The sequence below is a fragment of the Opisthocomus hoazin genome, chromosome 2 (assembly GCF_030867145.1).
Source record: "Opisthocomus hoazin isolate bOpiHoa1 chromosome 2, bOpiHoa1.hap1, whole genome shotgun sequence".
NCBI classification, from domain to species: Eukaryota; Metazoa; Chordata; class Aves; order Opisthocomiformes; family Opisthocomidae; genus Opisthocomus; species Opisthocomus hoazin.
The window spans coordinates 71,350,546-72,363,384 of record NC_134415.1 but is presented as its reverse complement, the minus strand read 5'-3'; the positions used below and the strand labels follow the sequence as shown (position 1 = coordinate 72,363,384).

Here is a 1,012,839-nt window from a genome sequence, read left to right as displayed (position 1 = left end):
ATATTACGTTAATAATATTCATTTAGGTCTTGGCTAGATCCTGATGTGTTGCATGCAGCCAGTGCGTAAGCTTTGTGTTACTGTGGGGATGGGAGCTGTGACATTGCTCCAAATCTGCCTAAACATCTAGTCAGAGCTTGTGACTGGGCTGAGAGGATGCCTAAAAATTTCTGCTGGCAGTTTCTGGATGTGTTCTGGGAGAGGTCTTCTTTAACTTCTTCATCAATGACCTGGATGAAGAGTTAGAATGCACCCTCAGCAAGTTTGCTGATGACACAAAACTGGGACGAGTGGTAGATACACCAGAAGGCTGTGCTGCCATTCAGCGTGACCTGGATAGGCTGGAAAGTTGGGCAGAGAGGAACCTGATGAGGTTCAACATGGGCAAATGCAGGGTCCTGCACCTGGGGAGGAACAACCCCATGCACCTGTACAGGCTTGGGGTGGACCTGCTGGAGAGCAGCTGTGCGAAGAGAGACCTGGGTGTGCTGGTGGTTGACAGGTTGACCATGAGCCAGCAGTATGCCCTGGCTGCCAAGAAAGCTAATGGGATCCTGGGATGCATTAGGAGGAGTGTGGCCAGTAGGTTGAAGGAGGTTCTTCTTCCCCTCTACTCAGCCCTAGTGAGGCCCCATCTGGAGTACTGCATCCAGTTCTGGACTCCCCAGTTCAAGAAAGATGAAGAGCTACTGGAGAGAGTCCAGTGGAGGGCTACACATATGACGAGGGGACTGGAGCATCTCTCCTATGAGGAGAGGCTGAGGGAGCTGGGCTTGTTTAACCTGAAGAAGAGAGGGCTGAGAGGGGACCTAATAAATGCTTATAAATATCTGAAGGGTGGGTGTCGGGAGGATGCGGCCAGACTCTTTTCAGTGGTGCCCAGCGACAGGACAAGGGGCAATGGGCACAAACTGAAGCACAGGAAGTTCCGTCTGAACATGAGGAAGACCTTCTTTCCTCTGAGGGTGGCAGAACACTGGAACAGGCTGCCCAGGGAGGTTGTGGAGTCTCCTTCTCTGGAGATATTCAAGACCCACCTGGACGAGTTCCTGTGCAGCCTGCTGTAGGTGACCCTGCCTCGGCAGGGGAGTTGGACTGGATGACCCACAGAGGTCCCTTCCAACCCCTACCATTCTGTGATTCTGTGGTTCTGTGATTCTGTGATGGCTGGCTAGCTGCGTGGGATGCTGGTTACATAAATCCCAAGTATAAATATTGGAAAATTTTGTGACTCAAGAGTTCAAGCAGGCACCCAGTTGTAGAAGAATGTACAGCCCCAGCTTGATCAGGGGCAGCGTTGTGGTTCCTGGTCTCCGGCTAGGTGTACTGGAAAGCACAGATCTACTGGTACTGCAGAGCTGGGAGAGGCACAGTGAGGATCAAGAGTGGGTCATCTCACTTTCTAGATTAGTGCTAGCCTTCACCAGAGGAGGTATTTGAAGGAAATACGCTTTTGGGACTGCAAACAGATATGGGTATATCACATAATTTACAAATGAAAAGTTCTGATCCAAGTGCATTCCCATGACCTGGCCTTGAGAACTCTTTTCTGCCATATTTTCAGATTAGCAATTTATGCCCACCACTCTAAAGAAGTCAATTGCCTCGTTTGAATGCATCTCACTTAGTTGATGCACTTTTTACATTTCCACTGAAGTGACTTCTGTTGTGCCAAACGCCTCTATAATAAAACATTAAGATATGAAATCTAAATTATTATTTTACAAACCTTTGCAAGAAACTGGAAGCCAGTGTAAGAAGTTTACACCTGTGATCACCCACTGTGTCTGTTGCTCAACACCAAAATAACATAGGGGGTGTTCGTCTGTCACTATTAAAAAGGAAGAAAACAGAACTATTAAAATGTAAGCTAACCATGAGAATTTTAAATACTTTGACACATTTTTATAAAAAAATACTTAAAAGCTATTTTTCAAGTGATTAACATTGATTAATTCACCACTAAAAAGTTTATTTGCATAATTTTTAGGATATATAATTAACACAGTGATTTGTATGAACACTTTAGTCTTGAAGGAGTTTTTAAAGGTACTCTTTCAAATCAAGCTGTTATTTTTGCATTCACAACCAGTAGGGCAAAATTAAATATATATGCCTTGCTCTTTATACTGTCCATAATTATGTTACACAAAGGATAAGAGCATGTATTTTGAGGCTGTTCAGAAGGCGTCACTGGTGATGGAAATACTGTGCCTGAGCCTTCTGACAGACAGAAAATATAGTGTCATTAAGGTGGAGAAATTCCAATGGCAATTGCATTTTTTACGGTTGCTACAGCAGATGACTGCTACTCACATCTGATTATTGCTGCAGGAAAGCCCAGTATTTCACACCTGTTAAATTCAGAACAAAAGATCCAAACTTGGTTGTATGAGAAAGTATGTTTAGAAAGTGTTGAATGCCAAAATGCGAAACGAAAAGTACGTGATATACCAGTATATGCAAGATAAGGGTGGCACACTTAGTTTTCTCCTATCCTTTCTGACTTGGAAAAAAACAAACAAAAAAAAGATTTTGAAATTTTCTGTGTTATCCACCTACCCCTTTTAAGATTACCTAGCATTAGAGCCCCTGCGATCCCAATAAGCCAAGGCAACCTGGTAACAGAAGAAACTCGCCTCCTTTGCTTATTGAATCTTGGTGGCTGCTATGAAGCTCATAAAGTAATTTTGCAAAGAGAGCATATTCTCCAGAATACCCTAACAAATAGGGGAGCAAATCTACTGCATGAATTCAGCATAGTATAGAAACAAATTGTCTGGCCACATCTGCCAAGGAAATACGGAAAGAACGGCAGAAAAAAAAGTATAGTTGATGTGAGTAGGTGGATGTTTTTCTACTGCTGCTAGAAAAATCATTCTGTAGCCAGAATACCAGTTCCTTGGTCAGATTGTATCAATAAACCCCAGCTACTTCGCAGATCAATATCTAATTTACATTCCTGTCCTGGCAAATTTGAAAACCTTCACGGTATTTTGGAGGATCAGAAAGTCTACTATCACTACACTTGATAACTTGTCAGCAGAAGGATTTGCCTTTTTACTGCAAAAACAGGCACACACATATTTGATAGCAAAGATTTCCTTTAAAAGTTATTTCTAAAATGTCAGCTGCTTTTCTCTCTCATTTCCCTCTGGAAATCCTAGCATTCATAAATTTGATCTTTTGTCTTCCAGATTTTCAAACATCTCCTGAATCTTTACAATGTCAGATTGATTCTGTCATTGTGTTTGAGATGAAGTTAGTCTTTTCCTGATATCCTTATTTCACTATTCTATCTCAAAGTCTTTATTAAAAATCCCTTGCACTTATCATTTATTCCTTCAGCTTCAGAAATCAGCTGGCACTAAAGAAATACTGGAACAAAATATTCCTCTGGTATTTCTCTTGCAGCTAACCCTGTTCTCCACTGCCAGTTTGAGTATGCTGCAAGGACACACAGACCAGAAGAGACTGGCAAGCCATTCTGCCTGATTGTACAGACCTGCTCCATCTGGTCCCATTGGGTTTTGCCCTTACTCTTTTGGGAGCAAAAGTACTGGTGGCGCTTGGTACCTTTGAAGACTGCTACCATTTTGAGTCCCGTTGCTCCAGTGAAAATCCTCCACTACTCAGACAAACCTATTTCTTAGCTGTATGGAAATGAGGTGGATTCCCATATACACAGGCTGATGAACAGCAATGGGCTGCTTTGTCTTGCAATGGCCATCAGAAATAGGTTGTACAATTGCCATTGGCGTGGTTGCTTAAACAGAAGATGATCAGCACAACACAAAATAACTCCAAGTATGTCAATAGTTTTACTGAGCTAATGCTTTTTGGTGGCAGAAGAAATGAATTAATTTCTTGCAGTTTATTCAGTCTCTATCAGCAAAACTCCTGCTACAGACATTCACCAGAAACAGGCAACACTAGCCACAGGCCTCTTCTCCTCTTGTGAGCCTCTAGATACTGTTTCTCACCACACAGAGCCTCCACCTGTCACCTGAGGCAGGCTTTTTTGGTTACTTGGATAATATCACTGTATCAGGGAATATGGAGCCAATTACTGACAAACAGCTTCCTTCTGGATGACGATAGCACTGGGCAGCGAGCTGGAAGCTCCACTGCCATGTCCTCATGGTTACAGCACTCTTATATAGAGACAATAGTTTCTTTAGTGACTGCAGAATCTCCAGTAACAGTTGGAGCCATAAGGTTGAATATAAGCAACAGCCAAAATCAGAAGCCACAAAACGCCAGACTTCCAGGTTTGTCTCTTTTTGAAAAAGAAAATTATGGGGCTAGTAATCCCACCTATCCTTTGAGACCTTCAGTATCTTCTCACACTTAACGCTTCCAGCTGATTTGATAGCTTGCATAATTTATGAGACATTTGCATCAGTGTTTCTTCTCTTTCCATTTAAACAATTCAGCACACTCACCTCAGTGCTCTCTATCAAATCTCCTTAAGGAACAAAACTCAGAATGCAAGATATGGACATCTTTATATTTCAGATTTGAGCCTAAGGTGGAAACTAAAAGCTAAATAAAAAAGAAAGTCAAAAATCAAACTAAAATTCAGATAAGAGGGAGATTTATCATTCTGAACCAAGTGTCGGAGCACTGGCGGTGTGTGGTGAGAACTAGCAAAAAATTCCATAGAAAAGTTTTGCTATAACACTACTAGTCAGCTGCACAAAGATATGCTGGTCTTTCACTTCAAAGACTTAAATACAGTCTAGTAAGAAAACTCGTTACACTGCGTATCAACACCAAATGGGCCTATGAACCTACTCCTGCTCCCACTGTAAGGAGCTGAAATGTACCAGTTTTTACCTTTAATGTGAATGAGTAGTGCTATTAATGTACTCATGTCACACTTCATTGCAGTCTAACACTTGTTTGAAAAGAGTGAAAAATGCTTTCATGGGAATTGCCATAAACAGAAATACTCCCTTTAAAAACAGTCCTAACGCTTTGCCCTGCATTTATGTCTTCTCTCAGGACTCCAGATTGTTACATTGAGTTTACCTCTGACTCAAATTATCCTTAAGACTCAGACCATACTGAAGAGGCTTCTGATATTGACAAGATTCCTTTTTAAGTTGTATTAATTATTTTGGTACTTTGCTTATTGCTGAAATCACTGAAGATTTCATCTTGACATGCATTTTTTTGTACCAAGGTAGAATGAGTTCATGAATCGGTTTACTTTTGTTGAATTTCTTCCTAAACAAAAATACATAAGCTGTCTTTCTCACCCTCTCCTTTAAATATGCACAGACCACTTGGCTGAAATTGTCTTGGGTTATCTGAGAACTGCATATAAATAATTTTATTAATTTTCACTGACTAAAGACTAAATCATAGGGTTCTCCTCCTACCTGCTCTCCACATTAGTCTTTGGTGGATAGAAGCTGACTGAAATTATAGATAATATAACATTTTCTTATTTTATTATTGTAGCTATTACTGAAACTAAAAAGGAACTATAAAGATACATAGAATGAAAAGGGAAGTTTGAAAGTAAAGGATTAGTTTTTAGCAGCCTCCTGTCAGGTTATTATTGAGTAGCTCAAACCTAAACACCCTAAAGGGATTTCTTTGTTATCTTTGTATTGCTCCATACGTAAACCCAGAAGGACAGTGCTTAGTGTTTCAGTAAAAAGGCGAGTTTCACCACCCTGCCACACAGCCCCCATATCTGTCGCTGACCTCTCAGAGAATATGAGGGAAGTAGAGATGGAACAGACAGTGGAAGCTCTCATCTCAGCAAAGAACAAAATTAAATAACATATGCCTACAAAATTTACTCAGACAAAAATAACATGTAACTTTAAGATCTATTTTATAGGAGTAATCTCCAGGGCTAGAATCCTGTTTTAGGGTGGAATGTCTAAACTTGACTGTGGACAAGGACAGTGTAAAAATTAAGCTGAGAGATCTGAGCAAGGAGGCATTGCAAGGTACTAGGCTGGTGCTAAAACACTGTCCTTCTTACACATGCTCACTTTTTCTTGAACAGTCCAGTATTCTTGTGTTTGGAGGCTCGTTTTTGTGATCATTTGCTAGGGAAAGAAAACACACTTGTATCCTTATTCAAATAACATGCAAGAAACTGTGTATCCCAACTGTTTCTTCCTAGCAAAGGACCATGTGGCTCTCTAACTGCTGGCTGATCAATTAACTCTAAATGGCACACACCAGTTTTCACTTTATCCTGACAAGATTTAGTTACAGATCAAGAGGAATGGACCTTCCATGACCTCATTAAAGTTTAGAGCTGTAGAGCACATCATCAAGCTGTAGTCCACAATTAGGCTTCTGTGGGTTTAAAGAAAGACTTCAAAGTGGTTAGAAACCATTTATTTCAATGAATGAGGACTGGCATCACACTTTCTAATCATTACAGAAAGTAAAGCAGCAGCACCGTCACACTCACTTCATGGCATATATTGTTGGGAAAGGCCCCACGAAAGAACTAAATAAATAAGATTTCTTAAAAGTTATTGAAGTCAGATTGTAGTAAAGTGCAGTTTTAGAAAACAGTGGGAGATATCAACAGGACATGTGATATCAGGGAGCAATGGGAATTAATTTTGGAGGTAAGCTACTGCGTCCTCCATCTGCACTGCTATCGTGGAAAACCATCTTAAAGTTGTTTACTGCAGGAGCTCCATGTCCAGAGGTTCAGTGAACACTGGCTAGGAAAGATGGGTCAGGCCTTGTTAGGGTTGGTAAAAAGTGAAGGGTCTACAGTGCCTGAAATACAGTAGAAGTGTCTGAATGTCATTTCTAAAGTCAACCCTTTTTGCATCCTGAATTAGACTGCAATTTTTTTTCATTGCATTTCTTATGATATTCTCAGATTTTCTAGTAACAGAAGAAAACAGCTTGAGTAGTAAGAAATCCATTTCTCATGTGTTAGTGACAACCAGATGTTCAATTCTAGGCAGCTAGAAGAAAGAAAAACAATGGTAGAAATGATAAAAACATCTTAGAACTTCAAGCACCCCTTTTTCTCTTGTTCTGCATGAGTGTCACTATTCCATGTAGAGACTTCTATGATGTATTACTTAAGCAGCAAAGAATAGGGAATATCTTATGTCACATTTACTAAAATATATTAGATATGTATTTGAGTCTGGCAACTTTGAAAGAGCAATTGCTTTTTGAGTATGCAAGTACAAGATATAGAATATTTTTGTTATCTTCCCCCCCTAATATTAAATAACCATATCAGAACTGCATTATTTTTCTATTTCTTGCACGGATAATGCGTGATCTATCATTTTTCATTCATAACTATAGTTTCAAGTCTATAAGAACCTTGTCCTTACATGCCAAAGGAAAAGCATCAGTCTAAAGAAAAGGTAAAACATGAAGAAGACAGGATAAATATTTTGCTGCGAATGCGGGGAATATCTCTATTGGGTCTTCTCCATGCTCCAAACTCTGAGAATATTTCAGTACTGAGCATTTCTTCTGTGGTAGATTAAAACTCTCCACATTTTCCATTAGCTGCTCAAGACTAGAACATTGAAGATAAGTTAACTTTAGGTTAAGTGACTATATTTTTTCACTCACACTGATTAACAGATTGTATCACTGACTATTTCTTCGCTTTGCCAGCTCAATTCACAGTGCGCTGGTCCAAAGAGTTTGTTGGTGGAGATGGAGTTTTACCAAAGTGGTCACTACTGGCCATCAGCAGCTGCTCACTGTCCTGCACACAGGCAAGAGAAAATGGGGGAGGGATTTCCAACTCCCTGTCTTAGATATGCAGTACATCTTGTGACTGAGCCCTTCACAAAAAATCAGCCTATATTAGACACATTAAAAGATCCTCAGTGAATGGGAAATCTCAGAAAAAACAAGATAGGCAACTTCATTTCTCCGTTTGGAGCCAAGGATAGGACAAAGTGTAACTTACAGTGGTAATTCTCAAGTAGGAGGGTCAGTACTATGGGACCATGGCAGGTAGCTTGAAGCTGAGTGGTCTTTGTCGGTTCCGTAACAGAAGGAATTGACTTAATTTAGACAAAGATGTGCCCTGACCTCACAATTGCAATAAGGATCAGGATCCAAGAAATGCCACAGGTGCCTGAGAAGGGAGGATTTGCTCTTCTCAGCCATCGTGTTATGCACTGCAAAAGAACAGCATTAATATACATGCTCTGAAAGTCTTTCCAAGGACTAACTATTAGAAATAGTATGGAATCAATGACAGAGTGCCAAATTCTGAAGAGTAAAAGTCTTTATAGAGATGCATGGCAACTCTATTTCTAGTTAGTTACTAGTTTGGGGATTTGTAATAGCTAATTATAAGCACTGGAATACCTTTGGCACTCCAAGAAGACAGCCATCAATGATGCCCGCCCGCCACCAGTGATCCCCACCACGGGTAGTGGGATGGTCCAGATCAATCACATGCCTGTCATACTCTGCCTCTGTCCCCAGCATACCACAGGACTGCTGTAAAGTTTGTAAAAAGCCTGCCTGCTTCTGTTTTCCTTGGTTTCCGAATCACAGGAATTGTCCTCAACCTGGACCTGGAGTTTTCACAGCTCTTATACGTGACTAACCTCAGTCTCTACCTTGAAATCGTGGAAGCAAAGTGAGGGTAAGCTCATGACAAATAGCCAAAATTTACTTTTCTACTCACTTGTTTTTCTTGATTATGTTTTTTCATTGACTACCTAAAGAAAATAATATTCACTGACTGGAATATGCCTTTTTTGTCATTAATTACGTTAGATTAGCAGTCTCATGTTATTTCCTATATATTAATGTACTAACCATTTTCATGAACAGCTAACATTAAGTCATCTCAAGTAAAATACAAGGTAAAATAGATATAAATCTCAAAAAATTATACAGAAATGTCTAAATAAGAAAGCAAGAAAAGAAAATAAAAAGTAAGTTTTAGGTAACCTCCTTAAAATTAAATATCAAAAAAGGAAAAATAATTAAGCAATGACACACAACAGAGAGTTTGATTATCCCATGATAATAATTGCCCCAGGCCTTCCCATCAGTTTTCAATCCAAGATATAAATAGCATCACAATAAATGCTAAGGGGTTAGTTTCACATTCATTTTCCATGTTATCACTGTGCAGATCTTAAGGGATGCATTCCCGACAATGACCATCATGCCCTTCTGAAAAGAAACAGAATTTCAGATGGGGATCTGAACAATAGATTTTTGAGAGAAAAATACTCATATTTTATTTTAAGAAATCTTGAAATAGAAGGAGTTGCTATTATGGCAAATCTCACACCTTCTTTCATATGCAAAGTGTAAAAAATGGATTTCCACCTCTGAATCATATTTATGAGAATACCAGAACATTAATAATAATCATCATATTTCCACTACAGTCTGTATTTTGAACCCAGATTGCAAAAGAATATTGTGTGGCAGCTGGAAAGAATATAGATTAAAAATTTGTTAAACAGTAACTCACTGGGCTGTCTATAATCTTTGGGAAGTCATGAATCAAGAAAAACTAGTGAGTTTTCAAGCAGTTTACAAAAACTCATAGGAGGAGATAAAGGTTTGTAGTAGCTGAAAGGAACAGGAAACATTTGCCACTAGATAAGCAGATTTCAGAGAGAGTTTTATATACAAACTATGTTTTGGTAATTTTCACCAGTGTGTTTTTCCACTCTCAAATTCAATGCTCTCAATTTAAATAACAGGGAAAGGCAGCCATAAGTACATGCTGGGAAGGCATCATGACAAACTGGAACTCCTTAGAGTCACAGTTTACCATGTGTGATCAAACTTGACGTATCTTAATTAATATACAGTCTCAGAAGCTTTCAGAGACAATGTTTGACAGGGTGCAGTGGTCCTGCTATCATTTTTCAACTTGCTTCTCATGCATGGAGATATGAAAGGTAGCCCCACTTACTTGCTTGAAGTTTCTTGTTTCAGCAAATATGCCAGAAGAGATTACTTCTTCCTATTCTAAAATTCTGATTTTGTACCAGAACAGAAGTTGACCCAGAAAAAATGGTCCTATATAGCTCTATAACTTATGAAGACACTTTTCATACTCTCAGCCAACACATAACACTGAATGCTCACGATTAACAAAAAATATGCAAACATTGGTCATAATTTGTATGTCTCTCACAGGCTGCTTTTCATTGGTGGTTCTGCCATTTTCAGGCATGAGAAACAAAACCATGGAGAGGAATACACATTTATCAATATCATCAAGTGCTAAACAACAGAATTTGCAATAAAAACCAGATTTCTTCCGTCTCAAGTCATCACACCTTCTACTTATTTCTTTGATCACCCCTATACTCTTCAATAAACACCTAATAGAAACATTTTATCATCTATGGTTCAGATTATCCAATAAGAACTGGGTGCATTTGATATTTCATTGCAGTGCTAAGCTTTTCACAGGGTCACATCCACTCACAAATTATTTTCATTTCTGTTTTTGCTCAGATGATTACTTTCCTTCATAAGTTTTAAAGAAAAATAATTCAAAAATATTCAGAAAATAAGTTTAAATAATCACAGAAGGAACATAATTTCCTGTTGCAAAGACATCCACTTATCTTCAGTTATTCTTTTCCTATTCTTATAACGTGCCAGATGTTAATTTGGCTCACAACCCCTTGCATACAGCCCTATTGCAACTTTAATCAAGTGATTAAGAGAGCTGTTATTTCATTAGTGCATCCTTTTACTGATCATTGTGACACATTAGTCATAGATAAAATGGGTACCAGAGGCTTGCTTCAAAAATTGCGCTTTGTGGTTTCAGCTGCAACAACCGTTTTGTTGCCTTTCAACCTGCAAAACTATCATTGTTCTAAACAATTTGGTCCAGCAACTCTCTGAGCTCTGTATAAAAGGCCTTTCATTCTAAAGAAGTAACTATTCATCTTTTTTTAATATTGAACAAACGGAAGAATGAAAGAACAAAAAAAAAAGGAAAGAAAGAAAGAAAGAAAGGAGAAAGGATAAAGCAATGCAGATAGTTATTTTATTTTGTTATTTTCAAAGGCCTCTTGAAAAGAGGAAAAGACTTGTTGATTATAATCAGCTAGTTATCTTCTCCGTCACTTGTGGTAAAATTGACCTAACTACTTAAATAAGCACTGTGCTACAGGTTTCAGTTTTCTTTATTTTCTGGCCCATGTATGCAGATCACTCAGGGGAATGGATATGAGGAGATGAGTATTTTTTGTAATGCATTCTAATAAGAAGTGGACTCCGTAGTGCAATCAAAAGGTTACGGGGACTGAAGCAATGCTATTAATAGCCAGAATTAAAGTATTTGTATTACCACAGCCTGTTTTTTGAGATATGTGTGAAAAATATCAGAATTTTCCACAAAGATAACACAAAGACAATTTACACAAAAGTTAATCGTTTAGTGAATGACATATACCTCAGATTTTAAAAAATCAGAAGTCTGTGAAATCCATCCTATCTTCCCAGAAATCTTCAGCTTCATACTACACTGACACAATTCAGCATATAATGACAAAATCATTTATATATTCACACCCAGTCATGATTTTGCCACTTTGGAACATACTGACCAAGATTTTGGGGCTCAGCAGCCCTACAGTTGTCTCCAGTGTCCTTTACAAGGGCCACCCCAGAGCCAACGTCTCTTGCTTCCCTCGGGGTGGAAAATGCAACTCTTCCACCACCTTCATCTATAGAAATCACATTCAGCATGATAACACATCAGGCACAGAAGAATTCCCTAATATTAGCCTTTAAAAGATCTTTTCAGGGAAGATTTTTTAGTGGTTGAAAGAAATTGCTTTTTTCTTCCTGAACGATCAGCTATGCAGCTCAGAGACCAGTGGAAAAAGCAAATGAGCTTTTTGCACAAAATTGGATATGATCTAATCTAAGAAGTATGTCAACTTCCTTCAACAGAGAAGCAAGCCTTTTAATTTTCAGCCAGCAGGAGAGCCTAATTGAGTAGGTCAATCTTTCTCCCCAATTTCAACCAGAATTTGTAAGATAAACGGATTTGTAAATAGTCATGCATTCCACCAAGAAAAAATGGCTTCCAGAATTGCTATTAAAGAAGCATTTAACATCCTATTATTACAGTCTAATTGCTGCACACATTCACAATGCCATAAAATTGTGAAAGGGTATGCTGTTACTTTTTGCTGGCAAGTGTATTGTGATGTAAAATGTGTGGAAGTATACAGTATGCAAGAGCTATAGTGAAACTCACTTACTGTAGCATACATATAAGCTTTGAGAAAAATGCAAAAGGAACATGCAGCTCTGTGCTGCTGACAGGTAATCAAAGTACTGGCTGCTTTTCACAAGTGTTGTAAGAAGGGATTTACTATTAAAGTTTTATTTGTGTTTTGTTTTTTTTTTAAGTAGAATATGTACTGCTTCTTTAAAGATTACACAAACAACCAAACAAAAGCCAAAGAATGAAATGTATAACCAAAAATCACATTCACTCTCCTGTAAATCTTCCTGCCTCCAAAGTAAATGCAGGATAACCCTGCATCTTATTATGTGTTTCACCAGTAGATTCAGATCCAGAGCTGTGATTAGGGCCTGAAAATCTTAGGCTGAATCTGAAAAATGCACTTCAGCTGCAAACATGTAGTAATTATCATGAAATTAAGTTCATTCCACATTTTAGTTAATCACCATGGAAACCTATATTCATTGGCTCCTAATTGGAAATGTTCCAGACCTGGAAAACATTGTAGGCTTAAGACTGCATAATTTCTTATTTAAGCAGTTGTACTATTCTGTATTTGTGACAATACGCCATGACAATTTTGGCAATGAACTTAGAGAAAATATATTTTTCTGAAAGGCATGTCTTTGCAAATATTTTTTGCACTCTGGTGGGAGTTCTGCCCCTATAAGACTGCTTCATCAAGCCACTTCTACTGTTTGTGACATTAATACCTGAATACCCAGACATGAGTATTATAGAAGGCTGCCCTTTCAGTAACTCCAAGTTGAAACTTAATACTTCAATATTCCTAAAACCAAAAAGTTCTTGAAATCTTTATTATACACTTTCACTGAGGTTTCTAACTTTTCAAACTTTATTGTCAAAAGTTACTTATGTTTAATGCAATATTGAGAAAAATACTTGGACTGACTCAAGAAGAGATGACACACTGATTTCTGTGGATGCATTCCTAAATTTATCCTCCAGATTTGAAATTGTTCTAATAATCAAAAGTTATGAATACTTATAGGTTTCATTAATATAATAGGACCCGTGCAGACATTCTGTAAAAACTGTATTATTCAGTCAATTAATTTATTTTCCATCACCCCTTTACCTTTACTTTCCTGAATATTTTGATCAACAACACAAACCACCATTTCAAATGCATATCTTTTGTGTGTGTGTGTATATGTATGATCTCAGTTATGTATTTTTTATTGAAGATGGCCACGAATTCCAGTTGCATGCATCATTTCAGAAAGGAGACTTTTAACTACAAGTTCCTAGATGATTGCTTTCTCTTTTGAACTATGCAATTAGTCTCTCTGGCTTTCATTAGGACTGCAGCAAGTAATTTTTCCTACCTTTAAAAATAAGGGGTTCAAGCAAGAATTGTTATTATGGAAAGAAACCTTCATGGAATTTCTAAGTTAGCTTGCTTGTGAAGTTTCGATCTTTTGCATTCCCAGAAATACATATGTAAGAGCTCACATATTTCTGCTCAATTCCATCTGTCTAATTGTACTCTTTCTGAATGACGTAGAGTTAATTTATTTACTTTGTAGTAGCTTGCTTGGTGCTGTGTTTTGGATTTATGATGAAAACAGTGCTGATAACACAGAGATGTTTTAGCTGTTGCTGAGCAGTGCTTACACACTGCTAAGGCCTTTTCTGCTTCTCACACTTCCCTGCCAGCGAGTAGGCTGGGGGTGTACAAAAGGTTAAGAGGGGACACAGCTGGGACAGCTGAGCCCTCCTGACCAAACAGGTGTTCCATGCTGTATGACATTGTGCTCAGCAATAAAACTGGGGGAAGAAGGAGGAAGGGGTGGTGTTCAGAGTGAGGGTGTTTTGTCTTCCCAGGTAACCCTTACACATGGTGGAGCCCTGCTTTCCTGGAGATGGCTGAATACCTGACTGTTGATGGGAAGCAGTGAATTAATTCCTTGTTTTGCTTTGCTTGCACACATGGCTTTTGCTTTACCTATTAAAATATCTTTGTCTCAAGCCATGAGTTTTCTCACCTTTACCCTTCAGATTCCCACTGGGGAAGGAGGGAGTGAGTGGCTGGGTGGGGCTGAGTTGTCCGCGGGGTTTAACCCATAATAATAGTGAAGGCTGTATCTTTCTGTTTGAAAGAAAACTGTGGTCCAGTGAAGGTGTTAGGAAAGATCATACAAAAAACTGTTCTCCGGGGATTATTCAGTTTGCTTCTGTAACACAGTCCACCATTAGACAGGAAGCACAGGCTGGAAAAAAACCCTATGTAAAGCGACTTCTAGCTTAGAATTATGCTGCTAGACTAAGCTCAAGAGTATAGCCACGTTACAGAGGTACTGGGATCTAAACTAGCTGTTTTTAAATCAGTTCTGGTTCATCTGTGATCACAGTGTTAGATTACAATGAAACCGTTTTCCGCACTGCTATCAAAAACACCCTACAAATGTGTTTCTTTCATCTATTACTATCTTCGAGAAGTAAAAATTAATCTTTGTTAGGCAGTCACCTAAATGGCACAAAATACTTCAAATTATTGGAAAAAAGTTCTGGGATTTTTTACTTTCTGTCACTAGAAAGAGTCAGTATTCCTGTTCCCCTTTCTTCCTGAAACTCACATGAAATACACAAAGAGCAGGGGAATATTCAGATACTTACACTCTTGTCCCATGCCACTCAGTGGGTGAAGGGAGAGGTGATCTTTTTTGATTCTCTGCATGGTATCTAACAGTCACGACAATGACTGAAGAGGTTTGATTAAAAAGACCCAAAGTTTTACTTGGATTTCAGTGAGATTACCAAAGATGGCAACTTCACAACTTCCTAACATTACTACTAGTGCGGTGGGGTTGGAATGGATATTGACTTGGCAAAACTTACAACAACACAATGTCCAACTCTACAAAACTATAAAATGTAGCGGATTGACAAACTTACAGCATTGCCCTTCTGTGCCTAGAAATTCAGAGACAGAAAAAGAAAGGAAAACAAAAGGAAAGATAAGAGAAAATATATCACTACCCTTGGATCCAGTGACGGTCTTTGCTGACAGTCAAGGTCCTCCGGTGGTCGGTGCACCTGCCTACAATTGCATCGCATATTTATACACAGAAGTTACAAAAAGCTCCACCTAATTTATACAATTATTCCACCTATCTAATGCATATTCGTTATGTTGCACGAGTAGGATTGTCTGCACTTGCGTGGGGACTGAGCTGAGCCAGCAAAGTCATCTGTGCCTGCGCGGGGGTCCCAGAGCATCTCTGGTGGTCTTCTGGGGAGGAAGACCCCTACTTGTTTTATGGTCTCAGGTCATCTGAGGACACCAGAGTCGTTGTTATTCTTACCAACTCCTTGTTTCAGCCTCACAGCAGATATACGTCCTTGGTAGAGCAAGTTTGCAACCATGAGATGTTCCTTCTCTTGGAACACTGGCTGCTATTCAACAATTCAGAGACTGTCTTCAACACTTCGGTCCTCCTCAGGGGAGGGGTACTCTTGTGCTTAGTCAGTGGGCGGGGAGGGGGGTCTTGATGGTCTCACAGTCCACCCCTGCCTACATGGCATCTCAGAGGGAGAGAGTCGCGCTTCGCAAGCCGGCACCCTGCCTCCACAGGATTCCACTTATCTGCCTCACGCCCTCACCAAAATAAGGAAGTTCCCAAAGCACAATGCCTGATTTAGGAGTTTGCTTAATTCAAGCGTCTCTGTCTCTCGAGAGTGATGTTTGAGACATTTGTTCACTTCGATCTAGGGCTCTACAACCCTTATATGAATATATACAGTTGTCACACAGCAGTCGTTAAAGAGAACTTTTACATGTAAGTTCCATGGAGCCCGTTACAACATTAGGTGGCACTAGTCTGTACAAACGGATAGCATTAGTTTATGGCATAGTATTGATTCATACAGCCTGATTTTTCTCAGTGGAGTGCTACTTCTTTCTAATCCCTGTTTTCTGCTGAAAAATTAAATGATGTGTCAAAAGAATATATTCCTCAAATTTATGAAACTGAAATGAAATGTGACTGTGTACGAAAGCTATGATCTTCAGGTGGAGTAGAATATGCTTATTTGAGTTTCAAGTATGCTTTCAAGTAATTAAACTAAGAAATACACAACTCTCTCATTTCCACAGGGCTTAAATTTGATCTTGTATGTTGACAGATCAGTGTGGGACAAAGCTATGGGTTTGCTTTTTATCTGTGTCAAATCAGATTTCTGGGTTCAACCTCCCCTGATCATGAGAGGCATGGAGAAGTAATGCAACTATTTCAGCATCTAGTGAAAGCTTTTTTGGATCAGCTATAATGAAGATGTGTAAGCATATGAAAACGTACATTTACTCTTTCTATTCTTCAGCTCTTGGTTTGGATTTAGCCTTTGGCTCTCAGTCCATACAGCACCCATGTCACCTTCTGTATTTCACTCTCATAAGCTGTTGAGCATGTACTCCTACCTTTACTATGGAAACTTCTTGTCACAAGAAGTCTCAGTATTATCGGGTTATTTGCAGTATGTATTTAATTCTCTGATTTTCTTACAATGGAAATTTCCTGACGTTCATTTCCAGTCTTGGGTGGTTTTGCCTACTGATGTTGCTGCTTCCTTAGGTTAGCTATGGCCAAGCCCAGGGTTTCGGGGTCCCTGACAAGAAGCACAGCCTCTCCAGCACAAGAAGCTTCTCTCAAAAGCTGCTCCCACCCCTTCTTCCTCCCTCTAAAGACTGCAGCCTCCTGTTGTCACTCGAGAAAGCAGCTTCTCTCCCTTTTTTCCCAAGCCCTTCCCTTTCCCCTAGCCCTTACTCTTTCCCAGGAGGAATAATCACCAAATAATGCTGCCTCAATTTTCTCCGGTGGTTCTGTGGACATGAGATCATAAAGTAATGGGGCACCCATTTTCCTATTAGGACAGGGGAAGATGGTGTGTTAGACACCAGGCCAGCATTGTTGTGTGAATAGCTGGTGTTCTTTTTCCAAAAAGTAGCCTTGCAATACCTATTGCACCACACCTCTCTACCTTATTTGCTAAATTTGAGTTTTAACCAGGGTTTTGCTGCCTCAGTAGGTAAAAGATGTGAAAAATATTTCTTTCTAATTTGTTCTTTCAGAGAAGCAACATCCTGTTGGCTATTAAAATCTTAGTGTTCTACATAGCTGCAACATTGACTTTAAAACCTTCCAAGCTTTAGGAACCATTGTTACTAAACATCATGGCCCAGCACAGTAATTTATCTGACATTGAGAAACCTTTACATTTTTTTCCAGCACTTCTTCGAGTTTCAAGTCTTGATGCTTCTGAGAGCTAAAGTCTGGATACATAATACTTCTCCTGCTACGTCTCCTGAGAACGTTACGAATAACCAGTCTTCAGATGATGAAATGTATTCATTCACTTTTTTAATGCTTCCTATCTCTGACTAGTGTTCCTCCTTTCATGCAAATGTTTGGTAAACTTTCAGGTTTTCTGTTATTCTAGCACTTAAGCATGTTCAGACAGTATTGATAGCTTTTACTAAGGTATTCTCCCTGTCTTCTTATTGCCCTCAGAAGAGCCACTTTACTCCTGTAAATACTTATGTGATAAATGTATGGATGTTTACTGCTAGCTATGTTACAGAATGAGCATTTTTGAGTTCATGCTTTAAATTCTTCTATAAAATTCGTTCCCATAAATGGAAATCCAGAAAGATGGATGATGTTAAATTAGAGCATACTTATTTTAAATCCGATTGCTCTCTTAATGATTACACTCCCATCAATATCTTCCTTTCTATATGCTTACTGGCTTGCTCTGTTAGGATGGCAAAGGGAAGGTTGGGATGGTAAAGTGGGAGTTGGGGAATAAGAGGTTTTTTCGTCTTCAGCTGTACAGAAAATGAATGCAAGAAATTAAATTTAGATTTCATTAAGTCAAAATGCAAAAGAAAATAAATTCAATTCAGGTAAAATAATAATAAATACTTATTATTAATTGTGTTCATTGTTAACAGCAGGGTAATGCTTTGTTAATTTACATAGAAGACAAGTAAATGAAGGGCTGAAAAAGCAGTTGTGATTGATTGCCATCTTTTTCCCAGAAGTGCAATGCTTGAGAGACTCTCCCAGGATGTAAGAGGTAAAGATTTACTTTAAATGCCAGTCTTTGGTGATTTAAGCAAGAAAGTCCAAACAAGGATATCTCAGTTCAGGGATAATATGGGAAGTTTTGCGTTTTCATGCCTATATAACAGGCTATTTTGCATCAGGTACTTTAATATTCATCTAACTGCAGAAAAAAATGACTAAAACTTGTCTTTCTCATTTTAAAAGCCATCGGAAATATCCAGGTTACATCAATCTTATCTTGAGATTTTCTTCCCCTTGAGACCAGCTGGGCAAGAACTTGCCTTGGAGCCACTGCTATACTGCTGGGAGCAGCTGCTGTCGGTCATCTTCAGAGGGGAATGTTTCCCATTAGAATTTAACTTTTTGAGACCAAATACACCACAAGAAAACCCAAACAGTGAACAGTTAACTGAATGTCAAATAATGTTTATGAAAGGAAATGCCTCCATTCTTTCCAGAGTATATCCCTCTTTGCAAATGCTTTCGGTGGTTATTCTTTCTGAGCACAACTAATTTTGAATTATGTTAGGTACATGGCTTCAAATAATGAAACTTTCCTAAAATCAGCATTTTACTTTCTGAAAATCAGTTCTGGAGATAAAAAGTTGATGTGTGAACAAGATACACATGCATCTAGCTAAGCTAAACCCTTTCCCCTGTCGTGGACAAAGAGATGAAGACAGGGGGATTGAAATCAATGTATTTTTTTAAGAGAGGAGTTAATTCTAAATCTTACAAGGAAGAGATAAGGGAAGACATGTATTAGCAGGATTCTGCAAGCAAAGAGGGCACTACTATTTGAAAACCTTAAAATACCCATTTTATAAGGTTAATTTATATCCAGCATGTTATTAAAGTAATTTAACGGCATTCTCTTTCTGAAAAGACTGTTTAGGAGCTTGGATAGTACAATGACAGGTGTTAATAGAAAACCTAAAAAATGTAGTAGTGCTGCATTAATTCAGATGGAATAGGTTGGCTGGGCTTTACAAAGTTGTTCTTACAACCTCGTTATTTTGTAATACCATGAACAGCTAAGTAAAGTTCAGAATTTGAGTACCATGATAATAAATGCTATCCAAAATCTTTCTAACTTTTATTAAAGATACAGAAATTGAAAGAGAAAAAAGTTAAACTTTATGACATATAAGGAACTAAACAAGGCCAATTTAAAACTGCATTTTTTTCTATTACTCTCTGCTTTTGCTCTAAAGCTTGTAGAAATAGACTTGTTATATCACAGCTTTTAGATAGCAGTAGCTGTCCATTTGGGATAGAGAAAAAAAAGTAGAAGTGGTTTAGACACATGCTGTTGTTGCAGTCTGTGTCTTTCGGAACGAAAGAAGATAAAGACTGTCAAAAAGAAGATAAAAAGCAGAAAAAGAAAGGAAAATGCAGCTTCTGCTTCTGAGCTTCACTTTTGAATTACGGACTAGAGTTGAACAACTTTTTAAGTATTATGAAGGCCGTGCTCTCCTTTTGGCTAACCTGAAGAGGGCACACTCCTCCTTTGGGCACACATGACCCAGTGCAGGACTCAAGGCTTGGGTTGGCGTTACCCTTCCCTAATTGTTTTTTTGCAAGGTGCTTGAGAATGGGTAAGTTTCTTTGCCCACAATAAGAAATGGATACTGCGGTCTGGACAGAGGTCATACTCCTCTCACCTGCCCTTCAGAAATATTATGTGAACTTTCTAAAAGATGAAGATTCCTCAAAATCATTAGCACACTTGGATACAGAAAGAGCTGAGAGGCTGCCTTAGGTAATCCACGACATCCAGTCACCCCACCAGAGACACACATACTTTTCTGCTCACGGATGTGCTGCCTGAAGAGGTTACTCCTGTCAGCCAGAACAGGATGAAGAATCTGTGCACCAGATAGTCTCTGTGTGGGGCTGGGAAATCCTCTATGAGCAGAAGTTTGTTTTAAAACATTTCTTTCTCAGCCTCTGTGAGATGAAGCTGTGGTTGGCAAAACCAGGCTCTCCTTTTTTATAGAGAAGACCAAAAGAAAAAAAATCAGAAAAAGAGAAAGGACATAAAAAGACGTGAGGGAAAGAGTGGTGGTATTTGGGTGCTAGCTCATAATGTGAAGCTGGCATTTGCACTTAGTTGTCTCCATCTGGCATGGTATGTTCAGGGCGTTTCTCACACCTGGCTGTGAAAGCTTTGGGTGTTGTAATGGAACCCCAAAGATCTTGGGTGTGGGAGCCTGGTGGGTGGATCTCAGTTCTTTCAGTAAAGCAACTGGTGATGACGGCAGAAATATCCTATCCGCTTAGCTTTTTTTATCCACCAGTTAAAGTGCAGTAAGTTTTGGTCCCACGCTCTTGTCTGTCAGACACTATCTTAAAACAGTCCTCTGTGGATAATTTTTGATTATACTTTTTTTTATTTTTTGAAGAAAAGAAGAGCTTGGCACAGTCAGTATAACATTGGTTTAACAATCTCTGTGTGAGATGAATTCAGAAAGTGAAAGAATTTGCATAGTAAACCAATTGCAATAATTACATTGACAAACCAAAAACATTAATTGAAGAACCTGTGTTTGAAGATAAAGTCTTTAATTATAATGAGGTTAAATATTTCTGACAAAAATGAATCCCTCCAATAACTTGTGAGTTGGGAAAAGAATGCTAATCCACATCAAGTTCCATGGCTGTAACTTATTATTCTTCACAGACTCAAACATGCAAGCGAGCTATATCAGAAGTTGCATAATACTGATCTTTTTACCCTTGCGACTGTTGCAGATGTCTATCATTCAGGCAGCTACAGCTAGCCAGTCAGTTAGTGTCAATCAAAGCTATTGAGGCATTTTACAAATTAGTCTCTATTGATATATAATGATCTATGAATTAAAGGCAAGCGATGGAGCCATTTGTCACTGTAACAGCTAAGTTTCCAATTAGTCTATTTAGTTACTTTTATTGTATATGTCATGTGTATACCATGCATTTTTTATTGCTCAATATATTTTAATTGAATAACACTAATGTTTGAAGGAGCTGACAGTAAGTCAGAAATCTTCGGGTTTTTGTAACCTACTGTGTGCATGGAGGAAGGAGGAAAATAACCTTTTTTATTATATTTTTAACTTCACTTTGCCTACTTTATTTACTTCACATTTCTTCACACACAAAGAGACTAAAGTTGTAACCAAAGGCTTTCCAACAATATTTTGGGGCCAGATTTGGTGATAACAAGAGGTAATAGTGCACTCTTGGACAGCAAGAATCCAGACCAGAGATATATATCACAGCGATGTTGACTAGCTTAGATCTTGTGGTGATAACTGAGTTGCTGTCACATTTTATCAGTGAAGCTGAGATGAGAAGCTAATCCATATTTTTCAAAGAGTTCCATGGGGTTACTTCTGCACATCTGTAGTGAACTTAGCCGGAACTACATTCCTTTGCAGATGTGTTGGCATACTGCAAAGTGCATGGTCAGTTTGCTCCCCGGGACATTTACAAGAAATGAGGGAGTAGAGGAGAAGGTAGAATGACATTGTTGCAACTGTACTGCAGCCTTTTTCTGTTCCCTGGCTAGGCATCACCCAAAGCATAAAGAATCAATTCAGCAGATGGCTGATAAGCTGCGAGAATGGAAAACTGGTGCAGTGTCAGGAACTGCTTTTCTCTACTTAGAGTAGGAAACCAGTATTTTAATTACTCTGTATTGCTTTAGATTTTAAGTGGTGAAGTATCTTTGTTTATCTCAATTTCTAAAATTCAGCTCTTTCACGTACAATATCCTCTATCAGAACAGTAATCCTACCAAGATTATTCTTGTTACTTGTATTCTACACGCTGATTTTTGCATATCAGGTCTTAGTATTTTAGCCATTGTTTTGTCATTTGTTTCGTCCCTTGTACTCAGAGAATATGATAGTCCCATTAAATGACTCCTAATGATTCTGAATTTTAAAGTGACATATTACCATAAAGAATAAGATGCATTTCAAAAAGCATGAATAAAGAAAAACTAAAAAATAAAGTAAAATAAAATACAAGGAACTTATGCATTTCACATATTGATATCAAGTAGTTACACAAATCTGTTAGAGTATGGAAGAATAATCACAAATAAAAGAAGAGATTTTTACAAACTTTCTCTTCTAGAAGATTTTTACTCCAAAGCTGCTTCCCACATATTCTGTTTTGAATTTTCAAGAACAGTCAAGGGATTTACATGTTAAAGTCCCACTGGAAGTGTCTTTGAAAGTCTTCCTTAGGAGAACAGCCTGGAAGGAATTTTCTGTGAGGAGTAATTAGGAGCTAGTGTGTACCTGCAAGCTGAGCAGGTGCAGAATAACACCATCTGTATAGCAAGTCTAATTCTGCAAAGAATTTAGGCCTATAATGTCACCTCTCATTAGTTATCAGTCTGATTGTCCTCATTCACCCCTGCGCTTTCCCGTGTGTACCATCCATCTACAGGGAGAACACCCAGAGTTAACTGGTTGCACTGTTATTGTGGTTCTTAAAAAATATCCTTGTAATGAGAGTTAGGCTATTCACTGAACTAACTGTGCTTGTTTCATTGTAACTTCCCGTTACCACTTCTTGACATGAGCCTAAATATTATATGAATATGGCGGAGCACAGATGCTCTAGGGTATGCACTGACAGAAAGGTAGAAATACAGGCAGGTAAGAGGGGATGCCAGGGAACGTTGAAGCCACGGGAGACTGCAGAGAAATAAGCAGGACAAAAAGAGACAAAAGAAACAATATGAGTCAAACTCCTTTGAGGAAGATGTTTTAAAAGGTTTTACAGGTATGATACACCTTCACGATAGAAAACTCTGTACTGCTGTTAAAATAATGGCAAAATTCCTGAAAGAGTTTACAAGAGATCTTTATTTTCTAGGTATAAATTAAGAATATATGCCATTAAAGTCATGAGGCTGAGAAGAGAGATGATTGTTCTCTTGTAGGGCAAATATGGGCAAATATGAGAAAGAAGTAAGAGCAATTTACAACGTAAGACAGAACTGGCATAAAACAAATCAGCATACATCGGTGAGGCATCAATTCAGGCTGGAAATCAGAAGCTATCTAACTATCTTGAGAGTAGGGTTCCAAAAATCTCAGCATGTGGCCCAGAAAAATAATCCATTTTATGGTGGAACACGAGAATTTTATGAGGGCAGTTGCATGATACTTTCATATCCTGGGAAATGATTAGAAAGTGAAAAAAAAACGACCAAAAATCCTCCTGTCAACTGTTCAGTTGGCCTACCATTTATTGTTACATAAACTTTAAGCAGCAGTTATCTTCCCACTATATATTTGGACACAGCAAAGAAGAACCTGAATCAAATACAGCTAACATAGTAGAAATAATGACAAAATAATTTTGAGATTTAAAGAGAGTTATTTAGGGAAAAGATCAAATTATGGTAATGTCTTCCATAGAAAATTTCAATAAATCTGCCAGAGTCATGTAAGCTCAGATTCTGTGAGATGAGGCTGTGACCACATTTGCCAGATAGTAAAGGCCCAAGTGAGTCATTTCTGTAAGTGGAGAATATCATGGAAAAATGGGAAACAGTTTTTTTGAAAAATAAGAACTTGGAGTTCACTCCAGACAAATGTTGTGGGGCAATAGTAGGGTTAAACTCCTTACTTTGCAAGCTCCAGATTATCCTAGATGCAGCTCAAGTTTCAGATTTACGTAAAAGTATTGGCGCAATAGCCAAGTAACAAGTAGCACATAGCAAGAAGCATCTCTTCTTTGACAATAAACATTTCAATGTGCCTTTACTATTTATTCCAATGCCTTAGCATTTATGTAGAAGCAAGAGACTATTATCCTGTGACAATGTTCTGTTTGATTCATATTCTCTTTCAATTAAATTAGTGTATACTGCATTGCAGGCACTTATTAAAGTAATTGTTTGAGTAAAGCAGGGATATCATAGATATAATCATTCCAGTCATCTTGATATGAACCAGAGACCTTTGCTTATGACTTACTAGAGTAAAAGTCTGGATTTGGCTTGCCCTCTGTGATAATAACTCACCAGAAATTGGGCTAAAATATTGTGCAAATTATTTGCTAGGCTTACAAACCTAACTAAAACTAAGAAACGAAGATTAAAAGAAATATTTTGCAATTGTGAGGTTCGGTGATCCTGTTTCCAGACTCAAATATCTAGGCAAATTTTCAGTTCATATAGAGCCAATGTAAGTAAATGAGTAAGAAAGAGCACTGCCTTCCTGCCTCAGAACACGATATAATAAATGGTCAGAGAAAGCTTCTATTCTGGAGTCATGAACCTGCATCTTCACAGTGGGCATTTGACTCAAATTCATCAATAGCTTTGAGATTTTCAGTACCGTTGTCTTTGAGATAAATTTACCTGTTGTACATTTTTCTTCAGCAGGAGACTTTCCAAAGCAATAACATGGAAAGTCACCTCTTTTTTTTTTTCTTTTAATTCCTCTTTCCCCAAGGCATATCTGAGCTGTCTGAAGCTTAGCAGAAAAACAATTTAATTACACCAAGATTTTGAGGGAAAACAAGTGATTTTCTCCACATGTAGAAGATTCCTCGAACAGCTATGAACTGGGTAATGTAATATTAAGTGGAGGATTGTCATGACATGTTCTTTGACTACTGATATTTAAAAAAGCAATGATACTATTGTCTTGAACATCATCTTAGACATCTACTACATGAAATGCTAGGAATCAAAACCAACCTTGGATTGAACACTTTTCATTTTCACTGGAGTGGACAATAATTGCATGGATTCCAGAGCTGAACTTGCCTTGCTAATGTCTTCTATGCAGTCTTGATAATAATCTTAACCAGATCCCATTTTCAAACTTTGCAAGACTAGATCTAGAAGCACACCAGCAGACTGTCACTGCTAAATTATACTATCGGGTGATATCATTGTAATGAGAAAAAAAACCCCAAACAAACCAAAAAACAAAACCCCAGTTTCCTCATATGTAGGTATTGCAACCTTAGTCATGCTGAAGATACAGAATTTTCTTTTCATATGAACTGCTGTAACGTAGCCAAATGTATATTCCTGAAGTTTAAGATTTTGCTGAATGGCTCAACTGGCTTTACAATGCAGGAAAAAACCCACAAAATTGCTTCTAAATTGTGGAATTAGCTCCCAACCCAGGAAGAGGTTGGTTGCTATGGCTGCTGCTTGTGAAAGCAGCTGGCTTCTTCAGCATCTGATTATTGTAATATATTAAGTGGCAATCTCCAAGCACCAGAAATCATAAAAAAAAAAGGCAAAAAACCAAAAACCTGCACAGATAGCATTAAGGAAAACATTATCTATTTGAATATTCCATGTCTCTACATTCCGCTTGCTGTAATGTTTCAGTTACTGGACTCCACCAGACATACTTTGTAAGACTCGATGAACATATTGTCTCTTTCAGTATCGTAAATTCTATGCTCCTACTTCTGATAAATTCAGGTTGGTGCTACGACATTTGCTTTCACTTGTAAGGAGAGGTAGGATAATTCATTCATATCTATTTCTCTCCACTGATACTTTCTTTTTTTATCATGCAGCTGGAAAGAAAAAAGGAAAATGAAGGAGTATCTGGATTCAGGACTATGATATTCTTAACATTGAAACAAATTATTAATAGCATCAACTTTTGCATATCATTCTGAAACAAAGTGGTCAATATATTCTTTATGTAATTTTATGGGTCAAAGAATCAGTTACAAATAAAAAACAAAGTGTATCAAAACAAACTTTAATTCATAATTCCCTTCATTAAAGCTGATTGTCCTGTTTTTCTTTCCTGTTCTAGAACTGAAAACCTGCAAGGGTTTTGTTTCTTTGATGCACAAGTTCTTACTTACGCTTGTGCGACGTCAGCTTGCTATACTAAACCAAGAATTTTCATGTTCAACTACAGCGACTTTCAGAGGGAATTAGTTGTTTTCGAGGCTTAAGTTACAATTGTAGAAGTTCCAAAACATTACTTAAATTTATACCCTATTCTGTCTGGAAATTTATTTTTTTAACTTCATACCTTGCCCTGTTGCTTTTGAAGTCAATAGGAATTTTGCATTTGACCTCAGTGTGAAAAGAGCGTCTCTGCAGTTTTTAAGGGATGACTGAAAGTCACAGAATCACAGAATCACAGAATAGCCCAGGCTGGAAGGGACCTTGAAAGATCAACCTTCCATGGGAAAGGGAGAGGGAGCTTAGATGAGAACTATTCCATTATCCTGTTGGCCTGCTTAGATATGACTCATTGTCTATATTTTATATTTTGTTTTATTTTAAAATTGAAATTATCACAACATTTAGAAAAGACCTGTAGTCTTGCAAAGAATGGATGGTTATGGACATAAGAGTAATGTTCTCTCAGAGAAATATCTTTTATGCACCAGTACCACTGAGACTTCTTTCTTACATTTGAAGTTCAATATAGCAGCCAGTAAATGAATGTAGGAGCTCTTCTTTTGTATGACAGGGGGTGGAAACCTGCTTCGCTTAATCATCAGGTAGAATCCTTCAGGTGTAAAGGATTTTACTACTAATTCTGCTTTGAAATGGAAAACTTGGAGGGCAGAAGATTTCACCACTTGAAAGAACAAGGTATACTGATATCAGTCTTCTTATAATTCAGGTGGCTCCCTTGTTGCTAAGGTTGTGCTAAATATAGGAAGGATTTTGAGCTGAGGAAGAAAACCTGCAAAAATCTACCGAAACCCCTGGTCTAGAAAAGATTTTTTGCTTGTGAAACTTCTCATATTTGAAATTAAATAAATACTTAATTAAGGCACAATTCTGCAAGTTTACAGGAATACTTGTTAAGCCAAAATCTCATGATTTTAGAAGAATAGTAGAACAATAGTTGCCAGAATTGCCTGATTTGTACTGTGAGTCAGAAATAAGAAAAGGAATATTATTGCTTTTTTTCCACAGTCACTCTCATGCTACCTTTCTCTCCCAGCTTAAGAGCATTAGCTCAAGAAGCAGAGAGAGAAAGGAAAGCAAGCATTCATCTAAAACAAATTTAATGATTTTTTTGGCCATAAAGACACGTTAATGTTTTTGGCAACTTACATTTTTCCCTCTGCAGCTGGAATTCAGCAGCTCATATCTGCCTGCCAAAGCAGATGAATAATCTAGGCCATTGCTTCACAACTGCTTTTGTGAGTGTTGCTAAAAGAAACACTTTCTAGAAAAATACTGAGAGAATCTTAAAACTAGAGAGTTTGAATAAAAATTACAGGATTCACTTGTCCAAGCTGAATCAGAGGATCCAGCTGGTTGCACAATTTAGGTATGGAGATATTTTTTCTCAGTTCTAATAAATACACATTATTATTATTTCCTCCCTAACTACACATAAAGATCTAGCCAGTAGTTCTAATTCAGGGAACTCTGAATTGATGAAATCAAGTATTTTTCATGATATCCTATTAATTTGAATGCAATCATGATGCTATCTTGAATACAAGAAGAAATAAACTACCAGAAGGTTTACCTGTTCACAGTCCCAAAGATTCTTCTGCTAGTGTCCTGACTTTATAGCTTTCTTTTCAAGTACTCTTACACTGCTAGGATGAGACTTCTCTCACCATTTTAAATTTTGCTTCTTGCTTCTCCAATTGTTTTGTTCTTCCCTCTTTTTCTCTCTCTCCATACACACACACACACAATCCACATGTATGTACCTGGTCAAGAAAACAGTTAGTAATGTCCTTCCATTTTTCACCTGAGCAAAAATTGGTGGGTTTCTTTTGGAATTTAGATACTGTTATTTACTCAGATGACTCCTGTGAAAACAATCCCACTAATATTACTGGTGAAATAAAACCATTAAACTCATAATTTTCAATAATGTTCTATCCAATGCAATATTTTAATAGCACTGACAGAGATCTCCTTCAAATCATGGCAATTTGGCGGAACTGTCATCTGCTACATATAAAGTAAACATTTCTGCATTTGGTTCTTCCCCTCTGGAGATATCTCAGAGTACAGGCCGCTTACAGCAGATTGTTCAGGGCAAGATTTCACAGCCTTCCTGAGAAACCTGCTCCAGTGTTACACTCGCTCTGGTGTTCTTTCTAATACACACTCAGAATTTCCCATATGTAACTTGTGCCCTTTGTCTCTTGTCCTTTCATTGCCGACTTCAAGAATAGCCTGCCTCCTTTTTTTCTACACACCCTCATTAGGTGGTTAAAGACAGCAGTAAGATTTCCCTTAGTCTTCTCAAGACTAAACAAACATAGTTTTCTCATCCTGCTTTCATACACCATGTGCTCCAAGAAGGATGGCTTTTTAACTAGAGACATTTTAGGTCCAGAAGTGGCCTGCTCTCTGCATAGCACACTTCCCAAGCTGATCTTCCTTCCCAGCACCAGAACCGCTGAGGACCGTGATACAGATCAGTCCAACCAGCTTCATATTTGTCTGGGAGGGTCTGCAAAAAACAGAAGTTGGTTAGAGCTTCCTAATAAGAGCTGGTATCTCTAGGAGTAGCCAAGTTTTTTCTTTGCCATCAAGTGTTCTGAGACTTCTGAGGAAACAGCTGCAGAAGATATTGGGCTGACCAATCATGCCAAACTTCACCCATTCATCACTAAGTCAGTTCAGGTGCATCTCTACCACAGATAGTGAATGTCTGATTTCTGCACCATCCAATAGTGATTTTCTGTGGATACGTGGATTCACGTATCCTTGTATCTACCTACTTATCTATTCCACGGTTACAGTTAATCTAGAGGAAAAAAAAATACAACCCAGAACACTGAATTACTTCTTTGTGGCCTTTAATAGTGAAATAAGGAGGACTTTAGGTGTGAATTAAGCATTGCCTCTGTACCAGCTGATGCAAAGAAGACCTTAGTATCTGCTTCGTCATGCTTTTTGTGCTAAAATATTAATTCTGTGTAGACACAGTGTGTGGAATGACACTGTCCTTTTATTCTAAAAGACTTAGTCAATATTCTCTAAAAGCTTTCCTAACTAATAGCTATTTCTGACATTGATTGTGGAAAGAATCAATATGTTTTAATGGAATATCCTCTCTGAAAAAAAAAATTGTTAAATGCACACAGTTCTACATCATGAATAAAGGTATTATAAAAAGAAGAAAAAGGAGAGGAGAGGAGAGGAGAGGAGAGGAGAGGAGAGGAGAGGAGAGGAGAGGAGAGGAGAGGAGAGGAGAGGAGAGGAGAGGAGAGGAGAGGAGAGGAGAGGAGAGGAGAGGAGAGGAGAGGAGAGGAGAGGAGAGGAGAGGAGAGGAGAGGAGGAAGAAAAAACCCCAAACTTAGAAATACCTAGTTGAAAACTTTTTGATCTCTAACTGATACAGGATGATCAGGTAGAAAGTCAGAAACTCTTGAGCATGGTATTAGGCAAAGCTTAACTAGGTATAACAGAGCTTGTTGGTTGATTTCATGGCTGCATTCATCCAGCTCCTTGCTTAAGCAGTATTGCAGTGAACATATAGTGGATAACATTCTCTTAAGAAAAAAAAAAAAACTATAATGAACCACAATGGGCATTGCTTTACATTTTCATATTCCTGCCATGAAGACAGATGTGTTCCTTTTGTACTGCCTGATACATGTATCCCTGAAGCAATAGCCACATGAGGTCACTGTTGTTCACACATGAGTCACAAGCTTGAATCACGGTATTTTCAGATGACTGAAGCCAAAACGTATGACTGCAAAATAGTTTGCATTATACATTAACAAGAGTATGCAAAAACATTCATTAACATGGGATATATTAAACGCAAACATTAGTTGCATAAATTATACAATATAAGTTAATACTTTCTTAGAAAAACTGCTAATAATTATCTCCTAGTGGCTGAAAAAAAAGCAAGGGTATTATCTACTGTGTTTACTGGAACTTCCTCCGTAGTAGTTACTTTCCTCTCTACCTGGTTATAGAACATTTGGTAGGCTGTGCTGGCATAAAAACACCAGAAGAATTTCAAGAAAGGATTAGAAGTTTGCAAGGGTTTAGTTGCTTATCCTTCATGACAGAGATTTCTTTTTTCCTTTTTGCTTGTACATGTGAAGTTTAGTGTCTTCAGAGGTATGGAATTGTAAAAGGCTGAAATATTATGAGCAACGTGAGATGCTCTGGCATTAGAGAAACAAGCAATTAGAGAAGCAGCATTACTGCAAACCTGTGTACTGAAATGTGATGTGAAGCTATTTTGACAGCAAATTTGCCTACTTTTTTTTTGTCAAATCTTGTAATATATCTATTATGCTGATACAGTTTCTCTGAATGATTCATCCATTCACGCAATAATATCAACCTACATTTTCATCACAGCTTTTCTTAAAAGATTACATAGTGTATATGATTAATTCGGTGTTATGTGATTTCTGAGGTGCATTTATATTTTTGCTAAATTCTTCTAATTAAAGAATAAGGTGCCATATTCGCCAATGCTGCATAGTCATGAAATTAAAAGCCTTATCGCGATGAAAATCATCAAGAGTTTAGAATTTAAATAGCAATCAAAAATGTCAGCTGAATTTTTAGACCTGCATAATTAAAATATTACTCCCCAAGCTGAATCAAATTCACATTCATATGCAGAGATTCTTTCAGTAAGGCATGTTTTTATGGTGGTGTATTTATCAATGTGCATTTAGATGCAAAAACATGACTTGTTCTACTAATAAAATAAAACATAGCTTTAAAAGTTGATCAGTTTTTGCAACATCCTTTATCAAAGTACCATGCATATTAACTTGTACATTTGAGCATAAAAAAACCCTTTCTACATAATGTACAAAAAGACTGCTTTAATGGGACATTAACATAGCAAAAAACCCAGTCATTTGCTCAACAGTTCTTTCATTTATTTCTTCATCTTTAAGCAGGTGAGTAATTAAAATTTCCCATATTATATAAATATTTGCTAACTTTGGATTCCCATTTGGGATTTAAGAGACCATGAAGAAAACATAAAAAAGTAACACATTCATCTTTGGTAAAAGAGAAACAAAATAATGAATCTTAAAGGACAGAGCCTGTATAAAAAACGGATGAAAAAGTGGGTCAATACAGGACTTCATCCCAAATTTCTATTGACAGTATATTGCCTTAAAACTGCAAAAACTAAATTGTCCTCATAATTAAATAACCATTAGTTCAAACTCTACAGTAGATCTGACTATACATAATGTGACCTCCATGTTTATAGAAATAAAACCTAGTATAGTTAGAAAATATAATTAACTGTATTAACTAAGCTATAAAATAGCAGTAACTCTTAGTAAGTAGCTCACGACAGTTTCCTGCTTAGCTGAATTTATGACTGTAAAGGAAGGCTAAAAGGACTAGATGCAGGAGTGAATGCAAGAGCTCCTCCTGCCCCAGATGCCAACCAGATTTAGAAAATCTGTCAGAATAGTTGGTGAAAATCAGTAGCAACAGCATGTGCAGCAGATGGTTGGTCAACAGTGGAAATGAGTTTGAGTGTGCAAGGCTGCAACGACTCTTTCGGTAGCTGGTAGCCCTATTATGATCTGAAAGGACAAGAAGAGGTTTACACCAAGATTTGTTACCTGGGTCCTCAAAACAGCAGCTCAGCCAGCACTGCTCTCAAAGAGGAGCCAAACCATTACCCAGAGAAATGGTTGACTGATGGGGTAGCAGTAATGGGGTGTCTTCACTTGCAGAGCACAATATATAACATCACTTGATAGTGCCATCATGCAGGAAGAGAGAAACCATTTGCACCCCCAAACTCAGATTACTACAATGGAACAACAGAATAGGTTTGTTTTGGCTCTTATGTCCAAATAGATCTTGATTTATTGTGTTAGCAATTGTCCTAACGTATCTGACCTTTTAAACAATACCAGCTGACAAATGTTGTACAAGATAAACATGAGAGGTATTTTCAGGAACAAGCCATATGAGGAACAATTTAAATTTAATGTGGCTTAGGTGTTTATCAAGTAGTGAGTTTCTTCTTTCTTTTGCTGTTTTCTAATAAAGTACTTCTGCCTAAGCAAGTAAATAAGCTAACATACCTCCCACCACCTTGCCTTTACTCTCTGTAATAAAAATCCTTACCGAAAGAATTTATCACAAGGTAAGGAACGTATTTTTAGAGTGGAATCCCTTCAAGATATTGGCAACACATCACTGGATTCCCCAGGAAATAAAAAAAAATCTTCTTTAGTAGAAAATACAAGTTTTAGTGCCAGCTACTATTCCACCTAAAAGATCAACAGCCCAGGAGACTACTTTTGATCACTGAGTGTTATTGCCCAATGTGTCACTCCAGCAGACAATGACGGGGCAGGTGGAGGGCACTTTTATTCATTTCTTTCAAGTGAGTTTTGATTTATTCTTCACCTTTTTTTTTTCTCTGAGAACTTCTCTCACTTGCCTTAGTAACCTGCTTCGTTCAGTGTGTCTGCCAAACCAGTGAAGAGGAGATAGGATAAGGTATTATTGTGTAAGTTGTATGCTGGTAATGGCCTGAGCTATTTTACTGTCTGAAGTAGCGCAGCTCTTTCATCTCATTGGTAGTTTTACCACTACTGGTTAAAGGTTTAAAGGAAGGTACGGCTGGTCTATCTCAGGGGCAGCTGACACACAGTCAGAAAATACGTTGGGGAAATTTTAGATCAGTGAGGTTCAAACATCATTCAGAAGAAGCAAGCAAAAAAAGCCTTTCATCACAGCCCTGTGATCTCGAATGTAGCTTTTGTATTGTATCTCTATAGCTTGTAACATATAAGGATGAAATTTACAGCCCCCTTTAGAGAAAATTTTGAATTTCATCATTTTATTTGTTCTAGATTACATTTATAAGAAAAAACTAGCACAGCTGGTGTCAAGCCACCCATAAATCTTTTATAAGAATCCACATAATTTAAACAAATCTATTATAAATTTTGCCTTTCTTTTTTGACAGGTTCTTCCCCCATCCACAGAGACATAGAGATTCCTACTGACACAAGCATATCAGGACTTGAAGTCATTCAGAAATCTAACAGGATATAATAATAATAATAATAATACCACCATAATTATCATTCTAATTAAACTTGTGTATAATATTAATATGAAGTAAAACAGTTTGTTCCAACTATTGCACAGATGTTTGGAACACCTTACTCTCTGTACAAAAAAGTTTCTTGTCCAAACCATGGAAGCCAAGGCTCAGAGCCACAAAAGGCACCATCCCTCCGATCACTGGAAAGTTTGACCCTGTTCCTGTGGTACATGTACCACTCGCATACACCTTCACTTTGAGTGAGTGCGGTTTTTAATCTCTACCTTATAAAGACACCTGGGACATGTAAATATGCATTTAGCTATCATCAAGGCATTTTTTGTAATCCATTTTTTCTTGGGAAATGTGCGTGTGTGTGTACACACTTTTTTGTGTGTGTAAACAGGGTCACAGTACAATTTAGATCGGACGAGACCTCTGCAGGTCATCTTGCCCAACCCCCTGCTCAAAACAGACATACATTCACTAATTGGGCTAGAAATACTGAATTATTTATTTCTATTAGCATCAGGACAGCTACGAGAGACACACATGCTTGATAAAAAAATCTAGTAGCTTGCAATTATGTACATAAAGCAACACAGTTTTTCAGTTACCTTCCTACCATATAAACATTTCTCTTCACGTGTACACATACATACACACACCAAATATAAAGATACAAACACTTCAGTTGGAAAGACGTATGAAAGGATGTGTAAATACAGATATGAGGCAGATATGGCATCTCTAAAAAGGAATGTGCTTACATGTAATGTTCTAAAATAATATTCTTTTCCTCCTGAAACAAAGGCAAAGCCACAGAGCCTACTATGAGAGCTAAAATAAGTCAGAAGATAAGACCACCCGTCTTTTACTTAGACCAACCTTTTTAAACAAAAGTATCGTTCAATGGACTCTGGATACAGGACGTGACATTTTGAGAGCACATCAGTTGCCCTTCAGTGCATTCCGCATGAGCTTAACAAGTCAATGCTAACCTGGGTGACAATTAATTAAGACACTACTAATGAGGCTGTAAAAATTGGGGTCCTTAGAGATTTCTGATTACTGACATCTATTGCTCTTTGGTCATTATTTGGGAAGAAATGTCCCTGAGTGAAAGTCTGAATGTTTCAAACAGGTTTTCCAGAGCACAGCTCTCTATGGTAAATAGAAAACAAATGTAGTTAATCATGCAGATATCAGCAAAACATGGAACATAATGCCTTTGTGTTCATGCAGAAAGAAAATGTGTCTGATGTAGATGTTTAGCTTTATAATAGCTTAATAGAACCAATATTTGGCATATTCAAATACTGAACTACAAACAAATGTGCTGTCACTCTGAAAGCTTTCATATGGTTGCAATTTTCAAATTAGCAAACTGAAAGTTATCTAAAAGGCAACATATTGTTATACTCTGATGGGCCATTATGGCATAACTTATTTACTTATTTAGTTATCTGTTCCAGCTTTAATTCAATTTCTCCAGCTTTTGGACTCAGAAACCCCACAGGGCTTTTACAATTTGGCTTCTGCAAAGCCTACTCCTTTCTCAAGCAGCAGACATTTTCTGCTGGACTATATTACAGGAGCAAGAACACTACAGGGCTTGGTAATACATCCAAGTAAATGTGACCTGTATAGGCATTCTTTTCTTGCACTTACCACCCTTATTACAAGAATAGTGTAATGCAAAGACTCCCTTATCATAGTATATTCTTGCATACAGTAAAGCAACAAGACTGATCTGAAATTATGCAAAGAGAAAATATCTGATCTCCGCACACAGGAAGAAGTTGAGTGGAGGCAGATTGCAGCCAATTGACCTGAAAGGAAAACATCCAAACTCCTGTGTTAGTTCCATTGATGCTCTACTGACTGAAAGGCATTTATGTACATGACAATTTCCCTGTAACCGCTCTCCTAACATTTTATTTTCCTAGTTTTAAAGCACAGAATGTGAATAAGGTTACCTTCTTTATCTCATATACATAACCCTAACTCAGTAATGCTCTTTCCTCAGATTCAGCATATTTCCCTGACCCAAACTTTAACTGCCCACAATGTAGACATCAATGTATGAAATACTCGCTCCAAACAAACTTGCTTTATAATCAGTGGAAAACTAGTCTGTGTAGTCAACACGGAGTCTGCTTGAGGAGGAAGTGCGCCTATAGCTTCTTTTCATCGTAATTACCAGGTCTCTGTTGACTGGAAAGATAGTGCATGATGATTTTTCAGAGATCCATTTTTTGTCAGGTGAGTCCCAGAATTCTCTCAATTTATCTAATAACAACCCATTGCTCAGTGTAGTTACATCTAGAAAAAAATGTTGAAAACATTATCTTGTTCTTTTGAATTTCATCTGAAGGACTGTCTCTTTAAAGCGTCAGAAGATCTTTCACTCTTACATATCAAAGTGACTTTCTGAATTAATTTTGATCTTCATTTACAAAATCAGAGTATGCACAAGTGAGGAGGTAAACTTTTCACCCATGAAACTCAGAGATAACCACAGATAGAATACTAGACTCAAGTCTAATTCAACATTTTTCTTTTCTCTACAAGTATCTGAAACATTCAACTCCATTTTGGAGTTTTATGCAGAATCTGCTGCAGTCTGTTGAAAGATTTGCAGCGATGTCCACACTTACTGAATTAGGTGCCAGATATTTACATTCTTTAAGGATTTTGGGGAGAACAACTTGAATTCTGAGTCAGATTTTCAGTGCTGCTGAATGATCTGAATGTCCTTATTTCTACATGCATACCGTATATGATCTTTGACTTTTCTTTCAATGCTGTCTGAAAACATTTTAAGATTCTTCTCAGACCTGCCTTCATTTTTTTTTTTCAATATATTCCTGATATAGAGATGTCCAGAACTAGTTCTAGTGTTTCAAGTGTAGCCAGGAGAGGAGTAATTATGTCCCTATTAATGCACATTCTTTATGTATGTCACAAAAATATTTCTTTCCCTTCATAGATGCAATATTAAAATTGCATATGTACTTTGCTGCCTACTGACACCCTCGCTCCTTTGAAGAACAATGAACATCTATAGATCATATTGTTGTATACTGTTGCCTAAATTAAACTGTGTATGTCCTCTGTGGTATCTGCAAAATGTAATATATTGTCTCCTATATCATGAATTTGCCATTCATTCACTTCTTCTGAGCTTTTACTTTAGAAAGGAAAAAAGACTGACTTATCACTGATGCAACAGGAGTGATCTTACTAACTTTAGCTGCTGACAATGCAGATAACCTGATTATTCTCTTATAAAATCATTGTATGATGTTATATCTCTTTTCTGTTTTAGAAGTTATTATATCATAACTGTTAAGAAAAAACCCACTGTGATTATGTTCAGGCTATTTTAAAATTATTTAGGTAGGATTTGCAGCTGCTAATGTAAAATTATTATTTAAATCCAGCATAGTCCACAGGATAGAGTTGGAGATTTAGACCTCCCTGCTCCCAAGACTGTATATTTAATAATAATAATAGGATAAAATACAGCAACAGTATTTGGAGCAGGAACAAGAAACGGGAATTATATCCCCTCCCATATAAAGACACTTGTCAATGGTTTGTTACATCTGGTTTTCCCCTTTTTTGCCATCTCTTTGCAGGATGGCCCATTTTTACCATGAACATGAGAAACGTCTTACTGCTATGGTGTAACTGGTGATTAGGACAGTTTCCTTGACAACAGAGTAGTATATAGCTGTTTCTCCAGATTAGTCACACAAGTTCTAGTAGCTACAAGCTACGGTACAAATTACATGATTAACAGAGGGAAAAAAGTTATTTACCCATACTAAGTACGAGAGATATTCAGTCATATTTTCCTCATCAGCTCACACTTTATAAGACAACAATGACCCATTATACCTTTCTAAATGCAATTCATAAAAGCCTAATTGCAGAGGAACAATTTTTGATTCTCTGTTTCCATCTTCATACACATGCCAACTGAAGACTGCAGGGAAGTGGCTATTACCAGGACTTCAGGTAATCTACGCTTTGTAGTATTGCCTGTTGATTTTTATTTACATTAAAGATCTAAGAAACTATTGCTTATAACTATAGTACATGATCTGTACACAGACAACCTCTTTCAGACCCTTTACAGAGGCTCTTTTTGAAGCTATCAGTGCTCTCGGTACTCTTGGAGATAGGGCACAGGAAATCAAAACTCCTGAGTAGCAGCCCAGGTTATTCTGCCTGGTTATCAACATTAACACAAAACAGACCCAGGAAATCTTCAATCACAGCGAAGCAAGGCTTTTCAGTATGCTATGTGACCTACACTTGCAGCTCCCCAAAAGCCCCTGCACAGGCATGACTTAATGACTTCTCTGGGGTGCATCTCTGCTGCCTTCTGCTGCACAGCATGCTGAGCCCTGAGGCCTGCAACTTGCTGGCTGGTATTGCTTGGACTGCATCAAAGATCCCATCTGGAAAGTGCACTCAGATTTCTTCCGCAGGGAAACAGAAGCCTGTGTAGAAGGAGGGGCAAGAGAAGAAAAGCTTAGAGAAGACCTGGTGCATGCCTTTCTCTTGCCCCACCAGGGTAACCTGATGCAGCTATACTTGGGCTTTGCTTTCTGTAAATCAGGGCTCCAAGCATGAGTCATAATGCAGCACTCACAACTTCACCTCATCATTCATTGCTTTCTGCAGATGGAAACCTTTAAGCTTTTTAACTTATATTTCATTTTAAGATTGACCTGAGAATTAAAATCCTGGAGGAAGCCCCAGAGGCATCCTTTGTTATGTTGGTATTCTGTATTGTATCACGATAGGTTTGCTACTGTTTTCCTTTCCTATGTTAAATCTTTCAGTATCTCACCCAACTGTAAGCAATTTATCACCCGAAATGTACTGTTATTCACTATGCCAAAAAATAGAATATAAATATTTCCCAGTTTGGCACATGAAGCATGTGTCACATCTTGTGACCAAACAACAGCAGCACACTACAAATAAACAAGAAGATAAAATTCCTTGACCACGTATCTGTCATCAATTATCATCTCTCCAGCCAGTGTAATACTAAATTGCTTAATAACCATCTGCTTTTTCTTTTTTTTTTTGGAATGAATACTTAGAAGTATTCTCATTTAAGATAAAATGTACTCCTAAGCTATTTTCTCATCAGGTCTTTTCCTCAAGGAAACATCTAGGAATCTTGTGAAAAGAGGTTTTGGTCTATTTGAACGAGCGTTTGTTTCACTAATATATTGCTCAGCATCGCAGTAATGAGGGAAATTTACAGAAGTTACCAAAATAAGTTTTCAAGGCCTGTTTGTTCTGTGACTGACCCAGTCTGTTAGATTAAAAATCCCTGTTCAGGACTGCAGTTTTTGGAAAAAGCAAGGAACCGGGTATACCACAGGGCGATTTTCTGAGATGTTACAAATCTTCCCATTACTTTTATTAGGATGTGAATAGAAGGAACCTTCTTAAAGATAAATATAATGTTTGTAGACATTTATATGTCAGGTCAAATGGAAAAATTATTCTGTTTTATTAGAACATAATTATTACTTCTTACAGCTAAATCTTCTAGTGCTGCATTATTTACAAAGCATTGGGCAAGCATTAAAATAATCATTACCAAGGGGAGGATTCTCCTTTCATTCTGTCTCTGTTCTTTCACATAAAAGAACATATTGCAAATGTAAACACACTCTGAGCTGAATATATACAATATTTTTAACTGGCATCTTGCTGGCAGATGACTAGCTGTGAAATAAAAAAAATGTTTTTGTGACAATTGTTTTACGCACTTTTTCCTGAAACTTTCTTCTGATGTATGTGCTGTTAGAATGCACATGCACAAAGCATTTATGCTCTTCTGACCATCCATATTTAAAATATACCAGCTGGATATAGGACAATGAATGCAGTCAATTTCAAATGTCTATGCATCTCAGCTCTGCAAACTGAAAAAAATCCAAGTACCTTTTTAAAACTTACACACTTCAACTTCTCTGCATTTGTATTTTCTTGCCTGTGTCTATTTACTCCATTTATACAAACACAAAAAGAAAAAAAAAAAGACACTTGTACATGTTATTACTACAGGTGGGATTAGGATTTTCAACATAGACACAGCTTAGGTACCCCCTTTTAGCCCAGACACCCCCTGAAGAGCCTCCGAAGACAGCGTGCTTCTCTGAGACCCAGTTTTTTACTCATTTCTCTGTGCAGCCTTAGAATCCAGACGTGGTACAGGCTAACAGCAAATGCCAGCCTATACCACCAAGCAGTCACTTCTCCCCTCTGCTGGTTGTTCATCTGAGCTAATCGAAAAGCCCGTGAACCAAGCAAAAGCAGGTGCTAACTGTTATCTCCGTGCAGCTGCGGACAGGTTCACTCAGAAAGCAAAGTCATGCCTGTCGCAAGTGCAGAGCCGCTCTCTGTTTCCCAGCACACGCAGGCGTGACTGTTAATCAGAAGTTTCAGCTGGCTGCAATGTTTATAAAAACTGTGTGGGCCTGCGTGAAAGGAATAATCAAGACAGAAAAGGGGTGGGAGGCTGAGTTCCATTTACATCTGTAAAATGTAAAACGAAGGTCTCTCTCCTTTGCGAAAGCCACGGCCCGCAGGGCAGCGGATTATTGCTGTGCGATGGATGTATCTGTAAGCCGATTGCATGGCGTGTGGGGTGGATGTGCAGAGATACAAGGGGGAGAAAGGAAGCCTGCAGTCTTATGGACTGACTACACTTCTGATTAGGTAACAGTTCTTAAAACAGTCCCGCCGTGCTGACCGAGACGGCGGCTGCCATATGTTTGCTGTAAAAAGATCACCTTGAGTAAATCATGCAAAATAAGCACATCAAGGAGAGATAAAGCAGGCAAATAAGGAGAGAAATGAATTCGACTCATACAAGCTGGTATTAAAAAAAAAAAAGTAACACTGATCACCCTCTTTTATTTGTGATGATTTGCATTATCCCAGTCAGCTCTATCCACTCCTAGAATCTTGTTTGATGAAACGAAAGTCACTTTAGTAATATAGTTTGCAGAGGGCACAGAGAACAAGATTGTTTATTCTTATAACTTTATTACTCTGAATATTTGCAGGAGAAGTTCCTTACTATAAGGAGAAAAATGAAGGTTTATAGCTTGGGCATTCACTTCTTATATTTGTATTTTTCACTTACATTTCATTACCCATCTCATTTTTAGAGAATTAAAAAGAAAGCTACAAACAGCATGAAGTCATAGACTCATTCATAATAGGGAACTCTGTCAGTGTCAAAACCTAAATGACTGAGGTATCTTCATTTCTTCATCCTATTTTCAACATTTTTTGATCAAGCTCATATAAAGGGAAAATAGCAGAAGTGGGAAGAACTTCAAATATCTGAGTCTTCTCCTGTTTTACCCTGTAGCCACATGTTGAACACACAGCTGCAGTGATTTTTTCCCCCAGTGCTGTCCAAGCTACGATCAGAATGCTCTGACTAATGTTTTGAGAGTCAAGAATAAACAAAGAACTGGGAAAGAAAGCCCCAGGACTAGCAAAAAGATCACCTTGAGAGTTTCCTGCAGGAATTATCTGCAAATGACCAAAGAGTTCTGAAGAAAATTTGGGAAATGGGATTTTAGCAAGTGAAGAAAGAACTTCAGTGAAATGAAGAAAGCACAGTGACAGAAGCAACACCTACAGGCAGTGAGAGCAAAAAGAAAGTGAGTCAATATGTGTGAAGTGTCAGGGAGTAAAACAGCTGAAGAAAAAGTGATAAAGAAAAAAGGAATAACAGGAACAGGAATAAAATGTGGTTGGAGAATATAGTTCTACTATGGATGATTTATTTATGTGAAATTTTCCTAACAAGTAGTGGAAGATTACCCCAGGCTGGTTAAACCTTCTTAGACAAAATAATCCTGAGAAACAGACTGAAAAGGAGATTAATGTTGGACTTTTACTGAATATAATGGTAGAAATAATACTGAACTCTTATCTGAAAAAATAAATGGTCTTTTCTTTTACATTATTTACCACCTTTATACACTGTCATATACCACACTGTTTTTTGAGGTTCAGTGAAGAGGAGAAAGTTTTTGGGGTGATTCCCAGGGTGTTGTAGGAAAATTCCAGTAAAATACATGTTTGCTGAGAAGTCTTTAAGTGAAAGTTAGTCTACCTTGGTTTGTGGTGCTTCTAGCATGAGTGCATGGCATAGTAGTAGTCAGCAGCTGGCTGAAGGGATGGATGGGGAACACATGGGAAGTATATATGTATTCTTAGCTGAGGGCATGAGGGATTGAAATGTACCTCAAGAACTCCTATACTGAACAAGAAATAACAAACGTAATTTCCTAAACGCAAAAACAGAGATAGGTGAGAGAATGAAACAGGTCTCTCAAGGAGGATGGCTCTCTCCAGAGAGGAACATAAAGAAATACCCTGGACCATCAGTAAAAGGCATAGGGAGAAGGTAGCAATATCAAATCTTAAAGAAAAATTGCAAAATGTAGGAACAGCTACAATAAAGCCCCAGATCTGGTGGCTGCAGGAATTGACAAACCTTTCTCATTCAAATCTAACCACAAGGCAGAACAGAAAAAATTGGAAAAAGCATTAATTGTAAGAAACCTGCAAGAGCTGACATCTGCCACAGCTAAAGAAAAAAATGAAATTACATCACTTTTTTAAATACTCAGTGACTTTAAGAGCAACTGAAAAAATCTGTAATAAATCTTAACAGGATACACAACATAGGAGCTTAAAGAACACAGTTCTTTAATGTTCTAGCAGCTTTAATGTTCATTGTTCAAATGCCCAAATGTATGAAACATTTTATAATACAGTTAAAGGCCCAATCTCTGTCCTGAAGAATTCAATTTAGAATTAAAGCATAGCTTAGAACAAAAGTATTTCATAAAAAGATCTGGAATTGACAGTATCAGGCTACAGTGTTCAGGTGGTTGCTTGTTAAGCTTACATGTGTCTCAGTGGTTTGTGAAATCCATGTTTCATGTTGGAAACAGCATGTCAGAGATTAATTTTAGAGAATGGTTTAAAGAAGAAGCTAATGGGATGAGCGACAGAGAACAAAAGAGACCTTAAATTTCTAAAAATAATGCGAGACTGTTACTTCTAAATAATCAGCTTGCTGGAAAATTCAGGACTCCATTGCTACAATAAAAAAAAAAATCATGATTAAAGGTTAAAGCTTAATCTATCTTCGTAGCTCTCTGGCAGTTTGGTGATAGCAGGAAAGAGGTTTACTTCACAGTGTTTGTGATGAGATGATAGTTTTTTTACAGCTTTGTTATACCTACCTTCCACCAAAAGATCTAATTCCTGTCCTGAGGAATTATTTGACCTACACTTTCATTTTTTTGTCTGAAAGAAAAAGAAAATAAATCTGAAAGCAATAAATACTCTTTGGGGTTTATTATTGTAACTGAAATAATATACATTCAGTGGTTTGAACAGTTAATATTTTTCCAACATGTATCTTCTTTTATCACAATAACATCTTGCTACTATCATCTCCACGTATTAAATCTACCTCATATCTCTGTGTCAGCTATATGGTTGAAGAAAATCACCATTCAAGAAAGATAAATGGAAAGGATCTTCTTCAAGTAATACGTATAGACCACAGCATAGTTTGCTGTTATCTGAATGTCGAGACACAAAATGCGACATCGCTGTTCGACAAACTTTTTAAGCCAGTGAGCAAAACCTGATCCACTAAAGCCCTTTCCCTACTCTCTATGGACTGAATCCATCACACAGCTGGAAGCTGTTCCTGTGCTCTTTGTACCAGCTTTCCAGGCACAGGAGAGGACCATCATCACAAAACAGACCTCTTTGCCTATGCCTTCCCCATCATGTAGTGCCCAGGACACCTGCCTAAGAGCCAGGAGGATCTGCAAATTCAGACGACGATGCTGAGCGCTGCTTTCCCCCAACTCAGAAGGGCCCTGCAGTCACTGCGCAGAAGGGAAGGCATGGCTCCTGCCTCCTTGGCTCTGGCCAGGGACCATGCTCCCGTCTGCATGCTTGCTGTCCCACTCTCCCGCACACTTTCCCAGCTTCCCAGCCTGCAAAAGAAGAGGGCTTTTGGAAAGCTGGATCTCCTCACAGGTCTGATTTACATCCTGATTCCATGTGGAGTTGTAGGGCATCTTTGGGGAGGTGGTAAATCGTGGGAGAGGCCTTGGTGAGAGGGAAGAGTATGAATTTCTTCAACTGGTTTCACTACTAGCAGAAACTTAAAGGGAAAATATATCCTGAAGGATGTTTAATGGATGTGAATTATGGCAGAAGATGATGCCTGATTCTGGAGAAACTCTTACCACGTATCTTTGGCAGCACTTGTTCTTGCCTTTAGGAATCTGCTTTCAGTCTCTTGACATGTGTTGCATTGGGAACATCTAATCTCCACTGCACATTTTGCCAGGCAGCAAGGCACCAGGGTTCTTTTGCAAATATGCATAACAGAGGGGGAGAATGGAGGGGGGAGGGGAACATAGAAGTCATTTAGCACAAAACCAAGACACTAAGAACAAAATTAATCAAAGCTCCACGGGATGTGAAGAAGAAAAAAAATCTTTAATTGCCTATACTCCAAAGCTAGGAATCTTGTTAGTAAACAAGAATTGGAATGGCTCCTTTATGAGCATGAACTTGTCTTCATTGGTATTACTGAGACTTGATAGGGTGATCGCATGACTGGAATGTTGAAATGGCTGGTTTTAATCTATTTAGGAAAGATGAAGTGGGGAGAAAGAGTGGAAAATGACACTTCATGTCAAAAATGGCACTACTTCTTTCAGAGCGCTGACAGTGTAGAAGCGATCAATATTGAAGGTTTATGGGCGAATATTTAACTGGCAAAGTGCAAAGTACCAGCTGGGATTTGCCGCAGGTTACCATATCGCAGCAGGAAGCCAGGCTGTCAGCTAAGTACCTGTCTATAATGCAGGAGGAATAAGTGGCTGTGTTATCAGAGGGACTTCAGCCTGAGTGACATATGCTGAGGAACTTCTGATGCCAATGGTAAAACTTTTCTAGAACTACAAAAAGTTATAGGAGAAAATTTGTAACATTTTACTAGGTAAAAAATCATGGCTGCTTTCACACAAATCCCTAGATTTGCTGTTTGCACAGCGAACAAAGCGCAGCCAGCACTGTTTATGTATTGCTTTAAATGGGTTGAGTTCAGAGAGTTGATAGCGATTAAGAACCATATTAAATGAAAGAATTAAAAAAAAAAATAGAGTACTACAATATAATGAGCATACTTTGAAGCAGGAACTGGAGAAAACAGATAAAGGAAACAAATGTAAAAGAATACACAATCATTTTATAATGGACCTCACCAGATCCAAGTAAATCAAGATGAATCAATTACAAAAGTGAAAAGGCAGTAAGACCTGCCATGGCTGTTAAGGTCAATAGGAAGAGAGACTATCTGGGCTTTTTAAAAGGATATTAAAAGCAAATAAAAGAGAAGAACAATATTGGCTTTGTACTAGCAGATGGGATTCACAGAAAAAAGAATAATAACACAGGCAAGCCACATGTGCTCAATACATAGCTCCATTCTGTGTTTAGCAGTGGAAAACATAGAAATTTTATCATAAGGTAACACTGAAGTACTTTCCATTACAGTGGTCACTCCAGAGAATTAATTACTAACAGCCCACATTTCCAAATAAAAAAGTCCAGATAATTTTCATTGAGGAGTTTTAGAAAAACCTGGCAAAGAAATTCTCTGGACCATTAATGTTGATTTTCAATAAGAGTTGGAGCACCAGAAAAGCCCCAGAGAAAAGGAGGAAAGCTAATGTTGTGCCAATATTTTAAAGAGGTAAATGAGATGACCTGGACAATTATATATCTGTCAGTCTAACATTGATCCAAAGCAAAATGATGAAACAGCTGATATAAGACTCAATGAATAAAGAATTAAAGGAGGATAATATAATTAGTGTTGATCAACATGAGTTTATGGAAAACAGATCTTGTCAAGCTAATTTGATGGCTTTTATTGATGAGATTACAAGTTTGGATGATAATGGTAATTGTGTTGGTTTAAAAAGTTTAGACTTTTGAGCCTCGTTTTGATGACCACTTAATTAAGAAAACCAGAATAACGAAAACTCAACACAGAGCATATTCAGTTAGTCAAAAAGGTAGCGAAATGACACAAAACTGGAAGGAGTGGCTGATACACGGGAAGGTTGCGCTGCCATTCAGCTAGACCCAGACAGGCTGGAGAGCTGGGCAGAAAGGAACCTGATGAAGTTCAACAATGGCAAGTGTGGGGTCCTGCACCTGGGTAGGAACAACCCCATGCACCAGTACAGGCTTGGGGCTGACCTTCTGGAAACCAGCATTGAGGAGAGGGACCTGGGTGTCCTGGTGGATGGTAAGTTGACCATGAGCCAGCAGTGAGCTCTGGATGCCAAGAAGGCCAATGGTATCTTGGGGTGCATTAAGAAGAGTGTGGCCAGTAGGTCGAGGGAGGTTCTCCCCTCCCTCTGCTCAGCCCTAGTGAGGTCCCATCCAGAGTACTGTGTCCAGTTCTGGGCTCCCCAGTTCAAGAAAGATGAGGAGCTACTGGAGAGAGTCCAGCAAAAGGCTACAAAGATGACGAGGGGACTGGAGCATCTCTCCTATGAGGAAAGGCTGAGGGGAGCTGGGCTTGTTTAGCCTGAAGAAGAGAAGGCTGCAAGAGGATCTTATAAGTGCTTATAAATGTCTTAAGGGCGGGTGTCAGGATCATGGGGCCAAACTCTTTTCAGTGGTGCCCAGCGACAGGACAAGGGGCAATGGGCACAAATTGAAGCACAGGAAGTTCCAGCTGAACAAGAGGAAGAACTTCCCTCTGAGGGTGACGGAACACTGGAACAGGCTGCCCAGGGAGGTTATGCAGCCTCCTTCTCTGGAGATATTCAAGACCCACCTGGATGAGTTCCTGTGCAGCCTGCTGTAGGTGACCCTGCCTCGGCAGGGAGGTTAGATTAGATGACCCACAGAGGTCTCTTCCAACCCCGAACATTCTGTGATTCTATGATAGCCAATAACAGTCAAGGTCATTCAGCGGGAACTCCTGGAGGAACCTGTCCCAGGAAACAGAACCAGGGAAGGGGTCTTCAAGGTCATGGGAGATGTACAAGATGGACAGGATCTCTCATCAGGATGACATAAGAAAAACACTACGAGACTTTATCCATTTGATAATGCCACATTCACTACTAATATACTGCATTCACTTCTGCTGCCCACATTTCTGGAGAACATTGAACAGCTACAGAGGATTTCAAGAAATGTTGTGAGAATGATAAAAGGATTGGAAAACCTACCTGGTAGTACAAGACCCAAGGAGACCAAGGTCTGTAGCTTATCAGAAGAAAGATGACGTATTGAAATGGTAACAATCTAGATGAGCTTACAGAGAGAACAAAACTTCTAACTTTTTTAATTTCCTGAGGGAACGCTTCATTGTTGCAGACAGAAGTTGAGCAAGAACCAGTTCTTGAAAATAAGCTTTAGACTAAAATTAAAATGCAAATTTTTAAGATTATAACTTCTACTGAATTCCTAAGGTATATTATATAATGCTTTATGCATTCCTCTTTTCTAGAAAACTTTAAATCGTGTCTGGATCAGCAATTCCCCAAAGTTTAGTTCAAACATAAGTCTGTTCAAGGAAGACTTACGACGTCTTGCAGGAGGCCAGTCTGGGTAAACAAAGGGACTCCATTTCACCTAGAAAGCCATAAAAATATTATGAACAAACAAAAATAGGGTTATTCTTCTCTCTGATCAATTGTGTGAGTTACAAGCCCACCCATGCTCTCGGGACTACAGAAGGGTTTTTCCAAGAGCGAAGTCCAGAAGAGACGGTCAGATCTTCCATGTTTCGTTCGCGTTTACTTCTCACATCTCGCTCTTCAGTGAGTCCATTGCTCTGCTTCTGTGACAGAGCGGGACCCAGTTAGACACCAGCTACCTTCCACTGCAGGGAGTGAGGCTGGGAGAACCCGGGGGAGGCTGGGGGAGGCCCTCGCTGCCAGGAAACCTCTGCGTCCCCTGGCACCGGCGAGAACGGGCACCGCGAGCCCAGGTGTCACATCTTCGCATGAGCACAGTGCCCTCACTTGACGGGTTGGACTTCATGAAGAGTAATAGAAGATCTTCAAGATGCTCGAACGGTGATGAGATCTCTCCACAAAGGCGACGCGAAGGTTCCTTCTATTTTTTATTTGCCCATTGAGTTTCCTCTTTGAAGATGAGCCTTCCCCCCCGCTGCCTTTTCCCACAGGACTTTTTCTTCTCCATTTCTAAGACTGTAATCACACTTCTGTCACAGCTTCATCACAGAAGATGCTATCCCTGTGTTTTTTTCAAATGTCAGGATTTTAGTTTCACTGGTAATCAAAAAATTTGCTGAAAACAGAACCTATTTATTTAGGAATTAAAATACAATAAAATATTTTGTTAAATAGATCATATTAAATAAAAACTTAATAAATGAAAATCAGATCTGACAGTGGCTTATAGAAAAGGCAGCTTTCAAGCATATTAATTATAGAATGCTTAAAAATACAGTGTTAATGGAAATGCATCCATGATTCCATGACAATGAACAAAATAATAGAATATAAAAGAATAATTTGACCTCCACATTGCCCAACTTTAAAAGTGAAAGTAAATTCCAATGCTAGGAAAATTATTCCCCCCTTGTGTTACCTTGCCCCAGGCAAAATGAGAACACATTTATTTTCCAGATGAGACATATAAGAGGTAGAATATTTAAGCGACTTGTTAAAGGTTACACAAGTTTATAGGAGACAGACAACAAAAATCTACTATGTGAATGTCCAAACTACCTAACATTTAAAGTGTTTCAAATCTCTGCACTCAGATCTCTTGAAACGTGGGATCAATAATATTAATTTACCTATACAATGCTTTAAAATCCACAAGTGAGAAAGCATCGACTAAAAATAAAGTGGTGATAGCAGTATTTGACTCTTTTTTTTACCCAGAAAGGCACAGAAAATTACGGTGTTAGTTAAGGAAAACATTGTACAAATTATGTCCACAGAGAGCAGTGGTAAGCCTCCGGGATGACAATTTTGTTCACCGTGCCCCTGTGTGAAGCAACACAACATGGCGAGATGTCCCACCTCTCCTCCGACTCCTCCTTTTTCCCATTCATCCACAGGCAGAGGAGCTGTCGGGGAATTCCCAGAGCCATTACATCCTCTGTCTCTCCAGCCTGGGCAGAACACAAACTCGGCAGCGAGCATGCAGTGACTTGGCTGCTACTGTCGTGTGGCCCTGGAGGAGGTTTTCTTGCCACTTGTGGTGTGCTGCTGTTGGTGGTCCAGGAAGGACAAAGACACCCTTGGCCATGGCTCTGCTGAGCTCTGCCCGTATCTAACGGGGGCCTTGTGCTGCATCCCAGAGCAGGAGGTCAGCTAAGCACCTGGCTACAGCACCCCTCAAGATAGGATCAGCATTCAGCCTCATGTATAATTTAACATTATTTTCTACCAGCATTCATAATGGCAGGTATCTGATGGCTACATTGACTACAAAGTCAGTGTATGACAGAGCACCAGGGACACATCATTCTCTTCTTCAGCCTAACAGCTTGCTGAGCTTCCCTATCCTTTTCCTTTCACATTTTGAAAACGGCTTGTCCTTTGCCTATGTGCAAGAAGTTAGAATGCTGCTACTGCTTCTTCATCCACTCATTAGCAATAATAAAATGCCCGGAAAATTCCCTTACTGGTTGGCATTGCTAGGTAGAAATGATACATCACATTCGAAAAATGATACATTACATTCAAGAAACTGAATATGTTAAATGAATGGATTATCTTTATTACTTTTATTACTTATACCTCATCTAAGGTATGGATATTATTGAATAAGGAAGTTAAATCTTATTCTTCTCTTGACACCAGTTCCAGTGACCCAATATTTCTGCACAGAGGGGAAAAGGTGCTTGTTTATTCTCTCCAGTAGCCAGAGTGTATGACATGACACCTCAGATCTCCAGTGTAAGTTGGTAGGAATAACAGCTTTTCCAAACAGGAGCCAAGCACTTTTTCCTCTTTGCAGCAGCTGGGCTGTATCACTAGGCTTCCTATTTCTGTCCTTCATTTCATTCATCAAATGATGCCCCTCCTAATTTGCCTCACCCTCTGGCTAGTTGTTGTGTGGTGACTTTTACAAGTCTTAAATTAATGCCTGAAACTCAGACTTGATACTAATTTGCGCCTGAAATTCAGACCTGATACTGGTCTTCTCATTCAGTAAAAACAAAAGCTTGCTTAGAAAATGTACACATTTAAACCCACCTTAATGTTTCAAATATCATTATTTTCAGTAGAAACTCCTTCTTAGTTAAATGGCTTTCAGGCATCAGACTATTATACGACAGACGATTTTGTCACTATGCAAAACGTGAAACCTGTAATCAACTTGTTATGGCATTTCACAAAAGTATGTGACAGTAAAATAAGTAAACTGTCATTTGGGCAATCAAGTCTTGAAATCCTGCAGGAGGAAAAAAAAGTACCTGACACTCAATCTTCGTGGTGGGGATGAGGTTCAAAAAATAATGTAATACTGCTACAGTCTTACAGGTTTGAATAGAATTCTTACTGCAGTGTGCTTAAACCTGCAATAATTTAGTATTATGTTTTAATCATCTATTTTCACCCCTAGTTGATTTTTTTCCCCCAGATAATGTATATGCACGTCACACAGCAAGGTCTGCTCTGTTAACAAGGTGTTGGTTAAACTGAAACAGTATTTTCCCTTTATTATTGATGGCAACGTTATCAATTACCAAGCACTCTCAGACTGGTTTGATATCAGAACAGATACAGCAGGCAGGAGCCCGCGGTGATTTACCAGTGCCTGCGACAGCCTGGGCAGACAGGGTGCTGGTGGCGGGGAAGGGCAAGCTCCCACACGGCTGGAATGCTTGGGATGAAGCGCTGCCGAACCCGTGCTGTGCTGGCTTTGGCGGAGTTCACATAACAGTTTTATTAAAGGGATACACAAGCTACTGTTCATAAGCTGCTCGTGGCCCTTCAAGCCGGTTCGTGTGGCCTGCAGCTTGCTCTCGGAAGTCCTTGTTCTCCCCTGTGGCTGCAGGTTTGATGCAGCGGGCTGGCAGCCGCGGTCCTCCCTGGGCTCTTCTCTCCCCCAGGCACTCCCCCAGGCCCGGGGAAGGAACAGGCTAGGGACAGGCTTACAACCGATTGTTAAGCCCTGTCAAATCACAGGGAAGGCACCATGGGGGACACAAGCTTTCTGCCATTATGCCACTGAAAGGCCTGTTGCCCACTCCCCCCAAAAGAGCATACACCATGGGCACACAGGCACTAGCAATAAGCTCTTGTAACTGGGACCGTAAAATGAATCTGCAGCCTCCGGTTTCCAGTCATTGGTGATGGTCACAAATTTTGGAACTGATCTCTTCCCAGAGATTAGTTACAGAAATAAGAATAAAGTACACTTGATTATGAGAAGAGTGAAGGGAAACAGGGAAACTATTTTTTTTTTCTACTTGTGGTCTCTTTGCGATTACAAATCAGCTGGTGAAACCACTGAAATCTGCAAGTTAATATTTTGCATGGAATAACCTTCAGTGAGGAGCACTGCACAGCCCGGCTTCGCAGAAAATTGGTTTTGTTTTGACAAAGCTATGAATGTTTGGAAATAACTCACTGAGCACACACAACAGGCCTTCTGTTAAGTCTAACTGGGAACCTACAAAACAACATCACTGTATGTACACAGCTGATCTCGCCGCACGCTGAAGCTGCGGACCCCAAGAACAGGCTTAGGCTGGCCTGGGAAAGGCCCTACGCGTTTGACCTAACGAGAGCTGAATCTGGTTTTCCCGTGGCTCACTTCGAGTGCTCAGGGAGCAGTCTCATTCAGGGGCAGTGCTTAGTCATCCTTCCCCGCCTGCTCTGCATAATCATACCACAATCTTTATTTTTCCCTCCCAATATATAATTTGTAGCTTCTTTAATAGCGCAGAGCAAGCAAAGGCAAGCCCGCAGCCAGCCTGACTGCAATGAGTCTGTTGGCTACAGGGAGGAGGAATCCGCTTTGACACCTCGACGGTGGGTTATGGCTGGGAACTCTCACAGAGGATCTTAATGTCACTGCTGTCGACAAGATTTAACAGAGATGGAGGAATACCTTTCTCTCCAAACCTCGTCTTTTGGGAAGGTTCATGCTCAGAAAAGGAGAAAGACTGGAGACAGCAGCAGATGGAAACAGCGACAGAGGCAGCACCAGAGCTCAGACAAAGGTCAGGGAACAGGGCAGTTCGCACAGCTGACTTCTTGGACTTCATCTGCCTCTGCTGGGGCCTTTTTCTGCTCCTAAGAGGGCCCTCACCAAGCAGCTCTGGCCAAAAGCAGAGACAGGACAAAACACAGCCCACACGCCAGGTATGGAGCAGCATCTGGTGTTGTGGGACAGCGTAAAAAAGGCTGGTGGAAAATGGGGCACAGGCAACCAGAGAAGCACAAAGGAAGGAGAGGTTGAATGGATATGAGTGACATGGAGAAAGGCAGCTTGCGTGGAAAGGTAAGCCGTAGACCAGGGGGAAGGGGAGAACAGTAGCAGAAAGAAACACATTTGCTTTGAAGCTCAGGAGAAGACATTCTCACCAAAAAGCAAAGCTATGGGAGGAGGTGCTGAGAAAAGGAAAGGATCAGGGAGCTCTGGGAAGCTATAGGAGTCCATGGAGATCACCCTTTTGGACTCTGTCACTAATGCCTGCGTCTTCCTTAGGAAACCTCCCACTGTAATAAACAACCAGTTCAGTTATGAACGCCCAGACAGCACTGGTGTTAGCTTCCTCTCAAGAGTCTAAATAAGCTGCACCTTCTCATGTTAGCTTCCCAGCTCCCAGTCTCAGGTTATCAGGCACACCCACTTTTTGCCAGTTTTACCAGGAGACAGTCGCTGCGAGTAAATAAAAAAGTGCTTTCCATTGCCTTTCGGCCACTCAGACTGCTCAGTCGGGCAGGATTCCCTGTACGACGAGCGATCCGTACACACAGGATAACACTCCTGGAAAGAGGCAGAAGTAATTATACAGCCACTGCAGGCGCTGCGGCTACGTCTTGTCTAGTTCCAGTCTCAATCTCAAGCGGCCATAATGCCAGCTAATATCTACCTGCACACGAGTTTCCTTTCTGCAAAATGCTTGGATGGCGTGCTGAAGAAGTCAGCAAAGACCATTTGAACCCAGAGGTACCTGAGCTGTTCTCTGCCACTTGCTGGACGTCTCTGCCGTCTCTGAGCCTCAGCGTCTCCACAGCTTTTTGTTGTCAGATACGGCTCTCCCCAGCTGTTGCCTCCTTAGGCCCTGAAGTGAATGGGTCTGTGGTGTTCGGTTCTCTGCACGACCAGTGATTTGGCAGGTCAATACTGTTTCTGGTAGCACAGACGCTGACAATCAGAAGGATGTCCTTATGGAGTAGAGGACAACCAGTGTCACCTTTGTGTGTGCTTTGCTCCCCTGTGGAGCCCTTGTTGTGTTACACGGCATTTGAGGAATCATAGCTGTTCGTTTGACAGCCTGCCACCCATTTTGACAAACCCGCTTGGAAAGTGAGAGACAAGCTACATGGGGTTCTAAGAGCCCAGAGAGCTTCCAGTTTCACAGAATATTTGTGCTGAAAAAAAAACCATCCACACGCACTCAGAAAACCTAGTAATGATCCTCCAGCACATAATTGTTGATGTCACTGCTAAAACTGCTGCTGTTAATGGGCATAATGGGCGGCTCAGCAGAAAAGTGACCTGGTCCGAATGCAATGTCAAGACCGTTGCTGATGACACAGCAAGTAAGAGCCTTGGGAAGCAGACTGACACACCAGAACTTGACACACCATTTCCCACCAACTTTATGTATTCTGGATGCTTTTGATAGCAGAGAAAGGCTGGACCATGCCACCAAGTGCAAACATTCCTCATCGCAATGGCGAGCAAATCAGTTCCTTGAAGCCAATTAATATTTTTTCGACGTTTGCTCGGTCTTGTCCTTCTTTTCCTGCCCTCGCCCAGCAGCTCCCGGCCTCTGCTCCGCATCCCTCCCCGTCCTCCGAGTCATCCCCTCCTGATCTGCCCCGCGCCCCTGCCCTCTGGTTTGCGAGGGACGGAGACCGGTGCGGCGGGCAGGGTGGGGGCCGCCGGGTCCCCGGAGGTCTCCGGGAGCTCTCCCCGGTGCCGGCCGCAGCGGCGGCAGCAGCCGCGGAGGCCGAGCCGGCGGGGGCGGCTTCCCCCTGCACCGCCGGCCGCGGCCCGGCAGGCGGCAGCAGCGCGCCCCGCCGCGGGGCCGGGGCCGGGGCCGGGGCCGGGGCCGCGGCGGCTCTTCGGGCCGCGCTCTGCCCCGCCGACGGGCCGCGCTCCGCGACCTTGCCCCCCCCCCCCCCCCCCAACCCCAGCGGCGGAGGGGCTGTGCGTGGGCGGCCGCGGGGGTGAGGCGGGCGCCGGCTGGGCGCGGCGCGGGGGAGCCCCGGGAGGGGCGTCCCGCCGAGACAAAGGCGCCCGGGAGGGTGAAGGCACCCCGCGCCGCGCCCTCGCAGACAAAGCGGCGGCCGCCCGGCCCCGCCGCTGCGCCGCGCCGCGCCCGCCCGCGGGGGAGCCCCCAACGAGGGGTTTCCACTGCTGGGGCTGCCTCGGCCCTGCCGGGAGGAGGAGGAGGAGGGAGGGCGGGGGAGCGGCTGTGCCGTGGGCTGGAGGGAAGCCGCTCTCCGAGCGTGAACTGAGCTCAGCACCGCCGCCTGCCTCGCCTCGCCTCGCCTCCCCGTCCCTCCCTCCCTCCTCCCCCCCGCCTCCCCCCGCCGCAGACGGCGGCGAGCCCGGATGGTTTGCGAGCGGAGTTGAGGGGGCAAACTTTGAAGCCCAGATGCCTCTGGGGCTGCGCGGCAGAGCGCGGCTGCTCCTGCAGGCACCTGCCACCGCCCTCCCCCCGGCGCCGCCGCCCTCCGCGGGGGCGGCCGGCCCCGCTGCCGGCGGCCTCCGAGGCGGCGGGCGCTGCGGCCGCGGCTAGGGCGGGCGGCGGGCGCGCCCCCATGCGGGTCCCGGGCCGGGGCGCGCCGGCGGCGGCAGGCGGGAGGCGGGCGGCGGCCGGGCGGTGCTCTCCCGCCGCCTGAGCGGGCGCGGCGCGGGACGGCGGCGCGGGGTGCCGGGAGCCATGGGCTATTGCAGCGGCCGGTGCACGCTGGTGGCGGTGTGCGGCGCGCAGCTGGTGAGTGGCGGCGGGGGCGGCCCTGGGGGGGGGGGGGGGGGAAGGGAGGGGGCGCGGGGCGGCTCCGCGCTGCCCGGGGGGGGGGGCAGCGGCGGCAGAGGGGGCGCGGCGCGGGGCGGCAGGGCCGGGGTGCGGGCTGCGTTACAGGTAGTTTGTCGGAGGCTTTGCCGGGGGGGCTGCGGAGGAGTTGAGGAGCTGGGTGGGTTTTCCCGAGCGCTGGCTCAGGCCGGTGCCCGCTGCCTGGTGCCCTCGGCCGGGCGGCGTTTGGCCGGCGGGGCGCGGAGATGGGGGGTGGCGCGTCGCGCGGGAGCAGTTTGCGGTGCAGGTGCGAGGTGTGCGAGGGTGGGTGAAGTTGTTGTCCTGAGCTCTTCCTTCCCCAGATGTGTGTCTTCCCTCCCCCCCCCGCCCCGACTTATTGGCCAGTGTATGTTAACATCGTATCATGACGTTGTTACAGAACTAAAGCAATTATGTATTTGTACTCACCTATAGAGCAGACGTGTGGCAGCACTTGTAAGCTCAGCTGCCTGCCGAACTAGGCTGAGTTTAAAAAGTGAGGTACAATAACAAAGAGACCGCCTGAAAACAGATCTGCTTAGGAAGACGGTTAGGCTGTGCAACTGTGTCGTGGCGCTTTAAAAGTGGCTGGGTTTAAAGTTAAGAAACTAAAGAAATGTCTCTTCCTGTAAGATCTACATGGAGTATTTTATTGTTGTCAGATCAGATACATGGTGTATAGGATCCCTGTGGGCTGGGGTGCAGTGACACGCAGCTGAAGACCTACCGGTGGAATGTGCCCCATTTCTCGTTGTCATTAGACCAAGTGCTCGTGTGCCGGCAGAACAGGTGCTGGAAGCACCTTTGTTAAGCAGTTAACCTTATAGCAGGCAGGAAATAATCCGTGTTACTCCATCCCTCTGCCTCTTGCTGAATAGTTTTGCTGAGAAAGTGTTAGTCGGTGTCAATGGCAACCTGCGTTGTGGCCAGCTCCTCTCCTGAGGACAGGTACTGAGGGAACTAACTACAGAAGAAAAAACCTGGTAGATTTCAGGGACCAAAATCAATAAAACAGTAAGTGGAAAAAGGAAGGTGTGGTAGCAGATCAGAAATTCAAAATGCCTGTGGTTTTGCTATCGGTTGTAATCAAGCCTTAATCCTTTTGTAGTCTGGAAAACATTTTATTGGTGTATGCTGTTCTCCACATAAGTTATCCGATGCTTTGTATCTGGATGTAACTTATCAGACGTGATTTATTCATGCACACTGTCTAAAAAAAGAATCTTGAATAGAAGTAGTGAATCTTCAGTGGAATGGTAGGAATGTAACCTTTTCCAGCAATTTGGAAACATAAAATTAATCACTGAAGTTCTTCAGATCCATACTAAATCTGAGGCATACTTTCCTTTTTTCTTTTTTTTTTTTTTTTTTTTCTGCAAAGGAAGCGAGAAATGGTTTAAATTGTACCTCTTACAGATAAAAGGTGGATTGTTTTTAAATGCATTCAACAAACAGGAGGCTATGATGACTATGGAATGTGCTAAGATGTTAAAGTATTATTGTTTTGAAAGTCTGTAAAAGACAACATTTTGCTAACTCATGGTGACAGAAATACATACAAAACTTGTAGTAAAAACATCATCAGAAATGCCCATAGGAATGTGTCAGTTTCAGTGAACTTTTAACATAATTTTTGTAAACTGAAAGCAAACTTGGAAATTTCTCCTGAGCAAGAAAACGATGTGCTAGCAGCAGTGCAAAACTCTGCGTCGCACTTGGCCTGTGCAATGATATTTAGACAGGTTCAAAGCGGGAATAATCATTTACATGAGAAAAAGTAGCTAGGAATGGAAAAAATTATCTCTTTGCACTTCATTAAAATCACTTGCCATGTTCCTTCATGTGCCAAGTACCATCAGATGGGAACAGGTCATGAGTTTTAAGTCAAGGAGACTTAACTCTCCTAAGTAGGCCTATGGGTGACTGATGAGTTGTCACTACTTTATAGGTAAAGGGTAGCCTTTCGAGGAGCAAGTGCTGTCAAGATTCATCCTCAGATTAGCAGCCACATTAATGCAGATGCAAATCAGAAACAAAGGATGAAGAAATTACCTGGTCTGAGAAGATGGGCATGGAAAGCATTTCTACAATGATCACCATACTTGAAAACAAAGTGCACAAAACTTTTAATGTGAAGATTTTTTACTATTGATACCTGGGTTTCAGTTTTAAAATGGTCTTGTTTGAAGTAGAAAATATACTTTTATCTGATGAAAGCTTTTTGTAAAAGAGGGGTTTTTCCTGCTTTTTTTAATGAAAATATTTTTTTCCATCTCTGCAAAGCTGGGCTGTGGTGGTCTAATTGGTCTTTGTGGGCACCGTACAATAAATAATATTGAGGAATACTGCAGTTCAATAGAGAAGCTGTTGCATATAGTATATATATGGATGATGTAGGTGTCTGTGAATGAGCCGAAAGAGGTGAATGTTTCAAATACTGGTGCAGAAGTAGAGCTACATCAACTTCAGAGACCCTGTGCAAGCAGAATTATTTTCGTAAATGCATTTTAAATGCTTACAGCTAAGGCAATACACTGTACCATGAGATTATCAGAAAGCTTAAGGAATCTGCTTTCAAGGGCATACTGATCATTGCTCCCCTGCTTATTAACATACATATACCTTCCTATTTGTGCTCTCATTTGTACTATGGAAAACAACCTTTGACAGCTTATTTTCCTCTGCATTTGTAGCCAATGAGAAGAATTAACAGCAAGTAAGAGCTAATTTTGCTGATGCTAGGAACAAGGCATTGCTTTCTGTATACAAAGCTAATTATCTCAAAGTATCTTTTAATTTTTTTTAAGATATTAATTTTGGTCTTCTCTGTCCTTCCTCTGTCCTTCTGAAGAGAACCCCGGGCATAGAGGCTCTGGTGTTTTTTGTTGTATGTCAACTGTCCTGGTTGCACTGAAAGAATTCTCTGCTATTGCATTTTGTCCTTTAAACCTCTTTTATTTTTGGGTGTCTCCTTATCTATTAATAGCTTACATCAGTAACACTAATATCTTGTTGCTTAGACTTTTTAACAGCAAGAGCAGCAAAGGTGAAACTGCCAAGATTATTGCTGGTTCAGTGCTTTCTGGAAGGCTTCAGGAGCCCCATGGAAGCCAGTTTGAAACTTTTTATGTGTCCTCTATTGCTGCTTGGGAAAGCTCAGAGCAGTGGCAAAACAGTAAAAAGTACTGCATGTTTTCAGCTTAGAAGCTGTCTTCCCAAGTGCAGTGATGAGAAAGGACAACATTTCATAAGGAAACTTGAAGTCTCCAGAAATCATTGCCTTATTGTTTCTATCCATCAGGCAAAGATAGGCACACTCCCAAAGCTAATTAGATGGCAGATAATTCAGCCTTTACACTGCCTTCTCTGTTTCCATCTCAATTTATTTGTATCATTCTTGTTGTACATTTTGTCTGTTCTCTTCTTTTTTTTTAAAGTAAAATGTAATACAGTTCAGATATTCCAGCTAAGTATTAAAAACTATATAAAATTTGTAAACAAGCTGCATATATACCAAGTCTTAGCTAGTGATTCTGGGGTATTCAGTCTGATGCTCTAAAGAAGCATGTATTATGATGGGTAAAAACTCCCGTGTTTCTGAAAATCGTCGTCTTTCACAGGCATTGATTTGTGACATTTGCAGTCTCTTTTTTTCCTCACCAACACCTCGCTATTTGGGGCATAAGCACACCAACACACAGCCTGGCTGTATCTGTGTGACCTCTTCCAGTTACAGTTCTGGCTGAAGCCTCTGTCCGAGGCGTGTTGTTGTGGCCAAGCCAAACGACAAAGGCACCCGCGTTTGGTTGCTTTTGCTAACATAGGCCAAATCTTTATCTTTGGTTTGAGCTAATGAAAAAAATGATCGAAACACTAACAGCTTGTTTGGAAAGGTCCTTGTTCTGTGCTTTTCAACAAATGAATAATGTGAATGAAGAGAAAACTCAAATACTTAATTTAAAAAACTGTATTGGCTGAGGTAATTTCTATATTTATCTGATACCAATGTCCATAAACACGTATTTAATTACCTTGTTGCCTGTGAAGGCACGTATTTGATCTGCGGCAAATGAAGTGGTGGAATCACTCAAGCCCAGGAAAAGAATTACGTGCAAACTGGGAAGTAGTATCTGCTGTATGTTTTCTGTAACTTCTTCTGATGTCATGAGAGATGCCCATACTCTGTATGGACACTCCTCAATCTTTTATCAGGTGTGCCTGTTCTCTTCCAATTCTCACATGCACTATAAAACAGCGATGCGTGTAACTACAGAGAACAGGGCTTGGTTCTTAGAGGAAAAAGTCTGCCTTGGTGATCAGTCCTGTAAAGTTTTGGTTTGCCTTTTTTAAACATGAACAGCAAACGTTCTTATGCTCATTTAAACACTTCAGGAATGGTGATTGTGGCAAGTTCCAGTCTAATCACAAATCTGCCTATAAGGTTTAATACAGTTTAATACCATGAATATCCTCACTTTTGGAAAAACGCATGTTTTAACAGTTTGCAGGTTGACTTGTCTGTGGACCTTCGGGGAGTGAAGATTGCCAGGTTAGAGCTGAGGTGCCTCTGAGAGCAAAACGAAGGCATTCACACCAGATAGTCCCTAGGATTAGCTACTCTGCAGTTTTATGTAATAAAGAACATCTTTTTGTTAATGTAGGCTCTTTTACCATGCATATCATCAGGGTTCTTTCCAATAGCACACCAAACCACAAAACCAGTGTACATAGCAAGTTTATTTTTTTCATTTTTGCTATAGGGAAGCAGTAGTGAAATTTTTGTGTTTGCTTTTAATTGCTGGGTTTTGAGGAGGATTGTTTTTTCTTTTTCTGTGTGTTTTGTGTTTCATTGTCATTGTTGCCAATGGTTTTCAACACCGGCTTTAGGAGTGGAGTGTCTGCGATGGAAAATTCTGATGACATGTACATGTTCCTATGTTTTCTTCTAGCAAAAGGGGAATTAAAGAAGCAGGCTTTCCATGCGGAATGAAAAGTGATGCTGTTACCTCCCTTAGCTTGTAGATCTGTAGGCTTATCAATCTAGAAAGAGTAGAGAGAATTGGATTCTGTGTTTTGTATAGTACTTAAATGTAAGTACTGCCTTTGAAAGTGTGACTACGTAAGCATCTTGTGTCTGTACCTTCTGTAAAATTCTGCTTCTTGTTTTGTTTCAATTTTGATAGGAAAGAAAGTGAAAGTCTTAGTTTCATTGTATCCAAAAACATTGTGATCCTAGGAGCAATGAAAAGGAAACAGTCCTGTGAATAGCAGACTTTCAGCAGATGTATGTTTGAAAGCTATTGTATGATACCAAGGAGTAGATTTTGGGCTGTTGCTGGGAATATATAAAATAAGGACTTGATCATGAATTCAGAGAGCTAACATCTTTTGTTGCTAGGAAAGAAATATGTAGCAACCTTTTTAGGTTTAAGTGAGACCTTGGTAGAAAAGTAAACACTCTTTTTCTATTCTGTTTTTGACATAAAATACCAAGGATTCATAACCAAACTGTTTTTTTTCTGATCACTTCAAGTCAAAAATAGTGATGCACACAAAAAATGGATGTCAGAGGTAACAGTCCATTATGACATTTAATTTTAGTGGCTTGACATTCACTATGAATAGTACAGTATTGTTTTTCATAGATGTATGAATGAATAATAATTGTGAATAACCAGTCGTGCACTGCAAGAAAAGCAGAGTATGTTATTTTAAGTTACAGGGGTAAAAGATTTCAGACCAGCTGAATAGCGAGTTTAATTCACTGCTTTTTGAAACCGAACTTCTTCAGTGTTCAGTGAGCAGACTCAACATAAAGACATGGTGATGATGGGTAGGAGGAAAAGGTTTAAATAGATTGAGAGAAGAGGAGTTGAATAAACTGCCTGAATACAGGGACCTAGAATATCTAGTGAAGGTACTCTGCTTGTATAGCCATGAGGCAAATCTTTGGCAGTAGGAATTAATTTCATATTGACAGAGATTTGGGCCAGCATCTTAAATGATGAGCAGCAGGGTGGGTTTTTTTTTTAATTTCTTTTCCTGTTTCTTTACAAAAAGCATTGAGTAAGCATTTTTAAAAGACACAAAAAACTCTCTGTAGTCAGTGGAGAGAAATCTCTCATTCTGTAGTCACAGAAAGGAGCAGGCTCTGTTGCAGAATGATTAAAGCAGAAACATAATGTTTTGAGTTGTTAGTGACTTTACTGTCCAAGGCTGAGCTGTGGGCGTGTATACAATGCAAGTGTAGCATGTAAAGTTTGTAAACAAGTACTTTGTGACTTGTTCCACTAAATAATCTAAATCCGTTTAAGGTCTTCTCGATGTCCTGGTGCATCTGATGACATGGGTTGCAACAATCTAATTTCAGCTAGCAAGAAGTTTTGAGGAGCTTCCTGGGCTGAGGGACTGGTGAGATTCAGCCAGTGCCTGCTCTGAGGCTGATGTCAGTGCCCAGTGAACTACCTGGATATCCCCATATGCTCCAAAATGCCTTTTTTGGTCCCATGGTTCCACTGAGCTCAAGAGATTATCCCAGGTGTACAACGCTGGAGCTGACAGCTATGCCCAATGACAGTTTATAAGAAAAGGTGTGCCAGGAATCTTGAATTTCTACAAGGTTTACTTACGGTTCCATATTTAAGTGACATTTAGCAGAGAATAACAATAGTGAATATTTTCATATTTGGGTGGGGGTAAGGGTATTGATAATCTGACTAAATCAGTTTAATGTCTCTAGGCTCCTCTGTGGCCAGAAGGTGGACTCCTTCATGGGGCAGGTCAGAGGGCCCAAGGTTGTTTCTTGCCCTGAACTATTCTTTAGAGTAGTGTCTTAAGTAAAGCGGTCCTTCAGCTTAAGTAGGCTTTTTGGGAGGGGCAGGGTAAGAAGAAATCACAGACCCATTGTGTGCTGTTTTGCCACCCACAGTACTTACATTTTCCTCCCCACTGGATTTTCACTAGTCATTTTACTGAGGACTTTTTGATTTTAAGGATGACTGTGATCTACAGATTGAGAAATGCTGTTTTGGAAAGGTATTTGTCTCTTCGTTGAATACAGAAGGAAACGAAGGAGCTTGGTTTCACCAGAGCAGAGCAACGTCCGCTTTTGTGCCTACGTCCCTTAAGATCCCTTAAAAAATGTATACTAAAATCAAACGGATAAAACCAATTTATGCTCACTTTGGGTTTTGGGTGATTTTTCTGTTGCTTCCAACAGGAGTAAGGAAGACAGGGATCGCGGTAAATAATGTGTGATCATAAAGAGTACACTGAAAACACAGTAATTTGAAAGCATCAAATAGTTTATTGTCATTGAGATTAATCTTCATTTATTATTTTATTATGGTGAGTGAAAGAGAGGGGCTGTTGAGTGCTACCTGACTTGTAAAGTAGAATGGACACAATAGTTGAATTGACATTTTCTTGCCCCTGTGGCAAATAAACGTTTCACAGTTTGTTGTTTTATCCCCTCTCCCCAGAAGTAGATGTACCAGCTGGATGGCATCTGAGAATTGTTTCAGCATTTTATCATTCTATAACCCTCTGATACAAATGACATTTACAAGAATAATTACCAATTTCTGTTTTCGCTAAAAAGTAAACACGCATAGCTAATAGTTCTATTCACCACAGATCATACTTATGCATTTTTAATAAAAACTTGATTTTAATTCATACATAACTTATGAGAAATGTTTATCAGTTTAGGGCTCTGCTGATTCCTTCTTAAATGTTTGCATATATCTGGATACCTTGAAAATGTCTTTCATTTGATGCTCAGATTTATGTTTTATACACAAACTTGCTTCTCTTCTGCCTATGTAATGATGTAATGTGTATAAGAAATGTGGATTATTGTGCTGATATTGCTAAAATCAGTAAAAGTACCATTTATACAACATAAATTAATCTCAGAATTTCCTATGCTGTTTGCAGTAATAGCTCTCTAACGTTGAGGTTTGAGGTTTTTTTCGGATTTTTCTTTTGTCTCAGTTGGGATGTTAGGCTGCATCTGTAGTGGCAAGTCACTAGTTACATGCAACTGGCAAGTTACCAGTTATATGAATGGGAATAGGAAAAGTCTGTTGTATCCTATATGCATACCATAACAGATTGAGTTCTGGTTTCCTCACCCTTCTTTTCTTATGAAGGAATTCGCATTAGTAGAATTTTGTACAGAAGGCAGCATATGAGGTTAGTTCTATTATTTCTGAAAGGCATGTCGAAATGATGATGCCTGTCATTTTTATATATCCCATCACCTTTCAGAAGGCAAAAATTCAGGACCATTTGCAGATGGTGGGAGACAGATTCATGCTATCTTATTTAAACATGTGATGAATAGGCTCTGAACCACCTTCTGGAGGTGGTTGCCACTTCCCATTGACTATATAGGGATCTTTGAGTTGCTGCACAGTTGGGAATGAAACTTCAGCCTTTCTGCACGTGCCTTTATTTACTTCATTATATAGTTAAGCCTGCCTATCTTTGATGGTATCTTTGCACTAAAGAAGAGAAGATAGACTGCGAAATTATGATTTTTTTTTTTTTTTTGTAATTTAGGCATAATATAAATGAGTGTTGCATAAAATTTCTTCTGGATGAATGGAAGTCATGCTAGAGGCCTAGAACAAGGATCTTAGGGCTGCCCCTGTTCATCTTAAATAGCAGTTACTGTCTCTCTGAGTGATCCCACAGTAGTGAGTGAAATTGGTCTACAAGAACAAGATAGTATAAAGTGATAGAGGACCTTGAATCTAAGGTACTGACTAATATTTGTGTAAGAAAGCTTAACTGTCTTAGGAAATGATGTAATTCCTTTCCAGGTGACTCACACCATGGGTCAATTTACTAATTAAAAATTCCTTTAAACTTCTTGATAGACAGTCTACTAATTGGCCCTCAACAAGTATATTCTTCTCATTTGAAGATAAAAAGCTTTTGTGAGGAAAGGAAAATAGATGCTACGATGTCTCTTTAGAACAATGCATGGATCTTTGAAAAGCCATTCTTCAATAATTAAACAAAATGTGAAGTTTGCAGATTTTTGCCATGACCAACAATGGCCCAGCATTTTTCATTATCCTCTGGTCGCAGTCTCTGTGGCAGGCAGTTCTGTTACAGAGCACAGAAACAAAAGGAGAAAAAAGCCCGTTGTGTGTCATTGCTGCCTTCACAAAGCCACAAATACATTAAACTCAAGATACCGGTCATTGTGCTCTTGAGCCACCCACCAGTGACAAAGGTGCTGAATATCAACCAGTCATATGTCATTACATCACTGTTCGAATTGGCAGAGTGAATGACAGTGAAACAAATGAAAACATTTGCAGCTAGAAGAATGCAAAAGATTAAGAGGCTTGTCTGAAAAAAAGGAATGGAAAATATGGATGTTATTTTTGCCATTAAAAGTTGATTCTCCCTTTTTTCTTTCTTTTTTAAAAATTTAAATTCTTGGCCACACCCATCTCATACCCTTGAGGCCAGTTATGTTTTCTTTTCTTTAACACTAGTAGCAATCACAGGCAGAGACAGCAGCTGGTAACAAGCCAGATGATGGCACTGGTAGTGTTAACATAAGACGTGGGCTTCAGTGTATCCTGAAAACAGAGTTCATTGTCTTGGATTTTATCAGACTAGCTTTCCTGAGTGCAGAGCTGGCAGTAGATTTGGTGCTTGCGGAGGGAAAACCACAAGAAGCTGGATGCAGCATTCAGCAATATACGTAGTAATGCCTGTTTCTGGTGCTGGCGGCCTCTCAGAATATTTAGAGGAGCTGCTGTCTAGTTCAGTTTTTTTTCTTTCTTTCTTTTTTTAAGCAAATGCCATCACCCAGGGGTAGGGTCATAATGGCAGGTACAGAAGAAAGTTGTTGGCCTCAACTGCTGGAAGAGATGGTGTCTGTTCTGCATCGTGCTAAACTGTGCTTTTTCAGATGCATAATAAAAGTTATTTATGGACACCGATAAAGTGGTATCTGTTGTATAATATCACAGATAGGCATAAGGACAATAACAAAAGGCATCTGGTTTAGTAAGCTCTATTTGCTGCAGAAATGTGCTGTTCTTTGCGAATTGAAATAAAAAGAGTGGGGGAAGAATGTTGGGTTTTTTCCTGGTTCCTGGCATTTGCAATCATTCTTGGTTTGCAGTGTGCTTATAAAGACAATTATGTGGGTCCCATGCCAGTATTATATTTGTCGTGACTAGTGCCTTATTAGAGAACAGCTGCTCCTCTCTCCCCAGCACATATATGTAACTACCACTGACAATACTAGAAGTTATGAGTGTAACCCTCCTCTGTGTTACACAGACAGGGGATGTCGGAGCTCTCATGGTTTCAGTTAATTAACGCAGGTGTAAAACCAAGAATGAAGCAGTGATGAATCTGGGACTGTCCACGTGCTTGTTCAGAGTGCAGTGGCTCTAAGGAGCCTTTGAGCTTCCAGAAATTATTACTTGGCCCTTGTAGCAGGTGAGTAAGAAAGGCACTGTCTGAATCTGTAATGCGGTGAGTCTCTCAGATCACGCTGAGTGCCTTCACTAGAAGGTCAGATATTCAGGTTCCCACCAACCTAAAGCAGCCACAAGGAAGTTTGGTGCGCAGGGGATATTTCCAACTTGTGTTTTATGGTAACTCCTCAGTCTGTCTAATTCCAGCAGGATTAAAAAAGGGGTGACCAGCAGATTTCTCCAAAGCTTCTCAGTGCTAGAGTGGTGTTCTGGCTGCTGTCAATTCTGCTGAGAACTGGACTGGTTTGGAACAAAGAAGAATATAGAAGTGGCTCAGTGCCATCACAGTGCTGCATAAGAGCTAATGTAAACTCAGCCAGAGAAAACCGTTTGCAGTGAACAAGGTTTGTTGGCCATGCCAAACCCAAGAACGTATTTTCGAGAACCACCTCTTGGCATTTTAGCTCTTTTAATGAGTTGCGTGTGTACATCCTTAAGCACTTGCTTCTCTCAGCTCATACCTGCGTAGTGGGCAGCTCAGACTGGCTTGGAGTATGTAAACCCATGCCTCTATGTTCGTGTAGGTTTCTCTTTTGCTGCTGTTTTTTGTTTGCTTTTCAAAATTTGATTAAATTGGATGTTGTGCTGCATTTGGGGTAACTAATTGGATTTCTGGGTGAGCACAAGGCCTGACTTTTTTTGGAAGGTGAAAGCTATTAGTCTTAAAACTGCAGCATCTATGCCAGACAGTTTCTTTACTAATTTAAGACAAGACAGTTATACAAAGCTACAGTGATGAATGGATTGAACAGTTAATATTTGACATTTCATTTTCTGATTATACCATTTAAAAATAGCTGGCTTTTGACACACTGCTAGTATGTTTTCATATGAATTAGAAAACTTAGATTTGTAGTAAGTTCACTGTTACCTTTCAGTTTGAGGTCACTGAAGATCCTAGCTGCTCTGATGTTCAGCGCAAGTATGGACACTTCCAATAAAGATGGCCTGGGGAGGTGGGGGCATTTATTTGCCCTTACAGCTGGACTGGTCAGGTTATTGAGAGAGAAATGCAGAATAGCATCAGAGTCAGTGGTAAACTTTTTTAAAAAATTATTTTCTAAAGTTTTTAATTGTCTGAGATATTTTAAATCTCTGTAAAACTGAAAAGTAGTGATGCCAACAAGTGCCAGAAGAGTGCTTTAGAACAGCCTTCTCTGAGGCAGTTTGGAAGGTATGGCTGTCATAACTGGAATATATGGGAGATGCAAACCTTGCATTTTAACCTCTCCAGATTTCAGGAGAACTTGATTCTAATCGCTGCACCCCAGACCTACCTGCACAATTTAGGACAAGATTTTGTCTGCTCTCGTAGATGCTTCCCTGTGTTGGTAGTGCCCAGCTGTTGTTGGGATCTGATGAGTGCATACTCAGTATCCTCTATGTAAGCTGTGAATGGTGGCATCCAGGGTGCTGAGCCATGGTGGCACCGTTCTTGCCACAGTGCAGTGATGGTCACTGAGTTGGCCACATTCTTTTAGCATTAAAATGATTTCACAGTGAATTACATCAATTTCTCACCCACATAATCCAGCAGGAAGGTGGAGGAGAAGGCTTGTACTCATGCAGAGAACTGAGACTCTGGCACCAGTTTGTCTCTGCTCTGCTTTAGCAGAGCCTTGTAGCTTAGAGGTTTTACCCTATTTACTTTCAAGATATGAAATTTGTTGAGAGGAGTGTGCTGAGGCACGCTGGCTGACAGAAGGGATGGGTAATCTTCTAGGAGAATTTGAGTGTACAGTGTCTGCTTTCATGTTTGAGGAGTCTGTCCTGATGAATGATGTGGTCCCTGCCATTTCTGTCTTCCTAATTGTTCAGATCTTTCCTAGAGCGGTGCGGGCTTTTGCTGCCTCTAAGGTTCAACCTAGACCCAAATATTCAGTGTGCGATGGTGGGTAACTATGCAGTTCTACTAAAAGTATTGTGCTCAACATCATAGCCATCCTAGAATTTGTATAAGGTCAGTATGCTAATGCAGCCACCTGAATCCCTTTAGAACATCAAATTTGATAGAGATAAAATGTGCTTAGTGAATATTTTTTTAAAAGGTCAAAAAGGAAAGATGATTTATTTACTTCAGTTGAAATTCAGCAGGTCTTAGGTTAAGGTGAGGGACAAAGAAAATAAATCTCTAGAATTATGTTATACTTGACAGAATATTGATCAATAAATGCCTCAGCAGGAGATGATGGTGAGCTGAAAAGTAGTTTTACAAATTTACATAAGTATTTCTGATTGGCACTTCCTTTTGTTACATTGCTCTGCCTAGATTTTCATTCCGCACTTTGCCTCCACATTATTATTTCAGGAATCTTAGACCATCCCCATTTTTGGTTAAAAGTAGGTTAGAAAATCACAGAATCACAGAATGGTAGGGGTTGGAAGGGACCTCTGTGGGTCATCTAGTCCAACCCCCCTGCCGAAGCAGGGTCACCTACAGCAGGCTGCACAGGACCTTGTCCAGGCGGGTCTTGAATATCTCCAGAGAAGAAGACTCCACAATCTCCCTGGGCAGCCTGTTCCAGTGCTCCGTCACCCTCAGAGGGAAGAAGTTCTTCCTCATGTTCAGACGGAACTTCCTGTGCCTCAGTTTGTGCCCATTGCCCCTCGTCCTGTCGCTGGGCACCACTGAAAAGAGCTTGGCCCAATCCTCCTGACACCCACCCTTCAGATATTTATAAGCATTTATTAGGTCCCCTCGCAGCCTTCTCTTCTTCAGGTTGAACAAGCCCAGCTCCCTCAGCCTCTGCTCGTAGGAGAGATGTTCCAGTCCCCTCACCATCCTTGTAGCCCTCCACTGGACTCTCTCCAGTAGCTCTTCATCTTTCTTGAACTGGGGAGCCCAGAACTGGACACCTCCCTCGTCCTACTGGCCACACTCTTCTTCATGCACCCCAGGATCCCATTGGCCTTCTTGGCAGCCAGGGCACACTGCTGGCTCATGGTTAACCTGTCGTCCACCAGGACACCCAGGTCCCTCTCCACAGAGCTGCTCTCCAGCAGGTCCACCCCAAGCCTGTACTGATGCATGGTGTTGTTCCTCCCCAGGTGCAGGACCCTGCATTTGCCTTTGGTTCCTCTCTGCCCAACTTTCCAGCCTATCCAGGTCACGCTGAATGGCAGCACAGCCTTCCGGTGTGTCTACCACTCCTCCTAGTTTGATGTCATCAGCAAACTTGCTGAGGGTGCATTCTAACTCTTCATCCAGGTCGTTGATGAAGAAGTTAAACAAGACTGGGCCCAGTACTGACCCCTGAGGGACACCACTAGTTACCAGCCTCCAACTAGACTCAGCGCCGCTGATGACAACCTTCTGAGTTCTGCCATTCAGCCACTTCTCAATCCACTTCACCGACCACTCATCCAGCCCACACTTCCTCAGCTTCCCCAGGAGGATATCATGGGAGACTGTGTCGAAAGCCTTGCTGAAGTTGAGGTAGACAACATCCACTGCTCTCCCTTCGTCTACCCAGCCAGTCATGTCATCGTAGAAAGCTATTAGATTGGTCAGGCATGATTTCCCCTTGGTGAATCCATGCTGACTACTCCTGATAACCTTCTTTTCTTCCACTTGCTTGATGATGGCCTCCAGGATAAGCTGCTCCATCACCTTTCCCAGGATGGAGGTGAGGCTGGCTGGCCTGTAGTTCCCTGGGTCCTCCTTCTTGCCCTTTTTGAAGATTGGAGTGGCATTGGCCTTTCTCCAGTCCTCGGGCACCTGTCCTGTCCCCCAGGACCTCTCAAAGATGATGGAGAGTGGCTCAGCAAAAATCCCCTATCTCAGTTAAAGTTCCTACAACGTAAGAATATAAGTACTTGCTTTGACATTATTAGCATGCTAATTTCATGAAAAAGAATGTTTTACACCACAGTGCCTTTGCTGGATACCTCACATCAAGAGTAGTGGGGTACCATAAGGAAGTTTGCCTTGGAAAGGGAAAGCACACAGGCATTTAATAATCACTTAGGGAAGACATCTGTCTATGAAGTCTTCTAATAAGAGTACTCGTATTTGTAAAATATCATATAATTATTTTCTTCTATAGCCACTTTCTTGTTGTGTCTACTTTAGAGTCTCTCTGTGACTGCAGAAGTAATACAAGCTTTTTCACTAGCCAGCTAGCATAATCTTAAAGTAGGTATTTTAGTGCATGTTATTGGAGATCTGTGTAATTTTCTGTGCCTCTTTCTTTATTTGCTGCCATACTTTCCCATCTACACAAGCACCTGAGAGGACTTCCCACCAGGTACCTCAGCGCCTACGCTGTCTATCAAGATGGCGGAGGCAGGCAGGTGCCCTTACAGGGGAATTTCACTGCTTTTTGTTAGTGTTTAGCAAACTTAACTTAGGTGCTCTACATCATGCTGTGGAAGAACAGCGTCTCTACATACCTAACACAGAATGTCGGGTCCTAAATTAGGTGCCTAGAGTACACAGAATTCCTAAGGTCTCTCTGCCCCATGCACATCTGGTGTATACTTCTTTGTGCTAAGTGTACAGTAGGTCAAAATATGGACAAAACTGTTTTTACTTTTTTCTTTTTCTTCTCTTCCCCTCCCCCCCCCCCCCCCTTTGCTTTCTGTACTTTTGTCTTTGTAATGAGTTGTGCAACAGCACGGGCAAGCTCTCCTCATTAGGCAGCCTGTGGTTTGCCTGGCCCGGCTGTAGTGCCCTAGTCCCTTTTGGTGGCATGCTGACAGAGGATCAGGAGAATAAAAGACTCCTTTGCAGGAGCTCTTATCTTTTATCCTGGCAGATACACTGCATGACAGAGTGTGCTGCTTCTGAAGCAAGCCAGGTCAAAAGCAGAGCTGAGTTGAAAGGTAGATGCTCCACACACACATGCACGTGCACATGCATACACTGTCATAACAAGATATATTAAATTACAGCATTTCTTTATGGATCTGTACAATATATCAAGAAAAAGAAACAAAAGAGGCTGTTTCTTCAGGCTTGCCTATGTAATAAGATGGATATAATTGTAAACAGGAAAGCTATAAAATAGAGTCAATAAAATTCACCCTTATAAGGACTATTTACCCTCATAATGGTGACTGAGTCTCTGCTTTTCAAGACCTGACAGCCACTAATGGAGTATGCAAGAGTAGTTTTCTTTCATACCCTCTTTTTGTCACTGTTCATATCTCTTCACTACTCACGTCCTACTTGTATCTTCCTTGAAATGTCTTGGTAATGACAAAAGGTAGATGGAGCCACTGCTTAGTTGATATTTGATGTATTATCTTGCCGCCTGCTGCTGCTACGAGGAATACTGCTTATATAGCTATAAACTAAGCTATATAAGCAGCAAGAATTGCCTACTAAGTAGTTACTAGTAAACATGGATTCTTTCTGGACGATATCACTCTCTCTCATTCTTTCATATGTCAGTGAGCCTTAATGAATCTTCTTGGATGCAGTTAGTCAGTGATCTGTTTGATGGCAAGGCAATGTCTAGCCAAACAAATCCACCTACATTTCAATAGACTATCATCTCTATTCCTATAGGTAACTGTGGTTAAAAATGTGAGGGAATATCAGTTCTATTGCAGCAAAACAGCAGAAAAAGAGGTAGAGAGGCTCCCAGAAAATACTGCGCACGTTGGGGAAATGCACCTGTAGTGGAAGAAAATTCATTGACAGTAAGTGAATGGAATGACAGTAGGGATTACTGAATTCAAAAATTGCAGTTAGGAGAATAAGAACTGGTCTGTGATGTAGTAGCAGAACCACCACGAAATGTGGGGATGGAGGAGTGGCAAGAAGGGAAAGAAAATACATCACCGGCGGGACTGATTTTGGTTTTTGGGAATTTAATTTCACAGGGATGTCTTTCCCCTAGACCAACCTCTTTTTATACTGCTCTGAACTCTGAAAGGTTGAATTGAATAACAGATTTTCAAGGATTCATGGTTCGGATGAGATACAGGCATTGAAGGAAGCATGCTAGTTTGAAACATTTGTTCAATATATGCATACATGTACAGGAAATGTATGTGTGTTTAACAGGAAAAAAATGAGTATGTCTCAGTGATGTGTAAAGATTTCACATTTGACATTGAATTCATATTTAAAGCAGTGATGTGTCAGGTACTGCAGGTGTGCTGCAGTGCATACATGGTGACACTCAATATGTTATAGAGTTGGGGACTTTCAAAGTAAAACTTGCGTACTTCTACAGCTTGAGTTGGAAAACCGGGCTTCTTGGGAAAAAGATTAGTAGATGTAGCTTAGGCACAGTATTAAACAATATGTTGAATAGAGGGTACGTGTAAGCAATGGATTACATATCCGTTTTCAGCTCAGTGTTACAACAAAGGAGACAGCAGCTTAAGAAAATATGACTGAAGTCATAGCTCTGAATGTGTGTGCTCTGAGTTTTTAAAATAGAATCCTGTTGAACTGAAGAGAGTCATCTTCTCCTACGCTGCATGGGTGGTACTCAAGACTTTAGAAGAATGGATGATAAATGTGATACTAATGGAAGTATATTAGAAAAAGATATTAATTTATCTTGATGCGTGTGTCACAGGTGAATTTGTCTTTAGCAGACCTACAAGCTAAGTCAATGATAGATGTTTCATATTTATGTCATTGAATTAAATGGGAAGGGTCATTCATTCTGCTGCTTCCTACTATTATTATCAATACTAGACTGCTAATTTGGGAGAAAAAGGAGGAAAGAGAAGAAAAACAGGAGAAGAAAAAGTAACATGGGAAATGAGTGGAAGTGGCAAGACCCAGGACCCTGCTGGGAGCACATAGCTGGGTGTAAACTCCAGAAGTGAATAGAGACTGTCTGCTGCTGGATCTGCTGACCATGGATCTTGTTGGTTCTGGCTGTTCTTTAGAGGCTTTAGAACAGCGACCTGGGGAATGGAGAAATCTGTATAGACAATGGGTATAGAGAAACTGTCTTGTGCACACAGGGATGTCTTTGTTATACCAGTAAGCAGTATTGCTGACCATCAGAACTGATGTTTCCTTTGATGGAGAAATAACCTGCATTTCTGTTCTTTACAGTCAACCGTGGCTTGCTCACCTAAGAGAGAAGTCAGCTGAGCCATTTGAGTGGTGTCTGTGAAAAAAGCCATATTTTTAGCTTATGCCTCTAGCAGCAAGCACACACACTTCAAGTTTGTTTTGTAAAAAACTTAAAAATTTGGTTAGCTCCATAATATAAAAGTTGCATCGTAGTCTGTAGTTTATATCAAATAGATTTAAAAAGTCTACTAAAATTCAAACTTCAGCTCAGATTTTATGGTAAAGAAATCAGTGTAAGTTGAGGACAGTGGGTAACATCAGTTAAACAAGCTTTTATTCATAAATTATATAAACATTGATTTTTAATGCAAAACTAAGCCCACACTAATAAGACAAGACCCATGATAAGGGAAAGAATATATTATGGTAGGGCAACTGTAGTATTTTTAAGACTGCCCACAGTGACAGACCTTTTGACTAAGACAAGGTGGTAGTCTGTAGGTTTCTCCTACTTCTGAAACCTGTTGTTTCTTGCTTTGTCACTCACTTAGCTTACAAAAACATAAAATCATTTTTCTTTTCATTTTTTGTCAAGCAGTACATGCTTTTGTAGTTGCTGAATGTATAAAAATTTGAGTTATTTTGATTTTGTGGGGGGTTAATTCTTGCTGATGTGAGCTTTTAACTTTGCTTTTTCCTACCTTGATTTTAGAACTCCTCTAAAAATATCTGTGTTTGTTTTCTGGAGTTTATCAATCACCACAAAAAAATCCTGCTCAAAATTTAAGTAATTACTGTAATCCCCCGAGGCTTTATTGGTATGATATTGACATGCCTAGGCTAAATCATTTTCCCTTAGTTTGCTCTTCTGTACTTACTCTTCTAGCTTACCTTAGCTGCTAGTCAGGCCTGAAGACTAGATGCTTTTGCTGCTTTGACTACTTAGTATGCTAAGAAATAGTCAATATAGTGAAAGCTGTTTAAATTAATTCCATGGACTCACCGCAGTTCCAAACATATGCTAGTTGCTTGGTTTCTCTGCAGTGAACAGGGTGGGCAGAAGTACTCCTGGGGTCATGCTGAGGACAGGGAAGGTGTCTCATTCTCCTTCCCATCTGGTTTAGGTGTCCACCCTCTGCCCATGTTAGATGCCTGTGTGGGGTTAGGATCCATGCTTGCCAGCCTGTGCTGGAGTCGGACAGGGAGATCGTTGTTTTGGTACCAAGAGGAGGGTCGGTCCTTTCTGTCCTTTCTTCTCCTTTCTGTCAAGAGAAGGAGTAGTGGTAGCGGTAGTGCTGCCCATTTTTTCACATAGTAAGTGATTTGGTTTGGGCACACAGGAAAACTGCATCCATTCGTTGACCTCTTGAGCAGACTAGGGCTGAAGCCATCATTTCTTATCTTGAGATGAGCCGTCATTTCTCATGTTGAGATTTCCCATCTTCAGAGAGAATACCCTTGCTAGCAGCCCAGCAGCAATGGGAACATCTACCCATCTCATCTTCAGTCTGGGCCAAGAACAGGACAGGGAAAGGAGAAAGAGCCTGAGCTCCATATATGTGAAATAGAACAGTTCCTTAAAGAAATGTACCTGGGCTCAGCTTCTTGGACTACTCTATGCATTTTCTGTGATAGAGTTGTCAGGTGCATAAACATTATTAAGAGCAGACCTGTACTGGGAATTAGTTTAGTGTGGTATGAGTTAGGTAGAAATGACCTCAGTCACTTGCCCAGAGTCATGACCTCAGTTGATGGGAACTGGATCTGAAGCCTTAACTCTTGATGCTTTCCTTGTCAGGAGTGATCTTACTTAATTTGTTTTTTAGTAAAGTGGTTTGAAGCTTAGTTGCAGCTCTAGGTAACTGGATTTTGACTCATCGCTGTTACCAAAAAGCTAGATTCAGGCCCCAAAACAAGTACGTCTTTGTGGAACAAAAGGTCATGTTAAAAACACTAACTAAACTCCTAAGAAAATTCCTTATAAAAACTGTTTTTATTGCAACACCAAGTTGCTTTGTGAGGGAAAGCAGGACTAAGGTAGAAGGATCAAACATAATTTTTATATATTTTTTTTTTCTTGCACGCTAAAATACAGTTGTTTCTGTCATCATTAGAAGTTATCTAAAAAGTCTTGCAAGGGAAATGTCTTAAGCTTGCTTTCTTCTGCTAAGTTACTGGTCATGGTCTGATTTTATTCAGTGAGACCTTGAAGCCAGTATCAACAATAACATAAAACATAAAACATACTCAGAGTTCTCTGTGCCTACAAGAAATTCTGAGTAAGTCCAAATCTGGGCAGCCTGATAACTGTCATAACATTGCTCTCTTCTGTTCATTCTCTTGGCTCTGCGCCCTCTCCGCAGAGCAGCACTGTGCATGCGTAGCCTGCCACAGGCTGTGTTCGAAAGCCACCTTCAGACATGGGATGCCAGGCGTAGGGGTCAAGGGCAGCATACAGAGCGCTGACACTCTTCACCAGATTGTGGTCTCTTCCCTTTGAGTATCCCTCTGTGGCTGTTTTATTTCTCTGAATAGCTCCTTAAAGCAATTTCCAGAATAGCTGAAGATACTCTAGTGTTTGAATTGAGAATTTTTTATTTTATGTAATTTTTTTTGTCATCTTTCCTACATGCTCTTTTCAATGTGCCTGGACCATGTCTTGTGCGGAATGGAGTTTTTGCTCACTGTTGTCCTGTGTTTTACATCCCTGGTATCCCACAGGCAGAATTGAGCTGCTGTTCTCCGAATCTGTCCTCTTTGGCTACGTTGTCCTTTGAATCTAGAGGGGAAAAAAAGGGTGTTGTGGTTTTTTTGTTGCATATCCATCTGATTACTGTTGCTATGATCTTCCTGCCATCTGCCAGACAAGAAAAGAAACCACCACCATCACCACCACAAAAAACCCAAATAAACAATCAACCCCCCAAAAAACCCCAAACAACCAAACTTACAGTTCAAATGTGTTTCTTTATGACCTGAAGTCTTTGTAAATATAGTTCTGGTACTGTCAGATGGGTGGTGTGCTTTCTGGGCTTATCAACGGTCAGTGATGTTTCTTCGTGTCTTCAGTGTCTTTCAGTTCAAGCAAGTGTGCTTTCAGCAGACCAATGCTGAGATTGTGAAAGCAAGACTCAAGTTTTTGAAAGCTGCCTCTGTTTTCAGTCACCCAAATCTGTTAACATTTAAATATAAAATGGACATCCAAATGCCTTTCTTGAAGCTTTGAAAGCCTTCACTTGTGGGAGCTCTGTTGCAATTGCCAGAGAGTAACAGTCCATGAAACCTGTATATCAGCCAAGTGATTCAAGGAAATTGTTGGTAGCCACCATTACAGTTTTGTTGTCATTGGCAAAAACATTAACGTAGAAGCTTTGCTGTCTTGCCTCAGTTTTTCATCCAGACGGCTAGTAGTAAAAAGTATGATTACTTCATTGGAAATGTGCTGTTTGCTATAATTCCTTGAATCTTCTCTATTGTATTTTCTTTTTTTCTATCTTTTATTTCTCTTATTATATGCATAAAAATTAATCAGATGATGATGTTTGGCATTTATAAAGCTCAGACTGTTCCTTATATTTGGCAATACAAAGCTCAATGAGGGATATTTTCCAGTTTTGATTACTTTTAAACATAATGCCTTCTAGCTTTTACTTCCCTGTTACTCACCTATATTTGCAACTGTAAATATTGTCAAAAAAGAAGAAATATAGTAGATAGCAGTTTCCTGACTACTTTTTCATTTCCCCCTTTTTTCTTCCATACCATCTCCCACTGAAGTTTTAAAGCATATGTATTTAACTGGCTTCCTTTTCTATAGGAAGTGATTAAATGTTAAGTTAAATGTAATCTATAGAAACAGATGGGCAATTATATGCATGGTATCAGATGCTATCTCAGTATCTTTAAAATATATCCTTATAGGAATGTTTACTCATGTATAAGTTATCCCTTCTTTAAGGAACATGGATAAGTAATACTAGTAGCTAGAATTTGTGTGTGAGGAAAATTAATTTGAGAAAGTCTTAAGGTCTAATTTTTGTTATATTTTAAGCAAATTTTCCTTCTGTTTATCTAGCACAGGTACAAGACCAGCTGAACAGACTTTGTGAATAACTGCATTTCATGTCATGACAAAAATTGTAGACAGTGACTATCACTGGGTCTGAAGAATACAAAAATAGTTATGGTGACAGAAGACACTGAGTATCTTCAGTGTCTGGGGACGTCTGTCCTGTTAATTTGTATGGCAGTACTGAAGTTAGACTACAACTGCATTCTCCTAGTCACCATATAAAAATGTCGGATGACATAGATTCTCGTCTGACAAAGCTGTCAGAGTAGTTGTGATAGTATGCAAGTTTGGGTAGATTATCGAAGGTTACAAACTTTCCCGTGTTCCTAGTCACCTGGTGGACTATAAATATAGGCTGGAAGTGGTTATCACTGGTGCCATCTCCTTAGGTGGCCATTGAGAGTCTCTGCCTTAATTCTGAAACCTATTCCAAGAACTGGTTGGAAAGCAAAAGAATTCTATTACTTTGCCATTTAAGTTGCCTCATCTTTTGCAGCCTACAATGTGGAAGATTTATGGCAAACAATAAAGTATTAAAGATCTGCTTTTATATATATGAAAAATTTCTTAAGGAGCATCGTTTGCTGCCAGTAATAATGCCTGCTGAGATGGAATTTCAGATGCTAGCGGTATTGAAAACAGAGTTGAGAAAGGTGGCTTAGCTTTAAAGTGGTGATCCTTTAAGAAAGGGTCCAGTGAACAAGTCATCGTTCCTGTTCATTTTAGAAATCTGTTGAAGGGTCCCAGCTTGTTATCGCTAAGCTCTATGGCTGCATAAAATGGCTTTGTTTTACTACCATCCATGTGATGTTTTTACTGACTTGTAGAGTCTAATCTCTCGGGGCCAGTCCAGAAAAGTATAGATTTCTGTTCACAAGCACTCCGGCTCTTGTTATATATGTACAGTGCATTGCATCTTCAAAGCTCAGCTAACTCGTAGCAGTATTTTGAAGATGACAGTCTCTGCATTTCACACAAACAGGAAAGCTGAGGTTGCTGCATCATCATTGATTACGCAGTAATAAATAATTGTACCAAAGTATGGTGTCAGCTTCGTGTTCAGCTCAACTGATTTCAAAATGCAAAACTTTCTTCTGAGAAGTTTTTTCTTCAACGCTAATACAATTTTATTTTTCAGGCGGCTTCAGAAATAAATATTGTTAGAGTAATCAAATTGAGTCACCCATGTTTTCCAATTCAGAGAAATATTTGGAAATGCTCATCATTAAGCTATGCATGAATTTGGCCTAGTGTATTAACTTTAGAAAAATATTTTATACAGGCACATTTAATCAAGAGCAATGGCGATCAAACCAGTAGCTACACTGGTAGCAATACTCAGTCTGAGTTAGCAGCTTTATTTCAGACTGTATTCAGTCCATCTTTTTCAAGGAATCTCTTTGAGGATAGTGTTCAGGTTTTAACTGAATGTAAAAGTTGCAATTGGTAGAATGAATTTTGTTACCTACATTATTTTGCTTCACCTAATACCACGTATGTTAAGCTTCAAAGACTTTCAGTTTTTCACTTATTCTTTGTCTGTGTCCTAGAAAATGTAGCACATACTGTAAAAGTTATGATTGATCATTACTGTATTCTTTTCAATTACCAGTATACTTCAGATATTACTTAGATATTCTTACGTAATGATTATATACTGTTCTTAAAATATATATTTTTTTCAATGGTTGAAGTGGTATTTGGGAAAAATTTACGTATAAATTACATCTCTGGCTTGAAAAATGGCAGAACACACAGGACAAAAAGAGGAAAAAAGTTATTCCTCAGGTTTACTCTTCTGTCAAAGGTGGCTTTCAAATTTGTCATTGGTAAGTGCTTAACTTTGCAAATAAACTTAGACTTTGGAACTGAAAGCTGGATGTTTATTCTATAAACTGACATTTTTTTGAAGACAGCATCACTGAAGAAATTTGTAAATGTAGAGAGTGCTAAGGGGATTTTTCTGAGGATTGCTTTGGATAGATTCTGATTATTTATATGGTGTGAAATCAGTCATGCCCAAATAAATGTGGTTTTTATTTTCTTGCCTATGCTGTAGAGAATCCTAGTTCTTTATCACTAGAGAGGAAATGGAGTATATCAGGCCCAGGATATCTGCACAGATTTACACCCCTGGACAAGTGTGTAGTTTAGCTCTCCTTCCTTCTTTTGTGGCTCCTTATGCTGTGCGGGTCCTTGCGCTTCACTGCTGTGTGAATGTCAATGAAGATTCGAGTGCTGTTGGCTTGCTGTAAAGGCTAATGCAGGGTTCCACTGTCATGGTTTAATTCCTCTGAAGGTGCAAAGTTGGTTGTTTTTTTTTTTCTTTTTTTTTCCCCCTGACAAGATTCTGACTTGAAAAAATAGGCAGAGGTTTTGATACATGAGGATACAAGAATAACAGACTTCTGAAGCAATAATCCAGAACTCTGATTATTTCTGCTCTTAGTTTTTTTAAATGCAATTTTTTCCACCTACCTTTAGTCTTCATCATTTTTGAAATATGTGCTGAGAGAGCTGTGATCATATGATTAAAGCCAATATCATAATGCATATCTTAATGGTGTATCACAAGGTCGGAAGATTAAATCTGCAGAGGCTGCCTCTTGACATTTTTCTAAAATTTGCATGTGCCTTTTCTCCTAACTTTCTTATCAAAATGTTTGCAATTCTTCTTATTAAGGAAGCACACGCTACACATGCAGACAAAGAAAAGACACTACATTCCTCCTTTTCAAACCCTATTAGTTGCTAGTTGAGTCTGCAGAGTCACTGGTAGCTATGGTAGGCTGTTTGTTCTCGCTTATGTCAGTCATTAGTAGTGTCTAGTGTCTGCAGAATGCTTTGTGGAGGGGTTTCACACCTGTGCACAGACAGCAGAGGAGCACTGAGACATGCAAGATACGCAGTTCCTTTGACTCTGGGTCATGCAGAGGTGTCCATCCAAAGCCAAAAATTCTTCCTGCAAAACCTGGAACCTGACTCTAGAGTTGTAAGTCTTTACCATTATCTGCTCTCAGCAAGCAGTTAAGAAGTCTTTTGTCAAAATGTCTCATCTCCAGGAATAGTTGCTCAAAATATCAAGATCTTGCCATCGATTGCATGCTATGTTCATTCCTCTGGCTATCATATGATCTGCTGTTAGTGACCTTGTAACCTCTCTTATGAACCTAGGGGTTGAGTGAAAACTTTGGATGGGAAAGAAAGCTTCCATCTCCTGGGCAGTCTTTCTTATTAATTATGATTCCAGTTTCCTGAGTCTTCAGCATCTGCAGGGTTTAGAGTGATGCTCAGTCTATTGCCAACACCCTGGAGGACAGCTGAACTTCAACAACAGTATCTCCTGTAATGTCATGAGACCTACAGTATCCAGACCATGGATTCTGCCTCATACTGCACCAAATGTCTCCTTCCTTCATCTTTCTGTGCTGCACAGGGTGTCATTTTTCCCTTCCCATTTCTGTACTAGGTTTGTCCACATCCCATCTGTTGTATCCTTGCAACCCACCTACTCTTTACTCACTCACTTTCCTGATTTGGCCCTCTTAAAATAAAAAAGGCAAAGAGCTCTGCTCCGATATATGGTTCAATATTAGAAGAGATAAACTATGATGTCTCTCTCTCCCAGCATCAGATTACTCTACCTGAACCACATGATTTGACTCTTTTCATGCCTCTCTATACCTGCTCTACTTTTCCTGTTCTCTCCCACCATTCCCCTGGACATCCTTCTTTATTTGTCTTCTCTCATTTTTCATCTTGCAGCCTGTTTCCTTTGCTGTTCCTTGTTCTGCTTCGTGGGAGTCAGGCTGCCTCTTCCTTCATTTGGTATCATTTGGCAAGACTGAAAGCAAGTGAAACCAACATTTTATTGCATTGACACAGAAAAAAAACCCGAGTGGACTGAAGTCAGATGCTCTCATCTGTCAACCTCTTCTGGATGTTGCTCTTCCGCCTCAGACATGTTTGAAGCAGTTCCTGAACTTCAGATTATGTAGGCATGTCAGGTGGGCTGTGCGCTGTAAAGATCCTGGTACTGTTTCAAGTGAGGTCTGATGTCCTCGCTAGGTCACCAGCTAATGGATGGATCAACACTCTTAGAATGGAAAATGCCTAATGTCTAAACCGATGTTATAGCAAATGAAGGTTTGATTGGTGAGACAAATGGTGATTCAGAAGCAAGAGGAGTAATTTCTGATGTGTACTTATAGTCTTTGGCATATGATTTTCTTCAATATATGAGATGTGTTTCTTTAAAATACCAAACAAGCATGTGAACTCAAGCTGTGCAACTTTCAGTTGCATAATTAATGTGTGGATTAAAATGTAATTGCTGGCATGTATTTTCATCTGACTTTAAAAACTATTAGGCAACCTTCCAGTCCCACATTTTGAAATTAAGATTCCTTTGCCACTTTCCAAATAAATCAAATGTAAAATTGGAAAAATCTTGTAACATATTCTGGTAGTTCCTCTGCTGATTATCCTGACAGTGTGATTAATAAAATCACTGTGTGATTTTACATCTCACAGTCTTGGATAACAACTTTTGAAAGAATGCTTCGTTCCTACTCAAATTGAAAATACCTCTGTGTGACTTGTTGTACACTGTATCAGAGAACTTCACGTAGTTTCTTCTATCCATTCTTGACTGCAAAAACCACTAGTTGCACTAAAGAAACAGGAAGAACGCTAGATTTTGTAAAATACTGTCAGTCAGGCCAACAAGCTCTTTTAATGGACTGGAGTGACAGACATGGCAAGTATTTTTTTATTCTCCCTGGCAGTTTCTGAGTCACAAAAGGGAAGTGCTTTAATGCTGCTGAGGCCAAGCAAAGTCACGGTGGGTGTGTCTGTGGTCGTGGTTGCGAGAAATGTTCTGTGGGGTTCCCAAGTGTCTGGCTCTTTGCTGGTCTAGATGGGATTAAGGCTGGGTGATGAAGCAGTTGCCTGGTTGCTTGGGGTGCTGTTTTTGGAAGAACCCTGACGTTGCATGGGATACCAACCTGGCAGTGTAGTAGGTGACTCAACAGTACTTGAGTCTCAATGTTGCAGTGATTGGCCTGGGTTCTGGGCAAAGAAGATCCCAAGTCCAAAGCTTTATCAACAGGCACAACGTCTGTAGTCACAGTCCCTTCTGTGAGTCACGCAGGGGTTTAAGCAGTGATGGAATTACAGAGCAATGGCCACAGGCAATACTGCAGCTGTCACTATCTGAATATCATGAATTCATTAATCACAAAGTTAGTTGTAATGTGATTGTCCCTGATCTGGGGATGTGTGGTTGCCAGGAACATTGTCAGGATTGCACTTTGACTCCCCATGGAAATAGTCTTTATTTACTGTATAATTAAATGGTAAGTTAAATGGCTGAATAAAACAAGGTCTGGCATTAAGTTTGATGCAGGTTTTCTGGCAGCCCCTCAGGGCAGTGCTCTCCTTCTCAGTGTTCCCAGAATAATTAAATGTCATTCATCCTTTGAAGGACTTCCCAGGTAGAATCATAGAATGCTTTGGGTTGGAAGGGACCTTTAGAGCTCATCTAGTCCAACCTCCCTGCAGTGAGCAGGGATATCTGCAACAAAATCAGGTTGCTCAGAGTGCTGTCCAACCTGGCCTTGAATGTTCCCAGGGATGGGGCCTCCACTATGTCTCTAGGAAATCTGTTCCAGTGTTTCACCACCCTCATGGTAAAAAATGTCTTCCTTGTATGTAGTCTAAATCTACCCTCCCTTAGTTTAAAGCCATTACTCCTTGTCCTGTCACAACAAGCCCTGCTGAAAAGATTTTCCTCATCTTTCCTACAGGCCCCCTTCAGGTACTTGAAAGGCTGCTGTAAGGTCTCGCTGCAGCCTGCTGTTCTCCAGGTGAACAGCCCAAAGTGTCTCAACCTTTCCTCATAAGAGAGGTGTTACAGCCCTGTGAGCATCTTTGTGGCCCTCCTCTGGACCTGCTCCAACAGGTCCATGTCTTTCCTGTGCTGAGGACTCCAGAGCTGAACGTAGGACTCCAGGTGGGGTCTCACCACAGCGGAGTAGTGGGGCAGAATCACCTCCCTCGCCCTGCTGGCCACGCTTCTCTTGATGCAGCCCTGGACATGGTTGGCCTTTTGGGCTGTGAATGCTCATTGGTGGCTCATGTCCAGCTTTTCACCCACCAGTACCCCCAAGTCCTTCTTGGCAGGGCTGCTCTCAATCCCTTCATCCCCCAGTCTGTGTTGATACTGGGGGTTGCCCCGACCCATGTGCAGGACCTTGCACTTGGCCTTGTTGAACCTCCTGAGGTTCACACTGGCCCACTTCTCCGGCTTGTCCAGGTCCCTCTGGATGGCATCCCATCCTTCTGGTGTGTCAACTGCACCACTCAGCTTGGTGTCATCTGCAGACTTGCTGGAGGTGCGCTCAGTCCTGCTGTCTAAGTCATAGATGAAAATGTTAAACAGCACTGGTCCGAATATGGACCCCTGAGGGACACCACTTGTTACCAGCATCCATTTGGACATCAAGCCATTGACTTCTGGCTGTGTCCTTCCAGCCAAATCCTTAGCTACCGAACAGTCCACCCATTAAATCCATATTTCTTCAATTTAGAGAGAAGGATGTCATGAGGGACTGTGTTAAAGGCTTTACAAAAGTCCAGATAGATCACATCCCTAACTCTTCCCTTGTCCACTGATCTAGTCATGCCAGCATTGAAGGCCACTAGGTTGGTCACGCAGGACTTGCCCTTGCTGAGGCCATACTGGCTGTCTCGAATCACTTCCCTGTCCACCTTAGCATAGCTTCTAGGAGGATCTGTTCCATGATCTTCTCAGGCACAGAGATGAGGCTAACAGGTCGGTAGTAAGGTGTGGTAGAAAGGAAAGAAAAGAGAACAGCAGAAGCAGGAGGGATGTAGGGGAGATAAAGAGAGAGAGCAGAGTGAGGGACCTTAGCATGGGGAAAGGGGGACAGGATAGGGGAGCAGGTGGAGGTGGTTAACACAGGTCCTTCCCTTGTAGCTGAGAGCAGTTGAGGATCTCAAGTGGTTCAGAAATGCAAACAAGTTAGGATATCAGCTGATGTACTGTAACACATCCTGCATATTTAAAAAGCACTTATCCTTATCCCTTTGGCTTTCCAGTCCCTCTTTTTGGTAGATATAAGTGTTATGAAATTATTTTAGGAGGATGAGGGACCATGTTTTCAGAAGTGGCCACTGCTTTCAGATACCTTAGTTTAAAGTGTGTAACCTGAAATACACCAGCACCTAATTTCACAGGGGTTTGTAGCCACAGCTCCTTTTCACTGTACTTCAAATTTTGGATACAACATTTCTGAAATTTAAACCACAGGTTTACTTTGGATGGGATCAATGAAATTGTTGTTCCCCTGAAAAAATACTGGCCCAAGGTGATTTTCCAGTGCCCATGTGATGGCAGTAGGAAAAACCTAACAAACTACTAGATTCTGGCTGCAATCTGTGCGTTTTATTCAACTATGAAAGAAAGTAAAAGAAATATTATACTGCAGGAAGAGCATATGATGCTAATTTGCAACATCAGAAATTTGTTCCAATGGCGTTTACAAGGTCTGATTGTGGGACTGTAGTTTGTAGAAGTTAAAAAGCATTTTGTAGCTTATGAGGAAAGTTAAGAACTACAGCTTTGCAGTTCTCATCAAGAATCATTGATAATAAAAAGGGTAGAAATTTACTCTTAACTGAAGGCCTATGACTAATTCAGGCTTTTTTGTCTCTCAGCAGGGATAAAAGGGTAGGCAATGGATGGCACAGGATGTATTGAATTAAAAAGTTAAAAATACAGAAGTGAGTGTAGAATGGGCCTTAGGGTAACAATCAGAAAGCATTCAAAGAACAAGTCTGTTGATGAGTTTCTATTTAAAAGGTAGGTACTTTGTAGACAGATAGATTAGATAAGGGATCAAATCCTGGAGCTCATGGATTTAAACTAGCTGAGTTTCTAGCCCAGGGGGTTTGCCATTCCTTTTGAGGATCTGTTTTGCTGCTGTTCTGCAAATGCTGCCTCTCATCAATTACACCGAATATTAATTGCAGCACATGGCAGTCCTGGCAAGGGTTTGGTAAAAATTTTATGGTAACTTGCATTTTCTGCAACTTTGATGTTGTCAGCCTTCATACATCTGTTTGAGATACCCAATTTTTACAATGAGCGTAAGTGCTCAGAGCTAAATTGGGGCTGACTGCTGCCACTGCTGAGGGCGAGAGGGCCACAGAGCAGAACGCTGCTTTTTTTGACCTGAAAACTTGCCGAGCACAATCTCTGCAGGGAGCTGCAGCCGAAGGTCTGCAGGGCCTGAAGCACAGCAGTGCCACAGCTCTGGCGGATCCGTCTTTGTGCCTTGCAGAGCACGATCCGGAGCCAGCAGCTGAAGGCCCTTTTACTGGATCTTTCTTGTCTTAATTTCAGCGTTCCAACTGAGCATCAGCTAAATGTCGTACAATTTATTTATAATGCAGTATGTGTTCATTAGATGTGCAGAATAAAGTAGATATACAGTCAGTCTGTGGAAGAAAAAATAAAAATTGGTGAATTAGTAGCTGGAGAAGCACTGTTACTAGGCTGTCAGCTGTTCTCAGCAGAGACTTTCAGATGCATGGCACAGCAAACTCCAGCCAAGTGACCTAGAAAGGCGTATGCTTTAGCTGGAGGCCAGCCCACTCCTCAGCAATAAAGTATCGCAAGCTAATGGATGGTGGCTGTGTCCTGACCTGTGATGGTCCTGCCCTGCTGCAAACAGATTTCTGCTCTTGCCCTGCTTCTACTAACTGACACAAGCTCTTACAGCTCACATGCACAGAGGAGGAGTTACTTCACTAGGTAAATTTTTATTTGTCTGCCTCTTTCATGTCTTTCCGTAATACTATCGAGGCTGTTCTGTTACTGGTTTACTAGCAGGTAGGCTGAGGCTGCAGTCTGCTGTGCTGACCAGGGTTGTAGCTGTCTGGTTCACTGAAGTGTCTTGACTGTCTGTACCCTTCTGCTGTCATCCATACATACCATATGCTCTTTGACTCACTATCATATTCTGTGTTTGCATTATGCCAAATCCTGAGATCCGACATGGATCTTACACACTACAAGAGTATCACTATTACTATACTCTTCCTTATATAGGAACTGTTATAATCGTCTGTTTAAGTCTTCATTTCCAAAGCAGCACTGTAATTAATACTTTGAAATTAGACCAGTTGGAATGTGAATACCACCAGCTCCTACCTCATACAATCACTAATCCTGAAGCACTGCTAGCGATAAAAACAGGGAGGAAAATATGCAAGCTGTGGATTCTCCTAGCTCACCACTTCTGTTCATGTCTAAGCACAACAGCAATTCTTGAATCCTTCAGAAATTCATACATTGAGGCAAAATCCAGCAGCAGCCTACACTTTTCACAACAGTAAGATACTACTAGTGAAAATGCCTTGAAGAAGTAGGAAGTGGGAGCTGCTTTACCCCCAGATTACTGTGTGGTGCTCTCAGGATCTCAGTGGGACCCACAGCCTTCTGAACGCATGCATTTTTTTCCCAAAAATATGATTATATTCAAAGACACACCGGTGCTCTGGCACACTATTTTCTACTGACCTGTTTTGAGTAGCAGGCATGGTTTATCTTGAGCACTCCAGAGGCCCCTTGGAAGGATTATAATGCAACTAATTAACTAAAAAGAATATCATAATGAGTAAGGAACAAGTTTTTGAATTTTCTTTACACGTACATCTCCTTGCTTCATAATGTGTGCCATCTGAGTATTCATTTAATGTAATTTTTCTGTGTATCTTGTTTTCCAGATTTTTTTCACTTGGCTCCAGAAAGTTAATGATTAAGAAACATAATGAGGCCCATGTGCTCATCAGTACTATTGAAAGCTTTCATAATTCATAGCAGGAGAAGGGTGTTACTGTAAGTGCAGATCGACCACTAGTGGTAGACAGGACATACATATTGCCATGAGGTTTTTGGAGATACAGTATCAATGATATAGTGTGAAATGGAATTCTCTCTGATGGTTTTGAGGGGAATACATGGTAGCATTTGTAGCTAAAAGCAGCAGCTGGCGAAACTCAATTTGCTCTGTAAAGAAAGAATGTAATCAATAGTGTAATGCATGCATATAGAAGTACAGATGCATACACATCTATACACATACATATATACCCATGGACACATAGGGAGCTGGGAAACTCCAGTATCAAAGACAAACCAAAAGGCACAGAATGAGCTTTGACATGAATCCATTGTGTACTTCTTTCAGTGGTTAAGCAGAACCTGCCTCATGATTTCTGATCTGACTGGTTAGTGATAGCTCAGTGCTGGATTGCCTATGTCAGGCTTTCCACCCAAGCTCTTTGATCAGTTTATGAGGATATTTTTGTCCTCCCCACCCACACTTACCCTTCTGGATATCAGCGAGGCTGTAATATTTTTCTTTTGAATTTGACATTTGAGTATTTTCACATTGACAGTTTGTTTTTGTGCTACAAGAATGGATGTTTGTGTCCCTTTTTTGGCTTTTGGGATTTTTAATTAGCTCCCCTGGCTAGCTTTGCCAGCTTGTTCCTAGCAGATTGGTTCCTTATCTGCCAAGAAAGCGGTGATCAAAATTATGCAGAACTTCTCTGTACAAACTGGATTAACGTTATACCAAGCTCAAGCTTTCTGCTTTATAAAAGATTTACTTCCACAGCCTCTTGCTTCCTTCCCTCCCTCCTCCTGCCTTCCTAATCTTTGTTTGTGGGACAGACAGGCTCGCTGGGGAAAAAGAAAAAAAAGAATCCCATCCTTCTTTACCCTTTTAAGTTAATTCTTGGTTGTCTGTGAATGACTGAGGCAAATAGTACTTATATTAAAATCTGTAGCCCTGTGGGTTCTGACAATTTCAGAAGTCTCTTCAATGCACAATCCTGGGAAACCATCATATCATCCTCCTGGGCATCAACATTTCGCAGATATATTTACTGTTTTTCTTAGAATGGAAACTTAAACAAGGATCAGATGACTTCCTTAGAAAGCTGGTGATGTCTTTATTAGTACATTTAGAGCCTTTGGGTTGGCCTGTACAGTTCCATAAAAATAACTGTTGTACTCAGGTGTTTACAATTTCAGAGACATTTTGTGAAATTTCTAAACCGAGAAGCTGATACAGTCTGAACACTACTTGCTGATCTGTTCTTTTTTGGTTTGGTTTAGTTGTGGGTTTTTTTGCTTGTTTGTTTTCTGGAAGCGTTTAGCTGTATGGAGTGTCACCTGATTTATTTGCTTCTGTTAAATTAACTGCAAAGGTTTCTGATTTTAAATCTTTCTTATTCTTTAATACTTTCTTCCTTTGTTTCCTGATTCATGTGCTAATGTTTGATTTTCATGTGTTTTTCAGGTTCCCATCTTCTGTGCTTGTCCTTTCAAATTATTTTAAAACTTTTCTTCCACATTGTCTTTTCTGGATAGTTATTGAAACACACTTTCCAGCAGAAGTTCATCTTTTCTTACCTGAAGCCAGATAGTATGATTTGGGGTTGTGGTTTGGTGGGGTTTTTTTGTATTTTTTTTTTTTCCTGGGGCAGGTCTGACTGTTGCCTCTTGTGCTTGTACCACTGTTTGTGGTAATATTCCTATCACTGAACTAAAACAAAGACTAAAATCGCATCTCTGAGCAGGCTTACAATGGAAACATTTTTGTTGTTCTCTGCCTTCATGTACTACAGGCAAGAACAGATGTGATTTGCTCTTTTTAGTGGTGACATGCAAAAAGACACTGGAACAAAGGATTACGTTCAGGGTAATATCAATTGCCTCGTTGTTTTGTAACAAGATTAAGGGAAAGGGTGGGGGGAGGACAGTCTACCAACTCCAACTAATGTCTATTTCATACCCACTGTTACTGGGAAGGAACATAAAATGGAGAGCGGCGGCTGAGCAGAACAGCAAACTCTGGTGACTGGTGTTGTTAGGAAGCTGTTCAGTTTTTGGAGAGCTTCCCAGTGAACAAGACCAAAAAGAAAAGGATTTTTCTTCTAATGTGAACCTTGTAGTTTAGGAAGGTGCTCTGCAGCTGAGTGTTTCACTGATAGAGTGTTTCACTTTTGTCTTGATGATGCATCCCTTCAGTGCCGTGACAGAGGAGTGCGCGACTCCCGTGACTTGTGACCTGCAGGGGCTTGTGAGCTGCTCAGACACCTTCCTCTGGTCCAGGCCCCTCTGTGTGACCTGGTCACCTGAAAGCGTAGCTGCACAAAGAAGTTGGCTTGTCCCAAGGTGCCATTCGTACCCCACAAAGAAGCAGAGATGTGGCAAGGATGATAGGGGTTATCCCCATCTTATAAACTATTTCCTTCAGCTCCCTGAGGTGTAAGGTCTGAGTCTTCTGTCTTGCCTGGATAACTGTTTTGGTATGACTCTTGAAAGCAGGTGGCTTGGTCGCCCCTTCTCAAGTGTGTATCATAGCTAGTGCCATGCAATCCCATCACATTCCCATAATAGCACCTTCTCAGAAGGCATGGCTTTTCCATCAGACCAAGCAATTACCAGAAATGGACCAGGTTAGGACATTAGTTACCTATCCTTAATTAAAAGAAAATCCCCAAACCTTGAGTCATTTGGAGCATTAAGAACAAATGAGCCAGAAAAGTTGATTACCAAGAAGGGCATACTTCGAGCAAGATGGAAGACTGATTATGTGTGTGTCTGTGTTGGTTTAGGTTTATTTTCTCATTAATGGAGGTGATAAAGAGGTTAAGATGAAGTTTAGGAGCAGATAGATAGGATGAGATAGGAAAAGGGAAAAGTGTGGATTCTGTCACTGACATTTTAAGATCAAGGTCTAGGAGAAAGGTAACTGACAAGTTATGAAATTATAACTTCTCGATATAAAGGGGTTGATATATTAAAATATGTACATTTATACATTTTGACCAATATTAAAGTTTGAGTGTGAAAATGCAGTTTGGGGTTTTCCCAGCGTTAGAGTCTCCTTTTGAGGCGCTGTGTTTCAGAAAGCAACTATATTCTTATGCTAGTTTCCATACTCAACTTGTTTGTACATTCCAAAGTAAATGGCTATCACAGGGAATTTTGTATCATAGAATCATAGAATGGTTTGGGTTGGGAGAGACCTTATAGATCATCTAATTTCAACCCCCCTGCCATGGGCAGGGACACCTTCCACTAGATCAGGTTGCTTAAAGCCCTATCCAATCTAGCCTTCAACACTCTGAGGGAGGGGGCATCCACAACTTCTCTGAGCAACCTGTTGTATTGTCTTACAACCCTCATAGTAAAGAATTTCTTCCTTATATCTAATGTGAATCTACCCTCCTTCAGTTTAAAGCCATCACCCCTTGTACTATCACTCTATGCCCTTGTAAAAAGTCCCTCTCCAGCTTTCTTGTAGGCCCACTTCAGTTATTGGAAGGCTGCTAGAAGGTCTCCCTGCAGCCTTCTCTTCTCTAGGCTGAACAACACCAACTCTCTCAGCCTTTCCTCATAGGAGAGGTGTTGCAGCCCTCTGATCATTTTTGGGGCCCTCCTCTGGACTTGCTCCAACAGGTCCAGGTCTTTCCTCTGCTGAGGGCTCCAGAGCTGGATGCAGGACTGCAGGTGGGTTCTCAGCAGAGTGGAGTAGAGGTGAAGAATCACCTCCCTCAACCTGCTGGCTTAAGTTCTTTATATGCAACCCAGGACATGGTTGGCTTTCTGGGATGCAAGTGCATATTGCTGGGTCATGTTGAGCTTCTTATCAACAAGCACCCCCAAGTCCTTATTGCCAGGGCTGCTCTCAATCCATTCTCTGCCCAGCCTGTACTGATACTGAGGGTTGCCCTGATGCACGTGCAGGACCTTGCACTTGGCCTAGGTGAACTTCATGAGGTTCACACAAGCCCACCTCTCAAGCCTGTCAGGGTCCCTCTGGGTGGCATCCCTTCCCTCTAACGTGTTGACCACACCGCACAGCTTGATGTCATCAGCAAACTTGCTGAGGGTGCACTCAATCCCACTGTCCATGTCGCCAGCAAAGACGTTAAACAATGCCAGTCCTAATACTGGCCCCTGAGGAACACCACTCTTCACTGGTCTCCACTTGGATGTCGAGCCGTTGCCCACAAATTTTTGAGTGTGACCATCCAGCCAATTTGTTATCCAATGAGTGGTCCATCCGTGAAATCCATGTCTCTCCAATTTAAAGACAAGGCTGTCATGTGGGACAGTGTCAAATGCTTTGCTCAAGTCCGGGTAGATGACATGCTCTTCCCTTATCCACCAAAGTATTCAGTAATGAAACTCTTATGTTTTAAGGTTAGTGAGGTGTTTTTTATGTTTTACTTTCAACTTTTAATTGTTGCCATTTATAATTCATCCTTTGTATGACAATGTGTGAGGATAATCCACTAAGAAGGATATTCTTCTTCAATTAATCTTGGATGGATGGATGGTGTTTTCTTGCTTCTCTGTAGAATCACCTAAAGGATATGCATGAAAAGCAAATGAGTTTATCTAAAATACAGCTAAACTTAATTTAACTTGTGTAGTTACTAGCTGCTTCTAACATCTGTGAAAATAATTTCACTCCAGGCTATTTTAATGTCAGCTTGCTTTTTGGAACTTGTTGTGATCATGCGATAATTTTTATATATTATGTAGAATAAGAAAGAAGGACAAGGTCTACAAGGTAGATTGGCTTGATATCTTGAAATTACTTTTCAGTTTTGCTTTGTCACTTTCTCTATTCGTATATTTACAGTTTATATAAATAATCTGTGTCTGTGTTTCCTTTGGCTTGGTGTTCTAGAGAGAAAAAGGAAACATAATTCTTTATGTGAGAGGAATAATTTTCTTTTCAAGAGGAAAGCAACTCTGCTAAGGTGAATAACAGTGAAAAGCCAATTTTCTGAAAAGACCGTAGTCTCTTACAAGCAGCCCACAGGAATTCTAGTTCAATTTAGTATAAAGAGCATAAACACCTGAAGCCAAACTAGAGCAATGGTGTGTTTGTGGGTGTGTGCACACTGGTCAAACAGTATGTTTGAGTCTGCACTGAACTTTGTATCCAGCTCATGGTGATGGAAGCAGGCTGTGTTGGCCACGTACAAGCAGGATTCTTCAGCTGCTGAGTGTGTAAATGTGTCCACAGTGTTCATTTCATGTAAATAATCTAGACATACAATGGTGGAAGAGGGTCCATAGAACTCATTGTTTAATAACATGAATTGATCAAGAGTGCTACCTTATTGACAGTCAAATCACCTTCTGAAGTAACTGTAATAAATCAAAGTATCAAACTTCTCCTATGCGTGACTTCTAGCCTTACTGTGCCGGAAGCGTTGAATTTTGTGCAGTTCTGACTTGAAAAGCAATTCTCTAAAAATGACATAACAAGGTCCCATTTTATACCATCTTTTTTTCCTCTCATAAGCGCACGTCTTATAAGTAAAGCAGTTTTGTTGTTGTTGTTGTGTTGGGTGTTTTTGAACTGGCTACCAGCATACCTGAGACTCAGGCCTGATTCTCACCATGGACTGTTAATAATGTTAAAAGGTCTTCAGGTTAATCACGTGTTCGGTACTTTCATATTTGCATGTGACAGATCAGAATTAGTAAGTGGTTTTGTTGACTCAGGAATGAAAAGCTCCCGTTTGTGCTGTCTGTGTTAGCCCAGGAGGTTTCGTAGGACTGACGGGCAGTTTTCATTTTCATCTCGGTTGATTACATACTGCTCTAGTGTGCCTAAAATGTAGTATGAAGCTGCACCCTAGTTCTGCAGTGGTATTTCTTTAACATTTCCCCATGGAAAGCTGTGGCCTGCCTTGTGGCCAGTTAGCTGCCAGCAACTGCCATGGGCTGGTTGCAGATAATTCTTACCTACAAAAGGTGCCGAGTGGCATGAAGCTATTGGTAGCCTGAGCATGCTGGAGGAGTATAGTAAAGAGACTACAGAAAATGGTAGGAGGATGCAAAAGACAGGGTAAAGACAGATTTCTTTCTAGGATTCATGGAGCTGAACTGTGGTGCAGCGTGCAGTTTGTCACTAGAGAGATCATGATGCTGAATACTCAAACAGAATGGACCTGTTGACTAAGAACTTTCCCACAGACAATCAGAGTTTTTAAAGGTACTTAGGTGCCAACCCAATACTGATTTCACTAAGAGTTAAATGCTTAAATAATACTCCTGACACACACAGACATCTTTGTGGTCTTGTGTGCTACCATTATCTGTATAGGCATCTAAAAACGGTAGGAAATGCTGTGCAAATAAAGATACACTGAAAGAGAATATCATCATTCATTATAAAAATGACCTTTGGAGAATACATGATGTATTAAAAAAATTGCTGTCAAGGTAATATGACCTACTACACCCATGCTAGACACCAATTTAATCAGAAATCCTTGTTAAATTGCATTTTAATACCAATGTCATTTTATTCCTCCTTGTCCTCTGTATTTATCAAGCAGTGATATGCAACTGACAGTACTACTCAATGGCAGATAATTTTGTTGTTAAGCATCAGTGTCCTGGCTAGAATTCTACGTTTTCCATCAGTCTTTGTTGTCAGGTTATTACAGATTATCCATGGTTGTTACAGTGTTGCTGCTACTTAATAGCATGTGGTAGATATGACAGAATATCTGATATGACAGTAGACACATGCATTTGTGTTGTGCATTAAACATCACTACTGTCCAGTTTAGCTCTCTCAGCATCTGACATGCAAATGTTGCCAGTCAACGTCTTAAATTAATGTGAAACCATCCTAAATAGGTGTTCATTTGAATGTCATTACATTAATTGGTCTGCATAGACTTATGGCAAAATTATTAAGGCTACTGTCATGTCGCAGGGGAGAAGAAGGCTGAATGCACTGCTTGTAACCTGAGACTGTAAATGAATTCTTAAGCAATTACAAAAGATGTAGAGTTCTGGGAGTTTAGGTAGAAGCATACTGTGATCCCTCAAAGTACCTGAATTATTGTAAAGCCAAATGACCTGTAATTTGACAGTCAGTTTTTGGGAGGAAAAGGAGGGGAATTTTTTTCAATAAAATGTTTTCTCCTCACTCTGTGTGGTGTTGCTTGCAAGTTAAAGGAAATCCTGGTCCCAAACCACGGTTGTTCTTCCAGCAGCATTTCCCTGATGTTTTCTTAAGGAGTTTTCTGAGTTCCAATAAAACTTGAAGTATTTACTTCAGTGAGTAAACAGACTTTTGTTGTTATTTTAAGAATATGAAGAATGATATGGTTTAATTAGAATACAGAATATAAAGGAGGGAACTGAAATACTACTTTAAATTATTCTTCACTCTGAATATTCTGCCCCTTTTACAGCATGCAGTGTACAAGCATGTAGAAGAAGCATTTTGTCTGATGCAAATTCTTTGCAAATGTTTCTCTGAAGGCATGTGAGTGATGATAATGAAATTTGAATTGATGATCTGCCCTATATGGCTTTCACATATGAAAAATGCATGGTTGGTCCCATAGATGTTGTTCTTTTTTTACTGCATGTTTTATCTGTGAACCACTATGTCAAGCTAATACAAATTCAGTTTCAGGGCATGTTCCATCTATATGATATGGTCTCTTAAATATTCAGGTTGAAACTTCTGCAAAACGAAGGGATTAAACAGGCTATTTTTGCAGCCAAGGTTTTTATTGTTGTGCAACTAGAGTAGAGGAGCTGTTGCTTTGGGCAGGGGAATGTACTTCACAGACAGGGAAGTGGGTTCAAGACACAGATCTCTAAGGATACAACCATTGTCTAAGGATACAACCATTGTCTAAGGATACAACCATTGGGGTTCCCTGTTTACTTAGCTAAAAACATCAAGCTAATTCTTTACCAAACTTGGGCCTGAAGCCTCAATATTTGATGCACACCTGAATTCTGCAATGGTGGATACAGGTGTTCATCTTACCTTTCTTGATCGCTTATGGCAGAGAATTTCAGAATGACCTTTTTATATTGTTTTTTAATTTAAAAGATTTAATTTAAAGTATTAGGCTGAAATATCTAAAATGTTCATCTGACATCTTATTTTGTCATCACTGCATATAAATACAGCCTGTAACTGTGAGCTTCTCAGCCTATATATTCAGTAGCTGGTAGTCCTTAGTGGCTATAAAGGAGCAGTAATCATGTAAAAAATGTAATTAAGGAATTTTTTTAGAAAAATACATGTACTTTTTTTTCGCTTGCCGATAATGGCTCCAGTGTGTAAACATGCAATTATGGAGTTTTCTTAAATGCTTACTATTTACTCAATAGGCCGTGAGGGCTACAGAAGGAGCTCTTTATTGCTTCGCAGATCATTGAACTTATAGACTGCATAATAGCTCCTTTGAAGCCAACATGCACTATTTTAATGTGGGTGCTGTGTGGAGTCCACATGCCCACATCCCATTTTAGAGAGAGAATAGTAAAATGATCTTCTAATAAAAAAAGCAGTTGTTCCACTTTATGGGAGACTTCAAATGTTATTTTGAAGAACAGAAACTCTTATGGAATTAGGGAGGTAAGATTTAGGTTTTTGTTAGGTATTTTGTGACTTTTATTTTTAGGCTGTGTGACCCACATTAACATTTTTGTAGCTAAATAGTGGCTCACTGAAAATAGAGCTCTATAAGAGAAAATGTTGACATGATTTAACACTTGGGACAGGAACAAACCAATTTTAATCTTTAGGAATCTGATGCTGTTAAGCTTTCAAGTGCTGGTACGGGAAAGATGTCAAGTTGGGAATCAGGAATGGTATCGACAATATATCTCTTCTGCCTGTTGTTACTGGTAGTTGTGAACAGCGTTTTCCTCCTGTTCAACTTCCCAATTTCAGTCCTGGAGCTGGTGAATGAGATGGCTGACATGCAGACCACTGAGCCTTTGGGGTCATGCTCATAATAAACCTAAATAAGTCTTTTTCCATCCCAGAGGTGAATAGGGACAAAGCAGGAGCAATTTTGTGCAGTAATGGAGGAGAGTAGTACTGTGGAGATACACAGAAGAAGGAAGGCATCAAGTGGAGGGTCCATGTTTGAAGCACTTGTGAAACTGGAGGCTGAATCTATCTCGCTGTCTGTGGCAGGGAAGAAAAGCATCCCTCAGGTTGTACACAAGGGTGGGAGGAATGAAATGCCATGTTAGTTCCTCAGAAATCACAGTATTGTTGTTTCTGTGTTCTAAGAGATGGCAGCAAATATAAGTTAATTTAAAAAAACTCTTTCTGCAGTAAAAAAGGGAGAAAATGCACACTATTGTGAAGACCTCAGCACTGTTCCTGAGCAATGTGGGAACAGAAGATTAAAGCTTCCATTTTCCTAATTTCATTTAACTTCTCTGATATGTAATTAGCTACATCCAGATGCTGGAGAAATTATGTCTGAAGAGTAAAAGTGATATGAATTCTGAGTCTGACAAGAAAAATGAGCTAAAAAGCAGCACATATTCTGATGACTGAGAAGAAGGTATTATTCTTTTCTTCTGTTATAAGAGCTTGCGTCTACCAAGTCCCTCAAAGCAAAAACAAACTCCATCTCGAAACAAATCTTTTTGTAAGGCAGAAGAGATGGGTCACTTTAATAAATGTATTGTAAATACCTTAATTCAATGTGCAACTTTTATTTAAAGTTGCTTACATATGAGGAATGGATGAGTTTGAAGAACAACTAAATATGAGTGCTAGCGTTCAAGTTAGAGAATTTAATTAAGGGAAGAGTTCTTAAGCTGCAGCAATCTTAAGATATTTGAGATGAGTGTATTGCGAATGAAGAGTTTGCTGTAATGTCAACATGCATGTCAAAGTTAGATACAGCATCATGAATTAGGAATAACAACACTGTCAAATTTTATGTATGTCTTTCATTTTGTTTTTATGATGTAGTGTAATGATGTTTTGTTAGCTGACTAATTTGTTGATGTTCTACTGTATACAAAAGGGCCATTAGATGCACCAACATAAAAACATTTCCTATCAGTCATTCTCAGAAGAGTTTATTAAAAGGCAACATTGTGAATATCTGATTGGTTCCTAAGCCGGTTTGTAGTTTGTCACTAGTGGCACTAATTGGCACTGGCTTGGTAGCGATGAATAACTTTCTCTTCTCAGCCCTTGAATTGGCTTTTCCAGAACCATCAAATCTATGTACAGGTTGCACTGCTTTACCTTTTATTGAAACTGTTGCACTGATAAGACAGGCCCTTGCAGTCTAAAGCTTTTCAGACTTGCACTCTTTTAAAATATGTATCACAATTGTATATGCAAGTAAAATATAAAGAAAAGAGATAAAAGAAGGCAGTTCCTCCTTTACTCAGCTTTTTTTCTCCCCTTAAACTGAAAATTGCTAGGATTGGAAGTGAAAGAGGTAAAAAAAATGTCATTTTAATCATCAGACTTCTAAGTCTATATTTAATAGGAACAGTTGGGTAGATGATTTCATGTCCTTCAAGATGATGTCCACATTCTGAAGAGCCATGTTACAAAGATTTTTGTGGAGAGAGGACTGAGAAAAGCCAAAATTTCCCTTTCCCTTGGAACTACGATGTGAAATGGGGCTATGTATTTAAAGATGACCCATCATAATAAAACTACTCACAGCTGCAATGGAGGAGGAAAAAATGAGTCTCTGGGAGCGTCTGTCCAATTCAAACATCTGTCTTAGGTTGAGATGAATTGTCTACAGGATAGACCTATTTGTTTCAACTCACCACAGACAGCATAGAGTTTTTAGTTTAGGTATAGCCAAATTATTTATAGAGGTTTGAAATCAGATGATACACATTTCACCATAGCTGTGTTACCCATGAAAGCCCTTGTACATCACTTTCAGTGCATTGTTTATCAAATGTATTGCTCAGAAATCTCCATAATCTTGCATACAGCAACTTTTAGAAATGAATACTGTTGCTGTTTGTAAGGCAAACAAAGAAAATCGTTCTGTGTTCAGTATAAAGCCTACCGTGTCAATGTAAGCAACGTTTCAAAATGTGTCTCAGTAGAACACGCATCAGCAGCAAGTATGTGGAAAGCCATTCATCCTAGCAACTAACATTTTGCTAATCTGTTGTTTATTCCCATACTGATTCTTCTGTCAGCTACATGGATAAAATCTTACTCTGTTCCCCATCTCCCTGCTCTGTTAATCCGCTTTTGTTTTTTAAGCAACTCCAATAAAAGAGATAGAGTTGTATTTCCAATATCACTTAAATCAATCAGTGTTGAGAACTGCTGTTTGGGGATTCCCTATTAAGAAATGCAACAAAAAATAACATGTACAGGAAGATCACATCAAAGTCCTCGGGCGGTGCCTAGTTTCAAAATACTCTTGTTTGTAGCATATATATAATCTTCAAAACCATCTCTGAATTCTTCAGCTATGAAGTTTTGTGCTCGTGAAGGGGCTAGAGAGCAAGTCTTATGAGGGGCAGCTGAGGGAGCTGGGGTTGTTTAGTCTGGAGAAAAAGAGGCTCAGGGGAGGCCTCATTGCTCTCTACAACTACCTGAAAGGAGGTTGTAGCGAGCTGGGGGTTGGTCTATTTCCTGAGTAACAAGCAATAGGACAAGAGGAAACAGCTTCTGGTTGCACCAGGGGAAGTTTAGATTGGATATTAGGAAAAACTTCTTCATCAAAAGGGTTATCAAGCATTTGAACAAGCTGCCCAGGGAAGTGGTTGAGTCACAATCCGTTTAGGTGTTTAAAAGACGTGTAGATGTGGTGCTTAGGGCCATGGTTTAGTGGTGGGCTTGGCAGTGTTAGATTTACAGTTGGACTCGATGATCTTAAAGGTCTTTTCCAGCCTAAATAATTCTATGATTCTATGATTTTACTAAGGAGTATTTTTTCACAGAGGGAGAAAACTTCTCTTAGATGTAAAATCTTCCATATCTCAACCTCCAGGTGTAGACAGCATCCTCTGCAGTGCACTTTGTAATAAAATAATTGGTGCCATGGGGCAAGTACAGCCACCAGGAAATACTGGTGGCCTGGAGAGCATCAGGGCATTGCACACCACCTGAAGAGGGCTGGGGCCAGAGCTATCCTGGGGAGGGGTGGCCGTCCAGGGCTGCAGGGGACCACAGGAAAACTCTGAAGGTCTGTAGGTAGAGCTGCACACATAGAGAGTGATGGAGTGAGAATGACTGGTGTGGTGGGGAGAAAGGCTGTCATTAAGCATGACGAACGGTCACTGTCATGTAAGCTGGGTGCATGTATTGAGATTCCTTCCTCCTGTTTGTACTCCTTCCTGCCTCCACCCTGATTTCCTTCATTCCTTCCCTCCTCCTAGAGAGGAGAGGAGGAAGGAGTGGAGGAAGTAGTTGGGGAGGGTCAGTCAGTTCACACAGGGTTGAGATTCAGCATCTCAATGCAGTCAGTACGTTTTTTTCAGCTGAAGTTTGGAGAGCTTTTCTTCCCTGAGCCATGCACAGAGATTCATTGTGGTGATTCTGTTTCCATTTCTGTGTTATGCCCAGACTTGTGGACTTCCTTATACAAAGCTTTTTGTGTTTATTCTCATTTTACTTTAAGCACTACCAAGCACTATTTTATTCTTTCTCTGATTCATCCCTGCCTTTCCAGGCCTACTGATTTTGAAAATGACTGCATGCTGCTGAGCTCCAGCCATACATCAGATATGTTTCTCCCTGATCATGACGTACAAGCCTGTGACTTGCCCAGGGTTGCCAAGAAGCTAATTGTATCAAGTCATCATTTCCTTCTGGTGTACAGTTCTCATCAGCACATCTTGGCATTTTTATGAACTTCCTAAAAACCCGAGACAAAGAAACCTGAACCTGTTCATGGAATAGTGGGATTAAACCCAATCCCCGGTAAATAACAAAAAAATTGTAATCAGCCTCTTCAAATACCTCAAGAGTCATGAGGGAAAGGACATACAGTATGGATTGGTTAAAAAAGAGAAAGAATTTTGCTTCCAGTCACATTTGGAAGGCATTTTGAAACTGCCATGAATGGTATTAATGGGTCTCATGGTCATCTTCAAAACTAACAATGCAGTTTGCTGCACTGGTGAAAAAATAGTGATTAAGACATTGTAAAAAGAGTTAGTCCCTTGTATGGGTATTAGGCTAGGAATGAAAAAGAGAGGGATTTGCAAAATGGATTTTTTTTGATAAACCAGGCTCTCTGAATGAACATCATCCAGATTGGCAGCTATGTGTCTCAGTTTATTTAAAGTTAGATTGGTTGCCAGTGGGTTCTTATGGCACTTTATCACTTTGAGTTTAATTTAGTGGTCCAGATCCTGTGGGACATTTTAGCTCTAGTGACAGAAAGGTCTAGGATACAGTGTCATCCAAGCCAGTTGTGAATTTTCTGCAATGTACCCAACAGCACTGACTAGGCAAGAAGTTGTGGTTTGGGAGTACCAACAATAAATCTGCACAGACATTTTCTGTCAGAATGGTTTTTCCGACAAGATAGTGCTTCATCAGAATGCCAGTATGGGTGAAATCCGGCAGGTGAGCCATGTATAAACACCCACACTTTCTTACCCAGATATGTCTTCCTGGGTTAGCTGGTGCTGAAACACACCCATAGGAGATGAAACTCAGGTTAGTGTCTCTGCTAAGTTTAAAGTAAAACTTGGTCTCCCAGGTTTCAAGAAAGTGTTCAGATCTGAAGACTATTTGTGTTCAGTATTGTTGCCTGAGTTTGTTTTAAGATTTTGTTTTAGTTCCAGTGCTGAATGTGGAAAGAATTTGAAACCTCGATATTTTTGTGGGAGTATGACAGAGTGGTCCCACAGAGGTACATGCAACCTGCCAGTTGAAGAGCCAGTACAGATTTGAGCAGTCCTTCTCTTCTCCTGTGCCACCTGGAACCTGAGGAGAGCACAGGATCTCTGCCAATGCTATTGTTAATGCTCTTGAAGAGGCATACAGTTTGTAACTATGTTTTATATTGTACAAGACTGGAAGAAGTTGTAAACACTACTGAGGGAAAGAAAACGACTGAAAAAGAAAAAAGACGAAAACGTGATGGTATCATCATTCAATTTGACAGGGGAACAGCAGTTTCATTTTGTGCAATGTACCTAGAATGGTTTTCAACTCCTGGTTCAGGAAGGTGACAGTTCAGTTCTACATATGGAATATTGAGGCATGGGACCATTTGACAAGGCTGCTTTATTTATTGGTGTATTTTCACAAGCTTGTCAGTGAACTCCCAAGCTGTGAGTGGGGAGGTGTTGCAGAAGAGTGAACTTTAGACATAAAAACCTGCGCAATGTTGCTGAGCAGCACACAGAACCCTATCTTCAGGTTTCAGCACCTGAGAAATTTGTGAACATTCTGATGCAGCATCAGTGGGGTTTTTAATCAATTTTTAAAGTGATTTATGAAACGGGAGAGACGTTAGATGGTATGGGCTTGATCTTCCACTAGTAATGCGTAGAAGTGGAACTATTACAATTAATGAGTCACATAGATTTACCACTAATGTCCATTCTGATCTTCATTTCCTTACCAAAATTCCTATCATTTAGCTGAAATGAGTTTTGCCCTTACTCTATTTCAGGTAGGACCTGGATGACTCATAGGCTATGTAGTGATTCTATGCATGACTTGATTTCGCCGCCAGCAGAAAATCGAGTGTAAGATATAGATGACCTAAACAGCAGCAGTTGGAAACACTGTTCTGTAAGGTTGAAGTTGGGTTCTTAGTCTCCAGGTTGGCAGAGGTGCAAATTATCATATGCACAAGATGGCGAGGGAAGGAACTAAGTGGCTCCTGTGAGAAATAGATGGTCGATCATGCCAAAGTGTACTTCTTTAAGACCCTTTATTCAGTTTCATCTCTGCTGTTTTCTCTATCTTCGCTCCAAAATATCTACAATAGAATCTATGAAGAAGTCGACAGCTTTTCTTTTTGGGTTTTTTTTTTTTTCATTTTCTTGTATTTCTGTCACATCAATCATGAATCTCAGGAATCTAACTAAAATAAAAACAAGGCATCATATGATTCCAGTGGAAGATGAAAATTTCCATTCTCTTCTTCAATTTTAAAGTTGATGTTCCTTTCACTTCATAGATCTCCGATCCTTTCAAATGTTTCAGAATTTGACAATAAAAACATTACCTACAGAGAAAGGAAAAAACCCGAACTCCCAAGACTTCATCTCCTTACATGACATAAAACTGAACAGAAAGGTTCAATTAACCTGAGACAAGCTTTTCTTTAATAGGCTGCAGTTGATCCACCCTATCCAAAAGACCATGTGCCCTGTGTCTAGAAACACTATCTTCTGCTTTTAGGAAGGTTGTTAGGTATTTTCTGTTGAAAGAAAAGTATTACATTTTACAATCTTTTAATCTAAAGAAGCTGCCAGTAGTCATAGAAAGGTTTGTCCTCTTCCACAGCTCTCCTTCTCTGTAATTAGTGCTGCATTTGAAAACTAAATGATTTGCTTTAGCATTTATGTCAAATTGCAGGACGAATAATGTAAAATGATTTTATCCTGTGATGAAACATTGTCTCAAAAATGGTAGACAACCAACAAATTGCTGATTAGACCACTAGATCAGGGAGTCGGGTGAAATTCTTGAGCCACATAAAATCATGTTTGGCAATTCCTGAGCTTAATGCTGCTGTGGGAATTATGGCACAAACCTCAGCAAGAAGGTGAGATGGGCACTACTGAGGCAGACTCTAGGTCAGGAGGTAAAGCGATCTGTAAGAAGAGGATTTCTCTGGAGCAAATATGGACTTCTGAAGAAAGCATAGGATTATACGTCCAAAGAGCTGACAACTATTATAGAAGACACAGCTGGGATGAAGCCTGTACCTTATTACTGATATTGAGTATCAGGTCTTTTCCAACCTTAGTGATTTTATGATTCTATGATTCTATAAGAAAATGCTGCTCTGTGGTAAGAGAAGTAGCAGCAAACACTTTAAACTGATATATTATTCAGTGCTAAAACGAGCTAATGAGATAACATGTATATTATGCAAGGAGTTTAATAAAAATTTCATAACAATTTGTGTAACTTGGCAAAAGAATTTTTCCCAAATGGAAGGAGAGGTTATCCTCTAATAGTTATTAAAAAACATAAAATGGAAGTAAATGCAGGATATGTCCAGGAACTGGGCAACATATTTGAATTGACTATTGCAGTGAAGAGGTTATGTGACGTATACTTAGAACAGTTGTACCTAAGTAAACAAAGGCATGCCTTTCTAGCTCACATTCCAGAAATTTACATCTATTCTGGATAAACCCTAGCTAGTATTTGTGCATTGCTCTAAGCATGAGAGGGACTAAATGTCATTTTCGGGAAATACTACAACCAGAATGAGACGTTAAATAAAAAACGGGATATGAAGGCATTTGCAGTAGGAAAATAAGACAGTGAAACTTCTCACCTTATGAAGACAAGAAAAGTGGGTTTGACAAATACAGTAAGTTGCTTCTCATTCCCAAAAAGAGTGGTTCTTCTGTTAAGAGATAGTACCCCACTGCATTTGCAGAGTGATTTTATACCACCAAGGACTTGAAAAAGGGTCAAATCCTTGATCCATATAGAGAACACTAAAACAGCAATGTTGTTGATTAAGACTTCATTTCCTTTTCACGTATTTGAAGCAATTGCTTGGAATAGATTTTTTTGAGAACTCAATAAATTACACATAACCCCCCTACACCTTAATACCAAAAAACTATGACACAAACAATAAAATAATAGAAAGCTCATCTCTTTAGTGTCTCTCATCATATTGTCTAAACACAGTACTGAAGTGAGAGATCAACTTAAGAAGTGTTAAACGTGGAATGGTTCAAAGGATATTGCATGCATATGCGAAAGAACACACAGTCTTCACAGTTTGTGATGTATATATTTTAAGACATGCTGTTGAACCAGATGAAAAAGTTCTAACACACCTTTGCTGGATTGCAAACTTTACTGTGTGGACTTTTCACTGAGAATTGTGTTACATTAAATAAAAATGGGTTTCCAGTTGGTGTTTCAGTAGGAGCTGACTAAATGGTCATAAAGTATTAAGCATACAACAAAAGTGTTGAAGGGCTTCTGTGTAGTCAATAACTGTGCCTGCTAACTTCCTGTCAGGAAAAAATGGTGCAGAAATGCTCATTATTTTTTTCCAGTTTTGGCGTAAAGCTTGTTTATAAAGTACGTTAGGTTTTTTGTTCAATTATTCCATCAGTGTTATTAACGCAGGGTCTCAATTATGTTTCTTGGTTCATTACTGCTTCAAAATGGGCAAGTGATGAGAGTAAAACATCTTCATACTTAATGCAGAGAGATGATTTTGCAATAAATATAATTCTTCAATGACAGAGCAACAGGTATCTTTTAAAAGCTAGTGTGATAGATACTGTCTATGGCCTTTCTGTAAATGTCCCTTTTAATTTTTGGCCCTCTTTTTCAGCAGTGATTTAAACAGAACTTTTAACTACCAATCAGAGCTGGTTAAATTGAAACCTCCCAGAGCTGTCTGTGAATTCATGTTTTCTCTGCAGAATACTGTGCTTGAATCCCTACAGGTTCTTTATCTGTCATCCTACTGAAGTGAAGCAAATAGGAACCATATATTCTGGTTTCCAAGACAAATCAGCACAATATCTCTGTAGCTCCATGCAGACATCTGAGATCTTCTCAGTTTTCTAATACTTACAACAGGATATAACTAGTTTTTTTGTCAGCGTTACACTGAAAGTAGATAAATGCAGATTTAGAAACAGAAGCCACTCCACAGCAGTACACCATTAGAAATGTATAATAAAGCTGAATTTTTGCTGTGCCCTGTTTGACTGTTTTCATAGCTGTCAGTGCCTTTTCTTCCCCATATATAAAGGCAATAACTTCACTTAGATTCATACACAGAAATCAATCTCTACCATTAATGTTCTCTACACATCTGCTTCCACCTGTTTGTGGATATACGAATTTGAGAGTTTGACTTTCGTAAAATTTTGCTCGTAATATACATTAGCAATCCATTAGCCTTAATCATTTGTTTAGCCCAAAATGGATTTCCATTAGCACCCTTGTGGAAACTAAAATGGAAACATGATTTACTCCTGAAAGGCAGAAAAGGAGAAATTCAGAGATGAGTGCTTTGCTGATCTGTATATCTTTCTGATCAGCCACCTGGAAAATAGGACTAAAATAAGCATGGTCATTGAAAAAATCAAGATCGCAGACTACTCATGCTGTTTTCCCACAGGACGCTGTAGAGGTTTCGTTCTTGGATTCCAAAATGATTTCTTTAAAATCTTTTAGATATTCATGAAATGAAAGATGTTATTTGGTAGCAAGTCCGCCACTCTAATTTAACTCTAGCAACATAGTTATTCTGTCACAGGCAATCCCCAAGTGAGTTATGATGGTTGCAGGTGAATCTAGGATTTTATTGGAGACAAGGATTTACCAGTCTTTCAAGGGGTTCCAAATTTTTTTCGTTTTCATTACCAGAAATTGCTTCATTTTTTTGTCATGTTATGTAAAATGCTGCATTATCAAGGAGCTGACAGTCAATGGAGGGAAAACATCTACCTGCAGCTATACTGTAGCCTAATGTTTCTGCCTTCTAAGGTCTATTATATCCTGATATCTATCTAACCTTTGTCTAATTTGATCTTCTTATTCCTTATTAAGCATCCTTTGTCAGAACTAGTCAGTGTACTCAGCCTGTGTACTCATTTTTTCAACAAGATATATTGAATGCCTTTGTAGTAGTGTTTAAGTTTGCATCAGGAGTATGCTTTTGAAATGAATCTCCTGTTCATTCCCAACTTCAGGGTTATGGTTCATAATGAGGATTCAAACTGGATCTCATTTGGATCAATCTAAACCAATATTGCAAGGAACAAAGTTCACCTGCTCTTGTTACAAAAGCAAGCTCGGGCCTTGGGACAGGATTAGGGGTAGTTCAAAGTAAAACCTTCTCAAATGTGTGCACATCAGGTCCTGAGCACTAACTGTTTTGCTCAGCAAATCTGCTCCTATTAGTCTTCACTAGATGCTAGTGTAGGTGGAGGCATTTAGTCCTGATTCCAGTCACACTGCATCTAATGAAGTCTTACGCAGAAGGATTTGTTCTTAGAGATTACACCTCTGATAGCTGCGTCTGGATTTGTGAATGTCCCAGTTTGAGGTATATAAAATGTTCTTTCAGTTTATTTGTCAACCTCATAAGTATTTGCAGTTTCTTCTCTGTATTCTTACTACTGTTTTCTTTTTCTCTGCATATTATAACACTCCATCATATTATAGATGCATTATTTGTAAGGAGAAAGATTGCAGGGCTGTATCATGATACAGTCAAGGAGCTACAGGCACTATTACTTTCTTCTCCTTAAAGACATTATAAACTTTTTTTCTGATTTGTCTTTCATCAATATTCTTAACATCTGTACTGTAGGCTAGAACTGAGACTCAAGAGACTTGCACTCTAGGTCAAGCCGTACCATGGGCATCATATGTGACCCTGGCCATGTCATTTACTGCTGTGTATGGCTGTTTCTTCTTCTCTGAGAGAAATAAATAATTTTCGCCCAAATTTCTTAAAGTTTGAAACGTATAAATTAAAGTGCAGGCAAAACCCTGATGTCCTAATTACTAGTGACTTCCAGCCACTATGCTGAATATATTTTTCTCTTAAAATGTAAAAAGATAATGTGTTACAGTAACCTGAGAAAATACATAAAATTTAAAAAATCATGAAATATGTACAATTTACTACATTGTTGTGTTTATCTCACTCCTCTAATTTTTATTTTTTTCCTCTCCTGTGAAGATAGATTAGAAATATTATATAGTCAGAGAGCACTTCTGATAAGGCTTCAAAGAATAATATCAGACGTTAGTATCATACAATAAAATTGTCTGGAAGAGGATTGCTACCTTGCTGAAAGAAGTAGAAGTGGATGCTGCTTAGTCAGTGGTCTTTCCTTTTCTCTGTTGTCTCCAAGGGAGAGAGAGAAGTATGTAGGTAGAAACGGTAGAAACATGGTAGAAACATTGTCATCTAGGTGAATATTTCCTGTGGGTTGTTTTGTGTAAGTTTTTTTGTCGGTTTTTTGTGTTGTTTTTTTTAATGCGTACTTTGTGAAGTTAATAGCATAATTTAACATAAATCTTTGCCTTTATCTCTGTGGTGAAGGTGGAGCTGACTGAAAATGTTACATAACTTAGGCAACATGGAAATAAAGCAGCTGACACTGGCAGAAAAAAAGCAGTCTTTTTTTTCCAGGTGAAATTACTGGTACCGAAATAACATTTCAACAATAAAACATAAAAGTGATACACAGTGGGAGATCATTAAAAAGTATCCTGTCACTTGAATCAGACCATGTATTGTAATGCAGATTATATTGATTTGCTGCGAGTTTCAGATTGAAACTAGAGTTTTCTTCAAGTGAGCACAGCTACTAAATCTCTTTGAATTATGGTGGCAAACAGCAGTGTAGTTGGTACAATGTCTCTCTTACCGAAAACTTGAGATCAGAAGGTTATTAGCAGGAGATTTTCAGACTTATTTCTGAAAGCTCAATAAATTATTAACCAACAGTATTCATACTACTTGCAGTACTGCCGATGGATAGGTTTTTTAAAAAAAGAGCAGTGCTGTGCTGTGCCTTTATTTTCGTTGTAAAGTAGAATATTATTCATGTTGTTCTTTTCAAAGATTAAGAGACATTATCTCAGGTAGAGGCAAGATACCCTTTCCCAAGATCTAAATTCAAATCTTCCACGTTATGGTTCCCTGCAATTACAAAGGCTGTAAGAACATTCCATGTTGTTGCTTTTTGAAAATGTCTTAACTTTATCAGTTTTACCGTTCATAGATACCATATGCCACACCTTGGAGGATGTGAGCAGGAATAGGGAAAGCCATAACAGAAAGGCATGTCAAGACTATAGATGAGGCTGCTGGAATTATCCTCTCATATGATCCGCTGTGACATTTGAATGTATCAAATGTGATAGCAAACTTCTCAGAGTTAATCTGATTGGTCTGTATCATGCTAAATAGCAGTTTCCTCCCATTTTGGTACTGTGATCTCTCATTCATGTCCTGCCAACTGAAACCCACAGTTTGCATGACAAGTCGCAGAAAGTTCTGTACAGTCTGTCCCAGTTTGCATGACAAGTTGCAGAAAGTTCTGTAGGAACATGTATGGTGGCTAATGTCCTGCTCTGGGGAGCTGAGAGACAAATGACTGAGTAAATCTACTTCTGCTGAAGGCCAGTAGCAAGAAGCCTGATTCAGTTATGTTGAGGTCTCTTTAGGTTGCCCTACTAGTATGAAGCTGCCTGATGGTCACAAAACCAACCCCTGTGTGCACAGAGTAGCCTACAGCCAGAGCAGAGAGCGTAGTACCATGAGTCTGTTTACAGTCCCTAAAGTTTGAGATCCAGCAAAGGCTGAACTTAGGGAAGGGGAGGCAATTAAAGAGAGAATGAATCTAGGGCTGTACTGGGCAGCAGTTTTACAGCCTCTGACCAGGAGGAGTCATTTGTTGAGGAGGACCGCAGGAAGCACAGCTTCAGGCAGAGCAACCTGAACCCCCACTGACTTTTGCTGCTGAGGACAGGATCTCAGACTGTGTCAGAGCGCTGGAGTGCAAAGTATTGATGATTCAATGCTCATCTCGTCTCCTCAGCTCTTTCCTCTGTTGCAAAAATTGCATATCTGAGAGCTGGGACTAGGGAGTGGAATAAGATCAAAATTGCTCAGTAGCTGGTGGTGATACCTTTGAGGATCACACCACCAGTACTAAAAACTACTATAGATTTTCATCACTTTTCAAAGAAACTGCATTCAGTTTCTGCTTTGCCTTGATGTATCATATCAGATCTGTCAGATTCTGTTTCACATTAGATCTGGCTTTGAAAATATTATTTCACCACTTCTTTCCCTGAAAGACTTTCCAACTAAAGTGAAGGAGTGTGTTCTGATTTTATTTTTTAGTTTGATTTAGTACTCTGGAGCAGGCTCTGTCTGTGTTTTGTGTATTATTGCTGTTACTGAATTTAGCCCTTGTAGAAGAATAGCCTTGCAGGCTGTGTGTCCCTGTTGCAGAATAGATATGACATGAGCATCTGCTTTCCTTCCCTAGCATTACTCTGTCAGCATGGTCACCTTCCATCTCAAGAAGCCCTTCGTAATCATGAAGATCAGTTCTTTTTCAGAGATCTGTTTCATCTTGGGCATTTTTGCTGTGATGGTACAGTTGTAGAGGTGGGATTTTTCTTCTGGCATTTTCTTAATTGGATTTTAGACTGAGTGTGCTATCTTGTGTCAAATAAACTAATGAATATGGAACGTGGTGCAGGCAGTTCAAATTATCCTACAACCTTAAGTAGCCAATTTCTGTCTGTTCCTGTCAAAATTATACCTTTGATGATTTTGGAAGGATTTCTCGCACTAAAACGTTGCTGAGCTGTACCCCCATATTGTGCCAGAACTTCAGCCAAATGTGTGTTGCTTTGTCCTAATATGGTGATTTTGCATAATTTGTGGATTTCTAAAGGGAAGGAGGGGAGATGTCTGACCAGGTGCAAGTCTGAAAGCCTTTTAACATTTCTAAATTATTAGTATTTCAATACAGGTTACTGAACATTGATTGAAAGGAAGTTCGAAAGGATTACAGGAAGGATAAAATCTAAATTACAGACCGTAAAGTAATAGGTTTGTACTTAACAGATGTAGATTTTTGTGGCTGTAATGACATCCATGAGGTTCCACCTTTATAAAGCTTTTTGTCTGAAAAGCTTTTCCTCTTAGATTATACAGTTTCCTGCAAACACAGAGAAGAGAGAATTAACACTATTTGAAAAAGAGCATTCATGGTTTTGAAGTGTCTTCTCATATGTGATATACTGTGTCCCTGTTTGTTTCACATTATTTTTATTTTCTCTGATGTTCAAAATCTGCTGGAGAAATATTCTAGCTCTTGCCTGTTTTTCAGTAGATCGGTGTCTTTACCAAATGTTAGATTTTCAGCACACTATGGGATCATGCCAAAAGTAATCATTGCCTTTTTCAGTGTTTGGATCGTGGATTTCAATTAATTGCTGTTATGTTATTTATTACTGTCTTTTAAAAGACTTAGTAATACGTTTGTACTATGCCATAGCACTTCTGGAGTACAGCTAAATTAATGGCAAATTCATGGAAGAGAGCTAACTGGCAAGAGAAACCACTGAATTTATCAGTCTGAATTACAGCTTAGGAAGGATTGTTCAATGTGGAGTTCATACATAGCAGTCTTGGATGTGCCAGGAGAACAAATGGCATTAGGGATTTTTTTTCAGTAATTCTTTGATGCTTAAAAAGGTCAGCTTGATCTGCACAGTTACAAGATATAAATTAATTTCTGTTATCAACATGTTTTTTGTTTCAAGCTCTTGTCCCTGATAGGGTGGAACTGCATTGAGAAAGACACTCATATTTTAGCTTCAGGTTTTCCTGGAACATATTCCCATCAGCTAGGGTCACATTTTCCTCCTTTTCAGACATCCAAACTGGGATTCTTTTCACTCAGTAAATGCTAAAAGCTAGTCATCTCACCTGAAGTGACTCACTCACTCCTTTTATCCAATGGAGAGAAACAGCTACATCAAGTGAGGGCAAATATCTCACATCCTTACAATGAAATGAAGCACACTTCAGAAGTGCCTGTTTCTCTCCATTGATTATAGAAACTCTGAGACTAGAGCACATCTAGTCTCAGCTAACCCGTCAATGCCTAACTTAGGCAGAATGATTGTACTCTTGATCCAAGTTCATAATTTGTCGCTGAAGCTTCGCAGAAGAGCTGAACCATGCAACCAAATTGCAGGAATGTTTGTTAAAACATGCTAAAATTCAGCCAGCCAGGAACGAAAAGCACTTCCTTAGCTGGAGGTTAGGCATGATCCCCATTTGAACTCTTCTTTAAAAATGAAATTAACATGATTAAGCTCTGGAAGCAGTCTTCAACAAACAGTGCTGTTGAATCGCAAGAGCTGCACCATATTACTGTAAGAACATGTCACTGAAGTGAGAGAATTGAAAGGCAGGGGTAAAGGAAGACCTGAAAACGTGATGTGAGTTAGCTGTTGCATCAATTGCTTAGATTCAAAGACACGCAGCGAGCCTTTGTAGACTGGAAACCCACCCAATAAAAAGGAAAGGCAAAACCAGTCAGAGCAGTCACAATGGCATATCTCGCTTATTAATGACCCTTTAATAAAAGATTCTGGAAGGAATTTTGTCTGTAGTTCTTTTATTCTTTCCATTTAGAGGGTTAACTGGCAAAGCACATGAAGATAGGGGGCTTTATGAAATGGTTTTGGACCCGACAGAAGTTTTGCTCGTGTGATGACTTCCGGAATATTTTTAATTAATAAAGCAAGGGATAAAATTTATCAGCTAAGGGTAGACATACTAAAACTGCTTTCTGAAGATGGATTCTGTATTGAGGAAGAAATTAGGCAGCTTCATGTACGCTTGTACATATTTTTGAACAGGTAGAGAGATGAGAAATATGAAAGCCACAGTACCTTTCCTAATGTATTCTGACAGTTAAAATTGCTAGACCCTAAGAAATCCAGGCTTGCTTATTTGTTCACTGACTATGCGTAAGATGTTCTTTTACTCAGGATTCATAAGACAATCTGCATATTGATAAATGGGTAGTGCATTTTCACAGTTGCTTTCTATAAATAAACAAGCAAAGTAGCATTAAAATATGGTAATAGCAGCACCAAAGTTTTACAATTACTTATTTTTCTGCATTCCATATCTCTCTTCTTGCAGTAATTGTACACCACATTGCTTAGTTGTATAGACAATGAAATCTGTGTAGTCATCAATGTGTTTGCTATTCCACCTATACTGGAAAGCTGCCCTTTTAGCATTAACCAAGAGAGGTCTTTCCACTCCTTTCATGCTAGATTTAGTTCTTTGCCTTTTTCCATGCAGAATGCCCTTACCTTCAGTTCCAAAACAGTAAGAATCTCACTAGCACCCCCTCCCCAAAAAACAAAAACAAACCCCAAACAACCCCCAAATCAATAACAGCAGAAACATAGAAAGCCGTAGTGTTTTACAAGATTTTCATACTTTAACTTCTGGATTGCTTGTACAGACTGGTGCATGCTACAGAAGATTTTAGTAGGCAGCCACGACAACCAAAAATTTAATCAACAACCAAAGAATTAATCTTATCAACTTCTTTTGTATTTAAAAGAATTTGATACAGAAGATCTCTGTGCAAGCTTAGGGAATTCTACATCTTCCCTTGTTGTTTTGTTATCTACTGTACAAATACTTCACAGTTCATCTTCCCTGTCTTGCCAATGTTATAATGTTGGTGTCCATAGCAAGGTCAACCAGAACTGAGAGTTCAACAGAAAAATTTGGAAACAAAAACCTAAGGATTTCTACATATCAAAGCAATCCCGCATAAGCATGTTGGCAAGCTCTGCATGACATGGGTTGGGATGAAGCTTTGTGCAATGCTGCAGTATTTCTTGTTTTGTGAGTTGAAGCAGTGTCAGTGCTACTCTGCTTCATCATCTCAGTTGCTAAAATAGTTTTGAAGTGCAACCCTAATCATAAAAGCAGGGTTAATGCTTTGTGACAAATATGCAGTTGAATAAGTGTTTATTTACTTTACAGGACACACAAAGAAACTGTGCAAGTGGCTATCATTTATCCCAAAGGGCTCAGATGGGCTCGATGGTTGGTCTTGGTGTTCTTAGAGGTCTTTTCCAACCTTAATGATTCTATGATTCTATGAAAAGGTACAGCAATCATAGGAAAGCAAGCAAAATGAGAATGTTTGATGAAAAAGGCAGAAGGCAGTGTCAGCCGTCCTCCAGTATTTCCTACTCTTCCTTACGGTTCTCTATTGTTTTCTTTTTTAAACCTCTTTTCAGCTTTCCAGTGATATCTTCATACTCATACCTATGTATTCCTACCAATATTTACTTATTCCTATGCTTTACCCTGAAATCTTTGCTGTTAATGTGCCCTGTGCAGTACAGACAGTACAGATTGCTCAGTTTTGGGAGAGGACTTCAGGCATCACAACAGGCAGAATTTTAGCTCTGTCTTTGAACTGCCTCTTTTATGAAATGTATCACCTATAAAAGAGCTAAAGAATGTAACAATTGGTTTATTCAGAGGGGATGTAACTGGTTCATAGGCACTCTTCTGCTCCATTCAGAAAGCAGCTGTCAGACTAAATAAAAATACATGATAAAACAAACTCATCTTTTTAATTGATTTTAATCTAGCTGCATCCAACCATAAAATGCTCGCCATTGATGATATGGCAAATAGCATGAATGCAATTAGTTAGCAATTCAGTGTGCCTTCCAGAAAACAGTCTCCAAACCTTCCTGGAAATAACTTTCTTCTGTCATAGTGAATAACAGTTTTTTTGAGATGTATGAAACCACCAGGTTTTAGAATCTCTTCAGATCTGTATTCTGGCAATTTGTATGCTCTTTCTGAAAGTAATAGAAAAGCTTTGGTGGGTTAGGCAACGGATGCTGGTTTTAAAGAGAAAGAAATAACTGTGACACATCCTAGCATATAGAAACTCTTCTGAAAATGTTACTGAAGGGAACTTTTATACACTGTGTTTTTGTCTTTTGCCAATCCTGGCAAGTGGATGATCCTGGAGAGTGCTCTGCAAAACTGTAGTAACGTTTCACATTATCTTAAAGGTACAGTTACCATGATTTAAAGATAGCCTTCTGTTTGTATTTCTAATTTTGTGGCATTCTGTAATCAAAGGAACAATATATTGCACTTATTCACTGAAAAAATCAAACCACAAGTGGTAATCAGTCCATTAGCGTAATACATGCCATACCTAAGTGATTCTGGAACATTCTCTGGTAAAAGGGAAAGTCTTCACTGAACTTCTCTGCTTCTGATGCTGCCAGTTATCTCAAACAGATTATGCAGGTTATTCATTCAGCACTGAATCCACTACAGGCTGGTTTTAAGCATCCTCAGCCATTTGAAGTCCCTGCCTTCAGCCATTGTGCAACCCTACAGTAGTTTTTTCCTCTGGATCACCTGCAGATAATTTGCTGCACGTGTTGCTACATTCAGGAGGGCAAAAAAACCCCGTTCTAACATATAGCAACAAAACTAAGATCAAAAGACCAAAAGCTACCACTGAGAAGAGCACTGAGGTAAGTCGAGAGTGATTCCGGTTAGCTTCCTTCTGCTTACCCACCAACCCAACACCATCCTATCTACAGTGCAAATAGCCTTGTCGTTGCTGATAACATGAGAAGCAACAGCTTTTAATTTTCAGGCTGGTGCATCTGAATTTAGATTATTGGATGACTATTATTACTCTTGTCCCTTTTTTTTTTCACACAAGTTTCTTTGGCTAATGGGAGTTATATTGAAGCATGAAGGCAAAACTGTCATTCACTGTTCTCAGTAGGAGGTAGGCTCCTCCCAGGCTCTTACTGAAGGCTCGAAGGAAATTGTTTCCTTTGGAGTCTTTCTTCTACTGTGATTGTCAGAGATACTACTGGCTAATGAGAAGGCTCCACAAAATGACCAGAAACGGGTAAAAATCAGACACCCAGTCCTTCTCAGTGTGTGTAAAGATTATGCCCAGTGAAACAGCTGGTTCCCCAATTTCTGTCAGTTTTTAACAGACCAATAAGAGGCTGCAGCTGATTCCCCTGAGAAGAGGTAGGACCATGATACATATTGAGCTGGTACAGGAGGTTGACTTCTGGTTACCCCATTGCTTTTGTGCCAGATGGAATTACCTGCCTTGTTGTTCACTGTGCTCCAGCACGCGGCCTGGCGTATGTTATGCTGCCTTGCTCTTTGGTGTACTTGAAAGTCTGCTCAGTTACGGAGCCTACCTCAGCTGCAAACCGTTTCTTCCCTGCTCTCATCAGGGGGAAATACCTCTTGATTATTCCTTAATCTCAGTTGATTTGTGCTGCGGCATTTGACTGTCTGCTGCAGCAAGGTTTGAAATTTTTACTGGAAAACTCTTGAGACTTTTTTCATTGCTGAGCCTTCAGAGCAGAGTGAATCTATTTCATTTTCCCAGCACCTGCTAGGATTTCTTGAGCCCCTGGTTTGTGATACTGTTAAAATAATTTACTGTTGTTGTGTTGAATAAACTAAAGACAGTTTAGTCCAGGTACTTCTACATAGCTGCCATTAATTTCAATTGTGATTGTATATGTAAGGGAAGGTAAGACTTCATTAGTTCCCTAAATTTATCTTTATGCAGGAGAAGTGAATGACCTTTATTAATGTGGTAGTACTACACATTTTTCCTTTTCAAGAAGTTTCTTTGAAAGTAGAGTTACAGGGGTAATATATTACCGTGACTAAGCATAATGAAATATCACTTTAAGAAAAAATTATTTTTAGTTGTCACCTAATGATCCCTACCTTTAGTTTAAGTACTCTCCATGGGATAACATGAGATTATTTTTGCCTGAAGGCTATTTCTTTTAGATATATGAAAAATATCTGTAATTTATATAAGCTAGCTTCTCTCCTTCTTAATGCTTTTGCCTTTAGGACTTCCAGCACTTTTACATACTTCTTTAATGTATTGATTCATTTGACGTCCTCTGGAAGTCAGATATAATTATACAAATTTGGAAGTGTTTACTGGAATAATTTTTGAACTGTAGAAAGAATACAGTGCTCATGCAAAACAAAAATACTGATTGTGAATCTAATGAGGGTTATGTTGCTAAGTGCTTCTGTCTCCTAAAAGGCAAGAAATTGGTAGCCACAATATGACATCTTAACACCAATGGAGGAGTGTAACCAACAGCTTCATTTCTCTGAGTTTTGAACTGTTGAAAGCAATGAGATGCTTTGCATGTTTTGTGTAATGCAGCATGCTAGGGTGGAAAAATGAAAATATGGAAATGGAAGATATTTTGAGTCTGAAAGCATGAATTTCCACTAGGTCAGCAAAACTGCAATGCAAAGTTGACCATAGTGACTACATATAGAGTGCATTTAAGGGCTCAAAAGAGCCAAATCTTACAGCATTTTTTTTTCTTTGAGATGGAAATAAAATCTCTTCACTAATTCATTTGGGGGTTTTGTATGGGTTTTTTTTGTTGTTTTGGGATTTTGGAGTTTTGGGAGGGTGTGTTCTTTTGGGGGAGGAGAGGTTCCCCTGTAGCAATAGGTAATAGATAAAAAAGTGTACTAATTAAATCATGAAGCAGAGCTCCTCCCCTGTCTTGCGTGGCACTTAGTGCCCATTTACTGGTGTATTTTGTGCTACCTGTGTGGACTAAGAATGTGAGGAAAAAAGACACAATATAAGATATAATTTACATAGGAACTGTTCCTATTCTGCTTGTTTTCTAAGTTTACACAGATGAAAAACTTCACTTTCTGAGGACAAGTGAAAGGACTGGAATGTTGATTTTATGGGAGTAACTGCTCTAGTTGAAGACAAATGTATTTGATTTTTAGTAGATTCTAGCAGTGTGTATTTATTTTAGATTTATTTGACACATTAAAAAGCACCCATCAGGGTTGGAAATGCCTTTGACATTTATTGAAAATGCATCCGTACTCTAAGGAATTCTTGATTCTTTCCATAATTATACAGCCTAGGACTCAGCAAAGCATCTATCTCACTTTAACTACACACTTAAATGCTCTGATGGATAGGACAGCTCGGCTACTACATGGCAGTGAGGAAGAATGAAAAGGAAAGGTCATGTTCGCTTCTCTGAGTCAATCTGCTAGGGCAAAGAAACCAGAAATTGGAGGAGTTTACTATGTGGATGTGGGACCAGCAGAGCCAGATTTTATTTCACTCTCTTTCAGAACAGTGCCAGAGAAATGTGAAGAGGCTCGTGGCAAGAACTTGTCAGCCTGCAACACATCCTATGGCTGTTACAACATCCGGTGAAAATGAGATTTGACATGATGTATGAGAGCTTAGGAGTTGATCGCAATCAGGGAGTTACAAAGCATATCTTTACCCTTGCCTTAAGCATACCTCAAACAAATGCAGTGTTACAATATTCGAAGTTAAGAAAATGTCCATCACTTAAAGATTCTTTTTTTCTGTTTGATTCATTAGGAAGATACTGTGCACTCCAGTTAACTTGATGGATACTTGAGACCAGTTTTATTGCTGCTTCCCCAGGCTCTGTTCAAGTAGTCTTCCTCAGACAAATGGCCCTTTTTTTAAAAAAAGGAGGGCGGAATCCCGGTATGATTCTCTGTAGATGCTGCATATTTTCATTTACCTACAAAATTTTTTCCACTACTTTATGTCTTTATTATGTAAATAAACACTGGGATTTAAGCCTCTCTGAAAGGGAAATGCTGCTAACAAAAGTATAAATGACTGCTCTGGTTACAAGTGTCTTTCTGCACCCATTTGAGGGGATAGAGTGAACTAGAGGATCTTCCTAATTTTCATTTTAAAGGAGAAAAACAGGTAGCACTGCTTTAAGTCACAGCTTAAAACAGTGACTCTGAAGTGTAGAAAAAATGGCAGCCCCATGTTCACTTAATGCTTTAGATCACATGTCTGAATTCTCAGTAGTTTCCAAGTGATCACTAAATAAGAAACCTTATTTAGTGGGGAAAGAAACTGAGTAAGTTTTATTAAAAACTCTTTGGTTAGGAAAGTAACCAACCTGCTGTGTGTGGAAGATAAAAAGATTGGTGTCACCAGGAGAATCCTGTAATCTGAAAAGTGAGGAATCTGTAGGTAACGGAGCCTTCCAGCACATGCTGCCCACACAGGTGTTGGATCCCAGGCTCTGACCACTTTTAGTCTAGAATAGGTGAAGGCTGAAGCAGATGGGTTCTGCTGAATAACTGAGCTAAGCACGTGATGTGGCTCAGCGACCCCAAGAGTACAGATAAATACACATCCGCGTGGGAGGGTGACATCTGGTTTATACCGTCTGTATAGAAAAATAGCCTTACAATTAAAGAAGGAAAAAGAAAAATACACTCTCAGATGATATTTTTAGGTTAGAAGATCCTACAGTGTAGCCAGTCCCTCCTTGACAGAAAGGAATCCCTTTCATTTAGGTACCTTTTTTGAAAGTATGTTCTTAATACAAAGTTGTACAGGCTTTCAAGAATATATTCAGCTTTATCCCCTTAAAGGAGGAGGAAACAGTGCAGGCTGTCCTTGGTTTGTAACCTCTTGCAAGTAAGCTGTGACCAAAAGAAAGAAGTCTCTATCAGAGATCCTTATTGTTTTTCTTCTGTGGGGATTTCCTGACTGCAGGCTGCATTGCAGTTAATCAGTTCCTATTGTATAATTCTACATATCCTACACGCGTGCACAGACACAAAAGGATATTGAAATTCCAGCATGGTACCTAGAAGTTCATTGAAATGACGCTAACTGATACCTCTAAAATGATAGTGTTGGTAGTTCATGTTGGACTGTCAAGTTGCCAGGAATGTTTTCTTAGCACTGAACACAGAGACAAGAACTCAAACAATATACAACTGGTCCAAAATTACTCTCTCACATTCATACCAAGCTTCTTGAAAGCCAGTGCTAACGTATCTAAATACTGCCCTGCTCTCTAACCACATTCAATTCTTGTATCTAAACCCAGTTTCTTTCTAAGAGAAATTTTCTGTAAACTTCCTTGAGGTTGGGTTGATGTTCATATTCTTTTGCTTTTGTGGTTTTTTTTACTCTTTTTCACAAAATTAAACTGTTGTTGATTTGAAGTAAAATTAAATAATTCTATAGTATCAATTCAATTTTGGGTACTTTTGCATTGCTATAGAGAGATTAATTCCCTCACCCCACCAAATCTTATTTCAAAGCAAAGACTGAGTTTTCAATCTAAGAAATCAGAAACAAAGTTCTAGCTTTTTTTCTGGAGTTTTGAACATCAAAAGCTGGCTTTAAATAAAATGGCCTTTTCTTTATAAAGGTGCTATGTAGCACCGTAGCTACATTTGCAAAGTTTGGTGTTCTGGAAAGAAGATTTCCTACCTTCATCTAGAATGACACATTAGACTGAGCATATCAGAAAACTGTGCCTCAGGTGTTGGGGCAATACTTTCATTTAGAAAGATTAAGAGAACAGGTAACAACTCAAGCAGAGAACCTGAGATGGAGAGGGGTAAATATTGGATACCAAGAAACAAATCCAGAAAGTGAATTAGAGAGATTAGAATTCTTGTACTAGAAATTTTATATCTGTGGGCTTTTTCAGTTTAATAAATATAGGCAGATATAGCTTCAATAGTATTGATATTAATAAATGGAGACAATTGTATTGCAGTACGTCAAAAGCCTGAAGTCATTCCCCTCCTCTCCCCAGATAAGATATTGACACATAAGGAGAAAAAAAGTAGTTTTTGAAATACCTTGAAATGTTGCGGAAGCTGCAGGCACTGGACTTCCGTTATTCATTTCATGAAATCAGCTATTGCCTACGCATACATTAATACATGAAATAGAAATAACAGCTTAATTGTTACACTGGATAAGGACTAAATAGCATGGTAGAAGCTGAAGCAAAATGAGAGGTTGACTTAGAAGTCTCATGCTAGTTTGAATGCTTGTTGCCACATGGGGTGGATTAACGCAAAACTATTTCTTAGCAGTGTTCCTGCATGGTTTATTTTACCCTTTTCCTTCATCAGTTTGTTTTTTTCTGCCAGTGGTCTGAAGTACTCTTGTAAAGCTGTGTCACTTTTGTCTTGACATTATCTGCTGTTGCTGTAAGTTCTTATGAGTGGGAAGTATACAAGTTTTCATGGAGTTTCATTGTGTAGTGTTTACATGTAGAATATGTATGCTAATCCACCTCCTGCAAACTTAGCTCTTTAGATCCTTAAAATAGTCCCTACAAAATACTCCAAAGAGGTGCCTATGTGGAAAGAGGAGAGCAGAATTATGCCACCCCATTACATAGATTTGACAGTGGCTATATATCTGCTACCGAATTTTCCACAACAAATGTGTTTGTGAAAGTTGCAAAATGGGAAAGTAGCTGAGCTCAAGAATAGGAAGAAGTTTACAATGAGAAGTATGAAAGTGATACAGACATTTCCTGTATTGTCTAACAACTTAGTCTCAGTTGATTCTGATGTAGATACCATGGGAGAACAGAGAAGAGCAGAGTTTTCATGGAGATCTGACCACATCTATTCCTTCAAATGAGCAACCCAAAACCACTAAAGGTGAGTAGTTCTTGAAACAGAGAAAACCTAAGATTTACTGGTTGAGATGGCTTAAATTAAAGGGTTTGAGAGCAAATCTCTCTTACACCTCCTCCCCGCCCACTGTGTTTGCTGAGTGGATCCTGTCCTGCTGTTGTTCCAGCAGCTTGCATCAGCTTTCTGAGCTGCAACGAATTCTGCATTGTCTCTTCTGAATCTCTGTGAAAGTAACTTTTTTATTATCAGCTCTGAGGTTTGGCTTTGAGCCTGTTTCCTGCTTGTCTTAGGAGTCTCTTAATCTCTGCTTTTGCTGGAGGCTCCTAGCTTGCTATGTTTCTTTGTCATTCTGTCTGCTCCATCCTGCAGTCAAGTACATCCACTCCAAGACAAACATCCACTCCCATCCAGGAGGCTCCACACCCGTTCTTATGTGCTGCAATGGGCAAAAGCACAAACCAGAATGGATGCCTTTCACCAGCCTCTCATTGGCCACTTCACCGGTGGGTTAACGTGGCAACACTACAAGGGAGGTGGCTGCACTGTGAATTTTAGGAGCCTGGTGGTATCCAGAGTCAGAGCAGTTATGAGAAGGAGAACTCTAAGTGGAGTTGTAGCCTGCTGTTATGCTCAACAGTTAGGAAGAGGTGGAGAGACAGAGATAACAACAACAAGTAATTAAGGAGACAGATCTGAAGGTCTGTTTCCTTTTATAATATATGACTTTATTATCAATTGTTTGTGTTAAAGGGTTTTGGCTGTCATTCCCTGCAGATTTATTGAGTGTGGGAGGCCAAACCTCCGGTTCCAAGTAATGGTGAATGATGAATGACTGCTTCCAGGTAAATTCTTCCTCCCTCAGATGACAACAGAAAGGACCAGAATGGTGTGTAGAGACTGTCACTTGGTGATACGATTTTATGAAATAAACAGAATAGTTCACCTATCTCTTAAAATGTAGTGTATAATAAAATAACTGAAAAGTATCAAAATAGAATGTTTCTCAGCTTGATTGCTGATTATCTAGCTCATTCACATTGATAAAAGCTTGGGAGGAAAAAAAAAATCCCTGAAAAGAGTAGAGCAAATCATCACAGAATAAAGTACAGCATGATGAAAAAGAAATTTTGAGTGAACAAATTTACAATTGACCAAAGCATAACTGCCATCTGTCCTTCAAATAAATGAGAATGCAGCTGCTCAATGATGTTACATTAGGCTAATGTACCAAGGACTACAAGACTAAATGATGACATGTGAGTCATTTGGCATATATGAAATAGACATTGAAATAAATCACTGTCCTGGAGCAAATATCTCTTTGAAAACAAATGATCCTGGCTCAGCATTTATTCTTCATCAGTTCCTTCTCCCCACCTCTGTTCTGTAGCTGCAGTACCAATTGTGTAGCCACACACTGTAAAAAGGCACGAGCGTATGTGCCCCACACAGGCTGTGTAGATTGAGCGGAGGCACATGACCGACTAAACGGCAGAGGGACTTAGTGACTTAGTCAAAACCAATACGAAAGTGAAGGGGTCACTTTTAGCCATTTGACAGTTCTGGCTTTGTAAGTAGGTCACAGCATTGGAATATTAATGTATTACAGTGAACTTAATTACATGCAACAGCAAGATTGTAAGGAAAGGATTTTAACTGTAACTTCTGGATCTGCATTGAGTTCTATAAGCAGAGAAAAGCAGATGATTGATTTCCTTTCTTGTTTCTTTTGTAAAGGAGCCAAAATCATTCTCTCCAAAGCTCTTTTTATTGGGATGTATAGACTTCGGATATCATTTTATAATGCTTAGTCTTAATGGTGAAGTGGAGGGTGCCTTGTTGAGTGTGTGCCCATATAGTTGGTTTTGCTGCTACATTGCTTTCTGAAAAGCAAATGGAAGAAATCTGAGAGAAAGAAGATGTCACAGAGAGAACCTGACCTGGACTTCACTCAAATACACAAGCCTTGCAGAGAAGATAAAATCTGTGCTTTGATAGATCTTGCTTTAAAATGCAAAGCTTTCTCCCGCATCGGTGATGCTGATGAAGAGCTTATTTCACAGAGAGTTCTGCTTTTAATTGTAGGGCACTACATCAAATTCCAGAAGATAAATGAACATGGAACATATTTGTACTGGCTCTGTCAATAACTGATGTGACATCAGCATTTTAGCTCTTGGACAAAGGGAGCTTTGAGATCCAGAGGAGATGACAAAAGGGCCTTTTCTTTGTGTTTAATTCAAATGTTAAATTTCTATCAGCCTAAGCACTATGTTATTAATTAAAAAAAAAAAAAAAAAAAAGCTGGTGTTTGCTTCTTTTCCAGAACGTGCACACATGCTGTTTTACCGAGACCTTTACAAGCTGCTGTTGGCTAGCCATACACTCCTGAGGCTGTTTTATTATTGTTCACCCTTTCTGCAGAAAACAAAATACAGCAACTTATGCCATGACATTTTGTGACATTTCCAGATATGAACATCTGGGAAGTTTAGTGTGACAGTGACAGCAAAGCTGGCAATGATTTTCCAGTTCCGCATACAGCCTGGGCATCTGCAGTCATTGCCTTTTCATTTTATTTTCCTCTCTTTCCCTCCCTCCTTCTCCCACCCAAATGCTTAATACAACCCTTCTCTATTTTGGCCTTGAAGATAGAATAATATCCCACATTTAGTTCAAAGCTGTGCGTGGAGCATTGTACATCAAGTGCATCACAAAGCGGCTCAGAGCGAAAGGGAAGTGCATTCCAGCTAGCAAGAGGAAGCGCAGCTGCACAAGTTGGTCTAATTGCCGACACTGGGTGGATTTGATCATCAGATGTCTACTGTGCATAAAATGGAAGTTAAACAGCTAAACATTAATTACTTCTATTATTGCATTTATATATTGAGATGAAAGGGAAAAAAACCCAATAACCCACGCATCTTGGGTACTAAGCCAAAGGGAGAGAAGGGAAAAAAACAACAACAAAAAAGCCAGTTGCTGCATTTAAAATGTAAAATGTCTGGTTTGTGTGGTGAACGGTGTGCTGGAGGAAGGTAATGCTTTTCTAAATGACTCAAACTGCAACAGCAATATGGTTAGTTAATAAAGCAATGTAAAACAAATCAAAGTATGCTGAAACTTTCAAGAAATGTTGCCAGGATCATCTCAAATTAAAATTATATTGCTAAACATTGGTGTGGGTGATTGTAGGGAGTTATAGCTAGCAAAAGAAAGGGCTGTGTGCAACTGTGTATGTTCGTGTTGGATTTAAGCACTGCATCTAGCAGCCTGTCTAAAGGAGGAATTTTTGCTGTTGTGAAATTGTGATTTGCTGTGACCTAATGGAGTGAGGCATAAACACTTAGTCAATATGTTGTTTTGTCAACTTTATTTTCAACTTAAACTATTTATTTGCCTTTTCTGGTCCCGTAGATGTCTGCAGAAATTGTGTTCTGTAAGGAACAGTTCCTCTTTTGCTTTGAGAGCCAATACTGAGTGGCATTAGTGCAAACAAAAATTGCGTAACAGATCTAGTGTGTTGCAGCATTTGCAGCCACAAGGCTGTGTGAAAGCAGCAAAAAAACTGTAGCAAGCAGGCCTTGAAACTACATTGTGGCTTTTAAAGAGTATTTCAAAGGCTAATGCCTCAAATAAATACCTCCCTATCTTAAAAAGTATTCAGATGTATGTTTCAGTATCCACCTTAGGTTTTATGCTTTGAGAACCTCTACTTCAGCACAGGGTGACAGCAAAATGGTTTATATGTAATTATTTTCATTTGTATTTACTGCAGTCAAACACTGTCCTGTGTTTGGCTGTGTTTAGACATAACACTGATCTTACAGGCATTTTTCCTGCAGTGAGCAGCTTTGAAATATTCATAGTGTTGCTTTAAAAAAAAAAATGCTAAGATGAAGAAAAGGGTAAGGTACACGAAGGAAAAAAGTAATGTCTGTTAGGTGAGCATTTTGTTCATAACCTCCAGGAAAATTTATATTCTTTTGTTCAGAATTGCTTTAGCGGGAGACCAGAAACAGCCATATTATGTCCAGTCGACTTTTCTGTCCCAGCACGGACAGTATTCCTAGAAATAATGTCAGCTTTATGAATGGAAAATTATCTTTCTTATTATTCACTGAAACACAAGGTTTTCTCTTCCTTGAAAAATACTGTGTTTCCTCAGCTCTTCTTGTGAAAATCTCACCAATAAACTCATTTATTAGAATATTCTCTGAAGGCTAATGCTAAAGGAGTGTGGTAGCAGTGTGCAAAGGTCGTAACTTGTCAATTGAAAACAGAGAATTGCAGACTGGGCCCGCAGAGCAATCCCTTGCTCAGACCAGAGAAGCTGGTGCTCCTGGAGGACAAGCAGTGCTGGAGGATGGTTCCATGTTCCGTTCTGTTGAGTGACTGCCTGGCTGCAAGGCAGCAGCAATTTCCAAAACATAGGTGATTTTCCAGCTTCCCCTAGAAATATATATAGAGAGCCAGAGACAATGTCAGAGTTTTTTAGATTGACATTAGCCAGTGGTTGTTTCAGCCTGAGACAATTCTGATTGAAATAAAGTAATTTCCTTACCCAGCTGAATATATTAAAACAAAGGAAATTATTATAATCTTAACTGGAAAGTGGTGTGATGAATCAGATTCCACAAAAGGTTTCTCTTTTACCTCTTCCACCTTTCCATCCTCCTCCTCCCCCAGCTTTCTCTTAATTTGAACCTCTCACACATCTTCCTTTTAGTTTTCAGGACCTTTGTCTTATTTTGCTTTGACCCTCTTTATGCTGCTGAAAACCTAAGCAAATTGATAGAGCGAAGCCCAAATACAGTGTCAACAGCCTACAGAGAGGTTTCCTTAGAAGACAGCAGGCAGCAGACTTGTTTTTTCTGCTTCACGGTATGAGGATGTAGCAAATATGACCAGCTGTTCCATGGAGAGTGTTGGCACAGTGAAACCATTTTATGCAATGATGCTCTGGCCTAGCCCCAAACTTCTTCTTTCTCCCAAGCTCCCTCATGCAGTGTACTGGAGAGCTCAGTTGGCCGGGGCACGCAGTGTCCCTCTTCCCCCCACCCCAGCCCCCATGCATCTCCTCTACAGTTTGAGCCACTTGCGGAGAAATATTCTTTCTATTGCTTTCTGTTGCTTTTGGCCCTTGCGCATCGTTTTCAGCAAACATAAGGTTTTTTGTGTCCCCTTCCTTGACTGGTGGCTGGTTCACAATGTTGCATCATCTAAAACACCTACTCTGCATTGTTGATTTGGCTAAATGACCCTCCGTTCACCCTGGCCTTTGCTTCCTCTTCTGGCAAGAACAGTAGATTCAGTTCTGTTCACTGCAACTCTGTTTCTTCCATTCCTAGACATTTCTCCTGAAGTTTTCACCTTTATGAACTGGCAACTACTTTATATCTAGAGACATTACTGCTCTTACAGCGTGTCTTTTCCCATCTGTGTTCATGGCTAGAATCAGTTCATAGAGGCGGGTTTTTTTAGTTAAAATCTGAATTAGTTGTCAAATTGTTTCTTAGGTTTTTGTGTGAATGTTGCTACACAAACTTGGTTGACTTCCATGTGACTACTGTCTTGAAGTCTAACTGAGGGCTAGTTTATGCCTGTATATTGGAGGAAATTTTTAAAATCCTAATAAATTATTCTTGCATTTGTTATGGTCCCTGGATACTACCATAGCAATGTGTGGGTATTATGGGTACCCATGGGTGACAAGCCTGTAATGCCACTGGCAGAGGCACTGTTTGAAATCACTTTAGTTGCCATGTGAGAAGTTGCCTTCCTAGGAACTACCAGTGATGATGATATACCAAAATTGAATCTAAAAGCAGGAAATCGAATTGAATAGGAAATACCTCAAGCATTCTGGTGATGAGATCCCAAAGAATCTATCTCAAACAGACCATGGAAAGTTACAGATTTAACCAAAAGGTAAAGCAATGTTAGAGGATATTTTGGTATCTGGTGGAGCCTGAGACTGAGAAGGTTCTCTTGACTTGTGCCCCTTTTGCTACACCTTCAGTAAGCTGGGCACAGTATTTCACATGACTTCAATTCTTTAGCTACTTTCTTGTGTCTCACTTGTAAGAGAGAGCCCCATAGACTTTTTGATTTACATTGGTTCTCCCCTGCCAAAAAATAGTAAAACCCACACAGAATGGTACTAAAAGTAGGAATTGTATCCCCTTGCTTATAAAAGTACATAGATTGTGAAGTATATGTTAAGCTAGTTTTGTTAAGTAGCTTGAATGTGAGTTTTGTGAACAATTTTGCAAAATATATGTTATGGAAGAACACAGGAATATTACAAAAATCAAGGAAAGTTAAAAAAAATCAATGTCATTTTTCAGATGATAGCACAAGTGACAACTGTAAGTTTTGGTTTGTGTGCTTGTTCTGTCAGTCCATCTATTAGGGGCTTGAGCTGTCTTACTGAGCCGCTGCCTGGGACTACACACACATTGTTACACTCTTTGATTTTCCCTCTGACACAATGCTAGCTCTCACCCTGAAGCTCAGTATTATTTTACGCCATGTGTTAATTTCTTGCATGAATGCCTTATTTACCTTCATTTAGAGTATGCTGCAGGTGGAAACAGAACAGTACTTACTGGCAATATTTTTGGTCACAAAAAACTGAAGGACAGCTCAGGGTCTTGCATACCTCCAGGGTATCACCACTGTGAAAGCAATTTGGAGGTGTGATTTGTCATTAAGGAGGACTGGTTTCTTAAATGCTGGTGCTTCGTAGGACTAACCACGAGTATGAAGTTTTGCAGTCTCTTCAAAGCAAGTAGATCTAACAATTTCTGGGCTCCATCCAAAAGCCAGTCAAGTCAATGGGAGCCTTTCCTGGAATTTCAGCCAGTGTTTGATCAGGCACTCAGGAACATTTCTTTTTGTTTGAAAGAGTCTGGTAAGAACAGCTGAACTCTTGGTGCTAAAATTACAAATTTATGTAATAATTAAGTAGGGTTCTGTTACTAAATTGTTATTATCAGTAGCTGTTCTAACTACTTTTTTTTCTTGCAAGTTGCAGTATTTACTGCACATTGTTCTGTTTTATGAGCATTATAGAAGCTGTATCCACACAATTTATATTAGTTTTCCTATAACTCAGGTGCACTGACCTTAGTAATTGTAGTTATAACATGTATTCAACAAAGGTAGCTAGATAGGCATATGCATATACATTAAGACATTTTCACCTAGTGCAACAAGTTCTGTAGAAGATTCATTCACTACTGTACCATATAGAGGGATCATTGCTTTTCAGAGTTTCTCATTGTTGTCCTTTTTTACTTGGGCAGGTTTTTGTTTTCAAAGAGGTCTTTAAGACACTTGTTCTGCATATGTGACTTTTCCATCATCTTGGAGGTTTTGTATCTGTTTTGCTGTGCAACCATTTGATCCTCTACTAAAGGTCCTCCAAACAATGGAGTTCGTATTTTCAAAGTAGTACGATACACATTTCTTCAGTTAGTTTTAAAGGCTAAGTACATTGCTAAATTCCCTAGGCTGTTTGGGCAATGTACATTTAATTTTTATATTTTTCCTTTTCCTCCTTCACTCCTCTATTCAAAGGCTAATAAAACTGCTTTTCAGTGTTTAAAAATGTATTCAGCAACAGAGGGATTTTAATGCTTTTATCTGTGTGTATTTATGTGTTTGTGGTATTGGATGTTTATTGGAAATAGATGTATGAATCTATGTATACACACACATATATATATAAAGGCTTAAACCATAATTGTGATAGAGTAGAAAAGGAATGTAGCTAGACATAAAGCTTCTGTGTCATGTGACTCTCTTTGCTTCTCCTTCTCAGGATGCAGAAACATGGTTTGTGTTTGCCTTGAGAATGAATGCAGGGGCTGCTTAAATTGCAGCTACAGAAAATTCTTATTACCTTTACATTTCAAGAGCAAAAGTCCAGCAAAAGTAAACCCACAAGGAAATACCTTTAAAATTAGGCATATACAGTAGTAGTACACTAATAAATTTGAGCAGTATAGAACTTGCTGTCTAAGATACCACAGGAGTTGAAAGTTTAGCACAATTTCTATGAACACTCAAGCTTCAGGGCATAAACTAACTTCTAAATTCAGATTTAAGAAGCAACTTTACTTATTGAAAGGTTACTCCATAATTGCCAATTTCATGGTTTTTTACCCTTTCCTCTGAGGCATCTGATGCTGGTCACTGTCAGAAAGAGGATATTGGACTAGATGAATTGGTCTGAATCATTATGACAATTGCTGTATTTGTTATTGCGAGGAAATGATCATTTCTGCTGGCAGCTTACCAATAAGAGCACTTATAACATAGGCATTAGACTGAGAAACAATCTGTGCTAACACACACGTTGTGATGATTTTAGAATGCACAAATTTAAAATGCAAAATTGCAAACTGATCAGCCTGCTTTTACTGGAGATAAATTAATTAATGCTTTGTACCTTTTTTAAAAGAAACATGATTCAGTGTTCTGCTCAAGCTAATGGAAGTTCAGAGTTAGCAAATAATGTACAATACAGGATGGGTGATGTATTTCAGATGAGCAGCTTATGACCTTTTCAGGAAAACAAACCTGAATCTTCTCACAAATTTCAGACCTTTATCACAATGATTTCTGGTCTATAACTTGGGTTTCTAGATGATATGGTAGTACAAATAATAAACTGTAATAACAACACTGGTAAATATGATTTTTTTTTGCTATTGTTTGCTCTTTTCCTAGTTTCAGTAGTAGCAGCAAAACTAATAGTCCTTTTAAATTAGTGAGTGATGCATCAGATAGAAGCAGATATGCTTCATGGGAAACCTTCCTGCGGTGGGTTACACAACGGGCTTTGGCTATTTTTCTGTATTTTCTGCTTCTGTAAAACCTTTCTCCACTAGGTGTCCCAAGTCCGAGGAATGTAAGATTCATGTCTTCTAGTTTTAAACATTGTCCTTTTTTCCCAAATGAAGCATTAGTGTTCATTTTGCTTACAATTAAAGGATTTATTGTATTCCAGCCTAGGTACTTTTACAAAAAGAATATCAGAAGCTAAAAAGGTGAGACTCAGGATACTTTTAGTAATCTTTTTCTTTATTTCTGCTTCATATCTGTGTAAAATTGACCTCCAGGACATCACTGGGACCTCTGTAAGCATATAGCTGCAAGACTCTACAAAGTTGAAACAAATAGCTTTGAAGAATTTTGTTAGGGCTGTGCTTAAGACTTAGTGAAAAGAAAGATTCAGTCCTTGTCTTAGAGCACAAGCTTATCCTTCTGGTACCTTTGCATCGGATAATTCTTAATGTTTCTGGAAATTTGTGAGAAAGAGAGCCAAATTGCTCCAAATTCTGCATAGGAATTTTCACAGAACCTATAAATTGTTGGACCTGCTGCGTACTTCTGTGCTGTGGAGAAAAACACCTTGATTAATGAGGCCTCACTGGAACCTGCAAAAATATTTGGCAAGGACCTTGAGTTGTCATTGCAGATTCAGAGGCAGCAGACAAAATATACATATACTATGTGCCATTTGTGAGGACAGAACAGACTGATGCAAACTCCTGCTGAGACAGAGCCAAGATGATCAGATATGCTTGGTCATAAAAGTTATTCACTGGCAAGCTTGCAGTTTAGAATGTCAAATTATTAGGTCCTTCTGGCATGTTATGATTTTCTTAATTATAACAAGTTTACAGATTTTGTTGATGAGGTCACCACAGGAGCATAGGAAAGAATTTAAATCCCTAATTGCTGAGGGAGAGTTAGCAGCAAAAGCACCTTTACAAACAGCTCTAAATGCTGCAGTTACCATGATATAGTCAATGGAAATATGTGTGTTAATGAGCCGCTTTCTTCTTGGCTCTGGAGTTCTGAGATCCAAGGAGCGGTGTAGTCATCAGAGGAGGATCTTCTGGCTGGATGATGGGAATTAGTTCTGCATGAGAAAGGGCAAAGCCCTTCACACTTTGGAGGATTCCTTTGCTGCATTTTTTGCTTTCAATGTGTGTATGACTGCAGAAAAAGAAAACAGAGTTTTCTGATGGTAGATCCATGTATAGGGCAGGACAACATAGAAAAATTTATTCTTTGAGATGGCAGAAGACCCTAGTGCCCACTCAAGGTATTATGAAATACTCTGTTTCTTAGTGATTTTATCAAGTAGCAGTCAATCCTTCTGACAAGACTCTTTTGAGTTACCATTTTGCCATACTTATGGATTTTCGTCACTTTCCCTTTCTTTGTAAACTACCTTTTCTCATTCTTGGTATTGAGCTACTCAACAACATGGACTGCAATGTCAGAGAACATTGTAGGTTGCCTCATACCTGTCACCAGCTCTTTTGTCTTCCACTTAGGATCCACACTTTTGCCATGTTCTGTTGCTAAAGGAAGAGAATCTTCTCTGTGTTTTGCAAAAGGGGAAGAAGTCCCTTGTGAATAAGAAAGAAGAATTTCTATTCACACCGTGTCATGATTTTTGCCCACAATGGAGGGCTTGAGAGCCCTTCCTACCTTCATTCCCCTCTTAACATCCAGAAAAATCTCCAACACTTTGTTACATTCTCAGATGACAGTCAGAACTTGACCACACCTACAGATCCACTTCTTGCTTTTTTTTTTTTTTTTTTGTCTAGCAGCCCTCCAAACTGTGTCTATGCTAGATAGCAACGTTACCTGAAAGCATCATTCAAGCACAATTTGGATATATATCTAAGAGTTCTGTCCTTATTAACTTCTGCTATAAAGATCTTGGCAAAGTAATCAAAAAGAAAAAGATATTTTTGACTAAGATCATGATGAACTGTATGTGTTAGGTGACATAAGCCCTCATGACATCCCCTCTTTATATAATTTATGTAAGAATTTGCTAGCCATGTAAGGACAGACCTAGACTCCAAGTAGGTTAGCATGCTGTTTCCAACACCTTCCCAGCACATACCTTGGGCATAATACAGTTACAGAACAACCATGTAGTGATACTTCCACAGAATATTCTCAGCCTCCAGGAGTTAGTAGTCAGAGAGGTCGTCTTTGTAGTAATATACCTAAATGGATTCTTGAACTGAAACAGTCTTTCCTGGAACTCCTGGAACTTCTGTCATTCATCCTGGTTTTCTTAACCATGCTTTGAGTTCTTGCTAAAAATGCTATCAAGCTTCCCTATAGACCTCATTTGTCTGCATAATTTCACTGGAGGCCCTAATCTCAATGTTTTGATGTTCCAGTGTTTTTATGTAAAACAAATTAAAACATTCTAGAGTTTCCATCAGGCTTATTTGTTCCTTATCAAAAGAAAGACCTTTTTTTTTATCTGAAGATTATTTAAACAGTTTTCAGAGATTATGAAGCTATGTTATTAAGGTAACTGCACTAGAATCTCCGGGTAATACGTCGTTCCATCAAACTAGATGTAGACAGCTTTTCCTAGCTCTTTGAGAAACATCATACTCACTGGCACATTTATTTAAAGATGCATGGACTATTAATTAATTCCACAATACGTACTTGTTTTGTAAGAGTAGTATTTTGCAGTCTATTTTTAGGGTAACTCCAAATCGCTGTAGTGTTTAGATCAAGTCACTGCATTTAACTTGTTAAGCAAGCATTTAGAAGCTGAAAAAGAAAGAATATCTACTTGCTTGTACAATACCAGAAGTTTTTAGGCATTTGTTGTCCGTGACTTTATAATAGTGCATGGTGTTCTGCAGCTGGCTGTCCTTTCCCTATATTACAAAACATGATGAAGATTGAGTTCTGCAATGGAGAAAGTCCTGAATGTAGCTTCACCTCTACTCTTCCTGACACAGGGATCACATTGCAACCTCTATCAGCTACTGCCACATATTCCCTTACTGACACTTTAAAGCCTGACAGTGATGCATGGTGGTACATCATCCCTGGGATGAGGAGCAGACATGGCAAGAAACAGTATTCAGGTTTTGTGCTAATCACTAAAGTCTATTTTGCTCTCAGCTCTGGGCATTTGTGTGGTGCTTACCGGCTCAGATACTTATGTTATTCTTTTGAATTCTTTGCTTGACTTTGAGAGAAGTGCGATTGTTTTCTCAGCTCTGTGAATCATTTGTAGTTTCACATACAGAGGAGTAAACAGAACATACAGTATGTAAATTAACTGCTTGTTCTACCCCAAAGAAACTGTCTTTAGATGAAATATAATTCTAAATATTCTAAATCTGCTTAGTGCTCTGCTGCACTAGTCGGGAGAGTTAAATGGTATGATCTTCAGTACTCATCAGAACCTCTGGGCAAGAAATGAACATTTTATGGCTTATCAATCAGTGGCTGCCAACGACCTTGCAAAGAAAAAGGAATTTTGATTGGTTAATGTATGCATATCTGGAGAATTCTAGCCCTCTGAACATAATCTGTCATACTGCCGGAACAGGTGAGCCAAATGCTAGCTACCACATTAGGAGAAATCCAAAACTTCACCATCTACATTTTTTTTAGAAAATCTTTACAGCTTTTCTATTTAAATAGGCTGTATGTATGAACATCTGTATGAAGAATGGCTCTAAAGCATCCCTGTGCAAATATGTGGCTGTGCCTGGCTAGATCCTGTTTTCAAAATTACTTTCCCATTGTTAATAGCAAAGTTGAAATGTCTCCTTAAAGCCTATTAATCCATGGAGCTAACTTGCCAAGCCTTTCTCAGCAGCCAGTGCCACACATGTCCAGATGTCAGTGCTTTGGGTCTGGGTTCACTGAGGCTGCCTTCAGCCTCGTAGCAAAGCAGGATTTGGTTTCTTTGCATCCAAACAGAGCTACCTTAACAGCTTTGCCACTATCATTTGTAACAAAGGAAGTGTCAAAATGACAGTGTGTGGAACAGCTGCACCAAGTGTCTGCACAGTGTGGCAGAGAAGGTAGGCTGCTCATGCTTGCAAGCACCAATGTCAGCTGAGGTTAGAGCAGTCAAGTGGATTGTGCCTATAACTCAGGCTATTGTACATTTGCTAAGAGGAGCTACTGGTTATTTCTACATGGCTGATGGGCAAGGCAAGTGCTACGTGTAGGAGATATCTTTCTGCTCGCAGTTCACTTGTATGAGAGAGATGCTCAGCTGGTCAGATTTAAATAGTGTCCAGTATCTTCATGCCACTGAACTGACAAAAAGTGGTAAGGTTGCAAGAGAGTACTTGATCCCATAGACCAAATCCAATACATCCAACATCTGAACTTCTTAAAAAACATTTCTTAATAAAACATCTTTCTAAGGATATGGACATTTAAGCAGTGTTCTTCAACACAAAATGCTTTAGAAGATGAGCCAGGTGATTACAGCAGTCATTGTCAAGGTGTGAGGAACTCTAACTTATATGTCAGTAAGCTGGCCAGAATTTTTAAGACATTAAACCTTAGTATTAAATTTCAGCATAAAATACCACGTAATAAACAGAGTAAAAGCTATTATTCATTTTCAACTGATAGGTGATTTACTCTATGCAAATGGAGTATCACACTGGAAAAACGTTCAGACACTTTAAAAAAATTAATGAGAAGTTATACCTCCATAAATCATCATGTTACTGGTTCATTTCATCTTTTTCCTGTCTTATTCTGATGCATTTCAGAGCTTATAGTCACAACAGGAAAGGTAAACCAGAGAGGACATTAGAGACTGAAAACTCTTCTAAGAGTGGACACACACTAATCAGGAACTCCAGCCTCTGAGAACAGGACAGCTCGTTCCAAGATTTTCCTTAGGAAGGAAGGAACGTGCAGCTCAGTATCACACTCAGCAGCTGTTATTCTGGAGCTGACCATCCAAGACAAGTGGGATAACATACCTGCTTCTACAGGGATGTAAAGACAAGATCATTTGGAACAGGTTCGTGTTTCAAAAAGAAGAGGGGAAAAAGGCTGTGTGGAGGACTGTAGGCTTGTTCAAAAGCTTTTTTTGAGCAATGCAGTTGTGTTAAACGCATGGGTCTGATGTCTTAAGAACTGTAAAGCCAGATGTGTGCACATCTCTGCTTTCACAGTTCTGTTACCTTAGATTGCAGCTGTCACTTTCAGCAACGGAAAATGCATGTTGGCAATTGTAAATCCGCACGTGACATGCTAGTAAGGAAAGACAAAGCTGTAAAAACATAGTGCCATAAATGCACTGAGTTGCCTCCCGTGTCCCATTTTCAGCAACAAAAGGAAATAAGTCTTAAAACTGTACATAAAGCTCTCCTGCCTTATATTGCTATTATTCCTGATTCGTTAAACACTTTCTTGCTATAATCAAACTTGTGGGAAAATGGCCATAGAACAAATGTGGAAAAATAAAAGCACAATCGCTTGTGCATTATTATTGCTATTAATGAGCACTGTGGGACTTGTACCGTAGTATGATATTTCCATAGTATATCTTACATGTTCATAAGCAGTATACTTCATCAGTGAAATATTACAGACAGGATAGCAAGGAGACAAACCATAAAAAACCCCAGTAATTGTACATAGGGAAGTATTTCAGCTGGGCCTCAATTTAGTGCATAATCAATGTTCAACAGTTGCTGGCACAACACCCACATTGTGCAAAGAAATGGGTATGCATACTTGGATGGTCACCTGGAAGACAGATGTGCTGTAATGGGACAAAAGACCAGAACTTTTGGTAGCCTAGCAACACCACTATTCTGGACCAGAACCACCAGGGCATTGCCAGGCCTCTGTGGCACCAAGCTTAGGAGCCCCTCAGCAGTTTGCCCTTGAAGGCCCAGCAGCAGCAGGAGACGAATAGGGAGTCTCCTAGCCCAGGAGCTGGCTGATCTCTGTCATCTTAGCTCAAATTCTCATGAAAAGCAAAAATATTTTAAGCACTTCTGCCCTACCTAGCTTGGAAAGTTGCACTTTGAAAATTGAAGACTGTAAGTTTGCTAAAACTGCAGAAACAACTCAGGTAAATGGTACAGTTGAGTAAACACCCATGCTGTGTGTGCTAGGGCTTTCCGTACGCTTCAGAAGAAGATGTGGCCGAATGGCATTAATCAGGAGCAAGGAGCAGACGCAGCATAGGACTGGTCAGGAGCACAAATCTTTTTTTTTTCAGAAGTTATTTGCGCAATGGTTGCTGTGGTACCATGAGATTAAGGGTCCAGAGAGAGACATTATTCTTTGAGTCAGTAAGTCCATAAATATAAATTGTAACCTCATGGCTCTTCACTATATCTGTGTAGCAGGAGGGACATCTGACTACAACAGGTGAAGAAAGTAAGTGATTAAAAAGCTTTTCTCCTATTTAGATTTTGGATGAATTTTTCTTGGTTAGTTCTGGTGTGTCTTCACTCCGTATTAGCCTAAGTAATTTGTGGTAGAGGGTGAAGGTGTTAATTGACCTTTGTTCAGTGCCAGCAGAGGTTATAACAGAGTCACTGTGTTGCTGCTGTGTGGTAGGTGTGGGAAGTTGTTGCTGGGATTATTTTGCACAGCTGTTAACATAGGTGTTTTGAGTGTCTCCTGATAGATGACTATAGAAGAGCAGTAGTGAGTTTCTTCTCCTGAGCTTAAAGGAAAAGTTACTATGGGGAGGTGTTCAAATGTTTGTAGTCCTTTGGTGATTTGGTTTCATCCTCACAGAAACCAGACTAGTTACCAGTCTGAATGAAAACAGGCTTTAAAGGTTATGCTGTACTTCCAGGTGGGCATGACCAAAAGCTCCAGCAAAGTTCTTATGTGAGAATGAGAAGGATGAGATTCTGCATGTATGTAAGGCTAGCTTTGAAATAGCAATAGTGTCACCACATTATAAAGGATGTTTTAGTGGCCAAAGGTTTAAAAATGTTGCAGGTATTTATTCACCTCTGTTAAAGGTGAGTGGTTTGTATAGGTAAGTGAATTAAATTAGATTCCATTATGAGTTATTCTTCTATGCCCCTTCTGCAGTTTTCTCTTATCATCTCAGGTCTGTTAGAGTGTGTGGGAAGATGGCCGGAGTAAGACTGCTTTTTCTGTCTATCCTGTGGGAGGTTTATTGCTGGGTGTGGTTATTTTATGAGTGTTTTCTGTGGTAGAAGGTTGATGCATGCAAACAAAGAGAAGCTTGTTGAATCTTACGGTAAATAGGCGATTAAAGATTTTAGTATGTTGTTTTCCAGTGCCATCTTCGCCATAATCTTGTAGGGTTGATTTGCCACAGGGAGATTGTGTTAAAATAAATGCTATCCTGGCATGAGAAAACAAAGACGGGAGTGAAGATCTCGAATAATAACTGCTACTGAGGTTTTAGCTGCTCTTGGAAGTTGCTATTTCATTTGTATTGCTGCTTCTTGACAAAGACTGCGGTTGGACTACTACTTTGATCTCTTGATGTGTGGAGACATAGCGACCCACAGCCTCCCTTCTACTGGGAAATCCTGAAATAGGTAATGTAGTGGTCCTCAGAGTTTTGATTGCAAGAACTTTGATCCTCAGTATGGTGGTAGAACACAGATGAATACAGAGCAAGAAGCTTTACTGAAGTATTTATTATGTCCTTATGTTCACTACTAAATCTCTGTGTCATTAGACAACAAAAAACATATTAATAATCTATGCAAATATCCAAGATTAAAGATTTGTTCCTCTTGAAACCCAGCGTTTGTATGTGTGTCTCTATGTATGGGTGTATACATAGCATAAGGGTGGTTTGTTTGCTTGTATAGGCTTAAAACCTGTCTCAATGAAACGAAGGGAAGAAGTTTCCCTGACTAGTAAAATTAAAATTTTTTCATATTGTATGGTCTTTGAAGATAACAACTTTTATGTGAAGGTTCTATGTGACTTTTAACATAGATCTGACATATTTTGAGGGAAAGGCTTGCTTTCAAATAATTTGTTGCATAGTTAAAAACACATTAGTGAATTAAGTAGTCAACTTGTTTTTGCAAGCAGCATGACTGTTATGGTCAGAGTTTACCCATCATGAGAAGTGAGACTAGGCTTTGGATAGGCATAGTCCAGACTTTTTTGGTGACCTGAACAATTTCTGCATATAGCAAAAAACTTAAATATTTCACCTGTTTTAACGTCTGCTACTTTGGGTGTGCTTTAACAATAAGGTATATTTTGTTGATGCTTCTAGTATAAAACCTTGCTTGCTTTCCATCTGAATTTCTAAATCTCCTTCTCATGATTTTTGTTTTCTGCAAGTGGACTAAGGAAGGAAGGGCACAAGACCTTAGTTTCATCAGAAGCAATTTTGTTGTAGGTTATTAGTTGGTTATATCCTCAAGGCTGAGTGAATCATGGATCAGGTTTAAGTGGCAGGAAAAAAGAGAAACACGTACAGTTGGACTTAAGGTTGCACTTGGGAGAAAGAAGAGATCAATACAGAATTCCAGCTAGGGAATTCTAGTCTATGAAAGATGTGACCGTGATGTCAGTTATGTCATGTAAGGTGATAAGATTTTTTGTTTTTTAAGAAATTGCCCAAAGGCTATTTTAATAGAAGCTCTTCTTTTAATAGAGAGTCGCTGGATGAAATTCCTTGGCCAGTGTTCTGCAGTGGGTAGCTCTAGTTAATCACACTTAAACCCTGCGAAGCCAAAGACATTCTTTCTTCCTTGTGTTCAAGCTAATAAAAATATCCTCTCTGAGGATTTAGAAAGTGAGCGCTTGCATGCAGATTTATGATAGTTTTTACATTGAGCAGAAAAATGGGAACACTTCATTTTGTATTATTGAATTTTATTGAGCTAATAGCTGCATTACTGGTGATCTTGAAGATGATCTGAAGAAGACTTCAGGTGGGAAATTTTTATGGCAGCAGAAGAGATCAACAGAAAATTGTTGATCCTGTGTACATAGTCCCAGCATTAATGCTTTCCATCAAGAAAAGTGTGTAATTTATCTTTCCTGAATTAGCTCATTGATTAAAGAAATATGATGAACTTACTAAACTACAAGATAGTGTTAGAAAAAAGAGTTGTCAGCCGCTGAGGAGAAGCTGTGGAACAAAGCAAATATAGGCAAACGTGGTTGGAAAGATGGTCTTGGTTAAGAACTTTGCTCTGTGTTGCTGAGCTTTGAAATAAAAGCAGGTCTGCAAAACAGAAATTTACAGTGTGATCCATGGTAAAATGGAGAGTGCTTTATTTTGAGAGCTTATTTGTATATGCTAGGACACAAAATTAAAATGCTAAAAGCCTTCAATATAAGGTGGCTCATTTGCTAGTCAGTCACTCTAATGTAGCTCAGCTGAAATCAACTAGTGTAAATCAGTCTCCTGTGTTTACTTGTCAGACTGGGAGATGACTGCTTTTTTTGTTTTGCTTTATGCATAATTGAAATGTTGCATTTTTTTTTGAGAATGTGCTGCTTACAGCTATGTAATACTTTGCATGGCTCTGGAGTCAGTGCTCAATTTAAAAGATGTATTACACCTGAGAAGCATTTAAGATTAAAAGGCTGTATTTTGGAAGTAAATGACTATAGTGCCATTTAAATCTGCAACGGTGTTTACAATAGAAAAGAAAAATCTTCAGGTTTTTTGTACTACTGGAGACCAAAGCTTCAGAAGGCTTTATGGCAATGCATGTTCCGAGATAAAATTATTTTTATAGCTAAATTCTCAAAGTGGGAGATTCCTAACTCTCCAGATTAATACTGGAGCTAAAGAACTATAAAAGACAGGAGGAGTAAAGTGTTTGGAAAATTAGGATGATTAACAGAGTTACACTTCTTCGTGTGTGTATAGTCTTTATCAGCCTTAGGATACATGCACTTTACAGTACTTTTCAACCCATAATCATATACATTAGTATTTATAATCTGACAATAATGAAAGATTAGCTGTAACTGAGAACCATTCATCTTAGTGGTGACTCCATTCAATTGCAGGGAAAATCATCTCCCCTTGTGTACTGGACCAAGCCTGATAGCAGTGCGGGTGGCTTCCATTATGCTGTGGGTGTTGTGGCTTTCTGTTTTCCATCTGGTTGCTATGTACTTCAGTTATTTTTATTTTCCGTAATGGTGAAGTGTTTACACACAGAAAGAGGAAAAGAGGTAACATTCTTCTTTTTTTTACCCTTTGCTTCCCCAGTGGGCATAGCTGAAGTTTTGATTGTTGTCAGCGCTTTCGTGCAGGCTGAGCTGATGCACTTTTTGATGGCTGAAAAAGGAAAACTCTTGTGCTTTTTAGGGTTGATTGGAGGTGCCAGAAATACCAAAGAACTGATACTCGGACATATTTAGGAAGCCAAATCCTAGTTGACATAATTAGGAATGCTTAAGCCCTGTCTGAAAATCTCATCTTTGTGACTTAAGACATGTTCTTTCTCCTCTCACAAACACTGTGTGTGTGATGGAACAGGGGGAAAGAAAAAGCATCCTCCATGAGATGGATGGGGAAAGCAGCAGAATAGGAGTCTCTCTGATAACAATGTGGTGAACTGAAAAGGCCATTCTTCAACAGGTGGTCATAGCATTATGGAGATGGCAGCTGGCAGAAGAGAACATGAAAGCAAAGCTGTGTGCTTTAGCCTGTGATGTGAACTACATCAGCTGGAATTCTTTGCGTTGTCTTGCTACAACTCCCTCCTCCAGCTAATTGTTGAGGGAGCAAGACCCAAAAGCAAATTAGCTCAAGTAAATGAGCATCTCAGGATGAAAAATTTAGACCTGTGTAGATTGTTTCAGTCAAATGAAGGAGACTGCAAAACAGAAGATTCACGGTGCCACTGTTTCCCAAATTATCTAAAGATCTATCTTGCCTCTGGAGTTCCTACCTTACCTGCCTTTTCAGAGACTGTTGAGGAGAACAGGCAATCAAGAAGATGAATTGCAACATCAGTGTTTGTATGATTGAGGTTTTGGTGAACTTGAAGTGTTTTCAGCCATAGTGTTTGCATTTGCTTGGGCTCTTTCTACTTACCAAACAGTTAATTCTGTGCTGTTCTTGCTGTTTCTTCTTGGAGAGATCCTTGCCAAAGAATGCTTGAATGAGTTTTCTTACAATCCAACTCTGCCAAACCCTTACTCTCTTTATAATCAGGACAGAAAGGAGGAGCCTAGATTAGGCATTGAAAGATCCGGAGTTCTGACTCTTTCATTATCTTCTTAGACTCAGATTGGCTGAACACTGTGCCAGTATGTCTGGTCACCATGAGGGTAGCCAAGAGGTTGAGGGAGTTCTGAAGTGCCGTAGGAAGGGTATGTAAAGTAATGCCAGTGCACCACAAAATTCTTGTATAGCCAGGCAATGGGCTGGCTATACAGGAATTCTCTGTCATAGTTTGGAGGAGGTTATTGCCAGTAGTAGACACCAACTTCAGCAGATCAAAATTTTTCCACAGTTCTTTCAAACAGTTTTAAATCTCTTCAACAGCCCAGACATCCACTCTAATTTCTCATATTTGCTGCCTGTAAGCCTATTGCTGTCTGAGAAAGAGGGTATTGTCTCTCGTCAACAGCAGGACTGTTTGCCAGCCCTCTGACTCAACAGGAGAATTCTGAGCTTTTGCAAAATTTGCAGCTGAGCAGATGGACAGCACACAGGAGGCCAAAATGGCATAAAGGGATCCCTTAGTTTGTAGAGCACAGTTTAGGTCTGTGTCTAGATTATCAGCTTGTATTGTCTGCAAACAAGGCTGGTACACAGAGAAAGAATACAGGTCTGAGACAAAGAAAATACTCTGTGATGAGTGAGAGCATAAAATGTGGGTCAAGACTTGTACACCTCCTCTCTAGTTCTTCAAATGTATAGAGAATGTGAAAATTGGAAGACTGATACACAAGAAGCTTTGCTGTCCTTTCTTACTTGGCACATGCCTTACAGTTAGCAAACATGCGGAGAGTTTTTGAATTGTTTCCACCAAAAATGTTGAGGCACATTGTTGTGACCTTGCAAAAGACACAGGGTTCCTTGCTACCACAGTTTCACTTAGGATTTTCTGAGCAGGAAGAGCTTAATGCACTAGCAACACAGAATCTGGATCAGACTTCACACAGTGACCCTGAAAATGTGATTAATGCAAGAGGATAGCCTTTCCTGTCCAGAATTAGAAATAGGAAAGAAATTGAAGTCATAGGAAAGGGAAAAGAAAATTAAGAAACACACTAAGGCTTAAGAACTCATCTTGTCCTCTCCTTCCTCAAAGGTTCCTTCCTTTGTTGGAGGCTGAGGCACTGGCACTTGACCCACAGGACTCTAAAGAAGCAACTCGGGACAGATTGTTCCCAAAAGATTTCTTTGATACTGTGGTCAATAATCATAAAAATTTCAGAGCTGCAGCTGGCAAAGGGGGGGGGGGGGGGGGGGAAGCTGAAAAAGGAGAAACACCAATAGTAAAAAAAAGTGTCTAATTCTTTCCCCTTAAGACAAGACTTGTAGATAAATTCAGAGGTCCTTGAAAGAAAGCTCTGAAACGTCTACAATGTGCTATTAAACGATACACAACCGTCCACTGATTTTACTAAAGCATTGCTCTTATGATGTAATGTGTCAAAAAGTAAACTAAAAAAATAAGGTTTTAATTGACACTATATTAGATCTCTCTCTAGCAGTAACTCCCCATTTTATATTCTTCTGGAAGTAAGACATCAGCAGCAGCCTTGGGAGAGTATTAACCCTGCACTCGGTCCTAGAGAGCTAGGGTCCACTGCAAAGTATAGCTGTTAAAAAGAAAATGAAGTGTAGTGTAACAATACAAGAATATCTAAAAGGTGATCTTTTCTCTCAGCCCAACCATGGAATTAATGATTACTGATATACCAGGCAAATATTAACCTCAAGGGGACAGAGACTGGGAAATTCAGAGATCTCTCCCCTGCCCCTTCTGTTTCACAGAGAAACTCCCCAGGAGGAGAAGCTGCTATGCTTTTGGTCAGCATGGAGTGTCCTTGTCACTCGGCAAAAGGAAAGCATGCCTGAAGTGGATGAGATGGCCTATGCAGAAATTAATGACCTGTCTTTATAGCATAGAAGGCAAGCAAAGGAGAATTCTATAAATTAAATTATTGCCTTCAGTGGGGCTGGTGGTTTACCTTATGTCCTTCAAAACCTTAGAGCTACTCGTGTATTTCTGGCAAATACTACTTTATTTAACTAAGAGTAAATACTAAGGCTGGGAAAACACCAAGTTTCAGGAGGCTTTCTGGGACACAACTGCTATTCTGGTCTCGGTCGCAACATGGATCTTAATGCAGTGTTGGCATCTCGCAGTGTTCAGGAGCTCATTTTGGACCAATGCACTAGAGCAGGCAGACCCACTGTGGCAAGCCATAATTGACTTATCTTTTGAATGTAGCAGATATGGAAACAATTCTGACAGATGTTTCTGAAAGAAATGCTAAGTTGAATAGTGAAAGAAGGCTGAATAATTAAATTTTCTTCTGTAGGGCTTCAACAGGGGTCAAAAAAAGAGCTTGGAGGGGTGAGGCAAAGAGTAAGCCTGGTGGGAATATGGAATAAGGAGGGCAGTGTTTTGGCATTTGTTGCAAAACTGGTGTGTATACACATAGCTGGTATTTAGGAGGAAAAAAAAGGCAAAATACACTGTTAAGATTGTGTGCAATGATAAAACCTTCCTTAGTGGCCCCAGTGTCATGGATAGCTTAAGAAGCTGAATTATTCACTGCTACAACTTTGCTCAACACTGACATCCTTTGAAGACTCATTGCAACTATAGTTTTTCTATTCATACTGTTGGAAAGATTTATTTGGGCCACCCAGGGCAATTATTCTGAGCAGGAGTTTCCTTAACCTAAGCTAGAACAGCCTCCTTTGTCTCCCTGTAAGTTTGTCCGTAGTTGTTTACGGTTGAGTTGTGGTGATGTTGCATGAAGTTGTCATGATCATGGCAAGAGGGAATGAAGCTACTTCCTTCCTCAAGGCTAACTTGGATATTCTAGTTAAGAAACTTCCATGCTTTAATGGCAAGCTGATATAGATACTCAAATGTTTGGTTTATGAGCTTTTAAATATTAAGACCTTCTATCCACTGTTTTCTGTCAGCCAAGATTTTTATATATGCAGTCATTTACTACTTCTGGATCCTTCTGAAATGCACAGAATCACTTGAATCTCTAGATTATTGCCTCATACAGCTTGATAAATGTGATATATCTATCTTTCTTTAATTACAAGTTCATGAGTGTCTTGCTGAGTTGTCTTTTATGATAACTGTTTGACCATGGTGGAATAGGATAGAGATGAAGAATGAGACACTCTGTCTCATTGAATTGAATTTGAGATTAGAATTGGACACTGGGCTGCAAGTCTAAGTGTGTGGTGATTAGGCACCAGATTAAGAGGTAGTTATGCAATGACACACCATTATTCCTGTTTTCATGTAGTGCAAACTACAGGTAAGTGATGCTAGCTTAAGGGGAATTACAGTTCTCCTACTTCATCTTGGCAAGCATAAACATGCACTGAGGAACATCTTGTAGAAGCTGGAAGGATGCTTGTAGGCAGCCTCACTTTGAGGAGTAGTAATACTTATATATCACTTTAATAACAATATCTGTCATTTTATATACTTTCCTCATATACTGCTCAAGATCAGTGTGTTACACATTGGCCTGAAAAGCAGTTGTGTATTTAAAACCTGAAGATGTAGTGGTACTGCCTTTGTATTAAGTATTTAAAAGCATGGAAGTCTTTGTTTTGGTTATTGCTTCTGTTGAGGGTTCAGGTGAAGATTCAGATAAAGAAGTCATTATTGTGCAGTGCATCAAACCCCTGAATTTTCACACAGTTTCAGTGCAACTTATGAACAAGGGTAAATGTGTGTAAGTGGGATCTATGAAAGCAAGGTGCCTGCTTACTACCCGTGACCTTTTTCTCATTCTCTGCCTGAATGTTAGGTAAGAATACACCTAAAGGAAAAGCAAGACTTTTGAACCGTGAGAGATCTTAGTTACATATATTCTGGGATCTGAGCAATAGTTTAAGACAAACTTTACCTGGGAAACCGCTGTCGGTGTTTCTAAAGCTAATCAATAGGTATATTTGCAGTAGTGTATTAGTTCATGTGTACAGAGTGCTTTTTAAAGTTAAATTTTTGATTATAACCACTTATGTTCTTTGGTTAACATGCTGCAAACTGGTTTCCTTCTGGATGAAGCAGACCTAGGAGATGGGCACTGTCACAATAACTAATGTACCACAGCTGCAGATGGGCACCTTGTCAATGGAACCACACCATACCTCATTTGAAACAAGAAGTCCATGTAACATCCTTTGCTTCACTGTGCAAGTCTGCTCTTGTTGGACTGCGGTATTTGCTAACGTAGTTGTGGTAAATGATGCTGGTGCTGTCATTGAAATTCAGGACTCCAACCCTTGGAAAACCCCAAACTAGGACAATTCACCTTGACTCTAAGGTGAATTTTACTACCACTTGCTATTATGACAGCATATCTCGAATCAGATCTGGCAGTGAAATTTCTAGATCATACATAGAGGCACACATGTTGGTGCCCACAGGACTCAAAATAGGAGGAGTCTCAACTAGTTTTAGATATCTACAATGTGAAGATATGTCTACAATAGCTGATTTATTGAAAGTTTAGGGAGTGAAAACAAATTAATTTACTGGGATGCAATTTGGTCTATTTTAGATGCCTGCTCTAGGATGAAATTAATTGTTCCCAAGTAGTTCCTGTTTCTCTTCATGACCTCAAAACATGTAAAACTCCCAAATACTAGGGTGAGCAGCTTAAAAGTAGTCAACTACAATGACCTACAAAATAGGTTTCTTAAATTGATGTGTTTCTGAGACTAAAGTCAGTTATGTTCCTTACCGATGCGGAGTAAAAGGTAGCTGCTCTAAACTTTGTTTGGGGATATAAACTTTCCATTTGAGTACTGCAAGGACAGACATTCAAAGTCCACCATGGATGAAATTCAAAATTCGTGCATTGAAGGACTGCTCTCTTATATCACAGGTACTGTAAATACATGCCCAGCTTGGTATTTTGTCAGGTTTAAACAGATGTTTTACTCTGGTCAGCAAAACATCTCTTAAGAGCTTACTTTCCCAACTTATTTGAGCTGAATCTCCATAAATGTTATGTTTCCATTTACAAAATGTATTGTTGTATTTTCTGAGCCTGTTTCATTCTGTGACGTGTGATAACAATACTTCTGCTGGCCTCTTGATGTCATGGCCACATGTATTTCCAGCATACAAAACCTGCTTGAGAAAATCATTTAAACCGATTATCAAATCACTTCACAGAATATTGGGTACAAATGTGTTACTGTAGTGGGAAATGAGTCAACATTTACAAAGATACTGAAATACTGTTTCAACATATTGTATTAAATCCTCAGTAACAATATTACTGCATTACTTGGCACTTGCAGTCTTTGGGTCAGGGCCAATGCCTGATGTTGGTCTGTACAATATATTCCATATCCTAGAAGTCATAGGAAACAAAGTGATTGCATCATTTATAATTCACCTGAAAGTATTTGTGAAAGCTTAGTAAAGTGCTATGGCAATTAAAATAGCCTTTAGGTTTACTAGTTGTAGTTAAGGTTGTGTGAACTATGATTTTCATTCCAAACTTCTAGTTTATAAACAACAAACATCTGTAATGTTTTTGCTCTTCATGCTGGCTCTTTCCAGTCATCTTTCCTGCCTGTAAAGGGTTCTGGTGGTGTTTTACTGTGGACTTTTAGCAACAGTAACGGTTCTGCCACTTTTAGGTGTATGAAAGCTAGGGAAAAAGCCTTTCCCCTTCAGTGACTCTTTGGATCTGTGCTTAAAATGCTCCACTAGCCAACGAGGCAGGAGATGGAAAGCTGAAATAGCCCATACTGTGGAAAAGCAGATTTCAGTGTTCCGGTGAAAACAGGTTTTAGTTTGAGCAAATGAGGAGGAAACTGCAAAAATACACCTGTGCAGGTTTTGTGTATTTTAAATGACCATTTTAATGTGATTTTTGTCACAAAATATGATATTAACCAAAGACTTTTCAATAGAAAAGCTGTCAGTTTTATATCCCAAATAGCACACTCAAATACTGAGCAATAACTGCTTACAGCATTTCTAGAGTTCTTATTTTATCAGGGTCAAATAGATCACTACATTTTCAATATGTAGCTGTTCCACATTAACACTGAATGTAATCAGGCAACTGAACTTTGTAGAAGAGGGAAAACTAATATGCATTACATCATATCTAATTTACATGTGAGTTTGCATCTATGTAGCTTTTTCTGAGCTAGAAAACAAACTTTATTTATTTTTTGTAGGCTTCAAATGCAACTTTTTGTTAGATTTTTCACTGGAAAAAATATTGCAGCATTTCATTGGTCGTTCAGTCTTCCTGAATGGTATCTAAAGCTGATGGCAACAAGGTTGTAGTAATTCACTTCATTTGACTGGTGTGATTTCAGTCCCTGTGGTAATGATCTTAAACTTTTAGCTCTTTGGTGTCAAGGGAATTTTAGTGGAAATGTTAGCCAGTTGTTGAAACAAATATAGTGGTTTTAGCAGATACGCACCAATGATCTGAAAGCTGGTGGGTTTTTTGTGCAGTGCATCGATGAAAGATGTATTATGTACTTAAAAATCTGTTATGAAAAGAGTTAGATATTCAAAAGTAGTCTTGTACAGGCACAGTGAATACACTGTGCATGTGATTCCTGGTCTGTGATCAGTGGCCTGTTTTGGTGGGTTTTTTTGAAACGGAGATATGAGAACTGAATTAGTGAAAGAGGCATTGTTTGTCTCTGTCCTGGGGTTTCTGATAGCACCTGTGGCAGCAACTTTTAAGTGCAATAGCTTCCTATGCATCACACTTCTATATGTGTTCAATTAAAAAATGGATTAAATGGTGAAATACCTTTTTATGTATTAGCTGAATCTTTTGATAACAAACTTTTTCAGGGGTAGGAGGCGGCGCAGGGAACAGGAGCAGAACTGGCCCCTAATATTTGGTAGAAATGAATGGGTATGTTTTAAGGCAACATCCGTCATTGCTGACCTACAATTCAATACCCATTGTCTCTCATTAATTTCAAGAGAAAATTGAGACATTTCCAAATGCCACCAGAAATAAAGAATACGAATTCGTTGATACAGTATTTTGAAGAATAGAGTGCAAAGCTGTTAATGAGCTGTAGTGACTGCCTTCTCTAAGAAAGACAAGTTGCTTCAATCAGAAAGGTCATGCATGTCAGATAGTGTTATTGTTTCCTGTGTTAGCTTGACTCTGCCTCAGTCTGGGGGAATTAAGATTTCAATGAACATTACTAAGAGTTAAGACACATGTCTGGGGATGTGGATGCTTCAGCATTCAGCTCTGCTGAAATTTCACTTTTGATTTATTGGCATAGCTGTTAAATACTGCTTAAATACAACCAGCTTATATGTGTCGCTGAAGCCCCTAGAGTCATGCAAGTGTTAAATTTATAGCACAGAAAATAGCTCAGGAATCGGTGAAGCACAGCTAGTTCCAGCTTGGATTTGAATGCTGAGAGCACCTTCATCATCCCCAAGGTTCAAGTGATGTAGCCATATTTCTTAGATATGCTGGAAAGAAAATGGAAGGGTTGTGGTTTAATTAGGCTGAGACTCAAGTCATTTGGGAATTGTCTGTAGATAACTACTGTCTGCAGGTGGTCAGGCCTTTCCAGAGGTTTTCTACTTAGTGATCTAGGGGGGTTAGAGAAGCACTTATTTGGCCGGAGTGTCCCCAAAACAGTGTAAATAGACTTTTATCTTTTTTTCCTGTTACACCTTACATAGCCACAAAAAATGAGGGCTGTATTATGGCTAGCAACTGCTAGTCACTGCATAAAAAAAAAAAATAATTAATGCAAATACCTTCAGGTCTAACTTTATTTGGTATAAACCACCAGTTTCTCCAAATACATTAAGCTGCCTTGGCACACTCTTGTAGTATGTGATCCAACCCTGCATCAAAAAAGCTTAGTTATCAGTGGAGTGCTGATTGAGGACTTCTCGAGTAAGGCTTCCTTTTCACAAGATAGTGGTTACCTGGATGTTATTCCACCCTCCTGGGTGTCAGCAAATGGTTCAGGCTGGTTACTCTTTTTGCTGTCCAGTCAGTCTGGTTTCTGTCATCTGTCAGGCACTAGGATTGAATTCCCCTGGTTTGGGTGGTTGCTGCTCCTGCCTGTGATTTCTTGGGCAATCTGAAAGGATTTTTCTGGAGCAGGAAATTATTGGTTCTCTCAGTTCTGGTATCAGTCTCTATCACAGTGTTTCCTGACTCCTGAGCATCCTGGCCAGCCACAGTATTGCTGAAAGTAGTGTGAGGTTATTTTTGCTCTTTACTAGTGACTGAGACACTAGTCCTGTCAAGGAGATAGTCAAATTGAAAAAGTGTTTCCTAAATAGTATTTCACAATAGGATCTCCTAAATAACAGAAAGCTGTATGCAGGATAATCCAAGATAATACCTTTATTTTTTGTCATATTTGAGAGTTTTCTTTTCTGTGACCATAATTTTATTATACATGTGTATGCAACAAAAGGATATGTTCATCCATTAGGAGTTAACAAAACTGGTTTTGTCCTCAAACCCAGAAACAGGGGGGAAAAGGTGAAGTGATGAGTGTTCCACCAGTGCTGGCCAGACTATCTTCCTGCAAACTTCTCCAGCCAGTGCAGCCAGGAGTTTGAAGTTTCACAGGAATCCCTGCCCCAGCAGAAACAATGTTGCTGTCCCAGTGCTGTTGCCCTGCAGTGATGCCAGACTCTAAAGAAAGTCCTTTATCGCAGCTGGAGTGGAAATGAAGGATAGTTTTCTTGTATATAGATATAATAGATGCATACAAATCACTGGGAGGAAAAAAGGGACAGAAAAATGAGGTGAAAATATATTTAGTTCATTATTACTACTATGAGCCTTTTTTTCTGGACTGAGGTCAAGATGCTGCTCTGTGGCTACAGGAAAGGCTGATAAAGGGTAGCATGGGAAATGATTGCTTTCAGAAATTGCATGGCAAACTTGCCATGTTAATTCTTCTCATTGCCTGGGAAAGACTGTGTATTTCTTATTCTTACATTGGTGATGTCTTCTGCGCTCTGATTCACTGAAGTGAAAACTGGAGGCTTGCTTTGATTTTTTTTTTTAAAGGTTTTTTCTGCTCCCCTAACTAAGCTTTTTCTTCAAACGTAGTAAAAGTTTAGTATTGATTTTTGAAATCCAGGTTATAGAATCCAGTTTGGTGGTACAGGAAATGAGATGAATGTCCAGATACCTAGCAAAATAAAGTTTAGAACAGGGTCAGTGCAACCACATAGGAGGAATGTATGTATGCACACCAAGCACTTATAGAAATTGTACAAATTGATATGGCCTTCACTTGTGGGAGCTATTGTGCCTAAGTGAACTGTGTATCTAACTATTACTGATCTTGCATTCAGCATCCCTTTTTAAATAGAAAAGCATTGGTCAGCCCTTCTTGCCATAGCTTCTGCCTGTGCAAAGGCTGTGGAGAATACTTTTCAGAGACAGGACTGTACTCAGCAAGGTAAGTGTGGGCTGGCCGGGAGTACAGCATCTTTCCCCTCAAGAACTGTGATATCATACAGGAAGGCCCATACACTTTTCCTGACGTGATCTGTGTCTTCCACTCTTTTTTTAAAGGTATTCTCAAATATGTTTGGATGCACAGCCATGATGATTCTCCTCAGTTTTAAGTCTCTTCTTATCTGTGCAGTTTGTACTTCTAACGGAGATATATATTCTCTACACGAACTACTTTTAATCTCTTTTCATCTTCTCCAAGAAGGGTGGGGAAGTACCTGTGCAGCCACTAATTGTAGGGTTGATTGAAATAGACTTCTCAATAAAAAAGGAAGCTCAGCACTACTTTTTCAAGCCGAAACAGATAAAGAAGCTGACAATATTAGGAATTGGAGGCCAAGTGAGAACAGCAGCAGCGATGACAACAAAGCAGGGCCAGCACAAATTGTCGTAACTGTGTCAAAGACACAATTATATTGCTTTTTGGATGGCCAAGAGGCAATAAAATCTTTTAATGTGCTACTGTGTCAATACAAGGACAACTATAGGAGGTAACAACTCTGATTACATTGAAACACCACCAGTGTTTTAGCATCTGTCAGCTCGTTCCTGGCTGATGTGACAACTCTCTTCACTGAAGGAAAGGTAGGAAATATTAGGTTATACATTAACACTGCCCAAGTGTATTCCTCCCTAATTGATTTTTGATTCTGAAGCAGAGAGCAAGAAAAGCCATACCAACAAGCATGGTTATAGGTTAACTTTTGGAAGGTGAGAATTTAAATTGCACTGTGGCAGAGTGAAAACTTGAAGCTTCCCGGTTTAAATGCTCTAGAACATGAAGAAACAAGAAATCAGTAACCTCTCCGTTGTGTTGCCTTATGCAAGAGTGGCCTGGCTTTAATGCTTAATGAAGGAGAAGGTTGAAGATTAGAAACAGTAGAACCTTCCTTCTTTTTTTTCCTTTTATCTTTTCTTGTGCCATATTTTATAAGGACCTGGTGATTAAACCAGGGCATGCTATTCAATAGCATTTCAGACTTAGTCCCATTCTCATCTTTTGCAAGGGAGGTGTCAAAACATTACTGTAAAATTTCTGTAGCCCCATGTTTTGATGAGATGGAGAGGAGCAAAAGCAGCATTTTACAAGTTGCCTGAGAACATCCCTCGGGGTACCTGTATAGCTAAAAGTCAGATTAGACTTGTCACAGAAATCAAAACCCTGAACCTGATACTTGTGCTAACACCTACTCAATCTTGTACCTGTGTAACAGAAATTATTAGGGATGTGATTTATTTACAATGTATTTTTCCCCTCATGTCCTTGATGTTCAGTGCAGCTATTAATAAGTAAGTGCTTATTCCAGTGGTTATGATGCTTGTTTGAAGTTTACGTAGTTTCTTTTTTAGACTTCCTCTCATGTCTGCACTGTACAAGTTTTACTTTCTTACAGAAAAAAGTGATAATAATGATAATTCTTTAAGCAAAAGCACTACTAATCTATATTCCCACTCATGCGGTGTTAAAATATGTTAAATTACAATTGCATCCCCTTCATTCCCTCAGACTTATCCAGGGCAGCCTTGGTACAAATGTGGTACCAAGGTTGCTGCTGGAGACCTGAGCATGGGGAGCTCTCAGTGCCTCGCTTGCCCTCTAGTGGCATTGTAATGGCTGGGGATGCCCGTGGGGTTACACTGCTGGCATTTCTAATCGTGGGTGTGTGTAGTCAACGAACATGCAGACTCAAGAGGTTCTGTTAGCGGAACATCTTCGTTCTACATTGTGTTTGAAGATGGAATCTATAGGGTAAAGGATACAGTAAAAATGCAAAGACCTTTCTGGTCTTACATGTGTCCAAGAAAACGCTTTGGCTGCAAGGGGGAAAGCTGTTCTTCCAAATACAGAAAGTTACTCTGTTTACAGGAATGCTCAACACACTAGAGGCAGAAAATTGAAGTTGAAAACAATATGATCGTTGTCTCATTGTTTTGTTGCTAGACGACTTCTTTAATTTTATATAACTGACAGATTTTTTATTGACATTTTCACTTCAGTGATTTCAGTAGAATAATGTTAATTACAATTCATTAGCTGTTTTTAATTTAAAGACATAATGAAATGCTAATTTACTTACATCTCAGAAAATTCCCTTAGCTTAGTCACAAAAGAAATAAGTATTTGTTGATTTGCCTTAACATAGTATCCTTTTTCTCTAAATTGTGTTTTGGTGTGTTTGATAGCTAAAACTATCTTCTGCCACCCACACTTAAAACTGTCTGAAGTGAGACGGTTACACCCTGTTTTCTAGAACAGTGTTCAAAATGCTAATTCAGATTGAGATCATGCAGCTGAATATCGTTCATTGCTCTTATGCACGGAAGTCAGCTGCAGTTATGCCTTCTCTTCCTTGCTTTTTGATGCTAGATACCTTTTGCCACTGCTATATATACTGTTAACTATTATTATCCCTCAATTACTTCTTTATGAGCTGTGACATTCACTGTGCAAGTCTGAAGTAATTTTATTTTTAAAAAAGCTCAGTTAGATTTACCAAACTTCCCTTTAATATCAACTGTATCAAGTTTGTCCTGCTTCCTTCTCTGACCAGAACAAATGGCGGTCTGTGCAGGTGTAAGATGTACCCTTGAAGACCTTTTTTCAAATAAGTATTTCTCAAACAAAATGGTCAATTTTGAGATGTTTTCAGATCATAGTCTCTCTGCAAGTTCTTGTACTTCTACAGTTAAACATGCGATCACGAGATTGGGGTTTTTGCAATAAAAATGTAGTGTGTTTTCTTCTGATGTAGTGATTTTAGATATTATAATGGACATGGCAGCTTTTTCAGTCTTAAGCTTATAAGTTGATAGTAAGAAAAATTATTTCATATTGACACTTTAAAATGAACTACACTTACCAAGAATTATCATAAAGTAAAAAGAATTGGAAGGCTTTGTACTAGTTAATTACATAAGAAACATAATCTGCAAAAACAGCCTTAAACACCTGCATGCTGAAGTAAATTCATTGATTTAACAGATGTTTGCTGAAAGCACAAGTGAAGGGTAGAGAGTGTAGACCCTCTTGTTCATGAGTTTCCTTATGTCTACACACTCTACCCTGCTCGAAACATCTTGCTAAAACAGAACAGTGGACTGCCATGCTGGGTGAATTTGAGACTTAGTGTAACTCCTTGATGCTCCAGTGATAGAAAACACTAACTTGGTTAGAAACTCAAAGCTGTACCAACTTTCTTGTGGTCACTGAATTTTTTTTGAAGATGGATTCTGTGAGTGTGTCGGTACTAAAATATCTTCCCACATTCTTTGGAATGAGAACATGTATCTTGTTAAAATGTTTACGTGTTTTCAAGTGCTCCTTTTGCCTGTAACAGCTAGCATGCTCAATGATTTTTTGTGTGTGTGCACGATTCAGGAGATGGGATGCCTGTATGAACATTCCCAATGTGCAGTTTGCATGCAGTTACCCTGTCCCAGTAAGCCAGGAGTTCATTGGGTAGGTTGCTCTGCACCAGCAGGTCTTGGTGTCTGGGAATGAGTTGCACGTTGCATTTACGAATATAGAAATAGCCAATAAGAATCTACCCAAATTTTCTGTTATATTAGTAAACATCTCATTAGTTTGAGGTCGGTATTGATGAAGCCAAAAGTTGATGGTCTTGATCTTTTCTCTGTAGAATCTCAAGGGAAAAATGTGCAGCTGAGGTGTGTTTGATTTCTCTGCCTGCACTGGAGAAGGGAGTGGTGTTTCCATGTCATTTCAGAAGAAATATGCATGTTTTATTCAGGAAATAATGGGGAAATCATAGCAGAACAGGAATAGCTCTTTCGCAGCCAAAGTATTTTTATTTATGCCGTTGGAACACAAGACTTTGTATCAGTTCCAAAGATTTGGTTAGTGTCAGGTAGCTAGCATACGAACTAGGGACTCCTTTTAATATCTGAATAACAAAATGTCAACTTCCTTTTTGAGTCTGCTCAAAATTTGTTGATTATATGTAATCAGGATGAGAGGTGACAGCAGACTATCTAAGTTTACCTGTCAAAGGATTTTTGTAGCTTTTAGTCACCAGCAACAGGTTACCTGACTGTTACCATGAGGCTGTAACACAGCAGGTCCTTCAGATTAGCTGTCTGATCGCTTTGTAAAAGTGAGCTAGATAATTTTTTGTGATTATGGGGATTTAATGTTTATCCTGTGCAAAGTCTAAATTGTTCTTAGTGAATATACATGTAAAGCAGTGCTCAATGCTTTCTTCTTTGTTCTTTGTTTTCATCGGATTACCTCTCTTTCTAAATAGTAAGTGATGTTTACCTGTGACATCCAGTGATCCCAGAAACCCAGCTTCCCCTGTAATTTGGGAAACTAAAATGGAAACGCAATGGACTTGCATTTTTTGTTTTGTGTTCCAAGGCTGTTGTATGCTTGATTCATAAATAAAAATTCATCTACGTGCTATACTGTTAAAGTAATTTTTGAAAAGAACAGAAAGAGAAGTGCAGAAAAATGCTTTATGGTATTGCATATCCTGAAGCTATTTTGCCTGAACAATGTAGTACTCCTAGATATCCATATTTTTCAGATATGTTGTCTCTTGTTGCATAAGGCATAATGCTGAGTAAGACTTAAGATTGAGAAGAGCAAAGAAATGTGTATGTAGGACCTGAAGATCTAACCGGAATGATTTATAATGACCTTTTGCCACTCATCATCTGAGGAGTATAAGTTAGCCTTCTTTTCAGCTTAGTTAAAGGGAGATGCATCTTGGAAAGCTTTATTGCCCCTCCATTTAACTAAACTGAAAGAAATTTGGAGCCAAAGGTAATGGATGAACACTATCTGTTGAAAAGAGGAGGCTGCTACTTAAACTTATGAAGATGTATTAATAAACAGGGGATTGATATTGACCAGTTCTTCAGAACCGATGAGAACTTTTATTCAATTACTTAATTATTTGTCAATCAAGACTAGATCTACAAGCAGTTTTAAGTATATGCACAGGAAGGATATGCAATTGAAAGGTAGTTTCAAGGTGTTGGTTTAAAATGCATAGCTCTGTGTAGCATTGATTACGTTCTCTGACATTCACATTGTGTCTTCTGTGTTTCATCCTTCTTCACAGGTGTAGCTAGAATAGCAATAACAATGCAGCAAGATTCAGTAGGTATTACAGTCCTTACAGAAAACCTTGACTAAACCCCATGGCCAGCCCAAGGTAGCCATCTTACTTGCTGTGGTTGTACCATTGTCAGCATCTGCTTGGCTGAATAAGAGTTAACATCTGTATGAGCTGTTGCTGTGTTGAAGTATTCTTCAACAGCCAGATAATTGAAAAAACACCTCATCTTGTTTTCAAAGCTTCCAATACAGGGACTCTTTGTAATGGGCTGATTTATGGAAAAGCATGTATTTACTAATAACAGAAAGTCTGTAGCAGAACTCCTAACCTGATTTACTAGCTTCAAGCAAATATTTTCCATGAAATGTTACATATAAACCTACTTTACTGGGAGCTTTGAAGTTAGCGTGCAATTCATTCATATCCATGTGTAACTGCTTATGAGTTGACCTGTTTAATCATGAGATCCTAGGGTATGTATGTCTGTTTATACCAAACCAATTCCAATCAGAGAGCAACAGAAGCTCAGATCATAACGCAAAGAGAAAGATGAAGATATGCTAAGACTTAACCCAGAGGCTGCCTGGAATAGATACCCCAGCCATGAAAAAGTGCACAGGATTCCAGAAACTAATGATGCTTTTTCAAAGACCAACCTTGGAAGGAGGGCATGGGTTGAGTGTGGAGAGACTGCTCAGAATCAAGCAATGGTTTATGGGGAAGGTCAGTCTGTGCTTAGCTGTCAAAGCTTATTGCTTCATCCTGCCATGCAGAGTGCCAATAGGGCTTGCACTTGTGGGGATAACAATTGCGCTGTTTATTTTGGAGAAACATAGGAAAGCATCAGATCCCATGAAAGTTAGCCTGACAGGATGTGTATGACTGTTACCCTGATTATAAAAAAATTACAACTAGAAGAAGATAACCCATCGTGATCCAAAGATCAGGAAAAATTGTCCTGGAGACTCTCAGAGGGATCATCACAAAGAGTGAATTTAGCCTATTGAGTTGAATCTCCCTAGAATTGCATACTTGACTGATGCAAATAGGAGAAAGAGAAAGCCTAGAAATATTTGTTTAAGCAGGCAAAAATTAGCCTTCTGATTAATATCTTCCTCTGTCTCCTCTGGGACGTCTCTAAAAGATGACACACTGAAACCAAGAAAGGAGATGACTAGTAAACTGCATTAACATGGACAGTCTCTAATACTGCTACTTGATCATCCAAACTCATAAAAGTTTTTCAGCAGGGCCTCTGGCAGAAAATGGGTAGTACACACCTTTCCTTCAGGAACAGTTATTTCTTCATGATGCCCTGGACCTACCTTTCTTACTCTGCTAGCATTAGCATTGCACATTGTCCTGCAGAGCAGCAGCTTTGAAGGTAAATGGGCAAGAAGCACAGTTAAGTCAAAAAGAAAGGGAGACCCTGTCATTGTAATACACACTGAACAGCCTGGTTTGGAGGGGTGGAGGTCCTGCTTGCTTTGTATCCAGTAGTAGGGGTACAGAAACAAAAATAATTAATGTGAATTAACACATATATTGACAGTTGAAGAATTTCCTGGGAAGAAAACTAATGATCTAGGAAGTTCTGTCTGAACATGAGGAAGAACTTCTTCACTCTGAGGATGACGACGCGCTGGAACAGGCTGCCGAGGGAGGTTGTGGAGTCTCCCCCTCTGGAGATATTCAAGACCCGCCTGGACAAGGTCCTGTGCAGCCTGCTCTGGGTGACCCTGCTTCTGCAGGAGGGTTGGACTAGATGACCCACAGAGGACCCTTCCAACCCCGAACATGAACATTCTGTGATTCTGTGATCTACAATATCAAGCAAACCATGAAATAGAGCATATGGCAAGCCCTGTGGGAATTTCTCTTAACCCTTTAGGTAAAGCCTGGATTGTCCATTATTTCTGTGCCAAGGTATACAGCATGGCACCTGACTGCATTATAAGCTTAAAATAATTTTAAATATTTCTCTGAACAGGTTTAGTTTTATTGCTTTCCTCAGTGTGTGTTCCGAGTATAATGAAGTAAAGACAGACAAGTAGAGAATACTCTGTTTTCATGAGTGGTCTCCAGAAACTATTATTAAAAAGAAAAAAAGCTTAACAGTCTTGCTTTTAATCTTTTTTTCTTTAAAGTGGAAAGTAAACCCCTTAATTTGGGGTTAGATATTTATATCACCTCTGAAACTAAAATCTGCATAGTAATACAAGTTTCTTGTATTTGTTTTACTGCTGAGGATTGAGAGTCTAGTCATTTTTAAGATGTGAAAGCATTTCAGTTTCTGAGATGTAAATAATGTCAGTGTTTTCACACCCACTATTTGAATAGGTTTAACGACCACGCCATCAAAATTTCAGCTACTATGGCATTTAATATTGAGGCTTCACAAAAGATGAGATTTTTATTTTCAATGTTCTCATAAATTAGCTTTTATCTGTCATCTGATTCTGCATCTCCAGGGAAGTCTCTACAGAGTTTGGTTCCCTCAAGAAAGAAAACATGGGCTTTGAGGTTTTTATATGTTAGACTAGTTTCTGTAGCCATCGGAGTTAGTGCAGGATGTCACAGGTCTTTTCACCTCACAGGAGTTAGACTGAAATAAAGCAAAGGAGAGAGCTGAAGATGATGATGGGTCTTATTGCTATCTTTTTTTTTAACATCACAAATGAAGCAAGACTTCAAAGTAGAAAACAACATTTAATTAACACGAGGCTGGAATGTTCATAGCAATAGCTAGCTGTTTGTCCAGGTCATTAGCAGTTAACCAGATGTAACATCTGCAGCATGTAGAAATCAATTTTGAAATCCGTAAAAAAACTTGAAGCAGTTACAAAGTTTGAAGGAATGCAGACCAAAACAGTAACCTCTTCCTAATGGTAGTGTAATTCATTAGCAAAATACTCCTACAGCTGTATTTCCTGTATGCTTATTTAGGAGATATCAGCTTGCTAGTTTGTTTTTATCCTTTTATCCATGGCTGGGTAGAATTTGAAATGTAATTCAATATGTTTAATAAAGCAAAACAATCGTATATAGCTATACTCCTCTGAAAAATCAACAACAAAGACTTCCTAGAAAACTATAGAATTGACGCTAGCATTTGTTTTCCTCACCAAATGTCATGAAGTTCAATAATATACACCCTGAGAAATCAAGTAGGAATGTATATTGGGGAGAACAGCAGAATAAGCAGTTTCTAAGAGGTGTTAAGGACAGACCCATAAAAAAGGCCTAACTGAGATGGGAACGGAAGTGTCCTGTGAACGCAATAGCTGCAACAGCTTTTGAGAGCCAGCTAGCATGTCCAAACTCTAGTAAGCCATTAGCTGACAACACAAACGTGCATTTTTTACAATGCCTCATCTGGATCATTCATGTCCTAGCCAGAATTTTTGTCTCCTTGAAAATAGTTTATAAAGCTATTGTGGCACTTGTTTAAGAACATACTTTCTGCTTGGAGGGAAGCCTTTGAATAGGTCAAGAGCATCGTTCAGGGCTTTTTATGAGGTTGCAGGTAATGGAGGGAGTCCAAAGCGGGAACTTCAGAAAGGATGCAGATAATTTTGCAGGAGTCTTGGCTTGAAAAGAGAAGTCTTTTTCATGACTCGGTCTGCAGCTGTGTGTGTACATTGTGTTTATTTTTGCTGTATGCCTTTGTCATTGACATAATGTTATTTTAGCATACTTTGCAATGGGGGAGCACAACCCTCTTTTTACCATCTCTGAACATCTTTAGAAGTCAGAAAAAACCAATCTGAGTATATTCATAGTGGTGTGACAAAATTCCCTGCTGAAGTAAATGGAAATTTATAAAGATTACAATAGTATCAGGGTTTGACTTAATTATCAATACTTACAGTATGTTCTCGCAGTGCTCTCAGTATACATTAGTAATTTCTTGCTGCCTTAAAAGTCTTTGTTCAATTATATCTCAGAGAGAAGAGATCCCTAGAGCAGCTGATATGCAATGGTCTCTTATAAAAGCTTCTACAAAGAAGCTAACCAGTGTTGCCAAGGATTTCATTTATGCTGTCAGGTCAGATTTTTAAAAGGGATCAAAGCCCAGTGTAATAATTGTGTTAAATATTTGCTATTGAAAGGGAGCTGAACATATCTGAGAATCTTGGCCTGGGTTTGAGTTGCAAACTCTTCTGAATTGTGTAGGTGAGAAAAGTAAAAAGGGAGATGAATGATCTTTGGGAACTAATGAAGGGAACATTCAGGAAGAAGCAAAATGATCTGTACTGCAGAATTACAAAAAATTTACTTAAAAGTAATATTTTCCAAATTAAGCTAATCTTAAGAACACTGAAAGATTCTTCACAAGTGATAGCATTCAGTTTAATAATATTCTTGTTTCTATAAAAGCAAGAGATATGAAATCCCACCCTGATAAAGTGAAAGGGAACCTCTTAAATGTGTTGTAGTAAACTGGGATTTCTTTCTTTAGGTCTTCAGCTTGGTCTTTTTGGAAACAAGAGGGAGGGATGGGTTAGCTTTATTTTTTTTTAATGCTTTTATTTACTAGAATGTAAAAAATAAGGAGAAATCAAACTTGTCTGAAAGACAAAATATAAAATTGCTTTTGATCTGTTCCAGTAACAGCTTTCTTTTCTGGGAAACTGAATGCTGATTTTAAAACCTAGACTTATGTGGATACCTGTGTTCACTCTGATGACTCCAGTGGTTACTCAGGTGCTAAATGAAAAAGAGAACATAAAATATTGCAGGCTGGAAGGTTAAAATATTAATGAATCATGAGTTTCAACATCATGAGAGCTCTAAAAATATCTAGATGTTTTATTCAGACTCTGTTAAAAGGAATTTAGGTGAAAAGTCACTTTCTGTCTTGTCTTTGGTGCTTTCATAGTAACTATGGACATGTATGTAATCATATACCGTCTTCACAAAGCAATACCATACACAAACCAATAAAGATTCTCCCCTTGAAGTTCTTGTACCAAATAGTCTTCCATTTTGGAGACATGACCAACTGTGGAGACCTCCACAGTGTAAAGTCTATTAGGACGCAATGAGTTGGACATCTAGCATTGAAACTTTTGTTATTACTTTGGGTTTTGTTTTTGCAAGAAGCACAGTAGTTTTGAGGCAACAGAGGGATAATGTTAAGGATCTCTGCTGGAAAGAGTTGACAGCCCCTGCAGATTTATACTGAATATGAATTCACAAGCCTGCTGCAGATCAGAAGGTGCATTCAGTTGGATTATAAATAGACTGTAGTTAGCTTTGAAATGCATCCATTTTATTCTGACCTTCCAGCAAAGTCCTACAGATATGCAGCTCCAGTAAGAACTCTACAGTTCGTAATAAAGAGAAAATGACAGGGGTTTTATTTGGAGTCTTCTGACAGCTGTGGGGAAAAAAAGAAATCTATACATTGTTGTGGCTGAGTTTTTTTTCCTACAGACTGTGAGGGAATAGATAAAAAAAAAACTTTCTGTACTCAGGAAACAAGTCCTTGTTTGAGAGACATGTACTCTGTGTGACTGGAAGTGTATATGGTTCTTGAATCCTTTCTTCAGTCTGTCCTTTCTTGTGCTCAGGTGCAGTAATCCTATGTGTGCTCCAGAAGAAGCCAGCTGCTGTTCTTTTCTTGTAGTTTAATGGAGGTGGGAAGGCCAAACCTATGCTTTTGCCAGTAGAGGACAAGGTACAGACCCACCTGAACACACTGTTCAGCACAGTGCTTTTCAGGATGATAGCAGTAAACGCAGTGCTATGTGCTGCCCAGCCTGAATTAATAAGTTTTGTCTTGTAGAGGGTGACTAGGATGACTTGGATCCAAGGGCTAGCAGGGTCCCTGTTTGACTAGAGTGTCTGCGGAGCAGGCTGTTGCGCAGAGTAGCCCTGTCCTAGGTGGAGCAGAAGCAGTGTACCATCCCAAAGGGTATATAGCAGCAAGCATGTTACTCTTTGCATAAGAAGGAATAATTCTTTGTAGACCTCCCCTGGTTACCACCTGAGGCAGAATTACATTTCTTCAGCCTCTTTTTAAGTAGTGACTGAATGGACAGCATGTTCTTCTAATACATATTTCAGACATGAAAAGTTTAGATTTCAGATGTCATTTTTAGCTTTTTAGAATGTGACTGAAACAGGCAATCTGTCCCATCACCAAACATGAAAAAGGGTAATGTGTGTGTGCTGCTACTAAATAGTCGGAGCACAGCCTGGTAGATTCTCAAAGTAATTTGATGTTGTGTCAGGAGACAGATGGCAATAATAAACCAGTGGAGAGCTGAGAGTCTTCAGCTTGCGTCAGGAGCATGTTGGCCTCTTAATTGTCAGCAGTTTTGGACTCTATCTAAACATAAGCTGTTCTTAAATGGGACAGTGCAATTAAGGCAGTGCAATTATTGCCTTTGCATGGAGTGCAGAGGTCTTCAGCATACCCCTTTGCACAATTTATTTTCTACACAGGAGCTATGATGGGTTTCCTCAACAGCCGTATATGAGTGCTTGCACACTCTGGGATTTGTCTTTGCACATATAAGAGATAAAAAGAACACAACATACAGTTTGATATTGTGGATAATTTGCCAATGGAACAGAGATAGGATCAGTTTGTGCAAATCTGGTGACCAGCGTAGGTCCTTCAGCTGCTGTGGAGGACTTCTAGGCAATAGGTGAGCTCGTGTATTCCTAGGTTGACACTTCCTGAAAAACTCTGCTTCCTGTGGGCTTTCTGCAATGCTGATATAGTCATTTTAGGTGTAAAGTAAAAGCAGGCACATCTTTAATGTGTAAAAAGGAGAGGCTAGTGCTGTTCCTCCTAAGAATTTACGTACCATGTAGCTGAGGCCGTACGAGATAGTCACCTCTTGATAAGAGCCTTTATTATTGCTTCTGTGCTGCTACTGGGTTTTCATCATAAAATAACTAGATCAACTACTTCATTTGCTGCACAAACCTTAAATTTTGTAGTTATCTTGTACTTTTTTTATGGAATTCTCAACCATAATGCTGCATTCATGTTAGCTTTTGGGTTTAAAGGTACTTTTGTTATTCCCACAATTAAGAGCTTGTCTTGGCAGCTTTCACTTGCAACCCTACTTGCGAAGACATTCTAGGACTGAGCTTGCCAGTCTTTGGATGGCCTGTATTTTTCATGGCAGGTGACTGCTCTCTGTTTTCTCTTGAGTTGGGCGTGTGCATCTCGTTGCAAAGTGAACCAGGCCCTTCAAAAGCCAGTGCTGCATGTAATGGTGGTGTTACAAGTTATGAGACATGTTAGATCACTTGGCACTGTCCAAACTGGATAGAATATTTAGGCAGAGCCAGGATTTAGCAGGACGGAGAGAATTCTTATGGCTCCTGTTATGTGTCCCTAATCAAGAAGCTACTGTCTTGCACGTGGCTACCACTCCCACAGAAGTGTTTGAGTTGGTTCGGGAGTTTGATCTACATACAATAGATTATTTTGTTTTTCTTCTTAATAGCTTTTCCAGCAAGTGTCTGAAATATGTGATAGCAATTAAATAAAACCAGCATTGTAACTGGAAAAGATTTTTTGAGTATTGAATTGCTTTTGGCACTATTATAAATAACTTGGTGTTCATAGATTCTTTTTTGTTTGCCTCAAACTGCAAAATTTCAGTTCCCTAGGTCATAAAATCTCACATCAATAAGTGAATCCAATTATTAGGCTTGTTAGAAGCAAACTAACATGAAACATTACAAATCTAATACTGAACGAAACCTAGCAATAATCATCTCTGTTCTTTCACCTCTTGCTGCATTCTGAGCATTTTTCTTACTGTTTCTGAAGCTTCCAGGCACCATTTTCTTCCAATAAGTCAGATCTCCTTTTTTCCTGGTGCTTATCAGTCTCTGTTCCGGTCCTTGTCTCTCTGCCTGTCTCGTTCATAACAGATACCAGTGCTGTGAATTTTTCAAGGCAACTGCAGTCGTTCTAGTTGATGAAATGCTTTGGGGCAATATCAACTCTCTCATGCTAAAGCATATTGTGTTCAGTTTTCTTATAGTAAAACACTGAGAACAAAAACATACTACTGTTGCAAAATATTCTGCCAGTCTGCACACAGGTCCTATTACCCTGTGAGCATGCTTTTTGTGATTATTTTCCAAAATTAATAACCATTTTGTTCTACATGCTTATTTTTCCAGTGTGACTGTTCTGATGCCTTTGTGCCACTGCTGAGTGTAGTGCGCATTTACATAAGTCTCCCTTGTTCAGTTTACTTTGCTGGAAGTTAGACAAAAAAAATTTTATATGTAAATTGAGCACACTTGGTCATTGAGATACAATAAGCATAGAACATAATGATACCACACTTCTAGCCACATTTCAAAGTACAAGTACACTTCATCTTTCTGAAGCCCTTTGTTCTAATGCTGGAAATAGATGTTAGCTGCTGAATGAGCTTTCGTAATGTCACATACAGAGTTTTTAATCAAGGACCTAAGATGCTTATTCCGTTGAGCAGACATAATAACAATTCTATGGGAGGAATGAAGCTTTAAGATATTTTCTTCAGCTTTAGAAATAATTGCAGTGGGCATCAAAGAGTTTGTTTTGCAGTTTGCGAGGTACTCTCAGCTGTTACTTAAAGCAAGTGCTGAACCCATATAGCTACATTGCAATAGTTAACATGTCGTGATGACAGTTATTTTCTCTGTCAAAATATGTTTGCTTAGCTTTGGAAAACCTCTCCTCCTCCTAGGAAAAAATCCTCCTGTTTTGGGGGCCTTTCTTTGGTAGCATGCACAGCAAGACATTTGAAAGGGAATGGCTGTCCAGGGTGGGATGGAGAGTTAACAATTCTGGTAGTGAGGCTTCTTACTAGGAGCTTGGTGTTCATACTCATGAACTTGAGACACTTTCCATATCATTGCATACTGGATGTTGCAAAATCCAATTGCTCTGCTTGCAGGATTTCTCTGTGTGTGTGTCTTATGAACAACATTTTACATTTCCCATAACTTCTACTTTCCTGCATGCATTTTGTTTTTGCTTTTACAAATGAAGAGAATCGTTGACTCGACTCAGTCTAACACTGTTTGCCTTTTCTAGTAAACAATCTCTCATCAAATGTGTAGAAAACCTCAGGAAGGAGTCTGTAAAACAAACAAACAAAAACCCAACCCAAAACTGTAAGCAAGGAGTAACTTTTTTAAGATGTTACATAAGAAATAGATTTTAAGTTGAAGGCTGACTTTATAGATGCTATGACTCTACTTAGCATCTGCCATATATTGTTTGTCTTTTATGTGTGTATGTATGCATACTCCTTAGGTACGTACTATGATGAGTTAGCGTTAATTCTCAGAATGTCTCTATTGAAAACTGAAGTTTCAATCTTTGAAGAAATTTTTGTTCTTTACATTTCCCCTCTGCTTCCAAGAAAACTTCTTCACCCAAGCAAGTGAAATATGCAGGAGTCATATGCATTTTTCTCTTAGGTTATACATCCTGTTCTGTTCTGTTTTCCTTTTTTTAAGGATGGCAGACTGAGGTGCAGAGAAAGCTTAAGCTGTCAGTCAACAAAGAAAAATGTGTAGTTACACTACATGGAATTCTGCATGGTAAAGTTGCTTGATTTGACTGAGTTGTTATCCATTGGGTAGTCAAGGTATCATCCACCTTTGATAAAAGGGCTTTAATCTGATTTTTTTTTTTTGTTTTTCCCTTTTACCTCTTTCTACTCAGTGAGTCAAACATTCTCTCTAGAATGTTGTTTATGCTTTTCTTTGGCCTGGGCAATGTATAACAGCTTCAGCAGGAAGCTGAAGCCCTCCTAAAGTACCTGATGACAGCAACTCAGTTTTTCATAAGTTTGTCTACTCATGAGCATACTTTAAATGTGTAAGTTGCTTAAATTGAGACTTCTTTTCAAGAAGGCTATTGTTGCGATTTGTCCACTTCATACAGTTTCTTCTTAATTTTCATCATCTCTCTTCTGCCTTTGCCTCATAACCTGTTGTGATTCCTGTCTTTACTGTGACTAGCTCAGGAAGGTGTGCCTTGCCTGACTTTTTTCACATGGCTTACGAGTTTGTAAAGACTGAGGGAGTGAAAGCACAGAGCAAGCAAGGGAAGTTATCTGGTAGGATTCATGAGTGAGGAAAAAGTCCAATTGGTTCACTAGCTTCTGCTTGTTCTCTGGTATCAAAGGATAAATTATTGCCTGTTGTATTAAGTACAATTAAACTGATTGTGTTTATTCAAAGCCAATTTTGATATTTTTAACCTGTAATGCTTGTGTATTATTATCTGAGACTGTAACAGGAATGCCTGACCGAAGCATTAAGGATGTGTTTGGGATTGTTCTTTATTTTTAAGTAGACACAAAAAGGAAAAAATGAGGAACAGGATCAATATCTGGAAAGTTATAATTATAAAATTATGTAGATAATTATTCTGAGCTGGTTCTTGGAAAGCAAACTTGGTGGTCTAAGGAACTTGCCTTTAAAACTTTGAGCTGGATCATCGTGTTTTGAGTGGGTGGAATGTGGGATATGTTTTACTTCAAAATGACTAAAATATTCTGAAGGCTGTTTGTCCATTTTGGCAAAATGAAGATTTTGGCCTCAGGGGATGGCATGGAAGAAGCTCAGTCTCAGGTGTCTTGAGTACTTACTGCTAAACCTAAGAAACCCTTAGTAGATCTGTGGCAAAAAGCCCCTGGAACGGGTTTTTGTCTGCCCTCTCGGTAGTTGCTATTGAGTCTTCATTTCCAGAAGACATTCTGTGCTCCTGTCTCATTTGTGAAGTGGCCCATACAGCATTAATCTCCTTCTGCGCTCTGCCACAGACTTGACAAATATGCCCACCTGTAGTATAATTTGGGCATAAGCATTAAATCAGGGTACTTACTGGTTTAAAGTCCAGTACTCAGGGCCTGGGTCACTCTCTCAACCTACATGTCATTATTATTAGCCCAGAGATATGGATGCTGCTGCCAGGAAGAGCCCAGCTGGACTTCCTTACATGTCTCAGCCAGAAAAGTCTGGAAGTTAGAAGGAGAATCTGATTTATGTTGGGTACCAAATTTTGTGTGGAGTCACTGAAGAAGAATAATGCAAAACCATTCCTTCTCTCTGCCCCTCACTGTGCTTTCTGTGAAGTTAAGAGCAATAAAACATTTTAAAGCTGTCCTCAGACACCCTCATTTTCCTCTCCCAGCTTTTATTGGTAAGTATCTGCTGGCTGACACTGTAGTTCTGCAGGCTGAGTTCAGTGTACCATAGTAGACTGAACAGAATCTTGCACATATGATATATCACCTTGATACTAGTCAGCCTGTCTCATAAGCTAGAGTGTTTTACTGGTTGATTTCATAGTTCATTAGAAGACTTGCATTTTCCTCCAACAGCTGAGTGGCAAATGAAAATACTACTGGGTTGCAGAGACTATACCATGAAGTAATTCTAGCTTAACTGGCCATGCCTCTAGTAAACGTTAAAATCATTTTCTGTGACAGCGCCATTATTAATAACGTCTCATTCATCTCGTATCCATGTTCCTTGACTTCAGCTGCTTTTTCATATGCATATTATTTAACGCTATTTCAAATTATTCCCTGAAACAGAGAAGAGAATGGATTTAATTCATCTTTTTGTAAAAAGCTCCGATGCTCTGTCTTCAAACAATTACGTCCTCAAAATTTAGACGGAGAATAAAACTGAATTATTCACTTATTTCTAAAATGCATTCTTATGCAAGATTTGATTTGCCTTGATTAGCATAGCAATTTACCACACATTTCAAAAATTGTTGCTAGTATTTTTAGCTCAAAACAGGTTTAGATACCTTAGAATTTCCTACTGTATTCTGTCAACACTGTTCAAACTTCAAATGCTGTTTATTTTTTGCAGGTACAATAACATTTCCTTTTAAATAGGTTTTAATAATAACTAGTAAAGTGATATAGTGTTAAAGCTATGTTTATTCTTTTCATTTTTTTTCTCAGCACTTCCTTGGCTAATGCTTTAAAAATACATTTTCATGTAAGTAGTGTGATTCTTATGAGGTAAATATCCTTTTTTCTTTTTCCTTGGAAGTGTTTAAGGGGAAACTCAAATGGTGTAGGCAAAATGTTTGCTTCTTATGTTAACTAAAGCAGTCAATGTGAAAAAACTGAAAATACAAGTGACAATCTGAAATAGGCCTCTAGCTTAGTTTTTGAGTAAGAGGGAGGTTGGTTTTATTTTTTTTTGTTTTCTTCCTTGCAAAAAGTCTTCTAAAAAGGCTTCCAGATATCATAAAGATAAATGTTGCTGGTATAAAATTATGGACTTAAATAGCAGAGACTTCTTTCCTTGTTTCCTATCAATTCCACTTCTCCTTATAGTACTTACAATATATTAACTGGCAGCATGGTTACAGTGTTTGCCAGGGACCATGACTGTAGTGAGTGCTGTTGCAGTGTAATTCTACAACGTTGTCCTGGATTTAGCTGGGACAGAGCTAACTTTCCTCCCATTAGCTGCTGTGTTTTGGGTTTAGTATGAGAAGAATGTTGATAACACTGTTCTCAGTTGTGGCTAGAAAATCAAAGACTGTTTCCAGTTTCTCGTATTCAGCTGATGAGCAGGTGTGCAGGAGATGGGAGGGAGCATAGCCAGTCAGCCAGCCAAGCTGGCCAGTGGAAATGTTCCATACCATAAATGTCATGCTCAGTTTAGGAATGGGAGTTGCCTGGGGAGAGGGGAAGGAAGCTATTGTCCCTTCTCATTTCTGTGAGTTCGAATCCTCTCTTGGCTGGGAGTTCACACTTCTTTTTTGGGCTGGGATTTGCTTGTCAGGTGGTAAGAAAAATTGTATATAGTTTATTTTACATATTCATTAGCATTGGTATTTCCTTTATCGTATTAAACTGTCTTTATCTCAACCCACGAGATCCATTTGTCCATTTCTCCTGCCTATCCCACTGGGGAGGAAGGAGAGGGGTGAGAGAGCGGCTGTCTGGTGTTTAGTTGCTGGCAGCAGGGTTAAACTAGGACAAACCTGCTTAACATTTGTGGAAACTTCTTCCGCAAATATGAACCATCTCTCTGCGTGTTGTCAAGAACAAGCCTTTGACTGTCCCTGAAGGTTGTCCAGAGAACTTAAGTTATAATATGGCTCTGAGTCCAGTGAGGTTTGGGGTTTTTTTTACACACTCTTGGGGAAGTAATTTGTGTCCTGGGGTTACCATCCCTTCTGAAGTTCTCCCTGTTGCTAAACTGTTTTGTGTGGTGTCAAAGCAAGTAAGCATGATCTGAAAAAAGTGGTGCCAGTGAGTTAGAACATAACAGAAAAAGCAACAGCAATCCCCCTGCTGCTCTCCCTCCTACTCCCCCCCAAAAAAGGATAAAAACAAAACCTGCCAAACATAACCAACCCGCTAACCAAACCAAAACCCACTCAACAGATAGAGATAAGGGCAAGTGAAATGTTTGTTATGAGGTTTAAAAGGAGCAAATGAAAGAAGCGGACAAAATAAAACCTGAAGTCTTATTCCCCCCCCTCCTTTTTTTTTTTTTTAGAGTGTGTGGAAATGTGTCTGCATCGTAAACATGCATACAAACGATCATGATTCTGTCCTCTGGTCTTTTGTAGTTGGTCACTCATTTTCAGAGGCACCAGTCCTTCCAATGTGTATGTGACTGCTGTTATAGGAAGGAGTTACCCCAGTAATCTGTCAGCTAGGTAGATTTGGCACAACTAGGGACTGGGTGGTTTTTTAGGACCATGTACAGTAGTGCTTTGCTTGTCATTGAGTCATATCTGTAGGACCATGGGCAGCAGTAATGATTAAGAGCTAAAACAAGCCACTTGATCTCTTTATTTGCTCTCTTAGCGTTGGTTTGTTTAATAATTGCTACTCTACAAACTTTCATAGGGGCAAAAAGGTGAGATTGACACAACAGTGCTGACTATTTCTGGATAGTAGGTTTTGAAATTGAGCCCATTAGAAGGCTGGAAATAAGAAATGAAACAGCAGATATCATTTATCACAGCAGTTTATCTTCTTTTTAGGGAAACATTTGACAATTTGCCATACAGCAGGTTAATCCCTGAATATTTTATCAGGTTTTCTGGGGAAAATACAGTGACAACCAATGAAACAATTTCTGCAGGGATTAAAAATTGACTGGAGGTAGGAGTTGAAGCACAGCTAAGAGGCTGGATGTACTGAAACTTGTAGATTGCCATAGGAGAGTTATGTTATCAGTAGGGTAACTTCAGCCGTATTTTTTTTTTGCCAGTGTTTGCAGCATTATGAACAGGTTGTGTGAAGCAGAGCTCCACTAAGTGTTTTAAGGCTGGATACTGAAGTGTGCATTTAGTTCCTGTAGTGCTTTTAAGATTAAACAATGTTTTTATAAAGTACAAGACCCAGCCTGGCAGGGATGGCAGCCAGGTTCTTGTGGTAGTAGCAAGACTACCGCGCTCTAGTGGGATCTGAAACAGAAGCCAGAAGGAAGTCAGCATCCAGCCAGGACATCATTGGAGAAAAATGAAATAGTGAACTCCTGTAACTCTTATTGCTTAGCAAAGAAAATAAGACAAATGGAGATCTTGTAGAGATGGGAATCATTCTGTAAGTAACTGATGGACGTGCAGAGCTACAATGCTAATAAAGGTCAAATAGCTGAAAATTATAGGTAATGCACTGTTTCTTAGACATTCTTGGACCATATTTTTTTTCTTCATACAGCTGCATATAATGAACTTGACTTTTTCACAATAGATGCGAAAATGTTTTTAAACTATCCAGGAATAGTACTGCTCCTGACTGACATATTCAAAAGTCTAGGTTGAAGCAGAGGTTTTGGGGTTCATGTTTATCTTTAAATGGTCTGTACTGAAATACATAGATTTTGTGACAGAGTATGAAACATCTTCTCATAGCACCTTTTCATAGACTGCAAGCGTCTTGTATGATTCCCAGTGGCTTCAGTGTACGCTAGATCAGGCTCCTAGTGAATAAACTTGGAAAAAGATCTACAAAAGGAGTCAAACACATCTTTGTACCTTTTTTAAAAACAGTATTTTAAAACCAAGGTCTTTCTATATATTTCTGAATTAATTTTCTTGTTTAAGCGCTCCCGGTTTTTGCTGTGGTGTTTTTTTTTTTAATATAGTAGTAAGCAGGCTTTAGCATACATATATTTTTAGTAAACAAAGAAATTCCCTCCAAGAATTGCTCCTTTGTCCTCCCACTTTAATTTCTCTGATTTTATTACTAAATTGAATTTTTTAAAAGTAGTTTTTTATGGTGCCATCCTGATTCATTAAACTGCATCTCATAGTCCACTGTCAATACAGAAAACTTAGTTGTTTCTGGGGTTATTCTGTCTTTTCATATGCTCTCAAAATAGTCTATCTGCATTTAGGTTTTTTTTTTCTAGATCTCAGCCTGAGCTACCTGCCTAGGAGATAAAGTGCATTTCCTTAGGCTCAAAGTCTGTTTCTGATAGACCGTAGTCAGACCTCATTTCTTATAATTTTTTCAACTTAATTTTTCCTAATGTTTTTCCATATCATGATTTTTCTCATTAACTCCTCTCCTAATGGTACCACACCACCTGAGGTGCTTTGGCACTTCATTTCTACTTGGGCTGTGTATTCTGGTTCAGTGATGCAGGCTGATTCCCATTCATCGCTAGCACAGTATTATGCCTTCCTGAATAAATCCCCTACTTTCCTAATGTACCAAATTACTAAAACCAATTTCGGCCGCCTCTTCACATTTCTTAGACTGATCAGTGACTCTTGAAACCTCTCCTTAGCTTTACAGAGCAGCAGACCTCACTGCCTATAATTTTTTTAATACAGGCAGAATAGACTGAAAGGGAGCAACCCAGGTGCCTAAACAGGGGCATCAGAAGAATACACAACATGGTGTCTAAGACCTCAGCAGAGGCTGGACAGGTAGGGTATGTGATTAATGAGACACCCTTCTGGAGCAGCAGCTGGAGAACACACAGGATACTTTAAAGCACTAGATGCCTATTTTTAGGCTCTCAAATCACTACCCAGAATTACTGCTCTGAAATAAATTTTTGCAGTTAAAAAAAAAAAATACTTATTCCAAAATATGCACGTGATTTTAATGGTCAGAGTTGTGATGTCTTTACTAATTGCAGTGTATAAAGTTGCCAAAATGTGTATCTTGTTAGGGGAGAAACTGCTGCCTGAATGTTCACACACCACCTGAGAGATTAACTGCTAGGCTGGAGTCCCTTTGCAGCAGGTGACTCCAGTGAGCCGATGGGTGCCCCTTTTTGGCTGCCCGCTTCCCCCTTGGGTGCTTCCTTATCACTCAGGCTCAACCCTAGGTTTCCTGAAGCAGAGTCTCCGACACAATATAGGCCAGGTGAATTTAGTGAGTGGTACAGCAGTGTAAAACAGCTTGAGCTGGGTGCCTCTGGAGAGGGAACACAGACAAAGAAGTTCCTGGGCAGTTATACCCTGATAATCTGAGTTCCTGCCCCGCATGAGTTCTCCATGTGGTGTCCGAGAGGCAGGTGATGCGATGGTTTTATTTGGGTCTGGGGACCTTCACTGTCTCTGGGCAGTCTGAAGATTCTTCCCTTATCCTCAAAGAGTTCTGCTGCTGTCAATGGATAACTTAACTTCTTAGCTGCTACCTGCAACAGAGTCCTTGGGGCCCTCTTTCACTGAGCTTGGCAAGGGTTCGATGAAAGTTTGCTGTATCCAGGTGCTAAATTCACAGTGTGTGACCTAAGGCTTCAGTGAATGCTAAGCAACTTAGTTATACAAACATATATATACATGAGTAGTATACCAGAACAAAAAACAGTAACTCTTCTTACATTTTGACTAATTTTTTTCTATAACAATCTGTACATGGTCAGGTCTTCTGAAAATCACAATATTTCAGTTATTTCAATAAATATGGTGAAAGGGAAGAAATTAAGGCACAGGGTATCTGCAAAGAGCCTATTTGTTCTAGCAAACATGAAAGAAATATTTCTAAAAGCAGTAATTGTTTCTGAATATGTTGTGGTTCTGGACTGGAGGAGGGGAAAAAATGGTTACTAAAACAAAATGGTTACACACACATACACTTTAAGCCTTAATATTTTTTTCTGCAGCCTGAGGAGTAGAAATAGCATTGTACCATTCATAAAGAATTTCACTTTCTGATCTGTGTACAGCTGGACTACTTTAATTTCCTGATAGTACCAGAATATAGCCACTTTGAAATTTCAGGTTTAATTTTCTTAAAACTGCGAAAACATTTTTTTGTAGAAACCAAGCTTTTGGATGTGCTTTTTTTCCCCTTACAGAAGATCCTCATCTTGAAGGGGGAGAGGGAATGAGTATCCACTTCTATTAATGTTGGGGAAAAGAGTAAGGCTGAAGTGCAATTTTCTTTCAGTGAAGCAATGAAAATGAGAAGGGATGCTTAAAAAGTGCTAATGAAGGACTCTGTTATGAAGAAGCTGCAGAACTCAGAGCACCCAGGAGATTTCCACTAATTCATATTGTCGTAAAACACATTTGGTCCTATTGGGTAAAAATTATTTCATGAGCTGAGGCATTGTTATTTCAGCTATTGCATAGCCTTGACTCCCACACATAGCTGCACTGGTTTTCCTGGTTTGGGCATGCAGGAATAAGCATCACTGTGGCAAATATCTCCCCTTTACCCAGAATGGTTAGGAAGGCGAAGGGCAGAACCTGGTGTATCTCAGGAACAGAAGGAAAAGAAGTAGGAAAAGATTGCTTGAAGAGTCTGATGCACAGTGTCTTCCTTGCCCAAGGCTTTAAGAGCACTGTCTACTCTTACATGTTGTTTCATCTCATCTGTTTAATCGAGAGATTACACAAAGTGAAGCACAATGCTGCTTTTAATACGTTCTGTTTCAGTGAAGTGACATTTCTTTATTGGAAAAAGCCCAGTAACAATGGTAATTAGCCAATACATCTATACTAAGAATTTTCACATCCTAGTTTGAAATAAAACAGCACTTAAAGAATAGATCATCTCATGATAACTCCAGGTGTATTCAAGGCATAGTCTCAAGGAGAGCAGAGCTCTTATTTGTTGTTTTTACTAGGTTCCAGGCAAAGACATCTGAAGAGATTTGGCTAATTCAACAAATGTGGTGTTACCTCACACTTGTCCCATTTAGGAAATAGATGAAGAGCTCCTTATTGGTGGCACTTTCATTAATGACAAGCATCAGCCCATAAAAGAAAGAAACATCTAAATTATTAACTGCCTGATCAGCAACTCAGTTGGGAATTTTGTTGGGTCATGAATGCTGGCAGGTTGTCAGGGAAACGAGAATAACTTAACCAACTGCTTAGATTTGTTGAAAGATGAAAACTTTTTACATATTTTTGGTAGTTAAGAGCTGAGCTGGATTTCCAAATGATTGCTGAAATGGAAAACACAGTAATGTTTTTGATTCAATAGACAACTTAAGTTTTAATTTAGAGTCTTGATTATATGGGTTTCTGTTTTGATTCGTGAGAAACTTCTTGGGTTTTCATAATTCTCTTCCTCCTTTGCCTTTTCCCTACTCTAACCATTCATTAACACCATTTATGAAGATGTCTTGACACCTTGGCAATTTGCTCACTTTAAATTAGCTTCCTGAATGGCAAGAGCCAAAATTTGAAGCAGTTCAGGTGCCACCATTTCTGCTTAACATTTTAGTTGAGGCTAGCTCCTTTGCCAATCATATGCTCTTCAGGACCAGCAATAGGTGCTTGCAATGGCTGAGGCAGTTTCCCTTCATTCTGGGTAATAAAATGACCACCTGGAAAGACAAGTTCAAAATCATAGGCAGGAGAAAAGCTGTTTCTGACTGGGAGTTAAAGTAAGATTCAGTCTGTGATTTAGAGAGATGGGGGGCTGTTCTGGTTGCCAGGAGGACTTTCCTGCCTGCAGTTAGGCTGTAGTAAGTTGTGAAATAAGAGTCTATGGCTCTGAAACCCTCAAAATTCTCTGTGACAAGCTCATTAGAATTGATTGCTAGTCCATAGGGCTTGCCTGTTCTCCTGAGCATTTGCTCATCTGGAAAGAATCCTGCAGGAAGGAGGGGGGGAACAACTGTTACAACAAGGATCTCTTTATTCCTGAACTTTGCTAAAAGAGTTGCTTTATCTTCATCTGTTTACTTCCTGGTTCTTAACATGTATGCTAGCACTGATCAGCAAAAATAGGCAAGGCTTTTCAGTCACTTAACGATAGGAGTAAGGGTACCTGGCTACTGTAGGTAGCATCAAATTCATTTGACCCCTGCTTAGGCACTTGGAGTACAGACAGTATGGAACTATCAGTGACTACAGTCAGTATTCACCAAATAGTAAAGGATCTATTATTCAGCAATGGATCTCTTGAAGTTTTTGTGCTAAATAGGAGCAATCATGAGCAATCATGCCACTGAACATTTACTGAGAGGCAGATGAAATTTTCAAGTCCTGAAGCAGCCTAGATTTCCTGGGACAATCTGTGAGAATAACAACTGATGGGAAGCCTGGAATCAAAAGACATGCAACCAGATAAATATCAAACATGAGGCTTTAAAGTATTAACTGTCATTAGGATTTCAGATTAAACCATATTATTGTTACATGGCAGTCCTATGGTACCTGAAGCCAGGTTTTCCTGAATTGTCATCATTGTAGTTAAAATAACGATCAAAGTAATTTTTCTCTTCCTAATTCTTTTATGGAGTGTTGTACCAATCCGATTTTCTCAGGGTGGGTAGATGAAAACATGTAGGGAAAGTATGTACATAGTGCTGATCTTTACCACTCAAATATGCAATAGAGAAAATGAGATATTACTGATTTGACTATTCCAAGTCACTGCTGCTCTTTTCTGACCCCTTTACAGGCTCCCATCACTTTATAGTGCTTGAAATGGCATAGCTTGCCATCAGCATAACTCTGCTACGTTCCTAGGTCTGAATGCTGCCTTAACAATGGAGAGCAACTCATCTCACTTAGCTAGTTGTCTAAACACACTTCATATTTAGTGGAGAGAAATGAGCACTTTCAGGAAGCAGTTTGCTCCATCCGACAATGTAAAATACCTGCCTCTGGTGCGAGTCCACTGACTTCAGGGAAATGCACATTTCTTTCTACTGACTACAAGTACAGTCTGGACAGTCATCCTAGATATCTGAAGAGTTTATATCTATATCTGGGCAGATGAAAAGCACAAAACTAACAAAGGGTAGGTAAAATTATAGCTGGTATTTGGATAGGAAGAGAAACCATTTCTCAGTCAGATTTTTTCAGATCCAAAAGTGTTTCCCTGCTGGTTAGGAGGTTTGAATAAAAATTATTCTCCAGGTAGCAATCTAGTGTTTTACATGACAGAATTTCCTTTGGTAGGTATTGTGATATGTACATCACTGGGTCTAGTTCCAGCTGATGTTTTTAGTTTATGCTACAAATAAAGTTATGCTGTGCACATGCACAAGAGAAAATGTCCCTTTCTTGCCCATGCTATGAGAATTTTCTCTTCTAGAAAATAATGTACTTCATCTCTTTTCTTGCTCAGATAACTTTCCTTATGCCTGGGCTAGCAAGGTGAAAAAATTCTCCAGCTTCTCTTGTTTATATCTTTGTTTGGTTCTTTTATGAGCAAACCTTTTTACAAGTGTAACAACAGTAAAATAAACCCTTCACCTTGCCTGTTAGTAGAATGGGGAAGCAAAGCTATACTCCATAGTATTCAGCATCATCAAATCCATTTCTTCTCTATTTCAAAGTAGTGGTTTTTTTAACTGCTAATGAAAGCATTATAAAGATTGGCTTCTGAAGGGAAGAAAGCTTTCATTTTTTCCTTCTCATATTCTCTCTGCCATCCAGTTATGGTTCAGAAACACAATCATTTTGCTCTTCAGGACTAAATTCATTTGATGCACTATCAAAGTGCATTAAAATTATCAAAGTCTCATTCTTGCCCTAGAATGTGGCATTGAAGTGGGAACACTGATCCACTGACATTTCATGGATAGCTTGAAAATATCGAGTGAAGAAACAGGAGATGAAATTACTCATAGTTTCTGCTTGTAGACGATTATCTGTTTTCCCCTCCTACCATGTATTAAAATATTATTTCCCTGTAGGTTGGTTGTTTTCCCTCTTCCCATCTAGTCAAAAGCTTCAATTTGTTATTTGCTATAGTGACCACTTCAGCTATGAAAGCTTCAATGCCCCCAGTTTAAAAGCTGCTTTAATATCAAATATAGTCAGAGAAAGATATGAAAGCCTTGCATACAATAGGGGCTCACAGAAGAATATAAACTTATTTAATAGTGAATTTTAATAAGAACTGTTATGGTAAATGACAATCAGATTATCAAATGAGATTTGAATTTCTTTGAGTTGTACTATCACTGTAACATAGTACGTGCTATTCATACCAGCCTCTAATACTGGGGCACCTCTATGGCAAAGTCTGGACTAAAGAGAAAATGAGTTAGGCTATGTATGTGCGAGGACAATGAGGTCATAAACTTATGCTGTGCTGAAACCTTCATGATTGTCTGTCCCCTCAAGTTTTCTGTGCTGTGCAGAGGTATTCCTCAGCAACTAGTATACTACTACTTGCTACTGTAATACCCTCACAATACCATAGGATACCTCAGCTTGTTTCCAGTAATGTCTGAAAGGTAAAATGCTTTTATTATATTGTTAACTAAAAACTTGCCTGACTGGAGTGTCCTTCATATTTTGTTTCTAATACTCAAGCTCTGCTACTAAAGATAGCAGGTCAATAAAAAGAGCAGGTTAAGTAAACTAAAAAAAGTGTGTAAGTCGGTAACTAATAAGAATTGGTATTTTTCAGGAGCGGATAACCACCTACCAAGGATTGGGAACTTCAGAGATATCTAGGCAACTTAATGCTGTTAATATACTTACTTGTAAAACAGTCAAGTATTAGAGCTTGTGTCAGTTACTAATGTCTCTGAGCATGTGTCTCTGAACCTCATGGTGGTTTCAGTTGGTTGGGATGTGGGTACCAGGCCAATAATTTTTTCTTCCTCTTTTTGATAAAGTTGCTTACTGTCCATTGAAGGTGGTTTCTATCCATTAGCAAAAATGTTACTGTCGTGTCAAGTGATACCAGCTACTCAAGAGTAACTGAGAATAGAAAAAAAAATCTTTAAATAAAGAAAATCTTCAAATAATTAAAAAAAAAATTTATATGCATTATTAGACCTGACTGGATAATGTTCCTGGAAGAATTTTCACATTTCTTTCTGTTTAGATATTTGCTGCAAAACAAAGAAAAGAGACTATGGAGTTCAAATTGATGGTTGGAGGTCTTGCAAGGTCAGCATGAAAAGCCTGAGGTGAGATTAGCACAAAGATGCATTGTGCGAAGGATGAAGATGAATTACTGAGTCTGAAGTTGGGGTGACAGAGATCAAGGCTTTGCACAGATGAACAGGAATAAGAACAGAGCAATGTGTTCTGTTCCAATATTTAATAAACAATTTTGAGTGCTTACAGTCCACCAAGCTTGCTTAGAATGGGCAGTATCACTTTTCCAGTTGTGAAAAAGGGAATGGTGCTATTAGTTCACAGCTCAAAAGCTGAGTCATTGACAGCTGGAAGATTTCAAAGGAAAGCAATGGTGTCTGGCAAATATTTGGATTAGAGGGACCATTGGTGCCTTATTCTGTGTGTGCCTACTGCAGAAAAGGCTCCCAAGAGCTTTCCTTGTGCATATAAAACCTCTGAAAATACTTTTGTTTCTATTTCGTACTGCCCAGGCAAAATAGAGAAATTGGAGTTTTACCAGTTTTATGAGTTAGAATTTCCATATTTATAGATTAAACTCAATAATTAGGTATTTATATCATCTACAGTAATTAATTTTGTCTGCTTAGCATTGTAAAATATTCACACTTGACATGTTTAACATCTTTTTCTTATGACTAATTAGTAAAGCGACAATATTCACTTATTTCAGTTTTGTGCAGGGAAGCGGCATTATGGTAAAATGGCCATTTATCATTAATATGTGTAGTTGAGGAGGCTGTTTCTTCATTTTATAATCCTTTCAAATTATATATTACATTATATTAATAACATGTTACACTGGTATTTTTGTAGCTCTTTTTGTGCAGTTAGTAGGCATCCCAGTTCTCAGTCCATATTCCACTTGATCCTTGGCACTCATTGAACAACTGCTGTTCTTACTGGAACTAATTTGTAGGGTTGAAGTGACCTGCCATAATTTGGTTTACTATGTTCAAGGATAATTAAGTGAATAAAATTTTGCTCTGGTGGTTTTCAATACAGACCCCCGTGGAAGTGACTTTTTCCTTGCTGCTATGGAATCCTGTCTTTATCTATTAGAGTTCCTTAGCTGCAATGCACTTCTAGGTCAATAGAAGGAAATTTTTGGACTGTGTCCTGTAACTTATCTTGTTGGCTCTTTTGCTGCTTTGATTGGTGGCTTTCTTACTTTCTTGTGTAGGAAATACTAAAGTCAAAAGTAGAAAATCTTTTTCCTCACTGGAAGTCAAAAAGCTTTCTCAAAGACTTTAACAAATGCACTAAAGTGACTTGTTTTCTGGCATTTCATGTGCTTCCATTTTTTAAATTTTCTCTTTCAAGTTCTGAGACAGCTCGGCAATGTTCAGAAACTGAGGGTGTATCCTACTGAGCAATTGTATTAGCTTTTACATTCAAATAGCTTGGGTTTTCTTTTTCCTCCTAGGGTGTGACATTTGTATTTACCTTCTGCTGTCTTTAGAAAAGCTTCTGTTGGCCTTCAATTTGGCCCAACTGCATACAGCCAGCCTCTTTAGCATTTGAGAGGGACAGCCTCAGGATGTCCGAGATCACCGCTGTAGGATAGGGTATTCCTCCACATCTGCCTTTTCCTCTATAGATGCCCCTTCAGGAAGCTTCTTATATCCCTAATTAGCTAAATAATGACAAAGCAAAGTCAAAAAGTAACATACTTCTTTTCCCCTGCCGTAGAAAATATTCTTCTAGAGCTTAGGGCCAGATTTCATGGCCACACATTAAACAGCAAGGAACTGACTTGTGAGCATTCTCTGTTCAACAGAAAGCCAAGGTCGGTTCGTGATGGTGGTTGGTAGTGATGAGATACAGACTCATGGGAAATATACTACAGTGCTAATGGTCTATTGCAAGCTTGTCAGAAAGATTAAATAATATTGGCAACAAAATTCATTCTTTGGGTTGTCTGTTTAAACACTTATGAAATGAATCAATTTCCACTTTTTCTTATCATACATGTTTGCCCTTGTCTGAACAACTGCTGCAAACCTCAGGCACAAGAGCTTAATTCTTTACTGATAGAAAACAGGGATGGTAACCTAGTAACCTTTGTCTTGTTCAGAGCCTTAAAAATGAGGCTAAGTGGTTCTTTCATGATGACAGTGATTATGATGTTTCAGCTTATTCTTTTTAAATTACATTTAACTCATTTTTAAAAAATCAGAATTGATATAATGCAGTTTTCAAAAGGACTAAACCAAGATCAGGGTTACTACAGCTAAATCCTTCCCCTTTTTGCCTGCTCCCTGCACCTCCCCAATACGTAAGTAGTATATAAAATTAACGTGTTAGCATTGCCATGAAAATGCAGTGTGTGCCTATGTTTTGTCTGTCCATCTCACCGCAAATGCAATAGATGACGAAATCCAGCCAGTGAGTGCTCTCATTTCTATAGATATTTAGATACAGATGGAGAACATGGAATGATATTGTTGCGACTTCATCAGATATTTCATCCTTTTACTTGTACAAGTAATTCATGGTTTTCCTGGAACTCTTTTGCAGAGCTTGGAACATTAGCCAAATCTCATTCAAGACAACAGGGTGACTTTAATGGATTTCAATAGCTACACAATCTTTCACCAGTATTACCTTTTGGAAGCAGCATCTAGCTTTTATTGCTAACAAAATTTTCAATACAAGAGCATAAACTACAAAATCTGGCTGTTCCTTGTCTACCAAAAAAGTTCTGCCAAAGATGTAGTCCTATAATAAGGCAACGCTTTTATGAAACATAATTAGGAAAAAATGCATCTTAACATGCTCTTCTGAGAAAACATCTGTTTCTAGGGAAAGAGATAGAAGTCTTCCAACAATCACCTATATCTCCTTATTTTGTTGTGTCATATTAGAAGAGCTGTTGAGACCTGAGGGCAGCATAAGAACAGAGAAACTCATTTGAACGCTTGAGTTTGGGCTTTTTCCCACTTTGCCCATTGCTTGTTAGACATCAGATTTTTCTTTTTAAAGATGATATGCTTTTATTCTTATTTACATTACTAAATGGTTGAGCATCATCTAGTGATGAATTAATAGTATAAATAGAAGGATTGATCTGTTAAGTTATAGCAACTCCTTTTTTTTGCTTTGGAGTTGACGCCTCTTATTTACGAGTGAAGACCTACAAGTAGAGATTATGAGTTACTTCCTAACAGATAAATAAAAGAATCACTACATAAATTTAAGAAAAAAGTTTTTTCTTTGAGGCACGTTTTGTCCACTCATGCACAATTTTTCTTATTTAGAAATGCTGAAAGGTTACCTCTCCTCTCCCCCATGCCCTGATATGTTAGTTACGTTAGCAGTGTTACCTTTGCAGTGTGGAAAGCGTTACAAGATTAATAGATTTTCGTTACAGTATAATTCTAGAAGTGATTAGAATATTCTAAGGAAACTTTATAGCACAGTCAAAATAATAATTCTAATTTATAGGTGTGCTTATAAACTTGCTGGGAAAAGTCACTGCTCATAGGTAAATAACTTGCTTTTTTTGGCTTGAATGAATAATGGAAGTTGCTGTGAGAGTAAAATTAAACACTCCCTAACACATTGAAGATAGGGAGCAAAATTAATTCATCTACTGTAGGTCATAAATAGGATAACCATACATAGAAAGCAGTAAGAATTCTAAGTCCGGTAACCTGATTTTACTTGTGAGACAAGTAGTGTCATAAAAGCTAGCAGAGCATAAGTGCACGGATACTAGAAGTCAGCTTAAAGCAGTGTGACGTTTCATTTATGGAGAGTGCAAACCCGTAAGACTCTATTTGCCCTTTTATCCTGTTAGAGCAAGACTCTCAAATCTTGACGAAACAATATTTTGGTAAAATAATCCAATGCTGAACCATGGTAACGTGAATTACTACAAGATGGAGCTAGTGATATAACAGTAATTTTGCAAGACAGAGACTCAAATTTATCTTCAATATATTATAGAAGGCTAGTAAATTTTCCAGTAACTTTAGATTTCACTGATCTTATCCCTACCATGCTTATTTGTTTGAAGATAGCCCTGCTGATAGTGAAGGAAAACAGATGACAGCTATTAGGCAATCTCTATGTACTTAAAAAAACTCCACTCCAAAACCACAAACAAACAAACAAACAAAATCTAAAAATTGTAGGTTCCATTTTTACTAGAAATTATCTTATGATTCTTCAAATTCGAGGCCTAACTGCACTGTAGATGAAATATCATCCTGGACATCAAAAATACTGTTGGAATGCAGCAAGACCAACTATAAAATTTGGATGAGAAGCGAAGCAGCAGCCTTAATTTCCAGGTACTGCAGAGCTCCGAACCCAAAGTGAGCTAATAGCTGGGAAGCATGCACACTTGAATGTGTTTTGGTGGGGGTTGAGGTCTTTTGCTAATATATGTTTAATGATTGCGCAGTACTGGGTAAATATTCGTGAATTTACCAGTTCTTAGGAAACTGGGATAATGGTAGTGATTAATTTGCTTTGTGTAACTGTAAATAAGTTTGTGTCTATGAAAAGGTAATATAAAGTGGTTCTTTATGGGAGGTACCTCTTCTGAGTATAGAGATTGTTTATTTTCTCCTTCTAATGAATTAATATCTAAATGATTCCTTCTTAACAAAAAAAAGGAAGTTGTTTCTGTCAAAGGCACTGAAGATGGTTTTTTACTCATGTTTGAATCATGCTTAGAAGGGATGATTCTGGTTAGATTTATGGAAGCTCTAAGACATACAGATTTTATTTCTGCATGTATATGTAGTAGAACTACAGGTTTTGCTTTTTACTAATACATTGAATATGTTGAACTAAATGACAATACAGCAATGACTTCCGGGTCATTAAGTAAAGAATACTAAATGTATAACAACCATATGCTTTTCTGTCCTCACTTTCCAAGTAGGTGTTTTGAGTGGCCTCACCTTGACTCTCCAACAGGCATAGGTGCTGTCAGTCTTTGGACTCTGTACATTCGTAACATGCAGGTGACAATGAACAACCAAAGATTTTTTTAAAGATCTATTTTAAGTTAATTCTACACTTCACAGAATCACAAAATCACAGAATAGTAGGGGTTGGAAGGGACCACTGTGGGTCATCTAGTCCAACCCTCCTGCTGAAGCAGGGTCACCTACAGCACGTTGCACAGGACCTTGTCCAGGCGGGTCTTGAATATCTCCAGAGAAGGAGACTCCACAACCTCCCTGGGCAGCCTGTTCCAGTGCTCCGTCACCCTCAGAGGGAAGAAGTTCTTCCTCATGTTCAGACGGAACTTCCTGTGCCTCAGTTTGTGCCCATTGCCCCTTGTCCTGTGTCTGGGCACCACTGAAAAGAGCTTGGCCCCATCCTCCTGACACCCACCCTTCAGATATTTATGAGCATTTATTAGGTCCCCTCGCAGCCTTCTCTTCTTCAGGCTGAACAAGCCCAGCTCCCTCAGCCTCTCCTCGTAGGGCAGATGTTCCAGTCCCCTCACCATCCTCGTAGCCCTCCGCTGGACTCTCTCCAGTAGCTCTTCATCTTTCTTGAACTGGGGAGCCCAGAACTGGACACAGTACTCCAGATGGGGCTCCACCAGGGCAGTGTAGAGGGGAAGGAGAACCGCCCTCGTCCTGCTGGCCACACTCTTCTTGATGCACCCCAGGATCCCATTGGCTTTCTTGGAAGCCAGGGCACACTGCTGGCTCATGGTTAACCTGTCGTCCACCAGGACACCCAGGTCCCTCTCCGCAGAGCTGCTCTCCAACAGGTCCACCCCAAGCCTGTACTGGTGCATGGGGTTGTTCTTCCCCAGGTGCAGGACCCTGCATTTGCCTTTGTTGAACCTCATCAGGTTCCTCTCTGCCCAACTTTCCAGCCTGTCCAGGTCATGCTGAATGGCAGCACAGCCTTCTGGTGTGTCTACCACACCTCCCAGTTTGGTGTCATCAGCAAACTTGCTGAGGGTACATTCTAACTCTTCATCCAGGTCGTTGATGAAGAAGTTAAACAAGACTGGGCCCAGTACTGACCCCTGAGGGACACCACTTGTTACCAACCTCCAACTAGACTCAGCGCCGCTGATGACAGCCCTCTGAGTTCTGCCATTCAGCCAGTTCTCTATCCACTTCACCGACCACTCATCCAGCCCACACTTCCTCAGCTTCCCTAGGAGGATATCATGGGAGACTGTGTCGAAAGCCTTGCTGAAGTCCAGGTAGACAACATCCACGGCTCTCCCTTCGTCTACCCAGCCAGTCATGTCATCGTAGAAAGCTATTAGATTGGTCAGGCGTGATTTCCCCTTGGTGAATCCATGCTGACTACTCCTGGTAACCTTCTTTTCTTCCACTTGCTTGTTGATGGCCTCCAGGATAAGCTGCTCCATCACCTTTCCCGGGATGGAGGTGAGGCTGACCGGCCTGTAGTTCCCTGGGTCCTCCTTCTTGCCCTTTTTGAAGATTGGAGTGACATTGGCCTTTCTCCAGTCCTCGGGCACCTCTCCTGTCCTCCAGGACCTCTCAAAGATGATGGAGAGTGGCTCAGCAATGACATCTGCCAGCTCCCTCAGCACTCGTGTGTGCATTCCATCGGGGCCCATGGATTTGCGGACGTCCAGATTGCTTAAGCGATCCCTCACACAGTCCTCACACAGTCCTCCTCAACCAAGGGAAAGTCGTCCTCTTTGTAGGCTTCAGTGGATGTAATAAAGGAGTTTTGTGTGCATGTGTAGAACAGCTGCCGAGGTGGGCTTCTCAGGTATTAACATAGATAATTTTAAGTACAAGTAATCTGATGAAGGTATAGGACCCCTAATTGGGTGCAAAGGTCTGCATACTGTATGAAGTGACTGGGCTGCTGTGATCAAATAGGAACAGGTAATTTCAGAGATTTGAATATCTGAAGTAGGGAATATTTGAGTTTTAGGCCCCTTACTACAAGAAAGACATTGAGGTGCTGGAGCATGTCCAGAGAAGGGCAACGAGGCTGGTGAGGGGTCTAGAGAACACATCTTAGGAGAAGCGGCTGAGGGAGCTGGGTCTTGTTAGTCTGGAGCAGAGGAGGCTGAGAGGGGACTTTGTTGCTCTCTGCAACTACCTGAAAGGAGGATGTAGTGAGGCAGGTGTTACTCCCTTCTCCCAACTAACTAGTGACAGGACGAGAGGCAATGGCCTCAAGTTGTGTCAGGGGAGGTTTAGATTGGATAATGGGAAAAAGTTCTTCCTTGAAAGAGTGGTCAGGCATTGGAATAGGCTGCCCAGGAAGGTGACTGAGTCCTCGTCCCTGGAGGTGTTCAAAAAACAAGTAGGTGTGGCACTTCGGGATGTGATTTAGTAGGCATGGTGGTGTTGGGTGGATGGTTGGCCTTGATGATCTTAGAGGTCTTTTCCAACCTATGATTCTATGATTTTGTTATGGATCAAATTAACATTTCTTGTCACGTAGGTTGCTTGCTGAAAAAGGAAAATATGTTTTAGGATGAGTAAGATCAAGTGTCCATCTAACCTACTTTATGGGCAGAAATCACCTATCCTCAGGCACATGCAGCTCTTGCATTTCTGAACCTTAATTATTTCCCTTTGTCTGGGTATGGTATATTAAAGAAATGCGGCTTTAGTATTTATCGGTTTGCAGATGTAAGTGCCATGTAGAAATTTATGTTAAAATATTGAAAACCTTACATAGCCTCTCTCAGTTGAAGTTCAGTTGTGTAGTCAGCAGATCCGTATGGATTCTCACAAATAGCACTGACAGTAAATCTTCATATAGAATAAGTTCAGTTTGCTGTGCGTTCAGAAAGTGTAGTGGGGTGAAAAGGCAGAGGGACTGTAAAAGTCTAATAAGCCATTTGTGCACATTAGCAATTCATACAGAAAACATTTGTGGTCACTTTCTCAGATAGCTTTTGTTCCCAGGGTCCCTTGGGTTATTGTGTTGCGTGAGGCTGGTTCCACCCCACAGTCAGGGCCGGGCGACAGCACTGCTGACACCCTGACAAAGCACGTTTGTAGTCCCCTTGCCTTTACGTGGGGTAACCTGTCTTCTAAAAGGTATCGTGCCGTTACAGCTAGAACTCATCCTTATGTGTGGCGGGGTGAAAGAAAGATCAGAAAGATCCTGCTGCTTGTGACACTTTAATCTGCTAAAGACAAAATACAGAGTGTACCAGTGATTTTTCCCCTTTTTCTTTCTGCTCAGATTGTGCTATGTCTAAAATAGGCAAATAATAACTGTGTATCATTAATCATTAATAGGCTAGCAGCGAAACACAGGATCAACTTAATCGTTTTGGACATTGATGAGTGCACAATGCCACTTTAAATAATGGCATAAAAGGCATCATTGCTACCCAGTATGGATTTACCATAGTAAATGAGTTTGAGTTACTGTATATATTTTGCTCTCCATACCCTGTTATCAATAATAGTCCTCAGGCCTCACAAAGGGCAACACAAGCAGGAAAAGAATAATTGCCATTCTGCTTGGAGCCAGTTTATTGATGAGGTGGACAGAAGTAATATTTTTAGCCTGCTGGGTGTCCATCTGTAAGCAGTTTCCTGGAGCTGCCACTTCTTCTTTCTCTGGAAACTGTTATGGCTTTGTCTGCCCAAGGAAAATAATGAGATCCATCTATCACACAGAGAACAAACAATAAACTCTATACCTTCCAATTAATTTGTTTTTCACCTCTGTTTACCAATGTGCATGCAGTTAACTATCCATCATATTATATGCATGTAAAGAAGTACATTTTTCAAAAGGTTGACTCTATTAACCCTTTTGCTAGCAAAATATATCTGAGTGCCCTCCAGCTAAACTGGAAACTTGGAAAAAAATCAAGCCTCTTGAAGTGCCAGAACCTAACAACGTAGTGTGCTGTAAAATCATGCCATCCAGTCTTAAGTCTGTATCCTCTGTTACATTAATAACTTACAGTCCATAAAAAAAATTCATGTAAAAAAAGCGTCTATCTGACCCAAAAGCTGCAGTAATGAGTCGTTTCAGGACGTAGTAGAGAATCATAGAATGGTGTGTCTATACTAAATACAGAGATCCCTCAGAAAATGTGTTGAGCTGGTACTTGAAGTTGGAATGGCTTCTCGCCACATTACGACAATTTACTTCTTTGTCCTAGCTGTACTTCCCTCTCTTAGGTGCTTTTCCACTGTTCTTGCACAGGGATTTTTCAAAGATTGTGGGAAACGCCATACCAGATGCCAACCAAGTTATATAGTTCTTCTTGCCATTGATACGGTAATGGTGGTATCTTGGGATTTGTTGGGTTGGCTTTTTTTTCAGAACATTGGTCTGTTGTGGGATTTTGTTTTTGTCTCTACAGTCTTACTATTTGCATAATTAAGAAGCACTTGAATCCAGGTATTATTCATATACTTAAACAGGTTTGTGTGCTATTTCCACGTGTAAAACATGCAAGTTCATTTTTTCAGGACACAGATGGCGTATGGAAAAAACCTTAGAAGCCAACTAGACAGAAACATTAAAGATCTGGCTCTGTACCACTGCACACACAAATACACACACACACAAAAAACCCCCTGAGGAAACTGGCTCTTAGGAATCAACTTGTTCCTGATATTTCATCAGGTTTTAGTGCATAAAAAGCTGAAGAAGATTCACAACAATATAGTTAGCCTTCTTGGAATATGTCTGGGGAAATGCCTAGTGCTAGAAAAGAAATGATGGTTCGGATCTTGGGATTCTGGCCGGCTGACTAAGAGTAATCTTCTATGAATGGCTCAAGCACTGTATCGTTGTCATTAGCCCCTCTGAAATGTAGTAAAATTCCACTGAGGGGCTTGCTTGCTTTTTAGAAAGGAGAGGAATCTCTGTTGTGAAGGGAAAGGTTGAAAGGCTTCACAACTGAAGTGTGACGAAAGGAAAACAAGATGAAAAAGAGATAAAACCAAGAAGAAAATGTCTTCCTGTGTATTTCTCTCTAAATCAAATCATTTTCTAGCTGCCCTAAGTTAAACAATTGGTAGATGGCATTTCACGCAGATGAATCAACATGTTCCCAATTATAGTTGTATATACAATATCCAACATGCAGTCAGCATTTTAACTAGTACATTTTAGCAAGCTGTTCTAAGCTCACCCACAAATATGTCATGGAGAGAAGTCTGTACATTCTGAGTAAGTGTGAATTAGAGAGGCAGATGTGTAACCTGGGAAGACTTCCAGATTCATCTCTCTTAAAAATGGATGTGCTCAGATTGGGTACACTGATCAGGTTTATTCTTTGTGCTACAAGCCATCATCAACCTGATGATAATTCAAAAATAAGCCCAGGATCACGAACATATCATGTGTTTGATTGGTCCTGGCCTCAACAATAGGAATTTGTAAATCTTAAAGGAAGGAATATCTGATCTGGTGCTTTCTTGTTATTTCTGTCTTGATATTGGGCAGCCAAATACTCAGCTAGTATAAATTGGCACAGCTCCATTCAATTTAATGCTTAGCTAATGTTCTACGTAAAAAAAAAAACAAACAACCAACCCAGCACAGTTATTAATCATGAATTTCTTATTAAACGTATGAAATTATGAGAAGGTCTCCAGCACTTCCCTGCATTTTTGGCTTTTTTCCTCCCATCTGGTTGTACGATTGTGGGTTTAACTTCTGTCCTTTATTACTTATGCAGTGTTCATTATTGCTATTCTGCCTTTTTCTCCAGAGCAGCAGCAGCAGCAACCATATATGTAAAGTTGTTACACAGTCCTGGACCCCAGTGTAGTTTGTTTAGTCTGAATTTCAGCACAATTCCTTTAAAACCCATCCATACAAAGTGCTTTCCATTAGGATCACACCTATTTTGGTAGGGCTGGAGTTGTTTGGTAATGTTGACATATCCATACCCCTTGAATACGATACCTCACATTGCAGTGTACCCATGCCACGGGATTTTAACATTCATTGCTGTTTTAGTAATATCTCCCTGGATAAAGGTTGCTTATAATACAGAGTGCGATTACTCCAGATTGGCAAAAGGCTGTTACACTCAAGACTGCTGTGGAAGGGTGCACTTTCAAGACGTAGGTCTGGAGGTTCCAAGTACTCCAGTTCCAAAGTTTCAGTAGCAAAAGGGGGGGATATAATAATATATAATAATATATAATAAATTTCATTTAAATTGTGAGTTCCCATAAAATGAAGACTAGAAAGTAAATGTTGGTGACACTTTTACCTAATTCAGCTGTAGTCCCCTATACGTGCAAATCTTATTGAAAATCTTGTTCAGAAGAAAAGGATTTTTAGACCTGATTTTCAGCTGAAATAACTCTGAAGAACTTTACTGAGGTCTAAAGAATATACACGAATTTATGCTTTCACAAGGTATGGCCTGCGTTTTATAAAGGCTTAAAACATGATATGGTGAAATGAGAAGAATTTGGCATAAGATATTACTATAAGATCTATCTGTTTCATGTGGTCAGACTCCTTAAAGCCAAAGTGTTTATCAATCTAATTCTCTCACTATTTATAGTTTGCTACAGACCATAGGCCATCAGGTAATGACAAGCAGTTTTTCCTGAGTTACTCTGAACTGACTTTTGTTGCCAAGATATTAAAGGTTTTTTGGCACTTCATGTAATTTTATTCATGACGTATTATATCCACTACTCAAAAGGCTGACTAAACTTGAACGCGTCTACTGCTGAGATGCAAATTTGATAACATTAGGTACATGTTGCCACAAAGAAAAGAATATTTAGTGTGTTTATTTTAAATTCATCATAATTTGAAGAAATAGTGTGAAATAGGGCAGAAGAGCTGCATAGCTGCCTGGAGACAGTATGTAAATGCACAGTATTTATGTAAGGGTTGTCTGAGGGGAGAAATGCATTAGTCTGAGTAATGAAGGCTCGTTTCTGCAAGATTATTATGGTAAAGGCTTTGCAGAGATTTTTTTAATATGCATCATGTACTTTCCAAAAGGAGGCTTACTGTGACAGATTGGAATATCTTGGTGACTCCAGGTACTGTAATATTATGTTGTGTTGTTTTTTTTTATTTCCCCAAGAGCTTCAAATATTTCATAATTGAGTAATATTACTCATAAACTTCTGTAAGTAAATGTGTGAAAGGCAGGTTTCCAAGCAGAACACAGACCCTTCAAGCTCTGTAGGAGACAAGATGCCTGGCCTCAGTCCACTAAAGCACTTACGTATGTATGCAACTTTAAACACCTAGTAGTCCCATCATCACATCTTGGGTATCAGATCACTTATGTCAGGAAGGCTCCTTGGGTACGTAAGTATATTAACATACTTAAGTTGTTTGCTAGATTGGGATCGGTTTAATGAAATAAGCCCCCAAAAGTGCTTTCTTTAGAGAGAGAGTCCTGAACTGTGAGAGGGAGACGTGACCACATCTTGGGTCACTTTTTCTCCAGAATGAAATAAAAACTTACTGTGGATGCTACAGCAAGAAGTTCTGTAGGAACAATAACTCGAAAACTGAAAAATGGGTGCACCTGCTGTTTGTTCTTATTTTAGTTTGATCCTTAGTATAATTTTAATTAGTTATCTAAAGGATACCTTAAAAATGTGGTATGAATGATCCTTAAGCAATGTCTATCAACTGCTGCATGATTAATACTTTTCTGAACTAGAAGATCAGATGTGGTCCCCAATGTGTGATGGACTGTGAATTATCGAAAGAGAGCCTCTGAATACTGAAAACATGAAAAAGGGAATAATTTATGAACAACAATCAGATCTGTTTCAGATAATATCATGGTATATCAAGAAAAAAATAGAAGTACAGCCATCTTGAGTTACTGCTTCTTTTCAAGTTTGTTTCTTGGAAATAGAAAACATTAATCAGTTGGAGAAATACTTTCACTGGAGAGAAAAAAAAAAGATTGTTCTATGAAAATGGAATCTGATTCTGATTTCTGTTTTACTGATGCTAATTACAATGTTCCACTTAAAGTGGGGACTGTCAGGAGACACTGGACAGCCATGGCCCACAGCATATTGGCAGGAAACTGAGGAAATCCAGCAAAGAACAAAATAATCTGTTGAAAAGTTGTGTTCAGTGGAGAAAAGCTTTCAGCATTTTGTAAGAAGATGTAGATCTGGAGAAAGTGTGACTGTTAGGAGGTGGGAACCAGGACTTCAGGCATCAGTTAAGGTGGCACAAGTCAGGCATTGCAAGATAGAAGAAAATAATCAAATACATAAGAGGAAGTGCCATGTCTTTGTGTGCTTTTATTGTGTTTTGACTTTGCATGTCAGCTAACAAAAGTATTTCTGGGAAATAAAATTCAAAGTAGACGGTACTTGTAAATATCAAAAATTGCTTTAAGTCTTTTACCCTGGTACTATGTATATGACATAATTCCACTACTGACCTGATTTATTAAGTGTTGTTACAAGCCTGCATAGGTGTGCTTGCCTTCTGCTTTTTTATCTTAAATGTTTTTTCAAACAAAGAATTGATTATAATGTGCAAGTTTTCACAAAGGAACTACGTAGACTTGCTACAGACCCTGAAATTCACACTTTGCTAATACAACTGTCATGCAGACAAGCCCTAGTTAACTCTATAGTAGATGTTAAAATGACACGGTGGTACAGGTTTTGTAGCTGTAATTTCATCACCATTTGAGCAGTAGAGGTTATCTGCAAATCAGTCCAAAGTGATAGAGAACGGTTAGCTCATTCTGAGTAGAGGTCACAGGAGAAATCATGAGCTTTATCAGACAAATGGAAAGGAAGAAGGCGTAAGTGCACAGCCAAAAGAACATGTATTTTTTTAAGGATATTAGAAGCAAAAAGGCAAGGAGAAGTGCTGGCACACAGCTCTGCAGTGTCCTGACTTTTCTTACTTGCTGATTATACTTTGGAGTAGCCAAATCGCTGATCTGGCTTTGTCTTCACAGAGGATAATGAAGAAAGGCGTGCTTGCCATTAGGGGTTTCAGCTAGTAGAAGAAAAGTACAAACAGGCACTGAAGTGTTAAAAGTGAAGACGTTAACCAGTTCAATTTAAGGTTGTAGCATGCAGGTGATGATTCACCAGTGTTTCAGAGGAATTGGTCATAGGGAATGAAGTAGGTAAGAAGCTACAAAAATCTGCCCCTGATGAGTCTTCTGCCTTCCTTAAATGATCAGATGACGACACGTTGCACTTTTTGTTTTAAAGAAAGCTATTAATAGTTAATCTAGGAGTTAGACTATTTAAAAATTAATTCAGTATTTCTGAAAGTGTTAGGGAGGAAAAAAAGCACCAAACATGATTTTAATGGGAGGTCAATTAAGTGCTTTACTAATGGCACTATGATATATAAAACTTATACTATTCAGATTAATTTAAGGCAAGTATATCTAAGGTACGTTAAAAAAAATAGGAAGTGAGTATGGTCAATGCTTACTGCAATAACTTCTGGCAAGAAGAGGAGAAGCAAATCAATTCTGTACTTAGTTACAAACACAAATGCATAATTTCTGTGAGGGACATCAGGTCTAGTTTCTGCAGCTGTTGTCTGCAGATGTTAAACACTGCTTTGTTTACATGCATAATATTTGTGTTCTTGTAAGAATTTGGCAATAAATTCTTTTGTAGGCATTAAGCTTGCCTACTTGGTTAACAGAAGCCAATGCCCCAGTTACTCCCACCAGGACTCAGGCTCCTACTATTTGCCTCTTAAGGTAATTAGAGTTTCTCAAGTTTACATCTGAGACCTCAGACACCTAAATGAATTTATCCTTGCAACATCCCTGTTGCGATCTGGAGATCCAGACCCGAATTTACCCCCAAATCATTGTACATATTGCTCTGCAGGAGCCCCAGGAGACTAATCCTCCCTTCCTGTGTAGAGGAACCATACGGCTTCTCTTGCCTGTCAGGTTTTATGCATGAGAAATAGGGTGAATTTTACCCATAGGGTTTGCCTTTTTACTCTTTAGAGAATAAGATGAAAACTTGTTACAGAGCATATTTTAAAGTCATCCTTGTATCCTTTTTTTTTGAGGTATGTTTTTCCTGTACAAAGCAAGTGGTAATAAAAATTTCACTTTGAAAGAATGCTATAGATGTGAAATGGTGCCAATAATTTCAATGTTGTGTTAGAGTTTTGAAAAATGAAATAAGATACTCAAAGCAATTAACAAAAATCAGATTTCCATTCTAGATGCTGAAAGTGATTAAAAACTGTAAATGAATAATGCTTTATTCCAGCTGTTCTGGGATCAGGTTTGCATACACCATAGCCATACTAAGCATAGCTGTGCTTCTATTTATTTGCACAGCCCATCAAAATACCATTTTGATTAATGGGCTTTACTCTGTTAGAGAATTGCAGAGTTATAAACTGTAGGTCCCTTTATTACAACAGAGAAGACTAAATCTGTGATATATGGTAAAAGTTGTAGTGATTCTGTTTGGATCAAAGGCTTTGGACAAAATTTGTATTAAGGTTCTATTTAGCAATAACATTCCAAGGTGCATTTTGGTTCTTTGTTTCATGGAATAGACAGTTTTTATGTGTATAGTCTGCAGTAGTAATTGCAATAGGAACTAAAGTTTATTGCCTTCCAGTTCTCCAGCATGGTGTGTTTTCACTCATTTAAAAGTTGCCTTTTTTTATGCCAGTTCCAAACCCTACTAAAGGAAAAAAGAAAATCCTCTGGCAATTTTTTCATGGTGAAGACTCTCTGGCTTTGCTGCCAGTACACCGAATAAGCTGTTTTTATTAGGCAAGAGAGGAATGTAGCAGTCTTATAAAAACAAATCATGGACAAGCTCTTGGCATTGCCCGAGATCTCAGACTTTAGTGCTAATTTTACGGGTGCGCTTTTCAGTTAATCATTAGTCACACCCTAGTGATAAAGTCATTCTAATTCTTTGTGGTGTTTTCTTTCCTGTCGATTATGTGATACTTAAACTATCAAAAACTACATTCCTGTTTAAAGTAGTGCTGTCAGTCTGGAGATGGGAATTAAAGGTCTTCCAAAGAATTTTTCCCCATGTACTTTTTCTTCATGTTAATTGTGTAAAAAGCTTTTGTCTGAATGTGCTTCTAGGGCTTTAATCATTCACGTGCTTGCTCAGAAGCAGCAGCCTCTCACTTGATCATGTATTATCCAAGTGGCATTCATTTCCACGTTAACTTTTCCACTTTCTTACAATAGTTCTGTGAATGGCTGTTGTGTTGATTCTCCCTGACCCCCTTCTTTTTCTTCCCCTGATCCTTCCTTTCTTTATGCACCTGGGTTAGCTGAGAGCCTGTCTCCTAATACACTCTTTGCGCTGCTCCAGAAATACAGCTAGGGCTTCCCTTGTCATCTAAGCTAAAGCTGTATGTCATGAACTGCTTCTGCTCACTGATAAATGCAGTGAGTAGAAAATTGCAAGCTGCTTGGGATATCTGCATCCCTTTATGCTTTGTGCTTGTTCTTGATTCTCCATTGCGTTGTTCCCTTTGTCATCTGTTGCATGCATCACTGCTACTGGGAAAGCAGTACTGTTCCAAAGGGAAAAAGTGTTTTTTAGCTGGGTAAAGTCACAGAAAAAGGGGAGTAGCTCATCTAGTCAATCATTCTATCCCTGGAAATAATCACATCTTCATCCATCTTACTTGCAAAATCTTAAAAGCCTCTGAGGATGGAGACTATATGGCATTCGCAGGCAATCTGTTATGCTACTTCAGTGTGTTCGACAGTAGGACATGCACCTGTATATACACATGTATGATTGTACATCCAGGCAACTTAAAACTTCCTTACAGCAATTAAAGGCCACCTTGCTACTTGTCCTGTCCACAGTGGACTCGAAGAACAAGACCACACAGCCAGGCACACGCAGTCTAGGAGGCTCCTGCAGAGCATCAGTGATAAATTTCTCATGCAAGTAGTGGAGGAGCCAACAGGGAGAGGTATGTTGCTGGACCTTGTACACACAAACAGAGGGACTGGTTGAGGATGTGAAGGCTGGGTGCAGCCTTGGCTGCAGTGACCATGAAATGGTGAATTTCAGGATACTGCATGGAGGAAGCAGGGCGATAAGCAGGATCAAAACCTTGGACTTCAGGAGAGATAACTTTGGCCTCTTCAAGGACGTACTTGGAGAAATCCTGTGGGTCAGGACTCTATAGAAGGTAGAGGGGTCCAAGACAGCTGGTCGCTGTTTAAACATCACTTCTTCCATGCTCAGGACCAGTGCGTCCCCCTGAGCAAGAAATCTAGCAAAGGAGGCAGGAGGACTATGTGAGCAAGGAGCTTCTAGTGGAACTCAGACAGAAGAGAAAGGTCTATGGAAGTGGAAAGAGGGACAGGCCACTTGGGAAGAGTACAGGAATGTTGTCAATGCATGCAGGGATGCAACGAGGAATGACAACGCACACCTAGAATTGAATCTGGCAAGGGAGGTCAAAAACAAAAAGGGCTTTTCAACTACATCAGCAGCAAAAGGAAGGCTAGGGACAATGTGGGGCCGCTGCTGAATGAGGCGGGTGTCCTGGTGATGGAGAATACAGAGGAGGCAGAGCTACTGAATGCCTTCTTTGCTTCAGTCTTCAGTGCTAATGCAGGCCCTCAGGAATCCCAGGCCCTGGAGGTAAGAGAGGAAGCCAGCAGAAAGAATGACCTTCCCTTGGTCGAGGAGTATTGTGTGAAAGATCATTTAAGCAATCTGGGCCCCTACAAATCCATGGGCCCCAATGGAATACACCCACGGGTACTGAGGGAGCTGGCAGGTGTCATTGCTGAGCCACTTTCTGTCATCTTTGAAAGATCCTGGAGGACAGGAGAGGTGCCCGAGGACTGGAGGAATGCCAGTGTTGCCCCAGCCTTCAAAAAGGGCAAGGAGGAGGACGCAAGGAACTACAGGTTGGTCACCCTCACCTCCATCCCTGGAAAGATGATGGAGCAGCTCATTCTAGAGGTCATCATTAAGCAAGTGGAGGAAAAGAAGGTTATCAGGAGTAGTCAGCATGGATTCACCAAGGGGAAATCATGCTTGACCAATCTGATAGCTTTCTACGATGGTGTGACTGGCTGGGTAGATGAGGTGAGAGCAGTGGAGGTTGTCTACCTAGACTTCAGCAAGGCTTTTGACACAGTTTACCATAACATCCTCCTAGGGAAGCTGAGGAAGTGTGGGCTGGATGAGTGGTCAGTGAGGTGGACTGAGAACTGGCTGAATGGCAGAACTCAGAGGGTTGTCATCAGCGGCGCTGAGTCTAGTTGGAGGCTGGTGACAAGTGGTGTCCCCCAGGGGTCAGTACTGGGCCCAGTCTTGTTCAACTTCATCAACGACCTGGATGAAGAGTTAGAATGTACTCTCAGCAAGTTTGCTGATGACACAAAACTGGAAGGAGTGGTGGATACACCAGGAGGCTGTGCTGCCATTCAGTGAGACCTGGACAGGCTGGAGAGTTGAATGCAGAGGAACCTGGTGAAATTCAACAAGAGCAAGTGCAGGGTCCTGTACCTGGGGAAGAACAACCCCATGCATCAGTACAGGCTCAGGGCTGACCTGCTGGAGAGCAGCTCTGTGGAGAGAGACCTGGGTGTCCTGGTGGACAAGTTGACCATGAGCCAGCTGTGGGCCCTGGTTGCCAAGAAGGCCAATGAGATCCTGGGGTGCATTAAGAAGTGGGTGGCCAGTAGGTCGAGGGAGCTTCTCCTCCTCTTCTGCTCTGCCCTAGTGAGGCCCCATCTGGAGTACTGCATCCACTTCTGGGCTCCTCAGTTCAAGAAAGATGAGGAGCTACTGGAGAGAGTCCAGCGGAGGGCTACGAGGATGATGAGGGGACTGGAGCATCTCTCCTACGAGGAGAGGCTGAGGGAGCTGGGCTTGTTTAGCCTGAAGAAGAGAAGGCTGAGAGGGGACCTTCTAAATGCCTATAAGTATCTGAAGGGTGGGTGTCAGGAGGATGGGGCCAAGCTCTTTTCAGTGGTGCCCAGTGACAGGACAAGAGGCAACGGGCACAAACTGAAGCATAGGAAGTTCCACCTGAACACGAGGAAGAACTTCTTCCCTCTGAGAGTGACGGAGCACTGGAACAGGCTGCCCAGGGAGGTTGTGGAGTCTGCTTCTCTGGAGATATTCAAGACCCACCTGGATGCGGTCCTGTGCAGCCTGCTGTAGGTGACCCTGCTTTGGCAGGGGGGGTTGGACTGGATGACCCATGGTGGTCCCTTCCAACCCCTACCATTCTGTGTTTCTGTTGTTCTGTTGCTTGCAGCAGCCTTTTACATGTTTTAATCTGTTGTTATAGCTCCAGTTGACATGTTATGAGCTGGGCAGCCTCTCTTCTTTGTATCATTACATCACAAAGATAGAAGCACCAAAGTATAACAGTTTTAGGTTTCAAATTCTGTGCTGGCCTTTTTTTTAATTATTTTGTCTTTCTACAAATAACCCCATATTGGTCCCCGAAAGAGTGCTTATTTTTTCTCATCTTTTTGTCTGCATTTTGTTTCTATTACCAGCATTGCTCTTTGCAGCTTTGGGGACTATTTTTAATTATCTGTTACTTCATGAAGGGTGAAGGCCCACATACGTTGTGGTTTTGTGGACAGACATCAAAATGGAGGTTTGTGTTTTAATTTCTCTGCAATAACACAGTTTTGCTAGGAAACAAGGTGATCAAGAGTTGATTGTATAATCTCAGATACATCTTCACATTCTGAATTATTTTAGTACTCTTTATCTTTTATGCAGTGCTACATTATAGTAATTTGGTATAAAACATTGACAAGCTAATTGCAAAATATGACTTTAGACAAATATGCAGGTTAATCTAATCAAAGGTTTTGTTTTAAACAGATTCTACTTGATTTGGCTATTGTAATTATCCTTACAGAACTTAAAATTTTAGCACAGAAATTATTATGTTTCTTGGCACTTATACATACAGTATGGTGTATATTGCTTCCGTTTCATATTCAGTTGGATGTTTAGTGAGTCTGAGGTGAAGCATAATCTATTTTTTTCCTTTCTCCAAAAGTTAGTCGTAATATGAAATGTAGGCACCTTGTCCTGACAGTGTCTTCAGCTGGTGCGGCAGACAAGGCACCAGGCACTTTCTGGATCAGGGCTTTCTGAGCACATTTGTGGCAGCCTGTTGCCTTGTCAGGCCTCTGCTCCTCCGAGTCTGCACCATTTTGTCTGTGTCCGGGACCAGAGAGGACAGCCCAGTGCAGAGGGAGAGGGGATCAGTGGGGCTGGGGAGCTGTGTCTGTGAGGTGGAGGAACAGAGCACACACACATCACTGCGCTGTTCCTACATCTCAGCACCCACCTCCCTCCAGGTGACCTCCTGTCAATGCACAGAGAATTATTCTTCAGAGGCTTGCCTTTCTTCTGCTAATCAACAGAACTGATGTTGTATTCTCTTCCTTTTGCTTTTATCATCATCCACTTGGCTTATTTTCCTCTAGCATCAAACTCTCTAGCTTTAATTTGTCTCTCACACAGATAAGTCAAAAGCTGCAATTATTTACAGTGTGTGAGAAGGAGGGAGGGAGCACAGTAATTTATAGATCATTTTAAATTTACTATTCATAAAAGGTGGTGTATGGAGAGCTCTGGCTTCCATCCACTCTGCTTAGCCAGAAAACAACAGAGCTGTTTAGTCAGAAGTAGTGCCAACTATTTCTGTTTCCAACAGCAGCCTTGTTCTGCAGGGACCACCTGAAACATGAAAGGTCTGCCTTTCCTTGACCCTGCACAGTTTGTGGCTTTGGTGCTGGAAAGTCAATATCCCTTCTAGCTCTAATGCTGAGACTTTTTCCCTGATACAGAAATGAATTGTGAGTGTTGGATTGTTTCGCCTAGATCGGAGAACTGCTTCAGCGTTGCTTTGAGAGTGGTAGTCTGGGAAGTGGTGGAGGGGAGACGGACTTTGGAATATTCTGTACAGGGTATTAAGGTTGCTGGAGGTCATGCAGCTGGGACTGTGGGGAGGGGAAAAAAAAGATATTATCTCAGCATGTGTTCTTGGACTACATGCCATCAAATTACAGATGACAGTAACTTTCTGAGATAAGCAACGTGCAAAGAACACACGTAGAAGGAAGAATACATGAGTGTTACCAAGGCTTTTCTCAAGATATGAACCAAGCAGCACAGTTGTAGGAATGTCTACCAAAAATATTTGTTAATGGCTGGTGAAAGAAAAGCTACAAGTGTGCAAGGACACTGTAACCTAGAGAAGAAAATTAAGAGTATACAGCTCACAAAGTATCCCATGTGTGAGTAGCATAAGTAGGTAGCTGTTTGCCAGCTGGGCTTCACACAAACCCCAGAAGATGCCTGAGATAATATCACACATGTTCATCAGTCGGGGCATATGCTGTATGCCTATATCTAGATACTTATGTGGCCTTGTGCAAAAATTCTATGATTCATATGACACATCTAGAGAAAACACCAGGAACTGGGTGTTGTGATGCCCCGTGAAGGCCTGCGCCCTCTCAGCAGCTTGCTTAGGCTGGCTCCCAATTTTGGTAGCAGCTGGTGGCAGGGGGTTGTCGGCCAGCCCCACATCACCTGCATGAGCGCACGCTGTGCAAGTCAGATGAGAACCCTGAAACTCGAAATGCACACTAGCAGCATGCATTACTCATGCTGGTGATTGCCGTGACCTTCTTGTTCCTCCTTCCCTCTTCTAGGTCCATGCTGAAGCAAGTTTGAACTACTGTATTTGCTTTGAGGCAGTCTCTTCAATGGTGCAATGCCCAAAACTAGGCTGCCAGTACCTCCCCCGGTTTTGAAGGAGATTGTTTCTTCTTTAAATTCAGTCTTGTTTTAAATGAGTCTTTTCTGTCCCAGCCTTTCATGTAGGTGATGGTGAGGGATGGCCAGGGCCATGATCTGTAGTGATGAGAGCTAACTTTTAAATTACCTCCATTTGCCGTGTTCTAAAGAGCCTTTGAAATTAATATAGGGACAGGTGCCATCTTCCAAATTTAGCTGAGTTCACTGCAGACGATACTACCCAACTGCGGGTTGATGCTGAACTTCTACCACCCTTAAAGCTCTACAGTTTAAAATTAGCTGAGTTGGTTCATCTGTGTCTGCTGATGCAGCAAATGAGGTGCGCTGGGGAGACTTCTCCCTGCAGAGTTCTGAGCTGTGGAAAGGACCTCTAGACAGAAGAAGGTAAACATGCGTGAATCCTTCAGCTTCAGTCCCCATGCACTTATGGTCTCTCACTCAGATGTGTCACCCTATGGGCAGAGAATTCCCCTTGTTGCAATATACATTTATCCCATATGGTTCTGAAACCGGTCCTTTTTGTACTGCCAGGACTGTATGTGGAAGCCCTTGGGAAAAGCGGTGTAAAATGGTGATCACAAACAAGGAATGCTGAGAGTTATGGGTACCACTCTCACTGAATCAGTTCTATGAAACCAAATTTGTGGTACGTTCATTACAAGAATCTCCTTTGCAGTTGTACATTAATAACTCTCCTCCTCTCTTTCAGCAAGAACAAAATTTGTAAATAATGCTCTGCAACATGGAGCAGTGGATTCTGAGAGAGTTTTGGGCATAGATATCTGATGCACAAAGGGAGCTTTGCAGCTGAAACAGTGCACCATGTTTTTGTAAATGAGTCCCTGTAGTGTTATAGTAGGAAATGAATGACCTGCAGTGACAGCGGGGGTTTTGCATGAGGTTTAAGTGCTGCAGCCTGTAACTAGCAGTATTTTTAGAATGCTATTAACCTTAGTGAGAGCACTTGCATGCTTTAGGTGCAGCATGCTCTTAAATATTTTGCTAGAGTAAAGGAGCAGTATGCTCAGCATCTAGTAATTTCAAATATTTGATTAGTGGTAAGGTTATACAAATCCTTTTGTTAGGTTTGAGTATTTTGAGTTCTAGACCATTTCTTTGTAAGGATATGCACAGGAAGTAATTTCAGACCCTATATTTTGGGAATTGTGCATTTGTTTTAATAATGTGAATGCTAATGTGCAAAAGGACTCATTTGGAAATGAGTAAATAAATGATGGGGTAGTCAGAATATTTTATTTTCTTAATTAAAGTGAGAGTTTGTGTGGTGCAAATGTGCAGTTAGCAAACAGCTAACTCTATGGAAATTCTAATCCTGTCAGCTGAAAGAAATGTGCATTAGAGGGTGCATTTGACTGTACTACTGCAGCATCTGATTTTATGAATGGAACTAAATTGCTGTCGTTGGTCATCTTATAAATATAGTCAGAGAATTGGTGTAGTAGTACTATTATTGCTGTTTTATTTCTGCTAGGTGGTAATCTTTGAATATAACTAAATATCAGCCATAGTCCCTGTCGGAGGCAGTGGAAGTTAGTCTTTCAGTGCACACAACGGGCTTAAAAAAATACTCTACTGCTTCGGATTTTAGCTAGTTCATCTAGATCTGGAAGTCACTTCTGCCAACACAGAATTGGTCTCAGAAGAATGTAGTGATGCCCACTGGTAGGAATCTTGGGAGCAAAGCTGGAACACTCCTTTACACTTTAAGAATGGCCCCCTTATGGTTTTATATAATATTTCAAAATCTCAGAAGATGGCATATGGAAATATGAAGATTGTGTTTTATGACTAATGCTACTGTAAACATCAGTTGTATCGAAGTGTCATGGTGGGAATCCTTAATTGTCTGTACCAACAGAAAGCATACTATAAAATTCAAAAAGTCCTGAAACTAAGAGCAAAAAGCTAATTGACAGCGAACACTGGAAGCTTCAGTTTTAATATGTTAGACTGTAAATTCTGAAGAAAAAAATATACATACAGAACTCAAATTTCTTAATGTAGGGAGTAATACAGAGTATGTGTCTTACAAGTGTTGCACATTCATGCTAGTTTCTTATCGGTTTTAAATTCAACTTCCACAAACTAACAGTAAATAATTGCAGCTACTAAATTTTCACCATACAAACTATCCAATTTTTAAAAGAAATTATTAGAAGGAAACTCATTTTTTTTAAAGGACATGTTTTTAATCATACATGCCAATAAAATAAATGCATGTCTTTTAAAGGTTTTGCTAAATCACGACTTTAACTTACCGCTTTGCTTATGTGGGCAGGTAAACCTACTGAATCTACTCCAGAGTGGATGTCACCCATTAAGATGTATTTAATGTAACAATTCAAAACTACTTAGGGGGTAGATTATTGTTCTTGGTCCCACTGCCTCAATCCTACACCTGGTGGTCCTTCTCCCTTGTTTGCTCTAGAACTTATCATGTGCTTTGCTGGGTCAGTTCAGCTCAATAATTTTGTAGAAAATCATATACTTGAGTTTTCCAGATCACTGTTATTACTTTAAATTTGACAACATGAGTCAGACTGGAACACAAAGTGGCACAGAACGATGAGAGATGGAAGTATAAAAATGGTAGAGCAAGACAATTTTCCTTTCAGAAGCTCACAGTGGCTCACAGTAGGATTTGTAATGTCATCTTGAGCAGAACAGGTGCTCAGACAGCATGTTATGGTCTTTAAACTCTAGATCTTTGTAATTTTCTTTTTCATTTTAGAAGCTAGTTAAAGAATACATAAACCAATATATAAATAGCGTTTCAGTACATAACGGGAGGCTTATAAGAAAGACAGGTTTTTAACCAAGGTCAGGACAAGGGACAATGTTTTTAAACTGAAAGAGGGTAGATTGAGATTGGACATAAGGAAGAAATTTTTTTATGATAACAGTGGTGAGACACAGGGAGAGGTTTTCCACAGAAGTTGTAGCTGCCCCATCACTGAAGTGTTCAAGGTCACTTTGGACGGCGCTTTGAGCAACCTGTTCTAGTGGAAGGTGTCCCTACCCATGGTGGGGGAGGTTGCACTAGGTGATTTTAAAGTTGTCTTCCAACCCAAACCATTCTATGATTCTATAAAATTCTGAAATTCTAGAAGCTGATTTTTTGGGGTTTGGGTGTGGTGTTCCTTTTATTTTTAGTTCTAGCATTTTTTTATTCTCTACCCTTTCAGTGCTACTTCTATATAAGTGTATAACTGTAAGTGTTGCTGTGTGCAGTGTAATTCCTTGGTGTTCTGAAGCACCCCTGAATCTGAGGTACCAACCTGTACTTCCTCCATAGGTTTGTTTGAGCTACTGTTGCTGGTTTGTCCCTTGAGCTACTCTCTTCTAACCTGCTGAGCATACATAGCATTTGAAATAGCATCTCTGAATTTTGAGACTCATTTGTGAGGAATATAAGCTCTGCATAATACCCCTTCTCATGGAAGGGTGTCATGAGATGCTGATCTGGCGCTAGCTCACACATTGCTCAACTGACTGAATGACTGTCTGCCACCAGAAGAAAAAAGTCTTTCTTCCCACTTGTGGTTGAGCTGTCCTACTCCGTGGGCTGTGCTGGTCCCAAAGGGAAAGGAGCAGAAATTTGCTCGAGGAAATATGGCAAATTTTGAGGGTTGGTGGATACATAGTGTTCAAGCACTTTAAATAAAAAAAAAAAAAAAAAGAAAAAAGTCTCAGTAAGTCACAAAATTTTTGAGGTATAAGGAGGGGAGCAGGGACAACAAGGCAAGTGGAAACCAGGCACAGTGGCTTTCCATGATGCAGAGCTGTTAGCTCAGCTGCAACAGACACTAGAACTGAAGAGATGGTCCAGTGCTCTTGCCGTCTCCAAAGCAGCACTTCGCTAGGTACCATGCTCACTATTCAGGAGCAGAGAGACTTCAAGATCCAAGTAGTGGAAAAAAAAATAAAAAATCCTGCAAGTTGAATGTTTCCAGCATGTTTACTATTCTGAGGCAATTCGAATGTTTTTTGTCAGTGTTTGTAGGTACCCAGACACTCCAGTCCCCCTGTTTGTGCCTTGCTTACCTTGTCTTCATAATGCTATATGTGTAGATCCTGTACCTCAAGTAGAAAACCATTCCCTTAGATTATCTTCTCTGAATATCGCAGTAGCTACAAGGACTTATTCTGGTAAGTGTGAGTGAAGAACTGGGACTATTTTTGTGCTCACTTTCCATTGCTTGTAACTCTGTTTTATCATTTTTTTTTTTAAATAATGGAGATTATCTATTGTTTAAGCTTATTCATGCAGCCAAGTTTTGTATGGGTTGTGCTATCCCATTGTTTTGGGGCGTTTTACTTGAAAAAGTAACCATTCTGTTGGATCATGCTCACTGTTCCATGTTGGGAGACAATGTAACACAAAATCTTTAGAGATTTTGGGACAAATACTGGCAAGAAACGCGCTTGAAATAACATGCTGTTCAGAAACAAAAACTGAGTTTGCAATTTTATTATATTTGTGTGTATGTATATGTTTGTGTGTGCATGTACATGTGTGTATATACACACAATTTAAAAATGCACACAAGAACACCATAGAGGTACACACAGGGCTGCTAAAGTGTAATGCACCTTAATGACCTGACATGGTCAGCAGCTCTAAATATAACCTTCAAATCTCCATTGCTTACTTTCTGATCTTGCTTTTCAAATAAAACAGAGAAAAGCACGTTTACAATAGGAAGCTACTGTTTTCGCAGGAGCTCTGGATGAGCAGCACCTCTGAAATTTAGAGACTAGAATAACTTATTCTTGTCTAATGATGGATTGAATTAGTTTAGTTGAGGTATTTGAATTGGAATATTTGTCTTAGTCTTCCTTTATCTCTTCAAGATATATACTTCAGCACATTTTTCAATTAAAAAGAAAGACTCTTGGGCTGAGTTTCTAAATTTCAGCGTAAATTTTTATTCTGAAGTTAAAAGCCCCTGAAAATAGCAAGGGGGAAGATTATAACTGACACTACCTTATCTATATAGCTGAGAACAGCATCACTACAATAAAAGAAGATAGTAGTGTCTCCCATTGATTGTTGTTTGATGAATGTAAAGCAATTTACTGGAATGCAATTAGCATTCACAATCGCGTTACTGTGGGGAATTTTTTTATGCTGGCTTTGAATTGAAAATCTATACATTTTCTGGCCATGAGTCACTTCCAAGGATGCTTTCTTTCTTGTTTTTTTTTTTTTTTTTTTTTTTAAGATTTCAGAACTGTAATTTGTGGAATGCTGAAAGGAAGTAAACCTAGAATTTTTATGTTTAAAATATGCTGAAGGACAAATTGTACAGTATATCTACTGCAATAGATTACTTGGATTTAAATTCGTAATGCTGTGCATTGCTGGGGAAATGGTTTTTCAGAGTTTTTATATAGCTTGAAAAACAAATGCCTTCTAGATATTAATTAATACACTTATAGAATTATTTCAGGGTTGCTAAGATATTAAGAAGCTTGAAGTACATAGATAAAATAAGCAAAGCAATACACTGAAACAATAAGATCTATTTACGAGGGTAGAATAACAGTACTGCAAGAAAAATCTATGCTGCCTTTTCATAAGCATCCAAATCACCAACAAGAAAACAAGTGTGCAAGTGCTCGGTTGGACACACCATTCTGTCTGCACTTTAAATAAGTGTAAATTCATTTATGTCCCGGCTGTGTTCATTTCTGCATCACAGAAATTATATAGAGATTTTTAGAGAAAATACATACAGATGTATTGATTCACAATTTGAATTTTCTCTGGACATGTATGTGAATGATTGTCAGTTACTGGACAAATCTCAGCTGATGTGCAGAGGGTATCAATGACAGATGTGTGTATGTTGTAGTGGGCTGTCAACATTCTCCTGATGATGACACATGCATACAATAACAAAAGTAATCTGTGTGGTATTTTTTAATGGCTTCTGTATGTTATGGAGCGAGTGTTGCTTCCTAGCTCAAAGACTACCACAGAGAATTTTTTCCATAGAGAACTAGCTGTGAATATCTGTTGTTTTGAAAATACTGTTATTTTTAACACTCTCAGTTAATGTCATCTTGCTATAATGGTATGTAGTGTACCTTAACCACTTTAGGAGAAGCTTCTCTTTTATGTGTTTGACCTTAGGGGTCTTAAAGTCCTATTCTCTATTGCACCTTGTAGCTTAATCTCAGTGAGCTCTAGAAAGAATTGGTACTGAATTCCTGGATACTATATTAATTTTCCCACATTATCTTCTGAGCTTTCAAAGGATTTTTGGTTTGTGGTTTGTTGTTTTTATTTTTGTAATGGAAACCTTTAAAGAAGGCATAACAGATATGAACAGGAACAAAGGATTTTCTGCATTTGTAAATATAATATAGTGCCATATCCTGTTAGTTCTTTTTTTCCACTGAAAACTTCCTTCAATTTTAACGGTAACAATCACATTCTAATGGTAACCTTTTTACCTCGGGTTGGTATTAATATTTTAGTGGAGTTAGAATTGTCTATGTGCCCCATCACTGCCTTGCTTAGGAAAAAGAATGCTATCCCCATTTGTGCCTATTCACTGCTGCTGTCGGGCTGTGTGCTGGCACATCTACCATCTAAGGAGAGGCTAGAGGCCTTGGGACACATCTTGTGTTGGTAAAAAGCAAGCATAATTTAGGAAGACTCACTAGGGTAGAAATGCAGTCCCCACTTTCTTCAGAATTAACTCTTTGATGCGTTTTCCTTTAACGTCAATTATCAGTTAATTACTTCACATTTTCCACACTTTCTTCTTGAGGAAAAAGGCTAGGTACTTTTGCCACATTGACACAGCCTCAAATTTTCTGTTACTTAACTTCTATGAAGACCTGAATCAACCAAGACAAAACGCAAGATGCAAGGAATGAAGTAAAATTTTGACTGTGTGAATAGAAGCTTTAATATTTTATTAAATATAAAAAAAAAATAATTTTCTATTTCCCTGCCTGAAATAACAGAGACTTTGTACTGCTGAGTTTCAAGGTTGGATATGTTCCAAATATAATTATTGCAAACACTTTTCTTGAGGAGGGAGACTTGTATTCTTTATAGATTAAGCTGTTGGAACTGGATGATCTTTAAAGGTCCCTTCCAACCCTTACTATTCTATGATTCTATACGTCTCCTTTTCTGTATCGCTGTCTTCCTCAGGCCACAGATTGCATTGCTGTGCCCTTAGTTTCCTCACCAAACAGTGGTAAGGCTAAAAACAGATAGTAGCTTTGTGCTGGGGCAAAATATTTTCGTTAAGTGTGTGCTGTCACTTTGTGTTTGTAAGGCTGGTTTGCGTCTTCCAGATATAGTAATCCAAATTCTGTCTTAGGTGCTATTCTTCTGAAACAGAAGTATTTCCTGGGCTTCAGCAGAGTTTGATGTTTCATCCAGAAACTGCTGAGGTTAAACTGTGTGTGTAATACTTGCAGTTGAGTGCTCGGTGGTATCTACCCAGTGTTCAGACTTGGTAAGAAGCTATGTTGCGGCTTTTTCTACTCTGAGCAGTGACACATCATGGCTGAGGGACAGGCTGGCTCAGGAACCATCACCTGGCAGGAAGGCAGGAGTGCGCCAGGCAGCTGTTTAATTTACTCTGCTCCTGTGTGACCAATGACTCCTGGTTCCTGATAAATTTAACTTAACAGGAACCAGTGCACAGCAGGGGATAGGAGCCACTGTTTGTGCTATTGATTATCTGATTAGTGTTGTGTTGTCTTGTCTCTGTGAAGGCAAAAGCTCCTGTTTCTTGAAAGGATGGGACCTGTGGCTTCACGCAGAGTCTTCTCACAGGGGAAAAAGGCTGGCCCCTGCCTGTGCGAGCTCACTGCTATTGTGGGAGCCTCTGCCTGTCTTGAAGACAGTATCAGTGGAGGCCCAGAGCCATCGTTTCACATGGAGGCAAGAATATAAATATCATATGGGAGGGAAAGTGAGAGGCAATTGCTCCTGTATGTACAGGAAAGAAGCAGGAAGCAGGAGCTTGTTCGTGGCAGAATTTGGATGAGTTCAGGAGCTCATAAAATTTTCCACTTCCATGCGAGGCAGGCATCCTAACTTATCAGGTGTAGTGCCACTTTCCCTCCACCCACCTTGTGTTCTTCGAGCATTGTGGACAAGGATCCTTTTGACTTTTTTTATTTTATCCTTTTAAGGATATTCACCAGAGGTAAAGGGTGACAGCTGTTAAGCAGAAACTTTGTGGTGCCCTTGTAAGAAGGTCAGTCTGTGCTTAGCCTATGTAAACTTCTTGCACCTTTTTGATTTCATCTTGATCCCGGTTTTAATATCATTGGAAATTAATCACGGGAAAGAATGGATTTTGGAGATCTTTCCTCTCTCTACCAGTTATTGTATGCTGTCCAAGCCAGGGAAGGTTGTTCTAAAAGTACGGTACTGCAAGGGAGGTACACCAGAGGGATTTCATATGAAAGGTGAAGGACTTTCAGGCTAAGTAGTGAGTGCTCAAGACATGCCAGTGAGTCTGGGTGTTTTGAGAACAGATTGCAGCAAACACAGTTGGCTTTGATTAAATATGCGCCCAAGCAAGCAACTTAAATAATAAGCATCGGTAAAAGTTGGAAGGTCAGGAATTGCTTACCTTGCTGGGACTAAAATACTGAGTTGTGTTGTGTATGTTATTTTCACTAGTGCAAATGGGAGCAAACAGGAGGAGGAGTCATAATAGGTTGGAGCTACTTACAAACTGAAAACGTTGAAACTGCTTTTAATGCAGCATCTGAAACAAAGGAGGTAGCACAGCCCCTCTAAAAACATGTCATTATCACTGTGGAAAGTGGGATTCATTTATAAAAATAAATACTGCTGCACAGATTGGCATTATCCATCAAGAGGACAGAGTAAACATTATCCATTCAACTCATCAAATCAAATATGGAATTTGAGAAAGGTACACTAAGGAAGACATCATGGAAGTTTCAATCACAGCATTTTTCCCAGAACTGAGTCTTGGGAGTAACTTGGAAGAGAAAACTGAGCTCTGTCTGCCAACAGTGATGTATATCTTGAGGCCTCATTTGCATCTTTTTCCTGATAATGAACTTTACAAGCAGCTATCAAGAACAGAACAAGAGCCAAAAGAACCACCTCAGGATTTATTAATTAAAAGCCCTGAATGGGAACAGTAAGTGCAATTTGTTTCAGAAATATATTCTCACCTCATGTGTGTTCCTCTTTCTATCAACTACATTTTGTTTGGTCCTGTTGGGATTACCAAAAATATAGTGTTAATTCATAGATGAAAAATAATTTTAGCAACTTGGTGTTAACACAGTTGAAAGATACAAAGCAGAGTAATAACAGAAGATGGAGAACAAAATGGAGGCAGGAGAGTGGTGTCCTTTGAAACCACTGAGTGCTGAAGTCATTTCAGCAACTGAAACAGCAGGAGTTTTTCTCAAAGGGAAAAATGTCTCAAAATGTAATTTCTTTTGTGAATGAGAAAAATGAACTAAGGGGCACAGTTGATGAAAATAGGCCGTAAATGCAGAAATGAACATATTAAAGTTAGTGTTCCAAACACATAAGAGGAGTACATCTGGGAAGAAGAGTCTGGTGAAGAATCAGGGTGTGTATCTTTTATGGAGATGCTTATGAAACCCTTTTAGAGTGAGGGCAAAAGACATGGCCATAAGGTGCTGTGGAGCAAGGTCCTCCAAAGAACTGCTCTGAAGGTGAATGCCAGTGCCTCTGGATCTGAAAGTCAGGTTTAGTACCTTGCAAAAAAATTGCTGGGTGGAGAGGCAAAACTGAGAATGCATTTAACTTACAAAAAATCATACCTACCTGGCTGTTGAACAAGTAAATCACAGATAGGCAAGGTCTCAAGTGATTGACAAAATGCAAATTTCCTGAGGATTTCTTTGAGAATTCTTATTAGAGCACATATTCTTCATAAAGGATGGACTGAAGTCCTCTTTCACTTAAAAATGACAAGAGTGTGACCATTTGTTGTACACAGTACACGTGAAAGGAAGGTAGGTGGTCAGATATTCAAAACTGCCTTAAGAAACAGGGAAGTTAGAAGTGGTCCTATGGGAAGACAGGTCTTCCTAATCCGCTTTGCGTTGCCCAAATTTGTGTCTCTGTTGCATTGTTTTATATGCTGTCTACAGAGCCTGCTGCAGTCTGAACAAGAGCAAAACCAGCTGCTCACTCAGTACTAGTAACAGTTACAGTCTTCCTCTATTGTGGTTTGTCTTCTGTATCTCCCCCAATACAAAGACGATGCATTTAGGAAGGTAAACCAAGAATATCTGACCATTGGAATGCTAACTGCAGCTAAAAAGTATTATTAATTTCATTTGGAAGGCTGAAGTTTTCTGCCTTTAAGTTTGTCTGCAACTGACAAATGTCACCTTTCCACAATTCTTCACACTTTCTGGCCGTAACAATCTGGTAACCTGTGTTTTTGCTTCAGCAAGGCTGAATGTTACAGCACACAGGTGGGTAGAAGAATTGCTTGACTGCAACTTTGAGAGCAAAGGGACATCGAATACTGCTCTTTATTAATTATTCTCCTCTTGATATGAGAAAAATTATATGTGACAGAGAAACGAATAACAGTTCTTTTAATGTTGTGTAACATCCTTGGGCATACAATAAAGTGCCAAGATGTCTTGGCTAATAGCTATTGCTACCAACCATCAGCAGTAAAAAGCTTCTCCATGGACATTAAAGCTGCCATCAAGCCTATTACACAAGAAGATAGCTGAATAATACCAAAAAGAAAATCAACCTGTTGAAAAAATGTTTCCTTATAAATCACAGATCACAACAGATAATTGTAGATACTTCTCTAGATGATCAAGAGAACAGACGAGACTGGTAAAAACTCCTCAATGACAGAGGGACGGGAAGGACTGTGTTTGGGAAAAGATTATCTACTTTTCTGTGACATCAAGTAATGAAACTTTGATCAAGTTACTGACTAGAAGGTACAAATGGAGTCAAGCCCTTGAAAATAAGTTATGAGTTTAATTAAAGGGTAAATAATCATTGTGAAACTGGTTGTGACATCTTGGCTGTAAAGAAGTGACCAGAAGCTTGGTCACACCTGAAGTGAAACAGTCAGCTTTACACAGCAAGCAGAAGTGGTATGTTTGCAGTGTATTCACTGGATACCTGTTTCTGTCTTACATATTTGTTAAGAACTCTTAAGCAGCTAGAGGAATCAACAAATGAATACTTTCTAGGGAAAAAGAACACTCGTGTGGTACTCAAGTACAAAAAAAAAAAAAAAGCTGGTCCTTTTTCTCTTGTTTCAGAAAAGTAGGTTGTTCAAATGGAAGTCTCAAGCATACTTTGCTTCAGCCTTATTTTATTCCCCCCCCCTTGAAATCATTCTCCAAATACAAAGATGATGAAATTAAAAAAAAAAAAAAAAAAAAAAGGAAGAAAAGCTCCACAAAACCAGGGGAAATTAGTACAAAGAGTGATCCAGAACACAGAAAGGACTTCTGGCAACTAAAATGTGATAATACAAGAGTCTCACATAGCAGAGAAACTGTGAATTGAGAGACAAATCTGCCTCTGGGAAATTAAGCTGTGACAGGTAGCTCACAAGAGAAGTTCACAAAACGGAAACTATGACAGGGCAAGTGGAGGTCTTCTGACCACTGAAAAAAGAACCACCAAACTTCTGATATTTGAATGTTGGGACACCTATCTATCAGCATTTTAGTGCTTTTGAGAACAGCAGATCATGGAATTATTTTGACACGTTTGATATTTTGTAGTTCCTCCTTTGTGTCACCATGCATCTTATTCAAGACTGATTGGGCACTAATAAATGACATGATAGTGATTTGCTATAAATGTTTTTCTAAATCAAAGGTCTAATAATTCTGAGTAATTTATCAGAGTGATTTTGTCAATTTTTTTAAAAAAATAATTTCTCCATACCCATAAAATTTTAGAAAATATACCTGAAATGTAATATGATTGTATTATTAATATATGGGAAGATTAAACTGTTCTGGACAGATAATCCTTTTAAAGGGTGGAATTAGAACTGTCATGCTTAATATGGACTAAAATCAAGATGCATATACATTCATATTGTCATCAGCAGAATTTATAAGGACCAAAAGAGAAGGATGCACATCTCAACTGTTGTCTCATAAAGGATTGTGGAAATTGTGGAAATCTCCTAATGAATGTTAATTTAAGTAGTAATGCTAGAAGGATATTGCACCATGCATGAGGGGGAGGCAGTGGCATAGCAGAATGCTGGGACTGTATTTAGCCTTCACACCTTAGGTGCACCCACATCTGCAGAGGACATGGAAGAAGATTCAAGGTGTGTCTCAGAAAACGAGGATTTTTTTAGGAAATGAGTTACAGTTGATAAGAAGAACTTAGCTGCAAGGGAAATTCATTAAAAGTGATCCAGTTCTGTTTTGACAAAAACCGGGACAGGCTTCTTTGGATTCATGTGTCTGGACATTAAAACAATGAAGACTCGGTAGTTACCACCCCTTCTCTTAAAAGAAATGCGTGTTTGGTAGGCTTTTATAGTGAAATATCTGTAAATGTGGAAAGATGCACTAATATGAGCATGGGCTTTTGAAGGGGACATAGCTTCAGAAATTGTAGGAATGAGAATTGTGAAGAATTAAGGATGACAGAGATGTAGCACTTTTTGCAGTAGTGGTTGATGTATTACTGGTTTGCTCTTGGTTCCCAAGGTAAAAGTTCCTAGTAAAACTAAAATAATGAACTTTCTCATACCAATATAATCAGTCTGTCATATTAGAACTCCAAAACACGTTTAAGCTACAGTTTGTGTGTGTGTTTGGTTTTTTTTTCAGTTATCAAAAGTTCTTCACAACTTCAAAAATTTTAGGGCTTAATTTTAATTATTATAAGTGTTACAACTTTTTTAATCCAATTTGAACTGTATTTCATATCTTAATGACTCAAAAACTGTGTGCCTGAATTGTGCTTGATCTGAGCAGTAAGAAACACAAAAATATATGTATCAGACTCTAGTATTTAGCAAGATTAATCACTATCTAACAAAAAAAGAATTACTTTAAAGTCCCGGAACTTGTGCTTCTGCAGAACTAAAAAAAAATAATTTCTACCTTGATTACAAACAAGAAAATTCTGGTTCCTCTGGGGTTTTACACTTCATTCAATGTGATCTAGTTCTACAAGACTCTAAGATCACACCACCTAAATTGTGTTGGGTGGTTTTTTTTTATTAATATTAAAAAAATCGTGCTGTGCTCCCAGGAGAAAGAGTACGTGGTTTTTATTTTTGTGTACTCTCTTGGAGAAAATGTTTAACATGTGGAAACTTTTCTGGATGCAAAAGGTGGTATGAAGCTGTTTAGTGATTTGAAATGTTAAATCATCTCTCATGGGAAGGGATGAATGAGTATCTGATTTGATCAGGCAGGTAGGAGACAAAAGTTGTACAGATGTGGTTAATTTGTGCTAAATGCACCCATATCTGCAAGCATCTACTACCTAGTTAGTGCCTCTTGTGAATTTTCGCTATATTATGTGAGAGTATCTACATATTATAATGAACATTCCTTCTTTTGTAAGAGTAGTATGGGCTTTAATAAGCGTTCATACTGTCAGCATACAGGAAACGGCTCTTAAGGATTCCAGTTTTATTTTCTTCCTTTTGGAACAAGAGTAGGAAGTGAGCATATTTTTCAGCAAGCTGCTTTGTTAAACATCAAATTCACTAGTTCCCATGGGTGCTATTAGATGTACTATTATAATAGCTGCTGTACTATTTGAAATAGCAGTTGGTAAAGCTACAGCGCGTATGTAATAATATGAATGTTCCTGTTTGAGCTTGTGCTCATTCATACTCATGCATGGATGTTTTTCGAATCTCTGTTTATTCTTTGATCATATTACTTCCATGGATAGTTTAAGCTTGGTTTGGAAAACAGAAAAGAATAATAAGAAAAAAAAAATAACTGAAACAAATAAGCATTTATCTAATGAAGTAAACAACGGTGTTTGCATGAATAAGTCATTACTCTGTCTATTTGTCAAACTGATTGACAGAGGAAATGAAAGTGATATGCTAGAGTTACAGCATTTCCCCTACCTCTAATGTCTTACAGCACTTTGCCTTGCATTAGATTATGGTGGCCTGTAGCCTAGTCTTTGCAAACTCTGCAAAGTTGCTTGAGTTGTTGTCATGACTTAATTAGACAAATTTGGGTACAGAAAGCCATAAATAACTGTGTAGCCCCACCTGCCTGTTTATTTGATTAAAAAAAAAAATCCTGATGAATGGGCAAACAGCTCGTGATAGCCTACATTCACAGCCATTTTTTTAATAGGAACTTGCTTTATGCTAATTGTCTTCGTATAAGTGAGGTCAAGCCAGTTGTCTGTTTTACTGTAAAATATGCTGTATCTTGTTCTGTGAATTTACACGTATGATTTGCTCAGCTTTAATAGCTGGGCCATTGAATCAGGAAGAATGTCTCACTAGTGATACTTTTGCTTGACATTTCTTCTGGGTTTTTAAACTATAGCAAAGATGGCCTGTACTTAAGATCCATAAAAACATTTTTCCTAAGCGGCATGTGTGGATACTTTCTGACATGGACATAGATTAAATATTTCCTTGAAAAAGGGACATAACTGAGAAGAAAGTACAGGTGTAAACTATAGCTCCATTGGCTTGGGCTAATGACAGTTTTCCTTCTGGATTTCTAATGCATATCTATTTTTTGTGGTTATGTACATCCTTTCAATGAGTGAAAAAAGTGTGGCCTTCTAATGCATGGATACTGAACCAGCAGTGTGTGAAGTGGATCGTAAGGCTTGTATCACTAAATATGATTTCTTGTACTTGTTTAGTATAAAATAAAAGGGTATGAATCCACTTACATCTGCAAGATGAGTGTCTAAGCATTCTGAATGTTTAGAACGAGCAAGTTCTTCCTAGATAACTTTATCAAGTGTCGTGTCAGGACAGCTTTACCGAGGTATATGGAATTCTTTTGGATTTTACAAAGGAGTCCTTGGTTGGCTACAGCCTTGGTGTGGAAGTGCCTGGCTTACTGTCACAGAGGGCAAGCCAAGATACCAAAAGCCTCTTGAGACTTCCAAACTGCTATGTGATAGAGAAACAAGCTTGTAGCTTCTTCAGTCATTCAACGTAGTGGTTTCTCATGTGCTGATGGAGACCTAATGAAGACAAAGCTTTCTAGATCGCTTCTGCTTCCATCTCATTTTCTGGTTGTTTCTGGGCCGCCTTGCTTTCTGCCTGTTCTCGGGGCTGGCTCACTGCTGTGGGAAACTTCTTGTTCCTTGGAGCAGCGTCACAGCTGCCCTGACACAACTCGTTACTTGCCTGCTTCCCCTTCTCAACAGCCCCATCTGCTCTCCAGATGTTTCTCCCAGCTGGACATGCTCAGTTACCCTCAGAAAAGAGATGCTTTCTCTTCTATGAGAAATGTCTGCCTAACCAATAGAGATGGGAACAAGGCAAAAAGATGGCTACCACTTAAACAATATGTAGCTTATTGAGTGCTTGTAAATCATGAATTGGAAAAGAAATGAATTCGCATTACACCAAATTTTTGTCAGATGCAGTGCATGTGTTGTTATTTCACATGGGAAGCCAGCCTAGACCTATAGACTTCATGTCTTGTCATCTACTTCATTTATCTACTGTTCTTGTTGGCATCCGATAAGTTGCTTTACAGTGGTGGCATGATCTTCTTGCCTTTTTCTGTGTTGTGCATGTCTTCAGATATGTTGCCCAGTATGTTTGTAGACACCATCACAATCGTTAGTCTGCTGTGTGGTGCAGGGTTTCTGAAAACGGTCTGCTGTGGTCCTGTTTCCTATTTTATGACCATTTAAAGTTGAATATGCCACTTAATCTCTCATATTAGTTTTTCCAGCTGCCATTAAACTTCTTTAACTTTGGATGCTTTACAAAGATGTCATTATCTTGTTGTAATTGTTATCTGAAAAGTTATTCTATAGTTCATTTGTCCTTCAAAGTACGTGAGGTTTTGAAACTCCTGTTTTTCTAGCTGTAATTCATAATGTTTAAAACTGAAGAAGAAAATTAATGTATTTCTTAAAATATAAAAGAAACATGATGCTTCTTGTCTTAACCTGTACAAGCTGCAGAAGAGGTATAGTATCATTTCATGGTCCATCCTCTCATTTGTGCTGATTTGGCATTATTTTACAGCATACTAGGATTGTGCAAGCGGATGCTATATTGTAAGGCATGCAAGCAGTTGGCAAACCCAGTCTCTGTGCTGATAACTCCAGTTCTAGCATATGTATTCTCTGCTGTGCGTCTTAGTCTCTGTCATGTTTTATTGGTACGGCAACTGTCTGATTAGTGTAATTAGTGAGTTGAATTTGAAATCATAAACGTATCGTTTAGGGGACTGCTCACTTTGTAGAAACAGGGTTACCTTTGTGGTGTTTCTGGCAGTTGAGAAGGTTGTAACAGTCCCTGACAGCCTGTCTTGCTCAGTTCTTTCCCTGGAGCAGCAACTACGCTGCTGCTGTCATCCTCTATGAGGGGGCAGGTTTTTTGTGCTGATTGAAGGACTGTTTTTGCAAAGAAAATGCACTAAAAATCTGAAAGCTGTTTGTCTCTCTTCTGCACCTGGTGTTTTAGATCTCCACTGAGTAAATTACAACCTTTTTTTGCTATGATTTTTCCCCCTCTTTTTTTCCCCAAGGCTGAGCCTTTTGAATTTGAATAATAAAAATCATAGAACCAATTTGCCAGTGTCAGAAAAAAATTGCAGCATCTACAAATATCTACATTCACTATAAACCACCTGTAATTGCAGAAATTAAAAGGAGTGTTACTACTAGTAGTTATTCTAGTAAAACAGTCATTTTACAATAGTTAAATTACTATTCTGAATATTTGAGAGTTTTGTTGTCTTTTGAGTTAACTCTGGCAGACATTAGTGCTTTAATGTTAATCTATATGTAAAGAGTAGTATCTATAAGTAATAACTATAGATTTATATCTGGCATCTCTGGGGCTTCAGAGTTTAGGTTGGACGAATATGTTACTGTACTTTTACAAGCTTCGGTGAAATATCCATGCTCCTTACTTCTGTTTTGACAAGGAAAGAAAACAACCTAAGGAATTCCAAACCTATACTTAATATTTGCATTATCCTTGAAGATTACAGTAAAAGGCTAGTTTTCACCTGGCCTACACAATTTTTCTCAGATGTCCTGCATCTTTCCTAAATACCCCACATATATTCACTCATTTCTGTGTAGATTTGCTCCCTGCCTGTGATAATTGCACTTTAGTTTTGGTTTTTTCATAGCACAAACCTACAATCCTAGTGAAAAAACTGAGATGTGGTGAAATCTGTGAATGAGTGGCAGTTCTGAGATCCTTTGTACCTTTCAGCAGCTAGTCTTGCAACTTATTTAAATTACATTTCATAGCTTACTTTGGGGAACTTCAGTGTTTTAGTGCCGAGAAAGCTTTTGCACATGATCCAGAGATGGCAGTGCCCTAATACGATTTCATGGAACCTCCTATTGGATAAAGAAAATACAATCATGTAATTACAGCAACAGAATTCCAGCTGTGATGATGTTTGGAGAAAAGGGAGAAAAAGCCTTTCTTGCCCAAAGCATCCAAGTGGCCTAAAACGGTAGCGTACATAACTGCCAGGAGTATTAAAAACATGATATACTAGAGCCATCAAAGAACGGACATCTGAACAGATGAGGAGAAAGAGTAAATGTCACTGAAATAGAACAGATAATGGCTTTTTGCTGCCACATAAATGCTGAGGCCACAAGGTGAAGCAGAAGATGTTTCAAAACAGGCAGCATTGATCCTGTGATAACAGTCCCATTACCATGATTTTATATCTGTGACACTGCTTGATTGATACAGATGTAATCAGTTCATTTCCCAGTTGCTAGTGCAGTGGAAGGGTATTTCCTTAGCATGTGCACAATGCTGCTTTCCTTACAGAATCAGAGCTCACACTCCTATCTCTGTACCAATGCTAACATAGCAGGTCATAGCCTGATGACAGAATACATCTGTGTTTTGCTTCAAGGCAACCACATGTAATTGTGTGTGCTGCTTTTATTACACATTTTTGTGGATAATCTAGATGCTTCCTGAAATTTCATAATCCTTAAGTTACACTGTTAGTAAATTATGGATTTGCATCTCTCAGTATGAGAAGTCATAAAAACTGAAACTGCGAACAAATATAATGCAGTCATTTTGGCAAAGCCAAAAGCAAAAAGAAATGAAGGACATGTTTTCAAATGTAGGAAGTCAGTTAAAACCAGAGAACTCACACAGACCTATAGGAATGGTACTTACTCCAGATCTCACCCGAAAAATTTTGTGGTTGTGGGATACTTTCTTTTTATGTTTTATCTTAAGAAGGGAAGAAAAAAAAAAAAAAATTCTTTCTAAGAAATTTTAATAAGGAAAATGATAATTAAATGTCTAAGAAACATTTAAAAGGAAAATGTCCATTGTGTGTGTTTGATTTTCTTTATGAAGTCATTAATGAGTATATGGCTGTGATTGTTTAAGGATGTAAGTGGGGAAATGCCTGTAAGGCATATATATTTTATTAGAGCAACTGATACAGTTGGAGGAAGGAGACAGGCAAGAGTTCTGGCACACAAACGCTTTTTCCAGCATATGTTTGTTCTGTCATTCAGGAGTGCAGTTCAGAGACTACCAAATATGCCGTACGTCTTTGTTGAAGTGTTTATGTCTTTAGAATTGATTTTGCTAACTTGTACAAGCATATTTCAAGTTTTGAAGAAGTTCAAAGTATAAAAGGTCTTTTCAGTCTTACAAGAACTTATTTCATAATTTGCCTTATTGCACTTGTGCAATTTCTTTAATGTGTTTCTATAGATATTCTATCTGGTACCTTCTACTTGTATGTTTGAACAGTAATAAAGTTCAATGTGCCCTTGAACAGGACTGGAAGATAGATCTGGTTTTCCATCTCATTTGTATCAATGTGACTCAGGTACAATTCTGACCTCTCCAGATAGCATCTTAGTCCCAGTGAAGTCACTACCCAAGGGACTCCCAAGTAGCTTGATAAGTACAAAATTAGAATAAATAATGAATCCATATGAGCCACTAACTTATAGGTGATGTAAATGTACCTGGTTTGTCCACACTTCTGTCATTGCTCAATGTCTTTTCTTATTTATAATGAGACCCCTATATTTCTTTCTCCTTTTTTCCTGCACAGTGGGGAAGTACTTAACTGCTGCATCTAGGGTGTTGCCAAGATTAATTAGTTAGTGTTTGTTCAGTGCTATAAAGACTATTATTGATATTAACCAAGCATGACATGATTGAAGTTATTTAGTGCTGCTGCTCACTAGAACATTTACAGAGGGAATTTACTGTGAACATATACGTTCACTTAGGGTTAGTTCTAATTCATTCTGGACAAACCAATCGATGGATAGAAGGTTTAGCTGTTTGTGCCAGAGATTTTGTTGACGCTTTCACACAAGAAGGCTGAAGTTAAATCACAGCCTGGATTTTGATGCCCATCTGTTCTGAATGTTTGACATGTTAAGGACTATCTATATCTCAATTTATTACTGGAATTCCTATAATAGAAAAGGCAAGAAAAGATTATCGGAAATAAAATTCTCACTATTCAGGAAATTTTTGAGTCATGATTTCCATTTTGTATATCTCCCTTGCTGCTGGCTTTTTGCACGTCCTTGCAGATAACTAAACTTGAATTCTTTTTTTATACAAATGCCAACCTGACCTCAAAAATAAACATGGCATCTTCAAGATATTCTGCATTATTTTGTCAAGGACTGGGTCATCTCTGTTCATTATATCCATGTGGATATAAAATACCGACAAAACACTGAACTGAAACATCTTTGGATATAGCTGTTTGTTTTGTATACAGGCTACGCTCTCCCCCTCCCTTTTTTTTGCCTCTTCTCCACTGTATTTTCATAGTTTATTAGAAAGAACATTTCAATGGATTCTACCTTCCAAATTAAATTATTTAGTTCCTTGAATAAGACTCCCCCCATCATTAGAGTTCCCCTAGTAATTAGCGAGCATGGCTAGATGCCCCAAACCAAGGGCAACAATGAGGTTTGGTTTTTACTTTCCCCCCACAGGTGGTTCTGACTACCCTCCATTTTTCCAACTATTATCTTTTCCCTGTATCTATGTGCAGTGTCGTAATCCTACTCAAGACAGCATAAGGTCAGAGAAATGTTGCTCCCAGTTAGTTATCACCTCCCACACCCTTGTTAGTGATAGTAAGGGTGGGACAAATCTCCTTGCAGCTGTGCCTATTGCTTATGGTCACCTGCATGGAAGTGCCTTTGAGGTTTGTCCCTACCTGAGGCAGCTGAATTACCTATACCTCTTGAGATTTATCAGTTATAAAATCTTTTTTCTCTCACCTCAGTAACAGAAATTTTACTCAAAAGCTGGTTAAGATTCACTGTATGATTACTACATATTAAAGATAATAAGAATATGAAATTAAAACAAAGCATCTACTTTTGCCTCCTGTCACAATCAAAAAACTTTTATTTTTCTAGTTCAGCTAAAGATTATTATGGATTCCTACAGTAAACATGCTGCCTTGAAAAAAACCTGCTCCCATATTCACTTTTAATTGAATCTGAATTCTTAGTGAGTTGATACAGTTACACCTTTGGAATCCAATGCAGTAACAACCTCGTAAGTAATTTACTGTAAATTATGCAATGAGAAGGAAGAATCTGAAATACTTTAGCTCAGTCTACCACAAGAAATCAATTGAGAAGGCATGTGGCATCTATTTTTCTCAAATTTACATCTTTTAAAAGGGGTTTACAATGTCTGATGTAGTCAAACATGAACTTGAATTCAAATTCTTGATTTTTCTTCTGGTGGAATCCTGAAATTCTTGTTTAAATCCGATTTTAAATAGGTTCTGCAACTTGTTTTCCAAGACTACCCTGTCCTAAAATGCTCTTTGCTTCATTGTTGCCATGGAATTTCAGGGGCTGGCATTGAGTCTTTTTGCAGAAATAACCAGAGCACATTTTATAAAAGGGGCTTTATACAGTTAAGAATAGTGTACAAAGTGTTGAATTGTGTATGCATTTTCAAAACCATTGTTCCTGTTTTGTAGAAAGAACAACTAATATTACAGTTATTTGCAGTATTCTCTTAGGAGAATCGCTGAATTCCCAGACACTGTTCGGAATTCCTGTTACCATTTTCATAGAAATACAGAAATGGCCTGCCTGATGTTTCGAGGTTTACATAAAATGAGTGATCATTTTCACTAATATTAATGAGGATTAGACAGAGCAAATATCTAAATTGTTTGGAGATCAGTCTCTAAACGTAAAACAGGTCCTGCAGGCTTAGAATTAATGAAATGTCTAAATCAGTACCTTGCATCACAGCCCCTGAATGTGAAGAAGTACTGATGACGTTTCATCTAATCAATAGCAGAATTTTTGGAAGGAGGAGGAGCTTTGAGTTAATACCAGGGCATGCTCTGCATGGCTGTACCAAAGACAGTTAAAAACACACAAGAAAAAATCAAAATGTTTATGAGGTATACCATATTAAAGGTATTTCTGTTTCCAATACCTTTCGGGATATTTTCTGCCTCACCTTTAAGACAGATGTTGTGATATAAAGATGGTAAGCAAAATAGATATTCTACAAAGCATGGTTACCTATATAGCAAAGAATGAAAAATAAGTTGCCAAGATTGCTATTTTTTGAGATAATTCTCCTATTATAAGATTTAAATTTTCCTTGACCTTGAGCTGGTATGCTGCTCAAATCCATAACAGAATCAAGGAAAAGTCACCAAATTCATGTTATCCCACTGGTAGAGCATTTTCTACTTCTAGGCTATATTTTACAGAAAAAGAAAGAGAAATAAGCAATAAATTTTCTTATAGCTGAAGTATTTCAGAGAACTTGTAATGCCTAATTTATTTTGCTAGTTTATTACAAAGTCTGAGTACAAAGAGGTGATAGGCAAACCAGTAGAGCAAATCAGTCTCCACTGTTGTAATGGTGAGTCTGTGCATGGATGGGTAGGGTGAAATTCATTGGAATAAAACCTGTATCACCCTGAGCTTGCTGTGCTTTTGCTTTTTTTTCTAGTAGTCTATGAGAAAGATGTGTAATGTTGTTTTGTGATTTTATTAGTGTTAATAAATAATATAAAGAATGAGCTCATTTAAGTAAAGGAGTAAATTTTTAAACAGTGCAAGAAATTTTTCCCACCAGTGATCACGGTACTGTATTTAACCAGGATATATTAAATTATTTTTACGCTGACTGTGTTATATAGGACCAAGTTTAATATATGATACAGGATCCCCCTTCTGTGGATACTCTTCTTGTAATGTTGCCTGTTGCACTGGTTAAGTGCTCAGGTAGACAGGTTCGTTTTTTTGATGATGCTAGCTTTGTAAGTTAGTGTCTGTATGGGTTGTGCTGTATTGGTGTATATGTAAATCCAAATAAGTAATGAAGCGTGCATACATTCTTCTTTATAATCTATATTTAAGATCGCCTTTACTTCATGAAGGCAGGTTGATGGATTGCTATTTATAGTGGGGTTGAAAACTTATGAATATTCATGACATTTAATATGTCATATATCTGATTATCCTGAAAGAAGTACAGTTCCCATAAATAAATATTTGAACAAGCAAATCAACGGCAATAGAAGTATAATGTGCATTAGTGTTATCCAAAGAACAGTGAAGCAGGCACTTCTAGTGACATAAACCTCTGAATAAAACAACTTTCATTTTTTTGCACCTTTCATTTTCTGAATAGGAAAGGAATACATCTTATAGAGGTGAATATGACTTGTCTGATTAAAAGGTGAACATAGAGAAGTAGTTTAGAATCACACAAATAGAAAGAACACAGATATTCCCTGAAAAGTCGTGAACATGTTTTTTAAAAAACTAAATTTGCTATGATCTCTATTAGGTTTCAAGCTGTATCACAGTTTGTATCATAAAGAAGAGTTGCATGAATTTTGCTGACCTTAATATGCCCTAAATGCAAATATTCAAGACTGGGTGGGAGATGATCTCTGGAAGCATAAATTGAAAGCAGATGAATGTTTCCAACTGTAGTGGGAAACGAAATTAAAAGGGACTAAATACATGGTTCTCCCCTTCTAAAGTAGTATAGAAAGCCATTTAGGAACAACTTAAACTGTCAGTTTGTAAAATATTTTTCAAAAGTTTAAAAAAAATATATCTGGAAAAGCTGAGGAAAGCAATTATGTTCTTGTGGGTGTTCGGACTACTGAGGGTTCTGATAGTGCACTGCAAATTCAACTCATAGTTCCTATAAATGCCTTCAGATCAAACAAACTTGAACTAATGGGAATTGCAAGTTATTTTTATAATCCTCTCAGCGATAACCATGCACACCACACTTAAAAGATAAAATTTCTTTCTTAAAAAAAGGTGTTTGGAAAAACCTAATAGTTTGATTTTTTGCTTCCAGTGAATTAAACAGAGTTATGTTCCTTTTTGCTATAATGACTGCAGAAATGAAGCAGCTACACCACATTTAGAGGTTTTGAGGCTGTTTTGGTTTTTTTTGGAGGGGGGGAAACTTTTTTGTCATTTCATGTCCATTGCATCTTGTGAATGAGGTTAGCATCAGGGATGCCCATGGCTTCATTCTCACTCTCCCAAATGGTTTACTGAGGAGGAGTAACTTTATTGTTATTTCGTTTGAGTTTGTACTGTAGTACACCTTAGCAATTCATTGCACCTTTCTCCTGAAGGTGCTACCAATTGCAAAGAGGAAATTGGAGAGGCTGGGTGTTGGTGCCCACCAAAAAGATGGCTTGGCAGCTCCTGGCTGGGCTGTTCTCAGGGAGATGCTGAAAGAGGGGCAATCCCAGATGCGGCAACCCCAGATGTGGCCACTGGTCCCTTCCTTCTACTATCCCTTTTACTCTGGGAAGCAAAATGCTCTCTTCTTGACTTGGGAAGTTAGGGTGCTTGTAGCACATTCGGCTAGGAGTCCTCCTGTGTCTGTCTCATTTAACCCAGCGCTCGGTGAGGATCAAGCAGACACCATTTCTGAGGCGGTCTCTCTGGTATCCCTGGTTTGGGTTGTAACTTTCAAGCCACAGTCTCGTCTGTTGTGCTCATGGGTTGCTGCTCAACCCAGCTGGGTTGCTCCAGACCACAGCATTGCAAATGAAACACTACAGTTTTAACGTGCATGAGTTATGCTATGGGTTAGAGTGCATATCGCTGAATAACACACACCAGGGACAGTGCAGTAAAACTCAGCATGGATTGCCCATAACTAGGATGGGGAGAATGAACAGCATACTAATTACAGGAGCCTGAAATACCAGCCTTAGTATCCCTTTGCAGTGATTGGCAACTACTGGTTCAGAGTGCTCAGCGGACAGCCTGAGCAAAGCTGTGGATACTTACAAAAATCACTTTGATGAGTTAGTTTTTGGAAAGTCCTTACTACTGCTGGTCAGATCTGTTTGTGCTATTGCCTAATATGAATTCTACTTGAATCTTCTTTTACTTTTAGCTTAATGCAATTTACCTAGCATCAACTTAAACACTTTTGCCAAATATAACAATTAGAAAATGAGGAACCAGTACAATGGCAACCTATTTTAAGAAAGCAGTAATTTCTTTCTCCTCAAAGTAGCAAAAGGACTTGTTTGTTAATATGGGAGAGAAATTACTCGAGAGAGAATAATTTTCTGTGCAAGTTTCAGGACGGTTTTATGAGAAAGTATTACACAACAGAAGAAATGATCACTGAATTTCTGATGCCAATAAAAGGATCAGTTTCTCAGTTCGTATCTTCTGCCATATTGCTGTTCTCTCCATCTTATCAACTTCTTTTGTCTCTTCTACACAGTTAGCTCTGGGATTTTGATGGTTTGCAATGCCTTTTACAGATTATCGCTGCCCTATTGTCTCATTTGATACTAAGATGTCAACTGACTCATCCGACTAGCTGAATTTCCAGTGTCTACTCTTTTCTAGATGATCATCAAAGAAATATCTCATTTTTAATAATTTTTTTCTATGCAGCCGTTCATATTCATGCAAGAATTTTGTAGTTTAATATAGTTTATCTTATTTTTTTGAGGGAAGGAAAACACAACACAAAATTTGGAACTAATATGAAAGGCAATGCTTTTTAGCTTTATATACCAGGTTTTATTTTATTTATGTTCGAAGTCTTGCAACTTGATTCCTTCAAGGTGATTCAGCAAACGCTTGTATTGAACCACAGTCACTGCCTTGACAAGTCTCACTTGCCTGAGAACCTTACAGACAAGATTTACTCATCTGATTTTTACCAAGTACTCCAATCTAGTCCTCTAGGCAGGAACTTATTGTCAAGAAGATCAGAGCTTCCAGAGGGCAATTCAGTTCACATTTTTTAGATGTCAGGTTTTCAGATTGGACAAATGCCCCCATAGAGGTCTCTGTTGCTTTCTCTTGGCCGCAGAGGGAGTCCAAAGGACCGTCCAACCAATTACTCATCCACTTAACAGTGGACCCAATTTTTATTTTATTTTTAAAATATTACAAATTTTTTTTTAATATTTATTTTTATTATTAACAGCAGACATCTAATTGTTCTTTTAGCTGCAGTCCTTAAGTGTCACTACTGCTGTCGCATCACTCCAGTTCCTTTTTGACATTTAGTTGTTAATGGGTCGTCTTTCTTATTTGTGAAAAGAGGCGCTCTCTTCTCAACAGAACTTGCCTTTTCCATTTTCTGTTTGCTTCCAACTCTTCTGAAACAAGTTCACGGTATTTGGGGTTTTTTTTTGCATATAATTCCCAGTTATATTAAAGGGTCTGAAGCAGGAATGTAAAAAAAAAAAGTTGGAATATTTTCTTCTCTTGCTTAAGCTTATTTTTTTTTTCCACTTGATTCTGTAGTTCTTTTAAGGTATTATTTTCTTCTTGCTTTTTAAAGCTAAATGCAGCTGTCTATTAGACTATGTTGCCTTCTCTTAGTACTTTAATTGGTGTTATGCCTCCTTGACCTAGAAGAACAAGGGCACTTTTTCTGAAGCAAGCAAATTATATACTTCAGGTGGTGTAGCAACATGGTGCTGATGAGCAACTCCTTTAAAGGAGTTCTGTAGAAAGCACTTTCAAATTACAATATACTGAACTAATAAAATCTACATTTTTAGAATGGTATTCTTATGCTGCTGTTAACAATTCAAATCTACTCCCGTCATTAAAGTCAATGTAGTACAATTTTCTGTGCCTAAATTTAGATCTTAAACATTTCAAATAATTTCCAAAATATTGTAATAAGGGTAATTATTATTAATCTATTATTTTCATTAGTTAAATCCAACTTTAGTTATATTAAGAAAGTGAGAGATAAAATAAAATAAAAAATACACTTAATTAAAAATAGGGACAAAGATAATTCAAGCTACAGAGTACAGCTTCTGGAAATTATCAGGCAACAGCTATCATCTTCTTGTGCCATTGGGGGTGGAAATACATATAAACCTATGCTTCTTATTTAAAGTCTTCAGCTCTGCGTACGGAACGAAAGCAATGTTGGTTAATCTCAAAACTTTGATGTGGCTGAATGTCAGAATTATGCAGCAGTGTTACAGTTCAAACCCTCTCCTAAACTCCGTGGGGACTGAGGTGGTAATTAAAATCCCCTTCTGTCCCCCCAAGGTCTGACCACTAATTCCTCTTTCCTTCCAGAGAGGGATAAGATTCTCCTTCATGCTGCTCATTGCCACAGATCAGCAGAGCTTATGGCTTCTATAACCAGGGACCGCATGTAGGCAAACAGGGGCCTTGGCGACTGGAATAAATTGGCTGCCAGCATGGGACTGTAATTGAAGCACAGAGCTGGACAAAACTCACCTTCCCTCTGCCCAGCAGAGTCATTTACAATGCTCTGTGTCACTAGCACAGGCATGGAAGAAGATGTCAGCCTCACCTATTTTAATTAGGCGCTGAAGGCTAAAAATATTCTCCTTGTATGCAACAGAAAGACAAGATAAGGTACACATGCTAACTCCCACATGCTGCAAAACTAGTAAGCTTACATTTGCTGAATGGCTATTGAATTTAAACCGGGAAAATGTAGCTTCAATGCGATCTTCAGAAGGGAAAGCCAGAAAGAACCATAAGTTTTACTTGCATGCAGAAAACTTCTCCTCCCACACACTGAGCTCTAATAGTGGCAGCATGTCCCGGTCCAAACCTGCAGACATGCACGGGGTCACACAGTTTCCTTGAGCTCCCTCCAACTGCAAACCATTGAGCAAGCTGAATAATACTACAAAGAAAAGAGAGCTATAGTTCTGCCAGCAAAGGCATTCTGTCACCTTCTGAAACTGTGTATCTTCCTGTAGCAATTCAGGGACACTTTAAGCTGGGAAATGGTATATGTATTTTGGCAGGAATTAAACTTTCTAAAGAAGATGTAGAGCATTAGGCAGCTAGCAAAAAAAAAGGTATTTCAGACTTAAATAAAAAGACAAAAATCATTGTGGCATGAAAAGTCCCTTGGCAAAAAGCTGTTAGCACTTTCTAGTCTTGCTGGATTTTCTTTAGTTTAAAACCATCTCAGCTACTCTGTATTGAAAAGCACTGCCATGCTTGAAATTGAGTGCTGCTTTATCTGCATTCTGCTCGGAGACGACCCAAACCAAAAGCAGTGGGCAAAAAACTGGACAGAGCAAAACATTTGAAAAAACAGGTCCCCTTTTCCTCAGATATGTTGATTCCTCAGACACTTGAGTAGAGTTATGAAAAATTAAATGTGTTGATGGTGATCTTTCCCTTTTCCTGACACCAGCTGTCTGGTTACATCTGTGTAACTATTTTGTCAAAAGGGTGCTGAAGTATGTGATCTTTCAGGTCAGCTTTCCAGTAGAGAAGTGATGACATTAGCTTCACAGGGTTCTAGTCTTTAATATAACTTACTTTATTTTCACACAAACATCAGTGGTTGACCAGAGGTGGTCCATTAGGATGTTAGGCAATAATTTGCTCTATTTGTCTCAGACCCACATTATGTTACATGGTCATGGACACTAAAGATAAGAATAAATTCTGTGTTTGGTGTATCTCCCTCCTCCAGGGTAGTGTATAACCCAGCCAAAAACCACCAAATGCTTTCCCTGCAAGGATGAAATCACTAAGCAATCAAGCAAATCAGGCTATTGTTATCTTCATCTGGTGTCACCTTCCAGATCAAATGGCACAGTCCAGTGTCTATGGGTTGCCTTGTTTCATGGGGATGGCTGGTATCTTCAATCCCTGATATATTTTCTATGCTTAATACTGTGAAAAGAAAAACCTTCCGAGAGGAATATGCTATTGAAGTATAGCAGGAAAAGAGTTGCATTAAACGGGATTTATGCTGATGTTTATCCTGTTGCTGGTGGGAGTTTTCCTAAAGATGTTTTCTTTTTTGGAAGGGGTGGTAGTGTCCAGAGGTGGGTGGACTGGCGCACGAAGGACCAGTCAAAGTTTACAGCTGAGTAGGAAATGAAAAGTAAATGTAATCAGATGTCAAAGGTTTCAGATTAGAGGAAAATTCCTCTCTAAGGGTTCAGCACCGTTTTATTTGTGTGAAATGCTGTTTCTGTCTGTTTTCATAAACATCTTTAGTGACCGCAAAAGAATATCTCTCTTGTCCATGTACTTAACTAAACAGATTGTTTTTTTCCTAATTCCTTGCAAGCGCAATCTGTAAGGTACCTGAATCTACCTATGCTGCCAAGTTCTAAAGATGTTTTAAAACCCTCTTTTCCAGTATTGATAGTTTCACCCGCTCTTCAGAAAGGGAACACTGTCTTTTTTTGTTGTTTCTATTTTTTTTAAATTATCTTTAACAAGCTGAATGAAATGAATGTCATGCAGAGCAGGAGATCTCCTGCATAAAAGCTGGCATTTGAAAGCTCTGTATGTTTAGCTGGTTTTGTAAAGCTGGTGGTGGTCACCCATATATATGTATGATAGTAGGATTAAGCCCTTCAAAGTGCCTGTACAAGGTTTGCTGATTGTTTATAAATCTCAGCATCCTCCAGATTTATAACTAGTTACACAGTCAACATTTTTGCTGTATCACCTGTATGTCCTTGTCATGGAGTCCTTCACCTATAATAATCAAATAATTTTCTTTCTGGTAATCTAGATGCTTGTTGTCCTTATACTTGGCCCTTCTTTGACTAAGTGAAATTTTTACAGTGAAAAATAACAACGTGTTTAAAATCTGAAGACAAATCTGTAGTTTTGAGGAAAAAAATAGAGTTTTCTCAAAAAAAAAAAACCAAGTTTTATGCAGGAGTTTTCTTCTCATACAGATTAATAAAAGTACTTAGGACTTAAGATGAGTCCTTCAAGAACCAGACAAACCTTAGTTTAAGTCATCTAAAAAGTGGAAGCAATGTTATCCAAGAGGTTGTAGTCAGTAAAAGGGTAAAGTGATGGTGCATAATGCCACCTCATTTATTCAACACAGAGATGGTAATAGGAAAGGTGGTGGGAGTATTTAATCACAGAATGACAGAATGTTAGGGGTTCAAAGGGACTTCTGTGGGTCACCTAGGCCAACTCCCCTGCTGAAGCAGGGTCACCTACAGCAGGCTGCACAGGACCTTGTCCAGGCGGGTCTTGAATATCTCCAGAGAAGCAGACTCCACAACCTCCCTGGGCAGCCTGTTTCAGTGCTCCGTCACCCTCAGAGGGAAGAAGTTCTTCCTCTTGTTCAGACGGAACTTCCTGTGCTTCACTTTGTGCCCGTTGCCCCTTGTCCTGTCTCTGGGCACCACTGAAAAGAGTTTGGCCCCATCCTCCTGACACCCACCCTTCAGATATTTGTAAGTATGTATTAGATCCCCTCGCAGCCTTCTCTTCCTCAGGCTGAACAAGCCCACCTCCCTCAGCCTCTCCTCGTAGGAGAGATGTTCCAGTCCCCTCACCATCCTCGTAGCCTTTCGCTGGACTCTCTCCAGTAGCTCTTCATCTTTCTTGAACTGGGGAGCCCAGAACTGGACACAGTACTCCAGATGAGGCCTCACTAGGGCAGAGTAGAGGGGGAGGAGAACCTCCCTTGACCTGCTAGCCACACTCCTCCTAATGCACCCCAGAATGCCATTGGCCTTCTTGGCAGCCAGGGCCCACTGCTGGCTCATGGTCAACCTGTCAACCACCAGCACACCCATGTCCCTCTCTGCAGAGCTGCTCTCCAGCAGGTCAGCCCTGAGCCTGTACTGGTGCATGGGGTTGTTCCTCCCCAGGTGCAGGACCCTGCATTTGCCCTTGTTGAACTTCATCAGGTTTCTCTGCACCCAACTCTCCAGCCAATTCAGGTGAAGCTTTCAAGATGAACGGTAGATTTTCCAGTAATTTGATGTAAGTGGATAATAACAAAAAAGAGCCAAAGTGTTCTGGTGGAGAGGAAGAGTGTTTTATTTAGGTTGAAAGTTTGGTAAATAGGCTTGGTTATTACTCGAGACAGTAAAGAAAGCCCTGGAAAGTTTATCAAGGAAAGTTCAACTTCAATACAAAAATCTATCTTGCAGAGGCAGACTGCAACACAACCAGACTTCTAAAATTTTGTTTTATTTTTTAAAAAGGTACTGGAGCCAAAGTCTTACAGAGAAATGTTTAGAGTTGTATGGCCATGAAGAAATCTCATGGCTGGGTTGACTTCATAAGGGGACTAATGTGACAGAAAATCTTATCACCTAGAAATCAAGTCAGCAAATTGGGATTTGTGATGAAATGAGAGAGAATCATTCAAGGATGCCTGGATGAAGAAGAGTACAAGTACAAATGGAAAGGAGTGAATGAAATTGATCACTCATAGCTCAGAACGATTAGTGATAATTAAACCACTGTGGCAAGATCTGGTTTATCACAGCACCAAATCTCAGAGCAGTTATGGTTAGTGATGAAAATAATAGTTATCAAAAGTAATGTTTACCTTTAGGTGCTCATTGTCATAAATCAGTTCATGTCTCTTTTGCTAGTTGATGGAGCCCTGCGTGCCCTGTATCCCATGATGCCAATGCCTGACTTGTGTCTACAGTAGTAACTGGTGCAGCATGAAGAAAGAGGAACAACGTTTTGATTTGTCATGTTCTGTTACTGTTCTAGGAGCATATAGCTGTATTTTGTGTTTTCTGGCAATGAATTTGATGCTAGTTGCTAGTCAGACACGTAAGATGAATCTGTATCAAACAGCCAACACAAAGCAGATTTCTGTGCAGCCATCCCAGATGCTGTCCCCATTGCTCATGCTGTTACTAATAGAAATTCATGCCTATGCAGTGCATGCACTGCTTGAGGATCTCTGAGAGGATGTGTTTCCCTCCTGTGTCCACACAGCATGTGGGGCACTCTGCCCTGGCACGTTACTTTAGCCTTGGTTCCACCTGAGGAGAAAGCATTTTAAGTGCATTTCAAGCACATTTCAAGGTGCAGTTGAGTTCATACCGCATGACTTAAACAGAGAGGCAGTGCAATGTATTTCTATCACTATTTGCAAGTGAAAAGGATGGTTCCAGTGCACTAAGTGGGTTATGTAGATACACTCTGTGTAGCATGCGTTCCTCCTGCACTACCAACTTCTTTGTTTTTTTGCCAGTCCCACCAGACAGACGATTAGGAACCCTTCTGGTTAATTTCTGGCCTTAGAAAATATTATGATTGCATACAGAATGGAAGTTTTTGTATTATTCTGGCAGGGCAATTTCCAGTTTTACACAACTTATCTGTAATAGGCTGCATTCCAGTTTTTCTATGTTTTACTATAAAAGTCTGTTCAGTGAAGCATCAACACAAGATGAAGGACAGATTTGTTCTTGGTGTGCTGAAGCAGATTGTATCTACAGAGATATGTGGATGAGGGGTTGGTTCTTTTTGGTATATACAATATCTAGATCTGTATAGCTATGAATGGCAACTAGAGGATATAAGAATCTTATCTGTGATCCCTTCTGTCTATGGCATGACATAGTTTCCCAAGAAGGCAATACAGTACTACCCCAGATCTAAGCATGTAGCTGCCCCTGTTCATTTTGTGGATGAAATCTTTTAAAGGATGTGTGTTTATGGTGTCTGTTCCACGTAAACCTTTTCTAGGGTATAATTCACATTTTGAAAGTAGCATTGGGCACAAGGAAAATCTCGTAGGCGTATACGTATTTAATCTGGGGAGCAAGTTCATTTGTATCAGGTTTATTTTTCCCCAGGGTCTCTATCCACCATGAGTGATTTGTTTAATGAATGCATTTTAACTATTGCTTCAAATCTCACAGGGTTAGAATTCTTAAGTATTTTAATATCATTAGCTGCCACTAGAAATCTCAGTGTAATTCTGAAAAAGATAGTTGTACCAAGGTGTTTAATGTTCTTTTCAGTTGTATATTTTTCCTGAATGTAAATCTTAAAGGGAGTTCTGATTCTTCTGTGTAGACGTTAGAAGTCTGACAGCTTCCTCCTCAACACACACTAACTTTCCTGAAGACAAAAGATAGTAAATGCTGGCTGCAGTTACTCTGTGTGGATTATGTTTGATTCATGCACCTTTCCTATCAGAGTTTTTGTTTTGTTTGGCTGTGTGGATTGTTTAGAATTTATTCTTGATCTAACCTTTTATGTTTTTTTAGTGGAGCATCTCATTTTTGTATGTAGGCCTTTGGAATATATTTCTTGAACAGTACAACTGTAACACTGCCCATGATATTTCCTGCTGCTGGTTCCTGTGTTTGGCAGCACACAGCATCACAAGATGATTCATTTCATTGAAGGATTCCAGTCACTCACCGATGAAGCCAGTGTTTTTGAGGAATCACAATTCAGTAATATACACACCAAGGAGATGTCTCTGACAGGAAGAGAAACTTACACTGACACCTATGCAGGTTGATACTGTTGATTGTCTACCCAGAGCCATTATTTTCAAATTCTCCTAGGTTTGAAGATATTAGTGGTCGGTCTTCAAATATGTAGAACGAAAGGTTGAAAACAACTGTGGTTGCAAAAAACAGGAATAGTGTCTCTTTAATAAATCTTTAACCATGGGGATAACATTCTTTACCTTTATCTGGGGGGCTGTACCTGTGCAGGAGATGATTATGTGAGTTTCACAGATGCCCTGATGTGAAATGTTTGGGTTTCTGTCCTTTTTTTAATTGATTCAGCAAAGAATTTTTGGACAATCTGTGTTTGTTATCCTTAACCTCTAAATAACAGAGAAGTTTATACGGCAAGCTGTGCTCCTTTGACTCAAGACACTAGATATCCTAGTGGTAGTATTCTTAGTTCTCTGTATCATAGTGTAAGTCCTTCAGAGCTGTAAAGACTAGAAATTTCTCTTCTAACTTAAAACAGATGTTTAAGATGTGGGAGGTATACTTTTCTGAGCTAGCACTGGAAAGCGTTGATCTACAGGTGTGTATGTGGATGCTTCCTTCTCTGCCTGATTCTATCTGTGACAAAGCACTAGAGCTGTGTAAGAGTGCGGAATGATGCTCTAATTCAGGAAGCTTTTTTTACACTGCTATGCAGCTGTGATTTGGACATACCTAATTAGTCTGGTATAAGTACACAGCAATTCTATCTTCAGGTTCTGTCCACAAATTTCCTTTAGAATAAGTCAGTCTCTTTTCTTTTGGTATAGAGGATCACACAGCTCAAAAAAAAGTTAGAAAACCATGACGGGCTGAAGCAATTTGTGGGACGAAGTAGAACAGGGAGAAAAAAATTGGTGTAATATAAAAAATGTTATCTACATACAAGTCTTTCAAAAGCATTGGAAGGATGCCTGTCAATGTAGCACTTTTCCATATTATTCTATTTTTTTAATATATAGATCTTTCTAACTCCATTTATTACATATATAACAAAAGTAGGAGTCAATTTTAATTTGACTGTTGTGAACATGTTTGACCAGAACGGTATGCAACACACAAGGTGGAGTCCTGGCACTGCCTTGTAGACCGTCTTTAGTACTTCCTTTATCAGAGTTAGAGCTGGGTTTAATTTCTGTTTTTTCAGACCCACATTACATTTCTTTTCCAAGTGGGTGTTTATGTTTTGGTGAAAAGGGAGTTAGGGAAGGTAACCACCTCCTGCCATCTGGAGAGCTCTTTTGATTTTGCATAATATAATATGGGGTAGTTTCTTGTAGTAATAAATATTTTTATTGCCATAAGGCAAAAGCAAATTAAGAATGCAGAGAAAATTCTGGTTTTAGTCTTCTGGATTCTAATTTTAAAATATTAGTTGCAAACTGATATGATATTTGAAACTGATCATGATGTTCATGATGAAAATCATCCAGCATCTGGTAAAGCTGATCCACTTGTATGCACTTAATGTTTCATTTATGGATTCATTTGTTTTATTTAATTAGCTGGGCTCTTGTACTCATTCCCCTGAAACACTGCAGTGTAATGTTTGTGGAAGTGCATGTGACCTTGGAGATCTACTTCTAGCCATTCCCTTGTCTTCTGAGAATACAAGATCCATATGATACTCTCCAAAAAGGAAAGTGTTTCTGCTGCCTTGATGCCAAATTAGTTGTCGTTATATTTGAATAAGAGGTGAACAGTTTGAGGCAAAATCTAATTATCATCTATTACTGCTTATATTCTTTGTGCAAATTGAACATTTACATTTTTTATAACAATGCAGAGGATCAAAGTACATCTTTGTTAGTTTTGTTTATTATTGCCATCTATGCTGGTGTCATAAACTGGTACTGACAGACTGACAGAGTAGCTAGAGAGCTAATTACTTGAAATAGGTTTCATGAAAGCTATTAATAAAGTGTTGTCACAACTATCACATGTAAAAACATGAAGAGTGTGCTGCATTGGAGCACTTTGTTTCTGTTGAAAACTTTGTTTCTATTGAAGAATGAACACAACTTGACTGAAACTATTTAAAAATTTGTAATGAATTTTTCATTCAAAATAATTAATTGAGTAACCTACATTTAGTGAAGGAAAATTTTTAACATTTCAGCTAATGTTTTAATTTCAAAATGCACTTATAAAATATTATCAACATTATTCACAGAAGTCTACTCCTAAACTAAATAAAACATTCAATTTCTAAGTAGTCAAGTTTCCTTTGATATGGACTGGTTGCTTGAACAAGCACAACTGTTTCAAATGGATATAAAAAAACAATCCTCTTTTTAAGCCTACTAATGAAACCAACATCGCTAGAATAGAATAGTATTTCAAAAGCTAAGGATGTTTTTGGAAGAAATGTTGACATTTGAGAATACATTCAATCAATAGTAATAAAATTAATTTAAGAATTGGTAGGAACAGAGGGTGGTAGGAGACCATTATGCAGGTCTTTAAGTTCAGTACTGTAAAATAGCGGGTAGACATCAAACAATTACACAGCTCACAACAGTCCATGAAACACCTGCCTGTATAAAACAGGCTGCAAAGCATTTTCTGGTATTTATATCAATTCCAACACTTAAAGGACTGAAGATCAAAATAAAAAGAATTAGTGGACCGCAGAGAGAGAGAGAGGAGATCAAAGGTATTGCTGCTGTCCTAACACTGTCCTCACTCTGTCATTGGAAGCTGGACCTCGGAGACAGCCCCTGACATAACTGAGGCTCAAATTCCATAATTCCATCCTGTCCTCAAATTTGGAGATCGAAGACCCTAATAACATGATCTATATACATTGACTAGATAACTGTGAGAGCTGAAACCATGGGCCCTTTATCTCATGTATCTGGTTGAGTGCCAGTTTCTGGAGTGTTTGATGCAATTAGCCAATCATATAGTCTAAGGATTGAAACAAAAAATTCCCAGATTGTGAGGATCCTTCCTGGTAGATGCTAGTACTCTTAAATATATGGGAGAAGCAGAAGAACACAGTTCAATGCACTTTCAGATTCAAACAAATATTTGTGGAAATATCCATATGTGGGTCACAGGGCTTGAAAAGTTAAACTCCTATTTTCAATTTATCAGAAGCATTTCCCATGGTAACGCTGTGATGACCAAAATTTTCAGAGGTCAGCAGCTGACATGCTGATTTTCCCTTTAAAATCCTTTCATGACTGTGGGAGCTGGAACATGCAGATGACGGTGTACTCCCTGCAGGACACACCTGCTGAAGCTTCCAAGCAGAATTCAGTTTGAGGGATTTTTATTTGTATAGCTTTTTAACTAGGCTGTGTCGAAAGATGATTAGATTCTAGAGTGTGTTGTGTTCACAGATGGTTTTGTCAACAGCTACATTAGTGATGAGTAGACTAGATATCCTGTTTGGGTGCACTTTCGCATTAGGACAACTTATTTCTTGACGGGAGTAAGGCTGGACCTCTGTTTTCTCAAGTAGCTAAGAGATTTTTTAAGCTGAGCATATTTTAAGTTAATGCCAAATAGTCAGCTGTCAAGTAATGACACTTCTGAAATTCCTGAAGCTTGTAACACATAAATAATTTTGCAGGCAAAAACTGAATTTTCTTAGTAATTTTAAATAAATGCTATCTTGCTTAAGCTCCTGAAAGCTGCATTAATATCTTTTACATGTAAAATTTGTGATTGGATTCATTGTCAACATCTTAAATACAACCTTGTAATTTAAATGGATTTTTTAATGTATATTAATTTTAATGAATGACTGGGAGGTTTATCGGAGGGAAGGAAGAAAAGTAGTGTCTCTGAAGCCTCACTGGCTAATCAAATTGCTATAAATAACCCTTAATAGTTTGAGTCTCTACCCCTAAATGATTCGTCTCATCATTATCCAAGATGTTAAAAAACTGACACCTGAAGAGGTTTGCTTTCAGCTATTAGGAATGATCCTGAATGTAAATCCTCCCCCCACAAAAAATGCCTTTCAGTAGAGGCTGCAAGTAGCGTGTAGTATGCCATATCTTCACTCTGTGTACATTTGGCAATGAAAACTCATCTTACTTAAACTGCCATAGACTGTCATTCAAGTTCATGTTTAGGTATCAGTCATGGAAGGAAGACCGAGGGGAAAAAAGCGCGTGCCCTTGCTCAGAGCCCTGATTTGTGCTTGCTCCATACAGTCCATGCAGCGAAAAGAGGGAAACTTTCATACGAGTCTCACCGAGATTTCAAAGGGAATGGAACAAAAGGTGGGACAATTCAAAAGGGAATCAGAAGTATGTGGACTGGGGGACTTCTTTCTACAGCTGGATGTTGCTGAGAATGGCTATCAGTCCCTCTACATCAGCTCCAAACTGTTTTTTTTCTTCTTCTTTAAAATAGATCAGTACTATAGTTTGGCTTTTTAGCAAGAAACTAGATAAATGTTAATGTAATTATAGTTTCCATTTTGAAAGGGTGAGTTTGACACCAAGAAGTTGATTTAGTTGCCTGAAATAATGACAAAAAAGCCAGTGTGAAAGCTGGCTGGGAGCAAGAATCATCTGATCCTAGGCCCTACATGTATTTAAACAACCAACCAACTAACTAATTCCACTTCTAGTTTCTGTATGATTTATCTTGAATTATTCTGATAGACTGCAGTCTGGTCCTGTTTAGATTATGCATTTGTTCCTATTGTATTCATGCCACTCTGTGATTTACATCTACTATTTCCTATAAGTGTGTTCATACCTTCTTGAAAATATAACTAAGCCTATTAAATATATGTGCATGTATGTGTATGTGCATGAGTGTACATTAACATTTCTGAGCAAATGCAAAAAATTGGGAATTTTGGAGGGGTCACAGCAGGTTGAAAGTAAGTAGGTTAAATGCACTGTATTAGTATGATATCAAGGTATATGGAATTTTACTAGTTTAGATCCCGAGTGACAAAGCTCACTCTCTTTTCCTAGTTTTTTTGCTTGTAGTCTCAGATGAGAAATTGGGTATTGAGTGGGCCATGGAACAGGAATCACCTGTGAACACTGGAGATATCAATTTAAAATTAGAGATATTTTGTATCGGTGAATAAACGTGAGCTGTCTGGCAGCAACAGAATTCATAAAGTGCAGTTTAGACACCAGTGTGGTATAAATTGAGGGCTTAGTGGTCCAGACCTAAAGTTAGAAATCACAGTCTTTGTATTCACCCAGTTATATCCATCTGAATGAGAGAGGGAAGATGTGAGCCTGTTTTGCGATTGTCTGTGGCAGCCTGGGGGTTGAAATTTGAAATGCAGAGTCCCCTCTGGTCTGTAAAGATGCTACATTTCCCAAGAAAGGTTTCAAAAGTAAGTTTTCCCTGGTGTGCCAAGTTAAATACTTTCCTTCTCATCTCGCTTTGTTGTGCACTGGGCTAAACACCAAGTTGGCTGCATTTCAGTGCTGCCGAGTGTGTACAGTTTGATAAGCACATTGTAGCAAATCTTCAGGACGAAAGGCACTGTATAAACGTCAACTTATTTACCCATTTTAAAGCAGTTCATCCTCCAGAGCTGTAAATCCAGCACCATTTGCTAACACAAAATTAGCTTTTTAATGCTGTAGGACCCTCCAACACTAACACATATAGTAACATCCACATCCTCGCTGCTGGGGAGGCTGAAGGTTCATTTGTCCAGAAGGTGAAGCTTCAGCAGTTCAAGTGCTTTATTCACACCAGATTTGGAATCACATTAATAGGCTGTACCAGGTCTCAGTTCAGCTGTTCTGTCACCCGGCCTTCTCTTACAAGCAGCGAGGACCAAATATTCTCACATACATGTAGTTATCACTCACAGGAATCAGCAGGAACAGTAAGCATACAAACAAGGGCAGAATAGGACTCCAAGTTTCTTACTGATAAAGTCAGCATATGATAGCACATCATTTCTGTGCATTACTGTAGTTGCTTCATAGAAGATTTATGACTTCTTTTTCAGCAATTAGTTATGGTCGCCTGAAAACTTGGAAAAATGGCAGAAAGCCTCCTTGTTTACTTCCAGGCTGGTGATGTATTACACACGTTGTGTTTTATCTTTGTTGGTGTTCCATTGTGAATTACTTTTTTTTGTCAGACTATTTTCTTCGGCTTCATGTTGCCTAAATTTGTCTTGCTGCTCTCATGTCCTTTTCTTAGAAGAAGCAATCAATAGAAAGTGCTTTTAGCAGTGGCACAGCGCAGTGGTTTACTGCAGTGTAGGTGCTGGTTGGTGTCAACACTGCTGACCTTCTATATATTGGGATTTTGGTTAAGCAGCAGGTATCGTGTGGTGCTCTTTTAATATGTGTCTTTATGGTGCCTGGGCATGTCTGGAGCTGGGCTTTGTTAGTACATGTTTGCTTTAGATACTGAAAGAAGACCTAAGACAGAATCTTACTTACTGCCTTTTAAAACGCTTCTCAAAGAATATTTGTTCACATACAAAGCATTTCTTTTAACAATATATTACTGAGAAAAGGAAATACAAAAATATCAAGCATGAAAATGCATTCTATCTTCACTGGATTTTTACTGTTTGTTAGTGGGGCAGACCCTTGTGGCTTATTTCTCATTTTAGACCTCTAGATATATGTTAAAAAGCTTTGGGTTAAGATCCATTTCCCATTCAAGCCAGCATGCATGAGATTTAAACTCCTAAGACCTAAGCTCCAGAGAGAATTTAGTCAGAATTCAGAACCACCTGCAAATCACTGTCAAGAAATACTTCCTTGCTTGGCAATGGCCCTAGAGTTAATACTGCCGAAGAAGTGTGGTTTGGCAGAGAAGTGTGGGAGCCACAGTGAGCCACACCCATATCCTGTGGGATAACGGTGGTTTCTGTCTCGGATGGAAGACCTCAGCTCTGGGCTTTCTTCAGCTCTCATGGGCTTGGATCTATAGTATACCCAATTACCTCAGCTCTCTACAGCCATGCAGTTGTGGGCAGGGGGGAGCATGGTCCAGCCCTGGCAGGAGTCGGGCACAGAGCAGCTGGGACTGTAGGAAGCAAAGGATGAGGAAGAGAGGAGCGACAGGGAGCCTGACTTCAGCAGTCTGCAAAGGATCTGGTGTGAATGGAATCCTAGACCAGTTCCTGAAGATAGGTGTGCACCTTGCATAGCACGTACTTTAAATGAAAAAGCAAACTGCTGTCTCTTCTGCATCCTATTAGCTGCTTCTCTACAGCACAGTTAGGCAGATTCTTGGCTCTCGTAGAGATACCCGAGAGGACTTCAGAGTTAGGAAAGAGCCTGATCTAAGGTAGCACTTACTATAGGACCTGATTTTAGTCTGGTTTGTTTGATTAACTCTGGTTTAGAATGTGGCTTTCATTACCTGCCTCAGGAAACATTTAGGCATGTGGGCAGCAGAAGGAAGGTGAGGGCAGCCTGTCACAGCACCTGCCCTGCTTACACGGGGACTTTTCCAGGAACGGTTCAGTGTTGAAATTCAAGGCATCAGGCTGAGTTCTGCTGTGGCGGTGAGAATCTTGTCTGTCTTCTACTCAGTTCATCCTCCACTATTACATTTTTTTTTCTTTTTTTACAATTATAGCAGCTAAGTTCTTTTGTCTTCCTTTAGAATTGTACTGTCTGACTGAAATTAGGAGACGTCAGTCTCCAGATGGTTTGAGATTTTCACAGGCCTAAGTTAAGTTGCAAGATAGAGATATTTTAAAAAATACTGTCTTAGAAACACAAAACAGGATATAGCATTACTACACCAGACAAAATTTTGGTTTTGCAAGGAAGATGTAGCTTGTCACAAAGATGTGAGGTTAAGCCTCCCAAATTCTAGAGCCTTCATGTACGATCTTTTTCGTTGCTGAAGTTGCCTAGGATTGATGTCTGCAGAGGAAAACAGTAAAAACAAAGACCCTGAATAGTAACTGGGGGACTTCAGGGAGATTTCATGATGAAAGCTATCGTCTATTTCTAGAACAAAATAAATTATGATAATGCAAATAAAAATGACTTCCTGAAGACATCACCATTGAGAATCTATGTAAAGGCATTTGGGAGATTTTTTTTTTTTAATCACTTAATACTGTCTTTTTGCCTTTTTACTTCCTGCCTAATGAAGGTAGCTTGGCTTCGGAAACTTTAGTAAGTGCATTCTGTACAGATACGTGGGAATATACAGAATTTGAAAATTTGAAAACATAAGAAAAAGCTGCACTAATGAAATGCCTAATATAGATAAACACAGGAAGTGCTGTTTCACATTTTGCTTGCTTATTTATTGTTCACAGAGTCAAGTAAAGGTCATCTTTTGCTAATGGCATTATAACCTTGGCCTCCTTGGTATCAAAATGTTAAATACTGTGAAGAAATATTTCTGTGAGAAGACTATTTTAATTATAATAAATCTTTATGTTTTCATTTTAGCAGCACTCCATTTTCTTTCCATACTGAAGTTCTCAGTAATTTATTCATGAACTTTAACTGCTTTTAAGAAATGTAGATTGGGAATTATTGCTCTCCTCACCATTGGAAGTGCCAGGGCTGGAATGCCTTGAGAAGCTTCAAGGGATTTTATTAATATCCACTTCTCACATTAGAATAAAACAGCTGAAGTTGCTGGTTTTGTTCATCCTGTGTATAAGTGGAGGATCATTGTTTAAAATCACATGGACATTTTTGGTCTAAGATAAACAAGTGGTCAGACCACATAAGGATATGCAATTTATGATGAATAATCTGGTTTGTTTAGGATTAATTTTCAGACTTGTGATTCTGACTTCCCTCTCCCTAAAAATGGAGATAGTAAAAAAAACCAGCCGAGTTCAAAGGCTGAGTAAGAAAAGAAAAAATTTCTCTGTATGTATGAATGTATGGGTAGGAGTATATGGCATATCTACCCATCTATATGAAATGTGAGTTCAGAAACACACAAGTAAAATGTATTTCTTCCCAAAATACCTTCATCACAATGAACTAATACTGTAGACACAAACTTCAAAGAAAGACTTAGAAAGTAGGCACCCAGGAAATGTTAACATTTCTACACACCTTGCTTTGTCACTAAGCAAAGCCTGACAACATGTCAGGCTGACAAGGGTGGAAGGCTCAGGAGCCGTGTCTCCTTTACGTTTGTTTTTTTTTTACTTCCCAGACCATGATTTGCTCTGGGTAACTCCTTCATCCTCTGATGGGAGTAGGCTTGGGGACTAAGGGAAGAAAAGGGTAGGGAGAAAGAGATTGATGCCGACCGACGAAGTGAAGATAGAGGCCATGAGAGCAGGAAGGAAGACAGAAGCGGGAATTCAGTTTATGTGCCAATACTTACAAGGGTAAGCAGTCAGGTCTTCAGAAATTTTAATTTGCCTATGGTAACTCTTCAGCATTTTCGTAGGTGTTGAGAGCACCTCCACCAAGGTCTGCAACAGCTGTGTGCTCCCTACAGCCGCAGCTCTCACCATGCGTAGGAGTGCTAGGGACACAGGAACGGAAACACTGGGCTTCATGGCCCTAAATATTCTCTGCAAGCTTCCAGACAGCGTGCGTCAGGAAACAACTTTAGTAAGCTGTTGATGGAGATACCAGATTTGGGTTATAAACCTTCTTTGAAATAGTGAACTCGGATTAGGGAGACTAAGACTGCATCTGCTCCTGCAGGAGAGGGAATGGCAGTGGGAGCCTGACTGACGATTGGAAGTGAAGCTCCCCAAGAGGGATACTGGAACTCAAAAGGTAGAAGGAGATCAGGAAGGGCTAAGCAAAACATGTGCTATCTCAGACCCTTTGAGTTAGGAAATAATCGTGAAATATCGACAAAACGTGCATCCTTCTTAGAGAGAATGACAGATGATAGCAATCTCTTGGTTTGCTTGGTTCCAGCAGGACATTCTGTCATGGATCTGTACTCTCTAACCACTTTGACCTGTATCTCATACTGACTCTTTGAGTTTGTATTTAGTATTTTATCTTTGGAGATGAAAGGAATGATTTTAATTATTACCAAATACAAGTTCAGCCCTCTAGTGTTTAACACATTCTAGAACTGGCAATCATTTTTAGTATACTTCATTTAATAATTAATACCTTTTGACATAATCTGTTCTGTGCATGAGATTTTGTATAGGAGAATGTAGGTAATCTGCCTTTAACTTTATTTACTCTTATCCTCTCCCTACTTACTACTCTGCACTAAAGTAAAATAATATGTTTCAGTAACCTCCTCTTCAACTCACTTCAAATCTTGTAGAAAGATTTACTTTGGTACCAGATATGGTTTACCACTGAAAGACTAATGCACTTTTAAGAAGGATTAGTTTAGACTTATGATAAACTCTGTTGTAACCTTTTTGAGGGGAATAACTGTTATTGGCATGTTTTGTTAGAGGTCATGAGAAACTCCTGTTCTATTTCTTTTCTAATAACTGAGTGATATGCTCCTTGCAAGAAGCAGAAATATTTTTTCCAGTATAGTGTCTTGTGGCTAAAGTAGAGTTTTATTATTTTATCACTGTAAAGTGTGATGCAGTGGAACTGAAGCATAAGGGTTTGATCTCAGCAGTATAAAATAATAAATGTACTGTAGAAAGACCTTTATCATGATGTGCTTTATTCACTAAATATGCGTATGGCTCCTCTCCATTTATAAATGCTTTTCACAACAGGATTACCTGCTCATCTTTGCTATTGACAAGAAATCCTTAATATTGTAACATGTTCTTGAACAGCATCAGGCCCATACAATGCATAAATTTTAGATCTAGTTTCAAAATTTGGTTTGAACTTCCAGATTGTAATACTTGCCAGATGTGCTCAAATTCAAACGTACATCTTGAATCATTTTTACAGTTTTTACTGTATTATGTGCATGACTAGTTAGCATTTACCGTTGGATGCCTGGCATTTAGCATTAGAAGGCCTGCTGACTAGTTATTAGGCAAACATGTAATATAAAGGTTTAAATTTTACATACTAGGGCCTCCCTAAAAGAAAATCTCTTCAGAAGCTGAGCATGTAAAAATCAGTATCCACCAGGTGAAAGGAGAAAGAGAACACAAGGGAGTCTGCAGTTGGGAAGGAGAAAACTGTGACAAAGGGTAAAAATGGAAATGAAGAAGGGGACTAAGAGGTTTGTAGCAACAAGATGGGGCAAATGAGGAAAGGAGGAGCAGAGAGCTGTCAGGGCAGGGCTAATTCTGGCAAGGGATGGGTTTGAGTGTTTTGCATGATGAATTAGTAAGGGCAGTGACTGAAAGGCATCTGGGATCAGAAGGGGAAAAAATAGAGAAAATAGGGATGAATATAATGCAAAGTATTCAATATGGGTCAGATAAAATTCAGTGAGCTTAAATGAGTTGTTTAGATGTTAAAAATAATACCTCTGTGGCAAAAGCCTTCTCAGTAGGAAATAATACCCTCTGCAGGGTAGTCAGTATGCTTTGTCTATTAAGTTGGCTGCTTCAACTCACTATTCCTTAGTATATTAAGTGGTATAGATAGCCTAGAATTCAATGTCTGAAGAAGCATGCTAAGGTTGGTTGGTTAAAGAAACGAAACTGAGTTGATAAGCTTGTACAGGTCCAGTTTAGTCAAAAAGCAGGACTGAGAAAATGAGCAAAGATTAGAAAGAAATAGAAGTGGGAGGAGAGGAAAGGTCAGGCCTGTGAAGATCAGGTGGAAGAGTCTGTCCCACAGATGGCCTTGGGATGGCCTCCAGGGTTCCTGAACATAGCTGTTCTTCAGCTAACTGTAAATGTTTCTAAAAACCTCCAGCAGATTCTAGACTGGTGTTTCAATTGCTGGTGGTCCAAGTTACCTGCCTGCTAGTGCTGTTACTTACTCTGCTACCTGAAGTAGAAAACTATGTGGTGGATCTAAAAGCTCCCCATATAGCTGATGTTGGAACACTGATGTGAGTAAAATATCGGATAACAGAGTTTGGATTTTCACTCTGTTTTTAAAATCAAACTAGACAACTAATTGGCAGAAACAGCTTAAAAGGACACAGCTAAAGTGATGAAAGCAGAGCTTAATGTTTGGAAATGACGTTGCTCTGGATGCTTCTGCAACTTCGTCTCCTTCCCCTTCTAACATACTTGTAAGGTTTTTTCTTGCTTACGCTTCAAACAAAGAGCAGAACGGGCCTACTCTGGGAATCTATCAATACTGAGTAATGAAAGGGAGTATTTTTTTAATCTGACTTCTGCCTCACTTTTTGCAAAAGTTGGAAAGCACACTCTTCAAGCAGGCAAAGAGCTGCAGAAGAGAAGGGATCATTTCAGGATAATAGTAGTTTCCACTTGCTCTGAGAAAATGTATTGTAGGCCTGCCACTGGCTTCAAGTTCCTATCTTATGCCTGACAGGTGATTAGAGAAGACTTTTCCTAGGTGTGATTGTATGATCCTCATTTTTAAGATTCCTAACCTAAGATCCAGATTTGCAGATGTGAAGCTTGTCCTCTTTCTTTGAAACTGGGCTTCAGTGTATGAATTGCTGCATGTGCTCAGAACCTTGAAAATCAGGACTTAAAGTGTCTCATCCTGTTCCGCTGGAAGTAATGGATGCCTTGACCTTAATCTCTCTGTGGTACACTTGTAGCCAGTAGCATGAAGGCTGTTGGGAAAATAAGTTAGTGAATTTTCAGAAAATCGTGTGAAGCGTGGAAAGAAGCACCAGCACAGTAACTCAGAAAATTAATAACTCTGGGAGGAAATTCACAACTCTGTCTTTAGAGCAGCATGTGAGTAGTATGCTGTAGGTAATACATGGAGCTACATGTTGAACAAAGAGAAAATAAAATATTGAATTATTACCTAATTAAGTGGGTACTGTCCATCAGGAGCCCTGAATAAGGTGGAGATTATGCAGAAGAAACCAGCATGCATTCAAAGACATAATCACACTTGATATGAAAAAAGTGCTATGTGAAGCTTGCACAGTCAAGATCTGGAATTGCCTTATATTTGAGTACGCAACCTTGCAACCATTTTAATGTTCTTTGATTAGAATTTTGTTTCATAAGAATTCACATGTACATAAATCTGTGTATGTTTCTGCACAAATGTTTATTACACAAGTTCTAACTGGCTGATTACATTCTGTTTCTGTAACAAGCTAGATTTTTGCTGTTCAAGCTTTAGTTTTAGTAGACCCTAGAGGCCTAATCCAGGCTTGAATTTTACTATTCAAGCAAGATTGTAACAGTCTTTTCACCACAAGTGTTAATACTGTTATAAATTACTTGGGGTTAATGCTCAATATGTTTTATACTAAGTTTCTTAATGGAAAAAGTCGGTTTTCTTAGCATTTTGAGTGTTAACATCTTGTCCTACAAGTGGTGGTAACATTGTGTATATCAAACAACCCTTCCTGGACATTTTGAAGTCTCTAGTTTATATGTTACTACTATCCCTTGCCCTCCCTCCCCACCCCCCAATTTGTACAGGTTAAAAAAATGAGCTGTGAGATGTCAAGGGAAATCTACAATCAGTTCTATCGCCATGTTTGTCTGTGGATTCTGCCAAAAAAGTGATTCACGCGAAGTACAGGATGATTCTAAAAGCCACACTAAAAGCTCACACAGGATTTGAATATAGATTGGCTGGCAGCAGAACAGCGGTTGCCTTCAGTTTGAAATAGCGTCAAACAAAGGAAAGGGAAAGTTGTTCTTCTGTGTGTGCATCTCGGGGGCGTTCGTCTGTCTTTTGCTTTGCTAAGTGCAGCAGAGATAGGAAGAGCTTGGTTTGTGCAGGTGATGCAGAAGAAAGTGTGGGCACTGCAGTTACAAAAGGCGAATTAAAACCGGAAAAAAGAAATCTTTAAATTGTTGCTGCTGGAGGAGGACTTAGCCAGAGAAGGGAGCATCCTGTTCTTATTTTGAAAACATCTCAATCCCGTCTTTTGCCAACTAGTCGTAACTGCCAGTTATTGAACAGCCTGCCAGAAATGCATGTAGGCTTTCCATCTAAGTCCGTGAACGGTTAGCAGCTGGTGTTTCCATACATTTTTATTCCTATTATAAGACTCCCAACCAGTACATCTTATAAAATAATGTGTGATAGCAGTACAACGTTTTGAGTTTTAGAAACTGACAAAATCCCTTGTAGTGACTGCAATGTCCTCTTGACACACATTTTGAAGAACCTGTAAAGCTGCTCTGTCTAGAATTGTAAAAAATTGAATTTTCTGTTTTGCAGAGTGTTCTGCAAAGTCTAAAATGGCAACCTTCAAAGTCGCAAAGTTTAAATTAGAACTGCAATAAAAATTTTAAAAACATAATTAACATTAAAAAACTACATTTTTCTTTAACATGGAAATATGCTTCTGAAACAAGAAGCTTATTCTGAAATTAAAAATAAATGTTCCATTCCCAAAATGAAATCTGATCAAAAACTGTGTACTACTGTAGTAAGTTTTAGCATTGATAACATGCCTTTCTGTGTAGTTTTTCCAAAATCAAAGATACTTTCCAATGGTAAATTGTTCTGTCAAAAATTTTCTAATCTGTTCAAGTTGCACCAACCTTTTGTCTAAGCCATAAGAATAAATCTATTTCTTTGATATGGAAATTTATTTCTAACTAGGAATAGAAAGTCTCTTTCTGAGCATATAATTCTTTCATTAAAAATTATGCGATTTTAGCAGTTGTGCATGTTCATGTACTTGAACAATTTTCTCAATCCTATCACATTGTATGACAAGATTGTAAGGTAAAAATATATATGAAGTCCTGTTTTAGTGACAGACATTCAATTGTTTTATAAGAGTATGGACTGTAATGAATTAGAAACATACATAAAAGTTGATTTTTTTTTTTTTAAGTTAGAGTTCATTCTGATTTGGAATGAAAGCTGAAGAACAAAGAAGAGAGAGCAGAAGCACCATTCCCATTTCATATTCACAAGACAGGGAGAATCTGAAAGTGGTGGGTTGCACTCAGCCCTGAAGTCTTGAGTTTGTTTGAAAGCATGTATTCCGGGGCTTCTTCATTCGCCAGATCTCCTCCTTTGCTTTTTAGCTAGACTATAGAAGAGAGCTTTGGAGATGGCTCAGCATCTCAGCTCTTGTCTTCTTTTCTGCCTACTACAGTGAAAGGTCTGGAAGCTCAAGATATTCAGATGAATATCTGAAGCTGGCAGGTGGAGTCAGAAAATATAGGTTCTCTTGTAAATTGACAGAAATTTTATTATCTCCATGAAACACAGTTTCAGTGAATCAGTATTCTCCTACAGAAGAACGTACATCACAGAACCTCCAGTGACATCTTTCTTCCGTGGCACAGCTGTTTTGGCAAAGCTCTCTGCTGAAGCCCTGTGTTGCAGTAGGAGAGCTACAACCAGCCAAATGTCTTAGCACTCCAACTTTATCTCCTTGGCTCTGTCAGATGTGCCTGAGTAGAAAGAATGGGACCATTTTCAGAATGCATAATACTGACAGCTAACAATGACTGGAAAAGACCTACAGAGAGGCACAGCAGTGCCAGACAAGTGATTAGCTCAGTGATTGACATGAAAGTCAGGGCTCATTGGGAGGCGTAATTTGAGCTAACCATGCACGTTGCTGAGTTCTAACTCAGCAGTAAAGACCTGATGTTCTCAAGGATTGTTCAATGACTGCAGCAGGAATTGGAAAAGCAAACAGGGCGTTGGGATGTTTAAATAGACAGATAGAAAATAGTGCTATGTTACACATAAGTCAATTATAACCACTCAGCTGGAATACGACATTCAGTTTTGGTCAAAAAAGATTATTCAGAAAACAGAGCAGGCACATGAAGGGAGGCTGAGTATAAAGACTTCCATATAAAAACTCTACATATTATTTTAACTTAGAAAGGATTAAAGAGAAGAAATGGTAGAAATGTGTAAGTAGATACACATGAGGAAGATAAATCACACTCTCATACTTACCTTTTGTTGTTGTATCACATAATGGATGACTGAAAGAAAATAAAGAACAAAAACATACTGTTATAAAATACAAATTTTATAAGCACAGACTATGTGTGAATCTCATTTTCACAGGCAGGATAGAATTGAGGCCAAGAACTTAATACAGTTTTTAAATTAATTAAATATTTGCATGCTACTTTCGACTTTGTATTATATCAAATAAAGATATTGTAAGCAATATGGCTTTCAGGCTTAAGGCTTAAGAAGAAACATCCCCAATAGGCAGATTATTCCATAACAGTTTATTACTTTCCCCATGGCATCTTGTCATGCTCTCTGTTAGAGACAGGCTACTGGAATAAATCAGTGTTACAACTTTTATTAACAAGTACACTGTCCAGTATTTTGAATACAGTGTTTTTGATGTCATTAGGCCTGGCTATGTTTAAGCACTTTTCAGATATTGTGACTTAAGCTTCATAAAACATGCAGACATTCCTACAAACTCTTGCCATGACTCCTACCAAAGAAGACTTTCTGCTCTAGCTCATTCTCTGTGTATCAGTGATACAGGTAACAGAGAATACAGACAAGAAGCAATACAGAAAACAAGAAGGTTTGTCAGCCAAAGGAAATATAACTCAACAGTACAATGACTGGCTTGACTTTATAGTTTTTCCCATTTACAAATCTTCTCCAACTCAAAATTAATTATGAACTCTAACAAAGGCTCTTAAATGTTTCCTAAATGAAAAGGTCATTTTTAAAAAGTTGTTGTTTTAACACTTCTTTTTCTTTAAAATCAGCCTGGGAAAATAAAAATATTATTCACCTGAAACATCAAGGCAACAAAAACATTCAAAAACATCATCAAGTATTTAAGATACTTATGATTAATTAGCTAATCTATTAATGAGAGACTGAGGAGCAGTCAGAAATATTTGAAGTGTGCTTAATTAATAGCTGTTATGATCCTGTGGTTTTTTTGATGTTGTTTGCCATTTCAGGCTGTGAAATCAAAGATTTACAAGCTTGCTACACTTTGCACACTGAATTCTGCAGTTGCTCGTGTGGACTGCTAAACAGGAGCATAAACTGCGGTGGTCTGGGGCCCTTCACATCAATAATCTCTCCTGTTACATATCTGTATTCAGAAAAAGAAGACCTCTACCTGGTTTGTGCTTCAATACTAGATATAGTAAATAAAACATGGAAAGAAGTCCTGACTTCCTGAAATCAGTTGAATGACAGTTTTCTTGGTCACTTCAGTAGGATCAAGATCAGAACAGAGGTACTCTAACCTATTAGATTTGTCTCTAGTGATAGCCAGCTGTAAAAGCATATAGAGACAGAATAAGCCTGTCATAACATTTCTCCAGAATACTAGAAGCACTGAGTTTGAGGTGTTACTTTCATGTTTAGTTTGACGTTTAGCTCTGACAGTTCTTTTTCCTTTAACTTGTCCGGTATCACTCCTGTAAATTTTTATCATCCACATAGTCCTGAAGAACTCGGCGAAGCTACTGAAGGTGAAGGGTTCTGGAGCAGAGGCTCGCGCCGAGGGACCCTTTCTCCGGTGGCAAAACCGCAGCGGCGAGGCGGCAAAAAGCGCCGAGAGAGAGAGGAGACCCCAGCCCCCCCCCCTCAGCGGGAAAGCGGGAAGTGCCAACGAGCGGCAGCTCTGACTCAGCGGGGGCGGAGTCGAGTGTGACAGCGGCCAAACCCCGTCAGGGATAAGAGCAGCTCCCAGGGAGCGCGGGCGAACAGAGCCGGCAAACAGAGGCGGCGCGGCAGTTTGCGCGGCAGTTCGCGCGGCAGTTCGCGCGGGCAGGGCGAGCGGGGAAGGCGACTGGCAGGGTGCAGCCGCCCCTTCTGGCAACTCAAGTAGTGGGCATCGCTCTTCCAGGAGATATTGTAGCCATGGTTACCACCCGTGGTAAAGCTGTTGCTCGAAGGAGTGTGGGGACCCAGACGGAGGCCCCACGCAAGAACGCGGGTGTCCAGGTCTCTGGCTGCAGGGAGTGCCTGAGCCTGGCGCTCGTACCGGAGGACAGCAGAGACAACGGCTGTGTTCGGTGCGAGCCGGTGAATGATCTGCTCAGCCTGGTGGCAGAGCTGAAAGAGGAAGTGGAGAGGTTGAGGAGCACCCGGGAGTGTGAGAGGGAGATCGACTGGTGGAGCCGCACCCTGCCCTCCCTGAGGCCGAGGCAGCAGGAGGCGGCTCCACAGAAAGCAGAGAACCCCCATCCCTCTTGCCACCGAGCAGAAAGAGGGGGCCTAAGAGATGGGGGGGAATGGAAACAGGTCCCTGCTCGGGGGGGCAAGCGAATTTCCCCCCGACCTCCCTCACCTGCCCAGTTGCCCTTAAGCAACAGGTATGGGGCTCTGGAATGTGAGGGACTGGCCACAGAGGATGTGGGTGAAGGTGAGGCTCCATCCAGGGGGTTGCCTAGAACGAGTCAGACAGCCCTACGTATTACAACTGCCTCAACTAAGAAAAAAAGGAGGGTCATTGTCATAGGCGATTCCCTTCTGAGGGGAACAGAGGGCCCGATCTGCCGACCGGACCCATCCCACAGGGAAGTCTGCTGCCTCCCTGGGGCCCGGGTTAGGGATGTTGCGAAGAAACTCCCTGGTCTGGTGCGGCCTTCTGATTACTACCCCCTCTTGGTAATGCAGGTTGGCGGGGACGAGGTAGCAGAAAGAAGTCCCAAGGCCATCAAAAGGGACTTCAGGGCACTGGGGCGACTGGTTGAGGGATCAGGGGCGCAGGTGGTGTTTTCCTCCATCCCATCAGTGGCAGGGGACAGCACTGAAAGGGGCAGGAAAACTCACCTGGTTAACAGGTGGCTCAGGGACTGGTGCCATCGGTCAAATTTTGGCTTTTTTGATCATGGGGAGGTATACACAGCACCGGGCCTGCTGGCAACAAGTGGAGCTCAGCTATCACAAAGGGGGAAAAGAATTCTTGGCCACGAGCTGGCGGGGCTCATTGAGAGGGCTTTAAACTAGGTTCGAAGGGGGAAGGGGATATTGCCCAGCTCACTAGGGATGAGCCTAGGCTTGGAGTGCCAAGGCCAGGGGTGAGATTGACAGCCCAGCTCAAGTGTGTTTACACCAATGCACGTAGTATGGCCAATAAACAGGAGGAGCTGGAAGCCATTATACAGCAGGACGGCTACGACTTGGTCGCCATCACAGAAACGTGGTGGGACAACTCGCATGACTGGCATGCTGTCATAGATGGCTACAGACTCTTTAGGAAAGAAAGACCAACAAGGAGAGGTGGGGGAGTTGCTCTATATGTGAGGGAGCAACTGGAATGCATTGAGCTTGGCCCGGGGGCAAGTGAAGAAGGAGTTGAAAGCTTGTGGGTTAGAATTAAGGGACAGGCTCACACGGGTGACATTACGGTGGGTGTATACTACAGGCCACCTGACCAGGAGGAGGAGGTTGATGAAGCCTTCTACAGGCAGCTGCAAGCAGCCTCACAGTCACAGGCTCTGGTTCTCATGGGGGACTTCAACCACCCTGACATCAGCTGGGAAGACCATACAGCTAGGCAGGCGCAATCCAGGAGGTTCCTACAGAGCATCGATGATAACTTTCTGATGCAAGTGGTGGAGGAACCAACAAGGAAAGGCGCGCTGCTGGACCTCGTGTTAACAAACAAGGAGGGACTGGTGGAGGACGTGAAGGTTGGAGGTAGACTCGGCTGCAGTGACCATGAAATGGTCGAGTTCAGGATCCTGCATGGAGGAAGCAGGGCGATAAGCAGGATCAAAACCCTGGACCTCAGGAGGGCTGACTTTGCCCTCTTCAAGGAGCTACTGGGAGGAATCCCGTGGGCCAGGGCTCTCGAAGGCAGGGGGGTCCATGAGTGCTGGTCGCTTTTTAAACAACACTTCTTCCATGCACAGGAGCAATGCATCCCCCTGAGAAAGAAATTTAGCAAAGGAGGCAGGAGACCTGCATGGTTAAACAAGGAGCTTCTAGCGGAGATCAGGCAGAAGAGAAAGGTGCATGGCATGTGGAAAGAGGGACAGGCCACTTGGGAAGAGTACAGGAACGTAGTGAGAGCATGCAGGGATGCGACGAGGAAGGCCAAGGCTCACCTGGAATTGAAGCTGGCAAGGGATGTCAAAAACAACAAGAAGGGCTTCTTCAACTACATCAGCAGCAAAAGGAAGGCTAGGGACAACGTGGGGCCGCTGCTGAATGAGGCGGGTGTCCTGGTGACGGAGGATGCGGAGAAGGCAGAGCTAATGAATGCCTTCTTTGCTTCAGTCTTCAGTGCTAAGACTGGCCCTCAGGAATCCCAGGCCCCGGAGGTAAGAGAAGAAGCCTACAGAGAGGACGACTTTCCCTTGGTCAAGGAGGACTGTGTGAGGGATCGCTTAAGCGATCTGGATGTCCACAAATCCATGGGCCCCGACGGAATGCACCCACGAGTGCTGAGGGAGCTGGCGGATGTCATTGCTGAGCCACTCTCCATCATCTTTGACAGGTCCTGGAGAACTGGAGAGGTGCCCGAGGACTGGAGAAAGGCCAATGTCACTCCAATCTTCAAAAAGGGCAAGAAGGAGGACCCAGGGAACTACAGGCCGGTCAGCCTCACCTCCATCCCGGGAAAGGTGATGGAGCAGCTTATCCTGGAGGCCATCATGAAGCAAGTGGAAGAAAAGAAGGTTATCAGGAGTAGTCAGCATGGATTCACCAAGGGGAAATCATGCCTGACCAATCTGATAGCTTTCTACGATGACATGACTGGCTGGGTAGACGAAGGGAGAGCTGTGGATGTTATCTACCTTGACTTCAGCAAGGCTTTCGACACAGTCTCCCATGATATCCTCCTGGGGAAGCTGAGGAAGTGTGGGCTGGATGAGTGGTCGGTGAAGTGGATAGAGAACTGGCTGAATGGCAGAACTCAGAGGGTTGTCATCAGCGGCGCTGAGTCTAGTTGGAGGCTGGTGACAAGTGGTGTCCCTCAGGGGTCAGTACTGGGCCCAGTCTTGTTTAACTTCTTCATCAACGACCTGGATGAAGAGTTAGAATGTACCCTCAGCAAGTTTGCTGACGACACCAAACTGGGAGGTGTGGTAGACACACCAGAAGGCTGTGCTGCCATTCAGCGTGACCTGGATAGGCTGGAGAGCTGGGCAGAGAGGAACCGGATGAGGTTCAACAAGGGCAAGTGCAGGGTCCTGCACCTGGGGAGGAACAACCTCATGCACCAGTACAGGCTTGGGGTGGACCTGTTGGAGAGCAGCTCTGCGGAGAGGGACCTGGGTGTCCTGGTGGACGACAGGTTAACTATGAGCCAGCAGTGTGCCCTGGCTGCCAAGAAGGCCAATGGGATCCTGGGGTGCATCAAGAAAAGTGTGGCCAGCAGGACAAGGGAGGTTCTCCTTCCCCTCTACACTACCCTGGTGAGGCCTCATCTGGAGTACTGTGTCCAGTTCTGGGCTCCCCAGTTCAAGAAGGATGAAGAGCTACTGGAGAGAGTCCAGCGGAGGGCTACAAGGATGGTGAGGGGACTGGAGCATCTCCACTACGAGGAGAGGTTGAGGGAACTGGGCTTGTTCAGCCTGAAGAAGAGAAGGCTGCGAGGGGACCTTATAAATGCCTACAAATATCTGAAGGGTGGGTGTCAGGAGGATGGGGCCAAGCTCTTTTCAGTGGTGCCCAGTGACAGGACAAGGGGCAATGGGCACAAACTGAGGCACAGGAAGTTCCGTCTGAACATGAGGAGGAACTTCTTCTCTCTGAGGGTGACGGAGCACTGGAACAGGCTGCCCAGGGAGGTTGTGGAGTCTCCTTCTCTGGAGATATTCAAGACCCGCCTGGACAAGGTCCTGTGCAGCCTGCTGTAGGTGACCCTGCTTCGGCGGGGGGGTTGGACTAGATGACCCACAGAGGTCCCTTCCAACCCCTACTATTCTGTGATTCTGTGATTCTGTAACTATTCCCACAGCTACACACTGCATCAACCTCTACCTTGTCTTGCTACTTCCTAGTTTCATGTGATACGCCCTAGTCTTTTTATTTGAAAAGATGGCGAATGACATAATGCTTTCCACTATAATACAGCATAAAGCAAGTTAAGCATCTCACTCTTGCTATTCTCTGATAGGGACAGACCAATGTGTAGTTCTGAAAGGAAAGATTGTCCCACTGAGTTTTAAGCTGAAAGTGTCTCTGCAGTAGAGAGTTTGCCTTATTATTGATGATATGACAGGGCCCTATAAATTCCTTTTATTGAAAAGAAAAAGGTCTTAAAGCCTTCAAAGTGCTTGTTTTAATTATAATCCAGAGCTTTTCTTTAGAGAGGCATAGTAAAATGGAAAGAAAATACATTTATTGAATTGCATTGAGCATAGGCAGGGGTTGTGCTGCACCTAGGCCTTAAGCATTTGTTACTGGTTTGCTGTGGGTAGCTCCTCTGTCAACACACATGTTCTCGTTGATTGCTTATCCAGAGGTCCTAATTTTCCTTAACATTTACAAAGGCCAAAGAGGCACATAATGCTCTCTCTAACATTTAATGCAGGTGTCCAAAAGAATAAATTTAAGCGTTGAAACACTTTACATTGACACCTTTAATATCGGAGGCATTGTATTCAGTTGATACCTTGTGCTAGCATAGCAGATCACCAGCTGTGGGACCATGGCAGAGGTAGATAGGACAGTGGCAAAGGGAAAGAACGGGTTTGGGACAAAATTAAACAACAGTGCAAGTTCTCCAGTGTGTGAGAAACAGCTGAAGGTACTGTGCCGTAGGATTAGAGCAGACCAATATACTCTGGATACTGATATCCACTCACACAGAATTCACAAGGTGGTGTGGGTTTTAGGACTTGAATATTATCTCTCAAAATTCAAAGGGACTCCTTCCATCTGACTTTAATGAAAATTAAATGAGGCTTCTCTTCAGCCAGGTGGTTAAGAACTGGCCTGGTTTTCAGGCACATGAGTAACTGACTTCAGAGGGACCCAGTCCACGTGTAAGTACTTTGGTGAATTGAGACTATATTGAATGAGAGGCTGTCTGTTAGGACTAACTAGGATGTGAAGACCATAAAATCTAGTGGAAATAGCAACATGAAAGTAGCAGACTTTAGTCTCATTAAATTTTTTGCTAAACATGCTGCATTCGATTTCGTTATTTCCATGCAGGAAAATCTTCCTTAAAACTCTGTCTTCTGGTACCCAAATATATTGTGAAATGGTTGATATTATTTTGACAGAATTAAATATGCTTTTAAAGGTCCAAAAGGAAGGAGATTTCAAAACCAAAACACTTACAAAAGGTACAGAACCCAGTCCTTACTACCCCAAAAGGGTAAATGCCGGATTTTATGTCAGGTTGGTTTCAATTGGTAAGAAGTGTTGGAAAAGATACGTTTTGCAAAAAGTTAGTGCGGGCGGTGGGGGATGTTTAGTGCCTGGTTTTATGCTGTCTGCATTCATTTCTGTTGTAACTAAACAATGGAATACAGTATCTGTAATTATTCAAATAGGCACATTTGCAGTTGTAATTCATTCTTTCGCATGCAAAACTATTATTTAAGAATGAAAGGGAAGAAATAAGTTCTTTATGGCTTTAAGTTAAAAATACCAGTGAATATGATAGAGTAATTTATAATTGTCAAAAAAATTGGAGGTTTTTCTTTTGATTTTGCTGGTCGTAAGTTGATTTAAAAGTATCAGCCAACTGGTAGCGACTAAATTTAAGACAATGAGGGTGATTCTGTTATTCTGTCCTTTTTTATTAAGAATATTTTTAATTGGAAATACTTATGCTAGTTGATCTAAAAGGTTGGGACGAGAAGACTTTCTCTAACCCTGTTCAACTCTTACTGGCCAGAGCTTTTAGACATTTCATCATAGCTGGGAAGCCTTCAGCTAGCAGAAATCAACAGTTTCTATTCCATCTGTTTTTCTGGCTGTCACGGCATGCTGGTGTATTAACTTGAATGTTCTGGTTGTGCTTGTACCTGATCCTGTATTTGAGCAGCTCTGAAGCTGCTCTAAAATGCATGGTATTGTAGTGTTTGTTACAGAAATTCAGATGCTAGAAGCTCAATAGTTTCTAGTTTTACAACAGTGTAATTTTGTGCAATGATAGTAGCATAAAAGTTGAAGAACACAGCAGTGATGCAAGCCCTTCTTATTTATAAGTTTTTAGGAAATAGATGCTGAGTAAAGGAGGGATTCATCCATCATTTATTCAGTTTAAAATAAAAATCTCCGTTGACTTTAACTTTTAGAGGCAGTTATTAACTGTAGGTGATTTTTTTTTTCGTGAGGGTTGTTTTACAAAAAGCCTAGAAATAACATGTTTATTGTTAGGTCCTGTTTAATAACAGTTTTATATTGTTTAGTAACCATCTGGGCATCTGATTAGACACTGTAACAATCACTTAGTATGAGCTTCTTTACTTGCACTAACTGTGAGTTATAAAAGATAATGACTTGGAAGTGAAAATATACAGCTCACATGGGTGGCACAAGCAATTATTTCGGCTAGCCATGCTACTCTTTGTATTCTGGTGCTTCATGCCCAGAAGAGGAATAAACCCTCAAAGTCTCGTACTCTACAAAGAACCTGATTTACGATGTGTGAGAGCTTACTCGGCTTTGTACACTCTGCATGACCAAATCTGCAAGAGCAAAACAAATATAAAAGCTTTTTTTTCTCCTGACTATTCTGTGTTCATAGAGACTAATAGCCAATTAAGAAAAAAGGAAATATTTGATGGCTAAATTCCAGTAATATTATCTGTCCTAGGTCAATTTGATGTTTAATATGTTGTTTCCTCTCCAACAATTTTACTACAAAGGTCAATTTAAGCAAAGAGAGGGACTGAACTATTTCCGTCTTGCAGAGTTGTTTTTTTCTACATAGATGTTATTTTAGTATTACAGCAATGATGTTTATTTACATATGTAGATGGTCTTCAAAGAAGATTAATTTGTGTAGTAAGGGTTTTATTAAGACACATAATGACTTGAAGAATTGTTGTTATTTTAAATAATTTAAGACTATCAAATTGTTCAATTCTTCTTTCAGAACTATGAGTAAAAAAGAGGGGAAAGAAGTTATACCTTTTTGTATGTGGATTATTGAATAGCTTTGTAAATTCAATAGAATGCTTAAACTGTCAGAAACAAGTCTAAGTTGTCAGCAACAACAATGATGTAGACTCATGAACAATCAGTAACTACTGAACATTTTGAATTTTGGCTAAACAGTTTCTCTGAATCCTTGCAAACCCTTGCATGACCAGTAGTCATAATAAGCAAATTTTTGATGGACTAATGGGCTGAAAGGGAAAAATAAATGTCATTAATTAATGATTTTTTGTAACAGTTAAATAATTACTTTAGACTGTTACTGAGATTTTTTTTTTTTTGAAGTGTAACATAGAAGTACAAGCTACTATTCAAGGCAAAAATAGCAAAGGGTGACCATTGGGTTAGAATTAATAGGTGTAGTTCTTAACAACCAAAACCTAGTCATTTTGAAGTCCATAAGTCTGCAGGCATCTTCACTGTATCTGGTATTACTCTTCTATACCATCTTTTATAGCTAATGACTGGCAAAGAGAAGCCATCTTTTTACTGAGTCCCCCTCCCTTTCAACTGGTAAATATATGGTAAATACAAAACTGAGCTGAGCTGTATGTCATGTGCTTTTGCCAGGTGAAACAGTGAATGCACCTATTTAAATACCTCCATAAAACACATCACTGGCATTTAAGGCATTCATTAGGTCGTGATAACAGTTTTATCTGTTTGTTATGGAAAAATCACTGCTTTTTAAAACTTTTTTAGTAGCTCACCAAAAAACTATGTCACATGAAGTCTTCCTTCGATTGAGTGATAATGCAGTGAAGACCACAAAATGTCTTTTTTTTTTGTTTCAAAAAGCAAGTACAACTTGTCATGGTGAAAAAAAAATAGAATCACTAATGCAATAAAGATACTAGCAGACACAAAATGCGTAGACCCTGACCAGTAGTATTCTGGAAGCAGAAATGGCATGTGAGAGGAAGGGTCACTGCATACTTCTTCTGTTTTTAGACTGTTCTTTCAACATCGGCCACAGGCCATTGTCCAAACAGGGATAACAAGATAGGCAGATCTTCGTCTAGCTATGGTGTAATTGTGTCGTTATGTCTTATTTGATATGGGCCTGATGAAAATCTCAGGGAAATTATCAGAAAGTTCACTCGAGAAAAAGAAAATGACACTTTCCTCTCTTAATGCTCTACAGAGGTCATCATAATCTTAGGCAGAAATTTGTTTTACAGGTGAATGCCTCTGAACATGAGACTTTCTTGAAATCCTTCCCTGAAATATCCATCATCTCCGTTAGCTTTTGTGGATTCTGCAAATATTCTCCAGCTCCCATCCCCTCGTTTGACTATAATTACTAAGTAGAAATTATAAAAATTAAAATATATCTTTTGTCCTGCACATAGCTGGAAAAGTCTCTATTACTGTTTAGTTGTGAACCTAGAATTCCCTGGCCACCTTCTTCCATGCAGACAAAGGTGTGACATACCATGTTCTCGTATTCAGCATTCTCAGTCATCACTAAATATGTTCCCTACCTTAAATCAGATTCCTAGTTCTGCCTCTACTCAGGCTTTCTTACACAGTCAAAATGGTTTTTAACTGGTTTAAATACTCTTGGCTCCTTTGGTTTGCATTGCAGAAAATGTTGCGTGTGGAGTTCCCTGGTTTAGTAGTTCAGGTCTGGTTTACAAATGCACCTCTGCTGTTTCCCATTACAGACTGCAGAAGAAAATGTACTCGGATAAATCTCAGTAAATATAATGATTAAGTAATTCATATATATAATCCATGAGTTGGAAATGCTGGCTTCCATCCTGCAAATACAGATGTCTTTTCAGATGCGTGCCTTTTGTTTGTTATGCTTCAATGATCGCATTCCTGTTGCAAAATATTTCTTCATCCTGGGATAGTGAAAAAGACTCTATGCTTCTGTCTAATTTCCTATCCAGTATAAATGAATTATTTTGAGCACCTTCTTTTGATTCTATTACTTGTGCTCATTAATAGTGAGTTATGAGAACACAGCCTGGGAGCAAGACCTTTGGAGCCTCCCTGTCTTGCCCACCTGTGACACGTTCCCCTCTAAATCACTTCCCTTGATGAAAGAGGATTGACAAATATTTTGTTTCTCTTTGGATTTTGAAGGACGGATCCTCATGCGTATTCAGCATTACTTGATGTCTTTGTGAGATACAGAATGGCCATGGTACTCTTTCCCCCCATACTAAGCAAAATCCTCGCCACAGGAGCAACAGAGAAACATTCCATTCTGCGCTAGAGAACTCTTGCAGTCTCGAGGAAAGGAAAGCATGTTAATAGGGCCAGAGCTGTAATGGTCAAATTCTCCACAGTTTTTGTGGGCCTGTAAGCCCTATCTGAAAAAAAACTCCTTTGTTTTACCCAGGTTTATATACAGGTTGAGCACAGCTTTATGCTAAGACCCCAGCCCCCGGCAGACAGTGATATTTTACATGTAGCCTTGCTTTCGTTTCCTCTGGGGAGCTAAACATTTTGCTCTAATTAGGGAACAGAAGCTTAACTCAAAACACCAAAACACTTTTATTTATAGATGTTTTTATACATGTTTTGTCTATATTTGCTCAAAACTTACATTCTCAGTCATGCACGAGAATCCTATTGTACCAGGTGTTCTATAAACATGGCATGAAAATATTGCCCTTTCTCAGAGAGGTTAGAAGAGAGGAGAAGAGACGGCAGGTTGCGACAGACAGATGGGGAAGTGGGTTGAAACGACGAGACAGAGCTGCTCAGCTGAAGAGGCAGCATTACCAGGGTACCAGCGACTTAATCACTGTCAGGCAGCGCAGAGTTTCAAGGAGGGATTTAAAGGAGGTTAAAGAGGAGTCTCTGTGGATGCTTGCAGGGAAGTCCTATTAGACATTAGAGGCAACTGTGAAGACTATGTTTAAAAACACAGCTAGTAGCAATGCAAGTGTCATAATTTGATCAGGGACAGAATCTCTGACAAATGAAAAAATATGTAGGAAAGGAATAATCTATATAGTGCTTCAAATGAAGACAAGTCAATTAAACTTTATGTTTAAAAGGGCTGCATAGTGGTGGTATGATTAACACAGTACCCTAGGAAAGTGATCCTTGCAAAAACAGTAGATATTTGAAGGACGAAATTGGCTTTGTTAAAGCAAGCCTTTAGTGCGTTGCTGGGTAGCTCTATATAGTTGGGAAAGGGTCTCTGCTAAATTGTGTGTGAAATGTAGGAAAAAATCTGCATACAGTATTTTTTTTTACAAGTGCAGTTCAAATAATTGTTCTTCTTTCTATTTTCATTCAAATCAAATATCAGTTATTTTCCTGTGATACTTAAAAACATCAAATTAATGTGTTTAGGTTTTTCCCTTGTATTTGTACTCCATTATGACTACGGCTATAACAGAGGCTTTCTTACCATTCAGGTATTCCTACAAGATCAGCATGAATACCTCCATAGAACTATTTCCCACATAATTTATAGGAGAAGCAGTTTTCTGGCATACAACTTTCTATTGAGGCATGACTCTCTGATTGAGGTAAATAATTTGTATTGAATTTAGTGAATTGTTTTGACTAAAAGGATTTGAAAAAGCAAAAATATCAAAATAAAATACTCTCCAGATGTCTAGAACAAAGTGTTCCCATTTCTCATCCCAAAATACTTTTTTTTTTCAAGTTAGTCTTTATTTTTCAAGTATTTAATAAAAAAATGAGTTTATCAAATGAAATACTTTCTTGACCTGAAGCACCTTTGCTCTATACCTTTTTTTTTAATTCTAAAGATTTTGTGGCCTCTTTTGTTCATCAGGTCTAATAGATATTTTTTATTTTCAAAATTTCTATAAAATAGGGTGTTGATCTGTCAAACATTAAAGCATGTTGGTGGCTCAAACTTACATTGCATGCAGGCTTGTTATGTATATTATCTAGTCTCCTACTGTATCAAATAATTTTGCATAATACACATTACAGCAGAGGAGTATAACAGTTCTCTAATATGCTCCTTTAGCTTCAGCTTTACGCACATACTGGATTTTTGGTTGACCTGTATGTTGTATAAAGCAATGAGAAGCACTTGTATATCAACTGTTTATTTTTATCTTCTTATCTGTCTATCATGAGAACTCTTACGCTACCCCCAACAATGAGAGTGCATCATGGTTTTTAATCTTTAACTCACCACCATATGGGATATATATTAGCGAAAACTGCCAATAGAAAAAATGTAAATTTGTTACAGGACTACTTTTGTAAATATGAAATATGTTTGAGAAAATCTGGCAAGGATCCACAAATCTATTTTTATAGACTTCAGGGATTTTGTAAATGGTATGAAAAAATGAAGCAGTGTAGGCCTGAGCACTATTTCTCGTGTAGCCCACGCACTGCTAAAAGCTATGCAAAAAATGTTTCACTCGTTATACAAGTCCACCTTACAGCTCTGCAACAAGAAAATAGGCACTGCTCTCTTTCTTAATTTTTAAAACATGTAGATTAATTCCAAATTATTCTCTTTTGCCAAATACTGAATTGCTGCAAAAGCTCTTTGGAATAGTGGCGTCACCCTCCCTGATATTTTTTGCTATGAAGGTGGTTCTGCGCCTTCTAAGCAGTGCATATATATAGAGCTGATGCAGTGGGAATAAGGAACACCATGTCTGATTCATTAGTTGCAATTACTTATCATTATTCATTATTTATTTTGATTTATAATGGATAAAAAGAACCTACCCAGGGCCATTTTAGCATGAATGATAAATGGCGTCTCATAAAACGATTAAACTGGCAACTACTGCTTGTCTCGTAAGTGGACAGTAATTAATGTAAGACTGAGAAAATTCCAACCAGTGTTTACCTCAGTCTTCTTTATGCAACTCTAATTACAAAAGCTGGCCAATCTTCCTCAAAGCTAGGAAACTTCTGGAAAATTTTTTAGCAAATGATGAAGAAACAAGTTAAGGTCTCATGTAAAATCAGACACTTTTCTTTTTTCACAGTCAACAAAACTTAGGCTTCAATGTCAACAGTCAGTTCAGTCCAGAGTCTACAGGGAGCTACAAACCTGTCACGGAAAGGTTTGAGTGAAAAGTGCTTTTGTTCTTGCTCAGGGCAGGGTATCTGACAGAAGATCTAGAACCTCTCCTACAAGCTGGAAATAGTCTTTCACAATACTAACACAATACAGCTACACTTTGAATAATTAAAATCCCCCACCAAGAACAGGAAAGGACATCAGCTGTTAAGATGTCAGGACATTTTTAAATACAATAACATCATATACCAATCAATTCAGTGTTTCCTAAAGGAGTTATATTGGAAAGTACTGTTCATATGCTTACATATACTAGTACTTCTCAACAACTTATATCAGCTTTATACTGGAAAGTGAAAGTATGTCCATAGTTCACATACTTTCACTGATTTTATTGCTGTTGAGCATTTAGGTGCTACAATATTTCAATTTCTGTCTGCCTGATAGTGCTATTAACTTTGCTCTCCTTTGTAAAAGGAAATCCTGGTGCTTAGGAAAGCCTTGCAAACATAAACAGAAGCAAACATGATTAGGCTTGCAGTCACCAAGAAAGTAATTCTATATATATCTTTGATTCAAAGATAAAAAGTTTAATTTGCCTATCATTACTCCAGTATTCTTTCTATCTTAGGAGCAAGAAGAATTTCTTGAAAAGGGCTGCCTGCCTGTCCTGTGGCAGGCATATCGTTATGAAATGCTTAAAGGAAATTAGCTGTCTATTGTTGGTTGTGGTGATTTGTGAGCACAGTAGTTCTGTGTATTGTGACTCTCAGTACGTATAAACATGAAGTAGATTTATCCTTGGCAGACAGTCTTCAGTGAAGCCAGGCCTCGGTGTTTTGTGAAATCATAAGAGCTGGAGGTCTTCGTGTCTGTGCCTTGAAGAGAAATGAAATTTAGTGACCAGTCACATGTGGGATACTCCTTTAGTAAGACCTGCACCATGAAGTAGGTGTGGTTGTATGTAACAGGAGCATGCGTATTTTTGGTCAGTAAATCTTGGAAGGGACAACATATCCCCTGGTGCCTCCCCAAGTCTTTCAGTCACCCAACGTGGTCTTTGAATGCAGAAGGTAGGGGCAGCCCTCAGCTGGAGGGAACACCATGTGTCCTTCTCTGTCAGTCACAAAACAAAAAATGGTGTCTTGTTAATCAGAATAATCTGTCAATGTATACACATCACCTATACAACAGGCCATTGAAAGGATTCTACTCAGCTGTGTAGGAAGGTGATGTGTCTTAAGCATGCTAGTGAATACATTATAACAGTATACTAGTTGTTCTATCAGCTGTAGAGCTAATGAGAGTGCCTGGTTTCCTATGGACTTTTGTGCTTTAATCTCTCAGATCTGTCTTCCATGGCAATAACATCTGTTCCTTCCTGGGTCTGTCTGTGACACCCCTGCAGATAAAGCATTTTGTCATTAGTCTGCAACTAGATACATGCAGATTGCCTGCCCCAGCTGCCTTCAGATGGGGTGTGTAGCTGTTACATTCTGCCTATCTTCCTCTCAAGAAATTGTATCTCAGGATGTAGCGGTGTCCACAGTTATCTATTAACTTCCTCTCTTCTTGTCTCCAATTTTATAAAATCTTTTAGGAAGTGAAATTCTCTTTGAGCCTTCTACCCTTTTGCTAAATCTACCTGAACTTGGCCCACTGGCTCAAAAGTTATTTGAGGGATGACAGGAAAAGACAAGAAAATATCAGAAGCCTTCTCTTCTGAGACACTTTAAAATCAAACCTATTTCTGAAAAGCCCAACTTTAAATATTTATCTGAAATATCCTAAACTTCTATGATGAAATGTGGTAATATTTATGTCTATAATTGACAAAAGGAAAGTAATCTATATCCAGTACCTTCACAAATATGCATAGGATCCACTGTATATTAGTCTGTAGTCTTCACCATATTCGTTCTGTAAGTGAATTTGTGAAGCTCACTTTCCCAACAGGAGTAGCACAATATTTGAATAAATTTTTTAAGCAATGTCTTGCCTGGAAATTTTTATTACCATTTATTGACCAACATACGTGATTTTGATTAAGATAAATAATGCCAGGATTTGCACAGAGTTTATGTAAAAATGAGAGCCATTGTGGTGACTTGTGTGCTAGAATCACTTTAGAATAAACACTCAGACCTCTGCTTTTTTATGCCTCTTGCAATGCTTTCACACTTTCTGTATTTCAGGACTCCTCTGAGCAAAGGCTGATATTGTAGCTCACTTCTCAGCCACAGATTTTTGCTGTATAAAGACTACAAACTGGAAAGCTGCTAGATTTCTATTACATATACCTAAAAACACAGATTGTAGAGGAGGTAAAGAAAACACTAATGCAGATGAGAATAATTGGCTTTATTTAATACTAGATACATTTTTTTCCCCTCTGAATTAAAGAGTTAAATTATGCATAGACAACATAACAGATTACTCCCCTCTGTGCTGTGACACTTCATCACTTGACGGATAGATAGGTGGAACTTCAGAAATGAATTATTACCATTTAAGAAAAAAAATCAAGTGTAAGAACTTGATTGCCACCGTAAGACTTGTCCTAATATTAAGTCTGCAGCGTGTGCTGCATATAAATGCCTAGTTTGTGTGGTAAAGGAGAAGATGGACGACTCTGCTACCATGAGCTTACTAATTAACCAGTGTTGAGCATAGCCTTGTCATGAGAGAACAGTCATCTCCAGTACAACTAGGAAGGAAATGCTTTTGCTGCTTAGACCAAAAGATGAATACACAAGCAGGGTGGACGCCACTGGAACAAAAGGAAGACAGCTCGCAGAAGACTGTTAGGTGCCAAAGACAGTTTTTCATTCTGTATCAAGAGTTTGGGCACTATGACATTACTAGACTTGCAGGTTTTTTACTGGTAGCCCTAAACTGAATGGACAATGAAAAAGTGAAGCAGAAAAGAGCTTAAGCAGACAGTGCTGTCAAGGTCCATTAGTTTTATTCTATATAATCAATTTGCTGCCATTCTTCCAACATCTTATTTAATGCTTCCAACACTTGCAATAACTTTTGCTTGTGCCTTCTCTTAAAATGCATATATTTATATGCAACAGTGAAAATAAGTTAGGGAAATGTTAGAAAATGAAAGTTTTATGATTCTTTGTAATAACTCTGCTTTGTTTTGTTTTATTAGAACAGTCTTCGCTGAAAATCAGACAAATGTAATATAGTTTTCCGAGCCAGTCTCATTTTCCTTACTGGTACTAATAACACATTTGTGTCTGAACACCTGTTTTTAATAAATAATTGAAGCTGCTGATCTTACGCTTTTCAGAAATGTCACACGAAGATAACTGATAATCGGAAGTGAACTGTGAAGGACTCTTTAGATTTTAAGAATCCAGCTATTATAATAACTTTTAATAGAAATCATAGCAGTTAAAGGAAATTAGCTGTCTATTGTTGGTGACAGTAATTTGGCAGTGCTACAGTAGTCTGTCTTATGACTCTAAGTACATATAACTGTATTTCCCACCATTTCTATCCCAGCCAGCTGATAAGGCTAAGTAATTGAAAATAAAATAATACAATACATTTCTACTTGTGGGAAATATAAATAATGATTCTGTTTTGAACATTGCAAGGTTTTAGAAAGGATAATATTTTAATCGTGTGAGGACAGAGATTGTAATGATAATTCTGCATAGAAGTGTTGTTTTTCTTGTAAGGAGTATAGATCCCTCAAGCAAAGAAATGTATACACTTTATACTTTTTCTTTTTTTTTTGTTTTTTTTTTCAGTGAAGGACAAAGAAAGTCTTTTAGCCCACAAATACTGTTCAGTTATTAACAGTGTAATGCTCCGGCTACCCAGTGAGAAGCTCACAGCTCCTTTCAGAGCAGTTATACCACGTGAAGCCCTGCTCATGTCAGGGAAGGTCTCCACTGACAACAGGGAAGTACTGCCAGGCAACCCTTTCCAGCCTAGTGGGTTTTATTTGGTACAATTTATGCAGTTTTCAATGAAAGCTTAATAAGAGTCTTCAGTAAATGTGTAATATTGTGAACTTCATAGCGAAAGGATAAATGTCCTTAGGCCCATGATGCTAGTTATTTTTATTTGTGTAGCACTATGGGGACAATTTTTGGCAGTAGGAAAATTACTCACTAACCCTGCCTACAGTATTAAGGAGAGGCACACAGTCTTTCTAATAACTCTCTCCCTTTGCTGTCACAATTAAATATCACAATCTTTATCATTTAAGATGGATTTTAGTGTATCTTGTATTGATATTTACTGCTGAACTATTCCTCTGTTTTACCCTGCCCTGGCTTCGTACAGCTAGTGTAAGAGGTTAGTAAAGCTGTGTGTCCCAGCCAAAGGGTCTATGTATGTGTCCTTCCTGTATCTTGGTTTCCAACCAAGGTGGGAGCAGCACAAATATCAACCACACGTTTCCAAAGACAGAAAACTTGGGTTCGTGAACCATAAAGGAGCCACAATGTAGTCTGTTTAGATCCCCCAGTTTCTATAATTAGGGGACAAGTCTCAGAGCATACAGCTGCATCCTAGTCTGGATAGAGCTGGAGAATTTTGGTTCAGTCGTGTTGTTGTTCATTGCCTTTTAAAATACATGTTCTCCTCAAAGCAAAAGTGATAGAACAGTCATAGCAATTAATGGTATTCCGTAATCAAAAATCTCTAGCAATATTTACAGTAGAAGCATGATCACTCCATTATTATCTTTGTCTAAAGTTTACAAATGTTATGTGATTTCTAGATATCTAAACTATAAAATGGCAAGCACAGAAGTGTTGCAGGTGCAGGTTACTTGTCTTATAAATATTGTTCAACTTCTGAGAAACAGCCAAGAAAAGAAGGGAGAAAAATAATCACATAAGAGCCCTATGGGTTGAATGAAACAAGGCTTCCACTCCTGAAGACATGCTGTTCATGCAGTTCAGGTAACATGCAGAGGCAGCCCAATCCTTTTGAAGTCAGATATCTGGTTCACCACTACAAATATAGAGAGGCAGTAGTCAGTGTTTGGTGCATGTCTCCTCGACTTTTGTTTTGCGTAAAATACTACTGTGGATGTGCACCAAATGGGGTGTGGGTTGTACCAACACTTACTACTTTACTACTGCTACTTCTGACCTCCTTCACTGTCTGGCAGAAAGAAACCCCAAGTACAAGGAACGGCAACCTTGGCTCTTGGCTCTGTTCATTTCAAGAAAGATAGAATTCATCGTCTTCTGTCCTAATCCCTATTCTGAGTGACCACGTGCTCCTCCCTCCATGATATACTTGGGCCACAGTGAGTTAAGAGCACAGAAGTCATCACAGATCATAGAATCATAGAATAGTTTGGGTTAGAAGGAACCTTTAAAGGTCAACCCCTCTGCAGTAAGCAGGGATGTCTTCAACTAGATCAGATTGCTCAGAGTCCTGTCCGACCTGACCTTGCAGATAGCTCGTTGGAGGGGAGTGAGTCTCTCATTATGTCTGGGGAACTTAGAATAGGTATTACTGGGGTTTTCAGGTCAGTCCTGTGAGCGGGAATATATTGTGCTTTGGACTGCTTTAGGCAAAGAAATAGCACTGCAGTAGCAGCCAAGAGCCAGCTCAGGGCCAAGCACTTTCCTAGAATTATGTTTCCTTGTGCTCTTTCTGGTCTTCTGGCTCTTGACTACTCCTTGCCTGGCTACCCACATCCTAGCTGAAAGGGGGAGGATGGAGGACACATTTACCCCAAGTTGGAAAGCACACTATATTGTTGTGGACCTAGATGAATTTGAGGTAATTAAACAGCAATATACCTAGGTGGATCTGGTTTGTTAAATGAGCATAGAATGATAACTTCTCTCCCACACCTGGAAATGCATCTACCTGAATGGGATTACAGCTGCTGCCCACGCTCTCTCCCTTTGTCACTGATAAGGAACTCTTGAGTCCATAGCAGATGGTCTAATACCTTGATGGATTGCTTAATTAATATTTACCTGAATATTTAATCTGCTTTTCTAACTTCTTGAAAGTTTTATACAATGTCCTGTATTAGAAACAAAATAAACATATTGTCTGGTTAAGATTAAGTTAGTATAATCTATTATTAGTAAAAGGACTGGCTTACAGAAAATAATCAGGAATTTATAGTAGCTGCATGACATGATAAAGAGTTTTAGTGTAGGACTCTAAGGGAAAAAGAAAATAGTGTTGATATTAAGCAAAACGGAAAACACAATAGCTAGGGGATATTTTAATGTAGGTAAACATTTTACATAATTTTTAAATTATCTGTTTATATGAAACAGCCTTTGTTTAATGAAACACAAGTAGTAAACCTTGTGAATCGCAAGTAGACTTCCATGTGTGTTCCTTCGTATTAATGCATTCCAGATAAATGTTGCACAAATTTTTGGTTCCTATTTCCTTATACAATGGCAAGGATAGCATACCAGCAAATCAAACATGTGGCTCCATTGCTAATACCAGTGAAGTAAAAAAAACTACAAAGGAACAGGTTTTTAAAGGTATTTAGATACTCTTTGCTTTCAGTGTGGGCCAGACAAAGCCATTTGTAGCTTCAGCTTGCCCGGTTTCTTAGGCGTCGGTAAAGTTGCGAGTGATAATATTGGCAGTTGACTTCCATCATTTTGTTGAAATAGGACAGCAAATATCAGTTTTGACCTAGATATTAATCTTTGTTATTGCAGTCATTCCAAATCATTGTTTCTAGGAATCTGAAAATTGTGTCCCCTCAGTGTGTGTGATGATAACAACTGAAAGGAAAATTTGGGTGAACTGACAATTCTGATGCCATTTGAGTATTGTAGGGGAAGTTTCATGCCTATTGCATGAGATTGGTTGCAAATCCATTTGTTGCATCATTCTATGTGATTATCATGAAAAGAAATACTAAATACATATGCACAACCTTCACTTCACAATGAGGGGGAGAGGGGGATAGTTTGCGGATTGTATTAAGTTCTTTTCCTCTAAGCCTGTATGAGAGCAAAATGTACAGAACAATCCCGTGTAATCCATAGGTCACGTTACTCAGTACACAGCTGTAAGTGAGTAAAAGTACTTAGTAATTATGATGAAAACGACTATAGAAGAACTGTAGAGACTAGTGCAAAACAGAACAGAGGCTCCTGACAGAAATGAACACTGTATTCAGAAATGACAGTATGAGAAAAAGCCGCTGTCTTGGATTCTTATTCTTAGGTTAGTCAGATAGTTACAGTGAATAGTTTTCATATTTGTCAAATTAAAATGCTGTGGAGTTTATTTTTAGAGTATTCATGGTTTATTTAGAATTAAGACCTATAATTTCTAGCAGCTGTCATTCTCAGTAGAAGGATGCCAGTGCTTGTGCCCAAGTGGCAGTCTCATTAACAAAAGCTCTTCTAATTTGCATATCAGCATAAATGTACTATAAATCGTCTTTTGCTGTAGTCTAGATAATATTTTTAAAAGACTATTGCTATCTTGGGTGGGGGAGAAAATTCTTAAAGAATGGTCTATTGGGACTTGTAACCATAGTAACTAGAAAGCCAACTTGCTATAATTTGTTGTAATTTAAAAATCTAATACTGATTTACTTTTTACTTCACAAAATATAATGGAACCTCTAATAAAGAATCCATACGAAAAAGTGTTGTGCTTCTACCTAGTGTTGAAATTTACTAAAACTGTATTTGGGGAAAAAAATTGTGGTTTGTCTGTAATATTTAAATAAGTTTTTCTTTTCAGTGGTAAGTCAAAATATTTTATCACGTTGATACTACCTATGAAGTTAAGTTAGAGTGTATAGGTCTTGGTGCCTCCTAGTGAGTAGGAAACATTTGTGTAGGGCACTCTTAATAACAGTCTAAATGAATACTCTAGTTGTATGAGCTTGCATGTTCTCCTTCCACCACTGTCAATGCCATATCCTTCCATGCTGTTGTTATGTTTCCACTTCGGGCAGGTGTTTTGCACCAGTACCTAAAACCTACATCCATCACAGCTAGAAGGCATAAAAACTAAAAGCTAGCACTCAGAGTAGCCCTACCTCCCCAAGTGCTGTTCGAAGATCTGAATGGGAGGGAGGGATTCCTGCAAATCAACACTCTTATGGAAACAGGGAAAGAAAGGAACAAAAATGTTAAGTCAGCTCTTCCCAGACTAGAAGGAAGAGTTGCTCTCTTTAATTACGTTTTATAACTGGAGAACTTTGAAGTCAAAGATTAGCAACCTTCCTACTTTGGGATTTAAATAAAATAACTAATTAGCCCCTAAGAGAGAAAACGAGTCCCATGAAGTTGAGCTTTTGACTTTGTTTTAGGTTTCCATGACCTCTGAGGATTATGAAAGTTTTGTGGGAAACTGTAACTAGACAGGATTCCTTTACAAGCTGCTTAGAACCTGTGGTGCCTTTGTGCAGATTGACCAAGTGCAGATTTCTAAGGATTGAGGCCCATATACTGAAAGACAGACATCTGTCAAATGCTTTTGCTCTCAGTGCTTGCTGAACAAAACATATATTCTCCATATACCTTTCAATTATAGTAATTCATTAGGATCATAGAATCATTAAGATTGGAAATGACCTCTAAGACCATCAAGTCCAACCGTCGACCCAACACCACCATGCCTGCTAAATCATGTCCCGAAGTGCCATGACTTCATATTTTTTGAACACCTCCAGGGACAGAGACTCCACCACTTCCCTGGGCAGCCTGTTCCAATGCCTGACCACTCTTTCAATGAAGAATTTTTTCCTAATATCCAATTTAAACCTCCCCTGATGCAACATGAGGCCATTGCCTCTTGTTGTATCTCTAGTTACCTGGGAGAAGAGACCAACACCTGCCTCACTACAGCCTCCTTTCAGGTAGTTGTAGAGAGCAATAAGGTCCCCCCTCAGCCTCCTCTTCTCCAGACTAAACAGCCGCAGCTCCCTCAGCCTCTCCTTGTAAAACTTGTTCTCTAGACCCTTCACCAGCCTTGTTGCCCTTCTCTGGACACGCTCCAGCAACTCAGTGTCCTTCTTATAGTGAGGGGCCCAAAACTGAACATAGTTTTGAGCACAGTACTCAAGGTGAGGCCTCACCAGTGCTGAGTACAGGGGCACGATCACCTCCCTGCTCCTGTTGGCACACTGTTCCTGACAGAAGCCAGGATGCCGTTGGCTTTCTTGGCCACCTGGGCACACTGCTGGCTCATGTTCAGTCAGCTGTCGACCAGCACCCCCAGGATCCTTTTCCACCAAGCAGCTTTCCAGCCACTCTTCCCCAAGCCTGTAGTGTTGCATGGGGTTGTTGTGATTCAAGTGCAGGACCCGGCATTTGGCCTTGTTGAAACTCATACAGTTGGCCTCAGCCATTGATCCAGTCGGTCCAGATCCCTCTGCAGAGCCTTCCTACCCTCAAGCAGATTGACACTCCCACACAACTTGGTGTCATCTGCAAACTTACTGAGGGAGCACTCAATGCCCTCATCCAAGATAAATACATATATATATATATATAATGGATAAAGGTATTAAACAAGACCAGACCCAAAATTGAGCCCTGGGGAACACCACTTGTGACCAACCACCAGCTGGATTTAACTCCATTCACTACCACTCTCTGCGCTCAGCCATTCAGCCAGTTCTTTATCCAGCGAAGAGTACACCTGTCTAAGCCATGACCCACCAGCTTCTCTAGGAGAAAGCTGTGGGAGACAGTATCAAAGGCCTTACTAAAGTCCAGGTAGATAACACCCGCAGCCTTTCCTTCATCCACTAGATGGGTCACCTGGTCTTAGAAGGAGATCAGGTTGGTCAAGCAGGACCTGCCTTTCATGAACCCATGCTGGCTGGGCCTGATCCCCTGGTTGTCCTTCACATGCCCGGTGAGTACACTGAAGATGAACCATTCCATAATCTCCCCCAGTACTAAGGTCAGGCTGACAGGCCTGTAGTTCCCTGGATCATCCTCCTTGTAGGTATGTGTCACATTGGTGAGCCTCCAGTCGTTTGGGACCTCCCCTGTTAGCCAGGACTGCTGATAAATGATGGAGAGTGGCTCGGCAAGTTCCTCTGCCAGCTCCCTCAGTACCTCTCGGGTGGATCCCATCCAGCCTCATAGACTTGTGAGTGTCCATGTTCAAGTAAATACATTTTTATGTTTTGCTCATACTTCCAAGGCAAGGATGACTTTTTCTGTTAATTCTTGAGGGAAAGGCAAATTACCGTCTCTTCTGCTGCTACCCCTTTCTCTGACATTCTTTGCAAGATGTCTCTTCTACTGCAGGTGTAAACACCAGCCTGTTTCAGTATCTGAAGTTCACAGGTGGGTTCAGACAGCATATACACATCCCTTAATCGTAATATTTTCAAATTTAATGGAAAAAAGCTTTTGAATAAGCTGAGTTAATAAAAGGGTGAACTTCATATCACTATTTGTCACATCCACATCAGTAATCGATGGCAGTTTCAGAAACCACCATTAACTTAGAATATCACAAAATGAAATGGAGCGTTTTCAATATCAATTAAAATTTCAATATAGGACTATATTAAATAGTTTCTATGTTGAAGTATATTTATTTGAAGAATCACCCAAAAGGCAAGCTGTCCTTTTATGGAATTTACATGCTTTGAAGCATCTTTCTTTCTATGAAGAGTGAATATATGATATAAACTTAGGAAGATCAGTTTCAATAAAATACAGCTAGATTTTATGAAACAGTCATAATGGAAGAAAACAAAATGATGCAATTAGTGCAAATCAATCAGCCCGAAGCTAGAAGAACTAAGAATATCTTCTACCCATATTTCTACTCTTCAAAATTTAGCACTTTCTCCAGCACAGTTTCATTTGGGATCTCCCTACAAATGAACATTGAATTGTAGTTCAATCTCATATATGACATTTTGCCAATAAATATCTTTGAAAATCGGTATGACTGTGAGAGAAAAACACCAGCGGGATTTGTTTTGCAGGTGCATAACTGCCATTCTGTGAAGTTCTAGCTCTTCATTGAGTTCTTCTTTGAATTGCTGTTTTATTATGTTCTTTTGAGGGAAAAGATTTCCTTCTATGGTAATTATAATCTTGAGACAGCTCAAAATATTGAACTGGTTTAAAAATAACAGTCCCTTAATAAAGAGAGACCTGAGTAAAAGGGTAGTATATCATTATGTAATTAAAAGGTACATAAAAAATTCATATTCACAAGAAATAAGGCTTCAAAGTTCAAATTTAATTTTTAAATCCCTGATTTTTGATGTAGGAAAATTAATTTTGCATGAAAGTAGAACCTTACATGGAATTTAACTTAAAAAGGAAAAAAATAATCTCCATTGTCCTTTCTAAAAAAACACCTGGAGTTCCAGATTTGGGGTTTTGTTTTGGTTTATTTTTTTTAAAACATTTTAGTCTATTTTTATGCTATTCTTATTCTCTCTTTGGTTGAATAGTTAAAGTGGAATTGTTCCAATTTAAAGTCAAATTGCCCTTATTTCCTCTATCATGATAAAGCCTCTCTGTCTCACATAACTTTTCTCCAGAACAAAGCTTTTATATTACTGTGTTTCAACAATGAGTCTCATTTCATACAAACACATCATTTGAAACAACAACAACCAGAAGCTTCATAAACTACTGGAAGTATAGATTTTTGTAAACTAGAGAGGAAAAACATGTTTTCTATTAACAGTATTCAAAGATTTTTTTTTTTTCTCTGCTTGGTCCTGACAATATTGCACCTGAAACAAGACGTGCTTCGATAATCTCCTATGCTAGGTTTTATCATAACTAATTTCATGAATGATAATCAAAATAAAGGTCTGTCAACCAGTTGTCACTTTTTCTTAAAGTCTGAGAGCGTACATTTTGTTTGAAAAAGCTACTAGTGTCTCCACAGGGTGCTGTCTTTGCTGCTCTGTGTTTGAACCAACCCAGCATCCTCCCTCCCCCCAGTTTTCAGGTGCCAATACCCAATCAAAATCTATGATATGTTATCAGCAAATAAATATCAGAAGCCAGTTCAGGTGAGATAAATGTGAATAGTAGGAAAGGAAGGTTTTATGGTAGTGCTGTTTTTTGTAGTTGGGGACAAGGTATATGGGAAAGGAGGAGCTACTGGAGAGAGTCCAGCGGAGGGCTACAAAGATGATGAGGGGACTGGAGCATCTCCCCTACGAGGAAAGGCTGAGGGAGCTGGGCTTGTTCAGCCTGAAGAAGAGAAGGCTGAGAGGGGACCTTCTAAATGTTATAAATATCTGAACGGTGGGTGTCAGGAGGATGGGGCCAGCCTCTTTTCAGTGGTGCCCAGCGACAGGACGAGGGGCAATGGGCACAAACTGAAGAACAGGAAGTTCCATCTGAACATGAGGAAGAACTTCTTCCCTCTGGTGTGGCGGAGCACTGGAACAGGCTGCGCAGGGAGGTTGTGGAGTCTCCTTCTCTGGAGATATTCAAGACCCACCTGGACGCGATCCTGTGCAGCCTGCTGTAGGTGACCCTGCTTTGGCAGGGGGGATTGGACTGGATGACCCATGGTGGTCCCTTCCAACCCCTAACATTCTGTGATTCTGTGAAAGTAACGATCAGGTAGGGTGGGGGAATGTAAACTCAACATGAACAGGACCGGTGTCAGGAGTTAGAAATGCAGATCAGGAGGACAGAGGAAGAATGCATCAAGGGCAAGGTGAAAAAACAGACAGCAACAACAGGAGTGACTGGATTGTGTGTATGCTCAGCAAGTCTTCAGATGACTCCACACTGGGGAGAACAGTTGAACTGGTGAAGGGCTGCCATACAGAGGGGCCTCAACAAATTAGAGGAATGGATTGGCAAATTTCAGTCAAGTTCAACAGAAACAAATGGAAAGACTTGCTTCTAAGATGGAATAACCCATGCAGCAGCACAGTTTGGGGACTGACTGGATAGGAGAAGCTCTGCAGAAAAGGAGCTGGGGGCCCTGGTGGATACCAGGTTGAACATGGTTCAGCAGTGTGACTGTGTGGTAATGAAAGCTAGCACTGTACTAGCAGCCCTGTCTAATGATATACTATATTAGTAAGAGTAGAGCCAGCAGGTCAAGGAAAGTAAGTTTTCTTTTCAGGAAAGGACTAATGAAATTACATCTAGACTACTAGTTCCAGTTTTGGGACTCTTGATATGATAAAAACATTGACAAACTTGGAAGAGTCCAGAAGAGTATCAGTATGAGGTCACCATTAGGTGACTGCAGGACAGGACACACAGAAAAGGCTGAAGGAGCTGTGCTTGTTTAGCCTGAAGAGGAGAATAGATGGGGAAGGGGAATACAACTCCACTCATTACTCTTAAATGCAGATTACAGGGAGGAACAGGCTCTTTGTCACTGCGAAGGAAGAACAGTTGCAGGTTTCACCAACAGAAATTATGATGAGTTATGAGAAAAATGGGTCTTGTTGAGAGTGCTTTGACAGTGGAGCGAATGTTTAGAGAAGCTGTGGAATCTCCGCCCTTGGAACTTTTCAAAACTTAGCTGGAGACTGCTCTGTGCAACCCTATCTAACTTTGAAGCTAACCCTGCCTTGAGCAGGAATTTGGACTAGATGACTTTCAGAGGTCCCTTACAAATTACTTTATCCTATGTTTCTGTGATTCTGTCTTTCTACTTTAAAAAAAAAATCTTTTTTTAAAAAAAAGTTTATCAGTTGTGATAGCAAGCTATAACTCCATACATGTAAGAATTCCATATCTTGGTCAAGTCACGGGGGCAGACTTTAGTCTGCCTGCCTTTGGACTTTTGACATGCTACAAAGCAGTAATTGGAAAACCTGCTTCAGAACAGCTGAAACACGGCTGCATTTCTATGATGGTACGTTTTAGCACTCCTTGCCTGAAGAGTTTAGCTGTTTTAAGCAAACTATACTCTGCCCAGGGCTTACTATGTGTATATGTAATAAATGTTTTACTGGCCTGCTATTTGATTGTAGTAGGCAATCTTGTATTCTGAGACTGCACAGTGTCAGCTGCACAGCTGGCGCTGCATTTCAGGGAGGTGTATCATGGACATCTCAAATTTTTGACCTACTGGAAATTTTCTTTAAAAGGTATTAACATACATCTCTACTTCATAACCAACCACACAAAAATATTTCTAGAGATGAACTTTTACTGACAAAGTATAAATGGGCAGATGATTGTCAGGTTGCAGTAGGATACACACATCAGTGGCATTGGCAACTAGTCAAGCTGACATCAGTGAGGCCCTGTGAAGTAATCTGCTGTAAAATTGTGACTATAGTGAAAGCAAACTAGTTCACAACTTTCTTTTTTAAAATACCTGCAAAACTGCTATTCATTTAGAACTGTATGTGTACTTCTGACTCATTCACATCCTTAGTATGTACCACATATAAACTCTTTACCAAACCAAGGCATTATCTGATATGGGGGAAGATCATTAGTAATCAGGAGTATATATTCTTCAGGGAAATGAATATGGTTCTTCTAGGGGAAAAGAAACTGTTGTAGTTTCTAGAGGACAGCTGTATAATAATAACTTAGTGCTGTGTTTTCCTTCTGATGAAATTCTGCTGCTCCAAGCTCCGTTTCTGCCCTGACTTGGTTGATAAGTTTTCCCTAGTCTTCAGCAGTCTGTTGTCCTAAAATAATGCCATTCAGATGGAAGCTATCCAGGTTTTATTATTCCTGATCTAGGACATCCATGGCATGGCCTTCATACCATATACTCTGAGACATTTAATGGTGCAGCATCTTCATACCCTCAGTTAGAATTCTACTTGCATACAAAGAGATTCCCTGAATTGTCATCTTCTCTAATCGCATCTCTTCTGTTACGTAAATGAAGTGTAAAAATGGCTTACAGCTCCTGCAAGATGCATGGCCCTACAAAGAGCTGCTCATAAAATTACTGAATAGAAAGAATGGATTAAGAACATTCACACTGTTACTTCCAGTGGATTAAATCTTCATGCTTTTTATTTCAAGTTAATCAGCACTTTGTACTGCAGGACGAAAAACCAACAACCCTGTTCACTAAGCCTCAATAGTAGGAATCATTATCATGCCAAAGAACTTTCATTGCCATGAATAAATTGCTGAACTTTCAGAGGTGCCAAATTGCACTTCTTGAGTATGTACTATTTCTGGTCTTTTTAAAGTGAACATAGAGGTTTATTAAATGATGTATTCAAAAGTTTAGAGTTGAAAAAGTTTCACAAATAATCTAAGTCATGTTATTCATTCTGTCTAAATTGTAGTATGCACTCTGTATAATACACCTTAATATACTCCCACACATGATATTCATTTTTGCTGAAGGTGGCTGGATGACATAGCGTGGGGTTTTTTCAAATTGCATGTCTTAATAACGGAATAGATTTTATTTTTGACTTAATGAATGCACAAATATCCCATACTACATTGTTTGTTACCCTACAACACTTAAATAAGTAAGGAATATTTTCCATAAAGATTAAAGACACATAAATGTAAACCATAACAGAAACCCTTGTGCGACATTAACTCTGACATGCTACACGAAGTGCCTAGCTAGTATATCTTACACATATTGTAACCTCTTAATTGTAAAGTGTATTTACAAACTGTAGGCAGTCTTTTGAAAAATACGTACCTGCTAGTTCTTCCTAGCAGAAGGAAATATAACATTGACTGTTCCGTTCTTAAAAAAGCAAAATGAACTTCCGTTACTTTTTCTAATAAAGTCTCACAGATGTGCCACATCAGTATCAAAACCTGAAGAATGATGAATAGATGATTCTAAACAAGTAGCATGTGTCTAATACCAGTTGGAGCAAAGTTTGCCAGAACTTTTCAGGGTGTTGCTCATTTTATCAGACTAATTTTAAAAAGAGGACTGAGGGCTTTTAGGAGTTTTGAGCCAGGGTGTGTTCATGGCAACTAAGGTATCCTGGAAATACTAGGGGAGCTGGCATCATTTCTACTTCACCCATGTGCTCTATCCCCCTTTTCACCCCCCTCTTCTAGAACTAAATGTTTCTCTTGTCAAACACTTTGAGACTAAATCCCTGTTTGGGCACCCAAACAAATGATGTTTTTGCTGTCAGTCTGTACCTTAAGCCACAAAATGGAAGGGAGAAAGGAAAATGTACATTTGTTTCTCTTCACCAGACATAAGTAATTATTTAAAATTACTTTGGGTAAAGTTTTGGGGGCACTCAACGATCCCAAAACTCTCGTTCAGCTACTACTAGCTGCCCTCCCCAGGTAAGTCCTTCCCCCTTGCTCCCTAAAGTGAAATGTTGTTTCTAAGAATGTCCGAAGTTACCATCATAGCTTGTGTATAGCCAAAGCTAACAATTGTTTCCGTTTCTAACTATATGATATTGTACTTTGAATATTTCCTTAGCTTGAAAAGTAACTTAGGCGGTAAATAAAAAATAAAAAGTCTATAAATCTGAACTATTTTATGTATAATTTGACGAAAGCCCTATATAGGTCCATAATTTAAATGCTAGAATTGCAAATGTCTGTCAGTCAAACTAAGGGCTACTGCAGTGTCATAACAATGGTGTAATTCCTAGCTAGGTTAGAAGTATTGCAAAATGGTCTGACTAGAAACCCCATACAATTTACACATATGCTGTATGAGGCATTGCATGAGACTACTGGATGTTTGAGATCACATCCAGCAGAGCTGAGAACTTTAGATCTGTCACTTCTCAGTTCGAATTGGGTATTAGTTTGCTTGTGCAACGCAACTAGCTAGTACTAACGTGGGGCCATGGTGATCATCCTTTTCACCCCAGCTTACCCTCAACAAACCTCTGCGCAGAAGTATAAACAGCTGCCAGCAAAGATAAGAAAAGAACACATTCTTCTGGCTTACAGCTCCGTGTGCTTCCCCTAGGCTACAGGGAATTTATTTCTTGGAAACATGTAGCTGAAGGATACTATTTTTGTCCTGCCTAGCCAGACAACAGACAGTGGGATTTGATTGAAGACCTGATACTTCTGAATTGTGAAAGCCTTGGCGTACCTGTTCCTTCTAATCATTAAGAGCCCATGTCGTATGAAGCACAATTAAGCTCTTGAGATTTTTATCTTCATCTGTGTGTGATGTAGGATTCTGCTAAGCATTTTCGATTTGAGTGGGAAATAAGGATCATAAGTCGGAAGACCTCATATCTGTTTCTTCTGTCTTCCTAGGCAGTGGCAATTTTTACTTTTTTTTCTGCTTTTAATTTTATTTTATTCAAATTGTTCCTCTAACGTTCTTCCCCTAGTGCATCTTAAATGTTACAAATAGAACAAATATTACAGGGTGGATTTTTATCTGCTTGATTTTATCTTTTTGAGTTTGTCGTGTCTCTATACAGTTGCTGTTAAAGTCATAACAGATGGGATCCATTAAATTCCCAAATCTGTGGAAGGTCAAAATTGCCTTGGAATTCTGTATCACCCTATTACAAGCCATAGTTTCATCCTCACTGTGTAAAGTCAAAAGTCATTCCAGATAATAAAGAAATGTTATGAAATATATGGTCTTGAACACCATGACTTGTTTTAAAGTCTTCTTATCCATGCCACCCAACAGAATTAAGTACCTTACATTCATCCAGAGCACTTCCCATGCTTTGCTGTTACCGTTGCGTGTGTGGCAAGAACTGATCAACCCATGTGCTGCTTCTCCATTGCTGAAGTCTGCAAAGGACCTGTGCAGAACTCCAGCAAATGGGCCTGTTCTGACAATGTGGGTTATCTTATGGACCATTTTATAGCTTGTGCTTGTTCAATTTGTACCTTAATAAATACACTAATAGATGTATTTATCTAATAGGTGTAATATTTATTTAATTAATAGATGTACTATCCATGTAGTTCAGCTCTTGACTTCAGAAAGGTGAAAGGTGTCATGAAAAATAAATAACTAAAAAGAAGAAGAGGCCAAACACCTTCATTTCAGTGATGCCGTAGGAGGTTTATGCCTGCTGATGCATACCTTTTTCCTACAGCAACCCCAAATAAAGAATGGTATATATTCTTTTAAAAATTAAGAATGCTGTTTTATATTCTATTAAAATAGATGATTTTGGTATGACTTACAGTCCTGAGCTGCAGCCAAATCTCTTTCCTGAATATACTGAATTCCATTCTGCCCGCCGTTTTTCAGGGAGCATTTGAGATGTCGATTAAGCTAACTGTGCCACAAAAATCTTAATAATTTATAACAGCAATTAAATGTTACTTAAAAATACTATGTGTAAGACCTATTCAGGATGGCATTTAAAATGTAGTCAGCTTGCTTGCTTCTATGGTCAAATATAAGTGTACTTTGCAAGGAAAGGATAACAATGCTAGGGAAATTTGTACAGTAGCTATAAAACAAAGAGGTTTGGAAGATAGTAGCAGCTAATAAAGAATAGAACAGTAATATAAGAGAAAAACATGCAGGCATCAGCTTTAGAGATTCTCACCTCAGATATGCCAAGCAAACAACAACAAGATTATTCAAATTTACATGCATCTCTGTCGCTCAGAATATTTTAAAGTATTTAAAGCAATCTTCTCCTGTTTGAAAACAGAACAAAACAATGCGAATATGTTCCTGCACGTTCCAAACACTATTGTTTGAAATAATGTCTTCGAGGATACAGAAAAAATGGATTAGGCATCTCTTAATTAAAGCAAACTTTGAGTGAAATTATGTTTTGGCTCTGGGTTTTGTGATAGCAGGGCTGTGGGCCAGGGTAGAGGTTTGGGGGCTTAGTAGTTCTGACAGCTCTCTGGTAGCTACTGTAAGGTCTGATTCATTCTGCTTTGCTCGTAGTACTTCCATCACTTGATGTTAAAAAAAAATAGTCCTATAATTGGCAGCATCAATTGTCTGTGGGCTGAGAGGGAGGAATTTTAAATACGTCTCTTCAGGCTGAAAGGATACTCAATGTTTATTCAATTTTAACAGGGATACACTTACAGAACCTTTTATTCTGATGTTGTGGAAGGTTCATCTTTTTTTATATGTACTTATTTTTGGGGATTCAGAATGCACTCAAGGTATGAGCTAAAAGCCCACAGCCTTGGTTGCCATCATGTATTCTGCTTTTGTGGGGTGCGGGAAGTTACTGGGAGGCTGGGATGAACACTCTCTAAATTGCTATAGACCTCCTTAATATTTGAATGTATACAGGTATGTCTCTTGATTTCCCAAAAGGTAGTAATTTCATTCAGATATAACCCCTAGACTCATCCAGTCTGGTGTCTTCAAGTCAGGGAGTGCAATGACACAGGGAAAAGCCTTTTGGTCTTTCAGAAAAGCCCCATTGATAATGCATGGTTGAGAGAAACAGCAATTATTGCAAAACATCTTCCTGGCTGCTCCTTGCCCTGCTGTGTGGCTGCAGCAGGAGTAGGAAAGAGGAGCTGGCATCTTTTCCCCTTCTCCCAACTGTCAAAATCCTCCTACATCCTTGTGTTTTCACCAGAACTTTCTACCACGTACTCACCCATCACTCGGCCTCTGCAGCATATGTCCTTCTGTGTATTATGGATTTTTCTTGGCTTGCTAAGTCTTTTCTTGTTTGAAGCAGAAGTACCAGCTTTTCTACTATTCTAGAACAATTTTGACAGCTGTAAAATTGTATTGACTGCAAGAATACAAAATATAATCCAACCTGAATCAGTGACAATCCCTGTGTGCATAAAGACAGAAAAAAATATTCCTGTTTAAATACCAAAATCTTTGGTAAAATAATGTGAAAGGACAGTCTGAGGCAAAAAAGTCAAGCAGTATAAAGTAAAAATCTTTTCAACCTTTACTCCTATAACTGTATATCTGTATTTCAGTTGACACACAGCAATGTATTTCTATGTAGCAGTGTTAACTCAAGAATTGGATGATTTAGTCAGAAAAGCAATAACTGATCTTTCATTTCTTTATTTCATTTTCTTCTTTTTATGCTGTGAATAAAGATAAATAAATGAGGAAAACTGAACAAAAAAGGTTTAAAATCAAGGTTGCGCATTTTATTAGAATTTTTTTTACTTTCTCAAGTTGTATGTATTTCTATATTTCTTCTAAACTCAGACTTACATCTAGAAAAAGCTGAATGAAGTGCATCTAGATATATCAGCTATGAAAAAGATTAGCAGTGATTAGGAAACTGTTCATATATAGAAGAATTTTAAGTCCTTTTTTGACGGGTTTAAAAGCTAGAGATCCTGTTTTCTTCTTTTCCCAGATTTTGCAGTTGGCTTTACATTGAAACTCTGTATTGAGCAAATAAGGAGGTAAACATAACAAAAGAATAAATATTCGAAATGATGAATGTTAGATTACTACATTCCCTTGTACACCCATGTGGACAGGGATGCTTACATTATGCTCATCAGCCCACTGCACCCAATAACCAGTAAGGAGTCCATCTTCTTATAATAGCTTATTGACTGAGCTGCAGCATCCTCATAATGGGAGGGGGCAGAAATGACCCAAAGGCAGATAAGTTGACAGAATGACTCATAAAATCTTCTCTTTGTTTCATAAGTCCTAGAAAATTATCCCTGTCTGAAAATGGTCCATGTTAGTTTAAGTCCATTATTTTCTCAGAATTTGAATCAAGCATAATTTGAATGGGTTGTTTGGTGGTAAATGCCAATCTTCCAGACTCAGTCTTGCCAGTTATTCTTCCATGAGTTGCACAAGTGCGTATGTTTTTAAGATACCCAATTTTGAAACATCAGCTTCAGTAAAACATTGGGTTAGCTAAATGCACCACACACACTTTAAGTTTTGAATTACTGCATGTTTAATGTGGTAGCTGTATAACTACTTTTTTCCACAATTTCCTAGTGAGATTTTGCCTGTAGATCTTGGATCATGGCAGTCAATGCTATGAAACTTAAAATTCATCATATTTCTTCAGAGTACAGAATTATTCCATTGTTTTACCTCAAACTTGAACACTTTAAAAGAGAAGGGTGCTGTTTACAGAAATGACATGAAAAAACATTCTTGATGAGAAGGTTCACATAGTGATAGTAAAGTTTTTCTTGCTGGCAAATTATCTAGAGAAGATTTCACTGTTTATCGGTTTGTGAGGGATTCCAAATTCAACCCGTCTGTTCTGGAGTTGTATTTTGCTGCCAATCATCCTGACACTTGTTATGTGCTACAAAATATCAGCCTGCAGATCACTTATGAGGTCTTCTCCTGTGAGAAGTGCCTCCAGTATTTGCTGTTCGGAGTCTATGATTAGCATGCTAAGTCATATGATAGTTTTCTGTGATTTAAATTTATACAAAAGCAAAAGATTGGACATGGTATCTCTTCCCTGGAAAAACATATATCAGTTCTTCTTCTTTGCTTGGAGAGGAATAAGATTATGCCTATTAACTACTAGATAGATTACTGAAAAAATATAATGGCAATAAACAGATTTGGGAAAGGCTCTTCTGTGAGCTCTGCTTTTATCTGTAGTACTACAGAGAATTACTGTGCAGGTGACAAAGGTTAATTCAGGATGAACAGAACTCTTAAGGTTTCTAATTTTTTGGTCTAGTTTTGCAGCTTTATTCACTAATTGTTTTTAATATTTTGTAGAAGACACAGTCATGGCTAAGGACTTTTTGTGTCAATACCAAGCAAAATGATGGTCCATACCCTTAAATTCTGACCGCGTGTCAGGAAACAGCCCTACCAGAGATGTAAGAAGAGGCAAGGCTGCAGAGTGTGACAGACAGTGTAGGCAGTATATTAACAATCTCACTGTTATCAAATTTTGTGATGGCTTCAGAACAAAGAAAAATTTCATGAAAGGACGTGAAGGAGAAAAATAATGTAGTTCTGCATGTGTTTACGAGGAAATCTTCCAAAATCTGAAAAGCAAAAGAAGAGAAAAGAATTAGATGTTTTTAAATGTAGTAAATAGATTGAAGCTTGGATCGTGAGCTAATCAGCGGCAGAATTCAGTGTTTGTGGCTGATGAGAGAGAAATGGTCTTGATATTTGAGGCTGGTATTTGAATTAACAGTGAAAGAAAGGCGACATGTAGAATGGAGTGAAATGGATGCCCCTGAGCAACTCAGTGGAAACAGAGATCCTTGCAACCATGTTCTGAACACAGATAAAGAGCAAGATCACATGCATCCAGGTCAGAAAAAAGGATGATACTGTGATTGATACTTCAAATGACAGAGACCTTTATAGTTTTTATATGCATGTGCAGGTGTAAAGGCAAAAAATGTGTAAGATGTTACGCAATGAGAATCTGCAAGGATAAATCTGAGTACTTAGGTATTTGCAGGATGCTAGCTAATTTAACATCTTCAATAATGATTTCAAAGAACTAAATGGCATGTTAATGAAATTCATAGACAGTTGGAAGTTGACAGGAGATGCAAACGTATTTAGGAGAGAGAAGGTAACCAAAGACTGGAAGAAGTAGTTATTGAGAAAATAAGTAAATGCAAATGTAGTAAAGCAGGATTGTTTACAAGGTGCTGGGATATTAGAAAAAAAGGCCCAGAACCATTAAAAATTGAATATCTTTAGGTCGAGATATGTGACAAAAGTGTGGAAAAGATTCAAAAGTCTAATTTGAGAGTTTGCTACAGATTGTCAGTGTTAGATTATAAAAACTTTGGTGCAATATTGTTACTATTACAAGAATAAATGACCTTTGGGATATTTGAAGTTTCCTGATTAAAGAACAACTGCTGTAAATTATAGTAGGTTTTACATATTTTTACACAACATAAACAATCTACCAACAAAAGAATACTTGATACTGTACACTGGCAAGTCATTGTATAAGACCTGTTGCTTAAAAACGACCCTGCATGTGACTGTGGCTAAAATGGGTCGGTTTGGTCGATTATATAAAGAATACATTAAATCTATACACGGTTCTTAATTTTAGAAGAGACAATGTGAAGAATTATGTAGACTGTCTAGAAAAACTAAGTGGACTAAACAGTTCCAGAATTTACGAATCATGAATACAAAAGATACTTGAGCTAAGCAAAGATATTTCATAACGAGCAGTTCAGGTTCACAACAGATAAATAAATAGGTCGTTTTTTTAGAAAAGAAACAGAGTGTAAGCAGATAATTTTTTTTAAGTAGTCAATATGAAAGCTGCATATTAGAATTCAGCACACACTAGGAGTGTATTGCCAAATATCAAGCCAAGATACATCATACAAAAAGTAATCAAAAGAGGAAATCTTTAAACATGCAAAACTGAGAACAAAAAAAGGAAGAAAAGGGCTTACTATTCTAGGAACAGACAGAAGTTAAAAACGGCTTATTTGCCCCCAATTCTAAATGAAAATCTTGTCAAAACTTTCGGTTAAGGCAATGGTATGGAATATGGAGAAAATGATAAAAATAATACCATGGAAATGTGATTTACTGCTTTACAGGAGAAGGAAAAACAAAAAGCTTAAAAAGTTCTGTGTGATCTAGATGGGGGAGATTAGATATTCTTCATCCCAGGATTTTGAAAGAGCTGTATTTGAAACCGCAGGTCTATTCAGTCAGCCAATCCCTAGTCAATCTTTACCCGCTGATACCACATACACAGACAACAGTGGTAAAACCTGCATTTAAAATGTAGAGGGAGACATTATGTGGATTGGGGCAGTGGGTTCACCTGGCCTCAGTAACATGCAAAGTTTTAGAACAAATTTCAACTGAAATTATAATGAAATGTATGAAGGCAATTAGAAATGGGACAAAACACATGTTTTTAACTGCAATTTTTCTTTGAGAAATAATTTTCTAGGCAAATGACATGCAGTAAAACCCATCTATTTGGATTTTAGTTAAATATTTGATACAGTGCCAAAGAGTAAATTAAAAATAGGATTACTACAAGAATTTTGATGTGCTGCAAGGAAATGACTGAAGGGGAGAAAACCATGTGTGATATTGAAGCAGATAAGATTCACTGCAGGGGAAGGAACTTATTGCAGGAAATTTTTAGCTTTAGTTTGTAAGGGTTCTCATTTAACATTTTCTGTAATGACTTTAGTCCAAAAGGTAGGAGGATGTCATTAGTGTTCATCAATGGTACATGCTTAGAAGGATTTTGTCAATTCAAAGAAAAACTGCCTTAGGAAAAGGGAAGCATTAAAAAAATTTGAAGACTAAGAACCGGAACATGGAATTAAATTCATTAGTGGAGTGGACAGTCATAGGTTTAAGGACTGTTATGAATTTGTGCAATGAACTGGAAGATACTCAGTAGGTGAAGAGGAAAAAGAGGGGTGTATTAGACGACTGAATCATCAAAATCATTCAGAAGTGAAAAAAGCAAACTCAGTTGAGGGGCTGGCTCTGAAAATGAAAAAATGCTATTGTTGTTGTGTAAGGAAATATTATGGCCGCCTCTGAAAAGCTTTGTAAAATTGAGGTTACTAAGTCTTAAGAAAAAATGAATTCACAGTGTAACTGGTAAATGAAAGCATCGCAAAAGAATGAAGCAGGGGAAAACATAACATAGAAGATACCAAGAAGCTGAAAAAAACTAAATCAGAGAGCAGATATGATTGTTTGCTATAAATCCACCACAAGGATAAATAAGGGAAAGGAGAAAATCCCAAGGGTAGAAAGTAGTTATACCAAGAGAATTAATTGGCTATAAACTGTCAGTTAATTTTTTGAAGCTGGAAATTAGAAGATTTCTGAACATGACAACCTGGTGTTTAAAGCTTTCCATCAGAAACAGAAAAATAAGAAACTAACTGCTGTAAAATAGTACATGTTTACTTCACAAAATAGATTACATGGAGTAACACTATATTAAACTCAGTGAGCCATAAATTCTTTTTCAGTACAATGTTCATTTCATAACCAAAGGGAAACATGATACACATATCTAAAAGATATTTCATTTTTCCTGTCCATGACTGTTTTTAGTGTGGTGCATAGTGATAACATTACTGTAAGAGTGCTGGAATATAATATCAAAAAGGATAAAATCACTTTCTTCCTGTTGGCTCTGAAACAGCTCTTTAAGAAAAGTAATGGTAGCTTCATCTCTTGGGACTTTTAAAAACAGATTCAACATGCTACTGAAGAAAAATGCTGTAGGGAACAAACTGACAGTGAAAGAAAGAGGCTTAATAAGCAGTTTTTCCCCTCCCTGCTTCCTGGAGTGCCAGCCCTTCTGCTGTTCTTTGCTCTGCTGTGGCATCTCCAGGTCTGCGCACAGTGCTACTGCCCTTCTGAATGCAGAGATTAGCAAAACAGCTAGCACAAATGTTCAGCAGCTATTTTCAAATTTCAGTCATTTTCTATTTCACTTTTTTCTTTTAATTACAACAACCACTCACCCGTAAATTGTGCATACCCTTTGATTGTTAATGGGAGATTTAATTTTCTGGTTGAATATTCTGTTGAATATTCATTGTGATTGAATATTTGACTCAAAGAAAACAGCAGTTTCTGGAAACCAATAGTATATATTCAAGAACTCTTGAGAAAAATATAGAACTTCAGAAGGCTTGTCATTTTTCTTTTTTAACAGTGAAACCAAAAAATGGTGAAACTTGTCTGTGAAAAATAAGTACATTCAATTTTCTGTGACAAAATTTACTTGCAAATAAAAGCAAAGGCTCTTCTAAGAATTTTCCGAATGTAATCAGTGTTGCTTTGGGAGTAGAGCAGAAAAATCCCCAGGCTGTCACATCAGAAATATCTGCTTTTACTGTCACAGAGAAGACAGTTTTTAAATGACAAAATACGCCACAACTGTAGACTTCCAGAGTCACTGTCTTTTAGGTAAAGCTGAAGATCCCCCAGCTGCAACCTGCAAGCAGACCATTCAACATTCACAGAGTTTTCTAGACTTAACAGTGTTTCACTGGAAACCAAGCAGTCCATATGTACATTTTAGCTTTCAGATACATTTATACTGTGGGGAGCAATTCTTCACCGGGATGGAAAAGGAAGTAAATTGTAACCTAACGGTATTCCTTACTATCAGCCCCTTTTCCCAAACTCAAACAAAACCTTTATCCCACTGGCTCAAGATTTTGCAGTACATATTTTACACTTAAATAGATTAACCAAGTCAACAATTTATATTAGGATGATTCAATTCTCACTTTGAAGGTCCACTTTTGAAAGAGAAAGTGAATTCATTATGAACTTTTGTTAACACTGGTGGGAGGAAGGAGAAAGTTTCTCTTCCGGGGTCCAGCACTGTAATACTGAAATTGCCCAGTTTAATTCTCTAGATGTCTTTGTGAATGACTAATCTGGCATAAAACAAAGGCAAAACTTAACTCTTTTTGCTTAGAGTTAAGCAAACTCTAAAAAGCTCAAAAACTTCACTTTAACTCTTGCTGTTACTGCACCTGTTCTGAAGGAAGGCAATATTCCTTGCTATCTTGCAGAAAGTGTTACAGTTTTAAGAAAGCAGTTACTCTGGTCTTGTGTTTAAAGTCTGTACTTTTCTTCAGCAATGTGTAATATCACAATGCTGATTTTTATTTTCTTAATAGAGCACTGAGGATTTCAATGAGGTCAACAGGAAATAACAGATTTTCTATTATTTAAGGGCACCACTTTCAGTAAGACCCAGTTGCTAGGCAAAGTATTGTTAGGTGTACTATAAATTTAACAATAATATATTATTACATGTGTAAATGGCCTAGAAATACTCCATTTAATAAGTACATCTTGTTAGTTGACACACAATTATGTTAATGCAATAGAATTAGAGAGTAATTTAAATGTAATTATCATTTTAGGGCTTAAAAGATAAATCGTACAGAACGTGGAACTTGTTCACATAGAGTATGTCTGAAATACCATTTTACCTTTGAAATTCATTTTTTTCAAATGGAATAGAATGAGAGCAATTTGTATATCAAAATATAATCGTGCTTCTCGGTGCTTCAGTTCGGTTCCGAGTCCAGACTTGCACAGTTAAGACAGAAAATGTATCCACAGCTGAGGTTCAGAATAATCATATGTATATCATGGCCTCAGTTTTTCTATTTCACTAATGCATAACCTAATAACAAATAATAAATAATTTATCTGCTTTTGTAACCGTACATTAAATTTCTTATCAAACTTACTTCAGTGTCTATCTGTCTATCTATGTATATTCATGTATTTGATTTTTATAGAGATAACTTAAGATTAATTCACTGCCATCAATATTGTGGTAACACAAGCTCTGGAAAAAATAAAAAATAATAATTGTGCCTTATTTATTGATTTCACTAGAACCTCATCTTTTAATGTTTATATTTAGAAATTGGATTTTGTTATGGATTTAGTTATTATGAGATACATATTTATTTTTTACATTTCATGTCTTATTTTGTGTTTAAAACTCCTGTCTTCCCTTTTAGAATAGCTTAATAGTCTTTTTTTTCCACATGTATTTTTATCACATTCAGTGTAGCTAAATTTAAAGCACTGCAATCCTTAATGTTATTATTTTTTTGATGAATGAGTGCTTAAATTTTCAACCTTAGCACCATATGTTTATTAGTTCTTTTATCACAGAAATAGATAATTAATTATGGTCAGTCTTTAAAAATCACTTTTATTCACTTTGATCTTTTTACTAATAGTTCACTAGTGAACAGTTTTACTAATTGTTGCTGAAAGTGTCTAAAGTTACTTTCATGCTTGTTTTCCTTGAAGAATCCATTTATTTTCCAAAGTATTCTTGTTATTTGGAATACATTCTTTAATATTCTGCTTACATTTTTGCCTTAGTACCAACAGGCTATTACTCCTCCTTTCTGTGTTCATACATTCTTTTTCTTTTTCTTATGTTATCTTGAATCTCTTTATAGACTGCAATCATTATTTTTCTTTTTCTGGTTTATAAATTTAAGTTTTTCACCCTTAGCTCATTTTTCTTATTCTCCTCAATCAGTAAGATTTTTTTTTCTACTCCTCTTCATATTTGCTTATGTTCTTCTATGTTCTCCTTACACTGAAGAGCCAAGAATACAAGATTTACCGTGTAAGAGTGAACAAGGAAAAACAGACACTGTTGTGTTTACAAAGACACACCCTCCATCAGTGAGGACCTAAAAATTTTAGTTTTTTGTTGCAAGTCATTATGTAATTGCTTTCTATTAGAAATAAAATCCCGTGCGTGTCTGGGTTATAGACACATTCTCCTCTCATTTTCTGTCTCTGGTTGTTATGTGCCCCATTTCCTCGATTAGTGACTAATAACCATGAGGCTGTCATACAGCGAGATGAGGGCCGCCACCAAATCCACAGTTACTTTATCCTTCCTGCCATGTTTTTCACTAGAATTGGCTGAACTGCTGAAGTTTGTGCAGGACTCTAGGGTATTTACGCCCTGAACGCTCCCATAGGACCAGGTACTTCATGGGATTCAGGCATCTGGTTTGCAAATCTGAAAAGGACTGGGCTGAGAGAGAGGGATAGATTCGCTCACCTCTGCAAATATTATTATGGCACTCAGTATATATCACAGTAGAAATTCGATTGTCTGGGTAATTTTATTCAAGAAGGTGCAAGCACTGTCAGCCTTTCACTGCCACTTTTTTTGTATTGTGCTTTTGGACTTTGGGAAAAACCTAATCTAGTCTTGTAGATGCCTAGTATTAACTTCCACCACACATCAAAACTTTAGGTGTTTCTCTCAGGTGTCAGTATACTCAAAAAGTGACTAGCATCTCTAGCTGCCAGCATGACTTCCTAAATTCCTTACAGAGTAGGTGGCAACAGGCTTGTGCCTCTGAAGACCTGCAGTGTTAGTATGGATGCTTTAGCCTGCCTAATGTGTTTTCTCTGGTTTAGTCATACACCTGACTTAGCCAGCTGCAGAAGGCAGCATGACTCACTTAAGGTACTTCTCTGCCACTTATGCATGCTGTTTATGAACCCAGTAAGAAGTGCTAGTCACTTCCTGGCTACCCTCCTTGCATTGCCAGCTTTTCTTTGCTGTACAACTTTAGCAGGAGAGAGAGAGTTCTTACGTTCAGAATATCCCCGAACGAGCCTGCTCCATGTTAGCATGCTTTTGGAGAACACCAAAAGCAATATGCAGGTTAGAGCGAATGTTCTGCTTTCTGGATCAACTGCTTAACCACTAAGCTGTTAAACAAGTGATAAGCTCCAAGTCCAACGTTTTAAATGGAATTTAAACAGAAATCATGTCAGTCTGCCTGATTCTGGATCACAATAGAGCCTTTGTTAAGAAATGTCATCTCCCTTGCCTTTTGAGGCAATTTGGAGCATGCACAGATGAGTAAACAGGGTAAGACAACCTGATTACTTTAACCACCTTCTGAATTAGTCTGCTGAGAAGCAGATTTGTTGGAACTTGGTTTGGGGACCACATTTGGTTTTATGCAAAAAATTGTAGCATTTGCTGACAAGGCAGCAAAGTGTCATCCTAAGCATTTTTCCTGGAAATTCCTCAGACATCTCTGAATCCACAGATTTTACTTTCACAGAATCACAGAATGTTAGGGGTTGGAAGGGACCTCTGTGGGTCATCCAGTCCAACCCCCCTGCCAAAGCAGGGTCACCGACAGCAGGCTGCACAAGAACTCGTCTAGGCGGGTCTTGAATATCTCCAGAGAAGGAGACTCCACAAACTCCCTGGGCAGCCTGTTCCAGTGCTCCGCCACCCTCAGGGTGAAGAAGTTCTTCCTCATGTTCAGACGGAACTTCCCATGCTTCAGTTTGTGCCCATTGCCCCTTGTCCTGTCGCTGGGCACCACTGAAAAGAGTCTGGCCCCATCCTCTTGACACCCACCCTTCAGATATTTATAAGCATTTAGAAGGTCCCCTCTCAGCCTTCTCTTCTTCAGGCTGAACAAGCCCAGCTTCCTCAGCCTTTCCTCATAGGACAGATGCTCCAGTCCCCTCATCATCCTCGTAGCCCTCCGCTGGACTCTCTCCAGTAGCTCCTCATCTTTCTTGAACTGGGGAGCCCAGAACTGGACAGAGTACTCCAGATGAGGCCTCACTAGGGCTGAGTAGAGGGAGGGGAGAACCTCCCTCGACCTACTGGCCACACTCCTCTTAATGCACCCCAGGATCTCATTGGCCTTCTTGGCAGCCAGGGCACACTGCTGGGTCATGGTCAACTTTTCATCCACCAGCACACCCAGGTCCCTCTCCGCAGAGCTGCTTGCCAGAGCTTTCTCCCACTATACACCGACAGAGTAAAACAGCAGTGCAAGGGCCCACCCCATAGTTTTTAGAAAGCTGCACTGGCTCCTATAGTCTTCAGAGAACAGACTATAAACACAGTGAAAGAATACCAATTTTATTGTTCTGGAAGCCTTACAATACTAAGCAAGGTCTTCTTTAGTTCAGAAAAAAGAAAAATATTCACAGTTGTGTGAAGCTCTACTATGATAAAAGTTTCAAAAATCTAGAAATTTTGGGCAAAATCCTCAGCCTGATGTTAAGGCTGCTCTGCTCTGTTTTGTTTTAAAAAGCTATTTGCAACACACCTTGTTTGGCAAATGGAGATTTTGTCTTGTATGTGACATTCTTGTATACTTTTTTAAGCAGCAGGGATCTCTGGCTGTCAGAGTGGTCTATAGGCATAAGTGTTTTTCACTAAGGACACTGGCATTATTTCAGCCATCTGTTCTAGAATAAATTCTGTCCAATATGCCTTTTTAAAATTGGTATGCTTTTTGCTGTTTTGGTTTTATGTGTGGCCAAATATTCTGTTTGAAAATTGTCCACCACTAAGTATTGGCCAATCCGCACAAGCTGCCATTCTCTTCAGGAAAGCCTGATCTGATTCAGATTTCGTGCTGAAGTAGACGTAAAAATGAAGTTTAATAGTGAACTTTTACAGAATCAGAATTGTATTTAGAATGTATTTTTATGGAGGAGGTAAGAAGAGGGACACTGCAAGACCAACAATCCAAACACAAATTTAATAATCCCAATGGCTTAGTACAAGCTCATTCAAATGACAGCATCTTTTAGGGGACATCAATTAACATTGTAAATGAAATTTTGAATGCTGTCTGAAGTGCAAATCTTGCCTTAATCTGCGAAGTATACCTTTCTGAAGCATAAAGTTATCTCCATAAAGTGTCCTTGAAAAGTCACTCAGAAAAACTTGCCATCTTAACAACAGAACACAAAGAAAAAAGAAGACAACGAACTTTTCCATGGAAAAGAAGGTTGATGGAAGGAAACTAGTTTGGCACAGGGATAGTCTATACAGAGTGGCAAGGGGAGGAGGAATGAAACTGGAGTGACATAGCTTGGCAAGTGCCTGTCGCTGCAGGACTCTGAACAAGAGGTGTTTGCTTCTAGATGGCAGGTTTAAAAAGCCTGCTGACATTCTTTAATATTTCTTAAAGCCCTATCATTCTCCCTTGCACAATAGTTACAGTCTCATACGCAGAAGAAAGCTTGCACATAAGGTGCTTTCAGTTCTCTGATGGAACTTCTGTAAGTAGCTTATATGTAAACAATATAATGTGATGTATTGGATTTGGTCAATGCTACCTAAAACTCACTTATATTTAGTTCATATATGTGTTTTCTGTAGTTCTTAATTGCTTACATTATTTTTCCTAATACACTATTTTCCCTAAAATAATAGTGTGAGTTTTGCAAAGTGATGGCTAGGCGAAGAGGAAAGACACTGAAGTCTCACTGAGGGCAAGTCTGCAAGACTGCAAGGGAATTTAACAGCTAGCAGTTTTTCTCTGATGTCCATGATGGCCACAGTATAGATGCACCCCTCAGTGCATATGTGACTCAGAACTGCCACAGCATAATCTTGTGTTTTCCTTGGGTCATTGCTGGGAGCCCTGGGAGTGAGGACATACAGAGTGTATATGAAGATTGAGGGTATCATTACTATCTGGACATATTGCTGGACAACCAGAAGGTCACAAAGAACAGGACAAGAAGCAAGGCTGTTGTGGCTGTGGTGGTTTAAGGATGGTGGTTTAGATGACCTGTCCCTCACTGCAGTTGGTCAGATTTAATGACTACGTATCAATCCTTTTGCTCCAGGTCAGAGAGTCATAATGAAACACCTGGGTGTCATTGAGGCAACAGTGTGTCACAATGAAACCTAGCTGTAAGTGTCAATGCAGCAATGGGCTCAAGGATGTATCAATTCATTCTCTGTGCTTGCTAAAGCAGTGGGTTAAGCCTGCTTTAGAAAACTCCAAGACAGAGATATTTTGGTTCCCCTTTTTTCAAACCTATGCAATAAAACAAAGCAGATCTTATGGATTAGGAGACTACTTCTGAAATGCTTGGCTGAGGTCTTACAAAAGATTCATTAATACGGACATACAATTACACAATGACCTTACTCCAACAATGGTTATTAAAAAGCTGACATATGCAAAGCGTATACCAGAGGAAAAAAAAACATAAGCCTTCTCTTTTTTTTCCTGAGTCCTATATCTGTTGATCACAATAAGAATTCAGAACTGAAAACTGGTTTCGTGATGTGTCATTCCAAACTATCAATCCTTTTTTTCACTGTGAGGTATTTTCTTCATCAGTGAAGAGAAAAAACAAAATTAAAAATCTGTTCTCTTCACAAGAAGAGCAAGACAGCAGGCTTTCTTCTGTTCCCTTTTCAGTTAATTTTGTTGCTCCATTTTTGGGAAGAGCAGAGACAATAACATCCACAGTATGAGAATCACAATTATCCTCGTTCTTGCAGTTGTGCAAGTTGTTAGAGCTATCTGTATCCAGAGAAATAAACTACAAAACCTATTCAGAAAATCTTTTTCCAAAAGAGCTATTTCAAGTCCAGAAACTTCAGTCTGTAAAGAAAAGCACCACAAAATTATCTAATTGTTATGCAACAGATTTCTTTTTATCTCAGCTCTTTCATCAGTTTATGAGTTTGCTTTTTTATTTTTTTTTTTGTAACAGTACTATTTTCAGTCTCTTCTTGTCTTTTCTCCTTGAAGAGTAATACTGGTCTGCAGTTTGACCTTTTGCCAAAGACCTTTGTAGTCTCTAAACCCTTTTCTCTCTTTCCTACTTTCTCCAGAGTGATAGCTCTCTGGGAAATGTATTGCTTCCTTCCCAGGCTATCAGGACTAATGCAGCCAGGGATCTTCACTCCTTACTAAGACATATGGAAGGTGCTGCAGGCATTTAAACTGGAATGTGCTTCACCCTATTGACAGTTTCTTGGTTTGACATGCGGGGAGTGATCATCGATTTATCTCATTCAATGTTCTGCCTCTGGCAGCAGCTTATAACACACGATGCCAAAAAGGAGATCATACACATGGCACATGAACAATTGGATTATTCTGAGTGAAGTAGGATGAATTGATTCCTTCAACTTGAATGTGAATATTTTTTTCAATCATTTTCTTAACTCGTGTATCTATGACTGCAGCACGCCTGAGAGTCCCTTGGCTGGAGTTCCTCTGTCTGAAATAGAAAAGATGAAGGGCTGGCCCTATGTGGTGACATAGGTTATTCTGTAGAAAGCCAGATATGAGATACAGGGTGAGGTTCAAACAGAGCCCATCCTCCATGGAAGGCGCAGGGAGTGGAACGTCCTTGTCAGAGTCCTTTGTGATCACAGCATTGGTATGAAAGGTACTTTTGACCAGTTAGGTGCCTAGTATCATGTTGAAATTCATCGCAGGTAGCAGAGATTAAAGAAAGGAAGCATCGAGATCCCTCTTTCTTTGGGATATGTTTAAAGATACAAGCCTTTATTTGTAATAAAATATCTGACCAGAACAAAAATGCTGCTAGCTGTTAGTGTGTATGGATTTGAAAACATTTCATGATTTCATACATCTGCACTTAAAAACATATCCAAAACCAGACTAATAATTCACGAGCATTGCACACAGTAATCACATATGGATTTTTCTGATTGCAAATTGAAGGTTGCTTTATGTTTACATACAAGTCAGACGTTGATTTTGGCTTTTTTTTTTCTGTTATTTAATCTTGTCATTTGGGGCCTTTACAAGATAACATGGCATCAGGTTTTCAAATGTCAGAGCCAGAGGTATTTTTCGTTAGCTGGATTTTTTTTTCAAGGGCAGGGATAGATGCGCTTAGGACTTGACTAATTAAAAGTTATTTGTTTTCATGATCTGGGTGAAGTGTTTTTGCCAGATGCTCAAGATACCTCTGAGATTCAGGCAGAATTTTGTCACATCATCCAGGAAATCCTTATCAAAACACAGCTTGGATCTCTGGTGGCACTGGGTGTATGGTTTGATAAGTGAGTCCTATTTTCTTGTCCTCACACCAGTCCTTTGTAGCAGAGGGCATTTATTAAGGAAACAGATGGGGAAACATCAGTTATCTTTCATGCCTTCTGTTTTCTATAAAGGCCAGCAAGACAAGGGAAGCTCAACCAAAATAATTGAAGGCTTCATAGAATAAGTCAGGTAAGTCAGGGGAGAATAGATTCACTGCAGCTCCAGTAGCAGTGTAGTTCCTGATAAAACAAAGTGGTTTTCATGTAAGTTAATAAAATAGATCAAACTTTGAAAAGCTATAGACCTTATTTTTCAAAGAAATTTTGATCAATGAAATTACTTTATACTGATATAGGCTTTTGTGCTAAGTGTACATGTAACTGGTATAAACCAATTCTGAACAAAGATTATTGAAAAATTGAGGGCCTCGGAGGTAGTGAACTACCACTTTCAGTTTTTATGGACTTCTGCAGAAATGGTCAATAGTTGTAGAAGTCCTAAGAAAGTTATCTTTAATCAGAATCATAATCATTAAGTGCAATATTTTTTGTCCATTAAGTAGCTTCTGCAGTACTAGCCCAGGTCTAATGTGTTTACATTTTTCTTAGTTTTGTGCTGGGTTGTCCCTGGCCGGCTTCCAGATGCTCACCCTGCTGTTCTCATTCCCCTTCCTCAACAGGACAGCGGCAGAAAATAAGATGGAAAAGCTTGTGGGTCAGTATAAAGGCAGGGAGATCACTCCCCAATTACTGTCATGGACAAAACAGACTCCACTTGGTTGTTGCTAATTAAAATGGATTTGGATGGTGAGAAACAAAAAATAAACTTTTCCTCCCCCCGCCTTTTTCCCAGGCTCATCTTCACTCCTTCATTCCCGGCTCCTCTGCCTTCCCACCCTGAGTGGCACAGGGTGATGATGAATGGGGACTTGGGGTCAGCCATGACAGCTCCTCTCCGTTGCTCCTTCCTCATGCTGTTCCCTCGCTCCAGCCGGGCTGCTCCAGGGCCTGCAAGGGAATCTTTGCTCAGACACCCGGAGCTCCTCCTCCTTCCCTCCTTCTAGTCGTACCCTGGGGTTTGCAGGGCTGTTTCTCACACTCTATTTCTTCAGTCATTGCTCCCGGGCAGTGTTTTGCCCTTCCTTAGTTCCCCAAGGTGCCACCATCTTGGCTGCGGGGCTGGGCTGTGCCCTGCAGTGGGGCCGCTGGAGCCGGCTGGAACCGGCCGAGTCCGGCACGGGGCAGCCCCGGCCGCTCCTCGCAGGGGCCGCCCTGCAGCTCCCCAAGGCCTGGGCACCTGCGCCCAGCACAAGTTTACAAGTAAAATGTGAGTTAATTAACAATACTGAAATAAAAATGATATGACTTAGAAACGATCTCTTTCATCTGGGCTTTATTCATGGCTGGGCTTCATATTTCTCATAACTGTGAGGTTTTTACTTTTGTTCACTAACAATAGATTTCTTAATTTCTAATCTTGAATTAAATAAATAAAAAGGTAATCACCAAAACCTGAAGTGATTTCTCACAAAAATTCTCCTGACTCAAATGTCAAGGAAAGTTAATAGGACAGTTTAATATGACCTCTCTATTTTTTGAGACAGTCTACGCTATATGCTTGCAAGGAATTACAACAGTTTAATTGGAGTTAGTAATCAAATGCTGCCCTAGCAGATAGTGCACAGTCACACAAGCTTGTGTTGGGCAGTAGCCGATTAGCCAGGCTCTGGCAGGAGAGCATGGGGTTCCTCAGCTGTATGTGCTGCCACCAGTGCAGGACAGAGCGAGGAGTGCAATGACATGGAGAAATGGCACAAGTTGAGAAACACAATGAGAATGAAAAATGTCGCCTTAACGCATACCATAACACCTTACCTCTTTTTCTTTTTTAACAATTTTGTAACACTATCTCAAATGCCTGTGCAAAGAATTTAGTATTTTCCTACAGCATATGTATATTGGTTCATATTATTTTGACTATGTTGAGATATCTGATGATGTTATCCCTCAGATAATATTACTAGGCCACCTGCTGTGGTAGTCATAGTATCTAGATACAAGTAGAATTATTTTTCATGTTGCCTATATTAATGACCCAAATGGTTAAAAAACAGAGATAACAAGCTCAGATTTGTATGTCCATATTAGACATGCGCATAAGCAACCTTTTTTGCAAATACTAAGTGTTCACCTAGTTCAGCTTACATCCATGTTTGCTGGCTTTACATAACAGGAAAAGAAGGTTGATTCCTTATCTTATTATTTTCTGTGTCCAGATTTCTGTCTTCTTTAGTCATTACCTGTTTGCCGTTGGTATCACTGTTGATTTCCAAGGCAATGAAATTGTTGTATCATAGCTACAATAATACAGTTTATCTATAGGCTTCTGGTACCAACTGGCTGCGTACTGCTTGTGTTTTCTGTTATCTCTAGTCATTTCCCTTTGTGGATTCACAAGAAGAAGAAAGTGCTGTTATCATGGTTTGGAGGTCTCTTAAAAATAATATTTTGTTATTTTTGTTTTTTTCTTCTTCGAAGAAGATAAGACTTGTGTAGCATAATGTAATCATAGAAGGTCAAGGAGTCTAGAACTCACAGCTCCCTCCATCTCAAGAAAACTGTGCAAAGTCCTAGCTAGATGATACAGGGAGGAAACTCCCTTATCCAACCTGTTTGCCACAATTATTGGCCTAAAAATAAATGTCTCATTCATGTTCTGTGGCCCAGAGCAGACAGATTGCTAATTTAGGTATGAAAAGCTTCAAGGTGGAGCTTAGTTGTATAGGAAGACTTACAAGGCTAGTTTGCAACAAAGTCTCTTGTGCCTTGCCCAATACTCATTAGTTCAGTTACCCCTGCTCTTCTCAAAGCAGAACTTGAATTTCTTATGCTTAGTGTAAGCTATACATTGTTACCCAAAGTTACTGCGCTGCACCTCTAGTGCCATCTTCACCTTCTGTTTTATAGCTTAATAAGATGTAGCTTTTTTACTAGCCACCATTCAGTAGCTGGCAGGTGGTTGATGAAGCACTCAGCGGAGTTTTCCATCTGCTGTTCTATTCTTCCTATTCAGGCTTCGTAGGCTATGTATTTTCTCCTCAAACATTACACTTCAAGCTTGCAAAAGACTTTTTCTGTCTTGTGGTCCAGCTTGCATTGTGTTCCACTAATCTGCCATATATGAGTGATATTTTTTCATTTGAAAATGCACTTAGTGATTTGTTCTTACTGCAGTGACAGTTTTGAGTGGGGTTGTATCCTGTAGCAGTAACCAGAGTTGTCACCTCTTGGTGCCATGCCAGCTAGTGTTCATCCCATTAAAAGGCTAATTAAAATAAGGAAGTGTTTGTATTTTGGATGCTTTTGAAACATCAGGAACACTGTCACCTTATTATTAATATAACTCACAGTCTTATATTTTTTCATGGCATGCATTATTAGAGCCAAGTAATAATGCAGGTAACAGATGTTTATTAGAAACAGATAGATAGCTCTCTTCTGGTTTGTGGTAATGAAAGTACCACCTAACTGTTGTCTTCAGAGCAAGCAAAGGCTGTGTACTTCATTGGTTAGGGCTCTCAACAGGACTGAGGACACATCAGCTATTCTCCATGCTGGAGTATTCAGCTGTTGTTTGGGTGAATTTTGGTAGGTCCCTGTCCTTCTTGTTATTCAGGTCCTTATTTTTAATATGAGGATAGTGGTGTTTCATGTCCTTTTACAAGAATCTGTGGTTAAAAGACACAGTAACAGACTTCCAAATTTATTTATTTTTTATTTAGGCTTGCTAATGACCACAGAGGAGCGGAACAATTGAAGAGGAATAGCCAAGTAGGATCAGCACAGCAATACCTATCCCAGGATAGACGAAAGTTACCCATCCCAAAGGATGGAGAAATCCAAACTAGGCCCAAGGTTTCCTGTAGTCTCATTTTATCAACAGATGCTTTACTTGTGCCTCAATTTTGCCCACCCCCTTTGCCTCCCTGTATCTTGACATGTAATTAGGTGGAGCCGTTTGCAGTATTTTTCAAAATTTTTGAACTAGTGTTGTTCAACATCAAGGTTAGGTAACATGTGCAATGAGATGAAAATGGAAACACATGGATAAGGAGTTATAAATAAAGGAAGTTATTCCCTCTTACACTCCCCTAGTTCTTATCTTTCGCCTTAGCCACTAGAGAGAAGCTTTTTACAGGACCTGAAAGGAGATTACTGTCCTGCAGTGTTACTGAAATTTAAAGGGGGGATGTCTCTGAAATGATCGTTTTTAAAAGTAATTTTATAAATAAGTTTGGGCAATGTGATTTTAGATCATATTGTTTTTGTTCCTGACACAGTTTAAATCTTAACACTTTCAAAAGTCTGAAGGCATAATATTCTGCAACTTAAGCATATCTATTCTAGTATGCTGTCAGTGGGCATAATTTTAATATAATTTGTGATTTTGCAGTAATTTCACTGCAATTTAAATTGAACAAAACCTGTAAGCTGCTTCAAATGGAAGAGAAAAAAGCCATATTAGACGAGAACAAAAGATCACCTAAGCACAGAAACTTGCCTCAAGCGGCAGCCAGTACCAGTTGCCTAGTGAACGGTGCAGGACCCTGTACAGCATGGCCACTCCTTTAATTTACCCTCTCAGGTTTCAGCAACTGGTGATTATGAGACTGCTTAAACCAAGGGCTGTTGCCAGACCATCATTTTTAACTGCTTTCAATGAACTAATTTTCTGTAAAATTCTCTATTTTTTTTCTGTCTGAAACACAAAAGCTTGCAGCAATATTTTTCCAGTTTCATTATTCATCCTGTAAAAAAATATTTCCTTTTTTTGTTCTCAGTTTTTCTCACATCATTGCAGCTGGCTGCGTCTATTGGTAGTACTAGGAGAAATAATAAAACTTTTTTGCCAACTTATTTACTTTATATCATCTTTGATTTTAAAAGCTTTTTCATATCCCCTACAGCTTTCTCTTTACTGATTTGAAGAGTCCTAATTGGTTTACTCTGTCCTCAGTAGAAATCCTCAACCGTTCTGATCATCACTGTTATATTTCTTTGTACTTTTGCAGTTTTACTTTGTCTACTACTGCAAGTGTGGTGCTCTCTCCGATAGTGCAGTTCTCTCTTTCATTGCCCACTCTTTCCTAATGACTTCTAAAATTTGGGTTTTGTTTATCATCGAGCTGATGAAAATTTTATGCTTTTCTGAGTAGTAATATTTAATTTAGAACCATTCACTGTGTATGTTAGATATTCTTTCCCAGGGAAGTACCTAATTTTGCATTTATCAGGAATTTATTTTATCTGCCATTTTGATGCCTAGTCTTTCAGTGTTGTGATATCCTTTGCAACAATTTGCTGTCAATTTTAATATTATCTACATTGCAAATTTGGATAGTCAGAAAACTTCCACACATAACCTCTTACAGTATGCTTTCTCAAGCATTCAGTGTTGCCGAAGCTTTAAGAAAGAACAGGTATACTGTGAAGGTTTGGCCACTGATTCTTAACATCCTTGAGCAAAAATAGTGTTGATTATCTCACAACAAGTTATATTCATCAAAATGTTTTGCCAATCTAACCTAATTGTAGTTAGCAATACAGCAAGAGAAGAAACTGGTTGAATAATATTTGACCAAATTTATACTCAACCACATTGACTGTTGATAGGACATTAACTGGTGTGACCTCTGGTTCCTAATCCCATTTTACAAGGGTGGAAGAGAAAGTCTGGTGTATAATAATGCTGAAAACTAATATTTACTTTTAAAGACTTCACCTTACAGATAAAACTGATACACAAAATAAAATATTCAGAAACATTTAAATACGATAAGAACTTAATAATTATAAGCAATTAATTAATTGTACAGTTCCAAGTGACTTTATCTTGAAATCAGGATTTAAATACTGCCTAAATGTGTTACCCTGAGATTAAAAGGTTTTGTCTGAATGCCATGGGTAATTTGTGACAGTCCCAGAAACAGCATACAGCCTGAGCGTCAATGAATGACTTATCAGCTGTATCAATTAATTTAGTAATAATTATAACTTTTTTAGATTAAATGGATGGATCAGATTCAGTTTCTCTCACATGGGTACCTGCACTTAGTCAGACCAGATCTCCCTCTGGAGCCCTTCAGAGACAACATTCTTTCATCAAGAATATCAGAAATTTGGTGGAGGTTCAATACCTAAAATGAAGAGAGAAGGCAGGCTCCTAAATTAGGTAGATTGGACCTTGCCTCTGCTTTCTAAGTAGAAGTTATGACTGGGATGGACCAATCTCTTCTTTCCTAGGAAAGCAGTGTCATTACAAGGGGAAGATTTACTTGTTTGGCCGTAAGGGTTTTATATCTACATGTGTGGTGAAACCTACTTCTGGGCAGGGGATGGAGGAAAAGACTGTATCGCAGTTTAGCCGCATTCACCAGAGCAGGGAAGGTGGTTTCAGCTAGGGGAGGGCAGCTATGCAGGAAGCAGTTGTTCCTGCCTGAGCTTCTTACAAAGAAAGAACATGAACATCACGTCAAAAATATCGTAAACACTGACAACCATTGGCAGCTCTGGGCAGAAATCTTCTGGCACTTTGGTTAGTTGCCCACAATACAGAGCTGTCTTTACCCTGGAGTTTTACTTTTTGGCATGATTTTCTTTGTATAGTGAGATAAATTACGGGAAAAATTGATGACGCCTGTTTTTTCTTCATATTTTCCCAGATGTCCACAAGCTTTATCTATTCCTTCTTCTATCCAGTGCAGAGCTACCTGTCAATAGTAGGGCATTTTGAATGGGCAATGATCCTTTCTTTCCTTGGCTGCAGTAACAGAGCAGCAGGAGTGAAAGAGGTTGACTGTGCTTCAGTTATTTTTTACCCCTCAGAAAGCAAGCAGTTCTCATCAACAGTAGTTCCTCTTCCACCTAACTGTACTATTTGCCGTGGAGGTCTATTGCCTGCATCTTCATTGTAAATGCAGTTCTAATCAGCATGTCATTGGACTAGAGGTAAACCAGAGGATAAACCACTCCCCCAGTCAAAATAGTGCCATGCAACACAAAGCAGGAACCAGCAGGTGCAGCATTCATTGCATAAAGGTATGCTCTTTCTTTAGCAAAGCAGCAGCACACACAATATTATCACATTATCTTTTCTTGAGTTAAAAATAGTCTTTCTAGAGAGGTCACTACACCACTAAGAAATGAACAGACATTTGGTGTTATGTAAACATTATTTTTTCCTGTTGTGTCATTAATAATAGGAATCCACTTTGAAAAAAACATTGTAGTTACCCTCAAATAATTGTATTAAAAGCTACTGTCTAGCAAGGGTTATAAAGTCAGTAGACAAACATCATATAAAACACTGACTAATATGATTATAGGGAAAAAAAGCTCCACTGCTTCATTTTTTACAATCTTGTGTACAATAGCATACGTTATAAAATTAAATTGAACACTGTTAGCCTTCCTCTCCTAGTCTAATCCACACTAAATTGGTCAAAAACAATTATAAACACCTCTTTTTTAACAAGTCATGATTGGATAGATGATTGTTTTTTGTATAATTTGAGGAGGTCATTTACTAACAAGCTAAAGCATTTAAAATGACTAGATTTAAGCAGCTAACCTAAAATTGTCAGCTTTTTTTTTTTTTTACTAGGCACTGCAGAAGAGTCTAGCTCAGGCAATTTAATTTGCCTTTCATAGTTTATCACAAGGCTCATGATTATTTCTTACAACAAAATATTCAGTGCAACAAATTAGTAGATTCTGCTATGTTGGTTGGGCTGCGTTCCAATTGCTGCCTTAGTGATGCTAGCTGCCTTCAACACTGCCAGCACAATAATTATTGCTGAGTTTTCTAGACCTCATCAAACCAGCAAGGTGATCACCCCCTTGGAACAGCTGGGGATATGAGGTATGGAAAAGCAGAAAGAAATTGCTGCAACTCTGTGCTATCATGCCAGAAAGTGCCACTTGAATGATGGCAGCTATTGGCAGGGGTAGGCCACTGCTGGCGGAGAGCTTGCAGCAGTTCTAGATTATAGCTTTTGCTGCTTCCAAGGAGAATTACTGTGGGCACTGAATTAAAGAAAGCAAATTGGGAGGTGGGGAAAACGAAGATTTGAAGGCAAATGCAGAAGGGGAGATGATGATTTGTGACAATGAAGCAATTTTTGGTTTACTATAGGTGATTGGCTCTTTTATGAAGCAAAAAACTTCCACAAATACTATAATGTCAACTATGTAGGTTTGTTAGGCAGCCCTCTCCAGCCTGTGTCACATAATTAAGGTACCAACTGGTGCCAGCAAACTGATGTCAAGCTTGTTGCAATATAGAGAATTATACTACTATTTATCAGTATTTTACCATCTGAAGTACAGAAGCAAAGTAAAAAAAAAATATTTTTTTTAGGTATTTAACATCATTGTCATCATCAAAATACCTGATGAGAGACTGCTACTGTGCTTGGGTGCATATTTTGGATAAAAAAGTAGACAATCCAGGATACTCAACACTAACCTTTACACAAAATAAACACCTAGTGAAAATCAGAGTTTAGCCTCAGATTAGTTGATGTAAATTATCTCCGTGTAAATCACAGAACATTATTGACTGCAGTAAATATTTATGCAAATAAGAAGGCCCTTTATATCCCTCTAGTATCTCTGCTTGCTTTCCTGTTTCTCCCTTTTGTGTGAACATTTTAATTTTCCTCCAACTACATTTTATTTTTTGGACAATCTACTTGCACAGAAGTGGAGTATGTTGACACCATTCTCATCATGAGGATACAATGACACCTATTAGTACTATAGAATACAGCAAGCATTCATCATGTGTGTTTAGTCTTTTGTCAGAGCTTTGCATCTATCCTTTTCCTTGCCCCTCACATTTTTAATTTTTCAATCTTAACAGACTGGGAGTAGCGTTTTGTAACTTACTATCCCTTAAGCTGGAACTTTATTATAGTATTTCATTTTTCACTATTTGTTACCTTGTAGATTGATAAACCTTGGCTGAAAATGGACAATATTTCAGAAACAATGTACTTAGAAGGAGATATTTGTATGCATACATGAACTGGCATATTAAAAAGAGGTCAACATACAGTATTAGTACATCAGTCATTATGGACTCGGTTTTTATTCATTACATTTGTCCTCAGGACTAGGTAAAGGGAATGTCCAGTCTGCGTTTTAATTTTATTATAGCTTTAATATTGGAAGAGGCAAGAGAATGAGACAGTAATCTGTACTTCTTGCTTGTATTGCAGAGGCTGTGCTTTCCAGGAGCAGGTGATGGGTTTTGTATTTCTTTCAAACAGAAGGCTTAGGGTCCCACTTGCATAAACATACTGTTTTATAAAACCAGAAAATACTTCATGTTTTCCTTGAAATACTTGATGGGATCTTTTTGAGGGTAGTGTCTGACTGACTACTCTAGCTATCCACAGGCCTTGGAATGGGGACCCCTACCCAATTGCCCAGCATCTAGGATTTTCCTGTAATGGCTACGACTGTGTAGAGTGTGTCATATGCTGCCTTTTTTTCTTGTAATCATGTTTCAAAGCACACTGGATACAAACAGTGAAATATTGAAAATTGCTGCAAATTGGCTGGCTCTAATCAACAATTCTTGAGTTGAATCAACAATCTGGAAGTAGCCAATGAGAATACTCAATTTTCTTTACAAAAAGCTTCACTTCTAGGGTAGAAGTTTCTGTTTGTGGAACTGGGTTGTAGACAACAATTGGTGTTCCCCAGCTGTGGGTGAATTTAAAGGTGCTAGACCTGGGCCACTGGGCATCTGGAGGATGAGCTCTGAGACCTTGTGCTTCTCCCTGGGACTCTGGTGCAGAGAGCAGATGACAAGTCTGACTCTTAAGGTAGCCATGTTGCAGAGAATATGTGTTGCTGCCTTCAACACTGCTTGGAGTTCCCTAGGGAAGGATGGCTTTATACACTGGTAACAGGCAAAGTTTAGCAGCTACAAACTTTTCTAACTATAACTCATGTCAATTATCTTTCTTCCATAAAGTGGTCTTCATAGTTTAAATGTCGGTTTTCAGGTTATGCTAAGATATGAAAATGTAATAGGTGTTTCACATATTCCGTATAAGAATAATGAATATTTCAGCAGAAGCATCTTAAGAGAGAGGTTTCTGTAAGGTCAGACAAAGTCAACATCCTGCTTATCCGGGTTTAGTTGCGGAATGAGCGACTACGAAGCAAGAAACCCTTTGTGCCTTGTGGTTCTGGCAAGGATTAGCTGTCATTCTCTCTCTTGCTTTGTGGACACTCCTACATATCTGAATACAAGTAAAACCACCATAGTAACTCTGGATTAGATGTTTTCACTTGATATAGTGCTCTGATACCAAATGCTCAGTTCTTATTATCACAAGTCTCAGTCCCGATGAGATAGTGAGTGATCCCTGCCTATACCACTCAAAATTATTTCACTAATGAGGTTTCTTACACATGTGCCTTTCCTGCTGAGGAGTACAGGCAAATTTTTTTTGTCGTTAGAAAAAAACCTGTTGTCAGGTCTTAAGCCACATTCTATTTTTGGCTGAAGAAACATACACAGAAGATGGTTTCACTGCCTCTTGTCAACTCCAAACAGCGTTATCACATCTTTGTTGAGTTTACAAATGTAATATATAGTAATTTGAATCACTGTGTAGAAACTATTTGTATCTTTGTGAATGCAAGTAAGACCTGTTTTGTTGTCAAATATTTCCATACAGACAGAAACAATTTGAAAGTATTAGATAAGGCTAATCTGTCTGAGTGCTCTCTGAATGCTTGATTTTGCCTTCAGACTTTACCGGAGGCAAGTTCAGATTCTGCAGTTATAAAATATTAAAGCATAATTCAAAAGTATTTTTATGTTCAGAGCTGGCTCAAGGCTTCTCAGTAGTGTCAGTAAAATTGAATTTTGCCACCTTAAAGACGAGGTGTGGGAGCCAGGGTTTCAATGCTCTTGCTAGAAGAAGGATGCGAAGCAGAGAGAGAGAGGAGTAGGACTAGGGCAGAGAGGTGGAAGGGAACTCCTGAGAGATCAGTCTTGATCTTCCCATTGTCAATGACAGAACAGAAGATGAGGTTGAGCATGTCAGCAGCATTTAAACCTATTCCCACCAGTGGTCACTAACCCATCTATCATGAGCACTCCTTGGCCCACAGTCACAGCTAGCCTGCCTCTGCAGACCTATAACATAAGCAAAATAGGCATCAAGCCCAAGACCATGCTCATGACCTACCTGGCTTTGTACCAGGTAGTCACATGAAGCTAACAATGCACAGTACTGCCTCCAGTAAATGCTAGGTTCTCAGTATGTTTAAGTAGTTTTGTTAATCCTTGAACCGATCTTAAGCTCACACCAGTAAACTGGCACAAATTCTGTAGCAGGGTCCTGTAGCTGGGGCAGGCACTGTGTTTCTATACTGCTTCCACGCCTGAGCTGGCACGCAAAGAGACGTCAGCTGTGTCTGCCTTGCACTCTCTAGTTTCAGAAGCACCACGGGAAGAGGCAAAACTCACACCTCTGCCACTGTGATACAGGCCTGCACTCTAAATCTGGCCTTCTAAAAGTAAAAATCACATCTAAGCAGGTATATTAAACTGTTCTTATATATTCTATCTTCTGTGACTAATGCTTTGTTAATAAAGGGGGGGGGGTGGTGGTGTTGTGCTTATCTGATTTTGAATGCTCCTAAAAAACACATGGGCACATTTTACTTAATGCTTATTACACTCCTAACTGGGACCTGACAGCTGAGTATATTGTGCTATAACATTATCTTGATTTTAAGGAAAAAAGGTAACTTGACCCATATTATCAGTATGAGTTGTTTCAGTGTGTCAGTTTGAATGTGCATTTTTGTGCACATTTGATCCTTGTCTTCACAGTTTTGATGGAGTGCAAATTTGTCTTATTAAAATAATGCACAAATTGTTATTACAAGTGTTCATGAACAGGAAATAAAATACTCCATAGGGATTAAAATTCTCAGCACCTCTAAGTTATTATTACTGAGGTTGAGCCTGTAGCTGAAATACAAACTTCGTGATATTTAGCCTCGTGGGTAGAACAGTTTACATGAGATTGGTTTTTCACATTTGCTTTCAGGCATGCAAAAGGATGTGGTTCTGATATATTCTCAGTCTTGTTACTGTTGGCTAGCCAGAAACAAGAAACTCTGTAGTCTTAAAACAAACACACGTGCACACACACAAAATTTGCTGTAACAATAAGATTTGTGATCTAAATTCTAGCAGGAACTTAAGACTCCAGCCTATTTAACCTAGTCATTGGGATCAGGTGGGCAGTTGTATATAAAGCTTTCCTCTGAAGACAAATGAATGAAATGAAATACTCTTCTGGTTTCAAGAGTATTGATATTTACTATATCTCACAAATTCTGAATTTTTGTTGTTAAGTTTGTAGCAAAAGTGAATTTGGTCTTATAAGGTAAAAAAACCCCCACCTGTAGACATCTGAGACAATTATCTTACAGCTCTGTGTACCTATGTGAAGTGTTGTCATGAATTTAAGTATTTGCTCCAGGTTTCAAAATTTTACATGTCTTCAGTGCAACACTTATTTGATTAGTTTTTTATCATAATTCAGCAATATAGTTCCTGTAAGGTTATTCAAAAAATTATTTTAGGAAGCAGTATTAAAAATACCAAATAATTCAGTGTAAAATTAGGAGCTTCCCCCGTTTTTTTCCCGTCATTTCCATTTTCATGGATATTGATGTTTCATAACTTCAGTGGAGAAAATATTTTGCCAGAATAGAACTAATTCATCAATCATCTGGCAGTAATTTCCTCTTTTTTTCTTCCTGTTCACACAGGAGGTGATTCTTTCAGGGAAGTACTTGGAAGATAGGGTTTTGATTTTGTTATTGTTTGAGTCACTGGCTCTCCATGTATGTATGATGGAGTCTAAATGTTTACAAATTGTGAATATAATACCCTGAAGTTATGTTCATTGCACAGTAAATCATCTTTATTTAAACCAACTGTCAGCTGCGCCAGCTCAGCTTTGGCTAGAATCTTTCTTATTTTCATGTCATAAGTAATAATAACTGAAGTGTTATTTAGATAACAGTTCTGCCTCTCATTACTACATAACAGAAAACCTACTGTAGAAAGCTTATATTTACCAGGTTTTTGTTATTACTGTGTTCTGTTAGAGAAGGCAGCAGCTGAGACTTAGAATATGCTCTGTACCTGTGGAGAGCCCTGTTGTCCTCAATAGGTCACAGCAGAAATCCACTTGTACATAATACAATGCAGGGATGTGGTCCTATGCAGGATTTTGAAAAACTATGATTGCCTTCTTATCAAGTACAGTGAAGGCCTATTCCTTCTCTCAGCAGCATCATATGGATTAAGGACAGAGGCTTAGTGTTATGTATGTGATTCCTTTAAGAAACTAATGGACAACTGGAAAGTAATTCCTTCTTAATTTTAACTTGAATTACCTGTGCTTGTGATGGTTTTCATTAGAGATGCTGAGAACACCATTGTGTTCACAGCTCTTCACAGAACTTCATTTTAGTTTCACCTTTCTTCTTACAAAAAAAAATTCAAATAATTTTTTCTTTCCCTGCCATCTTGCAGTAAGGACTTGACTCACATGCACATGTACACTCGCAGATGTGTAGGTGTATTTTGTATGGATTTGACTTTCAAAATATTATTCTGTTTTTCTTCTGGGTAACTGTGGAGAATTCATTGAGTAACTGGGCCCTCTATCTCAGGTTACTATCTGAAATTTTGGTGAAAAATTAAATGAACCTCTCTAAGGAATGACACAAATATATGCACTCTGCCTCAAAATAATGGAAGTGCTGGGGGAAGGGTTAGCTGGGGATGTTATATGTGATACAGGTAGGCTTTAGCATTAGAATTCTTTCCTATACCACAGGCCCAAAATACTTGTATTTATTGGGCTCTTTTTAACTTTCTATGCTGTAGTACCTAGAACTGAAAGCCATTAAAAAACTCTGTGTCTAACTTAAAAAACACAAGCAAATTGTTAGAAGCTCTGAGCATCTGATGCAACATAATTGAGCTGAGGGGACTTAATGAGTTACTGATTAGAGCTTAATTTCTGTAGCTCATTCTTAGTGTGCACCAGTCATGATATAAACCACAGTTGCTTAATTCTCCTTCACTGCTATTTAAGCTAATACTCTCTTCTTCCTTTGGAGTGAACTGAGAGCCTGTTACCTTGACTCAGCTGGTGAGCCCACGAGTTGAGTGCGACCCTGTTCCAGGCCCCAGCATACTGGGTGTCTCTGTACTGTGTGTGTTGTCCAAGGGCCCTGGCTGGCGGGGACCATACATACCCGTTTCTGTGTGTCTGCCTGTGTGCACTTTAATTTATAGCAATGCAAAGTTTTGATTCTGCCTCGTTATGAAGTAGTCGTGGTTGAGTTTCTGCTCAAGGAGCTTTCTGAGGAAAGGCACTTTGTCATTTTCCATTTTGGGGTTTGTGTTATAAATCATCTTTTGACTGGTTTCTCCTTTGTGCTTCCTGTCAGAAATTTTAGTCCAATCATATTCTTTAAGAATCATCTCAAAATGGTTTTCTTTATCCTCTGGAAATTTAATTCTTAGATCCCTCAAGGTCAGTAACACTGTTAACCTATTAACAACCAGCCTCTGACAAGAATCCAGAAATAGTTTGAGCTGTTCCAACTTGACAGTACACAGGTTGATTTTATTTTGTATTTATTTTTAAAACAGCTAGCAGAAATCTGGAAAAAAATAATGCATTAGTAAAAATAGTTCACTGTAATTACACTTAACTCTTCTATAATTTTATCAGTGATTACATAAAGTAATCTGTCTATGATATTTTATTTCTTTGGAAACTTAGAACATGATGTGGCAGATGTTTATTTTCTAACATTAGGAACTGACTCTGCTTAACCCTACATTTTGGTTCACTGCATTATTAAAATGGAGTTGAATTTAAAACGTATTTTTCTTTTCTTACCATAGTGTACGTTTTCATCCAAAGGATCCATTTTTCCTTTTTCCTGGTCTTGTTCTAAACTCTTGTTTCTAGAAGAAGAAAGAAAACGGACAATTGTTTATCTATTCCTAGACTTTAAAGATGAATATTTCTTTATCAGTCCTTTCCTTGCTCTCTGTAATGTCCTTGAAAAATTATTAAACATTTGAAGATGGTGGATATGATTTGGAGAAAGAAGTGCAGTTATTTAACCAGAAATTATAAGTTTTTAAAGTAAAGGAAAAAAATGTTTCAAAATCAGGTCTATATTTTCTCTTGCTGTGTAAGGAAATCCCTTATGATTCTGGCATATGTGGAAGAGAAGGACTATATGTAATACTGTTTTTACAGATTTTGCCAGTACTTCGTCCTACTTTTTGCCTTTCCCCTTCTAGAAACACAGACCACATGAAATTTTTGTTTGCGTAACTGCATGTGGTGAGCCCATACCATTCTTCTGTTTGTGGGTTGTTTTTTGTTTTGTCTCCATCTTCATCTCTTCAGGAAGTAGTAATAAAGATCTAGTTCTGTCTTATATTTTCCATTCGATAAATCTGTGATGCACCTTGCTCTGGTAGTCTGATCTTCTAAGGAACAGCAGCTGCATTTCTGCAGCATTTTGTCTCTGCACAGCCTACCAGAATGCTGCCATTTCACATATCCAACAGTCCCCACACACAACTGATTCCTTGGAGTGGCAGGAGAAAGTCTAATAGCAAGTTTGCCGGTGGCAAACATGAGGCAGATACACAGGTACAGAGGTGGTGCAGACTCGTCTCCTTATTCTACACAGCCAATATTTACTCACTGCCTTGTATGCCTTGTTTTCCAGTAGGGCCGCCCACCAGAAGTTTCAACATGGCCACAAAATCTGAGGGAGTGGTTGCTTGGTACTAAAGAAATTGCCAGTCATCAAAAACAGAAGTACATTGTTGTGTGGGAAGTGAAGATTTCAACAAAATAGCCATTTATCCAACACAGCCCCATAAATAAGTTTTGGTCGAACTACTGTGTCTTTCACCAAAAAGAAATAAAATAAAGCATGTTTAATGCAGGATAGGGCAATTTCCTTTTAACCTAAAGCTGCAACAGCAACATTAGGTTTTCTACTTTTTTATATAATTAAATACCATGCTGCAATTTTGCTTCGTAATTGGCATACTTAACTGCTGATTTCGTACTGGTTGAATGATTTACGTCATCCCTTGTATTTTTTGCCTGCTGAATCCCTACTATTAGTATAATGGAAACTTGTACAGTCTAGACTCTTTTTGCTGCTGCTTTGCTGTTGTCATTTACTTTTTGTGCAGCTGATGAAAATAAGAGCTCTGTGCTCAGAGTGAACATTTTCCCTTTGTTACCTGTTTAACAGCTCTTAAGGTGTAGCAGGCCTTTTGCTGAAACCACTAACGGACTTCACACAAACCTACATAACACTGCTTTATGCCACAGATTTGTCTTTAAGTAATTGACTATGTCAGTAGTCAAGGAAATATTTCTTAGTGATAAACTTAGAAGCCCAGAGAGTCTGAGTTTCCATGAAGTTCCTAATATAGCTTGGCCTTCATTCTCTTTATTCATCTCGTTGTCACTAATTGGAATGTTATGTCTTGGGATTCTGGGAACTCTTCTATGATATTGCTTTGCTAAGGAGACTTGTAGGATAGCACAAATCAGTCCATTAAGATTTTAGATGGTGCAGGACCAGAATCTCTTTCTGTCAATAAATTCATACAATAAAATGCTAGGCTGGCTATAAGCTGGATGCATTGTGTGAGAGGAATCTTTGTTATAGAGAGGAATTCAGTGGTTGACATAAAACCCTGAACTTTCAAATTCAAAATGATATGCCTGACAAGTTTCCCCAGGGTTTATGGTGGGTTGACCTTGACTGGATGCCAGGTTCCCACCAAAGCAAACTCTGTCATTCCCCCTCCTCAACTGGACAGGGGATAGAAAACATAATGAAATCCTGTGGGTCAAGATAATGACAGCAAGAGATCACTCACCAATTACCATCATAGGCAAACCCGACTTGATTTGGGGAAATTAGTTTAATTTATTAGCAATGGAAATAGAGTAGTATAATGAGAAATAAAACCAGTATCTTAAAAACACCTTCCTCACAAGCATCCCTTCTTCCCAGGCTCAGCTTTACTCCTGATTTTCTCTACCTCCTTCCCCCACAGGAAGGACAGGGAATGGGGGTCGCAGTCAGCTCACCACACATTGTCTCTGCTGCTCCTTCCCGCTTAGGGGAGGACTCCTCACACTCTTCCCCTGCTCCAGTGTGAGGTCCCTCCCACAGGAGACAGCTGGCCACAAATTTCTCCAAAGTGAGTCCTTCCCATGGGCTACTGGTCTTCACAAACTGCTCCAGTGTGGGTTCCTTCCACGGGGTGCAGTCCTTCAGGAACAGACCGCTCCATTGTGGGTCCCCCATGGGGTCACAAGCCCTGCCAGCAAACCTGGTCCAGCATGGGCTCCTCTCTCCACAGGTCCACAGGTCTTGCCCAGAGCCTGCTCCAGTGTGGGCTTCCCACAGGGTCACAGCCTTCTTTGGGTGTCTGCCTGCTCCAGGGTGCGTTCCTCTGTGGGCTGCAGGTGGATATCTGCTCCACTGTGGACCTCTGTGGGCTGCAGGGGGACAGTCTGCCTCACCGTGGTCGTCCTCATAGGCTGCAGGGGAATCTCTGCTCTGGCACCTGGAGCACCTCCTCCCCCTCCTTCTTCACTGCCCTTGATGTCTGCAAATTTCTTTCACACATTCTCACTCCACTCTCCAGTTACAGTTGCTGCAGGTTGGGGTTTTTTTTCACGTTCTTAAATACGTTATCTCAGAGGTGCTACAGCTGTTGCTGGTGGGCTCGGCCTTGGCCAGCAGCGGGTCCCTCTTGGAGTTGGCTGACACTGGCTCTATCAGACACAGGGGAAGCTTCTCGCAGCTGCTCACAGAAGCCACCCCTGTAGGCCCCCTGCTACCAAAACTTTGCCACGCAAACTCAATACAACCTATCTTAAAGTTAAACATATGGCAGTAAGTACTACATAATTAACAGTCTACATTTGCAATGCTGGTGCAAGTGTAGTCTTTTTAATAGCAAGTTTTCTTGCTTACTTCCAAAAAGAAATTGTCGGTATATCAGTGGACTGTGGCATGAAAATCGAAAAACTCTCCTGTAGCTGTACCGTGCTAGAACAGTGGTGAACAGTAGTTAGTTATTTGTTTAGTACTTGATCTCAAAAGGTGTTATTTTTAAATGAATGGAGTGTGTCAGATACACCTCATTCAATTAATCCACAATGTAATATAAACTGAGTAAATCATCACCTGTCATTTAATAAGACTTTATAAAGAAACAGCCTGCTTTTTCTTTCATGCTTTTGTGTGTGTGGTATTGGCATTGTTGATGTTATAATTATTTTTATTTTTGTTTTATTTTCATTATTCACATTTTCTTGAAACTCATCTATTCACCATTCCAATTAGTGAAATTGTTGGAACGGTGTCAAAGAAACTACTTACCCATTCTGTCTAAATTCCCTTTATCGTTACATTGCCTTCTAATATTCACATCAATATTATTTTTATCAGAACATGCCATTCTGCTTAATGGTTGGGATGCAGTGCCATATTTTGATTTAATGTCTGAACACCAGTGAAGAGACACTTACTGTTTGAATTCTGAAATTATTTCTACTGATACTGTTAGAAATGCAGGTTTTCTACTTTCTGATCTATCTGCTTGGAGTGATATTGCTTGAAAACAGCCATCAATAGCCCAAGACTGTTGCTTAATTCACTTTTTAAAATGAAGTATCTAGAGTCTTGGGTAAACAGCTTATATTTCAGCTGATATTTGAGACACTGGGAGGAGGAAACTAAAGTTGCCTGTAGAACTAGGTCAAAAAGTTGCATGCATTTAGTTACAGGTAAAAGCCTGCTAATGGGATAGCTGGGGATAGAGGCAAGAGAAAAAATCAAAAGGTAGGGAAATAGTGGAAGTAAAGAGACAGAATTAGGCTGAAAAATGGTGGTTGTGAATGGAAGCGAAGCAGCATAGCAGATGTCATAAGCCTGCCACTTACTTTCAGTGTTGATATCCTAGAACATTATAGCATTTGCTGGTGTATATAACATATGATTTATGTTTCTCCTCCTGCAAATATAGCATCCTAGTGAACAGTGTAGAATCTGAGTAGAATTGCCCACATGAATATTTTAGCTAAGTGAATATAACTCAGTAAACTGTCAGTGAGAAATGCAGCTTTCATTAAAAGGAGGTGAAACATTGCAAACTCATTTCATTTTACTGCTGACCAAAGTATTTTTTTAACTCTGGGCAATTATCTTGGGTATGGGAAGGGGAAATGCCCTAATGGATGTTTTCTGGTCTGTTCTAATCTATTTATGCTTTTGCTTTTTAATCGTAGGTTTCCGTGCTCGAGAGGCAGATATTTGATTTCCTTGGTTATCAGTGGGCACCTATCCTGGCAAATTTTATACACATTATTATAGTCATACTTGGCTTATTTGGAACCATCCAGTATAGACCTCGTTACATAACAGGAGTGAGTATTTAATTTTATTTATTTATTCTGATATGCATGTGGAAAAAAAAGGCATTCCAAACTATTTTTGTAAATCAAAGACATATCCTGGTTTAACTTTCTTCTGTAATATTTTACATTAACTTATGCTTTTGAGACACCTAGACACCTGCAAAAATTAAGTGGTAACAACCTACAAAAGTTGAAAGTCAATATGATCACAAAATGTATAACAATATGAACTTTCAAGAAATGAAAGTTTAAAGAATTACAGCATCCTCAGAATTACAGGGATTCACAGCAAGAATAAACGCTAGCTATAACTTAGATACACTGGACCTCCCCAACAGATCCATGATTTATAACAGTTACACATTATTGTTATTAACCGTCGTTGCTGGAGTGCCCATCTGTTATGTATATCCCTCCTAGGAATTCTGGTCCAAGTTGAAAATGAAGTATGACAACACGGTAAGAAATGTAGGGTTGATGAATAAAAGAATAAAAGTAAGGATTTGGACCTTTATATTTTTAATCCATTTCTTTTCCTTATTCAGCTATCCCTCATACATGGACTCAGTATTACTGTGCTCTCTGGTACAATACAGTATTAATGAAATCCTCATTTCATACATTGGGTTTGTTTTTTTCTCCATTTGTAGGTCTATAAAGACAGAATAACAAATCTGAAAGCCATCGTTCAGAACACCTTTTGTTAGAATAGATTTGCATAACAATATTTCTATCAAAATTGACTGCTAATTCAGTTAAAGCTTGTATACTTCTCTGAGATAGACAGCAGTTGAAAAAATTTGCCCATACAAAATTGTATTTTCATGTCAAATGAAAATAAATCCAGTGAATCTGTACCTGCTGCTGCGAAGTCTGTTTCCTCTCATACTGTTCCCTCATGTACCAGTAATCACTCAGGAGACAGGTTTTGCTTGTACCCCTGTGCTACCATCCATAGTGCTGTAGTGTGATGCTAACTAGTACATTAACATTTCTGTCTGTGTTTCTGTCTCTGTGATTTCTTATATGCAGAAAATGTGAGTCCACATGTATAATGTCTTTATACATGCACACAGTTAAATATATTCCAAAAAATATATTATAAATATTGAACAATATACTGCAAGCTTTAAATATTTAGAGTGTTTCCTTCAAGTCACAACTTTGGGAGTTGCGTGAATGTGAACTGGAGTTCTCTTCTTCCATTTCTAATGCTTTGACCAGTACAGAAGGCTTGAAAATGAAAAAAGGAAATTCAATTAAGAGTCAGTTAAATAAAGAGTATAAAAAGTTCCATCCTAAGAGTATTCCAATGCATAAAAACTAGCATGAGCATAAAATGCTTAGCTGAGCTAAACAAAAAATCTAGATTTAAATGGCCTTTTGAATAGGAATACAGTAAATTACCTGCTACAATGATGAGTGCATTGTGAATGGGGAGGAATACCAGCCTTATAAATAGGTACCATTCACAGGAGTTTCTGGATGATACTGTTTGTGTGACACTGGCCTACTAATTTTCACACATATTTTCTCAGAGCTCGCTCTCACAGTGTAGCCCATCTGGCTTTGTGAGTTTGCCTCCCTGTATCCTTTCATTGAATTCAGTAGAACCAATCTAAGACCAAATTGTCTTGCTAAGATTTTATAATAGACACCTGAATCTGCCGTCTACCACAGACTGCTTAGATAAGGAAACAATGACGAAACTTTCATCCTTCATTTAGTTGGATCAACAGAGGAGTGTTATGATTTTTTCATTTCTACTAGTGATCTCTTTCGAGAGCATCTAAAGTCAGGATGGGGGACAGGGTACTGGTCACTGGAGGGAGAGATTAGAGAATTGCATCCTTTTCTTCGGTTCTACTGGGCTCAGAATAGGCACCTTGGGGAAGCTGGGCAAAACTCAGTGGTGTCATCTGACATCAGGAGTAAAGTTACGAGTTCAAAGGCAAGAAGAAAGACAACAGCCTATAAGCCTGCAAGTGTGTAGCTATGAGGTGTTCAAGTGAGTGGATGTAAAAATTCAGACTTCAATAGATTCTGCAAGGGTCAATCTATCTTGAGTGGATGCTATAGGACCCTTAATCCACAGTCACAGTAGTACCTCAAGTATAGCTTGCTTCAACAAGACTACAATAAATTTCTTTTTTCCTGTGCATGCTTCATAAAGGATATCACTAAAATGTTTTCCAGAGGTTGTGAATCATTGGTTAAAGAGAGCAGGGAGGTTTTAAGGTGAGATTTAAAGAAATGATTCAGTGGCTTAGGGAGAAGAGGAAATAAGTTTTAGACAGATGGGACACCACAAGTGGAAGTGTGTCCTAGAACTCTCAAGAGTCACAGTGAGGTTTAGAAGTGGGTGAGGGGAATAGGTGGTTGTGTGGTTTCAGGCCTTGGAAAATAATTCAGATTACGTGGGATGCAGGAGTTGTGGTGGACGAAGAGGACAGGAAATGGAAGTTTGTTATCATGAGAGGGGTTAATCTTAATGTAGGTTCAGCAAGAGCATATTCATTTCTGCTTGTAAACCTAAACCATTAACCAATAAATGAGCCATTGATGCAGGCAGTGAAACATCTGTTCTGAGGGTGGGAGTGTCTGTTCAAAGATGTAATTTCAAAAGATAATAATTAAACCATTTTTTGGTGAAAACAATAATGATAGAAGGACTGCTTAACAGCACTATGCTGAAACAGAATAATGATTTCAGTAGGAATGAAGGTTGGACAGCATAATGACTGAGAGGTAGATGTGGGTTTTAGCAGTGCTATCATAGGTTCCATCAATGCAAATGCCTGAGAGGTAATACCTATGCAAATTATTAAGTGTTCTGGAAAGAAGCAATGCTCTTCACCTGGGCGGGGTTCTGCCTAGAGGCTCAGTTTCTCCCCGTTCCTTCTGCAGAGGGATTCTAGCTGTGCTGATATGCTCAGCACATGTTCCTCACTCTGCTGTGGATTATTAGACACCTGACTAATCTAGTGAGCTTCTACAATGAAGTAACTGCATCTGTAGACAAGGAAAGAGTTATGGATGTAAACTATCTATACTTCTGTAAGGCCTTTGATATGGCCCCCCACAGTATTCTGACCACTAAATTGGAGAGATTTGGTTTTGACAGATGGACTGTTAGATGGATAAGGAAGTGGCTGGATGGCCTCATCCGAAGAGTGGATGGCTCAGTGTCCAAGTAGAAACCAGTGATAAGTCTCTCAAGGGTCTGCACGGAAACCAATAGTATTTAATATCTTTATCAACAACATTGACAGTGGGATTAACTGCACCCTCAGCAAGTTTGCAGATGACACCAAGCTGAGAGGTGCAGTTGATTCGCTGGAATGAAGGGACATCATCCAAAGGGACCTTGGCAGCCTCGAGGAGTGGACCCATGTAGACTGTACGAGGTTCAATAAGGCCAAGTGCAACGTCCTTCTCCTGGGTCGCGGCAACTGCCGGTATCAATACAGACTGAGGGTTGGATTGAGAGTAGCCCTGCTGAGAAGGACTTGAGGGTACTGGCAGATGTGAGCTGGCAATGTGCACTTGCAGTTCAAAAAGCCGATCGTATTCTGGGCTGCATAAAAAGAAGTGCGACCAGCAGGTCAGGGGTGGTGATTCTCCCTCTCTACTCTCCTGAGACCACACTTGGAGTCCTGTGTCCAGCTCTGGGGCCCACAGTATAGGAAAGACACGGACTTCTTGGAGCAGGTCCAGAGGAGGGCCACAAAAACAGTCAGAGGGCTGGAACACCTCTGTTATAAAGAAAGGCTGAGAGAGTTGGGGCTGTTTGGCCTGGAGAAGTGAAGGCTCCAGTGAGACCTTATTACAGCCTTTCAATATATAAAAAGGACTTACAAAAAAGATGGAGAAAAACTAATTACCAGAGACTGTAGTGGCAGGACAAAGGGCAATAGGTTTAAACTGAAAGAAGCTAGGTTTAGACTGAACATAAAGAAGAAAATTTTTACCATGAGAACGGTGAGGCACTGGAACAGGTTGGCCAGAAATGCTGTGGATCCCCCATCCTTGGAAGTAGTCAAGGTCTGGTTGGATGGGTCTTTGATAAACATGATCTAGTGAAAGATATCCCTGCACATGGCAGGGAGGTTGGACTAGATGAACTTTAAAGGTCCCTTCCGACCAAATTATTCTGTAATTCTGTGAAACAAAGAGAGTAAGGAAATGCCACTGAATGAACTGGTGTTTTCTGTTTCCTGCATTATGGAAAACCTTGGCAATCTCATTCTACTGTTCTCTTTACATTTCTAGAAAGCATTCTCCGAATATATAAGAAGGACAAAAAGTTCTTTTTCATTGTACTGAATGTCATTCTCTTCTCGAAACAGAGGAATCCACCTGACAGGTGAAGCCCACTTTATGGTTCTCCAGTGTTACAGAGGTAGCACTGTAAAACTAAGTACTTTGTTTCTTCACTGCCATGGGAAGGACTATCTAGTGGAGCTTGACAGTGACAGAAGCAGATAGAGAAAAACTTCAAAGTGAGTTACAGAATACAAGAATTTGAGGAAAATCATGTCTGGAAGATAAATTCCACTGTAATTTCCACTGCTTATTTGCAGCTTCTAGACCTGTTATAGTTACTTCCAGAATTAGTTCCAACAAAGAGAGAATTTTTCTACAGATCTGTAGGTTTTACTGAACAGTCTTATAGACAAAACAACGGTGATAACAAAGTGAAAAAGCTTTTGCATGGAAGAATAAATTCTCTTGCCTTGAGCAGAAAATGAAGATTCAATACCAATAAGAAAGAAAAGTTTTAATCCAGAAGGAATTACCTTGTTTCAAAGCTGTGATAGTAGGAGATTATACAAATTTTTTTCTCATAATATCCTATTCATTGCACAGTTCAAGTGGACATTGGCTATGTGTGAATCAAAATTGTGCAGTGGACAACAACATTACTAACATTTTCCCAGGGATTAATTTATTCTGTTCTAGTATTTCCTCCTCTTAAACATAATGGTATTACCTTCTAATAGTAGCGAACGTAACAGGGACTCGTACAGACCACAATACACTAACAGAAGGGAACAAGGATCTCTGTTTGACACAAAGTAAATTTGCAACATCTAAGAGCAAAAAGAATCTCATACAGGATAATACCTGGTCACATTAAGTCTGAGAGAAAAGGCTGGATTATTACTGGTACATTACTTAACGCGTAACTGCTGATATATATTAAAAAAGAGAAAGAGGCAATTACCTTATGTCTGAGCTTCTTGCAGCACCATCAGTCTGCCAAACCATTAGGCCCCAGAGAGTATAACTGAGTTAATCTACATCTTTTTAAAGACTAGACATTGTCAATGGATTCAACACCCCTAGTGGGATCTACTTAATGCCTTATATGACAAGTAGCCCTGAGTATTTCAGTTGTATATTGCAATTTAGTATCTTCCATGTTTTTTAAATATCTAAAGTAGTACATAACAGCATGCAGCAGTACATTTGTAAGATGTATACATCAGGGCATTATCAAACAACATTAACTATGTCATAGAAAACTGTAAAGCCAAAAACAGACGGGAATCTTCAGTTCTAGAGCCATGGTCTCTGAGCCACTTTTTTGAATTTTAAAGGCAGGCTTCGTATAGTTAACGATTTGGCCAGAATTCTCGGTGAGAAAACATTTCAGGAGACCATTTTGCTAAATCTTGTAAGAGAACCAGTTTTCAGTTCTCTTTCCTGATGAAACAATTATTTATAGTAAAAGAACAGTATTCTTATGCTTAACATTTTTTAATAACTGAGTTCTGAGATTAATTTACTTTATTCACCTAATCAGATTTATTTTCCAAATACTTCTTTTATTTAAAATAAAGAAGTGTGTGTACTCAAGCACAGTAGAGGAGTGATTACAAAGTTATATTTTACTTCTGCTTTCTTTATAGCTGTTGGAAAAAAAAAATATATATAAACCCATGTAATAAAGAGGAGATGGAGAAAATGAAATGGAATGGTCATTACACATTCTGGTCAGCCTGCAAGGCACAAAGTTCTTGAAGTCTGTGAAGTCAGACTGCTACCTGAGTAGCTTTCTATAAAGGGTTTTCTCAGGAAGTACTTTTGTCTCCCTTCTGATACCAATCATTCAGTGCTTCTCCTTAACTGTAATTATGTGATGATTTACTGTGTTGCAACTAAAGTGTAGACGTTTATTTCCAGAAGGAGGCACATAGTCACACAAATTACTTCTTTGCTCTACAAAAGTTTTCAGAGCAAATGATAATTTGGGGACATAAGCAATAATCTTCTGCATATTCATTTTGAGCTAATGCCCAAGAATACTGTTAGTACAACTAAGTAAATAAAGACCTTGAGCATTTTAGTAGCAGCTTTGTCTGTTGGCTGTCACAGGAGACTGTGAATCAGGATACTGATTCTGTTTCAAAATGTGCCATTGGCAAGATGTTTTGTTTGCTAACATGTCGTTCAAGCACACATAATGATATTCCTCAGTTTGTTCATTGATTCAGTAGCTTGCTATGGAGAATAATGAATGTGAATGTTTATTCTGTAGTTTATATCTATGCTCCTTCAATGTATTCAGTTACTGAATATAATATTGCTAATACTCAACATAGATTTCTGGTAATTTTAATTGTAAATTAAGCAACAAAATAGCTATATAAATAAGTAGATATTATATCTACTTATCTTTCGAAGAAGACCAGCCTCTTAAACTCGCATTTCTGGCACAAATGGGTTTCATAAAACAGAATTTATTTTCTGCAAATTTCACAAATGCCAACAACACAATGATTATTTTTTTTTAGGATATTCTGTCACTGTATTTCCTAAAATCTTTGCTGAATGTGAACCAAAAAACAAGCTGAGCAAGACTGAATTAAATCCACTTAAAATTTGAAATGGTACTTGTAGGAAACATTTTTCATTATCCATGCTGTTCTCAGTGTAAAATTTCTAGGATTTATCAGTTTCAGCCAGGTTGAAAATATCATGATGCAAGTTGATTTGTGTTTAGTACTTATAGGCCAGATCAAAACCAGGAAGTGTGTGACCACAGTGGTTGTATTTCCATCCTAGCAGAAAAATCTGTGTCAGTAAAATCGTAAGTAATGGCTAAAAAGTCAGAGGTAATCCAAATATGTATATACCTACTGGAAAAGTTAAAACAGAACATGAAATAGATGTGTCTCAATGATAAGCAATAAAAGAGAATGTTTACAGAATAGTGATTTCCCCAAATAGTCTAATTCCAGAAATTATGCACTATATAGTGAGTGTATGCCTTAAACAGGGAGAACAGAATAGCTATTTGATTTGGGAAGTGTATGTGTATAAAGAAGTTTTTACACTTGGGAAAGGAATAAGTGGAGGTACTCATCCAGTAGTTTCCAGTCACAGTAGTATCAATATAAGCATACTACCATTACATTTTCAGTTAGAAAGATCAAAAAGATTCAGAAAATACAAATGATACAGAATCAAGGATATTATAGCATCCCACAAAGTGCTCATCATGGAATCCTCTGTCTACACCTGAACAGAACACAATGCTCAGTCAGGCCAAACTTTAACAAAATAGTTCCTCAGTACTTACTGATTTTATTCTTGGGGCTGTTGATTAAAACTTAGTCAGATAGAAAGATTGCCTTCAGTTAAAATTAAATTAAATGACTTTGTTAAAAAATAATTATATCTGAATCATCAAATAATAGTGACTAAAATATTAGTGGTCACTGGGCCTCAGGAAATATCAAGAAACAAACAAACATTTATTATTAATCCTTGTCTTGATGAAAAATAGGGAATAAATTCTTCATCACAGTTTAGGATCCCCAGAGATTCCCAAATTAAAAAGGAGACAAAGCAAAGGAGAAACATCACACTCATATGGCTATTTAGTAGACATGGTCAACTAAAATAAACATCTCTGTGAAAGTTTGTGTCTGATGAAGTAAATTAAAAAATAAAATTGCGAAATTTATAATACAGCATGGGATTGCACAGAATAAAAAGCTTTGAAGAGCAAAGCGTGTGACCAAGAGTATAAGAACAAACAAAAAAGTACAGAATAAAAGTAGAAAACTTAAAAGAGCACTAGTACACCTTCAAAATGAGTATTGCAGAACCATTTTTGGGACACTCTAGTAAAGCTCCAAATCATAACATGATTTAAGACTATTACAGTGCTTGGAGAATCCACCTCGACCCTGAATTAACCCCAAGTTTCATTCATGGTTTCTTTTTCATTATGCCAGGTAAATCAATGCTAAATGAAGCACTGCTATTTTATGGTATAGTAATTACTGCATAGGGGCACTTTCATGAAATGCTTTCCGTGCCATGAATAGCGACGTGATTTCTCCTTAGTGCTTTCCGTGAGAAGTATTCAACATCACTAATATTCTCTTTACTATAGAATTTATACTGAATAGTTTGCTTGAGGGATGCTTGCTGTTTGTCAAAGCTCACCTTCCTAAAAAATCCTTTGTCCTGGTCACCTTTTCAGTGATTATCTTTCGGATTTCATCAGTGTTTTCTGAAATATCTCTCTGTTCAGAAATACCTGGAGCAACAAAATATTATTACAATTTTTTCTCTTAAAAATTCTTATAAATGGTTACTGGTAAAAATTAGGATGTCACAGAAGAGTACAGTCTGGGATTCTTTTTATAGTCTGTCCTTTCACTACTGGACGCCACCTCCATAAGAATGACCTTTGTGAACTTTGCTAACTGCTATTTTGTTGGAGTGTTTTGCTCACTTCTGGCAGATGCTGTGAAAAATCAGTAGGGATGTAAGTAGAAGACTGCCCTTTGGATTTTTAACAACCTTTGCTGAAAGGGATTTCAATTCGTAGGGAGGTATGCTGTTTAATAGAGTGCTTTTGCTGCTGTTGTGTTAAAAGGTTAGATTTCAGGATGTTGTGGATTTAAATGTGCTTTTATTTATATTTAAAAGGACAGGCTCAGCAGTTTACTTTTGAAACTGAATCTAGCCTACTTTATGGTAGGGCTGGGTATATGAAGGGAGTAGAAGCTGGTGAATTGCTAAGCCGGTCAGTGTCACAGCTGTAGGGGTTCAACTAATACAGATTTTGAGTCTAATGCCTTGTGCACATATAGAACTTGAACAAAGAAAAGCTGAAGTATTCTAATGGTCAAAAAGTCATTTTTTTCTTTATGCTTATTGATTAGTTTATTGATGGAGCATTAAATATCACTTTAAACAGTCTGTTTTTTCACCTGATAGTCAGTCCAGAAAGCTAGTCTAGGCTTCAGTTACAATGGGCTTTTGATTTTGACTTCTCCTTTCAGAAATACTTTAATAACTTTCAAGAGATCTCAGCAGATCTCAAATTCTCCAGCCCTTCAGATTCAGCCAAGCCTTGGGAAAATACATCGGAGAATCACTTACAGTGTAGCATTATACAGAGTGCATCTGTCTTGACTGTACGGAAGTAGAGGAAAGAAGGTAGCCTACAGTAAATTTCTATAGCATTTTCTGCCTTTTTTGGCTCTTGGCTTTAAAGTTTTCATACTCTTTAGAATAAAGATCACACAGATTAATTATTTTTTTTCATAGAGATAGTCTGAGTAAAGTTTTACTGCTTTCATCTGTTCTCTTCACTGGAACATATTTGGGTGTGAGGCATTGAGGTACAAAATGATTAATCTAAAGTAAATTATAAAAAGGAAATTTCTTCTGTATTCAGAAAACCTGACCCAACTTCTTCTTAAGAAAATGTAAAGTATTCTTTCAAGATTAAGAGTACCCAGACAGTTAGTCTGCCAGCTGTAGGGAAGCACAATGGGAAAAAAACCAAACCTGTTTATCAGAGTACTAGTCAAGACATAAAAATGAAATGACCCCATGTTCTGGTTTGGCTGCGGCCGACAACAAAAGCGCCACGTGGCCGCCCCTCCCCCCGCCGGGATGCGGAGGAGAATGGAAAGAAACAGGCAGAAAACGGTGGGTCGGGATAAGGGCAGTTTAACAGAACAGCAAACAGAGGGAAACAGGAACAACAACGACACAGATAAGGGGAATACACAAAACAAAACAGACCGCACAACAGAGCCTCTCTCCCGAACTGCCGCTGCTGCGCGCTCCCGAGCCGCGAGTGAGTTCCCGCCGCCCCACTCCCTCCCACCGGAACCCAGCATGACGGCACATGTTATGGAATACCCTGCTCTGTTTGGCCAGGTGGGGTCAGCCCGCCCGGCTGTGCCCCTTCCTGGATTCTGGTGAAAATTAACCCTGTCCTGGCCAAACCCAGGACACCCCAGTTAAGAGATCCTAAGGATCCAATTCATCTGCATTTTGTATAGAACATTACTTTTTCAGAAGACCCCTACACTCAGAAAAAAGAGTTCTAAAGAGAAAAATTGTACCAGTCATCTGGAGTTTTACTGTAGATAATTGAATGAGAAGCTTTCATACTCCAAGAGGTTTTTTAAAGTAAACATTCTGAAAACACAATAACTTTTTCTCTCTGATTTGAACATGAAATTTACTAGGTTCTTAGATCCATTGAGTCTTGAAAATTATTTTTGGATGTTTTTAGAAAATATGGTAAAATATACCCTGGACAAGATGTCAAGACAGAGTTTACTTCAACAACATTCTGCTTGGAGTTTTATTTTCTTTTAGTTTGAGATGGATTTTCATTAATTTTCAGAGTGTTTTTTAAGTTTTCCATTATAAAAAATCCTTTTAAATATACTTAGCTAATACTGTTTTTTTAAAGTAATATATATGTTGTGTATTAAAAGATGAAAGGTTATAATTTGCATCATATAATGAAGTACAGCATTGATTTCCAGGAAATTTTATGCAGAACCTGTTCAGTGCATGAAGCTGTCTGATTTTTTTAATTAAAATCCTTAATTATTATTTTCATAGCAGGCTTGAGTGGTGTAGAATTCATCATTTCCTAATGCTTTCCTAGCATTTCCTAATCCCCTTTCAATGAACCATATTCACATTTAAAAAGTAGCCATTCAAAATGTCTCCCTTCATCTATTCCACAGAAAAGGAAGATGGTTTTCCAAAGATTCTTCACTGAGGAGTACAGTCCTGTGTAGTACTGCTAATAACATATAATGAATATGGTATTTTCTTTTTATTCAAACTAGAGAGCTCACTAACAGAATCCCTGGAAAAGTGCCAAACATGAAGTTCCTCTACATTTCATTGTCTCTTTCTTTAGAATAGATCCTCTGGTTTGTCAATGTAATGACGAGTGGGTTTTAATCTACATATTTTTCTGTGTGTGTATGTGCGTGTTTGGTTTTTTTAAGAACAAGCAACCCTTTCTGTTAAAATAATGTCTAATTGGCACTTTGTAGTTGGAATAGTATGAAAAGCGTGGAGAATTAACAACTTAGCTGATGATGTCTTTAACAGATACCCAGAAGAAGAGATTAGAGAGAAAATCCATGGATTTTGCTACTGCTACCTAAACTGCAGTTGAAAGCATTATAATTCTCTCAAACACCCAATAGCTCTGGCCAGCTAGAGATAATTAAAAATCAAGGAAGGATAAGGTAATGTTTCCACTGCTCTGAGATGACCTCTGTAGTTCTGTGCCAAATACCTCTATTTATCTAGCATAATCAGATTTCCTTGTATTTCCCACAGTTGCTCCTGTACTTATTACTATGGACTTCCACTTTGTTTATTTAGTATTTTTACTAGCTGGCGTATATCAATTACTACTGACATTTGCTTGTCTAAGAGGTTATAGCTCTATCTTTTTATCTTGTACGTGTTTATAGCATGCATTCATGGAGTAGCTGTCCACCTCAGAGCTTTTAATGTTCCTGTCCTTGTGTCACACTGTACTGACCCCTGTGCTTTACCAAACGGGAGCTGAAATACTAAAAGACTGAGACATTTTCTTAGTACCAGAGGAAAGACTGTGACAGATCAACATGTGAATCCACTTTTCTCAAGTTACAAGCCAGTGCTTTATCCACTGCATTCTGCAAACATAGAGATGCCCCAAACTCTCTGTGAAATCTAGGTACAAAGATTGGGATCACAGCTACTTAACAGTGCGGAATAGTTCTTTAAGAGAAAAGAACAATAAAACAGTCTTTGGACAGTATCTCTCACCAAGGGAAAAGCCTGTTCATGCCTCAAGCTGTCTTGGTTATAACTCTTTTGTCAGACTCCGTAGCTGTTAGGATGGTGGCTGGGACCCGTAGTTGCATTCCTTCCGGAAAGAGATTAATATATTTTAGTTAACAGCATATACCACGATGAGATAAGCATTAGAAAAGAAGAGGAAGCATTGCCTCTAGTCCAAACTACCTATCCAGGTATCACATTCCTCTGCTCTGCTGCCTTTCCTTGCAACAGACTGCAGTTTCAGATCTTGTTCTGGAGTACAGTCGCATGACAACAGCTCTGCTGCTGCTATTCTTTCTATTCCAGCTCCTTCTGAACTTCTGTCTATGTCTTCCTCTGTTCTCTTCACCTTGATTCAGTCACTAATCTCTACCTATTTATTTAAAATGGCATTGTACTTCATGTAGCTAAAATGAAGCTGTCTGTTCTAAATTAAATGAAGTCTGAATAATAGTGCTTACCAGTATGTTCAGTGAAACCCAGTTCTTTTTTCGGCCAACTGATTAAGATTATGCAACCTCACTCATTCAAGTGAAGCCGCCTTTAGTCATAGTTATGTTATATCTCTGCACAGGATGACCTGCCAGTACCTGGAGTCCATCCTTGTCTCTTTTTCCAAGAGTTTTTTCTAGGGAGTGAGACTGATTCTCTTTTTTTGTGAGCTTCATTGTCACTTTGAGGTTATGCTTCAGAAAAGGCATGTCGAGAATCACACAGAGCTATAGTATCCTGTTCATTTACAAATCACCATTTCCAATTTTGAGAGAAGACAGAGATGATTTTCTTCAGTCATATTCCAAATGTGACTTTTTATTTTTGCTTTCTGAACAAGAACCTACATAAAAATCAGTCTGTAAATCTCCTTGTCACAGATCTCCATTTCAGAACTTCAGAAATGTTTCTTTCTTCCCGTCTGTACTTACCTTTTTTCAATTTTTAATGTTTTTATTATGATTTTCAACTCCTGAACCTCCATAAGAAAAGGGACACGCTACTTTTTTCAAGCTTTGCCTGTTGCTATGAGTACCATTACCGATGAAGATACATTTTCTGAAAGACACTGAAAGGCAACATAAACAATGAGTAGAGCTGTAAAATGCACTATTAAACATTTCCCAAAATTTCCATTGCTCCCTATTTCTATAATTTAGCTGTCAAGAGCACTATTTATTTGCAGTTTGTTTTTATGGGTTATTGTGTATATTCGGGCATAGATGTTAATGCCACATACGTTCATGTTGGATAAACTTAAGTACAAGTAATAAATATATTTAAAATAATAAAGATCATAGTGAAACAGCATTTTATGTGCTGTGAACTCAGCATGTATGATTTGAATTATAGATGCCTCTAAGGGCAGAATTTTGCATATCAATACAAATTTTACTTCTAGACAAGTCTAGTAAAGTAACATCATAGTTTTACAAGTAAACACTGATTCTCTCTATACCAATTTGAGCTACCAATGGTGCTGCTGCTCAGTTTGGTTCCTAGCTGCAGTTTCTCAGCTATTTTCAGTCATATTGTTTGTTAGATTATTTATATATTTTATGAACATCTACATGTATCTTCATTGATTTCAGTATCAATTTTGGGTGAGTGCAGACATAAACAATTTTGGTTTTCGTGTTGCTTTATTCAGTCCATAAGCCACTTAAAGATTCTGTGGTGCTTGTGCTCTGAGACCAATGAGTCGTTTTGCTTTTCTTTACTTGGTGGGTCAAAAAACTTAACATTTAGCTGTGGTAGGTTTACTGTCCAACCAGAGAAATTCAGCACTTATTAGAAATAGCTACAGAAGTTTCCAGGTTAATTAAATCACCAGCTTTGGGAAGAGCGTAGGTGCTGTTCCTTGAATAAAAATATTTGTTAAAGGATAGCATTCTGTAGCTAATGCATAAACAAGCACAATTGTTGCAGCTATGTTTCCTTTCTTGAATATTTTGAATCGGTTATAAATCTGAAAATAAAGTAGGGAATTTTAAGATGGCATCATTTATTTTAACTGTTTGCTGTTAAGAAGTTTGGCATTTCTAGACTAGATCTAATCTTCTTCAAAACTTTGCTACAGTGTAGAAAACCCAAGAAGTTACTCATAGCCTGTGGTAATTAGCATTCTGCATATTTCACCTTAACTGTGCATCTGCCTGAAGAGCAACTTCCTGTTTGAAGTTTAATGTTGAAACAAGCGTGTCATTGGTTTTACTCACAAGTATGGTTTTACCTTCTCACTACTTCCACTTTCTGCAAAACAAGAAGAAATCTTCTGTCTTCAGTTTTGCTGAAATACCTGTTCACAGATTTGAAATGTTTCTGGTATTATTAATGCTACAAAGGTTGTGGGTTCTACACTGCTTACTGTGCTAGTTAAGCTAATTTTGGATTACATCTTGACGTGCTGTATTCTGTAAAGAATTTAGATCCAATTTCTGTCTTGAGAGACTTACCTTTGTAATAAATTTAATTACTAGCAATATTAGTGGTTTTGCCTGCATGTCTTAGGTTGATTGACAGTGCTTTGCCCTCATCAAGATGTCGTCATTAAATTCACTTAAGTATAGACACAGTATGAATGAGCAGCCTTTTGTGATACGTGTCTGTTTCTAAGATACGTTGCTGTTCCTGTGTCAGAAGTCTCTTTGAGATGACTGCATTGACAGTGACTTTTTACCATTTGATAATTGAGTTCTAGCACAACTGGTTCTAAAAGTGTACAGTTTTATTTATGGCCACAAAAAGTCTGAATATAAACACTGGTCAACAGTCTATATTTCGGCTCAGATGCAGATAAGACCACAAATAAACAAAACTGCATTTATTTTTCAGAGACTTAAAACTGGTATTTAGGTTTATTCAAGGTACTGCACAGTGGTTAGATTTACTGCAGAAACAGAGTAATCAATATTTAGGTTAGTAGTTGCAATCTCTTATCAAAGTGCAAAAATGTATAATGTCAAACAAAATGCAAGACAGAAAAAAAATCCTGTCCACTATGAACTTACAGAAAGTCACAGGGTAAAAAGAGAATCCACATGTTGTTGAATAAAAGCATCAAAAAGGCTGACCTAAGAAAAAACACACACTGTACACAATTGTAAATAAACAATTCCACTCTGGAGAATTTACCCATAAAAATGCAGTAGCCACGTTGCTGATTAAGAAAAATTGTGTATATATGAACATTACATACATATATTTACTTTTTATGTCTTAAGCTTAAAGTGAAAAATAATAATAATTAATCTAAGTTGCAGTTATAATAAGTTAAATAATACGACTGCAATGTCTGAAGCATAGTCACTGACATTGTTTTTGGACTTCAAGATAAAGTCTGTGTGTTAGATGACATAAAAACTAGCAAAATGATCATGAAATGAGGTAAAGAAGTCTTAATCCTTACACACTGTTATTTGGACTCCATTGCATTTTAGAAGTTATGACTGTGTAGTAGGACCATTCCTGTACAAATCGTATCACTGAGAGTCTGTAGGAACTACAGAGGTCTGATAAATCATGGTAGTATTGCGTATGTTCATGCGTGACAACGGCTGGAGATTTTAAATACAATATTGCCTTCCCCGTGAGACTAGTCTTCATTCCACTGGTGGGAGAGAAGAAGGGACACGCAGATTTGTCCTTCTATCATCTGGGAAACAGAGGAGCAAATTAAGCGGTGGCAACGCTGCAGTCAATGAGGATCTTTGTACTGTCTTCAGAGGATCTGGGTTTTTCTCACTGTGTGTCACCAGACTGATCCTGAGCTCCAGCTAGTGCTAACACCCATACTCTGCTGGTGCCAGGTATCTACGTTCTCCTGGCTGTTGCTCAGGGGCTGCGTCAGCCTCCTAGCAATCCAGTCGCTGCTCTGCACGCTCAGACAAGGGTAACCAGAATCTCAGCTTTCAGAAGAAGAACAATCCTTTTATAAGGCACGTAGGCTTTCAGGCAAGATGCACGCTTGTAAACAATGCAAACTTGCTATGGAGTTACTCTAGGGGCACCTGGGCTTTGCTTAAAATTTGTAGTTGCACTAGCATGCTTATGAAAACATTTTATAGACGGGATATTATTTCAATTCTCTGAATTGTTGAATGAACCTGTATACAGAAGTCGACCAACCTGACAAGGGTAGTTTGAAAAACTGATGTCCTGGTTTTGGTTAAGACAGAACCGATTCTCTTTTAACCCTCCTTGCAGCTAAATTCTGCTAAGTAATTGCATTTTCCTGAAGCTGGCTGCATATTTTGCAGACAGTGTCCACTCCAAAGCTGACAGCACCTAATGTTTATAGTTTTACTGAGCTAACAGTAGGAATAAAATGCAGAACAGGCCCATGTTTATAATTAATACTACAGCAGCCAACGTCACTGATAGACCTTTTAGGTCCTGCAAGTGAGGAGTTGTAAAGGGTTGTACTTGCAGGGAGAGGCAGACAGAACAGGTGACCCAACGTTGCCCAGGGTGGTATTCCATGCCATACGGATCATACTCAGTTTAAAGCTGGGGGATCGCGAGGGTCTGTCTCCCTTTGTCCATGGCTGGCTTTTGAAGAGGACCCTGCTCATTGTCCTGCCTGCGATCCCGATCCACATTCTGATCCGTGCATTCCTGAATCCAGTTCCCATCTACTGCTGAGTCCAGTCAGGGACTTCCTGGTGCTGCTGGTAGCTGCTGGTGGGACGTCAGCACCCCGACACCCAGCGCTGGGAAAGTCAGTATTGGTCTTGTATATTTTGTTTTATGTCTCTTATTATTAATATTATTAATAATATTAGCATTATTAGTAAAGCTGTTTTAATATTCAATTTGTAAGTCTCTTTCCCTTTTTCTCTGTTTTTCCTTCCCGAGGTGGGAGGGCGGGTGTTAATAGAGAGTGTCTGCCACTCTGTTTATTGCTGCCCTGCTCTAAATGGTTACAAATGGAAATTTCCTGTCTTCAAAATTATTCATTTTCAAAAGTTACCTGTTTGAAATATATTTATTTAAGTATTTTAAAAATTCACTTTTATCCTACTTAATTTGTTTATACTGAGTGGTTTTGGCTCTCTTCAAAGTGATCAGTTGGTTAAAATACTCAATGTCATGGGTTTTTCCATTATTCCTGCCTCATCTGAATACAAAATGATGGCTATTCCATGCCTGATTTATCATTTGTAAAAATGGACAGGCAAAACATTGCAGTAAAGTAAAGCACAAACCAATCAACTGAAAAATGGTTGTGAAGACAATAATAGTGGAATAAGTGAACAGTTCATAGGTCCTTAAAAAGTATTCAAATGATCTTTCAGAACAAGAAGCTAAATTCATATATTTGCACTGTAGGCAAATTAAAATGCTAAAAAAACCTAGGAGGGCTAACATAGATTTTGCAACAGGTTTTATTTTTAAGTGGTACCTTGTCAAGTAGCAGAGAACAGAATAAAATCATAAAGAGTAAATTTTTAAAAAACTCAGTAGAGATGAGGAAGTACAAGCTCAGAAACTTACAGATGTTATGTACTGTAAAGTATATGAAGATTTTCCTGAATTATTTAATGTTATCAGCAATTACTTCTTTCTCTGTAGGAAGTTTATGCATACTTGTGCCTCATGATTTCAAAATAGGAACCGTTGCGAAAAGAAAAAGAGACTTACAGAAATGTTAGAGTAAAATTTTCTTGTCTTCAAAACAAAAAAAAATAGAATACGGACTTAATCACTGCATTACTCTTGGCCTTGCTTCTCTATAGAAAACCTGCATTTAGTAGGTGCGAACCTTGCTGAACAGTCTCTCCTCACTATTCATATAACTTAGGTCCCTCTGTTACATCTTGTGTTCCTTAACGTATGCTGTGTCTGGTCAATAATTAGATACTCTGCCATCTCTGGGCTCCTGGGCTTAGCTTGTGGTACAAATTGTCTGCTCAGTTCCCCTTCTCAAAAATGGAGTCTGCACAGTTCTGCTGCTTGTAGACTTATGCTCTAGTTAACCTGTCTGTAAAAATTATCCCTCCAGTGTTCAACTTTCTGAGAGCTTTTTGTGTCCTTTCAGTTCTTCTCTGTTCCTTTTAATCCTCTTAACAGCCTTCATATCTCTGTCTGACTTTCTTACTAGATCTACCAGGCAAAAGAAGTCACTAGGAAAAAGGAAAGCACTTTTTCAACACCTTTCCACATTTTCTCTTGTTGTACTTTGGAAATTCAGGTTTTTATTCTTATCTCTACAAACAAAACAGGACAGCCAATGAATTTTTTTTTAATTTTTGTTTTGGCTTGGCTGTCTTCTTGGCATAATTACTGCTTTCTAAGGCTAGTTTATACCCTGTTAATTTGATTCAAGCCCTGTTTAGATAGGGTGGTGTGTATGATGAACTTGACTGATTCCAGTTCCACATCTGAATATAGTCTTATATATTCCAGACAAACCTCTAGAGTCCCTAAGTTTCACATATACGTATTCCTTAGACCATTAAAACTATGGTGATGAGATGAGCTGCAAAATACTGTCTTAATGATGAAAGATCTAGAGTACCCCAGTCACAGACTCCCAGGGAGTTAAGGGTTCATTAAAGAACAGTGTACTAGAGTGATGCTATTTTTTAATGAGTTGTGTAACAGTACATAAGTATTTTCTCGTTATTTGAATGCCAAAATATTTCAGTAAGTTTCTGTGCCTGCAAAACACTAACTCAGACATCCAATACCAACTTTAATATCTAGCAGCTATCCAGGTTTAGCCCAATCAATTTAGCAATTTTCTTTCACTACCAGTAATGTATGTTTTCACAGAAACTGACACTTATTAACATTACTGATTAGCATTTGCTTACATTAGCTTCTCTGTGAAATCCAAGTAGAGATAGGAATGCTTCAGACTCCAGTTGGCTTTACCAAGTCACCCAAGAGTTTACCTCATGATAAAATCATAGTTCACGTTCAGTAGCACTTTTAGTTGGATTGTTGTTAGAAGCCTAATTTTATTAAAACTTTATTAAAACTTAAATTTAACACGGAAATGTATTTGGTTTGACAATGAACTGCTTTCCACGAAGATATTTCAAATCTAGCTGTATGGAGAGGTTGGTAGGTATAAGTAGAATAACTCAATACATTAATGACTGCTCATCTGAGATACGAGGGAAGAAGATTTAAGATTCAATAGGCTCTGAATTGCTCCTACACATCTTGGGCTGGTGCTGTATTGTAAGGCCATTGTGTGTTCTCAATGACTTCTGTTTCATTGTTAGCTTTTTAAGTCATTGGTATTTTTTTTCTCCAATACAGTTTGAAAACAAATCTGGAATTTCAAATCTCATTTCGTGTAATGGGAAAGTTTTTTTAGGGGCAGCTTTGTTGAGTATCCTGTGGAGGATTTTTTGCTGTTTTGGGTTTAGTTTTTTTAGTGAAGTCTTACACTAGGTAACTATAACATTTGATGCTTCCCATCTCATTTAAATCTATCAAAGTAGTCACAGTTAGACCCTGCTATTACTTGAACGGGAAGATAGTTTGCATTTCTTTCCAGTGTAACCTTTATCATGAGGGAGTACAAAAATCAGAAAAATGTAAGCCCTCTCCCTGTAGGGGCTGACTCTCAGTGAATGATCTATCATCTGTCTCTCCATCTATTTTATGTAATCTATTTGAATCTCCATTGTGAGTGATGAGTGCTGAATGTCAATGACAGCTGTGTTAAGCCAGCCAGGAATATTCATCAATATGCTTGTGTGTAGTTTTCTGTTTCATTTCTCTGATATTTGGAACTACTACTATTCACTTATTAGGAAACATTTATGCTTATGAACTTTTATTTGAGAAAAACAAAGGTATTTTTGAAGATTAGTGTTTTAGTAGAATACTAGTTGTTTGTGCAAGTCTCCAAAGGTCCAGTGCCCTTTAGGACTAGTTAGCTTATCAGTCTAGCATAGACAAGGCATGCTATTCTCTTAGCCAACAACACGTAAAGTTATAATTCAATACTGTCATTGTATCTCTATCTCTGCTTTACTTTCTCTGGGCCAAATGAGCAAATGTTTCCTTAAGACTGAGTGAACTCAGAAGGTTCTTCAATGCAACATAGGAGTGAGGCATGGTTCCACTCCTTTCCTTTTTTATCAGAATGACTTAAATTGCTGTACTGTTATGGCTCAAGGCCTAATAAAGTTTTGAAAACAAACAAAATGAAAAGGTACATTTCATGCATAATTCCAATTTAGCAGGTGGGTGCCACTCTAAACAGAATTACAGAATTACAGAATTAGTTCACAGTCAACACTTCCTGTGAACATCTAAATTCTTCTAGGACAGTCATCTGGAGGTTTCCTACAGCTCAGTAGATGTGTGTTAAAGGTTTTTATTTTATTGTGGAGAAAGAGATGAGAGAAGGCTGTGACCACTTTCTGTAGAAAACATCTACAACAGGAAACAGCCAATAGAAGGAAACAGGAACATGGGCATGTGAACTGCAACATATAGACAGCATCATGATGACTTAATAAGGCCAGTATAGTACAGAATTATACAGACATTATAGAATCATAGAATCATAGAAAGTTTTGGGTCGGAAGGGACCCCTAGAGGTCATCTAGTCCAACCCGCCCACAGCGAGCAGGGACACCACTAACTAGATCAGGTTGCTCAGAGCCCTGTCCAACCTGGTCTTGAATGTTTCCAGGGACGGGGCCTCCACTACCTCTCTGGGCAACCAGTTCCAGTGTTTCACCACCCTCATTGTAAAGAATTTCTTCCTTATATCCAGCCTAAACCTACCCTGTTTTAGTTTAAAACCATTACTCCTTGTCCTGTCCCTGCTGTCTCTACTAAAAAGATTGTCCCCATCTTTCTTATAGGGTCCCTTTAAGTACTGAAAGGCTGCAATCAGATCTCCCCACAGCCTTCTCTTCTCCAGGCTGAACAAGCCCAACTCTCTCAGCCTGTCCTCATAGGAGAGGTGCTCCAGCCCTCGGATCATTTTTGTAGCCCTTCTTTGGACCTGCTCCAACAGTTCCATGTCCTTCTTGTGCTGAGGGCTCCAGAGCTGAAAGCAGTACTCCAGGTGAGGTCTCACCAGAGCAGAGTAGAGGGGCAGAATCACCTCTCTCGACCTGCTGGCCACGCTTCTCTTGATGCAGCCCAGGACACGGTTGGCCCTCTGGGCTGCCAGCGCACATTGCCGGCTCATGTCCAGCCTTTCATCTATCAGTTCTCCCAAGTCCCTCTCAGCAGGGCTGCTCTTGATCCTTTCATCCCCCAGCCTGTACTGATACCGGGGATTACCCCGACCCAGGTGTAGGACCTTGCACTTGGCCTTGTTGAACCTCATGAGGTTCACACAGGCCCACCTCTCCAGCTTGTCCAGGTCCCTCTGGATGGCATCCCGTCCTTCTGGTGTCTCAACCGTACCACTCAGCTTGGTGTCATCTGCAGACTAGCTGAGGGTACACTCGATGTCGCTGTCCATGTCATTGATAAATATATTGAACAGCACCAGTCCCAGTACGGACCCCTGAGGGACTCCACTCGTCACTGGTCTCCATCCGGACATTGAGCCGTTGACCACTACCCTTTGGCTGCGACCATCCAACCAATTCCTTATCCACCGAACAGTCCACCCATCAAATCCATGGCTTTTCAATTTAGAGAGAAGGATGTTGTGGGGGAATGTGTCAAAGGCTTTACAAAAATCCAGATAGATGACGTCCATTGGTTTTCCCTTGTCCACTCTTGTTGTTACACCATCATAGAAAGCCACTAGGTTGGTGAGGCAGGACTTGCCCTTGGTGAAGCCATGCTGGCTGTCTCGAATCACCTTCCTGGCCTCCATGTGCCTTAGCATAGCTTCTAGGAGGATCTGTTCCATGATCTTCCCAGGCACAGAGGTGAGGCTGACAGGTCGGCAGTTCCCAGGGTCTTCCTTTCTACCCTTTTTGAAAAGGGGCACAATGTTTCCCTTTTTCCAGTCACTGGGGACTTCCCCTGACTGCCATGACTTTTCAAATATCATGGAGAGTGGCTTGGCAACTACATCAGCCAGTTCCCTCAGGACTCTGGGATGCATCTCATCAGGTCCCATGGACTTCTGTACGTTTAGGTTCCTCAGGAGGTCCCGAACCTGGTCTTCACTTACAGCTGGAGGGATTTTACCCTCCTGGTCTCTTTCATGCCATCCATCGACTCGGGAGGGGTGAGGAGAGAGGTTACCAGTGAATTCTGAGGCAAAAAAGTTGTTGAGTACCTCAGCTTTCTCCTCATCTGCTGTTACCAGTTTGCCGGTCTCGCTCATGAGAGGGGATACGCTTTCTTTGACCATCTTTTTCCAGCTGACATACCTGTAGAAGCCCTTCTTGTTTTTTTTTGCATCCCTTGCCAAGTTCAGCTCCAGCTATGCCTTGGCCTTCCTGACCCCATCCCTACACAACCGGGCAGCTTCCCTATACTCTTCCCAGGAAGCCAGTCCCTGCTTCCACTGCCTGTGCAGTTCCCTCTTCTTCCTTAGTTTGACCAGCATCTCTTGTCTCAGCCATGCCGGTCTCTTCCATTCTCTGCCCGACTTCTTACACTTGGGGATCGAGAGCTCTTGCGCTCTGTGGAATACATCCTTAAAGAGCTGCCAGCTCTGTTCTGTTCCCCTGTCCCTGAGGACCGTTTCCCAGGGAGTCCTTCTGACTATTTCCTTGAAGAGCTGGAAATTTCCCCTCCTAAAATTTAGGGTCCTGACTATGCTCTTCATTATTCCCATTTCCCTCAGTAACATTAGTTCCACCAGCGCGTGGTCACTGCAGCCCAGGCTGCCTCCGATCTTGACATGCCCAACAAGCTCACTCGCACTGGTGACCACCAGGTCTAGTATCGCATCCCCTTGGGTAGAGGTGCTTATTACCTGGCTTAAGAAGTTGTCTTCAATGCATTCTAGGAACCTGCTGGATTGCCTACAGTTTGCCGTGTTGCTTTTACAGCAGATGTCGGAGTAGTTGAAGTCCCCCAGTAGGACGACAGCCTGCGAGCGCAAAGTCTCCTGGAGTTGGAGGAAGAACATTTCATCTGTCAGCTCCTCTTGATCTGGCAGCCTGTAGTAGACACCAACCACTAGGTTCCCTTTGTTGCCTCTCTCTCCCATTCTTACCCATAAGCTTTCAACCTGCTCATGGTTATTCTTCACGGACAGCTCTTCACTCTGCAATGTTTTCTTGATGTAAAGGGCAACGACCCCACCCCTCCTTCCTCACCTGTCCCTTCTGAACAGCCTGTAGCCATCAAGAGCTACATTCCAGTCGTGGGATTCATCCCACCAAGTTTCCGTGATGGCAATCAAGTCGTAGCTTTCCAGCAGCACGATTGCTTCCAACTCCTCCTGTTTGGTTCCCATGCTGCGTGCGTTTGTATAGAGGCGTTTCATCTGAGCTGTCGGCCTCGTTACCTTGATAGCAGAGCACCCCTTTTTTCCCTTGAGGTGTTTCATGGGTATTTTCTTGTTGGCACCTGATACCTCAGGCGCCTCCAGCTCCCTTCCGCAAGACTTCCACATTGCTGCAGTGTCCCTTGCATGCTGCTGGGCAACAGGTTGAGGGCTCTTACTAGCTCCCCCATCCCTCTAACCATTGTGTATCCTCCCCTAGCCTGATAGATTCCCCTTCCCCCTTCACCTCTAGTTTAAAACCCTGTCAATGAGCCCTGCGAGCTCCTGGCAAAGATCCTCTTCCCTCTTTGAGAAAGCTGGCTCCCATTTGATGCCAGCAAGCTTGGTGCTGTGTATGTCATCCCGTGGTCAAAGAACCCAAAGTTGTGGCGGTGACACCAGTCTCGGAGCCATGTGTTAATAGACTGAGTCTGCCTATGTCGCTCAACATCTCTGCCCACCACTGGAAGGAGTGATGAAAAGATAACCTGTGCTCCAGATTCCTTTACTAATTGTCCTAGGGCTTTGAATTCTTTTTTAATTACCCTCGGGCTACTTACTGCAACTTTGTCCACACCCATGTGGAAGAGCAGCAGAGGATAATAGTCTGAGGGTCGGACCAGTTTAGGAAGTTTCCTAGCAATGTGTTTGACCTGTGCTCCCGGGAGGCAACAGACTTCCCTGAGAGGAGGGTCTGCCCAGCATATCAGACCCTCTGTTCCCCTCAGCTGGGAGTCTCTTACAATTATGACTCGTCTCTTCCTCCTTGTGGAGCTGGTAGTAATATGAGAGGGAGATCCTTCTGATCTTTGTGCCTCCTCCAATGTGGATGGGTCAACCCCTGCACCATCCACCGTCTTGTCCTCCACATCCAGAGCCTCATACCTGTTATGCAGAGGCACCTGTGGAGATGTGGTGGGCAAGGGAAGGGTTCGCCTCCTGCCCCGATTGCGGACCCACTTCCACTCACTGTTTTCCTTTGCGTCGCTTCCTTCAGTCCGATGGGGGGAGGTTACTAGTGCCCTTTGGTCCCAGGCCTTTTTTACAGGTTATTCCTGGGTACACTCCTGGGTTGTCAGGGCACGGCTCCACAAGTCGATCTCCTGCTCTGCCTCCCTGATGCTTCGTAGCCTATCTACGTCTTCTCTTAGCTCTGCCACCAGGCAGAGTAGATAGTCCACCTGATCGCACCTTATGCAGTTATTCCCTTTGCTGTTGTCCGTTTCCAGCGCTAGCTGGTGGCACTCGCTGCAGCCAGAGACCTGGACAGCTGCGTGCTTATGGATGGAAGGAATGTCAGGAGGTCTCTAGTCCAACCTCCTGCTCAAAGCATGGTCAACACTGAATTTATATCAGGTTGCTCCAGCTGGGTCTTGAAAAACTCCAAGGATTCAAATTACTCATTTTTTGTCTTTTAGACCAGAAGTAAAAACCCTTTTCAAACTATTCTACGGGATTGAGATTTGCACCAACTCTTGTGAAAACAGGGTTTCTCCCATAGCTGTAAGGATGGGAATGTAGCACGATGGGTAAATATCTGGATAATACAGCCATGCTGAATCCACCTTATTATGCCTCCCTTTGAAGCTAGACTGGGCTGCTTTCCATTATGCTTTTAATTACACGCACCAAGAACAAGAAGACCATATGACAAGGGGGTATTTAGAAAGTCAAGGCATATAATGAATGTGCTATACTGCAGTTAAAACTGATATCCACCCTTGTAAGACTTTCCTGCTCTAAAACTTCTGGGAGGAGTAGCATGGTAGGAGAAAGGAGAATGATATAGTTAACAGTTTAACTATCTGAAGTTTTCCTGAGCTATAGATAAAATATTTATATCTACCAGAGGGAAAAATGCTATTAATCCATTCCTCATGAAAGGCTTCTAGTCAATAGTTGCATGCATGCTGTGGTTGTCATCAGTGAAAATGGAAAGCTTTTAATATACATAACAGATAACAGTTGCAATTAAAATTCTTTCTTTCCTTTCACTAATCCAGGGAATAAACTGTATCTTAAACATTATATAGCTGCATTTTGGCTAGCTGTTTATTTTAAAATTCTACTCCAATTGTAATTTTTCCCTCGCCATCTATGTAATTCTATGTATTCTTCCAGAATAAGTAATCGTCTGAAACTTTGCCGCAGCTTTTACCAAATGAGGAGAGTTTTGCTGTAACTAAATTATATATGAACTTAATTTGATTCTAATAAAAATTTCAGCCCAAAAAATGCAAGGCATAACTGAATATTCATTAGAAATATTTTCTTTAAAAGTTTAAAGACCCTTTTGAAAGCAAAAATAAGTACAGAATATCACTATTTCGTTACTTTGTACAGTCTTCAGCAAGTATCACAAGTATTGTGAAATGGTACTAAGAATGTTAAGGGTAAAAAAGGTTAATATTGATGCTAATGCAAGATCTGATTAGAAGATTTTCATTTCACTCATTCATTAAAGTAGTTTATCTACCTATTCTTTGATTTTCTGTGAGTAGACAGCTGTGTGGAGTCACTAGAGGCCTGCTGAAGTGAACAAAGATATTCAGACAACTAAGGAATCAATTCTACACACACCTACATGCATGTTTTAAGTATTTTCATAACAGTAAAACACTGAACTCAGCAGGACTACTTAGGCATAAAGATAAGTATGAACACGTTCGGAGAATTGTGGCTATAAATTCTGATCCGCAATAAGATTGACTGAAAAGAGGATTACCACTGGAATTTGATGTAGACATGAAACAGGACAGCAAAAACAAGTTCTCTTTTTAAATTAAATCAAATTTAAATGCAAATCTACCATGTGAATGGATTTTTGCCTGCTGAACTTTCTAACCCTCAGAAACAGAATAGTGACTTTGCATTTCAGATGTATGGAGGATGTGCATTTACAACAGGAATTTTTAAGACATCTTACCAAATAAATGTATCTGGTCAACCTTGCAAAAACACTTTGGAAAATATTTATACAATTAATTTACTTTGCTCCCTATGTCTTCTTTTCCTGGCAGTATTCTCATAAATGACTTTCAGAATCATGAAACTTCAAGGCTGAGAGGCAAAAACACCCCATGATTATAATCTTGTACATTTGAATACTTGTTGAAGTTGAATGCAAATCCTACATTCCTCTATAATATTCTTAGTTCACTGTATTGATTATTCAGGTAAGTAACGCAGCCATGCACACAGAAAATTTCATATGATTTATGAAACAGCCTAAACAACAGAAATGCATACTATCTTCACCAAAACTAAAGAGAAGATCAAAGTATTACTGTTAAGCTTGGTATCGAGTAGCCAATGCATCAGAAAGCTGTCTTGCATGATGCTGGAGTCAAACTTCTGAGTAATAATGTATTTACATAAATATCTTTTGATTAATTGTGAAGTAAAAGGTCTAGTTTACAAAATTTTTTTTCTACACATTTACAGTTTTGAAAATGCTTTTATAAGCATTATCACCTGCTTATGCAAGTAATAAATTATATGTTCTTTAGAAAATTGCAGACTAATTTCACACCTTTTAGTTTAAGCTTTCTTGGCAGAATGTTAGTATTTGAATTATCATCCAGTAAAATGCATAGTCTGAAAGGCTGCTGCTGTTAATATCATTATTAATCACTTTTGTTACAGTAATTTCTAAAAGCCAATCAAGAATGGGCCCAATTGTGCTAAACAGTGTACAAATATAGCAATGATAGGATAAGATTGTAACTTAGAGAGAAGAGCTAAAAACTGAGGAGAGAAGAATGTAGAAATGGCAGCGACAAAGGCAAGAGCAAAGGTGAACTGAGGAGATACTTCTTGTGTTTTACAGCAAGGACACACAGCGGTCGTACACCAGGCTCCCATTTTGGAAAGGGCCCTCCATTTAGATCCTAGCACCTAATGACCATGCGCAAAGTCAGGCTGGTCTTTTATTATGTTTTTTTGGGAGCATCAAACTCCTTGGAGGGGTCAAGAATGGGAGCATTGCCCCAAGAACACCCCCAGCATGCTGAAAGGCAGTGCTGGAACACAAGAGAAGCATAGCCATGCAGAAGCTCAGCACAGGGAAGTCCAGTCGTAACTGCAGAAGGGTCTCAAAGGCTAATGCTCGCTGTCTGGCTTTCTTCTGTGATTGTTAAGGCAGGAGAGTCCCTGTGAAGTTTTAGCTCATTTGCCTGGGGAACAGAGAAGGATCACTGCTTCTCTGTGTGTCCGGTGTCTGCTGTTTGAGTGCTGCCAGGATGCAATTACTGTGGAAGTTTGTTGATTATCTTAAAATAAGAGCTTGCAGATAATCGTCTGTTCAGCTTTGTCTCCTTTTGTAACAAGATGACATATTAGATGCCATACAAGTTATTAAATGCCTAGTCTGTATCAGATACAAGATATCACAAAAAGATCATGCAGTTATCACAGACCAGCAGATGTGAGGATTTAAAATCCTCATCTGGATTACAGCCCTGGTGTAAATATGTGGGAAGCTACTGCTTGCAGTGGAACTTCACTGAATGTACCAGCTAAGAATTTGGTGTTAAGGGCCAAAAGTAGCACTGATAGGATACTTTTTTCCCCAATGGTAAGTGGAAAGAAATAACAACAACAAATCAGCAGCATAACTGTAATTGCGTAAAAGTCTGAAAATAGTATCTATTTTGTCAACACCTTCCTCCCTTTCAGAAATCTCAGGATATTGCAGGTGCAGAACCTTGTTGAGATCTTGCTTATTGTTTTTATTACATGGATTTGATTCTCATGGAAACAGGCAACTTGATAGCATTAGAAAATTGTCATGCTTTTCATCCACTGAACAGACATAAGCATACTGTAGTCAACATCTTTATTAGCATCTGCATCGTAACCTGCCGGGTACCTCATCTTAGACCAATGGGCAAAAGAGTTGTTTAGTTGCAATAATAATGTGTGTAGATTTTCCATGACCAAATATTTCAATCTTTGGCCTATCTGCCACATATAATCTGATCAAAATAAATATTTTTACAACACTCACTACTGTAGTTTCTGAGTGCCTTACAAATATTTTACATTATTGCCATTTTAAAACTGAGAAAATTGGGTTAAATTTCTATAAAGAAATATATAGCTATAAAGACAACATCTCGCTTCCAGTATAATCTGCTGCTTTATGAAGTTTTTTTAACCTATTCAATTTTTTTTCTTTTTTCTTCTCCATTTATTGCTTTCAGGGAAGAGATTTCATAACTTCATTGCAAGCACTGGTAGGAGAATTAAGTTTTGATGGGTACTGTCTGTTGGGTACCCACTACCAATAAAACCAAAACCCTAACTTATTTCTTCAATAGTATTGCATTTAACTTTGCATTTTGTTCAGCCGGGTATATAATGCTTAGCTAGTTCTTAAGTTTTATTATCTCCAATGGACTTTGCTTGAAGTTCATCATATGTGTTTACAAGTATTTTCAAACGAGGATTAAATTAATCATGCTAGATGTGAGCATCAGATCTCAAAGAAATGTAGAAAATTTCTGCGCATGCAATAGACATTACCTGACGACGACCCCAGGACTCCATCATTTATTGCTGTCAACAAAGGTTAAGTTGATTGATCCTGTCACAGAAGAGAAATGCTTATGAAATCTTTGGTTTGTCCTCCTGAAATCTGCATAGATTTGGACCTGGATTTAGAATCCAGTGTGAAATTCCGGAGTGTGCTGGGTAAGTGATTTCAGCACCAGCTTAATATTTTTCCAATTCTCACATAGCAAATGTACTGTCAAATTTTGCACTGTGTGGAGCTTGCTAAAGGGGAAACAGAAATGGACATGCAGGAGTAACGTATGGCATGCATACAGAGAGAGTGTAAACATTAGTAAACAGGTTCCACAGCAACTGTAGTATAGGTCATTAAGAAATGAGAACTTTGCAGGGAAGTTATGCTAAATTGTAACATTGTGTCTCTAATTTTTAGCCGTTGAAACCATGAACTGTGAGTCAGGTTTAATTATCAACACATTTGGATGGCAAAGGGAAATATACTGAGGGATGAGAAATTAAACAAAACAAGTGACTGCTTGTGTGGGTGTTAAAAAACCAGCAATGTTTCTGTTATGAAGGTAGAAACAGTCGTCATAGATACAGAGAGAGCTGGTTCCGGAGCCAGTTAAAATGTCTGTGCGAAGTCAGCCAATATGTGACAATATTGCTAAAAGTGAAAGGAAAAGGTTGAATGTGTTGGAAAAAACCCAACATGGTGGAGATCACAGTCTACAGCTATCCAGTCTAATTTTCAAGGGTAAATACAATAGAGTTATTGCATCTCTGATCCACAAGAATTCATGAACTCATGATTTTGCTTAGAGATGTATTCTCTTTGAACAGAACAGACACCATGAACTGAAGTTCTTGGATCCTGAGCTAACACTAGAGCAACAAGTGTTGCAGCTGAAAGAACTGCAAACTTTTTAATGCTCTTCAAAATATTCTTTCAAATCAATAACCTTTCAGACTTCAGAAAAGTTTTGTGAAAATTTCTGCCAGGAAGTATAATAAGATTATGCTGATGTAGTTGTTTGTTTTGTTTTGTTTTTTTAATTTGTGGAATCTGTTGGAAAATATGGCAACATTTTGTCTGATTCTTCTGCTTGCAAATCAGTCAATAAAGCCATCAAAGCTTCTCAGACACTTGCCCACAAAGCAACAGGAGTCTAAAGATAAGACTATAGATTTTTTTGTAAGGAAATTACAAGAATAAAATAAGCAGATATTATTTATGAAAAAAAAAAAGAAAAAAAGTAGTTACTATGCCAGGGGAAGCACTGAAGACTGCTTACCTGATCTTTCTTAGGATAGCAACACAAGGCAGGAAATCTCATACTACTGGGAAATCTCTAAATATGCCAGAAGCAACTGACAGGTGTAAAGCTATTCTTGGAATACATCAAAGCTACAAATAAGATAAAAAAATAGTTCAACATATATGTCTGACAAAAGAATCAAAAAATTAAAGACATGAGTTCAGTTGTAAAGTCAACCTTGGGCAGAAATGGTGTTAGGCTGGTATTTGAATTTTACCTCCTGCTCAGGTGATCTTTGGATTACTTACTGGGTATATTTTCATAGTTTTCATTGCATTTTTGAAAATGAATCTGATCTAAACCAAAAAATATCCTTATGAATAACATTGGAATGGGAACTTCATAGTGGTAGTCGAATTCTTTTTTTTTAATCACGGTAACTGGAAAGGAGGATAACATAGTAGTGAAGTAGCACTAATACTGATGATCTAACAGCAGTCATGTAAATGTAGTTAGACCTTCCAGGTCTCAAACATTTCCAGTAAGAACAAAAATGAACCCTTATTTGAACAGTGGAGCTAAAATCCTTCTTTGTTATTAGTAGAAAGACAGAACTCTGTTTTTCTCCTTTTATTCTTGCAGTGCCGTATGCACACTTAGAATTTACTGACATTTTGAAGTTTGTTCTTCTGGCTAGAAAATGCTGATCACAGCTTAAAATGTCGTCATGGGAGGACGTCTGAGTAAAACAGCATCCCTTTTTCTCTGGAGACATGTAAGTTGGTTATGCAGCTCTCCCACTTGAGGATAATATGTAACGAGCAGGAATAGAAATGCTATTCATTATTTTTCCTATCTGCAACATATTTATTTCTTTGTTTTACATTAGGCTTTTAAGCCCTGATTTGAATGCTTCAGAATTATAGAGGCTACTGTAGAAGACTCTAGTCCACCCATAAATTGCCTTCCTTAGCATTTATCATGCAACAAGAATGACTTTATCCAGATAGAGGGTAGTTAACCTTAAACAAGTGCATTTTAAACACTTAAACAACATCCTTTACATACATCTTTCACAACTGATCTTCAATTCAAGAATCAGAAAGAATGTGATTTGTACCACATAATAAGTTCCTGTTAGGTATCTATTACTGAAATGGTTAGAGCAGGTCTACTCTGCATTGTTTGTGAAAGTTTTACCTTTCCCTGAACAATCTTCTTCTTGATAAACGGCCTTTTAGAAATACAATGGATGTCACAGCTATTTCCAAATCAAGACTGGTTTTCATAGAGCTATTCTTTAATAAATGTTTGTCTGTGGAGGGCCATAACCCTTGTGATATATATTTAAAATACATAGCTATGTGGATAATAGTCTTGGTATCTTCCAGTTGTGAAACTAAATGAACTCAAGCCTTCTTTTCTGCTTTCTGATTTTTAAGGATTAACATAACATGAGAAAATTAGCCATAACGCCAACACTTATAGCATTCTGTTAATTATATTTCTGGGTCCCAGACATGCTATACTTTACATATCCAGTTTAGGGTCCATTTCTCACTTGCTTTCTAACATGTAGAGAGCAAAGGGAGCAAACTAATCATACGTTTTTGAATTCACTGGACAGCCCATTGTCTCTTTCTGTTGACTTCCTGTGCTTTCTTTATTGCTATGCTAAATCCACAAGGTTTGGAATAGGTTGTGTATCAAAAGGCATATGGGAAGGAGCTGGAGACTTGCCACACCAAACAGATATTCTCACCCAATCTGTCATAGCAGTGATTTATAAATGCTGGCTACAGATCATTCTGAGGAAGAGTACTGAACAGTGCAATTCATGCCAGAGTCAAGAATTTACTGGACTAATACGTTTCTTAAGACAAAGATTCAGGACTTTCCTGTAGTTAGGCAGAGGTTCCCTTATCTTTCTTTCATCAATAAAAATGTTGCACTGTAGGCTTTTTAAGACTTGATTTCTGCAGGTTTATATATAGTAGTCTTTCAGTTTCCACTACAAAATAAGGTATTAAGACAGAAATCCCTGCTGAATCCAAACAATTGTACAGACCAGCCTCTGGCTTCTTTCCAGTGAGAGTTAGGGGATCACATCTGCAATCTGCACTTGAGACCTTTTGTAAGACTTGCCATTTATTAGTTTGAATGCTCTGCAAGAATATCCCATGGGATAACTAAAAAAATATCCACTTCATTTCTTCCTAATACACCTTCAGCAGGCAAAAGCATCAGCATGCCTAGAACAACAGCTCTGGGGTAAATAGGGAATGTGATAGCCCAGCTGCACAGCAGCTTCTTATGATGTTTCATCTGCTTTCTGAAGCGTTTTGTTCCAAAACGAGTGCCACGGGAATGTCATCATGACAATAGGTTCTCACTTAAATTGGGAGCCGACAAGGTTGCCACAGAATTAATTCATCCAAAGACACTGCAAATGTTGGAGCTGGGTAGAGAACAAGGGTGCACTGTCCTTCTCTCTCTATCCATTCACCCCAAGGAAAAATGTGGTCTTAGGTTGAGTGAGATAAGCAAGTGTTCAGTAATGGGAAAGGGCAGAGATTTCTAAGGATTCCTCTCTTCCTAGGTCTGCCTTCTGCTGCTCAGCCCAGTTAATGAGCATTTGGATAAGCCCTGAGATGAATCCATGTTGATACTGCTAAGCCAAGACTTTCTGATTCCTTTGAACCAGTTCTGTCTGGTGGGGGAGAGTTGGCTTTCTGGTTTTATAGCTAGGTCTATGTGACAAGTGTATGGGTGTTCTAGGTTTTCATCTTTTCATTTTAATGACAAAGTGCTTTGCAGTTACATCCACTGCTTTTCTATGTAAGTGTGGTCCTGCAGCTAAGAGATTACAAATATAAGCTAATTGTTCTTTTATCTTTTTTGCCATTTCATTAGTGTTCTGGGACAGAATCCAACTGCCATGAAAGTTTTCTTAATCCTCCAACTCTAATTTCTTGCTGACCACTACTGACCTGATAATGATACTCTGACATTTTTCTTCTTTTTTTTTTCCCTTTGGAGTTTTACAGTTATCTTTCTGGCTTTTGTTCCCAAAAGCTCATGTGTGGCACAGATCCTGTCTACATTTTAGAATTATCGTTTTCTTCTGTCAGTGAAATTACCCTTTTAATGCCTTAAAGACGTGACCATATTCTCCAATGACCTCTTGTGGCTTATGTGTTTGAACATTATCTTATTTACTTAACCTTTCACTCACCCCTTTCTGTTTTCAGACTTTTTCTCTAACTCTCTTTGCAGTATTAATATTGCTATCTTTCTTAACCTCCTTCCTTTGGAAATTCTCCTGTGTGTTCTCTGTATTACTACTGCTGTGGGATGTCTGTAATGAAGGCATGAGGGCAAAAGGATTTCTAACAGTTAGGAGAGATGACCAGCAAAAAGCAACAAGATTTGGGTAATCCACTGAAATTTCTTGTAGACAAAAGGACAGTAGAGCTTTTCTATGGCGTTCTGCTTCTTTTGAAGTTTCATCACAGAATGGGGACATATCTGCTGAATATTACTGAAATCCCAGCAGTGCATTTACTCAGTGTCTGAAGTTCTAAAGGAAGACAGGCAAAAAGAAATGGCTGGATCTGTTTAATGATTTACATAATGAGAGTCAGGTTTGGCAGTAAGTGTTTACACATAAAGTTGTCTAGCATTTTCCATTACAGGACCTTGACAATTAACCACTTTTAAGAGTAGCTATAGTTAAGACCTTCAAACTAAAGTTTTGCCTAAATCTATTTTTTATTTTACAGTTAAAGCTACTCAGCCTTTATGATCATCTAGATCAATGGAATTAAAAGAAAAATAAAAGTTTTTTTTTCAATAGCGATTACACTAATGAGTTCTAATAATTCTTTTTGCAATGTCAATGTGACATTTGACTTGGAAAGAAAGAGGGAAGAGGTGCCACAGGGCATCATTTCAGGCTGTCATTTGTCCGCATTGCAAATTAGTCTAGCTTTGTTTGAATGGGCAGTGATTTCAAATTAGAGGATGGCAGCAAACTCTAGGCAAGAGAGCCAACATGCTGCCGTCCATCCCACAACTGAGCTGCGGTGCTGAGGGAGCAGGCTCTGCTCCTGCTGAACAGACGGATGAACCCTGGGGGCTGCACGGGCCCTCACTCTGCCTGTGCCTCTCCTGGCTCAGGTAAATGTCACCTGTGCAGGATCGAGAACCAAAGACACCATCCTTTCTTTGCACCAGCCCTGTGGAGGAGAAGAAAGAAGCCATCACTCACTGCAGGGAAAGGGAGGAGGACAGAGCGCAGAAGCCTCTAGCCCATTTAGTTGTGGTGGGGTGTTGCCTCCTGTCATTTTGTTGCCTTGATAGGCACAGGTCTGTTCTGAGAGACTGAGGGTCTCTGATGGCTCACATGTAGATCAACATCTCTCTGTAATAGTGTTTTGGGGTTTCTTTTTGTTTTAAATCTTTAAACAAGATAGAAGTATTTTTACTAACATGTTAACAGAAGACTTATCTGGGAGCTAAAACATTATCCTCCATCATCAGCTCATGTGGAGGACACTGATCATCACACATTATTACCTGTGGCTGCCTGACTGCATAACACCCACTATCCGCAGTGTAAGCACAGTTGTGAAAATACCTAGACACACACTTTTACATGCACTGGAACAAGAGTCTATTAAAGCTGCAAATGCAGCACCCGAGACTGAGAAAGTTCCAAAATTGAAACTGCCTCCGTGACCTTTATTTAGCCACCTATGTTTTTGAATTATGCTACAGTCTTCAATTGCATGATCAAAGTGAGCATCTCCTTATTAGTGCACAACATGGGTTTCTCTCACTGGTAATGAATAATGTGTTTGCCTTCAGCGCCCCAGACTTATTTGCAGTAGAAATTTCTCGTCTCTAACATGGGACTAATAACTATTGCCCTGCCCAGCTAGGGTCTTAGGAAAGTAATCCATGCTTAAGATGTACTCAGATGCTGCAGTAAGTCAGCTGGTCCTAGAAAATCTGAAAAACAACTGAATATGGATGATATTCAGTAAATAAAGCAAAAGACTGGACCGGGTGGTGAAGGTAAAAAGAAATATTAAACAGCAGCATCCAGAATTGGTTGTTGATCTAAATTAATATGAGTAACTTCTCATTCTCACCTTTCTTAATTTTCCAGTGTTTCACTTAAATTTCCTTTGGATGCTTAGAAGCATTTTTTTTTTTCTTTTCATGAAATACATTATTGTGCTTGGACAGGAAAGTATTTTTGAAACACCCAAGCAATCAGGCCAGCAGCATATTCTAATTTAATTCAAGCATGAAATAGAAGCATGAACTTTAGCTTGCATAGTTACAAGTTTCTTCAGTGATCACAAAGTTATCCTGTTGATCTTAAGGCAACAGCAATTAAAAAATGACAGTATTTTCCTACTGGGTGTTTCAGTACTTACTTCCACATACCATGAGGAGGACACACTTAATCTGGCACTTTGAAATGAAATTGGAGAGTGGGAAAAACCTCTTCAATTTTCATTATACCTTACAGAATTTGGAATAATCCAGACTGGGCTCCTCAAAAACCCAATGCTTTTCCAAGCAAAGTTATCAGTCTGTCATGCTGTTGTCTCCTGTCATAAAACTGTCATCACAGTCTCTCTGATGTGGTGATGCTGGGGGCACTGGTGAAGTTTCTTGGCTCAGAGGTGCTAAGATTTTGCATGGTAAGCTATGTTGCTGCAATGAAAGTCACATGGCTCTTCTGCCACAGTGTGGGAGCTACTATGGTTTTCATTGCTAGTGTCATTTAATACCATCTTGACATCTGGATATGTTCCCACCCTATTTGAAGTATCAGCTGTTTGTTCCCTCAGTGTTGGCCTTTCTTACCTCCTTATAATTTAATTTGTTGAGCTATCATCCTTTCAACAACCTGCTTTTTTTTTTTCTGAAAAGTACTGGGAAAGGGTCTGTGTAACACTGAGTGTTTATCAAAATAATGGGTATGCTTTTCCATCTGAGCTGTGCATAGAGTCATAATGCCAAGAAAGCTCTGTTAAGAATCAAAGAATCTGACGAAAAGCTGGGTTGGAAGGAATGCCTGAAAATCATCTCACCCAACACACACTCAAAGCAAAGCAAAGTTGTGTAACCTTGTGTTTAAAGGCAGGTTTTGCACCCTATAGTCATACCATTGGGTTTCTTGATTGTATTTGCCATATCTCCTAATGTTGTTATATCAGAAATTATGCTGTAATTGGTTGTATTAATGATACATGAGAAATTCGTATGCATCTTGTAGCTTGCAAGTCAGTTCAATTCCCTCATCATATAATTCTCAAGATTTTTTTTAAAGACTTTAAAGGTTAAAAAATCTCCTTATATTCCAGTTTGCTGAGTTAGGACTGCTATAAAAGAGCAGCCTTAGCTTGAAATAACATCTGTGCTGAACAATGGTTGTTTTCAGGTGATTCATCTAAACAGAACTATAGCTATATTTTAATTAAATTTTCTACACAACATATATTAGTGATGGATTTACAAGAACTCTAGAACATTATACTCCAGAAGGGTTTTTTTTCCTAAAGATTTTACAAGTCCCTAGCCTTTGTGTCTTTCATTAATCACCAATTTATTGTAGAAAATAATCTTCTCAAGTTGTAAATGTTTCTTGCCAAAACTATTTTAACTCGCTGCTTTCACCTAGTAATCAGTACTTAGTAAATTTTTTTTTTGTTTCCTCACAAGCAATAAGTAATGTTGCCATCAACAATTTTCCATTAAATTCCTCCTGAGAATGTGAAAAAACAGACTTTTTTTATGCCTAAAGAAAGAATGTGATGTTTTTACCGGGGACTACTCTGTGATTAAAGGTTGACATTCCAAGTAGCTGCCACTTCTCCCTTTACCTTTATGTGTAGATCCAATTTTATTCTATTTTTGTTGTTAGTTCTGATGCAGTTATGGTCTCCATGGAAGTTCGTGACCCTGACTCGTGCAATGAAGGGAAAAACGGTTTTAAGATAATATGTTTCTTGATTAAAATATTGACTAAACTACTGATACAAACTGAAAAAAAAGGCTCGTTAAATTTCTGTGGGAATAGTGTGTCATCTCTATAGGACAAACTAAGGCTATGTAGAACATCTCATCTATGTGTTGGCACATAATAATCTCATTGAATTCTTCTCAGTGTGATGAAATTCCTACATTTGCAAAGCTTTCCTTGTTTCAAAATATGTAAAATGGAGTAGAGGTTGTTTTTGGCTTTTTCATCCTTTGAATTAGTGGCATATAGTGCACCATACTTAAACTATACTCCTGATCTGCCATACTCTCTGAATTTTATCTCATAATGGCTTTGTTTATTGGTGTCTTACCTGTAGGTACTGCTTGCTTTCCCTTTGACTATCAATACCCTATCTTTCATTGTAAAAGAGATGTTAAAATGATTTTGGCAAAACCCATCTTCAGTGAGTGGAAAAAAATGCATGAAGAGGTAGTCTATTAGTATCTTAGCATTTCTTCCTACAAAAGAAGTGGCATTTTCAGGGTTATACAGGCTACCCATGTAAAACCTTTATTTGGCACCTCTGCGTACTGAAACTGTCCAGCTAGCTGATAAGCGGGCACCATGCCACTGAAGCAGATGGGCATAGCTGTAGAGAGCCAAAAGACAATGTATGTGCATCAAGTGTGGATGTTGGTGGCAGGCTTCCCAGTCACTGATGTCTTAACGATTAAATGTCCCGAGTTTTTTACATCTGTAGTTACAGAGATGCCAGCCTTACTCCTGGATGATGTTTGAAAATCTTTTCTGCTTTTTTAAATTATAAAGAACTTTTTGAGAATGCTTGATCTAGAAGATACTTGAGACAAGAAGTTTAACAGTGAGGGAAATAGTAACGATAACCTTTCCCAGTCCAAAACAGGCACATGCTCTCACTTAAAACTGAGATGCAAACTGGAGTTCCAGAGGAAGGAGACCAAAAGCATTGTTTGGTGTATTTGACATATGCAGTGGAGAGAAGCAACAGGTACTTTCAGAGAAAGAAAATCAGATACAATCAGAGAAATGCAATTACCGTAATTTTACCAAAAAAGGATTTGGCCGTTATGTTATGAATGAAAGAGACTCAAAGCCATGCATAAGGAGCATTATGCTATTATTTAATTGTACCACATTTAGGGAAATAGAATTTGGCAAGTCTATGTGTATTAAGAGGGCTGGACCACAAAATTACCTGATTACATCACCAGTTTATTCTCAGAACTGGAGGAACATATTGCACATAATATTTCTAGCTAACGTTTTTTGATGTAAGTTGAAAGTGAAGGAAAAGACGGTTTCCCTAAAATACTCTAAGAGAAGGTTTTTCTTTGTTTCCTGAATAAAATAAACATGCACCCAGAGTCAGGTATAAACCTTCCTGAGGAGGACCATAATTCATCCAATAAACAATCAAAGTGTAATGTGTTCTGTTGATTTGAATAAAGCCAGATATTGATTGATTGATAAATAAGAAAGATATTTTTAGAATAGTACTTCCTTTGAATATATGCAGTCGGGTTTCAGTGTGAAATTAATGTTTTTTTAGACACACATAGTCTTAAGTTTCCCTGAAGAAAGTAGAAAATGAAGTCCATTTTCCATTTTCTGCGCTTTTAGAAGGAGTGATGTTTGAGTATCTGCTTTTATTTTATTGTTGTAGCTTCAGATTTCTTTTTAATCTCATTTAATACATTCAAGATTGAAAGAGACTGAAAAAAAAGCTGCATTATATTAAAACACACACATCTTACCAAATTGGGCAGTCTTACCAATCAGATATAGCAGAAGGGAAAAAGGGAAGGCGAAGTGTGTTCGTCATCTTCCTGTCTCCCCTCCCTGTGTCTTATTAGTGACACTCAATGAGTCAGTCACACTCATGTGGGCATGGTGACTATCTCACAGGTATGCCCCCCACACACAAGGAAGTTGCATCTAACCCTGTGCTCACCGCACACTTTCATGAAGCTAGTTTTTATGCCTCTAGAATTTAGCTCAATTCACTCCAGCTGTCTTAGCCTCCTAAAAAAAATTCATTCTGGTTCCATAGTACAGTTGGCTCTGAACAGCTGTGCTCATTGGGTTCCCTTTAAAGGTGAACACTCTGCAGATCCAATTTATGTATGTTTGTTATCTCCAAAGAATGGGAAATGATCTTTGCTGTTGACTGGGACTTGGAAAACAGCCACCAACCTCCCAAAACAAAGCTGCCAGCTAGTAACTTAAAAGTCTGTTCCCGAACCCTGAGACACAAACTCTCCTAGTATCTTAGTCACCTCCATTTTTTTTCCAGAATTATGCTTTAGAAAACAGTTCAGAGAGAGGTAAGAAAGCACCTGATGGTCCTCATTTATTTTTCCTGTGACAAATATGTCTTTAGCTTCAATTAAATCTCCTTTGGAATATGAACACCAAGGTCAAAACTCAAAGCCCTGTGAACTCAATGGCCAGGCTTCTCATGGCTTTGACTGTTAAGGTGTTAAATTGAAGAATATGGAAGAAAGAAAACAATACCTGGGAAGATGAATAAAAACCTCTCAATTTATCAAAAAGGTCTTATTGTAGATGGCTTAGTTTTAGCAAGAATTTCGATGTATTCACTGAGGGAGATGGATTCCCTTTATAAATAGTTGCAGTTGGCACTCAGATACTGAGGCATCAATAAAAGAATCAAGATAAATGTCAGTAGAGTTCTGTTCCTAGCAACAGTATCTATTGATTTTATTTTTTGCATTCTGTTAAAAATGAACACTGTAAGAGTTCCGAGTGTCCTGATTTGTATTTTTAATAGGGAATTTAAATGGGTACAGCTGTTAAGAACTCCATTAAAATAAACTGTTCAATGACTGAATTATAATCATGATTTTGCTTTCAGGGTGTTTCTGAAAAGGCCAGAGACACCAAGTAAACCGTCAATACATATGTAGCTCCAGCAATATGCTGATGTCTGAAGGAAATTATGGCTTCCCACCTTTCCAGTGAGAAGCCCTTCTCATTAGCTTACAGCAAGAATATATTTCCTATGTTTATTTTATCTGGACAAAACCACCTTGCCTTCCTGGCTGCACATTGTGTAGCTCAAGCAGAAGGGAGAGACAATATTCCCATCCAGGTCTGGTTATTCAGCAGAATAGGTAGGTTCCTCCTAGGACTGCCTGAGAGAAGTGGTCCTCAGCTAGTGAGACTGGTTTACCCTGGGTGAAATGGCAAGATGAGCATGACAAAGAATTCATATGGAAAAGCACTGCTACCCCACAGGGGGGTTGGGCAGTCAGCAAGGCTTATTGGACTGCTCTCAAGAACTGGTACCATCAGCGGAACCTCTTGGTAGGGTAGTGGTCCTCAGAGTGGGAAATGGAAGGGAGGGAGCAACACCACTTCTTGCTAAAGGGCTATTCACATATTCTATATAAAAGTAATTACACAATCCTCTTGAGCATTTTTCCTAATATTTCTTAACAAATGAGGCAGATTTGTACATACAAAAAGCCTTGGATAAAGCAGTAGCAGTTTACAGTAGCCAATGACCTTGTTCATGTTTCTTTTTTGTTGGTAATTCATTGGTAAAATATTCTGTGGTGCTACATATTACAGTGAAATTTTACAGCAACAATTCCAGCAGTTTTCCCCTAAGATTTAACAATAAAAAATATTCATAGAAGATAGCTTGAATTCTTGTGAATGCAGTTCACTGATCACTATGTATGAACTCTGAGGAAATCCAGGGCTTGAAATGATTAGTGTTTTAAGAAAGGTCTAGAAGGCAGGGTTTGGAAAAATTCTATCAAAATATTTCTAGCCCTTGCATTCAAGAACCAAATTACCTCCAAAATCATATCATTTTGATTTCTATCTTTCTTTTTTTGTGTGCCAACTATGAATTTAATATCTGATAAGAACTGCTGAAAAAATAACGCCATTTCAAAGACAAGTTTTCAAGTTTTTACATCTTGTACAGCATTGATCTCTAGTGTTTTGAGGTAGATCCTGGTAGATTCATGATGGAATTACAGCAGAGGGGTAGAAGACGATAAAACCAGCACTATTTTAAGGTTCACTATTGCCTGACCAACTCAAGTTATGTCTTGAAAAATAGAGATATTACTAGAATTCCGATCAAAAGAAAGCATTTAGAGCTCTATTTAAGTGTGAATTATCTGTGTATTATTTTCCTGTTTCTTACATTTAATTAGTCATTTCCATTTTGAGAGACTTTATAATCTCTTCCACAAACAGAATAAAGAATGCTGAAAAAAACAGGAAAGTAGCATAAGAGGAAAAATATCAATCTATCTGTGAATATATGGATGTATATGTATGTGTCTGCAGCTGGGTGGATATACACTGTGTTGCAGTAAATTGAGTGTTCAGATATTTGAAGTTGCTTCCTGCTGGTAAATGTTTCACAACAAAGATATGATCAAAAGAAATACAGGAATTGAATGATGAGTGAAGCCAAACCAATTAAATCTCTACTGCTAAGTCAAAAAGATGAAATAAATACGTCCTATTAAAATTTCTGCCTCACCTTACTTTTTTAGTACGTAAAATGCACTTTTGTTAAAAAGATCATGAGCTTTAACATATGGATGGAGAAGAAACTTAAAACAAAACCCCATGACAAAAAGAATTTGAGATGACAAGAAGAAAATGTCTTTGCTTCCTAGTTTGTGAGAAGGATGGCAGAAATATCGTCTTTTTAAAGAAAATGCTTTTTACAGTGACTCCTTAGTGACAAAATTATTTAATTTGGGGTTCTAGAATATTTGTAACACCCTAGTGTAACATAGTAGATTGACTGAACAATGCTAAAGTATAAGTTATGTGTATCTGTGTGCTTACTTTTACATTTTGGCCATTCACCCTATCACATCATATGAAAATAAATCATTATTTATCAAGAATAGAGTGACTACACTGAGAAAATATTGTGTATCTTTCTTATGAAGGCTTTATGAATGGGTTAATATGTCTTCTGAGTTGGTCATGGATTCTTGGAATGGGCATTTGTCTTTTAATGGTTAAGGTAATTTTTTAATAAGGTACAGTTGGACACCGAATTAGAAGCTGAAAAACAAATGAAAGTGATGCAGTACCCAAAAGCAGCTGCTGTGTTAGCCCTGCTTCCATTCTTTTCCACTAAAACCTAAAGTGCTGTGAATCCAAGAAACAGAAAATGAACAAATGAATGATTGAAGCTTAAGCTTTAATGGACCATCAGTGTGTGCAGGATGCAAGAGACAATAGTTCTCGGAAGATGTCTCTTCAGCAGTCCTTTGGGGATATTTTACACAGGTGATGTTTAAATTTCTTTGTTCTTTTTGTTTATGTGGAAAAAGGGAGTGCATATCTGCATAGTGCAGTGTTACTATCTCATTTTTTATGTCATTGGTACAAGATTTTTAATGAGCTCTGTGACATTGGGAATTTTGCCTAGGAGGAATTTAGCTTTCCAAACAGCAAGAGTGGAGTGATCTATGTCGGACACTGAGAAATGAACCGAGCCCTGGAAGTGCCTTTTCCTCTCGATTGACTGTAATGGGAATCTAGACACTTCTCAGAGGAGGACATGCATTGCAGACATCTACATGTGGGCAGATGGGTACAACTCTGGCAGTAATGTGCTCTGTAGAAATCCAGCTTCTTTTATGCAGAAGGAATTGGAGCTGTCTTCAGAAAAAAAGTAAATCTCTTCTGTGTGTTCTGGGCCAAGCAGAATTCTGGCACACAAGAAAATGGAAGCAAAACAGAAGCCACCAAAACAAAAACGGAGCCCAAGCTATGACTCCCTAGCTATGGGTAGACTGAGGGGTGACTGCATATCGAAGCAATGTACTGGGCTCCAGACTGTCCCTTCATCCATTTGTGACCTGACCAGAATGTCCCTCAGCTTTCTTTCTGCCTTTTGTGCTTATGAATCCCTCCCACACAGATCAAGGGGTAAATAGAGTTAATACACTTCTATATAAAATCAGGGCTTATAAATGAGCCCAAGTAGCTTGTATGTTTATACATAGCCACTGGGTGTAGAGAAGCCTCTGGGAAGAAATTTTAAGAAGCACTTGCTCTATATCTGCAAGCTGTGATTGCTCAGGAGTAAAAAACAAATCCGACAGTGATGTTCGGTTTGGTAGTGACCAGTTCTGATGCACTTGACAGTTCAGCAGCTTTCAGTCAATTTTGTCAGAGGACACTAAGTATTAAAGTGTAATGTAAGGGAAGTAAAATAACAAAGACTTTATACCTGAAAGAGCAAAGGGAAGGAGAAAATATGCATACATTTTTGACTGATGAATGGCTGAAGAGTCAAGGACTCACAATGCTGAAGGGTTAAAATCTTTGCTGATAAACACGAGCAGACAAACTAGACTGGCATTCCAATCCGTGACAGAAAAGTCCAACAACTCAAAAATAGATTGTACAAAATCAATTCACATTCACTTAGAAACAGAAGCTCACAAAGATGGACAGTGCTCTGACACTATAGCCGTGAATGACTAAAAATAAAGAAAAAAAACAGCAAGCAAAGGGCAAAGTCTTAATGACATGAAGAATTGAACCAAGAAAAACTTGTGCAAGCTACATGCTGTGACAACCAAAAAGCAATGAAAAGTATCCAGAGGATTATGTCATTCTACACGAGTTTCCCAGTACATTCAAGAAAGTGAATGAACATTTATTGAAGTCGACCTGGTCGCACAAAGCCCTCTGCTGGCAGGAACATTACTATTTGTTGTCAAAGCTACTGGTTTTGGCCCTGAGCTCTCTCCCATTGAGGCCTCTAGGTAACTGCTGGGCAGGGCAGACTTTCATCTGGGTCATTAAAAGCAGAGCACGGTTGCTCTTTGTGTTAGGTTGCTGAGAGCAGCAGTTCTGCTTAAAACAGCTGGTCCTCACACATTCAATAACTGAATCTCTCCTGGGTGTGAATTTGGCTTCTGATTCCTCTTTGGAGTCAGGCTGTGGTTTGTGATCCTGCTCTGCACTGAAGGCTTCCCACTGAGGTGTGGCTCCTGCTGGCTTCTAGACCTGGAGTCTCCACCATCCTGTGCTGCCCACACCCTTATCAGCTCTCAGAGGAAAGCCTCGGGCAGTAAGAATGGGAAGGAAACGGCAAAATGCCAGAGCAGATTAAATTAGAGAAAGGTGCCTACTAAGTGGCTGCATGAAGTCACCCTGTAGATTGCTGTTCTTTGCCACTGCAAATGGACTTCTCTCAGGGGAGTCTAGATGGGGTCTTTTACTAGTTCCAGGAGGGTGGGAACAAGAGGCAGAACTTTTGCTGTTTGGTGCTGAAGAGGTTGGAACAGGCAACACCACAGGATGTTACGACAACTAAGGCATGGACTTTACTGTTCAGATATAGCTGACTCCACCAAATAGTTGTTCCTATTTCAGAGGAGCTTTTCAAAGGTAAGCAGAGCTGTAGGCACCTCAGAGATTAGCTGAACATTGTTAGTAAGTTTAAATAGTATGGTGGAGTTAAGTATTCAGAATTCCAATTGTTATCAGATTTTATGGGGAAGAGATAAGTTTGAAAATTGTATTTCTAAGTATCTTCATAGACAGAGGAAATTAGGGGAAAATAACTTTAGAAGCAAAGATAATGATAATTGTGGACAGTTGTTATTAACTGTTAACACAGTTGTTACTGTGTTATTGGAAAGGGGTGCTCCTTTCCAGACATGCTGGGCTCAAGGTAATCTTTGAACAGCTCAGGTACTGTTGCCCAGATAGCATAAACAATCACATTTTTAATTACAGTGGGAAATGTAGTAATTATCATTTTAGAAATGCATTAATTTTCTTTTTACTGAATGGAGCATGGAAGGGTCTTGGGATATATTGTTTTCAGATTTGGAAGAATCTGAAACTAAAATTATGTACATTTCTGAAAAGAAAAAAAGTAGCAAATCAGTAATCACAGCAACAATTCGATAGCTGTGAATTGCACGAGGTAATACCTTGTAGGTCTGGAGCCCTTGTACACCTCCATCAAATGTGACTGTAATTGAGTCACATATCCAAAAAGGATTTGGGAGCAAGAGAAATGCCATGTAAAGTTCTGTGAAAAAAATGCTTAAATTTGAAATGCTCATAACTATCAGAGTTCCTCACTATTTATACTTGAAAGGTGTGTGACAAATTTGTCCTTCAGGCAAAGTGACAGAAGTATTAGAAGTGAGTTCTGGTGACCAGGTTTATATCAAAGGCAGTTGTGGGCTACCTGAACCTTTGGTTCTTGTGCCCTTGGGATCGTTTTTCTGTTGGGCTATGGAATTAAGTCTAATAATTTAATTTCTTTGACCTTCAGTTTCCCTGTTAGTAAAATGGAGATAACGTGACTTAGCCAGCTTTGAGAGAAGTGTTGTCATGGCTTAGGCCCAGACAGCCACAAAGCAGCTGCTTGTTTGCTCCTCCCCACCCCCCCATGTGGGATGGGAAGAATTGTAAGAAAAAGGCAAAACTCATGGGCTGGGATAAAGACAGTTTAACAGAACAGCAAAAGAAGAGGAAAATAACAACAATGATGCTGATAAAAAGAATATTCAAAGCATGGAATACACAGCACAGTTTTCTCACTGCCCAATGTCTAGCCCACTCCTGAGCCACAACTAGCCTCCCTCAGCTGGCTCCCCCAGCTATACAGTGAGCATAACATCACACGGTATCGAATATCCTGTTTGTTTGGCTAGTTTGGGTCAGCTGTCCCAGCTTATAGGATAAGACATCCTATATTAATTTGTAGCAAATTTTCAAACCTGTAACCACGCAGTATCAATAAATTATAAAGTAAGTAATTCCTCTCATGATTATTTGTAGAGGGTTATAATTTCATGTATACTTGAAGAATGGTAAACTTATTCTACCATATAAAAGCTGTATTTGTATGATTTTTTTTTTTACAAAAAAAGAGTAACTTTTACTGATTGGCTACAACTTTGCAAAATAGTAAGTATGTAAATCTTCAGTCTTAACCTTCCAGTTATACCTCTTTCCAGTGTTGCTTTCCATAAAAACAAATAAGCCGTGTTGTCATTGCTATGCTTTCTGTCAGTACCTCCTACTTGGTCAAGTGTGTGTTCATCAAGGCTCTTGTCTTGTCGATATGTGACTGCTGTACCATTGTCGTGGCTTATGTCATGTCTTGAACTCCCACGTATGAGAAAAAAATACAGCTATAGCCCTTTGAAGAACTCTTATAAAATGTGTTTCTAATTAGATACATATAATAGAGAGTACCAGAGGGATTTGTTCATTGTCACAGGCCTTCAGAGCTGAATTTCCACAACAATTTGCTGAAGCACATAGACAACAAGAGGCGTTTATGACTGAATGTGACTCAGAGATAAGAGATGTGCTAGATCTGAAGGATCTGAAATAAGAAGCAGTGGGAAGCAGAAGCATTCTTGTATTTCAAGAAAATTATACTTAGTGTTTATCCACAGAATTCAGGCAGCAAACACTTAATATAACATTTCAAAAGGAAGCAGTTTAAAGCATACTTTCAAAAGACATTTTTAAACATTATCTGTAGTCCAATAACAGCAAGTGCTTGTTAAAAGATTATATCTAAAACTCAGATAAATTTGTCATTTTTCTAGTGACTGACTACACAGTAGAAAAGAGAAGTTTCACTTCTTCATGTAAGCATAAGGTTCTCTGCTGGGACCAGTGGCTCCAAAGTGCCTTGGAGTGTTCTGCTGGATGTGCTGTGCACAAGCAGCTTTTTAATCAGCTGTTGCTTACATGCAGTGTGACAAGTTGTGCCATGAACAGCCAATCTAATGAAATTTAGTTTCCTATGGCTCTCTCCCGCATTTCTTTTCCCCTTCATGTTGACTGATAAAAGATGATCTTGTAAGTCTTTCTTTGTATGAAGACTTAATAGAGTATCTCTTCTTCTTTGTAGGCCTATTTTCCTGCAACTTTTGTAAAAAAAAAAAAAATCTTTGAATCTCTAGTCTTTTGTCCAGTTTGCTTACAATTGTTCAGGAGCACAGAAGTTATTTCAAGGGAACAGACATTGCACGTGGATATTAGTGCTTAAACCTCATTTCTTTGGGAAACAAGTCCAAATGCAGTATTTAGAATTTTCACTATAAGAAATCCAATTATCTTCATATGTCAGAAGGAATACTTGTATTAACTCCATCAGACTGCATGTATACTTGTACGTAACATTAAATTATTAAAACAATTAGTGAAACACACCAAGTTAAAATGCTGCAAAGTTAGAAAAAAATGCCAAATTAAGGTTATCAAATCTAAATTAATGTTTCCTTCTCTTGTACTGGTAGTTGTAATGTTTCATGTTACATGCAAAGCCAGGTGTACCATGAACAAGCTAATGGAAAAGAAAATGCTCAATAGACTTCATGTCTCAGAGTTGGGTTTAAAAAAAAAAAAAAAGAGTGTGTTAAGACCATGCATCTGGATGAAGTTTGTATGTTCCAAAGTCTTATGAGCAGCCTATGATCAAAGAGTAGATGTGCGTTAGAGAGGCCATGAAATCTCCATCCATGGAGATATTCAGACTTCAGCTGGACAGATCCCTGCACAGCTTGATCTATGATGGTTGTGCTTTGAGCAGAGGTTGGACCAGGTGACCTCCAGAGGGCCCCTCCTGACCTTTTAGTAGGCATGGTGGTGATGGGTTGATGTTTGGACTTCATGATCTTAGAGGTCTTTTCCAACCTTAATCATTCTATGATTCTAAATAAATCTGTGACCAGATCTGTAGACCAGAAAGAGCTGTCCTATAAAGTATAAGTAACCCATATGCTTTAAATCATCTAAAATTATTTCTGTGTAAAGCAATTCAAACCTTCAATACTGTCTTAGCTTTCATTAGATCAAAACAATATTTATTGTAATTCTTTAAAATCTGTACATAGTCTGCCTAATAGCAAGTCTGGTTGGCTGTTATTTGGTTATCTATAAAAAAAAGAAATCACAACAGGCCTAAGTTTTGCTCATGCTGGATATAGTCTCACTTCAGATCTCCTGAGAAAGGACAGAATTGTATTACTGTCACAATATCTAGAAGATTAAGTAGAACGTGATATGCTGAATGATAGACAACCTGACGCAAAAGAGCACTTCCAACAGAAATGCAAGAAGAATCCTATATAATTTGATACTGAATTTAGAGAATGAGATTGTCATTCTTGATAAACAATGGTTTGTCATATGTTTTTTATAAGGGATGGATAGTGTACAGTCTAAAATATTGTCTGTCTATTCAGAAGGTGATATAATACAGAGGTGTGCAGAAAAAAGTGCTTCCTGATTTGGAAAAGTGGTTTAACAAAATTTAATTAGTACAGTTTGGAGAAAAGACAACAAAACAAGAAGAGTAAACCCGTAAATACTTGAGAGAAATGACTAGGTGATATAAAAGTAGGAAATAGCCCTCAGCTATAACAGGAAGGGAATAGTATCGTGTGTCTGTCGTATTTTACACATATGCAGTACCATGGGTCTGTGGAATGAACTTAGCAAACACGCAAAATTGAATTGTGAACAACTAGAGGATAGCTATAACAGCCATTAGAAAAACAGTTGTAGATAGATCCTAAGGTTTATTAGATGATCAAGTAATTCGTCAAGGGAAGTTCTCAAGCACATATGTCAGATAACAGTAGCAACGGCAGGTCAAACTTTATTATACGAGATCCTCCAGCATTACTGCAGGGAAACGTAGTTTCCAGTCCTAGCACATAAGGTATATGAATACAAAAAAGAAGCAAAGTAGTGGACAGAAGGAGAGAAAACATGTACTCCATTACTCACATCAGATAGATTAAGAAGTTGTTTGACAACCACCAGTGACAGATATTGCTTAACCATGAATACTTCTTCTATACACTGTATAGTAAGTTATGTTTGCATAACCTTCTATACACTGTATACTTCTATACTTCTTCTATACACTGTATAGTAAGTTATGTTTGAATAACAATTTGAATAAACAGCTTTGCACTTCTCACATATAATGACTATTAGATGCCTCTCTTGATATTGCAATATTCTGCATTTGAACAATAATAAGAGATCCAGATTAATTTCCACTTCAAATGTCAGATCTATCAACTGTTTTCTCCAGTACAGGTTTTCTGGTGTGACTGAGTACTCACTAGGTCTCTAGATTGTGTCTGTGAAAGGGAAGAATTTATTCTTGGTTGTCTTTTATATGTAACATTTTCATTCATATGCACCATATTCATAGTTTAGTTTTGTCTTGGATTGAACTAATGGTCTAACAAACTAATTTTAACTCAGTTGATGGTGAAATTATTAACGCACTGCTTCTCTCTTCCTCCCTGCAGTATGCTGTCTGGCTGGTCCTTTGGGTTACATGGAACGTGTTTGTTATCTGCTTCTATTTGGAGGCTGGGGACCTTTCAAAGGTAATTTACCATGGGATACATTTAAGCCATCAGCACTGTGTTAACATGCCCCAGTTGAAAAGCTGTGTTCTCTTTTACTCATCCTCTTAGTGCTATTAGAATGAGCATAGTATGATGGAAATTTGGAGTATTCTGGGTAGGTTGGAAACTTTTAATCTGGACAGAAATGAACATATACCTTCTGATGCCCACAACAATAATGGTATATATGTTTTAAAAGAAAATTACCTCTTTTTGCCCCCTCAGTAATTCTGCAATGCAAATATCAGCTCTATGAGAGACATTAATTAGTGATTTCATGAATACCAAAGATTACCATCTCAGGGGTAGACAAATATTCTTTGTACCATTTAGCTTGCTACTACTTAGCTGAATTCCTTTCAGGGGTCTTATACCACAGTGTAATAATTGTTAAATAAGGTGTCTTTCATTAAATTAAAAAGTAAACTGAGATACCAGCGTAAATTGTCTTATGGCTACAGCACTGTTTTTTAACTTTGTACTTCATGTAGGAATGTTAGGTTTGAATGCTTATGCACAGTCAAAATCCATAGGAAAAATATATTTTCCTAAGAATGACATATTTATAGGGTTTTATTGACACTGAAGTGCTAACACATAAAGTGGCAGTTGGTAATGGGCTTAAACCAACATCTCAGACCAAAACTTCTACTTTGTAAGGCATTCCCGGAAGGCTGGCAATTTGTGGGAGAAAAGATTAGCAGTGGTACAGATTGTTTTGTTAAAGTAATAAGCTTTGAGTCTGAATGTTGCTGTCCATGCTGAGTTATACTCACAGTGGTGTGAACAGACCATCAAGGGGAATCCCGCGTGTGAGGGAGATCACATTCTCTTCTTGACTCAGATATTTAATTGCTGCTCCTGATTAAAGGGAGTTTAGCCCAACTGTAAATCATAGATGTAATTCTCTGATTCTTTGTGAGTTACTGATATGTTATGGTGCAGAAAGTTAAACACAATTATAGGAAGAACCAAGGAGGCAAAGATGCTTCCTTGGTCAGTATTTTCTCTCAAATCACCCACAAAGTACAAAAAATACTTGGGACTGGGATATTTCATCCCCATGTATTCTGTTTCTTCAAAAGATGCAGACTTCAAAAGAGTTCCATTTCCTGAGGGTGTAAAGTAATTTTCTGCAGGTAAAATGTTACACTTTCTGGGTTTTATACCTTCAGACCAGCCCAATCTCATTAAATTCTTGGCAAAAACATAGTAAATAAAGGAACTCACATCTGTTATCTTCTATTTGGTTAAAATGTTTTCTGTATTGCCGAGTGGACTAATGTATATAGCAAACCCAGCACCTGTTGTAAAATTCTGTTCAACTCAATCCACCCTCTTTCCACCTGCTTGTTTCAGCCTCCTGCATTCCTACACTTATAAACATTCAGGTGATTACTGTGTATGGGAAGTGAAAGAGGGTGGGAAGGAAGGGAGAAAGGAGAAGCAGCTGTGTGAGCACTGTGTTTTAGTGGGTATAAAACCAGCTTAAAAATACTAGTAAGTGCTACTTGGAATAAAGATGGGCCGAACCCAGTATCTAAACCTGGAACTGATTTTTTCTGAAGTCTGTGCATTGTGTTATTGAGAGTGATTCCCAACCAACCATGTGATTCAGGCTTATATTTAGACGCAGTTAAAATTTTCATTTGGTCTTGGAGGATTGAAGAAATAAGTACAGGTTGACCCTTTATCTACAAAAGATCTAACTCACACATGGGATGTCACTCTCCTCTCCCTTTCAGCTGCCTATGGTACATCAAAACTTCCCCACATGATCAAATCTTCTGCAATATCTAGGGCCTAGAAATACATGGCTAATGGAAAGATACCCAACCATTCGGGTGGATAAAATTCATCCTTCTGTTCTAGATCCTTTGAAGGCTGCAACTGTTTTACAGATGTAGGTATCTTAGAAAATGGATCATTTTAAGTTTTATGTCTCTCAGACACACTCATATGCCTTGCACTGAATCTTCTTTATTATTTATATTATCATCTGGGAATAACTGCAACTTCAAATCTGTAATGATACTCCTGTGTATTTTTTTGTGTTTGGAATGGCACGTAGAACCTTGAAAAAAGCTCTGGGTCTGAATTTGTTCTAAATAGAGAATAAAAAATAACCTTTAGATAAGTACCAGAGAGATGCCTCTGAGGTTGTAAACTATGAGAGAGGATCCTGCACAGCATGGCTTTAGGAACTGATAGGTTAAAATTACAGCCTAATAATAGTTCAGCTGGGTATAGTTTATTTTTATATGTATAATTTATAGCTTTCTACTAAATAAAATAAGCGAAAGGCTTTTAAGTTTAGAGAACAGCTTTTGTTCTATGTGTATGTGCATCAATTTTTCCATCATCACTTGCTGACACAATGGTGGAGACATATTTCAATTGTTAGTATACATTGTAACAAAAAGCTTGCTAGGTTCATCCTTTTTTGTTTTAGTTGGGGGGGGGGAGGTCATGACATTTTCACAGGTTCTCCTTATTACAATGAAACAGGCCTGCAAACACTTAGAAATTTTTAGAACAATGAGGTCTAGAACAATCTCTGAAGAGGCTGAGGAGGCTTGAGGATTATTAGTGAACAGCCATGCAAATTAGTTTGCATTACACTGTTACAGTCATACATATCTTGTGAAAAATGGCATCACACTATTTTCTGTTCTTGAGGCATGGTTGTCTTTGCTGAAACTTTCACAGCAAGCTGGAACATTTATGACTTTGTAACAAAGATTTGTAAAAAAAACCTGAAATGCAATAATTTGTTCTTAACTTTGATTGTTATGTGGATCTGTGAATGAATACCTCGAAAACCCACTTCTCAGGCATACTTTTCAGTATTACTCTTCAATAATATATAATTAATCTGTGTTTTGTTTTGCTCTCTGGCGAGTGCCATACTCAGTATAAGTAGGACTTTAAGGTTTCAGGACTGGTAATATTTATTTTGGCCTGTGCCTAAGCAAATGTAGCATACAAAAAGCTTAACTTTTTGTATTGAAAGAGGCACATCTGAAGTACACTGGTGAAACAAAAAGGAAAACCTCATAGAAAGCATCTCTGAGAAAATGTAATATTTCAATGATTTGTTTAAATATATCAAGAAAGGACACAAGGAACTAGATTCAGTTATCTCAGAGCAAAAAAATAAAGCCCCACAAAACCCAACAAAAAATTAACAGTCTGTTTAGCATTTTTCACTTTCTTCTTCAGAAAAATCTCCCGTTTACTTCTATGGAATTCAGCTGCAACCTCTGTACAAAGACCCTCGGTAGAAAGAGTGCTGCAAATGCTCATGTAATGAAGAAAATGTACTCTTGCTTCAAGGCATTTAAAAGCTTTCCCTAACGATGTCTAAGGATCCCACAAGTGGAATAGAAGCAGAATAAGAACTATCAAGCTCCCATTTTTAGTTTAAAGATGAGTAGACATTTTTTTCGCTGCAAAAAATGCAAGCTGAAGTTGCACTGATCCCATCACAAGTGTGGGAGTGTAGAGATGCTGCCGCTGTCAGTCACTGGGAGCATTGGCGGAGGCTGGACTTGGGGTGCTGGAGGAGGGGGACTAGCTGGGATGCAGTGTCCAAAGCAGCCCTTGCTGCATGTGGTCCCAGCCTCGTGCCAGTACTTTTGGTTCTCCTTGTACGCGACTCTACTTTTGTGACTAGATACAAGAGCTCTCCTCTCAGTGCCGCCTGTCTGAGCTTCGGTATCTCTTTGCTGTAGTCCCTACAGTACTATGTGAATGTGACCAAGAATCCACTTTTTAAAAACTTGTTAACTGTCAAAATTAACTTAGATTCTATTTTTGTTGCATTCTTGACATATTCCTTGTTTATACCTAATAACATACAAAGGTGATATTTAATATATTAAATTATAAGGTTGAACTTCTATGTCTTTTGACACAAAAATTAGGTGTTTGAAAGTCAAACACTCCAGTATCAAGAAATGTCAGAATTAAGGTTGCTTGTTTAAGCATAATTTAGCGCTCTCTGTACATTCATTTTTATATAGCTTTTAATAATGCAGTTACAACTGTATTTTTTTCTTTTCCACGGTCCTTTCCTTAATCTCTATATAGCATGGCCTATTTTAGAGATGAATCAGGTTTGGGACTTGAGAGAGGCTACCATACTGGATCTTACTCCATGTATTGCAGCAGTCAGAGAAAGCTGAATAAAGGGGCAAGGAAAAAAAAATTGTGGTTGTTTTACCATGTATGGCCATTACATATTTTGTTTTCTCGTCATTGGCCATTATGTAATTAATTTCCATACCTCATACAAGTAAATCCTGTGTTTCAACTCTGCTCTGACGACATGAAGAATAATACTATGAAAGCTTACGTACAGAACTGTGGCACCTAGGGACCCGAAGCACAGTGGTGATTGCATGTACATAGCTCACCAAGTGTAGCTAAAGAGCAGTTCCTTGTGATTTTAGCACTCATTCTACACATATGAGTTGCAAGCTACTGTTCTTTAAAAAAAAAAATTTATTTGCATTGAACTGAGGTTAATTCCTTTCCTATATTTTCCTGAGCTTCAACAGGGGGAACGAGTAAAGATAGGAAAGATTGAAAAAATTTACTTACTTAAAAATGAAATTATTAAATATGATACAAAGAACTGAATGTATTGTATGTATTAAAATGTAAACTAAAGAAAAGTATGTAATCATGTTGTTTTTTGCCAGAAGTTTTAAGGGAAATTAAATGTTACTGAACACATTTTCTCCTACCCACCCTAAATATCTACAAATATAAGATAGCTTAGGTCCACAAAATCACAGACTAGTTCATGTTGGAAGAGACCTCTCAAGAGCACTTAGTCCAGTCTCCTGCTCAGAGCAGCACCAACTTCAAAGTAGAGCAGGTTGCTCAGAGTTTTAGCCAGTCAAGTTTTAAATGTGTCCAAGGATGGAAATTTAATCATCTCTCTAGTTCTTAACCATTCACATTTTGGAAAATTTTCTCCTGATATGCCGTTGAAATTTCCATTGCAGAGATCTGTGACATTGCCTCTTTTCCTTTCACTGTGTACCTCTAAGAACAGTCATGTTCCATCTTTTCTAACACCACCTTTAGGCTTTTAACTGAAGTTGAGTAATTCAGCTTTCTTTTTACCCTTTGTGTAGTTGAATTCCCCTTTCCAACCACACACAGCTTGTTGCACCCCACAAGAAATAAAGCTGATTATCATGTAATAATCAGTTCACTTTTCACAATTTTACATGCTTTACTATAGAAGAAAAATAAAGAATCTTCATATATATATGAAGCTTTATAATATCTTACCTAAAATGCCAAAAGATGAAGGTTATGCTTGTTATCTGGAAGAAGTATTAACACATTCAAAAATCATTAGAATCCTGTAGTTCAAAGACAATTCAATTTATATCAACGTTTGAGTTGCCTGATATTGTATTTAGGGAAATACTAAAAATATAGCATATAAACCTTGCAGTCCAGTAAAATGCTGAAAATGTGAAACTCTTGTTCTTTCCTGCTGAGGTAAGTATGAATCAGGAAGGTTAACCAGGAATTTGGTGAAGGGTCCCCAGTAGCTTATAGGGAGGAGGAGGAAGGCAATTTAATGGCATTGCTGGGGAATAGCCCTGGGAAGAGAGACAGCTCCAGGAGTGCAGAGGAGCTACTGGAGAAATGAAGGTTTAGGGAGAGTTTGCTGCTGTTTTATTATTTGCAAGTATTACCCACTTTGTAGCTGAACTGCAAGTTTGACTGTTTTCCACATCATGAAAGCAGAGTAATAAAAATTAATGTAAGAAGTCATGTAAGTGGGATTACCCAACTGCCAATATACACTGAGATTAACATCAGCATTTTCATACTTATAGTCATGGTTCATAGTAAAGTAAGGCCAGAAGGAACTTCAGGATATGGCTAGTCCATTCTCCAGTCAGGCTCAGCAACCAGCCAGGACTATGGGAGAGAACCTAAAGTAAAATATCTTAGGGATGAAATGAGCAATTTAGAAATCCACCCACAACTGATGTTCACGCATTAGAAACTTTTCAGCACTGACAAATCCACTTTTCCCTTGGTGACCTGACATGTTATTCCAGGATTAACCAGATATGGCTCATGCTGTGTGGCTGTAGTGGCAGTCCATTCCTTCTCTTTTCCATTCGATGACACTCATGCTAAGAGGAAAGGGCAGCAATGACCATAGCACTTCCTGCCAACAGACAAATTGGTATCAGTCCTGCACTGCTGCTGGGGATAAGTGGAAGGGGTGGGGGGAAATATGGAGCCCATGTTTCCTCCTACCGCTCCCATTTGTTCTCCCCATCTTATCCAGCAAAGTTATAAGGACCAGCCAGAAACAGATGCTTGCTAGTATTTTTCCACTTGAATATCTCAGCATTGGCAAGCACATATCCAACTATGCATCGGACTTTCACATGCCACCACTCAGATTGATACCTAGTTGCTTTGAAGTGCAGTTTATATGTGTATGCAAATTAAATGCAATAATGCAAATTTCTTCAGGGTATGATTTGCATAGCTTGTCACTCATGATACTTCAGAAACGTGCTGGGTATGAGTGCTGAACACTCTATCCAGCTAAAATAATCTGATTTTAAAGGGACAGTTTGATACCTGGATGAAGCTGATGAAAGAAGGAAACAAAAGAAAAGGTTCATTCATCTTCAGCGTAACTCAGTTGTAACGAAGCAATGAACCTGGCAGCAAGATCGAACTTACACCAGTTACACATTCATTCTACATTACTATGTGTTCATTAGTATAATCGTTATACTGCTTTGATTCCACATTTACTAATTATTTTTGTAAGGCAGTGGTTGTTAACAGTTAAATGTCAATGTTGCACACACTCTAATAAAACAACCTGCAGGATGTTTAATTTTGAACATATTACCTTCCTTGGATGTTGTTTCAACAGATGTCCTGTTAAGATAACAGAGAAATTAAATTAGTTTTCAACACAAAGCATCTGGTTAACTTTGTAGGTAAATGCCTTTGAGCGGTAAATCTGACCAGGGTTTTCAGATAAACAGCTATCAGAATGTTTTAAGTAAATGACTTTATTTTTTCACTTCTATTACTCAGGGCAGATTTGACATGCTTGATCATATATCTAACAGATGAAAATTGAAAATAGTGCTGGCAACCAGCAGTGTTAGGTTATTCTGAGGGTAGTTTCATGGGCAGCTACTATTAAGCATACTTACGGCTTCAGACAATTTAGTTTTGCAGCACTTTTTAAACCTCAGGATCTTATAGCAGCTAAGAGATAACTGATTATAATATGTAAACTGTTTATTACTGTAGACATAGCATATGGTGGAAAACATTTAGATAAAAGTGGAATTTTCCACCTCTAATGGTGAAGCAAGTTTTGATAGGAAATCAAAGTATAGAAAAATATGAAATATGTTTGTATGGATTTTTTCTTCTTGTACAAAGTTCACATTTTAAAATTTTGGGATATATTTTATTTTGAGCTCATAAATAAACATATACTTTCATATTGATTTATATACATGCACACTTTCACCATAATCTAATAGTTATGCACTGAGTACAGGAATACATGAAATTCAGTAAGTGTAGTGACTGATCAGATGATAACTCCATATGATAGTTTACATATGTGTGTACATATAGTATAAACATCATATATGTGTGTACATAAATATTAAGTACCTTAGTTATACTGTTAGGATCAGTAAGCACGTATTGTAGCATATGCCTTACAAATGCATATATTATATTTACATGGAGGTTTTCATATACATCTAAAGGCAGTGCTGTGGATATTTCTGCAAATCTTTCTAATGCTACAGCCAAGACATTGCAGAAAAATCAAATATGTATTTATGAGATTATTTTTTAATATTTATTAATTATATTGCAGTACCATCTAGTGGCCCCGATTTGATATCAGGGTGCCATTATACTGTGAGTCCTAGACACACATAATATAAATAGACCCTGTCCTAAATCGTGCATAATCTTACTATGTGATCAAACACAATACGAAGTGGAAACCAACAAATAGGAGACTGGAGGGCAAATGTAAATTGATGTTATATCTTTGAAACTCATCATGAAATCTGGATTTTCTCAGCTTTCACATCAAGTTTTCCCCATGTTTCTCATCCCTGTGAGGATGGATAGGCAAGTGACACAAAGCCTTACTTTAGATTGGGCAGCATTTCCTGGTCCCACTCTGTAAGAAATCACTTCTGAATGCTATAGTGCACTATTGCTAGCATTTTGCCAATTGTTTAAGACACTGGGGGAAAAAAATGTTGATTTTGATTAAAATTAAAAATCATAAGATAAATTTATTTCCAGTGAAGCAGATACTCAGAATATCACAGCTATGGAATGAACATTTTCTATGACATCTCCTCTTGGAAGTTGTCTATTCCTCTCATAGACAGGATCTTTCCTATGGATATATAAATCAGGCTCAGGAATCAGCTATGGACAAGGGCTGAAGGGTTATCTACCATAGCTGAAAGATGAGGAGTCTGCCAGAACACCCACTCATCTTTTGTGAAAGTAAGAAAAGATGTGAAAATAATGTTCTTCTTTTTAAAACTGAGTTAATTTTCCCTGTCTCATGTTGTCAGCCTTTTGTTTCATTATTTATTCTTTTTGAGTACACATGCAAAACTTTGATAGTCCTTAACAATTTGTTATTCTAATTGTAGGTGCAATGGCTAGAATATACTTTCTCTGCATTTATTTTTCCTCTAAATATAAATAAATAGTTGACCTTCTAATTATAATCTATCAGACAAGCTCCATCTTGTGAACCAGGGGTCTACCAGAAATTTCAAAGGAACACTAACCCCATATGGTTTCCGAGGAGCTTTCTGTTACTTGAAATTTCTGAACGAAACCATTCTGATCCTCATGTCAATGAAAATTATTCCAATGTTCATGTAGTAGGAAATAAAAATTCTGTACTGCCTTCAAAATCTTTTCATATATGAATAAGCATTTATTGAACCTGGGAAAGCAATATTAATATGAGCTGTGAAGCATTCTACTTTTTTGATCCTGTTTAGTATTGTCCCCATCCCATAGCACAGTGTCAGCGCAGCCAACAAGCAGTGCAATGTCATTTTTACCGTACTCCTTTATCCTGGTAGCAGTGAGCTCGTAGACTACAAGGCCATGCACTGAAAATGGCTACGGTGGCTGATCATCTCTTATAGTGGTTCATCAAACTATAATGCTCCCTATTTGCAATTACCCCTCTGCTGGAAGGTCCCACTCCCATGGCCCTGGCCAGAGCACTGAAGCACTTGGACATTCCTGATCTCTGAGCTAAAATACACAGATGTTTCTTAAGCCACTCCTGGCAGCCACACAAAATACGCTCTTACACACCCACACAACTTTGCACTGAAGCAGGTGAGTAGCTCCTGCAGAAGACACTAATAAAAGCTAAGGAGGCAGTGATATGTTTAAATAGTCACAAATATTTCAAAGTGAGTGACTGACCTAGTCACAGAGCAATGTTATTCTTTCTGCACCCCAAGAGAGTTTGTACTCACAAGATAAATCTCCTTAAAATTTTAAACAGATATTTCTAGAAACACAGAGCAATGTAACTATTTGGGATACAAAAGAAATTAATTTTTCCTCCTGTTGCTTCCTCAAAGCTGTATAATTAATTTTGAATATTAGTAATTTTTTTCTTGTCATTTGCTTCCTTTCTCATTCCAGTGGAAGCAATGTTTCCAAAATTGTTACTGAAAAGCAGCAATCTGTGTTATATGGATAAGTGAATTAACTAATGTCATCTTTGATAACTCTGTAGGATTTGATGATGAATTTTTATTAAATGTCCATAATAAACCAGAAAAATTATTCTCTGGCAAAACCTCATTGTCTTCAGTGCTGTCACGCTGCAGCTGATAGCACAGTCTCAGCTTGTTTTGTTTTGTTGATTCCATATGCTCAGAATGAAGGACTAGCTATGAAAAATATTTGGTGTCCTTTTCTAATAACCCACTAAACTCAGTGATTACCTTTCTGAATTTATCCCCAGAGCATGAGTTCACTCTAGTGTTGATGTTTTCAAAACTTGCTGCTGCTATTTCAATGACATTAATTTTAAGGGGCATCCTATCTACTCAGGAGTAGACAGCTCTACTATGGCATTATATCCCACTTATCAGACTACCACAAACACCTGTTTTGGTAGAAATTGGATTCTGTGTTTTGAGCATAGGATTTGATTGATTGAATAACCTTACGAATTGAACAAAGGTGTGGTTTATTGTGAGTTTCATTCTAAAATCCTGTTCTTCAGCAAGCTACAGTATAACTCAGGCTATTTTTCTTCCACCCTACAATTGCTGGCTAATTCCACAATAATGAGGTGATCAGTAACGTGCTGTGTCTGAGTATCTCACTGGTATCTTTAAACTGCCAATGAATCCTTTTATAGAAAAACGGCTGTTTGCAATGTAGAGGAAGAATAAGATCGATGTGCTCAAAATTGTGTGAAAAAAAAATAGTTCCTCCTCTACAGACAAATGAGACATACCTCACTACTCAGATTTAAAAACAAACAAAAAAAAAAGATGCTGTATTTGTCAGGCTTTTGACCATATCTTAAAAGTGAAGGGCTCTCCTGATCTATGTAATGGCCCGGTCTATGACTGCTAATCAGATGCGCAAAGCAATCTCTGTCTTCCTCTTTCTCTCTTTTCTTGGCAACTTAATATTTATCACTCCTCTCTTTTCCTCCTTCAGGTTATTAAAGCTGAACACTTTTTTTCATCTTGGCTTTGCTCACCACTGGCCCTTTCCTCTAATGCTTGGCACATCCAAATGTATTCTAGCTGGCTTCGGCTAAACTGGCAAGTTTTCTTTTGCTTTGGAAGGACGGGGAAACACTGTATTAGAGTGCAGTTTAATTTAGGTATTTCACTTTAGCTGCCACTTACAGAATACACCGAATGTTGTAATTTTGTCATTCACTGCCCATTGTAACCACATGCACCTGATTCTTAGTTTTCCCATAGATGTTCCTAAAACCCGGGTATTAGACATGTGTCCTGCAGCAGCAATGATAGCAACTGATTTGCATTAGGTGGAGGAGTTAAGCAGTTGGAATGCATTTTTTTGTCTCAAAGTTTGACTTAAGGAAATTTTATAAACTTTTCTTTCATCATTGGAATATTCAATATCATGCTTACGTGTGTTGGATCTTTCATATGTTGCATATGACAATGTAAAAAAAAATGTAAGGAAACATTGTAAATATATTGCAGATATAATTTAGATAATATGCAGTATAAAAACTATTTCAATAAGTTTTCACATAAGAATAATGTAAAAATTAATACTGTGCATTGCACAAAAGTTATCTGTGAACATTAGTGTCTACACAATCAGAGTTAATCCTAGGTGTTGATATGGCCATGTAGGAAATACTGCTACAGGCAATACTGAAATAGATTCCTCCACTGGAAAAGCTTCTCCTTAATTCTAGGGAACTAACCATTTGCTTTTATTGAGAAACAAACATACACATACATGCATATGTATATATATTTTTGATCAGTGTTCTCCATTTCCTTTGACAGCACATATATGCCATTCTGCATCTGATTCTTTTTCTTTAGTATTTTTTTTCTTTACTCTTATAGGCATGAATTCTACAAACAAAGCAAATGCTGTTCTTAGCTCTTGTTTATTTTACTTTTTTTGGTTTCATCAGAAGTTTTCTTGTATAATGGGTGCACTTGTTTACATTGTGCAAAAATATCCCATCTTCTTTTAGTTATTCTGTCTTGAATAGTTCCTATCCTGCTTGCCAAATACTATCAGTGCCTTTGTGAGTGGTTTAAAGTACGTCAGTCACAGAAGTAAATTCAACTCAACACAAGGATATACAATATAGCATAATTTGTGTAGAATCAGAAAGTTTTTGAGCTTCTAACTGTGCATTTTTCATGGTTGACAAACAATGATGGGGTTCAATGCACAAGTTCTTTCCTAAATCTACAACTTCTGGCTGTTGTGTCTGCCTTCCTGATTTCTGTGGTTTTAATTTTTAATAAAGGAAAAAAGTTATGAGCTCAGACAGCTGTTTGGAAGAAAAAGTTACAGGAGGGCTTAGTAACAACAGACTATGATACTATATAATTAGTTTTTTTATCTTCATTAGCATATACAACCTGCTACAGGAATGAGAATATAATGATAATTGCCAGACTCTTGGGTTTTCACACTTGGAAATAGTGTAAAGTACAAATCTGAAGTAATTGGGACTTTTTCAAGAAATGTCTCTCTCTGCATAGTGAAAGCAGGAGCTTCTAACACACTATGGAGATTTAATTTTGATGTTACATTTCTGGCAAAGCATCTCCAGGAGATAATAGCACTTATCTTGAATCAGGTCTCAAAGTGAAAATGAGCGTACCAGTCTTTAACTTATCATTAAAAGATGTTTTTCTGTGTCACAGTATGTAGCATTAATGATAGATTCTGCAGAGGAGAGTTGCCTCTATATGAAAAGACATTGAAGACTCAGAGTTTACATGAGAAATTTGTTTGATTCCTGTAGACATTCTGTTTATTTTCACAAGCGGAAAAATGTGTCTGTTAAAAAGAATACATAAAATATGGTATAATTTTTTACATTTATATAAATTTGTACTGTGTAAGACAGTGCTCCCTTGTTTCCCATTATAATGAAGCGTGCCTTCAAAGCTGAGTGTCAAGTACCATCTCTTCCATGTCTCGCACAGAGGCAATACAAATGTTACAAGCAGAAGTGCCAAACTGCATAGTAGAGTGTTATTTCACATATAACTTAGGTCTTCAATAACCCAAACTCTAAAAATTATTTTCAATTAATATGCATATAATTTGCTGTTTATTTAAGATGCTGGTTTATAGGCCTGAAAACATCGACTCAAGGGAACTAGCAAGCCACTACGATTCCAGAAGCTGATGATGTGTCTTTAGCTCCTTCTCAGCAGAACATGCCACTGTGTGCTACCATCCTCGCATGTCCATGTGATATGCCCCTTCCCATGTGTAATTCTTCAGTCTCTCTCACTCCTTCTTTTTACACTTCCTCTGTTTTGCTAGACACCTGACTGATGCAGGTGCTGATGGGCTGAAACACTCTTCGGAGATCCCTGCTCCTCTGTCCAAACTGACATCATAGCTCAGAGCAGATACCTGACTTCTAGACAGCTAAAGTTAAATGAGCTGAATCCAACACTAAGTGCTTATCACCCATTGAATTCATGGTAGTTAAGCACAACGGGACGCCTTCCTTTAACACCAAGCTCCTACTATATTTAAAAATCTGATGCCATGGAGCCTAAATTGCATTTAAATTGGAATTTGAGTGTTTAGTCTGCTAGTATTTTCTGAAAATAGGGTTTCAGTTCTAGCAAAATATACCTTATGCTTTTTTCTTTTTAAATCCTGCATTTATTGATTTGCCTTCAAGAAAAGGAGAAAGAATGGCAGTGGCAGAGTTTTCATTTATAGACATACTGAAAGCCTACTTCATGTTTTCAGTTGAAGTTGCATAGTTTATTTGATTCTCCTCCTTCATTGATGATCATTTTGTTTCAGAGTAAGCCAGTGTTGCTGCACGTGAAATAAATTGAAAACCTGCCTACCATGTCCATGAAACTATGGGAGTCAGTTCTGAAACCTTCTACAAAAAGTCATACCAACATGCAAATTAATAATAAGCATTTGGGTTTTCATTTCAAAGGATGGAATAGTTGAATTTCAAAAACTGAGATCCTTAAAAAGGCAAATGAAGTAAGTGCATGCTTCAAAGCAAAGAGCAATGTCAAGAATTTGTGGCTCTGTATTGATTGGTACTATAGAAGACACTCATAACAAGAAAAATGGAAAGACTGCATGAAAAATTCAGAGCAAAAGGTCTGATCTGAAGATTTCTGATACTGAGCAAGGGATATATATTCAGCCTACTTAAAAATTTACAAGTATATTTTTATTAATGGCTGTTTCTTCTCTGTAGTATTTTCTTTGTGATGGGCTTCACGGTACATGTTAGGTAAGGTAAAAAGAAGAAGAACGCAAATTGTTGAATATGTAAGTCCTCAAGAAAATAAATAGTTTATTTTGCTTTTTTAGAATTAAATATTGTAGAAATATGGAACTCCTGTGTTTTATACATACAAAGTCACTTGTCACTATGTTAAGTATAAAATCTTTTCGGATGAGGAATCGCTTTGTCATTATAATAAAAGAAAAAAAACAGACAAGCAGATTACATATTCATATGTTGCTGATGTATTTAGAAAGATATACCCATGAGTCCAGAACGTCCTGTCTCTTTTGCTCCTCTACTTAGGTGATGCTAAATTACCTATAGTAGAATTATAGAAACATAAAAGTGAAAGAGATCTTCTTATACTATTTCTTGCACATAAGAATTATTAATAATATTTAGTCTGTCTTTAACACTTGGGTAGCTAAGTGATTATTTATAAGCTAATAAAATGGGTTGCGTATCATAACCAAGTAGCTTGTTTTTGTGTGCAGGATCCAGCCAAAATGATTTTACTGAATATCTTTGACCTTTCCTGAACAAGCAGGACAAACATTCTTTTTATTATATCATCTACATATTGAAAGACATTTATCATGCCGATTCTTCATTTTTTTCTCTTCTTTAGGCAAAGTAGTTACATTTCTTTCATGTTTCCTTATTGCTTATATTTTCTAGGTCTCTTGTGCTTATTGTTCTCCTCTAGATTATTCCCATATATTCTATAGGTTTTTTAGCATGCAGTATCAAAAAAAAAAAAAAAATTCCAGCTGAGACTTCACCACCACCAAGTGAAGCAGAGCTATAGGACCTCTAGTACTTTATCTATAAAGCTGCCATTAAAGCTTTACTGACTCAGATTTTCTGGGATTTGCACAGTGCTACAGTGTTCATTCTCGTTTCTGAGTCACTATTACAATGTCCTGCAGTTCTTTTTGCCATATTTTGTTACCTTGCCAAATGTTACTTACTTTCAGTCGGTCTGATTTCTCCTGCCTACAGGAAGTACTTTGCTCTTTTCTTTATTTAATTCACCTTGTTGTTCTCTGGTCATCTCTTCAATTTGCTGAGATCATTTGGATTACAGTCCTGCCCTCTGCAGTGTTTCTTATCCTTTTTCTGCGTGATATCAATAATGTTCAATTCTATCACTCAAATCATTCACAAAAATATTGAGTTGAATACGGAGTGGATACCCACCTTCAGCTTCAAACCATTTCTCAGCTTAGCAGCAAAACACTGATAAATATTTTGTGTGAACAGGTTTTAAATCAGCTCTGCAACTATTGCATGGTGATTTACATCCATTATGTACTTTCTTAGTCTACGCGTAAGTGATATTACACAGCCTAATGTCAGAAGCCAGAATAAAGTCAAGTATGTCCTATCTATTGCTCTGCCTCCTCAAAACTGCCACAGCCAACTCACATGTCATAGCTGAAGAAGGAAAGTTATTTTAATATGAACTACTCTGGAAAGCTCATATAAGTATCTTTTTCATCTTACAATTTCATAAGAACACCAGGATTGAGGGATTAGCACTTTTGTTACAGAACCTCAGGACAGAATACAGCCTCGCTATTCTAAAACTGTAAAAAAAGAGTCTATCTGTCTTTCTGATTCTTGCTGGTTGCTCTTTGAGCTTTTTAATTAGTTCTGGTTTGTTTGGTTTTTTTAGACAGGAAACTTCAGGTGAAATCGTGTCCCTGTTGAAGTCAATGCACGTTGGGTTTTTTTATTCCATTGACTAAAATGAGGCCAGGAGCTGACATAAACTCTTCAAGAGCTTCTCAAAGTGCCAAGTCTTATCCCTAAAAGCATGATGATGTCTTGAGAATTCTGCACATCAAAAACAATTTCATAATAGAAGAGAAGATTATAGTTTCATTGATATGGAAATCATGTTATGGAGCATGCATCGTGCAAGCATTTGGTGTCTAAACTGACACAATGTAAGGCATGCATAGATAATTTCCATCCTCACCAAAATGTTATTAATTTAGATTTTGTAAAAAAGACCTACTGGTATTCATCGTTACAGAATACAGATAAACATATGAGTAATGATATGAGTTCTGGTTTGTTTTTTTTCTGGCTTTTGCAGTTCAGTGAACTTGGAATATAAAAGATCTGCAAATGTTAGGGGATCTGAATCTGTACATGAAGAAGTATGCTTTTATTAATCTATTAAATATCATCTGCTCACTGAATGAGCCAGTTACTTAACTGCAGATAAGGAACATGACTTTCTGGTTCCAACTGCTTGACCTGACCTTGGGAGATTTGAGTCCATTTTTGAGCTCTGACTGAGATTTGCTGTTAATCAGAGCTTCTGCCTCAACTTCTGCTTTCAGTTCTTGCTGCCGTAAAACAAAGGCGATTGCAGCTGCCTGCATGAAGAGGACAAAACCACAGTGAAGTTGAACTCAGTATTCCTTAAGTGCCTTGCAATACTAGTGGAGACACCTTACTCTGATGGTTCACTATAAGTAGTCCTGTTCGCACTGGAGAGTTACTGGAAGCCTTGCTCATGGAAGTGGGTCCCATTAAGTTTTGTTGTGTATGAATTGTTCCATTCCTCAGTGAAATTACAAGCTATCGCTAGCAAGACAAGTAGTCATCAATACATTTAACTTTTCTTCCGCTAACTTTTATGATTACTGTGGTTATCATACTTCTATGTTCAAATTATTTATAGAATTTTATGGGGAAAAAGATTTCTCATACTAGAAAGTGATCGCTTCACCACCTAATGACTGACAGTCAGTTTGGTCCAAAGATATTTTTCTTTTTACTGAGTTGATGAATATAATTGGACCAGATGTGTCTACTTGGCATATTGAGTTTCCAAGCTAAGGGGCATATGCTTACTTTAAGAAGATGGTGAGAGTAATCTGAAAGATACAGAAAATCAAAAGCCACTTTTACTCCTTCTTTCTGTATCCTTTGGAAAAACGTGCTAGCCTGAAAAATCACTGAAAAACACCTAAAAAATTTCAGGGTTCCTGAAAATTGTGTATCTACGTTTTTAAAAATTACATTTTCTTGGGTTTTGCTCACTAATTCACAGCAGTCAGTGAAAAAATATTGGTAGGAAATGTGGGGCAGAATCCTTTAGTTGAACTTAGCTGGAAAACAGACCTGGAGAACAGATCAACAAGTCAATCTATTCTAGATTAACTAAATGAGGTACCTTCTTTTACTAGTTATCCTTGGGTTTGATGTTTAAGAAGCCATATCAACAATATTTTTCTGGAAACAGTATACTCACACAATTGAAGATAAAAACTGGTCACGATGCAGTCTGCCAGTTTAAATTAATCCTTACATATGTGTTTCATTTTTTGTGGCATGGAGGAGACAGGGAAAAGGAGGATGAAAAACTGAACAGGTTTCTTTTAGAATTTCAGTGACAATTGCTTAAAAGTTATTCATATAACTCTTAAATTATAGTTATTTTGGGGATTATGCAAGCTAAACATTTGTACAATATTCTAGGATCCTAAAACAAATATTCTGGCTTAAATCATGAAGATGAACTACAGTGCATTTAAATGAATACTGATGCACTGAGTTCAGGATCCTGCGTGGAGGAAGCAGGGCCATAAGCAGGATCAAAACTTTGGACCTCAGGAGGGCTAACTTTGGCCTCTTCAAGGAGCTACTGGGAGGAATCCTGTGGGCCAGGGCTCTTGAAGGCAGGGGGATCCAAGAGTGCTGGTCGCTCTTTAAACGACACTTCCTCCATGCTCAGGAGCAATGCATCCCCCTGAGAAAGAAATTTAGCAAAGGAGGCAGGAGACCTGCATGGTTAAACAAGGAACTTCTAGCGGAGATCAGGCAGAAGAGAAAGGTCTATGGAATGTGGAAAGAGGGGCAGGCCACTTGGGAAGAGTACAGGAACGTGGTCAGAGCGTGCAGGGATGCGACGAGGAACGCCAAGGCTCACCTGGAATTGAAGCTGGCAAGGGATGTCAAAAACAACAAGAAGGGCTTCTTCAAGTACATCAGCAGCAAAAGGAAGGCTAGGGACAACGTGGGGCCGCTGCTGAATGAGGCGGGTGTCCTGGTGATGGAGGATGCAGAGAAGGCAGAGCTACTGAATGCCTTCTTTGCTTCAGTCTTCAGTGCTAAGACTGGCCCTCAGGAATCCCAGGCCCCGGAGGTAAGAGAAGAAGCCTACAGAGAGGACGACTTTCCCTTGGTCAAGGAGGACTGTGTGAGGGATCGCTTAAGCGATCTGGATGTCCACAAATCCATGGGCCCCGATGGAATGCACCCACGAGTGCTGAGAGAGCTGGCGGATGTCATTGCTGAGCCACTCTCCATCATCTTTGAGAGGTCCTGGAGGACAGGAGAGGTGCCCGAGGACTGGAGAAAGGCCAATGTCACTCCAATCTTCAAAAAGGGCAAGAAGGAGGACCCAGGGAACTACAGGCCGGTCAGCCTCACCTCCATCCTGGGGAAGGTGATGGAGCAGCTTATCCTGGAGGCCATCATGAAGCAAGTGGAAGAAAAGAAGGTAATCAGGAGTAGTCAGCATGGATTCACTAAGGGGAAATCATGCCTGACCAATCTAATAGCTTTCTACGATGACATGACTGGCTGGGTAGACGAAGGGAGAGCAGTGGATGTTGTCTACCTCGACTTCAGCAAGGCTTTCGACACAGTCTCCCATAATATCCTCCTAGGGAAGCTGAGGAAGTATGGGCTGGATGAGTGGTCGGTGAAGTGGATTGAGAACTGGCTGAATGGCAGAATTCAGAGGGTTGTCATCAGCGGCGCTGAGTCTAGTTGGAGGCTGGTAACTAGTGATGTCCCTCAGGGATCAGTACTGGGCCCAGTCTTGTTTAACTTCTTCATCAATGACCTGGATGAAGATTTAGAATGTACCCTCAGCAAGTTTGCTGATGACACCAAAATGGGAGTTGTGGTAGACACACCGGAAGGCTGTGCTGCCATTCAGCGTGACCTGGATAGGCTGGAAAGTTGGGCAGAGAGGAACCTGATGAGGTTCAACAAAGGCAAATGCAGGGTCCTGCACCTGGGGAGGAACAACCCCATGCACCAGCACAGGCTTGGGGTGGACCTGCTGGAGAGCAGCTCTGCGGAGAGGGACCTGGGTGTTCTGGTGGATGACAGGTTAACCATGAGCCAGCAGTGTGCCCTGGCTGCCAAGAAAGCCAATGGAATCGTGGGGTGCATCAAGAAGAGTGTGGGGAGCAGGTCGAGGGAGGTTCTCCTTCCCCTCTACACTGCCCTAGTGAGGCCTCATCTGGAGTACTGTGTCCAGTTCTGGGCTCCTCAGTTTAAGAAAGATGAAGAACGGAGGGCTACAAGGATGATGAGGGGACTGGAACATCTCCCCTGCGAGGAGAGGCTGAGGGAGCTGGGCTTGTTCAGCCTGAAGAAGAGAAGGCTGCGAGAGGACCTTATAAATGCCTACAAATATCTGAAGGGTGGGTGTCAGGAGGATGGGGCCAAGCTCTTTTCAGTGGTGCCCAGTGACAGGACAAGGGGCAATGGGCACAAACTGAGGCACAGGAAGTTCCGTCTGAACATGAGGAAGAACTTCTTCCCTCTGAGGGTGACGGAGCACTGGAACAGGCTGCCCAGGGAGGTTGTGGAGTCTCCTTCTCTGGAGATATTCAAGACCTGCCTGGATAAGGTCCTGTGCAGCCTGCTGTAGGTGACCCTGCTTCGGCAGGGGGGTTGGACTAGATGACCCACAGAGGTCCCTTCCAACCCCTACCATTCTGTGATTCTGTGATTCTGTGATTCTGTGATTCTGTTTGTCATAATTTAAAGTGTCATATTCTGCTATAGAAAAAGTGATTGTCCCTCACAAAAATTATGGGAAATAACTTTTAGTAAGGAAATTTGAACAGTCATTCCTATAGCATGAGAAGAAGTGCAGCTTACTTTTTTTAGTAAGAAAACTCAGGGAAAAGAAAGTCTGATTTATGTTTAGGCATCACTTTACATTTTGAAGTATCCAAAATAAATTTGTAAACAATAGACATAGGACCGACATCATCCATTGCTGAACCATAGCAGTAACTGAAGGTGGAGGTATGAGCAACCATTTTTAGATCAGAGAAGAAGAGAAGAGGGATATCAACCCCAAAAAAGAAGAATTTAGATATGCAGAATATGATTAAATCCTTCTCGTCATCTACCTTAACAGAGGCCAACACCTCTCTACTTTAACAAAAATACAATCACAAACACTTAAGCTTTAAATGATTCATCAGAACTATCAGCAAATGCAAGTCTATCAGAAAAATGACTATTTTTCAGTCCAGCGTGGCCTCCACCTACATCTACCCTTTCAGGAGACTGGAGGGCTTTCTGTGGGAAAGAACAACACACTGAGAGTAATGTCATTTCCAGTTGTGCAAATGTAATCGAATGGAAAGCTGTGGATTTTGCTATAATGTTCTGTCCGTAAAATGCTGCCAGTTTCCCATTTTCTTCTTTTCTTTATAGAAAAATATCACTTGACAATTAATAAGCATATAGGAAACAGAAGATAGAAAACAAATAGATAATTTTCACACGACAATAACTGGCCAATGAATCCTAAGACTATTTGTGCTAGGGCCTTTGCTCCAGCAGAATATTCAGTGTCAAGCAAAAGTAATGAATAAGGTGAGGTGACAGAAATAGCTGAGTATGCAGAGAGCTTCAGGTTAGTCAAAGTTAAGAGTATGGGTAGAATTGCAGACCAATCTCGCAACTGTTGTATTTTACAAAGTAATACTGATATGACAATGAGGCCCTGATGATAAATGTACAGTGATAGGCTCTAAATTAGCTGTTACCACTTAGTAAAAAGATATATCATGTGACTAGTTTTCTGAAAGCATTAGCTCAATGCTGAAAAAACAGTGTTAAGACCTGCTAGGAAAGGAGCAGAGGAATATCATACTACTGTAAAAAACCTTTGTGAACCCCAGTATTAACTACTGTGTTCAGTTCTGTTCATTGATATCAAAAATAAGGAACAAAATTGCTCAAGAAGGAGCAACAGGGATGCTACAGTGGTTGTAGAAGGGGTGAATGACTCTTGCAGCTTCTCGGAGTAAAGAACATTTTCTTCCAGTATCTGTTTTACGCTTACAGTGTCAGGGTTGTGGTTTTGGCTTAGGCTATGGTTCCCCTGCTTTTTTGTTTTCAGTAAGTATGACATGTTTTGAGTTTTTGCTTGTAAATATTTGCCCTCTCAAAACAGCAATGAAAAAAAATCCACAATAAAATCTGAGGGACAAAGACAACTGGCCAAAATTATTTAGGAATTTTCTTGTGATTACCCGTTTTTGCTTTTGTAGCTGGTAAATCACCCTGCCTACCTTCCTCCCTCTCCTCTTCTGCTCCAGTGGAGCAGAGAGGAAGACAACAGTGATAATCCTCTTGGAATGAAATATTTTACACTTGTTTGGTAGGTGATAAGTGCTGCATTCCAAGGGGATTATCACAATGAAACTTCACTTAAGGAGTGAGAGTTTCTGCATGCACACCATACAATTCAGAGCCTTGTTGGATCAACAGTGATAGCCATATTTTTTCTATGGGAAAAGCTAATAAAGGAACAACAGCCACTTGAAGTTAACCACAAACCATTTTTTGAATAAATTATATTATTCTACTGCAGCTACTGTGCTGTGAATACATTTAATTGTTGCGGGTTTTGTGGATTTTTTTGCTAGTCCACACTAATTTGTGAACTCCTGTTCAGTTATATCTGAGCTGACTTAGTAACAAGTATTGTGTCTTCTCAGGAAAGGAAGGCAATTTTAAGCAACTTAATGTTCTAGGCCAGATGAAACATTCGTAATAATCAGTATTGCAACCACCATAAAATCTTAATAAACATATATCCTGATAAATGCAAAGGGTGTAATATTGCAAGTGAAACATTTCTACTTTGAGTGGATTCTTATAATTTCTTTAAGGATTTCAATATCGTTAAAACTAGTCCTTGAAAAGACATACTGAATTTTCAAGAAAGGCAACTGAAAGAGCATTTTGCATTTCCTCCCTAATCCATAGGCATTTACAAGCACTGTTGAGAGCATTCAGATTTGTTTCTTACCTTAGTAAAAATAATGTAATAAGTACAGCATGCTTAAAATGAGAAACTAATTTGATGATTACAAGCTGTTTTAATTCTCTTCTTCCAGCTATGTCAAATTTATGGTTTTAAAAATGTTGTTGCTTAGAATTTCTTGAGTCTGCATAGAATAAAAAGGGAAATAACTTATTCTCACCTTGAATCCAAACAATATGAGATTTAAAGGACCATGTGGAAAGAGCAAATTAAAATTGTTTTCTGACTTCTTGGTGTATAAACACAGAATGTAACCAAAAGTCCTATGGAAAATGTTAATTTATGAACATTTTGTATTTCACTTAATTTTTTCTGTTCTGTCATTTATTATCCCTAACCATGTCCTATTGCTCAGGCAGAAAGCTGCAATGGAACATCAGGAAAAAAGAACCCACTAACCCATCAAATACTGGATATTTCTACGGCCAGATGATAACATATGGATGATTTTAAATTGTGACTTTATGTTAGAGTTGAGTGCTCAATCTGTGACAGACTTCTAGCTACCTAAGATGGAAATACTGCTTTTCATCCATTTCCCTGATAGAGGTAGGATGCATTGCTTTTTAAAAAGCCATGCTTTGAGCACAATTATATTTACTTTTGAAGCACCATTGCAAGATAATGTCCAGTGAATTGATGCCAACAGGTTGAGGTGTGCTTGCTGCTACTTCAAGATTACTTGTCTTTGTAGTCATTATACAGGTTATTGCCGTACCTGTTCTCAATATTGAAAATGCTGGGCGGATGTGGGATTTGCGAATTATCTTTTATTTCCCTTTTAAAATGTGGTTTATGCAGTTCTTCCTTAAACAACACAGCATTACAGACTAAGGAAATATAGCCACATTGCATGAACCTGTTGATATGTGATATAGTAGAGAAGACGAAGGAATGATAGGCCAGAGTGATAGACAGCATTCAGCCTGGACAAGAAATGATTGCTGGGAATGTTGATATACCTTCCCTTGAATACTGAGATACCTTCCCTTCACCAGTCCCTTTTGCTGCTTTTGTCTCTAATGAGTGTGCAGAGTGCTCAGACTATACATATTGTAGGCTGTTTTAGGAGAAATCTTTTTTTTTTCATAATTTCATTGAAACATTAAAAAAAGAACTAGTGAAGGAAGAATTCAGAAAACATCAAATGTAAGAGTGTTTTCTGTCTTCGGTGCCTTGACATGAATTGCACAGTTTAAATGGTAGGCAAAACATTTAAAATAAAATTTAAGGTAGGAGAGGAAAATCCTAATAAGTCACACTACTGTATTTTTCTGACGAAAATGTCATATTTACTATTTGAAAACAGGCACCAGTGATGACTAATTAGACCTTGAATTTAATGCTAAAATATTATAATTTTTTCTAAGCCATCATATATAAAAAGCCATCAAAAACTACATTTACAGTGCTTGGCTTAGAATAGGTTATTGCATGGCTTTGTTCCGGTTTTCCAATATGAAATGCACTTATAATGGCAGAAGATAAAACGATGCCTCCTCTGCTGATTTAGGCTATAACATTTAAATGCTGCAGTGTCTGGAAAAACTGTCTGCATCTTAGTGGTAATTGTTAGTAATTTGTTGGACTGCTAGAAATCTTCTCGACACATGCAAAAAAGAAGAATAAAATATTTCTACACCGATATTGCAACACTAAAAATATCTAAATATTGTCAGAAAACTGAATTGATGGTTAACACCAAAATTTTTCCTTTTCACAGAATATAAGTTTTTAGCACTTTAGACAAAAATAATGCTTGTGGCAATAAAAATGCACAATATTGAATAGTCCATTGAATATATTTCCATGTAAATGAAATATTAAGTGACTTTTTACTTTCAGATTTGTACTCCTAAAAATGTAATAAAATTTTTTAACATAGGATGATATCTCATAACCAAAGTTACACCTTAATCACCAGCCTCAAAATCTGGGGAATCTTCAGTGGAATTGGTCAAAGTTTTCTTAAGTCCTCTAATAAAGAGGTTTACATGTTTCGTCTCTTTACTTAAGACATTTTAAAAATAGTCCAAATAATGGTTATAGGATTTTGGAGGTGGTTTTTTTTTGTTTTTCACGGCTGACTGTATAAAATTCTCTGAGACTGCATAAGGACTGTATCCATGCAAGAGAATGCTGAAGGGTTGTTCATGGGGTGATGTCCTGGGTTTGGCCAGAACAGGGTTAATTTTCACCGGAATCCAGGAAGGGGCACAGCCGGGGGCTGGGGGCTGACCCCACCTGGCCAAACAGAGCCCGGTATTCCATACCATGTGACGTCACGCTGGGTTCCGGTGGGGGGGGGCGGCGCGGGAGGAACGCACTCGCGGCTTGGGGGGGGTGCAGCGCCGGTCCTGTTTCGGGAGAGCGGCTGTCTGGGTCGTGCGGTTCGTTGTTGTGTTTTCTCCTTATTTGTATCGTTGTTGTTCCTGTTTTCCCTCTGTTTGCTGTTCTGTTAAACTGCCCTTATCCCGACCCACCAGTTTCTGCCTCTTTCTTTCCATTCTCCTCCGCACGCCGGCAGGGGGAGGGGCGGCCGCGTGGCGCTTTTGTTGCTGGCGGCAGCCGAAACCAAAACATTATATTTGGCGCCCAAGCGGGGGGCAGGGATAACGGCAGGGCTGAGCAGCGGGTGTTAAAACTGCTTTCTTAGATTTCGTTAAATTTTGTTGTAGGCATTTTTTTCTGTGTTACTTAAATAGTCGCCGGTAAAAATGTTTCTGTCTTTCATCAGATGGTTGTGGTTTTTGAGTCCATACTTGCTGTACTTGTTCCCTGTGGTGCTATTCATCGTCACGGGGAAAAGGATCAGGATTATGATTCTACTGTACTGTACGATATCGACTTATGACATGATAACGTCAATGTACATGAAATTAGGCTTGTATTTGCATGCAGCACTGCGGTCATTTCCATACCTCGGACTCTATGTCTTAGAATTTGTGAATAATCAAACCCAGTCTGTGGGGAAAACCGAAGGCGATACCTTCCCCCACTCTTTCGCCCCTCCTCTTTCCCTCAGGCTAGTCCTAATGGCTTTTGAGAATTTCGAGTACCAGTGGGATGCTCAGGGCAGCACTCTCCTTTTGTTATGCCTCCTGAACGGGTTCTGGGTTTTGTTTAGGGTTAGGCAAGTCGTTAAGAACATCTTGCAGAGACCTGCCCCCGGGCTGGATAGCTGTGAGTGGCTGGGTGTGTGGGACAGCATGGGCAGATGTCTAGAGCAGTGGGCACCTGCGGTGTGTTTTAAACTCACCCCTGAACAAATACAGAATCCGGACAATCTGGTAAAATATCTGCAAAAAGTGTGCTGCCACCCTGGGAACTCCAGAGAGACACAGATCACCACAATGTGCTGGGGTCTGGCCCACGCCTACCGAGCCATGTTCAACCTGATTCAGTGCCCTAAAGGGGAAAGGGGGGGAAGCGAAGCGGCAGGAGCTGCAACTGGCGCTGCCCCCCTAGCCGGCCCTGCAGCCCCTCCAGCCCAGCAGGCAGTCACAGCCCCCCAGACCGGCACCACCGCTGCCACAGCTGCAGGGTCTGCCTCGGTTTCCCTGGCAGGCACAGCAGCTGCTCCAGCCCCAGCTCCAGCTGCAGGCATCGCAGCTGAGCCCAATGACCAACCTGTGCCGGTAGCAGTCGCCCCTGTAAAACTAAAGAAAGACGCAAAGAGAGCAGATGGCTCCAGGAGGGATGACGATGAGCCAGGGTCATCGCGGGAGATAGAGACAGAGATCATCAAGCTGTCCCTGTCCCTGGGCGAGCTGCGAGACATGCGGAAAGATTTCAGCCGCCACCCAGGCGAGCACATTGTCACCTGGCTGCTGCGGTGCTGGGATAACGGGGCCAGCAGCTTGGAGTTAGAGGGCAAGGAAGCCAAGCAGCTGGGATCCCTGGCCAGGGACGGGGGCATTGACAAGGCCATTGGGAAAAAGGAACAAGTCCTCAGCCTCTGGAGGAGACTTCTCTCAGGGGTGAGGGAGAGGTACCCCTTCAGTGACGATTTTGTATGCTATCCTGGCAAGTGGACCAATATGGAAAAGGGTATTCAGTACTTGAGGGAATTAGCTGTGCGGGAGCTGGTTTATAATGAACCAGACGATGAGCAGGTACCCACAGACCCAGATGAAGTCCAGTGCACAGCATCTATGTGGAGGAAGTTTGTGCGGAGCGCACCATCCTCATATGCCAACTCACTGGCAGTTGTAAACTGGAAGGGTAAGGAGGCACCAACAGTGGATGAGGTGGCTGTCAGACTCCGCCAATATGAGGAAAGTCTGTCTTCCTCCCTTGTCTCAGCTGTGAATAAATTGTCCCGACAATTCCAGCAATTCAAAGAGGATATGTCCTACTCCCCACCTGTGCGGGCCCGCATCTCAGCTATTAGGGGCAAGCGTTTCTCTGCTCAGGAGAGAGAGTACAGAGGCTACACACCACGGGGCACCCTGTGGTTTTACCTGCGTGACCACGGAGAGGACATGAGGAAGTGGGATGGAAAACCCACCTCAAGTCTAGAGGCACGAGTACGTGAGTTGCGAGGTAAAACAATCACAAAAGGGGATTCTGTTAGGAAAAATGCTGCTCCAGTTTCCAGAAGCCAGCTCTCCAGACCAGGCAGACAGTTTGACCTTGATTCCGATCCTCTGGAGGGGACCTCCAAGCCATTTTTACAGCAGGTGAGCAGCAAATTCTCTGACGAGGATTAGAGGGGCCCTGCCTCCAGCCAGGTGGAGGAAAGGGACAACCGTGTTTATTGGACGGTGTGGATTCGGTGGCCTGGCACGTCAGATCCACAAGAGTATAAAGCTCTAGTGGACACTGGTGCACAGTGTACCTTAATGCCATCAGAGTTCAAAGGGTCAGAGTCCATTTGCATTTCGGGAGTGACAGGGGGGTCCCAAGAGCTGAGTGTACTGGAGGCTGAAGTGAGCCTCACTGGGCAGGACTGGCAGAAGCACCCCATTGTAACTGGCCCCGAGGCTCCGTGCATCCTTGGGATAGACTATCTTAGGAGAGGGTATTTCAAGGACCCCAAAGGGTATCGGTGGGCTTTTGGCATAGCTGCTGTGGAGACGGAAGAAATTAAACAGCTGTCCATTTTGCCTGGTCTCTCAGAGGATCCTTCCGTTGTGGGGTTGCTGAGGGTTGAATAACAACAGGTGCCAATCGCGACCACAAAGGTGCACCGGCGACAGTATCGTACCAACCGAGACTCCCTTCTCCCCATTCATCAGCTGATCCGCCAGCTGGAGAGTCAAGGAGTGATCAGCAAAACTCGCTCACCCTTTAATAGTCCCATATGGCCAGTGAGAAAATCTACTGGAGAGTGGAGACTGACAATAGACTACCGTGGCCTGAAAGAAGTCACACCACCGCTGAGTGCTGCCGTGCCAGACATGCTAGAACTTCAATATCAGCTGGAGTCAAAGGCAGCCAAGTGGTACGCTACAATTGACATCGCTAATGCATTCTTCTCCATCCCTTTGGCAGCAGAGTGCAGGCCACAGTTTGCTTTCACCTGGAGGGGCATCCAGTACACCTGGAATCGACTGCCCCAGGGGTGAAACACAGTCCCACCATTTGCCATGGACTAATCCAGACTGCACTGGAAAAGGGTGAAGCTCCAGAACATCTGCAGTACATCGACGACATCATTATATGGGGCGACACAGCGGAGGATGTTTTTGAGAAAGGGGAGAAAATAGTTCAGATCCTTCTGAAAGCCGGTTTCGCCATTAAGCGAAGTAAAGTCAAGGGACCTGCGCAAGAGATCCAGTTTTTGGGAATAAAATGACAGGATGGGCACCGTCAAATCCCAATGGACGTCATCAACAAAATAGCAGCTATGTCTCCACCAACCAGCAAAAAGGAAGCACAGGCCTTCCTGGGTGTTGTGGGTTTTGGAGGATGCACATCCCAAATTACAGCCAGATTGTAAGTCCTCTGTACCACGTGACCCGGAAGAAGAATGATTTTGAATGGGGCCCTGAGCAACGACAGGCATTTGAACAGATTAAACGGGAGATAGTTCATGCCGTAGCCCTTGGTCCAGTCCGGTCAGGGCAAGGTGTTAAAAACGTGCTCTACACCGCAGCCGGGGAGAATGGCCCAACCTGGAGTCTCTGGCAGAAAGCACCAGGGGAGACTCGAGGTCGACCCCTGGGGTTCTGGAGCCGGGGATACAAAGGATCCGAGGCCCGCTATACTCCCACTGAAAAAGAGATTCTGGCAGCATATGAAGGCATTCGAGCTGCTTCAGAAGTGGTCGGCACTGAAGCACAGCTCCTCCTAGCACCACGATTTCCGGTCCTGGGCTGGATGTTCAAAGAGAGGGTCCCCTCTACGCATCATGCCACCGATGCTACGTGGAGTAAGTGGGTCGCTCTGATCACCCAGCGCGCCCGAATGGGAAACCCCAGTCACCCAGGAATTCTGGAGGTAATCATGGACTGGCCAGAAGGCAAAGATTTTGGAGCATCGCCAGAGGAGGAGGTGACACGTGCTGAAGAGGCCCCACTGTATAACCAGCTGCCAGAAGATAAGAAACAATATGCCCTGTTCACGGATGGGTCCTGTCGCATTGTGGGGAAGCAGCGGAGGTGGAAGGCTGCTGTATGGAGCCCTACACGACAAGTCGCAGAAACTGCCGAGGGAGAAGGTGAGTCCAGCCAGTTTGCAGAGGTGAAAGCCATCCAGCTGGCTTTAGCCATTGCCAGTCGAGAGAAGTGGCCAGTGCTCTATCTTTACACCGACTCTTGGATGGTGGCCAATGCCTTGTGGGGGTGGCTGCAGCAATGGAAGAAGAACAACTGGCAGCGCAGAGGCAAACCTATCTGGGCTGCCCCATTGTGGCAAGATATTGCTGCCCGGCTGGAGCAGTTGGTTGTAAAAGTCCGTCACGTGGACGCCCATGTCCCTAAGAGTCGGGCCACTGAAGAACATCAAAACAACCACCAGGTAGATCAGGCTGCTAAGATTGAAGTGGCTCAGGTGGATCTGGACTGGCAACATAAGGGTGAACTGTTTATAGCTCGGTGGGCCCATGACACCTCGGGCCACCAAGGAAGAGACGCGACATACAGATGGGCTCGTGACCGAGGGGTGGACTTGACCATGGACACTATTGCACAGGTTATCCATGAATGTGAGACATGCGCTGCAATCAAGCAAGCCAAGCGGGTAAAGCCTCAGTGGTATGGAGGACGATGGCTAAAATATAAATATGGGGAGGCTTGGCAGATTGACTATATCACACTGCCACAAACCCGCCAAGGCAAGCGCTATGTGCTCACAATGGTGGAGGCCACCACTGGATGGCTGGAAACCTACCCTGTGCCCCATGCCACCGCCCGGAATACCATCCTGGGCCTGGAAAAACAAGTCCTGTGGCGACATGGCACTCCCGAAAGAATCGAGTCGGACAACGGGACTCATTTTCGCAACAGCCTCATAGACACCTGGGCCAAAGAACACGGTATCGAGTGGGTGTATCATATCCCCTACCATGCACCAGCCTCGGGAAAGATCGAACGTTACAATGGGCTGCTAAAAACCACTTTGAGGGCAATGGGGGGTGGGACTTTCAAAAATTGGGATACCCATTTAGCAAAGGCCACCTGGTTGGTTAACACCAGAGGGTCCACTAACCGGGCTGGTCCTGCCCAGTCAAAACCTCACCGCCCCGTAGAAGGGGATAAAGTTCCTGTAGTGCACATGCGGAACATGTTAGGGAAGACGGTTTGGGTTAGTCCTGCCTCGGGCAAAGGCAAGCCCGTCCGGGGGATTGCTTTTGCTCAAGGACCTGGGTGTACCTGATGGGTAATGCGGAAGGATGGGGAAGTCTGATGTGTACCTCATGGGGATTTAATTTTGGGCGAGAATAGTCCCTAAATAAATTGTATAAAGTTAGTTGTTAAATAACCCTGTCACTGTCTGTTATCACTGTTATAATTGTTATATTTTGTACCAGTAGTAGCATAGTAAGAATTCTCCAGATTAAAGAAGGATGGACTTTTTCGATGAAAACCTAGCAGAGCACAGCAATGATGGAACTGGACCTGGTTTTCAACAACTGGCATCCAGCAACTTCATCAAGATCAACATCTCCTGCAGACTGTGGGCACGGGCCGCACCAGATACATCAGCCGTGAGCTCCGGATGCAGCAAGTGACCACCCATCACCACACATCACCTCCCCTGCCACGGAAGACCATAACGACAGATGGAACCTGAAGTCATGCATTAAATGAACTCAACGGACACTTTAGAGTGATGATCCATAGACTAAGGGAATGATATCTGGAGACAGGAGAAGTGGTGGTGATCAACTGGACAATGGGGGACCTGGGCATGACGTAGATGGTATGGAATAAGGGGTGGATAATGTCCTGGGTTTGGCCAGAACAGGGTTAATTTTCACCGGAATCCAGGAAGGGGCACAGCCGGGGGCTGGGGGCTGACCCCACCTGGCCAAACAGAGCCCGGTATTCCATACCATGTGACGTCACGCTGGGTTCCGGTGGGGGGGGACGGCGCGGGAGGAACGCACTCGCGGCTTGGGGGGGGTGCAGCGCCGGTCCTGTTTCGGGAGAGCGGCTGTCTGGGTCGTGCGGTTCGTTGTTGTGTTTTCTCCTTATTTGTATCATTGTTGTTCCTGTTTTCCCTCTGTTTGCTGTTCTGTTAAACTGCCCTTATCCTGACCCACCAGTTTCTGCCTCTTTCTTTCCATTCTCCTCCGCACGCCGGCAGGGGGAGGGGCGGCCGCGTGGCGCTTTTGTTGCTGGCGGCAGCCGAAACCAAAACAGGTGACTTTTGTGCAGTACACACACCAGCACAAGCAGTATGTAGGTGGCTGGCTCAAGATAATAAAAACTGATGTAAAAATTATTCTATGCACAAAAGCATGAATATAAAAAATAATTGTGCTCAACAGATCTGGTATTTTTGGGCATTGCTCTTTTATTGCCAGAATCAGTGCTTGTTTCTTTGGATTGCTTCATTACAATATTGGTACAAATATGAACAGGTAGACATGTTTTCAAGTCTTTCCCTTGTCTAATCATGGGCATTATTTAGTGACTTAAACTTTTAAACACTTTTGAAGGTTATTAGACACCATTCTTGAGACACATTTTCTGACAATTGGGACCTATAAAGGACATAAATTATCTCATCACATCTTTGCCTGGGTAGTGGCAGGATAAAAGAAGACAGTTTGCCTTCAGATCCCATACTGAATTCTGTGTTTCTTTACTCTTTCATCTAGAAACCATTTAGCAAAAATAAAATTGGAGCCATGTATTTATAGTCTTGTGCAATTCGAGGATCACATCTTAAGAGTTGTGTTTTTAGTAGATACATACATATCTGCTGTAGCAAATTATTCTACTGTGATACTCTGTCCAGCATCTTACATGAAAGCAATGTAGGTTTAACCAGAATATGAGGTACCTTGTTTGCTTCTGAGGATGAGAAGTATGTTTATTAAAGGTGGACATTAAATGATATTTTTTTTTGCTTATAAATTTCAAAGTTTGCAGGAGTGAATTTAAATTGAGAATATTCTCAGTAATTATAATATGATGATGCTAAGGGAAGTTTTAATGTCTTTTAATATAAAGAAAAGCGTAACAATACTGTGAGCATTGACCTGCCAGTGAAAATTTTAGCATGTGAAAAGGAAGCAGGGAAATGAAAAAAGGGAGCTGGAAATGTTACAGGAGAGGTTGGATGCTGTACAATAAGCGCTATAAAATATTTTTGAATGAGAAGGATGTAGGTTTTTATTGTTACAGTAAAGATAACATATTTAAGTAACCTATAAAAAACAATGTGACTTGTCTTACCAGGAATATGATATTCATTAATTTCTGGTGTTTTTTGGTGGGAAAATATTTTCATTCAGTACAAATTGACATCATCAGATATGTCGTCTCTCAGAAAAAGTAATTAAAATGGTAACTTCTTCTGAGGGAGAAAATAGACCCATATTTTTTGGGGGGATAGTAAAAGGTCAAAGGTATTTCTTGGAATGATATGGCAATTTTTTCTTTATACTTTCTATGAACTCTTCTGTTGAAAATTACATACTTTTGATCAGAGATGTAAGTAATCCATTTTAAGACTGTGAGAGCTCATTGTGATCCTCTGGTTTGGTCTTTTGAATAACACAGTGCTTTGAATTTAACTGAGTAATTTTTCAAATTCTGATGGAGCTTCTTATTGTACAGAAAGAAGATCAAATCCATTGTTCTAGACAAGTTGTTCTACTGAGTAGGTATCTCTACTGTTAAAAAATTGCTTCTATCTCATCTGAATTTACTGAACTTCTACTTCCAGCCTGTACATCTTGTTATACCTTTCTCTGGTAAATTTAGCATCTTCCACCTTCAAAATTTTTTGTTCATATTTATATTGTTTTCCTTCTTGCACCACTCATACTCTATCATCTTTACCAAACTTAAACGATAAAGATTACTACTATTAAACTACTAGGTTAAATTAAGATTGTGACTCTCAAATCTCTCACTATAACTTAGGCTTCCCAGATCCAGATCCAGAATAACTTTTTGAGCTCTTCCAGGAAAGCTTTTGACTTTTTCAGTATCCATTTGAAAGTGAGACATGCGACCTCTTTCCCGGTGATGGTCTCAACAGTGTAGAAACCAGGGTAAATAAAAAGTCCAGTTCAAACACGCACATCCTACATATATGTTCAGGGTTTCCATCTATTCTCTTCTCCAAGATATTACTCTGGGAATTCATAGAATCCTAGAATCCTAGAATGGTTTGGGTTGGAAGACACCTTGAAAGTCATCACATTTTTGTGGCCTTCCTTTGATCCTCTCCAATAGGTCCAGGTCTTGCCTCTGCTGAGGGCTCCAGAGCTGGATGCAGGACTGCACGTGGGGTCTCACCAGAGTGGAGTAGAGGGGGAGAACCATCTCCCTCAACCTGCTGGCCATGCTTCTTTTGATGCAGCCCAGGATATGGTTGACCTGGCTTGAGCACACATTGCCACGTCATGTTGAGTTTCTCAGCAAACAACACCCCCAAGTCCTTCTTCTTACAGCTGCTCTCATGAGGTTTGTACAGGCCCACCTCTCCCGCTTGCCTAGGTCCCTCTGGACGGCATCCCTTCCCCTCAGTGTGTTGACCGCACCACACAACTGGTGTGTAAACTTGCTGAGGGTACACTCACTCCCACTGTCCATGTTGCCGATCAAGATGTTAGACAGCGCAGATCCCAATAGGTGGTCCCTGAGGAACACCACGCCTCACTGGTCTCAATTTGAACGTCAAGCCATTGACTGTAGCTCTTTGAGTGTGACCATCCAGCCAATTCCTGATCCACCGAGTGGTCCATTTGTCAAATCCATGTCTCTCCAATTCAGAAACAAGGATGTTGTGTGGGATAGGGTCCAGTGCTTTGCTCAATCCAGGTAGATGATGTCAGTTGCTCTTCGCTTTTCCAGCGATGCAGTAACCCTGTCGCAGAAGGCCACCAGTTTTGTCAGGCATAATTTTCCCTTGGTGAAGCCATGTTGACTGTCACCAATCAACTCCTTATGTTCCATGTGCCTTAGCATAGTTTCCAGGAGGATCTTCTCCAGGATCTTGCAGGGCACAGAGGTGAGACTGACTGGACCCATTTTTAAAAATGGGGTTATGTTTCCCCTTCTCCAGTCACTGGGAACTTCACTGGACTGCCACGACTTCTCAAATATGATAGATAGTGGCTTAGCAACTTCATCCACCAGTTCCTTCAGGACCTGTGGATATGTCTGATCAGGTCCCATGGACTTGTGCACCTTCAGGTTCCTTAGATGGTTTTGAACCTGATCTTCTCCTACAGTGGGTGGTTCTTCATTCTCCCAGTCCCTGCCTTTGCCATTTGCAACTTGGGCAATGTGGTTGAAGCACTTGTCAGTGAAGACTGAGGCGAAAAAGTCGAGTACCTCAGACTTCTCCATGTCCTGGGTAATCAGGTCTCTCACTTCCTGCTAGAGAGGGCCCACATTTTCTCTAGTCTTCCTTTTATCACTGACGTACCTATAGAAGCTTTTCTTGTTGCCCTTAATATCCCTGGCCATATTTAATTCTGACAGGACTTTAGCTGTCCTAACCTGATCCCTGGTTCCTTGGACAATTTCTCTGTATTACTCCCAGGCTACCTGTCCTTGCTTCCACTGTCTATAGGCTTCCTTTTTGTGCTTGACTTTGTCCAGGAACAACTTGTTCATCCATGCAGGCCTCCTGGCATTTTTGTCTGACTTTCTCTCTTTGTTGGGATGCATTGCTACTGAGCTTGGAGGAGGTAATCCTTGAATATTAACCAGGTTTCTTGGGCCCCTCTTACTTTCAGGGCTTTATCCCATAGTACTCTACCAAACAGGTCCTTGAAGAGACTAAAGTCTACTCTTCTGAAGTCCAGTATAGTGCGCCCTCCTCACTGCCCTAAGGATCCTGAACTCCACCGTTTCACGGTCACTGCAGCCAAGGCTGCCCGTTCCCCACCAGCCCCTTCTTGGTTGTGAGAACAAGGTTCAGCATAGCACCTCTCCTCATGGGCTCCTCTGTCGCTTGGAGAAGGAAGTTATCATCATCACATTCCAGGAACCCCCTGGATTGCTTATGCCCTGCTGTACTGTCCCTCTAACAGATATCGGGGTGGTTGAAGTTCCCCATGAGGACCAGGGCTTGTGAACGTGAGGCTGCTTCTATCTGCCTAAAGAAGGCCTCATCTGCTCAGTCTTACTGGTCGGGTGGCCTGTAGCAGATCCCCACTATAATGTCACCAGTCCCTGCCCTACCTTTAATCCTGACCTGTAAGCTCTCAGTCGGCTCCTCAACCATCCCCAGGAGGAGCTCCATGCATTCCAGCTCTTCAGAGACATAGAGGACGACACCTCCTCCTCGTGTCCCCTGCCTGTCCTTCCTAAAGAGCCTATATCCTTCCATTCCAACACTCCAGTCATAGGAGCCTTCCCACCATGTCTCTGTGATGCCAATGAGATCACAGCCCTGCAGGTGTGCGCATGTCTCCGACTCCTCTTGTTTATTCCCCATGCTGTGTCTGTTTGCATAGAGGAATTTCATTTGGGCCCCCAATGAAGCTGGCTTATTCTAATTCACTAACTGCTATAGATCTCAAAATTCTGTCTGAGAATGATTTTCCAAAATACTGGCATTCATCAGAATATCTGTGACCTGCGTTCCCATTTCCTCGTCATAAGATATTAAAATGTATTCTTTTGAAAAGTCCACCTTACTCTGTAATTCAAGTGTATGTGTAGCACTATCTGTTCCTTATTATTGTTCGTCACACCACCATTTTTGTATCAACTGCATGTTTATGATAACATGAATGTGCAATTTCTTCTGGATAAATGAATATTGGATAGTAATTGGTCAAGCTCTTTGTCCTAGCCCACTAGAATTCCTCTTCACACAGTTGTTCCCAATTAACAGCTGTTTCCTGAGCTTTGCCAGTGAACTGTTTTTTCAAATGATCAGTATGTACAAGGAATTTTGTATAGTGCTAATTTTTAATCTATATGTTGTGCAGACAATTGCCCTTACAGAAGTAGTATTATGTCAACACACTTTCCTCTGTGAGCTGAACTTGTCACCTCATCAGAAGTTTTGACAAGATCTGTTTTCCATAAAACTGTGCTGATTTGCACTAATTATGCTACCATCCTTTATTTCTTTGGTACTTTTATGTTGCATCAGCTTTTCTGTGACTTTGTCCAGAATGGAAGTTCAGCTAACCAGACTATAATTATTTGGGTCATCGTGTCTACCCTTTACAAAACATGCTGCAATAGATAACTACAGGATTTTTCCTTTATATTATGTTTTATAAACATAGCCTTAGATCTCTTTGCAGAGTGTAAAGTACAGGTTTATGTAGTGTGTCCTTGAAAAGGACTCAAACGTGCAAAACAGACTGTCCCACACAGGACAGAGTCCCTGCAAGACACATAGAGAGGCTGAATATCACTAACTTTTCACATGACGTAAAGTGCATACTGATGATGCTACTGGAAAGGTTGCAGCCTTTTTAAACTCTTCTCTCCTCCATTAAGTTGCCCTGTATCTTAGATAATCTCTTTCAGTAGTATGTTTATAAAGCCTCTGTCACAGTTCAGCATTGTTATCCCCCTTCCTGTCTGTTACAGCAGGACATTGCAGATTATATGCCCCAGAGAGACCATGAAGATGGATGAAGATCACTACATAGAATGTGTTGCTTTCAATGAGGAAAGATCAGACGTAAAAGCATTTAGAAAAGGCACCATACAATATTTATTGATTCTGGATCTTTAGTTCTCAATTTCCTTGGTCCTTATGCAGTTATAATCTCAGATCCTCAACCAGAGTAAAGCAGTGTCAACAGGCAATGCTCTGTTGAATGAGATGATGCAATTGATTTCTACAACAGCTGAGCAGCCATCTTCATTCTGACATGGAATTAAGACAGTATTTTGCTTTTACTCCTGCAGAACAGTTACAAGAATTACATGGCATTACTAAAAACATTTCTGAAGTCATAAGTATTTACTATTGGAATGTTTCGATTTTTTTTCAGATTAGTACATCAAGAGGTGCTCTTGTGTAGTCATACTGAAGGTAGTGAAGGTAGTATTACATAGAACGTGAATAGATGGTCATACACAACGTTTACATCAGACCCACTGCCACATCAACTGCACAAAATGCTGGTTATGCTCTAAACCAGTAGCACAGTATTTCTGTTTGTGACATAATCTGTTTGTTACACATTATTCAGTCTCTGCATAGAGTAAGAGCACTGTTCTCTTGAAGGCTGCCTTCATAAATATGAATTTTTCTTCTGAACAGTTACTCTTTTGATAAAAAAAGAGTATGTGTAGAGCTTAGCCTTAGTAATGACACTTTTTTTTCCTTCCTGATGAACTTTCATTTGCAAGCAATACAGTAATTAGGAATTAAAACTCATTATATATCAGAAACTAATGCATGCTAAAGTACTCTGCTGAAACATCACATGAATAGATTAGAAATAGTTGTGCAAACTGCATCCTGATAAGGCAGTCCAGTTTTCCTTGCAAATGACTTGCCATGAGCACAGTATTAAAAGAACAGGAACACAAATCAGGCATTTTACCTCCCTGGCTATTCCTTGATCTGATGGGAGCTGTTATTTTAATCTAAATTACATATTATTAGGGTGCTTAATAATCCAATTACACTGCATCTAAAAACTCTGGCCTATCTTTCTAGGAAGAATGCCAACAGTAGTAACTAGGAAGTAATGCCAACAATAGTCCAAAGTAGTTTTCAAGAATTGTCCCAAAACACTTCTCATAAGCTTGTGTGCTCGTGTTGTTCATTCAGTGCTCTAAAAATAGTCTTTACGACGGCATGTACCAAATCCACCCTGCGAGCTCAGCAGTTTCCCGCACAAGCAAAATCTTGAGTTTATATCCCCAAATGCTATTTTGCCTTCTTACATTGCAAGAAGTTCCCCAGATATTTCACAACTGCAAGTCTCGTCTGCGTGGATTGTGTCTCCCCCGGAAGCTGGCACACTGAGTTACCAAAGGTTTCTCAATATTATGCGGAGACATTGGTTTGCTGCTGAACAGAGGGAAGAGTGCCAAACACTGAACCACCAGTGCTACTTTCCTTAGCACCTGGGATTTTCTTTGGAAAGTTCCCAACCAATTACTATGCGGGCCAGAATCTGCTTGCCTTATGAGATCTGACAAGATCACAACCTGAAGAGATACAGAAGGTAAGGCATTCCCATCATAGCATCCACAGACAAATTAGCTATTTTCTGTTCAGGTTTGCTTCCAGGAAGACTGAATATTTGATGTATATATATATGTTAAGCAAGCCTGAATTCAGGACTAGATAAGGAACTATATTTGCAGTACATGGATCATATATCTCAGTTATGGATATATGACAGTGCTAGTATCTATATGTGTACACAGCAAAGGGATGTATGAGGAAAATGTTAAGAACTCTGTAATCATTATTTTTTTGGCCATCAATTATAGGGAGAAAAACTCAAACCAAACCATCCTACCAAAGAAAAAAAAGCAACTTTGTTTGCAAGGGGATTTTTGTACCTTTCAGTAAATCTGAAAAGAGACCTGTATATACATGTGTGTGTGTGTGTGTATGAATTCAAAGGCTATCGACCTGAAAGAGTCATGGGAGAGATACAAGTCTGCACTATCAGAAAAAAACACTTTAACTCAAATCTCCCCTCTGAGACAGCTGAAGTAACAGCAGAGCCCACGGGAGTGGTTCCACTCGGACAACAGAGGAGACATGAGACTAGAGACACCCATATGATAGTATAGGAAACCTAATCACAGGGTCATGGAAGTCATTCCCACTTTCATTTCTGACTCAGTGAATACCTTATAATTTTACAAATTGGAACAGTTTCCAAGTATGGACTTACAAGGAGGTACTGCTACTAGATCTACCCGAAATTTCAGCAGGTGAGGCTGAGAGACTTGTGTTTCAAAACTTTGATAGCTCACAAAAGATGGTATTTTTCTGAGTGATGGGAGGGTCTCAATCAGACCAAGGGGATTTAAACTCCTCACATTCACTTCAAATTGTCTGATCACTATACTATCAAATACAGAAGAAGAGGCAAAAAAAGAATCTCTTCAATTTTGCAAGTGATGTATCATAAGTGGACATTTTGTTAGAAAATGCTGCAATCCGTTGTTTAAACATGCCTCTCATTTGGTGTCGTGGAAAGATGGGTTCCGCAGCAAAGATAAAATACAACAAATGAAAGGAATTAACAAGACTGAAGAAATGGAATATGCAACAAGTGAAACATTACTGTCCAGATTACATGTACATAAAGTCAAGGATTTGTACCATCTGCCTCCTCTGTTTTGGAACTCTAGATATTTTTAAATCCTATCTTTTCTGACAGTTGTTGCTTTGTAGTCTGTTAATCCTTCCAAAATATCTCTGGATTTTCATTTTTTTTAAAAGATCTATTTTCTCTTTCACAGAAGTAATTTTGCAACTCTTCTGCCCCTCCATATCAAGATGCCTTTCTCATACAGTTGAATTGCAGTGCTTTGGCTCAGAAATTTTACAGTCCTCTTCATTGATTACAACCCGTGACCCTCATGGACCACCTACAATTCATCAGTAGCAACAAAGATGAGTCTGCCTTGATATCATTTAGCTGCCTCCTTTTTCTGGTACCTTTTGTTGTCCTTCAGGGCTATCATTTCACCAGCAATGAAACTGTGCTTGTAATATACGTATTTCTGTCTGGAATGTAGATGGAAGGAAAATCAGTCTGGTTAATATGCTAAGAAATGTTATTCTTCTGACTCAATTTAGGGTGAGAGCAGATAAGAGTCTGAAGAAAGACGATTTTTGTTTCTCTTGTGTGTTCTCCAATCCATAAATAAACGCAGGGAAGAATGTCAGCTACCCAAAAGAAGAAACCCTCCCATAAAATGCTAAGACAAACTTGCTTGCATACCATTGTGTGACAGCCATCATCTCAATCCTCTCTGCAATTATGGTACCATTATGCTTTACAAAAATGTTACAATTAGCATCTTTAAACATAGCTCTTTCAAAGTAAGCTGTGTAGCTCAAATTTATCAGCACTTTCATTGTATAAAATCCCATCTTAATAATCCATGAAGGTCAAACAATTAGCAGGGCACACACAAGCTCCCAAAAAGCATGCCTGAAGCACAGTGAAAAATTCATGACGATTAAGTGACTTGGCTATAATTCCTTTTCATCTCAACAACCCTTAAAACTCTCCGCATGAGAACAGCAATAACCTTATGACAGTTGCAGAGCAGTGTGTTTACTGGACATTTGCTCACTTGATGATTTTTTTATCCTAAGTGTACTGTACCATGTCAATGTATTTGAAAAAAGTTAAAGGGAGAAACAGACTTCAAAACTGTAATATTATTGCATAACAGTCTGATAATATTTTAAAAAAATAGACAACTATGTAGATCACAGAATCACAGAATCACAGAATTACAGAATCACAGAATGGTCGGGATTGGAAGGGACCTCTGTGGCTCATCTGGTCCAACCCCCCTGCCGAAGCAGGGTCACCTACAGCAGGCTGCACAGGACCTTATCCAGGCGGGTCTTGAATATCTCCAGAGAAGGAGACTCCACAACCTCCCTGGGCAGCCTGTTCCAGTGCTCCTTTACCCTCAGAGGGAAGAAGTTCTTCCTCATGTCCAGCTGGAACTTCCTGTGCTTCTGTTTGTGCCCGTTGCCCCTTGTCCTGTCTCTGGGCACCACTGAAAGGAGTCTGGCCCCATCATCCTGATGCCCACCCTTAAGATATTTATAAGCATTTATAAGGTCCCTTCTCAACCTTCTCTTCTTCAGGCTGAACAAGCCCAGCTCCCTCAGTCTTTCCTCGTAGGAGAGATGCTCCAGTCTCCTCATCATCTTTGTAGCCCTCCACTGGACTCTCTCCGGTAGCTCCTCAACGCACTCCTTTTGCTAAAATGCACGAGACTCGGTCCACACCACAAAATAACCCTGAACACATGTGCACAAACCTGAACAGCACCGTTCTCTCCCCGTGACTGTCCTCGCACCATGCGTGACCGCTTGCCACTGTATCTTCCTGACCAGGAGCTCCCTTTGCCAACTGGCAGGCTGCTTCCTTCGTACGGCCCCATCAGGGCATCAGGGCTGCCACATCATTGCCTTTCCTCAGCATCTGTATTTGTGGAATATGCTGCCGCCCTGCTAATACCAATACACAGGCCCTGTGTGGCATGTTTTGTCCACTTTTCCCAACAGCACATTGCCAGGATTTTTATTTCAAATGCAAATTCATCTCAGACCCCTTTTCGTATGTGTTGCTACTGACAAAAATCAATGCCACCTAAAATCTGCGAGCAACCTGTGGAACTGAAAAATTCAATTGTTTCAGCTGCACGCTGGTCTTCATCCTCCTTCCCACATGTGTGAACTGACTGCCAGCTAGCCACTACCTCTGTATTTGTCACTTCGAACAAACATCTGTTTTCCACCACATCTTCAACTTAGTTAAAAATAGACCAGATTCTAGCTTTCAGTCTGCACCTCATCATGTCATTTGTTTTGTATTCAAATATCAGCTTCTCCATCTCAGAACTTGCATTGTTTCCTGAATTCTATTGTTTCAGATTTATTTGGTCAAGCATGCATCATCTTCTATTAACCTTCAATATTGTTTTAAAATGAGGTAGGTTTTGATAGAAGCATGCCTACAGCTTACGCCAAACAGAAGGAAGGAAGGAAGGGGCCAACGGGACATCACAGCATGCACACTTAGTGATTCCCTGATTCTCTAGTGATTCCCTGCAAAAAGGAAACTCCTTCTGCTGTTGGAGGTTTGTTTTTCTATGAGGATTCTTTACAATGGAGTTAAACAAAGTGCTCACATGATTCAACAAAATTCGGGCAAGGCAGATTGCACTCAATGAGATGCACTCAATTTGCATATGCACAGTATTTTCTGTGGATAGCCTGGATTTTTATGAACAGTAAAGAAAATACATTTCAGTCTGTCTATCCTTTTTTATGCCCCACAATATTATTTCTTGCAAATATGTGTTCAGCTGCCCTTCTGTCTTCCTACAGCTCCGACGTCTGCATGAGGCTGTGAACTTCATACATTAATTTATCCAAGAGGAGAAATTCCATCAGGATTATTTTAACAATTTCTGTTTCTATGTTAACATGTGAAATCAAAGTATTTGATCACAAGTGCTCCCTGTGTTTAAATTTTCACAATGTAAAGCAAACAAAGAAACAAACAAAACCCAGACACTTTTATACATACTCCTTCTCTTCTCCTGCAAAAATCACCATTAATGATCGAAATGCATTCAAATTTAATCCACTGTTGGTTTAGGTTCGTGTCATGGATATAAATTGCCTTCTCAAAGCCTTTAGCATTAGATTTAATACGAAATTTTTGAAACAGAATCACAGAATCACAGAATCACAGAATAGTAGGGGTTGGAAGGGACCTCTGTGGGTCATCTAGTCCAACCCCCCTGCCGAAGCAGGGTCACCTACAGTAGGCTGCACAGGATCTTGTCCAGGCGGGTCTTGAATATCTCCAGAGAAGGAGACTCCACAACCTCCCTGGGCAGCCTGTTCCAGTGCTCCGTCACCCTCAGAGGGAAGAAGTTCTTCCTCATGTTCAGACTGAACTTCCTGTGCCTCAGTTTGTGCCCATTGCCCCTTGTCCTGTCACTGGGCACCACTGAAAAGAGCTTGGCCCCATCCTCCTGACACCCACCCTTCAGATATTTGTAGGCATTTATAAGGTCCCCTCGCAGCCTTCTCTTCTTCAGGCTGAACAAGCCCAGTTCCCTCAACCTCTCCTCGTAGTGGAGATGCTCCAGTCCCCTCACCATCCTTGTAGCCCTCCGCTGGACTCTCTCCAGTAGCTCTTCATCCTTCTTGAACTGGGGAGCCCATAACTGGACACAGTACTCTAGATGAGGCCTCACCAGGGCAGTGTAGAGGGGAAGGAGAACCTCCCTTGTCCTGCTGGCCACACTCTTCTTGATGCACCCCAGGATCCCATTGGCTTTCTTGGCAGCCAGGGCACACTGCTGGCTCATGGTTAACCTGTCGTCCACCAGGACACCCAGGTCCCTCTCCGCAGAGCTGCTCTCCAGCAGGTCCACCCCAAGCCTGTACTGGTGCATGAGGTTGTTCCTCCCCAGGTGCAGGACCCTGCACTTGCCCTTGTTGAACCTCATCAGGTTCCTCTCTGCCCAGCTTTCCAGCCTATCCAGGTCACGCTGAATGGCAGCACAGCCTTCCGGTGTATCTACCACACCTCCCAGTTTGGTGTCATCAGCAAACTTGCTGAGGGTACATTCTAACTCTTCATCCAGGTCGCTGATGAAGAAGTTAAACAAGACTGGGCCCAGTACTGACCCCTGAGGGACACCACTTGTCACCAGCCTCCAACTAGACTCAGCGCCGCTGATGACAACCCTCTGAGTTCTGCCATTCAGCCAGTTCTCTATCCACTTCACCGACCACTCATCCAGCCCACACTTCCTCAGCTTCCCCAGGAGGATATCATGGGAGACTGTGTCGAAAGCCTTGCTGAAGTCAAGGTAGATAACATCCACGGCTCTCCCTTCGTCTACCCAGCCAGTCATGTCATCGTAGAAAGCTATCAGATTGGTCAGGCATGATTTCCCCTTGGTGAATCCATGCTGACTACTCCTGATAACCTTCTTTTCTTCCACTTGCTTGATGATGGCCTCCAGGATAAGCTGCTCCATCACCTTTCCCGGGATGGAGGTGAGGCTGACCGGCCTGTAGTTCCCTGGGTCCTCCTTCTTGCCCTTTTTGAAGATTGGAGTGACATTGGCCTTTCTCCAGTCCTCGGGCACCTCTCCTGTCCTCCAGGACCTCTCAAAGATGATGGAGAGTGGCTCAGCAATGACATCCGCCAGCACCCTCAGCACTCATGGGTGCATTCCATCGGGGCCCATGGATTTGTGGACATCCAGATCGCTTAAGCGATCCCTCACACAGTCCTCCTCGACCAAGGGAAAGTCGTTCTCTTTGTAGGCTTCATCTCTTCCCTCCGGGGCCTGGGATTCCTGAGGGCCAGTCTTAGCACTGAAGACTGAAGCAAAGAAGGCATTCAGTAGCTCTGCCTTCTCCGCATCCTCCGTCACCAGGAAACCCTCCTCATTCAGCAGCGGCCCCACATTGTCCCTAGCCTTCCTTTTGCTGCTGATGTAGTTGAAGAAGCCCTTCTTGTTGTTTTTGACATCACTTGCCAGCTTCAATTCCAGGTGAGCCTTGGCCTTCCTCGTCGCATCCCTGCACGCTCTGACCACGTTCCTGTACTCTTCCCAAGTGGCCTGTCCGTCTTTCCACATTCTATGCACCTTTCTCTTCTGCCTGATCTCCGCTAGAAGCTCCTTGTTTAACCATGCAGGTCTCCTGCCTCCTTTGCTAAATTTCTTTCTCAGGGGGATGCATTGCTCCTGTGCATGGAAGAAGTGTCGTTTAAAAAGCGACCAGCACTCATGAACCCCCCTGCCTTCGAGAGCCCTGGCCCACGGGATTCCTCCCAGTAGCTCCTTGAAGAGGGCAAAGTCAGCCCTCCTGAGGTCCAGGGTTTTGATCCTGCTTATGGCCCTGCTTCCTCCACGCAGGATCCTGAACTCGACCATTTCATGGTCACTGCAGCCGAGTCTACCTCCAACCTTCACGTCCTCCACCAGTCCCTCCTTGTTTGTTAACACGAGGTCCAGCAGCGCGCCTTTCCTTGTTGGTTCCTCCACCACTTGCATCAGAAAGTTATCATCGATGCTCTGTAGGAACCTCCTGGATTGCGCCTGCCTAGCTGTATGGTCTTCCCAGCTGATGTCAGGGTGGTTGAAGTCCCCCATGAGAACCAGGGCCTGTGACTGTGAGGCTGCTTGCAGCTGCCTGTAGAAGGCCTCATCAACCTCCTCCTCCTGGTCAGGTGGCCTATAGTATACACCCACCGTAATGTCACCCGTGTGAGCCTGTCCCTTAATTCTAACACACAAGCTTTCAACTCCTTCTTCACTTGCCCCCAGGACAAGCTCAATGCATTCCAGTTGCTCCCTCACATATAGAGCAACTCCCCCACCTCTCCTTGTTGGTCTGTCTTTCCTAAAGAGTCTGTAGCCATCTATGACAGCATGCCAGTCATGCGAGTTGTCCCACCACGTTTCTGTGATGGCGACCAAGTCGTAGCCGTCCTGCTGTATAATGGCTTCCAGCTCCTCCTGTTTATTGCCCATACTACATGCATTGGTGTAAACACACTTGAGCTGGGCTGTCAATCTCACCCCTGGCCTTGGCACTCCAAGCCTAGGCTCATCCCTAGTGAGCTGGGCAATATCCCCTTCCCCCTTCGAACCTAGTTTAAAGCCCTCTCAATGAGCCCTGCCAGCTCGTGGCCAAGAATTCTTTTCCCCCTTTGTGATAGCTGAGCTCCACTTGTTGCCAGCAGGCCCGGTGCTGTGTACACCTCCCCATGATCAAAAAAGCCAAAATTTGACCGATGGCACCAGTCCCTGAGCCGCCTGTTAACCAGGTGAGTTTTCCTGCCCCTTTCAGTGCTGTCCCCTGCCACTGATGGGATGGAGGAAAACACCACCTGCGCCCCTGATCCCTCAACCAGTCGCCCCAGTGCCCTGAAGTCCCTTTTGATGGCCTTGGGACTTCTTTCTGCTACCTCGTCCCCGCCAACCTGCATTACCAAGAGGGGGTAGTAATCAGAAGGCCGCACCAGACCAGGGAGTTTCTTCGCAACATCCCTAACCCGGGCCCCAGGGAGGCAGCAGACTTCCCTGTGGGATGGGTCCGGTCGGCAGATGGAGCCCTCTGTTGCCCTCAGAAGGGAATCACCTATGACAATGACCCTCCTTTTTTTCTTAGTTGAAACACATTGTGAAGTGTGATTTATGGCCCAAATCTTGATTTTCCGTGGATCTTCATATTTCATTTTTTGTTTACATTTAATTCAGATTAGTTTCAGATTCTTTTTCTGCACAATGTGTCCACATTCTTCCAGCTTACTGATCCATCAGCTGTGCAAAATTTCATGTCATTAGTAGAGTTAATGGGGCAAGCAAATGTCCATTGTCTAGTGATACATGCACCCTGATACAAAAGCAGGTGAAAAAACATTTAGTGGAGTTTAATAAGTGGGGGAGCTTTCTGCTGCTCAGGTCAGTGTTAAGAATTACAGTAGTCAGTGCTTAGGGAGTAGAAAACAGGCAGCTGATATCAGTTATTCAAACATTTAAAATAATTAAGACACTTGATCATTACCTGCTGGCTGTGCTACAGGTACCAGATTTGAACACCTTTGCACTTGGAACTGACTGGTGTTAACATACCTTGTATGGGGAACAGGTTAGTGGCTTGTTGTGTGACATTTTTGTGCTTGGAGAACCATTGTTAAGCTAGACTTCGGCATGCATTACATTGTGGCCTAAATGTTAACGACTAAATGGTTTCAGTCTTGAGCCATGTTATCTACTGTGCTGGCTTCAGAGTATTATTTGTTATAGCATGTTTTCCACTGTGAATTTTTCTGTGGGCAGTGCAGCTGGTAAGTAGGGAAATCTGTGTGGTCCAGTTCCATAGACCTGCATCTTGCGAAAATGAATGCAGTGAACAGGGATCATGTTAGATCACACCACTTCATTATGTCATCCACCTACAGAAATGATTACCTCCCGTTCTGTCACTTATATAGAAGAGTTTACATGCTTAACTACCTACCCACAGTGATCAAGAAGATCAAATTTTATGTAATAACTTCAAAAGCTAAAAATAATCAGTTGGAGAAATTCATTCATCCTAGAGCACAAAAGAAACCAAAATCCAATCATTTCAGCTTAGGTCATCTTTCGTGCTCTGCTTCCAGGGCCCCAGGGACACCTGTTTCAGTTGCATGTAATCAAACAAAAAAATCTGACTCCTAATTGTGATTTGTATTCCTAGACAGTGGTCGTCAAATATATGTGTCCTTGAAGTTTCAATAAGTAAAGTCAGAAGTGTAAGTCATTTTATTTTGCACGCTTATGTATGTTTCTAAATATCTCTGTCCTTTGTTGCTTCATGCAGGGACTTTGTGTGGCTAGCTTAATATTTTTTACATTTTTAATAGAGATGACTATTTGCTTAAGGACACCAAGTTCTTCAGTTCTGGAATTAATGAATAATATTTACATAGTGCATATCATCTCATAGAGGATTTTGAAAGAAGATGAATCAGTAACTTTACTGGCTGTCCTGTACCAACTAAACAGCTTTGACACTATATAATTCTGATTGTTGGTTATCGTCTTTCATTTTTCTAAATAACAAATTCATAAAACAATTTCAAGCTTAGAGCAGCATTCTACATAACTACCTCTAGTATACCCACCCTATTTTTTTATTTTGCACTTCATTAAGAATCAAAACAAAGGAGAGTAGAGGGTTTCTTCTCCGCTGAAGTAGTATTGTGTAGTGAAGGATTTTACTGGATTTTTTGGTCAAGGAATATATTAGGAGATTTAAAAGTCAAAATAAGAAATTAGCTTACCAAGAACTAAAAGTAAAAGTGAATTGTAAGTTCATAGGACTCATGACCTTAGACTGTTTGCCCAGTAGAAGTGAGCCTGAACAACCTTCCATCTCTGTTACCATGTCAAGTGTGTGTGTGTATACGTGTATGCGTCTGGTTAGTGGAAGTCAAATTGCAATTTTTTTATGGGAATATTAAACCTTGCAAGATGCAGTGGTTTGCAACAAGGTCGACCATGATCCTTATTTCTACCACTAGCCTCTATGACTTCATATAAAATTCCAGAATTCTGATAAACTGTCATGGGGAAAAATGATAAAGTGATTTATACTCAATTTCACTGGAAGAGAGAAATGCAGAGGCTGTCAGTCTGGGTCTTCAGAACAAATAAGTTACAGTTCATGAGGCAGCTCAATAAGGCTATCATTTCCCATCAGCTCCTATCACTGACAGCCATAGATTTACTGGATGGGGAAAGGGAAAATGGCTGAATTTTGGTGCCAGGTGAGTCGACACTATTACTCCATCAACCAGACTTGTGTAGACAAGGGGCTACCATGACTATTTGATAGAAGCTTCTTCCCAGAAGTGCCTGTAGAAAGCAGTAAAGCTGTTCTTTCGTTTGTGTAAAAAAACGCTCTCTGTCTCTCTGTTTGGATCCTGTTGAAAATGTCCATTTGTAAACCGCTAAGGTTTCTCTGATTTATTTTGTGTGCATGCATTTGTTTCATTCAGCAGTCTGTTTTGTGCCACAAGGCTTATTTATAGCCATTGCAGAATGAAACAAAAGAATCTTCAGTCTGCTAGGATTTCATATACAATGCATTTGTCACCCTCCGTCTCACAAAATGGCAATACGAGCACAGCCTCAGAGCCACCTGTGCATGCCCAGAGGAAAGAGGCCTTTGATCTGCCACAATTACAAATTAACTGTTAGAGACATGTATGTTCCACTTCCAGGCAGAAAAAGATTCAGGTCAAAGCTGAAAGCTTACTCCATATGTATTCACATTAAAATAGATCAACATAAATGACTTCTATATTACCGCAGCTTTCCATTGTACAAAACTTCCCTGGCAATTGTTGGCATCTGTTCAAAGGGCCACTATGTATGCTACCTGCATTTTTTGGAGGATGTTTTCACAGCAGGATTTTTTAACAGAAATCCAGATTTACCTCACTGGTACACAGGCGCTAAAAGATTTACCTTTTTTTTATCTTAATGATCAGTAATGGATTTGGTCCCTAGATGTCAGCATTAAACATTCTCTTAGACTGGATTATTGTGGTACAAGGGTGGGATTATACCCGCAGGTGTTGTTGCCTGTTTGCTTTTTAAGACAGAGACATGTATTTCCAAAGGAGAATTTAATCTGATAGTTAGAAACAAGGCTCTGATCTTCTCACTTACACTGATATACCTAGTTCTTTGTGCAAGTCTAAGTTGCAAGTCAAGCACTGCTATACCTGAATCAGTCATCAGAACTCTCTGACAGTTTCTCTGTCCCAAAATTGCCCACAGAAAGGAGATGTTCTCCAACACCTTGCTTGTGTGTATACCTTAGATAAAATTTTTTAAAAATATCTATTCAGTTACAGAAAGTCCATCACCCACACACTCAGAAAAAATTGACAAGTTCACAAAAAAATAATTCAAATTACTGTCAAATATGGCTTCCATTAAAAAAAAGCAAAACCAAAACTGAACAAAAACCACAAGCAAAGAAAAATTCTCAACATGAAATATCATTTATATTGTTTCTCATAATCCTCTAGGCCGTCTATTTGAGAGAATCTTACCTATTCTGGTCCATAAATCATTCCTCCCAGATCTGCAATTGTGTTCCTAGGTAATAAATAAATATATAACCAAAAGCATTATATCCCCATAACAACAGTGGACTGTCTTCATTTGTGATTCTGTTCCTGAGTTTCCACAGGAAACTTACTTTGTTAGTTTCATTTTAGAATCTGAGAAGGCCGTGGCAAAAATATCAAGGCATTGCAGCTATGACTAACCTAATGCCAAAAGTGTTAATGACATTAGATTTGATTTGAGATAGATGTTTTTTGTCTTGCAATGAAGATCTAGAATAACCTTAAAACTTTCCACAATTATGGAAAACTACAGCTAACACATGTATTGCTAATGTTAAAATCACAGTCTCTTACCTGAATTATTAAACCAGTGCTGTTTCATTTCGGTTTGTTGTGCCTAGAAAACAAATATGTTTCCAAAATATTCTTTGGGTGTTTTTTGCCCAACATGCTTTAGCCTTTCCCATCATTGCTAATAAGTACCATCTCCTTTTCTGAAATACTGTTCTGTTTCATTTGCTTTAATGATTGAAAGCTGTGTGCCAGCTCTGTCTTTAATCTTTTTCTCTTCAGCTTTGTGAAACTCAGTAAATACACTTTTTAAAATAGAAAAAAAAAATCAAAGTCAGATCAGATTAACGGGTTTGTCATTTCATGGACCATTTTTCATCTAGGAATAATAAATACAAAGAAGTATTTTTCTGATTCATATTTCTCTCTCCTGGAGCTAGAGATGCAGACTGATGAAAACCAAAAGTGTGTCATAAATGGATCAGACTCGGTGTAGACAGAGTAAGGAAAGTGCAGGATGACTGCAGTCACAGAGTCCTCATGTTGTTGCATTTGTCATCTGTCATGTTAAACTCTCAGAGTACATAGCAAAATACACACTAATCCAGTATGAAAAATCCTAACATCTATTGCCACTTGTTTTTCCACTCCTTTTTTTCTTGATTTATCTAAATGCAGGAGATAGCGATGTTATGGCAGAGCCTCAAAATTCGCTGTGTAGGGAGCAGAAACTCATACGAATCCCTGCATCACTTCAGTTTTTGTCTTATTTATGTTCACGTAGCTGACCATAGAAAGGGATAACAAACTAGGATACCAGGGCTCCATGATTCTTATCATTGCAACAGTTTCCTGCTCTCTTCGGTGACTGAAGCATTGAGTAAGAACTGGAAGAACTGGTTGTTATATTTCTTTGCACATCCTGTTGTATGAGAATCTTTTTCTCTGCCTCTGATTTTGCTCTCCCAAGGACAACAACCAAGTATGTGGGGTTTTAACCAAAGTCTGTGGAGAACCAAAGGACTCAAAGTCAGTGCAACAATACCCTGTCCTCTGTACTTGCAGCAGTCCTTCTGTACAAATATTTTCCATTAAAGTTATCTTCAAGAAGAAGAAAGTGTCTTGCGAATTCTTCAGTTACAGTTCTGCAGGTGAATATGTACATGATTGTATGACATTATCCATTTTATTTTCTAGTAAAACTATAAGTGCTGTTAAAGGTAGAAAGCCTGTGAAAAAAAGATAAAAACTTACTAGTAGGTATTAATTGCTGTCACAGTTACTCATGCATTAATTATATAAATTCTTCTGTAAAACTGGGCTTGTCGGAACACAGCTTTTGAGCTGTTTTCAATCCATACATAGTTGTATAGCCAGTGATAGGCGAATCTGGCTATTCATTGAACTGCATTGCTCTACTTTTCTAACACGAATGCTAGTTTTTTACAGGATGAGAAAAGTGTATGTCTCGCTCAGGGATCAAATAATTTACTTTCTCATAGTTGAAGCACTCCTCAGATTTCTTTATTATATTCTCCATTTTCCAGTAATAAAGTGATGTTTCTCCGTACAAGTTCAAGGTGTAACACATCAACTTTTCCATTTCTTGAAGAGAAATCATAACAGACAGTGTATAAAGAACAAAGTATGGACTTAATCCATGGTCCAGCTAAATGAGAAACATAGTAAGCGTGATGTCGCTGTATTTCTTTAAGCTTTAATATTCTGAATTTTCCAGTCCTGTTCAAGAACGAGAATAGAATCAACAAGACTGAAGTGTTAATAGAGATAATTCAGGAAGTTTTGAGATCATGTTTAATTACCACTGGAGCCAGCAGAAGCCTTGAATGTGAACTGTCTAATGATACTATGTTTAATCTGATAACTCAGAAAGAGCCTATAAAAATTGCTTTCTTTTAGTCCGTAGGAAAAAATAAAATTAGGCCACAATTAACAACTGACAGACATTAAAGGCAAAGGCACGTCCTGACATGGCTGATTTTTGTAAGAGTGTCCTCAGCCTCACAGCAGACAAAACTCTAGAGAATGGATAATTTTTGTTCTCTCTTTTCACCATTACCAGATAAACAAACCGTAAGGAAATTACACAAGACTACATTTATTGAATTTATGTTCTATGAAATCTAGATATACGTACATACTGCTCCTCAGACACGGTTCTGGCAATAACTAAAAGAGTGCGAAGCTTCATGAAATACCTGTTTGAGAGGGGTTATTCACTTGAACACTGCTATGCCATACACGCTACAACATCCAATGAATAAGAGTCAGGGTCCAAAGCAGAGTCCAGATTCTTCAGTTACATTTACTGCTTAGGCTAATATATTTCTGGAGAGAAAGTAAAAGTTACTGATCATCACCAGGGGGCAAGGGATGATTCGCTCTGCATGTTTCTTTTAGCTAATTTCAGAGATACAGATGTAACAGCTGCAGATGTAAGAGCAATGCCTTCATCCCCTCCTGTCTCCAAACTCCTTGTATCCCACAACACCTAGCCTCCACTGCCCCAAACTAGTTGTAAGGCCCTGTCAATCACCTCTACATTTAAAGATCTCAGTCCTCAGCCTCTCTCTTTTCTGGAGGCCCAAATCCACCCCAGCCCTTCTTTCCCCGTGCTCATTCATTACTTACTCACCTGTATGGCCCCTGTCCTCAGACCTGTTCAATATACCCAAACTACCCAGACCTTTTCCTCTTCAGCTTCAGTTCCTTGCTGTACAAATCCAATGCCTGTAGGCTCCTCAGGGGACAATTCAGACGCAATCAAGGGAAGAAGCAAGGAGGGTTACTGCTGCAATATTGATGATGGGCTAGAGGCAAGGCCACGTGTCACTACAGCCTTGCTGTCATCTGCTGATATGAAGCATGTGCCACCCTGGGCAGTTCTCACAGGGTCAGGGAGAAAGACAGCTAGCAAGAGTATTGACTTTTCATTTTGCACAGTAGCACTGGGGTTGCATGGGTGACATGGCAGTCATCTGCCATGGGAGAGATTTGAAGTTTTCTTTCTGTGCTGGTAAAGTCAACCCGAAACCTCCAACCATACTAGAAAGTGATTTGGCAGCATTATTCTCTTTAGAGGTAGTAATGTCCTTGATCCTTCAAGGTGGTTATACACCATGGACTTCAAGATTATTTAGACTGTAATTCAAAAAATGAGGGGCAAGAGTCTCAGATGCCCACAGGAAGATCAAAAGATCAGAGGATCTTTGTCTCTCTATCTTCAGAAGCCTCAGTAGAACTTGGCAGGTTTGTATGGAATTTCTTGATTTTTTAAAATGTATGTTTGCCAGTGGCAAACATTTCCTTTGGTGAATCTGCAATCAGCTCTCCTTCTCTGTGAGATGTTGAGTAAAATCTGACAAGAGACCAAATTCATGTCAAATTTCTTTTGTAAATGGAAATCTGTCAGTTCTGTTGGCAACAGGGTCTAATGATTTGATTGTCACATAGTTTGCAACGATACAGTTCCAATAAGCTGAAAAAACCACTAATATGCAACGCTTCTTCATCTACCTTAACATACAGATATATACAGAAATAATATAAAAATATATTATTTCTTTTTCTCTGAAATATGCTTTTAAAAATAAAAAGAAATTTAAAATGACAGTCACCACATCTTCTAGTTCTTCACTGACTTGTTGGTATTTAGCATAACTTATATCCTTCCCACAGGCATCTAGAAATAATTCTTTAACCCTAATCAAACTATTCTTTTGAGAATAATTTTTAGGCTGTCTTAACCAAATTGATTTCAATAGCATAGTGCCTCTGCACATGCTTGGCCATATTAATTTACACTATCAAGTCTATTGAAGATCGTACCTGAAACACTTACGATTGTTCTTGCTTGTAGCTCTGAACTATTTTCAAAAAGCTTTTGTTCTTGAACAATAGAGTCATGAGTTCTTTAGAAGTTTTGTCTATTCTTTCTTAGAAAGCTTGCTATGCATACTGTATATTACCACAACTGTGAAGTACATGGAATTTCAGTGCTTTCATAAATAATATATTATTAATAGTTTGTTTCACTGGAAATAGCATAAGAACATTAAAAATAATTTTCAGCTGAATATTTTGCTTTCTGTTTCAACTTTTGAATTTTGTATTAATGATTTACAATAAAAAAATTCAACTGTATTTCAAAATAAATAAAAATTAAAATATTTTTATGTGTGTCTAAAGCAAGCTTCCCTGAATCTGCCAATGTTCTCATGGAACATTTTTATCATAATAAATGAGCATTTCACAACAGAAAATGTTTCCAAAATCTTGGGAAGTTTTTAATTGCATTTGTGCATTTCTGGCTGCATTAGGATATTTTGTGAAATTCCTTCACCTTACTCTGAGCTTTTGATGATCGTTTCATGTTCTGTTTAGACTTTATTATCCAATACTTCGAAGAAATGAGTGAGGTAGAATAACACTCTTATTTCCACTGAGCTAATTCTGTGGAATTTCTACTATCTTTTCCAGCTGTCTTTGCAGATGATGATCAGGGTCTTTATACCAAACCTACATAGTTTCTTTATGATGTGTATTTTGCTTTTCTATTTGCATTTTCATGCTAGATTTTCTATGCTTTCCTACCTTTACTGCTTTCTTCTTCTTTAGCTTTCATTTTCTATCTTGTATTATCACACTTTTAAATAATTGTACATATCTTTTACAGTAAGTCATTCATTCATTTTATTTAACTTTGTGAATATTATTCTAGACATTTCACTTTTCTTAATTCATGACACTTTCCTCATTAAAGGATAAAACTTGACTGCTAATACTTGACATGGCAATTAATGCAGTGCTTTTCAGGAAGATAAACTGTGCGTGTTTAATATGCTTGGCTTGTAGTAGTTGGAATTTTATTTTTCTGATTACATTGGCAGTGGGAAAAAAAAAATCAGTATTAAATCTTCAGTGTAATGTCAGATTTTACTTCTTTTTTTACGACCTGTATCTTGCCCTATTTGTTATATAAGAAAAAAAAAAACCACAAAGTGCATGTTATTGGACTATGTTAAAGCCTGAGGGTTTGGGGTTTTTCATCTTAGTGTGATTTAAGCTATCAAAGTAGGTGGCCTAGTTGCTTAGCATACTATTCTCTGACTCACATCACAGCTGATTGAGTGAAATGATATGAATTTTCATCCCAGTACTATCAGACTATCTCAAAAGTGATATAAAATGGGCATGTCTGCTCACAGGAACCCCAGGAGTTAATTTTTTCCCACATAGGAACCAAACAGAAGCTCAAATAAAGCTTGTCCTTTTTTCTTTCTTTAATTCATGTTACTTTCTTCCCAGTGGGATGGAATAATTTTGTTCAATTCTTTAAGGGAGAAAATTGTTTTGTTTCCTCGTTGGCAGCGAGGGCCTCCATGAATGTCTAAGCTTGTATGGGGCTGTGAATCATGCTCTGAGAAATCTATTGCCCTGTTTTGGCCTGACTTCAGCGAAAGGCAGCAGATTTCCAATATTTACTTCAGTGCCCTTGAAATCGGAATCTGGATCATCCTGTTTTTTAGAGTTGGGGGACCACAACGCATAGAATCACAGAATCGCAGCATGGGTGAGATTGGAAGGGACCTCTGGAAATTAACCAGTTCATCCCCTTCCCTTGTCAAGCAGGGTCAGCTATAGCAGGATGTCCAGGACCAAGTCCAGCTGAGTTTTGAATATCTCCGTTCTTGCAGATTCTTAACCCTTTCTGGGCAACCTGCACCAATGTTTGACCACCCACCCCACAGTAAAAAAGTATTTCTTGTGTTCGGATGGAATGTTGTGCATTTTAATTCGTGTCCACTACCTCTTGTTCTTTCACTGGGCCCTGCAGAAGAGAGTCTGGCTCTCTCATTTTCGTTCCTTTTCATCAGGTAAATTCCTTTCCTTGCTTGGTTGATGAAGAGTGTCTCCCTCCCCCGTCACTTCCTGGGACTGCTGTTGGGAAAATGGGTCTCCACAAATGCCTAAGCTCATCTGGCACCGTGAATCAGACTTTAGGCAACGGTTAATGCATCATGGGTAACTAAGAAGCACCAGTCTCATAAGATAGGCAGTGCCTTTTGGAAAAAAAAGATGACTGGAAGGAAAAAAGTAACATGTGAATCCTTTTATCTGAAATTTGAGCAGGTTATAAATATTCTAAGTGTGTCATTGCTCTGTAATACATAAATGATAAACATTAATAGAAAGTAGATTTAAAGAAATTGTGATAGCAACTGCTTGTACTTGACTCATTCTAAACCACCTGTAGTAAGTTCCTGTTCTTTAAAATTGGTTTCGAATTGCAAACTCAAAGACATGCACTGAGCTTAAGAGTGGAATTTTTCTTAAAAATTAGGTCACATTAAATGGTGCTATCCACACCTGAGGAGGAAAATCAGAATCTTATTATGTACTGTTCCAGACTTTTAAGAGCTGAAACTGGAAGCTGAATTTTAGTTAACTGAAAATGTCCTTTGAATTTGGAGTAAACCAAAGAGCAACTATCAGCACAAATATATAAATATTTGATAAACTCATCTCTCAGTCCCTATCATATTCTGCATGCAATGCACACATAGACTTCTAGGACTTTAACACAAATGTCAAGGGTGTATTCACTCCAAAGGTTGCAGAGATATATCAATTTATTTCACATCACTGGGTCCAATAGCTCAAATTCTGAATATTCTGATGTATATTTATGATAAAGCATACTATGAGAAAATATCCATCTAAAAATGGTAAAATCAGCTGAGAGAAATGTTATTGCTGACAGAAGCAAAATGCTTTGGAGAAAACATTGGGGTTAACAAAAATAAAGAGGGAATGGGGAAACTAAAGCGAGGTGAAGACATGATGGTTCAAAGACATCAAAAGTTATTTTTATAGGACAGATAGTTAGAGAAAATAAAATATTTATGTGATTTATTTGGTGATTTGCTGTTTCCCAAAGTCTCATTCAGCCTTTTGCATCACGTAAAGATATTTGCAGCAAAAATATATTAATTTAATTGCCTGCACTTTGCATTAAAATCACTGTACTTCTTAAATGGCCTTAAGGTGTTTGAGAATTTAAGCTGTATAAGTTTCAAATTGTTTAAAGGCTGTAAATCTGCCATTTAGGAGCACAATTTAGGAGTTCGTAGTGTTGCATGAAAGACAGATGTAGCCCAGGTGTGAAGCAATACAGGAGACAGCTAAAATACATGTCAGCAAAACCGGAAATGGAAAAGTCTGTTAAAATCATTAAATCCCTCAGTGTAACCTCAGTTTCTCTGTGTAGTAGTTTTATTGGGATTTTACAAGTTCCCGCTGCATATCTATATTCATTGAAATAAGATTCAGTTAAGTTCAAAAGTAGAACTCTAATGTTTAGAGTTTTCCACAAATTATAATATGTATCTTCCTTTATGCTGACATGTATCCTGTTCAGTAATGCATATACAACCTAAAGATGTTGGGGCACAAAGCTCTCTATTCTTTTTACCACTCTGGTGCTGCTTGACTTTGGGAAAGTCATTTAATACCTTAGATGAAAATTTTGAAGCAAGGGTCTCTAAAGTTTGGCTCCTACATATTTCGGAGCTGGTGACATGTTTTTAGAGCTATTGAGTACAGCTGGTTGTTGTGTTATCACTTTTATCTCTATGGAAAATTTTGACATAATCAATCTGTTTGCTAAAATTCACAGAGTGTTTTGCCTTCCCAGTGAAGAACTGGAAATACGATTTTTAGAAACACTGCTTTTGGTTTAAAATTTGGAGCTGTTTCTAAGGAATACATTTATGGATACATTTAATGAATATGTTTGCCTAATGGAAATTATTTTTCCAATTAGAAGGGTTTGGGGGATTTTTTACCATGTGTGTGCTTTGATCAGTCCCACAGCAATGATTGCTCTCTCTTGGCTGGGTTTTTCTCTCATATGGAAGGAAGTATGCAAACAATATCAACATTATGACTGTGCACTTTATACTTGGATGATTTTAAAATTCTTGCATATTTCAGAGTGCTGTCTGCTACAGGGGCTGGCTGAAGTCAAGAAAAGCAGGACATAGCGCAAAAATGCAAAAGCATTCCCTGCCTCTCTGTCTTTCTTAACCCAGATTTAGAACAGTTATAATCCAATGAAAACTAACAATGCAGTAGAAAGTCCAGTTAGCCATACTTCTGCAAATAATATTTTATTCTGTGCCAAAATTAATTGTGTATGTAAATGTGAATACTATAATAATGGTATAGTAGATGGAGCACTGGCATGTCACATCTATGATCATTTAAATCTAACCTGAGGTTTTAATCACAATTAGAAGAGTATTTTATGGTTATTACCTGTTAGACAGTAGGCCCCCGTTATCTTTAATAAAGAAAACATAATTTATCACAATTAGGTTTAATTGGCAATTCTCAGTCTGTGTTCAGCAGAATGTAAGGACTGAGACAGTACGGACAATCACTTTATTCCTTCCATCCCCAAAGGTGATTTTCCTCAGGTCATTTCCATCTTAGTGATAAACAGTATGAGAATCTCATTTTAAAAAGTCAGTATTATGAATGCTGCATCTGTAGCTATCATACATTTCATTCTTCCCTACGTTAGGCATTCTAGGCAATTCAGTTAGCAGACAGAACACTTTAGTCAGAAGATATCTCAAAGTGTATGACATTAGATAGGCAGAAATAAAAACACTTTCGTTACAATACTTACATTCATGAATTAGATTATAGGGTGAGTGCTGTTGAGTACTATGATGGCAAATCTTTGCATGTTTCGAGAGAAGAAATAAAAGCTAACACTGTCTTGAATTTTGCAAGCTAGTCTGTCCACCACTCAGACTGTATCTCTGGAAAAGCTGTAACCCCATTCAAGATTTTTCCCCTGTTCTGGAATGTCAGAAATCCTATTCTACTATTACTGGAAGTGTTTCAAAACTGCAGGTTATGCACAAACAGCTCAATTGACTTCAGTGTATTTGTCCCAGAGGACATCCTTCCTTATCAGCTGCATTTAACTTTCACTGATTATCTACTATAGAGAAAATAATTTTTTTTTAGTGGCAGTCTCTGTGACCCTGCACTGACAAATTGAAAATGTCGCAAGCAAAGAAAAATCTCTGGCAGACATCTGCCTGTCATTGGTGCAGTTGCTTCATGGGGACAAGGGAAAATGTGGGGAAAGAAAAAAAATCTAGCTTTTATTCTTTTTATGTACATGTTTCATTTCTGTGTTTCAAAATCTTGCCATATATTTTTGTTCTAGATCAGCATGAGAGTTAAGCGCGGAAGCATGGCTCTATTTCAGAAATTTAAAAAAAGTTAACTCCTGGCCTAGCATATGATATGGTCAGATTAGACTAATTAAAGAACTATCATATTTCTTGAGAATATGACAGTAGATGTAGACAAATAATTACTTTTGTGTTACTTGAAATGTAGTAATTATTCTCTTCTGGGAAAATTAATGTGAAGTGACTTTATGGTATACAGGACTTGCTTACTGAATTTGGTATTAAAGATACCTATGGATAGTGATTGCACAGTATGAGTAACAATAAAATCTGCCACCCTTTCCTCACAGTGAATGTTTAAGCAAGAGCAGTATTACATCTCAGGATAAGTTTTGTTCTCAAATTATATGATTTTTTATTTTCTTAAATACAGTTAGTGACCACAACAGAACTGAAGTGTTTGTATTTGTGGGGCTTTTTGTTCTTGAAGGAAACCTTGAGAAGTAGTAATTTCTTCTTAGGGTTTAAACCTATCATTCACTTCCAGATGCTGTTCTCCTTAACAATCCACTTCTATTACACCAGCATCACCTCTTTCAGCCTCTGTAAGTACACTCGTTCAGCATCAGAAACATACACTCGATCCTTAAGAAAAGTAAAAACAGGTGCAGAAGTGGGAAATATAACAACATGTTTTGAGAAGAATAAAATATTATGCATCAGAATTTATTGTTTTGTAAACTGGTGGAATGAGAATGCCTCAAAGCACATGAATGCAAAATAGTACAGTATCTGAAAAAATTTATATAGTGAAGAATCAATATTTTACTCTTTCACTTGAGATACAAGATCTGTGTCTTGAAATGTGCTGGTTTTGACCTATGAACAATGGAGAATTTAAACAGTCTCTTCAGTGCAGTAACAACACAATACATTTGTATAGTGTCTTCCCTAAAAGAGTCACGAGGGGCCTATCTGTGATCTTGCAGCATGTCAAGCATACAGGCTCTGACTAATTTCTAGTGTGGTGAAAGGAAAAAAGAATGTTGTTTAGGTCTCCTAGACAACAGTCCGTGCTTCAGAAGTAAACTATGCAATAGGTATATACTTGATTCAAATCTAGGATTCAGTTTGGGAGTGAAAGAACGTGAGTATCTGGCACTGTTTGCCTGGGCTGCTTCAGATGGATAAATAAAACTCAGCCATGTTTCAGTATTATTCTGTTCCGATAATATAAATTTATTTTGTAGATATCTAGACAGAAATATTTCTTCTCTAATTTCCTTACAGAAAAATTAACTCCATTAATTTTAGTGTATTGATCTTTCTGATGGCACAACAGTGATGTTTGCTATGTCTAAATTCTATTTTCCAAATAGGCAAATGAGTCCTATAAACCAACAACTAGTAATGCATTTCTTTGTTGCTCTTTAGATATTATTTTTAACAAAACATTATTTTCCATGGTTTTAGACCTATATTTCTCCTTATGCATAGTTTAAGTTTCTGATAGATGTCTGCTATCCTCAGTTGCCAACCCAGGTACCATAGTAATATGAATTAGAATGAAATTTTTGTAACAGGCTATGGAAAGGGGAATATTCTCCACAGAAAGTAACAAAGCAGTAATTAAATCAGCAGTGCTTTCCTATATAATGATGATGACATCTTTAAAACTACAATTATGAAACTACCTCAGTCTGATTTCGTGCATGCATGTTATCATATACAAACATTATTTTTCAGGGTTGATTTGAAAAATATCATATGGATTAAGTAACTAAATTAACTGATTTTCAGCTGCATCAAATTCCAGGTGAAATTCCAGTTAGCGAAGACAAACTTAGCTAAACATTTTTTCCAGGACTACTCTTTCGGGAAAGAGGGAAGAAATAATCTGAAATACTCTAAATGTTGAAAAATGTAGACAATGTTTCAGTGGCATTTTATCCTGAAGAAATAAACTTTCTATGTGAATTGTTGAATTTTGGCAGTGGAAATTCGTTCAGAGGTTTCATTCTGCCTAGTAAATAATACCAAAGTAACATAAAAGAACAAGTATTTTCTATGAAAATGAAAGTTTGAGATCCCCCAATTTAAGAAAAACACTTTACAATAATTTGCTTCCAGACTAATACTGCTTTTCTCTAGCAGGCAAGATAATTATGTTTGGTTCTTTATTCATTCATTGTTTTTAAAATTTATCATAGCTACAACCACTAAAGTTTAAAAATATTATTTCAAGAATCCATAAAATTTAAATTATGCTTTTATAAAATTAGGTGGGCTTGGGAAGTTATTTTTCAATTTAAATACTATTTGTGAATATATAAGTAGATATGCTGGTTTGTAAATTAAAATGTGACACAGATAGACATTTTAGCAGGCAGTCTGAGTAGAAAATAAACCTCTCTTTCTTGCCAGTCTTTATTCTCTCATTTACTTTCAGAAGGAAAAACTCACCACTTTTACATGTCTGTGACAATTCTGATGCAAAATAATTAGATAATTATAATTAACAGATATCTTTTTTGTCTCATTAGAAGGATTGATATATCTTCTAGAGCAGCTGTTTGGCTATCAGAATTGGCCAGGTAGCTTTTTCCTGTTCAGGAAAGCTTACAGGACCTATTCTACTGCTTAAAATAGGTTGAAAGTTCTTTCAACTGTTTCATATCAATGTTAACTGCAGCATAGTTATCCATAGAAAATAAATTTAAATTATTTGGTTTATGGCACTTTAACTGGAAAGGATGTACACTTTAGGATGAGAAATGAAAAAATTAAGTCAGAATAAGAGAGAAGATTTAAGCCGGGTAAAGCAGGTGATATTAAATTACTAGTAATTGTTTCAGATGAGATCGCTTTAAAACATACGTATAAAAATGGACTCTTTTCTTCCCTCATACTGGCTTTCATAGTAGTGTAATTCTGTAGTATTTGGAGGATTTTTTATAAAATCACATCTTAAGCATTTATGCCATAAATCCCTGATATGCAGAAAAGAATATCCTTGTAACCTCAGTGGAACGCTGTTTTGATAATAGACAGCATTTGCACACGACGGGGTGGAGAAGGATAGGATGCAGCATCAGTGCCTAAATAAGCAGAGCATCTATCGCAGTGAATTAGGGAATTCAGAGGATGACAGACTGTCAAGTCACTGACATTTTTCTTGTTGCCCCCACCCCATGGGAAAGCTGTTGCCTGACCTGGAGTGTACAAATGCTGTGAATTCTTCTACAGTTTCCAAGTGTCGCAGGAGCATGTCAGAGGCTGTCACATGAGAGCAGATCAGTCTATAAGCTGCTAACTGCTCCAAGCTGGAAGAATGCACCGGTGAGGAATGACTGGATATGTGCGTGCATATGTTCTCCACTGAACCCTCCAAAACTGGTCTATATTGTAAAAAAAGGCACTGGATGCTCTTACAGTTGAGTGCTGTGTGGATGGGGAGGGTTTATTTTCACTCTCTGGGAGCTGAAAGCTCAAAGCAATACTGCATATTCAGCCACCAAAATGCTCTTCACGGCTTTTTTTTGAGGTAGAAGGCTTTGCAGTAGCACAGTCTTCATGTCATATTGGCACAATTTAACTTGTGTCAGGTTATGTTTAACAACAGATTGTTAGAAGAACTTCAGAGTATGCATGGTTTAAGCACTGACATTTGGCCACAGATGCCACTGTGAGATCCCAAATTACCGTTGCAAATAGCTAGAGTATTAATGGGGAATTAAATCTCTTCCCAGTAAAAGATAGAGAGAGTATCTTCTTTTATGCTTTCCTGCCCTGTCTGAAGTACTTCCCTTTTATAATGGCTGCATTTCTGCCAACTGCCTCATCTTTGCAGCCAGGAGCTATAAAAGCAAAGTGTCCTTGCCATTTGGGAAAGATGTTGACAGGAGGTAGATGCAATGATCCCCTGCATACTTACGGCATCAATTCTTTCCCAGTAGCATCACATATGAATAAGTGACTAACTGCCAAATGCCATTCTCTGGAATGGAGACATTTAGACAGTATTGGAGAGTCTAGTCTGGATCCCAAAACCAACAAAATTCAAGTTCTCATCTATGCATAAGAATGAGCTTAATTAGTACTAAAACCAAGTTTATTACTAAACAAAGTAAGTGGGCTTAAATAAGGCATTGAAATGAGTGTTCATACTTTACAGAAAAACTTCTAAGATATGTATGGTGCATAGGAATGAAGTTAAAGTATTACATTTAGCAGTAAGTTGGCCATTTAATTGAATGAGAATATAATTTATTTTCCAAGGCTAAGGGGACAGCATGGATCAAACTGAAATGCATTTCAGTTTCATGTTGACTGCAGGAATTCTATTACAATTTTGGGTAAGACTTCTAAATCTTCCTCTACGTAAGTAAAACAGATCATAGTATCAGCCTATCCCATATCCTAATATGTAGAGAGGATAAATACACTAAAGTGATCTAGGTTTTCAAACATTACAATGTAGATCTGGTAAGTACCATCTACAAAGTGAAAGCTGTATTTTCTCAATACTAAATTTGGGTATGCAAGGTGTATGTGACTGTAATGTTTGGTACACCAAGCAGATGGTACAACAGTGCTCTGCAGGTGTCAGTGTACGGAATATACAAAGATGGTCGATCTAAACAGCTGAGAACTCCTGCAATATACAGGCACTGAAGCAGCACAGGATTTCTTCAGGTCATTGTACTTAAAAAATTGTAGTGTGTCTTTATGTTAGCAATAACCTGTTTTATATGGATGAGGGGAATATGAATGATAACATCTAGAAAGTTATATTGTAATGTAGGTACAGTTTCCGTGGAGGTCCTTGAAGCTAGCATGTTATTTACCAGGAATTATTGGACAGCATGTACCTACTAGCTATTAGGCAATTCAAATGTCACTGCAGAGACAGCTATATGAGAAAAACAAAATTACGGTATCCTTAGGCCCCTCAAACTGAAATGATTGTTGTCCACCAGAAGCAAGTTCATTCTCCTTACAGGAATTTGTGCAGCTTCTCTTTCTAGATATAGTGCCACAAGGTGTCAAAGCTAAAACTCCTCCCTCTTCTCGCTTTCTATGTAGCCTGTGTTGCCTCTTAAACAACTGTAACTTATCAGTGAAGAAACTCATCCTTAGAAGACAGGTTTTAGAAATAAAACTGGCAAACATTTCACACAGTGTAAAGGTGTGATATGTTACAAGTAATCTTGGAAGAAATGGAGCAGTGGGCAGAGTGCAGGTGGAGTGTTCAAAGCTGCATGTATAATTCACACTTAGTGAGGTGGGTGCTATAAAAAAAATCCATATGTAAACTCAAAGGCAGATGGAATTTAGCACGTATCTCTGTTGTTTGTCACTTGAATAACACCAGCATGTATAGATACATCTGTGTAAATTAATCTTATTTGCCTTCTAAAAATGCATACTAAATGCATATTAATTCCTGTATGCGGAACTGGAAATGTTTAGTGTAAAATATTGCTAGGGTGTTCTGAGGTTTTAGTTGGAGATAACTTGCACAGTGCCAGAACAAAATGCATCATTTCCAAATATCATGTTTGCCCCTCAATGAGAGATCTGTCACATCAGTGCTTCATTTTGGATAGCCCATTCTGTTGAAGTGTACAATAATCACTTAACCTGTAATAAAATATGTTGAGACAACAAAGTCTATTAATAGTGGAAATCATTATAGCACCCTAATTAAATACATTATGCTTCATTTCCATAGCTAGGCCAAAGGCAGATTTATGACAATTGAGATCTATAGGGTAATTCTAGAAAATTGAGGAACGATTGAGATATCTATGTATGTTCTTGCTATGGTAAACTAAAAATGGTCTTCTGGACTTTGACATGATATTGAAAAATTGCCTATTAAAGGGGAACAGTAGGACTTTGAATTACAATACAGAATTTTCAGTTTTCTGAAAGGGACTTTCCTGCTAGTTTGAATTGTAAACACCTGAAAATCCAGTGTAAATTAATGTTACATTTACTGTATAGCAGTCACTTTAATATGCTTGCCTTGAAGCCTCAAAAGCAAAATCCTATGTATTAGTACTATTACTTCAGAAAAACAGGGAGAAAAATAGCCATTGATGCTTATAGATATGAAGCCTGCAGAGTATAAGCAAAAGAAATTTGTGGAGAAAACCTTGAACAATTCCTACAGCAACATCAACCCAGCTTCCTTGTGAACTGTTGAGCCAGAAATGTGAGAAAATGAAGTAACTGAAGCCTGTCAGAAAAGAAAAACAACTAGGGGAGTGGTGATATGAATCCACAGATGGCAGCATTGAATGCACTATCTTCACTGCACTGATTAAAGACTAGTACTATTCAGGTGAATTGAAACCTTCACTGAAGCCACGGTGGAGATGAGCATGATAAAAGTTGTTTGCCATTTGTAACTCAGTAGAACTCTGAAGTAAGGAACTGATTTCTTCTTTCTTTTCTTCTACAGAGTTATATTAGATGGCTCGCAGAAAGAAATATATATTGTGTATGTTTCTTCCCATAAATACCTTGGCTTACAGTACATGTTAGCAATCAGATAGGCAAGATCCTGTAGATCTAGAAGGCTAAACTTTCCAAAAATAGCACTACCTTATTGCAATAACTTATACTTGAGTTCATTCAGTTTGTATAAAACAGTGCATCACATTTGGCCTCATTTGAAGATGAATCTGAGCCTTGCAGACACCACAGATTTCAACATGCTCTGCTCTCTCCTAATCCAAATTGACATTGATATTTCATTCCAGTTGCAACAGAAAACAGTTAGATATTTTCTTGGTGGAAAAGATTTGAAAATTTGGTCAGTATTTGAAACTTAAGAGTTTTTGGTTTTTTGTGAGAAGACAGCAATTTTTATTAAACCTTCCTCTTTTTAGTGTTTCATAGCTTGAAGACAGATTAACTGGTCAAAGTCAGAGACATCACCCCCGGGATACTCCTGTGGCCCAGATGGCTGCCAGGGAGGAGGAATTTACTCGAAGCGTTTTTTCTGACTCAGAACTGAGTACCTAAGCTGGGTCTCCCACGTTTCCGTCACACCTCCTACATATACAGCCACTTGGTGCTATGAGTGGGTCTTCCCAACAGCTTGTGTAGGAACTGCTCCATTTTGAAAACGCAGTTCAGGGAAGTTATTTCAAAAGTTAAGTTTGACCTGATCTGCCCTCATTTTAATGAAGATAGTCTTCTTGCCTTAAAAAGAATCTTATTTTAATACTGTTATCAAATATATCATTCACGACAGGCCAGACCTGTAAACATGAGGTAGGTGGAAAATGTCCAAACAGCCTGAGTTGTCCAATATTGGAGACTTGTCAGGAGTTTGACACTGGTTTAAGTGAGATTCAGCAAAACACTGTAATAAATCTTTTCAACTGCCTTACATGAAACAAGTGCTGTAGTTTACAGCATACCACAAAGAATGACTTGGCTATACTGTCAGGAACATACCAGAGCAGACTTCTACCCTGTCACTCACTCTTGCATAGTAACAGAAATCCAATAAAGGGAATTCCCTAAAGTGTAAGGGTAAAATAATTGTTGCTTCCAACAGTTCTTAAATGAAGTTGGCATTATTTTAAATCCATGAAATTAATTCAATTCAGAGACCTTTTGTCTCTCGGTTAGTTATAAAACAGAATATAAATTTGTTCCATATTCCTCCAAAAAAAAGAGAAAGTGAATGAAAATATCTACTGATTTCTGTGAAACCGCTTTGAAATATGACTTATAATAGTAGTATTTGACAAAGCATCCTCAGCCTGAAAAAATCAACAGAACCAAAATATTCTGCTATGTTACTGGCTTGCATCTACTGAAAAGCTTTCAAAAATCAGTGGAGAAATCCCTAGTGATTTTACAAGATAACTTCCTTTTAGTTATTGAAAACTCAGCTTTTTCTGTATACTTTATCCTTTCTCAGTATTTTTTTGGCATTGCTGCAGAAGAGACCTGAAACATGTGGGATGTATTTGTTGAACTGTTAGAATATGAAGACCATGTTTTGAGTTTGCAATGTGAAGTTTTAAGAGTCAATAATTGTTCAAGGCTTTGGGTGAAAAGAGTTTTTGTTTCAAATTACATCCACTAACAATACCACATGATTTCAGTAAGCTCTCACTCTTCATACAATAAAATTGTGAGTAACTCAGCATTCTCTGATGTAAATTTATTTTATTAAATGTGATCATTTAGAATTTAAGTGTATTTAAGAAAACTCCCTCTATCATTTTCTAGGTTTTTGAGAAATTTTTCTCTTTTACTGTTTAAAATTGTTTGTATCATTCCAGTTGACTTTATCTGTCCTTACACAAAGCTTTTTAACACAGTATAAAAATGTCAATCCTCCTAAGGCAAATTCATATATCAGGCATAAAGGTAAAGTAAACTGTCTGTTGCATATTCCTAATTTAAATCTGTTGCACCTGGATGTAATTAAATGCAGATTGTTAGCTAAAACAAAATACTGATGAAAGATTATCCCTCCAAAGTCACAAAATTGTACAGGTTTTTGCAAGATCTTCAAGAAGAAAAATGTCCGAAAACAAAGCCTGATCAGGCACTCGGGCCCTCTTCATTCCTTCTGCATGAGCTGATGTTGCTATGTCAATTTAAGAAACTCATTACTGCAATGGGTTATTCACATGGTAGCAACAGATAACATAAACTAGAGTGCTAGCCTTCTCAGTCAGCTGGAATGTCAAGCTTGTATTTCGGTGGTGCTGTGTATTTTCCAACAAATACCGAATGACCTTGAGGTGAAAGTCCAGGGGTTGGTACATGACCCGAACAGTTTAATGTCCCATTTTCTGCAAGACAGCTGTTCAAGTCTCTGCATAGCCATGTTTCCTGTGTTCAGTTACCCGTCCCATAGGTGATGAGGTTAGAAGCTAAATGCTATTTGTAGTGCTGGGCTCGCGTTTCTGGAATAGATCCTTGCTGGGGAAGTGTAAGTGCAACTACTTTGCATTCCTACCATTTAGATTCCCAACAATTTCATATTCTTTTCTTTGATCTTTCCAAGGAGTTGGTTCAGTTGCTGCAAGGGATCACACAGTAAAGTGTTCCCTATCACAGAGAAAACTGCCTCTTGTAATTTTCTTCATGTTTAGATCCTGTAAGGATCCCACATCATGGAATGGGAGTTGTACAAATGTGCGACTTAATAATGATAATTAAAATTCGTTAGGATCTTTACTGCTGTATAAATTTAGGAGGAAAACTCTCTGCTTGCTAAGCAAGGACAAAGAACAGTAAGTCAGTCTTTATACAGGTAGCGGGAAAAAAAGAAAGTTATTTCCACAGAAACATGAATATTCTATGTGATCTGAAGCAGTAACTACTGGACTTGGAGAGAAATGCTGAAGTGGGACAGAATGGAGAGGAGAACATTCTGTATCTTCCATATTTGAGCTTCTCATCACCCATAAGTAATTTGGTGGTGATATTCACTATTACTTCTTTACGTCTATTTACCTGGTAAAGCATACAAGAATGGAAAAAAAATCTCACCAAATGTACATTTTCTCTGGTACTGTGTCTGTGGTTAGGCAATGAATATTACAGCAGAACAAGTAGATTTGTTTTTCCTTGTGTATCCTCCCAGCTTCAGTTAATATTTTAAGGACTTTCTGAACAAGAATTTGCATCTAGTTGGTTTTGTTCAGTAGCCTATAATGAACCTTTTTTCCATAAACTTCTGTAGTAACTTTTTGAGTCCATTCAGAATTCTGGCATTCAAAAAACCTGATAGCAATGAATTCCACAACTGAGATAAGTGGAGCATAGAGAAAGTCCTTCCCTTTTTTTAGTTCTCTATTTCGTTTAGCTTCTCTAGTAGGAGAAATAATGAAAAAAAAAATTTCCTATTCACTCTTTCATCACATCTGTTATTGCATATAAGTTTATTGCCCTGCCTTCTCCAGGCTGCAGAGTCACAGGTTGTCAACTTCGCCCTCCACAGTTATAGGTTCTTCTCTTACGGAAGCCATTCCACTTGTTTGATCAGCCTTATCCCATTTTCTGCATCAAGTTCTTCTTTCAGCTTCATAGATTTGAAGATCAGGCAGGTAGAACTTTGCATATTATCCATAGTAAGGTTATACCATGGCTTTAAAGTGGCTTACTGCCATTTTGGTTTGTTCTCTATTGCCTTCTAACACTTTTTGGCACTTCATTTATTTTCCAAGTACCTCTGAGCATTGATCTGAGATTTTCAAATCTATCCTTCAAGTACTCTTTCTAGACTAGAAGGACTAGAAATATCCAGATTAGAAGCTACCTTCAGGTTTTATCAACACTGAATTTGATCTGTTATTTCATTACTCTGATACTTATCAATACAATATCTTGCAACTCTGTTGCACATGTCTGTTCCAGTTCTGACTGTCCTGAAAATTCTTTTCTTGTAGAAATTCGGAGAAGTTTTGAAGTGTGAGACATTTGTACATACTGCATGTATTCATTCTTCAGTGAATGTAATTCAGTTCAGGTGTTTTTTTTCTATCCAGTTTATCATGTATTGATTTACTTTGTCACTTTATTCTAAAATCTATTCTACTGGATTTCCAGTCTACGACATTTTAGAATCATTCCCAAAAGGACAAAAAAAGAAAAGAAAAATAAATCCTTGTAGGGAGCACAGTCAGAAAGAAAGAATTAGTCTATGTTTTCTGCTGTGATCTTGTCTTCTTTGAGTGCTCATGCGACACACTGATCATCTATAGGTACTGAAGATGTTTTTGCTGATTAAACTCTTCAAATGAGTTTAGTAAAAAAGAGTTCTTTTCTGAGTTTAATGCATTTACAATGCACTTCCTCACACTCTCTTTTTGGCCTGTGTTGTCATGCTTTTGCATTTATCTTCCTAGATATTATATTCTTTCTGTTCTTGTAGTCTGGACACAAATAACAATTTCTGAAGGATATCTTTTACTGCTAATAGCTTCTTTTACTTTTTTTGTTCAGCTTAAAATCTTACTGATGAGGGGTTTTTTTTCTGGCCAGCATACTCTTTTTGGGGCACACAAAGTCACTGGAATTTATATAGACTTGGATGAGAGACAGCAAGCCAAGAAGTCACACCACAGCCCCTGGGTTGATGCAGCACATCACTAGCTAATGTAGACACACCCATTGTCTACTCTGAATCTCCTTGCTGTGTTTTGAAGGCTATCCATGGTAATAATAAGCTTTTTATCTTTTAAGCTTTTCCTCTTCATTTGTTATTAAAAAACATCCTTGCTTTCTCTTTTAAAAATTAAGTATTACTCTGTGGATTTTATTTTTTAATGTGTTTCCTTCAAAGATGCAGATAATGAATATTTTAATATGACTATTTTAAAATGGCTCTTATAGCCATTATGGCTCAAATCAGATACTTCACAGCTATACCATTTAACACAAAATGTTAAACAGAGTAATTTTAATATCTATACGATAATATAGATATAAAATAAGAATATAAATAGTTGAAAAAAATAATTTAACTAGCAATGGAAAATATCAAAGACTGAGGATTCCACACTGAAAATTAGGTATAAAGTCTGCTAAGATGATAGAACACCCTCAAAGAAAAGCATTTTTAATAAAAGCAGTTACACATTCATCTACTACAGGCAAAATCCTGAATCCATCATAAATATAGCTGCTATTACTATATGACAGAACAGTGAAAAGCAGATGGACCTTATTTGCAATAATATAGCTGGGCTGAAGGTATTTTTCTGCCTCTCTTCCTGCATTAATAATGACAGGTGGTGCTGGAGATAATTTTAACCAGATTATGATGAGCTGTAGTTCAGATTCAAAGACTTTTTTTCCAGCTTCTCATGCTTGGTATATGACTGAACATACTTTTAAATGCAATTCTTCAAAAACAGCATTTGAAGATTTGTGTGCATGAGAGCTGATGAGGTGCTTGCCTTTTCTGAAAAGAATTCTTTGAAAAACTTTAAAAGGACATATTTCAAAAAAGGATTCCTCTGACTTTCATGTGAAGATACCTATTTTGATATGAAAATGCTTGTAAATGGAATTTCCAAATAGCAGATTTCCCCCTTCTGAAAAAGGATCACAAACTGGATGAAGAACAAAAACGAATTCTGTGCTTACTTTAGACCTTGCAAGCTAACAAGGTAGTGTATTAATTGCAAATGAATTGCAAGGTGGTGTGTCTTCTTTTTAAGAAGGAAATAAGTACATAAATTTATGTGGTACTTGGTTTACCTCACAGCTCAGTGAATTACCTTCAAAACTAGCTCAGCCCTTGAAGAGAATTTCAGTTTCTTAACTCACATTCTTTGAGTTTCACCTTTCGTGCTATGTGTATTTATGCATATGAATGCATGCAGATGTGTGCAAATGACTGCATATGTTCAAACTTTCTATAGCTGTTTAGCTGTATGTAGTGGGAAAGTAAAGCAAAATAGTGCTTAGACTGTAGTTTATAACTTAAGTGGGGGAAGAAATGGTTTGTGAAAGGGTTAATACCTATAGCCTTATTCAGTTGAATGAAGATTCATATTAATGAAATATTAAATAGAGAACTTGTACTTTCTGTCATTTATTTGTGATAAAAATTTTCATTGTATGAAAAGCAAAGTTTGTTTTCAAACATATGGAACTGAAGATACAAACAAAGCAAAAAAATGCATCGAGTCCAAGCGCAGATTTATTTTGAATGACATCTGAGTTACCAGGCTGAAATAGCTGAAAAAATGGTAGCTACAGGTATTTTATCATCTCAAAAACTTCATTTGCTTACGAAAAACAGTATAAAGAACAGTAGCAACTGAGCATGCACCCACTCATTGGGTCTGAATAATTTCAACTTCTGTGAGTGTTTGTTTATTCTGCTTGTTGAGCCTAAATTTGATGCACTTTGATTCTGCCATCTGAAGTCCCTCTGCAAAAGTTTATGTCATTGCAAATACATTAGAGCAATAATATTTTGCTGTGTGATTAAGTATTTGAATTCATTTTTGTGAGCAAGGAACTATTCCTGTCCTGAGCAAGAGCTGGTGGCAGATTCCTGGGAGCCCAAGGCTGAGGCTAAAGTCTTGAGCTCCTCCTTTCTTCCGTTTGTACATCAAGTAACTCTGCTAATTGTTTGGCCGAGCAGAATCCTCTCCCATACTTACAGCAAGCTTACAGTCTGTTTAAAAATGCAATTTAGGCAAGAACAGGTCACATGAGTAGTGAGTTCTCTTCACCTGGGTTGGGGTTATATGTAGCCATTAGAGAATCCTGAGAGGTGTCATAGTAATATTTGCCCTTCTCAATGTGAGCTCACTGAGACCACTGGCAAATGATTCAGAAAACAAAGATGTTTGTCCCAAACCATTTCCCTGTCATAAAGAGGATCTGCATAAGGCTCAGTTTTCCTTTAAATAAACCCTGATGCATTTGAGAATTGTTCCAACCCAGTATTTTAACTTGTTCTTGGTATGAAATGTTTAGCAGATCCTTGTAACATGCTGTTAAGGCTCACTCACATGCACAGTGCAGTTACTCTGCACAGTAACCCTTTACAGACATGGGCTTTGTTAGTCACTGCCCAAAGTAGCAAGATAATTAGCAATACCAGCAGGTATCTGCTGCTAAAATTGATACATTTGCCAGGCTATATGTTAGCTTAAGATTTCAGCCTTGAATCTGTGATACTATTATCTTGGTTCAACCAAATGTAACAAATCTAACTGATTTAACTAAACCAGTAAATGAAGTTGTGCAGCTACTTTTATTGCATTTTAAATGAGACATTTTTTAAATGAGATATTTTTAGCATAAATTGGAATCTGTTTAAGCTAAACCAAAATAAACTGCTTTTAAACTCAGTTTTACATGCACAATGGAGTTTAACTAATTCACTTTACAAAAAATCCTATGGTGATCAACAACAAATCTCATGTGTGAACAGAAGTTTATTCTTCCTGTATCAAATTAATGAAAGACTGTTAAATAAGGTTTCCTTGACTTAATAGAAAAGTGTAAAAGGACTCATATTTGACACATGGTAATCAGACCACATATGTACTTTGCTGAAATATACTCAGATAGAAAGTATAGGTATGAAATAAAAATCTGGCTTCATTAGAATACAACAGTAAATGTAAACACTAAAAAATGTTGTGTGAAAAAATATAAATAAATGAATCGCAACCTGCTGAAAGCGAGTGCTTGTATCATTAGGGAGAGGTAAGAACAAAATGAACGCAATATCTTGGTTCAGGGGTTGGATTCTTCACTGTAGTGAAGACAGTGGAACTGCGATGATTTATTTATATTTTCTAATGATCTGCCTTCTTCTAACATACTACTGAAATGTGATTTCTTTCATACACAAACCTGAGTACAGGCCAACAAAATTTTAAGAAAAACATTTAAGATAAACAGTTATTAATCTTCAAGCATGTGCTTCAGTTCTATCAAACGCCTGAGCAGAGAGAGACTTAAGCACATACTTATGAACTTCTTCCAGCTGGGACTCTGTGCCTTTATTGGCTCTAACTATGTAAGTACAGGTTCTCTGTGCTGTAGTGGAGTATAACTGAAAAGAGAAATTGCTTTTGACTTCAGATTAGGTGTATCTCGGAAATATTTTTATTATAGGAGCCTGAGGCCTCTCAGTGGATGAGAGGGGTCTGGAGTAATATAGCTCTGCTGCAAAAGAAGAGCATGTTCTGCTTTGTATAGATACCGTGAATCATACCTATAGGGAAGTTGTATTGAAGATCATTTTCATTAGACTTTAATATTTTTTCTAGATCTGACTTCGCAGAACACTTCTCCAGCAAAAAGCAGCCACATTTATGCTAGGCTGCTCGACAGCACTCTCACATGTGCCAATCACAGTGAGGTGGGTCTCCTCACTGTGACACCAGAAAAATAAAACGGAACAAGAGACTCTTCACAAAACATCACAAACACTTCATGTCTGGAGCCATGGAGTGGTTCAGGCACCATTTATTCATAAATCAGATTTATATTGAATCCTTCACTTGAGCAGCCCTGCCGTTGATATTGTCTTGCTGAGCTCTCTAGATCTTCTGAAGATTTAGAGAGCTCACTACTTCCACAAGAAAAGTATGGAGGAGAAATTGGTGGACACCTTCTCACCAAGAGGGGAGTCTCCCCTTTAAGAGAGGAGACTGCCCTTGAGAAGGCATGGGGCTGGAGATTGCACCAGGACAATTAAAGGGAGGACTGTGGCTGTATGTAATGATTTGCCTATAAGACTGCATCAGAGAATAGGGAGAATAGGGAAAAGTCTGAGGCCATAGGTAAGATCACAAAGAAATGTTGGGTGATCAGTCATGAGGAAAAAGAAAAAAAGGTCAAGATCCATCTTCAGTAGTTACTGTGTTTCCATAGCAGAAGGCGGACATGAAATGTCTAACTCTTTTTAGACTATGTGTTTCATTCAGTATAAAATGTTGCCAGAATTCAGTTATTTAAAAATAAATAAGCAGCAGCTTGAATGCAGATAAAGGTACCCAACTCAATTGGGAAGGATTTTTTTTTTTTCCAAATCAGAAAGCAGGCATTATCTTCCTTCAATAGAAAAACACAGCTGTGCAGGTCTGAGATGCTAATGCATTCTGCATTCAGCAGATTGGAGGGAAAACAGGCATTCTTTTTTTGGATACAAATCAAACTTTTGGCAGTGTCTTCCAGCTTCTGAGGTCATTTACATCACTTCATTACAATGCACACACATTGTTCATACCTTGTTATATGCCGATTGACTATAAGTAAGCATTTGTATACTATAGCTCCATAGCTTATTGAAAGGCATTTCGTTTCAGAATTTTAAATATTTAGTGACCAGGTGTTTAACTGCCAAATACAAATTATCATGTCTGTTTCTTATGAGGAAAAAATCCAACCAATCCAGTTACACATTCTCAGTACCCAACCAGTGAAGTGTGTAAAAAATCTAGTGAGGTAAATTCTGTTCTCATTTAAAACAGCTTAAATGTGCAATTATTCCTCTGAAGCAAAACATACACCACCAGATAAATTTGATTTTATTTAAAATTAGAATGTGGACTCTAGCGTATCAGTATCTTAGTGACATTTTATGTTAAAACACAAATACAATGGATTGAATCCCTAGTCATGGGAAGAATAAAGAAAACAAAAGAGAAAACATACTTTAAGCTATTTGTCCATTGTTGTTTTCATCTTTTTCCAATTATTCACATTTAGTATTTGCTCTGATTTGTTTTCAGTGGTTTTGGTGGTTTTTTTTTTGTTTAATTGATGGCTGACTGTTAGACTCTTTATCATGTACCTAAACAAAAATAGCTTGATTTTCAAAGTCATAAAGCATCTTCTGCTCTCCTTGATTCAGTAGCTTTCATTATCTGACCATGGATTGGCTATTAAGGTGAATGTAATGGAATCATAAAAAAGACAGATGAAGCCCTGGGTTACGTTGAGTAAGGTGTTTCTACTAGAAACAGGGAGGTATTGAAGCTATTTTAGAAGGCATGATTGAATCTTCATACAAAATACAGAGTATATTCCTAGTGTTTGCATCGAAGAACCAAGTATTCAAAAGCAACAGTTGTAAACAGAAGCTATTGGAGTGATCTGAGGTTTAGGAGCTTGCAAGAACTGACTAAAAGAGTTCAACTTATTCAGTTGAATAAAAGAAAATATGTAAGAAAAAGGGCAAGAGGAGAATCTTCTTTTCCTTACATCTCTTCCTGCCTCTGTGGATTAATGTATTAGACACTTCCTGAGCTGTAAAATGCTGTTCCATGCTATCAGCCATCCTTGCCTCTTTATGTGTACTGTGAAGAGTATCATAACCTTGTGTCTGAGATAAGTGGCCTGAAGTGAGTACACAGTATTCAAGATTTCTATGCATTATGTATTTGTATAGTGGCATAATTATGTTTTCCATTTTGTCTGCTTTTGTTTAGTTTACTATTTTGTTTATTAGAAAATAATTCAAATTTTCTATTCATCTTTTTATTATTACTGGTGTTTTCAGATCTGTAATCATTCCAAAATCTCTTTCCTGACTGGTAATATCTAATTCAGAATCCATCAAGGAATTTGTAGAATTAGAGGGTTTTTTTCCTTGTGTGCTTTTCTTCACAGCAGCTGGCACTGAATTTCATTCATCTATTATTTATCGAGAGTCAACTCGTCCTGGTCCTGGTATGCAGGCTATATCTGTATTACTAGACCTATAACTATTCAGGCAGGGACTGGATCACTGGCTCAAGTCTATATCCTTGCATTATTTAGCCAGGTCCCTAACATTTTTTTTGTCCTGTGCCAACCAGTTATTGTCTAGACAACTGACAAGCACCATTTGGAAAAGAGGGCTATCAAGAGGCTTTTTAAATGCAGCTATAGGATAGGAAATACATAGTAAGCAATTTTAGTAATGTGTGTACAAGCTACACACTTTAAGCTGTCCTCTGGGCCAGAAAGCAAGCCCTGATCTTTTATTTTTTACTGCTACACACATTGTCGTAGCAAATAGGACTGAAAGAGACACAGAAAATCAAGATTGATTTTACACATCAAACTCCTGACAGCTGCTTGCGTATTCCAGTCTTAAATGTCAAATGTTTTTGCAGTCATTTGAAAGGAGCTTCATGACTGCATAGCTTAGCTTTACAATTAGAAGTGATTTTATGATATTGAAGGCAAATCTTCTTCTACTTAAACCTGATGCTTTTGCCCATTCTCATATAGAAATGATAGAATGGTTGCTGTGCAGCAAATATTACTGTGTCTTCCCTCAGGTTTGCCTTTATGTTGTCAAAAATCTTGAACTGTTTCCTCAGATTTTCATGACTGCAGTTCTTCATCTCTGCTCTGCTGTTGGCATCCCTGCCAGCCTACGACTTTTCTGGGGTCTGGTGCCCGGAACAACTGTTTGAAATGCTTCAGTTAAGTCATTGCCGGTGCTGGGATAAGAAAAAGATTGCCTCGCATGTCTTACAGAAGATAATGCTCTTTTGCGTCTAAATATAGTATTAGCTACTTCTGTGGCTGTGTGAGAAAAAAATTATTTCTATTGGCCTCGTGGTTCTCAGACCTCCAGCAAAGGCAACATCTGTTTCCTTTGCTTCCTTAAAATCACCGAGCCATTTTAAAGAGAAGCATCTTGCTAAATTTTAGATGTCAAAACAGCTGTTAGACATAATTAACATACAAGTCAATGTTTCCTCTAGTCCTGTCTACCTGTCTGTCCTGAGTTAGCTATAGCTGTCAGCATTAGTCATTCCAGTCAGTGCCCTGCTGATTCTCAATTGTTATACGTTTGACCATATGATAGGATTTCCAGTTCACCGGTGTGGTTCCCGTACCTCTGACCTCGCCTTACCCATCTGCGAACTCCTCACTATCCAAGCCTGTGAAGATTAATCTAATCTCACCACCACCATAACCACCACCGTGACATTAGCCTTCTGACCAACAGCCAGTGTTTATACTTAACCTGTAGGCTTTTGTCACTGGCTGCCACTAGTGTCTTTCATTAAAAGCTACAAGGTGGTGCGATATACTCAAGGTGGAGATATTCTTCCTCTTTTTCATGACATGACCTCTCTCCCTCTGTAGCAGTTCCTTGAACTGTATCCCAGCATCAGAGCAGCCAAAGTATTCTTGTCAACATCATTGCATAATTAGATATTCATTTCTACATTTCACTTGCTCCTCACTGTGCGAGTCTTCCGTTCTTATTCTTTCCTAGCAAGTGAGGATAGACCAAAATCTCAGAACATGCAGCCTGTGATGTGAATTAAATCATCAGACCTTCACGTCTCCATTTGTTAATCTTTGTATAGTCATTTGTAAAACAATATACAGAGAACAAATGTAACCCTTACAAAGTCAAGTAAATGCGCAGGGCTGACAGGAAGCCCTCCCTCATATGAGAGAGATTGTACCAGTGGTACTTAGGAAAATGATGCACTTTCTCTAACATGAAACAGTTTTTCTTCAGGGATATTCCATTACAAAAGCCGTTCAGAAGATGTGCAGAGACAAAACACTCCTACTCACTGTATCTCTTATGTTGGCGGTATAGATGATTCCTACCAATCACCTCCAAGATTTCTGGGTGCCAAGACTATAATTTATTTTAAGCAGTCTGGACTGTCTTAATCAGATGCCTGTATTTCATTACAGTGTATAGGTATGCCCTCTTTATTCACGGACTTTGAAAGAGAATAATTGATGAATGGAGTTTCTTAATCAGAGGTAATGATTAAAACTTCAGCTTTTAATACCCTAGATTATGAAGTAATTTCTTTTACTATTTTAACTTAAAGCATTGCAGTCATAAATGTTTTATCAGACAAGTTTAGAGAGTCTTGAAAATAGGAAAGTATTTTGTAAGGTCAGATGACAGCTACAAGTTTCGTTGAAGTGCTGAGGGCTGGTTTATATTCCTTTTGCATCACAATGCCTTATTTTGGGCCCATTTTTCAGCTAAATAAAAAGCACGTTTTAGTCTGGAAGACTTCTAGGCATTTTCTTTCCTTTCATCTGAATCATTGAGGTAAAGTAGAGAGGAGTGTATGCATATAGGAGGAATGAGTTCTTTGTAAAATAAGCAATCCCTTTATGAAATGGTAGCCTAGTAGCCATGACCACTAATGTTCTCCTATATCTTCCAAATTTAAGTGAGCAGATATTTTGTCATTATGAAAATAATTTTTCTACAGTGTTTTAATCTTTCTTTTCTTCATGTGATGTTCCACTGCTTGAAAAAATATATATGTTTAAATCTTCATCACCTGACAAGCAGTAATCTGGTTTGATACACAAGCTCTGGGGAGGACCATTTCTCTAATATAGGAATGCGAGTTGTTTCTTGTTGGTTTATTTATGTATGGATTTTTTTATTATGAGTAATGCATTTAGAACTTTAAGTGTTCTATGTTTATACATACCTGCAGTGTCAAAACAGGAGATTTTATACGTTAAATATTTTTTTTTAAGTTAAAAACAATCTTAAGGGCTAACATCTTATGCTTTGTTTAACAGAAAAACAAGTCTAAAACATTCAAATTATAAGCAATTAAAAAATAGATTTTAAAATGAGATTGATAAAGGATCCATAAGGAAAGCTATAAAGCCATTGAGCACTAAGCTGCTATAACAATATATATTGAGAATTATTATTTTAAGCATCTTTCCGGAGTTTCCTGTAGAAACCAATTGCTTTCATAAATTTTACTTGTCTAATTTTCTTTACTTTTCAAATGCACAATAATACAATCTAAAAAAAATGTTGCTGAATTGATCTTCACGCCTCCTGTTTTCCATAGGTTTAGAAATTTGTCATGTGTGTATTTTCACACACACCACACACAGAGAGATAGAGCAGCTATTTCTCACTCGCCAAAGGCAGTTTATTTGAACTTCCATAAAGTTTTCTGCCTCTTCTATGACAAATCATTCAGAATGGTCTTTGTTAAAAAGCTGCCTCTTCAAGAGAAAGCTTAAAGTAAGTCCTGTACATAGTTTCACTAAAGCTTATGTCTCACCTTTTAAACTCCAGAGTCCCAGCATTCATTAGCCTCACAGGGGAAAAGGAGATGCCCTTCTAAACTAAAACTACTAGGATGCAGTATTGTAAATATCAGACTGTCAAAACCATGGTTTTTTCCCTGCTAAGCCTTTAACTGATCTTCACTAAAATGATAACTATTTCTGAAGCTTGACATATCTTAGATATTGTAAAGGATCCCATGAAACCTTCTCCAAGCAGAGTATGAGCTCAGAAAGTTGTCCTGTGGCAACAGATATTGTTCTTACATGTTGTGCTTATGAGAGTCCTGCTTTCAGATGCTTTAGGTTTTGAATGCCAGCAACCACTCAAGTGCACAGAATAACAGAATATTGATTTGAAAAACAGAAATAGATGTTCGCATTGGCTTTATTCGTACTTCCTTCTCTAGAAAGCTTTTAAATATGTCAGCAGGTATGCCTGGGCCTCATTTTAGCTTCTGGTAATTCATTTGCCTTGTTGTGCTGTTATTTATGTCTACTCGATTGCCAAAATAAAGAGGATACCGAAGTTAGGTTATGTTTTATTTTTATTTCATTAACTCCAGCCTTGGTCTCTTGTTCCCTTTTCATTTATGAGTACTATCAGCAGTTATGAAAGAGCAATAAAAATGATTGAGGGTCTGGAAGGGACTGATTTATGAGGAAAATGAGAAGAGCTAAATATGGAGTGCCTGTCTAAATAATGATTCATGAATGACGTGCTAAATATCTGTAAGTGTTTTAAGAGGGTAAATGAGAGAGGAATCAGGTAGGTTGGTTCAAAGAGAAGTAACCAGGAGTGACTGAATGGAAGTAAGTAAAGGAAAGATTTAGGCCTATTTTTCTTTATAGCCATATTTTTCTTACAGTAAAACAGTGTGCAATAAGAAACAGTCTCCCAGGGGTGCCTAAAACAATGCTGCAACTTGACTGGATCAAATGCACCATCAAGATGCTTTAAGAAACCACTCCTCTTTGAATCAGTAATAACTACAAGAGTTGCTTTTGTATACGTATCTCAAAGTGCTCTGCAGCCAGTACTTAACAACTCATGACACCTTTTGTGTCAGGTGAGGAAAGAGTCTTAGCGAGCAAAATCAGTTTAGACACAGATGTTTACAAATTTTGACTTAAATCACTCACAACTTTCATCTTAAATGCTTTAGTTTGAATCACAAAATTGAGAAGAATGAAATGCTTTGTTAGCAGCCCAGTTACTGTGCTCAGAAAATCTCGGTCCCTGGTTCCATCCTCTCCTTTATTTGTAGATATTTGACACTACGTCTGTTATGTCCTAGAGGGAGGCCCAGTCACTTATATATAGAGCTAATGACTATGAAGTTTTTGAAGTGCATTGTTCCTATTTGCAGCTGATTAAGCTTTCCTGCTTCCTAGAAAATACTGCTGCATGAACTGCAGAAAGGCACTGGGAGTGACTCTGTAGCATGACAACCCTGGCAGTCCTCTGGAAGTTGGACTATATGTGTCAAGTTTCCCTGAGCAGAGGAGGTAGGGTAATTTCCAAAACCTAGCGAGTATTCTGAGACTGGTCATTCTGGTTGTATCATTTGGATATTCTGAGATTACGTAAAAGGAGCCTAGAGAACAAAAATGTTTCATTCATCCCCAGCAGCATTTTATTTTCTGTTCTACACATAATATTGTATTAACTTTGATCTGCAATATTTTTTTTCAGTTTATCAGTTCAGCTTCCAAACCAAAGAAAAGAAAAAATGGCCTAGGAACATTCACAGCACTAAGATTAGTGAGGGAATGCCAACCACCAAACATCTCACAAGAATACCAGTGAGACAAGCAGGAGAAGGGAACTTGGAATCTTGGGAAGTTGGTCTCCTCTTTGTAGAAGATCCAGCATGCTCTTATTTTTGCATTGTGGTATTAGAAAGACAAGTAGTGGCTAGGTTTCCCATATTCTGACATTTTATAATCTTACTTCCCTATTAGAACATCCTAATGGGTTGGTAATGTTCGAAAAATATAGTTCTGTTTCAGCCTCTTCATGAGAGGCCTCTGTTCCCTTTGTACCCTCCCTTCATGTATTTCCATACCTTGATAAGATTCCCCTGAGCCACCTTTTGCCCTAGGCTGACTAGTCATAGCTCTCTCAGCCTCTCCTCATACAAGAAATGCTCCAGTCCCTTGATCTTCTTTGTGGCCCTTCGCTGGACTGTCTCAGTACGTCTGTGTTTGCCTTGTATAGGCAAGCTAAGAACTGGACGCAGCACTCTGAGGGTGGCCTCACCGATGCTGAGCAGAGGGGACGGATCCCCTCCCTCGACCTGCTGGCAGTGCTCTGCCTAATGCAGCCCAGGATATCATTAGCTGCCTTTGTTGTAAGGGTGTACTGCTGGCTCATGTTCAACTTTATGTCCACCATGATCCCCAGCTCCTTTTCTGCAATGATGTCTTCCAAATGGTCATCCTCCAGCTTAGATCTGGTGTCTGGAGTTATCCTTCCCCAGGTGCAGGACTTCATACTTATTTTGTTGAAGCATGAAAAGGTCAGGGTAATGTTGCTCAGTTCTTAAAGGGAACATAGATTTTTCCTATCATTCCATTTTACAGACATCCTCTTCTCAGTTTGTACTTTAAGTTTGGTCCTACAGCATTGACAAGGACATTCTCTTTTCACAGCCTAACAAGTATTCATTCAAATCTTGCCTAGTATCTTGCCAATTTAGACTGGACAAGACCCAGTCAAGATCTGTGAGCTGGTCGGGAATTAACATGTTAGATCTGATTGTTGGTTTCTTCAGGGAAAGCTGATATCTGTAGGCCTTTTGAGTCTTAGCATGTAAGGACTATTAACTTTCTCTATGGCTGCTAATTTCATGTCTTTCAGAAAAGACTGTCCATTAGCTTTCATATTTTTCTTCTTTTACATCATACTTCTTGCAAGAACTAGAGGAATTATTATCACGGTAATAAATTATCTCTAACAGTATCAATGAAACAACTTTGAGGAGAAGAATGATTTTTTTTTTTAATCATCCAATCCTGAATCCTAAAAACTATTTTGGACTGGCATAGGTTTGTGTACCAGTGTTAATTACAGAATCAAGTAATATATTAATATTTTTTTCTAAAATACAGTAGTAGGTGTAGAGATTGCACCATATATCATCCATGTTCATAGATAAGTATGACTAATGCAGCACACATCAAAAAGAAATCTATCCTAAGGTACTATGCATGAGTCACAGAAGCCATAGGATTATATTTAGAATAATAATCAGATAAGAAATTACAGACTCCTAAAATTTAATGAGGTCATTTAGTCAAAAAGTGTATTCCCAGTTTGTGTCAAGCTACAGGCCAGTGTTATATGTGCTTGGTTCTTTTTCTTTCTTTCTTTTAAACTCTTTTAAATAACCATGTGCAATGGAGCTACAAATTACCTTAATATTAGTCCATAACCTTAATGAGGTAGTTCAAGGTGTCTGCAGTTTTGTTTTGTAATCATATTGCCTGCAGATTGTAGGAATCATTGTTGTGAAAATAAACAACTATAATATAGACTGTCTTACGGGTGAGTAATCCTTATGGTATCACTGTAGGAGACAGAGACAACCTAAAAAAAATAAATATGTTTCAAAGATGGCCAAGCCTAGATACTCCAATACAAACAGGTAGGAGATCTACATTTTAAAAAGGTCAGGAGTCAGGAAAGTTGTGTGGCTTCTTCCTTCCGCTTGGAAGAGAAATAATGGGTTAAACACCACAGGAAATGCTGTCATGGATTCCTCTCAAGTGATAGTCTTGTCCAATTTCTGAGCTACTCCTGCAAAAAGGAATACAGGTTCTAGTGACTTAAGTTAAAAAGTAGGTTACACATATAATTCCTGTTCTTTGGTGGCGTTGGGTGCATTTTTTTCTTTTTCCTTCTGGAGTAGTGTAGCTTCTGAAGAAAAGTTGTTCTGAATCGGTTGCTTCTCATGTCACCTATATATATCTGAAACAATACCTCTCTTTTTTATCTTTTTTTCTTTTCCAAAAAGGCACAAGAGAAAAGTGATGCAGTGTCAAGAAATTAATATAATTTTTTACTATAAGCTGTGGTGACATGTTCTTTTGTCTTGGTTTGTATCTATCTCCAAAGTGCAGGAAAAGCAAATACTGCAAAGCACTTTTTTTTTTATTAGTGAAATTTTATATGAAGAGGAGATATCGGTTTATTCACGATGATGCTTGCTGACCCACAAATATTCCACTATAAAAGAAAAGGCTCTATAAATATTGGTGTCATCATTCTTTTATACGTTCCATAAACTCGAGGACTGTCAGGATACAAGGCACCAAGCCGGATTATTCAGGAGATAGTTTCTTGCCATAGAGACAGACATATTTCAGCACAGGATTTGAAAGAATAATGAGCAATCTTTTTTCACTTGCCTGTGTTTGTTTGTTTTTCATTTTTCCGAGATCTCATTCATATGTTAAAAGCTTAACCATAGATACAGGACAACATAAATTAATTTTCCTAATATATCTGTTGCAAATTATATTCCTTACTGCTTCAGTCCTGGAGCTAGCTGCTGGTCCTGAGTTAGCTGACATTGTTGGCTATTGTCTAACACTGCAGAATTGGAGAAAATGCTTTAAAAACAAACAAGCAAGCTAAGCAAAACAAACAAACAACCCACAAGAAAAATGAGGAAGAGTTTCTTTCTAAAAAGGTTTTCTATTTAGATCATTAATTATCTCCTAAAATAAATCTTAAAAAGTCACCTTCGTGATGTGGTGTTTGCTATCCTTGATATTGGACATGAAAAACCAAGAGGTTAATTTGAAGATTTCTGTTTAGGATGCTCTGCGCTTTGCACAGTATACTAGATACACAGAATCTGATTTTATCATGTGGCAGAAAATGAAATGCATTAGCATTAAGCTACTTAGTACATTGTTGATACTTATCTTATTGAAGAAGAGGGCTTCGGACTGACGCCAGCGTGTTTGGTAATTAATTGTGGTCGTCAAAAACCATGATGCTGTCAAAGACTTTCAACTTCTATATAATGCTGGTGTGTTTTTATTCCCCACAGAGATAACAACTGGGTTGCTAGGAAACTTCCTTGGGTTTAACAATAAGTAATGTAGGCATTTCATCTATGGAAATGATGCATGAGCCAAAAGCTGTGTTACTTAAGGAGCTACTTACCCTAAAATGCCTTTATTTTTGGATTAAAATGGGCAGGCAGGTGCACCTGTCTCTTCACAAGAATATTTTAATGTATTCTGATTTGTTAGAGTATAGAAATATACCTTAATCTAACTCCAAAGCACAGACTTCCCTGAAACTTTATGGGATCATTTTGTTACCACAAACACACAAGCGTTCAAACTGTAAGTATCAGTGAAAGAACCAACGGTCCCTGCCTGTCTTGCCCGAGTCTGTCTCTAGCAAAATAATTCTGTAAATTTAACACCAGGTAAGCAGAAAGGGGGAAGGGGAGAGAGTTATTCTTTGGTTTTGTCCTTTAAGAAAGAGAGCCCTAGTTCTGCTTCTCTTTGCTTTAGCCCTGAAGACAAGGCTGTCTTTCTGTCTTCTTTGGTGCTGTCCCTTCACCTATGCAGTCTTTCCCCTACAGCTAAAGAAGAGGGAGCTTCAAAAACGTTCTTGTGCCTTCCCCACTCTGAAATACAATAATCCCCAAGATCATTCAGACAACTCCAGCCTCACATAGATGGTGGAATCTCTTAGATGCTGCTCCCATGTCAGAACTACCCTTACAGGGGTTCAGAAAAGGTGTCTGTTCAAGGATGAGCCTATATGAAAGCAGTGTAGACAACGATATACCTCTCTTCTTACTCTAGTGACATTTGCCACCAGGCCAAAACTTCACTCTCATTCATTCCTGTTACCCACAATTATAGGCAGACAATGTCAATGTGATAATCTGACTTTGTAAATTTAAAAAAAAAAAAAATCTAGGTAAACATTCTGTATCTTAGTTGAATGTTACTGGTTTCATTTTTTTTGGATTGTATTAAATTTTTCTCTGAGCTTCCTCTTCTAGGAGTAACCATGGCAGCATAATTACCTTACCTGCTATTTCCTTCTTTCCGCTGTTATCAATATTTTTTCTAGGGGGTCGTAAGTGTACGTAAAAGTAAAACTCCACTTTAAAATAACATCAGGATGCTTTGCTGACATTTATACCTTCCCAGTTTTATGAACACCGAGAGCAGATTTGCTTTTGACGATGGGAGTGTTATAGCTACCTCTTGCACAGTGCAGGCCACTTTAGCATTGTTGAGATCATAGAAACAGCATGGAAAACTGATATCTGATGCTCTTCAGTAGAACAATTTATTTCTATTTCTTGCTATTAGAATAATAATAATATAAGTTTGAAATAACAAGTCAAAGAGAAAATGAAAACAGACATTATGGGTTTCAGCCTATTTACCAGATTCCTCACAGTCAGCATCTGAAATCATAGACATTCAAGATGTTGAATATGGGTTCCAAGTGTGCTGGTGGATATGGTTTTTTAGGTTTAAGCATCATATCAGTGGCAAAATTATTTCTATGAACTTCAGTCAAAAGTATTCACTTCACTCATCAAATTGATTTTCCTAAAGACTTCGAAAATGCCTCTTTAGAACTCAAACCACAAGCTGCTTCCTGTTTTTTTGGGTATGTGCTGGCATTAAATATGTTTTGGTCCAGAATACCTCCTTATATAAAAATTATTTCTACAGCCATAAAGATTAATCTGATACAGAGTGTAGGGGAGAAATATCCCAGTATTCAGGCTTCCCAGAAGAGGTAAATACAAGATTTAGAGAGATTGTAAACTATGTACAAAAACTTTCAGAAATTAAAACTACAAAAGTAATGAGAACAGCATTTTTATTATTATGAAAGCAATTTCAAAACTGAGATTTGATTAAGAAAATGAATGCAGCTATCCTGACCATAAGAGAAGAATCTGATAAGATGAGAGAAGGAAGACTTGTGAGATACTGGGGGATTAAATCTGGTAAAATCAGAAAGGTCCTCTGAAAGGTAAGCAGTTTCTATCATACCACCTGTCTGTATATAATGTAGGCTATGCTCTTATTCACATTTTACGGTGTAGAAATGTAACTTTTCTAAATGCAAAACCAATAATCAATATGGTGAATGCCATTGTTGTTCACTGATTGTCATAAAAATGAATTTGTGAATTTGTCTAATTCTGCATGACTGAGTTTCAAAGAAGGAGAAAGAATCACGGGATTCTTGTTTTGAAGAGATCTGAACTAAGAAACACTGGTCTTTCATGAGACAAAGAATTTCTGTTAAACTCAAAAAGCTTATCAAATTGATCTATTCGGATTCTTCAAGATCAAATGTGCCACTGACTGAAATTTTGTCTAGTGGTGAGCAAAAAATTGATGGTTCTGATGATTCTGCAAAAGAGATATTTTTATTTCATAGTCTTCATTGAAACATAGGCACAATGTTAATTGATGTTTCTTCTCCAGAGCTTTCGGCAACATTTTAACATCTGCTATATTCAGGAGTAGTTTTCATTCATTTCCGGCATCCAAAACACTGCAGAGATCAATCTGTGCTGTAGGACATGAAAACAACTGAAAGGCAAAATCTTCCACTTTATCAAAAAGTTAAAGTTTCCTTTTATATTAATAAGATTACCATCAATTAAACAAAATTGACATTAAAAATAGTGAATGGAGGGCTTACTTTCACAGAGTTTCTAACAAATTTGGCAAGCAGAAAAAATATATGTAGTGATAATGAACTAAGGCTTAGGTCTTGTGAAAGTTGTGACCATCTAAAACACATATTGAGCAACAGAAGTACAAACTGTGACTTAAAAAAAATAATTATTATTCAGGTTCATCTGACTATAAAGACATTATCAGATAAATCACTGACTTAAAAATTCTTTAGTGACTCTGCATATGTCCAGAACTGCCATCATTTGAGGATCCTGTTTCCCACCTAAAATCTATGACTTGTATGCCTGTATTCTCTAAAGGACCTAATCTCTAACCTAATATAGACTGAATTTTTGTGGCAGTCTGCTGGCCAGATTTCTTGTATAGAACCAGGTCATGTGGATTCTGTTCTTTCCTTCCCATACCAGCATTCAAAAACAAAAACAAGAAGTCTCCAAACTCCTAGAAAGATGCCTCGGTCAACAAGCTATGCAGAAATACTTCAGAGTGAAAATCTCTCCACCATATTGAAGCAGAGACTCTGCAGTGAAGAACTTGAGAGAGGGTGTATAGAGGAGGGAGCATAAGTCTATAGGCTTGTGATTGGAGCATTCATTTTATGAGAAAAATATACTAGTTCTTTTTGTGCATTTTGTGTTTCAAAGTCACTGGCTAAAATATTCAATAACATCTCTTAGAGAACAGATCCAAACCTTGATCTCAGCTCTCCTGATGAGAATCTTATTACTGTACTTCCTAAAGCCCTGTAGATCCGAATTCTTCCCTGCAGTGATACAACTTCAGAAAGATAGCATGAATGTATCTCTAGACTGTATAGCAAATAGCATAACACTTGGTGCTTTTTCTGGAAATGTAAAATCTAGGTTGGACTCCCTCTCTCTTTTACATTCAAGACCTGACAGAGGGGGTTGGGTACCAAACAGAAAGAAATTACTTGACATGGAGTGAATGTAAGATTGATATAACGCGATTTTTCTATAAAGCCTTTTTTATATGGCCTAACATTTCTTGTTAGCTTGGTCACTCTGTGGGATTTTTAGGTTACAGTTCTAGCACTTAGCCCAGTAAGTCCAAATTTCATTGAGGATCAACATGCTTAAAATTGAAATGCTCCAACACCCAACTTGTAGTCCACTAAGTTGTTCATTAGAGCTATCACTACATAACTCAACAACTATGGTAATGTCAGATGCTTAATCAGGCATGACATCTGGTTTAAAAATCCGTACTGTCATCCATACTGTTAAATGTTCTCACTACTAAAATGCCCTGTGCAGTACTCTGTGTCAAGAGTTGGAGGAAGCAGTTTGTAAATGCAGGGACTGCAAAACAAGCTCAGTGCTAATTTGGCACTACCACTCTGTTAGCCAGAAGTGCAGCCCAGTAGGACAGATTTTCAGAGCAAAGCTGTTAGTGCTGAGGACCTGATTTTCTATGGAGGTTTCAGGGTCATATCCTGTGGATTTAGTGCCTGCAGCAATGGGAAGTCATTTGGAGATTCCTAGAGTACATCTGCTTTATTTTGCCCAGAAGGACTCCTGTGCAGGATTTCTGGGACTGCTCTGCAGAGTGAACCGAGGCACAGCAAGTGAGGTGATCTGCAGTCCCATACCAAACTGAACCACTAAATTAGCCTCACCCTTGTGATGTGAAAAACTTGGAAAATTGGGGGATTTCACATCAAGAATTCTTGGACCTTCAGATAGCTACATGAAACCACGTGGTCTTAGAAACGCCCTGGGTTGTCTTGTTACCGCTGCAAGCAAGGCAGCTCTGACATGGGCCCGTGAGAGGAGTGCTCATCTCTGCAGTTGCACACCAGGCAGCACAGTCCAGGCTGGATCAGCACCTACATTAGAGAAACCCTACCATCCCCTTAGCAAGTCCTGTAGTTCAATATTGAGGCACTAGAATTTACACACCTTTTATACGTAGGTGTCTTGCGTGCCATGCTATGTAACTATGCTGTCAGTATTGTGAAAGGACGCACAACACTGTGGAGCACACAATGGAGTCAGAGCAAGTCTTTTCATCTGAAAGTAGGTACCCGTTATCTGGTTATCTGAATCACTCCTCAGGCTCCACTGACTGTATCTCCACTGACTGCAGCAGAGTATTCTAGGCCCATATAATGGAAACGTAGATACTTATCACACAGGAAGACACCTATGTGAGACACAAAGTTAGATGTCTTAATCTTGCACTGCATTTTTTTCTTTAAATCAGAACTTGGCCATGCTGAAGTTCCCAAAGAACTTTATAAGCATCAGCAGAGTATTCTTGTTCAGATCATTCACGTTAGGATTATTCAGATCAATATGAACCTTTATAAATGTTGAGCCTTTATGAAGGAGTGGATTTTGAAAGGGCAAATAACTTCTGCAAGAGAATGTCAGTGTCTCAAAATAGATTCAGAAAGCTGCTTTCCCTTCACAGTGAAACTAGATTACTTAATGCTGTGTGTTCTTTGCAGAATGGTGAGTTTTTCATTTACAACATGAATATCTTTCTAATTTTGGAATAAATATGCTCATGGAATAGATTTAGGATTTTCATTTCTACAGGATTTCAATAAGATATTAATTTTTAGAACTGATCGATTTACAGGGAAATCTTGCAGCCAATGAAAATTTCTCCCTCTGTTTGACTGCTGTTATTCATTCCCCTCTTGCAGAAAAGCAGTAACTGATTTCTCCATGTGCAGATGAACAGATTTTTCTTCTTCACATGCAACAGACACAGACAATGCCTCACAGCTGAGGGGCCGGGATCATCTCACTATAGTTAATCACTTCTGTTAGCTTTACAGCTCCTGTTTTACTCCGTCCGCTTCTTTTTACTTCCTTCTTCTGCATCACTCATCCTGGAAAGCAGAGGACAAGTTCTCTCTGCTATACAGAGGAAAGACTTGCTCTGTAAGAGGCAAATAAAAACTTTGGAGCCGTAGATGGGAAAGGGGGAAAAGGCTGGAAGATGGTAAGCAGCACCAACTGTGTTTTAAGAATGAGCTTAACTGTGGGAGAATCAAACTTCAACATCATATTATTGGGAGGCTAACTGCAGAATGAAGGTATTGCTTAAAATGTAGCTGATATGGAAGTGTAGCATTTGAAAAGAAAAACTGTTTCAGAAACAGAAAAAAAAATGCTTTGTAGGAGATGAAAGTGATAAAGAGTGTAAAATGATGAAAGTTTTTTGGAAAGGAGGTAGATGAGTCAAAATACAGATGGTGGTATCTGAATAGGAGAAAATCAGATCCTCAACATCCTTACATCTTTTCTGAGGAAAAATGCATCAGTAACTCCCTGGCAGTAACATTCATAAAGGGTGGGCTGAGTACTCGTGGGAGACAGGAGAAAGAAGAGAATGTGGCTTTGTGTGTGTGTGTACGTGTACCTGTATTTAAGATTTAAGGCCAGAAGTACCCTTTTTTTCTTCTCCAAGTTTGTCCTTTATAATGGAGGGAGGGAGAAGTTTTTTGTAATTAAAAGTCCTATACCAGGAAATAACAAACTGTGAAGGATAAATTTTACCTGAACTACTACCTTCACACTTGAAGACAGGATGAATGTCTTTCAAAAGCTTTGGTTGCCCTCAAGTCTTGATATAGTACTGTGGTCATACTCAGAAATCACTCATCATTTTTATGGAAAATCTGTATTGCTAGAAGGAGAAGCACTCATTGCAGTCCCATCAAGGTGTTTGCATATTTAACACAAAGAGTGATGTTGTAACTGAAAAGTGGACTCGTTTTTTTCTCTACTGTTTCTTATATGTTATGCAAGCCATAACCAACATCAGATCACTGCTGATATAATTGGTACAGAATTTGGAGAGAAAGGGCCTTCCCTGTTTTCCTGACAATCCAGACTTTGATTTCTAACAAATTAAGAATTACAAATATTTGAGATAACTTTATCTTAAAATTATTTTCAGAATTAAATTAAACTAACTTTAGTATTGAGATTACAGCCGAGCAATTTGGTTTTTCTCGTTAATTCGTAGAAATTTGTTGAAAACTGCAGTTCCATGGTCCAGACATATTCAAAGAGTTAGGTCAAAATTAACAAATGGTTTTCACCGAGAAATGGGAAAATGTCAATTTGTAGTAACATTGTTTAGGTGGTTGGCTTGGCTTTTCTTTTTGAAAAAAAGAGTGTGTTTCTTTAAGCATTTCTAGGGTATCTCTTCAGAATTTTTAATCAACCTTTCAATATGAAACAAATGCTTTTCATTTAAATCATATTAAAAAGTACAACAATAGTTAAGGTTTGATTGTTAACTCCATTTTTGGCGACAAAAATTAAAGAAATTACTTTTGTACAGGCTGAACCATATTTACACACATTGTTGATATTATTGTTTGGCCACTGATTGGAGAAATACTTTTCAATTTATTTTTGCAACTGAAATCCATGTATAAAATAGAGCTCTTTATTTTTATTATTTCTGTGACCAAATAATAGATGAAGAGTTTCACTGAAAAAAATGTTTCTTTTTCAGAGTGCAATTACTTCAAGGTATCATTTTTGCAATTTGCATATATAATAGGAATAACTAATACCTTTCCTTGCTTTCAAACACTTCATCTGTGCTTGACATGGAGAAAATGTCATTCATTACGTGGCGGCTAACACGGTTTCTGTTCATTGACCCCAATTATACAAGCTATCACTACTCAGGCTTAAGAAAGCACTTTGGTGCACACTTGAGTTCCATTAATGGGACTTGTTGAATGGGGAAACGCAGACACAGGCTTGAGTGCTTTGCTGAATAGGGCTCACGTGAGGCACTAGCCCTGCCAGCATTAACATCTCGTGGTACAAGAGTAACCTCATTGATTCCAACTGGGCAGCTCACACAAATAAAAGGTCAAAATTAAGCGCACATCTGAGTATTGGAAGAATCGAGGAGTTTGATGTCTGTCTGTGTAGTTAATCACAGATAACTGCAAGCTAGCCTTGTCCACAATGAAACTGGCCACATATGTACTAGCTCAAATCCTATGACTGTTATGGTAAGTCTAGGAGGACACTGTTAGCCTGTTTCTTGAGCAGCCACTGTGTCTGCTGCTTTGGACAATCGTGCGCCATTAGAATCATAGAATCAAGAAAATTGGAAAAGACCTCTAAGATCATCAAGTCCAACCGTCAACCCGTCACCACTGTGCCTGCTAAATCATGTCCTGAAGTGCCATGTCTACATGTTTTTTGAACACCTCCACGGATGGTGACTCCACCACTTCCCTGGGCAGCCTGTTCCAATGCTCAAAGACTCTTTCAGTAAAGAAATGTTTCCTAAAATCCAGTCTAAACCTCCCGTGATGCAACTTGAGGCCGTATCCTGTTATCCTATCGCTAGTGAACTGGGAGAAGAGACCAACACCTGCCTCACTACAACCTCCCTTCAGGTAGCTGTAAAGAGCGATAAGGTCTCCCCTCAGCCTCCTCTTCTCCAGACTAAACAACCTCAGCTCCCTCAGCTGCCTCTCATAAGAGTTCTGTTCTAACCCCTTCACCAGCATTGTTGCTCTTCTCTGGACACGCTCCAGCAACTCAATGTCCTTCTTGTAGTGAGGGGTCCAAAACTGAACACAGTTCTCCAGGTGCGGCCTCACCAGTGCCGAGTACAGAGGCACAATCACCTCCCTGCTCCTGCTGGCCACACTGTTCCTGATACAAGCCAGGATACCATTGGCCTTCTTGGCCACCTGGGCACACTGCTGGCTCATGTTCAACCAGCTGTCAACCAGCACCCCCAGGTCCTTTTCTGCCAGGCAGCTTTCCAGCCACTCCTCCCCAAGTCTGCAGCATTGCATGTGGTTGCTGTGACTCAAGTGCAGCACCCAGCACTTGGCCGTGTTGAACCTCATACAGCTGGCCTCAGCCCATTGATCCAGTCTGTCCAGATCCCTCTATAGATCCTTTTTACCCTCAAGCAGATCGACACTCCTGCCCAACTTGGTGGGCAAACTTACTGAGCGAGCACTAAATCCCCTCATCCAGATCACTGATTAAGATATTAAACAAGACTGGCTCCAAAACTGAGCCCTGAGGAACATCACTCATGACCGGCCACCAGCTGGATTTAGCTCCATTCACCACCACTCTCTGGGCTCTGCCATTCAGCCAGTTTTTTGCCCAGCGAAGCATACACCCATCCAAACCATGAGCAGCTAGTTTCTCTAGGAGCATGCTGTGGGAAACAGTGTCAAAGGCTATAATAAGGTCTGGACAGATAACATCCACAGCCTTTCCCTCATCCATTAGGCCGACCACCTGGTCATAGAAGGAGTTCAGGTTGGTTGAGCAAGACCTGCTTTTCATGCACCCATGCTGGCTGGCCTGATCCCTTGGTTGTTCTGCACACGGCCCATGAGTGCACTCAAGTTGACCACGTCACAATCTTGCCCGGCACCAAGGTCAGGCTGACAGGCCTGTGGTTCCTGGGATTCTCCTTCTGGCCCTTCTTGTAGATGGGAGTCACACTGGTGAGCCTCCAATCATCTGGGACCTCCCCTGTTAGCCAGGACTGCTGATAAATGATGGAGAGTGGCGCGGCAAGTTCCTCTGCCAGGTCCCTCAGTACTCTCGGGTGGATCCCATCCAGCCCCATAGACTTGCAAGTGTCTAGGTGGTGTAGCAGGTCGTTAACTGCTTCATGCTGGATTATGGGGATAATTGCACAACAGCGATGCACAGCTCGGGTTTGGTTCTGGGATATAGGATGGGGAGAAGCCCTGGCAACAGAGTTGTCTGTGCCTCTACATTAAGCACCTATATCTCAGTCACAGTGCATGAAGAAAATATACTGGCTAAGAACGTCACTGACAACAGTTCGTATAGAGCTGTTGAATGCAGGACATTGGAAACATCTCCTCAGCTCTCACATACGACAGCATTTTCCCAGTAAAGGTTTCATCATGAACCACTCATTGACATTAGGGCCTTGGCCAGATAGGTGTTTTCTCATGCAAAGGAGAAATTGTGATGGTGGCCAAGGGAAAACAAGGAAAACAGACTAATTTTATTGGATATTTTTTTCTGCAATATACAGACATTCCAGAGAAGAAGGAAAGCTAAGAGTGAGAATCAATGGTTAATAAAAAAAATTGTGTCTGTACAGCGCACACAGTTTTCAGATGGGCAAGGAATTTGCAGGGAGGTGGTATCAGTTATTCTGCGCTATAACATTAACCATATTTACAGTTTCTCATTCACTACACTTTAATCATTCTGTCTTCTTATTGCTGAAGTGATTTTGTCTTTTGCATGACAGTCCATTGAATTTAGAACAAACATCCAACTCCTGTTATTCTTGAGAGACTCACTCATAGATAGCATTACGCAAAACAGGGTTTCTCTCCCTATGTCACCATGAAAGCAATGCATTTGCGCTTCAGGTGTAGAACTTGTTGCTAAAAATATAATCTGCCAAAAAGGAAACAAACGTATAAATTGCCTTTGGCCAGCCATCATATTTAATTGTTTTCCTAAACTGTATTACCTCCTAGGCGAATGCTGCAACACCCTTGTATCAGAATGGATAATACAGCATCACAATTTTTCAGGAGGAAGAAAGGGATTTTAATGAAAATGCCACGTTTAATAAGAGAACACAATAATATTCAGTCTTGGTTCTTCCAGCTGAGATATTAATGTCTTGCACTTCTTTGTGGAATTCAATAACTGAGCGGGAAGAAGCTAGAGATAGAGAGTTCAAAAATACTTGGCTGTGTTAAACATATAAGGTCACTGGAAATGTTGGTGGAACGGATCTAACAGCACTTACTCTTTAAAGATTTTTTGCACTATTTTTCAAGTTAGCCAGACAGGCAGTCTTCATCTGTCTAAAGGCTAAAAATGATAACGTGGTTTTACTGCCAGGCAGAAGCTGTAAACACATGGAGACCAAGAAAATTTTGAAATTATTTGGAGTGCTTCATCTTTGCACTACCATCACGTTGTACGCAGGGACAATGATTAAATGCAACTGGTCTTCAAACTCATAGGCTGGAATCAGTGAAGACTTGGTAGTCAGATATTGAAACCACCATGTTTTGCATTCACCAGCTGTTTTCTGCTTTAAGATGCTCTGTTTGACCTAAAAAGCCCTGTATAGAGACTTGCTGACTTGGGACCCATTTAGTGGAGTTATGTGCTTAACGCAACAAATATGAGCAGACCCATTCACTTTTGTGAGACCGTCCTGTGCATAAAATTAAGAATGAGTGCTTTTAGACCCCAGGAGATTAGGTCCATTATCGTCAAATATAATAGTGATCAATAGAGATATTTAATTAGAGCCTCAGGTGTGAATTAGGAGAGCCTCTGCTGATGAGGTATTAGAGAGGAACAGACTCCTTTTCACTACTTGCCCCTCACTCCACAATTGCAGAAGTAAGATTGCTGCATATCAGCAAATCCCCACACATCAGAAGGAAAATGTCCAGCAGCTGAAAGGTATTTAGATAGAAATTCTAGCATGTAGGTCTTCCGAAATTTTCTTATTTTTTCCACTGAAGTCATGCGATTTTTAGTGTCTGCATTTTTATAAATGACAGTTTCACAATACTTGGGAAGATCAATGTTTTGCTTGTTCTCTTTTCTCCCTTTTAATTCTTCTTGTGGGATATATTTTAATATTTAAATGAATAAAAGAGAAAATAATGAAGAAAAAAGAAATGTTGACTGAAAATGAGTAAATCCTTTCATCCTGCCACTTTTTTTCTTTTCAGCAAGAGACAAAATTTACAACACTTCTACTTTTCATATATCACTTTGTTTACAAAAATGTGTCAGTTTAAAAAGAAGTCTGAAAATATTACTGTGGCCAATTTTATACTTTCAAAAAGAAAATGTCAAGCTTTTTCTTTTGAAATATTTTTTTCATATTATATCCTTCAATTCTAAAAGTAAAAATTAAAAAGATTATGTAAAAAGCCTATATATTTTAAATTATTTTATAATCCAAAGTAATATGTTTCTTCCAACCTGGGCAAGAAAAAGTTTTTAAAAAACATCATAATAGCAAGTAAAAAAAAAATATTTCGTAGGAATGCAGGTTTCTAATTTGAGGCTGAACATTAATTTTCATAATTTATTCAAGCTGAAGTGTACAGAATTTAGGTAAATGCCCAATGGGCCATGCTTCACTCATTTTAAAAAGTCAGCTGCTGGAAAAGGATATTTGGGCAGTGATGTCAGCCCTTATCTTTTACAAATGGTGTAGTAATTAAAACATTTTCCCATTTGATGTAGAATTTGTGTTATAGGTCTCTACGTCAGATTTCAGGGTTTCAAATCCTGATCTGCTGCTTCCATGGAAAATTTCTCTAGCAAGTGTGGCACAGAACAGCTGGGAAAAAAGTGGGAAAACCAAAGCTGCGTCAGAATGCAGTGAAGTATACAAGACTTATGAGGCCAAAAAGAGAACATGAAAGCATCTATCTCTTTAGTCAAAATGTTAGCTTACTCCCTTTGAGGGGGGAAGACCCAGTTCAAATCCTGTCCCCAGGCTGTTTTATGTGTTAATCACTAGAGAATTATTGCATGGAAAATAAAAATAAGGTACATAATTGACTGCAAGGTAGATGAGCTACTTTGAAACAAAAAAATGTTGTTTTCAGTAATTTGTTTTCTTTTTAAGGAAGAGAGAATATTTGACTGTTCTTTAGATTGGCATTGCAGGATGGCATGACATCAATGTTGCTGTCGCACTTGGTCTCCACTCATACTGTATTTCAAAAATAATTATCCTTTGGATAAGCACACTTTGGGGTTTATCTAAAAGGTACATAAATAGAAACAGTTCTAACGACTGTCCTGGTTTCAGTGGGATAGAGTTAATTTTCTTCCTGGTAGTTGGTGTAGTGCTGTGTTTTGAATTTGAGATGAAAATAATGCTGTGTTTTGAATTTGAGATGAAAATAATGTTGATAATATACTGATGTTTTTAGTTGTTGCTAAGTAATCAAGGACTTTTCAGCTTCTCATGCTGTCCTGCCAGGTGCATGGGATGCTGGAATGGGACACCGCCAGGACAGCTGACCCAGACTGGTCAAATGGGATATTCCGTATCATATGATGTCATGATGAGTAAATAAGCTGAAGGAGTTGGCCAGGGGGGCAGCAATCACCGCTCAGGGATGGGCTGGGTATCATTCATCAAGGTGGTGAGCAGTTGCATTTCTGCATCAATTGTTTTGTATATTATGTTATTATTATTATTATTATTATTAATGATTTTTTATTATTATTATTACTATTATCTCTTCATTTGCTTTCCTATTAAACTATCTTTATGTGAGTTTTACTTTTTTTTCATTCTCTTCCCCATTGTACTGTGGGGGAGAGAAATGAGTGAGCAGTTGCAGGGTCCTAGTTGCCGGCAGGGGTTAAACCATGAAGATGACCTAATCACAGAATTAGTCAGTTTGGAAGGGACCCCTGGAGGTCACCTAGTTCACTCCTTCTGCTCAAAGTAGGATGAACTATAGCAGATTGCCCAGGACCATGTCTAGATGGGTTTTGAATATCTCCAAAGATGGAGACTGTACAAACTCTCTTGACCAACCTGTGCCAGTGCTCGGTAACCCTCACAGTAAAAAGTGTTTCTTGATGTTCAGAAGGAACCTTCTGTGTCTCAGTCTGTGCTCATTGCCTCAGGTCCTGTCACTGGGCACCACTGAAAAACGCCTGGCTCTGTCCTCTTTGCACCTTCCTTTCAGGTATTTGTGCACACTGATAAGATTCCCCTAAGCCTTCTCTTCTCCAGGCTGAGCAGTCCCAGCTCTCTCCGTCTTTCCTCATATGACAAATGCTCCAATCCCTTCATCATCATAATGGCAGAATGTCCATGTCTGCCTTGTACAGGGGAGCCCAGAACTGGACCCAGGTGTGGCTCCAGATGTGGCTCCACTAGTGCTGAGTAGATCAGAAGGATCACCTCCCTAAATCTGTTGGAACTGCTCTGCCTAATGCAGCCGAGGATACCATTGGCCTTCTTTTCCATGAGAGTGTATTGACAGCAGGACGCCAGGTACTTTTCCGCACAGATGTCTTCCATATGGTCATCCACTAGCCTGTACTGGTGCTTTGGGTTGTTCTTCCCCAGGTGCAGGACTTTGCCTTTCCCTTTCATAGAATCATAGAATAGTTTGGGTTGGAAGGGACCTTAAAGGTCATCTAGTTCCAATCCTCCTGCCATGGACAGTGACACCTTTCAAAAAGGTTGCTCAAAGTCCCAGCCACCCTGGCCTTGAACCCTTCCAGGGAGGGGGAATCCACAGCTTCTCTGGGCAAGCTGTTCCACTGCCTCACCACTCTCATAGTAACAAATTTCTTTCTTATATGTAATATAAATCTACCCTCTTTCAGCTTGAAGACATTGCCCCTTGTCCTATCACTACTTGCCTTTGTAAAGAGTCTGTCTCCAGCTTTCTTATAGGCCCCCTTCAGGTACTGGCTTCTGTAAGGTCTCCTCAGAGCTTTCTCTGCTCCAAACTCAAAAACACCAACTGTCTCAGCCTTTCCTCATCGGAGAAGTGTTCCATACCTCTGATCATTTTTGTGGCTCTCCTCTGGACTCTCTCCAACAGGTCCATGTCTTTCCTCTGCTGAGGGCCCCAGAGCTGGATGTAGGACTCCAGGTAGTGTCTCACCAGAGCAGAGTAGAGGAGCAGAATCACCTCCCTCAACCTGCTGGCCATGTTGCCTTTGATGCAGCCCAGGACACAGTTGGCCTTCTGGGCTGCAAGCTCACATTGTTGGGTCACGTTGAGCTTCTCATCAACCACCACCCCCAAGTCCTTCTCCATCCAGCCTGAATTTGTGCTTGGGATTGCCCCAACCCATGTGCAGGACCTTGCACTTGGCCTTATTCAGCTTCATGAGCTTTGTACAGGCCCACCTCTCAAGCCTCATCCCTTCCCTCTAGTGTGTCGACTGCAACAAACAGCTTGGTGTAATTGGCAAACTTGCTGAGGGTGCACTCACTCCCACTGTCTCTGTTGCCAACAAAGATGTTAGACAGCGCAAATGCCAATACTGACCCCTGAGGAATGCCACTCATCACTGGTCTCCACTTGAATGTCAAGCTGTTGACCACAGCTCTTTGAGTGCAACTTTCCAGTCTATTCCTTATCCACCAAGTGGTCCATTTGTCAAATCCACGTCTCTCCAATTTAGAGACAAGGATGTTGTGTGGGACAGAGTCCAATGCTTTGCTCAAGTCCAAGCAGGTGACATCAGTTGCTCTTCCCTTGGCCACCAACTCAGTAACCCTGTCGTAGAAGGCCACCAGTTTTGTCAGGCACAGCTTCCCATTAGAGAAGCCAAGTTGACTGTCACAAACCACCTTCTTATCTTCCATGTGCCTTAGCACAGTTTCCAGGAGGATCTGCTCCAGGATCTTGCCAGGCAGAGAGGTGAGACATGTTATGGGTTTGCGTGGCAAGGTTTCGATGGGGGGGGGGGGGGGGGGGGCGGGGCGGGGCTATAGGGGTGGCTTCTGTGAGAAGCTGCAAGAAGCTTCCCCCATGTCTGATAAAGGCAGTGCCTGCCGGCTCTAAGACAGACCCATTGCTGGCCAGGGCAAAGCCAATCAGCAACGGTGGTAGCGCCTCTGTGATAACATATTTAAGAAGGGGAAGAAAAAACTGTGGTGAAACTGCAGTGAAGAAAAAGGAGTGAGACAATTTAAAGAAGCACCTCTGCAGACACCAAGGTCAGTGAAGAAGGAGGGGGAAGGAGGTACTTGAGACACCAGAGCAGAGAGTCTTACCTTGCAGCTCGTGCTGAAGACCATGGTGAAGCAGGTTGTCCCCTTGTAGCCCATGGAGGTCCATGGTGGAGCAGATATCCACCTGTAGCCCGTGGAAGGGACCCCACGCCAGAGCAGGTGGATGTGTGAAGGAAGCTGTGAACCCGTGGGGAGCCGGCACAGGAGCAAACTCCTGCTGGGACCTGCAGACCAGTGGAGAGAGGAGCCTACGCCGGAGCAGGTTTGCTGGCAGGGCTTGCGACCCTGTGGGGGACCCACGCTGGGGCAGTTTGTGGAGAACTGTCTCCCATGAGAGGGACCTCACGCTGGAGCAGGGGAAGAATGTGAGGAGTCCTGTCCCGGAGGAGGAAGGAGCGGCAGAGACAACGTGTGATGAACTGGCCGTAACCCCCATTCCCCATCCCTCTGCACCGCTCAGGGGAAGGAGGTAGAGAAATGGGAGTGAAGTGGAGCTCGGGAAGAAAGGAGGGGTGGGAGAAGGTGTTTTAAGATCTGGATTTATTTCTCACTATCCTACTCTGATTTGATTGGTGATAAATTAAAATCCCTTTTCTCCCCAGGTTCAGTCAGTTTTGTCTGTGGTGGTAATTGGTGAGTGATCTCTCCCTGCCCTTATCTCGACCCTTGAGCCTTTCATCGTATTTCTTCTCCCCTGTCCAGCTGAGAAGGCGGAGTGACAGAGCGGTTTTGGCGGGCACCTGGCATATACCCAGGCTAAACCAAAACAGACTGACTGGCCTGTAGTTCCCTGGGTCTTCCTTTCTTCTCTTTTTAAAAAATGGGGTTTGTTTTTCCCCTTTTCCAGTGGGAACTTCACCAGACTGTCATGACTTCTTAAATAAGATGGATACTGGCTTAGCAGCTTCATCTGCTGATTCCTTCAGTACCTGCGGATGCAGATGATCAGGTCCAGTGGACTTGTGCACCTTCAGGTTCCTTAGATGGTCTTGAACCTGATCTTCTCCTACAGTGGGTGGTTCTTCATTCTCCCAGTCCCTGCCTTTGCCATTTGCAACTTCGGCAATGAGGTTGGAGCACTTGCCAGTGAAGACTGAGGCGAAAAAGTCATTGAGTACCTCAGACTTCTCCATGTCCTGGGTAACCAGGTCTCTCACAGAATCACAGAATGGTAGGGGTTGGAAGGGACCTCTGTGGGTCATCTAGTCCAACCCTCCTGACGAAGCAGGGTCACCTGCAGTAGACTGCACAGGACCTTGTCCAGTCGGGTCTTGAATATTTCCAGAGAAGGAGACTCCACACCCTCCCTGGGCAGCCTGTTCCAGTGCTCCATCACCCTCAGAGCGAAGAAGTTCTTCCTCGTGTTCAGACGGAACTTCCTGTGCTTCAATTTGTGCCCATTGCCCCTTGTCCTGTCTCTGGGCACCACTGAAAAGAGCTTGGCCCCATCCTCCTGACACCCACCCTTCAGATATTTGTAAGTATATATTAGGTCCCCTCATAGCCTTCTCTTCTTCAGGCTGAACAAGCCCACCTCCCTCAGCCTCTCCTCGTAGCAGAGATGTTCCTGTCCCCTCACCATCCTTGTAGCCCTCCGCTGGACTCTCTCCAGTAGCTCTTCATCCTTCTTGAACTGGGGAGCCCAGAACTGGACACAGTACTCCAGATGAGGCCTCACCAGGGTGGTGTAAAGGGCAAGGAGAACCTCCCTCGACCTGCTCCCCACACTCTTCTTGATGCACCCCACGATCCCATTGGCTTTCTTGGCAGCCAGGGCACCCTGCTGGCTCATGGTTAACCTGTCATCCACCAGAACACCCAGGTCCCTCTCCACAGAGCTGCTCTCCAGCAGGTCCACCCCAAGCCTGTACTGATGCATGGGGTTGTTCCTCCCCAGGTGCAGGACTCTGCATTTGCCTTTGTTGAACCTCATCCGGTTCCTCTCTGCCCAACTTTCCAGCCTATCCAGGTCACACTGAATGGCAGCACAGCCTTCTGGTGTGTCTACCACACCTCCCAGTTTGGTGTCATCAGCAAACTTGCTGAGGGTACATTCTAACTCTTCATCCAGGTCGTTGATGAAGAAGTTAAACAAGGCTGGGCCCAGTACTGACCCCCTGATTAGAGTCAGTACTAAGAGAGGGTGATTATTTATCTCTACTTGTCTTATAGAAATCTTCATTTAGTTCAGATTTACATGTGAAACTAAAAGGTTGAGTGAAATAGATCTCATCAATAAAGACTTGAGTTTTCAAAATTCTCACTTCCTGCTAGAGAGGGCCCACATTTTCTCTAGTCTTCCTTTTATCACTGACATACCTTTAGAAGCTTTTGTTGTTGCCCTTGACATCCCTGGCCAGATTTAGTTCTGACAGGACTTTAGCTTTCCTAACCTGATCCCTGGCTGCTTGGACAATTTCTATTTTCCAGTGTTGAACTTCATCACATTTTTGTTCATCCCTTTTCTTAACCATAGATACAAAATATAGTTATCCTCCAAGTACAGCAAATAATCTTATGTGGTTGCAACCTTCCAAATGTTTGAAGTAACATGTCCTCAGGTAGCAGTGAACCCTTGTTGCAAAGTAGTAACTGATGTTCATTTTCTTATTTAGATCTCAGTTGTCTCAGAATAGAGCCACTGAAATGTTTTGAGCTTTTCAAGTACAGTGTAGTGGTATGGATATCTCCTGTTGGCTGATTTAGAAATCATATAAGCAGAGAATATCTGCTTCTTGTTTTGATTTAACAGTCTGTTGTGTCAAATGAAATATATAAATTGGCTTGTTTGTAGCAGTGAAAATCAAGGATCAAACAGGAGTGCTTGCAATGATGACAAGCAGGGTAGTCATTGAAGCAGAAAAGCTCCCCTGCCCCTATTGAATTATTTGTACATAAGTAGCACTGTCACCCTCCTTCAGACTTCATATTCTAGTGCAAGTAGTGATTCAGCTGAGGTGGCTTAATCAACCCCATCTTGACATCAGTCTAATTTTATGAGCTTCAATATATGTATTTCAAAAACAGACATAACATTCCTCATCTTGTTATTCTGAACATCTAGGCCAGTGTCCAAGGTGTGTGCAGAAGCATCTTGTTAATGTCAGACATGTGCAGCATGCTTGAAATTTGGGTGAATAAACACCAACTGCAAGAAAGAAAGAGGTCTGGAGTAAGAGGCAGGACACATGTCTATGTGCGCAGGGCTAGAAGTTATCCTGTAATTCTACCACTTTTCTAAATAGCTCTTGTAAAGAAACAGTTCAGATTTATAAAACACAAGTCCTCTAATGTAATTAGGTAGTGCACAATGCATGAAACAAAGTAGAAGGGATATGTCTACCAGCACTCACAGCAAGGAAGAGAGGGTGATTAATAGCAGAAGAAAGCAACATATTGGAACAAAGCAGCAGGAAGCATGAAAAGACTCAGACTACCTGTAATCCTTATTTCCAGGAAAAAAAGCAACCTTGCATAAACAGGAAGGTGGTGGTAACAAGAATTAAATCTGTGTTTGTAGTCGGTTTGGGAGATGAGGGTATAAAAATAAGAATTTGAAGATAAAGTTCATTACTACCCCTTTTAAAGGACAGACTAGGAAGTCAGTGAGACAGTGTGGCTAAACAGAACTTTCTAAATATCAGAAGTCTGGCAACCACTTGAGTGCTGCCATACAGGACAGAATAGATTGGATATGACCTGTCTTTTAGGGAAAATTGATCTGCATCTGACATCGGGTGACCAGTCTAAACATAAATCACTCCAGACTCCTTCTGTAGTGAATAGAGAGAAACAGAACTTCTCTCCAGAAGCAATTCATCTCATCCTAAAAAAAGGTCAAAGATTATTTATCTCTACTTGTCTTGTAGAAATCTTCATTTAGTTCAGATTTACATGTGAAACTAAAAGGTTGAGTGAAATAGATCTCATCAATAAAGACTTGACTTTTCAAAATTTTTTTGATTTGCTTCAGAACTAGAAATGGGTCTTAGCAAATTATTTATCCCTACAGCTGCCACAAGGCTGTACCTAGGAAATTTCTAACATGTTTGTCAAATCTGTTAGAGTTTTTCAGGGTTTATCAAATCTATTTATTAATTTTTCAAGGACCACCGCAACACTAGATAATTTCACCCAATTTTCATTACCTTTAACATGAAAAGATTGTTATAATGGAAAAGAAATTCTGTAAGGATTATTGAACACATATAAACTACTGTGCTGCAAAGAGTATTTCAAGAATTAAAGGCAATGTATTTGCCCCTTCTTATCTGCCTTCTGAAGCACATGCATCTGGCCATTGAGAGAGACAGGACTCAAGCATTTGTGGTCTGACTCGTTACAGACATTTTATCTTCGTAATGCTGCTCCTTAGTCTTCTCTTCTTCGTAAGGCTACAGAGAACCAGTCACTTTGGAAGAATACAAAGTTAGTTTTCAAGAAGTACGAGAGTCAAGATCAGTTGTGAGATTTGTAACACCAGTTTCCAGGTAGGATTATTTCAAAGATAGAAGTTTAACCATGGTGAAGTGACTCCAAAACAAGGGGGACTGAGCTACCCAGCGTAAAATTTAAAAGGTGTCAGTCCCTGCTGGAGAACAAGACAGCCTGGCTAAGCTTCAAGAGCTCACACGGCAGGACAGAAACACTGTGTTTAGGCATGCGAAGTCCAGTACAGAGATCATTAAGACTGATATGATTAGAAGGAAAATATTCACTCAGTATCCAGTGATGGAAAGAGAGTGAGAAATAATACTAGGCATCCCTTCAAGGCTTCTTGTATTCTGATTATCCCAGCAGGCCTGTGTGAGTTGAGCATCAACAGCTGTGCTACTTCTCAGGTACAGTGTCAAAGTTGCCCGGGGGTGGCCAGGCTTTTAGAGAGCAGTACAGTTTGTTCAGAATAAAAGAACAGAGGAAATAGACCACAGAGCAATAAGCAGCTTACAGTCATGCCTTGCTTTCCTAACACTGCCTATTGCACCTGTAGGAACTAATTTAGTTTGGGATATTTTTGTTCTGGTTTGATGTCCCCTATCCTACCAAAGCAATATGTATTATATGAATCTCTATCGGAGTTATGGATAAATTACAGGAGCAGGTAACACCCATGCACTGTAACACACGTATATGCGCAGAAACATATATGTTGTGGTTTAACCCAGCAGCCAGCAGCTAAGCACCAGACAGCCACTCACTCACTCCTCCTCTTCCCCCCTAGTAAAAAGTAAATTTTACAAGAAGTAAAATTCGTAGGATGAGATAAAGACAGTTTAGTAAGAACCAAGTAAATAATAATAAAAATCAAATAAAAAATAATAATAACAACCACAACAGTAAAGGATATGCAAAACAAGTGATACATAATACAATTTTTCTCACCACCCAAAGACTGATTGTGCAGCCAGTCCCCAGGCAGTGATCAGGGAACTCATGGATTTCACGGATTTTGCAGAACTCATGCATTTCTGAGAACTCCCTGAATTGACAGAAGAAGACTCAACTCATGGAAAAGTGTTCCTGCCCCTCAGGCAATCCCCAGTTATAAACTGAGCATGATATCTATGGTACAGAGCATTTCCATTGGCCAGCTTGAGCTCGCTGCTTGGCCATGCTCGCTCCTAGCTCCTGCACACCTGCTCATTAGCCAAACATGGAAAACCAAAAAAAGTACTTGCTTTCTTATCAAGAACTGTAAATATCAGTGTATTATCAACATTATTCTCATACTAAACCCAAAACACATCAGCTACCAGGAAGAAAATGAACTCTGTCCCAGCCAAAACCAGGACAACATATAACACCTGTAGCACATCAATGAAATAGTTTTTGAATATCTCATGTACCCATAGCATATGTCAATAGACTATTCATTGTTACATGAATATCTGTTACAAAATATGACATCCACTCTACTGCTGCATTTTGCAACTATGTTATTAGATCAATGAAAAATTTTATTCCAGCTGATCTGTGGAGGCAGCTGCAATTCAACCCCTGCCACACTGAAAAGCAGAAGTATTATACTGAAGTAATGTGACCAAGTGGTAGAGGTCTAGAAAAAGAAAACATTCTGAGGCCACTGGCCAAAAGCAGTAACTTGGTAAGAAATGCCTGCGAAAGAGAAGGCTTATAGATGTATGCAAACATCAGTGACACCAAGAGCTAGGGAGCCGGACAGAGAAATCCATATATTTAATTTCAATGCAGCATCAGAATATTCTCAAACTTAAAAAAGAAGAATTATAAGGTGCTTGTACAGCTTGCTAATAAACAGCAAAGGCATAGTGCTAGGAAATAACCACTAAGACAGTAAGAAAAACGTGAAGTAGATCCTGAAGTGCAACACATGAGACTACAGTATGCAGCACTTCATTATTTTTGATGAAGCACAGAAGCAAGAAAACGGCAAATCTGTAAAGAAAAGGCAACACTGGCCATGCTGAAACTAGCACAAGTGAGGAAAGAGTAAGAAACTCACATAAAGTGAGTTTCTGCACTGCACCTATACAATTTCTCAAAATGTATAGAAGACATCGTCATGAGTCCGGTGATTGTGTTCACACCTGCCAGTCCATCCAGGAAAAAGTGTTTTCTGTATGTGAACAAAGAAAGTTAACTGGGTAGGTTGGGTGCTCCAAGAGGAAGGAGAATGCCCTATAAACACAAAAGAAGGGATATTGGGAAAGCTGAGCAAAATCTGTCAGGCATGACCAAAAGGGCAGAACATTTTCTCGTGTCAGAGAGCATTGTGCAATGTCCATCAGAGGAATCACAGGCAGTACAAATAAGCTGTTTAGGTAATGTCAAGCTGAGCAAGTAGCCTTTAATAGCAAAGGAACTGAGGATCTGAGACTGAGGAATCCTGTTTGGCTCAGCCAAACTTCAGATAAAACAAGTGAAAGGCATCAGGCTGAGCCTCAAGGGCTTCTGCTTACGTGACAATACCACACGTTAAAGAATTAAAATAGGGAAAACTGGTCTTGATTAGGAACAGTCCCTCCTCAGTGGCAATAACACAGCAGACAAGAAACAGGATATTGTTTTGATCAGCATAGCTGAAGAATTATTTTGATTGTTAAAGGATAAAATGTTGAGAGTGAATATAACTGCACTAAATTAGCTGTATACTTGTATATCTGGTCCCAGCAAGTTAGTTAAGATATTTCAGAGCAGAACACATTGTCAAGAGTGAAGAGAAGCCGGGGGTAGGAAAAAAGGGTGAAGGAGGTGCCTGGAAAACAGCCTACATGTTGTAAACAGCCATAATGGTAGGCAATTGCAGTATCCCTGTAAACAGGTATTGTTGTATGAACTTATACTTTCATCTTACACATTCTTGTACAATGCAAGCAACAGACACCGAGACAGAGCTGAATAGCTTCACAGCTTGGAACTAGAAAACATTCAGGTCTTCTGTCAGCCCCTTGCTTTCCCATAGACAAGCTGTGCCTGTCCAAACTATCATCAGACTGGATGAGGGAGTAGCAAAAGCAGTGCTACTCTGATATGGGGGGATGAGCTGAGAGGATGAGGGTGACCACAGCACATACAGTGCCCTCAAGGACCTGGGCACAGTCCCCCAGCTCCAAGCAGGGCCCACATGGCAGCAGTGACAGTCTTAGACAACGGTAATGTGTCAGGTCCAGGGTCCATCCAGGTGAACTGCAGGACGTGGCCAGGGTCAGGGCTGGAGACGAGGCTATCCAGTTCAGAATCCAGCAAGCCCAAGGCTTAGATGTGGGCTACCTGGCTCCTGGTATGGATTCAGTCTCTTGCAATTTAAGATATTTTGCAATAGGACTATGCTGATTACTCCAGAAATGTTTAATTCAATACTAGCAGTACTCTGTTTTCTGAATGTACAGGGCCACACATTTAAGATTTGAACTAGTGGCAGACGGTCCTGCCACGCTTTACTGAATTTTTTGAACTGATAAGGATATATTATTTAGAAAAATGTAGTCCATAATTTATCATGAGTCATATGGTAGTAAATGACAAATGTTGCAATAGTGCCTCAGAGAGCTTTGCTTTCCCTGGGTTAAAGTAGAAGAAAAGTGTGGTTTATTAATATTTAAGAACTGTTCTGTAACTGGCCAGACCAGGTTCTTATTCATAAAGTGTAACAATATCAGTCACTATGGGGTAAGAGTCCTCGATGTGTTCTATAGTTTGTGATGCTAAAAACATGGGTTTTCAGTTCTGTGAGACCTTAATACATTAGAGTGACCTTACTTAAATCCTTTGAAAACTGTGAAAAAGCACAGATTTTGTACTTTTGCATAGTTTTATGGTTGGTACAGATCAGTGAAGTGAAAATCAGAGAGGTTCCACTTCATAAATTCATTTATTTGTATAGGCAGAAAGTGCAGCCAGAGAGACCTCTTGGGTGTGTGTGGAGCTTGTGTTGAGTCAGTGAAAGATTCTGACTTTCCCAAAAGAGGGAAGGATTGTAGCATGGGATGGTACAGTTGGCATTCCTGGGACAAGTGAATGGGAAACTGAGTATTATGCAAAGAGAAATGCAAGGATTTGCCTCTGTAAATCTCTGTATTTATCACATAAAATGTTATTTCTGTCTTGTTGCATAGCATGCCTGCAAATGGGCCTTTACATTTGGCTATAAAAATATTCCACCTCAAAATATGCATTTTTCTCTTGCTGCACACAGGAGCAGCACGCTTCCTTACCACAGTTTACACAGGAGTTAATAATATCTTAATAAGTTTTCTTTTTCTTGTTTCTAAAGCACACCCTGAATTGTACATGGAGGTGGGATTGAACACCTAGTTGGAAATTAAGAGCACCTAGAAGCAATTTCTTACTTTGAAAGCAAGATTCTCTGTCCAGTAGGAGTTACCATTGATTGTATAAATGACTCTGGATGAAGCATACTTGCAGATGCTAATAATAACAATAGGTTCCACTAATGCACCTTAGCGTTAAATACCAAAAAACACCCCAGTGGTACTTAAACAAAGGAATACAAAATTAACTGAACCACCAAGCTTGTCACTTGTTAAAGAACCCTGTGCTTTCTTATCTATCTGAGCCTCACCTACCATCCTTTCACCACTGGACATGTTCGCTCTCTTTCTCATACCTCCCCTCCCAGATGAAAGAAGATTTATACCTATGTGCTTCGAAGCTGAAAGAACCACGTGCTGCAGCACTAGGGAAAACTCCTATGATGTTGTTAAAATATTTATACAGCTGCATTCTGTGAGATGCAGCATCTCCTTTTAAGTTAACAAGCTTCTGTCAACAGCAAGTTAGGAAAAAAAATAAAAGAAACTTTTAGAGCCAAACCCTCCTCAGACGATTTTTGTGGTAATCTTATGAACCATGTAATTTATGTCATTTAAAACACTGTACAATGCAACTTCCATAATACAGACCAGAATATGCACATAAGTCCATGTCGAATACACGTATACTGTTCTTAAGTCTCTATGGTTGGAAACATTTTCCTTTAGTTCTAACTCTGGGAAGAGAAAATATTTCCAAGAGAATAGGAAAATAATTTGGTCATTGTCAAAGTCTTGTGAAACCAAAGTCACCCATTTGTTTCTCTGTATATACATTCTACCTGGTAAGATTGGGGAAAGGATTTTCCTCACAGTAGCAGTCAGAGCTGGATTGCTTTTAAGTGCCTTAGATAAAGCTGTTATACCAGGAATAAATTAAAGATTAATATACAGCATTTCTTCCAGTGAGTCATATCATTATTTTTGCATGTACAGTAACATCTGAAATTACTGATTTGAAATCGCTATTTTGGAAAACAGAAAAGATTCTATGTGCACGGCCACAAGACCTTGCTACTGAATAATATTGTTGGCATATTTCAGAACACACAGACTGGCCGCTCACATAGGAAACCCAGAAAACATGAGCAGTGAAGGCTAGCAAGCCGCCGGGGGAATCAAACCCCCTTACGGTGTGTGCCTTCTGTGGAAGTAGCTGGGAGGAGGCTGCCTTTCCAGACAGACCCTAGACAAGCCACTATCCTGCTCTGGTCCAACTGTAGGCAGCATTCATGGCCCCTTCCCTCTCTTCCCTCCCTGATGCAGAGTCTGAACATCACAGGCTGTGCTGGACCACTCTTGTAAGCCCCTGGAAACACCTCACTCACCAAGGCAGTTTGCTAACAACCTCTCAAGATTAGCTTTCCATTTTCAACTCTGTTGTGTAGTTCTGGCCATGGGGTCCAGACAGTGTTAGTGCCCAGTGCTGCCTATGATTTTGCTTGCAGAGAAGTTCACCTATTTCAGAGAAGGGATGATACAGAAAGACAAAGACAAGTACTCATGCAAGCTTTCTTGCTTTTGGTTTTGGAAAACACTTCCTATTTTAGATGCTGAAAAGTTGTACAAATTTTGACTTTGGACTTTAGATGATTTCACAAGAACGTAGTTGGGTTAGCCCCTCCCCGATGTTAATATAGCAGCTACATCTATTTTTACTTTTGTAAGGATAGCAAATAGGTGAACGCTCAAGAAAATGATGCTTCTGGCAGTTTACTGCAAGCAATGGTATGACAAAAATGTCAGTTTTATTTAAAAGCCATAAAGGGTCATTTGTGGGGTCAGTGCCCTGGAGCAGACCTGCCAGTTCCATGTCTAATTTGGACACGAGTTGGGATCTGATTAGGACTGAAACTAAATTGTAAGCAAACAAACAAAATTCCCAGCAACTGAAAAATATGGGTTTTGGCTAGCTCAACTGATAAATAACGACAGGGTCAAGTCAGCTTTATGGATTAATCTGATTGCTCGGTGAAGCAGGCTCAATTTAAAAATGCAAACAATACCAAATACAAGGTCATGCATCTAGGAAAAAGCGGTTATAGGTTATTCCTGTGAGATGAGAGAATATGTTGGATTGTATTGATGCTGGAAAGAATTTGGAGGCACGAGAGATTAAGGAAAGTCTCAGTTTGACACTTTACCTCTAAGGATAAACCTGACCTATGGACACAGAATATTGCATTTGTAAATGGCTGTTAATCTCCTAAATGCAGTTTTGCTGTTGACATTTTCAAAAGATATAATGAGGAGTGGGATATAATGAGGAGTGGGAAAAGAGTGATTAATAAAACTTAGCAAGAAATGTAGGAAGAAATAGCAAGAACATAGCAAGAAATCAGTCTATTCTGTTGGTTCACAGAAAATGAAAACAATCTGGATAATGAACAGAGAATTTCTAGCAGATATTTTTTAATCTAGCAGAAAGCAAAGTTGCAGTTGATGGAAAATTCTAGGTAGATAGTTCAAAGTGCTTATTTATAAAACAGAAGTAGTTAAACTTCCCTAAAGAACTGGAGGAGCCCTTATCACTTGAAGTAGTTAAGCCAAGATTGTATATTACTTTGAATTCTCTACAAAATGCCGCTGGACACTATCTTTATACCTGGTGAAACTAACTGAAATTCTCTGTTCTGTTCTACAGAAAAATGAAATATTATATTAGCACTCCCCTCTGACTTTAAAAACTACATTTCTGGTAATCTTGAGCTGTTTCTCCAATGAGCTCAACACTCTGCAACTTCCTGAAATCCTGGTGGCATTTAGCATCTCCTACCTCCACTTATATTCTGTGGGCTACTGAATAAAATAGTAACCAAATTCCAGAAGGGAAGTCTTGACTGTGTGCACAGTTATAGGGAGATTTTTCTAATATATTTTTCTATATATTTTCTATATATATTAAGATATACAGCGGTTTTGAAATCTTACCCAAACCTCTGAATCATTGTTCACTCTGCGTATTGAGGTCTGGTCTGCAGCTATCCGCATTCAGACAGGAAATAATTACATTTACATATGCAAACGAAATCATTACCAGTAACCTATGTCTTGGAAACAAGGTCATTGTATTAAACTGATTACATTTAACAAACCATCCATGGGGGGCGAAGAGAGGGAGAACAGAATTATCCAGGCTTCCATAGCCCTTTAATCAGTGCTATATTTAGAAGCAGGGATCACAAAGTTTGAGTGTGTTTTAAGTGGTTTGTTGTGGAGTCTGATTCTAATTGCTTCTACTGTCTTTGGGATGCAGTTTCATTAAGTGAGGCATCACTTATCGCAAGCAGGAGTGCCACAATTATGTCTTTCAACAGCAGAGTTGGCAAGGAGAATTACCCATAGCCTACAGTGAATAAAACTTTGTCTTTTTTAGACAACTATATTGACAAAAAAACTGAATTTGGGGTAAGAATTGGATCATTAAAGGGTTTTTTTTGCCAGATTTTACCATGACTTTGGAAGCTTCAAGAAGAAGAACAAATGAAAACCAGTTTTAAAATACTTCACAAATTAACAATATTTGTTTATTTATATGTATTTATAAAAGAAATAAACAGGCTTTCTTTGATATTCTTGAGCACAGAGACCCTTGACTTTACATCCTTAACTAAGACTTTGAGCACAGCTGTAGCCTCAGGCATGTGGCATTTTAACTTGTGTTCATTTGATAAAAGTATCAGACTTTAAAAATGTGTTTCTTCAGAAATGTTAGTAAATGATTTAATATTAATGAAATGTTATGGGTTTTGTGTAGTCTTTATAAAGTTAGAACATCCTGTCCTTTATGCATTAGAATTTTATAACTGAAAGCCACCCATACATTAAGCAGTCTGGCTCACAGCAAGGTGTTCAACTTGACATTTTGAAGAGCATGGATATTTCTATCCCCTATTTTTTCAGCTTAATGCAAGATAATTATGCATTTTAAAGCATTTTTACTCTAATTTATTGCTCTCTTTCCAAGCAGTATTGCTCTTGAGTTTTATAGAGCATATATTTCATGACAAGTATAATTAATATTTTTTTAAAGTGACTCCTTTGTTGCATCCAGTGTTATTTCTCAGAATTTAATACAGGTAAACGGGGCGGGGGGCAGCGGGGGAAGGGAATACCCCTCAAGCTCTTTTTTATCTCTTGCTATATATATACAATAGGAACAGTAATATCTGTGCTTGTGTGATAATTAGTATCATACCTACTGTACATTTTTCAAATGCATAATGTACTAGAAGATATTCCCACTATGTTCTTATGAACAATGCAGGCTTGGGCTTCCTGTGTAACTTAGACTGTGAAAAATTCTCATTATCTCTCTTCTGGACTGTATAAGGGTTATGTCTGCCTAATTTTAGGAACCTGGGGTAGTCTAAAATAGCCAGTAGAATTAAACTCCCACTCTATTTGATTTGCGGGTTCACAAAGTAACAAGATATTTGCCTGTGTTCTGTAACTATATCTGCTGATTTATTTTAGTTACACTCACAGTGATTTTATTTGCAAACATTTGCACAAGGAAGACTTCATTCATCCGAATAGTCAAGGAAAGGGAATGAATCATGAATAGTGGAAAGAAAGGATTTATAGAGTATTCACGGCTAGTCAAAGACAGCATGGCCCTTTATTAAAGGCTCTTTTTTGCCTTTATCACAAAAGGCATCAAAAACTGTGGATATTCATGTATAATTCATTAACAGACAAGGCTTTGTTCGTGTTTATAATACATAGGTCATCCAGTCTTGGAATAGAAATAACACTATCTGATTTTCGTGATTAATCAAAGTGCACAGAGCAAATAGGAAATAATCATACTGACCAGTTGTGAATAAATTCTGCAGGAGGTTAAAAAACTGCGCATACAAACTACTACAAATAAACAAACACAAAGATTTAATTAACAGCTTGCTCAGGGATAATTTGCAGAATGACTGGATCCATCAAGAAAGTTGTTCTCTATCATTAGTAAAAGCAATAAAGGTTAACTTTTTAATGTTCTATTGCAGTGCTTGGACAAGCAAAATACGTTCACATACTCATCCCTCCATGCAGATGGGAAAGTTTTGTTTTACATTGATAATTAGAAAGTGTAGTTCCACTATTTAGAACATAATAGACATCTGAAAACGATGTACAAAGTACAGAACCCAAAAAGGAGGGAAAGTAAATGAGCACATACACAGCAAGTTCTTGCATGGGCAGAGTGACTTCTAAGACCTCATTTTCTGTGATTTTGTGTTCTCTACTGTCATTATTGTTGTGGCTGCCCTATGCCCAAGCAACTCATTTTTCCACAATACTCTCCTTTTCCCTTTCAATGGCCTCCATGAATAACCCTCAGGTCTTCCCTATATCATCCCTACCCTCACTTCTTCTCATCTGTAATAATACCTCAGTTTGCCAACAAGAAAACCAAACAAAAGCACTTACAAAATGCATAGCACCCTGACACATCTCCTACCTAGCAGGTTGGGCAAGAAATGCCAGCTGTGCTGAGTTGCAGCCTACGTTTGTGCTGGTTGCCAGGTATGTGTACTGCCCAGTGGACCACAAAGCCAGCCTGCAGAAAAAACTGTAGACACGTTTTAAGCTTTCCCTCGGTGGATATAGTAATAGCTTGTCTCTCCTCTTCCCTGTTTCCTCTCTTCATGGAATTTGTATGGTTATAATACCTAGATGTCTCTGTTAGATTTCATTAAAATCTGCCAGCAGGCTCGAAAATTACATAGCAGAAGGAAAAAAGGAGTTCTACAGAAAGAGAGAAAAATAACAGACAGGCAGTAGGATGCTGGGAGGCTGGGGTTTTTTTCTTACAAATCTAATCTAAAGAAGCTCCTGTAATATATACTTAAGTACAGAGCTTTAAATATTTATTTACTGGCTAATTAATATACAAGATATGGAATTCAGGACACATACTCGGTTTATGTGAAACAAAAGACAGATGTTGTGTAGGATCTGTGGCAGGTCTCAGCAGGCAGGTGGTTAGTATGAAGTATGAAAAGCCTGCAGAAATGTTAGTAGTAGTCGACTAAGAAACTCTCATTTATTCTTCGGAGTGGTGGGAACTCAAAGTGGATGGCACATTTAGCTTTGGTGGTTTTTCACCGCTTGGCAGCCAGAAAGCCCAGGAGAGACATGAGCAGCCCTGGTTACTGAGAGCAAACATGGACACAATAGATCTGTCAGATTCTCCATCGCTGTTCTGAGGCATCCTTTGATGTAGTCAGTGAGGTGCCTGCCTGTCTCTCCTTTATAAATGTCTGGGCATTTCCTGAAGGAAAAAAAAATACCAAAACCAAAAAACCCCAATATATTCTGTTACTGGAAGTGTAAGTAAACTTATATGCTTCTTATTAGAATTCACCTTCTGACTGATCGAAATGCCTACTAGTGTTCACATACAGCATGCAGAGAACAGAGAGAGTTTTTTGCACCTGTGATAATACTTTTCAAGTTTCTTACTGTTAGAAGAATAAACATACAAAACAGAGTAAGCGCCTCTTCTATTGCCCCCAAAATACCCAAGAACTCCACCTCTTAGGAATAGTAAGTTAGCCAGACTTTTTTTATTAATGACTTTAGGTGCTTTTTTATTACTGACACCTCTACTTTGTGTAAGCATATTGCCTAGGAGTATCAGCCATCTACCAAGACTTTCTCTGCCGATTGCTATACAAACTCAGGACAAAAGATAGTCCCATGCAAAAGAGATCGCTATTTAAAAACCCCAAAGGCTCGGGAACGTAAGATAACGTAAATGTTAGAGCTGGGTAGTGTTAACTTTATTTAGGATATTTTAACTCTGCAACTCTGTGCTTTGCTGTTTTTCCCGTATTTCACTTTGGCTTTGGTTAGCTGATTTCTTTTGTCTAGCTTCTCTAGTATTTGTGGGTTTAAGACTGCAGTATTCTTGTATTTGTTTCCAGTTGTTTTACAGATAAGTATTTACAATCACATTCAATGTTAACAACGATTTGAGAAATGGAGATTGTACAAAAATAGTATTTCCTTGTCGTTTGTGACTTGTAATTTTTATCCACTCTGAGCCAAGGACCATGTTTTTCTCAGATGTCAATCCTGAATATCTTCCATGCAAAGATACTGCACACTTACAAAAGAACAGTATATCTAGGAATTAATTTCCTGCATGCAGGATTTAGTATAAACTCTCTTTACCTTCTCACACTGTGTCTTGAAAGTACTGAAGCCCATTATCTTCAAAGCGTGGTTCTGTTGCACCACCTGCCTCCTTCACTCCTGCAGGACTACAGTAAACACAGCAGTCATGAAGGTGGTAGATTGGTTTTATCCACCCCATCTTCGGAATTCCATATTTGTGGCTTTTAAACTAGTTTCTCTGCAATGAACAAGCCGTTAATAATTCTTTGCGTGTTCCAAATTTTACACAGAGAAGGATGAAAGGAAGTACGCAGTATGGGTGTCATACAGTATATTCCAGTGTCAGTTCCCAGTGCAAGCAGTTTATATTAGCTAATAACAAAATGCGTTTATCTTTAGTGGCATTCTAGATAGCTCCACAACATGCTGAGTATTCTAATGAAACCTGTATCACTACCAATTAGACACCTGCAGAAGAAGTGGGCTATGCAAATGCCTTGCCCCCCAAAAGCTATTTTCCCTCTCTCATTAAGCTTTCAAAATAAATTATATCACAGTTAATGGCTAAAGACTTTCCCCTCAAATTTCAGTGTTGCATGGAATTTAGCCAGATATCTCCCACTGGTTTTAAGGAGTTGTGTGACTGCAAGTCTTTGAAAATGAATTTGCATTGCTTCCCACTTGCCTAACCTAACCCTGCACCTATCACCTGCCATTCCTTGCACACACGCAGAAACAAAAATGCACTCCCTCCTTCCCTCCATCCTTCCCTCCTCCCACCCTCAGCACTGTGACAAAGTATTTTGGTGGGCTTGGCAAACTGTAGATTATTGTTATGCTTTTCATCTCTAGAGATCCTTGAGTTCAAATGTGACTAGATGTAAGTCATGCTTGCTGTAAACAAGTATTTGTTGGTTATATACACAAGGTAGAGAATAAATAGTGGGTATCTCGCTTATGAGGGTATATTTCCATCAAGGCTTTCCCATGATATCATAAACCATGAAAGAAAATCAAACGTGATTTATGAAGTTGCCACCACAAGTCCCAAGATAGAACTGTATCTTGGTAATTCACCCTTACCAGTTTGTTTCATGTGAATCTCAGGATCTGTTCTAAGCCCTGTCTGGGATACAGTCCCTGTCTTGCTCTCACGAATGTTGCATTAACCTTTTATCTGCTCCTGACTCCTGTTGTTGCTGCCCCATATTCTAATTTGTCTGGCTCCTGCTCTGGTTGCTTTCATCTCCTTCTCCAGGGTGCTCTCTGCTGAGTGCCTTGGCAGGAGCTGTAAGCATTACCCCATATCTTTTAATTACACATGCAAGCATATTTCTGAAAGCGAGCTGTGCATTTCTAACTTGAAATTGGATTATGAGATGCCTAAACAGTTTGTACTCACAAGTGAGTATAAAAACGTGATCATCTCTGAAAATGCGGACAGCACAGATTTGGCAGTAGGCTTTAGACTCCCCCTTTGCAATTTTAGCCATATCGTTTTAAGCATTTCTTGAAGCAAAATGTCTCAAGAACAGCTAAACAGAAAGTTAAAATATGATTTACAAAGCTAGAAGGACGATAGCGATCAAGTATGTTACTGAACCTTGACATACCATCACTGAAACAAGATCGCCTTCACGTGTGAGCCACTAACATGCCACAGAAAAGCCACCACTGCTCTGCAGAAAGAAAAGGAATGTCTTTCCAAGTTGGTCTGTGCCAGCTACAAAAGCGAGGGTTGTTTCATTTTTGTCTATCTGCAGTTGTCATAAAGATTGAACTTGCCTATGACTTACATGTTTTTATTGCACAATTTCAGTGATCCCAGTTGTAAGAATACCTTTTGTTTGTGTAAATGACAACACAAATTAATGTCGTACTATCTTCATGCGCATTCTTGTATTCTAAAACCAGAAAGTGGAGGACGGGCTGAATCTGGTAATGAGCTTCACTTCTTATATATAATTTTACATTTTAAGTCATAGCCAAAGCTAGAATGAATTTAAGGCATTATAGCACACTTTAGCTGACCCCAAAACAAGTATGTTGTGTGCTAACCCTGGTAGGCAGCTCAGCCCCACCCAGCCGCTCTCTCACTCCCCCTCAGGGGATGGGGGAGACCATCCAAAGGGTAAAAGTGAGAAAACTCGTGGGTTACATACAGAGAGTTTAATAGGTAAAGGAAAAGCTGCACGTGCAAGAAAAGCAAAAGAAACAAAATGTGAAGAAAACTACCTCCATCCCAGGCAAATACAGTACAAACATGGATCTAAACTGCAAGTGGACTGCATACATATATATATATATATATATATATCAGGATTACTTTTACATCAAGTTTTGTAATCTTTTGACAGTATGCATTGTGCGTGTGTTTAATTAGAAAACATATAATCTGTTAAAGCACAGGTGTCTCTAATAGTTATTATTTGCCTAGAAAAGAGGAACAAATATTTTTTGGCTTTGCATTCATGTTCTTATTTCAGTTTTTGCTTTTTTATTCTCATTATGATATCAATAAAAAATTTTCCAGTCCTAGCAGCTTTGAAAAATAGAGGCGGAAGATTGGACAGAAATATTACTCTGATAGAAACCTCAGCAGTGTAGTCTTTCTAGTTATCTCAAAAATCACAAGAAATTTGCACAGTAATGTTAACAACAAATATTGCCTTTAGCACAGTTTACTGTAGCTGGCTATAAAAAAAGCATTTACAGTGAGAGCTTAGCTTTATCACAGAGACCCTTGCTCAAGGGGCAAACTCTGTGAAGAGGGGTGTCAAATGACTGTTTAGTGAGCAAGACTTGCATTTATTCTCTGGATGGGGGTATTTTGGTATTTCTTTTGTTAGCTTGCAGTAACACCTGTCTAGGTGACAGAAAACATTCAAGTTTGCTTTATTTGCTATTGCTCACAAAACCTCAGAGAACAGAAGTGTGCAACTATTCTGAGCCTTAAGAAAATGAAAATTTTGGATACGGCAAGGAACCCCACTGTTAATCTGCTTGCCTGGAATATTTTCCTGACAGCACACAAGGTTTTCCTGAATCACAAACAGGCACTGTTGTCCATCTCAGAATGAAATATTAATTGTTATTGATTAAAAGATGTTCCTGTTGTTAATTCAGTGTTGAGGAAGATGTATTCCTTTCAACCTTATTTGCTGTGTTGCCAGCATATGAAGATGAGAGAAGTTTAGGATATTAGTCCGAGTGGACTGTTTTTTCTCTCACAGCCCTGGCCAAAACCCCAGGGTAGTGAATGGGAAGATTCCCTGGGTGGGCATACAGGAATTCAGATTCACTGTGCAGATACCCTGCTATCATCTGAATATCCTAATGAAGGATCTCAAAAATATTGATTAAAAATATTTTAATTACAACCCTCATATTTCTTAAGAAATGCTTGAAGATGTGACATACCTGTACCTGAAAAGGTTCAGAAATCAACAAAGGGAAACAATTCTTTTTCTGAAAAAGTCCTAATGTTTTTAAACTTAATCTCAGGATTCTGAGAGGCAGGTTCAAGATTTTTATATGTTTGAGGTTGAAAGCCAACCCAGTTATATGGGGACAAAATTGGGTTGGACCCTTTCTCTCACAATCATTCTATGTCTTTCTTAAGCCAATACCTGTTTCTTCCTGCGAATGTTTAGACTGCTTTAGTGGAAAGGGAGAGCAATATGAGAAAGAGATGATCATCCTGCTATGGTAACTTGTCAGCAAACAAATTTTTTGGCTCCCTTGTAAGTCTTGCCAACCTTCTCCCCAAAATACCTAGTCATACACAAGTTAAGAGTTCTGTCAGGGTCCTTTTGTGCTATCTGGGGTACCACGAGCATCGAAACACTAAGACTTCTCTAGTCATTGAAGAGAGATAGGCATCTTCAGAAGGTTATTCACTTCATCTGCCTTGGAAGCCTATCCATTATCCTCTGTAGGACAGCTGGCTAAGAAAGGAGCTTGGATGACAGACTGAAATCTGTTCTTTGGATGACTAAAATCAAGTGGGCTACACCCCAGTCTTTGTTGGTAGCATTACCTAATGATTGCATATTAAGAAGCTTTTGGTGCTGTTGATGTACATCCAATACTACTTCATCAGTTTTAGGGGTTTTTTATGTTACAACTGAAGGATTGTTTTGACAATATGCTATTGATCTGGAAGCATCGGAATCAATAAATATTATAGCTACTCAGTGACTAGATTATTAGAAAAATAAATTAGGAACTATCCTGCTTGCAAATAACCATTATTTCACATGATGGGTAGAAAAAAATATATATATGTCATGGCATATTGTTCATTTGCAAACATAGAGGTATCTTTTCTAATGAGAAAAATTTCATTTATTGATCAGAAGTCATGATAAAGTGGTTTCTTTTGGAGTGCTCTTTGTCTAAGCCTTCTCTTTTAAATTAAGAATCTATTTTACATTACCACAACTCAATATAAAAACTAAGTGCCTGTTTGTGTACCAGCAAGTCACTTCCCTCTCCTTTGTTTCAACATAACTGACTTGGAAGCCCTTGTTATTAAGAAAAAAAAACAGCTGTTTTCATCTTTCTCCAGCTGATCTTTGTGTTCAGGTATAGCAAACATACTGTTTCCTATTATGGCTTATGCTACAGGCGATTCTGACATTTACATTTATACATCATGTGCATTTTGAAATAAAGAAGTGACAGATTAACTCCGTGTTGAAAGCAGGCTTTTGTATTGGTTCTACTCTACGTTTTGTTATTTCCTTTGTTTTGCTTTGTTTCCTCTCTAAGATCTCACAATCTGCCGTGAAGAATTTTTGTGTTAAATAAGGAAAAATGAAGTATAATCCCCACAGAGAGAAAGTAGTTGGTGCAGAGCAAAATTGTCACAAAGCACCAGGCACTGCTAGAGATTCAAGCCCTTGGATCTGCAACAATAAAAATACACCAAGGTAGCCATAGATTCCCTATAGGGGAGTTTGCCCTTTCCAAGCACACCTCACGTGTTGTGTTGATAGAGGAATGACAAGGTCTGGAAGTACAACTGCTCATCCTTAAACAAAGTAGAAAGAGGTTATGATGGAGAAATACACAGAATTCAGCATACAGAAAGAGGTTTCCAAACTGTGACACGCACAGCTCTGGTCTCCCTTGTAAATAGCAATAATCAAAAGCATCTGGCTGCCTGTGTGTACGCATTTGCCTTTCTTGGTACTAGGCAAATGCCAACTCACAGATAATCGCATGCGAACAGCTGACAGAATTAAAAGTAAGTGGACAGAGGCAGAGGGGTGAGGATGGGTTTCTGGAAAGTGGAGAAGGTATAGGGGCTGACACTGTGGTACAAGGGAGAGAGACTTTAGGAGACAGGCTTTAAGGACAAAATAATCCATACGCTGTTACTTTCAAGGGGTTATTTTTAATGCAAAACTGTCTAAACATTCAATATCTACAATGTAAAAGTTCGGAAGCCAAATCAATACAAATCATTGCTGCTCAGGTCTGTCTCAGATTCTCACAGGGTGAGAAGCCGAGTTGAATACTGAACCTGAAGCAGGGCTTATCAACAGCCTTATTATAGTTATAGGGAAACACCAGGGCAGAGATTTAGTTAATAAATGACCACAAGAATTAAGAGAAAAAAGGTTAAAAATATTACGCTAACCAATTCCAAATCTTATGATAATGCAGCCTTAAGAGTAAAATTATGCATTCGTGGTACAGAAAGGTGTTGAGGACAAAACTGAGATACAGACAAACACAGTGTCTGTCCTGTGTCAGCCTGCAAGGCTCAAGCCCTTCATCGTGCACCAGGCACAGGAGTATAGTGCTAGCAGCATGTCCAGCAGCAATGACCAGTCCTTTCAGTAAGTGGAGCAGATGGACCACAAGTGCTGTAATGTGCTGAGAGTATACCCTTTTATTTCCATTCCCCCACAGTGGGTGCACCTGACTCCTGAAATTACAAGCCCCATCAATTAAAAAGCAGGACATCTCAAAAAATGATCTAGAAATGTTGACTTCTCCTGTTCTCCCACCCCTTCTGCATCTGGGAGTAGAAGAACTTTGTCAGAGCCAGCATGCTCTTCACTTTCTTCAGTGAATAAGACAAACCTTTAGCCTTGAAAGAGGCGCTAGACTTTCAGTTCCCCTTTTCAGCTTGCTTATGTCTAGCCAGATGCTTGCATAGCTATCACACCCGTACCTGCCCTCCTAGTAGGGAACCTGGAGAGAAAAGAGGAAGTATTCTGCATCCAGCAGCAAATGTCCCCCAGCACATTTTTAATACATGCTCTCCCACTTTATGGCTTGTTGCATCTGTTATGCTAACCACTTTCTGGTGACATGGGAGAATTTTTTTCTCATTTCCAAAAGATGATGTGTTTCTTTTCTCTCAGAACCCAGTGACCTGATAGGCAGGTTCAGTTACACAATTCGTTTTTTTCCTTCCACTTAGAGAAGTGTCACGTACTAAGTGACTAATGATCCAGTTAGAGACTAGTGTCACATAAACTCTCCCGGAGAGAGTTTATGAGGCACTAGATTCGCTATTGCCTTCATCAGACATTTGCAGACACCCTTTGAAGTAGCAGAGATGAGCTTGAGGCACTAAGAAAACCACATCTTTGCCATGGTCTCAGTGATCATCCAAGGGTGAGCCAGGGGAGGAGCTACATTATTAGAGGGCCTGAGGACAGCATTCATACAGAGCAAGAGTACTACTGCAGTAGTTAAGTTACAGCCAAAAAGTGCTCATAACACCTTGCTCACAAAAACATCACAGTTTAATACATCACAAAAGATTTTCTCTTTCTTTAGGTGATTTTCATTGCATAAATGCAGAATTTTCTATTTTTCTGCCCTTATTAGTTTAAATTTTAATGTATTAGTCTATGGCACTAATATATGCTGTAAAATAAGCAATATGGCTAACTTAATACTGCCAAGCCTTAGCATTTGATAGATGATTTTTGAGTCTTTAACTTCACAAATTTAATGCTACATTAGTTCTAGTTTTTGCATTTAAAGTTAAGACCTTGTTATGCCTTATTTTTCTTGAAAATTACTGAATGTTTGGCTCTCTCACTGCAATCAATGCCATTTTGTAATTTTTTTTTAGGTTTGCTTATTATATAATTCTTTTTTTAATTTAAGTGAGTGTAGCACTCAGAAAATGTTCCATGTTTCTAACCTACAGAATAATGCAGGTAGTATCTACTCTCCAGTCTATGATTTTCCTTCTCCAGTTTTTATGAAGGTACGGATTCTGGAGAATAAGGAAGTAATTCACTCTCTGTACTGATCCAGTCCCTGGCCTTCCATCAAATATTAAAAGCAACTTTCACAAAACATTTCTTCCTTCCTCTTTTCTCTGATAGAGTCCATAAAATAAGTCTGGGGGTAGGGATACAAAACATCCATAAGGTACTAAAGAAAAAAAACATTATTTTCTTTTCTGTGTTGTAACAAATATAAGTAAGGAGTCCAGAAGCGTAATAGGAAAACATAAGGACACTTTGAGAAATGTGGTTTTCTACTGCATAAAAATATATGGTGTCCTGTTCTTAAATAGTATTTTGGGGTGTTCAACCTGTGTGACTGAATGTCATGTTTGTGCACAGATCGAGAAGTGAGAAACAGGTGAACCTGAGGCCTTTTTTATCAAAATCTGTAATTTAGGGTGTAACAATATAAATGGCAGATGCTAATGACTAGATGTATCAAATCACCACCTTCCCATCTCACCCTGACCAATATACTTATCTTTCAAACAAAAAAAAACACCCTTCCTGAAGACAGCATCTGAATTCTGGAAAAAGTTGTCTCCTTTAGAAGTAAGATTTGCGGATACTCTACATCAACACAAAATGAATGTCTTCTCTGTTCCTGTGCTTGTTTTTCCATTTCCCACTACTCCCTGCAGGGGAAGAGAGGTCAGGAAGTGATTCCTGCTATCTGCCTGCAGCCTCTTCTTTGGAACACCACATCCTTATAAACAGACTGTATCTTTCCTGTGCTACTGTGAGATAAGAAAGTACTATCTCCTGCTTAGGAACGGACAAGTGTAAGAAAGAGAACTGGAAGGGGGGTTATTAGTATACTTTTACCAAATCTTGGAAATCTGTGCAGATCTTTGCGTCTCGGGCCAGCGCTCCTATTAACCATGTCTGGACCCAAAATCCAGGTAGCATCACATGTGCTTGCTTAGTTCTTCCTATCTCCTTGTATTCTGGTAAAGGAGAACATACAACAGTGGAATACTCTTTTCTTATGACTGAGTACTACAGAGACCATCGAAGTGAGAGTCTGTATGCCGAGAGCAAAAAACATGTCGAATGTTGTACAAGACGCTAAATAAAGACACATCCAAAATACTATTGGATAAAACTAGTTTTGTAAATGAAATACACTGCCAGAAGAATTAAACCAAGTCACCTTCTGTGTGATGAGACGACCTCCGTGGGAATCCTGTCAAAATTTATTCAAGTTTCCCTGAAAAGCAGATCTTACCAATTGAATATATGGGTTACAGCTCTGCAATACTTCTTTGTAGCAGAGGAACTCAGTCTATAAACAAGCACTATACCCCATGTCATTTGTTATGTTATCTGTATTTTACTGTTATTAGGACATATAGCCAGATCAGTCCTACTTCTTGTATTTACAAAGTAGCCCAATAGACAGTCAATACAACACTTCTCTGTAAGGGATAAGGACAAACTGCAAAGCAGGCTTCTCCTGCCCTCTTTTCTGTCTTTGATCCTTACTCCATTCTTTCATGTTGTTTTCAGCCTAAAAAGCACAACATGACGTTTGAGAAATGCCAGGAAAACATTATTTTCTCTGCGCCACTCTATTTTGTGGACATCAGGTACATCCTTACCCCAAGCCCTGCTTAGTGTTTCGGCTGTGAGACAGGTCATGCTACAGCCCCTCTCGCTGTGCTCTCGGGGATGTCGTGCACCTCTCCTGACCTTCTCTGACTGCTAAATGTGGCTGTGGGTGTTTCGCTAATGAACAGCATTGCAGCATCCGTTTGGATCCCACTGCTGCACCTCCTTAGGGTGAGGGAGGAGCAGCAAGCAAATGCCAGTCCAATACCTCAGTCTGACTCCCAAAGCAATACAGCTGCTGATCCTGTGTTTTGTGCCCTTTTTTTTTCTTTCCAGAATGACTCAGATGCATTCTTTTTCAGAAATATCCCAAAAGTATAGAAATTTTAGATGCATGTAATAAAAATCAAATCAAAGTATATATGATAGGCATAAATAACGGAAAATTCAACTAATTAAAAATTGTAGCTTTTCTACGTGCATGACTGTGTGCAGGTGCCTGTGTCTTTAGAATGTGAATTTCAAATTGGATAAAAAGTTATCTAAGAAGAGTAACAGAAGTATAGGTTTCAGATTTTTATGATCCCACAAGTTTTTGACAGCTGAATCTTTAAAAAACAAATCTCTTGGGCATAAGCTGTGTATCAGGGCTTTTATATTGCACTTGTTCAGTCAAAAAAAAGAAAGAAAAGACATATTCCGTGATTATGATTGCACTTCCTTTTAAATTCCTTGGGACAAATACTCTCTTCTTTCTTCTCTGTATATTTTCTAGTGCATTTTTACACCACTGTAATATAAAATTTGGCATTTCGAGGTGCCCTATGCCAGAAATGCACATTTTATCTTGCACTCCATGAGAGAAGTAAAGGTGAAGATTTAATTTATGTAGACTAGCGTACTCAATCTTTATCTGTTCCAGGTAAGGTATTGTCATTCTGTAACTATAGTAATTGACTTTCAGGCAAGTGAAGGAAAATATTTCTTTACCAGTGCTTTCAAAGGGAATAAGTCTAATAGAGGGCTGGACGGGATGCCCTGTCCTTTCTGGTGAACAGCCAAGTATTGCTCGGCTCCCTGTGGAGCAGCCTGGATGGGGCTGGTGGCATAAAACATGTGCATGTTTACCTGTGCTGGTTAAACCATCCCCACTCAAAACAGACGTGATTGTTTGATACAAGGCCCAGATCAGTTTAGCCACACCTTGTGTGGCTACAGAAAATTTTCAGATTTGGGTTAGGGTGGTCTTGTTTTGAAACTCCTACCTCTCCTACACAGTTTCCTTGTTTAATGTCAGCAACGCCTGTGTTGTCTCCGTGCTGTATTTACACAGAATAGCACTGAGCTCAGGTCACTCAAGAACCAAGTGGATGTCAGCCCTGAAGTCACAGCAGGCAAGGCACCCTCTCCTCTCCACTGGGCAGGGCATGTCCTGGGCCAGCCCTCTGCTGACATCCAGGTGCTTCATCCAGCTTCCCCTGGCTTGGCTTTGCCCCGGGAGCCACTGCAGACCATCCCGTTGTAGGGTGTAGTTGTGCCCTGGCAGTCCAGATGCTCCTCCTGTATTCCCGCAGCTTCTGAGAAAGAAAGAGGTGGTTTGGGGCCCTTCGCAAAGCAGCAAAGTGACTCCTTTTGCAGGGCAGTGTGGTGCAAAGAGGCACGAGGGAGAGAGCACAGAAATAAGACTTCCTCGGCCCAGCCTCTTCATGTCCCTTCTGGCCATGGGTGTACGGGCAAAAGCAAAACAGCAGCTCTGCAAAGCGGTTTTTCCTGCACTCCAGGGAAAAGTAGGAGGTTAACAGTAACAGGGAAGCAATATTTTGCCTTTCTAGTAGGGCCAGAGTCTCAGCGGGATTAGGTGGTACAGAAATACATTTTTCCTTGCTTTCTGCAGGCGCGTGTAGATAGTTTAAACCAGGCAGAGCCGTGACTCCAGTAAAAGAAAATATAAAATGGAAACAAACCATAGCTAACAACAAATAAAAATCATGTCATGGTTGTGCCAGATACAGTCAGAGACACAAAAGAGATGTTTTTTTGTTACATGTTCCTTACTTTCTGATGATACGTCAGCTCCCTGCTCTGCATTTTGCAGTGCTTTCTAGGGTTGAGTGTTGTGCGACTGCGTGGGACCGGATGGCATGCTTCCTTTGTGAGCAGCTATACCAGTGACAGGATTTGAGCGTATCAGGCAGATGTTTTATTCACCAAGGCTAAAAAGTCATTTTCTGTAAGGATGAATATTGAATGATGGGAGCGGTATCTTGTGTTAATATTTTAAATTCTTTTTGGCTGCCAGTAGAAGATCAAATCTGTTTGGCACATGAGATATAAGAACAGCTGCATTTTGATAATAGTGCGGGGAAAGAGATGACCATATTAAATTGTATCTCCCCAAATCTTCCAAAGTAAGAAGCACAATTACATTAGAACACTACAGAAACTCAGTAGGTTTTCTTGGACTTTTATTCAGTCATGTGCTGTCCTACTATTAAAACCCTGTCCAATGGACAGGACATTGAAAGATATACTTCAAAGCCAGACCCTAGGATTTAGGCACTATTATAAAATGATTTATTTGGGAAAACAGTAATGGCAAAACACTATCTGCAGTCTGTCCACATGAACATTCCTACACACATTTCTCTGGGGTTGATTCAAGATCCGTGAAAAATCTGTTTTAGCGCTCAGGCCTTGCATGAAGAGCCCTGACTATTGGAAGGAACAAAGCAGGAGGAACAGAGAAAAAGAAAACTAAAAGAAGGGATCGACTCACTGCTCTTAGACCATGTCTGCATTTCATATAAAAAGGCAGAAACATTTCATTTGTGACGATACTGGCAGTTAGCAGATGCTTTAAGTTTCTGATTTAATTAAAAATTGTGCAGTATTATCTGGACTTATAGATTTCCCAGAAAAAAAAAAGTATATGGTCTTTGCACTTACTGCACACAAGACTGATAATTTAATCAATCCCCATGTCACCTGCATTTGTCTGTCTACAGGGAAAAACACAGTGATACTATCAGCAATTTGAAACAATCATCATTTAAGTATGAGGTGGCTGAAAGTTCATTTCTTTGATGATAGGTGCCTAGTGCTCTGTCTGGTGCATTGACAGCAGCCTTAAATTTGTTGTCGTTGTTGCTTGGACTAAAAGAAGGAGCAGGAGCAGGTGTGAAAAAACAAATCACAGGTCAGAGGATTCCCTCCTCCCCTCTGCCTACATACTTTTTCTTCCCCGGGGATGTGAATCAATGGCCTCAGGCAGAAGAAAGCAGTGTATCTTTCTTTTCTTTCTGTGACACCAAAAGGACCTGCTCTACACAGCACCTTTTAAAGCTGCTGTGGTGAGCTCCTATATATGATTTCCAGCTATGATGAAAAATCAGACCTCCAAGAGCTTTGACCCTGCAGTGGGGAGCTGAGCAGCACCCAAGATGAAACACAGGCTTTCTCACCGGGGTAGGATCTATTGTGTTAGCAGTCACTCAACAGCAAGCTCTTTATATACTACTTTTTCTCAAACACAGTTCCTGAACCTGCTGTGGAATAGCGTTAATAGGAGAGGAGACTATCAGATTTGTGTAGCAAACAAAATGTATTAAATTCTCCTAGCTGAGTAAAGATCTTTTTTTAAAAATTCTTTAGATGGTAAATAAGATAGTGAGCCAAAAATTACATTAAATCTATATAAATTGTGGAGTCCTGTTCAAATAAAAAGATTTATACAGGTAAATCTATTAATGGCATTGATAACTATCTGCATAAATCCCAGCTTTATCAACTGGAAAAAATGTTTCTTCATTTAGAAATCATCAGGACATCAAATAATGTACTACTGTGATCCTTACTTTCAGTTAGGAAGAGAAGGATGGTATTCTGTATGCAATTCTCATATACATTTTCACATAAAGCAGCAAGATATTTTTAAGGGATTTTTTTATAGAATGAAAAATAAGACCTTAGATTATCTTTCAGAAAATCTGGCATATGAAGTCTCATTTTTTTCTGCCCAAATCATCTGAAACACTTGGAAATTTAAAAATCCCTATTGAGAAGAGTTAATTTGGTTTTATCAAACAGGAACAAGTTTATGCAGAAGAGGTATTGAAGAATTCCTAGATACATTTCTTAAAAAACCCTATGAATTCTGCACCCAACAGCTGATATAGCTGTGTGGGTTTTGGTAATTGCTTATGAGTATTCATGGTACTAGAGCTCTGGCCAAATAGTCAGTAGAGAGCATATTACGAAGAAATGCTAACATTTAGTTAAGTTTCTCTAGAAGTTTTCCTTTATATTAGATCAGAATCCTACCCAATTAAGCCTGGAGCAGGGATATGTTTTCCGAAAATGGAGGGGAGGGGAAAGAACATTCGTTGTTTTGTCCAAATATCCTGCAAAAAATTGGTTTGTAATTTGCAGGTTGTGGATCTGAACTCAAAAGTGGAAGGAGCACCTGGGTCAATCTTATCGTGACTCATAATTTAGTGAATGTTTGTACTTCCAGAAAACGATGAATGTACCCTTAGCAATGTAGTTGTACGGGGATGTACACCTCTCCCACAGCCTACGTTTGGTTAAGTGACCCACACAGAGTGCTCTGAGGCTGCAGCTCCGTGGTTAACCAAGCTATCTGAGCCCTGCCCAAATCTGTGCGCTCACTTCAGCTGCGTCTCCAACATCATCTTGGAGGGCCTAGAAGGCCATCTAATAACACTGCATCCAGTAGCAGATCTCCCGCTGATTTCCACGCAAAGTGACTCATGCCCAACTTACTTTTGTCTTGGTGTCACATGCTTGTCTCCTGTGCTGCTTGCATTTTGCTTTTTATTTTTAATGGTCAATTGCTATGGCAAGGTCTAGAGATGTACTCCGCAGCACGATGTGTTTCTCAGCGGTGGACGTCAGGTCTATGCTGGGCAGCAGAGCAGGAAGCTGGAGCAGCCACTGAGATGCTGAGCATGGGCTGATATTCCCGGAGAGAGGTGGAGCTCACTGTCCCAGGCGATGCAATACGCCATGGGGCTCTGCCTGCGTGTACCTGCTTGGGTGGGCATGAACACCTGTGTTGCTGTGTAGCTTTTTTCCTAGAGAAAGACTACCTTTTACCTTCCACTTGCGTAGAGAAGTTCTCTTCAATACTCCTACACATGTTTAGCTGGAGATAGGCAGCATTGTTCCAACGGAATTTGAATCCCATTTCTGCTATATTTGTTAATTGAATATCTTGCGTTACGTTTTCAAATAATATTTATTAGACTTAGTATGACCAGAACAATTTTGTTGCTGCCTATTTTATGTTAACTTCGAGACAGTAATAAACCAAGTGTTGAAAACCATTCTTTGCTGAGGGGGTGGAAACAGTGACAACCAGAAACTGCTGGTAGAGGTGGTCAAAAGAAGCGTGTAAGCACAACGTGCAGGGCAAAATATCCTGGGAAGGCTTATAGGTACACAGAACATCTTCTGGGAAGCCTGAAAAGATTGAGCTGAAAAGGAGCAAGCAGAAGCGGAAAAACAGAAGATGCTCTTTATGTTTGTCTCTTACAACTGACATGAAAGATCTTTAAAAAATATTCTTTGAAGAGGGTTATTTATTTCTCATTATTTTATTGCAAGTACATGCCACTGATGTGTGTTTTGATATCTGTTCCTTCTCTTAAAAGGTTCAACCTGTTCCAAAGTCAGCAAAGAATCTGTTTCTGTATTCCTTATGCTTATACACTGTGTGCAATCATTAGTGAAGTCTATGGCTGATATTTTATGCTCCTCCACAGCCAAAAGTAATGAGAAACTGTTTTATAGCCATACATATCTTCTGACTGTTTACAAAAAGAAAATTTTCAGAGAAGCTGACAGAATCAGAAAAAGTACAGAAACTATTGTTAAGAATTATATTTATTCCACGAGGATTTAGGGCACAAATTCTTTTATAACTTACCTTTTTTTAAAAGCTTTGATAGCAGTAAAATATACTATCAATTATTTTGTGATGTTCCTTTATCTCTCAGGAAATTTTCAAGGCCAACTCTAATATGAAGTATCTAAACAGAAGAAAACTGCCAAAACTGCAAATATCCATATCTGAAGTAGCAAAGGGTTTTCAAGACTACCTGTAAGGTGTCTGTTTTATTTCACACTGGGGAGATTGTTTACTGCCTCTGAAGAAATGGTGTGCCTTCTGCAGTAAGACCAGTGTGTAGACCCGTAACAGGAAGAAAAGAGGGTTCTGCATTCCAGATGTTGGATTTCCAGGGGTTCATTCATGACAGGGCTGATTTGTTGGTTTCAGAATGGATGAAATTCACTCCTTGAGGCAGTCTGTAAACAAAAGTCACTTACTGCTTTTAAATCAGCCTTAAGTTACCAAGTGTATGTTGTTACTGATATTCTAAGTAAAATGCAGGGAGCAATTTTGTTTCATTCATATGTAATTGTCTGTCTTCCCAAAGCTCCAAGGAAGACTTTTGAAAAGGTTAAATATGAGACACAAAGTTCAGAGGAAGAAAAGAAAACATGGTACCTTACGTCCCAAAAAGACCACTTTCAGAATAACAGCTGTGCTGAATTGTACCCACTCCTTAGCAAACATTTACCAGAGCGTCATCTAGTTCACTCAGAATTACTTTGAGGTTGTTTTTTTCTTTTTCAATTGTTTTGCACTCCAAAATTAGAGCAGGATAGATGGAAACCAACCCCAACCAAGTCTTGCTATCAAATGTCACATCAGGGTTTCATCTTATGTTGCAACATAGGGAATAATTTCTGATGTACTTTAATACATACTGCTGCATCTACTCAGAAAATTAGATAGTCTTATGAAATTTTACAGGAAAAATATATTTAATAATCTCATCTCTACTAGGGAATGTACTAGGCTGCATGGCTGCAAAGTGTATTTAATGTTATTTTAAAAGATAAAAACTGTAGGGGGGGGAAGATTTACATTTAAATCATATTTCAAGCAACCTTAAAGGTGCTGTTTACACAGTAAGGATATAAAATGTTAGCTCATTAAATATGCACAATGTTTTGCATTGCAGAAAGGATGTGGATTGTACTTTCCATTTGCAAGAAAATTAAACCTGCTGTCAGAAAGCACACTATAGCAGGATACAGTGGGCTCTGTGGAAACCAATTTAAACAATTTATGCTAGTGCCCAGAAGTTGGGTGAACTGGATTTCAGATAAATCTCAGTGACAAGCTTAGGTTCCTCTTACAAGAGCAGAAACAATCCTCATGTCTTGTAGGCATGGGATAGTTCCTCTTTTTCTGATCACAGATTAAGGGCTGTACTTTTACCCTCCATGAAAAGAGTTTCAACCATAGGTTGAAAGAGTTGGAGTAGGAGATCCTACACAGAAGGCACAAAAAATACAATGCAGTGAGACAGCCTCCATGACTTAGCAGCAACTGGCTACATCTTGCCATGTACACATCTGGGGTCGATCATGTATGTATTTTGCTGACCAGCACACTCACCCATAGAATCCTTCTGTGCAAATGCAGCCAGCCCAACCAGTGAGCCCATGTTATCCTAGTTTCCTTTCTCATTTCGGTTCACAGCCACATATTATTGGCTTTTTGGGCCTTTGAAGGCTGCATAAGGGTCCAGAATACGTATCTGCAAAATTAACTCATTCCAGTCCATCTACTTCATCATATGGTTTTCCTTAATCCCTATGTGATGAAAAAGAGCACGGCAAACCCTTCCTATCCAGTGCCTTGTGGGTTTTTTCTTAGGTGCAATTAGAGAACTACAACACAAATGTAAGTTTTCAAACACCAACTTTCCTCCTCTTTCCAGTGCTCTAACGAACAGCCAGGGACATATCTTCTCTTCTAACTTTTTATACTATTCACTGTGCTTAAAAAAGATATACTAAGAACTTTCCAAACACTGATTAATCATCCAACTGAGAATGCTGAGAATTCATCTGTTGGGAAAAATGTTTATGATACAGATGAGGCCACGGATTAACTGATGGCATTTAATTGAAAAACATCTCACTTAACTGTACGCGTAACATAAACCAAATTAAAACAATTCTGAAGATAACCAAATGTTTAAGGTAGGATAATTTTATTGAACAAATATAATTCCTTAGTAATAATGCATTTATGTCTTTAGGTTAGAGGATTCTAAAGCCCTTTACAGACTTCATGCACTGTCTTCACTGCATTCATAAAAATAGGCAAAAATTTCTAGATAGTACTCTTAAAAAGCAAACGACTCAGAAAAGTCCTTTTATGATTCTTTCTCAAAAAGAGTCTGGGAGGTTTTATACTCCCATCATATCCTCCCAGCCAACATATTTTTAAATTGCTGCCACTACTGAAGAAATTGGGTTCTGTGTGTACAACACTCAACCGTATTATCAACCATCTTATCTCCGGACAACAATTACAGCAAGTCCAATTTCTAGCCATAAAGCCTTTGTTTTCCAAAAGTGGCATCCATCTCCCAAAAGACTCCCATAGAAACTTCTTTTAGCATGAATCTGTCATTCAATTAGGTTACTGATGGGCTGCCGTGACAAATAGCTTGCCTTTTGCCATTTGATGTTCTTTTGATTTTGATGGTTTAAGTATTTTCTGCTTCTAAATACTGTCTTTTGGGAGCTGTACCCACTCTGTTTTATGTTTTGGATAAAATACTTGCAGACGCATCTTTTCCAAGTGAATCCAAAGAGCAGACTATAATGTGTCATATTTTTCCCAAGAGTGAATTTGATTTTGAACAATACTTATTGTATTGTGGAATAGTCTGAGTCTAAGAGTGTATTTAGTTACTGTTTTTCTCTGGCCTGAGAATTAGACAATAATTCTCAGTCCATTACTAATAATGTACAACTGATCAAATAGGCAGTAAAATCTTTCAGTTGGCAAAATAAATGTTCTCATTAATCCAAAATATCCAAATAGTGATGTTTTCTGAGCAGCCATCATTTGGCTCTGCTGCCTGTGGTTTATGATACCATCTTTAATTATTTTAGGATCTACTATTTTTCCTCAAGATCTCTGCCTCATTCACTACACAGTGGAATGGATCTGCAGATAAATCATATCTAAGTAATGAAAGAGACTGTTTTCTGAAGGACCTCATTTGCGGAAGTTGGAATAGAAAGGAAAGAGCCTGGAAGAGAGGGAAAAACTAAGACAGCTACTGGTACCCTGGAGGACTAGTTTCTACTCCTGTCTTTACTGCCTGAGTTTCTGGATGATGCTAGTGTCCACTTTCTAGCATAACTTTTGCCTAGTACCTATATTTTTCTTTTTCTTGTTCCTTTTATTTTGCATTAATTAAGTTTTCACTGAGATCTTTTTCTAAGAGAAAAACAAATAGAATGCAATCATAAAAATTTAAGAAATAGAAGGTCAAATTTATTTTTTTTTTATTATTTGAGTAACTCTATAGCTAAATTCAGTAGCTAGTTCTGACTGATTTAAGCTATGTTGGAAGAATACTAACTAAGCAAACATGGTGGCCTTTAAATTGAGGTATAGAACTGCTTTATTGTACAAAATCAATTCCAAACAATTATAGAATATAAACCCCATTACTCACTGATGCAATTTTCCAGTTTCTTCCTGTTTCATTTTTGCCTAGCGTTCCCTACACCAGTATGGAATAATTCAGGTCAAAGACACTTAATTCATTGTTAAAATTATTTATTTAAATTCCAGTCGGTATGAGCTTCTATAAAACTAATTTCAAAACCTAGTGTATTGCTGCTTTTCATTACCATGTTTAATGAATAAAATATGAATGCAGATTTTAATGACATAAATGTGAGGATATTGCTTTTGAATTTTGCAACACAACTAGAGGCAAGGAAATAAATGGCCCCTTAAAAGAAATGTTTGGTACTGCAGGTGGTTAGACAACTCCTTAGCATTTCTGCGTATGAGTAGTGACTACTCTTATGCTTCATTCATGCAAATACATAATACAATTCAGGATCTACCCCTAAACAAGGCAATGGATCTGCAAATAAATTTGGTTTGAGTAGTGAAGAATATTGTTGTGTGAGGGCTCCAATTCCAGTTTCATTTTATTCTTTTCTCTTAGTTGCTTAATATATTTGTAACTTAAAAAAATGTTGCCTTAGTGTTAATGAAGTATAATTACTTCCACTTTCTAAACGCTTTTTTTTTTTTTAAGTTTCTAGGTAGAAATACTAACACTTAAGAATAGCCTATATTCATTCTCTTCATTTAGGCAGTTAAAGGATAGATTTTCCCAAATAAGTTATGTGATTTAGGAATGCAAGTCCTACTAGTTTTAAATGAAAAGCACTGATCAGCGTAAGGTAGTATAAATGTTTTAGAGCTTTTGATACACTGGAAGTTGTCATAGAATCATAATAAAAATATTCTTTCCAATATCTATTCTAAATCTACCTTCTTTCAGTTTAAAACTATTACCTCTCGTCCTGTCACTACTTGCCCTTGTAACAAGTCCCTCTCCAGCTTTCTTGGAGATACCCTTCAGGTACTCAATGGCTATTCTAAGGTACTCTCTTCTCCAGACTGAAAAACCCCAACTCTCTCAGCCTTTCCTCATAGGAGAGGGGGCTCCAGCCCTCTGATCATTTTTGTGGCACTCCTCTGGACCCGCTCCATCAGGTCCAGGTCTTTCCTCTGATGAGGGCCCCAGAGCTGGATGCATGACTCAAGGTGGGGTCTCACCAGAGCAGAGTAGACCAGCAGAATCACCTCCCTTGACCTCCTGGCCACGCTGCTTTTGATGCAGCCCAGGATACAGTTGGCCTTTTGGGCTGCAAGCGCACATTGTTGGGTCATGTTGAGCTTCTCATCAACCAGCATCCCCAAGTCCTCCTCAGGGCTGCTCTCAATCCATTCTCCGCCCAGCCTGTATTTGTGCTTGGGATTGCTGCAACCCATGTGCAGGACCTCTCACTTGGCCTTGTTGAACTTCATGTGGTTCACACGGACCCACCTCTCCAGCCTGCCCAGGTCCCTCTGGGTGGCATTCCTTCCCTCCAGTGTGTCGACTGCACCACACAGCTTGGTGTTGCCAGCAAACTTACTGAGCGTGCTGTCAATCCCACTGTCCACGTTGCCAACAAAGATGTTAAACAGCGCTGGTCCCAATACTGACCCATGAGGGATGCCAGTCCTCACTGGTCTCCACTTGGGCATCGAGCCATTGACTGCAACTCTTTGAGTGAGACCATCCAGCCTATTCCTTATCCACCAAGTGGTCCATTTGTCAAATCCATGTCTCTCCAATTTAGAGACAAGGATGTCACGTGGGACAGTGTCCAATACTTTGCTCAGGTCCAAGTAGATTATATCAGTTGCTCTTCCCTTATCAACCAGTTCTGTAACCCTGTTGTAGAAGGCCACCAGTATTGTCAGGCATGTTGACTGTCATCAATTACCTTCTTATCTTCCATGTGCCATAGCATAGTTCCCAGGAGGATCTGCTCCACAATCTTGCACGACACAGAGGTGAGACTGACTGGCCTGTAGTTCCCCAGGTCTTCCTTTCTTCCCTTTTTAAAAATGGGGCTTAGTTTTCCTCTTTTCCAGTCAATGGGAACTTCACCAGACTGCCACAATTTCTCAAAGACTATGGATAGCAACTTCATCCACCAGTTCCCTGCAGCCCTGAGGAGAGGACTTGGGGGTACTGGTGGTAGAGAAGCTCAACATGAGCCAGCAATGTGTGCTTGCAGCCCAGAAGGCCAACTGTATCCTGGGCTGCATCAAGAGAAGTGTGGCCAGCAGGTCGAAGGATGTGATTCTGCCCCTTTACTCCACTCTCGTGAGACCCCACCTGGAGTATTGCATCCAGCTCTGGCGTCCCCAACATAGAAAGGACATGGATGTGTTGGAGCAGGTCCAGAGGAGAGCCACAAAGACGATGAGAGGGCTGGAGTACCACTCCTACGAGGACAGGCTAAGACAGTTGAAGTTGTTCAGCCTGGAGAAGAGAAGGCTCCGGGGTGACCATATAGAAGCCTGTCAGTACCTGAAGGGGGCCTACAGGAAGGATGGAGAGGGACTTTTCACAAGGGTGTGTAGTGATAAGACAAGGGGAAATGGCTGAAAACTAAAAGAGGGCAGATTTAGATTAGATCTTAGGAAGAAATTCTTCACCACGAGGGTGGTGAAACACTGGAACAGGTTGCCCAGAGAAGCTGTGGCTGCCCCCTCCCTGGCAGTGTTCAAGGCCAGGCTGGATGAAGCTCTGAGCAGCCTGGTCTGGTGGAAGGTGTCCTTGCTCATGGCAGGGGGGTTGGAACTTGATGAGCTTTAAGGTCCTTCCAACCCTTACCATTCTATGATTCTGTGATTCTACGATTCCCTCAGGACCTGCAGATGCCCCTGGTCAGGTTCCATGGACTTGTGCACCTTCCGGTTCCCTAGATGGTCTCGAACCTGAGCTTCTCCTCCAGTAGGTGGTTCTTCATTCTCCCAGTCCCTGTCTTTGCCATTTGCAACTTGGGCAATGTGGTTGGAGCACTTGCAAAAAAGGCAAAAAAGTCAATGAGTACGTCAGACTTCTCTATGTCCTGGATAACCAGGGGATTACGTAGGTAATTATAGTATATACTACTTAAATGATTTTTTTTTCATCTGCAAGAAATTGCAGTCTTTGTGAATTAAGTAGGTTGCCTTTGTACCGCACAATAGGGAAAAGTAGTAGAAGTGATACGAACTAGCAAATATGACTGCTTGTTCAAATATTAATATGCTCCCCATATAGTCATTATAACTAAAAGGAAAAAATTGCTTTTGAGCATTTCATATTCATCAATAGTTCATGAAAATACATAACAAGTTATGACACATGTAATAAAGATGAAAGGGATGAAAATCCTTGTGAATTTTTAATATGAATAATAAAGGGCATTAATACAGCTTAATTATATCAATAAATAATTAAAATTACTTTTTAAACTATGTTTTATTTTTACTTGAAATAACTTTATATAGTATTCTTGAAGGAATTATATATGTGGCATTACAATGGAGAAGTAAAAATCACTCTATTGATTACCTGAGTAAATATGGCCATTTAAAATGTTCTTAGGACATTTCAGCCAAGATGCTTATTCCTTTTAAAATATCCTTTTAAATCCAAAGTTTAGATAAATATTAAATAACAATGAAAAATCTCAGTGATCTCTCCTGAGGGTAGATGTCTGAATGGGCTGCCACTCTTAAGGCAAATCAATTTTTGTACACATCAGCATACCAAGGAATAATGTGGCTGGCTTTGCAGGGGACACATTAGGTTTCCAGTCAGCTCAGGTATAGATGACTTAAAGGAAAGGTGGGAATTTGATTTTAAACCAGAGGCTTAAATGAAAGTTCAGTACTAAGTCCCTAACTTTACCCCAGTGAATTATTGTAACTTTATTCCCACAGCAAAATAAGCTAATATTTCATAGAGGCATTAACTAATTAGCAATTCAAGGTTGACACACCCTTAGCAAGATCTGTACCATACACCCAGGCTGAAATTTGTCTTTTTCACCTTTGCTGCATTTTCACAGAGAAGTGCACCATTGCACATCTCTCTCTCTCTTTCCTCATCTCTACGTGTGTCCTCTAGCTGGATCCTGATGGCACTCTCCTAGAAGCATAGCATCGTAGAATCATAGAGTATCTGAAGTTGGAAGTGACCCACAGGATCACTGAGTTGAGCTGCCTGCTCCTCGCAGGACTGCCTAAAACTAAACCAGCTGACTGACCATTATCCATAAGTGCCTTGAACTCTGACAGGCTTGATGCCATGACCACTTCCCCAGGGAAACTGTTCCAGTGACCAACCACCCTGTCATTGAAGAACCATTTCCTAACATCCAGACTGAACTACCCTTGACGCAGCTTCATTTCGTTTCCTCGCTGGTCACCAAACAGAGGAGAGCAACCCCCTGCCTCCGCTGCACACCTTGAGGAAGTTGTAGTCTGCAATGAGGTCACCCCTCAGCCTTCTCTTTTCCAAGCTGAACAAACCAAGTGACCTCAGCCGCTCTTTGTAAGTCTTGCTCTTGAGGCCTTTCACCATCTTGGTCACCCTCCTCTGGACACACTCTAATAGTCCGACATCCCTCTTATGTTGAGGAGCCCAAAATTGCACACAGTACTTGGTGTGGGGCCACACCAGTGCAGTGTAGAGTGGGACAATCGCCCTCCTCGACCAGCTACCTATGGTGTGCTTGATGCACTCCAGGACACAGTTGGCCCTTTTGGCTGCCAGGGCACACTGTTGACTCATTCAACTTGCCATCAATCCAAACTCCCAGATCTCTTTCCATGGGGCTTCTCTCCAACCTCTCATCCCATTCGTATGTATAAGCTGTACAACTCACTATCATAACTGGTTTGGGCTTACCAGCTACCTGAGTTTCTCCCCTTCTGGTGCTGAGAGCCAGGGAAACATTTATTACAACCACCTGAATCAGCCACTGCAGCAAACTTTTACAGGGATTTTTTTTTTTTTTTTTTAGTTTGTTTTTTTTTTTAAAGAGATAAATCTATTACTTGCAGTACAGCCACCTGATAACAGCTTCAACATATCTAAGTGCCTCCAAAGGTCCAAAAGGATTTTGTGTCCAAGACTCAAGCAAGGCTGCTTTCTGCCTTCTCCACCTGAAAAGTTCCTCGGAAATCTGGTAGGGGTGTCTCAACAGCTGTAGAGACATTTAGTCCTTCTCTTCAAAGTACTCTCCTGGTCTCAACAGTGATCAGATCAAAGCCTCAGAGTTGCTAGTTGTGCCCTGTCCTGTGCATAAAGGAATCACAAGTGTTCACTGGCTTGAACTGTCCCCATCCTTCTGTATGACAGATTCCTACAGAGAAATACTTAAACTGCAACACAGATAACACTATGCCAATAAGCAAGCCAACATCTATATTAATAGAATATTGAAATCCTTGCATGTTGGTCACAACCTCCCCATAGTTAACTTTTGAAATATTTATTAAATGCATTGTACTTTGTGTAGTTGTCTGTATTCTTATATTAAAACAGAATAAATCCATGTCCAAAGCAGTAGATGCTGACAGGAATTCTGGGATTTTGGTAGGAGCCAGACTGCTTCTTTGCAACAGCTCAGCAACACCTGCATTCCAAAGATAGAGTGTGACTGGTGGACTTCCTGCCTTGAAGGAAACGTCACCTCCGTGGCCTCCCAGAAGAGTAAAATTAAGATTATTTTTTTTCCCTGTCTCCTTACAGCTGAGGGTAATTGAATGGGTCACAAAGATGCGAGAGAGGGAGAATCTCTCACTGGCCAATGATCTTACAAGTCATGAGAAACTTAAAGAAAAACAAAAATGAACATAGTTGCCTGGAGGATAACAGTTTCATAGACATCTATAAACTCCCGTATCTTGAGTAAATACTCAAGGAAGTTATTTAGTTGTGTATGAGAACAAAATAAGCTACAACAGCTGAGGTAAAAGATTTAGGATCAAGGTTTAGCGATTTTGTTTCACAGATTTATAAGTTAAAAAAAATGCTCGTATTCAAATTAAGAAGAAAAATGTACAAAAAAACATATCTTGGAAGCATATCTAGAAGAGGGGGAGAGGAATAATAACTGTCCTTGCTTTTAGAAAATTTAAATCTTTCATCCAGAAATGCTCATATTTGAAAAGGACAAAGGTGACCAAGTGTGTTCACTTTAGTGCAAGTGGATCACACCATTTCAGACTCTCAACCTGCTCCCTTTGCAGCAGATGATGTCCAGCAGTCCCTTCCAACATCAACAATCCACGAAAGGATGTATCACTTCACAGATGGAGACCTCTTGCCAGTCAGAGGGAGACTGAGGTTCCCCATGGGCCAGATTGCCTGCTGAGTTGACCCTGAGGACATGGCTCAGACACCCTTAAAGAACAAGATGTATGTCCATGGTGCAGTTCGTCAGCTCCTGTCTTGTACAGTTTTCGGGTAGAGAGAGCCCAGGGCTGTACATGTATTAAGTGCGCAAGGTTGCAGCCTCTCATCCAGCTCCACTTCAATCTCTTCTGCTCTTCTTTCATCATCTTTTTGAATTAGACCCTCCACATCCGAGAGTCTTCTGTAACATGTGTAAATGATTACTTGGTCTTCTGCAACCATTTGAGTAATTCATGTTCTTCTTTTATCCTTTTACGAAGAACTTTGAAAAGGCTTTGAGGTATTTGGTAGGGATAGGACAATCTTAATGGAGGCAAGCAATAGTAACAGCCAGCACTAAATACTCTGAATCTGCAGTACAGATAAGGCACATGTATTTTGGCATTTCTTCAGAAGTCCCTCCTAGCTGCCCACTGACTGCTGCTTATGGAATTCCTCAGCTATTTGTTGTGACTTTGCATTTTTCCATTAATTTCTACATTTGCCTCTTAAGCCTACATAAACTTGTCCCAGAGGTCAATATCCTGCAGGAAGGAGTTCCACAGATGAATTGCAGTTTGTGTTACAACTGTTTATGTCTGAAACTTTAATTAGCTTTTTTTAGCAAATGTTTCAAGACAAAGTGTCCACTGGTCCATGAAAATCTAAAAGATAAGGGGGTTGTATCTGTTGATGAATTCCTTTTTTCTTACTATTCAGACGATCTTCATGGCTTCAAGACAAATAACAAAACTGCCTTCTTTAACATCATGTGCTTTCAACTTTGTATTGATATAAAGATTGTGGTTAAAATAAAGAAACTTTATTATTTCATTGCCCAGATCTATGAGAAGAACTTGGTAAGTACCATTCAGTATTCAGTGCCCTAAATGCAAAACCATATTTTATAATTAGGTGAAGGCTATAAAAACTTGTGTTGAAAGATTTTGATTTTTCTATTGCCAAAGCTCCAACTTAACATGACATTTATCTAACATTCAAAAGATCTTATAGTTTTCCCACTCTCTTCAGTATTTAATTAAAAAAAATAAATTATCTCTTTTAATGAATTTACTCAAAACGTAACTAGGTAGCAATCATAAAAGGGAATCCCCTTCTAAGGTATGTTTTGGGTTTGCTTATGCACTTGCATGTCTTTTAAACAATTCAGCACGATGACACTAATATTACTGTTTATGGGAGAAGTTCAAAGTGACAACAGTATATGAAGGGACGCTGCCAAAGCAATAAAGGAAAGCACTATAAGTAAAAGTTACACTAAGTCAGGACTCCAATTCAATTTTGGTTCTTTGCTAATATTAGTCAGCATTACCACACCTTAAAGAAGAACGTACTTCTCGGTGCACTAGAGTTGAATCCTGATCTTTGACAAAAAAACCTTGATCTTATAAGCAGCTACATAGAATAGTATTAAAATAGCTCTGTTGACATAGTAACTTCTGTAATCTCACCTTTCTTTTTCTGCTTTAATTTGCTTTTTTGAGCCTGTCTGTAAGAACTGCATACCAGACCATAGACAAAACAAAGTGTTGCTTGGGTGGTTCTCCATCGTTTAGCGCATTGCAATGGGCCAGTTTTGAAGGAGTTTGAATTTCTTTACTTCCTTTTGCCGATTTTGGGGTGAACTTTGGGTGCATAAGACTCTGGGAGAAGAATGTCTTTACAAAATATAATCTCACAGATGAGAGTTAAGAGACTTCAGCGTATTCAGACAGGCCGGTGATTAGCTGTATCTCAGCTGAAATCCACACTGCTAAAAGTATCGAGCAGCTGTGTGTTTTACGTAGATTTGAAACATCTAATAATAAACACCCCTTGCAAAATATAAAAACCTTGCCTTTATTTTCTCAGGATTGCTAAAGCTATGTTAACATTGCATACGTGACCCAGAGTCAGAGCCCCATGCTCTCACCTGCCAACTCAGCTGTCATGGCCAATGTCTACCTGTTTCATCCCCAGCTTGATCGCTCTGTTCAAGCAGCACAATTCAGGCCCAATGCTGCTCAGCAACTGATTGCTATTAAGGAGCAGAGACAGACTGGGTTCAGTCACTCACGAGCATTTTCCAGAGCACAGGGGCAGTGTTGCAAGCAGTGAGCTTTGTGTTTCAAAAGCAAAAGAGGAGTTCAAGGTGAAGTCTTAGCTGTTTAACTTGCAACTGGGTGCTGCTTGGTCAGATGGGAACTTTGGGGGAGGATCAGTGTTACTAACTGTATTCAGTATTCCTATCACTTCGTGGTAGGAGGCTGAAACTTTACTTCATTGTGTTCCTAATACAGTCTACTGGTTCAGTTACCTGTTTAAATAGTATTTGTGGAATAACATCCTATTTGTTTTTGAACTCTGATTTATTTTTTGTGTAACATATTTTTCATATGTGTAGTTTGACATCCTGGGGTTTGAGGGATTTCCCAGCTGTGCTTTAAGGTGGATAGTTTCAAGAAAAGCGAGAATAGTCCAATGAAGAGTACCGCTTAAGCTCAGGACCTCACATATTCAAATTAAGTAAATTGATAAGCTCCAATTCACCCACTTATGCTACCCCTAAGGGTAACACCTGCTTAAGGAAACAAATCTAGGGTTTAATATCCAGCCTAAACAGTCTAACATACGCTTCTGCAGACAGAGGAAAAGTTGCAACCTTCCCACCCTGAGAAAAAATCAAGCATAATCTGTGTGAAGTTGATGGAAGGTGTTTGTTGAATGTGAGGGTCTTGAAGGGACAAACCACTTTGAGTAATACCTCATGCAGTGTGGTGAATAATATCCTAATTGCACTCCCTAAGAGAATTTTTGAGGATTTTGGCTGTGGATTGTGGTGAAAGTGGAGCATTTCATCACTGGCTGACATAAATTGGCATAGCTCTGACCAGAACATATGATTATGATTCAAAGTCTTTGTAATATTGTCTTACATGCCTAGGAAGATATGACTTACTCTTTCATCTCTTTTCTGTTTGTTCATTAAAAGTAGGCAAGAAGAAACTGAAAACCACCTTTTGGACAATTTGTGGCGAAAGTTTTGAACTAAGAGAGAAGACATGAAAGAGTGTTGCTGAGCAGTTCGATTCACCAGCAGAGTGTCTTTTTGTTAGTATATAGAAGATAAAAAGCACATGAGATCTGAAAGTGAGAAAAGCTTTTGGATTCAGAAACCTGGTGATTAAAGACTCAGAGGGAGGGGGGAAAAAAAAATGGAGGGAAATTCTCAGCCAAAAATTTAAAGACCTGGAAAGAGCTGCAACTAGAAATTAGCCTGCGTGTAAATCACAGACTTTAGATAATTCTGACCTTTGGGAGGCAGATTGTTCTTCTCAGTCAAATATTAAATCTCTGTTCAAATCTTTCAAATGCCATCCATGACCAGGGGAAAAAAAAATGAATTTTGAACCTCCTTTGAGTCTGGGAGGTTTTAAATTGTGATTTCAGTCCCAAACTTAACACTGTATTTTATTTTCCAAACACAAATCGGGTTCATGAGCTTGACTTAGACTTGTATTGAAGTTCTTAGACTCAGTCTACTTCTGCTGTGTAGCTCCGTGTCTGTCTCTGTCTGTGTGTTGGGGGTGTGTGTTTTAAATCAATAACTAAAACCTACGAGGTTTTAGGGAGGGAGTGTATTTTACAGTAGGATATCTTAACCTGGAATGCCTGTCTCTGTTTAATGCTGTTACCTGCTACTTTAGTCTTGAATATTTCTTCTCATGAAAATTAAGTTTTTATTTTAAAGATTATTATTTCTTGAATATATTTGTTTCCATTTACCATTGTGTTTTCTCCTTTGTGAGAAAAACTTAACCTAAGAGAAATTAATTCCAATATTCTACTGTTGTACTGAAGATAGCAGCGCAAAGTTTGCAGAGATTTCGGGCCTTTGTCATATGAAAAGAAAAAGATGCTCTCAGGATTAAAGCAATCAAATAAACAGAAATGCTTGCTTCTCTTTCCTCTACCTTCACCTATTTAGTAGTTCTAAGTCGTATAGCCTTAGTCATAAGTAATATCAGGGTCCTTTTTATTATTTATTTTTTCTTTTGAGGAGTCTGTAATCACTTTTCAAATACTGCACTCCCAAATCCTTTTCTGAGACAGGCACACCTCCTCCTCTTGTTCTTGAGAGAGTTGAGCCTGCTTCCTCTCCTCACATGTATTATTTATGTGAGTATGCAGGAAAGCCGAGAAGAATAAATTGGCAGATCCGCCATTGCACACCGTTCAGCAGAAAGATTAGGGTGAACAGTATCACAAAAAGTGCACCATAGCTTTTGGAATATTTTACCTCTTTATGGGCAAGATGTCTGGCTTCTGCCAACACACCTGAAAATTAACTGTGACAACAAATAATTGCAAGATGTACACTACATTAAATGAACCCAAACTATAGCAATACTTCAGAGCACACAAGATTTTCCTTTACTACTTTTAAATAAGAAAAAAGTCTAGTAAAGAAAATGAAAAGGCAGACTGTGTTTCAAGTAGGATATCTTGTGCAGGTTATTCACATCTTACATCTTCCCTAGGCAGAATTTTTTCTCTGTAGAAAGAATACGGGAATAGCTATTTTGGGAGTTTTGCCTACACCACTTAACTAGGTGACAGGAACAGTGGGAACAGTAAACTTCTCTGAATGTAGGCCAGCAGTAAGTTGCTATCTTTCTGCAGAGAAAGAGGAGAGTATTAGTATAATCTCTTCTCTGGGATGTTCCTGGGGTGGAAGAGCACCATAATATCTGCTGGAACAGGGACTCCTGCATGGCTAAAATGCTCCTTAAGAAACACGTTCAATCATAGCAGTCCTGAAAAACCTCCTTGACCTAGTCTAACTCTAGGGAACTGCAATTCAAGCCTACAACCCAATTCGATGTGCAGCAAGGCAGAAAGAAATGTGTATCTGAGTTGAACTACCGGCCTTAAGGTGAAGTACATTGGCATGTGCAATAGTGAAATCCCTGAGTCAAGAGAGTCGCTATTATCTGAAAGAAGCATCCTAACACTTTAAAAGTCATTGAAAATATAAAATTCAAATGAAGCTGTAATTGCATAACAAGTATGAAGCCCTGAATGGTGTTTCTAAAAGGAATTATGCACACACAGGTGCGCTGTGGGAGCCATAGTTCTTCACAAGTGTTTATGATGTCTTTCACCATGTTTTCATTCTTAACTATTACCAATAAGAGAACAACGCAACAGTGACATTTTATGAAGGAGAGAGAAAGCTTTATTTACCACAGATGCAATTTAAGAAAAGAAAGTTAGAAGATATATAAGAAAACTTCTCCTATGAGCATCTCCATTAGACAGTTTATCACCTTTAATGATTGCCTTCTGTATTCATAGTTTCCTTCAGAGCTTTGCATGCCATTTAATTCAAGACCACTTCTTTTAGACTGTTGTTTGCTGATAATCCTTTACTACTATCCATATTCTGAGTGTTGTAGTAATGTCCTATAAATCTCTATCAACATGAAGGCTACATTTTTCTTATATGCTTTACAAACACACATAAAGTGCAAATACCACAAATGCAACATGACTTTATCTCTTTGTTTAAAATAAAACTAGCACTAAGAAATTATTTTTTTTAATTATAGTTGTTGTCACTGTGAACTTCCCATGGTTTTGTTTAGAGATTATTCAAAGGTTTTCAAGTCACAAATGAGATAGGACAAAACCCTGGAATATAATTCTTGCACCAGCAGGTAAATAGAGCAGCACAGTGTATTTTAGCTAAGGCTTTCCTCTATAGTCTGCATTGCCTCCTCAATCTGAGCACATAGTAGGATTGTGGAATGGAAATTTGTAGTTTTACCCTGTACTACTCACTCTAAAAAAGCAATTTTTCTAGGTTACTGAAAGCAGACAACTAAGATGAAGGGAAGATTAAATTATTATATGTTTTTTTGCTGTGTCTACAGCTATTTGTGATAGAGTGAACTAAGCAGTCACGTACACAGTTCTTATTTACTGATTTAATGAGTCTATAAAGTGTAAATTTAAACAGTTGTCATTAATTTAAAATTAAATGTTGGTCTGGGATTTTTTTGCAAACTACTGAGGTAAAGGATGCAAGACTGTACACTGCTTGGGACTTTTGCTGCTTACAATGACTGTTTTCCTCTGCATAGTCAATTATTCAGTTGGCTTTGTCTGTTGCTAGTTTGCTATTACTTTTGCTGTAAGTTCTACCTGGATGTCAGAGAAAGGTTTGTTAACCAGGGCAAGTAGCTCACAGGATTTAGCAGGACATCCCTGATCGTTGTCATGTGCCATATTCTGATCACTACAATTATGATTTTCCTGACCTGAAAAAAACTTTTCTAACTGCATGTATTTTCTAATTTTCACATTGGATGCGAAAAGCATATGGTTCTCCATTCTACCTGTGGAGAGAGAAAAGTCTGCATGAGAGGAGAAAAGACAGAAAAAGGACGAATAAAGAGAAAGTGGAGTATGTTTAATTCTGCTACTGCACACTGAGAGATTCATCTTCCCTAGTGTCCTCAGCTGACCTGATTATCCAGATTACCATTCTAAGTCAATGTAGAAAAAAGTAAGTCTGGAGTATGATTTCTCTGCCCTATGTTATATAGGGCAGAGACCTGTACAAATATAAAGAAAGAAAATGTATTTACTTCCACAAGGACTGTTTTCTTTGATTGTAAATGGATTCCAGACATCTTGCTTAGCTTGGCTTTGCTAGTCCAAAAACAATTACATTTTAGATGTATAAAAATAGATGAGGCAAATCCCACCCTAAGTGTCTAGAAAGAGTTAGATCAAAGTAAACCTGCACCTTCCTTTAGTCCCAGTAACTATGTTGAGTAAATAAAGCCTGTCTATGTAACACTTTGGTGGGATTCAGCTGGTGGCAATGCATAACTCTATGCTTAAGTCAGTCAGCTTTCTCTCCCTTGACTGTCACTGGAATTGTATTTAATAGAGTTAATGGGCTCTAGGATACAATTTCTCTTATCTATGAGTAATCATCTAATACAGGTCATATAAATCACAGCTTAAAAGTGACTGTTTGCCTCTGCTGGCTGTAAAATGGCAGCCTGTAAGTTAACAGTGAAGGTGGAGCCTAGCATCGGGGTGAGAGCACCAGGCTTACAAATACCTGGCTCCCAGGATGCATCAATCCACAGATTTGGTTGACAAAAGCTACACCATATGGTCAAGCATTAAATAGCCTCGAAAAGCTATTTATTCTGATGTCTTCTGTTGTCTTCACCTTCATTCATTTGTTTAAGCTAAGTTATACACTCTCACTATTAATTGGCCTAAAAGCACACTCACAGAGCCTTGTAGCTGCTCAGCTGACAGGAGACTCCTTGTTAAGTCACCACAATTCAATTGTGCTTGATCATACTGCTATAACCTGAAGCTTTGGCTTTCCTCTGTTGTGGGTTTAAATCACAAGTAACTTCCCTGAAGGCATTAGATTTATTTCACAAAATAAAACCAACATACGAAGAGAATCAGGGCCTCAGGCCAGCCAGCTTATACAACAGTAAAAGCGAGAAGGGGAATTTATGAATGACATCAGCAAAGAGGGTCGTAAAACCAAACTTACAGCCTGAAATAGCTATACTAATTAAGAAAATGGATTGAAAAAGTTGGTCATTGTGATGTAGATAACCACACAGTACAAAACCATAAAGAGTCAATTTTTGTTTTACTAGAAATCCAGCTGTTGAGTGATAGTTAAAACCCACATGCGTCTTGAATCAGGAGCAGTTTAACTTAATCAGAGGCATAGGCATATATAACCTGCACAATGGGAAAGCAGCTTAGAGAAATCACTTATGTGAATATGAAGCCTTTAGATTCCTGAAGTGAGTATTTCCTATCACATTGTAGGTATCTGAGGCATGAACACAATTTGATTATTCAGTTAAAATACATTAAAAATCAGAAGCAAAACCAACACACCACACTGTTCTACATTACAAAACAATTAGTCTATTCAGTCAGAGCATTAAAAACAAACCCATTCCAGAACAGCTGGAAGCCTGAAAGTGACATTTATAACAATTGCAAGCAGTAGTTAACATAATGTAGTAAAAGAAAAGATTGACTCTTTTGGTGTTTTTTTCCACATATTTTACTTTTAAATTTATATTTGGTTTATGATTTTCATGTAATATCTTGCCTATTCTTTTGTCTCCTATGAAAAGTTCTAATTAGCAATTCTCGCTGCCTTTGGTGCACCCGTCACTAGAATTCCCTGCTAATGCATTTTAACATGCCCAAAGTCTGGTCCTAACAGAGTGCTTTCATACCAGTATGTGCATTTTGCTGGTATATTTCCTTCAAATTCAGATACATCCCTGTAAGCACAGGTTTCTTTACCAAAATTTATTGTGCCTCATGTGTTGGTATAACGGTGCTCATAGCTAATGAATCACTTCTAAATGTACCTGTAAATAAAGAAGCATTTCTATGTTTCTTTTAAAATCTTGACAAGTCACCTCCATGTGTTTTTGCCATTTAGGGCAGATGTCAGTAAAAAGTAAGGTAAGCCACACCAAAGAGATACACCACGATGACTCATGCCTGAAGAAAAAGAAAAGCATCTGGGAGTAGAATGTAAATGCTCAGTTTGAAAGGCTCTAGCCAGGTCTTGGTCTGTCAGTGAAGATGAATCATTAGACTGACTAATACCAAAGCAGATCAGTTCAGACTCAGATTCTTAAAACCAGAAATGACCCATTGGACTAGATTTATTGTGCTAATACATCAAGACGTGGTGCTGGCTGTGAATGCTCCTGTTAGCAGTGTAATGGATATTTTACTTAAATGACCAGCCAGAAGCTATGAAGTCAGACTAATGAATGAAAATCACTCATTGATGAAAGACCACAACACATCATAGTGGGTGGTCAGTCATCTTTTGTATCTTTAGGCAAAAAAATTAGCGGGTGAAGAGTTAGGACCCGTATTTACATTCAGTGGACTTAAGAAATGGAGAAGAAAGGCTGAAGCTACTCCACTACACAGAAGCAGCTCCAAAGCCAAGTTCGCGGCCATATTCAGTAATTGTGAACCAGTCCTGGAAATGCCTTGCCAGGTCTGGGGAAAATCGAGGTAATGCTATATGCCTTACAATACACCTCAGGGTATATTTACCTGCCATGTGGCTAAACTCCAGAGCTCATCCATCTCATCTGTTGTTACTAGGGCTTTTATGAAACTGATGTCAAATGGTCGTAAGGTGCTAGGATTTGTCCTAGGGAAGTCCTGTGCTACGTATTGCTGAAACACAGATTGCTTCGAGGCTGTCTTGGGGGTGCCCAAGACTTCAAGCACTCAAATCAGCTGGCTTGGCTACCCTGTACATATGTCCATAAGATTTTCCATGGTTTATTTGTATCACCTAAGTTAATGTCCTTCTCTGAGTGTCGCTTAAGAGGTTTCAGCCACACTCTGATGACTGTAAAAGTACGGGGAGACCAGACTTCTAAATTAGATGCTTCAGCCTGATTCCCTAGCATTGCGCAATGAGAATCTTCACCACCATACCCATGTTGTCTGATTCCCAGCACCACGGGGCACTGGAATGAACTTCTACGATAGTTACAAATATAAATTTCAGCTGCTGCACACATACACAAAGTATTCAGGTTTTTTTTAAAGCCTTATGTTTGAGGGGGAGGGTATACTCTTTTCAGTGGTGCACAGCAACAGGACAAGGGGCAATGGGCACAAACTGAAGCACAGGAAGTTCTGTCTGAACATGAGGAAGAACTTCTTCCCTCTGAGGGTGACGGAGCACTGGAACAGGTTGCCCAGGGAGGGTGTGGACTCTCCCTCTCTGGAGATATTCAAGACCCGCCTAGATGCAGTCCTGGGCAGCCTGCTGTAGGTGGCCCTGCTTCAGCAGGGGGGTTGGACTAGATGACCCACGGAGGCCCCTTCCAGCCCCCACCATTCTGTGATTCTGTGATTCTGTGATATGGGGGGTTTTTGTTCATTTTCCGCTGATTCCTTCTAGACCATCAAGGAGGCATACCAGACTTCTGATTTCAAGACAGCAGGAGAGTGATATGGGCAGCCTTAAAGCACCATGTAATAGTGCTGCTATTCCTCCCAGACTCATTTAGGTTTCTGCATGCAATTCGGCTCATCTGAGCAAGAAATGAGTAGAATTTATAGTGCTCCATCCACATTCTATATGCAGGAACCTTCAGAGGAAAAGACAGCCAATGACTGCATGTTGGAGAGATCAATAAGGAGAAGAGGTTTTTAGAAATCTTTATCCTTAAACAGCTTAGTACAAGCCTAATGTACCGTTTAAAGATATTCTGAAATCTTAGTGGATTCTTACTATTCATGTTGCCAAACCAAGAGGTTTAATTGTTGTGACTTCCTTGTTTTACAATTTTTGCTGCTGGATCTTTTCCAATTCCCCTAGTAGTCAGGAGAAATTCAGCCACTAGCAGTGGTTGAACAGTTGTCGTGACGAAAAAAGCGGTCATTATTATAGCTGTTATTGTGTCATAGCTTATATTTTAACACACAGTTTTCTGTCATGTAACACCAACTAACACCATCCAAAGCTCTTCAACATATAGGAAATTACAAGTAAATTTTACAAATTTGTATCAATGCAAAATGAATACTTAATTGATGAGATAATTCCAGTTATTCAACAGTAAGGATAGGCAAGTCCTTATCTTCACATTTGTTTTTGTGGGATGGAAACGTCCAGAGACCTTTTCTAACAGTGTTTAAGCAAAAAAGAGAATTAATCCAATATTTGACTTTCTGACTTTGTTTTTTTTCTTCTTGTAGTATGTGCTAGGAAGAGTGAGACACTGTACAGCTTTTAATAATCATTTGGTGGACAATTTTAGGCATAGAAATAACTCAGATTATCTTTTCTTGCCTTTTTATTTTCAAAGAAATTAATATTAAAATGAAAAGAAAAAAACAATGAGTGAACTTTTCCCCATGGATTTCAGGATGTTATTCTTTAAAATTCTTTTTTTCCTCAGCTTAATAATTATTGTCGGGAACTTGTTTCTCCCCTCCTTTCGTATACCTGACAGAGCAATTTATAGAAACTGCTACCAGTTCAGATTTTATTGTAGATTAAGCCTTGTCTGAGACTGTTCTTCCAGAGCACAGCTTCAACTTGTGACAATTTCTGAATTGGTGTAACCTGGGTTTTATTTCAGACATTTTGGTCTATAAATCTCTCACATCTCACTGAACCTTATCAAAATTAGTGTTGACGTCTGTAGTACTTGGAAAATGAAGGAAAGGTCAATAGCATCAATTCAGCTTCAGCTGTGGTCATGCCAACTTCGAAGACAGATCCTCTTCTAGGATATGATGACTCATCCTCTAGAAGAAACCTGCAGCATGGTTCATTTCTTGGTTATTACAGAAAGATGTACTTAGTCATGAAGGTCTTCTGTTGCCAAAGAAAGGAAAAGAGAGAGTAGTCTAGCTCTCAACTTTGGGAACAAAGCTGGTTAAATTCTCCAACAGCAGGCATCTGTATACCTATCTGGTCACAAAGCAGGTGTTCTTTATTCACAGGTGTGATAGGTCTTACTGAACACAAAAGCATTATGCATTTTATCAATCTAGTCATGTTCAGAGCCAGATAGTGCTGTAGACAACAAAATCAGGGAGGAGCATGCAATTCCTCTCCAAAAAAGTCTACAATCTGATAGACAATAAACATCCAGAGAATGAAAAAGTAAAAAAGAAGGAAAAAAGTCAGTAGAGCTTTCACGTTTGCCATAATGCCTGCTTTTCTGTTGTATCATTCTCTCTATTCATAAAAGCCTCTGGGCAAACCTGCTGGTCCCAGAAGTTATGACCCAGAGCATACAAAGCCCATCTTCTCAGAGAATAACCTGTACAGGGGTCCCTTCCACAGAATGATGAGGCTGAAAGCTGTTGGAAGGAAGGAAACCTCTGAAGGAAGCTTGAATTATAGGAATCAAAGCAGCTGCTCTCAAAAATGTCATTCTTCTCTCTTTCAAAGTCACTGACAGTTACCTGGTGTACATACAGTCAAGTAACCTGGTTCAGTATGTCCCTTTGTTCCATATGTCTGTACAGATTTAAAGAAAAATCTGTTCTTTTTGTCTGAAATTGCAGGATGAACTCAGATATTTAATAGGAAGGGCATGTAATTTAATATAACAATGCAACGTGTAAGACTGCTAAATATTGTGTGAGTTCTAGTCCATAGTGAATTAGTTGTATTTAAAACTATGAAGTGAAACAAAATATTTCCTACCAATAAAATTAAACTTTATTGGGAACAAGTAAGTTCTAATCATTTAATATATATGGATTGTGTTTAAACAAGACAAAAAGGCATTAGAAGCCTGGAAAGTAAGGCAAGGCACGTAGATAATGAAATCAGTGAACAAGCAACATGTTTTGAGGAAACTCCATTGATCATTTGATAGTTGGTATTGTAACACTTCCTGGCTGTCTTTTATTCGCAGTCTCAAAAGGCTGCTCCTAAATGGCCTTTTCACTGTTTGTGGTTTCTGATCTGGCTGGAGAGCTGAGGATGAGGCAGCAGGGACAGGAGTGCTGGCCACAACACTGGCAGTGGGATCCCTGAACTGAATCTGATCACTTGTGGCACAGGGACATGGAAATTTTGTGCCTGCTTATACAGGTGGCAAGGAAAGCAACCTCCTGTTTCCTTGTAACATCCACCTGTAGGCTTTTCAAAATGGGTAAATATGGCCTAAAATCTATATCATCTCCTCTTTTGCTGCAGTGTAATGCTATGAAAGTCTGGCATTACTTTGAGTAGGAGTCACCAGCTGCAGCTGTCTGACAGCGAGTTGTCTAAGGCAAAGCTAATCAGCTTGAGGTAATCATTTGGGTAGGTGGGATGATTCATCCTCTGGAGGTGGCAGCCACTCTTCAGTCCTGCCAAAGGAGACTAAACAGCTAGCTTAGTCTGGAAACTTCGCAATTAGTCAGCCAAAGATAGGTGAGATGAATCTTAACCTCTGCACATAAAATTACTCCTATCTAGTATGAAGCTATCCTTAGTCACAGTGTGCCTGAAGATGACAGATGCAAGCCAGTACCTTTCACTTTTTTTCACTTTCACCTTTTCAGCAGGTGAAAGAGCGGTTCGAAGCAAGAGTAGTTCAAAGCTGCACCATGGGTGATTTAGACTGAACATGAGGAAGTATTTCTTTACTGAGAGGGCAGTCAAACACTGGAACAGGCTTCCTAGGAAGGTGGTCGATGCCCCAAGTCTGTCAGTGTTTAAGAGGCATTAGAACAACACCCTTAACAACATGCTTTAACCACTGGTCAGCCCTGAGGTGATTAGGGAGTTGGACTAGATGATCGTTGTAGGTCCCTTCAAACTGAAATAGTCTCTCCTCTCCTCTCCTTTCCTCTCCTCTTCTCTTCGCAGTCATGAGCTTTCTGTGAGGTTGGTATTTTGCTGATGAAGGCCAGCAAGAAAACCTCGGGATCTTGTTAGCTGATTATTTTTACAGTCTTTAAATGGGGATCATCCTTAAAAGAGTTAAAAATTAGTCTCTTAACAGTCACAACTTTTCTAACAAGCTGCTCCGGTTCTCCCAGTTTGGGGGAAAATCCCTGGGCAGGCTGAGCCAGGGAGCCCAGACAAAGTTCTTTTAAGTCCACACGTTTTATTTATTTTGACCAGTGCTCTTCAAATGGGGATATATAATAGTGATTTCTCTGCACAAATTTGTAGATAATCTCCCTCCAGCAATGAAAATTAAAAAAAAAAAAAAAGGTACATGCTAGGTTGTTTTTTGATCTATCATTAGCCTTTGACACCAGTTCTGCCTTACTGCATTGCTCTGAATTTTTCACTTAGATGAGTCCCACACCCCATTGGGCAACTACTGGCATAATTAAGTAAACCTTTATCATGCTGTCTGTCCTGCTGTATTTTCTGCATCATCTGGCAACATCTGTAGGAAAAATCCAGGCTCTGCCATTAATTACAGTGTGTTGATAAGACTAAATTCTGTACGTATCATTTGTCTTGGAAGTGTAGGTGAATAAAGCAACCAGTGTAAATGTCCTAGGTTAGTGGATAGTTTTAAATTTCACACAGATTTTTCTCAGATGATCCCTGGGAAAATTATTGTGTTTGGATGCACATCTGAAATCAAATCCCCAAAGATTTTTCAGTCTTTTTCATTCCACTCCTTTTCCTCACCTGCTTCCAGGGGCAAAAAGGGAATGAGAACCTGAAGCAAATTATACAATCCATTCTGTAATTTGTTCTAAAAAGCCAAATTTGTTTTTAAGCAGGTGTAGAAAAATGGCATGTTTGAATGAAATGAAAAGTAACTGGGTATAAAAAGGATGTTTTTCATTGTCAAATTGCATTTTTTTTAATTATTACTGACTTCTTGTTGCTCTGATAAATCAGGCAAAGAGTAAGAATTGGTGATGGTGAAAATTACAGATGAAAGGGCACATACGTTATTAGCAATATATTATGATGTTCTTCCTATTGGTAGTTGATATATTTTTCTGACTGTTCTTCATCAAGAATCTGTTCATGTGATTTCTTCTTCACATTCTTAAAAGACTGCCTTGCATGCATGCAGGTGAGAAGAAGAGTGCCTTTTATTTTTTAGGTTATCATATAGATTGCACAATTCACCTGTGTTTCAATATTTGCAGGGTTATCACTCCAAGGTTAAGGTTAATAAGAGTTTGATTTTATAACAAAGAGAAGCATTGTTACTGATTTCCAGAAAGTATTAATTTCTGTTGACATGTTGGGTGTCAGCTAGAAGAAAATAAAGTAAGGTGTTGCGGGTCTCCCTTCATAGACGATTTTGTCTTTTATAGTAGTGAGCATCTACGTGTACTGCAAAGTTTCTGTGAATACTGAAAGTGTCTGTGTGGGAAAGGATAAAAACAAGCAGTGGAGCTGAACTGTCTGTTTAAAGAAACCTATTATGTCTTTCTACATTCATTTGTGGAGCTACATAGCACTACTTAGCTTCCACTGAGATATCCAGAAAAAGCTTTTTTATTACAGCTCAGGGTAATTTAATGCAATTCAAGGAGTTTTCTTTTAGAGTGTTTTGCGACTGGCTTCTGCACTTCGAAGTCGTGGAAAAATATTAGAGTAGGAATAGCCAAATCTGCTTATATGTTAAGAAGCTTTATATGTGATATAGCTTTGTCATTTCCATGAGTTTCCTAAAGTACAATACCACCTATATTAACTACCAGACAGAGCTACAGCTAAAATCTATTTCAAAAATCAGCTTGATGGTCTTTTGTAAGTTACCAAGGTCATTATATCTAGACCTGATGTTAAAAAACTGAGCTAGGAGATAAACAGAGATCCTACCACTCTGGAATTGTATTGGAGCTCTTTGATTCTATTACATGCATCACAGACTCCCTGGTGTAGCTCGGCAGAAATCTGTTCTGAAATGAGCCTCAAGGACCATGAAGAGATTGATCATTTATATAAAATAATGTTCTTTTTCTGGTTTATTCTGTTTGTGCAACCACTGGAAAAACATTTCCTTTCTTGACAAAAGCATTGTTCACTATCCGACAGATCTTAAGAGGCTCAAAGAAATATTTTGTTTTGCACAAGTAGATAGAATTCTTATTAAATGCTTTGCTATTAATTAATGTACTGTGTGCCTCTTGGCTTCTGGTTTGTTTTCTTGCAAAGACATATTAATTTTACCATTTTTTCCGTACTTTGGATGCAACCTGACGTGAGGATTTATAAAAACTCTGGTTCCTTTCAAGTGTATTGAACAGAGTATGACCACTGAAGTTTACCAAAAAAAAAAAAAAGAAAAAAAAGAAAAAAGATAATTCAGATGCATTGACTTCTGATATATGTAAATCCTTTAAGAAAACCCTAACAACAAACTCTGTAAGTGTAAGGAAATTTGTGGAGACCCTTCTGCAGCCTGTATCTCTTCTTCATTCCAGTTGTTGCTTTTGATTTTGTCTGTGATTTCAGAAACATTAATATCACACTGGAAGGAAGATATCATGGTGTTTGGAGAAAAACAAAAAATAACAAAATGGGAAATGTCATTCTTCTCATTCTTCTGACACTAATTCAGCAGAATGTTTAGGCTTGCACCTAACTTTTGCCATTTAATAGCATTACACTACAGGTCAGGCTGAGGCTTGTTGGAGTCCTAAGTACCTTACCTATCTGAGCCTCTGAACAGAACACTTTTTTATAACATAACAGTTTTTAGAACAGAATTCAAGCTTGAGGAATGCCAGGTCCTCATGTGTGGTTTTGATCTTCTCCATTTCTGTGGGAGTCACCACTGGCCATCTGCAATAGAGATTGTGCAGAAAATTGCCAGATAGTTCCTCAAAGAGTATGACATTTTAGTAAAATCACTAGCAAATTAGTATGTTTTTTCTGATGCGGCTAATCTTTTCTCCAGCGATCCAGTTACTTTTGCTCTTTAGGCGAAATGTGTACACATTTGTAATCAAAAATCTAGTGGGGTGAATGTCTGCCTGGGATAGGAGATGTGATATACACTATACTTTCTTTCATGGGTGATGTTCTCATAAAAATACTCTCTAACTCTTTAATAATTTGACTTTAAAAAATAACCCTATCATATTAACAAGCAAAACTGTAATAGACCTCAAGACCAATAAACAAAGTGATGCAGTTATTTTTTACTCTCATAACTCTATTGCTATCATGAGAAAGGACAGCCTGACACTTAAGAGGTCATTTCTCTTAAGCTGTAGGAGGACGAACAAGCTAATTATAAATCTCGCTGAAGGGAAGACTTATGGACTGAGTCCATAATTGTGCCTAGAATTCAGTGTTTTTATTCTGAAAGGATGGTGAACTCAGTGGAATCTTCTGGGATTTCAGGCACTGTACTTAGACCATTAAAATAAATCCTTTACACTGTTACCTAGGATTTTAATTATTTCTTTTCTGTATAGATCAGGTTATTCCTCACATAGAGATTTTATTTTAATTATTTCGTATCAAACATTTAATTATGTAATAAAATATATTCTAATGCGTATATGCATTTCAATATATAAAGGTATACAAAATTTGTTCTAGATTCAGGGGAGGACAAGATGGTATTTTGAACCCAATGGGAAAAAAGGATGCATTCAGCTATTTCCTGGACAAGGGTTTTAGCTGCGCCATAAATGAAGAATAATGGGAGTTGCAAAGGATAATATTTCTCCCCTATCGCATAGTGACTGGGAAAATAAAAGGAAAAAAAAATGGAACCTCAGAGGTTTTGACAATAAGCCTTAGAAGCAACACAGGGGATGGATCTGAAAGACTGTGTGTTTAAAATTATTTTTTATTTTCAAAAAAATAACCTTTTTTCGCTGTTCATTTTAAAGATAATTTTAAAATCAAATGAATGACCTTTTTAGGTACAATCAATAGTCCCCGAATATGTAAATGATGTTTTCAAATCAATATATAGGAATGAGCACTAAGGTAAAAATATTATCATTGACAAAAACATCCCCATATAATGGAGAAAAAGTGGAGATGAAAAGATAGTTTTCTAAAAATAACCTCATAGTAAATTTTTTTCCACTCAGTGTGAATTAGTGATAGGTACTGCGGGAGCAACAAAAAATTAGATTTTATATATGTAGGTACAATAATAATGTTAAAATTAATATCAATATCAATATGAAAGATACTAAAATGAAAACTCTTCTTTTGAAGCCTTATTTATTGATTGATATGGGATGACTACAGCAAAAGCTTTAAAGTATGAAAACTTTCTTGAGGAATAACAAGTAATTGCCAATAAACTGAGTTTAATGTCCTTACTTCATCCAGATCAATGCTTCCTTTTGAAAGGAATTCATGCAATTTGATCCATTTGTCAGGCTGACCAAGACTCAGCTCTCCATTAACACACACACAAAAAAAAAACTCCTACAAAGAATTGGACATGTTGACAAAAGTGGGTGGAAATGTGCTTTACTATTTTAATGAATGTGTAGAAATATCAAATCAAAAAACAGAATCTGAGACAACTTTATATTGACCCCAAATGCCTTAATAAATATAAATGTGAGAAAAAGCTCTGAGATGTTATTTAAATAGACATCTCTGGTCACTTTATAAAGTCTAAAATTCCCATTCAAAAGCACGGCTTTTGTCCAAAGGCAATTTCCCTAGATAATCAAGGAAAAGCTGTATATAGACTGACAAATGTATTGAAAAGAACACTAAATTTGTTCTGTTTTCCCTGACCCAGCAGAAAAGTTCAGAGGTTCTTTTGATTAAAATACTTGTTTGGCCTTGGATTATTAAGTAGGAAAAAAAATGAGTATAAATACAGAAAGTTTTATTTTGATAGTCTTTCTGTTCTTCATCTTCTCATCCAATAAAGCACAGCATTTAAGTCTTACTATCGAACAGCTATAACTACTCTGTCAATCATGACTTTTTAAACCTGTCAAGCAGTCATTCTTTTTCCGTTGCAAAACATCTAACTTCAAGCTTCCTAGCCTTCTTCCCAAACAAAAGTTTCAGAAAAATAGGTGGTAAAATCCCACTTGATAAAAGACTTGTTACAAACTCTTACTCAAAGACAAATCCTGAAAGATGCTCTGATTAACATTTGTGATTAGAAGCCCAGATAAGTGGTATTTCTGCATTGAGGTCAAAGCAACCTCTATAATCTATAATATTATATATCTATAAATAGTTCAGTGGGGAACTGTGTGAAACAGGTAATATTTTGGCCCATTGGTTACGAATTGTCAAGAATTAGAGTGCTATGGTATTTTGTTATCAAATTGTCAACATTTGATTAAAAGTTGTATTCTTTAGTAGTAGCACAGGTAGTGCAATTAAAGTATTGTCTTTCTGTACTGCCTCCTCAGCAGGAAATTCTAACATAAAATCTGTATCATTAATAAGCTACTGAAAGCAAATGAAAGTGACTTTGTCTGGCACTGGATAGTGTTAGAAATTTATATATGAAGCTGCCTAATACATTCTGCTAAGAAATCTCAGTTTTCAGCAGCTTATGACTTTGCCTTAGGTCAACTTTTCATGCTGAAATTTTCCTTACTTGCTCTCACCTTCAGGGTTTTCTTTTTTGAGGGGAGAAATGGGTGTTAAATTTCAACAGAGGTTCAGGTACTTCAAAGAATGAGAGTAGATGGTAGTTTTACCAAAATGAATTCCCAGGTATTTGTCTGACACATTCTGGACTATTCATACTTCTGAGCAGCATTTTGGCAAGAGAAGTGAAGACTGGTGTTGGAGATATACATCTCTCCTCTGCTTGAAATTTGGATTTGGCCAAATTAGGGGATTCTTAAAATTTCCTGGTGCACCTGTTCAGTGTGTGCTGCCAGGATTTGCCCCAGATCCTCTGTGGGTGATCCAGGTACCTTGCTCCTTCTCTGGTGTCACAGTGCACCAACTGCACTAAGCTCACCAGAGCCCTTCCAGGAACAGAGCTCACATCCCATAAGCAGAGAGGTTTAGGACCAGCAGATCCTTCCCATGTGGCCTGGGGGCAACAGTGAGTTGTGAGCCCGAATTCATGTTTGCATGCTAGTCTAGCTTTTCCAGGAATAATAGACTACAGATCTGTACATTCAACCCTCTTCACGGTTTTATAGAAACTGCTGTCGACTACTATGTTGTAGGCGGACAGCAAACATTGCCTATGTATCTTACAAAAAAAACCCCAAGAAATTGCACAAATTCTCTTCTGGAAGATCTGAGGCTGTCATTCCATCATCCCAAGGTAAATTTTCTCTCCTTAGCCAGGGAATTGTGAGAAAAAGTGAACCCTTTCAAGAAGACCCTTTCAAGGAATAAACCTGCTAATTCTTAACTGAGAATGCTCTGCCTTTTGAAGATCAAATGGCTAGGTAAAGATTTGCAAAGAATCTTTATATACATTTGGTTTTGACTGTCAGAAGAAGTGGGAACCATTCAGATGTGTCTCCAGCTGGGGTCAGTTCAAGGTTGGGATGTTGGAGGGAGTGCCCACAGTGCTCCTTCCCAGGCAGAGAGTACGAAACCGCTGAAGCTTCTTTCCAGGGATAATAGGAGATATTCAGTTCTGGAGGTTCTTTGTTTCCCTGCAGCCATTTTCCAGTGCCTCTGATGCTGTCGTTTCTTTTCTCTAGCAAAAAAACACTAGCAACAAAAATTAGGTATAGAGCTATTTTTTTTCCACAGACAGTTATACTAACAACCTTGGCAACACGTAAAGAAATTTATATAGTTTTGTGAAGACTTATAGTCTGTAGTCATATGACTATTGTCTTTTTTTTTTTTTTTTTGACAAAAGAGACCAAAATGTTCTTCATGGCTGGATCCTGGGCTTTGGTCTAGTTGCCCTGAGGAGAAGATGCTAGGAAAGCCAAGTAAGAAACAAGTCCAAGCCCAAGATGATTTGTCTCTCAACTCAGCCTCTCTGAGTGATATTGCTGGCCCCTAAATCACCTTCAAGAGCCCAAAACCTTCTACCCTGGCACTGCACTGCTGTAAGCTTTATCTCAGGACCCTGTGATATATAAAATAAGACAGTACAGTGAATGTACAAACTGCACCAAAATTATGCAACCATTTTGTTCACAGCCAGAGTATGATGGTTGTTGTCCTAGAAAAGCAGGGCAAAGAGGTGTCTCAAAAGTCCTGCTCACCTGCACACTTTACATCCCTCAAGATCTTGCCTTTGGGGGCTTGATGAAGTACAGCAGTCTATGGAAAGACATACTTGGCTTTACTCGAGTTATTTCTGATTTGTGACCAACTTCACACTCAAGATAGAAGGAGGCACTCTATTCCTTATATCAACTGAATACTCAAAAAAGAAAAAAATTCTCAAAATACAGAGTTTTTCTATTTTATCTGTATAGCAAGTTGACTATTATTTCCATTGTCTTCAACACAAAGGCGACATGCAATCAACCTACACTTGTTTTCTGAATACCGCAGTGAGCCCTCAGCTGAGTTTGTGGCCATCTTTGCACAAGTATCACTAGAGGACAGGTAGTGACTACTATTTGGAGTCAGCTGGACACATCCATTTCTGAAGTTTCCCTTCTATTTTATTGCAATAAACACATATTTTGAGTTGCAAAAGGCCCCAGGAGACTGCAGTCCTCAAAGCAGAGACTTGAACTTGCTCTTTGAAACAAGTTCACGCCATCTCCCTGTAATTTTCCAAAATGTTTTTACTCTTCTTTGAAAAGCATACTGCATGAGGGCAGAGGCAATATTAACAATGTTTTTCTAAAGCTTAATGAACTCTTCTAAAAAGCTCAGTAACATATTCCATTTTGAATGTGTTCTGTACTGGCCTAAATTACTGCAAAACTTCCCAAGTTTCGACTAAAACCGTCATTCTCAGGGAAATGAGCAGAATATCAAAAATAACACATGTAAGTTCAAGGGTGCTTTAAAAAGTATATCTGCTTGCAATTTCAGAACTATTGACAGTGAGTCAGAGCAAGCAGACAGGTTTCTGCGTCCCCTATAAAATTGTGCAAATCCTTCTGCTTTGTCCTGCTTGGGCATAATATTTTTTAAAGGATAGTTACCAGAGTTACTCTGAATAATTAGTGGAGCAGGATTTTCATCGTCGCACGGGGTGGAACCTAGGAAAAAAGATTGCAGATCAGCTCAAAATGTGTCACAGCAAGAACGTTTTCCTCTGGAAAAAGGAGTACATTGTATTATAAATGCCAAGTTCAAAGCAGTTTTAGAGCTTTGGTCAGGCACCCTAGGACCAGTGAATACATAGCATGTCATAGAATATGCAATTTAAATGATTTATATACCCATACAGAGAACAAAATCTTACTTTGCACCCACCCTTTTTCCCTCAAAACAATAGGAGAGTAAACAAACCGCTTATCAGAGATATGAGTCATGTTGTTTCAGTCACTACTAGAGAACAGCCAGAGATTACAATGATGAGATTAGTATAAAGCTCTATATTGAATGAAACGGCATTGCTTAGCGACAGCAGAGAGGCTGAATTTGTGACAGCAATTCTAGAGACTTATACTGAGCACAGAGCAAGGTGGAACAAAATGGTCGTAAAAGCATCCACAGCCATGTTTCAGCTCCACAGCGGGTATCAGTGGCAAGTCGCTTCGCTTTGTTTTGGGTTAAACACACAGAGTCTGTCTACATCATGAGTCTTAAAAGCTTCATGAAGCTGGATGAAAGCATCAACCTATAAATAGACGACTTAGCAGAAACACAGAAAAGGAAAGCTCCTGACTTTAGAAAATAAAAACATCTTTTTACTCTTTGTGCTGAAATGCAAGACACGGACAGATATCATAATGTTGTAGAAAATGTTACAGAGAGAAGAAAGAAGCTGTTAAAGCACCAGGACATTCTCACCAAGTCTCTGGGACTAGTACAAAATGCTGGCTTTACAGTGCTTTGAAGATTTTCATTCACAGTGAATGTCTGTATTTGCATATAATGGTTAACTCTTTAAATTCCCTTTGCAACATGTTATTGTTCTCTAATCCTTTACTTTCCTAAGAAATTAAAGTAGTCTTTGGTAAACCGTTTGCATCAGAGTGTTGCCTTTGTGGATATCTAGGCTTTGCAGAATGGCACAGATTTCCCAGACTCATACAGAAATAATTACCTCCAAAATGATAAAAAGACAATATCAAACCATGCGTCTAGAATATATTCCTACCGCATTTCAAATCAATTCTGTCTAGGATAGTATTAAGACCTTTCTGAAAAATCCATATTATTCACTGAGCTGAGCACACAGTGCCTTTGAAATTTATGTGGTTCATTCTTTAACTTCTGCATGGGGCAAAGTCAGCTGGGGTAAAGAATGACTGTATTGTATTCAGACAACAGATAGAAATGAAATATGGAGCAAATGGTACAATGAGTTGCTGAGAAGACAACGTCCAATTCACTATTTCTGGTGTCACTGAAGACATGCTAATAACATCACTTCTGGGTTTTTCTGAGATCAAATGATAAAATGGTACATATTATTTTTGTTCTTGGATAGAAGAAAGGAATGGAACAACACCTCACCATGCAAGACCTTGTACAAACACAGAATAAATTTTAATTCTGAAGATTTTTAAGATAATATTTTAATTATTTCAAGGGGGTTTATCCTATAATGAAAAATGTTAATAATACGTTCAGATAAATTTACTGTCAGATTGTATTCTAAAGGATTGGCCTGAATAATTTTGAATTTGCACTAACAAGCTGAAGCTGTAAAAAATATTTTATAAATTTGTGGTGCAACATGGTTTTAGGCAGTTCTGAACTCATGAATAACTACCACACGTTTTGATGTAGGCTCTGTATTACTTTACCTTATTCATACGCTGATGTACTTCATGTAGATCCACGGTATCTGGCATATGAAAAATATACGCCTTTATGAGATCTAAAAGAAAAATTACAGATTTTTTTGCTTTCCTTGTTAGGTTTTGGTGAACTCAAAAAAAAATTTGTTTATTTAAAAATAATTTTTTTCTAAATGCTTCATCTACGACGTAAAATAAGAGTAAATTCCAGCCACTTCTTTGGAAGTAATCAACAGTGTGCCACAAATTTTCAGGTTATAAATCTTGGGGAACAGGTTTTTTTATGCCATCATTATTCAGCCCTACGAGGCAGATCAATAACCAAAATGAAGCAAAAACCATGTGCATTTTGGCTGCTGAAGAACATATGACATAATTCCATATATTTAAAGCATGCTGCATTAGAGCATTGACTGTTTCCATGTTGGCAGTAAGAGTTCTGTGTTTTGTTCTCTCTGTATAGATTTAAGTTCTTACGTCCAAGATATAAGACAGTACATAGTTGTCCGTGAGAATATGAAAGTATGTACAGTGTGAGTTCTACAAACGAACAAGTAAACTCGCATGGGAGTGCTCTGTGCATGGGTGTATTGCTAATTCATTAAAAACGTAAAAGACAGTAATCACTGGTCATGACCCTATCCCCATGATTTTTAAACTTTTCATAAAGTTTTAGTCTTGTGACTCTCATTAACATTATAAAAGTTCTCTCTTATGATGGGATCTTTTCACACAGAAGCCCAATGTAACGGTTTTAGGAACCTGCAAGGACTTCTGAAGTTGATTTCACTTTATTCAATGCTTGTAGCCTACCTTATATCTTAACATAATGTTTTGCTATGAACCCTCAAAGTTTTTCAGCATGTGACCCACTCCAAACAGGGCATCTGTGAGGGGCCAGGGCTGTTAAAGAGATGGAACTGACCTGACAAGAGGATATGTCACAGGCATGTGCCCCTGCCTTCTCATGCCTCTCAGATCTGCAACAAACCTTACACTCATGGTTCTTAAACACTTCATATTGCCAAAGAAATGGGCAATCCACAGCATCTTTTCTACAGCAATGGCAGCATCAAATGTCTAAATAGGCAGAAACCATTGAACAGCATGTCCAACCCAGTCCAGGGCAATATTACAGGGAATTTTCTTTTGAAGCAGGGATAGGAGCTCCCCAGTCCCACAGCATGCAGCACCTGCAGAAAATGAAGCAAGTGATTGAATATTTTTCCTTGAATATAACTCAGAAATTTAAATTTTGGTCCGATCCCTCACAGCCTGCAGTAATTACAGTGTATCAGAAAGGCCTGTGGGGGGACCCTTGGCATGAAAACATGAGCTTTGACCCATCTTTGTGTTCTTTCATCCAGTAACAATTAAGATCTTTTAGAAAAAGTCTCTTCATTGCAGATTGTAAAACTATAAGAGAAAATAAGGACCTTGTCCTCAGCTCATCTGTGCATGCTGTCTCCCTAGCACTAAGTAACAATTGATAGGCTTTTGAAAATTTTCTGTAGTACTCATAGTCTTCACTTCATTCTCATTCTATTGCTACTATTAAATCTCTGCAAATCTCTTATAAGTAAGGAGAGATGTTTCTTAAGGTATGCAGTAGTGCTACTTCCTTCTTCACGTAAGGATGATATGGGGTTTTATAATTATTTCATTACTACAGGTTTTTTGCTGTTAACCCTATAGTAGACACATAACTAAGCTTGACATAATAGCAAAATTTTATTCCTTACTAAAGTATTGTCATTGAATCAGTGATGTAGTTGAAATAAAATTACAAAGGTACCTCTAGTAAAAAACTTAAGACTCAGTAACTGTTGTGGTTTTTTTCAAGGAATGGTATGATAGAAGAGCAATAAATTTCAGTTCTATGAAGGATAAGCCAAAAAGTATGTTAATGAGCACAATAATTTATCTCTGTTTTTAGTGTGCTTGTGGCAACATACTGTTCAGTCTCATAGGGAGGAGGATAAGGTTGTTTTTACCATAACTTCTTGTGGAAACTGGGTACAGAGGACCCTCAATTTAGAAGCAGTTTTTGAGATCTTGAGTCTCTTATCAAATACACAGGAAAACCTCACTTTATTCTCTGAATGCACTCAACTGTATTGAGAAAAAAAATGAGCAAGAGAAAAACAAAACTTAAAAAATGAGAACTAAGGGAACACTGGATCACATAAACATAATTGCTACATCACACTTCAGCTACAAATGTGCCATGAAGCATTTTATTGCACCTTGCATCTTAGTTCTGCCTGTGAGGTTTGTGCAGAAAGTACCGTTCCAGCAGGTTTTGTCATGCAAGTGCACTTTTGTATCGGTAATTTGCTAACGCTGTCACCTTACAGAACGCAGCAGCATTAATCCTAGGAACAGGACATTAACATTCCCCAAATGATCACAGTAGTCAGAGCACCTGTATCTGGTCTCTGCCTGCTGCTAGTGCTAAACCCTCATCTCACAGAGATGATCTGCCTTTTCACCTCAGGTTTTGTCTGAGAAAGGGAGAATTTCTCATTGGTAGGGTGACTCCAGCACCAGGCTTCCGGCTCCAACAGATCAAAAACTCCAAACTGACCAACACACAGTTATAAATCTTTATAAGTCTTCTTGTGGGCTTTCCAAATGCACTTATGCACCTTATTTTATAATATATATATATATATATATATATGTTCACATTTCCAGGTGCCTAAGCAGTGGCACATATACTAAACAGGAGGGAATGTCACTTTCTCCAGCTGACCTCATGCATATTTCCATAAACTGCAAAGCTTTTGTTCCCATCCACATCCTCGCTACACACAGCACTTGTAAACTCTTTTTAAAATCTGACCCTTAAAGAGCTTCAATCACTTCTCAAAAGGATCTGAGAACTATAGAAAATGGATCTTATAGTCCCTTTCACATAGAGGTGAACAGCATGGCTCCCTTTCTAATCACATTTTTATTCGTTAGGAAGGGTAGCCAGGTGTTTTTCTTTGGTAGGTAGAAAGGCAATTAAAAAGGAAAGAAACATTCAAAGAAACTTAAGCAATCATCTCTTAGTAAATATATTTCTAAATCTTGCAACAGTGAGATCGTATACTTTACCTGTGTTATACAACTGATGACACATCTAGCCAACACATCAAAAATTTGGATTGCACAGTGATGTTATAAGCTGGATTGGGATCAGGAAGGTGATCAGCACACGTGCTAGTAGCATAGAAGTAAGCAAACACTGTGCCTAGGCAGGGAACTGCTTCCTGGATTGGGCATCCAGAGCTAATTTCACATGTACTCATCACTTCCTGTAAATTCTAGAAAAGGTGGTATGAAGCTATGATTCCATGAATCCACCTGTAGATTTGGATTTCTACAACAGAAGAAAAAATCTACAGAGCAGATAAATATACCATAACAAAACCAGATTCCTGGCCCATCTTAGAACACATGCTGTAAAATATTGAGACAAAACCATCCAGCTTTATGAGTTGGGCTGCATCAAGAGAAGCGTGGCCAGCAGGTTGAGGGATGTGATTCTGCCCCTCTACTCCACTCTGGTGAGACCTCACCCGGAGATCTGCATCCAGGTCTGGAGCCCTCATGAGAAGGACATGGACCTGTTGGAGCAGGTCCAGAGGAGGGCCACAAAGATGCTCAGAGGGCTGGAACACCTCTCCTATGAGGAAAGGCGGAGAGAGTTAGGGCTGTTAAGCCTGGAGGAGAGAAGGCTGCGGGGAGACCTTATAGCAGCCTTCCAGTACCTGAAGGGGGCCTACAGGAAAGATGGGGAAAATATTTTCAGTAGGGCTTGTTGTGACAGGACAAGGAGTAATGGTTTTAAACTAAGGGAGGGTAGATTTAGACTAGATATAAGGAAGAAATTCTTTACCATGAGAGTGGAGAAACATTGGAACAGATTGCCCAGAGAGGTAGTGGAGGCCCCATCCCTGGAAGTGTCCAAGGCTAGGTTGGATGGGGCTCTGAGCAGCCTGGTCTAGTTGAAGATGTCCCTGCTCACTGCAGGGGGAATAGGCTAGATGACATCTAAAGGTCCCTTCCAGCCCAAAGCGTTCTATGATTTTATGATTCTATGATTCTATTTCAAGGCTAAACCACTGTAACTTGGAAAAACTATGAAAGTTTGTGGAAGCTACATTTCGTTTAATTTTTTATCTCCTTTACACTAGTCACTAAAATTCATATAACTCCTAAAATGTGGTGAAGATTTTTTATCAGATGAAGACACAGCAGCAGATGTCTGGCAATATCTGTGCATGACAAACTAAGAACAGCGAGGTGTATTTGCACTAAAAAAATTCATGCCGTTGTAAGGAATGATGTAATAATACAAGACAGATTAAAAAACAAAAAAAACCCACCAAAATTGGGATTCCTTTTTAACATTATTTATGGAGTTTTTTCACAGCTTTACATAAAGTTTTCACTGGTGTTATCTAGATCATGTTTAGGCTGCTGTGGTGGTATGCAATTCAGAAAACTGTCCACACAGAAGTTACATTAATAGTTTACACCTTGATAGAGTTGTTAAATATGCCTTGTAAGTATAGCTAGTAGTTGATCTGGAAAGGTAAAATGTTGATTATTGTCCTCATTTTCTCCACAGTGAGGGTTTTCATGCACTCAGTTAGAACTAGGTACAAACACAATTCTTTTGGCATTCAGTGCTGTTGATGGAGCAGGACTGCTCACCAGGAAGGAGGGGTGGGAATTGCTTCTTGTGGTGATGCTACCACCAGAGAAGGAATAAGCTTTGAGTATCTATCCCTTTGCAGTATTCATTCTTGTGGTTTGCTTGGAGGGAGATGAAGTTGGGGGCTAGAAGCCTGGGCACTGACAACTAACACTCATAGCCACAGATTGATATTAAATTGAGATGTCATCTGTTACTGTATAAGCAACATGAAGCACAAAATAGTCTTGATGTAGCAAACTTTCCTTTTTCTGAACTATAAGTGAAGTGATATTGAAGGAACATCTTACTCCACACTGTACAGAAGAGTTTACCACAATTACATATGTTTGCAATGATATATATTTTTCAAGTCATTTGACAGCTTAAAATACAACGTGGTTGTCTGACATGGATTTAAACGGGATAACTCACAAACGTAGAAAAGATAGTTCAGTAAGCTGTGGTTTGGGATTTTTTTTTTAAGGACCCCTTTTCTGTAGAAAAATATTTTGTCAGAAAATGTTGAAATAATTTCAGAGAGCATATATCCTTTTGGAGCAAAGCTAATTCTTCTAGCATTAGCAGAAATACTGCAAAGGACAATTTAGTTACTCTTATGGCTATCTAGCCATGAGTGACAATAATCTAAATGTACAATATTAAATTCTTATGTATTCACAAACTTCCTCATATGTGAGGATTTACAAATAAGTTGAAACTTTCTGTGCAGAATGTTGTTTTCTAAAATAATTTCATTTACAGCACTATAAAAAGTAATAGAAATTACATTAAGCCTTTAAAACACAACCCTATCAGGCTCATGAGAAAAAAAGCTGTTAGTTGCCTAAAATGTATTTTGGAACTATTCCTTGTTCACTTGTATTAATTGTTAATATAACAGATAGATCAAAGAATCATAGAGTCATAGAATGGTTTGGGTTGGAAGCAGCATAAATTGTTCTCGCCTTGGTCTTCTGAAGGGAACTTCTAGACCTCTGTCAACTACAGCAAATTCTAGTCTTCTGTCTTTGTTGAGCAAAATAAGAGACAGAGGCAATTTGGTACAATGGCCCAAAAACAAAACTGGAAAAAAATATCTCTTCAGTCCTAATCTGGTAAAATCAAGTAACTTTCCCATCTCTATTTCTCCACCTTTAATGATTTTACTGCTGCCACTACATACCTCATGCTATTCGTTAATTCTAAAGTGCTTTGAAAATATAAGGAGTCATATGTTGTTATTAAATCACTAAACAAAATAATTAAAATATCTAAACAGAATTACAAAGAATAATTAGCAATTAAACAGGATGCTATTATCTGTGCAGTGTGATGATGAGAGCAAAACTAGGAGAATGCAGAACCCATCTGAATATGGAAGAAATAAGCAATAGTGAAAAATTATGTAGGTTTCAATTCATTATAATGCACCTAAATGACTTCTGAATACATTTTTGTCTTACATTAAATAATCAGCTTTAAGACTTTGAAAATAACTTTCCCTTCTATTTACAAATGAATTTTGTTGTTCAGCTTCAGCTCTACATGATCGAGCAGAAGCTCCTTCCTGAAAGTATCAACGAAATGGAAGCCTCCAGCAATTTCACTGGTGTCAGTTATAGCTAGTTAAAACACATAGATAGTACCAGACCTGTAAGATATCCTTAATCTGTGTGTTCTTAAAACCAAATATTCCCTTTGGCATTCAGATCTCAGTGGAAGTTACTGGGAATTGTATCTGGCGTCTCTGGGCAGCATATGACATTTACTTTAGAAATATGTGCTTTTACAGTTTATAAGTAGGCAGGTAGATTATTACACACCATGTCATTGCAATGGTTGCATTGACAGAAAAAAAGAAAAAAAAATAAGTCATTATGACCTGCAAATCTGAAAGAAAACCCAGCAACTATCTCAGTTCTCTTAAAGTGAAACAACTAAATCTCTTTGGATAAATAACAGGTGTGATATTCTGCATGGGTGTGGTGGTCTTTGAATCATCCTATTGAAGTCAGTAATTTCATAGTAAGACTTAAATGCACTGCTTTATTGGAGGACAGGCTGAAGAACAGAAGGAATATCAAAATAAAACTTTCTATATATATACTCTATTTTTTTCTACTTAATAATCCGAGGTCAAACAAGTATTTTAATCAAAAGAACCTCTGAACTTTTCTGCTGGGTCAGGGAAAACAGAACAAATTTAGTGTTCTTTTCAATACATTTGTCAGTCTATATACAGCTTTTCCTTGATTATCTAGGGAAATTGCCTTTGGACAAAAGCCGTGCTTTTGAATGGGAATTTTAGACTTTATAAAGTGACCAGAGATGTCTATTTAAATAACATCTCAGAGCTTTTTCTCACGTTTATATTTATTAAGGCATTTGGGGTCAATATAAAGTTGTCTCAGATTCTGTTTTTTGATTTGATATTTCTACACATTCATTAAAATAGTAAGGCACATTTCCACTCACTTTTGTCAACAGGTCCGAGTCTTTGTAGGAGGTTTTTTTTTTTGTGTGTGTGTGTGTGTGCGCGCGTTAATGGAGAGCTGAGTCTTGATCAGCCTGACAAATGGATCAAATTGCATGAATTCCTTTCAAAAGGAAGCATTGATCTGGATGAAGTAAGGACATTAAACTCAGTTTATTGGCAATTACTTGTTATTCCTCAAGAAAGTTTTCATACTTTAAAGCTTTTGCTGTAGTCATCCCATATCAATCAATAGATATGGCAGGCTTCTTGAACTGCAGTCTAAGACTTCGAAAGAAGAGTTTTTATTTTAGTGTATTTTAGTATCTTTCATATTGATATTGATACTTGTATTAGCATAATTACAGAACCAGAGATTATTTCTAGGATGTGCAGTTTGAGAGTAAAACCACTTAAATGCTTCAATCAGCAAGGTGGCATCTGGGAGACTGGTTTAGATCCATGCTTTGCCACAAAATTCATCAGTCAAAGTCTCTTAGATCCAGATTTTTCAATAGATTTAAATGCCCATCAACATGGATGTAGGTATTTAAATACCATGGAAATCCTGGGCAATTCTCACTTTCCCACAAAGAAAAGTGTAATAAGAATACTCTGCTACAGAGACAGGAAACTGTGAACGTTAAGTAGAACATCTTTTTTTATTCAGACACAACAACACTACCAAAAATAGGTGAAGTTGCAAAACCACATGCTCTTCTCTGCAATGAATGTGAAAATATAAATATTTCTGTGCTGTCCCATACAATAGACATATCAGGGAGCTGCAATGTCAATAAGGAGATGCATATACTGTCTAGTTTGCATATAGAGTAAGGCTGCAGGAAATTCAAATAAGCTGATTTATACAGACACCAATCAGCTGACTTCTCACTAAAAATTAGGAATGTGGAGGAGGCATTCAATTTACAATACATTGTGCATCAAGTGATTTAATGAGAACTTTTAGGTGAGTAACCATCATAAGAAGTCTCGATTTTGAGAGGTTCACCAGTTACTCTGGAGACTAGTGGAAAACACAGAAAGGTGCATTGCCTCGCTTTTATAGGGTGTTTAATACCATGTAGACATCAGATGGTCCCAGCCAGTGTAGTGAGAACCAGTGAGCACACCAGTGAAGTGGCTGGGCAGAGACAACTTGAAGCCCCAGTTCACTTGAAGTGGAGGGAATCTCAATGCACTATCCAAGGGAGACAAGTAAAAGTAAGTACAGTCAGGGCCAAAAGTGAAAATGCTAGTCTGGCATCCAGGTTCCAGAGCAGGATGCTAGACGCGAAACACTGCGATCAGAGATCTATCTTGGGGAAGACATGCAGTTATGAGTGAGGAAGCACAAGCGAAAGGCAAGAACTAAGAGTAGGAGTAGACTGTTGGAATCCACCAGACAAGCCCATAATGACCTGTAAGATGCAACTAATGAATTTGCTGGATGTACTATCTTTTAGGGGCCAAGCCAGCCCTGTAGGAAACTGACTGTCACTGCTGGTTGACAGATGCTGGTGTTTGTCTGATAATCAGTCAGAGCACTCAAGACATACTTATTTTCTTTACAAATTAAAAGACGGGTACTAGTCAAGGTGGTTCCCTTTTATTATTTGGCTTAAGGACTGCATGAGGTTGACTAACTTTGCTTAACCATCCTTTTTCAGCCACGATTATACCACATGGGTCTCAGTTGCTCCATCATGTGCTCCATCATCCAACCATCTGCCAAAGTTTATTGTATTCTAATGAAGTACTTCACCTGTTTCAGTTTAAGAGAGGCAGAGAAGTTTAAAGAATGTAATTAGTTGGTCTCTGCTAAAATAACAGATATTGGCAAAACAGTTTTTCACTAAACGACAGGTCTGAGAAGTTGGTAACCTCTAATACACTGTGCAAGTAAGGAGGTCTTCAACCACCCCAAATCCAGTGGGAAAAAAAAGATTTATCTGAAGTCTACCTTACTTGCTCTTTATTTTGTTATTAGACTTCATATAATTGACTGAATTCAGTTATCTGAGTTCTAAGATATTTTTGAAGGTTTTCAGGGGCATGCAGATGAGCATTTTTAATTTTCATTTGTAAAGAAACCCAAACAAAACCACAAAAAATCAAAGTCTTAAGGCAAGTAGAAATAAAACTCTTTATTAAGCTTCCCTCTTGACAGGCGACTCCTGAAAACTATTAGGACAAAGCGCATTACAACTTCGAGAAGCACAATGACATCAAGAAACACTAATGCCATATAAATGAATGATCAAATGTACTGACTAAAAGCATAAAGAAGTCATAGTAACCCATGCCAGCTCAGCCCTCTTGCACTGTATCATCCTGTCTAGAATGTGCACATACTGTGAAATACAAAAGGATGGGCAGAAATAAAAGAATTCATTTTGTCCCACTTATTCGTCACCTCCTGGTTTTCTGGATACTGCTCAATAATAAGGGAATATTCTTCTCTATCTCTGTTGTGAGTTACATTATCTCAGATTAATTTCACATGTTTCATAGAATTGTGCCCTAAGAGAGAACTCTTACATGAAGCTCTGAACTGAATACTGATGTGGTATTAACAGCCTTTACAAATAAAGCTTAGGGGTTTAGATGACAGAGTAAGCTAGGTCAAGTCACAGCAAACTAAGCCTTTTAGCATTGTGTATGTTCAAGTCAAATTTATTAGTTTCTAATGAAAAAACTGGCTCAAAACCTTGGAGCATTTTCTAGTGAGCGAAAATAAACGAGTACAGCCTCTCAAAGCCAGAAAGATGTAGTTTAAATCCCATAAAAGAACACTAGAAACAACCTGCCAGAGGGATCAAAAAATGTTTAAAAATAGTAACGTCAATAGCAATGCACTTTATGATCTTCATGTACCAGAGGAGGCAAGTTTAGAATCAGTACCTTTACAAAAATGGAAAAAAATAAACTGGCCTATGTGAAAATATGCAAGGACTTTTCTGCAGCAATATCTGTAATACAGCTTTTATCCCTACAGTTGACGAACAACCAAGAAAGCCTAGCAAATATTTGCAGAAGTTTGCATGGTAAACACAGAAGACTACCTTCATCCATTGGAAAAGTACTTGGGAAGTTGAAGTCTTGCATATTTGTAAACCCCGGAATTAAGTTTGTTATGCCGCTGCAATTCATTCCTTATTGTACATAAGCATTATAATATTCTTCTCATGTAGTGTTCGCATCATATTATTTTCTGCAAATTTATGTCTCAGACCTCTGTTCACACACAGTGAAAAGTGTTAATGCTCACCAGGTTCTTTCTTTTTCAATCTTTGTTCACTAGGTGTCTTGAGATGTCATTATTTTATAGTATTTAAAGTCCACTGCTTCTGGCTCAGTGGGTGGCCATCAAAAAGGGAGAGAGGTGAAAGGGAGATGGCAAGACATTAGGCCTTTTGTTTCCTCCTTACCAAGCATATTGGTTCGAATACATATTCAAGTTGTTTCAGCCACCCTTTCTACCAGGAAAAGGGTAACATCATACTACATGCTAGAGTGAAAGAAGTAGAAAATAAAATATGACCCTAAATTATCATTTTAATTGCAAGGAGGATGTGAGATGGCATTTTATTTAGTGAGAACCACTACAGCTTTATTTCATTTAGGTTAAACACTGATAGCCATATAGTCACAGCAGTGTGTATCTTACTGCACAAGCCCATCCAGGGCTGTTAGCAAGCGGCTGAATTATTTTGTGCACCTTCTTAATTAATATACTTATATAAATTCAGTTAAATTAAAGCTAACCAAGGCACATACAGCTAAGCCGCAAACTCACAGCAAATTTCAGTGTCACGAGACACGTTTTTCCTCTTTGGATGGCTCAGTTGGTGTGAGCCCTCATACAAAGCCCACGCTGAAATAACTCATATGTCAGTTTGTAACATAATTATCATAATGACTAGAAGATAGATGGGATTCCAGTAGAGATTATAAAACTAAATATTCATTAGACCAATTACAGTATGGTTATCTAAGAAAACTCAGGGTCTGGATCAGTTAGAATTAGAATTTACGTATTTTTTAATATACAATTTCCTGATTACAGAGGAATCTACAAGGTATGCTCAATATTTCTGAAAATAAATATTGCTTATGCAGTATGGTAGTAATGGTGTTGAAAGGAGGATTGAATGGTAAGATTCTGCTCTGATTTTATCAGATTTGTTGAAGCAAACTTTGTATACCAGTGTTAGTTTTTCTTGTCCACAGTTCTTGTACATAGAGGTGATCTGTCCTTCTACTCTTTGTTTTCAGTGTACATATTGCGTGTACAACATACGTATCAGTATGATCTGCTACCTTACTATTCTTGGTCAAATTGCAAAGTCATTTTACCAGACCTGTAGTTTTCCAGGCCAATGTATATTCCTATACTCAGACGTTATTAAAGTGAATGAAGCAGGAACAGAAGCCCTATTTTAAAGAAACTTTCCATTAAATTAGACAGTTTTCTTTTTGCTGATCCAATTCTGATGATTTGAGCAACAAATTAACAGGGAGTTTGGTAATAAATATTTTCAATAAGCTTTATACTCTTTCTGCATACTAAACTATCTATCTATCTGCTTAATAGGTTAATTTGAAATAGATTTCTAACTCAGACGTCAGGTAAATAAAGATAGCTTTGACTACGATTTGCTGAGAATAATACGGTAAGATTAAACTTTTCACAGATTCCATACTCTTCATACCTTTCTATCTATTTTTCAAAAATCTTGATGCAATGGATGAAGATCTTTCAGATATGCTCTTGATCAAAGGAAACATTGTTCATTTTTTATTTAAGACAAATGAATATGTACTTGTCTTTTCCTTCTATGGGCAGATTAAGACCAGTGCATAGAGTATTCACTGGTGAATAGCTTCAACGGGGCTTTAAAGGAAAGAAATATTAAATCTATACAAGTCTAGATAAAGCCATCTCTTTTGCACTCAGAAAACCATAAGCAAGTGAAAACAGAATTTTACTGTTTGTCTCAGTATAACCTTTATGTATAAACACATGCAACAAAACAGTAGTGGCTGTTACTTTTACAAGATGCATTTTCAACACACAACATACACACATGTATGTACAAAATATCCTTAAATTAACAGAGTGTGTGTATGTAGTCATGTACTCAGACACGTGCAACCATATACATATCTGTTACAAGAGACGGGTAATTTATTTTGTTCAGTTTCAGGAAATCAGCAAAAAGTGTGCATTTAGGAAGACATGCAATGCGTGGAGCTTAATTCAAGTACATTTACATTAATATGAACTTTTCCCCTCATATCAAAAGACTATGGACAAGAGTCTCTTCCAGCTTCAGGAATATTAAGAAAAACAGTAAATAACCCAAATTATCTTGTACCTATAGAAGATGTAATTAAAATGTAAGAAAGAGACACCCAACAAGAGACTGCAGTCTATTCCCTAATGTAGATTATCGTACCAAGAAGTTGATATCATTGACATGGAACAGGGGTCATCGTCCACTGATTTCACTTATTGCCCTTCCTTAGATATAGAGAGAAAATGAGGGTAAGTATGTGTATACATGCTCATATACATGTATGTAAGCAGTGATACATGCCTGTATGAATGTATCTCTGCATCAGTTCAGTTTTGAGTATTTCTCCTAAGGATGTTTATTCTTAATGGTGTAAAGACAGACCCAGGCAGATTCTCATTTATATTACGCAATGTAAAGATGGCAGCTTAAAGAACTTGATGACAATTTCTAGCAGTGGGCAGAGGCCACCTTATACCCTCTTTCTGCAATCCACAGTTTTGGTGTGAATGGTTAAACGATGTGCAGGACTTTTGATAAATAAATGAAGCTCTAACTCTGTAAAATATATGCAGTAAGTATCCCCTCACTGATAAGATTTTCTATCTTGTCTGATCAAGGAGTTTACAATCTTCCGTCCTGGTTTCATTTCCATGGTTAGTCAAACTGTCTGCCCTGTATAAGAGGAATAATATACCTCTAAGAAAGTAATAACTGGATTTTAATTGGAAATGTAAAGTATGATTGTTCATTTTGATTCATCATTCAGTGGTAGTATCAGAAATTCCGTTTCACAGAATTACATCCAGAGATCCAGTGAAAGTGTTTATCTCTGCCTAGCAAACACTGCCACTAATGACTGATTTATAGAATTGCAACGTTGAACAGAACATGGCCCTTGCATGTAGAACAGGAATCATAAACTTTGATCTGCTCATGATCCAGAGGACATATTGTATGTTAGTCCAATGATTAACATCTGGTTTGAAGCTAGAAATAGGAATCTCACCTGCTGATATTCCAATAGCATATAAACTGTGCAGGGATCAAGAGCCACTGGACCTAATACATCCATAGGCATGTTACATGAGTATTGGCTGACAAAGCTAGTAGCAAAGGATGTTGAGTAGAGATAGGAATTATTCGGGATAATGATCACAGCAGATATGATGGCAGTTAAGAAGTGGAATGATACTGGGTAGGAAAGTAGGACAACCGATATGAAAATCATCTTCTGAAAATGGAAACTAGGAAAATTACTCTCAGGTTCATACAAAGAAAGCAGAATTTATACACATGGTTACCTGTCTCACTAACCACAGATTAAGTTAATCACAGGCAGGCTCACCGTTGCAAAATCTAGATGATATCAAGGGCCAATTTGTTGAATTTAAATTTAAAGATTCAAAATCAGGTGATACTATATTTTGATCTTCTGAATAAAACATGCTCAATGCTACTAAAAGCTGTTTCTGATTCCAAAATTTTTCTTTTATGTTACTGTATTTTAACAAATCATTTTAATGTTACAATGAACATTAAGAGAAGCTAAGCTTTAGGAAATTCCACTTACTTCAGGTTTAAGTGAGGAAAAAAAAATTTCTGGAACTTATTTTATCCCTAATCTGCCCATTTAATAAAAACACCTTATCAAACTTACTGTATTTCATTTTTTAAAGTCTGACTGTGTCACAAGTAAAATTTGTCATTTTCATCTCTCCAAATGCTTTAATACTTGTTTATAGCATTATTTTTCTGCCTAATATTAATATCTTAAATGTCTGTCTTTCAGTATCTGAGACTTTTTATAACTGCGCATTCAAGATGTCCTCTTATTCTTCGTGGCAATTAAACATTTGTGTTCAAGCTAGTGCTGTCGAACAAAATCCCAGGCACATCAGATTTCCGTACTGTCTCCTTTTACTGAGCCTGTAGTTTTCATTTTGCAAACCAGTTCCTCTTTACAGAATTAGGTAAAAGTTAGTTGCCTGCAAAATTTATTGCTTTTAAAAATTTTTTACTTTTCTTGTGGCTGCTTAAATCAACTTTGTCATGCCAAATATGAATTCTACAGAAAATTTAGATATTATTACAAAGACAGTATCTCTCTTCTCTTCTTTCCAGTTCTGGGGTGGGATATCAGATGCTTGTCAGAGAAATTGGTGCTTAATTTCAATAGGAGAGTCTGGCATTTTGAAGTTTAAATCCACAGCAGTACAGCCATGGCAAAGTGGTAGCAGAAGACTGGGAACGGACTACAGCACAGTCACTGTTCCCGGAGGTCACCAGTACCCGTTAATCAAGCATTTAGCTGATTAACCCAGACATCAGTTTTCCAGTATCACAGAACCCCAAGAACTTTGTCTCAGGGTCCTCAAATGTCTCATGCTACATGAGTTCATATCTGGTTAATGACAAGTTTCCAAAAAGCTCAAGAAGTTTAAGAATCCTACATATGTGGCAAAGTAAACCACCTTCTTATTTTCAAGAAGAATTTCAGTACTCTTCCAAAGGAAATTCTACATTACATATCTAACTAAAACCATTTTTTTATGTGTGAGGGAATTTCCAACTTACTGAATAGTTAATACCAGCTATTTCTAGTTGAATTGCCTTCTTTGCACATCTAACTGCAGAAAACATGCAGATGACTAGCAGATTATGTATAGAGAGAATATTATTTATTTTTCATCTGGTTTATATGTATTCCAGGGTATCTATACTTCTGATTTTATTTTTTAAGTATATGGAGCTGAACTGAACACAGATATCTATTTTTGGAGTAGTATGTAGATCTGCTCTAAAGCCAAAGGACTTGCAAGCAAAGGACATTTTAAGATGTGATTGACCTCATACTGAAGAATACTTCTACACCTGGTGAGATGACTTGTGCTCTGAAAGCACCTTTTCAGCTCCGTGGACTATATAGGCAACTTGTTCAGGAGTAGGAAACCAAGGCTAGAGATATGCATTCCAGCCATCACAGGTCATACTCTGTTTAAGAGTTCCACAGAATGGACTGTGCAGTACTATAGGAAACATCCTACCAAAAGTCGGGAACCCAAGAAAGAAGAAAATTTTTATAGAGGGTTATTCTCTTAAAATTACTTGTATCCATAAGGCTCTCTTTTCTTGCATTAAAATTGCTCTTATCTGTTTGAAAACTCCAGGGGAAACTGTTGTATTTAAATTCAGTTATGTTTACGCTTTACCTGTTGGGTACTTCTAATTATTATATTAAGTATATCAAATCTCAGTGGAATGACTGGTGAAAAGTGTTACATATTTATAAATATTATGTATTCCCAGAACGATGCTTTCAGTCATTAGAATCATAGATTCACATTGCTGAATGACTCAGTAGGTCAATTAGTCCATGTCACCAGTCGCAATATGTATGAAAATGTGACAGGATTTTGCCTATCTTGTTCTTCAATGCCAGCAACAATAAATCACACAGACTCCCCAGGCAGTCCTTTCCAGTGATTTCCTTTCACCTGGCTTCAGGAACTTTTTTCCCCCAAGATCCAATTTGTATCCTCTTTGCAATGTAGTCCAGTTCCTGGGCCAATGACGGCTGTCTTTCCATTATAGGGAGGGAAACCAGTTACTCCTTTCTTTACAACAGCAGTTATGCTCTCAGTTCTCTCTCTTCTGAGCTAAGAAGCCCCGGTTCCTTCTATCTCTCTTCATAGGTCTTGTTTCCAGACATCTGCCCATTCTAACTGCTCCCCTCTGGCTCCTCTCCAGTCAGTCCGCAGTTTTTCTTGAAGTCTTTCGAGTACGGCTTTGCCAATACTAAGCTAACACGATATGTGTCAGTGCTGCAGACTGCCCTCCTGTTTATACAACCCAGAAGGATGACTTCTCTGCAGCAACATGACAGTGTTGACTTCTATTCAGTTTGTGAACCGTGCTAACCTTCCTCTCCCTTGTGAAAGAGCAACGCTAAGGCTGTTGTTACCCATACTGTGTTTGCACATTTAGTTATTTCAACCTAAGTGTCGTACATTCCACTTGTCCTTGCTGAATAGCACTTTCCAGGACAAATCTCAGGTTGCTGAAGATGACTTTCAGTGCTACTCCTTTCCTGAAATGTACTTGCAATCTCTCAGTATACACTTTGTAATTCTTCTCTTTTTTCAATCATTCATGCCATTAAAATATAATAGTATTGGATGCACAACAGACCACAGCATAGCATCACTTAATACTTCTTTCAATAATGACAATGAACTACTGAAATTTCTCTCTGGATAGTTTTCCTTTTTGCAGAATGCCTTATAGGTGGGTCAGAACAAATACGGCTTTGACAACATTAAACTTTGTTTCATATGACGTTCTCTTCAGCATGCTAAGGAATCACAGCATATTTATCAAAATCAGCAGGAAAATCATAGAATGAAAAAGATGTGATTGTCAATATGGAAAGATACATTAGTGGGTTCAGTGTACGTCTTGGAAAGTGTTTATATGAATGTCTGGTCTCAGTGTAACAAATTTAATCTTACATACTATGAGAGTCCCATTAATTTAATGGAATTATCGGCAGTACAAAAAAATGAAATAAATTCTGAAGTTATCTGGGATTAAGCTGTAAGTCTCTACAGGTTAAAAGACTGAAAAATATGTAAGTGTGACTTAGTGATGAAGTTTTACAGGATGCTCTGAGCTCAACTCAGGTGGTAAAGTAATGTGTAATTAATACTACAGTGTAGCACTGAGGTGCACCAGGGCTAAACCAAGGACTTTGACATTTTCTAACTTTTGAGGACTAAACTATGTAATCATTATTTTCAGGCTTAAGTCTGACATTCATTTTTTAGATTAGATCCTTTTTTTTAAGGGATGTATGCCTTAAATGTAATAATATTTTTTAGACCACTCTTTCAGATTAAACTAAAACATTTATTTTAGGTTGGCAGCATACAGGGCTTTACTGCTACCTTCTCTGGGCAAATTCAGCTCCCAGTGAGGTCAGAATTGCACTAATGCACATCGTAGAAAACTGCTCTGATGTTAGGAATTAAGGGAATATTTAATAGTTCCAATCCTTTTGTTCAAGAAAGAAAAAATAATCAGTGATGTTGATGTAAAAGCAATGTGTCTTTCTGTAAACAAGAGATCCTTCTTATAAGTATTTTATGAGAGTTTTACTCCAAAGAAAGAGACAGAGCACATGTGGTATGTTGCTAGCATTTCATAGTGAAATGATTATATAGCTACTGCAAAAATGAATTATTTATTGAAGTTTATATATTTTTCCATAGGGCAGATATACATTCCCTTGAAAACATTTTTACCCAGTCTATATTTAATAAGCTAGATATACTATGCTTATTCCTTGACAAAAAAAAAAAATGAGCTCTACTTCATTGAATTCAGTGTTTTGCAATATTCTTAAGCACCAGGAAATCAAAGAAGAGCTCTTTGCATCATTCTTCCTCCTGCGACTGTTCTATTCTGTATACCAGCTTTCCAATTCAAAGTAATAAAAGCATCTATCTTGTAACATTTTGACAGTGGAGTTCCTCTAATTCTGCATTAGCACTAAACACAAACAAAAAATTTAGTATAAGCAGCCCCAAGAGACGCTTCAACCGGATTTCTGCATTTCCCTTGGCTAAATCAGCTCCTGAAAACTTAATTTAAGAAACTGACAGAGACACTACAGTTAGAATGGTAAATCTACTCCCTGTCAGTTTCTTAAATAAAGTTTTCAATCACTGATTCAGTCTACAGAGATAGAGCTCTGCTCTAGTTACTCCTCTCAAGCTACATTCATTAAAGCACATTGCTCCTAGTGCTTCACCTTAATCCTGGCTGGAAACTGGAGGGTCTTTGAATACAGAGCTGGATACTACAGAGATTTTCTAAAGCAAAATTTTAGCTAGCCAGTATGAAATGTTTGCAAATAAAATATACACACCTAAGGACTGTGATGATATGATTCAAATGGAATGGATTCAAGAGACAGAAAACTTTTTGAAATAAATTTCGTGATTTTTTGAGCGTTTTCACTGTTTTATTCTCCATTACATGTGATAGTTCATTGGCAAGATAGAGAAGGGCCCTAACTGTAAGTGCATGATTAAAAATCTATAGAAAGACTTTGGAGCCAATATTCATACCACTTCAATGCAATCTTTTCCTTCCCCATCTCAATGAAGGAGGTACATCTGGGTCATATCAAGGCAGAAAACATGTAGGTTAAGAATCTTTTCTTGGTTCCTGGAGGTATGTTTTCCCTGTAGAGCAGCGTACAAGTCAGATTTGAGTTGCTGTGCTCTTACTACTACTGTGCTCCCCTGTATGTTATAGTTGGATTTTGAGGGATACCCGATAGATATTCATACTGCAGGAAGACAACCCATTCTGTAATTGGGATTTTGTTTGTTTGTTTGGCTATTTGGCTGGTTTTTTGTTTGTTTTTTGAAAAAGTGCAACAACACTTTAAAGTCTCCAAGGAAAGACAAGTTGAATCACAAAATGATTTAGCCTGGCTCTGCCTTCCCTAGGCCCTCCTGTTAGGTAGTTATGGGCAGCAGTAGGATCCCCACAAACCTTCTGCCATTAATGCTGAACTGGCCCTGCTCCCTCAGCCTCTCCTCAGACATACTGTGCTCCAGTCCAAAACTAACTCAACCTTTGCTGGAGCGGCTCCAGTATGTCCATGTCTCTCTTGTACTGGGGAGCCCAGAACTGGGCTCAGCCCTGCAGGTGTGCTCTCACCAGTGCTGATCAGAGACAAAGGATCACCTCCCTTAGCCTGCTGGTGACATTCCTCTTAACTCAGCCCAGAAGGTTGTTGGCCACCAGGGCCCCCAGGTCCTTTCCCACAGATCTGCTCCCCTTTCAGCCAGTGCTCACCCACAGAGAGAGCTCTGTTTTCACTGAAAGGTGAGCAAACTGTCAATGGTCTTGTGGAAGAGCAGAGTAAGAGAGTCCCCACATTCAACTTCTCTTGGGACTAATCAATGTAAATTTGAACTGAAAACCAGTCTTTCCTTTTGCACTACCCTGTGAGATGGAGCAAAGCATCCAAACAGAAGTCTTCAGCAGCAGCGGACCTGACACCTGACATGAAGTGTCACTGAACTATCGTTCCTACATAGCTGATCTGGAAATTAGTTTTTAAGGGTACCTGTCAGATACTAGATACCTACTCTTCAATTAATAGGGTTTTCTATGTTATCTTTTATAAAATACCTCTTACATATTTGTGCTTTAATACATGAAGTAAAAAGCAGGGACAAAGACTCTTTAAAAAAGAAAATATTTGAATTAGCCTGTATCATTGTCTTTATATTCATTTTAATATAACACTTAAAAAGAGAACAAAGCTTTTACAAGACTACACCGGAAAACACAATGCCAAACAGCATTTGCTACATCATTAAATAACATGGTTTATTTGTTAACCACTATATCTTCCACAAAATCCAGATTAAAGTATTGGTATCTAAGAGGAAAGAGAATCAAATCACAGGAAACAAAAACTGATGTAAAGACTTAAAGGAAGAAATGGTTTGATATCTGGAAAATTACTCGTTACCACCTAATAGCACCATCACTTCAAAACTATAATGCTGCACACTGAATATGCATAAGACTTTTTGTACATCTTATGTGTATTATACAGGCTTATATGTATGTCGTATGAACTGGTGCTAAGTCTAAGGTTTTCAGAATAATGGATCTTTTTATAAAGGTGATTTTGCCCTCTTAAATTAGATGTTCTTGTATTATATGTAAGAAGACTTCTATTCTTATGAGTGCAGGTAGTCCTCTGTGTTAGCAGCAGTGCATGGCATGTAGTCAATATGTAGAAGAGTGACAGGCTATTCATCTATGGATTAGTAATTTAAATGGTTTAAATTGTTACAGTTTCTTTCGCAGTACATGAGGTACTTTCCTTCATACTAGCTGAAAAAATCTAGTGTGGCATCATAAGATTATTCCTCAGGGTGTGCTTCTGTTAAAAATCATACATTTACCCAAAGTTATGCACTGAATCTTTTTAAATGGCTTTGGATTGTTCTTAGGAGGCTGCAGTTTACTGAATAGTGGGCAATTGTCACGTCTTAGCGATAGCTCACAAGAGGAAAGGACAGGCAGTTGAGATTTTTGCTAACATCAGCTTGTTTGATATTGTAGTTTGTTTATTAATGTGGGTGACACTATTTCTTTTTAGTTTGTTTCCATGACACTTGTATTGTCAGAATAGAAGTTTGTGAATACCTTATTTTTCATTTCTAAATCAAGTAGATTTGAACCTGTATCGCCTACACTTGATATGTGGGAGCACTAACATTTTTCATTCCAATTTGCAAATGCTGCCTAAACACCCTGATAAGTCAAGTTTGGAAAAGTGTAATATTTTCTTCTAAAAATGTTGAAATACATGGTTTTCAGTGTGGTTCACATTCTTTTCCTTTCATTTTGAAATCTAAAATTAGCTAAAACTGGAATTCCTGAGTAGTGTAATTATTCAAAATTATTTCTAAGGCACAGTGTAGAAAAAAAAAAAAGAATTGTCAGCTCTAGAACAGGAGAAACTGTGCATCTTGTTTCTTAGAAATAATTCAAATCGTTCTCAAATGCAGGAAGCAGCTGATATACAAAACATCTGTAATTCACTCCATGTTCAAGATAAGTTAGATCTTATTATTTCTGTACTTAGACAACAGTAGTGGATAATCAAATTAGTTTTAATAAAACTAATCTGTGGTCCATGCTGAGTGACATAACATCACACCACAAAAAGAGAGAGGAATTTCACCTACTCTTAAATTAATTACTGCATGTAAAGTGAAAAGAATTTGATTTATCAAATCTGAGTATAGCCTTAGGTATTCTAATAAGCATCATCAGCTGTAATGACATGAATGAACTCATTATGAGCTGAAGTTTGTCAGTCATGTAGCATGGTCCTGTGACAAATGCCTCTTTCACTTAAAAAAAATAAACAGAACCTTTCTGACAGGAGCTAAAGGTGGTTTTCAAAGTTTATGGGGTAATGGAGCCCTTGCCACATGAGCACTGAAATCTGTGACAGTTTTTCCTGTGTCATCTGGTGTGGTTAGAATCATAGAACCATGGAATCATTAAGGTTGGAAAAGACCTCTAAGGTCATCAAGTCCAACCAACAGCTGCAGTTGTGCAATCATGTGAAATCGGTAAAAGTCACATTTAGGTGTAAAACACGTCAAACTAATGGTCAGAAACACCCTTGCTATAAATATTCCGCAGTGTTGCAATAGAAACTGCTCCATGCCGGCTTTGTGCACATCATGCAGAGTGTGTAGTGGTGTGGCTTCTGTTGTGACTTGGTTTGCTGTTCCAAATTTGCAAGCTACATGAATGCTATACAGCTTCATATCTGAATCTAATTCTCTGGATGATGACATCTATCAGCCTAGTCAATAGTGGTCTAAGTTATAGCGAAAAAGCCTGAAATAGTCGATGCAGGGATAGTTGTTCTACACCAGTTCTTGATCATGGCACAAGGGCTGTATGAAGATGGCCCACATTTCCACTTCTGCCTCTGTGGTTCCTCCCCATCAGCATGTGGCTGGCTTCCTGCTCAACATCTTATCTAGGTTCTTTAGGCAGCTTTTCAGAGTCCTTCAGGAATACTTAGCACTCTTTTTCAGCTGGATGCTTTCTATTGACTGCAAAGGAATTCAAACCATTTAAATCTGGCTATTTTATTTCATACTGAGAATGAAGTGGATTGTGAGGACTAGCTATGCATTTTAAACTGATGCTTTAGCTCATTGCAACCTCCCCATAGAAGTAAATCCTTCTGAAAATATCCACCTGGGCTAGATTTGAATCAAACTGAGTAAGATGACTCCATGTGTTTTTTAATAATTTCCCAGCTCATCCTGGCTTCTTTTTAATTGTTCTGAAATCTTAATGCATACAAAATCACTACTGGCTGGAAATGCTCAGACTATGGAGCATGACTCACCACATATATTTATCCTCAGCCCGCTGTTTCATGAAGACCTGCTGCATGACAATGATCTCAAGTTTCCTAACACCACTTCTGGGATAACAACGTTGTTTCTGTGGTCTGAGAACTCTGTTCAAATCTACTTACTGTTTCCTGCACACGCTGCAGGTGGTAGATTTTGCTACATTTGACAGCAGAGGCTGATTCAAACAAAGAAAAAAAAATTCTTCACTGTACACATGAGCTCCACCCTATGGTTATGAACGAATTGGGTTGTTTAAAGCAAAAGAAAGATAGAAAAGATAATTATTTAAATTTTTAAAGAGAAAAAAAGTCATTGTATACAGAAAACAAAGGTTTGTCACTGTACACATGCATTTTGTTTTACAGTACCCAGAATTATATAAAAACCAACACCAAGGGACACTGAACAAACCACATCAGCTGGAATTTCTTTCTGCATACGCACTATAAACCTACTGATGTTTAAGTTCCACACCATAAACTTCTGCATCCTTCCCTACTAAATGTTGGACCATGTTAAAATTTTGCCTTGGAGAGAGGTGATCAAGCGAAGTATCTTGAGGTTGTTCGGCCACTCAGAAAACCATTTATTCTAGGAAAGAGAAGCATTTTTAGGATATGCATTTCATCCTGTTGTTTTACTCAAGGCCTAGACATTTCTGTTTGCAGCCTGCAGAATTGTGTTCCCAGTTCACTGTGAGCTCTGCATAGTTCTTTGAATATTATTCAAATCAAAGATGTCCTTGTGCTTAGAAGGGTTTTATTTAGAATTAAGAGTTTATTTATATTTATGCCTGCAAATTCTAAGCACTATTGATCTTTGTATTTGCCTAGGTAAACCAAGACAAAAGACGTACCTCCTTTACTATTTAGAAAAGAAAGGAAAAAAGAATCAGTCCCAAGAGGCTAAAGAACTTAAACTTCTTTAAAAGCATTATGCCTTACTCATAAAAAACTGGTACAGATATACCATGAAAGGAGTGAAATAATGTTTTATCAGTCCAAAATGAATAATGAGGGTTTGGTAACCATTCAGAACATTCACTTCACCTCAGAAAGAGATCCAGAGCCACACTGAGTTTAGTACAATCACAAAATTCTTTGGAAGTTTTGTTTCCTGGAACACAACTTTGCTATGAGAAAAGAGACCATGTGCCATCACCCTGTTTCCAGCTATTGACCCCTGCCCCAAATCAGACAGTTCGATTCCACCCCAAAGCAGAAACTTTGGAAGATATCTATGGGGTCATCATCTTCTGGTACACCAGTAAATATCTAAATTGCACCTTTTTACCTTCAGATTTAATCCAAACTTTCAAATAGCTCTGTCTTTTGGAGTGAAAGGAGCAAGTTTTTGTTGGTTTTAAGAAGATCTGATTATACTGCCATGCCCATCACTAGGGATAGAACAAAATATATCACCTGAGACTGGAAAACTGCCCACCGCACGCACACCCGCATTAACGATGTTTGGAGGCAAGCTGTTTTCCTCTCGGAATGGCAATTTGTCAATACAGAAACTTTTCAAAACAAAGTATCATATTTAGCTTCATTTCCTTCAACAAATTTTCTCAATTCCAGAATGATATCCCTGATTACTCCAGAGTGAGATATAAATACGATTCCACAGAGTTAGCTACTACTCTGGCATGTGAGCACCTCTGGTGCCTATTTCAGTGTAATTTATCATTGCACAAACAAATCCTCCAGAAGGTAGTTTTCCAAGAAATTACAAAAATTCTAGTGCTCACGATCTTCACTAAATATGTAGAAGAGCCAAATTTAAATTTCTATGTGATAGCACAGGGACTGCGCCTTCTCAGTCCCTGTGATAAGTGACATCGGGCTACTGGGATGGTCTTAATTATCTTGTTCTGCACAAAAAAAATCAAAGGGTCCTAGCCCAGAACATTCTTAGTCTAAAAATATTGTGTTTAAATGTGAAAAAAAAATAATGGGATGGTAATAATAATTTTAACCTTGAAATACAAACTGAAAGTTTCCAGTTTCTTCTTATGATACTTTTAATTGTAGAACTATATTTTTGAAAAAATATGTTAATGAAAAATGTTGATGTCGCTGCACTGATGAAGTTAATATTCTGGAGTTTAGCAGGTATCTTTTTTTTTTTTAATGAGTTGAAACAGAGCAGAAAAAACATCATTAGGTTTCTCAATGTACATATTCCAATACAAGAAAAATAGGAAGATCTTAATTAAGATAATATTGCTTGCAGCTCTAATAATTTCATAACATTATTGACAGGAACCATATCACAGAATAGTAAGTGACAATGTTAATCTCTGTATAGTAGTTCCTATGCTTTTTGAGCATTTGACTATTTTATGGTATTTTACTAATATAACACGCTAGTTTCATTTTATATTAGAAAATCAGGACACCTGAGTCATATCTTTCTCTCATGCTGGCATCTTTATAAGTAATTCATTGACATCTTCAGAAGTATATTGGAAATCACTTAAGATACATTTGGAACATTTTTCACACAATAGTGAGAAAAGCTATCAGTGAGACAACTTCTGCTAGTTTTCATGGATGAACTTCAGAAATAAATCTGTTGGCTGGATTTGGCCTGGTTAAAACTTACCTGATTAATGACACATACATAAATCAAATTCCATATCGAATTTGGAATTATAACGTTACAAAATTTTTTTGTAAGAGGAAATTAAAGACCAGGAATCTAGATTACTGAAAAAAAAATATATATATATTCAAGGGAAAGGGAAAGAGCCACATACTAAAAATAGAAAGTGGAGAGGCTAAAAATCAGTTCAGATGCAAGGGGACAAAAAAGATCAGGAACATTAAATATCCATGATCTCTACACAACTGTATAATAATTATTTACTGTGTATCAACTGTGGATTAAAAAGCAAGGGAAAAAAAAAAAAAAGAAAAAAAAAGGAATGCTGCCAAGCTGTAGTTACTGCCCTCAGTGAGGACAGTTTTTTTCTTTAGATTGTAAAAGTCTGCTTGCGTGAGAAAATGGTACTGCCTGATGGGAACTAGTTTGAGTGGAAAAGTGAGATAACAGAAGAAAAAAAAAGCCTGTAGAGGCCCTCTGTGCATCCAAGGCATCCAGAACTACAAATGCTTTCAGACCCTGATCCTTTATCACTGAAACCTTGTGTGATCGTTCGGTCTCCAAGCAGCCTGTTCTTGCTAGTTTGAGTTTGAAAAATGAAACAAGTGGCTACATGGTTGTGTCTGACAAAACTTGTACAGAAGCTTGGCAGGTTCACACAGATTTCAGCAATTCCTAATTAGAAAAATGGAAGAAACTGATTTCCCATGACACAGCAAGCCACAACCATTGAAGTCAGTACAATTTAATTTCCCTTAGTCTGCGAGATCTCCTGGACTTTCAAAGAGAATCACCCTGAATAGCTGCTGCCTTTTTTTTCTCTCGGCACTGTGTTTGGGATCAGCTTCTCTAAGCTGCGCCTAACAAATATTGTTGAAACAGTAATATATTGTAATTACTACATAGAGATAGTATATTAATAATATGTAGTAGTAGTAATAAAATACACACAGAGCTATCTTCATTTTGAGCACTGCTGTCCTCCTGCTGCTTCTTAATGCAAAGAAGGTTGTACGCATTTCTGGCAGCTCTGACAAAGCCTTCTGCTGCCATGTTCTGTCATCAGCTGTCCTCAGTCAGAAAATGTTCTGTACTATGCAGTTAACCCCAGCAAAAGGTGTTATCTACCGTATTAAACACAGGTACAGAAATATCAGAGCTCAACATTTTTTATGAACTAAGATGAAATAAAATTACAGACTTAATTTGAAGATATTTCAGCTTCTAATCTCTGGGATCTGAGTCTCTGAGACCTCCAGACTCTAGCCTTTGTCTAATCCAGGAGTACTTCTCCTGATCGCTACAAATACCAGCACAGTTTAAGAATGTCAGCAAACATGTCCTACTAAATATTTTCCTCTGTTTTCCCCTTCTTGATGAATAGCAAAATCTACTTTAATACACCAGTTTTCATTAACAGGCTTTACAGATACCAGCAGGATTTATAAAAGCAGCACCGTAATCATCAGTAAAGCTCATACAGATGTATTTCTGTGTCCATGAAGCAGCTGTTTGTTGAATTTAGGATAATGAAGCCTTCCTTGACATACAGACTGGGAACAACAGCGTATTGGCATGCCCAATGTGTATCAACAGCTCTTGTTATGTTTCATAGCTTTAAGGTTTATCAGACCATTTCTCTGCATTGCCCTTAATAATGTTTGAGCCACAGATTTTTGTAAAGAAAACAGATGGCACACACACTGGAGAGTATGACAAATCCCCAGCTTCCAGTGTAGACTTGGTCTGTGTCCACTAAAACTGTAATCAAACAGCGAATAAAGTAAATAACAAGTGGAGTTTGTCCAAAAATAGCTCTAAATGTTTTCAGTGTAAGAGATGTTAATGATAGATATGTCATCCCCTCCTTGGTTTACACAGCTCTACAAGGAGATTCCAGTCCCTATCAGTTTTCTCACTAAGAAGTGAAAGTTTTTCGTAAGCTGGGTGACCTTCACTGCTAACCAACAGGAACTGTTCTGCTTATATAGTTGCATACAGGGGTACATGGTTTGAAGGTTATAAGCAAGTTCAAAGTTAGAAAAGCTAACTCTGCAGGAGGTGACTTTGTTCCGAATAGGCTCCTTCTGCATTTATTCTTGTCCTACTTATTTTGTGGATAAGAAATTAAAGGGCTTCACTTAGGTGTTTGTTTGTGAAAATCTGACTTCGTTGTCATTTTTATTCCATCCAAGTTTGATCTGAGCCATGGATGATGTCTAGTCTTACCAGAACCAGACTTCACCTACATTTACTGTTTTGCTTTCTGAAGCTGGCTTTGTTTGCTAACTGATTCAGTACGTAATAGCTTCAGTCCTTGAAAGCCTTCTCAACCACTTTATTCAAAGTTCTTTAAGATATGAAGTCAGGGCTTTCAGTAGGATTTATTTGTTTTTACTAACATGAAGGATTAAGGAATATAAGATTTTTGTGACATATCAGGTCTATTTTATGAGCAGAGGAAAAAACACAGCATTTTACTGATTATTTGGAGATAGGAGTAGAATATAGATCTGATAAAGATCTGTAATTTTTTACTGCTAAGTACTAGAAGACTATTCCTGAACAAAACAAGATTATTTAGTCCTAATCACAGCATTCAACTTAACTGCTAAAAGTTGATTTGAGGGCAAGGAAATTTTCTAAATATAACAAATTATTTCAGACAATCATCTAGGAATAAATTCAGGGATGGAAAAAAGCTGGACTATCTGAACTTTTATTTCCATTTGTAATTGTAAATATTTTAATGTGTGATTGTATTCCCTGCCTAACTTGGAAATTTACTTGTGCTTTTAACCTGTAAAGTTTTGGATTACTGCACGCTTTGTAAGCAAACAAAACCATCTCTAGAGTAATGATGTTCTAACCAGAGAGCCCAGTTTTGATCTTAATGTTTGGCTTCTCCTGGCCCATTTTAACTTCATCTGACAGATACATAGCAAATACTCATTTTCTACTAGCCAGTTTATCCATTGCTTTTTCAAGAAATGCTTTTTTCACCCTTTGTCTGCACTTTGTAAAATATTTTTAGTCCATCACAATTCTTCTGAAGGTATTGCAAATGATCAAATAGAGCCAGACAATGAGTCCTATTCATTCATGCTGCATCTCTGATAACAAACTAGAGGTTAAGAATTTTCCATGGTAACTAGAATGGCTTAAAGGTCTTCTGACAATAACATGATGGATTCCAATTTTAGTCATTCAGGAATAAATCTATTACTTTAAGCAAAGTTACTGCAAAGACACCCATTCTTCAACTACTTACATCAGGTCAGCAGGCCAGTGTGCTACTGAGGGGCTGTAATAGCCCTGACTTCAGAACGAAAAATAGTCTTCTGGCTTGGATATCAGGTAAAAATGTCCATTTCCAAGAAAAAGCTGGCAGACGCTTTCCAGTGTCTGCATTTGGTAGGGGAGGGTCCAGAGAAAGGAGAGGTTTGCTTGGGATGAAGACTTAGAGCTGTAGATAAAGATATATATTTTGGGGAAATTTGTGTAATTTATACAAATGTTCACTGTTGTTTTGATCACTTTCAAATGACTAAATTCATATGAAGCATTATGTTTTCTTATATAGCTGTTTATTTGCTGGATCGGACTGTTGTGAGAATGTGGGGTAATTGTTCATCACAAAAATATTTATTGTCCTTCCTGCCATCTTACAGCTGGGTGTGCTTATACAGGGTGATAACTGATTTTTAAAAATGTACAAAATTTCTGCGCTTTTAGACAAGAGCTGCAACTTAAAAAAAAGACATTCAGCTACACTGCAGTGTCAAGTGTAAACACGGATCGATTGACGTGTCAGTCATGACATTACCCAAAACCTCTCTGGATGGTTACCTTTGCATAAGTTACTGCAAAAAGGGAAAATAAGTGGGACTGAAGAAATTACTATCCTCAAAGGGAGGGAAATGTGGACACAACATCTGTTATAGAATGGCATTCTATTTATTCCTGGTGGTACGGTAAACCTAATTAAATAGTTACATTTTAAAATCTTTATGAGAATCTTAATTATTAATGTCATGAACAGGCTGAAAAGAAATGTAGGTTAGGTGTGGGGAGATTTTGGCTCTGTAAAGGCCTTACTTAAAAGCAATTTTTTTTGCATGACTGAGCACATGTGCACACAGACTAGATAGTCACACTTTACAATGAAGTTACACTTATAAATAATTTATAAAGGTTGGTAAACACTGTAGGCTCTTACAGAATCCACAAAGTCTATATTTTTGTTATAACTATGAATAACACCCTCAAGTAAAGTGCAACCAAGTATAATTTATGAAAGTCGTATCCATAGTATTGTTTATGATGTATATTAATCATTTATTAATCCTTTATGAACTATTTATAAATGCAATCTTAAAGAAAATCATGGCTGACTAGTTACTCCATAGCACTAGCTGCATTGGAGTCAAAGGTTGCAGGCCTTTTTGCCCCTTGTTTTTAACAAGCTAAGCAGAGTTTAGACAAGGTAACACTCACCAGCTGCTTCCTTACAGACTCCTAGGAAGTTAGAAATCTGAAAAAGGTGTTACAAAGAGGCTACACTTGCAAGGAAATGTACAGAATCCTTTTTTTACATCTCCAATACTTCTGAAGAGCTACCACAGGTCTGCTTCACAGGGCCCATGAGACAAAACTCCTTGCAAATGACCCCAACATATTAAAGTCTACCAAGTCCTGGTTCCTGATGATTCTTGTATAGCTTATATATAGACCACCAAAATGTAGTCTGTATTTCTCAGAACCAAGCAGAGGAGGGTTGCTGTGTAAATGTGCATGTCCATCAGTCCTTATGGTTTCTGCAGGAATATGGGCAATGTAACAAATGACTGCTATAGTCTAGGCTACCATAATCTCCAGGAACAGATCCTGGCTTGCAGGGTTATTCTTCTGCTCCAAAGCAATTCTGTCTGCCAAGGTACAGCTACTTGTGCTTGCTGTAGGCAAGCTCCACTAACTTCCATGTGCCAATGCAGTTTTCTCACTGCTCTTTGCTTCTTTACACATCCTGTGATATCTCTTGCTGAGGCATTGGATAGCGGAGTACCATCCCAGAGCATTAATTCTTCACTTGTTCTTTTGCAGGAAACAGATCTCATTCTGACCTTTAATATCTCAATGCATCGTTCTTGGTGGATGGAGAATGGGCCGGGCTGCACCGTGACCTCAGTAACCCCAGCCCCAGACTGGGCACCAGAGGATCATCGTTATATCACTGTCTCGGGGTGTTTTCTTGAATATCAGTACATAGAAGTGGCTCACAGTTCTCTTCAGATCTTCCTTGCAGTAAGTGTTTACAGATAGTTTCAGTTCCACCACCTTTTCTAGATTTCTTCTTGAAGAATGCCATTACAAGTATAGCAGAGTATTGTGGTTTTCATTCACAAACCCTGGCTATAAGTGTTTTAGTTTTGTTACGAAACTCTGTTGTCTTGCAGCTAGTTTGAGAGACCTGTACACAAAAAGCTCCAACACACATGTTTCCTGCCATGAGAACTGCTGACATGGCACACTGGTCTCCTGACCTCGATTTTGAACATTGATCATGCCACAAATCATTTATAGCAGGTTATATTCAAATTACAATATAGGATATAAGTTGTGACATAATAAGTTACAGCTATTGCTGTGAAAGCCAAATTGAATGTAAAAGGAAAGCCAAAATTAAAGACAATATTTTGAAAATAAAAATAGACTCACTAATCAGTTCACAGTACTCAAAACTGATCAATTTGTCTTTAACCATATTAGTCAATCTGCATTTGAGGTGAATGCGAAAGGTTCTTCTCAAAAGAACAGTATGTTGTACTTGTATGAAAATGAAACCCAGAAATCTTAAATCTTTTCAGGAGGATAAGAATGCACTGTTACAGTACAGAAAATTTATAAGGAATGAAAACAGCTTGTTTGAGGGAAATTGATAGGCTTTTCAAGCGTATTTACCTGTACAAATAGTTTTGCCATGTGTTGTCTCTGACCTAGGTGGAAAGATGACATAAAGGCGGCGTTAATTACTTTGAATGGCAATATGCATTTTTATGTTTGCTCTAGTGATACAATATGTTTATGCTCAGGTGGAGATGTATATGACTGCAAATAAAACTGTTACTATACATCTAAATTTGGACAAGTGCCTAGATACAGGACTGCCTCTACATAAATTTTATGGTCAAGAGATTCTAAGGTTTTGTGAGGGACTACATTGGCAAAAGAGAGAGGAAATCTGGTTAGTCAGATACAGAAGTTAATGTAGGGCAGCTGGACATAATATATAGTGTCTCCCTTAGCTACCCAAAAAGTGAGCAGCTTTTCCATGTGTCTATTCCCCAGCTTAGCTGTAAATGGCCAAGTACCAGGTGAGTTTGGGACAATCAGGCTGTCTCTGTGTCAGTAGATCTCTGTGTGGGCTCTGCATATTAAAAGTTGGTGTCTGATTCACCTGAAGCAGATCTACCTCCCTTCAGTGGAGCCTCCCAGGTGCTCTCCATGCTCCTCAGCTTGCTATGTTGTAGCAGACTCAAGTAACCCTGACCAAGCAAGGTAGCAAGGCAGGGACTAGCTAGGTCTGAAAGGCAAAAGCAGCCCTTTCTCCTTATAGTGTACACCTGCAATTTTGACAAGGTAAAGCTGGTGCAAAAGAGACAAAGAGAAAAGTGCAACTAAATCTGCGCAAATAATTAAACAAGATTAAAATCAGTTTACTATTTTATTTGCAAGCAATTATTATCACTCAAGCTTAACTCATAGAATCATAGAATCAAAGAACCATTTAGGTTTGAAAAGACCTTTAAGGTCATCGAGTCCTAACGGTAAAGTAACACTGCCAAGACCACCACTAAACCATGTCCCTAAGCACAGCATCTACATGTCTTTTAAATACCTCCAAGTACTCAATCACTTCCCTGGGCAGCCTGTTCCAATGCTTGATAACCCTTTCAGTGAAGAAAATTTCCTAATATGCAATATATACCTCACCTGATGCAACATGAGGCCATTTCCTTTTGTTCTATGGCTAGTTACTTGGGAGAAAAGACCAACACCTGCCTCACTACAACCTCCTTTCAGGTAGCTGTAGAGAGCAATAAGGTCCCCCCTCAGCCTCCTCTTCTCCAGACTAAACAGCCCCAGCTACTTCAGCCGCTCCTCATAAGACTTGTTCTGTAGACCCCTCACCAGCCTCGTTGCCCTTCTTTGGACAAGGTCCAACAAGTCAACTTCCTTCTTGTAGTGAGGGGCCCAAAACTAAACACAGTACTCGAGGTGGGGCCTCACCAGTGTCGAGTACAGGGGCACGATCACTTCCCGACTCCTGCTGGCCACACTATTCCTGATCTAAGCCAGGATGCCGTTGGCCTTCTTGGCCACCTGGGCACACTGTTGGCTCGTGTTCAGCCAGCTGTCAACCAACATCTCCAGGTCCTTTTCCACTGGGCAGCTTTCCAGCCACTCTCCCCCAAGCCTGTAGCATTGCATGGGGCTGTTGTGACTGAAGCACAGGACCCAGGACTTGGTCTTGTTGAACCTCATACAATTCGACTTAGCCCATCAATCCAGCCTGTCCAGATCCCTCTATAGAGCCTTCCTACCCTCAAGCCCTCCACAGGAGATATCCAGGCTTATTTTTTTGCCTTAATTTTTTGTACGTAATGAATGACGAACAAGAAACTCCAAGAATATATAGTTCAAGCTCAGTTCTGTTCCTGGTGCAACAAGATTACTTCTGTGTCTGTGCCTAAACAGAGCTGTGTTTCTAGATAAGGTTGTTCTTTGTAAGCCAGGGGAATGGTTTAGAATAACAAATCATTGGTAATCTTCTAGCTCTAGCTAACTAAAGCTGGTTTTATATTTCCATTCATGTTACTGTAAATGTGATTATCACAGGTAAAGAGCTACACGGTATAAGTATGTGTCAATTGTCCAAATCTGGAGCTTGGAACTTTACCGTTGACACCATTTTCACATTTCTAGTTGTGAGATTGGTGTTCTTTTTCTAATGGAAATGCTAGCATAAATTCAGTATCATATTAAATGTTGTGCGAACAGAGGAATTACCTGGTACTGCTCAGTGACATATAACACAAAGTTAGAGGCGCAAATATTGCTTGATTTTCAGCAAACTAGCTTTCAACAAACCCAAGCCTTAGATCGCATTTATCTCCAGTTAGCAGAAAGAAATTCATCATTCTTTTCTATTTTCTTTTATGGGCACTTAAGTGGATCTTGCACTTTAACTCTAAAGCTACAAATTGCAACCTACAAACTGGTTACTATTTGTATTTCTCTATGTTCACGGCAATGATCAAGCTAATGTTGATCTTGGCTTTTTCATGGACTGGCGGCACTGCAGCATGTTTTTCAAGGGTGTTTTCTGCTGCCTACAGATAAATAGTTACAAAGACATTCAGCTTCACTGAGGACCACTTCTATCAGTCTTTGAAAACATTATACTGAGTGTATTTTGTACCATTTCCCAGTAAGCTCACAAAGAATCCAGCTGCAGAAGGTTAGGCTTCACATAGATGTGATATTTGCTGTGTATTACTTAGTGGAAAGAATATGACAGCTAAGATAAAAGATATGAAACTCCCATGGTTTATACTTTCTAAAAAGCAAATCTGAAGGTGGGCTGTGGAATACTTCAAGGATTGCAGATGGATACTCTTCTGAGGAGGTGCAGAATACTCATAGTCTCCAAGAGACCTTCCCTCTCCAGAGGAACATGTCCTAGAAACAAACAGCACCAGACTGTGAACCGTACAAATGCTGCTGCTAATATGGTGCAAGTCAACACAGATTTTAGGTTTTTAAGAGTGAAATTCTGGAGAATTTTCATTTCTCCTACTGCTAAAGCAAGTAGTAATTAAAGCAACTGGAAGTTTAAATGATCCCGATGGTCAGGAGAGTACCCATTGTGCAGAGGGGTGGTATTCATTGCAGAATATCGGCCTTAGAGACTAAAGAGACAGAAGTGATGATGCAGATATTTTGCCAGCTTCTGCTGAGGAATGGATTTTGCTCAAGATAAACAAACAACTGGACAAAAATGGTGGTTTAGCTCACCCTGAGTAAGTCTCAGATAATTCAGTTTGGTGGTCTCTATACTTCGACCAGCTGAATGCTTATGGTTTGGAAAATCTTCAAAATGGGGAAAAATTATTTGAGAACTACTATGTGCAAGAAAATGCTGTAATAAAACAAGGATTATCCTGATTTGGATATTTAGCATATATATATGCAAAGCAGGGCTGGAATAACCCACAGTGATAATAGGGGTTGCAAAGCAGCCACAACCGTGTCTTTGTCCCATGACACAGAGCACTTTGTGCATTGGGTCGTGCTGGTGGAAGACTATAGCCTCTGTAGAGTCTATCAGCAAATCAGTCTTTGTATCACAGATGTAAAAAACGACTGTGTAAAGCACATTTGTGTCTGTCTTGTAGCGATTCCCATGTCAGCACATTACTTCTTGCTCAGCCGTTGTCTGTTTTTTTTTCATGCCTATGGAAATCTGCTTTGAAATACTTCCACTGATTTTTCACTCAATTATTCTGGTAATTGGCTCTCCGAAGTGGTACACCGCCAAAATCTCCGTGCCACATATCATACTTGTCAGTTTTTACTGTGTGCTCCATATCAATACCTCCTGTTTGGTTCTTTTGAGACTGAGCCACATTGCTATCACTTTACCTCTACGTCTTAACACCTTCTTCCAGCAAGTTAGAAAGAGAGAGGGGTTCGGGGTGAAGAAGGGAGAATGTGAGGGAGGGGAATATATTTCATTCTTCAGTGCAGCTTTGCAGCCTGCAGTGCTGCAAAATAAACAAAAGTATTTTTAGGGCACCACCTGCAGCACACAGCTGTATGGAACTGAACAGAACTGCTAAGGGTGTGATTTGTTGTGCTTTGTGTGAAACCCTGGGGTCTGGGAAAAAGTATGGGGAAGGTATTTCTATGCAACAACTCCCTCTATTCCCACCCTCCACAATTCTTGGTGAATATTGTAGCTGAATCTGTAAAGGTGAGATCTTAGCTTCATTGCACTTTGACAGCAACAGTTATGTATTTAATGCTGTGTGGGTACTTCAAGAAAAAATGCGTAGTTTTGGCCACAGCTAATTCATTTGTTATGTTGCACAAAGCTAGCCCTTAAGGCAGCCTGTGCTCATACACTGGGCGAAATTCTCCACTTGACTCTTCTCTCCCAGCGAAGTCCCATTTACAGAGCTATGATATCTTGAGCACCTGGACCATCCACTGTGCTCTGCAAGGACCATAGCTCTGCCTGTCCTTGGTGTCTACATAGTACCAAAATGAACTGGTCTGGTGATGGCATGACTTGGATACCCATACGCTTCGTACATTTAAGTGTCCTTGTGTACTTAATGGTTATTGATTCTTGCTGCTTACATCAGAGAAGCTATTTCATTTTCAGGACTCCTGGGTTATCTAGGATAAGTATACTTAAATTACTGATCTCTGGAGAGAATCGTTCCAGGTAAAGAATGAGGTCAGTGGTATTAATGGATATTTGATTTGCTACTGGTTTGTGAAATTTGAGTTGCATTCTGTATAATATTTATAAGTGGAGGCTGAATGAAAGTTCCTACCCACCCCTAAACAATAGGAGGTATAGCTGCCACTTCACCATGGGGAGGGCCATGCCTGGGAGGGACACAGTGCAGGGTGCTAACTTTGGCACGTAATGTCAGTGCTGAAGGTGGTTGTTGGCTCTGTGTATAAATAGTATATGCATCCCAGCTTTTTGGTCACACAGCTGAAAAAGGCTCACAAACTCGCAGTTTCAGAGGCACACTCACCCATCAATGTCTAATTCCAGCTACGGATCCTATATACAATTTTCTTCATTTTCTCTTTGTATTGAACTCTTCTCTTATAACAGAAGGTGGAAATCTTCTCAGTTCAGGCCCTGAGATGTGGTTCAAGTCAGTGGGTTCTGCTTCCAGGTCTACCACAACGTCCTTGGTAAAGTCGTTTCATCTCTCTGTGTCTCTTCCCAAGTGCTGCAGAGAGGAAAGCATGTCGATATTTTTCATGTTCAGTTTGTGAGACATTGTACTGTTTGCATAGATGGGGATCTCTCAGATCTCTCAACAAGCCTCTAAATGTGGATGGCACCCAGTACAGTAATGCCTTTGTGCAATACAAGGAAATTATAATACTGGTAATTTCATTTGATACAGAAACGGAGCTGAGATTCTTTACATCTTCCTTCTGCCTGTGTTTTATTCTTTGATTATGCATGACCTGCCCCCACTTCCACAAGGCTGTTCTTGCAAAAGTCGACAAATTAAAATCCATTTGTAGATCAAAACTCTGAAAATATGCAAATAAAAGATCAGCCTTGGAGATAAGTGTGACAGAGTTACATATCTATTTGCCAACGCAGAAATGAAAGTATTTATTATGCCTGTCTTTTACTCCTCACTAACACAGTCACAAGTCTATTGATTTTAGTGGAACTAAGTGCCCGAGTTATGGGAATAAGACTAATGTGAAGGCATCACCTTAGCCAATTTTGTTTTTAGTTATATAGCCCTTGAAAAGATGAACTGTGTAATATTATTCCAGTAAAGCGAGTGGGGGGAAAGCGTTTCTTATGTACTGTAGCTGCATTATTGATGGTAACTTACATACCAAATAAATAAAACCTTAAGTAAACTGTTACATAAAAGTATTGACCATTTTCATAATACTGACTTTTATGTGCTGTATATTAGTCTTAATTTCTTTTAGTTCCTTCCTGTATTTATACTTGAGTATATACTTCATGCAATCATTAAAATTATTATTTCATGCCTTAAAATTTGGAATACGTAATTAACCATCCATACTAGTTACGGTAAATGTATATTATTTGGGATTCTGCAAAGTCTGCATCATGCATAATACCTTTCAAGCTCTGAAGCTGTCAAATTGATTTAAAACATCATGAAGTGTAACTGTGTTATTAAGATGCAATAACACAGCTATGCAGTTAGGATGCCAGCATCAAAATCTCTGCTCCATTGCAGACTTACAATATGACCTTTGGCAGGGCGCTTAATTCATGCCCGTTATTGTCTGTACTATATAAACATCAGTTCTCAAACATTTCAGAAAGATGTTAACAGGATAATTCCATTAAATATTGCAAGGTAATCAAATATTACAGAAAGGTGGTCTGCATGTGTATTTAAACACTTGGAACAGTAGAATAGCATTAATGTTCCCTGCCTCTCTCAAGGATTAATAATAATTAGAATAGGGTATTCTTATAATCCTTAACATTAGCAGAGCACAGGTGGCATTAAATAGTCTCATGCCCTTGTGGAGAGATGGGAGTATTGAGTAACCATGAAGTCTCACAGGAGTTTCTGTACTGAACTGTCTATTTGTGCTTTAGACCCACATGCTCAAACACCTTCCTAAAAGTATATCACTTAAAAGCCTCCAAGAGTGTCGAGAACAGTATGACTGCAAAGCAAAGCAGCAGTTGCTGTCCGAAAGAACTAACCTTCAAAGTAAAAAACAAGCCAGCCAACCCATACAGACAGAAAAGATGGGAAAGACAGGAAAACAGAGAGGGAATACTAGTTTTCAGGGAGAAAATTAGTTTGCAGTTTCAGTGCATCACCTGTTTGACCATTGTCAGCTTTTCTGTAAGCATGATAGCAAAGCCCTAAAAAGGACTATGAACCAGAACAATGAGTAAACTTTGCATTATCTTGTGGAAAATTCTCCTAAAAGACAGCAAAAGAGGAAAGGGTGTGAAAGTTTGAAACTTAAGTGGCTGACAACAAGCTGGTGGCTCATCAGCAGTGTATTCTCATACTGACAGGAGCGGACACACCAGGAGAAACAAGCCACAGAGAGCCTTGCAGGTGAATGGAGTAGCTGAATTTGTCTGGAAGAAACTAAGGAGAAGAAATGGAGGGATAAAGCAAGCTATGGAAAATCATCTCTGCCTTTCCTCTGAGGCAGGAAAATCATCTCTGCCTCAGTCTAGACTGAGGCATTCGTCAGGGGCAAAGGGAGAACGTGGCACACTTAGAGGCAGGATGCTCTTCTGAAGCTGAGACTCACAGAGTGAGAGGTCAGGAAGGCACCAGCAGAACACCAGAGGTTAAAGGAACAGAGAGCTTGTAAAACTCATCTTCTTTTTTGTTTTAATTTTGTTTGTTTGTTTGATTGAGAAGGCATTGATGAAACCTGAGCAGAGAAAAAGACTAGCAGTTCCTCCAGAGGTACCAGCAAAGGACAGAACTAAAAGAATCGAGCAGTGGGTGTAAAGCATGTGGGTGTATCAGCAGGAAGGACTGCATGGGAGGAGGAGGGGCAAAAAGCCAAGGTAGGGGAGATGAGGGAGTCATAGGAATGCATGGAAAATAATAGCTGCCTAACTAATCATGTCGCTAGGAATGAGGCAAGCAGTAAAAAGGTGTTTCTGTGGGTCCCAAAATGTTCATGAGTGGAATCAAACAAAAGATGTGAGCCCTGGCTTGACTGGCTTGAAATGCTAAAAGTAAACAGGCAGGTCCCTATGTCAGAGCTACAAAGACTCAGGGCAAGGAACAATCTAAGAACTTGTGCTGCACTAAAGGTCTTCACTGAGTTCAGATGGAGAATACTCGGCTTATAGGAAGTGTCACCAATTGATGTGGGCTTTGGGTTCTGCTAATAAACCAGCATATACCTTTCCTGTGCTCAAAATATGTATAAGGTGATACGCCAAAAAGAAAAACCAAAAATGTACTTTGCACATCGGCTGTCTCCTCCTGTGCTTGTGGAGTGGTGAGAATATTTATATGTGAGAAAGGAGACAAGAGCTCCTGTAATCAAGTTTTGACTCTTTGAACCTAATGGGGAAAAAATAACATTATTTAATTAAGGTGGAGTTCCTTTCTAGGGCAACACAATGATTGAAAGAAAATTGATTCTTAATGATATAGATTGGTACTTTAGAAAGACTGCTTTTTCACTACAGGACTGGGCAAAATCAGCACAATGGGAAAAGGGTATGAATCATTGTAAAGTGCTAATTTAATAGCACTGACGTGCCGTGTTAGCAGAGGAGCAACATCAGGTTCAGGCATCTTTGACATTGCCTCAGAGCACAGTATATTGCTCTTTCTCTGTTTGACAATAATGTTAAAGCATATGTCATTAGTATTTTGAAGGATGACTATGAAAAAAACTTCTTTATGCCTACACGAGTTATCTGTTGTTACTTCTATCAAATTGTACCTGCATTTCCTCACTACTCCTTGCATAAAACTGTATCATACACATCAAAGCATAAACAATTTTTTAATGAGCAAGGAGATCTGTCAGTAGAACTGTACCCATTCATTTCCCTAAAAGCTTCCCTTCTTAATGAATTGGGCTCATATAAAGATAAGTTACATGATCATTGTCTGAAAACAAGTTTGCTCCGACTCAGTGGAGAGAAGTCAGCTTTAAATAGAGTTACCTGGCCAATGCACACAGGATTGTCTTTGAGAGGCTTAATTCCCTGACGGAATGAAAGGCAACAGCACCAGCACAGGCTGAGATCTGCCTCTCACAGATCCTCTTGCACTGGGAAAGGCAAATAGTGAATGTGATTTTTTTTTTAGGTGGGGTCAGAATTGTGATAACCGAGAGCTGAACATTAGACTCATTACTCTGAAGCCTGAGGGAAGTTTCCTGAGGATTTGTTTTGACCGTCTCATATGTATTCCTCCTCACAAGGGACTCTGATTCTGGCTGACCCTGTAGGATAGATAGTTATAGGATGCAGCAATGAGATTACAGTTCCCCAGGCTCAGTGCCTCATGGCTGTCCTGGGGCTATGTGATGCTGGTGGTGCTGTGCTGACTGGTGATGCTGGCTTGCTGACTTGCTTCCTCCCACAGCTAGGATTTAAATTATTCCTCAGTTCTAGTACTAGCAAAGTACTGCTACTGTTTTTACGACACTTTCACAGCAGAAGAGCTGCATGTGAACACTTTCCAGCTATACACAGGTCAGAAGCCTTGGACTGAGGTCTTTTTACCTAGTTTTGGTGAACCTCTATAGGTTTTTTACATTTTTGAAGAGATTCTGGGCAAAAAGCCTGGTCCATTGCACTTTCTTTCTCTACAAGTGGATTTGCATGGTAGAGAAAACAAATTACACCTGCTTTAGATGTAAGAATAATGTTAAGAAGAATAGCAATAACAATAAATAGCACAAACTTCTGTAATCATAAGTATTCCATTACAGCATATAATTAAACAAAAAGAAATCCCTCTTCATATTGAAAAATCATAGTCAAGTGCCAGGTTCACCAACCTCATTCCTGAGGTGATTCTGAAGGTACAATAAACACATGAATGCTGTTCCTTAGAAATATAAAAAAAATCACCCACAGTACAGATGTACCTCAGTATCACTATGCTCACTATTCTTGCTGATAATACAGTACTGCCTTGTTCTGCTGTATAAAAATGTGTCAGCTATTATTTCTCCATTTTGCTCCACATCCTGTGAAGAACCTCCAGTTCTGGAAACAAAAGGCTTCAGTTCATGAGTTAAGGTAATTTTTCCTGAACATAAGAGAGTGAGTGATAAAACGCACAGCCAACTTCCTCACTTGCTTATAGAGAATAACATATTTTCCAAAAGAATGCAGAAAAGGCCAGTACTATGGCTGTTTTTCAGGTAAGGCTTTCATATTTGTATCGAAACTTGTATAGGATGCTTTATGTAGTATACTTCAAGTTTCATTTCTGTGTGCTGTTAGCACAGCTTCCTGTGTGAAAGATGAACTGAACACATAAAAGTATAGTGTTATCGATGAAAACATAGAATTACCTGTTTTGCAGCTTTAGCCATGACAATTCTGGTCACAATACCACAGTTCAGAAAATCTGGTCTGTTAAATTCACCAAAGACAAACAATGTCAGCAACTGCAGCTGAACCTGTTTTGAAGGTACTTCTCAATGACAGATTCCTAAATTTCCATAATACAAGTTGAGTGCTTTAGGTAGAGCTAACTACTCCACTAAAAATACTAACTATGCCAAGGGAAAATGGAAATCAAGGAAGCATTTAGATGCCTCTTATCTTTAGAGTGTGTGAAATAAAACCAATAATACTACATTATGAATTCTGTGGCTTTTTTCCACATTTTCTAGCACAGACTACATGCATAACAAGGCTTTTGCCTTCCAGAAAAAAAAGTACCTACCTTTCTGTGGCAACTGTGAACCCTAGGACCCTCGGAACAAGTGTCTGAGGCAGGTCAAGAAAAAGGGGTGAGAAAACTGCTCGTATTATTTCTGACATATTATGACTGAAGTTTCTTATGCAATCTCAACAGTAGAGTTGACTGGGAATTTTCTGAAGAAATATGATTCTTTTGGAAAAGGCATCAGCCCTGAAATATTTTCTCTTAACATAACAGTATCAATGAGCTTCATCTAAAGTGTAGGCAAGTGACAATTAACATAGCATCTGTTTTTCTGCTAGATTTCTCGGCTGGCTGCTTGGGCCAGACTTGCATGGTACTTGGACAGGACACTTCCTAAACACTGCAACATGATTATCCATAATGTGTAATTTTTGCTACAGTACCTGTCCTGCATTTGGCCCAGACCTGCTACCACTGCCTCAGACATCCTCGGGCATGGGTGCAGGGGTAGCACAAACCAGGGAGCATCTGTGACAGCCAGTTTGGATCTGCTCATCTTGTTCTGGGGGATAAAAACAACTTATATGTGTGAATACAAGCTGTGCCACACCATTTGACTTCTAGGCCCGAAGACAGTCTCCAAGTTATTTCAGTTTCTACTACGTCTATATACACTTTTGTACATCCACAATGCCATGGCAATTACATGCTTTGAATCTGTGCTCCCTAGGGCTGTGGGAATACCAACACTAGCCAGCTCTCCAGCTAGTGTTTGAGTCATGCTGTGGTCCCACAGCTTGGAGTCCAGGAAAGGAACATGAACTGTAACCTAGTAAAGTGGGAGGGAAATTCATTATTTGCAGGAAAAAATCCTGATTTTGTAGTGCTTACATAAGATGTCAAAGTGTGCAGTAGAGAAAGATCCTCTGCAGACATGTCCTAAGGATTCTTAGCTCTCTGACTCCTGCAGTGCTGCAATGCTAAGGAGAGTGGAGTTTGAGATAATTTTTTGTCATAAATTTGCTGACGCTTCCACCTGAAGCTCAGATTTTAAATGGCAGGTAATATTCATTAGTGAAAAACGGCATTGTTCCCTGCAGCTGCAGAAAACGACCATCCCTTGAAACCAGAGTTAATGTGGACAGGAAGAGAGGTGCACATTTGTGCACTGCTGATGTGTTTGGGGGGTTTTCAAGATGTGCTCCTTGGCAGCACCACTCAGCTAAACTACAGCACTATTGAGATATCAGTTTTTCAGTACCCAACTGCTTGAAACTGATTGGCATAAAGTGATTCATGTTTTCAAAACCAAAAGAGCAGATTTTTTTCCCAGCAGGCAGTATTCTTTTAACTCTACCCTTGAGCTCTGCCAACTTAACCTCCATTCTTTCTGAACATGGTAAAGGAAATAGCTATTACTTAATGTATAAAAATTGATAATGAAATGTTGGGACTTTTCCTCTGCTTTGTTTTATTTTTGGATGTCTGCCTTTTCTGCTAACAGATTGGTCCTGTGTGCATAGTCACAACCTGAGGAAAAAAAGCATCTGCAAAACTACAGGAGTGTTTGTCTGCTGGTAACGATTGTTGCCATAGATGGGAATTCAACATTGACATGACAGAATTTATTTTTCCTTATATGTAGACAACAATCAAGCAGTGACATCTGAAATCTACCCCAGAGGTTCAAGTCAATAAAATATTAATAGCTGCCGTTTCCAGCAAGGAGGGTGTAACAAGAGCACTGCAGAGGAATCTCTGACATTTTTGCACCTACCTCTCTTCCTAATCAGTTAACCATTTTGCCTCCTAGATACTGTTCTCCTAAAGATCAGTGAAAACAAAGCTGGGACTGAGACTTGGGAAGTGGCTAGTAACAAGGGGCTGGATTCTCCGGTCCTCCTCACTCCCACCAACGCTGAGAGGAGTGCTGACTAACCACACACAGGCAATTCAGAACAAAGACCAGGCACAGAAGTCAAAGAGAAGCCAGGCAGTCTCATCTGAAGCATTCACCATTTTACCAAGAGATTACCAAGGCTTTCCCTAGTAATTGAATTCATTGTATTCAGTCATGATGAGCAGGGAGAGTAGGTGGAAGAGAAGGACTGTCGAGCCTTGCTTCAGACATTCCCGTTCTTCCCATTCCTCTCATTCAGTGAGTATTAATAGTCCCTTATGCATAAGAAGAAATAATGAGGTTTAATGAATCTCCAAAGATCAGCTACTTCATAAAAGCAAATGCCACACGTTTATCAGCTAAAGGCCTCCAAGTCCAACATCAGCAGCAGAGGGATTTTTTATTTTAAAGCAAATTGCACCCAGTTTCGGTAAATTATCACAGAATGATTACTCGACTTTTATCCAGTCAATGTTATGCCTCCCTAGTGAATTGGTTTATTGTCAGTACGTCTGCTTCAAAACATGTCTTCCCTAGAAAGCACTCCTTCATTCAGCTTCTGCTGCTGGAAACAGGCAACAGCTTGAAGCTGGCAGCTGCTCTTGAACAAAGCAGGTAGAGATGCAGAAAGGCTGACGAATCCATAACAATAAGCACATCATGACATAATTGCAGTAAATCTCCAGAGTGGTCTGTACACACAAAATGCCATATGTTTTGGGTAGAGGAAGTGTGCATTTGTAAAACCATATTATAACATAAGCATTTTCTGTAGTAGTCCTGTTAGCATGAAATTGACCTTTTATCTCAAAAAATAGCATAGACAGAACAGAAGATAGTATTTGAATGGTCAGCTAGTTAGACTGGGGGAGTACATCTAATATCCTGAAGGGCAAGAGGAGGTGATAGAAAGGTTTGGGGGGATTTTTCTAGTTTTAACTGTGCATAATCTAATAGCTGGTGCATCCATTTAACCTTTCTTTGGTATGGTCTTCTTTCACCACTGCGTGTAATAGCTGTTCTGTTTTCTAAATGTCTTCATTTGAATTTGAACAAGTTAATAAGATTTACTGCTTCTGCAGTCTGCCTATACAAAACAGATTGTCAATATGGACAATACTTTGTGGTCTGTCAGGGAACAATAGCCTGCTTTCTCCATCCCTGCTTTTAGGGAGTGATTTAGTTTCCTGAAGATTTAGATACAAATGGGAGAAGGGAGGGGAAGGTATTTTTTTCTATGTGAGTCTAGTGTGAACTGGCTCTGCTAAATAGTCACTTGGCATTTGCTATATCAGCTGGTGGTGCTTGCCTTGTTTTCAGATGGCAGCCTCCTGATTCTGCGTTAGAGATGTCTGCAGAAATTTCACTGTGGCTAGATACCAACTGTACAAAATACATAACCCAGGTACATTTCAAAGAATGCAGTGGACTCTTGCAAACATCTTCTGTTATAAACTGCATGAATTGATCTCATCCTCTAAAGCATTAATCTCCTAAATCATTGTTTTGTGCTCTATCTGAACCTGCATTTTAAGTTTCTGTGGCTTTGTGTTTTGCAAAGGTGTTTCTAAAATCATCGTGTGTCATATAAGAAAAGGATTTTTCCCCTGGCTGTTAGCTCTTTCTTGCCATGATTATTACTTCCTGCTGCAATGATCAGAATATAACGTTGTAGCAAATTTTACAGGAGCATAAACCGCATGAACTAAACAAAATGTCATTTTCTAAAGTATCGAGTCCTTTCCAAGTGCCGTCTGCACGTTTATACCTTTATGAGCTGGGAAGATCTGGCTGACGGAAAGAGGTTAGTGTGATTAAAAATGATGATACTGTTTATATGCAAAACATAGGTAAGCAATATGTACTGCATTTTCAGTCTCTTTTTGATCTTGGAAATAGTACTGGCAATGGGAGGTTCACTGTGATTATGAGAGCCTAAAAAACACCAGAAATAATAGTCATTTAATGGCGTGATTTTAAATATCGGGTACAAACAAAATCCCACCACAGTACCTCGTATTGTCTATCCTGAAATGCTCCTTTTGTGTAGCTGTTCAGCTTCCTTAAACTTGCTGATTCATTTTAATTAAAACAATCTAGACAAACATGAACAAGAAAAAGGAATGAGATTTTTTGTTTACTCATTATGGTATTGTTCATAAACTAAAAAAAAAATCAACAGATTTGTTTACAAAATCGTATGAAGGTATTGTCCTTTGCACAACTACTGGGAATCACCTTGGGTGATGGCAGATGTATAATCTCGGTTTGGACACTAACAGGAATTGAGGTACTTCCAGAACAACAGAATCAGTCCCGCCTATTTCCAGATAAGGGTCAGCCACAGGTGACAGTTGCCATTAGCAGGCTGAACTAGCGCCCTGCACTTGAGCGCTGTTTAATCTGGGGAGTTTGAGCTCAGAACACCTCTGAACTTTGGGCTGAACTTTGCAAAGGTGCCTTCTTCAGCACTAGCACACTTATGAGCAACAGGCTCCGTTTGATCCACAGTTCCTCAGAGAGCTCAGCTCGGCGCAGGAAGCTTTGAACAAGTCTCGGAGGGGATTTTGAAGAGGGTATGAAAAGCGATTAGGCCATTAACTGCCTCACAGAGTGATTCCGTGGCATTTTCCAGTTAGATTATGCAACTGCATGGATCATTCAGGAGTTTATAACTCGTCCTCTAACTTCAGGGGTTTAAACAAAACTCCACTGAAAATAAAAAGTAACACTTTTTCAAGAGACTGTTGGAAGCTTTTTCTGTCCCTGACAGACTGTCAGCTGGAAAATTACAAGCAGTGTTTGGACTCTCTAAAAATAAGGCGCGATGTCGAAGGATATAGCTGCCATATCAGATCCTTTAGTATTTAATACACACTAGCTTAATGTTTAGAGTCTTCTGAATACCGGGTCGAAAGCTAAACAGCTGTAAGATTACAGAATCTTAACTCTTGGTGTGTGCACATGAAAACAGAGGTTAATTTATCATCAAGTCTGAAAAGTTAATGTTTTAATTTATTTATTTTTGATATTTTAGGGATTTGTGCAAGAACCTACTATTGTTTTGCACTATCTACAATTACCTTCAAAAATCCATTCTTCAGATAATTTTCAAAATGGGTTTTAAGAGTCTATGTGATTATGTATGAATAATTTTTTATATGATTCCTACAAACTACTATTTTCTGTAAAAAACAGTTAACATATACAAAGACTCAAATGGTGAAATTGATATTCAAACTTTTTTGAAAGAATGTCTGAGAGACTCAAGTTTCACATGAAAAAGACCTATCAGCTGGAAATGGCAAATGTCTGTATTTTTAAACCATTCATTGCTCCTCTCTATGGCTTGCCTACTGAAATTTTAAAACATTACATTAGTTCAGTTAGCATTTTCTTATTCTAAATTAGAAGTTACTACTGGTGTTTGTTGCAGTTGTTATTGCTTGATTGCTGATGCAGTGGTTGCAATTTGATTTTATCACATATAATTATTGTCTCTCGATTTGATCAGTTACAATATCAAATATCTTTCAGTGTGAAAGCAGAAACTAGGTATCATATACTGCAGCTTGTCTTCATAGAACTGTCATTGTATACTATAAATTTATATTTATTTACCCAAGCTGCCTTAGCTTCTCAGATACATGCCATAGCATGTATTGAACATTACTGAGCTTTGCACGACTTACCAGAAAACAGGATGTTCGTTTAGGTTTTTTACCCTCATTTAATACAAATGGCACTTGTCAAAACTGCAACCTGTTAACATAAACTTGGGCATCATTCAGCCAGCCTCCACACACAAAGGCACTTTGGCTCCACTTCACGTCATATGGGGCCTCTGTTTGCTCTCCTTCCTGACCAATGACCACACTGAAGCTACAGAGACAGACAGACTGCCATGGACAAGCATACAGCAATTTGGAACATGCATGGGGATGGATTTTTTTCAATGCCATCACCATAATAATACACCTGTGACTAAAGCAGGTGATTGGAAGTGGAGCGGATGCATACAGACAGATGGATTAAGACACTAGTAATTGTGCTTTCACATGATTATAATATTAACAGACTCCAGGTGATTTCTATTTTTTACAGCGTCACTCATCTCGACAAATCCCAGCAGGCTTGGAAGCAGAGTAGAGATGCATCCTGCTTTTCACATGAATCTGTTTCTAGCGTAAGCACTTAGGAGAGTTCTTCTGTCAAAAAGCAATTAGCTTATGCAGTCTAGGGTGCCATTTAGAATATCCAGGCTCATGTGTTTCATCATAAAATTGACCTTTTTAATTTTTTATGCCCGAGATTCCCCACTAAAAGAGTAAGCATTAAAAAAATACAACCCTAGAGAAAATACTGAAGGCACATGTAGAATTTATTAAAGGATGTCTGGCTCTGAAGTGCTGCAGATAGCAACTCCATCTGAATATAATAAATATAAAGTATGCAGTATTGTGTGCTTAATTTTTAAATAATTGGTGTCATTAGGTAGCATTATTACATCAATTGCATAAAAAGCATAGGAAAGCAATATGTGCTACATATACAGACTCACATTTTTCCTGTAGTAATTGCTTTTACATACAAATAGCGTCTGCTTGTTGATACCTTTGAATAACCGTGAACCAATCATCCTAATGTTTCAGAGTTTATTCTACATTTTAGTAACATTGTCTGTGTTGGGAGTATACTTTTTGACAAAATTCGGCATCATTTTGATGTAATGGAGACTTTCAAAAGACATTGATGTTCAGGACAGGCAAAAAAATACCTCTTCTGTCCAGACAACTTGAGTAAAAATATTGCCAGCAATAGTAACATCTTCCCTGCATCTCTGACAACTATCAAGTTTCCATGGAGACATTAGAAAGTTTCAATGTTCAAGAGTACTCAAGATTTAAAGTACAAATAGATGTTAAGCATTAGGAATTTCTGACAGAAGCTGACATAGTTTTAGACCAGTCCTTTGGTACTTTTGCTCTAAAATGTAGTAGCTAGTTTTGCTTGCATCTCTGCTTCTTAGAAAAAAGGACATGACAGCACCTTTAGCTCTCCTTGGAAGTGGCTTGAGGTTAGCTACAATTCTTGATGCTGACATCTATTGCTACATATGATCATAGAATAGTTTGTACTGGAAGAGACCTTTAAAGGTCATCTTGACCAGCCCCCCTGCAATGAGCAGGCACACCTTCCACTAGGTCAGGTTGCTCAGAGCCCCATTCAGCCTGGCCTTGAATGTTTCCAGGGATGGGGCATCCACCACCTCTGTGGGCAACCTGGTCCAGTGTTTCACCACCTCCATTGTAAAAAATTGTTTTCCTAGTATCTACTCTAAATCTACCCACCTTTAGTTGAAAGCCATCTTGTCCTATCGCAACAGGCCTTGCTAAAATATTTGTCCCCATCTATCTTATAAACCCCGTTAAGTACTCTAAGGCCATGTTAAGATCTTCCTGGAGCCTCCTGTTCTCCATGCTGAACAACCCCAAGTGTCTTAGCCTTTTCTCACAGGAGAGATGTTCCAGCCCCCTGACCATTTTTGTGGCCTTCCTCTGGACCCGCTCCAAGAGGTCCATGTCCTTCTTGTGCTGAGGGCTCCAGAGCTGAACGCAGTACTCCAGCTGAAGTCTCACCAGAGCAGAGTAGAGGGGCAGAATCACCTCCCTCGACTTGCTGGCCATGCTTCTCTTGCTGCAGCCCAGGCCAGTTTGCTTTCCGGGCTGCGAGCACACATTAGTGGCTTATGTCCAGCTTTTCATCCACCAGTACCCCCAAGTCCTTCTTGGCAGGGCTGTTCTCAAGCCCTTCATCCCCCAGTCTGTGTTGATACTGGGGGTTGCCCTGACCCATGTGCAGGACCTTGCACCTGGCCTTGTTGAACCTCATGATGTTCAGACAGGCCCACTCTCAAGCTTGTCCAGGTCCCTCTGGATGGCATCCCATCCTTCTGGTGTGTTGACCGCACCACACAGCTTAGTGTCATCTGCAAATGTGCTGAGGGTGCACTCGATCCCACTGTCTATGTCACTGATGAAGATATTAAACAGCACTAGTCCCAGTACGGACCCCCTGAGCGACACCACTTGTCACCGATCTTTTTCTGGACATTTATGGATGTGACCCTCTGGATGCAACCATCCAACCAATTCCTGATCCACTGAGCAGTCCACACATCAAATCAAATGATCTTGTATTCAATATCCCTGCAAAATGATCCTCTGTTGTAACAGGGTAGAGACACAAAGTAGAGAAGAGCAAATTTAGAAGGAAGCAAGAATACACATATATACAACATACATACACATATATGTCTGTGGGTGTATGTATATAATGATTTCATAAAGTTCAAGTTGGCTGACTGCCTCATAGTCACAGTATTTCTTAGAAATTAATGAAGAAGAACTCACTCCAGTCTATATGGAAAAGATCTTCAAATGATGTGCTGTAGAAGGTAAATATGACATGTAAAGAAATTGTGAAGATTTACAGCTTGTGTCACTCATTTGGCTGTATTCAGCTTTGGACCCAGCCTGTGCTGTCTGGATACCAAGTTGTGGAAATTCAGCAAAGATATTGTTATACAGACTTTATATAGACATCAGAATAACTCTGTGCTCCATCCACTTCAAAACCCTATCTCTGAGACTGCCAACAAGCAATGTTTCAGCAGAAGCCATACTGTAACTCAGTTCCCATAATGAATTAACTGGGCACTGTTGGACTCTGGTGTGAATGATGACAGCTGAGAAGTACTGTTTGCTTGAGGATGGGCCATCTTTTAAGAAAGTACCGAATTGCTTCATTTCCAGGAGGGAAAAAAAAAGAAAAGAAAAAAAAAAAAACAAAAACAGAACAAAAAACCCAAACCAAAACAAAAAAAAACCCAAACCAAACAAAACAAGAAAACCCATCTACTCTGTGTCGTTTAATTTCTTGAATGTTCCCTCCTTCTCACCTCTGAAACTTTGCCATGCAACACACTAGATCACTTTTCTTTCTTTCTCTGCTCACTGTGGATGCCCTAGCTCATTAAATTGTATGGCCTCTTTCTCTTTTTATCTTTTCCCAGGGGCCCAGTTTTGCACTTCTAAAACTGGTTTATACTTACAACTTTATTTCTGTAGCCTTTCTCTTGTCTTCCTTGCTCCTCCTGTCAAATGGGGCTATTTTTCTTGCACCCTCTTCTCTGTTGTTTGCTGAATCACCCTGAAGCTTTCTGGTTTGCCTTAAATTCAAACATTTGAATTTATGCAAATGACTCTGACTATGATCACCCTAACCTTTTTCCTACTTGTGTGACTTATACTTTGTTTTCTAACAACTCCTCCCCAATTAGCAAGTTTTCTATGTTCCAAAATTCTGTTTGAAACTCTTTGTTGCCTTGTTCCCATGGCAAATCCTCCTTCTTCTCAGTTTTTACCCCATGCTGTGTTTACGCTGTATGTTTGTCTTGTGTTATTTAGACACTAAGTCCTTTGGGGCACAGGACATTGCTTTATCTATGTGACACACAGTGTAAAAGTATTGCCCTGTGTAAAGCAATAGTGAGGGCACAGTTGTCTGATAAATCAATTTGAAGAAATGCTTCAAATGATTAATGAATCTGTCACATCAACTAGGACACCTGCTAATAGTTTTTGAGGTACTGATAAATATAACAGTTGTTAATTATACCAGCTGTAGCCTGCTTAGTGTTCAGGCAAAGTTTTGCTATCATTGCAATGGCAAGGAGCCTCTGAAAGTTATTTTGCCATTATTTCCTTCCCTTTGCAATACCTGCTGTAATAAGAAACTTTTAGTTCTCTCTTTTGCTTGTTAAGAAGTTATTTAAGCTTGGGCTTCCACAAGCTACACTGTGAGGAGAAGGAGCACAGACGAAGATGGAGGACTGAAGCAGCCAGCAGAAGAAAGCACTGTACTTAGAAAACTAATTTTCCTCTAAGTATGGTAGATTGCAGCTCCCTGAAGCAGAGTCCGTGCTTTCAGAAAACCAATTTGTGGCAGATTGCAAAGGTTATTCCCCTTTGGTTTTCCAGCATCAGACAGGAGATGGGAATGGAGGACCCTCTCTCAGGGGGCTGGCAGCTTCACAAAAAAAACAGATGGGACCTGACAGGCTATTTCCCAGAGACGGAGTCTCTGAAGCAGGAAGCAGGGATGCCTGAACAGCTATGGGGAAAGCTCCTGCTTTTAAACTGAGTGAATCAAGGACTCTTCTGACAGGAGGCAGCATCCTTTCACAGGCTACCAACTGTCCCGTTTGTCATGTGACAGTCTTATCAGCCAAAGGTTGTATTATGAATTGGGAAATCTTGGCTAGAGCAGTGTTTGACCTGTACAACACAAGCTGTCTCTGTTTGTTTTTGACAAGAACTATTTGTTTTGCTTTATTAATTTTTGCCCCTCCCTTAATCTCCAGCCTCTGTCACGTGAAAGACCCACTCACAGATCACAGGACATCTCCTTACCCTGTGCTGTCATTTGAGTTTCACCCACAAGGGACTTGAAGCCTCCCGCTTTTTCTTATTTCTTACAAATCCTTTAAAACTAAAAAGAAATTATTTTCTGAACCTACTTGAAATTTAAACAGTTAGAGGTCTGCTTGTGACAACCTTTGAAATTCTAATCTCTCATCTCAAAAATCTAATTGAGTGTTTGCAGAAAGGTGTACACTATGTCTGTCAGAAAAGGGCTGTCCCTGAGGAGTTAGCTCTGTGCTTCAGAGGGATGCAAGCAGGTACTCTTCTTCACCAGCTGCAGGAAAGCATGCCAGCTTTTTAGCAATTGATGAGAATAAGCTTTTGTAGAAAAAGAAGAAGGCTGGATGAAAAGGGCTGATATGTAGATGCTGATCCAGCCTGCTGAACAAAGGTGCTAAATCTGTAGTTATTGGAGAAAGATAGATACCTATATATCTCCAGAGGGCAGTTCAGCTCCTGGATGCTCACTCTACTTAAAACAGAGATGTGCTGAAAATGCAGATATAGGTTTGGTCCATGGTTTCTGTGCAAGACAATGTGTGTGGTCTCTTTCTCAGTGCAGGAAAGGACCTACATACGGAGATCAAGGTATTATATACAAGGAATGTGTGAAAATCTCCATCAGAACCAGTGCTCATTTCAAATAATTGACTGGGAGTAGGTGCTTTCCATCCTTGAAAAAGGACATGGCAATAAAACCTCACCAACACAGGTGGCAGGAATCTAAATACGACCTGAACCCAAGTGCTGAAAGCTGTAGAATCATAGAATCACAGAATGGTTTGGGTTGGAAGAGACCTTATAGTTCATCTAGTTCCAACCCTCCTGCCATGAGCAGGGACACCTTCCACTAGATCAAGTTGCCCAGAGCCCCATCCAGCCTGGCCTCAAACTCTTCCAGGGAGGGCACATCCACAGCTTCTTTGGGCAACCTATTCCAGTGTTTCACCACCTTCAGAGCAAAGAATTTATTTCTTATATTGAATGTAAATCTACCCTCTTTCAGTTTAAAGCCATTACCCATTGTCCTGTCACTACACGCCTTTGTAAAAAGTCACTGTTCAGCTTTCTTGTAGGCCCCCTTTGGGTACTGGAAGGCTGTGGTAAGGTCTCCCCAGAGCCTTCTCTTCTCCAGGCTGAACAACCCCAAGTGTCTCAGACTGTCCTCATAGGAGAGGTGTTCCAGCCCCCTGACCATTTTTGTGGCCCTCCTCTGGACCCGCTCCAAGAGGTCCATGTCTTTCCTGTGCTGAGGGCTCCAAAGCTGGATGCAGAACTCCAAGTTGAGCAGATCCTTATAGCAGAGGTGTCATATAGCAGAGGATTGAGTCATGAGTCCACGTAGTGACTCTGCAGCTTTAAGTCACCTCCTGTCTTTCTGCCCCAGTGCTGTGGCCAGGCCTGATGTGGCCTCAGTGGAACTGCTGCTGATACTGCAGGTGCCTCTGAGAGCGGGTCTGTGGGTCCAGCACTTGCAGCTCTGTGGCCCATGCTCTCCTTTACAGATGGGAGATTCTTAGAAAGGAACTTTATCACTGCACCTTTCACAGCTGGGGATCTCTTCCTCACCTTGGTCTTTGACCCAACCAAAAGAAGCCATTGCTATGGCCAGACTTCATTATATGTTGCACAGACATTCAATCTGGCTTTAAACAGCTTTCTGTCCTAACACAGTTGATAGAGTTACTGCTTGTTGCAATATTAGGAACAGGTTTCTAATATCTTTTACCATCATAAATATGTACTTCAATAAATTTCAGATATGTAGAAAATTAAATCTGGAATAATATAAATATTATGCAAAGTTGGATTTTTGATGCACACCAATGCATTTGTAGCTGCACACCCATTCACATTAATGAAGATATGCATATGTTCACTGAGTTTTAATTAATAGAGTCCTTGCAATTCCTCTTTAGACCTTTATTATCCCTTTCTTCTAATGCACTTCATTCATCACTTTTAAAAATTAGACCAATTTAGTAACATAATTTGAATCCATAATTGAATTTGCTAGCTACTCTCAGACTTTACATGTTAATCAAACGGCATAGTTTTAAACACATTTTCAGCACTTGGGAAAAACTATGTCATGACCCATCAGCCTGTTTGAAATGGGAAACTCTTACATCTCATTCTCAGACAGGTTCTGTACTGATTAAACTTTCTCTCCTCACAAATAATAGACTAGACTTTTTCCGTTCCCTGATAAAAATTAACAACATAAGGCTATGCGGAAGGATGAATAAAGTATAATTCTAGTTTAAAATGGGAAATGACTAATAAATGAAAAATACTAAGTAAAGGTGGAAGAGAGGTGTGTAACTGAGCAGCACTAGAACCATATGTCAAATGCCTTCACAGGAAGAGACAGAAAAGGAAAATCCCAACAGTAGCTCTCTGGAAATGCCAGAGCAACTGCTTCACTTTCTTATCAGAGTGCTCTGGACTCACCAGGGACACCTTACCTGGTCTAGCATTTGACAAGTTAGTGTCTCTGTTTATGTGTGCTGTTACCCAGACAATCTTTTTTTCCTCCATTATCTCTCTCTCTAGGCCTAAAAAAGCTATTCAAATTAAGCTACCAGAAAGTAACTAAAGTAAGTTAGGCTGGACAGACAAGCGTCTTCCATCAGAATGAGGCAATATATCAGAAAGTTTCCTTGTTTAAAGCCCTGATATATTTGAGCTGTTGCTTCTATCAGATTTGCATGGATTTGTGTCAGACGTGATTTGAGAAGTCTGGGAAACAAATAAAGTGTATATATATGTAACATGATTCTGAGGATGTGCATATGTCTGGAACAGGAGAAAAGAAAATGTTGGATCTTCATGGAAATATAAATGGAAAATAAGGATTTGAAAATTCATGAAATGCCATTATGAATGTCTTTAGAACCAGTTCTCTTCTGGCCCCAGCTCTATAACTTTACCAGCACAAGCATAGTTCATGCTGTTCTATTTAAAAAAAAAGAAATCTGAAATCTTCTTATTAAAATGACTTCAGCTATAGCAGCAGAAAACTGATTTTGTGAATATATTCTACATCTCTTTTAGAAACCTTTGCTTATCTGACTGTATTGATTCTCAGTGCAGATATATGCTTTCATTTTAAAATTGTCCCTCTGTTTTCTCCTTCCTTTGTTAGCTTGTGGGCAATAATGTTGAGCAAATGATTCAATGCAATCAACATAATACTTTGCTTTTCCTCTCAACAGCAGAAACACTGTAGAGCATAAAATTTTGGCAGCACGAGAAAGTCTTGCAAATGACTAGTGGCTTCACAACTTATTTACTATTAACTCTCTCAAGTCCTTGCTTAACATCTTTTCTGGGCAGCCTGTAAAACCACCCCAGCTGATGACATGTAGGCAGCATGGCTTCACTGGAGACTACAGACAGTGAGCCCTAGATGGCAGGAAAAAGAAACTGGAAAAGGAGAGGTCAAGTGCTGGCAGTGAAAGGAGAGATGTTTCTTTCCACTGCTCTTACTCTTCTTTATTTTTTATCCTTTGCTGTAAGCATCACCCAGATCTTTTCATGCCACTTCCTCTTCCCTTTCCTCATATTGCTAATTTAACAGAACAAAATAACAACACAACAGCTGTCTAACACACGTGCAGTCAAATCTTCTCCCCATTTATGTGAGAGAACTTTCAACTTTTCATCAGCTTCACAGCTGTAAGACTACCTGCCTCTTAGAGCAGCAGCTTCTTTCAGGGCTTTGATACACATTTGCTACTGGGATGTAAAAACAGTAATTGTATTGCTAAACAATTGCTGGTCAAGGCTCCCTCCTCTGTGCATGCTGCTCTGTTCGTCAGCTACCTCACCTAACTCAGCATTGTCTTGAACTCAGGAATTGTGCTGCTGCTTCTTCAGCAGAAAAGGAAATTAGCAGAGCATCATTGCACAGTGATGTTTCACCACATTTCGACATTTCATTAATTTGGAAAAGCCCTAGAATAGTTTCATATCACTGTAGTATTAATTTAAAAGTTTCTGTATATTTTTATCCTGAATAGAATATACCATAATATTAGATATTATGAAGAGTACTGTAATTCTTCGTTGCTCTTTTTTTCCGTTAAGTAATTCAAATGGAGAGGACATTACTTTTAAATTCCCTTATTTTATTTAGTATCTATTATAAAGTCTTTAAGGATAACTAGTGTTCCTGGCACTATTGCTCCTGCGTATCCCATAACAGAGAGAGCCAAACTAGTAAACTGAGTTTTATTTTTCTAGCTTATTTTCAGTCCTCACTTAGGATTTTCCATAGAGATCCTAGAAATATTGTACTACTTTTATCTTTAAATAGCAAGATGCAAAAAGTCCGAGAGCATTGGTTGTTATAAAAAAGACCATTTAATTCTCTGTGGGTATCAAAGTAAGTGAAATAGTACTTAGAGCTTCAATTAACAACATTTGGCTAAAGGCCAAAGAAAAATTAACAAAGATCTAGAATATACTTCTCAGAGTGATTTTTTTCCTGATAGAATTATACTTTTAAAAGTAAGTCCTACCAGACTCTAAGTCCCCAAAACCTGGGCTCATTTCCAAATTTAAGCTTCAAAATTTATTTCGTTTCTACCCTCTATTCTGCTTCCCAGGCACTGTCTGCTTTCGGCAATTAATACAAAAATTACAGGGTTTGATTTGCTTCACTGCATCATGTGAACTCAATTTCTTTTCATTTGTAGCTTTGAAATAGCATAAGCCTTTTTGTGACAGACTTTCACATTGCACCAGTACTGCTTATTGAGCCATGGGCTCACACCATCAGAGTCAGCTAGGCAGACTTCATCCCTTTTGTTTTAGTCTAGATATGTTCAGTTTGTGACATGTCAAGGCAGGAAGTTAGACAAGAGTTATAACAGGGTTGGAGATGGATCTTTCAGCCATCTGACTAACGACACACATAGTTTTACATGGGTTAGGTTGGAAGAGGAGGAAACCCCAAGGCTAAGCAGATTACGCGACCACTCCGGGGACTAGAGCTTCATTTATTTTTGTTGTGCAGAATCATATTCTTGCAAGGACTCTGACATGTTACTTATCTCAGGTTGCTCCCACATTCATTTGCTCACACCCTCACTTACAGACTAGCAAATATGTCCAAACAAACCAAACTATAACTATCAGCTCCAACCAAACTTCCACCGGTCTCCACCACCAGTCACTACTGCTGCAACTGCTCTTGGAAATAAGTGGTGTTTTTGGCTGTGGCTGGAGAAAATATCAACAACAGATTTGATCTGGTATAAGTAGATCCTGTAGAGGCACATTTCGAACTTACTTCCTTTTCTGAATTTCTTCTCAGGAAGAAAAGTGTTCATCAGACACAGAAAGAAAAACTGACGGATCAAATGCAGTTGAGAGTACAGTCATTCTGTGTACACACGTGTGTGCAAAACTCCTAGGTGGTCTAGAGCCAGCCTGCTCCCAGCCACAGCCAAGAACAGGCTGGAGACCCTGGCCACCAATGTAGTTATCAACAGTTCTCAAGGCTCTGCAGCAGATGAACACAGGGACAGATGGTCATCCCACCACCAAAGGAAGCACCCTCCTGGGATGAGCTGATAGGGTTTGACAGCCACTCTGTTCTGGCCCACCAATCCCAATACATGCATCAGGTATGACAAAATAAAAATTACATGCATTGTCCTCAAAATCCATCCCTCCTTCCTCTCTGTTGCACTTTTGAATGGGTGGCAGGAGCAGACTCCTGTTGTATTGCAGCATCCATTGACAATTTTGTAGATGACAACCATTCCTCCTTCATCATCAGCATGTTTCTTATCTGTATTGATCCTCACAAGACCTTTCAACAGTGAACAAAAAGTAACTAATGATGCTTAAGTTAGATTGATGTAGCTGCATACCTTTGTGCTCTCCTTTGAAATAATAAAGTGATCATCAGTCCAGTGTTAAGGGAGCTGTAAGAAGGAAAGCAGAAACTTTAAAGAAGTACATCTACTTCACACAACAGAAGGCCATCCAGAAATATCCAAGCTAGCCCTGAGCAGCCTAGTTCAGAGGCTAGAAGCACTGTGCTCTGCCTAAAAGTACCCGTCTGCAAGACAACGAATTCTTTAGAACAATTGCAGTGCATTTCAAATTGCACAGTTGTTACACCCAAAGTCTTACATGTCTGATATATGCAGCTAAGAATTTATTAAGACCAGTTAAAGGTTTAACAGTCTTATCAAAACACCGAAGTTATTATTAGTCCAGTTACAATGATATTAATAGTCATAGTCTACATTATCCAATTATTAGAGGAAAATCTGATGAACAATGTAGTTAAAATTGACATGCAAAAACTTTCCAGTATCTAACCCTTTTTCTGATATTCTGCTCAGCCTTCTGGTGTTCTTCTGGGTCTTAAGGCCATGATGTTAGTTTTGCTTGTACTGCATCACAGCCTGAAAGAATGTTAGTTGAAGTGCAGCATCCTTTCTCCTACACCATCCTGCTGTTGAAAAGACAAGCTTTATAATTAAATACACTGGAAATATGGAAAGATGATAGAAAGAGGTATGGTTATTCCCAAGATACTTTTTTTTCAGAGGTAATGACTCTTTACAGACTGCTAGGGGAAAAAAATCTCCTTTTATCCTATTTTCTTCTGAAGAAAGAAAAGTAGAAAAGACAAGAATGAAGAAAGACAAGGGGAAAAAAAACCAAGATTATAGCATTTATGTACCACTATATGTGAAGAAAATTAAACAGATATGTTTAATCTTCCATTCATCTCTACCACTAACAAATGTAAGTGGTGGGAAAGACATCTGAAAAAGTAAACTTTATCAAAACACAATAACCCAAATACCATGAAGAGTTATCAAAGATGGAGGTTATGTTCAAATCTAATCTCCCCTTAGTTTCACTTACACTAAATCATCTAGGTTACAAGCTTCCCCTTGGTACCGTACTCTGGCTGTCCTCACTGATACCACCTGAGAGTTAATGGGTGCACACCATTAGTTTATGGTAAAGACTTTTGCGCTCACCTCAGCAAGTGTTGTTTACAAGATTTGCCTCCATACTGAGGGACTGTGGCTCTCTTTCAGCCATACCATTTACAAGTCCTTCTATTTAGAAAATACTCAACCTGGTTTGCTTTTTAAATAAGTAAACACCTGTATACTCAAAAACCATAAACGTCACTACAAATATGGGTGTGAGGTGAAGAGCCAGAAAACTGGTCTCGTCCACTGAAGAGCCAGAACTGAAATTTGAGTTACAAGATACTTACATCGTAATCTCCAAAAAAGACCAAGTGTGTTTTTTGTACAGGGAACACCTAAATGCAATTTCTATAGAAGCCATGTAAATGTCCACTTTTCAGAACTGCAAGATAGACCTCAGCTCCTGTCTGAATGGTCAGTATAACTGGCTTGGTAAAACCTACTGAGAAGGAACTCAGACTGTCTCAGCTCTGTACATATTTCAGAATATCCAGGCTGCTAGAAAAATGAGTCTTAATGTCCAAAGAATTGTGAGTAGGAGCCCTGCTGTGAAAATTTTTTTATCGTAGGTTGGAGCTGACATTTATAACAGCAGTAAAGCAATTGTCAGAGCTTAATAGCATGATGCATTCTCAGTTACTGCTGTGTGCCCATATCAGCCAAGACAGCCTCCACTATCAGCTGGTATCATCTAATCTAGGTTAGCAGTCAAGAGACAATGATGCGTCATCTTGTCACCGTTAAAAATAATTCTGTGAAACCTAGTGTATCACACAGTTTTTCAAGTATACTTAATTGAGTTAAAGCAGCTCAGCCATTGATCAAATCCCTGTGGTACCATAGTGACATAACAGGCAACAACACATGACAGTATGAATTATGAAAGCTCTTAAATGATAGGTAAACAATTTGAATTACAAGAATGAAAGTGCATCAGGGGATGCTGGGAGTCCTATAGCAAACCCTAAACGCAATGCTCCAATAATCTTGCATCTACTTGCATTCTTGATCTTGTTCACAGTGCCTTTTATGTACTGATGAGATATACATGAAATTACAAGTTCCAAATAAGCCATTTTTTTCTGTTCTTTTAAAATCTGAATTCATGCTGATATGATTTCTGCGTAATGCTCATTTTCATTTTACCAGAGGTATTTTAATGCATCTCATTTCTGTATTTCCTATTTAATGAGACATATACCATACAGTGGTAAACTGTGAGCTGGCATTGTTTTTCAGTTTTATTCAGCTTTTCAAAAAATATCCTGGTCTGATTCTCCCCGCTTTGCTTTTTATTGCCACTGTTCACTAATTCTCCGTAGGGCTGACGGAATATTAAGACCTGTCACATTCAGCAATACAGGGGGGTTTCTCCTGCATTGCATCTACTCTGAAAGGCACTTGCAAGACCAGAAAACAACTGCCACCCTTGTTAGTCATTGCTTTTCTGTAAGTTAGAAAGGAAAAGAAAAAGAGTCCTAAAAATTATAATGAAATCTGTACACATCCAAAGGACGTCAGATGCACATCTGGAGGGAGGAAACAGTTCCTAAGCTAATTTTATTATCAGCTTATGCAATTTGTGGTAAGTTACTATTAACTTATTTCAAGTTAAAGCCATTCATTCTTTCACAACTTAGCCCAATCCATGCATGGAGACATATTACCTGATATCTGGTGTAGGTCGTTGACGCCTGTTGTGTGACCTGAGTATTTAAATCATCAGAAAAGCTAGAGAGACTTTTCTTGATGTTCTGATAAACCAGAGCTGTTGGCAGAGAAGGGTGGAGAAACTGTCATTTGTGCTTTGCCCTTACTGGATTAAAAATGCTTTTCTAACCACGGGAAATTGAGCCTCAGGTAATTATACTATTTTAGGAGGACTGTCTTTTGGAGAACAGATAAATAATATGGGGAATTCCCCTACTGCAAATGCCTGCCCTTGTTTCAAGAAAACAAATGATGGCTAATGAGCTCTGTAAATATGCCAGCTTTCAGTGATATTAAAGACAAATACAGTTATATGTACTTCCCAGTTGCTAGTAAAGCACAGTTAGTTGCTCCCATTTCATCCACAATGTAAAAAAAAAAAAGAAAGAAAGAGAAATCTCTGTGTCACATCAGAGGGTTTCTCAGCTTCCAACTCAATGAGCTACTAAATCATGTGGATTTAACAGCCTTCGGTTGGAGGTCTTGTAATTCCCCCTCATCTCTAAAAAAGGATTTTTTTCTTTCATCTACTTCTAGTTTGCTAAGTACAAAACTGACATCTAATTTTCTGATATAAGAAAAGTTTTTGAGGTGCACACACACCCCACAGGTTGTGTTTCTCTCTACTTCTGTAGTTGGGTTCAGGTTGAAGAACTAGTTCTTTTGATCTTTGAACAAGCTATCCTCCTGGAACAGTTGTATTGTTCTGTTTCTAGACTATTGAGAAGAATCACAATGTACATCAATTGCACTCATTCCCAGGTTAGCTGTCCTTTAGCATAAGTCAAAAAAAAAAAAATGGAAGCAGAGTAAGTGACATAAAAGTAAGAGCATTTTTCTACTTCAGCTTTATCTTGAGTGTACATCCTCTTGTGATGACTGAAAAGCACAAGGAATATTTATCTGGTCCAACATCTGGCTTCATGACATCATAGTTTAGAGTTTGTATTTGTTTTCCTCTAAGAAAGTCTTTTCTGATGTGAATAAATTGTCTAGCATAGAAGTCCAACAGCTTTGTGAGATATTCTTTATTGTTCCTCTATCATTTGGAATCTGCATTGAATCCATCATTTGATTTGCATTAACTCATAATGAAAGTTGCCTACAAACTGAAAAATAATTGCAAGTTTGATTGATATCACTGAATTTATCCTAGTTGTTGTGCTTTTAAATACAGTATATTTATCATAGCTAAAAATATTTGTTCTCTCACTTTTTCTAATAGGCTTTCAGTTGTGGTGTCTACTACAACTTTTCATTTACAGCCTGCTAATACAACACTAAGAAAAATCACTGTCAGATTTCACTATTCTTTTTTCAACTTCTTAGAATCGCACAGTCTCAGAGGTAAATGAATGTGATTCATGTTGATAAATTATTATTTTTATCATTCCAAGCAAAATGTTTTAAGGCACTCTGGACCCTTTTTCAATAGAAGTTAGAGAGGAAATAATCTGCAGTAACAGATTGTGAACAACCATTGAACAAGGAAGAAAATCATGTAATCATATCAGCACTTAAACGAGTGATAGCTGGTTTGTAATGGAGGAGAACGGGACAAGACATTCCAAATACCAGGGACAGAAAAACAAAGGTAGCCTTCATAAAATCTTATATTCACAAGAGTACCTAAGTACTCTTTAAATGTAATCCATCATCTTTGACAATACTGTAGGATGATCTCAATACCTACTATATTTTTCTACATACTTTCAGTTTCTTCCCTCTGAACTTAACTTGTCTCTTCATACTCAATTGTTTAACATCTTCATTTTTATCTGTTTATCAGATATAGCTGGAAACAGTAAAAGGGTATAGCTACTGTGTAAATTCTGATAAAAAAATTGGAGGATTATTTGAAAAATATAAGAAAAATATGTACAGTTGGAAATCAGAAGAAAACTTTATTTTGCAAAAGCAGTAGGATTTTAATTTCTTACTTATAGGAATACAAATTAAGGAAGAACAATGTTGCTGTTTGCAGACAGATTATCTATACTAGAATAAGAAATATCAAATACAAATTTGAACTACCACAGTGCTGTAAAACAGCTTTGTATGAGCAGTTTTATCAAATATTGAACAATAATTTTGCCAAATTCAGTGTAAGTATACAAATATTGCTTTATTTTCAAATACATTTGTAATCAGTGGTATTCTTTATTAGTATTTATTGTATTCTTTTGGAAGTAAATGCAAGGTACCATAGTAGTTCCAGTAAAACAAAGATCTGCCCCAGGATACTCACAGTGTATAAAAAGACAGTTATCAGGGGACAGGTCAAGATTAGGTTGGCTGCAACGCATTCAGAATTGCATAGATGTCTGATTTTCAGGTTCCCTTCAAAGCCAAGAGAATCTGTCTTCTTCAGCAAATAAAACATGAGAATGAAACTGCTGCTGAGCTCTTCCACTCATCTCAACATAGCTAAGAGTTTTTGCTAGTGCTACTGGAACAACTACACCATCTGTTGATGGAAGGTCACAAAATCTTTTTAGCGCTGAAGTACCTGAAATCATTTCACAGAAATCATAAACCTAGCATAAAGTTGAAGCATTACTGATCTCTCCTAGGTTTTCTCAACTGACACGGCGATGCAGTCATGGGGATGGAGGAACATTCAGACTGACAGTCAGTCTCATGCTGTGCCTTTAATCTTAGAACAGGATCTGTTTAAATGTAATCCATTTAAAAGCATAAAATTGAAATATTTTCTATTAAGCATCCAAAAGATAGTAAAGTTCAATTGAGTCCAGTACCATTCAAGGCTAAAAGAAGTCTCTTACCGACTTCCTAGTAAAGGACAACTGCCTCTCGCAATTAAACTAGATTTTCAACACACTCAAGAAATGTTGAGGACCAGAACATTGATTTGAGCCTTAACCAATTTACAATTGCTGAAGCATATTGGGATGATCGCAGGCTCATTCATCTACAATTTAATTGGCACCAGTTCTGTAGCACTGGTGGCAAGCAAAAAAAAGGAAGAATCCCATGTACTCAAGCCACATATTACAGAATATTGTTTATCAGTAAATAGATTCAAACACTGATATTCTGTCTGTGCCAGGCTCATATCCCGGACAGTGCATTGCTGTAAAGGTAATGCTGTACATAATTTGCTGTGCTGGGGAATAGTATATATTAGAGATGGAGCATTTCAAGAAGTCTATAAAAACCTCTGAAACAATTGGTTTTCTTTTTTACCTAATACAGTAGATTTGTAGTTGCCAGCAGTGAGTCTAATACACTACAACAATCAGTGACTCAATGAATTATTATGCAATTTATTCCATAGAACCATTTTGAAGTACAAATATGATTTCTGCACTCAACAACAAATTAACAAAAAAAAGAAACATGAAATTCTGTTATTGCTGCTTTTACTATTACTGTTATTTTCATAAGACCAGGTTGGGCAGTTAGATCTACAAAGCAACTAATCATCTAAAGGGGGGCTTTGGCACAGTAGGGCTATTCATGTTTGATTAGTGAGATTCAGACTATGTCAGACAAAATGTAAAAATCCCTTTACAGTGTAGAGAAGGCTCAGAGGTGATTCAGAGCATCAGTTAGATGCCCATTTTCAGACAGCTGCTTTTGCCCAACTGATGTCTCACCCTGTGAGCGCCTGGAGCCTGCATTTGCCCGAGCTTTCACCAGTAGACTTACCTTTTCTTCTAATATTTTGGTTTTGCTGAGAAGTATCAGTCTTCCTGCCATTGAGCAATTAGGTAACTGTCTTTAGTCTGTGCTCCCCCTGGCCTCTGATTTTACAGTTAACTGCAGGTGATGTCTGGCTATGAAACATGCTTCAAATCATCTGTTGACCCCACAGTGTCCATCCTAAGCACTTGAGAGCCATGAAGCTGAGGGGTCAATAAAAGGGCTGAAAACTGACCCTGCAAAGAGAAAATGGTGGTATGTTTGCTTCTGACTTTGCAATTCCAGTCCTTACGATGGAGTCAAGCAGGCTGCAATGATGGCAGCCATGCTAAAATCACAAGATGTGAGCCCAGATCCTGCTGGAGTCTAGGACCGGACCCCTGCACCAGGCACAGCACCTGGTCCTTGATCAGAACCCAGGACTCTTTCTTATCCCACCTGCTTAGAAAATTCCTGTTTCAGGAGTGAACACTAGAAAGGAAAATGGGAATAAATTTTTCAAAGTCTAGTTTTAATAGGGCAGCACATCTTGGGTGTGCATTGCAATCAGGAAGATACAGACGCAGCACAGCACTTCTGTGCTGAACATCAAAGTAGAGAGTTACTGGCATGGCTCAACTAAGCTAACCAACGAATTGTTACCAGGGGAGGTTTCCAAGACACGTTTCCACTCCCCCAGCAAAACATCTGTCTGGAACAATATAGGTATAGCTGACTTTGCCTGGAGGTTGGAAGAGGTAGTAAAAGTGCTTCCCATCCTTTTTTCATATGGTCCTAAGTGTTCTTTAAAAATGGACTGTAAGCCTGAGAGATGGGATCCAGGGAGCAATTCTGTGCATGTACACCCATGCAAAAGAGAACAAGGAAATTAATGTGATTATCAGAGCAAAAATCTTACATCACCCCATGAGAGGGGATAGATCAGGGTTTAGTACAGTGGTTGCCAGCCTTTTTCTTCTGGTCCCACGTTCCTACTATTGCTTCATAAGGAGCTTTCTCCAGGCTCCTACTGTTGGCTTTCTCTTCCACACCATTTTTGGACACAGCGTGTTACCTTCAGGACAGTCAGCACTGGGACATGGATGGTCGATAGGTGAAGACACATGGAGCATAATCAGTCTAAGCCTTTCTCTGCCTGGCTTCTGCCTCCCCTTAACTCACTATTAATGGGGGGTTTGGGGTGGGGGATTGCAGACCAAGGTGGACAAAGGCAGTCAAGGGGATCCATAGGGTTGATGTGAGAACACCTGCAAGACAGATGGTACACCATGGCTGTACTCATTCCTTGAACACAAACTTACTTGAGTTGAAGAGACAGAAGTAGCATTGCAGGGCTAGGGAAGATCATGGTGAGAGATGAAGATGAATCGAGCATAATACAATTTGCAGCACAGCCTCATCCTTCCCAGACTCCCCTTTGACCTGCAGTGCTTCTTTGCATTAAAGAAAAAATAAATAAAAATATCGGCAGTCACAAAAGGGACAGACCTGCTACTACCACCTCTCCATATTTCCATGTTGTCAGACCTCACTAGTTGAGACACCTGGTCTAGCAGAAAATACTGCCTTTCTGCTGAAGACAATGTTGAGTAGAGCAAAAATGTTTACAGCTGCTAAGGGAAAATGAGACAAGTATCTGGGCTGGAATTAACAGAAGGAAGAGGAGTTCTCACCCATCAAGGGGATATGTTGTCACTCACCAGGATCTGAACAGAGCGGCCTGCCCGCCATCACAGGGAGGGGATAGCTCTGCTGGATATTGAGAGAGGGATGAAGCCCTCTACAATTGCAATTGTACTGAATGAATTTAGAGCAAATCCTACCTGAACTACGGCCTGTGGTGTGAAATCTAGGGTCCCAGGATCCTTGCGCATGCCACAGCCACCAGCTCCCGCGCCGACAACCCCCAATGCACCACCAGCTAACAGCAAGTTAGGCATCATCACATCTTTCTGTGCTTTCCCTCCCTGTGTCTAGTAAACTCCCATCTGAGCTAGAAGGCAGATGGAGAATGTCTGCAAGGTTATATTCTGGCCTAAATTAGCCATTAATCTGTTGGGGTTAATTTCTGAAGGGAAAAAATTTGTCTTCCTCACTATTAAACTGAGGGGCTTGCGAGGAAAGAAGTGCTTTCTGTGACACCTTTGAGGGAGGTTCTAGGAAAAATCTAGCAAGAGGACAGGCATGGGACATGTGTCCCATGCTAAACAGAAGAGATGATGGTGCTGCAGTGTAGCTAGAAAAGGAAGTGACATTTTGGCAATTGGATTCAGTGTGCACCATGTGCACTTAAAGACGTCATGGCCTTCTTCCCTGACTTTCACACATACACACAAAAACTGCAACATAGCCCATTTATTTTAAAGCACTGCTGCAGTTTAACACTGATTCCAACTCCAGTGGAGCAATGTTAAGTAAAAGAGTGTTGGTTTTAAATGTACTACACAGGAAATATGTCCAAGGGATTTATGTATGTTACTCCTTTGTACTACTTTAAACACCTCATCCCTAAGGGCTCTTATTCACTAAATTTTTTGTTTGAGTTCTGTGCAGCATAGGCATTCAAAAAACCCCAACACCGCTAGCGTGCTTATCAAGTAGGGTGGCCAGATGTTCAGAAACACCAGCAAAGACTGAGGTTAAATATCTCTCTCAGGGTTTCCTCCAATATTTTGTGACTGTGGGTTATTCTGGAGTATTGAACTGCCTTTTTCTGTCGCCTTGCCACAGCATCACATAGAACACAGGGAAATAGAGGCAGAATGACAAAGGTTAAAACTGAAGGATAAAGAACGGGTAGTTGTTTACATTTCAGAAGCACTCTGTCATTTCTATTAGTATAAAAGACTAGAATCTGAAACAGTAAAGAATTACAGTTTAACATACAATACCATATTATAATGTAAACGGTCGCTTAAGCTCAATGCTTAGCTGAGTTATGAGGTTTAGGTTAATCCGATTCAGCCTAAGTTATAAAAAGACTAAGACAGCTAGTGTGAACAAGCACAAATTATTTCAGATGTCCTGTTACAAAATCAGGAAAAAAGGAAAACAGTAGGTCTTTCCAGAATTGGAAATTTTGTTTTGTTTGGGGGCTTTTTGTAGTTTGGTGGCTAGTTATGTGTTTTCTGTCTTCCCATATCTACCCTGTCTTCACAGACCCTTTCTGTCTTCACTTTATATACCCTTTCCTACGCTATGATTCACTTTTTCACAGTCAGGCTTGGGGTGATCATTCTGGTGTGGCATAGACTTTCTGGCTGAGAGCAGTTTCAGCCATCGTGAGATAGGTGTACATTAGGAAACTTATTTCCTGGTGTTCTACCTTTAAAATATTTCTGAAATTATTTTACTGGCAAAGAGGCTTGTTTTTTTTTTTTAACTCCTGTGCTTTGGGGTTTCTTCCAAGAACATATTTGCAGTCATAATTAAGAAATGTGTTAAACCTTCTGTCAATTAGCCTAATTGATGTAAAAACCTGATTGGGTCCTGAGAGAAATGAATTTCCCTAGCTGAACCTTATCAAAGAGCAGCTTAATGCAAAATGAGGAAGAAACCAAAAGATGCAAGACTGCCAGAAAAAAGACTTTTGATGCTTTGAGATAGGGTGAAAGAAAAATTTCTGCGTGCAGACTGCAGTGGTTTAAAAATAAGTTAAGTGTTTCTAAAATGCTTTCCTTTTGGTGCACAAGCCTATCACAAAGCCTTTAGAAGTAAAAGTAGAAATGAGGAAGAGATGCCTGTGAGATAAATGATTTATCAAGAAATAATATCAGATAGTGGAAAGAATGGGGACGGTAAAAAGGCAGTTGTTAACAGGCCAGAAAAGCTACTTCCTTTTTTGTTTCTCTTTTTTTCTGGAAATGACTATTACAGAATACAGTGAATACAGAGTGCGTAGTGGGTGTGATGACAGAGGCCTTAACCAGATGATGCTATTGGCAGAACTGTGTGTAAACTGGCAGAACCACAGGTAATGGTGAGCAAATGAAGCTCAAACCTGAATGAGAAAGAATTACTGCAAACTTAGGTGTGCACATGTGTGGTGGAAAACTCCTAGCCAAATGATAGGCTCCACTGCCAAAGTACTTCTAAAATATTCCAAGTTTCCCCTAAGAAGAACTTCTTTTCCTTTAGGTCAGACGAATTAAATATTGAACTAATGAGTTCCAGTTTTGCTGATAGAGAAGTTTTATTTGTACCTGAAACTACACAGAAATTCCATCTCAGAGTCAGGATTAAAGCCTGCGTTCTTAGATTCTGCTCAGAGTATGAGGATACAGTGACCTCCTGGCAAACCACTTCATCTCACTGTATCTCCCATTCCCCACTTGAAAAGGAAGGTAATAAGTTACCTGCTACTCTGCTATAACCTTGCTGTAAATTCCTTGGCTTATGTGAAGGGAAAAATAGAAATTCATTGGAACTACTTATTTTTGTTGGCTTGAAGGTATATGTGGGAAAGACAGTTCAGATCCATCAATTCTGATGAAGAGCTGGGCCAGCGGTGCTACATGCAGACCAGCTTTTACTGGTCAGGTTTTACTGTATTTAATCTAGATCTCAGAAATGGTTCAAGAAGTTGCTATATTATTTTGTGTCTTCTGATTTCTGCTAGTGCACTCTTTCACTGCCGTAAAATGTCTGTCACATTCATTTACATTTTTTTCTCATAGTGAGGACAGAAAGGTTAAGCAGATACAGCAGAATCACAGAATCACACAGAATCACAGAATGGTAGGGGTTGGAAGGGACCTCTGTGGGTCATCTAGTCCAACCCTCCTGACGAAGCAGGGTCACCTACAGCAGGCTGCACAGGATCTTGTCCAGGCGGGTCTTGAATATCTCCAGAGAAGGAGACTCCACGGCCTCCCTGGGCAGCCTGTTCCAGTGCTCCGTCACCCTCAGAGGGAAGAAATATCTTCCTCATGTTCAGACGGAACTTCCTGTGCTTCAGTTTCTGCCCATTGCCTCTTGTCCTGTCGCTGGGCACCACTGAAAAGAGCTTGGCCCCATCCTCCTGACACCCACCCTTCAGATATTTGTAAGCACATATTAGGTCACCTCGCAGCCTTCTCTTCTTCAGGCTGAACAAGCCCAGCTCCCTCAACCTCTCCTCGTAGGAGAGATGCTCCAGTCCCCTCACCATCCTTGTAGCCCTCCACTGGACTCTCTCCAGTAGCTCCTCAACTTTCTTGAACTGGTGAGCCCAGAACTGGACACAGTACTCCAGATGAGGCCTGACTAGGGCAGTGTAGAGGGGAAGGAGAACCTCCCTCGTCCTGCTGGCCACACTCTTCTTGATGCACCCCAGGATCCCATTGGCCTTCTTGGCAGCCAGGGCACACTGCTGGCTCATGGTTAACCTGTCGTCCACCAGGACGCCCAGGTCCCTCTCCGCAGAGCTGCTCTCCAGCAGGTCCACCCCAAGCCTGTACTGATGCATGGAGTTGTTCCTCCCCAGGTGCAGGACCCTGCATTTTCCCTTGTGGAACCTCATCAGGTTCCTCTCTGCCCAACTTTCCAGCCTGTCCAGGTCACGCTGAATGGCAGCACAGCCTTCTGGTGTATCTACTACTCCTCCCAGTTTGGTGTCGTCAGCAAACTTGCTGAGGGTACATTCTAACTCTTCATTCAGGTCGTTGATGAAGAAGTTAAACAAGACTGGGCCCAGTACTGACCCCTGGGGGACACCACTAGTTACCAGCCTCCAACTAGACTCAGCGCCGCTGATGACAACCCTCTGAGTTCTGCCATTCAGCCAGTTCTCAATCCACCTCACCGACCACTCATCCAGCCCACACTTCCTCAGCTTCCCTAGGAGGATATTATGGGAGACTGTGTCGAAAGGCTTGCTGAAGTCGAGGTAGACAATATCCATGGCTCTCCCTTCATCTACCCAGCCAGTCATGCCATCGTAGAAAGCTATCAGATTGGTCAGGCATGATTTCCCCTTGGTGAATCCATGCTGACTACTCCTGATAACCTTCTTTTCCTTCACTTGTTTGTTGATAAGCTCCAGGATAAGCTGCTCCATCACAGTTCCCGGGATGGAGGTGAGGCTGACTGGCCTGTAGTTCCCTGGGTCCTCCTTCTTGCCCTTTTTGAAGATTGGAGTGACATTGGCCTTTCTCCAGTCCTTGGGCACCTGTCCTGTCCTCCAGGACCTCTCAAAGATGATGGAGAGTGGCTCAGCAATGACATCCGCCAGCTCCCTCAGCACTCGTGGGTGCCTTCCATCGGGGCCCATGGATGGAAACATTCTTTTTATGCTAGTGTCTACTCTGAGCTTTCCTTGAGCCTGTGTTTTAATATTTACTTAACAAGTTGCTAAGTTAAAGATGGACATAAAACCTAGATGACATTAATGCTCAATGTTGGTGTGCCATGACATCAGAGCCTTTAAAGAGTGGTGACTGGATGCTGTCAGGCTGAGTTTCCCCTAACATCTTCACCACAGTTAGTCTGAAGAGGAAAATGCATTCTCTGTATGTAGAAATTCATAAAAAGGAAGAAGCAAGGAGAATGGACCAACAAATACAGCCCATCTCTTTGCACCAAAATCTCGCCTCCCTCTCTCACACACCTGGACGTACACATGTGCACACACACATGCACACAACCTTTTCAGAGAAATCTTTTAAAACACCAGATGTCTAGCAAGTACTTTCACTATTTTTTTCATCCTTTATTGAAAGGCTGTAGAGGGGAGGAAGGGAAGGCCTGTCTGAAGCCAAGTCTTAGCATCCCCGGAAAAAAGAAGAGAAGGAAACACTACAACTTATAAAGAGCACCATTTATTCTATGCATCGTACAAATAAGTGAACACCTCACAGAGTAAGGCAAATGCAAATGGTGGAGACCTAACTTCTAACCAAGAGAACAGGTACACTCCCACACAGATGCCATGAAGATCTTTAATGTGGTCAGCAGAAAAATATGAAGGAAAGGCAGGGTCTTCTTCTGTCTGTCTGGTCCCAGTGGTGCAGCAACTACTTGCACTAGTTTGCATTAATGATCAGGAGACCATTACTCTCAGCAAGGCTGTCTGTGACAAGTAATTACTGCTGTAAGTGCAGAGATTTGCAGAATAATAGTAATCACACTAACAATATGTGTTTTGAGTATGTTGGCAACCTTTTGGATCATAGATGTTGAAAGGCTTCAAATGAATGTCCTCAAGGAGTACTTCTGTGTTCATAAGAAGAGAGGGCCAGAGAGCAAGCTCAAGTGCTGGACTCTTGATAAATTACATTACTTATTTCTTAGCTTACACCCTGCCTTTGTTTTGAATACTCCCACAAGCATTTCCTCTGACAGTACGTGCGCACATTTAGGGAGATAGCTCCTTTCAGAGACCTCCCCAAACGGCAGGATGGTAAAGACAGCACCATTTTTATGTCCTTCAAGCTTACACAGTCTCCCAGTGTTATCCCCAGATGTCTCAAACCCTCAAGCACTGCCTAATACCCTCCTGCTACATCCAAGAGACATGACTCAATCCTCAGATTTTAATCCAGGAGAAGTTTCCAGGGTTAAAGACAAGACAAAATAAAGGGAACATCTCAACACAGGCATAAATATCAAACAAGAATGTTTTCTGCTGTCTCTTTTCTGCCTTGCCACCTGCACTATGAGAAAACCTTGGATGGGTATGGCATGACAGCCATTTTACAGTACAGCAACTGCATACTAGAAGGCAAAACCTTGCTCTGTTGGGCTGTGACACAGCCCTCATCATTTCAGACATCTTGAACTGAAAATAAACAATGAAAATGGAATTGCCACAGAGCTGTAAGTCCCACCATGTAGGACTCATAGGAGTCTCAGTTAAGTGCTACGCAGCCTGTGCTCTGCAGCCTGTGCTCTAGCTGGAGGTGCACCAAAGCAGTGAGGACAACAGCCACTCTACATGATTTGACCTCGAAGCCAGAGACTGGTCCTTGGCCCTTTGTTATTTAGCAACATAGCCATGCCCAGAGTATCTTTCCCTGCATCGTTAATTACCCAGATCCCGTGAATGTACTCTTATTTCATGAAGATAAAATATTTCCAGTTCTTGAGGCTGTGCGGTGCCTGTGCCTCATTAGTGTGGCCCTATTCCGTGAGACGCTTGATTTATGTCACTGTGCAAATCCCTGTCACTGCTGTCTCTAGAGGTCACTTCTTTTAATATGTTTCAGGAAGGGAACTTGCTGTTGGGGGGGGGCTCCACCTGTGGTGGACTGCCCTGATGTACTCGTAGCCTTCAGTTTATGCACCTGATCATTTCATAAGAGCAAATGTCTGGCACTGTGATTATATGGTGATCGGTGGAGAGGAGCTGTGTTTGCCTCAGGCAACCTCCTGCCAGCAGTACGATTATTTTGAAATTTCATCCCTCTGCACATTTCATACTAATCCACAGCCCTCTGTAGAATAGAGAAGTCAGAAATATTATGCTTCATAAAAATGAAAAATTAAAAAAAAAGGAAGTGAAAGAAAGAGTCAAGGTGACATGTTCCCTCACTTTCTTCTCTTTGCCCTACTCCCAAGTGATCTTTACCTCCTTTAAATCCTCTGCATTTTGTTTCAGAGGTATGTTTTAAGATACTACTTTCTTCCTTTCTGGAGATTCAGAAGCAGTTCCTGACATAAGGGTTGAAGATTTTGAGGTGTGCCTTCTTTCCCTGTATTTCCATATAAAACATTAGGCTGAGGTCTGGAACAAGCTGGTTACTGCTCTCCTGGGATTCTTTGGATTTAATTCAGCACTTACATAAATAGCAATGTAAATTACATATTTAGTGAATTAGGCGCAGTAATAATGGTGTAATATGCAGTGTGCTACTTATTACTGAATGTGCAAATTGAAGTTAATTTACTCAAGAAGAAAATAGTAAAAGAAAGCATAATACAGTTGAAAGTAATTGTACTTCGCTGTACCTGAGTGAGCTAGATACTAATTGGAAATACTTTACTATCACTGCAAGTGTCTCTGCTATTCTTCTGCTGAAGCAAGGTGCTCATTTTTCCCCATTTGTGGAATTAATTTCTTTCACAAATACTACTATACACTAAAATTGTTGCATACCAATATTGAATGCACCATACTAGAGCCAAAAATCACGAAGACAGAAGAAAATGCTGCAATTACCTAGTTTGACCTCTTACATAACACAGGGCATAGTGATTCCCTGAACCAATTCCCAACTGAACTAAAGTTCAAAATACATTTAATCTTGATTTTAAAATGTGCCACAATGGAAATCTCACCACAATTCTTATTAAAATTTACCTTTAACTTGTCTAGATTTCTAGCTTTCTGTCCAGTTGCTTACAATACATTTATCTGAAAACTCCATCACTCTGTCGTTAGCAATATTTTAGTCCTTAATTTTACAATTTGTTCTGAACTTTAATATCCTTTACTTAACTAACTTGTTTAATTTCCTCCACCTAGTCCCCTAGTCATTCTTCCAGCTCTTCTGTGAACCTTCTCCATATTTTCAAAGTCTTTTCTGGGGTGCGAACATAGAAAAATATTTTGAAAACTAGTATGAGTGGTTCCACTGTTAAATACAGACAAAATGTAACATCCCTGTTTAGACTCAGAGTTCCCATTTAAATAATCACAGAGCACACAATCTGTCTAACAGCCACGTTAAACTGGGAATCCATGTTGAGCTAATTATGCACTATGAACCACAGGTCTGGAGTCACTACTCCACAGGAACCCCAGCTGTGAAACAGGCTTTCCTGCCTCTCTGTGTTCAAACACTTTATTTGCTTTTACTTGGCATAACAAGAGGTCCAGATTGCTCTGAAGGAGTGTCAGTCCTCTACTCTTTGCATATTCTAAATTCCGCTGATTTTTAAGATTGTTGTAGGCATATGGAAAATCTGAACCTCCTACTTTTTCCTGCTAGAGTAGGATTAACCTCAAATCACGAGTCTTCGGTCACTTAAAAGTTAGTACCTACCTGAAGCTAGACACCAATGTGGCTTCTTTCCCTGCCATGGAAAAAAACAGAGACTTCTAGAGAGATTTATCCCAACCTAACTTAGGTAATTTAGATGTCTGAAATAGCTGGGAGGATTTGTTCCATCTACAGGGGCCTGTCTGTCACTGGTGACTACACAGGAAAGCTAGGCAGCATTTGTTTTCACATTCATGGGGAAAAAAGGAATATGTTTATAATTGTTGTGAATTATGTTCATGATTCTGGAGGTGAAAATTTCAGAAGCTGCTAGAACAATGCTAAGCAAGTGAAACATGAGGGCAAAACCGAGGTCTGACATTTCTGTCACGTCCATTCCCCTGTGTCACAAAGAATGAAACAACTAGCAAGAATATTTCGTTCTCGAAATAAATATCAGTACAATGGTATTCCATTAGTCTGTCACTAAGCGCAGTGCTTGCCTTGATATTACCTTGCTGCTTTTGGAAAAGTGAAAAATTCATGACAGATAGCATTACTGGAAAGTATTTCAAAGTTAGTATGCATACTAACTTTTAGTTTTAATTTTAGTAGAGACAGCAGTGACAGGACGAGGGGTAATGGTTTTAAACTAAAACAGGGTAGGTTTAGGCTGGATATAAGGAAGAAATTCTTTACAATGAGGGTTGTGAAACACTGGAACGGTTTGCCCAGAGAGGTAGTGGAGGCCCCATCCCTGGAAACATTCAAGACCAGGTTGGACAGGGCTCTGAGCAACCTGATCTAGTTAGTGGTGTCCCTGCTCTCTGCGGGGGGGTTGGACTAGATGACCTGTAGGGGTCCCTTCCAACCCAAAACTTTCTATGATTCTATGATTCTATGATACCACAATCAGTACATTAAAACAACACATTACTTTAAAGTTAGCTGTAAGTGCTGCTGCTGATTCAACATTACAGTGTACTTGTGACTAGATTACATCTTTCCACATCTGATATAGTAGTTGACAAGAGGAAAAAATGAGTTAATGGAAATAGCAGAAGAATTCAATAGATAGATGGCTAATAGAAATTATATGACCATGATTTTTGCTGCTTGATAGCAGGAAAGAGAGTAGCTGACCTACAGAAGACAAAAGACATTATATTAGAATACAGAACCTCCCTATGATAACCTCTGTCAAAAACAATTATCAGTATGAAGAAGACATAGGTAATGAAAGCATGCAAAAGGATTCATGAGAAAAATGCAAATGATGACCCTAAACTGACTGAAGAAAATATCGTTATCAGGAAGGGACCTCAGTAGTGAAAGACTGTGCCTGACTGAGGCAGCAGCAAGGACAATGAAGACAACTGTACTACTTAGTGGACTCAATAAGACCTCAAGATCAAGTAAATCAATATGAGAATGAAGAAAAAAATATGTCATCATCAGGACCTTCATATTTGGTACAGAAATTTAATGATCTGAAATGAAGGCTGAAAGGAATTTGGAAGGATGTGTCCAAAAGAACACAGAAGAGTGGTAGGGTGACTCTGTCAGATTCAAATCAGATGGATGGGGACCAATTATCCAGATTCTGTGTTGAAGTTGCATGAGATGGCTTGACCAAATGATCAGAATGAGGATCAAAAGGATCCCAAAGCAGTCTTTTGTGTTAGATGTGATCCTCCAGGTAAGACACATGTCTTTATGAATCATGCAATTAACATCTCTCTGAATAACCAGTAGGGCTTCACATCTATTTGCTGCCCTGTTGTTTAAAGTCTTCCTTCATGGCTAGATTGCTGCATGCTGAAGATCAGACTGAAATTCAGAGGCAAGCACCTGCTAATCAGGCACATACTAAGTATGAAGTCTAACACCTTGTCATGGAATTACTCCATTGGTGGCAATTTTGTGGACTTTTCATGAGAAACTTCTGAGCACCCAGGCTTTCCAGGCATGTAAATAACAACCTGTCTCTCAAATTTACTGCTTTCATTGCAGAGGAGTAGCAGGCATCTGAAAATGTGAACAAAGGACTGTGCACGCTGTGAAAGAAAGATTTCTCCTCTCATATGCCCAGAATGAGCTCAGACCTAAGCATACACTTACCACCTCCTTCCTGATGCCCTGATTTCCACAGAAAAAAATATCTGGGCACAAGTGCTAAGCAGGAGCCTTGCTTGTCCCAACCAGGCCTCCAGTCGTTCAAGTGAAGCGACCAAGACCACCAGATTACAGTAGCTTAGTCAAATTGGTCGTTTAGGCACAACCTGTAGCACGAGATGTTTCCCATCCATTCCATTCATTGACCTAACAAATTTTGGGTTTGAAGTTTTCTGGCATTTTCAACTTTAATTTCAACCCATTTCTTACATTTTATTGATGCATCTGATCTGCTTCTGTTCTTTGGGAAACAGAGTCCTGCTTATTGGACCTGTGTCAACTCTGGTTTGCAGACACCTAAGCAAAGGATCTATTTTGTTTGGGTAGCACATTCATATGTCAAACCTTGCAAATTGTACCTTTTATCTCTAATAAGGTCTGCTGCAACTCCAGTCCCTGTTTACTGAATGTTTGGATGCCGTTTCATTTGTCTTGGCATAAAATCTTGGGCTTTTTCAGAGTCTGCTTGCTTTTCCTCCATTTTCTATAACTCTAAATTTATTCTGCAACATCTCTGGCCTTCGACTGGACTTGCATACCTAATTTGTTACGCCTTTCACATTTCCATGTTCATGTTACAGACTTGTGTTACTGCAGATTGATGATTTATCTCCCACTGATACTGTTACACATGTTCCAAGAACTATTTATCTTTTTGAGTGTTCAAAAGATAGTGTTTTACTGCACTAAATGTGAAAAAACAAACAAATCTATGAGTTTATGAAAGTGTAGTTCATCTGTAATAAGAATCTTCATGAAGATAAGGTGGTTTATTTTAAATCTTAGATCAAACAATACATTAATTCATATCTTCAGAATTACAATAACCTTCCCAGTGATGTGTACAGCATTTAACAAAGTAACAAATCATAAAATGGATGGAGTTACTAAAAAATAATTGTTTTCCTCCATAGTGAAGGGTTGTAGGACCTGTTCACCTGAGTAGCAAGGATTATCAAGAAATGTTATGATTTAATTGACTTTTTCTTGAGTTTGTCTGTGTGGACAAAATACAACTGTCACTGCACTCATTGGTAACAAATAGGCTAAAATAGATGCCTAAACCTACATTTAAAAGAAAATTTTGTCAAAAGCTCTGAAATCCCACTTTCAAAATTCATTCACACACTTCGCCTAAAGGTTGCCAATGAGCTCCTAATTCCCTTGGTCAATTTAAAAATGGAGCTTTTATGTCAGGCTTACTTTATAAAAAATATTTGTCCACTCTGCCCAGTTTTTTTCTCTTATTCACTTATAATTGTGGAAGAACTTGTTAAGCTTTCCTTCTAAATCACAGACCAGAATTTGGCAAAATGGATCGCTAGTTTCCTGCAAACACATGGCCTATAGAAGTAATTGCTTATCACAGTGACTTGTAACAGCATGACATACATATTTTTGCTTCAGTTATCATCTCTGGCACCTTGTCACTGTGGAAGGCAGAAGTCCAAAGTAGCTGGGAAGGGCTGTCCACTAGCTCAAAGCAAGTTTTTTCCACACAACATCGTCAACTTTTTGTCAGATTATGTCTTCACTACTCTTAACAGATAGATATTTCCATATATACCTGGCAATGTCAAAGCATTTAAGAATAATATTTGTTGGATATGTTATATTTCAGATGATTAAGGCAAGGTTTGAGTTGGGGTTTTTTTAATATTTATTTGTTAAATTCATTAATTATGCAAAAAGACATGATCCATGGCGCTGCAGATATGACATGCACAATGGCACAAAGGAAGATGAGGATGCTGAGAGTAACCGGTTCGTGAAGGTACCTAATTTTATCTATTCTGTAAAGCAGGATGGTTTCAGAAATATATATTCTAGCTCATAGATGTCGTAAGTCCCTAGCTCTTGACCTGATAATCGCATAAACTTTCCAAATAACTAACTTTACTTCCTAACCCAAGAGTTTTTACAAAGCAGAATATCTTCATGCTCTACCAAACTATGTATCTAGACATAGGGCGAAACCGTATTGTCTCTTGTGTGTCAGTAGAAGGTTTAATGTGTCCATGATTAAAGGAGATGTCAGAGACAGCTGTAGTATGGACATATCTCCTGATTCCCAGTATTCTCTTATTCGTATTGGATAATATACTCTACCATTAGGGCACCAGTAAATAATGAAGGGCAGATCAGCATGCCTGTGTGCACCCAAGCGTCTGGTCTCTCTTTTCCGTCAGTGCTGGAAACTCTTCCTTCCCCTCTGACAACACACTTTATGCCTTCAGGTCCTGTTTCATGTTTCTCTAAGCAGTTTTCCAGTGAATTATACTGCAATTAATGGTTGTCATCTTCTTTTGGAACATTCTTCTGACACTTCCTAGTAGGTACAACTTTTTTTGCTGCTGACTAGCAGCATGTATGTCAATATTTGAAAATGGGCTAAATCATAGGCAACATTCCAGATGAAAGCTCTTGAACTGGAAATATGATTAGAACTGACCTGCAACAGAAGATTCTTTGTTCCTTCTTCTCAGAGGTCTAACTGAATCACTATGCATATTTTCCCTGGAACTCTTATACCTCTTTCATCAGCTTTTAAAGATGTCACTAGAACTTTGCCCACTTACGGTGGATATATAAGAAAACAGGGAAAATATGTTTCATTAAATATGACATGCTTTGGCTTTACACTGTGTTTTGTGTTGTTATGCAGCTGCACAGCTCAGCTGTCTTCAGAGACGGCTGTGCGAGCTGGACCTCATTGCACAGTGTCGTACTGCACTCTCACATATCTTACCAATTGCATTATCCTACCTTCCCTTTATTCTGCCAAGGCAATACAACCAGATGAAATAATGTCATACTTCTCAATTTTGGCACCAACCTGGCAATGTAGGAGAACCAAACATCTAAGAATCCTTTCTTCTCTGCCCCTCAGCAGGATATAAAGTTGTCTTTCATTTTTCAGAGACTTCGTGCATCTGTTCAAGTCAAGAACGCCAAATCTCTATCTACCAAAGATCTATTCTCTGCCAGAACTGAGTCTCAGAAGTACAAAAGAGTGACACTATAAACAGTTAGAATACAAAAATTAGATATGAACAGTATTAAAAATAAAGCATTAACACATTGATGTTATTCTTCTCAGAGTACTCTAATATAATTGGTTAATGACAATGTAAAATAGAATACATAGCTGTAGCACTTTTCATGCTTTCCACACAAAATCTCAAGCCAAAAGTCATAATGACAACTGGAACCTTACAGAGCCCTGGTGAAACAGGCATTATTATCTCCATTTTAGAGATTTTGTAAGGGGGAGGGAGGGAGAAATGTTTGATTGCACTGGTTTTTAGGGATCGCTGCAGCTCTGCATCACAGAATTGGGAGCTTCTGGAGACAAGGAGAAAGGCAAAGCATTTTCAGGGACAAAGAAGGAACACAGCTGCTCTACCAGCATGGTAGTTATTGTGAGTGCTGCTGCCAGAGCAGAAGGAAAAGGGCTATGGTGTTTTCTCTCACTTCGTGCAATCCATTGCCAATGTGAAGGCTGGATGGAGATTGTCATTCTCTGCTGGTGCAGAAGCTTCCCCTCACCATTGCTTGCACTCCCCTGCAGGGGCCAAGGCATCCCCGTCTGCCGCTGAATGGATTGCCCTGAATGACCTGTGCCTGGGACAGGTGACAGAGCTGCAGCTTTCACCACATGTGGGTTAAAAAACCAACAAACCTTATATTTTTCATGAAGACTGACATGTCAAAGTACTGCTGTCACTTGTGCTCTTCCTACCAGAGCAGCTTCTGCATCAGCGTGTTAAATAGCCTCTTACTGAGACCTAGGGAGGAGATGTGTGCTGGCTACTGAAAGCCCCACAGACCTTCAGAGCTTCAAGTTGATGATAACTGCTTTAGAGGATAACCAGAGATGTGTCTGGTTCAGATGAAACGTTTAGTTTTAAATGGGCATCTGACGTCTGTCGATGGCAGAGGTCTAATTTAGACTTCCTTGATCACCATGGCTGGCACACTCCCAGGTACTGCATTATATTAACAAGGTTCATAAACTGTCAGATATAACTCATCCACTTAACTCCCTGCAATGAGGCACAGACTCTGAGGACATGGCCTTTCCGAGAATGTTCTCTCTTCATAGTTCGTCATTCCCCCAAATGCCTCATGTGATATGATATTACTGGAATCTTCAGCTAAAAGGGTCAAGTTTTTTGGTCATATATGCTGCAGAATTTATTCATACATCTTCTGCCGCTCCAAGCAGTGATTGGGACCTTTGCCATCAAGCTATTTCCATTCCGGCCAAGGAGATCACTGTTTTTCATGCTGAATAAACAAGGGAGTGATCCCCTGCCCTGCAGCAGAAGGGCTGTAAGGGGAAAGGTGCCTTTAGCCATGGAATTCAAACTGTCCTTCTGCTTGGGGGCTCTAGAGGGTAATCTCTCTTTGTACTAGCCTAGGCTGCATGGTGTGATATACCTTTAAGCTCTCCAGTGGTTCTCCTTTTGCGGGAAAGGTTTCACAAAGCACTTTGGCATTTGCTTTTTTGAAGCCTGCTTAGCTGATTTTGCTGAATGGAAAAGGTAACACTGAAACATATCTTTTATTATAGATTACAAAGGTGGAAAAAGCCTGCAGTAGGCTAATGCTGAGAGGAAAAATAGCATTGAAACATGAGCTCTGTTCAGTTACTTTAAACACTAGATGCCACAGGAAGAGATTTTATTGACCTTGAAACCCCCCTGACACTTGACGCTGTTATATTGTGCATCTAGAGCAAAATGTTTGTGCTAAGCAATGCATTTGCTGGATGTATAGATCCTAGGGAGATGCAATGATGTGGAGCACCCCATGCAGACTGCTTTGTATTTTCACTGAGATATCTGTCTCTCTTTATTCCAGAGCATGAGGCTTGAGGGAGCTGTGGTTAAGATAAGTTTATTCTGCCTCATCTTCCCCACATGTGTTGCCAGGGAGAGAGGCTGTCCTGTCAGATATCCCACCTTCCCATCTTGTGCATGGGCACAGACTGCCAGAGAGCACAGGAAAATCCTCCCCCTGACTTAGTCGCCTTCCTGGCAGCTCTGTTGCTGATGACACCACCGAAGAGATCTGTTTAGTCCTCTGTTGTTAGACCACAATTTCCACTTGGCTTCTGAAAGACTATTACTGTATTTCAATGAATGTTCAGGTTTTATCATTTCAGGCCCTATTCATCTAGACACCCTCTAGAGCTTTTCCTATGGATCCCTTACTTGGTTTTCTTTTTGTAAGTTAATGAACTTGATTGTTCAGGTTGCTGAAGAGCTGCTTCAGCTGAGCTGTGAACTTTGCATACTGTACATCAGTCTGCCTTGTCAACACCACCATCACCAGCCACCGCAGGAGAGCTTTGATCAGAGCATTATTAGGCTGTTACACCATAACCTCCACCATGAAGCCAGTGTAGTGCCAAAGCCATCATGTACCGTGGAATCTTGACCCTATGACTGCCATCAGGGACTTCAAATAAACAGCAATTCATCACAGTGAAAATAAATAGCATCACAGAGAAGGAGTCAGTTGTTACTGGAAAGTCTCTCTCACCTCTGATTAAATGTTCTGACTCTTGCCATTTGTGTGACAGCATTGCACTAACTTAATTTAACAGGTAATGATGGAGAAGAGAAAATTACTTGTGCTTTCTTTCTGAACTTTTACTCTATACAATTTTCATGGCTGGCCACAACCCTAAGAAGTTGGCAGACCCAAAAACACGTTTGTCCCTTTCTCATCCTCAACTCAGTCTCCTCTGAACGCTTCTGTTTCGCAGGTCCGAGGGCCTGGTGTTCACATTTACATCATCGAGGTCCACTTGTCATTTGGGTGCCTCAACATGGAGGGATGAGTTTTCATTGAACAGAAGCACTCATGTCTGTTTGCTTATGAGGAATTCAGATTCTGTTGTACTATCAAAATATTTCCCCCTATACGATCTGCACAGACTTCAAATATGCTTTTTTTTCCCTACTGCCCCTCGAAAGAGTGAATAGCATTAATAATCAAATGTTTTATCTAATGCAGTTCAGTTTTAAAAGCCAAGCATTTATTTGGTGAACTGTGAACAGTCTGTGGCTTTGTCACACCTGCAGCATAAAGAACCAGTTTTTCTTATCCTAATCCTAGGGCTGTCTGTAAAAGGCGAGACACAGTTAGACAAAATGATAAGAAAAGCTACTGCTGCCAAAGGCAGTCAGATACCAAAGCCAGACGATTAATACAAGAGGGGAAAAAGGTCCAAAGTTTTTTTCCATAGAAGTTTTCTTGCTATAACACCTTCAGAGAAAAGCCCACATACAGACACATAAACAATTTTGCTTTAATAATTCATTCATATTATTGATAGAATGGCCAGGGTGATACATCTTTTAAAGCCTTTTACTTTAGTTTTTTTGCTTCAGTTTCTTTCTTTGATTTGCTGTTTTGCTGTTGCCGGGTAGATAGAGGGAGCTGGTCTTGTTTTAAAAGTAAATGGGATGATTTTTCCCAATCTACACAGCTCTAATGGCTAAATGCCTTAGATGTGAACAGCAGTCACTGCACACTCTTAACCCCTATACAACCAGAGCTCTGTTGTAACAGTGACAAGTTGGGTTTCAGAGCTACACCACGAGAGCAAACAGTGCAATAGACTTTTCCATTTTCAGGACTTCCCATAGCCTCAGTTTGGATGGAATTAAAGAAAATGCATAACCAAATATATCCTTTAACCCTAACCAAATGAGAAAAGGTAAAGTGAAGACAATTACACAAAGGCAGAAAAGCGAACGTTAAAAATTCTCTATTTTTTAACAGGGTTCTTTTGCAGCATGAATGCCTTCAGCCTGCACTGAGCAGCACGCACTTGAGTTGCACCCAGTGCTTGCTGAAGGCAGCTGGAGGAAGATTTGCTTCTGGCTTCCCAGCCTTACCATTGCTCTGAACAGTGTTCTGGGGACCAACACCAGTCAGTCTGCTGTGGCCTTCCCTCGAGATATGTCTGCTGCAGCTTCCTGTGGGAATCCAGCAGTGTCGCAGCTGGGGCGTCTCACCCGTTGGAGCAGGAATGTAAAGATCATCACCAAGCCTGAACCTACAACACACTCCACTGTTCAGTTACCACAGAGGTCAGCAATAAGCAATCCCTAGTTCCATCTCGTACAGGATGGTAGCCCCTGTATTTTGGGTTGCTTCTGATATCTGAAGCAGGGAAAAAGACATCCTTCTCTTTAGCTGTGATATGAAATCATGGAAAAGCGTCAAATATCATGTGGTTATCAAAAGAATAAATCATACTGAAATACCTAGGAAGAGGGAAGATTTGTGGAAAGTTTTAGGTGAGATTATCAGAAAAGTCTCGCTAAACTTTCAGGAAATTTGGGTCAAGCTGAGCGTCTGTAATACAGCTTCAAAACAGGTAAGTATCTCTTACTTTCTACTGGTGTTAAAGGTTTGCACAGCTCTTATCTGACAAGCCACAGTGCTGTGATTTTCAGTGCCCCTGTGGTCTCTTCAATTCATCAGCTGAAAAAGCTTGCCAGGGAAGACACTAAGCGAATGTCTGCCCTGAACAAGACAGAACCGCTCTCCAATGCCCAGCAGTTTTTCAAACAAAAGCATTCTAGCAGGTCTTCACGGTGATCTTCAAATGTCTATACAAAAAGGAAATCTCCAGAAAAAATGAATAGTCCACTAAGAAATAAAGAAAGACTTTATGCTAAGTACCTTCTAGACAGCTGATACAAAAAAGATTATGATGCACTAGTTGAAATAAATGCAATTTTTATCATGCTGCTCTTTTCCAATGTGTCTACATTTCTCTGTATTTATGACTCATGTATTTACTGTACCTGCTGAAAAAAAAAATCAAAAACCTCTGGGGCAGATTTCAGCTTAAGAAAAGAAAGAAAAAGAATTTGACAAGTACATAGGCTAAGAAATTATGGTTTTGTTTTAGTATGATTTTAAACTTCATAATTGTCCACTAGATATTACTGTTAACATTGTAATAATTTAACATTGGCCTTTTTAGTAATTATTTTATTGCACATAATATTTTATTTTTAATAATTATTTTATTGCACAGAATAAAGTTACTTGGTCTATTAATGAATTATTCTTTTCAGACAGCATATAGATTGTAAATTCTGTAAAATAACGACCGCAAGGTCACACAGTCTACATTCTCCATCAGGAATCTGGCCTGCTGTCAATAGTTTTCCAATGCTCCTTTTATGATGAAAGATAGTTAAACTTGGAGGAATGACAGAGTTCTCATAATGGTAAATATAAGCAGAAATAAAAGCATACCTCAATAGAATAGTTTCCACGGAACATAGCTCGAGTTTTATATTAAACTCTAGCAATGACATTCACTCACCGATGCGGCACTGCTGCAAGCAGTGAAATCGTGCTTGAAAGGGTGTTTTCAAGGGGCAGCTTTAGAACCCCTGTGACACTGACTTAATTCTACAGATATTGAGAAAAAGGTCTCTCTCTCACCTTTTCTGCTAAATAATGAGTACGATTTTTCTGCGAATCAATACACTGGAAGCTTTCTAGATAGTAATTCTCCAGCTCTTCCGTTGCTCATAATGTCTATATGTACCTCCAACCTCCAAAAATCCATTTTAAAGAAACGTTCTTTCTAAAATGCCAGTATTATAAAGGCTTTATATGTGCAGCCCCCTGTAAGCTTAAGAAATATGATTAAATTGCACATGGGTAGACATATAACATCATAGCTTTGTAATATAAAGCTCCCAGGGCCAAAATTAACCTACATGTAATTCTGTTCTATTATTGCTTGAACTAGCCCATTTTTGCTTAGGTCTTAAAACCACGGTATTTGTAGAATCCTGCAAAAACTTAATAAAGGAAAGTAAACACACAAGCCCCAGCTGTTTCAGAAGGCATTGTAACGTCTTAGGAAGAAATTCTTCACCATGAGGATGGTGAAACACTGGAACAGGTTGCCCAGAGAAGCTGTGGCTCCCCCCTCCCTGGAAGTGTCCAAGGCCAGGTTGGATGGAGCTCTGAGCAACCTGGTCTAGTGAAGGATGTCCCTTCTCATGACAGGGGGCTTGGAACTAGATGATCTTAAAGGTCTCTTGAAACCCTTACCATTCTATTATTCTGTGATCTTTCCATAGGAAAACACAATGGTTTTGTGTTTTTTTTAGTCTAAAGCCCTTTTCTCCTGACAAAGACCAGTTGTAGAATAAAACACACTCTTTCAGTGAAGCCAAGACCACGTAATATTTCCATAACCCTTAACTCATTCATCTTCATCTTGAGCCTTCTCCTCATCGCCTTATCACTCTGATCTTACCCACTTTTAGTTCTTGTTTCTTCCTTGCTGTCATTCATTTGTTTCAGGCGTCTGGCTTAATAAAGATAATTCCTAATAGATATCTGTATAGATACAGCTTTAAAAGAGGGAAAGGTGTGGGCCTTGACCGGGAATTATGGGTTTTCATATAATAGCCTTTTCCAAAATCTGGTGTTATTTCAGTGTATGAAAACATTCATCTCTATAAAAGAAGTGAGAAAAAATAGCGAGACAGAATTTTGATCAATACCTATTCTGATAAAGTTTGATCACAGCACTTGACATTTTGAGCAAGTCTGAAAGCACACTCACAGAAAACTCAGGATCTGCTAAAAGCCTCTAGCAGTGTAACAGGACACTGCTGACTTGGGTAGGGAATATTCTGTCAACTTGTTTGGTTGCCTTATATGGCCACAATAAAGCAATAAAATGCATTAACATAATGCCGTACTTAATCTCATTGCCAAACCTTCAGTAGTGCTGTTATACTGCTCATGTATTTTAGGTTTTTGCTTGTCTTCATTTATAACTTGGCAGAATGAATGACGGTTTTATCAAGGTGTTTATAATTCAGAAAAACCTAACTAGAATTTAAAGTGTTTGAGATCATTGTATACAAAAATGGTTATCAGGTGCCATCAAAGTAACACCCAGGGAGGAAGGGGCAATGTGTCACTTTTAGAAAGAGGAGTCTTGACTTATGCTCCCATATGGATGTATCAGGGAAAGTTGTAAAGAGCAGATTTTTTCAAGCTGCAGAAAATGAGGTTCATAACAACCTGCATTCACGAATCACTATATGAATAAATGAGCAGGAGTGTTGTTAAAGGTTGCTACTCCTCTGGAGGCCTGTACTACAGCATTAAGATGTGAACAGGACAGATGTAGACACCTAATCTGGATGGGTCTGGGATCCAGACCTAATATTCTATTCATTGCACCTATTTCTTTTTATTACTATATGGTTTATAAAAGAAAGCTTGGTTAATTAAAAAAAAAAAAAAAGGTGGGGGGGAGGATGCAAAGAGACAAGAGTTTCCAAGCTACCTTTCCTAGGTTTAAACTGATTTTCTGAGACAGTCAGGTTCCTTCTCTTCTTTATCTCCAAGGAGTTGTTCCCTTCCTTCTCACATAAGAGAAAAATCATTCTGAGATACTGAATCAGGAAGACTCTGTTCTGTGGAATTTTCATACTGCGCTCAGCACTGCTGTGTTTCAGGGCTTCCCAGGAACATGTTAAGTGATGTGACTAACCTCTGTGATTTGGGTTAGCTTTTTTTTTTCTCTCATCTCCTTCTCCAGGGAGGAAGAGTGTGTTCAGTGGAGTGGTTTTTTTGGAATTTATTTCATTTATTTTTGTGCTGTACATAGGTACATTGCAGTGTGTTTTTCTTGGAGAAACAAGGTAAAAGAAACACATCGTGAGCTATAACAAAGGTGGTAAATTTTGAGTGAGCCCTTCATCCATGTGGGAATTCATTAACTAATGTTAATTAGCTGACTGGTCCCCAAGAAAGATCTACTACACTCATGGATGAGCTTCACCCTACCTACAGGAAGGCTGAGTCCAGCAGGGAGGAAGCGTGTCCCTGGTCTCCAGCCCAGAGGCCTCTATAGTCACCGTGGGCTCAGGCCATTGAGCATCCTCACAGTGAAAACTGCCACACTCAGCTCTAAGTGTGTGCCCCCTGCTGCTGATGCAATCAGAAGATAAATCTTGAATGGCTATCACTGGATCAGAACTGGTAAATTGCTTGGTTAAAAAAGAGAAAAAAAAAAAAAAAACAAACTGAGCTGATGTTCAAATTAAAACAAAATTATTATGTCTACCAACCAAAGGGTTGGATAAATGTGGGAGCAGGGGAGGTTTATTGTATGAACTCTATCTCATGGGAAACAAACTTCCATTTGTATTTAGAACAGTTCAATTTCTACCTTTAAGGCACTCTTTTAATCAGCAAGCTCATCTGTTGAAATGCTGCAGGATTTACTTAAATATCAAAGGAGTTCCCTAGACATTTAAGGGATGCAACTGAAGACAGTTAAATGATCAGTTGTAAGCACAGTTTGTGATACAGTTTGTTTGCTGTGCTTTGTGAGAGAAATGTGGTTAATAACATGTGAACTTGTGGTGTTTTAGCAAACAGTAAAGTATTGAACTGTATTACAAGAAAAGCTTTACCATTGCAGTCGCCTACTAGAGATGCAACTATTCAGCTATCTTGGATCTGATGGTTTGTGAAAAGAGAACAGAGAAACTATTCAGCCAAGGTTCACATCCAAGAATGGAATCATTTATGAACAACCTTTCTGGGACTAATTCGTTGCAGAACTAAACGTCATGTAATGTCATTGAAGTCAATGGTGTTATGCAGGGCATAAGTCAGTGGAGCAAATTAGCCCTATGTCTTGAAGCCAAGAAACCAAAGGAAAGAATGATCACAATAAAACAGAGATGAAATGCTGATATTAGCTGACTGCCACTGTTCTTGGTACAGTGCGTTCTTTGTGTCCAGTGGTGAATATTTCATCCCTCCCAGGTGTAAAATCTTCCCAGCAGCACTATACAGCAGATTTATAATAAATGACAAAATTAACGATTTAGTTCTGTTGTAATGCAGCTTCTGGGCTCCCAACAGGAACTTCAGCAGTTAGCAGACAACATCTGCGCTGGCTGCAGTGTGATCTCCAAATTAAGTCCTGATCTCTTCAGAAAAGTCTTGGGGCTGGCCTTTTTGTTTTTTTTCTTTTAGCTGTCTTTCACCCATACAGATGTTACAAGCTAGCATTCATAGGTATGAAGAGCTTTCTACATAGAAGACTGAGAGAAATACCAGGAGTATCTGTGTAAGAGCTGAAGCAAATTTGGCGTGGTCACTGCCTCGGGTATGAAGGCACTAGGGAACAGAATGGATTTGTTTGCATTTCTTGTATATGGGTCATATTAAGGGCTCTAAAAACCCACAATATTGCAGTGCTTGTAGCTATGCCTTGGATTAATGAAAAAAAGCAATCTGTTTGCGCTAACCAGCATTCATAACAATACATGGTTTTCTCTCAGATTTCACCCTTTTTACTCTCTGACCCACTAATTATTTTGTCTGAAATTAAGACCAGCATTCTCCCTCAGCCGGAGATTCTGGGTTTTGCACCACACACACACAGAGAGCTCAGTCCTGGCTGGACCCTCTAGGCATTTTTATTATCTGTAAAAAGGACTATTTCCCAAAGTCTACAGCTGGGTTTGCAGCTCACGAAGGGATCTATGTGAGGTGACCTGTACAGAACAACAAATTTTGACAGCACAGCTCACTTTTCGCTACAAAAAGATCAAACCACCTGAATTCTTTTGACATCCTCCCATGCAAACTTCAGTGATGAGCTAAAGGATGAAAGACGGTTTCTTGGCAATCAGCAGAGCTAACTCTCCAGACCTACATGTAAGGGAAGCCATGTAAAGCATGCAACCGTGGCACATGCTGCTGCTCCAGTATTTGTTCTGTTGCTTCTGGTGTGAGTGTAAATTCTCTGTGACAGCAGAACTTGGTGGAAGTACTAGCAGAGGACTCACATGACACTTGGCCCACGGCATGTGTGGTACTGGCCGTTTATTCCCTTTTTTGTTTTTTCAGGTGATAGTGTAAGATAAGCTATCTGCCATGGTCCTTGAGAACCACTCCAGAATATCATTTTCTTTAAATCCTGTTGCTTCTGTCTACAATTCACTTCTGGGAATGCTCTGAGGAGAGAAATGAAGGGAACAAGACACGAATTTGCCAGCTGCAGCATGAGACGCGGATGTAAGCACATCCAGACCTAGCCAAAGTGCTAGATACATCTTGAGGCTTGGGGGCTATTGCATACTCAGAAACAAGTCCCACTAACCCAAAGCCCTAATTTCAAGTGATAAAATATCACTATAAAGCCAGTTTACAGATGCGCTGAACTCATCCTTGGTTTAGCTGGCAATGTTTTGCTAAAAAACAGTTCTGCTAGGGTCAGGTTTTGTTGGATAACAAATCTGATTTTGATAGAAATATTTACATTTTCAGTGGCTAAACGTGCATCCATTCAACCACCCATTTGGTTTTCTGGTTTTCAATAATAAAAAAGAAGCCAATTCTGTGATGGAAAAAATTTTACCAATTCTTGGAACTTTTACTGAAGGATGTGTTTTTCAAGAAAAATGCAAAATTTCCCTGACTATCTCCAAAAGAATCACATAAAATAAGAAAGTATGCTTATTATTACATTACTCAACTGTTGTAAAGACTTGTCATTACCTCATCAAACAGCGTCTGGTGAATTTTGTTATTTCTGTTTCTGTTGTTGTTTTTCTAAAACCAACTCTTGTTTTTCTATCGTACTCGCTTTACATCTAACACTGTTGTTTTGTTTCAGCTGGCGGGCTTCATCTATGCCTGTTATGTTGTGAAATGTATTACTGAAGAAGAGGACAGCTGTAAGTACTAAAGCTTTATTACACACAAAATGAATTCTTTTTTTTTCAAATCACCTCTCCACTGTGCTGGCTCTTGATGACTTCAGCATAAATGCCTTATTATACTGTAGCCAGAACATGCTTTCTGTCCATCCTTCTTGGTCTAAAATTTGCAAGTGGCTGAAAGACAAAGGAGTCATGACACGCAGCTTAAAAAATACCTACTCATTGCTTCTGAAATATCATTGCAAATTTTTTTCCCTACAGCTTAGCTTAAGACAAAAAATAACAAAAGCAAAAATCCAAATTGGCAAACGCAAGCTTTCTTTTGTTTGCTTTTTTCCTTCTTCCAGATTGTTATTAACTATCTTCACAGTAATTGGTTACCACTGAGGGTATAGCTCTTCTATGTTGACTTCTGTGTTGGCTTGTAAAAGCACTTCTGGCAAAAAAATAGCTTTAGATCATTGCAGGACCTTCATTTATGAGAGGTGAAACTGCGGAGCTCCTCTTTGTTCCTGCAGCTCCCAGGGTACAATTACAAGGAATGAAATGATTTCATAGAGATGTATGTTTCTGTTTCTTCTGCTTATTTATATCAATAGAAGCCTGTTGAGCAGAATTTGCTCTTATTACATGCTATGGAGTCAAGCTATTTCATTTTTTCTCTACTTTAACCTTGATTTTTTAAAAAAGGCCACTGCAGCATTTCAGTACATCTTGGGATTCATACTAAAGCACTTTCGAAACAAGTATCAGAACTGCATGTAACTTTGATAAAATATACATGAATCCTAGAGAGAGCTCTGCAAGAGGAAGCTAAAGGGTTTTTATTTGATTGAGAGCACAGCTAGGGCTGGTGGGGGTTCCTTTGTGTGTTCTCCTGCGTAGAAAATAGCTGCTACCCTATAATCTGTTGGCAATACAGTGCCACTGTGTGCCATCAAGGGGAGATTTAGTGCCGAAATCAAGCCCCACTTTGGAAGTCTTTCCGACTACGGTCGTCTCAGTTGTCTGTGCATTTCTTTGGAGACGAGGAAGGCATGAGAGTAGAAAGAGTTTGGGACAGGCATGTGGAGCAGGGGTATACCAGAAGTAGGTCTTGCCTTTTTAGGGAAGGACCCAGTCATACGTACTTTCTGCTACTTTTCCATTAAGTGCATTTACTATCCACGGAGCTGGAGGAGAGTGATTCCTTACCCCTCAAAACAAAACCCATTTAATACAATTCTGCCCTCTCTTCTAAGGGCTTAAATTTTCTTTTCACCGTTCTGTAATGCTTCAAGCCATGATATAAGTAAAAAGTGAGGGACTTGTGACTTGGCTCGCCAAACAAGCACAGAAGTCAGAGCACGTTTGAGAGATTTCTCCTGAGGCCTGTAAAGCAGCATTCCTGGCAGCAAAGCACCACGGCCAATATGGTATTGTTTTCTGCTCGCTGCGGCAGGAGCTCCCTGTTGTTCAGAAGCCACAGATTGTCATGCTTCTTTGAACCTTTTCATGCCGTCGTCTTGCCTATTTTGAGGCTTTTGTTACTTTGTTAGTACACCTCATCCAGGCCTCCTCTTCTAGCCAAAGAGCCATCTTACCCATCTATGGAGCATCTCCCTGAAGTCCCAGGGACTCCCCACCCTGTGCAATGAAGCCAGCACAAGCTCAGGTGTTTCAGCTTCACCTCTGGTGAGGTCTGGAAGCATGGCCGGAAAAAAAAGGCAAAAAGGTAACTTCTGTGGGTGAGTCATCCCAACACCACAGTAATGCTCAGATTAGATTTGGCCCCTCAAGGTATCATAAAATTAAAGCAGCTTTAATTTCTGCTGTGAGGCTGCCTGTAGCAGAGAGTAAGAATGATTCTAGTTCTCTCTTTGCTCACTGGGATGTGTGCCGAGTGCTTGCTGTGACAGCCAGGGGCTGCAGTCCGTACAGACACCCCCTGCTCAGATTTAATTTTAGATTCTTTTATTTCCATTTAGATATGTTTTCCCATCTTTTCCTTTCCTCTTCTTCACAGAAGAAATAGATATCTATTTTTCAGGACCACCCATGCCTGTAAAAATGTGATGTCTCACTGCCAATCACAAAGAATCATAAGGGTAACCATACTGAATCACACCAAATGGGCATTTAACTCCAAGTGTGATTAAACAGAGACAACAGAAAAAGCCTTTCTGATGAGACAGGCACAACAGAGAAAACCTTTTGCATCTCACGATGGACATGGTGAACAACCATACATTCAATTCCATTTCTTCCACTTTGTTAATGGGCCATGGGAGAAACAGCAGTCCAGAAGAGGTGTAAAAGAGGCAGAAACACTGAGGAGCAGGAGCAGGCAGCAAGGCATGAGACTAGAGAAAAAAATCATTCAGCTTCCAAGAGCCAGGCAGGGACATGTTCCAGATTTAAATCAGATGAATACATCAACCCTGGTCCAGAGCAGAGAAGGTGCCTCATCTTTTGTTGGCACAGAGCCTCAGCTGTAGAAACACAATCAAGTTTCTCTTAAACTGCTTCAGCTGAAACAGCTTTGCTCTCAGAGTAATTGGAACAAGCTGAAAGAATTACTATTTCTCCATTCTTTATGCAGATTTTATTAAGAGAACAAATGAGCGAGGGTAGAATTAAGCAAACGTTTCACTAAGATTAACCTGCTCTAACCTCACTAAAGGATTAGGAATAGAACAACACAGTGATCAAATCAGGGTCATAACTAGGGCTGAATCAGCAAGTCTAGAGATTTTAATTACTCACACACCAAATAAATCCAGCAGCAGGCCCCCTAAATCAAAGAACAAGTCTACACTACCTTTCATGAGAACAATCTGCTTTGGGTTAATTCTGCATCAAGGATTAAAGACGAAGCTGCTTTCCCTCCTGGTACAGTCCCAAGCATGTTCTAACGCTGGGCACACCAGAGCCGAGCTGCAGCACCCATCTCCAAGGGTCAGAGAAGGGCAGCTTCTCTTGACGGTGGTTTGTCACTCCCAAAGGTCCCTTCTGCATCCTTTTCCCCATGGCTCCGTAGGGAGGAGGAACTCGGAGGCCTGCAGCGCCTTGGGTCTCCGTCTGGGAAAGATGAGGCAGGACGAGTGCCCAGCAGGGCTGCTGCCGATTCAAAGTTCTCTCCTCGCTATTGCCACAGGTACGCCTAAGCCATTGTCATTCTTACCTCGCTAGAATTATTAGCTGCAGCAATTAAAAATAAAGCACGAAAATGTTAGCAACGATCACTACTTGGAGCATTCAACGGCTGTAAATTTATTGGAGCTCCTCATTTGTTTTCCAAAATCGTATTAGGCCTGCATTTTTCAAAGGCTGCACATTATTTTTAATAACATTGAAATGTTCGTTTAATGTGAATTTCCTCACTAGCCATTTGGCTGCCTGCTATAAGGAGTTACTGCCTTACTAAAAGAAAATTCAATATCTTTTTGAAAATGTTATTAAATATATAGATATTTTGTGGAAAACCCTGAAATGCAAGCAATAAAGCAGCATCCTCCTGGGGCTTTTTGTCTGTAAGCAATTAAAAGAATAATGTAGGTTACTGAAGTGGGAACTCTGCACTCGCTTTGCAGGTTCTGTCGAGGGAAAGGGGACTGGCTTGTTATTAGAGGGACAGCTTTGGCTGTGAAGGAACTCTAGCCTAGAGAAAATCACCAATTCAATCTGTGTCCCACAGTGAAATGCTAATCCAGAAAGCTCCCTTGCAGACACAGACAAGACAGAGAAACAGCATTTACCTACCATAACACAATGCCAAGGCAAGGAGATAATAAATATGGCCTGTCTGACTGTTCCCTGAGTACCAGGAGTTACAACCTTTGCACTATCGGTGCTAGCAGGGATCCAACACAATCTTCATTTCTCTTGGCATTGTTTCCAGGTAAACTGCAAAGCAAAAGAAATTGCAGCTGGGTTAAATAGATTTTTTTCTGCTTATTCCCTTGAGCCCAGCTTTTGGGGATGTCTGGCACAGAAGTAAAGCTCTAGATAACCCTTTAAAATGATTTGACACCCCCACATAAATGCTTGAATTCAAGATTCTATTTGAATTACTGAAAGCGTTCAGGAAGACAATACCCCAGGTAAGGGATATCTGCTGGTGAGCAATACAGCATAGCAATTACATGCCAATAAACTCAGTGCCAAACAACAATCCACTCTGGGCTCCTAGGCCTAGCATGGGAAGTATGAAGGTGATGACAAGGATTTTCTTTTAAAAGACAATATTAAATTAATTAGTTGTGAGAGATATGAAATTTTGACAAACATATGGGGTAGGTAGAAAAGCCTTTTATTTTTAGCTCTGTTACAGGCTGTCTTCCACCTCTGGGCAGGTAATTTAACCTCTCTATACTTCTGTTTCCCATATTTAAAATGGGAAATAATGACAGGGACAAACTCACAGGCGTGTTGCTTCATAACTTTGAAAGGCATTATTGAAGTGCAGAATATGCTCAGGTGTCACTTGATTTCTGTGCCAAATGATTTTCACAATCTGCTTAGCGAGACATTACAGAGAAATAGTACCTCAGCTTTCATCCCTGCTTTAAAATGTCTAAAACATAGACAAAGAGAAACCGGTAGCAAATGTTTGGCTATTAATTCTGCTACTTTATTCCCCTTTCCATTTTCTGATTAATATGGCTGTAAATTCTGAGACTACCAGGACAGGAGAAAGATAGAAAGGAAGCAGAAGCTAAGGCTGAGGGATACAGCAGAAGACGACCTCAACCATTCTTCTGCATTGAGGCTGGGCTTGAGCACATCTCTGGAGGCTGTTGTCCCAGCTGGCCTGGCAGGTCTCTTCACCCCCCATTGGAAGGTGACTCCGCAGCTGCAGCATGGGCTGCAGCCCTGCCAGCACAGCCATACCTGTTACACTCGTGTTGCACAGCACAGGACAGGAGGTATCTGGTCTATCCAGCCCAAATAACGAACATCTGATGCTTATATCCATATCTATTTGCCATGTAGGCATGTAAGAAGAGAGCAAGTTTGTGCTTCTCCAAAAGCCCTGACTGTAATTTGCAGTTCAGGGACTTCTTTAGCTGGAAGAGGTTTCATTGTATTTCATCACCCACAATGATCTTTTCTTCCTGAAATTTTATTCCCATGTTTGAACTAAGAACATTTTTATCAAACATAGCCTCCTGAGAGGAGTTCCAACACCTCAGCTATCCATTTTGTTAGTTTTGCACCTACCATTTGTGTAATGTGTCCTGCATCTTTCTCTGGAAAACAGTGTTCATTCCATCTTCATCTTTTCCATTTTACCACAGGTTTTATAGACCATCATGAACTGCCTCCCCCAGCCTATGTGAGAACATTGCAGAACTTGTGATCATTTTTTTGTAGGTGGGAGTGGGGTTCTGCATCTTCAAACCCTTTATATCATCGATATAATAGAAGCGGAATCTGTTACAAAGGAATAGCAATATCATGAGGAGAAACACATTTGCATTTTTGGGCCCCTCGTTGATGTCTCAAAAAGTCAAGGATAGTATTCACATCACTTACCTACAGCTGCATGTAATTAGGCCTGCAGTTTAAACTAACAATCAAGATTGCCACCACAGTCAGTGGAGGCAGGGATGTAACTCCAAAGCGCAATTTGCCCCATCTGTAGTAGACATCTCTCTCTCACAACAGGGTGAATCACTGGTCTGACTTGTTCGGTTAATGCTAAGGACAGCCTAGGCAGTCTGCAGAGGAAAAGCAGGAGCAAACAAGCATAGGAAAAAATACAAGCCAATATTTAAAACACAGTTGTTCTCCAACTGTTGAACAGGTCATTCATGAATGAGAATTCAATGAACAGGCTACAAAAGCTGAAGCTACAGCTTGTTTTTGCTCAGCTGCACTCTCCAATTTACAGCCTGTGGCTAAATTAAAAGCTTTTTCCATTTACTTGTTTCATTTAGTGCGGTGAATGCTACGTGAACTAAGTAAACCAAAGGGAGGTAAACGGGATGCTGTCAGGATGCCGATGGAAACGTAGAGGAAGAGAAGCCTTTGAAATCCCATGGTACTGCCTCCTGCTTGTCATCCTAAAGAGAGCTGTCTTGCAGAGCCTCAGTGCCACCAGGAACATTTAGGAAATTCCCTGAGATGCCTGTACAGCATCAACCTTTTGCACATATCAATAGCTGCTCCCTGTGTCGTTATTTCCAGTCACGTCCTGTCTTGAAGGGGACCTTTCACAGAGCAGCAGGCTGGTGTTGAGCATCTCATTCTCACCGGTGCAGAGCACAGGCACTCTGCATCCCACAAGGCTTGCTTGCTGGTTAGAAAGCACAGGCCAAAAATGTCTGAGCTGCGGAGTGCGAGGCTGAAGCACAGGGGAGAAAGTCTATGACGGGAAGATATGGCAGCTGAGACCGGCTGCGTGTGAGATGCAAATGGACCTGAGCAGTCCAAGGTGTCACAGGGCTTGGCAGACGTTACACAGCCTGGTCTGTGATCATTTGGCACTGCACTGCAGAGAGAGAAAAAAACTCAAAGCTCAAAGGAGGTGCAGTTTGTTTAAATAATACCAAGTAATTAGTCTGAAGACAAAATCAGTGATGGCATTTTATAATTACAATTAATTTAAAGGTTAATTTCCTTTGGTGCTAAAATCTTATTTAAAACATTTACCAGGAAAGGAAATTAGGATGTTACTATCTAGATGCATAGAATGCTTCTGGGAATCCATGCCTATTATCACTATAAAATTAGGTTAGACTCAAAGTGGGAATTTCATTCCATTTTAGTGTATAATAGAAGGCGGTCAGGGCCTTGAGTCAGAAGGGTTGCTGAGGGTAGACTGTACGATTTACATTTTCTTTGTTTGTGGGATTAATTGCAAATGTTTCTAACAAAAGGGCTGAGTTTATACATGAACAAGCTTGACATGAAAAGAAAATTGGTTATGGATTGCTGCCTTCATAAGTAATGAAGTTGATGTTTGAGGAATCCCTGGGAGACAGGGCTGTGGTATGATGCAAACACATAAAGAAAATCACACAGGAGAAAATGGTGGTGTTGCTGGCTCCACCTATGATAATTGCTCTTCTTCCTCACTGTCTTCACTGCCACTCCCCTTGCATCCATCACCACCTCCTGTGGGGATTGTCAACCTCTAGTTTAAAAAATGTCTAAATAACATGATGTAGAGCTTAAAGGAAATAACATTTCCATTCCAGCAGCTCATCACAATGGGATACTGCTTAATGAAATCAATGCATTGTAACAGCTGCGGGGATGCACTTACCTTGCATCATTTTTTTAAACCATTCACCACTGATGTTTTACATTTTCACTGAAGACAAGATGCAGCAGTATTGGAAAAGATCCACACATCTGAAAAGGGACTGAACAGTTAACATCTCTTTTACAAAGAAAGACACATTTCATACCAAAAATGTTTTCAAAATATTACTAGTCATGAATGAATTGTTTCAGGAGAGGAACACAAAGAAGTCCAGATCATGCAACAATGTCCCACACAGCTGCGTGAAACCGGTAGCAGAAATCAGGCAGCGACTAGTGACAGTTCTGACAACAAGAGCCGCAGACGATTTGAAGAGATGCTCAGGTTGTTGCTGCAGCTGAATAGGATGCAGTCTTCCTGGCCATGGAAATGTTTTGACATTTAAAAATAAACAAAACTCATACTCAAAATCAGGAAAAATTAGTAAAATCTGAGACTCTTCACAAGCTGAAAATTGCATGGAAAGTGGTTTCAGGTGGACCTTTGTGTTTTGTTATGATGCCGGTGAAAGATTTCATTTTGATGCGAGTCGTTTATTGGTACTTTGCGCTGACAGTGGAGAGCAGGCTTTGGAGGAAGATGCTGTGCCCTGGGGAGCATCTCCTCCTTCCCGCTGGTGCAGGGAGGGCAGGTGGAGGAGCAGACCACAGGCAACCGTGTGGGGCTGCCAGACCCGTTCCCCACTCCGGTTGCTCAGCCCCCGCGGGCGACTGGCTGCCTCCTCGGGGGTTCAACCAAAAATGGCCGTGCATACCAGAGCAGGTCCTGCCCAGCCAAGCTCCGTCTGGATTGTAGGACAGCAATGTCTCAGAGAGGAACGCTGATGAGCTGCTGTGGGTGGACTAGACTCATTAATCATTTCCAGTGGCCCTGCAAAGGACATCTGCCCACAGCCTTAGTGTCTGCCCTGCTGCGAGAGCCAACGTGAGCTCCTCGCAGATTTCTGCATGCCTGGGACATAGCTTTATACTAAATTATTTTTATCAGCATGCCTTCTGTTAAAGTTTTCCTTATTACTTTTCCTTTTAAATATCTCGATAGGTCTTCATTAGCATTGGATTGTTAACTTTCACAGATTTTGGCCTTAATTCTCCACTTTGTTGCACCTACTAATGACTCTTATTCTAATTTATTAGTGTGGTGGTCACACTTGGAGGCCACTGCCCCAGGCGTATTCTTTTTCTTCCTTTTTTCTTTTTTCCTCTCTTTATGGCTTGCCGCTAGCAATGATCTGGCTAAGAACAATTTTTCCTAAGTATTCATTTGATAACCTTTATGATAATTCAGCCCTCCCCATATTTTCTTTCATTCTTAGAATGATTTGTCAGTCAAGAACTATTTCAGGGCTTTATTTTTTGCTCAGTACTCAAGCAAGAAAATTTGAAAGCAAATGGCTATTATCCAGCAGTGTCCAGTTTAGCAAAATAGTATGTTCTGCAGACTATTAATGTTCTTATAGTTGAGTGGAGGTCTTTTACAGACTGCACTGAGCGTTGGACAAGTCCCAGTGCAAACTTGGACAAGCCTTGAAAGCCTTGCAGGGGTCAAGTGGCAACCTACCTGACTGAAACCTGATTTCCAGGTGTATAAGCTTGGCAGGTGGCTTGCTGCGTTTCTCGGGTACAAAAGTCAGCACTGACTGTGTCAGTCCAGTACACCTCATTGCTGCAGCTATACTGCAGCCATTTGCTCCTGGCCTCTGGCTCTTCTTCTTGCCTGCCCTGTCGCTGGTCCCTTTTTCTGTCTTCAGGTCCTGCCTCTGCCCCCTGCCTCCCAGCCCTCACTTCACTACTCCTGGCTGCTTTCTTCCTGGCTCCTTTCTGCTCAGTCACAACTTCAGTTCCCACCTCTCTGACAAGGTTCCTGCTGCTGGCCAGCCCTGCCTTGCTGAGTCATTGGTCCAGAGCATAGTCTTCCTCGCACCCTGCCCTGAGGCTCTGCCACTGATCAGATCCCTTCTCTACCTGGGAGTCTGACGTGCATTTTATCTTCTCTAATTTCTGGACTCGGCGTCATTCATCCTGGTGCTTTCTGCTGGGTACAGCCATGAGCTGGGCTCACCTTGAGTGGAATATCTCCATCCTTTCTTGGTCCTAATTAGGGAGCATCATCGGGTTGAGAACCCTGCTGGTACCTCTGTAAGGGTGGTGACACCGGGTGGTACTTATCAGCTCTCACAAACCTGCGTCCCTCGCCAGCCCTACATCATATCTCAGCAGAGCTGATCAAAGAATTGGCCAGGAGACAGAAGAAGATGATGCAGCCCTTATCTGACAAGAAACATGATAAGAGGAGAAAAATCTGGAGGAAAAGCCCCTGTGAAGCAAAAAAGAAAAAAAAAAAAAAAAAAAAATTCTTTTTTTACTATTAGAAAAATAAACAGCATGGAAATAATGGCAGTGGGGCAAAATCTGAGCTGAGAAACTCTTCCGAAATTTGTGTAGAAGTTTCACTTTGCTGCTCCTGTCGACATTGCAGGGCTCAGAAATGTCATGAGGTTACAGTTTAAAAATCTGAGGTTTTAGTTTCACCATGCAAACGGGTGAGCTAAGACCACTCACTGGCAGTTACTGGCTGTTTGGCAGAAATGCAGTTCATTGCACCGCAAGAACCGGACCAAGTGTCCAAGGCCTTGCGGGGTTTCTGACCCCTCCTGTGCCGGCAGGAAGGGCACAGCCTCACGTGTTGGCAAATGCCCTCCTTCCCCCTGCTTTGCTGGGGCTTGGCTCCATCCCGTTTTGCGAGTCTAAATCGCTGCGCACTCAGCACAAAGACCAATAACGTTTGATTATTATTGTAAACAAACTTCATTGAGATTGTACCCGAGAAAACCTCCTCCTGTGTGCTGTATTATGGAACAGCCACCAGGCCACGCTCACAGCATAAAAAAGCAGCGGCACCAAAGTGTTTGGAAACGTCTTCACCACACAGCAAGGCGGGTAGCAGCATACTGGCAAAGCTGCAGGAGCAAGGGTGTCCCCGTATGTTCTTTTATATTTTTTCCCCGTATGTCATTTCCAAAGTTATTTAAACCAAGCCTAATTTAACTCCCCTCCATTTTTTGCCCATTTTTAGCTACCAGCATTTGTGCACTGCTCTCTCTTGCCTCACATACTCACTTCTGCACCAACAGTGCCTCCAGTGATGTTACTAGCTGTAGTTCATTTGCCTCCTCTCCTTCCTCCCAGCTACATGTGCAGTGGAGGGCCTTGCAGTAGCAGTGAAGCTTGATTACTGCACCTCCAAGGCCTGAGTCCGGGGGGCCAAGTCTTGCATCTCCGGAGCCAGTGTACATAAGTGAAGACCTCACATGTCAGATGTAGCAAATGTACACCACGTGTTCTCTCCCTGCTATACCCCGTGGGAAATACGTTCAGTCATGATGTACACGTGCAAGAAGCATCCATTTGCACATGCGCATACGCTTCCCTAGTCATTAGCACTTTTTAAAAGGTACCATCTTTCTCATAGGTAGCTGTAAATTTTCAATACTATTTTGGTGCTGTAGTTTCATGAACATATTTAAGGACTACCATGATTCCAAGCACTGTACAGACATGAATGACAGCCCTGTTTCTTGGAGCTTGCAATCTAGGTATTAGACGACAGGCAGGTACAGGCAGAAAGTGAGTACAAAGAAACTATAAGCAAATATTGTTCACTGTGGTAGACAGGAATGTAAGGGCATTGGCAACCTACTCATTGCCAACGAAGCAAACAAGAGTTTTAGCGAAAATAGTGAGAGAACTGTTTTTGAAAAAGTTCTGACAAGGAGACAACGTGTTTGGAAATTTTACAAGTATGGAGGTCAAGCTGGCAGCATGGGAACAGAATTTAGCTTTTAGGAATGGCAGGAGAAGAGATTGATGTGGAGTCTCCACAAAAAAAAGTTTTAAATGTAAAAAGATTTAGCTTCTACTTGGTGTGATATGGAAGATGAAATCAGTAGCAGGATGCAGAGGAGTAATCTAGCCAAAGAGATGAGTCCTGCAGCTTTCATCTCCTTAACCGCACATTTGGTGAGTTTAAAAAAAAGGTACAAATGTGGTGTTTGACACTGAGAGCCCTGGGCAAATGTTCTACCTGTGTCAACAGATACAAACGTCTTCTTCTTGAATATGCAAAAATAATCTTTGGAAATTAAATGGTGTACAGCCCAAATCAAAGTTGACATCTAACTTATATCATCAAGTGACAGGCAGACTTGAGGATAAAAGTGCCATCGTTCACTGTGAGAGGTAGCACAGAAGGTTAGGGAGGAGTGGGTAAGAGTTCTGGTTTTAGCCATGCTAAACTGGAATTGATGTTTAATTATCCATGGGTGAATATCACAGAGAAAAGCTGAGATTAGCGTTTGTACAGAAGGAGCAGAGTGAGCACAAGCCAGGTACTCTGTGGCACCTCAGAGAGCCAACGACAGCAGAATTTGCATTTGCCAGTGGGACTACCCAGTTTACAGCAGATGGAGAAAAATAAAAAGTGGAGGTTACTGCTTGTGGGACTCCAACAGCATGTTGGAGGGAGAACCATCAGGAAAGGAGAGGAATGATGAGAGGAGGAAGGTGAGTACAGAGGAGTGAGCAGAGGCCAGCGCAGCAAAGGTTTCGGGAAGAAGAGAGCAGTGGCTGTGCAAAAGGTGGCTGGATGACCATGGGAAGGACTGTGTGAGCTGGCTTACCAGCATCCAAATTTGGACAGGAAGATGTGATCTGACAGCAGCTCCAGCTGCATGCATGCAAGGGACAGAACTCAAGATGGCAGAAAATCTTCTACCGAAATGAAGGAAAGTAGCTCCAGAAAGTGTTTGAAACCACCAGGAGAGGAAGCAAGAGAGAACAGGACAAGAAGGGATAAGGGTAGGGTTGATTTTTTTTTATGAAAGGAATTTACATGTATTTGTATGGGCAGGGAAGTGCAAAACAAGGGATCGAGAGAAAAAGTCTGTCACTGTGACAAGCAGAAGTTTCACAGCACAAAATTCCCATGACTGCAGCAAAAGAGAAAGAGAAACGAACCATAAAAGCAGGAGTGAAAAATGCTGGCAAACTGAAGAAAGGAGGTCTACTTTATCAGTCTGCTGAAACAAGAGATGGGAGAGATGATGTGCAAATGGCAAGCATATGAGGAGGTGATGGGGGTGTTTAGGATGGAACTAATAAAGCTGGAGGAGCCAAACTGCTTCATCAGGGAGATGGACAAAGAGAAGGAGGAGAGGAGGAATCAGTGAGAGAAGTCACTCTCATTACAGAATTGTTACCAAAGACATTTTCACTTTGATAGGAGGAGCCACATGCAGGAAGCAGATGCTGTGGTGAAGGCGGGGTTGAGTGCTGGCAGTACATTCACCACTGTGAGAGGCAGGGCCTCATGCATCAAGGGTAGGGGTGAGATAAGCAGCAAAACAAACTATAGTAGCAAAGGAACAAAGTAAGGAGAGGGTTTGAAAGCAGTCAAGAAGTCATCCATACTGCAGGTCACAGTACATGGCTTTTTCCCAACCTTTCCCTTTACTTTTCTTTGCAGATAAAGTCACCCATCTACCTCCCCATTCCTAAACTCCATATCCTTTCATATCAAGTCTGCATAGATTTTTGCATGCCTACTCTAACTCAAGGAAAGCCATAGTGTCTGTCACATTTCTGTACACGTATGCCCTAAATGACTCTTTGGGTCAGATCCTAAGCTAATATAAATTATCGTTGCTTCAGTGAAATCACTGAACGTAGAAATGTGTATATATATAAGTTGTGGACTTGAATCTTAATGCTTCTGTGTATCTTACAGAGAAAAATTTCTATAAGGACAATAGTGTCTAGTCTTATGGTTCTGTTTAATATCTTTCCTTTTGATTTCTACAGGAAGATGTTATTGCTTTTACTCCACACTGCTTCCTTTATCTTTGTCCATCTGTTAATGTCATCAGTTTTATTGTTTGTTGCTGCTAGTTTCCTAGAGAGTCCCTTCTCCCATATGTACATCCATGCCACTGGGGTCTTTTTTGTGCACCCCAGTTTAATGGTCCCTCTATACACCACAAAATTCCAGAAATAAAAAATGAGAAACCTATTATTACGGTTTAACCCGGAAGCTGGCAACTACGCACTAGACAGCCACTCGCTCATCCCTCTCCTTTTGCCTCGTGGGATGGAGAAGAGAAATGGACAAAGGGGAAAACTCGTGGGTTGAGATAAAGACAGTTTCACATGGTAACAAAGGAAATACTAATAACTGTAATAATAATACTAATGATAATACTGACAATAGTGCATATGCAAAACAAAATATATCTAAAACAATTTCACTGCCCAATGATCGATTCATGGTCAGTCCCTAAGCAGTGATTGCGGAACCCAGAAATCACAGAATTTGTGAAACTTCTGAAAAAGACTGAACTCCCGGACAAGTTCTAACTCCCAGATAAGAGAGGATCTGAACTCACTGAAAATAGAAAGAAAGATTCCTGCCCCCTGGCCAACCCCTATTCATAAACCAAGCATGCAGTCTACAGTATGGAATATTTCCATTGGGCAGCCTGGGCTGGCTGCCTGGCTGTGCTCCCTCCAGCTCCTGCACGCCTGCTCATTAGCCAAACACGGGAAACTGGAAAAAGTCCTTGATTTCTTAGCAACAACTGAAAACACCAGTGTTATCAACACTCTTCTCTTACCAAATCCAAAACACAGCAGCTACTGAGAATAAAATTAACTCCACCTCAGCCGAAACCAGGACACACATTTATGCCTCTCATCCTGTCCTGATGTACAATGGAGATAGCGGAAATTGCGACTGTGAGTAAAGGCTGAAACTTCACCTCCCTGTGGGTTCTTAGTAATAGAAAATATGTCCATATTTTGAGCCATATGTCCTGTTTGTGTTACAGTTGTAACCACAGCCATATGCTTGAGAAGCCCCTTAACACCAGCAAAGGAAGAAAACACTCTGGCTGAATTTCTTGCAACAAATTTAACCAACAAATAGTACTGTTATTACTGTACTCCAGTCCAGCCAGGAAAATAAGCATTTCAGCATCCAGCATTTTGAAGGAATGTGATCCTGTGTTTGTTTGTGTATGCACCTGTGCTTTTGCTGAAGCAAAACGTGACAAAAGAGCCACTTCTGGTAACAATGACACGTAAGACAAAAGTAAAATAGAACGGTCAAAAACGTGTTTGATGGATGAGGTTAAGGATGGGAGCCCCTGTAGCAAGTCCACTAATGAGCCTTGTTTTATTCAACGTGTGTTACTGCTGCCAGGAATGTATCAGTCGTGAGACACTATTAGTGACCTTTGAGGCACAGCCAGGATAAAATGCTTGCAGAAAGGGCAGCACTTTGCATGCTTTAAGGAACTAGCTTAGAGTCCACAGGGAGCTTTTAGCACAGTCTGGACACCTCAGGCTTCACACTGCTGAGAAACTGCCACCATCAAGAAAACTCACTACAAAGAAATTACTGAAATCCTTACATTTTGGAGTCCACTTTCTATTATCTACCTTTACCTACCTTGCAAAGTTTGTTGTTGCGTGTAAGAAGCCATTGTATGCCTACAACAAGGCCACCGTAGTACTCTTTGCCCTACCATCATTGGGTTACGCACATGGGAACTTCCACTGTCAGCTGAATATAGAAATGTCTCTACAAGCTCACCTCATTTGTCACTCGACAGTCTGGCCTGTTAATACTCTGTGTTTACTCTGTGCAACAGTGCAATGCATGCAGAGATACTCGTCATGCACCTTTCTGTCATGCCCACACAAACTCATTTCACTCAAAGAAATCTTTTTCTTGACACTTTGGTTTAGCTTTCTGAAAACAACACTAAAATCACCCTTAAGACTTTTTGGGCCATGTCTTCAAAACAGAGTATCTATGCCTGCAGCCATCTAATAATGATTTACCAGTTGCTTGAAGGGTCTTAGGAAGTACACAAAGAATGCACATCTGGACAAATGCATATAAGCAACACCCATGAAGTGACATGGGTTGACACCAGTGGGACACTCCATCCGACACAGGAATTTCCTGACTTGTCAGAGGTCAAGAGTGAGAAAAAAAAGGAAAACTGGGCAAAAGAACAACAAACCACACATCTAGCAAAGACATGTCCGTTCTTTTTGCTGCAATCTTTGTATTTGTATGAGGGGTTTTATTTGCTCCCAGCCTAGCACTTCTTTCAACAATATTCCTATAGTGAATTCTTCATACTGTGCCTATAAACTTAGCATGCTTCCAAAGACATGATCACATTGTAATAAAGTTATTCTGATTGTTACAGTGAGTAAGTAGAAAGCAACAAATGACATTTATCTTGATTTTAGCAAGATTTTCACCCAGTGAAAGGTTTGTAAGCAGGCCAGGGAAGCACTGTCCAGATGCAGCCATCATAGATTGTGTGCAGCATTCTTTAAAACTCTGTTTGAAATTTAGATATCAACCAGCTAAGATGACATTTCAGATGGGATCCCACTGGGACCTCGGCTAGGGAAATAATTGTCTTCAATATTTTTGTTAACAGCAAGGATGATGGAGGAGAGCACATTTATAAAAATTTCAGGTGGAACCATATTGGGAGGGGTACAAGCACTTGTGAAGACAGGATTAGACGTCAAAATGATATTGAGAAGTGGCTTGAAATCAAGAAGATGAAATTCAATACAGACAAGTGCAAAAGAACTCCTGTGGGGAAGAATCAATCAAGTGTTTTCAGATAAAATACAGACTACTGTGCTAGACTACAGTTAGTGTCAAAACATAAAAATAAAGATCTGGTTATTAAGTGTTTGTATGATGCTGTTGAAAAAAGAAAAAAGAAAAAAGAAAACATTAAAAAAACCCAAACCCACAATGTTATTTCAAGCAATGTACAGACGACCTACATGGCAGTTGTTCCAGTTAGTCCTGATTTGTGCACCACACTGTAAGAAAAATGTAAGCAAACTAAAGAAGTATCCCCAGACCTGGAAATTTAGAGGCTTGGAAAACATGGTCCATGCGAAAAATTTGCAAGAACTAGGTATGCTTAAATCTGGAAAAGATGGATAGCATGAAAACACTTTCTTAAAACGCTTAAAAGTAGTTGCGAAAGAAAAAAAAAATGGCCCATTTGTCTTCATATCCATAGGGAGAAAAGGCCAAAATGTAGAAAAGTAGTTAATTTGCAGGAAATTACATTTAATTTAAATTACATTTAATGTCCTAATCGACATTAGGAAGTTAGGTGCAGGGAAAGGCAACACAGAGGCTATAGAATTTCCTTCATTAGAGATGTCAGGGATTAATTTAGTAAAACATCATTCTGGGATAAGAGTATATGTAATACTGCCACAGAGCACAGAATCGGCTAATTTTTTTCTGCAGGGGCTATTCACGCCAGGGAAGAAGTTAGGTGACAGGTTCAACAGGTCTGTGGTTGCAAAGGATACATACTGTACTGGTCCAGTCTAGTGTTTTGGTGGCTTTTTGCTTGCAAAGTAAATGGTGGACAGAGGGGTACAAGAACTTGATTTTCTAACATGTCTGGAATGTGTGTGACCGCATTGATAAGCGTGGCACACATTGAGGGGTACCTTAATATGAAATAACATCATAAATGTAAGTTTTAACGACTCCAACCACTGTGAAAGTTCTCAAACCAATGGTTATAATACATATAATATATATCATATATTATATATTTTGTGATTTTTACGTGAATATTACTGCATTTTAGATCCACAAGAAGCTATTCTCTATGAAAGAACCTTTTCATGATTTTTGCTTTTAATGTACGCAGAGCCAGTCTGTCAGTAGCAGTGCCCAGACCTGTGAAAAACGCACTTCCACACTTGAACTCTTTGACCATTTTTATTAAAGTCAAGTCAAATTCACATCTGATGTGTAAGACACAATACATTAGGGATGACAGCTGCCCACTAATAACCCCCAAAAGTCAATAGTTAGGTTTCCTGGTGCAAAGGAAGCAAAGGGTGCACTTTTACCCGTGTAAAGAAAGTGTTATAGCAGAGAAACAGGGGTCTTGGGCTCAGATGAAATTGAATTGCCCTGGAAAATGTTTAAAATAAACATGAGAAGACCATCAGGAACTCACAGTGGTGTGAATGAATAAATAACTCCCACCCTACAACCTTCCTGCAAACCTCCAGCACCGTGAAAGAAATGCTGGTTTGCTTAGATCTGTGAGGCCTCATCTCCGAAGCTCAGATAAACTGTTCCAACCCTCTGTTCGTGCGTTTCAACCCAAATGTCAAAGCAGGGAATCAGAGAAACTTCTGTCTCTCAGACAGAGTCGGATCAATGCGCTCGCTCCTCTACATCACTGAACCAGAGTATGACAGCAAGCCAGACACAGTAATCACAGTCAGAAGCAATGCATCCATGCCAATAAACAAATGGTTTTCAGCATTTGTGATATCTGAATAGCATGTTGCTTTGTGCTCCAGTGAGGTAGTCTACTTGAAAAAGAGGGATGTGGGGCTATTTCTGACAGACAGACGGCTGTTATAAATGCCTTATTGTCTTTCCGTCATTGTAAAATTAATTTGATTTTAAAAATAAAAAATGGACTTTGCCTTCCTCTCTTTTTTGACCCTTTTTCTGCAACTCCACAATTATCTGGTCTAATTTTAAAAGATTATTAGGGGGTTTGTCAAAAGTAATCTGTGTGCTGGGTGTTTCTTGAATGATAGTGCCTATCACTTCCGATAAGATGTTGCTAATGAAAGCAATTTTCCCCCCTTTCAGTTGATTTCATAGGTGGATTTGACTCTTACGGCTATCAAGGTCCACAGAAGACATCTCATTTACAGCTACAGCCCATGTATATGTAAGTACTCCACTTCTGAGATATTCTGCAGAGTGGCAGGCTGATATTAAAGGCTCATTAAACTGAAAGGTGACGTGACTTAAGATTTCAGAATAGAGAGAAGTCTTTTTCAAGAGACTGAATTCATGCTACACTTAAGCATCAACATTACTCTTCTGTTGAATTATAATGATTTCTTATGGCAGGATTCAATGTGTCACATTTGTTTAAATAATACCCAGCTCTCACCTGTTTCCCCCATTTTGGTTCAAGCAGGAGCCACTCAAAGGCAATTAGAATTTGGTTTAGTAAAAAAATAGTCAGATCTGACAAAACTTGGTTGCAAAAAAGTGTTTGCTATTAATTTTTTTACAGAAGTTCAGCAACTTGCTAATTTAGTGGATGCATTTAACATTTGTCTTACCAGCACATCTGTTTTCTGAGGAACCTCTGTACCTCATTTCCAGTCTTCACAATTTAAAAAAAAAAAAAAATCAAAACAAATGTAACAACATGTGGCTTTTTAAACAAGTTTGCATAGAAGACAGTATTTTACCTAGCCAGTGAGAGTGACAACTCCATCCACTGCCTAGAAGTGCAGCCTGATATATCTGGAGATTAAATGAGTAATCAAATCTCAGCACATATGCACAACTGGGGTACATTCACACTAGAGTTAACATCCAACCATAGACCAGTCCAGGAATAATCATCTCCAAATATTTCTTGTACTGATGCCAGCTGCAATTCAGAACTGTCCTGACTGCCCAAATAAATCTTGCCTCACTGCCGCAGCCTTTTGAAATGTTTTTTATTTACCATCACTGGCCTACATGGTAAAAGCACAGCACAGAACAGCTCATAAAGGGGCAGCATTTACTTTTTTCCTTTGTTTCTCTTCTGAAATATTCCTTTTGAGGAAAAGAACTAAATGCAGGTAAACAATATCCATCCCACCATACACTTCCATTCCCCCTTGAATGTAATTTCTCTTCTTCTGATTAGTGGAAGCAAGTCTGTTAATGGATTAGTGGCTTTTTGCATGGAATTGGCATTTACTCCTTTACCAGTGGTGCAATCAGTTCTGCGGTAGTGCTTAGGATTGAGCCCTTTGGGAACTTTGCTAGGAGCTTTTTAATAATCTCAAATTACAATAGTGCATATCTCCAATGCCATCTTAACGTCAGCTTCCCTTCTGTCTGTGCTCAAATAAAGATTTTTCACCTGCACTTTTGGCACAGTGCTTTGCATTTAGAAAATGTTATTTCCTGCCTAGTATTATGTGTGGCTCATAGGTACTTAGAACAATTCTAATCCTATTTCTTTCTTGGTATACCATAACTTGTCATCAACATATGGAGCCCTCTAGCTGAGATATCATCCCATTCTTTTTATGCTCTCAGTGTTTCTTCCAGAACAGCAGATTGCATTTACTGAGCATCTTCATACTGACTGGAAAGAAAGCTAGCCCTGTGGAAAAAAAGAAGGCAATATTTCTAAGCTTGTAGCTGAGATGAAGAGATATATGATTAAACCATGTAAACTGTGTTCAGCCTTATTTCAATGCTGCCTTCTCACTGGAGTATAGGTGATTTCACTGTCTTAACTGAGAGACAGAAAACAGTATGTGAGCCGACGTTTTGTCCAATCAACCCAAAAAAATATTGCCACGTCCCAGCCACAGTCAAACAAAGACACTTCATGTTTCCCTCTGATTGTATGGTATTTATTTGACAAGGTTCTCTAGAATTGTTACAGTCTGTCCTTAAGAGGCTTTTACAGCATTTAGTAATACCTTTCTGTTATTTACAGCTGAGGCGCATCGGGAACACATGCATATGTATTCACACTGCAGTTGCTTTGTAAATGTAGAAAGACCATTAGGTAGTGGGGTGACAAATTCGAATGTCAAATTAATCAAGCCGTGGTTTAATGTGCTTGTAGCACTATTTGCAGCAATATTACGTACTAAAAATCAAAACACACTGATGCGATAACAGCAGGCCATACTTGATGTTTTAAAGCTTTATTTGTTGGGAGGAAGGGTTTGGTTCCCTAGGGATCTTGTTCACCAAAGAACATCAGTGTTAGCCTCCATAGTATTCAAGGAGAAAAAAAAAAAATTCAGGACTTAACAAAGCTCTCTGACCAATGTCACCTACACTTTACAATGCTCACTGTCTCTAAGGGATGAGTATGGAATCCATAGGCAGTGGAGTATATAGTAAGCATCATCCTAATTCCTGCAACAGATCATGAAATATTAAGATAGCTTATTGTCACCCCTGCGTCCTCTACTACTCAGGCTCACACTGGGTACAGATCATGTGGAGCTCTGAATTTACGACAGAAATAGGAGATAGTTGCCTTTAAATCATCTGGTTACTAACTATATCCAAAGGCACAGTAACACCTCTTTGTGTTGTCTGTGGTGTAATAGCACCTATAGGTGTGTTAGGTATGCTACATAAGCGGAGCAGAACATAAGACTTCAGCTTTGAAGAGCTTACCAAAACAGTATCAGCTTCTTATGGTTGTACAGATGCTGTCAAAATGCAAATTTCAACATGTATTTCAGTAATAAGCAGAGAACTACCCCCTTCACCCCCCCCATTTATTTACCAGATCGATTCACATACAGAAACAGTACAAATCTTAAAGATGTAGAGTTGTGTGGTAGGTCTTAGTCATCGTCCACAGACTGCTTGCTGACGTGGATTGATTTAATGGATTGCAATGACACAAGTCCATCAACACAAACTTTTATTTCAATCCAAGCAAGACAGATTTACATTCAAGTGACTGAGATCAATTTTAACTGTCTTATACGTGCACAGTTTAATTATTATCCTGAAGGAATGCTGGGTTTAGTAATTGCTAATGGTTAAGACACACAGTTTTGTAACCAGCTTCTTCCTGTGTGCTAAAGTTAGCACTTCATTTTGTTAATGTGGAGGTTATACTGAACCTACACAAACTTATACGTGCAATTACATAGTCGTATTGATTTATTCAGGCTCTTCATGTCTACTTATCTATTGTGTGAGGACTTTGTTATCTAAAGAATTATTACATTTTTTTATGCTATCAATCAAGCTCTACTTATAAGAACATTCCAATTCAGTTTAAATGCACACAGAACATTTGTGTAGAATTTCGTGAGTTATGCAAAACTACCATAAATGAACAGAATACTTACAGAAAGAAAATCTTGATTTATGAAAAAGCAGCATTATCTGTAGATAGTGAATTGAGGTGACTATGTCTGGCTACTGTTCCCTTAAATAGTCTGGAATTATTAGATTCGGGCTCACTTTGTTTCCTTTCTCTATATTTTAAGCTTTGAATTCCAGCAGCATCTCTCCTTATCATCTTTCCCAATTTCACATTTAATTTAAATCAGCTTACTTTCTAAAGAGAAAAATATATTCAATTTAAAATTATGTTTTTAATAAAACACTGTGCTTTTGAGGGAGGATTCTTATCATTACTTTTATTTACCTGTTACAAATGGCTTTTTTTATTATTTAAGTGCCAACAGTGTGCTCTGTGTTGTACAAGCCAAGAAGCCTAGACAGTCCCTTCAAAATGAATACGCTTTTTAAACAGACATGGAGAGAACTGGTGCTCATGTACCTCCTTGCAGTGTTGCCACAGTTGATGTCCTAAAAAGCAGCTTCCTGGCATTCTGAGCGGGAGATGTCAGTGCTCATTTCCAGACCATGGAACAAGAACACAATAAGATGGTGGAAATCAATTGTCAAGAGAAAATTCTGCTCTTGGGAGGTGACCAAGGAAGGTGACTAAACACTCCATGGCACTGATTCTGCTGCACACGAGAAAAACACATTTGTAGTTGTGGAACAAGAGTGCGCTGCATGATCACTGCTCTAAAAACAGTATGAAGGAGGGAGGGGAGATATATTTTTTTTAATGTTTTTCATAGTGTACTTGTTTGCTCAGGAAAAGAAGAAGTGAAGCAAAAAAAAAGCATGCATGTCTGATGCTGATGCCTAATGCACTGGAGAAATTGCTCAAAAGCAGTTCATCCCTGAAGTGAAGCTTGCTTTCCTCATATTCTGTGAAGTCTGAGAATCTTTGCATTTTATATATATATATATATATACTCATACTACATATGCATAGAAACACACCCCCCTGTATGCACCCCCCTTTATATGTATGTGCGTGTATATATATACCCCCACTTAGGTGTATTCTGCTACACAGCACTATTGGTAGGCATTGCTTTCAATTAAGGCACTTAATGGCAGTTGCTGGCTGTTAGAGGCATTTCAAGTCAATAACTCAGGGACAGAGAGGTGTAGGAGGTGTTAATATATTTGCCTTTGTACATGGTCTCATCTTTCTCTCTGTTGTATTTACATGTGCATTATGCTGGTCATGGTCTTCTAGTCTCAGGCTGTAGACATTTGTCTAGATAATTGCACATACTGAAGGTACTACCTACTTTACCATTCACTTGAAGTACAGATGAAACATAAGCAAGACACAAAAACCAGCACCTAGAGTACAACCACTGTGACACTCAGCAAGTTCAGGCAGTACAAATCTGCTCTGTTATTGTCTCCTTAAGATTCATGTTTGTGGGATTCAGACTTTATGGGCAACATTTCATTTAAATAAACTACCAGCTAAGCCTTGTCTAGCAACCAACAGCATCTCATCTGTTTTAGACTGAAAGCTGGAATTAGAAAATGTGGATTTGGGACAGGGCTCTTCAGGTATGCAGGGCTGTGGCACTCAGACATGCACTCTGCTTTGCGAGTGAGCCTCAGGCAACTTTCCCAGGCACCTGCAATTCAGCTCTTCTGTCCTGCATACCACATCAATTCCTGATTTTACAAAGACAGCTTCATTTCTGATGGGTTGTTGTAGTCCAGGTCATCTTTCAGTTCACACATAGGTATACGGTTAACTTTCTTATTATATATCACTCCTGCCTAGAATGGTTTAGAGAACCTGTGCTGACTTCTCTGATGATGTTCCAGAGAAAGCCAGGTGATCACCTGAGCAAACACCGTGCCTTTCAGTCCTCTTCATCGCATGTGTACCTGAACAGGTACTGGCTGGTGGCTCACGCTTGCAAAAGGGCACCAGAGCAGCAGGGCAGTGATTGGACAGGTATATGGTGGATTATAAGTATCTTTCTTTTTCTGTCTTTCTTCTAGGTCAAAGTAAACAAAGGGGCTACTCAACGTGGGCTGGAGGACCTGTCAGAGAAACTGTTTTAGGATGGCTCCCTGGTTCTTCAAAGAGCAAAAAAAAATCCAGTTTTTGTGCTGAAAAAAAAAAGCTGATTGAACAGTGAGACAAAAAAGCAACAGACGCCTTCAGTCCCTCTTCCTAACAGGTACTAAGGAAATGTCCCAGATCCCTACCTTGGACCTCCTGCCTCCCAGCACCAGAGAGCCAGAGCAGAGGCGCTGGGGCCATCTTCTGGCTCTTCCTTACCCCAGCCACTGCCAGTGTGGCCCATCTGGACTAAGATGTGTACCCAGCCCATTCGGTGCTTTCGGAGCCCCCTCCGCACTCCTGGCCTCATCGAGACTCCTTAGTCAACACAACACTGAAAATACCAGGATGACCTTGCAGCAGAAGTCAATAGACAGCGCATTGTTTGCCCTGAAGGCTGTACAGTTCATACTTGCCTTAACCCGACTGCATTGCACATCAGAAGAACTCCGTGCAAGCTTTCTAAAGTAACGTCCTTTAGGCTCAACATGCTGCTGTTAATACTGAACGCTTTTGAAGTCAGTGGTTTTCTTCTGTTTGGTTTTGTTTTGTTTTGTTTTCTTGTCAGGGAATAAGGCTCTGTTGCTCCACAGCTCCAGAGCGACCGAGTAGAAAACTGCCAGCTGTCTGAGAAGTGCTTTACTTTTGAGGCTCCACAGTGGTCAAGAAACAAACAGTTTATAATGTTTAAAAAAAAAAAAAAAGAAAAGAAAAAAAAGAAATGAGACCTTTTGGGGGTCGGGGTGGGGAAAGGGGTAACATAAACTAATAGTTGAACCTACTGGAAATAAGCAGCAGAAACAGTGTTTCTTAATCCCGCTGGTTTTATTTATCACACTGTAGGTGCTTTTATAGCTTATCTCTAAATGTCTTTTACTAACTACAGAGACATCTGCAGATTTCTATCAACAAAGGCCAACTGAATATGTACTAGCTATGTTTACTCTTTTATATCTAATTTCAACTGAAAATTCTCTGTAATTGAGCTTTTATTTTCTAATTGCACCATAAGGGATCCACATAATTTTTTTTGTTTCAGCTGGGGAGGGTGGGGAGGGACTAGTTGAGTTGAAGAAATATTGGAGACTTTTTTGTGATATATTTGGGGGATCTGTTGTGTGTTAGAACGTGTATTTTATCTTCCTGTATTATCGTGGCTGAAAAAAACCTGTGCTGTTACGTAGTTGGCAACAAGATGCCTTTGGGAATTTTGCTAGTAGGTCAATGTGTATATGAAATACTCTGAACTCCTAGGAACATATGTTTTGTTCTACATCTGATCTGTATTTTTAAGCACTTAGGTGGCTTTCATTAGGAAAAACCCAATATTTTTCTCAGGCTTTTCAGAAACTTGGATTGTCATTGTTTCTTTGCTCAGACCTTGCACAGGCAAACCCACACACCTATCACACCTGAGGTGACCACGGAGCTTTGGAGGGCAAGAGGGAAGGTCAGTTGCTTGGAAAGGCTCGAGCTGCCCCAGAGCATCTCCCTTTTCCTTGCTGGCTGAACACTCGTGCCTGTGCGGCTCCCGAGCTCCCACGGCCTGTGCGCTCACGCCACTCATCCATCCCTGTACAAACCAGTGCCCTTTGCTGTGTCTGCATGGATGTACAGTGTCACAAGCAACAACTCTGGACAATGACAGAGGAACAGGCATTCATCAGTGGAAATAAGATACAGGACAAGTTCAGGAACTATACTTACATTTATCCAGTAAGATTTATACATATATATATATGTAAGAGTGTGTGCGTGTGTATGTCTATGTACATAAAATACACAGTAATAACTGTTGACAGGGGCTGCATAACCAAGGAAGCATCTGATGCAGGTGGCCAAGGGCTCCAGCCCCAGATCCTGCTAGAGATTTCCTGTGATAGTCCCCTAGGCCTAATTCTCTAAAGCATTCATTGCTGATTTCAATCTCAAATTTAAATTTTCAGACTTGGATACCTGGAATTCTGTGTTCATTCCGGATAGAGCTGATTTTCACCCCCTGGAAAATCATGCAACTTCCAAGTGCCAAGCTGAAATTTCCCGTAACTTGAAAAATTTTGAATGTTTCTACTTTTATGTAGTATTAAATACAGCAGACATTAAACACAATGCAGAGTTTTAACTAGGGTGAAAATGTCATAACAGGTTATTTCTGCTTTCCCTGTATAACACTCAGTCAAAATCATATTTCTGTAAAAATCATCTTTTAAAGTGAAAAGAAGCCAGCTTAGGCACCTAAGCAGCGATCAAATTTTCAGAAGATAATTTTTCATACCTCTCAGATATTTCCCACGTAACGGCAGTTACTGGTAGTTCGCAATTTTAGGAGTCAGACAATTTAATAAAATGTCTACACATAGCTTTTAGGCCTGATTTTAATCTAGAAAATGTTGGCCTTCATTTCTCTGTGTCTTAGTCTTCCCATCTATAAAATGGGAATAATATGTGCCTCACAGTCTTTTTGTGAGGCCTGGATTGTTAATGTTTGTAAAGTGCTTAGGAAACAGGAAGCACATCTAACTATTAAGGATTATAATATAAATACATATTCATATATTACATATAAAGTAGATATACACACACTCACATACACACTGTATACATATATATACACGTACATACCTATATGAAGTTGGTATCCATAACCCTGCTTAAGTTGCAGTTAGAGCACTACCATTCAAAAGAAATTAGGACTTTGACTACTAAACTAAATGATTAGTGGACAGATCTCTTCTGGAAGCAGTTTAGAGCACAGTAATGTGAGAATATCTGGATGACATTTTTGATTTGTACAGCTGTATCCTCCTCAAAATCCAGTAAAGAATGTTATTTTTCTAGGCTGGGCTTTTGTTATAAACTTAAATATTCAGAAGGCAAGAGATACAATCCAAATGTGTCTTTTTTTTCTTTTCTTTTTGGCATTTGTTAATTCTGAATGTATTTTTAACAAAAGTGATTTTTTTGACTTACTAGTGTAATTTGCATTTAAAAAAAAATAAATGGAAAAAATATAGGTTTCCAAGCTATTTATGGCCCCCTGCTGCTATTCATAACTTACAGGAAACTTGGAATTACTGTTCCCAACTGAGCAACAATGCAGGATAAAGAATCCTATTACATTTACATGATGACAATTCGGGTCTGTGCAGTTCATGGATGTGACAGCACTGAATAGAAATTGCCAGGTCATGACACCATTTTAGCTCTGTCATAGGTAGCAGATATTTTCATTATCACTGACACTAAAAGGTTTCTTTTACAAGGCTGACTGCAATAGACTCTTCACTTCGAAAACAAGACTTTTTTGCCCACTCATCAGGAATTTTAAGCCTATGATAGGTTTACAGTTGCCAACAGTGTTAAGTATTGCAAAAGTAATCCTTGTTAAGAAGGAGCTATGTAACAAGAATATTTCCACTGCATTAATATTCTTTTATACGCTGTTCATTGTCCCTACACTGAAATGATGAAATCCTGTCTTAGGCAACATCTTTATAGAGCTCACATACATTGACAGCTTGCTTGGTTATTTAATAAAGGCAGAGGAGAACGGTATACATTTCAAGATACTCGGTCATGCTCTCCTAAGACTATTCCTTAGAGAGAGAGTTGATTAATTGCTGTCGTTAGGATTTTTTATGTTATAATTATAGTGAAAGTGACACTTTTCAGTCAGGTAAGGAGAAACGGTTTGTGCTTCAGTTGCTTAATTTAAGTGCTGGTTGCAATAGAGAACTGCCGTACAGCATTTGGACAAAGACTGGTGCCGTACGTATGGATCCCTGCATGTCTCTGGATAGAAGTGGCTATTAACTCAGTGTCAGATGATTTTGATCGCTTGCACTCTCATCCTCCTTTTGAGCACACTGATAGCAGGCAAAGTCAAACTCCATATACCATGAATCCTTCCAGCCTGTAACATTTTCATTTCCAGTCCTCTGTTTTATTTTTAAATGCAGTTACTCAGAGGATGAGGATTTTTCTCACAAAGATGGAAAGCCCCATGAATAGCCTATGTGTGTGTATTGCTTGCTTGCTTTCTACTGATGAGTCTCTTCAACACAGCTGTGACAAAACTGATAGAATTTTCAAGTTTGTTTTCTAGCTAATCTGAGCCTGGCTTCTTCCCAGTGCATGTGGATTGGTGACAGCCACTAAAGGTGAGCCAAGTTTTGCTGAAGAACTTATGCATAGGAATACTCCAACACTGTGTCCACTACTCCTTGGAGAAAGATGTAGACAGCTGTTATGCTAATCAGTCCGCTCCAAGCTAAGTGCAATATTAAATGTAATTACCATGCATAAAAGAAACTGCCCTTTAGACTGCAGTTATTCATTCACGTAAAGAAGCGTCACCGAACAGAATGAGTCAGTAAAAGATGTTTCCTTCCTGTAGTCACTGAAATGTTTCATCCACAGGCATGGACTGGAGAAATTGGCTGTGTTTGGTCTCATGTCCTCACAAGTTCCTCTGTTCAGTCCTTCACCAAGAAGCGAAATTACAACCACTTAGAGCTGTGACCTTTGCAGAGCCGAGTGCGATAGAAAGAAAGATATTGTACCCAACGTGGAGTTTTAAGTAGCATCATACATGCATTTGTTTTGCATCTGTCTCCATACGTACAAAGGAAGTGTCTTTTAAAATCGACTCTTGCTTTATCTCTCAGAAACCAGCTGAAACAGATACTGTCTTTTACAAGCATCTTCCAAATCCTGACGAGATCACTAAAAAGTTTTTTCATCAGCTCCAATCAAAACACCATCTTTTCTGCTCTCTGTTGAGTAGAAGACTTAGCTCTTGGAACTTCCAGATGTCTTGGGACTATTGTTTTGGGTAGACAGGAGCACTGTGAAATCTGAGAAATAAAAATAAATTGCTTGTGATCATCTCTGATTCAAAATTAAATCGCTTGTAAAAAAAGCCAGATTTCTGCATTCACCAGTGGAAGAGGATCCTTGCTTCCACCTGTTACCTAAACACTTTCCTAGCTTTGCCTTTGTCCTCCTGGGAAATGGGTTATGTGGAGCTAAATGTGAAGAAGCATGTTCATGTTCAGTTTGTGCTCTTCAACGGTCTTCTGCTCTGCCACATAGAATGCTATTTCATACATGTTTCATTTCTTTCTCCCTGGCACCATCTTCTTGTCCCATTCTCACTCTCCTCCTCCACCTGAACACAACCCCAAATACCCTACCAAAATTACATACTGCTCTTTGTCACATCCATTGTTTCAAACTGTTCATCTAATGATGGTGATGACAGTCATGGAGGACGGTGTCACCGTGGGTAAGTGTAAAACTGGAAGAACAGAAAGCACAAAGGTTGTGTACTTCCTCCAAAGGCCCCAGACCCAGGGAGATGCTTAACAGAACAGTAAAGGTTGGCAGGGCTACAAAAGCTGTGAGGTAGAGCGAGCCCTAACCGGAATCATTTTCAAATGTGCAATTACATTTGCTAAAGCTGTAGTTCAGTACACAGAGAGTCATAAATATTCGGAACTACAAAAGGCACAGGTGAACTAGAAGAAAATTCATAGAAAATGTGTTTGTGAACACGTTGACTGAATCAGATTCACGTCTCAGTCTCTTAAAATTCGTTTCAGTTTTTTCTTTTCCTCTTGCAAACATTTAGATGTTTTGTTTCTATGCACATAGGTGAACTTTTTCTTCCTAGGAGAACATGTAAGTATGTGTAAATTGCATTGATTTACATGGAATTCTCAGCATTCATGTATCTACGTGCATTTGTGTTAAATGTTGGCTCATTTCTCTCTGTCATACATACATACACACATACATACCTGCTATGTGAGTGTATTTCATGGTGGGGATACAAAACCACCCACACAGTGTCTCGACTTTTCTATTCAGTTTTTCCTATCTCTCCTCTCATGAGATTCAATGTGCCAAATGTTTATTTTTCATATGGGCATTCTGTATACAAAAGTTGCAATTTCTGATACTTACTGTATGTACAACCATGGTGCAATCTATGAACACAGTAAATAAGACAGTCCTTTCCGCAAAGGAAATAAATAAAAATAAAGTAAGTAAATGAGAAAATTTCAATTTAAAAAAAAAAAAAAAAGAAAAATACGACCTCACAGTTCTCACTCTGCTGTTAAATTTTGATTAATCAGAAACGTGGGTGGCAAAGAACTTCAGGAAAAGAAGGGAATGGAAAAGGGAACTTGGAGCACAATTGTAAGGTGATACGGTTAGTTTAAGCCTGTACATGTGAGAGTTGGGTAAAAGAATCACCCAATTATATCTCACTAGAGTATCCAATTAATTTATGATAGTTCCATATTGATGTATTATATCATATCCTACATTTTAAAGGCATCTAAAGCAGTAGCTATGGAAGAAGGACAACATCGCAGCGACTGCAAATTCATGCCATCACAACAGGTTGATGGATTGATTCAATTCATCAGTAAGGCATTTCTAAGAGTTCTGCAGGGATTTATTTACCAAACACTTACATTGTTTATTTTTATCTCTGGAGGGTATGCTTACTGTCCTTTTTCTTCATTATTCCTCCTGTTACATTCATCAATTTCTGACCAATATTTCCATGCTGATATGTGGTATGTTACGCATGTAAATTATCCACTCTTACTGACGTAAAGAAATGCACTCCAGGCTTCCAGTAGCCGAGAACTTCTGTTCATTTCCCTCTGGTCCTGAGAAATACTAGCCATCTATAATTAATATAAAGATGTGTTTTCCATTTAATCTTTGCTTTCACTGTCTGCTCAGCATGACAGAGATGTAAAGTCTTGTGCAGCATAACACGTGGGTACCTGCTTAAACTTTAGACAGAAACTTACTATGAAAAACATTTTGAACACTGTTGACACTAAATAAAATAACTGTTCCATTTTTGATTTGGCCTTATACTTTGTAGTTCAAATCCAGGAAAACGATGCAAGAAAATTTTAAGAAGGTCAGCAATTTCACTATGCTTTCCATAGGTTTAGACTAATTTTCTATTTTAATATTGTCATAGTACATGCTTCAAAGTCAATACATTGACATGGCCAAATTAGATCAAATCCCATATGACAAAATAGCAGATGTTGGGCACAACAGAAGTCTGCAAAGGATGAACTGAAACAGAGAGGAAATCATGCTTTGAAAGTGCTGAGTCTCATTTGAACAAGTATTTTCATTCTAAACTATCAGGAACACTGAACCGCTATAGAAAAAAAAAAAAATAACATTTCTTATGTATTCACTGCATATGTATATGCAGTGTGGGTGTGATTTTCTGCATATCTTCAGCACTGGTCAAAATCTGACACCACTTTTAGGTGGCTGGGAATAATTTTTCGGGAGCAGTAAAAGATCACAGTCCCAGTGATGAGAGCCATGGCAGCCTGCATCATGTGACGGCCTTCCTCAGTGGACTTAGAAAACTCCACTCTACCTGTTAAACTGGAGGGCATCAAAGGGATGGAGGCAAAAAAAAAATGAAAGTACAACATTTAAAGACTAACAAAGATGTTAGCAGAGTGAAATCATGGTACAAGCCTGAGTACAATCAAAAAGTTTGTGGTGCAAAGTTAATGGGGCGGATGACTGCAAAAGACAAGGCTAAGAAGTCAGAGGAAACCATGTCAGCATCAATGAGGGGCTGAGCCCTATACCAGATACCCCAGGCTGACCTCAAGAAGTAACAGTTCCTGGACTGCATGAATGATGATGCTGTGCTGCTCCTTGTGTCTGCAAAGATGTTCTGGGATGGAGAAAAGCAGCACATGCTCACAGTGTAGGTGGTGGCAACACACAGGCAATGATTTCAGAGAGCCATGTAGCATACGGTCAGCACCTTTTGCCTCTATCATCCCATTTTTCTCTGTTCACCAGTTTTGTTCTCTCAAGATTGTTTCTAATAATGCAAATAGTTACTAGAATTCTTGTTCTTAGCTTTGATCAAAAGCTATTTCCTTCTTCCTAATGAGTTTGAAGATTACGACCTCTGAAATAAAATGCGCCATAGTCTTAGATGCAAAATATTTAGTTCTATCCCCAGGTCTGGTTTATAACAGACAGATGGAGCTAGATACTGCTCAGTGGTGCGCAGTGACAGGATCAGAGGCAACGGACACAAACTGAAACAAGCACTGAAACAAGCACTGACACAGGTTGCCCAGAGAGGTTGTGGGCCCTCCATGCTTGGAGTTATTCAAACCATGACGGGACATGGTCCTGGGCAACCTGCTGTAGGTGGCCCCGCTTGAGGAGGGGGATTGGACTAAATGATCACTAGAGGCACTTTCCAGCCTCAGCCACTCTCTGATTTTGTGATTCTCCTCTCATTTAAGTTGCATTTGTTTCCCATTGGAAATATTCTTGGCATCTCAAGAGGATGCAAAAATCTTGCTTGTTGTGCTGAGGGAGTCTCAGAATTAACCTTTGTAGTGAAAATATGAGGTTTACATATTAAAAAAAAAAAAATTAGGAAAAACACCAGTTTCTAAAATGTGTTGGTCATTATTTTTCCCTTCTTGACTCTCCTGCAGTTGGCTACCTCTGCCAAATCCCAGCTCCATTAAGGTCAGTAGGAATTTTTCTGCTTGTTTCTGTGAGAATTCACGTTTTCACTCTCTGCAGTTAAGATACTTGAATATTTGCTTTGCTTGAAAAACAAAACCCCAAAGAAATTACCCCATAATAATTTTAAATGCCTCTACCATATTTCTGATTTTTTCCCCTTTCATGCTCAGCATTTTGAAATGCATGATCTGATGATATAAAAATTTTATCTATACTCATTTGTGCTGACCTACATATCTTGCTCATTGCCACATCCGTGCCAGTAAAATCTTTCTATCATTCCCACTCTTCTGTGTATTTCATTTCATGTGAATGAATATCACTCCAGGGAATTAGCACCCTGGGAGACTTTCTGCAAAACATGAGTTTTAAGGAGGAAACAAAAGACATATGTGTAGCTATTTGGCCAATGTGATAGTGGGAATCTGCTACATTACCTTTTTTCCATTTATAAATAAATGTTAAATATTAGTTGTAACCTAGAATTCTCAGTCTAAGTATTTCACATCCTACTAGCTTCTTGCTCAATTTCACTGAGCTTTTCAGTCTTGATAGGATTTCCACTGAGCAAACTAATTCGGGAGCAGGGAAATTTTTGCTCGTAAACAGAAAGATAAAGAACAACGTCAAAAGATGGGGTAATAACATCCAGTGCTTCTGGAAATCCAGTATTGTTGCCAAACGTATCACTCAGTCTGGAGTTTCTCCTGTGCAAAAAACACCTCTCACTCACTAATTCACAGACTGAAATGTAGTTCCTGACAAAACTCTGTTCAAGAGAGACCCCCACCCTGACAGTCACTGATGTGCACAGCCCTGTATTCTACTCTGCGAAAGGAAATATATGAGAAACTAGCACTGCTAGAGCTGCCTCTTCAGTTGAATTTTTGCTTTCTGAGCTGTCTTTCTCACGCCTGAATACTTGAGACTGCTGCTCCATGACAGTCTCGGTTCTCATGAGCATGTTGGGTAATTAAAGTGAACCACTGGTGAATGTCGATTAAAATTAAGCAGGGTCTCTACGTCCTCAGTGACAAAGCATCCAGTGTGTCAGTGGTGCTGTGCCATCTAATCAGGGCCGGCTCTAGGCACACGTGAAGCAGAGAAGCCCTTCAAGCAGGGGGCAGCCAGGAAGGGCAGCAAGCTCTACCACCCTGTTCCCCACTCCCTGCTCCCTAATCCCTGTTTCTGCCAGAGCCCCAAACACCCACCCCCTGCACTGGCTCCAGCACTAGCATTTCCAAGAGGTGACCAACAGTACCATCCAAGAGGCCACATCCTTCTAGCACCAGCAGGAAAAGCAAGTCTGGATCTGCAGGAATACTCTTCCCAGGTCTCTGTTTGAACTCGGATCTTGTCTTTCTTATAGAAAAAGCAGTCAGACTTCTGTCTGGCTCCAGCTTTTTATATTTGAGGTGACAAATCCCTGCCTTGCTTCACTCCTCAGAGACTTTGCACTTGCTAAAGAGTTAGTTCAAACAGAGGAGGGAGTTTTGTTAAGCAGGGACAACTCTCCAAAACTTTTGCATGAAGAAAGATGTAGCTCAGATAGACTTCTGAAAAATAAACTTTTGGCAACAAAGGCTAAGTCACAGTTTGAACTTGAACATATTCAAGCCTCTTTTGTGGATGTGAAGACATCTTGAGTCACTTGCACGATTATTTAGTGTCATTACTTTTATTACTGCTATTGATGTACTTATTTGCTTTACTTATTTATTGTTTTATAATTCACCATTTCAGTGGGGAAGCTTTTACATTTAGAAGTACATTTTACATTTAGAAAAATCATAGGAAGTAGCAGGAAAAATTGACTTTAAAGTGTTGTACAACACCAGAGTATGGCCACGTTAACCATCAGGATCAATGTCAAAAGCCGTCCCCAAGCTCAGACCTGCAGACCTTTTACATTGAAAAAAGCTTTTTGGTCCTGGAAGCCATCCAAATTATGGCCAGAAGCTCTGTTTAACTCAGACAGTTAAATTCTGTTTGACTGGTTTGACTAGTCACTCCCCCAGATCATCTATCAGTCCTATCACCTTTGCTGTAGCTTGTTCTTTCACGGGCTCCAGCCATGTGAAACGGAAGCTCATCATTCAGTTTTTTTCCCCTGAAATATTCCTTTTCTGCATTTCACTTTTCGTCTGTATTGTCCATAACAGAACCTTGAGAGCGAGACCAGATGGATTCCTAAAAGGACCTGCTGGCATGTAAAACTACAGGACTTGCTGGGGCAAATACAGATGGGGAAGGGTCCCTCGGGCTGAGCCTGCTCAAATATTACAGAGATGTTTGCCCTTGCAAAGAACTGGACCTAGCAGCCCAAGCCATCCCTTCAGGCACTTCATTTCTGTGCTGTACGTGAGGAGAGTTCACCTCAAAACAGACCCCTGGTTTCACTGTAAGTCAGCAGATCTTAAACTCTTCTTGGGTATTTACCTGCTTAGGCCTTTTTGAAAGCCCCACTAACATTACTCTCATTTTCAAATTCCTCTGAAATGGAACAGAAGGACTGTGAAAATCCACGCTTTATGATTAGACCCTGTGGACAGGTACACTTCACTCATCAGGCTAAACAAATGCAGTAATTTGATACAGCCCTCGAGTTTCAGGGTTCCACGTGTACTACACTCTGCTAATTTACTTGAGAAATTTCGCAGCTTGTACGGAGACAGAAATGGGAACTTCATTCACATCTGTGCTGATATTTTTAGTTTGCCACTGGTGACTTCTGTTTGAGCTCCCGATATAACCGATTCGTGTCAGTAATAACAAAAATAGCTGAGCTGCAACAGCCCATGCTCTGCGACAGTTTGTACAATACTTTGTTACCCTCTAACTCCACTGCTCCAGAATCCCCTCCTCTCCCATCTGTCCTAAGCAAGTGGGAGAGGCTTTTTGCCAGAAAATGTGTTTTTTTTAAAGTAACTGTCTGGAGGATAGCACAACAACTCTGCCTGAAGAAAAATGTTGTTAGCCCTTCCTGCGTGTCAGAAGGGAAGCTGCTACTAATTATAACTAAGATCCTGTCAGTTATCTGAATTCACTGGTAATTCTCACAAGATCCTGAAGAAAGCGAGCAAACACATTAACAGGAACGTGCCAGCAGCAAGTCACTGTAATTCCCTTCCCAGCTTTCCGAAACCTACCGCGGGCCTGCAGCAGCCACGGGTTTGTGCCGCAGCCACAAAGCACCCGGGGCCGGCGCAGGCGGCCTGATCCAGGCTCGCAGATGTCTCGGAACAGGCACACCCGTAGCAGGCGATCCGTGCAGTAGCTGACAATTTTTTTACATATCTGGCGCTTACTGGAGATTTGGACAACAGAGGGGAAAAATCTGTCACTCGGGCTCCTTTACCTGAGGAGCCAAGTGGAAAAAACCCCTTCCGAGTCCCGCTTTCATAAGCAAAACTGGGTCTATGTTAAATTGCCACACCGGCCTTGCTGCGGGTTTCGGTGTAGCCAGTTACGCTGTGCTCTTTCCAGGATCCAAAAGGACAGAAATCTTTCTGCTGAGGGGCCTATGTGCAGTTAGTGCTTTTGCAGAGCCAAGTCTTCCCCAGAGACCGTTCCTGCAAGCCTGAGCACAACGGATATGCACAAAAACCAGAAAGGACTACTTCACGTGAAACAATAACCAGCTTCATCACTGGGACCCTCTCATAGCTCTCTAGAAGTGTAAATGGGCCTTCATGGGAGCGAGAGCATAAAACACACTCTCTGAAGGCTCCTGCACTTGCTAGAGGAGAGCAAAAGGGTATAAGTGGACACAAGAACCAGATTCAATGCTCAGCAGGAGGGCAGATTAAGTACCCTTGTTCTTCAAAGCTTTTTATTATTATTCCTAAATAACAACATCTGCAGAAGCTGATTTCTTTTTTTTCCAAAATACACATCAATGCCTATTTGGCGAGGGTTTGAAAGATGGGATTTCTCAAGCGGAACACGACCAAGGAACCTCGCTGCCGGGTGCCAGAGCACAGCAGCTCCTTTACCCTCACCGGGGTTTGATATAATTCCCATTCCTGCACAGACAGCAAGAGAATTAAGGGAGAGGGGAAGAGTAGCAAAGATTAACAGCCAGTGAAGAATGCAGTGTATTCTGTAAAAGCTTAATGAGAGAATCCCATGGTAACCGTCAGGCTATGGCTTTTGTGTGCAGCTATCTGTAGAAATGCCACCGGCACATGTGTGGTTTGCTGCTGACACTTTCTGTTAAAGAGAGAACATTTGTGAGAAGGTCTGGTTTACTCACAGGCTTGGCAATGGGACATAAAGCTAGGGGCATGGCACATGTACATGAGCATGGTGTCCTGGAGAAGATGATTTCAAGGTATCAAGGTAGTATTTACAGGAGCCATAGTATGGTATGGGCAGTTAAAACAGAAATTTATGAGCTTAAACTGCTTCTAAAACAAAAGAATTGTTTTTCTTTCTCAAAGAAGACTTGCGAATCTTTGTATAACCAGAATTTCAAAAAATAACTTCAGAAGACTCCAACATTTTTAGCGCATATATATCTTCTTTCTCCAGGTAGCCGGTACCATTTAATATCAGATTTGGTCGTTTAGTAACTGTCTGCACTAAGAGTTCAGAGTCTCTTCTCTTATTTTCTCATCTTGAACAGCCTAAATTCCATCCAGGCTTTAGTCTTAATTGCACTGAAAAGAATTGAAACCAATGGTGTTGCATAGGAACAAATGATCAACCCGTGCAATGACAGTCTCAGAACAAAGGTCTTCTTCCAAGCCCCATTGGCCGTGACAGCTGACAGTCGCACTGTCCTTCCACTGGCTTCTGGGAGCAGTGATCTAGGATCAGGCCAGCCAGAAATAAATGTAACAGGCTTTCAAATTAATAAAGATGTAAAAAACATTCTGTTTTCAGCAACTCAGGCTTGACACATGCTGATAGGAACCAAGAAACACTATTTAGGGGTCATTTACCATGCCTCTCTTGAAAAAGTAGTTACAGAAACATCACGAATTACTGCAATGCAACTGTATTCTGTCATAGTCTGCTACAAACACGAAATCTGCAGACGCCAGCCCTCGTGTTTCTGTTGGAGAACTGCGGTGGCACGTATTACATGGCGATTTTGAGAGTCTCAGTGCAGACACTGGGAGACTGGGGCACTTGGGAGACTGTCACTGAGGAATTTGTTCTCTGACAAAGTGTTCCTTTACACATCCATGACGGGTTTGCAGGTCTGAGTCACGCTGTCAGCCAGGAGTAACGCGAGGTGTCAGAGTCAGCACAACACTCAGGTCTCAGGGCTTCTCTGCATCTCCCTCCCTGCTGCTTGCTCCCTGTCTTTGGCTGATAGCAAGGGGTATTTCTAGCCATCATCTTGGCAGCCTGTGTTACTAGTTCTTGTTGGTTAGTAGAGAAGTGCCCTGGATACAACTAGCATCTTCCAGAGACCTTTCCTAACCTGAAGAGTAAAATGCTTAATATTTATCAGGCCAGCCTGAAATAGCTGAAATGAAGAAAATCTAATGTTAAAGAAGAGTTATTTACTCTAGAAACGATGGAGAAAAGTCAAGGAACTATCTATTGGCTTTGGAAGTGAGTACAACGAAATGAAACAACTGCACACCTTAAAACTGCTTCATGTGCTGGCTGAGTCTTGGGCTGTGTTGTCTGATTTGCTCAGCTGGCAAAGCTGACATGACAGTTTCACACTCATCAGAATTAGGGCCTAATTCCTTAGACAGATCACCTCTCTTGGGTGTTGTCTTTCCAGATAAGACCCTAAGCTGATGTAAAAAATCTGCTGCTGTATCTTCTTATTCGCAAAGCATCCCTTGGGCTGGAAATGCACCCGTTCCTTCATCCCGTCACTTGTAATTTTGGTACTTAATTGAAAATTGTTATACCAGCTCGGAAGTTTCTTGTTAATGAAATTCTGTCTGTCAAATTGTAAATGTCCAAAATGCAAAGGAACTTCAGAAACCCAACGAGAAACAGCCATGGACAACCTGCAGTCATCAAGTCTGCTCAGTCGGATGCTGGATCTCCAGAGGTGCCTTCCCACCTCAGCCATTCTGTGGTTCAGGGAAATGTGTCTTCTTGCTGGGCAGCAGCAGGCATCCTTGGCAGCCAGTAAGCAGAGCTTTTAATATAAGACTAGCATAACACTTCTTACAAACTCAGGGTCTACATACTTCTCTGTTATATAAGTTTAAGCATACAAAATTGTAAAATGTGCTGTGCCAGAATCACTGCTTTTAGAAGACTGAAATCAGAACATAGCTCAGTACCTGCCTTGAATGCACAAATGGTGATAGGAAACAATTCAAGCTTTAAGGCAGTAAGGTGTTTGGAATAGATAGCACTCCAAATCCTGCTTCTGAGGGTTGGAGGACCTTAGCACAGCAGTTTGCTACATCTTGAGCTCCTGTGTAGGTTGAATTGACTGTTGCTGATCCATTTCTTTCTTAAGAAGGGTACCAGAAGGTCATCAACAGCTAAATGAGAGGCAAGTGCTAAAAATGAAATGCGTGCATGGCAGAGGAAGATCCTTAAAGAACAAAGGAGTTCTGGAGCACGTGGTGAATCAGGTGAGTATATTTCATATCAAGAGAGATCCTGGTCAGGTTTTACAAGACAAAACATGAGTTGCCTCACCGCCTACCCAGATGCAGGTGGACACAACTTTCACTGAAGTTGCATTGACAATGAAGTTCACCCCTTCCACAGATAACACAAGTCCAGGCATGGGACTCTGCATTTAGGAAGCCTGCTAAATCAAATGTTTCATGTAGTAAATAAATGCATCTTTGGAGTCTCTGAGTAAAACCTCTGTATGCATGCTATCATAGCGAAGATGAAGCCCAAAGAAACCACAAGGTCTGAACCAGGGTTAGGATGCTAGGAATTAATGTGGTTACAACATGGAGGGGAGGCACCTCGGTAGATGCTGAGTAGTTAAGCAGGGAAGGGAAGCACCTCGGCAGGTGCTGCGTAGTCCCCCTGACTTTCAAGTCCAGATTTTCTCCCACATATGTATCAAGGTCTGTTCTGTGCATTCTTATGTATTGCCCGTGGGTCAGCCATGGAATGCATAGGCTGTGAGCTGTGTCACCTGTTTTGTCCCAGAGGTAGGTGGCTTGCTGGGAATCACCTTCCACGTGTTACAGGGCTGCTATGGTCACCACCTGCTGTGCTCATACTGATATAAGCAGCCCGTAAGCATCTGCAGTTTCACCCAGAGAGGAACCCCTTCTTTGCTTCGCTAACACCCAGCCCAGGGTGTTCAGTTATCTCACTGGCTTTATCAGGCTCTGGCTCATATAATCCTGTTTTGGAAAGGATTTTGTATTCTGGCGTTTTTATCATTAATAGTATTTCTACTTTTTTTCCCTCTGTCCACTCAGCTGTTTTATTTCACCCTGACATGAGGTTTTGGAAAGGAAAAGATACTCTTTTCACAGGGGTTACAGATTTGCACTTTCTGCTTGCTACAGCCTGTGAAGGTTAAACGTTTGAGTCCAGAGGTGTGTTTTAGCAGGTTAATAAACAAATAGGTAGCACTCTTGACCACCTTGAACAATATCAGAATCTGCTTACTGATTTGTGTGCAATTCAGCCAGCCCTGGGACGGTGGGCAGTGCTGGTGGCTGGCTCTGCCTCTGCTCGTCTGTGTGTGCCTGCGCATAAATGAAATGCCAGTGCTTTGAATGTTTTCAGATGTGCCCTGTGATTCATTGTGTGAAATGAGGTCGTTATTGCTGCTTTAGCTGGTGAACATAACCTTTGTTCACCCAGTCCAGAGATCAGCGATGCATTGTCTATTGCAGCTACTTCAAAAATATTTTTATAATAATAATCTAGCATCAGGTTAAGGGTATCCTCTAGACCGGTTATCCACTGCTCCTGGGCTCTCTAAAGTACATCATCCGTTAACATCAGAGCCTCTGCTTCTGCCTCTAGTCATTTCCATAGTGAAAGTATCTATCAATTCATTAATGCAGATTAGCTTATTCAAATGTTTCAAATGTTGCCATGCACTTTGTATTGCCATATGAAAGAAACAGATACAGAACATCAACATATCCTAACCATGTGTAGTCTTTCATGCACATTTGGGACCGGTGAAGTATGTTTGATCCTCAGAATTCCCATAACATCATTGTCAGATTCATAAATCTTTTCAGATGCCTGGAAGGAGTTTTCTTCAGTGTCACTGCTCTTTCCATTCATTTTCCAGGTTAACTTTGTTTTTTTACACTCCAGAAGTCCTGATAGGCCAGGAGAACTCATTCTTGGGCAAGCCATCCTGACCTATTCTTTTAAAAGATTCATCACATTGATGCTCACTATTTTTCCTCAGAATTTCTGCTCCTTTTTTTGCAGACACCAGTACATGTTGCTACAGGAATTTCTCTTCTGGGCTTGTATTTCACTTTGAAGTCATGCCTTTGTAGGTTTATGATCATGTGCAAAGTCTAGATGGTGCAGAAGCTTAAGATTTGTCAAGAATATCCCCTAAGGTTTGTGATCTATTTCAGCTACACTGCACAGTATGTACTGACATCCAGTGACAGTGGTAAATTCTTTTCTATTTGAGTATAATTTTCCTGTGATAGTTCTACACTTTCAATCCTTATGCCCCCAAAATGTCTCCTGCAAAATACTGCTTCGTCCACTATTTACGGCATATCTACATTTTCAGTGTTGTGACCTGAATTTCTAGGGACATATCCTGGAACACATCCAGTGACTTTGTTGCTGCCATTTATTGTTGTCATTTATTGTGGTTTAAAAATGATACAGCACCTGTGTTCTCCAAGTTCTCATCAAATTTTCCCAATAAGATGTACTTTTTGCTTTTTATTTTGGGCTTCATAATAGGGATCTGTATTAATCTCTACTACTTAAACCATCAGGATTATTATGGATTCTGATTCTTCCACAAAGACGTTGGAGATTTGAAAAAGCTTTATTGTTTTGTCACATTGTTTGAACAGGTCCAGAGGTATTTTTTTCCAAGATCTTATCAAAGTAACTCACACAACACCAATTTTTATTTTGCTGTGATTCAGTTTTAGATGGCACTCCATCTTATGAGTAGTGCTATTAGGTTTTTGTTGAGTATCTCTATATGCTAGATTGTCAACAGCAAGGACTCCTACTCCATCTAGTATTTCACTGTACCCTTTCTGGATATGTGCAGATGCTATACGAATATACCAGAAGGCATATTCTGGAAGAGCCATCTTCTGGACAGACAAGTGGGTATGCTTCGACTCCTTTGTCCAGTCTGACACAATGTCTAGAAGCAGACTGTAACTGCTGAAGCAGGCCTGTAAGTGATGTCCTCTAGAATGGTTAGACTGTAGCTGGGCTGTAGAGAGGAAGAAAAGACAAGCCAGACACTTGTCCCAAGGGTCATGTCCTGTGTGATCACGTAGTCTAGCAGAAAAAGGGAGAAGAGTGGGAGCTGCACGGTAACTCAGGCTCAGCAGAGACAGTCCCCTTAGTATTATTGCTTGATTTTGGTAGCTGCAGAAGGCCAATGCTTATCTCATGCTATTGGTAATCTCAGCTGCTGAGATTTCACCCTTTTTGAGTTACGCTCAGCTGTAAGTTGCTGTCTCCTGTCACTAAGGGCAGTCATCATGGCACATGTGCTAGTCACACTGCATTTGGACGTAGCTGAGTCCTTGGAGACTGGGAGGCATCAGGTGTCCTGTAAACACACCAAAAAAACGCTTCCTTGGTCTTTTCTTCTGGAAGACAAATTCATAGGCATCCCATAGACTATGAAAGTGATATCATGCTTCCTGACGCTAAGTCAAATGTTCTTAGGAGTAGCTCTGCTGTCATAGCAATCACACAGGCACCAAGATTTGTCCAAATACTTACATCTAAACCTGCACTTCCCCAGTATACCTCTATGACATTCTCAGCCTTACTGGTATAAAGTATATGAACGTTGTGGCTTAGACTTGACATTCCAAGTTGTTCTGCCTATTCCGGCAGACTAGGTCAGGTAATATAACCACCTGGCATAAGTACATTTCCTCATACTGCATTGCAGTAAAAGTGAAAATGGCTGCACTATTGCTAAATTCTCCATCCCTGCTCTGCCAGGACCTGGACTGTAGTTTTCTCTGTGCTCGTGTTGTGCAGAATGCTTTGCTCTTACATGCTTCATGAATAGCCTTGTCTGACAACACTGCCACAGCTTTCCTCCTCTATTGCCTCTTCCACCTGCCAGAAAAGGATCATAGAATCGTAGAACGGTTTGGGTTAGAAGGGACCTTAATAAATCACCTAGTTCCAACCCCCTGCCTTGGGCAGAGACACCTTCCACTAGACCAGGTTGCTCAAAGCCCCATCCAGCCTGGCCTTGGACACTTCCAGGGAGGAGGCAGCCACAGCTTCTCTGGGCAACATGTTCCAGTGCCTCACCACTCTCACAGTAAAGAATTTCTTTCTTGTATCTAATCTAAACCTGTCCTCTTTCAGCATGAAGTCATTAGCCCTTGTCCTATCACTACATGCCCTTGTAAAAGTCCCTCTCCTGCATTCTTTCAGGGCCCCTTTGGGTACTGGAAGGCTGCTCTATGGTCTTCCCGCAGCCTTCTCTTCTCCAAGCTGAACAACCCCAATTCTCTCAGTCTTTCCTCACAGGAGAGGTGTTTCATTCCTCTGATCATTTTTGTGGTCCTCCTCTGGACCTGCTCCAACAGGTCCCGGTCTTTCCTCTGCTGAGGGCTCCAGAGCTGGATGCAGGACTTCAGGTGGGGTCTCACCAGAGCGGAGTAGAGGGGCAGAATCAACTCCCTCGACCTGCTGGCCATACTGATTTTGATGCACCCATGGATACCAATGGTTTTCTGGGCTGTGAGCACACACTGCTGGGTCATGTTGAGCTTCTTATAAACCAGCACCCCCAAGTCCTTTTCCTCAGGGTTGCTCTCAATCCATTCTCCGCCCAGCCTGGATTTGTGCTTGGGGTTGTCCCAACCCCTGTGCAGGACCTTGCACTTGGCCTTGTTGAACCTCATGAGGTTTGTCTAGGCCCACCTCTCAAGCCTGTCAAGGTCCCTCTGGATGTCATCCCTTCCCTCCAGTGTGTCCACTGCACCACACAGCTTGGTGTAATTGGCAAACTTGCTGAGGGTGCACTCACTCCCACTGTCCCTGTTGCCCATAAAGATGGTAAACAATGCTTGTCCCAGTACAGACCCCTGAGGAACATCGCTCTTCACTGGTCTCCACTTGGACATCAAGCTGTTGACCACAACTCTTTGAGTGCCATGAATTTGGGCTGGCAGATGTCCTGAAATCCTAGACAAATGGTCACTCTCCACACACAGGGTAGTTTTGTCTCCCCTTAGAACAAGACCGACGTAACCTAAGTTCATTAAAACCACTGAGCATGTGCTGCCTGATTGATCTGGGCATGCACTGCAAATCTGAGCAACCAGTGCATGCACAACCATCGCACAACACATGCACAATGTGTCAGATGCTTGCTGCTGATATACTGCATTTGTATGCTTCTTGTCTGGGCACTTTTGATCGGGAAAATGCGAGGGCCCTAGCCAACAGCAAATTTATCTGGTCTTGGAACATCAACTGTTTGGCAAGAAGCCCTTTTTGGGGCATTCTTCTTTGAATGATGTGGTCTGGCAGACACTGCACACTTCCTGTGATTGTGCTCTGCCACACGCTTTCCTTCAACTGCTTTTCATACCTTGATGTTGCAGTCATACTTTTTTTCTTCTTTTATACATATGTTTTCTGGCTATATGGCTCTCCATCATATATTTCTTGAATTATTCTTATGACCTAGGAAGTCATCTTTGGCTCCTTTCCTGTCTTCCTCTGTTCATGCATTCATTGTGTCCTCCCCTGTCTGAAATTGATCTTTTTTTTCTCTTAGAGATGTTTGATCTGACTACTGCAGCTGTTGTCACTTTGTTCCTTCTATATGAATTTTCCCGCTTTAATTCATCTGATGCCTGAGAACCATGTGTTTTGCATATCTCTTTGTTTCTGTCTCTTAAACTATTCCAAGGACTCTCTTTGCATCACCTTCAGACTATTTCCTTTCTATTTCCTATAGAAAACATCACCTTGCTTTTACATGACAAACAATTAATCTCCTTTCTCGTGGTTCAATTCTGCTCTGTCACCAAGCCTTGTCTGAACAAACCGTGACTAGACTTTTCTCTCATCAGCATCTTTGCACTTCCTTCCATTCTAACCCTTTAAGGTTTGAATGGACATCTCCAAACTTGACATCGAGTCATTTCTTTCCTTCTACTAAACCCTGCCTAAAATATTTTTGTCCTAGTTCTAAAGGTCTAGTCATTAATGGCAAATTAGATTTTTCTTCTTTTTTTAAGGAAAAAAATTAAATTGTTTCTTCTGACTTATGTATGTCATTGTAATTCTCTGGGTTTTCCTCTTTCTCTGACTGCACTGCTTTTCACTTGTGCCAATTTTAGTCTCTGCACTCTTTCAAAATATTTCTGCAATGAAGCATTATGCTTTGTACTGGTGGAATTACAGAGAAATCAAAATGACCTACCTATGCGCATATGACATTTCCAAAAGACCACAATTTAGTGAAATGAAGATGTAATTTAGCCAGCATTATGCAAAGTCAGTTCTCTTTGAATGGGACTTTTGGTCTCTGACAAATATCAGTTCATTAATCCAGTGGAAGAGCAGCTCAAACTTCATCTCAAAACCAGTCATCCTCAGTAAACTTATCACAGCTACACTGACACTCTACCACCAGTTCAAGTCGCAGTTCAGGAGCACCCTGTGTTCCAGAGAGCCACATGAAGCAATTTCCAAATTCTCTCAAAAAAACTTCTTAGGAAAAATGAAAGTGTGAGTTGAGCAACTCAAATCTGGAGTATGCCGGTTGTTGTTGGGGTGATATAATGACAGTAAAATAGCTCAGATTTCCCTGTAACTGTGGTAATACAGTCTGTACAGCTGATTACCAGGTTGTCATCTTTAATGAAGTTAAAAACATGCTGACAATTCAGTAATGTTTTCTTTTCAGCTGTACAAATGCTGTGGCAACAGATTACAGCTGGATTGTAAGTATTTAATAAGAGCATTATAAAAAAGAAAAGAATAATTGGGATGAGAGAGGAAAAGAGAGAAAAACATGGAAATAAATTAATTTAATGAAAAATACTTTTCATTCTTCTAATATTTAGAACTACAGTAGCAGAAAAACTAGTCCATGATGTATTCCCCTTACTGTTTTATGTACCAGTTTAAAGCTGACTTTCTACTTTTATTTTTCTTTCACTATGAAAAAAGTAGACAAGTGAACTTCTGAAAACTGTAACTGTTAAACAGAATGATACACCGAACATTTCACTGCATGTATTTTAGATAAATGTTGCCATTATTCTGAGTTCCAGCTTAACCCACTGTACTTTAATTCTGTTATGGTGATGTGTGATCTGGAGATCTTAAAGTCTGCCTTAAGGTCAAAGATTTTCATGGGTACAAGCACAAACTTCAGTTCTGATTTGCAGTGAAAATATAAAAGCAAAATTTTGTTTAAACCGTTTCTGATTTCATGCAGGTATTTTCACCTCAGAAAGTGAATAGAGACATTCAGTGCAGGATATAAAGCAAGAAAAATGCCTATACAAAAAGATTTTTAAAATATCTGCAGAAATTGAGTGACTGTATGTGTTTGCTTGTTTGTGCATGTGTACGCACATTGCAGCAGAAAGAGAATTAATTAATAAAAGTATTGTAGACGATCTGTCTATCAAGAGCACAATTCATCTCTCACCTCAGTGCTGTCCAACAGCCAGCCAAGTATACAAATCTTTTAAAAGGTTGGCAAAATAAAGAAACTTATTCTCAGCATGGAATAGGATACATAGCCACAGTCTTTATTCTAGCTCCTGGTATAATACGTAAAATAGATTTTGTCTACAGGAAGGTTTAGGACACATACATCAGTTTCTCTACCCCTGCTTTTCTGATACCTTCATGATGCCACTGACCAGGAAGTAGGTGCAGACACCTTCTCCCGGAACTTCCTAGACCACTTCTAACACCATTGATCTGAGTTCAGGACAGAAAGTGTTCTTGGAAGCAGCTAAATAGCTCTACAAAGAGTATATGGCACATTTGCCGCATGCAGAAGACGTCTTTCTTTCCAATAGGTAAGAAAAAACAGCCTACAAATAATTGGTATATGCCTCCTTGTCTAAGCTGCTCAAAACAGCTGCCACACTGTGTATGAGCAGTTTCTATAAGGACACAAAAAAAATTTCCTTGCAGCTGTCCATGTGTGCATCACACTAGCAGATTTAATCAGGTTCTACATCAACAGTACCATGGCAAATACAGAAAAATTCTCCATTCATTTCTGGGCAGTTACAGTGCAATAAATAATGAAGTAACTGTTGTACATGGAATCAAAGAATCATTAAGATTGGAAAAGACTTCTAAGATCATGAAGTCCAACTCTCACCACTATGCCTACTAAACTATGTCCTGAAGTGCCACATCTACATGTTTTTTGAACACCTCCAGGGGTGATGACTCCACCACCTCCCTGGGCAGCCTGTTCCAAAGTCTGACCACTCTTTCAGTAAAGAAACTTCTCCTAATATCCAGTCTAAACCTCCCCCGACACAACTTAAGGCCATTGCCTCTCGTCCTATTGCTAGTTACTTGGCAGAAGAGACCAACACCTGCCTCACTACAACCTCCTTTCAGGTAGCTGTAGAGAGCAATAAGGTCCCCCCTCAGCCTCCTCTTCTCCAGGCTAAACAGCCCCAGTTCCCTCAACCACTCCTCGTAAGACTTGTTCTCTAGATCCTTCACCAGCCTCTTTGCTCTTCTCTGGACACGCTCCAGCACCTCAATGTCCTTCTTGTAGTGAGGGGCCCAAAACTGAACACAGTACTCGAGGTGCGGCCTCACCAGTGCCGAGTACAGGGGCAAAAATGTCCTAGATATCTACCAAGATTGTTGAAATGGAATTCAAACCATACACATCCAAAAAAACCCCAAACAACACAGGGTAGACATTGTGACAGAAAATGTTTTCTAGGATGAAGAGAGTGGCCAATTTGGGACATAAGTGCAACGAGCACTTAGTTAATGCTGTTTGTATAAAATTTAACAGAAGTTGCTATGCTGTATTTTTCATTTTATGTTTTAGGAGTGCTAATTGTAAAATATATTTACAGCAGAAAGCTAAATATTCTCCTTCCATCCAGCCAAGCTGGCAGGTAAATTACCATGCAAGGAGAGTTTAAAGTTCTGGTATGCTGCTATTTGCTATGAATCATACACAGTCTTATTATCTGACACCTTGTAAACAACTATTTTAAAAATGACATCAGCAGTGAATACATTTAATTCCCAGAAGGCCCACTACAATTGCTTTGCTTATTGTCAAGGAGTTTGATTCACAAAAGAAAGAGCTGGTGCTTATCTGTAAATCTAATAAGCACAAGAAGGCAAGCCACCATTTCAAGGCTTGTTCATCAGTTTGATATCGGATTTATTCAACCTCTTTGGATATCATGGGAGGAAGAAGAGTGCTTTCTTGGGCTTTTCTGAATCATCTGTCTACACGGCAAGGACAGGTGAAGGCAGGGCATGCTGGCTTAGTACCACCCCACCAGCAGCCTCTGGAGGAGCAGCTCCGTAAGCTCCGCGCTGGCAGCAGCAGCCTGTGGCCAAAGGGGCTGGGAGCTCAGCGCCAGCAGGGAACAGCCACAGCCGCCTTCACGCCCAGTCACCCCTTTTCATGCCCACTTTCATCTCGCAACCAGCTTGAATCACCCAGTCACTTCTTTTCTCCTGGGTAAAGGGAAGTTATTTTGGACATGAGTTCAGAGGCAAGTTCAAGCTTAGGCCACTGGGTTTACAGTGCAATGCCACATTTACTCTAGCACACGCATTTGCAAGTTGCAGAATAGATGGGAGAGGAGTTTGTTCTTTTAGGAGTAATCCAAGAGCCTGCTTACAAATGCTCCATGTTCAGGTACTTTGAAATTAGTATGTTCTAATACTCTGTCCCATAACACATTTTCAAGCAATGGTTCCCCTGCTGTTTTGTACAAGATTATTCGACGGTTTAACACAGCCTTTGGAGAACTCCATGTTTAAAGGACTGCCGCATATATCAGCTGGAAAGGGCTGCCATGCTATGTTGCGGCTCAGGTTAAGTTTCGTCAGAGAACAGCTTCTTGGGCCTCAATGACATTAGACATAATGTGGTGCCTGAAAGATATAGCTGGAGATGTTGTGATACGAGGGTGCATACATGGTGATATTCACAGCACACGCTGTCAAATATATTATGTAAGTTTTCTATGTAGCCAAAATTTTAGTTTGAATATTTATTTCAGTAAAAAGTTGTTGAGGACGCTGTTTCCCAGTAGTGATTTGACTCTTCACAGCAGTAGCATGACAAGATGCACCCTGACTGTCACAGGAAAATCAGTCACTTCCTAAAATGCTTGAATGTTTTAAACATTTAAAAAATTAGTGTATTGAAAAGTGGCATATTCTGCCTAGCATATGCCTTGGTCATTTTACAAAATTATTTGTTTCACAACTGCACTGTCATATACGCAGCCTGAGCTTGTGAGGCCCTCAGAGTAGCACAATTTTGCTGTCTGCTGTCACCCATGGGTCTCTTTCAGCTGTGGTGCTTCCCACATTCCTGTGTCCCTCTGGACGTGCTTTAAATTGCACCCACCCACTTCCCCACTCTCTTACTCTCAATCGCATTTTGTTGTTTTCCTAGCCTGATCCAACCAAAGGATGTTAAAAAAAAAAAAACTAAACAAACACACACATACACACACATTCCCCTTGACTTTCTTTATTTTTATGAGATTTGGGGTCAGGTTGTTATTACTGTTCAATTTTTTAGTTTGTCTTCCTGAGTGTTTGCATTTATTCCCAGTATCTACACATCTCAGCAGTATATATGCTATCAATGCAACCCATTGCTGCATGGAAGATAAAAACCGCCCTGGTATTTCAACTTGCAGAGCAGATGATTTGTTTCCAGCCCCCACCCACAGCTCAGGCTACATAGCAACCTTGTGTTTCAACCCTAGAGACTCCCTGTTCCAGTACTGAGTTTCAGCCAAGAGACCACTACAACCTTTGCTTCTCACTTCAGATTATTCTCTAGGTCGTTAAATGGTATCAGTCCTCAGAATGGCCACAAGCCTTTGGCTTTGAATGGGGTACATCGACATTTACTGTCGTCCTTTGTTTATGGTATTGCCATCAGCTTTCAATCTGCATGACAAGTTTCCCTTTCCAAGTCAATTTGAATTAATTTTGAGATTACAATTTCGTGTGACACCGTAATTAAAGGCGGTAGTGCAATCCAAACATAGAGCACTACAGCTTTTTCTTCACTCGTGAATGCTGTGGTTCTATTTTTAAAAGCAGTTAATGACTGTGGCAAGGTGTATTCCAAACTAAGGCTGCTTGTTGCTTGTAGCTCTTTTATACAAGAAGAAGAGAGAAGCCAGACCCAGCAAGTATAAGCAAAAGAAGGCACCTCCTGATGCCTTTTTGATCTCCGTCATTCATGATAGCAGCAGAGTGTCATCCGTGTCAAATCACAACGCAAGAACAGTCCCTAGCACATACTGTAGATAGCGGTAGCTGGGATAAGGAAGAGTTATCTCAGCCCAGCACTGCATGCGTTTTAGACAGACCAAGATGCCCTGCCTTACTAAAATAGTAGGCAAAATAAAAAAATGCGAAACTTACACCTTCCATTATTTAATTCCAGGTTCTTCTGCACTCAACATTGTGCCTGTGATCTGACACACAGTCAGGCTCCAACACTCCGATTAGACTGCCCTATAGAGCAAAACGTATGCGACAGCCTCATCAGAAGCAGCCACTCCTAGCATTATGTGGCAATCTAGTTTGGGGGAAAAGTAAAATTAAATTTGCCTCAATATTTTTAATACATAAAATAAGCTTGTGTGGATAAAATAGCTTTGGATCATTAACAGAGTGCTGCATATGCAGTCTGCTGAGACAACTGCTGGGTCTGTTAACAGACCCAGGCTAAACAGACTAAACAGCATTTTGTACCTTGTGTACCAGACACAAATAGAAGGGTCTGCTCCCATTGGTCTTCTTGTACCTTCTTTAGGGGTTTTGATACACTTCAACTTGATCCCATCAAGAAATCTTAATCCTGGTCCATAAATGTTCTTTACAAGAGCTAAAAGTACCTTATCAGCTCTCCCCTTGCTTTTCTTTAACAATCACACAGTTACAGAGAGAATGAGCCATGCTGCAGAGGGATTAACTGCTTCGACCTGATGGAAAAAGCTGTAGAGTTACAGGTGAGATTTTAATACCTGTCCCTTCTCAGAATCCTAGTGATATAAAGGTCTGGTCACCTCCTGATCGCATGTGATAGATTCACGTTATTCATCAGATCAGCAAGTCATGGGATTCCCCCACTACCACCTTTTCCTTCCCCCCTCTTCCACATGGTATTTTCCAGTATACACCATTAAACTGGAAAATGTAGTCTGTCAGTAGCCTCAAAGTGTTCTTTGCAGCTCAGAATAGTGCTAAGGAGCTTAATCTGAAATTATGGGTATAAACAAAATTCAGGCAAATCAAGACTGGGTCAAAGTTTTCACAGAGAAAACTACAGTTGCAGGCCATGCTTACAATCTTAATTAAAGAATCATCATGCGTACCATTACTGAGGCTTTTTGTCAGGACTGCCAGCTTCTTGTTACATCTTTTGTCCTTATAACTAAGAAAACTTTGAAGGAGTGGTAGAATCTGTAAAAATATGATCTTAAGCCATATAAAGTACCTGGCACTGAGCATTGAAATAGATAGTCCACTTACTGATCAAAAATGCCATAAACAGACATGGTTCTTGCTAACTGCCTAGTGCCATCTATTGATGAAAGAGTAAAAGTTGAAGGCATTTGTTGCAAAATGTATGCATGCAACGACCTTCAGCTAGACAGCACAGGAGGGGGGAACGGGCTACAGAGCCTTCACAGCACTTCTGCTGAGGTTGGGCTTTGTGCCTGTTCCTCTTCTCAGACTCAGAAGATCTCCTGGGAGCTGCAAGACGCAGGGGCTGTCCTTGTGCTCACTGTCAGCCTTTGTTGGGGCTCGGTATCCACCCGATTCCTGGTGGCATTTCTCCCTTATGCTCAATGACAGTAGGGAATGGAGGGGTCAGTACTCCCCTAGGATTATGTTGGATGGCAGGAGGCTTTTCCTGCTCCACACAGGAAAGAACAGCAGCCATCTAGCTGTGCTTCACTTCCCACCAAGTAGTCTCATAGCCAGCCAGCAAAGAAACATTACAGGTACAAATCAATTCCAGATTAGGAAACCTATTTAAACCTCCACAGATGAGCTAGTTGTTGACTGAATTCAAGGGTTCAGTACTTCTGCTGAAACATTCATGCACAGAGTCAAGTAATACATCCAGGAGTGTCCCCCTGGCCTCCAGCTGGTCTTCCAGAAGGCCATGGGTTTCTGTAGCTGGTCATACCTGCCAAACAATTTCGGACATCTCAGGTGACATTAGAGTCCTGTGCTCAGACAACTGAGTCAAGGCACTAGACAATACCATCTGTGCAGTTTTTTGGTTAGTTTTTTGTCCCAAATGAGACACCTGTGTTTGCTCTGTTGAATGACACCCAAAATGCCTCTGGCAATAGTGGAAGTCTAGACACCAGGCTCCTGTGTAGACATTTGGATTTAGATGTCTTCATCTGGAGTTGAACCTGAGCTCATGCGTACAAAAACCATCCAGCCACTCAAAAAAAGGCCACCTGTTCAACACCGTGTAACTCTTTCCTTGACTCCTCAGCGCGATTGCTGCCCTGGCTCTGGTCAGAGACACCAAATAACTTCAATGGATTGTTAAAACTTCGCATCTAAAAGGTTTTCTTCACCTATTAACATGAGCGAAAAAAAGTTTTGGAAATATAAGCATAAAGGTTGTGGGATTTCTGATGTATGTTGTTAAACAACGTTGGGAGCTATTCAATTCACAGCTATTCAGTTCTGTCTCCATTACATCACAGGACCGGTTTACTGTTGCTGGAGGTAGTCATTGACAGTAGAAGGCTATGAACAGCTAAGCAGTGGTGGCTTTATCTAGGTGAAGAGATCAAAGGACTGGGTTAGATTTTAAATGATAAATTCCAGAGCAAAGGGACAATTTTGCCATTTTGTAAGGCAGTGTTCAGGGTCTCAAGGCCTTGGGAAGTGAAAGTTGTAAACTAGGAGTGAATGTGCATGACTGTATTGCTTTAAGGTCTGTGATTTTGTACAATAAATAATTCTGTAATAACATTTCTTTCTGAAGAAAAATTATCGCTCCCAGAGTGTTGCGGGCATTACAAGTAAATTAGGCCTCTCAAGTAAACACAGGGACAAAGGAGGCAGCAGTCCAGGGCATGATCTGAGAGCAGTGCAAGTCTCCTCTGAGAGAGAGATATCAATAGACATTGAACTGGGGATGCACTCTGAGCGACGAAGAGAGATCGAAACAACAGTTTAACTTTGCCACTGCAGTATCTAGACCCATGTAGGAAACCAGCGTGGAGGCAGAGGAAACAAGGCAAGGGCACTGACTCAGCCGAAATTCCTTCTGAAACAGCCACACCGAGCATCTGCAGAGTGGGAACAGAGCATCGGATGAGCTCTCCTAGTCCTCCACTAACCCAAATGACTGAAGAGTTATCAAACTCCTTAAAACTGGTCAGATTGTTTTGCTGCCAAAACATGCTGTCTCTGAACCTTTCCACCCAGATAGTTAGGCCCTTTCTGCTAATTGAAAACCTGAATCTATTCATTGCTATCTTATTCCCACTCAATCTAATTGTGTGCCGTGATAAAATACAAGATACTTCTTTTCCGAGCTTTTAACTCTGCTTCTCTCTTTGAATCACATTAGAGACTCTCAGCAGGTATGAGAGTCCCATTGAGTTAGACACCCCACTGGGATCATAAATAACAAAATTCTGTCTCCAAGTTTTAGTGGTGTGCTACACACAGCATTATATATTTCCAGACCAGGGTCAAAATGAGCAGTTGCCAAGGCAGAATTAGTCTGGTTAATGAGGCTTTCATTCCAGGAAAATAAGAGAAAGCATTTCTTCATATCTCTGTTTCCTTATAATAGCTACTTTTGTATAATGATCAGAGTAGGGTAAAATATTGTTAGTGATTCAGAAGAACAAAGTAATAAAAGGGCTTGAGTAGCTTGGAGGGAAGACAATGCACTGAACTTTAAAGGATACTTAATGTATCCATAAATAAGCTAATACTATATACAGCTTATGCAGACTCTCATAAGAAGCACTAAGAAGAAGTGAGTAATGACTCACAAGAAAACCAAAACTAAGAAGGACAAAAATACCCATTTGCTCTTCCCCCCACACCTCAGTAGACATCAGGAGGGTGTCCTAAAATTGTACCCTCCACAAAAATCCTGTGGTACTTATTTCGCAAATAAAAAAGTTTTTAAAATATTCCTAATGCTACATTTCATTGCTATGTGCTTTTTTCCTTGCTAATGAATACCATGATATCCATAATGTATGAAGTACAGAGACATTGTTTTCTTTATATTCATGAATTACTAGTCCAATTGGTCAGAAATGTTTAAATGGTACAATGATTTTTAGGTTTACAATGGTTTTTCTCCCAAGCAGTGATTTTTAAAAGCAATAATTGAACATCTGCAGCCCCGCAAAATCCAGTGCTTTCACTGCAACTGAAATTTGTCCCCTTTTTCTCCTTCAGTCATAGCACAGAAAAGGAGAAGAAAACATTGGAGGAGGAGGGGAAGAAAAGAAAGAGGAAATATGATAGGGATTGAAGTTGACAGAGGAATCCCCAGGTTCCCATCTCTCCTTTGAGTGCTCTCTATTCATGTCATTCAGGCCTACATGTTACACAGTATGAAGTCAGTGTGCAGCCCTTGGAGCCAAGAACGGAAACCATGGGGTTATCCCAACTATTCGGCTAGAACAGTGCTCACTTTGTCTTCTGATTCCTGTGAAGCACTTGTTACTTCATGGGAAGCAGAGTAGCTTCAACAGGAGGGATTTAGGTTGTTCGCACTGGTATGCTACCACTCCACAACCTGGGCCAGATGTTTCGGGGGGGGGGGGGTACACGACTTGTGCTACTTCAGGCAGAAGAGGACACTCTCTTGTGTCCCAGAGCACCCTTTTGGTACTAAATAATTGAGAGTGTTCTCTTTTCATTTGTTTTTTAAGGTGAAAGCGCACTAACCAGTGTATTTCCTCTGCAGCCTCACTGGAGATCACCTTCAGATTAGCTTCACTAGGGCAGGCATACGGAGGAGCACCAAGTTTGGGGTTTTTCTGAGGACGATGGATGAGATGGAAAATGAAAAACACCGTTCCAGAAAGCTCAAGGGTTCAGGTCTAGTTTTTGCTTAAAATTTATTGAAGTAAATCACATTTCCCAAGATAGTTTTGGCTCCAAATACTAACGAGAACATCCCTGATCCGTGGGGATTCCCAGGGTGCACGGTTCAGGAGAGGGCTGGGGCCTGGGAGGGACCAGCAGTAGGAGACCTGGTCCGGGAGCCTCGTGGCTGGCTGCCCTGCCAGTTACCAGGCAAAGCTGAGTTTGAGGACACTCGCACTGTGGCTGTGAGCAGCAGAAGTGACAAGACCTCGGTGACAGGGAGCAGTACCATGGCAGGAGCTTCCAGGTCACAGCTGCTTCCTCCTGGCTGCCAGCACCGGCTGTTAGTATCAAATGAGCCGTCTGAGCACTGACCACTGCTGGTCCTCGTTGGCACTTTGGGCCATGCATGGGTCAACAGCAGTGGTGATAAACCAGTTACCAACAACAGGCAGTAAATGACAACTTTTTCATGTCTTCAACAAGGCTTTCCTCTACCTTGGTGATTTCTTAAACTGAAATGTCAGTTTGCTGCTCTTCATATAGATCCACAAGTACTAAGGGTGGAGTCACTGCTGGGGTGTCCTACACCCAGGCTTAACATAGGTCAAGACTTCCCTCCTTCAAAGCATGGCAGTCTGTTCTTTGCAGTCACATGTGATGCCTCAGCCCCAGCACTGCCCTACCCCAGCTACAGAAAACAAGAAAGGAAATAGTGACAGCACAGGCAGTCTTATGGTTGTAAACTGTATGTTGCAAAGCAAAGCCCTATTTCGGAGTACAGCTGGCCCCTCAACTTTAAACTGTGATACAGTCAGAACCCAAATTCTTTATTGACAAATGCTGAAACTCTTCATCTGCAATAGTGCTTCTACCACTAATGGCAAAGATAAAGGCTTCTGTTTCCCTTTTTTCCCATCAGAGTGACTATTTTCCAGAGGTGACTTCTTTTTTACAACTGTGATTTACAGACATAGTGTTTTGCAGAAGTGTAATTCAGAAAGGCAAGATTATTTGAATTGCAAAACGTATAACATGATGTCTAAGAGATAATCTTGTTTTAGACTACAATAGATATATCTACAACGTATGCTATTCTGCAGAAAAGGTGCAGTAAGACATGCCAGTCTGCTTGATCAACAAGTACAAAATCTGCCCTCTTTGGCAGTAGGTGAGTACATGGATGCAGCTCTGTTGATGCAGTTTGTTGGTTTGTGAAGCCGGAGAAGCAGAGCTGGTGGTATTGGTGTAGCTAGACATACCCAAATCTTCCTATCAGAGAGAGCTTATTTCAGCTGATTAAAGCATGAAGAAACTTCCAGTTTAAATTTTCCACCCAAAGAAAACTTTTTTTATGCATCAAAAAAATTAACTCAGGTGACAATATGTTTCATGATATTAGAAACATCTTTACAATTCTTTATTGAGACATTATAGTGATGCTGAGGTCTCAGGTGAGAACTGTTCTCAACACTCTATCTTTGATAATTCATGTGAAAAATTCTTCCAAACTCGGTCAAGTTATAAGACCATCACAAACCCACAAGCACAGCAAAGACTTTTGAGTTTTTAGAAAAAAAATGTGAATATTCCACCTGCAGCAGCTATGTCGTATCTCCCTGTGGCTTTTCATTACTTACCAGATATGATACATCATGTGCTCCGAACAAAAAATCTTTTTCCATTTTGGGCTACGGCAAACATAAGATATTTTTTCTGCAGTTTCTCTGCAGTCCTTCTGCCAAGGCTTTGTGGGATGGAAGAAAAGAGAAAAGACATTATTTCACCTCTATTTTCCATATTTGTTCCTGAACTCTTTTTTCATTCTGCAGAGTTCAGCATAAGGGACAGACCTCTGAGGAACAGTGTGGTGAAGGGTAGCAGTACTGACACAAATCTTGTGCTGCAGGACTGAAACAGTGTGTAGTCAATGAGGTTGGCAGCTGCAGGAAGGGACAGGGCAGTCTCACGGGAAAGGGACTAAACACTGCCCCAGTTCTGTCAGCTTCAATACTGGGAAATGGATTCTCTAACACCCTCCATCACAGAACTTCTGTGATCCTGACCAGGGCGTTTAAACCCAGGTGCTCACTGCTGAGCACTGACTGCACCCAGCATCTTTCTCTTCTGCTTAGCCATCATGGGACAACCAGGGCCATGCCTGCAGAAGCATCCAGTACTAACCTCTGACACTTTCTTCTTCCAACCGTACATCACCTCATCCATTAGTACTCTGTTTCTCACTCTCTTTTTTGATCTTCCTATCAACAAGATGGGTCTTTCTGTGGGAATCCTGTATTTAACTTCATTGTAACGAGTGTGTATAACAAGAAGACAAATTTGGTACAGAAAAGAAGCTTCACCCAGCGAACAAAAGGCTCTGCTGATTATTGGCTGACCAGGATTTTGCCACCATTGTGCTCCCTGTTGCACTGCCTGGGTGAAGGAAGCCACGGTTAGAGTGTTGACTGGACTGTGTGTGACAGAGAGGTCAGACTCCCTGGCAGAGGTGGCTTTTGAGGGAGAGCTGTCAGCACAGTAAATAAAACTACAAAATTATCTTGAGCTGTTACCTTAGAAGTGATAGATTAAAATCCCTGGTTTAATCTCTCATTCTACTAGACAGGTTCTGGTTGACCTTGGAGTGACAATGAAAAATGAAATCCTGCTCTCAACTAGTTTAATGCCTCCACTGGAGCCTAGACATGCTGTTCTTCTCCAGCAGATCTTCAAAGGTGTTTAGAAGCCCTAGGGTGAAGGCTGACATTTAGTCGACAGGCAAATAAGCATAAACAGGTTCTAATAAACTCCCTTTGATAATTAGATTCTTAGCCTGCTCAGGCATTTCTGAATAACCCAGCAGGTGTTGATCTGCACCTTCATAAGTTTTTGAAAAACCGTAGCTGCTTCTGCCTCCTTTTTAGTGGCTCCCTTTAATAGTACTCCCCTAACACACTGACTGTAAATTCAGTACTAGCTATGAACTGTTCAAACCTAGAATATTGAACAAGCTTCAAGTCCCCACGTAAGTATGCAAGTCAGAGCTAAATTGCTGAATTTCTTGCACTGGTGATAAATGCACAGGAGAGGGGGCTGTAGGACCAGATTGATTTTCACTAGCGGAGCCTTGCAAAGCTGAACACATAACGATGGTTAAAGGATGATAGAAATAATGAGAAAATAGCTTGAACTTTAACATCAGCCATTTTTTTAAATGTTTCTAAATAGTTTTGTGTTATATGTAGCCAAGACATAAAGACTTTAACATCAATGAATGCCCTTAACCTTACCTGTAGGTTTCAACTGCAGAAATATTTCTCACAAAGATTTTTGACTGCTTTGCATCACATAAGCACCTCCTAAAATGATGAGATCGGCGTGGCATAAGTTTTGGTGAGTGCTGAAGGGGCAGCCGAGTGGAATACAGGCTCCTGGAACTGCTGAGATAGGTTAGCTTGAAAGATGGGAGTTGGAGCGCAATCAGGATAATTTTACATTCGTCCAGTAGAGACACGGAGTTTAGAGATAAAAAACAAAAATAACTTTTCTACCTTAATATGTCTGTTCTTGTCACTTTATTGCATGCACAAGATCTGTTACAGGTTGCCTCTCTTTAGACTTTTTGAAACTTCATTTGCAAATAGTGCTGCAATAATGGTTGCATCCCTTTATAGTTATAACTTTTGTAAGAATATCCTTGATCTCATCACAACAGCTCAAACATTGCACCATGAGATAACTTTCTGAAAGACATTCTAAAAACTGAACCAATAAGATGGTTTCAGCAGGTTTAAACACAGGCATCCACTATAAATATTCCTTCAACTATAAAAGAACAAGTAAAAGAAAGCTCCCAGTAAGATTTACCATGAGTATTTATCATGACTTTATGAAAAATCTGAACTGTTATCCAAAACTGTAGTACTTTTTCCCCCACACAAGGCACTTTTTCTTGTTCAGACACAGCTGTTTTCTTAAACCGAGCTTTTGGAGGCTATGTCTTCGGTAGTGCCTGACTTCCAGACTCTTACGCAGCCTTGGCATTGCATTTCAGGTGCCTCTGATGCCATTATCAGAGATAAACCACACATTGCAGATCTCTTTTGCTAATATTTATGATGTGCTTGGAATCACAGACATTCTGTCTTTATAATCAGAAAAGACAGAAACTTAAATGTCTTTTTCCATGGAAAACTGATCCTGTGGAATTGTATGTTTTGCAGGTTTTATCACTTTATCTTCTACAGTAATGAGAAGCTCGTGCTCTTGGTTGAAGAGCTTGGCCAATAACTCATTCATGGAAGTGATTTGGATTTTTTTCTACCTCAGAGTGAATATTTCAGGATTTTTTGCATTTTTCCTAGAGACCTGTAATGACTCATGGTTGCTTTTTACCTGACCACTGTATTTCAGCCTGTGCATATGTATAACTCACAATGCATAATTGTGAGACCACCTGAATAATGGATATTTAGCATCAGTGAAACTCTATGCATAGAAAGGTAGCCCTGGCCTGCTCGAAAGACTGGCAGAACCGAAGAAACATGGGCTCCTCCTACCCCATCCCTGAAGAGGGACTTAGATGAGAGGGGATGACTTGCCCTCCTGTTGGAAGGTACTTTCTCCATTGCTTGGAAGAAAGTCAGGACTAGACCAGATGCCTCCCTTTTAGGTGACCAGTGTTAGATGAAATGAAACTCCTGGACAGGGTTAAATTAAACTTTGTTTGAAATGAAAAAAATCCCTACTTTTTTTTTGTTGGTTACCTAGGTAAATTTTGGCTCTTATTTTCCTCCCAAGTCCTATTATGAGATGAGACAAGCTGTGTCCCTGAAGGCTTGATTAAAGCAGATGCCATGGTTATTTTCATTAAAAAATACAGTGGGAGGGGGAACTGTACCCAGCTTTTACACAGTAGGTGACTTATTAGACAGCTCACTCAAGATGTGGTGGATCCACATCAAAGCGATTCAGTGGGAAGCAGAAAAGCAGGCAGCCAAAGCTGCTGCCCCTGACAGCATGATGACTACGAGTACAGCTCTGTTAAGCTGCAGTTTCGATGAGGTCAAGTGATCACATACTATGATTAAGACAATCAAACACACCACAAGACAGTCAAGGATACAGGTCTTTTATTAGTATTTGATGTTGAACATAACTGAGGATGCTGGAGCTGTTGTCAGCTGTGATTTGCCTTTCTACATCAGGGTGAGTAAATCCCTTAATTCCTCCCTGTCTGCATTCCTCAGTTCGCAAAATGGTTTTGCAAATGTGGGACTGTCCTGGCTACACTTACACTGCTTGAAAGAGTAAACTTCAGACAACTGAAGACAGGACAAGCTGTGGCTCCTTGCCCACCTTTCGCACCATCTCCCCACCTCCCAAGACAGCCAGCAGCACAGATGAAGCCTGAAAACTGCTCATCCTGGGGGGGTCTGAAAGACCTGTGCTGGCTGCCCTGAACCCGAGCTGGACGGGTCTCTGTCTGAAGGGGAGCCTTAATAATCTCTCTGTGACTAGCCACTGAATACATCAATATTTTTTGCTGGCATTTTCTGATCTTAGGTTGCCTATCCTTTATTTTTATGAAGTCCCTGTCATAAAGTCCTGATGTAAACTGTGCACGGAAGACATTTGCAGAAAAATTTAAATAGTCTTGCAATATCCAAAAACGGTGCTGAAATCTCTTGAATGGAAACTCTTGGCACCTTGTCTATGAGACCCCTAGCAGATACAAGCAAGTCAAGTGAGGCATGGTCTCCTGTACTAGACCAGCTGGCAGAGTTGCAGAAAACAAGCAAGCTTTCAGGCACAGAAGCCCTTTTTCCCATCTCAGGGAAAATCTCCTGATTCAGAGTAAAGAAAGGCCTGTGTGTCCCAGACCGAGGTGTCTGTCCGAGCCCACAGGAAGGGCTGTGTGTCCAAGGCCGCACTGCCTGTGCACCAGCACTGCCCGATGGGGTTTGCTGCTGTATCAATCAGCCTAACAAAAGGTATTATTTCTTCTTCAAAAATTTATGCATCTATATCCTTGGACTATCACAATTACAACAGTGTTGCCATTTGTATAAAATAAAACCCTAAATCGTCCCACCAACAGGGAGCAAACTGTTCTCTGCCTCGGTCTCCTTTTGTCTTCCAGTCAATGTAACCCTGTCCCCTGTTGCCTGTGTCTGCATAAAAAGGATGCTAAGGGAGCATTGCAGGAAATTAAGTTTCCTTTTGGAAACACCTACCTTCAGTCATGGTGCAGGGTTTGTTTTCCTCCCTCCTACAAACAGCAGCTGCTGAAAATTTGAAAGGTCTGTTTAAGCTTTCAGCATTTTTACACTGTTCTTGAATTAAGGACAGGAGGAAAGAAGGAGGGCAGGAAGACAGGAAGGAATAGTAAGCACTATGCTACCCATGCTCATGGTTTATTTTGTATAATGCTTGCTGTGTAACAGTCCATCTAGTTCATTGTGCTCTTGCCAAAAGTAGTCATAAAAGATTGCTCAGGGAAGAGTAAGAAAGTGAGAACAGGACAAGTATGTCCAATGCATACCTCTAATGCTCTTCCAGCCATCAATTATTTCCAGCTTGGGGACTTTCAGGGCTAGATATAGCTTCTATGCATTTAGTATCTCCTCTGTGAACTTGTTCCAGCTTCTGACAGCTGCCTCGTTTGGTCAAGAAGTTACATCCACATCTCACAGAGGAAAGGCTCGCCTCCTTACTTTACATGTACACACATTGAATTTCATCTGCTGTTTTGCTGCTGGCTCACTCAGTCTTGTGAAGTCATCCTGCATCCCACAATTAGCCTTACTACCTTCAACAAACCAGGGTCATCTACAATCTTTCTTTGCCACTGACAGAACTACGGTTGTCTATGAATATGGAGAACAGTACAGATCTCTAGATGGATCAGAACTACTTTGGTGAAGTCCGCTCACCTTCAAGAACTGACTATTTCTTCCAATTCTGTTTCCTGTTCCTAAACAAGTTTTTTATATTTTCTCTTCTATGGTAGCTACCTAGTTACTGTATTTTAGATGTTTGGTCTGCTGCTAAACCAGAATGTATATGGCAGTCAAAATAAAAGGTGGCAAAGAGCATACAAGCAAGTACACAATCACAGGAACAAGGTGGGATGACAAGGTTGATATGATCTTCTCGGCTGTCTCTCCCAGTGTTTTCAAGGCTAACTTCTGCACCCTCTGACTTCATCTAGCCACCCAGAGTCAGAAAAAATAGCGTTCTAACTTGATTGTTGGGAAGAAAGCTTTGAGGGCACCTAGTCCTCCACCTTCTGAGGTGGTCTGCACACCCTCTAGGCTTAAGGAGTGACAGAAGTCCAAGTCCACTGAAGGATCCACAATGCAGCAGAGCCTGGCCAGCCTGGGTCTGCAGCTCAGCACTGCCCCTGCTCACACATGTGCTGAGCTGCTGAGCCTCTCCTTGTGCTCTGCATGACAGCATAGACTCCCACTTCCCTGCCACACGCAGTTGCAGGAGAACAGCTGTGCGGAGTTTTCCTGATCACCAGAGCTGAGCTGACGTGCTTTTTCACCAGGGACAGGCTATGGCCAAAGTCAGGAGTTGCCTGCCTGGGTATTGTGGTTGCTATGGCTGGACTCCCCCTCACACCTCTCCCTGCCTCACACCTACAGCATCTGCCCTCCCTTCTCCATCCTGAGCTCTTCTCCATTACCAGTGATTACCAGCTGACAAAACCTCCCTGGCAGCCCATTTCAGCAGAGCTGGAAAAGCTCACTGGCTAGCACCACAAAAGAGCGTGCATCTGATAATTTTCTTCCTGGGCAGCTCCTTGTTTTCCTTTCCTTCCCACTCCCAGTCCAAAAGAAAACACAAGTCATCAGAGCTTATTCTAGCGATCTGGCCAACTTAAACTGTCCCCGGCCCTGCTCTTAGCCCAGATGCATGAATACTCACACAGGGACAAGCCTAACATCCATGGTTTTTATCTGGACACAAAATATTGTATTGTACCTACCATCCTGCCCCATTCCACTGCCACCAGTGGTAAGTGCCACCTACCATCAAATGCACTGTCCTCATCCTCACCACCCTCCTCTTCCTCTGCTGGTCTTTGGCAAGGATCCTAGTCATGGTAAAGGCCTCTTCCGAGTACAACAATTACACTCACATTCCTGGGAGTGAGGGACCCCTTTCAGGCAATCAGTCTTGTTCTGGAGACCAAGCACATACAGAAGATCTATAGAGAATATAGGAGTTGCAGGGGAGCAGGTTTTGCACGAGTATTTCTTTTTTGGTTCCATATGCACTACTGAAACAGAGAGCAGAGCTCTTGCCCTGGGATGCCTTAAGGATGGCATCCCTCTAAACGCTCTATGTAGCCAAGGGTTTAAAGCTCCTACTAGACCAGAGGAGAAGACAGGGTGAGCTGTGAAGGGGCAACAGGTTCTGGTTTCCCTGGGGCACCCTGTAGTGCTGCTGGATGCAGCTGAGGGGGGTGGATGCCCAGGCAGAGCTCACCCACACCTCGTAGGGGCTGGCCAGCTGGACTGGAGTCGAGGAGCATCGCTGTCCCTGCAGCCGAGGGAGGTATCTTCAGAGGGACAAACATGGAAATGTGCTAAGCTCAAGGCTTGCTCCATTTTTTTGTTAAATGACCCACTTCAGGATATTCTAGACTTGCTCATCAGCTCTTTTGTCAAAAGCAGCTGGTGTGACCTCTGCACCGCCCTGGGGCATGGAGCCTGCAGGGAGGCTCCCCTCTGCAGCTTCAGGGACACCTTCTTCACCTCAGCCTCTGTGGGACAAAAGAACAAAGTTATTCTGGGAACTGAATAACAACAACAGATTTTGCCTCTTGCCAGAAATAGTGTGCAGCACTTGTCTCCTGAGATACTACCCTGAGGAGAGGACTCGTATGGGAGCCCCAGCCATCCCACACTTACCCTGCACATAAGCCCAAGGGAGGTGTTCACAGCCGTGTTGCTGGCACTGGTCAGATCGGCTGGCCCGGCCCTGGGTATACTTTCAAGATCCGTAGCAGATGGGGTCCCCTGGGAAATAAGAGAGGGACCCCACAGGTCTCTGGTCCTTGGGCTTTCAGAGGGACAGCTAGGTTTGCAGAGCAAGCGCACAGCACATGGACATACAGACAGGTCCTGAGGAAAAAAACTTTTGAGGAAGAACAAACCCTCCAAGACCCCGAGTTTCTTCTATCAGATCCAAGGAAAGGCTGAAACTGGCAGAAGTTGCACAAAATCAGTTCTGTAGGTGGCACGTTCAGTTACGGGCTGTCCTGGGTGCAGACAAGTGTTTGTGCTAACAGGAGTTTTGTGAACCAGGGTTAGAGGAATTTCTGGTAGCCCCTACAGCACTGTGAGTCTAGCTGGATGTTGTAATGCAGCGTAAAGATTGTCGGACAGACAGAGATGTTTGTGCCTGGACAGACATGGGACATGCACGATGATATTTACCTACACTCATAAAGCAATGTGAAATTTCTTGAGAGCTATTACATTCAAAGTTTGACAAAACTTTGAATTACTAAACTTTTATCTTTTAATTTCTAAACAAAATTACAGCACCACTTGGCAAAATTATTTGGTGCAATATACCTACTGTCAGACTGATCTCTGTAAGGTTGTTATAAAGTTAAACCTGGCATAATTCTAACTTGTAAACTCTTTCTTTAAGATAATCTATAGCTATGGTTCTTTCCAATGCTTAAGCAATATAACAATTAAGAATTGTTAGAATTATGTTCCTTCCTTTCCAGATTTAAAGACGCCAGATTAGGACATTTCTACCTGCTAGCAAAGAAAAATAAAAGTAAACAATGTTCTTTCCTTCCAGTGATGTAGTAATAAATCTAGAAAAAAAAAGAAAAAGAAAAGATACACTAATTGTTTGGTAAATACAAACTTAGGTAAACATGCCTGTTTGATAGGTAGCAGGAAAGAAATAATTTCTTCATTGCTTTACACTGAAGAAGATAAAAAATAAATTTACCCATGTTTCTCCTTGGCTACCCCATGGCTCTCCATCTTGGCCTTATATTCAAAACTTTTTCAGATATTTCTACTACAGACTCATTTATTCTTCTTATTCTGTGGCTAGAATTACACCACACACAAGTTAAGGTATTAGTCCTGAATTTCACAGAGAATGGAAAAACAGAGAGAGAACTCAGATTACTCATCGTTAAGTCTCTTGCAAATGATTTGGCAAAAGTGTTCCACATTTTCTGTCACTAAATAAACAAAGAGAAGCCAAACGTTTTGAAGTTTCCGTCACTAGGGACCCTCAGTGACGTGAATGTTCCTGGAATTTCATTTGACCGGTTGTACCAAATGGGTTGTTTTCTTTGCCCTTGAATGGAGCTTCTCCTTTAAATAAAATAGTAAACCCTAATCACCATAACAATTTTTATAAAATCTTCTAAAATGAAATATTAAGAAGTTATTCTCTTGTGTGCTTTTGGGGATATTTAGCTGAATGTATGAAATGGAAAATTCCCTACAAAGCAGAAAAATCACAAGGGCCAAAGGGATGCTGAGGACAAATGACTGAAAATCATCCATCAGATCCTAACTGATATTTCTTCATAAATGCACTTACAGAAGAAAAATACATGAAAACCACTCCCCCTCCCATCCAAATCTGTAGAAAAACAGGGAAAACCTCCTTTAATTGTATCTGCAGCAGGAAAAACAAGGTGTGGTCCTTGTTACCTGTGCCACGTGAGCAGTAATTCAGAAATGGATTTACCAGGGAGGCTCCAGACCACCTCCCGTGTGCGCACACCCTGCCCACTGTGGTGCCTCCAGTGTCTCTCCCATTGCAGAGTAAAGGCAGGTGGTAGAGCTTCACCCTGCTCCCGATTCAGATCCTGGCTCTCTCTGCCCCCCAACCTGTGAGGCCAGTGCCTGCTGCGGGGCAATGACCTGGAGGCTGATTCTGCAAAGCAGGAAGATGGGAAAGTCCCCAGCTAAGAATAACATCTTAGTAAATTTACAGCTAAAGGAAATGTTAAAGTTCCATTGAAAGCGAAAGGACTGAAGGACATTTCTAAATGTCATTTGCTTCAATGAGAATTAAATATATGATTAAAGGTAAGTGCATAATTTTGTGAATAAGAATTCTTTAACGACCCTTAAATCTACAGCTGTCTCATCAACATTATCTAGAGTGGAACCAGGAATTATTTCCGGTAATCTGAGGCTAAACTACTTGAAAATTAAACTTTAGTGTGAGCAAGGGACAATGATTCTTGTTAGAGATCTACAGATCCCTCTCTTCCTGTCAGTCAAAACTGAACCTAAATCTTCACCCTACATACACAAAATCCTTAAGGGATTTTATTATTGTCCATTTTTATTACTTTATATATAGTTCTTATTTTCTTCTTAAAACAAGATAGAAGTTATCTAATAACTATGTCTGCCCAGATCAAGACTTCATAAAACCCTCTTAAACATTGATGGCCTCATAAAGTAGCAGTTAAACATGCAGAAATTGTATTTTTCATAGCTAAACTGAGCACGTGCTGTCAGCTCTGATCCCACTACACATAGGCATTGTGCCCAGGTCAGCACAGGCGCTGCTGTCCCACAGCCAGCTGAGGACCACGTGTGGGGCAGGTGGCTACAGGGACAACGCCCAGGGGTGGAAAGCTGCAGAGCCCTGGTCCCACAGCCCAGCAGCATGTGGAAAACACCCCAAATCACCCAATAGTCAAAGTCCGGTATTTATGAGAAGTGTTAGTCAACATTTTCATAGTGCTGGCTTCTTATTCAGGTCAGGCCTTTTCAGGGTGTTCACTATTCCCTAGATACTTGTTGAACGTAAATTGTGAGGGTAAAAAGCCCTGAGCTCATAACCTGTGACAACTTGACTTTCCAAGTCAATTTTTTTGGATTTTTTTTCCTTTAAAATTCTAAGGCAGGGCTAGAACTGTAGCTCTTGTCTTTTTTGTCTCCTCATCTCTGAGTTTTATTCACCTTCTGGGATACAGCAATCTGTTAATAAAACAAAAATTTGCAATAGGAATTTTAAATTTATTCAGTGTTTCGGAGTTTTTCAATAAAATAAGAAAAAACTAGAGAATGTGTATACATTTAGTATTTCTTGCCTTTGCCCTTGTACTCCACTTCTACCTCTTTTCACATTGTGCTCTGAAGAAGAGAGGGGGAAAGTGCTACACTATAGAATGAGAGATCATTAGTATTTTTGGCTTTTCCTAATTGAAAACTAAAATATTTTTATTATTTTTAGGAGAAAATTTGCTTTTTCTCCTGAGATATTTACCATATTAGCTTTCTATTCCAGAGGGTTGTACACTTTTATACTGTGGAAGTCTGACTTGGTTGTTGCCCAGTAGTCTCCTTCTAGTAATAACCTTAAACACAAGATGTCAGGTTTTCAGCCCAAACATCTTTAAGCAGGTCAAAAATGGTTTTGGCATTGGATAAATTCCAGTATTACTGGAAAGAAGAAAAACACTAAAAAATTAAGCAAATAATGATTACTCAATCTCTTTGACTGGTGTGGCACGGCTTTGTCCATTAGTTCTTTGTGTTTCTAAATTACTGCCATGATGGAGGTGCCAGACTAGGAAATTGCATCTGACTCTCCATATCCTGAGACTGGCAAAAGGCAGAACACAGCACCATCATTTGATCTTGGTAAATTTTATTTAATCACTGGAGACCTGCCGTGTCCCTTCTATGTCCTTCTGAAAGACTACAAATGGGAGACACAGGCCGAAAGAAATACGTAGAATAATGGGTTTGGAAAAAAACATTAAATCTTTCTGTTTAGATGAAGTCCTTCGTAAAGTGGAGGCTTTTCAAAGTAGTCTGTCGTCCATTCTACATGGTTCTGAGGTATGAAGTGGGATCTAGACCTAAATGTCCCCAAAGCTTAAGGCTTTTAACATCCAACATTGGGGATCAAAACTAATGCTACAATGGAAAAGTGCTTTTGTTCTTAATCTTGTGGTCTCTGATCAGATCCAGCTCTAAACTCACACGACCTGGCTGCCAGCTGAAGGAGCAGTTAGCTCTTGAAGGAGCGTACTCCTCCTTTGAAACTGCAGAATGACACTCACTTGCATCATGCTTTCTTAACAACTGCTCTGTAGCTTTTACTACCACATGCACTTAATAAAACTGCTTTTTTGCATAAGCTCCATGTTGATCTTACTCAGGGTCCTACATTTACTAAAGATTTCATTTCTAGTCAACTGATGCATTTCACTGATGATTTTGATTACAGGTCTCAGAGCTAGTAGGGAAGGGAATTCAGCCTTGTAGGTGTTGACCTGGTAGGTGAAGGAAAGCTCTCACACTGAGTTTTTATATATTGTTTACTATATAAACTAGAAAATATTAACTACAGTACTATACATATACTACACGCATTTTATACCAAACTTTAAACCCTTATATGTTTGGTTTCATCTGGGCTACAGCCAAAGCTATTTGAATGCTTTAGGATTTGAAATTATAATACTCTCCTGTCTGCAGTGGAGGCTTTTTGCCTAGTCCAGAAAACAACAGAACTAAAGCACTTGCAGTGGTTCCTTGCTTTGGTGCAGAGCTTAAAGATGATCAGTGGAGGAACAAAAAAAAAGTATAAGTACAACAAGCAAAATCTGCAAAGCAAAAAGCTGTAGCAGACAATGCCACAATCACTTAATATATGGCAAGATATCAGGAATAATGTCCTGGAAACCTCCTGTTTCAAAAATGGAGAAAGAAAACCAAGAAACAAAGAGATCTGTACTGATAAAGTCACAGAAGTAGCAATTCAGGAAGTAAACTTCTAGAGGAGCCGAGCCAGAACTTCCAAAACAGAGGGGCAGTAACAGGCAACCTTCTTGTTTTCCTCCTGAATTCCCTGCAACAGGATTTCCTCATCACATTATATGGAGCCATGTAAACATGCCCCCTTTGGCTACGTGACAGGAATCATTTCCTCCACCATGCTTGCAGGGAAGGAAAGCAAAAAAAGAGAGGTCAGGATCTTGGGGATTTGTATTAGCAGATAGCACTCAGTCAGGAAAGGGATAAAGATTACAGGGGAAGTGTTGCTATTGGTCTGTAATCCTTTTCTGTCACACACACTTTTTATATTAATCGTAAGAAGTGGAAAAAATTAAGCTTTACTGTTCTTCACTTTCAATTTCTAATTGGTGCTTAATGCAGAGTATAAAGATTTCAAAATGTACCTAGAAGAAGATCACAAGCTGAAATTATGTTAGCATCAACAAATGTGAAAGTAACAGTTTTTTGCACAAATTTTCAAATGTTTCCGTGCATATCTCTACCCCGAAGAAAGAGACATGGGAAAACAGGCATTTTAAATCATGACAAGTTTATTGGCATATTCTTGGCTGTATTCTCGCTCTTTCACTTATTTAAACACTGAATAATATCTTAGATTAGACAGTCTCATTTTAGCATTACTTCACATTGTACTGCACAATCGAGCAGAATTAAAATGGTATGTCTGTTTGCTAGGTCATATTTTCAGTTTCTGAACTGAAAGTTCAAGACATCCATTTTCAGCAGCCTAAGCAGCATGGACCTTGCCTAAATGAAAGCAAGGCAACAGCTGTGCTGGAATCCTTTAAGTGCTGTAACCCCATTCGCATGGACACAGTTTTGCCAGTTCAAAGGCTTAAGCCTTCTAAATAGGAGAGAGAAAAGACTGCTCCCATATAAAAGCATCCAGCATATCTACATCCACACTGGGAGCTGCATCAGTATAACTCCCAGGCAAAAAAATGCGCTGCCATCAAAGCTGTAAACCTGGAAGCAGCAGGTCGGCCTCCTTAATGCTCTGTTTGCAGGAATTGCTGTGATTCTTCCAGATAACACTCCTGTGTATCTTAGTGCTCCAGCAGCACTGGGACCCTAATTCATGCTTAACACAGCCACAGAGAAAAAGCCCGGACTCCTGCAGCAGCGCCATGCCCAAGCACTCGGGTGACACAAACAACTGCTTTGATCAGGTCTGCTCAATGTGCAGAAGTTTCACTGGTTACAAATGGATTCATAAAAACCAACACCAGAAAGGATGCTCCTACAAGAATTGAGTCTGATTTCCTACTTATGTAATGTCTACAGAGTACACTTAATGTACCTTTGATGGAAAGATAATTTCTGGGTAAGTGTCCATCCTTGCAGACTTTAAGCACTACAAAGCCTATTACATAGTAGACATGCATGTTGAATCATACCAGTTTTTATTACATTAAGACATTTCATCAGAACAAGACTAACACATTCAAGTTAAACTCCTTTGTACAAAATGCTCTGTCCCTGTTGTTAGTTACTCACTAGCTTTTAACCACTGTGTTTATTTCCACCCTGCTCATGAAATTAAGCAACGCCAGGACTTGCACTGATCCCCATTGAACCCTATTGGAAACAGCCCCACCTGATGATCCTTTCCTACTGATAGTTACTTCTTGAACTCAGTTACCAGTTGTTCATCTATTGTACACGTGTGCTATTTCTGTTGCAGTGCCATGTGTTCTAAAACTAGAATATCACACAGCATTAAAATAAATGCCTCACCCATTTTAATATACAGGCATACTTAGTCAATTTTAGACATTTTAGACCAATTACTTGTCCTGTTGATGTGACTAAGGAAGCTGGGAAGACACTATCTAGAGGTACATGATATTAGCACATGCTGCTAACTGATTTATTTAAACAAACATGTCTTGTTTTGGGCATTGTTTCTTTGACATTGACACAGGTTATACCAGTCTACCTTCACTGGCTCTGAATTGCACCAGTTTACTTTCACTGATCTAAAATCATGCTGTTAGTGCTGTGTTCAGATCAATTCTTAGCTTATAAAAACTTACCATATACCCTCTGGTTGTGTCCTGAAGGAATCGCAGATAAATGTTTTCAATGCAAAGGAAGTAGTACTGAAAAATGCACTTCGTTAGTATCAGCAGCATAAAGAAAGCCTACAGCTGTTTCACATATGAATTGCTTAACCAGCAGCCTTCTAGTGTTAGACCTTTTCACAGGCAAAAAGTTCATAGGTGATAAGAACTTAAAAGACAAATCTGATTGCAATTACACAGTTCTGTGTTGATCTCCCACAGTTGCTCTCTTCTCTTTATTTGTATGGTCTCTCTTATAAGTAGACCAAATCACTCCCGGTAGCAGGTGAAGTCACACTAGGTCAAGCTACATCGAGTGAGTTAGTCGTGGTTCTTGTCCTCATGAGTAGCGACTCATGCAGCAAGAACCCATGACAACTGTTGGCTGCCCAGCAGACAGGCACGTGAGTGGCTCCTTGGGAAGGCTCCTATGATAGCTCGGCACTTCTGAGATTTTTTTTTTTGTGCTGCTGATAAGCATACCAGATCCACAAAACAAACTGCAGGGCTTTCGCCGCAACCTTAGCTTGCCAGCTGCCTGAGATTCCACTCTGACAGCCTAAGGATTTTGTTTTCCATCCAGACAGTATCTTCAAAATGTTACATTTTTTCCCCCAGTTATGCTTCCCCAGGATAAGAGGTTTATTGATGCCCTTTCACTACTCCAGGGATTGTTTCAACATCTTTCTTCCTTTTTATAACTCCACCTAGGACTTCATCTGCAAACCAAGCAACTAACCTTACTGTTACGGCAAGACACACTAACACTGCTTCTTAAATGGCTACTAAAACACAACTTTTGTAGGAAGAATGCAAACTATTTCTCATCTATCTTTACCAAATTCCTAGCTGAACTTTTCTTTTCTTTAAAAACAGCCTTCTACTGCATTCTGTAGATGGGCCTAGCTGGCCTGCACTTTTTAATATTACGACTTTTGACCTGTTTTAAAACAAGAGGTGTTAGGTAATATAATATAGGAAAAGACGTTTTGGAACTTCAAGATTGCTGAGTACTACATTCAAAAAGACACGTGATATTGTGTGCAGACTTACTACTGGCATATATACAAACGTACGGCTGTTTTCAGCTGTTTACAGTAATTCCTAAGGCAAAATGCATGCCATTTATCAACAATGTATGCAATGAAGTCTTTAAGAAGCAGCCTTTAGCTTAACTATGGGGGAGCAAAGAACTCCCCACGCAAACCAACAGTCCAGAGCAATATTAGTGAAATTACTTTTCACGGAAATAATTGAACTAATTCCCTGTTAATTGCTGTGTCTTAGCAGCCCTTAAGAAAAGACGTGTCACCTGACACTGTGTCACGTATTGGATGTATATTGCAGCAAGTAAACTGTTAGTTTTTGTCAAGGCAGTTGCTGGCTGTTCCCATTTCTGATGCTTCTCAATCCCCACTGCATTCATCCTATCTATAGAATAATCAATACAACAATATACCACTACTTTAATTCTGCAGAGTCATAATTCAGCCTCCTATTTTCCATCCAACTGTGAAGATTTTCTAAGCATGGCACCTCTTACTCTGCAGAATGACTTACTGAGTGTAAGCAGACATTATTTCTTGTGGCAGTAATAAAAACACATTTGTGGAGTGGAATCACAGTATTTTGCTCCTGCTAGTGAATTAGATTTTATTCTGACTTTTCTTTCCTTGGTAGAATTGTCACATACATCCTACCAAGTATTTGCTTTGGTACACTGGGTAAAATCCCACTGGAAATCTGAATGCATTACCTCAGCAAGGCAAAATGTTTAGATTACTGCCTTCTTACACAAAGAGAGCGTGAGGTTGAAGGTGGGTTAAGTTCCTGGTGTTAGCTTACGCACCTAAAACCCTCACAGCACACACGTGCTATTCAGTAGCGACTACAGCCCAGCAGAGAAACTCTTGTGAATGTGGTGTTCCCCAGTCAAACAAAGTGCAAACAGGGAGGAGCATCTGAACATAGACAATTTTACTTTTAACTGTAAAATGTGCTATTAATTAGCTAATTTCACGTGGCAAGCTGGATGCTGAAATGACTGCATTTTGTCCGTGGTATGGCAATACCTGAGTCCCCAGGCGAGACGGGGGCATTCACCGGGCCATGCGGTGCCACATCTGCAAACACTCCTTGTCACACGTGGCTTACAGTCTAAATAACTGACACAAGCAAAGGGCAAAAGGGGAAGCAGAGATACAGCAGTATCTCATCCAAGGTCACACGGCTGGTCAGTCACAGAGCTGAGATGAGGAAGGGGCCCCCGAGCCCCCACCTCAGTGCCCTCACCGCGGGACCATGCTGTCCGTCCCTGCTCGGCTCGCGGTGGCAGCTCTATTTGTTACAGAGGCTCCTCGCAGAGGCGATAAGTCCCAATGGAGTCACAAAGCGTGTAATGGGAGCCTCTGCCGATAACAGCAGGGTTTGTTGAATTAAAGAGATGAGCATAAGGAAGCCTTCAAAATCATTCTGAAATCTGGCTTTAAGTAGTTAAGAAGCATAATTAAAAAATAGCTAATTTGAATAGCTCTATGTATCCCTGCTGCCTGATCAGGTTAATTACTTAATTTGATTAGTTTCTGAAATCCTTTTAAATTATTAACATTGTAAAAAAAAAAAACCTTCATACAAAATGATAAAAGCTTAATTTGATAATCCTGTAATAAGGGTAGACAATTGTTTTAGCAAATGTTCAACTGCTTTTCAGGCCTGAAGCTAAGAAGGAAAAGATAGCAATTTGCACATCACAGAATTACTCACAATATTTTCGAAAACGTGGCTGCTAAGTCCTTATTTTACAAAACATTCTATTTGTGTGTCATTCTGCATAGTTAATTAAAACAAAAATAGCTATTAAATATATTTATCCTTCAGCAGAATTTACTCTTGCTCTGCTGTTGTCAGGTAATTCTGTGTCCAGCTATTGCTATAAAAATAACTTCAAAGGCATGTTAATAAAAATAATGCAGTAATGAAGGTTTCTTTATTTGGGAGAGTCTAAAAGCGGTGATGTAGTTTGGAACGGTCTCAGGTCTGTGCCGCTGCTGACGGTGGTAAATAACTTCAGCTTCCTCAAAATGACTGCATCGCATCAGGCTGTGCATCTAGACATTTAATTCCAGATTAATGCTGACAAATGATTCAGGTGTTGTCTGCTGTTAAGGAGAAGATCGGTGCCTGTGGGATCCACAGAGCATAGCTTGATTCAGATGTGGTTCTGGCACTAACAGCAAATCAGCCCACCTGGGGAAGCCATCTGTGGTCATGAGATTCTCAGCTCAGTCTCTCAGTTTTAAACTCAAGAACTTAAAAGTATATACTGCTAGTCTATGAAAAGTTTGATGTTTAAGTACCTTGCTTCACTCAAGCGGTTCTTGGCATTTGCTGAAGATGAAAGTGATTCCCAACTTATGAAACCAGGTGACATGAGGGATGATAATGTGGTAAGAAAGTCTAGGAGGACTAAAAGATTTGGGTGAGGAGGAGGAAGTAATTTCCATCAGCTTAAGCCGCTGGCATGTCTAGCCCTCAATGGGAAATTGGATTTAGCAAGCTCAGGAACAGAAACACGGTCATGAGTCCGTCTACAAAGCTTTAGGCTAAACGCGGCCTTTTGTGGTATTTTTAGGAAGAGAAAGTTGTGATAGGAAAAAAGAGAAAGACACTGAAAATTAGTGATGCATGCCCAGAACTAAGAAAAAAAGAGTGTCACAGATATAAAGGAGGATTTTGAAAAACTGTGTGTAGGTTACAACATTCCGAAACAAGAGAAGTGTTAAGGAGGATGTATTAAGGTTGTACGTACCCTTTAAAACAGGACTGAGACATTGATAAGATCTGTTTGGAAAAATGCATAAATTTCAGAAATGCATTTTCTCTTCCTAGCCCAGATGTGGATAGTAATACACACACGGTCCAAAAGTTTTTATTCATTTAGGCAATGTTTTCTCTGCTTGAAGAAAGTCACATACGCGAATGTATCTACCTTGTAATTCCAATGATGTGCCAATGACTACACGCTCCCAACAGTTTCTAATGCAAAACCTATTTATTTGAATTTCTGGAGATACTTTCAGGATACATAGTTATATTTTGAAGGTTGTTTCTATAGTGCTAGATAAAAATAATGGCACAGGCTGTTTTCAAAACAAATACTGTAGCAATTAAAATAGGCACACAGCCATTCTTCCTGATTTAATTAGGATGTTTGTAAGAAATTATTCTAGCGCATGCCTCTTTCTAACCTACACTTTCTGTAGAACATACATGACTCTTTCACCTCACAAGATTAACAGAAGCCAAAGGAGATAACGGTATTTTCCTTCTAGCTGCAGAGACATACTGCATGAGTATTAAAACCAAATACTGTCAAGGATACTTTCTTTTGCGTACTATAATTTGGATGCTAGGAGGATTTTTCTAGGTGAGTTATACGGTTATGTCTTCGTTACCAACAAATAAGGTGTGGCCATGTATCCCACCTAAATTCAGAACTGCAGACGAAGGAGAAGCTTTGAGAGTTCTGTTCTTACTAGGCAGTCCCAGAAAATTGTTGTTATTACTGCTATACGATTGCTACAAGCTTTTGTCACAGAAGGTTATAGATATTTTTCAGCGAAAACTGTCAGTCCAGCATAGCCAGCTTATAACTTTTGAAAACAGGCCCCTGTCCAGAGTGTAAACGGTATATACGGGATGTATTCCAGAGAAAGACAATATGTTACATGTGACCTGTACAGAATAGTAAGAACTACAAGTGTTGAGGGGCAAACATGAGAACCCAAATTTTTATTTAATTTTCAAAATAAATACAAACATTTGGTCAAAGATATTTCAGAAAAAACTCAGAATACATTTGCAATGGTAGACAAAACAGAAAATGAACATTTTAAATACATTGAGAAAACGTTTAACAACAAGGTAAAAAAGAATCCCCCCCCCTCAAAGTAAGTTCTACACCCAATGATCAGTACCGTGCTGCCAGTTACTTACTGCTATACATAGGAAAATAAGCCTTCAGATTTCCTCAGAGGCCATCAGCATAAGCCCAGAAGAATGAAAGTTAATTACTCATCCTAAAAATATTAATTATTTTCAGTAAAGGTAATTTTCATGAAGCCTCAAGAACTACAGCCTTAGGAAATCGAGTCCCCCTTTTATATATGCATATACACACACAGAGAGATATATACAGATAAATGTACATAGCTGGTACAGACAGCACAGCCTGCTTTAGCTCTGCTGTATTGCTAAAAGTACCCAATCAGTTCACTACACAACTGCTTCCGTGATTGTGCGTAGTAACGAATTCTGCAGTTTGCTTACAGGCTGCATAGCCTAGTGATTTCTTTTGCTGAAGTTTTATGTAAGCTTGTGCTGTTTGATTAAAGGAAAGGAAGGGAGGGAGGAAAGAAAGAACTGAAGGAAAACAAGGAAGGATGGAAATTCTCAGGCAATACTTTGTACAGTTTTACAAACCGGGAAAAAATTTAATTCATTGATGCAATAGCGTCTTCTGCAACTGTTTCTTTGTTGTAAACACAGAAAAACCAGTCATAAATTCAGGCACTGCCAGAGCTACAGCAGTCAATTACATTTACTGTTTGAAATTACAGGTGCTTGGCCTGGATCTCAGCTGTGGAATTTAAAAATCAGGCATGAGTAAAAGGACCACCCATATACACATCTATTCAAACCAACCCTTCCAACAGTTTTAAGAAAGAAATAAAAAATGACAGACTTTACCGTATTCCCGGAGGTAAGCAAATCCAGGCTCTGGTGGATGACGGTGGATACAGCTTTCCAAAACTGGAGACCCCTCACAGAGAATGAATGCCCTGCCAGCTGCTTTCTCATACTTCATGTGCAGAGCTCAAATGTGTGAATCTCTGTGGAGTTTGACTTGGCGGTATATCACAGGGAGAAAAGTAATCTTTCAATCAACGGGACTCGGTTCCACACAACTGTGTTCAATGAAGTTCTCGTATACCAAACAGTTTGGTGAGAAAAAGGTTTATCTCTGTAGTATAATTTATTTTAATTTGTTATTTTATCCAAATCCAGTAGTGCTGCTATCTTTTTAATATCTTCCATAAGTTTTTATATAAAGCCTAGACATGCTCTACAGTGAATGTAAAATGTGTGGATCTAAAATTGCATTTTAAAATAAAAAGGTTTTATCAACAGAGACATTCTGGATGCAAATCTGACTCCTGTTTTCCCAAACCCTGAGCAACAGCCAGCCCAAGACACATCATGCAAGCTGTCAGTCAGCAGCAGAGCAGCCTGTTTGGGACCCAGGCGTTCAGCGCCGTACGGGCTCCCACTTCCCACAGCCAGACACCCACCAGCAGCACGCTGAGCAGCAGAACCAGCATCACTCACAGACCGCTTCCTTGCTTGCTCGTCAGCTCCCGTGGGGAGTAAGCGAGTTCCGTGCAACACAGCATCCCACTTTGTCTGGTTGTTGGGGGCTTGTTGGGGCTCAGGGTGGTCTTTTTTCAAGAATTCTTCTTCCTCGAGGTTGTTCAAATATGAATTTGTGTGAAGGCCTGGTGGGACATGCAATCAGTACGTACACACCTGACTAGGCGGTCATGTTATGTTGTTTACCTCAGTCCAGTATTTCTTCTGGTCTACTCCTATATAATATCCTACTTTTGAGCACTTACAACGCATGAGATATTATGTACAGAATACGGCAAAGACTAGTTGTAAAGCATGCAGACATCAAGGAGCCATGCAGCCAGCGGCTCCCAGGGGCAGCTAGGCAGCACCTCACCAGCCATGGCTCTGTCCCACCATCCAAGCCAGAAGCAGGGCAGGGTGGGGGGCACCGCAGGAAGCCGGGGCCAGGACAGAATCACAGAACCACAGAATGACAGAATGGTCGGGGTTGGAAGGGACCTCTGTGGATCATCTAGTCCAACCCCCCTGCCAAAGCAGGGTCACCTGGTGCAGCCTGCCCACAGGTCATGGCTGAGACCAGGAGGGCCCATGGCCGGGCATAGGCCACTGAGCTATCCTCAGCCCATAGTCGGTAGGACACAGGGATTTCCATTATGTGTATTTGCCTAATGCATCCCCTCGGCCAAGCACAATTAGCACTGTCGTCCTGAATTCCCCAGGACCATTTTTCCCCCACTGTGCTTTAGTACACACATTTCTGAATTAACAGCTGAGCGATATTGCTTGCTCTTGCAATGATGCTGTCTTTCTAGGTTTTTTCTTTAAGGTCCAGCTTCTTAAATGGTAGGGCTGTAGGAAATTCTTATGTTTATTCGTTCATTAGAAGTTTTATACTTTGTATTTTCAAAGTAAGCTTTGCGAGCGTAAACTCTCAAGGCTTAAATAAGAAAAGCTAAATAAAAAGAATCCAAATATGAATCACAGAATCACAGAATCACAGAATGGTAGGGGTTGGAAGGGACCTCTGTGGGTCATCTAGTCCAACCCTCCTGACGAAGCAGGGTCACCTACAGCAGGCTGCACAGGACCTTGTCCAGGCAGGTCTTGAATATCTCCAGAGAAAGAGACTCCACAACCTCCCTGGGCAGCCTGTTCCAGTGCTCCATCACCCTCAGATGGAAGAAGTTCTTCCTCATGTTCAGACGGAACTTCCTGTGCTTCAGTTTGTGCCCATTGCCCCTTGTCCTGTCGCTGGGCACCACTGAAAAGAGCTTGGCCCCATCCTCCTGACACCCACCCTTCAGATATTTGTAAGTATATATTAGGTCGCCTCGCAGCCTTCTCTTCTTCAGGCTGAACAAGCCCAGCTCCCTCAGCCTCTCCTCATAGGAGAGATGTTCCAGTCCCCTCACCATCCTTGTAGCCCTCCGCTGGACTCTCTCCAGTAGCTCCTCATCTTTCTTGAACTGGGGAGCCCAGAACTGGACACAGTACTCCAGATGAGGCCTCACCAGGGCAGTGTAGAGGGGAAGGAGAACCTCCCTCGTCCTCCTGGCCATACTCTTCTTGATGCACCCCAGGATCCCATTGGCTTTCTTGGCAGCCAGGGCACACTGCTGGCTCATGGTTAACCTGTCGTTCAGCAGGACACCCAGGTCCCTCTCTGCAGAGCTGCTCTCCAGCAGGTCCACCCCAAGCCTGTACTGGTGCATGAGGTTGTTCCTCCCCAGGTGCAGGACCCTGCATTTGCCCTTGTTGAACCTCATCAGGTTCCTCTCTGCCCAACTTTCCAGCCTATCCAGGTCACACTGAATGGCAGCACAGCCTTCCGGTGTATCTACCACACCTCCCAGTTTGGTGTCATCAGCAAACTTGCTGAGGGTACATTCCAACTCCTTCATCCAGGTCATTGATGAAGAAGTTAAACAAGGCTGGCCCCAGTAAATATTGTATTGTTTAAAAGAAGTAATTCCTTGATGTGATTTTCCTGTAGAGCTAACTACAGTTATTGTGTAAATATTGAAGCACTTTATTTATTTATTTGTTGTGGGTTTGCGTGGCAAGGTTTTGGTAGCAGCTGGGCTACAGGGGTGGCTTCTGTGAGCAGCTGCGAGAAGCTTCCCCCATGTCTGATGAAGCCAGTGCCAGCCGGCTCCAAGACGGACCCGCAGCTGCCCAAGTCTAAGTACAACAGCGGCGGTGGTAGCGCCTCTGTGACAATGTATTTAAGAAAGGGGAAAAGTTGCTGCACAACACCGACTGCATCTGAAGAGAGGAGTAAGAATATGCAAGGGAAATAACTCTGCACACACAAAGGTCAGTGAAGAAGGATGGAGAGGAGGTGCTCCAGGCAACGGAGCAGAGATTCCCCTGCAGCCTGTGCTGAAGACCGTGGTGAGGTAGGCTGTGTCTCTGTAGCCCATGGAGGTCCACAGTGGAGCAGATATCCACCTGTAGCCTGTGGAGGACCCCACGCTGGAGCTGGTGGATGCCTGAAGGAGGCTGTGACACCATGAAGAGCCTGTGCTGGAGCAGGCTCCTGCCAGGACCTGTGGAGCCGTGGAGGGAGGAGCTCACACTGGAGCAGGTTTTCAGGCAGGACTTGTGACCCCGCAGGGGACCCACGCTGCAGCAGTTCCTCAAGGACTGCATCCGTGGGAAGTGCCCACACTGGAGCATTTTGTGGAGGACTGTCTCCCGTGGAAGAGACCCCATGCTGGAGCAGGGGAAGAGAGTGAGGAATCCTCCCTCTGAGGAGGAAGGAGCGGCAGGGACAACATGTGATGAACTGACCGCAACCCTCATTCCCTGTCCCCGTGCGCCCCTTGGGGAGAGGAGGTAGAGAAAAATTGGGAGTAAAGTTGAGCCCAGGAAGAAGGGAGGGTTGGGGGAAGGTGTTTTTAAGATTTGGTTTTATTTTTCATTATCCTGCTCTGATTTGATTGGTGATAAATTAAACTAATTTCCCCAAGTTCAATCTGTTTCACCCATAATGGTAATTGGTGAGTGATCTCTCCCTGTCCTTATCTTGACCTATGAGCCTTTTGTTGTATTTTTCTTTCCCCTGTCCAGCTGAGGAGGGGGAGCGATAGAGCAGCTTTGGTGGACACCCAGTGTCCAGCCAGGCTAAACCACGAGATAAACATACATTCATTCACACCGACTTTCAGGCCAGCCTGGGAGAAATACAGCATTTTCAAGCAGAAGAGAACTGAGGCCAGAAGACGTTGCCTGTCACCCCGCAGAAGAAACTGAGGTGTCTGCCCTTCCAGCATTGGGCAGGGCTGGGCAGGCTCCCCACGGCTCTCCCAGGAGGCTCAGCTCCCCTCCCGATCCCAGGCGTACCGCAGAGCCACCCCGGGCCCTCCAAAGCTGGGCTGGCCCGATCCGGCGTCCTCACACCCCACGCTCGGGGTCAGACAGCTGGAGGGCTGCTGGGCTGGAGCATGGAGCCCGACAAACACACAGAGCAGCTCTTCGTCCTACAGGGCCTGCGTGAGCCTGAGCCAAGGAGCTCACCAGGGCTGAGCAGGCAGCACCCCTGGTGCCCCACACCACCATCTCCCCACTTGCAGGCCTCCTCCTCCTCTCATGCTAGCGAGCTCAGCCCTGGGCCCTCTTAAGCAGAGCAACTGATTGACTTCTGATTAACACTCTAGATGGAGTTTGGGATATGAAATGCAGAGTCCCTGTTAAGTTACTCCGTTGCTGCAGGATCAGCTCCATGACATCTGCCCTATGTGATGATGTAACTGATGATGTCGAGGTCTGGAGGTGATACCTGTGAATGTCGCAAATGTAACAGGTGTAGCAGATGTAGATATAAGTTATCACTTTGGGTCATCAGAGTCATTGCACAACCAGAGCAAGTCTTGGTTCTTTGTGAATCACTGGGACGGTTGTAAGATAGGAGACTCCGGAATAGTCCCTTTAGGCGGCTTGGCCGTGGGAGAGCAGATGTGGAAACTGCAGGGGTAAGGAGGCTGCAAGATGACCATAAGACCGGAACGAAGCAACCTGGAAGGACATGGTAGACGTGATCTTAGAACTGAGTTTGCACAGAAGCAAAGGTCAATCAGTGGACACCGTGATGAAGAGTATGAGCCTTCATCTGAAGACCCCTGATGACCACCCAGAGGCATCAACAGACATGCGTGAAGGATATTAGCATATGCTAATGAGTTCTCAGAAAAGCCACGAATATGCTAAGTATTTCTCACAAATGTAACAAATATGTATAGCATAGCATAAATACCTAGTAATGTGTCTTTTCAGCACGCGCATTTGGGCAGAGCTAGCCCGTGTGCATCCAGCGAAGGGGGCCTACAGGAAGGACGGAGAGGGACTTTTCACAAGGGTGTCTAGTGATAGGACAAGGGGGAACGGCTCTAAACTAAGAGAGGGCAGATTTAGATTCGATATTAGGGAGAAATTCTTCACCGTGAGGGCGGTGAGGCCCTGGCATAGGCTGCCCAGAGAGGCTGTGGCTGCCTCCTCCCAGGCAGTGTTCAAGGCCAGGCTGGACGGGGCTTTGAGCAACCTGGTCTAGTGGAAGGTGTCCCTGCCCACGGCAGGGGGGTTGAAACTAGACGATCTTCAAGGTCGCTTCCAACCCTTACCATTCTATTATTCTATGATTCTATGATTCTATGACTGCTTTCTAAAACTCCAAACTGAAGTTTTAGGGAGTGAATTATTTTGCCGCTTTCCGGTGGCAGAGGTACCGTCCTCAGGCAGAGGTGCTGACGCACTGGCAGGCCCGCGGGGCAGAACGCGCAGACACTCCCGCAACGCCCTGCACCGCCAGCACGACCCCGCAGTCCCCTCAGCTGCGAGCACCCGAACCACCAGGCACCATCTTGCACCCGTGTGGACCCCCTTGCTTTTAATCGTTCAAATTATTTCTGTGACCGCATCCCCTGCCCGGGGCCTCCCGCTGCTCGCTCCGATCGGCGCACCCGGGGGACGGCTCTGTCCCTCCCGCCCGGCCGCCCGCCGGCGGCTGCGCCCGGCCCGCAGAGCCGCTACCAAACCCAGCCCGCCCGCTGCCTCCCAACCGCCGCTCTCGCGCCTCTCCCCGCGAGCCCGAGGCGGCCGCAGGGGGGCAGGCGGCGCGGCCCCAGGCACCGCCCACGGCGGAGGCGGGGGGAGACGCCCGGGGGCGGGGCCGGGGCGTGCGGGCCGGCACGCGGTGTTTACGGTTGAATGAGGGGCGAGGCCAAGGGGCGCTGCGTCAGAGCGGGGCGGGGCCAGCCCGGGGCGGCTGCGAGGCGCGGGCGGGCGGGCGCGCTGCCCCGCGGCACCAGGGGCGGCTGCCCGCGTCCTCCCCGGCATGGGGGTCGGGCCCCGGCGGAGGCCCCGCGGGCGGCGCTGAGCGGAGCGGCACCGGCCGCTGCCCCGCGAGGAGGAGGCCGGGCGTGCGGCGCGGGGCTCGGCTCGGCGGGCCGCGGGACCCGGAAGCAGAAGCGGGTCCGGGAGGCGGCTGGATGGGAAGGAGCGGCGGCGGCGGCGGGCGGCGATGGGGGAGCAGCAGAGCTCGCTGAGCGACCCGCGGGCCGCCGCCGCCGCCGCGCCGCCGCCGAGCCCGGCCGGGGACCCGCGGGAGCCCGGCCCGGCCGAGCCGCCTCCGCCGCGAGAGGGGGCCCCGGGCGGCGGGGCGGCCGGGCCGGGGGTAGGCGGGGAGCCGCCGCCCGTCGCCGGCCCCGAGCGGCGAGGGGCCGAGGAGGCGGAGGCGGCGGGCGCGGTGGAGCCGGCGGCCTCGGCGGAGGAGGGGCCGGGGCCGGAGGGGGGCAGCGGCCGCCGCCGCCCGCCCCGGCGGCACGTGTACTGCACCGTCTACTGCGTGGAGAACGACCGGGCGGCGGCGGCCCCCGCTGCCGCCTCTCCCCGCGGCGGGCCCGGCTCCGGGCAGCCCCCGGCGCGGCGCGGGGTGGCGGCGGGCGGCGACCCGCTGTCGGCAGGCGGCAACATCGAGGTGGTGGACCTGTACCTGCTGCCCGAGCCCTTCTCCGGGCTGATCGCCGGGGAGTTCGGGCCGCTGCTGGTGCTGAGCTGCCGGGTGTGCCTGGAGGAGAAGCCCATCAAGCCGCTGTCCTGCTGCAAGAAGGCGGTGTGCGAGGAGTGCCTCAAGCGCTACCTCAGCTCCCAGGTACGGCTCGGGGGGGTCGTCTCTGTGTCCCCAGGCTCTGCCCGTCGGTTAAAGAGTTTTCTCTTTCAGTCCTCGAGTTCTTGCGGCGGTGTGGCTGGCACCAGCCGCCTGCAGCGAGGAGCGCAGGGGGTGGTGAGGAACGGAGCTCGGGAGCCTCGGTAGCCGCCCCTGAGGCGACTGCCGTGGTGAGGGGCTGGGGTTTTGGCCGCCATCCCGCAGCCCCCCGTGCCGCTTGCTTGACGCCCGTCCTGCCCATTGCACGGTTCGGCTCGCCCTCGACGGACTCCACGGCCGCTCGGCCCGCGCCGCAGAGAAGATGTCGCGTTTGGTCCCATGCCAGTTGTGTAAGACTGAAATAGTGGGGAGGTCAGTGCCACTGTGAAGATTCATAGTTACAGCAGCGGGCAAGAACTTCTCTGGGGGGAAAAAAGCCCCAAAACGCAGCAGCTTTTCCATCCTGGGCAGATGGCTGCTCATCCTGGGCAGACAGTTGCTCACGTGAAGGCTGCTTGTATCTTCATCCCTGTTTTGTCAGTCAGAACTGTGGTTTCAAACCGAAATCAGCAGCTTGAAAGCAAAGCTCTGTCTTTGCCAGTGATTTTTAGTAGCTAGCTTAGCATCACAAAACACCTGTGCATTTTTTCTGCCACTAGTGTAGGAATGCCCTAAACCCAGAGAGCAATGGGAGAAGTATGAGTATGTGGGGAAAAAAACAAAACCAAATAAACCCTTTGCTTGCCATCTTTATGTTTTTATTCAGCAGAAACTTTTGGGATGTGCTCAGTGGAGACATGCTGGTGTGGTGGTAGAATGAATTTTTACACCCGTTGGGGCTGGGAGCCGTGCTGGGGCCGTCTGTGCTCCCGCTGGGCTGTGTGCGACGGGATGGGATCGATGGCTACAGCTACCCCCCGCGCACTATAAATAGTTGTCGGGCTGTTCTTACCAGGGAACGTTTCGCTGCTTAGAAATTGCACGTGCAGGGTCAAGTGAAGCACTTGTTCCTCTCCGGGTGTTGGTGGCCTCCACAGCATTTACTAGTGCTGGTAGTGTTTGTTGTGCAAATAGTAAACTCGCTAGCATTTTTATGGACCACCTTCGTTCTGTTTCGGTAACAGGGAAGGGCTTAACACGGGAACTGGTGGGTGGGAGAAGCAGAGTTGTGTTCTGTTTGTCTCCTGTAACACAAACTCGGGAACACTTAATAAGTCTACTTGAGACTTCATGCACAGAGCCCACAGTGGTGTGGTTTGCAGTTGAGTGGTGGACTGGAAACTCTCTGAGTTTTTTAGAGTACATTGCCAGTGCACATCTGTGATGCCTTCGTATTTGCTGCTGAGGTCACAAGTCAGAATGTTGTCTCGCTTTGAAGCTGGAAGGTGCAAAGTGGTGTGGTGTCAGGGTGGTCTTATCTAGCTTCTACAGATGCCTGCAGCCTGCTCTACAAGTTGACACGATGAATTGTGGTACTTCTTCACCATTAAAACAGGTAGTAAAATATTTCAAGGAATGGTCAGGCAGGGGCATCAGTAATGACTTCATATGACAAAGTTCAAATGTCTGCAGTGTAGGCACTGAATTCAGTTATCTAAGACCCCTTTTTTTTTTAAATCAGTGATGAAAAAGAGGTGGGTTTAGGGTATAATTTGTCTAAAGTAGTTGAAATGCCACTAGATGTGCCTGTTTTGTCCTGTTTGTTTCCTTTGAGTAAGAAAGGGTGTAGGATCTTACAAGGTTTGAGGAAGAGTGTATCAGAGCAAAATTCTGTCCAAACCCAAAATATGTTCAGTATTAGCTGTGATCTAAAGTGATACAGGGAGTGGCTTGCAGTGATCTGTGGAAGTTACGTGATCTGATAGCTAAAGCCGTACCGAAGAACTCTTCTGCCTGGTTTAGGCTGGAGTTGTGGAGGATGATCCAGCAGCTTGGTGGCTGGAAGAGCTGACTGGCCTGGTAACCATGTCTGTATGCCCCGTGAAGAGGGATTAGCGTTGACCAGCTGTTGGATTGCCTGTGCGGGGATGCCTCCTTCAAGGAAGCCACTGCTATTGCTGAGCACTCTGCAAAGCTTATCCCAGCAGCTATTAAAAGGTCTGCTTGACAGCTAGCCGTGTGGGTACTTACTCCTGTGGGTAGAAGATGGGGCAGTGATACTACAGATGCAGAGGAGGGGATGTCTGCAGTGTGGATACTGACCTTGAGGTGGGAGATTCACAGAGCACTTCTGTAGGCACGCTGTTACAGATGCTGTTATGACCAGGCAGAATTTCAGTTGCATGATAAATTTGTTTGGTGAAAAAGGAAACAAAATACCCTCAAATATCAGTCCAATGTGTTCTTCCCCTATCTTCCTTTTTTGAAAAGAACAAGAAAGTGATATTTCTTTGAGAAGAACAAGAAGTGATATATCTTTCCTTTGTGCTGTGGAAGGACCCTGTGACTCATCCTAAGGAAAGAGAAAAGGTTCCTCCATGTCAGTTATATTAGAGGAGTTTCTGGGAAGGATGAGTGGAAAGGAAGTATAGGGTAGAAATAGAGTCGTCTTTCATCTTTGAGACTTAGCACTCTGTATGACAAAGAAAAAAGAGAAAATTTACCAAAAGGAGTAAATGTTGAAAAGCTGTTTCTGTTTGAAAATCTTAACAGATTTTCAGTTTGGATACAGTCAGCTTGATTTAGGAATGTACCTGAAATTGAAAACAAGAGCCAACTGAAAAACAACACCCCACATAGCAATATGCATTGTTTAGATCTGGTTTCCTTGTCAGAGAAGTAGAAATCTGTGCCCTTTGTTTGAGAGGACACTGGATGACTCGAAGTCTCTGGAGAAGCAGTAGTCTTTCATGCTGAAAATGTGGAGTGTGTTGGCAGAAGCAGAATGCTTAAAATAATTCATGTTGCCTTTAATGTCTGTATGCGTTTTCCAACTGAAGAAAGCTGGATTCTTGATGATGGTTTCATTGTTATTTCTGAAATGATGCTTAATGGGGTAGCAAAGTAAAAACCCTGTTAATGCACTCTGCTCTTTTCTAGTCAGACATATGATAGCATCAAAACTTCTGCCTTGGAGCCTTTTATAGATCAGAAAATCAACTGAGGTTTTAGGCATTGTTGAAAAGATGATTAGTCAGATGAAAATACTCCAACTGCAGAGTTTGCTCATAGTGTTACTGGCATGCTGGAAAATGAGGGTAATTGATTTAGGAATGTTGCATCTGAAGGTCTTTAGAGGTCAAATCCAGTCTTTCTTATCACCAACACCTTGCTGCGTAATCTCTTTCAAAGATTTAAAGATTTTCTGCTGGAGCAGAAGCTTAGCAGGCCAGCCTGGAGCTCTCAGGCTGATCTGGAGCCTGACTTTTGGTAAATTGCCTAACTTTATCTCTGCCTCAATTTAGCTATTCTTCCTCCCAGTCTAGTACTCACAGACCCTTCAGGGCTTTTCAAGGTCTGACTACGACCAGTTTATCTACTATGACTTTATTCTCTTGGACCCAGAGAAATTGAGGGAGGGGTCGGTATGGGTGATGGGTTAGCATGTCAGGACCTGGTGTGGGTCCCACAGAGCCCGGGTCAGGTCCCAGCAAGCCCTGTCCCCAGGAATCGGTGCAGCCCAAAGCTGCTGTTTGTTGTTAATGCCTAATCACGAACATAAGACAGATGAGGCCAGGAAGTGTGAATGTTTAAAATGTCAGTGCTCTTCAGGAGTGTGGTGCTCACAGGGGCTGTCTCTGTGAGCTCTTGGGCATGTGCTGAGTGAGGTGGGGGTCAGAGGGGTGGAAGAACCATTTTACCTTCAGCTGGGTGCTGTGGGCTTCTGCACTTGTGCATCCAGCATAGGAACTGGGGACAGGGAGGGAAGAACCGGGGCACTCCGTCTCACAGGTGTAATATTGCATTGACATCTCCTTCACTTCCCATCATCTTCTCCATCTAACAGGGCACCAAACCCGGGTTATTCCAGAAACTGTGTGTACACCTAGGTTTGCTAAATGAGTGATTCACTTCCTAACCTCTCCTGACTGCTTGTATTTCTGAGTCAGAAGGAATATTTGCTCCTGGTTTTGCTTTTTGTCCATTTGTGTGTTGGGGGGGGAGGGGGTGTTCAGAAATTTTCTTGAAAAATAAACAAATACATGTGGGAAGAATTTTGACTTAAGAGAGGGAGAAGACCTAAAGTTTAACTAGGTTTATATATTTAACTTGTCCTGGACTGATAAAGAGGCTAAGGTTTATATGTTTTCTCTCATATCCCTTATCTGTAAACCTGACAAGTGCTAGTTAGAACAATAATCTCACTGCTCACTTTTTAGCAAGTACTGACTAGACCAAAATAACATTTGCTGTTTCCTAACATCTATAAAGTACAATACGTTCTCTAATAAATATTTGAAGCTATGTATGTATAATTGTATCTACACTTCTTTCACTTTTCCTGTAAGGTGGCTGTAAAAGTTTTGTAGAAACCTCGGTGATTTGGCTGCCTGCTTTTTCTACATGCAAATCGGGAAACTTGATAATCCAGTTTTGATCCTGTGCTCATAGTGATGCTTTATTTTGTAAATCTTGTAATTCACTTGGAGCGGTCGTTCTTAAAGGACTTTGGGTGAGTTAATTTAAATAGCATACTATATTCTCGATCAGAGGTGCTTTAATTATAGGAACTCTAACGAGATTAGTGGCCATGAGTAAATCGGAAGGGATTGTTGGGGGCGGGAGGGGCCCCATCCAGCAGTGTTCTGTGCATGGATGATTTTGGTGAGACCGAAGTCCTGCTCTGCTCTCCTGAGCATGAAGTGCGGAGAATGTCTTCCCTCTGCCTGGGACCTGTTACCAGTCTTCCTCTCTCCGTGACCTGTGATATGGGTTTTGACCCCTTCCTTATCTGTGCACGATGTCTTTCTGAAAGACCTGGAGAAAAAAGCAGCAGCATTTTTGTGGGGGATGGGATTATAAAGCCACGTAGTGAAGAGAATTTAGCAGCAGCCTGTATTGCCTAAAACTAGTACCGTCTTGGGGCTGGAGGGATTTGACGCCTGTGTGTCTCTTCACCTGTCCGATGGTATCATACAAATGATAGACCTTCAAAGCTATAGTCTGGTTGCTGATGAAAGGCAGCCAGCAGAAGTGGAGGCACCAACTGCTGGATCATCTGATCGTTAATGAGCTACCTGTGCCCCAAGTCAAACCAGAGCTCAGAAGGGCCACTGTCATTCAGCTCTGTGTTTGCAAGGGTTATTAATCCAAAAATGTGCTCTTAATGCTAGCAAGTGAGTTGCTAGGATGGCTGCAGGCTGGCTACTAGGAGGTGATGGCAGGGTGAGCGACCACACTCCAGCTGACGTTACAAGAACGTGGAAGTTTCCAAAGGAGTAAGAAAGGTGCAGGAGAAGAGAATGTACTACCTGCTAGATTACAGGGTTTCTAAACCAAACCTGCCACTTCAGCCACTGTAAGGTGGCTGTGTTTACGAGTAGGAGGAGGAGAAGGCAGATAGACCTGGTCCGTCAGCCGTGAGCAGCCTGCAAGCTTCAGGAGCACCTAACTGCTTCACTGTCATTTTCAGCAAACAGCTTCTGAAAATCTATGCTGTTCTCCTGATGTGTTGTGTGCAGTGCCAGTGCTGAAATGCTGCTGCCTGGCCAGATGGCCAAGGTTACTGTCACAGTTCAGGATGACACCCAAGTACCTTTAAGATTGTCAGCATTAGTCTTTAAGCTTGAGTAGGCATGTAGCTGGCTTTTAGTCCTTCTTGAATGCTTCTTGATGGATCCAGTTTGGGCCAAAACTTAAGTTTGGAACAAAGTTTTACAAAATCAAGCATTGCTGGAAATACTTTAAAATTCTTTTTAAGGTAAACTAGTTTTGAACAATGTTCTTTAATGATAATACTGTTTAGGTGTCCTAGTGTGTGTGGGCCTAGATAGTCTGTCAACATACCACCACTTTTTGTGGTGTGTTTGTTCCCTGAGTAGAAGCAGCTGCAAGCTTACACTACATGGATAGCTATGACTTTCTCTGGTTTGGGTAAGGCTTTGCCAGATGTAGGCCATGTATTCCAGCTCTGTGTTTCTTAGCCATGCTGTTACGGAGTGAAGGGGGAAAAGCGTGGCTGCTCTTGCAGCTAAGAAGATGTCCGTTAAAGCTCTGATCTGTAGGATCAGAAATGTTGGGAATACAAAAGATGATGTCACATTTGAACAGTTGCAGGAATGGTTTTGCTAATGGGGGAAAGCATGAATTCCTGGGGTGAGGATAAATGGTGTCATGAAATTGTTGATGTTGGTAGCAAGGGCTGAGGGTAAATGGCAAGTCCTAGAGTGGCGCCATGAATTCGTTGGTGTTGACGGTAAAGCTGATTTTGAAGGGTAAAGACTTCCTATGAATGTGAAGTTGCAATGGGAAATGAAGGAGAACTGCTTAGTTTTAGCATGAGTTGAAATCCAATTTTGAAAATATGGATTTTCTGTGAAGTGGAAGCTTGTCAGCTGCCTCCCATAGCCAGTGTCTTGCACCTCTCTGTTCTGTTAGTGGTGTTGATGTTGGGGACCACAGACAGGCTGAGCCATGATCTCATCTGGCATGTGCCTTTGCTCCCACCACTCCTACCAGCTGTTACTGGGAGCTACCAGGCACAGGTGTGGACTCTGTCCAGGGATTTTAAATTGAAATGAGTTGAAAACTGAACTTTTGGGTTTTAATTGCCAAAACAAAGAGAAATTGTCCTGGGTTTGGCCAGAACAGGGTTAATTTTCACCGGAATCCAGGAAGGGGCACAGCCGGGGGGTGGGGGCTGACCCCACCTGGCCAGAGCCCGGTATTCCATACCATGTGACGTCACGCTGGGTTCCGGTGGGGGGGGGGGTGCGGCGGGAAGGCACTCACGGCTTGGGCGGGCGCAGCGTCGGTCCTGTTTCGGGAGAGCGGCTGTCTGTACGGTTCGTTGTTGTGTTTTCTCCCTATTTGTATCGTTGTTGTTCCTGTTTTCCCTCTGTTTGCTGTTCTGTTAAACTGCCCTTATCCCGACCCACCAGTTTCTGCCTCTTTCTTTCCGTTCTCCTCCGCACGCCGGCGGGGGGAGGGGCGGCCGCGTGGCGCTTTTGTTGCCGGCGGCAGCCGAAACCGAAACAGAAATTAAAGAGTTAAATGGGGGTTGGAAAGGCCTTCAGCTCACTTCTGCCCTATTCCTCTGTTTCTCCACCCAGAACAACTGTTCTTCCAACTGCTCTGGGGCCTGTTGGCCCTTCATTCCTCTCTTCTTGTACAAATATCTTGCTTCCTGCTGTCTAAACCAGCCAGGCTCAAGGAAAGTACGTATCTTACATGGCCAGGATGCAAGTACGTTGTCAAAATGATGAAGAGTTGTAAGGGATGTAACTTCTTCTAAAGAATTTCAACTGGTGGAGGGCATTACTTACCCACGCAGTTAAGCTGGTTTATCGGTCTTTAGTGTGCTTTATTTACTTGTACTTATGTTTCTCTTGCTCTTTTTTTAAAATACTTTCTTTATGAATTATATTTTTTTTAGGTCATTGCCTGTTGGATTTTATTAGCCAAGTACCTAAAACTTTTTCTAGTATACAATAAGTGACAAGTTTGTCTAGTGGTGAAGAGGCTATTTAACTTCTGAGTCCATTTTTAAGTACTTAAAATTTTTGATAAGGCAAAGAAATGGATTTTATTTGGAAGTTAACATGAACATAAAAATAACAGCATTCTGAATAGCCAGTTCTTAAATGTGTGTTTTCCTGCTATGCATGCATACATTTATTAAATAAGTAAATAAGCCTTGTGAGAGCAGTTGCTTAAAGTGAAGTAGGACAAAATCAGGATGAAAAACAAATTCAAGAATTTACTCACAGAGAAGAAACCTTTATGGATTTCAGTGCAGAAGGTCAGAAGTTTAACAGTAGTTTAAGCCAGATTTGGAATGGAACCTGAAATGGCTTAGCGTCCACATTTGCCTTAGTAGCTACCTCACTGCTTCAGTTTAAGATCGGTGTATATTTTCATTGACAAGCTCGTTGGGATGTGCGGTTGCTCCTGTTTGTTTACTTAATTGTGAGAAAGGCTATGCAGTTCCTAGATTACAATTTCGTGAAAAGATCAAGAAATTTCTAAAGCTATCCCACTTCCTTTTCTGTACGAGCTTGCTAGTAGACTGTAGTGCACTTTTAAAACTGCGTATGTCTCTTACAAGGAATAGCAGATTGAGATAATAATAGAAGTACCTTTCTCCTTCTGTGGACTTTTGTGTTCCCCTCCCCAAGGTGTTTTTATTAAGTACAGTACAAACTATATTGGATATTGTAGTGGAAAGTAGAAGAGGTAAAGTTTAACTTTCTCGAGCCTAGTCATGCTGATGCCATTGTGTATTGTTTTCTACCAGTGACATGATATGAATGACAGCGAAGGTGAGTACCTCTCTAGTTTAACTGGTTTGGCTCCCTGATCTCGTATGAATGGCGTGTATCAGCTCAGGGGTATAGGATGGGGATCTGAACGACTCCGTCCCTTTGGCTTGTAGGAAGGGGAAGTCCTATCCAAGCTGTTTCGGCTGTGATGTGGCTCGGTGGAGCTGCTCACACAATACAAGGAAGGAAGAAGAGCAAGAAGAAGATTGCCAGGATGGGAAGGGCTTGGCCGTGTAAGACTCAGTTTGCCCCAGAAGGTGGGCTTGCTCGGGGTAAGCTTTTCATGAAACAAAAGGAAATCATGGAGACTGGTGGCCTCCAGGTATGAGGTGGAGCTTTGGCCTGTGTTTAAACCTGTGGCCAAATGCTGGCCAGTTGTTCTGGTAAATGGTGGTCAGACAGTGAAATGGGGCTTGCTCTGTTTCTGATTTCCTGCTGGATGGCAGCGGGCAGGAAATAAATGTAACCTAAAAAGGAAAAAAAGAGTATTGGATTTCAAACACAGTTTGAAGTAGAGAACTTCCAGGATAATAATGGGTTAGTGTTTTCCTGGCCTGCTGGAAGACTTTTATACCGTACCAGCAGCAGAGAGGGGTGGAGCCAGTAGGTGCAGCGAGCCATCTGTGACACGAGTGCCGAGGGGCTCTGCGAGGTGCCGCGCTCCTGAGCAGGTGAAGAGGAATGCTTCGGGGCTGTCGGTGCTACCCCGGCTGCGTGGGGGCAGAGGGGTGGTGGGGGAGGGTGCCTCAGCGCTTCCAGCCGTTTTGGCGTGTCTTGCGGAGGGAGTGGGTGCGCTCGGGGGAGAGGACACCTTGTGCCTTTCCGTTCCAGCGCACCTGTGCAGTGCCAGGTATCATTTGTCTGCTCAGAAGTGCTCCTGTAGAGCCTGACGGGAAGCAAGGCTGTGAACTGCTCGGTGCTTTTTCAAGTGCTTATGCAGCTTGGTTGTGCAATAGCTTGGAAACTCTGCTTAGTTAACTTGGTGGTATTAGCATGCAGTTTAAAAAGGAGAAAGAATGTGCAACTTAGAAGTTTTTTGGAATGGACAGATGCACAGAAGAGCAAATATGACCCATAGTATTTAGATGCCAAGTGTTGCATACCAACTACAAAGTGTAGGTGTTAGGACTCCAGGCAGAATTATGGTGGTGGTAGTATATTTTATTGTGGGGAACTAATCCTACTTGGATTAATGCAGAAAATGAGTCGTGAAACACTAGTTCTGTCTAAATGTTGTTGCTGTTAGATACAGATGTTGACATATACATGGCCATCTAGACTTCAAAGTGGCCAGAGAGATATACATTATTAAAATCTGGATATTTCAAAGTAGGCACATACCTATGGTCCCCATTCTTCTTATACAGAAGCAGCAGAAATTAAGCAACCTCGGAAATTTTCACCCATTTGTATAATGGAAAGTAGATTCAGCCTTGCTTCTGTTGTATTTCTCAGTAACGTTTAAAGAGTAATTTTCAAACTTCTGAAGATGCCCATTCTTTCAAGGCATTATCTGGAGTGGTAATTTTATTTTAAATTACTAGCATCTTCCCATCTCCCTAAGATTTAAACCTTCCTTGCAGTGGGTTGTCACAATTACTGATGGACGTTGCTGAGTGCTTTTGCCTCAGTGAAGTAGGTTTTTCATGTGAAGGCTTGATTTGTTATTCTTTTTGTGAGAGTAACTCAGCAAATCCTGCATGAATTATTCCAGAGTGTAAGGCTTGATGAGGACCTTACCCAAGCCAAGACAGGTAGTGACACAAGGCCAAGCCATCACTTCTGGTAAACTAAGTTTCTAAAATAAGTTCTGAATCTCGTTCTTTTTTCTTTCTATATCAAGAAAAGCAGACCTTTTTTAAAGCTGAAGGTCTACAGTCATTTTAGCAGTGCTGCTCACCCCAGCCTGCAACTTGTTCCCTACCGTTTCTGCACCATCTGATCCACTGGCAGAAAAAATGGGTGGGTTTAAAAGTAATCTTGCACAACCATTTTTTACTTTTTTTTTTTGGTCTTCCAGTTTCGAACTGTCTCATGCACAGCGTGCAAGTGTTTATTGCACCGTAACGTGGTACCGAATAAAGTGTCTATGGCTAAGTAGGGCTGTTTTTTTTTCTGGCAGCTGCGATGGCCTGTCAGAACAAAACGGTTGAAAAAGCAGTGTGAGGAAAGGGGACAGAACATGTTCAAGATGACAGCACATCAGGGCTTTAGCCGGAGCGCGATGATATCAGACCTGCAGTTAGGTCCTGTTGCTGCATCATCTCCTCTTTCGCAATCCCGACGGAAGTCACGGCTTGTCCAGCGCCCGAAGGTGCGTCTGCACCCACGGCTCTCGGACACTGTCCAGGGCCTTTCTCTGAGCTGCTCGCAGCGCTGAGGTTCCCCAGTCCAGCCCAGGCTGGCACCCACCAGTCCTGTCTCTGCTGCCTGTGGCATAGTCAAATAAGAAGCTTTCGACTCACTGGCATTTTAAAGCACCCTCAATTGTTTTATAGCATGGAACAGATTACTCCTAAGGCAGTTTCACGAGTGAAGTTTTTCATGTGAATACTCTTGCAGATGAGGAACCTGTTTTTTGATCTTGATTGTTTCAACAGTTTTAGTTTGCTGCAGCCAAGAAGTGGCAAGTATGATCATCGTTTTCTTGAGAGACATTTTTCCTGCACCAAAAAGCTCTCAAAAGTAGTTCCTTGTTGCTCCTTACCTATTTGAATAACAGGTGGAAGGATGTAGACTTCAAAATGTTAGAAGGATTTTTGGGTTTTATTATGTGGGTTGTGGGCTTTTTTTCTTTTTCTGCAAAGAGACAAAATGCCTGAAGAGTGTTATTAAATACGATGTTATTTAAAAATGCACAGCTGAAAAAGGTACAACATGATCATGGAAGAATTGGTATGCATCATCTTGAGACCTTTGCTCATGAAAGTTCTTTTTGAGCTTGACCATACAGTCTCTTGGTACAAGTACAAAAAAAAGATAAACTTGTTTTGAAGAAGACAACCAAAATAAATTCATTACTATTCCAATATATTCTTTTCCACTCTAATTGACTTTTTATGTTTCCATAGGTGTACTGCTTTTGACCCATAAAAATTTTAAGCCTACTTTAACAATGGATATAGAATTTTTTTAAGCTGTATGTGATCCACACTTCTAGCATGTACATTGGCATGAACGGGCTGTAACTACAGCTTTCACAAGCTAGAAGTATGTTTCCCAGTGAGAAGCATTAAGATGTTTGGGGGAAGGGGAAGGAGGCAAGGAGAGGGTCCCTTCTCCTTGTCTTCATTAATGAACTGGCACCAGATGGTAAGTCTACTGATACTGGCTTACCATTTAGCTTCTGTATGGAGTTTTGATCTAGGAGAATTTTATTTTATCAGTCCTTATGATGAAGAGCAAGGAAGATTTTTTTTATTACTATTATTTTTGTTTTTCAGGTAGAAGCCTGCCTGACTGTTGGAACATTAGTAGGAGGCAGCAATCTGTGTTGATGATAGATGATGTGAGTGGCTAATAATGATGGAACCACTGAAAAGGTGAATGCAATTTGAGGATGTAGTAGAGAGAAGAGAGCAATAAGGCTGTGATATGTGGCAAGGCTTTGGAATCTCAGGCACCAGCTCTTAAGAAAGATGGCAGGAACCAGGAAGGACTGCAAGGAACAAAGTGCTGTTGCGCAGATGCGGAACTGTTTATTTTAGCATAAGGAGAACTGGGAGGAGAAACAACTGCTCTCTCTAAATGTGAGAGGGGGTAATATGTTGGGTAGGCATTTCTAAAGAAGTTTAGGCACAACACAGACTATAAAAATTGCAGTGAATTAAATTAGGCTAGAAAACAGCGTGTGCCTGTGTATTTGGGATAGAAGGGAAACACTTGAGAGAGCCCTTCCAGTCTCTGAATTTGGGAAGAAGGGCACAGTATCTGAGCAGTTTTCGAAGCCAGCACCTTCAATGCTGTCAAAGAGGACTTGCTATGTGGCACTGTTATGCGCTAAATTTGGCCTGGTTGAATGAGGAGGCTGCCTGTGCTTCTCAGTGCACCCTGTTGAGGAGAAGCTTGAGTCCAGTGAGGAAATGGCAGAAGAGTTTTACTGTCTGGTGTTACTTTTTTTTTAACTACTGAAAACGGCAAAAGATTTTCTTATGCCCAGTGTGCACCTGTGAGCAGTGCACTTCAAACCATGCTTTGTGTCTGGTTTGTTTTTCTTTTTTTTGGTCCGTAAGGAATCTGAAGTCAAATGTCTTGCACTGCTTTTAGGAGAAGTGGCTTTTAAATAAATTTCAAAACTGTTTTCGAGGCTGTTTTTGGTTGGACTGATCTGGCTGAATGGGAGCGATTTCCAAGTAGTCCCCTCCCTCCACCATCGAAAGAGAGACTGTGTTGCTGTTACCGGCGTTGACCTGGGCTATAGAGGATGACTTTGAAATAACTGGCCGAGGGAATTCATACAGACTGTTGTATAAAGAAACTTATCAGAGAAAGAACAATTAGCAAAGACCAGTGATTGTTTGTTTTAGTTTCAACAGATTGCTTTTACATGAGAACAGTGAACAAAACAGATGGTTAAGGTACCAAAGAAAAGCTATGTAGCATTGAAAAACAGTCTGTGAAATTGGGTGGTTGGGGTGTGGGGTTTGTTTTGAATTTTTTTTTTTGTGAAACTGCAGTTACCAGCTGGGTGAAAGTGCTGTAAGTTACTGGAAGGTGGTAGCTGATTGTTGTTGAACTTCCTTGTCTTTCTGTTAGTCTTTGTTTAGCTGTATGCTTCACTTGACTGGCTGCAGCATCATCATTCTGGATTTATCTCCTGATGTCTCATTCTAAGGTTTTTTCCCTTCCATTTTTTATACCGATATTTGACAAGTTTTGTGGGAGGATTTTAGCATCCTTTAAGTACTCTGGCTGCCGGATGGTCTTTTGGTAGCTTGAGGTGGTGGCAAGGTGATTTATTGGGGATTCTAGTGAAATCCATCCTGGCTCTGTGCCTGGCCTGGCGTACATAGAGAGGACTTTGCTGCTGAGATGCAATAAACATTGTGCTTCTGTATTCATCACAAAATACATGTGCAGGCTGCCTGAATGAACTTGTTGAAGCTGTTGTGCTCTCTATAGCAGCTGTATGCAGAAGCTAGATCCACAGGGAAAATCAACAAATCTTGCATAGAGGTAGAGGCTGGGTAGCCAAGCACGTGTATCTTACATCTTTAATGTCCTATGTGTGTCTGCACCTTTAAAGACTGTGTAGCATTAAAGAATATTTTTATTCAATTCTTGTAAAGTTAGCTTTATACCAGACTAAACTGGTCTCCTGCAGAGTTTTGTTTTCACATAGTGTCTCTGAGTTCACCAGTGGAGTCTGTCTGGGAAGATAAATTTCACGGAAGCACTAACTGATTTAATTTTTGGCTCTGAAGTAAGTATCAGGCACTAACCTGATCATGACAAGCCTACTTCTGGATTTGAAAAAACCTTACAGAAACATGAAGACTGATATATGCTGACACCATTAGGCGTTGAAACATGAAAAATATTTCTGAAAGGTGTAAGCTTGTGATTTTTAATGGGTTACTTCATAGATGTACGCTATGGTGGAAAAACTGAGAACTATATCTGGAAGATATAAAATAATAGTGTATCTTGTGTAGTGGTCTATTGTGACGCTTGAAAATGCAGAATTATGGCCCAAGGAATAAGAAAAGGCAGGTGAAATGAAGTAAACGGCTGGCTGGTAGTATCTTGAGGGGGTTATAAAACCTTTATTTGTGGCAGGAAGTTGAGCTTCTTCAAAAGGTATATGCTTATCTAATGAGTGCTGTGAAGAACCTGGAGAGTGACCTCTGTTGTCACCGACTTCCAACTTTTGCTTGCTTTCTTCTTCGCTTTCCTGGATGAGCTTCCTTTCCACTGTTGGGAGCTTTTTTTAAATGGTATTTCCTTTCCGTAGCAATCCTTTTGCTTACAGTATTTGCAGTTGTGCTGGGAAAAGGTAGAGGTTTATACAACTTACAACTAACTTGGTCACGTTGTATATTGTTCATCAGTGTCATTAAAGTGAAAGTTTTGTGTTGGAAGAAATTTAACATCTGTTGTATGCTGTGTGACTCTGGGGGAAGGAATTGCTATTCAACCATGGACCCTTCTTACCTCCGTTGTATTGCCGTAGTGTTTGTCTTGGTGTTTTTCCTGGCAATGTATAACTGATCAAGAGAGAAAGATCTCCTTGCAGGAAGATCTTTGTAATCAGATGTCACATCCTTTTGTCCGTCCAGCTCCTTTTGAGCAAGTGTAATCCACGTGGCAGATTTCTCTGAGAGCTGGGGACGCTTTGCACTGGGGGTGTCACTCTGCAGTGGTAAACTAAGACGCTTAAGCCAAGGCTGAACCTTTGACACAGCAGTTACAGCTGGCTGAAGAAGCTCTCCACCATGTCTTGCTGTTGCTGTACACCTCTGGAGAGAGGGCTGAACTATGCTAATAGCAGTGAAATTGAAGGGGTTCCCCCCCTACCCCCCTTTACTGCAGGGTGGTGGGAAGCGTTGTTACTTGTGGCTTGGAGAAGTTGAGATTTCTCTCTTTTCTGGACTAGCCTATGCTACTCTTACTCAACTGTGATTTCAGCACGCTGATTTTGAAGATCAAGCTCAATAGCCTTGTGCTTCTGTTACACAGATTTTTTTTTTTTTTGTGGCAAAGTGGAGCAGTTGTGAAACTTGGAAGTATAATCATGAAAGCCTGTAACAGATTATTATCTTACTCTTGTGTTAATCATTACAAAAAATTTTTTGAAGACACCCCACCTCCCTCAAGTAGCAGAGGAATTACTGATTTTATTCTCCCTTTTCTTACCAGTGTCTCAAGCTCTAGAAATGAGAAGAGGGTGGAGCAACAATGAGATTAAGACTTTAGTTGCCTTCTTTTCTCATTTTTTCTCCTCTCTTTCTCCTTGAACATAATTTGGTCGGGGAGCATTGGGAAAAGGAGTTGTTCTCTCTCTGAAACAATAGTTCCTATGCAGAGTGCCTCACAGGTGTGTGCTCCCTTATGTGCAATGGCACAAGGGACAGGTTTGCTCAGTTGTAGCTTTAATGTTTCAGTTAAACCTGTACACTGTGTTGGATGTAATAAGAGGTGTTCTGATTCCGCACAGGTATTGAAGTGCTCATGTGGGAAGTGACTAATACAGCTGGGCAGGTAGGGCTGCACTAATGAGGCCAGGAAGAAAATGGGCTTTATTTTAGAAAGAGCAGCTGCCGCTATCCAATTTAGAGAGCACATCATGTGGCAGTAAGAAATTTAGGGTTGATTTAGCATACTATTGCTTTGACCACTCGCATTTTAGAAATGATATTTGGGGGGGGGTTAGGATTTCGAGAAGTTATGTGCCTGTACCATGTCTTGAGTTGTACAGCAGATATGTTAATTGTGCTATTATTACATGTTGCAAACCCAAGCAAACAAGAAATTGTTCATAGCTTTTTTTTAAACTGGAAAAATACAGAATTAGGATAGCTGATCAGTTTTAGCTATCCTATGGTGACCACAGTGGAAAAACCTTGGAATCGTGCCTGCTTGTAACTCCATTTTAAACTACCTTAAAAATCAGTTTTGCTTCAGTTTTTAGTGGAAAGGATGTGGGTTTTGGTATGGTTTCATCGGAAGCTAGTGGCAAACTTGTAAATTCTAAAAATGCTTTTCTGCTCAAACTGTAAGTTTTGGGGGAGTGGTACCTCACTGTTGAAATTTCCTTTGAACCTGTAAATATTGTATGGAATGACATTGACTACTGTAATAATACAAATATCTGTGCTGATAATTACACTTTCATGCTGAAGTTAAATTGCAGATCATTCCATGAAAGAGGAAATATATATGTTTTGCATAGCTTCCTTTTTCCTTTCATGTTTCCTTTTGGATTTTTGTGTTTGGATTCTTCCTATTAGTTTCCTTCTGAACTTGCATGCCTCAGGAAATTGTAATACTCCTGGTATGTAGGCAGAATTGTGATGCTCCCATCTTGGTGGCAGTTAAATAACGGTCCTAGTCTCTTCTCATGCACTTTTCCCTCCACTTTCTTCTTTTTTTTTTTTTTCTTGTTCCGCTTGTCTGGTTAGATCCCTTAAGCGTTTCTGCTGGTTGGCTAGGTTTTCTTTGCTGTACTACACTTGAATTTGCATCTTCCTGGGTTTTACTTTCCAAGTGTCTCTTAAAAGCACTTCTGTTGTGCGGTAGTCAATACTGCGTGTATGCAGTTTGTCTAGTCCCATGTAGGATGTGAATCCACCACCTTCAATCGCAAGATGTTTATCTGCTGTGGTAGCTAAGGAGGAAAGTTGTTGAAGTACCATGTGAATTCAGCAAGTGCTTTTTTCCGGAGTAAAAGTGTCTTCCATATGTCATAGCTACAATTTATTGTCTGATGTTAAAATCGAGTAATCCTAACCTGAATTTCTAGATTTTCTTGGTTTCTTCCAAATGGCAATGTTCTGTCCCACTTGAACCTGTGGGGAAAATCCTAGCAAAGAGTTGATTTGGATACCTCAGAGAGTGAACTTTAGAGAAACCCACTTATTTTGTTGTTCCTACCAGTATATTAAAACAAACAAACAAAAAAAATCCCTTTCAGGCTAGTTCACTAAAAATCTTTAGTGTCTCAGTGACTGAGTGGGGACTCAACATTGCAGGATGTCTGTCCTGATGTTTACAAATGCTATCCACAAGTATGATGATGTGTCCACAGTGATATATGGTGAAAAACTGCAGTTAAACATGCATTCATTAGGTGGCTTAACATGCTAGTAATTCCGACAGCATCAAGCAGTCTTGTGGGACTTGAGCAAGATTTACTCTTTGTCCATCCAAGCTGTTTTAGACCCCTGTAAAACGTCCTGTGGTGGATCCTGGAGCAGAGTGGCACTTTCTGGTGTGCATACGTGTTACTTTCCTGCTGTCCATGCAGAGTGGGCAAACCAGAATGCGGCAAGAACAGCAGGACGGAGGTGGCAGAGGAATTAAATTGGGGCGGGAAGCCTTTTTTCTGGGTGCAGTGCCACTACGTGGGAGCTGAAGGCAGTCTGCATGCCGATGGCAGTCCTGTAGGGCTTCCAGTGTGGAGGGTGAAGGCTAACCAGGGCTGGCTTCGCAAAGAGCGAGAACCATGTGGCGTGGGGAGGCCTGGGGCAGAGAGCCCAGAAGAGATGGGGGCAGGGGATGGCAGGGGCAGGCTGGCTGCAGGCTGTGACTGCAGGGCTCTGCTTGCTGGCTGCCTGTGCTCTGCCTAGGGTGAGATTTCTTATGGTAAATCTCTCTCTAGCAGCTGAGCAGCATAAAATAACTGCCTAGTACTGCTAGTGGTTATTCCCTAAGTTCAAGCATCATTTATTTTTTTTTCCCTCTATACGTGACATTTGACTTCCAGCTTGCTGGCAAAGTCCGTAGAAGCTAGTATTCTCCCGTACAACTGGTTTTGAAGAGGAAGATTATTATAGCTTTCATGAGTCTGGGAGCCCTCAGACGAGAGAGAATAATGTAATAGTTAAGGTGGGAGAAATGTGGTGGTGGTGTTTTTTTCGTGGCAGTATTAGAGCCTTCCAGGGTGACACTAGCCAAGGCCCCTAATCCAGACTTCTCACAGATGGCCACTTACTGCAGTGGCTCAGTTTATGAACTCGCCTTTGGCACTCGAAGTCACTAGGAGCTATGCTTTGAGGTAAATCAAGGTGACGTTAGGAAAAAGACATTCTTATCTGCAAGATGTTCATATGCTGTAATGAGAGACTGATAACTTTCTTCAGAGGTTTGGTGTGCAGAAATAGCTGAGGATGCACATTAAAAAACGCTTTTATGATCTCTATTTATCATTCTTCCTGAGTGGTTAAAGACTTGCTAACTTGTTCTTTCTTACTGATTACAGTTTTGAAAATGAGAAATCAAATGGAACTGTAATTTGCACTTAGTTAAGCATAGCTGTTTGTACATTGGAGACTTAGCACACAAAATGTGCGTAGTATATGGAAATTAGCACTGGTGTGGGGTGTCTTAATTTTTTCCTAGTCTTACTAATGTTTGCTGTTTTGCTGATGTGTATAATTTTGTCAGACTTCCTCATGTACGTCATTCGTTGTGCAAAACTTGCATAGTTGTTCTGCGTGTGAAAGCATGAAATGCACCTGATCATTTGGGGGAATCACTGATCAACTGGAAGACTGAAGCACTTTTCCACTTAAACTATGTATGTCTCTTCTTCAGTCTTCTATAATTCTTTGTCTACGTAGGTTAAAATATTTGTACTAAATATGTATTTCAGTAGGGGTTGAAAGTAGACTCCAGAGACCTCATTATTAAAAATTTATTTATAGTTAGGATACGCTATGTACCAGAATACAACAAAGAATTAATTTTGCCTTTAATAAAAGATGCTTTATTAAATCTAAATGAGTTCGTAAAATGTTTGTAAACTTCCCCTTGATACTACCTTGCCAGTGCTTGACAGCAAGTGGCTTGTGGATTTAAGTGTAATCATCCTTTGGCTTTTTCAGATTTGTTATTTTTACCTGAGTAAAGGATTATATTTTAATATAATTTTTAACAGATTTGTTTAGGGTTTTTTCTTGATGTTTGTAATTTACCCTGTTCCCAAATGAAGTTTGAAAAAAAAAAAAAAATAGTCTTTTATACACTTTCAACTGTTTCAACTATGTCACCTTCAATTTATGTAGGAAATACATAGAGTATGGGAGGGGGGGAAAGTAAAAGCATGGCTTTCATTCAATTAACCACTGAATTTCAGAGGTGTCACCTTAATGTTAGTGTCATTAGTTACTTGGTACTAAAAGTTTATTAAGCCTGTGTGTTGGTAGGGAATGATGGAGTTGCACAGGCACATGGCGGGACATCAGCTGATCGTACTGGGGAGAGAAGTGCCAGGGAGTAGCTGTGGAGGGATGCTTCTGCCATCCCTCCCTGTCCAGTTGGGAATAAGGGGGTGGGAAAGTCACTGAGCCTGATCTCTTTCCACTAAGGAAAATGCTGAGACATGTTTTAACAAGAACTAGAAATCTTAACTGTCAGGGAAAATCCTTTATTGGGTACTGCCAAGCTGTTTTTCTGTCCTGCTGATGCTGCCAGAAATTCTAGCTTTTATGATACTTCTGGTTCAAAAACCTGTAGCATATTGGGGTGGCACTGAACAATCAGAAGTAGGCACACATGGACACAAGTTCCAAAATTGCTGAGTTTACTAGGAAATTAGCAGAGCCGTGTTTGTTCTCAGGCAATGATTTTGATTCTTTTAGAGAAATGTCAGTACAATTCAGACCTTAGTTCTGCATCAGGATGCCACCCATTTCGCTCACTGTAGGCAGCATTTTGGTGAAAAGTGCCTAACAAACACATCACTTGGTGTTTGGATGTGCTCCCAAAACCACAAAAGTCACAAACCCAAATAGTACTGCCTTTCTTCTGCAGGGAAAATCAATGTGCTTTGAGGCAGCAGTTTGCTGGGTGGTGACAGCAGCTTCTGCTGTTCAGTGCAGGTTAAAAGGAGACTTTACAAGTGCGGAACCTTCCCTGGGTGAAGGTACAGGGCAGCACGAGCAGTTCAGAGGGTAGCCAACCTCTCCTCTGTATGTGTGTTATAAAAGTGAGGGAAATTAGGTGGTTTCAGAAAATTTTAGAGTAGACTTTTTTTCCCCTTGTATGTAAGACAAGAGGACATTATGTTCTAGGGGAAAAACTGTAGGAGAGAAAAGATGTAACTCAAAGGAAAGGCAGAGACTTCCTAAGAAAGGCTGAAGTGGGTACCTCTTCTTTCTTTTTCCTGAATTTTCCCTACTTGTCGTCTTCCTCTCCTCAAACAAGCTAGAGCAACTGTGACTGCTTTTTGCTTTGAGGTAAACCACTGCAGCTGGCCAGGCCTCTACAGAGGCTTATATGGGTGGCAAATGATCATCAATGATTGCTTAATCATAGAGGGTAATTGCAGTTTGCAACTACTAGGTAGAAGTATCTTTTTTTTTAAAAAAAAAAGTAGTTCTTATCCCATTAAAAATCTGAAACAAAACTAATATTTTGAGAGGGGTCATATTTGGACAGGCAGGTCAGTGTTGTTTCATGTCATATAGTGTGCTTCCATTTCGATGAAAATACAATAAAATGCTAAATCAGATACTTTGAAAGGTTTTTGTCTTCTTGCTAACAAACATTCTGTTTATTTTCTTGTCTCTTTGTCATGAAGGCTGTCAATCCTTTCGTTTTGGTTTTGTAAAATCTGGAGTTGGAGAGATACGTGTCCTTATGTACAAGCCCTCTTGTACCTTCTCTGTTACCATGCTTTGCAATGATTCCTTTCTCCTCCTGTGCTGCTTCAGTTCCTACCTGTCAGCCTTCCTCCCACTAAGGGCTATATATATTCTTTGGAAATAATTAATGAAATTAGAATTTCCTCAACTGGTATTGAATTCAATTACTACTAGAGTCTGTGGTTTCAGAAGCGGAGGTGGATATAGTTGACTTGATACCTCCTTCACCTCACTTCACCTGGCCACCTCCTGGTCCCCAAGCTGCAGTCCTTACTGCTGGTGGTTTGAAAACTCTGATACCTACTGATACAAAAAAAGCTGCTGCTTTAAATATTCAGTGTGGCAACCCAGTTTTTGGAGCCCTGCAAAACTTTAGTGCTGGCAGAAGTGATGTTTCAAGGTATCTAACAACCTGTTCATTACCTTACAAACCCTTATAGTCAATAATCATTGATGTATTTTGGGGGGGAGGAGGGGAGTGTTTAGGCTAGTTTGAAGTAGTTTTGTTTGTAAATAGATAGGCAGTATCTTCAGAAATTACAAATACTGGGTTTCCTTCAATTGTAGGCATTTTTTCTGACCGTAACTGTTTTTAAGTTGGAGTCTTTGGAGGTGATGTCTTACTCTTGGAACAGTACAATCAAACATATTTAGTGAAAATTCTTTGAAGTATATGTCAAGTTAACGAGGTTTCATTTTTGTCATATATCTTTTATGAGTGCTTTATTCTTATAGTCAGCTGCTTCACAGTGTTTTGTAGCATGTGTGACAGTTGTTGATAAAGTTCCTCCCTGCTTCTTTCTCAGAAGTTGCTGAGGATACCTATTGACTTAATTTTTCAGTACAAGTAATGCATTTCTTCATCTTAAAGCCTAGTTACTTCATAACTATTCCTTTTGCTTTGGCTTCCCAGGTAAGACTCTTGTATCCTCCAGGGAGACAGCTGAGAGGAGAGCAGAAATAGTGCCGAGAGAGGCAGAAAGTGTGAAGACGGACTGAAGGGCCGCAGGGTGGGTGTCAGGGCAGATGCCAGCTCACACCTGGAGCTCAGTGAAGGATTTCCATGCATGCCTCTGAGCATTTGAAGTACTTGTACAGGATGGGAAAATGTACATTAGTACTCATAAACCTAATAATCATCTAGCTATGTCAAAATACAGGGTGCTTTCTGAAGAACAGCAATTTTAGGACATGTGTGCGGAAAACACTGATGCATAGACTTGTGTGGAGAAGGGACTGGGTGCAGCCCTCCAACCCCGGTACTATAGTTGCCATTAACTGTTTTTACTGAGAGGAGCTTCTAAGCATATTTCAGTCTTGTAGCTTCGTAAAGGTAAGCAAAGTTAACACAAGAAGTACCTGGTACTTGATCTGAAGGTGTAGATTGACATGACAGGTGAGACGACTGGTGGCCTGCTACCTCTGCGAGAGTCACTCTGCTTAGCTGTGTGTTTCCCGCTTTTCTCCTGGGTTGTGAACTAGTGATCATGTGTCACTAGGAGAATTAATTCAGCTGCCTGATCAATTGGAAAACTAATTAGAAAACATTTCAGTCTCCTATGTTGGCCAGCTGAAGCTTCTCTCCTTGCAGCCTCGTGATTGCTCTCTAACACAGACATGGAGAAGGGAAAGCTATATTGACTACTTCTGTAAATTTTTAGCCATTAGGCAGGGTGCAGTCTGTGATAACAGCAGCCTTGGCTGACTGACCTGGTGGAATGGCTGAAGCGGTCTGAGATCTGGGGAGGGATACCTGGACCAGCTGGTATGTGAGAGGTCTGGCTGGACCTGCACCCCAAACCTTGCAGGCATATGTAGGTATTTGATCATATAACTGGAGATCATGGGCTAAAATCCCAGGCTAAAATCCCAGTGATACAGGGTAAGCCTGACACAGCATCCAGGAAGAGACATCTGTGCGGGTAGAAGCCATCTTTTCTCTTACTGTTTGGGCCAGTCTCTCTAACCAGCCAAAAAGAATGGTTGCAGGGAACAGAATTCAGTGATTACAATGGGTATTTCTACCTTTCTCTTCATATTCAGCCGCTGGCTGGAACTGTTATTATCCTTAAAGGAGCAAAACTGATTAAAAACATGATGAGGCAGGGAAGGGAAACCTTAATTTTACCTTGTGTTTTTCTTTCTCCTGCATGCAAGTATTTCCACAGCCTTATCTGATCACAACAATATTTTTGGAAGAATCAAATCTCTTCCTCACTGTTAACTCTGTAATTTTAGACAGGAGTCTAACCTGGGGAATTCTGACATATTCTACCTCTCTTCTTCATTTGCACCTCACAACGAAAGTAGGCTCTCGGAGCACAACGCTACATGTAACAGGTTTGTCAAATAGATATCAGCACTTTGAACTAGTAAAGGGCTTGTAGTAAAGGTCATATTATCTTCTTATACTTTTTTTTAGACATAGATTTAAATGTATAAACACAGGTGAAGAAGTGGTAGTGTGTAAGGTTTTTTGGTTGTTTTTTTAAAGAGAACTTGGAACAAATGGGCAATCATAATTTATTCTCTTGTGGCAAACCTGATGTGAAAAATGAGTATTTTAACAGCCTAATCAGCGGATAGAACTGCCTTTAGGAATTTAAACAAGCTTGCTTCATCTTTTCTTTCCTTAATGAAAAAGTGGTAAGCAGAATACATTGTTCTGAGCACAGTTATGGTTTGTTTTTCCTGGTGTAAAACATCTGTGTTGTCTGCTTCTCCCCTTGCTGTTTCTAATGATTTTGTGATGTTCTAGTTGCTTGTGACAAACAAAGCCTGCAGCAATCAATACACAACAAACACTCTGTTAATCCAGGTGAAGGCTGTCTTCCAGCTTCAGTTGGGACCCAGCTCTGGCAAACTCAGAGAGACTGGCCTATGTGGTAGCAACCCCCAAATTACAGCCAGGGTTTGATCAGCAGGAGAACTAACTCTGGTAGTCTGGCTGTTAAATGTGCTGCTTAGAAACCGCTGAGTGCTAGACTAGTGTAGCTCTCTGCTGGATTAGATCAATTCTGGGGCAGAATTTTTCTTTCAACATTTGTAAGAGGATTTTTCTTCTGTGCCATAGTTTTATGCTGAGGTATCTTAAGTAACACTTCAACTGTTTAATGATGGGTAATTCGCTCCTACCAGGGTGACGCTTTTGCTTTGCTTTCACTTTTGCTTCTCCAAGTATGGATCAGAGCCACCGCTTAAGCTTTTGCATCGAACTCTTCACTGGAGAAGGCTGTACTGTTCGCACGTCTTGATCTTGTACATTTGCTCCCTGTAGTGGCTGTATCCATCACTGCATTAAATGTGTATTAAAATGTCATTTAAACTTAGTGCCGTATGAGAAATAACTTCATGAAGTCATGTGAAGTTGGAGCTTTAGGACAGTATCTGGGTTTTGTCCAGATGATGTACATAGGGAGAAGCTTCGAAGTCCATTCTGTATTAGTGTTTCCCAGGAAGTATTTATTCCTAAAAATGTGTCAGTTTGCCCACTAGGCTTCTTAAGCTATGTAAAAGTTACCAATTTGTTTCACGTTGTGGTAGCTTTCGTAGACCAGCTTTTCACCAAAAGCAGCTTGCTTTGTTGTGGATAGGTACCGGTGTGCTGACATTGGTCTCTCTTCAGGAAGGCAGAGCATAATAACTATTTAGAATTCAAATCTTAGCTATTTTGTAACAACTTCAGTGCATAAACAAATTTCTTTAGGTTACACTGTAGGGGAAGCCAAGTGATGATATTTTAACCTCATATATTCCACCTTGAATCTTAGAAATGAGGAATGTTGCTATCATTCCTGGCAATCATCTGCCAGTTAAAAAGTGCTTTTCAGGCTTTCTTCAGCTTTTGCTTGCACCTATGTAACTCTGCTGTTCCTGTGTGAAATTTATGAAGAGGGCACAGCTTGGTTCATGTCTGATACTCAAGAATTAAAACATAAGTTATTAATAAGTGCACAAGAAAACTCACCTACAGCCTCAGACCTAGCAAAGACGTGGAAACTAAATAGCTGTAGGTAGCTTTCTTAAGGAAAGCAGGGCAGTTTAAGAATGGCTATAAAATTCTTTTCCTTTTTTCTACAGACCAGGGAAGGTAGATGATCAGGGTTGTCAAGAGAATAGTTGAGACGCTTATATTAAAGTTCTTGCTGCTTCTAAGTCATCACCCACATCTATGGCAGCTCTGTTAGGTTTTCTAACCATGTTTTGGGATGAAGTAGTGAGATAGATGGGAGCATACCTCTCCTACCTCCTTCCCTCGATTAGGAGAGCTTTTTTTTTAGTTTGTGCTAAATGCCAGTTTCAGCTGGGAAAATGTTAAGCACCTTGAAATGTTTCTATAGGTACAACAGTAAAACACAACAGCAGCCACTGCTGGTGAAACCAAAGTTTCAGTTGACTATTGGTGATGATACCAGTGAGGCTAATCTGTATTAGAGGGTCAGTAATGCAGATTACTGAGTAGATTGTGCAAATGTATGGTGCTTTAGGCTGTATTTTGTTTGAAAGGGTAACTCTGGTTGACAGGTGCAAACTCAGAAGCCTTTTCCAACTTTTGTGTCTGCTTGGGACCCTGCCTACTAAAAAGTAGAAGAATAAGCTATAGATCTCCTTTTTCAACATAAATAGCAGTAGGATAAATTTCCCTTGGTCGAGGAGGACTGTCTGAGGAATCGCTTAAGCGATCTGGACACCCACAAATCCATGGGCCCCAATGGAAGGCACCCATGAGTGCTGAGGGAGCTGGCGGATGTCATTGCTGAGCCACTCTCCATCATCTTTGAGAGGTCCTGGAGGACAGGAGAGGTGCCCGAGGACTGGAGAAAGGCCAATGTCACTCCAATCTTCAAAAAGGGCAAGAAGGAGGACCCAGGGAACTACAGGCCGGTCAGCCTCACCTCCATCCCGGGAAAGGTGATGGAACAGCTTATCCTGGAGGCCATCATCAAACAAGTGGAAGAAAAGAAGGTTATCAGGAGTAGTCAGCATGGATTCACCAAGGGGAAATCATGCCTGACCAATCTAATAGCTTTCTACGATGACATGACTGGCTGGGTAGACGAAGGGAGAGCCGTGGATGTTGTCTGCCTCGACTTCAGCAAGGCTTTCGACGCAGTCTCCCATGATATCCTCCTAGGGAAGCTGAGGAAGTGTGGGCTGGATGAGTGGTCGGTGAAGTGAATAGAGAACTGGCTGAATGGCAGAACTCAGAGGGTTGTCATCAGCAGCGCTGAGTCTAGTTGGAGGCTGGTAACAAGTGGTGTCCCCCAGGGGTCAGTACTGGGCCCAGCCTTGTTTAACTTCTTCATCAACGACCTGGATGAAGAGTCAGAATGTACCCTCAGCAAGTTTGCTGATGGCACCAAACTGGGAGGTGTGGTAGATACACCAGAAGGCTGTGCTGCCATTCAGCATGACCTGGACAGGCTGGAAAGTTGGGCAGAGAGGAACCTGATGAGGTTCAATACAGGCAAATGCAGGGTCCTGCACCTGGGGAAGAACAACCTCATGCACCAGGCTTGGGGTGGACCTGCTGGAGAGCAGCTCTGCGGAGAGGGACCTGGGTGTCCTGGTGGACGACAGGTTAACCATGAGCCAGCAGTGTGCCCTGGCTGCCAAGAAAGCCAATGGGATCCTGGGGTGCATCAAGAAGAGTGTGGCCAGCAGGACGAGGGAGGTTCTTCTTCCCCTCTACACTGCCCTGGTGAGGCCTCATCTAGAGTACTGTGTCCAGTTCTGGGCTCCCCACTTCAAGAAGGATGAAGAGCTACTGGAGAGAGTCCAGTGGAGGGCTACAAGGATGATGAGGGGACTGGAACATCTCCCCTACGAGGAGAGGCTGAGGGAGCTGGGCTTGTTCAGCCTGAAGAAGAGAAGGCTGCGAGGGTACCTAATAAATGCTTATAAATATCTGAAGGGTGGGTGTCAGGAGGATGGGGCCAAGCTCTTTTCAGTGGTGCCCAGTGACAGGACAAGGGGCAATGGGCACAAACTGAAGCACAGGAAGTTCCATCTGAACACGAGGAAGAACTTCTTCCCTCTGAGGGTGACGGAGCACTGGAACAGGCTGCCCAGGGAGGTTGTGGAGTCTCCTTCTCTGGAGATATTCAAGACCCGCCTGGACAAGATCCTGTGCAGCCTGCTGTAGGAGACCCTGCTTCAGCAGGAGGGTTGGACTAGATGACCCACAGAGGTCCCTTCCAACCCCTACTGTTCTGTGATTCTGTGATTCTGTCGCTGTTGATGGATTTTCTAGGCTCCACCTGATTGAGACCATGTACTTTCACTCTTCTATAACAGTTTATGGGTGTTAACTTTTTGTCTGTCTTTAAGAAAAGTATGGGGAAGGGTTTGGTTCTGATACTAATTATTGTTAATAGTTAACAGCATTATTCCATTGGAATTGATCTGAATCTGGGTTAATCCAGTCTGAACCTGGTGAGGTTGGAGTTTGACTGTTCAGGACTTTCTGTTGTAAGCAAGACAAGGAAACAGCTATGTACCTTTTTAAACATTCCTCTTGTAAGAGAGCAGCATATACATAAAAATTATCAGCTCAAGTCACTAAACACACTTTGATTTAATCTTCTTAGGTGGGAAGGGAGAATAGGATTTTGGGGTTTTGGGATGTTTTCTTTCTAATTTTTTGTTTTCTGAGGTGTTTAAATCAATTACAGTAAACAGTCATGTCATGATGTTGCTGCTTTTGGGAGGTCAGGCATGCTGAAAGCGAGGGGTGCTGCCCCAGGGCATGGGGAAGGCTCCTGCACCACTGCCGTGCCTGCGTCCCATCCCGCTCGGTCTGTTCCCTCCTCGCCTTCCCGGGGTGTCCGCCTGGGCCCTCCCTGCTCGTCTGTGCCTGACCAGGGCACTCAGGTGGGCTGGACAGACCTGGGTTGGGCTTGGCTACTGATGAGTTCAAACACAGATGACAGTTTCTACACGTCTTGTGCTGACTGTAGGAGAACAGGCTGTTTTCTGAATTTAAGGCTGTTGATTAAAGAGTTAACTGATAGATTTTAATCTCAGTTATTTGACAAGAATCAACTGTCGGAGTTGTCTTGTTCTGGCTCTGTGTCATTTGGCTGTGACACTTATTCTGGTGATGGGAGCCCAACAAACCATTATCTCATGAAGGTCTTGCTTCTTTGCTACTTGTATTTCCTATTGCTACTGAGCCCCTGCAAGCAGGGCTTGCTCCCAAGATGGCCAGGTTATTCGAACATCTCATGGTATGCGGATGGTCTCCTGGCCCTTACTTTCTTCCTGTAATCCCTTCCCACATGTGCTCAGTTTTAGTGTGGTCTGTTGGTCCGAAGCCTAGGCGGGAGTAACTGCCTCTATTTTCCACACCAAAAAGGGCAGGTATCTGGCTCAGCTTGCTGCCCTTAAAGCTTCTCTTTCATCAGCATCTTTGGGTCTCTTACTTAAGAGTGAATGTGTCCTCCATGGAACAGAAAAATTACCATAACTGTACTTGTCCAGGTGTGCATATTACCAATCCTAGCTAAAACAAGAAAGCTCTTGTGCATTTCCTTGTTCCCTTTAATGAATGCCGAGAGACCTGTGGGTTTGGGTTGGATTCCTCCAAGGTTTGCAGTTTCTGTCACGTTTCCTCCCAGGTTACCTTCCTCTGCCAGGATTTCCCCCTCCCGCTGCCCCCACGCATGCCCCGAGAGGAGAGATGAGATTGCTTTATCTCGCACGCTCCAGGGCTCCTGGAGGTTGTGAAAGCTTTCTGCCAGCCGATCTTTCGGTCGAACTCTGGCGTGCCTCTCTGACAGAGAGTGTCCCAGCTCAGCGGGCAGCTGCCTGGGTGTGCCAGCCCCGGTTTTGTCTGGCCATGGGACTAACCATTGCCTCTGCTGTGGGTTTTGGCTCACTGGGGATGCCAAGGAGAACGGAGCAGAAAGCACGTAACCTCCATACATGCTCATGAGATGCACTAGGTTTGATGAGTAGTAACAGGCAGAGGGATGGCTTAATGCAGCGTAGTTTTTCTAAACACTGAGGTAAAATCGTTTCCTTTTTTAATTTACTTGTTGCTAGAGAAAGTACCAGGAGATGAAAGGGCAGAGAGGTAGAGCTCATGCAGGTTGATAATTACTTGTTTACATCTTGTGAAGGAGAATTTCAGTATTAATTTGATTTTCTGCGAGTAATTTTCTGTAAGTCCTGTCCCTCTGTGAATGGGACAAATAAAACCTGAATGTTCCTGTTGATATCAAATCCCTGTGAGCAGGTAACACCTGGTCCTGTGGAAGGAAGGGAAGAGGAGTAGAGGTTCATGTCAGTGTGTCATCAAATGAAAAAGCAAATCAGGAGGCCTCTAAGAAGGTTTTGGTTGAGTTTAGGTGTATTCTGAAGAATATCTTGCTACTTTATCGTCATGGATTTTTTTAGGAGAGTCCTATATGTGCCTGTGGAGGGAAAATTAAGAGTTTGAACTGGAAACAGACACCGTGGTTTGGGGTTTTGCTCCAGGCTGCTGAGGCCAGTTTTGCCCATGAAGATTTTGGCTGGTTGCTGGGGCTAAAGCGGCTATGGTGGCTGCCCACCCAGGCAGTGCTGGCTGGAGCTCTCGCTGGGGCACATCTGCACTGTCCCGCAGTGCACAGGGACCTGGGCTTGTGTGAGTGCACTCCTGAGAGTGATCCTCGGTGTTACGGGTGGAGCTGGAATCCCAGCCTGTGTCTGAGGTAGTGAAAACTAGATGAGCTTTGAGGATTTAAGTTTATGCAGCATTTAAATATGCTTTGTAAAGCATTCAGCAGACATGCTTTTGGAGCAGAAAGGTCAAACCTTTGATGTACTGGTGGTGGTCGGATTGCAGTTATGTATGCCGTGATTCCCTCCCAGCTTCTTGCTTTTGTGTGCCATGCTTCTGAAGGATGAGAGGATAACATGTTCTTCAAAGGCCCTGAGATTTTATTTCTTTTTGCGTCTTTTTTAGTGTTGACAATGTGATAGTTAATGCAAATCGTATAACAAGAGGTGGTGTCTGCTCACGCCTGCAAGGTTTGGGCCCAAGTGAGTTTCTCTTTCTGAATGTCATGTGGAGCAGGAACCACCACGCCGTTGTCATGACTTCATCTGGATGTGTGGTACCAACGTGAAAGGAGAACAAAGACTTTGTGTCCTTAGAGGACATGTGAAGGTGAACATCCTGATGGACTCTTTTATTGTTGGTCTACGTGACCTTGTGACAAAATAGAAATCTGATGCTGGTGTTTTTTTTAGTGGAAGTCTGGCTGTACTTTTATTAATAATAAATGGCCATTTTAAATACAACTTAAAAGGGACATCTGTCACAAATATAAACTCTTTGGGTCTTTTATCTTTAAATACTTGTCAGACATTGGTGCTGAGAGAAGTTAGGTTTCTTGGGCTACTTTTAGTCCCGAGGTGGGGAAAAGTGGGGTGGTTTTTCTCCTAGGCATCTTAAAGGTGCGGTTGACATTTGCCACCTTCTTTGAATCGCTTCCATCACTTTCCTCATTCTACACTGACTATGAAGAAAGACTGGTCGTTCTAGTTGTTTTGGTGGTCACTCAGGTATTTCCTAACACAGCAAAAAATATAAATTAAAAGTAAAAAATAACAATTATGAATTCACTGTCAGCATGCAAGAGATCCTCACCATTTTGAACTCTTTCTGCAATCCTTTTGAGGTCAGCAATACATGGCCCGCTAAGGCCAGTGAAGCCTTTCCTGGCTGCGGAGGGGAGCAATGGCTCTCAACTAGAGTGTGGTTGCTAGTGGTGGTTGACAGAGGAGACGGTGGCATAACTGAATGAGAAAGGGTCTCAGAGTAATTTATTGCAAGTCTGCTGTATTGAGAAATGAGTAAAAGGGGGAATAAAAGTGAAACATACCCCATGGACTATGGTTTGTGAAGTAATGAATGATAGACAAGAACCTGTGTCAAGACGTCCAGCGGAGGAGGTGGCATGCAAGAAACCCAGTCTGTTTTCCTGTTTGGTGGTGATACAACTCAAGTAGCCCCTAATCTAATTAGTATTAGTTCTAGCTGTTCATACTTGCCTGTCTTGCAGCACTGAGGACTGGTACCATTTGACAGTAAGGAGGGAGGATGGATGGACTGAAAAAGAATCTGTTTCATAGCGTTTCTTTTTTTTAAAAGAAGGTTGATGGAGAATGCCAGGATATCACTGACACAAATGAGAGGTAGGGGATCCGGACTGCTGAAATTAGTACTCAAACCACAGAAATGGTCATGGAGCCACAACCTTAAAGGCAGGTGCAAAATGCTTAGTGGGAGTTTGCACAGTCTGTGGCTTGCACTTGTTGAATCATGTCTCCTTGGATTTCATTTGGTTAGCACCTGCCACTATGGAGTCCTGAACCATGGTGAGCCCTTCAAGTATTTTCCACAATTTAAAAAAAAAAAAAAAAAAAAAAAACAAAAAAAAAACCAACAACAAATTTGAAATGACACACTCTGCTTCCCAAACCTACAAGAAAAGTAATTCTTCACTGATTTACAACTTAGCAGCAAAAATGAGAGCAATGTTCCCTGTGAACTAGAATTTTGTTTATAAATAAAGGGAACTTTAATCGCCTGTAGATTGTGAAGGTCCTGTAGACCAAACTGTCCCTTCACTTGCACCTGTGCATTCCCAAAAAATTTTTTTTGTACGTAGCATCCTTGGTAGTTTACAGGGGGGGAATCTGGTACACTAGTAGAAGCGGGATTTCTCAGTAGAGGTGCAGATTAGACATGGCACTGTTCACTTTTCTTTCAGCATTAGTAGGTGAGAAGTAAGAACAATTTACTGGTTTGTTTAGCATATGCATCTATGAACTAAGAGTGAAGTTTCAGTCAGAAATGCTCATTTGTACGTGTCTATTTTAAAGTAGAATGGCCCCTTCTTTAAGGAATATAGCCATAATACAGCCACCCAAGTACAGCCTGCACAGGTTATGTTACATCCAGCTTAGGCCAGGCTAAATGACGGGTATAAATCAGTGCTTCCAGTGTGGTTTGAACTTTGTTTTCTGTGTAGCTAACAAAGATTTCATTTAAAAGAAAGCTCAGGGGGTGGAAATAATTTTTTAACTTAAAGTACCAGGCCATCTGTTTCTGTTTTCTGTTGCTGGTGTCACTGCGTTTTGGGGCAGTGAGTGGACCAGTGTAGAAAAAAAAAAATTTTCAAATACGATGTCAAGAGCTGGGGGGGGGGGGTAGTATGTATTGCTCTCCTGATGGTTTAAATGTTACCTTTCTGTAGGATGAAAGTCGTGAGAGCCTGCTTTCTCCTTATGAAATGTAAGCAGAGCTAGCCCCTCCTGAGATGCTTTAGAGAAGTGAAGCACAGCTGGGCATAAGAACTGGATGCTGCCTGACATTTAACACTGTACTGGAGCTCAGCCTCTTTTAGACAAATCTGAGTCGTTCCTCACGCTGTGAAAACACACCATGCTGTTGCGTGTACTGAGAGTTCTGAAGTTCTTAATACACAGTGGTATTTTGAAATTCAAAGACTTCTGAAAACTCGGGGGTTTGACATTGTGATGAGCTGATATTGAAGGATAAGGGTCTTCAAAATAAATTAAAAAAAAAAGGAAAAAATAAAACCAGCTATTTTTACCATGGCAGAAGAGATTTTTTTTCTTTTTTTCTTTTCCATTCCGTAGCAACTCCTGAGTCTGCAAGCAGCAGGTAGCCAACAGGCTACCTCTAAAGCTGTACTTACCTCAATTGCTGATGCTAGTGCACAAACAAAGATGGACTGTTTTGGTAAGACAAGGCTCCATTGAAGTCACTGCTAATAAGCAAACCAGCTCTGTTCACTTCAGTCCCATTCAAAACACAGGAAAAGGATCAATCTTTGCCAAACTTGAAAAGCTGAAACTATTACAGAGGATAAAAATAATTTACTTCAAGTGGGTGTAAAACATATTTTCAAAATAAACACTGAAACCACGCTTGACTCTTACAACATATATTAATCATATTCTGTGTGGACATGAAATACAGAAAGTGTTCAGCTTTGTATTCCTTCATTTTATAAATGCAGGTTTGTTCTAACTAACATTTAATATGAGCAGTGCTTCTTAAGTACCAGCTTAGATGCCGGATACTATGTACCTTCTCACTGTGAAGTGTTACTCCATTGTAGCTTAGTTTGCTCCTAGCAAAAGGGCTTGCCTCTGTTTTGAGTATTTCCCTAACTTTTAAAAAAACCCTGAAAGCCTGAAGTAGTTGCAGATGTGATTCATTTGACTATTTGGGTTTAAATTGTTGTACCTGTGCTTCTTTAAACAGAAGCTCCTGCTAATCCTTGATGTAGTGCAATAGCTTTTTTAATATTTCTGTAGCAAGTTGTTTTCCTAATTCAGCATGTTTTGAGTGCTCTAGTGCTGGATTGATGGTCATCTGCTTTTTAAGCACAGCTCCACGATGTACTGTGTGATTCTTCTGAGAAGAGTCACTCTAGTGGTGTCATATGCTCAAGTTCAGTTTTCATATGCTACAGGTGAATTAGTGTCTTACAGATGTAAGATGTGGACATTCCTCACCCAGCATGTAGTTTGTGGATTTGGTGGGTTTTTTTAATACCTTTGAGTACTTACTCCTTCTGTACTTACATTGATCCATGTAAAAGCTAAGCTCTTTGAGCCTGGCCTTGTTTGCATGTGGTAGAGCTCTCCTCACCTTTTGGAGCTGGAGATGAAATTTGAGCAAATTCACCCCTAAGATACCAGTTCCCTGGGTGTATTGCTGGAGGAGCTGCCTTTCCTGTGCCACTGGCAGGTCTGCCTGCACCCCGAGCCATGGCAGCGCAGGGCACCATGGCAGCAATGCTTGCCGAGGTGTTCGCTGCTGTGCTCTGGTCTGGGATGGGCTGCCACCATCCTCACCCTGCTTTTCTCTCCCTTACACCTAATCTCTTTGCTCTGCTTGAGTTTAGCTACATCATGGAGAGAAGAAAAGTAGTGCAATAGGGATTTTTTTGAAGTCAGGTTGAATCTTGGGGTTTATACCACTTTGTTATCACTGCTCTAATCCTCTGGCTCCTGACTAAATTAATTATCATTTAGTTAGAGCCCATATGGCTCCATTGTAGAGGCAGCAATGACAGGGTTGTGTTGTGTTGTTTTTTCGGGGGTTTTCCTCCTTTTTTAGCCTAAATACTGTATTGGTGAAGTCTCTGACGTATCTTCTGGTATCACTATGCAGCAGTGAGATCTGCATCCAAATCTGAAGTGTTCTATCATATTTAGTGTATTGTTTGGCAGATTCCCGTACTGAAGCCTGCTAAAGAATAAGCAGTCTAGGGGAATGACACTTACCAACCTTGAAACAATAGTTCCTAGAAAGAGATGCTGGTTGCACTATTAAACCCCTTTTTCTCTGAGCAGAGATATTCAGTAAGGAAGGAATTGGGCTGGTGGTCAGCTCCACTTGTACAGTCAACACTCGTTCATTGAAGATTACTTGAGGCAGACACAAACATGCTCAAGCCAGGTCCTTGCAGACTCTCAGGATCCAGCAGGGTTTATTAACTCAAGCTCAGTGCCAAGCAAATGCAACTCTGCTGCTCCCAGACAGAGTAGGATTTGCTGTTTTGGCATGGAGTCCAAGATGTTAAAGCCTGCCTAGTGTGAAAGGTGCAGACCTGGGTCCGGCACAGTTCTTGGATCGAGGAGCTCTGGAAACTCATTGCAGGTATCTGACCATATGGATCAGCTTGAGACCATCAGGGCTCATTAGATCAATAACGGTTTCAGCCCTGTTAACCCTAAGCTGGTTTCTGGTTTTGTTTTGGTCATCTTTTTAGGTTTTTTTCCCCAAGGGTTTTTTTGGGATGTTTTTGTTTTGTTTTTGGGGATTCTTTTGAAACTCGTGAGTTCAGGGAAAATTTATTTGCTTGCTCAACCTCAAGCTCAGCTAACACTTTCTGTGCATGTGGCATGGAAGCAGACTGCAGAGGCACTGAGCTTGCTGAGCAGGAACCAGCTCAGGGCTAGCACCGAGTCAGCTGCCAGACTGATGATCTTATATTAACTTTAATTTCTCTGTGCTGTGATTCTCAGCACGTTTTACAGTGAAACAGTATATAAATGTTTCTATTGCCTGCTTTCTCACAGCCTGTGCGAGCCATGATAGTGGAGCGCTGACAATTACACCTAAAGCATGGAGTCCTGGGTGGGTGCTGCTAGTTAGGACTTGTGTTTTGGTTTCGTGGAGTACATAGTCATGGTACGTACACCGAGACTATATGTTTAATAAAGGCAGTTGTCATAAGGGTAATTAGCTTTTCAGTTTGAATTTGAATATGGGCTCTGGAAAAACTGCAGTGTGCTTGGACTAAGTCAAAATAATTTTAAGACTATATGCGTGATAGTCTGTAGATTGTTATAGTACTTCAAACTAAGTTTCCTCACAAAATTCACAAATGTGTGTGTAACTTTTCCCAGCAAAAGATCATACAGCTCTTCTGGGTTTTTTCATATGCAGGTGCAGCTGGGACAAGCGGATATAAAATGCCCGATCACAGAGTGCAGTGAACACCTGGATGAAACAACTGTCCTCTATAACCTGCCCCACGACGACATCATCAAGTATAAGTATTTCCTGGAACTCAGTCGTATTGACTCCAGCACCAAGCCATGCCCTCAGTGCAAGCACTTTACAACCTTCCGGAGGAGAGGCCACATTCCTACCCCTGCCAAATTGGAGAACAAATACAAAGTGAGCATGCTTGCCAGAGCTGCGGGTTAGATGGCACTGCAGAAGTAGGACATCATTTGATGGGCTTAAAATTAGCTTTCTTGCATCACTGGGGCTGTGTGCAAGCTGTGATTAGGAATATGAATCTGTAGTACATCATTGATTAACTGCTTAATTGATTTCTAACAGTTCAAGCAGTTGAACTTCAGCCCTCATTTCTTTGGCAGCTGGCGTAATTTGGTCCTGACACACTTTTTAATTTAAAGAATGTTTTCTTTCTGACATTAAAACAATATGGTCATGATCAGAAGAGACTGGGGAAGGGGAGTTGCCACTATAACTGATAACTTTAGACACACAACTCTAGCGAAGGTAAGTTTTCCGCGAAACTCTGGGCCAATGAATTCTGGGCATTTATGGTCTTAAGCTGTTGGTTTGCTCCTTCCTTAGAAATAGAGCTGTTGTCAGTCTTGCTGTTTGGTTTTGATTTATTCAGTCCATTACCAGAGGTTAGACATTACTGTAGTCTCATCATTTGCAATACAGATAACTTGAGAAATAGGAAAAAAAACTTTTACAGCATTTTTTTTGGTAGAAGATTTGCTTATACTGTGATTTCAATCAAAGATAAAAAGCAAGAGATTACAGTTAGAAGAAGCTTTGAGCTGCTGAAGGTCCATCTCTGTTCCAGAAGGTGAAGGTTCTGCCTGCAGCATCGTGCTCTGTGTTAGTTTTCCATCTGGTTATTAGATTTGTTGTAGTTAATTTCATGATTGAACTGGCCTATCCTGGACAAACCAGTTCTCCTCAGTAGGAGTTTAGATGACTGTTTAGATAGCCTTAATTACACAGCATAAGATTCAGCCCAATGTGGAGATTAAAAGGTAGAAGGTTGTGTATTCAGTGGACTTGAAACCTTGGTAAAGCTAACTCCGAGTTATGAGCTACTTACGTATATCTATGCAGTGCATGAATTACATGCCACAATGTCTGTTGGACTCATCATTTTCAGATTTTTGGCATCTTATGCATAGGTGGAGAAATTTGAAACTGCAGGTGAAATTCCTTCCACCCACAGCCATTCTCCTTCACCCATCTGTTTAACATTCCCTCAGGTGTAGACAGGATGTTCGGTCCAGGGTAGATCAGGGCGGTGCAGCTGTTTTGTCATGGGATGCTGACTCTGAGAATGTTCCTCAAGGCACAAAATGGGTCATTCTGGCCATCAGTGCTCTTTTATGAGTTAAAATGCTGTACTTAAAATGTTCCCACCACTTCCCTACGAATCATAATCAGAAGGACTGGGAGGCTGTGATATGCGTGAAATAGTGCAAGCCAGGAGCAGCTCCCTGGTGCTGTGGTGATGCATTGTGTGTAGCTCTGATCTGCAGAGCTCAAGTCTCCTCCTGGGAAGAGACTCTGGCAAAATGTGTCCTTTGAGCTATGGCCGGGTGTTGCCTGGAAGAATGTGTAGTTGATGTTGGTCAGAAATATAATTAGGAAGGTGCTAGCAAACAGCATGGATGATTATAGGCCAGGGCTTCAACCTAATCCCTGAACCTGTGTTATTTTCTGGCATAAGTATGGTTTTAATGACATATATTAAGCTTAGCACAAGAAAGAGTTTTGCTGCAGGGATAAGATTTAAAAAGAAGACTATATGTAAGATTGTGTATATGTGAGTAATTACATATACACGTAGCTGTGGACCATTATTATCTCCATTTTCTTGGATTCTAATGTGACTGTATGGTAACTTGTCTGTGCCTTGAATTACAGGCACTTTGGAGGTACAGGCTCATTTTCTTCTGCATATAGCATAGGAGACACCTGACTGGAGACTGGGAGACTCGCATATTCGCATGCAAGCAGTATAAACAGCAACTGCATCAGAGGAATTCTGCTACGGCACTGGAAGTGTTGCTTTCAGAAGAACAGTGTCATGCGTGGGGAAAGTCTACGCACAAGCCTACTAGTAGGATCACTGCACACAAGGGCTCAGTGCCAGTACCCTCGCTTTCTTGTACACCGCAACAGGAAAGTACTTAAATCCAGGAGTACATTTGAAGAGATACTTTTGAAGTCTTATTAAAGGCATTCCTAAAATTTGATACAGTATCTAAATTATAAACTTAACACCTCAATTTAAAGAGGTAGCAAAGTTTTTAGGTAAATTCATTTTCCTTACTACACCTGTTTTGTCAGCTAAACTGATCTAAGCCCAGCAGTTCAGTTTGCTGCTGCTGTTTTTCATTTTTGAGAACAAAATCTTGGTGTGCTATGCATAGAAAGTTAACTGGTGCATGCATGTTGAGAGAGCAGGAGGAGAAGAAAGGGAAAACTTGCTATCCAAACCTTTCTTCTACTAGTGCTACTTAGGACAACACAGTACAGCAGTGTGACTGTTTTGTTTCCTGTGTCAAATATTTGTATCACAAGTCAGGCATTGGAACAGGCTGCCCAGGGAGGTGGTTGGGTCACCACCCCTGGAGGTGTTCAAAAAATGTGTAGATGTAACACTGGGATATGGTTTAGTAGGCCTGGTGGTGTTGGTTTGACGGTTGGACTTGATGATTTTAGAGGTCTTTCCAACCTAGGATTCTATAAACGGATCCATCTTTAAATAAGGAAATACCCCCTGCCCCCCCTCTCTTATGACCTAAATTGGTAGCATAAGACTTGGTTGTGGACAAGATCCTAGTAAACCTTTGGTCAAAGCTGGTATGCCAAAGTGCAAAGGAAATGGGAAAGAATTGAATAACTGGTAGTTCAGTTCCTATGCATGGAACAGACACGGGTTTCACAAGAGTGAGTATGTTGGCTTGTTCTGTGAGGGGTTTTCTGCCGGGGGACGTTCCTCTAAGCCCTGGACTCCACCTGTTGTTTTAATGTTAGTTCTTTGACCTGCCACCTGCCATGAAGAAGCAGTTCTTGGACTCTGTTTCTGCCTTATCAGCCTGTGAAGCTGAGAATGAAGTTTTCTTGTTCACTTCTGTCAAGAGATACATGTCACATAAAAGAAGGGCCTGAGTGCTTGGCTTTGGAAACATAAATGTTTTTTCAATGCAGTTATGTAAACTATCTTTTGTTTCAATTGCTCAAGAGTTTCTGAAACTCATTACTCTAGTAGGAATCTGTACCTGCAAAGATGCTGTGATAGAGTGGATCTGTGTAGTTTCCGCCTTTTTGGTTAAAATCTCATCCATGAGTAGCAGATACCTTCATGGCTACACATCACTTGAGTCTGCCTTGAGCCTGCACTGCTGTGGATGTGGTGACTTTGCTGTACTCTCCCTCTTTGCTCTCAGCTCTTCGTACCTGCCAGCTTGCTTTTGCTCGTGTTGATGTTTTGGTGTCCAGTGGGAGCTGGATCAAAGATCAGCTCCAGTAGGGTACAAGACTTGTTTTGTTGTTGCTTATTTTCAGCTGGTAGAAAAGAGGGGATGGGTTGGTGACAAGGTGGTGGCAGCTGTTTTGGCAGGAGTCCATATTTATTTTGGAATAAAGTGATTGTGTAGCTCTAGCGATTGTAATTCATGTAATCAGTTGCACAATTAATTCGGCTATCCTTTTATATAGCTAGCATTCCACTAAGCAGCAGAAAATCCCAGTAAGCTTTTTGCAGCTTCAGGCTCTCAAAGTATTTTTAATGTGCAGCCAGTTTTTCTATCATCATCTTGCATCGAGCAGTGTTTTCTGTTGCTGCTACCTACCAATTTTGAAAGGTCTTTTCCTGGGAGGTGAGGAAAATGATAGTTAGAATAGTTTGCAGTAAAGAGGCTAGCTAAGAAAATGGAAAATGTTAGCCTCAAAGGTCAGTGTTTCAGAAAGCTGAGAACCAAAAGGGTTAGCATGAGTTGTGTAATCTTTTCTATTTCAGGGGAGACTGACCTCCACATGGCATAGAAGTTTGTGTATACATCCATCCTCTCAATTCTGGTCGACTGAAATGGAAGTCATAAAATAAATGGGAAAGTGTTTGTGTGAGGAAAAACATGATTGAAAAAACACTAGATTAATGTGTCAGGTTTTTCAGATATACTTTGTTTGCTTTGGTGGACTATAATATATTTTACTGCTTTAAGTTATATGTAGGTAGCATTTTTGTGTCCATTTTGATGATTTCATGTACTAATACTGAAGCATAAAGCAAATCATACTTGACTTTTCTTTCAGAAAAACAGAGGAAGTACTGAATAAGAATCTGAAAGACTGCTGTAATTGCCCTATTATATTCCTATTTAAGCACATTGGTGTCACACACTGCATCCAAGTTTGAATAGGTTTAGAGTTTTGGTTTGTGGCCGCTAGTTCCAAGAAAAAAAGGTTCGTAACTACGTAAAAGAACATCCTTTTCTTTGCCTGTTCAATGTATGTTCAGACAGTATTGAACAACAGAGAAGTCAAGTGGCCCATTCAAAATGTGAAAAACACCTACCAGTTCAGTTTTGTGGAAGGTGCTGTCAGGGGCGGCAGGTGGAAGAGGAAACTGGGAATTCCAAACCTGGTGATGAAGTACACAGTTCCCACTAGTTTACTTCAGTTACCAGGTCTGTTCAGGGTGACTAGTGTTATTCGGAGTTCATGTGGTCATAGCTTCATCCTGTATTTCAGTGCTTTTAAGTAATGTATTTGGAAACATCTGATGTCAGTGTGCGTGTATAAGATTATATATATATATCCTGGTGGCTGCTGCTATATTTCTTACAATTATATATATGCTGTAATAGAAAGAAAGACCCTGCAATGAATTTGTGCCACATTTTCACCAGAAAAAAACCCCAAACCAAACACACAAAGCTTATGTTTTAAATTATGTTAGCATTTTGTTTAAGAAGGAAAATTGATCTTGCAGCTTCCTAGATCTGTTGGTTTGGATTTGTATTTTTTAAGTCATGTTACTTCTCAAATGTCTGAATACTGCGACTTGTAAAAGCTTTCAGGTTGCAGAACACTGAATTGTGGCTACAAGCTTCATCTTTGGCTGAGGCATAACAAATACTGAGTAATACAGTGCGATGCCTGCAGTAATCTGTCTTCCCAGCAGTAGGTCACTGTGCATGCATTATTGAAAAACGTAAATTCAAAGCTTGGGGGGTAGGCGTGGGGAAAGGAGGAAAAAAAAAAAGATATCTCCATATAGGACTGGATAGTTGTTAGCAATCTAATCTATTTTGTGCATATTGGTTGCCAAAGGATTGTGGAAACATATCAGTGTTGTGTGTTAGTTTGGTTAATAGCAATAAATATGCTGTTCTTTAGGTTCTTCAGAGTGGAAATTTTCTTCTTTCTTATTAAGCTGTTTTTATTAAGATAATTCATTGGGGAAGCAGAGATGCAGGATAGTGTATTTCCTTTGGTCTAGCGTCTGGTGCAGTAGACCAACAAATCAGAGAAAAGGCACTGGTTCTAGTTTATTGCTTTTGGTTTCTACTTCATCTTGGCCTTAGACCTTACTGTGTTTTCATGCAAAAAGTAGTAATGTTTGTAATCCATGCATTGCAGCTTTAATGTGTTGTTTCCCTACAAACAAGTTTCATTTGTTATTCTTTGCTGGTTTTGTGCTGCCTACCTGTGTCTTCAGTAAGGTATTTCTTTGTCAGGAACCATGTGATAAGTGAAGTTTTCTGTGTGAGGTACCTTACTGCATGCCCTAGCAAAAATGTCACTTTGTAGCTAGAGAAAGCAGCAAGTCATACTTGCACCGGGTGCAGGATATCAGAATTTCATCCATTTGAATATTGCATGCTCTTTGAGTCTGCTTGGTATGAATGAAATGTGTGTATTCTAACACTTAAATGCATGTATGACTTTTTTTAACATTGATAATGACTAGTAGATGGTAACTGACTAAAATGCTGATGTGTTGTACAAGGAGAAAATCTGTCAATTTCTTGATGCTGCTTTCCTTCTTTGCGCTTTAGCCTTGTGCCCAGGCAAAGAATCCTGGAGGGGGAAATGCTGTCTTATGGGTAGTGAGAGAATTATCAGTTCTCTTGACCATTAACTCCCATTCTTGCACTTGCTGATCTGTAGATGTGAATTGGCATAAAGAGGTAAGCTGAAGTGATGCAGTGAGCAGCACATCATGTGGTCCACTATTAAAGGTAAAGTACTTGTTTAAACAGTGCTGCACAGACAGGTACATCACTATACAAATGAAGCTATGACTGTGAGACAAAGCTCCAGTGTTTAAAAAAAAAAAATTTGCTCTCTACAGGTGGAGTTAAAGACAGCCACTGAAAAATGGATCAGCTAGAGTCATAAAAATGCTCAGCTTGAGCCATTGTGTCAATTAGGTTTTAAATGTGAAACATTAAAGGCAAAAACCTAAACGCTATCTCTACATAGAGAATTTGGGGAGTAGCATTAAGGGTAGCAGACGGCTTCATTTCTCAGTCATGCATCAGAGATCACATCAGCTTTGTATTAGCGTTCTAGTAGTGACAAATGTAGGAATTGCACATGTAAATAGTAATTTTGGCTGCCCCCCAGCAAGATACTGAAGGAAGATCTGAGGGCCTGCTTTGAACTCTGACTGGAGCCGGGGGCAGCACACCAGCAGTCCAGTCAGGGTGTCTTGAGCAGAGGGCACAGCAACTGGGGCTGGTGGACAGGACTCAGCAGTCGCTTGGGAGATGTGCCTTCCCATCTTTCAGGCTGAGACATTTTGCTGCCAAACACAGCAGAAATTAAGATGCTGCAGTAGCCTAGATATGCCTGTGTCTAATGTGGCTTCAAGTTCTTGCTTTCCTTAGGCCTCCTACCTGGATGACTGTCTTTCATCAGATAAGCACCTGCAGTGTGCCTCTGTTTGTTACTTCTACAAACACAGCAGCTGCTGCAGCTTTTTTAAAAAAGAGAAAAAGAAAAGCAAGCCAGGCTCTGGAGGAAGACATGATGACGATGGTATCTGTCTGATGTAATGATTTAAAACCCAGGGGGCGGGAAGAATAGATCCTTTTTCAATTTAAGGAGCTTGGCTTGTGGTTTGTGCTGTTAGGTGTGGTCTGTAGCAAGCAGGCTGTTTGGCACAGGCTCAGCTCACCCTTATGCAATCAAGAACGAAAGGAGGTGCCTGGTTTCCAGGTGGTAGTTGTGACCCTTGGTTGAGACCCTTGCTCTTGGCCCCTCTTCCCAGGACCATTTCTAATGTAAGCTTGATAATGCATTCTGGGCTCTGTAGAGCCTCTTCAGAAGACCAGGTACTCCCTGGTAATAGCCTTGGCAGTGAAGTTTATAACTAGAAGACTGAGATCCACTGCGGTGAAAACTGGCTGCTGATTTTTAGGTGATCTCACACACGTACTGGAGGCAACTGAATAAGCCTCCTGGATTTTGCATTTTGGCACTTGAGCCCCACGGTGAATTTGGGAATCAGTTCCTATGCTTACACCAAGCCATCTGTGCTGTGTTTGATTGAGGCCTTTCCTGGCTTTAGCAATTAGTTGCATCTTTTCTTTCTTTTAAAAAGAAAAAACCCAAGTTATCTTCCGCAACTTGTGTTTTTAAAACAGATCCTTCCAAAGGTGTTAGACCTTTGCTGGGCAGCTACTCTCTTAATTGAAGAGCAGTGGCTTTAAAACAGGCTTTCCAGTTGGGTCAGCGCCCAGCTTGCAAACGTGTGGTGTTTTCTCATTTGTACAGATCCAGTGTCCATCCTGCCAATTTGTCTGGTGTTTCAAGTGCCACTCTCCCTGGCATGAAGGCGTTAACTGCAAAGAATACAAGAAGGGAGACAAGCTGTTGCGTCACTGGGCCAACGAAATCGAACACGGGCAGAGGAATGCCCAGAAGTGTCCAAAATGCAAGGTGAGCTGCTCTCCCTTGGCTTGCAGGTAGTGGCTTCAAACCAATTAAATATGTTATTTAAAGTAAATATTTGTAGCTTCTGCTCGGCACTGAAAATGGAATTCACGCTTGCTGTGCAGATTCTTGTGAATGATCCATTGAGAAAAACAGGCCAGATGTTTTACTTGCTGGTTCCCACACTGATTCTGTGGAATCTCTGCATATCAAAGCAGCATTATGGAAATCATAAGAGGGGGCTTTGATGTATACTTATAATGAATGCATGTTGCAGCATAAATTCTTCCTAAAGTGAAGCTTTAAAGAAATATAAAGCTTTAGAGAAATATGATGCCCTCTGTTAGGTTTTCTAATGAGCTTGGGTGAATTCGATTTCTGAGTAAGGCAGAAAGTACTCTATCAACAAGTTAACTAAGGGAGATGTCAAGATTTGGCAAAACCAGAAGTTTTTTAGGATTAAATGTCAGTTCTTCACAAGCCTTTCTATGAATTACCTTAATTTTTAACACTGAAGTGCAGTCCCGCACCCTAAAAATGTCGTTAATCCTTTCCAGGATAGGAAGTATTTCCTGCTACTCAAATGAGATGCAGCAGCCCTGCAGACCCCTGCCCCGGCTGCCCTTAATGAAGGTGGCTGTTATGTTTGTTCACTGGTTTTTGTCACAGCGCTTATCTCCAACTATTGACAGAGTAGTATGTCAAAACCTTGAGAGCACCATGATGGTGGGAGACTGTCCTTTTTTTTGAAAGGCAGTACCTAATCTGAACCTGTATATTGCTCTGCATCTACTTCATGGAGAGGACAAAGTAAGGAAACTGGAACATTTGGTAGGAAATATATATTAAATGGGAAGATTTACTTCTACATCTAAGTTTTGTCACACTTCAAGCTTTACCCTGGGCAAATAAGAGAATGTTTATCGGTTTTCTGAGTATCTTATTTTGGTCTTGGGGAAAGAAATGCCTGTAATGCCATAGCTTGAAACTGAAAGATTTCAAAACACTATGAAAAATTTGGAAAGCTCTGAAATCAGCAGTCAGTTGTATCAGCAGTCAGTTGTTTACCCTTCCTCCCGCGCACGTGTGGCATTTGAACAGTTTTCACAGCTTGCTGTTTGGTAAGAGTTGATAGGTTTAAGCCAGTTCTAGAAAATGTTTCCTTTCTGGGAAGTCTCGCAGTAAATCCTTCTACAAACTTCACTCCTTTTGTAGTGGGAAGTAGTATCTGGTTTTGTTTTAATGCTTGAACTTGTGTCCAGGTTCAGGTTTTATGACAAAGTAAATGATGTAACTATTGAAAGAAGTTGTCCAAAAAATAATGAAGAAAACGCACCAAGCAAAACAGTATGAATGTGGAAGAGCAGGGGGAAGAGGGCTGCTAGCTGGAAAGAGAAAGGAGCTAAAACTGCTAACCCTGACATGTTTGTCCTTAGTAAGTTTTGATTTAAAATGCCAACTGTACAACTCTTTTCACCATCTTTAAAGGAAGAGGCTGGACACTTGAAACTTACGCAGGTGAAGTCGCTAATTTTGAAGCCTGAAATTGCAAGAGTTTGACTATTAACTCCAAAAAGCTTTAGGTTTCTTTTTTTAAAAGAAAATAAAACCTCCTGCATGGTGGGAGGCAGTATGGGAAGTTATGAAACTAGCACAGAAAAAGGACCTTTGTTAACAGTCCTTTCTGGTAATGTGGTATTACAAGTGAGTATTGAAGAGGGAGTTCAACCTTTTCATAAACTGTGTTGCTACCCCAACTCCTGATATTTTTTCTTTAGAGGTGAAAAAAATTCTTCCTGCCTACAACCTCCAAAATGTTTGAATCAACACGTTGTTTGTTTTTAAAGCAAGTTATCAAAAGAACCACTTAGCCAGTGGTTAGTGGTACTGTTCTGTTTCTTTTTTCTTTCTTAATCGGTTATTGAGTAGATAAAAAATAAATCTTACACAACATTCTTCATCAAAAAAGCATTAATAGATGTCTGGGCACGTGGGGATAAACATACCAACTGTTAACAATTTGGAGTCAGGAGGGTTGGAGCTAATAATTTCTCTGCATCTCTCAAGCCACACCCCCTCCCCCAAAAACCTCTATGTAAAATAACACTGAATCACATGACTATCGTATTTCCAAATAAAATAGAGTGACAGAGAAAACAGAGTTGGCAACATGCTCTTTTATTTATTCTTATTCTAGAGCCACACAGGCAATGTTTCAGGTGACTATGTATTTTATTTTGATATGTGCATATAGTTTATTTAAAGAATCTCTTTCATGTTTTGGTTAAAAATTTGTAGCAGACAAAACTGACAAAGAGATTAAGGAAAAGTCAAGATTAAACTGTGATATTCAATCTTTACACTAAAACTGAAGCAAAGTCAAGATTAAATTGTTAGTCGAGGTATTAGTGTTCAATCTTTACGCTGAAACTTAAGCTAACGTCTCTGGGCTAACAGAGCCTGGAGAAGAGAAGGCTCCAGGGAGACCTTATTGCAGCCTTCCAGTACCCGAAGGGGACCTGCAAGAATGCAGGAGAGGGGCTTTTTACAAGGGCTTGCAGTTACAGGACAACGGCTTTGAGCTGAAAGAGGGTAAGTTTAGATTAGATATAAGAAAGAAGTTCTGTACTCTGAGGGTGGTGAGGCGCTGGACCAGGTTGCCCAGAGAAGCTGTGGCTGCCCCCTCCCTGGAAGTGTTCGAGGCTGAGTTGGATGGGGCTTTGAGCAACCTGATCTAGTGGAAGGTGCCCCTGCCCGTGGCAGGGGGGTTGGAATTAGGTGATCTGTAAGATCCCTTCCAACCCAAACCATTCTATGATTCTATGAAATTAAAGGTAGAAACTTCAGTAGAGGTAGATTACTGAGATTGCTTGTAAAATTATTGGTAACTTCCAAAGTGTGATACTGATCACAATGTAAACTGTGACCATACTTTATAGATATCTTCTGGAGATAATAACATATATACACACACAGGCACATATACACACAGACTCTTTCTTTAGGTAGCTGTACCGTGGAGAAGTAGAATGCACAATTATTATCTTGTCTGGGCATGCAGGTAAGAAAATGGGAACACTCTTATGATGTGTCTGCATGTGTGTATATATAGGCAGATCCTTAGGCAAGTATTCACAGGTTTTTTTAGTGGTTTTGGTAAGTGCCTTGAAAGAATATAATGCTTCGCAATATGAATGCTAACGGCACTGTTAAGCTCAAACTTGATCCTGTAGGTGGATACAGCTTTAGCACACCTGATAGAAATAGCTTATATTTACCTGCTTTCTCTGAATACGCTTTCATAAGCAAATAAATGTTATGCACTGTCAAAATATGTAATTGTAGATTCATTCTGTGACTATATATCGGTATGGAAATACTACAAAATACTATTTTTTCAAAACCATATCTGAATTTTGACATTTTTTGTTTTTAATAGCGCCTCTTCCAAATTTATTGTACACTATTTTGAGAAGCTCCGGATAGACCACTTTTTTCAACAAGACCTGTCCAGAAAGTGCTGGTCTGGTTCTAGAAGGGGCTGGCTAATGAGTGTATATTTGCTATGTATTACTAGATGCCTTTTCTTAAAATCAATAACCTGATTTGTCTTTCCCCGCTAGCTTCAGGGTTTTATTTTTTACATTTTCATGCAACAACATGTTTGTGGTGGAATGCCATTTTTCGACAAGTGTTTTTACAGTGCAACAAACCAAGGAAGTACTTCAGGTTGTTGTTATCTTACCATAAATTTCAAAAACAACACTGTCTGAGAAAACATCAAACAGCAGCTCTAGCTTAGAAAGCTTCGAACAGCAGCAGAAATTTAAGTAAACAAGGATGTCAGTGCAAATCAAGGAGTATCTTATCTGTGGATTCACTGTTCTGATTAATCTGAACGTTATCAAATGACTTGGGGCATAGTTTTTGAAGGTGCTCTGCAAATTATTTCTCATCCTGTGGAGGGGAGAGAGCCCTTGCTTGTATATGAAGGATTAAAGCTGTGCACCAGGTTTCCTTTAGAAGGAGTGGAGGAGAAATAGCCACTCTCACCCTCATCTCTTGGAAGCAATTTCCCTGGAAGATTTCTGTAAGAGTGCATAACAAGCAGAGGAGGTAAAGTGTGGGTCTGAAACAGCCACTGTGCTACTTCAGTTGTTTCCTTCACTGAGCTCTGTGTGCACTGTTGTTGGCATGTAATTTTCACCCCTCTTGTTCTGGGAGCCATTCTTGGGTTTCTGAATGACTAAACCTTTCCCTGTAAGGTGAGGGTATGTCTTCGGGTTTGAGCAGGCTCTGTGTGCAGGGTGAAGCCAGTAGCACTGGCTGAATGCTTGGGGACAGAAACTGGGCTTGCAGTCCTCGTGCTCTCGCCTTGCCTCCTCCGCCCTCACCATGCTGCTGGGGAGCCTGCGCTTGCAAGGCACCGAACCCACAGTGAGCTGCATTCCTGGCCCCGCGCATTCCCCCGGCTGCCTGCTGCGTGTCGCGGTGCTGCCCATGGAGCAGAACACTTGTGCGATATCTGACCCATTGGTCATCACTTTCCCAAGCGATAGATTTGCAATCCATCTCTGTCAGTGGATTATCCTCAGGGGAGGGAGGCACGTCCGTGTGAACCAGAGCTGAGGTTGATCAAGTGAGATGTCATGTCTTGGGCATGAAAGCAGCCTGACTGAATCGTACAAAGTTCATCTGGCATTGTCAGTCTGCGTGCATATGGTAGGGAGTACAAGCCTCACACATAAGACTTGGGTTTCTTTATTTAATTTTTTAATGAAGTCTCTGGGAAGGTTTTTTGCACAAAAAATACAGGCAAGTACAACCAGTTGTTCCAAATCTGCAGCTCTTGAAGACAGTTATGTATATGCAGATAAATATTCACTAAAAAAATTTAATACTTTTTGAAGAGGCAAAGATAATGTACACACAATTGCAATATGTGTCCATAGGAAAATAAATCCGTTATCAACTTCTTTATGTTTTAAGAGGACAGTAAGTGTGGAGGATTTAGAGCAGAAACAAGCAGATACAGGAATGACTGGAGTGGTGCCTGGCTAACTGGAGCTGGGATGCTTCTAGGAAAGCGTGCGTAGGAGAACGGCAAGCAGTGTCCAAGAGGTGGGTGTTTCTGAAAGGTGTTGAGAGTAGGATTTATAAAGCTATTGCCAGCAGCTCCTTGAAGTGCTTACTACCAAAACAAATTAATTTTTGAAATGTGTAGTAGTTCTGGTATTACTGTTTGCATCTAGGGTTTTAATAGGCTCCAGGCTTGTAAAGATTTTCCATTAGGATGGATGATAACTTAGTAGATTGGGTTGGTAAGTTGGAGAAGATAGAAGAGAATTCAACAGTCTTGATTTGAAAAGAAAAAAAAATAGTTACATTAATCTCATAAGATCCAATTCCATCATTTACATTTTAAGATGGAGATATGTCACTGTATCAGCAGATAAGAAAGGTATCTCTAAAATTACAAATATTACAAAATTGCTGTCTGAATTTCAGTCCCCTGAAAAACTAACTGGAATTTAATGTTAAAGGTAATTTGTTAAAATACACCAAGGCCCTATGTGCAAACTCCACAATTTGGAACTAAATTTCCTTCAGTTTAAGTTAATCAATTGGGAATTAAATGAAATAAACTATGGCTCCATGAGTACGGTCAACATTTTTGTGATAGCAAACCTGGAAAGTAAAGGCAAAAGTCAAACTGACAATATACATTTTAGAAGAAAAAGTGCATAGCTTAAGTTATGCTTAAGTTGGTATGATATTGGGTAGACTTTTCTCCTTTCCACCTCGCTTGCAGTAAATGCTTAAATGTGAAAGTTTTGAAGTCAAGTATCTTACAAAGCTCATCAGCAATAGTATTTTTTCAGGTCCTTCTGGAAAACAGGGCACCTATGATACAGGTGAAGGAATGACGCAGATGAGCCAAACAGCAAGTTTCCTCAGGGCAGAGGGGCATAACTGCTTCATCAGTCTGTTTGTGTCCCTTCTGTGGGATGAACGCAAGTCCCCTACTTGCCTACTAGAGAGTAACATTTTATAGCCCAGTCCTCTCTTTTTCTGAATGCCTTTCCCCTCTTGTGCTTAAAAGAAGCATTTGGAAATGTAGAAATATAAATCCTGAAAGTGCTATCCTTTGTACAACGATGTTGGCGGGTGTACTTGGAGCTACTTTTTAACTATATCTGCCCTGGAATCTTTTACTGAAAGAACTGCTGGTGGAAAACATCAGTTTGTTACATGTATGAAGTGTCAGTTTCAGTAGCTGTTTGGGTGAACGAGATTTCTCACATCCCAGATGAACCCTGATCACTACCAAACACGCTTGACCCTTTCAGAAATGTCAGATACCCCAGGAGTCATGAGCATCTACTGACCATTCCTGTGTACCTGGGACGATCATGGAACAGATCCTCCTAGAAGCTCTGCTAAGGCACATGGAAGACAGGGAGGTGATTCGGGACAGTCAGCATGGCTTCACCAAGGGCAAGTCCTGCCTAACCAACCTGGTGTCCCTCTATGATGGAGTGACTGCATCAGTGGACAAGGGAAGAGGTCCCTTCCAACCCAAAGCTATTCTGTGATTCTGTCTCTTCAGGTCGGAGTCTTTGGTTGTCCCTGAGCTTTCAGCATCTCTGGTGCTTGCAGGGCAGCTGAGTTCTGATGTAGTGTCTTTACCTGTACCTCCCTGCAAAATAAATACATGTAGATATGGATAAGAGTTTCAGGAGTCATTCATTCATCACAGATTTCAACAAGTAAAATTCCAATTGGATGTAAGGATGGGGGGGGGGGAATGTTCCCAGGGAGGGTGGTGAAGTGTGGGACAGGTTGCTCAAAGAGGCTGTGACATACCCATACTAGGAAATTTTTAAGATCTAGCGGGACAAGGCCTGGAGCAATCTGATCTGACACTGAAGTTAGCCCTGCTTGGAGCTAGAGGTTAAAATAGATGACCTCCGAGGGTCAATTCCAACTTCAATTATTAGTTAACTTTATCTGCTGTTCCATTGTGGAGCGTGGTCTCAAGGGGGTGGGGAGGGTCTTCAGCAATTTTGTGAGCTAGGAAAACTGTGTTTACCACCCTGTTAGCTATAATTTTAGTTGGCAAGATTTAGAAGTAGTTGCGTAATCATAGTTGATTTAGTGAAATACTCAGCCCCAGGACTACCATCTCTCCTAAGACTCTCAGAACTAGAAACTAAAACTGAAACCTTAAAAAATCTGTACAAAGTAGATAAATATACCAGTTTTGCAGAAGAGTACATGGAGATTCAGGAATGCAGTTATTTCATGCAGGTGAACAGCAGAAAGATGGGTGTAGAACCTAGGCAGCCCAGCTTGATGCTCTACTGCGGGCATTGTGAAAGCTTGGCGTAATTCTTATACGGTTTGTGGACTTTTTTTTTTTTTTTTTAACCAAAAAAAAAAAACACCCCAAAACCCATTTTTCAAATCATTCACTCTAACAGCAGAGCCTTTCTGGCATTTATTACAAAATGCCAAATCAAAGTGGGGCCACAGGTGGCATAAGAGGGAAGCCCAGCTGTGGAGGGGTCAAAAAGAGTTCGTAACTATATTTACTGTGCTACCTTTATTTTTAGTAATGTGTGGTACTAATACATCTAAGTAATAAACAAGTTTTCAGTAAGGGCAGGGATCGCTCAGACTCTCATCTGATACAAAGGGTGTTTAAACAGAGAAGGAAAATTATATAGAAAAATACGAATGGAAATCTGAAAACAACTATAACTCATGTCTGATGCTCTGAAACATGCCTCAGGAAATCATTATTGTTGTAGGACAGCTGCAGTATTAATTAATGCAAATACTGAGTTAAGCAGGGGGTTGCTTACTGTGACTTTCCATCTGATGCATCAACTGTACCGGGTAGTGCCTACTTTCCTGTGCTTAGGGAGGAGGGGAAAAAAAATAATCTTTTCTTTTTCTTTCTTCTGCTCATAAAGATCCACATCCAGAGAACAGAAGGGTGCGACCACATGACCTGTTCACAGTGTAACACTAATTTCTGTTACCGTTGTGGGGAGAGATACCGCCAGCTCCGGTTCTTCGGAGATCACACATCAAACCTCAGTATCTTTGGATGCAAATACCGCTACCTCCCCGAGAGACCACATTTAAGGAGATTAGTGCGAGGCTCTGTCTGTGGTAAGCGGATAAATGTTCCTTGTGGAGAGCTGCACAATGAGGTGATTGGGGGGGGGGTGTCAATAATAGTTAAATAAAAACTAGTGGTGTAAAGTATCGGATGGGCAGCCTGTTGTTTAGTTATGTAAAAGGTGGTTTATTAAATGTATCTAAAAATATAGTATTTGCAGTTACTTTTTCAGTGGACTGTGTATGAATAAGTACGGTGTCCCCTTCTGCTAGCTTCTGTTTCCTAACGTTTTTAATAATACATAAGCAAATTGGAAAAATACTCTCAATATACATGTAGTTGTCTGTGATTGTTTTTCTAAAAGAATATAGGAGAAATGTACTGGAGCAGGAACCTTTTTTAAATGAACTTCTGTCAAGGATCTGTTTGAATAAAGCGTTGTTTGGATTTGAACCTGGTCTGCGTTTGAAAAACCAAATCACTCAGGTTTGGCCATTTAAATAGGAGGACATTCATCTTTTAATTGTTAGCTTTGATTCACCAGCTAAAACTAAATACAACTATATACGTTAATTTCTCTCAGAAGCAATATGATGCGAAAAGCTTGACTTTTTTATTTAAAAAGAAAGGCACTCCTGATTTGCTTTTGAACCAGAAGTGTACCTGTCTCAACCGATAGAAGCACAAGAAAAATAGATACCACATAAAGTAATAATCTACTTTGTTATCTTGCAGATGCATTAAGTTCAGTCATTGTAGTGAGTTTACAGCACGTAAAGGTATCTACAACATTATAGCAAATGGTTGCGTTGTCAGAAATTGAGGACCTGTTAAGGAAAACAGGACTTTTTGTATTTTGAATTAAGGCATAGAGCTTGAAGATGACTTGGAGTTCACCTAGGGTGAGGAAATGCTTTGAGCTTATCGATTGGTGATGCTCAAAGTAGAGGTAAAGGTAATGGAATGAATGCATGGAAAGAGAAGTCAGCAGACCTACGGTGAAAAAAACACTCCTGAGCCAAACATGTTCCAGTATGAAAACTAGGTGATTTGCATTTTAGAGTAACATAAGAGTTGGCATACAAACTCATAGGCCTGGCAATAAGAATGCCAGTCTTGCTGCCCAGCAGAGTTGTGGGAGACTCACAAACCTGGAATGCTTGTTTAACAAATGGCAGTAAGTCATCCAGGCCCATTAGTTTGACCTCAGGAACTCAGAAGGCATTAGAACAGACTTTGAGGGAGGTGAATTAGAGATACAGAAATAAATAGGAAAGTGGATAAAAGTTCAAAATGATTGGATGTGCCTTCTCTGATATATTTTTGTAGAGATGAATTCCAGCACATGAGAGTAAATGTGGAAATGTATATATGAGTTAAAGTCCAGTGGTGCAGATGTGTATGTTTGTATATATAAAAACATGCATAGAGAAGGTATAAGATATCTTACTTTCATTTCCTGTTTGCAAATGTAGTTGTGGTTTGTCTTAATTAGTAAACAAGAAAGCTTAGCAAATCTCGGAGCCTCAGCTTAAATTTCTCATACGGTTTTCTGATAATTTTTTTTCCCCAGGACTACCTCTGTCCTACAGTGTCATTTCTTACAGGAATGGTCATCACTGGAATAGAAACAGAGCTAGCTCAACCTGCCAGCACATGTAGTAATTGCCCTCATTTTTAAAATAGCTTGTTAACACCCAAGTTGACAATGATTCAAAGAATTTTGTGTTCCTACTCATGACCTTAAATCCCTGTCATCTCTAGAGCTCTAAATTTTAATATTGATCCTCATACAATTTATAAATAGCTACCAAAACACTCCAGAACCCTAACAGAACTCACACAGGAAAATCAAAAAATAAAAGCTTAAACAATTTACATCAGATTAGAATTCAGGAGTTCAGCCCACTGCTCCTCCTCTGTTGGATTAGATTTTGGCTATGACTGGCATACGTGAGCCAGTCTAGATTTTTTTTTTTACTTTTTTCCATGCATACACACATGTGGCTGTGCACACATTTTTTTAAGAAGGCATTATATTGTAAGATTATATCTCCTGACATTTTTCTTTCAAGATGGCATAATCCCTGTGATAGTATCACTTCAGTTTGTGAATTCTGCCCTCTTGAATCATAGAAATTTGGCAAGATCAGCTATCCTTGTAAAACCTCAGCAGAGTTATCTGTGCCTCTTCATTGGATGAATGTAAAGGTCTGCCTAGTGAGTTTGTCCAGAGCAGTCAGTTAGAAATAAGATGTCACTCTCTATGTATTTCCACTAATCATTGTTTTAGACACTTCCTTAGTTGAGGTTTCTATCTGAATCTTTGCTTAATAACTATCAATAAATGCATCCTTCACCATTTTATACAGTTCTTAAGTTTTGGCTTCGGCAACATCTCTGGTAGGGGCTGTAGGATTTCACTATGCGTTGTGTGGAGAAAGTACTTCCATTTCTCTCTGCTTTTATTGATTCTTGATAATTTCATTGGTTACTTCTGTTATCATGCAAGTCAGTAAATCATAATAGCTTGCTTACCTTCTCAAATATTTCTTTTACAGACCCTCCCTCGGATTCTTCTTTGTCATGATCTTTGATTTTTTTGGGGGGAAAGGTGGATTTTTGGCTGCTTTGTTTTGAACTGAAGCTTCCTTGTCTTAATAATTTAAGATCAAGTTGAAAATCCAGAAATGTTTAATTCCAGTTAGGGATCATACCTAGGCTCAGAGATGTCCTGGTAGCTAGAACTGAAGATGTAAATACATTATGGCTTTATCAGGAAAGAGAGGAGCGTTATCATTAGTGGGTGTTACTGTACAAGCCTGGGTTTTGGTTCCATTCTAAGGGTCAGCAGTTAATGTTAGAAAGAGGAGATGGTAGTAGAGAGGCTATTAGAAACATAGTTAGTAACATGTAGCAAGAAGTAAAGGTTGCATTTCCTGTAGTAAAATGCCTCTGCTAGTTAGCTAAGTAGTGGAAATTAGGAGGATGTTGTCTTGGCTGTCAGGGGGAAACTGATGAGGTGTTGCCTAGATAAATTTTCTTCTGTGCCTTTTTTTACTTTCTTGCTATGGAGAGGAAATACTTCTTTAAGTAAATGCAGTGATTCTGTAGCCTTGTGCAGTGAAGGTTTTTTGGCTTGTTTCTACGAAATCCGGGTGGGTGAGGTGTGTAGAAAGAAAAGAACACTTCATGGCAGGCTGGCATGCGAACATGGTTTCTGTTGAGAAGCAAGTGTTTGTGCCTACAATCACAAACTGTTCTGTAATAAAAATAAGGGAAAAGCATTTATGGCGGCATAAATTTAAACATACTTTTCTTCATAAACCAATGGTTTTTTGAAGGTAATAGAAATCACAAAGAGAAGAAAATAAACTCAGAGCAGAAATGGTCTCTGAATTTGACATTTCTCTCCCTTCTTTAGCGTATTTTTGTAGAGAAACTCTGTCCTGTGACCAGTGTAGTAAGGTGAAATAGCTTTTATCGTTCAGTCCCAGCGGACTTAGTGATTTCATTCTCATAGGAATAATTTGGCTATGTTGCTGAAGGAAGACTGTTTGGTTGTAACTGGAGTTAGTGATCAATGGCACAGAAAGAAAAAACATGTTCAGCTGTCTTAAATGTACTTAAAATCCCAGTTAAGTACCACCTGAGTTCAGCTGGGTGAATTAAATTCTAAATCGATTGCTAAGTATTTCATGGATCCGCAGCAGAATGCAATGTGTGATGGTGCTATTAAAGCAAATGAATTTTTTTTCATGGTAAACAGCATTTCAAATATAATTCTGAAAGCAGCATATTTTCAGATCTTGACTGCATGTACTCTTGTCCCAAGACAGAGTGCAAGATTCACTTTATATATGCGTGGCTTTGAGGAAGGAAGCATGCATTTCTAGAATCCAACCTTCATTGGCAACTTAAATGACAGTTGGTCTGATTTGTAAGATGTCTTGTATATGTACTTGATAGGGCTCTTTAAGAACAGATGCAAACTTATATTGGAACTTAAATCTGCATAGATAGACTGGTTTGACTTGTAAGTAGATACTTTTAGTGGCTCTGTTGCTTAAACATGTAATGATATTTAAACTTGGAAGAGAAAATTTTTATTTCTCATATACTAGTGATTAAGCTTGTTTTCTAAAACTAGTATATTTTTTACATGGCAAAGAATTCTCCAAGAATTTACGGGAGTTTGTATATATTATCCTAAAAGCCACGACCAAATCCAAAGCTATGCAAGGGAATAATACTCACTTGTGTTTTCCTAGTGTTTCCTCATTTTGCAGAAAAACTTAATTTTCTATATCACAAATGATGCAGCCCATCTGAGGTACCTGCAAATACAGTTAATGTATTACTACAGATGTCTGAATCTTCATGCTAAGTAGCCAAGTAGTGAAATTGTCTACCATTGATTTGAGTAGAATTGTAAAAAGGCTTGTTCTAGTTACAACCATTTCTGTCTAAGCTATCCTTAAAAACTGGCTTTGAACGTTACCAAACTGGCCATCATAACCTACTGCTGAGTCTACCACATGGACTAATAACTCAAGATTTTATTCAACTCTGAGCCAAGTTGTACATGTGCTCTCTCTGCTCGCAGTCTCAAAGCTAACAGACATAGGACAGTGGATCTTTGGGAAGTTTAGTGCCTACAGTAAACATCCTTAGTCGCAGCAGCATTTCTTGGTACATCACAATTCCCTCTATGATTAAAAGCCTCGTACTCCTTCACACTACGACAAATGGTGTGTTTCACACTGGAATTGGATATGAAGTTATGCTCAATTCACATGTGTAAAATGGAGCATTTTATAATTGTTTCATACAGCGCTGATAAAAATGACTGGGGTAAAAAATACATTATCTGCTGCTTTGCAGTGACTGCTGCTGTTTGTACTCCTACCTGATGGGAACTTGTGCAAGACTTACCTCTTGTGAACTTGTTCCTTAATGTTAGTTTACAAAGGTAAAGAAAGATAAAGGTTTTAAATATGGTAGATATATAAGGAGAAAAGGTATTTTTTGTTTTGTTTTTAAAGTTTAAACTTTGGAAAGAATGCATTGATAACCAAAGGAAGATACTATCCCATGATGATGAAAGGTCATTTTATCCTATAAGACCTTGGAACTACACAACACTTAAAACCTCATATTCACAGGCGGAAGGAAAAAGACACTCATGCTTTATTTCAGCTCTGAGTTAGTTGGTCAAATGTAAGTAAACAAGTTCTTCAACTGACTAGCTTAGGAACCATTCTTTGTATCTGCAGAGAAATTAATTACTCCAGTCAAAAGCTAGCTTAGCCCTTTCTGCAGACTATTTCTGTCTACTTAGTCATCAGTTCAGTGGCTGAAGATTTTAATAATTTTGGTACTAAACGTCATAATTTTCTGTTTCCAGTTACACGGTTATTAGTAAAATAGAGAGTTCATACTTAAAACAGTATTTTATAAGCTTTACTTTGAAATTGTTAAAGGTTCTGGTACTGTAATGTTTTTAATTGCTCATTTTTGGACTCTTCCTGAGGTTTTTCCATCATTCTATATTCCTTCTCCTGTCTACGCTCGAATAACTTATTTGACAACCTCTGTGCGTATAGAATGCAGCACAGTGTAGTCCCAAGAAGGTCTACCATTAGGATGCCTAGCAACTAGAGTAATACCAATAATATTTGCCAATTTTTTTCTTCTAGGAATTATATTTTCCCACCCACAACGCTCCTATGAAATTTAAAAGCTATTAAAACAGAGCATGAAAAGGACCAGTTCATTTAACTGCTGTAAATATTTCCAAAATACCTCACTTTTTCCTTCAGGCCGCCCAAATTAGTGGCTCAGGTTATGGAGAGGTTTACATCATTATCGAATGAAGTAATCCACTTACTGAAATCTGATACAAGTGACTTGAGAGAGGGAAGGGCAGGCAAGAGAGAGGTAACAAACTTGCTTTTCCTCCCTTTCTAGAGGTGATCTTTCAAACACAGGATTAATTTAGAGAATTGCCTAATTTCAAACCCCTGATCAGGCTGCTGGTGCATCAGTGAAAATGCCTGCCCGGCTGTGTTTTCAGACAGCTGGGACAAGTGACAGCTTTGATCCAACTGCTCAGACAGCGCGGCCGAGGGGGTTCTGCCACTGAGTGGAAAGCATGCAACACAAGAAGGATAACTTGGATTCAAAGTTCAGTTTCAGCTTACGTGTTTCAGAAGGAACCCTGCCTTCCCTCCGTGCATTTCTACTGATCGTGAACTCAACAGAAACAATGAATATGAGCGTGCTTCAGTTGTTCTTAGTGTCTTATGCTCTAGCCCATGTGCTGCACAATGTCGCTGTCTTACTCGCATAAGAGCAGCAACACATGCTTCTAAATGCGGATCCAAAATAGACTTGGCTGTGGTTTGATTTAGACCTAAATCACAACTATACACAAGGACTTCACCATCGCCTTTTAAAGCGAGCAGAAGTGTATTTACAGGCAGTGGTCTCATTGCCTTGAGCTAACCTAAACTCTGCAAGATGCTGGTTTGCTTGGCATCTTTCCGGGGTGGTTGCTATACAGGAGGATTCCGGAGAAGCCAAATGACAGTAGCTTTATAGCTATCACGTTCCTTTTGATGCCTGAGGGATTTCAGACTGGAAACAGAAGTAAATGCAAGCTAACTATTAATGTACAAAATGAGCTGTGCTCGGAGACTTGTGGGTGAAGAGGGCAAAGAGGAATGTGTGCAGGGAGCTGGCTGAGCGGTGATAGCTCCTACCTGGATTTGTAGGATAAGTTTACGAATAGGAATCCTAGTAAAGTATTTAAAAAATGAACCAGCTTTTGGGAGTCTGATATCAAAATATTTAGGCATGGTTGGAAAGGGAAAAACAAAATGCCTACTCTGAATTGTTTAATAAATTTTGCATTTCAGCTGGAAAACTACTCATTACACCCCTAATACTGGTTCTGGGACTGGCATTGGGAGCCGTAGCTGTTGTAATAGGTAAGAGTTACATACATGAATGAGTCTTCTGATTTTGCAGTGACTTTCTGTACAACATCGCGGTATTTTTCTCAGAGGTGGACACAAAGTACAAATTTCTTAGATACTGTTTTAGCATAAAGCACATTTTTCTAAAAAAAAAATTCTCTAGAATGTTTTTTTCTTACTTGCATTTTATGCCTATTAACTTTTTTTCTCCCCAATTATTTGGTTGTTAAGGCTTTTCTGGACGAAAATCTTTAACTAGTATAGTTAAATAAAAAGGACAGAGTAATTTAAACATAGTGCTGTGAGCTGGCTGACTTGAACCATCCCGTTAATGACCCCAGTGGATCACAGTTCTAAGATCTTGGCCATGTGCATGACAAGATTTTTGGAGCACCTAGGCATAGTCCCAAGAGCCCTCCAACTTTGAAGATGCAACAACAACAAAGCAGCAAATTGGGATGAGTCAATCTCGATCTGATTCAGTGCATAGGCTGCCAAATTGGGTTCCATCACAAAAAGTGGTACTGTGAACTCATTTGATGTAGTGTCAAAGCTCTGTTAATATGATTCTATTAATATGGATGTAGTTATTTTAGCGAATCTTCTGTTTGCCTGGCTTCCTCCTCCCGCAGAAATGAAATAAGCCGTAACGATAAATGTATAATTTTGCTCGTGTAGGTGCATATCCACTATATATGTTGGCAGTAATATGTCAATCAGGGATCATGCTGCTCCACAGCTCTTCACCAAACTACTTACTCCGTTGAAAATTTGCAGTGTGTGCCCAGGCCTGAGGCATATTGGAATGCGGCACCTTTATTTTGATACAATAAAACCAAAATATACCAGGATAGTTACATCAATAAGATTGTACATAACCAGTCAGCATATAACCAACATACCATTATAGCTTTTCTAGACTACATCTGGGCAAGTAGGGAATATTGCTATTGATTTCAGTATTTAGGCTAAGAATATGTTATCACAGAATCACAGAATGGTAGGGGTTGGAAGGGACCTCTTTTCCCTGTATCAATTTTCTGAGTTAGAGATCTAAAATACTCTTTTCAGTGGCATTTTTATGCCAGAAATCTAAGCAATAAAGACTTATTAGTGCCAGTAAAGCTTATTGTGCTCCGCAGTCTGGTATAACCTATGCTGGAAAAGAACCACTCTTTTGCTTATGTTAAAAATTAAGAGGGTTTTGCTGTAATACAATGGTAATAACAGCAATGATACCCAGTATGCCATTGAAGTCCCATCCTAGGTATGGCCAGATAAGAGACAGTCAAGAACAGCACTATGAGCAGTTCCATAAACATTGATTGTTTATAGGAAAGTTTCGGTTTTGAAAAAAGCAGTATTTACTGCCAACACAACTGTTAAAGTAGTCTCAGTATCATAGCTGAAAACCATTTTACACCATTTATTGAGCAAAGCAACGATCTTGGTCACTGTAGTAGTCTTTTGTAGAGTGTTGTTACTGTAATGGTGCCTGAAAAGGAAATCTTTCACCATTTCAGTCAGCTGGTGGCAAGAGAAAGGGGGAGATGCTTCTCATTTGAGTTGGGGAGTGCCTCTTATGACAAACTATTTTTCACTTGAACAAATCTGATTTATTATTTTTTCCTTTTACAGCTTCCTTTCTCTCAAAAGACTTCATAATATAGTTCCCTGCTCAGGCAAGGATAAATGTTTGTGATTACTTCACAATAGATGAGCATGCTTGTAGAAATAAATAATATAAAAAAAAAAAAAGCTATAACATGCTGCCTCTATTGCGTGTGAAACTGGTTGAAAACTAGTTCAGGTAAATCAGCCTTGGGATTTAGATCTAAGGATTGCCAAAGTGCTTTTAAAAGTTTTAAGTTTGTATCTTATACAAAAACAGCATGGTTCAGGAATTAATTTGTCAGAGATGGGAGTAGGGTTAGCGGGAATTTGTTGTAAAGTAAACAAAGTGTAGCATAACTCATTACCAAAGAGGCTGTTGCAGGCTAATATTTTCTTGTCCAAATGTATTGTCTAAATTCTCTTGAGACATGGAAAGCTGCATCTGAGCGCTGTGTACACTGAAAGAACGCAATGCACGCACAAAGGTTTATGGTTTTCTTATTTTCTTGTTTTGGCAGGTTTATTTGTGTTTCCTATCTATTGCCTTTGTAAAAAGCAGAGGAAAAGGTCACGGACAGGTATGCCCTGGTAAAGACGGACCTTACTCACCTGAACTGAGCTGGTCCTGCAAGGGCTGCGCGCGCTTCATGTGCAGCAGAGCAATACAGCGCTGGTGACAGCGTCCAAGCCACCGCCCTGGGAGGAGGACGGGGGATCGCCCGCCATCTTCCTTCAGCCGAAAACACTACTGCAGACCAGAAAGCCTCTTTGCTCTGGTGCACTCCGAACAAGATGGGCCCCCCTGACTGCTGCTTTTTAAATGTTTTGGGTTTTGGTTTTTTTAATTGTTACTTTGGAGGGGTTTTTTGAGTCTAAGTTTCTGAACTAGACAATCAAAGCCTGTATTGTAGCCAGAACTCTTCTACCGATTTGGCCTGTGAAGAAAGCATTTAACTGCTAACATGTGCTCCATTTAACTTCAGTGTCAGCCTTTAAGGGGGAAATGCTTAGAAGTGTTTGGACTCTGACTGTATACTGAGCATACTACTTTTGGTATTAAAAACTACTTCTGTAAATAACTTCCATCACACAGCATTCTGTTCAGCATACCGAAACCCCGTCACATGCTAGAGCACGACAGCTGGTTGTCTTCCGAGTCCTCCTGCTAGTGGGCAAGAGTGGAGATGGCCACTGCCAAACTGCAGTGCCTCAGAGGGAAATATCCCTGGTATTGAACCTCCGTGATACTTACAAGTAGGCTGATAGGTTTCACTTGAGTATTTTATTTATGACAGTCCATTAATATTGATGGGGGGGGGGTGACAGTCTTGTTAGAAGAGTACAAGATTTTGAAACTTTCCCAGTAGAGAGAAAATTTGAAGGCTTTCGATAACAGGCCACTGGTATTTCATGTTCTGTCCCAAGATATTCCTGAAGCGTGATGCAGAACGCACAAGGAGATGTGTTGGCAGGGCAGCTGGAAACCTGCACGTCTGTTCTGACTTGGCATGTAATACACGTGCTACACACTAGTTCTGTGAAGACTGAGTGGATGAAATTTTATAACTGAAGTAGCATGTTTTGTTTGCTCATTTGTTTAAGTAGGCTGCATAAGTCTTAGAGCATCCACTCATGTCTCAGGATGAAAATCTGTGAATTTTAGGTAAGGGGAGGCGCCATAAATTCTTAGGAGACCATTTCATTCTCATTCTCTGCTTCCAGTGTTTCTCTTCGTGGCACGTCACAGAGCTGAAGAGAACAGCTATCCTTGCTCTGTTTTCCTGACTTCAGAGTACTGCTGTTTGCTACCAAACCTCTTTCTCAGCATATTGCCTCAAAAACAATGTAATTCAGTGTTAGGAATCAGCTAATGAGAATTTAGTCACTTTTAGTTATAATCCAAATTTATCATACAGGTATAATTTAAAAGAAAAAATACAATAAAATAAACTTGTCTAAGCAGAACACTGAAACAATAAAGAAAGGGACTGAATAAGAGAAATATCTGCTTTATACTTTAAAAATACAAGCTGATCTTAAAGGAAGATTGGATTTGTACTATGAAGGTACTTTTTCAGTGTGTGTTTGAAGATACATATATATATATGTGTGTGTGTATATATATGGGGAGAGGGGGAAGCAGGGAGATGGGCAATGTCCTAAAGAGTCTACAGACTTCAAAATTTAGGCCTGCAAATAGCATGTCATTGAGAAGATGTACTTTGCACCACTTCCTTTGAAAATTGTTATTAAATGTGAATCTAGTTGTAATTTTTAAGTAGATAGTATTCTGCCCCACCAAGGTAATGCTGTTAGAAGATACCCACTTTGACTTCAAAGCCTCAGTGAAAGAAACTGATGAGTTTTGTTTACCTGGAAACACAAATATCAGCTTACCGTAGTTGGCTAGTATGCTTGTTTTCTGTCAGCTTCTGGTTCTGTGTTTTTCCTGTTGAAACTGTGTACAAGCACACCATGGCAGTCAACAAGCACTTAATATTTCCATTTGAATTTAAGGGCATGTTGACCCCGTTGTCCTAACAGTAGAAACAGTACCTTTCTAAGATTTGCAAATTAAGCAGGGAAGCAGTGACATTTAGAAGTAAAGTTCAAAGCATACTGTCAATGCAAATCCACACATTAATTTGATTTCTTCTTCTGTGACGCATCAGTTTTCTATTTGTGTTCTGTCTGAGGTTAGAAGCTGCCTTAAAATCAGTCTTGTTTTTGAGTGTGTTTTCTGAGGCTATACATATCAGTTGTCTTTGGCTTACTCAGGGATTTTTATTCCTTTCTTTAAATGTCAAATAATGAAGATATTTTTGTATTATTTAGAAAAACCTTCAGACCTCAGAGAGTGAGATATATATAGAGGTAGATAGATTTGGGTTTACAATGCAGTCTGTAATATGGTGTCAAACTGTTCCACTTGAGAATATTTTAGTACTTGAGATTATCTGTAATTAACTATACGATAGATTAATTTCCTTTCTTTTCCAGGTTCTTTATAAATATGTGAGATATTCTTACAGTCTTTGTAGCTGTTTTCACACTGCTGTGTTTGCCATTTTCAGTTTCTGATGGGAGTTCACTAAGATCTGAAATTAAGATGCTAGAATAAAGAGCATAAAAAGGAAGATATTAGATCTGCACTTATTTATATTCAGAAAGCATGTCATTGTGGGTGGAGGAAAGGAACACACATTTCAGCTCCTACATTATCATTTCATCTAGGCCATTCTGATTTCATGAAATGGATTAAATCAAAGGGAAATGATTCTTCATTTTCTACACATAGCAAAATGAGGCGTCTGACATTGTAAAGATGAGTGTCTAATCTTGCTTTCTCTGTAGAAAAAAATAGGTATGACAATAATTGCTTTTACTTTCCTGTAGAACGGGAAAAAACTGCGAGAGCCAGGCAGAATAGGGATATGGAGGTCGTCTTCCATCCATATAAAAATATTGCCCTTTGAATAGTGCACAGACACAGTTTTTCATCAATATTATGTAACCAGCTGAAATATGAAAAGTAGTTTAGTACAAAACTTCAATAAAATGTTAGCTTTTAAACAGTTCTTCTCATATGATAGGAAATCTTATATACATCAAAGTCACATAATTTTTTTTTTTACAAGCGTTAATTTATCAGTTTGAAAGAAAGGGAATGAACTTGGTACGGAGATTCAAGGATGTTTTCCTTTCATTATGTAAATGTGTTTTGGTCTTTAACTGTACTTTAAAGAAATCATCAGACTGTTCTGCTCCATCTTTATTAGCAGAAAACTTCATCAGGCAGCTGAATTAACCTGCTAAGGCAGATTTCATGTTACTGTACACTCATCGTCGGGATTGCTTTCACCGCATTTAATATTTAAGATTATTTATCCTTGTGTGAAGTTCTTGCTCACCGATAATCTGTATCCAGACTAGGAAATGCTTAAATCCATCCTACTGTCGCCTTCTATTTCTAGCTTGCCTGGAAATGGATTTCCCTCCTTGCAGGGGTGCAGTCAGGGCTGGTGCCCTCCTGGCAGCGCCGTGCTGTGCCGTGTGTGCCCAGCCCTGCTCCCACTGGTGGCTGCTTTCCCTTTCTCCACTAAGGGTAATTAGTTGCGTTTCATTAATTGGGTCAAGTTTCAGGGCTGCTCAGCCATCAGTGGCAGGACGATTCTGACTGCTGCCACCCCTCAGAACATAGGTGTATTTGCAGAGCTTATCCAGGAGTTCTGACTGGAAAATGACTGTGCTTTTCCTTGTGTCGGTCTATTAGCCTGTGAGTGTAGTGTAAGAAGTTGAGTAGGAATACAAGCGAGAGGCAGAAATGCGATTCTGAGCAGCCTCGTGCTGTAGCTGGCCCATCAGTTTTAGTTCTGTACAAAAAAGTCTGTTAGACTTCAGTTCTCACCACCTCTATAATGAACAGCATATTCGTATCTTTCAAATGTCATTAAGATACAGTGCACTTTGAGTGATCTGTTACCTTCCTCTGGGGCAGTGCAAATGTGTAAGGAAGGGAGCATTTTGTGTTTGGTTTTGATGTTACTAGTGCTGACTTGAGAACTCTTTCTGTATGATAGGAGGATTTTTTATTTACATCTGTTGGTTCTGAAAGTCTGATGAACGTGAAGTTTTACTTCATTAAAAATAGTAATTTGCAGAGACTATTGCCAATTTAACTAGAAGGCATTTTGGATCGCTATCAGATATTCCTTTTAGCCAAGGGGCTTTCTGCTCTTCTGAAGACTGCCATAGCTTGTGTGATGTTAAATCTGTGGGCAGGGCAGTAACTCTGTCAGAGGATACAAATTCTCCAGTGATTGAATGGTTTCTCTTGCCAGTTAGATCTGAGAAACTGTTTCGTATTCAATGGCCAAATAATTTGCCATGCAGACTCAGATTTATTTTTTTTTTTTAAGTTTAGTTGTAGTGGTTTGTTTCTTGAGCAAACCTTGCATCATTTGTAATTCTTGGTATGGTAATTGTCTAGGTAGAAGTTGTGGATGAGAACCATGGACTGCTGTTACTTTTATAATCAATGTTAGAGCTCTGATTTGCTGATGGGAAGAATCCTACCTGAGGAAACTATTAGAGACGTAATTTCTTTGTTTCTTTTAATTTTGCAGCCTTGTAGTTGCAACAGGTCAGCTCCATTCCTGACGTCAATCATAGCCCCATTAAACCAGAGAAGTTGTACCCATTGTTATTCTAGCACAGAATTTGGCCCCAAATACTTTGATAGAAATGTCTGGAAGCTTGTTGACAGCCACTGTGCAGCAACTTGAAAAATCTGTTTCACTTCTGAAGTGCGAACTACTCTGGAGCCGGTCCCCTCCCTCGCAGAATGATACTAGTGCTGTTTAATACATGCAGGAGAGAGCAGGGAGTAGGGAAGAATTTCCAAGCGACATTCTTACTAAAGCAATTTGTCAGGGGAAGGAGTACTAGCTTTTAGTGTAATAGAGACCTTTGTAATGCTTTGAGTCACTAATAAAGTTAGAAACAACATCCATAAACAGTGTTAAATAACATATCTTAAAATTCTGGTTTCTTCTGTGTAACAGATACTAGCACAGTGTAAGAATTGGAGTTACAGCCGTTCAATATTTTTCGGACTTAACACATAAACTTGAAAAAAAGGGCACACAACACTTAAAAAGTTACGTTGCTGATACATTTCGTGGCTTGTCTTGCGACTGATAAATGAAGAACCAGCTGAGCCTGGATTCAATTGCAAGACGAGCAGTGTTTTCACTTAAGTACTGCTCAAGCTATAACACACCACCTCCAAACTTTCTTCTTTAATAAAACTAACAAATGCAGCTTGTTGCAGTTACACAGGTCTGTGGCTTCCTGGCTGATTCTTCCACATCGTTCTGTGCGTAGGGGCTCAGGATCTGTACGTTCTCTCTCCGGTAAAGAATGGAGTGCTCATGGTAGGCAGTTAATCGCTGATGCTCCTCAAAGCCTGATGGTGAAATACCATAAGGTAGGGAAATAAAAACTGATCTCAGAGTGCATGCTCTGATTTCAAAGGTAAAAACGTGTAACAAGCTTTAATTACTTAGGCCCTAGTAAAAAATGAATGCATAAATTTCTAAGCATAATTTCAGCTATTTATTTCTAAATGTATCGGCTTAAAAAAACCCAAAATAGTAGTTATAACAGCAATTAGTTTATTTTAAAAAGCATATTGCACAAAAGAAAATCTTTTTGGAGCTTCTTTGGCTTATCAAAACTTGAAAAATTAATCTGAAGTGTTTTGGATGGATCAAAGTCAGAAGAGGAGAAATTTATTATGTAAAACTATTCTATATTTTTAACATAAACATGGATTTTGCACATACCTGCTTAAACACAGTTGCACGCTAACCCCATTCAATGTTTATCTTGTTGAAAACCTGTCAGGCTGAAAACAGTATTGTTGAAATTTTAATCTGCTGTCACTGAGTATGTTGTTACTAATACAATGCCACATGTACCTCATTTTTAGAAGGAAAATCTGCCTACAGAATCCAAGCAAGGTGTTCAGGTATTTTTAAGCCTGTCCTGTAAAAGTGCCGATGCAGTCAAACGCTTTCATGCCTTATGCAAGCTCTGAGTAAGCAGATGGATTCAGTCTTCAGTCATGGACTGTATTTTTGCATGAAAAATGTGCTCTTAAGAGTTCTTCATATCAATTTGCATTCTGCTTCATGTCCAGAAATTGCAAGGACAGGGATAGATTTAAATTTCACTGTGTTTACCATCTCACAATAAAATGTTTACCATATTTCCATTTGTTACACACTATTTCCAATGCTTTCCTTTCCCTTCCAAATTTCATAATTTGTAACTGACTTGTGAAAATGGCTGAGGATTAAATTGGACCTGGAAAATGTGATCTCATAAGAAGTCGCTTCAGTAATGCTTTGCTGAGCTATACCAGCAAAAGATCATTTGTTGTATTTAAATTACTTGAAAGCAAAATGCTGAAATGTGTTTTTCTTCAGGGCTTTTCATTTTGCATTTTTTTAAACTTAAAACACCACAGTCTTTTTTGTTACGTCTGAGTCCAAATAACTTTTTTAAGGTATTTGTTAATTCTTTTGACTGTGGTAGAGATGAGAATAATAGGTGCTGAGAAAAAGAAAACATGATCTCTGTTTCTCAGGAGGTTGTCCAAGCTGAACTTCTTAATTCCATGACAGTTCAGTGAGAAATTTTCCCCTGTCCCCATCTCTTTTATGTATTTTAAGTTGAGTTCCCTTTAAAGTAGGGTTAATCGGAATGGCGGGAGGTGAGGGTAGCGAGATGAGAGACCGCATCCTGTTGAGTGTACAGGCTTCTGGCACTAGAGTGCTGGCCAAAACACTGGATTCATGAAGAGAAAGCGATTTCTAACTCCATGTTTGGGCTATAAACAAACATGATGCATCAGTGACCAGAACCTTCTGTAAGTGTATTTATTTGACTAAGAAGTTATAAAAACTGGAGGTCAGCAATACCCATGTAATCAACGCTTGAGTTCCAGTATTCAGTGTGTTTTGTGTAATGAGGAATTCTAAATGTGTAAGTGCCTTATTGCTTGAAACAAATGAAAGGTGTTTCTTCCCCTGCATAGAGCAAGGTGGGAATTTGTGTTACGTGGACGCCTACAGACAGACATGTTAAGCCAAAGTAACCAATACTTGCTTGCTCAGAAAGTTGAAAAATGTTATGTTAGTGAAGAAGTTATCTTTTTGTGAATTACAAAAGTAATCTGGCATGCCTATTTTAGTTCTGATGATCTTGATCTTTGAACTTGCTGTTCACCCCCCTCTCCTATCTCCCTAAAGAATTCTGCAGAAATGCATCTTGTATGTGTTGTCAGCATGAGTGTGGTCTTCTAGCATAACCAGCTAGGAGTTTTCAACCTTAAAGAAATGCAGCTTTTTGGAGAAGAACATTCAGCTGAGTTAGGTTAGACCACAGCCTGTGGTACGTGTACCTTCCACCTCCTGCGCTCAGCCGGGCCTTGTTCACACTCGTTGAAGAGGATGGAAGTGCTGAGGAGCACTGTGCATGGAGATGCGCTTCTAGCTAGGCTGGGACATAGAGTGGTTTAACTTCATCTAACACATCCTGTTAATATAAGTAGGTAATTCCTCTGGGGTGGGTATCTCGATGGACTAAACCATCAAACAAGCCTGGAGCAGCTCTGGGATCTCTGCCCAGCCCTTCATTGCACGGTGGGAGGTATGGTCTGAAAAAGTGGTATTCGTTTTACCATCTTCAGATAGCTTCAAAGTGGATACTGTAGGGTTCATTTTTTATTTCTGGAATTGTTTCCTTTCCCAGAAGACAGTGGAATTTTACCTGTTATGTTCTAGATTTTTCTAAAGGACCTGTTTTTTCTTGCTAACATTCCTCCTGCTTTTGTCCATCTATTGGAAGTCAGGTGCCAAGAATAAGCTACTTTTCTAAAATTATCTTGAATTATAGGAACTTACATTAGAAATTATCTCTTACAAATATTGAAGTTATAAAAAGGTAATTATCAGAAGGAAATTAGTATGGGGGGTAAGATGAAAAACTATGCTTAGAAGGTCTATTTATTGTAGATTTATGATCACAAAAAGATTTTACTATGTTCATTTTCCTCCACTAAGAATTTGTGAAGGAAGGAAGGAAGGAAAAGCAGAAATTCAGATAAGAAGAGTATCTCTTGGAACCTGTTCTTCTGAAATTCCTGAGTGTTTCAGAACTGTAGGAGAGGCTTTATTTTTTTTTTCCCCTGGAGTTCTTAGTAATATAGCTGTCACTTGCAGTGTTATTTCTTCATGAAGCATCACACACGAGTGTTTAATCAGGATTCAGCTAGCATATATTACGTTTTTCATGATAGGGAATTTGATTTAGAGTCATACTGCAATAAAATTATAAGTGAATTATCACTTCTACAGATATCTTAATAACTTCTATTTCAGTATTACCTCCAGTTTTTAGGCATTAACTAAGTCATTCTATAACCCATTGAATAGGAGGCACCATGTGTCAAAATATTTCTTCAACCTTATGAGTTACTGTTTATTTTAAAAAGTTATTTCCTTAAATGAAATTCTTCTCTCGTACAACCAGCAGGCACAGAGCCAAAGTGCTGATAAGGTTTTTCCATTATCCTTCTCTTGCATTTAGCTGATAACTGTATTTTTTGTTGCATAGTATTGCAACAATGGCCTTCATGCTGTAATAACTCAACGAAAATATTCGGTAGTCTTGGGCAATATTTTACAAATAATCCATTTTCAGGTTGGTATGTTAAATGTATACCACTAGTCACTGTTGAGCGTGCTACCTTTGTGGCTGCTTTAAAGGATGATTTCTTGCTGCCCTCTTCAGAGTGCCTTTTACTTTAGGAGGTCTAGAGACGGTTCACTGAAGTCTTCTGTTGAATCTACCATAGTAATGTCTGATTTTTAAACTTGTCCTGATGAATGTGTAACTGAAATCCTGTTCTTTAAAAAGCTATAGTAGACACAGGTTGTATATGCACATGTACATGCATGGATACAAGGGACAGTGTTCTGCCAATGTTTGTCCTGCTGGACAGGACCTTTTGAAAGTAGGTGAATTTTTTAAGAGTTTTATTTTCAAAATGTTACCTCACTAGTATTTCAGTAGTAGGTATGTCTCTGTACTGCTTCACTCTGCTAAAACAATCACAGTCATGGTAGGCAGTTTAATTTAAAAGACTCTGCGATGAATCTGGTGTCCATATTGAGAGAGAAGTTCGTAAGCCAAAACTTACGGTACTTCCTTTCCTTTCAAGGCATTCCTTTTGCTTACACTGATATTCCAAGCCCCTGTTAATCAACAAACTGAAAAAGTGCTTCCCTGTGATGAAATGGAAGAATGTAAAGTAGCATCTGAATGCGCTCCACCTGTCTTAAAATCAATATTCAGAAATAGGGTGGGCTTGTGTATTTAATGAGTTGTGGGAAGGCGTCATTGTAGAGGTCGTTCACTTGCACACATGGGGTTTTACAATGTCATCCAGTAATGTCTACCTAATAAAGTTTTGAAAAAGAAAAGTAAAAGTTGTCTGAATGTTTACCTCTTTCTTTAAACAATTGTTTGCATTAATGATAGTTGACCAGCTCCAAGGAGTCTTGCTTAAAGCTATAATCTCTTTTATGATTCTTACATAATCCTAAAAAAATCCCACCCACTGTTTTAAGCTTCCAAATCTTTGTGTTCACAAACACTGTTACAGTCACTTCAGTCTTTAACTGCTTTAACACTGAAAACTAAAACGGAGGTAAAAAAGCAGTTTACTATGATGAATAATGTTATGTGAAATACTCCCTGCCATGTGGTGTCATCTCTGGGCTACTGCTTTCATTTTTAAAAACACCTTAATATGCAACACACTTTTACCTTCTCGTGAAATGTTAAAACGTTAGCTTAAAATAACCCAATACAAAATGAGGACAAAATGCTCTGGAATCCAGTTTTCTCATTCCCATGTAGAGCTCCATCTCTTTCAAAGATGGCTTTTAGAGAAAGCAGTCTGTAGCTGTAAACTTGGAATATGTAATCGGTAAATCGAACCGGGTGCCTCTCTTCTCTGGAGAGGAATTGTTTTCAGTTTCCACACTTTGTGAACTGACAGTATTGATGAAATGTTTTGTCTGATGTGTTGGGGGTTTTTAGACACTATTATGAAATTGTATTTGCACGTTCATGCACAGGCAGACAAGGAAGCACACTTGCCTACAGCTTGGTTCTGTAGGAAATAAAGCTGAAAAACAATTGATGGTGGTGAAATACATAGCAAAAGTCTTGAGGCCTGTGCTAGGTGCCTCTGGCTAAGGACAAGCCTTCTGGCCCTCTCCCCAGCCCTCTCCAAAACAGTCAAGATTTGCAACCAAATGTCATGGGCATGGTACCAGAGGTTCCTTATCTGCAGGAACTCTAGCATGCAGTGTGCAGCAGTGGAAGGATGGTCAGGAGGCTGAGGAAATCGATATCCCGAGAGCTGAAACTGAAGTTAAAGGCAAACTTCTCACTTGCAATCTCCAGCTGTTTGACAAAAGACAGAAAAGCAGATTCTAATTACAAACATGGTATTTCTTTAAGTAAAAAGGACTAATGTGCTCCACAGAGATTACAGGTATGCAACTGTAATTTTCAGACACTTCCCGTCAGATGACTGATGTGCTTTTGCGGGTGCTTGAAATAGTGATTATAGGAGATGAAGATAAGGGTTTTCCCTAAATCATTAATGCATTTATGACTGCTTATAAGAAATTACATTTAACCATTAATAATTAAAACAAATTAACATTCCAAAGATTTTGGATGAATGCTTGAATTTTTCATGTATTTGTTCAGTAGTTTGTCTTCAGCAGCAAAAAGAGGCAGTGGCTTGTTGGAATGTGGGCTATGTGAAATACCGGCGCGTGAGAACAGAATTAGAATTAGCAGCCACATGGGTAAAGGTATGACGCTTTGGAAAAGTCGACGTGGCTTTTATGAGCGAGTCTTGCCTTACCAACCACAACGTTTATTTGGCAGGTCAGCAAGTCATCTTGTTGACATAGTCTATTTGAATTTCTAGAAATCTTTCTTTGAGTCCTGTATTAATAGCCTCAAACGAAAGCAGGTAGACGTGGGCTGAGAAAGAGGATCTCACACAGACAATGTGGACGTCGTATGGTCAGAAGTTAGAGCACAGTTGGAGTAAACAGCTTTTGTGGTGAAGGGAGGATGTCAGTTGAACTCTGCAGAGATCTGTGCTTGGACTTTGCACTTGAGCATATTTCCAGACAATGCGGAGAAAAAGGTAGGTGATGGGGGTATCAAACGATGCTTGAGATGGAGAGTTACCCAGGACAGTAAAGATGAGAGCTAGTAAACATGATTAAATGAATGCTTTTTGGACAATAAACAAGAAAATAGAGGAAGGCTCTTCTGCATGGGAATGATAATGACTGATAGGTAATGGTTATAACGATTGTAACAAAGGTCTCTACATTCGAGTGGTGCAGAAAAGACAGTGTTCCTTCTCCGAAGGCGTGATGAACCAGGGAGCATCAAATGAGGCTAGCGGGAGCTGCAGCAAACAAGGGAAATCTTTGTGCAAACAGTGGAAGACTGATGCAAACTCCTGCCAAAGAGTATTGTAGATGACGAGGGATGAATTGGAAACTGGAGCTGTTTATAGGAGAGAAATTTGTGTCAAGTCACTAGATGTGCGGATACCCTGTCTATCTGGTTGGAGGGCTGGACAGTAGATGATGGTAGTATTTGTTTGCCGGATCTTGCATCTGTCCTCAGGTATCTGGCTTTGGTGACTGTCAGAGGTCAGATACTGGGCTCCCTGGGGCGTTATTCTGACCCATTATTTCTAGGTCCCCCTCTTTTCATATTGAAAGTCATTATGTAGGGAGAATGTCACAGCAGATCCCAGCAGCGATCCATGGGGGAGGGTGGGGAGATGGCCTCTCCTATCCTCCTTGGTTCTGGAAAACACCACCCTGCTTCTCCTCGGGTACAGATGCTGAGTGGTAAGGTACAGATTTGCAAAGCTGAGAAGTGGTGAAAGCCTGTCCACTCTGTTGCATGCTGTTCTCGCTGTCGCCTGATTTTGTTCCGCCTGATCTGAGCAATGTTCTTGCCTAAACCTGATTTCCACTCAGCTTGTCCCCTTGCCCTCCTTTGGATGCATTCCCATCACCACAGCCTTTCCCCAGGCTGGTTTTGTCCTCTTCCTCAACACTTCCCCGGCTGGAGTACTGAGATGGCCTGAAGCTGAGCTTTGGTCTTGCTGCCCTGTAAGAGCGATGGACACATCCACCTCCATGTTGTGTGCTGGCCCAGACTTCGCTTCCTTGACCAACTTGGAAATAAATAAATGATATTGCTTCTTTCCAGAAACCTGTATTTCTTAACAAGACAGCTGCGGCTCTAGGTGCCTGCTGCCCGCTTTTGTCCTCCTTCTGTCTAATCAATGCCGCTTTATTTTTGAAATGAAAGTTTCTATTTGGTTCTCTTCCATGCTAAAAATATGCTGGACGGTCTCCCGCGTCCTAGCAGAGAGGAGGAAAAGCGCAGTAAATCAGAATAAAATGATAAAGCCAGTGAAATGAAAAGCAGCGTTGTGTGGTGGAACAGGACGCTGCCGGAGCTTCCCCTGCTCGTAACTGTACGCTCGGACGCATTCCGTGATTTTTAGTTGTGGGGTAAAGTGTTGCACCCATATAACTTGTTTTGGGTGGGATTTTTTGCTTTGGGTTTGGTTTTCGGGGGGTTTTGTTGGTTTTTAAGGAATCCCGTTGGTTGCCGAGGGATTCCTCATGCAGCAGGCGCTGAGGAACGACGACATCATCACAGCCTCCTCCCGCAGGGCCCGGCATGCAGCCGAGGCCGGCCCTGCAGGGCTCCCAGCGGCGGGGGAAGTCTCGTTCCTTCCCCGGGGCAGGGCCAGGGCCAGGCAGGGGCAGCCAGCGGGGCTGGGGCAGCTGCCTCGGGTGCTGCCGCCGTGGCCGAGGGGAGCTGTCTGGCTTCCATAAGGTGGACAAGTCCGAGCTAATAACGAACGGTCAGTGGCAAACCTGTGCCCAGCCGAGCCAGCGTTAGTCCAGCAGGGCTTTCCAGTGCCGCCGTCCATGTGTCGGAGCTTCAGGGCCTGCTGTTGCCTTTTTCTCGCATTCCTTTACAACAAGCACTTTGTGTCGCCACGTTATGACATCATCTTTAAAAGCAGGTTACTTGGGCAACATACAGCCTCCATTTAACTATCATTTATTAATTCACTGTAGTGCTGAATTAGCTATTTTATGGCTTCAGACCTGAGAAACGAGTTGCAGTGTTGTCACCTTTCCTGTAGCGGTGAAAGGAGAGAAGCGAGAGAAAGACTGGCTTCTCACTCACAAACGAGCGTTCGAGTAAACGCGGCTGTCAGAATTATACTCCTTAAAAACCAGCCTGTGTGGGGACCCCACGCCAGCGCCACCGGGGGAGGACGGAGCAGGGGTCTCTGCCAAGGCCGTTGGTCCGGCTGGCAGCCCGGCAGACGAGGAGTGCTCGGAGCAGGGCGGCTGGGTGCGAGCTGCCCTAATTCCCTCGGTTGTGGCATTTTCCCCAGCTCCTCGAGGGGTGACGTGGGGTCTGTGCTGGGGGACGCGGCAGGTCCCAGAGCGCTGGGTGCAGAGTGCCTGCTCCCCCTGAGCGGTGGCCCCGGCTGAGCCCCAGCAGAGCTCTGCGCAGCCCCGGCTTGCTCCTGGAACAAGGTGTCGGGCTGCAGAACCAGAGCGTGGGACCAGCTCCCATCAGCGTGTGTGGAGGTGGCATGTTGCCAAGTATTGTGATTTGGACTGTCATCTCTGCAGAGCACTACACAGACATGAAAACAAGTGCGTCCTTCAGCACAGAGTGTCTCTCCCTGCTGCCAAGTTAGCTAACAGCTATTTCCTAAGCTGTGACACACGGGTTTTAGAACAACGCATTCACATGGTGCAGTTTATGGTGCACATGCATGATCATGTTACTATGGTGTGAAAGCTTTTGTTCTCTTACAGTTTTTAATATATATAATATGTAACAATAATTTATATATTGTAATAATATATATAATTGTGTTGTATATATTCATAGATAGGTAGATAAGAACAGCAAACCAATAGCATTAATCATTCCTTGCTGGTTTGTCACGTTACTGAACAAATGAATTCCGGTGAAATAATTTTAACTGCTGCCTGTTTCCTTGTCTATGTACATTTCTAGGGTATTATTATCATTATTATTATTATTATTATTATTTTACTAATTTTCTAATCTCAGTGGCATTCTTTGGCACTGAATTATCTACATTCCTATGTGGAAATGTATTTCTTTGTTTAATAGTTGCCTTTGTGTATAATTATCCACCACCTTTAAGATAAGAACAAGGAACTGGGAGACTGTTGTGGGTGTGAATGTGTATATTGAAAAATGAAACGAAAACGAAGAAAAGGCTTCAAAGTTGTAAAGATGGCGGCAACAGAAGATTAGAAAGAAAGGAAAATGACTGTTGTGAAGGCACATCCAATGTGAATTTTATGTTGTTGTTTAGGTTAGAGCCTGACCACATTAGACTGATGCACCTGAAAACCTTAGGTTTTGACCTGGTCTTTCCTGGCTATGGAGACTATTTCTTCAAGCATCAAGTCCGAATATATCAAGAATCTCCAGGAAAAATTTGCTGGAACTGGAATTTTCTAATTCCTTTGTGATGCTCTGTGTGTCACCAGCCAAAGAATTGATAGAGAAGGATATCAAAGAAAAACTGCTAATAAAAATAAATTATATTGCTTCCCATTTTTTATTAAATAAAAATAGATTTTTCTTTAGTTTTAAATTTTAAAAAATGTGACATTTATACAACAAGTGAGAAATTACTTAACTTTCAATAAATCAGCACTGTTGCGCAGGCTAAAAAAAGTCATGGAGCTTCAACCGTGGATTGTTTCTGAAACAGCACAAATGGTTCAAAATCGCCAGATAACTTTCTCAGTCATTTGAATTTATTCATAGTAAATAACTCCATTGATTAGGTTTATTCTGTAAATGCTCTAGCCTTAAATGTTTCAGCATTATGTTGGTTTGGGTTTTTTTAAAACAGAAAGAAGCTGCTTTAAAAGGATGCTGTCAAATTCTAAGAACCTATTAAAATAGTTTCAAGTTACTGCTCTTCCACTAAGCTTAACTGTGAGTGTTTATCATTTTACCTAGGTCAGAAGAAGGAACTTTTGGATGAATAAGGCTTTGATCTGCAAAGATACGTGAGCAGTTGGGCTACCTGTGATGTTGTGCTCTGTATCTGTGTACAGGTAACCATCAGCGTACCGCTATTGTGTACCTGTAAGAATTAAATATGCACATAAAGACATACAAAAAGTAATGTCAAATGCATTAAGGGGCTTGCCTGCACCATTTTTTCCCCTGGAGAATTTCTGTTGTAGTAAACTTAAATGCTACAAATACTCTTATCAATATGTATTTTTCAACTTTCTTAAAAGTATTTTCCTACCATAATAGCAATTTCCCCTCTGAGATTTTCCCATTCTGGGGAAAGAGATCGTGTTCAGCTATCTCACCTGACCGTGTTCAGTTAAGGCCTCGCTCTAATTAAAAGAACCAGGCAGAGAGAGTAACTAGGGACTAAGGAAACTCAGGACGAAGCAACAGACCATCATAGCTAAAACAGAGCAGTTATGCTGTGGTAGCTGTGCTGGTGTAACTGCTTCTTATGGCCATTCTGTTCTGGAGACTTTATCTCAGAAAAATCCCTGTATGTCCTTTTTTGGAGTATCAGTCCACAAGCAAGTGCTCACCCACATGTTCCTTTCCCACCTGGCAGTAGTGGAATTACTAGTTGACTATAACCTCGCCTGTCGTTTTGCCCTGCTAGGCGAGTATCCACAAAATGTTGGTTCAGCAGGAGCCATTCAGTCCATCAAAGTCCGTTTCCTTACCTAGATGGAGGCTAAAACCGGCAAGGTAAAGAGTTCACTTTCAAAAGCCCCAATATAGTTCAATATAACTATGGAAAAAGCTTTCTTATTCAGTCTAGTTGTGTTGGCAAAGCTGTGAAGCCTTAGGAGACAAAGCACTTCATTTTTGCTAAATCTCTCGTGTTCATGCCCGCTTATTTTATGGTCAGCCCACCGTGCCAGAAAAAGGAAATGATCAAGTGGGTTAAGAGACGTGACGTTAGATTTATTGTGTATCAGTGGTTTACATCATGTTTAAGTAATATTGTATGACACGCTCTTCTGTAACCAGGCACTTAATGAGTTTGTGCAGGAGTTAAGGAAAGTTAAAAATGACCCAGTAGAAGAACAGCACATCAAGCATATTCATTATTATAAATCAAATTAAGGCATTTTTATGAGACATTTTGCATGTAATGAAAAGGAAAAAATGCAGCCATTTCACTGAATAAGAATATTGTGCTTTTTGCTCGTGAACAGAGAGCTAAATTAGAGTAGACAGAGCCACTGGAGTACTGTTCAGAAATGCACTGAAATGGGATAAAGTTACGCTATGACCGACCTCAGTGGATTGGATGGCTGCGAGGTATTTCTGAAAAAGTGCCTTGTGCCTGGGAGCCTAGCATTGGCCTTATCTGTTTGAAGAATGCTCATATTTTAAAGGGGAAGAAACTGCTTGAAAAATGGGTGGTAAAAGCATACATCTTGAAAGATTTTTCAAAATAATGGGCTATAATTATGTTGTCAAAATAGATTTTAGCCAGATGCATACTCTGCATTTTATTGTGGGTGAGTTCAAAGGTACCTGAAGTTGGAACTGCCTCCCTTTTTTGTGTGTAACTGCACCAGAAGGATGCATTCACCCACCACGGGATTCTGTTGACCCTGCAGAGATTTTTATTAGAGGCGACATACCATGTTATGCCCGGTCCTCAATATGTCGCTGCCTCAGCACAGGGGCTCTGGCTCTCTGCAGACTTGACCTAGTCGGTCACAAACAGAAATTTTTGCCTGCTTCACTTCTGGCCTCCGAACTTGTTTCTAAGCCAGAGAGCCACAGCATAAATTCTGCGTCTTGAGAAGCCTCAGACACCCGTTGACGTAGTTTGATGCGGTGGGTTCAGACAAAAGGTGCTCCACGTGTAAGTCGTGATGAGCCACACCCAGGTGTGTTCGAGGGGTTTGAAATCTAAACGAGTCCCATTCCTACTCTCTCTGAAGAACTGGAATCCTTCTAGAGCGACTCGTAGGAGCCAGGAAGGCCTCTTAGCACAGAGCTGTGTAGCATCAGCTGGGAATAAACAAGAGTGAGAGTCAAGGGCAGCTGAAGATGGTCCAGCGATCTTAAAATGTGAGAAAAAAAATTACATATCGTTCCATTACTTATTGTAGAAATTGCCTTGGTAGCTAGTATTTTTTAGACTGATGTGTTCAGATGTTACGTCTAAAATTATATTTTTAGAGAAGTGATACAACTCGCAAACAGCAATCTTTGTTTATGATGTGGCACACGTCATCAATCTAACTAGTTGAAACTACTTTAGTCGAAACATTACTGTAGGTAGTACAGAGGCTGAGACTAATGTTATATATTTATAATTCAAAGTTTTCACACATCTGAACATATCAGCAAGAAGGTGACAGCAGTTTGATGTTGAGTCTGTGGAATGCTGTCAGGCACTAAGCATGCAAGTTTCTATCTGAATATGTTTTTTTTTTATATGGGTTTTTATTTTATTTTTCTTCTTTTGTAAACCTTAAAGGTTTGTTTGTGTGACCTGAGAGACAATAAGGCAGATAACTGACTGCTTGCATGGAAACATTTAGTTAAAGAGATGAAAGAAACTTTCACCATGCAAAACCTGAAATATTTTCTTCTGGGCATTACAGACTCAAGCTGGTGTCTTACATTTGGAACTAAAGCAAAGGAAAGTGGTTTAAACATTCTGCAGAAAGAAAAAGGATGTGCTAATAACCAGATCGAGATTGTAGATGATAATTACTTTTTCCAACCTCAAGAAATGCATTTTTTCATGACCTCTCCCCCTCGCCCTCATAGATGGACAGACCACTTGCAAATTGACAGACCACTTACATTTTTGTAAACTGGTCTCTCCACTGATCATGAATACCCTCTTCTTGGCTACCGGCGGGCAACATATTTGCTTCCAGTCCTTGGTCACTCACAGGTCATTTTTCTCCTAGACTTTCAGTCCCTTTCTACCTCTCGGTAGGAACTGATCAATATTTCACAGCAGACTGTGGACGCTGGGGTGGCCGAGGCAGAGCAGAGTGGGAACGGCCACTCCGAGGCCGCTGTCTGGCCCTCCAGAGGCTGTAGCGTTCAGCCGAGCAATGGCTTGCCCACTCGCTCACAACTGCCCACCTCAGTCAGTGGCTTCTGTGCTTGAGAGCTGGTATGAGGAGCTGTGCTGGATCACAGTCTGGAAACATCTGCCTTGGGTAGCGTAAAACCTTGTTAAACACTCTTGGAGACTCTGCAGGGTCTTCTGGAAGACAAGTGGTATTTTCGTATTTCGTTGGACTTACAGGTATTTTTAAATGAAATTTCCCAATCATTTTTGAACAAATGCAAATTTCCGTTAATCACAACACCCCACAGCAGGGAGGTGCACAGCTTAGCACACATTACATGAATCAGTATGTCCTCATGATTGTTTGGAATTTGGAATTAACGCTAGGTGCCAATATGTGTTGTATGGGAACAGACAGTGAGCTGTCAGCCCCTGCTCACTGCCTCCATGTCACTTTTGAGACTTCTGTGTCCCTGCTGTATATACAGTTATGTGAAACTCTCCCCACTCTCCCTCGCCCAGCATGTCTTTTCCAAGCTGAGGAGCCCTAGCCTGCAAAGTGCTCACACCACAGAAATTCTTCCAGACCTTTGACTGTCCTTATTGCTGTTCTCTGTTCCTTTCCCAGCTCTGTCCGGTCTTTTATGAGGTGGGTGGTATAGTACAGAAGGTAGATGAGATGTGCACGTAGTCCTGAATACCTGGGAAAATATGGAATTATACAATGACTTAATCATTCTTCATGTATGAGTGGCTTTTTAGACTGCTAATGAGTGAGGAAGTCCTTTGGAAATATCTGCTGTAACACCAAGGTCTCATTCCTGACTCCTAGTTAGTCTGTACTAGATCGAGATCTGGGCAGGTTGCTTAACACAGCGAAGAGACACTAGAGGTAAGAGGTTGTTTCGATTTCCTTCTTGATTAGCTTTTTCTTTTTTTTCTTTGTAGAAAAAGATGAAAATTAGTTCTGACACCGTTTTTTTTAGATTAAGTTATTTGTTGCTCTGTGTTTTCTCCAATGTGGATTTTTTTTTCTCTTTATAAGACCACATTTATGTCCCGTCTCCTCAACATTATGATCTGAAGAATAGCTCTAGTAGATTATAGCAGTTATTCTATTTTAGAATCCTGTCTCCAGCAGTGAAAAGCCCTCTCCATTATTGCTTCCAAAAGAACTGCAAGAAACTGTGCACTGCGCAGATGCTAAATAATCTGGCAAGAGAAAAAAACCTTCCTTCTAAATACCAATAAGTAAAATAGTGATATATGCCCAGATGGGAAAGCGCTTGGGTCCTTCCCAGTCATTTTTCACAGTTCTGGTGTTCTTGTGTATTCAACCAGTTTTCAAACCCCTCTTGTTACTCACCTACAGGGATAACCAATGTTTGTAAATGATTCAAATGTTCCCCTTTCACCTATCCTCCGACTTCTTATGCAGCCTTAGAACTAAAGGGCAGATTTTTTTTTTCAGAAGGAGCATTCACTGCTTGTCTTTTTCTCCACCCACATTAGGAAGTTAACTCATCGGAAAAAACTTCCAGCCTGCTTATGGACATCGTGGACATATATGTGTAGCCAGACTCTTAGACTGAGCCATTTGTTCTGCTTTGATGGTTACATAAAATAGTAAAATAATGAAATAGTTTATTTCTTATATGAAGTTTATTTTTCCCTCTAATTTTTATAGGTATATATGCATTATTACATATTGCAGTATTCATTATTATACTAAAATATATGTTACTATGTACATGTTCTATATGTATGTGTGTAATTTGAAACCTGTTAATTGTTGAACTTTTTTTTAGTCCTCTTCATCTGATTGCACTAGGTTCATACATAGTTACATTAATTCTCACACACGTGCTTAAGCAGCAGCACTGGCAGCAGTGCTGTATGGAACTGGACGTGCAGTGATGACGAGGCATGTGTGCTGACCAAGGATCCCATCCCCGCTAAGCAGGTGAGTGCTGCGAAGGCCAGTTGGGTAGGAAAACAGTAACGATGGAGGTCTTCCACGGAACAGAAAGCAGCGTTCTTTCAAACAACAGGCAGAGTAGCAAAGCCTCAGAAATTGAGCTTTTCGTTACTACGTACCGTTTTCAGCACAGCAGATGAAAAACTGGAGCTGACGGAGAAGCTGGAAGCGAGAACTGTTTTCCAGGAAAAAGCTGCCTTGAAAAGTGCTTTGTGTGCACGTTGGAGTTGGGGAGGCAGCTGCGTGAGTTTGTAGTTTGCATTTTGATCTGCATTTTTTCAGATTCTAATTGTGCTCTGACAGGCTCGTATCTTCAGGTTCCTGGGTTGGGGCAGTGGCTGAGAACAGGCACTGTTTAATACAATTTGATTAGACTTTTGTGAAGCAGTTTAAACATGCAAAAGTTGCAGACAGACGCTGTGCATGATAGTAGTGAGATCATTGTGCCAATAGGTATTTTGCAAATACTCCAAAAGTTGTGTAAGTTTTGGCATTTTTGAACATTGTTTCCGATACCAACATCCCACCCCTGATCAGAAGTTAATCAGGAGTAAATATGATTGCAGACGCACGGCTGAGACACTTCTACCATAGCAGAGACTCCTCTACCTCAGCACAGATGTCACAAAGTGTAGTTAAATCCCTTTCCCATGTTGCAGTAAGTCACAAGACATCTTTCACAGGACTAGTAGATAAAGTCCCATGTGCACAGAATGGTGCACGCTCCACACCTAGACCTGCACCTCAGTGTGACTCTCTTGCGGCTAGACAGCATCCTAACGTCTTCAGGGTGTCCTCAGGACAGGTGCCTTCTGCACTTCCCCTCCTTACATTGTTTCCCTTCTGCCCTCACCCTCAGCATAACTTCCCTGCCTCTGAGGGCAAAGTAGAGCCAAGGAGTGCACAAATACTGGTGTGCAAAGGGAAGAGATGGTTCTCCATAGGGTTGTTCCCCTGGTGCTGTGTCAGAAGGGTGACGATGTGGCCTGATCTGAGAAGGTGTCAGGCTGCAATCTCTTTTGCTTCCCCAGCTCTGGAGCCCCTGTGCATCCTGCATGTCATCCTGTCTGATTCCGTGTTGAAGGCTGACAAAATTCTCATTCCATGCATGCCGTTGCTCAGCATCTTCTGTAAGAATCAGGAGTGTGCAAGTGTCCTCTCTTGCCTAGAAACACCAAGCACTGGTGATGCCTCGGGAGCTCAGTGGAGGCTGGACATCAGTTCCAGGGAGCAGGAATGGGTTCCACTGGCAGGGTATGGACCCAGGGGTGTTTCTGAGGCACAAGAGACCCATGCATGCTGGAACAAACAGATGGGTGATTAAAGTTCATGCAGTTAGATTCACTAGGTCCATGGGGAATTATTCCATACTCTCAGAAGGCTTCTACAGACTTTGTTAAGCATATAGCCTACAAACTCTCTGTGGGCTGAAAAGACGACCTGTGCAGGATACTTACTGCAATTCACATATCAGCCCTCAGGGAGGTGATGATGAGTATTCCAGGGAGTTTGTAAAGGCACACAGCGTGCTGTTCATGTCTGTCCTGAAGCAGAGCAAGCCAGTGGAGACCTTTTCTCTGAGGCCTAAGAAGTTCTATGTGCAAAAGGGTAGGAGTAGCAGCACCCGGGCAATCTCCTTCCTGTGACTTCTCCAAAGAGCAGCCGTACTACAGCAAAATGTCAGCTTGCCTGTAAATTCTGCCTCCAGCCTCCTTAGCACAAGCACATACTAAGCGCTTTCTCTCACCCCATCCTTGCTGTCGTTCACCACGCCGAAGTCCCAAGGACCAAGCATGGATCCCCACCCACCTCCTTTCTAATTAACAAGACTGGTCTGCTGCTAATGCTGGATTGCCCCAAAGCCCTGGTACTGCTTACTGTCCGCTATCAAACCAATCCTACTGATTGCACCATGCTAACCGAAGCTAACAGCCCCTACAAAATCTTCTGCTTGTGTCCGCCTAACTCTGCTCATGGTGGTGCTAAGCCATGGGCTAAGAGTCAGCCACCTTCCACTGCTGAGCCAGCCTGCTCAGATCAGCTAATTTTATCCTCAAATATACATGAGAGTCTTGAGAATGGTGAGGACATGCTGCTGATTTTGGAAAGGAGGTGGCTGTGGGGCAGACACTCGTGCTGACAGACCTGGAGGTGCCAGACCTGGGGACCTGCAGGTGCCTCAGTGTCCGTACTGAGCGGGTGTACACACCAAGCAGGTGGGCATCTTGGGGCAAGGCCGGAGGAATCCCTGGCAGATATACACATTTATAACAGTTTTCAGTGCCAGAGGTACAGCAGGTGAATGGTAATGCCTGATCTTCAGATATCCATGATATCAAATAATTAATGTATGTTTCCTAAAAAAATGAAATACGATTCAATCTTCAACTTAAACTGTATTTGAAAAGGTGACCTGGGTTTAAAGTGTGTATTTAGAGCTTTGGTTAAGTGTGTAAAGCATCTAGCACCACCAAGTGGTAAAACGGTGTACTGCTTATTCATAGCTGTCTCGGTAATAAAAACCGGGACAATTCTATAGTTACGTATTCGAAAGATGCCTAAAGAAACTTTGAATACATTTTACTGAGGTTATTTGAAAAAGTTTCTGAGGTTTTCTCAGGAAAAGTACTGGATTTAAATGCTTGTGTTTCCAGCAAATCTAACTTGGCTCAATCCTTGTTTCAGCTTGAATATATCGTAGTAATCAATGTCGGTATTTTTCAGTCTAAGGTTGAGTTTATTTACAGGCGATCAACATGGAAATAATCTTCATTTTAGGATAATAGCTGGTATGGACTTTCCTGTCATTCTCCTTTCTTTGTGATGCCTTAAAATGTTAGTTGTATAAAACGGGAGCAGAACTAGTAACCTGCATTGTTACTAGGCTTGCTTAAGTTCTCCTTGCTGGCCATTGAACAGGCTTGAATGGGGCCAGCCACGGGCAAAGACAGCCTGCAAGAGAGACAACGGTAGGCAGGCAAAATGAGTAGAAATGAAATACAGAATTTAAAAGAGCACAATTAATTTGACTCTAAGAGAATAACAACAACAAAGTCCCTTGCTAGGCCAAACTCAGTTCTGCAATCTGAAGAGATTTTAAATTATGCAGTAATCATGCATCATTTCAATTAGTACCAGCCTTGGTACAGATAACACTTAATATATGCATAACTTGATTAAAGAAATAATTGACCTACCTGTGGGGTAAAATGATCTATAATTATCCTGGTTGATTATTACATAAATGTTTGTAATTTTGTCAGTGTGTGCTTATCAATTAAGAATAAAAAAAGACCTTTTTGTTCTACAAAAAAGAAGCAAAAACCTTGCTCGCATTAAAGTAACATTTTTTGTTACTTAAAAATTTGTTTTAATGAGAAGCAGACTCAAGTGGATGAGATCACACAACTGAAGAGAAAGAAGAGACAGGCAGATGAGCTGATCTCTGAGAAGGAAATAGAGATAATTTGTGCCAGGCAGGAATTAAAAGAGTAGCAAACCAACCTGAATAACAGTGAACAGAAAATCCTTATGTCAAAGGTATTTTTCCTGACATCATCGAATAACTCGAAGCATTTGTTTGGATTGACTCCTCAGGCTTGTCTATGGAGAAATATCCAATGCCAAAAATATTTCTCCATTTTGCTATGGATACAGAAGATGGAATTCAGCTTATCAGAAAAGGAAATTATTACTGTTACAGTTTAAATTCCTTTCTTTAAATCTACTCTCTAGTCACATAAGCGCAATGTTTTAGTAACAGATGAAGACTTAATTCTCTACTGTCTGTTTGAAATCAGTGCTGAGTCTAGGATTCTGATGATGGGAAGTGGAGAGCATTTGCAGACTCTATTAGGCTCCTTGAAAGTCGGGATGCTCAGCATTTTCCTGCATCCATAGCTTGTAACATTATGATTTTCATATCTCTTGGACTTCCAAAAGGGGCAGGGAAATTTGAAGGGTTTTTGTGAGACCCTGATGGAATTTTAGGACATTACGTGCCAAAAAAAGTCCTCCAAATTAGCTTTTTAAGTACTGGATGCACTTGACTGCAGTGGCTCATCCAGCGCTGGGGGAGAACGTGCTCAGAGAGAAAAGGGCCGGTGAGTCCAGCAGTAGGCAGAAGCGCACGAAAACCCTCTCTCAGTTTGTCCCAGTGTTAGATGCTAGAATCTCAAATATAAATGCAGAGAAATGTGTGGTACTTAATAAAATGGCACTCCTTAACAATGAATCAAGACCCAAATATCTCAGGGTGCCTCTGTTCAAGTATCATAGAAGAAAGACAGGCAGCCACTGGGGACAGAGACAAGGGAGATACGCTGAGTTTTATGAAGCCTACAACATTTCTTTAGCGTAATCCCCTTGTATAGACCTCAGTCGCTCATCGTGAGAGAGGGTTTGGTGGCAGCTGCCTGCTGTCATCCTGCAAAACGTAGGCGGGGAAGAGGAGGGGTGGCTGCCGGCTTTGCTGTCAGCAGGGAGGGTGATCTGGGGAACGGCTGCACAGTGCTCTGCAGGCGGAGGGGTCTCAGCTCCCCCCCAAAGGGGAGCCATGTCTCCCCACGCTGAGGCCACGCTGAACCCCAGCACGCTGGCTGGGGCGCTGGGCGGAGAGGGCTGGCGTCCCTGGGAGCCAGAGCGCGGGCTGGCTGTGCCGAAAGGCAAACGGCTGCTCACATCTGCCACGGAGAGCGTTCGTAGGCCTACGCTGAGTACTGGAGTGCTCCATTTCAGGAGGAGTCTGCTCTACAGATCACACGTCCTTCGGTTTGATCCTCATGTCATCTTGGCTCTCCTTGAATTTACAATTTGCAACACCAAAGGAGCATGCAAGGATGTCATTCTGTCACATGGATAAAACTATGGCTTAACAAGTGGAACTCGCTTTAAGAAAAATGCAAAAGTACATGGACTTCTGAAAAAGGAATATGCAGTCCGAGATTTAATTGTATTTATAAATTGGGTGAAAAATGAATAATCATTAAAGACTTGCTCTGTTTCTAACCACTCATTATTAAGCAAAAGATGAAATCAGAATGTGCATTGGATTTTCAATAAGTAAGCTGCCTCTTATCCTAGAGTACTGGCATCCCAAATTAGTGGTATGTTTTACTGGCACGCTGTCAGTTACCCAAAATTGGAATCCTCACATTGACATTATGTTGCCTCCTTGTATGTGTGCCATTACCAAGCTAAAGCAACGTGCAGAACAGCAAACAGCCATAGAGCAGCCACTTTCCAAGAAGAGAAGAGAGGTTCTGAAATTGCAAATGGCTCTGCCTGCCATGCAAGAGGAAATATTTTTTTTTTAAATAGTGATGGTGCAAGAGTATCAAGTGAGTTGCTTTATGGTAGTTAGGACTTTGAGGGTAAGGGACTCAGTTCTAGACCCACGCTATTTTCAGTCATCAGTTGTGTTCTTAGGGAGGTTGAAGTCACTCTAACTGGACACCCAGTTCTCCGAATGCACATCGTGATGGATTGCTGACAATTCTTCCTTATTCACTTCTTTTTAAAAACAAAAAATAATTAAACTTTATTCTGATGTTTGCTGATTCTACAATTGATTCTGCAGAGGCATCCTTTCTATTGTTAACCCCTTTTAAAGAAATCTTAATTTTTTTCCATTTTTTTAGAAGAAGCTATATCTCAACTGTTTTGCATAAGTTTGAAAAATGTTAGAAAATGTAATCTTTCCGTGAAGTGTGATTCATATCTTTGCATCATGAAGTTAAATGAATGCATGGGTAAGGACAAAAAATGGAGTTTATAACTCCATTGGTTACAGTTATTTGTTAAAGAATCACATTTTTCTTTTGGCGATCCAGATAATAAATAGCCAGGAATGTTGTCAGGTTGGTTCAGTTACTCCCAGTCACCTGGCAGGATGCACTTCCCCTTCACCCTGGACATGCCCCAGAAACGGGCATATTGCATCAGCAGGACAGCAATAATTAAATGTGCTGGGCCTTCCATCAGCATCAAGAGCACTTCAAAGAAAGAACTCCTTTAAGAGGCTGAATTCAATGCTTCTCAGCAATAGCTTGTGTACTAGCTTTCCAGTGCATCCATACATTGATGAATGCTTTCTAATCCAATAAAGAGTCTAAACAGTCCCAGTCAAGAATTCCACTTCTGAGCTACATGTGAAAAATAAATTCTGTCCTTGCTTTTAGGATAGCTTCTTACCTTTTCGGTACAAAGAAAACATTCTAAGAAGACACAAGTAACCACATCAGTGCGGCTGAGTAAATCACATTGGATCTGTCACGATTATTTTACCTGTATCAGAGATTGGTTTTGAACCACTAAATTTTTAATTGTCATAATATAGATTCACCAAGTTGACTTTCTCAATACAGCATCATTTTGCAGTATTTGTCAAAACTGAAAGTTTATGGTACAGCAGGATTGGCACATAGCTAGATAAATGGACAGAGAGGTGGACTGAAAACTGGCTGAACTACCAGGCTGGAAGAGCTGTGATCAGCAGCACGAAGCCCGGCTTGAGGCCAGTTGCCAGCAGTGCACTGGGCTGCAAGAGGTGCCAGCAGGTCAAGAGGACTGATCCTTCCCCTCTCACCAGCACTGGTCAGGCCACACCAGGAGTGCTGGGTCCAGTTCTGCGCAAATATGGACAGTTTTTGTCTGCATAAGTTAAATTGAATATCCAGTGTTTCATTTCTGATGTGTCTAGTAGTAGCAACTTGTCAGTAGACATGTCTATGCCACCACTTCTGTGGAAAGGTATTTGCTATGCTTTTGGGGAGATGGGAAGCTTTGGGAGTATAAATCCACTTTTCGAAGCTGCTAAAATGTTAATTGCTGGTCTGAACAAAAGCCTAGTGGCAACCTGACTTACAAACCAGGATGCTTATAGCTTACACAAGGTTTACACAATTCCTTTAAAAGAGCGGTGATTGTAGCAGGCTGGATGCACAATGGCAGGCAGTCTTGGTGAATATGCAACAGTTCTCCAAACACAACATGGCACTAAGTACTTCTTCACAGCGACTCTTCTGCAGACCATTCGCTCACATCTAGCTGCACAGAGCAGGATTCAGTTGTCAGAATCCAGGCTCTGCCCTGTCGCTTCAGGTATGGCAAGGAGTCTCACCGGTCCTGGAGCTGCTGCTCCAGAGCAGCGCAGGCACGACATCGGGGCTGTGCTGCACCTCTCTGCCCTGCTGAGATGTCTCAGACCCACCAGGAACTCCGAAATGATGCTGGATGTTTGTCTGTGGGTAACTGAATGCTCTCCGTACAGAGTAATTCAAGTGCTTCAAGTTAAACGTCTAGCAGTATTTTAGATATCCTAGGGTAACCTGCCTGTCCCAAGTTCCCATTTCACAGATCTCCCACAGGCCCTGTCTCATACGTGCCAGCTCCTGTGGGTATCTCAGGTCTTCTGGGACACCTAAAATGGTTCTGCATATGTATGTTTAGGCATTTTAATTGCCTTCCTACACCCAGACCGCTAAGTTTAGTCATATGCCATCTGGTGTTGAAAGGTACCGTGAGGGATTCAGCTCTGAGCTCCCGTGGTTGCAGTTCATCTGAACCACTCTAGAGCTCTGTGTCAGGATGGTATGAACCCACGCCTGGAAATGCTGGGTTTCTTTTGTGATTTAACACGAGAGATGACCCTTTATTTTGACAAATAGAGTATTTCATCTCATAAGTTATATTTAAATAAATGAACGTTCAATGCTTATTGTGGTATACATGTCTTTTAGAAAATCCTAAAGGCACAATGACAACAGAATTGCCCTGTAGGAAATTAAGTCTCCATGCTGTAGCAACAACATAGCAACACCTCACAGGAAGGAAAGACTAATTTATTTCAAAGTAGGCTGATTTCAGTACATCACACTGTGCTATCCACCAACACCAGGCTGCCTGTCAGCAGTCTGCCGAGCGTTCAGGCACCAAGGCACCACGTTCGGGCAGCCTGCCCGGGATTGCTTGCAATGACACTGGGGACGAGGGGCAGCAGGTTCAGAGCCCCTCCCCACACCTCCCGGGTTCTTCTTAGGAAGATGCTGACTTGGGATGTATCTTATCACACCCTTCAGGAAATGACTGTGATTTATCTCTCTATCTCTTCCAGCCTCTGTGAGTTCCCAGGATTTACTCATTGTCTCCATTTCAGATCTGCCACCTACAGGTGTCAGCAGCACATCCCATTTCAATAGCCCTTCTCCTGCTGGTATTTTGCCCTCATGCATTCACATTCACCCTCCATCCATGTCAGTATCAACATGTTTAATACAATTTTCTGCAACCCTGGAAGATTCCTGAGCTTGTATTTTCTGACAAGTTGTAGGCACTTTGGTATCTGCTGGCAAAAATGACAGTTAGCTTTTGTGAGTCCTAGGTTTTCTTCCCCAAAATCTTCCAAGCTTCTGGTTTTGCCCCTCAGTATTTCAGCAATATACCATGATAGACGTCCCAGTTTCCTGGCCCAAAATTACAAATTAAGATTACAATTCACGTACTTGTATGCAATCACTTCATCTATAAATTCTAGTCTGAGCCAACCTTCATATTCTATCTCTCTGATTTTTTGGATTCTGGTGAACTGTCTGATGTGCCTTCCCACTTGCTCAGCCTCCGTTGTTCACCTTACATTATCCCTTTTCATCCCAGACAAACTGGGAAAGAGTGAGAGAAGGAGGGTAAGAGACACTTTCCATTGATAGGCCAGTCAGAACTATCTGTTGAGTAATGGAAAAAAACTTCACTTCTCAATAATATTCTGTGACTTGTCGTAATAGTCTGTCACTGGCTGTCATGTTGCATAATCATCAAAGATTACCACAGTGGCTAATCAGAACTTTATTGGTTATAATAGAGATGTCAGTTGGCATCAGATAAAGATCTCGATCTAGATTCTTTATACAGCATTCACAGTTGGGAGCAGATGCTAAATTTCTCCTGGGATGAGGAGCATAGTGATCAAAGCCAGACAGCTGTTATGAAGTTCAGTTCCACAGATCCCTTTTCTGAGAACATCAGGATGTTCGAAGGAAAAACGAACGGTGGAAGAATCAGGCAGACATTTTTAATTCATATTAATAAGAAGAAAATAATTTTCTGCACATGATTCCATCACAGAGCATGTTTCATACAACTCTGAGCATTGAAACATAACTTCAAAAACCACACAATGTTTGTATCTTCATTTCCACATTCTGCTAAATACAGCTGGAGAAAAAACATTTCACGGTAGGAAAACCCAGAAACTATTCAGATACTTTATCATCAGACCATTAAGATCATTTGGAAAGTAGTTTCAGAACCATTAGAACAACCATGAAAATCTGCTGATAAAAGTGTAAATATAAGATTTCACAGTCAGATTAAACCACTAAAGAACAACTTCTTCAGGCCTTTTTACTGATCAGAATTGTTGCCTTCTGCTGCAGGCCTGGCATGATATCCAGCTCCAGGTACTGTGGCTCACATGAAGGTAAAATAAATACACACTTAGAATGCATTCCATATGATTTTGCTTGCTCCTAGTACATCTCATGCATCCTTACAGCCTGTAAGAAACCTTAAGAATGTTTGCTAGACCAACAAGAAAAATCTGTTTTGCAGAATTGTGATCTGTTAGTAGAATCTTATGAATCAGATGTGCATGTAAAGGGAAAAATTGTCCCAAGGTAGACAGACCAATGTGAGAAAATTAATGTAACGCTCCTCATTTCCATTATGCCTTTAGCTCCAGGCCTGTCTCCTGCTACATGATTTCCTTGTTTGCTGAGGAAGGAAGAGGAAAGAAGTTTTGGGAGAGGTTTCATCTTGATATAAGAAAGAATTTTTTTACAATTAGAGCAATTAATCATGGGAACAATCTCCCCAGCAACGTGGTAAGCGTCCCCACTGAAGGTTTTCAAGATGCAGTTGGACAGGGTGCTAGATAATCTCCTCTAAGCTCCCTTTCCCATGACATGTTGGACAAGATGATCTTTTGAGGTGCTTTCCTACCTGGCCTGACCTATGGATGTCTGATTCTGTGAACTAACACTTAGTTACTGTGGTGGATTGGCACTGACCCCCACCACATGCCAGAATATCAAACAGTCGGAGGAGCACATGGTGCCTCTGCTCAAAGGCTTGTAAGAAAGGGTGGTGGTCGTTAGGGACAGGAGGCACAGGACAGGACTTGTGGAAAGGAAAATTGTTGGAGACATCACTGAAGATGCACTCTTGGGAGGAGACACTCCATGCTGGAAGAGATATAGCTCTGAGGGACTGCAGCCGTGGGTGACCCATGCTGGGGCAAGGACACCTCCAAGGGACTGCGGCCACATACGACCTGTGCCAGGGCAGGGACTCCCCTGAAGGACTGCAGCTGCGGGTAACGTACACCAGAGTGGGGACACCCGCAAGGGACTGCGGCCCCTGGAAGAACCCATGCCGGAGCAGAGGAAACAAGAAGCAAGGAGAAGTGGAGGAAGTGACTCAGAAACAAGGAGTAGCAAAAAGAAACCATTATGCACTGACCCAAATCTCCTGCACTGCTCATTGCCGCCAAGGGGACTGAGTGTAATGCGTGGTGTTGGACTGAAGCTGAGTGTGGGGAAAGGGGAAGAAATTTGTTTCCGTAAGTCTTTGTCTACCTATCTTGGGAGTTTTATTTCTCAATACCTGCAACAGTAACTAAAAGTTTATGTTAATTAACAATATGTTAATTTAACTGAAATTCCCCAAGTCGAGACTGTTCTGCCCATGACCAGTGATTGGTGTCAAGAGCCTGCTTTGTAGTCTTTCACTTTGACCATGATGAAGTTGCCTGCTCTCCCTGAGCCGCATTTTCCCACTTCTAAAAGAAACACATCTCTTTCAAAAGAGGCATTGTAAATATATTTCATTTTGAGATGCTGAGGTGGAATGATAATGGGAAACCATCTGACAATAGAGTGGGGGAATACCCCCAAGTTTGGGGAAGATCTTTATTTTGTTGTTAGGCAGACTGGAACATTTGCAGAGCTACAATGCCTGAGCTATGCATGCACTCTGAGAGTCATTTGGAGCATGTAAGTACAGACAGAACTGAAGGCATAAAGAGTAGAACAGTGACAATAACACTGTACTGAACAGTACAGTTCTTGTAGTCATTCAATATATTCCCTTTACAGACTGAGTCAGATGAGTTTTTGGAATGCTTTAGGCAGTGTTACACATTTCCTCTCACTCAAGTGCAGGTAGAAAATGGAGTGTCCTGGGTTTGGCCAGGACAGGGTTAATTTTCACCAGACTCCAGGAAGGGGCACAGCCGGGGGGTGGGGGCTGACCCCACCTGGCCAAACAGAGCCCGGTATTCCATACCATGTGACGTCACGCTGGGTTCCGGTGGGGGGGGAGCGGCGCGGCGGGAACGCACTCGCGGCTTGGGCGGGCGCAGCGCCGGTCCGGTTTCGGGAGAGCGGTTGTTGTACGGTTCGTGGTTGTGTTTTCTCCTTATTTGTATCGTTGTTGTTCCTGTTTTCCCTCCGTTTGCTGTTCTGTTAAACTGCCCTTATCCCGACCCACCAGTTTCTGCCTTTTTCTTTCCATTCTCCTCCGCACGCCGGCGGGGGGAGGGGCGGCCGCGTGGCGCTTTTGTTGCCGGCGGCAGCCGAAACCAAAACATTAAATTGGCGCCCAGACGTGGGGCAGGGATAACGGCAGGGCTGAGCAGCGGGTGTTAAAACTGCTTTCTTACATTTTGTTAAATTTTGTTATACGCATTTTTCTGTGTTAAAATAGTCGCCGGTAAAAATGTTTCTGTCTTTCATCAGATGGCTGTGGTTTTTGAATCCGTACTTGCTGTACTTGTTCCCTGTGGTGCTGTTCATCATCGCGGGGAAAAGGATCAGGATTATGATTTTACTGTACTGTACGATGTCGACTTATGACATGATAACATCACTGTGCATGAAATTAGGCTTGTATTTGCATGCGGCACTGCGGTCATTTCCGTACCTCGGGTCCTATGTCTTAGAATTTGTGAATAATCAAACCCAGCCTGTGGGGAAAACCGAAGGGGATACCTTCCCCCACTCTTTCGCCCCCCCCCTTTCCCTCAGGCTGGTCCTAACGGCTTTTGAGAATTTCGAGTACCCGTGGGATGCTCAGGCCAGCACTCTCCTTTTGTTTTGCCTCCTGAATGGGTTTCAGCTTTTGTTTAGGGTTAAGCAAGTCGTTAAGAACATCGTGCAGAGACCTGCCCCGGGGCCGGATAGCTGTGAGTGGCTGGGTGTGTGGGACAGCATGGGCAAGTACCTAGGGCAGTGGGCACCACCGGTGTTTTTTAAACTCACCCCTGAACAAATACAGAATCCAGACAGTCTAGTAAAATATCTGCAAAGAGTGTGCTGCCACCCGGGGAACTCCAGAGAGACACAAATCACTGCAACGTGCTGGGGTCTGGCCCACGCCTACCGAGCCATGTTCAACACTGTTCAGTGCCTTAAAGGGGAAAGGGGGGGAAACGAAGCGGCAGGCACTGCAGCTGGCGCTGCCCCCCCAGCCGGCCCTGCAGCCCCTCCAGCCCAGCAGGCAGTCACAGCCCCCCCGACCAGCACCACGGCTGCTGCAGCCACTGGTGTGGTCCCGGCTCCCCCGGTGGGCACGGCAGCTGCGGCAGCTCCAGCAGCAGGCACAGTGACTGAGCCCAATGACCAACCTGTGCCAGTAGCAGTCGCCCCCGTAAAATTAAAGAAAGACGCAAAGAGAGCAGATCGCTCCGGGAGGGATGACGATGAGCCAGGGTCATCACGGGAGATAGAGACAGAGATCATCACCCGGTCCCTGTCCCTGGGCGAGCTGCGGGACATGCGGAAAGATTTCAGCCGCCACCCTGGCGAGCACATTGCCACCTGGCTGCTGCGGTGCTGGGATAACGGGGCCAGCAGCTTGGAATTAGAGGGCAAGGAAGCCAAGCAGCTGGGATCCCTGGCCAGGGATGGGGGCATTGACAAGGCCATTGGGAAAAAGGAACAAGTCCTCAGCCTCTGGAGGAGACTTCTGTCAGGCGTGAGGGAGAGGTACCCCTTCAGTGACGATTTTGTATGCTATCCTGGCAAGTGGACCAATATGGAAAGGGGTATTCAGTACTTGAGGGAATTAGCTGTGCGGGAGCTGGTTTACTGTGACACAGACGATGAGCAGGTACCCACAGACCCAGATGAACTCCAGTGCTCACAATCCATGTGGAGGAAGTTTGTGCGGAGCGCACCCTCCTCGCATGCCAACTCACTGGCAGTTGTAAACTGGAAAGGTAAAGACGCACCAACAGTGGATGAGGTGGCTGTCAGACTCCGCCAATATGAGGAAAGTCTCTCTTCCTCCCTTGTCTCAGCCGTGGAGAAACTGGTCAAGCGACTAGACAGGAATATGTCCTACTCCCCACCTGTACGGGCCAGTGTCTCAGCTATTAGGGGCAGGCGTTTCTCTGCTCAGGAGAGGGAATACAGAGGCTATACACCCCGAGGCACCCTGTGGTTCTACCTGCGTGACCACGGAGAGGACATGAGGAAGTGGGATGGAAAACCCACCTCAAGTCTAGAGGCACGAGTACGTGAGTTGCGAGGTAAAACAATCACAAAAGGGGACTCTGTTAGGAAAAATGCTGCTCCAGTTTCCAGCAGCCAGCTCTCCAGACCAGGTAGACAGTTTGACCTTGATTCTGATCCTCTGGAGGGGACCTCCAAGTCATTCTTACAGCAGGTGAGCAGCAAATTCTCTGACGAGGATTAGAGGGGCCCTGCCTCCAGCCAGGTGGAGGAAAGGGACAACCGTGTCTATTGGACGGTGTGGATTCGGTGGCCTGGCACGTCAGATCCACAAGAGTATAAAGCTCTAGTGGACACTGGTGCACAGTGTACTTTAATGCCATCAGAGTTCAAAGGGTCAGAGTCCATTTGTATTTCGGGAGTGACAGGGGGGTCCCAAGAGCTGAGTGTACTGGAGGCTGAAGTGAGCCTCACTGGGCAGGACTGGCAGAAGCACCCCATTGTAACTGGCCCTGAGGCTCCGTGCATCCTTGGGATAGACTATCTTAGGAGAGGCTATTTCAAGGACCCAAAGGGGTATCGGTGGGCTTTTGGCATAGCTGCTGTGGAGACGGAAGAAATTAAACAGCTGTCCATTTTGCCTGGTCTCTCGGAGGATCCTTCCGTTGTGGGGTTGTTGAGGGTTGAAGAACAACAGGTACCCATCGCGACCACAACGGTGCACCGGCGACAGTATCGTACCAACCGAGACTCCCTTCTCCCCATTCATCAGCTGATCCGTCAACTGGAGAGTCAAGGAGTGATCAGCAAAACTCGCTCACCCTTTAATAGTCCCATATGGCCAGTGAGAAAATCTACTGGAGAGTGGAGACTGACAATAGACTACCGTGGCCTGAATGAAGTCACACCACCGCTGAGTGCTGCCGTGCCAGACATGCTAGAACTTCAGTATCAGCTGGAGTCAAAGGCAGCCAAGTGGTATGCTACAACTGACATCGCTAATGCATTCTTCTCCATCCCTTTGGCAGCAGAGTGCAGGCCACAGTTTGCTTTCACCTGGAGGGGCATCCAGTACACCTGGAATCGACTGCCCCAGGGGTGGAAACACAGTCCCACCATTTGCCATGGACTAATCCAGACTGCACTGGAAAAGGGTGAAGCCCCAGAACATCTGCAGTACATCGATGACATCATTATATGGGGCGACACAGCGGAGGAGGTTTTCGAGAAAGGGGAGAAAATAGTTCAGATCCTTCTGAAAGCCGGTTTCGCCATTAAGCGAAGTAAAGTCAAGGGACCTGCGCAAGAGATCCAGTTTTTGGGAATAAAATGGCAGGATGGGCGCCGTCAAATCCCAATGGATGTCATCAACAAAATAGCAGCTATGTCTCCACCCACCAGCAAAAAGGAAGCACAGGCCTTCCTGGGTGTTGTGGGTTTTTGGAGGATGCACATCCCAAATTACAGCCAGATTGTAAGTCCTCTGTACCACGTGACCCGGAAGAAGAATGATTTTGAATGGGGCCCTGAGCAACGACAGGCATTTGAACAGATTAAACGGGAGATAGTTCATGCCGTAGCCCTTGGTCCAGTCCGGTCAGGGCAAGATGTTAAAAACGTGCTCTACACCGCAGCCGGGGAGAATGGCCCAACCTGGAGTCTCTGGCAGAAAGCACCAGGGGAGACTCGAGGTCGACCCCTGGGGTTCTGGAGCCGGGGATACAAAGGATCCGAGGCCCGCTATACTCCCACTGAAAAAGAGATTCTGGCAGCATATGAAGGCGTTCGAGCTGCTTCAGAAGAGGTCGGCACTGAAGCACAGCTCCTCCTAGCTCCACGATTGCCGGTCCTGGGCTGGATGTTCAAAGAGAGGGTCCCTTCTACGCATCATGCCACCGATGCTACGTGGAGTAAGTGGGTCGCTCTGATCACCCAGCGTGCCCGAATGGGAAACCCCAGTCGCCCAGGAATTCTGGAGGTAATCATGGACTGGCCAGAAGGCAAAGATTTCGGAGCATCACCAGAGGAGGAGGTGACACGTGCTGAAGAGGCCCCACTGTATAACCAGCTGCCAGAAGATAAGAAACAGTATGCCCTGTTCACGGATGGGTCCTGTCGCATTTTGGGGAAGCAGCGGAGGTGGAAGGCTGCTGTATGGAGCCCTACACGACAAGTCGCGGAAACTGCCGAGGGAGAAGGTGAGTCCAGCCAGTTTGCAGAGGTGAAAGCCATCCAGCTGGCTTTAGACATTGCCAGTCGAGAGAAGTGGCCAGTGCTCTATCTTTACACTGACTCTTGGATGGTGGCCAATGCCTTGTGGGGGTGGCTGCAGCAATGGAAGAAGAACAACTGGCAGCGCAGAGGCAAACCTATCTGGGCTGCCCCATTGTGGCAAGATATTGCTGCCCGTCTGGAGCAGTTGGCTGTAAAAGTCCGTCACGTGGACGCCCACGTTCCTAAGAGTCGGGCCACTGAAGAACATCAAAACAACCACCAGGTAGATCAGGCTGCTAAGATTGAAGTGGCTCAGGTGGATCTGGACTGGCAACATAAGGGTGAACTCTTTATAGCTCGGTGGGCCCATGACACCTCGGGCCACCAAGGAAGAGACGCGACATACAGATGGGCTCGTGACCGAGGGGTGGACTTGACCATGGACACTATTGCACAGGTTATCCATGAATGTGAGACATGCGCTGCAATAAAGCAAGCCAAGCGGGTAAAGCCTCAGTGGTATGGAGGACGATGGCTAAAATATAAATATGGAGAGGCTTGGCAGATTGACTATATCACACTGCCACAAACCCGCCAAGGCAAGCGCTATGTGCTCACAATGGTGGAGGCCACCACCGGATGGCTGGAAACCTACCCTGTGCCCCATGCCACTGCCCGGAATACCATCCTGGGCCTGGAAAAACAAGTCCTGTGGCGACATGGCACTCCCGAAAGAATTGAGTCCGACAACGGGACTCACTTTCGCAACAGCCTCATAGACACCTGGGCCAAAGAACACGGTATCGAGTGGGTGTATCACATCCCCTACCATGCACCAGCCTCGGGAAAGATCGAACGTTACAATGGGCTGCTAAAAACCACTTTGAGGGCAATGGGGGGTGGGACTTTCAAGAACTGGGATACCCATTTAGCAAAGGCCACCTGGTTGGTTAACACCAGAGGGTCCACCAACCGGGCTGGTCCTGCCCAGTCAAAACCTCAGCGCCCAGTAGAAGGGGATAAAGTCCCTGTAGTGCACATGCGGAACATGTTAGGGAAGACGGTTTGGGTTAGTCCTGCCTCGGGCAAAGGCAAGCCCGTCCGCGGGATTGCCTTTGCTCAAGGACCTGGGTGTACCTGGTGGGTAATGCGGAAGGATGGGGAAGTCCGATGTGTACCTCATGGGGATTTGATTTTGGGCGAGAATAGTCCATAAATAAATTGTATAAAGTTAGTTGTTAAATAACCCTGTCACTGTCTGTTATCCCTGTTATAATTGTTATATTTTGTACCAGTAGTAGCATAGTAAGAATCGTCCAGATTAAAGAAGGATGGACTTTTTCGATGAAAACCTAGCAGAGCACAGCGATGATGGAACTGGACCTGGTTTTCAACAACTAGCATCCAGCAACTTCATCAAGATCAACATCTCCTGCAGACTGTGGGCACGGGCCGCACCAGGTACATCAGCCATGAGCTCCGGATGCAGCAAGTGACCGCCCATCACCACACATCACCTCCCCTGCCACGGAAGACCATAACGACAGATGGAGCCTGAAGTCATGGATTAAATGAACTCAATGGACACTTTAGAGTGATGATCCATAGACTAAAGGAATGATATCTGGAGACAGGAGAAGTGGTGGTGATCAACTGGACAATGGGGGACCTGGGCATGACGTAGATGGTATGGAATAAGGGGTGGATAATGTCCTGGGTTTGGCCAGGACAGGGTTAATTTTCACCAGACTCCAGGAAGGGGCACAGCCGGGGGGTGGGGGCTGACCCCACCTGGCCAAACAGAGCCCGGTATTCCATACCATGTGACGTCACGCTGGGTTCCGGTGGGGGGGGAGCGGCGCGGCGGGAACGCACTCGCGGCTTGGGCGGGCGCAGCACCGGTCCGGTTTCGGGAGAGCGGTTGTTGTACGGTTCGTGGTTGTGTTTTCTCCTTATTTGTATCGTTGTTGTTCCTGTTTTCCCTCCGTTTGCTGTTCTGTTAAACTGCCCTTATCCCGACCCACCAGTTTCTGCCTTTTTCTTTCCATTCTCCTCCGCACGCCGGCGGGGGGAGGGGCGGCCGCGTGGCGCTTTTGTTGCCGGCGGCAGCCGAAACCAAAACATGGAGTTAAAAGTACTGCTTACTGTTAAGAGGTACGGTCTAGTGGGCATAATATTGTTTGCTAATAATAAAATTCTGTAATTTAGCTTAGTGTTATTTCTTATATTGTTTTGTATTGTTCTAGTACCTTTTGACCCATAGAGCTAGAACCCCACTGCATGAAACTGCAGACTAAACTGAAGTCCCTGTCTATAAAACTTACCAATGCTAGTGACATCTTCTCACTGTTGAGTGCTGTAGTAACACTGACATTTCACACTTGGTAGTTTAAATTGCAAGATTGCCCTAAACATTAAGTATACACAGAGTAAGAAATGAAAATCAAAAGAACTTACTAAAGGGTAAGGAAAAAACTCTGAAATAATCTTGAGCGTGTTCTATTTTCATTTTCAATATTTCTTCCAAAAATTGGAACCCACAATATGCCAAGAATTGAACATTTAGCATAGTGCATTTAGCAAAGAACTCAAGAATTCTGAATGGAGAGAAATGAATTGTAATGTCTGGTCTGAACTCATGACAGTGTGGTTTTCCAACCTTTTAATGAAACAAAAGAAACACAGCATATCCTTAGCCCTCCCACCCACGGTGTACTAATAGAAAGTTTTAACCGTCTGGTTGCTGAGGGATCTAACTTTCTATCAGAGCTAGAATGTTGTGCTCACTGAGGTCTGCCTTTTTCTTATGAAATGCATGTATGCACACGCTGCGGTTTATCCTACTAAGCAATCATTTAGCCTGAAGGACCAACAATTTCCACTGATATTTCAGGGTTATTAGACTGTTTGCACTTCTGTGAATTATTCAGTCCAGTTTGTCCTCATTATTTTCCATGGACATTTAGTAAGAGTTTAAGATACTCGGCATCATGCAGAATTCTCCCTTAACCTCCATCTGCAAAATGCATGTAGTTACTGCCTACAAGCACAGAGAGACCCACTGAAGTCTGACACTAGATTGAATGGTGTCGCTTTTGTGGTGGAGGACAAAAAACAGTCAGCGTAACGCCATAAACACAATAAATTAATTTGATGCCTTTTACTGCTGTATTATGAAAATGGTGCAATCTGAAGCGTACAGTAACACATAAGTATTTAAAAAATTGAACAGTTTGTCTTCTGTTTTATTCTGTCTGACCTCTTAAAAAACCAAACAAAACCCAACTGTCTGTAATTTCAGCATGATGGGAGAGACAATGACCTTTCTCAGACAACAACTATGCTGCTACAACTTGACTGAGACCTTCCAAGAGAGAAAACAAAGTCTGAATTATGTCAATCTCTTCAGACAGAAAAGCGGAACAAAATCTCTCGCAAGGCAAATTCGATGAGGAATCTCACCAACTCAGGGATACATGTGTAACAATATGAAAATGAGTCCTGCTGTACTGTAGGTAGAAAATTAATCGGTTGCTTTACAATGAAATGACATCATTTCAATGGGATATTAATTTTCTAATTAGATTTACCTTTAAAATGCTGATCTCCTAACTGTATGTTACAGGGGAATATTAACTTGTAAATGACTGATTTCTTTTCCCATGTAACGTGCCATGAGATGAATATGTTACTATGGATGTCATAAAGATTACAGGTTTGTTTCCCTGAAGATATTTATGGATCTCTTAAATGTAGATCTGGTTTTGTTGTTTGCCAGTACCTGTGAGGTAAAACGCTGCTTGGATTTTCTTTACAGAAGAGTGCATTTCTAGTGTGGAAAAATAAGTAATATAGATGAATGTAAAGAATAAATCAAACACAGCATCTGAAAATTCAGTAAATTTTTCTCTTGGTCAGTAAATCAAACAGCATATGCCTCTGTAAGATTTTTAATTATGCTTCTACAAAACCAGTGTTGTTAATATTGTTATAGCCCTGTATGTAAATTGGGTGCTCAGTTTTCATTATGGTTCATACAAACTGCTTAGGGTGTTTTAAAAACCTCTGCCTCTATTTGCAGAAAAGAACGTGTTCTAATTCTACCGATAGTCTCACATGTTGAGAGAAATTTCTCACCTGTTTCATGAACGTGTGGCTGGACTTGGGTTTGGGTTTTTTCATGCAGAAGCTGATGGCATTTCTGAGATCAAATCTTGTCACGGTAGGATGTCTCTTTATTTGAAATGATACGAGTACAGGAATTCATTCTTCTGACAACCTCTGTTCTGCTTTTGTAAGTGGTAAATTCCAGCCCAAGGAGATGTCAAGCCACAATGAAGAGAGCCTTGCCTAAGAAAAAATAATAATTCATGTTTTATAGTAATTCAAATTCAAAACCATCAGTGTGTCCATATTAAAGCAAAATATTATTAGATGTATACAAATTAAAGCTGCCTTGGTGTCTATTTTCTAATTTGCTAGAAAAGCAAAGTTGGGAAATAAGTAAATTTGACACTTGGCTATGTTCTACAGTATTTTAAGGAAAATAACTTATTTTCTACCTGTAAATGTTCTTTTTTCTTTAACCTCCCTGCGTAATCATTTTCTTTCTGATTTGTTTTTCTTCAACTAAAGTATGACCTGTCTGTACAGCTTCACAAACAAATGCCCAGTATCTCCTTCCTCTGCCTTTACTCCCTTGCTTTGTCATTCTCACTGCTGCAGGCCTGGAGAAGCTACGCGTCCCCAGCGTGCCCTGGAAGGCATCGGGTAGCACCACACGCGCAGAGCAGACACGGTGTCTGGCGGACAAGCAGACGGATCACCGCCGTGGTGCACGCGGCGTTGCTAAAACAAGTGTTCCGGAGCCTTCCACACGTGGACTGCGCATGGACTGGTAACGCAGCATGGAAGTTACGTTGGAGTGAGGAAAAATTCAGAGTAAATCTGCACTGTACTGTGAACCATGTATCGCCACCCCAGCTTCCAGTGAACAGCAGGGTAGGGACCTGTGTACGGGGAGAAGAAGATGCGATTTTCATATTAAAAGCCGCGGGAAAGGGCCCGGCCGGCGAGCAGCCGGGGGAAGGGCCCTGAGGGGGAGCTGCCCCCCTCCCGCCAGCCGCCCCGCTCCCACCCGCCGCCGCGGCAGGCGCGGCCTTTCCCGTAGGGGCTTGCCGGCACTGGAAGGGACCGGGGTCGCCCTCAGCCCGCCCCCGTGTCCCCGAGGGCGATAGCGCAGCCGGGCGGGCGGCTCCCGGCCCCGCGAAGGGCTCTTCTCCGCGGTCGTCCCCCCGCCGGGGCTCGCTGCCGCCCCCGGCGCCCCTCACCAGGGCCGGCCCCGCCCCGGCCCCAGCCGCAGGTGAGGGGCGCCGGCGCTGCCCGCGCCTGGCCGACAGGCGGCGCCACCCGCCCCGCCCGGCTCCCGCGGCGAGGTGGGGGGGGGCGGCGGCAGCAGCCCGGCGCCGGCTGTCAGCGGCTCCGGCGGACGGGAGAGCGCCCCGCGCCATGGAGCCGCAGGCACAGGGTGAGTCTCGTCGGGGCGCAGCGCGGCGCGGGGATCCCGTCCCTTCCGCCGCTCCCCACCTCGGTAAGGGGACGGCGGGGGAGAGCGTGAGGGCGAGCCGCGGCCCCGGGGCGCCGCCCGCCTCTCCGCCGAGGGGCCCGCTGCGGGGAGCGCGGCTGGCGGTACCCGCGAGAGGCTCCCCGGCGCCCCGCCGGCGGTGGCGGCCCGGCCGTGTCCCTGCCCGCCGTCCGGAGCCGGGCTCCTCTCGGCTTTCCTCGTCCCACCGCGCCGTGGGGATGCTGGCTCTCTCCTTCTGCCGGCCGTAGGCGCTGCGCGGTCGGGCAGCCGCCTCACGACTCGGCGTGAAGCTCGCTGCCCCCCGGGCGCGGGCGGGTGCGGGTCGGTGCCGGCGTGGGGCACGGGGGGGGTGGTGGGGGGTGGTGGGGTGCCCGCGGCCGGGCCTCCGGCGGAGCTGGCATCGGCTGCGGGTGCGGTGTGCCACGGCGTTGCTGCAAACGCGGCTTGCGTGAGCTTACAGCCGACGTTCTGTATGGGTGAAGTTAGGTGGTCTCCAAAGAACAGCAGGAGCTTCTCGTGCGAGGTTTAGGTGATGTTTGGGTCAGCCTAAGGTGTTGGCGTACACCCATCCTGCTCACCTGTGTGGCCTTGCTGAAGAACCTGATGACTTCGCCGCACACGTCCGTACGGCCGCGGTGCTGAGCAGGAGGTACGCGTGTTCCTGCAGGAGCAGAGTGTTCAGAAACCATTTCATGTCATCTATAATACAGGGAGATGAAGTGAGGGGGAGACACGCTCATCAAAGTCAACTTAATAAAGTAGCCTTCAAGAATAGTTGAAAACTGTCTTAAACGCAAATAAAAGAGGCAAATGTTGATTGCAAATACGGTTGTAAGTAAAGGAATATGGTGGGAAATTTAAGTTGGTGATGCTTGCAAAGGAAAAAGCCTTTCAGGGAAAAGCACGATGTGTGTGCTGTCCTAATGGATACGTGGCTGAAGCTGGTCGGCAAAATAAGTAGATCCGTGGCTCAGTTCCCAGGGTTTTTAAAAGTCAGGGTTAAGATTATAGCGTAAAACCGTTATTTAAACTAATTTTTTGAATACATCTGTACAGATACTACTGTGGGAGCTCCAGTTCTTTAAACAGGAACTTCATGTAGTAAAGAATTTGATTGTTTCTTGTTTTGTAGAATTGATGAAAAGCAATATCTGATTCTAATTATGCAGATAGTGGTACATCTGCATGTGGATTTTTTACCTTCCCTGGCTCGTAAGATAAGTTCTTAGTACGTGTTAAAAATTCAAGCCAATAAATGTGTTTTGCTAATGTATGTTTTAGTCAGCAACTCTGTTACTGCCACAGGTCTTTAATAAATTCTTCTTCTAGATAAATATCTGTTGGCTAGTGAAAGAATAGAAAAGCATTTTGTACTGCTTAATTCTATCTAATTAAAGATTCTTATCCCTGCATTTTTCTGCATGCAATGCAGGAGCTCAGGAGGTGGGGTTTGTTTGTTTTTTTTTAATCTTAAACTTAGTTGACAGACAAGTATAGAACTTTTCAAGGCTATACTCAATTCTTAAATCACTTTTTTTTCTTCTGTTTCTCACCTGTACGTCTTATTTCTACAGTTGCTCAGAACGGTCTCCCGTTACTTAAAAAATATCTTTCTTTGGTACACTAGCAGTACAAACTAAGATTTTTGTGTTAAGTATTTGCACGGCACCAAACCTTTGTTCCAAAATGTCCCTCTTTCCTTCTAGACTTAATTCAGTGCGTGCTACTGCAGTTATGGAGCCTTGCTGGCAAAATGAATGTATGTAACCTGTATGTGTCTAACACAGTTGAATTCAATTAAGTACATCTAATCACTGGCCAGAAATCTTTTTCAATCCCACTATACAATTTGCAGAGCATAGTTATAGGCAGTTACTAACAAAACAGCAGCAGTTTGCCTGGGAAAAAAAACATACTTCAAGTATCAGCTTAAGCAGCAGGAGAAACTTCTATACGTTTTAATGAATTTATAGGCTGCTTCTAAGGAACCTGCAGATGCCCACAGAAAAACGATCCTGAATGGTTTGTTCCAGCATGCTCTACTGGGGGGTTGCATTCCAACTGAGAAGACAAAGTAAAAGCTATAAATGTGAAAGCACTGTCGAATTTCTCATATTTAACGCTTTAAAAACTTTCTTGTAAAGGACTTTCCTACATAATTATGTTCTTTATGCCATTTTATATTGTCCTGAAGGGAGGCTATGCCTGAGTAGATGAATTTCATGTTCAAGAAACACACATGCAAGTATATAATGTAGCTTGCTTCAGAGCAGGAAAATAATTTTTGTCAGCATTTTTACATAGCAGCATGAATCAATCTTATAAATCTTAATGCACCTGTGAGCAAAAAAAAAAGTGTTATTACATATAACTGTATCAAGGTACTGCATAGAGGTCACAGCTAACATCAGGACTTTCTGTGTGGTTCAAGGCACAACGTAACATCTGTCCATGCCTCAAAGACTGTGGAAGTTGAATGCTCTGATATTTATCTTAAAGCAGTAGAGAGAGTTCATGGCCTGAAACGGAATTACTACTATAGTTAAGTATATTGAATATGTCTTGCAGCATTCGTGCTAACTAGATGAGACGGTCTACCAGACAGAGAATAATAGTAATTCATGTTAAAATTATTTTCTAAAGAAGTAACCAGGTGTTCCATGTAAAAAAATATGTATGTGTAATACAACTCATAAATTGTACTTTACATAAATTGTATCTTTAAGCCTCTGGGTGCTTTTATCTTTGATCACTTTTTTCTCTTGATGGTCCCAGAGCTAGCTGATCCCAGGAGCACACCAGCTATACTTATGCTAGGTGCTAAAAATTCCGTAAGAGCATATTTGTTTTCCTTCCTATGGCTGTCAGTCATTTTTAAAGTGAGAAGTTTGGAAGTCTGAAGAGCAGTGTGTCTCTCTGAAACACAGGAAAGTCAGAACTGTATATTTGCCTCTCAAGATACTCGTTCTACTCTGGGTCCAGATTAACTGGCTATTCTGTGTAGTCCTGTTCTCTAGTTCAAAACTGTGGATGTTCTCTTAGTAATGACAATGCTATGGCTGTCTTCATCTGTCTCTCATCTGAGAATCCCATGTGACTTTTAACATTGGAGCTTTGGTCTTAATACATATCTCTCCTTTAGCAATACTGCTCCCTTTTTTCTTGTACCTCCTTCTTTGGCCTGTCTGGTCTGGATTCTTATGCTTATAGAGCTTTGGTGCTTTCTGCTCTTTGCCCTTTTGCATACCTGGGTAGCTCAGCCAGCTGCTTGCACTTCTAGCCTCTGAAAGGATTTTTGAGGCATCTCCCTGTCCTAGCAATTTTTCTTACAGATGCTCTGCATCTTCTGCTAGTTGTGCATTGTAGCCATAATAGCTTGCTGTGCCTGTGCATGCACCTGTAAAGTACTGTGGCGAGGGCTGTAGTTGGTTGAGATGTTAGACTCCTTCTCCTCCTCGAGGCCTGCATCTCACAGGCCTGCAGCACTGCGCTGCTTTCCTCTGCTGTGTGCAGCCAGCGTGCTCCGTCTGTGGTCTTCAGGCCGTGTGAGGGCAGCACCTGGACAGGTGCCATTTAGCTGGAGCTTATGATCAGAAGAAAATCGTTAGAAGTCACAGCATTAGCCCAGTGGCCCTCTCCCTGCCACAGTGGCACCTGTCATCTCACAGTTGCATGGTCGGAGGTCTCCCATGGTTGGAGGCAGTGGTGAGGAGGTGTTGTGTTACCTGTGATAGGGTGTACAAGACTTGCCGAAACAGGGCATTGGCAGCTTGGTCAGCGTTCTCTTTCACTCTTTCTCCTCTCTAGCTGCTCACGTGGTTACTAATACAGCTTTGAATCTGGACAGAGAGTCAGTCTCACAGTGGGGAGGTGGGGATAAGGAACACATGGAGATGTTCCTTCACTGCAGCAGCAGTGCTGAGACCATCACACCAAAGCAGAGTCTTGCTGGAGAGGGCAGCATCTTCCTTAGCCTCATGTTTGGGGTTGGTGGCTTTACCAAGGAGCGCCGACTGCTGTGTTCTGTGTTCACCTTTCCCCTAAGGGCAGAGTAAAACTAGTGGCTTGGGGCTGATTTAGTGTAATTGTTCTATGAGAAGAAAATCCCTCTGGTTGGGTAAGTCCATCAGCACACAGGTTGTTCAGTGTTGATCCACGTGAGAAAGTGGAAAGGATGAGGCAAGGGCAACCTTAGTTTTCTTGCCCAGCAGCAGCTGCTAGTTCCTTCCATTGTGATAAGTGCATTTACATTCCCCACCTGTCTTTGCAAGCTGAATGCCTGGCCATACGTGCTGCTTGGTCTTCAGGATTCACTCTAGTTAATTCTAGGGGTTTGTGCTGTCTCCTTACTGCCTTCTGAAGCTCACCGTTGCCCCACTGCGGAAAGGAGGAGAGAGGACTTTGCAAAGGGGCGGGAGGATTTTGGGGTAATTGAACCAGCCAGTGATAACCTGCGTATTTGACTGCATGATGCAAGGCTCGGCTGCCGTGTTAAAAAGATCACATGGAGATGAGGTCAAGTGAAAATGGTAGGGTTGTAATTTATAATAGGATTCTTAAATATTTAACAAGAGTGCACAGAGCTGAAGATAATTGCTCTTTCATCCTTTTTATACTAAAAGGAGGGAAAGTATATGCATGGAATGAGTTATCTGGTATATCAGTTTTTAAGCAAATAAATGTCTGAAATCAAATGCAGTGCTTCTGTTTTACCCTTTTGAACCTGCACTGCTTTCACCTTTATGATACTTGTCACAGGATGAAATTCAGTTTGTTGAGGCTGAGAAAATTTGAGTGCACACGAGAACAGAATACGGTGGGATTTGGAAAAGAGCCATAAAAGAGATACCTCTTGTAAAATCTAGGGCCAGTCTTATGAGGCGCCGTAACTTTGCTGGTTTTGCAACTGTGAAGATGAAGAATGCAGAACATACAAGACCAAACACATCAAATCCTGAAACATGTTTTTAAATTCTTGCTCTGTTTTTTCTTCTGTGTCTTCTTATTTTCACAGTACTGCTGGTATGAGTCCTACTGTAAGGCAGCACAAGTATAGTCTGAGTCTGCTCTCTGTCAGTGTTCTCAAGTGCACTAGTGGAAAGACGAGTCTGCTGATGCTGTTCCGATGTGCCTCGCAGACTTGCGCAGTACGGTACAGAAATGTGTGGAACTTCTGAGGTGCTGGAACTTCTGAGGTGCTCTGCTTAGGCCATGTGCTGCTTGAAGGTCAAAGATGTGGCACAAGCTTGGCAGAAGATTGCAGAGGGGTTGAAGTGTATTCTATGTGGCCGTATTTAGGAATTTAGATATTGTTTAGTAGCTTGTTTTAGCGTAATCCTGGAATTTGGGTTTAGAAAGACTGTAGTCAGCCTTTGTTTGAGAAAGTGTTTTAAGGGTAAAATGAGACCTTTCTTACTAATCAGAAAATACCTCTTGGGGTAATATAGAAAGATGAGATCTATGCAGGCTAGTTTTATTTATGTCTCATAGAAATGCACAGCTGCAAGGCTGAATTTTAGAAATGTGGTCTGCTGTAGTCATATTGCTGCTCTCTAGACAGGGCATTTTGACTGCTGTGTTCTCTAAACCCATCATGTACGAGAAATGGTGAGAGGGGACTGACAAATCTGGATTCTAGTATCAGATGTCACACTGACCTTCTCCGAAACCTTAGGTGTATTAGTTGATTTGTTTGATTCTCTAGGACAGAGGTAATGCTGCTTAGCCATCTTTGAGATCCATGGGTCAAAATGATATTAAAATAGGTAACTAGGCTATAATCGTTATACTTCTACATCCGTGGTGTGGTTAAGTGTTGCAGGTGGATAACTAAAAGACACAGTCATGTAGCAAGTGCTTGTGTTGCACTTCAGCCCTGAATCTCCTTTTCTTTCTGTTGTGCTGTCTGTCATTCCCTCTGTCTTTCACTTTGTAAATAGAGTGTCAGCAGCGAGGCTCTTTCTGCAAATGTTATTATCTGAAAGTCTAAAACAAATGCAAGGACGGGACATGTGTGAACTGAAACTGCCTCAAGTACTGGCTTGCTGTGATGATAAAGGTCTTACACCGAGTTCCGTTTTCCCTCACCTGCTTGACACATTTTACCCTTTCTGTGCTTGTAGGCCTTAAACTCTCTGGATAATAAAAAGGGCTTATGAAAGGCTGTTCTTGTTAATTACTTCTGTGCAAGATTTCTTGAACTTTTTGATTCTTTTTCACTTATTTCAGTAAAAAAGTACTGTGTTTATATTAATGGCATGAGGTTAATGGCATGGTAAAGTGAAGGATCCACTACTAGATCCCCAGGCAGCCAAAGTTCCCTCTCCAAATAGCCACAATAAGTACTAGGAGTTTCGATATTCTCTCCACACTATCTGTTATGAAGTTTTCTTATGTAAGGCTGGTTGCTGAAAGATGTGTCCCTGTTGTAGCTGAAAGCCAGGGCTTTTACAACAACCAAGTAAGAGTAATACAGCAGTGAAATTTATAAAGACAGGTTTACAGAAATAAGGAAAAGTCAAGTGTGTGTATCAGGTGGCCGGATAAAATAGCTTCTGTTATAGAATCATAGAATGCTTTGGGTTGGAAGAGACCTTTAGAGGTCATCTAGCCCACCCCCCTGCAATGAGCAGGAACATCTTCAGCTAGACCAGGTTGCTCAGAGCCCCGTCCAACTCAGCCTTGAATGTTTCCAGGGATGGGGCCTCCACTGCCTCTCTGGGCAACCCGTTCCAGTGTTTCACCACCCTCGTTGTAAAAAATGTCTTCCTTATATCCAGCCTAAATCTGCACTCCCTTAGTTTAAAACCATGTCCTATCACAACAGGCCCTGCTAAAAAGGTTGTCTTATTTAGTCTGTTGTCAAAGTAACAGGCTTTCAGATGCTTAAGGACTATGTAGTCAGGGATCCAGTTCTTGGGCAATTTTTACATCTTTGCGTTTCTAGTCACTGAAGTAGAATCCAGGGAGCTCAGAGAAGCAGGTAGAGGGTATAAATATCAGAAGGAGGTCTAATGCCTTGGTCACTTCCAGAAAGGGGAAGGAAACACTATGCCTCAAGCAGTCAGTTTCTTCTGAAGCAAGGAGGGCTGTCAGGAAAAATACTTGCTTCTGGGGTTTTTTTGTTGGGCTTCTGGGGTCTGGTTTTTGTAAAGTTGTCCTGCTATTGCCACTAATTTGCCTTAGCATGCAGTTATCCTTGCTATCCACAAAGAAGCTAGTCAGTAAAGTGTTTTAAAGTAGTGAAGGTACTTAACATGTGTAATAAAAAGCAGTCACTTTTCAGCTTTGCTGTTTTAAAGGCAAAATTAGACTTATAATGTTTTTGTAAGATAATAGAATTTAAAGTACTTTTAATAACAACAACAGATTCCTCAAAATGCAAACTCAAGATTAGCATTTAGTATAACAAAGGAATCGGCGCCCTAGTGGTGATTTTAGCAGAGAGACATCAAATTATACTCTGAAAACGTTTTTTTGTAATCATGCAAGCATGAAGTACCTATGGATAATCGTGTTGGTTTTCCCAGTAAAAAGTGTTTGCACCAAATGTTTTCGTAGCAGGCAGTGCAGTTTATTTTCATCTGCTTCCTTGCTGAAAGGGCTGCTTTTGTTTGCTGGTCAGTGAAGTTGTTAGGACCAGATCCTGCCCAAACTATTTCTTCCTCTTTTGAGAACCATTTTTTCTGCTTTTTTCTTTCAGTTTGTGTAGTCTGACTTTTGTCTGGGTTTTGCTTTAACTTATGAAAAACTCTTCCCCTTAAGCCATCCAAATACATTATTTGTCTCTTTTTAGTACCTGTGCCACACTTTAAAGCTATATTTAATAATTGCCTAATAATTGAAATTACTAATTTGTTGTAAAGAAATATGGAAAGCATGATTAAAAAAATGTGTGGTGTTGATTTTAAAGGCTGTATGATTTATATTCTGTAAATATTTAGAAGTGGTGGCTGAAGGGAGCTGATGCTTTCCGTGTTTGCTTCTTCAGTAAAGAGTTACTTTTTTCCTGCATTGATCTGTTTGGTGAAAAGAGAACATCTGAACAATTGCCTCAGCAGCAAATTGCCTTGCCACCTGGGTGGAACTAAGGTGGCACGGGTTTGTGGTTACAAAAAGGTCGCTCATAACCATCTTAACATTTTAAAATACTTCTGTGTAGTTTCCTTGAAATAATTGTTTTCATTGTGCTTTAGGTGGATTTAGTAATAACTTGTCATGCTGATGTTGGTTTAGGCATTTTAGGTGCTTATCTAATTCCTCTTTCTATGTTTCACACTAATTAAAATGTTCTTAACTCCACTGAGCAGATCACAGATAGGTCACTCTAGGAAATGCTGACAGATTTTTGGAGAATGGTGCAGAGCGAATGTGTTTAGCTAGAATAACTTTTGAAGGCCTCAAATGCTTTATGTTCTTTCTCTGCTGGGTTGGTGCATGCTATATTTTCATTAAAAAGTGATCAGAGATAGTTGCATTTAAACACAACCAGATTTTCCTTAGAGACAAATAAAATGTGTGTACATTACAGAGTTAGAGGGGCAATTATGCCAGGAACAGAAGATTATCTTCTGCTCAAAGTATTTTAATAGGCAGATGGCAGCTATTAACTTATTACTGTGGGAGGAAAGAATCAAAGTCATAATCAAGGAGAATGATGTTTGCCATGTAATTAAACTATCTAACCAGTGCTGTGCACTGTTACGTGTGTATGAGAGTACTGAAGGACCAGTGAAGCCATGTAGTCTTGCAAGAGTAAATTCTTCAGTCATGTTGTGGGTTAGGTGGTGCAGAAACTTTGATAACAAAGAAAAGATGATGGTGAAGAAGGAACAATTACTTGAATAACCTGGCTGATTAAAAAAAAAAAAAAAGCTGCTGAATAATGTAATTCATGTAAACTGAATCACAATGTGGTTTTGAAGATTTAAATAAGGTCTTTGCAGAGTTAAATAACAGATATTGTCACGAAACTGGAAGTCAGATACTACAAGTAGAGGGAAAAATATGTCTCACCTTGTGGTTTTAAATTGCTTTAAAAAATAGAGAAGCATAGATAATGAGCAATATAGATGAAGTCTCCATTGAGCACAAGGAAAAAAGAAGAGTATGTAATGATAATAGTTCGTACCCATTAAATAGAGGTTCAGAGATGGGAACTAGATTTAGGCCTAGATCCAGAATTAGAAGGCTGTTCATTTGTGTTCAGGTCTGCACAGAAATACGGAGCATGAACACGTCCCGAAAGGAGAGCAGCAGTTTTCTGGTCATAGTTACGTGCTGCCCATGGGAATCAAGGACAGGAGAAGTGTAAGAGAAGATTTTAACAAGTTGAATAGGGATGAAGGTGTGGGTGGAAGTTATTAGCAGAGATGTAAGCATTGGAGTACTAGTTTATTTCAGAAAAGTATGTTGTGTTACGTCCATCCTGCAACAACATCCACAGAAAAATCATCTTACGTAAGGTAGTAGAAGAGCGAAGGAAAGATGAGGATTGTCTGGTGCTCTCTTTCTAGACCTTAAGGTACCGAAGTTACAATAGGCATGATAACGGACTGGGTGATCTGTATGGATTAGGGTAGAGGTTTGAGTGGTGTTCTTGGCACGGATTGTGACCTAATGCAACCTCCAGGGTGTAGCAACTCGTGCCATGTGCTTAGCTAAACTGCTTGCTTCTCTTACCAGTCGGCCTGCCACTACCTGTGTCCAGAGCAGCTGTCAGGGAAGCTGACCCTCTTTGGTTCAGCGCTTATCTTCCCTGTTGATCTTCAAGGAGGAAAAAACCACACTCTGCCTGTGACAGCTGGTGTTTGAGGGTAAATTGGGGACCTCAAAGACTGAGACTGCACGGTGTGGCTGGAAGTGCCGGTCTCTGTCTCCTGGTCTGATCAGTAGCCTGCCCTCCTGCAGTATGGCCCTCTGTGTGACTGGGGCCGCCTGCAGAGGACTGCCTCCTGTCTGCAAACCTTACCCAGCAGATGGAGAGGCCAAGATACCTGCTTCTGTGGGAACTTCACAGATACCCGGGGCCCTAAACCCCAGATGTCTCCACCCACAGCCTCACTAAGCAAACATGTTTCTTTGTAATGGCATGCTATAAAACACCAAATGGGCAAAGCCACAGAATTAATGATGCCAAAAACTCTGAAGGCCTTAACAGGGAGCTTAACATTAAGAACAGAATAATAAGTACCTCAATTAACAGTTCAGGGTCCTGGAGGAAAAACAAATGAAACTGAGTTGAACAGGCCTGGCTAGATGGTGCTGTTCTGATTGAGAAGTCTTTTGTGTGGCCTGTGTCCAGAGAACTGGTGTCACAGGAACTCCAGATTGCAGGTTCACCAGAGCAACCCACCGCAGCAAGGACTGCCTAGCTGTATGGCAATGCGTTCACAAGAAGCGAGGTGACACAAGTTAGAGCTGCTTTTCAATATATTTACAGCATGTGTTTTAACAAATAAAAATTTGTTGTATCTTAAACAGAGGGCCTGTGCAAGGGGATACGTGGCCTTTGTCACTGGTAAAATGTACTGTTTTCAAATAATATTCATATAAATGGGCTTTATTTTTATTGGTTTTAAGTGGGAATGCAATTGTGTTGCAGGTAGATGCACCCAAGAGTAGGTCAAGTTTGTTTAGGGATGGCTGGAGGAGTTCTACACTGTCAGATGACATCCCCTTAGGAAGGCAAAAGTGCACTAGCACAAAGTAGCTAGTGTTAATTGCAAAGGGGTTAAGGGCTGTTGCAAACTGAAGCAGGTGGTGCTTGAATGTTGGGAGGGGGAGTTGAGGACACAAGACCTGCCTGCTCTGAGGGGCATGTTGATTCACTGCCTCTTCTTGGTGGCCCTGAGCTCTTACATAGTCTAACATAAACATTTATGAAAAACTCTGGGAACAGGAACTGTTCCTTTATCCCAACTTAGTGAGCGATTTATTGTTGTTAATTTATGGTTATGATGCTGCCTACAAAGCTTAGTCACAGATCATGGACCTTTTGTGCCAAGCAGTGTGCAAAAAGACAGTCCTGGTCCTTAAAAACTGTGATTTTACTCACCCCATGTGAGAGATTGAACAGATAGGGGACAATAATTTGTCCCTTCTCTCTCAAAATTCCTACATGTGTATTTTAATATATGTAACAATGCTGAGACATTTAATCTCTATTAAAGCAATAGGAAGAATGAATTTGAGCCTGAAGAGAGTAAATAATCTGTTGAGCAGCCAGTTATAATTGTTTCCTGTGTATTTTCCCTGGTAAGTTTACAGGATCAGAAGTGACACATCTGCCTTACATGTTGGGATAGCTGGTTAGGGGTGTGGGAATAGCAGGCAACCTGCTGGCTGCAGCAAGATTTTGCTTATTTTACGTTAGACTTAGAAAGATCTTGTTAGTTACGTGTTTTGTGATCTGAAGGACACAAATTACAGCTACTTGAAGAATTTATTTTTTAATTAAAAAATAGTTTATCACTTCTTGCAGCACAGATACTATGTTGGAAGTTAATTGAGGAGGCTTGTGAGCTTAATTGTACTGCACTTAGATTGCTGTCTAGTGATATTCTTTTGCACCTGGCTTTAGAAAAATACAGTAAACTGATCCTTTCTTAGAAGAGAAAGGTTATTAAATCCTGCAGTTAAGTTTCTGTGATTTTGATTCAGTGAAGCAGATGTGTGAGCTTAATTATAGAATTGATGGGATCGCAGTCACTTCTGCCAGCTAAGGATGGCACCCAAGGTGCATGTCTATTCTGAGATTAGAAAAATGTACCTTCATGTATTTTTAGTATGAAAGGGTGGGTTTAAGAAATATGACTGACAACTTCCACCTCTGACTGTCAGCATTTCCATGTCATAGTTCTTATCTTCCCCTGCATCACTTTTTCACTAGTCTGATTATATGTGCTTTATTCCTTCATTTGTTTTATGCAGTCTGCTACAGTTTGTAGAGTACCTTATTTGTAGAGAACAAGTCGCTTTTGTGACTCAGTGTCATCCCCTTTCTCATTCCCTATTATTCAATCGTGACTTCATCTTGTTTCTTTCTTTTTTTTTTCTTCTCCCTAAAGAAAGGAAAAGAGATGATAACCCTTACACTTGTGGCATCTTTTTATTACCCTTGACCTCACAGAAAGTTGTGCAGAATGATCAGTAGAATGCATAGTAAGTGGTACAATACTGTCATTACTTTCAGTATTGACATAATAGAAAGAAGCATCTGCTGACTTTCAACTGTTACATTTCACAACAATTGCTTTGTATTTCCATAGCTACAGCTTAGAAAGCAATGTTGCCCTTGTCTTCCCCAGGCAGGCAGAATTATTATTTTATACAAAGAGAGGTAGCTATTGGACAAAATGCATAAGATCGTGCCTTGCATTTCTGGACATTTGAGATAATTATTTTGTTTGGAAGATCAATTCTCAGGTTGAAGCTTGGTACCTACTTTTAGTAAATGATATTTATATTTTTTACCATGATTGCTGTTCCCGGTTTTATCCATTGCACTTCTGTCTTTGGGATGATTATCAAGCTCCTTACCAATGTGTATGGCTTCTCAGTGCAGTGGTCAGGCTGTGGAGTCTGTTTTCTGCCAGCTGTTCATGTGTAGATTGTCTCTCTTCACTGGCATAGATAGGCAACAGTGTCAGTGGCTTCTGGGGGAAAAATAACGTAGTGAGATCCTCAATGTATGATTTATTTATTTTTATTTTGCTAAAACAGAGAAGAGAATTAGCACACTATCCAGGAGCTTCAAATAAAACTGTTCCTGTGTTTGGAAACCTGCCAATGTATCTCATAGCTATGGATAGATTTGTTATTAATGACTGGTTTTGCAGGCGTTAAGAGATGGAATGGAAAGCCTTAGTAAAGTCTGTAAAGAGCTGCTCCAGGGCAGCTGGGGACACTGACTCAGAGATGGTAGACTGCATCCTAGAGCTTTTGAACACTTGAAAGCTGCACTCCCTCGCTCTCCTTGACACCCCTGACCCAAAGCCCAGTGGAGAGAGGAAATGAAGGCACTTGCCCATCCATATCTTTCTTCCAAGGAGCATACTTGGAGAAAAACCGAGATTGAGCCCCCGTGGTCACAGGAAGTAGAATCTATGGGCTTGTTTAATGTTTACACTTTTGATTTACGTGACCTGTACATCTTGAGTTCTTCCCTCTCTGAACCAAGATGAACCCAGCCTCTGGATTTATTTTCCAGCCATAGCTTCAAAATCAGCCTTCCTTCTATTGTGAGTCTAAGTCCTCTAGGAGAAAGGCAGGCTGCATGGTAATTGCTAGACTCAAACACTTCAGACTTGTCCACAGTTAGAACCAAACACAGAAGGGAAGGTCTTCCTTCAAGTAGTTTGTTTTCTGGGTGGATGAAATGAAGGCATATTTTCCTGCTTGGATCATCCCATAATAACGTCAGAGTGGAAAAGATGGTACTGGAAATCCTGGCAATTTTTAATAGCGCTTCTGATCAATTTAGTTATTTACTGTACATGCTTCTAGTCCCCCTTTTTCCCCCTTAATCTTATATCTGGCATTAAGACTACATTATAAAGAAGATCAAAGACACTAATGCAATGTCTGGGCAGTTCCTTTGTTCTACTTACCATTTCATCCCTTTGAAGACTTAATTGTGATTTAAATTTGTAAACAAGTGTTTTCCAATTTCAAATAAGAAACAGTTCTCCTGCATACCTTGCTATGCTGTTAGCTACACTATAGTGACATGGCAAAAGAAGCTGTAACATGTTATTTTGCTTACTGGAAGGGTTATATAATTAGAATATGTTTTGTCACAATTTGATATGAATGCTAGAGAACAAGGTAGGTATGCTATTTTTAATTGGTTGGGAAACAAAAAAGGTAGAGCAGTAAAAGGGCTTCAATTCTTAACTGTTTTGTTAGAATAAGGGATCATCTATGTATTTGCCTGAAATGTGTGTCAGAAAATGTACACAAGCAGACATTTGGTGATCTTCCTTTCAATTTTGCTGTCATGACGGTTAATTCAACAGAGGTCATTGTGGGCTTTTTTTTGTTGGGTTTTTGTGGTTTTGTTTTTTTTTTTCACAGTCAACATACAATAATTAGCATTTTTTTTTCTTTTGAAGTAACATGTCCAGACAATGACTACTCTGCCTGTTTGTGGAGGATAAATGAGTTACACATGCGTATATTCTTAGTGTAATTTGTTGTAGGAATATAAGGTTATGTGAGACCGTAGAGACCTTCAGATCTCGTCCCCAGCAATCTTAGGCCACAAGAAGGGAGGGAGGCTGTCTGGAAGAGATAGTGAGGGAGGTGGGCTGGATCTTGCATCTGTCTCTGTGCAGAGTCCTGTGATGGCATATCCCAGAGATTTCTGTCGATTGAGCTTCTGAATTGAGCTTGATTGCAGCTGGAAGCAGTGAAGAGAAGGGAACAGGCAATGAGGACTCCTCAGTTGACAGTGGAGAATGAGGGGTGGGAAGTTCATGAAATAGGTTCTAAGACGGCTTCTGCTCTGTTGATGCCTCTTGTGTGATTTTTCAGTGCAAGAGAATTGCTGGACACCAGGCATAGCAACTGAAATCAAATTCAGGAGAAATAGTATTAACTTAATCTGGATAAGGTGGAGGAGGAGAAGAAAACAGGTGCTAGTAAGTGGTGGTATGTGGGGTCTATCCTCATGTCCTACCTGTTAGTAGCCTGTTTGAATGAAACTTGGAAAAATGGTGCTTTAGATGACTACGTGGAGGTCAATGCCAAAAATATTGTGCTGTTAGTAAGGGACATAAGAGATACAGAACATTACCGATGCAACGGGTCCTTGTGGTGGCTGGTAATTTATTAGATGAAGCTCCTGATTAATGCTGGGAAGCTTGCAACACCTATGCTACAAAGTGAAGCAGAAGCTATTCACCTACCCAACAACTAAATTGCTGTTCTGAATGGGTGAAAAGTTAATTCCCAGTTCCACACCTGGATATTTGTATAATTCTGAAATCATAGAAGCTGTGCATCTGAGCGATTTTAATAAACATTACAGTTCCATTTTTTCCAGTTTTGACCACAGCTAGAAACAAGGCATGATCTTCAGTGTTTCTGGGAAGAACATGTGAGAGGAGCAGGGAATGCAGCTTGAGTGCGACTTCTCTATGAAGAAGCACATACGTATTGGTCAGGAAAAGGAGGAGCATTGGGAACCTCAGACCCACCTTTTCTTTTTTTTTTTTTTTTCTTTTTTTCTTTCTTCTGCTACCAAAGGTTGTATGTTAATCCTGAAAACACCTCAGCTACTTGTACAACTTCCTTCCCAGAGTGACCAAACCTTCCATGGCTCATAATTAATGCCTATGCATCTTTACGCAAAAATACTGTCTCTGCCAGACCAACTGCCTTTGTGTTGTTAGGTTACGTAGCTGGGCAGGAGAGGAAAATGCCTGCCCAGGATTTTGAGACTGTATGAGAGCAGTGCTTGTAGGTGGGCTTACATGACATCCCTTAAAGTGCACTGGAGAGTGCTAGGCTGCTCCTTGGAAACCTGCCCTTTAGGGAAGGCTCTATCTTCATCAGGGACTCACCGTGCTGGCCTCCATCTGGAGACTCTAGTTGTAGGTGTGTGAGGTGACAGTATCTGGAGAGAGAAAGCAGTGACTGTAAGAAACGTTCTGCTGTCTTTGCCGTGTCGCACAGTGCAGAGACACCCACAAGCTCTGAGCCACTGGTGTACCTGTGATCCAAAGCAGAGGTCCTAGCTGAAGGCTCCGGAGCAGCGTGTTGTGTTATCAGCGTGCGCTGGGTGAGGTGGCATGGCTAACTGGCAGGGAAGGAGTTGGTACTGATGCAGCTGTAGTCGGAGTTTGAGCTGGTGGGTTCTGAGCTGTGTTGTGCTCCATTTCAAATACGGTAACGTCCTAACTGTGACTGCTCTGCTGATTGTTGCTGCTTTAGCAATGCCATTGACTATGCAGATCTTGACTTTGAGCTAGCAGGATTAAAGCATCGATATGTGTGGGTCTGGCGAGTATCAGATAGTTCTAGAATTACTGTGTGTCTCAGTGCAGTGAAGTCAGTTACTAATCGGGGATAGGAATCCTAGCAGAGTAGGTTCTTTTAGTGTCTTTACTTCCATGAGCATGCAGGTAAAACTGTTTTAGTTCCCTGCACGTAAAACCAGTTGGTAATTTGACAGTAATGTTTCTCACCACGGTTAGTACTATAGTTCTTCCTGAGGCTGTGCTGAACTCCTCTTGGGTAAGGTGCTGTAGGAACCTCACAGAAGGTGGGCTTTGACGGAGTGGATGCTGTGGTACCCAGAAGTACAGATCTGGACATTGTTTTCTGTTGTTGTAAGATAGGTTTTATGAATGACCCTTCTTCCCTGTTTGGTTTTTCTCATACCTCATGAGCTCATGTAGCATTCCCTCTCTCTGTGAAATCACTTTAAATCTTGTCTATCAGCTGACTGTTTCATAAACTTGTTTTGAGAGACCTCTAACTCTATTTGAAATCTAATACAGAACTCAGTAGTTATTAGAGGGGAAATAGGGACAGGTATTATGCAAATTTAAAAAAAAAAAAGGACTAAGGGAAACAGAGTCCTGGGAACCTTGCCTGCATACTTTGCTGTGCAATTGCTTGAAATTGTGGATGCTAAATGCTCTAGGATATAAATCGCAGGGACAGAGTTTTATGTTTACATTCTCAATAGATGGAAAGAGTCGAGATCTCTTCTGCTTCAGGAAGCGTGTTTTCTTCCTAATGTGTTCAGTTTTTTATCCCTTCTTTTCCTCAGCTGAAGACTAAGACAGGCAAACAAGAGAAACGGTTTGTGAGGGTAGCCCCAGACACTGGTGAAGAGATCTTTCCAGGTCAGATTCAAGAAAGGAGTTTCTGTTGCTCAGGTGGGGAAGAGACTGGGAAGTTCAGATGACCTAGCGCTAGAAGTGAAGCATACTACCTATGCTGATAGACCTGGCCCAGGACTGAAGTGGTCAGTTTTATGTGGTGAGAGGGTACCAGTGAAGCTGTCTTCAACGAAGCAGAATGGCAGCAGAAGGTGAAGTCCAGGACTGAGAACTACTAGGTGTGGCTGGAAAAAACAAGAGTTGTGAAGGAAAGACAGAGACTGAGAACAGCAAGGGAAGAGTGAGAGAGTGGGTTACTTATGATAGTGCTGGGGTAAGGAAGTTCAGAACTGAGGCTGACTGAAGGAAGACTGCGACCCACAGTATGGTGGAGAGGTGTTCAGACTGGAGCTGTGAGGTGACTGAAGTGAAGCCTTTGTGGAGGGACAGTGACCATTGGGGAGGACTCTGGTTGTGACTGGAGCGAGAAAGTGGAGACTGAAGGATCAGACGAGGTTTTGGAGGACTTGGACGAGAAGCAAAAGATAAGAATTGGGACTGGCACTGGATGAGGTTGCAGAGGATGATGCGGAAGAAGGACGTGTGTGTGCTATTTTCGAATGGACTGTAATTTCAGTTCAATCTTGAAGTTTGAACTTGACCATTGGGTCTAGTTAAGTGTTACTCAGTTGTCCTTGGTGATATTTGACTTATGTTGGCTTCCACTTCTATCTAACCATTGTGCAACAATTCTGGCCTCTTTACCTAGCTAATCCCAAACTAACGCTGTCCCTTGAGCACAGATCTGCCTTCTAAAAAGAAGGCTCAGTTGCTTCAAGCTCGCCTCATCTCACATCTACCCCCTGAATTCCCTTAATGTTTTCAGCCTTAACCCTGTTGCCCCTGAGACTCTTCCCAGCATTTCCAGGAGCTGCCCTGGGCTGCTGCTCCTCTATCTGTGAAAAAAAAAAAGACACTGCTTTCACATCTGTGGGGACCAAGTTTATCCCGATTCCCATAGCAACACTATTAATCCTCAAACAAATACCAAACAGCAATTGTGTTTAGGGATGGAGGGTTGTTAATAAAGGCGATTTGCAAGTATTCCTGCTGAATGAATGTGCTTTTCTTTTGTTGTGACTTAGGCAATCTAGCTTTTCCTGGCAAGCTGCTTTCTGGGTAATAGCTAAGGTATCAACTACTTCTATATGCTTTCATGTTTTTTGAAAGGTTTTGTGCTTAAGGGTGGTGCTCTGTTCTTGCCTATGGTGCCAGGCAGGGGTTCAGCACCTGTGTTGCTGCTCTTTACCTTCCCACTCAGGGGAGGCTGTAATTAACAAGGGTGAGTTCACTGCATTGTGCTCTGCAGTGTAGTTGATGGTATGAATCAAATCAATGCTGTTAAATACGAGGAAATCCAGGTGCACTGGGAACTCGAGGAGGAAGAAATGACAGAAAGCTGGTGGGAGTTTTGCTTTCTGCATGGAAGTATAAAGTACTCAATTTCAAGTTGTCCAGTACTCCAGACTTGCTGCTTGTAACCTGTATTCCCTACTGCCAAAACTTAACAAAGTTAAATTCTAAACTCTATGTAGTAGCATCTACGGGCCTTTGTGGACCTGGGAAAGAAATCGTTCTCTTCTGTATTAAGCAGTGTACAGATGGCAGGAGTCAGCCGAGATGGCTGATTAGCCTGCTAAAGAACTGAAACACAGGGAAAAATGGTCTCCCAGGTGTAGCCTGGAAGAGAATTTTCTTCCGCAACAGAAGCAGATTGAGAACTTCAAAACAAGTTCCAAAGGAGGGAGAATGTTTTCTGTTATCTCAAGTTTTGCATTGTTTAGTTTGCAGACAATGAAAAATGAGAGGCTGTTAATGGCTGGAACCCCAGCAATCATTCTTCTCTTTACTGGATGATTGGGAGATCGGTTATATTTAGTTTCCCCTGTTTATATTATACCAGGCAGGCCCAGGTCTCACAAACATTTATGTATGTGCTTATCTTGATTATTATACATGCTGATCCTGAGCTTGGACACACAGAAGAAGAAAGTAACTGACAGTCGAGTACAATTGTTCACTCTTCACAGGTTTAGACTGAGCGATCAAGGTACCTGTCTCTAACATTTAGAAAATTCAAACAGTAGGTATGGCATTTGCTTGTGCAAACTGTGTACATCTGTAAGGTTCTCAAATTGCTGCAATCAGAGGTGCTTTTAAAGCAAATTTGGCTCAGTAATATACTTCCTGTATTGCTCAGTGTACTATTGCCACTATTCACATCAGTGATACACATTAACCAGCTTTCTTATTTTGAAGAAAAAGCTTTCTTCTTCTTTATTCTCTCTTCTCCACCCCTCGCCCCCCCCCCCCCGAAATGTTTCGAAGCAACGAAGTGCCTTGTCAGGGACTAGTGGGGTCCAAGGTGATTGCTTTCTGGGAATGAGTGGTGCTTTCACATATTAAATTGCTTCTGTGCAGACATTACCATCTGATACCTCTGATAGCTTTTCAGAAGCAAAGATGAGCGGAATCCAAATGACCTTTAGCAGGAAAAGGTTATTTTGTTTTTCTTTGGCTTTTTCCTAGTGACTGAATATTATATCATTCTTAGATTTTAGGGGAGGTCAGTATTATAGCTGAAATAATTGATAATGGTTGTTTTGACCTTTGAACTCTTTACTTTAAGGCCTGTTGGAAACCCAGTCTTTGCATGAAGCTGATGAAGATGTAGTCGCAGATGTTGATTTCACCAGTATGATTTCTGAAGAAGAAAAAGAAGAATTAAAGATTGAGCTAGCCAAGGTAATGAATTTGAATTTCTGTGAGTGTTAATGTTTATGGTTCTTTAAATTGGAATATATTAATTGCAGGATGAAGTACACATCCTAAAGGTATGCTCTTCCTTTTTAGTAAAATTGTTCTAGGCTACAATAATGTGAAGCAATTAATTTCCTTAGATATTTTCTGAAGATTAAATATCTTCTACTTCATGATTGTAAAAAGTTAAATACACCTTACCTTTTAGTCAAGACGTGTCTTTATAAATCTTTCTTTATAAAGAATGAAAAGTGGTGTTCTTATTAAATCTGTGGTATTGTTGTTACAGTGGTTGTGACACCTGATGGAAAAGATTCTTTGTGTGGTGCTCAGAGGCAAAGCTGCTGCTGGTGGTTTCAGAAGAGACTGATGATGATGAGCACAGTAATTTCACCACAGTTTTGTTTCCTTTGGCACAGATGTGCTTGGAGAGGGTTATATTTTTGGTTTGCATTTGTTTGCTCAGTTAAAGAACTTCAGGAGATGTCATGACACCGTGAAGATATTTAAAAAGAATACTTAATAACATGGAGATGAGAGGAAAAAGGTGTGAACCGTGTGGCCTTTTTATTACAAAGATTAAAGAGATTGTCTAGATTGGGTGTACAATAGGAGGATGCATTCAGTTTTAATTACTGCTGCTGAATACCGCAGAAACAGAAGTGAAATTCCAAAATGGAAATTGGGAGAATGGGAAAAAGTGAGGGTTTACTTATTTTAAATATGAGACAAATAACAGAAATTGCAGCTGTATGAAGCTGGGGAGTTGTTTTTCTCTTAATTGAATTAATGTATTTTTAAGACAGTAGTTTGGAAACTTCACACAGCAAGAATAAAATAGCAACCCATTTCAGTAACAGGAAACCCCAAATTTGGGACTGTGAGCATATACCCTCAAAGTGTAAACTGACTAGGGAAAAAGCATTCCTTCATAATTGTTCCATAGTGCTCTGTGAAACATTTGCTGCTATTACACACAGAATGGGGTCATCCAGAAGACAGTTCTTTTGCAGAGATGGATCCCTGTCTTTCGAACAACAGAAATATTTAAATTAATTGATTCGAAGATCCGGTAGGAAAAACCTAACAGTACAATGCATACTGTTAAGCAGGTATTCTTTATTGCGGCGCTGGGCACACAGGGGATTTCTCCTCCAAATGTGTGCACCAGACACCCTGTTGTTTCAGGTTAAATACAATCACACATGTAAATATTCATTATATTTCTAGGAACTAATTAGCATATGCAAATATCTTTCACGCATGTCTGTTAGCATCTTTGGGTGGTCTTCAGGGGTCCCAAGATGAAGGCCCATCCTCCTCATCATGCTGTTCACTGACTGACATTTGTTTCTGCGCAAACTCAGTTCTAGGATCACGTAGATCATGTCCTTCACGGTGTTTGGCTCTGGTCTTGTTGCTCTCTGGGTGCCTCCTTATCTCTGTAGCTTGGTGCATTTGCCCTCCCAAGGCCGGGCTGTCTGGAGTAGTATTATTTAGGAGTCTCTTTTATCCCACAATTATCCCAATTATTTGCTGAGAACCAAGACCACTTTTGTTTCACTTAATTATTTTGTCTAACGACTAAGTGATAGCTTGTGCCCATGTCCTTCCACTACATTCCTTAATGAGAAAACAGTGATTAGTGTAACAGTTACATCATTAGATAGCTATGCATGCAGAAATACAAGTTACAGTACTAAAGACTACTAAAAACTAGAAAATACTAAGGCTTTTTTGTTATAGTTTCACGTTTCTTACAATCCCCTCTATCATAATAATAAGCTGTAATATTAAATACTCTAAGAAATCAAATTCTTAATGACTCTCAAGTAATTTACCTTCAGTGCTGATTTAGGATTGTCTGGTGAAACAAAAACCAAAAGATTATTTTTTCACTAATGTTTTTTAAAGCCTTGTGTTTCCGAGTTGCCAGTTAATTTTTAGTTCTTTGCTGATCCTGTAAACAGTAAGAAGGAAGCTGACACTTTACATGTTCAGTTCATCACATAGCGATGACGTAGGAGTTGGGATGTTCATTATTGGCTTTTCTTCAGGACCAGAGGCAACAGGTACACACTGACACAAAGTGTCAGTGAAGCTGACACTTTACATGTTCAGTTCATCACATAGCGATGACGTAGGAGTTGGGATGTTCATTATTGGCTTTTCTTCAGGACCAGAGGCAACAGGTACACAGTGAAACACAGGAGATTGTCTCTGAACATCAGGAAACAGGTTTTTACTGTGAGTTTGACCGAGCGTTGGTGCAGTTTGCCCAGAGAGGTTCTGAAGTCTCTGTGTTTGGAGATACTCAAAAGCTGTCTGGGCACAGTCCTGGGGAACTGGCTCTAGGTAGCACTGCTTGGGCAGGGGGGTGGACCAGGTGACCTCCAGAGGTCCCTTCCAGCCTTAACTAGGTTGTGATTCTTCCCTTTTCTGGTGAAAGGGACTTAAGAGGCAGATAGAAACAAGGAAGAAAAAAAGAACTTCCTGCAACCATCTGAGAATGAAATGCCTCTCAAGAGAATTAATCTCAAGAGTTTCTGGGCATCCTTCCTGCTTGCTGATTCCTGTGGGAGCAGAGAGTTCTCAGTGGCTCATGGCAGAAATGCTTTAATTCGTGTACCAACACACAAGCTAGAGATTGTCTTTCAAATATTATGGTCTTGGCTGACCTAGAAATTATTTTCTGAATTGCTTGCAGCAGTTTACTGGCATACAGCTTATGCTTAAAAATAAAATAAAACTGATTATTACGCTAAGAAAGATTGGAAAACTTGAATTCAGAGTGAACAAAATCTAAGCTTAAATGAGGCGTATGATTCTTAGAAAAGACTGCAAAAAACGTGTAAGACCTTGACTGCTTTAGAAAGAAACCTCTGTGGGATTTGGCTAATGTTTCTTTTTGAAAATCTGTTAGTCTTTGCTTTCAAGCCCCCTCTGCTCCACTGGTGGTAGTTTTGTTTTATTCCATGTCCTTATGTGTTAGGTAATACCTGTTTGAGCCTGTAGGAACAACCACCTTCCTTCTTACTGTTCTGAAAGGTTCAAATCTTCCTTAATGCTGCAATCGCTTAACAGCTGACAGAACGCGGAGCTGTTGTGAGCACCTGTTGTGCATGCATTTAAACAGAAAAAAATATATTCTGCCTCTGTCATGCATCTGCTGTATGTATTCTCTGTCATCTTCCTCTACCTCCTTCCCTCCCCGACATTACGAGGGGAACTAGCACTACTGTTTTTCTGACAGGTTTCTTGTATACTCTTTTCCTATTCCCCTGCTAGTAGTCTCTTTGTACTGGAAGCTTTTCAGAGCAGGGGCTAACTCTGTTTTGTATTTGTAGTCCAGCTCACACAGCAGGGCTCTGTCTCTAATCGAGCCTTGGAATTTCTAGAATGCAAGTAAAATGAGTAACTCTTACAGAAACTTCTAACATTTGAATTGACAGTGGTCACTCTGACACTACAGAATAATAGCAGAAAACTGTACTCTGAAAACTTTACATAAGGGCAGAAGCTTGTTAGCAGAACAGATTGGGGGGGGCTTTCCCCTTCCTCCCTTGGTGTGAGGAGCACGGTATGACTCCCGAGTCACGATGGGGCTGAGGTTTTGAGCTCTCTTGCTTGCTGCTGTCAGTTGTCATTCCGTTATGCTCATCAAAGTAGTCATTTACTTTGTCTTCCCCCTCCCATAGCTTCACAAAAGCAGCTGTCTGGTTTGATCTACAAGCTTTCTAGTCGAATCACAGGTTCTGTGTTCAGCTATGTGTGTTACTGCATGTTTATTCTCAGTTTGAGGAAAGATGTGAGTACCTTTTTCTGCAAACTCATGGCTAATTTTATTTATGAGTGTTCCTGATGTCTGTGGGGGCTGTTCATCCATGGAAAAACTTATAAATCAACAGGTACTCAGCCTGGAGGTATAAAATTTGAGCTGGCTGATTTGGTACAGAGGTGAAGTGCCTGTTATTTTTTGTGCTATGTTATTCTGTTCACAGTTGCAACTACTTTCTTTAAAAGGCTACCATAGTAAGGTGCTCACATTTCCTCACAAACATTTTATGCATTTTAGTATACATGTTATAATACTCAGAAATTTTGAAAAGGAGTAAGAATTCAATAACAATCACTAGTTTACTAAATACAATAGCTAACCAAAATTCAAGGGGCCCATGGACTGGCTTCCTAGAGAGACAGTTTTGTTGTCTGTTTGCTGTGACTTTCTTTGTGTCCTCTGGCATAAAGAGGACTATGTGAAAGAATGGTATAGAGACGATGCAGTCTTGTGGGTTGTGACATGTTCCTCATGTCAGCTAATCATGAGAATCGTAATGTCTGAGGTGGTCAGCTCCTCTCCTTGCTTTTGCATGTCCCACACTATAACAGAGGAATAAAAACCAGCTATTAACTCTGATTCTTAAGCCCACAGAAAGGGAGAAAGGAACTTTGTCCCAATATGATGCATCTGTATTCTTCTGACTCTGTTGCACTTAGAAAGAAGATGAACGTGAGGGCTAGAAGCTTCTATGTCTGTTGACTTAAGCCCCAGTTTCACAATGGCGTCTGCGTTTAGAAGAGTGGACTTTTCAAAAATGTCTGAGCAGGTGATGCCTGACTTCCATGGGAGCTGGGTGTGTAATCTGCTTAAGTGCTTTGCAAGATTCTACTTTAAGTCCCTAATGCTTTCTACCTGCTTCAGTCTTCAATCACTGATACCTGAGCACTTGAGGGAGGCTTTGTGTCTGCCATTATTTTAAAATGATGGAACTTGAGGACGATTTTGTCAATTCAAAACTGATCTCCTAAGAAAAATAATTTATTATTTTTAATACAGTCAGTAATGTTGTTCGTACTTACGGCATTGAGGACATGGTTAGCATTAGGGCTTTACAGCTTTAGGTGCCCATTCAATGGAACAGATGGAAAGTAATTTTAGTAGAAGCCCTCAAATGTTGCCATATCTGGGTACCTAATGATCAGCCTGGTGCTAGCCCGTATGGAAAATATTAATGTTTAAGTATGTGTAAGCATACTGATACTGGTTTAAGTTAAGTTCTTTATCAGTGTTACTCAGGCAGACTTGTGCACTAAGGGGTTTGCTGTTGGGGGGAAAGAATGAGACAGAGCTCTGAACTGCTGCCCGAGGAATGCTGACATTTGTGATTTCTTCTTTCTGTAAGCGTTTAACGAGTTATCCTCTCGGAAGAGAGACTCGTGCTGCTTATTGACAGCATTTCATTTGCAGGTTAGGAATATAGTGGAGCATAAAGGACATGGGAAGGAATAAAGCAGTTTTGGATTGTTATGTATTCTACTGGTGATGTGTTGGCATCACGGTCATTGGTGAATAGTGATATCTGCTTCAATGAGGTCATGATTTTGCTTTGTGTTCATAGTCTTGCTACTTAATTCCTGAGCTGCTTGAATAATTTAGATAGCAGGCAGTGACAAAAGGGAAACTGATGGCTGGGGGATTCAAGGGTGAGACTTTTCCAAGAACAATGAGCTTGCAGCCAGTTTTACAGGGAAGCAGAATGCATGAGTGTGTAAAATGAAAATAATGCTGGTACTGACATCCTAAATATAGCCCTGGAGGTCAGCAACTGATTCAGCTGGTGCTTCCCTCGTTCCCTGCCGCCTACGGAGTTAAATCACAGGGAGGCTGTGGTTCCAGGGAACTTAACATATGGTAGTCAGATACATTACCGTATGTTATCCTATTAACATATGGAGGAAGGAACACAGTTGGTAAGGGAACTTGTAAACCTGAAGTGAAAGGCAGCTGCTCTGGTGTCACTTGCCTTTGTTAGCTTCAGTACCTCTGAGTGCTGCTTGTGCAATTGGCTTGGGAGGCTTCCTGGATAAAGAACACGCACCTGTGCTCGCAGATTTAAATGTTTCAAATCATGTCCACTGCAGGGAGAATTATGGTCCTCGGTTTTGGCTGAATGGCATCTTTGCAACTTGAATTCGCACAGTTTCGTTAATGACTGGGAGCTCTGAAGAGACTAATCTGCTGTGTCTTCTGAATGCTTCTATGCTTTGAGTAGGACCTGTTCACTCCTGTTAACAGTCCATCCGTTATATATTTTTATTTTACTATTTTGAAATATGTAGGGACTAAAAAGCTGCAAATATGAAGTTAAAAGCCTGTAGATTCAAAGAGAGATATCTGCTTGAATTATCCAGTCTTCTCTTCTGCCCATTCCCGTTTTATGGGTGAATGGAAAGCTGATGTTTGAGACACCTAATGCCTTGAGGCAGATCTTGGTCAAGTTGTTCAACAGTCACTCCCTTACCACAGATCTCTCGCTCTCTTATCAGATGCATGTGTATGATGGTGCACATAGGTGACACAGTCTGAGCCATTAATGTAGTGTTAGCTCTGTTCTGGACACGTCTTTGTGATCTCCACAAGCACGAATCTCTCTGTATCTCTAGTCACCTGTGTAAAATGCAAGTTTATGTGAGAGTCATTTGATCTCTTGACACAGTATGTGTTTATCGTTCTGTGGGAACAGGCTAACACTGCTCTTCTTTCTCTTCCTTCTTTGTGTGTCTCAGCTAGAGGATGAAATTTCAACTTTACGGCAAGTGCTAGCAGCCAAAGAAAAGCACCTGGTTGAAATTAAACAAAAGCTTGGCATAAGCCTGATGAATGAACTGAAGCAGAACTTTAGCAAAAGCTGGCATGATGTGCAGACAACTTCTGCGTGAGTACAGACCTTGCACAAATTCATTCCTATGTGTTGCGTGGCATGTTTGGGGTATTGTCTTGATGAGCCCTGGTATGAAATTTAGGAATTGAAATACCTGCTGAGTGGAGTAATGGCAGGGACAAACATATCAAGCTTCTCAGAGCAAGGAGACTTGAAAAAAACCCACAGCAATAGCATGATTTGCTACTGTATTGCACCTCCCTCTTGCAAAATCACAGCTACTAAAAGTGTCCTAGCACTGAGGTTACCTTCCTGTCCTGTTACACAACCCTACAGAGTCCTTACTGAGGAGAGAAAGCCTGTTTTTTAATCTCAATGTATCATATTTTTCAACTTCCAAGAGAGGCAATGTAAAAAAATAATAGTAATAGAAGTACCAAAACATTGGCAGCTATTTTAAAAAATAGCACCGTCGTCTGAATTACGAAGAATACTGGCAGGATCAGTTGATGTATGACTGTTTAATTCCTTCTTTTGGTTGTCCAAAAGAAACAAAAAAATTGCTGGGGTAACTGTACCGTCTGAGATTATCATAAGTCCTGCGTCTGTCGGGTTTTTTGTTATTTGCCAGCCATGTGTTCTTAGGCAGGTCCATGGCATGTGTCACAGCCTTGGTTTGCCACTGTGCATAATGGGTAACTGGTTCACAGTGAAACTCGCCTTGTGTAATGTGTAAGCAGCTTTGAGTTCCCCATGTGAAAGGTAATGAATAAATGTGAAGAGCTGTTACTCTGCTGCTCTTGTTGAAATGGCTTTAGCTTGTTGGGCGTTTTTGGATTTTTGGTGCTTGACCCAGACCAATTATACCCTGGAAGTCTGTAGTCTTAAGTCAGTTGCTGCCTTCCAGGAGGGTGCCTTTTAAAAATGCACCAGTTCTTGGATGAGGAAACAGAGGAGGGAGGTTATTGGGACTGCAGCTTGCTGCTGAGAACTACTGGTGCAAGCCTTTTGTCTCACATAAGGAAGGAGTTAAAAATATGTATATGGACATAGTGATAATACCTATCCTGAATCTGCCACAAAAAGATGTTCAGACCCAGGATAGGTAGTGTTACTTGTAAGCTTCAAACGCGTTTTGCTCTGTACCTCTGATGGAGCATCACTGAGAGAGATGGTGAATAAAACTATGAAGTCCAGAGCTCTAGGAAGGCCGTGATAGTTACTTGAGGGGCTGGTCTCTGCTTCATACTGAGCTTTATACTTACACATATGAATGTAGTATATTCCTCTAAAACTTTTTGGGCTGAATTAATAGCAACATTGGTAGAAAGAACCACCCACCTTTCATCAAATGCTGTCTGAAAAGTTATTTGATTTTTTTTTTCCCCAATTGACAACTCAACTTGACACTCTTAGGGAGAAGCAAGAGCGAGCTGCTCCACAACAGAGCTGAGCTGGGAGTCGACAGCAAAGCAGGCAGGGCAGTGGCGTCACCTACGAAGGAGCAGTCCCATAGTACCTGAACAAAGAGAGCAGAGCAGGTCCAGTGGCAGTAAACGGGATCAAGCCAAGAGTTCAGATCTCCAGAGGAGTCTGTAGTGATGAGCCAGGTCCAAGGTCAATCCAGGAAGTCAAATCTGTGGGTCAAGATCAGTGAGGTAGCTGGCCAGCTGCAGGTACCAGTAATGCATCTTTCCAAGGACCAAGGGCTTAAACACAGTCTGAGCTTTAGCGTAACTCCCAAGTGAAGAGCGAGGGATCCTAGCAGGGCTTCTCCCAGCTCTTTCTCACACAGTGCTGTCACCACAGTCTTATCTAAGGTTACACTGTTGTGCAGTGTCAGAGATGGCCTTGAGCCCAGGTGGCCAAACCATGGGAGTGAGGGGAGAAGTTTGCAGTGCTTTTTGGTGCACTCAAAGCCCTGACAGAGGCTTGGAAAAAATAGGTGAAAATGTACATTTTTATGTTAAAATAATAATTCTTTGTATTTTAATGAGAGGTCAAATAAGGCATAAACCCCTTAGTAGGAAATGTAGTTTGTATGTCTCCTATCTCTAACTTCTGGACAGTTTCTCAGCTAGGTCCTATTTGTCATGACATGTCATTAACAGAGGCACTCATGCTGACTTGATGAGGGTGTCTGGCACATGCTAAGAGAGGATACTCTAGACACTGAGCTTTAGAAGAAAGGAGGGGCAGAAGATACCTGAACTAGAGTTACTGGGAGACACGAGCAAAATTTTGAAACAAAAATTTTCATTTTTACTTGAAATTTGGTAGCAGATTCCAAGACAGCTTTTCGTTTTCCCTTCACATTGTTGACAGTTTCCACAAGGATAGAGAGACTTGGGAGACTTATATGAACAATATGGTAGCTGCTACTTTTTATTGAAGATTATTTTCAAAAACAACAAGCCATTAAGTGATAAGTGTCCACAAGTAGTTATGTGGAACTGAGCAGTAGGAGTCCATTTGTATCCTTGAAAATCCTGATGTCCATGGTCCAACTGCTTTATAATTCTGGCTGAGACTCATGCCAGTACAAGTCATGGTAATCCAGCATTCGTCAGAATGGATGTGTTAAGTAATAGAGGTGATTCACTGCTGCTGCACCAAAATAGCAATGGGATAGCATTACTCACCAAGATTCTCTGATTTAGTAAGGATGAAAAGATTGTTTTAAAAAATTAACATTCAAAATATTTACATGCCTGTACTCTAGGCTTCTAAATCCCCAATTAGTAATTTTAAATTTTAACAAGACCTGTTTTTAAGGAGGCGAATTTTGCTTTCACTCAGTCTTGCTGGGTTTTGTAGCTGCTGTGCTTTTCTGGAAATGAAAAACACTTTTTTTTTTTTTTTTAATGGGGAACTTTTTAAAGCCACAGAGAACAATTAAGCACCAAATTCTTGTCCTCTTATTGTTAATAATCTTTTTAGGCTCTCCATTTAAGCATCCATTCTTAGAGTTAAAGTGGACTTAGAGGCAGAGGGGTGGACTTCTCTCAGAAACAGTTGTCAAGTGTGTCTGAACAACTAATTAAGACTCATGACCTAACCCACAGGGTGGATGCCACCTGGAATGACTAAATGTAAACTTGAGATTCTGACTAATTTTAAGCATTTACGTTGTAAATGGTTGGCCACAACTAGCTTGGGAGTTAGTCTGAGCATGCTTGACATGTACATGTCAGAAATTAAAGGATTGTTATGATTAAAAAGAAACAAAGAAGTCATAGTTTTCATACTGAGGAAAGCTAGAGCTGGAGGTCAGTGGGCTGTTGTCCTCCATAACTGAAGATTATGTCAGGCTCAACATAGAGTTCTGTACAAAGTCTGTTTCCTGGTCATCAGTTCATGCTTTACGGTATGCAAAAGCAATTCTAACTACCAGTAGAATCATAGAAGGTTTTAGGTCGGAAGGGACCCCTAGAGGTCATCTAGTCCAACCCCCTGCAGCGAGCAGGGACACCACTAACTAGATCAGGTTGCTCAGAGCCCTGTCCAACCTGGTCTTGAATGTTTCCAGGGATGGGGCCTCCACTACCTCTCTGGGCAAACCGTTCCAGTGTTTCACAACCCTCATTGTAAAGAATTTCTTCCTTATATCCAGCCTAAACCTACCCTGTTTTAGTTTAAAACCATTACCCCTTGTCCTGTCACTGTTGTCTCTACTAAAAAGATTGTCCCCATCTTTCCTATAGGCTCCCTCTAAGTACTGAAAGGCTGCAATCAGGTCTCCCCGCAGCCTTCTCTTCTTCAGGCTGAACAAGCCCAACTCTCTCAGCCTGTCCTCATGGGAGAGGTGCTCCAGCCCTCCTTTGGACCCACTCCAACAGTTCCATGTCCTTCTGGTGCTGAGGGCTCCAGAGCTGAACGCAGTACTCCAGGTGAGGTCTCACGAGAGCAGAGTAGAGGGGCAGAATCACCTCTCTCGACCTGCTGGCCACGCTTTTCTTGATGCAGCCCAGGACACGGTTGGCCCACTGGGCTGCCAGCGCACATTGCCGGCTCATGTCCAGCCTTTCGTCTATCAGTACCCCCAAGTCCCTCTCAGCAGGGCTGCTCTCGATCCTTTCATCCCCCAGCCTGTATTGATACCGGTGATTACCCTGACCCAGGTGTAGGACCTTGCACTTGGCCTTGTTGAACCTCATGAGGTTCACACAGGTCCACCTCTCCAGCTTGTCCAGGTCTCTCTGGATGGCATCCCGTCCTTCTGGTGTCTCAACCGTACCACTCAGCTTGGTGTCATCTGCAGACTTGCTGAGGGTACACTCGATGTCGCTGTCCATGTCATTGATAAATATATTGAACAGCACCGGTCCCCGTACGGACCCCTGAGGGACTCCACTCGTCACTGGTCTCCATCCGGACATTGAGCCATTGACCACTACCCTTTGGCTGCGACCATCCAACCAATTCCTTATCCACCGAACGGTCCACCCATCAAATCCATGGCTCTCCAATCTGGAGAGAAGGATGTTGTGGGGGACTGTGTCAAAGGCTTTACAAAAATCCAGATAGATGGTGTCCATTGGTTTTCCCTTGTCCACTCTTCTTGTTACACCATCATAGAAAGCGACTAGGTTGGTGAGGCAGGACTTGCCCTTGGTGAAGCCATGCTGGCTGTCTCCAATCACCTCCCTGGCCTTCATGTGCCTTAGCATAGCTACTAGGAGGATAAGTAAGTAAGTAGTAAGGCATTAGATTTGCAACAGTAACGTGCAGCTTTTTTTGTATCAGATTAGCTTTTGTTTTATCAGCTTTGTTCTTCTCTAAAGAAAACCTGTAATGGTGTTTGCATTTTTTCAGTTTTGTATGAAATACGCCTGGAAGTCATTTGCTTATTATGATGACCAGAATCGTAATGCATTGTTGAAGTTCGTTGTTTGTTTCCTCTGCTATTTTCAGTGTACTGATTTTTTAGTAAAATCTGTTAAAGAAGTAGGGGGTTCTACAATAGAGGATATCAGTAACTAGAGAGCAAATGATTGCCTCAAGTTTAATTTGCTTTCATGGTGGTAAGGCATTCAACTGGAATGACTTCCCCCCCACGCCTTTTTAAAGACCAAGTTTCCAGTGAATAGAGGTGGGTGGATTTTCAGTTAGCTTCTAGCAATGCAGGATTTTTAATTTATATTTTATACATAGATAATTCATTCTTATTTAGATGCTAGAAGCAGGGTAATGTTGGCAGATTTGGAGGTTATTTATTTTACCTTAAGGAATCATTAAAAACGTCTTTACAGGGATATTTACAAAGACCATAATTAAGCTTTTCTAATTAACGTTTTTCTACAGAGGAAGGGTTTTATGTAACCTGAATGCAGTATGTTTGCTTGGTTAAAGCTGTTTGATTGGTGTTGCTTCAACAAAGTTTCCACAGCTCTCTCTAGCCTTCCGTACTTCGGTTTTTCACTGCGTAGTGCATTAAGTTAAGAAGATAGCTTCTGTAAAGATTGACCTAGTTTTATACAGAGTCACAGAATAGTTGAGGTTGGCAGCAATGTAGTGAGACTGTCTAGTCCAACTCCCCCTCTCAGAGCAGGGTCAGCTAGAGCAGGGTGCTCAGGACTGTGTCCAGTCAGGTTTTGAGTATTTCCAAGGATGGAGACTCTACAGACTCTCTGGGCAACCTGTTCCAGCGTTCAATTGCCCTTACTGTGAAAATCCTCTCGTTGCCTCTTGCCCTTTCACTAGGTACCACTGAGAAGAGTCTGTGTCCATCTTCTCCACTCCCTTCCATCAGGTTATTTGTACACACGAGCCTTCTCTTCTCCAGGCTGATCAGTCCCAGCTTTCTCAGCTTTTCCTCATATAGGAGATGCTCCAATCCCTTAGACATCTTTGTGGCTCTTCACTGTACTTACTCCAGTATGTCCATGTCTGCCTTGTACTGGGCAGTGTGGAACAGGACCTGGCACTCCAGGTGTGGCCTTAGCCAGGGCTGAGTGGAGGGGAAGGGTCACTTCCCTTGACCTGTAACCACTCTTGCTAATGCAGCCCAGGATACTGTTAGCCACCTTTGCTGTGAGAATGTATTGCTGACTCATGTTCAACTTGTCTACCAGGACCCCAGGTCATCTTCTGCAAGGCTGCTTTCCAGCTGGTTGGTCCCCAGCCTCTACTGGTGCATGGAGTTGTTAATACCAAGTTGCAGGTCTCTGCATTTCCCTTTGTTGAACTTCATGAGGTTCCTGTTGCCCTGTTTTTTTCAGACAGCCAAGGTCCCAAGTAATAGTATTCTTCAATGCAGTTACAGAATTGCGTTGCATTATGTATGGAAGAGGTTACAGGGGTTAATTTGTCCTCCTTACCAGTCCCTCACACGAAGCACAAAGAACATAGATCCACAAGATACCTTGACCTTTGCTAAGCATGTATGTGGTAACCTTTCTCAGCTTTCTCTGTCCCTCAGCTTTTGAGCTGGTGCTCTTCTGTACATCTCTGGGACAAAGCAGTAGGGTGTTATAGTGTTGTCCTCTCAGGAGATATTTTGATACTACTGAGTTTCTAAGGAGCAGTTGTATCTGTAAAATTACCCACCAATCACCTCACTCCAGCCTAATAGTTCCCAGAAGCTCCTGTGTTATTCTTTCTTGAAATGTTAGCAACTGTGAGAGAGCATAAGCCTCTTCTGTTTTAAATGGGTAACCTTTCAGCCTGTGGATGGAATAGTAATATAACTACAGAGATAGCTTCTAGGGAGGTGAAAATGGTTGGTTTTGCTACTAACCCCCAAAAAACTTAATAGTGTGGACATTCAGACCACTGTAAGCAGCAGTTTTATGGCCAATAAATTATTAGAGTAGCTAAAAACTTAAAGAAAAACCATTCCCTCCTTGAGGGATGTAGTAGTGAAATGAAGTGAAATGTCTCAAAGCCTGCATACTTATTGACTCCAGCCAGGGGATTGGGAAGCCTTTGATGTGATGGAAAGTGGACCCATGCAAGAGTGCCGCCTAGGATAAGAATCTCACAAAACTGTGTTTTCAAAATGACTTTTCATCTTTTGCCCTCGCAGACAAAAATTGTCCCTTGTTTTAGAAAGGGCAAATCTCATGAATTGGAGGCCAGAATCAAGAGAACAGCAAGTTCCAGCTCCAAATAGCCCATCTCCTAGACCGTGCCTGGGGCTTTCTCAGGTGGTGGCTGCCTTTTGATGCCTTTTTAGGATGGTTTCAGTATTGCTTTGCTCTTACATGTAATATGTACCTGAGATTTGGGACAAGAATATTCAACATGGGCTTGGCCTTTCCTTCCAGAGATGGAATAAGGCTCTTTTCGTTGACTGCTAGTTGAAAACTATGTGAGCAAGCTTAGTTCTGCTGACAGGGAACTTGAGGACAATCGTATTTGGGCTTCCACAAATGGCAGGACCTTAACGTTTTGTAATTCAAATTTCTGCCAGGCGATGAGAAAATAGAAAGTAATAGTTGCGCTGCATGTGTTTTGGACTTACAATCTATGCTACCTGCAGTCTTCATTAGTATAACTTTAAGTATATAGTAACGTGTTCCAGAAGTTCAGAATTTTCTCAAGAATTCAGATATAATGTGATATAATTCAGCCCTACTGTGACTTTCAGGAATTCAGTACACCATATTCCCACACACATAGTTGTTATGAGTGGTAGTAAAAGAAATGTGGGTGTTTCTGTTCATTGCAATGTGTAATCACCTTTTGACATTTTCTTCTCTAAATTTGCAAGTAAATGTAGCAGTTGTGTGATTGAAGAAATTGCATGTTGGCTTTAGCAGGCACATGACCTGTGTGTAAGCCTATGCTGTATGGAAGTGTAAGCCTATGCTATATGGAAGTAAAGGGAGCCTGTCACCTCCAATGACTTTGTGTCCTTTGGGTCAGATCAGGCAATGTTCATGCTTTCTTCAAAGATCATTTTTTTGCTGGTGTTCTGCGTGTTCTATCTCTGGCCTTGAGTTTGGAAGGGTGAGGTGACAAGGTTGGATAAGGGACTTTGAGAAGTTAACTTAGTCTATTCTCATTGTTCCTTTTCTAAAAGATGTATGTCCACTTATTTACACTAGAACTTGCAGCTAATGGAAGTTCCTCAGCAAGGTCGGGTGATCTGTTCCACAGCAATTAATGTAGTATTAGTTTCTCAGGGAAAAACCCGCTGTAATTATCATTAGGCACCGGAAAATATATACACTGTATATATTGTATGTATGTATGTATATCTAACTGTAAGGAGGGGAGCACAGGCCTGAGTGTAAGTTGGAGTGTGTGAAATGACCAGGATTGAAAATATCCAGGAAAGGGAAGGAGAGGGAAGGGGGAAGTGGAAGGAAGAGGAAAAACAGAAATGAAGCAAAAGGAAAGAGAAAGAAGTAAAATGAAGGGAAAGGGAGGAAGGGAAGGAAAGGAAAAGAAAGGGAAGAGAAAAGGACAGAAGGAGGAGACAGGAAAGGGAGGAAGAGGAGAAAAGAAGGGGAAGAAAGTGAAGCAGAGGCTAGGATGTGTTTAATCTGCATAATTTTGTTGATTTAGTGTACAGTACAGAGCCCACATTGGCATAATTCAAGGTGTGATGAACTGTGAGTTGTCGGCCTGGAATGTCGTAAGCTCATCCGTGCTTAAGCCAGCGTATTGTGGCTTTTCTACTTGGAGATTCACTGTACCGCAACTGCTTGTTTTTTCCCCTGTTCTGCACTGCACTGCACAAATAGTCCCTTTCACACAATAGTATTCCCCTGTTTTTCCCAAGGTTTGGAAGATTACAGCGCAGGCCAGCCCAGAATATGTGTCACCTTTGTCTGGCACCTTTCCTGACCTGTGACACTCTCCAGTCTACGGAACAGTCATCTTCTGTGTGCTACACACAGATTTCTGGCTGTAGGCAGGTCCGCTGCGACCTGCAGAGGTTCGGTTCCCTCAGCCCTGCCCTCCCTCTCACTGTAGGAGAGGGGCTACCTGGGGCATCTTCCTCTGACTGGTTTAGGCATATGTACCCATCCAAGTGCCAGCACAGCTTCAATTAATTCTTGACATATGTGACATGGGGAAGAATGTCTAAAAAAGTACGTCTGCTGTTTGTTTTTGAAGTTGGCATGAATTTTAGGCAAGCACTAAAAAAAAACCAGCCCCATAATACCTTAGAGTTCATTTGTGGACAAAATGGCAATATGAATGCTCTTAGAGAATGTTTTATGTATGTGTTATCTGCCATTCATATATGCATTTGTTTCATTTGAGCATTACCAAAATTTAGTTAATGCTGAGACCTGTTTTTCACAGAAAATGGACAGAAAAATAGTTTTCTAGCTGAGAGTTTCTCAGAGACCCAGATGCTTTACATTGATCCCAGAAATGTCATTCTTATGCTGACTAATGGTTTGAAAACTAAAAAGAAGCAAGCTCCATAGGGCATGGCTTGTGCTACCAGGCTCTGTTCTACTGTATGGTTTTGTTGTTAATTGTTTGCATTTTGTTGCATCTTATGTAAGCTTTATCATAGAAGAGGGTTTCTCAAATGGATTAATTTTGCTAGCAAGCATTGATGGAGAGAGAGGCACAATGCCAAATGAAGATGTACTGATTAGCAAATGTACTAATTTTACAGAAGCTGGATTTAAATTCTTTATAATTTACTGTAGTAGGTCGAATGTGCAGCTTGCCACACAAAATATGAGTATTATATTTGTAGCGTGCATCTGTCAGCGGTGCACATGCCGCACCTGTGAAGGAAGGTTAGATTTAACTCTGCCATGCGAAGGGCAATTCTGTACTGAGTTGAGATGAGATCAAATAGCATACAGTATGATTATCCTGTCTTATCTTGCAGATGATGTTGGTCATTTAAACATCTATTTCCCTGACCTCTCTATATGTCTGCTGCATGGCTATACTCTCTGTGAAGCACTGTTTCCTTCACATATTGTGTTTTATGAAACAGTATGACAGCAATTCACATACCATGTTTGTTTAATCTTTCTTGTCTATGAAACACACAACAAATATTTGCCGTAAGTGCTAAGTGAACAGCATGGAATATGATCCTTGTTAGTCACTACCAGCAATGCTTCTGTGCTGTGGAGTACATTTAGATGCCACAAGAACAGAGAAGGCATTTCTACTCTTAACTGCGTAAATCAAGTAGCCTGTTTCTACTTTTACTAATGCTACTGGGCATCTGGCATAATGCTGTTAAACTCAGGGAGGTTATGATGACTTTGTATTAGTGTAAGAAAGGCGTAGAGCCTAATGATGTATTTGTGTACAAACCCGATGGCTGACTGCCTGTTGAGATGCTGTCACCTGTCCTGTGAGCTGGGTGGCCAGTACTTGCCTACCGATCGCCAGCAGTGGTTGTCCAAAGGATGAGAGTGTCCAGGTGCTGTAGATGACTTAGCACATTGGAGCAGTTAGTGATGCTAGGAGTGCATAAGCTGTATGTACAGCACTTTTTGCAATGAATAAATGTTAGTAGGTCTTACCTAGAATATACATCTTTATTTCTGCTCTTGAAGGTTTCTGAAAATTATGTACGCTGTTCAGTGTGTTAAAACAAAACTGCAGACTGGTGTGTGTTACATGAGGATATGAAAATTGCTGGCTCGGATTATTAATGGCTCAGATTATTAAAGTGACATACGACTGAGAAGGATCCCAGAAGTCAGAGAGAATGTGTTGGAGATCATTGTTACCAGCGTTTTTGGCAAGGTATCAAATGAACGCTGTAAATATGACACAACTCTGATGATAAAAATATCTGAGCCAAAATACTGTGCCGGCTACCAATACAAAGCATAACTGACTACAGTAAGGCAAAATGCTCTGTGGAAAGGTTATTTGTGAAGAAAGCATAGTGATAGGCATAGTGGTGGCGAGACAGGGATGGGGGGCCTGGATTTTTAAGCTATCAATGAGCTGTACTGATGCAAATTACTGCATCTTGTCTCTGCTGACGGGTATTGCATATTGCACTGCGTTTTTACCTTTGTTGTTGTTTTTGTTCCTTAAAGCTCTTCCATATTGCTGGGAGGTGGAGGTTCATGTCAAAGGTCATTTTTGAAGTTGGTGCTGAAAAAAGATCAGTTGTGTAACAGTATTACGTAATGTAAAAAGCATCAAGAACATGAATGCAGTCTCCATGTCGTCCTTGCTAGTGGAAATACTGGGGAGGATGTTGGGTTTATGGGGTTTACAGAGAAAACACAGTATGAGTTGGAACGCCAAAATCGGTGTCGTTTGAGCCAGAAAGTGTGTTCTGACCTGCGTAATGTTCGGAAGTATGTAGGGGACTCTAATGTTTCTCAATTAAAGTGGAGTTTGTCTGCTGTATGGAGCATTTGGGACTATTCTCTTAACAGTTTTACACAGTGTGGAGAACCTGCAGCAGAAAGGTAAGACAATGGGGGTGTTTTTTCATAAAGCTAAATAGGCCTGTGAATAAAATGAACTCCAAAGTGTCTTTTTCAAAAAATTACTTCCGACGGATATCTGCAAAGTATTTTACTAGGTACAGTCAACCTTTACATAAAAAGGTTCTGCTACCAAGGACCTTTTAGACCTGGAAGTCAAGTCTTGGACTTCATTTTGTCATCGGCAAAATTCCACTTGTACTGAATGGTTTAGGAAACTTCTCTGTTAGGAAAATGTCTGAAGGCTTGTATGCAATAACATAGGCATTTTAAGAAATGCCCATATATATGTATAAACCGACAGGCATTAAAGTATTTGATCGGGTTTTTTTTCATAGGCAACACTTATCAAAAAGCTACATGCTTGTAATTTGACTGAAGGATCATTAATGTCAATTTTAGGGTGTCATCCCACTCTAGTTTATATAAGAGTACATCCACTGACAGCAAGAGAGTGACAGAGCTATTAAACTAGTTAAGCTAGAGAATGAGGCCTCAGTGAGGTAAGAGCATTGCAATCTTTCGATGTCCAGGGACAGACAGCGGGGCTGAGGAGAAAGGAGACCCAGTGAACACATTCCTTTTGGTCTTTTTCATATTGTGGCAGAAGAAATAAAACAGGAATAACCTGTGCTCCTACCTTTTTAATTATAATTTGGGCTCCTTCTGTCACTGTTGCAATGTTTTAGCCCTTGTTGTCATTCAACATTGCGCATGTGATTGATTCGGCATACCTAACTCTAGTTTTCTAGAGATTTGGTGCCCTGGTCTAAGTTGCTCCCTGTGGACTGCCTCGATGGTCGGTGAAAACAGAGACAAGCACCTTCACAGAATGAGCCATTTCACTTGGCAGTTTTAGAACTTCTTAGCTCAGTAGTCTGTAAGATGTTTTGTGGTATAGGAATGTAAAATCAAAGTATTTGTGTAGGGAAAAATTAATTGTTGATAGCCTGTTGTCTGAAAGAATAGAGCATTGCTTGGCATCCACCTTCTAGCCTGGGGTTTGTAAAACACAGTCCTCAACAGAGGACTTTCAGCGATAGTGACAGGTACTGTTAGGGCTGATAAAATGTGATGTGCCATACTGCAGATGTTAATCTTCACTTATTTCCCTTCCTGCCTCCGCAAAGTTACATTGCTTTCGTATACCTATACGTAAGAAGAAAATACTCTGTTTCAGGAATTAGGCAGTGGGATTTTTTTATTAATCTCCCGTGTATTTTGGTACACATTTGCAATCTTACAGATTTTGTTCAAAGGAGAAGTAGAACCAGTGGAATCGTATTTCTGAAATTTTCATGGTAATTTCTTCAGTTCTTGTCTACCAACGCACACCGCAGGATAGAAGAATGCTTTAATATGCTCTGCTTTTGTTACTAGGTCGGTACTTCTAATTTTGAGCTTGTCTGCGTCACTGGGAGTATCAGATAATTTACTCAGAAGGAAGCTTCTGACATGCTCAGAGTTAGTTTACTCAGCAAAAAAGCATCTGTGCAGAAAAGCTTACTGATTACTCCGAGAGTGCAACTTAACTGTACTGAAGGACCTCTGTGGGTCAAAGCATATGTTCCGGATCAGTAAATTAAGATGATTCTGTGTTTGAATGTGCATGCTGTACATGAAATGAGTGAATTCTAAAGGGATCCAGTGCTGTTAAGAATATGCATTCACTGTCTAGATTTTTTCATCTTCCTTTCTCTGTTTCTACCAAAACCTTCTTCCTTTAAGGAAATTTAAAAAGGTAAAATTGTAGCATATGGAAACAGAGTCAATCGATTTTGTCTAATTTGAAATGTCAATAAATCATTTTGAAGTGCATCTTTTAAATGTACCTAATATGTATATGCATGGAAGAGCAGACTTGTGTATGTCCTGATTGTTTTCTGTGCATTAGACAGCAGATTTTGCTACCAAGTCAGTGTGTGCTGCGAGAATGCTTGTTTGATGTAAATTTACAGAAAATGCATCAAACAAATGTTCAACAAATCACTGCATTCTGCTTTTAAACAGCTTGCGCTGCCCCACTCGGGATGGTATCCCCCACAAGGGGGAGAGGCACAGCGAAGGATTGCTCTGGAGAACGTTCGCTCACATTGGGATTAAACTGCACTTAGCTGTGCAGAAGTGATTATGTTTCTTAACCTTTCAGTGGATGGGACTTTAAGATGTGGAAATAAGGAAAAAGGGAATTAATTGCAGAGGATTCTAGTGTCTCTTTTTTAATACCACTAATTCCCTTCTATTTTTTATTTCCAGTTACAAGAAAACACATGAGACCCTGAGCCATGCAGGACAAAAAGCAACAGCAGCTATCAGCAATGTAGGAACTGCTATCAGCAAGAAGTTCGGAGATATGAGGTATAGGGATCTGCTGCTTCTCTGGTCTTATTTTGAGGGCAAAAAGCATAAGTCGTCTGTCAGCTCTTCTTTTATTTTAGTGTTTTAAAGATTCAGGTACTTTGTAGTTAGTATTTTATAAAACATTCATGGTTTCAACCAAAAAGAAGGGATAATGATGAATTAAGATACAACTCTTATTTGAGTCCTTTTTTTTGTTTTTTTGTTTTTTTTTTTTAAAAAGGAAATTTGAAATCCTTTTGAAATAACTTTGCAAGCTCAAGGAAATGTACCAGTAAAATGAAACAAAAAATTTCTGTTAGATCTTTATTAACCCAATTTATTCATACATGGATTCTGGAGAATCAACATCATCTGAAGAAAACAAGCCTGCCTTGGAGATGCCTGTAGAAAGATAAATTAAAAAAAATATTTCAGGCTATATTTTATCAGCTTTTTCAAGATACACAAAGGCAACGTTTTGTTCTGCAGTTGTATGTATAAAAAAGATATGATGAAACTTAACAGGACTTGAGGTGAGGAGAACTGTCACTTACATGTCAGGCTTTGTATGTTGATGTATGTTGAAAAGTGTTGGTGCTGAAGTTCCTCAGAACAAGAGCATAAATGAAGAAATCGTATGTTGTAAACCAGCACTTTAGTCTTCAACTTGGTAGCAGGATTACAGAACTTCTTCTCAGGTGTTCTAGGGAGTTGATTTTTTGGCACAAAGTAAGTGGACATGTGGAACTACAATGTATTGTTTGAGCTGCAGAATTAGGGTCTCACTGATTAGAGATACTGGTATATACTCACTTTTTTGTCGTTTTGTAATGTATGAGGTAATCGTATCCTAAGATCTGTGTGAATCCATTTTACAGTATTTCAAATATGTATGGGGTATTTTTCTGGCAGCTAAAACTTATTTTTTCCAATTTTTAATTTTTAATCTCAATATTAAGAAATCTTTAGAATCCCTCCTTTATACCTGTTTTTTACATACAGTTTCATAAACCCTCTAGAGAAGTACTACTGTTTTTCTAGGTGAAACTAAAAGAGGAAAATCTTCATCGCTGTATGCTCTGGTTTACAATGTCTTTTTCCACATTGCAGTTTAAGATGGAAATCTAGTGAGTGACTTGCAACCAGGGTATGAGCATAAAGTAAGAACTGTTTGACTCGATACAGCTAAACAGCCATAGGTACTATAAGCCTAGAAAAGGATTTAAGAATAAGGAGGCATGGAGTTACATTTTTGGAGTATATTTTTTCGGCATTCAGCAATCTGAGAGCTGAAAACTTTCTAAAACAGAGGTTTGAGCTTTCATTTAAAAGTCTTCAAAGAGTTTTTTCTTCATTAAATTTCTTTTTTTTTTAAATTTATTTTAACTCGTCCGAGCTTTTGGCATTCGTTGCACATCGTGTCTCCTCAGATGAACAGATAGTTATGTGGTTAAGACATGTGTGGTTTATTTGTTTGTTAGTTCATTCCTTGTTCTGTGTCTCCCTGGTCTTTCCTTTGATGCCTTCTGGCTCTTCTCTTATTAGAAACAGTGAGTGTAGCCCTTCTGACGTCCTTCATGTTTCCTGTGGTTTTATCGTATTTCACTTCAGTTCCCTCTTTTCCAGGCTGAGGCTCCAGTTGCATGAGTTGCTTTTACAAGCCTTTTTCCAACCTTTGTTGATTCTTACTGCCTCCTCTGCATTTGTAGTTGTATTCTGTATTTTTGAGAAATGCATGAGATGCGTGTGCTGCATGTGGCACCAACACATCCTCCGTTTCGTTTTCTGTTCTTTCCCAACACTTCGTCTTCTAACAAAGACAAGCCCACAGCTCAGTGAGCAGGTCCTGTTGCTGCTTCCACGCTTTAGATCCTACTGCAGTAACCAAAGAGTTGGTGTTCAAATACCTTGAACACTGGCTCTTCATGATAGCGGGAAGGATGGCTCTAACAATTCAGTACTTCTCAGCTCCTGTTGCTTGCGCTTTGCATAGGGTGTGAGATTAACCGCAAAGGCAGGACTGTCTTCACTGTAATAGAGCGTGTTTTTCCTTTAATATTTCCCTTAATTGCTCACTGTTACCAAATTCCTTTGTCTTGCCTATCAGTATCACCCCCCCCCCATGCTGATCGTGCCTCGGACTAACACTTGGAAAGCAGATGGGTGGTGTTTATCCCATTAGCCCTTTAGCCAAGGGCTCAGAGCAGAGGCTAAGTCCATAAGCATTTTGATTTATCAAGAAGCTTGTTTCTAGCAGCTTTCTTTAACTGAAATTATTACCTTGAACCTGGTTGGGAATTCTTCAAGAAAATTTGGACTACCAGCACTGCCATTTTTTTGTGGACACTTACTGTTTTCAGTTAAGTTCTCAGTTAGAGTTTTCTTGACACTTGAAGATGAAGCAGCAAGCAGTATAGCGAATATCCTGTAGTTACATAAAGCATGGCATGACCTGGGCCTTCTGCATCTACTGAACATCCTAAATCTGGAGTAATGGTCAGTACGCTTCCCTCGGCAGCAACGCTGGCCTAACGTCTTGGCTCAGCTCGGGCAGATGCAGTTCTGTGTGGGGTCACACTATAAACTTTATCACTTAAATAACCTGACTTTTAAAATCTTCCCCTCTCCCACTCCAATCCCAGCTGTGTTTGGGGGAGTAAGCTGTAAGGGGGCATGCATTCTTTGTTTTATTGTTTGCTTGCTATTTTGCTAATTCAAATAATTTTATTTTAGTGATCTAGTATATGGATTATCACTGCCCCCTCCCATAAAGCTGATCTAAACACATATCAAACTCTGGCTTAATTCTTTTGGCTAGGCATTAAGGCTGATAATCACTAGTGGCATCCAGATGCAAATCCCTATTCTGCTTTCGTTCAGAGCAGACACTTGAAACTCATTTCTAAAATCCAGATGATCATCATAATTCCCAGTATGTTCAGCAGTCTGGTGTGTTTGGCCTTAACTCTTTGCCTGTGGTGAGGATGATTTTGAAAGGGTTTGTAATCAGCCTAACTCTAAATATCAAAGCCTGCATTCTTGGTGAAGCAAAATTCTGTTTTCCAGGTTGCCTGCTATGTCAACTGTACAGAGCAGCATATGAAGCACATATGTTTCTGTTCTGAAGATGCAGGGTCTTAATTAATAACCTGAAAGATATTTCACCCTGGATTGTCTCTAAAAATATTTACTAAAAATATGATCTATCAGAAACGGGCCAGATAGACTCCCCCGAATGTGCCATTTTGCTGTGTTAGAATCAAGAAGATGAAATCTACAAGAAAGAAAGAAAAATGACAAAATTCCCTGTGTCCCAGAGAATGGAGGAGCCACCCTTTGGGGACAAAGTGCTTTTCATGCAGCTGCTGTGCTTCTCTTTCATCCTCATGCTAGCTTCCCAGCGTTGCAACACTCTAACTCATTTTGTGTATGAATAATCATTAGCATTTTACATCTTCTAAATTTTATATGAATAATTATCACTTGCAAGGTCTCTTTACAGTTGTAATGCATTCTATTTAATATTATCATATTACTACAAGTACCAGAAATGCATAGAAAACCAGTATACACATACTTTTTTTGCTTTGGGATACAAACCAGGCACTAGTAATATAGCTAAGATAATAGATTATTCATTAATAGCTCTTGTGATTAATGATGTGCCATCAGGATTTTTTGTTGCCCCTCCATCCCCAAATCATATTATCTCCTTTAGCATTTTCTGATATGGAGAAGAAAGGCAAAAGGGAAGAAGGGAGTCCCAGGTCTCTCACAGGGTGGTAGTGTGGGCTCAAATCTCGCAGAAGGAGAGGTTACACTGGCACTTCAACGTGGCCCTTGGCATGTAGAGCAGAGGTGTGATACGACATTGAGGATATTTATCCCTTGCTTCTTTGCATATTGGTAAAGTTTGGATCTTTTCATGCAATACTGCTGGACTGCTCTGCAGCTGTCTATGTGGATCTAAGAGTTCAGCCCCGCTGATGGCCGTTTTAGAAAGAAGTTGTGATACCAAGTAGGGGAACTCTGATTTTTTGTTTGCATTGAAAATTAAAAATAAAAAAAGGAAACTACGGATACTAAACTCCTACATGCGCACTACCACACACATTACTACTACACAAGTAAATGCATTTAAAGATTAAGCTAACAAAGGCATGCTAATCATCCTAATCTGCAGATTAGGATGTCAGCACTTACACTGCATATACATCCTTTATTCAACTGTCTTGTACATTTTCTTTAATTACATGACTGCACAGACCCATTTCAGGTTCACTGCCTGGGATGAGCCAGCTCAAAAGATGAATAGAGGTGATACAACGCCTCGTTCCTGCCAGGAGCTGGAAGGCACGTGTGGAGAGAGACCGAAAGCTGCAGGGAGGGAGAGGTTGGGGGCATGAGTGAGCAAGGTGAATGTGCCCCTCAGAGGTGAGTGAGATCAGCACAGAAGTCACTTGAGGTCCCAGAGAGGCGGAAGAAGGCCAAGTTCATTGCTGTGGAAAGGGGCAAAGGAAGTTCTGGGAAATACAAGGCAGATCCTGGGGGAATGCATTAACCTGTTATTTTCTGAGAGTCTAGAAGATAGCATGATGGCAAAAATGTAAAAGGATTTGTCAAGAACAATTATGCTGAACTGGCAGCACCTGTTACAGAGGACAGAGGGGTGGCAGAACAGCTTGACTTTGGTAAGGCTCTCCATACTGTAAGTGAGCTACAGAAATACAGTTTAGGTGTTACTGCTTTGGCAGTAAGAGGGCATAGGGAGTTGAAAATTATATGCAAAGAATAGGTCTCAATATTTTACCATAATGCAGGATTTTGTAGGTACCTGTCCCAAGTCTGTTACTCTTCAGCATGTTCATTACCGGTTTAGATGATGGGATTATGTGGACACTTAAAATCCCCAGTGGAAGGGAATGCAAGCACTTCAGAGAACAGGATTAGAATTCAAAATGATTTTAAATGATAAACCGAAATTCAGTGTGGGAAAGAGTATGGTGCTTTATTGACAGCTGGAAAAAAATGAAGAGCGGAGATGACCAGCCAACTTTGCAGACTGGGGCCTAGCAAGTGCTAGGCTGCTGGCTCACAAATGCCGCAGGAGTCAATGCTGTCATCCTGTCATTGCTAGTACAAACTTAATTCCAGCAAGTGTTGCAGGAGCGTTGTCTATAAGATTCGGGAGAGAACTGGTCTGCTCAGCTCCGATGGGGGCTCAGCTGGAGTATTGAGGCCAGCGCAAGGGTGCTGCTCTTGGAAGGGTGTGCAGGTGAACTGCAAGGCATGGGGAGAAAAATAAAAAAAAATAAAAATGAGCTTCAGAAAACACAGCCTGTGAGAGCGTTTGAATGAGTTGGCTTTTAGGATAGACAAATGTGGCTGAATAATGAAAGGACAGGGAGGATGTAGTAAGTTAATGTGAGAGACCAGGTAATGCATTCAGCTATAAAGCTGAACAGAGGCATAGGCTATTTCTGAAGGCTGTGAAATCTCTCTCGTTGAAGATTTTTAGATGCAGGTTAAGCCAATATCTGCTGGAGATGGCTCAGCCATGCTGATGGCATCAGCAAATTAATCTGCTTTAGTGCTGTAGGACTTGATTTTTGCTATGCCTTTATTGTTGTGCCTTTTGGGGGTTTTTGTTGTGGTGGTGGTGGTGGTGGTGGTGGTGGTGGAGTTTTTTGCACAGCCTTTTGCTATCCATTTCCAGGATGTCTGTGATCTAGGGATGTTCTGGGCACTTAAAATTGGTGCTGAACTCACTGGGAGCTGAATTCCTTGAAATACTGTAGCTGTCATACCCCAAACTACCGTTCTTAAACCTCTATGTCTCTGTTATCCCCTATAAAGGAAATATTAATATTCTCTTGCTTCAGAATGTAATTTCATAAGCATTTCTTTTGCTAATGGGTGAGGCAGTTGTTTTCTCGCATTTCTGCTGACAGTGGCCTCTTCCTTTGCGCTGGTGGTAGAGCTCTGCAGTAACACAAGTTTCCTTATCGTATGGCTGTGCAAGTATCTGCATTAGCACGGAGAAGGGAGTGCCCGTTACTGGGAGTCAGCAGGTAGTAAAAGGAGGCTACGTAGGGCAACAGTATTACTTAAGCAGGTCTAAGCAGAAACATGTTGTGAAGGTAAATCCATGAATGTTTGGGGAGCACCAATAATACATGATGATGAGCCCTGTAAATAACACTGAAGAAATCAATGCTTTTCTTCAGAGCAAGATGTGAATATTGTGCAATAAATAATGCATCATGCCACACATTGGAAAAGGATGTGAAAAACAAGTATTGAAGGGGTGTTCATTAAGTGTGCACCGTCTGTCTGGCTCCCTGCATGAGGCAGGTGTTCCCTTGAAGTGGTCTGTAATTAAAGACTACATCAGTAACACACAGATGAAGGAGAGGCTCTCTGCCTCATCGTTTCTCGACTTTGGAATCTTAATAACATCCTTTTAATACTGTGTATCACTGTGCCTCTCCCAGTTCTGTTGCCTTAATTAAGCTTCTTGTGAGCTGGAAAACAGTGTCAAAGTGTTTACAGTATTGTTTTCAATAAGGAAAAAGTATTTTGGAAAATGTCATTTTAGGAATTAAAAGCCCCCTGAGAGATGATTAAGAAATCCAGAGGAGAAAAAAGACATTTGCTGCTGATGTACATGCACAATTCCAGTTTGCCTATACTTTCTCTTTAATGAGATTAAGGTAGGATTTGGGGAGGGAAACCAGTTAGCATTGTTTAAATCTGATCTAATGAAGAGAACACAAAGTTTAGCAGACATAACTTCCATTCTTTGTTGTTCACAGAATAGGTGACCATGTAATGAAGGAATGTGTGCAAATTTTTGCTTTGAAGGAATCTCAACTGGTCCATGTTCTAGTGTGAATTTCAGCATCCAGATTTGAATACAAATGATTTTATTTTTCTTCTTGGGCAATTTGACATGCTACAGATATGTATGTATATTTTTGTACATTTTCATAATACTTTTAACTCTTGCTTTTCTTTCCTTGTGCATCCACCACAGATCGCATTCAATTGGGTAAGACACATTACTATCCTTGAATGCAGCTTCTGTATTTGACAGGATTTGTTCTATGGAATATAATGCAGTAACCTCTTTCCTTTCAGCATCATTACATATGATAAAAACATATGCTACTTAAACTGTAATGCCTCATTTTTACAGCATGGTGAGTATAATGAGGAAACGACTAGACTAAGTGTTTGCCTTGCTCTTGAGTTGATTAATCTCAAATTCAAATAACGAACACATTCAAAAGATGTTGCTCTTGGGGAAAACCTGTTTATATGTAATCCCATTCTCTTAATCTTTTTCTGTCACAGGTTGGAACATAAAGAGAAAACACACACTGAAAATTCTGTTCAGCCTGCAGAGTTTTATAAAGATTGTATAAAGAATTTAATTACCTCCTCTTCGATAAAGCAACAGTGTATTAGTCATAGGTGTACATGGTTACTCTTTCAAAAAGTCTTGAGTCTTGAGGATATTTCCAATAGTAAGCCAAGTTCTTAACGTGGTTTAAAAAGGGTTCTTTATATTTAGAGCTTGAATTTATTGATGATGTAAAGCACTTCTGTATATCGTGAATTATAAAACAATTTTATGTGTGCTGAATGTCTCTGTAAGCATTCTGGCTTTATGTCAGTTTACCCAGCAGAGGGGCTGAGCAGCCTCGAATCCCCTACTGTCCCCCTGGCCTGGTAGCATCGCCAGTGCACAGGACAGCTGAAGAACAATTTTTGTGTTCAGCTAAATAATCTTAACATGGACTCTTACTTCACTGAGAAAACTTCAAAATGGGGCATAGATTGACCTTCCTATCTCACTCTGACATGAAACCAAAGCGTAAAGTTTAGCAACCTTTGTCAGGAAGGATCTGGAGGATCAGAATATCTCCTTCTCTGGAGGTACTCAAACCCCGCCTGGATGAGGTCCTGTGCAGCCTGCTCGAGGTGACCCTGCTTTGGCTGGGGGGTTGGACTGGGTGATCCACAGAGTTCCCTTCCAACCTCTATCGTTCTCTGATTCTGTGATCTCTGTTCTCTGCCTCTGCACTGACCACCATCACAGATGTGTGTGTCTTTAAAAAAGCTTAATGTTTTAGGCTTCTAGTAAAAGAAGATGTTGTCGCTGTCCCTATAACTTGCATCCTTACCTCATAAAGAAATTAAAAGATGAACTCAGTGAAATGTGCACTGAGTATTGAGATTGTCTGTCACATGCCATCTCTCAGCTGTGTGAGGTTAATTTGGCACAATGTAATCTTCTTACTTAGACCTTCGTATTTGGAATGTTTTGCTGTTAGAAGAGGAGCAGTCTCTGCTGAAATACTTCCAGATTCTTGTTTTTGCCTATTTGTCATGTGTTACAAGACTAAAAAGGCAAGCATGCTTGTTTAATTTAACTAGAATTGTTAAAGATCAGCTGCACTTGTGAAATGTTTGGGCTAATCTTCCCTAAGTCTTAAATATGATGTGAAAAATTGAACATGAAATATTTGTATTGTCTGCTGTCAGTTCTTGGCTGTCTGAGCTTAGCAGAAGCCTTAAAATATTTACAACAGCAAATAGTTCGTGTAAGGTCTCTCTGTCCCACCTGCTTGCCAAAAATCTCTTTCCTCCCCCCTCCCCCCCCCATTTCTGAATCTTTAATCTGGGAAAAAAAAAATCTTTTGTGTGTATATGGACACAGTTCTGCTCTGAATTTGTGCAGTTTAGAACAACACGTGCTGTTTATACAAGAGCTTTCATTTTTTTAATGCTATAATAATGCTTTGCTTCATTGTAGCCAAATGTTGGTGTCCCTTAAAGTAAAGCTCTGGCTGTTCTTAATCAGCCCAGGCTGCAGCTGTCAGTCAACACTGAAAGTAGCCATGCCTCATTTTTCGAAACAATACGTACTCTTGCAGTGCACAACTCACTAATAATGTTCACATCAAAATGCACTTACAAGAGTTCTTGCACTTCAAACAAAGATTCATACTCTGATCCGGCTTGATGCTTCCCAGCAGCAGGGAGCAGGTGATGCTGTGATAGCAGAGTTGGCGTTGGTGGCTCAGGAGGGAGAATGTGGCTAATGCCAGCTGAGCAGCTGGAGCAGGCGGCCATGGGCAGGGTTAAAGGTGTGCAAGACGATTTGGGGATTTTTGAGTGATGCAGAGGCTCCATCCTCTGCTTGCCAACCTGCCGACGCTCTTGCTGCTGGAAGTCTGAGGAGGGAGGTGTGGCAAGGAGAGCTGGACGAGAGCTGCAGAGAACAGCTTTCTACCCTTGGTAAGGTTGAGGTGGAAAGGAGGAGGTGAAGCGTCCTAGAGAGATGGGGATGGCAAAGCAACTGCTGCAGCAGAGAGAGTTGCCTCACTGGTTGAAGAAACCTCATGTTCAGGTAGCCTGCTGTGCAGGACCCTGGGCAAACTGGGGGCTGGCACTGGCTGTTCAGACTGTGTACGTTGTGCACACAACAGAGGCAGGCGATTGCCTGCTCGGCTGCTGCCCTGGGCCAGCCCTGTTTATGTTCACAAACCTGAGGCGTGCTGCGCTCGCCCAGCACGGAGCTGATCGCCTGCCGTTGCGGGACATGGCGGTAGCTCTCTGTTCCTCCGTCACGTGCTGTGCGTCTCTGTAGATATCAGGGGCCTGCATCATTTAAATGGATATTGCCAGGAACCGCTTTGCACCATTCTTTTGAGCCCTGTTAAATTGCTGGTCAGTGGACGGGAGAATGTGGTGGTCAGTGCTGAAAGTGAGCTGGCATTCACAGGTGAGTTTGACAAGCGGTGGCCATCAGGAGAGGAAGAGTACCAGCACTCTTGAAAATATGTATATATATATTTTCAAAGTTAAGTAAAAAATTATATGTTGTACTCATGTCGCAAAGTGGATTTTACAGCTTTTTTTCCTTATCTTTTGCTTTCGTCCCACAGTTACTCTATTCGCCATTCCATAAGCATGCCTGCAATGAGGTAATACGCTACCCATGTTCTACTTGCTATGGTGATGTTCAGCAGTGTAATGAGGGGGGATTTGCATACTTTGATCCTGATCCTGCAGTTTTTAGTTGGATGAATAGCCCCACTTCAATCAGTTAAGGTTATTCATGTAGATAAGGGCTGCAGGACAGGCCATCTGTGGGCTTTTTTCCTTTTGATTGTATTAACTGTGCAATCTCTTGTACAAGCCTTTGAGTAAATGAAGCAGTTCTGAGATGAATTTGGGTAGTTGATTGTTATCAGGTTTGTATTACTGAATCTGAAATTCAGTTGTTTTGCTGTCTCTAGAACATCATCCAAAGCCCATTAACATCAGAGATGCTTTCCAATCCAGCAGGCTTTGGCTCATGCTCCTATGGAGGGATTTTATGAGTGCTTTCATATTTTAATGGCTATAATCACGCTTTACTTGACCGCAGCCAAATATTGATGCCTGTTCAAGTAAAGCGCCAGCTGTTTTCAATAAAATTAGGATCCAGCTTTCTTTTTACCCCCCTTAGCCTTTAAATATGTGAATATCCCCACTCTCTGCCAAGCACGTGGGGAAAACAAATCTCCTAACAATATGGTGGATGCTAATTCATTCAACTGCAGCCGGTGGATAGTTTAAGGCAAGCATTCACCAGTGTGACCTATGAGTCAAATGTAAGTCCTGCAACTCAATTTCTCTCCCCTTTTGACCCTCCTTGCCTATGAAAAGTTTGTCACCTATTTAATAGAAACCAAAAGTAAATCTGCATTATTTTTCCAACTGGCTTCTGTTTGCCCTTTCCTTAAATTAGGGTCAGTTTAACTTAGCCTGATGAGGGATATGATGCAAATGTTACGTGCAGAAATAGAGGCCATCATCATACTCCTTATAAGTTCCCAGAATGGGGGAAGAGGATGAACTGGAACACCATAAAGTTTTAGCAGCCATTGGCTTCATCGCTTTGCGAAATGAAGCGGAGGCTCCTGCATGTGTTTGCCTTTCCCCATGGCTGACTCAGGGGCATGGGCACCTGCCAGGGTAAAGGGGTTCTGCCTCGTTGTTCCACTGTGAGGGTACCCTCCGTTACGGTTAAAGATCGCTGTTATGCTTTATTTCATGTGGGAACAAACGGATGTGGTGGTTTTAGTGCATCCCATGGGCCATGTGGTTAGGAGGTACCCTGTGCTTTCCGTGGCAGAAGTTTCTGTAATCTCTTGCTGGATGTACCACAACAGACGAGTGGGGAAAGAAGAAAGGCAGAAGAACTAAACAGTCGATTAAGTAACTGCTTCATTATACTGCACTGGGCTTAAAGAGATCCTGTCGGAAGTAACAGAGGAACCCTGCCGGACACCAGTTTCTGAGCTGCAGAGCCTTCACGAACAACGAATCACAAAGTATGCTATAATTGAGCTCTCCATTGCCAAGCAAGGAGCAGAGAACCATAAGAAGGTCCCCTTTACCCGCTGTAGATGTGCCGAAGTCCCTTGTGCTGGCTGTACTGCTGGAGGAGGAGACAGGCTTTTGTACTCGCTCCAGCTTGTCTGCTCCTAGCATGTCTTGCTGCGTGGGACAAGGATTATCAGCAGTGGGGAAGCTGCTGTGAAAAGGGGAGAAGAGACATCCACCTAAGCAACGGAGGGGCAGCTTGGGTACAGATCTCTGTGGGGATCCATACTCTCACTTTAGAACAGCATATGCATTGTATTCATAATATTACATAGCAGATACTAGTTGTGGTCAGCATGTTCTGTTTGCAGGAAGAAATGTAAAAGATTCAATGCATTTAAAACGAGGGAAAAGCTATGGTTCAAGTCTTGGAGGAAGAAAGAAATAAACAAGGTTGTCAGGCAAGCCAGCAAACCAAATATGTGATTTGCTTTAAGAAGGAATACCATAGCTGTTGCTTTATTATTACTATTATTTTTTTGAGATATGTTCAACTCTCAGTTTTCCCCAAAACAGTGTTGTGTTCTGTTCTATGGGGAATGAAAGGCAGAGAAAAGCTTAGCTTTGTCAGAGGGGCACCCTAGGGAACAGTCTCCCGAAAGTCTTTGACAGCAGCAGGATACACGTGCAGTCACAAAATCATGGAGTGAGCGGTCAGAATTCCTCAAAGGCAGTTGGGACCCACTTCTGTGTAGTTCTGATCTCCTTCATCCTAGCCTCGGGGCATTAAAGTGTCATCTTATTAATTGTGTAGATTATGAACTTGCTCATCAGCTGAAAAAAATGTTAATTTCATTACAGCAACACCACAAATGGATAAAACCATAGAAATGCAGCACTACAGCCAGCATTCTCTGGTTGTTCTTCTGAGAACATGATAAATGTATCAGAGGGCAGGCAGGACAGTCATTGTTTGGTTTGAATTACTAGGCAGGTTCTGCTTTTGCAAATTTGTAGCTAATAAATACTCATCAGCTTCCCCTAATTGGATTTGACTGACAGAGCACAAGTGGCTGTTCATACCCTATCAGTCTACAGCCCTGTGCTGCCAACCAGCCTTCTTTCTGTCCTAGCATTGTTGCCTGGTAAAAACTGATTAAATTGTGGAGTTACCCATTGTGCTTGCAACTGACTTTTCTTCCCATCAACTTTCTTTTTTCTCCTAGAAATTCTCCAACTTTCAAATCGTTTGAGGAGAAGGTTGAGACCACTGTCACAAGCCTTAAGGTAAAGGTTAGAGGCAGAGTTACATGGCTGTGCGAGTTAAAGTGTGACAGCTTTGTTGTCCCTGTCATTTGTAGAGGAGAACAGTGAATTTGCTGTTCCATCAAGAATTTCACAGAACTGCAAGAGCACTAATGGAGAATGAAGTCAATATGAAGACGCATAGTCTTTCTTTGCTTTGTTACTAAGAAATTACTTCTGTTGTCTGCCAAAGTAAACAAATGGTCTCAGAAATGCCAACAATACGGCCGTGCTCAAATGGTAAGCAGAGACAACTCTGAAGGTGTGACCACTGCTGATCATGCTCTTGAAGGCAGAGCCACATGCAGATGCAGGGTCAGCTTTTGAAAGCAGCGTGGCCTTGTGAGCTTTGTGATGTGCCCTGCCAGACAGATGCAGTTGTGCGCATTGCAGAGAGAACTTCCATCCCTGAGCGTACTAGAGATGTTCCCACCAAGTGCCCCTTACTCAGCTGGTGGGAGCTGTCGTGTAACGCGGGTGTTATTCACGCTACCTCTGTGTCTCTTAGCACTTTGTTTAATGCAGGTATGTTTCCTCTCAAATTTCAATGTTTTGTCTGTATTTAAAATTTCAAAACTATATTGACATGTTTGCTGTGGGACGGGAAGATCTGATGATGGCAGTTACCAATTACCACTACTAGCACTTGTTAAGGCTCTTACTCGGCAGGACAGAGCATGGCAAATCTGCAGTGAGCACATTTGCTGCAGGCACATTCAAGGGGGGAACAAGAGGGTTTGTCTCCTAATGGCTTGTATTCATCAGATAAAGTCAAGTGTGCTCATAAAATAGCATTTTACTTTGCACTGATAGAAAGATTCCAACACATTCCAAGTACAGTCTGTCAGTGACAAGGGCCAAATTGATCACCTTTCATTTTAGGGAGAACTGAAAATACTAGATTAATGTCAAAGGGCATTACGACTTCTAAAGCATTGAAAAGGCAAGAAAAAGCCTTCCATGTGGGACAGAAGGACATTCCCTGTTACAGAAAATGCAAATTAGAGCTAGAACTGAAGCAGCAGGTGCACAGGGAAGGTCTGTCTTTTCCACACCACTGTGAAAATGTACAGCAGATAAAATTTTCCAGTCGGTGTCTGAGGAAAGTAAGCAGCAGAGAGCTTGGTTTATTTTTATGTTTCTAAAGACACATGTTCATCAAAGAATGCACAGTTGCTCTATCATTTTCACCTTTTAAATGTTCACATTTATTTAGGCTGTCCTGACAAATTTAGGTTATAACAGGGCAGGGTAACATCTCCATTACACCATCATAGTTTCACAGGTGGGAAGCAGCATCCCAGGGAAGTCTAGGAGCATCCCAAGGAGCTAGAACAGAACACAGAGCCCCAGCTCAGTGCCTGTATACACCTTCTTGTTGATTCTTTTCACCTTCACTGCAAATGGTTTTCATTGCTCGACCTCACTGTAGGAGAAATCATTCATGCAGTGGGGTGCTGGGGCTGTTAGTCTGGACAAGAGGAGGCTGAGGGGGAACCTTATTGCTCTCTACAACTACCTGAAAGGAGGTTGTAGTGAGGCAGGTGTTGGTCCTTTCTCCCAGGTAACTAGTGGTAGGACAAGCGGCAATGGCCTCAAATTGCATCAGGGGAGGTTTAGTTTAGATATTAGGAAAAATTTCTTTACTGAAAGAGTGGTCAGGCATTGGAACAGGCTCTCCAGGGAGGTGGTTGAGTCCCCCATCCGTGGAGATATTTTAAAAATGAGTAGATGTGGCACTTCGGGACATAGTTTAGTAGGCATGGTGTTGTTGGGTGGATGGTTGGACTCGATGATCTTAGAGGTCTTTTCCCACCTTAATGATTCTATGAATTCCTGTCTGTTGCAGTCAGCTGTATCACTTGCTTATCTCTTTATGCTGCTTCTGCCCATTTAGATAAGGGATGCAGCTCATTGGAACATCTGAGGTGGACTTTTTTTTTCCATTTTTCACCACTGACAAGTTAGAAGAAACTACACAGGAGACGTGCGGCACTTCTTGTACCCATTTAATCATTCAGTCACTAAACCTACCCTTAGGGCTTTCCGTAGGACTTGTATGTCCCAAGTTTGCTTGTAGACTAGACTCCACAGATCCATTCCTCCTACACTTACGGCCATCCTTTGAGGGGGACAGCTTGCCTTTCTTTGAGGGCTAAAGGACAAATGTGAGTGTTGTCCTAGTGATGTCCTTTCTGCATCAGGGTTGGGGTGTCTGTTTCTGGTCACCTCTGTGTCATTCAGCAAGAGGAAAAGTCAATTCAAACTGCACATCTCTGAAGACCATTTCTTCTCACAGTGATCTGCTTAAGGAGCCTGATGTTATTTCGCTGATTAAAGAAAGGCATTCTTCTAGAGGAGACTATTTGTCATGCCAGCTCTTAGCCTGTCGTGTGGTCAGGGTGCTCTTAGATCATCCTTTAAGGACTCTTTAGTTAACCAGGATGAAACAAAAAGTCTTGAGTCTGAAGTTGTCTTCCACATCCTGTGAAACCTTCATTGTCCATCTTTACTGGCAAAGACCCTGACATTTTCTGAAATATTTTGTCTGTATTCTCCTTCTTTCATTTCTTTGTACAAATGGAGAAAGGAAGGTGGAGTCATGGATCTAGGGTGCCACCAGTGTACGCTGTGGACAACTGGGAATATCTCAGCACCGTTGTTCCTTTTGCCTGCCTCTGTTTCAAGGCTCGCAAGACTAGGAAGACCAGGAGGCAGGGGTTGGGGGAGAAATCATGGGCTATGCCTTCAAATTGAGGATCCTGTTGTGGTCTGAAAAAGTGGAGAACTTGCCAGAGGGACTTCTGACAAAAGAAAAGAACAGCAGTAGCATTATCATCTCCCTCCCGCCCCGTATTAGCTACAGATCATCAGTGGTCCTGCAATGTTCTGTAGTCAGCCAGAGCTGACATTTAGATTTCATACATTTAGAAGTCAAATTTCAAATTAGATTTTGTGTGCTCTTGGAGTTCAGACTTTGGGTTGCAGCTTTCTTAGGAGAGAGTATTAGTTCAGCTTTCGCTGGAAATCGACAGCATCTGGGTGCCCAACACTCTTCAACTTTTCTGAAAATCAGAACACTGATGAATTAAATGTTTGTGTGAATACTGGGGTATTGGCCAGAGACATTCATTAGAGTGACGTAGATGATTCTTGGTTTTGGATGGAAGAGTAGGCAGAAAAGCAAATAGAAAATGAAACTGCATTAATGTTTCTGATTTTGAGGTGTCCAAATTCAGATGCACCTTATCTGAGTCATTTGAAATAGTGCAGGAATAATCTACTTTCACAGTCACTCTGATCAGTCTGAATCAGTGTTCTTTTGATAATTTTAATTGGTAAATAGAAGTCATGAGTTTTGCCAGAAAAACTTAATAGTAGCTTTAGTAGACAGTGGCTGTCTTTTCACTGGAAGTTTTGGGCCTACCAGTGTTTAACAATAACTGAATTTTTGCATTTCTGTTTGCAGAAATCAGTGACGGACCGATACTTTCTGAAAGTCAGCACAGCCCATTAGACTGGATATTGATTTTTACCTCTTGAGATGGGAACTTCTAATAACTGTGACTCAAACTGTCAGAGCAAATATCAAACCTACTACTACCTTATTTTATTGAACTTTCAAGCTAGGCAAGCTCCTGTGCTAGCTGGTGAAGCAGGATTACATAGGATTAATAACCCTTTGGAAACTTAGGACACAAAGTTCATTTAATTACAATAATCTTCCTAAGCATTCAGTGGCTGGCAGGCTGGAAACATACCAGTTTGTCTTTAAGTCCTGCTGCAGTTCTAGGGTGGAGCAAAAAGTTTTGCCCTATTTTCAGGCTTGAATCAACTTTGAGCAGGCATATCAGCAAGCCAAACCACAAAAGGACGTTCTCTTCCCAAGAGAACGCAGTCAAAACAGCTTTGTCTCTTCCTCACTTGGTCTTGACCATTTCCAAATCTTTAGATAAAGCTCTGTCTTCATTAGGAAAACTCTGTCAGAGATTTAGTCATACTGGGCTTTGGTTTAATACTTCTATTTAAAAATTCATTAAAATGAAGCACTTTGAAAGTGGATGACCTGTGAGCACACTGTCATATGTTTCACTAACGTAATTTGGTATCTCTTCCCCCACCCCCCAAAAATGCTGTGGGCAGTTTATATCTCAGTATTGAGACAGCTACGCGTACCTGAAGAGAGACAAGCTGCTGGTTTTGTTCTTCAGTTACTATAGTCCTTCTCCTGTCCACAATCCCAGTACGGTTTATGAATTTTGAGAGCAGCTGTGTTACCATTGCTGGCGGATGGGCCACTTAACTCAGCAAACGAACCAGTTCATTTTAATACCCATCTCTTACCCAGCCTGTGTAGAACTGGAAAAAAAACAGTGAAACCAGTGTGAGCTACTTAGAGCCTGGTTCCTTTAAACATATGATAAATGCCATTGGCAGATTTTATGATTGCAGCCTAGAAGTTTAGAGATTGGGGGAGGAAAGCAGTTGCTTTATCTGACTGTTTTTAGAGCTTTTGTTCTAAGAAAAACCCAACCCGACATGCTCTCTGCCTGAACAGTTCCCAGCCCTCCATGGCCGTGGGGTGGAATGCAAATAGGACTTGCCACAGCGTGAGCAGAGGAACTCGCAGTTCTCTTTGTTTGCCTTGTTTCAGACCAAGGTTGGTGGGACAAGCCACACGGGGGGGAGTTTTGAAGAAGTTCTCAGCTCTACCGCCCATGCCAGCGCTCAGAGCTCCCTCGCTGGCACCCGCCTCCCCGAGAGCGAAGAGGAGCTCCAGTGTTAGACCGCAGGCCCTCCTGAGCCTCACGCGCCGCTCTGCAGAGACTTGCCCGGCCAGTGGTTTTTAGACGTCCCTTGCCACCCAACTTGTGCAACAAGGTTTTGTCAGCTTTGGAAGATTGCCTCCCTGGCCTTGTGCGTTTCCCCTCTCCCTTTCTGAATTTTGGATGAGCCATTTTATCATCAGGTACTTTGAATACCATAGAAACCAAGTAATTGACTTCTAATGCTCTAAATTCTATGTTAAGTGACGAAAATAGTTTTCATTTTCACATAACTTCCCTCCAACAACCTCCCCAGTCTCTGTTCCTTATTTCTTTTAGTCCACTGCTTTCTCTCTGTTGGTTTCCAACTCCCCTCTCAGTGCCACGTCAGACAGATGGATCCAGAGCTGTGCAAAGATTGCTACTGCCAGGAACAGTCCGTGTACCAGCTGTCTACCCACCACACCAGGTGCCCTTTGCTCAGGAGTGTCTGTACATGATCTGTTTCCTAACAGAATTAAATCACTTACTGTCACAAAAAGTTCTTTCTCTCTCACTGGTACAGTTTGGCATTGCCCTCCACCTGTTGGTCAGCAGAGCTGAGGAGGACAAGAAGAGACACCCAGTTACTGGTACAGAAACTGAACTGATCCCAGCTGCTGATTTAAGATGATCATTGTAGCTGGAAAAGCTTCAGTTTAAAAATCTGTTCCATTGTTTGCGCTCTGTGGTTCGATAAGACTTGACAGGGGAACTTAATTACACAGGGAAGTGGAGCAGAGGGAACTACTTAATAATTTTGCCTACATACCTTCCCCTCAAAAATAAGGGAAGGTGTATTTATGAGCCTCAGTCAAGATACAGCCTTAAGTGAAAGAATGCAAACTCAACAACTGGCTCAAGACGAGCCACAGGTTAGAGAGCCCAGGCCTTCTGTCCGCGTCTCGGAGCTGCTGGCGTGAACCCTCCTGTCTTACAATACACAGGATGAGCAGGCACTTCACTTTTTGTGTCAAATTTTGTTATGTTTCACTCCAGAACATAACTCCACCACCTGCATTGTGTCTGCTTAATCACCAAGAGCCCATCATCTCGGCTTCGCTGCAGCATGTTCTCTTGCATCCTTTTAACTTTTTCTAAAAAAAGAGCAGCACACTTGTGACGCTCTCTTGCTGCCTAGTGAGCACGTGTCAGCCTGCATGTTGCATTACTCAGCTCACCAGACTGAGATAAGCACAACTTTACCAGTAAACAAGATGGAAAACAGCCTGGCTACTTTCCAAATGGATGCGTTTTTTTAAGCATAAGCCAAAGCTTCAAATCGGTGTTAGTGAGTTTGACATTACAGACTGCTTAAAATCTTGCGATGAAACTTGGCTTTAAGTGATTTTTTTTTTCTGTGTGGCTTGTTACAGTTTTCACAAAGTTGGAAGTCCTTTCATAATGTTCTACTGGACGTAAGTTAACTTTGGCCATTTATATCAAATGCCTCTTTAGTGTGATTTTTAGCATGGAAGCAAATTTAATTAGTTTTTTTTAGTACAGTTTTCTTGTGACTGTTAGCTTATTTTGTGGTTTTGTGCATAAACATGACGCTAAGTGAAGATATTAATGGTCACCTCAGTTTGTGTAAACGAAGTTATTGATATTAAAAATAAATTTCTCTCTTACTCTTTTACACTTTGTGATGTTTTCTTTTTAATTCTGTGTATTTACTCGCAATACTGTGCATCTCTGAGCCTTGATCTGTCACAGCAGAGTATCAAGGTGAACTGCAACAACATAATCTGCCCTTCCTACAGTTGCTAAAAGCTGCTCAGTCCCTTGTGCACCTGAAATTCCCCATGGAAATCTGTGGCCAAAGTTTTGAAAATTTTGAGGTTCAAAGGAGAAAAGTAATTGAACCAAGTTCAGTAAAAGTGAAATGCATGGCAGAAAACACCATCTGGGTCTAAAACTGTTGGCCTACTTTTGAGCAGAGCCAGCAGCCAAACAGAGATAAAAAGATGGAATCCAGGCACTGGCACCTTCTACAGGACACTGATTTAGGCCTTATTTAAGTATTTATGGATGTATGTACATATACACATAGAAAAATGCTTCTGGGAAAGCAGTAAATTACTTTTTATTTAATTCATTAAGAGCATAATTTTAAAAGTTTGTGTGAGTATGACTTTGTGGAGGTAGGTTGGCCAGAGAAGCTTCTCTTCCATATAAATCCTGAGATGTTACTGTCATCACAGCAGCTGCCACTATGTGTAGGCTCAGTGCTGATACGACCAGATCAGGAGACAGATGTGGGAGAGGAGATTCCCCCTCGCAGGTCGCCTGTCCGGGGCACGGCCCCCCCTTCCCGACACGTGAACAGTGTGCACCGTACTGCATCAGGCAGTTTGCTGACCTTTCCATCAACCCGTCACCATGGCTCGTGCTTTCCAGTCACACCTCCTCCCGGCTCTTTCCAGCCAACTCCTGCTTCTATTAAAATCCATACTCATTGCACCTGCAGTGAGTAGAACGGAATGTAATTTTACACAAAGTATCTGCCAATTTCTTTAACCAAAACTACCCCCCACCCAACAGACACCCAAGCCATGTCTCTCTGAGGGTAGCGCTTACCTTTCTTGCACCCTGGTGCTGCCGATGGGGGTTCAGCGCTCGGTTCCCCGCAGAACGGCATATCGCCCGCCAGTAAAGCTCCTGCTGCGTTGGAGGAACCAACTGTCCCTGCCGGGGTAGCGCCTGCGCTGCGTTTCTGTCAAGCATCGCTGTAAGGCCGCTTTTCTTGTTTGTGAAGAATGTTCTCGGTTCTCTTCCAAGGCATCTGTAGCTCTCACGCTTGGCATTCAGCACAGACTAACACAGACTATGGTTTGTGCGCACCTCAGGGGAGTAAAAACCACTCTTTGCGATGGGCCCTGGACAAAGCTGGGCCGTCCCCACTCCGCGTCACCCTTGTGGTCGGACAGCTGGCCACCAGTGAGCACTGACCAGCGTCCTATTGCTCCGCGAAGGGCTGCTGCCTCGTGGGACTTCCCACGCCGGGCAGAGGTCCCACGTCCCACCGCGGCCAACACGCGCTGCGGGTTCTGCGCGCTGTGCCAGCCGCTGAGGCAGGCGCTCCCAGCAGAGCCGCTCCCAGGCACTCCGCACCTCGGCTGCAGCACTGGTCAGGGCCCCAGGCGCTTCCAAGCCGGGGTGCCCGAGGCGTGTGCTCGGCTACACCTCCTGCCTCCAGAGGGGGTGGCTGCTGAATTTAGTTTTATGCTGCCTCATTGGACGCGAGGCTGAAGACAGGGAAGCTAGCCCCAGGCCTCTACCGCGTAATTTTTCCAGGTGCAAGCTTTCATTATCTGGTAATTGTGACATTGTCCTCATCTCCAGCTGCACACGCGATGCAACAGTTAGAAGTGCAGATCTTGGCTTCATTATGGCATTTACCACCACTGCAGCTTTAGATGACAACCACGCTGTCCCTTTACATTAGCATATTCCTTCTGCTAAAAACCACCATCTACAGCAGAATCAGTCCCAGCGTGTAACAGCGTGAACAAGGGACGGCCGGCTTTACGCAGGCGTACAGCCGTTTGCGCCAGACTGCGCAAGCTCCAACCTCAGCTGTTCCGTGACTATCAGTCACCCGTGCCAGAGTCTGCACAACTGCCAGCCTGGGGCGAGCGGGGCTCAGGAACACCGACCTTACGGAAATCTCAGCGCCACTCCCTGGTAACACACGTGAGCAGTGGAAAAAACCGTGTGAAAAAATAAATATATTGAGAAAACGTCATTAATTAGATTATCATTTTCATTCACCATCAGTTCTTAAGGCTCACGCACGTCGAAGAAATCTCACCTCTAAGTCTGGCTCTGTCAAGAGCTTCTAGAGAAATGAGCTCGCTGGTCTCGCTTCCGTGTGGCGCAGTGAACAGATACTGGCCCATTTGATGCGGACGGCACTTGAATCCACGCACACAGAAGTCACAGAGCAAGGCCACCCGTCCCAATCAGTGCATTACACGAACAGGTTAGATCGCAATCAGCTAAATTTTAAACTTACTTGAATTTCCCCAGTGGAGAATCTATTTGTAACGGAGACTGCATCAATCAGAGGCTGATTAAAAAAGAGAAAAAAAAACAGACAAACTAATTCTAAGTATTTGGTCACTGACACCACCGCTGATCTGGGAGGCAACCATCCTACCTGCTCCTGTCTAAGCGGTCCTGGGATTCTCAGCAGCGAATGCACAGAAAAAAAGCTGCTGGCAGAATTAGTGATGTTATGGGAGGAAAAACAATGCACAGAACGTAAAACAAAATATTTATTATAGCTACAGAGTTTAGGAACACCTCAGGCATGTGGGTGAGATGCAGCAGCTATTTTTTTATTCCTTTCTGTGTTAATCAGAGATACAAGCTGGAGTATTTCTGGGTGAACAAACTTTCCTGCAAAACAAAAGGGAAAGTTAATTCAAAATTTTCATTTTCCTACGTGTGAAAGGATGGCAGAGAAAGGTTAGCAGTGATGTTGCTTTAGGCTCAAAATAAACACCAAGTTGTTCTTTTAAGAAAGAGTACTCCCATTTCCTCCAACTAGGGAATAACTGAAGAGTAGTTACAGCTGTTTTTCCCCAAACACTTACAAAAATATTTCATGCTCTGCTAAGACACTTAAGAGCTGAAAAAAGGATGTACCCTGGCCAGGACAATCCCATGCTCTGTATCCTGCTGCAGGAAACCATCCCAATTACAGGTGCCCGCAGGGTATACGCTCCGGGCTCTACCGAGATGCTAGCTTTAGTTTCAGTTACTGAGTTCCAGTAGGAAGGCAAAGATGTCAGTTATAGAATCAAGTATTCCAGCTATGCTGATGCTCTACTTTTTCTCCTTCTTCCCTAATCAAATTACTGCATTTTGCAGAGAGCTTATTATTTCCCAGAGGAGTCACCAAAGTACAAATAGGACTTGTCAGGGACTGGGTCAGGTGACTGCTGGCCCTCTCCCTGAGGTTCTCTGTCCCTAGTTTTTTCCCAGGACAGGATGACTTGGAGTCACAGTCCTCTTCTGGTGTTCAACTCTCTTGCTGAAATTACAAAGACTATTATTTTACCTAGTTTTCCTATCCACTATCAGTTTATTTTGGAAAGGATGAAAAGCAGTGGATAAAAATTAACACAACTGCACCTAAAACATTTCACTGAGGTGGTTCTCACACGGACCTTGGGCAGGTCACACAAGACCACACAGCTCGCGCAGGGATAGCAAATTCTGCTTCACCAGCTCATGAAACACTAACAAAGCAGAAACAAGCTGCTGTCAAGGCAGCGGTGAAGAACGAAGCCTCCTTTATACCCCCTCTGATGGTATAGGGAGATCCTTAAAAACATGCAAGCGCAGTGACAGCTGGGCCTCTCTGTGCATGTCCAAAGCGAGGTAAAAGAAACTTGGTGCAAATAAGATTCGGGTTCAACACGTACAAATAAACGTAAGGTACGTTCACAGTCTGCTAAGTTTCCCCACAAATATTTAGGGTATTTGAGCAATGAGTAAAATAACTAGTTCTCACTTGCTCTGAATGTCTATCAGAAAAAAAGGCAATTTATATATTGCACTTCATTTACGAAAGAAAAAAAAAGCCCAAATGTCATACCAGCAGTTGAATCATAAAAATCCTGCAGTCTGCCAGGTGTGTTTTCCAACTCTTCGTACTCAAATGCCTGCAGTATCATCTCACACTGATCCAACTGTTTTACAAACTTGGCTTCTGCAGTACGCTGGTTTTCATATTCCTGCACAGATTTGCAAAGAAAAGAAAGAAATTGCATTGCTCTGAAATGGAGTATCAGAAGCTTTTTATATATCTAGAATTTTCTTCATCAGTACAAACCACTCCATAAATACTCAGTTACGCATTTCACTCTCTTTTTTTAAGATTGCTATTGAACAATCCCCATAAGTACGTGCTAAATCTCTGTGAAATGCAATAGGACTTACAAACACAATTCTTTTGCATACTCTTAACTTAAAAATATACCAAGTGTTTTGACTGAATCGGGGATGATATTGAGACAACCTTACATGATATGCAAGTTAAGTAATAGGTTCCATTTAACAATATTTTCTTTAAGATCTTTCTAAGATCTTTTCAGGCCTGGTTAAAGCTATGAATTACCAGTGTGTGTGCCTATGCATTACCATTACCTATTTTTAAGACCCATTGTGCACTTCTCTCCACCACTTGCTGTTTTTATAAGGACTCGTTCTTTACATTTCTCCTGTCACTCCTTCTTAATCTCTTTGGTCTAATCTGTCTGAGCTGGTTATGTCTTTACTTCTCTCCTAGGAGACAGGTAGGGGAGTTGGTAAGGGGTTTCCTCCCCTTCAGAGTTTAAATCCTGTAATCTCTCTGCTACCTTTTGCCTCTCTCCAGCCACTGTCAGTACGTATTTGTGAGTCATTCACATTTCTGGTCAACTTGAACAATTTCGCTGTCATTTGCTTCCAGTGATGGCTGCAGACAAGTCTGCCATTTCATTTTCTCTTTTCTAAATCTACTGCACTGTATTTGATGTCTCATCAGCTGGTCCTCTCCTGACTTCCAAAACCAACTGCAGAAAGAGACTCCTTTCTGTGCAGGTCACCGTCACCTTGACACCCTTGGAAGGCCTGACCCTATTCATCAACAACGCCACCAACAATCAGACCGGAGCCCGAAGTACACACCGGGCCCATCCATGCGCTGGGAGCCACACAGCCCGCCACGCACAGCCGTCCCGCAGATGAGAGCAGCGCAAGAGCCTGGAGAGTCTTTCCTACTGACCAAAGAACATGGCATCTCCTTCTGCATCTTAACAAGACAACGCTGGCTGCGGGCGTCATCCGCAATGGCAAGGGCCTGGGCTGTAATTCCAGCAGAGCGATGCTCAGATACCTGTGGCGGTCATTTCCCCGTCTGTCACACTCTTAGCAGCCTGTTTGTGCTGATGTTTATTGCTTTACCTTTGAAAGTCAGAAATACAGATTTTGATAGCCATGACTGATTCATATACTACTCTATCTGAATCTGAACAACACTTTGGATTTCCAGTTGCATTTTAATCATTATTTTAGTAATCAATTTCATTTCGAAAGTTTTACCTTCTTTTCCTCCTTTCAATCTGAGCTTTGCCTCGTCTTTAAATTGTTTAAATACTGCTTCTTATCTTCTTAAATCTATTTGTTTCTACTCTTTTTTTTGGCCACCAAAGAGAACAAACTCTTGGCAGCATTACAGAGGAGAACTTCAAGGGAAGGGGAACTACAGCTTTCTGCTTGTAAGGGTCTGTCCCACCTCCAGCAGCTAACTGGGAGTATGAATCTGTTACAACCTCTCTGTGCCATAGAGCCCACCAGACCTTATTCATACCTCAGCTCACAGTAACCTCAAGAAACGTCAGCTATTATACGTGCAACTGTGAGCAGTGCTGAAATAAACACTTACTGTTTCCTCCCTGCGGGTGTTTAAGAGTGCGAAATAACAGTACACTTTGGAAAAACCATAACTGGTCTCTCAAACACCGCAGTCTGTCTTTTAAAATTACTCCTGTGCTTTTGCTCTTGAAAATAAAAAGGCAGGACGGAGCTGAAAAGTGCTGACTTGTTTCCTGTCATGTTTTTTTTTCAAATGTATTCTGGATTAAGTTATAAAGTGAGAATACATTGGAGGCAGCTTTCTGCTCCCTTTCTCCCCTACAGTACACTTACAGGGCGCCCACCAACACTACAGTCCAAAAAACAGTCCTCGTGTGGCTGAAAGGGAAAAAGGGGCAAAGACAAAGGCAGAGCAGTGCAGGAAGGACTTGCTAACAGCGTCAACAGATCTTGTTCCAGCCCCTGTTCAGCTCTGGGCCATAACATCCTTCACTCACAAAAACAAATCAGAGGGAAATGCCTCTGGCTAGCTGAGAGCAGAGTATCACACCAAGTGATCAGAGGCTTCTTACTTTCTGCCATGTTTTTTTTCCTTCTTAAGAAGCACCTAGCTGTTTCACTTAATATAAGACTAGAAGGACTGCATATGAATATCAGATTTTTAGGTTACGCTCGCTGATATGTGGGTTACGCTCATACTGCTGCATTGGAGACTCAATGCAGATAAATCATCCTGAAGGCAGAAGCAAAGAACAAATGATCAAAAGTGTGCATATGTTAAATTATGGTTAATGAGAATGATAAAAACCTAGCATGCTGAAGAACTAACTGCACACTGAACCAGCTCTCATGCAATCATTAAGAGAAGACTAAGGCAAATGAAAAAAATATATGCAAAATACAAGTCCTACAGGACTAATCTTATCTAGCAAAAAAGGGATTTATGTCCAATAGGGCTGGATGTAGAGGACAAACCTTCCTTCAGTTGTACAAGACCTGGACGGGTTCATCTGAAACTCTTGAGAGACCAAAGGCAGAAGCTGGTTATTCTACCAAAGATTGGGGTTTCTTTTCAAAATGGATTCCAAAGTGACCTTCACTCATACCGTTGGCTGTATCTCCCAAGCAAATGAATCTACCTTTTCTGAGGTCAAAATACAGAGATGACGCGGTTTCATAGTTAAACAGGAAGAGGGCAATGGGTTACCCTGAATTTTACCAAAGGATTGAAAGAATGTAGGCTTACTTCCCAGAGTTCATAGATTTCTTTCCTGAGGTCCTCTGATAGAAGCTGGGTCAGTTGTTGCATAGCTGCCTGAAAAAAAAGAAGCCATCTCCATTTATCCATTTTTTGAGCAAGCACATTTTTATTATTATCTTTTTTGAAGAATTAGCTACGTGTTACCAAGTTTGTAGCAACATACACTACACAGCTTATTATTATAAAGTGCACCTGTACATAAATCTGCCAGAGAAGCAGTAGGACCACTCAGTGGAGGATCTTTTCTGGGAGCTGCTTAAGTGAATTGCTAGAAAACAAAAGAAAAGCAACCTGAAAGTGCATCCAGTATCTCCAAGAGTCCAAAAAGAAGCCCAGAGCAAAACAGGCAAGTCAAATGCCAGGGAATTGCCATCAATTGCCAGCTCTGCCTTTCAGATTTAACTAGTGGAGGGAACATTTGAATTTAAGAGGTTATGGATGCAGTTCATAAAAGCAGTTTCAAAATACTAACTCCTGGTGCTGACTAGCAACCGCCCCCTCTCAAACGCTCAACTAGCACATTTCCACCAGCAGCGCTGAGAACAGCCGCTGACTGGCGGGCAGGCAACACAACATAAGCCTTTAAAAATCTCCAATTTTGAAAAACAGAAAAAAAATCCATTTAACACCCTGCAGCAATAAAACACAGTGCTCCCAGACCAAGATACCATTTGTTCAACAACAAAAATGTTGCTACAAGGTCTAATGCAGTATCAAACTGCTGGTATAACCCACAAGCAGGAACTGTTCTGCTTGCTCTTCACGCTCTCGCAGCCCATCAGTCTCATTGCTCGGCTACTTCTGCTGTTTTCCTAGTGACACTAAGGGCTGCTTCCGAAACAGTCAATATCATAGGCAAGACAAAGGTTTTGTGTCATGAGTGTTTCTCCACTTCAAGTGCGGGGTATAGTTTCACAGTACGGCTGAAGAGGATCAGCTGCTCCCCACCAGTGCAGCATGAAGGTCTCACTTCTTCCCACCTCCTTCCAGCCCTGCAGCTCATCAGATTTCCAGGTCAACAGGGCAAAATGACTTACCCAGCAAAAAAAAATAACCCAAAAAACCCCAAAGGAAAAAAAAACCCAACCTTTTTTTTTTTTTTAAATAAAGTTCATCTTCTGCGGTCTTAGCCTTAGTGAGACTACGTGATTAAATTTACTGCACAAGCAGACTTCAGAGTCAGCTCAATGTCAGCTGTAGAGCAAAGGGGAAAAAAGAGAACTCTGCAGCAGAAGCAGCACGCTGATAATTCAGCTCAAGCTACCTCACGAAACCATTACTCTCAGTGTGTTTTTACAACAAAGTACTTTAGAGTCAGCCTAAACATTTAATGCTTGACCCTCCCTTCCACAAAGTCAGCAGCAACGTCCTCACTGAGTGAAATGGGAGCAGAAGGAGCTGCAAATACTTCAAGAAACTTCTGAAACATACTTAGGCATCAAAATACCTTTTTCATTGCCTAAATACAACCGAGAATTCCCTCTAGGCAAAGTTGAAGCCTGATCCCCCATGACAAAACAACCTTTGGAGGCTTCCAGGAAAGAGTTTTTTTGTTTGTTTGTTTAGTGTAAGAACACACTAGGAAGTACATCGAAAAAAAGAAATACTAAAACTGCAGTCAGTAAAGACAGTAGTTCAAGAACACTGAATACCCCTTTGATCTTCAATTTCCACTTTCTTAGCAAAGAGCTTACTCCTGGAGTCAGTCGCAGCCCCCTGAATCCCAAGTTTTAAACAGATAAACACGGGGGGGGGGTGGGGGGGTAAGGAAATAATCACTCCGAGGTTTTTTACACCCTTTGAAGCGCTAACTGCAGCCTCTAAAAAGTTTCTGAGGCACCACGTTGCCCTCTAGCTGTGGCTGGAGGAGTGGTTTACATTTTCTTCAAACAATGCAGCCAACCAGAAACGACAAACCAACAGTTTGGATATGCACGAGGCCAAAAATAAAATAACTCTCGGCACACTGCACTCAGAGACGCAGGACGTGTGCACCTGTGTCTAGAGTCCTGGGCAAATAGCTTAAATAAAGTTCCTGTCACAACCACACGATCTGGCACCACACAATCTGCCACGAACTCTCAGTGCACCCACTCCCGGCTCCCCACCTCTTGGTACGGCTGGTCAGCGTGACTATTTCATGCTACCAAAAATCCAGCTAGTTCAGGAACAAATGGCCAACATGCAGATTACGTCAAAGGTTCTCCTTCCTAACTTTGTACTTGGTGACATCACAAGTACAAAAATCACGAGCTGAAAACTTTGGTCGGTTGTGGCCTATTCGGAGATGTGGCTTTGCACTTTATGTTCCTACCTCTTCTCTCCTGTGTTTCTCCTCTTTCGAGACATTATCTGCAGGAGCAATATCTCCAACAATGCACTCGGCCATGTCGTGAACCAAAGCTAATCGTATGCATCTGACAAGAAGCAAAGACAGAATAATTAGGCTTTCAGCATTTTAAGTTATATCTTTGTATTCAGAAAGCGAAGATACTGCATAATTTATCCCCTTTGTATCTTTTACAGGTTTGGGGGGGGGGGTATTTATTTTACATAACATTTTACATTTCTGTGCTAAGGAAAGTAGTTTCCACCTAGACATGATTTTAATCCCTGATTTCTAGCTACTGCTGCTTATAAATGTAGATTCAATTACAAATAAAGTTTGCACAAGAGCACAGCATTCAAAAATAATGTACTTAGCTTTTGCATGCTTGACTTCCAGAGATTTTGTGATAACTACATTGTATACTTCACACTAATGCTGCAACAGGTAGAAGGTAATCTGATGGGAGTCATCCCAAATTCAGCACGTAATCTGACCCTCACAGCTCTGCAACTGGGTCAGTCTGCAGCAGAACACTCCAAAAAGCCTTCCCTATTTTCATCAGCTCCTGGAGGGACAAAGCAAGCATGATCCCACTCTAGACTGGACAACTCATTCAACACTAATGATGCTTTCTCTTCCGTGCTACACGATTTCTGAGGCTCCTTGCTGCTGCTGAGTGCTAACTACATCTGTCAAAATCCACACAGTGTCTGGCTTTGCTGTTTTTTCCTTCAAGCTGTGTTTTAACTGAGTGTCTTCACCTTGCTTACAGCTTGAGAGCAGGCCTGCTCAGAGCCCCTGCGTTAGCGACTTGCCTCAGCGCGTGGAATTTAGCAGTAGCAGCCTTCAGCCCCTTTCAGCTGTCCAGGCAAACAGCACCCTGTCCAAAGGATGGAGGCAAAGCAAGAGGGCAAAGGATTTCAAACTCCTCCGGTGTGTCTCAGAAGCTCTTCCTCAGGACGACGGCTGTTCCAAGCGTTTTGGTCACGGCTCTCCCACAACATTAACAGGCGGTCACAGTGACCAGCAGCAGTCTCACCTGTCCTTGTTGAGGCTCTTGTCCTCGGTCACCAGGGCCATCATCGCCATCCTGTACATGTGATCGGACACGCTCTCCGGCCTCGCCACGTTCCTGTACACCCACCCCGTCCGCGGCACCCGCTGCGCCAGGAGAACGTCGCAGCAGGGTAAGCGTTAAAACCTCCGCCGGTTTTGGTGGACCTCGCTTCGGAGGCACCGGCAGCAACCCTGCCCCGCCGCCCCTCCGCGCCCCGCTGGGCTCTGCAGCTCCGGGAAGCGCCCGTCCCGGGGAGCCGGCTCCCCCGGGGCTGCGGCCCGGCGGGCTGCCTCCGCGCTGCTCTTCACAGCCGAGGAGAACGCGACAGCACCAGTGCCGCCACCACCACCGGAGCCGCCACCACCACCACAGCCGCCACCACCACCACCCCGCGCCCTCCTCGGCTCGGGCCTCCCGGGCCTTCAGGGCGCTCAGGCCGAGGGGCCGCGCCACTGCCGCCCTCCGCCGGCGCCCCCCTGCCGCAGCCCCAGCACCGGCCGTCCCCGCTTGGCAAGCGCCGCGGCGGGCCGGCGGTCACGGCCCGCAGGCCCCGGCTCTCCGCCGGCCGCCCCGCTGCCAGGCCCCGGCGCCACCAGCCGCTGCCGCGCTCCGGTGAAGGCCGCAGGCAGACCCCCGCCGCCCCGCCGAGGCGGGCCCTTCCCCCGCCCCGCTCCCGCCGCCCCCGCGCTCGCCTTGAGCTGCCCCAGCAGCCGCAGGAAGGGCAGCAGCCCGCCGCCGCCGCTCGCCCCCGCCGCCATCGCCTCCGCCCGCTGCTCCTCCTCCTCCTCTCGCCGGGCCGAGCCCAGCCCGCCCGATGTGTCCTCTCCCGGGGGAGGAGGGAGGCAGTCGCGCAGGCGGGGGTAGCCCGTAGCCGCGGTCAAAACTGATCGTATCAGTGACCTTTAGCATACTTTTTTTTTTTAAACAAAAAACCCCAACAACAGTAAGTAGTGCGAGCGCCTGTAGCTATTCAGAGAAGAGAGGGCGGTTACCGGGGCCGCCGCGCTCGGTTTTAAATTGCCTTGGGGAGTGCCGGTGCCTGGCTGCCGGCGCTGCCGTCACTTTCGCAAGCTCAGTAAGTAACGCGCTGAGCTGCTTTGCAGTCGGTGGCTTTTCAAAACACACTGCATTTCTTTGCTATTTTCATATTGCCAGCGGAAATAGCAGGCAACGGTTTAAATGTGGCGATGAAACTGAAGATGATCAGAGGGCTGGAGCCCCTCTCCTACGAGGACAGGCTGAGGGAGTTGGGGCTGTTCAGCCTGGAGAAGAGAAGGCTGCGGGGAGACCTTACAGCAGCCTGCCAGTGCCTGAAGGGGCCTACAGGAAGGATGGAGAGGGACATTTCACAAGGGTGTGTAGTGATAGGACAAGGGGGAATGGCTGTAAACTAAAAGAGGGCATATTTAGATTAGATCTTAGGAAGAAATTCTTCACCATGAGGGTGGTGAAACACTGGAACAGGTTGCCCAGAGAAGCTGTGGCTGCCCCTCCCTGGCAGTGTTCAAGACCAGGTTGGATGGAGCTCTGAGCAAGCAGGTCTGGTGGAAGGTGTCCTTGGTCATGGCAGGGGGGTTGGAACCAGATGATCTTTAAGGTCCCTTCTGACCCAAACCATTCTATGATTCTATGAAATACTTTGTTTTCAGAAAACGACATCTGCAGTTTGCCAGGTACTGACAGATGGCAGGGCATGTTTATTTTTGCTCGTGGGTATACTTAAACACGCTTCTCAATTAATAATAAAGCTCAGACAATGTTTCGATGACCATTTTAAGGCTGTCTGCCCACAATAAACAAGAATCACGGACCAGGAAAGTCAGCAGCTTCAAATCTGTGCCCAGCCGTCACGGGCTGGTCGGAAGGGGAAGGGACCTCTGGGTGCTGCACAGTTCAGCCACCGCACTGGAAGTCAGCCACATCGGTGCAGTTCTCTCTCAACAGCTCTTGAAACCACCCAAGAGAGAAAATTTCATAGTTTCTCTAGGTCAACTGCCTTCCAAGTAAAGAATTTGTGTCATAAGGTCCTTTTTGGACCTCCTGAGCCACTTCTGTCTGTGGTTTCTTGTTGCGTTGCCTACCATGACCGAGGAGAGTTTAGCTCTGTCTTATTTGTAGACTCCCTTCAAGTAGCCATAGGCTGCTGTTACGTGGCCCCTTACGCTCTTCAACAGGCAAGGGAGGCCCAGAGTCCCTCAGCCTCTCCTTCAGGGTGATGGGATTTAGATCCTGACTGTCTCGGTAGCCTTTGCTGGAGATACTCGATCTTGATCTGTGGAAGCATCAGTCTGGGCCCTGTGTCCAGCCAGGGCCTCCCCAACACGGAGCAAAGGAGGACAGTAACTTTCCTCAGTCTATTGGCCATACTCCTCCTAAAGCAGGCTGCTGTGTGATTTGTCCTCTTTGGGATGAGAGCGCGCTGTTGGCTCATACTGGACTTGGCTTTCACACAACCCCGGGTCCTTTTGGCAAAGTTGATAGCCAGCCCGTTCCTTCCCAGCCGGTACCAGTGGAAGGGCTTGTTCTGCCTTAGGTGCAGGGCTGAGCGTTTCTGCTCGTATGTGCTAAGGCTTCTGTCAGCCCAGTCCTTAAGCTTCTCAAAGTCTCTCAGAACTGAAGCTCGACCATTTAGCATGTCCACCATCCCCACTCATGTAGCCGTATCTTAAAATATGTGGAGGGAACATCCTGTCCCATGGTCCAGGCTTTTGATGAAGATAATGCACTCTATGGGTCTTAGTGTCAACCCCTAAAGTACTCAACGTGCTATGGGCCTTCAGGCAGGTTGACAAGCCACCAGCTGCCACCCACAGAGCCCATCAGCCTCAACAGTTTTCAGTGCAGCTAACAGCCAGCTTGTTCATGCTGTGTTTCCTCAGTTTGTGAATGAAAGTGCTGTGGGAAATTATTTCAAAAGCTGTACTGAAGTCAGGGTCTGTTGTGTCCACTTCTGCCTCCTTGTCCGTGTAGCCAGCCATTTCATCATAGGATGCAATCGGGTTGGCCAGCTGCAATTTGTCCTTCATAAATCCATGCCAGCCGTTCTCGATTGCCTTCTTGTCCTTTACAGGTTTCTTTTCCACAGAGCTTCATCAGCTTTATGTCTGTATCTTGCTGCGTCTGTGGCTGCAATCTGAATCTTTGGTTTTCTGAACAGTTGTCAAATACTTTCTGAACTCAGTCATAAAAATGACACAGAGTAATTTAATAATTTGCATTTTAAAGAAGATGCTCTATCTGGTTCGGGAATGCTATTTTTAAGGCTAGATGATAACAGATGCTTTGTCTTTTAACCCTTCCTGATTCGTCTATCCAAGGTATGTGCTTAGTATTCATAGCCTTTTAAATCCAGTAATCCATTTGTTTTTGCAAATTCTTTAACAGTTCTTTAATATGGAGGAGTCTTGCACAACACACATGAGGAAACATGTTTTCAAATTTTATTGTACGGTAATTTCTTTGCGGCTGGTGTCCTTAAGATACATTTCTAGAACAAACTCCTCTCTGACATTGATGAAGCTGGGCTCACAGGCCCCGGCCTCGACTGTCCGTTTAGTTTAGAGACTGCTGTCAAAAGCAGCGTACCTGCATTCACAGATGGATTTGTCTAATGCACTTAGTATCTCTGCTCTGTCTGAACCCTTTGGAGCTGTGAATGCTCTGGAGGCCTGAGGTTTCCCATGATGTTAGGAAGAACAGAAAGCTGCTGGGTAACAGGATGGCAACGACATCATTTAGCATCGTGGTGGAGAATGAGTTCTCAGGCATCAGCTATAAATAATGTCTTGTTTATGTTTTTCAGTATGGATTTCTTTAAAAGTGTACACTAACATATGTATCATTTATGTGGGATAAAATGTACACGAAATACGGTTTGACTTAATACAGCTGTTGTAATTCTTTTGTATTTGTATTTATGTAATTTTTTGTATTTATGTAATTTTTGTAATATTTGTAATATTTTGTAGTATTTTTGTTTGTGTAATTAAATGTATTTATGTAATATTTGTGTGATTTTTGTAGTATTTCCAAATTTTGTAACATTTTAATATATACAGTTCTTCTGCATGCACTTTGTATGCTATTTTTGCACATTGCTTATTTGCACTAGTTTTCTACCCAGTCATTCTGGGACAATACTAGAGATATCATTTATGAGCTTTTCCAAGTACTTACCAAAAGCATCATATGTAGTATGAGATGCAGAGGCTCTCTGTAGGCTGGAGGACCATAACACAGAACAAATTTCGTCTCTGTTATATTTGACATTATCTCAGATGGCGTTTTTCCTCCATCTATTGCTGGAAGAGATGGCAATTCCATAGGAGAAATACCAAACTAGTTTTGTTGTTACCACCGAGTAATTATTGTGTGGTAGCTGGAGATGGCGCTCTCTGCCCACAAATTTTTGCTTAGACCACGTTTGCTGCTGCCCAATGCCAGGCTGAAATTATGCTTCAATTTCTTTTAAGAAAACAGCACTGGGGAAAAGGGATGTTGTACACAGGTAGCGCAGTAACATGAAAATCATCTCCACGAATGCCAGATGACTGGGGACAGACCCATTAACTACTCATAAGGTGGATCTGAATCAGCTTGTGGTTTACCTAAAGTAACACCAACAATAACATGAGGGATTTCGAAAACTCCTACGTGTTCTGCCAGCACGGACACTGCCAGCCTCGTGTTGACAAAATATCTTCAGGCAATGTAATTAATTGATTGGATTCATTTGTTACCATCTGGCAGGAAAAAACTGAAAGAACTGAAAAAAGGTTGTGTAGTCCACTAGATAGATATAGCAAGATGATTGCATATGACAGAGCCAACAGGCAGGAACAACAGCCCTGATGCCCTCCGCAGCAGCAAAAAAGGTTGAAGAGCACCTGCCAGGCACTGTAAATGGTTGTTTTAGTTCTCCAGACTGTATTCTATCTTCCTTTACCTGAGGCAATCGTAGCAATGATGTAGAAGTAGCCAGTGAAAATCTGTTGCAAGAATCCTCAGTAACAGCATGGGAAAAAGAAGCAAATCCTTGGAGTGCGGCATGGCCCTCTCCCCTCTGCTTCGTGCCTCGCAGATGCTGGGCCACGTGTCCTCGTGCCCAGGGAGCCCCGCGCCACCCTACGATGGCTGTCAAAGCAGCTGAGACAGGCGCCATGTGCTGATGTCTGTGCCAAGTGCTGGACATCTTCTCATCTTCTCATCTTCTGCTGAGACTTCCCCTGCAGCTCAAGCGGGCGAGGTCATAGGAAGTAGGTTAACATTGATAGTGTTAGCTATGGGCTGGTTATCTTCTGTAAATATTGGCCAAATCCAGCCTACGGGTAAGTGAACAACACTTAATTTGTACTGGCCATTAGCACTCATTTGGCCACAGAGCCTGATGTTTCAGGAGGGTCTGGCCTTCAGGTTTGAGCAGGAATGCAGGCTTCTGTGTGCTGCCTGCGGGAGCCATGGCTGTCGCCAGGCTTCGGGGACTTTTAGTTCCAACTGGCTAGGCTCGCCTCGTGTGGCCGCCATTAGGGGATGCTGCTGTGAAGGTCGGTAGACACAACCAGTGCTGATGGCCTGTCTGTTGGTGCTTGTAGAGCTCGGGAGCTCTTCTGGTGTTACAGTGTCAGAAAAGCTGCCATGTCCGACAGGCTGTGTTCAGGGGCCACGCAGCTGCCCCCATCCCCATGGAAGCGTGACGCCATTTCGGATGGTATCTCATAAGCCATCAGCTGTTGACAGAGCAACCCAGCAGGCTGTTTTCTCTCCTGTGGTCCTGCACGTCAGGTGTGGCTGCGGCCTGCAATCTACCCATAGATGCACAGCGTGGCGGGAAAGATGCAGGGATCAAGGATGGAGGGAGGGGTGGATGGAGGACATTGCAGGGAGGCGCTGCCCTGGCTGCCCTTTGCCAGTGCTGGTGCAGCAGCCCCGTCACACCGGGCTCTGCACCAGAGCCACCACATCAGAAAAAGTGAGGGAAGAAAAAAGAAGAAACGGGAAGAGTGAGGAGCTCTTTCAGTCTTTGGAGAAACGCGTGAGAACATCAATGGAAGGTATATCTGGAGGCTGAGGAGAAATTACGCTTGTGGTAGTCTTCCTATAGTGGGCAATAGCTGACCGGAGTAGCCCCATTCCGTGTAAGTAACCTGAAGGATCACTGCCAAAAAGAAAAATGTTCTTCTCGCTGCTGTTGCATAACATCTTGGTCTTTATGCGATTACCAAGAGATTTTCTATCAGAACCCTATCTAAATGTACAAAGTGAAGAAAAAGTGGTCTTCTCTTCTTTGTTTACCAGATCTGTGGAGCTAGGACTAGACCTTCAGAATAGCGCGTTTAACAACAGAAGAAAAAAGTCAATTTAAGAGCAAATCAATCTTACATGAGCAGAACATTTCTAATGTAGAAAGGCAGCTGAATTAGAGGATTAGGTCACACTGCCCGATTAACATCATTTGATCTTCTGCCATTGAAAAGCCACTGCGCTTCTCAGAGAATGGAAGCATTCAAACTTTAAATGAAACCACAAGCCTAGCTTAGAAAAAAACTGCTAAACTGAAAACAACTTGCCTTGCTTCAGTAATTGTCGGTTTCTCTCTGCTGCTGGGGGATGCATCCAAATTAGGACTTAGAAATCCCTCACAATTCGATACAACAAAGAAGGGCTGCAAAAACTGAACGAGGGCTTCCCAGGCACTACCTGGGAGAGGCTTATAGCATGTGAAGCTTGCCTTGCTTTGCCATATCGTGTTTATTTGTTGTTTAAAGGTGGAAGAAAGGTACTCAGAGATCTGTTTTCTCTGTAGCACATTCACGGTTGGTTTTGCCTTTTTAACCTTTTTTAGGGGAGGGACAACTAAACACATGAAGCTCACTCCGGACTACAAGGCCCACTCAGGATCTGAGCGGTACCCACTGATGACATTTGATAAGAAAGCAAGAGAGGAAGGGAGTTCGAGTTACATTTATTATTTTTTTAAATGATGTTTGTTTTAACTTGAATGACTAATGAACATTTTTAATGAAAGAAACTTTTGTTAAAGTTTTAATCCTTGGTTGGGAGCTTCCAAGTAAAATCATAACAGACCGGCCTTGATCGTCTGGAATTTTCTAAGGTAAAGCAAGCAGGAAGGAACCTTTATACGAAATAATTAAGCCCTTTGTCACTGAAAACACCAAGAACAACAGTAAACCTCACACAAACGAAATCTTCTGACTACCTCTCATATATTTTCTGTTAAAAAGTTTATACTGTTTTCACTTATTGTACTTAAAGGAGTTTTGAAGGGATTTTTGCAGTCCCCTGCCACTGTCAACACTTAGAAAAGTAAGTAGCAAGCAGACAGAAATTAAAGAATTTATATCCTGTCTCTAGTGACCTGATGATCAGTTTGCTTAAAGGCTTTTTCTGTGCGCTGTGACAGGTATTAACCAGTATTCACGAGCCGTCCTTATTTGTTATTTGAAAAAAATTCATGATGTTATTTTCAGCCATGGTGTTATTGCAGTTGCTCTATCTGGAGAAAAGCAGCGTTTTACAATATGGAAAAGCTGTGAATATTCTTGTCGTTCCTCCCCAGTCACGCTGTTAGGCACCGTGCATTCATGTAACCAGCACAGAGATCCTGCACGGAGTCTGCTGCATTTTCTGCAGCTTCCCAAATGCCAGCCAAGTCAGGCCCTGCTTAGCTTCCAAAATCAGATGTGATCAGGCATGTAACAATGTAAAGAAAAATAAACTCTGAAAAGCACTCAATTACAACGTAAATTTTTTTCTGACATGCAAGAAAGAACAAAATGGAAGTTTTATCACAGCTCAGCTTCCTTTTGAGTGCCCCCACCCACCCTTATTACTGTGAGCAACGTTCTCTCAAAATAAAGGCACACTGATTTGTTTGTTGTTTTAGGCTCTGAGCAGAAGGTCAGACGGGAACGCCGTCCAAATGTATGCCTCTAGTCCCATTAAGGACCTGTAAGCGTACTTGTCTCCATCCGTTGCACACCAGTTCGTTGTCTTCCAGGGAGAGCTCACGATCCCGTACAGCTCAGAGTATGGCTTTGTGGCTGTGCGTGCTCGCGCATCTTTGCAGGGTCTGAAGCCACTTCATTCCTGTCGGTTCTCACAAAGGGAGGCGTGCATGTAGCTAGCAGCCTTAGCCCCCCTGCTCGCCCGATATTTTGCTGGCGGGTGAGATGGCCCTGAAGCCTCCCATCCCCTCCATCCCTCTGCACGGGTCACCCTGCGCGGCAGCCACAGCCGGGTCCACTGCTATGTGCTCTGCCAGCCCCGGGGCTGGCTGGGCTCCCTCCTCGCCTGCGACCACGGCAGCTCCTGCGTCAACAAAACGAAAATTCTGCTTGCTATTTTTGTCCAAATATTTGAGCTCCTCAGACTTCCCTGGACAAAACACACCAGCTATCGGCATGCCCTTGCTAATCCAAGGCAACCTTTTGCACAGGCCTGAGATGATTGACTTTAATTATCCACTATTTTATCTTCCTCCCTGTGAGCCTCTCGCTGAATGCATTCTGCCACCCAGCACATCAGTCAATTATCACAGCTTACGGAGCGCTGCACTTCATGTCGTGGCTTCGGCGTCATTCCTGTGCACCAAGTGGAGACGGCAAGCTGTCTTCAGGCGCTGGGTAGATTTAAGCGTGCTAGGGCCTGTCCGTCCCTGTAGTAAATAGCTTTGCTGACATTTAAGCTGCACATGGCTTGATGTTAGGTCAAACAAAAATGTCACACTATAATCACTTTTTAAATAGCTGTTTCCGGCTCAGTTAGTACTGTATAGTTCTAGAAGAGAAAGCACTTACAAGCTGACAGACAGAAAGAGGAACCGTCTGTGTAGGATGTTTGCCTAATCCCATCCCTGCCCTTGCCTGTCAGGCTTGGAGGCTTTGTTTGTTTAAAAAAAAAACCATTGCACGTACCGTTTGATGCCACCGTACTTTTCAGCTGAGCAGACTCTAAAGAAAACTCATGAATAAGTTCTGGGGAGAGTCCTTTGATGTAGCTGTGTGGGATTTGGGTGGCCCAGGGGGGACCCTGCGCTCAGCAGCATTTGGGGCTGATTCTGTGTCTTGGGGCACTGTACTGCTGAGATGCCATTGCCGGGAGGAGACGTGACACGAGCTTTGACAGCTGAAAAGGTGAGGGTTTTCACATTCCCTGATACCACTCCTTAAATTAGTCTCTACCTCTGAAACAGCCTGTGGACGACACGGACCACAGGGGAAGCCATGCAAGACCAGCTTCCCCCTCAGCCGCCTCAGGTTGGTGTGTGGCTGTCCCAGTGCGGTTTCACTGCGGGGTCAGTGTGTGGCTGTCTCTGTACGGTTTCACTGAGGCTCTGGCTCCTTGCCCTGCCCAAAGCCAGAACCAGTGTTCCCTCGGGGTGCAGTGATGGCTTGCTGTGGGGCACAGCAGTACTCCCTGGTCCCCTAGCCATGCAGATGGGACAATGGGCCAGAGCATCCTGTGGGGAGGCCGAGGTGGATTGAGAACTGGCTGAATGGCAGAACTCAGAGGGTTGTCATCAGTGATGCTGAGTCTAGTTGGAGGCCTGTAACTAGTTGTGTCCCCCAGGGGTCAGTATTGGGCCCAGTCTTGTTCAACTTCTTCGTCAATGACCTGGATGAAGAGTTAGAGTATACCCTCAGCAGGTTTGCTGATGACACCAAACTGGGAGGTGTGGTGGATACACTGGCAGGCTGTGCTGCCATTCAGCGTGACCTGGACAGGCTGGAAAGTTGGACAGAGAGGAACCTGATGAGGTTCAACAAGGGCAAGTGCAGGGTCCTGCACCTGGGGAGGAACAATCCCATGCACCTGTACAGGCTTGGGTCTGACCTGCTGGAAAGCAGCTCTGCGGAGAGGGACCTGGGTATCCTGGTGGATGACGGATTGACCATGAGCCAGCAGTGTGCCCTGTTTGCCAAGAAAGCCAATGGGATCCTGGGATGCATTAAGAGGCGTGTGGCCAGTAGGTCGAGGGAGGTTCTCCTTCCCCTCTACACTGCCCTAGTGAGGCCTCATCTGGAGTACTGTGTCCAGTTCTGGGCTCCCCAGTTCAAGAAAGATGAGGAGCTACTGGAGAGAGTCCAGCGGAGGGCTACGAGGATGGTGAGGGGACTTGAGCATCTCCCCTACGAGGAAAGGCTGAGGGAGCTGGGCTTGTTTAGCTTGAAGAAGAGAAGGCTGAGAGGGAACCTTCTGAAGGTTTATAAATATCTGAAGGGTGGGTGTCAGGAGGATGGCGCCAAAATCTTTTCAGTGGTGCCCAGTGACAGGACAAGGAGCAACGGGCACGAACTGAAGCATGGGAAGTTCCATCTGAACATGAGGAAGAACTTCTTCCCTCTGAGGGTGACGGAGCACTGGAACAGGCTGCCCAGGGAGGTTGTGGAGTCTCCTTCTCTGGAGATATTCAAGACCCGCGTAGATGTGGTCCTGTGCAGCCTGCTGTAGGTGACCCTGCTTTGGCAGGGGGGGTTGGACTAGATGACCCATAGACGTCCCTTCCAACCTCTACCTTTCTGTGGTTCTGTGATTCTGTGAGGTGTATGCGTGGCTTTCCTCTCCACAGCCCAAAAATGGCTGGAGGGAATACCTGCACCCCACCACCTGGAGGCACGTCCAAGGTGGCTTCTTTGTACCACTCCCACTGTCCCCAGATTGGCTGTGTGTGAAATGCTACCGACCTTCAGCTTTTGCCTTTTGCCCCACAAGCCCTCAGGGGGGTTATGAAGGGTTTGTTTTGTGGCAATGGGTGGCAGTAATCAGAAAGTGACAGGTGAAGTTTTTCATCATGGCACAGCTGTAGAAGGCAAAGCACAGGAGATCTACAAAGACAAATGAGAGTGAGTGATCTGTTGTCCAGGATATCTTTATCAATGTTCTGGATGAGGGGATTGAGTGCTCCCTCAGTAAGTTTGCAGATGACACCAAGATGGGCAGGAGCGTCGATCTGCTCGAGGACAGGAAGGCTCTGCAGAGGGATCTGGACAGGCTGGATTGATGGGCTGAGGCCAGCTGTATGAGGTTCAACAAGGCCAAGTGCCAGGTCCTGCACTTCAGTCACAACAACCACATGCAATGCTACGGGCTTGGGGAAGAGTGGCTGGAAAGCTGCCTGGCGGAAAAGGACCTTGGGGTGCTGGTCGACAGCCGGCCTTACATGAGCCAGCAGTGTGCCCAGGTGGCCAAGAAGGCCAACGGCATCCTGGCTTGTGTCAGGAATAGTGTGGCCAGCAGGAGCAGGGAGCTGATCGTGCCCCTGTACTCGGCACTGGTGAGGCCGCACCTCGAGTACTGTGTTCAGTTTTGGGCCCCTCACTACAGGAAGGACATTGAGTTGCTGGAGCATGTCCAGAGAAGGGCAACGAGGCTGGTGAAGGATCTAGAGAACAAGTCTTATGAGGAGCGGCTGAGGGAGCTGAGGCTGTTTAGTCTGGAGAAGAGGAGGCTCAGGGGGGACCTTATTGCTCTCTACAACTACCTGAAGGGAGGTTGTAGTGAGGAAGGTGTTGGTCTCTTCTCCCAACTAACTAGTGACAGGACGAGAGGCAATGGCCTCGAGTTGTGTCAGGGAAGGTTTAGATTGGATATTCAGAAAAATTTCTTTACTGAGAGAGTTGTGAAGCACTGGAACAGGTTGCCTAGGGAAGTGATGGAGTCACCATTCCTGGAGGTGTTCAAACAATGCATAGATGTGGCACTTCAGGACATGATTTAACCGGCATGGTCATGATGGGTTGACAGTTGCACTTGGTGGTCTTAGAGGTCTTTTCCATCCTTTATTCTATTATTCTGTGATTCTGTGATTCTATGAAGAATGGTATTGGACCAGCTGTGGAAGCCCGTGAGGGAATAAAACAGTTTTGTCAGCAGCAGGAAGGAGGAAACCAGCCTTTCTGGACTTCTGCTGTAACCTTTTCCTTCTTAATTTGATCTCTGGCTCTGTTATTTCTAAGAAGCTGGGAGGCTGAGGAGGGGCTATAGACATGACTGAATGCCACCATGGGAGTGGAGCCTAAGCCTCGAGCACCCCAACTGCTGCTTCACAGAGGCTGCTGACCCCAGCTTGTAGGTCTTACATGTAAGTCGTTTCCTCTCCTGATCAGGTCAGAATGGTGGCATCAACTTGAACCTGTCAACATGGGGATTTCCTGCTATTCTGATTTTCCTCAGTATTCCTAAGCAAGGTGTATGCTATACTTTTGAAGTCGAAAAGCAAGTTTGTTCCTGTAGAGATATATTTCCAAGCTGCATTTAGACAGTAAGCAGTAAATCTTCACACATTCCTCATTTCGTATCATAGTTACAGCGAGTGGTGGCTACTGCCTAATCACATGATAATGAGCAGAGTAGACAGGCAAAACTCTTCCACATTCAGACTGTGGAAGATAAGATTTTGCCAAATGTAGTTACAAACTATGGGGCACTATGAAGGGGGAGCTGGGAAAAATATTATAGCCTCCAAGAGGTAGGGCAAGTTAATCTTTTGTTTACAACTACCCAGCATTGCTTAACCCAGAAGTAACTTTTGTTACACCTCGGATTTTTATCTGCAAATCCTTTTCTTTTAGACACAGTTTAACAACTGGGACTGACTGCACTCTTGCTCAACCACCGATGTGAAGACAAGTGGTTGCAGTCACATTCAACCTCAGGGGAGCCACTCTGGGGCTGATGGAGAGTTCATGCTGACTAGGAGCTGGACAAGGGAGAAACGGAGGGATGCAGTGTATACAGCGCACAGCAAATTTATAAAAAAATGACCACGCATTCAAAGTCCAACCACTGCTCCCTGTTTTAGGCTATCCGCCAGTACAAAGTATAAACTGGGACTGGGGGAGCTAACTGTGGGTGAGCTTTCCTGAGACAGCGTAAAAAAATAGCAGGCACTGAAAAACAAATGCTGTGATTTGTGATGTGACGTGATACAGATGCGCCAGCCAGGAGAACGCAGACTGAGGAAGAGAAAAGGCCCCAGTGGTGGTTCAGACTTTCTAAATATGGGTTTGCACTCTGCGTTGTGGACATTCTTTCTCGTAAAAAACATGGTGCAGAGTAGTGGCGGGCAATGGCAGTTTTGTCATGTTACATGTAAACTCATATATGCCGTGATGAACCATCAATGAAATGCCATGTTTAGATCTGTAAGCTATCCCTCTTTGTGTTGTCTGTTCATCATCAAGTAAAAACTTAGAGAACTCAGGCAAGGGAAAATTTTCTTTAGTCTTACAGAGCTTAAAATGCACGAAGGCGTTCAGCTGAAAGACACTTGCTAGGAAGTCAGAATTTTGTAACTGAATCTTGTATAAACTGTGACTGCTATCTGTGGCTTTTTTCCTGTTAAAAATACTTCACTTCCTTTCTGTTGTACAGCACATACACTATTCACTGCTATGTGACTCGTAGATGTGTTCTTGCAACATCATACATCATTCTTGTTAATGAAGATCACAGAATCACGGAACGGTTGAGGCTGGAAGGGGCCTCTTGAGCTCATCTGCTCCAACTCCCTGCTCGAAGCAGGGCCAGCTGGGGCAGGTTGCCCAGGACAATGTCCATATGGCTTTTGACTGTCTCCAAGGTTGAAGACTCCACAGCCTCTCTGGGCATCTTCAGTGGCAAAATATCATTCATTTGTGCCACCTTTAAAAAGGGTGGAACTTCCCATAAGTAGCTGTTTAAGTAGGAAAGAAAAGACATGCTAGAATGAGAACTCTAAGATATTAACATTTCCACTTTCTGCTCTGCTGACTCCACATTCCTTAGTTATACGTAAAAATTTATGCAAGGATTTTATGAAGTGCTTCTCTACACCCACAATTTTACTGTTTCTTTGCAAGCGGATCATAAATCTTTAGAATTTTTTAAAGCTAGGACCTGCAGCCATGTACCGTTGACATTCCCAGAGATTTTTCAGTATTGCAACTCATCTTCTGAGCTACCGCTGCTTTTCATATCCTGTATTTTTATATGGGCAGCCTCATACAGTATTATCAACCTGAATATCTGCTGTGCTGAAAAACACTGAGTTTAACTTACCTGCCTTTTATACTAAGGTTCTTTAGGTGAGATGAATGTGCAGACACTTACAGGAACTTTTTTTTCCCCTTCCCCAAAAAGACCTCTTCATTTGGACACTAGGTCTTGGATATACTTTATGCTGATTTATAATAAATTTACAGACTGCGTGGACATACCTAAATACAATACATGCTTTTTTATGAAGTCTGTATCTCTCATAGGCTTTTTGGCTGAGCACACTGGCAGATGTTATATATGCCTCCCTAGGTACAGCTGTGTTTCTCCTATGTGAGAATACGTATTTTTGTTTTTTATCGTTTTGCTAAGAGTAAAACTGAATGTTTTCATTAGCAGAAGAGCAAGATCCCTGAATGGGAAAGCGGCACAGCGTGCATACAAAGACTCAAGAAAACGTTTCAGGGACTGCTGGTATCTGCGACATCCCAGCGCAAGGCACCCTGATAAACTGCTGTGCAAAAGCGATCCCTTGCAGGACACTGACAGGTCGGTGCGGTGACATTAGGGAGATGACAGCAATGCTCGAACAACGATTCAAAGTGAAAAATATTCACTGCTTTTTGGCTATGTGGAGGGTCATTCCAAATAACGCTGCAAAAGAGTCTCACTGCAAAATTGTTGGGGTGAGATTTATAATTGCCTTGGACGATGTAGTTGACTGACCTTTGTAAAGGAGTTACTGTGCAATTCACAACAAAACCTACCCCAATAAAGTGTCTGTACATTGGCTTCTTTGTCTAGCTGCTCCTTTTTGGTTAATATGTTTGATCTTTACAAAGCTTGTCAGTAAGATTCCTGCTGTCTCAAAGTTCTGGATTTTTTTTACCATGTGAACATTTCAATCAAACCAAATATGACAACTTAAAGAGGTGCAGATGGCTGTTGAGCTGGAGAGGACTGGCTGTCTAAATTAACTGGTCGAAAGGGGAGTCTTCTACTTGGCTGACTGCAGTTAGGCTCTGCTAATTTAATGATGACTTTTTCCTCAGCCTCTGCTCATGAGTTAAAGTTTTGGCGTGGATTGTGACTCTACCAATGGTAAGCATTTTATTTTTTTTTTTATTATTCTAAGAGGCAACTGTAAATCCCGCCTAAAATCCCTGCTTTCACACGTATAGTGGATTTTTTTTTTTTTTACACTGGGGTGTCAGCAATTCGTTGCTGTTATTTGACTTTCTCTTGTGAATGTTCTGGTATAAAATGAAAAAAGTAATCAGCACATGCACAAAGGTGAAGAGAACTCCTTACTTTCTCACAAAGCTTGATGTCCATGATCTAAGATTTATTAGCTTTTTTTAAATTTCAATTTTCTTTTTCCTTGAATTTCTTTTATTTTTGATTTCTTTTTCTTTCATTTTTCTTTCAATATTTTCCCCAAATTTTTTAGCAATTTCTTGTTCCTTCATAACTTAGCTCCTAGCAGCTATGTTATAAGGTGTTTTAGGTAGACACTATTCTGAAGGGGAAAAGTATTCTGCTCAAGAAAAGCTGCAAAACCAAGCTTGTCGGCAGAGGAAAAAATGTTGGTCTCACCATTCCCTGTTCTTACATCCGGAATGTTTTATTGTCCGAAATAGAAGGCTAAAGTACTATCAAGCAGTAAGATTTCAGATAGTTGAATCTGGTTTTTTTTGTGCGGGTTTTTATGCTCATTGCATGGTAATTAAGGGCTGGTCCTGGATTCTAACTTTTTACTTTTGAAACATCAACTTTTTTCTTTTACACAGACTAATCGGATGTTTCTTCTCTTGTGGCCGATGGCCAAGATAATCAGTTTATAACTGAGTTACATGTTTGGATATAAAGTTACAGCTCCGTTTCCTGCAACTTTTTGCTTTGAATCTGTGACTTGCCACATACGACGAGGGAAGACCTGCTACAGTTAGCGGCTGCTGTACGATCCCGCGTTTCATCGCTATGAAGTGCTTTGCTTGCACAGAGCTGTGCGTCCTCCCTGCTGGAAGCCCATTCCGGCTCACCGAGTCCCTAGACCCAGGGAAACGTTTTCTTTGCCTGTGAGCGCAGCTGTGAGAACCAGGCTGTGCTGTACCAAACGCAGTTTGTTGGCGTCGGCTGGAACTTTATTCTCTCATTTTTTTCTGTTTTCTGCATGGAAACATTTCAGCAAACATTTCTGTTGGCTTCCTGGCTGCAATATTTTTTTAAAAAAGTAGATCTTTCGTGACTTGCAAAATGTGGAAATTCGAGTTTCGGTGAACGGCTGGAAGCGGTGCCTCTAAACCTTGGTTTGCAGGTGGTTTTCAGCCACCCGGCAGAGAACAGAAAATGCCATGGTTGCTGTCTGTGATGAACACGGCTCGGACACAGGCTGGACAACACTCACAGCTTGTCTTAAACAATCCCCTGGCCAAAAATGTTCCGGAAAAGTTATGAGTAATTTTTAATGATAAATATCTTTGTGAATTGAACAGTTCACAACAAGAAAAGCCAAATATGTCCCTTTTGAAATACACTCACTGGAAATCATTTTCAATCAATCATCCTTGCCAAAAATTGCCTATGAAAATGATTATGAAGGTCACTTTTATTTTGGGAATGGTCTTCACTGCTCCAGATATTAGATATTTTTAAAAAAAAAATGTTGTAAAGAAGGTTCCCAAACCAAAATTTTCAGGATGCTCCCCCTCCCACTGGAGCTGTGCAGGTTTAATTCAGAGTATAATACTCTACTATTATACTCAATGTGTTTTTCACAAATGAAATAAAACATTTAAAAGCTTTATCGAAAGCATTTTCAGGTCTTTTTCTTTGCTGATGTGATGCCTCTGTTTAAATTTCTCCCTCATTCAGTCCTTGAGACCTTTTTTTATTCTGTGGAGGGCAGACACCAGGAGCATGTGCCGCTATTGCTGGGTGTGAGAATGGGAAAAAATATTTATCTTCAAATCGACAGAGTACTTTGGACTTGGGGATTTCTTTTTATTTTTTAATTAAAATAGGATCATTAGGCCATGAGCTATCATTCCAAAATTAAATAAATCTTTCTGAAAATACTTTTTTTTCTCAGTTCACTCTCTATTTTTTCATCCAAAACTATTTGTTGGATTTGACATAAATTCTTGCATAGTTTCAACATGTATCTGCTTCTACTGACTGACAAACTGCATAGGTGAAAAAATGACTCACTCTAAAGCTATCACTTGCATATTAGAAAGGTATCTGTTTCTTAAATAACAGCAATGGTTAAAATTGCAGTCAATTTATCACCTGGTCCTATGACACAAAACCGTGTTATGTTTTTAAATAAGAATATATATGTACATGTTCTGCTGTTTGCTTTTGAATCACCCATTGCTGCTGCTCGTTCACAAATTTTAATTATGGAGACAGTGTCCCAGACCCTGCTGGTAATTAATTGCTGTAACATGTGTGTGCCTTTGTGAAGCCCGCATTGTGCTTGCAGATAAAGAACTAATTAACAATTTTATAGAATCGAGATGGATTTCCAGTTATTGATACCTTCCCCCTCCCCCTTACTCTTCATGTGCATTGTGCTTAGACGTTAGGGATGCCTGGCTGCTTACCGAACCAGATAACCCTGTACCATTCAGCAGGGGTTTAATCCAAGCCAGGCTGCTGAGTTGCTGCACCTGCCCTCGTGCTGCTGTGCTGGCTGGAGGGGCCGTTTGAGTGATAGAATCAGCTTTTTATATAAAACCAGGGAATCATAAAGCGCGCTTGGGCAAGAACAGCAGCAGTAGTTTATAATCAGATGTAGCGCTGCCAGAGAGTCTGTACTGGTGTAAGGGTCTGTAGCAGTATCCCAGGTCACTAGGTTAGCTCAGAGGACTAAAGGGAAAAATCGTGACCGGCAGTATCCAGTGTATATGGGCAGAAACTGGGAAAGCCAGAGGGATCTGTAACACAGTGTATTACAAGCAGTGAAGAGGTGCAAACCAGTCCTGTGACCTGCTTATCTGCAGAAGGCTGGGACTCAATCCAGCCACTTTGATCCTCTGAGAAAGGAGGGAATGCAGCATCGTGTACAGCTAATTTGGCAGAGTTCACCAGGAGCACAGCTCCAGCCCTGACGCGGGCCGGGCAGCGTGACCCTGCTGCTGTGCAGGGAGAGCCGCCCACCTGCCCAAAGCACGATACTTCGCTTTGGCAGCCGAGTGCCTTTCCACAGGGTGGAATTTTTGTCTTCAGAGTTGCCTTCAGATAAAAATAAATGCCTCGCACTTCTTTTGCTCCAGAGAGGGACCCACCTCTCAAGCACAGTAGTCCTCTGTTTCCACCAATGTGTTTGGAAATCTTTACAGCATTGCACCGGAGCCAGTGCAACTTCGATGCTTTATTTCTCAGAGGCACAGCAAATATGGAACATATTACCTTACTGGGGAAAATCCTGCCTTGGATTATTGCTTTGGCACTTTCCAAGTGGTCTTCTCACACTGTGTTCCAAAGGGCTTCACAGGGTAATAAATTACATTACCCGCAACCAGTATGACCTCAGTAAGATCCACCTATGGCCAAGAATAGCTCCATGTTACTGTCAGTTAATTAGTGGTGGTATTCGTTAGCTGAGGAGGTGAGAGCCAGGAAGCTATCCTTTCCCCTTTGTGGTCGGTGTCGTGGCATGGCACGAAAGCCATCAGACCAGCCACTGGCAGCTGGCTGACGGGAGGTTAGGTATCTCCAGGAGTTCATTCCTCCGGCCCATGAGAGGGGCACGATGCATACACGGTCACCGTTTCATGCACCACCGCATGCATGGTCACACTTGGGCTTGCCACCCCACCTTCCTGCAAGCACGGCCTGAGCCACTGTCACCTTAAGATATGCATTGCTCTGACCTTAAACCTTCATGCTGTGTCATCTGGGAGGCGGTGGGGGGTGGCTCCCCAGTCCTGCAGCCTGGTGCCCTCTGAGCTCAGGGTAAAGCGTGTTCCTGGGGCGTGTAGAGACTGGTGTGTCTAAGCACACCCAGGACTTTAATACAGCGTTAGTCATTCAAGGAGCCTTTCTGGGAGCAGGAGTCAAAGAGTCCCCATTCTGACATGGAGTGAAAAAGGCACCTCTGCTTGTGCAGCCTGACATTGTTAGTGCCCGGCCTGAACTCTTGCACGCCGACGGAGAGCTGGAGAAGCAGCGTGCAGCTTCTGGTGCTCCGGAGGGAAGAGCCCGTGCCGCCCCACTGGCTGGGGTGCCAGAGTGGGTGCTGCTGGCACACAGAGGGGCCGGTGCCGCTCGCCGTCCCACGCACGGCACAGCTGGTGCCCAGCGCTGCCCATCTAGCCACGAGAATCCTTCCCCTGCAAACAGAACTGGAGCTGGGGCATTAGGAGGATTTTGGTCCATGTGAAAGGCGGGCAGGGAGCAAGGCAGGGACGTGTGTGAGCCTGAATGCAGCTGTCTGTCTCAAGATCTCATAGATATGCAGACGTGTTCTGATGGACTTCTCCCTGAATGCTAGCATTCTTGGTCTTTCTGCTCCTTCCTGACTTTTGACACCTCTCTGACAGCCTACAGGGCTCTTTGGTATCGCTCCTTGTTCCATTCAGAGTTCATCCATCTCTCTTAACCCCCTTTACTCTGTCAGCAACCTTCCTCACCCTCCCATAGACAGCAGAGACACCCAATTCCCTCCCAGACTTTTTTTTTTCTTTTTTTAAACATGTGAAAAATGCCTTCATGCTTTCCCTCTCCTCCTCCGCTCTGCTCCACACCGCATATTCTGGAAGTCACCTTCAGACCACACTGGAGTGCTACCTCTATTGCCCAGGGCTGGGGTCATGTTACAGCTTCCCTCTTCTCACTAGAGATGTGTGCTCTGATTTGAACTCCTCCAAAGTTCAGGGATGTTTGGAATCCAGGCTTTTGGCTTGGATCCCTCTCGGTGCCTCGTGTCGGCATCTAGGAGTTGACAGAACCTGTTTGCGGCCGGGACAGCCAGTCCTGCAGGATGCAAGTGACCAAGAATAAATGAAATAAATCCCAGCACTCTAATGAGCAAATTAAGACTGGCCCCACAATTAATTACGTGGGCTTTGGAGACATACCAACACCTCTTTCTTTCCACCCAAGCCACAGGTCAGGTGGTGCTCCCCTGGCTGCTGGAAATCCCAACAGGCAAGGAGATTTCAGGAGGCTGGGGCCACACACCCTGGCCTGATGGCACACGCTTTCACATTCTCACTTTCCCTCCAAGCAACCAGGCAGGAGAAGGTGATGGAGAAGAGAGATAACCCCGTTTTGGCACGTGGCTGCTTTCCCTTTGCAATGGCTCTGGTGAGGCTGGGCTGCGGGAGAGAAGAGATGATGGGCAGAACAAGTGTTTTTTTGCTTTTTCTTTCTTTTACCAGAGTAGGATTGGCTTTGCCTCCAGGTCAGGACTCAAACTGTGCAAGGTGTAGGGAGGAATATGAGGCTTGTTTCAAAGCCCTTGTCAAAGCACAGGCTGCGTTCCCCTCTGGGCAGCACGGCATCACATCTCGGGGAAGCGTGACATCATGTCTCCAGGCAGCATGGCATCATGTCTTGGGGCAGGGTGGCATCACACCTTGGGGCAGGGTGGCATCACATCTCAGGAGAGCATGGCATCATGCCTCAGGGCAGCGTGGCATCACGCCTCGGGGCAGTGCGGTGTCACATCCCTCGGGGTTACGCCTGCCGCTGCCGGGCGTCGCGAGCGAGGCCGTGCCAGGCTGTGATCTCCCCACGCCCCCAGCACGTCCCTCGGGCAGGGGGTCCCGCAGCACTGGCCGGGTGCCTGTGCAAGCCTCCATGAGCCCGCACGGTGTCGGAACAAGCAGAGCTGTCATGTTCTCTCCTTCTGCCTATAGGAACCGAAAGCTTCCTTCCTGCCCCTTCCTCCTGGCAGAAAATAGGCAGAGGAGAGCGGGGCCAGTGAGGGCAGGGAGCACCAGCAGCCCCCGCACCCCCCTGCTAGGAGGGAGCTGTTGTGGCCCAGGCTATTTTTAACCTGTTTTTGTTGCATGCTGGCAGTCGCGTCCCCTGTTACTTTCTTCCTTCTCTGTGTGTCTTTGCAGCTCCTTCCTGCTGCCGGGAGATGCGTGAGCTATATCTGGCCTGGGAAATCTGCGGCAGGCAGTATTTTTAAACCGCCCAGGGCTCTGGTTCGCAGGCTGCTGTGACGCAGTTTATCCGACTTCGCAAGTTTCTCATGGGAATGCAGGGTGCCCGGCGGCAGCCCGCGGTGCTTGGCTGTTTATTTTTTGCCCTCCACGACGCAAACCTTGGGGCCTGGGCTGACATCTCGAGACCTGGGAAGCAGCAGACCTCGGGTGTGCGCAGGGGAGGGTTTTAGCCTGGCTGTCGTCACGGTGCAGCTTTCTGGATGTCAGCTGCAGGTCTGCGAAAGGAGGTGACTTTTCCAGCCGGACAAGTATTGCCATCGAAGCCAGCAGGCTGGGCACGGGCAGGACCTCCCTAAATGGCCACCCTCCTGCAAAGCACATCTCGGCTCAAAGTCCTTGTTCGTGCCCTCTGTGGAAGTGGTGTCGCTTCGTGATAATTGGAAGTTAGCAGTGCTAAATTTGTTTTGGTTTGGTGCATCACCCAGCGCCCTGGGACCTGCCCTGATCCAAACGCAGTGTGGAGGCTTCGGGAGGGTGCTGGGTGGGCTGCTCACAAAAGGCAGTGCCCATGAAGGCTGAGCATCGAGCTGGGTCCTGTGGGTTTCGTTCATGAAGCTTATGCATGGCGAAAGGCGGTCTGTGTCTCTCCTGGGGGGAGACCGGGGGACTGGAAGTCCTAAGATAAACCAAGGACATCAAAACCAGACAGAAGGTGAGGGAGAACAGATTTACAGTGATGAAACCCTGGTCAATACCCATCTGGTGTAGAAAACACTGAATAAAAATACAGGAGTAAATACTTGGGTATGAATCCTTTGACTAGCTCCACTTGCCCAACAGACCTTTCTTCTTGCCTCTTCTTGCGCAGCAAAAATTCTCCCTGAGTAAAAAGGCGCTGCTGAGGACAAAAAGTTTCCTTATGAACATTTTTTCTCTTTGACACCATTTAATTTCTGGTTTATGTTCAATTGAGAGAAAGTAAAATGCTGTTTTGAGACAATTTGCTGGAAAGGATCCTGTCCAAAAACATTCTTCAAGCATTTTCACTGTGAGAAAGGGCAGGAGCCACTTGTGTTGTCTACAGCATGAACATCCATTTTTCTAACAGTGCTATTTTTCTGTTGAAGTTCTTTCAGAGATACATAATATGTTTTAGTCACTCACAACCTTGTAGATTAAAAATTCTCTTCATCAGATTTCCTTCTGTGAGAAAATGAAGTCTCTCACTGTGTTCTTCTTTCAGTATTTCTGGTGTATATTAGACACTAATTAAATAACCCCTGTCTGAAGTGTCTTGTGTATGACTTTACTACTATAGAAGAATGGACTTGCCTGCAAGCATATAATACAGTTGCAAATACATTTGTGTTCCGATATAAGTATGTGGGTTTTATCTGCTATTGTCTTTTGTACTGTTTCCTCAGTAAGAATCCGAACTCTGACAGCGAGAAAGTTTACTCTTTAGCTTTGAGATGCAGTCAATTCTCATAGATTTCACTGGGCTTTGGACCAGGCCCTTCTAAAAGCTGATTTTCTTTGATATGTTTGATTCCAGGTTCGTGAAAGTAACTACAATTTGTGAAGATTATCCTTTCAGGATCTCCTTTTCAGAAGACAGGTAAATCCTCATGAGTCCACTGGTGAGAACTACACCCAGGAACGACTTAGGAGCCTGGTGACGTTAGTAAAGATGCACTGACATTTAATAAAGAAAATTCGGGATGAAATCCTGTCAAAGGTAGAATATTAGATTAGGTAAAGCAAGGATTTTATCTTGCTTGGAGAGTGTTATTTTCCAGGTAGAAATTTGCTCATATAAACTGGTGTTTTTCTTGGCACGGCACCATATCAAAACTTGGCTCTATTTGTCTTCTTTCTATCAGAGAAGGCCTTAGTTTAAGCATACACATTATTCTGGGATCAAAATGGTTTTATCATTCCAGAGATACTTTCCCAAGTGTTCCCATGACATGCAGTGGTCAGTGGACTTTTAATTCTGCAGATGCCCATTAGAAAACAAGGCCTAAGAGGAAGTTCATTTCTGGGCAGTGAGAGCACATCGTGGGTGGCCATAGACGCCACAAAGCCTGCGACTTCAGCCACCTGAGAAATTAAATAACGAACCCTGACTGAGGAAGCTTGTGGGCATTACATCATTTACACATAAAAACAAAAAACAGATTTATAGGGCACACGGGTGGCTGTGACATCACCAGCAGCCAATCTAGAAGCCTCAGCTATATCCAACAGTCTAATGCTCCTTAATACCATTCTTTGTAGCAGCGGATCCCACGAACCTACCTCTCTGCTTTAGGTTCTGGTTTTTGGTTGTTGCTACAGATTGACTGTGACATAGTGACTCTGGGCTGAATTGCCTAAGCTGCAGCTGTACGGGGTGTGCTTTGCATTGGAGGCATAGGATGTGCGCCGGGTGTTTTCCCAAACAGGCGTAGCCCTGGAGACATGAGCTGCTGCTGCAGTTTTAACGGGGACTGGGAACAGACCTGAGGGGTTTCCAGAGATCTGATGCGCTTGAAATGTTTCATTGTGGTGGCACTGGCTGCTCAGAACTTGGCATAGGGCTGTGCTATTTCAGAAATTATCCTAAAGAGTTATTAACAGTCTGAAACACAATTGTCTGAAAATAAGGTATTTCCAAATACAAAAGCTTGAGAACTAATAGCTTACAGTAGTAGCTAAGCGGCAACAGAGCTGCAGCCTGTGGTGGCAGAGGGCATCACTGCAGTGGTCCTCATTGGGAATGGTAGGAGGAGAGCCCTAGGACTGGCTTTAAGTGAAGGAGGAACCACCGGAAGAATTAGGTGATTTTGCAAGGAGAGGGGCGGCAAGGCTGGTCAGCCCTGGGAATAGCAGCTGGCAAAAAGAGGAGGCACACAGGAGGCAATGGGATCCTTGGGGACAGTGGTTATTCATCGGAGTCTGGGCCTCCGTGCACGCAAAGGCAGCTGTAGGGTCCTTCTGAGTGCAATCCATCTCTGTTGCTTTAGGCTCTGCACCTCGTCCCTCACCCCAAAAGGCACCCATCTCCTCAGGGAGCGGGTCGGAGCACAGCCAGCTCAGATCCCTGAAACAGCACCTCTGCGTGCCGACCCTGGGCAGCCTCGCTGAAAACATCTCTGAGCTTTCTTTAATTAATACTTTGATTCAGGCTCAAGCAAGAGAAAACAAACGTTGTCCGGTTCCAACGTTCAGGCGCCGCGATGCAAGCCAGATGTCACAGCTGGCTGACACAGCTGCTCTTGGTGCGGCAGCCGCGACCTCCTGCCGCACGCCGCGGAAGGGCAGCAGTCGGGGACGAGATCGGTAGCTGCCTCGATGCCTCTTGCTTTCGTATTTAGTCTCAAAACATGTTTCCTGGTCTTTGGTATTCTCACTCCTCTCTCTCCCCTTTCTTTTTTGGCTCCTCTGTCTTCCCTCCCACCTTGAGACTTGGCACGCAGCGCGTTACCCGAGCAGCAAAAAGACAAAAAAAAGAGTGGAAAAGAAAGGAGGAAAGGAAAAAAAAGGCTCTGTCCCTTTGTTTGTTTCTAAGGCAACAGGTAGGAGATGCAGAGCGCTGGCATCCCCCCAGCTGCACGACCATGGTGCCCCATGGGGACTGGTGGGCGGCTGGCTGGCTGTCAGCACGGGCGCTGGGGAAATGATGTGAAACAAATCAGCCTCTCTTGTGCTCCCGTGTCAGCCCTTTGTGCGGGGCTCCCGCCGCTGCTGCCGAGTCCCCAGCTCCGCTGCCGAGGCAGGCGGGCCGGCAGGCAGGTGAAAAACCATGTCTCGGGTGGCCTCAAATGCCACCATAAAGGCTGAGACAGATTAAAACAACAGGGCTGGAAATAAATGACTTCCTCCTCGCAGGGCTACAGCCAGGTCATGCAGGAAGGGGGACAGGATTATCACTTCAGGAAAGAGAAGATGCATGTGGCAGTTACAAATTTTACTGAAATAGATAAAAGAGAAGGCTTTTCCTTCCATTTTTTCCTTTGGTCTCTGAACTTCCTTCACCTGCCTCCATCCGTTGTAAGCAATCGTCGTGGGAGGACCTGTGAAGCTGGGGTCACGGTCTGGTAACAGGCGCAGGAGGACACACAGATCGAAACGAGTTGAAGAAGGGCGATGCTGAACCCAGCTGAGCTGTGTAGGCACTGCCAAAAGCCATCCTGGGGACCCTCCAGTGCCTCGGGGGTGCAGTTAAGGGCACGGGCTAAAGCAGAAGGAGGCTTGTGGAGGGGCTGGGTGACAGTAGCCCACAGACCGGGTCCTGCCCCTCCTTGGCAGGAGAGCAACCCAGACATAAAATCACTGTCGTAGTGATTGGCCAGTAAAGCTTTTCCTGCTTTTCCACCAGGTTAGGGCTGGGAAACATTTTCATCCAGACAGGTTGCTTTGAGCTCGGCTGCTGGAACATACAGGAACATGGCAGAGGAAGATGGATGTTGTGATCAAAATGTGACAGAGGTGTCTGAGGCAAGAGGAGATTTACCAGAGGCAGGCTAGGAGGGCTTGGCCCCTTCCCTGCCTTTCCTTCTGCTGGTGGGGGTCATGCTCCTGCACCCTGTGATGTGGGCCACGCAACCAGCCCCAACCCTATAAACCGAGGGTGGGCATCATGGTCTGTCTCACTGATTACGACCTTGGTGCTTCAACACTGGCTTTGCTTGGGTGCTTTTGAAGGTTGCAGTTACTTGGAGAGGTTTCGTTGAGCTGACCCGCCCTCATTTGCTCGAAAATACTGAGCATCCATGTTCCCATTGTCTTCAAAACTAACAAGACTTGCAGAAAAGTCTGCAGAATTTATTTCTGAGGTTTTATGAAATACTAAGCAGCTGATCTGTCTTCATAACTGTTTTACTACATTTCAGAAAAAGAGCAATCAATGTCCTGAACATTTTTTAATAATAAATTTAACTTCATCTGACTTCAGCTGATATCAGCAGAATTACTGGTGCCTGAAAGAAAACTAAGTTGTTTGCAGGATGCATAGAAAGTGCAGGAATGTTATGCCCAGCAATAAATAATTGCAATTGCTCAGTAGCCTGTGACACCAGAAATGATGCCAGAGTTCAAAGTGCCAGTCTTTGTGCTTTCAGAAGACACGGTAGGAGTTTCTCTGCAGGTAGGCATGTTCTAAATCTAGAATTATTGTCAGGGAAATCCAGTGGAACCCTGTTGCAAAGAATGACAATACTTCTTTCCTAGATTACGATGATTAAATTTAAATATGGGGCTAATAAATCACTTCTTGCTCCATCTAGTTGAGTCTTCCATATGTAATAATGACTTCTGCAGACAGAGTGGTTTAGGTATTGGTAATAAATAGCTGGCTGTAAATTCTCTGAGACTACGTCTGTACGTATAAGTGTGCCTATGGCTGTGTGTCTGGAAGGTGCGAAGCATGCGTGTGAAGATGTGTTTGCAGTGGGAGATATTTAATGAAAGCACTGGCAATAACAGCAAGAAACAGAAATCACCTCTATTGGATGGTGGCAGAGATCCATCAGCACGGCTGCATGTACCTGCTGTTCTAAGAATGGCCTGTCATGTACATTGTACCCAGGCTAGAGTAAACAGATTGCTTTGTATCTGTATACCCAAGTAACCTGGTATGAATAGACAAAACCACCAGAAATTCTTAATAGATTTACTTACCATTTGTTATACGTATGGGATGGTTAGTAACTAATTCCCGGAGCAGTATAACTTTGCTTCTTTTAGGAAGTTGACTTGTTTTAGAAAAATAATGCTTTGTATTTCTAGTTTAACACTGTAAAGACATACTTTAAAATGCATTTTGAAACACTCTTAAGCCAAGTTACTTAGATTTACAAGTTAAAAGGAAGTACACAACACAACTTCATTCAAGCTCCAGACAGGGTTTAGAAGGTGTCTTGAAAAAGATCATAGACTCGTAGGGACAGGCTTTTGCTTAGAGAGATCCAGAACTTTCACTCATTGGAATGTAAAATGTTATGAGCTGGTTTTTTTTTTGGTTGTTTCTTTTTTACATTTGGAAGATAATGTGTCCCAGATCTGCTGTAGCTCATCTTTTTTTATATCCAAGTCTTTTGTTTCTGTGCATCTTTTATTTTGCAGTGTGGCTCCTTTTGAGAGAAGAATGGTAAAAGAGAAAATTGAATATTTTCTACAAAAAAAAGTCCTTCAGCTTGCCAGAGGTAAAGAACTGTAGCTTTTATTTTATTATACAGAGCATGATTACCTCAAAAAACAGTTTTTTTTCCATCACCGAGCTTTCTTATACTCAAGAAGTCTTTGTCTCTCTGTTTTCCACTTTCTGTCATGAGATTGTTTTAGGATTTCCCATTTTGTAACAAATCTGCATGTTCCAGACATGAACCCCTGCTTACACAAAAAAAACCCCAAAACCCAAGATAATGTTTTTAGTTTGCAAAACAGATATAAGCAATTCTGGGGCAAACATGATGAGCAGTTATAGCATCACAATACCGGGCAAATGTGATTATTTAACTGGTAAGAGATAAACAGAAATATGCTCTTTGTCCTAGACAGTACTCACCAAAGACACCTGGAGAACCCCTGTGCTTACAACTCACTCACGGAGCAAGCAGAGGAATCCACATCTGCGCCATCCCACTCCTGAGAGACTCCAGAGTGATCTGAGCAGCGCTGAGTTTATGTTTTCTGTGGCACGAGGGGAGGTAGTAACTGACTAGATGACGCCAAACACAGGAAAATGTTGAAGCGTGTCCCAGCTCAAGCACTTGAAAAATCACATTACGAGTCAAATGTTTGCACAGAACTGCTTTACAGAGTCTGGCTCACAATATTTGGTGTTTGGCCAAATGCATATATTAAAAATAAATTCTCCTGGCTCTCCTAAGGGCACGACAACTTTTCTGTCAAAAGAATTATTATTTGTACATCACATATCCTTTGATTGCGCAAAAGGCCTGTGCTGAGACATGCTGATTCAAAATGTGGCTGCTTTTTAACAAATAAGATGATGCAGGAGGGCTGCTTATGCATCCACTGTGCAAGCACCATTGCATTTAGGTCACTGCCTTGATTATGATTGTAATGGAAAAAGACTGTTTGCCATGGTTGGAGGAGAACAACTGCTTTCTAAGACAATTCCCCTGTGAAGGCTGTTGAAGTGAGAGTCTCTGTTGTCTTTTTAAACCAAGTAGAGGTGCTCAAAAGTTGGCACGTGCAGGTGCCTCGCAGCTGCCCAGGAGGGGGTTTGTAGCAGCTCTGCTACTTTGGGGGATGATGTTGGGGCTAGCGCTGAGGACCTTTTGGCAATGCATGCCATGAGCACCAATGCTGATAGAGCCAGCTGTGGGACTGCGGAGACCCTGTGGCCAGCATTGAGGTTAGCTCCCTAGGGGTGCTCCAGCGAGGGTGGGGAGCCCTGAGCGATCATGCCCAGAGGACCAGACTTCTTTCTCCTGGGCAAGACAAGGCCTCAGAGGCACAGAACAGAGTGTTACCCGGGAGCATCCAGCCCAATAAGATCATTCCCCTGAGAACTAGATGGCCTTTTGAGCAAGACAAGTGCCTTTGGCAGGAAACTTGCTGGCAAGCACATGAGCAAGCAGTCTGCTCCCACAGTGGCGATGGGGCTGTCTCGAGCAGAATGACAGCCCCTTCCTCCTGCCTCGTGCGCATCCCACTTTAGAATGCGTTGGTATAACAGTAACCTTTAAACTCTTTTAAGAGTTGAAATAATTTCCAGATCCGAAAAGATGTGGCATTACTTGATGCTGAGAGAGCAGAGATTGGAACTACGGCAGCTGCAGCAGCAGTATTTGCTTTTTACCCTTCCTTTTCCTTGTGCCTCCACCTGAGCTGAAGGTACATTCTTTGCAAGTGAAAGCCCACTTCTGTTTCCATCGCTGTTTATTACCAGCTGAGTTTCCTCTGAAGAGACAGGAGGAAGGAAAAATAACTTCAGCTACAATTGTGCTCATTACAGTGATTTTCAGAAACTTGAATGGCTGTTGCTTTACTTTATAAACTGCATCCCACTGCCAGCTTATAAATTACCAGTATTATTATACCTCTCCTTCCAACATTGACTATACTTTTTGACCATTGAAATGAAAATGGAAAAATAGGGGGAGGCACAAACACCATTTTCCAATGCTGGTTCTCATGTTCTCGGGATTTCATGCCCAACAGATTTCTAGTCAACGAGGCATTAAAATGCTGAGCTTTCAAGCCAATAAATTGCAAAAATAATCTGCTGGTCCCCTCAGCACAGAAAGAAGTCTGTCCAGCTGGATTGTTTCTACATATCCTGTCAGGCAGAGAAAGATGTCCACCAATTGTCACCTCCTCCTTTGGCTTCAGAGGCGACTCTGCATAATTCACTGAGTGTGCATAGACGTTGCTGGCACGCTCGGCAGTGCGAGCAGCGGGGAGGGAAGCAGGCACTACCAGAGGAAGCGGAGCGTAATGAGAGCACTGCTTGGCACCCTCCCACATATGTGTATGCACACACACAAATATACACTCACGTTGTGAAACATGAGAAAGAAGGGAGAAACTGGAGGGCAATGAAGCATAGCGGGTGTCCAGGGAGAAGGGGCTTGACTTTTGTGGCTGCTTTTCAACCGCAATGATTTAATGCAATGTTAATCTCTGGTGTTCTTGACATCCCTGATCATAGCCTTCTGATTTCATCTGAGTCGGCATTTCCAGAACAAACGTCTGTTTTCTGTGAGAGAATTGATTCCATGGGAAAAAAAAGACCCTACGTCTCAGCTGGATACTGATTTTTATTCTCCAATTAATTAAAACAGAAAACACCTTCCACCTTTGAATGACAGGAATACAAAAAGCTCAGGGATGGCTGAGGTTCATTTTAATTCACTTGATTTCTGGCATTGAAGGGTAAACATAAAAGTGACCTATTTAAGTATATATAAGAAGAGACACTATTTGAGAACAATTAAAAGATTTCAGGTGATTTATCAGCCAGATGCCTGCGAATCAAATCCTTTGCTATTGACACCAGCGGCAAAGCTAATTTGGCTCAGCAGCAGCAGGCAGCAATCTCTATGTGTGGCCACAACCTGATACCTGGTGCTGTGATTATATCACATTCTCCCAATTTACACAGGACCGAATAGAGCCAACACTTAACAAAATCCCCCAGTCAACCTGAGGCTCCTACCTTGCCTTGTCACGCAGCCTGTCTCCGCTAGCAGGGAGTTTGTGCTGTCAGGGCTGCATGTTGATGCAATTGCTGCATGTTTGCACAAGTAAGCGTAAGTGCTCCTCCTTCAGAAGAGGAACTGTTACACTTCCATGCCTGAAAGCCCAGGACAACTCTGGCAGTGTCTTTGCAATTGCAAAGGTACTTACCCAAAGTGTGACTAAAAGAATCTGTCAGACTTTTTAATTGTTTTCCAAAGCAGCACTGTAGTCCTGTGATTTTGTCATTGCTGTTGAAATAAACAGAACACCGGGGTCTAATTTGAGTGGGCAATATGTGGATATGCTGAGCGGTCAGAGGAAATGAGGGAGAACCAAATACTACTTTTTTATCTACCCCTAAATGGTTTTATCTGACTATGCCTGTAAGGCAGCAATGCTGAGTGGCCGTCTAGACATGACTCTGATCCTCTGCTCCGTCAGAGAGCTCGTGGAAGTGATTTTGGAGCTAAGGATAGATACCAAGGGATATACTGCTCCTCTACCCCATTGTTTTGTATGATGTGAAGTGGCTTCATGCTCTTACATGACAACAAATTTCTGCTACGTGTGAGCACCGATGAGCAAAGTGACACTTCTTACCATCTCTGAAACTTGACTGGTAGCTGTTTATAAAATCCCAATGAAAGGAGGAAATTATGGGAAATATTATGTGATAATACCAAAATACTTGTGCTTGTCTGAGCAGTAACCTCTTTCTTTGGTTGAAAACCTTTCGAGTAATTATAGTTTGTGCATCAACATGGTTGTCATGCATGGTTGACAGTGGGAGTCCAACTGCCTGAAAATGTCCTATATGCATACTGAGTGGCAGACCTGTATATAGTAAAATTATTATTAAAAAGTGTCATGGAAAAATGCCAACATAATTTGTTATCCAGAAAACTATATTTATTACAGTGTATTTGCTGTGCAGTTTAATGTCATTTTAGCATGGCTATGTGAATAGGATTTAAAGTCACATGGAAAAAAGTTCAAATGACACGAAAAATGGTGACTTTAGAAAATAAATTGGGAGTGTAAAGTCATTATTTCTCCCTTCAAGCCATGGTCTCTCGTGGCCTGCTGGAGCAGACTAGTAACCTGAAAGCCGAAAAAAATGATACGCGTACTTGAAATGTGTAGCTGAAGACTTGGGGTAAGCTGTCCTTTGTGTCAAGTTTTCTTTCACATATGCCATACGAGAATTCATTGCCTTTGTGATTTTCATCCTAGCTGAAACAAATGCACATGTTGTTCTTATTTGTATGAATGGCTAATCCATTTTAATATGCTGTTTTGACACATGTACATGACTTTTGCAAGTTAACAGAGGTGACTCACATCTGTCACGCCTTCCCTTTGGTACTTTTTCCTCTATACTGGCTTATATTAAGGATAACGGGAATACATCCTTGTGCCAATACTAATGACATGGAATTTTTTGAGGCTTGATATGCATCAGTTTGGTAGAGTACCAGCAACCCCAACATGCATCCTTTTTGGAAGGAACGTCTACAAAATCACCAGTGTATGAAATTCCTTTGGGCATTCTGTCTCACTTCCTCAGCTTGCCCCCAAAATGCCTTCTGCTGGAATTTTCTGCATGGGGGTTAGGATCAGGACAACCTTTTGGTACAATGAATAGTCAGGGAGATTTGTGGTGACTCCTTGGTATTTTTTCTTGCCATAAGGCAAAGGTCAATCAGGCATAGTGGCAACTGGGAGCATTCCTAGTTTACTTTACATGTCTGAACCATTTCTCTGGGTATTAACTGTTTTCTCTGAGAACAAACAGATAGCCTAACAAATCTCCTGCAAGCTGGCCCATTAGACATCAGAAAGAATCAAAGGAAAGGATCCACTCACCTTCACTTTATGTACCTAGTTTGGTGTCAATGCCAGATTCAGAGCAGGAGGCTGAAGTGGGAGCTGTGACTCATCAGTTGGAGGAGCATCTGTCATTCCACTGATTATAGTGGGAGTCTACAGAGAGTCACCTTGGGCAGGACATGGGTTTCCTGTCTAAAGAAGTCAATTCAATACTATTGAATTTAAACCCAAACCCCAAAACTTATAATCAAGATACTTAGGAGAAGAGGATAATTTTATGCTGCAAGAGATTGGAGATCAAATAAGGGTAATCAAACTATAAACTCGGGGGGCGGGGGGGCGGGAATATCCTAATGGAAGCTGAATATTTTTCTGAGCCCTGATTGTTTCCATCTGCACTACACCCTGGTTATCCCATGTGATTGTAACTGATTAGTGGGGAGGAGGAAAACAATTTTCCAGAAATATTTTGCTGCACTCATGCAAAAAGTACATTCTGGTTCACAATTACTTTGCATGTAATAGTCATGTCCTTTTACAATATTTGTACAAAAATAGTTATCTAAACAGGGGCTGTATACAATGCAGCTGCCAAGGTGCTGACCACATGAATACCCTGTGACATAGATTTGGCAAGAATGAGATTAGCCCTGTTATCTTGGCCAGATTCCAAAATGAGTAACTGAAGTTGAACAGCCTAATTTTCTCTCAGTTTCAGTAGGAGATACGGAGTGTGATGCTGCTGCTTTATAGTTTGGGTAGTTGTCCTCACTAGACAAACAAGATATAGAATACTGCCCTCTTGACATCACATTTACTCTGGGTCTCCAGAAGCAGAAATGACAATTAGTTGTACAGGGCAATCACACCATCACATGGATCTTCTGACTCTTTACGAGTGCTGCTTAATAGCTGCTTCCTCCCAGCTGGGCAAGGGGAAGGTCCCTGTACCCTCAGCAGGCTTCAGTTTGGAATATGGTCTATTGACTTCAGCAAATTATCTGCTTGCAAAGTTGCTGAAAAGGTCTAAGGAAACATTTGCCCCAGGACCATTAAGTCTGAGAAGTAGTGGACTGAAACTGATAACTATGTAATACACACTACTAGATCAGAGGTCTCCATTTAAATTTTAAATTGTGCTGCTGGGAAGAACAAGGCACCCTGTCTTCTCATTGCAGGGTGAGTCCTGCAGCAAAGAATAAAGATCAGTGAGACCTAAGCAGCTGTGACTGACAATTAGAGATTGTTATTGTCATAGCAGGATGCACTAGATGCCCACAAGAGAGGTCTGGGATCCTTTAGGCAAAAGATCTGTCCCAAAAGTGCACCCTACATATGCCTTTGTGTAGACGAAGACTTCATGCTAATAGCACATGCTATTGGCACTGTTAGTTCTTTTAAGAGAGCTGGGCATGAACAAGGGAGACTCTGCGTTGGTCTCTGATTAGAATCAGTGCTTGAGACAATGCTGGTCTCGCGGAACAGGCATTGGCATGGAGTTAGGATTCCTAGGAGATGAAAATTACTTTTTCTCCCAGGGCTACCACTCCCATTAACTGGAGACATGAGACCCCCCCGCTTGCTACAAATTTGACTTGATATCAGATTCATTACTCAAGTTTCCTTCATTCAGGCAGTGTGACAGGCAGCAGAACACTGGCCAAACATCAAGCAATGGGTATAGCACCCTGCAGCTAGGATCCAGAAGTCATTAGCCAGTCTCTCTATATAAACAAAATACTTCTAAGACATAGCATCATGCATTTTCTAATTAGCTACATAGATGACTGCACGCATTTCATACGTATGCACAGTAACCGCTATGCCGCAAAAAATAGCTGACCACACAAATCACCTCAGCATTGCTGTTGGAGCTCTTCCTGCTTGCAGGCATTTTCAGCTAAAGCTGGAGGTCTTTTTGGGCTAGCTAGGTGGTTAGCTCTTGCTTTCATTACCTGTCAACATCCACAGTACTTAGCATTATTGATCGCCTTTGTTTAATGCAGAGCGGGTAGTGGCTGACAGGTTCCCTGCTGGTAGTCACGTACAATTCTCCTGAGTAGCAAAGCCCCAGTTTATGTCCCAACTGGTCTTGTAATGAGTTGGGGTTTTGTGTGTAAATAAAACCTAGGCTGTAACACAAATTTGTGCTATTTGAAAATCAAATAGCCTATTGGTGCAGTGTTACAGCATAGCACAGGACAGCCTTACCACGCCTGGCATCGGCAGCTGCCTTCTGTAGATCCCTCCGCGCCGGGGGACGAGCACTCGTTTCGGGGCAGGTCAGCGATGGCTCTGCTGCCTTCTCCCACCAGACGCTCCTAAAGGGAAGCGCAGCGCTCCTGCCAAGCCTCCCATGGGAACCCTGCGCCAGGGCCTGAGCAGGCTGCTGGAAACCAGCCCGAGCCTGAGGTGAGCGCTGCGACATGGCTGCTGTACGCTGGTGAGTACACTGGGCTCAGCAGCTGGGAGAGCTGGGGGAAAGCTCAGTGAACTGGAATCGTGCAAGATTCACTGTTCTGTGTGGTTCACTTCAGCTTCATGTTGACAGTGAATTTGTTTGAATATGATGCCTAAAATTTACAGACGTACAAGTTCAGATGAACCAAAGTGAAGGAAAAAAAAAAGGGTTCAGCTCTAGCACCAATGATGATGTGTCACAATTTAGCATGAAACTTTCCTAAACTCCCTCTGACATGAAACTAGGTGTTGAAGGAAAATAATCTATATTTTAAATGCGGGTTTTGAAAACTTGGAAATGGCCCTAAACAAGAATATGTTCTAGCCTTGCAGTAAAAAACTTCTGGCTTAACTGTGGGTATTTCTTCATATTAATTTAGTCTACATTCAGTCAAGGCTTTCATTGATAGCAATGGGAATTGTCCTGAAAAATGATTTTACAAAAGCTGTAAAGGCTGTTTCATTTGATTCATTTTTAATAAAAAAACCCAAACCTGTTAATTTCATCTTTGCTTCAGTCATGTGTTGTATCCCTTAGTAGTATTCAATGCTGCTTAAACAGGGATTTAGATGAAAGGGCTTTGTGGAATATGGCTTTTGTTAGAGTTAGTAAAGCTGCTAAGATTTCATTCTTTCACTTCTAAATCTGATTTTTCTTTGCTGGCTGATATGAAGTACCAATGCATACTTGCAAGTACATGCAAAAAACCACTCCAAACAACCAAAAAACAATGCAGCCAAAAGAAATTGATTGTAGATTAATTTAAAATTACTTTCAAAAAATGTCATAGAGCAGCCCTGTTAGTTCATGTCCATTTAAGTTCCCACTGATTTTCATTAATATATTTTATTTGATGTTCAGGCTCTATCCACTTTTTCTATTTAATTAAATACAATATTTTCCTCCAAAATGTTCCATGTGCCAAAAACTAATGAAAGCCAAAGCTTTCTCAGATATGGCCGAACAAACTATTTTCAATGGGACAAATTCACCTTCTCATGGAAACCCATTATAGCAGTCTTCCAGTACTTGAATGGGGCCTACAGGAAAGATGGGGAGGGACTCTTTGTCAGGGAGCGTAGTGATAGGATGAGGAATAATGGTTTTAAACTACAAGAGAGTAGGTTTAGATTAGAACTAAGAAAAAATTCTTTACTATGAGGATGGTTAGGCACTGGAATAAGTTGCCCAGAGAAGCTGTGGCTGCCCGCTCCCTGGAAGTGTTCAAGGCCAGGCTGGATGGGGCTTTGAGCAACCTGATCTAGTGGAAGGTGTCCCTGCCCATGGCAAGGGGGTTGGAACTAGCTGATCTGTAAGGTCCCTTCCAACCCAAACCATCCTATTTTCTAAGAAATTATACTACACATAAATGTTTCCAATATACAAGCAATGCTGCCTCAGTGTCATCAGTTCTAAGTGGTTCATCCCCCCCCCCAACAAAAAAACCCCGATATAAAAAAGGCAATTTTCCAAAAGTCCTAAAACTTTATGATATCAATTTATTACATAACAAGTAATATAGAGCATTTCCTCAGTCATATTATTTTAACTTCTAGGGGCACATGTTGCATACTTAAATCCTTAGCTTCCCTCTCAGGTCAGAGATATGTCATGATTTAGATAAATAATGTTCAAAATACGGTGAGCCAATTTTTTTCTCTGACATTACTTTATCATTATGGTATTCTACATCGAAAGGTGAAATGAATAGCACACTATTCCAAGATTTAGATATGTCTGTACTGCATGTCTTATCCTCTGTTTTGCTATTCTTCGTTTCACACAATATTTCCTTGTAGCTGTTGGAAACCTCAGCAGACTGGTAAGACATATCTGCAGCCTTCTTTTCCTTTTAGCTATAAAAATATATTCATTTTTAATACATCATTTCTTATGTGAAAAGGCAATCTCATATGTTCAAGATCCCACCAAGGATCCCACCAAGCCTTTTCTTCTTAACACTGAACTGGCCCAGCTCCCTCAGCCTGTCCTTGGAAGTCCTATGCCACAGCCCGTGGCCAGTTTGGTGGCTTTCGCTAGACTGGCTCCAGGATGTCCATGCCTCTCTTGCACTGAGGAGCCTGGAACTGGACCCAGCACTCCAGGTGTGCTCTCACCAGTGCTAAGCAGAGATGAAGGATCACTTCCCTCGACCTGCTGGTGACACTGCCTAATGCAGCTCTGTATGCGGTGATACATACGTGGGCAATTATGGAAGGCAAAGAATCTATTGTACTGTTCATCGTGCAGACAGTATAACTAAGCAAGGGCAAAAAAGGGGTGAAAAATTACTACAACAAGACAGGACAGGATTTCTGGAAATAGAAACAAAAATTATTTTTCAGAAAAATGTATTTGGGATACCTCTAACAGTCACTTCAGAAAAAAAGAGTAGTGATGTGTAAGAGGGATGCTGCGACAAGACCGAGAGATACATTGATTTGATTTTGATTTCAACATGATAGTAACAGAAAATGGAGAAGCGATGCTTCTAATAAGACTGGGATCAGAATCACTGCAGCTGCAAAATTCGCAGTAGTTCTCATAGCAAATAAAGGTGACAATCTTAGGAAGCAAATTCAAAGCAAAAATATATAAAGCAAATCTGACAAATCAAAAACCAAGCAAAACAAATTCTCTACATGCAAACAAGAAACATGCACATTTTTCCTCATGAGTTTTACCTGGAAGTATCAGAATTTCATCTGCTTCTTTGCTGCTTTCAGGTAAAATCTTCTGGGTCATCTGGTTCAACTGTTTGTAGCGTTTGCACTAAACAGATGTTCACAACAAATACATGATGAATTAAAAAAATCTTTCTCAAATTGCTAAGATTTTACTTAGCGACACTTTACAATATTTGTTCTCCACTCATGCAGATAATTTTTCAAAAAAAAAAATATGTTCAACTTTGAATTTGTAATTCTCACACACACATACACAAACTCATTTAAAAAGCATTTTAATATTTCTTTAACGATTACTTTCTCTTTTTGCCTCAGAGTAAAGAAAAGATGATGGCAAATCTTTTCATCTCATTGTACAATGATAATTCCACCACCACCTCTCTGATGTCCTCCAAAACAAGGCCACGTCCTTCTCAGGTTTACATACCCGCAAATCACTTAGAAATGTAAGGGAGTTACTGGAATTGCTGGTGGTAGAATCATTACACAGACAACTTACAGAAACTAAGCGCCCTCCTAGGACAGCTCGCCTACTTTCCAAGAGTAAGCTTTCACCAGCTATCAATGTCAATTTGCCATCACAGCAACCTAAAAGACTGCAAGAACCCTGTACACGTGTCAGTACCAACAAGCTATAAGGCCACTGAAAGAAGCAAGGGCAGAAATTATACAGAAAATGTCTCTCATGTGGACAAAGCTTCTGGAAAGTGAAGTGACTTTCCTGGGGTTACGTACAAATAAAGGGCAACCCAGCTCCAGCACTGGTTAGGCATGTGCGCATGCCTCCGTCGCATATTTCTTGCAGGAGAAACTCCTCAGCTATGGTCTACAGACTCTTGCAGACTTTCTGATTCAACCAGTATGGTTACCCATAACAATTTCATTAAATTATTTCTGTACAGTCTTTTGCTTGTTAGTCTTTCCCCTGGTGGAAGACTATGTTGAAAATAGCACGTTCTATGCTCCACTCCTAAAACAAACAACATGCAGATAAATATGGTGCAAAGCACTTACCACAACTGAAAAATAAACTTCTAACCACAGCGAGGGAGGGGAAAAGAGCTGGGTATTTTGTGGTCCCTGAAGGAAATTGAAATCTGCTTTTTGGTGGAGACATGCTTCAAAAGATGAAACCAACCAAATGGAGAAAAAGTCTCACTTTCTTGGGTATGCGCGCAGTACACATTAATGGTTGCCATAAGTTAAATGGGAAGTACTATTGATATTATTGTCTGTTTGTTATTAAATAAAATCATTTAAGCTTTGTTCTCTTCTTCAGTGGATTAAAGAAAGCCATCACCCTGAATCAAGTCTGATCAAGTTGCGTTTTAGCAGATCATGCCTTGCTACAATATGCTTCAGACAGTGGCTGCTGCAAATCATTTTGTGTAGTGCCTTGTTTATTATTGTTTTTCTAAAGTAAAAATGGTCCCAAACATAATTTACATTTTCTCCAAAATTCCAATGGTCTGCTATACTTTAAAAGAAAACAGATGATGAAGGCTTCTTATAAAGTTTTATGTCTTCTGTAAGGGACTTCACAAGTCAACCCAAATCATTTACAGAAGGAAGAAAAAGAAAGAGAGAAAGGCAGAGGAAGGAAGGAAGGAAGGAAGGAAGGAAGGAAGGAAGGAAGGAAGGAAGGAAGGAAGGAAGGAAGGAAGGAAGGAAGGAAGGAAGGAAGGAAGGAAGGAAGGAAGGAAGGAAGGAAGGGAAATAAGAAATTGAAAGAGACAGAAAGAAAGACAGAAAGACAGAAAGAGAAAGAAAGAAAGAAAGAAAGAAAGAAAGAAAGAAAGAAAGAAAGAAAGAAAGAAAGAAAGAAAGAAAGAAAGAAAGAAAGAAAGAAAGAAAGAAAGAAAGAAAGAAAGAAAGAAAGAAAGAAAGAAAGAAAGAAAGAAAGAAAGAAAGAAAGAAAGAAAGAAAGAAAGAAAGAAAGAAAGAAAGAAAGAAAGAGAAAGAAAGGAAGGAAGGAAGGAAGGAAGGAAGGAAGGAAGGAAGGAAGGAAGGAAGGAAGGAAGGAAGGAAGGAAGGAAGGAAGGAAGGAAGGAAGGAAGGAAGGAAGGAAGGAAGGAAGAAAGAGAAAGAAAGGAAGGAAGGAAGGAAGGAAGGAAGGAAGGAAGGAAGGAAGTGAAGAGAACGCAGCAGAATGGAATGGAGAGGAGAGACTTCAAGTTAGTTGGTGAAGTTTTTTTTTAATTAAAATGAGTAGCATTTTCTAGACCAGTGTTTGCATAAACATACAGAAAGATGTTTGTGTTTGTGTGTACTTCAGAAATCCCCAAAAGGGTTATAAGAAAATAATTTATATACATTATTGAACCAGACATTTTCATGTCTCAACAGATTCTCAGATGATTCAGGGCCTTTGCTAATGACAATAATACAGTAGGTTTTTGGCCACTAGTGAGCAGAGCTGGCTTGGGCTGGTGACCTGGAGATGAAATGTTTACTGCCAATCTCCCGGGCAACCATCTCCCCCTACAGGCACCTTTAAATAAATCTTCTCTTCCTTATTTCCAAAAGACACTTTGGAAATAAGCCATTTGAAGCTATTGAGAACACTTCCAAAAATCCTTTTGTGTAAGGCTTGTTTTCGTAAGTATTTTGTGTAAGACAGGCAAAGTTTTCTTTCCTTAAATTTTAAGTAACTTGCAGATCTTAGCATGGTTTTCTTCCTTTGATTTCTCAATGTCTTCTGCCGTAGCCTGTGGCATGGCATTTTGCCTGTGAGCATTCCCACATTAGACACTGCATAGGCGCACGAATCCCAGCTGTCATCTCTGCTCCAGGGAGGAATGAAAATGCACTGCATGCTCCCAGTCAGGCTTCCTCTTCCACATTGCCTTCCACACCCCAAGTATCCATACCTCTGCAAACCCCGTATTAAAATCAAATTCTAAGAGAAAAAAGAATGATGGAAATATAAAACTAGTCCTGATCTAAGCTACTAAATACAACTTTAAATGAGAGAGTATGAGAGTATATTGCTCCACCCATAGCCCGACATACACATGCAGTATTTAGGGGTAGAAACAGAGAAAATAAAACCTCACACAAATCTGTGCTCTTGGAGATCAGCTAATAATCTCTATATTTAATATTCCCAGGAGGCAAAGCTTAATGTTCCTATTTGTTTCATTCAAAAGACATGCCCATGTCTTTGCGAAACTGTCATATAAAAACAATTACTCCAATTCTCAATGCCTTGCTAAGGCCTTTGTGAAACTGGTTACTGGAATTTTTATCTGGGTTAGGAATTCAAAACAGGGCATAATAAATAAGCTATTATTCAAATTTTAACATGATGAAATACTCAGAATGAAAGTTGATTCTGGGTTTTTTTTATTATTTTTGTAAGTTTTAGTGATAAGAGATCCCTACTATACTGTTAAATGTTGTGCTGTAACACTCAGAACACGCAGTTTCTCTCTTTACTTCTCCGTACATGCAGAGTAAGTTATGTCACTCTACCTTCAGATTTTTACCAGTTGGTATCTCTTAAAGACATGGATGAAATACTTAGCTAAATACAAACTCAGATACCTTGTGTTTTGAATTTCAGCTACAATTTTAGTAAGTTTGTATTCTACTAAGAACACAACAAAGTGAAACAGCAAATTGATTTTATACAGGCGATCCACTCACAGCTTTGTCTTCTCTTTAATCTTCTGATTTGGAGATGCCTAAAACAGACCACTGTAATTCAGTGTGTCTACAGCGAGGGCAACAGCAATGCTGCTTCTGCCATGTGCAGCAAGCTCATCCCTTGTTGGAGGGGGTGAGACACTTCCCCGTTAGGCTCCAAACTTTGAGCTGACTCCCACTGTGCTTCCCTTGCCAGTCTAGGACCTGTGGTCTAGTCTTGTCACATCATTGCATCAGGCTTACCCACAAGCACATCACTGTATAGTACTCAAGCTTGTCTGGGCCAATGCAGCTCATCAGCCAGTCGTGCACATGACAGCTCCACACTTAGAGGATTTGGGCTTGGCTGATGCCTGAAAATCCAAAGAATTTACATGACTTTCACTGGTGACAGCCACCAGAGCAGATTGCACGCCCTTCGTCTCTGAGGAAGTCAGTGTTTTACTTTTAGGATATTTAAACCAGAGGGAAAGGGAAAGAAATCTCTCACTTTTCCCTCACTTTCCTGATGAAATGGATGCAGCCTCTCATGGGCAGGGCAGAGAGTGCTCTGCTCCCCTAAGCTTTGGAGTAACCTGGCACTCCTTCCTTGCAGCTGGAGGCAGAAATCACTTCCTAAAGACAACTGAACTCACTGATTTACCAACAGAGGTTATGAGCATTGTTGCTGTGACAGGCACAGGTTTGTACCCTCTGGTGCGTAGGAGCTTAGAGGGGCCAGCGAGCAAGGGAACAAGGACAAGTGAGCTGAAGGGAAAGGATGATAAAGCAACCATATCTTTAGCTCATATACCTTCACTTCTGGCAGTTTTTACTATGGATTGTGACAGACTTGTGTGCAGAATTGAACTTTTCAATGACAACACAACACAGAGTCCTCCAATGAGTCCCTAGAGCATTTCTAGAAGTGATCCAGACAATACAAACCTATTTTACCTGTAGTTCTGCTGTGCTCAATGTTCTGGAATAAGGAAATTCATGTGTTGAAGACTTAATGCCTTTGATATAAAGAGTATTGAAACGAAGATGTGTGGAATAAGTGTAAAAAAGAAAATAATTTTTATCATTAACTACAGAAGGATCATTTCTGTAGTTCAAGATGACCGATTTCTGAGCAAACTGCAACCCTTGATCAAGGCCCAGTGTTGAATGAGAAGATCTGTCAAATTCAGAGGAAAGGACCTTTGCTGATACAATAAACCTTGAATGCTACTGAAAGGAGAGAGTAGGGGACAGAGAACAAAGATGCTACAGAAAGTCCCAAACAGTGTTACAGTGGAAACAGCTGACAGGTTCTTGATCAAGAAAACAAAGAATAATATGAGAAGCAACTTCCACGGAGAAAGTGTGCAGGAATCTCAAATGCTAAGGATGAAAGGATGGATTACAGGCAATTTTTCAGCTTGACATGCCCATTTACATATGTGACAGCATGTTCTGAGGTAATAATAAAGAAAGAATACCAAGGAAAATGTGGCTTATAGTTACTGGGAGTAATTTTTTTAGTTATAGTGAGATGACAGTAACACAGCAACACAATAACGATTTTGAAATGATGAAATGAATTAAATATAGCATGCTATGGCAAAGAGCAACAGAATGTGTTGGAATACCATCTTGGAAGAAAAGCAATGGATTTTACATCTTAGAGGAAAATCAGGTATTTCATTAAACTGCCTGTTTATATCACAATCAGATGAGGGGCTGCACAACTTACAGCTTGCTCCAAGTCAAATTAGAAGAGACTGGGGCAATGGCTGTTGGCTGAGGTTTGTTAGAAATCACGTACTTGATTGCTCAACAATGCAGTTGCAATTAGAAGAGTAAAGACAACTTTATGGAACAAGAAACAATTTAAGAGTTTTATTCTCCCCAATGGGATGATGAGAACTCATGAAACAAAGCTTTGTGGCCTCCCTGCAGCATTCCTTCTCACAAGGGCATTCCTGTATGCTGTGTTACAGGCCTGGCATGGGAGTGCAGAGCCATTCGAGACATCCTCACACACCCAGCATGGACAGGTGGGTCTCAAAGACTGTGATGGAAAGTGGGAAAAAAAGGTTTAATTTTGAATGAGAGCTGGAGTCAGTCACGTTCACAAAAAATATTAGGAACTCATCTGTTCAGGCAACTCAGTAGGGAATCTCTAAGCATGGCAGAAAGCTGAAGAATATTAAGTGAGCTGCACTAGTGACAAACCATTTCTTCTTTTCCGCAAGTGAATTTCCCTTTTTGAGCAGCATCACAAGTTTCTGAGATTTTGGTAAATAAAGAACAGGTCTGGTTTGGGAGGCTACTAGAATAAAAGGAAGACCTAGCAAGAAAAAAGCACAATTTCAAAGCACCATCTTCATTATCAACCCTCAGAACTTAATAGCCAACAATTTCCTTGGCTCCCAATTTAGTTGTTTCTAGCTGTGGAATGAGTAGAGCCACGTAAGAGTCCTGCTTTTGATGTATTTTGGCAAGAGGACAAAGGATTGATATGACAGTAGAAAATGGAAGCTGTAGAAGGTAGGTTTTAATTTTAGGTGGAAGGCTGGGAAAAACAACACGGAAATCTTTCTGTCCTGGTTGGACAAATATGGTCAAGGCCTCGACAGCAACAGATGCTGAATGTAGTTGCCAAGGTTTCCAAGATGGACAACAGGAAGAATAGACTTTATTCTCACCTTGTGTCCAGCCACAGCATTTGTATATTAAAACTATAAGGTTCTGGCTGGCTGGCTTTATCTTCCATCCTTGTGCATTTTATTACATGGCTGTGGATATTTTGTATGTCACCTTTTGTAGGTGATTGAAGAGAAGACAACACCAGACCCTTCCAGGGTGAAATAGGGTTATCCTGGGTATTTATTAGTGCACTTGCTTTCTGTATCCAATAGGCATAGCAAGGTTCTGTGCAGTGGCCAAGGTGGAAGAGGGTCTACAATTCACCACTGCAGGTGCCACAGGTTTTCCAGAGAGGAGGGAAGGCTGCTGAGCAGTTTTAGAAAGAGCAGGGTGCTGCTGGTGACCTTACATATCTCCAGAAATGAATCCTAAAATCATAGAAATATAGAGCTGCAACGTACCAAACGGAATTATCTATGACCTCTCTTTACTCAGAAGTAGGATGACATTTGCTGAGACAATCTGAATGGGAGATTTTTCCTACCTCCTTTCAAAAATCTCCAGTGGAGGAAACCCTCTACCCTCCCTAGGCTGGCTGTGCCACTGTTTCTGTATTTCTTTAATAAGAATTGCTTTTTCCTAATACATGACTTAAATGACCTTTACTTAAAATGAAGCTGATTATTTCTTGTCCTAAGACAAGTGGATATAGCGAGCAAGAAGTTAATAATCTTTATAACTGTTTATATATTAGAAAACTGCTATCATGTTCTCCCTCATTTTTGTCTATTCTAGGTTAAATAAACTCACTTCCTCTGACACTTCTCATAGGTCAAATTTCCCTAACCTCAGCTCCTTCTTCCTTCTATTCTTCTTACTACATGCTACACATGGGATAGTGTCCTGGGATCCCAAGGTCCCTTCATTTTCCTAGGTGAGGTTTGGACTACTGAGGTCTCACCAGAGAAAGAGGAGACAATAACCTCCTACATTTTACAAATAAAAGTTCTGAAGTTACACTTCAGAAGTCTTCCTTCTTTGCAGTAACACTGTTCATCTACATTAAATAAAACAGAATGTAGGTGGGAAGTCTGAAGTCCTCGTTTGTCTTGCTGGTGGATATAAGGATCTTGATGAACTCTCATCAGATTGGGCTGTAACTTCATAATAGATATTGCCCACATTAATATTTTATAACTAATCGTCAGTTGTAGTTCAGGAACTGAATTGTCCTGTGAAAATATTTTTGCCTCCAGATGGGGCAAGATGGTAGAGTGACAGAGACAGACCTATAATACTTCCATGAAGTTGGTCAATGTTGTGTCACTTCTTTATACTTGATACTCTTATAGTGTCCTACACACCACCACAAAAACCATGCAGCCTCAATTTGCAGTGCTTTTGATTCTTTTCAGGTTCTCTCTGGCAGGACATGTAACACAGTGAAGAGAAGTACAATCTATCTGGCAGTTAAGAAGGGAATGGCATACAGCTTGGACTTTAATTTTTAGAAAGTTCCTGTGTCAAAGAGTAAGAAATGGCCACTCATCTTTCAGAGTAACTAAACAGCGCCATGAAAAAAGAAAAAAGATTTCTACAGAGAAAAGCCCATACAAAGGTTCTTGTCCTTCTGCAGCTCACCAGGCTACTTTTACAGGGGGCTTTTTTTACTAGAGGTTTCTCTATTGGAAAAATTCAGGCAATTGTATTCTACCACAGGGAGCGCGTTCAATAAATAGCTATACTGAAAGATCCTCGAGGAATATTTTTCAGAACATCATCAGGCAGTCTTGTATTGATTACATGGCTGTCTCAGTGGGGCATTTTGTACATTCAAAATAATAGCATTCCCTCTAAGTGCAGGGATAATAGTGACAGACATTTTTAAGGCAAACTCTTTACCAGAAACAGCCTACGAGAAAAGCACATAATAGACAAGGCTGCCCCTCAGGCACTTGCTGTGGATTGAAAGAGACTCAGATTTTTTTCGGGGTTTTTTGTACTGTTCTGTTCCCTTACTACCCAGGATGAAGCCGAGAGATCCAAGATCAAACTTGTAACTTTTGTACTTTTGGAGACCTCACAGGACACCTTGTCTTCTCATTCAATGAAAACTAGAAAGTGTTTGACATGCTGCCCTGGCATCTGTGTAGTCTCCCTAGCTGTAGTTTCATTTTGGACATTTTGGTTCCACAAATATGAGAAACAGGGAGGGAGGAAGGGACAGGGAAGAGAGAAATACTCTGAGCAGACCATCCTACAGTAGGAAGGAGCGCCAGAAATGCCAGAAAGGCCTGTTTCAAAAGCAACATATTAAAATCAACAGGGTGCTCCCCTTTTACAACAGTTGACGCTGGGTCATGTTCTGAGCACACAGATACAGGGTTTTACTTCGTGTGTGAATTATAATGATGAATGATTATTCCATAATTCTGAACTTGGGCAAAGCCCATGTTAAAGAGAGACATTAAACAGGATGGAAGAGGGCAGTCTGAAAGTTGTAAACTACTGAGTCCCTTTTAAGTCCCTGCACAATTGCTTTTTATCAGAAATACTTTCTGGAAGCTCGGGTGTTTGTGCACTAGTACAGAAAGGCCTTCATTTAAAAGACATGAAGGTTGAGAGACTAAATGCAAAGCATGCAAAGGAGAGATATATAGTGCTGTCCTCTGCATAAGTTGCTCTGGAAAATCAAAACTCAAGCAGTGTCATGGGCTGTCTTCATTGTGAAGATAAAGACATTTCCCACATTTTTTTGTTCACCTTTTATACGTGTATCATGATGTTTCTCATAAACGTTATTTATTAGTAGAAATGTTGCTTCCTGATGTTCCCCTAAAGAGGCCACCATATCTTGCAGGAGCCTAGTAACCAAAACTCAGCTGCTGTTTGCTAGAACCCCACATGTACACCCTCACTGTCTCATCAGACATACACATTTGCATGTATGATAGCAAAGACGTAAAACTGAGTTTCAATGCTAGACTCAGGTTTCTTTCTGCACTCATAAAATTTGGACAGAGGAAACACTGGAGTTCAGACTAGTGGGTCAGACAGTTTTGCTTTGGCCACAGACACATCACGCTAAGATTTAAGGTAAGGTTATTGTGAGTCATTTAACACCAGCTGATTTAAAATAGGGTATGAAGGGAATACTAAGCTTTCATGCATTTTTAAAATGCAGTTTCTAGCCTTTTCTCTACAAAGAAACACAATGAAAATATAAATTATTCCCCAAGGGAGAGGCATAAACAAAGAAATGGGAATAGAGTATTGATTACAATAGCAACATTAAAAGATAACTAGTGTCTATAAGTCAAAGGTGAGGTTTCATGACTGGTTTAAGCCAGTCTGTTAGCTAGCCTGTGCCAAAGGCATGGTCCCCCCTCCACTACCTCCTGTTACAGGTCTCTCCGTGTCCCTTTACTGACAACAGCAATCTTGGGCTCACACACCAACCTCAATCAGCTAGGCAAGCAAAAGGAAAGTGAGACTAAAAAACACCCCTATCAAGCCCCCTCCCTGCTTAGTGGTGTATGAGGGTGAAGGAAAAGCTGCAGGAGCTTAAAGGAAAGCAGGAGGATGGAGAAAACTGTTGAACACTTTGGTCAAATAACTTCAGCGGATATAAATCTAACATCAATAGATTCAATTATATTTGTATCAAATGAAGCTGATAAAAATCAGCCGTTGTTGTCAAATTACTTCTGCAGCTAATCTCCAGTCCCTCCCAACCCCTAATATTCTGTGATTCTGTGATTCTGTCTTCATCAGAGCCTTTATTTCACATGCTTCTACACACAGTGATGTGTTTCTTCCCTAACATCACTGTTTTTCCAAGCTGACTGAGAAAGAAGCATTGGATTATTTGACACTGAAATGAATCTAATTATAGCATGCCAACTATGAGTCATCCAGCCCAATATCTAAGTTAGTCACCCAGATCACCCTGTAGTCAGCGGTGAGGCAGAGTAGCCAGTTTCAGGTCTGGTTTTAAGATAGGGGGGATAAATCCCCTTGGGACTGCCAGCGTTCTCCACGTATCATGACTCCAGTGTGCTTAATTTAATGTCTTTCAGAATGTCATAGGTCAAAAAGTCCAAAAAATGGTGCTCAGTTTCAAATGAGAACTATGAGGTTTTGTTTTTTTTAAAAAAAAAAAAGAGCAGCTTGTTAAAAAGAAGATAGAAGATGCAGCTAAGAATGTGATGGGGATAATAGTGCAGGACTCAGTACTGAAACCTTGCTATTGGTTCCTCACATGTCATCTGTTAGGTAAGCCTTGAAAAAGGTTAAAGGGAAGATGATGTGAATAAACAGCAAAATAGGGCGCTTTATTAGACACAAGATACTCTGCAAAAAGATGAAGTTGTATTTGGACAAGGAACATATACAGCGACATGCATTCTAGCATATCAGATATAAAAATATAAGTAAGCCAAAAGAGAGCAAGAAGCAAGTGCTGAAGGAACCAAAACCAGGACTACATTCTTCTAGCACACCAGGAAGAAGCGAAATGCCCTCTGGAGAGTCCAGAAGGCTAAGTGATGGTCACTCAGAGAAGTTAAATACCATATTAGTGTGTAATGTGCTGGTCTCCTTCTTCTGAAATGGATGTATGGAAACTGGAAAAGAGCAATAAAATGAGAAAGGCATGAAACACCTTCTACATGAGGAACAACAGAGTAGTAGGAGGAGTCTTCAGGCTGGAAAATCGACAACTTGAGTGAGATATAAATATCTACAAAATCATGAGTGGCCTGACAAGTTGCTTAGGAATTAACTTTTTCCTGTCTCTTCCAATATATGAACTAGGAACCATCATACAAACACAGTAAGATCCAGTTTGGAGCAAACAAAAGGCGATGGTTCTTCATGCAACATAGATCTATAGTTGTTCTTGTCCAAGGACATGGGCTCAAAGACTGACTGGGCAAGTAGTTGGAGGAAAGATCTGTTAAAGGTTACTAAACAGACAAACTGCATCAGGTCTCAAAAAATTATCCTCACCCAAAAAAAGCAGGACGTGGCAGGGGACTTAAAGAGAGAAGAATCTTACATTCTTATCCTGTCCTTATTTACCCCTAATCATCCATTTATGGACATTTCTGTTGGAGAATGAACACCAGGTCAGAGGGACATTTGCTCTTAACAAGTACAGACATTCCTGTGGCCATTCCTGCATCCCATGTTGATAAAGTGAGAGGAAAGCACTACCCAAGGTAGACACCTACTTTTTATACAACCAAAGTAAAGTGAAGCTCTTGTCTTGTATATGTAAGAGGCAGAGCTATGTTAATTCTTTCTTGAAAAACGCGTTGATCTTTCTTCCATTTTCAAGCAGTCCACAGGGTCACAGGGTCTTGGATAAGTACTAGCCCCCAGTTCCTCCCAGCTGCCTTCTCCATATTTTCTTGTTAGGTTGGAGGGAGTTGTGAGAGGTGGGGGTGTTGCATTGTTTTGCATTTCTCAGGAGACTAATTTTCTGTTCCCAAATTTTCCACTTCCAACTGACAAATATTCTTGCATCCAGTATAATTCTTAACACATAAGCCAGTGTAATGTTGCTGGTTTCCTTGCAGTTAAGCCCTAAGAATTCTAGTAGTATAGTTCAGGAGGTATACTTACTTGTTTAAATATGTTCTCCCTCTGCATGTGGTAGAGGGTTTGAGTGGGTGTGCATATACCTGCATAGCTCTGCAAGAGAATATACACTTGAGCTCTTTCAGTTGCAACTTGTGAATGTGTACAAACTGGCAAGGTTCTAGACCGTGAGGTGGCTCTCTGCTATGATATTTTTAAAAACAATTTATACTCAAAATTATATATATCAAAAGACATTTTTTCCACAGGCTTTCTGAACAGAAAGTACCAGCTACTTGAGAGCAGTGTCGGAGTCAGGACATGCATTTTTTAGAATAGATTTGTCAACAACTTGTAAAATCTAATTTCTAACCCTGATGGTCTATACCGTGGAAAAGCACTGATTAGTTAACCTTACACATATGTGTAGGCAGATGACTATCAATGTACTTTAAGGAACACTGCAGGTACCTCATGAAGAATATGACAGGACTACAGAGGCGAACAAATGAAAAGGGCTTTTTAAATCGTTAAAAAGAATTCCAACTTTGTATAGTGGTTCAGGTGTTTTTCTTTTGTTCGCTTTTATGTGTGTGCATGTATGTCTATTTCATCAGTGCTGGAGGAATTATTTTTGAAAACAGAGGACTGTTACTCCTCAATAAAAGAGCAGGTACTCTACAGAAAAGGTGAAAATGTGTAAAACCTTAAAGTCCTGCCTTTCTTTCCCTAGCCCTAGACCTCTCCGTCTTGCTAAGAATGTCAGATTTTTACTATGAAGGCCATGACGGTAAAAAGCAACTAGGTAAAGTCAGTAAAAGTCTATGCAGTTAGTTGACATCAGCAAGAGGTGTCATGCTCAAAGTATGTGCAAATAATATGTATAAGATTGCACAGACATCTGGCAGAGAGAAAATTTTTACTTACATCCAGTACTGAGACAGACAGTAAGATTGCTGGCTTCAGAACTATAAAAAAGAACTCATACGGTTATGCTGAACATGTGGTTTCTCAAGCAAGATGTTTCTCAAGGACTGTCAGGACAGGGAAAATACAACCAGGACTGCTTTCTTATTTCCATGTTTAGTGGTTTACAATAGTGGAATTTGGGGCCTGCTATCTATTATAATGGAGGGAGTATGTAAGTCATGGCATCATCTGGTTTAAAGGCCCATAGCTGTTGTTCTTTTCCATCTAGGATCAGACAAAGCGACATGAGGCTCAACATAATTAGGAGCAACTATCCCACAGCAGCAAGGAAAGCAGAAGAGATTTCATTGGGAAGCAGTACTGATTACAGTACTTTAGAGACATGATTGTAAACAGAAGAAGCGAACCAGAGAACGTTTAACAGGAAAATAGCAACCTGACCCTTTCTGGATTAAGTGCTATCAATCAAGTTTAAATTTAGCTCCTACATGGTCCCAGATGAAAAGAAGGCAGTAGGGGCAAGGAAAGCTTAACGCCTGAGAATATTTGTGTTGCATGGCAAGAAAAACAAGCCTAAAGTCAACAAAGAGGAGCCTGTAAAAACAAATAGTCCTGATGAGAACGGCACTGCCACCAGAAAGCTCATTAGCAGCCAGCAGCAGAAGAACTGTCTCTCTACTGTTTCCTTACTGACTGCCCCCAGCCCAGCGCTACCGCAGTGCTTCTGACTCAGCTGCTGCCTCCCTCCTCGCGTAACCCCTGAGCACTTGCCAGTACCCACACAATGCACGCCCTCAGCATGAAGAGTGTTTCCCTGGGGTGGGCTGGGCTGCGCTATAGTGGGAGGCAGGAGTGGAAAAAGAGCAGGAAATAACTGAGGTTTCTTTCAAATAAGAGTAATGTATACACACGCACATAGTAATTGTCTTTATCTGTTCTAAGATAAACAAGCAGAGAGAAAATTTGGGTGTAAAATGATGAGAATAAACACTGTCGTACCCATCAGCAAGAACATGGGATTTCAGAAATCATGTGAATTCCAAAACCAATGTCCCATCTGTCATCACCTATTCACTGCAGGGGCAGTCACAGCTGCAGGGCAGTGAGACGCTCCGTTTCCTCCCGGTGCATGGGAAAACATAGCCATGCCTTTGGACAGAGATGAGATATTTGGTGATCACTAAGGACCACAAAACAAGTATTTTAGCCTTGAGAGACAAGAGGTAATTTTCACAAATTTGCGTTTAAGCATCTGAAAATGAATGGTTTTATGATGTCAGAGCCTGTTCATACAGCAGTTTGAGATTTTGCACCTGTAGGTTTTAAACTGGTCACAGGGATCTGTTCTGGAGATCAAGTTCATCTTAAGATGTTACGAGGTGTTAGGTCTCCAAGGTGACAAAGTCATACTTGCAAGCATTACAAAGGATGTTCAACACCGGGTTTTTGTTTGCAAATACCATTTTGTCTTCTCTGTTCAGACCACAAAATTTCTGGACAAATGGACAAAAAGCTAAAAATCTTTCAGAAGTTCCTCAGCTGTAGCAAGTTGAAAGAGAAATTCTGTTCTTTACAACAGTCTGAATATTTTTCTGCACCATCATACCACCTTTCACCTTCCCAGGCCCACTGCACTATTTGACTCCTTTCCTCCTCCAAACCTGCTCCCGCATATTACGCAGCTGAAACCTGGGCCGTGTTCTAGTGCCTTGACTACTGGTATGTATATGTGTATATAAATATATGACCACACAGTCTGTTTATTTTTCGTGAGCTGTGTGGGTTTGCCTGTATTAGTGGAAACTGAGGTTAGCAGATGCATTGCCTAGGTCAAATGCATTGACCTAGTCGCTATCTTTTCCCTCATGAAGAAGCCCAGATTATTGTGTACAATCCGGAATAGGTGGCAGAGCTAGGCCCTGTGCAGTTGGGGTGAATGTTGGCTCAGGCATGTCCCTTGTAAAATCAGTGGCAAAATTCCAGTCAATTCAGCAGAGAATTACTGACTTTTCATTTCCTCTCCCGTTACCTGTTCTCTCATGGGAAGATGAAGTTCAAGATAAAACTCTTGCACTTAAAGCACCTATACTTCTATAACACACTATAACACACAGCTTGAGTTGGCTTTGTTTTCTGATGTCTGTGTCATTTGTTAGTCCACTTAGATGCATGCAAAGTAGAAAGGATATCCATCAAACTAGAGGACCCATCCACCCTACATACAAATTTAGAAAAAAATTTAAATACTCATTATAAGAAAAAAGCAACCAAGATTTGAATCCAACCTCTTGGAAAACACATGTAAAATAAAATAGTAAGAGCATTGATCACTCTTCTATATGCAATTTTCATTTTACGAAATAAATGAGCTACAGCAGTACAATTACAATTACACAGGTGAAGTATCTAGCATTTCTGACAAAAAATAAGAATGTTTGAGTTTCAAGAATATGCAGTGATGCATATAAAACTATCACTTTAGAGCTTTGATTTCATAAATTTGTAGTCTAAAACAGGATTTTCTTAAGGATTAGTTTTACCCTATAAATTCTACAGTTAAGTAAGATTCATTCTGACTTCTTTCGTGTTCTTTTGGTTTTTTTGGTATTGCCATTGACCTGTCGCTGGACACCACTGAAAAGAGTTTGGCCCCATCCTCCTGACACCCATCCTTCAGATATTTATAAGCATTTATTAGGTCCCCTCGCAGCCTTCTCTTCTTCAGGCTGAACAAGCCCAGCTCCCTCAGCCTTTCCTCGTAGGAGAGATGCTCCAGTCCCCTCACCATCCTCGTAGCCCTATGTTACTGTGAATTATGTGGGAAAATCACAGGCAGTATTAGACTGACATATTATTTTCCAGAGGTATTTAAAATAAAGTCTCCTTTGAATCCCATGAGAAACACCCTTCTCCTGGTATGTCTAATGGAAAAAATGCTGGCAAAAGTCACACAAGTGGTAAAACGTCCATAGGTAAAAATCATCAGGTGAGCTCATACTCTTTTTCCCAGCTCTAAGACATGATACCAGACCGGTAAATACCTTCTAAAAAGATGCTTTTCTGAGTTGGCGAATATGAGGAGGAGGAGGAAAGAAAAAGAAAACAACTACAGGTTGAGGTTATTTCAGGCTCCGCATGTGTTCATCCTTGATTGCTCAGCAGAGGCTGTGAGCAAGCATGCTGGCTCATCTCAGTGCTGGTGGCAAAAGCGGTGACAAATACAGAAGAGCACCTCTGGTTTTTCAAGGCTGTAACCAAACTCCTGCTGTCACAGTTTGGTAGCAGGCATTGTAAGATATGGCATGGAGCAGCAGGAAGCACCTCCTGTGGCTCCAGTTGCATGGCATTGCAGGGTGTCCCCGGGCCAGCTTTACGTGCCTCCCTGGCTGCAGACCTGAATTGGAAAGGAGGAAAAAAAGGGCAGAAATAGTCGAAAATTGTGGCAAGTGTTCAAGATGTCACACTGTTTTATTGATGTTAACTAGTCTTCAGACAGCCCTGCCAAGAGAAGTGTTTGAGGGTCTGTCTTGGTGAAGGTACGCCTCCACAGGGTGCCTGAGACCAGACGCAGGAGCAGAGCTGGTGGGTCCTGACCTCCCTCTCCATCCTCCTCCCAAAGGACCCAGCCGCCATCTGAGGCAGCCTGACCGCCCTCAGGAGCTGGGCGGCTTCAGGAGTGTTTCTTGTATTAGACCCTTGTCACAGGTCACTTACTTCCCCCAGTTGTACTTCCCCTAAAAATACCCACGTCTTGTGGCTTCTGTAGTCACATAACTTCATGTCTCTGTTACTCCTTCCCCAGAGGAATGAAGTATGTTGAGCTGCTGGCAGTTAAACTGTATTTAAAGACATTTTTATTTTCTGAGTCATATTCATCGTGATGCTTGTTTTAATTATATTTTATGTGGAGTGCTGTAAGATGCATGCATGAAAGCCTGTCCATAAATAAACATGTCTTTAAAGGCCTTATTTGTTTTCCTTGAGTCGATTCCTGCTCCTTTCCCGAGGTGCACAAAAGCCGGGACGTACGGTCTCCGAAGCCCAACCACAAAACCCAGATGCCACACGATGCCAAACAGCCTCTTCGCGCCGCCGTTCTGAGGTCTAGCCTGTGCTGCCGTGCTGGGGGGCAAGCCCGCCTCAAGGGTCTCCAAAATGGGGTGCAAGTGACCGGGACCCCCTGGGGGATCAACTACCGTGTGTCCTGGAGGGGCAGGCTCTCTCCAGAAGCCGCAGTTGTCATGGAAAAGAAAAAAGCCTCGCCAGAGAAACGCACTGCAAACGTACTGCAAGTAGCCACCGCCTGCTGCCGGGAGCCACCGACAGCCGCAGGGGCTGGTGCGTGGTGCAGGCCTTGGCCCCCGGCGAGGGTCCTGGCGGAGGTGCTGTGGCCCGGCCATGCCCCGTGTCGGGGCTCAGAGCCCCATGGGCCGGGGGAGCGTCACCTGCCACCAGGCTGGGGTGACGGCAGGGGCGCCGGGGTCGGCCTGGCGACAGGGATCAAGCAGCAATGGCAGGCGTCAGCCTGCCTGTCAAAGGGGCTCTCTGCGGCCGACAAAAAAGCGATTCATTTGCTGTTCCCGGTTGAGCCCTGTGGAAGAGGCGAGGCCGTGAACAGGCCTGTGAACGGCCCCAGCTGGAGGGCGGCCAGGGGAGGCTGCCCCGCCAGCTTTCACAGGACCTCTCGCTGCTGCCGGTCACCCGCAGGCAGCCTCAAGCGCGGCTCGCGCTGCCCAGCCATGGCGGCGATCCTCCTCCCTGCCCTGCGCCCCACACCCCGACTGCCTGTAGAGCCGCCCAGTCCTCGGCTCTGCCAAACCAGCTGTCTCCTGACGGGAGAAAATCATCTGGGATCAAGGACGGGAAACTGGATCTGCACATGCAGGAGAGATGAGAAACTCATGTTTTGTGGCAAACCCCCTCCGTCAGTGCGCTCCCCTCTCCAAGCACAGAGAAATGAATATAAAAAAAACAGGCTAAAGGCAGGTACGCCCCACTAATTTTTTTTTAACCTTCGTGTGAAAAAAAGAAGCTAAAGGCAAGCATTCGAGTGCATTCTTTTTCTGGTGTCAGTGCGCTCTCCTGCTCCCATTCCCACGACAGCTCCCGCGCCCTCACCGCAAACGCAGGGGTGTTACGGAGAGGTGGGCTGTGCACAAAGCCGCTGGCGAAGGCCACGGAGAGGGTGGCAGCCCCGTACGGCTGACAGCCTCATACGGCTGCGAGCCCCAGCAACTGCCTGCCTCTTCCTCCTGCCCCTTGCGCATCTACGTTTCAACACCCCGGTGATCCCTCACACTGGTGCTGCAGCCCTTGCCGCCTGGAAATATTTTGAGCAACAGAATGTGTTGCTTAGAAGAAGAAAACGGCCTTTGATATGTTTCTCGAAAAGAGGCAATTAAAGAAAAGCAACCCACAAGCCTTCTGAGTTGACTGGCCAGCTGGAAAGCGGCTACCAGTTGGTCCTGCGCAGAGCGATGGCCGACTGCCGGGAATGAGTGGAACCATCTGGTCCCGCTGCCCTCTGTCCCCATCGCCCTCGGGGCGGGTGTTTAACGGGGGTGTTCTCGCTGCCCTAGCAACATAACCAAAGTGTTTGTCAACATGCGAGTGACGTGAATGATGGCGCCTTGTCCAAAGAGGTCTGGATTGCGTGTGTGGTTCTTCTTCACAAAAGCTGGTTTCACCACCCGCCTCACAAAGAGCCTGCGCGGGAAACTGGGAGCTGGGAGGGAAACTGTCCTGGGAGTCTAAAGCATATTTTTCTACTAATTGCATAGGAACTGCCCTGGTCTTTTGAAATCAGTGCCATCTAAACTGATAAATAGTAACAGTCTAAAGCTGAGGAGAAAGAGCTACAATTTTAGCAAGTGTACGCTATTTTTAGGAAATAACAGATCTCCTGCAGAAGTGCTGGAAGCCCTCTATGCCCTGTCACTGGACTATATCAGCCTTCTGAGGGCCTTTCTATTTCCTTAAACCTTTACTGAATTAGGTCTAAGGAAGCTGCTTATATCTCCTCATTGTCTTGCTGTCACGAGGTTTAAATGGAAATCTATTCAGTGAAATCCCTTTTTTCATCAGAGATTTTTTCCCAGGTTGAATCAGATGTCAATACTGTCTTTACTAGGAAGGAGCAGGATCATGTCTGAACAATGTTGTGTTCTTTTAATGAACAACACAGGTTTCCACAGCTTACTTTTCACCCCCTCATATTCCCACAAATAAATCAAATTCTTTAGTGCTCTCCCTTATAACACTTTCTTCTTTTTTTTCTCTCCTTTTCCTGCTCTGCTTCATTTCCAAGTGCATGTTTTCCCATGACCAACTCCACTTGTGCACATCTCTGTCAAGTAGCAGTGCAGTTTGCCTCCTTAAAAAAAAATGCAGTGAAACTGTTCATAGAAAAGGCAGAAATACATGAAACCTTTCTATTACCTGCCAGAAAAATGACATAGCAGATGAACTTTGCAATAATTCATTGCTTCTGTGAGACGTAGCAGAGTGCTTCCTCATTCAGTGAACAAATCTGTAGCAGATAGTTCTAGTGGAGGAAAACTGAACTTCGGAGAAAATTGATCAGCTAGATGGAAAGACAAAATCCTGAAAGTTGTTACGTAGTTTCAACCTAATCCAGAAGGCACCTAAACTTAAGGAAACTTTATATCCTAAAACTGTATTGACACCTGAAAGGTCTACCAAGAAGAATGAACAAAAGTATCTTGCCTGTAACACAGTTGGACAGCCAAGTTCCAACTGTCATCCGAGCCTGACGGAGGTCCAGAGATGTGTCTTTCCTTTGTCTCCATCCTTAGACATGCTCAGTCAACAGGTGTTCACGGAGCAGTCTCAAAACTCTACTACGAACTGGCTACCTACCAAAGGTAGGTTTGGTTTTTATCAATCCCTTTAAGTAGTAATTTAGCAATCAGATTATATAGCTAGGCTGTGGGGGGCCTGAGCTTGGTTTTTCCCTTTAAAATCCCCACTTCCTATAAGGCTGCACTGACTGCCAGACTTTAATTTAGTGTGAGAGGAGCTCTCTCCGCCTCTCCTGTTGGTGCTGGATTCAGAAGGCTGGCAAAAATAGAGCAATCGGGGAACTCGGATAGCTGCTGGTTCCTGCTGCAAGGAGCGTATTGGGCGCAATGGCTGTTCCAAGGCAGAAAGCACGCTCTCCCTCTGGTCCTTGCTGGTTGTAGCTGTAGGTAGGGTTAGCATGTTAACTTTAGGCAGTTCCCTGCTTTGGGTGCCATAGGGTGGCAAAACCAGGGTGCTACTCGTAAGTGTTGTGTACCCTAGGTTGTTGCTGTGTATGTATGGTACAGGCAGTCTGCAGCGCCATGCAGGGATTCTGAATTCCTCTGTGGGGTGGAAAATCTAGGCATTGCGATGCTCAGATGTATGTAAGGACAGGACACAGGTTTTAAGAGCTAACTCCAGGGCAGATTAATATCTTCTGTGAGGATGAGGGAGCCACCAGCATTGCCTGGCATAGGACGTGGTTGTATCACTCCTCTGCACAGCCTTCTCCCCATCACCTTCCAGATTCATACAGTCCTGTAGCTCCCACTGCAGCCACTGAGAGCCAGGATTTATATGCATAAATACCTCCTTGCTGCAAAGAGCCTGAAGTCTCTGTGGGCCCTCTAAGCACCCCTCCAGAAGTTTCTAGTGTCCCTGCAATTTACACCGTAAACTCCCTACTGTGGAGCAGAGGGCTGAGCTGAGTGCAGAGGGAGAGAGACAGAGCGCAGAGGCTGTCAGTAGTATTTCTTGGTAGTCATCAGAGTGCAACATGAGATGTTCCCCATATTGTCCACACTAACATCTGTATACAAGAAACAGAGAGAGTTGTAGCCACAGAAAGAGGCGTGTTTTATGTGGTATACTTCTGTTTAGAGCATGCTGTTCTGGATGACTTCAGTGCATTTTCACAAGTAAATGATGTTCTTGTATTTGTATTAAAAAGTTAATTCATCTTTTTAAGGTTTTAAGCCACAGTTTTAAAGAAATATGAGAAAGACCTTGCCCCCTGCAGATGCGCATTTATCTACAAAAGATGTAATACAGCTTGCAATGCCAGTAGGGCTGGTATAGGTCCTTTGATGCTTAAGTACGGGAATTTATGAAGTGTATTTAGTGTTCTCCCATGTGGTCTGGTGGAAATAATGTCAAAAGAGTTGAAAATGGGTTGTGGATGTAATAAACATGAGTGCAAAAGGAGAGTCAACTCTTTAGGATCACTAAATTATACGAATATATTTCAAGAACAGGGAACAGCTACAGTCAGAAAATACTGTAAAAAAGTTGAAGGGAACTGTTGAAGAAAGGAATTGCTGCGTATCGTGAAGTGACGAGACTGGCACAGAAACAAAGAGGAGGAAGAGTAACACAAAGTCTTCTAGTAGGTCCAATTTATTTAGGCTGAAAAATGACACAAAGTGCTGGCAAGACTTGGCTAGAGAGCACAGTTTGAAAAATGTTTTACCCTTCGCGTAAGTGGGCTGTCTAGATGTAAATAGAGCAACTGAAAATTCTCCATCACTATCTATTAATTGAAAAATAAAATTTTCAGTGTGTAAATACACCTGAAAAGGATACTATCCTGAAAGTCTGAACATTTTGTAAAACAAAAACAAAGAAACAAAAAACTACAAACCTTGTTGTGGTTGACACAAACATATTTGCTAATCAAGAACTAAATACTTTCAGGACAAAAGTTACTATTTCAGAGAGAGAGTGTTTTCCTTAAGTTTTAAAGTTTTTAAAATTGGTGAATGTACTGCAAAGCTGCCACTAGATTTTATTAGATCTTGTGTTAAAGTCTCATCTGTACAGAGGCAGGTGACAAGAATGAAAAATCCATTGCGTCCTATTTGTCTACCTTGCTTTTAGTAGTATTTGTCAGTGATGTCTATAAACTATGTACCTGTGCATTTCATGCTTTGTACAAATCTTTCTCCATAGATGAAGTGCAACTATAAATTATACTTTTGGACTAGTTGGCATGTGCTTCAGGACCTTTGCTTCTGCAAGTTCGGCACTGACAGGTGAAAAAGAGATTATTAAAGGTTAATATAAAATTTTCCTCTGTGTGCAGAGGATGACCAGGACTGACACTAGCCGTGAATCACCCATGAGAAAGATAAAGTAAATAAACACCTTGCACACTCCCTCAAGGAACAGACAGGGAGAAGATGTAAAGCCTTTACTGAGAATGAAAATGCTGCTAGAGAGGTAGGAGTCAAACCAAGAAAGAAATGTGCTCACTAGATGCTCAAGAAACTAATTTATTGTGAGTACTCATGAACAACAGCTGCAAATCCCTGTCTGATCAGGGAAGTACTTCTCAGACAACTCTATACCCTCCTTTTCTACCAGGACTTTCAGCTTCTCTGTGTGCTATAATTTTCCGAGTGAAGCTCTTTTTGTCAGTAAAAAGCTCCATCACTGTGATATTGTTTCCACTTTCTATATCTCAAGTCTGAACTTTATTTCTGCAACTAAAAATCTGTGATTATCCTTTAAAAAAAAAAATTATTTTCCTGACCTGATTTGTCCCTGTAACGTTCCTTCTTAACCAAGCCATAATTATTCCTTGTGTGAGCTGCTGCAGTTCTCATTTTAACAGCCTCCTATAGCCATACTTGCTAAACTTTAAAGGAACTTGAAAACTGCAGTCAGACCACATTGTTTGCTAAGGGGCTTCATCTCTTCAGTCTTCTCTTAACTTCACTTGCTTATTACCCCTCTGCCCACAGAATCAGAGTCAAGTGCTAATTCTTTTAATTCACTTTTGTCTCACTTTATATCCAACCTTTGGCCTAAGTATAATTCAGTTCTCGGACCCCAGATTTTCCCATTTTTATCATTCACATGGATTAACTCCTATGAAATACCTACAAGCTAAAGTTAGAAAAGTGGAAAACTTTTCTAGAGATTTCTGTGAATTTTCCCAGCTGAAGAGGCAGAAGAAGAGGCTTATAGTTTGAAGAAAGATTTCCATTTTGAAAAGGAGTCTACCAAAAACCCTACATTTTTCAGTTCTTTCCTGGATTCTCTGTAAGTCCCAGGAGTAGGAAAAAAACAGATCAGCGTGATCTCAAGCAGTCCTATGCCTATGCCCTGTCCTTGCTGCTGCTGGCCCCTTACCTTTTAGAAACATGGGAATTAGATCTTTATTTCCATCTTCCTTTTATTTTTACACTCCCAAGCTTCCTAGACGTCAGTATGCTTAGTTCATTGCTGTCCTCAAAAATGTGGTTCACCTTTCCTACTTCCAGGAATAAATGCTACCTTAACAACCTTGTATTTCTGTTCTTCCAGGTGGCAGTAAATCTGTATGCAATAAAATTTGTCTTTCATTTTTCCATGTGCTATCTTAAATCTGTCTTTAGTACCCTACCTTCTGTCTGCTTCTACAACAATTGCCACCTCCACTTCTAACCCATGAAATAATGAAGGCTGCTGTAATGAATTAAATCATATTCTTTTTAACTATTAGGTATATTCAAGAGATTGATTTCTGGGTCAATCACTACTTCTTGACAATGGGCTCTTATACCTCCTAATGTTCATGAAATTACAGTGCTAAATTTTCATTCTTGGTTTCATTGCTCCAGCAGTCCTAAGCACATCAACCATATGTGGTTGGAAAACTTTAAAATTAAACATCAGAAGAGTAGGGGGAGGAAAGTTTCCTTTTGCCTCTCAAGAAAACGCATTGTTTAATTCATTCAAATATAAATGGAATGCTCATACTAAGCCACTAGGATGTTCCTAATTTCTTAAAGATGTTTCTTCATGTGATGAAGTATCATCTGACCCAATAAACCAACACTAGCCTGAGCTCGTAGGTTCGTGAAAAATAAGCGTTGCCCAACGACCTTCCCACTTCCTTTGCTTTTGGTTTTCTGTATGAATGAATTCCTTTCAAGGGAAATGTTAGAATGATATTTTCAGATCTCCAGACAATATAGGATCAGACCACAGAATTAAAGTATTTTTTTGTCTTGAGATAGCTTTCTTCTCCAAGCATGAAAAAACACTTGGATCAGATCAATTGTTTCCTTTGAATTCAAGTAGAAAGAGAATTAAGTGGTTAAGCATACAGTTTACTGGTATTATTTTAAGACAAACATTTTTATCTGATTACTTTTTAAGTTTTATGTTAATTAAAACATTCTAAAAATTACTACGTTTAGCTTATAAAGAGGGTCACTGTGCTTAGATTTCATGCCAAAATGTCAGGTGAAGTAATAAAGTCATTTTTTTGGAGGCAGTGCAAACACTGTAATTTTTTAAAAACCTTGAAAAATACATGTCATCTTAAATTTTATGTAGAAAAGAGAAATTCCTCCAAGTGACAAGAAAAGGATAAAATGCACTTCTCACTGCACTCTTCTGGCTGGTTCCACTCCCTTACAGCTTCAGTCAGAGCAAGTTGTGATTTTAAACAAGAACATTTACATTTAATGTAGTGGGACTAGACAAGTAACCTTTCCTAATAATGTGAGAAAGTTAAATTGCTTTGCTACTTCTGTTGTGATGCAACTCTTGTGTTATTGACCATAGAACTAATGAATGCTCAAATTAACCTGGCAGCTGGCCTAGCTATTTTTTTTGTTGGACAAAGGTTCATCACTGAGGAAAATACCCAGGAGCTGCTGTTCTTCCTCTGGAGGCAGAAAGGAAGGAGATGACCCATCAAAAAGGGCTCCTCTTGGTCATCTTAGACTTGTCTGAGGTCTGAATCGAGACCAAGTCACCTTAGTTCCTCAGGAAAACATGGTGAAATCTGGCAACACTATGCATAGGTATCTGTCAAAAGCTTCCATATGAGTAAGATGTACCTCCTCCGGACTTTTGCTAGGACTGACTGGGTCTCGTGCTCTCAGTTTTTTGCTTTCATGAGGACCAAATGTTGCTTTAAAAGTAGCAGAGTAATGAACAGCATTTAAAATAAGCCAATGTAAAGCCCAGGCTTTTGTTGAGCTTGTATAATCTGCCATTTACTGAAAAGATCTCTCTGTGTGAGATCTTTCCCCCTAAGAACATATGTCCTTCCTGCTTGTTCAGACTCTGATCCTAATCTCAGTTGTTTGATGTCATAATCTGTAGTATGGGAATGCAGAGAGAAATGCCTTCGAAAAACCTCCAGAGCTAATTGAGAGAAGGTGCCTTCTGGGGGTTTTCTGTGTACAATAATTTCAGGAATGATTGGAAGAAAGCATATTAATCAATTTTGCAGATGACTTGCAGTGGGAAAAGATCATAAACCACTTAAAGGCTAGGAATAATACAGAACACAACTTTCATACAACAAAAGAAGAATCTACCATCACTTGGAACCTACCGGATGTCCAGATCACTTCCCATCGCTATTCAGAAAACATTTTTGACAACATTTTGAAAACCAATATAGACGTGAGAATGAATTGATGACAAAGAAATAAATATATTCATGCCTTAGTCTTTGGGAGCACCCTGGAGAAAGAGAAGTGCTTTCGGTATCGAAAGATATGCTCCTAAATTCCAGAAAACACAATAAAGAAGGAGTGCTGCTATACTGTGTCATTATTCTAGCAAACAATATGAGACAACCATATTACATTATCAGTGCCGTTTTCTTTTTATTGGTAGTAACAATGAAAGTCTTTCATGAACCTTTTAATTTCAAATCCCACAGTCTTCACTTCCGGAGGAGATGACTTTTTCTAATGAACTCAGAACAGTTTTTCCCGATATTCACTTGCAATTCCAGTTACGTATACAGATCGCTTTCACAGAGTGCTGCTAACTCTGCGTGGCTGCAGAAACACAAGTATCATGGATGTCCCGTAGATCAGTAATTTGAAGCTTTCAGCAAGTTACATCAAACATCACGCATTTGCATCAACATGCAAATGTTAAATACATTTGCTAATTTTACTTATAGTGTGTGAATCGCTTTAGATGCTATTAGCACAATCTTGTCAGGGTGCATAGAGTTGGAAGAGTCGAGGCTTAAGCAACTGCTACAACAGGATTGGTATAATATGCTTTGAGAAACCATTTGTGGCCTCCAGACACTACCATCTGAATGTTTTCCCGCTGCCTTTTATTTACAAGATACGAAATTTTAACATAACTTTTTTCTGGCTTTTTAATAATTTTATACCATTACCTTTTTTTCTCTGATAGCTCACTTTTCTGAAATTTATAAAGAATCATGACATCTGTAATTGCTATGCTTTGACTGTAGAAAATAGAAAATCTGCATCTTATAGTATGCTTTAGACAGAACTTTTGATTAGTGCTGCATTATCATCTGAGGGAATAAATACAAGAATGAGACTGAAGTAGTCTCATCCTATTATGTGGTCTCTAGTGAACCTTTTTACATTTCTATTTTAGTTTCCTGATTTATAAAAAGAGGATTAAAAATCTACGTACTTTAAACAGATATTATACAGGAGTTAATTGATAATGTCTGTACACTGTTTTGAACGTCTAAAGAACAATATATGAATAGAATAATGAGTGCTATTTTCTCTTTCATTTGTTAGTCTATTTAAGTTTATTTTTGTCTCTCTTCTTTAAACTTTTCCTATGGTAATCTTGTATTTCTAATATTGAAATGTCCAGATTTAGCTTCTTGCTTTAGTCTCATGGACCTTGAAAAATTGTTCTCTGGGACTATGTTTCTCTTTCTTTTTGTATTCCTGGTATCATGCTGCCTGTTCTTTGTCGATTTTATTTTTCTTCACTGTATCAAAAGTCAGAAGAAAACTTTGCCTTATCATACTTATTCCCTTTTTATTCCCTTTTCTCCAGATTTCTTTTGCTGTCTCCAAATCATTTATTCTTATTTCTTTTCTAACTGTTCATATACAAGAGTTTTCTGAATATACTGTACATAGGACTATTAAAAAAAAATTAAAGTCAATTCTAGCTTATGCATTTACAAGACTGGAAGAATTTTGTATTCCTATTGTGTAATAAAGTTTTCTTATAAATTAATTATGGTAAACAAGAAGGATCAGGCCAAATGAAAAAAGATGGAATGTTTTGTTTTCTAATAAATTTCACACAGATGTAGCAGTTTCTCTGCTGCTGGCTTAAAAAAAGACAGACGCAAGTGGTATGAAGAACATTGTCGGCAGCAACCTCATTTGTTTAACCTTAGTGCATCAAAAAAAATAGAATAAGTTTTTCAGAATGCAAATATTATTGTGAAATAGCAAAAAAAGAGAAAAGGAAAAAATATAGGTTACACATGGCTGCTTTTAATGGAAATAGTATGATGTCGTTTCTCCCTTTTTCATGGTTTGAAGTCAGCAATCCCCAGAGAGAAAAATTCTGAAGTTGTAATGAAAAGGGATCATTTCAGAACACATAACAGGCAATTCTCTCTTCTTTTATGTTCTAGGGAGGGAGAATGTTTCCATTGTATGTGGCTTTTTGATATATGACTTTGAAAAGAATACTCAATCCTTCCATGAAAAGGTTGAATATTCTTCTCTTTGCTTAGTTCTCATTCCTGAATTACATTGAAATCCCACTCCCTGGTTATTCATAACTTGCTAAAGTTTCTCTGTGATGCTTAAAATTGTAGCATTCTAGTCAAGTAAGGACATTTTAAAAAGAAATACCAAGCTAAAGCAAATAATGCATCGCAGAATAAACAATATCTGAGAAGTAGAGGAGGAAGAACTGACACCATACGTCCCTTTTTCTTTCCCTTCTGGTGAGTACAGAAAAATTTTTGCCAATAAAAGGGTTTGCTTACATTACATTGTGAGATCATTTGTTGGTGCAATGTATTTCAAGCTCAAAGAATAATTGGAGGTTGAATTTGAAACATTCACACTTTGCAGTAACTGCTCCATTTAACAATTAAATCTTAAGCAGTTCTGTTACTGCACTATTCTTTTGAAGTCTGGGCTGAAAACAAATTTGATCATGTTATAACACTCTCTAAAAGAAAACAGGACCTTCAAGAAATCTATGTTGTAGATTTTTCATTGTCATTCTTCCTGAGCTGCCAGTGCAGTTAGCATTCAGTAGTGTGAAGAATTTTTAACAACAAGTGAACTAAAAATAGATCTCAAACAACAGAAATTGAAGTAAGCGGAAGTATTTATGGAAGTGGGACAATATTGGTAACATCTGCAAATATTAGGTGAAATTTTTAATCCTCTTTTAAATAGGTTTCTTAGAAATAACCTGATGTGTTAAAACTTGAAATAGAGAGTCAGACGTGGTATTCCTCCATGACAACTTCCAGGGTCCAGATTAGGTGTTTGCTATGCAAGGGCTACGTTCCATTATCCTGAAAAGAGGAGAGTTCTGTTCATCTTGCCTGACATTAGGCTAGCACAAATTTTATTCACCTATACCTAATTAGGCACTTTCATACCCTTTGTAGAAAGCGTTGCCCAGTCATTTCTTTAACGTGCCTTTTTCAGGATGAGATGATTCTCCCTGTGAAATTTTCTTGCTGTTGACCGGGAAAGGAAGTTAGGTGATCAGTCCAGACCTAGCTATTATTTCTGTGTTAACTGATGGCAGAATTGTATCCCATCAGACCTCAGACTGGGACTTCAAATACCATTTACAAATTGTTTTCAAGCAGAATTGAAAGACTACAGACCTCATAAAAAATATGGATATAGTGTGAACTCAGTGTTTCGTGGCAGGGATATGAATTTCGTTTATAAAGACCTGGGAGCACAGGGAGTTGTTGCTGACAAAAGTTCTAGTACACAGACTAGAAGACTTTTATGAGCATGCTTCGGTTTTAATAGAGGATTTATTGACCTTAACAGTTTTGTGAGATTTAAAATGTCTTCTAAATCAAGTGTGCAGGATTTAACATTTTAACTGACATGCCCAGGCAATTTACATCTGCATTAATTGTTTCGGGATTTTCCAGCAGTGCTTTGCAGTATTCATTTTCCATTTTTGTAATAAATAAGACAGGGGCTGTTGCAAAGTGACGCGCCATAGGTTTAACTCACCCAGAAGGACTTTATTTAGGGTGACTTCCTAACTGTTCAGTGCATGTTGAAGAATCATAATCTCATGGTAAATAGTTTTGTAAATTCCTGCTTGGAAATACAACCCTCTTCTGTCCCACACACTCTAAGAGCTATTGCTCTTTTAATGCAGGGTTCAGTTGACCTAACCCAAGACATAAAAGATTAGCACCTTGCCTAAGTCAGTGGTCTAGACAACTTCTGTTTTCAGTGGAGAGACACAAGTAACCCCATCTTAAAACAGATGTTTCAGATAGGTGCACTGAATTACTTTCCTGAGGTGCCAGTATCACTCCTTCCAGAGGAGCAGAGATGGAAAGTGTGGAAAAGACATCCAACCTGAAGAGAGATCAGATGAATCCCAAAACAATGAAGTCCACACTCTGTATTTTCTTGGTGCAGAATCTTTTTCACAGAGGTTTCACAGAAACTGGTAACTAGCATTAGGCTGTTTTGAGAGGAGCCCTTTCTGCTAGAAAGACTGTGTTTCACAGAAGATAAGTGATCTTTTCCCTTTTCTCTTCATTTCCACCACATAAACCCCTCTGAATGCGTTGTGCGCATTTCCAAACTGTCTAGAAAAGTTGAAGAAGTGTGGTATAGACAAGGGCAGTCTGAGCAGGGAGAGTAGCCTAGAGGGAAGAACCTGGGATTCAGATGGGGCTCACATGCTGCTAGGCAGCGGGGGCAACAGTGAGAAGATAGCATTTCACAGCAGAGGGTGGGAACGGCTGGGCTAGTAAAATGACACTGAGTGATGGGGAGCAGCAAGACCATAATGGGAACAACTTATGTTATCAGCTTAGAGGGAAGAAGTAGGACTTGTCTTAAAAGTGCTGAGCCGGTGTGTATTTTATATGCATGATGATTTCCTATGTTTGAGCTTTTAACAAATGTTTTCTGTTTACAGGTCATTCTTTGTGGTATTTAAAAGTATTGATTATCTATTTTGTGAATGCATTTTGTTTACTATATCTTCTTAATTAAAAAATACATGGTATTCTTTATTAATGTTTTTGTCGTCTAACAACTACTCATCTCCTTTTGTTTAATCTTTTTGTGAAATTGCATTTTAAATATTATCCCAATATTAAATAAAAAGTGAAGAGAAAAATGGTATTTTTAAAGATTTATTGAAATCCTTTAAACATTATAAAATTAATTCCAAAGTATATTATCTTCAAATTTTTGAATCATATCTGGAGATATTTTTCAGATTTTGGTTTTAAAAGATCAGAACAAAGCCTGGATTCCTTCACACACTTAGGCTCAAGCTGTTCGAGAGGTGACACAGGCCTTTACGGTGTGACACACACATTAGGTAGATGCGGTCAGAACTGATCTTTAAAATATCTTGTGTATTCAGCAGAGGAGCACTTCAAATTTGGGCTGTGAAGGAAGATGCAATCAGCCATCACTGTCTTATGATCTGCTCTTAAAGTCCATCTGTGCAGATAATTGTACATCCAATCATTCTTCTATTCAAGAGCATACAGTTTTCAAATAATTACGCACCGTTCAGGTCGACACGATGTGCATTCACAGGTATCAAGCAGAGGACTAGAAGTGGGCAGGCTGCACAGGACCTTGTCCAGGAGGGTCTTGAATATCTCCAGAGAAGGAGACTCCACAACCTTCCTGGGCAGCCTGTTCCAGTGCTCCGTCACCCTCAGAGGGAAGAAGTTCTTCCTCATGTTCAGACGGAACTTCCTCTGCTTCGGTTTGTGCCCGTTGCCCCTTGTCCTGTCTCTGGGCACCACTGAGGGGAGTCTGGCCCCGTCCTCCTGACAGCCACCCTGCAGATATTTGTAAGCATTTCTAAGGTCCCCTCTCAGCCTTCTCTTCTCCGGGCTGGGCAGGCCCAGCTCCCTCAGCCCTTCCTCGTAGGAGAGATGCTCCAGTCCCCTCGTCATCCTCGTGGCCCTCCGCTGGACTCTCTCCAGTAGCTCCTCATCTTTCCTGAATTGGGGGGCCCAGAACTGGACACAACTGGACTCACGGCTGGGAGTTGTTGATAGGGACGTCTGGACAAGGTCCTGTGCAGCCTGCTGTAGGTGACCCTGCTTTGACAGGGGGTTTGGTCTAGATGATCCACAGAAGTCCCTTCCAACCCCAAACATTCTGTGATTCTGTGATTCTGTGACTTGTGTAGGACTACAGTTTCCCTAGATCACTTTATGCTCCAGCCACAAACACTTGAAAGGCATCAGTAATACAAATTTAGCTCATCCCCAGCCAGTAAAATGAGTTTTTCTGGCAAGATTCCACTTAGCCTCATACAGTTCAGAGCTAGATTTGTACTTTACATAATGTATTTCCTTGTATGGTTTCTACAACCTGTTCATTTTGGTCACTGTGGTTTGGGGATAGACTTGACCAAATTCAAATCTGTGTCACAGCCATTTTAATCACAGAGCAGTTAGAGCTTACAGCATTTTCACTTGGCCCACATTCATGACTAAAATCCAAAAGGCCCATACATGAATATCTGCAGCAGTCAAGTGGTTAAATAGCATTCAACAAAATCAGCTTGCAGTTGGATAATGAAAATTTGAATCAACATGCTCTGGTAACCAATAACCATACACTGAATGCTAGCTGAATATTTAAACAGAAAATGCAAAGCAGAGAAGCATAACAACTTGATTACCAACTTCCTTTCCATAAAGGAAATATTGTTTTAAGTGAGCTGTTCTAATGATCAAGTATACCACAGGAATGTGTGTCAGCAATTACAGCAATCAACACAGCACATTTTTTTCAACTTCTCTTTATCTAGCATCTCCTAAACACTAAGGGGGTCCATGTCCTTTGGTCCCAGACTATCTGCACAAAAAAACACTGGAAGCCAACTTTAAATAATTCATCCTAAAGGAATGCTTATACTTACAGTGTGATCTCCTATCTCAAGAAATATTCAGCTTGTGTAAGGGTGGTGCAACTAAGGGACAGTATAACCTGCTGAGGAAGATGCAGAGAGAACTGAAATTAATCATACTTTTTGAGATAAGATTTGAAGCTTGTGACTAGGGAACAAGAACCAGTTCAAAACTTGCCTGCAACATAGGCACAATTGATGTCTGCTGTCCCAAACATGAGGGCTTGTGCCGGGCAGGGGCCTGATTATTCCACTCATGGTCAGAGCTGGAACAGAGCTACAGGAAGATGCCAGGAGGAGCAAGATAGGTACAGCTTCCAAGGGATGGTAGAATTGAAGGCAGAAACAGTCAATGTTGCCTCAGCAGAAACGGCAGCCCTGTGTTTTCTGCCTTACTCTTCAGCAGCATCTCCCATCCTGGCTTTCGAAGGCTCTGACACTGGCAAGGTTTTGCTGCCCTACTGCAAGCAACTATTTTGAGGTATATAGTGGAGCTGCATAGTAGCAGGGTGAAGTGAAGACAGCAGAAAGGAAAGAAGAAGAAAGAATTTCTAGGGAACAAAATATGCTGGGGCACCCTGTTAATGCAGTGCTTGATAAAGAGTGGAGCTTTTTGCTGGTTACTGAGCACCTGCACATGCTGAAGGTACTTCGCTTTGTAAATCCACTGAATGGCCTAGCACTTCACTGGCCGTATTTCTGATTTGTTTCCATATAACACAACCTTTCAAAAGGTTGCCCAACTTACAAAAGCCTAGGACATTTTAAAATGATAGTCAGGATATTTGAACAGCACTAGTTTCAGGCTCTGAGTCAACCAAAAAGGTAACAATTAAATATTTTATTCCCTAAAAATGGGATACAAAAGAAAATACATGAACTCCACTTAAGGCAACAAGAAAATCCTAGTGCAAATGCTGTTATAGAAGTATGCTGCCATTACTGGAGCCTCACATTTCATGCCTTTGTGAAGCTTAACACTGTGCATGATTTTTGACATGAGAGGATTTTAGCATGTGAACAGGCTTGCAGGTGAGAGAACAAACAGATTGCGGAAGGAGAAGGTATGCCATTGTAGCAACTCTGAACTGTGGGTATTGTAGATTTTTACCACAACATTGCTGGAATGCTGGGAGATATTCCAAATTACTTCATTAGCTCATCACAATTACCTCTTTTTTTTTTTTTTTTTTTAGAAAGTCAGGGGAGATGACATGAGCCTGGAGCAGCAGGCAAGCAAAGAAAGAGGGGCAGAGACAGAGATGGAGAGAGAATGAAAGAAAGAGAAGCAGGAGAGAAGCAGGAGAGAAGAAGGAGAGAAGCAAGAGAGAAGCAGGAAAAGGAAGGGAAAGATGCCTCGGAACTGTTCTTTCACTTTTCAAATGCTTTTCCAAAAGGTATCAAGATGTATTGCACCCTAAGGCAAAAGCCTAAAAGCTCGTCTAACTCATACATGGAGAAAGCAGGAATAATACCACAGGTTTCAGTCATGATTTACAATGATGTGAATGAAAGCTGAATCTGGCAGAGCTCCATCTACTTAATGAAATACTTGCTGAAGAGGAAAAAAAAGATTGAAAAAAGACTGATAGAAGATTAGCAAGAACTAGCATGAACATGATTACAACACTTGTATATCTATCATTGACCACCATCTGATTAGTAATAAATATTTTTTTCCAGTTTTCTTAATTGCACTATTCCCATTTCGAATCTACAAAGCTATGATTATCTGCCAGTTTCTTGTAATGTCAGAAAGCATAAAAATCTTTGACATGGATTTGAAACCTTCCAGTATTATTCAAGGAAAACATCTGTGCACAATGGTGTGACGGAAAATATGAAGATAATAATAGAAAAAGCAAACCCAAAGGGACATCAATAACCATTTTGTTTCTCAGCTCCTCATAACTCTATCAGTGTTTGCCTCTACCACAGCATCTCATTTCTGAAGACCCCTTGAATACAGGGAAAGCATGCAAGGAAATCAGTTATTTGACCATCTCCTCTTCTGTATCATTCCTTCTGAGGCTCAGACCTCTGCTTAAAAGTGCCAGACAGCAACACTATATCCTCAAAGGCATAGAAATAAGAGCTGAAAAGCCCTCTCTTACATCACTTAACATAGTTTCTGCCAAGAAGAATTGCTCCCTACAGCACATTCATAAGTGTTTCGTACTATCCAGCTTTAAATGACTGAAGTGATAGGGCTTCCGTTGTCTCCCTGGGGAGGTTTCACCACAGCCTATTCAAGCATGCTGTTAGGAGAGCAAGAGACAGTGATTTCATTGTGTATCGCATCTCAGGGTTTCTACAAAAAGGTTGGCTCCATGCTGCACCTGGCGCAATCTGAAACATTCTGATGAAGCGGTGGTGAAATTTCCTGTTCACTTGTCATCATGAACCTGATGGGCAACACCACCATGAGCCAAAGTACAAGTGAGCCAAATCCCTAGTCAGCTCAGCTTGAAATAGATTCCATGCTAGGATGTGACCCTCAAGTGAAAATGTCTTGCAACTCTCCTTGGCTTTAGTCCCTGTCCCTTGGAAGTCAGAGGACAAGGGAGAAAGCCCTTGAAGTAAGCTCCTTGGAACAGTGATAAGCAGACTGTGTGCGCTGATTGTCATAAGTAAATAGCAGTAATAATAAAAATTGTCAGAAGTCCATCCGTGCAGTTCTTTCAATAAATTAAAATGATACATGACTTAGGCCAGTGCCAGGAAACGCCTAACTCCCTGATTATGTAAAACATGGAATTAGTGGGGTATTAGTTGTTTTCAAGGTATTAATGAGTTACACATTCAGAAAAAGAGCAATACTTCAGTGGTGATACAAGGCCTGATGTTGATCTAACACTTCTCCTCTGCTGGTGTAGCTCCACTGACTCCTGTGGGGCTTTTCTTGACTGACATCAGTGCAGTGGAGCAATAATACCCTGATGTGTAAGCCAGGAATATTTCGTAGCACATACAGCATCTGTAGCATTCCTTTCTGCGAAACAGTACAGATGTTAGTGGTCTGCTGGCACCAGAAATTACCACAGTGGTATAAAATATTTGAAACCACTAACTAGATCATCTTTCCTCCATGTAATTAAATGTGGTCTAAAAAAGTTCTCTTTTTAACTTATTAAAGCTGCTACTCTTCCTAGGCAATAAAAAGAATCTTAGCTTAATAATATATTTTGTTAATCTACTGTTTTTTTTAGAGAAGTACCTCTAAGCATCGCAGCACAGAGAGCACACATTACTGAGGAGTTATTTTTTTGTACTTCTTCTGGGTATAAAATCTACTTTGCTGAACTCCTGATAATGGTTTCTAAAACATTTCTATAGTTCCAAGGGCAGAATTCTTAGCATTTTTCAATGCTGTTTCCTAGTGCTGCTGAAGCACCAGAATCATATCAGCTGCAGTCTTCTCTGTTCTTCAGAAGTATATATTTTCAGAAAAGCTTAGGGTTGACATAATTCTGTTTCCTGTGAGGTAAATGAGGGATTTCCTGCAGATTTCAACAGCAGCAGATACAGGTAAATACTGAGCAGAAAGTCTCACCCCTGGTGACTTGTCCCTACTGCAGCTAACTTCCAGGAAAGACATCACAGCAAGCATATTGGCTCTTTTCAAATTCCTTTGCTCCTTTCATTTGTACATGAGATCTATAAATAAATTCAGGCATTTTGGTTTCAATAAGCTCTGTTCATAATGACACTACCCTTAAATAGCAAGAATTCACTATAATAATATAATGAATTCTTTTCTGTGTGTTCTTTGCAAATTGATTAAGTGCAATCACAGTGGCTTAGTTCAGAAGTCTTCGTTTATGGAATACATTAAAAAATAAAACAAAACACAGTCATCCGTGAAGGACTTCATAAAATGTCCAGGCTGTGAAAGGCAGTCAGCAATCTGTGCAAGTCACATTCAAAACCTTTGTTTGACAGACTTTCCCAGAAGATTGGCAAAATGTTAAATAGCAGCTGTACATGGAATTAGAAAGGGAACAAAATCAGCTGACCTGAGAAAGATCTGAACTCATAGTTCTTCCCACAGCCAACTGTATCATACAATTTTTTTCAGAAACAGTATGCCTGATAAAATCTCCCAGGCCCTGAATATTCACTGCTCAGTCATTTATTGTCCTTTTTAATAAACAGGTCAGGGGAGGTATTTGTGAGCACGGCATATTTTTTTTCCAAAGCCATCAGGCAGCCAATATTTTTCAGTACAATACCCTACTTGTCTTGGGCATCTTTTTCATTCTGAATAAGGGCGTGAATGTTCCAAGATTAGAAAGACAAAAGACTTAGTTATGTTTATCCCTCTTTTTGTTGTTCCATTTCTTTAAATACTCTTTCCTTTCATTCCACCGTCCTTACCTTCACTAGCTGTTGTAGCTAGCCAGACTTCTGCATGAATAATTACAGCTTACAGAATTCTTATTACATAATATCAGACCCTGTGAGACTAGCTACAGTAATAAGCCAACCTTAATGAACTGTTTTCTGCTTGCATCCCTGTGTAGTGTAACACAGTGCAAAGACACGGAAACAGTCCCTCGGGTGATGTATTCAAAGCTGCCTACGGATCAGGTACTTACAGCAGGCAAGCCCTCTTATATATTTGAACTTCTTTAGTGTTAGTTCCAATGCTAGCTCCATATTTCTAAATTCATCAAAATCTGTGTGTTTCAAGCCTTGAAATTTCTTTGACTTCTCTAAGCAGGTTAGAAATATTTCTGTCCTCTTGTCATTTGCATTATTTTTGGCAATGCTTAGTGGCCCTGTCCTCCCTCTGTCATATATATGACACCCATAAAACCCAGTGATCCACTGGAACGTGGCAGCACCTGTGACAAGCTGGTGGAGGTGACAACACAAGAACAGGAGACGTGGATGTGGAGGGAGACTGCAAACACTCCTGGGTGTATTGGCTAATGTTGTACTGGGACCTGACGTCAAAGCTAAGCATTTAGTCATTCTTAATGACTTCCTCCTGGACCAAGTACTCAGGGAACTGAAGACGAAACTATCAGCTCTTTACTTCTCCCTGAGCAATTCTGGACTTGAGTCATAAATGCTGCTGTGGAACAGGCGCTCTATAACATGGACCAAAATAGGTTCAGATCCAACACCCCAGCAGGACCAAGAAAACCCCTCAGTATCTATACCATTGTGCCTAATTTCAAAAAGGGAAATCGTGTAAAAATGTGTTTAAAAAGGTATAAGATTACATAAAAAAGGAAACTTTAAACTTTTATAGAGTAAAGAACAATGTCTTTACAGATGGCATGCAGATAATTTAAAGGTAGTATATCAGAGGCACAGAGCAAATACCTACTACATCTTTAAAAGGATTACAAAAAGACCAGAAGAAGCTGGTAGGAGGGCAACAGATTGAAGAATGCATCCCTCCAATGTGCTAAGGTTCTGTTCAATTCAGCGAAATAGCAAAGATCTGGAAGGTTAAAAGGAAGAATACCTCTCTCCACCTCCAAAAATGGGAATTATGAGAAACTGCTTGCAGAAGACATGAACATGCATAATAAATCGTTTTTCAAACATGTTAGGAAAAGGCAGCTTGCCAGAGAATCTGTAGGACAAGAGATTATTTAATCAGAAAGAACAAAATTATATTATCCTTAAGAAGACATATGTAAAATTATGTTTCCGCTATGGCATCTTGGAAATATTTCTACACTAGGACCCTTCTTTTTATAGGATGCAGCAGATCGTTTGAATCAAATTGGTTCCAAAAATGATGTGAAACTGAAGGAAGAGCTTTTCATAGTAACTGGCAGGTGGAATTCAACACAGATAAATGCAAACTCCACCCCCCCAAAACACCTACATCTACTAGGATAGGCTCTGAGTTACTATTACCACGCAGGAATAAAACCTCTGTGTTGTAATAAATAGATATATGAAACCATTATCTCAACACTCAGTATTGCTCTACTGAGGCCTTTTTCTGTGTCCTGGCCATTTTGTCTCAGAAAATGTGCAGCAGGATTACAACAGACATGGAAGATTAGCAATGCGGAGTGGCTCTAACACAAGAGCCACACAGGCTAGGAGCACTCTGCTACCTGGAAAAGCAGGGAGCGATGGCCTTGTGACAGAGGTCATGAAGGATGTGAAGGTGGGGGTGAGTGCTGGGAGGCTCTTCCACTGCAGGAACTAGCAGGGATCAAGTGAAGGCAGAGCTTGTAAAACAAACAAAAGGAAATACTATTTCACTAATCCAGTAACCCTTACTTTCTCATTACCTTTTGAGTCTGTGTGAAAAAGAGATCCTGTTCTCTCCCCTGCACTACAACAAGCCACTGCAGGACCAGCTCCTGTTCTGCAACTTAGAAGAAGCAATTGATTCTCAAGACACTCAGTGCTCAAAGTGAAGAATTGCCTTTCATAATGTTACCAACAGGCTGGAGTCTAAACACAGCTGAGAAGGATCCTCCCCCTTTCCTCCCCCTCTGCCCTGCCATTTATTTGACACAACACACCTGTGGCAGTGGAGGAGATTTGGAAGACAAATAGCATGGGGTGGGGTGATTCATTTTTCAGTAGCTTAATACAAAGCAAGACCAGGATGAATGCAACTAGAGTCAAATGTTGCCCTGGGGATGTAGGAAGCTTATGGAGATGGTGATATAATGTTGATCTAGTGATCTCTGCAGTGTGAATAGTGTTTTACACAACTATGTTTTTATGACTAAAACCAGTTAGTTTTTCATTAATTCATTTTTTATGTGTAAAAACCTCCTTAGGGAGCCCTGTGAAACAGAATACATGTGCTTTTTCAGTCTGTTATGACATCTGAACTTATACAGAAGACTGTCTCTGGCTTTTTCTAAGCATACTTCTTTTCCACTCAGATGAGAAAGAGGTTTGTTGCAATCAGTTACTCAGCCTGTCAGCTCTTCAGTCGATCATATCAAAATGGAAGGCTGGCTGTTACATCAGCCTCATCTGAAAATAAATGAACCAAATATTTGAAGCATTAAGAGTCTGCTTGCAGACCTTGGGAATCATCAGGTGGAGAGCAGAGTGCGTTGCACAAGGATCACTCCTCGCTCTCCTGTGAGGGAGAAGGTCAGCTCATGACATGGGCACAGAAACGCACCCCTTTGCCACAACGTGCTCCCTGGGCTAGGGAAAAAGGGCGGGAGGGCGGTGGTACAAACTGCGCAATCCATATTGTCAGAGAGGCAAAACACAGAGAAGGGATGGCCCTGAGTCACCAGGTGTAAATTTATATCTCCTTTCTAATCCAAGAGAATTAAGAAATTTTTCATTTGTGGTTTTTTTCTCACAAAGCTGGGATTATCACTTACATCTGTAGACAAGATCTGCCAGAGGTAAGGGCATCTGGAAATCTGGATGAACTGATGCATACATGGGAAGCAGGATGGATAGAAACTCACTGCTGGACAACCTCCAATGCCAAGTGTCTTTCTGAGCAGTTATTCAGCTTGAATGATGTAAGAAACACTGAATGTAGATGTGTGATTACATCAGAGTCATCCAGGCCACATAACCAACAAAATAAATGTCCACCACAACAGAGCAGGGATAAAAGTATCAGTGGTGTTTTTCTGCTCTGCTTTGTGCATTAGCACTCTGCAGAGCATATGGTAGGCTGAGGTTATGGATTATGGTGTTAAATTTACTGGTTTTCCTTTTATTCCTGCTGCAATTTGCACCTTTCAACTATTGCATCTTACCATTAATTGAGATGAAACTCCTTTCACCAGACTATTGGCGCTGGAGTATAGATTTTTTGTTACACGGCATCTAGCATTATGAGGCCTGTGCATGCATACAACAGCAGTACAAATAATGGTAGAAATAGAGGTAGAAAAAATAATTATAAACTAGTTTGTTAATTAAATAATGATCTCAGTACATTCTGTGGTGATGTATGTGATTTTATGGGAAAATGCCATCTTGGCAGTACAGTACTATGTATTAAATGAGGTCGTGATAGTAAGGGGACTGTGCTGGAAAGAGACTGAATATCTTACAATGAATGCTTCTGGGTTCTGATGATACACTTGTAGCTGAAAAGTAATTGTATTTTACAAGGAAAAATAAAACTACTACTTTTTCATTCAAGGAATTCACAAGAGGGACGTGAAGACAGTGCAAGTATTTCCATGGAAGTGGAGTGTCTATAAAAGAAGTTTTATTCACTTTCTTAGTTTACAAACAGCTTCATTTAATATTCTCTGACATCCAGTATTAACAGAGTGGCTTTGATCACAGTAATCAGCCCAATTGCAAAACATTTCTGCTATATATAACCTTAATGGTATGGAAGCTGCCATTCTCAGCAGGCAAACAGAAAACCAGAGTATGAAAGAAGAATGATACAGAAATACAGCCCAGGTTAATATAGCTAATAATGCAAAAATTTGACTTAAACTAAAGTTTTAAGGGAAGAAACTTTCTACCAGTACAAGTAGCAGTGATGCAGATGGACTGTATTTAACAGTTCTAGACACAGAAAATTCTTTTTATATATCCATGTATGCCTGGCAGCCCTGCAATGGAAATTTCTTAGATGTACATATTAGAAACACAGCATACAGTTCCCCTTCAGCAGCGCAGTGGAACAAACACGGATCAGACTTTAGACCTGCTTAGTTTTGAAGTTAGGAAGGTGATTCTGTGATGGACAAAGCGCTTTCATTTACAATCTTTTTCCCTTCTTTAAAGTGTGGTAGTGAGCACCACAGAGTGCACAGAGCACGCTTGTCAGCATGGTAGCACTGGGACAGACAAACAAAACCAGAATATGCGACCTCATTTGCTCTGGCTCTATTGGTGTGTACACCCAGAGCTCTCCAAGAAGCAAGGCTTTCTGCTGCATTGACAAATACCAGCTTCACTAAAATTCTCATAGTGTGGAAAGGGTACCAGTTAAAGCTTTGGGGACAGAGTTCTCTCTTATTTGGGGGGGAGCTCGGGGGCATAATAAATTGAACAGGCTTAAAAATGGAAACAAAAAATGTTGCAAACATTCTCCATGACATGTCAGTGAAAAGTTGCTGAGCTGGTTTTACTCCGCAAAAATTATTCTGATTTTCCTGAAAGAATGAGAAAAGGGTTCTCCTGTTACAGACACCTGCGACCGTTCTACAGCATACCTCCAAAAGCCTGTCTACTCTATGTAAATGTAGCCCAGGTCACCTCCTACACGTGGGAGAACAGACGAGTATTCACTCTTCTTGCACTTGCTTAAAGGAGAGGAAATGGTGTGATTCTGTCAAGCTTTTTTTTTGGTTAATTGTGTATCAGATCAAAAAATAGACACAGACCTTACTTTAAATGGATTTGTGTGTCAGCTTCTAACTTCCAGCAGTGATGTTAATGGCAAGGCAGATTAGAAAATTGAAAAAGCAGTAGGTGAACAGGAGTTCATACAAAAAAAAGATGGGAAAATATCCAAGCAAGCGGCATCAGCAAGAGAGTTTATAATTGAATTAAATGATGAAAAGAGTAGTGGGTCAAGTGATGAAAACAACAATACAGCCTTTCAAGGAAATAAGGATTAGAGAAGCCATCTTCCAACTCAGAAAATCAGTCCTTCATTCTACTAACACAAGAGCAATTGTAAATTCTGTTGATTAATTTTGCATGCAGTGAGATATTACTGCAGATCTAAGATCTGCAATGCATAATTTAGCAACTATGCCACAAATGCACAGTGAATATTCTGAATAATTTTATGCCCATAGGATGTTTACGGAGCACGAGTGTGAATTGAGGTCATCATAAAAAAAAGTGCACTACGGAAATGTGAAGATTGTCCAAAAGTCTTTTCATTTTTCTTGATCTTTGTGTGGCATTATGATACAGGCTGTCAAATTTAGCACACAGCCCAATAATTGCTGTATAGATAGCACAGAAGCAAGGCTGTCCCTGATTTCTGATAGTGTCTCTGACTGAGCTCATCCTGTAGCTCTTTCTTCCCTGCCTCCTACCCTGTTTTCCCTGCATTCCCCATGGGCAGAAGGGTCCAGTTCCTATTTCTCCCATACAGAATTTTAGGCATACCATTTCTTTTGGTATGTAAAATAGTATGTATTTATTATATTAAATATTTTATGTTTAAACTGGCTTTAGGTGTGATAGCCCTCTTCCGATGTATTTTCTTATGAAAAAGCTGCCACTGGTCCAGAGATACATTGGAGTTTTATGATACAATATTGCTCATAGTAATCATTCTACTACTGCACTTTATGGTTAAAAGAATTACTCAGAAGTTTAAATCATAAACCTTTAATCACTTACTTTGCTGTTAGCAAGATAGAGTTGACTGTCCAGATCACTGAGCTATTTGCCTTGTTTCCTGTTTCATTTTTTCATCTCCTTGGCACCACTTCTTTTTCTCACGAGTTCAAAACCACCCATAAAACATAAGCAGTTGCCAGCAGTTTATATATGAGGTAATAATACCATAGTATGACAATTTTGACCTTGGAAACTGCTCTATTTTAGAAGAAGACAGCAAGCTAGATCTAATTCGGCTCCACCAAAAGAGGGAAGTGATACAGAGGTACTAAGAGAAAATTTCTTTTCCTGGAACATACTGACATGAAAGCTGGGATTGAACTAAGGAAACTAATAGGGCATTGAATGAAGCAAATGAACCTCCAACAGAAAATGAACTGATTTAATTTGTAACAGCTATGGGAGCTGTTACTTTTTGCCTTATATGTCCACATGGTGATCCTGGACCAGAAGCTTGCTTAAACAGGTTTTTAGTGTTATTGCAGAGATATAATACAGGATCTACCTGTGCAATGAGATCTCTTAAAACTGTAGCTCTATAAGCATCGTGGCTAGCTGTGGCAACCCTTCATTAGTGACTACTGCTCTGATGAGCAAAAGACTCAGAGCCGTAGCTGTCTAACAGTCAGATCAAACCATATTTGTTAGCTCTACAGCTAAAAGATAATAACAATGTATCATCATCAGTGGTTCAGTTTATATGACTACTTTGTTATGTTTTAGCTGTATGGCTAGTTAGCAAATTTCGATGATGTAATGAAAGATGCTGCATTGTGTTCTTTGAGTGTTATACTAAGTTGAATTGTTAAAATCCTTCACATTTTTTCCTATATCTGGACTGCAGTGGTTGATATAGAAAGCTGCTAAGACAGAAGAACAAGACATTCCTAAGTGAAAAAATACGAACAACAAGTAGCATGGGACTGTGTTTGATGCATGAAAGAACTACAAATACTGAACAGATAAAGTGAGGCTTATTATCTCTTACTTTGTGCTTCAGGAGTTTGAATATGCTAAGAGACTAAAGAGTTCAAGTGCTGTAGCAGGGTAATCTGGAGAGCAAGAAACATTGCCTAAGTGCCGGGACTGTCAGGCTGTCACATTCCTACCTGGGCTGGCTCTCAGACAGAAGGGTGGCCGGAGGTCTGCAAGTGTCTCGAACGCTATGCACACCACCAACAAACTCAGAAAATGTTAACACTCCAAGGTCTGGGATTTTTTGTTTTTTTAATAACATTTCAATCATTATAGTTAATATTCAAGGCTTAGGGTGGCTTTTTTTTGCCTGGAATTGTAAGATACCTAGGCTGGGAATATGTTGCTTGGGGAGTGTGTGGAGCATCTGGTTTTCATCTAAATTCTTCTTTGATTTTCCTATTGCTTAGTGCTAAATAGCATGCATCAGGAGTCAGCATCTTCTGTAGTCTGAGCAGAAGAAGTAACTTTTCTCATGGTGAGAGTCTCCACAGCCTTCTGACAAAAGCAAGCAAGCTTCTCGCAGTGGGCAAATTGATGCAGTTCCTCTCAAGCTGATGAAAATCTGGCTTTACGGAATTGTTTAGCAAGTGTTTCTTGTTTTGGGTATTTTCTCTTTTTAGACCACTTGTCACTATTGGTCAGTCGAACACTTCCAGCAAGCCGGGAACACTCTGTTGCAGAGTCGCTGATACAAATATCCTTGTCCCAGCTAATGTAATATTAAATGCAAGAGAACTTTACAGTTTTGTGATACGCTTTCAAGTCTGAAAGGAACTCATTTTTATTAAGGAACATGCCAGGGATCTGGAAATTGTCATCATTTGAGACTTAAAAATATGTTATACAACAAAGATCTTGATTCTGACTTTTCAGAGTTTGGGACATTTTTAGGGAGCCCTGGTGCCTGTCTGGTTTTAGGTTTTGCGTTCGACTACCCTTTGTTTGGTTTTTTTTTTCATTTCTAAAGTTACTTCCAGTTCCATAATCTTTTCTTCAAACCTTCCTGCTTTTTTAAGGCCGCCAGTTATAATTATGTGCTCCTGACTAAATCTGGGATGTACGTGTGGATCCAAGTCTGTTTTCTTATATGCTGCTGCAAAAAAGGTCAGCATTTTATCATTCACTTATCCCCTTGCTTTTCTATTTCTACATGAATCACTTCATTGGCAGGCTATAATTTATAGCTTCCTCCTGCAATATAAGTGCAAACGCTTAATTTTACTGACATAAATTTTATGCAAAGGGCATTCTTAATCAGGCTTACGAGCCTGCTCTTGCAACACTCAGCCTTAATTTGTACCTTAGACAAGAAGAAAAATAATAAATGAAAAAAGAATGGTGTGAGGGAGGGTGACAATTAAAATGAGTGGGTAGGGAGGACGGGGATCTTTTCCTTGGAAACCTTTTCTTTGGAAACTTAATTAACTCCGGATGAATCCCACAAAAATTCTCTATAACGAAATAATCTGCAATTTATCTCTCAAAGTGTTAACTCTTTATGTTTTGGTGAAATAAAAGAGAAATAAGTATATAACCACCCTTCTGGACATGGAACCAAAGAATAGGAAAGAAAAGCCCTAAACAGAGAAAAGTTTACAAAATGAGAGGCACCGCGCATTGAAATTTGGGATGGGGGCCAGCAGGAACCCAGCAATACGTCTGGGTAAAACAGGAAACCCCAAATCCAGTGAGCTGCTTTGTAATTTAAGATGCCCCTCTCAGTGTCTGTAATGCTAGTAATGTGTACTTTCTGAAAGCTAGGATGACACAAAACCAGTGTGGGAAGGAGGGAAAGCGATCTGCAGTGTGGGGTTGTTTGGCTTTTAACGCAGGATAGCTGAGAAGTCAATTGTACCCACGCTTATTTTTATGAATGCAGGTAACCTGATCCTGCGACTTCTACGGAGGAGGCTCACGCTTCAGCTTCCCGTGAAGCTTGGCACGGGGGCTGCTATTGTGCACAGACTGACAGGAGACCCGGACTCTACGGAGGCAGCCGGCAGCCCTTGTTTGCTTTCGTCATTCAGCTTCAGAGCTGTGGTTAGGTTTCTTCTCCCAAACTCATGCATGCTTTCCCCAGGAATAACCAGAGCCAGTACACAATACATCTTTCTGTTAGTAAAGTAGCTGTGTATCTTGCAATACAATTCTCTTCTTTTAGGTATTATTTAGAATATCCAGCTCACGTGCTTTAAGGAAAAGCAGCCATTGCATTCACCTGCCTAAGTAAATGTACTGGCGTTCGAATTCACTGTCTTCTTCAGTGCCACTGTGGTTAGCATCAGTCCTGTTAGGGCAAGGATCTTGTAGATCTGTCTGAGAACCATCACAGAGGGAAACACTAGGGACTGCTTCTACCATTAACATAATCTGCCTCACAGTATCATCTGGATTTTTTTTTAGCCCAACTGAATACTTAATTAACTTAAAAATCCCTTTGGTGTCTGTTTCCCAGATATTTAAAAACAGTAGGGAGAAAAATCTTCATTGTTTTGCACAGTATGCTGTCAAAACAACAATTAGAAATCAGAGGGTTGTTTAATGAATAACCACCTTGGCAATAGGAAAGAAGTTAGTCCTAATTACAAGCATTATAAGCATTCGATACAATATTTTTCTTTGAAATAATACTCCCAAATATCTACTGGAAAACTAGCAGCTTCTCCAGCCATAATGGACCCAGTTTGCTGCCGGATATTGATGTCATTCGATTTAGGTTGGTGGTCATGATTTAAAATTAATGTATTCTGACTTATCCCATTGTATCTCAGAACTAGGAAACTCCAGCAATAGAGAAAGTGTTCGGAAATGCCAGAAGCACCTGCACCAGGGCCTGCCTGCTCAGTTGCCAGTCAGAAAAACACTCCCAAGTCGGACAGAGGATCAGTTAGTACAAGCACGTCTTGCAGCAGCCTTCATTTAGAAGACTCCTATTAAGCAGGACTCTGAAAAAGTTGCCTTAAAGTTGTAGAAACCAAAGTCTTTTTCTGCTCTCCAGAAATATTCCTATTGTACTGCAGGAGTCAAACGGTGCAGCCTGTGAACAGCTCTCTCACCAGGGTTGACCCAACATGCTGATTGCACCTGTTTTGCGCTACAGCATGGTAAGAAACCACAGTTTCTTTTGTTTTGAAGAAACTCAGAAAAATCTCGTCTATTAGTGCTTTTTAAACATGAAAACTGCCCAGTGATTCTTCTGTGGTGTCTAAAATTTCACGGTCTCAGCAGCAGGCACAATGCATCCACATTTCCAAAGATTGATGCTGGTGTGTCACATCTACAAAGCAGAATAGATGACTCTTGCTTTTCATGCAAGAGTAACTACTATTAAAATAGTAGGGATATTCAACCACTAGTAGCAGCACTATAACACTGTGATGCTTTCCTTCATTTTTACTTCTGCAGCTTGAATGAAGAAATTCCTGTGAATTAATGACCTTTTTCAGAGATACTTTAGAGAGAACATTGCAGTCCTGGGTGAAATCTTGCACAGAAGACAGTCAGTGGAAAAACTCCCAAGTCAACACAATATTTAGTTTAAGATCCTAGTTTCTGTAATTGTATGAGTTCACTCTAGAAGAGAGACCTGTGCTGTACCTCTGAAGCCCTTTCTTCACTTCAGATTTTCGTTAGCATGGATTAAAAAGACAATCTTCAGACAAGTTAGTTTTCTTTAATTAGCACTTATTGGCAATAATGTTATGCTGTCAGAGCCAAAGTCAAAAGGAAAAGAGGACTATTCTCCAACTGGTTTACATTGGAAGTAATGTCAGAATCTCTTTTGTAATTCAGTAAGGTACATTGCTAAAACACCTACAAAACATCAGTGGCCACACATACGGGTATATATGTAGTCTTTTATTTCTATCTACTTAAGAAACCTTACAGTTTCATTGTATAGAAAGAGTAAGTTTGCGCAAGTATAGTTAATGCGTGTTTCAGATAATTTTTATATGTGAAGATGTATTTAGAAACCAGAAGATGTACCAATAGATATCTGCCCCTATTCACCTAGATATAGATGAATCTGAGGCCAAATAATACTCATAGAACAGCCTAGGTTGGAAGGGACCTCAGAAGATTGTGTTCCAACTTTTCATGGGAAAGCGAGCCTAGATGAGATTATCTAGCACCCTGTCAAGTCACATCTTGAAAAATTCCAGTGATGAGGACTCTGCCACATCCCTGGGCAGGTTGTTCCTGTGATGGATTTTTCTCACTGTAAAAATTTCTTTCTTATACTGAGATGAAACCTCTGCCAGTGCAACGTCTTCCCACTGCCCCTTGTCTTTTCCATCTGGCTCCTTATGAAGAGAGACCCTCTGTCATATTTGTAGCCGTCATTTAAGTACTGGAACACTGTGATGAGGTTTCCCTTGAGCCGTCTCTTCTCCAAGGAGAATAGACCTAACGCCTTCAGTGTTTCCTCATACAGCAGATTCTCCAGCCCACTGGCCCTCATTTGGACCCTCTCCTGTCTGTATGCACCCGTCTCAAACTGTGGGGACCAAAACTGGACACAGTACCTGTCCTGGGTTTGGCCAGGACAGGGTGAAAATTAACACAAGCATATGCTGCTTGTGCAGGGTGAAAATTAACCCTGTCCTGGCCAAACCCAAGACAGTACCCCAGGTGTGACCTGAGAAGCGCTGAGTAGAGTGGGGCGATCATGTCTCTATCTCTGTTGGTAATGCCCCTGCGGATGCAGCCCAGGACTCGATTTGCCTTTGTTGCAGCAATGTGCTGCTGACTCGTGTCCAGCTTGTTGCCCACCAGGACCCCCAGGTCTCTTTCAGCAATCCTGCTCCCCAGCCACACAGATCCTAACCTGTACTGGGCTCTCTGGTTGTTTTGTCCCAGGTGCAGGACCTTGCACTTGTCTTCATTAAACTAAAATTACTAAGTTTATTATTGTATTTTAGTTTTGTCATTTGAAAAGCACCTTATTGATCAGCTCAGTATGAGACTGGCATATTCAAGCAGCATATGCTTCAGAAAAGGTAGTGATAGTAATGAGTATTTTGTAGACCTAAGACATGACCAAAATTAAAAACAACTCAGGAAACTTATCAAAAGAATCTGTAACTGACAGAACAGCTGCAAGAGAGAAACTTTCACATGAAGCTAGCTTTGGTAATAAACTTATAATGGGACTGAACTGATATTATACTAGGAAACAGCATTTCTCAGATCAACTTCTATCTTTTCACAGAATCACAGAATCACAGAATGGTAGGGGTTGGAAGGGACCTCTGTGGGTCATCTAGTCCAACCCTCCTGCCGAAGCAGGGTCACCTACAGCAGGCTGCACAGGACCTTGTCCAGGCGGGTCTTGAATATCTCCAGAGGGGGAGACTCCACAACCTCCCTGGGCAGCCTGTTCCAGTGCTCTGTCATCCTCAGGGGGAAGAAGTTCTTCCTCATGTTCAGATGGAACTTCCCATGCTTCAGTTTGTGCCCGTTGCCCCTTGTCCTGTTGCTGGGCACCACTGAAAACAGTTTGGCAAATTTTCCTTGCTTTAATTCGTAGCTTAATTAAAAGTCTGTAAGAAGAGCTGTGAATCTTTTTTTTATTATTTTTTGAGATGACTCTGAAAAAGTCAGCTTAAAATGGCTTTAAAAATCAATTTCCAGTAAATGACCATGTTCAAAATATTGTTCTGGCTTGAGTATAAAGCTTTTAATGGAAATTCAGATACTTCCTTTAAAAATTTTTGCAGACAGTTTAATCAGGCTGAAATATGAATCCAGATTGGAGCTAACTGAACAAATCAGATAAACTTTTTATAATTGGAGTAGGAGGATTCATGCTGAAACAAGCTGACAAAATAAATAATAATTCATCTAAGATTTTAGTTAACCTGAATGCACTTTTTTTTAATCAGACAGCATTGCCCACTTCCATGCTGATGGTGATTTCAGACTGTAGTCTCAGTGAACAAGTTTGAAAACTGAACAGCACTGGTTTTTTTGGCCAAGGGTAGAATAACTGAGCACAATCCATTTGATGTACATGAAGCCACAACAGCAATGTTAGATAATGTTAACATGGAATTTTGGCCTATTAGATAGTGGTCAGCTATAGGCATTGCTCAGCTCCACTAAACAGTTCATGATTCAGAGGAAGTTTAAACCTCTGATTCAGTTGCATGCAATGAAAAGATTAGGTTTCACCATTTCTTCCACTGAACAAGTGCAAAGACAGCTTTTCTTGGCAGTTCTACAATCATATCCTTTGTGTTTTACTAAATAGCAAGTATTTTCAGTCAATCTTTAGAATGTTCTTGCTCTTCTAACTGCTACAAACTGGTAACATAACAGAATTCAAGAATAATGCTCTTTGCCATCTGCAGCTAGCTGAGGTACTCTGTCTCGTTCTGGTGAGATAGTACATGAATGAAACTGTACTCGTCTTTGTCACTTCGAATTAGGGCCACAGTAATACACTGGGTGGGAAAGGACAAGCTAAGTAAAATAAGTGATCTTCTTGGCACCATGTCATACAATCTCTTCCATAAATTTGTCAAGCTCCATCCTACAGCAGCTGACTTTGGGACAAAACCTGTCAGCTCTTTGGGAACATCAGCTAGTGCTGGCTGTTAAAGCATAGCCAGAAATACATCATACATGTCCACTGGTGTTGGTCCCAGCTTTCTGCAAGAGCACATATAAATCTACTTGCATAAGACACTGATTCTTCATGCCAACAGATCCCGTACTTGCAGCACTGGTAAGTGTACCCAACGTCGCTGAGAGCTCTGGGTTGAAAACCCTTTCTTGAAAACCATCCTCTGAGGTGCTGGTGATCGTCCTGCTGTTACTGAAAAGAAGCCATGTGAAGGAAATTAAGTCCTAACTCCCCTCCCGAGCTGGGGTCCTTGTCCCTGGGCTCGTGTGGCTTTGCAAACATCCTTCACACCTTTGGCTTTCCTCCTGCTCACACCGTACCTTGGAGGTGAGACACTCCCCTTCAGGAGCATCTCATGTTAAAGTTAGGGTTTTAACAGTTTAAAGAGAAGGACAAGTAGGGCTCGACCTGGTCTTTGGTGTTGATTTAATGTACAGTGTGATCTCATCCAAAGAGTAAAAATTAGCTGCCTCTGATAGATGTTCCCAATGTTGTTTTAGATATCTATCAGAAGTACTGTGTTGATCTGAACCTACACCAAGCCAACACTTTCCACCACTGAATCAGTACCAGGTCCAAGAGCAAAAATAACAGGGTACTATAAGGAAACTTTCTACTAACTTCAGCCTGTGCTGGCCTGAGCCCTTATTTGGCAATTTTCCTAGGCGATGAAAAAGGAAAAACCACCATACATCTTCTCCTAGGAGACAGAAAGCATCTTGCCTGCCTCTCATTCAAGCTTTCAAACAATAATTCTCCTTTATAACTGTGTATTGTTTCTGGCAATAATTATGGATATAAAGCTAGATAAGTTTGGTGTAAATTAGCGTCATTCTGTGAAGTCACTGGAGCTGTGCCAGTATATACCAGTTGAAGGCATGGCACATAACGTGACGTCCCTGGAGCTATGCCAGTATATACCAGCTAAAGGCATGGCCCATAATTCTGTACATCAGCATCTTCATACTGTGCTGCTTTATCAACAGCTGCTACATATTCTGAAAACAGAAAGCAGAGTCCTGTCTTTCAAGGTCTGTGGAGCATGGGCTGTTTTCGCCTTACTGCTATTTTACAGTCTCTTCAAGAAACAGACACCGTACGTGGTTAAGATTTCTGGGCCCCTTCCCAGTGCAAATATTAAATAAAAATTATATGTGATCCGTGCAGTGTTTCTGCATGTCAAAGGTGGTTTGGACCAAGTGATCTGACATCTTTCTAAACTCTAAAAGACGCAGTGATTTCAAGATGCTTAGAAGACAGGTGCTCAGGCATAGGCAATATTTATTCTTATTCAATGATTAATATTATTGCGTACGTAAATGTTTGATGAGTATCACCGTATGTGTGTCCATAGATGATTGAAGTAACACTTTTTTCCTCACTTAAACCACCAAATTCTAAGCTCCAGAGAATATTATTAATAAAATTTGTAATCTGCAGTCACTGTATTCTGCCCTGTTTTCTAGTACAGGACAGGACACGAGCTTCGCTCCAAGGTATTTACAACTTAATGCTGACATAGGTAGCAGAACTTTTTTTTTTCCTTTGCCTCATGTAATTTATTCTAGAGTAAGCTACATAGCTAAAGCTTGTAACTTCCACCCCCATACTAATTCTTGAGCTAGACCACCTAAAAGCACTTCTGTTGTACAAATACAAATGAGAACAATTGCTACGGATCAGTGTTTCCCAGCACACAATATAACCTTTGTTCAGCTGATACGTGCTTGGTTTTTGTTGGTTTTTTTTTCCTCTGAAATAGTGGTAGCAAAAGTACAGCCTTCCCATTTTGTCTTGGAGCCTGGGATCGTAAGAGTGTTGAGTGCGATTTTTTGCCTTATCTAAACGTCTCGGTGATGGTCGCTTGGGAGCAGACAGGCAATGCCACAGACGTTCCCAGACAGGAAAAAGTGGCCCCAGAGGAAAAGATTGAGCAGGTCTTTGCTTAAATGGATCTGACAGCTTTGCTTAGAGAAAGATGTTTGTCCCTGTTTATGGACGTGCCCTTTTCCCCCCTTACGATTCCCAGGACCAGCGTTACTTTTTACTGTGTGTTTGACTGTCTGGGTAGGGACCCTGAGGGTCGTGTGTCCCACAGGCAGTGGGGATGGGTGAGAAACAAATCTACCAAGGCTTCTATTCGCAAAGGGCTTGAGTCTTTTCCATAACATTTCCATTATCCTATTTTAAGTTAAATACCGCAGTGATGGGAGTCTTTCGTTTTATTTCAATGCAACCAGCGTCAGTGGCTGCCCTAACCTGAACACACATATGTATTTTCACATGAACCCTCCTCAGGCCAGAAAACTGAACATGACAAAGACATTTTGCCGGTATTTAAGTTACAAAATGGAAATCAATTGTTAATAAACTTCTTGTCCAGATTCACAAATTCGGTTTTCAAGTTGTGCTTTATATTCTTTTACCTGTCATATATGATAGTGACTATATTATTTCAAAACCAAAATATTCTATGCACTTTATTTTTTGCTGTCAATAAATGCATTTTAAGAGTGTGTCCAGCAGAAGTAAATGAAACTTCAGCCAGAGTTTAATTTTAGAGAGGATATATGGTATCTTGCTTGAACATTTTCTTAATCGGTCAGATTTGTCCTGACTTTCAACTCCAGATAAGAAAATAGACTATTTTATCACAAGGTTTTACTGTATGTGGATTTTAGTGCCAAGCAAAAATGGGTCTCAGTGTCTTAGTTATTAAAGTCACATTTACTGGTGATTACAGCTATTTCCTGTATAAAATGAAGTTTCCACAAATACTTGATACGTCAAAAGAAGTCAAATAAATGACATGCCTCTGGAAATGTGAAATAAATTAATATTTTTCTTAGACTTGAGTATCTCCATGCACTGGGTTAAATGTGTGCAGGAGCTTATGTTTATTCCTGATAAAGTCTAAAACATCCTGGGTCTAATTAAGCTTCCCCTAACACATTGTTCCCTGTCTTCCAAGACCCTGAAAAAGCCACAGTTTTCAAAGCTGGAACTGACCACTGTTCTCTGTCCTTTCCCAGCTACAGTGCCTGATGGGAGACCATCCCGTAACTCTGATATTTCTCAGGGAGATCCCTTGTTCCCATCTTCCCCTGTTATCAAACAAATCTTAGCAGGTCAGCAATATAAACAACCCCCTGGTTGGATCCTGGGGAAATGACAAGGGTTAGAGGGCTAGACAGGAGGCAAGGGATGATCCCAGTACTGACGGATGATAGAAGTAGGACATGAAGGCTTTGAAGGACTGCGGCTCATGTGAGTTCATACAACAGAGAAGGAGCGTCAGCCACTGCACACAGTGGAGTATGTTTAGTTAATAAGTAGCAGCTCTATCTTTGCTCTCTCCTCTTTGGTGTAGAGGAGCCAGCCACTTTCTACCATTAGATAGATTTAAAATTAGCCTTCTACTGTGAACATAATACACAAACTCTGACCGCTTTTTAAAAAACCCAGAGATTTTTGTAATATCTGCAGTTACTTCTGTCAGTGTTTTTGCTGAAATTTTTGCTATCAACTTTTGTATGACATATATATCATATATAACTTTTTTTTTTCTAAATGCTTATCTAACAGGTACTTTTTTTAGTCCTGTGGCTGTAAATCGGAGAAATATTGTTATTGTAGTTATTGATCTTGCCTTCAGTCCACATATTGCAGGAATAATCTTTTGAAAATACACTAAGCTGGTCAGAAATTAAAGGAACTTTAAAAAATGACAGAACAAAACAAAACAAAAAGTTATTTCAATGCTTTTTCGTCTCTTTCCCACAATCTTGTATTTCTGAAATGGATGCCTGCAGGGCTGGAGCTGAACTTCTTTGAAGCTGAAGGGAAATGTACTGTGGAGCTTTTGCCTGAGCCCTGTGGATGCCTCCTGTGCCCCAGGTTTAGAAGCCCACCATAGCTTCCCACTGCAGAGTGGCTACACTTGGTGGTTGCAAGAAGTTGATTACCATAGTGATTTGGATCCTCGTAGTCCTGTGTTTTTTACATTAAAGTTACTCCATGAGAAAAAAAACAAGGTGTCTTTCCCTTGACTTCAGTGAACGTGAGTAAAGCCAAATATGAGAAATAAGTGTACTTTGGAATAGCCATTATGACTGCCAATGAAGAAGCAAAATCAATAAGCCACAGCAGTATTATAGTTCACAAAACAAATGAGAGACACTTGAAGGAAAGCTCGAAGCCCACAGCCAAAAAAATAGAAGCCTAATCCTTGATGCAGACAGAAACAATTATTTGCCTGCAGCTTTTCACTGGAAAGAACCACAAACTTGTGAACACAGACAGAGTATGATCTATTTAGTTATTAGTGGCCACACCCCACTAAATAATGGCAAAGTTTTAAATATATTGAGCCATATCCTGAGGTCCAAATTCATTTATAACTCTGGCAAACTGTTATGAAGTTGATCAAAGATAGCAGCTGAAGTGCTTGGCCTATTGTAGCTAACAAACATGCACCCACCACATAATTCCCTGAGTAGATTTGGCCAAATGGGTTTGGGCAGCTGCGAATTAGAGTTTGGCTGGTTTGTTCTCCATAATGAAAATCTCATCAAAAATCCCACAGATACAGATGTTTTGCAAAAGGCAATGAAGTCAAGGCTCTCAGTGTCCACCTGACTCATTTTTTACATTTGACAAGTCTTTCTTCTTGATCCAGCCAATCTTTCAGCAAACTCTTCTGTACACAGCTGAGTTTGGAAATTACTCCCAGGAGTGCAGCTAAACTGGACATTGTCATGACATAGTGTAACACGCTTGCCTTGGAAATCAGTACAAGGTGTATAAAGGTCCCCATCTACCTGTGTTTGCCCCTAACTTTCAGCATTTTCGCAGCTGGTTGCCTGTTCTCCAGTCCAAGTACAGCTCTTCTTGCCGTGGATATCACAGCTCGTTGACTGGAGGAAGAAGAGAATTCCAGATGGATTTCTGAACTTGGTTACTCTCCGTAGGGACCATACATAGAGTTCATGGGTTGACGTGGGCTCCTAAAGAGGACAGGCAGGACTCAGAGTCCTTTGTCTATGGATAACTTTGCAGCTGAGCAGAGTGTGATTTGTCAATAAAAGTTGACCTTCTTACTTTTTTCACTATAGTTTCTTCCAGCAAAATATCTGGAGGTAGTTTGCCACTGCCTCAGGTTTACTCCCGGTGAAGTAGAACATGTGAGAGGACTCCAATGTTTCTAAAATGTCACGTGCAAATGCAGTCATCCCCCTGTGCAATGGTATGCTTAATCTCTGAAAATTGGAATGAAGCAGCACCCTTCAGCTGCCCTCCCTTCTCCTCAGTGCGAGCCTTTGGACTGTTGGGAAGGTGAGAGACCGCAGAGGTTTCTAAAACAGCCCAGACAGTGACTCTTACTCAGCTTCCCTCCCCTTCTGCCACGGGGCTCAGAAACACCCCTTGAAGTTTCTGAACAACCTCCCATTGGCTTCAGTGGGAGTTGGACTGGGCTCGCAGGCACAACTCCAAGTCTGTTCCCAGCGAGGCAGTGTTTCTGGCCTCTGTTAATTGGGAACTTGGAATCCCCTGCTTGTTTCCAAACCTAAGGGCTCCAGCTAGGGCGTACAAAATGCTTCAGCCATGCCAAGAAGCCAACTAGGATAATTTTCTTTGCAAGAGTTAATTACACTAAATTGGTGCCCTGCTCTGAGGGATTCAACCGCAGAGGCAAGCACGAGAGAAGGAGTCTAGCCAGTTTTGCATGAGTGATAGTGAGGACTGCGATCATGCTGGTCTATGGGAAATCTGGGGCTGGCGAGGAATCTGCGCATGATGTCATCTTTCCAGGACTTGTGAAAAGGTTGCAAGGACCTGCTGCAACCCTCCCAGAAAGGCTTGGTCTTGTTGCTCCTGGATTTGGAGTGTATGGCTGCCTGGGCACACAGCTCATTAGGGAGATATGCGCAAGGCAAACAAACCCCACTCCAAGAGCGTGTTTATCTCATGGCACAGAGCGCCGCGTGTCCTCAGATCAAAGCTGGTGGGAACAGATGCTGTTAGCAGAGCAGCAACTGCACTCAGATCCTGTCCACACCCTTCCTGTCTGCAGTGGCCTACACAGGGGCTATTATGTTCCCAACAGGGCGATGATTGCCCCTCCTTCCCACCCCTGCCGCCATTCACTGGGGAGGGCATACCGGTGCTCGCCTAGCTGTCTGCCTTTGGGTTCTCATTGTTTCTTTCAAAAGGTGCAGATAGTGGGCTAGACACTCCTTGGTTGGTGCTCTGATAAGGCTCTGCAAATTGTTCTCATGTGATATACAGAAGCAGGCTTGAAAGAAGGAACTCCACAAAAAAACAAAGCTGACCTCGGGGGTCATTATTTTCTTTAAAGCAAGGAGCTTGTGCCCGTCCAGATTGGAAAAGAAAAGTTCAGTGTGACCAGACTCTCTTTTCCACTGCACTGGAGCAAGGCGGCGTTAAAGCTAGTGATGTTACTGTGCTTTCCTGCAAGTGCTCTGGAGACTGGATTCCAGCTCTGTGTGCAAGGAAATCTCTATTTCCTCACTGTCCTGCAATTGCACCTGTTGTCAAAAAGTCATTTACATCAAGTTTGGCTTATCCAGACTAACCCTAACTTTAAACAGTAGTAGAGGACTCTTTCTCACAGTAGTGCAGAAAGAACTACACTCACTATAAAAGGAGGAGACTTGGACAGCAGGTTTTGACAAGAGGACCTGGGTGAGAAGGAGTCATGTTCCTTTTCAGCCTGGCTTTCCAATAACCTTTGGTGAGTCCATTAGTTTATGATCCATTCAACCTGTGAAACACAGCAGACTTGACTGTCTTTCACTCATGAAAATCAGGAATAATTGCCACAGGCATCAATGGGGCTAATCGGTGGAACTTAGATTTTAAAATGCTTTCTAATTTGCATCTATAACAAAGACAGAAGTCATTCACGCAGCTTTGGTCTGGCATTGTCAAGTGGTAACACAAGCATTCCTACAGGTAAAACATTTTCCATCCTGCTTCCAGTGTGAAGCCTAATTAGTTTGGAAGAGTCATCCACTTCACAAGACCATTTTAAATACACTGCTGGCAGGTAGAGTTTGTGGTTTATTTTTCCCTGGTGACTGCAGGTTTGACAACAAAACGAACACAACTGAATATAATCTAAGGTCACTTCTGTCACTCAGGACAAATACGATGTTATATAAAAATTCTAGATTGCCCACTAGCTTAGCATCTTGACCAGTCTGTGCTTGCTGTCTTACTGTCTCATATAGGCAAAAAAAAAGCATCAGACTGACGACAAAAAAAGTCGATTGCCTTATCCCACATCAACGAGAATCATAAGATGCTCCGAGTGACCCAGCCAGTGTGAGTGAATGGACATAATAATGATAATAACACAATGGGCTGATAAACATGAAGTATGCTTTGTATTTTAGGATCTCCTTAAAAGAAGAGAGGATGTGAACTACTTTTTCAAAAACTGATTTGTAAATTAACTTGTTTGGAGTTACAGCAGAAAGTGGCAAACACTTGTGCACAATGGGGACTATGTTGGACCACGGGGCACCTATTCTGTAACTTGCTTGTCCAGCTTCCCCTGAAAGCCCTGGTGCTTGCCCACTCTTCACAACAGGATATTGGATCACATAAACAACTTTTGCCATTTCTAATGTCCCCAACTTCTTTGCGTTATACTCTTCACAACTCAACTTCTATCCTTACAACCCACCATCAGACCCTCTAGATGATGGCTTTTAATGGGAGTGTCCAACAAACTGGCATCCATGGCTATATCTATGATAACAAAACATGCTGAGATCTGGGAACGTGCAATCAGTCATGAACATTTTTAGCTTTCTGAAAGGTCCCTGGCGCAGTTTAGCCATGCCAACTAGCAATTATCCCAAGGAGTTCCTGGTCACAGCTCACACGTGGCCTGTTCCTGCTAGGCACCCTACCAGTGGCCACTCCACTTTGGAGGTCAAGAGAGTTTAATAGTTACGGACATGGCCAGACTGTGCCTCCAGTTTCAGGGCCAGAGAATGGGCTTTAGCACTGTTTAGTTCACTGATATAAATGTAGCCAATGGCTTAAAAAAAGCCCCTTCGTGTTTTCTTGATTAACCTTTCCTTGAAATAATACTGCAGAGGGAAACTCCCCTCCTACAAATCCTAGATCAGATGCTCTCTTTCCTGGGTGTTTTCTCTCTATTCATTTGTTATTTTCCCTGACAGCTTATTTGTTTTCCCAGCTATACTTGCCTATCTGCCAGCTTGTGCAAGTCGAACTGTCCTGTCCCATTTCCTCTGTCTCTGGTGTTTCCTCTCTCATCATCATTTTACACTGTGGCATTTGCGGAAGCAGCTTTCCTTTCTCATCGTCTCAGCCCGTACGTGCTGACTGCAGCCATGTGAGCGGGATCCGAGAGGAAGGCAGCTCTGCCTGGGTTCGGAGTTGGTCCCTCTCCTCTGCAGGGACCGTCCCATGCCGCAGTCGTGGGCTGGAGGTAAACTGCTACAGACTGGGTTTTCTCCCACGGGAAGAAGCAAAGGCCAAGAGACTCTGTGTTTCTCAGTGATCAAAATAAGGAAACATTATTAGTAGTGGTAAATTGGCAAGGTATGTTGAACAAGAAAGGCAATTCTTTCCAAATTTTGGAGGCTGGCAGGACCATCTGCGTTGTGCTGGCTTTCTGCACAGCATTGGCCACAGGATCTCAGACATATCTTTGAGTTGAGTTCCTGCTTTAAAAGGGTGAATTGTTTCTGACAGTTGGAAAATACATTAGGCTTAAAAAGGTGTGGTTTCTGATCTCTGCTGTCAGGATTCTTTTGGGGTTCAGTTTTTTCACCGAAAGTCTCTGTAAGGCAAGAAGCTGGTCTCTGTCCTGCCTTGCACAGTTTGCCCCATTGCACGGTGGCACAGCATCAGCAGCAGAGTGTAAAATACCCCCCAGGTACACACAACAGGCTGTCAGAGTGGGAAGCCCAGCTTCAAATACCTTGAATCCTTTCCCACTGCAGGATGCATCCCAAGTTTTCTTTTCTGTGAGTGGTCAGACTTAAAGAATCATCTAAGCAAGAGGACCATCAGACGTAATGTGTCAGCAGCTGCAATGTGCCCATCTCAATTTGCTCAGAGGAGAAGTCCCACATAAGGACAGACTGTCTCTCCTCTCTAGAGGAAGACAACTGCTTTGCAGCCCTTGCCGTGGCTCTGACAGTTGGAATAGGACAGGTTTTCCAACACAGTTCCACATTTTTTGTTTTCTATTAGCAGACCACAGATGGCTTTCTGATCGGGGCACTCAGCATGATTTTTCGAAGCAGCGGAGGGGTGTAACTGACTTTCAGATCACATTCTGGGGGCCAAGCACCCAGTTTGTAGGTGTGTGTGTCTTTTTCTTCGATCCAAGTAACTCTATTAACTGTGAAATACAATTCAGGAAGCTAAAAGCCACCGAAGGAAAGCAACAACACAGATGTTAACGAAATCTCTGTCTCAAAACTGCCATCCCCATGCCTAGCCCAGGTCAAGAAATCAATGGGAAAGAATTTGTCTATTTACAATATAGCACTATCAAGCAACAACACCAAGATATTTTGGAAGACAAGCGACCATCGTGTGCACGACTGTGTGTGCATGTACATGTGACAAGTACAGGCACACAGACACACACACTGCAGAAGGCATGAGGTGCCAGAATGTTGCAAAGTCTGGTTGCAAAGACGTGACATTTTGGTATGTTTTCTAGTTAATAAATGAAAAAAAGTTTCTCGAACACCATTCAGGATCCCAGCATAAGCCGAGAACCATCATAGATACGCAGCTGTGTGTTTCGTCCTCCAAAAGGCCGTTCCTGGCAGAACGGCAGAGTATAACACAGTGTACAACAGCTCCACATCTTTTTTTTTTAACAGTGAATGACAGCGTTACTGACTAGTTATACAAAACTGAAGAAGTTAAGTTTTATCTTGGTTTTAAAACCATGCTGCGACCAATCTCTCTTTGATTTCCTAAGAAGCACTGCTAGTTAGTCCATAGATTTCACTTAGCTTCTGCCTCCAAAGAATGAAGAGTTTAATATAGAAAGCACCTGTTTGTGCCAAGAATCACAGTGTTGCTGTCACAGGAACTGGGGTTGAGAAGCTCCAAGACTGAGCTGATATTTGAAGAATTCTCTGTGCTGCTACAGGATGAAATAGCATAGAAAATGAGCTACAAGGCTCTCCACAGGAGAAAGCAGGATGCTCCCGGAACTTGCCTGCTGCTTATCTGGAGCCTTGACCCCATCCTGCACAATTGGATCTGCATGCCTGCGGCTGCGGGAGACTTCTCTCTTGCAGCAGGAATTTGCCTGTGCCTCATGCACCCATCTTACAGTCCACTTACAAACTGGATTACGGGACTAACACTTCAACACTCACAAGTGGGAAACCTGAGAGCAGGTCATGGTCTCCATCACAGGCGAGGTGTAACAGAGTCAAGAGGGAGGTCAAGAAGAACTAGCTGGGTGAGATACAGCATATTTCATGACTCTTCCCAGCTGTAGAGAAGCTAAGTGTTGTCAATGTAAAGGACGACCAAAAACATGTTTATTAACTTTGTAATTGAATAGAAGTAATTTTATCTTCCTTCTATTCTTCCCAAATTTGATCTTTACAATACGACTTTAGACAAGTACTGGAATACAATTTGGTGTTAATTTATCTTTTTTTATCATCTTGATTGCAGGATAGCATAGGTAGTTTCTGGCACTGACAGCCAGTTGCTTTCTACATAAGCTCCGAGAAGCAATGTTTCTTTGTGATCCAATGGCAGAGATGACAACACACCCACAGACTGCATGTTTATGTTGCACCACAAATTAGAGACGTCCCTATGCAGCAGATGAGAATGGAGTTACATCCTCTGACGAAGAAAACCCAGTTTAGTTTACAGCTTGTTACCATTCTCTCAAGAAAAGTTCAGGTGTTTACAAGAATCTGTGGCTTCTTTGAGTATAATTCCTCCAGTATACAGGTTCAGGTTTAGCGTTACTATTTGTAGACTTTGTTATCTAGATAATCCATACCATCTGAATGACCAACTCACTTTTCATCAAATATACCTACCCTTCCTTTTGCATATTCTCTAGTGAAGCACAGCATACTTTCACACTAAGAAGAGTGTTCCTTAGTCCTGTAAGCTGCTTATCTGAAGTGATTTTTTCAGATCATACCTTAGAATCAAAAGAAAGGAAAAGAAACGACGATGAGGCCCAGTCTCCTAAACTGCCAGATGGGCAGCTCAGGATTTCATATGTACCTTCAAATGGTAAACTGGAGCCTCTCTTTTAGCCAAATGCACTATTGTCAATCAGACATTTAACCTCATCACATCTCCAGCACCTGTAGAAACTTTGTAGTATACAACAGCATACTATTGGTTGAATCTCAGCACCATTTGGGTTCACAAGGAGGATTCCAGCATTGAAAAGCTTACTGCTGTAGGTGCATTGTGCTGTGGTGCGGTCCTTAACATTCAAGATGGGCAATGGGGCTCTGTACAGCAGCATGGGAGAGTCATATGGATACCAAAGACAGGAAGGGTGGATATCACCCAGCCAAAGTGTGGGACTGCCTCTGCTAAGCAAAAGGACATGTTTAAAACTTAATAGGAATCTTGGCTGAACTTTTGAAGAGATGTCATCTCAGCCCGCAAAGTGTTTAGATCCAGAAGTCCAATGGAAAATGAGAGTTAGTCATAATAAGTCCTTGCAGATCTGGTCTGTAAGAACTGAGGTACTCTCTGTTGTGTGGATATTAAAGGAGAAACCACTGACTAGAAATGAAGCCAACAGCTGGCCTTGTGATGCCCCAGGAGACTTCTCTCCCTGAAGATGAAAGGCACAGCAGCCAGTGCCGCCTGAGCCAGTGGGGAGCACTGAGGAAGGGGAAGGTGTCTCCATTGCTGCAGGGGTCAGCTGGTGCCTTCAGTACCCAGGCGAGGTCTCTGGTCTCCCAGTGAGGGTGCAGGAAGGCACCTGTGTCCGACGAGGATTTACAGCCCAGAGGTTAAAAGGCTCTTCAGAGTCATCGCCCAAGTCTATAAGGATTCAGAGCCACATTGTTCACCTTCCCACAGCATCCTGTAGCCAGCAAGACTGCTTGGGCTGGGGAAGCCAGGCAGCACAGCCTTCTTCAAAAGCAGTGGTAAGTTGCAGAAAAGAAACGAAAGGGCATACTATAAAATTATAAGAGTTGTTTGAGAGGACACTTGTCTTCCACGTAAGAGGAAATATGAGCTAGATGACTTTTTTTTGTCCAGTACGTTATATTTTGTTCCACATTTATTTCCCCTCCCATACTGACGTATTAGTGATTTTCCACATCTGCTATATATGGCAGTCCCAAGTCAGTGCTTAGAATATGTTAATTTTTCAAGACTTTTTTGCTGTATTTGAACATATTGATTCTTCCCACTGCACCACTACCAACGACGCCATTATCCTAAGCCAAAGCTGATGATTTACTCTTGGTTATGATTTATAGGCTTCCGGGCTTTTTATAGAGCTCAGTGTTTCTTAAGGCTTGTTCTGGGGCAGCTGTCTCCCAGTTTACCCTCGTGGCTAACTGGCAGCCAGCGAAAAACATTTCTTCAAAATGGCACGGGATGACTTTCCTGAGCAACTTCTCAAGCAACTTCTTGAGTCGTTAACTGCTGTGGGGAAGAGAGGAGCAGGCAGAGGCAGGAGGATGCGATCACTGTGAGCAAGCATTCGGTTTTCCCTGGTGACACATGGTTTTCTAAATTAGAGGCCTCTGAATAAAATAAAAAATATCAAAGCCATGTGTCTCCTTGTGGGTGCCACATTCTTTAAGATCACAGTGGCCGTCCTTCTGCACGAATGTCACAGAAACGTCTTGGTTTCATCCCGCTTGAATGATGTGGCAATATTGTGAAACGCGGAGTGGAAAGGCGTCCCGAAAACGGTCAAGTGAAGAAACCGCCAGAGAGCTGGAAAGCGGCTGTAGGGACCCAAGTGCTGTCACTTTAATATGGCGATGGGCCTCGGCGCCTTTGAAATCATTTATCACAGAAGCCGTAACATCTGCCACCATCTTGGATTCATTCGAGAAGTGCGTCTCAGTAGCCATTTTAAAAATGTTTGTTTTCAATTCAAAACACATAATTAAGTACAGGCCAGGGTAGAATATATGCCTTGAGCTGCTTTCCCTCACCCTGGTTGAGAGCATGGCTTTTTCACAACTATGCGCTTTGAATTGAAAGCTTTCTTTTCTTCTTCTTTTTTTTTTAATTTTTTTTTTTCCTGCAGGGCCTGCTGTTTCTCAAGAATAAATTGAAAGTAAAGCTGCAGATTTAAAGGAGCCCATCCGATAGGAGCCTGAGCATCCTGGTGCCGGAGGGGTGGCCTGGCGTCCCAGGGCTCCGAGCGGCTCCTTCCTCCAGCGGGGACGGAGCTCGGCCCCAGCAAACCGCAGACAAAGCCTCGCTGCCGAATAACTAGGCTATGCCTTGTGTTTAAATAAGCCATGTCCTGTTTCGTAGACAAGAGACACTCAGATTATTTGTGGTCGTGGAAGGAATGAGCAACCTTCTTACAGGTCTGCAGAGAGATTACCAAAAAGGTAGCTATGTCCTTAATATACTGTCCTTAAAAAACTATTCACATCTTTTTTCCAGACTTTCTAGGAGGCACTTCAGAGGGACAGCACGAAGACAGTACTTGTCTGTTTACATTGCCTTCAGTTCAGCTGACTTTTATCACCATCACTGACACGTTGCAAACAAGCCTGGGGAAAAGACAAGCAAATGCTCAGGAATGAGAAGCTCCAGACTGGCTGGGGATGGGCTGGACTTGCGGCTCTAGTGTTGTCTCCTGAACATACAGGAAGTAAAGCAAGTTGCTGATACAGAGATGAGTTAGAAGCTAAGGCAGTGTAGGTCTCAGTCCATTGTTCTGGAGAAGAAGAGTTTTTTGTGTGAGGCTGGGAAAAATCCAGAAAATTCTTTAGACAACTCTGAATTCCGTTCTCCTTTGTCAGTCTGATCCTCCAGTGTCCAGGTGCCTCAAATTGTCCGTGTGAAAACACAAGTCACAGAAGTTCCCTGAATGACCGAGGTGCTCAGAGGCTGGGGCTACAGGTGTGCTGTACACCATCCCCATTCCTCGGGTCAGGCAGGCACGAGGGAGCAGGCAGGTACTCGGGATGCTCAGCCCCAGAGATCTGCCTCACACCCCCCTGAGCACTGGGGCTCCTGGGCTGAGGAAAATCAGATATACGTGCGGGCCAGGAACTGCAGCATGCTTTAACCACCAATTTTCAGGCTGAGATGATTTCCGAGTGATGGGGGGACTAAGACTTTGTAATGTGTCATGGTGAGCAATTATGTGCAGCTTATGTTAATAAAAACCAGAAATACATGATCTCAGATTTCAGTGACTCCATGCTTCTAAACATGACAGCTTTATTTTAAAATACAATGTTCACGGGGCAGTTATTCTTCCCTGAAGGTGGCTGGCAAAAGCTGAATTGAGAACTATGCAAAGAAAGGAGAACCCCTCACATGTCTGCAGTGAATGAAGAAGAAATGAGGGTTTTTAGTAACTGAGATACCTATTTTTGTCCCAATAAATATGTTGTTGCACTAATGACCAAATGTATTCACTGTTCTGCTAGTGTTTTGATTAAAAGAGGAAAAAAGGGAGGAAAAAAGAGGAAATTAGTGAGAATACTCTAGTAATAATGACAAGGTGCCTGCAAGAGACGCCTTCTATCTGTGGTCATGGTATTGTACAAAGGAGATGGGATGCATCTCTGTTGAAAATAAAAGTATCATCTGCTTGGTGTGCATACTCCTGGCATGTGTGTGGGAATAGACTGCAATTCTGATGCAGGGAAAAAGAAAGCAGAAAAAGCGAGATACCTGCTGCTACTTGAGCTAACACTTCCTAAACACGAAGCCAAAGCAAGCTTTTAATTTTTTACTACACCCATCTTTTTGAAGCGTCCCATAACTCTGTGTGGGGGATGTTGCTCTAGTTTTCAAGGAGGAGGGGATTTGCTTTCTTTTTTCTTACAAATCTGTTTTTCACAGGCTTTCTTCTTTGGGCATGCATTCCAGCATTATAGATGAGCACTGAAATTACAGGGGTGTGAACGCAGCTAGGAATGAGTAACATGCAGCCATACACGCACAGCAGAGAACACCCTCTTTGACTAGGTGATAATTAGAAAGGCTGCTGCATCGCTGTGTACACAAACAAAGCACGTCCCCTTTGGGAATGTATTTTCTTCCCTCTGATGTGAAAACATTATTTTTTTTTTTTTTTGTGGAGGACAGATTTTTAACTTCTCACTAACCTATTTTTAACCAAAACTTCTGCTTGCGCCAGCAGCTGCTTCCAGCTACAGGCATATGACCATTGCCCAAATGGGTCTAGCTGGGAAGTTGGAGAACTGAACTAGTGTCTGATTAGAAAGGGTTGATAACTTATCAGGGCTCCGTGTTACTTGACCAAAGCCAATGAAAGGTCTCTTGGAAACAAGCTGGTATCTCCTCATCTTCGGCAGAAACATACAGACTGATAACCCTGTAGCCACAGCTGGTGACTGACAGGCTGCGTCGACTATGAGCTGCTGACTCTTTCTTCCATTACAAGGAACATCTTCCCCTAATATGCTTCTGTTGTGCTGAATGCATGGGTTTTCCTCCGCATCTGACTGAACCTTTGCATTTCCTTACCATGATCTGACTATAACTCCATCAGCCTAGGATGACTCATGCAGAAAAACTGTATCACACAACACAGACTGTAAAGGTATACTTTATGAGTGGTTATGGATATGCAAATAACAGACAAGAATATGAACCTTTCAAATTAATTGTACAGCAGGCTGAGACAATATGCAGTGTATGGACGTCCTGCAGTGACAAATATGACACATTCCTGCATTTTTTTAGGAAGTAATGTACTTTATCTGAAAATAAAGAGAAAGAAAAAGAGAAAGAAAAAGAAAAAGAAGAAGAAAAAGAAAAATAAAAATAAAAAGAAAAAGAAAAAGAAAAAGAAAAAGAAAAAGAAAAAGAAAAAGAAAAAGAAAAAGAAAAAGAAAAAGAGAAAGAAAAAAGAAAAAGAAAAAGAGAGAAAAAGAGAAAGAAAAAGAAAAATAAAAAAAGAAAAAGAAAAAGAAAAAGAAAAAGAAAAAGAGAAAGAAAAAGAAAAAGAAAAAGAAAAAGAAAAAGAAAAAGAAAAAGAAAAAGAAAAAGAAAAAGAAAAAGAAAAATAATAAAAATAGAAAGAAAAAGAAAAAGAAAGAAAGAAAGAAAGAAAGAAAGAAAGAAAGAAAGAAAGAAAGAAAGAAAGAAAGAAAGAAAGAAAGAAAGAAAGAAAGAAAGAAAGAAAGAAAGAAAGAAAGAAAGAAAGAAAGAAAGAAAGAAAGAAAGAAAGAAAGAAAGAAAGAAAGAAAGAAAGAAAGAAAGAAAGAAAGAAAGAAAGAAAGAAAGAAAGAAAGAAAGAAAACAAACGGCACAGGAGGGTGGAAGGAAGGGAAAAGAGAGGAAAGGAAGAAGGAAGGAAGGAAAGAAAGAAAGAAAGGAAAGAAAAAGAAGAAAGGAGAAAATGCATTTTTATGTACCCTCCTTGTGTGCACTGGCTTCTTGAAGAACTACAAGCACATTCAGATCTGAGCCTTCTTGCCAGGAGCAGCACAGGGAGGCTGATGGTGTTGACCCTAACCAGTTGACCCTAGTTACTGTTCTGGTCTAAATGGAGGCAAAAATACCACAGCAACAGTTCATGTGCCAGGGAAATCATATGTTAATTAGGCTAAAAGACATGTTAAATACTTGCAGTTCTTGCTGGTGGATAATTATTTCAAGTTCTGTGTGATCTCCAGGAAAAGGGAATCATGTGAATTCAAAGCATTACTCATTAAGTAGTATACAAAGGTTAATATAGTGAGGAGGATATTAAGGTCAAAGCTGAACCTTGATTTGGGTTTTATGTTTTTATTAGACTTATTAAACATTCTACCTTGCATTCTACACAGAAAAGGACAGAACCTCATAAAAGTAAACATGCCTTTTTAAGGTTGTTTTTACCAGCAAGGGAAGAAGCAGCAAGATAGCATTTGCTTTCAAAACACGTCACTTTCAGTATTTGGAAGTGATTTTATATTTAATCAAAGCAAAAAAAAAAAAAAAAAAAGACACCATTTAATGAAAAGGTTCAAAGGAATTTAAATGCAAATTGTGTAAGAGCACAAAATGTTTTCTACTTTCCACATGCAATGGTAGCAGCAGGCTAACGCAGATGCTTTTAAATGTATTCAGAATATGGAATTTGCATTTTTTTCCCCAAAGTTTTAGAATACATACACAAAACTCTCAAAAAGCGGCATTTAAATTGAGGTTTATGTAGGATTCACTAAACATGCCCATACACAAGCACAGTTTAAGTAGTAAAATTTTTGCACACAAATTCCCTAATAACTTAACCATGGTCTGTAAGACACTAAATGCCATTACATCCTAACTTTGTTGCATGTAAAAAAACATTGAGGTAAGGAGCAGCTGGTGTCTTGTAAGGTTTAGTGAGGTGCAATGGTGGTCAGGTTTGCAACAGATTTGGTATTTTTAATGCAGGTAGATGCATCAGCATTTAGTGTTTCTGCGGTGGGCCCTATCCCAGCGCCATCAGGACCTGATTCAACAAAATTTGTCATAAGATACTCGAGTGTTATTGTCTAGCAGAACAATGCAAGCCAGCCTTCTGTCCTACCAAACTCAGCAGGTTCTCATCACCTGTTTAGAGTCAAGCGCAGGCTAAGGCTAAGGTGATGTATGCAGGATCAGGGCCACCCTTCCTCCCCCAACAAGGCTGGGGTTAGGACCACTTCCCTGCCCGACCCAGCTCCCCCGGCCAGTGCGGGTCCCACAGCAAAGGGCTGGGACCCACTTTGGCTGCTGTCAGGGGCCGTCAGGAGTGCAGGGCAGCCCATACCCTCTGCAGAGCCCCTGTGGCAGCCCGGGCTGCGCCCGAGCCCTCCAGGAACAGGGGCAGGCACAGGGGTAGGGCTGGCGGGGGGCGGTGGGGCAGCACGGCGGTGGGGAGGCTGCCCCACACACGGTGCAGCCCCACCGGCTCGGGGCCAGACGTGCTTGGCTTTCCCAGAGCTGCAGGAGCATGGGGCTTCCCACAAATCAACAAGAACAACGCAAACAAAGCACACGGTTTCGTCTTAATTACAACCCACAATACAATAAAGAGCTTTTTCATTTTAAAGGTGTGTAACTAATTCTTGGCTAAAATCTTTGTGTGAAGTAGAGCTGCTCCCAAAATAACGCCTCATGGTAGTAGCTTTAAGTCATAAGGAACCCAAGGGCTTGCTAAAGTTAAAAAAAAAAGTAGGGGCAAAGCAGTGTCACTGGGCTGAAATTCCTTTGACAGATGTAAAGGTCTCGATGACAGTTATTTTCCAGGTCTGCAGCTCAGCAATCATGCCTTTGAACGGTTTCCCACGTGAAGTGTTTGAAGAAGCGGTCGACGTGTGACTGATCTCTAAGGCCCACCGCCTGGTCTTCTTTAAGGATGAGCCAGAGGCAGAAGGAAAGGTGATGCTGATAAGGGAATCTGAACCAAATGTTGTCACGTTCTAGAGATGATTAGATGCCCTTGCTGTGACTTATTACACAACCTGAGAGTGGAAAGGGAAAACCTGGGATGAAATGTAGCCGCAAGAGGGGGAGCTGCTTTTTCAGCGAAGAGCAAAAGCCAAGAGAAAAATTGTTGTTGATGCCTAAGATCAGGTTGGGCATCAGAGCATTCTCTGTGCTGCGGGATAGATGTGATACTGCAGTAAATCTACCCCCAAATCAGACCTACTGTGATCTGCATTTATACATTCGTTAGCTGCTGATTATATATAAAAAAACCTTGTCTTTATTAAAGAAAAGGACTACAGATTTAAAAGACACTTTTGATTGTTCTGGCTTATTTCACTCTTTACCTTTTTCCTTGCATACATTAATGAATGAAAGCTTTGAAGCCTCATGTACACAGTAGAATTAATAGACTTAAATTTGAAGCACTCTCTAAACTTAAGAAAATGTTTATATATTTGCTTATAAGAAAAACTATTGATTCATATATTTCATATGTGCAATACACAGCTTAAAGAAAGTGCAGCCTTGCTCCTATATTTGCATTTTCTTTTAAAAAGACAGTTACCTGTAGCCCTATTCCTAATCTTGGGCCTAGATTTATCTTCTGTGTATCACCCTACAGTTTGTCTATGATGACGGGGTATTTATCTCAACAGAAAAGAGCAGGGAGCTTGAGATTCTGGAGGAGCTCTTTGGTCGAAACACTCCAGTTCACTCAAGAGTGCTTTCACATCAGTAAAACGCTCTTGTTAAAAGTAGCAGCAAAAAAGTCTGCTGCTATGGAGAGTACTGATTTGTCACATGAAACACAGACACCAAGAACAGCTCATCCATGATCAGTTACACACAACCACCGCTGCGTGGCTTAATTTGCAGTATAAATACAGAAGTTACATTAATATAACTTCTCAAGACATCTGCCACTTACTCGCTCATGAAAAAGTACCTCCTGGACTGTTTTGTTACCACAGAAACTAGTACAGTTTTTTTTCCAGTGATTTCTGGACAAACAGTGTCACCGCTTACATTCACCTTCCCGCAGATCCAAGGATAGGCAAGGGCAGAGCCCTTACTAGCTCTGCAGCTCAGAAGAGGTGTGAGTCAATGTTGTTTCGGGAAAGGAGTGTCACTCTTAATATTAGTCATGGCTTATGAAATGACTAACGTAACCTTAAGTTTTTCAAAAAAATTTTTATCAAGTGTGACGACCCTGAAGCAAGGATTTCAGGATTTAATGCGTTATCATGTATTAAGTATGCAGTATTTCTAAATATGCATCACTGTATGAGTTGATACAATAAATTGCTGTGCAAGTGCAAGGGAAAGTGCAAATTTTCCTAGTACAAGGGAAAAACTGACAATCTCCTGCTTAGCCAGGTGCCACACTTACCTCCAGCCTCAATATTTATCACATACAGCCTGGTTTTGTTCTGCTTCTGGATGCCAAGGTAGCTAGTAATTGTCCCCTGGCTTACTATTTAAAGGTTGGAATCCTGACTGAGGATGGCAGCTAAGATGCCATGCAGAAACACCGGTCATTCCCCAGATGTCCAAGGGATCCTAAAAAGCCTTTCAGACTCTGAAGGAGGATTTGGTCTAAGGGGGATTTTAAGCCCTGTTTGATAGACATCTGCTCTAGTTCCCCATGTTCAGAACGGGTCCGATGATACAACACAAGTCTGTACGAGTGGTGAGGCACCAGGCTGCTGCTGAAGTCAGCAAGCAATCTGAAGAACATCCTGGAGCCAGGCAGAGCTTGCTGGGGTCACCAGCCAAGTAGAGGCAGCAGCTCTGCCGTGACAGCCTCAGCACCCTGTTGTCCTTCCCTGAGGTGGCTGAATAGCTATTTCAAAGTCTGGCATCTATCAGGCCTGCAATCGACTGAGTAAATCCCTGGGTGATTACAATGAACAAAAGAAGATCCCTAGTCTGGGAAAGATCAAAGTGTGGGCTCTACCTGTTGCCTCACTTTTCTAGCTCAGGAGGAACCGTGGTGAGGCTGAGGTTTTACCACAACATAAATTGTCGGTTTGGGAGTCCCAGAAATGCTTGTCTGGAGGCAGCCAGGTGGTTAGCGCTGCTTTGCAAGCAGCTGCGGCAAGGTGCTGTGCGGAGCTGAGATGGCTGAGATCAGCAGGAATTTGGGTTGGGAATGTGGCTGTGAGAGAGAGGATCTATGGCTTGAAGTTTCCCATCCCTCCGCCACAGGATCGTGACTCACCGTGTCAAGGAAGAGTTTGTAGGAAGTAAGAGGGCAACAAAGGGACAGAGAGAAAAAAAGTCCTCCTTGGCTCCTACCTCCCCCAGTGTTTTACCTCAGCAGTTTGAGAAACCTGTCTTTTTTTATCTCCTTCCTCAAGCCTAGGGAAAGTTAATGGCTATCCGTGTGCTACTTCTGTACCTTTCACTGTCCTGCTCCCCTTCATCACAAGCGCTCACCCTCACCTAACTCCGGGCAGGTTTGTACCGCAGAGGCCGGCAGATGAGGATGGCTGCCTTCAGCACACCCTCGTTTCACCCCCACGTTGCCCTTCAGCAGCTCCTCATCACCTGTACGACCCCGCCCCTTTGCTGTCAGCCTCAAAGGGGTCTGAGCGGCTCATCCTTGACTTTGGGGCCAAAATACATCAGGGGCACAGTGAAGGGTGCTGCCTTTTGTTTCATTTTTGTTTCACAACTAAGCAAGAAGCTTTACAACATGGTTCTGCAGCACAGATACTTAGTTTACAAACTCCTGCCCCGTGTTTGTACAGTGCCTTCACATCAGGAGGGCCAGCCCAAAATAATAACCATACTGAAACCCATATGGACATTGAAAAATGTGTCTGCGTGCAGAAGGATACTGGAGCTGTAGAAAATGTTCTATCACTTCCAGAGATGACTTGGGCAGCTTGTGTAGCTCCTTGTGTGATGAGCAGAGCGAAGTCTCTGCCCAGATGTCAGGAGGGTCTGACTGAAGTCTGTGTTCAGCAGGGAGGACCTAAGAAAGATGCAGCAACATATGACAGCAGCACACCATGAAAGCACTGCTCATAAATGCACACCATGTGGCTTTTACACTCTTTCTCACAGCAGCCAGCTCTTTTAGGTATATGGCTTCGTCCTGCTCGATTAAACCAAGGCTTCACTTTTCCTTTTGCCAGGAAGACAAGCTCAGCGTTGTTTTTTCCTCCAACATGCTACCCAGCTGTCTTTCTGGTTACTTGACATAGTCTCATGTCCGCAGCTGCTCCATTTAGCAAGGAAATATCACTCCCATTTTACAGGTGTGAATGTGAGGCACAGAGTATGCTGAGACACATCACCTGCAAGGAGCTTTCTTCTGTTTCGCTTGCTCTCTTCAGTCTGTTAGATTGCTTTTCCTAAGACCAACCAGGGAGGGAGAGAAGAAAAGAAAGAGAGCTGTGGCGCTGACTGAATGCCGACTGCTTGCCGTGCTTTGCTGTGCCTTAGCTTTTATTTAGAGGAAGCTACTGAGGCTGCAGCCCAGACTGTCAGAAAGTGATGGAAAAAGGTGCATGATAATCTACAGGGGAAAAAATCTCGCTTGGAATCACTCCAAGTGAGCACACACTTTTCAATCCGCATCCACCACAGCTGATACCATCAATGGGTGTAAGACTCATTTTCCCACGTACATCCCTTCAGCAGAGACTGTGGGCAGGAGGACGAGGAACCTGCTCTCCTCTCTCTGCCTGTTTCAGCATTTCCCTTTGCCTTCCTTCCTCTCTCAGTTCACGCAGCTAGGTCCTACTGTGTCCTCACCTTGCTGAAGGGTTAGAGCCTGCTCTGCCCTTCCAGCTGCTGCTTCAGCCGTCACTTTTGGGGGACACATTATGCTGCAGCCCTGTCTACAGTCAAAGCTAGCTCAGGGGAGATTGTTTTAGCTGCTGGGCTTGCAACAGTCATGCACGGTGAGAGAGTCAGAGGCTCCTCCGATTGCTGCTGAAAGATGAGCTAGCTGGCCCCAATACATCAGATGCCAAGACGGTGGGGAGGAGCCAGGAGAGATGAAAGGAAGAGATGAAAAAGTGGGAGGGAAGATTTGCTGTTTCTGTGGAAACCAAGACTTTACTCAAACTCAGGTTTTTGCATCCCTGACCCTCAGGTGACCTGCTGACCTCTCCTCCCAGCCTGACTCCAGCCCAGCTGTTCCTCCTGAAGGAAAGGGGCCAGGCTCACCTCCTGCTTGACAGCATGTCCAGGCAGACTCCTTCCTGCCAGAGTAAACACAATTAGAAGAGCATCACGCACAGAGTTCGGGCCACCTAATACCAAAGAGGTCAACATGATAGGTGCCCCAGAAAGCCCCAATATGACAATGCCATCATAACAAGTAAGTAATAGCACATGTGCTACTCTTTCAAGTTTCCTGACCGTGTAAGTCAGAGCGGTTGGATGTTGCTTGTTCTCCGCACATATGTAAAAAGCTGTAAAATAAAGTTCTGAAGCAGCCCATGAGGTTATGAATCCAGCTTCCAAAAGATGTTTGCTAACCACTTTCCTAGTCCAAAGGTCCTAATAAAAAAGTTGCGGCAGCATGCAGCGTGAAGGCTAAACCAGCACAGACTAACAAAGAAGCAAGAGATGTACAGCTAGCTCCTGACGGGAAAAATTTATTTCAGGGGAGGAAGCAATGTTTAAAAAGCAGTAGAGGAATAATCTAGTCCACAGCCAGGACAAAGCAACTGTAATTATGTCTGCTTGTATTAGGAAGGAACAGTGGCTCCATTGCTAAACTCCTTCCTCAGGCAAGACATCAAAGCAAATTACACCCATAAGAAGAATTTCTACAATGCCTCACTAATTAAATAGCAGTTGGTTCGTGTAATATTGAAATCAAAAAACATGTAAACAAACCTTGAGACAGGGTTGAATATTTTCCATGCAGACATGAGCCCGAACAATCTCTATCTTGCATTGTCCCCGAATTTTGGACAAGTTTGAATCCAAAGATGGATCCATTTTTTGTGCCCCAGACACATCTCCACTTTATATTAACAAAAGTCAAATCCTTAGCAAGGAAAATACAGTAGCTTGAAGGAAAATGCAGAAAACAATCAATGACTGACAACAATATGTAAAAGGATTCCAATTTCAGTGATATTTCAAATCTAAAAATGAGGCTGACTGGTGTCTCAGATGCAGTAAGTGTAAGATAGTCAGCAATTATTAAGCTCCTGTAGTTAAGAAATGGAATGAGCATTACAGTAACCAGACTAATAGCAATACCTTCCAGCATGACTGAGAAGGTTCCCAGGGTAGTGACAAGGCAGCAGCAAAGACCAGCAGCATCCTGCTTTCACCCTCCCCTGTGAGTGAATTTACATCCAAGAAAGTGAATGAGTGCTGCAACATATTCAGTGCTGGGCTGGATGGAAAGGGACAAAATAATAACTACAGCTTGCCACAACTTTTTACAAAAACACTGCTGAAAGTCTATGAGCCCTGACTCTGTGTCACCTACAAATCTCTTCCATCTGACAGAAGCAGAGCCTGTGTTTTGGAGGGGCTGTCCCTGCGGCCACTTGTGTTCACCTAAAAAAAATATACTACCTAAAACCAGGCAGCTGGGGATTTCTTGGCTCTTTTCCATTGTATGTCTGTAGTGGGAACTTGCAGCATCTCTGCTTTCCATTCCCAGTTCCTTCTCGTTGATTTAAGGATTATCTGCAATGCCTCTGTCCATCAGACACCCCGCTGGGAACACTGGGAGTGTTTCCCCTGCTTCATGGTGGAGATGTGTCTTCTCCCAAACCAGCTTCTGCCTTGTGTACGCTGGTGTTGCGCTGCCTATGTCTGCTCCAGTAAATGCAGCAAGGCCAGGGAAAAGGCTGAAGCATTGGCCCACAGCTGCCTCCGCTGTTTGGCTGTCGGCAGACTCCGGGGAGCAGTGCCCACGGCTGCCTCCTAGCCTGCTCACATTGCCTGGGCATGGTTTGCAAATGCCAAGAACCATTTTCTAACAGCAGAGGTAACCTGTAACCTCCCACCTCTCCCAGTCACTGCCTCTTCCCCATATTCCAGGACCATTCCACCCCATCCCCGATTCCTTTTCTGATAACCCGGGTCTGTACACGTACACACAGCGTATTACCACATCCACTGCTATTCCTGTTTTTCCCTTTGAATCATAACCCTGGAGCCCTGCCTCTCTAGAGGGCCAAGCTTCTCTCAGAAAGAAGATTTACGAAATGAGAATTTCCTTCTCAAGAGCTCATCTGCTTAGTCCCCACCTGCACTCCTAATCCTACCGGTGACATCAGGGGGAACGGAGAGACATCCGAATTTTCAGTAAAAGGCAAAAGTGATTGGTCTCATATTCATTTTCCACACCCACACCCATCTGCTCCCAGAAGAGCAAAAGAGAAGTATGTAAAAAAAAAAGAGAATAAGCAGAAATTATAGCCAAAACCCCTGCACACCCAGAAATACGGCAGAATCACACTATGTCTGAAGTGAACACTTCTGAGTTTCCCATAACAACAAACTGGATACTCGGTTCAAGTACCCTTTAGATGCATAACCGGGAGCTGGAGCAAGCAGCCAAATGCTCGGCATGGCCCTGGCCTCTCGCCAAGGGCAGGGCAGGGAATTCACAGAGGCGATACTTTCTCCCCCCAGAGGCAGAGCTCCAGGAAAGCACATCTCCCTCCCAGTGAGCCAGGGTGGCTACAGACCTGGCCCGGCTTCACAGGCAGCCCGAAAAATCCTCCCGTCCTTTAGGTTTCCCCCAAAAGGACATTCCTTTCCCAGCTCACCTGTGCCAAGCGCTTCCCTCTTGGGGCAGCTCAGAGCTCTGCTGCCTACCACAGGCATCTGCAGATGGCTCTTCTGCGAACAGCTGCTTCTAGCCAGCTTAACCTGCACAGACTGCTGCCTCGCTGCGAAAGGACATGGCTCTTAATTACACGTCCGAAAAGCCCTTGCGCGCACACGTGCACGTAGACACTTGCACACACCGCAGACATTCACGTGTATGCACACACACACTCCCACATTCCCCCTCACACAGGCGGGTACCAGCCGTAGCCTGAGGACGAGTATATTCAGCACTGGCTTAAAGCATAACTCCACCGCATCCCTCAGCTTATGAATAAAAACTTAGCGGAAAAATGGCTTGGGAGGAAAAGCCACAGGGCTGTTACAGCTTTAACAGACCCCGAGCGCTTATCTCAAGCTGAGAGAGTGATTTCTTGGCAATAATTTGTTTAAAGTGTTGCTGATTGCTTCCTATTTCTTCCTAGCAAATGACTTTTACACCTTTCTACTGTTGCTTTTATATGAGCTGCTATGGCAATTACTCTGCGGGAGGCTGTGTAAACACCACACAGACCCTTTCATCTGACTACTAAGGGCCGTAGAAGACACTCCTGAGACCTGATAAAAAGTATTTTCATACGTTTTTCCCCTTCCTTGAAAAAAATATTGTTACTAGGTTGCTACCAGAGTTTTCTCTGTTCTTACAGAACACATTCAAGTGTACTTCCAACAGAGACTGTCTGATCTCTGTATGTAGCCTCTTTGAAGGGAACTTCAAGAAAGTAATAAATAAAATTACTGAGAGGTCCTGGAGGGAACGAATTGCCCCTTCTATGCTAAAATAAGAATTTCTCTGATAAAATTATTTCGAATTAAGTTGACTCTTGAAGAACCAGAGTATGCAGTGATTCGGGCTAATGAGAGGAATCTCTTTCTGGTTCATCCTTTTATTCTCAAGTGCCAGCGCTAGGTGTCAGCTACCCATTTCTCCTGTCCCTGCTTAGGAACAGGTTGATGCAATGATGTTTGGATTCTGACCCAGGAGCTTTGCTTGTTTGACTGAGGTGCCAGCCCAAGGATTTGGTTTGGCCCATGAAAGTTTTCTGCTTTATCCCAACTTCAAAGTTTCTGCATTTTGCACTCTGGATCTCTCGGAGACCTGAGCCCTGTCAGATCACCCATGAAGCCCCAGCGTCATCACACAGCCACATGTCTGTCAGATTAACCAGAGCACACACTAAGGACTCTCTGCCAGTTTTAGGCTTTTTTTCTGCCAGTTTTCTTCTGACTTGAAGAAGGCTTAAAATAGCTGAACCAGCACAAAGTTAGAGCAGCGCAGGAAGGTAATACAAGATCTGGCGTAAAGCCTGCTGGTACAAAGTCGAGTTGTCAGTGTTGTTTAGCACATTTATTCTGACAATGTGAGTTCATTCTTGATCAGTGTTTTGTGTCGTGTGGTCATGATGGGGTTTTTTTCTTATCAAGAAAATCATTATATTCTTCCACGAAGAGTGAGAAAGACAGTCTGATAGCAGTTAGTAGCAAAACAATGACAGAGCACTAAACCTTACAGGATGATTAACTCAAAGATTCACTGTTGTAGTTAGGATTATGGTGCAGGTTCCATTTTAATCCTTGATTTTCAGTTGTTTGGGCAATTTGATAGTTTAACTAGAACTTGTACAAAAAGAACGATTAAATTTCTGCATGATTACCAGCACATTAACTTCCTTTCTATGAGTTAGTACAGCATAGTCTAAGTTACACGATAGTTCTTCCCCTAGTATTCCATAGGAACGACGTGTTTCAAATGTCTTATGAGCAAAATAGCCAAAATGCAAGAGAAAAATTTATAAGACTTCTACCTGTAGGCAAAATGGGGAAAACATTCCTCAGTGATGCTATCATAGGTTCTTAATCATCAATTTCCATTTTGTTTATAGTTTCTACTATTAACATTTCACAATCTGTGAATTCTTACTTACTTTTAAAATTGAAAGTAAGCACAACAGTTCACTTCTGAAAGCTGCCATTTCCAGTCACCCTGTCCCAGGGATAAAAAGCACACATACAATGTTGTGAGGGTAGTACTCTTAGATCAGTCCAAATGATCAAGGAAAGTTTTCTGAATTGCAGGTAGTGTTCGTCTTCCAGAGCATTTGCTGCCATGCCGGTCCCTCTGCTGCTCATCCACCCCCACTGATACACCACCAATAATACACAATGACAGCTTCTTGTACTAACCCCCCACAATAAGTTATTGGTTTTTATCAGTGTTTAAAATGTGTTATCAATACTAGCAGAGAACAGGACTCCAGTAGATACTGGGTCAAACTCACATTCAATAAAGGGAATAAAGGACAGTGTGCATATCCTTACCTACACACAGAGTTCTCTCCTCATTTCTACTTGCACTTCTGGGCAGTGATAAAAGCTCCCTAGCTTTAAGAGAGGAGCAGGTACTCGTCAATAGGCTCTACAACATCTGTTGAAAGACGTGCTGTGTGCAGCATCATGTCAAACAGAGTGAGCAAGAGCTCGTTAGGAAGTTATGAAAGGACCTTCCTTGTTCCTTGGACTGAAAACCTGTTTCTGTCTCCAGGTGGTAAAAACACTAAAATTAGACCGATTGTGCATTATTCTCACTGCTTATTTCACGCAAGCACAAACTGGTCTGGTACAAGAACTGTCTGTCAAGCAAGTGAAATGAGATAAGCAGGACTAACTCTGTATTATGCACTTAGCATAACAGTTCACTACCGTAACTTTATCTGGATGGCTACATAAATCACTCACTCTTAAGTATTCCAAGTGTTGTTACGTGCATTTTCTTCACAAACAGGCTCGGTAACATTGTTCATACCGGCCTTTTCACATCCACATACGCGCTGCTTCAGCCCTTAGAGAGTGAGAACCGTAACTGTACGAAACAAAAGCCGAAATGATTATTCACAGCAGTACTACCTAACTGAAGCAGAAGTCTTCTGAGATCTATTTGCTATATATGTCCATAGGCATACGAAAATACAATGTAATACCGCCCTCTATTAAATGAACATTCATTTACCCAGCATAAGCTCGATAGTGGAAAATCCTGACTTGAGCCCCAAGATTTGGGTAAGGATACCACTCAGACCAAACAAAGAGGAAACTGTTGTACAGTATCTGATGTTGATTTGCAACCCAACGCAGAGCTGACTAATTCATCACTGCTCCTTAACGATATCGAATTCAATCCGAAAGTCCCACTTGGTGTGAATGGTGACACTATTCCACCACAAAAAATTATTTCAGTTTTAAAAAAATACACACTGTGTCAGTGTCTAGTCAAAGCTGCTTCCCAAATACAATCCCCTTCAAACCTTTTTATACGAATGAGGCTGTTTCTGACCTGTTTAAGTGTAAGAGGAGGAGTACTTAGAAAAAATCCCTTTTCCCCAGCTAACTTTAGCAATTTAACTATGATCTAGTGTGATTTTACAGCTCTTAGAGAGAAGTGCGGGGCCCCTAAACTGCCTTACCCACCCCAGGTGCCCTTCGGTCTCCCCTCCCTGTCAAAGCACCTTGGAGAGAAGATCCTCATAAGGGGTACTCTTTGGTTGACTGCAAGTAGACACAGAGATACCCTGTACGCCCCCTGGACACTGCAGACGGAATGGGAGGCTGGCAGGTGGGACCTGCGCTCTCTGGGCCAGCAGCAGGAGCACCCTGAGTGGCACTGAACATCAGTGCCTGTGGAGGTGGTCATCTGCTAGTTCCCAAGGACAACCCGGGAAAAGCAAAGACAGGGACTCTTCCCACAAGGTAATAAGGAAGGGTTTGGCTGTACAGACACAAGCTATGCCATGCCACTTACTTCCAAGGGCAGAGAGCAGCCCCTGGTCCATTGATTTACTAGTGCAGGTGTAACCCTCAGCTTCAATGGTGACATTTCTTGAAGAACTGCATGATCTACCCAAAGGGAGTGAACTAATATATGCCAAATTGTATCTTATTCCAACACATTAATATTATCACGGCTTACTATGAAATAAATATCCAGATGTATATTCTCTAGCCATCTTCAACCACATCTGAGAAGTCACAGATCTCTCCTTAAAAAAAGAAAACAAAACATACACAGAGAATTAAAATTTATCGAACATTTCTGTCTAAGCTACTTCTCTCACTTCTCGAAGATGTTTAGGACTTTCTGTTGCTTGCCCCTCTCTAGCTGTCCCTTCAGAGGCTCTGGGGATTCATGGGATGATAACCCCTGAGAGCTTGTTGTCCCCAGGGATCTGGCCAGCTCTACATCCAGCCTGACTCAGCTGCCATCCGCCTGGCAGCCTGAGCCAATTCGAGTTAACAAAGCTGGCTGCGAACAGCCGAAGAGCAGTCACGTCATCTGTCCTGCCACTCCTGAAAGAAGGGAAGTCACTTCTAAACCAAGAGTGGCTGCAGGACATGCCCATGGGACTTGGGGTCCTAAATCACTGCTGTGAAAACTTGACCCCAAATCTGGAGCATGCTGCGTAGCCACTCGCTACAATGTGAGGAGACTTGGATTTCTGTGTGCTTAGCGGTTTGACTTTGGTTTCTTGCTAAAACAAACATTTTAACAAGTTTGTCTCTGGAAGCCTTTGAATTTATTATGCTTGTAGTGTTTGTTCCTAAAATAATCTCTTGCAGGAAACACTTAATATTTCACATTCCTTTTGTGTCCAGTAACATATAAACTTCAAGCCTATAATTCTGTTCTTTAGAGCAATTGTAAATCATTACATTTTCTTTCTCACTTCCATTTCTCTAGTACTCTTTAGATAACAATGGCTATAATCCGCAATCTGCAAGATATACGGTGAAGTGTAGATGACAATGAGTAAGGCCAGGCACACTGCTCCTCATGTGTCCTTCTAGTCTATGCTCCCCTTCCACTGGAAAATAAGAAGCTGTTGGGAGGGAGGGTTTATAGATTTCTTTTAGGTCTGCTCAAATGATGCGGTGATTGCACACAGTCTATCTGTGAACACTTTCCACTGAGACTCCAGGAACTATATGGTCTCTAATCAAATATCTAGGAGATATAAGTCTTATTTTCTACCTCTACAGAACAACTACAAACCTGAGAATATATGAGGCAATAACAAACTCCTTTCTTGTTTCCTGTTGTATTCAGTGTAAAAAATTTTCCAATCTAAAAGCAGCTGCTGTAATATTTCATACTACTTTCTATTAGGGTACTTTTCAAATTATTTACTAACTTCAATGTAAGACATTGTTTTCAGTTTAATAATGTATTACATATCATGTAAGAGTTTTTATACGTAAAGTTTGTTGTCTTAGTGTAGCCATCTTCCTGCTGGAGGGATTTATGAGACTACATATTTCTCATCCCTGTAGGCAAAATTATTAGTTCGCTGTCATCTTTAGTCACCTGATTTCTCACTACATAAATGTTTGGTACAACTGTCAAATAGGAGTATTTTCCATATTTCCATGTTTACTCATAGTTTACTTATATTCTCTTACCCGAGGGTTCTCAGGAATGTAAAACCACCCTTTAAATCTTTATGTACTTAATATTTCAGAATTTATCACACATTTTTAAACTGGACCAGAGGCAAATAAGAGGTACCTGTTGCACAGAATGACCAAGTTAGTGGCATTCCTTAGGGGAATGATGCTTCATTTTGATTTAGGAAAAGAAAATATAGCGAAGTATTCATTCTGCATATCAATTAAAGTGACAACACAATCCTTACCTTTATGTAAATGAAGAAACTCCTTAAATTTATATTCAGTGCTGTTCCCCATACCAGAAGTGCTTATGGGTTGAGAAAAGTGTTTTCTTTCAAAGGCACAAGCTGTAGACGACTCAGACAATTTGGCAGTATGTCTGGCAGCAGACAACATAATCTCTATTGTTCTTAAACCTCTTTGAAATATGAATGAAATCCAGCAGAAAATTAGAAACTGGGCTGACTTCACTCATCGTCAGTGGTTTCATATAACCAAGCAGCAGCCAAATCTGAATCCCACTCCTGGAAGGACATACCAGTTACCAGTATATCACCTTGAGGCAATTCCACTCTCACCATTTTAAAAAGCTCCCCAAGCTGCAGTGATGCAAGGTCACGGTGAGTAAAGTTACAGAGAACAGACAAAGCAGCTAACTCTTAACTAAAAGAGATGAGGTGGGAATAAAGAAACAAAGAGCAAGTGAAGATTTCTCTGTTATGGGTACAAGCTACACAGGTGCCTTAGTTGCCTGTCTTCATGGGAAAGAAGAGGTGGAGGATGAGCTGGAAGGGCAGGAAATTGCATGTTGACAGCAAATGAGGTTTTGCCTAGAGTGTAGACAGCTTTGGCCAACACTCAACCAACACAATGACCTTTATGTTCTTGTTCCAGTGGGCACAAGATTGACTCTTGGGCTGTTCTAAATTACATCAGAAGCTGGAGCCTGTAGGCTTAGAGAAGCACAAAGTTTCTGCAAAGCATCCTGCCTCCATCTTTGCTCTTTACCTCTTCAGCAATCCAACTCAGTCTATGTAAGCTTTTTTGTCTGCTCCTACGGTGCCTCTGATATGTTCAGGCAGGAGATGACAGCCATCAGAGCAGTGTGTGCCATTCTGTGATGGAATCCATGTTCATAGACCTTGGCAATTATATTATAGGACCTTATCTGTTCAGTGTTTAATTTGTGAAATATTGTTTAAATGCAGAGATGAATTTCATGACTCCTGCCACAGGACACAGCAACTTTAGGATCCTACAGTAAAAGCTCCTCTTAGATGGTCCACGATATATTTCCCAGAACATTTACTAAGCTGTTGATAATCTATATTTCACCACTGTCCTGATTTCTTTTGCAGATTTTTCCTTCTGTGACTTACATGTTTGGTAACCTAGGCTACTAGCATATCACTGAACCTTACATACAGAGGAGCCTTCAGCACCCTGTCCCTAAATCCGGACAGGAGCGGAACTGACTGGCAATGCAGTTCCAGGTACCCCGCCATGCTGTTGTACAGGGGGGGAAGAACAGGAAAGTTAACCTCTAGCAGGATAACTCCGAGCCTTCTTTGCTGGAGTTTCCCAGAGACACCAGTTTTTGAGGTGCAAGAATCAGTCTCGCACAGAAAGAGATGCTTTCCAAATTACTTATATGCTACTATAGCATTTTCAAATGGGTTAATAACAAGTTACTTCTTGCAGGATCTTCACCATAAGCTTTATGTTTCTGATTGCACAGCTCTGTTAATCAATCTTATGCAACTAATGTTCCCGATCTACTGCCCAAATGTGCCCTGGAGAGTTCATACAATTTGCTGTCAGCCCGACGGTATATTTCTTAAATTAGTTTGCCTTAGAGGGGAGAAGATCAGGGCCCTGTAGGCCCTCGAGTACCTAATTTTAGGTCTTTGCCAGAAGATGTATCTCTATTATCTCTCTTGCAGAGAAAAAATCTCTCATTTTGTGACACTGGAAGTAATACTCCAAAGACATCCACTATAACTTGAATGTCAGAAATTTGAATAGTATTTAGTTCATGGCAGCCATGTTATTGGCTCCAGGTAGGAGAACAAATTCTCATATTATCATGGTGCAACTTTTCTTTGTGCTAAATCTAGATCCACCTCAGAGGATGTACTGATTTACTTATTCCCCTGTTATTACTATTGGCATAATGTGCAACAGGTTTTATGTCCCAGAGTGCTTAGTGCTTTATCTCTGCGTTGAATTTTAAGTTTGCATGGAGATGCAAAATACAAACAGTCACAGATATTTTCTGTGGTCAACAAGTTAGAGAGACCTAACCGTATAATGTGGTGCTTTCTGGAACGAATACTCTCCTGCAGGATACCCCTAGTATATTAAAGAAACATTTCACTAAAGTTATATCAGCATAAACAGATGCAGAGAGAATCATAGAATCATAGAATCATAGAGTCATAGAATTATAGAATCATACCTTGGAAAAGACCCCTAAGATCATCAAGTCTAACCGTCAACCCAACACCACCATGCCTACTAAACCATATCCCGAAGTGCCTCATCTACACGTTTTTTAAACACCTCCAGGGATGGTGACTCAACCACCTCCTTGGGCAGCCTGTTCCAATGTCTGACCACTATTTCAGTAAAGAATTTTTTCCTAATATCCAGTCTAAAACTCCCCTGATGCAACTTGAGGCCATTGCCTCTCATCCTATTGCTAGTTACTTGGGAGAAGAGACCAACACCCACCTCATTACAACCTCCTTTCAGATAGTTGTAGAGAGCAGTAAGGTTTCCCCTCAGCCTCCTCTTCTCCAGACTAAACAACCCCAACTCCGTTAGCAACTCCAGATAAGACTTTTTCTCTAGACCGTTCACCAGCCTTGTTGCTCTTCTCTGGACATGATCTAGCAACTCAACTTCCTTCTTGTAGTGAGGGGCCCAAAACTGAACACAGTACTCCAGGTGTGGCCTCACCAGTGCCGAGTACAGGGGCACGATCACCTCTTTGCTCCTGCTGGCCACACTATTCCTGAGACAAGCCAGGATGCCATTGGCCTTCTTGGCCACCTGGGCCATTTTTCAGTCCTAACGCTGGATCTGCCATCATGCATCGTATTTTGGGTAATCCAGAAAAATAGAGCTTTCTAGCACCAAGATTTCTCTGAAGACAACAAATTGTGGTAACCTTCACTGCAAATCTAGCCAGCTGCAAACACACTGTCTTGTTACTAGCTTTCAGACTGTTCCCCAATGCATTTTATGTACCTTCCTGCAAAGGCTCTTAAGACTTTCCATGCTTCACCCTCATGTTTTCTTGAGGCTCTCTTCAAAAGTAAAAGATATATGAATTTACTTTAGAACTTAAGATGAAAGCCATGTCTGCTCCAGTGTGCCCAAATCTGGCTTCTTTGAAAAGGCATAGGTAGGATATGACATCTGATGCATTGGGACGGTAAAAAACATAAAGGTGGAGCATAATGTTTTATTCCGTTGCATGCAGGTTCTTATGGCACACTCATTACTGCAATATCTACACCTTGGAATAGTGCACTTAATGTGATGGGTGTACACCAGCCATCCTGGGCTGCTTGTTTCCTCATTTTCTCTCCAAAGGGACAAGAATCTACGAGGAAGTGTCTTTTGCGATTAGCTCTGGGAAGGTGGGAAAAGCTATCTCTTTACCTTTAACATTCCTACTGTGGTGTGTGTAAGAGAGGGCAGAACAGAAATATGTTTGAGGCAAAAAAATGGTGACATGTATGATGACCTTTAGATTTTGGGGTGTTTAATACAGACTCTCTGATTTGACCCCAAAGAAATGTATTTTTGTCTCACAAGAAATATTTTGTCTCTATGCAAACTGTTCTGTTGTGTCAGAGGCTTTGTGAGATAAAGCATTGAACTTTTTCCTGGGTAATGCTCACTTTAAACCTCAAAAAATAATCCCAAACCTTCCACTGGCTTTGAAATGCTACAGAAAATCAGCATAGAGAGATGAGGGTGTCCACAGGTGCCATGGCTGCTGGGGAAATGCACTCAGTGCTGTCTGAGGTGCAACACTGGAGCTTCAGGCCCAGCTAAATGGTATTCACATCATCAAGGGCAGGATGCTCGGAGCACAAGAATGGTCTGAGGCAATGTGCAAAGAGTTGAGCAAGCATGACATCCATGCCAATCTGTGCTGTCATGGATGAACATGGTGATCCTAACTGAGCTTGAGCACAAAAAGGAAGCACACAGAGACAAGAGCAGGGACAGACCCGTTGGGAGGACACAGAGACATTAGCTGCGCATGTAGGGACGGAGCAAGGAAAGCCAAAGCTCAGCTGGAGTTGAAGTTAGCAAGGAGGGGTGAAGGACAACAGGAAAGGTGTCCTCCGTAAGTACATTGACAGCAAGAGGAAGGCTAAGGAGAGTGTGGGCCCATTGCTCAGCAGGATAAGGAACCTAGTGGCAAGGGAAAGGTGCACCTCTGTGCCTTTTTTGACTCAGTTTTCACTTGTTCCCAGGCCTCACAGGTCCCTGAGTCTGCTGACGGAGTCTGTGGGAGTGAGGCCATACTCACAGGAGACAGTAACAGAGTTAGGAGTCACTTAACCACTTGGACATGCACAAGACCTTGCGACTAGCTGGGATATGTCCAAGGGTGCTGGAGGAGCTTGTTGATGTCATTGTGAAGGCAGTCTGCATAATTTTCAAAAGGTCATGGCACTGGGGGGAGGCTCCTCAGGACTGGAAAAAGGCAATGTCACACCCATTCTCAAGAAGGGCAGGAAGGAGGATGCAGGGACTTGCAGGCTAGTCAGCCTCACCCCAGCCCCTGGGAAGGTGATGGAGCAGACTGTTTTAGAAACCGTTACCAAACACATGAAGAACAAGAAGGGGGCCGGGAGCAGTGAACACGGGTTTGCCAAGGGCAATTTATGCCTGGCCAGTCTCACTGATTTTTGTGATGACACCCTGTGGACAAGAGGAGGGCAGGGAATGTCATATACCTTGAATTTAGCTAGGTCTTTGACACAGTCTCCCGTAGTTTCCTTATCACTGAATTGGTGAGATATGGGCTGTACAACTGGACAATAAAGTGGGTGAAAAATTGTCAGGGCTGCTAGGCTCAAAGTTGTGATCAGGGGTGCAAAGTCCAGCTGGTGTCTACAGATGAAGATCTCCATTAACAATCTGGATGATGGGCTGACAGGAACCTAACAAAGTTCAACAAAGACAAGTGTAAAGTCTTACATCTGGGATGGAATAACCCCCCACCCCAGCATAGGCTTGGGGCTGACTGGGACACAGCTCCACAGAAAAGCCTTTTCAGTGGAAGTTTAGATATCAGGTTTTAGGTTCAGCAAAGGACTCCAAGAATTTTTTGAATGGTAGGCTGTATCAGCACAGGAAAGCTGGCCAGAGCTTTTGAGACTCACCAGGAGAGTGTTTTGGGGCAGTGTTCATTATCAGATGTCTATTAGTCAAGATTTAGGCTTTCACTGGCTTACATGAACCTAACAAGTCCTTAGATGAATAGAAGTAGTCTACCTTGTGCTTCTCAGGGAATAGAAACCACAGCCTATGTCTTCTCATTAATATCTCTATATTGCTTGTTTAGAAACATAAAGGAACGTTTGCAGGCAAACACCCTGCCTGCTTCCAAGCTCTCTTAGTGATCTCTCCCAAACATATCTCTCTGTTCTCTGCTGCTCAGCGCTCTAGACCCTGACCAGGACTTTCTCCTACAGAGAAACACAAAAAGCTCTATATTCTGGTCTTAAAGCTGTTCTAGCTTACCAAACCTACCTCAAATGTTAACAATATTTACAGAGCTATGAAGAAAGATGTCGGGGCTGGGGCCACACCATGCCATGCATGTGTCCCTCGCTCAGCAGGACGAGGGTGCATCCTTTGCCAGCCAGTGCTGGGTGGAAAGCACTGTGGTTCTCCTTTACCAAGCCTCTGTCTCAACCAACCTGCTCAGCTCCCCTTCTCACTGTAAATTAGAGAGGAAGGAGAAAAACTGTTTACTCTTTTTTGTTTCTTCATTAGGGTCATGATTATCTGTTGTTTCTGTGCCATCTGGAGTGCTCCCATGATCTACCAGGTTTTGAGGTGTTGATGCTGCAGAAGGACAGCAGTATGTTAAAGACTTCTGCCGAGCAGCGAGAAGCTCCTTCTCACTGCTGTCCTCTGTGCCTACAGAGGCAGGGGACAGAGCAGTCTATCTCCTTCCATCTCAAAAGCTGCGTGCCGGTGGGAGAATCAGGGGAAGGAAGGAAAGTGAAATGGAGAGGGGAGAGAAGAGAGACCAACAGCAAGAAGAAAAACACGGTAAGGAGAGAAGAGCCTTGCATAACCTTTGGACTTGTTGCAGCCAAGTCACATTTTTTACAGTTCCAAGCTTCCACATCTTGCTGGGCTGTTCAGAAAATGCTCCCACAAGAAAAGGATTTTAACTTCTAAAAAAGCCCTTCATTATTACTATTTATTGTTGCATCCTGATAATTTCCAGGATTTCTGGCAACATTCCAGTTTCCAGGGAGCCGCAGAAATCCATATAAGAAAATAATAAAACAAGAAGTCCATATAAAAATTAATAAAACACTTGCTGTTTTTCCTTTTGTTTCCTTTGACAAAAGAGGTCATTAGCATCTTTCAGCTGAACAGCTTCCACCCAGTTCCTGCGTATAAGAGCACACATCAGCAGCACCTCCATGTGAGACTGATGGATTCATCAAAACCCCCAAAGCAGGCACAGTGCACCACAGGCTAATATTGCAGACCTCCAAGCCTGCTTAGTGAAAGGTTTTTTTTACGTCTTGAACAGTGAGCACACATTACTATACTGTCTGTCACATCAGCTAAAGGGAAAAGTCCTGATCCTATTAAAAAAGAAAAAGAAACCCTACCCCTATTTTAGGTGGTGAAACACTATGCAAAGAACGACAAGCATCCCAGATTAAAAATGGCACCTTTAAAATAGTTCTTCAGTGCTTATGATCTGAGGATCTGTAGCCTCCAGAAAGTCACTAACATGCAGAAAAAATGCTTATACCTCAACACTTCTGTGACACAGCCTCCCAAAATCAACCTCTTGTCCTCTCCTGTAGTCCTGTCTTTCCTCTATAACATCTAATTTTTTGTATAGAAATAAAAAAAGGCACACTAGATTTTCTTTTCTCTCACTCCCTTTTTCTTTTCAATTATGGGCTAAAAGATTGAAAAAGTTTGATATTTCTTATTCTAGAGCTTTAAGTTTAAGCAAGTGAAGCAGAAGGGAACGAGAAGCCCCAGTGAGCACAGATCACCTTAAGCAGTCTACGTGTACGAGGAAAAAAGCGAAGCTGGAGCACAAGCACGTATGGCGTGCTCTCCCTCTTTGCTCTATAATGTCCCAGATCTACTAACATCACAAAGACAAAGCAGTACCGTATTATTTATGATGTCATTTCTCAAGAATGCAATGTCCCACCCTCTCCCACTCTCAGCTTTAAACTTGTTTGATGAACACCAGTTTTCCAGTAAAGACAACATGGTATTTGGCCAGAGTGGTGGAATAAGAAACACGATTCTTTTCGTGTTGGACACTTGCATAATATTTCTCAACATCTAAAGTTGGGTTTATGCAGGATTACAGCAATCCTTGTATTATTTATGAAAGACGACAGCATGTCATGTGATAATGTTTAGGTTAGTCATCATGCAACCTATAATAGACTACGTGGAGGGAAATATGAAATTTTAGTTAGCAAAGTGAAACCTTTAATTAATTTCATCTGTCCAACAGTTGCTTTTTTTTACCCAAGCAGTAAATATCTTCCAACAGATTCACAAAGCAGAGACTTGTCTTACAGTGACAGCTAAGAAAAATGCTTATTAATGCTCTCAGCCTGCCATGTATGTCTGACACAGCCAGGTTTGTCACGCTGTTGGTCTCAGATCTGCGTGAGAAAAACAGATTGCACACAAGCCTTCACAGTTTCTCCAGGCCTGCGAAGGCTTGCATGGTCTACGATGGAGAACAGTGTTCCTCTCTGGAAGAGGAAAGGAGACAACTCCCAGCCCGTTGCCACTTCTCCTCATGTATTGCTGCCACAATCACCAGGGCAGGAGAGACATCCTTCCAGGAGAGATGAGGAAAGAGCAGTGAAAACCACACGTGAGACCCGTTGAGATGATAAACATTTCCAAAAAGTCTCCAGCTGACCCTCTGGATGCTATCAATAATGTTAATTGTAGATGATCTTCTGAAGACAGTGATACAAGGCATAGATGGGTTTTATTGCAGTACATCCATAAATAATTAAATACAAAGTAATAAATGAGCCTGTCAAAACCAGCTGGCATAAAGTTAGACCTACTAATCTGATCTGACTGCCAAAATCAGAACTCAAGCAAATCTGCATCTGTGAGCTGACTGCCCGAGGTGTTTAGAGGGCATGTTGTGCATGCCCATGTCAGCTACCCAGAGCAAAGCTGCTGCTCAGAGATGTCCCACAATGGCACATAGATGTCCCATAGGACAGAGGAGTGTGGAGGGCAATGCATAATTGCTACTGCATATGGGTATGTGCCATAAGTACAGCCTATCACTGGATTATAAAATTTTTTTCTACATAGGACTAAATACTTCAGGGAAAGCTGACTCTCTAGTAAAAGCTTTTTCTTGTATGCACATACACCACCTTTTACCTACAGGAACTGTATTAATAAAATCTCTTTGGTTGTGTGAAAATTTACTAAGAGCCAGGAAGTTAAAACTACACCCTTAACTCAGAGATTTAAGCATTTATAAAATGTGACTTTTTCCCTCCTTTCATTGTGCTAAAAAAAAATAAATAAAAAAAGGAAATTAATCTGCAGCTCATCAAAACACACAAAAATGTTTCATAAAAAAATTGGCATTTTTAGAAGATGACTATTGGCCACACATTGGTGATGTTATTGCAGTTTTTCCTTTAAGCTGAGACATTTAATCTAAGTATTATTAACACTTCAATAATTTGCCAATTTTTCCCCTTACTAAGCTTTCTTTTTAAGAAGGTTATTTCTTTGTTTCCTTTGAAATTGTGTTTCAAGTGTGATTTTTAATGAAATTTCAATAAAAATATCTCTTTAAAAAGTCAAATACTTTTTTGAGAAATGAAAAATGGCTCTGAACAGAGAGCCTGCGAACTCCAATCAGTCTCAGTGTCTTCTGTGCTGCCTTCTCCCATTTTTGACTGACTCTCCACTTCCTTGAATCTCAAAAATCAAACAATAAAATGTGTTCTATGTGTATATACACACATACATGTGTAAAACCACACACACGCATACATACATACTGTTTGGTGAGGCCAATTTGGAAAATAGAAAAGAAGTTGATAACGCCTGAAAACGGGGATCTCTGGTGGGAATAACTGTGTAGCTACAGTAGGCATCAGTGCTACCATGAGTTTGCTCCCTCCATCTATTTGTACTTAACTTTCAGTGGGCAATTAGAGATGATGTTGTAGTTTGTAATCTGTCAGATCAAGATGATGATTTAGATTTTTTGATAGTCTCTTTCTGCTGTATGGGGAAACATTCACGTTTTTGGGGTTTGGATGTTGTTTTGAGAGGATTCTCCACCATGTAACAAGACCAGAGCTAAAACAGCTGACAAGCATTTCAGTGTTAAAATTTTTGTTGATGCTTACACACCCTTGTCTGCCTCTATCTCTTTTACATGAGGACAGTAAAGAGAAGGGGATATTATCCTTGTATGTACTGATACAGCATAAATATTTTGAATTTCATCATGTAGATAAGGAAAAAGATCCTGTTTCCACCTCCCTTTTCGCATCAAGTTTTGCCAACAGCAGCTTCATTTAGCTATTGTCAGGCATGCTGCATAAAAAAATCCACGTAGTCTGAGGGCAGCTTATGTCTGAGTGACATTAAAGTCAGAGTAAAAGAGGGGCAGAGTGGATGTGGGTACAGCTAAGGAAGCTGTGAAACTATCATCCAACGCATTTCAAGGATCTTCACACTTGCGATCTCATCTTGGTTGCAGGACCTGTGGCTCCAGAAAGGCCTCCAGCCTTGACTTTCAAGACCTCGGGAGATGGGTCCGAGCACAGCATCTCTTGCTTTTCTGCCCTTCCTGCTGGGGACGGGTGCTGGCAGGCACCAGGCTGTAGTGCGTGCCGTGGGTCGACGCGTCTCCACACGCTCGCCAAGTCTCCCCACGGCCCAGTGCCGATAAATACGCCAATAAATCTGCCGTCTGCTCACACAGGGCTGCAGTCTGGCACCCACCTCCTCCCCACCCGTGTTACGGGCTCCTAATCAGTCTTCCTGCAGGAGCAGCCATACCGGATCAGACGGCGGCACATTTTTGTGCTGGGTACCTGCCTCAGTGCAGGCCTTTTCTTTTGAATTGGAGACCGCAGCCAGCTGGACGGAGCGGCAAAGGGGCTGCCGGCGCTCAGTCGGAATGTCTGGGAGGAAGGCAGCCCCGTGCGGAGAATGGCAGGAAAGCCGCCCCGCTTCCCAGTGCCTCCGTCTGCCGGAGCCTGCCTGCCCTCCAGGCGCTTCCCGGGATTTCCGAGCCGCGGCCACGGCTCCCGCTGACAGCCAGATATTTCACTCTCGAGACATACTACACTTCCTGATATAGGATGCACTTGCATGTCTCCCAGTGACCTTAAACGCTAATAAAGGAGTCATAATATGACCTAGACGGGCCTCGAGAGCCAGCCGTAGTGCGAGTGATTGACGGGGAGGCTGAAGGGGTGGGTGCGCTTGTCTGCCCTTTGTTCGGCAGCTTTCGGGTCGTGTTCCTTTCCTTTTGATTACGCAGAGGAAAAGATTTTAAAATACATTTGTGTTGCCCTTTTGCCAGCAGCAAAAGTTAATCCGCTGGGCTGGGAGAGAAAACTTGAGTACAGCGTCCGACCAAGGAAAACAGCGACGCAGTGCGAACGCCAGTCCTCCTACACAGTCACCAACTCCCACTGCCTGCGCAGGCAAGAAACGATGTGCATGTGTGTCACGGACCTTTTAAGGCCGCTTTGCAGTTGTAACCCACACAGAGATACCCAGCTCCTGTCCAAATCACAGACTGGAGAAATGGTGGGGTTCTCGATGTTGCTGGACCAGATTTTCATCTGCTGACAACAGACTTATCTGCATTCAAAACAGCAGAGGACTTGGCCCCTCTGGTGTAAGGAAACACAGCGGCTATCACTTGCTGCTTCCTGCCACACGTTGAGTTTTGTGCTGCCTTGGCCCTACAGGCTAAGTAAGAGTGAGCAGAAAGAGGCTAATTTTGGATCACGCTGGCAATCCAGCTATCAACCATAAAATGTGCTCAGACTTGCTAAGTGATGAGTGAATGACGACTTTGTTACCAGCAAAACGGTCAGTGTTACAGAGATCAAATGCAAGTGGAGGAGAAACAGGAGACCACCGGGAAAAGAGGCAGACTTTCTCATCAGCAGAGGACTGTTCTAACTGCTTTAATAGCTCTAAAAATACTTAATTTGACCATGAACCCATGTTATTTAGATCTGTTTATTTTTAAAAGGAAGGATAACAGTCTGTCTTCAACTCTGTATTACATAAGATCAGCTGACATTTGTTATGATATCATAGACCCACAAAATGAAATAACCTGCAGAGAAAATATTTACTTTCTTTGTCTGAAATGAAGCCAGCAGACACAAGAGAGATGAATATGAAATAAGAGAAAATGTTAGAGCAGTCTTACCCAGACTAAATTTAGATACAAGCTGCGCATGACCTAATTCAGGAAAGCTCAAGAAAAAAGGCTTAGGCATTATTATCATTAATATAAAAGCTTTAAGTTGCAGAAACCAGTCCTTAGCAAATGAACAATGCAGTTAGACAATTTTCACAACTGATGAAAACTTAAGTGCACCATGATCTCACCGTCCTCCGATATTTTCACATAATTCCCACTGATTTTGACAGGAGCTATGCATACATTTTGGAGGGAGGCCTTCAGTTGCATGGAGAAACAGGAGGCAGAACCTGTACACATGGCAATTCTTATTGCTCACTGTCACTGCACAGGCCAGCAACTTAAAACATTATAGATCCGCTCCCAGCTAAGACTCTAATCAAGTAACGTCACATCTGACATGCCCTCGGAGTCTCAGTCTGCCTTCAGGACTCTTTCCCAGGATCTGACTGACAAGGGCAATTAATCAGGGCTGGGTCCACTGTAGCCAACAATGTGACGCCAGTGCAAAGTTGGTGAGAAGTCCACACCAGACCTCTTTTTCTGCACCAACTTTATTCTTGACATAGTGCTGTTGCTCACTTGCCACCTCATTTTCTAAACTAAATGTACATTTTTGAAACTGTTGGTAGGGTATGTTCCTCAGCTTGATTCAACTCAGTAGACTTTAACTGGAGTTTCTACAAAATCCTATTCACTCCTTACACCTCTGACAAAGAGAACAAAGCAATGATGACTGTCTTTGAATATTTCTGTCTGTCCTGCAGACCTCTCCCAGATTTCCTCTGTACATTCAGAACAGACCCTGTTATAACTCTTCTAGGGTCTGATGTGTCCATTTTGTTATTTTAATTCACCGTAGTGGATACAGAAATACTTCTCCTGAGATCTTCCCAAACTCGTCATTTTTAATCTAATACGTCTAAATAACAATTCACTATCTCCCCTTGATCCTAGACTAGGAGTGGATGAAATGCTGTCTCCCATGTGCTCTAGGGTTTTAGTATTGCAGAAGTTTTGAACCTTAATCTTTTTTTAATATTTATAGGAATTGATTCATTACACTGCATCCTAAGTCTGAGGTTGATCTTGTATTCAGAAATCACACCATTTCAAGAACTGTGTTGAGTATCTGATTCATTCAGTGTCTGACCTGTATGTAGTAAAATCAGATTTGAAAGACCTTGGAGACCTTGTCACTTCTTAGAAAATCCTGGATTTTTCTGTTATTTCAGGTTTTTATGGCTTCTTATAAAGCAATACTTCTGTCTCCTGTTACACCTTACCAGATCTATGCAAGCAGGTTCGTCCAATGTCCCCCTCCAACGCTCCAGGCCTCTCCACTCTTTACTTCTCCCCACTGGCCTTTTGTCTGCTGTTTCCATCATGCACTTCTGCACAGCATTTCGGTTTCTTTAAATGCGCAACCATTGGAGCCTCAGCTGATCTCAATTTGTATGTCACACACACACAAAACAAAACAGTCTGAAATACCATTTGCTTTTTACTGTCTAAAATGCACCATAAGTTCACCTCATGTCATGTGCGTGTTTCCATTCTCCTCCACATCAATTTTTCCATGGAAACTTGCACCGGCGTCATATAGTCCCGTAACGCCCTGCGTCTGGGCTGCCCGTGCGTGAGAGGAGGACGGGGTTGCTGGGAAGGTAAGTGTGACAGACAGACAAACGGCCTGCAGCTCTTGGGCACATGTGTTTCTCCAGCTCCAGTTGCGAGTTGACATGTTTACATTTCAAACCATTCACAGATTGCAGCGGGTGCAAACAGGCATCTTCAATTATTCGTGTGGCCTCTTCCCCATAAATAAAATATTAAGAAAGAAAGAAAACTGCCTCCTAGCCTGTTTACTGACGGGATTTATCCCTTCTTGTACTTCAGCAGTGTAACTATGAGGAGTGCACTTGCTGTCATGGAAATAAAAAGTTATGACGAATAAGCCCAGAGAAGGGTTAGGTAGCTGCACTCCCCCTGGGGCCAGGAGAAAGCACCCCAATGAAGGGATGGCTCCACAGCAAGGCGGGGTTCGGGGCCCCAGCTGACATGCAGGCTTACTTCAGTACCTCATGGTGGATTTGCTTTCACCCCAAAACAGGGAGCGGTCGGATGTCTCAGCCCTGCTTGCCCTGGAGGTGGGGTGGGATGCGGTGCCACAGCCATGCAGCCTCTGGGGCTGCTGCCACCACTCCCACCGGTCTAGGTAGATTTAAGGTGGCATTTTTTAAAGCACCTATTTTTCAAAGTGACTTTAGGACCTACCTCCCTCCAGCTTTCGGTGAGGCGAATGGGTTGTCCAAGCTGGCAATCACAGCATCTCACACGAGGCTGGGCTTCACACCTCTTGATTCATAGATGTCTCCCCCGCAATGGACGTTCCTGTTCGGCACATGGCAACGTGGACATGAACATGTGGTCATGGGCACTGCGCAGGGCACAACACAACACGTGTGTCTTTGCCCAGCACACACGTGAAAACAAGAATTTCAGTTCATTCTGGGCATATTAGCAAAGAGTGCAGGACAGGTTTTGCCAGTTCCCTTTAAATTTTGAACTTTTATAAACTGATGAAAAAGAAACTGGTAGGCAAATAAACTCATGAGAACAGAGAAAAACCACACTTTCAGGAAGACCAATCTCCTGCAAAAATCTGTGGACATTGGTTCAACAATATTTAGACAGTTTTCTATTTCACTATTCCCTAGGAGTTGTATTCATCCTGCCTTCAAGAACTGGTGCCCCTGCTTAATCAGATTTCTAATAAGTCTAATATCTAAGTTCTTGAGAACAATTTGAGATTTCCTTCCAGTGAACATTAGAAAATGATACTGCGATTAGCTGTGATATCTCTCTGACTGAGACCACTAAACAAAACAAGCGGCTGGCACAACTATTTTATTTGGGAAGAAAGCGAAGCAAGAGTAATGACAGCCAGTTTCCAGGTTTTTATTAGAGGAAATGTTTCTGATACAGAAGTCCCATCCCAGATTTATCTCAGTTCACGTACTAAATAACACGAGCTGTTTCCAAAGCATGGAAAAGTTCGTAGAAGCTGGTTAAAATGATTTCTTACAGCCCTCTCTTCACTTTTTTCTTTATGTAACCCCACGAGTTAAAGGAATTATGACGTAAAAGATAATCAAAGGGTCACTCCTGCCCAGAGATGTAGTCGTCAGTTAAGACAACAGCAGAAGTTTGCTCAGCTTTACCTTTGAACTATAAGGACTTTGCTAGCGTAAAAGGAGACAACCTTATTTTTCTGAGAAATATGATGCCACTAGAGCTCTTGAAGAATAAAAGAAATCTTTTCCTGCATTGTGCCATACAGTCTTAGAAAAACAGTGCACTGACTTTCTTCTCATGTTTTTTACCACAAGTGATGCACAAGGTAGAGAAAAATTGCTGAATAGATTCTGAAATTTTATGCTGAATTGGCAAAAGTTAGAAAAAACTTGCAGATTTAACCACTGTGGCACTGAAACAAGTGACAGAACAGAAATACGCAACTCTCTATTTTTGTTTTCCATGGTTCAGTTTAATCCCTCTTAAGCAGAGTAGACCTAGCGCTGACTAGAGGGCTGTTGCTTTTTCTTCATGTCGCAGAAATTCAAATTTCAAAGTGCTTTTTACTCTGGTCTGAAAATGGTTTAAAAGTAAACATCTGTCTTTCATTGGCTGGATGGCAATTAAACAAAATCTATCATTAACCCCCCAGCTACCTCTGCAGATTCTGGGTCACTGGGAGGAAACGAAGCTTGGGGCTCTCAGGGGTCCTTGGGTGTGGCAGAACCCAGTGCATCTACACCTCCTTCTGTGAAGAAGGGAATACGGCATCAGGAGTGCCTCTCTGCAATACACCTGGGAGACAGGAAAAAAGTCAGAAATGGATCCTAAGACAAAACGTCACCTACAGTATTTGTCTGTTCCTACACGTGTTCCCAACAGTGTCCCAAAGACAGATATGTGTATTCGTTTTTAAAAAATGAGAAATAGTAGCATCTATTACAACTAGAGAAGAAATGTACTTTGTGGTATTTTTATGTGTAAAAACACATTCAGCCCTTCCTGTCATTTGCCTGCTCTCATGTTTGGCACCCAGGGCTATCTACTGTTCTCTTCGGAAGCAGCCTTACGAGTTCGCCTACTGGCAAATACTTGAGGTATTCAAGGTGCAGGTACTTGGCATTCCGGGACGTGATCCAATCCGTAAATCAGGAAGAAAACGCACTTCCTCCTTTCTCTGACAAGCCACCTAATATCTTGCAAGGAATATGAAATGCAGAGGAGAGGAGCCAGTCTGAAATCCCTTGCTCAGTGTCTCCGAAGAGGCATTTCCGTGTGCTTGGGATGAGCGCTGGATACCATCTCTTCAGAGAGAGCGAAGACACTGAGCTTTATCCCACCCCAAACTGGCTGTCCCAGGGTGCGGAACATCCAGACGTGATGGCCTCAGGAAATATAAACTATTACCTGGCAAATGACTGCATAGGCACTAGGGCAGAGGGTGGTTTGGGTGCTGGCATCCTTCATCCTTTCTGGTGCTTTTCAGCCAGGACAGCAAGATGCCTCTGACCAGGGAGCAAGCCAAGAAGTGGTGGTGGTTAGGCTCAGGGAGACCCAAGTGCTGCGACTTGCTGCTAAGACATCGCATGTGTTGCAATCAGCATTTAACACAACGTGCAAGCATTCAGGGGACAAATGCCTAAATATCTTTCTGCCTATTCTCTTTCGCTGTACTGGAATTATTGTGCCATGGATGTGGTGCATTTTCCAGTGGTACACAAAGCAGCCTACCTCTAGACCAATTTTTAAAAATAAAGGATTTCAGTTCACAAATCAACCACAAACTTTTGAAAATGTTACTCCCGGTTGGACCAAGCTCCTTGGGCTTTCCCCAGAGAAGCAGCTGGGATGCCTGGGACCTACCAGCACAGAAGCAGTTAATCTCTGTGAAGACTCCGAGAAAGAAAAACAGTCTAAGAACAGCCTTGTGTTGGGAGGAGGGCTAGAAAACGAGGCTGTTGCTGTTGTTTTCATTGTGTGCACTCTAATCAGAGAGAGTAAGAACAATAATGCATGTAATGCTGATTTTGGACCGTTTCCATGCAGCTTTTCCCAGGCTAGGCAGCCTTGGGAACCACTGATAGTGTGGCACACCAGGGGCACAGCCTCAATCACCAAGCACAGGGCAGGGCAGCCTTTTCTGCGGATAAAATATGTGAGGGATGACAAGAATCTTCCCAGCATGGGAAGTGGCAATAACAAAAAAAAATATACAAGGGGCTGAAGCTGAGTGCAACATCCACTGCAGAGCGTGCCTGCAGGCAATGCTCAGATGTGAAAGGTGGACTGCTATTTTTCATTTCCTCCCCCATTTTGTGTTTGTTTGTTTATTTGTTTGTTTGTTTTCCCTTCTTTCATTAGATGCCCCCCTCCCCCTCTCAGCACCACTTTGAAGCCAAGATGAAAGAAATGCTGTGGCTGCTGGCACAGAGCACACACAGGGAGACGGACTGAAGTGTGCTTTAGTTTAAGATGCCATGGCTTTTTTTTTTCCCCCCTAAGTAGGGGAGGGACGGGGGGGAGGGGAGAAGAGGAGAAGAAAGTTATTCAGCTAAAAACAATATATTACACTCCATTGAAAGGCATATTGTACAGCTTGGATTGAAACATGGTCCTAATTTTTCAAAGCTTTGCTCTTCAAGGACAGAGGGTTTGGGGTAGCTAAGATGTGGCGTCCTCCCAGACAGCAACTGCCCATATTTTATTCATAAAACCTGTCACATCAGTATATGATGAGAATTGACACAACAAGCTGTAGCCTCGTGACCTGTTTTGAATAAGCCAGTCAAATCAGTGATGTTTGTCCCTTAGTAGCAGAAATTTATATAGCCACTGGGGGGTAGAAAAAAGTCGCTTGCCCCATTTTTGTTCCTAAAACAAAGAGATGCTTTGGAACAGCAACAAGAAAAGGATCAACTTGTTTTCTTTTCTTTTCTCTAGGCAATTGATTTCTTTTGACATCCACTTTTAAAAAAAGAAAAATCTGGCACGGGAAAGGGTAGAATTCACGCACCTCTGCCTTGACACTGTAAATACTGGAAGACATGATTAACTCTGAGTGGCTAAAGAATTCAGATCTTTGGGGAAATCCTGGTGCCAGTGATATCGGCAAAGGATGTGTCAGTGACTTCAGCTTATCAAGGTGTTCAAATCCCACCAAGTTCATTATGTGCCATCCAAGCCTGAAAGAACAAGGCCCTTCCACCAACTCAGGCTTGTCTTAATGCTGGGAAAGTTGTGCAAAGACTCTGTAAAATCCAGGGGAAAAGGAAGGTCACCATGGATGGCCGCAATATTTTCTCCTGCCTTGAGCTTCCAGCCCTTGCCCCTGTAAAAGTGTCATTCACCACTAGAATTTCATGCCTATTTAATACCTGTTATTCACTGTTAAACTGCCAACAGCTAGCTAAATTCACACTAATGTTCTTTTAAATATGCAGCAGTCCTACCATTTACAATCATTATGGAATTAAACTGTAGAATTAAACTCTCAGGTCAAATACCTTAACATATATCTAAAACAGCATTAATTAGCATGTCCAAGGATTTTTTGGAAGCCCTTGAAGAGAGCAATTACAGCAATTGGTGAATATCCTTTGAAGGGTGGATTGCATGCAGCTTAGCAAGTTAGAACTTCTGACTATTAATTTATTTTGAACTAATTCTGACCCTGCTTCTGTCTGCTAACTGCAAGCCAATTTTTGAAGGCTAACTATACTGGTGTACAAAGTAAGCCAAATTTTCTGGAGAATAGAAAGCAGCAAGCCAGCTCTCAAAGGGATGGAGCTGGTTTAATTAATGGAGAAAAAAGAGACTCGCAAAATAGGTGTTATCCTGACCCGTTACACAGGAAAATAGTTTTATAGCAATAAGTTTTGTATACGGAAGAACCCAGGGTCCGTGTTAGGAAACAGCACAGCCATTGTAAGTGCTTTGTCACACCAGCAACAGAGAGGATTTGTTTCAAACTAAGCCGTTTCCAAGCAAATAACAAGCAAGGGAACAGACCCATTGGCAATCGTGGCATGACAAGGGAATCTCAAGCAGATTTTAAATGACAGACAGACAGAGTATAGGGCTTGAAGAGGTTTTCTGACTCGACCCCGAGGAAGGACAAGTTATATGTAAACTATTCCAGGCAAATTTATGGAATCTGCTCTTTAAGATCTCAAATGATGGACATTCCTCAGTTTCCCCAAGTAACATAATTCAGTATGTAGCTGGCTTCACATTAAAATAATTCTGAAGAGCTTCCTTAGTCTCCTTTATTAGTGTTTGGTATGCATGCATCACATTCTTCTGGAAGGCAAAATGCATTACACATCAGCATTTTCATTTGCGCTGCCTTTATCCTTATCGTTAGTAGGTCTGGTCAGACCCATCTTTCCTCCTAATGGCACCAGGATGGTGTGATTAAAGCTGTAATATGCTCCAGCTCTTTTCTTTGCTGCATTTTGTCTAGCTGATTCCTAATTGCAGGATTCCCTTTTGTGCGTAGTGCGATACACTTCCTATCGCCATTGTTTTAAAAACACAGGCCCTTTCAGCAGCCTGAGGAGGAGGGGATCAGAAGAGGAAACGTCCAACATTTAAATCAATTGCAGTACCCGGATGCCAAGACAATGAGCAATGAACTTTGCGTATCAGGCAACCACACGGACCTCCCTCCGTCCGAATCGATCGGTGAATATTCCCGAACTGAAGTAATTTTAACTGAAAGATAGAAAGAATCAACACAACAATTCTGCATATGGTTATTCCATATTCCACACAAAAAACTGCTACAAATCGGAAACAGCAGAGTGAGGAAAAAGCCAGGATCCACACAGAGTTATTTTTCAATGTGGTGAGATTAACAAGAGTTCTCAAAAATTCACTCTTCTTAAATCAGTGGGTTTGGTGTTTCCTTGGGATAATTGTAAAGCAGTGACACAGGAAAGACAGAGGAAGCTGTAATTCTTTTAGGTAGCATCCAAGAAATACTCCAGTTATTGTACCAGAAAGAAGGCTCAAGTGTCTTCTGGAGGGGCTCACTAAAAATATCTGTTCAATGTGCCTCCGAGACAGAAAACTCAAATTGTTAGTGCTTCTGGGAGAGTTAACATTTGAAAAAGAGATTGGACAATTATATGAAGAATAAAAATATAGAGCTTTGTAAAAGATAATGCTGAAAAAAGGCCAATGGGGACATTAAACCTGTTGCTTCAGAATTTAGATGGCTCTAAATATTGGTGGTAATGAAGAAACCTACTGGAGAGGAACACAGAGCTGCCTGCCTGTGTAAGGCAAGATTTCCTCACTGAGTGTCTAGTGCTGATTGGTTTTTAAGTCAGCATATTGAACAGGAAGAGCCACTTACTGGTCTGATATGAGGACTACCAGGTTCCTAAAGAGAAAGAGATATTTTAATAATTCTAGAATCAACCTTAAGGTAGCATCTTTTCCCTTTTCACCATCATATCTGATATACAAATGTTTGTGAGCACTGGTCACTGTTTAACCTCCTTCACTAACTCTTTCTTTTTACCAGCTGAGCTCTAGGTGTCAGCTGCAACACTTCAGCACCATAGTCTTAGCTTTAGCTTTTTAGTTACAGCATCCTACCTCCACTACACCTGTGTGCTCATGAACCATGGGAGGCTTTTCCTGGCTGCGTGCCTGACCCCACGAGGCTCTCTGTGCGCAGAGCTCTATAGAAAAAAGCATCTCGTCCTGCCTCCAGCACCTTTACTCTCAGCCCCTGCACTGTCCTACAGGTACAGCAACCACGATTTCTGCGAATTCTTGAGCTTTGCCTAGCTTACATGGCCTAATCACAGAATCACAGAATAGTAGGGGTTGGAAGGGACCTCTGTGGGTCATCTAGTCCAACCCCCCTGCCGAAGCAGGGTCACCTACAGCAGGCTGCACAGGACCTTGTCCAGGCGGGTCTTGAATATCTCCAGAGAAGGAGACTCCACAACCTCCCTGGGCAGCCTGTTCCAGTGCTCCGTCACCCTCAGAGGGAAGAAGTTCTTCCTCATGTTCAGACGGAACTTCCTGTGCCTCAATTTGTGCCCATTGCCCCTTGTCCTAAAGCGCCAGATAAATAAATTTTGTTGGTTAAACCTATTAGTTCTGTCAATGACCTTGAAGTTTCATTTAGTACCCAGCAAATGATTTAGGGAAGTCAGCGCTTGTCTCTGCTCCATAGTGAAGTCACGGGCCAGATGCAACCTGCGCGCTTGTTCAGCAGCCTTCTTGAGCTCTGTGAGGACCGCTCTTACCAACAAATTCGTGGTCTAGTGTCTAATGAGAAAGTATCAGTTGAAGAGATTTTTTGTTTTAAATAATTAAATATTCTTCATTAAGTAACTCTGAGATACTAAAATACTAAGTTGATTTTTCATGCCTTATGAACCCCTTTGACAGGCAGCAAGTCCATGTGAGTAACCAACTGCCTGCAATACAGGGCAGAGGCTTTTTAAAAGGTTACAGGAGAATACTGGTACTAGTTAACAAATTTGTCCTCTCCTGTGTGTGACTGGTACAGTCAAGGGAAAGTACACCATGGATTACTTGTAAGAAAGAGAACAAGTGTGTTTTAAAGCACGGTTGAATCTCCACCTTTTCAGCCTCTCAGTGGATCACAGCAGGCAGCTAAAAGATTTGAGTCACTGCTGGTGAGCTGTTCCTAACAGGCTTGAAAACTTTCCCTCATAACGTTGGTCCAAAGCTAAGGCTTACCAGCCGGAGGAAAAACAGCTGTGTTGCCATGACCCACAGCTTTTAAGGGAGCAAAACAATTAGGATAGTTATTTATAACTACTTTTCAAGAGTATAAGTCATGCATTTCATTTTTTTCCTTTGTGTTCCTTATAAACAAAATATCCCTTAAAATAATTGTGTTCAGAGTAAAGACACATGAGATATATGACTGTGACAAATATTGGCCTCTTGTGAAAATATGGGAGTTTGGGGTTTTTTTTTGCATTTCTAGTATAATAAAGAAGATCATGGGCTTTTTAAAGGAGTGTAACAACATCAGAGAGGAGGACATGAATTGACAGACATCTGAATCTCTCAATCAGTTATGTGTAGGCATAATTCATGCTAACTGCTACACCGTCTTCTTCTGACCCTGCCAGGAGCAAAAAGCAGCTCAGAGAGCAGGAAAGCTCAGTCCCCGGCCCCCTGCAATGAGGGCTTGTGTCTCCAGCACAGCAGGACAGCAGCAAGCAGGCACGGGGAGCAACGCTGAACCGATCAGATGGGAAAAACGGGACGACACTGATTTGTTTGAGAGGTTGGTTCCTTGCAGTCTTTCCCGACTGCTCTCACTCACTGAAATTTTTCTGTTCTTGTACTTTTCTGGTGCAGTTTAGTTAGACCTACTACACCGGCTGGAGTGCTTATCTAAATGAAGGCTATTGTGCTTGCAGTCACGCTGCTCTCCTTTATCTGAAGCTCACACCAAAATTACCGTGTTATTCTGGAATAAGAGGTCTAATAAAGAGAATAAATATCTGCAGGCAATAATATCTTATCTGAGCAGATGTTTTCAGCAAAGGAATGCAAATTCAAAACTTAAATAAACTAGCAAGCAGAACTGCGACCCTTTCTCTTGCTGCCTGAGGCACAATAGGGGTGTCACGGAGTTGGAAGGATGGTGGAAGAGACCAGAGCAAGCTCTTTTCCACCAGCAATGAAAGCAAGGATACTGAAAGGATTACTGAAACTGGAACGAGGGAGCTCCTGACATGTGCCACAGCGCTACTGAGAAGGGAAGTGAGTAACACCAGGTCTCTGGCTGATTGAAAAATTTCTTTTGGCACTTTGGGCTTGTTGAATGAGGGAACATGAGACTCCCAAGCAGGTACTAAAAGACTGCCAGAGTACTTGCAAGCATGCCTCTGTAACAAAACTATGGGTCTTACCTTGGCTGTAGATGAAATAGCTGCTATGGAAGAGCCCCAGCCATATTCCAAACGGGGGATGTTG

At 40.6% G+C, this 1,012,839-nt stretch overlaps 4 protein-coding genes across 5 annotated transcripts; 3 read left to right on the top strand and 1 right to left on the bottom strand.

Moving 5' to 3' along the window:
* Positions 1-54,499: 54,499 nt before the first annotated feature.
* Positions 54,500-644,279, top strand: NKAIN2 (sodium/potassium transporting ATPase interacting 2). Its single transcript, XM_075414118.1, has 7 exons — positions 54,500-54,624; positions 314,629-314,766; positions 364,405-364,485; positions 558,306-558,506; positions 617,899-617,959; positions 635,937-636,018; positions 641,190-644,279. Exons 1-7 carry the CDS (start codon positions 54,571-54,573, stop codon positions 641,197-641,199), a joined length of 627 nt encoding a protein of 208 aa, XP_075270233.1. The 5' UTR covers positions 54,500-54,570; the 3' UTR covers positions 641,200-644,279.
* Positions 644,280-700,073: 55,794 nt separating this feature from the next.
* RNF217 (ring finger protein 217) lies at positions 700,074-770,706 on the top strand. Its single transcript, XM_075414117.1, has 6 exons — positions 700,074-700,703; positions 735,905-736,138; positions 743,765-743,929; positions 751,903-752,104; positions 758,975-759,046; positions 761,167-770,706. Exons 1-6 carry the CDS (start codon positions 700,074-700,076, stop codon positions 761,238-761,240), a joined length of 1,377 nt encoding a protein of 458 aa, XP_075270232.1. The 3' UTR covers positions 761,241-770,706.
* A 31,869-nt stretch (positions 770,707-802,575) lies between these two features.
* On the top strand, positions 802,576-861,915 carry TPD52L1 (TPD52 like 1). Of its 2 annotated transcripts, XM_075414114.1 has the most exons (8): positions 802,576-802,686; positions 822,265-822,380; positions 828,963-829,111; positions 842,701-842,802; positions 849,821-849,835; positions 852,741-852,779; positions 855,393-855,453; positions 860,126-861,915. In XM_075414114.1, the coding sequence occupies exons 1-8, from the start codon at positions 802,668-802,670 to the stop codon at positions 860,255-860,257; spliced, it is 633 nt and encodes a 210-aa protein (XP_075270229.1). In that variant the 5' UTR covers positions 802,576-802,667; the 3' UTR covers positions 860,258-861,915. The 2 variants fall into 2 exon arrangements, with proteins under 2 accessions (XP_075270229.1, XP_075270230.1); XM_075414115.1 differs by lacking the exon at positions 849,821-849,835.
* A 2,623-nt stretch (positions 861,916-864,538) lies between these two features.
* Positions 864,539-873,150, bottom strand: HDDC2 (HD domain containing 2). Its single transcript, XM_075414116.1, has 6 exons — positions 872,984-873,150; positions 872,274-872,395; positions 871,220-871,322; positions 868,891-868,959; positions 865,885-866,023; positions 864,539-864,680 (listed from the first exon to the last, which is right to left on the bottom strand). Exons 1-6 carry the CDS (start codon positions 873,047-873,049, stop codon positions 864,586-864,588), a joined length of 594 nt encoding a protein of 197 aa, XP_075270231.1. The 5' UTR covers positions 873,050-873,150; the 3' UTR covers positions 864,539-864,585.
* Positions 873,151-1,012,839: the final 139,689 nt, after the last annotated feature.

Bases quoted from the DNA above. Each gene is read 5' to 3' on its own strand.
- NKAIN2 (XM_075414118.1), top strand. From the start codon at position 54,571: ATGGGCTATTGCAGCGGCCGGTGCACGCTGGTGGCGGTGTGCGGCGCG. The intron at 364,486-558,305 runs GTAATTTACCAT...GTTCTTTTGCAG, and splicing joins AGGCTGGGGACCTTTCAAAG to GAAACAGATCTCATTCTGAC. The intron at 617,960-635,936 runs GTAAGTACTAAA...CCCCCCTTTCAG, and splicing joins TACTGAAGAAGAGGACAGCT to TTGATTTCATAGGTGGATTT.
- RNF217 (XM_075414117.1), top strand. From the start codon at position 700,074: ATGGGGGAGCAGCAGAGCTCGCTGAGCGACCCGCGGGCCGCCGCCGCC. The intron at 736,139-743,764 runs GTGAGCATGCTT...TCATTTGTACAG, and splicing joins AATTGGAGAACAAATACAAA to ATCCAGTGTCCATCCTGCCA. The intron at 759,047-761,166 runs GTAAGAGTTACA...TTGTTTTGGCAG, and splicing joins AGCCGTAGCTGTTGTAATAG to GTTTATTTGTGTTTCCTATC.
- TPD52L1 (XM_075414114.1), top strand. The intron at 829,112-842,700 runs GTGAGTACAGAC...TTTTATTTCCAG, and splicing joins GATGTGCAGACAACTTCTGC to TTACAAGAAAACACATGAGA. The intron at 852,780-855,392 runs GTAATACGCTAC...TTTTTCTCCTAG, and splicing joins ATAAGCATGCCTGCAATGAG to AAATTCTCCAACTTTCAAAT.
- HDDC2 (XM_075414116.1), bottom strand. From the start codon at position 873,049: ATGGCGGCGGGGGCGAGCGGCGGCGGCGGGCTGCTGCCCTTCCTGCGG. The intron at 871,323-872,273 runs GTGAGACTGCTG...GCTTCTTGTCAG, and splicing joins AAGAGCCTCAACAAGGACAG to ATGCATACGATTAGCTTTGG. The intron at 866,024-868,890 runs GTAAGCCTACAT...AAATCTGTGCAG, and splicing joins AAATCTATGAACTCTGGGAA to GAATATGAAAACCAGCGTAC.